This window comes from Schistocerca piceifrons, chromosome 2 (assembly GCF_021461385.2).
Source record: "Schistocerca piceifrons isolate TAMUIC-IGC-003096 chromosome 2, iqSchPice1.1, whole genome shotgun sequence".
NCBI classification, from domain to species: Eukaryota; Metazoa; Arthropoda; class Insecta; order Orthoptera; family Acrididae; genus Schistocerca; species Schistocerca piceifrons.
This window is the reverse complement of record NC_060139.1, coordinates 581,134,612-582,187,963: the sequence shown is the minus strand read 5'-3', so window position 1 is coordinate 582,187,963 and position 1,053,352 is coordinate 581,134,612. Positions and strand designations below refer to the sequence as shown.

Genomic DNA, 1,053,352 nt, shown 5'->3' with positions numbered 1-1,053,352 from the left:
CAGGCACATAGACACAGGCAACAGAGCATGCACAATGTCGGCACTAGTACAGTGTATATCCACCTTTCGCAGCAATGCAGGCTGCTATTCTCCCATGGAGACGATCGTAGAGATGCTGGATGTAGTCCTGTGGAACGGCTTGCCATGCCATTTCCATCTGGCGCCTCAGTTGGACCAGCGTTCGTGCTGGACGTGCAGACCGCGTGAAACGACGCTTCATCCAGTCCCAAACATGCTCAATGGGGGACAGATCCGGAGATCTTGCTGGCCAGGGTAGTTGACTTACAACTTCTAGAGCACGTTGGGTGGCACGGGATACATGCGGACCTGCATTGTCCTGTTGGAACAGCAAGTTCCCTTGCCGGTCTAGGAATGGTAGAAAGATGGGTTCGATGACGGTTTGGATGTACCGTGTACTATTCAGTGTCCCCTCGACGATCACCAGTGGTGTACGGCCAGTATAGGAGATCGCTCCCCGCACCATGATGCCGGGTGTTGGCCCTGTGTGCCTCGGTCGTATGCAGTCCTGATTGTGGCGCTCACCTGCACGGCGCCAAACACGCATACGACCATCATTGGCACCAAGGCAGAAGCGACTCTCATCGCTGAAGACGACACGTCTCCATTCGTCCCTCCATTCACGCCTGTCGCGACACCACTGGAGGCGGGCTGCACGATGTTGGGGCGTGAGCGGAAGACAGCCTAACGGTGTGCGGGACCGTAGCCCAGCTTCATGGAGACGGTTGCGAATGGTCCTCGCCGATACCCCAGGAGCAACAGTGTCCCTAATTTGCTGGGAAGTGGCGGTGCGGTCCCCTACGGCACTGCGTAGGATCCTACGGTCTTGGCGTGCATCCGTGCGTCGCTGCGGTCCGGTCCCAGGTCGACGGGCACGTGCACCTTCCGCCGACCACTGGCGACAACATCGATGTACTGTGGAGACCTCACGCCCCACGTGTTGAGCAATTCGGCGGTACGTCCACCCGGCCTCCCGCATGCTCACTATACGCCCTCGCTCAAAGTCCGTCAACTGCACATACGGTTCACGTCCACGCTGTCGCGGCATGCTACCAGTGTTAAAGACTGCGATGGAGCTCCGTATGCCACGGCAAACTGGCTGACACTGACGGCGGCGGTGCACAAATGCTGCGCAGCTAGCGCCATTCGACGGCCAACATCGCGGTTCCTGGTGTGTCCGCTGTGCCGTGCGTGTGATCATTGCTTGTACAGCCCTCTCGCAATGTCCGGAGCAAGTATGGTGGGTCTGACACACCGGTGTCAATGTGTTCTTTTTTCCATTTCCAGGAGTGTAGTATTTGCTTAAGTACAGGAAGTGGACAACACTATAACCAAGGAAAAAAAACTATCGTACTGTAACATAACCTCCTCCGTAATTCAGTTGCCAACACACACGATAGCAGGTGAAGTTCTGCAGGTATTTGCCAAACTGAAACCCTTCCATTGGATTGTCGCAGGGTATAATATGATTCACCACTCTAAAACATTCGTCTTCAGTCATCAGCCATCCAGTGGCATCGTTCTTTTCACCACCTCAAGCGTCACTTAGCAATAACTATAGAAATGTGTAGAAAGTGGTCCTATTATGAGTCAGACGCAACTGTTCAAGTCAATTTTGTAGAATGAAGAAACCGCAGAACATATGCTTAACCCAAAATCTTTTTACTGTGTGCACGATCGGCTTTGGAACACTTAAAGCTCCATCATAAATAAAATCACTTAATCATCTGAGATCATCCTCACCCCAATGTTGTCGAAGAGGCCGGCCGAAGTGGCCGTGCGGTTCTAGGCGCTGCAGTCTGGAACCGCGAGACCGCTACGGTCGCAGGTTCGAATCCTGCCTCAGGCATGGATGTGTGTGATGTCCTTAGGTTAGTTAGGTTTAACTAGTTCTAAGTTCTAGGGGACTAATGACCTCAGCAGTTGAGTCCCATAGTGCTCAGAGCCATTTTAACCATTTGTTGTCAAAGAACGAAAGGTTCCTTGTCGAAATGGTAAAAGGGACAGAAATTCCATAACAGCCGGAAAAACTATGTAAACAAGAGAATTATGTAACTTTCCTGCTTGCGTTCCCGGTCGCGCAGCGCGGAGGAGTGGTCTTTTTGTCCCTTTTAAACTTTTGTCACGGAGCCTTTGGTTCCATGGCAACATTGGAATGAGGATGATCTCAAATGTTTAAGTGACTTTCTTTTACACCAGATGATAGAACTTTTAGGTGCTCCGAAATCGGTGGCGCACACAACAAAAAGATTGTGGAATAAGCAGCTCTTCTGCCGTTTCTTCATTTTTCAAAATAGAAATGTGTGGCTTATGGAGAACCGCTCGACCATTGTAACCCATTCTTCTGAACTCCCTACGCACAAACATTGGACTATTACTTAAGTGCTGCGAAACAGGTCGCGCCTATAAATAAAAGACTTACAGGTAAAACGGTTTTATCTTTTCAGAATGAACCATAACTTTTATTTAAACATCATCAGCGACCAGTTGTTGCCCTTTTCTTCTACATCACCATGATTTGTGTGCTGTGGACACTACTGTCGTCCAAACCGCAGCAGCCTGTTCACACAGCTGCATGCATACGCTCCTGGTATGACGTACACTCCAAGCATCCTAACACATGTCGAATGGTCTGTGAAACACCCTGCTTTAATCCCACAGAAAATGTCTGTGACTACCTGGGGCAGCGGGTGAAACACGAGACTCAACATTCCCCATATTTGTTACCTCTACGGAATCTAGTGATCTGTGAGCTGCGTCAGCTGCACACAGCTTAGCTGTAAAAAATTTACGGACTGTTACTCTCCGAACTGAGGCCGTTATCAAGACAGAGGCAGAGTTACATGCTAATGGCGCGGTGTCTGTTGGAGGGGTGGGGGTGGGGTGGTGACTAATTTTTTTGCCTTGTGTGCTTAGCTAACGAAACAGCCTGTCAGTGTCTCATCAGCTGTTTTGTAGTTTCGAAAGTAGGAAAAAGGTTACTGAGATATTGGAACAGTGATGGTCGTCGTGGATGGTTCTGTGGCAAGATCATCTCTTCTGAATGACGAAGGTCGGGATTTGATTCCCGACTCATTACAGTTGTAAGCAGCCAGAAAATTCCGTGACTAAACGGGAGATTGATACTAACATCAGTCATTGCTTTTCAGTGTTAAGTACGCCGGTATTATCACCGCTGTATATCTTTCGCTGAATTATATGCATCGGTGTTGAGATAAAATGCTTGAAGATGACTACTAAACCGAAATATCAAACATGATCTGTAAGTTAGTCTACAAGCTCTCAACTTAACTAATGCTGAGATGACAAAATAAGATTTCCTTTGAAATATTTATTGTACATAGAGGTTACTCAAGGAAAAGAACAAGCGGAACGAAGAGGGACAAGAAAATATTCTTTACCATCGGGACTGTCTGTCCTGAAATTCCGTCCTTTCAAATAGCAGTGATTCAAGATGAGAAAGCTGCTAGTGGAGTAAACATGGATGTCAGTGAAAGAACGTACGTTTTAATGAGGTAAAGTCCACAACGCAAGTTATTTATTCTGAAGAATAAATGAATACGATTCATTTTCTGCATTTCATAAAGGAAAATGTAATGATAAATAGCTTGCAAGAGAGCTTTCCGCTCGAATAAGTTATTGGAGTTAGTGTTTTGGATTTGTGACTCTTTAGATGGATTGTAAGTTCGAGGATTTCGGATTCGATTTTCGTCTGTTGACTCAACTTTTAACACTGGCAATCTTTATTTATTTGAAAACGCCGAAATCCATACCTCGGATCCTATCCGAACCAATAGGTCCCTCCGTAAAGTTGACAGGCTGCGGGAAGCCAACCTCCTTCTCTCATTGAAAAGAGAACAGTAAGTAGGAAGGAGATTTTGGAAAGCGTTTCACACAGTGCCACACTGCAGTCTATGAACGAAGGCCCAAGTATACGGATTAGGATTTCTAATATGTGTCTGGCCTGGACTTTTTTGAAAGTGCAAGCCAGTACGCTGGCCTGGACGATGAGTCTTCTTAGAAGACACAGGTATCGTCGAGAGTGCACAAAGGAAGTGTTACAGGACCTTTCTTGTTATCTATTTACTGAAACAGTCTAATGGATATGGTTGGCAGCAAAATGCGACTGCTTGCTGATGACGCTGTAGAGATGAATGGCGGCTTATTCCAAATGTGGAAAAAATGTAAGTTAATACAGATAAGTAGGAAAAAATCCAGTGAAGTTCGAAAACACTGTTAGTGTCGTGCTGCTTGACCCAGTCGCATGGATTAACCATCTAGGCGTAACATTGCAAAACAACATGAACAAGACGAATATGCAAGGACGGTAGTAAGGAAAGAAAACGATTGTCTTCGATTAACTGGAATAATCTTAGGAAAGTGTAGCTCATCTTCGAGGCACATTCGATAATTAAGGACGGTTTACTTATGTTTGGATGTTGGCCATCCAGAACAAGGTTCCACGAATGTAGCAATGTCCATTGATTGTTTACGAAGCCACGGAAGTCATTGTTTTGCTTCCACAATCATTTACACGTAGGTAAAAGCAAATAACTGTGATTGCAAAAAGCGTTGCTCCCGCCAGTTGCGAAGGTCGTGATGTAAGTGCCCAAAAGAATCTACAGCTGCTCTACAACTGTACCTAGTTAATGGGCCTGCTGTCATGTGCAAAGGAAAGATTGCACAATGGTGTCGATACTTTAAAACTGGGCGAAGAAATGTGCGTAATGGAAAGCAGGGTGGAGGTCCATTATCGCGGCCGATAATATCTTAAAACAAATGAATCAAAGATTGCGATGTCATTGACAGTCGCCGCTTTACCATTAACTTCCTCGTACTGGACGTGCCTGGGACAGTCCACCTCAACAACACACGTTCTGACATCGCTGTCCGTACCAAGGTTAAGTTTCAGCAATTCCTTTGGGAACTTTTATACACCCGCCATACAGTTCAGTCTTCAAATACAGCGAATATTGTCTTCTATAACACTTGAAACAGTGTCTTGGTGGAGAATTGTTTAAAGACGACGAGATACTTAAGAACACAGTTGTCAGCTGGTTCAATTCCTGGGCGGAGAACGTCTATGCGGACAGGTTGAAGGAGTTTATGCATCATTGTTGGCAAATAAAAGTGCTAATAAAAGCTTCTTCTAAGAGGAATAATGGGGACTCCGTATGTTCTTCACGGAGGCTATGTCGTCCTTAAACCCAGGAAACCAGTTCTGACGGCCTTACCACCATGCGGAATGAATGTTCATTCCAGTTACACATGTAGAGCAGCACTTTTTGGAACACACCTACCATTTCTGACGATACTTAGGTGTTCTCGAAGCGGGAGAGGTAGACACTGTTGTACTCTGGATATCATCTCAATATCCAGATGTTCAAAAGTGTAGACGGTTTCTCCTTACCTCATGGGACGTCTGGTGCTCTCCAAACGTAAATTAACAGTGACTACTGGCTTTATTAAGTTTTACTTGCGTTAGTGGTTGCGTCAGCGGTGCTCTTCGTTTCACCTTTGAACGACGTTTAGATAACATGGGAAATTAGGCCTTAAATACAGCTGAGGATGTACCTACATGGTACCAAACCGGTTGCGTCACACCCTGAGCGACTACAATAAAACAGCTAACGCGACAAATTGGATTCTATTCAGTTTTACCAGCATTTTAACACCTGACTATATTTTCATATAATCGTGTGTTTCTTCCCGCACGTGTAATTATTTTAGCTGTTGATGCCCTACCTATAAGAGTGTTTCCTTCTTCTAAGGAATGTATACATACTTTTATGACCGGAAAAGAAGCTTGTACAGGATAGAGTAGCATGGAGAGCTGCAGTAAACCAGTCTCAGGACTGAAGACCACAACAAAAACAAAATGACCGAAGGGTCCTTATTTTTTTCGAATATGCCTTGTACAAAGGAGACCGCATACAGAACACTTGTGCGACCCATTCGAGAGTACTCTTCGAGAATTGCCACCAATTAGGACTAGGGGAAGGCATCGAAGCAATTCGGAGGCTTTCTACTATAATTATAGATCCAATCAGCACACGAGTATTAAAGAAATGCTTCATGAACTCAAATGGGAATCCCTGGAGATAAGAAGACGTTCTTTTCGCAAAACACACTTAAAAAAGTTTTGAGCATCGGCATCTGTGAGAGACGGCAGAACGATCCTACTGCCACCAACATACACAGCGAAGACAAGCTAATTCAGAGCCCGTGCGGAGGCATGTAGACAACGTTTTTTCCCTCGCTCCATTTGGGGATGGAAAGGGGAGTGGAGTGACTAGCAGTGGTACAAAGTACTCTCCACCACGAGCCTTGTGGTGGTCTGCAGAGTACTTGTATGGAGGCAGATGTAGAGGGAGAAAATGCGCTTGGTGTAGTGAACATTAGAGAGGAAAAGCTGTCACCATTAGGGCAGGCAGAGGATCAGCATATTTAAGAAGGAGGCTCGTTGTGTGTAGAAAGACGTCCACTGGTCTCTTGCTCGGTGTTCAGAACACGACCGGCCCGCCACTGTCTGGTGAGCGGTGCGAGAGTTGGTGGAGAGCGTCAGAGCGAGGGCGTAAGGCGACTGCTGCGGGTTCCCTGGAAGCGGAGCAGAGTAGAGCTGAGCGCCGCGAGCGGGCCAGGCCGCCGTTATCTAGAGCAAACACCGGCCCGGACAGCTGGGCCGGTACACTCGCAGCGCTCCACTCCCCCTGCGCTCACACACAGCTCGCGCACTACAGGGAAACTGCTTCTTCTGCGGCCAGTCATCAGTTTGGCCATGCAGACGTTTCGCACACGAACCGAAGAATTCATTTACTCTCGAGAGAACGTTGGTCGCATGACACTAGTAAAACAAAATGATGAAGGAAATAGGGCTGTTGATAAAATATCTATATATCGACATGTTTTCCAAAGAGTATCGATATACAGTGAAGCGCGTAAAAAATGGTTTATGCATGCGTATTCAAATACAGACATATGTAAACAAGGGGGATACAGAGCTGCGGTCGGCAACGCCTGTGTAAGACAACAAATGTCTGGCGCAGTGCCGGCCGCTGTGGCCGAGTGGTTCTAGGCGCTTCAGTCCGGAACCGCGCTGCTGCTACGGTCGCAGGTTCGAATCCTGCCTCGGGCATGCATGTGTGTGATGTCCTTAGGTTAGTTAGGTTTAAGTAGTTCTAAGTCTAGGGGACTGATGACCTCATATGTTAAGTCCCATAGTGCTCGGAGCCATTTGATATGAATCTGGTGCAGTTTTTAGATCGGTTACTGCTGCTACAATGGAAGGGTATCAAGGTTTAAGTGAGTTTGAACGTGGTGTTACAGTCGGCGCACGACTGATGGGGCACAGCGCTCCGAGGTAGAGATGAAGTGGGAATTTCCCTGTACGACCATTTCACGAGTGGACCGTTAGTGTCAGGAATCCAGTAAGACATCAAATCTCCAACGTCACTGCTGCCGGAAAAAGATCCTGCAATAACGGTGCCAACGACGACTGAAGAAAATCGTGCAACGTGACAGAAGTGCTATCCTTCCGTTAATTGCTGAGGACTTCAATGCTGGACCATCAATAAGTGTCAGCGTGTAAACCATTCAACGAAAAATCATTGATATGGGCTTTCGGAGCCAAAGACCTACTCGTGTACCCTTGACGACTGCACGACACAAAGCCTTACGCCTTGGCTGGGCCTGTCAGCATCGACATTGGACTGTTGACGACTGGAAATGTGCTGCCTGGTCGGACGAGCCTCTTTCAAATTGTATCAAGCGGATGGACGTGAACGGGTATGGAGAAAACCTCATGAATCCATGGACCGTGCATGTCAACTGGAGACTCTTCGAGCTGGTGGAGGCTCTGTGCCGCGCGGGTTTAGCCGAGCTAAGACGCTGCAGTCAGGGACTGGGCAGATGATCCCGGCGGAGGTTCGAGTCCTCCCTCGGGCATGGGTGTGTGTGTTTGTCCTTAGGATAATTTAGTTTAAGTAGTGTGTAAGCTTAGGGACTGATGACCTTAGCAGTTAAGTCCCATAAGATTTCACACACACACACACATTTTTGGAGGCTCTGTAATGGTGTAGGGTGGATGTAGTTGGAGTGATATTGGACCTCTGATACGTATCTGACAGGTGACGCGTACTTAAGCATCCTGTCTGATCACCTGCATCCATTCATGTCAATTGTGCACTCCGACAGACTTCAGCAATTGCAACAGGAACATTATTGAGCATATCTGGGATGCCTTGCAACGTGCTTTTCAGAAGAGATCTCCACCCCCTCGTACTCTTACGGGTTTATGGACAGCCCTGCAGGATCCATGGTGTCAGTTTCCTCCAGCACTACTTCAGACATTAGTCGAGTCCATGCCACTCGCGTTGCGGCACTTCTGCTTGCTCACGGGAGCCCCACACGGTATAAGGAAGGTATACCAGTTTCTTTGGCTCTTCAGTTTGAAACTGACATTATGAAAGTAAACAACGGAAAGTAGTTCTTATACTCATACTCGTGGTGAGAAGTTGAAAAACAAATGGAAACTAAACACCTCGATAAAATCACTCAAGGAATTGTTAATTCACAAACACTGGTCATCACTTCACTGATAAATATAGGCAAGACGATTAAAGTACAGTTAATATTTTTCAGATGATTAACGTCGTAAAATGAGCATCAGTTTTGAGAAAATTCGTCCAGAATAATTGTTTTTGCACGACTATAAGCGAAAATCACGGAGGAGACGTGGACGTCCGTGGTGTACTTACTATAGAATGCCGCTCCGCGGTCATCAGCAGGTGTTTCATACCCGCTGGCAGTGAAGACCTGCTTGCCTTCTGGTGCTACTCAGCCACGCCTAGAACAGAGGGATACGTTGTTAAGGGAGGGTCAAGCGAGAGCAGTTGCATAAGTGCATCTTCTTCCATGCATGTACAATCTGAAACAGAACTGGAAGTAGAGAGTATCCATAAACTATCTTTAGAATTCTAGACAATTTTAAAACTATATATGTATGAGAACAACTCGTTTTCAACATATGGCAAGATAATTCATACTTTTTTAATTTTATTTTACAGGTGCAGCGCATGAGTAAGCTCAATGTGTAGCCTGGTTCATAGCGACGAAGTCCGATGCCCGCCGACCGTGGTGGCCAAGCGGTTAAAGGCGCTACAGTCTGGAACCGCGCGACCGCTACGGTCGCAGGTTTGAATCCTGCCACGGGCATGGATGTGTGTGATGTCCTTAGGTTAGATTTAAGTAGTTCTAAGTTCTAGGGGACTGATGACCTTAGAAGTTAAGTCCCATAGTGCTCAGAGCCATTTGAACCATTTGAAGTCCGATGCCCAAGTGTAGGGATAGTTTCGGACACAATACGGAAGGGAACCGTAGTTGGACCAAGTATTCGGAACGACAGCCGTTTGCAAGGTGTCCGACAAATTCAGTGCAGACGACGGCCAGAGGCCTGAAAGTGCCGCGATGAACAATGCACAGAGTCTTGTATAGGAGGTTACGCTTTTATGATTAGCAGATGTAGCTCCTTCAAGCACTAAAATCTCAGGGCGAACAGTCTGCAGTGAATATGTTAGCTGATTTTGTCGCGAACAACATTTTGGAAAAGACTTGTTTTTCTGATGAGACAGTTTGTCATGTTACGGGAAAACTGAACCGTTATAACGTCGAATATGGGGATTTTACTGCCCTCATATTAAACGTGAAATGGACAGAGATAGTCAACTGCATCATAAGTCCATACTTTTTCAGCTAGTCTACTGGCAACAATGAGTTTTAGTTGGACATGTTACAAGAATTTGCCGTAGCGTAATAGGCACATCTACAACATGACGTCATTTTTCTGTAGGTTGGGGCACCACGCATTGTCCGGTAAATGTCTGGATGAAAAGAGTGCAGAAATGGAATGGACGAGATGGTCTGATTCGGTGGCTGCCACTATCATTAGCCTCACAACAATGAAGATCCTTCCTACGAGGTTTTGTAAAAGATCAAGTGGACCAAATAAAAATTACAGACCTATAGGACTCGAAGACAGCCATTCACAATACATCTGAACATGTTGCCGTGGAGTTCCTGGAGCGTGCCTGGAGAGAAGTGAATACTGACTGGACGTTGTCCGTGCCAGTGGCGGTTCACACATTGACGTGTACGAATGAGGAATCAAAACTTTGTGTGTTACCTTGTCATGGTTTGAAAAACAATTATTATTATGCAGTGTAGCTTCTATAGTTACTATGATCTAAAGATGTAAAGATAATTTATGGACATCCTGTATTACGAACGTGAAGATATTGTCGATAAGAAAAGACCTGCATTCGATATAGCTCAATTAGGTGAACATTAGTAATCTGACGTCGTATTATTAATCTGTTAATGATTCTTTCGTACATGTTCAATGTTTAGCAATCCAGGCTCGAAACACCGTGCGAGGTTTTTTGCATGTTTTATTTCTCCTTTTAGTGTTTCACTTCTTATGTCAAAATAAATTACCAGCATTTCTATCAGTGCCAGCCTCATCAGCTGATTTACATGAGAGTCAGCTGTTGATATCAGGCGGAAGGACGGGCAAAACATCAAGCAGATCTATGATATCACATAACAATGAAGCAAAGTAAATTCCTATGACATGTTTGGCTGGGAGACAACGAGAGGCACGTTCAGCAGCCTAATTGAAAACGTTTTTTCTATTCTTCAGGCTCACTGGCACATTTCCTTCGTGAAATGTGAGATATGTGTGTTTCATGCATTTGATACGTGTAGATGAATGTAATGTAATATGTGTGTATATGTGTGTGTAGTGTGGTGTCATGTTTGCTTTTTATGAGATGAGAGAAAGGAAAGTGTGAACCACGGTGCTATTGTCTCAAATAGCACTACGGGGGACTCGGAGCTTAGGGTCCCCATCCAACGACTCGATCACCATCAACAATGTGGCATGCCTTCGCTTCATGAGACAATGCGGAGAGGTTGAGAGCTGAATCAAAAACATTTGGCGCGAATACTGGTGATCAGGAACAGTACGCCACCACCCCTTCTGTCCCCTCTATCCTAAAAGTAAAGGGGAAAATGTCAACAGCGCGCGGCGTATCTGGACGAAGATGAAAGATTTTAGAGCCCATGCTTACAGAAGATTTTTGTCTTGTTTTGGTCCATACTACCAGTCTTTCTTCATCACATAACAATATTTATTGATTATCGATTCTGATTAGAAAGGTCACTGCAGATCTTTTGTAGTGTCCTTTTCGATCTGAAGGTAACTCTGTGAGACTCGGAACTAGTAATCATAAAAGAGTTGGGTGCCCAAGGTGCATTATCTAGCAAATATAAAAAAAATCTGCTCTTACATAAAGTTCTTTATTATTGTCAGGATCACTTCTTTTAACAACGCCTTCTCGAAACTGTGCACTAGTTTCTCCGTCGAAGCCTGTTTGATGTCGAGCAGGAATCTGGTATTGAGCAAATGACTATCGCTACGCACTCTATGATGAAATATTTGACAACTAAAACCCGAGAGGTTTTTCTTTTCACGGAATCTGACAACAGGTTACATCCGCGTTCCAGTATGCAATGAAACAACTGAAATCCGGGTAACCCGTTCCACAAGGGCAGGGAATGTTTGCCGGCAATGACGAACAGGAAAGGCGGGCTGTTGTGTATGTCGGTCGCTGATAAAGGGATCCGCCGCCGCTGACGACGACGAAACGCCTCACTGTTCGGCAACTGGCCCGCCTGTCGCGGGGCGAAAACTGTCACGCGCGCTGCATTAGTTTGCCACTGTCGCTGTCGATAGGATTTACTTTTCACAGTCGCCTCCTGGACAGGTCGCACTTAGAGATCCGCGTGGGAACTAAATATACACTCCTGGAAATCGAAATAAGAACACCGTGAATTCATTGTCCCAGGAAGGGGAAACTTTATTGACACATTCCTGGGGTCAGATACATCACATGATCACACTGACAGAACCACAGGCACATAGACACAGGCAACAGAGCATGCACAATGTCGGCACTAGTACAGTGTATATCCACCTTTCGCAGCAATGCAGGCTGCTATTCTCCCATGGAGACGATCGTAGAGATGCTGGATGTAGTCCTGTGGAACGGCTTGCCATGCCATTTCCACCTGGCGCCTCAGTTGGACCAGCGTTCGTGCTGGACGTGCAGACCGCGTGAGACGACGCTTCATCCAGTCCCAAACATGCTCAATGGGGGACAGATCCGGAGATCTTGCTGGCCAGGGTAGTTGACTTACACCTTCTAGAGCACGTTGGGTGGCATGGGATACATGCGGACGTGTATTGTCCTGTTGGAACAGCAAGTTCCCTTGCCGGTCTAGGAATGGTAGAAAGATGGGTTCGATGACGGTTTGGATGTATCGTGCACTATTCAGTGTCCCCTCGACGATCACCAGTGGTGTACGGCCAGTGTAGGAGATCGCTCCCCACACCATGATGCCGGGTGTTGGCCCTGTGTGCCTCGGTCGTATGCAGTCCTGATTGTGGCGCTCACCTGCACGGCGCCAAACACGCATACGACCATCATTGGCACCAAGGCAAAAGCGACTCTCATCGCTGAAGACGACACGTCTCCATTCGTCCCTCCATTCACGCCTGTCGCGACACCACTGGAGGCGGGCTGCACGATGTTGGGGCGTGAGCGGAAGACGGCCTAACGGTGTGCGGGACCGTAGCCCAGCTTCATGGAGACGGTTGCGAATGGTCCTCGCCGATACCCCAGGAGCAACAGTGTCCCTAATTTGCTGGGAAGTGGCGGTGCGGTCCCCTACGGCACTGCGTAGGATCCTACGGTCTTGGCGTGCATCCGTGCGTCGCTGCGGTCCGGTCCCAGGTCGACGGGCACGTGCACCTTCCGCCGACCACTGGCGACAACGTCGATGTACTGTGGAGACCTCACGCCCCACGTGTTGAGCAATTCGGCGGTACGTCCACCCGGCCTCCCGCATGCCCACTATACGCCCTCGCTCAAAGTCCGTCAACTGCACATACGGTTCACGTCCACGCTGTCGCGGCATGCTACCAGTGTTAAAGACTGCGATGGAGCTCCGTATGCCACGGCAAACTGGCTGACACTGACGGCGGCGGTGCACAAATGCTGCGCAGCTAGCGCCATTCGACGGCCAACACCGCGGTTCCTGGTGTGTCCGCTGTGCCGTGCGTGTGATCATTGCTTGTACAGCCCTCTCGCAGTGTCCGGAGCAAGTATGGTGGGTCTGACACACCGGTGTCAATGTGTTCTTTTTTCCATTTCCAGGAGTGTATTACAAACTGGAAACAGAAACTGCTGTAACCAGTCCATTTCTCTGTATTTTACTTTTCACTGAGCATTTCGGAGGATTTTACCTCTACTATTAAGTTTATAGGGCTTGGATGTTCTGTATGGCTGACTTTTGGGTAACCTATGGTCTGTCTGACAGCAGACGACAAAAGAAAACGATTCCAAGTATGCAGTTGTTTCGTCTGACACACAACACCCAATAGATCCACCCGCACACCATTTGGACCCCCTGTCAGCTGCATATCTATCTATTTATGTTATTTATAGAATGATTCACCTGTTACATCAGCCGTTTATTAGGAATATCAGGTAATAGACCTAAGTCCTAATTCAAACATTAACTGCCGGCCGCGGTGGTCTCGCGGTTCTAGGCGCGCAGTCCGGAACCGCGCGACTGCTACGGTCGCAGGTTCGAATCCTGCCTCGGGCATGGATGTGTGTGATGTCCTTAGGTTGGTTAGGTTTAAGTAGTTCTAAGTTCTAGGGGACTGCTGACCACAGCTGTCAAGTCCCATAGTGCTCAGAGCCTTTTTGAAACATTAACTTACAAATAACCGCATACTAAGCACTACTACTAAATGTATCCCTACACGAAAACCTTCACGATTATTAACCCCTCATCATTATTTACGTTTAGCAAATGTAGATTACAGCAATGTCACATGTATGCAGATGACTGTTGACGTTGTGTCACAATAAAAAACCATTTACACACACACACACACACACACACACACACACACACACACACACACACATATATATATATATATATATATATATATATATATATATATACTGGGTGAGTATCCTAACGTTACCGCTGGATATATTTCGTAAACCACATCAAATACTGACGAACCGATTCCACAGACCGAACGTGAGGAGAGGGGCTAGTGTAATTGTTTAAAACAAACCATACACAAATGCACGGAAGTATGTTTTTTAACACAAATCTACGTTTTTTTTAAATGGAACCACGTTAGTTTTGTTAGCACATCTGAACATATAAACAAATACGTAATCAGTGCCGTTTGTTGCATTGTAAAATGTTAATTACATCCGGAGATATTGTAGCCTAAAGTTGACTCTTGAAACCTCCGACGTTCAGTTGCGTGTTGTAACAAACACGGGCCACGGTCGGCGAGCAGCATCTGCAGGGACATGTTTACGATGACGACCGTGTTTACGAGTGTGGCTGTAGTGCACTGTTGTGGTTTGGTATAGCTGTTGCAGTGTCCGCATGTAGTGCTTGCTGCTATTGTTATTCTGCATTCGTCTCCGCACGCAGACCAACTGTAGTACACCGTGTTACCAGACGTCTGTGATAGTGTAGAGTTGTAGGAACTGTGACCATGGTGTATTCGAACTCTGAAAAGGCGGAGATGATACTCATCTATGGCGAGTGTTGACGAAATGCAGCTGAAACCTGCAGGGTGTATGCAGAACGGTACCCGGACAGAGAGCATCCAACGTGCCGCACATTGCAAAACATCTACCGCCAACTGTATGCAACAGGTATGGTCGTAGCACGCAAACGGGTCCGTAACAGGCCCGTCACAGGAGAAGCGGGTGCAGTTGGTGTGTTAGCTGCTGTTGCCATGAACCCACACATGAGTACACGGGACATTGGGAGAGCCGGTGGACTGAGTCAAAGTAGTGTCATGCGCATACTGAATCGTCACCGCTTTCACCCGTTTCATGTGTCGCTACATCAGCAATTACATGGTGATGACTTTAATCATCGAGTGCAATTCTGTCAATGGGCATTAACAGAGAATGCGTTGCAGTTCTACCTGTTAACCGATGAAGCGGGTTTCACAAACCACGGGGTAGTGAATCTACGGAACATGCATTACTGGTCCGTGGACAATCCTCGCTGGCTCATACAGGTAGAGCGACAGCGACCGTGGACTGTAAATGTATGGTGCGGAATCATTGGCGACCACCTCATTGGTCCTCACTTCATTGCAGGGGCCCAAACAGCTGCAACATACATCGCGTTTCTACAGAATGATCTGCCAACGTTGCTCGAAAATGTCCCACTGGAAACGCGTCGACGCATGTGGTATCAGCATGATGGTGCACCTGCACATGCCGCAATTAACACTAGGCTGACCCTTGACAGGATGTTCGACGGGCGTTTCATAGGACGTGGAGGACGTATAAATTGGCCAGCCCGTTCTCCTGATCTTACACCTCTGGACTTCTTTCTGTGGGGTACGTTAAAGGAGAATGTGTACCGTGATGTGCCTACAACCCCAGAGGATATGAAACAACGTATTGTGGCAGCCTGCTGCGACGTTACACCAGATGTACTGCGGCGTGTACGACATTCATTACGCCAGTGATTGAAATTGCGTGCAGCAAATGATGGCCACCACATTGAAGATCTATTGGCCTGACATGTCGGGACACACACTATTCCACTCCGTAATTGAAAACGGAAACCACGTGTGTACGCGTACCTCACCCCTCATGGTAATGTACATGTGCATCAGTGAAAAAGACCAATAAAAAGGTGTTAGCATGTGGACGTAATGTGCTGTTCCAGTCTCTTCTGTACCTAAGGTCCATCACCGTTCCCTTTGGATCCCCACGTAATACCGTGCTCTCCGATACACACGATCGAACAGCGGGGGAGTGGTACTCAAGCGTCAACTTTAGCTTCCAATATCTCCGGATGTAATTAACATTTTACAATGCAACAAACGGCACTGATTACGTATTTGTTTATATGTTCAGATGTGCTAACAAAACTAACGGGGTTCCATTTAAAAAAAAACGTAGGCTTGTGTTAAAAAACATACTTCCGTGCATTTTTTTATGGTTCGTATTAACCAATTACACTAGCCCCTCTCCTCACGTTCGGTCTGTGGAATCGATTCGTCAGTATTTGATGTGGTTTACGAAATATATCCAGCGGTATATATCCAGCGGTAATGTTAGGTGACTCACCCTATATATATATATATATATATATATAGGGTGTTACAAAAAGGTACGGCCAAACTTTCAGGAAACATTCCTCACACACAAATAAAGAAAAGATGTTATGTGGACATGTGTCCGGAAACGCATAATTTCCATGTTAGAGCTGATTTTAGTTTCGTCAGTATGTACTGTACTTCCTCGATTCATCGCCGTGATTTCATACGGGATACTCTACCTGTGCTTCTAGAACATGTGCCTTTACAAGTACGACACAACATGTGGTTCATGCACGATTGAGCTCCTGCACATTTCAGTCGAAGTGTTCGTACGCTTCTCAACAACAGATTCGGTGACCGATGGATTGGTAGAGGCGGACCAATTCCATGGCCTCCACGCTCTCCTGACCTCAACCCTCATGACTTTCATTTATGGGGACATTTGAAAGCTCTTGTCTACGCAACCCCGGTACCAAGTGTGGAGACTGTTCGTGCTCGTATTGTGGACGGCTGTGATACAATACGCCATTCTCCAGGGCTGCATCAGCGCATCAGGGATTCAATGCGACGTAGGGTGGATGCATGTATCCTCGCTAACGGAGGGCATTTTGAACATTTCCTGTAACAAAGTGTTTGAAGTCATGCTGGTACGTTCTGTTGCTGTGTGTTTCCATTCCATTATTAATGTGATTTGAAGAGAAGTAATAAAATGAGCTCTAACATGGAAAGTAAGCGTTTCCGGACACATGTCCACGTAGCGTATTTTCTTTCTTTGTGTGTGAGGAATGTTTCCTGAAAGTTTGGCCGTACCTTTTTGTAACACCCTGTATACACGCGATATTAACTTAATATAATATTAAGAAAAATTTTACGGAGCTAGTATTTTTATATGTTCTGTGCGCTTATTGTACCCTATGTTGCCATCCTTGATTAGTTCAGTGTATATAAATGTGTATGTGATGCAGAAAAGGAGCCTACGACGACTCATAGGTATTTAATTTTATTGCCCACGTATAAAATCAAAAGACCTACATAAATAAGAGTATTGTACCAATTTTTTTTCCTTCTTCTGCGCTAGCAGCGTTATATGCTACCCAAAAGTCATACACACAAGACATCCATGTATTATTAATCGACATTCATGACAGAAAGAAAGTCAGCATCGGTCGTAATGTCATCTGTGTTTTATTGCACATCTTGATTTAGGTTGACGGCACAGCCATCATCAGTTTTATGAATACAAAAATAACACAAGGCTCAGACATTGAAAAAGAACACTAACCAAGAATCATTTCACAGCTGTACAGAATGCCAATTGAACAATTGCCTACCATTAAAGGTACTCATGTGGACTCAACATATAACGGCACACGTTACAATATAGCTTTGGGATGTACAAGCATTAGTCAAACTAATACTGCTGTTTACAAACACTTACAGCCTACCTTGGTTTATGCCATGTTGGGTGGCCAATGCTCTCTATTTCCATTATCCATACACGTAAGAATGAAATGAAGGCAACTAACAATTATTACCATTTGAAAGTCGCCTTCTTGGCAGAGGGCGTAATGGCGAGCTTAACGCGGTTGCCCCATATGTTATGTTCGATTTAAGGTTTTATCCTCTCTCACCATATTGACACGTCAGTACTCTCACTACTCTACATGACTACCACAGTCGGTAACGTCGGACCCATCTGTGACTCAACAGACACTACATAGCGAAAGAACTGTGGCAACGAGCGCGAATAAATAAATACTATTCTATTAGGCGATTGTGCCACTGCCTGGGTCACTCATCAAACGATGATAGTTGACAGGAATCGTTTTGAAGGGTGCTGAGGCTATCTTGATACTACAAAGGCCCAAACATAATTCTCACAGCGACGAATATCTAAAAGAATATAATCTAAGAATTTAACAGATATTTTCGGAAAATCTTTATTTGTCACAATATCTGTACGTCGTTAATTAAAACTACACCTCCGCACAATAGGCCATCCTCAGCCATAAGAAATGACATTAATTACATGTTATGCGTCCAATCATTTTTATCCTTGAGGACGGCCTGTTGTCGACCCGAAACTGGTAAGTCTAACGCAGTGATATACAGTTAACTAGAGAAGTTTTATTTCCCCACATTGCAATAAATACATACATAGAGGACTAGTTTCGGAAATTTAAATGTCATCTTCACTGTGCCACTCAGTGTAGAGCACTGTCATCTAGCCATAAATATATTTGGGAGCCACTCGTTGAAGAAGATGCACCAGTGTTATATCATATGTAATAAAACAATACTTGTGGTAAACACTCTCAAAAGCTGTCAAAAGTTTCAGATAAAATTCTTTTAGTTTACTGTGTCTGTATTGACAACTGCCGGTACATAATAACCAATACCCTGTGAACCAAATGTGTTTTATCAGAAACTTTTGAGAGTGTTTATCACAAGTATGTTTTTATTATATGTCATATAACACTGGTACGTCTTCTTCAACAAGTGTCTCCAAAATATGTTTCTGACTAGACGACAGTCGTCTGCACTGAGTGGCACAATGGCCTATATATGTAGATGTTCTGAAGTTGGCAATTTAAGTTGCCTAAACTAATCCTCTTTATACGTATTTATTGCGATCTGGCCAAAAAAGGTTCCCTATTAAGAAGACTAAACTTTAACAATAAAATCGTTCTGTTTGTTTAGCCTTCTTACTGCGAAATTACTGTACTTCTAAGGGCTAAGTTTAGATCAAATTGTAAACATAATTAGTTTTTGCGGAACGGTCACAAACGTCTCTTTTTCTCTCATTAGTTTCGCGGGAAACTTTAAATTAACAAAGCTAATGAGGTAGCCAACCAAGCCGGTATTGAAAGTATTGAAAATCATTGCGTTCCAGCTTATGTGGCTTTTGTAGCCCAGTTGAAGGCTGTTTCCCAGCTTTCTAGACCACAAGCGCCCTGTGTAAAATTATTCGCCTGTACTGTGGTACTTTGTAAGCAGCTATCGTTTACACCCTGCGTATCGGGAACTTAAAGCCGATGGAATTATTGAGAAAATATTGCTCACCTTTTGGGATTAGGTCAAGTACTCAAGCGTCTATACAGCTGTGAAAATGACCAGTCAACAAACGTGCATTCGCCAACTGAAGTACATTAAACACACCTAGACAGCAAGTGTTTCATAAGAGTGTACTAGAGACACAAACTTTTGTGCTCGCGCTATGATCGTCTCATAAATTCCAGCAGTTATAGCAGATATTAGGAATACGCTTAACGCTCCAGTTACAATAAAAACACACGCACAACCTATGCTTTACAAAATAAGACGCAATGAATGAATTGCCAGTTACCAATTTTTAAATATCATGCAAAGATGTTGCATAGAAGTTTTCGAGTTCTGTCGCCAACAAACAACGAATAAAACAATATGAGCAAAGAAAGATACAATGTTTCATATAAAATATTAGCAGCCGGATTGTAATGACTGAAGGTGACATAATCGTGGTCTGCAATAAAAAGAAAATCAATGTAGAGCTTCGAGGAACCTCTCAGATAGCGTGAAAGTGAAAAAGCAGTTGTCAGCAGAGTTGGCATCAAGAAATGGCATAAGCCTAACGGATATTAAGTCCGGTATTATTTCAGATAATACGATAAATATACTTTGTTTTGAGTGGTAAGAAACTGGAAACAGGAGAATCTTAAATTATTTCCGTGAGACAATTTAAAATATTGAAAATATCTCTTACAAACGCGTGGTCAAAGAAACGTGGAGTTCTAGTATTTTTAGTATAACTTCCTAGGTAGGACACTTAATTCTAGAAAAAGAAGGACAAAAATGTAGGATAAAGAAATACGGAAATTAATTTTACACAAGGATCTATCTGGACTGCTACAGCTTGCAACAAAGCAACATAAGAGAAAAACGGAACTAGCTCTTCTGTAAAGCAATGGTTAACAAAATATTGTTTTTGTAGAGGGGCTGTATAAAATACCATTAACACTCAATACTCGAGGGCTTTATTACATGCCGGTAGTCGTTAATTTACTTTTCTCAAGTTTTGTTACGCTAGAAAAGGAATCAAAAATGTGTATAGTGTAAAATAACTTAATTTCATATACATGTACATATATTTACAGTCAAAGCAGAGTATTTGATTGGGGACACAGTTTTAATGTGCCAAAAAGTTTTAGAACAGCGCAAGTTCCACTACAGAGTGTAAGATTGTGGATACAATATATAAAGTAAAAAGTAAAATATATTTCGAAATCTGAATTCTGGAGCCTAATAACATCGAAATCTAGACATTTGACACTAAAATTTGTCATCTTCGAATACTTTTTTTTCCCTTCACACTCTCACCTTCATTTCAAGAAGCGCACTTTTTTCTCTTTTCTTCTTCGAGATAATAACTCATGTAAAATAAACTTGGTTCGAACCGCAAATTATTGATGGTATGAAGTCCACCCCTTAGTGGACTGTCAACGATTCTCTTACTACATTTGAGGTGTATCTTATACTTTAAATAAACTGCGTGGATGGAAAATGTATCTGTTGTCAGTAAGATAAGACAATAAATACGACGGTCATCTATAGTTTTAGAGATAAATAAAATATGTGTCGAAGAAATGGTACCGAAAATGGACTGGTCCGAAACTAATTGCGCACCTCTGAAGTTGTAGCGGAATTTCAACGAACATGTTTCGAGGAAAGGCATCTCTTTGATGTCTTGTACAGAGTGGTGGTAGGGCACCTCAGTGAATGACGGTGCGTTTTTAAGTCTCGACGTGTGTGGACCCAGTGAGTCACGGCCGGCGACGTCTCTTTTATGACGACAATGACCGTGGTGTAGGCGCGGCTTTCGTTGCAGATGCATCTGCGGTGTCATCCTCGTGACGATGACAACACATGGCCATGTTGTGTCTCTCTACACAATATGCTGGGCCTCCAGTCAAGTTTATTACTTCTTTACGCAGGTATCATCCAAGAAGTGCACAGCCGGACGACATTACCACTATAGGTCTGCCTTGATAGTATTTGTTCTACTACAACATCCGAATTCTACAGTGTTAGATTGCTAAGGGTGTAGCTGTCGTAAACCATAAGGTTGACTTCAACACTGCAGTCCCGTAGGAGATGGCATGCTCTTGCTTGCATCCAACCTTTCTTGTGACTTGCCTCAGCCAGGAACTCGAGACATACATTTTAAAGGTGGACTAGGAACCATGGTGCAATTTGTCATATCTCGAGCTATTAAATCATTTCCAGAGGTGAAAGAAAGTCTGAGTGACAGAAAAAACATCAGAATCGACTGAGGATGAAACCCCAGACCACTGGATTTGTTTCTGGAACTTGCTCACTGAGCCACACAGAATTAACAATCTCCATATCTGACCTGAATTCGTCAGGTTTTTCATTCAAGTGGCACTCGAAGTCTTCGTGATATTCACAGTGAGACACAACTGACGACGACGCCTGTCTCCATTGCTACTATCTGTTCCAACACGTGACACGTTGGTGGCGAGGTTTCACGTATCATCTAAACCATTGCGCTGCACTTAGTGCGAAAGTTAGGATTCTGAGTTGTAACTAAAATGACGAAATCAATAATATCATAAGCTTTGCTAAAATCTAAAAAAGCGCTTGACAGTAGCCTCTTGTCTGTCAGTGGCTAATTTCAGGTCGTCTGTTAATTTTATTTAAGCAGATTTTGTATTACGATTTTGGCGGAAGCCTGATTGGTATTCATCTTGTAGCTTATTATTGCTTGAGTAAATGAGTTCTACGCAGAAAATAAAACAAAATATCAAATAGAAATTGATTTTCACAATTGGTGGCAATGCTCTTCACATTTCATCTGTATTTGTGCCAAAATATTTGATGAACTAATTCTGATGGGTAACGAAACTTTGGAAACACCTCTCAACAAGCGGCAATCAATGGAGCGGGACCACACAGCTTACATTGTAAGCAACACGGAGGATGAAGAGTAATAACTTTTTTTGTGTGAATGACAGTGGAACCTACTCGAACTTTTGCCCCATCAGTACAGAAAAAAAACGATTTCTGATGTGGTATATTTGCAGTCGAATCAGGCCGGTATTAGTGTACAATTCTTACTCTTCACAGTTGTTAGACTGATTATTTACAGTCCCTGAGATAGTTAACAAGGATAGACAATTAGGGCTTAATTTCAGACGACGACGAGGCATCACAAACGCAGTACAAACACAGGTCGGGACAAATTAGGGAAGGAATTCGGCTGCATCCTTCTCAAAGCAGCCATTTTCTCACGTGTCTTAAGAGATTAGGGGAACCTAAATCTGAATGATGGGACGGTGTTTAAACTGCTGTCCATCCTAGTACGATTTCACTGTTTTAAACAGTGCCCCACCTTGTAGCCAAATATAACGACCCCAGCAACGCTGTTCAGCAATTTAAAAAATTATAACTTCGTACAATTTAATAGAAAACTAAAACATTTAGTCAATAACTGTATTTTACATGAAGTGAGATCTCCAATCTCTTTGATACTTAATTCTAACCTAAAACATATTTGCAACGACAAAAGGCTGTGCGTAGAACGCGTTGCATAATGTAAATGATGAGAATATCTTAAAGGAAGTGGGTGACTCAGATTTTATACCACGGATATAAACCACTCATTCTACTGGATTTCTCTTTTAACTTTAAAAAAAGTTTAAGTAATAGTGACAAGTTCTCGATCACGAAATACAAGTCTCGGGTGACGTTTATCTACATCTACATCTACATGGCTACTCTGCAAATCACATTCAAGTGCCTGGCAGATGGTTCATCGAACCACCTTCACAATTCTCTGTTATTCCAAACTCGTATAGCGCACAGAAAGAATGAACACCTATATCTTTCCGTACGAGCTCTGATTTCCCTTATTTTATCTTTGTGATCGTTCCTCCCTATGTAAGTCGGTGTCAACAAAATATTTTCGCATTCGGAGGAGAAAGTTGGTGATTGGAATTTCGTGAGAAGATTCCGTCGCAACGAAAAACGCCTTTCTTTTAATGATTTCCACCCCAAATCCTGTATCATTTTTGTGACACTCTCTCCCATATTTCGCAATAATACTAAACGCGCTGCCTTTCTTTGAAGTTTCCGATGTACTCAATCAGTCCTATCTAATAAGGATCCCACACTGCGCAGTAGTATTCTAAAAGAGGACGGACAAGCGTAGCGTAGGTAGTCTCCTTAGTAGGTTTGTTACATTTTCTAAGTGTCCTGCCAATGAAACGCAGTCTTTGGTTTGCCTTCCCCACAACATTTTCTATGTGTTCCCTCTAATTTAGATTGTTCGTAATTGTAATTCCTAGGTATTTAGTTGAAATTGCGGCTTTTAGATTAGACTGATTTATCGTGTAACCGAAGTTTAACGAGTTGCTTTTAGCACTCATGTGGATGACCTCACACTTTTCGTTATTTAGGGTCGGCTGCCACTTTTCGCACCATTCAGATATCTTTTCTAAATCGTTTTGCAGTTTGTTTGATCTACTGATGACTTTATTAGTCGATAAACGACAGCGTCATCTGCAAACAACCGAAGACGGCTGCTCAGATTGTCTCCTAAATCGTTTATATAGATAAGGAAGAGCAAAGGGCCTGTGACACTACCTTGGGGAACGCCAGAAATCGCTTCTGTTGTACTCGATGACTTCCCGTCAATTACAACTAACTGTGAGCTCTCTGACAGGAAATCACAAATCCTGCCACATAACTGAGACGATATTCCATAAGCACGCAATTTCTCTAAGAGCCGCTTGTGTAGTACAGTGTCAAAAGCCTTCCGGAAATCCAGAAATACGGAATCGATGTGAAATCCCTTGTCAATAGCACTCAACACTTCATGTGAATAAAGAACTAGTTGTGTTTCACAGGAATGATGTTTGCTAAACCCATGTTGACTGTGTGTCAATAGACCGTTTTATTCGAGGTAATTCATAATGTTCGAGCACAATATATGTAATTTGTGTGTTTATAAAGCACTGTGCAGTTGTTCTGATATTATCATGTTGCTCCCGCAGAGAAATTTGTGTTGCTTACACATGTTTGGATTCGCGCAAAACTTTTTGTTAATTTTTGAACCTGTGTGAGAAATATGTGGCTTCTAATCAAGCTATAGTGATTTTGTAAAATAGTTAGTTTTGCAATTTGTATGTTGTACATAAACATTTAAAATAATGTAAAATCCTACCTTTATTTTACACTGCATATATATTTGATAAATAGGTAACTGATCGAATATATGAGCGACAAATAAAGATCACACTTTCAATAACTGCAAGCTCAAAGTTATGCAACACCAATAAAACATTCCATACACTAACTAGCTTGCAATGATAGAATGTAAGCGGAAACTATTTCAGTTTTCTCATTCTTTCCATCGCCATTAATGCAACACTTTACATACAGATGACCATGAAGAGAAGATGAAATAATAAAAAATATATTATTGAAGTGGAAGCAGACTTATCAGTATTTATTAACAGCTGGAAAAGTAGTACTCGTCATAAGTTTTCAGATAAAATCAATCTCGAGTGCCATCGAGACCTGCTTCAAATGCCACGAATCTGATAACAACTACAACATCACAGGAAAATTGTGCATCACAGCACTCCATAGTCATAGAGAAAGATCAGTAAATTGTGCTAGTAGGCGTTACAGATCGGATTCGAGCTAGACTTACATATGTTGGACAAAAATGTGGAAACGCCTTGAGAAATGCGTACTTGAACATAAATGCAGATGCTAGCCAAAACTGACATTGTAATTCTGTCAGAGACAGCAAAGGTCTTGGAAGAGCATTTGAACGGAATGGACAGTGTCTTGAAAGGCGGATATAAGATAAACATCAACAAAAGCAAAACGAGGATAGTAGAATACAGCCGAATTAAGTCGGGTGATGCTGCGGGAATTAGATTAGGAAGTGAGACACTTAAAGTAATAAAAGAGTTTTGCTATTTGAGGAGCAAAATATCTGATGATGGTCGAAGTAGAGAGGACATAAAATGTAGACTGACAATGACAAGGAAGGCGTTTCTGAAGAAGAGAAATTTGTTAACATCGAGTATGGATTTAAGTGTTAGGAAGTCGTTTCTGAAAGTGTTTGTATGGAGTGTAGCCATGTACGGAAGTGAAACATGGACGATAAATAGTTTGGACAAGAAGAGAATAGAAGCTTTCGAAATGTGGTGCTACAGAAGAATGCTGAAGATTAGATGGCTAGATCACATAACTAATGAGGAGGTATTGAATAGAATTGGGGAGAAGAGGAGTTTGTGGTACAACTTGACTAGAAGAAGGGATCGGTTGGTAGGACATGTTCTGAGACATCAAGGGATCAGCAACTTAGTATTGGAGGGCAGCGTGGACGGTAAAAATCGTAGAGGGAGACAAAGAGATGAATACAGTAAACAGATTCAGAAGAATGTAGGTTGCGGTGGGTACTGGGAGATGAAGAAGCTTGCACAGGATAGAGTAGCATGGAGAGCTGCATCAAACCAGTCTCAGGACTGAAGACCGCCGGCCGGAGTGGCCTAGCCGTTCTAGGTGCTTCAGTCCGGAATCGCGCGACAGCTACGGTCGCAGGTTCGAATTCTGCCTCGGGCATGGATGTGTGTGATGTCCTTAGGTTAGTTAGGTTTAAGTAATTCTAAGTTTTAGGGGACTGATGACAGCTGTTAAGTCTCATAGTCCTCAGAGCCATTTGAACCATTTTTGACTGAAGACCACAACAACAACAGACAAACTTCCAGGCTGCGCTGTTGTATTTGACCACGAACGACAGCTGTACGATGTCCTCAATACGCTCCAAGTGTCAGTGGAGAGTACATCGTTCTGTGTAGTAGTGAGTGCATTATTTCGGAGCTAAATGAATTCGAACATGGGTAAACTGTTGGTGCTCGTATGGTGTGGGCTTCCGTAACCAAGGATACCGAAGTGTTCGGTGTTTCAAGAGGCAGCATATGGAAAATTTATACCACGTATAGGGAAAGCAGAAGACCATCATCCGCTAAGTCACATCGCGGACGAAAATATGTGTTGAGTAACTGTGAAAGACTGTTACTGAAAAGGATTGTGACGAAAAATGGGAGGAAGATAGCTGCAAAAATCACTGCACAACTGAATACCGCGCTCATGAATCCTGTCAGCACCAAACCACGAAGGCGATAAGCGGCGAATTATAGGGCAAGGTGAAATTCCAAAACTACTCATCAGTGATGCAAATGCCCAAAAGAAGAAAATGCTGTGCCGAAGCCATAAAACCTGGGCTTTGAAGCATTGGAAGAAAGTCATCAGGTCAGAGGAACCTTTTTCGCACTAACTTATGTCCGAGTTTACGTCCCAAGAGAAACCATGACGGGGGCTGGGTAATGATTTGGGGAGCCATATCGTGGCATTCCATGGTTGCCACGGTTACTCTGCAAGGTTACTTTATTGCCAAGGATTATGTGACCATTTTCGCTAATCAGGTCAATCTCATCGTACAAGATTTGTTCTCCAGTTGTGTTACTGCGTTCCAAGACGACAGGGCCCCTGGTCACACAGTTCACATTGCCGAGGACTGGTTTTGTGAGCACAAGGATGAACTGTTGCATCTCCCCGGGACACCGCAGTCACCAGATCTCAATATAGTTCAGCCTTTGCGGCCTGCTTTGGAGAGATCTGTTCCTGATCGCTATCCATTTCCATCATCGTTACCTGAAATTCCAGCTATTTTGTAGGAACTATTGAAAACCATTCAGAACCTGTATTTATCCATTCCGATACGACATGAATCCGTTTTGAATGCCAACGGGTTTCCTAAACTGTCTTAGGCATGGTAATGTGCTGTGGTTTTGGTGTCCCCATATCTTCGGATAACCCCCGTACAAACGAAATCAAACGTTAGCCCGTCGGGTATCACTGCGCTGCCAGCTGATTGTGCCAGTCAGAAATAGCAAAGCTCTGTCTTCTTTCACTCATTTAAAATTTGCAGCGGCTTAAGATAACTGCAGATACAGCGTAGCTAACACGCTACTCATCACTTTACTAGTTAGTACAGACATGAGTGCTTACCCGGTAGCAGAGATCTGTTGCTTTCTCTAGACGGCTAATGAGCGTGAATAATATATTTTACTTTTGTACCACAAATTTTTTTTCCAGTTCCATACACTGAAATCAACGAAATCTGTACTAGGATCTTACTAGTAATCATTGGGCACAGTTGCACCACTAAATTAGGAAGCATCCGTATAGGAACACTAAGAAAATGTAACAGATTTAATAAGGAGACTGCCTACACCACCCTTGTCCGTGCACTTTTAGAATAATGCTGCAAGCTATGGGATCCTTACCGGATAGGATTGACAGAGTACATAGAAAAAGTTCAACGAAGCGCAGCACGTTTTGTATTATCGCGAAATAGGGGAGAGAGTGTCACTGAAATGATACAAGATTTGGGGTGGACATCATTAAGATAAAGTGGTTTTTCGTTGCGGCGTAATCTTCCATGAAGTTTCAATCATAAAATTTCTCCTCCGAATGCGAAAAATATTTTGTTGACACCGACCTACAAAGGAAGAAACGATCACCATGATAAAATAAGGGGAATCAGAGCTCGTATGGAAAGATGTAGGTGTTCGTTCTTTCCGCGCGCTATGTGAGACTGGAATAATAGAGCATTGTAAAGATGGTTTGATGAACCCTCTACCAGACACTTGAGTGATTTGCAGAGTATCCATATAGATGTAGATGTAGCTGTAGATACAAAGAAGACTAAAGAGGTAATGGTAATAGTGATAAAATTTACTTGCAGAAAACCGGCATTTATGGTGTAAAAAAAGTTATTTTGCCACTTAGATTTCCTTCGAGAAAATGATATACAACTTTCAAGACAAAAACTAAAAGTGTGTCTCCCATCAACCTAAAGCACAATAATAACGGTATTTTGGCTGCTTCTCCTTCACACTTTTGTTGTATTTGAACCAAATATCCATTGCCAATAAATTTATGCTGTTGCGGTGATACACTGCTGTACCAAGAAATGTGCATGTTATCGATTTGTTATTTATGTAGCTACGTTTATAACAATGACCTTTCTTCTTTTAATCTGACAGATGTCTAATATTTGTTATCTCCTCATAACTACCGGAACGAAATTTTGCTATGATTTTTCAATCGTTTATAAATGGTGCAGATTTAAATACGGAGTAGAAAGTCTAGCGTTAGAGAGTCTGCGATATACAGCAAAAGCTACATGAGATGATGGTGTCAAGACAGCAGCATGATCTTCTTTAGTTATACGGAGCGCCTCTTGTTCAAGTGCCCTTTCTGATATATTTCGTATTTTACATTTCGCTTTTGTAGTTTTTATCTGGTGATCCAAACTAAAATAGCGCATGGTGCGTTTCACTCTCAATGGAAAACGTATTTTTGGTTTTCACTACAAATAAAATGTTGTCTAAGTTTATGAAGCCAAATCATCTAATCTGCCTGCTCAAAACACCTGTACAGAACATGTACAAAAACATCCCAGCTGATATCAGCGTGAAAAAAGAACTTAGTGGAACTAAGTAAGTCACGCAGAGATTAAGACAAGGATGTTGTACATGCCCAACATTACATGATGTATGTGCAGCATGCTCTGTGCGACTGTAGGAAGAGATACCATGCTTTTCGAATAACTTCTGGAGAAAGTACTGTCTAATGCTTAAAATTAGCCAACGATAGTGAGATCCTAGCAGCAGATGAGGAAGATGTACATTGCATGCCATGAAAATAAAAAGTAATGTTTATTAGTGGTTTGCTAATGAATGCAAACAAGACAGAATACGTCGCAGTTGGTGGCGATGGTTATTAATAACGGACAAATCAAGAAATAATAAAATGAAGTAAATTAAACAATTAGTCAAGAGTGTCAACAGAAAATAAGGAGATACTGAAAAGAACATATTTGATCACGGTAGGACAGCAATAAAACAACTACTTAGAGTGCAGGGAAGTAACGATGCAATAAGAATACCAGGAGTTATATAATGGTTGAAAGTATAAGTACATATGATGCAAAATATGTGGAATTACCGAAAAAATAAGTGAAAACAAAAGCAACGAAACTGGAAAACTAGCAGCTGTGCCGTGGAGTAACATTAAGATATAAGACAAGGAATCAATAAACACGAAAGAGAATTCGATTTAGGATATTACGGACTTTAGCGGTTTCAGCTCGTTAAGAACACCGATTTGAACAGATGGCAGAAGACAATAATAAAGTACACACAACTCGGAGGGACAAAAAAAGGACGGAATAAATGGATGTTTGACCATTAGCCGCTTTTATTTCAAACCCAAATATCTACTGGTTTCAGTCATGGACCATTTTTAAAACGGTTTAAGGCACAACATTACGTTTGTTATTACTTAAAGTGTAGTGCATGTCTTGGATATCAATATACAACACAGGATTTTTAGAAGCAAACATACTAATAACAAGTGTACACAGAGCAGTACTGAAGAGAAGATGAGGACTGTAAGTATTACATTGGAATAAACGGAACTGGAGCATGGGAGTTCGAGAAGCTGTCACAGTCCGATGACCACACGTGGCAAAATGAGATGATCAACAACGTTGGCTTCTGAGATGCGGAGACGGCTGCATTTGTAACAAATTCGTCTGACGCTAATCGTGAAATAATATCTTCGAAAGAGCAAAGGCACCTGGAAGCTCTTTAGAAAAGGTCTTGTTCCACTGTTCAGTTCGAAACCTGTTTGCTGCGGCTCATGCAGTGAGGCGATGTAACATTCTTTGTGGCTATTCTTACGTACGCTGGGAAAATGAAGTTCGGTGACTCGCTTGATGCTATCCACGAGTAGGTTATCTTCACATTTTCAAACCCAAATATCTACTGGTTTCAGTCATGGACCATCTTTAAAACGGTTTAAGGCACAACATTACGTTTGTTATTACTTAAAGTGTAGTGCATGTCTTGGATATCAATATACAACACAGGATTTTTAGAAGCAAACATACTAATAACAAGTGTACACAGAGCAGTACTGAAGAGAAGATGAGGACTGTAAGTATTACATTGGAATAAACGGAACTGGAGCATGGGAGTTCGAGAAGCTGTCACAGTCCGATGACCACACGTGGCAAAATGAGATGATCAACAACGTTGGCTTCTGAGATGCGGAGACGGCTGCATTTGTAACAAATTCGTCTGACGCTAATCGTGAAATAATATCTTCGAAAGAGCAAAGGCACCTGGAAGCTCTTTAGAAAAGGTCTTGTTCCACTGTTCAGTTCGAAACCTGTTTGCTGCGGCTCATGCAGTGAGGCGATGTAACATTCTTTGTGGCTATTCTTACGTACGCTGGGAAAATGAAGTTCGGTGACTCGCTTGATGCTATCCACGAGTAGGTTATCTTCACATTTTCAAACCCAAATATCTACTGGTTTCAGTCATGGACCATCTTTAAAACGGTTTAAGGCACAACATTACGTTTGTTATTACTTAAAGTGTAGTGCATGTCTTGGATATCAATATACAACACAGGATTTTTAGAAGCAAACATACTAATAACAAGTGTACACAGAGCAGTACTGAAGAGAAGATGAGGACTGTAAGTATTACATTGGAATAAACGGAACTGGAGCATGGGAGTTCGAGAAGCTGTCACAGTCCGATGACCACACGTGGCAAAATGAGATGATCAACAACGTTGGCTTCTGAGATGCGGAGACGGCTGCATTTGTAACAAATTCGTCTGACGCTAATCGTGAAATAATATCTTCGAAAGAGCAAAGGCACCTGGAAGCTCTTTAGAAAAGGTCTTGTTCCACTGTTCAGTTCGAAACCTGTTTGCTGCGGCTCATGCAGTGAGGCGATGTAACATTCTTTGTGGCTATTCTTACGTACGCTGGGAAAATGAAGTTCGGTGACTCGCTTGATGCTATCCACGAGTAGGTTATCTTCACATTTTCAAACCCAAATATCTACTGGTTTCAGTCATGGACCATCTTTAAAACGGTTTAAGGCACAACATTACGTTTGTTATTACTTAAAGTGTAGTGCATGTCTTGGATATCAATATACAACACAGGATTTTTAGAAGCAAACATACTAATAACAAGTGTACACAGAGCAGTACTGAAGAGAAGATGAGGACTGTAAGTATTACATTGGAATAAACGGAACTGGAGCATGGGAGTTCGAGAAGCTGTCACAGTCCGATGACCACACGTGGCAAAATGAGATGATCAACAACGTTGGCTTCTGAGATGCGGAGACGGCTGCATTTGTAACAAATTCGTCTGACGCTAATCGTGAAATAATATCTTCGAAAGAGCAAAGGCACCTGGAAGCTCTTTAGAAAAGGTCTTGTTCCACTGTTCAGTTCGAAACCTGTTTGCTGCGGCTCATGCAGTGAGGCGATGTAACATTCTTTGTGGCTATTCTTACGTACGCTGGGAAAATGAAGTTCGGTGACTCGCTTGATGCTATCCACGAGTAGGTTATCTTCACATTTTCAAACCCAAATATCTACTGGTTTCAGTCATGGACCATCTTTAAAACGGTTTAAGGCACAACATTACGTTTGTTATTACTTAAAGTGTAGTGCATGTCTTGGATATCAATATACAACACAGGATTTTTAGAAGCAAACATACTAATAACAAGTGTACACAGAGCAGTACTGAAGAGAAGATGAGGACTGTAAGTATTACATTGGAATAAACGGAACTGGAGCATGGGAGTTCGAGAAGCTGTCACAGTCCGATGACCACACGTGGCAAAATGAGATGATCAACAAGGTTGGCTTCTGAGATGCGGAGACGGCTGCATTTGTAACAAATTCGTCTGACGCTAATCGTGAAATAATATCTTCGAAAGAGCAAAGGCACCTGGAAGCTCTTTAGAAAAGGTCTTGTTCCACTGTTCAGTTCGAAACCTGTTTGCTGCGGCTCATGCAGTGAGGCGATGTAACATTCTTTGTGGCTATTCTTACGTACGCTGGGAAAATGAAGTTCGGTGACTCGCTTGATGCTATCCACGAGTAGGTTATCTTCACATTTTCCTCGGCGAACACCATGCCCTCGATAAGTCTAAAGAACAGAATCTTTTCCACAGGGCTGTTATTCTAAAATCGCGCTTTATTATGCTCTAATGACTTGTTTCAAGCGGTGTTATTTTTCAAGTGCGTAACAGATATGGATACATGTGGTAGAACTGCAAACTGTCTCTCTCTCTCTCTCTCTCTCTCTCTCTCTCTCTCTCTCTCTCTCTGTGGTTTTGGCTACCTGTTACGAGATCGTGTACAGTGATGTCTATGCTACCGTAACTGTGCACGGCATGTGATTTCTGTTTTACAAGTATGATGTATCCACATTTGCAGCTTATAATGAGCTAAGCTCTAAGCTAGCTTAATAATTAACTATAGTGTGGTGTGAGACTTTCCTGCCATAATAAATCTTTGAACGATTGTCGGGGCTTCCGTCGCACGGTATTGTTCTAACTGCACAAAATTTCCACGATGCAGCTGCACGTCATTTTCAGGTGCGACTGTGCTAGCTGCAGCGGTTTGCCAATATTTATTTTAAAATAACAGCCTATTGGAAACGATCTTGTGTTTTAAATAGTAGGCCATGTGCTGACACACCATGAGTCACCCTTCCCTTCGCTCTCAGTGTCATTAAGAAGACAAACACAGCTACACATATGACGTCAGACATACAGTCCGCCGAAATGGCGACCAGATGGTAGGCTTGTATAAAGATATAAGTTAGTAAGCAAGTTTAGTCTTACTCCTCAATGTCAATAATAATAATAATAATAATAATAATAAAATACTGAAGGTAAGGTTTACGACGTAAATACACTCAGCGGCGTGGCTTGCAGTTTATGTAATCTCAGCGCCTCTCAGCCAGCCTTCCTTTGTTAAACTCATCTGATACTAGAGATATGTAAGGTAAGTGAGTGCTTGCTACATTCTGTAAGACAGGAGGTCGCAAATTGCGCCAAGGGTCATTTCGAACCCTATACACACTAGGCTACAATTTTCGACTGTATATTAGTATGAAAAATTATATATAGTTGTGAAACGGCTGTACAAGTAACATTAAAACAAGAATTCAGTCTCGGCAATGCCTCTGGATAAAATTTTTGCGTTGATAGTACTCTGGCAGGTGCGTAGTATCTAATCTTCAGCGCCTGTCCCTGCCCCACGCACCTGTGTGGCCGCGTGGTGCTGATTATCGAAGTGACGCCCAGCAGCACACAAACAGACGGATACCGTCTACGCCTCTGAACTTTTGTTTCGGCAGTGCATTCTTTAGTGTTTACGGAAGAGTTCTCTAGTGAAATTTGAAATGTCACCGAAGACGCTTCAGATGGCGTCAGTAATCAGTCTTCTCATTTGTGGAATTACCTCCAATGTATCATAGAAGTACACATATAGTATCGGGCAGACAAAATGGATTTTATACAACCAAAGAGAGCCGACTAGTATACAGCAATAAGGGGACTCAACTGTGTACCAGATACAGAGATAAAATATTACGAACGGAATATGTAAGCAACGTTTTTCGTCTAAAAAATCACTGCCACTAAATTTATTAATCTAAGAAAATATTTTTCGGAAGCTGCATTTCAGCGATGAGCAACAACAACATCATCTAACTGTAAAAGTGTTGAAAACTTTGGCCCATTACTATATTATTTTGTACTGCATCATAATTCTGTCTCCTTCTGCATTAAGGAACAAACTCAGGCGAAACAGCACAAACAAAACACGGGGGGTGAACAGCGTTCTCAGCATGAATGGGAGTTCACACTTGAGCTGTTATACAGTTTTTGGAAACTGATCAACCGGTTCGTAAGGCTTTAAGATTATGCAAGGACGGTAGCTATCTAATGGAGAGAAGTTATTTATTTCTCTTGAAAAGAATAGTGCAGCGAAAAAATTTCTGTAAAGTAAATTTTTTTTGCGAAGTGGTATAATAATGTACCAAGGATAAAAGCTGGAAACACAGCAAATGTGCATCTCTGTCAAGGTGCAAACGTCGCATAAATGGGATCAGACTAACGCACTGACACTGGCATTCAGAAAATTTGCCGGCAAGTTTCACGAAAAGCATTACTGGCAACTTGAAAAATCTTCAGATCATTGTACTCCCGGTTATTTTTGCATGAAAGCTTTCGATGTTAACATTTAAAAAATCGCACATCAATGACGTCAGCTGTTCTAAAGTTTTTAACAAACATGTCAATAGAAGCGTTCAGGAATTTTTTACGACCTTTTTAGCCGTTTGTGAAATATTTAAACTGTTCTCGTCAGGAAGGACACGCTGTACTTAGGATGAAATGAATAGAATGTTTAGAACTGAAATGTGTGGATGACGAGGAAAAAATTTATGAAGATTCAATAACATGAAATAATGCCAACATTTCAGAAACGCAGAACCAGCAGTGTAACGGATATGGCGTGAATAATAAAAATCTGTGTCATTCGTGGAGTAGAACCATTGTTTCCTGCTTTTCACCAGCAGTCGTTTTAACAATTTTTTTCATAGGCTATTTATGTAGCTGAATAACTTACTAGTTTTTGAAGTAGGCCTACAGTTTTCAGAACATTTTTAATAGATAACGAAAATATACATGAAATACGAAATGAGCTGGGAACGGTAGCAGCGATTGCAGTTTTCATACAGAATAATGTGCTAGTGCAATCGTAAAAACGACGCATATTTATAATGAGAGAAGCAGGAAAGAAAAAACACTAAGACAGTATCTTTGGCTGTCGGACTTGGCTTGTGGAGAAACGGTATTATATCATAGAGCGAGAGATAAAATTAATAAATTAATTTACTAGGCTATCTGAGAACACCTCCAGGCCTAAGTAGAACTTTCACTGCCACGTGTTTCTAAGTACGGTTCTCAAACGCTGGTACAAGTGTATTTACGTCGTCCTACACTCGTGCATATCCCTTGCGGGAGGGTAAGACACGATCGTTCCGTACCGACAGTGGTGATGTACCACATATCTCGAGGGAGGAAGCCTGATGGTGGTGTTTGGAAACTATAGATGAATCAGCGCAATTTTGAGTCAGGTGAACATACGTGTTCTGACACCGTAATGACTGCTCGCGGAAGCCAGGAAAGCGTGAGTCTGAGACAAGATATGGTACAAATTTTCCTTAGTCAGAGCGTCTTCTGCACGTTGGCGACCGACACAATATGAAAGCATTTGTTTACGTAAGAAAACGGCTACTTGTTCCGCAGAGCATAGCAGGTCAACGCGAGGCGGAGGACAGAAGCGTAACGTGGGCGGAGAGCAGGGCCAGGAGGCAGCAGCGGCGACGGCGGCGGCGGCGGCGGCGTGGTGCTGTACCTGTGTGTTGCCGCCAGCGGAGTCGGTGTCGCAGCTGTGTCTGTGAGCGGATGACGTACTGGACGCCCGCCGAAGACGTGTGGCGTGTGGCGCGGCGCGGCGAGGCGCGGACCGCGGCCGGTGGGTGGGGGGCCGCGGGAGGGGGCGGCACTCGCTTATTGGTTCGATCACCCGCACCTTTGTTTGGACAATGACTCCACTTCCACAAATAGTGTAAAAAGCGAGCGCGGCCCCTGCTCGCACGTACGCCCGACGCCCTTTCGCCATCCGCGGCGAACCTCGTTGGGGGACTCTTTCGTTGTATCACTAACGTCCCCACGAAATATCGTTCGACACTGCTACATATGCTTTCGATACCTTGCACAATCATAGTCAGGGAATGACTGCGGTGTAAGCTGAAAAAATGAGTGCGGCTCATCATCTGTAAGCCGGCCACTGTGGCCCTATAATGAAGTTTTCTCATCCGTAACAAAAGGATAAATCCCTCTCCTTGCCACTCGTGGCTAGAAGATCTCTTTCCACCTGGTCTTCCCCCATTATGCCTGAGCGTTCTTTAGATTCCCGACTGGCAGCAGAACTCGCGAATGCCGACCGACGATCACTCCTACACAGTCAGCCTCCTTCCCTGCACACACAGTGTATTTATCGTTAACCAGTTGACTGCTGGAGTTGAGAAGCAGCAAGTAATTAATTCCACTCCTTACCCCTTCTCGCATCTCTGCAATAAGACTTCATGCACTAAGGCGTATACACTACTGGCCATTAAAATTGTTACACCAAGAAGAAATGCAGATGATTGGACAAATATATTGTACTAGAACAGACATGTGATTACATTTTCACGCAATTTGGGTGCTTAGATCCTGAGAAATCAGTACCCAGAACAACAACCTCTGCCCGTAATAACGGCCTTGATACGCCTGGCCGTTGAGTCAAACAGAACTTGGATGGCGTGTACAGGTACAGCTGCCCATGCAGCTCCAACACGATACCACAGTTCACCAAGAGTAGTGCCTGGCGCATTGTGACGCTCGGCCACAATTGACCAGACGTTTTCAGTTGGTGAGAGATCTGGAGAATGTGCTGGCCAGGGCAGCAGTCGAATATTTTCTGTATCCAGAAAGGCCCGTACAGGACCTGCTACATGCGGTCGTGCATTATCGTGCTGAAATGTAGGGATACGCAGGGATCGAATGAAGGGTAGAGCCACGGGTCGTAACACATCTGAAATGTAACGTCCACTGTTCAAAATCCGACCTTTATCAAAGTCGGAAACGTGATGGTACGCATTTGTCCTCTTTACGCGAGGCATCACAACAACGTTTCACCAGGCAACGCCGATCAACTGCTGTTTGTGTATGAGAAATCGGTTGGAAACTTTTCTCATATCAGCACGTTGCAGGTGTCGCCACCGGCGCCAACCTTGTGTGAATGCGCTGAGAAGCTAATCATTTGCCTGTCACAGCGTCTTCTTCCTGTCGGTTAAATTTTGCGTCTGTAGCACGTCATCTTCGTGTTGTAGCAATTTTAATGGCCAGTAGCGTATTATACTCGCTCTCCCACTGCAATCTTACTTTGGCAAGGCAAGTCATCTCGTATTACAAAATTTTAGGCAGTAATTAAATGCCTACACAGACCTTGATGCAAAAAGTCAGCTCCTCGGATGATGGCTTGTTGCCGCATCCCTTAGCAGCTCTTTTGGAAAGTGTCACTTTGACTGCTTTTCTGAATGCAGTTTTACAACTCGCAGAGTTCGGCAGCTGGTCTCCTCTCTCTGCGACACCGTGGTGTGGAACGCCGGCCCAAGACAAGCCCGGCTGTCAGCGCTAGCATTTTTATGATGCACTTGCCGTTCTTTTCCTGCGATCTTTTCTGTTTCCATAGTTAGCAAGTGAACTCAACTCTACCCTCGCTGCAGAAAGAAATGAGATACCAAATACTTTCTCTTTTTGTCACAACAGTTATTTACTTCAGTTATCTGCATCCTTTCATGCGGTGCTTGAGATTAGCTTAATCATCTTACAGAACTGAATCAGTTATTAATTAGGGTTCGAAGTGGTTTTGGGAAAAACCGTTCCGTAACAATTTTTATATATGGGGTGTTCGGAAATTCCCGTCACAGACTTCTATCACTTGTGGAGGGGAGTGAGTACATAATATTTTGAATAGGAACCCATGTCCGGAAACGCACTGTTTCCGTTCTACGACGGTTTCAGTTCAGATGTGTAACTTGTTCACATCTGCTGAGGGAAAGAGATAAGTTTCAGAGTTGCTTGTCCTGGTATCCAGTAGTGTAGAAAGGGCGTCAGACTGTCACCTGGTGGTGTAATGCATCAGTACTGCTTTGTACGCACGGGTAGCTGGGTTCTCTCTGGTTTTCGAATAATATAAACACGTAATGTTTAAGTACAGGGTGTACATAACGTCCGGGAACACTTTCAATTATTTATTGCACAAGGACCAAACATTGTACGGGTCGGGTATGGTAAGAATTCGATTACCGTATTGACGTCTGCCGGTCACTCATGGTTCGCATATCGAATGTTTGTAATAAAAAAATTAAAAAAATAAAAAATAAAAAAAACTTTCAGAGTTTCGCTTCAAAATTTAATATTTATGACATCTGTACAATGTTTAGTTCTTGTGCAATAAATAATTGAAAATGTTCCCGGACTTTATGTACACCCTGTATTAATACAAACAAATGTGTGTAAGTGATAAAGGGATGCTACGTTATGTTTTCTTTCGAATTGTTACCTAACAATTGTACTGCGTCACGTCGACTACAGTTCCTCAGGCGGAAGTGAATGAGTTAAACATCTGAATTGAAACCGTCGTAGAAAGGAAACGGTATGTTTCCGGACATGGGTTCCTATTTAAAATATTATGTATTCATTCCCCCGTGCAAGTCCTAGACGTTTGTGGCGGTAATTTCCGAACACCCTGTAGAGACTGTGAACTGAAGACGCTCCATTTAGTGTCAGGCCGTGAACTGGAAGCAGGTGATACGAAATACGGTAGGTTTTATGCGTAATTTCGCGAATTAGATACCAATACGTAACGCGTAAGGTAAGACATGTGATATGTTTTCCGAATGCGGAAAAGTAGCTGTTTCCGGTAAAAACAGTGTTTATTTTAGAATGTGGTTTTGTTAATCTGTACAGTCTTGTGCACTCATTAACTTGGATAGTAAGGAGCATGCTGTAGTTGTGTAATTGGTGTCCTCTGGCAAAAGGACAGCTGAACTTCGATTACTGCAGTCAATAACACATTAGCACATTAAAAAATATTTCAAAGTATAGGAAGTTAAGTGATGTTTGTGAAAGAATTGTCTGACAACGATGTAGGGCAGCAAGTAGCAATCTGCCGTGCTATGTTGGGAATATTTACAAATTCCGGGTCGCATTCAAGAACTTTATTTTTACATTATTAATGTGCAATATATTGCATTTCACTCAAGAGGATGCCCTTTTCTAGTTTAAGCAAAATCTCCTCCTCACGCAATAACTGGAAATGGACTCACCTCAGGTTTTTATGTGGATCGGGATGTCTTTACGAAGTTCAGGCCCATTCCTTTTAAGGGAACGTGAGTGGAAATTCTTATTTGAACATGCTGAAAACGTCGTTAATATCTCATCTCGAATCCAGGTAATCGTAAGTCGTGTGTGTAGTTTCGTGACTTCCTTGATGAACAACTTCTTCGAGTCCACTGGGTTAGACTTGGTTCAGCGTCATATCCGGCACCACTGAAATGGCGATCCCGAGGCCTGGATCTTGCCACACCAGACAACTCATTATACGTAATATTCAAATCCTATGTGTTCACTGTCGATATAGGACTAATGAAGAAACGCGCAAAAGCACTGATGAAGCCTTTCGTAGGGAAGCTCCTCAGAAGCTCCGCAAGATGTCAAGGAGGACGTGGAGATTCTTTGATCTTTGTGTAAGGAACGATGGTGCACATACATATCCGCTGGGTCGTATGTAAGTCCTGCAACATACAAAAAACTGTTCTGACCTATAGGTACAGCGTCTTCTCGGAGGGCCAGTGGAGCGCGTGATATCAAAGCACTGTTGTATCCCGTGCAAGCTAAAACATGTCAGACAATTCCATGGGTAGGAAGGCTACATCCCCAGCAGCGCTATGACACGACCATCTACACCTATGCTCCGCATGTAGCCTGCAGTGTACAGCACCACTTCACTCTTCCCTTTTCACATTCCAGTCGCTAAGGGTATGTGGAGAGAAGGACTGTTCGTAATGTTCCGTACGAGCTCGAATCTAATTTTATGTTCATGGTATCTTCGCGATCTGTACTCTAGGGGGAAGCAAATTCCTACTCGTATAGCGTAATGCGCACGGCACAAGCAAGCGAGACAGGTAGTTGAGCCATATTGGGATCAAATTCACATGGCGATTTAAGGGCAGTCGGTCTGGTATACCGACCATACTAAGTGTGGTTTTTAAGCGGTTCTCCAGATCATTGGTCAAATACTGGATTGGTCCCGAGTCTTCACCTCAGTAAATACTAAATTGCTGATCCCTTGATGCCTTAGAATATGCCCTACCAACCGATCCCTTCTTCTAGTCGAGTTGTGCCACAAATTTCTCTTCTCTCCAATTCTATTCAATACCTTCTCATTAGTTATGTGATCTACCCATCTAATCTTCAGCATTCTTCTGTAGCACCACATTTCGAAAGCTTCTATTCTCTTCTTGTCTAAACTATTTATCGTCCACTTTTCACTTCCATACATGGCTACACTCCATACAAATACTTTCAGAAACGACTTTCTGACACTTAAATCTATACTCGATGTTAACAAATTTCTCTTCTTCAGAAACGCTTTCCTTGACATTGCCAGTCCACATTTTATACCCTCTCTTCTTCGACCCTCATCAGTTATTTTGCTCCTCAAATAGCAAAACTCATTTACTACTTTAAGTGTCTCATTTCCTATTCTAATTCCCGCAGCAACACCCGATTTAATTCGAATACAGTCCATTATCCTCGTTTTGCCTTTGTTGATGTTCATCTTATATCCTCCTTTTAAGTCACTGTCCATTTATCTACGATAAAATACAAAACTAAGCTTACACTATTCACAGACAGAAAGTGCACATGACTTTTGTTGTTTTGGGGTAAACGACTATTGTGGCGAGAGGAAAGGCATCTGACGAAAAATGAAATAAATTAAATTTTGTCAAATCACAAAGATAGCTGACCCAGGGATAAACGCAGTGAACGAGAGAGAGAGAGAGAGAGAGAGAGAGGAGGGGAGATAGAGAGAGAGAGAGAAGCAATATTAGTAAACCACACGCCGATGCTCAGTGCCTCTTTTGTAGCGTCTGCTAGAGAAGTTGGATGTGCATCTCCACGACGCTTTCGCGCTTGCTAAAAGAGCCCGTGACGAAACGCGCCACTCTGTTGGAAATGAAATGACTGTATGGCTGTTGATGGCAGGCAGGCACCACCTGGGGAAGTTCGGCGGCTGAGTTGCAAGTCCTTTCAGATGACGCCACACTGGGCGACTTGCGTGTCGATGATTATGAAATGATGATGAAGGCAGCGCAACTCGTAGTCCCCGAGCGGAGAAAATCTCCAACCCGGCTTGGAGTCAAACCCAGGCCTGCTGCTCTGGAGTCAGACGCGCTGACCACATACCTAAAGGGGAGGGACATCAAGCCTTAATAGGCTACATTGTTTCTTTTCGAATGCATGGGTGTAAGAACATGTTCGTAGACTTCTCCGGAAATGCGCTGTCCGCAAGTGTTCAAAGCAGCCTTCGAACTGAGGACAGGTTTACTTTATCGAGGTCGCAGAACAATCGTCTGAAGGAAGGTATGATGCGATGGTAGTGTCTATGTGCTCTCGATTTGTTATAGAATACTGTGGGTACTATCACAATGCCTTAATAGCCTGGATCGAAACGCGACCTAGCGAGTTTGGGCGGTGGCTGCCACTACTGAGCCTCATTCTGGAAAATCTAGGTTCGAAATCCCCAGTCGCCTATCCAGGTTTTTGTGCCCGTAGTTTTCCGGAATCCCTTAAGATGAATATCGAATAGTTTCTATGGAGAGGACCCGGTCGATTTCCATACCCAGCCACGTGCAGTTCTTGCCTGTGCCATGTTTACAACGATTCGGCAGGATGTTATACACTAAACTTTCTTCATAACGCATCGCAAACATTAGCATTAAAGTGTTACTGATTATAGCTCATAATCTGTTTACACAGTGGTGTCTTAAACAAACACAGCATTTCATATACCTTGCATTGTCTTTTAGTGAACAAAAAAAGAACTTAACCAAATTTGTAACGGTAGTTAGGACTCTTTCATTTTTTATTTTTCACGTCTAGTTCCGTAGGAGCGAACTGAGGAGCAAGTGTCCACGGCCATGGAACGGTTCAATACATAAGATTAACACAAATAAAATAAAATTTAGCCAAATCGATCCATATCAACAATACATCACAATAGAGCACAATATTAGTAATTTTTTTCCAGGAACTTCCCGACAGGAAAGAAGGAAATAGCCATAAAGGAAATTCCTCGGTTTAAACTTGAATGTGCGAGGATTACTGCTAAGATTTTTGCATTCTTGTTGTAACTTATTGAAAATGGATTCAGCAGAATACTGAAAGCCTTTCTGCACAAGAATCAAGGAGGTGCGATTCAAACGCAGATTAGATTTCTGCCAAGTATTAAGTTAGTGAAAGGTGCTAATTCTTGGGAATAAACACATACTGTTAACAACAAACGGCATTAAAGAAGACGTCTGTGGAGAAGCCAATGTCTGAATTCCCAGACTCCAGAACAGTGGTCAACAAGAGGTTCGTGATATTACACCACATACTGCTCGAACTGCCCGTTTCTGAGCCAAAAATACCCTTTGTTAATGGGATGAGCTATCCCAGAATATAACACAGTGTGTCAAAGTGAATGAAAATAAGCAAAGTAGACTGATTTTCGTGGTTGATCCTCACATACTGCAGATACTGTCCTTAATGGTAAATACAGCATCGTACATATTCCGTCATTTTTCGTGCGTGCATCCGGGATATTTTTAGTTCTTGTTCCGATATATAGGCTGACAACCTATCAGGCATTCTGAAGGTGAGGCACTCGCAGGCGACTCACCTTGAGAATGGCTGACAGGTTGTGAGTCTATACATCGAAACGAGAATTAAAAATATCCCTTATACACGACGGCAAAATGATGTAGTATTCGATCCGCTGGGAAAACTTCAAGAAACTGCTGAATTAAGTTTTTGAGCAAAATTCTGAACACGAGATTTCCATAACAATTTACTATATTCTGAACAACTAGAAATTGGAATCGTTCAGACTCGCTAATCATAGGCCCATTCTGTGTATCAAAATGTCAGCTGTAGTTGAATTGTGTGTTACAAACTGTAGAAGCTCAGTCTTACTGTGATTCAGCAACATTTTATTTTGGAAAAGCCATTAACTTATGTCTCGAACTGTAGTATTTGATACATTGCCTAGATTGCATTCGATAACAAGCTAGTGTCAGCACCAAACAGAAATATTTTAGAACAGTAATGGTCCCAGGACTGACCCCTGAAGTACAACCCCACTTAACTGTGCCCCAATCAGACGCCACCTCATAGCCGTCCTCAGTACTCTGAAGAATTACCTTTTGCTGTCTGATGTTCAAGTATGAGAGGAACTAATTGTGGGCTACTCCTCTTATTTCATAATGGTCGAACTTGGACAGCAATATTTTGTGACCACCCGGTCAAACGCCTTACTTGAATCAATGAAAATACCTAGTGTTTGCAACCTTTTGTTCAATCCGTCTAGTGCCTCACCGAGAAAAGAGAATACAGCATTTCCAATTGTTAAGTCTCAGCTGAAGCCAAAGTGTACGTTTGACAGCAAATAATGTGAACTTATAAGCTCTATTACTCTTACATATACAGCCTTTTCAATGAAAACACTACTGGCATACAATTATCAAGTGGTTTTACTGTTGAGTACTTTTATCATTCAGGGAACTGACCATACCCAGACAGAACATTACAAATGTGACAATCTACTGGACAACTAGGTTAACATAAGCAGCACAAGCTTTGGTATGTAGAACATCCGCAGCTGAGACGCATGACAATAAATTCATAGATATCTGCTTCAGCTAACTAATTCTTTATTTAAACCAATAAATAATTAATGCAACTAAAGTGGATCTTTCTAAATTTATTATATGCAGTACAATGCTTAAGTATCCTGCTCGATGGCCTATCTTATCTATGAGAGACCCTAGTCTTCGGCGATTTAATTGTTAACTCAATCTCCACCATGTCAGCATCAAATTGATGTAGTTGAACTAGAAGTTTGGGAAACCATTTTCCGAGAGTGTTATTTGATTCCCTGTAGTACAAGCCACTCTTAATGAAATAATGTCGACAGATGTGAAGGAAATTTCAGAAGCATTCATAGGAAGTGTATTAGGACCGTTATTTTTGTCATTCTGGGACACATAAAAACGATTTAGTGGATAACGTCGGAAACTCCATAAGGCTGTTGGCAGATGATGCGGTTGTCTGTAAACAGGTAGCAACTCTAGAAGATTGTGCCGTACTCCAGGATGACCGGCAGAGGATGAATGATGCAATGACTGGCAGTTGAGCCTGGTCGTAAATAAATGAGACATAGTTTGCATAAATAGGAGAAGAACATTTGTTTGTCCGATTCTTCATTGCTGCATTAACAGAAGATGTAGACACGATCAAACGGAGAGCGGCACATTTCATCACGAGATCGTTTAGTCGTCCCGAGAGTGTTAAGCAGACGCTGAACAAACTCAGTGGCAGACCCTACATGAGAGGGGTTGTGCATTAGTGTAGAATTTCCGAAAGAGTGGGCATACGTTCCGGGAGCAGTCGGCCAAGATATTACTTCGACCCACAAACGTTTCGCGAAAGGACCATTACTAGAAAGTCCGAAAAATTAGAAATAATGCCCAGCTTTACCGACAATCATTCCCCCGACGCACCTTCTGCGAATGAAAGATGGAAGGGGGTCTTGAATGATGAAACCAAAAGTATTCTTCGCCACACACCCTAGGCGGCTTGTAGAGTGTACAGGGGAACGGACGGTGGTATCAAAAGTACCCTCCACCACATACGATAAGGTGGCTTGCTATGTATGCAGGTTGTTTGACTGTCTTATGGAGAGACGAAAAGGCCGAGTAGAGCAAAATGAAGCAAATAAGTAATCTTCATAAATATAGTTCCGGAAACGAATGGCTTCTCCAGTATGCCGTACTAAGAATGACTGTATGATCACTCTGTAATAGTGTCCCTAAGGACACCAGCTGCAGATATGCACTTGAGAACAAACATTTTACAACAGGTTTTCCAAGTGGGCACCTTTCATGTGAAGGCAGGCAACTGTCTTCATCGATACACGTGCACGTACAAAAATTCCATGTGCGTTTGAAATGCATTAAGAAGCATCCGCAGCGGGTTCCCAGAGTTCATCGACGCTATCATTAGATCGACAGTACCTACAGGGCTCGACTACACGAAAGCTTGTAAATAGCACCACAGAAAAAGACTCTAAACTGTTCATGTCGGGAGACCACGATACTGGAGAGGCAAGAGCGACACACTTGTTGACGATTCGTGCTACGTATTCCTGAGCAGCTTCGTGAAAGTGTGCCAGTGCACCATCTGCTATCTACTAAATACGCATTCTTTCACCCAAAGCTCCAGCTTAACGGATTGACAATGTGGTAACATTGGCATGATTGCAACTGCGCATGCGCCGTATCGAGGAAACCATACGTTTCTGGTCCTATGTTTACTATATTTTCCTTTTTTCATTGTCCTCTGCTCGCCCCTTTCTTTTTTCCCTATAATAGTCGCACACTTTGTAGATGGAGAGAAGTGAAACGGTCTGTTTCCGTGTGGCTCGTACTGTTTCGTTCAGCGGTAGTTGGTGTACACGCCGGGTAAGATGGCGGCGGCGCGTCGCGCCGCCGGCGTCGCGGCAGCTGGCGGTGCCCGTGCCCGGGCTCCGTGCCGCCCCTCCCAGCGCCGCCGCGGTGCGCAGACAGCGCCGCGCCGCGGGATCGATGGCCGTCCGGCGGGTCGATCTGGTAGCCAATCGCGGCCGCTGCCGCTGACGCTGCGGCCATGCCGGGCCACGCCCCGCGGCGCCCCGCCCGCCCGCACCTGCCGCCGCTTATCTCCGCGCACTGACCGGAAGCTGCGGCTGCCGCGTGCGGCGGCCACTGCCAGCGGCACCGAGGCTGGATTTACAGCTTATACCTAACTGGTACGCAAGGTGAATCTCTCGGCGCGCTGGCTACTAAAATGGGAACACCAAGAAGGACAGCAAACTACGAAATGTCATTTATAGTACGAGTAGGAGATTTGGAGGTATACTGGGTGTGAAGCGTAACACACAGATCTACCGCCTCTGACAGCAAGGATGCCTCAACCCGGATGGGTATCTACATCTACATCTATATGGACACTCTGCACATCACATTCAGGTGTCTGGCAGAGGGTTCATCGAACCAACTACACAATTCTCTATTATTCCAGTCTCGTATAGCGCGCAGAAAGAATGAACACCTATATCTTTCCATACGAGCTCTGATTTCCCTTATTTTATCGTGGTGATCGTTGCTCCCTATGTAGGTCCGTGTCAACAAAATACTTTTGCATTCGGGGGAGAAAGTTGGTGATAGGAATTTAGTGAGAAGATTCCGTCGCAACGAGAAACGCCTTACTTTTAATTATTTCCAGCCCAAATCCTGAAACATTTCTGTAACACTCTCTCCCATATTTCGCTATAATACAAAACGTGCTGCCTTTCATTGAACTTTTTTGATGTACTCCGTCAGTTCTATCTGGTAAGGATCCCACACCGCGCAGCAGTATTCTACAAGAGAACGGACAAGTGTAGTGTAGGCAGTCTCCTTAGTACGTCTGTTACATTTTCTAAGTGTCCTGCCAATAAAACGCAGTCTTTGGTTAGCCTTACCCACAACATCTTCTATGTGTTCTTTCTAATTTAAGTTGTTCGTACTTGTAATACCTAGGTACTTAGTTGAATTTACGGCTTTTAGATTAGACTGATTTATCGTGTAACCGAAGTTTTACGAGTTACTTTTAGCACTCGTGTGGATGACCTCACACTTTTCGTTATTTAGCATCAACTGCCACTTTTCGCACCATTCAGATATTTTTTCTAAATCGTTTTTCAGTTTGTTTTGATCTTCTAATGACTTTATTACTCGATAAACGACAGCGTCATCTGCAAACAACCGAAGACGGCTGCTCAGATTGTCTCCCAAATCGTTTATATAGATAAGGAACAGCAAAGGGCCTCTAACAATACCATGGGGAACGCCAGAAATCAATTCTGTTTTATTCGATGACTTTCCGTCAATTACTACAAACTGTGACAGGAAATCACAAATCCAGTCACATAACTGAGACGATATTCCATAAGCACGCAATTTCACTACGAGCCGCTTGTGTATTTCAGTGTCAAAAGCCTTCCGGTATCGAGGCGAACTAAGCTTGGATGACATACTATTGCATCATTCCACGCTGCTTCACCTCTATGTGACTGTTCATTCCTACTGAATGGCGAATGGCTGCGTGTCATTTTCTCGGTAGGTCAAGAAGCGCGGGTAACAGCTGGTCTTGCGTTATCTTGTTGAAAGATAACTTCATGGATATCTCAAACTTAGCGCATAGCCACCAGCATTAACACGTCAGAAATTCCGCGAGGTTACCATTAAAGTACAGCTACTCGTAAAGGTCCAGTGCGACCTGTAATTTTCATATGGCAGTGAATCTTGGTGTATATTCGAATGCGTTAATGCGGAACCGATTTACACTGGAATAAATTATTTTCAATTTTGGCCAGCAGGTGCAAATCTGGCACTGTGAATGCGATAAACATGTATAGAAATCTTTCCAAATGTAATGGATTAGGAATGGCATGTGAATAGAAAAGACCAAACAGGTGAGAAAGGCATAACGTTGATTTTATTATTAGCTGCTGCTTACATAGTTTTTCGGTAAGAGCACCAAAGACGTCGACAAAATGCTGTAAAGCGCCAGATTTGCACCAAGTGGCCGAAATTGGAACTGACTGTTTCCAGCATAAATTGCTTCTGCATTTACGCATTAGCATACGTTTTGCAAAGAGGAAGGTGACCTTGAGAAGAAGATAATATAACCAATGAAAGGATAATGTTCTACGAGTCGGGGGTGTGGAATGTCAAAAGTCTGAAGGTATTATGAAAGCTAAAACATTTGAAAAGGGAAATGTTAAGGCTCAGTCTAGATATGGTGGGGGTCAGCGTATTGAAATGGAAAGAAGACAAAGATCTCTGATCAGAGGAGTGTAGGGTAATATCAACAGCAGCAGGAAATGATATAAGAGGCGTAGGATTCGTTATGAATAGAAAGGCAGGGCAGACATTGAGTTAATGTGAACAGTTCATTGATTTGGTTGCTCTCATTAGAATCGACAGCAAACCAACATCGACAACAATTATTCAGGTATACATGCTGACGTCGCAAGAGGTAGATAAAGAGAAAGAGAAAGCATAAGAGGATATTGAACAGGTAATTCAGTACGTAAAGGGAGATGAAAATCTGATAGCCATGGGGGACTGGAACGTGTTAGTATGGGAAGTAGTAGAGGAAAGATAACGGGACAATATGGGCTTGGCACTACGAATGAGAGACGAGAAAGACTAATTGAGTTCTGTAATAAATTTCAGCTAGTAATAGCGAATACCCTGCTCAAGAATCACGAGAGGAGAAGATATATTTGGAAAAGACCGCGAGATACTGGAAGATTTCAGTTAGATTACATCATGGACAGGCGGAGATTCCGAAATCAGATACTGGATTGTAAAGCGCACCCAGGAGCAGATATAGCCTCACATCACTATTTAGTAGTGAGAAAGAACAGGCTGAAGCTTAAGAGACTAGACAGCAACACTCAATGCGCAAAGAAGTGGAATGAGAAGGAATGCTTGATGTTCTCTCAGTCATAAAGGAATAGCACAATACCCGCCTGAGTTGAAGTGGAATGGACATCTCTAAAAAGGGTAATCACCGAAGCTGGAAAGAAATACTTAGGTACAAAGAAGGTAACTCTGAAGAAACCGTGGGGAACAGAAGAAATATTTCAAATGATCGATGAAAGAAGGAAGTACAAACATGTTGAGGGAAATTCAGGAATACAGAAATACAGGTCACTTAGGAATGAAATAAATACAAACTGCAGGGAAGCTAAGCAGAAACGACTGCACAAAAAACGAGAAGAAATCGAAAAAGAAGTGATTGTTGGAAAGACTGACTTGGTGAAATTAAAAGCAAGGTCAGTAACTTTAAGAGTGCAATGGGAATTCCCATCTTCAACGCAGAAGGAACCGCTGGTGGAAGAAGTACATTGAAGTCCTCTAATAAGAAAAAGACTTGTCTATTGAAGTAGTAGAAGAAGAAGAAACAAAATTTGATATAGAAGAGATAGGGACTCCAGTATTATAATCAGAATTTAAAAGAGCTTCGGAAGACTTAAGATCAAATAAGCAGAAAAGACAGATAACATTCCATCGGGATTTCTAAAATCATTGGGGCAAGTGGCAACACAACGACTATTTCCGCTGGTGTGTAGAAAATATCAGTCTGCTGATGTACTATCAGATTTTCGGAAAAAACATCATCCACATAATTCCTAAGACTGCAAAAGCTGACAAGTGAGAGAATTGTTGCACAATTAGTTCAACAGCTTATGCATCCAAGAAACTGACAAGAGTAATATACAGAATAATGAAAAATAAAACTGAGGATGTGTTAGATGACGATCAGTTTGGCTATAGGAAAGGTACAGGCAGCAGAGAGTCAGATATGACGTTGCGGTTGATAGTAGAAGTAAGACTAAAGTAAAATTAGGACACCTTCACAGGAATCGTCGACCGTGAAAAAGCGTTTGATAATGTCAAATGGTGCAACAAGATGTTAGAAATTCTGAGACAAATCGGGGTAGCTACAGGAAAAGACGGGCAATATACAATATGTACAAGAATCAAGAGGGAACAATAGAAATGGGAGATGAAGCACGTACAGATCGGATTAAAAAGGTTGTAAGACAGGGATGTAGTCTTTCGCCGCTTCTCTTCAATCTCCACATCGAAAAAGCAATGAAGCATCGACGATAATAGAAGAAACGTTCAAGAGTGGAATTAAAATTCGAGGTGAAAGGATAACATTGCTATCGTCAGTGAAAGTGAAGAAGAATTAAAGATCCTGCTGAATGGAATAAACAGTTTAAGGAGTGGAGAATATGAATTGAGCGTAAATCGAAGAAAGACAAAGGCAATGAGAAGCAGCAGAAACGAGAACAGCGAGAAACTTAAATCAGGATTGGTGATCACGAAGTAGAGAAAGTTAAAAAATTCTGCTATCTAGGCAGCAAAATAGCCCATGACCGACGGAGCAAGGAGGGCATCAAAAGCGGACTAGCACTGACAATTAGGGCTTTTCTGGCCTAGTGAAGTCTACTGGTATCAAACGTAGGCCTTAATTTGAGGATGAAATTTCTGAGAACGTACCTTGGAGTGCAGCATAATGCGGTAGTGAAACTTGGACGGTGAGAAAACGGGAACAGAAGAGAATAGAATCATTTGGGATGTGATGCTACAGGAGAAAGGTGAAAATTAAATGGATTGATAAGATAAGGAATGAGAAGGTTCTCCGCAGAATCGGCGAGGTAAGGAATGTACATGTATGGAAAATACTTACCAGAAGAAGGACAGGATGGTAGGACCTGTTATGACAAAAGGGTATAACTTCCACGGTACTAGAGGGAGCTGTAGAGGGTAAGAACTGTAGAGGAAAACTGGAATACATCTGGCAAATAATTGAGGACGTACATTGCAGTTGCTACTGTGAGATGAAGAGGTAGCCACAGGAGTGAGATTCGTAAGGTGCCGCATCAAACCAGTCAGAAGCCTGATGACTCAAAGGAAAACGGGGAGCCTGAGGGTGTAACATCTCGGCAGTGGGTAGGTCTGACCAGCTGCAAATTGAATTGACCCTTATACAAGTTACAGATTCGATAGCGTTGCCTGCTGTATGGCTAACGTTGCAAGCGATCAGCTAGGTGGTGCCAAGTCCACTTCGGTCTCCGTGGGCGCGGTTCCGGAAGTCTTCGGTCCTGGCCGTGGCGAAGCACGCTCCTCAATTGAAGGTCCAAACCCCGAGGAATGGGATAGTTTTCCTAGGCCCAGTCCCGGTGGCGAAGGGAGCAGCTAGATAGTGGTAGTGTTTCCTACTGATACCTTCAGGGGAGACTCATACAGCCAGTTCACTATATTTTGTCAGAAACCACAATGCTGATTAGTAAACGATGCAGCGCCACCGCACACCGTAATACAATCGACTGTCCACGTGGATACTCGTTTTGATACAAACAAGTTCATTTCTTGACTCAAGGGACGTGGCTGCACGGTCCTGCACGTTCGAGGGAACTATGAGTCTCTCCTCTCGGGTGCCAGTCGTGTGGAGCCGTTAAGATATTGCATGAGGTCGAGTATGGCTCTCCTGAACCCATAGATTCCATATTCACATGGCAGTCGTGGGAATCTAACCGGCCCGATTGTTAATATCGAGGAATGATAGTCAGCAGTTTCTACAGCCCACTATCATGTCGCTGTCGAATACTGACACTTGTAGGTGAATCATTCTCTTTCTTACGCGGAACGGAACACCATCTACACACAAACAACCAACACTCTAAATCCGATTTTAGAAAGAGGAACCCGCCGCGTAATCTTTGTTTTCGTACCGAATATAGATGGCGTTCTCATACTTACTTTTTGAGAAGCCATGACATGCTAATCATTTTTATATCTAATCATGCAGTACACCTCAAGCAAATTTCACCTATGTTGCATGCCGCCTTCATGGTTCCGGTTTCACGTCCAGTAGTCTTTTTCAGAAATATGTGGGGGAAATCACCTCTATTTTGAGTCTCGGTCTCTTCAGCCGGACACGCAGTTTGTCTGATTGCCACGGTGAACAAAAATAAGTCAAGAAACATAAGGTTTCTTCCTAAAATAACTAATTATGGAAAGTAACGCTCATCTGGGAGGGAAGGCTGTGGAAGGGGAGGGGGGTCGGAAGAAATAGTATGTACTGTCCGCCGCTCAGCACACGGCTGTCTGCGTTGTACAGATACGAATGAAGTACAGGAGAGGGCAATGGAATGCGCTGCACTCAACTGAGGACCTACCTGAACGAAAAGTGCCGACTACAGGTAGCTAAGTCGACATTAACGACCTCTATAGAGCTGAGCCCTTAACGTGTTAGCTGTAGTTACGCCCTAATGACGTGTTGACAGATGACACGGTGGCTTGCTGGCAGCACGCGAATCGGACAGCTTATAAGTTATATAACAGTTCAGAACAGTCTCGGAAATAGCATCTCAGACAAGTATAGGCTGTTCTGTGACGTCCACGGTGGGCATACTTCTTTTTTTTTTTTTTGGGGGGGGGGGGGTTAATTTGGCCGCGCACGCAGGATAGTACTACCCCATATGCAGCTTTCAGTGTAGCAGTGTGCTGCCATATTGGGGAGGTCCTAAGCATTGAACATACTAAATCGGCATACTCTGTAGACTTAATGAAAAGAAATTTCTTTTGAAGTCAAGATCGCTAAAAGTTATTTATTTCACCAAGATCGGTTTCAACAGAATTCGAAAATTTAAAATGCATACACATTATTCACGTAGGGGGGTCACGGTCTACTCATAACACAGCAAGCACTTTGGTTTGTATTATGAGTGGAATGTATTTCCACTATGTGACAGACGTGTACACTTTTTAATTTTCCGCAGGTCAGTTGATGACAGCAAGCTTCTGTCGAATCCGATCTTCGTGAAATAAATAATTTTTAGCGGCCTTGGCTTCAGAAGAAATGTAGTTTCGTTAAATCCACAGATCGCTCTCATCACGTAAGCTTGTGAAACCTGTACCTGTACTCTCTTTGGTCACTGTCCAAGTAAATATGTAACAAAACTAATGTTTGTTTTTTAACACTCATCAAGAAGCCTGTAATATTGCCTTGTTTTTCTTTTCTCCTTTGTTGTTAAAACATTATACATTATGAATGTACTTCAACTGCTCTGAGAAAATGTTCACTGCCTGACACAAAAAGTGAGGCGCCCAAAAGACTTCGTACACGTACACACCATCGGCGGGTATGTAAATGATTAGAGTTGCAATTCTCTGTGGCAGATAAAACAGCCACCAAAGTGCATAGCAATTCTTGTATTTAGTGCTGTTGCCAGGCCTTGTAGGGTATGTAACGCTCGTGAAGGTCACGGAGATGAAGTTCACTCGTCTAAGACAGCTTTATCAGGACCTAGCAGAGCTTGAGAGGGTCCTCACTGTGGATCTCCCTTCAGCCGGTTCTCCGAATCGTGCAGTGTCCAGATTTGGAGGGCATCCGGATCTGACAGTGTCCAGATATTGGACTTCATGAAAACGTGGAGTGCAGACACACTCGACATCAAGATTCCGGTCGTCCGTGTCTGACCACAAGAAGGAGGGATCGCCCTATTGTGCGCCAGGCACATTGTAATCCCTTCACATCCGCGCTTGCCGTTCGATAGCAAGTAATGAACTCACAGCAACATTCTGTGTCGTCCCGCAGCATTTGTCGGTGAGTAGCAGCAGCCGAATTAGGGAATTATCGGCCCATGCGCAGGCTGCACAGGTGGCTGCGTTTGGAGTGAGACCGTGACGGAAACCGTTGATGAATCGCGGTTATATACTAAACATTATGACCAGTGGAGAGTATGACGGTGACTTGTGGAGAGGTCCCAATCTTCCAATGTTTTAGAGATGTACAGCTATGTTGTTCCTGGTGTCATTAAGTGGGGAGCCATCGGGTTTGACTTCAGGTCACGGTTCATAGTGACTGACGAAACTCTGACGGCACAGCGATATGTTACGGGCCTCCTACCTCCTCATGTGTTACCTCCCATGCGACAGTATCGTTGTATCATTTTTCAACGGAACAATAGTAGTCCACACATGAATTGCCCCGTGATGTTAAGGTACTCCCGTGACCAACAAGATCTTCAGATTTTTTGACAGCCTTCGCAATCGACTTATTGTATACATCCATGACAGAGGGGGTGCAACGTCATACTGAAAATTGGGCACATACAGTCGAGTTCTAACTTTAATTTCGTTTCTTCCTCCACTTCTCAATGATTCACTTTTTTGTCAACTCAAACTTTGCACTGCATTCTATTATTTTCAAGTATGAACTCAGAATCACCCCGTAAATGTTTATCCCGGCATGGAAGTCAGCTTAAAAGGACATAGTTATTTGTCGCCCTGTTCATCCCTGTTTGTTTCTGTGTTAAGCACCCAGGTTGAAAGTACTCGCCAGGTTAGAATGTTCGTGACATATTCAATAAGCCACGAACCAAGATACTTCACAAACCAATCAATAAGCAATCACAGACGAACTCACAGGTCCAAAGAGCAATTCTCTTCTTCCCTGTCAGCGTAAATTAGATAATCAGGGTTCCAATAGTGCTCTGGCTTATTTTCAAACGAATAATACCGGATGAGTATAATTAAACTTTCCCTATTTAACACGTTATAACACAGAAAGTAATCACCGTAATAGGATCAAACTTGGTAACATTAATGTCAAGGACATGGGAAAGAGAAACAATTAAGAATAAATTCAACTGAAACACTTTTAATGAGCTGCTACGGCAGATCATACAATTACATACCGGTACCATTATTGCTACAAAAGGGGCTCAATATGGCGCCCAGCAGTGTCCAGGAAAGTCTGAAAGCGCAGGATTGCAGTCTGCACAGCAGAACGAACCATGTCCGTAGGTATACTGGCTACCTCTCTTGATATGCTGCGCTTCAGATCAGCACATGCGTGACTGTTCCCCTGGTAAACCCTGTCCTTCAGGTAGCACTACAGCCAGAAATCACACTGAGTGAGATCAGGTGATCGTGCCGGTCAATCATTTTGAAACGATCCGCTGACAATTCTGTTGCTTCCAAATGTGTTTCGGAGAAGCGGGTGAACTTCACGAGCGATGTGCGGTGGGGTCCTATCTTGAGAGAAAACTGTTGAGTTCAATGCGTCTCTCTCCTGTAGGGTTGGTATGACATGCTGATGAGCGTATCGCAGTAACGCTGGCGAATCACACTGCAAGTCTTTGGTCCTTGAGTGACACCTGTTCAAAAATGGAAGCGCCATCGACGAACGTAGCCGTGAAGGCACACCACGGTGACACGTTCACCACACAGAGGAACATCGTGCACAGTGACTGGAGGTGAAGATCCCCGCACTCGGCAATTCTGTGTGTTCACGTCACCCGTCAGAGGAAAATGACCATCGTCTGTCTATAGGATGGGCCAGGGTCAGCCTTCGCCAACTTCGATCCTTGCGAGAAAGTGGAGAGCGTAGTCGACACGTCGTTGTGCGTCCTGTGGTGCAAGCTGCTTTTCGATATGGATCTTATGCGAATACCATTTGAGAACGGTTCAAAGCATCTTCCGTGAAATGGAACAAGGGATGATCAACTGTCGTGGTACAACAGGCGCACTGCGTGACGATCGGGAACTGCGCGCAGCGCTGTCTGCCACAGCAACAGCGATCTCATAAACTAACATGCGGTGCAACCGGTCGTCGGCCTCTTCCCGGAGCGACGCCCAGTTCTCCAGTTGGTTCTAACTTCTTCATCATGCTCCGCACATCAGATGGAGGAAGAGAACCCTTCCATAATCATTTCAGCCGGCGATATTCTCGAAGTGCAACTGCAGCATTACTGTCATTTTGATAATCGAGCTTCACCAATAATGCGCTGCTCCTTTTGTCAAAGCTCATGTTGACACGTCAACAAGTGCACTGCGACCGGTGAGGTGAGTGAGACTATGAATCACGGTGGCTGATCACGGCACCTGGTGGCCTTTGTTGGAATTGGACGGTGTCACTGTGACGCATCGAAGTCATGCACCCCATGCTCTGGACATTAATGCTACCAAGTTTGGTAGTCGTACGGTAATTAGTTTTCGTGTTATAAAGCGTTATGTAAGGAAAGTTTAATTATAACTACCCGATATATCCAACAGTTGATGCATTATGCTTGAGACATGTGAGTGTAAAATGAGAAGTGAGTACTCCTAAAGATGTGAAACATGAAGCCACTTGGGAAGAGATGTGACAGAGAGCAATAAAAGCTTTAATTGAAAAGACCCTGCTGTGAAATAAATAGGGTTTATGCACGGAGCATGCAAACTCAAAGCCGATAACAGCTGTATCTGACTTGCTGAAACAGCAGGTACTCGTTTGGCCTATCCTAATCAGTTATTCAGATTTGTGAAAGACATAGCAGCATCGATGAACGAAGTCGTTATAATACAACGCATTTCGCGGTGCGCACAGCGTGAGTTTGAAGTGGGTTAGTAGGTCCTACCGAATAATGGTGCAATACGTTGGATAGAAGATACTACTGATGTATTGAAGTTGATGCTGGTGATTCAGGGAAGGCAACACACTCCTCGTTCTGGTTACAAACTGCGAAGGCATGTGCAAGTATGTACTCACGCAGGCTGTCGGAGCAGACGAGCAGCCACTGCTGTTCGCACAGTAGACGCAGCACATTTGGGACCAATGTTTCACAGAGACAGTCCGAGAGGACCACCGAAACCAGTTTCATGCCAGCTGCTTGACAGCTTTTTTGACGCAAAGCATCGCCATCCCACCTCTGATGGTGTAACGGAAGAGATAAATGGTGCAAAATTGGATATAATCATGAGAGTACATTATTCCTTGGTGTTCACGATGCTCCTATATGTCGCGGCCCCGAACAGTTGTAATAACAGCAGTATTCTGGACCAACGGCGTACTCCATCATGTGGTACCCATAGCCTATGAGTCTGTACGAGAACGTCGCACAAGGTCATCATTTAACTCCTTCTGTTACTGCTTCTGCGACGTCGCGCAGACGATCTCTCACAATACAACAGTATCCTTGCACACCCATCTTGCGCGCTATGGTATGCTGTCAGAGGTCTTCTTCACCTGCCTTGACTAACACTAAAATGACAAGCGTTCACTTCCTACAAGTATGAAACCAGATCTTGCTCGCTTTTTGTCAGGCGATGGCGTTGGTAAGATCACAAACAATTGCTACGAAGAACGAACATTTAGGATGGTTGGAGCTCATGGTGGAGTTACAAAACGAGTGATGGTTTACTTATTGCCACTTCCAGGCCCAAAAGGTGGCTTCGTTATCGTATTCTATGTTTTCATGGCATGGCTAAGTCTTCTTAATTCAATGGATGGGACTTAACGTTTGAGTTCATCAGTCCCCTAGAACTTAGCACTACTTAAACCTAACTAACCTAAGGACATCACACACATCCATGCCCCAGGCAGGATTCGAACCTGCGACCGTAGCAGTCGCGCGATTCTGGACTGAAGCGCCTAGAACCGCTCGGCCACCGCGGCCGGCTATCCTTTCTTCCAGTGGTGCTAGTCCTGGAAGTTTCGCAGAGCGCTGTTGTGAAGTGTGAAAGGTCGGAGATGAGGTACTGGCGGAAGTGGAGTGGTAGAGCACTTGTCCGCAAAAGGCAAAGGTTCGGAATTCGAATCTCGATCCGGGACAAAGTTTTAATCTGCCAGGAAGTTTCAACAACTGCACTCTTTTCCGCATTCTCCCCCCACTGCTAATGCTGTCACCTGCCGTCTCTGAGTGATTACTGCACGTTGACATCGAACATAGTAGGTGGCCACATTAAAGTGACTGAACCATAGATATGTCTAAAAATTGTTTCGGTTAGTATTCAAAGATAGAATCATACTGTTTCAGTCTTATTAAGAAATCTGGTCACGTCAATGTCCGCTTCGGACCCTGGAATGACGAGCTGCACTTGAGTGGATAGCGAAAATAATTAATTAAGGATCCGGCACCTGACTGAACGCGTGTATCCCATGACGGTATGGGGCACTCCCTATGAAATCTCTGCATCAGGAGCTATGAAAAAACTAGAACGGGGCGAGAACACCAATCACGTCATATATATTTCCGTGAAATTACCGAGTGAATACGACATCGAGCAGTAATTGTACGTTTTGCACGAGAAAAGTTGTTCTGTTACGCAAGATGACGGCATATGGCGCCGTATATTAACGGTGACAGCCGTGAAGCTGTTGCCACAGGCTCCTGTACCACGTCAGCAAATTAGAAGTGAGCTACGGGTTCATTACACACAACGTCGACTACAATACCTGGATGTGTTCAGCGACTGCGATGAGGAAAAACGGCTCCGGTGTGTGTCAATGATGAAAGCTTGTCACTTCAGTATAGCGATGTATAATTGTAACAGACCAAGCCTGCGAGCAACGTCGCAAACTGTTACTGTATTTAGTAAATATAAATTAGGGTTACAATTGTAAAGCAGCCACAAGCCGCATGTCCATTTGCTTCATTTTTACATGTCTCATTCGACGAGCGCGAAAATCTGCAGAACTGTGGAAATGCAATGTGTTACATCAACATACAATAAGATAAATTCACACAATCAACTTACCAGGTAACTTACGTAGCCGAGAACCACACGTTTCAAATATTTTGCTGTATAGCGCCGCCGCGATACATGAAATGGAGTAAGCTGGTTGTGTTCAGCTAATTTAAACTCTCCGGTCAGGTAAATTTTAAGATTAAAGAGCACCACAAATCAGTTATTGTTGGACAAAACCTTGTCGGTATTCGCTTTGGTTGAAACTACCTCGTCGGCCGCTGTGGTCGAGCGGTTCTAGGCGCTTCAGTCCGGAACCGCGCGACTGCTACGGTCGCAGATTCGAATCCTGCCTCGGGCACGGATGTGTGAGCTGTCCTTAGATGAGTTAGGTTTAAGTAGTCTAGGGGACTAATGACCTCAGATGTTAAGTCCCATAGTGCATAGAGCCGTTTGAACCACTTGAAACTACCTCACGAAGCCTAATGAAATACAAAAAGCAGTAATATCACTAACCTATGGCAAAATATACTCCATATGAGTGTGTGGTTGTTCTTCCTGACATGTTCAAAAGAACAGACAGCACCCGGAATCAGCGGCTGTAATACATGTTATGTAAATCAGAGGTGGTGAGACGGGGGGGGGGGGGGGGGGGGAGAAAGGAAAGGAATGAGAAGGAACTGGTCATGTCAGCTGGGGATTTTACGCACGCATTCATATAATCTATTTGCCTCGATGGGCAATAAATTCACAACCCTCAGTGTGGATGCACAAAACCGTTCGACCCCCATCAGGAATCTAAAAATTAGCAAGCATGAAGGACAGGGGAGGGGGGGGGGGGGGGAAACTGCGGATAGGTGATGCTAGGTGGAAATGTGAATCGACCGGGGAGTGTGCCGAGATATCCTGTGCGCTTACGATAAATAACTGTGTCCGGAAGGCGCAGTGGTTAACGCAACAAGCAGGAGATCCCGTGTTCGAGTCCGCGCCCGTCACGTATTTTCATTCGTCACCGCTGGTTCCGCAGAAAGTCCCAATGCAGTTGCTATCATTAGTTCCGTCCCTTACCTTTCCTTTCTCTTGCCTCCACCCTCAGATAATATAAAATATCCTCTGCTTTTCGGGCGTTCGTACATAAAATAGAATCCAGCCTCGGGCATGGATGTGTATGATGTCCTTAGGTTAGTTAGGTTTAAGTAGTTCTAAGTTCTAGGGGACTGATGACCACAGATGTTAAGTCCCATAGTGCTCAGAGCCGTTTGAACCATTTGAACATAAAAACTAAAATATATAGTACCTGGTTATTAAAACAATTTTGCAAACATATAGTAAAATTACAAATTAAAATTGCCACTTTCAGGGACGCTAATACACATATGACATGTGCATAACAGGTTGTTAAATCCATTGAAACTAACATATATAAGCGTAGATGAAAGATACTATCCAGACATGGTGACGTGATCCCTCGTGTCTACAACCATTACTTTAACACTCGTATATGTAGAGGAAGAGATTTCCAACATACATATTTATTTACAAAGTTCATATTTCGTACATATACATATTTGCGTATACTCATGAAGGTAACAAATTTAAAATTGCATGGAACTTCCTATTTAAACCAGACGGCAGTTAGGAGCACCATTCATGTTGGATCTGCTCACCCCACACGTTTTTAATATTCATAACTACCTTTTAAGTTAACATAAAAATAAACTAAAATTGCGGTTTTTTGACATTGACTTACGTATGTTGTATTTGTAAAATCTCATTAAAATCATTAAGAGCCACCTATAACTAAGCGTAAGTGATCGCAGAAGTCGAACATAGCGACATTATTTGTCTAAAGATTTCAGTTCATTAAGATGAATCTAAGCTGATATTTTCAAGTCAAAAGACCCCAAATTGTGGTACAAACTGAAAAAGTGGAAAACAAACTAACAAACGCATACCGAATCATCCTAGATGCGTCTCTGAGTTTGGCAATGAAGTGGCTTAGAGTTATTTACACTTACAATTAAGTTAAAAGTGGACAGGAGTGCTTTAAACGTTTAAAGCCATTGCAAATAATTTTGGTCAGAATTTCGAAACAAAAACTCCACTATGCGGCGTTAAGGTGGCAAACAATAAAACAGTCAAGGTGGTACTGACGAAGTCGCGACAGTTATTTGCTTCAATTATTACTGGATGTGATTCATTATAATTATAATTTGATGGCGGTTATACATACTGGAATAGTTAGTTTCCATTATGGCTCAATGTGGGACAGTGAAAATGATCGTCAAATACTGTCAGCTGTAAACATGAATGAAAAGCCACATAATCACGCTTTATCTTCTATCTGAAAGCCATCTGAAAGCGCCAAGAACGTGCATGAGGTAGACAGAATAATAAAGTAACATTCTCACTGTATACAACGAAAGGATAACGTTCTTCGAGTCGGGGCGTGGACTGGCAGGAAAGCTAGGAAATCTGAAAGGGGTTATGCAAAGGCTCAATTTAGATATAGAGGGGGGCAGTGAAGTGAAACAGAAAGAAGACAAGGATTTCTGGGCAGATGAGTATAGGGTAATATCAACAGCAGCAGAAAATGATATAACGGAAGTAGGAATCGTTATGAATAAGAAGCTAGGGAGGAGAGTGTGTCACTGTGAGCAAATTGACGCTGTAAATAAACCTAAAACGGTGGAGGGGGCAGGAGGCGCATGAACAACACACACTGATGTCAGCATTTGAGAGAGTGAGAGAGAATGTGTAGTTGGGCTCAAAGAAGCCGTTTGGAGTAATCAGCGAATCGCTCGACGTTTGTATAGGATCGATGCCCCTATTCGACGATTTTGACAAGAACAGGTGAACCATATCCGAACATAGCGTCATGAAGGAAGCGGTCGACCGAGGGAGGAACGAGTAATCGTGACAGAGACACTTACAGATACGGATTCATTATTATCATCGATATGAGGTGCAACTTGAGCTTCAGTGACCACAAGGACTACTAATATGTGACTCACAGAAAGGGGCCGAGCTCACGGCGCCCCATCCGCTGACTACCGTTGACCTCTGTACTCTAACAAGACTGTTTGCAGTACTGTCGGTCACATTCACCCTGGAATCACGTTGACTGGAGTAGAATTGTCTTCAGTGATTAGACCCGCTTCAAATTGAGCTCCGACGACTGAGGAAGACAAGCCTCGAGACGCCCTGGACGGCGGTGGGTTATCAACGTGACTGTCGCCCACCATACCGCCCGAGAACCTCGAGTAATGGTCCGGGATGCCACTTCATTTCATAGTAGGACCTCTTTGGTTGTCGCTCTTACAGCATAGCGCTATGTCGACGATACTCAACGCCCCGTTTTGTTTCCCTTCATGGCAAGCCGTTCTGGCCCTCATTTCAGCAAGATAGTGCCCGCCCGCACACGGAGAGAGTTTCTACTGCTTGTCTCCGTGCTTGCCGAACCCTATCTTGGCCAGCAAGGTCGCTGGATCTTTCCCAAATGAGAACGTACGGAGCATTATGGGCAGGGCCGTCCAACCAGCTCCGTATCTTAACGATATAACGTGTCAATTAGATAGAATTTGGCACGATATCACTCAAAGGGACATCTCACAGCTCCAAAAATCAATGACAAGTCGAATAACAGTTTTAATAAGGGCCAGAGGTGGACCAACGTGTTATTGACTTCATCACTTTGTGAAGCTCTTGAATAAATCACCTAATTTTTCTGAAATTGTATTCGTTTGTTTGTTTGCACGTTTACATCTCATTTACCGAGTTCCGTCCCAATCGGATAATTCCTTCGTGGTGCGTCTTTATTTTTGTCTTAGAGTGTATCTGGCAACCAATAAAACACTTGTCTCATTTGCCTCTGGTTAAGACATTGGATTCAAAATGATAGGTGCCAACAAATCATCTAAGGCAAATGTTGGAATCATTCCTTTAAAAAAGACATGTTTGATTTGTTGCCCCGCCGGCCGGAGTGGCCGAGCGATTCTAGGCACTACAGTCTAGAACCGCTCGACCACTACGGTCGCAGGTTCGAATCCTGTCTCGGGCATGGATGTGTGTGATGTCCTTAGGTTAGTTAGGTTTAAGTAGTTCTAAGTTATAGGGGACTAATGACCTCAGAAGTTAATTGCCAAAGTGCTAAGACACCTTTGAACCATTTGTTGCCCATTCCTGTTCATTCCGAACTCTTTAATGACCTCATCGTCGACGGACGGACGGACCACAAAACTTCATTTTATACTTCTTTTTTCTAATCTCTTCCAAACGTCTGTTTCAGGAAAAAGTTTATTTCTCTCTCTCTCTCTCTCTCTGTCTCTCTTTTTCTCTCTTGTCTCTCAAACAAGGTCTTCGGCTCTGAGGAGGAAAGCAATTAAATTAGCACCATATGACTGTTTGAGAAAACGACATGAACCGAGCATCTGTGGTCTACTTTATAGTGAAATAGTAGAGCAAAGATTCTCTGAAGAGAATTTATGTAAATTGAGTCAAACGGTATACAACTTTATTCACGAAGGTGCGTTAATAAAATAGGTGTGCTCTCTAAGTTATTACACTGGAGCAACAACATAATGAGAACTGCTAAGTTTGGTTACTTGCTATGGAAGTCGGATAGGAAACTAGTGCAGAAGAGTCTTTTTTTGTCCTAACAACTATAAATTTCGCGATGAACGCCCGCCTCGGTAGCTGTGGTATCAGTGGAGCAGATTGCTAACCGAAGGGGCCTGAGTTCGATTCCCGGCCAGGTCGGAGATTTTCTCCGCTCTTGGACTCGGTTTTGTGTTGTCCTTACATTCATATAGTCATTACTGACACAAAAGTCGCTTCAGACACACTGTCGTATCATCTTTCCGCTATTGAGATTGCTGCATGGGCATGACCCAAAAGCTAATAACTAGAAATAAAAAATAAAAAAGAACTTTGCGATAAGGTTCAAAGCTAAATCGCACCAAATTCCGCATCGCATACTAGAAATTGTTATACCTAATAGAGCAAAAGTTTACACACTTCCCGTTTCAAGGTTGTCCAAAACAGTCAATGGTTTTTTGACGACAAAATTAAAGACTTCCATGTGACAGTTTGTCACAGTTGCTTGCTCATGTTTTTAATACGCTATTTCAGTTCACCGCTTATTACAATGCACATACGAAGGCTCGGTCTAGCAACGCCACTTTATGTGTAAACTTCGGCCGCGCTACTTCGTGTGATGACTGGGTGTTGTGTGATGTCCTTAGGTTAGTTAGGTTTAAGTAGTTCTAAGTTCTAGGGGACTGATGACCATAGATGTTAAGTCCCATGGTGCTCAGAGCCATTTTTAAGCTACTTCGTGGTAGTGCACACCGGATTAACCAACGTCGACAGTCTGTGTCTCTAAAAAGAATGTAATTCCAAGAAAGTCTGTTGTTATGGGTTTATTTTTATACAGAATCTTCGAATGCACTTATGTGTTGCATTAAAAAAATTAATTTTACCTTTTTCTTACAGCGCTATCGGAACTGGATAATGAAAACAAGTAGCAGACCAACGCTACTTAGTATTTAGCAAAAAATAATTATATGCATTAAAAATAGAGGGTTCTCTCTATTTAAATAAAGTTAACCACGTTTTCACGGATTCAAGATATATAGCCCATCCAAAAATTTGAAACACCCAGAAGATATGGACGAGTGTCAAAGTAAAATCCAGCAGTTACAATATGTACGATGGATTACGACTTCTGGTTTTATGTAAAACGAATATGATGAGCACGATATGTAATAGATGGCATAGCAAATGTGCTTGATAATGGTTCACCGCCGAAATTAGATAATTGCACGATTTTGATAAAGCACGATACAGCCTGCAACGGACAGTGTATTCTTTTATAAAACACTCAGAGGCCATGGATTCCCACGGAAGTAAAATCGTACACAAACGCATAATCGGATTGGAGAGGTGGTTAACAAAGATACGGGTCATTCATATTTAGTTTCTACACTGAAGCGCCAAAGAAACTTGTATAGACATGCGTATTCAAATACAGAGATATGTAAACAGGCAGAATACGGCGCTGCGGTCGGCAACGCCTATATAAGACAAGTGTCTAGCGCAATATATGGGGCCCCCTGATACGTCTAGATACTGCTCCGACAGGTGACACGTACGTATGCATCCTGTCTTATCACCTGCATCCTTTTCATCTCCATTGTGTATTTCGTCGGACCTGGGCAATTCGAGCAGGACAATACGACATCCCACACGTTCAGAATTGCTACAGAGTGACTCCAGAAACACTCTTCTGAGTTGAAACACTTCCGCTGGCCACCAGAATCCACAGACATGAACATTATTGAGCATCTCTGGGATGCCTCGCAACATGCTGTTCAGAGGATAGCTCCAGCCCTTCATACACTTACGGATTTATGGACAGCGCTCCAGTTCCCTCCAACACTACTTCAGATATTATATGGGTCCATCGCAAATCGTGTTGCGGCACTTCTGGTTGCTTGCGGGGGCCCTACACGATTAGGCAAATGTACCAGTTTCCTTGGTTCTTCAGTGTAGTATGCCTTTGGTTTTAAGGATCAGGTATTGTCGTAAGATAAATGAGTGTGAGGCAGTAGCTTTTTGGTTTAAAGGTGATTTAAATTGTAAAAGTGTTTAGATTTTTGGTGATGTAACATTTTATTACTGTAATTGAATAATAAACGTTAATAAAACAACACATTGACCTTGGAAAGGACCAAGAAGTGATATTTATTCTTTTGTAGCACCTCTGGGCCCCTGGGTTCTCTGGGTTCTTTTGGTCCCACGGTTCTCAACACAATACCCTGATGATATATTGCATATGTTGACAAATGTATTTAGGTGGTTTGGTTAGATGGTGGCGTGGGTGGCGAATTCGTGTACACGCTACATTGAGCGTTGGCCTCGAAGGCTAGTATAAACAGCGTGCTCGTGTTTGTTACTACGCTTCGGAGAGTATATGAGGGGCGTGGATGGCATGCAATGTTGCCCCGAATTATACCCTTCATACCAACTCTGAATCCACCTCCCCCCCTCACCACCCCCAAGGAGCTCCGTACCTTCCTTTCCCTCATGCCACACCTCCTCCTTCCCTCCCCCCCCCCCCCTCTACCCCACACAGTCGCTCGCCACTCTCTTTTCCTTTGAAATTCAGAGATGCCAATGCCATCTACTGCTGTCCCCAACAGCCATCCCTACCACACTGTCATTGCTACCTCTTATTAGAGCTCAGTTCTAATCCCCATCATTATCCTCAATCCGTCTGTAACAAATTTTCTTCCATCCCATGGCAGATCCTTTCGAATTTTAGTGAAAGTGTACAGTGCTCCGTTTTTAATGCTCAGTGTCTCTTCTGTGTTGTTCGGTTTTGTTCCAGTGTTTTCTCGAGTGTTTTTGGTCTGAGCATAGCCCCTTATCCAGATTTGTGGGGGATTTGGATGTGACAGCGACCCCTTGGTAGACCGCGCGGGAACGTGAGGGAGACATACTCGTCGCCATGGTACCGGTCGACCACGTCTGACCTCCACAAGGGAGGAGAGTAGCGGCAGCCGGACTAGGGAATTAGCGCCCCATGCTTAGGCTGTCGTTAACACCACAACAAAAACGGTTGCGTCTGGAGTGGTGCGGTGACCGAGAAGCGTGGGCCGCTGGTAAATGGCAGCCCACAGTGTTCAGCGATGCTTTGCGATTTGGCACTACCCTTGAGTATGGTGGTGACTTCTGGGGAGGTCCCATTCTTCCAACGTTTTGGAGAAGCAAAGCGGTGTTGCTCAAGGCTTCATGGTGTGCAGAGCCACCGGGTATCACTTCAGGTCACCGATGGCCGTAGTTCAAGAACTCTGACGGAACAACGGTACGTTAAGGATGTCGTGCGTGACCATGTGCTACGTTCCATGCGACACATCGGTGTTCCAGCTTTCAACGGGACAGTGCTCGTCCACATACAGCACGTGTCTGTAAGAAGTGTCCATGTGATGTTGAGGTACTCCAGTGACCGGCAGGTTACCTAGACCTGTCTCTGATAGAACATACGCGCGTCAGCTTCGTCCCAATGCCAGTAGCCAGGACATCAAGGACCACTTACAACAATACGATACTGCAGTGATTTTGTTATTCAGAATTACAGTGACTACTAAAAACTAAACTCCTCCCGAACAGACCATGAAGGCCCAACGGTACTGACCGGCCGCCGTGTCATCCTCAGCCCACAGGCTGTTATGAAAGACAAGAAATGCATTCGCAGTTCAGATGCGAATGTGGACTACCATCAGCTGTATAATGGAATGACGACAATGAAAATTTGTGCCGGACCGGAACTCGAACCCAGATTTCCCACTTATCGCTGGTGGACACCTTACCATTTGGCTATCCCACCACGGCTCACCACGAGACCCAAAGCTCCATATGTCGTCATCCATGTGTCCACAACCTGTGCTCGTACATCCATTATGTATATTCCCGTACAGGGGAGACATTGTACTTGAAAAGTCTCTTTCCCGGTGTCGGCGGATAAATACGACACTGCACTGCCTGTGTTAATCTGAATTACGATGCAAACTTCCTTGTGGTTGACGGCATATGATAGTGCTCGTTAGCCTAATGGTAATGCGACCGTTCGCGATGAGAGGGAAATCCGGGTCGGGTCCTGGTCCGGTACAAATCTTCGATGTTGTCATTCCATCTCACAGCGGATGGTAGTCCGTATTTGCAACTGCGAATACATTTCATGATTTACAACAGTTGTGGGTCGTCTTCTCTCACAAGGAGATGCAACGGCTTTAGATGGCTGGCCTTCCAACAGAATCAACGGCTGTGAGCAGGCCAGAGGCGGTGAGTCGCCATAAACGTATGTTGGCTCATACTGGCAAATTCTTTATACATTTCACCCGATTTTGTAATCACTGAAATAACACCACATACCCTCTCAGCACGTTTCATTGACGCCTCCCCTTCTGGGTACTTCACCTACTTTGTCAGGCAGTGTATAAAATCATTCATTAATGTCTCGTCTCCTTATGCGTGTGACTTCTTTACTGGTAAACATTGACAACTGCCTAGAAAGCTGAACGTAACCAGAATTCTTGGGGGCTTCGCACTTCGTCAGGCGATGACGCAAGAATATGTTTCTCTCTGACAGACGGCATGATTCCCGATTAAAAGCAATTGATTGTTAAAACTATTCCTCTCTTCGTACCAAGTATACATCCATATTTTATTTCTTTCCCTCCTCCTTTATGTTAAAATTATTATGATGTTAATAATTGTCTTTTTTCCCTCTACACAAGCGCATATGGTAACCCATTCTCTCATTTAAAACCATAATCTCTTGAAGTTTACTTTATTGCTCCTAACACTGTAAAGTACGCCTAGTGTGTTCCGCTACGCCGGAGTTATCCGTTTGTCTGAAACGTTAGTGTATGGTTCAGTGCATCGAGAATAGCCCGCAAGTATTTTAGACAAATAATGAAATTTGCAGTCAATTTGAATGTTTCCTTGGATTGATTTTCCATGACAGAAAAATAAAAATCATGGTTTATTTTTTTAACAATCCACAATTGTCGATTGTCCAACTGAACAGCAGCTTTTCAGATGCATTACCTACAAATGCGGCGTGGACATCATCAGAAAAACAGGTTCTTCTGCAACTGACTTACGTAAGTAAGCAGCTGATATCCTGGCCGTTCTAGAAGCCAACCAGACGTGGCTCCAGCGACACGACGAGCGCCGTTGCTGCGGTTAGTCTAGATCTACGCGGACTGTGTCACAAATTAATCATTTGCACGTCTCAGTTCCATAGCGAATCCACAGCGTACTTTCTCCTCAGTACAATAATGGAACCAAGCGATCCTCACTACAATCAGAGTACGTCATTGTCATACGTTCCACAGCTAACTTCTTTGACAAGAGGATTCAACGAGTCAAATGGCTCTGAGCACTATGGGACTTAACTTCTGAGTCATCAGTCCCCTACAACTTAGAACTACTTAAATCAAACTAACCTAAGGACATCACACACATCCATGCCCGAGGCAGGATTCGAACCTGCGGCCGTAGCAGTCGCGCGGTTCCAGACTGCAGCGCCTAGAACCGCTCGGCCACTCCGGCCGGCTTCAAGGAGTCACCACTATATTTAGCCTGTAATGAAATCTTACCTGCTCATCATCTTTTAACATGATGCATATTATTAGGTGGCGAAAGGACAATAGTTTCATTTCCTGAGGGTCTACTATCAATTTTAGCTGACATTATCGCGAAAGTTGTAACAGTTTTAAAATTATATGTTGCGTCAGACATCATCCTTAAGCAGCTATGGAGGAAATATTGATGTGTAAGGGAGTGGTGTTTTGACCTATTGATGAGTCACACAAATCTGTAGCAGTATTTTACCGCAGTTCATTCTCAAAAATGGTTCAAATGGCTCTGAACACTAAGGGACTTAACGTTTGAGATCATCAGTCCCCTAGAACTTAGAACTACTTAAACCTAACTAACCTAAGGACATCACACAAATCCATGCCCGAGGCAGGATTCGAACCTGCGACCGTAGCGGTTGCGCGGTTCCAGACTGAAGCACCGAGAACCGCTCGTCCGAAACGGCCGGCAATTCATTCTCAACTTTTACATTATTCGACTACAAACTTTCTTTCGTTCGTGGTCACGCATTTGCTCACTCAGAAACACGTGAAACCCCCCCCCCCACACGAGCTGGTATTAGCACACTACCGGCTACGACCTCCCGCCAAACAAACATTCTAGTTTAACTACGTTGATACGTCGAACAGAAGCCACTTCAGGAGCTGAAAACCTGCCGAAAGAACTGAGTCACTTAGGGAAAGTTTTTAGAAAGATCGACTACAACAACCAACAAATTTCGCAAGCTATTTTATCAAAGACACGTAATCAGAAGACCCATAGGAGAATACTAAGAAGCTAGCGTTGTTGCCGGTCTGCGGCTCAGGAACAGGAAAGATTAGCCGGCTCACGAAGAGGCAAAAAATCGGCAACTTACGAGGCCTGCGAATGATGATGTTGGTCTCAGGACTATACAAATACACAAAGTACCACGTCGGTATGAACAGTTTTGTGTTGGAAAGACTGTGAGCAGTATTGAACGGCGGCTTATAGAACATGAGAGGTAATTCCACCTACGGTATCCTGAGAAATCATCGGTAGCCGAGTATACTCTGAGAAACAGACACCGAATTGCATTCAACGGAACATCTATTATGAGACCGACAAAGTTTTCTGAGATAACGTCATAAAAGAAGTAATCAAGATAAAAATTGTGTGACAACACTCTCAATAAAGACGGCTGTCATCAGCTAAGCGCAGCTTGGGACTCGGCCATCAGAAGATTAAAGCGGGCGCGGCAGTCTTGCAACGACAACATTACCTGATACGCGCTGAGCTGGGCACCAGTGACGTCATAGGCGGTGGCGCGCCTGTATAAGAGAGGCAGCAGCAAAATGGCTCTGAGCACTATGGGACTTAACTGCTGACGTCATCAGTCCCCTAGAACTTAGAACTACTTAAACCTAACTAGCCTAAGGACATCACACACATCCATCCCCGAGGCAGGATTCGAACCTGCGACCATAACGGTCGCGCGGTACCAGACTGTAGCGCGTAGAACGCCACAACGGCGGGCGAAGACTATGTACGAGGGGTGATCAATAAGTAATGCAACACATTTTTTTCTGAAAGAAGGTTTTATTCAGGATTCCACAACACTGTATAATTCCCCCCTCTTTTGGCTACAAAACCCAATTTTTCAACATAATCTCTGTTCAATATGATGGCCTTAAGCCACCTTACTGATATCAGTCTACTGGTCGACGACGGAGCCAAAGCCTTGTTGCATCAATAACCTCCCCATCATCCTCGTACTGCTTCCTGCAGAGTCCATCCTTTAATTGGAAAACATACGGTTTTTCGTTGTTCTTTATGGTCTTCTGTTAGGCCCATACATTTTTGTATATCCGAATTGGTGTGAGCACTACCAACAAAGACGTCAGTTTGTGCAGCGAGGTGTTTGTGATCTGTCGATCGGTTCGAATGAGAGTGTCCGCACGTTCCAACATTGCAGGAGTCAAAACAGTGCGCGGCCTGTCGGCAAGTGGGAGATCAGACAGGTTTGCGCGACCACGTTGCGATGATGATAGGTGCCTTGCCCAACGACTCGTCGTGCTTTTCTTCACTCCCAGGTCTCCGTAGGCATTCTGCAAGCGCCTATGAATACCTGCTATGCTCTGATTTTCCACCAAATGAAACTTAGTGCCAACTGTCTGCCTGGAGAGCACCTTCATTACAGCCGTCATTGTGTAGGCTATTTGAAGAGCCGCAACCTACCGGGACTTCAAGAAACTCTAGTGACCGAAGCACGGTTATTCCACGACGCTCCGCAATGAACTTTCCATTTTTTCAACCGATCTTGGGCCCTCGTATATGACGACACAGCGACCTAAGCTGTCGTGTCTCCCCGACAGAAGGCACCACTATCACTTGTTGGAGAACAAAGAAAATTGCTCCATATTTAAACTTGTCCATTATTTCGTTAACTGCGGTCGTACGTGTGTCCACCAGTCGTTCTAAGAGCGAGTTCATACCACTTTCAAGGGTTAACCGCGCCTTAAAGATGCCGTGTGTCAACGACCAACGAACTTTAGATCCGGACGGCCGAATGTGGGTCAGTCACACCAGAGCGCAGCGTGTTTGCTTTGCCTCGATAACGCGCCGCCTGCGGGAGGCGCAGCTCGCCCGGGGCGTTCCCGGCAGGCACCGGGACCGTTACCCTCAGGCGCTGCGTTCTGTTGCTAAGGCGTGTACCACTTGTTCCATAAGCTACCCGCTATCTAACATCTTTATCATCATTATTTGGGCTTAGTATTTTAACCAAATTATCTACGTTAAGGCTCATTGCAGTCCTCATGACATTATTTTTTCCAAGTACCGTCCCGGAACTAATCGAAAGTTTGTACAGCGAACCCGGCGGATGCAGGTTTCAGAAACACAAATGCGATTACACAAGACTGTATCTTGTAAACTTTAACTTACACTCAGAAACTAACTGTTTATCCTAGGAATAGTTCTAAGTTGCCGATTCATGTAGATGGTGATAATGGTCGTTCACTCTTTCTTTATCCTCTGTGTATAGAGTCGACATGACGATAACAAAGCAACAAGTGGCCTTTGGCATTCTCCGTTTCAACAGATGCAATTCACTTAACAATTATGAGAAACGATTTTCTCGAGAGTACGGCGCTGCAACTTTTACATCTCAGATCATTCGACGATGGCACCAGCAGTATCAAGACATTGATCGTTTATTTAAGGGTCGCTCGCACGCGATGGTTCAAGACGTTGAGTTTGGCACGCAGTCCACAGAAATCGCCTCGTCGTACCGAAGCTAGTCATTCCTCACAAGACCAGCGTGTTTTGTAGCGAAGTCTATGTTTCGGAAAATACAGTATTCTAGAAACTTCCTGCAAATTAAAACTACGTGCCGGATCGAGACTCGAACTCGGGACAAGCCTTTCACAGGTAAACGCTCTACCAACTTAGATATCCAAGCACGATGCACAACCCGTCCTTACAGCTTCACTTCCGCCAGTACCTCATCTCCTACCTTCCCAACTTCACAGAAGTTCTCCTGCGAAACTTCACCACTCCTGGAAGAAAAGATGTTGTGGAGCCATAGCTTAGCCACACCCTGCGGGATGTTTCCAGAACGAAATTTTCACTCTGCAGCGGAGTGTGCGCTGATGTGAAAGATCCTGGCAGATTAAACCTTTGTGCCGGACTGAGACTCGAACTCGGGAGCTGGAAACATCCTCCAAGTTTTAAGTTTCGCAACAGAGCTTCCGTAAAGTTTGTAATGTAGGAGTCGAGGTGCTGGTGGGAGTGAAGCTGTGACGTGATCGTGAGTCGTGCTTCTGTAGGCCAGGTGGTAGAGCACTTGCCTGCGAAAGATAATATATCCAAAATTCGACTCTCGGTCCAGAACACAGTTTTAATGTGCCAGGGAGTTTCATTTCATTCTGGAATTCAGTACTGAGTTGCTACAATCCCATTGTTACCGTGATCAACAAGAACGTGTAGAGCTCTGAGAATTCATTTAGGCCATCCAGATGGAAGATAACAATATCCTTTATCGTTTAGCGTTGAGTGATGAAACTGTTTTCCATTTAAATGAGAGATTATACCTCTACAACACAAGAAGTTGGGGGACGCAGCAGCGCCATATTATAGCCTAGCACGGGAGAGACTCTCCAAAACTTCATACGCCTCTCGAGAAAAGATTTATGGGCCATACTTTTATTATAGAAAAGACAGATACAAGGATCAAGTAATTGGATATGGTGGAGAGCTGCCTTTTCCTAAAATTCTTTGAGTAAGCCGAAAATTTAAATTTTCAACAAGACGGAGTACTGCACGGGCATCTCCGTGTACGATCAGTGAGACACTGAGCTGTCCCAACGATGGATCGACCGTAAGGGGTGCTCAGATCTCGCACTGCATCACTGCCGACCAACATCGCCTCATCTCACAGTACGTGATGCTTTTTCCTGTGCGTTTTTCAGACTCCCTCTATTTGTTTGGCCTTTCATCAACTTTGAGTGAACTGAGATATCGCTCTGCAACAGCAGCGAACTCAGTAACATCGCACGTGATCAAAAATAACGTGATCAAAAATACACTATGTAATCAAAAGTATCCGGACACCCCCAAAAACATGTGTTTTTCATATTACGTGCATTTTGCTGCCGCCTACTGCCAGATACTCCATATCAACGACCTCAGTAGCCATTAGACATCGTGAGAGAGCAGAATGGGGCCCTCCGCGGAACGTGGTCAGGTGATTGGGTGTCACTTGTGTAATACGTCTGTACGCGAGATTTACACACTCCTAAACTCCCTAGGACCACTGTTTCCGATGTGATAGTGAAGTGGAAACGTGAAGGGACACGTACAGCACAAGAGCATACAGGCCGACCTCGTCTGTTGACTGACAGAGACCGCCGACAGTTGAAGAGGTTCGTAATGTGTAGGAGGCAGACATCTATCCAGACCATCACACAGGAATTCCAAACTGCATCAGGATCCACTGCAAGTACTATGACAGGAGAGAGTTGAGAAAACTTGGATTTCATAGTCGAGCCCCTGCTCATAAGCCACACATCAAGTCGGTAAACGCCAAACGACACCTCGCTTAGTATAAGGAGCGTAAACATTGGACGATTGAAAATGTTGTGAGGAGTGAATAATCACGGTACGCAACGTGACGACCCGATGGCAGGGTGTGGATATGGCGAATGCCCGGTTAACCTCATCTGCCAGCGTGTGTAGTGCCAACACTAAAATTCGGAGGCGGTGGTGTTACGGTGTGGTAGCCCGCATCTCGTGGTCGTGCGGTAGCGTTCTCGCTTCCCACGCCCGGGTTCCCGGGTTCGATTCCCGGCGGGGTCAGGGATTTTCTCTGCCTCGTGATGGCTGGGTGTTGTGTGCTGGCCTTAGGTTAGTTAGGTTTAAGTAGTTCTAGGTTCTAGGGGACTGATGACCATAGATGTTAAGTCCCATAGTGCTCAGAGCCATTTGAACCATTTTTTATAGTGTGGTAGTGTTTTTCACGGAGGGGGCTTGCACCCCTTGTTGTTTTGTGTGGCACTACCACAGCACAGGCCTAAATTGATGTTTTAAGCACGTTCTTTCTTCCCGCTATTGAAAATCAATTCGGGGATGGCGATTGCAACTTTCAACACGATCGAGCACCTGTTCATAATGCACGGCCTTTGATGGAGTGGTTACACGACACTAACATTCTTGTGATGGACTGGCCTGCACAGAGTCCTGACCTGTATCCTATAGCATACATTTGGGATGTTTTGGAACGCCGATTTCGTGCCAGGCCTCACCGACCGACATCGATAACTCTCCTCAGTGTAACGCTCCGTGAAGAATGGGCTGCCATTCCCCAAGAAACCTTTCAGCAGCTGATTGAACATATGCCTGCGAGAGTGGAAGCTGTCATCAAGACTAAGGGTGGTCCAACACCATATTGCATTCCAGCATTACCGATGGAGGGCGCCACGAACTTGTAAGTCATTTTCAGCCAGGTGTCCGGATACTTTTGATCACATAGTGTATATGAGACGAGTTCGACTGACATTTCGACTTTCATCCTAAATCTAATTCTGAAAAGCACCCCAAAACTATGTACATGCATGCAATAAACCGGAAGTAGTTACAATCCCTTCAGTAAGTTAAAATTTACTCCAAGTTTCAATCTTGATTAAGATATATATAGGCCTTCAGGAATCCCCGTCCATCATTCTTCCTTAATACTTTCGGTTTCTTCCGGATTCACTGATGCGTTGTCATCATCAAGTCGAATGTTGACGCTGGAGGCAAGTATTAAATAAACTTAATTCAGTTGCTATTTGTCTCTAAATACTGTGTTCACTAATGCGCCGTATAAGAAGTAACACACTGTATTCAATATTATCACGAAAATAAAAAGTAAATAACTGTAGGTGAGACACCTTAAAACTTACTTCTTGTTTTTTAGGACATGATGTTGTCACAGCAATCTTTTTTTCATTTTACTTTTTTTACATGCAGTGACTGATTGTTTCCCACCAGCCGGCCGAAGTGGCCGTGCGGTTAAAGGCGCTGCAGTCTGGAACCGCAAGACCGCTACGGTCGCAGGTTCGAATCCTGCCTCGGGCATGGATGTTTGTGATGTCCTTAGGTTAGTTAGGTTTAACTAGTTCTAAGTTCTAGGGGACTAATGACCTCAGCAGTTGAGTCCCATAGTGCTCAGAGCCATTGTTTCCCACCCTTCCCCAATTTGAATTTGTATTGCATCTCTAATTACATCGTCGTCGACGGTAAGTTACACCTGTATCTTCATTTTTTACCATTACTGGCCAACAGTGCACCGAAACCGACGTGTATAACCCGCTACAGGATAATTCGAAGAATACGCCCTATCACACGAGTCTTACTGCGTATTCGTAATTAAACACTGGTAAGCCTAAATCAAAATGCCAAGGTAGGCAAATTAATATATATATTCTCCCAAATACAGGTACTGTTTGTTTCAACCACTGTGTCACATCATTTACACTGATTCATAGGTGATTCCATGAAGAGAATTCAACAAGAACATAAGACTGAAACTTGAATTTAATCTAAAATGAGTTCGTGTATGTGTAAGATAACTTGTGGTAATGATCTCAACCTAAACTGACGCACTCATCGCATTTGTTTTTCGAAGCGCACTGGAAGACTGTTAATGGAAGACTGTGTTATAGGTTGAAGTTTCATCTGATCCACTTCACGATCGATATAAAAATTTTTCCGGTGTTACCAGCAAGAAACTCAGCCAGTAAATAAGGTAATGGATCATGAAAACTATTATTTTGCGTGTGGCCCTTTACGAGTGTGAAACTTGAACGATGGGAAAACAGAAATAGGTGCTCATGGGATCGGGTACTACAGAAAGATGGTGTTCAGCTGAAGAGGTAGAGTTACCTATGAAGACGTGCTGAGAAGAATACAGGAACCCAGATCTCTCTGAGGCATGTGTAAACAAGAAGAGATGGACTTGTGCGACATATTTAAAAAGACAATAACAACATTCACAAAATAGCAGGGGCAGATACTGAGACAAGGAATCGCCGGAGACGACAGAGGCTGTCATAGATGCAGCAAATTATGATGGAAATGGGATGCACTAAGTACGTACGAATGAAGACAAGGACAGTAAGATGAGTGGAATGGCGTACTGCTGCAAACCAACCTCAGGGTTGTCCACTAAAGACGAAGAGGTAAACTCTAACAGAGAACACCTGCTTAAATGTTCTTGTTGGTGGCCAAGGTCACCAGCGGCATTAACAGCTCCTGCAAATGTTACTTCGGGCACAAATTTTTGACGCTGCATCTGCGAGACAATATCATAATGCTGTTAATGGTTAGCGTCCCATGGCATATCGAACATAGATAAGACGAAACAGCAAATCATAAAAGATTACCATTTAACACACATATTGGTCAGATTGTCTGCCCTTTTGCGCAATATTTAGTCTTACGGTGCGTTTCAGAGCAAGTGGGTATCACAAGCGGGCCCAAAAAAATCTTCACGTCTACGTTTGCACTCCGCCTGCTGCAGCCGAGGAGGGGCTAAAGGTGAGCGAATACGCTTACGTTACGCAACCAGCTGCAGGGACGGTAATGAACAACTCTTCAGGCGCATAAACGACCCTCTCGTGACACGCGAGAAAAAAAGATAACCTAATAAGAATAAGTAGCTACTTAAATTGGAAAAAAATGTTACGGTTTCCTCTGATCTAGTGAAGCAGTGCAGTCATTAAGTCACTGAAATTGTATTCAAGAATAACGCTGCTCCAATCTACTCCCAGACATAATTGCAGTCGAATTCTTCAAAAAGAGATACGGCACTCATTTCTACTACTTCTCATTACCTTCGTCTTTCTCCGATTTACTCTCAAACCATACTGTGTACCCATTAGACTGTTCATTCCGTTCAGCAGATCATTTAATTCTTCTCCACTTTCACTCAGGATAGCAATGTCATCAGCGAACCGTATCATTGATATCCTTTCACCTTGTAATTTAATTCCACTCCTGAACCTTTCTTTTATTTCCATCATTGCTTCCTCGATGTACAGATTGAAGAGTAGGGGCGAAAGGCTACAGCCTTGTCTTACAGCCTTCTTAATACGAGCACTTCGTTCTTGATCGTCCACTCTTATTATTCCCTCTTGGTTGTTGTACATATTGTATATGACCAGTCTCTCCCTATAGCTTACCCCTACTTTTTTCAGAATCTCGAACAGCTTGCACCATTTTATATTGTCGAACGCTTTTTCCAGGTCGACAAATCCTATGAAAGTGTCTTGATTTTTCTTTAGCCTCGCTTCCATTATTAGCCGTAACGTCAGAATTGCCTCTCTCGTTCCTTTACTTTTCCTAAAGCCAAACTGATCGTCACCTAGCGCATTATCAATTTTCTTTTCCATTCTTCTGTATATTACTCTTGTAAGCAGCTTCGATGCATGAGCTGTTAAGCTGATTGTGCGATAATTTTCGCACTTGTCAGCTCTTGCCGTCTTCGTAATTGTGTGGATGATGCTTTTCCGAAAGTCAGATGGTATATCACCAGACTCATATATTCTACACACCAACGTGAATAGTCGTTTTGTTGCCACTTCCCCCAATGATTTTAGAAATTCTGATGGGATGTTATCCATCTCTTCTGCCTTATTTGACCGTAAGTCCTCCAAAGCTCTTTTAAATTCCGATTCTAATACTGGATCCCATATCTCTTCTAAATCGACTCCTGTTTCTTCTTCTATCACATCAGACAAATCTTCACCCTCATAGAGGCTTTCAATGTATTCTTTCCACCTATCTGCTCTCTCCTCTGCATTTAACAGTGGAATTCCCGTTGCACTCTTAATATTACCACTGTTGCTTTTAATGTCACCAAAGGTTGTTTTGACTTTCCTGTATGCTGAGTCTGTCCTTCCGACAATCATATCTTTTTCGATGTTTTCACATTTTTCCTGCATCCATTTCGTCTTAGCTTCCCTGCACTTTCTATTTATTTCATTCCTCAGCGATTTGTATTTCTGTATTCCTGATTTTCCCGGAACATGTTTGTACTTCCTCCTTTCATCAATCAACTGAAGTATTTCTTCTGTTACCCACGGTTTCTTCGCAGCTACCTTCTTTGTACCTATGTTTTCCTTCCCAACTTCTGTGATGGCCCTTTTTAGAGATGTCCATTCCTCTTCAACTGTACTACCTACTGCGCTATTCCTTATTGCTGTATCTATAGCGTTAGAGAACTTCAAACGTATCTCGTCATTCCTTAGAACTTCCGTATCCCACTTCTTTGCGTACTGATTCTTCCTGACTAATGTCTTGAACTTCAGCCTACTCTTCATCACTACTATATTGCGATCTGAGTCTATATCTGCTCCTGGGTACGCCTTACAATCCAGTATCTGATTTCGGAATCTCTGTCTGACCATGATGTAATCTAATTGAAATCTTCTCGTATCTCCCGGCCTTTTCCAAGTACACCTCCTCCTCTTGTGGTTCCTGAACAGGGTATTCGCTATTACTAGCTGAAACTTGTTACAGAACTCAATTAGTCTTTCTCCTCTTTCATTCCTTGTCCCAAGCCCATATTCTCCTGTAACCTTTTCTTCTCCTCGTTCCCCTACAACTGCATTCCAGTCGCCCATGACTATTAGATTTGCGTCCCCCTTTACGTACTGCATTACCCTTTCAATATCCTCATACACTTTCTCTATCTGTTCATCTTCAGCTTGCGACGTCGGCATGTATACCTGAACTATCGTTGTCGGTATTGGTCTGCTGTCGATTCTGATTAGAACAACCCGGTCACTGAACTGTTCACAGTAACACATCGTCTGCCCTACCTTCCTACTCATAACGAATCCTACACCTATTATACCATTTTCTGCTGCTGTTGATATTACTCGATACTCATCTGACCAGAAATCCTTGTCTTCCTTCCACTTCACTTCACTGACCCCTACTATATCTAGATTGAGCCTTTGCATTTCTCTTTTCAGATTTTCTAGTTTCCCTACCACGTTCAAGCTTCTGACATTCCACGCCCCGACTCGTAGAACGTTATCTTTTCGTTGATTATTCAATCTTTTTCTCATGGTAACCTCCCCATTGGCAGTCCCCTCCCGGAGATCCGAATGGGGTACTATTTCGGAATCTTTTGCCAATGGAGAGATCATCATGACACTTCTTCAAATACAGGCCACATTTCCTGTGGATGCACGTTACGTGTCTTTAATGCAAAGGTTTCCATTGCCTTCTGCATCCTCATGTTGTTGATCATTGCTGATTCTTCCGCCTTTAGGGGCAATTTCCCACCCCTAGGACAAGAGAGTGCCCTGAACCTCTATCCGCTCCTCCGCCCTTTTTGACAAGGCCGTTGGCAGAATGAGGCTGACTTCTTATGTCGGAAGTCTTCGACCGCCAATGCTGATTATTTATCAAAATGTAGGCAGTGGCGGGGATCGAACCCGGGACCGAAGACGTTTTGATTACGAATCAAAGACGCTACCCCTAGACCACGTGTACGGCAGAAAAGGGCTTAAAATTTAATGGTGTATTATCTAGGCGTTTATCTAGAAGAGCCATCTCCCCGTTTCCAAAATCTGTTATCAAGAAACTCTCTAAAAACTTGTTTTTTGAGTACCAAAACCTAGCCGCAGATTCCGAGACGGCTATGCACAGCAAATGACCGTAATTTTTACAGTGTATTCCTAAGATTTCGATCTCTAACAGTCTCGAATGTTTTCTTCGTATCTCTATCCATTTTTGAGATACATAGGCTCAAATCTACCCTGAGTGTACATGGAAAGAGCGCATGTAAAATCCGGTGTGAGGCGAAAAAGTAGGTTAAAACGTGACGTAGCACGGAGAAATATGCTGTGTAATGACTCCATTATCATCTAGGAACCGTATGTTGTAGTACTGAAGCACATTCAGAAATTTTTGCAAGGTAAATTCCGGTCTGAGGTGCAAATTAGTTGTGCTTTATTTCAGGTTCACACAAGCAAACTATCTAAATTTTACTGACAATACATTTCTTTTGATATGAGTTACATGCGCTGCTGTAGCACGAAAAAGAAGGGAACCAGTGGAAAAATGTTCCTATCGGAGCACGAAGATTGTGAATGTATTCCTGTATATTTAAAAGAGTCTGACTGTAAAGAGAGGTATCAGTTGCCTCATTCTACGTTGCTCAGCTCCTTTAAAAGTTTTGGCATGCGAACGTCTTCCCGCTTTTCTATGCTGGAAAGAAAAAGATAGTGGCAGTGGCAAAGAGACGGAAAAATAATAAATACTAGATGATTGTAAACAGTAGTTGTGCTATAGAAAGAGCGAAAGTGACAATGACGATGTGAGAGAAAATGAGGGATACAGTGGCAGTGGAACCTAGATGACGTGACAGAACAGTGCTAGGAAAAGAGTGAAGGAGACAGTGCCAGGTGGAGGGGGAGGATATCGAGAAAAAGAGAGTGGAAGTGGGTATGAACCAGTGATAATGAGAGACAGACTATATGACAGTGACGATGAGGAAGAGAGAGATAGTGACAGTGAGAAAAGACAGCAGCAGTAGGAAAGAAGGAATGAGACAGTAGGAGTACGAGAGTGAAAGGAGGCTGTAGTAGTAGGACAGAACGAAGGAAACTGCGGCTCTGACACAGCAGATAGAATGAACAAGTGGGAGTGGATGGGTATGAGCGGCTTACAGCGATGGACTAATGGGTGCGAGTGAATTACAGTTAGGGGAGCTTGTAGAAGTTTGAGGTCAGTTGCATTTCAAAAAAGCGCGAATATGTTAACAAGCCAAAATTTTTGGGAAAATATTTAAAAGTTCTGAAGAAAGTGGAATGATGCAACTGGTACCCCACTTTTGAATCAGAGTCTTTTAAATAAACAGGAACATATTCGCATTGTTTGTGCCCCGATGGGAGCATTTTTCCATTGGTTAAAATCTCGTTTTTTTATTTCAGTTATGGCTGCTTAAACATTTTCAAGTGCATACTATAAACCATCATACGGGCATATTTGGGTCACACTCAGTACTTCCATCTGGTCAACCCAAATATATCCGTATGAGCGGTTATTTTAATATCAAACAGTGAGAAATGGATAGGCAGCAGACACTGTGTGGTAGTGAATTCAATAAATGTATATTTTAATGCAATCAGCATATCCAGCGAGGCAGACTGTTGTCATTCAGTAAACTTGTTTTGAATGTGAACCCGATTGCAAGTAACGTATTATTTATCAGTCACAGTCACAACAATATTTATGCACCCATAACCGGTTTCCACATCACTGACATTATCAGATCGTATTTACTCAAACATTGCTATCATGTAACCTGTCCTGAGGTGTCATCCTCAACGTAAAATCACAAAGTGGCTCTGATAATGGCAGCGAACAAAAAACTATCTGATGTCAGACACTCAGAGCAGGCTACAGCTGTCTACATAACAATGTAATTTTGACTAATGGACGAAGGTATTAAACGTCTATTCACAATCCTTGTTGCTCTGTAAATCTGTGGCAAAGACAACCATTCAAAAAATCCCACAGAGAGCAGCCTCTGGGTGGAGAAATAACTGAAGATACACAGTTTATTCGAGTTCACTACAGTAGAATGTAAAGTTGTAAAACATTACATGATAAAAGTGTTAGTGTTTATCTTATTATTATCGAATACACTGTAACAAAAGCTTAAGTATTTTCATATAATTTGATGAATGTCTGTCTACATTTTCCTCACTGCAGAAGGAGCAGTTCGCTTTTAAATTGTACAATATTTCCAACATGGCGTATAATAATCTCTGAAGTATTGTTGAAAACTCTTTTAGGTATAGTTTTACTCACGGTTTTATACTGATGTTCTATAACGTTTTTGCTAACATTCTGTGTATTTTGAAACTTATTATTCCAATAAGTAGTTTTTTCCAATATATATTCTGAAACTTACTAGTGAGCGTAAATACTCAAATGACACTGGTTTCCTCATTTCTAAATCAACTCAGCTGTAACAGTCCGCCTCTATAATTGAGAAGTCATTGAACGTGACAGCCACATGGTGGGCCGAAGTTCGCTTCCATGTAATTTTCAGGATAACTGTTTTATGGGATGACGACAATGAAGAAGACTTCTGATTGGCAAGTAGAGGCCCCAGATTGAAAAGAATCAGATGCGTGTCAGAGCAGTGTGCTAACCACATGCCAGTTCATTTTGATTTCCAGATGATGCCATACGCAGATGACCGACAGAGGCTCGTTACCGTATGGGACCTACACAAGGCCTAGTTTAGTTTTATGGCTATAACCATGTGTACGACAAATGTAACTGAACTTAGTTGCTTCAGTGAATCTGGTGCTGGTTTCCCATCTGGGCTTGTTATTTATCTTTACACTTAAAGACAGAATACTATCTTCCTCTTGTGTTACGTTGCTTTAACCTCTTCATACCCCCAGTTACACTTTTAACGGAATTTATAAATTAGAGCATTTTCATAACAAAAATATTCATAGAATGACACATTAATTGATTAGAAATGTTTATTTTCACATTTCCGCAAAAATATAGGGCTCACACAGTTGTGTGTGCCAGGACAATCTTACATAATTCAGTCCATTCTCACGGTGATATTCACGAAGGTAGTTACAGTGTTTCTTGACAAACAAGGTAAGTATTGCACTTCAGACATCTTGTTCTCTTCTTGCAGTTACATTGCCTGCAGCAATAAATGGAGTGGAAATCATCAACAGTAGGCCAGGGCAGATATCCGCTTGATTTCTTACCATCACATGATACATTTACTGGTTGATATATTTTGTTTGGTGGATCTTCATCAGATCAACTTACCTGTTGTTCACCGAAGTATGAAGAAATTAGCGCTTCTCCATTCACCTCTTGGAAACTCAGTGAAGTCTTCCATTTTGAATTCATCAAATAAAGCTAGAATTTCCTTATCTATAAACGTTAAAAATAAAAAACCCAAAGGCTTGTTACAAAAATGTGTAAAGCTAATGGTAATATGACATATGGCGTAAAAAGTGACCGTCGACTCTAAATCATGAAAAGTTTAAGGTCACCCAAACTACCCTGAGCCGCCACAGCAACGGGTATATGTATGCTTATTCAAAACAGATATACGTAAACAGGAAGAATACGGCGCTGCGGTCGGCAACGCCTATATAAGACAAGTGTCTGGCGCAATTGTTAGATCGGTTACTGCTACTACTCGTACAATGCCACGTTATCAAGATTTAAGTGAGTTTGGTGTTATAATCAGCGCACGAGCAATGGGACATAGCATCTCCGACGTAGCGATGAAGTGGGGATTTTCCCATACGACCATTTAACGAGTGTACGGTGAATATCAGGAAATCCGGTAAAATATCAAATCTCCGACATCGCTGCGACCGGAAAAGATCCTACAAGAACGGGACCAATGACAGCTGAAGAGGATCGTTCAACGAGATAGAAGTGCAACCCTTCCGAAGACTACGGCAGATTTCACTTCTACGCCAAGTGTCAGCGTGCGAATTATTTAACGAAACATCATGAATATGGTCTTTCGAAGCCGAAGGCCTACTCATGTACCCTTGATGACGGCATGACACAAAGCTTTACGCCTCACCTGGGCCTGATAACACCGAAAGTGGACTGTTGATGGCTGGAAACATGTTGCCTCGTCGGACGAGTCTCGTTTCAAATTGTATCGAGCAGATGGACGTGTACGGGTATGGAGGCAACCTCATGAACCCATGGACCCTGCATGTCAGCAGGGGACTGTTCAAGCAGGGGGAGGCTCTGTAATGGTGTGGGGCGTGTGCAGTTGGAGTGGTATGGGACCTCAGATACGTCTCGATACGACTCTGACAGGTGACACATACGTAAACATCCTGTCTCATCACCTGCGTCCATTCACGTTCATTGTGCTTTCAGAAGGACTTTGGCAATTCCAGGAGGACAGTGCCACACCCCATACGTCCAGAATTGCTACATAGTGGCTCTAAGAACTCTATTCTGAATTTAAACACTTCCGCTGGCTAACAAACTCCGCAGACAGAACATTATTGAGCATATTTGGAATGCCTTGCAACGTGCTGTTGAGAAGAAATCTCTACCCCCTCTCGTACCCTTATGGATCTATGGACATCCATATGCAAGATTCATGGTGTCAATTCCCTCCAGCACTACTTTAGACATCTGTCGAGACCATGCCACGTCGTGTTGCGCCACTTTTTCAGGCTCGCGGGGGCCCTAAGCGATACTAGGCAGGTGTACCAGTTTGTTTGGCTCTTCAGTGTAGTACAAAAAGAAATCCATTGAAGTTCGGTCACTCGATAAGTCGCACAGATGTAAAGGCTGTCAGTTCAACTTAATACCTAGGAATTACGACTGCGATCGACTTAAATTGGAACGATCATACAGAGAATGTTGTGGGGAGGAGGAACCAAAGATTGCATTTCATTGGTAGAAGACATGCAACGAATCCACTTAAAAGACTGCCACCACTAAGCTTGTCCGTCCTCTCCTAGAGCATTGCTATGCGGTGTGGCATCGTCACCAGATAGGATTCACGGTGATAATCTAAGAAGTTCAAAGGAGTGTAGCTCGTTTTGTACTATCGCGAAACAAGGGAGAGAGTGTCATGGATATGATAAGCGAGTTGGTGTGGCAATCATTAAAACAGAGGCGTCTTTCGTTGCGGCGAGATCTTTTCACGAAATGTCAATCACCGACTTTCTCCTCCGAATGCTAAACCATTTTGTTGACGCCCACCCGCGTAGGGAGCTATTATCATCACAATAAGATATAACAATCAGAGTTCGCACGGAAAGGTTTAAGTGTTCGTATTCCCGAGTACTTACTGTTCGGGAGTGGAATGGACGGAAAAAAGCCAGGCACATAAGTATGAATTGCAGCGTAGCCGTGTGGACGTGAACGTACTTGAAAACGATTTCAGTCTGGAACAATGTTCTAGAATTCACCATATTATAGTTTCGTATGCGACTTATTTTGCAGATCCATCACAATGACCCGTTTGACTACCCTAATACAGATTTTAAGTGACCGCCCCATTTTATATCGCTTCTTAGTGTTATCCGTAGGTACTTGTGTGACGTGACCCACTTAGGACGTTCACCGCTACTGTTGTAATCAGATACTATTCGGTTCTTTCTCTTTGTTAAATACATTGTATTATACGAGGGTTGTCCAGAAAGTAAGTTCCGATCGGTCGCGAAATGGAAACCACTGGTAAAATCCGGTAAAGCTTTGCACAGATGTGTTGTACAGTGTCTCTAGTATGCCCGTCGATCGTTTCGCGTCACGCCGGCCGAAGTGGCCGTGCGGTTAAAGGCGCTGCAGTCTGGAACCGCAGGACCGCTACGGTCGCAGGTTCGAATCCTGCCTCGGGCATGGATGTTTGTGATGTCCTTAGGTTAGTTAGGTTTAACTAGTTCTAAGTTCTAGGGGACTAATGACCTCAGCAGTTGAGTCCCATAGTGCTCAGAGCCATTTGAACCATTTTTTTTGTTTCGCGTCACTCTTTTCAGTTCTGAGTGAATAGTGAGTGCGTAAAGATGCTTAGAGAATAGCATCTCCCGCCAAGTATGAGGACCTGGTTAGAAATTTCGCCTGTGTCATGCGGCCCACATAACACAACAGTCAAGCAGTTCCTTCTTCATGCAAATTCACGGCCGCACACTGCAGGGGCAATGAAGACGCTCCTGCAGCGTTTCCGATGAGAAGTGTTTGATCACCCACTATACAGTCCGTAATTGGCTCCCCCTGAGTCTCATATCTGCTCACAAGAACCTTGGTTATGAAGACAAAATTTTTCCACAGACAATGAGCTGCAGACCGGTGCAGATAACTGGCCGAAAGCACAGGCGGCTGCTTTCTATGACGAGGGTATTGGAAAGTTAATACAACACTACGACAGAACTCGAAGTTTTAGCGGCGACTATGTAGAGAAGTAGGTAGAAGGTGTACCTAACTGTTGCAAATAAAACGTTTCTGGTTTTTACTATGCTTTCCATTTCGCAACCGATCGGAACTTACTTTCTAGTCAACCCTCGTATTTATCGCCATTTAAGGAGAGATATTATTCAATACATCAAGTGTAAATTTTGTCCAAGTAATTCTGGAATTCCTTACTATCGTCTAACGGCAATACTTTTCCTGTACACAACTGCATCATCAACGAACTGTCTCTGGAACATTCGCTGTTCAGTATAACGTACTGGGTTTTAAGAGGGACGTTTAATAAGTAGTGCAACACATATTTTCCTCGGTCAGTTTCGGTTAAGAAAACTGTTGTGGGCCATCGTGGAATATTCCCGCTTCAACCCCTATAGTTTCATAAAGTTGCGATAGGTGGGGGCGCTGTACGCAGCCTTCAAAATACCTCTGTAGCGGAGCTGCAGAGAACTGTCATTGAGTTTAGTTTGGTGGAAAATCAGAGCATCGTAGCTATTTGTAAGCGCTTGCAGAATGACAACGGAGACGTGGCAGTGTACAAAAGCACGGTTAATCGTTGGGTAAGGCGGCTGCCATCATCGCAATGAGGTCGCACAAACCTGTCTGATCTACCGTGTGCCGGCCTGCCGCACACAGCTGTGACTACTGCAATGTTGGAACGTGCGGACAAACTTATTTGAAATTAGAATTATATATTAATACTTTCATCTGCTGAGGGCCGTTGATACATATCAACGGGGACAGGTGAAAATGTGTGCCCCGATCGGGACTCTAACCCGAGATCTCCTGCTTACATGGCAGACGCTCTATCCATCTTTCCTTTCTTTCTTTTTTTGTTGATCTCATTTTGTTGTGGGCAGACGTCCGATGACACCCGTTTAAGTTCTTCGTCTATCCATTCACTCAGTTGTTCTTTTTCTTTTCCTTTTTTTTTCACATAGGGTAGCTAAGCGTGTGACCGAACACGCTGAGCTACCGTGGAGTCACCGAGGGCACAGAGGATAATGCGAATGCGACTGCAGGGACTACCTCGCGCACGTCTCCCGCGAGATCCACATTCTCAACTTATATGTCCACACACTACATTCGTAGTATCCCCCCTCCCCAACACACTCGTGGAAGACGTTCTTACCAAGTCCCGTAAGAGTTCGGGTAATATGTGAGCATCTGCAAAGAAGATCGCCGGAACCATATACTTATATGGATATGGTGTCTGTTCTTTCAGACACTTCCGAAAGAACCGACACCATATCCATATAAGTATATAAACTTATTTGAGGTGATTGACGGACCACAATGAAATACCTCGCTGCTCAACTGGACGTTTCTGTTGGTACTGCTGGCACACTGGTCCAGTAGTTGGGATACCCGAAGTATGTGCCCGCTGAATTCCTCGCCGCCTAACGGACCATAAAGAGCAACGAAGGGCCATATGTGCTTAATTGCTTGAGCATTACGAGGCTGATCGTGACAACTGTTTGCCGAACATCGCTATAAGCCATGAGACACAGGTTCGTCACTACGAACTGGAAACAAAGCGTCAGTCGTTGGAGTGGTACCACACCAACTCAACTCCGAAAAAAAAGTTAAAAGCTGCACACTCAGCAGGTAAAGTTGTGGCGACGGTTTTCTTGGACTCTTAAGAGACGCATTCAATGTGTTAGTCGTCGCAAAACTGCGAACGAATATCTCCTTCTCCATGAAATCGCAAGGCCTCCACTCATATCTGCGCAACCGAGAGTAGATCACAAAACTTCTGTTCTTCTGGCCTTCCTCATCCACCCTACAGTTCGCATCACACATCTTCCGACTTTCATCTGCCTGGCCCAATGAAGGATGCAACCCCGCGGGAAGCAGCTCGTGGATGATGGGGAAACTACTGATGCAGTAAGAAGTCGACTCCGCGCCGACCAGTAGAGTGGTACCATGCGGGCACATAGGCCCTCACAGTAATGTGGCGTAAGGCCGTCGCATTGAACAGAGATCATGATGAAAATCAGAACTTTGTATTCAAAAGAATGAGAATAATATGGTGTACTGGAATCCTGAATAAAACCAATCGCCGGCCAGCGTGGCCGAGCGGTTCTAGGCGCTACAGTCTGGAACCGCGCGACCGCTACGGTCGCAGGTTCGAAACCTGCCTCGGGCATGGATGTGAGTGATTTCCTTAGGTTAGTTAGGTTTCAGTAGTTCTAAGTTCTAGGGGACTGATGACCTCAGCCGTTAAGTTCCATAGTGCTCAGAGCCATTTGAACCATTTTTTTTTTAAACCAATCAGCTTTCAGAAGAAAAATGTTGCATTAGTTATTGAACGGCCCTTGTATTAGCAAATACTACTCCAGCCGTCTTTCTTGGTGATCTAGTGGTAAGGTGCGTGTCAGTAACGTCACAGGACAGAATCCCAGTCACATAACGGAATTTTTCAGTCTGCCTCAACGCTAGCCTTTACCTCTCAACGATGCGAAGATATGCCAGGAACAACTGCTTCGGATTCCACCCTAAACTGTAGGTCCCCTTTTTCCAGTAGGATTACTGGGATAATTTAAGGGAGCCTAAGCCTAATTGAAAAAAAAGTGTCGGGTGAACAGGTGGCTGAACATCATGATTAAGAACCTCCCAACTCGTCATGCCCTACGAACTTAGTTCCTATTCCTCCAACCATTCACATGTTTGCGAAGACACTCTGTATGATCATTTCTTAGTTAATATCTAGTCGACGATATGGCACGATGGTGCATGCCTTAGGAAACCTAGAAAGATGAAATTTACCTCGTCAACTGCATATACCGTTTGCACTATATCGTTTGTGAACGAAGCAAGCTGTGTTTCACATGAGAGGTTTTTTTCTGAAACCATGCTGTTTCTCTGATAGATGCTTGTTTTCTTCCAGGAACGTCATAATTAGAGTTGTGAAACTACCGTAGGCTCTCGTAGACTACAATACGTAAGTGTGGACTACAGCAGTTTTCCTAGTCGCTTTGGTCAGTTAAGGTCGTTGTATGTGTTGCATACCTTTAGGGCGTCACTTTAAACCGATTGCTTTCTTTACGTATGCGATCCGTGTCTTACTTAATTCCTCTAAAAACCGGAAGCGGTGAACCGTCTAAAAACTGAATGAGGACATATAAAACAGGCAGGTAACCAAAAGAACGCTTTTGTTCTACATCGCTATTCTCCTGTCTGTTATTTAATACGAGTAAACAGCACTTATAGCAAATCTAAAATCGTCAATGTTTAATTCAGGTTTTACTGGAAAATTGTTGATTTGTTACATTAAAAAGAGGGAAATTGTAGGAAAAATAAAGAAAACAATACAGATTTATCACATACCGCTCGAAAACACAATTTTCTCAACAAAATGGTAAAATTAAAAAAAAACGCAATACAGAAATATACCAAATATCGCTTCAATACTTCTTTGATCTTACATAAAATATGTTTCTGTTATTTATAAACAGCTTTGGCAATTATAAACGTATGCTTCTGTGGCCATTGTCACAGTCAAAAAAATTTCTCAGGGTTTTTGACCGCATTGTCAGTACATAAAACTACCAACGTTTCAGTCACTGTTATCAGTAAACAAAAACTCTGAAGACGGTCACTTGCAACAGTGTCCAAAACGTCGGTAGTTTTATATATTGATAATGCGGTCACAAACTCGGAGAAAAATTTATTGACAGCTTTAGCAATAATCGCTATTAACAGGAAACTATTGCCTTTGATCATGTTGAAGAAGGTTCTATTCAGTACAAAGCAGCGATAATTACATATAATATGACCAAATGTGTGTGAAATCTTATGGGACTTAACTGCGAAGCTCATCAGTCCCTAAGCTTACACACTACTTAACCTAAATTATCCTAAGGACAAACACACACACCAATGCCCGAGGGAGGAGTCGAACCTCCACCGGGACCAGCCGCACAGTCCATGACTGCAGCGCCCTAGCCCGCTCGGCTAATCCCGTGAGGCTACATATAATACTTATACATATTTTTTAAAATTTATTTTATTCCATCTTTGCGACTGGTGCTGAAATCAGTGTAAGATTTTAGACAAAAATACAGTCTTGGTTGTGGAGGTTTTTATTTTCAGATATCAATGACGTGTTTCGATTGTGGTAGGCATCTTCAGAGTGTCAAAACTGGTCACGGCGCACGCCATCAATTTTACCGATTTGTTTGCATCGTTCTATGGACAGGGTATGCCGTGAACAATTTCAGTAATCTGAAGATGTTAACCGTAAGCGAAACACGTCATCTAAATTTGAAAATGAAAACCTCCGCAACCAAGACTATCTTTACCGTATTTTTTAATGTTTGGGCTTATAAATTGTACTTGCATCAAAAGTAATTGCTTTGGTTATATAAAAGCTCAGAAGTTACGCGGTCTATTAATTGTTATTACTTATAAAGTGCAATTTATGTTCTGTAGGGATATAAAATACACAGTGGACTGACAGTGAATGCGGTTCCAGTCATGAGCAAAACATACAACCAAACAAACAAAAAAACAAAGGGAAGTCGTCAGCTAGCATTTTCTTCCTTACACGTTCATTAACGTTTCTTTCCATACCAGTTCTACCAGTACTACCGGTAATCCTATCAATTTACTGCGTCCCTTACGTAGAGCACGAAAAATACCGAATCATAATTTTGGTAGGTAAGGAACTCTAATCATAGCATTTTGGCTTAGGATATGGTTTAGTATCCTTCAACACACGGACGTTAGGGATATTGGGCTATATTTTTGTGCATCCGATCTATAAATATTAAAGTTTCATCTGGTAACAGAGCAGACGGAAAGTCATTAACGCATGAGAAACAACGATCACAAAATAGAATCCTGTGATACATCTAAATAGCACTCACATCCGTAACCCCTTCCACTACCTGTGAAGTGTGAGTGACGATGAGAGCGCAATAAAAGGTAAATAACTGATTCGCACAGTTTGCGATCTTGACTTGTCATCATGGCAGGCCACCCCTACAGCAGGGGGTGGGAACATGGGGTGACCCCCGGCGGTAGCAGCGGCTGCTCCTGCGGCGCATCCCGGCTGTGTACACGGCGCGCTGTGTATGTACCGCGGCGTTGTATGCGTGCCGTGATAAGTTTATCTAAGTGAGATTGTGATGCTGGTAACCTTAACAGTTTTAGACTCAGTCGTGTCGCGCTGCCGTGTGGTTAAGGAGCTCAGCCCGTTGGAAGCGGCGATGTGGTGGGTGGTGGCCGGCGGGAACCCCGGCCGAGTGCGGCCCAGCTGGCCCAGCCACGGCCCACGGCGGCTCCTGGGGCGGCGAGGCCGCTTCTGACGACACCCGCCCACTCGGCTCCTCTCAGAACCGCCTCACGTAAGCAAGCAGCTATGCGTTTTTACTCAGCCCGCAACGGCTCCCCTTACGTTACAGCACATGCTTCACTACCTGCCAGTCACCTAGAGTGTCAAACATGTCCTCAGTCGATGCGAAATCTCCGGGGCGTGGGCGACTGCAGAACTTAATCCGAGGGCGAGAGAGATTCTAAAACTGCCGTTTCCTTTCTAACTGATTCGATGATTTTGAGCATATATAAGAACTAAATTTGGCAGAAGTCAAACAAAACATAACCAATCTCAGTCGGTTGATAGGTAAGTTTTCAATGTTTTTAGACGGATTGGTTTGATTCCTAGATGGTAACCATATGTCACTATCATACGCTATGTACATATTTTTATATTATTAATATGAATACGACTGCCTCTATTTTCATTCAACCACCTGAAATGAAGTCCTCCTTACGATTAAGCCCAAATTATTTAATGTTTAATTAACAGCATATCGACGACGTCTCGTGTGCTAATATTTAACAAACTGCGTAAGCGACCGTTAATACTAACGTCAGCATTATCCTTTTCTCACTTTTTTGACCTTTTATGCCCACTCCCGATCCTAATGCGTTACGTAAAGAAAAATTTCTGTACGACTTTCCTGCATCCACAGCTCCAGATTTGCACCTGGTGGTCAAAGTCTGAACTAAATTTTTTTCGAGCGTAAATCAGTTCCGCTTTACCGCGTTATAATATCTACCAAGATTCACTGTCGTATGATAGTTAGAATCCACATTGGACCTGTATGAGTAGTAACACTTTACTTATAACCATTTGATACTAGTAATGTTAGGTAGTCAATGAAAATTAAAAATGTGAAATAGAAAAAATCTGAAATATTGAGAAAATCCCACTGGATAGCAGCAAAATTTAATAAGGGAAAAGTATCAAATTAATACTCCACAAAGTGGAGAAACGGTAATAAATTTTTAAGAACCACAGTATTTCCCACAGCGTTCGACAATGTTAAATCTGCCATATACTAGAATGGCAAGCAACCACTGCAAGAAATGTGCGATAATTTTGTAATAAAAATTAAGTCGATGCTCTCAGTTCCAGAAGGAGGCAATTGTTGTCCCTCTAGCCCCCTTTGCAATAGCCTAAGTTCCGAGGCCTGCTGTTTACCGAAGTAGTTATTAAAGAGTGGGTCCTAGGTTTGATTTCCAGTGATCACCTCGAATTTTTATGTGGAAGAAATGCCCGCAAAGAGCAACTCTTCGTGAAACGGACTGAGGCACTGATTCATTTTAACTTGAGACTGAATTTCATACTACAGTCAACCTAAGTCAGTCTAGGCTTCCAAGTATTAGAAAGAGCCATTATGGTGCTAACACCCATGCTCATCTCATTCGCATTCCGATATAAGGGAAATATTTCTTATAGGTTAGAAATGTCATCTTCAACCAAAAATAGATAAATGCCACATCTTCCAGGTTTTAATAAATTTAATAATTTTAATAAATATAGCATAAACTAACCTCGAAACAACGGATCCACAAAATGTTTCCACATATAGCAGGCAAACAAGACACAGTACCTGCCATCTTCCAAAAGTACTGCAGTTGCTCTATTTACACTGCGTGTGGACTGGGATGAAGCAGCTATACAGCCGTTGAAATTCTTAGTAACACCTGAGGCACGTGCGATATCATTTCGCTGAATGAACGTTTTTCATTTCATGTTATTTTTAAAATCAGTAATACACAATGATCTGACATGTAGCTCAATAGAGTCTCGGCTATGGAGTAATACAGATATTTATCTGTATTTCTATGTGTTATTTACTTTTGGCAGTATCCTGTATACAGGATAACGTCAAAATTACGCCATGATATGGTTCTTTCGATAAACTATAGCTCCTTTCGTAATTGCTACCGTCAACCAGCCACTGCGTCTCATGACTTCCTACATACACGACTTTCATTGAGAATTAATGTGACTCAAGAAGCATCGCGATGTTAAGATCAATCTTAAGAGCCGTCATTACTTTAATTTTAACACTATGTAAAATTTCAGTACTTATTACTTTGTTGTGTACTGATCAACGCACGTTGAAATAAAAGCATATCAAGTTGAAGGCCAGTGCTGTAGAAGATTTGTATTAATAGCTGCAGAAATCTATTAATGAACTCGAAACTCCTGAATCAGGGCCCTTAGAGATGAACAGAAATCGCATATGTTAAAGGGTACGTCCAATATAGTTTAAACAAAAAAGAACTTAATTCGGAGTGAATGTTCTTGCAATTTTGAATGTCTGCGATCCGTTTAGTTCTGTGGATGTCTTCACAGTTGGAATTCTAGCGGAAGATGAATGTCGCACTACTTATTGATAAACGGTAATAATATTTATAAAAGCTACGTTTATTGATTTCTGGATATATTTGCAACTGAAATATTTTACGCTTGCTTGCAACACACTGATGTTTCCATTTGTAGCTGATGTAAGCTACAGTAATGTTGTTACGTGTGTTTTCTTCTCAATCGGAGAGACTTGGAACTTGTTGACATCTTCAGGCTTTTCGATACCATTTGAGTCCCAAAGCCCTGTTAGGTCGGGATTTAGCGCAACTAGCGTTAGGGTACATTTTCGTTACCTTCTCAAGTGTCTTTTTTTACGAATAAAGCTGCTGTGAATATTCATCACGTTAAGTTAATCCTCCATAGTTTCTTGCATCGACTCACAAAAATTGTCATACAAATTTGTCAAATTATATGTCGTGAAGTACAATGAATTCGTAACATCAAATAAACAGTAAGTTAATAGGTCCAATGTTAATTTAAAGAGACAAAAGCAAACTTCGAACACCGAGATCATCCTGCAGACACTTATTTAAAGAGCTAGAAATCTTCACTGTAGCCTCACAGTATATATATTCACTTATGAAATTTGTTATTAACAACCCGAACGAATTCAAAAGTAATAGCAGTGTACGTGGATACAGCACTAGGAGGAAGGATGATCTTCACTACCCAAAGTTAAATCTAACTTTGGCTCAGAAGGGGGTAAATTATGCTGCCACAAAAGTCTTTGGTCACTTACCTAATAGCATCAAAAGTCTGACAGATAGCCATATAGCATTTAAAAGAAAATTAAAAGAATTTCTGAGTGGCAACTCCTTCTACTCATTAGATGAATTTTTGGATGTAGTAAGTGGGTAATTTCCCAACCCCACAAAAGAAATTAATTAAAAATATTGAGTGTCATGTAATATTTCGTCTAATGTAATATCTTATATAGACACCTTTTATTAACCTGACACGTTCAACATCATTACGAAGTGTCGTATTCATGATCTATGGAACAAGTACTAATCTAACCCAACTTAATCATAATTCAGCAAGAATTTTTCAGTTCGAGAAATGCCAATAGGTCAACAACACTCATTAAATGGGCGATTATGAATAATGAAATACCTTGCATGTCAATTGTTAATAGCTACATTAATTCCTCTACGTTTCACGGAAGATATCAATATTCAACACAACCTCCTCCTGCTTAATATACGTTATACGTTCCGGCAGCAACACTACAACTGTAGTGAAAGATTTAAAATCATCATAAAGCGACTCGTCGCAGTTTCTATTACCAGTCATCCACTATTCCTTCTCCTACCGCACTTTTGGAACACACATTTTAAGTATTTAAGAAGAATACTAACCCTCATGGCGAATTATTCCTGTGTTAATACCGTTGTTAGTAATGTTAACAGCGCTTGAAGATACTTATTATCATCATCTCCAATTTTTTGTCGGCATTTAGTTATTTGTTGAGAATCTGTCTACAACAGCGACTAGACAAAAACAAGCTATACCGCTGCTGCTTTGAGTAATGACTCGCCAGAGACACCGTAGACTGTAAGGCACAAGACATGAAACAACGTGACGCAGCGTACCGCACGTCGGCAGAAGGTGGATCGTGAGCACGGCGCAGGCCAGATGCAGCTGGGCGTCGCTTACCGGTGTCGCTCCAGCGCCGCCGGCACGTGCGGACGTCGCGGCGGCGGCAGGTGGTGTGCGTCTGTGTGTGTGCGCCGCGTCTCCCCTCCCCTCCGACGCCTCTACCCTCCCCCCACCCCCACAAGTCCCCAGCCCACCTCCCCACCTCTCTCTTGTCACTCAAAGGCACGGCGGAGCCATCTTGGCTGCCTCACGCCCACCTGGCGGCCTCCTTTAATAAGCTGTGCCGGCCTGCCAGGTGACTCACTCTCGCCGTCAAATTATCGGCGTCATAATCTAAAGGGCTGCCACCGGCGCACCGGACTTTATTTATGGCAGTACTTAATACGCACTTCAAAAAAATGGTTCAAATGGCTATGAGCACTATTCGACTGAACTTCTGAGGCCATCAGTCGCCTAGAACTTAGATCTAATTAAACCTAACTAACCTAAGGACATCACACACTTCCATGCCCGAGGCAGGATTCGAACCTGCGATCGTAGCGGTCGCTCGGTTCCAGACTGTAGCGCCTAGAACCGCACGGCTACTCCGGCCGGCAATACGCACTTCCTCATTTTACGTTCTCCAAGACACACACAAATTCTCCCTCCTCTTCTGTGCATAACAAGTCCAGTTCACTGTGAATGTACATGTATCTCATTATGTGAGGCAGCCTGCAACTACACATGTGAGACGCCATTGGAAGTGTTCCTTTCGTGTGTCCTCGGAATTCTCGTGGCGTCATAGTGGCGAGCAGATTCTACGTATTCTTAGCGATGTGTGGCTCACGAGACAAATTAGCAGAGCACTACTTCGCTGATTCACTTTGCAATGGTTACCAGCGGAAAAATACTGCTTTCAGAGCACAAAAAAAAGAAAATGCGAATACGTTCCTGTTTATTTAAAATACTCTGAGTAAAAATAGGGTACTAGTGCTTCATTCTACCTTCCTCTGTATCTTTAAAAATATTCACAAAAATATTGCCATGCCATGCTTTTTTTAACGTGCAACTCATCTCATGCTCCCACAACTTCCCCTAATTGTAATTCACTCACACCCAGTAGTCCATCGCTACAGTCCACTCCCAATTGCCCTTTCTCATACAGCCCATCTCATTGCCAGTATCTCTTTGTGTCTTCTCTACCTCTCACTGCCTCGTGTCTCGCAGCCACAGCCCCCTTCGTTCTGTCCTACCACTACAGTCTCCTCTCACTGTCACTGTCTCCCTCTTGCTCTCTTTTACTGCTACTATCTCATTTCTTCCTTCCTACTGATGCTGTCTCTTCTCACTGTCGCTATCTCTCTCTTCCTCGTTGTCAATGTCATGCACTCTGTCTCTCTTTATCACTGGCTCTCACCCACTGCCACTTCGCCCTTCTTTTTATGCCTCTCCGACTGGCACTGTATCCGTCTCCCTTCTCCTAGCACTATTCTGTCACTGTCAGCTATGTTCCACTGCAACTGTGTTCCTCACTTTCTCTCAGACTGTCATTGTCTCCTTCGCGCTTTCTATAACACAACATTTGTCTACTACCTTCTAGATTTATTACTTTTCCGTCACTTTGCCAATGCCACTGCTCTCTCAGCGTAAAAAGGCGTGTATACGTTCGCATGCCAAATTTATTGGAAAAGATCTTTAAAGGTGCTGACAACATATTTGCATTTTTTGTGCTCTGATAGAAACATTTTTCCGCTGGTTCCCTTTTTTTCCCTGCTGTAGCAGGACTTGTAACTCATATGAAAAGGAATTTATTTGGTCAGTAAAATTTAGACAGCTTGCTTATGTGAAATTGTAATTGCGCAGAACTAGTTTGACAAAAAAATGGTTCAAATTGCTCTAAGCACTATGGGACTTAACATCTCAGGTCATCAGTCCCATGGACTTAGAACTACTTGAACCCGTAAGGACATCACACACATCCATGCCTGAGGCAGGATTCGAACCTGCGACCGTAACAGCAGCGGTGTTCCGGACTGAAGTGCCTAGAACCGCTCGGCCACATCGGCCGGCTAATTTGACACCTCAGGCCGGATTTTATGAACAAAAAAGTTTCGTGTGCTTCCGCGCTATAACATGGAGTTCCCAGATAATAACAGAAACACTTTACAGCATATTTCTCCGTGCTACGTCACTTTATAAAACACATTTTCGCTTCACGCCAGATTTTAGGTTCGTATTTTACGTGTACAAGTACCGTGAATTTGAACCCGTGTATCTCGAAAATCGATAAAGATACGAAGAAAATTTTCAAGGCTGTTTGAGACTTGGATCTTAGGAATATATTGTAAAAATTACAGCCATTTTCTGTGCATAGTTCAAATCCACGTCTGGATTTTAGTACCCAAAAAATGTTTTTGGTGCGTTTCTCGATAATGGATAAACTTTTGAAAATAGGGAGATGGTTCTTCTAGATAAATGCCTGGAGTATATATCGTTAAAATTTGAGCAATTTTCTGCTGTTATTTATTATTTATATTTCGCCTCGTACCTGATTTTACGTGTAGAAGTTGTGTAACTTTGAACCTCTGTATCTTCGAAACGGATACAGATATTAAGAAAATTTCAAGTCTGTCAACATCGGTATATTAAGACTATGTCGAAAAAATTTCAGCAGTTTGCTGTGAATAGCCGTCTTGAAATCCTCGGCTGGGTTTTGGTCTGCTGGTGACGGTGAAAATATAGTTCCTTTTTTGTGGGTTTTCTGAGGAACTGACCACGAATAATGTGGCTCCGTAAGTCCCATCAAGCTCACCGTAGACCACATCAAATGCAAAAAGAACCAACCAATTTGCTCCATTTTTCTAAGCATGAGAAAGTGTGTAGTATTCATAAAAAAGGTTCAAATGGCTCTGAGCACTATGGGACTTAACATCTGAGGTCATCAGTCAACTAGAACTTACAACTACTGACACCTAAGTATCCTAAGGACATCACACACATCCATGCCCGAGGCAGGATTCGAACCCGCGACCGTAGCAGTCACGCGGTTCCGGACTGTAATATTCATATTTCACCCTGTACTGCATGATAGTGACGTTAAGATGACTCTTCTGTTGGGTATACAAATGGCCGCTAGCCCATGGGCTATCCATAACACCTGGCCCCACCTTTTTAATCACCAACGGAATCTGAGGTATGAGAGCCGGAAAATCAGATTTTTATGAGCGGTGTTTTGGAACACATTAGGTATTCAAGCTGTCGCATGCATACCGGTTGCGGTTGGCAGACCGTAATTAATCTTCTTCGCTATCAAATTGATGTAAATAAGGGCACCACCTCGCTCTGAACCGCGAGCCAGCATTAAACTTCTGATTGCTGCAAAGCCAATAATTATAAGCCCTGTAGTATCTAACTACATTTCGGAAGATTGTGAGATCCAACCACCAAACTGAACATGTTGGGGCTTACGGACTGCCAGCTGTTCGTACACCGCCTACAGCTGGCTCCAGCGACCGTCTCCACGAAGGTAAAATACGACAGCAGTTTAAATTCAAAGGAAGAAATGAGATTTGGTGCAGCACAAGTATGTTGAAAATTAGGTGGGTGGAAAATAAGTATGAGGAGGCTTTCCATACAATAGGTGAAGAAAGTAGAATACGGAAAACAATGACAAGAAGGGCTATACATGTCTTAACACTTCTGGAAATAACTTGCGTGCTTTTATGGAGAGCTGTAAAGGGTAAAACCTGTAGGGTAAGTCAAAGATTGCAATATCTTCAACAACTAATTCATGACGTTCATTGTAAACGGTGCTGTGAGATAAAGAGTTTGACATACCAGGGGGGCCGTGGCAGGTTGCCTGAAACTAGTCACGAGACTGATTACCAACGTAAAAAAAAATACGTGGAAGTGCTAGCAGGACTCACGCACCGAGGGTTGCGTACACGCTTAATTATACATATAGGCAGTTCATTCATCACAGGAATTGAAAATATCGATCATTTTTGCCTGTTTTCAATATCGATACTGGCAACACGCTGTTGCCGAGAATTCCAAGACTTTCAAGAATGACAAAAATATATATTTTTCCTGTGAAAATTAACAATTTACAAGATGTGCCATTACTTGTCCTTTGAAACGTTGCTTCTTATGCTTCTTATCAAATTTCATGATTCTTGGCAAAGTGCAAGTAGTCAATAGGTTTTCATATGTGAGTGTGCGAGTATCAAATTTGTGACTTAAATGACCGTATCTTTTGACTGCGTTGATTCAGAAGCGTCACTTTTTTACACCCTCAGGAAACCGTAGATCTCAGTATGCTACGTAAATTTCACGTTGATACGTTTGCCCGTTCATGAGAAAAGGGTTTTTTAACAGTCGAACAGAAAGACAAACAAAGAGAGGACAACGAAGTGATACTTTAAGGGTTTCGTGTTTCCCGACTGAGGTATGGAAGCCTAAAAAGAGGAGTAGGGAAAAATCACACAAAAACAGCACACTCAAATTGTCACCTAAATGAATGTCATTTAGGGGTTTCATTGAAACTTTCCGAATTCGCTTCTTTAAGAGGACATAAACTGCAGCTGGCTACTGGAACCACCATCTGATATATGACTCCTTCTACCGAGCGATTGCACGGTCACTGAACCACAACACTCACCAAACTGGATGGTTAGACGAAACTCCATGCCCGTGCACGGGAATACACTAGCTAATTATTCCAAGTTTTCCGGGACAACTTCATTGATCACTGAGAATCACTCACTCCTGGGTTGTTACATTCAACACATAAAACACCACTTGCACCCCATTGGGCCTCCTAATTTATTCATAAGAATAACCTCGCGATTCTTCCAGATCGCGTCCTCCAGACCACACTATACTATTATTTTACATTTAGACCTTCCTGCCATTTCCTTCAGGCGCTCAATACAAGCATTTCAATTGGCTTTCCCTGCTGCCACTACTCCTTTAAGTGGTGCTTCCTGCCAGGACTTAAGAAACTGCATTTCACCCTGTACTGGGAATGCTGGGAAACACCTCTCGTTCTGGGTCCCCTTAGGCCGGCTTCACGCCTTGACCTCAACCCACGAGGGCAATTCAGAAAGTAAGGTCCAGTTGGTCACAAATGGAAACGACAGTGAAAACCTGATGAAGCTTTGCACGGATGTGTCGGGGAGTGCCTCTAGTATGCCTGTCGATCGCGTCAAGTTCCTCTTCTCAGTTCTGAGCACACAGTGATCACGTAAAGATGCTTAGAACAATTGTGTCTCTCCCCAAGTACGGGTGCCCGCTGAGAGCTTGGAACTGACTTCCTGCTGTCGCACATCAAGTACGTGTCATAGATTTCCTTCTTCTTGAAGCTTCTTGATCGCATTGAGGACCCTCCTGGAGCGTTTTCGATGGGAAGTGTTTGTTCACTCAAGATGAAGCCCGAACGTGTTGGCTCCCTCTGATATTCAGCTCCCCTAACATGAGTCGCTAGCTATGAAACCAACAATTCGGCACAGACAACGAACTGCAGACCAGCGTAAAGAAGTGGTGGAAAGCCCAGGCGGTCATCTTCTGTGAACGAGGGCATTGTAGAGTTGGCACAACGCTGCAACATATAACTACGTCGGAGCGGCGACTACGTAGAAAAGTAGCTGGAAGGTGTAGCAAACTATTGAAAATAAAATATTTTTGATTTTCGCTATTGCCAAAGATTACAGGGCAACCAGCACATCATCTCCATGTCGAACAAAAGAGTCTATCCACTGGATAGGCTATGGGAAACCTGTTCTGGTGTGCACATTAGTGAACACACGAGGACACAGGCGCAGCCACGAAACAGTATGTTGCAAATTATGTTGACAAGATGGTTTATACGCCAACAGATTAATGTATAATACTGGCGTTGTGTTTTCCATCCCCACCTACTTTACATTATGGCGTTTCAAGAAATATTGCCAGAATAAATATGACACTGTGAAGCCTAGTGTGCGGGCCTGTGATTCATCCTCAGCAGAGTAAAACTGAGTGCCAGAACAGATCTAGACTTTTGCAGGCCACACAGTTATCCACGGAAGTCTCACGACTCCTCTCAGCTTCATTCCATCATCACATCTTTGTTACATTCTGAACGCTTAAAATGGTTTCCTGCATACATTATTTGTTCAACATTATGTGGACATCCTATGTAATGCGTAACTAACTTGTAGAAGTCACACAAGACGGAGATGGCAGTATAAAACGAGGTGACAGGTACTGTGTATCAGTAGAGAAGCAGCAAGATATTTGGGCTACTCATTGGATGAAACCTGAGTAACAAATACGTCATGGACATTTCAACCGTTCTAAAGCTGCCCAAGTCAACTGTTCGTGATGCCGTTGGTTAATGGAAATGCGAAGGAACAGACACAGCTAACCAACATCTTGCAGACCTCAGGTACTTATGGACAGAGACCGTCGAACATTGCTGAGGATGCTTGTAAAAAATTGCATAAAATTAGCGGAAGGAATCACTAGTGAGTTTCAGAGTGCTACCAGCAGTCCAGCTACCACAATGACTATACATAGGTAGTTGAAAAGAATAAGGCACAATGGTTGGCCAGCCCCTTATGAGCCACAATTTCTGAAGTCGATGCTAAGCCACGCTGGAGGTGGTGTCAATACCGAGCACTGAACAGTGTGGAAACAAGTGGTTTGGAGAGATTAATCACGCTATATCCTGTGGCCATCGTGTGGAAGGTTTTGGGATTGGTGAATGCCTTCATGTATACAGTGCGGGCTTTCAAATAAAAAATGAGGTGGCCCTCAACTACGTACCGTCAGACTCAGAGTTCAAATATTAAACGTTTTGGCCTGTTTCGTTAGGATACGTAGTTGCCACATTACAAACCAAATACTGCTGGCCGGCCGCTGGTGGCCGAGAGGTTCTAAGCGCTTCAGTCTGGAACCGCGCGACCGCTACGGCCGCAGGTTCGAATCCTGCCTCGGGCATGGATGTGTGTGATGTCCTTAGGTTAGTTAGGTTTAAGTAGTTCTAAGTTCTAGGGGACTGATGACCTGAGATGTTGAGCCCCATAGTGCTGAGAACCAAATACTGCTGAGTCTACAGTATACAATATGAATATACACATGAATCGAATGGTCGAAGGTTCCTATCACTCGGCAATTGCGAATTTTGAATGTAACATAGAAAGTTATAAATGAAAGATTGCAATTAAATAAAGTCTGCAGGTACTGTTTTCAACGACTTTTTCTTTCAGAATGCCGTTTATTACTGCAAAACACTTATTGGTGTCGATGGTCCAGCACTTAAATAAAATATAAGCTGAATAACAGGGAAACAATGGATTCCTACTTCACGTAATCAGTTATGAACAACAACATAGCTCGCGAGGTATTCACTTCCAAACACATACTACGTCTTCACTGCAGAAGCCACGGAAATCTCACAAGTGGACAAGTTGGCACTACGAAATATTTCTATCTCCCGCGACCATGTGCAAACTGCTCCACTCTCCAAGTATTTCTTGCGACCGTCCGCCGCACCTTCCCGTCCAGCACTCCCCCGTGTCCCGTGCGACCCGATGCTCCTCCCCCACTTCCACACAGTCTCTCCATTCCTCGGCAGTCGCCTACCGTAGTAACGATCACTGTGAGTGGCTAGAGCACTCCCGCCAAGTCTCCAAGCCAACGCACACTCACAAACATATTGAAACACATACGAAATACTGAATTTACATTTAAATAATTTGAAATTAAATAAATATTCCTATGGCTGGACCATAAACATGCTCTAACACACATTATTAAATACATAAATAAATCAAATAAACATATATCAAAGGAATAGAAGCAAAAGTCGACCAGTAGCTTAATTTCTCTGTGCTATCTAAAACACAGCAAATATTTGATCAATTTCTTCATTAGTAGTATATATCGGATATAAACAAAGACATAGACGAATAAATATATTTACAAGCATGCTCCTGCCGTTTTTTGTGTAACTGTGGAGTACTTATAGCCTGTCGCGATCAATAGTAATCGGCCGCTTTGACCTCCAATAATTCATGTACTATTCAAGTTACATGCCTGTAATTCATACCAATTTAGGTTTATACTAGTAGCTTTCTGAAGACACGTCTATCGACAAACTCGGATGAACCGTTTAGATTTTGGAAATTCGTTGCTGGGTGTTACTTGTATAATTTACAGTCAGATACTACGCTTTAAACTAATAAAGATATTGAAATCTGATTACACCATCAGAATCGTTGTGCAAATAATGGTAATGACATGTTTCTTTTTGCGGTACCATGGTTCCTCTGGTTACTATTAATTTCCACATGAACTATGAAATGTCTGCCCTAATGGTTTCACAAAGTCCGCCACCCTTGTCACTCTTGGCATACAAATCTCCTTCATCGACACAAAGCACAGTCTATGACACAGCGTCAACAGGGAATTCCCAGCCACGCGGTCGGCCTGGACCACGCGCTGGGACTACCCTTCTTGTTTGGCTAACGTTCGGAACCACGCAGTTTGCTGACGAGCCCTGGCTCGCCGAGCGGCTCGTGCGGCCACACCAGCTCTGAACTAACAATAGTTTCAGGGCGCCACAACTCACCCGTTACCTCACAATAGCCAGCAGTAAAGTACACTACGGTGGTGTTTTTCATGGCTAGGATGTAACACTAGCGATGATGGTGCGTTACCTACCCTGTAGATCCTATCACTCTCCATTTTATCCCAGTGCCGGCTGACAGGTGGCCACGAGGTCGGCTGTCATGGACACGACGGACACTACACGTCGACTGCTCCAGGAGACGGACAGATGTAAGGCTGACTGACGCTGTTGCGCACTGTACGGCCGTTCCCACGACGTCTGTCACGTCATCCAGTTCTGAGGGAACTCTCCAGGTCTATTAGGTGGTCATTGTATGGTAGGTCCTAACCAGCGACTACCTCCCTTTGCGTCCTTATTCCAACCAAGGAGCTGCCCAAAAGGTCACCACCGTTTTGGTTACCACCAATAATTACCGTTTGAGAGCCGTCACTCTAAAATTAACCTGGCCTAAAATTACTCATGCACAGACGGATTAATGATAAGTAATTTCCGCCTCACTCTCGTCTTAGGGGTACACAGAAAATGGAAATGCAGAGTTTTTAAGGGTTTATGGGTCAGCATAAAACAATACAAGGTAAATAAATAATACAAAGTATATGAGTAATATACAGTTATTTGACGCCATTGATTTTGTGTCGCCTTGTATGACGTTGTTAAATATTTTACTATGCCTGATGATGATCTGTTGTCCGAAACTGGTAGTACTATAATGAAATTTTATCAGCAGCACTTGGTGGTGAATCACGACGTTTTATAAGTACCTTAATAGTGCTACACCCACCGTTGAACGATGCTGTGTGCTGTTTCCTTCGCCGTCAACTCCATCCACAGACGTTCATCCTTACCCGACACAGAAAATAAGCCAGCATACCTCATATTACAGTCAGAAATATTTTTATTTTGCAGTGGTCTCTCTAGCACGGGCAATAGTCAGTTACTCTTCTTATTGCTATTGCAGTTACTACAACTTCTGCAAGTTTTGTGATCGTTAGAGGATATATTTCTGTAGCTACCATACAACACCAAGAAAAATTAGACGCTGAATTCAAACTGGAAAGCATTCTTCAGATACCTTTTTGACTATTATAGTCAGCCTAATTATGACGATGTTTACAAATAATGAAGTCAATTATGGCGGGAAACTATATAATCGCAGTTACCAAGTACATGGTGTGTCTGGCGACCTATGGTTTCTGACACATTTTTGCTTCTTTATCGTGTGGATTCAAATGTGTCAGTTGTCCTTCGTTAGTAGTGACACACATGTGTGTGACCATTAATACAGCAACAGAAAGGGACGCGAAAATTTGCCTCAGTTGGAAATTTTCGTTGTCCTATTCGACGGTCAATGAACTACGATTACAAAGACACTAACATCTGTCACTTCCACACTTGAAACTCACTGGCAGATTAAATCTCCAGTGCCGGAACATACTTTCAGATTTCGGAACCCATGTAGGAGGCCATCCAACGGAGATACACTGTCAGATGCAAAGTATCCGGACTCCTATTAGTGGATATTAACGTAAGGTGTGTCCTCTCTTCGCCTTTAAGACGACCTGAACTCTGCTGTGGACACATTCAGTGAGACTTCTCAACGTCTGTGGAGGGCTGGCAGCTGATTCTTCTTCAAGAACCGAAATCAGACAAGGTTGTGATGTTGGATGCAGGGGTCTGGAGCGAAGTCAGCGTTCCAACTCATCCCTTCATTAGGTTCAGGCCGGTAATCTGAGCAGGCCAATCCTTTTGAAGAAAGTTGTTTTGTGTGTGTGTGTGTGTGTGTGTGTGTGTGTGTGTGTGTGTGAATTCCTAACGGACCAAACTGCTAAGATCATCGGTCCCTAGTCTTACACACTGCTTAAACTAACTTAGACTAAGTTATGCTAAGAACAAAACCCACACCCTTGCCTGAGGGAGGACTCGAACCTCCGACGGGGGGAACCGCACGAACCGTGGCAAGACGCCCAGACCGCGCGGCTACCCCGCGCGCCTGCAAGTTGTTTTCCGTAAACCACTGCCTCACAGGTGCTGCTTTACGACAGGATGCGTTTTCATGTTGATACAATCAGCCATCGCCTCCGAACTGGTCTTCTGCTGTACGCAGTATCAGTGCTGTAAAAAGTGTTCACATCTCTCCGCATTTAGCGTTTCTTTAGGCTCAATGCCACAAGTGAACTCTTTCCTCTTGATTTCAGTACTTAATTTTTGTTTTCTGTTGCTTTGTAAATCGTGAATGCATCACATATTGCAGTTACGGGGTCGAATTTGGAATCCTCCCGTTGTTACGATTGTGACACTATCCTTCCTGTTCTCCTACATCCCAGTGATTAGTGTCGATTAAGCACTGTTCATAGTGAGTGCTTGATTCACATCTGCAAGTGAGACACAGCCAGATTCTTCTAAGGTCACACTTCGTGGGTTCCCGTTGTTAGTGGACGCGGTGAGCAGGCGAGATGCAACCCACAAACAGCAAAGCATCTACGAGTATGTTACCGAACGGCAACCCGGGGGACAGTCTTAGTTGCAGGTTGCGTATCTAACGGCGGCCAGGGCAACAAATAGAAGAGCGTAGCGTAGGTCTCTAGAAGAGCGTAGCGTTCCAAAGGATTGGAAAAGGGCACAGGTCATCCCCGTTTTCAAGAAGGGACGTCGAACAGATGTGCAGAACTATAGACCTATATCTCTAACGTCGATCAGTTGCAGAATTTTGGAACACGTATTGTGTTCGAGTATAATGACTTTTCTGGAGACTAGAAATCTACTCTGTAGGAATCAGCATGGGTTTCGAAAAAGACGGTCGTGTGAAACCCAGCTCGCGCTATTCGTCCACGAGACTCAGAGGGCCATAGACACGGGTTCACAGGTAGATGCCGTGTTTCTTGACTTCCGCAAGGCGTTCGATACAGTTCCCCACAGTCGTTTAATGAACAAAGTAAGAGCATATGGACTATCAGACCAATTGTGTGATTGGATTGAGGAGTTCCTAGATAACAGGACGCAGCATGTTATTCTCAATGGAGAGAAGTCTTCCGAAGTAAGAGTGATTTCAGGTGTGCCGCAGGGGAGTGTCATAGGACCGTTGCTATTCACAATATACATAAATGACCTGGTGGATGACATCGGAAGTTCACTGAGGCTTTTTGCAGATGATGCTGTGGTGTACCGAGAGGTTGTAACAATGGAAAATTGTATTGAAATGCAGGAGGATCTGCAGCGAATTGACGCATGGTGCAGGGAATGGCAATTGAATCTCAATGTAGACAAGTGTAATGTGCTGCGAATATACAGAAAGATAGATCCTTTATCATTTAGCTACAAAATAGCAGGTCAGCAACTGGAAGCAGTTAATACCATAAATTATCTGGGAGTACGCATTAGGAGTGATTTAAAATGGAATGATCATATAATGTTGATCGTCGGTAAAGCAGATGCCAGACTGAGATTCATTGGAAGAATCCTAAGGAAATGCAATCCGAAAACAAAGGAAGTAGGTTACAGTACGCTTGTTCGCCCACTGCTTGAATACTGCTCAGCAGTGTGGGATCCGTACCAGATAGGGTTGATAGAAGAGATAGAGAAGATCCAACGGAGAGCAGCGCGCTTCGTTACAGGATCATTTAGTAATCGCGAAAGCGTTACGGAGATGATAGATAAACTCCAGTGGAAGACTCTGCAGGAGAGACGCTCAGTAGCTCGGTACGGGCTTTTATTGAAGTTTCGAGAACATACCTTTACCGAAGAGTCAAGCAGTATATTGCTCCCTCCTACGTATATCTCGCGAAGAGACCATGAGGATAAAACCAGAGAGATTAGAGCCCACACAGAGGTATACCGACAGTCCTTCTTTCCACGAACAATACGAGACTGGAATAGAAGGGAGAACCGATAGAGGTACTGAAGGTACCCTCCGCCACACACCGTCAGGTGGCTTGCGGAGTATGGACGTAGATGTAGATGTAGAAATATTTAATTTTCAAAATTTCATAAAAATATTGACCCATTTTAAAATGTGTTCTCATAATATACTTATTCAACCTTTAACATAGCAAGTCAATACGATATTGCAGTGGCTGTGTTGTGCTCTACCGGGACTCGAACCAAGGATTTCCCGCTTATCACGAGAGCCAGTCTTACCATTAGGCTACCTGAGCACGACTCACGACCAGAGTCAAACTTCCATATGCGTTAACCATGTGTCTACAACCTGTACTCGTTTTCGTGATTCCATTATACAGCTGATGGTTGCTCATATTCGCAAATGCGAATAGATTTCATGTATTTCATAACTGCTGTAGTCACCGCAGTACCTGTTCCGCATGTCCGAAGAAACATTGCATCGTACTTCCGAACAACACAAGCACTGCAATATCCTATTTATTCGCTGACACCGAGCAAGCGACTTTCAATTGAAATATCTCCCCTGTACGAGAATATACATAATGGAGATACGAATATAGCTACTATACACGTAGTTGACGACATATAGAAGCTTAGGTCTGGTCGTGAGTCGTGCTCGAATAACCTAATGGTAAAGGTGACCGTTCGCGAAATCTGGATTCGAGTCCCCGTCCGCCACGAATTTTCGTTGCTGTCATTCCACTAAATAACTGATGGTTGTCCATATTAGCAAATGCGAATAGTTTTCATGTATACTAAGTCAACCATTACAGGAACTGTGTATACGTCTAGAGACAGCAGAACTCAGGGCGTGCAAATCACGGAAGATTATATTCATCCAGTATTTGACAATGATAGTGAATTGCAACAAAGACAATTTCAGAACTCTATGAAACTTCGTCTTGCTGACATAAAAAGTTTATCGCTTACTCCATTTTCGCTGTTCAAGCAATAATATCAAAGCGTCACTCATGACACTTTAATTTATTACTATTTTACTACCAGTACTGTTCACAACATATTTTGCAGGCAGTATTCACATATATCATTGAAGGCACGTGCACAATTGTAACATTTTACGATTCAGACATCTGGAGGTCTGACGTCATAAATGTTAAGCTGCGTAAAAACGTAGCTTTTGCTTATAACGGACCACACATTACCTGGACTATACCCGTCCAGTGGTTGATAATGAGATGACTTAGCCACTTGCAAAAAACTTTAAACGTAATATGAAAACTTCCCTAAACTTTTTCTCACTCATATGCTTAACGTGAAACATTTAAGACAGCAACACTTTTGTAAAGTAATCACCCGAGTGAAGCTGCTTTGTACATGAGAGTTCTATTCTTTGCATAATCGGGGCATGGGGGTACACCGGTAAAAAACAATTCTGTATTGTCTATTGCACATTGCAACGAAATAAACAACCAAGAACCTTTGAAATAGAATTGTCGTTATTAAGGCTCACTCATGTGTCGTGAGCACAGTTGTCGCTTGTGTTTTAAGCAGTGTGAGTAGGTAGTCGTAGAGATGCAAAAAAATGATTAATGCTATGGACCTCTTTTTGGCAATGGTGAGGTTGAAAGTCTCGCCCAGTAGTTCTAATAATGAATTTCCTTGATTTTCCTAAATCACTTCAGGCAAACACTGAGATAGATTGTTTTGAAAATATCGCCGTCGATTCCTCTTTTCCAGATATCTACGAGGCATTATACTATAAACTTCCTTCCTTCCAGTTTTTAAAGAAAGGTCCTTCAGTTTTGAGGTAAAGGAGGATATTTCTAAAATTCCAGCAAATATAGAAGTAAATACCTATTTGAGAAATGCTAAGCCAGATTATTTCAATTTGCAGAGTTTGTATAAGTTTGTGATTCAAGGATTTTTAAATCAGCTCAAAATATTTCCCAAATCACGAGATGGGAGGAAAAGTAGCTTAACTGCGTCTGTGCTCATTTATGAAAGGAATATTCAGAAAAATTATTGCTGAATTCGTCTGGCAGTCAACAACAGCTGGTGGAGCTCGCATGTTAAAAATCTCAGATCGGTTCCGTCTGTGATTTTGAATGAATAATCATCTTGATATTTACGTAGTATCCCTGTCTAGATCGGAAAATAAAAATGTAAGATCCATTTCGGAGATATAAATGCGACCCTATCAACAAAACCATTATATAGAATGAAGTTTCATTCATTGTAAACTACAAAATAAATATAGAAAGAATAACAGTTTTGTGTTTGTGTTATATCCACGACAAACCTCATAGAAAACTCAAGCGGAATGCAAAGAGCAAACAGTTCCGATGGTTTTTCCTGTAAATGTTGTGTGTGTGTACGGAGACACGCAAGAAGTTATTCCGTGAATTCTCTCCCGGTGTGTAGCAACCAAAGTGTACTGCCGCAGACACACTTTGCGAACGCATTTCATGATAAATGACCAGGAAGAAAATACCAATGCACGCAATCCACTGACGCCACACTAATTGTTCTCCAAAAGCAGTATTGTAAGGCTCTTCATAACGCCCTATTCCTTGTTCTTTGTTTCTGTTCTTATTTCAGCAGCGCTCTCACTAACTTTCTGCATACAGCACTGTGCTGCAGGAGTGCCTAGATGACTCTTTAAAAAAGCAACTCATCTTTTAGGGATGCAACCTCGTAACACATATTTTGTGACTTAGCAAACCACAAACAGTGCATTAAAGTGTTCTGAGTTCCTAATTCTTCGAGTTGCTCGGAAGGTTGGAAAACTTCAGTGATGCAAATTTCACAAAGTTGACTGTGCAGTAATTTGTAGAACAATTATTAGAATAACTGTATGGTTCTGGAGGACACATATTGTACTCGTGTATGTTTTTATTGGGGTCTTCAGTCCGAAGATTGGTTTGATGCAGCTCTCCATACTATTCTGTCTTGTGCAAGCCTCTTCATCTCCGAATAACTAATGCAACCTACATCCTTCTGAATCTGCTTACTGTACTCCTCAGCGTGTTTGCAACGCTTGCGTCTGTGAAATTGGAAGACATAAGTAATGGCTGAGTTGAGATTTATGTGTAAGACTCTCAGTTTTTTGGCTGCTACTTTGTAAATTGAGAGTACTGAAATCTCTGGTGTTTCCAGTTTTCCTTTATAGCGCTGAAACAAGGCCAATAACTGGAGGGGTCCGCAATTGATGCTTCTGAGATGTGACCATACAGGAAATCGCTGAGAAACTCAAGGATAGACAAACGGAAGAAGAAATCAATCCTTCAAGGACTTAGCGTGGAGAAGAGTGTGTCCAGTTTTTGTTTCCAGCGAATGCTGCAGTTCTTTTGTAGCATAGTTCGACGACAAGAGGATAACTTGGAACATATGTTCACCCAATGCAAAGTCTAAGCGAAAAAATTGCAGGAAGGAACACCGAGACGATGGATGGTCCAGTTAAAGTGGAAGACTCACTAAACATGGGGCCAGCAACTCCGAAATGCATAAGACCTGGAAAAATGGAGACAGACTCATAATAGGATTGTGTGATGGATCACCAACTTTCAACTATGAAAGACGGAATATAGTTGATGATGCAATTTGACTTCCGAACAAAGATATTCCCATGTGGAATTGCTACGGAAAAATCCACCGAAGTACGAATGCCGTAGAAGGGTCACACAACAAAATAAACAATATTATTACCAACCCACTCTCTCGAATCAACTATTTGCTGAAATGCTTGAAGAAGGAAGCGGAGCTCACAAACTGCGTCAGCATAAAGTTGGAAAAGAATCTTGAAAGCAATAAGAGGAAGAAGAAGTACTTGAAGGCGGACGACAGAGTGGAGAGAACTGTAAAAATCTGTGAAGAATCTGGCGACTTCAGGTCCTGCTTGAAAGTTATTGCAAACATTCAGAAATTCTGTGAAAGCTGGCGAGTCTTTGGAGATTGCTTGATTAAAATTATTAATCATATTGAGGAAACATTATCGGTATTAATTTTAAATTATATTAATAAAAAGTAATTCACTTCTAGAATGGAAAATGATTAACCCTATGCAAATAAAACTGTGAATTATTCACCGTTGATACCGATAATTTTCCAGTGTAGGTAAAGAGTTATAAAATTAAAGGTGATACAATGTTTACAAACAAAGATGTTTGTTTATTGTTTGCCTTAAATATAGTCTATCCTTGAAGTAGTATATCCTTTGATTATTTTTTAAAGTTTATATTCCGTATTTTTCGATGACCACAATAACTGTTCATATGATTGCGTACGGTTTGTCTGTTCCTGTTTGATTTTTATCATACCTACATTTTTTCCTTACGGGCCGCTTTCTGAAATCATCTCCCATGATAGATAAGTCGAGAGAATTATTTCCGCCTCGAAACTGATGCCAAAGAAGACATAATGGTGCTTAACATGAAAGAGGCAAAGTGTTCAAATAACAAGCCACGTTTTATAGTACATAAATAAGCCGAAAGCATTTTCGGCCTCAGAATATGGCTAAATAACGGTACATGCATCCGTGCATGTCTTCTTCTACACATTTGAAACAAAACAAAAACCTCCTTCTTTTTATAGACTTTCTTGGACACTATCTTTATACAACAGTCTTAGGTAGCATAAGTCTTTGCAGTAACAGTTATATTTAAAACGTCAGGATGTGGTTAATAAATGGTTCTCTGCCGCGCGGGATTAATCGAGTGGTCTAAGGCGCTACAGTCATGGCCTGTGCGGCTAGTCCCGGCGGAGGTTCGAGTTCAAAATTGGTTCAAATGGCTCTGAGCACTATGGGACTTAACATCTATGGTCATCAGTCCCCTAGAACTTAGAACTACTTAAACCTATCTAACCTAAGGACATCACACAACACCCAGTCATCACGAGGCAGAGAAAATCCCTGACCCCGCCGGGAATCGAACCCGGGAACCCGGGCGTGAGAAGCGAGAACGCCTGAGGTTCGAGTCCCCCCTCGGGCATGGGTGTGTGTGTTTGTCCTTAGGGTAATTTAGGTTAAGTAGTGTGTAAGCTTAGGGACTGATGACCTTAGCAGTTAAGTCCCATAAGATTTCACACACATTTGAACATTTTTTTGAAATGATTATCTCGGGCGCTGCTTTCATTTTAAACATTAAAACAGATCTTTAGTTTGTCGAATTAAATCACAGCAGTATACCACACTGCGACTGCGGAAAACTGTTTCCACTTCGAACGACACATCCTATTTATGCAGTAACTGGTATCTGTAAAACGCACGTTTTTTAAATAGCAATCTACTTTTTTTTATTCGGCATTCCGCTTCATTTCCTTAAGACCTGTTTAGAACCGTATCACAGCATACCATTCACATAAACAAGAGTTTATTAAAAACATAATTCAAAATTTGCTTTGATACTCCTGTATTAGTATAGAGTGGAAGTGCACGGGGTTCCGTAACTCGTCCACTTGCTACAATGGACAACTGACCAGAGTAAACACAAGGAGAACGCACAATGGTAATTCAGTCAACCGTCTTCAGCTGAGGGCTTGTATGAGTACACTGTGCACCAATGGAGAGAAGGTACAGCGTGGATCAAATAAAAGTGGTCCGGACGAGTGGGTACGATTGTACTTGAATATATGCAAATAACCTCACTCCATGACGCTCACACCACGTTAAGGCCTCCCCATGACCCATACCAGTTCAGAGCTTAGTGCGGACTGTGTCAGTGTGAGTGGAACAGCGCAAAGGAGACGATGGTACTCACAGTGGAGCACCGGGTGTCCGTTCTGGACAGTTATGTGACAACAGAGTCGTGGAAACGGTGTAGTCAGTTGTTTGCTGAGAAGTTTAATGGTGTCAAAGTGCCAGCAAAGACTGCCATACATCGCTTAATCCGAAAACGGTATCAGACAGGATCTGTTTTGAAAAAGTCAAAAAACCTCCCAAAACGTGTCCGCACACCAGAAAATATGGCTGTAGTCCACCAGAAAATGCTTCAGAGTCCTATCAAATGAACCCGACGCCTGTCGCAAGAGACCGGCATATCACGTCGTTCATACAGATGAAACGTCACTTGGACCTGGAGTCTGGTCACGGTCCTGATTGACCATCCAGCTCATCTGATCTCTCAGTGTGCGATTACTTTTATGGGGAGCCCTCAAGTCTAAGGCGTATCGCAACAACTCTCACAGTCTCCAAGGACTGGAGCGGAACATTTCGGATGAGATTGCAGCAGTTCCAACAGTCCAGCATAGAACCGCCTTCAGCAGTTTGCTGACCAGGGCCCAAAAGCGCCAGGAGAAGAATTGTGGTCACTTTCAACATCTGTTACAGGCACGTTAGTTCGGTATTTCTTTTCCTTTGTTGTATTTCTTTGTACTCTGAAACTCTGTTCTCCGGGCCACTTTTATTTGACCCACCGTGTAAAGAAGCTACTCGTCTATGGCGAATATAATTAGCAGAACAGTAATTGCAAAAATGTTTTTTTATACCCAATACAAATACATGTAGTATAGTATTGCAGTATTTTTAAACTAAATGTCGTGTTAAGTAAAAGAATAACTTTGTTATGGTTGAAGGTAGGCGTAATGCTACTCAGGCAGAGGGACTCTTCAAACAGAGACAGGCAACCAATGAAGGATTTCACGGCCGTGTGTCATAGCCTCTGATGAATCTTCCAGACTGTATGGCCGTGCTCGATGAAACTTTTCGGCTCCTAACGTTTCGTCCAGAACTGAGTTGGACATCTTCGGAGGTACGCTTGATGACGCTGAGTCTGCCAGCCCAGAACATTTGTCAACAACTCTTGTGACAAGAATCCACCTTCCCGACAGATGTTTCCTCGTGTTGTGGCACTTGAGGAAATTAGGTGTTTTAACCAAGGCGGCGCAGTCGTCATAGAACTCGCACAGACGAAGTCGCCAAATTTTCTGTTCTCACTTCCACATGTGAGCATACGACTGCACGACAGATTGAACAGTAGATCGCCATTTCTAAATCCATCGCATTCGACCACATTCCATCTTTATCATGTACACATAGAACATGAATTGCATGGGAATTATTTCCAGAATCGTGTACATTTCGGTCAATGGGCATTAGCAACAAATCTTCGCCAACCAGAATTTCTTCTCCGACATCCTTTTTATCGATGAATGTTTCTTCTCAGACAGAGAGTATGTAAATACAAAAAACATGGATTATTGATCCAGTGAAAACCCACGACGGCTTAGACAAGTGGAACATCAGCATCAATGGATGTCTGGGGATGCCTGGTATTAAAATTATTTGCCGTAGCTCCAGTCACGTAAACTAAGAGACACTTTGATCACTACTTCGAGCACCTTTGACTGTTCTATCCATTTTTGTGTCCACAATGGCTGACAGTACAACAAAATTGTATTGAAGATCCCTGTTTCCATACCCTTATGGCAGGTCCGTCTGATCTACCATCATACTCCATACCTCCACACCTTTCATTAATATTTTCATCTACTTCTAATATTTACCAACTCCTACAGCTTTTCCCTTCTCCTGCTTCTACCAATGAGAAATCAGCTACTTCTGGAAAACTTCAAGAAGCAGTACCTTCTTCTGGAAAGGAAGTGTTTCCATTGCCGATGTCGCTAATGCACGCTACGGCAGCCGGGGTCGACTCGGAGGTAGGAAATTTTAACGCTGGTGCTCGAGGAAATTTCACCACCGGTTTGCAAATCCATCTACAGTGTCTCACGATCTAAAGACATGTGGCACTGTTCATAGTAATCCGCTGACCGATGTAAATGTTAAGACCGGCGGTTCCTTTAGTGATGTTCAAGAGTCCTTGGCGATATGTAGAGATTGGTTTTCAAGCTGATCCTTTTTGTTGAACAAAACTGTCTGTTCCAACTTGCTTCTGGTGCCATCTCGATTCCTGTGCAATACATTGCTTCCACAACTTCGAGGTAATCCGATATTCTCTTTTCTATTACTCTGCATCGTTTTCGTCTCCTTAGCTTTGTTGATCCTTAATCTATATTCTGTGCTGAGTGTAATTTCTAGGATTTTAAACCTTTCTTCTTGTCAACCAGGAAGGCTGTATTGTCAGCAGACCATAGCAGTGGTATCAGCTGACTTGCACTTTCCCTTCATTACCTTCACTACTGCGTCGCCATGCCAGTACAACACCAGCCGTAAGTCGCAAATTTTCCAAAATTCTTCATAAGCCGAAATTTCGTATCCTTATTTTGTGTTTTTGTTAGTCACAATCGATTTTTGTAGATGCTCTTTCTGTATTTTAGCACCCATCACCTCCCTACTCATCTTGTTCCTTATCGCTGAGTGGATTGTGCAATGTTCCGATCAATATTTCATTCACATTGTGCAGGAAACTAAATTAACTTGAAACCGTAAAGAGTGGCACTTCATCACTTTCCTCTTAGACGACGCTAGAAGCATTTACGGCGGCAATCTCGTATTTCATGATCTACTGCCTGCATAGCATTTCGCTCTCCTTTACCCAGTTGTTTGATTTATCTGAACCTGAAACATAGCGTTCACTGTTTCAGTCTCCGAAGGTTCCAGAGCTCTTAGGCTAATAGATCAAACTAACACTGGGGGGAGGGGGGGTCAGAAAGAAGACAGTTGGTACATCGAAAGCCATGTTATTATTTTAGAACAGACAAAGAACTGTTGGAAAAGTTGGGCTACAGAGTCAAGAAACCCAGACATTCATGTCAAAAACTGCAAAAACGAAAAGGAAGAAGAGTTGGGGACATCAGAGGCGGAGCTCAAGCTCGGATTGCGGAAAGACTTTGAAGGAAATAAGTTGTGTCGCTGCAAAGGAACCATCCCAGCATTTGCCTCAAACGACTGGAGGAAACCACAGAAAAGCAAACTCTGAATAGCTGGACGGAAATTTTTAACTCCAGTCTTTCCAAATCCGAGTTCAATGTCTTAACCACTGAGACACATCGAATGGCCCAAACGCTAATACTTAACCGTCTTTACTCAAAATCTACAAGTACCTGCATGAAGTATAAAACATCCTAACATAAGAATAAGAACATTACACTGACGCTAAAAAATCGCAACACCAAAAAAATTAATTAAGAGTAATGAAATTTCGAGGATATATTATTCTAAGTGACATATTTAAGTGATTAACATTAGAAGATCATAAGTTAATGTAAGGACGAGATTAGAAATTGCAAAGTGAAATGCTGGTACATTAATTACTGGTGTACCCGTCAGAATGTTGAACGTATGCATGCAGACGTACATGCATTGTGATGTACTGGTAGCGGATGTCAGTTTGTGGGATGGAGTTCCATGCCTGTTGCACTTGGTCGGTTAATACAGGGGCGGTTAATGCTGTTTGCAGATGACGCTGAGTAGTCGTCCAATAATTCCTGTATGTGCTCGACTGGAGACTGCACTAGAGATCGAGCAGGCCAAGGCAACATGTCGACACGCTGTAGAGCATGTTGGTTTACAACATCGGTATTATGTAGGCGAGCGTTATCCTGTTGCAAAACAGGCCATGGAATGCTGTTCATGAGTGGCAGTACAATAGGTCGAGTCAGCAGATTTGCGTACAAATTTGGAGTCACGGTGCGTGGGATAACCACAGTAGTGCTGCTGTTCTCATACGACATCGCACCTCAGACCACAGCTGCAGGTATCGGTCCAGTGTGTCTATCACGCAAGCAGGTTGGTTGCAGGCCGTCAATTGGCCTCCTTCAAAATGGTTCAAATGGCTCTGAGCACTATGGGACTTAACTCTCAGGTCATCAGTCGCCTAGAACTTAGAACTACTTAAACCTAACTAACCTAAGGACATCACACACATCCATGCCCGAGGCAGGATTCGAACCTGCGACCGTAGCGGTCGCGCGGTTCCAGACTGAAGCGCCTAGAACCGCTCGGTCACAGCGGCCGGCCTGGCCTCCTTCCAACCAACACACGGGACAACTGGTACCGGGGCAGACCCAGCTTTCATTAGACAACACAACAGACCTTCACTTAACCTCCAATGAGCTCTCGCTTGACACCACTGAAGCGTAAATCGCGCTGCTTTGGGGTCAGTGGAACGCACGCTAGCGGGACTCTGGCTCGGAGCTGTCCTTGAAGTATCGATTTGAACATTTCGTTGTGTCACTTTGGTGCCAGCCGCTGTTCACATTGCTGCTGTAGACGCAGTACATATTCCGAACATGATAGTCTTCCCTTCGTTAGTGCCACTTGGCCTTCCAAAGAAAAAAATGTTATAATGTGTGTGAAATCTTATGGGACTTAACTGCTAAGGTCATCAGTCCCTAAGCTTACACACTACTTGACTTAAATTATCCTGAGGACAAACACACACACCCACACATCCATGCCCGAGGGAGGATTCGAACCTCCGCCAGGATCAGCCTCACAGTCCATGACTGTAGCTCCTCTGACGGCTCGGCTAATCCCGCGCAGCGCCTTCCGAAGACCAGTCTCCTTGTGACCACGGACCCCAGTAGCCATGTACAGGGGGTACATTCCTGCCAAGTCTTTCTGTAGTACAGCGGAAGGAACATCCAACTTGTCGTACCCCTTAGGCGTTGATAATTGCGTCTTTGTCGTCTTCAAGGTATTCTTGACTAACACCAATCCATCACGTCCAGTATCAAAGGTAAATAGCGCTCACGACCGTTACAGCGTGTTTGCATCCTCACAGTGGCGCTACTAGCGTCACTCATGCGACTATCGCGGAATTTGAGTAGACAATCATCTTTCACATGTAGAAATACGCTTACAAAATTTCGTTTTTGTCACACAAATCTTTCTTGGTACTGTGATTTCTTTCCGTCAGTGTATGTATTTGTAGCGATTAGTTAACTTTGTTATAAGATTGGTAGGACACATGAGAAATGAAAAGGTTTGAGCTTGTAATAATGAACCAACACACACACAGACATACGAGGCAATTTTTATGGTCGTGAAATAACACATTTGAACAATTACGCTTTCGAAAGGGTCTGTATGATGTTGCCGAATTATTCTCTCCCACATAAGCTTCTGTCTTCATATTATCATAAACTGCGCTTTATTAAAGATAAAAAGTACTACAGATAATTTCGTGCAATTTTCTCTTTTTTTAAATACTTGCAACATTTACAGCAATGTCTTCGTAAATTTTGCTTATCGTAAAAAAAAATTAAATTTAATATCTATGCGAGGGGTTATCACGATAGTATAACGAAGGAAGCGCTGAAAATAGTTCTGAGCCGCTGTACTTTCGTTTGAAGTTGATGTCTGTTTAGAACGTAGTCACTTGACTACATAAACAGTCTCACTTTTATGAGGCCAGACACGATATTTTTTTTCTAAACTAGTCAGTGCAGAACATAATTACTTTCACATACAAACATTCCAGGCGACCTCAGTTTTGTTATCGTATAAGCGAGAGTGGTTATTCTTAAGTCGGCAGTCTCGAAGTCGCGTTATCACCGCTTGTTTATCTCCCTCGTTATCTGCAAAAGTCTTAATTCCCAAATTTGGAAGCACATGAAAATCTCGTGAAGTATGCTGTGATATGGATTGCACGGGGGTTACGTCAAGGCCTTTGAACCGAAAGACCGAAATGGTTCCTGCAGCATGCCAAAGTAAGTTGTCGCACAGTAAACAGATCACTCCGACAGCTTACTCGCTGTTTGGTTGGAGGGGCTGGCCGCATTAGACATCTGCACTGTGTCCTCTAACAAGTGCATCGGAAATTCAGTTCGGGAGGATGGTGGTGAAATGTCCGTCCAGTCATTCAGATTCAGGTTTCTCACGATTTCCCTAAATCATAGGAGGCGAATGCCGTGATAGTCTCTTTGAAAGGGTAGACGATTTTCTCTCCACCTCCCCTATCCTATTTTTCATTAGTCTCTAATAACGTCGTCGGCGGGATGTTAAACACTGATCTCCGTTTCAGTTTTCGGGACAAACATTGTTTTGATTTTCCGCAAATTTTCAAGGTAAAGTAAGTCCAGCAGTTAACTTCGGTGGACCCTGAGGCTGTCCTCCCTGATCTGTTGCAGTAAAGCGACTAAGGAACACAAGGAGAAGATTGACTGGACGATCACCGTGGTCCAGCAATTGCCCTTACTGGGGCAGGGAGGCAATCTTAATGTCAGAGGATGTACGGCTCTGAAGGAGAAACGAAGGGACTTCGCAGGGTTGTAGTATGCCTCAATGGTGTAGAACTTAGACAGGAAATTCTGAGAAAAAAGGCACTAAAATTTTATTAGCAGTTCATATACCAGTCAATTTATACCTTACGGCAGGACAACGAAATGTATGCGTATGTAGCGGCATTGTCTGCCATGCGGACAATGCAGGTTCGATCCTACGTTTGGGTAACTTTTGTCATTGTTTTGAAAATTATAACAACATTTAAATAAAGTTAATGACCTAAAATAGTATGAATTAGATTTTTCAATTATTTTATTTTGTTGATGACATGACTATTACAGCTAATCTGGGAAGCTAACGACAGGACTGTATATTGACTTTCTCAACCTTTGTTTCAAGTCTTATGTGGGAAAAGGACAGTTTCTATTAATTACTGACTCCTGGGGTGGAAAATGAAAGCCTGGATTATATGATGAAATCGTTCAGGATGACGTGAAATCACTGACATGTAAAACTAAAGTGATTCCACAAAAAAAGTACTCCTTTTGCTCAACCTTGTGATGCCTATTTTTATAAAAATCTAAACAGTCTAACTAAGCGAATATAAAATTGCGTCTATCAGTCTGAAAATAATAGGGAAATAAATTACCGTAAAGACTGTATAGAAATACAGTCAACAGTACATCATCAACTGTCACAGTCTTTTAATGTAATCATCCAGTATTCCTTGTACTCTTCCAGGCTTTCTGATGAAAGATAAATTTTTATGAATGTTAACGAAATATCTTTTTCAACAGATCTTTTTAAGAAAAGGTTGTTCTTAAAAAAAATAGTTCTTAATAAAATGTCCAAGATCTAAATTTTTTTGTTTCCTGTGTTTTTATGGTAATTATCATTCTGGTTTCTGTATATAAAATACGATATTGACAAATAAAGACGATACTGTAAAAAATTTTTATTTCAGTAAAACTCTACCTGAAATTTCGTTACAGGATAATTAAGCTTTAATTTACATCCATTAAAATGTATTTGAAATTACTAAACTTTTTAAAAAGATGATATTGATTTTACTTCAAATTTAATGCTGGTTAGCTATACGGTTATTTCATTATAAAATAATATTATTTGTGATTTAACTGATAATATTTTAGGTCGTTAACTTTATTTAAAAGCTTTTATAATTTTTGAAACAATGTAAAAAGTCACCCGACGGTAGGATCGAATATGAATGGCACGTGTGGCAAGCAGGTCAGCCGCTGGCGCAGCCATTTTGCTGTGCGGTCGTGATGTATATATTGACCGGTATATGAGCTGCTTGTAAGACTTTAGAGCGCTTTTTCTCGGAAGCTTCTGGTTAGCACGCCATACAACTTTTATGAGTGGCCTTTGGAATCAAAACAGCTACATTAAACTTACTTCTCCAACACAACAGTGCCATAACTGAGTTACCGTAAATTTTGTATGACACGTCAGACAGACGAGGTCAGGAACAGCTGGGCGTCTACACTGACAAAATAACTTCTCTCGCGTTTTTATTAACTGTACTTTTCTTGTGTGGCAGCCATTCATAACGAAAGCAACTAATTTTCAAAAGTCACTATAAGGAGCATTCAAATGAAGAACGAATACCCGCCATAACGAGACAATGGAATGGTTCCGTTGAAAAGTAATGACTACACGCGTTCAGACATTTATCCCACAGGCAGACGAGACTATTAATTCCTGTTTCGTAGAACGCGATCGGTCGCTGACGGATACGCAATTTGATCCACTCATGCACTTCCTCGTCCGAATGCAACCGATATCCACGCATGTCTTTCTTCATGTCACGGCGAGAGAACCGAGCTGCAGCGTAGCTTTCGTCCGATTGGTAGTGTGGGGAGCGGACGTTATGGAGCAACGAGAGGCTTCGTCAGCTCGTAGAGTTCCTCGAGTGTGGAGCCAGAACCAATGAGCAGCGCTATGAAGACACTTTGCTGATGTTGTGACACGCCACAAAGTCAGAATGCTCAGGAGTGTTGTCGGACGGAATCATTCTGTTGCACAATAACGACAGCCCCTACGCTGCCAATCACACGAAGACTACGTTTCAGTGATTTTGTTGAGAAACGTACTTCGTACAAATGTTCAAATTTGTGTGAATTCCTAAGGGACCAAACTGCTGAGGTCATCGGTCCCTAGACTTACACACTACTCAGACTAACTTAGACTAACTAAATCTAAGAGCAACACACACACCCATGTCCCAGGGGCGACTCGAACCTCCGGCGTGAAGGGCCTCGCAGACCATGACATGGCACCTCAAACCGCGCGGCCACTCCGCGCGGTATACTTCGCCTGGCCGGATCTTTCGCCATGTGGTTTTCACATCTTCGGTGACTTGAAGAACGACAAGCGTGGTTGAGGGAGTACATGAGTGGGTGCGGTTGTGGATCCGTCAGCGGCCTACCCCGTTCTACGAAATAGGAATTGTTCGTCACTACTCCCTGTGGGATAAACGTCTTAACGAGTATGGTGATTACTTTCGAGTGGAACCATTCCAAGGTCCGTTGTGGCTTGTGTTTGGTTTTTGACTACCCCTCATGCAAATTTCCATCGCCCAATGACTTTTCTTGCGATTTTGAGCCGCGCAGGATTAGCCGAGCGGTCTTGGGCGCTGCAGTCATGGACTGTGCAGCTGGTCCCGGCGGAGGTTCGAGTCCTCCCTCGGGCATTGGTGTGTGTGTTTGTCCTTAGGATAATTTAGGTTAAGTAGTGTGTAAGCTTAGGGACTGGTGACCTTAGCAGTTAAGTCCCATAAGATTTAACACACATTTGAACATTTTTTTGCGATTTTGACTCTTCTATCCGTGGTGGTGTTGCTGCAGGTCTCCTGAAACAAGTAAATGCCTAGCTAGCGGCTGCCTATATTGGCTCTCTGCGCGCGAATCGTTACGATTTGGCGCGGAACACACGCCTATGGCGCAGTGCGGGGCGCCAGCCATCGATCTGTTCCAGGAAAAACAGTCTGGGCGGCATAGCGGCGGCGATATCCCGCAGACTCATACACTGACTCACCTCGGCACACTCGCCGCCATGGCGACAGCCGAGCGCGTGACGGAAATATCAGCTCTCCTGGGCAGCAAAGTTATTGCTCCGAGAGGGTTCACTCTTTCAGAGGGGGTTTAAATTCGTATGACATATGACAACGCCGTTTTCACTCCAGCTGAAGGTAAATCACACTTCATTCCCTTCCCACCCCCCAAAAATGATACTTTATCACGGTGACTGTAAATTAAATTCTACTTCTCAAAAAATGTTCAAATGTGTGTGAAATCTTATGGGACTTAACTGCTAAGCTTACACAGCACTTAAACTAAATTATCCTAAGGACAAACACACACACCCGTGCCCAATGGGGGACTCGAACGTCCGCCGGGATCAGCCGCATAGTCCATGACTGCAGTGCCTTAAACCGCTCGGCTAATCCCGCGCGGCAAACTTCTCAATCAGCTGAATAATTCAAGGAAAACGTTATAGTCCAGAAGCGTTTATTGTTCCTGTGAAAATACTTTATATGGAATATGAAAGCCGGCCGGAGTGGCCGTGCGGTTCCAGGCGCTACAGTCTGGAGCCGGGCGACCGCTACGATCGCAGGTTCGACTCCTGCCTCGGGCGTGGATGTGTGTGATGTCCTTAGGTTAGTAAGGTTTAATTAGTTCTATGTTCTAGGCGACTGATGACCTCAGAAGTAAAGTCGCATAGTGCTCAGAGCCATTTTTGGAATATGAAAAATAGAGCTATTTTTATAAAAGTAATCGTAGCAGGAGAATCAAGGCGAACATCACTATTGTTTGGAAATATGAAAAGATCTTCATGAACAAGCAATACTTACAGTTTTGCATATATGAAAGTAATATTGAAATTACAATGAAATGCATACTCCTAGCTGCATACAGGCTTTGATATATGTCAACGGGGACAGTTGAAAATCTGTGCCCTTACCGGGACTTGAACCCGGGATCTCCTGCTTACATGAGTAGACGCTCTATCCATCTTTTTTTTCCTTTTTTTTCATTTTGTTCGATATAGTTCGTTGCGTTTGGTCTAGACGGACGTCACAAGACATCTGTTCAAGGTGATTGTTGATTCCTTGACTCATTACTCGCGGCTTTTTGCCGATTCCCTTAAGAGTTCGGGCGCTGTTTGTGCATCGGTCACGAAACCATATATGTAGGAGAACCGTCCAGTTAAGTAATGCAACACTTTTTTTTCTCAGCCAATTTCGGTTAAAAAACGCGTGACTTGCTGTGGAACATCGTGGAATATTCCCGCTTCAGCCCCCATAGTTTCATGATGTTCCCGTAGGTGGCAGCGCTATTCGTATCATTCAAAATGGCTTCCGTAACGGAGGTGAGTTCCACGCAGAGAGCTGCCATTGAATTTCTTTTGGCGGAAACCAGAGCATCGCAGATATTCATAGTCGCTTGCAGAGCGTCTACGGAGGCCTGGCAGTGAACAAAAGCACGACGAGTCGCTGGGCGAGGCTACTGTCACAATCGCGACAAGCTCGCGCAAACCTGGCCGATCTCCCGCATTCCTGGCCTGCCGCACAAAGCTGTGACTCCCACAATATGTTGGAATGTGCGGGTAATCTCATTCGAGGTATCGACGGATCACAATCAAACACCTCGCTGATCGACTGGACGTCTCTGTTGGTGTACTCAAACGTGTGCGGCCGAGGGGTTCCTCGCTGCCAAATATAAGGCCATAAACAGCGTCTAAGGATCACCTGTGCGGAATTGCTTGCACATTGAGAGGCAGGCAGTGACAATTTTTTTGTCGAATATCGTCATTACAGACGATGGTTCATCACTTCGAACCGGAAACAAAACTGCCATCCATGGAGTGGCGTCACACCACCTCTCCTCCGAAGAAAAAGTTCAAAGCCGCAGCCTCAGTCGGTGAAGTGGTGGCGACGGTCCTCTGGGACTCTGATGGGGTTATTTTGTTTGATGTCCTCCCTCATGGTGCAACGATAAACTGTATTGTGCTATCCTCAGGAAATTGAAGAATCGATTTCAGCATGTTCGTTGCCAACAAAAGTGCAAACAAACTTCTCCTTCCCATGACAACGCAAAACCTCGCACAAGTCTGTGCACCCGAGAGGAACTCACAAAACTCCATTGGACTGTTCTTCCTCATCCAGTCTACAGCCCGGATCTCGCATATTCCGACTTCCCTCACATGCAGCAACACGTTGGCTCCGATTTCGACCAGTAGAGAGGTGCCACTCGGACATACAGGCCCTCACAGTAAAGTGACATAAGACCGTCTCCTTGAATGGATATTATGTAGACAAAAGAGTGAGGACTTATATGGTTTATTGGTACCTGCTTTCAGAAAAAAAGTGCGTCGCGTTACTTACCGAACACCTCTCGATTATTTAGGGAGGTATACCAAAATAAAGTCACACGAAGATTAAACCGACACAGACGTAAGGGATAACTAATTAAGGAAGAAATACAAACAATAAATGATGTTGCAGGAAAAAAGGAAATTTTGGCTATCAAAGAGGAGTAGTTCCGATTCGCCGATAGTTGTAACATAATAGACTTCACTGAACTAAACGAAATTATTGGGAAAGGTCTCCGAGAGATTCCAATATTTTTCTGTATGTTTGTATGTTCCAAGAGAGTGATCAGAAACACAGTTAATAATAAAACCACTGACAATCCGGACGTAGCCGGCCGGAGTGGCCGTGCGGTTCTAGGCGCTGCAGTCTGGAACCGAGCGACCGCTACGGTCGCAGGTTCGAATCCTGCCTCAGGCATGGATTTGTGTGATGTCCTTAGGTTAGTTAGGTTTAAGTAGTTCTAAGTTCTAGCCGACTGATGACCTCAGAAGTTAAGTCGCATAGTGCTCAGAGTCATTTGAACCAATCCGGACGTAACGCCAGATGAGAAGTACACTGCAATTCGAGTAATGGGAAAAAGGCATCTGGAAGGAATACTCTTCCAATAAAAGTGATTAGTTTGGAAGAAATTAATACTAAAGGGGTCTTCAGAGGGAAAATATCCCCTAAAACTGGAAAATTGCCAGGGAGCCAAAGAAGACACACAAAAGCTGTACAGCTATCAGCCTCCCTTCAGTAATGTACGGGATCATCACGTCGCGAGTGCTATCTACGGCTGACACCGCTTCTCAAATTCCTGTTTCCACCTCTCTCTATTCAGCCAGTGCGGTCTGAGGCGTCTTGTCACGGTCCGGGCGGCTCCCCCCGTCGGAGGTTCGAGTCTTCCCTCGGGCGTGGGTGTGTGTGTTGTCCTTAGCGTAAGTTAGTTTAACTTAGATTAAGTAGTCCGTAAGCTTAGGGACCGATGACCTCATCAGTTTGGTCCCATAAGACCTTATCACAAATTTCCAACTATTCAGCCAGTCTTCTTCCTAGTGGCCCATGACCGCCACTGCCTCACGGTCACTTTCCTTCTGTGTTCAAAGTTTAGCATCCTCTCTTCCTTCTTCCTTGTAGCGACCACTTCCAAATTCGTTTTGACAACCTGTCAATAACTGGTTTGTCTCTATCACATCAGTTACGTCTCGCTGTCTCCCAAAATACGTCCTACTGTATTATTCTCCGCATGGTCCAACCACTAAATACTCGTATTTCTTCGAAAAGCCATTTCCACGTCCCTGTACCTGATGGGACAATGTTCTCAACAATGGATTTACAAATGATATGCTTTGTATCGTTTGATACGTTGGTATTCTAAGAAACAGAGTTGTGCTGTCTTATTACTATTTTTTGTTGCTACTGGGTTATCTACATCTGCTGTGCTTCTGCTGTTGGATAACAGAGATACTCTCAATTGTCTGAATGCATTACACTCCGGTCTTTGTCAGTTCAATGTCGAGGTCTTCCACATTTCTAACTTGTTCTGTTTACTAAGCATGTTGACTGTCAGTCCGCCATCTTTTCCTTAAACTTTTGCAGTATGTATCTTGTGTCGCCCTTATCTAAAGGTACAACAATTCGATCATCAGCAAAGAGAAGAGTGTACAAATTGTCAATTCCTATGGGTATTGCCACTGTTCAAAAATGTTTCGTACATTTTTAACAAAATATGTACCAACAGCCGTTGAGTAATAAGTTATTGATTCAACGTATCCCAGTACACTGAAGAACATATTGTACAGATATTGATACAGCGCCGAATCTTGGAATCTTGCCCTTACTCTTCTGTGCCGGATCGGAGGCCACGTGTGACGTGGGGAGGCGGTCTGCCGCCTGTCGTTTCACAGCTGACGGAGGGAGTCTGCAGAATAAGACGCAGGCGAGCGCGGTGTGCTTAGCGGAAAGTAGTAATTGTTGATTCACGTTAGTTTTGTATGGAATGAGGCAACATATAATATCTTACCCCGATCGTTTGTAATCAAATCGTGTGAAATTTAAAAGTGCATTGTGAATGAACCTTAGACTCAATCGAAACAACCTTGGCAAGATATGGGCGTGCGTTATCCTGCAACACAACGATTCCGTTCGTCTACATTCCTGGGCATTTGGTCTCTTCAATTTCTGCAGACAGTCCACGTGCCGTTATGCATTAATTGTGACGTCGTGTTACAAAAAGTCAATGACCTTCGGGCCCTTGCGGTCAACGAAAAAGGTCGACTCTCCCGTAGCTGTCGTGCTTGTTATTTCGACTACGCTGCAAAAGTTTCGCTGAGAAATCCTTACACATCCTTAAACAGTACTTATCCCTGCCCGGGAGATTTCCATATATTTGGAGCTCTGAAGAGGGACATTTGTGGCCACCGATATGCTTCGGGCGAAGAAGTGCACGCCTGAGTACTACCATAGTTCCATAGGAAACCGCAAACATTTTATCATGAAGGCATTAACCGTCTTGTTTGACAATGGAATAAATACACTGAAGCGCCAAAGAAACTGGTACAGGCATGCGTATTCAAATACAGAGACATGTAAACAGGCAGAAAACGGCGCTGCGCCGGCAACGCCTATATAAGACAAAAAGTGTCTGGGGCATTGTTAGATGGCAGATTATCAAAATTTAAGTGAGTTTGGTGTTATAGTCGGAGCACAAGCGATGGGACTAGCATCTCCGAGGTAGCGATGAAGTGGAGATTTCCCGTACGACTATTTCGCGAGTATAACGTGAATATCAGGAATCCGATAAACATCAAATCTCCGACGTCGCTGCTGCCGGAAAAAGGTCATGCAAGAACAAGACCAAAGACGACTGAAGAGAATCGTTCAACGTGACAGAAGTGCAACCCTTCCTCTAATTGCTGCACATTACAATGCTGGGCCGTCAACAAGTGTCAGCGTGGGAAAAATTCAAAGAAACATCATTGAAATGGGCTTTCGGAGCCGAAGGCTCCAGGAGCAATTTTTCTGAATGCGGATGGATGTGAATACGTTTTACAGCATTGTGTACTGCGTACAGTAGGGGAACAGTTCAGAGACGTTGTTTATGTCAGCATGGCAATACACCCGTCGTCAAGAAGCATGAATGTATGGACGCTGCATGTTAGCAGGGGACTGCTCAAGCTGGTGAAGGCTCTGTAATGGTGTGAGACGTGTGCAGTTGGTGTGATATGGGACCCCCGATACATCTAGATACGACTCTGGCAGGTGACTCTTACTTAAGCATTCTGATTACCTGCATCCATTCAAGGCCATTGTGAATTCGGACGATCTTGGGCAATTCCGGCAGGACAATGCGACACCCCACACGTCCAGAATTGCTACACAGTGGCTCCAGGAGCAATTTTCCTGAATGCGGATGGATGTGAATACGTTTTATAGCATTGTGTACTGCGTACAGTAGGGGAACAGTACAGAGACGGTGTTTATGTCAGCATGACAATACACCCGTCGTCAAGAAGCATCAGTGAAGCAATGGTATCTGGTAAATAATATTCCTGAAATAGACTGGTCTGCCCAGAGTCCGAGCCTGAACCCAGTTTAAAGCTTTTGGGATGAGTTAATAAATCGACCTCGCTCCAGACTTCAACGTCTAACATCACTACTTTCTCTGGTTTCGCCTCTTAGTGAAGAATGGGCTGCTATTCCTTCTCATGTATTCAGACACCTCATCAGAGTTCAAACCGTGATAAAGTTAAAGGGTGGACACACCCCATATTAATGTCCACCAATAGGTGTCCGGATATTGTGGATCAAAACTTTTTCAAAACACTATGGAAACAACAGTGGTAGCTCACGACAAACATGACCGTTTTCGGACTGTTAAAGTTACTGGCCATTTTTGGAAAACGGAAAATAAATCGTGGAACTGATCTATTTTAGACTATTCTGAGCACGATAGTACGTCAAAACCCGATAAAGTAGGCAGGGCATATTAACGACAAAGGGTCTTACGTTCTGTTTTTAACTTCCTCACTATTTACAGTCGTTCAATTTAGAACTATTTCTACGTGTGACGTGTGACTGCCTGGACGAAAGATGAAGGCCACAACCAACTAAGCCTCGAGAAGTATCTCTAGTGGTGTGACACGTTCATTTCACGTGCCATGGTGTGGGACAGAGCGTCTTTACCAACGCGTTATCACATCAATTTAGCAAGGACTTCCAAGGCAACATTACACTGACGTCGTAGCAGATTTTCATCGCAGTACTGAAACGTGCCCCGTCGCCTCCGATGTCACATTTAGCAAGAGATCGTGAATCATGCTATGAAATGTATTTTTGTGCTTTTTGTTACACTGACCCAGAAGACTGAATACAGTAATCATGTCGACAGCGGTCCAGATTCTCACGATGCAGCAAAAAATTTCATTGGTCAGAAGTCTTCAGTTGCAATAGTTAAGTTCACTGCACCATTTATATATGTTTGTGGCTTGGGATTTCGTTGTGTTTTGTTTCTTCTTCAACCTAAATGACCAGGTATATTTTTATTTTAATGTCGTCAAAGGCATACCTTCACTAATACAAATGTTTTCATTGTGTACACCTATAAGATACAAGTATATATTAATTTTAATCATTATTAATATTAAAACGCGCAAATTATGGAATTTAAGTGATTTTGTTATTATTTTAGTGTCAGAAACATACAGGGACATTGACATACATTTTACACAGTTATGATGAAATTACATTTGACCGATACTTGGCCACTTCCAGTGCCTTTTCTGTTGCTTGTTGAAGATTATCTTCTGTACAGGAGACTGGGCACAGTCGACACCGAAGCATGTGCCGAACTTTCTGTTCTCCTCCACAGTCACACCGAATATCATTTGGATCAGTGTATCCTCATCTTGCCAAGTTAACTTTCGATCTTCCAACTCCGGATCTCAGTCTATTCAGGGAATTCCAAGTTGTCCATTCCCCGTCATTATCTGGAGGTAAAACAACTCTTTTCCTACCTCCATAGTTGTAACCTAGCTTTTTCAGCAATGGTTATAAGTTCCTGTGATGTCCTAAGGAAACTCTTCCTTGATTTAAGTCGTTGCGGATGCGGTTCATGCCCAGAGGATGAGTAATTTCCTTTTCCACTGCCTTTCTTTCCTTGTTTGCAGCTATCTCTCTTCGAACACGTGGTTCAAATGGTTCAAATGGCTCTGAGCACTATGGGACTTAACTTCTAAGGTCATCAGTCCCCTAGAACTTACAACTACTTAAACCTAACTAACCTAAGGACATCACACATATCCATGCCCGAGGCAGGATTCGAACCTGCGACCGTAGAGGTCTCGCGGTTCCAGACTGTAGTGCCTAGAACCGCTCGGCCACCACGAACGGCCTGAACACGTGGTGGTGCTATTCCTGCGAGGTGGTAAAGCCACAAGTTACACTTGTCGACAACCGGCCTGGATCGTATTTTGTGAATTTCTGAGAAGCAGTCAGTTATATATCTACTCTTATTTACTTAATGTTGATCGTAGTTTGCATCTGGCGCAACGCATTTACTAATTTGTCACTCTTTCTTTCACAGATCATCGGCAATTTATTGCTCTTTGTTGTTACTGTATTTGTTCCATTTTTGCTTTGTCTTTTTTTGATTTTGTGCTTATCTTTGACTTGTGAAAATGCCGCGAAAAACTGCTAACAGTAAATCGCGATGCGTAATGAATGAAAAAGCCGATTTGAATAATTTGACTGATAACACTAGTGACACTCAGTGCGATAATGATAATCCTTCAATTATGAATAATCAGTGTAACCTGCCCACCATTGAAAATATGTTTATTGCATTTACATTTAGCGTAACCTCCCAATAAAAAAAATATAATTATATCATTCATATTTAGCGTAATCTCCCAACAGTTTATTATTCCGTAACTGACCAATAATAAAATGTGACTAATCTCTCAATAAAATTGTGGCTCACTTATAACCTTTCAATAACTGACTGTGAATTTAAACTGGTAAATTTTGGACGCCAGCAGCACTGCGTTATCGCCCTGAAAGATCATTCTGAATAAAAATGAAAATTCTTACCTCAATAAGGTCGCCGGATAACGCGTATATATCTGCTCCTATAAGAAATTTTTCTGGCACAGCTCAGTGCAATGCTGGCCAATAGATTTGTCATGTATAAAAGGAAACAACTGATTTCTCTTTACAATAATCAGGATGACCATGGATTGGAGAAATTAGTAAAATCTTTAAATTGAGTTTGTCAAAACTTAATTTTTATAAGAAAGATTATTATTAAGAGATTTCTTTTTAAAACCATTTACATGGGACTTGATATAACAATACTACATTTGCGCGAGGCTGCTTTTACCTTATACTACAACGCTCAGGCACCGCCATCGCTCCACACGACCGGCCCAGCCAACACGATACACCAGACTGCAAGCTACTACTTACTCCTACTGCTACAGACACTGCTCTTACTGCATACAACGCTGCTCTCTGGTCTGAGATTCTCTTATAGCTTACATATCGCAGGCAGCGCGTGAGCAATCCATCGAAATTACATCTGCTCGAGTGCACTAGCAACAAATTCTTTAATCATGGACATCTTACAACGTCACTGATGGCAGCGGTTCTGTATAAGGACGGCAGCAGAAGCCATACGCCAGTCAACCACCTGACAAAGGCCGAGGAGCACTCGGCCGAAAGCTCGTGAGTTTTAAGCCATATGACGCGACTGGAAGCCTTAGAGAATATTATCAGGCGTGAAACCATGCACTCGTATGTTGATGATGATGCTGAAACGTAATAACCAATATGGATATAAATAAAAGCGGTGAAAAAGGCCTCAAAGTAAAAACTGGCAGTGGTGGCAGAATCATTAGAGCACAGAATTCGACGTGCAACATAAATGCTTAGTCTGATCTAAATTCGTCACTCTGTGTATAATTTCAGCAATCAAAAATTTAACAAAGTTTTTTTCATACGTTTGTACAAATTCTGAAATTATTACGTTTCATTGAACTGACTAATGTGGCACAAAGTACGAAATTCTTCTTGGTCGTTATTACCAAACGGAATACTGGTTACTCTGTCTACTGGAAGTGTGGATAGTACAAATATATTTCGAATGGTGTAATAGCTGTCAGGTACCGATAAGAGCGAGTGGTGTGATCTAAAATTTATTTACCATGTTGCTAATAGCCACTTACTTGTTTCGTGATGGTCTAGAACTCAACATCCATTGTCTCCTGATGACTGTCTCTCTTTGGTAGAGACACATTCAAATAATGGTTTTTCACAGTAAATTAATTTTTCTTTTATTTCATTGTTGCAAGTAATATACAATTATTGGGGCAACAAATTTAATAAAAATTCTTGCAGTTAAAATTAAAATTGATTTATTGTTCAAGAATAAAACTTATTTCTTTAAAGTGGAATATATTACTAGTACTACAAAAGACAGTACCTCCCTAATCAATATATTGCAGTAAAAATAAAAAAAAACCATTCTACATCTGTAAAATGTCAGCATCACGCAGCAGCTTCCAATTCAAAGAAGTGTTGGTGATAATTTTTATACTGAGTGTCGAAGTAACAATTTTGATAATAAAACTGCTCTGACAATAACATGTTGTTCATGGATTCTGTGACAGCTGAAAATGTTCATCCATAAATGGCATCTGCAATTGTGAAATGTGCATTTGTGAGGGGTCAACTGAGCTTTTGACATACCCCTTCGGATTTCAGAATGATCTATATAGTCTGGGCTGACTAATAGATCGTTCATATTATTTACGAGGGCGGTTCAATAAGTAATGCAACACACTTTTTTTCTCGGCCAATTTTGGTTGAAAAAACCGGAAATTTCTTGTGGAATATTTTCAAACATTCCCGCTTCGTCTCGTATAGTTTCATTGACTTCCGACAGGTGGCAGCGCTGTACGGAGCTGTTAAAATGGCGTCTGTAAAGGATGTGCGTTGCAAACAACGGGCAGTGATCGAGTTTCTTTTGGCGGAAAACCAGGGCATCTCAGATATTCATAGGTGCTTGCAAAATGTCTACGGTGATCTGGCAGTGGACAAAGGCACGGTGAGTCGTTGGGCAAAGCGTGTGTCATCATCGCCGCAAGGTCAAGCAAGACTGTCTGATCTCCCGCGTGCGGGCCGACGGGCACAGCTGTGACTCCTGCAATGGCGGAGCGTGCGAACACACTCGTTCGAGATGATCGACGGATCACCATCAAACAACTCAGTGCTCAACTTGACATCTCTGTTGGTAGTGCTGTCACAATTGTTCACCGGTTGGGATATTCAAAGGTTTGTTCCCGCTGGTCCCTCGTTGTCTAACCGAACACCATAAAGAGCAAAGGAGAACCATCTGTGCGGAATTGCTTGCTCGTCATGTGGCTGAGGGTGACAATTTCTTGTCAAAGATTGTTACCGGCGATGAAACATGGGTTCATCACTTCGAACCTGAAACAAAACGGCAATCAATGGAGTGGCGCCACACCCACTCCCCTACCAAGAAAAAGTTTAAAGCCATACCCTCAGCCGGTAAAGTCATGGTTACAGTCTTCTGGGACGCTGAAGGGGTTATTCTGTTCGATGTCCTTCCCCATGGTCAAACGATCAACTCTGAAGTGTATTGTGCTACTCTTCAGAAATTGAAGAAACGACTTCAGCGTGTTCGTAGGCACAAAAATCTGAACGAATTTCTCCTTCTTCATGACAACGCAAGACCTCACACAAGTCTTCGCACCCGAGAGGAGCTCACAAAACTTCAGTGGACTGTTCTTCCTCATGCACCCTACAGCCCCGATCTCGCACCGTCGGATTTCCATATGTTTGGCCCAATGAAGGATGCAATCCGTGGGAGGCACTACGCGGATGATGAAGAAGTTATTGATGCAGTACGACGTTGGCTCCGACATCGACCAGTGGAATGGTACCGTGCAGGCATACAGGCCCTCATTTCAAGGTGGCGTAAGGCCGTAGCATTGAATGGAGATTACGTTGAAAAATAGTGTTGTGTAGCTAAAAGATTGGGGAATAACCTGGTGTATTTCAATGCTGAATAAAACAACCCCTGTTTCAGAAAAAAAATGTGTTGCATTACTTATTGAACTGCCCTCGTAATAAAACTGTAGTGACCGGATTAATAATGGGAAATTAGTGGCTAACAAAAATGATACATGGGTGTTGCACCAACGAAAAGATAAAAACAGGGGTATTAGCTAACTACGAAATGAAATACTGGTCCAATTAACACCTATTTATTATAAAGGTCACTGTTAACACATACACGAACCAGAAACAAATATAGGACACATTTTTCTTGAAAAATACAGGGAACATGAAAACTCACATTTACTGACACGGAACAGTTCAAATCTAATACTTAAATGACCTGGCAGTGACCATATGGGTTAAGCGAATAGGAAAAACCTGGTAGCTTACACATTAGTTATGAAAAATCAAATCTGTGGTGGACGCACAGTGATTGCAAGACTGCGCCAAGAGGATGAAAAACTATGAAATGCAAATAAGATCACTTATCGAGTCATGAGTGAACCCTCAGTCGCTCAAGAAAAGCATCAGATTTGTGGAACCTATTTGACGCTAACGACGCGCCCACAGGTACTCGATAAGTCTCATACATTTCTTGTCTAAGCTGCAATTCTTCACCATATTATGCTTACATTTAAAATGTGGCAGGGAAATTCGCGTGCCTGTTTCATTTTTATTTTGCCGTCGATTCCATAATTTAGAGAAAGACAATGGTGTTGATTGTTAAGAACATTTTATTAATGAATAGGTACCACAGTGCCCCATGTAAATTTTCTGTCCTCTAACGTGGTGAAGGACTCAAACGTTAATGAATAAAACCTTCTCGGTTTTCCAGCCGCGTCAATTAGAATAAAATCCTCGAACTTTCGATGACCATCTCCGCCATCGTCGTTAGGAGTTCACTGACTGCTACGGTTTCTCGCTAATATAGGCATGATGACATCATCAGCAGCGTATCAGCTAGACCCAATGCGGCGCGCGCGCGGAAGTCGACGCGGGCAGCTAGCGGAGCTATTGCTGTGGCAGCACCGGTGACGTCAGGTGGCGCCAGGGGCAGGCGCCACGTTTCAAACTGCTGCTCCCGCGTCGCGCATCTGTCTTTGCTTTCTTCCGATGTCCAAAGCCCGACCCCATGCCCTGCTGAGTGTGAATCCCTGGTCTTTGTTGAAATTGTTGTTTAAACGAATCTCGGCGGCTTCCTTTGTAACGGAGTCTCAATATGTAGACGCAAGAGCCAACACTTTTGTATTTTCGAACTGTATTTTATGTCCGTTTTCTAGGCAATGCTCCGCTATGGCCGACTTGTCAAACACCCTTTGTTTTATATGGACCTTGTGCTCAGTACAGCCCTCCGCAATTGTTTGTCCAATATACATGCTGCCACATTCACAGGTTACATCATACACACCGGACACTCGAAGAGCAATGTCGCCTTTAAAAGGGGCAACATGTCTCGTGTCTTGGGGGCGGGCCGGAACACTGGTCTTAGCTCATGTTTCGGCAGCAGACGTCCTAACTTACTACTAGTTGCTCCACAGTCTGGGAGGAATACAGTCCGTTTGGCCTCTTCTACTGATTCACCAAGTGTCTTTCGTCGGCGGCCCTTGAAAGAGTTTGCGATGTCTCTTTTGCTGTTTCCATTTTCCCCGAAAACACGTTTTAAGTTCTGCGATTCAAACTGTAGGTGGTCGTCCTCCAAGATAATCTTGGCTCTATGAACCAACGTGTTCAGGGCAGCTTTCTTGTGTACAGGGTGGTAGAAACTATTGGCGTTCAAGTACCGATCAGTGCGTGTTGGTTTCCTGTACACTGAATGACTAAGCTGGCCTCCTGCCTTCCGCTCCACTAAAACATCCAAGAATGGTAGCTGGCCGTGCTTTTCCACCTCGACAGTAAATTTAATGTTGGGATGGACACCATTCATTTGATCGGCGAACTGCTGTAGTGTATCTGTACTCCGAGGACTCAAACGTTCTGAATGTTTTTGGCGTTATGCGAAGACCCAATGTAATGGAGCTGAGTCTGGGGAAACAAGAAATCCTGCCGAGAGTGGTACTGTGAGGGGAGACCGGAGGGCCATGTGACGAATTAGTGGAACTCGGGCTTCCAATGCGCGCCGGGAGTTTACAAGCTCTGGCTGTGTGTGACGGACGCCGAGGGCGGAGGCGCCACGGTTAGGAGGACGGACCTGTTTCTGCAGAGCCGCTTTGGGGATAGCCATCGAGGCTTACAAGATAATGGGACAGCCTCGCGTGCAGAACTTTCCTCAATTAGGGAGCTCTCAGATGCAAGTCTAGCGCCATAGTCGGAAATGCACTGGACTGGAGTGACGTCACGAGCTCACAGCGAGGGTGCACGTCTTTTAGTAGTAGGGGAGCGCTGTATGACTTGACTGGTATCTGATGGGAATGCGCTATTTTTGGCAGGACTCTGTTCTCAATGGAAACATCGCTATTTGGCTGCAGTGCGTTTGTAGTTTTTTTTTTTTTTGTTTTTTTTTTTTTTTCTTTTTTTTTTTTTAATTGGGCAAAGGCAGCTGCTTGGCAGGAAACAGATCGCATACCAGAGAAGAAAGAAAAACATTTTTGAAGGTATTCGGCAGCCGACCGTAGACATGAATAGTCAGACGTTCAAACGCGGATTGGGTGGAGGAGAGTTGGAGATTCGGTTGCCGACTTCGGTTGAGGTGGACACCGGCGCAACTAAGCAGACCGGCACGAGACGCAGCTGCGCATCGCCCTCGTCTTCTCTGCCGAGCCGCGTGCACGCCAGTGCCATTCGTCATGGCGCACGGGAATTCACGGCGAGTGTCGCAGGTGGTGCCGGCGAGACAGGGATTCGATACGATCGCTAGTCTCAGGATCAGGGTGCACGTGTTGAGTGCATGATTTTCGTCAGCGGTAAACATCTTCAAAAATGGTTCAAATGGCTCTGAGCACTATGGGCCTTAACTTCTGAGGTCATCAGTCCCCTAGAACTTAGAACTACTTAAACCTAACTAACCTAAGGACATCACACACATCCATGACCGAGGAAGTATTCGAACCTGCGACCGGACCGGTCGCGCGGTTCCAGACTGTAGCGCCTAGAACTGCTCGGCCACCCCGGCCGGCAACCATCTTCCAGTCACTGTTTATGTCAGAAATTCGTGGGTTCAGCGTAAGTTTCAGATCACCTTTGAGTTCAATGGGCCAATGTGGAGACAGGAGAGTAACCCTGTTACCCAAAATAACCGTTAGTCATGATATTGACAGAGATAGCGTTATCCAGTGTTTCTCTGTTTCTTGTAAAAAGGATCATAATCATTGTTTTATTAGAATAAACTTGTGTTTTTAAAAGAAAGTTTGTTTGTGTTAGCAATTTTCCTATGACATTATTTATCACGTAAACCACCCACTTTAAGATCTATGTCTACGGCCTTATGAGAAACCGTTATCCACCTAAAATTGTACACTTGTAAGTTAATAGGGTATATCTTAAAGAAGTGGCCTAGCAGAATTGGTTTTCTAGGTAGGGAACGTAAAACCACGAAGAGGAGATATCGCAGAGTGGAGTAGACGGTTGCATGCTCTATGATCTGCTGAACTCTGAACTCATCATCTCCGGATTACGGTAACATCCCTTCACTGCATATGTGGAGAAGAATATCTTCTCAGCCTCTGAGGACCAAGAGCTTCCTTCAGGATCTCCAGAGGATGTGATTTTCACTGAATGTAAAGACGAAATATTCTCTTCAGAATCCCCAGACCAAGTTGATCCCTATTGGGACAGACTTCTCTAGCAGTAGGCAAATTTCCTGTATACCAATGAAAAAGGCTCTATAAAAAGCTGGCCAACGACGTTGTTGATAACAAAGTAACTAACTCCCAAAATAGCAAAAGTTTTACAGTCTATCTCCTACTAAATAGTTCTGAAAAAAATCTGTGTTACGCTCCCACTCTTCAGTTTGTTTTTTCACTTCAGTCAATACCCTTGCCTCCACATCCGAATTTCTCTGAAACTGGCGTCTTGGCTTCCCCTCCTCTGTTATTTTTTTAAGATCCAATGACGAGCCCTCAGACGACATTTTGACAGGAGGGCGTGCACCCCACATTAACCGGCGCCAGAATGTCGGCCCATCACTTAACGAAGACCGAAAAGGATTTCTGAAGAAAATACATAGCTCCTCAAAGAACAGACAGATTTTATCGGTGACGGACTTCTGCCTCCACAGTGTTCCAGGAACGTGATCCTTTGGCGAAAAGGAAAGTTCTTTTGAAATTATTCTGACCGGTTGGCACAGCTTGTAAGAACCAAGAGTAGAGTAGTGCAGGTGCTCGTCGTGGCACGTTATGCTAACTCTTCCGGTAGCGACCTGGACCCCATAATGTTCAGTGTGCTTTACGAGAAAATCTTCCGGAAGGTGACTCCCAGATGCCCGAGTTAAACAATACTTGAACCACAGTGTTGTACCTGCCGCAAGTGGACATTTTGCGCCTTCTCCTTGCTTTTTCTTCTGAAACATGACCCGTAACTCTCGGGGAACTCTGAGTCATTGTCCTGTGCCTCTCTGTCTACCTTGGCCCAGCTTAACTACAGAAAATATCAAAAGGAATCAATTTAAAAGCAGACACTTTAATCCTGATAATCTCTAGATTACTTATTACTAGCATTGAATGTTTATTAACTGACAGGTATAGAACTCAGATGGTGCTGAATTTAAATTAATCATGAATGGAAGGTGAGACCTGCCCGTCCACTAATGGACTGACGAATATCACGTCTGAATATTCATATGGCTGCTGTTGTGTTCGAGTACTTTACCCCTCTTTTGTAGGAATTGTTCAATTTGTTTCAACGGTTCAGCGCGCTTAAATAACGTAGTAATCTTCTATAATGAATACTTATAGGCCGAAAAATTATGTAGTATTACGTTGTGCTGTTACCTTCACATTAAAAACATAATGCAAAGTGAAACGTAACGTAAACAACTAGCAAAGTAAGCTGGCGCTCTGAGAGTCCCGTAGTACAAACTTTATTACATATATAGATAGTTCATCTATCCTAGAAATGGAGAACCTCGACGGTTTTTGTCTGTTATTAATATCGATACTACCAAGACACCTGTGCCGGGAATTGCAAGACTTTTGCAAATGTTTTAATTTTAAGTTTTACGTTAAAATTTTTTGTGTACTTAATTTCGCCTTGGCTATTGTAATACTTTAAAAAAAGTGGTTTTAACAGACGGATAGACAGACAGTCGGAAAGCAAATGATTAATAAATCTTTTCTTCACGTAACATAATTAGAAATTAACAATTTACTGTTTTTTCCATAACTCGTGCTACGAAACCTTGTTTCTTGTCAAATTTCATGATTTTATGTCAACAGTAAATATCCTACAGTTCTGATAACTGAAATTGCGAGTATCGAAATATGTGACATAAACGGCCGTATCTTTTTAATTGCATTGACTTAAAAGCTTAAATGTTTTACACCGCCAAGGCACCGTAGACCTTGGTATGTGACACGAATTTCAACTTGATACCTCGAGCCATTCATGAAAAAAAGGGGTTTTATCTGTCGGACAGACAGACGGACGCACAACAAAATGATCCTATAAGCATTCCGTTTTTACCGATTAAGGTACGAAACACTAAAAAGAACAGAAAAGTGGTAAAAAGCGGGACATATGGTGGAGCACCGAAGCAGCTACTTGACATACTCTAGAAGTATTAGCAAACAAATTTACAACACTTCTCTTGGCAAGAAATACTCGTGCATTTTTTTTTATTTCCTTACTGCAAGATGTGTGCTTCAGACTTAATGAAGATCTTGACAGCTCAACAAATTAGCGGCTATCTAGCTAATCGTAATAGGAACGTAAATAGTGTCTCCGTTATTTGTATGCCTTGGTGCCTGGTGATGAGCACTTGGGCGGTAGAGACGCGTCTCTGATAGATTAATGTCGTACAATTATTATTCCCAAACACAGTGACTGGTTGTGGCAGATTTGTATATTTATTATTATAATACAGTCGCGAAAAGCTAATCTGCCAGTATAGTTAACGATTTTGGTGGTAACACTTTTAGACCATGACGAGTGATGACAATCAAGTTTTTCGCGGGGAATTTGTTCAAAAAATGTTTCACGGAGTTCTTACCACGACAGATTTGGAGACCTCGTGCTTTCGACGACATTCACGGTCGTTATGGTCAGGAAGTATTTCAGTACGCCGTTAGATACTTTAGTTGACCGTATTATGTCATAGAAAATGTATAGCTTTAACTGAAACAGTGGGTACACTTTTAGTGGTGCATGGTAATGGACACATGACGGTGAAAGGTAATGGAGAAATCAGCCAAATCATCTATCATACAACGTAATCAGCATGGCTACCTTGTTCTTCAGTCACATACAGCAACATTATCTCTAGTTGCATATGAAAGTTTCATGACTCCGTATGTCTCCATGATGTAATTAAGCCAACTAAAGAAAATTGCAGCTACTCGCAGAGGTACAGTGTGGGCTGTAATCATCGTACGTCAGAGACACTTGGTAGATACCTTAACGCTTTAATGTGGAACGGATTCCCGCTGGAAAAAAAGTGTTCCAGTTCTGGTCATCAGGTGTAAATGATTGAAGTTCTCTGATGCAACCTATACTGCGATAATCGACAACTCAGTAGGCAGTTCAGATGAAGAGGAATGGACATCTCCAAAAACGGCAGCCACAAACGTTGGATAGAAAACCGTAAGTACTAGGAAGGTAACTGCAAAGAACCCATGGATAACAGATGAAATACTTCAGCTGATAGACTAAAGAAGTACAAAACTGATAGGGAAACTCAGGAATACAAAAATATAAGTCAGTTAGGGACGAAATAAATAGCAGGTGCAGGCAAAACGTTTACGTGAAAAATGTAAAGCAATTGAAAAGGACTCAGTGCATTAATTAAAAGCAAGGGTGGTAACATAGCAGTGGTAATTCCACTGCTAAATGCAGAGGAGAGAGAGGATAGTTGGAAAGAGAACATTGAAGGCCTCTATTAGGGGAAAGTCCAGTCTGATGTGACAGAAGAAGGAACAGGAGTTGATATAGAAGAGATAGGGGATCCAGTATTAGAACCACAATATAAAAGAGCTTTGGAGGACTTACGATCGAATAAGGCAGGAGGGATGCTTAACATCCTATCGGAATTTCTAAAATCATTGTGGAAAGTGGCAACAAAGTGATTGTTCACGTTTGTGTCTAAAATGTTTGGGACTAGTGATATACCATCCGACGTTTGGAAAAACTTCATCCACACAATTCCGAAGGTGGCAAGAGCCGACAAATGCAAGAATTATCGCACAATCAGATTAGCAAGTCATGCATATAAGTTGCTGACAAGAATAATATAAAGAAGAATGGAAAGGAAAGTTGGCCATCTAATAGAGGGCGATCAGTTTGGATTTAGGCAAGGAAAAGGCACCAGAGAGGAATTTCTGACGGAGTGGTTGGTAATGAAACCACGACTGAAGAAAACTCAAGATACGTTCATTGGATTTCTCAACCTGGAAAAAGCGTTCGACAATGGAAATTGGTGCAAGATGTCCGAAATTCTGAGAAAAATAGGGATAAGATATATAGAAAGACAGGAAACATGTACAAGAACCAAAGGGGAGCATTGAGAATGGAGGACCAAGAACGACGTGCTCGAATTAAAAATGGTATAAGACAGGGGTGTAGTCTTTCTTCCCTAGTGTTCAATCTATACATCTACGAAGCAATGACGGAAATAAAAGAAAGGTTCAAGAGCGAGATTAAAATTCAGGATGAAAGGATATCAATGATAATATTTGCTGATGACATTGCTATCCATAGGAAAAGTGAAGAAGAATCACAGGTTTATTGAATGGAATGAACAGTCTGATGGGTACAGAAAGTGAATCGAAAGTAAATCAAAGAAAGACGAAAGTAATAAGAAGTAGCAAAATTGAGAACAATGAGAGGCTTAACATCAGAACTGGGGATTACGAAGGGAGCGAACTAAGGAATCCTGCTACCTAGGCAGCAAAATAACCTATGAAGGACGGAGCAGGACATAAAAAGCCGACTAGCACTGGCAAAAAGAGCTTGCTAATACCAGACACAGGTTTTAATTTGAGGAAGAAATTTCTGAGAATGTACGTTTGGAGCAGTGTATGGTAGTGAAACAGAGACTGTGTGAAAAGCGCACCAAAAGAGAATCGAAACATTTGAGATGTGGTGCTGCAGAAGTATGTTCAAAATTAGGTGGACTGATAATGTAAAGAATGAGGAGGTTCTGCGCAGAATCTGAGAGGAAAGAAATACGTGGAAAACACTGAAAAAAAGAAGATATCTGATGATAAGGCATCTGTTAAGACATCAGGGGAAACTATAATGTTACTAGAGGGAGCTGTAGAAACTGTATATGAAGACAGAGATTGGGATACATTAAGCAATTGAGGATGTAGGTTGCAAGTGCTACTCTGAGATGAAAAGGGTGGCACGGGAGAGGAAGCCGTGGTGAGTCGCATCAAACCAGTAGTCAGAAGACTGGTGGCCGCTCGAGGAAGCCCGTAGAACGTGGTGGGCTTTATGCAGAATAATGATGCATGTACAAAACTGATGACTGATATTGCAGATCCAACCGTTAAGAGTAAATACGTTCTGAGAAAAAAAAAACTGTGGGCGTTATATTATGAAAGACCTTCGTAAATCATCATGATTAAATATTAAAATAAAAGTCCTAAGCTGTCCGGAGATGGTCGACAGCATTAGTGTATTTGCTAATCTTGTTAAATGAAGTTGAATGCTAGACGGTAATAGCTGAGTAGAAGTGTATCGTGGGGTGCATTCGTATCAGTCGAAGCTGGTCGAAGATGTACTTGACTATCTTGTTAAGTGAACTTAGTTGGTAGTCGGTGATTATATCGCGGGAACGTTAACCCTTGAATCAATACTATGGAACATTCTTTGCCGTGTAGTACAAAACTTCCTGACTCCAGCATGATATACAGGGTGATTCAAGAAGATATGCAAATATTTTAATATGTCATTTTAAAAAAAAGTTCAAATGTGTGTGAATTCCTAAGGGACCAAACTGCTGAGACCATCGGACGTTAGACTAACACACTACTTTAACTAACTTATGCTAAGAACAGCAAACACGCCCATGCACGAGGAAGGACTCGAACCTCCGTCGAGAGCGGCTGCGCAATCCGTGACATGGCGCTTCAAACCGCGCGGCCAATTCGCGTGGCTATGTTATTCTACAAGTAAAACTAAAGAAAAAATTTCGTATAAACATAGGTCCGCAAATTTTTAGTTACAGAGTTAAGTTACGGCTAATGAAAGATTTTGCTTGAAATTTAGCAACTTCGCTAATATGAAGCCATCGCAAAGCTGTACAAAGCTAAAATAAAGCACGATTTCCATTTATTTTGTTGTTATTGGTCTAGTGAATCTAGTCAAGTCCCAGACGTGTATCTGCAGTATTTTTCCAGACATCCAGGGAAGCAAAGACATGATTTCGTAAAATTTTTAATTTATTAATTACTGGCCCAATTTGTTTTTTTTTTTTTTTTTAAATTCCAGACAGTTACACAAAGTTTTCAATAGAAGTTGTAGAGAATTTAATTTTGGAATAAATGATGGTAATAACGTTAACTGAAACTGCATGAATGTGTCAGACAATCTGCTTTTTTTAATACCATAGCACCACCTGATTATAGCGGACAAACACGTGATGGCCATATTTCTGTAGTGACTGTAAGATATGCACTTAAACACTGTAGTCTGAGATGGTTAGTTGAGTGCCATTTATAACGAGAAGATACGATCTGGAAAATTAAGTTTTGTGTTAGTCTTCACGAGGTTTAATAGACCTTTTGCTATACATAAGATATATTCATTGCAGAACAAAAAGCAAAATCGATAGGAGAAATCCACCGAGTCAGTAAAATATGCAAGGGAATTGTTGGGTGATCGTAAGTTTATGAAATTAATGCTTAAGACACTGTCTAGCTAAACATCTTTCTCCCGAATCAGTTTATGACCCTTTCATTATATAGACCGAAATTTTCCGAAACGACAATCCGTTTCAAAAGATTTTATCGTTGAATAATTTACACTTTGTACCTTTTACTTCGCGTACGAAGGGCTCCCAATGTAATTTGAAGTTATTATTTAAAACCAGTAATCGTGTATTCGCAGAAAATTATAGGCCATGCTGTCTGTAATCCATAATTTCCAATGTGAAACCATACTTCGTTTGAAATTTAACAGAAAGCAGCAAAAACAGTCATTGTAGTAATGTCTGTTGCAACTGTTAAAAACTTAAGCAATTACTTTAAAATGCTCAGGCAAAAAAGACGTAGTTTACCGTGCCTTCTATCCAGCAATTATGTTTTCAATCACAACAAGAACGTACTCCTGACGTTTAGGATATGTTACAAAGTAAATTGCCAGCCTTTATCAGGACTCTACAAAGCCACAAAATTTCTAGGAATATCATATGGCTCAAAGTATGTGACAATGAGGAGGCGTATGAAATAAGCCTTGCCTCACAAGCAGACAAATGTGTCAACGTGCGCAAACTACAACTCAGTTACAGAAAATACGTATAAGTATGTACACCAGTCTTCAATCTTTTTTCTACATGTGTCCGCTCAATGGCAGGCACAATTCCGGAAAGAAATTCAGCAATTATGTACTTTACAAAACCCTACATCAACTCTCTCCTTTTTAGAAATATTACAGAATGACAACATAATGTATGGTGGATAATACTAAAGCGTGGCACCGCTGTAAGTGCTAAATAACGTGCTACAGCCTCTATACGTATCCTCCATCTCTTCGAACAGAATCAGATTAAAAGTAGTTCCCATCTCACTGGCAGTTAGTCATTCATTACGCTGTTCGCGAATGGAACATGGAAGGGAGAAATAATACTGGTTCGTGAAGTACTGTACGCCACATGCCGTAAGATGGCTTGCCGAGTATAGATACAGATGTTTAAATACAGATACATAGATACGGATGTAGATGTATAGATACACATACAGATGCAGGAAAGATTTCTACTATACAAGGGGTCAAAACTCGAGCTGCATTCTGTACCTTCTGTTTTATGAAAAGTAGCGGCTAAGATACCTCACGCCACCTCCAGAGTGAAATTCTCGCTCTGTCGAAAGCAAAAGTGCAAGTACATGTCCCAAACTGGCACACTGTTTTTGTCACTGAGTCACTTGTACGTCATGCTTGAACTCGTAGAGGTAAAAAGTAGAACAATATTTCAGTACATATGAGGACCTTGAGGTAGCAACGCCTGCACACATAATAATTGTGTTCACGTTAACAATATGAAAACAGGTATAGGATTAGCATACTGCTTAACGTAATCACGAAACCATTTTTCCTCGAGCGAACATAATACATGGTCGAGTGCAACACTACATACATACGGTTGTCTATTAGAAACTAACATTGCTCTATATAGTACAAACCATATTTTCCTCAGTTTGTTAGAAGCTGCAAAATTGTCTGTAAACTCATTTAGATTTGCACGTTCGTCAGATCTGTAAATAATTAACTGCTATTTGCTATGGACTCATCATAGTCAGTAAAAAGCAGCTCGTTAATTGTCAGTCTTCTAACTGATTAACAAATACTATGCTAGAAATTTCTGGGACAAACGTTGTAAGAAATGACATTCCAAGCCATTTTTAATAGATACTTTTGATATTCTTGCTGACAGGGATGGCTCTCAAATCTTCCGTCGGTGTTAGAAACAGTTTGAGAAAGATCTTGAATGAAAACTGGAAGACGTCAAATACATACGAAAAAAATTACAAGGGCCACCCCAATCAGATATTCCTCAACGACTCTGGTTTGACAGCTCATAAATACATAAATGAGCGGTCAAGCAGTGTGTGCATAAGTGATGTAACGACTATAGTGTCCCACGAACACCTCCATCGCCTAAATTAAGTTGGAAGCGACGAATGGGAACGAGATAGCTAAGAGACAGGAGATATTAAAAATTTACTATTTCGATTTTATCCATAATGGATATGAGGTCGTGGTTGTTAAGAGTCAGTATTAAAACGTCGGCCAAGCCACCTGTTTACAGTGTAAAATAACTAAAATTTACGCATTTCGAAGGTCTAGCCTTCATTATCAGAATTATTATATAAGAATCTCTCAAAGTGAGCAAGATTCTTTTAAAACAGTTCTGATGATGCAAGCTTGAACTTCGAAACGTGCAAATCTTAGTGTTTTATTCATTGTGAATAGATAGTTGAACCGACATTTTAACATTGGCTTAATATTTCACTACAAAAAAGAGAAACAAGGAAGATCCACATACAAACTACAAAATTTCGAAATATCCTTTCTGATGAATATAATGTATCTTATGATACATGACAGGGTAAATTAAAATCTTAACTCAGCATTTTGTTATTTTCTTTCTTGCCTTTACTGTTTTCTTAATAATACTTGTAAGCTAATTACCACTGTCGTCTGCCATGGACTCGATAGTGAAACGTAAACTTTTCATAGGCCTTGTAAAGCGTTGTAGTCATTAAATTACAGAAATTGATGCAAATGGAATGAAAAGGGAAGATTACATTCGGTGCCACTTACGGGAGAGGGGTTGACTGCTATGGGATAATTAGTTTCTGAGGTATGACCCCGTTCGTAGTCACGTGTCACATCCATATATTCGAGAGTCATATTTCACTATGCTCACGAGTAGTTCCCGACGATCGACTGCCACGAATGTAGTAGTAGTAATACCACGAACCTTTCCCTTCCACTATAAAACGACATTCCATTTCCAATACAGATATTAAAATAACAAGAAACACTTGCACGTTCAGACACTATTGCTTTTCCATTCCTGGTGTCGATTTTAAATAGATTTTCTCGTCAAAACGTAATTTGGCAGAAGCCTAACTGTCCTATTTTAGGTAATATTTGGCGAAAAGTGACAGCAAATGACATGATACTGTCCGAGAAATATCTCTGAAATGGGGGTTTATAACGGTTACAAAGTTCGTAGAGGTGTATTCCGTCTTACCAACTAAACGGAAGGCAATTTGTTCCTTGCCATATTGGTTTCGCTTCTTTCATTCTTGAATCATCTTAACTAAACCGTAATACATGTTTACTTTATGTACATAACAAATGCATTTTATGGTAGTTACAAATACGTTACTGCATTACTTTTTCTCAAGTCATTCTCTTGTTTCTCAGGTTAGAAACAAGTTTTGTAGCACAAATTTCGTGAGGTTATATTATCATTTGGTATTACTTACGATTTCTAATGTTAATCCATGTGTGTCGTCCAGCACATGGCAAAAAAACAAACTCCCTTTCATTTAGTTGCAAAGACGGAATACGTCTCCTTGGATGCAATTAAGGAACGACGGAAAACGGAAAAAGCGACGATCTTACAAAGTTGTTTTCCGTTTAGAGCTCGGCATATCGCTAAAGCAAGGAGAACACGCGAATCAATAATAACCTTTTATTGCATTAGTCACAATTGTCATAAAACAATCTCAGAGGAACACGCACAAGTATATCTGCCGTAATGTTATTGTGATTGTGCCGGGAAATAAAATTATAAGATTAATTTATTGCTTGTTATCGTTATCATAACTTTTGTAATATCATAGAAGGCTGGCGTATTCTTTTCATGTTGGTTACGAGGCATATCCGCACTGTTGGGGCAAGCGTTTTAGCTTGTCAGCGCTCACTGTATTCTTTCTTAAACAATTACGGTAAAGTTTTGATCTCAAAATCATATTTATCCATCCATCATTTTACAGTTTTAAGAGCATTTATCTTCGTCTGAATATCGGTATCATAATAATAGTGAATACAATAAGACGCGAAATGTGACGAAAAATAACGACAATGACCAATCAAGACAGTGTCGTAATCGTTTTAGCACTAAGGCGACTGTAGCGATTTGCAGTGAATCGCTCTTTGTCAGGGCATGTAACGGTCCCTGAAAAAATTTTCAGTTCCGCTAACAGTATCTTTAAGCTACAAGCAACGCTATTCTTCAACTACAAGCAGCATTACAAGTGTTATGATCACGATAACAAGCAACAAATTAATCTTGTTATATTTATAGACACAATCATCTGTGAATCAGAGAGCACGTGGTGAAGCTCAGGATATCTGAAAGGCCACAAAGACTATGGCAGAATGATCTTATACTGCTTGTGGCTCGAGGATAACGTTGCTTGTAGTTTAAAAATACAGTTAGCGAAAATGAACATTTTTGGAGGATGTTGTCTACCCTGACAAGGCGCGATTCAAGTGCTAGCCACTGTCAACTGCGACGGTTGTGTATCCTGGATTCTTGCAAGTCCGCGATTCGTATTTATAAGAATACTAATATACCGGGGCTTGAAAGGCGTCGTAATCTGTCATCTTACGATCTGATTCGTTCTGTCTCCTTTGAAGACACCGTCGCTGGCCATCGATATATCTCTAGGCATCAAACCGATTATCCGTATCATTCGAAGACTGAAGATAACCTATAGCAAGATGGTGTACCATCTCACTAACAGCGACATGTCTGGTTGAACTTTGACGCCAGGTACTTATCACGATCTGCAAACAATGCCTTTGAATTTCCTCCTATGTAGCACCTTCAAGGTCAAAGCTTAAGTGTAAATACAAGTTTTAATGAAAGCTCTATGAAGCTGCAACATGTGCCACCGTAATCCAACCTGCGAGGAGCCGAGGCGACAACTGGTGTAGGTCTCTTTGGTCGCTCTGACTGGATTCCATGAAGTTCTCTACATCTCTGTAAAATTTTTGGGGTTTGTATGTGAGCTATGAAATAATAATTTTGACAAAAGGCATTCTGTGTCACTTGTGTGTAGCAGTACATGTACGTCAAACAATTCACACATACTCGTAATAAAGTATGCGCTACATTACAATGTGTGATATAGTGATGTACATATGCATTATAGATTACTAAATTCGTAAAACAGCCTTCCTACCTTCCTGCCAATTATTATATCACTTAGTTCGTTAAAGATTAATTGAGGAGCCAAGGCTCAGTCCACACCATGTACTATGAAAACTTAGGAGCAGCGCCCATTGTCAGGTGAAGAACCCAAACAGTATTACAGGAAGCACTGCATTTAGCTATTGTTGATCACATAAAAAGAATGCGGCGAGGAATTCGATTCATGTCATTAATATGAATGGAAGAATGAATAGCGAGCGAAGGAGATGCGTCCCTGTACACATCTACATCCATACTTCACACGTCACTCTGAAGTGCTTCACAGAGGGTGCTCCTGATCGTACCACATACTCGTAATGTAATTCTTCCTAATCCATTGTAGCATGGGAAGAATGACTGCTTAAACACCTCTGTGAGCTTTGTAATTAGTCTAATTTTCTTCCGCGCGTCCTACGTGGGCGATACGTGGGGGCCTGTAGTATACTCCTAGATTTAAGCTGGTCCTTGAAACTTCGCAAGTAGTCCTTGGCAGGATAGCTGAAGTCCATGTACAATAGGCTGCTAATTCACGTTTTTTTTCAGCATTTCAACTACGTATTTCCATGGATCAAAAAATCTGTGACTATTTGTGGTGTCACCGCCAGACACCACACTTGCTAGGTGGTAGCCTTTAAATCGGCCGCGGTCCGTTAGTATACGTCGGACCCGCGTGTCGCCACTATCAGTGATTGCAGACCGAGCGCCGCCACACGGCAGGTCTAGTCTAGAGAGACTCCCTAGCACTCGCCCCAGTTGTACAACCGACTTTGCTAGCGATGGTTCACTGACAAAATACGCTCTCTTTTGCCGAGACGATAGTTAGCATAGCCTTCAGCTACGTCATTTGCTACGACCTAGCAAGGCGCCATTACCAGTTACTATTGATACCGTGAATAATGTACCGTCAAGAGCGACGTTCACCATTAATGGATTAAAGTTAAGTATTCCACCAGTTACGTCCGTTTTTTCTAAATTCTAATTTTCTTGTCCTGTTCCAGACCTCACGCCAGCCTGCGTGAGCTAAAACGCGTGCCTTTCGGCTTCCTCTAGTAACACGGTGTTGGCTCTCCTGCCAACCACAACACCATTCATGCTGCCCTTCTTTGTATACGTTCAACATTCCGTGTTCCTTTTATTTCGTTGGTTGGTTAATTTAGAGGAGAGAACCAAACAGCGAGATCATCGGTCGCATCGAATTAAGGAATGATGGGGAAGGTAATCAGCAGTGCCCTTTCACAGGAACCATCCCAGAATTTGCCTGAAGCGATTTAGGGAAATAGTGGTAAACATAAATCAGGGTGGCCGGACGCGTGTTTTAGCCGTCGTCCGCTCGAATGCGAGTGCAGGGTGCTAACCACTGCGCCACCTCGTTCGGTGTTTTATTTGGAATGGATCTCACGCTCGTTAACAATATGCTGTGATGGCTCGTGTTTTGCAGATAATCTCCTTTGGAGACTGACTACATCATCTTAGTTTCCTGCCAATGAACCGAAATGTAGCACATGACATACTTACAATCGACTTTTTGCTTTAATGCACTCTAATACAAAAAAAAAGAAGAAAAAGACGCACCTCGAAGGAATTACCCGAATGGAACGAAAATAGGTAGATATGTTTTAAATATGCAGACATGCTCATGATCAGAATTTCACAAAAATTAGATGATTCATTAAGACAAAGAGCTTCACATATTGAACGTGTTGGTACTTAGGCAAGCAATTATTCCTCTTAGCATTGGCTGACAGACTTGTTGGATGTTCATCTGAGGGATATCGTGGAAAATTCAGTCCAACTGGCGCTTTAGATCGTCAAAATCCCGAGCTGGTTGGAGGGCCCTGCCATAATGTTTCAAACGTACTCACACAGGGAGAAAGACAGCAACCTTGCTGGCCAAGTGAGGGTTGGCATGCACGAAGATATGCAGTAGAAACTCTCGTAGCATGCGGGCGGGCATTATCTTGCTGAAATGTAAGCCCAGCATGGTTTCGCTGGACGTTGGTGCTCACTTCGAAGTGGGACTCATCACTGAAGACAATTCTCTTCACATCAATAAGATTGTAGGCCGAAGACGTGCGAGGAGACACCGCGGACAGCAGTGAGATACCAACCTGTTGACCACCATACGCTTTGAAACCCAGGAGTTACGGTTTGGGGTGCTATTTAAGTTCGTAGCAGAACCTCTTTGGTTGTCATCCACGGCACCTTTACAGCACCAACGGTACCTCGGCGATATTCTACGCTCCGTTTTGTTGCCCTTAATGGCAAGCCATTCCGGGCTTATATTTCAGGAAGATAATACCCGCCCTCACACGGCGAGAGTTTCTGTTGCTTGTCTTCGTGCTTGCCAAACCATATCTTGGTCAGCAAGGTCGCCGAATCTCTCCCCATTTGGGAATGTATGGAGCATTATGGGCAAAGTCCCCCAATCATCTTGGAATTTTGCGATATAACTCGCCAGCGGGACAGAATTTGGGACGATACCCCTTGGCAAGACATCCAACAACTCTATCAGTCCATGCCGAGCAGAATAACTGCTTCCATAAGGGTCAGAAGTAAACCTACGCGTTTTTTACTTGTTCAAAAAATATGTGAAGCTCTTTTTGTTGAATAAACCATTCAATTTTTCAGAAATTGTAATCACTTTTTTGTCTATACATGTACATCACGTCTACCGATTTTCGTCCCATCCCGGTAATTCCTTCGTTGCGCGTCGTTTTCTTGTCTTATAGTGTATTTGCATAAGTTGAGTCCTGTTGTAACTCACTGATACTGCAGTCATGTGATGACGCGTTTGTGCGTTTTTCGCATTGTGGAATTTCACATTTATTAACATTTACACGTATTCCGAATCTTTGAACCACATTAAATTTTACTAAGCCGTGAGTGGATGTCTGCGCAGCTATCTTCGGATATTATTTCACTGTAAATAGCTGCAAAAAGTCTGAGTTCTCTATAAATATTGCCTGCCACTTTACTACTACTAGAACGAATGGTCAGTAATCGTGGGTATGACAGGAACGATCGTTCGAAACAAGAAAGTTTAGCAGGAGTGGGCTCTAAAATACATCCTTATAAGCTATGAACGACTCTTCATTTTCAGTGCTGTGAAACATATCTCTTCTATTGCAAGCTCCTTGTTTTCCACAATTTGAGAGATGCTAGTATGGACAAAGATGAGAAAAAAATGTCCCGTACTCATGGGCTCTAGAAATACGAGCACTTCTTTATTTTCACTACTGTGAATCACGTATCTTCTACTAGACAAGTGGACATATCTCTTGAGGTACGCATTTTAGTGGCCATTTTACTACAAATTTTTTGCTTCGGATAATCGAAAATTGACATGACGAGAGGCTGACTGTGTGAAAATACAGGTTAATTCTTAAAGTAAAAATCCAACACACATTTCTAGAGCACGCCTAAAGCTACTGCTGCATCTATCGATGACTCTCCATACGAATTGACATGTTCCGCCCCCTAAACTAAAAATCCTCACTCTATTCAAATATTTCATTTTATACCTCATATGATCATACTTTTGCTAACAATAATCTTCCATAATCCAGAGCCTGAAGCTACTCTTTCTACTTTTTATCTCTGAAATGTCGTTGTTATTGCCATAAACTGAAACTTGTATAATTCTTTGGAAAATATCTAACCAAAGTACCAAACGGGTCTCTTGCAGCTGGTGTAGTTCGCTCGCAATTCCGCTATTGAGCGGCTGGTAGTGATCGCTTCGAGAGCCTACAGCAGCTCAACAATGACGCAACATTGTTTACTCAGTTTTTTCCGATATGGTTAGTGCTGTTATTGTTGCTGCTGACAAGATGTGGGACGTGCTGTGTGATGCAGATAACACTGCAGGTTGTTGGCGACTATCAAGTGGAAGAAAAGAATAACAACCTACGCATTTACATCTACATCCCTACGCGATTACTCTGCTATTCACAACAAAGTGCCTGGCAGAGGGTTCAATGAACCACCTTCATTCTGTCCCTCTACCGTTCCACTGTCGAACGGCACGTGGGAAAAATGAGTGCTTAAATTTTTCCGTGCGAGCCCTGATTTCTCTTATTTTATCGCGATGATCATTTCTCCCTATGTAGGTGGATGCCGACAGATTATTTTTGCAATCGGAGGAGAAAACTGGTGATTGAAATTTCGTGAGAAGATCCCGTCGCAACGAAAAACGCCTTTGTTTTAATAATTTCCACTCCAATGCACGTATCATGTTTGTGACACTATCTCCCCTGTTTCGCCATAATACAAAACGACCTGTCCTTCTTTGTACTTTTTCGATGTCATCCACCTGTCCAAATTGATGCGGATCCCACACCGCACAGCAATACTCCAGAATAGGGCGGACCAGCGTGGTGTAAGCGGTCTCATTAATAGACCTCTTGAACCTTCTTTGTGTTCAGCCAATGAATCGCAGTCTTTGGTTTGCTCTACTCACAATATTATCTATGTGATCGTTCCAATTTAGATTATTTGTAATTGTATTCCGTAAGTATTTAGTTGAATTTACAGCCCTCAGATTTGTGTGACTTATCGCGTAATCAAAATTTAGCTAATTTCTTTTAGTACTCATGCGAATAACTTCACACTTTTCTTTACTCAGGGTCAATTGCCACTTTTCGCACCATACAGATATCTAAATCATTTTGCAAGTCGTTTTGATCATCTGATGACTTTACAAGACGGTAAATAACAGCAACATCTGCAAACAATCTAAGACGGCATAGACAAATCACGGCACTCCGCATTATGAGAAGAAGTAGATCTGGGGATGGAGCATCAGGGACGAAAGAAGTGTTGAGGATGGTGAGATAGAAAGGTCAGAGGAAGAGATAAGACTTGCGTCAGTGATAAAATAGTTAAGGGAAAGGTTGTAGCTATGTGGAAGCTACCGAAACCAGTAATTCTAGAGTTATGAGAATTCGTGTCAACCTGTTATGGGAGTAATTAACCTTTTTAATGCCCATACTTGTTTCGGCACATTTGGGTCATCATCAGTGGCTCACTGACGAGCCTAGTGGCGCCAGCACGACAGCTCAGCTTTTTCGTTTCTGTCTGGTGTTATGAGCAAAGTTTTCAGCGATGGTATTTGAAAAATACCACGCGAAATCTGCACACAAACACTGACGATAAACGAAGAAAAACAGAAACTGAAAAAAAGCTGTAAATCTCGTGCCTATACAATAATCAGCCGGAACATTATGGACAACGACCTGCTATCGATTTAAACCCATACAGGCGACAGCAGCGCCACATGGCGAGGAATGACTGCTAGTCAGACAAACGCACGGTGTAAGAAGTGTCACTGAGCGTGTTGTTCGTGTGTAGAATGGGGAAGCAACGCGATCTATCTTAGTTTGACCGAGGGCAGATTGTGATGGCCTGGAGGCACGAGCATTTCGGAAACTGTTCGATTTGTCGGGTGCTGTGGTGAATGCCTTTAGCATGTGGCGAAATCAAGGTGAAACCACGTCCAGGGGTTGTGAGGTTGGACGCCCACCCCTCATTGCAACTGTCGGACATTGTAGGCTAGGCATACTGGCAAAACAGGACAGGCGGCGAGAAGTGGCGGACCTAACATCAGACTTTAACGCTGGGCAGAGTACAAGTGTGTTTAAACACACGGAGCAGCGAACACTCCTAACGAAGGGCCTCCGCAGTCGACGACCGATGTATGTGCCCAAAGGAGCCGACGACCCTTGCATGTGCCAATATTAACACATCGGCAACTACGACTGAAATCAGCACGTGACCATCGGCACTGGGTGTTAGCGCAGTGGCAGAGCTCTGTGTGGTCTGATGAATCCTGATACCGATACCTTCTTCATAATGGGGATGGGCCGGTGCGAAACCATCATATTCCTGACACCTGCACTGCGGGATGGAGGCAAACGGTGGCGGCTCCATTATGCTCTGGGCAACATTCAAATGGGCATCCATGAGTCCAGTGGAACTCGTGCAAGGAACCATGACGCCCAAGGAATAACGTACATTGTTTGCAGACCACGTACATCGTTGCATGAAGATCGTGTTTCCGAAAGGCAGTGGCATTTTTCACAAGGCCAGGAGTGTGACGGAGTGGTTACAGGAATACAGTGGCGAGATCCAGTCGCCGGCGGCGGTGGTCTAGCGGTTCTAGGCGCTCAGTCCGGAGCCGCGCGACTGCTACGGTCGCAGGTTCGAATCCTGCCTCGGGCATGGATGTGTGTGATGTCCTTAGGTTAGTTAGGTTTAAGTAGTTCTAAGTTCTAGGGGACTGATGACCATAGATGTTAAGTCCCATAGTGCTCAGAGCCATTTGAACCATTTTTAGATCCAGTTGAGATGCTGATCCCAACTCGGCAGATTTGAACTCGATCTGACACATCTGGGATGTGACAACGTGTCATCAGAGCCATCGCCCCCGTGCCCGAAATTTACTAGAATTACGTGGCTTGTGTGTGCAGATGTAGTGACAGCTCCCACCAACGACCTACCAAGGCCTTATTGCTTCCATGCTATGATGCGTGACCGCTGTTATGTGTGACAAAGGTGGACATATCGGCTGACAGGTAAGTGGTCATAATGTTCTGGCTCATCAGTGTAAAGGAAGAGACAGCGGCATCGAATGCCGGTCGGACCTCCAAAATTTTCATTCTGCCTTTAATCTCGCCTTCAGCTCTCAACGATGTGAGAAGTAGTCAAGAACAACACTTGGTTCGGATTCCACGTTAGGCTGTAGGTACACTATCCTTGGCTGGATGTCTAGGGTAGATTAGGGATATGCATGCCGCCGAAGTGGCGTCCAATTGAAAGACATGAACCTTGCCACTGAGTCACACAAAATTAGTTGCGGAGTACATTTTTACTGAGGTCTGTAAAAAGCACACACGAAAATTAGGCCTAGAGATATTTTTTGTTTACTGTGATTATTACATTTTTTTTCTAGACTGTACGGTTCTCCAGATTATTATATTGCTTAGCACCTGCAACCAAATAACCTTTTTATAACCAGACGGTAACGAATGTTTACATTGTCTTTTGAAATTGAACTATACAGGATTTTTGTTTTTAGGTCGAGACAGGTAAATATCTCGAAAATGACGCATTATACGAAAAAAATGTTTTAGGTAAAAAGTTGATATTAGTAAAGTGGACATCAGTCCGTGCTGCAACTGCCCACCTTCTAACCACCCCTCACGTTTGGGTGGGGTCAACTTTGCATTTTCAAACGGGTACCCCCATTTTAATTACGTATTCTGATCCTACGACAAAAAATACGTACGGTTCACCGAAGCCATTGTTTCCCATTGTGGTAGATGGCGCTGTAATTGAGAAATATCAGGTGTGTCTCTTTTTGCAATTAAGAGCCGACGTATTTGATTCTACATTTCATTTGCGATGTAAATGTAAATCTTTGTTTTCTAACTGATGATATTTATGCTCGAAATTTACTTTTCTGTTAAAAATTTAATTGTACAGTACAATATGGTTAGCTGTTTCACTGTGTGGTTAGCAACTACGTTTAGCGTGATCCAGGAACGACGACGTGTGTAACAGTTTTCTGTTCTCATGGGGATGTTTGATATCGGTGAGCCCCCTTGCCTCTCACCATTAGCTTACTTGATTCGGAGAGTATCCATGCGTAAGTGCGCCTGTCACTATCACTTGATGGGCATTTCACCTTACTATAATGGTTGTGGTACGTATTCCATCGGCAGGATGGAAACACCCTGATGACAGGGCTCGAGGGCGTTCACCAAACTCAAGAATTCCTATGGTTTGGGGATTCACCACGCTGAACCACGTAGGGAACAGAAAACTACATTACCATATAAATAGGTTACTTGTCAGAATTGTCAATGCCTAGTCATATTACTTGTACTATACGGGGTGTTACAAAAAGTTACGGCTAAACTTTCAGGAAACATTCCTTACACACAAATAAAGAAAATATGTTATGTGGACATGTGTCCGGAAACGCTTAATTCCATGTTAGAGCTCATTTTAGTTTCGTTCCACGTACGCTCAATAGAGCACGTTATCATGATTTCATACGGGATACTCTACCTGTGCTGCTAGAACATGTGCCTTTACAAGTACGACACAACATGTGGTTCATGCACGATGGAGCTCCTGCACATTTCAGTCGAAGTGTTCGTACGCCTCTGAACAACAGATTCGGTGACCGATGGATTGGTAGAGGCGGAACAATTCCATGGCCTCCACGCTCTCGTGACCTCAACCCTCTTGACTTTCATTTATGGGAGCATTTGAAAGCTCTTGTCTACGCAACCCAAGTACCAAATGTAGAGACTCTTCGTGCTCGTATTGTGGACGGCTGTGATACAATACACAATTCTCCAGGGCTGCATCAGCGCATCAGGGATTCCATGCGACGGAGGGTGGATGCATGTATCCTCGCTAACGGAGGACATTTTGAACATTTCCTGTAACAAAGTGGCTGAAGTCACGCTGGTACGTTCTGTTGCTGTGTGTTTCCATTCCATTATTAATGTGATTTGAAAAGAAGTAATAAAATAAGCTCTAACATGGAAATTAAGCGTTTCCGGACACATGTCCACATAACATATTTTCTTTCTTTGAGTGTGAGGAATGTTTCCTGAAAGTTTGGCCGTACATTTTTGTAACACCCTGTATAATCACATTTGCAACTCTAAAGTAAATTTCGAAAATCAGTGTCAACCGTTAGAACACAAAAGTTTACATTTACATCATAAATCAAATGTAGAACCAAATGCGTCTATTCTTTACTGCAAAAACAGTTACACTGAATATTTGTCGATTACAACACCATCTACCACGAATGGGAAACAATGTTCTGAGTAAACAACATGCATTTTTTATGTAGAATCTGAATATGCAATAAAACTGGGGGAGCGGGGAGGTTCCATTTGAAAATACGAAGTTTACCCCGCCATCCAGGAGGGGTGGTTAGTTGATCGTCAGTTGTAGCACAGACAGATGACCTCTTTACTAATATTAACTTTTAATTTAGAAATTTTTTTTTGTTCGATTCGTCATTTTAAAGACGTTTAATGGTTTCATGTCAAAGCAAACACGCTGTACGTGAGGTATTAATTGGTTCAAATGGCTCTGAGCACTATGGGACTTAACGTCTAAGATCATCAGTCCCCTAGAACTTAGAACTACTTAAACCTAACTAACCTAAGGACATCACACACATCCATGTCCAAGGCAGGATTCGAACCTGCGACCGCAGCGATCGCGCGGTTCCAACTGTAGCGCCTAGAACCAACCGCTCGGCCACCCTGGCCGGCAGGTATTAATTTTAAAGTCTGTATTTATTCCAAGAAACAGTTATACAAATAAATGTCGAGTAATTTGAATAAAATCGCTCTGGGTGCAAGGCCACTTCGTTATAAAACCCTGGGACAACCATCCATGAAGAATGCCGCTGCATACGCGGTCGAAACTTTGGTAATATAGTTGTTCTAGGGTTTAATAATGAATACTCAACATTATTTTTATTCATGGCGAGTAGTTCACGGGTGAATGGTCCGATGTCAATGTCCAACGGGCACAGTTTTTCGGCAAGGGACCACGTTGCCATTTTCAGTGAAGTGATGATGGCAACGTAGTCTCTTGCCGAAAAATTGTGCCCGTTGGACTCAGACGTCCGGCCGTTCACCCGTGAACCACTTCGTCATGAAGTACTCTTGCAGAAGCTGAAAAATAACATTATTTTATTCAGATTTACACTGGCCAGCGCAGCCTACGAACTTATAAAAAGGGTACAAGTTTAGAGATTGAGGGTGTTGTGCGCCCAACTCCAGACTGCAAGCTAACGTGCAAAGAGTTTGCAGGCGTTTCCCGTAACATGGGCAGCGCGGCGGCGCCGGGACGCGGTGGTATATTACTTGGGCCTCCTCTGTGTGGGGATCAAAGGTGTATGTGCGTAAACACACAGAGGTGTGTGTTCAGGAACGGCCTTATCTGGCTGTCATATTTACCCAGCGAGATAGCTGGCGTGGCCGTCACAATAAGGTCCAAAATACGCGCCCGCTGCACGCAGCCACCAGCCTTGCGCGTTCCGCCAGCATCTAGGAATAGGCTGCGCTTCACGAACTATCTACCGCGCATTTTTGATAGCCTCTGTTAAGGTGATGAACGCTTATCTCAAATAACTACACGGGGTGAAAGACTGAATCTTCCCGTTACAGCTGTTCCTATTTTGGAACTGTTTGATTCGTTTGAGTTAGGGCGTTCAACTCTTGGTCGTTAGCTTCGAACTCTCTGTGCTTTCAAAGTTTGATTGTATCTCTTCGTATATTTTCAGGCGCTATTGTACACAAATATTGTCACTGAAGTCCTTCAATAAGAAAAGCTATCAAACCATCATATGTTGTACTAGGGTGTGCTGAAAAGTAATGGTCCGCAGCTCGTGGTCGCGCGATAGCGTTCTCGCTTCCCGCGCCCGGGTTCCCGGGTTCGATTCCCGGCGCGGTCAGGGATTTTCTCTGCCTCGTGATGGTTGGGTGTTGTGTGATGTCCTTAGATTAGTTAGGTTTAAGTAGTTCTAAGTTCCAGGGGACTGATGACCATAGATGTTAAGTCCCATAGTGCTCAGAGCCATTTGAACCATTTTTTTGAAAAGTAATGCCCCCGAATTTTTTATGCAGAAACCCTCGAAGCTTTTTAAATAAAACAAACGTTTTCAGAATGAGATTTTCACTCTGCAGCAGAGTGTGCACTGATACGAAACTTCCTGGCAGATTAAAACTGTGTGTCGGACCGATGTTCGAACTCGGGACCTTTGCCTTTCAGTACCTCGTCTCGTACCTTCCAAACTTTACAGAAGCTCTCCTGCGAACTTTGCAGAACTTGCACTCCTGAAAGAAAGGATATTTCGGAGACATGGCTTAGCCACAGCGTGGGGGATGTTTCCAGAATGAGATTTTCACTCTGCGGCGGACTGTGCGCTGATATGAAACTTCCTGGCAGATTAAAACTGTGTGCCGGGCCGGGACTCGAACTCGGTACCCTGCCAGGAAGTTTCATATCAGCGCACACTCCGCTGCAGAGTGAAAATCTGATACTGGAAACATACCCCAGGCTGTGGCTAAGCCATGTCTCCGCAATATCCTTTCTTTCAGTAGTGCTAGTTCTGAAAGATTCGCAGGAGAGCTTCTGTAAAATTTGGAAGGTAGGAGACGAGCTACTGGCAGAAGTAGAGCTGTGAGGAGGGGGCGTGAGTCGTGCTTGGGTGGCTCAGTTGGTAGAGCACTTACCCGCGAAAGGCAAAGGTCCCGAGTTCGAGTCTCGGTCAGGCACAGTTTTAATCTGCTAGGAAGTTTCAAAACAAACGCTATTGTCATTCTACACATTCACAGTCTTCTACCGCTAGAGGACTCCGGATTGTAGCGTGTAACACAGCGGTGTGTAACCTAACTATGGCGGTGTTTGACAAAAGCGTGTTGCAATCGAGCTTCGAATTCAAAGAATTCGTCCACATATGGAGCACCGTCTCCTACAACATGACAATGTCGGACCACACACGAGCGCTGCGACATCTGCGACAATCCGACGCCTTGGTTTCACTGTTGTCGATCATCCTCCTTACAGTTCCGACTTGGCCCCTACCCATTTTCTTTTGTTTCCAAAACTGATGAAACGGTGTAAGCCGAGGTGACGTTGTGGCTCTGTCAACAAACATTCTACAGTGAGAGTATCAACAAAATGATCCCTCGTTGTGAGAAAAATTTTCGTTGCCAGGGTGATTGTGTTGAGAAATAAACACGTAGAGATGAAGAATAAAAGTGTAGAACGGTAATAACGTTTGTTTTGTGAAAAAGCTTTAAAAATTTATTGGGTGTATTGTCGGTCATCAAAATCAAAGGTTAAGGTTTTAATCCTCAGTCGGTGGTAGCATTTTGTTTGACTTACTGCTTCTTCCACCTCTGTTAATGATTTGAATTTGTGGTTAATGCCAAGCTGTACCTGCCCGAAACCATCGTTAAACTGTAGGTCCTCCACAACTGGATGTGTAACTCTGTTGAAAATTCGGAGGATGGCGACGGCATACTATCTCCGAAAGGACTGCGCCTACTGAACCACTGTGTTTTGCAAACCGTCCTCCGGGTTAACGACATCTCTGATTTTTTGTATAGATGTTTCTGCCACGCGACGTTCTCCAAAGATGATATGTTTGCCGAATAGCATTTTCACGCAGCAAATCATCACCGACAGCTTTTTTAGAGTAATATTTTATTTCGGCGCTAGCTTCTGTCATTCGATCATCTTCTAGCGAGCAGTCATCCAAATGTTGTAACCGTTGATAGTCAAGTGCTTTCGGGAATAAATACGATCAATATAGTACACTCCAAATCATTAACGGCTTTTACATTAGTCACAAAAAAAAGAAAAATATGTGCGAAATCATATGGGACTTAACTGCTAAGGTCATCAGTCCCTAAGCTTACACACTACTTAACCTAAATTATCCTAAGGACAAACACACACACCCATGCCCGAGGGAGGACTCGAACTTCCGCCAGGACCAGCCGCACAGTCCATGACTGCTGCGCCCTTGACCGCTCGGCTAAGCCCGCGCGGCTTACATTAGTCCCATATCTGATTTCTCGACTGGCACTTAACACATACTTTACCATACTTTCAGGCGTGTGTAGAGAATCTCAGAACGCCGTTATTTGGTGACTTGCATGTAAAGTACCAACGTAAAACTAGATACGGAATTTTTAAAATGCTAATGAACACGCTATGTAACAATTTGAAGGCAGTACTTTTATTTACATACCTCAAAATATTAGAGTTTTGCTTGTGTAACTGCCGAAACTACTCCAAAAATTAACTACTAGCTTAAAATAGCAGATTGTGGTGCTTTTTCGACTACATGGCGTCCATCACGTGTCTCGAGGCTGGGAGAAAATTTACAGTACTTTTCTATTACAGATGGTGCATAAAATTCAAGCGAAGTTTCGTTCTGGTTAGCTTCATCCATCTTTCATGTTAAGAGATGAGATGTGGTCTTTAAGGCACTAAAGCTGTCGTCTGACATAACAGGGTTCAAACCCCTTTCTGCGATCCTCACGTAAATTTCGTGAGTTACATCAATCACTAAAGAAAAGTGCTGGAATGGTTGCTTTCACAAGTTCACGTCCAGCTTCCTTCCCTGTCGCTAAGGATACTGTCGTCAACAGCAAATTAAACAGGAATCTTCCTTCCGATTTTTGCATTTTTACCTTTAGAATGCAAAGCACTGTCTCACGTCCTTCGTTCTATTGATTAAATACGCTTTTGTAAAAAAGACTGCTAACGCAGGATAGTACAGTGACACTCGATTCTCCTTTTCGTATCCGAGTAGCAATGAAATTTACATCACATAAAGTTATCAGATAATAGAGCTCTGGAGAACCTTAAGGATTTTTATAACTGTTCACGATCTAAACATTATTATTTTCATCATCCTCTTTCTTTGAAAAACAATAATAGTAGTGATATAGTACGTTTACTGAACTGAAATTTCAAACCAAAAAAACCCTTTCAGTAAAAAGAGTGCATCGTAACATAACGATTTAATTCAAATGGCTCTGAGCACTATGGTTCTTAACATCTGAGGTCATCAGTCCCCTATAACTTAGAACTACTTAAACCTAACTACCCTAACTAACCTAAGGAGATCACACACATCCATGCCCGAGGCAGGATTCGAACGTGCGTCCGTAGCAGTCGTGCGGTTCCGTACTGAAGCGCCTAGAACCGCTCGGCCACCACGGCCGGCTAACGATTTAGTTCAAAAATGGTTCAAATGGCTCTGAGCACTGTGGGACTTAACTGCTGTGGTCATCAGTCCCCTAGAACTTAGAACTACTTAAACCTAACTAACCTAAGGACATCACACACATCCATGCCCGAGGCAGGATTCGAACCTGCGACCGTAGCAGTCGTGCAGTTCCGGACTGAGCGCCTGAACCGCTAGACCACCGCGGCCGGCAACGATTTAGTGATTCGGTTTATTTACAAGGCGTGATCGAAAAGATTCGTTCGAAGTCCGTACAGTCCAGAATCGGAATGCCAATCAGGCAAAATTTCCGTGAGCTTTGAGGAAATCATCCCACGGTGGCACCAGGTAGAAGATACCCGTTTGGTAAAACACCACGTCCTGCTGTGTGAAGACGTCCTTACCTGCCTTCTGCACATCTTTGTCGGATAAGAATAATCGAACCTTCAAGGCCTTTTTTTAAGGCACCGAAGGCGTGATAATCGCGTGTGGAGAGATCAGGACTATAGGGCGGGTGCTCAATTGTCTCTCACTTGAGATGGCGTTACTTCCGTGTTGTGACATTTGTTCTGTGGATACGTGCGTTATCATGAAGCAGCAACACCCTGTGTCCTAGTTTTCCCGGACGTTTCGTCTCAGCTGCGTGTCATGAAGTCTCCAGTCTTCCGCAGTATCTTTTCCCAGTGATTGGGACGCCAGGTTACTTGAAATTAATAATAATTGAATGAGGCTGCCCTTCCAGATCGACGGCATCTTGTGTTGCGTGCGACAAGCACAGAACTTCACGCACGATTCTACAACGGTGGATTTCGACAAATATGCATACATAATATTCATTCTCTGATAGATGTCTACCGGTGTGTATCCTTTTGCAGCAAGAAAAGACTAACGGTACGCTAGCCGTGTTTGGATGCATTTGGTAATAACGTCGCCGCCGGCCGTGGTGGCCGAGCGGCTCTAGGCGCTTCAGTCCGGAACCGCGAGACTGCTACGGTCGCAGCTTCGAATCCTGCCTCGGGCATGGATGTGTGTAATGTCCTTAGGTTAGTTAGGTTTATGTAGTTCTAAGTCTAGGGGACTGATGACCTCAGATGTTAAGTCCCATAGTGCTCAAAGCCTTTCGAACCATTTGAATAACGTCGCCATAGTTCAAGTTTTCGCATTTACCGCACACACGTTGCGAAGACACAAATGGCACAGTAATCTCTTACCTACATGTCGGTATACACCCGTGGTCGTGATATGTTGCATATACGCTGCAGCAATACCCTCAAACCGAAACTTTTTGATAATTCCCTGCCCATTTTTTTCCGGCGAACCTCCGTACCTATGACACACAGTCGCGAAATATGTCATCACATATCCAGAACTTATTAAAGATAAAATGTAGCTATGGTGATAGAAATATTCAAGTCCGTTTATCTCGAAGAGTAAAAGACAGGTCATAAATAAAACACTCACACGTAACAAATACTTTTTTTTGGAATAAATGTGGTTGTCGCTAGGATGTTAATGTTGAGAAATAAATGTGTAGACTTGAAAAATAAAGATGTAGAATGTTAATAACGTTTGTTACGTTTAAAAACCTTTAACGGTTTTCACATAAAAAACTCGAAGGCATTACTTTTCAGCATGCCCTCCTAGATTACTCTTCCAAAGGGCAACAAAATTAAAACTGCTCTTCAGCCATAGAATTTTCTAAAAATACAATTTTAGTTAAACAGGCATGAAAAGATGGCAAACATAGAGATGAAACTATTAAAAGCAGTTGATATAGATGTGACGATGATAATTTACAACGTGTTCCGTTTTGCTTGGATGTTTGTTTAGTTTCTCTACATCACTCAATCAGCTTCGGATAATTGACAGATTTTTGGAATGTTATCAAAAATGGGACATGTGACTGAAGTAGAAGGTTAGAATAACGGAAGGTGTAATAGAACAGGTTCAGGCCAGGCTTATGACGGAGTTTTGTTGTTGTAGGATTAGGATGGTAGGGTGCAAGGTGATCAGACAAGGGTATGCAGGAAGAAGAAAGTGAAATGGAAGTGATGCTGGAATATGTGCCAATTGTGTTGAGATGAAATATGGGAGGAACAGTCAGCAACACCTGATGGAGAATGTGGATCGCTCGAAAGGATGTACGTTTTGGACGACGGTTGTGATGAAACGGACTACATCTGTGGTGGGAGCAGGACACAGGAAGCGGGATGGTGTGAAGGCAGATGGGCACAGTCAATTCATTTCTTCTGTTAGAGAGTTTTCCCTTGTAGAAGAATGGATCAAATTTGGTAAAAGTATTAAATTGGAGTGAGACAGCAATTTCAATTATTGTACGAGAAGATGTTTAGATATACAGTGGGGACTTGACGACTACTTTACAAGAAGCACTTGCTGTCATGCCGTTAATTGAAAAGTCCGAGAGTGTGGTAAGATGACGTTTTATATAACGTAGTTCTTTATTATACGCCCACAAGTCTTAATCATAATTGACTTCACTCCTGTTGCGTGTTAAGTCGACTCTCTGCGAGTACACTATTACTTGTGTGATTTGGGGATTTTTTGGACTCTCAACCAAGTACGGCCATTCTAATGTGTTGCACTTACGTAGGTGTTCTTTTTTAACTTCTTTGGCAGTATAGCATGTTGCCGTTTTATATTTTAACTATATTATACCAATAAATTTTACAAGCCCACAATTTAAAATGACTTCAAAGCCGAAACTATAGACTGAGGGTAACAAAGAAAGAGGGGGCAGCTCCGCTTCATTCCAGTGTCGTCCGATATGGTAAAAAGTTATCACATATACAATGTGTGACGCCTGTGGACTATGATGAACCCAAAATAATTTGTCTGCACAAATTTGTTTATATACTAAGTCGTTCAAGATAAAACTTCTGAAACTCACTGAAAGTTTTCGGTTTAACAAGCGATGTCTGTATTTGTGTCGAGATAAATCCCGAATATAATATTGCTAAGTATGGAATAAACGTACGTGGGCTATGCTAAGTAATGCACTTTCACATATGTACATTGAAGTTTTGTCTTCTCGAACTTTCTATTTTTTACTGTTTTGTTCCATATCCTTTCGTATGCGTTCGTATGTTGTAGCCTTAGTTGAGAAGTTGCGGAAATGGGCCAAACACGTTTACTTTAAACGACAGCCACATGCGGGCACTTACTGTATCAAAACTGGCACAAAATGCCTTAGCACAAATGCTTCTTTAGGTTTCATTCTCGGGGCTCGCCGATGTACAGTGCCTTTTGTTGTTGAACATTGCTCTTGAGCGCGTCCCTTTTATTTGAATTGGATTGCGTTCTTCGAACTTGTGTCACACAGAACAATTGTGTTCTCCCACTGAAACAAAAGGAAGAGAAAAAATCTAAAATTAGTATGCCAATGGCTAGTGTATATGAAATGTGTAAAATTCTCAAAATTTGCTTATGTATAGGAATTCGGCTTACAAACCTCAAAACATCACTGAAGTGCCGTATTAAAGGTATGGCAGCCACGTGTACATCTCAGATACGAATCAGTGGCAGAGTCCCATGTGTCAAGGCACAAGTCCGCCCCTGTGGCAGTGTGTACAGATGTCAGCGGAGGGCAACTGTCGTAGCAAGAGACAGCATACTCCACCCGGCCGCCGACAGTGGCAGCGGTAGATAGCCAAACCTGTCTATCACACGAGCAGAGCCTGCACGGACGGCCAGTCAGCCACGGCTGCTGCCCAAGTACTCCACATCCTATGCGCTGCCATTAAGTCGACTCTGCTGTGTATCCTTTCTTCCACAGGTGCTAGCCCACAGTTTAATGAGAGCCTCGGTGTAGTTTAAAGGAAGTATAGTGGAACTAGTAATAAGTACGAGGGGCGTTCAGTAAGTAATCCAAACTTTTTTTTTCTCAGCCAGTTAGGATTGAAAACATGCGAAATCTGTTGTGGGACATGCTGGAAATTCCCGCTTCAATCCTATAGTTTCATGAAGTTCAGATAGATGGCGGCGATGTATGTAACCTTCAAAATGGAGTCTGTAACGGAGGTCTGTAGCAAGCTGAGAGTTGTCATCAAATTTCTTTTGGCGGAAAACCAGATATCTGGCAGTGAACAAAAGCACAGTAAGTCGCGAGGCGTCTGCACTCATCGCAACAATGTCGCGCAAACCTGTACGATCTCCGCGTGCCGGCTGCACACAGCTCTCTCTCCCGTAATATTCGAACGTGTGGACACTCTCATTCGAGATGATCAACGGATCACAATCAAACACCTCGCTGACCAACTGGACGTCTCTGTTAGTACTGATAACACACTGGTACACTATTTGGGGTACTAAAACCAGTGTGCCCGTTGGGTTCCTCGCTGCCCAACAGAAGACTATAAAGAGCACCGAAGGATCATCTGCGCGGAGTTGCTTGCGAGTTACGAGGTTGACAGTGACAATTTTTTGTCGAACATCTTCACAGGCGATGAAACATGGTTTCATCACTTCGAACCGGTGCATAATTGCAATCTATGGAGTGATGCCACACACCTCTCCTCCGAAAAAAAATTTCAAGATCACATCCTCACCTGCTGAAGTCATGGCGACGATCTTCTGCGACTCTCAAGGAGTTATTCTGTTTGATGTCTTCTCTCACAGTGTAACGCTCAGTTCGAAAATGTATTATGTTACCATCAGGAAACTGATGATGATGGTGATGTTTGGGTTTTGGGGCGCCGAACTGCGCGGTTATTAGCGCCCGTACAATCTCCCAACCTTTGCTCGGTCCAAACTCACCACATTCATGAATGATGATGAAATGATGAGGACAACACAAACACCCAGTCATCTCGAGGCAGGTAAAAATCCCTAACCCCGCCGGGAATCGAACCCGGGAAACTGAAGAAACCACTTCAGTGTGTCCGTCGCCATAAAATTACAAACGATCTTCTCCTTCTCCATGACAAAACGTCAATGGACTGTTCTCCCTCATCCACTCTACACCCAGTATCTCGCACTTTATGACATTTGTTTGGCCCAATGAGGGATGCACTCCGCGAGATGCAGGATGAGCATGATAGGGAGGTTATTGATACAACAAGACTTTGGCTTTGACGTGATCGTCGCGCGGAGTGGCCACGTGGTTTGAGGCGCTGTGTTACGGATTGCGCGGCTCCTCCCGCCGGAGGTTCGAGTCCTCCCTCGGGCATGGGTGTGTGTGTTGTTCTTAGCATAAGTTAAAGTTAGTTAAGTAGTGTGTAAGTCTAGGGACCGAAGACCTCAGAAGTTTGGTTCCTTAAGAATTCACACATTTGAACTTTTTTTTTACGTGACCAGTACAGTGCGGGCATTCAGCCCATCCTACTAAGCTGGAGCAAGGTCGTCTCATTGAATGGAGATTATATAGAAAAGTAGGACCTTTGGACCTTTGTAGGAAGAAGAGTGCTGAATAGTTTGGTGTATTTGGATCCTGAAAGAAACCAACCTGCTTTCAGAAAAAATGTGTTGCGTTAGTTATTGAACGCCCCTCGAAATTTCTTCTTGTCTGTGCTGTTTGACGTCCATATTTCATTTCCGTTCAATGTTACATTGCAGACAGATGCACTCAGAAAATACTTCCTAACATTTGCAGGGTGACGACTGAAGAAGTTCCTGGTTCCAACATTAAATATCTCCAAAACTAAGATCGACACAGGAATGTAACAAACGGTGTATTTATACTGAAAGCAGTAAGAATTTCAGACAGAAGTTTCGAAGTAGTTCGAAAAGCTCCTAACAAATGACGCTGTATTCGTAATATATAGCACCTATAAATAGTGTGCCCTAGCTCAGAGCGATCAGTTCCACCGCTGAAACGAAAAAGGTTAGCATACCGGAGGAACAGGTGGAAATCATCTGTTCCATTGAATAACGCGTTTCCTGGTACTCGAATACTACAGGTTAGAGCACAGTCCTACTTCAACAAGGGAAAATTTTCAAATACGATTTAATGATCGAAAACCATTCGCATACTTCCAGCCAAATTCGAAAGACAGGCAACGGTGGCTGATAACCTAGCGGAGAATGTTGGCCGCAGGCAAACTCTAGCTACTACTGAAAATGTCGCCATCGTTTCTGTAATTATTCAGCAAAATCCACGGAAATCCATGCGAAGAACGGTAGCAGAGACTGGTTTGAAGCGTTTCAACACGCAGAATCTGCTTAGACAGAGCCCACACATGTTTCCATTCAAAATCTGAAGTCACCACGTCATACTTACGACCTGTGTGACAGAGGGTTGACTTTGCGAAGCAGATTCTCACAATGATTGATATTGATGGATTTGATGTTGGCCGTATCTGGTTCGCAGATGAAGCACTGTTCCACCACTTTATCACCACATAGCACATTGCCGTCTCGAACAGAATTACAATGTCATAGCAAATCTCAAAGTTTTCTACTTCCTCACCCTGAACTTTAATTCCCCTTTCCAAATTTCTCCTTGGCTTCCTTCACAGCTTTCTCAATGTTCAGAATGAATAGTGACAGCTCCACTGATGAACTCACCTGATCGGCGAAATATTGTGTCCTACGGATACTATGAGCCGACAGTACACACGTGGACTTTTCGATCAACTAACACACCGTGAGAAATAAGAACAACAACACGGGAATAAGCTACAACCTTGTCTCATTTTCTTCCCACCTAGTGCGCTTCTTTCATGTCCTCTGACTCTTGTAACTGCAGTAGGCCTATGTTTTCTGTAAAAATTGTTTTATCCCTGGTACATTCAGAATTTCAAAGAGCTTATTCGAGTTGAAAGCTTTCTCTAAATCTATAAATGCTATAAACGTAGGTTTTCCGTTCTTAAACATAAGTTAGATGGTCAGTTTTGCCTCGCATGTTGCTACATCTCTCCGGAACCGAAAGTGATCTTCATCGAGGATAAGCTATGTAAATGATAACAACAACGAAGGATATACATTATTTTCTCACATTCTTTGCTTCGCCAAATTTCGAATTCACTAATTTAAGGTATTTTCATGTCAAATATGCAGAAAATGTATTCACTGATCAAGAGCGACTAACATTTACCTTCAATGAGGGATAGGAATAATGGTGAAATCTATCCAAGCGAATCATGTCCGTGCTTCTTATAGAGTGTAGCTGCACTGAAATTGAAGATAATCATTAACCCTTTCAATACAAATGTCGGATCTCGCCTGACACACTGCTTTTCCGCTCGTATGTAGAAAGCAAGCAGAATGCGAGTAACGATGATGGCTTACTGTTGAGAGTGGGAAGACTTCTTAACAGTAATTATATCTTTTTCATTCGGACTACATTGTTCTTGAAATTACGGCCGCAATAAATGACTACGCCTTAGCAAAAATATAGGAAATGATTCCACTAAAAATATTTCCAATGACACTCTTGGAAAGATGTTATCACAAAAAGTAAAGCCATTTCTTGGGGTATTGCTGAACATAGCTCTCAATTCAACAGTGGAAGTAGGTGACTGTTTTACCAAAGACTGGCTAGACCGAAACCATTTTCTCTTAGATTTTTCATGCATCCACTAACACTGTTTAAAAACCAAAGCTTGGGAGTACACGGTTGGCAAAATACTAACAGAAAGCACAACGACGTATTTATTTTGTAATTATGTAATCTCATTTCTTCTATGAAAATATTTTAGAATATTTATTTGTAAGACAGTCTCTGGATTTCTCTGTAGCAGTTAGACTTCCGTTTTTTTTTCAATTTTTTTTCTTGTGTGGCATATTTTAATTTTAATGAGTATTATATTATGTGTTTCAGGCGTAAAATGAAGGGTTTGAAGAAGATGTAAAATTTAACAGTTCAACCAGTGATTGGGGTGTCGCGAAGTTGGAACGCAACTACATGTGGAGGCTGATCAGCCTGTGACACTCATCCCAGGTCAGTACTTGCAAAGCTACTAACTGCCAAAGCAGACTGTTACTTTACTAAACTTTCTTTCAGAAGGAATGTATTGAACAGCAGTTAGTCTGGACGTTGAATTATTTTAATCGCTGAATGCAACATAGAACTGTGTTGTGCGTGGGATGCGTCGTTTTAGTAAATGCGACATGCAGCGGGAAACATAGTATTTTTTACTCTCCTTAACAGTTACGCTACGTTAGAGTTTTTCGTGATATGAACAGTTAAGGACTGGCGATGTTACAGTTACTGATGAAACTGCATTCGACACGAAATACATACTGAAACGACTTAAAATGTATGGCAGTAGGAATGAAGATGTTTAGAAGCCATCAATTACAAGTTACTAGAGCTGTAATAGTACCGTAGGCAGTCATAAACTGTCAAAAGCAAGCGCAGACTACGGTAGTTTCCCTGATACCCTTGGTTGGTTAAGACTGTAACCGCGGTAGCTGTACGTTGGGTGAGTTGCATACCTAGTGGGCATTACTTCATCTGGGTCGCTTTGTTGGCGTATGCGATCTTTGTCTTAGTAGATTCCCCTAGAAACTAGGAGCGGTGGACCGTCTCGGAGCGGTCTGAGGATGTATAAGGGACCATGTAACCTCGGAATCCTTTTGTTCTACATAGTTTTCCACCCGTCTGTTTCTTAAAAGTAAAAGTGTTTATAGAAAATTTGAAACTGTCAATGTTAATTCAGGTTTATTCAAAAATTGTTGATTTTCAACTTGAAACAGAGGGATGTTTTAGTAAAAATTAAAAAAAACACACAGATTTATCATATAGTGCTAGAAAACCCAACTTGCTCAAAGAAAAAGAAAAAAAATCATATCAAACTTAACTTCAATAGTTCGTTGAGATTGTAAACCATGTTTCTCCTATTCATAAACAAGTTTCACACTTGCAATAATAACAGGAAACTCTTGTCGTTGATCATGCTGAACTTTCTATTGAATACAAAATAACAACAATAATAACGTAGATTTTTTATGTTTGTGTTTGTAAACTGCATTTGCATCAAAAGTAATTTGGTTGGTTACATAAAATCACAAACGTTACGCGATCAATTAATTTTTATTACTTATAAAATGCAATTTATATTTTGAATAAACATTATGTACAAAACAAAAGGAAAAAATAATAAGGAGAAGTAGTCGGTTCCCAGTTTCTATCCCACACATTTGTCAATGTTTATTTCCCTATCAATGCTACCAATTGTATTGACTGTATTGTGCATTATAGTGGGGACCTAGAAACGACAGAGAAGCTTCGTCCCGCCGTAGCCCTCAGTGGTTCATAACCCCACAACAGGCCACAGCAGTCCTCCCACCCTACCGCCCCCCATACCGAACCCAGGGTTATTGTGCAGTTCGACCCCCAGTGGATCGCCCCCCCCCCCCCCCCCCCTCCTCCAGCTCCAGGATCTTCTCATACCAAACGAGTGTAACCCCAAATGTTTGCGTGGTAGAGTAATGATGGTGTACGCGTACGTGGAGACTGTGTTTGCGCAGGAATCGTCGACATAGTGTAACTGTGGGGGAATAAGAGGAACCAGCCAGCATTGGCCGGGGCACATGGAAACCAACCTTAAAAACCATCCACCGGCTGGCCAGCACACCACACCTCGACACTAATTCGCCGGGCGAATTCGTGCTGGGGACCGGCACGCCTTCCCGCTCGGAAAGCAGCGCTTTAGACCACGTGGCTAGCCGGGCGGGCTAATGCTACGCTACCAATAATCCTACCATTTACAACGTCATTTATGTACTGTACCAAAACTACCGAACCTTACTTTGGGTAGAACGAAGACATGTTACATTTAATGAAAATCGTTTGCAAAAGCAAAATATACGCAAGTGTGGTTAGCTGAATCTTTATTCAGTATTCTTTTATTTGAGGTTGTAACAATGTCTTACGTTTTTAAATTGTAGTCCAAATGCTAAAAGTTTTTAGTGACACAACGGTAGAAGGACAGAAGGAAGGTTAGGGTTTAACGAACCACCGATTACGAGGACATTAGAGATAGACCACTAATTCAATGTCGTCCGCCGCAAAGTAATCATCCGGTCATTTTAGGGAAAACATGGAAAACTTAAATCTGGATGATTGGACGATGATCTGAAGTGGCATCTTTCTGTATGCGAGTCCAGTGCCTTACCACTGCCCAATTCGCTTGGTCCCATGATACAGATACATGGAACGTAAAGCAACTGCTTTGTGAAGCAAATAGGCCAAAATTTCCCTGATATATGTCAGACCCAATATCCTGACTGCAATGCATATGAGACGCTTAATACTTTTTTTAAATTATCGATTGAACCGCATCAAATGTCATCATTATAGCGTTAATGGATAAATGAATGAAAACTCCACTCACAGAATTATGACTAAGAACAACAAAATCTAAAATTGCCATGTTCATTATCAAAAGCCACTGAAAATAGAGTGACATATAAAGATACAATTAAGAATAGCCCTGCTAGAGGCTCGTGCAGATCATACAAGTAGGTATGTTGGAGTTTTAAATGAATTGTTAAAAGTCTGCAATTCTGATTGGTCATTTGGAAAGCTAGAGTACAATAGCTACGACTATAACGTCTCCTTTGTGTAGATCTTGTGAACCAGCGTATTCATTCGTCACATTCGCGGACGACTGATCGAGGCAGTTTCACTACGGGCGGGTAATATGTCTAGCGACCAATGGACACCACATCTCCGTCGGAGACTCTCCGTAGACGACAGATGTCCTAGTCCAAGACTCTCAACGGTCTCCTACATAAGCAAGAGCCTACTGGAGCGCTTTCACAGAAATATAATTGCTGTCTGTTTTGTCCTTACCTTACACATCACTTAAATATACGTTCTGATACTGCCTAAATGGTTAAACATTATATACCAGCACGAACATGAAAAATTATTACCAGTAACTGGAAACAGAGTAATTACGTGTACTGAAGCAAATACTTTGCAAACCATTCTTAATGCTACTTGCTTCATTTAGTTGTCTCTGCCAAGTAGTAGCTTTTCTTTAAAGCGTCTCACCTGGATTACAGCTTCTCCATGAACCAAGTCCGAGCGAGAGGGTGCAGATGTAAGACGGCGGGGTTCGTGCGCGAGAGGGCACCGGTTCAGGACCCTGATCGACCTTACGGATTTAGGTTTTCCGTGGTTTCCCTGAAGAGCGTAATGAGAATACCGATATGGGCACCGTGAAAGTACGCGGTCGATTTCTTTCTCTATCTTTTTCAGATCGAGCCTTTACATACTGTCAAGGGACCGCTTATGGTAGTTTGCAGAGGGAGAGGTGGTGCGGGGGGGGGGGGGGGGGGGGGAGGGGGAGTAGCTAGACCTGGGATGTAATTTTTAATATTTTGGAAGACGAATAACGACTTGTAAGTATCCATGAAAAAAAGTTCCAGTTCATACTCCGTTAAAAACGTGCGTAATACCGACTTTTAAAAAATTTTCTTGAAAGAAAAACACCTGACTACACTATATTTTTTCCTTTCCCCGAGAGATATGGGGAGGGGTCGCCTCCCCCCCCCCCCCCCTCCCTCCGGTGCCCTGGACATGAGCGGCCTTGCATTCTGTCGTGGAGATACTTCCCTCTGTTATGAATTGCATGTGTAACTTTGACAAGTTTGGCGGCTATTGTATTGGCCTTTCATACATACTAAATTGAGAAAACTCAATTCCGAATACATTTGGCAAAACATCACTTCCGCTTAATAGTGCTTAGCTGAACTAACTTTATCTCGGCGGATTGTGCTCTAAGAAAAATGTCACCCAATACGGCCTTAAAGGAAATGAAACTTAGCCAAGTAAAACCACGTCCTCTGACTGGGCGCGAATTTCGGACCCTACACTCGAATTTAGAATTATACTTGCAAAAATTCAAGAATTAAAAGCTCTTTCAGCTTCATCCGTGTCAACGTATGTGTAACAGTAGTAATCGTGTGGTGCAACAGACAGGAAAATGCTGAACGTTTTATTGTAGTTGTGTAACTCTGAAGCATTTCTTGGCAAACATTTTAATATAATGCCGTTCGCATCATCTGCACCGAAGCATGGAAAGTTAGACTCACTTCCGTTCTTCATTATTCTCTCCTTTTAAGTCTGATGTACACATGATAAAAAGTGGATTGAGTAATCCGTAAACTGTGGTCCATATTAATCATATTGAACTCATATCAATTATGCTTCCGTTTAATGTGTAACAGCCGTACTCTCTTCCTTTCAGGATGCCGAAGACATTCATACTTCTCAAGAAACAAACTCGCAAGGATCGGAGGATACAACAACATTACTGCAGTCGGCCACAACAAGCAAAAGTTGAAATTCTAAGCAGTCTGCGAGGGATAAGGAATTGTTGCATTTGAAAAATGCAATAGACGCCCTGAGGACAATATTAAACCATCCTGGCGAACAAGCCAGCTTCCTATGAGCACAGCTGCACAATATTCGGGGTCTACTCTGAGACTACAATACGGAGGCAATGGCGGCTGTACAGAAAGTCATATCAGCGAAATGAGAAAGTTTCAAGTCTGAAAGTCCGAGAAAAGAAGCTATTGGCTACAAACACTATCACTCCAAATAGGTTTATAGATGGCAGGCATTCAGATGCGTTTGCGTTGGTTATCGGTTTATCATGACACTGTTTTGTAAGAACTGTAAACGCTTTGTGTTATATCTGTATGTCTATTTCTATCGTTGTTCTATTTTATTAAAACGTACAATAAGTATAAACCCGTTAAGGCGATATGTTTCCCTTATTCTGTCTTCTGCGAATCGGACATACATAGCACAGCAAACAATTGGAAGTAATTTTTCCAATTTTGCATTTTGAGTTGCGTCCTATCAGAAAGGAAAAAAATACGATCTATAATTTCGTTTCTGTCAATGATGTTACCACGTAATAGTATCTTCTATTATTGTTAAATCTTGAGTTGTTTTAATAAGGCCGGCCGCGGTGGTCTAGCGTTTCTAGGCGCGCAGTCCGGAACCGCGCGACTGCTACGGTCGCAGGTTCGAATCCTGCCTCGGGCATGGCTGTGTGTGATGTCCTTAGGTTAGCTAGGTTTAAGTAGTTCTAAGTTCTAGGGGACTGATGACCACAGGTGTTAAGTCCCACAGTGCTCAGAGCCATTTGAACCATTTTTGTTTTAATAAGATACATGCATTGTTCTCCATCATTCTTCGATGGCTAAACAGATTCACGTATCTTACACAATAATTTATTTCGACAAAGCTTCCCAGCACCCCAGCTGGTGTCTCTTCTCCTTGCAGTAGCGGATTTGTACATTTTTTATTTCTTTTACCTAATACCGTTTTCGAGCAGAAACGGTCAATCCGACTATATCAAACTTACGTACTAAAACCTTCATTTCAGAGACAAAAATGGCGTTTCGGCATTTACAGACTGCCGAAACTGAAATTATTGCTGATTTAATTGTGAAAACAACAGTTTACGAAGCTATGTAATGTCTGCTGGGTGAGCAAGCCACATCATTTCCGTCTTGTGCTTCATATCAGTGTTCAGCCAGACACCTGTAGAAGATCCTACCAGAAGGACCGAAACATCAAGTTTGTGGAAGAAACGGAAAACGATGCGGGCTAATCACCCGGAAGATTTTACTTTAGTTGACAACGGCTGCAATGGTCTGCCGCCTTACACTCACAAAACTAATTTCGCAACGCTGATTTCTCAAAACGAATTTCGCAACACATTGTCACCGCACAAATAAGACTTAAGCCTCTTGCATCAGGCATGCGGAAATCGTTTAGAACTGCCTATATTTGGCTGGGCTAGAGCATAAGAAGATATTTTGGTTTTCCGCACGTCGCATGCTGCTCAACGATAACGGCGCCTCACCTAGCATGGTGACCGAGGAAGATCGTGTAAGATAATACCCGCTATGGTAGCGTTTTTCCGCGTCACCAATTCTTTTATTTGTCCCAGCTCACCCAGTAGCCTGTCAAATATAGATTACCGTTAGTCAAGGAGTCTTCGACGTATTCGTAACAATTTAAGACATGAGCTTAATCTGTGCATTAAAAGGTAACATGACACAGTGATAAGAATTTATGATAAACAAGAAACCGACCATAGAAGGTGTTTACTGTGTATGATGTGTTTCAGGAGGAATAATAGGCTAAAAAATTAGGAGGCGGTCATCTCATCATTCGTATGTCCCACTCATACAGTATATTTGTTGTTGTGGTCTTCAGTCCTGAGACTAGTTTGATGCAGCTCTCCATGCAACTCTATCCTGTGCAAGCTTCTTCATCTCCCAGTACCTACTGCAGCCTACATCCTTCTGAATCTGCTTAGTGTTTTCATCTCTCGGTCTCCCTCTACGATTTTTACCCTCCACGCTGCCCTCCAGTACTAAATTGGTAATCCCTTGATGCCTCAGAACATGTCCTACCAACCGATCCCTTCTTCTAGTCAAGTTATGCCACAAACTCCTCTTCTCCCCAGTTATATTCAATACCTCCTCATTAGTTATGTGATCTACCCATCTAATCTTCAGCATTCTTCTGTAGCGCCACATTTCGAAAGCTTCTATTCTCTTCTTGTACAAACTATTTATCGTCCATGTTTCACTTCCGTACTTGGCTATACTGCATACAAATACTTTCAGAAACGACTTCTTGACACTTACATCTATACTCGATGTTAACAAATTTCTCTTTTTCAGAAACGCTTTCCTTGCCATTGCCAGTCTACATTGTATATCCTCTCTACTTCGACCATCATCAGTTATTTTGCTCCCCAAATAGCAATACTCCTTTACTACTTTAAGTGTCTCATTTCCTAATCTAATTCCCTCAGCATCAGCCGACTTAATTCGACTACATTCCATTATCCTCGTTTTGCTTTTGTTAATGTTCATCTTATACCCTCTTTTCAAGACACTGTCCATTCCGTTCAACTGCTCTTCCAAGTCCTTTGCTGTCTCTGACAGAATTACAATGTCATCGGCGAACCTCAAAGTTTTTATTTCTTCTCCATGGATTTAATAACTACTCCGAACTTTCCTTTTGTTTCCTTTGCTTCTTGCTCAATATACAGGTTGAATAGCATCGGGGAGAGGCTACAACCCTGTCTCACACCCTTCCCAACCATTGCTTCCCTTTCATGTCCCTCGACTCTTATAATTGCCATCTGCTTTCCGTACAAATTGTAAATAGCCTTTCGCTCCCTGTAATTTACCCCTGCCATCTTCAGAATTTGAAAGAGAGTATTCCAGTCAATGTTGTCAAAAGCTTTCTCTAAGTCTACAAATGCTAGAAACGTAGGTTTGCTTGTCCTTAATCTTTCTTCTAATATAAGTCGTAGGGTCAGTATTGCCTCACGTGTTCCACTATTTCTACGGAATCCAAACTGATCTTGCCCGAGGTCGGCTTCTACCAGTTTTTCCATTCGTCTGTAAAGAATTCGCGTTAGTATTTTGCAGTTGTGACTTATTAAACTGATAGTTCGGACTGGCTCTCCCAAGTCTGTCAGTAGTTCTAATGGAATGTTGTCTACTCCCGAGGCCTTGTTTCGACTTAGGTCTTTCAGTGCTCTGTCACACTCTTCGCGCAGTATCATATCTCCCATTTCATCTTCATCTACCTCCTCTTCCATTTCCATAATATTGTCCTCAAGAACATCGCCCCTGTATAGACCCTGTACAGACCTTTCTGCTTTCCATTCTTTGCTTAGAACTGAGTTTCCATCTGATCTCTTGATATTCATACAAGTGGTTCTCTTTTCTCCAAAGGTCTCTTTAATTTTCCTGTAGGCAGTATCTATCTTACCCCTAGTGAGATAAGCCTCTACATCCTTACATTTGTCCCCTAGCCATCCCTGCTTAGCCATTTTGCACTTCCTGTCGATCTCATTTTTGAGACGTTTGTATTCCTGTTTGCCTGCTTCACTTACTGCATTTTTGTATTTTCTCCTATCATCAATTAAATTCAGTATCTCTTCCATTACCCAAGGATTTCTACTAGCCCTCATCTTTTTACCTACTTGATCCACTGCTGCCTACACTATTTCATTCCTCAAAGCTACCCATTCTTTTTCTACTGTATTTCTTTCCCCCATTCCTGTCAATTGTTCCCTTATGCTCTCCCTGAAACTCTGTACAACCTCTGGTTCTTTCAGTTTATCCAGGTCCCATCTCCTTAAATTCCCACCTTTTTGCAGTTTCTTCAGTTTTAATTTACAGTTCATAACTAATAGATTGTGGTCAGAGTCCACATCTGCCCCTGGAAATGTCTTACAATTTAAAATCTGGTTCCTAAATCTCTGTCTTACCATTACATAATCTATCTGAAACCTTCTAGTATCGCCAGGGTTCTTCCATGTACACAACCTTCATTCATGATTATTGAACCAAGTGTTAGCTATGATTAAGTTGTGATCTGTGCAAAATTCTACCAGGTGGCTTCCTCTTTCACTTCTTATCCCCAATCCATATTCACCTACTACGTTTCCTTCTCTTCCTTTTCCTACTGTCGAATTCCAGTCACCTATGACTATTAAATTTTCGTCTCCCTTCACTACCTGAATAATTTCTTTTATCTCATCATACATTTAATCAATTTCTTCATCATCTGCAGAGCTAGTTGTCATATAAACTTGTACTACTGTAGTAGGCGTGGGCTTCGTGTCTATCTTAGCCACAATAATGCGTTCACTATGCTGTTTGTAGTAGCTTACCCGCACTCCTTATTTTTATTCATTATTAAACCTACTCCTGCATTACCCCTATTTGGTTTTGTATTTATAACCCTGTATTCACCTGACCAAAAGTCCTGTTCCTCCTTCCACCGAACTTCACTAATTCCCACTATATCTAACTTTAACCTATCCATTTCCTTTTTTAAATTTTCTAACCTACCTGCCCGATTAAGGGGGCTGGCATTCCAGGCTCCGATCCATAGAATGTCAGTTTTCGTTCTCCTGATAACGACGTCCTCTTGAGTAGTCCCCGCCCGGAGATCCGAATGGGGGACAGTACATTTATAATATATAATAAACGTAACTGCATGAAACAAAAATAAAACGACTAGATGTTATCATTTAGGTATCTAATTCATTCCATTACTGTGACACTATCATTCATAAAATCATTCCATGCGCTCTTAAAGCATCGTAGGACGCAATCCTCTGTTATGTGTCTGATAGATTGTATCAATGCTCAACCGTCACAACTCGGCGATTCCACAGTTGTCCAGTTACAGAGTGAGTCAGAACACCAGCCACACCCAGTGCGGATTCTATTTAATTTCACTCACATTTTTCTATCATGTTCGACACCCATAGTTATATTTCTCGAACCACTTCTGCTCTTGGTAAACTCCGATGTGTGGACACTTCTTGTTCCAGAGATCTCTTACTTTGGTGTTAGCTAGCTGGTCAGCGTACAGAGGTGGCGGGTGTCCTGACCGAAGCCTGATTCTTCGTAAGACAGGTAGGCGAGAAGAAAGGGTATTTCCTTATTCTCTTTTACATTGTGGTCCTAAGCAACGTCTCAGTTCTACGAGCCTGTGGTGGTTATATATTGCTTAGCAGGGGAAGCTAGTACACAGGAGTTGGTCTGGTTGTACCAGTAATCACGTGCGTCCTGTTCCTGAGCTGCGCAGCGGTGAGGCTGGTATAACAACTATCACACCACACTGAAGCACAATACTCTGCGACCCAAAAAAACATTGCAAGAGCAGATGTACTCAAAGTCCCCACCGGCTGTGCCACAAAGCCACTGAATGATGTTGCTGCGAGTTTTTATCCTGGTTAATGTGTTTTCCTGACGTTTTTTAAAAGGTTTAGCGTGGTCAAGTGTGATGCCAAGATACATGGGGCATTTGTTGTGACGGAGAATATGGCCATCATACTGCACCTTGAGCTCAGTATTAGCTTGTTTGTTTTGGGAAAACAGACATAATGTCTTATGGGATAACAGCAATCAGTGATTTTATAATGTTACTTAAAATCCATCTTGATTGCAAATTTTTTTTATTTTTTTTTTATTCATATGACCGGTTTCGGTTCATTCAGAACCATCTTCAGATCTGATATTTCAGTCATGACGTAGCATGTGAAAGTTGCTGGATTTGGACAGGTTACTCCTGTAACTGAAATATCAGATCTGAAGATGGTTCTGAATGAACCGAAACCGGTCATATGAATAAAAAAAAATTTGCAATCAAGACGGATTTTAAGTAACATTGTAGCTTGTTTGTTGTTGTGGCGAAACGGACAAACCTCGCTCTTACTGGTACTAGGCTACAGTCTCCATTCTTTGATATATGAGTTGAGGGCCACTAAGTTCTGTGTTAGTGTTCTCTCCGACTGACCAAGCTCATTTGATAAAGAAGCCAGAGCGATATAGTCTGCGCAGCAGAATTTCCTTGCAGATGTTTTTCGAAGTTCCGAAATGTAAAGCCTCAATAAGAGTGGTGCAAGAACTGAGCCCTGCGGAAGGCCATTATTTAATTTCCTTATTGGGCTTCTTTTTTCACCCAAGGAAACCAGGAAATATCGATTGCTTATGATGTTATTAATAAGACGTGCTATTTTTCGGCATTTAAGTATTTTCTGTAATTTGCAGATCATCCCTTCCCTCCAGCTGATATCATATGCCGCCATAAAGTCAATAAAGGACACAGATGTTTTTAGTTTCTCCAGGAAAGCGGGCTCTATGAAAGTTGTGAGAGCTAATACATGATCGTTGCAGCTTCTGTGAGGCCTAATTAAACCTAACAGAGAAATCGGCCGAAAGCTTTGGGGGAGATCTGGTGGTTTGTTAGGTTTTAAGATTGCAAAATTTTTGTATTTTTCGGTTCCTTCGGAAGTGTTCCTGTCTACAAAATAACAGGGAAGAAGCAATTAAACCAGTATTTGGCATTTTCCCCAAGATGGAATAATAATTCTGGATTTATATTATCAGACCCTGAATTCTTGCAGCTTTTAAATTCTGCTAAAGCTACCTCTGTTTCATGTGGGTTGAATGACGAAGGGAATTTTGAATCGCTTGGAGAGTGGACTTTTGGTTTTGTTAGCTCCTTTCTGACCCTGGAGGTATGATCCTGTTCATCATTGGGCGATAATTTGGCGATCTGGACGTCTTTACTATATGGTTAGCAATATGATTAGCTGAGTTAGATACCAAGTGTCTGTTCACATTTATTAAAGGAACCACTCAATTTACGGAGCGAGGACCAAGCCTCCCTCTCGGACCTGTGAAAGACTATGAAGAAGTTCATCCGCAGTGTCACTGTCTCCACTTTTGTTATATTGTTCGCACAGGTGTTCACATCTTCCATTCCACCCTGGGATATATTCTCTCGTATATCCACGAGGAATATATTTCTTAGTCGATGCAAGAACAGCCCCAACAAAACGACTGTATCTCTGGATTCTGGTGGAAGGAAACACATCTTTCCAGCTGGTCCGGGAAATCCTGTCAGTTCGCATTTCTAAAATTACATCTAGGTCGTGCAACTGACGTAACCAGTGCGATGGATAAGCCAATATTGAGAATAACAGATCTGTGTTCGCTGTGTGGGAAGCCTGGAAAGACTTTTCTTGATGCAGTAATTTACGATCGTGTGAGACACAACAGTCTGGGTTACGGCCACTATGACATGCAGTTGATCTAAATGTATCCAATTCATTGGCGTCAAAACTATGTAACGTTGTTATTTTCTGCCCAACCAACAAGGGCATTACCACATTAATTGTTCCGTGCATACTTCCACTGCTCGTGGTAGCTGTTTAAACCACCAGCATAGACTGATGGATGGACAGAATTTGGTAGAACATCTGGTGGTCACTCTACATTGGGTGATTTGTAGATGTTATGGATAGTGAGGTCTTCAAGCCTTATTGAAGCAGTACGAATTTCGTCAGCTGTAGCTGCTGAGATTAGGTACGTAAGTAGCAACGCAATTAAAGTTGTAGTAAGTTGCGCCAATAAGCTCATAGCCATATATCCTTCCTCCTTTACGATAATCTTTTTTGTCCGATGAATTGGTTTCCTTGATTAAAAACACATTAATACTAAAAAGATATTTTGACAAACTTCTAACTCGACAATTCCTTCTATATTTAGCTACCAAACAAGGGCTGAAGGTTCCAGTTTTTTAGACATTTGGGCCTGAGAAGGGCCCTTTGCTAGCGTTTGGTTGTCTAAGTTAGTCCGCGTGCTTATAACCAGGAAGTCCAATAAAGGTCTGGCTGTCGAGACGCTCTAGCCCCTTCCAGTGTTACCCGGGGCGCACGTGCTGTATTGTTCAAAAAATGGCTCTGAGCACTATGGGACTTAACTGCTGAGGTCATCAGTCCCCTAGAACTTTGAACTACTTAAACCTAACTAACCTAAGGGCATCACACATATTCATGCCCGAGGCAGGATTCGAACCTGCGACCGTAGCGGTCGCGCGGTTCCAGACTGTAGCGCCTAGAACCGGCCGGCTGCTGTACTGTACTGTAGACGCGAGCTAGAGGTGGTAAAATCCACTGACTCAAGTAAAGCATTCCGTATAACGTGTGTCCAGATTTTATTAGTCAGAGAGATAAAGCTGTTGGAATGTAACCCAACCGAATACTCGCAAATGGTGTTAAGAAAAGATGAATGATTGAGTTCAAAGTCGATTTTCGTAAATTCTACTTCCGACTTCAATGCTCTCTCGAATTTTCTTTACAACACCACGTTTAGCTCCTCTGAGGTCGTCTTCACATTCTTTTATAGACGCAGCAGTATTGATAATCCGAACAATCAGTTCGTATCTCGTGTTTACTAGTCCTTTGTAGCTTAGTTGGTAGATCTGTTTAAGGCAGATGACGATGAGGCAGAGATATCGAAATCAGATATCGGACTGTAAGGCTACACAGGAGCAGAAATAAAGGGTGTAAAGCAACAATATATACATTTTAGAGTGTTTAGAGGAAAAATAAATTAGCACTTTTTAAGCGACAAAAATGTCGCAACTATACAGTTCCTGTTAGAGGTCCATGAAGTCTACGACGCTAGCGATTTTCAAAGATGATATTACCGTGTGATGATTGGTGACCACCTCTGAATTTCTTTCTGCAGGGGTGGATGAAGCGTTTATTGTACGACACACAGTCACCCCAGAAGAGCTGGTTACCCGTTTGCTCAAGCTGCAGCCATGTTAGTGGTTGTTTTGAGCGTGTTAGACAGTCATAAGCATGCAGGTTCCAGTTGTGCATTAATGTAAACGGATGGCATTTTCAGCGACATCTCTAAAACAATATTCATCACACAGCAGTTTGAACATCGTCTCTGAACATCACTACATCTAAATCTACGTGGCTATTCTGCAAATCACATTTAAGTGCCTGGAAGAAGGTTCATCGAACCACATTCACACTAATCCTGTGTTATTTCACTGTCGAACAGAGCGCGGGAAAACGAATGAACACCTACACCTTTCTGTGCGAGGTCTAATTTCCCTTTTTTAAATTATGATGGTCTTTTCTCCTGTAAGGCTCTCATACGTTTTCTGCTGTTGTAAATAATTCACCTTTACTGTACTGGGAAAAAGATGAGCGCACCGCATCAATAGTGAATAAGATCCTTGACTCTGTGTTTAGTTCTATCTGTAGCTGACTTGCTAGTCAGTCAGTCGTGCAGTGCGGGGCATTCTTATTTGAGTTCTTCGGAGAAAGAGATCATTTTCTGTGAGTCTGAGAGTAGCTATCTGGAATTATTATGAAGATAAAAACACATTTACTGTATAATTCTTTCTCGTTCTTTATATTGAGGGAGAAGAATATGGAGGAGATTTAAACGTAACGAAGCCATGCACAAAAATGAAATGTTTGTCAGAACTATTAACTGTAGAAAATCTTTGTCCCTTACATAACTAATAACTTCCATGATTAGTGTTAATTTGATCTCTTTGCTTTTCATTGTGTCACAGATTTGGCAATTGGTTGTGATGTAAGTAATTTTCGTAATGAGAGAATTTTGTAATTGATAGGATCTACTCAAATTGTGCAATCTTTGTGTCAAAAATTAGAGTTTGATTTCTCAAGAACGGTTTTCTTTAGAGTAAAATCCACCTCCATGATTCATAGTAAAGCTGTGAAGATTTTGTCGTGCGTACAATGCGCCTTACGCAACACGAAGTCACAGATTTCTGACAAAAAAACAAAATTTGGAGTAGATTGTTAAATTTTAGCTGCTGCATCTGCTGATTTGTATTGGCTTTACAGAACGTCAGTTCTCCAAACACAAAAACAACATGATGAGCAAGAAGTAAATTACTTTTATTTGAGGGGAAGTCTCACCTTGCATTCTTGTGTAGTCAGGATTGCCAGGTATCGTGCTAGCAAGCAGGTTAATTTTCAGTGAACAATATTGGTAATTTCAAACTATTACTATTCCACGTGGATCAGCAATTTATTTTTGTGAATATTCCTAGTCAAACATTGTTCTTCATATCACGTGACGTTCATAATGTACGTCAGTGCTGAGTTTTAGTTACATAGCTTTCATTGAGCACACAGTTATTTTCCTTTGGCAGCGAATTAGATTCATTTTCATTACTTCTAATTATGGATTTCATTATGTTCAAAGTTTTATTTCACTACAATCTTCACAAGCGCAGTACTGGGCCAACCAAGAGTGAGTTTTGTTGAATCAATGAATACGATATCTAAAGTGCACGTTACATGAGAATGAAGCTTTGAAATCTGTATATTCTGTCTTCTCACATAAAGAAATTTTTTATAGAGAGCTTACACTCCATCTGTAGATCTGCGTTAGTAAATTACTTTCGGATTCGGAGGAAAAAGATGATGATTGAAATTTCGTGAGAAGATCCTTGGCAACGAAAAACTGGTGTCAAAATCTTCATGGAACCACAGCGAGGAAACGGTGGACCTACGAGTTTTTGTCACATACAAAAGTTTCCTTTTATCTCCTCGTAACGATCTAAAATTTTGTTGCGTAGGTTTTTTAACATCCTATATAGCTGTTTCTGGCTACACCGTACAATCCAACATCTGGTTTAGTAATCTATGTCTTACCATGTTGTATTCCAGGTGGGATCTTCTTATCTCCTCTAAATATTCTGTAATTTTAATATGTAGTTTTTTAAGAGTCTGTAAATTCAGATCACAGTTTAGCAATGCTAAAGATTAAGAATTCGTCCGGAAGACCTACTGTGAAAGGAAATGAGATACTCAGATACTGAGAAGTGATGACGTGCGTCATCTGAGGGTGTAGATTCCGTGATGAGTAACACAATCGGTATTTCAGCTGAGGAGAAATGCACATCTCTAAAAAAGCCATGGCACATGTTAGTGACGTATAAGAAAGGTAAGTACCGAGAAACTATAAGTAGCGGAAGGAACGCTTCAGCTGTCTGACGGAAGAAGGAAATACAAAAATGTTGAGGCGAGGCAGTCTTCCTCGAAAATCGGTTCTCTACATTTACCCAACAGGGTGTCCCGACAACCTAGCGTCTTTTTTTCCAAAGGTTACCATTTAAGTTGCTCGAGCATCTCCGTCACACTTTCGCATGTGTTACGACGACCTGTTACGATCACAGCAGCGCACGCCCGAATTCTCGATGTCCGTTATCACGCATTCTTGATAAGGAGCCCAGACGCTGGAATGATACTGTGAACTGATCGTACATGCACTTTGTGTATTATTCCTTTCAGAAATGCACTGCACTTTCACTAATCCGTCTAACAAATCTACGTCTTCTCTAATATTGATTTTGTGTGTTCGTTTCATCTCACAACTTAGTATTTTCCCTAAATATTTAATAGATTGACGTGCTCTTGATGTCCGCTACTAAATTCGTGATTGGACACTATTATGCTCTCTTTGTTTGTTTTAGGCAACGGCTCGTATTTACCCGCATTCGTAGACACCATTGAACACACCAAGTGAAAATATAGTCAAAGTCTGTTTGCATTTCCTTACCATTGTCTAACGGTGACACTTTCTTGGACACATCGGCATCATCAGATAACAATCCCAGACCTGTAGTGCGATGATCGTATTTTATAAACACCATCCAGCCGTGTACAGATGGCACCTCCGCTCACTGCACATGACATCGTAATGAGACCATGGGGCACAGGGACGCCGTCTGTGGACACATGTTATCCATGCCTTGAATGGTCAGTTGAGGAACACGACAGAACACGCTGATGGGATTTGGAGACCGTGGCAAACTATATGAGGTGTATAAATTGACACGAATGCTAGGTAAATGGCACGCTGATGAAAAAGTATTTCAGAGTTAGATTTAAGTGCTGGTCCGGAAGCAGATGGCCACGGAACAGGTGCCGGCAACCCGCCTGTTCTCAAGTGAGTGAATCCGGGCACTGGCAAGAATTTAAGACTTACTGAAGATGGACATTCTTAAATACGTTTGCGATCTGTAATGAGTCAAGAAAAAATACTAGAGCAAATCCAAGAATATCAAAATAAAACTGCAACACGATGCATCTAATAAAATGTCACTTTTATCAATGAAACATAGAAGTTGGAAACTGCAGCAAAAATAATAACATTTCTACCGACATTTCAGGTATTAAATACCAGATAGTGAAGCCAAGTATAAACAGTCAAGCGTTGGATAATAGAATAGTACCATGGCGATTATCGCAACAAGCAAAAATCCAATACATTCTTCAGTTCCTGCATTTTAAGTATTTTACTATGTAACTGTGTCGAACCGGAAGATTCATCCACATTCACACAAAAAACGGAGCAGTATGGCGTTTCTTTTTTTAGTTTCTTTGTGCTTGATTGTTTCGCTTATTCTAACGCAATTTTTTTTATTATAAGCACATGTGCACTAGATTCATGTATATTTATTTAAAATGGTTCAAACGTCTCTAACCACTAAAGGACTCAACATCTGAGGTCATCAGTCTCCTAGACTTAGAACTACTTAAACCTAACTAACATAAGGACATCACACACGTCCATGTCCGAGGCAGGATTCGAACCTACGGCCGTAGCAGCAGCGCGGTTCCGGACTGAAGCGCCTAGAACCACTTGACCACAGCGGTCGGCTGTTTTTATTTAAGTCGAAGCTGTTATTTGAGAAATATTGCGTTTATTACCGTAGGAAAAGATAGCAAGTAAGCTTTCACTTCAAATATATGTCTGGTTTGTAGGATTTTTGGCATTAAAAGGGTGGTCCATTTAATGCATTTTATGACACTGTAAGAAAGTCGTGCTGGGGAGAGCAGTAGATCAGTGGAGAACTCTGGGAGGAAAGGGCTCTTGGGCGCAATGGAGAAGCGAGGACGACCCTTCTGTATGGGCAAATTGGAAGAGACGATGGTAGCAAAGTTTTACTTTGATTTCATGCTATAGGACGGCATAGGATTTGGTAATTTACTCATGCCATAGGAAAGTTTTATAAGACTTCTCTTCTGAGGAATCTGAGATGCAGTCTTGTACTTACTAAAATTCGGCTATAAGTGGGACTTGTAACTTTCGAACTAGCAATGAACGGTTAAATTATTGGGGACTGTACCACCATTCATGCTACGTTTTACGCAATATCAACTGCTGTTCAATATTTATTATGCTGTAACCTTGTTTCAGTATATTTTGTGGGTTCACCATTTTTGAAGAACGTTACTTTATAATCTGAATTACCTGTCAGAGTTAGGAAACATTAAACTCTTGGTGCCTCAAACATTAATTTGCACATATTGCTCAGTTTTATCATTTCTAACCATTGCTCATATATGCAGTTTATTATTTTTAATTAATTGGCATAACTTGCCTGTATATATTAGACTGTAAAATTACAATTTACTACACATTATCTAGCTATCTTATCTACTAAGTGAAAAGCAGACTTGTACTGCTCGACCCTACGACATCAGCGAGCCACACTTTCAGTTATTGTCGTACATAGCTCACTACAGATAGTTATTGCTAATTCACACTGCTGGGTGCGTAGGAAGAGTAACAAACCCAGTAAGTCGTAGGTGATGGGAGCAATTAGCCGGCAGCCACTTTTCATTCAGGTAGTGGCTGTTTTCAGGTGTCTAGAGTGTTCACATGGTGTAGGTGGGGTCCTGACACATGATACAGGAACCTACGGTCCGATAATTTGCATTCGCTTTTCATCTACAGAACACAAAGTGCGATCTATATCTGCAACGAGCCAGTTCACCACCTCCAACACTCTTCATTTGTTTCAGTATGGTTTGAGAGGCCCCCCACGCACACGAAAAATTTTGAAAGCTCTTCGGGATCCGTTTTTGCAGTATAATTTGTGGAATTTTCATTCGATATTATATCGTCTATAACGGTTTGCACACTGTATCTCTTCGTAGGGAAAAATTACTTTCTAACTGTGGAGAAGTGTGAGTGATTTTATATTCCTTTTTATTTTAGACACATTTATGCAATACAATATCAATAGTAGCCAGTTTCGGTCATACGTCGGCTATCTTTAGATTTTCGCATTCTAATCGGTACTTTTTACCAAGGAAAATTACCAAACAGCCGTATGTTTTAAGAAGTTATTTTATTCAGACAACCAGTTTCGCCATTTCATTAATGCCACCTTCATGCCCCTACACACTCCATGTGTAGACGGTCAGATATATCGATAGTGATTATCCACTGCATAGGGGCCAGAAGGTGGCATTAATGTGTTTGCGAAACTAGTTGTCTAAATAAAATAACTTCTCGATACATACGGCTGTTTGATAATTTTCCTTGGTAAGTATCTGACCGGCCGCTGTCTCGTATCCACACTGCATCAACAGAGATTTAATCGGCACTTGGTGAAAAAGGCATGTACACGACAAGGCATTTGTAAATGCCTTGTTCAACACTGCCGCATTTGATGTGTAGAATCTGAAGATCGCCAACGAATGACTGGAACGTGTTACTGTTGCTCTCGAATTATATGAGTATCTCAGAGCAGTTTGGTTAACGTTCTATAGAAAGAAAGCACAGGCTACAGTTTTTTTTAAATCAATTGACAGTTTTTTTCATCACTTAACATTTCCGGGCTGAGATGCCGTGGTCCATACGTAAGACTCTTCCCTGACGTTTCTTATGTATGGACCACGGCATCTCAGCCCGGAAATGTTAAATAATGACAACACCTGCCGTGAAAGCCTTCATTCTGTGACAGTTTTTTGTTAATCAATTGACAGAGAGCAACAGGAGAGGGAAACATGCATACGCACCGCTGTTAGGAAATTTCCACTGCAGCGTGTTGACCCTATGCGCACCCAGCTAAACAACTGAATCGTGCTGAAATCGCGAGGCTCATTGAGTACATCTCAATAGTTTAGTCGACGGGACAGTAGAGTGTATGTATCCGACCTCGAGTTGCAAGCTGTAACCACATGAGGCACTCCTTGCAAACTTGTATGCTTGGTGTCAAAGCGCGATATGGTCGACGCTAAAGCAGGTGTTGCGTGGATCTTTCCGCCTGCTCCCAGACGGAGATCTGACGCTCTCCTGGCCGCGGCACGTGATTGCAGTGTGGGAGGCACAAGCGTAGTCTGCCGCCAGCAGAGTCCCCCTTGTTTGCCGTGCGCCTGGGCTCTGCTCGGCCTGCCCGCAACACAGTGTGATACGCAAGATGACTATCTCACACCGTGCTCCACAATTTCCATTCCCCTCTATATCTAATCTTATCAACTCCTTATCGAGAACGGCTCTCCGTTTACAGCCTTATTGTATAATAGGCGAGAGAAAATATTTGTGCTGCATAGTAAATGATTCAGTAGTGCTGTTATCCTTACGAAGATAACGGTAGAAAATCTAAAGAAAATGTTAGTGTACCGTTCCAGTGTTTGAAGACTGATATTTCAAAGCGTAGAGAGAACCGTTATCAATGCTGAAATCAGGAACTCCTCACGAACAACGTGCAACTACAGTAGGACTGTAGAAATAATGTGCTGGCAATTGAAGAAAAAATTTGAATAGTACTGATAAGAAACGTTTCTGTTTTCATCTGAAGTGGTTTCTTCATGCATATACTTCTGTCCTGAAGTTGTTCTGCTCTCTGCACTACTGCATGGAGGAGTTTACGTAACAAACATATGAAACGCAATTTCTGCTCAAATTTGTTTTCCGGAAGCATTACATAATTAGAGAATTGACGGAAACACTGAGTGGAGTACATGAAATAAAGTGCTGTTTAATAAATCAGTTCACAGACCGATGATTTTTCTTATAAACCTTCGAAATATCCCCGTAGAAAAACTTAAAAATGACAGTGCTAGAAAACCTCTACGTTATTTGATTTTCAAACAGCTGAGCAGAACTGAACGTACTCAGACGTTTCTCTCTTTACTTACTCTGATCAACACTAAACTGACACACAATATATTCTACCGTCTCTCTTCCCACATCCACCATTCCTGGCGGCTCACCTCGAACTGCGCAACGCTACGCGCTGTTCACATCCAACTGCCCAACACTGCAATAGCAAACATTCCAACAATGCAAACCAGCCACTGACTTCACACAGCACAGTCAGTGATTTTCATTTTCATATAGAGCGCTACGTGGCGTTACCAACATAAAAACCTGAACAGCCTACTTACACCTTAACAAAATTAACCTCTTTCGTGTAAATATGAGGTAAAGAAACAGGCAGTTCATGCAGTAACAAAACAATTACTATCAAGTCAAATGGCTCTGAGAACTATGGGACTCAACTGCTGTGGTCATCAGTCCCCTAGAACTTAGAACTACCCAAACCTAACTAACCTAAGGACATCACACACACCCATGCCCGAGGCAGGATTCGAACCTGCGACTGTAGCAACAGCGCGGCTCCGGACTGGAGCGCCTAGAACCGCACGGCCAAAGCGGCCGGCTACTATCATGTCAACAGAGCATCAATCAAAATACGTCCGAAGTGCAACCCATACGCACTTCTCACCGCTCGTGTATCATTACAAGACACAGTGGACAGTAATTCCTCACCGAGCGAGGTGGCGCAGTGGTTAGCACACTGGACTCGCATTCGGAAGGACGACGGTTCAATCCCGCGTCTGGCCAACCTGATTTAGGTTTTCCGTGATTTCCCTAAATCGTTCCAGGCAAATGCCGGGATGGTTCCTTTGAAAGGGCACGGCCGACTTCCTTCCCCGTCCTTCCCTAAACTGATGAGACCGATGACTTAGCAGTTTGGTCTCTTCCCTCAAAACAGCCCAGCCAGTAATTCCTCTCGACTATAGATTAGGTGCGGTTCCTAAACTCTTGTACGTTATCTTAGTACTTATTCGGTCGGTGGTTGATGATTAAAAGAAATTTCATCATTATTGGTTTCGCGCATTAAAAAGCGAGTCCTGTCCAATCATGATTAATCACGCCAAAAGTGTATGTGCTTGCTGTTCAATTTTCTGGGCCTTCCACTTGCAGCTGCTACTGTAGCTGTTCTGATTGGTTATCCTCCTCTATAAGAGCCACGTTCAATGTAGTCTGTTCTTACGGGATTTTATATAATTCATAAAATTTTATGCTTCGCACTAATTTCATTCTATACCTCCCATTTCAAATTATAAAAGTCATGACTAAAGTATTTAATTACTCTCTATGCCCTGTTAACCTTTAAAATTCACAATGAAAACGAACTATTAGGGATTCTAAATTCTCAAGTAGTGTTCTAGTACGTGTCGAAAAAGCTGTCTCACAACGGTGTCCTTCGTGAGCTACCCTAGAAAACGGAACTCAGTTGCCCAAGTCGGCGGCACTTCATCTTAAGTGATTCGTTTTGAATCCCCTCGACAGCGTCAGTTACAGGTGGACTGTTGTTAGTAACAACACACAAATCCTCCACTCCAAGTTTGCTAGCTTACTGTTTTCCCTGAAGAGTAGTGCTTCACAGCTTTCTACCACGTACCAGTTTTCACATCAAGCTGTGCGCTCGTGCAACTTCGGCGTTACATCACAACGTCGGGAACTGCTGCGTTAATGTTCGCATTTGTATGTTATATTTTAAATTGTCCTCTGATCGGCAGAGAAAGGCTTTATAACTTTTAAACAAATACAAATATGATCTTGCAATTCACAAAATGGTTGAGGCGTCACGTTAAAGGAAAACCTATTGTGGTAACTGATTCATACGTCGCTTCTTAGTACAACGTAACTGTAAATGAAAAATTATTGCATTTCACTTACAGAATGTGGTAATAAATGCACTAAACTGAACCATACATGCGTCAGGATTGTTATTGTTCCCATTCAAAGTGAGTATTTCCAGTAACTGCCTCACTCCATCTATAAAGATATCATCGTTGACCTGACGTTAAACCTCAATCTTCCTTTCGTTCTGTTTCAAGGAATGAATTCCGTAACTACAATTCAATAACATTTCGTGTGCTTTGGGGCAGGTAGCATTCAAGTAGGCATATAATTTACACTTAAGAAAATAGAATCTGACCTTTGCGTGCAGCATGCCATTTACAAGTTCCTTCTGAGACAGTCGGACAGTTCACCGTGCTAGCTGTAGAGTTCACAAACGGAACGTCCTATGCGTCTTCCGGAACACAGCCATACCACAGACAGAAGCTTGAAATGTTTTATTAAAAAACATTTACGCTTGAAATTATCATATTTAATGAGATATAACGAAGCTCGTTAACATGTAATTACGGAATATTCGACTTTTAAAACAATAATATGAAATATTAGACAAAATAATATTCATCGAAGATTTACATCTTATGTAAATCGTTAAGTATTTCAAAAAATTGAAAAAGTTGTAAAGGACAAATCCACGTTCGCTTTGCTGTCCGTTCATGACTTTCAAAAAGCAAATACTTGCCCTACTCTCATTTTTCCTGTGGTTTTTATGACTAGTGCCATAGACACCACAGTCTACACTCCTGGAAATGGAAAAAAGAACACATTGACACCGGTGTGTCAGACCCACCATACTTGCTCCGGACACTGCGACAGGGCTGTACAAGCAGTGATCACACGCACGGCACAGCGGACACACCAGGAACCGCGGTGTTGGCCGTCGAATGGCGCTAGCTGCGCAGCATTTGTGCACCACCGCCGTCAGTGTCAGCCAGTTTGCCGTGGCATACGGAGCTCCATCGCAGTCTTTAACACTGGTAGCATGCCGCGACAGCGTGGACGTGAACCGTATGTGCAGTTGACGGACTTCGAGCGAGGGCGTATAGTGGGCATGCGGGAGGCCGGGTGGACGTACCGCCGAATTGCTCAACACGTGGGGCGTGAGGTCTCCACAGTACATCGATGTTGTCGCCAGTGGTCGGCGGAAGGTGCACGTGCCCGTCGACCTGGGACCGGACCGCAGCGACGCACGGATGCACGCCAAGACCGTAGGATCCTACGCAGTGCCGTAGGGGACCGCACCGCCACTTCCCAGCAAATTAGGGACACTGTTGCTCCTGGGGTATCGGCGAGGACCATTCGCAACCGTCTCCATGAAGCTGGGCTACGGTCCCGCACACCGTTAGGCCGTCTTCCGCTCACGCCCCAACATCGTGCAGCCCGCCTCCAGTGGTGTCGCGACAGGCGTGAATGGAGGGACGAATGGAGACGTGTCGTCTTCAGCGATGAGAGTCGCTTCTGCCTTGGTGCCAATGATGGTCGTATGCGTGTTTGGCACCGTGCAGGTGAGCGCCACAATCAGGACTGCATACGACCGAGGCACACAGGGCCAACACCCGGCATCATGGTGTGGGGAGCGATCTCCTACACTGGCCGTACACCACTGGTGATCGTCGAGGGGACACTGAATAGTGCACTGTACATCCAAACCGTCATCGAACCCATCGTTCTACCATTCCTAGACCGGCAAGGGAACTTGCTGTTCCAACTGGATAATGCACGTCCGCTTGTATCCCGTGCCACCCAACGTGCTCTAGAAGGTGTAAGTCAACTACTCTGGCCAGCAAGATCTCCGGATCTGTCCCCCATTGAGCATGTTTGGGACTGGATGAAGCGTCGTCTCACGCGGTCTGCACGTCCAGCACGAACGCTGGTCCAACTGAGGCGCCAGGTGGAAATGGCATGGCAAGCCGTTCCACAGGACTACATCCAGCATCTCTACGATCGTCTCCATGGGAGAATAGCAGCCTGCATTGCTGCGAAAGGTGGATATACACTGTACTAGTGCCGACATTGTGTATGCTCTGTTGCCTGTGTCTATGTGCCTGTGGTTCTGTCAGTGTGATCATGTGATGTATCTGACCCCAGGAATGTGTCAATAAAGTTTCCCCTTCCTGGGACAATGAATTCACGGTGTTCTTATTTCAATTTCCAGGAGTGTACATTGAATACAATGATAAAAGTATGCCAATTTCTCACAAATGAAAATCATCTAAATTCCCAGTTTCGCACATAGCAAACACGAGCGCTATTTCATCACGAGCCGGCCGTTATCATCGAGTGGTTCTAGGAGCTTCAGTCCGGAACCGTGCTGCTGCTACGGTCGCAGGTTCGAATCCTGCCTCGGGCATGGATGTGTGTGATGTCCTTAGGTTAGTTAGGTTTAAATAGTTCTACGTATAGGGGACTGATGACCTCAGATGTTAAGTCCTATAGCGCTTAGAGCCATTTGAACCACTTGATCCATTCATCACGGATTAGACGTCTAACAACCCAACCACTACAAAGGTCAAAAATTAATTATGATTTGTAGTGTTGCTCACGCTGCTAAATATTGCATTTTCGGGCAACAACAAAGTTATATTATGTGGCAGTTGTCATTAGAGCACAGTTAATAAAGTCATTTCATGAAATAATGGATAAACTAGGCACTCATCTTTTCGTGTTTCCAACGCTGGTCTCGTTGTGAACTCATGGCTCAACCGTCGAAAATCTAGGTGGTGATGATTCCAATCTCGGATGCAAAGAGGCCTAGGTGTTATTCTGCGATATTCAAAAGTTTTATAGATGTGTTACAAAAACCATTCTTGAAGATTAACCTTTTGCAAGATAAGACAATGGTGATGTAAAAAAGTAATCAGCACTCCGAATTTAAGTTACACTTATTTTTTATTACTTTTGTTGCAATATCTCGTAACTCACAAAACATCACTTCACAATATACACTCCTGGAAATTGAAATAAGAACACCGTGAATTCATTGTCCCAGGAAGGGGAAACTTTATTGACACATTCCTGGGGTCAGATACATCACATGATCACACTGACAGAACCACAGGCACATAGACACAGGCAACAGAGCATGCACAATGTCGGCACTAGTACAGTGTATATCCACCTTTCGCAGCAATGCAGGCTGCTATTCTCCCATGGAGACGATCGTAGAGATGCTGGATGTAGTCCTGTGGAACGGCTTGCCATGCCATTTCCACCTGGCGCCTCAGTTGGACCAGCGTTCGTGCTGGACGTGCAGACCGCGTGAGACGACGCTTCATCCAGTCCCAAACATGCTCAATGGGGGACAGATCCGGAGATCTTGCTGGCCAGGGTAGTTGACTTACACCTTCTAGAGCACGTTGGGTGGCACGGGATACATGCGGACGTGCATTGTCCTGTTGGAACAGCAAGTTCCCTTGCCGGTCTAGGAATGGTAGAACGATGGGTTCGATGACGGTTTGGATGTACAGTGCACTATTCAGTGTCCCCTCGACGATCACCAGTGGTGTACGGCCAGTGTAGGAGATCGCTCCCCACACCATGATGCCGGGTGTTGGCCCTGTGTGCCTCGGTCGTATGCAGTCCTGATTGTGGCGCTCACCTGCACGGTGCCAAACACGCATACGACCATCATTGGCACCAAGGCAGAAGCGACTCTCATCGCTGAAGACGACACGTCTCCATTCGTCCCTCCATTCACGCCTGTCGCGACACCACTGGAGGCGGGCTGCACGATGTTGGGGCGTGACCGGAAGACGGCCTAACGGTGTGCGGGACCGTAGCCCAGCTTCATGGAGACGGTTGCGAATGGTCCTCGCCGATACCCCAGGAGCAACAGTGTCCCTAATTTGCTGGCAAGTGGCGGTGCGGTCCCCTACGGCACTGCGTAGGATCCTACGGTCTTGGCGTGCATCCGTGCGTCGCTGCGGTCCGGTCCCAGGTCGACGGGCACGTGCACCTTCCGCCGACCACTGGCGACAACATCGATGTACTGTGGAGACCTCACGCCCCACGTGTTGAGCAATTCGGCGGTACGTCCACCCGGCCTTCCCCATGCCCACTATACGCCCTCGCTCAAAGTCCGTCAACTGCACATACGGTTTATGTCCACGCTGTCGCGGCATGCTACCAGTGTTAAAGACTGCGATGGAGCTCCGTATGCCACGGCAAACTGGCTGACACTGACGGCGGCGGTGCACAAATGCTGCGCAGCTAGCGCCATTCGACGGCCAACACCGCGGTTCCTGGTGTGTTCGCTGTGCCGTGCGTGTGATCATTGCTTGTACTGCCCTCTCGCAGTGTCCGGAGCAAGTATGGTGGGTCTGACTCACCAGTGTCAATGTGTTCTTTTTTCCATTTCCAGGAGTGTAAAAGATACTTGAAAATACCTTCCTCACTGTTAAAGTTCACATTTTATAAACTGACTACAATTTGCGTCTTTTCAACGTGACGACCAAGACTTGACTCTCTAATAACCGCTTACGCGCTCAAAAATCAGAATTACAAGTACGACAAAGATCATAGTGACAAAAGAATGAATACACATAAGAATAATATCATTGCAATATAAACATATCGATGTATCAAAGTCCCTCTACATTAATGAAATCAAATCTGAATATTGTCTCAGAAATATGCTAACTACTTTACAGAAACACAGTAGAATATTGCTGGTATCGGCCGGCCGGTGTGGCCGTGCGGTTAAAGGCGCTTCAGTCTGGAACCGCGTGACCGCTACGGTCGCAGGTTCGAATCGTGCCTCGTGCATGGATGTGTGTGATGTCCTTAGGTTAGTTACGTTTAATTAGTTCAAAGTTCTAGGGGACTGATGACCACAGATGTTAAGTCCCATAGTGCTCAGAGCCATTTGAACCATTTTTGCTGGTATCGAAAGGTTGAGCTGAGGTGCCGCAATGGTTACGTAATTCAAGTACCATTACAGACGTCATAAATTTCTTTGACCTGAGATTGTTAATTGGTGTACTCCCACAAAAACCATTTTCTGTAAATCCACTTGATTTTTTTTATAATGGTTTAACGACAAGCTATTTTTGTTGCATTTGAAATAGAGAGCTGAATAAGGCTTTGTGTAGTAGCTGTCTGAGAAAAAAGTTACGAAGTTTCTAGATTTAATCAGATGTCTGTCCCACCTCTAAATTCATCTACATGAAGAATGAGGTCCTACCCACTTCTTCGGTTTCGATTTATCGCCATATTAAACCACGCATGCACAAGTTAAACGGCGGTTCAGCCATGAAGACAACGCTCGTTCATTCAATTGCATTTCAGTGTATTTTTGAGTGTTCTTCATCTGAGCCATTTCCCAGGTACGATTAATAGAAAGAACAGAGAAGAAATCGTTTAGCAATCACAAAACGTCTCAGATATGCTCATCCACTTGCAGCGCAAGACGTTTGGCCTGAAGCGTTCTACGTCACGGAGAGGTTTACTGAAAAAATTCCGAGAACGTACGTTCAAAGTAGAGTCAAATAAAACATTACTTCATTGCACATCTTTTTTGGCTGGTCTATGCTCTCATCCACCTTTTACTATCTTGTGCTAATGTCCTATCGCTAAGTAACTGTCGAACTGAATTTCTGGTTTGCACACTGTAGTACTTGTTTTTTCCTTAGTATTTAACCACTTGTGAATGACTTAGCTGTTGTCACAGTGACCTGTGTGTTCTTCTGGTAAAGGTCATTCATTTCTTTGCTCATCTCTTTTTGTTACTAATTCTTCATGTCGTACTGTATCCATCAACCTAATTTCTAACATTTTTCCATATACATACCCCGAAATGAAGATCAAACAATCAGAAATGGGATCTCATATTGGACTAGCAGATAGTCATTATTCCTACACAACATTCTCGAATGTAAGACGAGAGAGGGATAAATCATTGGAGCAGACGATGACGGTATAATGTGGTTTTCGGAATATAGACGAACATATAGAAATAGATAGAGATATACATTTCTGTGTATTCATTGCAGACGGAGAGCAATACGCACATAAGTGGTCATCTCGCACCCATTTTACCTTCTCTTAGTCTTCTGCGCTTAATAATCGACTAGGTCACTCTTTCAGTGGTTGCAGCATTGGCCAAATATAGTTCTGACGTGATTGCGGTCTTGTTTATTTGTGAATAACAATAATATCCGACCACGATGCCGGATACAGCCCTCGACCGACCCTACCTCATGCAGCAGCAATGGCTAAACGTTCTTATCACAATCCATTATTGACAGGACGAACGTTGACGCCAACTTAAGTCTGAGTTAAACTCGCCTCCAATTCTGCAATCCCGTAATTCTGTGCTCCATCGCCGTTTTTCAGGCAAAAGGGTCACAGCGTCTGTATCACATGTTCGCTGCTCCAAATCCCCACCATCACTAGCTGCCGCCCTAGCCTCAAACACGCAGTTGTTTACTATGTACAGATGACGCAAGCGGACCGTAGCGCCGCACCGCCACTTTGTATGAGCTGCTTTTGTGCAGCATTAGTTTCGTAACCACACAGTCAGCTTCAAAGTCAAATCTGTTCTATCTACATCGACGTCGATTACACAGCCTGCTTTCCATTTCCTTCCTTTCTTGACTGTCCCCTAGTTACTGCTGTGTGCGTGATTATCTGTCCACCAAAGAACGATAAGGACGCAGAAGACATGGACGGATGTCAATGTAACTTCACGCAAGCACACAACGTCGGATGGTATGTAAATTATTAGAGTTGCAATTCTCAGTCACGGGTAGAAGAGCCACTAGAGTGCGTTAGTACTTTTTGTAGCTAGCGTTGTTACCAGGCCTGTTATATGTAAGGGGCGTTTACAGAATCAGATGTATGGTGAACACTGTGAAGGACACTTGTGTGAGTCGTCACTATCAGCACCTGAATGAGATTGAAAGGGGACTCGTTGTGGGCCCCCATTTGACAGGTTAGTCGAATCGTAAAGTATACACGTTTGTGGAGCATTCGGATGTGGCAGTGGCCCGATGCTGGACTGCATGGGAACATGACGGCAGGCATACTTATTTTCAAGGTTCCAGTCGACCACGTCCGGCCACCTCAAGGAAGGATCGTCGTACTGTACACCAAAATCATCCCTACCCCTTCATATCTGCCCCTTCCATTCTGAACCTTTGCTGGGTGTGCAACAGCAGTTAGACTAAGGAAATACCGTCCCACGCGTAGGATGGCTTAACACCGCAACACAACAGGTTGTCTTTAAAGTGCCGTCGAGACGATAAGCAAGGAGTGTTGTCGGATGGCTTCGCATTGCGTTCAGCGATGAACCGCGGTTGTGCACCACAGCCGGCCGGTGTGGCCACGCGGTTAAATGTGCTTCAGTCTGGAACCGCGCGACCGCTACGGTCGCAGGTTCGAATCCTGCCTCGGGCATGGATGTGTGTGAAGTCCTTAGGTTTAAGTAGTTCTAAGTCTAGGGGACTGGTGACATAAGATGTTAAGTCCCATAGTGCTCAGAGCCATTTCGTGCACCACACCGGAGGACCATCGTCGACCATGGACTGTGCGACTGGTCCGGCGGAGGTTCGAGTCCTCCCTCGGGCATGTGTGTGTGTGTGTGTGTGTGTGTGTGTGTGTGTTTGTCCTTAGGGTAATTTAGGTTGAGTAATGTGTAAGCTTAGGGACTGATAACCTTAGCAATTAAGTCCCACGAGATTTCACACACATTTGAACATTTTTTGAACCATCGTCGACGATTATGGCGGCTACCTGCGTAGTGATCCCATTCTTCTGATGTTTTGAAGATGAACAGCGATGTTATTCCAACCATCACGGTATGGGGATCTTGTGACCGATAGTGAATGAGGAAACACTGCTAACGCAATGGAACGTCACCGATATCCTCCGTTCTACATGTTATGTCTGATGCGACATTATCGTAGTGCCATTTTTCAACAGAATAACGCTCGCCCACACATGGCACGTGTATGTACCAACACTCCACGTGAATTTAGTTTCCCTCGCGCTCAGCTAGATCCCCAGATCTGTCCCCTGATGGAACATGTGTGGGGCTAGATGGGGAGTCAACTTCGTCCCAGTGGCAGTTCCGGGATATTAAGACCCAGGTACGACATCAGTGGGCGACCTTGCCTCAAGACAGGATACAAAGGCTTTGTGGCATCCTTGCCAACCGAATCAGTGTAGGCATCCAGGTCGGAATGGGTGCAATGCCAAACTGGCTCGTACTGACAAGTTCTTCGCAAATCTGACTCGATATTGTAATAAGTTATTACATAAGATACTCATTTCCCTCTTCACTTTGAGTGCTTTACGTTTCTTCTGTTTGGCAGGTATTTCTCTGAATTACGGAAGCGAGTGTAACTGCCTCAGTATTTGTGGCAGTTTCCCTCTGTGCGACTGTAACACTCGCGTGCACCATCGCCTGTGTGCACAGTGGAGGCACGCAGGCAGCTACCACGGCCGGCGGCAAACAAGGCGCGCTGCGCTGCTAGGCGTCGGCGTCGCGCTGGCCGCCGCCTTAATTGCCGCTGGCTTTGGCCCGGCAGCAGCGCCCCCGCGTCACGTGACGTCTCGCACGACGGGGATTGCAACTCGGCTTACAGCGAGGCCGCGGCGCCCACTCACGTAATGTGCTCCGCCAACAGCACCTATTTTTCGCCGTCACTTCTGTGTCGAGTCAGGATTTTCTTGCCTCCAAGCAATGATCACACATTTAGACTCGTCTGCACTATGTATTTATCCGGGATTTGGTTTAATCAGGCTCTCTCAAAGCTAGTCCATCATGTGTATGTCTCTTTATCTCTGCTAGGGATCTACAATATTGGCTGATTACCGATTTGGTTTAGATTTCACATCGAGATTGTCAATTCTCGATTATAAGCGACTGCGAAACATTGAAATTTTAACATCGATTTTAAATGATGAATATAAAGGGTGCACGAAAACTAAAAATTCATTTTCAATGTAACAATGTAATCAGTTCTTCTTTCGTAGGTCTCTGAAATACTCCCTGCGGAAGAAAGAATAGTTGTCGTTCCCTGGAAACTTGGTGCTGACATATCCTAGGAGATGTGTGAATAATACCGTCGAAGATATGAAAAGATCCAGCAATAAGGATCAATATCAGACTTCTTATACACTCAAGCGGCAAATAAACTGGTGTAGGCATGCATATTCAAATGGAAAATGTGAACAGGCAGAATACAGTGCTGCTGTCAGCAACGCCTATATAAGACAATAAGCGTTTGGCGCTGTTGTTATATCGGTTACTGCTGCTACAATGGCAGGTTATCAAGATCTGATTGAGTATGAACGTGGTGTTATAGTGGGAGCACGAGCGATGGGACAGAGCGTCTCAGGGGGTAGTGATGAAGTGGTGATTTTCCCGTACGACCATTTCACGAGTGTTCTGTGAATATCAAGAATCCGGCAAAACATCGAATCTCGGACATCGCTGCGGCCAGAAAAAAATCCTGCAAGAACGGGACCAACGGTGACTGAAGAGAATCGTTCAACGTGGCAGAAGTGCAACCCTTCCGTAAATTGCTGCAGATTTCGATGTTGGGCCATCAACACCTGACAGCGTGTGGACCATTCAACGGAACGTCATCGGTATGGGTTTTCGGAGCCGAAGGCCCACTCGTGTACCCTTGATGACAGCACGACATAAAACTTAACGCTTCGCCTGGACCCGACATCACCGACGTTGTATTGGTGATGACTGGAAACATGTTGCCTGATCGGACGAGTCTTGTTTCAAATAGTATCGAGTGGATGGACGTGTACGGGTATGGAGACAACATCATGAACCCGTGGACCCTACATGTCAGCAGGGGACTGTTCAAGCTGTTGGAGGCTCTGTGATGGTGTGGGGCATGTGCAGTTGGAGTGACATGGGACCCCTGATACGCCAAATACGACTCTGAAAGGTGACACATACGTAAGCATCCTGACTGATCACCTGCATCCATTCCTGTCCATTGTGTATTCCAGGGACTTGGGCAATTCCAGCAAGACAATGCGACACCGCACACGTCCAGAATGGCTACAGAGTGGCTCCGGGAACACTTTTTGGCTTTAAACACTGGCCTCCAAACTCCCCATACATGAACATTATTGTGCATAAAAATGTTCAAACGTGTGTGAATCCCTAAGAGACCAAACTGCTGAGGTCACCATTCCCTAGACTTAAACACTACTTAAACTAACTTATGCTAAGAAAAACAAACGCACCCCGGCCCAAGGGAGGACTCGAACCTCCAGCGGGAGGGGCCACGCAATCTGTGACATGACGCCTCTAACCGCGCCGCCACTCTTCGCGGCTATTGAGCATATCTGGGATGCTTTGCAATGTGCTGTTCTGAAGATATCTGCACACCCTATCACGGATTTATGGACAGCCCTGCAGAATTCATGGTGTCAATACCCTCCAGCACTGCTTCAGACAATAGTCGAGTCCATGCTACGTCGTGTTGCATCACTTCTGCGTGCTCTCGGGGGTCCTACAGGATATTATGTCGGTGTACCAGCTTCTTGGCTCTTCAGTGTATATCGAAATAATCAGCAGCCAGTCGCATACAAGAAATTTAATTTCCTTAACCGGCTTCAGGTACTTAGTGTCCTTCTTCAGAAGGTTATAACAGGAACTACGAACTACGTGGCCACAGTAATATACTGCATGCATCTTGAAGTTGACAGTCGCAAATAATGCGATAGTTACGAGTATAACCTTCTGAAGAAGGGCAATAAGTGCCTGAAACCCGTGATGAAAATTAAATTTCTTTTACGCAGCCAGTTGCTGATTATATCATTGTACACAACTACAGTTGCTCAAGATGGATGAAATATTAGTCAAGCGGGCCAGCAACATATGACGACGTAGTTCAGAGTTTTGACAGCGCCATTGAATGCCACACACGGGCTTCCATTCGCTGGATGAACCGCAAGTTGAACATTCCATGAACCAGTTTTTGGCGTACTCTTCTTTTTACGCTTAAGACGGCATATCCAGGTAATTCACCAACCGGAGAAGGAATATTGTGCCGTCTGTGTAGAATTGTGTACTGATCTCTTGGAGGCCGTAGAAAATGTAGGAAAACCTCCTTGACTCAGCAATATTTCACACGTGGTTTTCTGAACCATCCCAGCTGGCAGATACAGAGCGACAACAACCCTTATGAGATTCAAGAACGGAGTAGAATCACCCCGAAACTAATCGAATGGCTAGATATGGTCAATACTAAGATTTATGGACTATTCATTATTACAGAGCTGACAATAATAACCACTAGTTACCTCGACTATTTTCAAGTCAACAGTCTTCTGACTAGTTTGATCCGGCCCGCCAAGATCCTCTCATGTGGCAACCTTTTCAACTAAGAGTAGCACTTGCTATCTTTGTCCTTATTTATTTGCTGGATGTGTTTGTATTTGTTGTTGTTGTAAGATCTTATGGGACCAAACTGCTTAGGTCATCGGGCCCTAAGCTTACACACTTCCTAATCTAACTTAAACTAACTTACGCTAAGGACAACACAGACCCATGCCCGAGGGAGGACTCGAACCTCCGACGGGAGGAGTCGCGCGAACCGTGACAAGACGCCATAGACCGCGTGGCTACCCCGCGCGGCTGGATGTATTCCAATATCTGTCTTCCTCTTTAGTTTTTATCCTGTACAGCTCCCTCTAGTACCATGGAAGTTAATCAATGATGTCTTAACACATGTCCAATCACTTTTCCATCCTTCTCGTTACTGTTTCCCATATGTTCCTTTCCTCGCTGGTTCTGCAGAGAACCTTTTCATTCCCCATTCATTCCACATAATTTTCAATGTTCTACTGGGCCATATCTCACTCGCTTCGACTCTCTTCTATTACCGTTTTCCAACTGTCCATCATTCACAACTAGTGCTCCAGACGTACATCCTGAGAAATTTCTTCCTCAAATTGATGTCAATGTTTGATATTAACACACTTCTTTTGGGCAGGATGCACTTTCTGCCAGTGCTAGTCTGCTTTTTATGTCCTCGTTGCTCCGTCCGTCATGAGTCAGTTTGCTACCAAGGTAACAGAATTCCTTAACTTCATGATCACCAATCTTTATGGTAAATTTCCCATCACTCGAGGTATGAATAAAAAACGACTTCACTTCAGTCACAGCTTTTCGTGTTCTATTCAGTACACGATACATTTCGGATCCTGTGGGTCCATCTTCAGGTGTAAATTGTCTTAATACATGCTTTATTTTTTCTCTTGAATGAGATGAAATGCATATTCCTGTCACGAAAAGGTTTGATATTAGGTTACAAATTTCGTAAGTCGAACGCGGAAAATATGTGAGAAATAGTGAAAAAAAATGAACGATGTAAACTTACAAAATAATCCAAGACAATGTACATGACCACACACTAGTCATTACAGAATTGTACATGATCTCCGACCTTCTCATTTAGTATGGTTGTAATCCCCACGTGCAGCTATCAGAGCGTCGAGATGTTTTGAGGAGAAAATTGAAGAGAGCCTGTACATGTTTCTGCCTCACAACGTTCGGTTATACGTCATTCCACAAAGACACGACACTGATTATTACAGGAGCCAGTTGACGACCAGTCATCTCCTTAACACGTTCAGGCGACCGTTTAAGCCGTGGAGGTGGCAGCAGCCGTCTTGCTTCAATGAAGAATTTCAAATTTCTCGCCACATGCATCCAGGAATAATTCTGCTGAAAAATGACATTGAGTTGCATTGAATGAATCTACCTGCAAGTTCATTGGACTCTAAAATTTGTCTAGTGTAGCCGTCACTACTCAGATTGCCGTCAGTACGCAGTAGTCGAAAATGCATGTTGTGTCCAATGCCACCCAAGCGCTCTCACTCTTCGAACTTGCCTCATTGATGTCGCCACCTTACCAACTTACCTGCACGGGTTCATCATTGTTACGATGGACCGATACAAGGCACGTTCGAAATCGCGACAGTTTGACACTCAGCACACAATCGGCGGGGTTTTAGTCGTCCTTGCCTTTTCAGCCGTTTTTGGCTTCTGAATAATGGAATCCGAGGCAACAACACACTGTCCATCAACAAAGCCGCGTCAAATGGTCGGCGCAGTCCGATACATATTCTTACCGTGGGCGAACATGTAGCGCCTTTTATAGCTGTAGTACGGACACTCAGAAAAAAGGCGGTTACTCTCATTCTGAGCCAAAGCATCATGGTTCGACATGTCCATTTTCCAACGGCCTATCTTTCTTTCTGTTGAATTCACACAGACAATTAGATGACAAAAATCATGGTACAGCGACATGCACCTATACAGCTGGTGGTAGGATCGCATACACAAGGTATAAGAGGGGCATCCATTGGCGGAGGTGTCACTTGTATTTTGATTTTTGATTCACGTGAAAAGCTTTCTGAAGTGATTACGGCTGCACGACAGGAGTTAGAACACTTTGAACCCGTAATGGTAGTTGGAGCTAGACGCTTGCGACATTCTATTTCGGAAATTGTTCGGGAATTCAATAATCCAAGATCAGCAATGTCAAGACTGTACGGAGAATATCAAATTTCAGAGACTAACTCTCACCAACGATAACGCAGTGGGCGATGGACTTCGCTTAACGATCGAGAGCTGCGGTGTTTGCGTAGAGTTGTCAGTGCTAACAGACAAGCAACACTTGGCGAAATAAACGCACAAATCAATGTGAGACGTGCGACGAACTTATCCATTAGGACAGTGCAGCAAAATCTGGCATAGCCGGCCCCTGTGGCCGAGCGGTTCTAGGCGCTTCAGTCCGGAACGGCGCAGCTGCTACGATCGCGGGTTCGAACCCTGCCTCGGGCATGGATGTGTGTGATGTCCTTAGGTTAGTTAGGTTTCAGTAGTTCTAAGTCTAGGGGACTGATGACCTCAGATGTTAAGTCCCATAGTGCTTAGAGCTATTTGAACCATTTGAAAATCTGGCATTAATGTGCTACGACAGCAGACGTCCTACGTAAGTGCCTTTGCTAACAGCACAACATTGCCTGCATTGCCTTTCCCGGGCTCGTGACCAAATCGGTTGGACCCCAGACGGCAGGAAAACCATGGTCTGGTCAGATGAGTCCCAATTTCAGTTGGTAAGAGCTAACGGTAGGGTTCGATTGTGGCGCAGATCCCACGAAGCCATAGACCCAACATGTCAAAAAGACAATGTGTAAGCTGGTGGTGGTTCCATAATGGCATGGGCTCTGTTCACATGGAAGGGACTGAATCCTCTGATCCACCGAAATCGACCATTGACTGAAAATGGTTATGCACAGCTACTTGGAGACCGCTTGCAATCATTCGGGGACTTCACGTACTCAAAGAACGGTGAAATTTTTATGGATGATGGTTCAAATGGCTCTGAGCACTATGGGACTCAACTGCTGAGGTCATTAGTCCCCTAGAACTTAGAACTAGTTAAACCTAACTAACCTAAGGACATCACACACATCCATGCCCGAGGCAGGATTCGAACCTGCGACCGTAGCGGTCTTGCGGGTCCAGACTGCAGCGCCTTTAACCGCACGGCCACTTCGGCCGGCTTATGGATGACAATGCGCCCTGTCACGGGACCACAATTGTCCGCAATTGATTTGAAGAACATTCTGGACAATTCGAGCGAATGATTTGGCCATCCATATTTCCCAACATGAATCCCATCAACCATTTATGGGACATAATCAACAGGTCAGGTCGTGTACAAAATCTTGCACCGGCAACCTTTTGCAATTATTGACAGCTATAGAGGCAGCATGGCTCAATAGTTATGCAGGGGATTTTCAACGACTTCTTGAGTCCACCTCACGTCTACTGCTGCATTACGTCGGGCAAAAGGAGGTTCAAATAAATGGTTCAAATGGCTCTGAGCACCATGCGACTTAACTTCTGAGGTCATCAGTCGCCTAGAACTTAGAACTAATTATACCTAACTAACCTAAGGACATCACACACATCCATGACCGAGGCAGGATTCGAACCTGCGACCGTAGCGATCGCTCGGTTCCAGACTGTAGCGTCTAGAACCGCACGGCCACTCTGGCCGGCAAAAGGAGGTCACCTCTGTGTAGGGGATTATGGCGTCCTTTCGAGACGAAGAATAATACTGGATCTTATTTTGAAGTACCCTGTTAGTCTGGCAACTTTCCAGCAGACAACCTTGCCACAAAACAGACGTTTTGATCAGACAAGAGAAAATCTGCTGTTATAGGCATATCACTTCACTACAGTCGTAATTGATTGTTACTACATTTCCCGTGTTTGTATTCACTCTAGACACACAGTCTAGTTACTGCGGTATTCGCAACCGTTTGCATTGTCAGACTGACTGACAGCATTTCCTCAGGTAAGAGGATGAGATTTATTTCTTATCATGGGTTTTAGAGCGACGGTTAACTTTGAGAAATCCTCGCCATTGATATTCACGTTTAAAATCTACCAAATTGTTTGAATTGAAATCTACGTGTATTAGCGACCTACCTCGCAATCTGAATAAACCGGACAGTAACAACTGAAACCACAAATTCTCTTTAACGAGTCACAGCTTATTTTTATTTTCGCTATTCATTTCAGAGGCTGAAACCTCCATTGGCAGATGGATCTATGTCAGGTCGAAAAACATGTATGGATTCTGTGTAACAGTTTTTGGCAGCTTCTGGTAGCGGTTGGAATCAGAAGATAAAAATCAAAACACTATTTTAGCCATGGCTCAAACGTTTTGGGGAGTTCTTTGATTGCAAATATGGACAGTAAAATAAACCTACATACCTCGAGTGGGCAAAAGCTCCTTTCCCAGTCGTGCTTATGCCACACACTTTATATCACTGAAGAACACAAAGATGTCACATTACAGGTTAATAAAGAATCCTGAATGCTTTGTGCTCCGCAAATTGTTAAAGGACATCTTGTAAACACCATGAACTGCACATCAAGTTGAACGTCATGCAGAATTTATAACTGACACTCATGTCATTGATGATACATAATATGCCACTGGTGATGAGGTATACACACCGCTTTGGCTAGTAAACATTTTATGAGCAGCTTATGGTGTTACTCCCCAGTCAGTCTAGGCGTACTCATCGCTGTGGTGAGGGCGAAAGGCGATGGTACATGCTACTGGATAGATTCCTGTAATTCAGTTCCTCAGGAGCGTAATTCAAACTTGCAGTCTTTCCACACGCTATCTAAAGGCCACAGGGAAATGCCTAGTCAAAGATTTATAGAATGGTTGTCATAATCTAAACCCTTCAGGTCAAATTGTTCTAATAGTCATCTACATTCAGTAATCAACCAACAGTGACTAAAATATCTGAAGACATGCCCAATACATCAAAGAATTTATACACTGATGTGACAGAAGTCATCGGACACCTCCTAATGTCGTGTCAGAATCCCTTTTCCTTGGCCTAGTGAAGCAACTGGACATGACATGGACTCAACAAGTCGCTGTAAGCCCCTGCATAAGTACTGAGCCGAACTGCCTCCACAGCCGTCTGTAATTGCGAAACTGTTGCATGTGCAGGATTTTGTGCACGAACTGATACCTCGATTATGCTCCATAAATATTGGATGGGATTCATGTTGGATGATATGGGTTGCCAAACTCATTCCGTCACATTGCCCGAACGTTCTTCGAACGAGTCGCGAACAATGGCTGTCCCGTTGTCATCCATACAAATTCCATCGGTTAATGGTTTCAAATGGTCTCCCATTAGCCGAAATAACCATTTTCAGTTGATGATTGGGTCAGTTGCACTAGAGGACCGAGTCCATTCCATGTAAACACAGCCCACACCGCTATGGAGTCACCATCAGCTTTCGCAGTGCCTTGTTGACAGACCAACTGGGATTGAGAGTCATCCGTCCGGGCCGCGGTTTTTCAGTCGTATTGGATCCACAAGCCCAGAGAGACCCTGCAGACAATGTCATTGTAATGTTACGACTACGTAGACGATTAATTCTGCCACCTATGTCTGGAAGTTTAGTTTGCTTACTGGGCTGGGTACTAATAGGAGAGACGAGGAAATTGCGCTACCGCGCCAGGCTAGCGCAAATAGGGTGACGAGGAGCGCGTGGCCGGAAACAGGGAAGATCCCTAAGCTGATAATTTGGACTCTGTGCAGGAGATACTCCAAGAAATGGCGGAGTGTCAGACTATCTTAAAGATGCCTAAGTAACAACGCTTTGAGATTTGACAATAACTCACATAAAGTATTAATGCAAATCTGAGTACAATGGTGATGACAGAAAATACGGCGCATCCATTGACGCAACAGTGATTTCAGTATCTTTAAAACCACGAAAGTTAATAATTTACAGTCAATAAACCTTTATGCAATGAACCTCTGTATAAACAACTTTTAACAGCTTCATGTGATTTCAACGAACGTTATCTCAGATGATAGGATTGCACTATAGCTATCATTCCTAAAAGCTACTTAATTGTATCTATTTTATTTATTGATCCACGACGTCTTTCGTATATTTTTTACTACGCAAATTTTTGTCAGAACATCGTTTTCTCCACATACACACACAGAAAATGAACACAGCATCAATACCTCATATTTTGTCATGCTTGTGTTTTTATTGAATGAACAGTTTACTATTTTGCAAATAACTTTCTTTAAATGTTGGTTGCAAGTACTATTAAAAAATTGTGCTAATTTAAAATTGGTCAATCGCATGTGTTAGCAGGCACCACAGTTCAAAAGAGAACCAAAACACACTTCTCCCAGGAATGCATAAATAATTTTATAATATTTAATATTTCTGACATTTCTTTATTTGAATGTTATTGCACTATATTATTTTATTCCAGAAAGTCGTCAAGATGAGTCAGATCGTGTCTAAAACGATGTATTCTTGATGCGGATGACCTTCAGCCACGGAAAAGCAGACAGTAGAAGAATACTAAGGGTGTGAAGTGGAGACTGTGACTTTTCGAGTGAAGAGCTTTAGGGTGATTGTGAACAGTTTTACGTTCGTTCTTGAAGAAGGCAGACCTGCCTGTCATATTGTGCTTCATTCAGTCTTGTGGCTGATAGATTATGAGTGATGACAGCTGCTACGATACTTTAAGGATACCTTTATATCGAGCTCTTGAAGAAGGCAGACCTTCCCGAGGAAATGCGCGTGATTCGGACATGGAGGTGATAGATTCTTGGCGGTAAACGGCCGCTACCAAACTTAAATTTCTCAAGTGACTTTTATATTTCGAGGGGTCTGAATATGCTGCAGTGAAGTATTCTAGCCTTTGCCGCTTGATTTACAGAACTAAGAATAGGCAGAGTATGAGATGCAAAGAATAGTATCATGTCTGATAATTTGTGAATCATCATGTTGTAATCTGAACTGATTTGAGGTGGTGAACATTTCCTGTATTGTGATCACGAAATGGACTTATTTTTCGCTAATTCGGATTTTTGCTAACATTCTCATAACACTCTCAACCTAACTTTACTGCATATGATGAGGGTACTGTTTTCTGTATTTTAACTGAATATCGTAGAACCACTCCCCATTATTTAAGATGTCCTTTTCATGAAAAAACATTCTTCAACATAATTCTCTGTCGCCTACATCAATTGCAGATGTTAAAATAGAGCCCTTGTTATTAAATTATTCATTTAACTTTTATTTTGTATTTCTTTGTATTTTATTAATTGGCAATGGTAGCCTGTGCATAGACTATTTGTCTGCAGGATCACAGCTGAAGGTTATTATTTACAGCGAATTAGTTTTGAGGCATGAAAGCAGACGTGCGCGGCTCGACCCTATGACTGCGTCGCGCTATTCTTTCAAAAACAAAGCCGTACATATACCAATTAGCTAATGTACGAGCAGTATCAGGCAAAGTCGCAGCTGGTTTGCTCGTATGGGCTGCTGTTAGAAAGAGCAACCACAGGCAACCGTTGGCTGTTAGCAAAGGCACTCGCGTCGGTCGTCTGCTGCCATAGACTTTTAATGAGAAGTTTCGCTACAGTGTCCGAACGGATACGTTCGTCATGCGCCCCACATTGATTTCTGCGGTTATTTCAAGCAGTGTTGCTTGTCTGTTAGAATTGACAACTCTGCACAAACGCCGCTGCTTTCAATCGCCAAGTGAAGGCCGTCCGCTACTGTGAGAGGTAATATCTGTAATTTGGTATTCTCGCCACAATTTGACACTGTGGGCCTCAGAATATTGAATTCCCTAACGATTTCTGAAATGAAGTGTCCCATGCGTCTAGCTCCAACTATCATTCCACGATAGAGTATGTTAATTCTCGTCTTACGCTCATAATCACATCTAACATCTTTTCACACGAATCATCTGAGTACAAATGACAGCTCCGCCAATGTACTGCCTTTTTATGCATTGTGTACGCCGTATTACCGAGATGTGTATATGTGGATGTCGCTATCCCACGACTTAGTCACCTCAGTATATAGTCTATTTAAACAGGTGAGACCCATAATGTGAAGACAGTGGATGAACGGATCAGCTAGTTGAAGCCATATGTGTTGTTTCATTTCAGTAATCTTCGTCCCATGAATGAAATTCTTTGTAATGTAGGCAGTGGGGAAAGGGTTGTTTAAGTTCTTCGTTCCACTGCACTAGACTGTGGCGTTCCGTCTGTCAACGACAAAGCCAAAATATTCAGACAGCGTTACAGAACAAATATAAGACTGAAATTACAATGAAATCCAGACCATTAGCTGCTTACAGGCGTTGAGAAATATGAACGGGGACAGTTGAAAATGTGCGCCCTGACCGGGACTCGAACCTCGGATCTCCTGCTTACATGGCGAACCATCTATCTTTTTTTTTTTTGTTAATCTCATTTTTTGCGTAACTGATCTTTGTATTTGTTCGGGGCGGACGTCCTATGACACTTGTTGAAGTTCATCGTTGATACATTAACTCAGTTTTCTTATTACAGAGGGCAGCTAACACTCCGGTCGCACACGCTGAGCTACCGTGCCGGCGATCAACTGAGCCACCGAGGACACAGAGGATAGTGCGACTGCAGGGACTTACCTCTGGCACGCTCACCTTGAGACCAACACTTCCAACTTACTGTCCACACACTACATTCGTAGTGCCCCCGCCCACTGTACTCATTACTCGCAGCAGTCAATCTACCGATTCCCCTAAGAGTTTGAGCAATGTTAGTGTATCCGCGCTGAAGACTATCATTGCCCGGTAAGCCTTATCTATATGAAGATGGTATCTGTTCTTTCGGACATGTCCGAACTGTCCCCGTTGATACTTCTCAACGCCTGTTAGCAGCTAATGGTCTGGATTTCGTTGTAATTTCATTCTTCTAGAGCTGCAAAATCACCATTGATACCTGTTCTTTTGGAAAGAACACATACCATATTCATATAAATTATAAGACTTGTTTCCACCTTCAACTTGCGTAAGTGTCGCCGGTAGTCACATCACAGTCTAAGGTTTTGGGTGACCGTATTGAAAAAAACTTGAATTGGAAGAAGTAATTTAGTTCAAAAACTTCTGCCCTTCGTATAATTGCTAATCTTGGAAACAAGCAAATTAGCTTTTGAAATATTTTTCGTATTTCCTCTCAATGATGTTTTCTGCAAAACTTTTATTGCGTAGGTCATTACTTGCAGTTAGAAAGAAAATATTGATTGCACAATATCGAACTGTAAGAATGTGTGTTCACCCACGGTCGTCAAGCAGATACTTCTTGAATTATTAGGCATTTAACTGTACCATAATAAATATATTCTCTAATGAAACTCGTCGTAAATAATCCATTACAATTTGAAAAGAATAGTGATTTCCATACCTACAACAACAGAGGAAAAACAATAACCTTTATTACAAGTAAAGCTGCCAGTGGCTCAGGAAAGGATTCAATATGCAGTATCAATAATTTTTGATTATATGCTGTAAAAAAATAAAATGTCTGACAGCTAGTAAAGCAAGTACAAATCTATCTAAATATCATTTCTGCTGGATAACTCCTTCTATTCCATGAGCAAATTTTTATTTAAAAACTGGTAGTATGTAAGAAAATAAAAAAGAGAGATATAACCTAGCTTGTAAGTGTAGTTTCAAGAGTAGAACTAAAAGATGTGTTCATTAATGTTAAGGCTAATCATGTATACATATCCTGTCAGCTTACTAGTTCCACACCATTTCGATGAAAGAATGTTTCAAATGATCTATCCAAACTGTAACTAACTTCAAAAGTATCAAGGCTGCAGAGCGTTTTGGCTTCAAAACATCTGTATTTACAGAATATATACACCTCGAGTACGTTACTCGTTAAGTTACTTGAACAGTCGGTATGCCGGGAGAAGCTCAAGTTTTATGAGTGAACTCTGTATCCGTAAACATGTGAGGGAAACTGGAATTTAACAACGAGGTCATCAGAAACGGAGGACAATCTATTATTGGGAATGGCTACGGAAGAAAATCGGCCATGCCCCTATATAGGAACCAGACCAGCATTACCAGCATAGAGAAGTCACGGAAAATCCATACCTGGATGGCTGGACAGGGAATTGAATGGCCGTCCTCCAGAATATCGTCCAGATTCTGTCTTGTCACTACGCCACCTAACTCGGTGCCCGCTAGATCTTTCATATGCAAGTGGTAATGTCAGACAGGCAATCCGTTTCCAGCCTGTAAATTGTACGGTAGAAATCTAGTTTCTATGATGCCCGTGGAGTGAATGGATATCACTTATGATCTCAACTGTAACACTTTGTGGTCATTATTTGCCACATAAAGTTTACCCTTCTTCAAAAAAAAAAAACCAAATTAACAAAATACAATTATTCTCAGTTTCGGTTCTACCGACACCCATACTTGTATAACGCAATGTAACATTTTATTTAATATCTGTAATAGTTTATTATTGCTTTTGGTTAATCTTCCTTTTCCTGAATACAACATGAATCATCCTAATAAGCCAGACAGAAACCCAGATTTATGCTTTCACATAGAAGGTGTTATATTTCGTTAAAACCAACATGCAACACCACAGTGTCGCTAAATCAGTAAATAAAATGTAGAGTAGCCGCCGCCTTGAAGCTCTCGAGGTAACTTTCTCTCTCTTAATTGAAAATAATTTATCAATCCGTCTGTGAACTGAAAATAATTTATTAATCTAAAGAGTGGTTCTTTGTGAACATCTACTAGGAGTTGAAATGGCTTTTCTTTAAAAAGTTAATTTTACTTAGTCACGAGAATAGGCAGTATGCTACACCTCATGCTTACTCTCTTCTATCTGATAAAAGTGTCACCTCAGTTAAATAAATTTACGAAACGTGTGAATCTGAAATACCGAAATGAGATTTGTACTAGCTCTGTAATTATTATTCTGCTTCAAAATTACAAAGTCTTACGTAGTTCAAACTGATTAAGATTGCTCAAAACGCCTGCTGCTCTAAGCGCAGTCATTCAAAGACCAGTTCATTAATTGAAACAGGAAAATGTACTTGGTAAATGAAATATCGACTAGGTGAAACGCATCGCTAATTTATTAAATACAATTTGTAAACAAAAAGAAATCTGATCCACTGAAGCATAATGAAGTAGGCCACACTGCCGTAACTATCACTGTTTTTGGAAGATGAATCACGAGAAGTAAACATGGATCGCCACACACTTAGTGATAGAAAAAGATTACTTTCGATCCAGAATACTCTTTCAGAGGAACTTTATATTTAACCGAGAAATTCACACATATAAACCCTCTGCCGCTTTCGTGTATTGCTCTCTCTCTCTCTCTCTCTCTCTCTCTCTCTCTCTCTCTCTCTTTCCCGTCATGTACATATGCAGTCACTATCAGTAAGACATTATTTCACACTGGGACAAAGTTTACCTTCGAAACTCGTCTTCGTCAAAGTGTGTCTTCTCAGTCTTGCTTAGGCCACACAAGCATCAGAAAAGTTCAGCAGAAACATAGGCACTATCATAGCAGACACTACAGCGAAAGTCGATCAGAGGGTTCATAGATAAAAGCAAAAGCTGGAGCTCATCCAAGATCATCCTGCAGATACTTATTTAACGAGTTAGGGATCTTCACTGTAGCCTCACAATATATGTATTCACTTATGAAATTTGTTATTAATAATCCGAACGAATTCAAAAGTAATAGCAGTGTACATGGCTACAACACTAGCAGAAAAGATCATCTTCACTACTCATTAAATCTAACTTTGGCTCAGAAGGGGGTAAATTATGCTGCCACAAAAGTCTTTGGTCACCTACCTAATAGCATCAAAAGTCTGACAGATAGCCATATAGCACTTAAAAGAAGTTAAAAGAATTTCTGAATGGCTACTCCTTCTACTCGTTAGATGAATTTTTGGATATAGTAAGTGGGTAATTTCCCCACCCTCCACAAAAAATTAAAAATATTAAGTGTCATGTAATATTTTGTGTAATGTAATATCTTGTATAGACACCTTTTATTAACCCGACACGTTCCACATCATTATGTAGTGTTGTATTCATGATCTATGGAACAAGTACTTATCTAATTTAATCTTCTCACAGATAATCGATATGGAATAAACTGAATTTATGAAGGTAGCCAAAATACAGAACTAAGAGAAAATTCAGTTTCTTCTTCCATTGGCTTACTGGAGGATACTGTGATACAGGTGTTATTTTTGACGAGAAACTTACTTTCTTATCCTCATATTATTTCTTGGTATTAGTTTTACACCCTGTTGATTTCGAGTCAAGATAGATTGATCACCAGTGTGTGTGTGTGTGTGTGTGTGTGTGTGTGTGAGAGAGAGAGAGAGAGAGAGAGAGAGAGAGAGAGAGAGAGAGAGAGAGATAGATAGATAGATAGATAGATATTGTAGTTACTGAAGTACTTAAAAGAAAGACCACCTGGGAGACATTTGTTCAGTCAATTACCTGGTCTAAGATTATAAGCAAAATTTTGAAAACATCATCAGGAAACAGGTTTTATTATTTATTGTGAGATACAGTCTGCATAGTAGATAATTCATGATCAAGACTAAAATTTTATCACCACATAAAAAGAAAAAACTAGAATAAATCACTCAGCTGTAAAGTTATAAGAATAATTACAGTAACGTACGAGTTGCCAATGCAGTAAACTGTGACGTGTGCAAAAATGGTTCTAATCTACAAAAAAATTACAAATAGACAGAATGAGCAACTTAACACTATTTTTAAAAAGTTTTTGCTGCAGGTTTGCCACAGACAAACATCAGTAAAATCAGATCACTTATCTATCAACCAACGATCCCCCTAGAACATGTCTTGTTCATCTTTCTTATTACACAATCAGCAATAACAACGCAAAAAAATTTATCACTATTTTACAGTCTGTTTTATGTTTTACTCTAAAATCATCATAACAATAACAACAAAAAATGAATAATGTGAACAACAGATCAATAATAGGGCAAATATTAAATGTCTGTTAAATTTCCCTGCTTGTTGCAATATTCATCAATTCTTAGATCATTTTCTAGGAGACAGTCTACGTTGCTGGCCATTAATGTTCGTGCCAGGTCAGTGTATTAATGTTCCACTCATGATACCATTCCAGACAACTGCAAAACCGTCACAATGTCCATAATTTCTGCAACAAACCATTGCATTTGTTTCTGGAATGGCCATGTAGTGTACATATGTGGTGCATAACTTCATTGAAAGAAGTTTGCAAAATATTTTCTCAAATTTTATTTAATGTTAGATTTTGTTCCTCATCTATTATTAAGGATACTACATGCTCAAACCAAGAGTGCATCTTAGGACCAAAACTTATTAACTGATTTAATGAAATGACTAATTAATTCATTTTGTGGGTAATTGAAGTCATCCATAAATCAGTTTCTATTTCTGTATTTTCACTGTGATGTTGTATGACGCTTGAAAACCTGCCCACAAACAACACCTTAATTTCCATTTAAAAATGAGACATCTTTTTCAATAAACTCAAGCTTTGTATTCCAATATTTCCCAGACTGTTGTGTCATTGCTATCTATTAAGTTGCAGCTAGCATTACAATATAAAGCACTTCACGAAATTGCTAGAAACTGAGAAGAAAAAGAAATATCTAGCTGAAATGAAAAACACAGTATGTCAAGTACAGAAACACAATAACCTTCAATGTGGAGTACAAACCAGAATGAAATAATAATGTCTCTAAAAGTACTGTTGCCTTCATTTTAATTCTGTATAATGGAATCTATCTACAAAAAGAAATTATGGGTGAAACTGCACTACATAAACAATTCTCCGATGACGTCTATTTAATTCTTGTACGTTCTCATTCACAAGAACGTTCACTGACTACCTGCAAACCAAGTGAGTGAAGAAATCATAGATGCCCTTCCCCTTGAGTAAAGAATGGAGTTAACCTTTCTTCATCCATACTTCCATTACATATTTGATGTTGCTGATATCGATAAAAGGAAACAGAAGCTGCTGTGAAGTGAGTTAGAAAGAAGAGCACACATGAGTACAATGAAGGGGAGACAGATAGAGAGATAGAGATAGAGAGAGGGATAAGCACAATAGAGTACAAGGAGAACACACACATCAATAGAAAGAAATACAAAGAGGGAGACACACAAATAGAAGTGGAAACAAAGAGAGGCACACCTAGTCAGTGATGAGCACAAAGAGGCACGCACACGCATACACAGGATGTGGTGTTGTTTGTATTTGTGTGTAGTATGAGTAGGACTTGTACTGAGATGGGTGAAGAAGGAAAAGGAGATGTATCGTTTTGATTTCTCTGACTCATTCACACTAGAAATACATTCAGAGTGAAAAGGGGCCATTGCCCATTGAAAATTTGCAGGCGATGACGTTTAACTGAGAAAATATTGCAGCCCACTGTTGTTACGCAAGTTAACGTTAATCATCAGTCAAAACAAGATTCCTGCTACCGCAGTAACACATTAGTAGTTGACATCTCCTCGTTAGTATCTCGGTTTCCATCTACGTTTACTTAAAATGATTATATTTTGGCGAAATTACATAGTACTGGAGAAGAGTAGCACTTTATAAATTCTGGTAACGACCAAGTGGCATACCGTTAAATGTACTGAACTCAAAAAACGTCAGTCTCTCGGCCGTTAAACCACCTCTCGTAATGGAAATTGACTAGAAAATTATAGCTACACACATTACTGAAACTTTTCGGGAATCATTTTTGTAGGTAATTGGTGTAACTGGTTAGTTATTGTAACAAGATAAAAAGAAATTGGTAAGGACTTGTCTCGTTGGGGCAACCATTTGACGTGCTTCTTTTAAAATTAAGGACCAAGTGAAACATTTTACAGGTGCCACAAGTAAGTGTGAAACTAGCTCCTTTGAGGGCAACAACACGTTGCATCCTGCTGACAAGTTCCACAGAACGCCTGTCGACTATGTGACAAGCTCTACATACAACATCACAGTACAGCGACTACGAGATCATGCAAATCAAGAGCGTTTCGTGAGGGGAATGTTACCAAGTACCTCGATCACGACATGAGACCGTCGCTCGTATTTGTCCACAGCCCACCGGGAAACAGGCAAGAATGGGAATTAACTTCCTTACGACAGCCATTAAAACTACACAAAAGAGAGAGGGCTCACTGCCAAGTGTCAAGGATACAACAGAGCGTAACAAAGTCGCACAAATGCAGGCACAGGGAGCGGTCTAACACGTCACGATAAGTGAGACTTTTTAAGACAGAAGCCTGCAACCGTGCCCGCCGCAAAAGAACACACACTGGCGAAATTACAGTTTCCATCACCACAGCTGTACCAGCAGGCCTATGAAGTCATGGAAACTACCGATGGGCGGTCCATGTTTTCCTGAGATATCTTGGTTGCGCCGCTGGCGCCACCGTTGTTATTATTATTGTTATTGTTGTGTAGGGAGACGATGTGCGGCGCGACGGAGACGGGCGACTGCGCAGGCGCCAGCAGCGGCGAGCGCTCCGGGGATTCGAGGCGTGGTGACTGCGGGGGCGGTTGGTGCTGTTGGTGGTGGTGCTGTTGGTGATGGTGGTGGTGGTGATGCTGCTGCTGCTGCTGCTGCTGTTGGTGTTGGTGATGGTGGTGGTGGTGCTGCTGCTGCTGATGTTGCTGCTGCTGTTGTTGTTGCTGTTGTTGCTGCTGCTGCTGTTGTTGCGCGAACGTGTCGTAGAAAGCAGCGGTGGCAGAAGGGGTCGCGTGGTAGGCGGCCGGCGAGCCGTACAGGGAGTAGCCAGACAGCGCTCCCGCGCCGCCCCCGTTCAGTCCACCCACGCCCACACCGACGCCGACGCCCACCACGGACCTCACGTCGCCGGACACGAACGAGTCTGCAACAGCCACAGAACACACACATCAGCTGCAAGCTGCACCAGCCCAAGTGCGATAACATGTTCGCAGAATGAGAGGAAGAACAGGATGTCCAACGAAGATCTACCTGATGTTACACTAAACGTGTCTATAAATTTATGAACAGCGTTCAGTGAAATTTTACTCCATTCCTCGTTAAGAAAATGATCCAGTGTCTTGGAAGATGCTGGAGTATGGTAACGAATGTGCAATTGTTTTTCCAAATACAAAATACAATGCTTCCTTAATATTCATTTCTGGAGATATAGAGGAGAGGGATAATGCAGTCTTCAATCTTCATACTCATATTTTTGACATTTACAGGCACGTGAGTGGGCATCACCCTGTAAGATGCAGTTCGCTTCTGGGAACGCTGTGCGCGTCATTGATATAAAATAACCACCTACACTGCTTTTCTGGACCTTGATAAAAAACTTTTATTCCTAGTTTGACGAAAGTAATTACTTAAATATACAATATAACTACCCAATCCATTACCCTGTAGGAAGATGACCCTTCTGGATTGCAAGATTCTCCTGTTTTATATTGATAAATCATGACTTGCGACAAGGAACTGTGAAACTACATCAGTTGGATCAGTTTATGTGTTTCCATTAATTGGTAATCCAGTTTTTCCGTCCAAGCATTAGATTTACATTATGATTACGAGCGGAATCCCTAATTTCACTTCCTTGTTTATGCTGTTTCCTACCCAATGATTTTTATTGTTATCGTACGATAAAGGGGTATTTTAAGCCCAACACTGACTCCCATCGTACGCTGGTCTTCTGCTTAGATAAAAGTAATTACTGTGTTTTTCTGTTAGGAATGGGTTGTGACAGGTGGAAATTTTTGCCAGACTCATATTCGAATAAGTTTTGCCTGCTTTTCGCCAGTAATCGTCTTACCCACTAGACTGGGTGAGTTCTCAAGGGGCATGTGTGAATAGCGCCGCAGTGCAAACGGTTTTGTGGAGAATCATGACTTGCTGTAGCACATATACATGTAAAGTGCATTAAATTCATTGCAATAAAATGGGCTATGAGAATGAAATCAGTCAAGATTAAATGAAACTATAAATCACTGAGGACTGTTCAGAAGCGCTGAATCTGCAATGTAATGAATATGTCGTTACAAATGACAATTTTTTTCGTGAGCGCTTCGTGATGATAAATGAGAAGCAAACATTCGTGTATGTTCTAAGTGCTAATTTATTTCGTTAATCAATTTTTGGCTCCCAAGGTCTGATGATGGCCATTTAAGCCGAAAATCGGTTAACGAAATAAATTAATACTGTAGAACATCCTAAATTTAGTGTTCTTCATTTACAATTTATTTACTTATTTATTTATTTTCTTTGTGCGGTAGGATTCGCGTTTTTGAATGGATACTTCTTTCCGATCTATCCATTCATTTCATTACAGTGAATTTAATTCACTTATGGACAGCTATTGAGAAAAATGTGGATCTGCACGTGCAATCGCTGTGTGATTTGACTGCCGACCACGCAGATGCGTGACGATTTACTGACAAAGCACAGTGAAACAGGTACTCCTCCAAATAGACTTGTTGGAAAACAAATTCGCGTCTACGATAGTATTCCACGAATCACGATGTGTGCGTGAATACGAAGCACGCGAATGATGCCTATACAGCAGTCACCAACGGTAATGGAAAATTTTGCTACTCAGTATGAGTGATGGGGTTCCAACAGCCTGCTCCGTGTTCTGTCTAACAGATTGCAAGCACGTCTGTGACATACAATACGTAAAAATACGATCTTGTAGGTTACCACTCCCTCGATAGGTTATTAGTTATAATCTATTACCGCGTGATCACAATAATTTGATCTCATAATATATTATCTGTCCCCAGCAACATTGGACAAACATTAAAAATACAGGCAGCAATAAAAGTACAAAGTTTGTTTCCATATACAGCCAGAAAAGCGACAGTAACTATATCGTTAGGCAAATATTTCCTCTGAAGAATTTAGAACTCCTTTTATAAAAACCACACTTTTCCCAGGTGACATATACATCTTACAACATTAAATTCATTGTAAATTATTGTAAATAATCTTTATTTGAGAAAGAATACGTCTGTCCGAATCTCTAAGAAATCCTACGGCAATTCCCGTACCCGACTTCTGTCGCCTGAAATTATCACGAAATGACTGACTTGATGAGACAAACTCTCTCTAATGCTACATTTCATTCATTTCCGTTGAGTGTGTAATTAGTATGAAACTAACAATTAACAGATGAGTGTGGTGATCGAAACACAATCTCAGTCACATGGCCGCTGTTTAACGTGAAGGTATGGAGACAGCAAGATGCCCCTTGCTGCTTGCGCAACCAGCACGACAAAGAAGAAACTTCTGTTGCCTACACGTCGCGGGGTATACTGATTGAAATAGCAGCAACACAAGCTTTCTACAGAAACTTCATAAACCAACGACTCATTTCCACTGGATGTAATTAAAATAATACCATACATATATGGAAAATATGAAATGGTAGTGAGATTCCTAAATAAATACTACCCTGGGCAGGATGAAGTAATTAATGTCGGGGTTTTTTCTCTTTTTTTCTTCCGAAAAGGAGCAAAAAATTAACCTCATCAACAGATATTAATAACACCACTGTTGAGGGAACAACAATCGTGAGACAATTATTCATAAATTAGTTATATAATACAGCTAAATATTGTTCAGTATTTTTGTTTATCGCACTAAAGTCACAGGATTTAGTAAGAAGCGATCATAACGCTGCCGATTGTTTGTCTCTTCCCAGAACTGTGTGTGCAGTATTTAAAATAAAGTTCACGATTCCACCTCCTTTATTTCGTGACGGAGGCGACTCCTAGCTATTTTAACTACGAAAATTTTATCTCGAGACATAGTGTCCATATTTTCCTATCAAAGAAATTATCTGACACGCACACTTCCTTATTTGCTACTAACGACAGCTAGTAAGAAGTATCATTTTTAGAATGGAGAATGTCTATAGCACAAACAAATTTAATTATATATTTCTGTGGTCCCCCGCAAGTATGTTCCGATTGGCACTCCCAAAATGTCGTCCACTGCCCTTAACTTACGAGCTTCCTAGCGTGCAGCACAATAACAGCAAATATTCTCAGTGAAGCGTCTATATGTCTTATACGTTTAGAGATTAATAAGTGAAAGGTATCCAGAAATCAATCTGCATTTTTTTATGTTAGTGTCTCACCAAAACTCTGAGAGGAGTAAAAATTTTAACTGGGAGGGTGGAGAGGGTGGTCCACATCTATAAAGTCATGAAGGAACATCCAGTTTAATCTCCCTCGTTCTTTAAACTGAGTTCACGAAACAGTAAAACACTTAAAAACACAGTTTACTAAGTAACAATTTTATCAAAACTAATGTAGATGGCACCGAACCGCCTACAAACAAATGTTTCCCCATGAAAGTCACACGAGCACGCCTGAACCAGTGCAATATTCGAACGACATCACCACATTCAAGTCACTTTCAAAAGTCACCAAGTAATCGAGTACATGTTCAACAACGTCAACTACACAGAGAATGCAGTTCTAAGAATCATGTACATGTTCTTACCTGAAAATAACCTTTTATGAGCACAAATCTGATTGCATTTTTCAAATTGCGAATCTTTTAAACAAGCTGCTATTACTGGCACCAGTAGCACCAACTACGGTTGTGATGCCCGGAGCCCTCCTCACCCCCCCCCCTTTTCCCTTCACACATACACACACAATATGTGTGTGTACTAATCATATCCAGAGGTGAACCAGCATATAAGCTGAAAAATTCTAGGCCTAAGCAGAGGGTTGATCCGTAAACGTACAGGTCCACTGTGTAATTGGAAGTGTACAGAGACCGAAGTGTAACGCGGAATTGAACTCTAGACATCACTAGAAACGGATACACCTGCAGAAAATGAGGCATGGAGTATTCTGTAATGAGTAGAGAAGCAATAACAGCAACGTGGATCGGCCAGGAGAACTTAGTGACTTCGAAATGGGAGGTTACCTAACAAATCCATCGGGGAAATTTTAACCCTTCTAAAGGTCTCCAGGTCGACCGCTGGTGATGTGCTTGTGAAGTGTAAGTGGTGGTGGTGGTGGTTAGTGTTTAACGTCCCGCCGACAACGAGGTCATTAGAGACGGAGCGCAAGCTCGGGTTAGGGAAGGATTGGGAAGGAAATCGGCCGTGCCCTTTCAAAGCAACCATCTCGGCATTCGCCTGAAACGATTTAGGGAAATCACGGAAAACCTAAATCAGGATGGCCGGAGACGGGATTGAACCGTCGTCCTCCCGAATGCGAGTCCAGTGTGCTAACCACTGCGCCACCTCGCTGGGTGTGAAGTGTAAACGCGAAGGAACAACCTTAACTATCTGCTAAACGAGACCCAGGCAGACCTCAACTATTGACAGGCAACAACCATCGAGCATTGCTGATTGTGGTTGTAAAAAAACGCATGGAAACAGTGGAAGGCATCATTCGTGAGTTCCAAAGCGCCACCAGCAGCGCAGCAAACACAATGACTATGAGCACGGAGTTAAAAAGAATGAGGTATAATTGTCGAGTAGCTCCTCATAAACCACACATTTCTGTAGTCAACGCTAAGCAATGCTTGAGGTGGTGTAAAGGGCGACGCCGTTGGCCAGTGGGCACTGGAAACGAATGATTCGGAGTGATGAATCACGCTGTGCCCTGTGGCCGTCGGATGAGGGAGTTTGGGTTTGGTAAATGCCTGGAGAGTATTCCATGTCGTTAAGTGTAGTACCAGCAGTGAAGCATGGAGAAGATGGTGTTTTACGTGGTTAGGGTGTGGTCCCCTTATTGTGCTTAAGGGAACGCTAAATGCGAAAAATATTAAATTTTATAAAATTGGGTAGTGTGTACAGAAGAGGAAGGGATCGGAGACGATGCAAGATGTTTAACCCTTATCTTCCTTCCCTTCTTCCTTCGGAGGCGGTGATTGATTGTATCAATATGGCAATGCAACCCGTCAAAAAGGAGCATCTGTGAGGCAATGATCTGTGGACAATAACACTCCTGAAGTGGACTGGTCTGCCCAGTGTCCCGAAAGATATCCAGAGGACCACCTTTACGATTAGTTAGAACGTCGACTTTGCTCCAGATCCTAGTGTCCAACATTATTTCCCTCTCTGGTTTCGGATCCTGAGGAAGAATGGGATGCCATTCCACCACAGACATTGACACACGTCATTTGAATTTGTCCCCAGCACAGATGAAATCGTCATAAAGGCGGAGTGTGGGCACATCCAATATCAATGTGCATAGGTGAATCTAGTTTTAAACTTACTACTTACTAAGACAGCCAGACTTAGAAGATAACTACAAATTGTAAATGATCAATGAAAGAACTGTGTTCTTTGCTTTCAAGCGTCCAGTGGATACATTCGATGAGTTAACCTCTAAGTCGTTCATGTTGGATAGTCATTTGGAAACTTTGGCTGCTTATGGTATCGAAGACCTGTTAGAACACTAATCTGTTGTCAAATGTCGTTTCTTCCAATACGTGTATCGTGAGCTAACATTCTGATTTTCAGATGTTGTGTGGATTACGTCATAATTTATTTTCGCTACAAACCAATAATTATATACCACTTGTTATCAAAACAGGGCACTGGAGCCCTACGTTATGGACAATAACAAAGTTACTGACGAGATATTTCAGCAAAAAGAACGACCTTGAATGTTCTTTCTGCTGGAATATCTCATACGCAGCTTGATTAGTGTTCGCAACTTATGACTTCAGTGCTTCATTATGATTATTAGTGACACATAATGAGAAAGGACTTCCAAGAGTACGTTATACAGTATTATGGCAAGCGAAGTAACTTCAATATTGAATGCTGACTACAATTCAAAGTGACGCATATAGATCATACTACTTTACCACAAAGCCACTAAGTATCGATATAAATAATGGTGAGAACATTCTGCCAATCCTTCAATTCCTCGACGATAGAAATCCATTTCTTAGTCGGAGAACCATTCGATAACCGCTGTGTGGACGTCTACCCACGTCTGTGCAGCCTTGGTAGAATTGTTGGCACCATTTCACTACGAAAGGTCACGACACTGCGTATTGTACATATACTACCATAATTTCATGGTGAGTCTGTTTGCAATTTAGACGATTTGCCCACCAGAATCGTAATGTCCCACGTATTCCAGTACATTTAGAATTGCCGCGACCTATTACTCGCACGCTCGGACGCACCTGTTACGTGTCTGCAGGGAAAGCGGAACATGTACTGTCTTCCGACAGTGCACAAATATTGTTGGGCAATGGTCGCAGCGTGGAACAACATGTGTAGCTTAAGTTTTGAAATCCTCTCGTAACTTATTTGTACTGAAATGAAGGCTAAGACAGACAATTGGTACATCAAGAGAAATAAGTTCTAATGTAATGCACTGATCCACTTGAAAATGAGGGTGTATGCCTTCGAATCACGTCCCGGAAGAAAAGGGATGGACACATAATTGTTTTAATCTGTCGTTTACATTCGGCGAGTTTATGCGTTTTTTGCGTGTGGTAAGTCGTGCTTTAAATTATGAAAGCCGCGTTGCCTCGCAGAGCAGGGACTGGTTAGCGGCTGTCGTGCGTCATGGCGTGTGTGGCCTAGCTGGCTTTCGCTGATAGCCAACCGGTCGCCGATATGAAACCTGCTGCACAGTCTCGGAGCGGGTTTCTGCAGGTAAGCCCCGCGATAACACCGACTTTGCAGTATTTCTTTCGCAGAGGACGTCAAGTTCGTTCTTTTTTAAAAAAATTTACGCCGGCGATATGCTAAACACTAATGGCAACAACCGCTGGAAGACCAAGTCCCTGTTTAGAGGACATACTAGTTTTCTCGCATACAGTCGTAAAATTCAGTTACGCGACCCTTACAACGCATTGCTGCACGTTACTCGAATCGCTTACGTGCCTGATTCGAGAGTCAGGACATCAGCCCTCTTGCTAGGGATGACCCATTTCCAAAATCTGATCCAAAAGCGTTCCAGTGCTTTCCAGCTGCTGCACACACATTCACTCAGTAAACGAAATCTTCTCATTCATTTGTACTGCCGTAATGCATCAGTACGTTTATTGCACGAATGCAGATTCTACTAGCTACAGGATATTTGTTACTCAAATTCTTCATAAAAATAACTTTACTAGGGGATAACATCTCAGAGGTGACCAATTCCATGCCGTGCTACTGACGCGAAGATCTGGGTTTCGATTCCCGAAGACCGTTTCAGATTTCCGTGGGACGAAAAGCTCTCACGAGGAAAGTTGACAAGTTACTGGAGTAAATATGCAGCGAAATTAGTAGACAAGCAGCCCGATCGAAAGACTTGCACTAGGCTGGAAGCGATACGGCGTGCATTTATTTAACTTAAAATTATACCTTTTGGTCATCAACTAATAAAGCTGTTGTATACATAGTTCCGCGTAGTCAGCGCGTACACAACGTTCCCACTAGAGCGCGCCCCGCTAAGCACAACAGCGCAGGCGCAGCGCTCGTCCGTCTCTGCACTACGAGATGGCGCTGTCTTAGAGACGGACCAAATTCTGCTTCCGCCGATCCGCGTATTAATATGTAACGCAGCCAATGAGATTGCTGCTAACGTAGAACTTCGCGGATCACACTCGCGCAGTGATACCTGAACGCGCGAGGTATTGTAACGAGTGTACAGACCTCCAATTAGTCAGTCTGCATCAGTCTGTACCAGTCTGCATTAGTCTGTAGTCAAGTTTCAGTCTGCGCCTAATAAGATTATCATATTCCTGTACATAGCCATTAAGATAAATGAATAGACACTTTGTCAGGTATCAGAGATATGTGAGAATAAGATTAACGTACCAAGACCAAAGGAACTTCAGATTGTCAATTGTAAATAGCATCCAGAACCAAGTTAAGTTATTTTTATGCTTGTTATTATTTTAATAAATGTGTGTGAAAATTAATCAAGTTCTGTTTGAAGTTGGTCATCGTCAATCTGCTACTCTAAGCGTGCAAGTGGCATTTCTATCGTCTGACCTAACGGCAGAAGATAAACACGCCACGATAAGACCACGAGATATATTGCTGACACTCGCCTACTTCGTTAGAGCGACAAGTCAAATAATCTGATGGTGTGTGTACGCACACCACAAAAGCCTTACAACTTGACTTCATATTTAACGTCTTTCGGGGAGGTATTTAGTGTAGCGATTGCCACACAGTGAATACACGTACTCTACCTGCTCAAAAGTATCCGGACATATATTCGTGTACTTAATAATATGCAATGTGTCCACAATTCTCCTTTTGACGGCTTGAATTCTCCTGTAGACAATTTCAGTGAGGCCTCTGAACGTCTGTGAAGAAATGGCAGCCTATTTTTCTTCTTCATCTTCAACAGCCGAAACCAGAGCAGCTAGTACTGCTGGACGTAAGGTCTTGAGTGAAGTCGACATACTAACTCATCCCGAAGGAGTTCCATTGGATACCGGTAGGTACTAATGGCAGGCTAGCCCCTTTCAGGAACGTTATTGTCCACAAACAATGGTCCCACATGTGAAGTTTTATAAGAGAGTATATTGTCATATTGATATCGTCTCCGAATTGTTCCTCTACTGTACGCAGTGAACAATGCTCTAAAATGTCCTTTCGAATTTAACATTTTACTCTCGACAAAAGGACCACACCACAACCACGAAAAACAGCCGCACACCGTACCACCACTTCCTCCGCACTCCACTGTTGGCACTGCACATGATGGCAGGCAATATTCTCTAGGCATTCGCCAAACACAAACCCCTACATCGGACTGCCACAGGATAGAGAGGGATTCATCACTCAACTGGTTTCCAATCATTCACTGTTCGGTGTAATCGCTGGGCGTCAAGCGTCGCTTAATATTGACCACAGAAATGTGTGGCATATGAAGAGTTGTTCGACCATTGTACGCCGTTTTCTAACTCCCTGCGCAGAGTCACTGTGCTATCCTAACTGCTGGTAGCGCTTCGTAAATCTCAACTGATTCCTTCAACTAAGTTCTTGCTGTCCCTGTCCGCCACTACATGACTGTTTAAGGAATATTCGCATCGCCTTTGAGGGACGCTTGAGAGGCTGTGCCGCTGAGACAGACAGACAGACAGACAGGCAGGCAGGCAGGCAGCCAGGCAGGCGGGTACCTGGGTGCTCCATCTTCACGATGCCGGATGCTGCGGACAGGACGCTCGGAGTGCTGCTACCGCCCCCGCCTCCGTTACCGCCCCCGCCAGCGCCGTCGCCCTTGGAACTGGAGCTCTTTGGTTTCCGCTTCCGAGTCTGTAACCACAAGAACACCAATGAGTCACGTGCGGTGCTTTCTCTTCATAGTACAAACATAATTATCCTAAATCATTTCTTGCTTTAAAATGAACACAACAACTCTCAAGATGAATTCATTACAATAATCCTGAAAAATATTAAGATGTTCTTTCTTTCTGTGTTCTGTTACAGGTACAAGCAAATCCACATGTCTGCAACAGTAGGTCAGAATTCATGAAATGTGATCACTTAGCAGACCAAATATTCTCCGTAACTAATATTTACCCTATTTTTCGTCTTACGATTGTTAGTGAGCGCCTCGCTGGTGTAGAGGTAGTAATCAAAAGTCCTAGGTCCCAGATAATACTGCAGTCACTGCTTAAATACAGAATAAAAAAGAAACCATTAGCAAAGATGGCCTAAGACTTGCTGCATAAAGTCACGCTCATCTTGCCAAGCGTCTCTTCCAAGACGGTGTAGTACAGCGTTTCAGGGCAACCTTTTACTCTTACGAGATGAAAACAACCCTCAAAAAGCGGGACAATCTGCAACGATCAACGGGATGATGATATAGATGGCAAGAAAACCACTGCATTAAAGACACATCAGGTGTATCCACATGACATGTGGCTTATAACTAAGGAAGTGTCATGATATCTCCATTCACAAAAGATTCCAGACTAAAACCGGTAGAGCACTTGCCCGCGAAAGGCAAAGGTCCCGAGTTCGAGTCTCGGTCCACCGCACAGTTTTAATCTGCCAGGAAGTTTCATATCAGCTCACACTCCGCTGCAGAGCAAAAATTTCATTCCGATTCCAGACTAGTTACCTATTAGTCCCGGGAGGGGACTGGCGAGGGGAAGGTGACCATGAGAGAAACTTTGAATGACCAATGTAGCGACAGCATTCTACGAGTCAAAGCATGGCATGTTACAAGTTTGAACATAGTAGGAAAGTCAGAAGATCTAAAAACGGAAATGCTAAGGTAGAATATAGTTTGTATCAGTGAAGTGAAATGGAAAGACAGGAATTTCTGGTCGGACGAATATGGAATAATAGCAACAGCAGCAGAAAATCGCATAACGGGAGTAGGATTCATTATGAATAGGATAGTAGGGGAGAGAGACACCTACCGCGAACAGTTCAGTGATAGGGTTGTTGTCGACAGAATCGACAGCAAACCAACATCGACAATGATAGTTCAGATACACATGCCAACGCCGCAAGTAGAAGATGAAGAGATGGAGGAGCTACACAAGGATATTCAGCACGTGAAAGATGATAATTTAATAATCGTGGGGAACCTATATCACGGTGGCAGGGGAAGGAACAGAAGAAAGAGTTACGGGTGAATATGGGTTTAGTAGTAGAACTAATTGAGTTGTGCAGTAAATTTCAGTTGGTAATAGCGATAACTCTGTTCAAGAAGAGGCGGTAAACTTTGAAAAGGCCGGGAGATACGGAAAGATTACAGTTAGAGTACGTCATGGTCAGGCAGTGATTCCGAAATCAAATATTGGATTAAAAGACATACTCAGGAGCAGATACAGATTCTAATCACAATTTAGTAATGATGATGAGTACACTGAAGTTCAAGAGAATCGTCTAGCAGAGCCAATGTGGTAGAGAATGGGATACTGAACCACTGAGTAATGTCACACGTTCGACGTTTGCTAGGGAGGTGGGTACAAGAGCACTTGACATCTCTAAAAGAGCAGTCACAATCGTTACTGTCAGACACAGGTGCAAGGAAGGTAACTGCGAAGAAACCTTGCGTACAGAAGAAATACTTCAAGTAACCGGCGGGAGAAGTACGTACAAAAATGTTTAGGAGAAGACAAGAATACAGCAATAACACCTAGGAATGAAACAAACAGGAAGGACAAGGAAGCCAAGGGAAAATGGTAGTAGGAAAAATGTGAGAAAATCTAAAAATAAATTGTTGCCCGAGTGTCTGATTCAGTACATAGGAAAGTGAAAACAATTTTGCGTGAAATTAATATCAAGCTCGGTGCCTTAAAAAAGCAATGGCAATTCCACTGTCAGACGTAGAAGAGACAGCGGATAGGTGGATAGAGTACATTTATGACATTTACGAGGGAAAGGGCATGTCTGATGAGAAAATGAATGGGAGTCGTTATGGAGGACAGTCTTGAGAACCCGCATCACGACGAGATTGAAGATGGCTAGGAGTCTCGGGCTAAGGGGAAGAAGGTAGAGGAATGGAACAAACTTATTCACCGCAGATGTTGAGAATACCGTTGTTCGACAGGTAAATCTGTATAATCGGTTTAGCTTAGGCGTCTAAAGTTCTTTATCATACTCCATTAAGACGACTGCCTAGATAGAACATGCTGTCCCTCTTCAAATATGCCCCAAATCTACATTCGTGCAGAAACATTGTTTCTGAATTACCGTAGCAGTAGTGACATTGTTGTACGAGGCTGTAAGACATTCAGTCGGACTCAAATTGCATTACAAGTTTCACTAGAGAGCTTATTTTTTTGTTTAATGCGTGAGCTTTATTGCCGCCGTCAGAGTCTACGTAGGTCCATTAACTACAAAGCAACAATCATAATCACGATTATCGCAGCCATTCACAGCGGCATGTCGAGTCTACACCTCACAGCCATTTGCCTGCACTGTATTACTGTTTCCACTGGCATGCGACCTTGCGACTGTGGCTCAGGCTCTGAAGATCATTGTTCCCCTTACAGAGCTGTTGCTAGTACTCACTAAGCAACATTATACAGCACTGTAAAGTTACAACTGAATTTTTCACAGAAAATGTATTGTAACTACTGCTATGCAAATATAGCACAAATCTACAGTTAGCTAAACCTAAGAATGGCTCTGAGCACTATGGGATTTAACAGCTGTGGTCATCAGTCCCCTAGAACTTAGAACTACATAAACCTAACTAACCTAAGGACATCACACACATCCATGCCCGAGGCAGGATTCGAACCTGCGACCGTAGCAGTCGCGCGGTTCCGGACTGCGCACCTAGAACCGCGAGACCACCGCGGACGGCCTAAGATTCTGAACTAAGGCAGATGTGATAACAACACTTCTTTGTTTATTTCCTTCACGCAGTGTACAAATGTGAGTGCCACCAACGATATGGAAGCCTGATCATGAGGGTAGAAGAAACACGCATAACGTCGTCAATGATCAGTTCCCTTGTACCACCTTACACTCCACTTTACTCACAGTCTCTATGGGATCCCGTCTGTTTTGCACTCTTGAATCTCACTTTCCTTGTATTCTATTAAAGCTCTGAGATTTCATTTACTAGATAGATAGTTATTTGTCATTTTCGGGATCCTAACAGAATTTTATACCTGAAGGTGTTAAATGATGCCGAGTGCAGGTCAAAGTATTCTGCAATTCCTTCGTATTCGTCTCCTCACTTGCAGACGCCCCTGTGACTGAGCTTGAATCCTTCAGGATGACTAGAGTAAGGACAAAAACGAGTTGAAAGATGCGCCAAGCCTTGACTGCGACAGCCATGGTGCATTTTCAACCTATTCCTGATTTCCAAGAGGAGAGAGCAAACTCGTCGGTCTTTATCAACATTATCCGATTGACTCTGCTGGGTATCCACCCCCCGAGTTTTTATTACTTTTGAATGCATTATGGGAACAGCAGTGATCAATAAAATTGTAAATAATTACTATTAAAAACAGTCTTGATCACAATTTATTTTATAAGGTGACCGGTTTCGACCACTGCTGTGGTCATCTTCAGACCATTGAGTGGAAACCCCTTTCTGTTGGAGAATCACAACTCCAACAGAAAGGGGTTTCCACTCAATGGTCTGAAGATGACCACAGCAGTGGTCGAAACCGGTCACCTTATAAAATAAATTGTGATCAAGACTGTTTTTAATAGTAATTATCCCCGAGTTTTTAATTGGAGTTTACTTGTGATGCTAACACCATTCACCTTCTATTCAGATTGAACTTGCTATTATGTTTCCGCATCACGTGTAGAACATTTCAGACCAAATGAAAATTTGCGCCTGACCGGACTCGAGCCTGGATTGCCCGCTTGTCGCGGGCGATCACCTTAACCACTTCCGCTATCTGAGCGCGCCTTCAGGAGAGGTCCAAACCTCCATTTGCCAACAGTGTCATTACTCACTTGTGCTGGCACTATATAACCCCTTCCAAGAATCACAGTAATACACTGAGGTGACAAAATCGTGGGATACCTCCTAATATCGTGTGGAACCTCCTTTTTCCAGGCGTAATGCAGCAATTCGACATGAAATAGGCTCAACAAGTCGTTGGAACTCACCTGCAGAAATACCGAGTCATGCTGCCTCTATAGCCGACCATTATTGCAAAAGTGATGCCGGTACAAGACTTTGTGCAACACCTGACCTCTCGATTAAGTCCCATAAATTTTCGATGTCGGGCGACCTGGGTGGCCAAATCATTCGCTCCAATAGTCCAGAATGTTCTTCAAACCAATCGCTAAAAATTGTGGCCCCGTGACACGCCGCACTGCCGTCCATAACATGGTGTCCATGAATGGCTGCAAATGGTCTCCAAGTAGCCGAACTAAACTATTTTCAGTCAGTTCAAAAAAGGCTCTGAGCACTATGCGGCTTAACTTCTCAGGTCATCAGTCGCCTAGAACTTAGAACTAATTAAACCTAACTAACCTAAGGACATCACACACATCCATGCCCGAGGCAGGATTCGAACCTGCGACCGCAGCGGTCGCTCGCCTCCTGACTGTAGCGCCTAGAACCGCACGGCCACTGCGGCCGGCCTTCAGTCAGTTATCCGTGTGCTGCACCACAGGACCCAGTCCATTCCATGTAAACACAGGCCGCACTAATATGGAATCACCACCAGTGCCTTGTTGACAATTTGGGTCCACGGCTTCCCGGGGCCTGCTCCACACACTAACCCTACTATCAGCTCTTACCAACAGTAGTCGGGACTCATTTGACCAGGCCACTGTTTTCCGGTAGTGTAGGGCCGAATCGATAGTCACGAGCCCAGGAGAGGTGCTGCAGGGGATGTCGTGGTGTTAGCAAAGACACTCGCGTCGGTCGTCTGCTGCCATAGCCCATTAACGCCAAATTTCGGCGCACCATCATGACGGATACGGTCGTCATACGTCCATATTGATTTCCGCGGTAATTTCACGTAGTGTTCCTTGTCTCTTAGCACTGACAACTCTATTCAAACGCCGCCGGTCATGAAGTGGAAGCTGCACGCCAGAGGCGAGAGGCAATGCCTGAAATTTCGTATCCTCGGCACACTCTCGACCCTGTGGATTTCCGTATATTCAGTTCCATACGACTTCGGAAATCGCAAGCCCCATGTGTCTAGCTCCAACTACCATTCCGTGTTCAGAGTCTGGTAATTCCCGTCGAGTGGTCAGAATCACCAGTGTGCAAATGGCAGTTCCGCCAATAATACAGTCCTTTCATACCTTGCGTACGCGCCAGCTGTATATGTGCAGATCGCTATGCCATGACTTTTTTCCCTTCAGTGTGTTGAGAGCACAAGGGAGGGAAAATACTATTGACAGACTGAGATTGGGTCCGTACCTGGAGGCGTACTCGCATAGCCGAAGTGGTTAAGGCGACTGGTAGCGGCAAGCGGGAAATTCTTCTTCGAGTCCCGGTCTGGCGCTAATTTTCATTTGTTCCAAAAAATTCTCCAGGAGACGCATAGCCATAATCGCGATTTGCACTTCATTCTTAATAGAATACAGGAGCTGCTTGTTAACGGAGTGTTTCACACTACACGGTAGTACACTACTGGCCATTAAAATTGCTACACCACGAAGATGGCGTGCTACAGACGTGAAATTTAACCGACAGGAAGAAGATGTTGTGATATGCAAATGATTAGCTTTTCGGAGCATTCACACAAGGTCGGCGCAGGTGGCGACACCTACAACGTGCTGACATGAGGAAAGTTTCCGACCGATTTCAATACACAAACAGCAGTTGACCGGCGTCGGCTGGTGAAACGCTGTTGTGATGCCTCGTGTAAGGAGAGAAATGCGTACCATCACGTTTCCAACTTCGATAAAGGTCGGATTGTAGCCTATCGTGAATGCGGTTTATCGTATCACGACATTGCTGCTCGCGTTGGTCGAGATCCAATGACTGTTAGCAGAATATGGAATCGGTGGGTTCAGGAGGGCAATACGGAACGCCCTGCTGGATCCCATGGCCTCGTATCACTAGCAGTCAAGATGACAGGCATCTTATCCGCATGGCTGTAACGGCTCGTGCAGCCACCTCTTGTTCGCATTGACGGCACTTTGAACAGTGTACGTTACATTTCAGATGTGTTGCGACTCGTGGCTCTACCCTTCATTCGATACCTGCGAAACCCTACATTTCGGCAGGATAATGCACGACCGGATGTTACAGGTCCTGTACGGGCCTTTCTGTGTACAGAAAACGTTCGACTACTACCCTGGCCAGCACATTCCCCAGATCTCTCGTCAATTGAAAACGTCTGGTGAATGGTGGCCGAGCAACTGGCTCGTCACAATACGACAGTCACTACTCTTGATGAACTGTGGTATCGTGTTGAAGGTGCATGAGCAGCTGTAACTGTACACGCCATCCAAGCTCTGTTTGACTCAATGCCCAGGCATATCAAGGCCGTTATTACGGCCAGAGGTGGTTGTTCTGGGTACTGATTTCTCAGGATCTATGTAACCAAATTGCGTGAAAATGTAATCACATGTCAGTTCTAGTATAATATATTTGTCCAATGAATACCCGTTTATCATCTGCATTTCTTCTTGGTGTAGCAATTTTAATGGCCAGTACTGTATTTACCTTCCGGTCATTTTCAATATTTCCTTGTTTTAGTATTTTTAGGCAGAACGAAGCGGCGTGCTAGAGAAGCCAGGGGATCCTTGGACAGTTGGCGGCATGGCTGTCACGAGCAGCCGTGCAGTGGTGCGCCGCGTGTTTCCGCGGCAGTCACGAAGCCGGCGGCGGGCACGTCCGCCACACACGTGCCGACAAGCCAGGCGAGTCTGCCCTGTTCGCGCTCTACGGCCTCATTTTAAAACAATGCGCATGTTTCTATCTCTTTCCAGCCCGGAGAAAAAAAATCGGAGGCCTTAGAATTTGAATGCACCTCGTAAATAACAGAAAGGCCTGCCAGCCGTCATCGGCGCTCCTGGCACCGATAGCGTGTGGCGCCCGACAGACCCGCAGCTCAAGCACGACATATTCGATCCTGCCAGTTACACCGAGCACTGCTGGTCTACCACCCACCACTTTCTTACGTCGCGACAATATGGGCAACCATAGAGTGCAGTAGCCAGCACACACCTTGAGTGCTTGATGTAATTGATCGTGCAGTAACATAGCAGCGGAAAAAATGTTCATATCGGATCACAAAAAAGGCTAATATGTTCCTGCTTTAAAAGATTGACTGAAGTGTCCGGTACCAGCTGCCTCCATTCTTCCTTCATCAGCGCCTTCAAATGTTTTCACTAAAATTTTAGCGTGCGAACATATTCGCAGTTTTTTTAACATGCAACTCACATCTGTCTCCCACAAGCTCCCCTAGTTATAACTCGCTCACGCACACTATTCCATCACTGTAACTCGCTCATACCCACCCGCTCACACCCATTCTCACTCACTCATTCAGCCCAACTCATTATCATCACCTCTTTGTGTGTGTCTGTCACTGTCTCGTATCTCATAGCCACAGTCTCCTTCCTTCTGTTCTACTATTACTGTATCATCTCATTGTCACTGTCTACCTTCTGCTCTGTCTTATTGCTACTATCTCATTCATTCCTTGTTTCTGTCTTCTGACTGCCACTACATCTTCCTCGTTGTCATTCTCGCGGACTGTCTCATTATCACTGGCTCTCGCCTGCTACCACTTTCTCCTTCTCTTTATTCTTTCCCACCGGCACAGTCTCCTTCACTCTTTTCCTATCAGTGTTCTCTCACCGCCTACCGTGTTCCACTGCCAATGTCTCTCTCCCTTTCCCCCACACTGCTATTGTCTTCTTCGCCCTTTCTATGACAACCACTGTCTACTGTCTCCTTGTATTCATTGCTCTTCGGTCTCATTTCGACTGCCACTATATCCGTCTCTCAGCATAAAAACCCGCGAATATGTTCGCATAACAAAATTGCTGGGAAATTTTTTTAAGACGATGAAGGCAAAATGAGACGGCTGGTACCCCACCATTTAGTCAGAGTCTTTTAAATCAGGAGCATATTAACCTTTTTTGTGGTCGATAGGAGCAGTTTTTCGCTGGTTCCCTTCTTTTCCCTGCTACAGCAAAGCATGTCACTCATCTGAAAACAACTTTATGGGTCACTAAAATTTTGGTAATATACATACGTGAAAACTGAAACCACGCAAAACTAATTTTCTCCTGAGACCGTATTTTACCTACAAAAAAACTTTTCGTGTGCTTATGTACTACAACATTGGGTTCTCATGATAAAGGAAATACTTTATAGCATATTTCTCAATGTTATGTCACTTCATAAACTACGTTTTCGCCTCGCACCAGATATTACGTGCGTATTTAATGTTTACAAGGAGCGTAAATTTGAATCTCTGTATCTCGTAAACGGATAGAGGTATCAAGAAAATTTTCAATGCTGTCAGGACCTTATAAATATATCTCAAAAATTTCAGCCATTTCCTGTGTACAGCTGTCTTGGAATCCGCGGCTCGGTTTTGGTACCCAATAACCATATTTTTCGGGTTCGCAGCAACCGCCGAGGAACAAAATGGTACCTCCGTAAGCCCCTTAAGGTGCACCATAGAGGGGTCTGTTACATTTTCTAAGTGTCCTGCCCTAAAAGGCAGCCTTTGGTTAGCCTTCCACACAACATTTTCTATGTGTTCTTTCCAATTTAAGTTGTTCGTCATTATAATACCTAGGCATGTAGTTGAATTTACATGTAATGTAAAAAGAACCAGCCGATTTGCTCCATTTGCCTGTGATGGACGAAGTGTGTAATATTCAAACTTTGACCCAGTATCGTAGAATGGTTACAGTAGGTCGAACCGGTGCTGGGTTCGTAGCCCCAGGGCTTTCCGAAACACTTGACCCAACCTTTGTGTCACCAACAGAACGCTAAGTATGAGAACTGAAAAAGTCTCGTTGTTATGCGCGGCCTTTTGCAACACATTAGATAGCGCATTCTGTCGCATGCTTACAGATCATCAGAGTGACACGTGTACACTATATGATACTACGTAACCGGATATCTATTAGACATCTATCAGCGTACATTAATAAGGAGTGTGTCCACCATTTGCCTTTATTACGGTTTGACTCCTGCTGGACACACTTTCAATGAGGTGTATGAATCTCTGTGGGAGAACTGAAACCAATTCTTCCTCAACAGCCGAAACCAGGAAAGATGTTACTGTGGACACTGGGGTCTGGCGCGAAGTGGACGTTGTAACTCACCCCAAATATGGTCCACTTGGTTCAGGTAGACACTCTGAAGGACAATCCATTTCAGGAACGCTACTGTCGACAAACTAATGCCTCACAGATGCTGCTTTATTATAGGGTGTATTGTCAGGTTGAAACGAACAATCATCGTGTCCTAAATGTTCCTATACGCTGAAACGTGTTCAGATTCTTCCGCAATTGGCGTTTTCTTTAGCACAATAATCGCACCACACCCTAACCACGAAAAACACCTTAGAACCATAAAACCACATCCTCAATACTTCACTGTTAGCACTACACATGAAGTCAGGTAACGTTTTCCAGGTATTCGCCAAATCCTAACACTTCTATCGGACTGTCACAGGATATAGCCTGATTCATCACTCAAAAACACTTATTTCCAGTCATCTATTGTCCAGCAGCATTGCTCTTGACACCACCTCAAGCATCGCTTAGCACTGATTACAGAAATGCGTGGCTTAGGAGGAGTTGCTCCGCCATTCCATCCCACTCTTTTATAATTTCCTAAGCGGAGTAATTGCACTAAGTCTGATAATGGCGGCTCTGTCTTTCATTATACCTAGTGGTTAGTTCCGTGCTCCATAGGGGAGTTCGGGGACTTGTGATGAGACGCTGTATAAGCCCTGTACAGTTTCACCTCTTTGGATGCAATGGTTCAAATGGTTCAAATGGCTCTGAGCACTATGGGACTTAACATCTATGGTCATCAGTCCCCTAGAACTTAGAACTACTTAAACCTAACTAACCTAAGGACAGCACACAACACCCAGCCATCACGAGGCAGAGAAAATCCCTGACCCCGCCGGGAATCGAACCCGGGAACCCGGGCGTCGGAAGCGAGAACGCTACCGCACGACCACGAGATGCGGGCCTCTTTGGATGCAGATCTGTGTATGCTTAAAGAACAGCAAGCTGGATAGTTTCACTAAGTACGTTCCCAGGTACTCTACCATTTTTATATTTCTTCGAGTCGCTGTAAACAATGGCAACAAACTGAAAATTTTCAGAGCATACCTGTTTTATCATGAAATCATCATCAGAAAGTTACTTACAAGTATTTTCATTATTTTCCAACTTACTGAGACAATAATGATTTTCTAGTACCAAACGTAGAAACGTGGGAAATTAACTGCTCTTTACGACTGCAATACAACTTAGAAGTTTTAGCATCATTCAGTAGAGAAATTCGTAAAAATTTCTTAACTATATATATTTTAGTGTACAGTGAATTTTAAACATGCGCTGTTGGAGATGCAGAGCTACGGTTCAGCACCGATTTTATTGTCTATTAGGAGCGTTTAATGAACCAGAAGCAACTGGGGATCCAGGATTCAGTTATGGGGGACGGTGCTGTAAATTGAAAGATTTACCCGTAAATAGAATTGGTGTTACTTTTTTGTTTTCAGTCAACTACCAGATATTTATGACTTGGAATATACTCATTAATGCAAAAACGTTAGCGTCTTTAGATCATTTAGACACGTGACACAAGGATAAAGCAGTTGCTTTGTCTATAAACTTCTGTTTACAATAATTTTTTTGAGTCATGCTGACAAAAACACACAGTCAGAATAGATGGAGCGCTGTTCCATAAAATACTGCGAATAATTAAAGAGACAGCAGTGGCTATACTCTTTGTCTCTGTCACTGGACAGCCTCGAGCATGTATTTGTCCTCCATTTTTTGTGTATAGTTGATGTAACTATTGACCTGTCACAAACTAGTCAGCACTTCTTCAAGAATTCGAAGTAAACAGAGTAAGGCTACACGCCAAACGATACCAACCTTAAAAGCTTGATCACCTTGAAAAGTGTACACATAAGGGGAAATGGTCAGTTACGATGCGCATATCATGAGAAATGTCAGTTTATTTGGTTTATTTGTTTATTTGGAATATGTACTGCTATGAGCATCTTTGTAGGGCCGGACACATGAGTGACATGTATTCTTTGGCTACCAGAGGTTGTATTACTGAGCAGAGTTCGGGCGAGAGGAACAGCTGGGAGCAGTTGTCGGCCAGAGACGGAGAGAATGTGTTGTGTCGTGCCAGAGTGAGGAGCTTAGATGGCGGAGGAGCTGCACACAAAGGAACTTTATTTGAGATGCTCCCTGATGTGGCTGATGATATAAAATTATTCTGACAGGATTTCATAGCGAGATGACGCTTTTGGAACAAGGTAGTCGCGAAGTATTGTTGTGTAAATATTTCATTTTATCTAACAGTACCTGCGTGAATTACCAGTCACGTGTTCACTGTTAGTTAAAACATTTCATTAAGAAAGGCAAAGAGTGAATCTCATGCAATTTAAAGATTGTACACAAAATTAAAATTTTACGGTGTCTGGTAATGTTAAGGAATGGTCATAATTTACGTTAGTGCGAGTTATTACTGTTTTTGAAAAAGATTCAGTATAATTTCAAAATATTTTTCCATTCATTTATAAATATCTCATGAAACTTATGCCCATTATTAGATGAAAGAAAGATTTGGTAAAACTTGCACTGTCACGCCTTGAGCTGCTGCGCGGACACTGAACAGTATTTTTAGAGAAAAATGGCTCAAATGGCTCTGAGCACTATGGGACTTAACATCGGCGGTCATCAGTCCCCTCGAACTTAGAACTACTTAAACCTAACTAACCTAAAGACATCACACACATCCATGCCCGAGGCAGGATTCAAACCTGCGACCGTAGCGGTCGTGCGTTTCCAGACTGAAGTGCCTAGAACCGCTTTTAGAGAAAGAACGGAAGTTTAATCCGGTAATGCAGCTGGATAAATTAAAGTAAGTAAGATAAGGCTGTTTGTCGCGCAGTGATTTATTTCAGATACTTGCAGTTAAGCACTTCATATACTTGCAGTATGCAGACAGAGTAGAGATGAGTTAACCTTTGTAAGGTAAGAAACAATTGTGGAGCCTAAACGAACCTTCTGGGAGAAAATCAGAAGCAGTATTCATTTTAAAAAAATTGACATAAATTCAATAGACGTGTCTTTATGACACGGCATATTTTCATTACGCAACATAACATACAGACAGGTGTGTGATTTTCTCATGACAAAGCCATTCTGATTATTATTGATAAAAATTCTTTACACTGAATCTCGTTTACAAATAGTCAGATACAGTTTAGATTACTTGATATAAAACACATTAAAAGTAATCTGCACAGTTATGCTCGTGTTTAAAAGTCGGGTAGCAAAGGCGATTCTAGATCAAACACTGAAATAGGAATTTAAAGGTACTCAACTTTTACGTTTCTAGCAATAGGCTTTGTCACACACAGTTCTATCTTTTTAGCTGGTTTCAACCTTCATACCTCAATGAATAAAGACAAATATGTAAGTGGCGTAGGACTCAGATTCGATCCCGGGCACCCCCAGTAATTTTGAAAAATCTATTTTGGCAGCCGAATGCCCGCGAGATAAGGAGTCATCTTGAAATAGGTGTCGGCCTCTTAGAGAAGCTAGTAGGGCGAGAAGAAATTACGATTTACTTAGTAGAAAGCAAGAAATGATAGTGTGTTTCGTTTTCGAAGCACGTCAGCGCAGTTCTCTGGTCTCACGCTCGACAGCTATCGCTTTCTTATCAGCTGTTCAACTTACCCAGAATGACAACTCGGCTAAGCCAGTAGCAGTTCGTCAAGGTAGGCTGTTCACGACGTACAAATAGCGCGAAGAGCCGTAGACACGCAGTTCATAGTGTGATCTACCTTCACTGTCTCCCCGACGCTGTCGAGTCAGTAGGGTACAGACAGACGGAACACACACAGCGTCGGGCATTTAATGTTTGTAAGCGTAAGGTGGCCATCACGCACCTGTATGCTGTCCTTCTTCATGGCGAGCGGCCGGTTCACTCCGTGCAGCTTGAAGTAGAGGCCGCAAGCGTTGCAGACGGGTTCCCCGGTAGCGTTACGCCGCCACAACGACGTCGTCGACGTCTGGCAGTTGGAACACGACAGCCCCACACGCCGCGATGCAGACTGTGGGCACAGGAGGAGGCTGCACTAACACTAACACACACACACACACACACACACACACACACACACACACACACACACACACACCACCAACACCACCACCACCACCACCACCACCACCACCACCACCACTATACAGTAGCAACAACCATATCAGATATGGTGAATGCGAATTTCACTTGCCTTCTTGAATTTTCTGTATAACTCTGACCTAGAGTTATTCCAGTGTCACCTACTATTACGTCCTGTTGCTTCTTTGACATCCACTAATTTCGTCTAACGACAAGGTGGACCGCGCATTAGAGGGGTGTGCTGAGAAGTAATACCTCCGAATTTTGTGTATGAACTCTTAAAGCTTTTTAAGTAAAGCAAACGTAATTAACATTCTACTTCTTTATTCCTCGTGTCTACATATTTGCAGCCCTCTATCGGTGACCAGCGAAGACGTGGCTGGAGGCATACCAACCTGACTATCGCCCGTCATACGGTCCAACAGCCAGGAGTTATGGTCTGAGCGGACCATTTCATTTCATAGCAGGACCCCTTTGGTTGCCATCCGCGGCACCCCCACAGTACAGCGGTTCGTTGACGATATTCTCAGTCCTTCTTTGTTACCCTTCATGACAAGTATTTCTGGACTTACATTTCAGCAAGATAATACCCTCACGCACACGGCGAGAGTTTCTGCTGCTTGTCTTCGTGTTTGCTAAACGCTACCTTAGTCAGCAAGATCGCAGGTTCTCTCCCCACTTGACAACGTTTGGGGCATTATGAGCCGGGCCGTCTAACCAGTCCGGGATTCCGACGATCTAACGCGCCAATTAGACAGAATTCGGCACAATATCCCTTAGGAGGGCATTCACCAACTCCATTAGTCAATACCAAGCCGCGTAACTGCTCGCATAAGGATCACAGGTCAACCAACGCGTTACTGACTTGCTCAATTTATGAAGCTCTTTCTGTTGAATAAACAATCAACTTTTTTCTGAAATTTTAATAATCTGTTTGTCTGTGTTTATACATTACAACTACCGATTTCCATTCCATTCTGATAATTCCTTGGTAAGGCGTCTTTTTGCCCCTTCTACCAGAATTAGTCTCTCTTTATTGGTTGTTTTATTAAAATTCCCCAAGAGTGGTTGTCTCGAAACATTAATTAGACAGAGTTCACCTGCTTAGCTGAGTGGTAACGTCCTTGTCTACCATGCAGTGACCCCGGGTTCTATTCCCGGCCATGTTGGAGATTTTCTCCGCCTGTGGACTTGGTGTTATGTTGTCATCACCACCACCACCACTGACGCGGAAGCAGCCCAACGTGGCTTCGCCTGAAATAAGACTTGCAACCCGGCGGCCGAACTTTCCCGGGCGGGGCTTCCCGGCCAACAATGGCACACAATCATTTTATTTCCACTGGACAGAATTCACATTTTGGAAAACACAGTACTGAGAACAGCACTGGAGGTAAAGTCATGTAGGTCTGACAGGTGAATGAAGTACGGCGGGTCTGAAAGGACGCAGCACTGGCAAGTTGGTCAACACCGACGTAGTGCCAAGCTCCCAAATAAAATGATGCCTATTTTAACAGTGAGTTATGTCCAACAGTACGTCGTCTAGTAGGGTTTGTCATTCCATATTCTCTGAGTCGGCTGATGTAATTTGATTGTGTTCGGCACCGACACAATTGTTAGATTTGCAGTGTAAATTTATCTGACGGGGAAAGAGTATCACAAATGTTAAAGCTCGTGTGATTTGAGCTTGTCAGGTATTTTTTCATCTAGCTGGTTCAGCTATTAATTTACTCTTTGCAAGGCAATCAGTAAGAATAATCTCTTCTGTATCCAGAAAACAATGATACTGTCACATAAGACTTGACTTTGTTTCCTTTCTCGCTGAAGCGGCACATCTACAGTAGCAAGTCCGATGAAAATAAGACAGTAGGATTATTCTTAGAACATTGCTGATAGTTCGTTTTCGCGTTCGCTTTTGATCAGTATTGAACAAATGCTGCATCCATCTTACAAAAACGTTTCTCGTAGAGAATTCTTCACGTAAAACGTAACATATTCTTTGTTCTGATATGTCTATGATGTGGGCTATTTCATACACCTTTAATCGACAATTGTCGAACAGCACATTGAGCATTTTCTCGAAGTTTTCGGGTGTGCTACTGCCGTGTACGTCCTTTAGATGGACCATCATTAATAAATATACGAATTCAACCACACATTTCTTAAGGGTTGAAAATTAAGGAGCATATTACCAGTAGCATCCACCGACTTTGGGTGGTAATGAACCGTCAGAAAAGAATTTCTATGAAAGCTCAGCATTTCACGAGATTCATTTGAACGAAAAGTACACAAGACGACTATTTTAAAAAGTTGCGTAAGGGAAAATATTTCGCAGATCAATTAGAAACTTTATTTGCATTACTGACATACACCAATGAAACATAAAAATTCTTCCTGTTCTCTTAATCTACCACATAAAATTACCATTTAATTTTTAATTGTTTAATATCTTTCTAATCATTGCATGCATTACATGATTAAAGCTGATACAAAATTACGTTTTGTTATAGCTAATTTATGAAGCTAGGCAGTTTAAAAGATTGTAGAAATATGCAGAAATATCTGCTTAGTTATAAGATAAGCAAATTACAAGCACATTCATGAAAGAAGAAGCTACTCAGCAGTTTCTACGCTACACTACGAAACACTACACTACACTACACTAAGCTACGACTACGACTACGACGAGCAGGCAGACAATGAGAGATGCAGAGACAGAGAGAGAAAGGGAGAGATCTAAGAGAAGCCTGGAGAGAACACCTACCAAGCGCCGGCCGGGCTTTTCTTCCAAAGACGCGTGCCGCGGGACCCCGTTTAGGGAACAGAAGCCTTTGTAGAAATCCCCCGCATCGTTCACTGAAAGACACAACAACGAACCAGTTAGAAGAGGAGCAGGCGCTGCGGGAACAGTGGTTGGGGGGCGGGGGGGGGGGGGGTGTTTGAGCCCTTGGCAGAGCCGGGGGATTCCCACAAGGCACCACTACACTACATCTCTACGTTACCTTCCTGGTGCTCAATGCAGCGAGCTGGTCACCACTTTCGGTAGTAACATGCAGCTCTTTAATCGACTGCGAACCTTCGAAGCGGAAAATACGAAACTACGTGTCATATGCAGCTTCATTAAGCGATCACCGGACCCGAATGGGGAGGTATTTCGAGTGCACATTCAGTCCGGTCTAGCCTGGGAGGTGACAAGGAGGTGTGGTATGAGGTTAGAGTTTACAAGGATCTGCTACAAATTATTTTGTTTATTTATTTGTTTGTCTGTTGTGCGGATACTTGGCATTCGTGACCAGCAACGTTAGACTTCGAAGTATAACTACAACGAAAAGTTATTAATATGCAGCTGTAAACTTGACATTGATCTGTGAAGCCTGTAACGGAATAGCCAATAATCTGAAGTACCCATTTATTCAACTGCAGTAGATTAAGATACAAACTTTAGGACTTACACCATTCGGTCATCGGCTACTGTGGCGTACGAAGTACAGGTCCGACGCAGGTACTCAGTACGCCTAGTGACGCCCCCAAGACAGCGCTAGAAATATCGTCTCTTCGATGTCATCTTGCACGTAGCAGACGAAACGAATGCTAGCTATAGAGCCAGCTATGAAATTTGACTAACTGCAGCAAATAAAACTTATTTCTTAACTGAATATTCATTTTCCACCACATATTTTCCATCGCATGTCAATGTGAAACCGAATAACGAAATTAAAAATGTCGTGTTACTGACCGTTACTTCGTCAGGGGGCTATCTACATCCACAGGATGTATTTTGGACCTATCACTTCCAACATATCGGTTGTCCTATACAGTAAACAGGAAATATTTCTGTTTGGAGAATCAGCTTTGGGTTTTGTATTATATCTTTATGTTGTGGGGGCTATTCTTTGAATTAAACAGAATGTGAGAAAGTAATATTAACTAAAAAATTTACAAAGTCCTTCATAGCTATCATTTACAGATGATCCACAGCTATCTTTTACAGATGATCTTATAATTCACTTTTGTGTTATCGAAATTAGAAGCTTTAGATGAAAACTCATCATCATTTAGAAAAAGCATTTTATTCAACTTTTCAACGACGTAGGAAGAATTTTATGGTTTTCCGAGGTTGTGAAGACTGGGTCACTTCCCACAAGACCTGCGGAATCTAAGAACAACATTACTGAAGAGGTGTTGCCAGTCTGCGAATCCAACGACGAATCCGAAAACTTACCACTGATCATCGAAATTTCTGTCTCTACACACTCTATCAAATGAGACAAACAGCATCGTTCCATGATGAGATGGTGCACATTTCAGTATTTCAGGCAACAGATAATTGCCAATAATGACAAATCATTTCTGATTTGAAGCGAGTCAGTTGATAGTGGATGCTCAAAATAAACATTAATAACTACCCAACGAGCTACGGAGCCACATTTAATAATCTTGAAGATATTCGTGTAAGTTTTGAATTGCATTTAAAGGCATTTTACTCCATTCCTTGTGAAGATACTTTTCCAGTTCCTTGAAATATGCAGGAGCATGGTAGCGGGCCTGTAATTGCTTTTCAAATGCAAACTGTAATGGCTCTACAACATTCATTTCTGAAGACTGTGGAGAACTGTATAGTGCAGTATTTCGTGATCATGCTCAAAAAATCAGTCTTTGGCATTTACAATCCAGTGGATGGGTGATGACTATCGAAAATTCATTCCCCTAACTGGAAACAATATTAACGCTATTTGAATAACACGACCACCTGCACTGGTTTCGTTGATATTAATAATCACCTCTCATCCCGGTTTGACTATACGAACCTCTGGAAACCAAGATTTGATCCATAAAACCATTCTCATAGTTGGTAAAAATTCTACGCTTCCCCTAATGTTTGCCACATGTAGATCATGTCTTGCTATAGGTAAACCTACAAGGACAGTAGTCTAAACCCGTTATGGAGCCGCAATTTATCTGTGGTCCTGCTGTGGTATTCTACACCGTCAGTCCACAAAGTTTCCAGACTGAATTAATAAGAAATAGAAAAACATTGTGGTTTTGGTACTTCAAGGGCTGTACATAGTCTCCATTCACTTGAGTAAAACGCGCAGAATGTTCACATAATCATTCAGATACAATCATTCAGGTAAGTCCTTCTTCGGGACGTTTTCTACTTGCATGTCACACTGACTCGAATGTCGGTTATGCCGCCAAAGCACTGACTCTTCGTGTGACTTTCTGCACTTCGTCGTTTTGTGGTAAGCTGCGTATTGATAACAGCAAGTCTCCTCACTCGTGATGAATTTTCCAAACAAGAACTGTCCGCGTTCCGCATTTCAGTCAAGTCGCTGTAGGCGTCCATGCGTCGTGGTTTTTTTCTGGAGTCAAGGTGTGCGAAACAAACTTTGCACATTTCTTCTCTTCTTCAAGACATTGTAGAGAATTTTTTGAACACCTGATACAGAGATGTTGTTCCATCGCGACTTGTGGCGACAGCAACAAAAACCTACAACAACATAGATACACTACTGTCTCACGTCCACTACTTAACGCTGCTTACTCACGACAAATTCTGTTTCTGTGAGGATCTATAACCTCTAAATACTTTATAAAAAGAAAACATGGTCCACTGTAGGCTATAATGTAAACGTTCTGTATTTAAATCGTGCGATTAACTAATTTCGACAGTAAGTTAATTTCAAGCACATGTGTCATGTCACTTATTACGGAGTGTAATTATCAGGTTCTTTCTCCTTACCGATTCAGAACCAGACTCATATTCCTTAATTACATTAGGACTGTATCGACATCAAAAGCGTTACATCATCACATGTCACATATTCATAACTGTACTCTGAGTGTTATGCAGTGGACATGGAGTATAGTTAGCAACTTGTGACATGCGATGACGTAACGCTTTTGATAGCGATTCAGTCCTAACGTAATTATGGCATATAAGGTCAGGTTTTGTATCGGAAAGAGAAAGAATCTGATAATTACACGTCATAATACGTGACATCAGAATGTGCTTGAAAATGACTTCTTGTCAAAATTACCTAATCGCACGATTTAAGTGAAGAACGTTTACATTATAACCTACAACGGATCATGTTTTCTTTGATTAAGAATGCACATCTGTTGTTTACAGTTGTGGGTTCACACTAATTCCGTAGTTTCTGCGTTGACGTCGCTTATACGCCAGGCGTAGTGTGCGTCTCGGAAATTTTTGAAAGCACGGTGGTCTATTTATGCAAGTTTAGCGAGAACAGATCGCTAAATGTATTCTTCCTTTCCCAATATAGTTGGCCGTAGAAATATGTTGTCCAATGCACACTTTCAGCATAGTGGTCTTCTGATGGAACCATATCCTGTCACTTTCTGTGAGAAATGTGTCGTCTTCACCATTCAGGCTTCCGAGCGCGTTTCCGCGTTTGACTTAAATTTTCATTGCCACTGATGCTTCTTTCCACCTATGATATCCGAACACCACAAGAAATGCTCCCATGGAATATTTATTAATTCACCTCTGCTCTATTGGAATCAGTGGAAGAAAATGGTTTACCCTACACAAAGGACATACATGACAATTACATGCACTGGATCGAAGCGGTGGAACTTGAATATCGATATCTCTAGATATATCTAGTAGATTTGTGACTGTTGTCACTCATGGACCAATCAAGCAGGCAGCGCCAATTTGTCGTCGTTGGAAGTCTGTGACGTCCCGTATGACGCGTGATGATCACCATGCCACAACGATCACAAAGACAGTGATTGATAGCTCAGAACACTTTCCAAAACTTCGTACTACGTGATAACAGAAGATACCTCATGAGGACGCGAAACAGGTTAAATTAAAAAACAGGCTCCGTAACATGCAATCGTTGCATCTATCACTACTGCTTGCAATGTAGAGGGTGACCCAAAAATCTGTTAAAGTTGGAAAATTCCTAATCCACGGAATAATGTGGGTAGAGAGATAAAACTTGAGAGACAGGCGCGAAATAAATGGGATTTCATTCATACTAAAAACGACCGTAAAAACCGGCCAACAGGTGGCGCTGGACAGCAACACATCAGGGACGCTACATGGAAACACCCACAACTGCAGACTTTGGACTACCGAAAATCGTAGATCTACCGTAGAAGCCTCACTAAATGACAAAAAAGTCACGGTGTGATGTGGATTTATCACATCAATTGTGTCAGTCCCTTTTCTTCGATGGAATGCGGAGTGCTACTTTTTAAAGTGTCAGCGTGACGGGTGCGAGGTACGCCAATATGTTACACAATCCTATCACCTCTAGCCTGGTCAATAGAAACCTGCCGGAAGGTACAACTTTTATGCAGGATGGAGCTCCACTCAATGTTGATACACGTGTGAAACATGACTTGCGCACGTAGTTTGGTGATGATCGCATGCTGAGGCGCCACTCCCGTCATGCTTGGCCTCCCAGTCGTCAAACGTCAATCCGTGTGATCTGGTTGTGGAGAGAGACTCAGAGGGCCATGGGCACCGGTTCCCAGGTAGATGCCGTGTTTCTTGACTTCCGCAAGGCGTTCGATACAGTTCCCCACAGTCGTTTAATGGACAAAGTAAGAGCATATGGACTGTCAGACCAATTGTGTGATTGGATTGAAGAGTTTCCTAGATAACAGAGAACGCAGCATGTCATTCTTAATGGCGAGAAGTCTTCCGAAGTAAGAGTGATTTCAGGTGTGCCGCAGAGGAGTGTCGTAGGACTGTTGCTATTCACAATATATATAAATGACCTTGTTGTGAATGACGTCGGAAGTTCACTGAGGCTTTTTGCGGATGATGCTGTAATATATCGAGACGTTGTAACAATGGGAAATTGTACTGAAATGCAAGAGAAACTGCAGCGAATTGACGCATGGTGAGGGAACGGCAATTGAATCTCAATGTAGACAAGTGTAATGTGCTGCGAATACAAAGAAAGAAAGATCCTTTATCTTTTAGCTACAATATAGCAGGTCATCAACTGGAAGCTGTTAATTCCATAAATTATCTGGGAGTACGCATCAGGAATGATCTAAAATGGAATGACTATATATAAAATTAATTGTGGGTAAAGCAGATACCAGACTGAGATTCATTGGAAGAATCGTAAGGAAATGAAGTCCGAAAACAAAGGAAGTAGGTTACATTACAATTGTTCGCCCACTGCTTGAATACTGCTCAGCAGTGTGGGATCCGTACCAGATGGGGCTGATAGAAGAGATAGAGAATATCCAACGTAGAGCAGTGCGCTTCGTTACAGGATCATTTAGTAATCGCGAAAGCGTTACGGAAATGGTAGATTGACTCCAGTGGAAAACTCTGCAAGAGAGACGCTCAGTAGCTCGGTACGGGTTTTTGTTTCGAGAACATAGCTTCACCGAGGAGTCAAGCAGTATATTGCCCCTTCCTACGTATATCTCGCAAAGAGACCATGAGGATAAAATCAGAGAGATTAGAGCCCACACAGAGGCATACCGACAATCTTTCTTTCCACGAAAAATGTGAGATTGGAATAGACTGGAGAACCGGTAGAGGTACTCAAGGTACCCTCCGCCACACACCGTCAGTTGGCTTGCGGAGTATAGATGGAGATGTACAGTTACTTCAAGTCGTAAATCTAAGCGATCGTTCGACCTCATTACAAATGCTAAGAGATAACATCCGACGGTAACTTATCATACTTGCTGATATACTTTACACTGCTATTCACAAAATTGTCCAGTGACCACAGTAAAGATGACGGCCTACATTTCAACATTTGTTCTTAAGAACACCGTCGTTTTTAAAAAATCAATTGTTTTGGTAATTTTTGCTTTTGTATTATATGAAGCGCCATCTTTCTGTCATTTTGTGCACTTTTTTCAGTTTCAGTAAAACTCCATGTGGTTTGAAGCAATTGTGTCAGTTTTTACTAGTCTACCTAGTGAAGTATGAATTTTAACATGTTAACGGTACACCCTGTACGTCAATGGCATTCCTGACGAAGACCACAAGAAAGAGTGAAACGATGGAGCCTTTTATAAAACAACCCCGGCTGGAACCTAAGGTGCTGGCCACGAAGCTATCTCGGACGCATAGAAAGGCTGAAGCTAACGCCAGACCCGGCATACTCGCGTGTGTACCTGCGAGATCACTGCTGGCGCGGTTCCTCCGGCAGGCTCCTCCGGATGAGGAGGGAAAGGAAGCGGACACGGGAGGGGTGTGAGAGGGAGGTAGGAGGAGAGGAAGAGGGCAGAGGAGGGCCGTGCGCTGCTGCCGGTGCTCGAGTGCCTGTGGGACCCCGGCCTTACCAGGCGGCGCGGCTGCTTCACCAGCGGCCGGTTCATGCCGTTCATCTTGTGGTAGAGGCCGCACGCGTTGCACAGGTAGTGGCCCGTGCCGTCGCGCCGCCACAGCGGAGTCGAGATGGCGCCGCAGTTGACGCACTCGCGGCCCTCCGTCATGAAGTCGGCCGCGTCCACTGCAGCGCATGCCGACGCTCAGCCACGGCGCAACACAAGTACACACAAGACAAAGTAGACACACACACAGCTGCCCGGTCGCTGCTCGTGGTGACTCCCTTCCGTGCTCCGAGACCTGCCTGAAACTCTTAAGTCTACGTGCTAAAATACTGGTATTAACAATGAAACGACATTCCTCTCATCAAATTGTTTTTCTGGCTGTTGTACTGCAAAAGACATTTTATTTATCGTATTCTGAAGGGATAGTGAGAAGTAGGAGGATCGTAAATTCCACATTGCTCAAAGTAGGTTGGTTAGATGGTGGCTAAGGGTGCCCACTTATTCCCTACGTTTTGTCTTGTCTTTTTTGCCACTTTGTTTATCCTTTTCTTGTGTCATCTTCCTCTGGTGTTGTCCCAGTTGTGTTGTGATCGTGGGACGGATCCAAATGTGACGGCGACTGCGCTGGCACCCCATTGAGCGCAACGCCTCTGGGGCGCCCCTTGCTGTCACTCATCCTCCTCCTCCCCCCCCCCCCACTCCATCAGTCCTGTTCTTTACTCTTCGTGCCTCCTGACGTTCCTTTTGTCTCTTTGTATGCCACATAGACCTTTCACAGAAATGAGAACAACAAATAAACGGGTATGGACTGTGTTACAACGATGGAACTCAAGAGCCAAAACTTCGAACATGGAACGCAATCATAGCACATGTGGTACTTGGGTAGAACAAATAGGAGGTACGTACGTCTGGAGGTCCCTTCGTTACACGTCTCTGTTGCAGACTGACATTACACCACGGCACATACACAAATTTTAATACAGCGAACAGACACGAAATGACCAGACGAAAAGTTCATAGTTTTTTGAAATAAAAAATTGGCCTGAGCGAGTCTTGAACCCGGATCTCTCCCTTCGCAATCCAACACCGTGATGACACAACCACGACACGAAAGTAATCGATGCTCCTTAATATTGAATGATTCTGTTTTTCTTCTCTTTTCCACAATCCAGTACACCTTCTTTCTCTTTTCCTGCTCGATCCGTGCTCAGTTTCTGATGCGCTATCCAATGGGCCAACTTACCACTAAGTCCGAGGGGGGGGGGGGGGGAGGGGGGTGCGATGAGGAGTTTCCCTTGTGAGCCCTATTGCAAGGTGAAGGAACCAGTCAAACCCCCGATTCTCTAAGGAATCGAGCTCCCCTGGATAAAACAGCTTCAATGTCTGATTACTTTACAGGTGAGTTCATGTGTAAAATATTTGACTTTAGTCTTGTAGGCCTACACAAAATACGTTTAGGAAAAGCTTAAAATTATGCTTAAATTTTGTTAGAAGTCGCTCAGTGCTCTTCTATGGAACAGTGAATATTACAGCCCGGGTAATTTCCGTTCCATTTTAAGCACAACCTAGTTTTTACACGCATGTCAATGTTGATGACGTCATATCTCCTGAATTACGTATTGTACAGTGATGTAATTTTTGCAAGTACATTAAGTGATAGACGCACATAGTGTCTGAAAAGTGTGCTGCAAATAGAAAGTGCAATAAAAAAAATAATAAATTACAGCGTCGAGCCCGACGCAGCAGTTTTACTGCATGTACAGAGAAAACGTAGCAACCGATTCACTACTTTTCTTTCATCATTTTATGGGAGGGATCTGAGACGAAAAGTTTCATAAAGATTTTAAATTATGTGTGAAGTTAATTGCAAGTCATTAATTGCTCTAATTCTCAAGCATTGGATGACTATAGTCTGGGTATTTATACGTGCGGTGAGTTACGCTGTCTCGAGACGTACATGTAGTTTCTAACTTTAATAGCTGTCTTATTGCACAAAGTTTTAAGATAACATTATACTCCTTCATGAGTAGATTATGCTAACATCACAAATTTTTAAATTCTGTCAATGATCACGCGAAATTTTGAAAATCAAAATTTTGTTGAACCTGTACGCCGTCAGATTGGCAAGCAACTGATATCGGGGTAGCGGTTTAATAATGTAGATAGAGAAGTATACCATGACGATATATAGATATACTACACAGGATTTTTCCTATGTCTGTGTCCCCTGTGTTCACACAGTGTCACTGACACGCTACACCCAGAGCGAGCGAGGAAAAGTAGAATGTGACGATCAGCCGAGGCCAACCCACCACGGAATGCGTCGCTCCCACCCATATTGAGACGCGCGAGTGCGGACGAGAGTCAGTTTGAGCTGCTCAGCCATCATATTTGCCAAATTATAGGGCAGTTTACTGACTTTTTGTTAGATTAAGCATTATTGAGGTTGAATTCGCAAAAAAGCTATGACTTATCATTAATAAACGATTTAAAATACCGAACTACTATTTTTATTTGAAAAAGTTATTCCAGCTTTTAGGGTAAAATGTCCGGCTATGTCCGGGTAAATGTAACGCAGAGTACTGCTTGTCTATTTTCGGTCCTGACAGCCCTAGTTGCAGCCGATTAAGCGCTTACCTGAACAAAATGTATTATTTTCACTTAGCGCTAACACAACACGAAATAAACGAAGGTAAAGTACGATATCACCCTGTTCGTGTGACAGTCTTGTAGAGCACTCTTAACTGACACAGGTCGATAGTAAAAATTGAGAGTTTCAAATACTTCTACTACCAACTTAATTTAAAAATTGTCATTCACATTTGTTTCTTTGGATCAATAAAAGCAGCCAGTTCGACACCCAAGCGGGAGGAGGTATGAATGTCCTTACGGGGCGTTGTTGTGAAATGGGAATAACGTAATGGACCTTCAGTGACACATCAGACAATCTGATAGCATTCAGAATGAGATTTTCACTCTTCAGCGGAGTTTGCGCTGATATGAAACTTCCTGGAAAACTGTGTGCGGGACCGAGACTCGAACTCGGGACCTTTGCCTTTCGCGGGCAATTGGTCTACCAACTGAGCTACCCAAGCACGACTCACGCCCCGTCCTCACAGCTTTACTTCTGCCAGTACCTCGTCTCCTACCTTCCAAACTTTACAGAAGCTCTCCTGCGGACCTTGCAGAACTAGCACTTGCCCGCGAAAAGCAAAGGTCCCGAGTTCGAATCTCGGTCCGGCAGACAGTTTTAATCTGTCAGGAAGTTTCAGTCTGATAGCATGTTCATGCGTCGTGTATTACTTTAATTGGTTTGGAGAGGAGGGTTTGTTGCTCCTGCTTTCTGCAACAGAAATCCGGACCAGATCACTTGAATCAGGCGGAGGACCACCTCTAAAGATTAAGAAGGACGAGCGTGCCTAGTGAATATTTCTATGTTCCATTTATTCAAATATAACATTGTCTTTCGTACTATCAGATAAACATTGCTGGTGGTATTTCTTTTTAATTAGAATCGCTTATTACAATAGTTACGCATATACAATACATGGAGAATTCAGCAGTGTATAAAGTCGTCACCCCTGCAGTCTTAAAAAGGTATGGAAAGAACATAGGAAATGTGCAGCATTTTCAAAAGAAATATAACGTTATAGAGTCTGTGCATGTTGCCGACGAGACGATATCAGTCGACGTCTGAATGGATTTCAAAAGACTGATCACGAAGGACGAGACCATGCTGACAGTTCAGAGCATTAGCTTGCTAAGAGAAACTTTTCCTCTTTTCTCATTTTAAGTGAATTGTTTAGTCTTGGTTTTCATTAGGTACCAGCATAGTAAGATTCTCACATTCCTTCTTGGAGTTTAAATAGCTTTCAAATGTCCAGGGATTTCTCCTTTTTGCGAAACCTTCCACCTTCTCTCCTCGACGACGAAAAGCTGTACAGTGTGTTTAACTCAAACACATGTAATTATGTCAATGCTCGCTGACGCAGATCAATATAGTTTACGCTGACTAGAGACAGGTAACAACTTGGTACCTTGAAATGCATCTGACATGTTTTCGTAAATTGTGTTCTGTTTTCATAAATTATGTATTGCGAATGTCTACAGTCCACATTTGTAGAATATACGATGGACTGAAACCCTCTGCGCGAACTATCACGGACATCAAACTTAGACAATTAACGTAGTAATTGTGAGAGAACAAGTATTTATTTTAGAAACGTTTTATTTAATCCGAAGACCTTACAAGATAACTGCTGGCGGGTTCAACAATGGCAACTAGATCATGCGTACAAACATATCTACATATATTTAAAATGCTCATTCTTGTATTTCCTCATTTCATAACGTAACGAAGATGGATGTTGTGGCCAGGCGAAACACTCTTTTGTCCACAAGAAGAATAAATTTTCAATGTCCCGGCAGATTAAAACTGTGTGTGTGCCGGAGTGGGACTCTAGCCCAAACCACGAATTTAGTGTGCCAGGAAGCTTCACATCAGCGCACAATTCGCTGCAGAGCGAAAGCTCATTGTGGACACTAATTTTCAGTTGCAAAATAAGATCTTGTAATAGAATATATCCACAAGAAGAGTAGCAACTATATGGTTCGAGTTTTGAAACCGAAATCGCGATTTAAAGGTTTCGCTTTAAGGCACGATCCAAAAATCCTATACATTTCTTGTAATTTTTGGGTATCAGACCGGTTGCCGCGATTTCAGTTGTCAGAAAGATGTCTGAAAGGAGGTACAGTCAGCCCACCGGGAACCAAACAATTCCGTGTTCTCGAATAAATAGAGCAAGAAAGAAACTGTGAAAGAGAAATACTGTTACTAATACTGTTACCAGAATCAGGTGCTAAAGAAACTAGAATACCATCCAGTAACACAAATGTCAGACTATCGCCTCACTATGGCTACGGCTGATTTGTTTCTTTGTTCCTGCAAGTCTGTCCTGTGGCTTTGTGTAAAATGATATCGCGAGTGATAGAGGCTACACATTAACGATGGCTATGGTGGCTCGTCGACGACGACGACGATGACGACGACGACGACGACGACGACGACGACGACGACGACGACATCGACGAGAGCAGCGGCAGCAGCAACGTCGACGATGTGGCCAGAAAGCGCTGTTTCAACAGTACTCCCTCCACTATTGGTAGCCGTAATGTGGAGGTGCAGAGAAGTAAACACAAGCATTGCTGCCGAAGCAAGTGCGTTAACATGACGTCAGCAAGAGCCGGTTGCGACACCAGCTGGGCGTCCTCTACATGTCTGATCCAGCGCTACTGACACCGCAGCGTCTTGAGTGCTGATCACAGACTTTCAGGCTGCCACCTCTCCGTAGAGAGCCTAGTTGGCCATCAAAGAGATACTACTCGCCACTTTAAGTCTGTATACTAGATCCCAAATTAAGTTCTGAAACTGCATATCTATGCTACTGCTGAAAAGTATGGGACAGTCAGTTTCACTGCATTTGAAGGAGGTTTTCTCGTCGCCAGTCTGCCGCCAGCACGAACCTGTCTTCCTTAAATTTTACCACTGCAACTCTAAAACTAAAGGTTTGTCAGTAGTATCCTTGCATGTTAAGTAGTACTCTACACCATTTTCGATTTTAAAGGTCATTACTTCAAAACACTAAATCGAGGTATGGTGTTTCGTTGGATAAACTTACTATAAAAATCGCACTTATTTTGAATACCAAGAATCAGATTGGTCTATTATTTCCACTTCCTGCTGAAAGACTTCGCCCAGATCAGTACCTTTTAATCAAATTATTCGGTATTTAATTGTTGATTGTAATAATACGCCGAAATTAAAATCACAACAAAAGTTACAAGTGTCTATAGATGAATCCAGATGTATGTCGGATACAATTGACCCCTCTGCAGCGTCATTCCTCAGTATGAAAATACAGCTATTATCAATGGCGAGCAGCTTGGAGACGCAAACGAATCTTAGTTAAGGCCTCTGGCTAAGGAATTCAACGACGCGAGTATATACAGAAGCTCGCTCTTGCTACGAGAATTGTTCTAATGTCGCAGGAAATTGTAGATAGGTAGCTCATGATTATATCTTTAACACATTAAGAAAAGGAAAAAAGTAACGTCCCACCATGAAGAAATTATCCGAACTGGTCGAAATGATAAGTTCAGAAAAAATGGATGATATATTCGAGAAAAATAGATCTTATCATACTAAGCGAGTAAATAACGCGTTGTCCACCTCTGGTTCTTAAGCAAGCACTTATTCGTTTTGGAAGTGATGGACAGAGCTGCTCGATGAGGTTTCGTGCCAAATTCTGTCCAATTGGTCGCGTTAGATCGTGAAAATCCCGATATGGTTGGATTGAAACTTTGTCAAATGGGGAGAGATCCCGGGACCTTACTGGTTCAAATGGCCCTGAGCACTATGGGACTTAAGTTCTGAGGTCATCAGTCCCCTAAAACTTAGAACTACTTAAACCTAACCAACCTAAGAACATCACACACATCCATGCCCGAGGCAGGATTCGAACCTGCGACCGTAGCGGTCGCCCCGTCCCAGACTGTAGCGCCTAGAACCGCTCGGTCACAAAGGCCGACCCTTTTTGGTCAAGGTAGGATTTGGCAACCACAAAGACAAGCAGCAAGAACTCTCGCCGTATGCGGGCGGGCATTGTTTTTGTGGTCTTCAGTCCAGAGACTGGTTTGATGCAGCTCTCCATGTTACTCTATCCTGTGCAAGCTTCATCTCCCAGCACCTAATGCAACCTACATCCTTCTGAATCTGCTTAATGTAAGCATCGCTTGGTCTCCCTCTACGATTTTTACCCTCCACGCTGCCCTCCCTTGATGCCTCAGAACATGGCCTACCAACCGATCCCTTCTCCTAGTCAAGTTGTGCCACAAATTTCTCTTCTCTCAAATTCTGTTCAGTACCTCCTCATTACTTATGTGATCTACCCATCTGATCTTCAGCATTCTTCTGTAGCACCACATTTCGAAAGCTTCTATTCTCTTCTTGTCTAAACTATTTATCGTCCACGTTTCACTTCCATACATGGCTACACTACATACAAATACTTTCAGAAACGACTTCGCCACTTAAATCTATACTCGATGTTAACCTCAAAGTTTTCATTTCTTCTCCATGGATTTTTACTCCGAACTTTTGTTTCCTTTACTGCTTGCTCAATGTATTATCTTGCCGAAATATGAGGATGGCTTGCCATGAAGGGCAACAAAACGGGGCGTAGAATGTCGTCGACGTACTCTGTGCTGTAAGGATGGCGCGAGTGACACCAAAGGAGTCCTGCTATGAAAACAAGTGCAAATGGTTCAAATGGCTCTGAGCACTATGGGACTTGATTTCTAAGGTCATCAGTCCCCTAGAACTTAGAACTACATAAAATTAACTATTCTAAGGACATCACACACATCCATGCCAGAGGCAGGATTCGAACCTCCGACTTAGCGGTCGCGCGGTTCCAGACTGTAGCGCCTAGAACCGTTCGGCCACCCCGGCCGGCTGAAAACAAGTGGCACCTCAGACCATCACTACTGGTTGTCGGACCGTGTGGCGGGGTGCAATAAGGGTGGCATCACAGCGCTGTCTGTGGCGTCTCCAGTTACGTCTTCGGCCTGGAATGGCTTCAGTGATGAGTAAAGCTTCAAACTGAGCCCTGATGACCGGCGAAGGCATATCTGGAGATGCCAGAGACTGCGGTGGGATACCAACCTGAGCGTCGCACGCCATACGGCTCGACAACCGTGAGGGACGGTCTGAGATGCCATTTGTTTTCATAGCGGGACCCATGTGGTTGTCACCCGTGGCACCCTTGCAGCACAGCGGTTCGCCAACTACATTGTACGCACCGTTTTGTTGACCTTCATGGTAAGCTATCATGGCTTTACATTCCAGCAAGATAATGTCCGCCCATACACTGCTTGTCTTCTTGCTTGCCAAATTCTACCTTGGCCAGCAAGGTCACCGGATCTCTCCCCAGCTGAGAACGTTCGGAGCATCGCGGGCAGGACCCTCCAACCGTCTCAGTATTTTGACGACCTAATGCGCGAATTGGACAGTGTTTGGCACCATATGCCTCATGAAGGCATCCAGCGACTCTAAGTTAGCTCCAAGTTGACTAATTGCTTGCATAATAGCAGACGTGGGCACTCAATTTGTGAAGCTGCTTATCTTGATAAATCATCCAATTTATTCTGATAACGTAATCGTTTGTTTGCCTGTACACGTGGATCACATTTACCGGTTGCCGTCCCATTCGGGTAATCCTTTCGTGATGTGTCTCTTTTTTGTCTACAGAGCATTTTTAAAAAAAGTTGTTACAGGCGGTAGGGAGAAAATTCGGAGTTTAGAGTCTCGTCGGCAGAAGAGAGACGGAGCGCAAGCACGTATTAGGTAAGGAAATGAGCCCTTTGCACTCAGTGATGTAGGCAGCGGGCGAGGACTGCTCCGAGCACGGACTGACGCCTGTCGCAGAGGCTACTGCGGCGGGCGCGGCGTCTGTTGTGCTGACAGCAGCGCCGGCGCCCTGCAGGCAGCAAAGGGAAGGGAAGGGACGGGCCGGGCAGGCACGGTCGCCGGCCTGAATGGCGCCTTTGTGCTCCACCTGCTGGGGCGCAGGTGCCACACAGGGGCGACGCCCGTGCCCTCTGCTCTCGCCGCACTCAGGGTCCACCAGCCACCGCATGGGTCGCGTTCGTGACACGCTTAGCTTACTCGCATCTGACGTCAAAACGACGTGTCACTTGATGCGACGGCTGCAGTCGGCGACTTTGGAGACGCCGTATTGATTTCGTATTACTTGATTGCTCTTGTACTTAAACTTACGTGTTATGGCAGTATGCCATTTGAAGGCAATGACAAAGATTTAGGATAAACATGTCACCCTTGGTACGACTTTTTATAATTAAAAGTCAGTTAATGATGCATTGACGGCAATAGCATTCAGGAGAACCTACAAAGAATGATAATTTTGTTGAAAACGGTATACAGGGTGTTACAAAAAGGTACGGCCAAACTTTTAGGAAACTTTCCTCACACACAAAGAAAGAAAATATGTTATGTGGACATGTGTCCGGAAACGCTTACTTTCCATGTTAGAGCTCATTTTATTACTTCTCTTCAAATCACATTAATCATGGAATGGAAACACACAGCAACAGAACGTACCAGCGTGACTTCAGCCACTTTGTTACAGGAAATGTTCAAAATGTCCTCCGTTAGCGAGGATACATGCATCCACCCACCGTTGCATGGAATCCCTGATGCGCTGATGCAGCCCTGGAGAATGGCGTATTGTATCACAGCCGTCCACAATAAGAGCACGAAGAGTCTCTACATTTGGTACCGGGATTGCGTGGAGAAGAGCTTTCAAATGCCCCCATAAATGAAAGTCAAGAGGGTTGAGGTCAGGAGAGCGTGGAGGCCATGGAATTGGTCCGTCTCTACCAATCCATCGGTCACCGAATGTGTTGTTGAGAAGCGTACGAACACTTCGACTGAAATGTGCAGGAGCTCCATCGTGCATGAACCACATGTTGTGTCGTACTTGTAAAGGCACATGTTCTAGCAGCACAGGTAGAGTATCCCGTATGAAATCATGGCGGTGAGTCGAGGAAGTACAGTACATACTGACGAAACTAAAGTGAGCTCTAACATGGAAATTAAGCGTTTCCGGACAAATGTCCACATAACACCTTTTCTTTATTTGTGTGCGAGGAATGTTTCCTGAAAGTTTGGCCGTACCTTTTTGTAACACCCTGCGTATTTGTACTGGTGTTGTGGTTAAGGACGCTGAGTGAAGGAGTTGCAGGAAACAGATTCCCAATCTCCTATATACTTTAAGAAAACCATTTTTTTTTTTTCATTTTCGCTTTTGTAACAGATTCTACGACCTTGTTAATGAAATAAAAGTATCATCTGCTATACTCGATGTTATTTACAGACAAGAGTGCACACACTCCGGAATGAGTTCCTTCCGTTTTTTGACTTCTGTCTGACTAAAAAACGAAGAACGACATTGCTTTTAGTGCAACTACCAACAGTGGCATTTGTATTCTTGCTTGTCAAAAATATCTTGCCGGTTTCTTCCGAAGATGTACCGATTTACGAGGCTGTGGTTTAGCAGGAACCAAAGAATACAGTGTAAATTGCTGCAAGTGGAACGAGCAGCAGTAACATTCATGTTTTCCTTGTCACAAATATTTAGCAGATGAAACCATATGGTTCCAGAAACCTTTTCAAGTCTCAAACATTTATGATGTAAACATGCTGAATGAAGCGAAGAATCAAAATTTCTACAAAGGATAACGAAACACGCGTTCGAATCCCGGAGTTGGTACAAATTTCCATGCGTCACTTCAGTTTGCATATACACATCAAATATTTATCTGTTTTTCTGCCAATGTGTTGCGATTTCTGAGGGTCGACTCACACATGGAAGAAGCTGGTGTCCGTGTCAACTTCGCTATACTCTTAAATTTTCTGCTGGACGCGTACAGGTCATTTTGACGTCAGCTCCGACTGAACTGTGCGTGTCATGAATAATTGTCCCCATTGCAAAGCGTATTCCCATGTGTCATTTGCATTCCACCTAACATCCAGATGGCCGGCCGAGGTGGCCGAGCGTTTCTAGGCGCTACAGTCTGAAACCGCGCGACCGCTACGGTCGCAGGTTCGAATCCTGCCTCGGGCATGGAGGCATGGATGTGTGTGGTGTCCTTAGGTTAGTTAGGTTTAAGTAGTTCTAAGTTCTAGGGGACTGATGACCTCAGATGTTAAGTCCCATGGTGCTCAGAGCCATTTGAACCATTTTTGAACATCCAGACGATTCATCATTATGTATTTCTACCACGATAACATTTTACGCGGCAGATAACGGAACCGAAGTTCATCGCGAGTTTCTCGACTTCTGAAAATCTTACGATAGGATACTCCGATACAGATTCGCACGGTGTAACTCACTCTTACAGAATGGGACAACACGAATGTAACTGGAATGAAAACTATTTAGCAATGGGGCAATGCAATATACACAGTATTCAGCCAAATTATACCAATAAAAGCAAATAACTTGATATCGAGTGAGAGAGAGAATGAGAATGAGTGTGCGTGTGCGTGTGCGTGTGCGTGTGTGAGAGAGAGAGAGAGAGAGAGAGAGAGAGAGAGAGAGTTAAGAAGCATTCACACAAGTCAGAGCCTGCAGCAGACACGTGTAGATGTAGTTTTACATGTAATGTGATATAGTTCAGTATTTAAAACCTTGGGTTCTGAGACATGTAATTCGACAGAGGACACACTGATTCGCAAAAATCGGGAAATACCTTAAAACTGGCCATCGACAAATGGCTCTTGTCAGGATTTTAGAAGCTCAAATCGATCAGATATTTATTTCACACTTATTTTATTTAATGAAGTTCTGATTTTTTGCTTTTCATTCGATAAATAATTTTTTTACTCTTTTAGTCATTTGTGATTTTCGACAATACGTCTGCAGAACCGCACGAAACAAGGCTCTGCTAAAGACGACCTTGGTGCTTTCATTTCTCTCATCCAGTTTTTAATGATGAAATGAATATTGAAACTGAATTACAGGTTCTCCAACTCTGAAACGATGTTAAAATATAGTCCACTTGCTGTCTGTCTGCGAAAAAAAAAAAAAAATTAACAATAGCTACGATTGCCCACGGTCACTGTGAGATTTCCTTTGTTATTAGGCTTCTTCCAGAAAGGGATGTCCCCTCCCAAACATTTGCAGCTAATTTCCTCTTCGTCCGACTTGCATTTCTTAGGGATTGTCATGGGAAGAAACGAGTAATCCATACAACCCAACCTGTCCACTTAGGTTCGTAAGGAAAGTTGCCGCATCAATCGTCTGCAATTAGTTAGTGATAGTTTGACAAACATGAGTGAAGAATTGTAACCGTGTCAGTATTTCTCTCTTTTTCCTACATTTTCAAGCTGCAAATATTGTACATCTCTCTGATCTTCCCTTAAGCGCCTGCTCTCAATATCCGTGGAGCTACGGACCATCTAAATTGAAGACTAGTTACCTACAGACTAGTAACTTACAGAATGTTAGAAGAGCCTTGTGAACAGCACAAGTATCTTTTCTGTTACAAGGCAAAATTGGACATCAGGTTCTGGAGCCAATTAGCTAGCTGGACGGTGGCGGGTTAGTGAACCAGGCCGACGTGGCGAGGTTTCACTGAAAGAATTAAATTCTATTTCCTTCCTTGGAAATTTGAGTGTTGTGTTTCTGTGATACTCTCTCCTTTACTGACAATAAAGTGCATCGCTATTTTCTTGTGCGGAGCCTCAGGAAGTGTTAGGGACAGTTGGAGGCTATGTACCAGCTGTTACAGGATCAATATTTTCCAGTCCAGCGCTTGGATCTCGGAATCGTGAAAGTAACTGGATTGCTACAGGGATTTTAACAAACGACTTGGAGTGGTGAAAAGTAAACTCTGTCTCGCTGGTCAAAACGTGGCTAGCGAACCTTGCTCATACCCAGTTCATAGTGTAACAGAGTAGAGAATTAGCCTGAGTCCGCCAATAAATGTTTGCAATCATATCGGTGGAGCAGAACGACGCAAAAGTGGATTCTGACCGCGGAGGCGAGTGTGACTGAGAACATTCTAGTATGATATGCGAAGCTTTGCGCAAATTTGTTTTCAAAGCTTTCCTTGACTTTAACATGTGGACAGAGTTAATCTTTTCTGACCTGTTAATAGTCGACATTCTCTTTACTTCAAATAATATTACATCACAGATGTGAGATGAAATAATACAACTCTTTCTTCGTGCTAAGCTACACTTGACGGAGCGCAAGCAGCACAGTTGTGCACGTGCTGCCACCTGTGCGGCGGAAGAGGTAACTGTCAGCTGACAGCGAACTGCTATTAGCGAACTTGCGGCCGTCGCACGTACCACGCCAAGCCGGAGTGGCGGAGCTTCCGGCCGCCTGCTTATACACTCCCCAACGCTGCAGTTAAACAGTGCGGAAGTGTTTAGAGATCCGTCATTACCACTCACAGTACACGAGCCAATCCACAGGAAAAACGAGAATTTCTATTTGTTTCAGTGCCATGGTGAAATAGTTTAAGAAATCTAGAAGTCAATTCCGTTAAAACTCTCGTTTAGCCAATTACAGCATAAGTGACTTGAAACAATCCAGCCCACTTATATCGAAAATGGTAGTTTTACAGTGTTATACGACCGTCCAATTGTATAAATTACTGCGGACTTTAACTCTTGTAATTACGCTGCAGTAGAACTGAACGCTCACTTATTTTGTCACTACTTCTGCTAACAGTATGATAAATGTGTAGACATTTTCAATTAAGCCACCGTGCTAGGCACTATGTTACAAATGCGTTTCGCATTCAAGGCGTGTCTTCCATCACACGAGAATACTGAGCGCCGCTGTTAGACTCAACAAACTAATGACAAGCAAACTTCGTTTCTGAGCTACGGCAGGAACTTTTAACAGACGTTTAACATAATGATGTCCACTTCGTTAACAGCACCAACTGTCACTAAGGGAAATTTGTTGAATTTACAATTTTCTTTAATTTCTTTAATAAATGCACCGTGATCTGGAAATCCATTATTCTACCTAGCTCACAAATCCGATTAGTGTTCCATTCCATAATTTTCATCCGCGGTACTGCTACAGTCGCAGGTTCGAATCCTGCCTCGGGCATGGGTGTGTGTGATGTCCTTACGTTAGTTAGGTTTAAATAGTTCTAAGTTCTAGGGGACTTATGACCTAAGATGTTGAGTCCCATAGTGCTCAGAGCCATTTGAACCATAGTTTTCCGCTTTTGTTGTAGTCCGCCGGCCGAAGTGGCCGTGCGGTTAAAGGCGCTGCAGTCTGGAACCGCAAGACCGCTACGGTCGCAGGTTCGAATCCTGCCTCGGGCATGGATGTTTGTGATGTCCTTAGGTTAGTTAGGTTTAACTAGTTCTAAGTTCTAGGGGACTAATGACCTCAGCAGTTGAGTCCCATAGTGCTCAGAGCCATTTGAACCATTTTGTTGCAGTCCTTCCCTGCTGTCTCACAAATCCTGCAAAAACAAAGTAAAAAGAACTGCAGTACCAATAATGTATGATGAAATGCCTTATCCATAAGAGCTGGCGATTGTATCACGTCTCCAATTAACAAGATTTCAGCGCCTGCTCTTTACAGCGTTGAGCATTACAAGGGAGTCCTTCGTAATTTTCGCTATTCGTTAACGCTTCCCATTTTGTCGCCAACACGTATGATTACACAGCACTAAGAAGGGGGGAGGGATTAGCCGAGCGATCTAAGGCGGTGCAGTCATGGACTGTGCGGCTGGTCCCGGCGGAAGTTCGAGTCCTCCCTCGGGCATGGATGTGTGTGTTAGCCCTTAGGATGATTTAGGTTAAGTAGTGTGTAAGCTTAGGGACTGATGACCTTAGCAGTTAAGTCTTATAAGATTTAGCACACATTTGAACATTTTTTCATTTTTTTTTCTTTTTTTTTTTTTTTTACTGAGGGGGAGTCAGAAAAATGCCTGTGAGTGTTCTTCGATATCACAGAAAAAAGGAATTGTACTGTTGCGCACTGCTGTTTTACAATTATACAGGGTGTTCCGAAACTGTTCCTTCAAATTAATGCAGGAGGTAGAGAACACCGAAACAAATATATTTAGTTGTGATAAATATGGTCCCTGACTCAACGAAACCAATGAACATTCGTTTTTAAAGAAAATAATGATGTGTCATTGAGACATATAAATATATAGTGCATATAAATATATCATTCTCCAAGTTTACTACCTTCTTCAATTTTTTTCAGTTGCTACTGTAATGTAAAACCCACTTCCATAGCAATAAGCTGTAGCAAAGTGAATCTGTAGTCAAAGTTTTCTTGGCAATTACCAACCTTCCGCGTAAGTATTGACAAAATCTATCGAAACTTATGTTCAGCCAAGAAGATGTACTTTGGCACATCCTCAGTATACGAAGATATTTCTTTTTTGTCCACAAACTGTCTTAGACCCCAGGCATTTCCTAGATGATTTGCGTATCAGGAAAATATCTGATAACAGAATTCATTACTTACTGTAGATGTAGACTAATTCCATACGCGGATGAACATTCTTTTTTCTTTGCACGCGTGGACTAGTCAGTTCTGTGATGAGCTAAACGTCCTCCAGTGTCTTGGTAAGGCACTGATTCCCAAAGAAATATAATTTTTTCTGTCACAATAATCACTACGTTTCCTTGCAAGCTGCAGTTAAGCGAATTTATTACTCCACAGAAATCCGCAAGGTATTTCAGTTTGGAAATATATTATTCTGGCTTGGTCGGTGAGCAAGCACTTGAGCAGCGACACGGTGAATAAAAACCTTAGTTGAACCATTGAACACTCCATGCAGCAAATGACTGGTTGCCTCAAGCAGTGGTAAATGATGACTGCTTGAGGATTTCAAACACAGCTGTGCATATATTTGTTTCATAAACTGTGGGTTCTGTCGCACCAGTTCATATAATTATTCTTGATAATTTTGGGTAATATTTGTCTGCTTGTGGAAAATGCATTAGAGTATAGAGAAATGGTAATTACAAAGACGATTTTTCTAAAATAATTTACTTTCGTAATTGGACAATTTTTATTTTTATCGCCTCATGAAATATCATTTAAGAATCTCCTCCCCCCCTCCCGTCCCTCTCGGGTGATTAAGTACAAAAAAAAAAAGGTCCAAATGTGTGTGAAATCTTATGGGACTTGACTGCTAAGGTCATCAGTCCCTAAGCTTACACACTACTTAACCTACATTATCCTACGGACAAACACACACACCCATGCACCAGGGAGGACTCGAACCTCTGCCGGGACGATTAAGTACACCCAGGCTGGAAAAGGAAACTATTCCTCTATACGACACAGCGTGTGAGATCTCCCTGGTCAGCCCCTGTGGTGGACGACTTCACCTGTCAGAAGGTCTTCCTCCACGGGAGCTTGACTGCCAATGAGTAAGTAGTCGCGACCAACCTCATCGTGAAACTGGTATCATACGTGATAGCATTATCGCCAATCTGATTTCCAGGCGTTAACAGATTCCACCGAAAAAGTGAAGCTCCGGACTCTGATAGGAAATGTTTCCCACCCTTGAATCCCAAGTAATAAGAATGAAACATAGGCATTTTGTAGATAAACGAGATTCAGCTATGAAGAAGTTCGCAAATGTCGTACTTCAACCGCCAGGGACTCCTGATACATAAATCTTTATTTACAACTGCTTTCGATCTCCAGACAACTTTCAGGTATCTTAAGGTTATTTACACTAAAGCGCCAAAGAAACTGGCATAGGTACGCATGCTGAAATGCAGAGATATGTAAACAGGTAGAATGCGGCGCTAAGGTCGGCAATGCCTATATAAGACAACAAGTGTCTGGCGCACTTGTTAGATGGGACGTAGCATATCCGAGGTAGCGACGAAATGGGGATTTCCCGTACGATCATTTTACTAGTGTAACGCTAATACCACGAATCCGGCAAAACATCAAATCTTCGACACCGCTGCGGTCGGAAAAAGATCCTGCAAGAGCGGGACCGACGACGGCAGAAGGGAATCGTTCAACGTGACGGAAGTGCAACCCTTCCTTAAATTACTGCAGATATCAACAAGTGTCAGCGTGCCAACAATTCGACGTAACATCATCGACATGGGCTTTCGGAGCCGGAAGCCCAATCGTGTACCCTTGATGACTGTACAACAAAAAACTTTACGCTTCGTCTGGTCCCGTCGACACCGAAATTGGACTGTTGATAACTCGGAACGTGTTACCTGCTCGATTAAGTCGTTTCAAACTGTATCGAGCGGATGGACGTATACAGGTCTGGAGGCAACCTCAAGAATCGATGGACCATGCACATTCAAGCTGGTGGAGGCTCTGTGATGGTGTGGGGCGTGTGCAGTTGGAGTGATATGTCTAGATACGACTCTGATTGGTGACACGTAAGTAAGCATCCTGTCTGATCATGTGCCTCACACGTCGAGAATTGCTACAGAGTGGCTCCAGCAACAATCTTCCGAGTTTAAACACTTCCGCTGGCCACTAAGCTCCGCAGCACATCTGGGATGCTCTGCAATGTGCTGTTCAGAAGAGATCTCCACCCCCTCGGACTCTTACGGATTATGGAGAGCCGTGCAGCATTCATGGTGTCAATTCCTTCCAGCACTGCCTCAGACATTAGTCGAGCCCATGTCACGTCGTGTTGCGGTAACTCCTGCGTGCTTACGGTGTCCTACACGATATTAGGCAGGTTTACCAGTTTCTTTGGTTCTTCATTACATATCAGCTGAGAGGGCTGTATTAAAACTGTAGCGTCAAATGGCATAATATCCATCCTACGTCACTGCCGTCAATTACATTACCTAGTCAACAGTTCGGTGCAGCCACACTGTTAATCTTGTCTACATGTTACAGTCAAGTTCCACCTTTTCGTGTAGAGGCACCCCATGTACTAGCCTATGTATTTAAGTTATTCGTCATGCAAGTTGTTGAAAATAATTTTAAGATACCTGTTGATCGCCTGGAGATCGAGCCAGTTGTAAATAAAGAGCTATTTACCACCAGCTCCTGGCGACTGCAATATGACCTTTTCCAGACACATTATCTGACCATGAGTATTTGGACCTGTTAGTGGGGACTGTCCACCCTTCGCCCTTATGACGGTTTGAACTCGTCTGGGGGCAATATCAACTATGTGTCTGAATGTCTAAGGAGGAATCGGAGGCCATTTTCCTTCAAGAGCTAAAAACTGAGGAGACAGTGACATTTGAGGCTGGGTGTGGCTCGAAATCGGCATTTTAAGTCATCCCAACTGTGCTCCACTGGATTCATGTTGAGGCAGCCCATTTGAGGAATGTTATTGTCCACAGAACATTGCCTCACTTGCCACAGCTTCATGACAGTGGGCGTCGTCATGCTGGTGCGTCGTCTCCAACTATCCCTCTTCTGTACACTGTACACGATCCTGTAAAATGTGTTTATAGCCTGCAATAGCCTTTCCTTAAGTGTAATAAGGAATCCCCATCTCCCAACATGCAAAACACCCACTACCGTAACGCGACCTTCTCCGTACTTCACTTCTGGCACCATACGTATTTACAGTTAACATTCTCCAAGAACTCGCAGAGTACAGTGTGATTCATCGGTTTCAGTACTCTAGTGTCCAGCGATGTCTGTCTTTACACCATCTCAAGCATCGCTTAGCGTTTCCTACAGACAGGTGTGGCTTGTAAGGAGCTGATAGACTGCTGGACTCCACTCTTGGTAACTCTCTACGCACAGTCATTGAGGTAACTGGACTGCTGGCAGAATTTTGTAGCATTAGAATAAATCCTTCCGTTGGTTTCATGCGAATTTTTATACCCACCCACCGCAATGCACGACTATCCGTTTCTGTTTAGCCATGGTTGCTCCTTCGCGTTTCCACCTCAGAATCACATCAACAGAAGATCTGCGCAGCTATAGAAGGACTGAAATTTCCGCGATGGATTTATGACTCAGGTGACATCCAACGACTAGTCCACGATCAAAGTCACTGACCTCCCCTGACCGACCAACGGTGCTGTTTGTGGTTCTCTACCAACAATGCTCCCCTCGTCATTTTTATGGTTTCCAGTCCGCCTTTCTTGAACTCTAGCACTGTATTCCGCATTGCATACAGGCATCTGGATACATTTCATCAGATACTTGTAATTACGAGCTGTGATAGCACTGCTTTCGAAAGTCCGAGTATTATGTAGGTCTTCAGACTTTCCTGGCAAGGCGTTGTCATCTTGGAAAATCGGATTCCTGCCGGTAATCCGCGTCGTATTTGCACGATATTTCGATTGCGTAATTCGCAATGTTCATCCGGTGCTCCCTGAGGTCCAGGGGCCACCTGTCGACCAGTGCGAATTACGCAATCGAAATATCGTGCATGTACGACTTGGATTTATCGGTAGAAAACAGTTTTCCCTGGTAACGAGTGTATTGCCAAAATCTATTGTTCCATTCATTTATCTTCCAGTCTTGATGTTGCTGACTTCAGAATAAATTACTTCGACAGGATGAGCTTTAAGCAAGCACTCATTCCGTTATCAGGCCACGAGTGGCCTACCGGGACCATCCGACCGCCGTGTCATCCCCAGTGGAGGGGCGTGGGGTCAGCACACCGCTCTCCCGGTCGTTATGATGGTATTCTTGAGAGAAGCCGCTACTATTCGGTCGAGTAGCTCCTCAATTGGCATCACGAGGCTGAGTGCACCCCGAAAAATGGCAACAGAGCATGGCGGCCTGGATGGTCACCCATCCAAGTGCCGACCACGCCCGACAGCGCTCGACTTCGACGATCTCACGGGAACCGGTGTATCCATTGCGGCAAGGCCGTTGCCGTGAGATTTAAGTACGGCTCATCCTTTTCTTGAACCACATTCCTAATTATAGTTGGTGGTTCAAATTTGTGTACGGAAGAAATCTTGACAGCCATTTGTAGTGATCAATTTCTCCGTCCATTTGTGTCTGATTCTCAGCTTTCGGCCTCTAGAGCTGTCAACTTGAGGCAAGACCGCGACTACGCAGTACCGGCACCCGCAACGCAGCCTGGAGATGCCGACGAAGTGCTGACGGCGCCGCCGGCACGCCTAGAGGTAGAGAGGCGGCAGAGGCAGAGGCCGCGACTGCGCACTTGCTGCCCGGCCGGAATGCCGACCGCGCAGGCGCGCCCACCACAACACGCACTCACTCCCACGCGAGCCACACACTGTCGCTGCGCATCACTTACTGCCACATGCAGGAGCCACCGACGCCGCCACCGGGTCGTCGTCCAACACTCAGTTTTAAAAATCATTTTGTCGCTCTCCGCTAGGTTCTCGAGGGTCCGTTCTCCTCAGCCAGCCACACAAAGAGAGATTTTCATGATAGAATGTATCTCCAGCTGACGCAATGGCTTGCGGTCACGTTAATAAAAATATCTTTCTGAAATTTGCCTGAATTACTTCACGAGCATGTCCGCAAGGAGTAATAAGATAATGTATTTTAATTTATTTATTAGTTATTGTAAGGAATGTGACCAGAAACACACGTCAGGACTACATCTTTGTTTCAAACGTCGGCCACTTTATTCATTGTTTCTTTCAAAATTTCAAAAAACTTATTACTCCATGCGTAATATGCTACAGATTAAGACAATTGTTCGTTTTTGTTGTTGTTTTCTTTTTCGGATAATATTTGCAGACTCCAGGACGACTTCTGGAGTATCACCTTCGACCAGCTTTGCGAAAGAAGCGGCGACACTTTCTGCGAAACCCACCCACCATTTTGCACGACAATGCGCGGGCGCATACAGCGCAAAGTGTGGCTGCTCTGTATGGTCAATGGAACTGGGAAGTACTGTACCATCCACCATATTCCCCGGACGTGATTTGATTCCAAAGATGAAGGAACCACTTCGTGGCATTCGCTTCAGAACTGTTCCAGAGATTCGAAAGGCAGTAGACCGCTCCATTCGTACCATCAAAAATTATTGCATCAAGAAATCAACAGAACAGGATCTGGTAACGGTATACTACTACTTCCACATCACTGGCAACGGAGTTCTAGACAACGCTGGTGACTACTTTGAAGGACAGTAACAGGTGCAAACACGTAACTCTTATGTATCGGTTGTGAATAAACAGTTGCCACTATTTAAGTTCCAAAGGACGTATAAAAAAATAAAACAGCTACCAATGCCTAATCCTTCTGCGACACTTCGGACTCTCGAAATCGCGTAGGCAACGGAAATGCTAATGTAACTATTGACGGCGTAATCGTGGCTTCGTTATATTGAAGCACTGGCAGTAAATGCGAAAGTTTGTATGTTGCTGCACCGTGCTAAAACGGCTTGACACATATTGATGAAATTTGACATGGGGAGATCTTACGTCCTCCATTAACACACAGGCTACTTTTGAAGTTGTGTAGTACAAGATATTTATTGATTTGAAGAATAAAGTGTGAAATGTGGAACAATAATTACTCTTACAGAAACCGAATTATTCTTTGAATTTTGAACCGTATCGTGTTTGTAAAATGCCGTCTAATATTTCATACAAGATACGATGAATTTAATGAATTCAATCCTTGCGCAGCCCTTAAAGTGTTAATCCGTATTTCCATACAAATCCGTTGCATTTTAGTCGCTGAGCGTCAGGCTTATCATAGTTTTTGAGACTCCTGAAGAGTCACAACGACAGTGTCATTCAAATGTTGTACGAGAGAGAGGTAAGCTTTTATTGAGGCTGAATTTAATTATGATATGCCAGCGTTAATAAGACGCACACACGTGAGGGCAGTTGACGTGTTGCACGTACAAATACGAGTATTATAAAATTTACACTGTACCGAACTAGAAATTGCTTATTTTCTATCTCCGTCGAGTTAGTATGTTTGTTATACATTCACGTTGAATCGGCTGGACGGATTTCGATGAATTTTGACATGGAGATACCCTGTACTCTGAATTAACACACAATGTACCTTTCCTGCCGAAAAAATGATTGTTCTCGTGGGATTTTCAACGTTCCTACTGTTCCCGTGCGATGTGTAACATGATTAAAAAGCCATCCGTGAAAATCAGCTATCAAATGACTGCATTAAGTTAGCGGTAGAGTTTAGTTTTTTCCTTAGGTAAACGAGTGAGTTGTGAGTTGTATGTATTATATCAGCTTTTCCCATTTGCTTCAAAATTTTGTGTTTCTGTCGCGCGGTTTACTCGGCCGCTAGTAGCTTGCGCCGCAATACCTCCAGGAGATAACCTTTGTGATGGCGCACACGCGTGGATAGTGAGCTTCGGCATCAGTTTCCTTTATAAATAACTGTTTAACCACGGGTAACACTGCGCGTCGAAGCTAGTTGTTAATGAATATCAAACATGTGGAGGCCCCTCATGCACTGGGGGAGTAGAAAAAGATGCATACACGACGGCTTGAAAGCAGAAATTTGCAGACATCGATACCTCCAGAAAGCCTCCCCTTGTCCCGACGGATCGATGCCCTAACTACCTGGCACAGGAGGTGTCCACACATCTCCGGCAAACTCTACTGCCCACATACCTCTGTCTAAGAATTTCTCCGGCATCCCCACTTTTTCAAGACCAGCCAACGAATTGTTACATCCACTACTGAACTAATTGCTTCTATCTTGCACTACAGAAGGTTTCACGCACCTATGACTCATTGAACAAATGCTCGGTAACTGGGAAAGACCACTCAAATATAATTCTGGAATCCGAAAAAAAGGGAAAACGTATATGTAGATGTTCTAGTACCATTCGGTGTCGACAAGATGAACGCAAATCCGAAAGTGCAACGGCCGGTAAACAATACGTCCGACCCGATGAACTATGACCGGATAAAAAAACAGTGACCAAAGTATTGAGTCCACAGAAGTATTGACGAAAACAGTCTCTTGTGCTGGGCTATGCGAATCAGCTCGAAAAATTTGAGACAGTTTTTTATATGGATATGTAAATCCAGTTCTTCCATACTCTCGCTTGATCTGACTGGCCAAAAAATTCTCTATGAATTTTGGATCAGCCCAGCTGCCGGTCTCTGATCAGACATAATGGACATTGCACTTTTCTCTTAGATGTGGCCGCTACATGTGGACAGGTAGGGTTATCATACGATGTTCGGAGGCAGTTGCTTACAATGATAAAAACTACTGCCAAATGGGTAACAAAGCAAGAACGCTGTCGTCTTCCCGAAAAAAGAAGGATGGAGGTGACAGGCGTTTAATCGACGGAAGAAATACCACAGTAAGCGAACTCTGAATACACCCCGTATCTAACACACCTTCCCCAGTAACAGGTAGAATGAACTGGTTGATAACTGAAAGGCAGAGGAGGTCACTTTCAATGCAGCGGGACGCCTTGTCACAGTCCGCGCGGCTCCCCCCGTCGGAGGTTCGAGTCCTCCCTCGGGCACGTGTGTGTGTGTGTGTGTGTGTGTGTGTGTGTGTGTGTGTGTGTGTGTGTGTGTGTTTTGTCCTTAGCGTGTTAGTTTAAGTAGTGTGTAAGCCTAGGGACCGATGACCTCAGCAGTTAGGTCCCATAAGATCTTACCACAAATTTCCAAAATTTATCAGTGCAGACAATAAGGTGAAAATTCGGTATTTTCTGTTAGAAAATACTTAAAAAGGTTGATTCTATACGAATGACAAATAAAATTTCGTAGAGTACGAGATACTGAATTAGCAAGTAATGAGTAGCTCTAAAAATTTGTAAATGGTGCATAACTTCCCATATAATACAATTTAAAGCGAGGTTCTATTAAGGACAACCAGTGACGGGTACACTGCACAAAACCAACAGCGTCGACCTAGGTGCCTTTCTGTCTGTCAGAAGACTATAATTAATTATGTAACTGCAATGAGTAGGTGGCCATAATGGGTAAAGATTACCTACAGTGCTATGTTGCTGCTGTGAATTTGAGGTTTGGGACGTGAAGTAAGTATAGTTATCGACAAACTTTTGTTTTCGATGAAGACTTCAATGGTCTTGAGGTTTAACTACCCCTACACGCAGACTGATCACCAGCACGTTTCTGCATCCTTACACCATGAGACATTGCAGAATCGTTTGGCCCTCAGTCCAAGACACTAATACAAAACGTGATAATCTAGACTTTCGTGACAGCTATTCTCTTTCCCTCTTCGACTAATTCCAGTAATGAAAGCCTCGTTATCGGTAACATCTGAATCGGTTACTTCTACTCCGGGAGTGAAATTTCTGCAAGACTTAGTACCTCGTAAGGAAGGAAAGGACAACGTGTACTACCCAAAATATTAGAAAATGCATCTCGGACCCATTTTTACGATTCACCAATGATTATGCCAGCTCTAAATGAAATACAGCATTTTCTATATGAAATACTGAGCTGTGAGCGTTCTCCTTGCCAGCGGTTAGCAGTTACATTTATGAGTGCTTATGTAGCAAGTTTCATTAATCTACTCTTTCGCAGAGTGCAAGATGCAGTAGTAACAGATGGAGTCCTTAGGTTACAGTTCCCGCTCATCACACGTCATCAGCAAATACTCTTTACTGATTGATATAAATCAATGACCACTGACAGTCAATGTCTTTAATTCCTTCCTGTCTTGATTCATAGTGGCTGCAATATCAAAATAGTGTCCTAAAGAACGGAAACCACGAATATAATTAAGACGATGACGCCCACTAATCCCTTCAGTGCAGATGCACACCAAGCTGGTTCCCTTACGGGAATCAGCGAGATGCTGCGAGTAGTAAGGCTAATGATCAGGGGCACTAAGTTGAAAATTTGGGTCTAACATGAGGCCTGCTAGTGTAGTCGGCGCGGCTGTGGCAACCACTGTGTCCGGATGGCGTAGTGGTCGGCGCATCTGCCTAGTGAACTGCAAGCAGGGTATCTCAGCGTGTTCGGTCAGAGGGCTGTGTGCTCTCTACAATAAAAAACTGAATCGAGGAATCAACGATAAACTTGAACGGATGTCTTGCGACATCCGCCCAGACCAATCGCAACGAAATATATCGAACAAAATGAAAAAAAAGTGAGCAGGAGACCCGGGCTCGAATCCCGGTCCGGAAAAAATTTTCAACTTGCGAAGTTGATACAAACCAATGGCCGCTAGCAGGCAATAACTTTAATTCCTTCGTGTCTTGACCCTAACTGGAGACAAAGATATCCGTATCAGATGGTTGGCATAGACGCAGTTGACGGAGGCTGGCGGTGGCGCGGAGCGGCTGAAGGACGGGACGCCGTCTTGAGCGGTGTGTTTCGTCAGCCGCGGCACGCCCGGCTGGCCAAGTTGTAGAGTACAGGCACGCCCGTTCTACGTGCGACTAGAGCCCCAAGGCTGCACGGGAGCTTCATTATGACTCACGGTCGCATAATCACGTCTTTATCGTGTAAAAACGTGATCTTACGCCTGCCGCTTCTCCACATTCATCGCAGTACGCACGTTTTGGACATGTCACGAGTAAGGCGACTTCGAATTAGGTGGACAGGAGCAGCAGCAACATACATGTGCTATCTTAGTGGCTTTGAACAAGTACCTGGAATGCAGGCGCTCGCTGCGAGGAGAAAGACATGTTAACAACACTACCTGCCTCGGACTGAAATCGAAAAAGAAGAGACGAGGTTAGCTGGAAGGCGTTGTGAGGTGTGTCTCTGTCCTTCCTGTCAGAAGAACCTCCGTAAAGTTGTATGGCAGAATGCAAAGCGAAAGCACGCGATATGGTCCTACTTTAATCATACGCAGGTGATTGTAACAGATCGTATTTTAAAAGAGCGGGTAAGTGTATGATTACTACTGTTTCACTTAGGTCAAATGGAAGATAACCGGAAAGAGAGAGAAAGAAAGAGAAGAGAGAGAGAGAGAGAGAGAGAGAGAGAGAGAGAGAGAGAGAGAGAGACCGAGAACGAGATGGAAGTCCTCTCTGCGACGCATCAAGTATTTAAAGCCACAACTACAAAGTGCAGTTGCAGTCCTTCACATCCATACCTGCACCGACTCAAATGGTTTCTTAGGTTGTCGTATTTTTCATTTTGCGTCGTTCCTTGTTTGCGTCAAAATTCGTGGAGGTATGTTCCGTATTTGAGACTAAATGAAAGGCAGTCTGTTTCCTGTCATACGCGTTTCGCTTCTTTTAGTTAAGAAGCGTCTTCAGTTGCGATTTCCAATGTTGCTAGTCCGTGTGTGTGGTCTTGAAGGTGTATTTATTCGGTCTCTATACTCCAGATGGCTGATTATCAGAGTTCATAAATAAAAAAAGTGAAACGCGTTGGTAAAAAACAAACTGCCTTTCGTTTAGTTGCAAAGAGACCGCTACGGTCTCAGGTTCGAATCCTGCCTCGGGCATGGATGTGTGTGATGTCCTTAGGTTAGTTAGGTTTAACTAGTTCTAAGTTCTAGGGGACTAATGACCTCAGAAGTTGAGTCCCATAGTGCTCAGAGCCATTTGAACCATTTTGCGTTGCAAAGACTGGAACATACCTGTATGGTTTCTTGAGTATTTTACTGTCTTCCATGCTCGCTTCGAAGTATTTCCAAAGAGGCGGCTTCACAGTATATGATTACAGAGACCAAGCCATGAAAAACTGTTTTACTGTTTCGTAGATACGATCCCGATATGCCTTAAGTGTACTCGTATCTCACTTGACGCGCAGTATGATATTCTTGAGACGAGCAGCGTCATCTCACAATACATGTAAAAGGATTCTAAATATTCATACTTACTTTTACACACACACACACGCACACGCACACGCACACGCACACGCACACACTGCTACGGCACAGTACAAATGTTAATTGAAGTTAATTGAAATAAATACGTGATGTGACGAATAGAAAGGTCACTTTTATTTAAAGCAATGATTATAATAATTAAACGCGATTCATGTTGGTCCTCTACATTGCAAAAGGTGGGACATGGTTCCTTTTAGTGTGTGCGGTCACCACATGCGGCAATGTACGCTCTGCGACGTGGTCTCATGCTATAACCCGAACCTTCAGAGCGATAATGTCCGACAATGGTGGACGTCCCCTCATATGGTGAGAGGTGGGGGCACATAATGCACCCAGGAACACTGCACTGTCGAACGTAACCGTTTTGGTGGTCCAGCTGTTATGTGCAGAGTGGCATAATGTTCTCACCGATCAACGTGACGTGATCCCATACTCCTTCCCCATGTACATCTGTTCGGAGATGCGTTCGGCGCTGACTTCATTTTTGTGGGTGATAATGCGCGACCGTATCGGACAGCGCAAGTGGAGCAGCTTTTTGATCGAGAGGATAGTCGGCGAATGGACTGGCGTTCGCGTGACCCCTGATTTAAATCGCTCAGGGCAGGTGTGGGATGCTTTCGGGAGTCGCATTGCAGCACTCGATATGCACCAATGATGATGTAGCAGCTGTGAATCGCGCTGATGGGGAAATGGAACCCACCACCACTCCCTTAGGACATATTTTCTTACGATTAAGCAATCCGCCTTCAAGTGCAGGTTGTGGAAGAAATTTTCATTACTAGAACTGAGCCAGCAAAGGAGACGTAATCGGTAATGGTAACAGCATGATGTATAGATTGAGAGGAACCGTATGGATATTGTTTTACAACGGAAGGAAATGATGTAGCGTATAGTTATAATTACGCTGTTCGCCATTCTCTTGGCTGGCATGCGAAACTTTTTCCGTGTGTTCGAGAGTACGGGCGTGCGATACGTGACAGTCCGTCATTCGGACGAGGACGTTAAGGCCGGAGGCTTGGTTGCAGTTTTGCGAGGAAAGTAGGCTGTGTGTCGGCGGGATACCTTGTCTTCAGTCGCTAAAGCCAATAGAATCACGACACTTCACGTGACACGCATAAATCAGAGAAATTCACGTGACACGCATTAATCAGAGAAATTCACGTGACACGCATTAATCAGAGAAATTCACGTGACACGCATTAATCAGAGAAATTCACGTGACACGCATTAATCAGAGAAACTGAAACTACAAAAGTTAAAACTGAAGCACGATGATAAAACTTCGGTAAGGAAGTACACGAACTGTGCGCGAAGAGAGAAACTTTTCCAATTAGGCTGCTGAAACAGCTCGCCGCAGACGCAAAGTCAACAGCACAGTACATCCTACCGACTGTGTTATCCGCTGGTAGTGTAGAATGCAAGAGAAAAAAATGATTCAAATGGCTCTGAGCACTATGGGATTGACATCTGAGGTCATCAGTCTCCTAGAACTTAGAACTACTTAAACCAAACTAACCTAAGGACATCACACACATCCATGCCCGAGGCAGGATTCGAACCTGCGACCGCACCGGTCTCGCGGCTCCAGACTGAAGTGCCTAGAACCGCTCGGCCACTTCCGCCGGCAGAATGCAAGAGACACTAGTTACGAGTTAACGCGATGTTTCACTGCGTTTTTAGTGCAGTTCGGACTGATCATCTACTTCATCAAGGGTTTGTATATGGAAATGCCTCAGCTGTGTACTTTTATTACATTGTGCTCAAATAGAGGAGATACACGTAGGGAGTTCAGAGAGTCTCTTGGTCTCCCTCTTCGATGTTTACCCTCCACGCTGCCTTTCAGAACTAAATTGGTGATTCCTTGATGTCTCAAACATGTCCTACCAACCGATCCCTTCTTCTAGTCAAGTTCAGCCACAAATTTCTCTTCTGCCCAATTCTAGTCAATACCTCCTCATTAGTTATGTGATTTACCCATCTAATCTTCAGCATTATTCTGTAGCACCACATTTCGAAAGCTTCTATCCTCTTCTTGTCAGAACTATTTATCGTCCACGTTTCACTTCCATACATGGCTACACTCCCTACGAATACTTTGAGAAATGACTTTCTGACACTTAAATCTATACTCGATGTTAGCAAATTTCTCTTCTTCAGAAACGCTTTCCTTGCCATTGCCGGTCTATATTTTATATCCTCTCTACTTCGACCATGCTCAGTTATTTTGCTCCTCAAATAGCGAAACTCCTTTACTACTTTAAGCGTCTGATTTCCTAATGTAATTCCCTCAGTATAGCCCGATTTAATTAGACTACATTCCATTATACTCGTTTTGCTTTTGTTGATGTTCATCTTATATCCTCCTTTCAAGACACTACCCATTCCGTTCAACTGCTCTTCCAGGTCCTTTGCTGTCTCTGACAGAATTACGATGTCATCGGCGAACCTCAAAGTTTTTATTTCTTCTCCATGGATTTTAATACCTACTCCGAATTTTTCTTTTGTTTCCTTTACTGCTTGCTCAGTATACAGATTGAATAACATCGGAGAGAGGCTACAACCCTGTCTTATACAGATTGAATAACGTCGGGGATACGCCATATCCCTGTCTCACTCCCTTCCCAACCACTGCTTTCCTTTCATGCCGCTCGACTCTTATAACTGCCTTCTGGGTTCTGTACAAATTGTAAATAGCCTTTCGCTCCCTGTATTTTACCTCTGCCACCTTCAGAATTTGAAAGAGAGTATTCCAGTCAACATTGTCAAAAGCTTTTCTAAGTCTACAAATGCTAGAAACGTAGGTTTGTCTTTCCTTAATCTATCTTCTAAGATAAGTCGTAGGGTCAGTATTGCCTTACGTGTTCCAATATTTTTCCGGGATCCAAACAGACCTTCCCCAAGGTCCGCTTCTACCAGTTTTTCCATTCGTCTGCAAAGAATTTGTGTTAGTATTTTTCAGCCGTGACTTATTAAACTGATAGTTCGGTAATTTTCACATCTGTCAACACCTGCTTTCTTTGGGATTGGAATTATTACATTCTTCCTGAAGTCTGAGGGTATTTCACCTGTCTCATACATCTTGCTCACCAGATGGTAGGGTTTTGTCAGGACTGGCTCTCCCAAGGCTGTCAGTAGTTCTAAGGGAATGTTGTCTACTCCCAGGACTTTGTTTCGACTCAGGTCTTTCAGTGCTCTGTCAAACTCTTCACGCAGTATCATATCTCCCATTTCATCTTCATCTACATCCTCTTCCATTTCCATAATGTTGTCCTCAAGTACATCGCCCTTGTATATACCCTCTATATACTCCTTTCACATTTCTGCTTTCCCTTCTTTGTTTAGAACTGGGTTTCCATCTGAGCTCTTGATATTCATACAAGTGGTTCTCTTTTCTCCAAAGGTCTCTTTAATTTTCCTGTAGGCAGTATCTATCTTACCCCTAGTGAGATCAGCCTCTACATCCTTACATTTATCCTCTAGCCATCCCTGCTTAGCCATTTTGCACTTAGTGTCGATCTCATTTTTGAGAAGTTTGTATTCCTTTTTGCCTGCTTCATTTACTGCATTTTTATATTTTCTCCTTTCATCAATTAAATTCAATATTTCTTCGGTTACCCAAGGATTTCTACTAGCCCTAGTCTTTTTACCTACTTGATCCTCTGCTGCCTTCACTACTTCAGCCCTCAAAGCTACCCACTCTTCTTCTACTGTATTTCTTTCCCCCATTCCTGTCAACTGTTCCCTTATGCTCTCCCTGAAACTCTGTACAACCTCTGGTTTAGTCAGTTTATCCAGGTCCCATCTCCTTAAATTCCCATCTTTTGCCCGGGCTACGGGCATAGCCATTTCGTTATGTTGTGATAGCGTGTAAAGTGACTAGTATATGAGCTAAGCGTAAAAGTTTAGAGGCCTTTTTCTCGGAATCTTCTGTCTAATGGTCTTTACAACTTCTGTGGCCGGACACCCTGAGGTATACTACTAACCTGGGAGGTCTCAACCCGAACTAAATTTCCGAGACCGAGACAATACGAGTACACTCGGCATGCAGAGCATGCGGTAAGCAGAGTAGAGGTAGATGTAGAGCTGGAAAGAGAGGGGGCGAATCGAGATCGGCCGCATGTCGTGAGGCAGCTTGCGGAGTATCGACGTAGATGTATGGTGTGAACGCTCGACTAGGCGCGTGTTGTCTGAGCGTGTGGCAGGGGATACCAGCGGCGTGGTGACGGGGGGTCCGGCTGACGGCACAGCAGGCCAGGGCGGCCAGGCCGGCTACGCGGCGTCAGCAGGCGGCGCTCTGCGCTGCCACGTGAGACGGGTGAGTCAAGGCGGCGCGCACTGACCCAGCTCACCGCCCACACTGCTCGCAGCCCACGTACACACCGCACGTCTCGCTCTCCACGCCTTTCTTCAGTGCGTCACTCTCATAAGCCCTTCACTGAGCACTGATTGCCGGTAGGTAACGAACTGGGACGAATAAATGCAAATACGTAAACCATAGGTTCAGGAGTGAAATCAAAATTCAAGGTGAGAGGGTATCAATGATACAATTCGCTGATGTCATTCCTTTGTTGAGTGAAACTGAAGACGAATTACAGAACGGACAGACTATGGATTGAGTATGGCAAGACCCAATCGATACCCTCACTACGCGATAACAAAGGTGAAGTCAGTGATGACAGTGCCACTAAAGCAGAGTTACTAAACACGGTTTCCTGAAACTCCTTCACCAAAGAAGACCAAGTAAATATTCCTGAATTCCAATCAAGAACAACTGCCAAGATGAGAACCGTAGATATCCTACGTGTAAGGAAGCCCCTTAAATCACTTAATAAACGCAAGGTCTCCAGTCCAGATTGTATACCAGTTAGGTTACATTGAGAGGATGCTGATAAAATAGCTCCATATTTAGCAATTATATACAACCACTATCACACAGAAAGATCCGTACCTAAAGACTGGAAAATTGCTCAAGTCACACCAATACCCAAAAAGGGAAGTAGGAGCAATCAGCTGAATTACAGACCTATATCACTAACGTCGATTTGCAGTAGTTTTATAACATATATGTATTCGAACATTATGAAGTACCTCGAAGAAAACGATTCATTGACATATAGTCAGCACGGTTTGAGAAAATAACATTCTTGTGAAACACAAATAGCTCTTTACACTCAGCCGGCCGCGGTAGTCTAGCGGTTCTAGGCCTCAGTCCGGAACCGCGCGACTGCTACGGTCGCAGGTTCGAATCCTGCCTCGGGCATGGATGTGTGTGGTGTCCTTAGGTTAGGTAGGTTTAAGTAGTTCTAACTTCTAGGGGACTGATGGCCACAGATGTTAAGTCCCATAGTGCTCAGAGCCATTTGAACCATCTTTATACTCATGAAGTAGTAAGTGCTATCGACAGGGGATGTCAAATTGATTCCATATTTTTAGATTTTCAGAAGGCTTGCGACACCGTTCCTCACAAGCGTCTTCTAACCAAACTGCGTGCCTACGGAGTATCGCCTCAGTTGTGCGACTGGATTCGTGATTTCCTGTCAGAAAGGTCACAGTTCGTAGTAATAGATGGAAAGTAACCGAGTAAAACAGAAGTAACATCCGGCGTTCCCCAAGGAAGTGTTATAGGCACTTTATTGTTTCAGATCTATATTAACGATATAGGTGACAATCTGAGTAGCCGTCTTAGATTGTTTGCACATGATGCTGTCATTTACCGTCTTGTAAAGTCATCAGAAGATCAAAACGACTTGCAAAGTGATTTAGATAAGGTATCTGTATGGCGCGGAAAGTGCAAATTAACCCTGAATAAAGAAAAGTGGGAAGTTACTCACATGAGTACTAAAAGAAATCAGCTAAATTACGTGATAAGTCACACAAATCTGAGAGCTGTAAATTCAACTAAATACTTAGGGATTTCAATTACAAATAACCTAAATTGGAACGATCACATAGATAATATTGTGGGTAGAGCAAACCAAAGACTGCGATTCATTGGCAGAACACTTGGAAGTTGCAACAGGTCTAATAAAGAGACTGCTTACACCACGCTTGTCCGCCCTATTCTGGAGTACTGCTGTGCGCTGTGAGATCCGCATCAGGTGGGACTGACGGATGACATCGAAAAAGTACAAAGAAGGGCAGCTCGTTTTATATTATCGCAAAATAGGGAAGATAGTGTCGCAGACATGGTACGTGAATTGGAGTGGCAATCATTAAAACAAAGGCGTTTTACGTTGCGACGGGATCTTCTCATGAAATTTAAATCACCAGTTTTCTCCTCCGATTGCATTGTGTTGGCACCCACCTACATAGGGAGAAATGATCATCGCGATAAAATAAGAGAAATGACGGCTAACACATAAAAAATTAAATGCTCGTTTTTCCCGGGTGCCGTTCGAGAGTGGAACGGTAAAGAGACTGCATGAAGGTGATTCATTGAACCCTCTGCCAGGCACTTCATTGTGAATAGCAGAGTAATCACGTACATGTAGATGATTGAGAGTAAATCGAAGAAAGATGAAAGTAATGAGAAGTAGCAGAAATGAGAACAGTGAGAAACTTAACATCAGGATTGATGGTCACGAAGTAGCTAAGGAATCCTGCTACCTGGGCAGCAAAATAACCAATAACGGACGGGTCAAGGAGGACGTCAAAAGCAGACTAGCCCTGGCAGACAGGGCATTCCTGTCCAAGAGAAGTCTACTAGTATCGAACATAGACCTTAATTTGAAGAAGAAATTTCTGAGAAAATACATTTGGAGCACAGCAGTGTATGGTAGTGAAACATGGACTGTGGATTATCGGGAACAAATGAGAATCGAAGCACATGAGATGTGGTGTTACAGACGAATGTTGAAAATTAGGTGGACTGATAAGGTAAGGAATGAGGAGGTTCTCCGCAGAATCAGAGAGGGAAGAAATATGTGGGAAACACTGACAAGCAGGAGGGACAGGGTGATAGGACATCTGTTAAGACATCAGGGACTGACTTCCATGGTACTAGAGGAAGCTGTAGAGGAAGATTGGAATACATCCAGCACGTAATTGAGCACGCAGGTTGCAAGTGCTACGCTGAGATGAAGAGGTTGGCACAGGAGAGGAAGTCGTGGCGGTCCGCATCAAACCTGTCAAACGACTCATGACTGAAAAAAAAAGTTGTAGTAACAGCCACAAAGCAGGATAATCAAAGTCCCAGCACGCAACAGAGCATCACATACTGCAGAAGTCTTTTCAGGTTACCAGCCGGGTAGAACCATCGTCTAGGAGCAAAGTGTAGTCACTTTCTCTTCTCGTCATCTTTATCTGAACTTTGACTGCAGGTGACTGGTAGGAGACTTGTCGAAATGATTCGAAAGTACGCTCTCGCTCTTTAGTAACGGGAGAAGAAATTGTCTTTACAACATAGTCTCGTAAGAAGAGCTATTACGAGAAATGGGATGTCAATTTTTAGCAATGTTAAGGTCTCTAGTGTAGATGGCTACTCCTAACGACAGTATAACAGAAAAAAGTTGCGACAGAATCTTTATAGCTTTTCCATGAATTTTTCCAGTTAACAATGCCAGCTAGGGATTCGTTGAAGTCATTACACTTTCCTCCTCAAATAACCAAATGGTTCAAATGGCTCTAAGCACTATGGGACTTAACATCTGAGGCCATCCGTCCCCCAGACTGAGCGAACCAATAGTTCTGTACTGACAGGTTACTCTGTTACTGCAATATATGATCTGAAGATGGGCAGCTAGCCTGAAACCGGCCATTGAAAATAAAAAATAGCGATCAAAGACTGAAATGCCATATTTTTATTCAAAGAACGATCGCAGCAATTCCAATAAGACAATCATGTCTAGTTTTGATAAACAAGCAATACTGTCACACCCAACTGTCTTCTAAACTCACATAACGAAAAATAAAAAATTAACTATTTCCTTCTAGAAGCAAGTACACACCTGAGAAAACAATTATCATTTTTGCAGCATTAATTTTAATCCCACATACAAAGGGCCCGGGTTCGATTCCCGGCTGGGTCGGAGATTTTCTCCGCTCAGGGACTGGGTGTTGTGTTGTCTTAATCATCATCATTTCATCCCCATCGACGCGCAAGTCGCCGAAGTGGCGTCAAATCGAAAGACTTGCACCAGGCGAACGGTCTACCCGACGGGAGGACCTCGTCACACGACATTTCATTTCATACTGAATTTACAGCCCAACGAACCCGGACTGGTTAGACATCGCATTCTCATTCCTGAGGCGCAGTAATTAAACGCTGTCCGGCTCTCCTCATTTACGTATTATAGGGCACCGCTGAAATTTGCATGTATTTTCGGCACGGACGATTCCAGTTCCACTGTGCTCGCACTCTGACGGCCTCAGTCCTATCAAATACCTCTCTTCACAGACCCCTCCCCCCAAACTTTCCCTGTCCTCAACCGTACACCATCACCATCACCATCACCATCAACTCGCATCAAATGACAGTGTGTGATATTCAGGCTCGACAGGTACTTCGTAACAACAATTAATTTCATGTATTCAATCACTCCTAAAATTAAGATTAATCGTAACTTGTAAAGAAGCGTATTGTCGGTTCTCCTCTTCGCCATGCCACGAATGCAATGACAAACAAACTAATATCAAAGAGAAAAAAAAGGTCACGCAGAAGACATGATCAACTGTCAAGGTAATTTTGTACACGTACTCATTGGCAACTAAGTGACTGTCTAGAGTTTCAATTACCTGTGACACATAGACTGGCCACCAGAGTGCGTTAATGCTGTCATGTTATTGTTGTTTCCAGGTTTCGTACGGTATATGAAGAGTGTCAGATGCACGCGGAGATGCCGAGTACTGTCGTCAGACAGCGTTATCAGAACATGACTGACTTCGAAAGGCATCTCACTGTGGATCTCCATTTAGCCGACTTTGTCGAATTGTGCAATATCCAGATTTGTAGCACATTAGTATGTAAGATTAGCCCTACCTTGGACTACAAGGGAAGCTGAGGTCAGGAAAACTCATCCTCAAGTTTCCGGTCGACCTCGACTGACCATCACAGTGGGGGCTGCACATCGTAACCCACTTCACATCTGCACCTGACAACCGACAATATGTAATGGACTTCGTGCAACATCGCGAGTCATCCCTCACCATTGGTCGCAGACTAGCAGCAGATGGACCAGGGAATTACCGGCCCATGCGTAAGCTGCCGTTAACACCACTGCACACAAGGCTGCTTTTGCAGTGATGCCGTGATCGTGAGGCACTGTTGATGATTGGCGTCACATTCTGTTCAGCAATAAACAGCGGTTCTGCGGTTCTGCGCTTCTGCGGCGAGTGATCTGAGGAAAGACTCTATTCTTCCCTTATATTGGAAAGGCGCAGTTATGGTAAAATGGTTCAAATGGCTCTGAGCACTATGGGACTTAATATCTATAGTCATCAGTCCCCTAGAACTTAGAACTACTTAAACCTAACTAACCTAAGGACATCACACAACACCCAGTCATCACGAGGCAGAGAAAATCCCTGACCCCGCCGGGAATCGAACCCGGGAACCCGGCAGTAATGATACTACTGGTGTTATGGTGTGGGGGGCCAATGGTATGACTTCAGGTCATGGCCGGTAGTGAATGAGGAAAAACTGACGGCAATACGCTACATCACGGACATCCTGAGACGGTATTGTTACCCCAATTTTCAACAGGACAATGTTCGTCCACACACGGCAAGTGTCTCTGTGAACTGTATGCGTGATGTTGAATCACAACCGCCGCTAAGAAAGATCTGTCCCCGACAGAACATGTGACCCAGTGCCAGTATCCGGGATATTAAAGACCAATTACAACAACAAGGGGAGGACAGTGAGTCCTCTAGCACTACACGCTCACACTCCAATGTGCCACCAAGGGAGGAAGAGCCCGTGCGGACAACAGTTGTGGGCCAGCTGGCCTGGGGAGAGGATACAAGGACTTCATGGTATTCCTCCCAACCACATTAGTGGTGGTGGGTAGTGTTTAACATCTCGTCGACAACGAGGTCATTAGAGACGGAGCGTAAGCTCGGGTTAGGGAAGGATTGGGAAGGAAATCGGCCGTGCCCTTTCAAAGGAACCATCCCGGCATTTGCCTGAAACGATTGAGGGAAATCACGGGAAACCTAAATCAGGATGGCCGGAGACGGGATTGAACCGTCGTCCTCCCGAATGCGAGTCCAGTGTGCTAACCACTGCGCCACCTCGCTCGGTACCACATTAGTGTTCGGATCCAGGCCAAAGGGGTGCAACGTCTTACTGCCAAGTTCTTTGTAAATTTGACCCGATTTTCCAGTCACTCTCTCAACCCATGAGGTTTCTTTTTCGCGAACTCTTTGGGTCCTTCGCTTTTTTGTTCAGGTAGTGTACAATTTCTAATGTTTGTGATTGTTATAGCAAGAAAATAAAAGATAAACAGTCACTTGTTCACCAATTACAGTATGTGATACCATCTTGCGTTTGGCCGGCCGTTGTGACCGTGCGGTTCTAGGCGCTTCAGGCTGGAACCGCGTGACCGCTACGGTCGCAGGTTCGAATCCTGCCTCGGGCATGGATGTGTGTGATGTCCTTAGGTTAGTTAGGTTTATGTAGTTCTAAGTTCTAGGGGACTGATGACCACAGATGTTAAGTCCCATAGTGCTCAAAGCCATTTGAAGCCATCTTGCGTTTCTCCTAATGAAGGAGAGCCGCCGTACGCTGCAAGAAGTGAACGGTCATTAACGGTGTTACGTATTTTCTCGCGTGGCACGGTAGCCGTGAACTGGCTCAGAGGCACAGTATGCGTGTTCGAGCAACGGCGTCTCGACCATAACCTCTGCCTCGCGCAGTGCCGCGGTCCATAGTCTGCCCGCCTTCACAGTCGGCCGTCCGTTGCACAGCCATCCCTCCTCCCCCCCCCCCCCCCCGCCCCACCTTCAGCACCCGTCGCACACCGCTCTCCCTCCGCCCCCGCACAGCTCCCCGTTGACGCGGCGCAAAATTTACTGCGGCCTCCGCGGACACGGGCTCGGGCTCGGTCTCGGTCTCGTCCCGCGCCACCCTTTTGCAGGCTGTCGCTTCGCGTCGCCCGGCCGGCCTGTGCAGGACGTGTTTATGGCCGGCCGCGACACGCCTCACTACCTTCTCTCCTCGCGCTGTGTTCAGGCAAAAACAGACGCCAGCTGCCACACTCGTCAAGCTACAGACAACGCCCCAATCTGCTCTCGCTTCTGCCGTGTCGTGTAGGTGGAACTTTACTGCGGAGGGTGCGTAACCTTACGCTTCCTTGAACTTGATACTTTCGCATCCTTATCACTCACGGTCACATCACCTCGGTCGAGGCCACTAACTGGCATGACTCTTGCACTGTTGTCTCGGAACGTCATTGCCTTCCGAGGCCCTTGCATTAAGAGAACTAGCGATTCTGCCGACTTCGCACAGGTAGCATTATCTACGGCCTGACGACTCGAATGGCGTATTGCATTCTGTTTGGAGGTCATGAACAAAATTTACACGTTAAGTGAATGAGTGTCATCTCTTTCATATAAATAACACCATGTAAGCAGCGCACTCCAGGAAAGATGTATGGTGGCGTCAAAGTTTATATGTTTATACTGACTTGGCGTTTGGAATGACATATGATGGCAATAATGGGAGCACAACGTAATGTATGTAATTGTTTACAACCAATGCATAGACTGTAAGCGACTCGTGTGTGTGTGTGTGTGTGTGTGTGTGTGTGTGTGTGTGTGTGTGTGAGAGAGAGAGTGTGAATCGAAGGCAAGCCGGCGTGAGACAAATAAAAGATTAAAAAACGCGCATGATCTACATATGTTACGGCAATCTTCTTGTGAAAGTTGGTACGCACTATTATATACTGTTGAGACTCAATGCCGCAATTTTTTGTCGTGGGCTCTTCATGGCAGACTTTATCGGCGTGCCACGCACAGAATCATGTCCACATGTACGTTTGATTCAAGGAAAATAGGAAGCTGAAAGTCGAGTCATCTGATGCGCTGCTGATATATATAAAGCGAAGCTGCTGAAATTCTTTTCTGGGAACTGTTTTTCCTGAAACACATACAGCACAACACCACATATTTTGGATTTGCATGTTTTTTCCCTAGGCAATTTTTCTAAAACGATTGCAGAGAAACTTTTGGTTCAAAACATTTGATTATTTCAAATGTTATGTCTCATACCACAGCTTGATGATGAGATGGTTGTCTTTCCGGTATAGATCGTATTTATTAAGATACTTAAAAATCGAATAACCCGCTGCCCGTTGTTCAAAGAATATGCGATGAATTAAGAATACGAATTGCGACTGGTAATCTGAGCGAAGCAGAAATTGGCAGTCTGAAATTGTCATATTTCGAAATACATCCCTCAACTATCTGTAGAAGTATTTCAAAATCTTGTGAATTCATCTGCAAGAAATTAATGAATTCCCTTCACGAAGATCGTCCCATGTGTCTATGATCTTTACATGGCCTAAATCTTTTTTTTTTTCGCCAGTTGAGATTTTTTTCTAGTCTTTGTATAATTTGAAAGCGTCCAAACAAATAGTATCCGCCAGGAAGTTTCGTATCAGCGCACACTCCGCTGCAGACTGAAAATCTCATTCTGGAAATAATATTTATCGTCCCACCAGGCAGATAATCATGTTTGTATCTACGTTTGACTAAAGCAAAGGAGGAAGCCTAAAAGTGCAATCATTTTTTGTACTGCTGCAAAACTTACTTTATATAAACGAAGCCCAGCTACATCCCGTGCTGCATTTTACTCTATGCATAAATAATTAAAAACTACAGGTTTTGGACTCACATGTTTCGCTAAGCAGTGATTCTGAAACGACTGCAATCAACTGGAAGCCATTTGATAGACTCGACTGTTCTTCACCAGTTATCAAATCGGGAAAATGGAAGTTACAATGTAACGTGGAATCCGAGCGACATTTCGTTTCTGCTAAATCTCCATATCATAGACAGATGAACGCTTGGTTAAAAAGCAAACAGAAAAAAGATGGATTCGATACTAAAGCTTTTTGATGATTCCTAGCCAAACACTCTACCACTGTACCATCACGCCAGATGCAAATAAAGTTAGGTCTGCGCTTTTTACTAACTTTATCGAGTTATGGCGGCCGTTCGGTACATGGTAGTGCCCTCGTTTCCACAACTCTACTTTAATTCATCGTAATTCAAACCTTTATACCAAATGCTTATAAATTGCATACAAAAACATTTCTCGTGTATCTATTAGTGAAAGACGGACCTAAATCCTTATAGCAGTGCCTCAGATTAGCCTGCGTATACAGACAGGTGCCAAGACGCGACTTCAGTTTATGTACTTATAGAGACAGAGGATATGAGAATGTAGATTACAGTTCAGTAAGCTTTCAAGGTCGATAGATATGGAGGGACTATCAGACTGGACAAACTTCCGGAACGAAATGGCAGGATCCTCTTCAAAGAGAACCTGTTGGCATTCATCTGAATTGATTTGAGAGAGCCTGCCGGTGTGGCCGAGCGATTCTAGGCGCTTCAGTCTGGAACCACGCGACCGCTACGGTCGCAGTTTCGAATCCTGCCTCGGGCATGGATGTGTGTGATCTCCTTAGGTTAGTTATGTTTGAGTAGTTCTAAGTTCTAGGGGACTGGTGATCTCAGATGTTAAGTCCCATAGTGCTCAGAGCCATTTGAACCAATTTGATTTGGGAGATCTACAGGAAACCTAATCTGGTGTGTTCGTGTGGATGAGGCTGGAATTCGAGGTAGGAAGACGGTAGAGCCGAGTATAGCTCGGTGCCCACGAGCGAAATGCAACCGGCCGATGGCAGTGTTATACGACCTTACTCCACGAGATGTTGCCGGGAGATTTAGGGTTTTACCAAGAACATTGATACACTGGCAATCAGCAGCTCCATGCCACTACTTGCCACCCAGTACTGCCTAAACACAGGTGATAAAAATGCTTACTGCCAACAGGATTTGAAGTAGCTATCTGTCGATTGAAGATCAGTGCTTTGACGTACGTTAGCGACTGCTGCTATATAAAAAAGGGATTTATTAATTGGTCTTTAAACCATCATTAGGAAGAGTGTGTTATTCACTTTGATCAGAATCACTGAAAATTTATATTAAGTTTATTTGATAAGCTTATTGTTTACGTCATTTTTTGCATGATAATGAAACAAACAACAACCACCCACAGAAAGTAACGATTGAGGTAAATCACTACTTACAATTGGTTACAGCGATAGGATGTATAGGTAGATAGTTCGACAGAACTTCCTTCTCTACTCGTATAAATAAGGAAAATTAACCAAACATTCCCTATCGTGTGATAGATGCTCCCATCTTCGACCGCACTGATACTTGTTCTGAGCCGCATGCGGCTCACCGGTCCGCAGGTAGGACAACCCTGAACTGGAACAAATTCCCTATAATTGGTCCCTGAGGAAGGAAATAACAGCTCTGAAAAGTTAGGTAGCCTTTTTTTACGTTTGTACATGAATATCGACGATACTTTGAATTTCGTTTTTGAAGGTAAGTGCTATGCAACACGGACACCGACAAGAACAAACAATTGGGCGCTGATGACCCCGCTGTTTAGCGCCCGTAAATCTCAAACACACACAGAAGAACAAACAAATGAGCAACTAAGATATATGTTTGTCAAGAAACAGTAAGCGAAACAAATGACACTGACCTTTCACACAAGACGAGAAGGACTGTACTGTTGATGATACGAGCGGAACAAGTTATGGTAAATGCTGATGAAGTTACAACTGTGTTTCGCTCGAGGCGAAATCCCAAAAAAATATTTACACGTTTATTAATTGGTTCAAATGGCTCTGAGCACTATGGGACTTAACTTCTAAGGTTGTCAGTCCCCTAGAACTTAGAACTACTTAAACCTAACTAACCTAAGGACATCACACACATCCCTGTCCGAGGCAGGATTCGAACCTGCGACCGCAGCGGTCGCGCGGTTCCAGACTGTAGCCCCTAGAACCGCTCGGTCACCCCGTTTATTAATTACTTTCACGTAAGACTGGAAGTTTAAAACTAGTTTTCGCACGTCTGCACGGCTGGGTTTAAGTTTTCGACTGGCAACAGTGCTCCGCTGGTAATTTGTAGCCGGCGATATGTAGGCTTATTCAACCCGGGATGTCGAAGAAAGCAATAACTGCACCAGTGGTGGCGTCGTAAACGTGCAAGTTTTCTGGCGGCAGGCGCGGCGTTTTAGTGCGCCGTTAAGCGGGCTGTGACTAATACAATGGGGGCGATGCGCGACCAGGTCGGGCGGCTGGTGGCTCGCTGCAGCGCGGACCTGCTGGTTCCAGGAAGAGCGCGCCGCCCCACACACTCTCTTGTGACACGGCACGCCGCGCAGCGCCGCCTCAGCTCGCGTAGCGTCGCCGGGCGTTGCCAGCGGCAGCCGTGGGTGGTCCTGCGCCTCCTCCGGCTCGCACAACACACCGGGCGCGAGCACACGCACGCCTCCGAGTCTTTCTTATCCTGCGTCGCAGCTTAGTTCTCTCAATTTCCTATTAGACACGGTCTAAAACTGTCTCCCACCTATGTTTACATAAATTTCCCCTTCCTAATGCCGCCACAAGAAGATTCCACTCCAACGCTGTCTGCGTCTACATGGTGTAGAGGTCCTTAAGACAGAGTACAGAGTATTACCGTTCAGCATTGTGTACTCGTGAGGAGACCGTGCGAACTTGCCCTCTTCACCAATTTGATTCATGTTTGCGGGATGTGCGGGGCACGACTAGGACTTCAAAATATGCGAACAGGAAGACCCGACTCTCAACACTTTTCGAGAACATCGAGGCTGTAAGTTTTAGATGTGCTTGTATATCTTGTATGGTCGCCATTAACCAAGGAGTCCACACCCGAGCGCGATCTAATCTGACTACTGGTGCATCTTTTTCTTTATTCTCCCGTTATTCCAACAACAGGTTTATTATGAGTGTGCAAAGTATCAATATTTAATTATGTATTTATTATTTTCATAATCTTTGTCTTGTAAAAAGGAGGAAAAGTTTTTTCCTAAAGACAATGGATATATAAACGGGATCCACAAAAACTTTCAATCACACAATGAGATTTTCACCCTGCAGCGGAGTGTGCTCTGATATGAAACTTCCTGGCAGATTAAAACTGTGTGCCGGACCGAGACTCTAACTCGGGACTTCTGCCTTTCGCGGGCAAGTGCTCTACCAACTTCCTTTTTTTTGTTTTAATCTCATTTTGTCGTCTTCGTTCTTTGTATCTGCTCGGGGCGGACGTCGTAAGACACCCGTTTCAGTTCGTCGTTGATCCATTAACTCAGTTTTTTTTTTTATTACAGAGGGCTGCTAACCCTCCGACTGAACACGCTGAGCTACCGTCTCGGCTCCAACTGAGCTACCCAAGCACGACTCACGGCCCGTCCTCACAGCATCAATTCCGCCAGGAGTAGACTAGGTGCTGGCGGAATTGAAGCTGTGAGGACGGGCCGTGAGTCGTGCTTGGGTAGCTCAGTTGGTAGATCACTTGCCCGCGAAAGGCAAAGATCCCGAGTTCTAGTCTCGGTCCGGCACATAGTTTTAATGTGATTGGAAGTTTCACTTTGAGTCACATCAATAAAGCCACTTTATTTACCTTATCGTATCTACATTTGCAGGAAATAGAAAATCCAAATAAAAATATTTTTAATCTCAATAATTACTGTTCAGACCTACCTGGTAACCAGTTGCTTCATTGCGTTCAAGTTAGTACTATTGTAGTTCAAAATGGTTCAAATGGCTCTGAGCACTATGGAACTTAACTTCTGAGGTCAAGTCCCCTAGAACTTAGAACTACTTAAACCTAACTAACCTAAGGATATCACACACATCCATGCCCGAGGCAGGATTCGAACCTGCGACCGTAACGGTCGCGCGGTTCCAGACTTTAGCGCCTAGAACCGGGTTCTATTGTAGTAACTTCACTAATACCGTATATAAAGCTATTACGAGGTTTGAAGTAAAAGTAATGCCTCCACCTTCTTAAGCCTTCAACAGTTGGCAGCATCGGTATGCGGCAGTTACTGGCTTGTTCCGTAGCCTCTTCTCTACAGCCCCAGTTGGCGGAAAGCCTTAGAAGTGAACGGTTGTGTGGTTACACTGTAAAGTATGGAACAGTGCCCAGACGGTCGGTCAATTCGATTTAAGCAACGTGCAGTCATTGAATTCTTGACAGCAGAAGGTGTCACCCAAAGGAGATCCATCAGAGAATGAAAGCAGTTTATAGTAACTGTGTTGATGTGAGTACTGTGCGTCGTTGGGAGAGTAAGTTTAAAGATGTTGAGGCAGGAACATCTGACCTGCGTGACAAACAAAGAGTTGGACGTCCTGTGACAGCAACCACCGAGTTTTACAAGCAAAATGTTGACAGATTGATTCAGGACGATCGTCATATCACTCAGAGAGAAATTGCAAGCACAATCGGCACTTCACAAGAACGTGTGGGTCACATTATTGCTTTGCTTGGCTGTCGGGAAGACCTGTGCACGATGGGTACCCCGGATGCTGTGTTCTGAAATGAAAGCGCACAGGCTTGAAATTTTCCAGGAACTCCTCTCGAGTTACGATAATGAAAGTGGCGCCTATCTCTATTCAGTTGTGACAGGAGACGAAACGTGGGTACACCATTACGACCTGGAAACGAAACGTCGGTCTATGGAATATCGACACAAAGACTCGACCCAGAAAAAGAAATTCAAGACGCAGCCCTCAGCTGGAAAAATCACGGCCACAGTGTTCTGGGACGCAGATGATATTATCCACGTTGATTTCCTTGATCATGGAACAACAATAAATTCAGAGCGTTACATCACAACGCTGCGAACTCTGAAACGACGGCTAACAAGGTTCCGAAAGGAAAAGGAAAATGTTTTGCTGCAGCATGACAATGCCAAACCACACACTTCACGTGCCACCACAGCAGAACTTCAGAGACGATCTCACCACAGTACGGCATCCTCCATACAGTCCAGATTTAGCACCGTCTGACTTGCATCTGTTCCCGATAATGAAAGACGATCTGTGGGGACATCATTATGCTTCTGATGAAGACACTGAGAGAACTGCGAGACTGTGATTACGGAAACAAGCGTCGACTTCTTCCGTGACGGCTTCAGAAAACTTGTTCATCGTTGGCAGAAATGTATCCAATTGGCTGGTGATTATGTGGAAAAGTGAATATTGGTAATTAAAGATCACATACTAAGGATTATTTCTGTGTTTGATTTATTAAAATATCCCCATCCGAACCCAAAAAAAAACAGAAAAAACACATTTTCTTTTATCGGTTCTTATCCTTTGATAAAACATCATAGATCATTTTATGCCCAGGAAACTTAAGGCAATACTCGAATACAATGTGCTTCCATTGATCATTTATTGTACAGCTGCATCAGCATGAAACCTCTCTCAGTTGGATCTTTTACTCACTTGTACTGTTGACGAAATATTCATTTCCGAGCAACTGCGGAAGATGTCTCAAGGAACTTGTCACTGAAATCAAATCTGGTAAAATATTAATTCCTATTAGAAACGAAGTGTTTAATCCCACTGCAGATTATTTTTGGGATTTGATCAATTCTTACTACAATCCTTTCAGTGCACTGACCAATTTCCTTTTTTATACTATTAAGGTGAAAGTTTGCCACGCAGACAGTAGGAACAGGTAGCATACATTATTTTTCAGTTTATTTCACGTAAGAGATATTACGTGCTATAACATGACATCTATAAACTCTTGAATGAATAGTGAATCCATACGTGATGCCCTGGCATCAGAATCGGCACAGAAACGTTTTTCGATCTACACAATGGCGCATAAAATACAAATAAATCTAATATTTTCAAGCAATAAATAGCTTTGACACCCACTTTGTTCCATGAAGCACGGAAAGATACTCTATGAGACGATGCTTTGACAAGAGTGACTGCAGTTAGATCTAATAATTCAGTGATATTCTCGTGATTAATTCCAGTTTGGAATCCGTAAACGTCGATTCCAAACGAGGAGTTCTACGTTTCTCAATATTGAAATAGTCATCATTGTGTTTTTACAGCTCATCTTTGCCTCAAAATAGGTTGTGAAAATGTTTTCATGTATCTGATGTTTGCATGGTAAATACACTCCTGGAAATGGAAAAAAGAACACATTGACACCGGTGTGTCAGATCCACCATACTTGCTCCGGACACTGCGAGAGGGCTGTACAAGCAATGATCACACGCACGGCACAGCGGACACACCAGGAACCGCGGTGTTGGCCGTCGAATGGCGCTAGCTGCGCAGCATTTGTGCACCGCCGCCGTCAGTGTCAGCCTGTTTGCTGTGGCATACGGAGCTCCATCGCAGTCTTTAACAATGGTAGCATGCCGCGACAGCGTGGACGTGAACCGTATGTGCAGTTGACGGACTTTGAGCGAGGGCGTATAGTGGGCATGCGGGAGGCCGGGTGGACGTACCGCCGAATTGCTCAACACGTGGGGCGTGAGGTCTCCACAGTACATCGATGTTGTCGCCAGTGGTCGGCGGAAGGTGCACGTGCCCGTCGACCTGGGACCGGATCGCAGCGACGCACGGATGCACGCCAAGACCGTAGGATCCTACGCAGTGCCGTAGGGGACCGCACCGCCACTTCCCAGCAAATTAGGGACACTGTTGCTCCTGGGGTATCGGCGAGGACCATTCGCAACCGTCTCCATGAAGCTGGGCTACGGTCCCGCACACCGTTAGGCCGTCTTCCGCTCACGCCCCAACATCGTGCAGCCCGCCTCCAGTGGTGTCGCGACAGGCGTGAATGGAGGGACGAATGGAGACGTGTCGTCTTCAGCGATGAGAGTCGCTTCTGCCTTGGTGCCAATGATGGTCGTATGCGTGTTTGGCGCCGTGCAGGTGAGCGCCACAATCAGGACTGCATACGACCGAGGCACACAGGGCCAACACCCGGCATCATGGTGTGGGGAGCGATCTCCTACACTGGCCGTACACCACTGGTGATCGTCGAGGGGACACTGAATAGTGCACGGTACATCCAAACCGTCATCGAACCCATCGTTCTACCATTCCTAGACCGGCAAGGGAACTTGCTGTTCCAACAGGACAATGCACGTCCGCATGTATCCCGTGCCACCCAACGCGCTCTAGAAGGTGTAAGTCAACTACCCTGGCCAGCAAGATCTCCGGATCTGTCCCCCATTGAGCATGTTTGGGACTGGATGAAGCGTCGTCTCACGCGGTCTGCACGTCCAGCACGAACGCTGGTCCAACTGAGGTGCCAGGTGGAAATGGCATGGCAAGCCGTTCCACAGGACTACATCCAGCATCTCTACGATCGTCTCCATGGGAGAATAGCAGCCTGCATTGCTGCGAAAGGTGGATATACACTGTACTAGTGCCGACATTGTGCATGCTCTGTTGCCTGTGTCTATGTGCCTGTGGTTCTGTCAGTGTGATCATGTGATGTATCTGACCCCAGGAATGTGTCAATAAAGTTTCCCCTTCCTGGGACAATGAATTCACGGTGTTCTTATTTCAATTTCCAGGAGTGTACAATATGTCTTTTTCCAGAACATTTTCAGTCAGAACCCACGCATCTCTTATAGTGATCATCCTCAGTGGTAATGATCTTCAAAGCATTACTGTGTTTTATATCCTCAAGATTCTTTTCGCTTATCCAGCATAATTTTGTAGTTGACTACATCGTTCTCACAAAGCTCCTAATTTTGGTAAGCAGTTCCTCAGCTCCTGTTACGGAGCTGTACTTTTTCCAGTAAATCACAACATGCTGCACAGCTAGTGTGCCACTTTTATATACAATTAATTTACACACCTGTAAATCATAAACATTTCTTGACGAATGGCAGTTTACTGCCGACTAATTCATGTGAATAATAGTTTAACGTCCCGTCGACGACGAGGTCCTTAGAGATGTGAATAACACCCAAGTATATATATTCAAATGAACTCGAGAGGAAATACTGCTAGATTCCCCCTAAAGTAACAGACTTTTGGATCGGACCAAAAAAGAGCGGCACGGCTCACTCCACACCAGTCGTAAAGCCACTGAGCATGTCATTCGACCAATCTGACCTGGGAAATGAGAACGCTTTCAGTGAAAGAAAATTAATTATAAAACATTAAGTAATGAATGGTTTTATGAGATAAATGTAATATTTTACGAAGTTGATGGCTTTCTTTCTTTCTTTCCGGTTTTCTTATTTTGAAGACTTAGACGCACCTTTTCCCTTACCCTAATGAGGTACTGCCTCACAAGTGTTTGAACGTGACAAAAGAGACATTCTTCCTTTAGACGAACGAGTTTTGCGTTATTTTTGCGTCGTTACAGTGCCTGAATAGTTTTATCTATCTTCAACTTTCCATTTCCACTTTAGGCCTTAAGAGCTGTCAACAATAAAGACATCAGTAACGGATTTCCAGTTTAATTGATCAAGAACAATGTAATCCGGTGTAACATTACTGAACAAATTATCTCGGAAGTAGAATAAATACGGCCGACGCAACGAAAACGTGATAGCAATGATAGTGTGAGGCGGACTGGCATATGTATGGGAGGAAAAAACTGCTAACTTCCGAAAATATATATCATGAGACCAGAAGAGGTGTTATGAAAAGCTCCGTATGGATGTGAAACAAAGGCATTGGGAAAGACAAGAACGAAACGATTAGAAACCTTTCAGATGTGATGTTACAGGGAAAAGATTGGTCGACTCAGAAATGGGATCGTACTACCAGGAGTTAACGAGAAAAAATCCTGATGATGAACGTAATGAATCGAAGAGAGAGAATGGCTGGACACACATTAAGGCATGCGTTTTTCTGAAAACTGTAGTTAAAGGGATAGTGGTAGAAAGTACAGTAGAGACTGGCATAGAAATGAGTATAGGAGGAGGTTTGTCGATTATGTGGGGTCCTGCAATTACGATGAGTGTCGAGGATAGGTGGAGTGTGGCAGGAATGGAGAGCCCCATATAACTACCCATACCGTTGATATTGTCGAAGGCGTCGGCTGGCGTTTAGCCGAGGTGGTATACCGAAACTCTGAAAGCTTCAAAGGGCCCTCTAACACTCCTTTGAAGTACTCTTGGTATTACCTTTACATCCATCTGAATCCACAACACAATTTACTTTCTCCGCCTGTCATCTATTCTCGTGGCTACATGTGCCGCGAACCTCCATTTCAATTTTGTCACTGTCTTCCATCTGTACAGACATGACTTCAGGATGTTGTCTTGATCGGCAGTAGTCCTTCGCCTCATCCACAGTTGAGTAAATGTCTGCAAATGGTGCAGAAGATTTTTTTATTTGGGTCAGAAGCAACAATAAAAAGGAACAAAAAAAAAGAAATTTTTATGATGACGATGCCTCTGGGATGAAAGGCTCAAACAGCACTTAAGGCAGTCTCCCAGAGAACGCCCGATTGAACTCTGAACTCAAGTGTGATTACGTTTGGCTTTGCACCAGTGCTTCCAGACGACGCATACAATATCAGCTGTCGAATGAGTCGTTTCCAACTAATCTCCTGCTCTTATCTTGGAGTATTTGTCTGCTGTTTTCCTGCTGCAGACGAGATGAAACAGGCTGACCGGTCACTCGTGGAGTACTTCAGCTAGCAGCACTCACTGGCGACACAACAAACGAGCCACACCACACATCGTTCCACGACTCATTCAGAGCAGAGATTTGATCAATTAAGCATTTTACTAAATTAATCCTTCTAGAATTCTTGTCTTTATGAAATACTAAAAGTTTATAATATTTATACCACGTCAGAATATTCAGAAGTGCACTATACGTTTTTTTAAATTTATTTAGCTTCCGTTTTCCCGTTTTGGAACAAATTACCAAATAACAGTATCCGATGTATACTGTTCAGAAGCATACATCTAATATACTTCAGTAGTAGTATACTATTTAATAGTATAATATGCTATTCGTAAGGGATATTACACTATTCAAAAAATTGTTTCATTCATGTCGTCAAAACATTTGCTGCTGCCAGTCACTTTTTTTCCCTTGAGAATGAAATACCGCTACTTGGCTCTATATCATGCACGTGAATACTTTTTCAACACACTGTTGTTTTACTTTTGCATTATTAAACATTTATGGAAAGGTGTAAAGATTCTTACTTGGAAAAAGCTACGCGGATTTTCTTCCAAGAAAAATACTAAATTAATACTTAAGTAGCTACGGGAATTTGCGCACATGCATCAGTAGTGTTCTGAAGTAATGCGAAATTAAAACAGTAGCCAGCAGAAAAAGCAATCATATTGTTGTTTGATAAATAATCTTACACGTACAATTAGGAGGAAAGATAATCATGTAGTTCTTATACACTGGACGAAATAATGACTGCACTCTGTTGAAGATATTTATCTTATCTCAGTGTGTGGTTCAAATGGCTCTGAGCACTATGGGACTTAACATCTATGGTCATCAGTCCCCTGGACTTAGAACTACTTAAACCTAACTAACCTAAGGACAGCACACAACACCCAGCCATCACGAGGCAGAGAAAATCCCTGACCCCGCCGGGAATCGAACCCGGGAACCCGGGCGTGGGAAGCGAGAACGCTACCGCACGACCACGAGATGCGGGCTCTCAGTGTGTGATTTTTCTGCCATTTTTGCTCTTGATGCGCAAAAGTAAACTGTAAAAGTGATGATTACCATAATTATGTGAATATCTAAGCCACGGGGAGCCCTAAATTTTGCATGTAAAGCTACGGTTCGCATCTTGTTACATCTTTAGAACACGGCAAGAAAGGAAATGTAATCTGTCGTTATTGTACATTACACCGGTGTTTGTCTAGGGCTACAGAAAATCAAACACAGGAAGCATCACAATGTAAGACTGATAAAATTGAAATGGAGGTTCGCGGCACGTGTAGCCACGTGAATGGATGACAGGCGGAGAAAGGAAATTGTGTTGTGGATTCAGATAGAAATAAAGGTAATACCAAGAGTACTTCAAATGAGTGTTAAAGGGCCCTTTCAGCAACATTTCACGGTCGTGCTACTGCCGGGTTCTGAAATATTTTTGGGGTCGGATTGTAAGGATGAAGGATAATTAAATTTTCTCCCTCGTAAACAGAGTTAGTTATACGCCTGTTTCACCATTTGAGGTTGGTGCAATCGGTAAAAAGCATGAGCCGCAGTTAGGGAATAAGCACGCGTGTTGTTTCGTTTCGATTAATAAATCTGTGAGATCATCTGTGTGAGGTCAACGCGTGGCATACACATTGCAATGTACTCCTACCACAAGGACCTCCACCAACAGCCAAGATCCCGTTGATCGTTGCCTTTTGCTATGGTTACTGGTTCCAAGTTTTTATGCATGTCGGGCTTGGTTATCTAGCGGTAAAACGCCTGCCTCGAAACCGAGAGCTCGTGGAATCTAATACCGGTCGGACCAGGGACTTTTCAGCCTTCGTCTTAACGTTACTTTCACTGCAATACTGCGAGGAGTCGCCAGAAATGAGACGCGGTTAGCATTCTGCATTAAACTGTGGGTCTCCCTTCCGCAGTTGGATAACTGGGGAGGTTAGGGACACGCAAGTCGCTGAAGTGGAGTCTAAATGTTGCAATTCAGCGAGACGAAATTGCTATCATCATTATTAGTGTTACTATGGAAAGCCTCACCTGTAGTCGCGCAGTATTTTAAAATATTGCGGTTCAGTAGCGTCCGTGGTCTTCAGTCAGTACGTTACAGTGAGATAAAAGTCGCTATCAAAGAGAAACTTTCACATTAGTAAGAGTTTCATTTATATAAATACATAATGAGCGAAAGGAGGCGAATCCTATTTAATTTATCATTTTTGCAACCACGGAAACGAAGCTTAAAATTTGCTACGATACATAAACGCAACTGTGAAACGACAGCGCTGAGGAACGTCTTTCGCTCATTAGCAGGCGTTGCGTAACGACGGGCGGTGTCCTGCCAGGGATCACCGACTTGCTTCGCCGCTGCTGTGTGCGGGGGACTACCCTCTGTCTCTGATCTGTGACGCCAGTTGCGTAGCCGCGTGCGTGTCGCTGCGCAGTGACTTTCGTCATCTCTTATTACAATACGCAGGAAACAGTGACTTGTCTTTATCCCCACATTCATTTCTCAGCCTAACTTCACCCACTGTTTTCGTTTCGTCGCATTGCCTTTAATTCCTGCGCCTAGCCTCATTCCTATACCGTAACTTACGTCTAAACGTAAAAATTCATTTCAGTTCAGTTACTTCCTACCAGGTCACTAAACAAAGTAACAGAACGTAACTATGCTCCCAGAAAGAAAAGACAGCCGGAGAATTCCACTACTGTACAATTACACCATTAGAGACAAATCGCTGGAAACACTAGCTACAGAAAACCCCTTCCAGTAATCACCCACAGCGATCTGAAGTGGAATTATCACACAAAGCAAGAACCGGAAAAGCAGAAGCCAAGCTGTGATTCACAGGAAGAATTAACCTTTACGTGAAAGAAGTGCCTTGCGAAACACTTGTTTCACCAATTCTTGAATGTGTTTGTAATCAGTCTAGGATCGTTACCGGGTTGGATTAATAGAGGAGAAAGAAGAGACCCAACGAAGAGCGGGCCGTTTCGTCACGGGACCGTTACGTCGGCGCGAGAGCGTCACAGAGGTGCTTGACAAATTCCAGTAGCAGACGTGACAATGAAAGGTGTTGTGTATAGTGGAGCAGTTTGCTATTGAAATCGCAAGAGGGTACGTTCCAGCAAGAGTTCCTCCCATATACGTGTCGCGAAGGTTTCTGCCTATTATTCTCACCACTCACCATTCGCGAGTGGAACAGGGAGGGAGGGAGGGAGGGAGGGAGGTGCCTGATAGTGGTAGCACATGCACCTCCACTATACAGCATCATATGGCTTGCTGAGTATAGATGTGGTTGGAGATCGGGTGTGCCTCAAGGAAGCATATTGGCACCTCCGATGTTCTCAATATACAGGAACGATTTATCAGCCATGTTCTTGTGTACGCGGAACAAAAGAACAGCAGAAATACTTGTACAAAATTTCCAACTTGGGCAATAAATGTCAGCGTTCTTCAGATGTGGATGAATTTAAGATAATGTCAATAACAAAGCTATAGAACATTATAAAGTCTGCTAGCAAGATGACGTAAGCATCTTGAGCTGTGATATTGAATAGATATTTAGGGGTGATACTAAGAAGCTATGTGAAATGGGAAGATCATCTAAAAGCAGTATCATAGAAGGTGAATGGAGATCTTCCTATCCTTTACACATATTTCCATATGTAAACGACAGGAACGGGAAGTGGGCAGAAAGGGTCAAATAAGTGAGAAAGGCATCAAGTTGATATTATTAGCCGCCGAATTCACAATTTGTTCAATACAATGGTCGGAGACATCTATGAGATGCTGTACAGCGCCTGATTTGGATCTGGTGGTCAAAACTGTAACTAATTTTTCCGGCGAATATCGGCTCCGCATTAACGCATTAGCAGCATATCTACCAAGTTTCGCTGCCGTACGATAATTACAGCCGACATTGGACCTCTACGGGTAGCTGCGCTTTAATTACAACCACCCGGTAGTCGTCGCGAAACCCTATTGGATACAATTAGAGAGTCTATATTCGAATGAGGCTGTTCGAGTGTCATGTTGCCATCATTGTTTAGCCGCGCGGAGTGGCCGCGAGGTTCGAGGCGCCATGCCACGGATTGCGCGTCCCCTCCAGCCGGAGGTCGGAGGTTCGAGTCCGCCCTCCGCCATTGGCTTGGTGTGTGTGTGTGTGTGTGTGTGTGTGTGTGTGTGTGTGTGTGTGTGTGTGTGTGTGTGAGAGAGAGAGAGAGAGAGAGAGAGAGAGAGAGAGAGAGAGAGATAGTTGTTCTTAGCATAAGTTAGTTCAAGTAGTGTGTAAGTCTACGGACCGGTGACCTCAGTAGTTGGGTCCCTTAGGAATTCACACACATTTAAACATCACTGTTTATATCGGGCAGGGATCTTGAGAATAAGGTAACAGATCAGGCTCAGCACAGAAGTATATAGATAGTCACCTTTTATGTATCAATACGCGAATGGAATAGGAATGAAAATCGATAATATCGGAATGGTGCACACTCTTTCATGCACTACAGATTGGCTTACGGAGCAATATATCTCCGTTGACGATGAGCTCACTCGTGACGGAGCATAAGCTCGCGCTGGGGAACGATGGAAAAAGAAATCGGCCCTGTCATGAAAAAAAAAAAAATTACCAATCCTGCATTTGCTGTAATCGATGAAGGAAAGCCACGGAAGATGGCCTTACGGGGATATGAATCAATGCGAGTCGAGTGTGTTAACCACTGTGCCATCTCATTCGGTATGTGCATAACACTATATACACATTTTTCACCTGCCTCGAGATGACTGGGTGTTTGTATTGTCCTCATCATTTCATCATCGTTTATGAAAGTGGTGAGATTCGACTGAGCAAAGGTTGGGAATTTGTACGAGCACTGATAACCGCGCAGTTGAGCGCCCCACAAATCAATCATCATCATCATATACAAATGGAATTATGAGTCATTCAGACAGCGTGTATAGTTGTTGTACCTACTCATACTACTGCAGGCAGTACAAAACTGAGTGCATTGGATAGGAAAGATTACTACGCTCGAAACTCGCATAATTATTAATGTGGCTATACTGGTTTCGCCTGGACAGTCATTTTCAACAGCCCACGGCTTGAATCTTGGGGGCACTGACTTCTCGCCCGAGTCCCACAGTCATTAACTTCTTTCGACCCCCGCACACAGCGAGTGGTGCTGTGCAAGCGAGCCGTCTGTTGGTAGTCCAGTGGCGCCCTTGGAAATAAAGCGCAGCCAGTAACAGTTTCAGCGGCATTATGAGTGCCGGCAGGACTGCGCAGGCGACCACAGCCGCCAGCTCTGGAATGCATTTCGTGGCGTAAGCTATTTACGAGCCCAACGGCGGGTCGTAATTCCGGCAGCGCCTTCGCGCGTCGCAGCTGTCGTTGCGAAAGTGCGGATGCAGTCGACGGATGACTGGCGCGGCGGCGAGGCGGCATACGAGCGGTTAGCGCTGCGTGCGCACTTCTGTCGCCCCGCGGGAAGACAGTCAGCAGTCGGCGCGCGGGCTGTGACGCGCTGCGGGCCGAGCACAGTAGGTAAACAAACGACTCGAGATATAGCGGTACAACCAGGTGCTTAAGTGGCTCTTATCAGGACGTCGGCGGAAGAACGAAGAGTCCCAAAATGGTTTGAAAAATCCGCAGGACAGTCTTGTTTCATACAAGGGTCGTCCAAAGACGCACACAACTATACGCTTGAATCTCTGACAGTCTGTTGTAGAACACGTTTTACATTGGCGTATTGTTCAGGTTAGGTTAGGTTCCTTTCAGGAGGGCGAATGTCTCTGTACTGAACCGACGCTCGCTCCACAAACGACAGTGTGAATTCACAAGATCCAGAAGGCAGGAAATATTGGCGGCCAGGCTGATGCCGTGTTCCTTGTCTTAAGGAAGGAATTCGATACAGCTTCACGAGATGCGGAATATCAGGCCATCTTTCTGATTGAAGTGAAGAGTTCGTATCGAATAGAACACAGTGTCGTCCTTAACGGAGAGAAATCTTCAGATGTGGAAGTAACACTGGGCCTACTCCAGGGAATACTTAAAGGAAGCTGGATGTTCGCGGATTATGCTGTTGCATACACAGAAGTTGCGATGCTACAAAACTGTAAATAAGTACAAGAAGACCTATAAAGAATAGATGGCTGGTGCATCTAGACACCTGACGGTCAACATAAACAGATGTCTGACACTGCACATAAATAGATGAGAATCCCCGTTACTGTATGGTTACAGGATTGCAAAACAGTCACTGCAAGCAGTCATAAACAACTGCTATCTGATAGTATACGTATGGAGCTATTTGAAGTGGAGCTGCCCCACAAAAATAACAGTAGCAAAGGCAGTTTCGAGACTGATATTCATTGGAGAAATCCTCGGGAGTATAGTCCACGCACGAAGAAGGCAGCTTGCAAAACCATCATTCGACCGCTACATGAGTGTTGTTCGTCGGTCTGGGACCTATACCACAAGGAACTGATAGAGGGTATAGGTAAGATCCAAAGATAAGCAGCGCGTTTCGACACAGGTTGCTCTAGTCAGCGCGCAAGCTTCACAGAGATGCTAATCCCACTATTCCAGTGGCAGACCTTACAAGAACGGCATTGTTCGTCACGTTGTAGTTTACCGTTAAAACTCAGAGAGCGAACATTCATAGAAGAGTCAACCAGCACATTGCTTCCTGCTACGTACACCCTGCGAATTACCACACACGCAAAATTACACAGATTGGAGCTCATACGGATGTCTACTAGCTGTTGTTCTTCGCGCGCGCCTTTCGTGGCCGGAACAAGAAAAGAAGAAAGTATAAATAATACAGAGAGTACCCTCCACGACACACCATGAGGTGGCTTGTGGAGTGTACACGTAGAACGAAGTTATAATCCGCGCACCACCACTATAGTTTATGTATTTTGTCTAAGTAGGGCTCATAACGGGAAAGGTATTTAAAGAAGGTGACTACCACTTCCCTTCCATTGGCCTTCAAAATTTGGCTGTGGTTTTCAAATAACTTCGACACCAAACATCCGTCCTTTCTTCCTTCCTAGAGGAACATTCCGCAGATGAAGACTTCAATAGTAAAAGAGCATTTGTTTTGCAGGCTTACCATTCTGCAGTAGTTACCTTGTAACATACGTGAAACAAGATAGAGTAGATAAATCAACCGTCCGGTGTGTCCGAGCGGTTATAGGCGCTACAGTCTGGACCTGCGTGACCGCTACGGTCGCAGGTTCGAATCCTGCCTCGGGCATGGATGTGTGTGATGTCGTTAGGTTAGTTAGGTTTAAGTAGTTCTAAGTTCTACGGGACTGATGACCTCAGATGTTAAGTCCCGTAGTGCTCAGAGCCATTTGAACCATTAGATAAATCAAATCTGGGTTGATAGGTTTTAAAATACATCCGCTGTTCCACTTCCCTTCACTAGCACTCCAACGCCCTATTTCCGTTTAGTAACACATTGGCAACAAATATGCGGAAACAGCAGACAAGTGGCTGCTTCCTAATTGACGCCCACTTACATCTCAAGCTTCATAACTGCCAATTGACGCAACAATTTTTGTGGCCGGACCCTACGCCAGTAGTTTCTAAGAAACAGGACATGCTGAACTAATCGCGCATGTATAACATCCAACAATGACAAGAAATAAAGAAATAACACATGGGAAACGAGAAGAACGAGAAAGATAGAAAAATGGAACTTCCGATGATTTAAAGGAATACAGAAAGGAATGAATACTCTTCCAAACGCTCTGCAGCGGTCCGCGAAGATACAGCGGTACAATAATTACGAAGCTATCTGAAGTTACATACATAAGACAGACTTACTTACAGTGCGACATATTCATCCCTTTTTTTTTTTTTTTAATAAATTGGGTACTCTGAAGGGAAAAGAAAGAGTATCGCCAGTCACTTTTTGATTGGTTACTGACACCAATATTATTAATAAATCGAAATTGAATAATTCGAATCAGTAGACAGAAGGCGGGGGGAGGGGGGGAGAGGAGAATGATTCAAGGAGTTATGAGTAACTGCAAACTAATGTGTTTCGTTATGACTTCGGAAATAACCATATTGTTTCCACGCGAATGATGACAGAAAGTGTAAGTGGTAAGAATGAAGTAACAGAAACTTTGTTAAATGTATTATTTGTTTAGCATAACAGATGAATACAAATACAAAACGTATTGCACAACTTATTATTTAACTACCACATTACTACTCAAACAACCAGGTGCGGTTAAAGAAAAAGACTCGTAAGATATCGTTGTTTGCAGTGTGTCTGTACTGGGCACGAGATTATGAGAAGACGATTCGCTTCCCAATGAGGAACCGAACAAAAGTCTCTTTATCTAAATATTCCTAAACTGACAATAGTTCTCGTGAGCAAAATCATTCCGAAAAGGAATCATTTCGTCGGTGTATATAACAGCTGGTGACCACAACGTGTCTAGTTTGCTTTGGTTCAAGGCAAACTAGTAGAGGCCGATCATTGACGTTCCAGGTATAAAGGAGGTGTCCAGGTACAAATGTGATTGTGTTAGACTAATCTGGCACTGCGGTAGGGTGAATCCGGCCTGTTAAGGAGACACGCCAACGTCAGATAAGCTAGCTGAGTGCTCGCCGCAGTTCCTTCTTTTCCGTGTCGCACGCGAGCCCCGCGTAATCTGGCGCCTGCTCTAATGACGTGTCACCGCCAGGCGCAGCGCTGACAGCGACGGATCTGTTTCTCACCTGCTGTCGCCTCTGGACGGGCGCTCCGATCTCGTAATTCAGGCGGAAGTACCCTGGGTGGCTGAAGAACCGCGGCGCGCAGTTAAATACTTCCGCAGTGATCACGATCAGTGTTACGGGACTGAACAAAACCATATAGAGCCATTCAGATGTTTATCCTTACGAAATAGGCTTTAAGCGAGGTAGATGAATCCAGCCAACGGATAAAGAAGAACAGAATATAATTAACAGGCCACATGCTAGAGTGATACCGTGTAAAACAGAAGAGCGTGAGAGAGCGGTGTTGCAACGCTTTAACAACTATTTTCCAGTTATCTAGACAGCTTCCCTCAACCAACTTCGCAAATTCCGGACTCTTCTCTCTTCCTCAGAAATGCAACACACACGCGCGCTTCAAACAGAGAGAGACACAGGATAAAAGTGCCACTGTTCGTAAGCAAATCATCAGTATTACTCCTGATTACAGAAACAATATAGCATACGAAGTGCTGAATTACTAGCTACGTCTCAATGTTTTATCCTAACTGGCCGTGTAAAAGCCACCACTGTGGCACGTTACTGCAGCGCGTTACTGTTTTAGTGCTGTCAAGCTCCTGCTCATTACAAAAGCTGTTTCAGACCAACAAAGCAAGTGTTCTAAAGAATGTGCGCAACCTTAGCAAACCAATGTATACTCGGCTCTATACTAGTGACGTTTGTAAGACCCTTGTTTCAAATAATTATAGAAAGGCGTCAATGACTCGAGCTGCATTTTTTTCTAATAATAATACTGTAGCGGGAGTTCCTACGCAAAGTCTGGAAAATCTATGAAGCAGATACCCATAATGAAGACTACATTTGAGCGCACCGCTAACGTCGACGTCATATAGTACAAGCTCGGATTAGCAAAAAGGGGGACTGAACCTAGTAGCGGCATAGCCTGCAGAACCACTCCAGTCTGCCTGGAGTGTTTCAGGAATAAAAAAAAAAAATTAAAAAAACCGTGGAGAACGTGCCACTCTTTTTACGTAGTTACTTCAGTTTTCTGACAATATCTGCCACTACGGAATTGTAATTAATAAAAGAAACAACACATATTACACAGATATTACAAACCAAATGATGTGAATTATCCCTCTAGATGAACCTCATTAAAAGAATTTAAGTAACAGTTTCAGAAAATTGGGAATCAAATCAGCCAAATTTTAACAGGATTTCGTCCAGTTTTTTTCTATATCTGATTAAACATTCCTGTTCCCTGTACGTGTCGAAAAGTTGCCGTTATGATTCCAGCATAAAGATACATCTCGTTTCTCAGTGACAGATGAACTTCGAAGTTTATCAGATTTTCGGTAGCTAGGCTGCAGGTAATACTTTGTAACTGATGAGTGATTGCTTCCGCTGACTTGGCGTGACTTTCTACAAGCACCCTCCGCAGTGCTCGCCAGTGCTGTCTGTTAATAGGGTGTGGTTACAATTAAAGTGCCTCTACCCACAGAGGTCCAGTGTGGACTGCAGATACAGTATGGCACCGAAAGTTGGTAGATATTCTAGTGTGTTAATGCGGACCCTATGTACGCTGAGAGAAAATTAGTTCCAATTTTGACCACCAGTTGCGTATTTGGCGCTGTGAATGCAAGAAGTCGTATCGAAATGTTTCCATATGTAGCGGATCGGAAACGGGACGTGAACAGAAACCCTCAAACAAGTGAAGGAAACATAATGTTGATTTTATGTAAGTAAGTTATACAGAACTGCAACCAGTCACTTTTTTGAATAATTATGTTTTATTCCATGAACCGGTTTTCGAACCTTTTCAGGTTCATCTTCAGATGGTTTCAGGAAGTTACATCATTACTAGTAGCATAATTCTGGGTGCTGGCTTGCGACAGTATAGGCGGCGTTTTTCGGTTAGTGTCCATCTGTCTGCCTCCATTTTGATGTCCAGTAGTTATATCAGTACACACACTTCCACGCAAACTATATTAATTTACGCTTTGACAGCGAGACTTTTCCAGCATGCTGGACATCAAAATGGAGGCAGACAGATGGACACTAACAGAAAAAAGCCGCCTATACTGTCGCAAGCCAGCACCCAGCATTATGCTACCAATAATGATGTAACTTCCTGAAACAGATCAGTTGACTGCGTAGCAGCGAGGAGAGCTCCGCCTACCATCATAAAGGAGCCAGGGTCTGATGATGGTTTTGTAGAAAGAACCGAAACCGGTCACCTGTATCATTAAAACATACATGACGTGATCAAGACTGAACTTTAGTCAAAATATAATCTGAAGATGAACCTGAAAAGGTTCGAAAACTGGTTCATGGAACAAAACATAATTATTCAAAAAAGTGACTGGTTGCAGCTTTCTATAACTTATTTACATTCAATATACAGTCAAGATTCCAAAATATCCGTAATGGATAAGTATAATATGTTGATTTTATTATTAACCGTCGAATTGACAGTTTGTTGGATATGAACACTGGAGACGCCGATGAGATGCCGTAAGCGCCAGATTTTCACCTGGTGGACAAAATTTTTACTAATTTTTTCGAGCGTAAATTGGTTCCTGATTAACTCATTAGCATATCCACCATAATTTCGCTGCAATACGGTAATTATAGCTCACACTGGGTCTCTGAGTAGCTGCACTTCAATTACATCTACCTGGTACGCGAGGTCTGTCCAGTCTTGGCTTAGTTCCTTCTAGTTTCTACTTCAAAATCACATCACCAGCAGACGATCTGGACAGCTTTAAAACGGTTGAAGTGTCCCTGATGGATTTGTTCCTCGGGTGACATCCGATGACTAGTACACGTCCGAAGTCACTAAACTCTCCTGCTAGAGCACTTGCCCGCGAAAGGCAATGGTCCCGAGTTCGAGTCTCGGTCCGGCACACAGTTTTAATCTGCCAGGAAGTTTCATATCAGCGCACACTCCGCTGCAGAGTGAAAATCTCATTCCAGCTTAGAGTTTGCTTAGAATCGTCAATCGACGACACTCTCCTGCAGACAACAGCGTCGTCAGCGAGTAATGAGGGAGTAAGCGCGGCTGGTGAGTGTTGTCAGAGCAAGGGGTTTGGCACAGTGCGTGGTGTGGAGCCGGCGGCGGCGCGATAAGCGCGTGCGGGCAGCGCTATCGGCGCCAGCAGGCGGCAGCGGCGGCCTCCGCTCACTTCCTTCCTGGCCGGCGGGCCCGTCGTCTGGGTGGCGCAGCTGCGGGCGACGCGACGCGACGGGTGACGCCGCCACTCACTGCGCACTGCCGCGGCGCCGCGCGCGCTCGCCGGAACAAGCTACTGTAGCGAGGCGGCCGTGTTACTTAAACGCGGAAACGCTGTATGTTGCTCGCTGGGTATGCCAGCGAGCTATGAATCATCCGCAGGCCGAAACTGCTGAGTGGAACCACACACCTGTTTACTGCTCTCATTTACTACACTACTGGCCATTAAAACTGCCACACCAAGAAGAAATGCAGATGATAAATGGGTATTCATTCGACAAATGTATTATACTAGAACTGACACGTGATTACATTTTCACGCAATTTGGGTGCATAGACCCTGAGAAATCAGTACCCAGAACAACCACCTCTGGCCGTAATAATGGCCTTGATACGCCTGGGCACTGAGTCAAACAGAGCTTGGATGGCGTGTACAGGTACAGCTGCCCATGCAGCTTCAACACGATACCACAGTTCATCAAGAGTAGTGGCTGGCGTATTGTGACGAGCAAGTTGCTCGGCCACTATTGACCAGACGTTTTCAGTTGGTTATAGATCTGCACAATGTGCTGCCCAGGGCAGCGGTCGAACGTTTCCTTTATCCAGAAAGTCCCATACAGGACCTGCAATATGCGGTCGTGCATTATCCAGCTGAAATGTACCGTTTCGCAGGGATCGAAAGAAGGGTAGAGCCACTGATCGTAACACATCGTCCACTGTTCAAAGTGCCGTCAATGCGATCAAGAGGTGACCGAAACGTGTAACCAATGGCACCCCATACCATCACGCCGGGTAATACGCCAGCAGCAATACGCGAGCAGCAATGTCGCGATACGATAAACCGCAATCGCGATAGGCTACAACCGACCTTTATCAAAGTCGGAAATGTGATGGTACGTATTTCTCCTCCTTACACGAGGCATCACAACAACGTTTCACCAGGCAACGCCGGTTAACTGCTGTTTGTGTATGAGAAATCGTTTGGAAACTTTCCTCATGTCAGCACGGTGTAGGTGTCGCCACCGGCGCCAACCTTGTGTGAATGCTCTGAAAAGCTAATCATTTGCATATCACAGCATCTACTTTCTGTCGGTTAAATTTCGCGTTGTAGCACGTTATCTTCGTGGTGTAGCAATTTTAATGGCCAGTAGTGTATGAAAGTGGACTGGTGGGAAAAAAGAAACTGATCATGATAAATTTGCCTCAGGGGAAACTAAGATTACGGATGTCCTACAACCAGACTGGACGCTATACCCCAACGCGGAAACCAAGAGCTGCAGCCGGCTGCCTGGAGGTTAGACGCACTACATAATACAGGACAAAACTTTTGCAGTGATCGACTCTCGCCGGCCGTAGAGGCCGAGCGTTTCTAGGCACTATAGTCTGGAACCGCGTGGCTGCTACGGTCGCAGGTTCGAATCCTGCGTCGGGCATTGATGTGTGTGATGTCCTTCGGTTAGTTAGGTGTAAGTAGTTCTAAGTCTAGGGGACTGATGACCTCAGATGTTAAGCCCCATAGTACTTAGAGCCCTTTTGAACAAAACGTTTAGTCCGTACTGACAGGCACAGTTCACTTAGCGATGCAGTTACGATCGTGCAAAAAACATCAAGTCGTAAAGTTTGTCACATTGTATCTAAGTCGCGTTATGAACAGCTTACTATGTGTAAATTTCTGAGTTCCAGATATCAATAAGATTAAACTAAAAGGTAGTTTATTGGTAATTTTTTCTCTTTTTTCTCTCTGTTTGTGGGGCGTGGCCTGCCATACTTTATAGTATATATAGTACGCATAGCATGTATAATATGTACAGTAAGTGTATGCGGAAGTGTTCTTTGCATGGGTACTTGATTAGCAATAATAGTAAAGTTGTATTGTAGTACTAATGAGTTGTTATACCGTGGGAGTGTGTGTGCAGTGGTGGGACAGCGCTATCTAGTGGCCGGTTGTGAACCACTAGAATCGCAGCACGCAAACCGGCGCGGAATAGGGCAGTGTGATGCCGACCGCTGTTAGTCGAGCAGCGGTCATGTACCAAGTAGTTTTATCTTGTGACTTCGGTTCTATATATCTGATGGAATAGAATGACCATGAGAGCAGTTGTTTTTATTTTTTATTTCTGTGACAATGATTTTATATCAGCTGGTCTGCCTCATGTATCGCTATACCCAAACGGCTCATAAAAGTTAAGCTACATTCAGGTATGTGGTACTGTACTAATAGTAATGTATATAGTGTAACTCATGTAAGCCCGCCCTCAAACCTGTCATATTGTGCCTTCACAGATCCGATGATGGCACCTTTAGTGTGTTACAACCGGTCATCCAGTAAACAGTATTTAAGCGATCTTGGCTTTTGAATTATTTTTGCAACAGAGTGATCGCCCCCACAGCACACTGTGTGTTCACTGCGTAAAGTTTGGGACGTGTTTGTAGGAAGACTGTTTGACGCAGGGATAAAAAAGGAACGAACACGCTAATCTCTGAACAATTTGAGGTACTGCACATAAAGATATCTGCACTTATACTCGTTACACCCTGTGTAAGTCGTGGTTTCAAAAAGACAATTAATTCCAAGATAAATATAGGAGAATTAATTTCAAGATAAATTTATTACGTCGATATTCTGAATTTCTGGCACTACAGACTTTATGCCTGCCACGATGGTCAAAGATCCTGGACATCAGGACATCACACAGTAGTAATTGTGATAATTAACAGTACCTTCTGCTAATTTTTATGTTTTAATGCACAATGTTTTAAGGAAATAAAGTAGCGCCAGAAAAGAAAGCGCATATTGTAATCTGACTGTAATCACGAAGTCTATGGTTCGAATCTCGCTGTTAGCATTTTTTTTTACTTTTTTAATTCAATACTTACTAACAAATGGAAATGTTAATTAAGAAATATTGAATCACACCACACATGTTAACAAAAATGGATATACAAATGTATGTATGTACATAAGTACCACATCTCCTCCTAAACCACTGGACCAACATTAACCACTCTCGGTACACACGTCACTTACTGTGTGGTGAGAATCGCTGTACCTATCAAGGGAACGGAGGTAGGAGCAAAAAAGTAGTGTACCCCACGATGCACGAATTCGCAGAATTTATTCAACCAGCATTTGAGAATGAAACGATTTAGTGACTTGCAGCAAACTTTACACATAATTTCAAACCTTTACGAAACTTTCTCTCGCTTACAATCCCGACAAAATACTGAAAGGAAAAAAAGTTATCGCTACTGCATTTTCGCTCTTGATGCAGCAAAAATGCTGCAATGAGCACGACGTTTTAATTTATTACTTCTTGTGACTGCTGCCTATATTCACGACACATTTTGCAGACGGTGCTCACATATGTCACTGAATGTATCTGCAAAATTTGATCATTGTATAGCACATTTTTCAAGAGAGATGAAATTGATTTCACGAATGTACAGGACGAAATTCGCTACGGATAAAGGTGAAATATGAGTACAAATATGTATGAAATATGTTAAATATATGTGAACCAAACGTGGAACAAGTGTTACTATCTGGAAAGAAATACTGCTGGGGTTCGAAACAAGAACCTCCTTTTAGGGTCGGGGGGGGGGGGGGGTGATAACGTGGAGAGAGAAGGGCGAGGAACAGATGGACAGAGGTGTGAGAGGAGGACATGAACACAGTTATGAGAGAGGAAAAGATGAGCAGAGGAAGGGAAGAGGAAGAGATGAACTGAGGGGGAGGGGGAGAGGAGGAAGAGACAGAAGGACAGTAGGGGATGAACTCGGGTGGGGGAGATGGAGACGGGGGAAGTAGTTGATGGACACTGAGTGTTGAGAATCAGGTGGGCAGAAGGTGGGTGGGGTAGCAGAAGGACAGGAGGAGTGAGACGGTCGTCGGTGGAGGTGCTGGACAGAGAGGCACGAGGACAGGGAGATAAACGGAGCGAAGGGTGGAGGACATCGATAACGAGAGGGGTAAGGAGGAGATGAGCTAGCAGAATTGAAATAAATACATATCTGGGCAATGCAGGGTGTTCAGCTAGCTTTTAACAAAAATAACATTTCTTAATTTTTAATTATTTTTCATGTGAAAATAAAATTTGATACAGAAAAATTCGGGAAATTTTCCCTATCTTCTAGGAGGAGGACATGCGAGTAGTGCGAGTAACAGGGGCGCTTCCCAACATAATGACTCAGCAGTGTACTTACAGGCCTGGGTTCGCCTCACGAGTGGCTTGAAGGAGCGACCTCTACGGCGCGAAGTTTGCTAGTAGTTTTCATTTCCTTCCTCCAGCCCTTCCCTACCCTGGACCTAATCCTCACGGATATTCTATGACTTCAAGCGAATTCTACTGTTCGTCTGTGTGAGTAAATATTCAAGAACGGAGAGCTACATATTGGACATTGAGACGGTGTGACATCACAAACCCCGGGGGAAGCGGAAGGCAATCAGACCAGTCTCGCGTCACTAACGTCTCTGTATTTATTTATTTATTTATTTTTAGCTTCATCTGTGTAACTGACTCCTGTCAACGAACGATGTGCACTGACAGGCAGAGTGTTAATGAGGGTGGAGTTGCAATTCGCACAATGTTAAACGACAGTAAACGAAAATTCAGAGGTACGAGTGTACGAACTTTGTACAAACACAATGTATTCCGAATGTATTTTCTCCGGCTGTAGAGAGTTAGCTGCTGCGGTAGTCACCATTGTATACACGGAACATATACATGTGAAGCAGTGATGTCACTTCGTTTTTCAATAACATAAAATAGTTCGGGTGACTTTTTCAAAACAGCGAGCTCTCACACGGAAAGAATAATTCTAATTAGAACCATCACAATTGCAAGAGATGGACGGTGCACATCCTGGATAGTTTCTCGAGTCGAAGCAGGAGAGACCAACGACACACACACACACACACACACACACACACAGTCGCGATTAGTCTGTTTATAGTTGCTTGACAGAGCCGTGAAAAGCATTAAGCTGGGAATCCCGAAATGCTCTCCAAGCGTCTTCCGCCACCTCTGCGGGAAAAAGCGATTCCAGGGATTACTTCAGTTAGTTCTTCGAATTCTGCTGTCTTTTTTTCTGTCAAACATCTGGTCAGTTGTCCGTTGCTGGTATATTCAAAACCGCCAAGTTCTCCACTACAGAAAAAACAGTCAACATTACTCTGTACCTTGCGATCAAATAAAACAAAACATGCTACTAGAGGCGAACTACGGCAACCAGACACATTAGATGTGGATGATCTGTTGCAACTGGAAGAGCGTTTACCTGTAGCGAGTCAAATCAGTGGGCACAGTTACACGATATCTCTTACACGTGAGCAGTCGTAAGTCACATAAGCAGACAGTCTCTTAGTTACAATGCTGAAAGCAAGCTGTGCAGAAGTCAGTTATCATGTTGGCAGCCGGCCGCTGTGGCCGAGCTGTTCTAGGCGCTTCAGTGCGGAACTGCACTGCTGCTACGGTCGCAGGTTCGAATCCTGTCTCGGCATGGATGTGTGTGATGCCCTTAAGTTAGTTAGGCTTAATTAGTTCTAAGTCTAGGGGACTGATGACCTCAGATGTTAAGTGTCATTGTGCTTAGAGCCATTCGAATCATGTTGGCACTTATCAACAATGTTCAGTTTAGATCTCAGTTTATTGACTATATAAGGCGAGTCAATAAACTGCGATGCAGATGCGGGCTGTAACTGTCGTATGGCAGCGAAATGAGGAGCCGATTCACGCTGTAAAAAAATTAGGTCCAGTTGTGGCCACCAGGTGCAGATCTGACCCTCTACGCTGTTCGTATTAACGTATGACATCCAGGCTGTCATTTGACAGGCCATAACGCCAGTGCACAGTAAGGCTATCGAGAGCACAGACCGTGCGCTGGTAGTGAAACTGTTTTATGCGAATGGCAGCAATTACAGCGCTGAATTGAACGAGAATCGCTGACTGAAAGTTCTGAGGAGAGGCCTGATGTCATTAAATAGTTACAGAATACGGTAATGGAATTTGAAAACGCAGGTCCTATCCTAGTGGAAGTGATTGAAAAGGTTGCTGTTGCTGTAGCTGACCGTGCAGCACGTGCCCCGGGTAGTGCTAGAGCTCACGCAGTGTTAACAGTATTATGAATCCCATCGTCAACGGTACGGGAAGTTTTGCGGTCTGTTTTACACTGGTACCTGCGCAAGGTCTAGACAGAGCAGCAACCGAAACCTCACGATCCGTAGCAACGTTCTAAATTTCCTCTTTTGTTTCTGGCATGGATCGACGTTTACGACATGGGCCGGGAAATATTCAGTAGATTCAGGAGGCCCATTTTACACTACAGGTTGCAGTGGATACACAGAGCTAATGAATTTGAGGTACTGTTAAACCGCATGTTGCGCATGAAGAGCCACTACATTCGCCATATGTGACTATATGGCGTGGATTCACAAGCTCGTTTATTCCTGGTCCGTTCTTCTTTGAAGAGAATTCACCCAGAGGGCCTTTCAGGCGTACCTTTACGTCCGCACGTTATCGAGGCCATGTTGTACAGCGTGTGACTCCTGATTCGGAAGAGCGCAACTGTGTGGAAATCAATGTTTTCATGCAAGGTGGAGCAACACCTCATGTCGTTGCCCAGTGAAAAACCTGCTTAATGCAATCTTCCATGAAAGTGATATTTCCAGCGATTTTCCAGAGCCATGACCTGCAAGATCACCTGACCTGAATCCATGTGACATTTGGCTCTGGGGTATCTAAAAGAACGTGTCTATCAGAGATACGTATGGTCTCTACCTGATATGAAGGCCAGTATAAAGCAACACGTTGCACAGATCCCAACGGAACTGTTGCGATAAACAGTTGATCACGTCGTTTTACAGATGCAACATCTCTTTGCTCATGTGTAACAAATTGTGGAAGCACCGCTTAGTACCAAAATGCCTCTCTCGTTTGTTTGAACTTTTCTACTCACATCCCGTTCCTAACCCATTACATATGGAAACATCTATAGAGGTGTTTCTTGCATTCAGTGTCATATTAGCTGCTGATGGGGGGATTAATGTTTTTTTTTTTTTTCAGCGTAAATCGGTTCCGCATTAATCTTTAGAGTATCAACCAAGTTTCGCTGCCAAAGGACTTTTACAACCCGCCCTGGACCTCCATGAGTAGCTGCCCTTTAATTATAACCACCTGATATGAGTTCTCTTAAATAGGGAAAGCGAACACCTCCGAAGAGCCCGGTGTAGCCGACAACACGGACGGTCTGGTTTCCATTCCTAGTTGGTTTTCAGATATTTTCTGCTGTAGTGTAATTAGAAACAGAGGCCCTTAACTTCACACCAGTAACTGCATTATTATTATATTATTATTATTTCTTTCTTTTCTCACACGTTATGTCTGGTTAAAAATGGAAAGTGACGCGGACCTTCATCAAGCGTGACTTCCTTTTAACTGTACGGTATATGTTATATTGCATTTAGGAACTTTCGGGTAATTGAACATGTATCAATAATTACTGATTTCTGCAGTTGTATATATAAGTTTGGATGTAGCTCTATTGCGTTGATGTACTGGTGGATATTGTGTGGTATGACTCCTGTAGTTGATAGTACAATTGGTATAATATCAACCTTATCCTGATGCCACATGTCCTTGACTTCCTCAGCCAGTTGGATGTATTTTTCAATTTTTTCTCCTGTTTTCTTTTGTATATTTGTTGTATTGGGTATGGATATTTCGATTAGTTGTGTTAACTTCTTTTTATTGGTGAGTATGATGTCAGGTTTGTTATGTGCTATTATTTTATCTGTTATAATGGTTCCGTTCCAATATAATTTGTATTCATCATTCTCCAGTACATTTTGTGGTGCATGTGGGAACGTGTTGCTTTATAAGTTTATGTTGTAAGGCAAGCTGTTGATGTATTATTTTTGCTACATTGTCACGTCTTCTGGAGTATTCTGTATTTGCTAGTATTGTACACCCGCTTGTGATGTGATCTACTATTTCTATTTGTTGTTTGCAAAGTTTGCACTTATCTGTTGTGGTATTGGGATCTTTAATAATATGCTTGCTGTAATATCTGGTGGTTGTTGTTTGATCCTGTATTGCAATCATGAATCCTTCCGTCTCACTGTATATGTTGCCTTTTCTTAGCCATGTGTTGGATGCGTCTTGATCGATGTATGGCTGTGTTAGATGATACGGGTGCTTGCCATGTAGTGTTTTCTTTTTCCAATTTACTTTCTTCGTATTTGTTGATGTTATGTGATCTAAAGGGTTGTAGGAGTGGTTATGAAATTGCAGTGGTGTAGCCGATGTACGAGGTGCATTCAAGTCCTAGGGCCTCCGATTTTTTTTCTAATTAACTACTCACCCGAAATCGATTAAACTGGCGTTACTTCTCGACGTAATCGCCCTGCAGACGTACACATTTTTCACAACGCTGACTCCGTGATTCCATGGCAGCGGCGAAAGCTTCTTTAGGAGTCTGTTTTGACCACTGGAAAATCGCTGAGGCAATAGCAGCACGGCTGGTGAATGTGCAGCCATGGAGAGTGTCTTTCATTGTTGGAAAAAGCCAAAAGTCACTAGGAGCCAGGTCAGGTGAGTAGGGAGCATGAGGAATCACTTCAAAGTTGTTATCACGAAGAAACTGTTGCGTAACGTTAGCTCGATGTGCGGGTGCGTTGTCTTGGTGAAACAGCACACGCGCAGCCCTTCCAGGACGTTTTTGTTGCAGTGCAGGAGGGAATTTGTTCTTCAAAACATTTTCGTAGGATGCACCTGTTACCGTAGCGCCCTTTGGAACGCAGTGGGTAAGGATTACGCCCTCGCTGTCCCAGAACATGGACACCATCATTTTTTCAGCACTGGCGGTTACCCGAAATTTTTTTGGTGGCAGTGAATCTGTGTGCTTCCATTCAGCTGACTGGTGCTTTGTTACTGGATTGAAAAATGGTATCCACGTCTCATCCATTGTCACAACCGACGAAAAGAAAGTCCCATTCATGCTGTCGTTGCACGTCAACATTGCTTGGCAACATGCCACACGGGCAGCCATGTGGTCGTCCGTCAGCATTCGTGGCACCCACCTGGATGACACTTTTCGCATTTTCAGGTCGTCATGCAGGATTGCAGGATTGTGTGCACAGAAATGCCAACTCTGGAGGCGATCTGTTCAACAGTCATTCGGCGATCTCCCAAAACAACTCTCCACTTTCTCGATCATGTCGTCAGACCGGCTTGTGCGAGCCCGAGGTTGTTTCGGTTTGTTGTCACACGATGTTCTGCCTTCACTAAACTGTCGCACCCACGAACGCACTTTTGACACATCCATAACTCCATCACCACATGTTTCCTTCAACTGTCGATGAATTTCAATTGGTTTCACACCACGCAAATTCAGAAAACGGATGATTGCAAGCTTTTCAAGTAAGGAAAACGTCGCCATTTTAAGTATTTAAAACAGTTATCATTCTCGCCGCTGGCGGTAAAACTCCATCTTCCGTATGGTGCTGCCATCTCTGGGACGTATTGACAATGAACGCGGCCTCATTTTAAAACAATGCGTTTGGTTCTCTCTCTTTCCACTCCGGAGAAAAAAAATCGGGGGCCTTAGAACTTGAATGCACCTCGTATTTATATGAGTGATTGCTTTGTGTATTTTGCTAGCTTCTGCTCGTTCTAGAAAGAATTTTCTTAAATTGTCTACCTGTCCATAATGTAGGTTTTTTATGTCGATAAATCCCCTTCCTCCTCCTTTTCTGCTTAATGTGAATCTTTCTGTTGCTGAATGTATGTGATGTATTCCATATTTGTGGCATTGTGATTGTGTAAGTGTATTGAGTGCTTCTAGGTCTGTGTTACTCCATTTCACTACTCCAAATGAGTAAGTCAATATTGGTATAGCGTAAGTATTTATAGCTTTTGTCTTGTTTCTTGCTGTCAATTCTGTTTTCAGTATTTTTGTTAGTCTTTGTCTATATTTTTCTTTTAGTTCTTCTTTAATATTTCTATTATCTATTCCTATTTTTGTCTGTATCCTAGATATTTATAGGCATCTGTTTTTTCCATCGCTTCTATGCAGTCGCTGTGGTTATCCAATATGTAATCTTCCTGTTTAGTGTGTTTTCCCTTGACTATGCTATTTTTCTTATATTTGTCTGTTCCAAAAGCCATATTTGTATCATTGCTGAATACTTCTGTTATCTTTAGTAATTGGTTGAGCTGTTGATTTGTTGCTGCCAGTAGTTTTAGATCATCCATGTATAGCAAATGTGTGATTTTGTGTGGGTATGTTCCAGTAATATTATATCCATAATTTGTATTATTTAGCATGTTGGATAGTGGGTTCAGAGCAAGGCAGAACCAGAAAGGACTTAATGAGTCTCCTTGGTATATTCCACGCTTAATCTGTATTGGCTGTGATGTGATATTATTTGAATTTGTTTGGATATTAAGTGTGGTTTTCCAATTTTTCATTACTATGTTTAGGAACCGTATCAATTTAGGATCTACTTTGTATATTTCCAATATTTGTAGTAACCATGACTGGGGTACACTATCAAAAGCTTTTTGGTAATCAATGTATGAGTAGTGTAGCGACCTTAGTTTAATTTTAGCTTGATATGTCACCTCTGCATCTATTATCAGTTGCTCTTTACATCCTCGTGCTCCTTTCCAACAGCCTTTTTGTTCTTCATTTATAATTTTATTCTGTGTTGTATGTGTCAATTTCTGTGTAATGACTGAAGTTAATATTTTGTATATTGTTGGTAGGCATGTTACGGGGCGATGTTTTGCTGGGTTTGCTGTGTCTGCTTGATCTTTAGGTTTCAGATAAGTTATTCCATTATTATTATTATTATTATTATTATTACTGTTGTAATAACCAGCACACAGGCCCAGTGTCTGTCAAAACTGATATGTCTTTTATTCCGGTGCATTCCTCAGGTGATGTCTTTAATATACAATTCTTCTCACCGTATGCTGCGTTGCTAGAGGGTCGTAAACAGAATCGGTTGCACAGCATTAGTCCTGCAGATACTGTTTTGCAGCGAAAATGATCAGGTCATCTATTACCATCATGCAACTTTGAAATTTGTCGAGACTGGACAGATTACTCCTGTATACAACAGGTGGGAACAACATAGATTGACGAGCACAGCTTCCGTAGCGGAGCTGCGGAGGTTTTCCCGCCGAGAGGCCGTTGCACGGTAGTGCGACATTAATGGGGAATAATGACATCACGCAACTCTTATATTTGTAGTTTTCCTTCCTCGTGGGAATATTTTCTTCAACAGCAGTGTATCAGTCAGAACTAGCCACTCCTAACTTCGTGAAATACAACTTATTTGATATTCTACGTCTTTTAAAAGAAAGGAAATGAGCCCTGGGTTTAGTTCACAGGTTCAGACAGGTAATAGATAAATAACTCTTCTTGTCTTAATACAAGGAACATATCGAACACTAATATTTGAATCAACACCTTACCGACGTTATTTATAATTATTTAAAATAATTGGAGTCTGTAGTCGATATCTAAGCAATTAAAAAGGGGACGTCTCATAAATGTAGGCGACTGTAGAAGCAAGGAGTCTTTGTTCATGTTCACCTATCTTGATTTAATGAAACTACAAAAACGCCAATCGTTTGATTGGGCTAAATTTAAACACTAGTATACGGGATTACCGTGGGGAAGTCATCCAAGATACAGGTTAATTCTTACAGTCAACTATAAACTATTGGACAGTGACTAGTAGGAATTGATCTGTGTTTTCACATAGCCACGACCTTCCCATGGCACTTTTCGACAAAATAGCATCAATCCAAAAGTAGTTCACTCACTGCTTCTCTTAGGCCTGCTTAGTTTCCCCTCTTTTACCATTTCCCGTACCTAAAACATGTTAGGAGGACTGATTTGACTGAAGTAGGTTCTGTAGCTTACCTCACTAGAATAAAAATTTTAACAGCTCGTAATGTTAACAATTGGCTAGAAGTGCTTGATTTACAAACTCGATTAACACGGCGAAATCGCGAGAGAAAAATGAAACATGCTACAAAAGGCACAGTGTTATGACATTCGACTATGTTTAGAAGCGGACTTTAAGAAATAACTTTATGTATATATCTGAGTGGCGCCTGTTCTGTCGGACATGTAAATTCCTGAAGAAACAGGGGGATGGTTCCCCGATGTTTGTTTCAGTTCGAATGCACAAATATCGGCAGAAATCCCACGGGAATCAGGACTTGCGGGCAGAGTGTTTAATGGATGAGGAATGCTGCATTGCAGCGTGCGGCAAGTTCAAAATTTGAGTCGTGCATGGGCCGCGTCTCGATGGTGGAAGCGGTTAAGACAAACGCTCATGAGAAATGATAAAATCAGGGTTCGAATCTCGGTCGATTACGACAATGCCCTTGCGGCAAGCCGCCACTATTTCCCACCAACACTTTCCTTTTCTTTAAGTTTCTCCATCCTACATTTCATGTATACACGTAAGTAATGTTATGGCGTAACTTCCAATGGAAACCGAAGTCCTTCCTAACAGGCCGAATCAGAAGCGTGTGGACTGAAGAAGGAAAAAGGTGTCCGTGGTGTTAAAAGAATCGTTCACCTATTCACTTTAAATAATTTATTACGTGTATCGATTTCAGAAAAAGTGGATGATTTGTTGAGAGAGCTTTACAAATTGAGCAAGTCCACCTATGGCCCATACTCAAACAGTTATTCGGCTTGACATTGACGGGTAGAGTTGTTCGATATCCTCCTGATGGATGTCGTGCGAAATTCTGTCCAATTGGCGCATTAGATCGTCAAAATCCCTAGCTGCTTGGATGGCGACCCTGTCCATAACGCTCCAAACGTTCTCAATTGGGGAGAGATCTGATGACCTTGCTGGGTCAAGGTACGGTTTGGCAAGCACGAAGACAAGCAGAAGAAATTCACGCCTTGTGGAGCCGGGCATTATCAAAGCCCAGGATGGCTTGTCATGAAGGGCATAAAAAAGGGGCGTAGAATATCGTCAACATAAGCTTGTGCTGCTAAGTGTGCCACGGATACATGCCAAAGGAGTTCTGCTATGGAAAGAAATGGCGTCCCAAACCATCACTCATTGTTCTTGGACATTATGGCGGGCGAAAGTCAATTCGTATTCCACCACTGTCCAGAGCGTGTCCAGAGACGTCTTCGGCCTGCAATCTAATTGACTGGAGTAGAAATGCGTTCAGTGATGAGTCCCAATTCAATTTAGCCCCAATGAGCAGTAAAGACATTTCTGGAGACTCCCCAGACAGTGGTGAGAGGGATAGGTGGGGAGGGGGGGGGGGGATGAGGTGGAGCAATCTGACTGTCGGCCACTATACGGCCAAACAACCAGGAATGATAATTAGGGGTACCATTTCTCTTCGTATCAGAACGTCTTTGTTCACATCCTCACAGCACAGCGGCACGTCGACGACATTCTACAGCCCGTTTTGTTTCCCTTCGTCGCAAGCCGTGCTTGACTTACATTTCAGCAAGATAATGTCCGCCCGCACACGGCGAGAGTTTCTACTGCTTGTCTTCATGCTTGCCAAACCCTACCTTGATCAGCAAGGTCACCAGATCTCTCCCCAATACGATATGTTTGGAACATTTTGGCCAGGGCCGCCCTCCAACCAGCTGGAGATTTTGACGATCTAACGCACCGTTGGACAGCATCTGGCAAGACATCCCTCTTGAGGACATCCAACAACTCTGTCACTCAATGACAAGGCGAATGACTGCTTGCATAAAGGCCAGAGGTGGACGGATACGTTTCTGTCTTGCTCACTTTGTGAAGCCCTTTCTCTGGAATAAGTTATCCTATCTTTTTTTGAAATTATAATGATTTCTTTATTTGTACATGTACATCACAGTTACCTATCTCCGTCCCATTCGCATAATTCCTTTTTCTGTATTTTCCGTGTATTTAAATATCTTGACGGGTGCCCCTTTATAGGTGTGAGTGTTTAATCAAGCTCTTTTAAGCATTCCTGTGACTGGTCTAGCTTAGCGGTTATAGAGAGACAAATGTCTCAAACTCCGAAGGAAAATGCTATAGTGCCAATTTGTGTTTTTCTCCGCCCGTAGTTGACTGTAGCCAAAAACAGGCCACTATGAGCAGGTGACTTATTTCGAAAAGTGACACCACACGCACCTGACCACTTGAAGAGCTGGTAAAACCTTGGGTCTGCACGGAGTCGGGATCACCCGTGAGTATGCAAGGCGTATCACCGACTGGTTGGAAGGCGGTGTCTGTCGGTGTCGGTGCGGAGCCTTGAGCCCGGAGCCAGCCAGCCAGTCAGTCACCTCTGGCTATCGCAGGCTGCAGGCGGGCCGTGGCTCATTAGGCCGCAGGAAGCTCAGCTCTGCGATAGCGCGCCGGCCCTTCCGCCTGCGCTTGGGAACGTGTGCACGTGGGCGCGAGCCGGCCCGAGCAGAGCTGGGCGCAGCCGCCGCCACAACTGGGACAGCCTTGCATAACAAAGCCGCCCGATAAACGGCGCAATCTCCGCTCACAGCATCAGCCGCGATACGCGCTCGCCGATCCACCAAAGTGACACCACCACCGTTCTCGACCGTACAACTCTCGGGATTGCTGTTACAACTTTTGTCACGAGGAGAGACAAAGTAGTGACCAATCCTAAGAGCGTTGAACAAGAACACCTTTATTCTCGTCAGCCTCTATATTTACAGATGCTCCACCGTTCTGGCCTCAGACGGTCCAATCGCGGCCGACCAACTGCCGTGTCATCCTTAGATAATAGTGTCATTAGGACGCGATATGGAGGGCGTGGATTTCAACGTATTGCTCTCCCAGTGGTTGTCGGCTTAGCGAATCTTGGAGCCGTTATTTCTCACCCAAGTACACCACGTGATCAAAAGTATCCGGACACCTGGCTGAAAATGACTTACAAGTTCGCGGCGCCCTCCATCGGTAATGCTGGAATTCAATATGGGGTTGGCCCATACTTAGCCTTGATGATAGCTTCCACTCCAGCAGGCATACGTTTAATCAGGTGCTTCAATGTTTCTTGGGAAATGGCAGCCCATTCTTCACAGAGTGCTGCACTGAGGAGGGGTATCGATGTCCGTCGGTGAGGCCTGGTGCGAAATCGACGTTCCAAACATCCCGAAGGTGTTCCATAGGATGCAATCGCCATCCCCGAATAGCTCTTCAACAGTGGGAAGCGAGAAGGTGCTTAAAACATCCATGTAGGCCTGTGCTGTGATAGTGCTACGCAAAACAAAAAGAGGTGCAAGCTCCCTCCATGAAAACACGACCACACCTTAACACCACCGTGTCGGAATTTTGCTGTTGGCACTACACACGCTGGCAGATGATGTTCACCGGGAATTCGCCATACCCACACCATGCCATCGGATCGCCAGATTATGTACAGTGATTCGACACTCCACACAACGTTTTTCCACTGTTCAATCGTCCAATGTTTACGTTCCTTACACCAAGCGAGGCGTCGTTTGGCGTTTACCAGCGTTATGTGTGGCTTATGAGCAGCCGCTCGACCATGAAATTCAAGCTTTCTCACCTCCAGCCTAACTGTCATAGTACTTGCAGTGGATTCTGATGCATTTTGGAATTCCTGTGTGACGATCTGGATAGATGTCTGCTTATTACAAATTACGACCAACTGTCGGCGGTCTCTGTCAGTCAACAGACGAAGTCGATCTGCACGCTTTTGTTCTGTACGTGTCCCTTCACGTTTCCACTTCACTATCACATCGGAAACAGTGGACCTATGGATGTTTAGGAGGGTGGACATCTCGCGTACAGACGTATGACACGACACCCAATAACCGGAACACGTCCGAAGTCTGTGAGCTCCATTAACCACCCCATTCTTTTCTCTCCCGACGCCTAATGACTACTGAGGTCGCTGATATGGAGTACCTGGCAGCAGGTGGTAGCAAAATGCACCTAACATGAAAAACGTATGTTTTTGGGAGTGTCCGGGTACTTTTGATCACATGGTGTAGCTCCTTAGCTGCCATCACGGGGCTAAGTGCACCGCGTTAGAGACCGTCCATCAAGCAAAAATCATTGGTAGTACCAGAAAGTGAACCTGCATCTTCCGTACGGCAGTCAGCTGCGCTGAGCTGTCAGCTACGGAGGCTAACTTGTCAAAATCTATACTTAGATTTGATTAACTTTTGACTTTCTAGGAGCTCGAGTGATAGGGGCACGCAGCCAACTGATCTTATTGCTTTCTCGGGGGCCTCACGTTCACTGTGTTGTCTGTTATACAGAGCCTTGTCAAGCGTGGCTGGCTACGCGCCGGCAATACTGCCCCCATCACTATGGTCTGTCAGTCAGTTATTTCATTCGACCTTCATACAGCACTGATCATTTGTGATAAATTTGAAAATTGTTTTCAGGACCAGGACTCTATCGCGCTTATCTGACTATAGATACAAAGGGGATCCCGATTGTGCAGCCGGGAAAACATTGCGAACTTACTGACAGCGTCAACTTGTCATAGACTTCCTTGTCGAATTTCGAAGCAACAGAAATTCTGAAGGATCTAACTCAAATTTAAATCTAGCTTCCACGTGGTTTCACGAAATTTTTTCAGGGGAATGCTGATACGTTTTCTTCGAATACGCAATGGTGACTAGAAATAAGCTATGCAAAAAACACTTGCTTTCATTTTATTGATTACCAAGTTCGGTCACCTAACGGTATTTTCATAATGTACGACCAACCTAAGTGACTGTAACCCATACACTGATCAGTCAGACCATTGCGATAGCAGCATCATCTAGCGAAGGGTGACTGCTAGTCTGACTCACGCACAGAGCGTGTAGTATCAGGGTGCGTGCTGTCGTGTGTAGAATAGGGAAGACGAGCGATCTATTTGAGTTTGATCGAGGGCAGATTGTGATATCACAGAGGCTCGGCACGAGCATTTCGGACTGCACGACTTGTCGGGTGTTCGAAGAGCGCCGAATGTCTTCAGCACTTGACGGAACCAAGGTGAAACCATCCCCAGACATCGTGGTGTTGGGCGGCCACCCCTCAATATGGATATCGGACATCGTAAACTGGGCAGACTGGTAAAACAGGACAGGTGGCGAACTGTGGCAGAACTAACATTGGCAGAGTACAAGAGTGTCTGAACACACACAGTGCACCGCACACTCGTAACGATGGGCCTCCGCAGCCGACGACAAAAATGTGCCAATGATACCACCACGACATCGACAACTACTACTAAAATGGGCACGCGACCATTGGCACTAGACGCTGGCGCAGTGGCAGAGCGTTGCAAAGTCTGATGAATCCCGATACCTTCTTCATCATGCCGACAGAAAGGTGCTAATTCGGCGTCTTCCAGGAGAACAGCTCCTTCGCACCTATACTGCGGGAAGGAAACAAGCTGGCGGTTGCTCCATTAGGCACAGTCAAGTGAGCATTCACGTGTCCAGTAGAGCTCGTGTAAGGCACCATGACAGCCAAGAAGTATCGTACACTGTCTGCAGACCACACACACTCTTCATGACAATCATGTTTCCCGACGGCATTTTGCAACAAGATAATGGACCATGCCACAAGGCCAGGAGCGTGATGGAGTGCTTCGAGGAACGCAGTGGCAATTGATATGCTGGCCCACCAATCAGCCAGATCTGAACCCAATCGAACACGTCTGGGATGCGATTGGTCATGGCGGCAGAGTTCATTGTTACCCTCCCCAGAATATACGGGAATTAGGTGTGTGTGTGTGTGTGTGTGTGTGTGTGTGTGTGTGTGTGCGACCTACCAAGGCCTCACTGCTTCCATGTCACGACGCCCCGCCACTGTTATCCGTGCCAAAGGTGGACACACCGGCTGTTTGGTAGGTGGTCATAATATTCATATTCTAATCCAAGTTAAGACAGCCAGTGAGGTATATTATTGTGGTTTTAAAAAATTATTTCGGCTGTAATCTCCGTTGGAACTAAAATACGATCTCTGAGTTTCGTATACAGCGTATCTTTTAGTGTCAGCAAAACATTTTAAGAAATAAGCACAGATAAATGACCAAGATCAACTAAACACTTTACTTCCCTTCGAAGTTTTGCAGTACAGGTGGATCATATACACTATCCTTGACGTAGCCCCACAAGAAAAAAATCCCTCTGAGTCAAGTCCAGCGACCATTGCCGCCACTTCAGTAGTGCCACGTCCAAAGCCGAAACACAGTTGATGGAGCCTCTGTCGGCTGTTTTCCAAACTTGCTGGCAACCGACATCATGTGTAAAAAAATTTATAGTAGAGTTTGTCCTTCACGTACTGTACCAATCGTTTTAGCCATTTACCTACAGTGGTTATTTAAAACGTTTCATGGACTTTATAATTAGCCTTAATTTCAGATGGTTCCCTCAAAAAGGAAAACCTTTCTCGCGCCAGTAAAAATAAAGAGATGATAAAAATTAATTTATTTAATCCTCGACAGGTTGAAGTGAGCAAAGGGAAAATATCCGGCAGATGTGCAATCTACTCAGACTTGCTCTTAAATCATTTGGTATGGTTGGAACAGAGCCCTGTTGATATGTGATCCGTCTCTGTTTCGTGGACATCCATACTCGTGAAATCAATGTGAAGCATATGCCACCGCGTATTCTTTTTAACCATATGGTTTTCTACCTGTTCTGTTCACTGGAGAACCGGGATACGAGCAAGAGTCTAATTTTATTTTATCTCCGCTGTCTCTAGGAGCTGCTGGATATACGCAGATTTTGCCCTGAAAACGAATTCTTGTACTTTTCTAAACAGGTTCTCTTGAGATATTTAGCATCTTTCTCCGAGTATATGGCAGTTAAGAAGGCCAACATTTCTATGGACTCAACCCAGTCAAATAATCTTGTGACCATTCGCTCCACCCTTATCTCAATATACACCGTTAAAGACGCTCGATACGTGTCCCGTACCCTAGAGAAGTGTTTCAGTATGAGCCCTAGAAGTGTTTTGCAGGCAGTCCCTCTTGTATAAAGGAAAAACAGTTTCCCAGTACCTTAACAAAGAATCGAAGCCTGCAATTTACGTACAGCTGAGCCTGCGTTATCGTTCTACTTTATATCACCACAAACTGTCACTCCTAGATATTTCAATCGCTCCGGTTGCAATTCAACTATGTAGTCAAGGACTACCATATTTTTACTATACACAGACTGTTGCTATTACATTAAGAATAGTGTTCTACGGATCTTCACCAGGTTTCGTGTGACGTAAGTCTTACAACGTTTCATGCCAATACTCGTCATCGGCGCAAAGTGTAAGAATATGTCTTAGGGCGCGGGTGAGACACTAACCTCCAGCTTGAGTCTGGTATCCGTGTAAGCAGGAAAATTTTGCCTTGTTGCAAAATGAATCCATGAAGAGATTTTGTTGGCGGCGTATGAGTTGCGCGAAAACTAGGAGACTTAACGGGGCGCGCAGTGTGGGCTGTATTGCATATGGACGAGGTCGCGCGCGGCGCGGCTTTCCGCAGTACCTGTTGTGAAATTTAAACCGTCCGCCGCGCTTATCTGGCGTTCGTGAATGGTGTCTCTGTGTTTCTTATCTCCGACATGTCACCTGCATCAATAACGAAACCCAAACACTATCTACGGCAAACAATCTACAGAAATGTTGAGCGACCAGCACGCCATCTCTGCTTGCATTTTGAAAAAATATTACTGTCTTTTCTTCTGTACAATATAGTCGTGCTCGTAAGCGTGGTAATAGTATTCAAATTAAGTCTGAGTTTGGTTCTGGTGCACCAGTCAGAAAACATAACTTCGAGTTTACGAAGCGCATTGCTGGCAGATTTGATGTTTACATCTCTTCCATGTGCGATCACGTAACCTTTCCAGTAACTTTAATTACTAATCGTCGGTGAACGACTCTGTAAAAACCAAATAGAATATAGAGCGTTTACCCAACAGACAACCTGGAGTGAGGGACTCCGGGGAGCATCAGATAACACGGTGTATAACGAGTGGACGTCACAGAACATGGGGTGAAGGCAAGGAAAGCTGAAGAAGAGAGAGAGACCTCGAAAAGGTGCAGTATGGAATGACAGCTGGGGATAGTAACACTCAATTGGTTCAAATGTTACCAGCGCACAGTTTCATTACATTAGTACCGTCCCCTTATTTGTGCTGTTTCAACACACACGCCTAGCAGACAGCTTAATAAGCTAGCTCTGCTTCTTCTTTCCTTGTGAATTACGTGATAACTTTTTCTATTTCCCTTCAGATAAGCTGCGGATATCACCACACTCGTAAATATTTTTTATGCTAAAACCTTTCTTTTAGCCATTAGGTAAGTGTACTTAATTGATATAAGACTGCATTTCGAATCATGCATTAACCAACTGTTAATGATCTCTTGTAAGTCCGACAGTTTACGTTTTTCCACGTATTATTATAAGTAACGCAGACTCTGTGTGTTCTAACCATTTTCCCGTGACAAATTGCTCCTCTGGCTTTCATCGTTGAAATGTCACAGATCCACTCACTTTACAAGTTTGATATTTTTCTGGTAATGAATGACAATTGAGCAAATCAGGTATCAGAAGAAAACGGTGGCAGCTAATACAGTGTGACGGGGCCTCCACAACTAACACATTCAAGACAGAGCTGCTATTACCGAATTGTCTTGGAATCCAGGTGACAGCAAGGAAGTGGCTTCAGTGGGGCAAGTATCAAAAACGTTGGACTTCCGATGCGAAAATGTTGACGCACTAGAAGATGGGCTTTATCGTTCGTCCCTTAATGCGGGGCTACTCCCAGTAAAAAGAGAAGGCCAGAACCCTAGTAAACATGGCATTCAACATATTTTCTATCCATCCAAAATATAAGATAGATGCTATACCCGGTAAAAGATAATTTTAGTCTCAGGGGTCCTACAATGTGTAATATTCCTTGAGAGTTCAAAATGGTTCAAATGGCTCTGAGCACTATGGGACTTAGCAACTGAGGTCATCAGTCCCCTAGAACTTAGAACTACTTAAACCTAACTAACCTAAGGACATCACACACACCCACATTCGAACCTGCGACCGTAGCGGTCACGCGGTTCCAGACTGTAGCGCCTAGAACCGCTCGGTCTCCCTGGCCGGCTCCCTGAGAGTATAACAGCTGTTATATCAATCACTTCATACGTATAGCGTTCAGAACAACGATGGCAAATACATATCGATGTCTGGGCAAACCAGTGATTGTCGAACACAGTCTCACAAGGAGGAGCAGGATAATATTTAATACAAGACCCTTGTTTTGTCGATTGTTCTGTTGGCATTCTGTCATCAAGGCACAGCAGCTATACCAAGGGCAGTGCAGAAGACAGAGAAATGTGCCCATTATTTACTTCCGAACGAGATCGGTTGAAAGGTCTCTGCTGGATTCCTTTCATGTTAATTTCTTAAATCTGTTGTCATTTACGGCATAAATTCCTCTTCTAAATTTACTGTGGCGTTTCTCACTTCCTGGGAGGAGACTGAGTAGTGGAACGTGTTACTTTTACACACAAACAAGAACGATCTGTCACACTACTACACTTTAAAACACAGTTTATATGTAATTCATGTCACACAGTCTCATACGGAACCTACATCCGCTTTCTTTTATATACTGTATATGATAAGATACTGTCATCCCTCTTCCCTTCTGTGTGAGAGGATGAATGAGCAAATGTATTTCTAGTTGCATGCTTGAGGGTACCAGACAAGCCTGTCTGCTAGAGAACAGTAGGACCAACGTCGGAACAGGTAGCTACGCTTTCTAAAAGCTGAGAGGTTTCTATTCTTAGTATGGTCCTGTCCGTCCCTTGTCATGTTGGTATAGGAAGCTGCCCCTCTGGCCTCTTCCATTTGTATTTGTGAGCCACCCTCAGGAAGGGACCACGGCAGTCTGTCCGCGGCGAGCGTCTGAAGTGATAAGATCTCTGGCTAAGCGCGTGTCTGCTAAGTCCGTAGGACAACGGATTTCTTAAGTTCAGCCTAACTGAAAATTTAATCACCTTTATTTCAGGTTTAACTCTAAAATATCTAATGTTATCTTAAATTGCAACGCAGTGTAATTCGAGTGTGAAGTTCAGAATATATTCTGGTAGTTGCTTTGTCACTATTTTGTGAGTAAAGTGGAACCACATGTTGATCAGTAACTCTAACTAGCATCATCAATCTTCAATGCGAATGTGCGTGAGATTATAACGTCTCGTCTCGACAATATTTTTCAATATAGCAACTTTTCTGTAAGTTCAACCCACGTGGGGTGTACTTTGTGAGACCAGTACCACGTACCAATTGTTTGACCCATCAGGTTAATAGTAAGACGTTAGCAACCAGTTCGAGGTTTTTCTTTTGTAAATTGCTTTTCGATCTAATTTATTTTAATTATCAAAATTATTGTGGAGTTACACTCTTTGTGTAATCCAAGTTGACCACGTGAAGCAAGTGGTGTAATCAAAAGTATCCCTCAGCTATTTTTTTCGGGAAGATTTCACAGAGAGTTAGTATGAATTTAGTATACCAGTGTGTGGTAATTAGATGACGGACAGGATTGCGCTACGAACGTAACTTCTTTGGGTGAAAATTGAATCGGTTGGTTGAGGTTAATTTCCTCTTGCATATGTTCCAACGTTCTTCGTGTGTTATTTTATGAATGCAGTGTTGTATGCAGTCTCCCAATCTTGGCTCCATATTTGATGTGTTCTGTAAGATTACAAACTCACATTGTCACAATCCTAAATAAGGCACCAGTTTAGTTTTGAATCAAGTTTAATATGCTGAAATTTCAATGATCAATGTTAAAATAAATTTCCAAATATAAACTGATTTATTTCTTTTTATTTAAATTCTCTTATATATATATATATATATATATATATATATATATATACACTCCTGGAAATTGAAATAAGAACACCGTGAATTCATTGTCCCAGGAAGGGGAAACTTTATTGACACATTCCTGGGGTCAGATACATCACATGATCACACTGACAGAATCACAGGCACATAGACACAGGCAACAGAGCATGCACAATGTCGGCACTAGTACAGTGTATATCCACCTTTCGCAGCAATGCAGGCTGCTATTCTCCCATGGAGACGATCGTAGAGATGCTGGATGTAGTCCTGTGGAACGGCTTGCCGTGCCATTTCCACCTGGCGCCTCAGTTGGACCAGCGTTCGTGCTGGACGTGCAGACCGCGTGAGACGACGCTTCATCCAGTCCCAAACATGCTCAATGGGGGACAGATCCGGAGATCTTGCTGGCCAGGGTAGTTGACTTACACCTTCTAGAGCACGTTGGGTGGCACGGGATACATGCGGACGTGCATTGTCCTGTTGGAACAGCAAGTTCCCTTGACGGTCTAGGAATGGTAGAAGGATGGGTTCGATGACGGTTTGGATGTACCGTGCACTATTCAGTGTCCCCTCGACGATCACCAGTGGTGTACGGCCAGTGTAGGAGATCGCTCCCCACACCATGATGCCGGTTGTTGGCTCTGTGTGCCTCGGTCGTATGCAGTCCTGATTGTGGCGCTCACCTGCACGGCGCCAAACACGCATACGACCATCATTGGCACCAAGGCAGAAGCGACTCTCATCGCTGAAGACGACACGTCTCCATTCGTCCCTCCATTCACGCCTGTCGCGACACCACTGGAGGCGGGCTGCACGATGTTGGGGCGTGAGCGGAAGACGGCCTAACGGTGTGCGGGACCGTAGCCCAGCTTCATGGAGACGGTTGCGAATGGTCCTCGCCGATACCCCAGGAGCAACAGTGTCCCTAATTTGCTGGGAAGTGGCGGTGCGGTCCCCTACGGCACTGCGTAGGATCCTACGGTCTTGGCGTGCATCCGTGCGTCGCTGCGGTCCGGTCCCAGGTCGACGGGCACGTGCACCTTCCGCCGACCACTGGCGACAACATCGATGTACTGTGGAGACCTCACGCCCCACGTGTTGAGCAATTCGGCGGTACGTCCACCCGGCCTCCCGCATGCCCACTATACGCCCTCGCTCAAAGTCCGTCAGCTGCACATACGGTTCACGTCCATGCTGTCGCGGCATGCTACCAGTGTTAAAGACTGCGATGGAGCTCCGTATGCCACGGCAAACTGGCTGACACTGACGGCGGCGGTGCACAAATGCTGCGCAGCTAGCGCCATTCGACGGCCAACACCGCGGTTCCTGGTGTGTCCGCTGTGCCGTGCGTGTGATCATTGCTTGTACAGCCCTCTCGCAGTGTCCGGAGCAAGTATGGTGGGTCTGACACACCGGTGTCAATGTGTTCTTTTTTCCATTTCCAGGAGTATATATATATATATATATATATATATATATATATATATATATATATATATATAAATCACCCGTTGTCGTATGACTATTAAAAGATTATAATTAATGTTAGTCTGGTTGGGAATTTGGTAAGCTAGACTGGATACCTGGTGAAACAGTTGCGCAGTAATGCAAGGTTAACTTCCCCAGACAGCTCACAGCTTTTAACCAGCTTTTATTGTCTATCAGTACCGCTTTCATAGCAAATTAAAGCAACAACGTTACACGGTGACGTTACTAATATCTCTCTGTTGCAGACACCGGTCTAATCTCTCTTCATGTGACGTCACCATAAGCGATACGGGACAAATATCAGAACCACAAAGACAGGCAGCCTCTGACGACGATCACTCACGAAGATGTCGAAAGCGAGTGTGTTCGCTCAAGCCTGACGCGGCAAGAATAGTGAAAAAAATTTTGAACAGGAATGTCGTCGTTCGCGCGTTGTGGCTACAGATAATTTTTTCATGTTCATTTGGGCAGAGCATATTTCCTTATGAGTAACAACAGTGGAGTTGATCAGTAAAGTACACGTTCCATCTCTGAAGCACTGTGGATGCTGTGTAATGCTTAGCCATGTATTGACCTGCAGTAATAGGAGAAGTTACTGTTAAACCCCGTAATATCATTTTTGTATCCCCAGCAGAGAATTATTCACCGCGCCTCCATTCACATAGTTCTAAATAAGCAGTTTTGTACTGACAATGCAATGACACAATGAACATGTTCGCAGTTTAAAAGATGTGAGTACCATCGGCACACAGTGGTTTGCATTGGAAAAACAAAAGCCCCATTAACCAGCTTCATAAGTTGCCAAGAAATCAGAATATTTTCTTCGCAAGGAATGGTATGAAACTGCATTCAATGTTTATATCCATAGATCTCTTAAGAGAACCTAGGCCGTTGTCGACGTCAAATGTTCCTGTATATCGTATTACGTGCGTATTGGCAACATTTTGATACTGTATCATGTTGCACAGTCCTTGTGTATAAAGAGATTATAGATTACACTGTAATTTTTTCACAAAAAAAAAATCATTTTCTGCAAAATTTTCTTTGCCGTGGTTAATCGACCAAGAAAAAGGTTTTTTCCTGACCTACAAGAGACGTCAGCGCAGTAGCTACGGTAGCAGCTTTAACTAACAACTGTAAACAACGGATGTGCATTCGCCCAGTCACTAGAGAAAAGGCAGTGTGAAGTAGTGGACGTGGCGCAGTGTGTCAACACACAGTTTGCAGTGGAGCAGCATCTCTAAACCTTGCGTTCAAGACATTTTGCAAATGGCTCTAAGCACTATGGGACGTAACATCTGAGGTCATGCGTCCCCTAGACTTGGAATTACTTAAACCTTACTAACATAAGAACAGCAGGCACATCAATGCCCGAGGCAGCATTCGAACCTGCAACCGGAGCAGCAGTGCGGTTCCGCGCTGAAGCGCCTAGAACCGCTCGGCCACAGCGGCCGCCCCAAGACATTTTGCAGAATGTTTTGAATAAGAGAAAAGTATGTATAAAGCGTGTCCCGCGTACCCTGAGTCCCGAACGAAAACAAGGACGCGTTGACTCCTACCGCGACTTGATTGAAATGTATAAAGCGTGTTCCGCGTACCCTGAGTCCGAACGAAAACAAGGACGCGGATGCCACAATTCATCCCCCGTGCTCTCAAAACAAGTCCTGGACGATTTGAGTTATGTGAACGGGGGCCCTGTCGTCTTCGAATACAGCATCACTATTTCTGAACAAACATTGTATGATAGGTTGGATTTGATCAGCCAAATTGGTTCCATAATCCGTGGCAGTAGGTCTAACGCGATCCTTGCAGAGTAACCATGGAGCCCACGGAATACCATGATAAGATTTTCCAGATCATCACCAAAAGCTCGACATGTTTCATTCGTGGGACGTAAATTCAGCCAGAAGTTGGAAGCAGTGTGCAAGACGACTCTTTCGGCCAAATTAAGTTCTTCCTGGCCACATAATCTAGTTTCTGTGGCCTCGGCACCTCGTTTTTCTGTTACAGGTATTTGCTGATAGGTAGTTCTGGAATTCCAGTTCGCCTTGCAGTTCCCTCCTTATGGAGTTCTCTTCATGTTAGACTGGTACCAACATGAAGAGAGCTAAACCAACATGAAGAGAGCTAAACCAACATGAAGAGAGCTCCATTTCCTGCAGTGACTTTTGCAGCTGTCGTCCTGTTTTTAGTCACAACCTTTTCAGTCATGTCCGTCAAGATCATTCAAAAAACTATTTTGTCCGCGTTGTGATGTATCGGATGCTTTTCCTCTTTCACTGTGTGCGGTATAAATCTTTGACACGGCGCCTCTTGAAACACCACACACTTCGGCTACCTTGATTACAGAAGCACTCACCATACGGGCACCGACAGTTTGCCCGCGTTCGAATGGACTCATGAAACCTGTTCGGACCATGATTGATACTTGACAGTACAGAGACGACGTTGCTGGTCAAATACAACAGTGCAACTTGCGGGTTAGCCTAGCATCTGCATTTCCGTATTTTTGTCCAACGCCTGTATGAACGTTTTGAGCTTTGAATCGAGGTGGGAGACTGTTGAACTTTTCTCTGTTATGAATCCAGTCTCTGAACTTTTTGGGCTGAGGGGGTAGTTGTGGAGACTGAAGAAGATGGCGCAGTTTAGTTAAAGGTAAGGCGGCGAGTCTACTCAGTAGACTACAGAAAGCAGATGGGGTGGCTGGCGAGATGTACGGAGCCACTCGTATCTGTGCGAGGGTGCAGTCCTTGCATGCCGTGGTGCGGCGCGGCGGTACAGAAAGGGTTGCGCAGCCACGAGCGGGGCTTTTAGGCGCCGCCGCCCACTCCAGATGGGCCGATACGGACGGCATTACCGCCGCCACGGCAGAGCCGGAAAAAAACGCTACTGTGCACTCGCTAGGTGCGCCGCGCTCCCACGTCGCCCGCCGGCTGCTGACTGAGCGACCCGCATCCAGAGACCTCGCCACACGGCCTGGATTCACGGAACAATTCCGTCTGTGGCGCAACTCGCAGAAATTTAGGCTCCTCGGACGAAAATAGCTCTTTCCTCGCTCGCTCGAAATCTGATCGGTTCCTCCGTAAAGGAACAGCTACGTAACATTTTTAGCCTTGTCGGACCTACTACTTTACTTAAACCAGCGGCAGTTGTAACATTCTTACACTGAGGTGGCGAAAGTCGTGAGGTAGCGATATGCACATGTACAGATGGCGGCAGTATCGCTATACAAGGCATTAAAGGGGCACTGCATTGGCGGATCTGTCATTTGTACTCAGCTGATTCATGTGAAAAGCTTTCCGACTCGATTATGGCCGTAAGACAGGAGTTAACAGTCTTTAACCGCGGAGTGGTAGCCGGATCTAGACGCATGGCACATTCCATTTCGAAAATCTTCAGGAAATTCAATATTCCAACGTATACAGTGTACTGACAATATCAGATTTCAGCCACTACCTCTCACCACGGAAAACGTAGTGGCCAACGGCCTTTACGTAACGACCTAAAATAGCTATCAGACAAGCAACACTACGTGAAATAACCGCAGAAATCAATGTGGATGTACGACGAACATATCCGTTAGGACAGTGCGGCGGAATTTGGCTTTAATGGGCTATGGCAGCAGACGTCCGATGAGAATGCATTTACTAACAAACAGCACGACAGCGACTGCTGCACCTCTCCTGGGGTCGTGACCATACCGATTGGGCGCTAGATAAGTAATGGAAAACCGTGGCCTGGTCAGACGAGTAGCGAATTCCGCTAGCAGGAACTGATGGTAGGCTTCGAGTCTGGTGCAGACCCCACGAAGCCATGGACACAAGTTGTGCGAGCTGGTGGTGGCACCATAATGGGGTCGGCTCTGTTTGCAAGGAACGGACTGGGTCCTCTGGTCCAACTGAACCAATCATTGACTGGAAACAGCTATGTTCAGCTGCATGGAGACCATTTGCACCTATTCATGAACTTCACGTTCCCAAACAACCATGGAATTTATATGGATGACAATGCGTCATGTCACTGGGACGCATTTGCTCGCAGTTGGTTTGAGGAACATTCTGCACAGTTCGAGCGAATGATTTGGCCACCCTGATCGCCCTAGATGAATCCCGTTGAACATTTATGAGACATAATCGAGGTGTCAGTTCGTGCTCAAAATCCTGCGCAGGCAACACTTTTCGCAGTTATGGACAGCTATAGAGGCAGCAAGGTTTAATATTTCCGTAGGGGACCGAACGACTTGCTGAGTCTACGCCACGCCGTGTAAATGAATTATGTCGGACAGAAGCAGGTCTGACACGATATTAGGAGGTACCCCATGACCTTTGTCATCGCGGTGTGTATCTGTCTTCGCGAACTGCGAGCCATTAATAATCTCCTTACGCTCACACATATGTATTCCTCTAAGCCACTGTACGGATTGCGACGGAGGGTATATAATGTGGCGGTGGGTATAGCTAAACTTTCGCTACTTGAAAGGCTCCCCATGAGAAACGAGTGATAGCAGGACACTGAAATTTCGTGGAAACGTCTGTTAGGACATGCGGTACAGAAGTAACGAATGAAGCATTAAAAGAAATATTTCAGAATAGAAAGACTCTTAGGTGCCAAATCAAGACACTTTTTATTCTGAAATAACGTGAACCTGGTTGTTGTAGCACCCTTCGACAATGGAATAAACAATTTTTACATTGAAAGAAAGACATTTAAATTTTCGCATGTGAAGGAAACATTTGTTACCGGCGTACCATGTTTAAGTTCCAGGCTGCATATGTTGCTCATTATGACGACCATCTGCATCCACGATAGCCTGGAATCGTAAAAAATATTGCTGTAATGTTGCTCGAAACATCTTGGAAGGGATGTTGGATACTTCGATCGCTATGCACATTTTCAACCTCCAACGTGGGTTAGCGCGCCGTTGATTAACACCTCCCCTACTCCCCCCCCCCTCTCTCTCACTCTCTCTCTCTCTCTCTCTCTCTCTCTCTCTCTCTCTCACACACACACACACACACACACACACAAAGGCTAGTTTCAGGAACTACTGCAGCGGTTTTTATTCAATCTTCACTGATAGACTGATTCACGAGGAAGATATGTGTATGCAATCTATACCCGCTTTGCCAAACGTGTCGTCAGGCCGCAGATACATACTGTTACCCGCTAGTGTATGGATAATTTTAAATACTGTCTGAAACAATTGACAATTTGTCGCAGAGATGAAAAATACTTGTCCACAGCTCGTGGTCGTGCGGTAGCGTTCTCGCTTCCCACTCCCGGGTTCCCGGGTTCGATTATCCGCGGGGCCATGGATTTTCTCTGCCTCGTGATGACTGGGTGTTGTGTGATGTCTTTAGGTTAGTTAGGTTTAAGTAGTTCTAATTTCTAGGGGACTGATGACCATAGATGTTAAGTCCCATAGTGCTCAGAGCCATTTGAACCATTTGAAAAATACTTCCAATCACTGCACCTTGATTTGGCTATAAGGCAGATTCCTAAACTGTAAACCTCATCCCATATATTCTCGATTGGGTTTCCCTCCACCCCCATGCCCAGACTATTGGGATTTTTGGCTGAAAATAAATGCGACTCTGCAGTAAGATGGATGTCAAACAGACTCTCTACTGTTTGGAGCAGAGAATAAAAGGTACAAAAAAAACATTACTATGGGATAATCGGTTCGGGATGTTTGCGAAAGTACATGCCAACGAGATAGGAGAATCATATATTAATCTTAATATTTTTTTGTGGAGAATGAAGCACTGTAAAAGACAAACATATATAGGGTTTACTCATCTACATCCAAACTCTGCAGGACACTGCGAAGTGCATGGCACTCAGTGGCAAGACGCAAAACCATTAAAAGCAGAATTATATACTCTTCTCGTGGCAAGATATAATAATGTTCAGTACCAATACTGTGAAAAGCTGCTAACACGGAGTTCTCCATTAAATGCGACGAAGCGCAGAAAACAGGTGCAAACAAAAATAGTGTAGAATGCGAACAATATACTTACAGTGCATTTAAGTCGAGCAGTTCCCACACGGATTCGTAAGAAGTAAAAGACACAAGAAAGTCCACAGAACACCAAGCAAGCCGGCGGGGGTGACCGTGCGGTTCTAGGCGCTACAGTCTGGAAACGCGTGACCGCTACGGTCGCAGGTTCGAATCCTGCCTCAGGCATGGATGTGCGTGATGTCCTTAGGTTAGTTAGGTTTAAGTAGTTCTACGTTCTAGGGGACTGATGACCTCAGAAGTTACGTCCCATAGCGCTCAGAGCCATTTGAACCATTTTTGAACACCAAGCAACGAGAGCATGCTTCTGTTTTATATGAAACAAAAACAGATTTGTAGTCGTTTACCCTACCCAGTATTACAGATGCAGGAAGAACGCAATCATAATACGAGTAATAACATTTAGAACGCAATTCAGAACAGACGAGAAGTCGTAATCAGAAGCACACTGTGATGAAATCAACTTCTCTTAACTATGAAACGAAAACAAACTTGGAAAACTAGAAATCAGCCAATAAGAAAGCCAGATGGTGGACTGATAAACTTGCAGCGCTCCAAGTGTTGGGCCAGTGAACTAAGGGCATCTTACCAGAAGTCCCTATCTGGGTTTCATCACCGTGGTGTTGGCACTTTCTAAAATCGATACGATCGTCAGGAGGCCACTGTGAGCGGTGTACATTTCGAAATGGAGAACGCGCCTTCGGAGCTTTATATTTAAATTGATGCGGCGTAAATATTAAAGGTCGCCAGTCTAATGACGAGAGCAGATGCGAGCAGGCGGAACTAAAAGCTCGGTATCTGAGTGCGGATGAAAGCGCATCCGGAAACGGCCGTCAATAGCGGCAGGCCGGCGTCTGGACAAGGGCGGCGCCGCACACGACACCGAGAATACCCGGGGGGAGGTGGCGGGACAGGAGCAGTTTATTTTGGGGGTACTAATACGGTGCCCGGCCAAGCAGACTCCGCAGGCGCCACGGCCAGCGGAGAAAAATGAGTGCCCGCCTGGGCCGGCCGCGGCGGCAAAAAGGCGGATCAATTTGCCTGCGGAGGCGGCGGCGGGGGCGGGTGAGGGCGAGGGGTGGAATTTATGGGAGCGCGTCAGGCCGCAGACGCTAGCCAGGCGCCCTCGCTGCCTCGGCTCGGCTCGGCTCGCCGCGGGCCACAGCGGCCGACCGGCGACGCCCCACAACCTGGCGCTCTGGCGCTGCGCTCCGCATCAGACGCCGCTGTTCGCAGAAGGTGCGGCGGAAGCCACCGCCTCTTGCCGCTCTTTCCACTGTGTCTTCTGAGAAAGTGCAGCTCGCCATTGTGTCCTCGAAACTACTTCAGGGAAGCTGAGGGTCTCGCGATGAATCTACAGAGTGGCGCACGAAATGTGTTACCATTTTGTTTTTGAATATAAACTTTATTGTCAATGTAATCTGAAAGGATCATATACTACGATGAAGAGCCGTCCATGGAGATTTGTTCTAACTCAGCACATGCTCAATATGTTCACCACTTCGTTTCCTAACTACCTTCAAACGAACACTGAACTTAGTGATTACCCTACGGCACATGTCTTCCGTAATTTCACTGCACGCTTGAAGAATAAGTCTTCTGCGCGCCATTAAATCACGTGGACGTTTCGGGAAAATTTTTTCCTTTAGGTACCCCCAAAGAAAAAAGTCACACTGATTGAGGTCTGGACTATTTGGGGGTCAATTTTGTCCGTCATTGAAGCGAACTGGAAGCCTGAGAGAATGATCCGCATGTCGAAATGCTCGTGTAAAAACTCGAACACAGTGTTTGCAGTATGTGGCCTTGCTCCATCTTGCATGAACCACTGCGTGTTGAAGGGCAAGGCAGTAGTAAGAAGCTGTGGAATGAAGCTATTGCAAAGCATGCTCAAATAACGCCCGCTTTTCACAGTTTCTTCAAAGAAAAAGGGTCCAATAAGTCCGTGACTGGAAATTGCTGCCCACGCTGTAATCCTCGGAGCATAATGTTGTCGTTCATGAAGCACTTGGAGGTTTTCAGTGGCCCTAAGGCATACATTTTGTTTGTTAACCACACTGTCTAAATGAAAATGCGCCTCGTCTGAAAACCAAACGTTGTTGAGAGTTTCTTCCCTATCCTCCGCCCACTGAGCAAACAGTAGTCTCTGCTGCTTGTGTTCTTCAGTGAGCTTCTGTGCACAGGTCATCTTGTATGGGTTCATATAGAGGTCACTTTTAAGAATGCGTTGAACGGAACGTCTGGATATTCCCAGTTGCACTGCTGCCTTTCTACACGATTTCCCGGGACTTCTCTGTACAGCAACTCTTACCGCTTCAGTATTCTCCGGCGAACAAACGAGCTTAGCCCGAGGTCGCTTCGCATCCAATACTGCTCCTTCCTGTACAAATTTATCGTACAACCTGTGGATGGTCTTCTTGCAAGGGACCCCTCGTGTGTTGAAATGTGGTCGAAAACGCCTCTGAGTCACAACAAGGCTTTTCGTTTCATGAGAAAGTAACACAATTGCCGATAGTTGCTGTGTCGTCAGTCTTCCATTGTCAGCCATTGCTGCTTACTGGTCTCCTAGCGGCAGTATAGTGAATTACACGTCATTTCGTCACTCATTTGTTTTTCCAAGCTCTGCTGGTAATGTTGTAGAGATCCCAGCGGGATATCTAACGTGCGTCGTAAATTGTGATAGAAACAATTGGTAAATTATTTCGTGCGTCACCCTGTAGTACACTAAGGTGAAAAATTCATTGGATGAAATACGCACGTACACATATGGCGGCAATATCGCGTACAGAAGGCATAAAAGGGCAATGCGTTGGCGGAGTTGTCATTTGTATTCAGGTGTTTCATGTGTAAAGCTTTCCGGCATGATTATGGCAGCACGATGGCAATGAACAGAGTTTGAACGTGGAATGGTAGTTGGAACTAGATGCATGGGTCATTCCATTTCAGAAATCGTTAGGAATATTCCGACATCCACGGTATCAAGGGTGTGTAGAGAATGCCACATTTCAGGCATTAGCTCTCACCACGGAAAACGCAGTAGCCAACGGCCTTCACTTAACGACCGAGAGCAGCGGCGTTTGTATAGAGTTGTTAGTGCTGACATACCAGAAACATTGCGTGAAATAGCCGCAGAAATCAATTTGGGACGTGTGACGAACGTGTCCCTGCAAAGTGCGGCGAAATTTTCCGTTAACAGGCTACGGCAGCAGACGACCTACGTGAGCGCGTTTGTTAAAAGCACGACATCACCTGAAGCGCCTCTCTCAGTGACCATATCGGTTGGACTCGACAGGAAAACCGTGGCCCGGTCAGATAAGACCCGATTTCAGGTAGAAGAGCTGATGGTGGATTTCGAGTGTGGCGCAGACTCCACGACGCCATGAACCCAAGTTGTCAACAAGGCACTGTACAAGCTGATGATGGCTCCATAATCGTGTGGGCTGTGTTTACATGGAATGTGTTGGGTCCGCCGGCCAGGGTGACCGAGGGGTTCTAGGCGCTTCAGTCTGGAACCGCACGCCCGCTACTGTCGCAGGTTCGAATCCTGCCTCGGGCATGGATGTGTGTGATGTCTTTAGGTTAGTTAGGTTCAAGTAGTTCTAAGTTCTTGCTGACTGATGACCTCACCTGTTAAGTCCCATAGTGCTCAGAGCCAATTTTTGTGTTGGGTCCTCTGGTCCAATTGCACCGATCGTTGACTGATTCGCCTACTTGGTGCCATGTCAGCAGAGCAAAGCTGTTTGCGGTTGGTTTGGAGAGCATTCTAGACAGTTCGACCGAATGATTTGGCCACCCAGATCGCCCGAGATGAATCCCACTGAACATTTATGGGACATAATCGAGAGGCCAGTTCGTGCACAAAATCCTGCACCGGCAACAGTTCCGCAGTTATGGACAGCTATAGAGGCAGCATGGCTTATTTCTGCAGGAGGCTTTCAACGACTTGTTGAGTTTCTGACACTCCGAGTTGCTGCGCTACACCGGGAAAAAGGAGATCTGTCACGAAATAAGGAGGCATCGCGTGACTTTTAGCATCTCAGTGTATATACCCGTGTTCTGTTTTTCTTTATGCGCCCGTAATATACTTCGTAATAGACTTGACACACAAGCTCTGGTAAACTCAAATGATATTTCTGAAATCTGCCGTATCGGTAGCGACCATTTTCTCCCTTTGTTTCTTTCCGAGAAGTGTATCGAATACATTAAGGATAATCTGTTTCTCGTTTCTTCTAACGGATTCCACCCTGTGTTTCACTAAATAACACGAGGCAACTTGTTGCAAGGACGCACTGTGAACTGTATCAAGTCCACGTGAAGCACGATTGATGTGTGTGGAGGGGGGTGGGGGGAGGGTGGTGAGGGGTGGGGGGGGGGGGGGGGGGGAGAGGGCGAGAAAGCGCAATATAGAAAAAGTTGTAATAAGAAATACATTAACCAAACGTTTAACAAGATGACTGGCGTAAACAGTGAAAACTTCGATTACTTTATGGCGCCTACTTGTGACATTCGCGTTAGCATAACAACAAAGTGACACCGAAATAGGGCCTATTTTAGCTACGTCACGGCATGTGGCGTTAGTGCATTCAGACAGAGGACCTATGGCGAGCATGCTAAGTCGGCTATTATAAATCTTTTCAGGTCAATTCTGAGTCATCAGGCGACAAGACGGACTATTTAACGTCCCAGTCTATTGAAAGACAATATAAGAATACTTTGTCTGTTCTTAAGAGATGTTGAGAAATTATTCTCCTGACTCAAATTAGTAATTAAATGTTATCTGAATAAAACCGACTGCATTAACTGAGTAACTCAGCAGAATAATTTTTATTCTTGCAGGTACAGCAACGCAGGGTTTCCAGCGATCGTCCATGCCGTAACAGTCAGAGCGGAACGCGAGTCTTTTCTTGTTTCTCTAATTTTTTAAGATGAAAAACATTTTATGATCGCTGACATGAGGCGACTACAAAGATTATGATTATAGGAGCTACCTAAAGGATTGAAAGAGCAAAAAAATAAATAAATATAAACGCTCAAATAAATTATCGACATGAAAGAAGACTGACTGCTGTACGTATTGACGGGCGGGGACCGTCAAACATTGCGGCGGATCGTTGTAAAAAATCCCATTAAATCTATGAAAGGAATCACTCCCCAGTTCCAAAGTGCTACCAGCGGTAAAGCTGCCACCACGACTGTTAGTGTGGACTTGAAGTGAATTGGGTGTAACAGTCGAACAGCTCCTCATAAGCAACACATTTCTGCAGTCAGTGCTAAGCGACGCCTTAGGGGATGGAAAGAGCGAAGCCACTGGACAGTGGAGGACCGGAAACGAAGGGTTTGGAGAGATGAACCAAATTATATGCTGTGGAAATCCGGAGGGTTTCGGTTTGGCAAATGGCTAGAGAACGTTCGGAGACGACGATTGTGTCAGCACGCCGCGCGGGATTAGCCGCGCGGTGTAAGGCGTTGCAGTCATGGGCTGTGCGGCTGATCCCGGCGGAGGTTCGAGTCCTCCCTCGGGCATGGGTGTGTGTGTTTGTCCTTAAGATAATTTAGCTTAAGTAGTGTGTAAGCTTAGGGACTGATGACCTTAGCAGTTAAGTTCCACAAGATTTCACACACATTTGAACATTTCTTTTTTTTTTCTTTTTTGTGTCAGCACTGCAGTGCACCGTCATGAAGCACCGTTCGTCAGGCAATGGCTTGTTGACAGCAACATTCTTAATATTGAGTGGTCTGCGCAGAGTCGCTACTTGAACCCAATGGAACATCTCTGGGGTAATTCAGAACGTCGATTTCGCTTCAGATCTCAGCGTCCAACATCGATATCGGCTCTACTTTCGGCTCTCGGCTATGACGGGATACCACTTCTTTGCAGGCATTCAGACAAGTCACTGAAACTGTCCCTAGGAAAGTTCAAGCAGTCATAAAAGCGAAGGATGGACACACTCCATATTAATGTCGACTAGGGAAAGTCAGAATACTTTTGATCATATAGTGTACTTGAGCCCTATCAGCAGCCTCCTGGCTACAAAGCATGTTGCACAACATGTGATATGTCAATCTCCCCTCTTCTGCAATCGCCCTTGTGCTCTTCTAGTTGTTTCTTGGCCCTCCTTTTTAGTACCCGCGTATAAATCCCAACTAAACGGAATCCCATAAATTGCTGCTTTTTCCAGCGGTTGGCGAGAATCTCTGGTGGTCTTTTATCTACCGGGTGGATCTGTAGATTACCGGGGTGTTCCTCTTTTTCAAGATTTTTTTTACGTGGTCAGTAATGTCCTTAATGAAAGGTAGAAAAACTTCTGATTTCACCGGCGCTTGAGCATCGCTATGATTTCTACGCGGTGGTCGTAACTCTTTCTCCACCTCAGAGGACGAATAACCGTTATTGAAAAATGCACTGGTGACATTTTTTAATTCTGCATAAAAGAGCACAGTTTCCTTACTCTATCCGCCAACTTCTTTTTATGATGCCTCGCTTTTGTTGTGGATGATGGTTCGAATTCAGGTGTAGGTAACAATCTGCGTGCATGGGTTTTCGGTAAACCGCGCGGCCCATGCTGTCATCTTTCTTGAAAACTAGCAAATCACAAAAATTACATCTGCCGCCTGCCTCCTCCTCCATGGTAAAAAATATCCTCCTCAGATGGGGACGAAACGTTGGATTTTAAGGTGAAATCCATTCGACCACGCATAATGGCCCGGAACATTTTATTAATTGTGACATTTCAGGCCGTAAATGTTTACATTTTACAATACGACATTTTTGAAATATGTAATAGCTGTGGGGGCAATCGCTCCTGAAAATAAAATTCGATTTTCTGTAGAAACTTTAAAACCACCATGTGATAGTAAAAACGAGGCGTTGATAACGTATACAAGTAGACAACATAATTACTTCATCCCGTGTGTTTACGATTAAGATCACCCCAGCACGTGTAAATCATCAACTTTAAAGTAATAAAAGTGTAATTTTATGTACGAAACTCTCCTATACGACTAACAGTCACTTTCTGGAAATTAATTTGCTATACCAAATTTCCTTTTACCTGTTCATATCACTTCTCAATACATTAATGAATACAATTTTGTACTGAGGATTATTTCCATTTAGTTTTACTGTAAGTAACGCAAAAACTAGAAATAAAAAGTGAATTTCCACATAGTGGCTCGAACGCAAGACCCTCGGATTATCATTTCGTACTATTTCCGGTACTCCAACCACTACCTAAAAAGTAATAGAACTTAAATGGCTCACGAGTCTCCCTACCCGTTCTAAATATGCTATTTTTTTCCAAGCGCTTGGCCTTATGGAGTTCCCACTTCTGCCGCTTACATTTCTGGCTAAGCGCCCCCCCCCCCCCCCCCCCCAGAGTACGCGAAAGAACTTGCCGGCCGCCCCCCCCCCCCCCTCTAACAACCGTGTACCGCAAGTCTCTAGAGGAACGGAAGGTTCCAAATGATTGGAAAAGAGCACAGATAGTTCCAGTTTTCAAGAAGGGTCGTCGAGCAGATACGCAAAACTATAGGCCTATATCTCTGACAATGATCTGTTGTAGAATTTTAGAACATGTTTTTTGCTCGCGTGTCATGTCATTTCTGGAAATCCAGAATCTACTTTGTAGGAATCGACATGGATTCCGGAAACAGCGATCGTGTGAGACCCAACTCGCTTTATTTGTTCATGAGACCCAGAAAATATTAGATACAGGCTCCCAGGCAGATGCCATTTTCCTCGACTTCCGGAAGGCGTTCGTTGCAGTTCTGCACTGTTGCCTGATAAACAGAGTAAAAGCCTATGGAATATCAGACCAGATGTGTGGCTGTACTGAAGAGTTTTTAGCAAACAGAATGCAGCATGTTGTTCTCAATGGAGAGACGTCTACAGACGTTAAAGTAACCTCTGGCGTGCCACAGGGGAGTGTTATGGGACCATTGCTTTTCACAATATATATAAATGACCTAGTAGATAGTGTCGGAAGTTCCATGCGGCTTTTCGCGGATGATGCTGTAGTATACAGAGAAGTTGCTGCATTAGAAAATTGCAGCGAAATGCAGGAAGATCTGCAGCGGATAGGCACTTGGTGCAGGGAGTGGCAACTGACCCTTAACATAGACAAAGGTAATGTATTGCGAATACATAGAAAGAAGGATTCTTTGTTGTATGATTATATGATAGCGGAACAAACACTGGTAGCAGTTACTTCTGTAAAATATCTGGGAGTATGCGTACGAACGATTTGAAGTGGAATGATAATATAAAATTAATTGTTGGTAAGGCGGGTACCAGGTTGAGATTCATTGGGAGAGTGCTTAGAAAATGTAGTCCATCAACAAAGGAGGTGGCTTACAAAACACTCGTTCGACCTATACTTGAGTATTGCTCATCAGTGTGGGATCCGTACTAGGTCGGGTTGACAGAGGAGACAGAGAAGATCCAAAGGAGAGCGGCGCGTTTCTTCACAGGGTTATTTGGTAAGCGTGATAGCGTTACGGAGATGTTTAGCAAACTCAAGTGGCAGACTCTGCAAGAGAGGCGCTCTGCATCGCGGTGTAGCTTGCTGTCCAGGTTTCGAGAGGGTGCGTTTCTGGATGAGGTATCGAATATATTGCTTCCCCCTACTTGTACCTCCCGAGGAGATCACGAATGTAAAATTAGAGAGATTCGAGCGCGCACGGAGGCTTTCCGGCAGTCGTTCTTCCCGCGAACCATACGTGACTGGAACAGTGTCACATAAAGTGCTCTCCGCCACACACCGTTGGGTGGCTTGCGGAATATAAATGTAGATGTTGAATGTAGATACACTATAAATTTGGACGAAATCGGTGTTGACGAGTATGCGCGGTCCCTTTCTAAGTACGCTAAGAGTGTCATGTTTAGGGCTCTCGCACCACCGTTGGAAAGTAGGACGTGGCCCACAACCGGGGCCGGCGCGCCCAGTTTGGCGACGCACTGGCGGAGGTCGCGCCGGCGGTTTGTTTTGCAGCGAGCCGTGCCGTGTCGCCGCTCCAGCTCCGCCGGGAGGCAAGGGCAAGGTGAGGCGAGGCGAGGCGAGGCGGCCGAGCGCCGCCCGGTAAGCAACGCGCTTCCCGGGAAGCCGAGCTGACGCGCCTAACCAGGCCAGCCGCGTCAGCGGAACGCCGAGGTGCTCCGCCGCCACCGCCACCGTCCACTCCCATCACGGTCGCAGACGCCCGCGACGGCCCGTATCATCGCGCGGCGGGTCACGTCTCGCCGAGATACGCTCTTTACGTGAGGCAGGCCGAATCCGTTGTCCGGCAGTGTTTACATGGCGTCACGTCCAGCCAGCCCCTGTGCGTCGCCGCGACTTCTCTCCGGGCTCGGTGGCCTTGAAACCTGCCGCTGTCTCTACTCGCGTGTTCGGACCCTACAGCAGATCACCAATGAGCCGGAGTAAGCATCCGGAGCGACCTCAAGCGGAACAGACGGCGCAAAACTCGTAGGAAAAGCAGCTGCCGTGCTGAGATTCAGTCCACGAATCCTAACGACGCACCAGGATGATAGCTTACGAAACCCAACCGATTCCTGAGTATTGCTCGTTCGTGTATCTCGAACGAAATAGTATTAACAGATGTAATACATTTACGTACACATCAGTACTCCGAAATTCACACTTATTTGGTAGAAAGTTCGTAGAAACCCTTTTAGACTAGAATGAGATTTTCACTCTGCAGCGGAGTGTGCGCTGATATGAAACTTCCTAGCAGATTAAAACTGTGTGCTCGACCGAGACTCGAACTCAGGAAAAAATGGTTCAAATGGCTCTGAGCACTATGGGACTTAACATCGGAGGTCATCAGTCCCCTAGAACTTAGAACTACTTAAACCTAACTAATCTAAGGACATCACACACATCCATGCCCGAGGCAGGATTCGAACCTGCGACCGTAGCAGTCGCGCGGTTCCGGACTGAAGCGCCTAGAACCGCTCGGCTACCGCAGCCTGCTCGAAGTCAGGACCTTTGCCTTTCGCGCGCAAGTGCTCTACCATCTGAGCTACCGAAGCACGACTCACGCCCCGTCCTCACAGCTTTACTTCTGCCAGTACCTCGTCTCCTACTTTCCAAACTTTACAGAAGCTCTCCTGCGAACCTGTGAGTCGTGCTTGGGTAGCTCAGATGGTAGAGCACTTGCCCGCGAAAGGCAAAGGTCCCGAGTTCGAGTCTCGGTCAGGCACACGGTTTTAATCTGCCAGGAAGTTTCACTTTCAGACTATTTCGCGGTCGCTCCGCTATCGAATAGCACGTGCAAAAAATTAATACTTGAGCACTACATTTTAAAGTACTATTTAAACCATTCAGTAATTTTTCATATTGCTAATCAAAGCGAATATTTATCAAAGAAGCCAAGCTTCTGTAACTCTTCGAAACTGCTACGCTATACTGTTTATAGCAAACGAATGTACATCATTCTTTTGGAGGAATACACCGCCATTTACCTGTATATTTCCTATATATTTACTTTATTTAACCTATATTTCGGCTTTCATGCCGTTATCGAGTTCAACTATCTTAGACTATTAACGTATTTCGGTGTGTACTGTGCAGGATGACATATTTCACGCCATTATGAGTATAGCGCTTTAGACGTTGATATTTAAATAAATGCTAAAATGGTTGGACAGGTCGGTAAACTAGGCATTTGAGGATATATTTAAATGTCAACGGCTAAAGCACTGGACTCGATAATGGCGTGAAATAATATGTAATATTGAACAGTACACAGCAAAATACGTTAATGGTATAAGAACATTGTACTCAACAATGACGTGAAAGCCAAAATCTAGCTTGTACACAGGGAATGTACAGAAATATACAGTAAAATGGCAGTGCATTCCTTCAAAATATGCTGTATTGCTGTGGCGCATCACCATGGAATATAATCGTTTCATCTGTCTAAGTAATGTTGTTGCGCCGTTTTGCTGTGTGAGTTCCGAGAGTTCGGAAGTAAATTCATTATATGGCAGTTTTCTGGGAATAATTAACGTATTTGCTATACTTACCGTGTTCAATTATGTGTAATCAATTACCTGCCTCATTTTCTATGCCACGGACACAATTTTAATTGCTTTTTTTCTTAATTCCAGTGACCGACGACGAGAAATTGGACGCGGTTCATTCGAGGAGAAAACAACCGAACACTGTTGGTGTTCTATCGTCGATTCTTCTGCAGCTGAAGACAGAATGCACTGAGATTATTTTTTTCTTTATCTTACTTAATTTCCTGATAAAATCTGTGCTACCGCTTCAGACCCGTATGTTCTCAACTGATAGGTCATGCATCATAGGACAATGACGACACCCAACATACTCATTGGCATGATGTGGTTACACCGCTAATTTTTTGACAATTGTGTATTTAAACATTCATGAATCCTATTTTATAGAATTATCTGTTTACTTCCAGTCCACGATATTTCCATAAAAAGAATTTTCCCACCGTCATTGTAATGCAGTTTTTTGCCGCACTAATTAACTTAAACCAAGTCTTCTGTCTTTAGTAATATTTTGTATCGTCGCTTACTGAGAAATTTTTCATTGAAATACCTCAGTCGTATCTTCCTACATAGGTGGGAGTCAATAAAACATCTTCGAATTCGGGGGAGAATGTTTCTGATTAAAATTTTGTGAAGAGATTTCGCCGCAACGAAAAATGTCTTCGTTTTAATGATTTTCATCCCAGCTCCCGTCTCACTCAGTGAGGCGTTTCTCATATTTCACCATAATATAAAACGAGCTATGAACTTTTTCCATGTTCTCCTTCAATCCCAACAGCTAATGTACTCACTCATTAGTACGACCGCGTGCTGCCCACGAATTTATTATGTGAAACTCTTAAAGCTTCTTAAATGAAACAAAAGTTTTTAACAATATTTATCTTTGTCTACATATTTGCAATGCCCTGTCGCTAGCGGGCTCCGAATTGTAGCCTGTAACATGGCAGTGTGTAACGCAACTATGTAACTGCATGAGAAACAGAGTGCTATGAACAAGTTTCTGACCGCCATGCCAGACCACACACGATCTGTAACAGTCCGACCCCTTGGGTTCACTGTCATCCGTCATCCTTCATAAAGTACCGACTTGGCTCCATACGATTTTCGTCTGTTTCCAAAATTTAAAAACACCTTAGAGAACCTCACTTTCATACTGATGAAGCGGTACGAGCAGAGGTGACGTTGTGGCTCCGTTAACAAAGTGGAACATTCTACGGTGACGGTATCAACGAACAGGTTCGCCTTCTTCCACACCTGATGGTTCAGATCTGAGTTGTTTGTAATCCCTGAGTATTTAGCTGAATCGACAACCTTTAGCGTTGTATGATTTATCGATAGTATGATTTATCGATTGTATGATTTATCGATTTTGTTAGTAGTCATGTAGAGGACCTCATTTTTTTTATTGTTCACAGTCGATCGTCACTGGTATTTTGCCTAAACCATTTTGTAATCCTACTGATCTGCTGAAGATTTTACTAGACGCTACAAACTGAGAGGACTGCTCGGGTTGCCCCCTAAACCGTTTATACAGACTGGGAACAGTAGAGGGCTTGAACACTTACTTGGGGAACTCCGGATATCATCTGTTTCACGTGGTGATTTTCCGTCAAAGGCATCAAAACCCTTCTGGAAATAGAGAAGGTCCAGACAAGCGCGCGGCATTTATCACTGGATTGTTTAGAACAAGCGAGGGCGCCACAGAGGTATTGATCAAATCTCCACTGACAGTCGCTACAAGAAAGGCATGGTGAAGCAGGGAGACGTTTACAGTTAGAATTCAGAGAGCGCATATTCCAAGAGGAGTCGAGGCGTAGTTATGAAGTTTTATTCGCTTGCATGCAGGTACCTGTTTACACTTACGGTACTCATTGAAACCCCTGAGTTACAGTACCGTAGCACGGTACTAGTGGAGGCAAAACAAAACTGTAGTACAGGTCACTGATACAGTGGACACGAACTGCGTCATCTTCTTTTGGCTCCACTATTAGCATGCTACGGCACTGTGGCACGGAGATATCAGTAAGTACCGTAAGTTTGACACGAATCTACAAACAAACAAAAGATAACTATTTTTTTAAGATGATAATTAAAGCTTTACGAATACACCTCGTGTATTACTGCTGCCCACTCAGACGCTGTTCTCCACGCCCAGAATTCATCAGAGACAGTAGTATCGTCAATGGTGCCGCAGGCAGCTCCCTCTAAATGTAGAAAAATGGAAGTTAGTGCATATGAGTAAGAAAACCAAACCCGTAATGTTCGAATACAGCATTAGTAGCGTGCTGCTTGTCACAGACACGTCGACTGAGTATCTAGCTGTGACGTTGCAAAGCAGAATGAAATGGAATGAGCATGTAAGGACTGCAGTGGGAAAAGTGAACGGTCAACTTCGGTTTGCTGGGAGAATTTTGGGAAAATGTGGTTGATCTATTAAGGAGACCGCATATAGGATGCTAGTGCGACCAATTGCTGACTACTGTTCGAGTGTTTGGGATCCACATCAGGTCGGATTAAAGGAAGACATCGAAGTAATTCAGAGGCGTGCTGCTAGATTTGCTACTGGTAGGTTCGAACAACACACAGGTATTTAGGAGATGCTTCAAAAACGCAAATGGTAATGACTGGAGGGAAAGCGACGTTCTTTTCCAGAAGCGCTATTGAGAAAATTTAGACAACCGGCACTTGAAGTTGACTGCAGCCAGCGTAAATTTCACGTAAGGGCCATTAAGATAAGATTAGAGGGATTAGGACTCATACAGACGCATACAGTCTGCCGTTTTTCCCTTGCTCTGTTTGCGAGTGTCACGGGAAAGAAAATGACTAATAGTGGTCCAGGGTACCCGCAGCCAAGCACCATACTGTGACTGGCGGGATGTGGTTTTAGATGTAGATATCATAAAATTGCCATCACTGGACACTCAGAGAAATTCGAGGTTGTACGGACGCTTATCGACAGTCTTTCTTAACGAGCATTTTTTTCGAGAGTGCAGCAGAAAAAAAGGTGGAGGGCTTAGCGTGGTACCCGAAGTACTCTTCACCATCCACTCTAAGGAGGTTTGCAGCTATAGCTCGTTCAAAGTCATCAGCTCAATAAACTGGTTGACATGAAGAACAGTCATGCTAATAGTATGTACAGTTTATAGTCACCAGCCTGTGTACCAATGACAGGTGAGCTCCGAAACAAGGCTGGAGTATCACAGTAAATGATGAGATATACACCGATGCTGCTGCTCTCCTCAAATAATGCGTAAACCAGCAACCCCAAGACGTTTTCTTCTTCACAACCATAACGCTAATTTCCACGTAATCTGTACAGTCAAAACTCGCGAAGTAAACGTGGCAATACACATAAATGAACTGGACCCTTTTCCCGTTTTATGACTGTACGGCGTTAGTCACCTTCCCAACGACGTTCTTATACTAACTACCTTTCTTTCTTTCTTTCCCTCGTTTCGCTATAACAAGCTCTGGAAAGAATACCGTAAGAGACTTTTACGTCTCACTTCCATAAACGCTGATATGAAGCGAGCATCTGTAAAGAAACCTGCCGGATGCCACGTAAGTGAGATCGCCAACAGGTAAGTCCCATTGATCAAGTTTCCTCTGTAAGGATAGACACTGAATGCTCTTTCAGGACGAAAGGAGATGTAGCTTATTTCAGTTGTTTAACCGATGCGTTCTCAATTAGTTGGAGGAGCTGCATACGGAAACCTAACATTCAACCATCCTGCATAAAATTGCGAGCAGAACAGAAAAAGGAGGGGGAGGGAGGAGGGGGAGGGAATAGGGCGGGGAATAGTGGTGGAAGAAGAAAAAAAATGGTACCCTGTACCACTACTAGTCATTTTCTTTCATGTTCCATTCGCAAATAGCTCGAGGGGAAAACGACTGACTATATGTCTCCGTACTTATCTTAGTGATCCTTAAGTGAAATGCACGTTGGCAGCAATAGAATGGATCTGAAAACATTTGATAGTACCAAATTTGTATTTCAAACAGAATCACAGAATTCTGCCTTTGTAAGTTATAGGGTTTAAATTCGCAGATTGAAGGAAAATGAGTGAAAAGTTTCCACTAAAGGTACAGACACTGGGGTTTAATTATCAGAACTGCACAGTGTGTTTAATAGAAAAAGGGACATACGCAAGGGGATGACATTATTTATCCACAGTTTCTTTAGCAATATCAGAAAGGAGAACGGGGTGCAGGAAGTACTGATTGCCCCATCTACTCGTAGGTAGCGGTGATAGAAAGGGGAGAGGAACAACTGTTGAAGGTTAAGTGCCACCACCGCTATACAGTGCTGGTAACCATATCTACGGAATGGAAAATTGTTTTGTTATTCGTTAGGAACAATTAACGCTTAGATATTTCATGTGAACTGAAACCTCAGAATACTGAAACCTCAGAATACTGAAACGAAAATAGTATGAAGTGATGTGGCAACATTACAAGAAAGTACGGTCTTTGTCTCAAGGTTTCCGTGCTCTATTTTTACCTATTGGTTCCCCTGGGTCTAAATGGGTAAAGCGGAAAAATGGCAGTCGTGAAATTATTAAGTGAAGCGACGTCTACCACTCAAATAAGGTGTTAGATATGACGTGATACATCCTGAGTATTTGCGTCAGTTTCACTCGTAGGTTATTCAAGAACTGTGCTCCTGAGTAACACCTCAGCCTCGGGGCCGAAGCATATTCATGGAGTACATTCTGAACTTGACTGTGACTATACTTAAAAGCTCTTAAGGTTGTGCAGTGCACGACAACAGCCAGAAAATGCGAGAAGCGCACAGCAAAGCGAATTAGTGTAGACCTGGAAGAGAAAAACTGTACGAGCGTCATTCAGAAACTAATGCCTTAAGTTTTTCTGTTTTGATTGAAAGTCCGTGGCAGGTTACAATGCGTAGTACTAATTTCTGCAACTTACCGCTAATGTCATGTTGGTTTCAATGTCCTGCGACAGACAGAAACTGTAGGAAATAGTTCCAACTGGTGTATGACTCCGAGGTGAGTATGAAACAGAGATGAACCATTGGATTCATCACTGATGAAAGTGCAACAACTGAAATCCATCGGCGTTTGCTAAAGGTGTATTGTGACGATACGGTAGACGTTGTTGAAGTGAGATGAAGTTTACTTCTCTTCAGTGGTGAAGAGAAGTGTACGAATGACGAGATACGTCCCAGTCGACTCTGCTCAGCTACCATCTCTCGTAATTAACGGCGCCACCATCATCTCAAAAGTATTCGTCGGTGGGTTACGACCAAGGAATCGTGTGCCCAGCAGAATGGCGCCTGTATACCATAGACAAGATGAGACGCGACCTTGGCTATCAGGAAGTGTTATGTGAGCTGGGTCCCACGAATTTTTTAAAAGAGACTGTGAAAGGAAATTTGTTGGACTCTGCTGGACCATCACGAGAGTGAAGGTCACCATTTTCTGGAAGCATCATCCCCAGGTATGACATCACCACTAAGAGCCGGGATCGAAGAGGCATTCTGTGGACTGGCGGCTTGGGAATTCTCCAGCAAATGATCAGTTCAAGATACAGTCATCCGAAGACAAAATGAGGTGCGCAGTTTTAAGAGTTGGGAAGGGTGTGATTGGATTGGATGTCTCTGAAACCAAATCAAATGCCTGTTCGGAAGACTACGCTAAGATCGCAAATTTCTAGTCACGTCACAGAAGATGACAAACTTCCGCTTGCAACACGATAACGTTACCAGAAAGACATTTTCACTCTGCAGCGGAATGTGCACTAGTGTGAAACTTCCTGGCAGATTATAACTTTGTACCGGGGTCTTTACCTCTCACGAGCTAGTGCTCTACCATATTCATCTTCATATTTGGGCACACTACACCGCAAAGTGAAAATTTCATTCTGGAAACATCCCTAACGTTGTGGCTAAGTCATGTCACCGCAATATCTTTTCTTCCAGACGCACTAGTCCCTCAAGTTCACAACAGACGTTGTGTGAACTTTCGAAGATAGGAGCCTAGCAACTGGCGGAAGTACATAGGTCCCTAGTTCGAGTCTCAGTCCGGCACATATTTTTAATCTGCCGGGAAGTTTCGCGATAAGGTCAGATCGCACAACAATTTCATGACTATGGAACACATCGACAAATTTTGCTGGACTGTTCTACGAAATCCAGCATACAGTCCCGATTCAGTAACTTTCAGACTTCCATCTCTTTGGGCCTAAGAAGACTCAGGTTCTGTTGTCAAACTGCAACACAGTGGCTAGCTTGAGCAGATTCAGGTTTATACGCGAGCGGTACTGTGGAAAAGTTTATAACGAATGGTGGTACGAACATTTTAATTCATTACCATACCTAATGAGGCAATATTTATACACACAGATTCGAGACAGTCTATGACTTGAGCGAGGGCACACTTGGCGAAACATGGCCCTTGATCGTGTGTCGTGGGGAATGTTGTACAACCGCCGCTGCTGCTTAGTTCAAAGATAATGTAAGTCACAGGCCTCGTGCAGAGTGGACCATCCCAGAAAACGTAACAGAGAAAAGTTCTTCTGTCGTTACTGTGGGAGGAGTGTGCCTACAACATCAGCTGGGTTGACAACATGGAAGGAGCCAGCGCAAGACACACACTGATGCCAGCAGTCGAAGAAAGGTCAACGGGTTACGTGGTAGAAGAAGTCACTTCTGGATGGACAGAGCTGGAGAGGCGGAGTGTCGTGCAGCCGTCTCTGAAGGATGAGCGAGGCCACGATAGCTGCACTAAATCAGGTTCCAGTGTGCAGGTAAATTCCTCGTTTGTTGTAAAACTCTGATTTCTCCCACTTCTTTCGTCAGCATAGCTTGTGCATTGAAAGTCATTTAGAACACACGCGTTTTTTACCAGAATTCCTGTGTCAATAAATTCTGTGTGTATGCTACCTTCATCCATCGAGAAGCTTTAGAATTGATACCCGATCACAATACTGCTGCTTTATCTTGCCAGTAGGACTAAACCATTGTCCTCCGACCCACAGCGTTTCTGCGAACACTATTTCTATTAGAGTGAGCTTTTACAATTTTAGAGGATTCGTTGAGTAATCTAGTGACAGTACTTTATTGGGATATGGTATTTCAGTTAATCACACTAACACAGACTATGGAAATAATCAATGACCCACAGGTAAACAATTAATCGTAGATGGAGGAGGGAAGTGTGAGGGTGGGGTGAGGGGGTGAGGCCTGGGGAGGTTTATACCACAGTAACTAGTGGAAAAATGACAGTATGTAGCCAAATGTCATGTTGGGACTAACCTGATGCAAGCCTTTCTATTTAATGCCACTTCGGTGGTTACAAGTCGATTTCGCCGCTTATTTTGTAAAGAGGTTTCCGAGGAGGCCACTGGGTAGTGAACCAGAGACTTTCGTGGTAGAAGCCAGCAACGTTAAACAATTTTTGCTTTCTTTAAATATGTTTTTTCGTCGTTATGTCGCCAGTTGTTCTTTGCGGATGTCACATGACTTCTTTCAAATTCCCTCGGCTAGGAAGTCACTCGTAAGGAAACATCGCCAAATCGATAGCATATTTTAAATTTCAACGACGAAAAATACAGACACACTTGTAAGATATCAGCCACAAAAATACTTAGCGCACGAAAATTTCGGACATAATTATGATAGTACGCAGCTTCTGAATATACAGCTTTCAAACCTCTTGCACACTTTTTGTTTGTCATTATCTCCGCCCCACTGCAGCCGCTCAGTGCCCGCTCGCGAAGTGCGGCACTGCGAAGTGACAACCAGCAACTGAAGAACTATTATGAAATGGTGTTCATGATTTTCGATTTGCAATTTAATCATGCCAATCACGTTGAAGAACGCCGCAACTCCTACAAACGTGTTTCATTACAAGGGTGTCAGCTCTTCAATCCAAAGAAAACAAACGCCTGACAGCGATGTTAATGGCTGAATAGCGATACACTACTATTTTAACGACAGACCATTTCATTAAAGTACACTGCATTTGTGAATCGCAACGTGACAGTGTTCAGAGCAAAGACATCTCTGACAGCTACTAAAGGGTGCAAACCGCGCACTTTGACTAAATAAACGAAGCACTATCGCTTCTTTATTCGTCGACATTATGTGCAAGTACCTGTCACAAACTGCTGCTCAGTAGTTCGCGTTCGGATAGTAGGAAGTTGCGATGGGAGTTGAACGAATGACAAACAGCTGCTAGTACGGAGTTTAAAAGCTGTACATTCCGAAGGTCACAATCGCGCATTTTTAGAATCATGGCCCAAATTGTCAGGACTGAACTCTTGCAAGTGTCCTTTTTTCTCCTTAAAATATCAAGTCGAGGTGGTGATGTTCCCTCATTATTTCTTTATTATCGTTCTGCAGTTTCCGTCAGTTCATTTATGACGGTGACCGTGTGAAAAAAAAGACAGTATGTAGCTTAAATACTGCTGTGTTTGAGTTAACGGCGCTTTCCGTAGCTGTTGTAGCTCCCATGAAAAGAATTGGGAGGCATTAGTTTCTGAATGACCCTCGCACGAAGTACACAGGGCAGAACAGAGGAATGTCGTGGTGGCGATACAGGCTGGCAGGTAGCGAGCGGTACTCACTGGCAGTGAGCGCCGGCACGGACAGGGGCGAGGGCGAGGGCGCGGCGGGCGCCGAGGGGTTGGCAGCCCTGGCGCGGCTGGAGGCGGCCAGCGGCGACACGCCGTATTGCTGCAGCGGCGACGCCTCGTACCCCCACAGCGACGCCTCGAACGTCGCGGCGCCGCCCCCGGCGCTCGACGTCGCCGAGGCAGGCTGCGTCGGCGCCGCCGCCGGCGACGGCGTGTAGGGCGAGGGCCGCGTGTGCGACAGGTGCGCCGCCGACGACACCGACACCGCCCCCGGGCTGCTGGCGCCGCCTCCGCCGCCCCCACCGTTGCTCCCCATCGACACCAGAGAGTTGAACCGCTGCGTGAACGGCGGCAGCGACGGCGCCATCTGGCTAGCCTTGTTGATGAGGCTGTAGTCGTCCAGCCCGGCTGCGCGAGGAAGAAGCGATACCTCAGTCTGTGACCATATTCCGATACAGCTAGGGGAATTGGTAGAGCTACACCAAAAAAACCTTGACGGAATGCTATCAAATACATTCAGATTTAGGAAGGACTTCATGTAAGACAGTAACTGCCTGGAAAATATTCAAAACGCAGAGGGATTAAAGACGTTAGCTGGCAGTGGGCATTGATTAAAATCAGTGGAGGAAGTTCCAAATTTGTGCCCAATTGGGATTCGAGCCCGGGTCTCTTGCTTACCAGGCAGATGCTCTGACCACTGTCCCCAGTCATCGCAGCTGCACGGACTACCGTAGCTCGCCTCCCATCAGACCCAAATTTTCAACTTATTCACACACTACTGATGAGGTGCCCATTATCATTACTCACAGCATCGTGCTGATTCCTGTAACAGTTCGATCTTGCAGTATTGGCGTGCCTCCTCGTTGAAGGGATCATTGTTTGTCCTCGCCGAATTATATAAGTGGTGCCTGTTCTTTTGGGCATATTCGAAAGGACAAACACCACATATATGCAAAATGTTCATTACTAAACATCCAGTTCCAATCAGAGACAATTTTCTAACACAGTTTTGGTAAGCAGCAAAAGTTACATTCGAATACAGTTGCGTCAAGAAAGGAACAAAATGTCAAAAATTCGACTGGAAACTGTCTGGTTAGTAGCCAGGTACATGTGGTATAGAACACGTAAAAAAAATAACTTTTGATATGAACCAGAACTGTGCTGGAAAATGGACTTTCACAAAACCCTGGCCAATATTAAAGAATATTTTTATCGCAGTTTACTTGGTGTCATTTCTGAAGTTTATCAGACTCGAGGAACGCAACAAACAGAAAATTTATTCTATTGTTTCCATGCCTGCGAGAAATCTTTATTAAAATATCATCATTATGCGGGTTTATTTACAAAACAAGAAACAACCCATTCGTGCTGGTGATGAATGGTTGAAGTATGCTATAGCTGTTGGGTGTGATGTTACTGGAACTCCCTAGGTCGAGATCATAATACGACATACCTATCATATAATGAAATCTTCAGAAAGTTTGATAAATATGCAACTGGTGTTTCATGGTGTAACACTTTCCATTTCCATCAGTGTACTACTTCGAGTCCATATTTATCAACTGCTTGCGGGATTTTTTAGACTTATCAACACAGTAGCCATCCCATGATTTCCTATACCTGTTCCACTTCGGAGTACAGAATTTTATTACAGAAGCAGTCTTGGCTTTCTAATTTGTATCTCGAGAGAATATTTGTTTTTTTTTTATCTTTTATTTCTAACTTTGAGGTAATATACTCCGCCAGTTGGATCTCTGGTTGGATATCTCAGTAGAATATCGTCATTAGGAAAACTAAGTTTGGCATTCTATGTGTGGCAGCGCAGAATGGTGGATCCCTTCATCAGATAGGTAGCTTAGAGAATTTAAGAAGGGGAGGGGATAGATGGCAATTAGTGAAGTACGGTTGCAGAAAGAACAAGACTTCTTGTCGGGTCATTACAGGATCATGAATACAATATCAGATAGGGGCAATGCAGGAGTAGGCCTAATAATAAATAAGAAAATAAGAATGGGGTAATGTGTTATGAACAACATAGTCGACGCATTGTAGTACTCAAGATAGACACGAAGCCAACATACATCACAGTAGTACAAGTCTGTATGTCTACTAATTCCGCAGATGAAGATACTAGAAGAATGTACAAATGATGAGATAAAGAGATTATTCAAATAATTAAATGAAATGAAAAGTTATTTGTGAATTCGGCAACAGGAAAATGAACAGAATTAAAAAAAAATAGAAGAAAGACATGAACTGGGGAACTACCTGAAGCAGGAAGACACTCGGTGAAATTATGCACAGAGCATAATTTACTTATAGCTGACACATGGTTTAAAACGTTGCAGAAAGACATCTGACGACACCATAAGACTTCAGATTTGTATTATAACTGTCACACAGAGATTTATAAATCAGACACTGTCCTGTAGACGTTTCTCGTGGCGTATGTTGACTCTGATAACACTTATTAGTTATGAGCTGCAGAATAAACCTGAAGAAATCGCAAAAGTTAGGAACTTAAGGAGATGGGACCTGGACACAGCTAATAAATCAGGGATTATGCAACGTTGAACTGAATGAGTAGTTTTGTGAAATGAAAGCAGCAGAGGATCAAATAGGTAAAAAGTCCACGTAGAAATCTGTTAATAACTTAGAAGATACTGAATTTAGCTTAAGAGAGGAGAAAATATAAAAAGACAGCATACGAAGAAAGCGAAAGGAATACAGACGTCTAAAAAATGAGATTCATGAAGTGCAAAACTGTTAAGCAGGAATGGCTAGAAGACAAATGTAAAACTGTAGAAACAAACGTGCCTACGGGAAAGACAGATGCCGTCTACTGGAACAGTGAAGAGACTTTGGAAGAAAGAAAAGCAACTGTATGAATACCAAAAGCTCAGATGGCCAGCCAGTATTAAGCAAAGAAGGGAAGCCTGATAGACGCAAAAACTATATATATGGTCCGTATAAGGGAAACAAACTTGAGGACGATGTTGCAGAAAAAGGAAAGGAAGCAGATGAAGTGATGATATGGCTCTGAGCACTATGGGACCTAGCTTCTCGGGTCATCAGTCCCCTAGAACTACTTAAACCTAACTAACCTAAGAACATCACAAACATCCATGCCCGAGGCAGGATTCGAACCTGCGACCGTAGCGGTCGCGCGGTTCCAGACTGTAGCGCCTAGAACCGCTCGTCCACTGCGGCCGGCTGAAGAGATGATACTGCGAGAAGAATTTGACAGAGCACTGGAAGACCTATGTGGACACCAGGGCCTGGATAGACGACATTCCCTTAAAATTATTCAGATCCTTCGGACAACCAGCCGTGACAAAATTATTCTACCCGGAGTGCAAGACACATGAGAGAGCCGAAATATCCTTTAACTTTAGAAAGAATTCCAAAAAAAGGTAGGTGGTGACAGGTGTGAATGCTACCGAACCATCAGTCAACAATGCGAAATATTGACAAGATTTATTTGCAGTCGAACGGAAAAATTGGTAAAACTCAATCTTAGGGAAGATCAATTTGGATTCAAGAGAAATGTAGAAACACACGAGGCAAAACTGACCCTACGACCTATCTTAGAGGATAAGTTGCAGAAAGGCAAAACTATCTCCGTAGCAGTAGTAGATTTAGTGAAAGCATTTGATAGTGTGGACTAGACTAAACTCTTTAAAATGTTGAATGGCGCAAGGAGTGAAAAGTTATGAACAGCTTGCTCATAAACGAGACTGCAGTTATAGTGTATCTAAGGACGTAAAAGGGAAGCTGTACTCGATAAGGGGGAGAGGCATGGTTTTAGCTATCCCAATTCTTATTCCATCAGTACAATGAGAAAGCTGTGAAGGAAACCAATGAGAAATTTGGTAAACGAATTAAAGTTCTTGGAGAAGAAATAAAAACTTTGCACTTTGTCGATGGCATTGTTATTCTGCCAGAGACAGCAAAGGGCTTGGAAGAGCATTTTAGTGGAATGGATGCTATCTAGAAGAGAAATTATACGATGACCGTTAACAGAACACGAATCATGGAATGTAGTCAAATTGAATCAGGCTATGCTGTGGGAATTAGATTAGTGAATGAAACGCTGAAAGAAGCGGATGAGTTTTTGTTATTTTGGGACATTTCCCACCAGACGAGTGACATTTATCCCTGTTCATACGCATCCAACAAGCCAATCAGTGCTCGTGGAACATGTGGGCATGAAATTCCTAGAAACAGTGGCGCCAGATCCATCCAGCACACGTTACGGCTTTCGATGGCCACTTAATGCTCGCCCATTAAGATGCAAAACGAGATCGCTATCTTTTCTTTTCTTTTTCTTTTTCTTCTTTTCTTTTTTTTTTTCTTTCCTGTTCCCCCCTCCAAGTTCTGTTCTCACTTTAGATCACACGTGAGCCAGAACTGCAGAAACCTTGTTGTTTCCAGATAGTAAATCTACTAGACATTTTTATTATTATTGGTCGTTTACCATTTTAACCTTCTTAATAATCCAAAAAGTTCTTTCTCTCTTCGGGTCACTTTGTGGCAGACTTAGCATGGAAACATCCCATTTTTAATTATGTTTTCTAGTGTATGACTGTATCCTCGGTTCTTGTTCTCTTATGCATTTATGTGGTAACTGTATTCACAAGACCGTTCACTCTTTCCTCTCCCTCACACATTTCAAACCGACGTTGGCTAACTTCTCACCTATCCCGCAGAGATGTTAAATGGACATCAGCCGTCTCTTCCGTAATACTTTCTATGTTGTTCTATACCAGGGCGTGCTGAAAAGTAATCCCTCCGAATATCTTATGTGAAAACTTAAACTTTTTAAATAAAACTAACGTTATTAATATTCTACCTCTGTATTATTCATGTCTATGTATTTATTTCTCAATGTAGCCATCCTGGCCATGAAACATTTGTCCCAACGAGAGAGAAGTTTGTTCATACCGCCACTGTAGAATGTCTGACTTTGTTGACAGAGCCACAGTCTCACCTCTGCTCGCACCACTTCATCACTATTGAACTTAAATTCTCGAAAGTGTTCTCTAAGTTTTGTAAAAAGATGAAAATCTGGTGGTTCCAAGACTGTATGCAGGATGATTAATGACAGTGAACCTAATGCTTCAGATTGTTGCACGTACAGTAGCGATACAAACCGTCATATATTACAATTCGGAGCCCTCTGACGCCAGACGGCTGAAAATATGTAGACGTGAAAAATAAATATGTAGAACCTTAATTTTTTTATTTAAAAAGCTTTAAGAGTTTTTACAAAAAAAATTAGAAGGCATTACTTTTCAGCACGTCCTCGTATTTTAATATGTCTTAATTACTAGATTTCTGCTGCTGTTATCATATCTAATATCCTCATAACAAAGCTACTTTCACTTACTTCTAACTTGTTTAAAATATAACTCAGTACATCATATTTGTTCATATACACGCACTCTGGTTTCACTACTGTACTATAGTATACTAATTCAATTTCTTCTGGTAAACATGTTTTGTCGTAATTTTTTCTTTGTTCCGTATGCTCTCTCCAACTATTATTTATCTACCCATTATTTTCATTTATTTACTTTCTCTTTGAGATCTATAGCTGTCGTTAATTTTTTCAGGTATGTTTTATAACTGTCTACAATTTGGTTACTTCTTCAGATATTCTTTACATCGGAATTCAAGAGGATTGATTCATATAGCTCTTGTATTTATATGCCTAAATCCTCTGCAAATCTAAGATATTTTATTCTGTTATTTCTATCCTTCCACCGAAGCATAGCTGGTGATATTCTATATTCTTCTAGTTATTAATTCCAGTTCCTTACTATTTTCTCGAACACATAACTGGTGACAAGTGGGGATAAACCACCACTTTACCAAATAGTTCAGTAATTGTGAACCGTATAAGCATTTCGATCAGAAGTTTCGAGAAGCCTCACGAACAAATGTTATTTTAATTTTCTCCGTTAAGAAATCCAACAGTGTTTTCAAAACCATAAATAATGCTAATTTGTATCTGCATTACAGTGTTCTTTGGAGATAAATATCCAAACATGCTTTGCAATTTATTATATCGTCAGCATATCGTACATTATATATGTATTTGAGTGTTCATCATATTTATAAACAAATGCGCTCGCTAGAACTCCAGGAGCTTTTCTACTCTTTCGTTTCAATCCGCCATCGGTTATCTAGAAGACTTCAAAGACTTAATTGATGTTAGAAAGAAACTGCATCACTTACAGGAAGTATTCTAGGCATGAATATGGGATCAACTATGGTTTGAGTAATGGTGAATGCAGGGCATGTACAGAGAAAGGCAACGCCAATTTTGAAAGGTTTCTCTGACCCGCAGGAGAGAATAACATTAAATGTTCTTCACTCCTCTAGGTTTCCCTTCCTTAGAAACTGCGAAAATAAAATCTAACTAATAACAGCTCGCACAAAGGGCATATAAGTAATTGATTTTTCGGCACCACATCCATGAAGGGCCAAAAATTTGGATATTTGGTTGAAGGAAAATGCAGTTTTGCCGCTACCTTAGATTGATATGGAAATTAGAAGTCTAGTCAATATGTGCGATACACCGTCTGCTCTTAAATTTTCTGACTTTGACTATAGTAAACAATTATAAGTTTGGTGTCTACTAAATGCGCTTTTCAACAGTATTTAAGAATGATTCACGGGAATTATAGTAAATAACAACACGGTACTGAAGAGAGAGGACCCTAATCGCAATTAACTCACAGAAATGACATGCAATATCTCAAGTGCCTTCTAAGAAAACATGCATTCTATTGCAAACCTAGATAAACAAGTGGTCTGATACAAGTTTTCCTCAGTTCAAGACAACAGTGGTTACTGGGCTGCATTTTATACACGATACTTTGACTGGCGGCCCAATCGTCTTCTTCGGCTTCATCAAACAAAGTCTGAAGCTAAATTGAGGTCATGACCTTGTCTACTAAACAGCAGAATAGTGTAGCACACACAACCAAGTCAAACGGCGGATTGTTCCTGGCACAACTAATTCCACTGCTGCATTCAGATTACCTACAATGAGCCGTATTTCACCACCAAACCTGGGAACAAAGAATAGCCTACTGAGGGAACATAAGAAAACCTGTAACAACCAGCAGCTGCCAATTCATCCGAATCAACAGACTCCGCTCCAGGCATTCACCGCTCAGAATAGCTAGCAGCATGGTGGGCCATAACTTCAATTCCAGGAAGCCTGGACCAAGAATGCTACAATAACTCCCCATCGGAGTCCTTAGCTTTCTCGAAGTCAACAACAAACCGTGGGAACTTGATACGCCACGTAGGACTAACCATGGGAGATGGGATAACTTATTATACAGATGAGGAAAAATTACCACTGCAGAGGGCACCTGTGGCTTCCCAAAACGGACTTCAGATACATTGTAAAAAATAAGCAAACGCCGTCTTGGTCTCAGATCGTCTTGAATCATCGCACTGCGAAGTGCAGTTTGTCAGAACTGCACTTTCCGTTGCCAGACATAAAGATAATATGCACCGCAAATTGCAACCAGTAGTCGATAAATAAAAAGTTATGATCCTGATGGTGTTTTTTTAGTTATTATAACAAACGGGTTACGGTTCGTTAGACATGGCGTCTATTATGGAGTTCAGGCATATTGCTGGAAAGAGTCATCAAAATTCGTTTCCTGGAAATCTCTTTGACTTCTTCGACTCTACAGCAGATGTGAACAATTATGTAAAAACGGCGTGTCTGTAAATTTAGAAATAAAAATAAAATATGTACGTAATTTACAAATTGGTTTCTAAATGACATACGATTACTAACAACAATTGAACCCTCCGCAAAAGAAAAGATTTTACGACATCTTTATTTCCACAAATTTCGCACTTAAGTTGCACCACGGTACTGACCTCGTATTTCGTAATAGTGAAAGGAAATAAGACGAGACTAGTATCGTGGTGGAAAGTTAAGTTTCCGGGACACGAAAAATTTGTCGGGAAACCTAAAATGCCGTGACGGAGGTTTCAACTTAAACGAGGCTCAGGGTTCGAACCACAATTTGTTGAGATGTCCAAGCCATCTCATTCATCACAGCTGGAAAACACTGAGAGAATGAGAGATTCAGGGAATTACAATGGGGCTCCGAAAAACAAACAAGCAAGGATCAATGGGAGCAGGGGAACAGGGAGTCGAATTCGCCAATACATCATCTGATCAAAAGTATCCGGACAGTAGTGTGGGGTGTGTCTACCTTAGCCTTGATGACTGCTTCAGCTCTGCTGGGGTCACTTTCAGTAAGGTGTCGGAATATCTGTGGAGGAATGATAACTCATTCTTCCTCAAGAATCGAAACCAGAGGAAGCAGCGTTGTTGAACCCTGGGGTTTGTAGTGAAGTTGATGTTCTAACTCATACCAGAGGAGTTACACTGGGTTTAGGTCGGGGCACTGAGCAGACAAGCCTATTTTTGGAAATGTTATTGTTCACAAACTATTGGTCACAGATGCAGCTTAATGACTGGGTCGTAAACTGCTGACACAGTCAGCGTCTCCGAATTGCCTCTCTACTGTATGCAGTAAACAATATTTTAAACTGCGGTCATATCCTTCGGCATTTAGCGTTTTCTTGAGTACAATAAGGGGACTACACACTAAACACGAAAAATACGCCAATGCTGTAACACTGCTTCCTCGTTTCTTCACTGTTGTTACTGCACATGATGGCAGGTAACGTTCTACAGGCATTAGTCAAACCCAAACTCACTCAGTGCGTTGCCACAGGATATTAGCGCGATTCACCATTCCAAATCACTCGCTTCCAGTCACCTACTGTTCATTGGCGTCACTCTACACGCCACTTCATGCATCACTGACTAAAGAGATGTGTGGCTTGTGAGGAGCTGTTCGGCCAGTGTAGCCCGTCCTTTTTAACTCCATTCGCGCAGTCACTGTGCTAGTTGGACAGCGGGCAGCAGTTTGGAGCTCAGGAGTGATCAATTCCATTCTTTTTTTCAGCCACCGTCCACAATTCTCGATGGTCCCTGTGTGTCAGTACATGAGGTCTGCCTGGTGGTGATTTGGCTATGCATTTTTCCTTCGCATTTCCAGTTCACGTCACCAATAGTCTTTTTATGTATACAGACTGAAGCAGCGAGTAAAAATCTGTGCTCTCCTGCTTACTAGGCTGGTGCGTTATCCACTAATACTCCTTGGCACACCGTTTCTCACTACTGCACGGATTACCCTGGCACGCCCCCTCCTGGATCCAAATTCTCACTGCCGCCACAGTCTACTTCAGATTTCCCCGTGTACACGAAGAGAATTGCTGAGGCTCTCAATGTTCTGAAAAAATTTTGAAAATTTGTGGTAAGTTCCCATGGGGCCAAACTGCTGAGGTCATCGGTCCCTAGGCTTATGCACCACTTAATGTAACTTAAACTAACTGATGCTAAGGACAACACATATCCATGCCCGAGGGATGACTAACTTCCGACGGGAGGAGCTGCGCAAACCGTGACAAGGCGCCCTAGACTGCACCACTCCTTGTTCTGGAATAGCACCTCAGCACTGACGTAAATGGGGAATCCAGTCTGAAACCCAGGTGCGGGAAGCTATACAAATTAAATGACACAATTTCAGAGAATTTACTGGACTCATGCAGTATAGCTTTATGAGTATAAACCGAAGCAGCGAGTAGAAATTTATACCAATGCCGGAAAAACAAGTCTCTACGGTAAGCTTCATGAGGGTTGGAATGTCCCTGCTGGATGTGTTACTCAGATGACATTCAACGACTAGTGCATATTCGAAGTTCCTGACCTCTCCTGACCGACCCATTTGCTTCTCTAACATCAACACAACCAGCCTTTACCGAGTGAGGTGGCGCAGTGGTTAGCACATTGCACTCGCATTAGGGAGGACGATGGTTCAAACCCACGTCCGACCATCCTGATTTATGTTTCCAGTGATTTCCTTAAACCGCTTGAGACAAGTGACGGGATGGTTCCTTTGAAAGGGCACGCCCAACTTCCTTCCCCATCCTTCACTAATACGATGGGATCAATGACGTCGCTGTTTGGTCCCCTCGTCCGAATCAACCAACCAACAGTCCCCGCCTGTTCTCACATTGGCAGATCGGCCTCTTCTGACTTCAGTCCACATTACTTCCGGATACATTTGATGAGACAGTCAAAACAGCGGCGAGACACCAACAATACTTGACAGTATGGTTGGTGTCCAGTCCGCGAGTTCGAGTGACACAGTTCGCATCACTTGGACACGACGATGGTTGGGTCCGTCGTCCAAATATCGTGCATGAAATGTAATCAACGACCTTGCTAAGCCCCAGGAAGTACGCCACTCCGAGGAAACCTGTGAGATCGCAAAGGCAATAGCGAATTTAGCTGTCCTGTGTGTACTTCTGTAGTTGCATTTTCTGGACAATTACAGCGTATGATGGGGAGGGCAAGTTGTAAGTTTACAGAGACTGGATGCGGTGAATTAGAGACGTACCTTGCGTCCACATGGGCGACGTTGCGACGGCCTGGCCGACGTCAGCGGCGCTGGTGGTGAGGTAGGACATGGAGCTGGGGTACAGTGTGCTCCGAGAGTACAGCGGGCTGCAACACCAACAAAAGTACAGCGTCAGCGAAATCTGAGCTCGAGGCGTCCAGGAGCTAGCGCCCTAAATCACTCATTTGGGGGGCAGCAGGATGTGGCGCTAGCAATTACTGCACACGACAGTCACTCCTAACCAAAGCAAAGCATAGAGGCGCTATCCTGGTTTTTAAGGGGCAGCCTACCTCAGCCCTCGTCTCCACCCCTGCTTGTCATGCAACAGTCTAGTCTCCGTTCTCTCTACGGTTCATGCTTCCTCCATGTTACACAAAAAAGCGGACCAGATCCGACAATCGCGTGACTGTTGGTTTTTACATCAATAGTGCATCACCCTACATTTCTACATTAAATTTAACAGTTTTTACTAAAATTATTTCAAGTCATCAGCTTCAATAAAACATAACATATTGTAATTTTTTTTCAGAACCAAGTACCCTGATCCTCTGGTAACACCATATGTGATTCTTTTATCTCCAAACAGTATATTTAATTGGGTACGGAGATGTATTTTATAGTTGTTACCGTCGTTCTTTTTCTTCAGATTGTTATCTACAGCAGCTTTTAAGTCAACAGGCTGTTAAATTTCGTTTGATCACTTATTTTTTGGGAGTTTTTGCTGATGCCTGAACCTGCTAGGCACCACAGAGAACTTAAACGTGTTAATATTTGCAGCTTTTCAACACAATAAACAGCAACATCAAGCATTGATTACAGCCTGAAAAGAACTGCTACGAGAGCGTAATTACCATCCTCAGGTTCAAAGTATGCAATTGGTCATCTCTGTAAACTGCCCATGTTCTTAGTATTGTCAGTCTGAAGACTGGTTTGACGCAGCTTTCTCCGCTAGTCTATACAGTGCAAGCCTCATCTCTGCAAGTGGCTACGAAGTAGTTCACCAAGATCCCATACAACAGTGCGATAACGAAAAGCACAAAGATCCAGCTTGTTAAAGCGCTCGTGTTTTTAGTCCTCTTTTACGGTTGCGAAACACGGACCCTTAAGGTCAGAAACAACCAGCGTATTGAGGCAAGAAAAGCGTTGGAGCCAGGCCCGCACGCAGTAGGTGAAGGGGCGGGGGGGGGGGGGGGGGCAGTAGCCCCTGCCTCGCTCTCTCCCCCTCCCCCCCCTCCCAAAATGTTTGGGTTTAAATGGTTCAAATGGCTCTGAGCACTATGCGACTTAACTTCTGAGGTCATCAGTCGCCTAGAACTTAGAACTAATTAAACCTAACTAACCTAATGACATCACACACATCCATGCCCGAGGCAGGATTCGAACCTGCGACCGTAGCGGTCACGCGGTTCCAGACTGAAGCGCCTTTAACCGCACGGCCACACCGGCCGGCTGTTTGGGTTTAGGCTTATACTGGATACAATGGGGTTTTTCTAGTAGCATTGAGACTGATAATGCAGTAACACTGCTGTAAATTAAATAAATATTAATCTAGCAGTTTTGTGGAAATTTGAGCTATTACCACTTTTATGAATCTTTTAAGGCGAATGAAAACAGCAAATCAATTCTTGACCACTGCCAGTCTGATCTGTTAAAAGGTTCAATCGAATCTGTATATTATAATTTAACAGGTCACAATAGGAAAAATTAGCTTTCCGGTTTGCTGCCTCGTTCCCCACTCCCCAAAAAATCTTTCGTGGGAACCTGGTCGGTGCTGATGCAGGACGCTGCGTATGAAATGGTGTCTCTAGAAAATAATCGTGGAAGGAAAGGTCGAGGGCACGAGGGAGGTACCAGGACCAGGTAGATGTATCAAATCAAGAATATCTCCAGTCCGTCTCTTCAACAGACTCTAAGAAAAGCTGGTAACAGTCCCCAGTCCCAGATGGAGACGCTTGGTTCGTGGGGTCACAACGCTCAGCAATGAGCACAACGACCTATCATGAAGGTGACAATCCTGGCAATTCCTTGATGCTTTTGGATGTGGTCTATAAACCGATCCCTTCTTTTAGTCAAGTCAAGTTCTGGCATAAATTTCATTTTCTTCAGTTCGATTCAGAACGTTCTTCTCAATTATTCGATCTATAAATCTAACTGTTAACATTCTTCTGTAGCACCACGTTTCAAAACATTTTCTTCTTTTCTTGTCTGAATTGCCTATCGTCCACGCTTCCATTCTGCACAAGGCTGTACTCCCGACAAATATCTTCACAGAAGATTTTGCAACACATTCGGTTTTAAAATTTTCGTTTTCTTTCGTAAACGTTTTCTTGACATTTCCAGTGTATATTTCATGTCGTTTCCATTCAGCTATCACTTATTTTACTGCCCATAAAGCAAAACTCATCAGTTTCTTAATCTAATTCCCCGAATATCGCCCGATTTAACAAGACTACCTTTCTTATCCTTGTTTGTTTTTGTAGATATTCGTCTTAAAAAATTTCAAGACACTATCCATTCCGTTCAGCCAACACAAAGGTCAACTACCATCTCTGCATATTGGTTAGTTTTCACCAAGTGAGGTCTCGCAGGATGTGGGTACTGCGGTTTTTGCGTATGTCTGGTTATGATTAGCCATTAAATGTTCAAATGTGTGTGAAATCTTATGGGACTTAACTGCTATGGTCGTCAGTCCCTAAGCTTACACACTACTTAACCTAAATTATCCTAAGGACAAACACACACACACTCATTCCCGAGGGAGGACTCGAACCTCCGCCGGGACCAGCCGCACAGTCCATGACTGCAGCGCCTGAGACCGCTCGGCTAATCCCGCTCGGCGATTAGCCATTAATACGTGTTCATCTGGAGATAGACTGGCCGAAAGTTTAACGGCAGAGGAAAAAAGTGCCAAGATAAAACCTAAGAGAAAAAAAACCTCTGCGAGAGTCCTTTGCTGTTTGTGAGAGATTTTTTACGACGTCATCGGTAGACTTCAAATTTTTTATTTCTTATCCCTGAACGTTAGATCTTTCTCCAAGCTTTTCTTTGGCTTCCAAAACAACATGCTTCATGAACAGATTGAATAACGTCGCGGATGTGCCAAAATACTGTCTTAGGCCCTACTCAACCACTACTTCGCTTTCATGCCTTTCGACTTTTCCGAATGACGTCTGGTTTCTGTACAAGTTGCGTATATACATTTTTGTTTCTGTATTTCATTCCTGCTACCTCCAGAATTTCAAGGACTGTATTCCAATCAACACTATCAAAAGATTTCTCTAAAGCGTTCTCTAAATCTTCGCCTGCTTCGATTATTATTTTGTACTGTCTTAACTAAACGAAATGCTTCTTTAACCTTGTTTCACAAACTTTACTATTACTGCGCTATCTAGGGATAGGGTTGAAAGTCAATTTTATACTTACATATCTGGTCCCAAATATGAGAAACAGGCAAAGATAAACGTGTCAACTTTTTAACCTATCGATTCTAGACTTAAACTATGAAATTTATCTCTGTTGACAATTTTGAGAGTATCTAGTATCTGTGTAGGGGAACGAAACTATCAGGTTCATTTATTTTTGTCAGAATACAATTGGGTATTGCCGGCCATCAGTGCCGTACGATCGTTGCATTTCATTTCATTTCATTGCGCTCATCGGCAGGTACACCCATCACATGGCTGGGCAAAGTACCTACTGACGGTATCAGTCGATAACAAAACGAAAACTTGTACAGCTCAACTAACAAAAGTACTGAAATTATTAAAAACAACATAAAATAATAAGAAAGCACACGAATAATGAACGCTTTCCGCCAGTTTTTTTATTCAGAATAACAGCTGACTTTTCATCGCTTATTCTCTCTTAAAAAAGCTAGGTGTGTGATATAAAAATGCAGACATTCTCAGCTAATTTCGCAGGTGAAATGAAGGTATATGTGGGAGAAAGTACCGACCCTGAACTCAGCAAGGATCAATTTGATCAAAGTACACTCTGTGTTTTCGATCAGTTCTGTCTGCTTCATAAATTTTCTAGGCATATTCAGTGTTCTTGTCTTTGAATTTAACCATTATATTACATGCGGTAATTGAAAATGTCTCTCTCTTTCGTGATCACTTTGTTCTGCCAAGCCCTTCAAATGCCCTCGTGTTTTCAGCTGAGTGCCACAGGCTTCTTCGATCAGTGTTGCAAATAGCTTATTAATTGTCATCGCAGGCGAAGGTGAGTAGCAGGGGACGTCGCTTCAAGATGACACTACAACTGTTCAAATAATCGGAGAAGATTTCAGGGAAGTGTATGATATTTTGTGATTATCACCAGAAAAATGTCTAATATCCTCCTAGGTCAATAAGTTGGTGTAAGTATTTGAAATTCTAAGACATGAATTGATGTGTACAGCCAGAAGCTGTATCTTCAGAAACGAAACTTAACAGCTTTGATCAAATAGGTTTGAAAACCGTTAACCACGCTTCGAGTTTCCGGATTTTCTCTATCGGGGAATGTCTTGTACGTTGTTCATGTTGCTGCCCATCAAGGATCGTGACTAGGCAGATAACAGAGCCATTAAGAGGGGTCACTGAACGAGGGGGTAATCGCTTGTACAGTGAAAATTAATCTGTGTTCCGGGGGGAAAAGTAGCGCCTTGAGAGATAGAGCCGGGGCCAGACGATGCCAGCTCACCAAACGACTAGCAAGACAACGAACCCAAAACGGCGCTCGGCTGGCTGGGGAATCCGCCGTCACGAGAAGGCCGCGCTGAATCTGCTGCCTGACTTTGGCGGTCATTGAGAGTAAGGATCCTTGACGGAGCGAGTAATTTTCACCAAGTTGATCTACGGCCGATTAAGTAGTAAGGTGTTTAGCGAAAACAGTACAAAATACATATATAGACAGAGATAAAAGAGATAACCTCGATGTCACTGTCAGAAACTAATAAGGAAGCTGCAAGTTCTAGACTGCGAGCGTAATTTCGATAAACGTTTTAAATGGAGTTAAATGCAATTTGTGGATCTCCGCCGCTCAGAGCTTACATATCCCCTGCACTCCACCTCGTCTCCCGTGTCGGGTTGCTTTGCACAACTCGCATCCTGTATCATGTCCTCTGTTTCCCCTCTGTGCTCTTCCTGGAGCACCTACTAATCCAGCAGGCAGATGGGATAATCCCGTCCCACTATTCACATTCGCTCCTCCTATATCCAATCCAGATGCCATGCCTCACTATACACCCAAATTAGATGTCACATGAACTTTCTTGCCTTGTCTATGCTCTCCTGACGAATGTGAGCCAACTCCCATTCAACATTGGTACCCGTCTCCATACACAAGCCCATTCTACCAACCATAGATAAAAATACAGTATCTCATATATTCCGTGATGTTTTTCCTTTCTACTTCCACCCCACCTTCCTCCGCAATTAGATTAATAAGCCCCCTTCATGGTTGTAAACATAATCCCATCCTCAATGTGATCACATTTCATGTACAATAAACTTCCACAGTCAGCGTGTGTGTTGAATCATATTTTTTCACTCTTTTCTTTTCTTATATGTAAGCTATATGTAAACTGAATGGGTTATAGACACCGACAAATAAATTAACGAGTTGTTTTGTAGCAATGATAATGTATTGAATCAAAATAAAAAATACGCTCTTCAATTTATTAATTCCTGTATCTTCACCTGTTTGTTTCGGTAAGTGGTAACGTGTGGATGTTTGCACGGATCCGTCGTACCAGTATTGTTAAAAATGTGTATTTCAACCGTAATTCACTCGCCGCCGAGCTCCTGCATCAAGAGGTCCAGAGCAGATAAGAAGAATTTAGACGATATTGGAAGGAGAGACCCTGCATTGACATTCTCACAATCACAATTAAACACAATGGAATTTATGTGATGCCGTAAGTAATAAAAATTATGTTTATTGGCCTTGAATGTTTTGATGGCTCTGAGCACTATGGGACTTAACATCTGAGGTCATCAGTCCCCTGGAACTTAGAACTACTTAAACCTAACTAACCTAAGGACATCACACACATCCATTCCCGAGGCAGGATTCGAACCTGCGACCGTAGCGGCCGCGCGGTTCCAGACTGAAGCGCCTAGAACCGCTCGATCACAACGGCCGGCTGAATGTTTTGACATTGAAGGTCTGTTGATATCGGATTGTGTGCAGATTCATGAATTACCTTCAAATTTCTTTCAACTAGTCTTCCAATCAATTTTACCACTTATTCAAGCAATTATTATTTCCATTTTCCAGCGGCCCACATATACCTAACTAATCACGTGTAATTTGATTTATTACTACTTCTGTGCTTCCGCTCATCAGACACAAGGACTTTAGATATCGGGCTGCCTTAATGGCGACACGTTAAAGGTTTAAACCTACACTCGGCACACCCATCAACACACCACGCCTACGCGACTGCAAAGTGAACATGTTATTTTTTGATTGCAGTACCCCCCGACCAAGATACTGTTGCACTTGGCCTCGCGTGGCCATTATCGGAAACACATGGTGAAGTTACAGTAAACAATCACAGTGGTGACTACGAAGAACACATTGAACTGTGAAATATTTCAAGACAGTTGTGGGTAAACTATGAAGTGTTTCATCGTGTACCCGTGAAATACCAAGATAAAAATTCGCGATAAGCCGACCGAAGCGCCCCCGTTTCCAGGTCCAATAATACTGTAGTCTACTTATACCGCCATCACCACCTGCTATTGTCATTGTCTTTAGTCGGAAGACTCCACGCTAGTTTATCCTGTGCAGGAGTCTTAATCTCCAATAACTACTGCAACCTGCATATATTTATATTTGCTTACTGTAGTCGTGCCTTGGTCTCCCTCTACAATTTTTAACCCAGCCCCCTCGCGACACCCCATCCCCCCCCCCCCTTATCCTACGCACACAGTTCCTACCATCACCAAATTAACGACTACTTCACGCCTAAGGAAGTGTCGAATCAACCAACCACTTCCTCCTCGTTAATTATTGTATCTACCCATTTAATATTCAGCATTCTCCTGGAGTACCGCATTTGAAAAGCTTCTACTCTCTTCTTATCTCAACTCTTTATTATCCGCATTTCACTTCCGTACGGGCTATACTCTAGGGAAAGGAAAGGTCTCCTAGCACTTACATTTAGCCGGTCGCGGTGGCCGAGCGGTTCTAGACCCTTCAGTCCGGAACCGCGCGACTGCTACGGTCGCAGGCTCGAATCCAGCCTCGGGCATGGATGTGTGCGATGTCCTTAGGTTGGTTACATTTAAGTAGTTCTAAGTTCTAGGGGCTGATGACCTCAGCAGTTAAGTCCCATAGTGCTCAAAGCCATTTGAATCATTTGAACTTAAATTTATATTCGATGTTAACAAATTTCTCTTTTGCAGAAGTGCTTTTGTTGTTACATTTAGCCTGCATTTTATACGCTCTCTCCTTCGGCCATCTCTTATTTTACTAACTAAATGCTAAAACCCTCGTCCACTACTTTTAATGTCTCACGTCCTAATATTTTCATCATCGCCCGAGTTAATTCGACTACATTCCCTTACACTTGTTTTGGTTTTGTTAATCATCTTATGTCCTCTTTTGAAGACACTGTGCATTCCCCTCAATAGCCCTTTCACGCTCTTTATCTTCTTGACTGAATTACAACGTCATAGGCAAACGTGGACGTATTTATTTCTTCTGCCTTAACTTTAATTACGCGTAGAAATTTATCCTTGATTTCCTTTACTACTAGATTAATGTATAAATTTAATAATACTAGAGACAGTGTACACATCTCTTTTGTCATAATCACCAGTGTATAGTGAAGTTTTATGAAACTGTCACTAATGTATAGCTTTAAAATCAAAATTATTACCTTGTGCGTTTTGTACTATAAGCCGTTGTGAGAACATTGGCCGAACGTATCCCTACCCGCTTCAGGTACCTGTTCGTGGGGATTTGAAATAACAAGACAGGAACAAAAACATTTTCTAAGATAAAATTCCTTCTAACAGGAGTTAATATTACTGATACAAACGAAACAACAGCAGTACCTGTAAGTTTAAGATTGTAGTCGATGTAACTACATTAAAAGATAAAACGTGACAATGAGAAAGGTGCCCGTGCGTAGATGAAGGGTGAGGGGATGCTGCCTGACAATGTGTGCTCTGTTAAGGCAGCGTGGCGGCCGCACAAAAAACGCGCGGGTATGGCGGAGTGGAGGCCATCGCGTGGCGCCGGTAGCCGCGGACAGGCGGCAGCGACACCGCCAGCTGATAACGGGCCAACGTGAGTTGACGAGGACGCGCCTGTCCTCTGGCTGCGGAGAACGTGCCGCTGCGCGATCCGCAGCGCGAGATAGCAACAGTTCAACGCTCCATACATTCCGCCGGCACTGGCTCCGTACTCATCCTAACAACGAATATACGCTGAGCGGCCGAGGTCATGCACATGATTCTACACTGCACAAAAGAACTGAAGGGCCACTGTTTTGAAACCTTGTTATTGTCCCCCGTTGCGTCGAAGAAGTATGAAATTCGGCTCGAAGGTTCCTACAACTTTGCCCCTGACGTCAGCCTCGGTCTAGGCAACACTCCAAATAGTAAGGTGTCGACACATACAAATAAAGCCCAGAGCTCAGAACTTCGTTTGAGGTATAAGGAGGGGTTAGTGAGATTATATTGTCAAAAAATTTCACCACAATTCTGTGGACGTGTCACACAATGGGAAGGTCGTCACACTTCCTCTTAACCCATCTCCATCCTTCCCTTTCAGCCTTTGCGATGGAGATCAGAACCGCGACGCTCAGCACTGAAATCACGCGGTTTTCTTATCGGTGGCTGAAAATTTATCAGGCACTCCGCCCCTCAGTATCTACAAAGAATGGCCTCAGGAGGTGGCATAAAGGGTGTCAATGAAACTACTCCTTCTGTTGCGTTTATTTACACAAATTTCTTGTACAGTGCGGCGTGTAACAGAACGACGCTCTTGACACCCTTTCACTCTGCGAACAACCCTCAGGCGATTCACCCCTTCTGTAAGGACACTGCAGGGCTGGAACCCCATTGAAAGCGACCTAACCCCTTAGTAGTGTAGTGCGAATGTAATTTTTGCTCTGACATAAAGGGCAGAACCACTAAGGACCCATCAAGTGTGAAGTTAAACACATGGTTGGATTATTGACAGGCCATGGGAATTAAAAAAGACGCATACGTGCAATGGGGATAATAGAAGACCCCAAATGTAGAATGTGTGGTGTGGGCGAGGAAACCGCATCACACTTGATTTTGAATGCGAGGTATTGGAGATTAAAAGATGCGGAATATTCGGATCAACCAGACGTAAAGAAATTGTGTCTAGCAAAGCACTGGTAAAGGATCTCCCTGCACTGTTCAAGGCCACTGGTTGGCTTTACTAAAGGCACAGGGAATGATGCCACAAAATAAAGTCTGATTCGGTGCGAGCAGCAGCGGGCTTGACCAATGTTGTTTCTGTTTTCCTGATAAAATCAAATCAAATCAAATCAAGGACCCCTCAAAACCATTCGGCGAAATTTGAACATTATCCGAAGAAGCAGGCTTTTTCAACCCCTTTTCGTTACGTCCTCCTGTGGCGTCCAATTCGGCAACACCCTAGGTGCCACTTGCACACCTGTTTTGATCGTTTTAAAAATTTACCTGTACAGAAAGAACTCTTGACCAATTCGTAGGGACCTGCAGGCAGGCAACCCCTTTTAGAACCTACAGCTGCCTGGTGCTCCACTGTCACTCTAGCACCTGATTCTGGGCATGAAGCATCTGAGATGTGTATACAGGTTGCTTGCGTGCAGGCGCCTATGAATCGGTCAAGGGTCGTCTCAGTAAAGGTACATTTTTAATATGCTCCACAAAGGTTCAAGGATGATACTGAGAGTTTTGTTGAATGGGGGGTCTTGTAGGCACCCTTTTCTGTTTTATTCATGCACATATCATTGTCACACCCCTCCACAGTGATGCTGCAGGTGGGTCTGAAACAGGAGAGCTGAAAAAGCATTAACACTTTTTGTTGCTAAGGATGAAGTTCAGATTTCTTTGAATAGTTTTAAATTGTCCATAGTGGTCCCACCTAGTGGTCCAGAGCAAAAACTGCGGTCGCACTACACACAGAAGGGTTCATATCACATTCTGTGATGTTGCAGCTCCACAATGTCCTTATAGAAGGGGTGAATCGTCCAGGAGATGTCAGCAGTGTCAAAGGTTGTCAAGAACATCGTTCTGTTGCACGTCACACTGCAAACTGTCGTTTTAGACGCCATGAAACTTGGGTAACTGAATGCTCCTAGGGAAGTTGTGGACGTCATCTATGCCATTTCCTGAGTCCTTTCCTTGGCGATTCTGAGCAGCAGTGTGTCTGAACGGTTTCCTACCTCATCCCATATTTTCTACAAAGGCAGCAGAGCTTGTACTGTATTTAACGTATAATTTTCTGTCAGTGCCTGGATTTTACTGTATATATGCTTTCACAGCAGGATGAGAATCCTGAGCATGTACATCGAACATTACAGATTACTTGGCCTACATTAAAATTACAACATATGTACACTGGCCAGCTCTTGCATAGTAACACCTTGCAGCACTAGACTTCTATATGTCATTCACGAATCAATACCTTTGTAATCAGATTTTATCATATACCTTCACAACCGAAGCTACTAGAATAGTGACGATTCTGAAGGTAGTGGAGCAGTTTACCAGGCACCTGGAGACGCTAACCAAAGTAGCCACCCTTCTGCGGTTTTAAAACAAAAATTATGGTAGTATAATACCATAATGTATGCACACTATATGGATACACTTCACACAACATTCACATTTCTTGAAGTCTATGAAAAAAGTTCCAATTAATTAACTGTACTTATCCCTTGGGAGCAAATAACGATGTGTTCATTAGCGTATCTGACATAATAAGACCGTGTCCCCATGTAAGACAGAAAGTACAGAATGGTACAAGGATTGTTAAGTTGATATATATATATATATATATATATATATATATATATATATATATATATAAGGTTTGTAGAAGATAGCCTCCTTGTTTTCAGATTCGTATTTGTTTATTATTTGGCACAATTTAGACAGAAAGAAAGCATTAATCAGTTCCCTGATGTACGTACTTGAACAGTTTTGTGACCTGTCAGTGCAGGTCGGATTAAGTGAAAGCGATTCTTTGTCTGCCACTCTGCATCCAGTCAGCCATCGTACTTGTTGAAAGTGTGTGTGCCCTGGCACAGAGATGGCTCGGTCTCTACATATTCTGATCCTAGATGATCAGACACGTGTATCTGGAGAAGCATTCGGCTTATCTAAGAGAAGGCAGGAATCGACAGCGTATTATTGAGAAAAGCGTTTTTTTTTAATTCCAGACTGTTTCTTAACTTGAACTGACTAATACAGTATGCACACCGGCCGAAGTGGTCGAGCGGTTCTAGGCGCTAAAGTCTGGAACCGCGCGGCCGCTACGGTCGCAGGTTCAAATCCTGCCTCGGGCATGGATGTGTGTGATGTCCTTAGGTTAGTTAGGTTTTAGTAGTTCTAAGTTCTATGGGACTGATGACCTCAGAAGTTAAGTCCCATAGTGTTCAGAGACATTTGAACCATTTGAACAGTATGCACGACCATAGACTTCATAGAAAATGTTATGAACAATTTGTCGGTATCTCGTATGTAAACTGTGGTGTCACCGCCAGACACCATACTTGCTAGGTGGTAGCCTTTAAATCGGCCGCGGTCCGCTAGTATACGTCGGACCAGCGTGTCGCCACTATCAGTGATTGCAGACCGAGCGCCGCCACACGGCAGGTCTAGAGAGAATTCCTAGCACTCGCCCCAGTTGTACAGCCGACTTTGCTAGCGATGCTACACTGACAAATACGCTCTCATTTACCGAGACGATAGTTAGCATAGCCTTCAGCTACGTCATTTGCTACGACCTAGCAAGGCGCCATTACCAGTTTATATTGAGATGGAAATTATGGTTGGTTGGTTGTTTCGGGGAAGGAGACCAGACAGCGAGGTCATCGGTCTCATCGGATTAGGGAAGGACGCGGAAGGCAGTCGGCCGTGCCCTTTGAAAGGAACCATCCTGGCATTTGCCTGGAGCGATTGAGGTGGAAATTATGTACAGTCAAGAGAGATGTACACCAATTATAGATTAAAGTTAAGTATTCTACCAGTTACCTCCTGTTTTGCTAGTCTTATTTCTCTGACCTGTTCCAGACCTCACGCCAGTCTGCGTGTAATTAAACGGGTGCATTTCGGCCTCCTCTAGCAACACGGTGTTGGCTCTTCTGCCAACACAGCATAAACAAATCCTCTCATACTAATGTATGGAGAATTTTCCAGTGACGTAATGAAATTACCTCGGACTGGGAGTAAACGCTGACACATACGTTTCCTAGCAGTGACTCAAATTTAGGAGCAATGCTGTAACCAATATTTAAGTACAACCACGGATGCTTGGAAAGGTAAACCATGTTTATTGAAATGGATTGCTCCCGTTGCCAGCTGCGTTCATTCAACCAGTTTTAACACAGTTAGGATTCATTCTCAGCCGTGTTAAGTTTTCATGCTGTGAATAGCGTGGTTCTCAGGTGGAATAAAAATGCAGTCAACAGTAGTTGAAATTCGATGATTCTAGAAGCAGCAACTGAAACACACTCGTTAGTAAGGAAGAATGTAAATTATATCAAATAATCAATAATTATCAAATTCCATTAAGTTACACAACACCCTATCTTCCCGGGCTTGTCTCTCCTTCGCCATCTACAGAAACTTAAGGAATGTCGAATGTGTGTTCCATCCAATAGGAATACCATCTAAACATACCCATATTTCGTGTTGCTGGTTGTTTGCTGACAATTACGTTAGTCAGCATATGCAAAGCATTGTAAATAGTTTAATGATACGATAATTTTATTTCCAAAATTTCATTGAACTGCAGCCTCTTTTTAAGGTTACTCTGTGAGAGCCGTAAACATGACTTTCTATCAGACCAACTTTTATTCTATATTCAAGCTAAAGCAGAGTAATAATAAATGGCTGTAGGCGAACCGTAACTGCTGGACTACCATGCAACGTTATCATGTTTATTGTGAATTTTAAAGCATTCCTGGCAAACTGAATATTCAGACATGTTTCGGGCTTGCAGTGAGTCGTCATTCACCTCACTAAACGATATTTCGACTTGCCGCTAACTTGCAAAAATTTCAATCAGATATCAGTAAGTTGCTTCACCACACTCATTCTTCAACTTATTTTACATTCGACCAAAATTTTTTGCGCAAGCTGACAGTGTCTCCATGGTAGTCTTTTTTTCCTGCTGGCCAGCTTTTTTCAGTAGTACTTGCACCTCTTGAACCAAATTATTTCGGAGTTATGTGAACGATACTTCCACACTTCTGTTTTGAAAATGTTTTTACATTATGCCAGCTCCACTCACAACATTATTCAATTTTCTATGGAAATAGAGAAAGATAGTTGTCTGTCTTTACTGGACGGTTTGGTTGTACGAAACAATGATAGTCCTCTGGGGCATCCATTTCATCGTAAGCCCATTTCTACTCATTTGTGTATGCAGTCTTCGAGTTAACACCTGTCGCAAACTACGAGTGTGCATTAAACACTTCCACACAGAGCTCACACAGCCTCGAATGTAAATAGTTTGCCTACAGAGCTCACTTGCCTCATGACAGTTTTCAGGAAAAATAGGTTCCACTTGGCTGACTAACAGAGCAGTATCAGTTAAAGCCAAAAACCAGGAAAAGAATAAAACGGAGAACACGATAGTAAAACAACTACTTTTTGTTCTGTATGTTGACAATATTTCGTTTAAGACAATCAGAATCATCCGGTAATCTCAAAGTGGTTTCCGCCTATCAAATAAGACTGTAGATCTTCTGGGGTCAGTGAAGTGTGATAAAAAAACCGGACACCCGCAAAATCATACATTTTTCATATTAGTTGCCACCTACTGCCAGATATTCCATATCAGCAACCTCAGTAGTCATTAGACATCGTGAGAGAGCGGAATGGGGCGCTCTGCGGAACTCACGGACTTCGATCGTGGTCAGGTGATTGAGTGTCACTTGTGTCAATACGTCTGTACGCGAGATTTCCACACTCCTAAACATCCCTAGGTCCACTGTTTCCGATGTGATAGTGCAGTGGAAACGTGAAGGGACACGTGCAGCACAAAAGCGTACAAGCCGACCTCGTCTATTAACAGGCAGAGACCGCCGACAGTTGAAGAGGGTCGTAATGTGTAATAGGCAGACATCTATCCAGACCATCACACAGGAATTCCAGACTGCATCAGAATCCACTGCAAGTACTATGACATTTAGGCGGGAGGCGATAAAACGTGGATTTCACTGTGGAGAGCTGCTCATAAGCTATACATCACGGCGGAAAATGCCAAAAGACGCCTCGCTTGATGTAAGGAGCGCAAACATTAAACGATTGAACAGTGGAAAAACGTTGTGTGGAGTGGCGAATCACGGTACACAATGTGGCGATCCGATGGCATGGTGTGGGTACGACGAATGCCCGGTGAACGTCATCTGCCAGCGTGTGTAGTGCCAACATTAAAATTCGGAGGCGGTGGTGTTATGGTGTGGTCGTGTTTTTCGTGGAGGGGGGCTTGCACCTCTTGTTGTTTTGCGTGGCACTGTCATAGCACAGGCCTACATTGATGTTTTGAGCACTTTCTTGCTTCCCACTGCTGACGAGCAATTCGGGGATGGCGATTGCATCTTTCAACACGATCGAGCATCTGTTCGTAATTCACGGCCTGTGGCGGAGTGGTTACACGACACAAGGGATATTTTGGAACGCCGACTTCGTGCCAGGCCTCACCGACCGACATCGATACCACTCCTCAGTGCAGCACTCCGTGAAGAATGGGCTGCCATTACCCAAGAAACCTTCCATCACCTGATTGAACGTACGCCTGCGAGAGTGGAAGTTGTCATGAAGGCTAAGGCTGGGCTAACACGATACTGAATTCCAGCATTACCGATGGAGGGCACTACGAACTTTTAAGTCATTTTCAGCCAAGTGTCCGAATACTTTTGATCACATAGTGTACGTTACTGCGGGAGTCTGAAATTTACGAAATACTTTGGCATTGTCGTATGGCTTACCAGATGAGGCGCACTGTCGAGAAACACTGAACCGAACAGTAAAGCCACAATCGCCTCTTACAATGATCCACGTCTGCAATTTCTGAATGCTGTGTATCTGCCGGACATGAAGCGAGTGCAATAGAACACAGCCGTTTTGACCATGGAAAGCACTTTTTGGACTTCATTATGGTACATACTTATAATTTCGTTTCGCCCTCTATGGAGCACGTGGACGTCGGGCTTTCTTATCCTGCTTATCCTTCCAAAACTTCCACATCCTTTCACTTCTGGCCTGTCTTTTTTCTTGGATGCATCAATTTTTAAGTTTCATGATTTCCTTCCTGTGGGATTCTTGGTCACGACATTATGTGTTCTTTATTTTGTGCCTGTATGTAGTCGATGTAGTTACTAGTGGATCGATACCTATTTCTATGAGGTCACTTTGGGTGACTACCAGCAACTGTATTTTGGATTGTCGGGTTCCGCTGATGATGTGTAAGATTTTCTTGGTCAGATTCAGAGTTGTTCGAAAATGGTTCAAATGGCTCTAAGCACTATGGGACTAAAGATATGAGGTCATCAGTTCCCTAGACTTAGAACAACTTAAACCTAACTAACCTAAGGACATCACACACATCCATGCGCGAGGCAGTATTCGAACCTGCGACCGTAGCAGCAGCGTGGTCCCGAACTGAAGCGCCTAGAACCGTTCGGCCACAGCGGCTGGCTTTTAGGACATTAGAATTTCGCATGTTTTTTCTATGCAAGCGAGGTAAAACGCTAAGTCAGCGAATACAATTCTTCTGAGATTTTGCGCCTTCAGATACCATCTTGAGCTTTGGGTCAAAATATTCTTCTGAATTTTTCTACTTCTATTTTTGCGATGTCTTTGGCGTTGGTGGATAATGAAGATGTCTGTGACATTGTTAAGCAAAGATGATGTCTCCACTGTGTGCAGTGCTGTTGTAAGAACAATCTTGTGATAGTGAAAAAGTATAGCTTTATGAACTACGATCTTTTTGCGGTTCATTATTAGAGCATTGGCGGTGGCAAGTCTGATGAACCGTGATAGCAGGAAGGAGGGAGGGAGGGAGATTAGGGTTTGACGTTTCGTCGACAACGAGGTCATTAGAGACGGAGAACAAACTTGGATTGTTTCAAGCATGTGAAAGGAAATCGACCGCTCCCTTTCAAAGGAACTGTCTCCGTATTTACATCGAGAGGTTTAGGGAGAACCTAAATCTGGATGGTCGGATGCGGATTTGAACATACGTATTCTCGAACCCGAATAGAGCGCGCTAACCACTGCTCCACTTCGCTCTGCCGTGATAGTGGGTACTGCATTGTATTGTATTGTATTTTATGTTAACCGGGGACCTACAAACGACGGAGAGGCTCCGTCCCCGCCGCAGCCGCAGTGGTCCACAACCCCACGACGACTACCGCAGTCCACTTCACCCCTCCACCGCCCCACACCGAACCCAGGGCTATTGTGCGGTTCGGCCCCCAGTGGACCCCCCCCCCTCCCCCCCCCCCACAGGGAACGTCTCACACCAGACGAGTGTAACCCCTATGTTTGCTTGGTAGAGTAATGGTGGTGTACGCTTACGTGGAGAACTTGTTTGCGCAGCAATCGCCGACATAGTGTAACTGAGGCGGAATAAGGGGAACCAGCCCGCATTCGCCGAGGCAGATGGAAAACCGCCTAAAACCATCCACAAACTGGCCGGTTCACCGGACCTCGACACAAATCCGCCGGGCGGATTCGTGCCTGTGACGCCGTCACTTTCACTTTCACTGTTTGCTCTAAACGAAGACAGAGTCCTCCGATGGCCGCGGCGAGTTCCGCAGCTCCACCAGCGAGGCCACCGCCCGCCAGGTAGTGTCAACATGAACTGAAAGCATCGCGGGGCAAGAGAAGTCTTCGTCGGCTCACCTCACGACGACTGGAATATGCCCAGTCGAGATATTGTGGCTTGTAGTAATGACAGCTGTAAGCCAGATAATCGGCGCTTGTCGGTGGGAGGGCATTGTCATTACAGTGTACTGAGACTGGCAGGACTGTTGTCAATTGCTGTATTCCAACGGTCGTGCTGCCACCGCCACTCAAGGGATGCGCTGGCCATCGGGCGTGTCTGTCGCACCGAAAACCGGCGGCGCCCGCATATGCGCGCGCGTGCGCTCGTGGCTTATTACCTGGGCGCGAGGCCGCCGGCCGGACCAGGTGCGACGCCGCGACCGCACAAGGCGGTTTTTGCGCCACGGGCGACAAGCGCGCCGCGGCGAAGGCACCTCCGTGACGCCACCGTAAATACGACTGGCCTCAGCCCTCGCGCAGAGGTCGCGCGCAAACCCACTTCTGCTCGCCCTCCAGCCTGCACGCTGGCCGTTTCCAGGATATGCACTGCTCGAAACGGTTAGAACGATTTTTACAGCGCACTCGAGTTTGGAGATATAGAAGCTCTACCTGAATTTCATCGACGAAATTGCGGAAACTGTTCCGGGATAGTTTGAGAAGTTTGCAGAATCACCGCCAGGTGTTAGCACTGGCGTACCTAGGTTTCCGCATAATAATAGAATTTCCTTTACGAGCCAACAAAGGACGCGTTAGTGCTTACTTATAGATCCGTGGTATGGCCACACTAACCACTCGGGGTCTAAGGCACCTTGCCACGGGTCGCGCCGCTCCCCCCGTCGGAGGAGGTTCGAGACCTCCCTCGGGCATGGGTATATGCGTTTTCCTTAGCGTAAGTTTAAGTTAGATCAAGTAGTGTGTAAGCCTAGGGACCGATGACCTCAGCAGTTTCGTCCCATTGGAACTTGCTGCCGCCGCCGCCGCCGCCGCCGCCGCCGCCACCACCACCACCACCACCATCAATCTTATGGTGTATGATAGTGGGTACCTACGGACACCTCTCTGTTGTGCTTTCCGTGTAGTGATTTGTGACGATGGGGAAAAAAGAAAAGCAGTGATTAACAACTTTATAAAGAAAGGTACGAAAGCAAAGGAAATTCATGTCGATTTTCGCAACGCACTAGCGGGACTCTGGTCCTTCATATTCCACTGTTGCCAAGTCGACAAACTATTTTAAATTTGGTTGGGGCAGCTTAGGTCAAGATTCACGTAATGGCCGGTCAAGATGTGCCATTTCCTCAAAAACTACTACAAAGGTGCATGAAATGGTCATGGATGATCGCAGACTGACAGCGCGAGAAACTGCTGAAGCTGCAGGAACGTCATCTGAACTGGCACGTCACATTTTAACGGTGGAATTGGATATGAGACAGTTATCTACCAGCTGGTTGCGGCGACTCTTAACGCACGATCACAAACGCATCAGAATGGGGACGTCCGAACAATGTTTGACCTGTTTTCAGAGCCACCCACAAGATTTTTTTGCTCCAGTTTGTGACCACAGCAGAAACTTGGGTCCACTATTATTCCCAAAGACAAATCAATTCAAAGCAGTGCAAACACGTCGATTCACCACCACCAAACAAAGCAAAATACGGGCTCACGAAAAGTCCGGGCGTCAGTTTTCTGGGATGCGAAGGGGATTCTGCTGATAAATTATTTTCTCACTGACCAAAAAATTACGGTACAATGCTACGCTAACCTCATTACATCAAGAAATACGCGAAAGAATCCCAGGTTTGGCAAGGAAGGAAGTCCTCTTTCTTTAAAACAGTGCCCGCTCACACACTAGTAGCGTTGGCATGGCAAAAACACATTCTCCCGATTTGGCTCCATCAACCTTCCATTACGCCCTAAGCTCAAAATTTTCCTTCGATGGACGGGCATTTCCTTCAAGCGAAGAACTGATAGCCAAAGTTGGTGGGGATTTTCCAGCCCTGGAGGAATTTAATATGCGACAAGGCACTGGAAAATCGCTGGACGAAGAGCATTAGTCTACAGAAAGAATATGTTGAAAAATAAAATTTCACTGAGGTAAATCGCTTCTCTTTATTTCATTCCGAGAACTTTTCAAACTACCCTCATTACTTTCTTATTCTGATACAACAGAGCACTCATTAAAAATTAATAATTTAATCATCATTTATGCGAATTGCTACTCCAGTTACGTCTGTTTCTGCGAAAGTACCTTCCAACAGTGAACACGGCTGTAATACCCAATTGTCCGCAGCTCGTGGTCGTGCGGTAGCGTTCTCGCTTCCCACGCCCGGGTTCCCGGGTTCGATTCCCGGTGGGGTCAGGGATTTTCTCTGCCTCGTGATGACTGGGTGTTGTGTGCTGTCCTTACGTTAGTTAGGTTTAAGTAGTTGTAAGTTCTAGGGGACTGATGACCATAGATGTTAAGTCCCATAGTGCTCAGAGTCATTTTTTGTAATACCAAATTACCAAAATTTGCAGGACAGAGAGTAATACAGCAACTCTCAGAGTACAAGTAGCGTTCCCTGAACCCATACGCGATTTGTGTACCAGCCAACGCTTCATTGGTAAACGCATCCCTACTACTGTGGATCGCTGTTGACGTACAACCAACACTGTCGGAAAAACAAACCAGAGACGGAACCGAGTAGTACTGAAGACTAACTTGGATCGAAGAGTAGAGTGGACATTATTGTTGTTAACAGCACGTACCGTGAAAGAATGAAACAACTTTGTTTCCGAACAAGACAGCGCATTCCGTCAATATTTGCAGTATGCCGCAAATATTTGTGGTGCAATACAGACACAATGATAAATGGGCGCAATTAATGTAACGGAACGCAATTACTCTGCTACGAGGCACCAGAAACAATGGGCGCCTTGTATCAAGAGACCTCAACAAACTTAGAAATTTCTTTTGTTAACTTCAGGTTCACCTTGCATAGTGGGCAGCTCCGGACGGACTTGTCAGCAAATCTTGCCGTCAAATCACCTCCCCACCCCTCCCCAACTAATTCTCTGTATTGCCGCCAAACACAAACATCGTTACCATTATTGTTGTACAGAAAGCTTGAGTACATAACAGCTGAAAGATTTTCTTCAAAGGCCCGAGTGGTTTTCCAGACATGGCACTAATGTTGGAGGTGGTGCGATCTGTAATTATGCAGACTTGTGAAATGGTTCACCGACCTGGTTGAGAACTTTAAAATGCAATCAAAATGTGATGCAAACTACCAGTCTTCACATAGGGCGAGCGCTGAAAGTCCTCAAAGTAATGTCAGTTGAAGCCTTACCAATAACCATAACTCCAAATTATAAGGTTTGAATTTGTAGTCTGACGCTTTCTTACGCATCGGAAGATTTGCATTTACAAACTCTGTAAATATACCAAATACTGTTCTATGACAAGAAAGGTTCTGTAACAACAATTAAAAACAGTCACGCTTTACAGAAAAGACGTTTCTGTTCCTTTTACAATAAGAAAACAGCTTAGATCTTAAATGTTAAGTAAGATACGCATTAAGGTGAAATCAGAAACAAAGCGTTCTACAACTATGAAACACTACACAGTGGAAGCGCAGCAACTAATGTGTTTGAAAAGGCTGCGCGCAGAATAGCGGTTTGGTGGCGTCTTGGTACTCGGTACCTATTTGAGCTAGGAACATGGGGTAAATAGTCTTAGGTTTAACCGGGACCAGCAACAATTTACTGTAGCTATGTTACAGTGTACTCAGCAGGTTGGAACGATGAACCGGAGCTGGCACCTAGGCAGATTGTGCGAATCGATTAATCCCTTTTGTAAAAGATTATAACTGGGCTGAAATCAATGCCCAGCTAATGGCATTATTTTTATGTGCACCGTTCTAGTATTACTTGGGTTTTATGTGCTAAAACACTCACTTCGGATTGGAGCGAGACATAGTTGAACTTTAGTCCTCTAGCGTATCGGACATTGGTCTAAGATAATTTTTAACTATTTAAAAAAAATGTGCTACGTTTGGATTTTACGTGCAAAAAAAATACGTTTTTTGTGAATTTTTTCCGCCCGCCACTTCTGTGTTTCAGACTTGTGCGAATCGGTTCAAATTTTGTGAGAAGGTAGACAAATACTTGTAATTAACGGTTGCATTGGTGTTTTGTGAAAGCTTTATCCATTACCACGATAAAAGCAACAAGGATCGAAAGGCAATTAAAAAAGACCTATACCGGATCAGTCGTCGCTCAAGTCAACAGAAATCTACGTTGGTTGTGAAGCTATGGAGGCCCAATGTCAAAATTTCGGTAGAGTAAAAGCTGTGAACCACAGCGAAAAATGCTCCTATCGTAGCAGCAAAATGTTGGATATGTCCTTGGCAGAGTTAGGGGTATGAAAGAGAGGAATTAGCTTTTCTACTTATCTGGCAGCTTCAAAGACATTTGAATCAGAACATACACTTGCGGTTTTTTGTGAGTTAACCCTACTTCTATAGCGTAGTGAGCTGTCTTAGACCGATACCTTGTTACATGCACGGTGAGGGGTGCAACAACAAATAGTCACAAATTTACGTGCTTCTAGAGGGTGGGACGCTTCTACGGTATGAAGTATCAGGGAGTGGGGGTGCAGCTACAACAGGAAGGATCCAAGAGTGCGGATTCGTTCAGCCTAAACCTTAATAACAGGTCGTGTTACAGTACACGACATGTCAAATGCCATGTGGGATGGCAGGATTGCATGTGTCGTATTATAGGATATGACATCATGTATCATGTTCTTTACTTGACACGATGTATTATATTGCATGACATGGAAACTAATATTAACAGATAATTGAATTTTATCCATAGTGGGTGCTGTCGAACTCCATGACTGTTCCTTTATGGGACGTAGAAAATTATCCGCTACCAGTCACAATAACAATTGTGACTGGTAGCGGATATTTTTCTACACCCCATAACAAATAATTAGCGGGAATAGGTCAAGATGTTTTGATTTAAATGTCTTTGAAGCTGCCAGGTAAATCGAAACACTAGTTCCCTTCTTTTACATCCCTAACTCTGCGCAGGACACATTCGCCTTTTTTGTCCTACGGTAGGAGCATTTTTCATTCTGGCATTAATAATGTCTCAGATCACATATCTCAAGTGAATTTTCGACAAAATTCGTAATTTGTTTTCCGAAAGAGTAATGCACATAGAGCAAGAAATATAAATCTGAGTGCTTCTGCAACCGGCAGCCTCCAGAATGAGAGTCGAGCGTCGAATCACTAAGCCACCTCGCTCATTGGGAGTGAGTAAAGGAAAGGTAGTTGGTCTCTGATCTGATTTTTTTATTTTTGATTTTTCGAAACATTTTTATAACCGTACTTAGGCTTTTATTGCTTGTGATATTATTAGTGCGTGGGGTTAGCTCGAACGGACGAGAAACCAGGGAAAGCAGTATTAATATTAAACCTAAGCTTTTACCGATACTTTAAAAGTGGCCAGTTAGTTCGACAAACAGCAGACACACACAGAGATGTACAGAATGCAGTTTCTAAATGGATATGTGTCGTGTAAAGTACATACCCTTACGTTATTCTGCTATTTTTGTATATTTGACGTAAGCTATATAAAATTACACGTCTCACATTATCTTGCACTATTTCTTTTTAGATTTCTTGCATCTCGCAGTGGCTTCTTTGACTGCACCTATATTCAATATGTCAGCTACCGTAAACTACCGGAAAAGCTGTTAACGCCACGTATCAGACAACGCAGGCAGTACGTGCATCTGCGAGTGTATTAACTTGCTTTGCGTGGAAATAATATTCTGCAGAGTTCTTTTGGCTGAGTGACATTTAACGAGGCTTCGTCAGTGAGGCTACTCACAACTGATCGTTCTGGAACTGTTTGACGCATTAGAAAGCCGAAAACATGTTAATGAAGAAACATCTACAGGCTGACTGCTTTTGCGATTTTGAGGAAACGAATATAATCAGTATCACTATGGGTACCTTTGGAACTGGTAGTGTTTTGACAAAAGGGAAAATTCTCTACAACAACGCCATCAAGAAATCGCCTGGAGAGAATCCATTAGAGATATTTCTAAAGAATATTTTTCCAGGCATATTCGAACTTGCTTGTACTATGGCATTCAAAACTTCTTTACTGGGAATAGCAAAACTTCATAGTTGGTGCATTCGTCGAAGACATTGCTAGGTGCCATGTGGTTTAATGCCTGTTTTTTTCTATTTTTGCCCATTTTAACGCCAGAATACGTTTTCTGGAAGTTGGTGATGAACCGAAGACAGCTCAGGCTACAATAGGTACATCAGCAATCCCGACTTTTATGAACTACCGTTGTTTCCAGTACCAGTTCTTTCGCTTTGAAAGTTGTAGAAAGTTAAGGAATGCCACTGCTTTTAAAGATCCTTGTACAAGTATTATGTTAAGACATTTTTCCTTCAAAATATCAACCCTTTTTTGACGTACAACCGTCATGTGAGGAAGTCGCACCCGATATCCTCTAGAAATAAGAGGGCGTGCTGGAAAGTAATGTCTCCGAATTTTTCATGTGAAACCTCTTAAAGCTTTTTAAATGAAACATTCTATATGTTTATTCTTCATGTCTAAATATTAATTTCTGAACATAGCCACCATGGTGACAAACACATTTCTCCGGGCGAGAGACCAGTTTGTTGATAACATCACTGTAGAAAGTCTGACTTTGTTGACGGTGCCACTACCTCACGTTTGCTGCTACCGTTTTATCACTATCAAAGTGGAGTCTTTGAAGGCGTTCTTTAAGTTTCGGAAACACGTGAAAATCGGATAGGCCAATTCGGGACTGTGGTGATGAGAATGAAACCAAAGTGTCGGATCGTGGCAGATGTCGCAAGTCTCATGTGAGGTCTTGCGTTGTCATGCTAAAGGAGAAGGTGCTCCGTGTGAGAACTCTGAGAATTCCTAACTAGGTTGTAGCACGCTGTTTATGACGCACCGAGATAGTTACGTCAGACACCGCCCTCTAGTGGCAGAGAGCTGCAATTATATAGATATGAAGAATAAAGATGTAGCCTATAATGTTAATAACTTTTTTATTTAAAAGAGATTTATAATTTAACCGGGGATATTGGTCTACATTTGATTAACATTTATTTCATCTTCAGGAATCGATTCCCGTCTCTTGGTAGTTTAGCCGGCAGCGTGCCTAGATGGTACGCTTATTCTCCAGTCGCTACCCAGTACTGTAAGGAATTTTTCAGTAGTGCGAGAATTGCCACGAGCTCCAATCACCCTCGTGACGAGAACCCATGAGCTACATTTTGAAGCAGCAATTTCTGATAGGAAAGACGACGTTACCAACTGCGAGATCTGTGCCTTAACCATACGCCTCCCTAATACCACCGTCCAATGACGGCTTAAGAAGAGATAGAAGCTCTGTTGGTCATCATCGTCTGGTCACCTAAATCTGATTTTGAAATTTGTTTGTGTTAACAGTCCGTCTCCGTAGCTGAGTGGTCAGCGCGCTGGCTGGCAGGCAAAGAACCAGAGTTTTCCTTGGTGAGAGAACCAGTACGGTGAGCACTCAGCCTTGTGAGGTCAATTGAGGAACTACTCGACCGATTAGCAGTGGTTCAAAGGTCAAAAAACCCACAACGACTGGGAGAGCGGTGTGTTGACCACATACCCCACCACACGCCATTGGCGGAGGATGACGTGACCAGAATGCAGAAATTTACTGACCTTTACCAACGACTTCCTCAGAATCGAAAGCCACAATAAGGACACGAATTAAATTTGTTGAGTAAGAGGGGCGTTTATATTCATGATTTATTTATATGGCTCTTGGGGTGCAGTATTATGCACCCACTTGGAAAACCACACTGCCGCTTTCGAGCGATCCAGATGGCGTAGAAGTGGTACCATGCAGCAATGTGACCCTGCACAAAGAACAGAAGTGATGGCAGCGAAATATTTTGTGAAAGCACCAGTCGACTGCATGTGTGCGACGCAATGAGATGGATCGACGTGAAGACGAGAGAGAATGAAAAAGAAGCTATCGCGTTGGGACGTGCAAATGGCCACAACGCAAATGAAGTCTGACGTACTGGTGCATCAACGCCAACTGTCCACCCTTTCTTCAGAGAATGGTGCTCGACTCAAAGCGAAGTAACACAGGGGAGAACAGTGGTCGCAAAAAATATCCTAGCCGACAGGGACAGGAGACCAGTGGCACACACTGTCAATGATAACCGGTTTGAAACCCGACAGGAATTGATTATGTCAGTGAATGCAAGTACATCTCTTCCAGTTTCCGGACAAACACTGCAAAGGGAATTGCGTACAGTGGACATCTGGAGTCGGATACCCCGACAGAAGGCCATGCCATAGCGACACACAAAGCCTCATGTCTACAATGGACCAAAAAAACAGAAACTGAACAGTTAGCTGACTGAAGGCTTGTAGCGTGGTCAAATGAGTCCCGATTTCGCCTCTTGGCAGAGCATAGAGGGTCTAGTTAAAACCGGAAGTGGTTCTGTGTATTGGGTTGTTTCGCCGGCCGCGGTGACCGAGCGGTTCTAGGCGCTTCAGTCCGGCACCGCGCGACTGCCTACGGTCGCAGGTTCGAACCCTGCCTCGGGCATGGGTGTGTGTGATGTCTTTAGGTTAGTTAGGTTTAAGTAGTTCTAAGTTCTAGGGGACTGATGACCTCAGATGTTAAGTCCCATAGTGCTCAGAGCCATTTGAACCATTATTTTGGGTTGTTTCCGTGATAACTGGACTTATTCATTCGTGTTACCACGAATATGGGCCAGAATATTTCTGCATTCTCGGTGACCAAGTGCTGATTTTTAGTCTACATCTCTAAGATCAGTATACTGTGGACACGCCCATACTCCTAGATGATATCAGCTCTCTTCATTGAACATACTTGCAATCTGGTAGCTCTACGTGATCAAACAGTGATTTAGCTGTATGTAGTACATTAGGAAATTTTGGACTTTCTTGTTCGCAGTTTGAGATACTTACCTAGGCTACAGGTGAAGTTGTAAGGTATTGGCGTAATGTCCACTAGGGAGGGTAATTTTTTTAACTGATCCGCTTACTCACTATCCAATCAAGAATATCCAGACATCCTTATGTAACGCAGAATTGAGTACTACATGTCACGAGAGGTGGAGCCGGCAGTATAAAGGCAAGCGAGGAGTATTGTGTTGTCATTAGAGAACATCAGAGTGAATCAGAGAGATTAGTAAGTTTGTACGTGGAGTTCTTGTTGGCTGTCTTCTGAGTGACAGAGGCATTAGACATTTCGACCCTTCGAAAGCTGCCAAACCGATTGTTGTTGATGCGAGTGTGAAGTGGAAACGAGAAGGAACAGTCAGAACCACAGCTAAACGAAACCAGGCAGGCCCGCCGGCCGGGGTGGCCGAGAGGTTCTAGGCGCTTCAGTCTGGAACCGCATGACTGCTACGGTCGCAGGTTCGAATCCTGCCTCGGGCATGGATGTGTGTGACGTCCCTAGGTTAGTTAGGTTTAAGTAGTTCTAAGTTCTAGGGGACTGATGACCTCAGATGTTAAGTCCCATAGTGCTCAGAACCATTTGAACAAGGCAGGCCCCATGTACTGACGAACAGGAACACACAGAAAATGTTATGGGATAGTCTAACCAAAGACTGAATTTTATGGCAGGACACTTACAAAATGTAACAGATCTACTAAAGAGACTGCCTACACTACGGTTGTCCGTCCTCTTTCAGAATACTGCTGCGCGGTATGGGATTCTTACTAGATATGATTGGCGGAGTACATCGAGAAAGTTCAAAGAAGAGCAGTGCATTTCGTATCATCGCGAAATAGGGAGAGAGTATCACTAAATGATACAAGATTTGAAGTGGACATCAGTGAAAAAAAGGCGTTTTTCGTTGCAGCAAATCTTCTCACGAAATTTCATTCACCAACTTTCTCCTCCGAATGCGAAAATATTTTGTTGGCGCCGACCTACATATGGAGAAACGATCATCATAATAAAATAAGGGGAATCAGAGCTCGCACGGAAAGATATAGATGTCCATTTCTTCCGCGCGCTTTACGAGATTGGAATAATAAATAATTATTGTGAATGTGGTTCCTTGAAACCCTCTGCCAGGCACTTAAATCTGATTTGCAGATTATATGTAGATGTAAACCGTGGAGCATTGCATTGTGTGGTTCCAAAAAATCGGACGAAATCAGCGGTAGGAATCTCTCGTGAGTTTCAGAACGCTATCTGTTGTCTAGCTTACAAAATGACTGTGCATAGGGAGTTAAAAAGAGTTGGGTACAATGGTCTAGCAGCTTGTCGTGGGACACACATTTCCGAGCGACGCTTAAGGTGTTGTGAACCCAGACGCCAGTGGACAGTGGACGATAGGAGTGATATGATGAGTCACTGTAGACTGCAGCGATCCGGTGGAATGGTCTGGGCTTGGCAAGTGCGCCGGCCGCTGTGGCCGAGTGGTTCTAGGCGCTTCAGTCCGGAACCGCGCGGCTACTGTGGTCGCAGGTTCGAATCCTGCCTCTGGCATGGATGTGTGTGATGTGCTTTAAGATAGTTAGGTTTAAGTAGTTTTAAGTCTAGGGGACTGATGACCTCAGATGTTAATCCCATAGAGCTTAGAGCCATTTGAACCATTTGGCAAGTGCCTGGAAAATATTATTTGACATCTCGCGTAGTGCCAACAGAGTTGTAAGGATGAAGTGGTATTACTGTATGAAGTTAGCGTGTGGTCCTCTCACTGTACCTAAGAGAGCTCAAAATGAGAAAGGATAGGAACGTATACTGTGATTGATTGTACTGCGCACTCTGTCGTAAATCAACATCTGTCAGGCAATGTTTTGTGAATCATAACATCTCTGATAGCGACGGGCATGGCCAGAGTTCCGACGTGAGCCCAATGGGACATCTCTCTGATGAGCTAGAACGTCAACTTCACGCCGCAGAGTCCAAGATCACTAACTCCTCTGGTTATGGCTTTGCAGGAAGACCTTACTGAACGTGTCCCCAACAGATTCCAAGCCTTCATAAAGGCTAAGAGTGTAAAAGAATCGTGAGAACAGTACGACTGGTTCACCGCTTCCGGCTGGGTGTGCCGTAGGAGCTGCGAAGCCCGTCGCCGGTGGCGGTAACAAGAGAGGGCCGGCGACGGGCTGTACATGTGGACGTGGATGTGCCGGCCGCATCCGGCAGCTGGGCGGCACGCGCTGCGTTTAAGTGCAAAGCGTAATCGCGCAACGGGAAACCTGGACACGCGCCTTGCCACGCCGTGACGGCCACGGCCCAGCCGAGCCGGGCGCTCGCCGGAGCACATCCCGCCGCCGCGTCCCCGCCACAGCCGCCCTAACGGCCACCTCTTGTCTACATCTACATACATACTCCGCAAGCTACCGTACGGTGCGTGGCGGGGGGTACCCTGTACCACGACTAGCCATTTTCCTCCTGCTCCATTCGCAAATAGAGTGAGGGAAGAAACTACTGTCTTCGTATCTCCGTGCCAGCCCTAATCACTGTAATCTTTCAAGACTGTAATCTTATCTTCATGGTCTTTACGTCTAATGTACATTGGTGGCAATAGAATCGTTCTGCAGTCAGCTTCAACTGCCGGTTCCCTAAATTTTCTCAGTAGTGCTCATCGAAAAGAACGCCGCCTTTCCTCCAGTGATCACCATATGGGTTTGTGAATCATCTCCGTAATACCTGCCGGTATCAAATAAGGCAACACGTCTCTTGAATTACTTTGATGTCTTCCATTAATTTGACCTGGTGAGGATCCCAAACATTCGGACAATAGTCAACAATTGGTCGCCCTAATGTCCCATATGCGGTCTCCTTTATAGGCAAACCACACTTTCCCAAAATTCTCTCAATACACCGACGTTGACCTTTAACCATACATGTTCATTCCATTTCTAGTTGCTTCATCGTCACTACTAGACATTCAGTAGATGCGAGTGTGTCACGCAGCACAATACTGATGCTGTACTCGAACATTACTGCTTTGTTTTTCCTACTCATCTGCACTAACTTACATTTTTCTACATTCAGTATTAACTGCCGTTCATCACATCAACTAGAAATTTTTTTCTGAGTCAGCTCCACCAGCGCTGTTCGATACTGAAGTGATTTTGGTCCATAAAACTGAAGTCCGGGCGAATTCAATCCTAAAAAAAACGTAACACTTGGACGAACAAAACGATCATTTCCAACAATGGTGGAAGTACCCTAATACGGCGAGAGGTGGGAATACGTAACGCACCCTGCAATATTGTTGAACGTCATCATTTTAGTGGTCCATCTGTTATGGTGTGGGGGTAGCGTAACATTGCATGGGTTACTGTACTGACTTCCATCTCTTTGAACATAATACACTCACTGGTCAACGTCAATGCGACACTTTACTCTTCCCATATGTGCCTCTTTCCAGGGGCGCATTTGGCAATGATTTCATTTTTATGGATGACAATCACAACTCCATCGAACAGCAATGGTGGAGGAGATCTTGGAATCAGAGGATAGCCGGCGATGGACTGATCTACCCGTTCCTTCGCCTTAAATCCCATCAAGCGCGTGTAGGATGCATTGGGCAGAGGTACTGCATTGCTTCCACATGCATCAATGACCATCGGTCGCGCTGGTGGGGAGTGGAACGCCGTATCACAAGAACCCCTTACTAGTCTTGAGGCCAGCGAGCACGTTGCGGAGCATGCATTTCTGCCCGTCCTGACCACACTATGTTCTTGTTGTTGCGGTCTTCAGTCCTGAGACTGGTTTGGTGCAGCTCTCCACGCTACCCTATCCTGTACAAGCTTCTTCATCTCCCAGTACTCACTGCAGCCTACATCCTTCTGAATCTGCTTACTGTATTCATCTCTTGGTCTCCTCCTACGATTTTTACCCTCCACGCTGCCCTCCACTGCTAAATTTGTGATCCCTTGATGTCTCAGAACATGTCCTACCAACCGGTTCCTTCTTCTAGTCAAGTTGTGCCACAAACTCCTCCCCAATTCTATTCAATACCTCCTCATTAGTTATGTGTTCTATCCATCTAATCTTCGGCATTCTTCTGTAGCACCACAATTCGAAAGCTTCTATTCTCTTCTTGACCAAACTATTAATCGTCCATGTTTCACTTCTATACATGGCTACACTCCATACAAATACTTTCGGAAATGAATTCCTGACACTTAAATCTATACTCGATATTAACAAATTTCTCTTCTTCAGAAACGCTTTCCTTGCCATTGCCAGTCTACATTTTATATCCTCTCTACTTCGACCATCATCAGTCATTTTGCTCCCCAAATAGCAAAACTCCTTTACTACTTTAGGTGGCTCATTTCCTAATCTAATTCCCTCAGCATCACACAATTTAATTCGAGTGCATTCCATTATCCTCGTTTTGCTTTTGTTGATGTTCATCTTATATCCTCCTTTCAAGACACTGTCCATTCCATTCAACTGCTCTACCAAGTCCTTTGCTGTCTCTGACAGAATTACAATGTCATCGGCGAACCTCAAAGTTTTTTATTTCCTCTCCATGGATTTTAATACCTACTCCGAATATTTGTTTCCTTTACTGCTTGCTCAATATACAGATTAAATAACATCAGGGATAGGCTACAACCCTGTCTCACTCCTTTCCCAACCACTGCTTCCCTTTCATGCCCCTCGACTCTTATAACTGCCATCTGGTTTCTGTACAAATTGTAAATAGCCTTTCGGTCCCAGAACGTTATCCTGCCTTTTGTCATGGCCAGAGGAGCATCAAAAATCGCGGTGACTTCAGTATAATCGTTGTCTTTGAATAAAAATGGCACTTCTCTTCGTCTCATTGTGTATTTCTGTTACGAACCATACTGTAGCACTTCATTCTATGTATGGCCCGAATTTCATCGAGCTACGTTAATTGGCAGTGACAACTCACGCAAAAGTTCGTTTCGGCATTAAGTTTTGCACACCAGTGTAGTGTGCTAGCAGCACTTATCAAGTGGAGCCATCCGGTAAGTGAAGCAAGAAAGGCTTCCTGTTAGCTACTGCCATTGTCGTTTTAGACTGCGCCCACATTGGCCCACCGTAGCAGCTGACGAGTGGCTACTTTGGCGCCAAACTGTGGAGGCAGGCTTTCTCCGGCTTCCGCCCGCTTTCAGGTCAGTGTGTGGAGCCGCGGCAGGAAGATGCTTGTAGCGGCCCGAGGAAGCGCCATTAGCGGGCGCGTGCCGCTAGCACGGCCTCTTCCTGCCCACCTGGACGAGTCTGCGGGCGCGGTCCCTCTCCACTCGACGTGGTCTCGGCAGCGTATCGCATAGATCACTCTAGGGCAAGGTACAGCGCCAATTCTTTTTTAAACAACATTGTGGTTCTGAAGTAAAAATACCTCACTATTTTTTGGATCGCACAACAGTCGTTTACGAGTTGTTTCTTGTCCGGAGGAAGAAACTCCCATTAGTTCGCTACATTTCAAAATATCGGCCAGTGACAGAAAGAAAATGTATTCTTAATTAAATTAGCAACTGAAATACTGCTGAAATACAGCGTGAAGAGTTTGACAGAGCACTGAAAGACCAAAGTCGAAAGAAGGCCCCGGGAATAGACAACATTCCATTAGAACTACTGACGCCTTGGGAGAGCCAGTCCTACAATCTGGTCAGCAAGATGTATGAGACAGTCGAAATACCCTCAGACTTCGAGAAGAATATAATAATTCCAATCCCACAGAAAGCAGGTGTTGACAGATGAGAAAGTTACCGAACTATCAGTTTAATAAGTCACAGCTGCAAAATACTAACGCGAATTCTTTACAGACTAATGGAAAAACTGGTAGAAGCAGACCTCGGGGAAGATCAGTTTGGATTCCGTAGAAATACTGGAACACGTGAGGCAATGATGACCCTACGGCTTATCTTGGAAGAAACGTTAAGGAAAGGCAAACCTACGTTTCTAGCATTTGTAGACTTAGAGAAAGCTTTTGACAAGGTTGACTGGAATACTCTCTTTCGAATTCTGAATGTGGAAGGGATAAAATACAGGGAGCGAAAGGCTATTTACAATTTGTACAGAAACCAGAAGGCAGTTATAAAAGTCGAGGGACATGAAAGGGAAGCAGTGATTGGGAAGGGAGTGAGACAGGGTTGTAGCCTATCCCCAATATTATTCAATCTGTATATCGAGCAAGCAGTAAAGGAAACAAAAATTCGGAGTAGGTACTAAAATCCATCGAGAAGAAATAAAAACTTTAAGGTTCGCCAATGACATTCTAATTCTGCGAGAGAGAGAGCAAAGGACCTGGAAGAGCAGTTGAATGGAATTGACAGTGTCTTGAAAGGAGGATATGAGATGAACATTAACAAAAGCAAAACGAGGATAATGGAATGTAGTCGAATTAAATCGAGTGATGCTGAGGGAATTAGATTAGGAAATGAGCCACCTAAAGTAGTAAAGGAGTTTTGCTATTTGGGGAGCAAAATGACTGATGATGGTCGAAGTAGAGAGGATATAAAATGTAGACTGGCAATGGCAAGGAAAGCGTTTCTGAAGAAGAGAAATTTGTTAACATCGAGTACAGATTTAAATGTCAGGAAGTTGTTTCTGAAAATATTTGTGTGGAGTTTGGCCATGTATGGAAGTGAAACATGGACGATAAATAGTTTAGACAAGAAGAGAATAGAAGCTTTCGAAATGTGGTGCTACAGAAGAGTGCCGAAGATTAGATGGGTAGATCACATAACTAATGAGGAGGTATTGACTAGAATTGGAGAGAAATTTGTGGCACAACTTGACAAGAATAAGGGACCGGTTGTTAGGACATGTTCTGAGGCATCAAGGGATCACCAAATTAGTATTGGAGGGCAGAATGGAGGGTAAAAACCATAGAGGGAGACCAAGAGATGACTACACTAAGCAGATTCAGAAGGATGTAGGTTGCAGTAGGTACTGGGAGATGAAGAAGCTTGCACAGGATAGAGTAGCATGGAGAGCTGCATCAAACCAGTCTCTGGACTGAAGACCACCACCACCACAAGAACAACAACAACAACAACAAAAACATTGAAATATTAATAACAGTTATGTTCTCTTTCGTTGAATAGCTGATTAGTGCAGTGATGTAACGCTTTTCAAATATGCCTGTTAAATATTCCTATAGGAAGATGGGGGCAAGAAATGTGACGGTCAACATTGTTCCACGCAGACGTAACGACAGCAAAACGTGGGTTGAACCTTTGTCATAAAAACCGTTATTTTTGCGAAAAATTTGACTGCAAATATTAATGAGCGGTTATACCCGCCAGGATAGCTGAGAGCGCTAACGCGCTGCTTCCTGGACTCGGGTAGGCGCCCCGGCCCCGGATCGAATCCGCCCCGCGGATTAACGACGAGGGCCGGTGTTCCGGAGAGCCTGGATGTGATTTTTAGGCGGTTTTCCACATCTCGTTAAGTGAATACCGGGCTGGTCCCCACGTTCCGCCTCAGTTACACGACTCGCCGACATCTGAACACGTTCGCATTATTCCATGAATTACACTAGATGCAGACAGCTGGGGTACACAAATTCCGTCCCAGGGGGTATGGGGTGGCGGCAGGAACGGCATCCGGCCACCCCCTTTCATCCCAACCTTGCCAAATCCGTTCCTAACAATGCCGACCCTGAGTCAGTGCTGGACATGGCACCAGTTAAAGAAAGAAAAATTAATGAGCGGTTGTAAAATTTTAATTCTCTTTTCACTAGGTCTCTAACGCAATTTCAAAATGCGCAAGGAAAAAAGGAACAGTAAATATTGCCAACAATTCGGTATGTATTATCTGTATCCCAAAGTACTCTTCCTTTGTTCGGATTACGAAACATTAAAAATATTTATTTCATATTTGAACCGTTTACGTTACATTAAGTGTGTACATTTTACTGGGTTGAACATGCCCTCAGATAAGAAAATTAAGTCACCAAACGTGCGGTCGACTGAAAACCCGAATGTCAAAGAAAGACGAGAAGGACATGGTTATGTCACATAGGCAGTACAGATTACGAGTGTATGCTTCTTAACAAAAATATTTCGATTCCTGTGTTTTCCGACGCAATCCCAAATTATTAATTCCAATACTCGATTTAAAAAAAAAATTAAAAAGAAGATCTGGTACGACTGATGCCAGTTTTCCAAAGTCCAGACTGACCCTGTCGACAAATATTTGACAACCTTTACAGTCGCAGAGACCGATCCGAATTTTTTTCATTACGCTTCGTATCGTAGGTTGCACGATAAAAAAAAAAATACGCGTCAGAAAATTACAATTACGTACACATTTTTGTCGTGCAGAACGCCAAAATGCAGGGTTCGAACGCCAAGCAATTCTTGCTATGTGTCTTCTTGTAACTTTCCCAGTACGTGCGTCGATCTAATTGCGAGCCAGACAGGTCATAGGATACAGAAATTTTTAAAGTTACTGTTTTCAGGATTCCGTATCTCAGTCGGTGTAAACGGAATCTTTATAGGGTCACTTTCTTCTCCGTCTGTCTGTCTGTCTGTCTGTCTGTCCGTCCGTCCGTCTGTTAAGACCACTTTTTCTCCGGAACGGGTAAAGGTATCCAACTGAATATTTATTACACAAACTGCATTCGTCGTTCTCTTGGCGTAGTAAAAAAAATTGTAAGATTCTACGTCAACGCAGTCAAAACACAGGGCTCGTTTTTGACATCTTGCCAGTATCGACATCGGCAACAGGGACATACCGTCAAAATTCTCGATTCCCCGAATAGATCAACGGTCCATATACACAATTAAGTTTTTACGAAACCCTCGGTAAGTGAGTTCTCTTCATACTTATCGGGATTTATTTAAGACATTACACTCAGCTTTGAGTGTTAAAATTAATTATTTATAAAATCCATTATTGATGTTTCGGCCGTTTAGTCGTTTTAAAGCGAAGTACAGCGAAAATCTTGTGGTTAACCACGTGTCAAAAATTATTAGGTATGAAGCAGAAGATTTTCACTGTGTTGCACTTCTAAGTGGCTAAATGGCTAACATTGCAATTGTGAACGTCATAAGTCGGTAATCTTAACAGTCAAATACGACGAATTTATCTTTGAAGAAGTTGTAGTGGAAAAAGAGGGACTAATTGCTCATTGCTCAACATAAATAATAAACTGTGCAGTTTCTTAATGATAATTATGTACCAGAAAAGCCACAGTTGGGAAATCGTTCTCCTTGAATAACTACGGAAAAACCAGTCCGGAGACGTTTCTGAGATCAGCAAGTGGGCTGGAGGATTACTACTTCAGTCCTCTTGTACACTACTGGCCATTGAAATTGCTACACCACGAAGATGACGTGCTACAGACGCGAAATTTAACCGACAGGAAGAAGATGCTGTGATGTGCAAATGATTAGCTTTTCAGAGCATTCACACAAGGTTGGCGCCGGTGGCGACACCTACAACGTGCTGACATGAGGAAAGTTTCCAAACGATTTCTCATACACAAACAGCAGTTGACCGGCGTTGCCTGGTGAAACGTTGTTGTGATGCCTCGTGTAAGGAGGAGAAATGCGTACCATCACGTTTCCGACTTTGATAAAGGTCGGATTGTAGCCTATCGCGATTGCGGTTTATCGTATCGCGACATTGCTGCTCGCGTTGGTCGAGATCCAATGACTGTTAGCAGAATATGGAATCTGTGGGTTCAGGAGGGTCATACGGAACGCCGTGCTGGATCCCAACGGCCTCGTATCAGTAGCAGTCGAGATGACAGGCATCTTATCCGCGTGGCTGTAACTGATCGTGCAGCCACGTCTCGATCCCTGAGTCTACAGATGAGGACGTTTTCAAGACAACAACCATCTGCACGAACAGTTGGACGACGTTTGCAGCAGCATGGACTATCAGCTCGGAGACCATGGCTGCGGTTACCCTTGACGCTGCATCACAGACAGGAACGCCTGCGATGATGTACTCAACGACGAACCTGGGTGCACGAATGGCATTTTTTCAGATGAATCAAGGTTCTGTTTGCAGCATCATGATGATCGAATCCGCGTTTGGCGACATCGCGGTGAACGCACATTGGATGCGTGTATTCGTCATCGCCATAGTGGCGTATCACCCGACCAGATGGTATGTGGTGCCATTGGTTACACGTCTCGGTCACCTCTTGCTCGCACTGATGGCTTTTTGAACAGTGGACATTACATTTCAGATGTGTTACGACCCGTAGCTCCTACCCTTCATTCGATCCCTGCGAAACAGCAGGATAATGCACGACCGCACGTTGCAGGTCCTGTACGGGCCTTTCTGGATGTAGAAAATGTTCGACTGCTACCCCGGCCAGCACATTCTCCAGATCTCTCAGCAATTGAAAACGTCTGGTCAATGGTGGTCGAGTAACTGGCTCGTCACAATACGCCAGTCACTACTCTTGATGAACTGTGATATCGTGTTGAAGCTGCATGGGCAGCTGTATCTGTACACGCCATCCAAGCTCTGTTTGACTCAGTGCCCAGGCGTATCAAGGCCGTTATTACGGCCAAAGTTGGTTGTTCTGGGTACTGATTTCTCAGGATCTATACGCCCAAATTGCGTGAAAATGTAAACACATGTCAGTTCTAGTATAATATATTTGTCCAATGAATACCCGTTTATCATCTGCATTTCTTCTTGGTGTAGCAATTTTAATGGCCAGTAGTGTAGATACCTTGGGCGTCCCTGTAGTGACGAGTATAGGGTATGATAGGATACGGTAGGATGGCTAGATTAGGATAGGAGAGGAGAGACGGCCACCCTAGGTGGGCCCTTGGGGTGAGCCACCGCGCATTACCAACGGCGGCAGTCAACAGGCTCGTTAAAAGCCGATTGCCGCGTCTGGGCGCAGCCAGAGCCGTGATATCCCGCAGCTAATGCGGCGCGAGCCGAGAGCGGCGTCCAGCTGTTGCGCAACGCGGCAGCTGCAGCAGCAACCCCGCCAGAAGACGCCACGCCAAGTCAAGTTCAGCTGAGGGAGCCTCTGTTTTGTCGCCGTCGCTGCTCGGGCGTTTCCCGCAGACTCACCCCGCCGTCCCCGAGGACGAGTATTTCACGGTCACCGCGCGCTGTCCTCTAGGTAAGCTCCCCGGACAGAAACATTAGTCACTCCTAGAGCTGTTTATGAGCATCGAGCGAGGTGGCGCAGTGGTTAGCACACTGGACTCGCATTCGGGAGGACAATGGTTAAACGCACGTCCAGCCATCTTGATTAAGGGTTTTCCGTGATTTCCCTAAGCCGCTTCACGCAAATGCCAGGCTGGCTGCTTTAAAAGGGCACGGCCGATTTCCTTCCCTATCCTTCCAACATCCGATGGCGCCGATGACTTCGATGTTTGGCTCCTCCCGCAAATCAACCAACCAATTCATCCCCCGTACTTGTTACCAACCTGGACTCGGTTAGGAAGTGAGTCCAAAAGGTTGTGAAGGTACGTCGCAGCCAGGTTAAGCCAATCGCTGAGGAATTGATCCTGCACTTCCACGAAATTGTGGGAATACTGACGTCTCCGTTTTACCCGCTGTTCCACACATTTTCTATAGAGTTCAAGTCAGGTGATTCTGCAGGGCAGCCTGAATCTAGTGGGGTGGGGGGGGGGGTTAGTTCAGGAAACCAGTCACATATTCTTCCAGCCCGATAAACTTTGCTGTTGTCTTTATGAGCCTTTGTGAGCGATGGCCTCGTGTGAGGTGACAGAATCCAAATGTTCGTTGCATGTAGTTCCCGTCGTAATGTTTTCTCGCTAACAATTTGCTATGGACCTTCACTCACGACTGCAGCAATTCTTGTCGGGTTTTTGACGTGATTTCGGTTCACAAGCAGGGCAACGCGTCGCCTGTCCCTCTCAGTCAGGACCAGAATTGTGACGGCGTGTTTCGTGGTCACATGGGTTACACCACTGTTTGTAGGCACGTTCAACAATCCGCCGCGAAACACTAACACATCCAGGAACTTCATACACTGTATGGCCATCTGTATGACCAAATACGATTGCCCCTCTCTGCCACTTTGTCACGTCCTTACATTTAGCCATATTTACGTGCAGTGTCCAATTTAAACATGAAAAACATGGATGCCTCAGTGGCAGTGCGCGCGCGGTTGAGCACGTGATACGAATGCTGTACCATCTGTGAAGGCTTAACGATTTATCTATGCGTGAACAATGGTGTGACTATTTTTTTTTCCTGTGAGCTTGTTTCCTATTCTTCGGTACCTGGCTTACTACAGCTCAATTAGAGACAGTTGCTATGTTGAATGAACACCAAGCCTATCGCCAGGGCGCGTGTTCCCCATGTCACGCTGGTTCCACAACGCTTTCAGTGGCACAACGTGACGCAGCCATCAGGACGGAAGGCTATGCTACACGCTATTAAACATACACAACAATTAAATTGTTCACGAGTGTGTATTTGTGCTTCGTACGACATTATACGTGTGCGACGGAGGTTAAAAGTTGTAAAACTGCATTAAAATTTCATTTTCCCAAACTTTCTTATACCGTTACTGCGTGGTGTACGAGAATAAAGGCTATCGGTCCATTTATATTAAACGCGAATCCCTGCGAACTTACATGAAAGAAAATAATTGCTTTCTTGGCACATCTTGTAACACACGTTTCGGAAATTCTAGCAGTAACCTCATCGTCTTTAAATCAGAAATAAAAACACAAGTGAACCACTTAACACATTTTAAGCATTTTATTTAAGACGCATTTCGAAGCGTACGCTTCGTGATTGGGTGACAATTCCAGTGCTCAGCTCAAGTGCGTTGCTCGAAACGCCTATTGATGGAGCAAAAACTCCGAAAAATATTAAAATTTAATGAGTGTTTACTACGTGTTTTATTTATATTTTAAAGACGATGAGTTGGCTGTTACAATTCCCAAAGCGAATATTTCAAGATATATCAAGAAACGAAAATCTTTCTCCCACATACGTTCGCAGAAATTTCTGAAACAGCCTGCCTCTGCCTCCTCCTCCTCCTCCTCCTCCTCCTCCCACACCCCTTTTCTCTCCGATGGCAAATTCTGGTAAAATAAGTCCGTTCGTATCTAATGGCGAAGCTAATGTTCGAATCTTCTTTACCTCTTCAGTTCATCGAACTTCGTAATGCTTACAATCAACATTCAACTGTGAATTTGGCCAATTTGAGCCTTTTGCATACCTGTAATACTATGGGAAATTGATGAAAGAAATATAAATTGTTTGCATACAAATACTGCAGTTGGAACCACCTATTTAAGATATGACAAAGATAGAAATTACCTGCTCTAAAGCCAGTAGAAGGTACGCTATAATGTTCACATTACTGGTACACTCCAGCGAAGGTGATGTCTGTCTGCTTAACGGAACTAGACGTATGAACTTCGACAGTCTACTCTGAAAGACTATGCCTGAGTTATATTTAAGAGAACAGGATGTATATCTAGGTGCATATCCATAGCCGAACGGTCGCTATCACGTGGAGGCATCCGGCTACAGTCTCCATACTGAGAAGAACTTTTGCCGTGCTTGACTGGGACAAGGCCGGCCGGGGTGGCCGAGCGGTTCTAGGCGCTACAGTCTGGAACCGCGCGACCGCTACGGTCGCAGGTTCGAATCCTGCCTCGGGCATGGATGTGTGTGATGTCCTTTGGTTAGTTAGGTTTAAGTAGTTGTAAGTTCTAGGGGACTGATGACCTCAGAAGTTAAGTCCCACAGTGCTCAGAGCCATTTGAACCATTTTTTGACTGGGGCAAACTAATTCTTGTGGACACATCAGAATCAACTTCAACGAAAAATAGCGGCACCGATTTTGATTAAAAGAGAGGAGAACGGTGTGTAAACCACGTTCTCATCTATTCTGACGTCCAAGTGATAACGCAGGCAGATGATAGACACGAAGTCAGTCTTTATCGTTTGGTCTCCTACTCCAGGTCTTTTAGTGGGTGCTTAGAATCTGGAATGTCCAGTAGCCTTTAGCAGTTATTCGCTTTACGTAATATCGGAGTGCTATGAAGCTGCAGCCTACACTATCGTAGCAAGACTTCCATTTTTAACGGTAATAACTGGGCAGTCCGAAGTAAACGTATAGTATTGGCATTCGATACGTGTCCACTTCGCTCTTAGAAGCAAAATGATGTCTCAACGATCTACATTACTACTTTTTTAAAAACTAAAACTTACATCTACTTGTTCTCCTTACCGTCATACTAAAGTGTTTTTGACGGTAATAGTAGATCGGGAGACTCCTGCGCGACCAACAGACTGAGTTTATACTACTCGTGCAGACAGCAGTTGCCGAAATGGTTTGTTCAAAAGACCCCCAGTGTCGCAACATCCTATTAGCCGACCGCAGCTCCACGTGCCTTAATGAGATGACTAAAATTCTGGCATCGCATGTGCATCCTCTGAATGTGTGGTGGGTTTTACCAGACACGTCAGCAAATGGTGAAATGCCCGACGCAACAGAAATTAAACTGCCGACGTTGTTGAGACGTGAGCTGAGGAATAGCATCGTTAGAGGTTTTCTAAGTGCTACCCTATACTTAAAAAGAACAAGACAATTTCGTAAAAATTCCCAACGTAAAATCATGGGCGAGGAAACCAACATTCCACATTTCCTCACTGCTCTGATAATTTAAGTTAAATTTCACTGGGTAGACATCCGGGTTACTTCGTTACCCTTCCAACTACTTTAATCAAAAATTCATCTCCCTCTGATTTCAGGCGTACGGTACATCCATCGTGACTATTCTATTTTTCTCCAAAAAATTGCAAAATAATATCAGACTGCTTTTTACATTCAGCTTTTGAACTTTGTTATTCGTAAATTACATTAAAAAATATTAGCCCGTTTATTTACTTCCACTAGACAAGTTTCCTTGGTCTCAAGTTACCGTCACTGGTTCAAGCGTCCTCTCAGATTTAGCTATGGGATTCCAATTTACGCCAAATACACAAGACTGTTAGATTCTAAGTTAATGTGCTGTGCCGTGCGGGATTAGCCGAGCGATCTGAGGCGCTGCAGTCATAGACTGTGCGGCTGGTCCCAGCGGGGGTTCGAGTGCTCCCTCGGGCATGGGTGTGTGTGTTCGCCCTTAGGACGATCTAGATTAAGTAGTGTGTAAGCTTAGGGACTGATGACCGTAGCAGTTAAGTCCCATAAGATTTCACACACATTTTTTGAATGTGCTGTGTACTCTCTGATTACATAGTGTATTTGCAAGATATGGTAACTTCGCAAAATAATAAGTTTCATGTCTGGCTAACTTTCTGTACATAAATTAATGAAAATTACTTTAAGTTCACCACCCACAAAAATCGACTCTCACAGTCTCCCATACCGTATCATTGTTGCTGCGAATGGATCTGAACAAAAGATTGTCACCCTAGTCGACTAATAGCGTCTAGCGTCTCATACAAGTTCCGCATTCCCCGCTGTTAGAAAACCAGCTGTCATCTTTGAGTGTTGTCAGTCCTTCCATCTAATTTCTCTGACCTTTCAATCTGCGGAGAGAGATGCATTCCACCTCTGGCAAAATAATGTACAGTATATTTAGCGTTTAGTTCCGTCGTCACATGTCAGTACTAGGATTGCTAACCCAATTATGTACATAATGTCACGGACATCCTCGATACTGCTATCACAGGAGAGACGTTTTTTTGGTAGTTGCTGCGTCAAGTCCCTGTTTATCGAATAAGAAGGAAAAGTCGGAAAAGGTTCAAATGGTTCAAATGGCTCGGAGCACTATGGGACTTAACATTTTAGGTCATCAGTCCCCTAGAACTTAGAACTACTTAAACCTAACTAACCTAAGGACATCACACATAACCATGCCCGAGGCAGGATTCGAACCTGCGACCAAACTCGGAGAAGTTAACGAGAACGAAAGCGAGGCAGTTACGGTCTTCTCCTACATTGTTAGAAATCTTACCGGCGTTGTTGCAGTGGCAGTCATTAATTGCGATAAACAAGGTTCCACCTTTATTAATAATGCTATTAGTCTCGGAGCACAACTCTAAGGCTTTAAACAAACAAGTTCCAACGGGGCTTTACTGGCCTGCAGGAATTCGCATCGTCTGCTAGGAATTGCTCAGATTCCGAAAAAAAAGAGGGTGAAACGCCCCAAACTGTCAGCATTATTAGAAACAGAAGTTCTTGCGGGGATGGAATTTCACTTACTGCAATAGACTAATAGTCTGCGGTGTTAATAAGACAGCACGATGTCCGTGTGATATAGGTGCGCCGGTCTCAACGTTTGGACTACACAGAGCTTTTTCGGCACATGTAGGCGGTACCTAGGACAGGATGTCACAGAATTGCGGGTTTTGCCTAATGGGCAGAAAGAATTTCCCCAATATAGGTGTCTGGCAGCTCGAGGGAAGTACTGAACGAATGCCCACAAGGCCACAACAGAAGGCCACCTGACGTCTCGAAGGGGTCATTGACTGCCATTAGTCGTGCGCAGGTATCTTATTTATCGGTTTGTGGGTCAGTGAGGCGACGTCGCGGGCGCCTGCGCGGTCGGCTCTAAGCGCGACCTCGCACTACACTGCAGTGTTTCTGGCATACGCCGCCAGTTCTTGCAAGCCAGCAAAACAGAGTTCCAGCGTGGATACCATCCGGCGCTCGACGCGAGCTTCCAGCAACAAGCTAACTGTACGCCGGTAGTCGTAGCGACTCCTCTAATGTGGCTATTAAGTGGAGAGAAAACACTTCAGCTACCACATTGCCTTAAATCCTCACAGATGCGCGACATGATACTTTATAAAAAGAGCGAGCTTCGGCACGTCTAAAAAGGGAAAAAATTTAATTAATTTACAGTATTGTTTTCGGTGTCAATTTCAAAAGAAATATATAAACCTTTTCGCGACAGATATTCTCGGAATGTACTACTGCTGACTGACATCAGTGAAAGTGTGTATACTAATCGGGAACCAACGGGTTACACGGAAAACAGTCATCCATGCATTGGCCACTTTCTCCTTTAACTCTTTCATCGGGTTTCATCAAATATCGAATATTTACTCGACCTTTATTTTACCTCTTGTGCCCTCTAAACTATCAATTCTCATTAACTCGTAGTCGCAAATGTGACACCTACTTACTGGCACGAGTTGGACAAGAAACTGGTGGTCGATTCCTCATATTATAGTCTTGTCCGCAGCTCGTGGTCGTGTAGTAGCGTTCTCGCTTCCCTCGCCCGGGTTCCCGGGTTCGATTCCCGGCGGGGTCAGGGATTTTCTCTGCCTCGTGATGACTGGGTGTTGTGTGATGTCCTTAGGTTAGTTAGGTTTACGTAGTTCTAAGTTCTAGGGGACTGATGACCTCAGATGTTAAGTCCCATAGTGCTCAGAGCCATTTGAACCATTATAGTCTTCAGTATAAAGACGTTTACCAAGTTACAGAAATAAAAACTGAGGAGAAGCTGAGTCAGAGAGAATCTGCGTGATTCATTCTGCGATTGTATAGTCATTACATGAGCATCACGATCGTTCAGTTCGAAACGGAAATGTTTGATCTTAACTCACAGTGCAAATTTCATTATCAGTTACTTTACTGTTTCTTGGGCTGGTGTACCAATAATCTTCCTTCCCATTTGGGATATGTTTTCTTCATTATTAATGTTATCCCCTACAAGCGTCGCTCTACAAGCTGCTGATTTGGAAACACTTAATTACAAAGTGACGTCAAGATCACTCCTTAAAACACATTACTTCACACATATTTTCTAACGTAACACGTTTATGTTCCGCACAGAGTTATAGAATGTTGCGCCTCAAATTCATGAAGAAAATTTAAGAGAAACACCTCATAATCGTGAATATTTGAGCGAAATTGTAACAATTGTAATAAAGAATAAAAGTCTGGGAACCTGGACCAGTTTTCAGTATCACTTAACATTGATACTGAGCACACTAAGTAATTAATATACTATAAAAATCAAATTGGACTCGCAGTTGCAATTACATTTTCATCAGGCGTGTTGCTGGGACGACATTAATGTACTGAAAGATAATTTCATTTCCTGCCCTGGCTGTTACACAATCACCGTCCTTTATACAACGATTAGCTGATTTCGGCTCTTTACCATTTTCAAGCAGAGTAGAGAATTAAGCCCAGCAAAATAAGGTCGCATGCAAGATATGAGTTTTTATGTTTATGCAAAAATGTTACATTAAAGCGTTCACTAATATGAAACGTTGTTCTCGTTCGTGGTTACTACGACAGTGGTTTGCGTATTAAAAAGATCGAAGGATGTCGTAAATTTATATGTATAGGTGTAAGCACTGAATATGGCCAACACCCAAAACTATCTGTTCGTAGAATAAGTGACAGTGATTGTATAACAGTCAAGGTTGATAATGGAAGTCTTGCTGTGGCTCCTGGAAAGAAAAATCTGATATCCGTATTAGAATACATGTAGATCATGCTACCTCTTTGCTGAAGAAAACCGCACACTATCTATTGTTCGTTGGACAAAAAATTTCTGATTTGCTGCGTGTAGGTAGAGATCAAATCAATCTTCAGGACGCAGGGCAGTACTGCAAAAAACGCATATTTTGAAACCACAGTAACTCAGTTAGAAAATGACTAAGGAATCTACGTATACCCCATTTGCCAGTACACTGGGCGTTCGGAAATTCCCGTTACTTCTAGGACTTGTAGACGGGAATGAGTACATGTATTTTGAACAGGAATCTATGTCCGGAAACAGCGATTCCGTTGTACGACGGTTTCAATTCCGTTATTTAACTCATCCACTTCTGCTTGAGGAACTGATGACGCGTGACGCAGTACAATCATCAGGGAATAATTCGAAAGGAAACATAGTGATACACACGTTTATCACTAAAGCACGTTTGTTTAAATTATACCAAAACAAAAAGGAACTCAGCATACCGTACGTACATAGAAGTACTGATGCATTACGACAGCGGCTCGATGTGGTGACCACCAACGTTGTTGCAGGCGCACTGCCTACGAAGCACGTTGTGGTGCTCACTCTCCATCCCACTTCGTGCCTCTCCAGTTTGTAGTGCAGCGGCCAGACTTCGTGCCAGCAGATCTTCCTCTGTCTCTACAGGAGTCTTGTAAATTAAACTTTGCAAGGCAGACGTTAAGTGACACCAGGTGACCGTCTGACGTAGTACACACCAGCCTGTCTACCCTACTGCGTACCAGGACGAGCTGTGCTGAGACTATTCTCCGTCCCTCAGCAGACGTGGGCGCTTTACACGTCTGAATTGAAACTGTCGTAGCACGGAAATGGTGCGTTTCCGCACATGGGTTCCTATTCAAAATATTATGCACTCACTCTTCTCTACAAGTCGTAGAAGTTTGTAATGGGAATTTCTGAACGCCCTGTATATTAGCAGGATAAAACAGCTCAGGTTTTTTTTAAGACACCTAATCTGTTCTCTTAAAGGAAAAGGTTGGTTCTTACTTATTTAACAAGACCAGGCAGTCAGGTTGTTGATGTTTTCTTGTGAGAGTCCGGTCACTCGATAAAAACACGAAAATACACGAAAAATAACCCGTCTGGGCAGACAAATGCAGAGACTAGAAAAAACCCTTGAAGTGGTACTTATAAGAGAGGGTTAGGTTAATGTGTAAGGAAACTAGGATCGACAGCAATGGAAACAATGACCTGATAGCAAGTGCATCGAATTTAATTAAGTAGTGTTAGTGAAAGTATTTTTCTCTTTAACTGTAAAAGACAAAACGCTGTCTACTCTTGTGTCAAATGACAATAGCATATGTAATAGTGTTAGTTAATAAGATGCTGTCTTTTTTATTTTCTTTTTAACTGTAATCAAGGGAAGACAACTTGTGTAAGCTCATATGCGAACCGACATGAAACGGTCACGTCAATAAATACGGGAATATGTTTTTGGGTGAATAGTTAGACTGAAAAAAAAGAATACTGCAGAAACTGGATATTCATAATGTTCCAAACGAGGTGGTTTCTGGGTGTGTGTGAGTGTGTATGAGTGGAGGGGGGGCGAGGGAGGGTTGGGGGGGGGGGGCAGGCGAGATGTGTGTGTGTGTGTGTGTGTGTGTGTGTGTGTGTGTGTGTGTGTGTGTGTGTGTGTGCGCGCGCGCGCTCACGAACGAGGCAGCTAGCTAGAAGCCGACATTGTTTATTGCGTCTGTGGTGAGTCAATGTTTGTGAACCCTAATGACCACCCATTCTCTCGCTGTCTCCACTACATCTCGACTTCTGGGGCCGCGGAATTGACAGAGAACGGTACATTTCATAGCTAACGTACACAATACTTTTTTCTTTATCTAGACATTTACTTTAAAGTGTATTTTTAAAGTCTTCCACATTAAAACAGTGTGCCGGACCGAGACTCGAACTCGGGACCTTTGCCTTTCGCTGGCAAGTGCTCTAACACGAGACGAGGTACTGGCAGAAGTAAAGCTGTGAGTACGGGGCGTGGGTCGTGCTTGTGTAGATCAGTTGGTAGAGCACTTGCCCGCGAAGGGCAAAGGTCCCGAGTTCGAGTCTCGGTCCGGCACACAGTTTTAATATCCCAGGAAGTTTCATATCAGCGCACACCCCGCTGCAGCGTGAAAATCTCATTCTTCCACATTAGTTTCCATGCCTCTCTGTTACCGAGTTGCCGGCCTATGTGGCCGAGCGGTTCTAGGCGCTACAGTCCGGAACCGCGCGACCGCTACGGTCGCAGGTTCGAATCATGCCTCGGGCTTAGATGTGTGTGATGTCCTAGGTTTCAGTAGTTCTAAGTTCTAGGAGACTGATGACCTCAGAAGTTAAGTCTGATAGTGCTCAGAGCCATTTGAAGCATTTGAAGTTACTGAGTTCCGAAGTCCGGCAAGTTTTCTAGATCCCTCTAAGACATTATCTTCGACCATCTGTCGAACAACATGAGCGATGACTGCAGATAAATTTTTAGAGAAGGAAAGGTGCAACCAACAAAAAGTATTCTTCAGCTACGGGAGTAGCCCGAACTGTGTTGGACTTGAATCCAGACTATGACTTAACTTTAGTTTTACATTTTCGCTATGTGGAACAGCGTTGTCGTCAAGAGTGAGCGATCTAACATGGGTGATTTATGAGGTTTTATGCATTTTTCTTTCAGTTCCGTGTGAATCACTGTTACAAAGTGCTACGGGATTTATTCGAAATGGAGCACTGGTGCGGTGATTGAGTGATGAATATAATCAAGAATCATTCTGTGGACCTGATAGGGCAGGTCGTAAGGAAATTTGATCTGTTCGGTTGTCAGACAGACTTCGATTTCAGATTTCTGTGCCAAGTCTCAGACCCACGTCTGATTAACGACGGCAATTCGATACTTAAAACGGTTGACCTCCGGTGTCTAATCTGCTTTCGACAACAGTGTAACGCCCTGTAATTTCTGTTTGTATTCTGCAATGAAACATACAGGGGGCAGATGAACGTAAGTTCACTACTTCTCTAAATCACCTGTATAAAAATCAGATTGGCGGAATTCTTACGATCTCAGAAAATCTCTCAAGTCGTGTAACGGTCCTCGACAGAATCAATACCAACTTTCACACATTATATGTTGATGTTTTTGGTCTACCTAGTCTTGGAAGGTCGTTTATAATCACACGACCACGATGACAACTATTAGACGAACAACAAAAGTTGACCGTTAATTCACTGCAAACTTCACTTAAATCACTGTGGATGAGCGAGGTAATACATTAGGTGATCGTTCGTTAGGACAGCGGTTTTCATCCCTGTCCATTCGCCCAAATTTATGCTAAAAGTTGTTTCCCATAAATCGATTAAGGCAAGGTCAGGAATGATTTGTTTGAAAAGAATACACAATTCATTTCATTCCGCATCCTTCTTCAATACAAGTTTTGCTCTGTCTCTACCTCGTCGTCGACGGTACATTACACCCTAATTTATCTTCCTACCTTTTTAACCAATATACACTCAAGAGCCGAAGAAACCGGTACACCTGCCTAATATCGTGTAGGGCCCCCACGAGCACGCACAAGCGCCGCAACACGACGTGACATGGTCTCGACTAATGTCTGAAGTATTATTATGATGATGATGATGATGATGATGATGATTGGATTGTGGGGCGCTCAACTGCGCGGTTATCAGCGCCCGTACAAATTCCCAACCTCTGCTCAGCCAAATCTCGCCACTTTCATCAATGATGATGAAATGATGAGGACAACAATGTCATCTCAAGGCAGGTAAAAATCCCTGACCCCACCGGGAATCGAACCCGGGACCCCGCGCTCGGGAAGCGGGAACGCAACCGCGAGACCACGAGCTGCGGACTAATGTTTGAAGTAGTGCTGGAAGAATTGAACACCATGACTCCTGCAGGGCTGTCCATAAATCCGTACGAGTACGAGGGAGTGAAGATCAATTCTGATCAGCGCTTTGCAACACATCCCAGATATGCTCAATAATGTTCATGTCTGGGGAGTTCGGTGGCCAGCGGAAGTGTTTCAACTCAAGAGAGTGTTTCTGGAGCGACTATGTAGCAATTCTAGACGCGTGAGGTGTGGCACTGTATGTCTGAATCCACAGTGGATGTAGGTGATCAGACAGGATGCTTAGGTACATGTCACCTGTCAGGGTCGTATCTAGACATATTAGGGGCCCCATATCACTCCATCTTCACACGCCCCACACCATTACTGTACCTCCACCAGCTTGAACAGTCTCCTGCTGAAATGCAGGGCCCTTGGGTTCATGAACTTGTCTCCATACCCACACACGTCCATCTACTCCATACACATTGAAACGAGACTCGTCCGACCAGGCAACATGTTTCCAATCATCAACAGTCCAATGTCGGTTTTGACGGGCACGGGCGAGGCGTAAAGCTTTGTGTTGTGCAGTCATAAAGGGTACACTAGTGAGCCTTCGGCTCCGAAAGCGCATATCGATTATGTTTCGTTGAATGGTTCGCACGCTGACACTTGTTGATGGCCCAGCATTGAAATCTGCAGCAGTTTGCAGAAGGGTTACACTTGTGTTACTTTGAACGATTCTCTTCAGTCGTCGTTGGCCCCCTTCTCGCAGGATCTTTTTCCGGCCGCAGCGATGTCTGAGATTTGATGTTTTACCGGACTCCTGATATTCACGGTACACTCGTGAAGTGTTCGTTCGGGAAAGTCCCCACTTCATTGTTACCTTGGAGATGCTGTGTTCCATCGCTCGTGCTTTCACTCACTTAAATCTTGATAACCTGCCATTGTAGCAGCAGCAACCGATCTAACCACTGCGCCAGACATCTGTTGTCTTATACAGGGTGTTACAAAAAGGTACGGCCAAACTTTCAGGAAACATTCCTCACACACAAAGAAAGAAAATATGTTATGTGGACATGTGTCCGGAAACGCTTACTTTCCATGTTAGAGCTCATTTTATTACTTCTCTTCAAATCACATTAATCATGGAATGGAAACACACAGAAACAGAACGTACCAGCGTGACTTCAAACACTTTGTTACAGGAAATGTCCTCCGTTAGCGAGGATACATGCATCCACCCTCCGTCGCATAGAATCCCTGATTCGCTGATGCAGCCCTGGAGAATGGCGTATTGTATCACAGCCGTCCACAATACGAGCACGAAGAGTCTCTACATTTGGTACCGGGGTTGCGTAGACAAGAGCTTTCAAATGCCCCCATAAATGAAAGTCAAGAGGGTTGAGGTCAGAAGAGCGTGGAGGCCATGGAATTGGTCCATCTCTACCAATCCACCGGTCACCGAATCTGTTGTTGAGAAGCGCACGAACACTTCGACTGAAATGTGCAGGAGCTCCATCGTGCATGAACCACATGTTGTGTCGTACTTGTAAAGGCACATGTTCTAGCAGCACAGGTAGAGTACCCGTATGAAATCATGATAACGTGCTTCATTGAGCGTAGGTGGAAGAACATGGGGCCCAATCAAGACATCACCAACAATGCCTGCCCAAACGTTCACAGAAAATCTGTGTTGATGACGTGATTGCACAATTGCGTGCGGATTCTCGTCAGCCCACACATGTTGATTGTGAAAAGTTACAATTTGATCACGTTGGAATGACGAAACTAAAATGAGCTCTACCATGGAAATTAAGCGTTTCCGGACACATGTCCACATAACATCTTTTCTTTATTTGTGTGTGAGGAATGTTTCCTGAAAGTTTGGCCGTACCTTTTTGTAACACCCTGTATAGGCGTTGCCGACCGCAGTGCCGTATTCTGCCTATTTACATATCTCTGTACTTGAATATGCATTCCTGTACCAGTTTCTTTGGCGCTTCAGTGTAAGTTTATATCAGGCTTGTCAAGGTTCGTTCTGTAGGTAAGGCTTCGGATCTTCACTAAGCATCATATCCCAGTACTGTTTTAAACTTGTATTGCCCAAAGTCGCATTACGCAATGCTCGAATCAAAGCGTTTGCGTTCCCCCTCCCCCCCCCCCCCCATACCCACCCCCTATCTTTCAACAGCGATCTTACGTTATAATTTTATAATTATCGATCTTGTGATACCCATTCTACATTGTTAAGATGTAAATTATTTATGAAATGGCCCTCGCATAATTCATATTCGAAATCGGTGAGCATTTAATATGCGTTATTTTCCGATGGGTTCCCAGGGGGTTTAGACGGTGTGGTCCGAAGCGTCCCGCGGGAACGTAATTGCTCGCCGGCAGGCAGTTGGCCGCCTGCGGAACGCTAGGTGTGTAGCCGACGGGATTTCGCAGCGTGGCGTCGTCGACGCAGACAGCGACGCCCGGGGGTGTGGTATGCGCGCCGTCAGCGGCGCTCCCACGGTCCAGAGGAGCAACGCCCGCTCCAGGGACGTCGCGCTACACCATCCCACCACTGCTCTGCACCAACACCTTTCTGAATCACCATACACAACAATATTTGTTTCAAGAGCACTAGCTCACGGTGCGTAGTTGCTTAGCGACAAGTAGCTTCCTTAACATCGGTTTGTTGCAGAAACCATGAGCGTACTCTCAATTCTAATATAATAGATTTCCTTGAGACCGAAGAGCTTCTGTCCACAAATCAGCACGGGTTTAGAAAGCTTTGCTCGTGCTAAACTCAGTTTTCCTTTTTCTCAATGGATATCTGGCGAAATATGGATTTCCTCTCAGAGGGGTCACAGTTCGTAGTGATAGACGGTAAATCATCGAGGAGAACAGAAGTGGTATCCGGCTTTCCGTAAGGTAGTGTCATAGGCCCTCTGCTGTTCCTGATTTATGTAAATGATCTGGGTGATAAACTGAGCAACCCCCTTAAATTGTTTGCAGATGACGCTGTAATTTATCGTCTAGTAAAATCGTCATACGATCAATTCCAATTACAAAATGATCTAGAGAGAATTTCTGTATGGTGCGAAAAGTGGCAATTGGCACTAAACAAAGAAAAGTGCGAGGTCATCCACATGGGTACTAAAAGAAATCCGATAAATTTTGGGTATACGATTAATCGCACAAATATAAGGGCTGTCAATTCGACTAAATTCGTAGGAATTACAATTAAGAGCAACTTAAATTAGAAAGACCACATGGATAATGTTGTGTGGAAGACGAAACAAAGACTGCGCTTTGTTGGGAGAACACTTAGAAGATGCGACAAATCCACTAAAGAGACAGCCTACATAACACTTGTCCGTCCTCTGCTGGAATATTGCTGCGCGGTATGGGATCCTTGCCAGGTAGGACTGACGGAGGCCATCGAAAAAGTGCAAAGAAGGGCAGCTCGTTTCGTGTTATCACGCAATAGGGGTGGGAGTGTCACTGATATGATACGCGAGTTAGGGTGGCAGTCACTGAAACTAAGGCGGTTTTCTTTGCGGCGAGCTCTATTTACGAAATTTCAATCACTAACTTTCTCTTCCGAATGCGTAAATATTTTGTTGACACTCACCTACGTATGGAGAAATGATCATCATAATAAAATAAGAGAAATCAGAGCTCGAACGGAAAGATTTAGGTGTTCCTTTTTCCCACGCACCAATGGTAGAGAAGTAGTATGAAAAAGTTTCGATGAACCCTCTGCCAGGCACTTAAGCGTGAATTGCAGAGTAAATATGTAGATATAGAGGTAGAAGGACAGCAGTCAGATTCGGTATTCCTAGATTTCTGGAAAGTGTTTGACATGGTGCCCCACTGCAGGCTGTTAATGGGAGTACGAGCATATGGAATACCTTCTCAGACATTTAAGTATCTGACGGACAGTGTGAGCAGCAAACTGCGGCTGTGTGCTGATGATGCAGTGGTGTACGGGAAGGTAAACTGTGCAAGTAAGTATGGAAAACAATCCCGTTAAGCTCGAATACAGCATTAGTTGTCTGTTGCTTGACAAGTCTAGGTGTGAATTGCAAAGTTATGTGAAATGGGACGACCACTTAACGACGGTAGCAGGAAAGGTAAATGCTCGACTTCGGTTTATCGGCAGAATTTCGGAAAAAGTTGTTCGTCTGTATAGAAGACTGCGTATGGAAAACCAGTGGGACCCATTTTTGAGTATTGTTCCAGTGTATGGAATTCCCAACAGGTCGGATTAAAGCAAGACGTCGAAGCAATTCAGAGATGCACTGCTACATTTGTTTACGATAGGTTCTGTTAATGAGCGAATATCACGGAGATGCTTCGAAAAAAAATGGTTCAAATGGCTCTGAGCACTATGGGACTCAACTGCTGAGGTCATTAGTCCCCTAGAACTTAGAACTAGTTAAACCTAACTAACCTAAGGACATCACAAACATCCATGCCCGAGGCAGGATTCGAACCTGCGACAGTAGCGGTCTTGCTGTTCCAGACTGCAGCGCCTTTAACCGCACGGCCACTTCGGCCGGCGAGATGCTTCGAGAACTCAAATGGGAATCCCTGGAGGGTAGACGTATTTCCTCTCGCTGAACTCTATTGATAAAATGTAAAGAACCGGCTTCTGAATCTGACTGGAGAACGATTCTACTGCCGGTGGCGTACGTTTCGCATAACGATCGAAAGATAAGAGAAACTGAGACTCGTACGGAGGGATATAGATAGCTCTCTCTCTCTCTCTCTCTCTCTCTCTCTCTCTCTCTCTCTCTCTCTGCTTGTGAGTGAAATAGGAAACGAAATGAATAATACTGTTACAAGGTACCTTATGCACCGCACCATGTTGTGGCGTGAGGAATGCGTACAGGTTAAAATTTGAAATATGCGCGAATACAGGGAATAATACTGGTAAAGAGGTGAAACGTGACACACATGCATGAAATGACACGTGGTTTTGCTGAAAGCAAAAACAAGTGCAAAAACCGGCCAACAAATTGAGCTGGACAGCAACGCGTCAGTGATGCCGCATCAGAGTCGTGTATAAAATGAGCTGCAGTGAGAAAGGGAGTCAGATGCGCCGGCAATCTCAGGATAAAGAATGCAGTACTGCATCTTTACGGTCCGATCACCATGAGAAGGATATTCGAGCGGGTAAAGGTCCTGTGACAAGTATCGCTGCGAAGAAAATGTTCACTAAGTTCAAAGCCACAGGTTCTTTAGACGGTCAACCCCGTAGTGGGCGAGCAGACAAGTTGTACTGCTGCTCGGATAGTTCAGGAAGAAATGTAGACTTTAGCGGGTTCATCACCGAGTAGTGAAGTGGATTCGCACGTCGCACCGGCATTACACACACCACTGTTTGGAGAGCACTAAGGAGTACTCTCCAATGCTGTTCGTACAAGCCGGCCGGAGTGGCCGAACGGTTTTTTTCTTTTTTTCGTACATAATTCAGCGTCACCATGAACTGTTATCCACCTATTTTGTGACGCGGGGAACATTTGCGGTGTTGGCACTTCAAAACCGGAGGGAAGATGACGATCGTTTGTCTAATGCGTTGTGGACCGACCAAGCCCATTTCATACTCCGAGGGTCCGTCAGTACCCACAAGGACACGATCTGCGCTATCAAACATCCTACAATTGTCGTGGAAACCATTGCATAACGAGAAAGTCACGGTCTGGTTTGGATTTACCACATCAATCGTGATCAGACCCTTTTTCTTCCAAGAAAAGCGGGGTACTGCTTTTCCAACAGACAAATTAACGTTTGCGCGGTACGAATATTCCGATATGTTACACAATCGCATCATCCCTAGCGTGGCTGATATGCTCTTGCGAAAGGTACGATTTTACTATTTTTAAGCAAGATGTCACTCCACCCCATATTGCTAGACTTGTGAAAGGTCTCGTGCGCATATCGTTTGGTGGGGATCACGTGCCGAGACGCATCTTTCTTCATGCATGGCCTCGCAGGCACCCACACTTCAGTCTGTGTGATTATTGGTTGTGGTGTTACCTGAGTACCGAGTCTACCGCGATCGTCCGATCTCATTAGGGATGCTAACGGACAACACAACTTTGTTCCTCAGCTACAGATGTTGTCGATGAATGACGGATGACCTGTTGAGCATTTGTTATGAAGACCATCATTCTTGCTAAAAATCGATTGTTATTTTAATTATTGCTTTTGTGTGATATGGTACAATTTGAGATTTTCCGATGACATCGTAATTCTGTCCGACAGCAAAGGACTTGGAAACGCAGTTGTACTGAATGGACAGAGTCTTGAAAGGAGCTTATAAGATGAACAACAACAGAAGCAAAACAAGGATAATGGAATGTAGTTGAATTAAATCAGGTGATGCTGAGGAAATTAGAGTAAGAAACGAGACGCTTAAAGTAATATGTGAGGCTTGCTGTTTGGGTAGCAAAACAGCTGATGATGGTCGAAGTAGAGAGAATATAAAACGTAGACTGGCAATCGCAAGAAAAGCGTTTCTGAAAAAAGAAACTTAACATCGAAAATCGATTTTAGTAGTTACAGGTCTTTTCTGTCTGGAGTGTAGCCCATTATGGAAGTGAAACATGGACGATAGACCGTTTAGACAAGAAGAGAATAAAAGCTTTTGAAATGTGGTGCTACAGAATAACGCTGGAGATGAGATGGAGGGAGGGAGGGAGGGAGGGAGGGAGGGAGGGAGGGAACGAGAGAGAGAGAGAGAGAGAGAGAGAGAGAGAGAGGGTTGATGATAGGCGTGTAGTGTGAATGGTGTGGTGGTTTCCTTTTATTGTTAATTTTTGTTATAGACTGTTACAAGTAGTAAACAAACACACATCACTGTGCAATAAAACCCTTCTAACCACAATAGAAGAACTGTCCAGTCTCAAAAATAAAATTCCCTCTTCCCCGTTGCGCCGTGTGTGGTTCATGTTCTCGCCATCATGTGTTTCACACCCTCTTTTTAACGTACTTCCACCTCACTACGTTAATTTCAATTACTACTGTCACTGAGTTGCTACTTTGCCTGACCTGCTGTTACTTCCCGGTCGTTGTCTGTCGTAAGGGAGTTCGGGTCGCGAGTTCTGGTCTGCCAGTCAGTTGGAACGCGTCTGGAGCGCAGTCCGGACCTGCCAGTCGGGGAGTTGCCATGTGACACTAGTGTAGTCGGGTTGGGGCAGCAGTGAGATCTGCAGCGACATGGCTCGCATGACCATTGCCGCCACGCATCACTTGAGCCGGGCCACGGTCTTGGTGGATCGTCGGTCGGTCGTCCTACCAGACGACTCGTTTTGGTTCGCCGATCGATCATGAGTCGTGTGTGTGTGTGTGTGATTTCCACTGACGACTTGTTTTTAATGTTGTCGGCGTACTGGCAGTGAGTCGGTCGGTTGCTGTGGACCAGGGAAGTTATAGGTTATCTCCGCGTGGTGCAGTCGGCTGAGTCCGCTGGCAGTCCCTGTGCAGTGTCCGATCGCTACGAGCTTCGTGGTTCACCGACCCAGGACGTCAAAGCTGAGTAGTGGTTTCAACTACCCAAGCAACGTCCATTGTGTGGTTCGTTTCGGTGGTTCGTTGTTGGGGAGGTTTTCCTGTGAGGAACAACGAGTGAAGTGTTCGGGATAGCTGCCGTCAGGTGGAATTGATCAAATTAATTTACCCATAGTCAAGGGCACCAGAGGAATTTTCTGCCTTGTGGCCGTTAGTGTTCTGGTTACCTGTCCTGGCCGCTAACTTAGTTTTAGGCAGTGTCTTTCCCTCACGTGCTGTTGCTACCCAACATGGTGTGTAGTTTTGGCAGCTCAGTTCACATACGCGTTTGTTTGGGGATAGCGGCACCTGCAAATTTTTTGGGGCCTTGAATTCTCGTGTACTCCGTCGTGCCAAGCAAGAAGTTGGTCGGTCGTTCGTGACTGTCCCTTGGTTTGGTTCGCACGAATTAAGTGTAGTTGACTCACCACCTGTCTCGCCTAAGTGAACGAGGGCAGACCGATCCACTGGAGTCTCCTGAGTGCCGTTCTCGTAATTATCCTTTAGGCAGTGTTAATGTTGTTGTAATTTAACTGTATTTTATATTTTTTGATTTGGCAAGGTTAGTTGTGGGCCTTCAGCCCTGGAAACATGTTCTCAGAGTTTCCTTCAAGTCCAAACATTATCGCCTTCTGCTCTTGAAAGGTTATTGTAATTTCCTCTGAAAGATTTTACAAGTTACTGTGGGCCTTCCGCCACTGGTGTTGCAAAAACGAAATTTTTAAATTTAATGTATTGTTTTACCGATGGTTGCGATACATATTTCCTTAATTTGCAGAATTTAACCTTGCAGCCTTCAGCCATCTTATTGCGTTTGTTTATCTTTCTGTGCACCTTGTGGGCCATCACCCCTGTTAGCATCTTAAAACATTGTGGCCTTCTACCTTCAGTAACCATCATAGTATATTTGAAATTTTGAAGATTTAATCCGGCGGCCTTCAGCCGCTCCGCATGCTCATTTCATATGTGTATACGATTTATCTTATTCGTAAATTTAACTGTGTGACATGTCTTTTCAAAATTGAGCTTATTCTAAAGCATCTGTTTGGTGGCCTTAGCCGCGAAGCAAATTTAATTCTTTCAAAAGTGTATTTGCGAACTAAATGATAATAAATTACAACTGTGAAATGAATCCGCCGCAACTCTGTTGGCCCTTTCCACAATCCTAATTACCTGTTAGCCCTGCGTGATTTAGCGGGCCTTTCACCCGTACTACACATCATTCACTCTACATGCCTATCCAGTACTCTGGTAACAAATCGCAAATCTCAACGTGTGACGACAAGAGCGCAAGAAACAAGCGTGACACCTCGACAGAACCCAAACGACATTAAAATTGAGGGTAACGTGCCAAACAACGTGATACATAATGATTCTCGGTCGGAAATACTCAAGAAACATAAAAATGTAATAACGTTTGGCTGTTTGCAGATGTCAAGCTGTAGACTGCGTAGAAAACCCAAAGCTACAAGTATAAATATCCTGTAGCTTCATATGAGGTATGTGAACAAAGGCATACATCCATTTTATTTCCAAACGTACTCTAAAATTAGGAACTTTAGACATATCATAAATATACAGCACAGAAAGCCTCAACTCCGTGATACATGGCCTAATCCTGTATTGTATGCAAATCAAACCAAAATATTTGATAATAATTGCTCATTTTACAAACGTAATTGTTTTGTACCAAAAGTTTCTTTAAAGGTTAACATGTAATAATTTTGTTGAAGGAAAATAAACAAATAAACCCACTGAAGATAGCACAAAAAGTGCTGAAACGTATCTGGGTGAGAACGAGCAAGCACAGAAAGAAGAACTGAAACGTCCTCAAGATGATTATAAACTGTTTAATACCTGCGTTATGAGACAGCGAATTCAATTTCGGTCTTTATTTCAGAGGTTTATTGACAGTTCGCGAACAGTCACTGTTTGCAGCCTGCTTGACTTCAGTGGACGAGCATCTCTTCTTGTGCAAGTAGGGGAACCACAAGGAAACTACAGTACGCACTCTGCTAAGTGTATCTGAGTTTATTCTGTACCACTGTAGCGAACTGCTTGCTATATTCAGGCCGAGGACGAGCCCTTTTTAAATCTGTGTGGGAACATCAGTCTTAAAATAAAGGAAATGACAAATAATAATCAGTTTTTGAAGTGACATACAACAGTTTCTTCTTCTTTTTCTTGTGCCTTTGCCCGCATAGGTGCAGGTCAGCATGTTAAGAACGGATTTGTCATGGTTAGTTTAAAGGGGGCTCGATGGCTTTCCTGTGCCACCCCGTTATCTCTCTCCCACCCTGTCCCCATCCCCCATAACCCCGGAAGGTGTATATGTGCCCCAATTGTCTGTATGTAGTGTTAACCATGTGAAAGTGAGCGAAAGTTTTCGAAATGTTTGCCGGCTGCTGTGGCCGAGCGGTTCTAGGCGCTTCAGTCCAGAACCGCGCTGCTGCTACGGTCGCAGGTTCGAATCCTGCCTTGGGCATGAATGTGTGTTATGTCATTAGGTTAGTCAGGTTTAAGTAGTTGTAAGTCTACGGGACTGATGACCTCAGATGTCGAGTCCCATAGTGCTTAGAGCCATTTTTCTAAATGTTTGTGAATCGTGTAACTGAGGCGGTACCTGGATACCAGCCCGATATTCACTTAGTGGGATGTGGGAAACCGCCTAAAAACCATATCCAGGCTGGCCTGCACACCGGTCCTCGTTGTTAGTACGCCGCCAGATGCGATCTGGTGCCGGTGCTTTTCCCCCTCCCGGAAGCGGCACTTTGACATCCACGGCTACCCGGGCGGGTTGACAGACAATGCTGCATAATCGAACTACTCCCATAGACGCACAACCAAGGTAGGTCACCATAGAAAGTTTTTAGGGCGTGTAACAAACATATGGCTCAACTTAGATAATATACAATTTAAATCTTTCAGTTATCTATCGAGGACACAAAGTGAAGAGTAGAAAACCTTCTGAAAAATAAAGAGACAGGAACAAATCATCTCAAAATGGCAGCGACTAAACATTTATTTTATCGGTAGTTGTTTCGGGTTACCACTGTTTTCACAATTCCAACCTTTTTTTCAAAATGAGTAAGTTTGTCAATTACACTACACTAATAGCCATTAAAATTGCTACACCACGAAGATGACGTGCTAGAGGCGTGAAATTTAACCGACAGGAAGAAGATGCTGTGATGTGCAAATGATTAGCTCTTCAGAGCATTCACACAAGGCTGGCGCCGGTGGCGACACCTACAATGTGCTGACATAAGGAAAGTTTCTAACCGATTTCTCATACACAAACAGAAGTTGACCAGCGTTGCCTGCTGAAACGTTGTTGTGATGCCTCGTATAAGCAGCAGAAATGCGTACCATCACGTTTCCGACATTGATAGAGGTCGGACTGTAGCCTATCGCGATTGCAGTTTATCGTATCGCGACATTGCTGCTCGCGTTGGCCGAGATCCAATGACTGTTAGCAGAATACGGAATCGGTGGGTTCAGGAAGGTAATGCGGAACGCCGTGCTGGATCTCAACGGCCTCGTATCACTAGCAGTCGAGATGATAGGCATCTTATCCGCATGACTGTAACGGATCGTGCAGTCACATCTCGATCCCTGAGTCAACAGATGGGGTCGTTTGCAAGACAACAACCATCTGCACGAACAGTTCGACGACGTCTGCAGCATCGTGGACTATCAGCTCGGAGACCACAGCTGCGGTTACCCTTGACGCTGCGTCACAGACAGGAGCGCCTGCGATAGTGTACTCAACGAGGAACCTGGGTGCACGAATGGCAAAACATTTTTTCGGATGAATCCAGGTTCTGTTTACAGCATCATGATGGTCGTATCCGTGTTTGGCGACATCGCGGTGAACACACATTGGAAGCGTGTATTCGTCATCGCCATACTGGCGTATCACCTGGCGTGATTGTACGGGGTGCCATTGGTTACACGTCTCGGTCACCTCTTGTTCGCACTGACGGCACTTTGAACAGTGGACGTTACATTTCAGATGTATTACAACCCGTGGCTCTACTCTCCTTTCGATCCCCGCGAAACCCTACATTTCAGCAGGTGATGCACGACCGCATGTTGTAGGTCCTGTACGGGCCTTTCTGGATACAGAAAATGTTCGACTGCTGCCCTGGCCAGCACATTCTTCAGATCTCTTACCAACTGGAAACGTCTGGTCAATGGCGGCCGAGGAACTGGCTCGTCACAATACGCCAGTCACAACTGTGGTGTCGTGTCGAAGCTGCATGGGCGGCTGTACCCGTACAAGCCAGCCAAGCTCTGTTTGACTCAATGCCCAGGCGTATCAAGGCCGTTATTACGGCCAGAGGTGGTTGTTCTCGGTACTTATTTCTCAGGATCTATGCACCCAAATTTCGTGAAAATGTGATCACATGTGAGTTCTAGTATAATATATTTGTCCAATGAATACCCGTTTATCATCTACATTTCTTCTTGGTGCAGCAATTTTAATGGCCAGTAGTGTATTATTGGTGATTGTGTCTCCAGACGGTCCGGGTATCTGAAGCATTCCGTGTATGCCTAGTTCTTCGGCGTAATTGCCAGACTACCTGTTAGCGTCGTTTTAGGGTAACGCGAAGTGCAGGTCTGGGCAGGTTCCGTAGGTGGCAGCGCGCGGCGGAGCACCGGCACCTTTGACAGGACGGAGGTGGGGGTGAGGCTGGGGACGCGGCCGATCGGCGACGTCAGCTCTGGAAGGCCGGGAGGGCGGATGTTTACCGGCGGCGGATGGGCCAAGCAGATAGCGTGGGCGCTCTCCGGAAACCTAGGCGCTGCCTTCCTCTGGCCTCACGCTGGCTCTCCTCTCTCCCTCTCTTTCATATTGCGAGAAATAATGTGTGATAAAATAAACAAATGTTGAGGGAAAGACGATGGGAAAGGGATTTAAGACCGCTACGATCGCAGGTTCGAATCCTGCCTCGGGCATGGATGTGTATGATGTCCTTAGGTTAGTTAGGTTTAATTAGTTCTAAGTTCTAGGAGACTGATGACCTCAGAAATTAAGTCGCATAGTACTCAGAGCCATTTTGAACTTAGCCAAACTGTCAGGCTTGGAAATCATGGAGAAGACTGACATACAAACTTGAGTTACGATGAAACTTCCTGGCAGATTAAAACTGTGTGCCGGACCGTGATTCGAACTCGGGACCTTTGCCTTTCGCGGGCAAGTGCTCTACCATCTGATCTACCCAAGCACGACTCACCTCCTATGCTCACAGCTTTACTTCTGCCAGTATCTCGTCTCCTACCTTTCCTTTCTTTCAGGAGAGCTAGTTCTGCAAGGTTCGCAGCAGAGCTTCTGTAAAGATTGGTTGGTAGGAACGAGGTACTGGGGGAAGTAAGGCTGTGAGGACGGTTCGTGAGTCGTGCTTGGGTAGTTCAGATGGTAGAGCACTTGCCCGCGAAAGGCAAAGGTCCCGAGTTCGGGTCTCGGTCCGGCACACACTTTTAATCTGCAAGGAAGTTTCATATAAGCGCACACTGCGGTGCAGAGTGAAAATCTCATTGAATTACGATATTCGAGAGCGAACTGTGGTTAATAAAAAGAGCAGAGGGTCTCTCTTCTCATAAATCTGTACCATGATTTCCATGGCTGACAGTTCAATTACGGCGGTACTAGCCTATCTCGTATATACCTTGCCATCGACTTTCCTTCATCATTTGTTTCTTTTTTCACACGTTATTCCTCGCAAAGTGAAAAGGAACTAGAGGAAATCAACTGACAAGTTCGGTTTCAAACGGCCTTCACATTTATTGTCCACAGAATTCTTAGGATTATGTCCAACAAATTACTTCTAATACGATAGTTCGCATGATTCAGGTGTGCCATTCACACTGAATGGCAGTTAATGGTTATGCTAGGATAGGAAAAATGCACTCTCCCTCTTTCATTCCTTTTACAGATACTATTATTAACAAAAACCCCTCCGTAGATGAGGTCGCTGACACATGCTTGTCCAGTGGCTCTCAGGTCTGAGGTACGCTCGTTCGAATCCTGGTGGTAGAAAATTTCCACTGCCAGTATTTGGTCGTCAAGTGGGAGAGTCGTAGTACTGTAAAATTCCTGATTACCAGTCTTTGCGCCAATGCCCTGGGTTAAATTCCAAGCCTCTTCACAATGTCTCACGAAAAGCCTTTCTTGTATGTGCATAAACCAGTAACCGTGTACCTACCTGGTTCACGTGGAATGTAAACCTAAAGTCTCTAAAGCTAATCCGTACTATGTTTATTATTACAGCAAGCATTCAACGATAGCTCCGTGGGATGTTGAGTAATAATATTAAACGTCCTGACACTATTGAAGGTAAACTGTCCCTGTGATGTGGACTTTACTCTCGACGGCCCTCTTCGAAAGGAATAGGCTGTGTCCCGGCACTAGGCTTCACCCTCTCCCTTCCTTTCATCTATAACACAAATCCGACACTCGTATCAATCATACACACGACGCATGTACACATAACACTTCGTAACAGGTTGCGAGATGACGAAGGCAAATCACCTCCACTAGGACCCTGCCTAGAACGACGATGTAGGATTCCTGCATCTGCTCTCGTACGCTCATACGCAGAGTATCCGACTTCTTTGACTTTTGATTATTCGTATACGTACGTTACGCGGTGTCGCCCTCGTAAGCGTGCCAGTACACGAGTAAGAAGGGCTATTCCATCTTAGCCCACATCCGTCGCTTACGCACGATTGTGCTGTGGTGTTCAATCCGAAGGTAGCGATTTCGAATCGTAGCGAATATTTGGTCAACAAGGGGAAGAGAGATGGTGTCGTAAGGCTCCTTATCGCCAGGCATTGCGCCAATGCCGTGGGTTAAACTGTAAATCTCCATGTAATGCATCACTGAGTGAGCGCGTGTGTCGATGTTGCTGATGATGCGTAGGTCGAATGAGACGTTTAGTATTGAGATGAAAAGAGCATCTGCCAGCACCTAGTTTTGTCCTCACTTCCTTCCAGCCGTAACAACACTACACAGGCACTCAACGCGGCCAACTACACAACAGAGCTGCAGTCCAAGCACTCTATGACAAGCCGGAGGAAGTCGTTTAGAAGCCACCTGAAAATAGGTTGGGACAGAAATGCAAGGATTCTGCACCTGCCACCAACACGCTGAATCCCCAGAGTATGTGAAGACTTGCCAGTGTTTAGAATTCAGCATAGCGAGTAGGTAATCCCTAGTCGTCGTGTACGAATCGAGATGATACGCACTTTTGCACGGTTTTAATGTATCCTGTTGCTAGTTCATATTGCCATGAAATTACTCCCAATGTTTGTTTTTGTTTATGAAGTCTTCTCGTACCATTTTGTAATTATTTAAAGTTGTTCAAAAAAATGTTCAAATGTTTGTGAAATCTTATGGGACCTAACTACTAAGGTCATCAGTCCCTAAGCTTACACACTACCTTAACCTAAACTATCCTAAGGACAAACACACACACACACACACACACACACACACACACACACACACACACACACACACACACACACACACACCCATGCGCGAGGGAGGACTCGAACCTCCGCCGGGACCAGCCGCAGAGTCCATGACTGCAGCGCCCAAGACCGCTCGGCTAATCCCGCGAGACATTTATAGTTGTAACCAGCTGTATTCAATAAACAAAATTGTTCCACCTGTGGCTGATTTTTTTTTCTTCGAGCATAGTTACCAACAGTTCCACCTGCCATTAGTGCGAAGCGCAAACTGCTGTAGGCGTAAACTACAGCTGTATATAGTGCTGCAAAGAGGCGTCATCATAGAGACGTTTACAAAATCACGTTATAGTCATGCGATGAAGCTGCCTCCAGCGTACAGTAACTGTTCGGGATCATGTTTCTTAATTTTGGTACTGCACTTATACGTTAGGCATAGTTCTTTGTGCGATTGTTTCATAATTTCAAAGGTGTTTTCACGAATACAAAGAAATGAATTTTCCTCGATCCTTCACTACAGACGAAGTTCATTGCTTTGTTTCTAATAGAAAATCGGCAAAATGAGTATTGGGCAATCTCGGGTCTGTCAACTAGTTACATATATATTGTCAGACTTCCACGTTCAGTTGTATAAAATGAAGACATATTCGCCGTGGTAACGCTGGTACTTTTACTACAATCTGGCGTAACGATCTTAGCCTTTTCTTTTACCATTAAGTGTCACCAGAGGTGGATGAGAGAGAGAGAGAGAGAGAGAGAGAGAGAGAGAGAGAGAGAGACAGAGGCGCCCCCTCCCCCTGCCGTGTTTACCAACAGCCCACCGGAGCTGACACGGCGCGCTCGCTTCTAAGGTAAGGTGGCGTGGTCGCCTTTGTGTGCCTATCTGAAGAGGCGGCGGACCCTGGATAGTCAGTAATCGCGGGCGACCTTCACCTGGCAATCGGTAACACCTCAGAGTCTCAATTGCTCTATACGAGCCAGAGATGGTAAAACAAAAACGATTAAACTTAACTGTTGAAGGTCCAGAGTTCTACCTCTACATGAATACTCTGCAATTCACGCTTAGGTTGCAGTCACAGGGTTCATCTAACTACTTTCACACTATTGCTCTACCGTCACACTCCCTAACAGCGCACGCGAAAAAAAGAACACTTAAATCTTTCCGTGCGAGTTCTGATTTCTCTTATTTTACTACAATGATCATTTCTCCCTGCGTAGATGAGTGTCAAAAAATAAGTTTCGCATTCGGAGGAGAAAGCTGATGGTTGAAATGTCATGAAAAGATCTCGCCGCAATGAAAAACACCTTTGTTTTAATGACTGCCACATCAACTCGCTTACCATACCCGCGACACACTCTCTCCGGCTTCGTGATAATAGAAACGAGCTGCCCTTCTTTGAACTTCTTCGATGTCCTTCGTCAATCCATTCTGGTAAGGATCCTCTGCCGCACAGCAGTGCTCTAGCAGAGGAAGGGTACGCGGAGTGGCCGCGCAGTTAAAGGCGCAATGTCACTGACCGCGCGGCCCCACTCGCCGGAGGTTCCAGTCCTCCCTCGGGCATGGCTGTGTGTGCTGTTCTTAGCATAAGTTAGTTTAAGTAGTGTGTAAGTCTAGGGACTGATGACATCAGCAATTTGGTCCCTTAGTAATTCACCCACAGTTCAACGTACAGGCAAGTGTAGCGTACGCAGTCTCTTTAATAGACTTTTTGCGTTTTCTAAGTGCCTATTAAACGCAGTCTTTGGTTTACCTTCCCCACAACATCTTCTACGTGACCGTTCCAGTTTAAGTTGTTCGTAACTGTAATTCCTAGATATTTAGTTGAAATGACAGTCTTCAGATTTTTGTGATTTATTATGTAACATATTTAATGAATTCCTTTCGGTGCTAATGTGGATGACCTCCAACTTTTCGTTATTTATAGTCAGTTGCCACTTTTAGCATTATAAAGATAGCTTGTCTCAATCATATTAAAATTGATTTTTATCTTTTAATGACTTAGGCCACAGTAAATTGCAGCATCATCTGGAAACAATCTGAGTGAACTACTCAGATTATCTCCTAAATCGTTTGTATATATTAGGGAGAGCGGAAGGTCTATTTAACATCCTTCCCGAGCGCCCGAGATCACTCCTGTTTTTCTTTATGACTTTCCGTCAGTTACTACGTACAGTGACCTTTCTGAAAGGAAATCAAGAATACTGTCACACACCTGAGAAGGTACTCAATAGGCATGGAACGTCATCATAATGCTCTTGTGAGGAACGTTATCAAACGGCTTCTGGAAACCTAGAAATATGGTATCAGTTTGAGATCTCCTATCGATAGTACTCATTACTTCGTGAGAACGAGAAACTAGTTGTGTTTCACAAGAACAATATTTTCTGAATCCGCGCTGTCTATTTTTCTCGAGGTAATTCATAATATTTGAACACGGCATAATTCTAAAATCCTACCGCAAATCGACGTCAGTCATACGAATCTATTAACTCATCGGATTACTACTACTCCTTTCTTGAGTATCGGTGTGGCCTGTGCAACTTTCCAGTCTTTATGTATGGATCTCTCGCCGAGGTAGCTGTTGTGAGAGACAGGTAAGTACGGTGCTTTCGTATCATCTTACTCTAAAAGCAATCTAACGGGTATATAATCCGGACAGGGGAGGATTCCGTTTATTAAAGCTGATTTGCTACACCGAGGAGATCCTTTCCAGAAGCCGTTTGATAACTTTCCTCACAAGAGGATTATGATGACGTTCCATGCCTATCGAGTACATTCTCAGGTGTGTGACAGTATTCTTGATTTTCTTTCAGAAAGGTCACTGTACGTAGTAACTGACGGAAAGTCATAAAGAAAAACAGGAGTGATCTCGGGCGTTCGGGAAGGAAAGTTACTCACTTTGGCAGTTCTTTATTCGAATTCTGATGTAGTTACTTCGTCTTCTTTTGTGAAGGAATTTCGTAAAACTGTATTTCGTAAAACTGTATTTCGTAACTCCACTTTAGTGGCACTGTCGCCGGTAACTTTACCTTTTCTGTCGAGCAGTCAAGGTATTGATTGTTCTTGCTGCTGGCGTACTTTACATAAGATCAGAATCTCTTGCGATTTTCTGGCAGATTTCAATACAGAATTTCCTTCTGACTGCACACCAGTAACATTGCATGGTGGCAGGTACCGCGGCGAGTTTGTTGTATTGTAACTCAGATGCGCTGAATATGGTTGTTTATAACCGAAATCTATATATGGAAGAGTAATTAAAACTATAGGGATTGTGACTGATTGCTGTGTGCCTCTCCTTGCTAATAGTCTACGGTCGCTGTATACAACAGTTCCTTATGGAATAAAAATTGCTTAAGTTATAACTTATTTTCTACACTAGCTACAAATTATTATGGCTCCAAGAGTATTTTACACATAAAATGAGTAGCGTGCCTTCTGCTTTACTATGTAAGTACGACCCGTCTCGATCTTCCTCGATTACCCAGGTACTCTTCTTCAGATTTCTCGTTTTTCTCATTTGTTGCTTCAAAGTCTGGGTCTACATCACTGTTATATGTAAACACAGTGTTATCTTCTTCAATAAAATCGTTCTCTTCACTAAATTCAGCATCATCTGTATCTTTATCAGCTTCTTCAAGCAAATCACCCAGTATGTGTCAAAATCAAACTAAGCACCACCATATTGCGCTGATTTCAGTACAAAAAGACGAGATTAGCACTAAAAGACGTCGATTGTGATATAAAATAACACACTTCTGTCTGTGACTGAGTCATATTTCGCCTATGATGACACGCTATGGTAAACCTAAATGATAAAAGAAATATGCCAACTATTACAAAACAGGCACACCTAAACATCCGTAATATTTACGACAAGGGCACCAATGACAGCAAACCGCTGGAAAAAGGAAATAAATTATTCAGGCGTTGGTAACAACAATGTTTGCCATGAAGATACTCACGAACACATGCCGCTCATGTGCCAGATTGACTGAAACCGCGAGGAAATACCAGTTGCAATCGCAAATTTACTAGCGTTTAGTAATCCTGTGTTAAATTTCTTCCGTTGTGAAAATCGTTCTAGAACTTGCAATCTAATGGTTACATGCTGTGGTAGTTGACTATGTAACGGAACTGAACCATCGCTTACATTATGGTGAGGAATATATTTACCACTGGTGGCCAGCTAACACAGTATGCTGCTCAGTTTTACATCCTTTCCTAACCCAGAATGAATTCTGGTGATGAACTGATCCAGATCGCTAATGTGTTTGGCACGTGCCAGTTTCGTTTCTGAAGCGTTTAAGTTTATTGTTTACAAGGCCTCAGTAACCCTACGTGGAGGAGTCACGGCAAAGGGTGTTTACAAAACTGATTCAGCCCCCGTTCAGTGCTGACTCACCTCCCCAAAGCTTAACCATTGTGAACATCCCTTAGGCCACGGTAAACAAAATTATCGGTCTCTAAGTGAGCGTTTCAGGAACCATTTTGAAAGGTAGTCATTCTTCCAGTTAAGCATGTAATAATATTCTTTATTTTGCTCTATTTTCTTTGGCCAGCTACAAATAATGGCCGGCCGGAGTGGCCGAGCGGTTCTAGGCGCTACAGTCTGGAACCGCGCGACCGCTACGGTCGCAGGTTCGAATCCTGCCTCGGGCATGGACGTGTGTGATGCCTTTAGGTTAGTTAGGTTTAAGTAGTTCTTAGTTCTAGGGGATTGATGACCTCAGCAGATAAGTCCCATAGTGCTCATAGCCATTTTTTTTCTTTTTTTTTTACAAATAATGGAAGATATGAAACCACGTTTCTTCAACCTAGACACTAGCGTAATAATAGTAAAACTAATAATAATAATAATAATAATAACGTCTGAGAAAGTAAAGAAATAATAATAATAATAAATTTTTGTATTGTACAGGATACACAGGACTAAGTGTATAGATGAAATTACTATAGTGCTACTCAGAAGTAAGAAACATTCTAACAGGGAACTATGGAAAAGATCAGTGAGCATTCTGCTTTACACCAGGTACCTATTGCATCAGCTGTTTGATTCAACCGTGAAAAAATCACATCATCCGGTGATAAGCGATCAGCTAGCACGCGTCGTTCGTACTCCAGCGATTTAAGCAGTACCTTCGCTACACTGAAGACATGGTTATAGACTAAGACGCGATGAACGCTACGCTTGTTTTGTTCGGATAAACGCTGTGAATCTTTTGAATGACCTCCAATGTTGCAGTAATTTCATTTTCAGCACTTAGTTACATATGCACATTGTTCTGGTTAAAGGCTGCAAAAGTACACGATTTAATTTTTTTGTCTCGTATGAAATTATTACAAATACTAGTTATTAGCACACGCTTTAGTCTAAGAGCATCCAGACTAAATTCGTTAACCAATGGTTCAAATGGTTCAAGTGGCTCTGAGCACTATGGGACTTAACATCGGAGGTCATCAGTCCCCTAGAACTTAGAACTACTTAAACATAACTAACCTACGGACATCACAAACATCCATGCCCGAGGCAGGATTCGAACCTGCGACCGTAGCGGCAGCGCGGTTCCAGACTGAAGCGCCTAGATCCGCTCGGCCACTCCGGCCGGCCATTAACCAATGGCCTTCGCACGTAATTCTTCCAGTAAACTCACAATTCCTAAGCAAATTTTCTTCTGCTTAAGTGAATATAATATGTATAAGATGTTGCAGTATAATTCCTGTAATAACACTTCTCTTTACCAATTATGAACAAATTAATTTGTTGTGTTCGAAAGCTAGCCCTTTTTGTATGTGAATAAACCAGTAACGGTGTACCTACCTGGTTCATGTGGTATGTAAACCTAAGATCTCTATACCTAATCCGTACTGTGTTTATTATTACAGCAAGTATTCAACAACAGCTCCGTGGAAAGTTGAGTAATACTATTAAACGTCCTGTCATTCTACATGTGCGTTTTGTGTGACATTGGTTTTATGAGGATTCCTTTATTGATTTTAAGTCTATGCAGCCAATAATAACTAAGTAAGAGGGTTAAATTGGTAGGAGACATGGTTTAACGTTCTGTCGACGACTAGGTCCTTAGGGAATTTCGTCGGATCTTCTAACGATGCTGCAAAACTTGTTACAGTGACATGGAAGTAAGCTCTCCTTTCACAGACGCTGAAGAATACGCGAATTCATTCTTAGCATAAGCAGAAGTCTTTCTGCTGCTGTAACCTCACGGTATCACGGGTGGCGTAATCACCTTTATGTTTGGAAGAGGGATGCTGTCTTTATGAAAATATAATATGCGGAGACAAACCTTTAGTACACAGACCACAATTTCTTGTCCCTCACTTATTAGCTGATTAATTTCATTAATGAAATACGATAAGTCGGACGTTTTATCATTTCCAGTATGAAAAACTTAGATTCATCTTAGTTTGTCGTCGTAGGTGAAATATCACGCTGTCATAGTTAGAAGAGTGTTTGTTATGTATCACATTGGACGCCTTTAGTGCTAATCTCGTCTTTTGACACTGAAATTAGCACAATATGGATGTGTAGGCAGAAGGAAACTCGTATCTCGAAATCTGCCAGAAAATCCAAAGAGATTCTGGTCGAATGTGACGTACGCCAGCGGCAAGACAATCAATATCTTCACTGCTCGATAGTAATGGTAAAGGTACCGATGACAGTGCCACCAACGCGGAGTTACTAAATACAGTTTTACGAAATTCTTTCGCCAAAGAAGACTAAGTAAGTATTTCAGAATTCGAATGAAGAACAGCCAACATGAGTAACTTGGAAGTAGATCTCCTCGGTATAGCAAAGCAGCTTAAATCACTTAATAACGCTCTTAATGGTGACACTATAACGTCGATTAATTTGTCAGTTCCGTTGTCCTTTTGGATTCTGTCTTATCTGAAGTACTACATTTTGTTTTGCAAGCATATAATAGTTTCAGCACACAATTCGCCAGAACCGTATTTTGAATCTTACTAAGTGGAAAACTTATAGGTTGTTTTATTTAGATTGGTTTCGAGGCACAAAAAAGGACCAGCACTAACCGAGCCTTGAACAGAACCAACAGATGTGCATGTTATGCATCGCAGTTTTTCCCTCTGCAGTTTGTATATTGATGAGTCAAGAGCTGAGAGTTAGGCTACGTGATAAAACATTACTGGAAACTATTATATCCACATTAATCCCTAAAAGCGATTTTCCGTGGTTTCACCTTACATCGAGTGTTCTGTGTATAAGTGCCTCATGCTACCGTTTAAGATCGGAAAGGGATTCGCAAGTAGAATCACTATATAAGTGAATAATCTAATAAAAAAATTGCTCTGTTGTGTCTACCTAATAACGGACGATGCTCTCACAAACATTTTTTGAGGACGTTGCAAAGTTCTGCCATAACTCAAAGCGGTAACTTTCAGCTACCATTTTGATAGTCGATGGTAATTTTAAGTTAACTTATTATTTCAGAAGATCTACATCGGCCACAAAAAGTATACCTTGAAAGGAAACATCTGTCATCCACTTTAAACTTTTTGTGAAAAGAAAATTCCAAAGGGAACAATTCGAAGACGTTACAAGTAAATTAGCTGCATAGATGCGAGCAACTGTTCAATACATAACACGTTCTTGTGAAAACTGTTAATGAATGCAATAACTGGTTGAATGACATTACCTCGTGAAAAATTAAGCAATCAACAATATTTAGTTCTAAGTGGATTGCTCTTCATTTACTGAAATGTCGGAAAATAAATTCTTCACATTATACACAGCCAAGCTGGTAATGCTCCTATATGGACACAGAAACAGTGTGATTCCGTGATGTTACAAACTTTCAGGGATGATGAAGGATAAACGCATCAATCTGAGGTAAGGGATACTGTTCCGGAAACATCCGACACGAAAGTTATAAGCGAAAATCGTTCTGACACTTCTGACAGTGCAAATATTCTACTGCAAACTCTTTGCTTCCATGTTTTTGAAGGAGGTAGTATGGACCAAAATAAGAAAAAACGTCCCGTAAACATTGGCTCTAAGGCGCATACCATAATAGCTATGAGTATGTCCTGATTTTTGCTACTGTGAAACATCGCTGTCCTACCGAAGAAGTGCTGATAGCTTTTAAAGTACACATTTTACAGCCCATGTTTACTAGATAATTATTTTCTTGTTTTGGTGTATACTACACGGACCCAAAATATGGAAAGCAAAGAACTTTCCTTGGAAGAGGTCGCCTGTCAGAGGTAAAAGAACGATTTTTGCTTATAATTTTAGACTCGATCGTTTCCGGACCGGACCGGACCGGACCGGGGTTCCTGACCTCAAATTGATGCGTTTACCCTTCTCTATCAGCACTGAAAGTCTGTAACATAATCACAGAATCGCTCTGTATACGACGCTACAGGTTGAAAATACTATTCTATTCGTGTTCTGCTTTCCCAACTATTCAGAGTTAACAATACCGCTAGCAATCTAAAATTGCCTTCGGGCACAAGACGAACGTAAAGCTACTGACCTGTATATGAACTGCCTCTACTCAACATCTTACACCGAACAGTCTTAAAAGATGATATACAGTATATGCCGTTTTCTATCCGAAATCTTACGTTGCCTTTATTTACTTTTAAAGTAAGCTACATAATTCATGAGCAGCAGTTAGCTGAAGCGAATAAAAAAATGGTTCAAATGGCTCTGAGCACTATGGGACCTAACATCTGTGGTCATCAGTCCCCTAGAACTTAGAACTACTTAAACCTAACTAACCTAAGGACATCACACACATCCATTCCCGAGGCAGGATTCGAACCTGCGACCGTAGCGGTCACGCGGTTCCAGACTGAAGCGCCTAGAACCGCACGGTCACACCAGCCGGCTGAAGGGAATATGCTGAAAGCAGTAACGGTATGTAGTAACCCAAGTACGCAAAGTAAAAACGCACCATAAAGACATTTGTCTGAATTATCGGATCCGAGAAACTGTAATACGATCAAGTTTTGGATGGAAGAACTATTGGCGTTCTGGCTAGCCTGAACAGTGCATAACGAAGTCGAGTACCGCCAGAAGAGATCATCTGGTGTTTCAAGTCTCTCAAATCAGACAGAAACAGTAGCATTTATGTATATCGTCCTACCTTCTGCATAAACTTTCGCTGCTGAACTGTGCCTTCGTATAACTTTCAAGATAACGCAGAGGATACAATCGGAATGCCACCGTCTACCAGTAATGGGAAAATTACTTGAATAGCACATCACCAATTATGTCGTATTCTTTGCAGCAAAAAGATCGTGGTCTCCACTCGATGCAGGCACGAACAAACACACACCCGCTGCCGGTGTTGCTCCCTGCGGGTCGTAGCCGGACTTTAACCCTTGTGACTCCTCAGTCGCTAGCGCGGATTCAGCTGGCAACGGCACTGAGTCACACAGATGACTCACACGGTGTGAAATTTGCTCCAGGTTGTGCGTTGTGTGGTCAACAGCTCTGACCATATCTTCAAGAAGAATCACATTTTTTCGATTTCTGAGTTTGCTCTCACAATCAACGGAAACCTGTATTTTTTTAGAACACTTTAAACTACGGAAATCTGTTCGCACTACCGTTTCCTTCCTTGAACGCTGTTGTCAACAGAAAACTCTTAAACAGTATAGCTCCAGTGTGGCAACTGTATTTGAGTTTTTTTTCCTCTCCTGCTTGCTGTAACACGCGTCAACCTTACGATTGCGCATGCTGTCCGTCTTATCAAGTCTTCCACTGAAACAAGAAAATACCCGAATTGTTGCTTCAACAAACCAGTGGTAACTTTCCATTCGATATCTATCACAGCGCCGACTAGACAGACACAAAAGCTCGCTTAGCCATTACGAAGGTTGCGAAACACTCGCCCCAGACTGCTCAGTGGACACGAGGAACGTGCTTTTTATGTGGTTAACAATAGATTTTAGCAGAAGGCTTAAGTCGGATTAATATTTGTCCTTAACAATTACTTCTAATTAACAAATTAACACGAAAGTGAAAAGGACTTCACTGCAAGAGTCAGAAACGACAAAACAGTCTTATTTTCCTATCAGGTATTTCGAAAGAAATCTCTATCTAGAATACTGATGACATGTAGAGAACAGGTTCCAATGCGTATTTACACCAGAAAATTTCTATGCTTTATCAGTAATGGAATACGTACTGGTATCAAGAAACAGGACCAGTAGATACTTGACGGATTTCACGGTCACAAGCTTTCTATTGTTCTCTCTGTCTGCAGAGAGAAATGATTGTAAATTTGATACGAAAAAAAGACCGGTAGTCCGTTTTCTAGGAAAACCAAAGTACTGGGCACTGGCAACGCAGCAATCAAGAGAATGACTACAGAAGGGCAAGTACACAACGGGGAACTATTTCTGTTACTTTGAAGATTTGAGCGAGAAATTAAATCCTTGCAGATCTGTAAAAGGCCATAATCTGCCGCTCTGATGTGTACATATTACGATCGTTGACTGTGTATAGTTTTTCTTTATTTAATAGTCTTTTAATGGCGTACAGATTAACGTCTATCGTAAACTCTTTCTGATACAATTATCTTCGGTAAATAGCTTAGTTCACAAATTAATGCACAAACAGGCGTACGCAAGCACTAGCGCTTCATGATAAGGGAAACTTGTACTACATTCTAAAACTAGTTGCTTACAATAACTGATTCTCTCAGTACCATTATATCCCCTTTTTGGGAACACTCTCGTATCAGATTTCCATGCCATATGATCATTTCATTCTACGCTTCTAGTCCCAACCAGAATGATACCCGACAGGCTTTGAAATATTCATAGACTCGACATGCAAAACGATTTGTAAAGATTTTTATGCGGGACATCGCATGATGATGGACTCCTCTATTCGGAGCCCCTGCAGCCTCTTAATGGTCAAACAAGGCAGTGAGTATTAGCACTGTCCCTCATTATTTACGATTGATGGCTCTCGTTAGCCAAATATTATAGAAATTCCACACTTTTGAACAGAATTGAAGTATACGCCGTAGATGTTTTTTTAAATGATAGTCTGTACTGTAGAACTACATTTCCTAGGCATCTTGACAATGAATCGACGCGTACTTTTATGTTAACCAACGGTTAATCTATACGATCACAGTCTTCAAGGCTTGTGAAGAAGAGCAGTCTAAACTCTTTGTGAAGGTAACCGGCCGGTGTTTCGTTGATTTTTAAGGAAATCTGACAGGTGGCGTGTCTCACCATGTAAATGGGCTATGCAAATTGTGAGATCTATCTCAACCTGTAGGGTGATTTGAATACCACACTGCATTACTTGGAACGCTTGTGTTACGGACAATACTCTTTTGCTTTGGTCAAGGTCCTAGGCGAGTGCCCCCTAAGAAGTACTTGTAACTGTCGGAACCCGTTACTTTTGTAAACCTTGACAAAGGCGAGTGCAGCCCAGGCAGTTGCACACGCGTAATCAATCTTAGCACTTCGTACCCATGGAGAAGGGGGAGGGCAAGGTAGGGGCGGGTCCCTGGGTGGGGGAGCTGGTATTAGCGATCTCTACTATCCAAATCGTTGTATATGAACGAAAGCAGATAACACATGAAGGTAACGTTCGTTTAACTGTTTTCCAATAGTCGAAATTGAAATATTTTCGCTCCAAATTACAAGTGCTACTGTGAACAATATAGTTTGTTTATTAATGTTGCCGCCGAGAGGTAACACCTCGTTTTCAGCATTCCCTGCTACACGTGCTAAATTGTATTGCGAGTATACTCGTAGTAAGCTTAACGCCGTGACGACGTACAGCGGTGTTGCGGTGTTCTTTGTTAACTCTTACTACAAGAAGATTTCAAAAAGGAAGTTACACATTACTATGGTAGGGCAAGTAACTTTGAATGCTGTACTACAGCTCTAAGTGACACAGGTACATGACACTATTTTTCAACATAGTTGCCATGTCTGTATACAAAGATCGGTAGGTCCTGCCAACCGTTTAGTTTCTCGACCTTGAAAATTTCTTCCTTGATCATGGAGCCTTTCGGAAACCGCTGTCTGAGCGACCTCACCGTTGGCAATTCTCTTCCCCTCCCCCTCAGCTTCTGCGCCCCCCCTCCCACCCCTTCTTCATACGTTCTTTCACATTTCCGAGAAAAATGGAAGCCGGCTGCTGTTTCCGAGCGGTTCTAGGCGCTTCAGTCCAGAACGGCGCTGCTGCTACGGTCGTAGGTTCGAATCCTGCATGGATGTGTCTGATGTCTTTAGCTTAGTTAGGTTTAAGTGGTTCTAAGTCTAGGGGACTGATGACCTCAGATGTTAATTCACATAGTGCTTAGAGCCATTTGAACCATTTGAGAAAATGGATATCGCATGGTGCTGAATTTGGACCTTGCGATGGCTTCACCCACGTCTTTGCTGTCTTAGTCGAACTGTTGACACCATTTCACTACGACTCGAACGGTATTGTATTTGTCTATATATCGCCAGATTTTCATAGTGAATCTGTATGTAGTCTAGACGTTTTTGCCCACGAAAATCGTATTGTCCCACGTACTTCAACTTTGCAGTACGTTTCCAGTTCCCTCGTCATTTCACCCGTACGCTGAGAGGCAGTTGTTCCTCTACCGTATGAAATACGTAACTTCTCTGTTCTGACAAAGTAGCACTCTTGTTGTGCTATAGTATTAATTTGGGACGACGTGTGGAACTTACTTTCTGGAGTCTCTACTTATAAGCACAGTGAGAGTCAAATTTTTAATGCAAGATATGCAGCCATATGAAAAAAAACTCCATAGATCCTAACTACGTCGTTGTTTGGAGAATGTGTATTCGTCTATAGCAACGGTTGTCAATCTGATTGGTTATTAGCCCCAGAGGGGTAAAGAGCGTCATTTTCTGAAGGGTTAAAATAGAAAGTGTTCAGTTGCATTTTGGTCACGAAACTAAGTTATTTTGAAAGAATATTACGATTATAACTATTTTGTAAGACTGTAACTGATTACTGAAGTTAAACAATAACCACATTTTCTTGAGATACGTTTAGTAACTCGTGATATCTTGTGAAAGGAATAAATGTATGTATATACGTGTACATGTTTGATCATCTTCCTCACACACACACACACACACACACACACACACACACACACACACACACACACACACACACACTTTGAACCAGACATCAAAGACACTAAAATTAAGACACACAGATCATATATGTTTAAATACCTCATGAAAATTCTTTCCACAGATCTTATTTATCTACTTTGTTTGAATAAACGAACTGATGCGGCTCACCACGGTAACTGTGCAATGGCTGCAATACTGCTCTAAGGGCTACACTTGATAATAACAACAATGATAATAATAATAATAATAATAATAATAATAAACAATTATTATCATCATCATCATCATCATCATCATCATCATAGGTGTTTGAAACTTGAAAATGTCTCTGGAACCGTATAGTTTCATTTGATTAAAGTACCTATGCCTGGGTTTTAGGCAGGATTCCCCATTTCGTTCGATGCTGAGGTGCTATTCTAATGCAGTTGGAGAGCCTCTGTAACACTGTTCGAGTTTTTGGGGGGGGGGGGGGGGGCTACCAAGTGGGCTGAGGCATGGAAGAGAATTTGGATTAATGATGGAGGCGTCGTAGGGTAATCCATGCAACTGTGCAAAGGCACTGTGTCAGGGTGGTGTAGCGGTTAGCGCAACTGCCTTGTGATCAGGAGACCCGTGTCCGAACCCCAGCCTTGGTGGCAATTTTAATTCGCCGCTACAGTCTGCCTATATGCTGCACTGAGAATTGCTTCATTGTTCTGTAAGAAACCGAAGGGATAGGAGCAGGACTCTTACTCAGTGTTCGTACATACTTATGACCTAATTATGTATATATAAATTTCATCTAAGGTTTTTGATGAGTGATTGTGCGATTATCGAATTATGTGACAAAAACAGCCGTATTTTTTACTGTGCTGGCTTAGAAGCTTAAATTTTTTACACCGTTAAGGGAGAGTAGACCTTATTACTTGACCAACTTCATATCTCCTCCTATTCTTGAGGGAAAAAGAAATCCAAACAACCACTAATTTATGTAGAATTGTGTTCCAAGGAACGTAGTGAACCAGAGACAGTCATCGAACAGTCCAGACCGAAATCCAAAAAGGCTCACTTCGAATCTTGCAAATAATCTTTCAGACATACAGTATGGCTACCGTTTCCCCGTCATGAGCTAAAAATGACCTTGTTTTCTTTTTCATTCATTATGTCAAATGAAAAACGGTAGAGATTACCATGAAAATGTCTAATCATCGGTTGTCAACGTGTGCTTCCATGGGCGATAAAACGTAAAAATGTAAATGAATTGCAGCAGGCCCTAATATTACTTGATTTTCATTCATCACTTTTCGGACTATTTCAGACTGATCTTCAGATGAGTCTTCGGGAATTTTGGCTGATCGTTCTTAAAACATGATGCTGGACACTGCATGTTGCTTCATTGTGACCAAAGATACGAACACCCTTAACATTAGGCCAGGAATTACAGGATTCTCTATGTTTCGCAACATTCAGCGCCCAGCATCGTGCTCTGAGAACCATCATGTCAACTTCTACACGTCTTACCTGATGGTTAACCTGAAACTTCACGGAAACTAGCTAATGAGAATACAGTAAGAAGCAATAAGTCACTGCACCTATCCGAAGCTGTAATTTATTTAATACGCAGATAACAATTTTTCTACTATGTCCATAGTTGAGGAGGTAAAAGTAAATAAGAAGGATGTAAGTGATAAAATAACGATTCTGAGAAAATGAGCTTTGAAGTTTGTATCACATTCAAAATTCTATGTTCACGTCATATTATCTACAGTAACCATCACGTGGAGTAGTTATTAATGAAGCAATAAATACAGTATCAGTCAAACTCAGAATGTTGTGCTCAGTAACCTAGCTAGCACTGAGACCCCTCTGCCTCCAGGTTGTCACCAACATCCCTTTGATTCTCATTAATATCAGGCTTGAGTGATCCAAAACAACGTAATACAATATCTCGTCCGATTTTCACGTATTACATTAATTAATACACTCGAATTTTATAGATTATAAATATAATGGATTAAAGGAACAATCTATGTTACATACAAATACAAGTACTCTCTTACGCACGCACGCACGCACGCACGCACGCACGCACAGATCTCTTTGTTTATCTTGTAGGAAATGTCTACTATGGGTTCCAAATACCATAATCAGAAGGCATCACATCGTTAGCAGATTTTGTGCTTGGCCCTCCACTATGACAAAAGCATGTATGTGCACTTGGACCTCTTTGTACCCAGGGGCAAAACACTTCTTGTTAAGTAGTTCTTTAAATAACCGATAGGAAGCAGTTTAGATCATCTGGTAGACCCTTCTCCATCAAACAGATTAGTTCTTCCACTGCAATATGGTGCATAGCTCTCCAAATACTTTGTTTTGTCACTTACACGCCTCTACTTCGAGCCGCTTCAACTGAAATACTGACGTCACTGGGATGTATCTATTGCAAAACTGTTAATAATCAAAAATTTTCTGCCTCGATGCTATAGTGTTTTTATTAATATATGACTCGTACCAATACCCTATGCAGATATAAAATGCTTGGCTACTAGTATAGTAGCAGCGTGAACTGCAGTATCAGAAGCAACCAGGCATTGAAACCGCCCTTATTTTAATAAAAAGTCTTTCCGATTGAAACAGTAATTTTTTTTTACTAATATATCGATAAGTGACAAGCTCAATCAAAAACGTAACAATAACAAATGGCACGTACCCACGGCTATCACTCGCGACTGAATCGATGCAAGACAGTAGAGCGGTGACGCGTGACGCCATCAGAGAGGAGTGCGGGTGAGCTGTTGCGTTGCCAGGGCGACGGCGTGGTGTGGCGGCCGCGCGCCGCTGAAGCGACATTTATCAGCGCGCTGCCGTGATTCATCGCCCAGCGCGACACGGATCCAGCTGCGCCAGCTCAAGGCGACACCTTGCAATTTTACAGCGAACGCGCCGTCTGTTTCGCAGAGGCCACGAAGCGTTTCTATGACGCTGCACTCGCGTTCTGCCACAGGCGCACTCCCAATAGGAGTCACCTGACGGGCGCTGTCTCCGTCAGCACAGTCTCAGCCAGTTCGCATTTGGCCCTGTTGCTCTTATGCAACTTGGATGTTCCAAACAGAGTACGACTTCTATGATCCGACACTATCGCCTCCGTAATCTATCCCCCCCCCCCCCCCTCCCAAACAGTCGTCGTCGTATCCAAATTTTTCGTGAATGGAGAGTGCTACAAAGCGGTCTACTGATTTGCAAGACGCCGACTTTGAATCTGTTGTCGTAAATAAGCATAGACTCGCGAACCGCTGAAGTGATGTCTGATCGGAAGTTAACATCAGTGAGCCATGGGACATACAATAAGGCGACGAAAGTCATGGAACAACGATATGCCCATATCCAGATGGTGGTAGCATCACATACACGCAGTATAAAAGGACAGTGCGCTGTCGGAGGTGTCATTCTAAACAGGTCATTCATCTGAATTCGTGTCAAAACGCTCCCGACGTGACTACTGGCTGCACGACGGGAATTAACAAACTTTGAACGGGCAACGGTAGTCGGAGCTAGGCGCATGAGACATTTCATTCCGGAAATCGTTAGGGAATTCAATATTCCGAGATCCATAGTGTCAAGAGTTTGCCGACTGTACCAAATCTCACACATACGACGAACGTATGCATTAGGACAGTGGGCGAAATTTGGCGTTAGTGAGCTATGGCAGCAGATGACCAGCATGGTATCGCCTGCAGTGCCTCTCCTGGGCTCGTGACCAGATCGACTGGTTCCTAGACAACTGGAAAACAGTGATGTGAGATGAATCCCGAATTCAGTTGGTATGAGCTGATGGTAGGGTTCGAGTGTGGCGCAGAACCCGAAGCCATAAACCATAATTGTCAAGAAGGCACCGTGCAAGCTGGTGGTGACTTCGTGATGATGTTGGCTGTGTTTGTATGGAAGAGACTGGGTCCTCTGGTCCAACTGAATCAACATTGACTGAAAATGCTTATTTTTGGCTAGTTGGAGCCCATCTGCAGCCGTTCATGGGCTTCGTGTTCCAAAACAACGATGTCATGTCACTGTGCTGTAATCGTTCGTAATTGGTTTGAAGGACATTTTGCCCAATTCGGGTGAGTGATTTGGCCATCCAAACCACCCGACATGAATCCCATCGAAGATATTGGCACATAATCGAGAGGTTAGTTCGTGCACAAAACCCTACACTGGCAGCACTTTCACAATTACAGAGACAGCATGGCTCAGCATTTTTGCTGGGGACTTACAGTTACCCGTTGAGTCCATGACTCGTCGAGTTACTGCATTACGCCTGGTAAAAGACTATCCCATGATATTGGCAGGTATCCGAGGACTTTTGTCACCTCACTGTATATGCGAAGGAAGGCAGACTGAGGTTTAATGCTTCGTCGACGAGGTTGTTATGTACTTGTTCCGACTGGGCGAGGAAGACGCAGGAAGTAGGCCGTGGTCTCTTCAAAGAAAGCATTTCAGCATTAGGCTTACGTCGTTCAGGTAAACCAGAGCGAAATCTACATCTGGATGGATGTGGAACCCCGCCTCTCCATAATACGACTTCAGGGCCTTAAAACCAGTTTGCCACATTTGTAGATTTTCTTTTATGACCTTAAAACTGAATGGTTCAACTATAACAGGGGTATCTCATATGATCAGTGATATTCGCTTCTGAGTTGTCAAGAGTAAACTGCAACTAAGTCTCATTAGAAGATTCATTAAAGTTTCATTAAATTCAAGTTTAGGCAGGAAGACCCGTTTGTTTCGACTCCCAAAAGGGGCATACCCAGCCAAGGGCAGGGAGGTCAGCTCCATTACTCTTCTTCCCTGTCTAAAAAAATCTTCGCAGATTGAACCCGGGTCCTGCCCCGGGAAATAAACAGACGCATCGGTTCAACATCAGTTTGAAGAAAGGCAAAACACGGAATGGACGTCAACTAGTAGCAAACATACCCACTGCCGTTCTCATAAAAGCTCAACAATTCCGTCACTCACCGCGAAGCTAAATTAAGCAACTCCTCCCCTGGTCGGGACTGGGTCCGCTCTAGAAGCCCAGCACTGCTTTAGACTTTTCCGGAACAGAGAAAAGATGGAAGGAGGAAAGATTTAACATCCTTTTGACGACAAAGTCTTTAAACACAAAAAAGGCAAGGACATCAGCCACGCCATTTTCGCCTTCATCCGCTAAGGAAGGCAACGGAAGTAGTACGTCAAGATAACCGCGCTGTCGTTTGAACCAAACACCTCTAGTTGCAGGTGCGGAATATGAACCGTGAGGCCCTCTCATTCAATCTAGGACAAGGAGGTAAGGGACAAAATCCAGTAACACCAGCAAAACCAATCAGAAAATCCCGAATACAGAAATGGGACAGTTTGTTGGAACAAAAGTAATCGTCCATTCCATATGAGTGTACTCTGGGGTGTAACTTGAGGTGCAAACTGCGTGCTAGACACTTCCTTACACATTCCGAGCTTGTTTCGTCGAAGTTGTCCAGACTCCTGGTCAGAGTGCCTAGCCTATGATCTAGTTTATCTCCGCCAGATCCACTTTCACCGACTCGCTGTTACTCGTGAGCATGCAGCTGAGTTTCTGCGGAGTTTGTAAATTATGAAAGAATAAGCTACCCAAAATATTGAAACTTGTGCTGAGCCTCACGATGTGCCAGAATAGCTGTGTCGTTTCTCGGTAAAGGTTGTGAAAAGCAAAGGTCCGAGTCCTAATCCTTATTCGGCATGCAGATTTAATGTCTCAAAAAGTCTCAGGGCTCAAAGTATTGACACTGCGACTAACAACTGACGGTAGCCGCTTTCATTTTAAGATGAAAAATAGCTGTGATCAGGAGTTAAATGGTGCAGATCTTGACTGAGAAAACGTATATGTCGTCAGTTACTGACTGGCTGACCAGTTACAAAAAAAATGAGTGAGCCAATCACCATGTCATCACATTAGAAACGTCTCCCTAAAATTCTGTGGAAACAAGTTGTCCATGTCGCAAAACCTTAAAACTCTAACCATATTTGTTTGGATGTCACTTAAAATAGAGGGTAGATCTGTTGACACATCTGCCACAGACCTCTAACATGAAAATAAAACACAATCTAATAAAATGTGGCGCTCTGTTCGGACCCATCACTGTACATAGCTACATAGTTGTGGTGACTATTTAAAATGTCGGAAAATATTGTATTAAAAGCATAAGCAGAAGTGCAGCCTCTCTTGTTCTGCACCATATGCAAAATCACTCGACCTTTCCAGTAACCAGGGTGGCACTCGGTTAAAACCACGGATTTGGGGCTGTACATACATCACACCAAGGATTTCCAGCACACATTCCGCGCGGATCCCAAACGGCCTCGTCGTCCGTGGTCGATTGGTAAAGAGGCGTTCCATATGTGGACGAACAACGGAATGGTACCCTAGTGAAGTGGTAGTGTCGAAGAACTTGCTCTTCCCATGCACCATAAGGAATTGCTGCCGGATGATAAGTGGTGGTTCTTCAGCCTGAGCGCAAAGACAGGGTATTGGTCTGGCCCTGTGAGCAGCTGTGGCCAGCCTGATCCCCTCAAGGTGTACAGCATCAATGATCTTCAACTAAGTAGGCCTCGCTGACCTGTACACCGCGTCTCTATAGTCTAGCAGCGATCACACGAAGGTCTTCAAGATGTTCAGTGCCTTCTGGGCCCGAAAAGCGGAAGTATTGTAGTCAAAAGTACCTGAGTACCTGAAACTTCCTGGCAGATTAAAACCGTGTGCCAGGTCGAAACTCGAACTCGGGACCTTTGCCTTTCGCGGGCAGGTGTTCTACAATGTTGGTAGAGCACCTGCCCGCGAAAGGCAAAGGTCCCGAGTTCGAGTGTCGGTCCGGCACACGGTTTCAATCTGCCAGGAAGTTTCATATCAGCGCACCCTCTGCTGCAGAGTGAAAATTCTCACCTCAGTACCTGATTGGGAGCCAATGTCCTTACTTGTATCTCAAACATCTCTCCAATTTTTCACGGTGTGCGGGCAAGTGAGGATATTGGTGGTGAACCTTATCTCCGATTAGGACATTAAGAACGCTGTCCTATGTTTCATTCTGCAGTAACCGAGTCCCAACATTAACCCCCTTGCTCGTCGTGAGCATTATCGACCTCATTAAAATCCTTCTAGACGCACGGCTGCGTCGACTTACAAAAAGACCGATGCAACACGGACGAAACCTCTCTTATTTTATCTTGCTGTTATAAAGACAGTATTAAACAAAGGCTTTTATTTCTTAAACAGTTTCGAGAACAGTGATTCCTCCATCACGCATCGCGTCCTCCCTCCCCCCCTGCCCGCAGCCCCCCTCCTCCTCCTCCTCCTCCTCCTCCTCCTCCTCCTACACCACCACCACCACCACCACCACCACCAACAACAACAACAACAACAACAACATTTTAAATCTCTTTCTGTCTTTCAATATGTGGATGTACTTAAGATGGCATCTGAAGAAGCCATATCCTCGAAACGGGCAGTAACCAAATAGTAAAAATAAAGTGACTGATGCAGTAAAAACGGTTTTATCCCGTTGGATATTATTGTATCCAGTACCACAGCTGAGTACAATCGTCACTTAACGCATCTGTGGTGGATAATCACAGTCAGTGATCTTATGCAAAGGTAGACACTATTGTGGCTGCCAGTAGGTGCGGCTGAGCCTCTCTTATCAGCGAGCCACTTCTCAAGGGGAAGCGCAGCGTCAGAGGATTTTGATACTCGGACCTACGTCATTCTCCAAGACTGCTTCAGTGAGTATGTACTGGATCAGAGAATTTATTTTAAATATCTACACACATTTCTACGATTAACATATTGTACTGTACTGTAGCCAAGTGGGATATCGAACTTTTCACACTTAACACTAATACACAATCACAAATAGGTTCGTATTTCATCAATATCTTTCCGGGTTCCATTGTTGTTAGGGTCTCCTTCGGTAGAGGCCAAAGACAAACGACATCCGTTAACATCCCTAGAGTTCCAGTGCTGCGTCTCCGCAATTCAAACTTGTTATAGGGACCCCGGAGACGTTTGCTTAAGTTCTTATTGCTTATTTATATTTGGAGTACAAGTTACAGTATTAAATGTCAATTATATTTTATGAGTGCCCTGACCACCAGCTTTCAAACCTCAGTCTAGTCATTTATGTTTACCGTGGTTTCCCTGAAGCCCTTGATGAGAATGCTGATATATTTATAAGACCAAAACCGTTGTCCATTTCTTTTCTTTTGTCCTCCTCCATATGAGCTTGAAGCCCGTCATTAACACCGCGACATGGATGATAACCTCTTCTCAGGTGGTCAGGCGAGTGATGGCGCCGTCTTGTCCCAATATTTCAATGAGTTTCGTACCCATCAACTTCGCCTGAAGATGATGGTAACGAAACTCGTTGAAACGTTGCCACAAGACGACGCCATCACTCGGCTGATCATCCGGCGAGGTTTGGTCATTTGAATTCGCCGAGGAAGCCTGCAATAACATAAATCTAGACACCGATGAGGCATTGAACTCTATCGTTCGTCTTCCTTACCATTGTGCAACCAATTACAAATAGAATTAGCCAGAGAGTTAAGAAACACTGGAGAAGGTTAAACGTTTATTCAAGCATACTGTGCGAGACGCTGATGATGCAGTCCAGTTACATGAAGGAAGAAAGAAAGAAGAGCTGGGTTTAACGCTCCGTCGAGCACCGGGTCATTAGAAATGGAGCACAAGCTTAGGGTGAAATCAGCGGGGTCCCCAACAAAAGAGCCATCCTGGCATTTGCCTTATGCGACTCATGAAACCACAGAAAACCTAAATCCCTCTGTGGGGAGTTCAGCCACCTTTCTGCCAATTATGAGCCCCAGTGACTGAGCGCTGCATGCGCAGCCAAGCTCGATCCACCTATACGTAAACTTAATATCGCATCATTGAATGGCAAACATGATTAGCAGGTACATTAGCGGGTGGCTGGAGACAACGTATCGTCAAAAAGTAAATTTACCAAACAGTATAAAATCTTATGACCGAGTGTCCAAACAGTTTCATCTCATGGAGCACTCCCCTGTATTAGTACAGTTTCATCTCATGGTACACACTTCGTATCAGTACAGCCCTACTGCTTTGTTTCACTGAACGTCACGCACACGGAACTGCAGCAGCTGTAACAGGAGTCAAGACCCTGTCAAAAATATACACTTTACTGCCCTATACTGAAAAGTCGAATGATTATTCTGCTTATTGCCCAATGTGAAACAGTAATTAGTGATATGCCATTTTATGGTATCTGCTAGTAACGAAACATTAGTATAAATCTGAATTTAGAAGTAAGCGTGCAGATGTCAATGAAACACTAAGGGACAGGCAGGGATGAATGCTTTTGTGAAAATAAGCTAAGAAATGCGTAGGAAATGCATATTACTTTGAGATTTGTGGAAGTGAATGAGAAATCCTCTTTGGAACCTTTTTTGGGAATAAAGCTGTCTAGTTAGGTTAGTATTTTCCTCTTTGGAACATCACACCATCTTAACAAAACATATCAAAATATACGGAGCTACACCGAAGCGCCAAAGAAACTTGTATAGCCATATGTATTCAAATAAAGATATGTAAACAGGCAGAATACGGCGCTGCAGTCGGCGACGCCCATATAAGACAGTTGTTATATCGCTTACTGTTATTACAATGGCAGATATCAGGGAGTTTGTTATAGTCGGCGCACGAGCGATGGGGCACAGCATCTCCGAGTAGCGATGAAGTGGGGATTTTCCCGTACGACCAAGTCACGAGTGAATACCAGGAATCCGGTAAAATATCAAACCTCCGACATCGCTGCGGTCGGAAAGATTCTGCAAGAACGGGACCAACGAAGACTGACGAGAATCGTTCAACGTGACAGAACCGCAACCCTTCCGCAAATTGCTGCAGATTTCAATGCTGTGCCATCAACAAGTGTCAGCGTGCGAACCATTCAACGAAACGTAATCGATATGGGCTTTCGGGGCCTAAAGTCCACTCGTGTACCCTTGATGACTGAACGACAAAAAGCTTTATGTATCGCCTGGGCCCGTCAACACTGACATTGGACTGTCGATGACTGATCGGACGAGTCTCGTTTCAAAATTTTATCGAGCAGATGGACGTGTTCGTGTGCGGAAATATCTCATGAATCCATGGACCCTGTGTGTCAGCAGGGGAATGTTCAAGCTGGTGGAGGCTATGTAATGGTGTGGGGCGCGTGCAGTTGGGAGTAATATGGGACTCCTGATATGTCTGACAGGTGGCACGTACGTAAGCGTCCTATCTGATCCACCTGCATCCATTCATGTCCATTGTGCATTCCGACGGACTTGGGCAATTCCAGCATGACAATGCGACACCCCCACACGTCCAGAATTGCTACAGAGTGGCTCGAGGAACATTCTTCCGAGTTTAAGCACTTCCGCTGGCCACCAAACTCCCCAGACATGAACATTATTGAGCATGTCAGGAATACCTTACAACGTCCTGTTCAAGAGAGATCTCCACTCGCTCGTACTCTTATGGATTTATGAACAGCCCTGCAGGATTCATGGTGTCAGTTCCCTCCAGCGCTACTCCAGACATTAGTCGAGTGCATGCCACGTCGTGTTGCGGCACTTCTGCGTGCTCGCGCGGGCCCTGCACGATGCACGGCATTAGGCAGACTTACCCGTTTCTTTCGCTCTTTAGTGTATTTGCTCAACTTAAATCTTCCGGGATAGGTTACAGTAATCTGTTATTACAAACGTGTATACAGTACTCTGTAAAACCTATGCTATGACTGATGACCTCCGATGTTAAGCCCCATAGTGTTTAGAGCCAAAACCTATCCCATGACGAAACCTGACTATATTTGGTACGTATATGCAGCAACACGCCTACCCTTTGCACCTCGTTTCTTCTCATTTTCCAGTGCATTGTCGAGAATACCTTGTACCGATAATAGGAACTCCCCGACTCGTTTACGTAAGGAGGAGAGATAAAAATTAAGGTTGGATTTGCATCGTACGCTTTTTAATCATGTTATCCTCGCGGTCCCTGTACTAGTTAGGTATACAATGGCGGCAGCAGGGCTGCTGGAATGTCTACCTTCAATACAAGAACACTTACGGGATACAGCAGCTTTTTGTGGTACCATAAGTGCGTCTCTACATTCTTTGACGCTTGCTGTCAGCACTGCTTGATAAGCATCCCAAACAGTGGAGGCAGACCCTAGGACGGCTCACGTTATCTTTTATCCGGTCGCCTCAGCAGATAGTCGAATTCATACCGTTAAATCAGAAATTAAATTCGCCTTTCTAATTCTGATTTAACTTTTCCGTTCTGTTTCATATCAGCATTACCATTTGGCATTCAAAGCATATGACAAACTCCATGAGAGCCTTACTTTCAAATTAGTTGTGCAGAGGTCCTTTTCACTATTAAAATGCATTTGCTTGCATTTATACGTATTTAAAGAAGGGTGCTATTCAGTACACCAAATGATAAAATCAGGCATCTTTGATTTTCTTACAATCATCCAGGGAACAATATTTCCCTGCAGACAATGGCATCATCAGCGAACACTGAAGAATGCTGCCACGGTGCCGTTACGATTCTTTAAGGCATACCGGACGTAACTATCCATTCTATTGAAGATTCGGTATCATGTGTAGTATACGAGCCAGTAGCAACGAAAATCTGTTAGTGGCTGTGACATTCTGCCAGTTTACTCGCGTGTGTAATAGTACGAAGTGATATGAAAGAGCCCGAAAACACTAAATCATTACTAGGAAGCCGAATGGAAGACAGCTATTTGCTTAGAAGATTGAGAAAATTTGTTGAAGTCGTCCTGAGGAAAACGCACATAAGATAGTGCGAGTTATCCTTGAGCAGTGCTCTAGTGTTTCGGGTGCTTATCAAGTAGAGCTGACAACAGGCGTCGAGTGCATGAAGAGGCGCGCAGCTATTATCTTAACTATCCCGTAAGTGTACTAGTATCCAAGGTAGACTGTATAATAGAGCTACAGCACTCTTCGTATTTCTGGCACAGGCATCATTAACATATGAAGATTAAGGTAAATTGTGTGTGTGTGTGTGTGTGTGTGTGTGTGTGTGTGTGTGTGTGTGTGTGTGTCGACAGCGAGTTTATTAGCGTCCTTACACAAGCAGTCGAAGACGAAAGTGCTTGAAAAGTATGAAAAAAGTACAAGATAAATTGAGACATAACAGGACACATTACTATTTCACTCACATTCACCCATCCACTTACACTATCACTCAAATTGCCTGCACTGTCGTTATTGTAAAACCTACTTAATAACAGAGTGAAGGCGAAAGAAGCATGATTACAGGTCAATGCTTACAACAAAGTAAGCAACCAGCCAGTTTCAGTAACGCTATTTCTTAAGAAGAAACAACGCTGTTAACGTCATCGTGCGACTACTGTTTCTGTTTAAAATTTATATATAACTTATGCTGTACGTGTGATGAATTTCTTCGTGGCCTAAGCTCCTCGAGATGGCAGTGCCATCGGAAACCGTGGGGGCTATGACACCACCACCTTAATCATCAACTTTCGTTGAAACGAAAATCAGCCAACATCACATGTGCAGCATAAACTGTATGTAATTTCAAACGTGAACAGCTGTCTCACGATGAAACAGTCGGTTCTTAAGATACAGCAATACTAACAGTGGCTGAGTGCTGACTTTATTGTAAGAATTAACCCGTACTTTCAAACGACCACGGTCTCAGGAAGTCAGTTTTCGACAAAATAGCAATAAGTGTGACTGTCTCTTTAGGCTTGCTGTCCGCGTTGTGTATCAATAGGAAAAATGTAAAGACATCGAAAAAGATATGATTGTCGGAAGAACAGACTCAGCATACAGGAAAGTCAAAACAACCTTTGGTGACATTAAAAGCAACGGTGGTAACATTATGAGTGCAACGGGAATTCCACTGTTAAATGCAGAGGAGAGAGCAGATAGGTGGAAAGAATACATTGAAAGCCTCTATGAGGGTGAAGATTTGTCTGATGTGATAGAAGAAGAAACAGGAGTCGATTTAGAAGAGATAGGGGATCCAGTATTAGAATCGGAATTTAAAAGAGCTTTGGAGGACTTACGGTCAAATAAGGCAGAAGGGATAGATAACATTCCATCATTTCTAAAATCATTGGGGGAAGTGGCAACAAAACGACTATTCACATTGGTGTGTAGAATATATGAGTCTGGCGATATAACATCTGACTTTCGGAAAAGCATCATCCACACAATTCCGAAGACGGCAAGAGCTGACAAGTGCGAGAATTATCGCACAATCAGCTTAACAGCTCATGCATCGAAGCTGCTTACAAGAGTAATATACAGAAGAATGGAAAAGAAAACTGAGAATGCACTAAATGACGATCAGTTTGGCTTTAGGAAAAAAGGGACGAGAGAGGCAATTCTGACGTTACGGCTAATAATGGAAGCAAGGCTAAAGAAAAATCAAGACACTTTCATAGGATTTTTCGACCTGGAAAAAGCATTCGACAATATAAAATGGTGCAAGCTGTTCGAGATTCTGAAAAAAGTAGGGGTAAGCTATAGGGAGACACGGGTCATATACAATATGTACAACAACCAAGAGGGAATAATAAGAGTGGACGATCAAGAACGAAGTGCTCGTATTAAGAAGGGTGTAAGACAAGGCCGTAGCCTTTCGCCCCTACTCTTCAATCTGTACATCGCGGAAGAATGATGGAAATAAAAGAAAGGTTCAGGAGTGGAATTAAAATACAAGGTGAAAGGATATCAATGATACGATTCGCTGATGACATTGCTATCCTGAGTGAAAGTGGAGAAGAATTAAATGATCTGCTGAACGGAATGAACAGTCTAATGAGTACACAGTATGATTTGAGAGTAAATCGGAGAAAGACGAAGGTAATGAGAAGTAGTAGAAATGAGAACAGCGAGAAACTTAACATCAGTATTGATGGTCACGAAGTCAATGAAGTTAAGGAATTCTGCTACTTAGGCAGTAAAACAACCAATGTCGGACGGACCAAGGAGAACATCAAAAGCAGACTCGCTATGGCAAAAAAGGCATTTCTGGCCAAAATAAGTCTACTAATATCAAATACCGACCTTAATTTGAGGAAGAAATTTCTGAGGATGTACGTCTGGAGTACAGCATTGTATGGTAGTGAAACATGGACTGTGGGAAAACCGGAACAGAAGAGAATCGAAGCATTTGAGATGTGGTGCTATAGACGAATGTTGAAAATTAGGTGGACTGATAAGGTAAGGAATGAGGAGGTTCTACGCAGAATCGGAGAGGAAAGGAATATATGGAAAACACTGATAAGTAGAAGGGACAGGATGATAGGACATCTGCTAAGACATGAGGGAATGACTTCCATGGTACTAGAGGGAGCTGTAGAGGGCAAAAACTGTAGAGGAAGACAGAGATTGGAATACGTCAAGCAAATAATTGAAGACGTAGGTTGCAAGTGCTACTCTGAGATGAAGAGGTTAGCACAGGAAAGGAATTCGTGGCGGGCCGCATCAAACCAGTCAGTAGACTGATGACCAAAAAAAAAAAAGTCAATGATTTTGCAAACAATTTTAATAGCATTCTCATACTTTACGCAGATCACGCAGTTATCTATAATTAAGAACTGCCCTAAAAAAAGCTGCCCTAGTATTATGTCTTGATAAAATTTAACAGTAGCACCAAGACTGGCATCTTTCTATTAATGTTCAGAAATTTAAAAATGGTGACCTTCACGAAACGAAAAACCTAGTATTCTGTGACTAAAATATCAATGATTGAGAAGTGGAATCTGACAACATATACAAATACCTCAGTGTTATAGTTAGTAGGGATATGAAATGATAACATAGGCTATACCAGTGAAATGCTGTCAGTCAACAAAGTAGATTGGTTACGGAACAGTAGTGCTACCCGTCCTACTTGACTGCTCAAGTATTTGGGATCCACTTCAGAAAACTATCTGACGATATTTACCGTCGACGAAGGAGGGCGGCACAAGTGGTCACATGTTTGCGTGACTCGTGGAAGATCGTCACGGAGGTCATGGAAATACTGATCTGACAGATACTTTATGACAGACGCAAACTACCCCGTGAGCGGCAACTTGCGAAGTTCAAGAACCAGTTTTAAGGGAGGCGTATAGGAAAATACCACAAGCTCCTACGTATCGATTCCTTAAGGGTCGCGAAGGCAAGATTAGATTATTTACACGCGGACAGGGGCGTTTAAGCGATTATCCTTCTGCGTTCCATATGTGAATGGAACAGGAAAAGCTGCGATCTTAGACTACCAAAGGCATCGATAGCTGCCTATTATCATAGCACCGTCATCCTAAACTGTTGTGGTCTAAAATGACAGACGGATTAAAGCAGCAGCTAATTATGCAGTGTAGAAGCTTTTACTACTTTTTCTTTCTTTGAAAGTGAGACCCTGTCAACTTAATACTCATCAGTTACAGATATATTACGAAAAATAACAGTAATGTTCCCAGTGGTAAATGTGTCTGTTAAAGCAACGCTAGCTGTCGAGCCACCGTGGTTTGGTGTGGAAGTGCTGCTCCTATAGTAACCCAGTCTTCTAACCCTCTGTGATGTTAGATTTTTTCCACTGTGTTAAAAATACGAAATGACACCGTGGAAGGGAGTCCACGTTGCGCTCAATAAATTAGTTCCAAGGTCCTTATTCCTGCTAAAGCTAGACGCCAGGTGTTTTCAGAGTATACAGCGTTTCCCAGGAGTAATGGTCAGCATTCCGAGATAAGACGGGAACGCTCGTTTTAAGCAGTGAACTGCACATGACGATATGCCTTGTTCCGCATGGTTTCCAAGATAGAACACATTTAATGCACATTGTTATTTATTGAACTGGAGCCTTACATACGATGGTTTGAGTTACACTTAATAAACAGAGTGCCAAAACTTGTGCCGAATAATTCAAAGAACATGTGAGAGAGAGAACATTTTAGTGACTCGAGAGAAATCGCAAAGGGAGTCCCACAGGGTTCAGTTTTTGGTTCACTCCTACTCCTATGGTAGAAAGACACCCTGACCAAAGAGTTTGAAAGCAACGAGGTAGGTTGGGCTGGAATAGAATGCCAAAGAGGTTGGGTGGGTAAGACACACACGTGCGCATCACTATCCCAAAAAAAGACGTACGTTGAATGTGTTCCATCTCGGAAACCATTTGGAGTAGGGCATAAGTACATACGAAGGTTTTTTGCTTCAAATGAGTGTTCCTGTCATATTCCCGAATATTTACCGTTCCTCCAGGGACACACTCTATATATGTATTGTTCTTGAAATTTACATATTGATCCAAAAGTCAGTTTCATTTGAAAATTCAATATTTTACGCTATAATGTAGGTAGGTTGGTTCTGAGCACTATGGCACTCAACTGCTGAGGTCATTAGTCCCCTAGAACTTAGAACTAGTTAAACCTAACTAACCTAAGGACATCAGAAACATCCATGCCCGAGGCAGGATTCGAACCTGCGACCGTAGCGGGCTTGCGGTTCCAGACTGCAGCGCCTTTAACCGCACGTCCACTTCGGCCGGCTATAATGTAGGTAGATAGTTAAAAATTTACATATATGCTTGAAGTAGCATGGGGTTTTATTGAAACCGGAAAGTTCGCAAATGACCAACAGATGGTACTTCAGCCAACAGACAAGCAATAATTAGAAAAAAAAAGAATTCCTTGTAACAAATTCTCAATACGCCGGCCATCATTCATCAACAATAACATTAGTCAAAGAACAACGTTGTGAATAGCGCTGAACAGCAAAACACTAGGTACGGTGAAAAACTGCCGTCGAATTTTGTCTGTTAGCATCCCTAATGAGATCGGATGATTTCGGTAGACCTGCGACTCCAGGTAACCCCGTAGGTCTCGAGACTTGGGAGGCCCAGCCGATGACAATGGCGGCTCAGTACGCGACCCTCACCAAGCGACGTGCGCAAGAGATTTTTCACACGTTTAGGAATATGGTGTGGAGCACCATCCTTCATGTTGGCCGGTTTTTGTACTCGTCTTTGGTTTCAACAAAACATCATATCATTTCATGTCTGTCACGTTTTACTTCTGTGCCTACATTATTCCGTGAATTATTGGACTTTCAAGTGTTAATGACCTTTAGAGTCGACCTGTAGATGAGTGTCATGTAATGCTGTACACAGAAAGTGGAACCGATAGTATCAGATTTCAGCATTAGAGGTAAGCGCTTGGAGCACGTCACGTCGTTTAAATACCTAGCAGTTGCATTACAAAATGGTTCAAATGGCTCTGAGCACTATGGGACTGAACTTGTGAGGTCATCAGTCCCATAGAACTTAGAACTACTTAAACCTAACTAACCTAAGGACATCACAAACATCCATGCTCGAGGCAGGATTCGAACCTACGACCGTAGCGGTCGCGCGGTTCCAGACTGTAGCGCCTAGAACCGCTTGGCCACTCCGGCCGGCAGTTGCATTACAAAGTGATATGAAATGGACTAAGTGTACGACATTAATGGTAAGACGACTGGGAGTGACGTGGGGAAACGCATTTCCAGTGTTAAGGAAACGTGTACAGAATTCTACTGTGACGAATCGTAGTGCCTTGCTCCGTGATCTGAGGTCGTTATCAAAGGAATAGATGCAGATTCAGATGTCTAGACCCTTGGAAAAATCATACTGAGTGTCCCAGTAGGCAGACAAATGTTAGATCAGGGCTGTCCTACCTGCAGACCACGTGCTGGCCGAAGCAAGTACCAGTGCGACCCAAGAAGTAAGCATCTGTCACACGATTGGTAAAAAGTTCCATAAAATTGGATTCATGCGAAGTTACGATAAACTGAGTATTCTAAATTGAAAGCTACCACCAGTTGATGCTATCCTCTCGCTGGTACATCCCGTTTTCTTTCTTTTTACACCGTTTATTTTTAGTGCTACGTATATTGTGTATGGTCTAAAAATATTATTCTTCCGTTGTGGCCAAGGTAAGCTAAAAGGCTGGTTAAGTCAGCAGTGCAGCGAATGTGAATGAGGTTGCGGGTGCGGGTTACCTGGTGTTGAGGCTGGTCTGCGCGTGTATGAGGACGGAGGTGGCGTTGCTGACGGCGACGTCGTGCGGGTGGTGGTAACCGTGGTGCAGGTGGTGCGCGGCCGCACCGTGGTGCTCGAGCGCGCCCGCGGCCGCGCCGGCGCCGTACATGTCCCTCTGCGGGTCGTGGCGCTCCTCCGGAGAGCCGGCGGCGCTCGGCTGCAGCGTCGTCAGGTGCGTAAAGCGCGACTTGTCCAGCTCGCCCACGGGCGACGCCGCCTCGCCGTTGCGCGACGACACGTCCGGGGACTCCGCCGACGACACGGAGCCCTCGTGCTGCGCGTGCGCGTGCCGCAGGTACTCCTCGGGCAGGTACTCCTGCTGAGGCGGCTGCTGCTGGTCCTCCTGCTTGAACACCGAGCGGAAGACGTCGTCCTGGTGGCGCGAATCGCCGTAGTCCTTCACGGGCGAGAAGAGCGCGCCCAGCTGGTAGTGGTGCTGCGGCTGGTGCTGCTGCTGCTGCTGCTGAGGCGCGGGCGGCGGGGACAGGTGGTGGTGGTGCCGGGGCGTGTGCGGGTGGTGGTACGGCATGGCATCGTCGTCGTCGGCGCGCGCCTGCGAGACCACCCTGAGGTCGCGCACGCAGTCCAAGTACTGGTACTCGGCGGCGGCGGCTTCGGCTGCGGCTGCGGCGTGCGCCTGCTGCTGCTCGGCCGGACTGGGCTCCCCCCCAGCCGCCGCGGCCGGCCCGTCGTCCGCCGGCGCGGGGGGCGGGGCCAGGTAGTCCTGCTCCACGGCGCATGCGCTGCCCGCCTCCTCCTCGTCCTGCGCCGCCGCTTGCGGCTGCTGCTGCTGCTGCTGGGGACTGCCCTCGGCCATCGCCTCCTGCTGCTGCTGACTGTTCACTTCCTCCGCGTACTCCAGTTTGTCCTCCCCGTCTTCCACGCGGACGGCGATGTAATCGCCGACGCTCGGAGCTAAACAGAGAAACCATCGAGTACGTCAACACGAGAAAAGGCCAGCTACTGTGCGGTTACAAGATGTCCGGACAATCCCTGGAAACACTCGAAGCCATTAACTATCTACCGAGGGACGTGGCGCATTGGTCAGCACGCTGGATTCGCATTCGGAAATACGACGGTTCAAACCCGCGTCCGGCCATCCTGATTTAGGTTTTCCGTGATTTCCCTAAATCGCTCCAGGCAAATGCCAGGATGGTTCCTCTGAAAGGGAACGGCCGAATTCCTTCCCCGTCCTTCCCTGATCCGACGACGCCGATGACCTCGCAGTTTTTCTCTTCCCACAAACAACCCAACCAATTAATATCTGTCAGAATGGATACGCAGTAGTCTGAAGTGGGACAACAATATAAAACTAATCATAGGTGGAAAGATGATGAATGAAAATTGTCTGAGATGAAACATTGCTTGAGGGCTTTCATCTTTCACAAAACCAAAAAAATTCTGGTCGTATATAAATTTGGTTCAAATGGTTCAAATCGCTCTAAGCACTATCGCATCTGAGGTCACCAGTCGCCTAAACTTACAACTACACTACTGGCCATTAGCATTGCTACACCAAGAAGAAAAGCAGAAGATAAACGGGTACTCATTGGACAAACATATTATACTAGAACTGACAAGCGATTACATTTTCACGCAATTTAGGTGCATAGATCCTGGGAAATCAGTACCTAGAACAACCACCTCTGGCCGTAATAACGGCCTTGATACGCCTGGGCATTGCGTCAAACAGAGCTTGGATGGCGTGTACAGGTACAGCAGCCCACGCAGCTTCAACACGATACCACAGTTCATCAAGAGTAGTGACTGCCGTATTGTGACGAGCCAGTTGCTCGGCCACCATTGATCAGACATTTTCAATTGGTGAGAGATCTGGAGAATGTGCTGACCAGGGCAGCAGTCGAACATTTTCTGTATCCAGAAAGGCCCGTACAGGACCTGCAACATGCGGTCGTGCATTATCCTGCTGAAATGTATTCTTTCGAACGGATCGAATGAAGGGTAGAGCCACGGGTCGTAACGCATCTGAAATGTAACGTCCACTGTTCAAAGTGCCGTCAATGCGAACAAGAGGTGGCCGAGACGTGTAACCAATGGCACCCCATACCATCACGCCGGGTGATACGCCAGTATAGCGATGACGAATAGACGCATCCAATGTGCGTTCACCGCGATGTCGCCAAACACGGATACGACCATCATGATGCTGTAAACAGAACCTGGATTCATTCGAAAAAATGATGTTTTGCCATTCGTGCACCCAAGTTCCTCGTTGAGTACACAATCGCAGGCGCTCCTGTCTGTGATGCAGCGTCAAGAGTAACCACAGCCATGGTCTCCGAGCTGATAGTCCGTGATGCTGCAAACGTCGTCAAATTGTTCGTGCAGATGGTTGTCGTCTTGCAAACGTCCCCATCTGTTGACTCAGGGATCGAGACGTGGCTGCACGATCCGTTGCAGCCATGTGGATAAGATGCCTGTCACATCGACTGCTAGCGATACGAGACCGTTGGGATCCAGCACGGCGTTCCGTATTACCCACCTGAACCCACCGATTTCATGTTCTGCTAACAGTCATTGCATCTCGAGCAACGCGAACAGCAGTGACTCGATACGATAAATCGCAATCGCGATAGGCTACAATCCGACCTTTATCAAAGTCGGAAACGTGTTGGTACGCATTTCTCCTCCTTACACGATGCATCACAACAACGTTTCACCAGGCAACGCCGGTTAACTGCTGTTTGTGTATGAGAAATCGTTTGGAAACTTTCCTCATGTCAGCACGTTGTAGGTGTCGCCACCGGCGCCAACCTTGTGTGAATGCTCTGAAAAGGTAATCATTTGCATATCACAGCATCTTCTTCCTGCCGGTTAAATTTCACGTCTGTAGTACGTCATCTTCGTGGTGTAGCAATTTTAATGGCCAGTAGTGTACTTAAACCTAACTAACCTAAGGACATCACACACGTCCATGCCCCAGGCAGGATTCGAACCTGCGACCGTAGTAGCAGCGCGGTTCCGGACTGAAGCTCCTAGAACCGCTCGGCCATAGCAGTCGGCCATAATTTTGGAGACACCATCTTTGTTTAGAAAGTCTGAAGCATACATCTGATGTATGGCGACAGAAAAAGAGACTGTGACCACTGGAGACAGTGCCACAGGCTACCCCAAAGTCTGAAGACAACACACGTCACGTTAACACACACAAATCGACATGAGCTGTCGATATAAATATAAATTGACTGGTCACAGTAAACTTGTTGCGTCATTCGCTATGCAGAGGCACCAAAATTAGTCTCCAGTCATTCGCAGACGAGGCAGGTATTGAAACTGCCTCAGTGCAAAAGCACTGCTTAACCCCATTTTCAAATATTCCTTTACAAAGGAAACCCCAGCAGAATTGTCCCAGTTTATTCCTCGTAGCACTGAAAAGGTGAGTGAATTAAGTGAAAGTCTCAGTGATGTTGAGAAACAGTTGAAATCGTTAAAACTGAACAATCCTCAAGGGCCCGATGCAATCCCTATTAGATTTTATACTCAATCCGCGGCCAAGTTAGCTTTTCTTTTAACTCAAATCTACCTTGATCTCTCGAACAAGAAAATGTGCCCTCTATTTCGAAAACTACAGGCCGCATCCACTTACAAGAAGGGCAATAGAAGTGATCCAGGGGAGGCTGGCTAAGCTGATAGGTGACAGTGTAGTGGGTGGTGCTGGGATCACTCATAGAAAAATTCCAGTACTAGTTGGTGCTAGAGCTGCACCTGTTTTAGATTGAAGTCAACTGATAGGTATACCTGCTTAAAGGAAGTCCCTCTAACTAAGGAATTACCTTCAGAGGACGTCATGTTTCCAAATACAGAAGAAATTAGCATATTTCATCAAAATATAAGACGTATTAGAGATAAAGTTAGTGATCTGCTTATAGATGTTGACTCTGAAATTGTTGGTATATCGGAGCATCACTTACGTAATTTGACAATTCAGAGGCTTCCTTTAGCAGGATACAGCTTAGTTGGCTGTTTTTCAAGGAGTTCCTTGCAGGGTGGGGGAGTGGCTATGTACGTAAAAAACATTATTCCATTTGAGTCCATAGACGCATCACGCCACTGCACTGAACCGATATTTGATTGTTGTGCAGAGGTAGCTGAACTTACTGAAACTAAACGTCTAATTGTTGTTGTTTATAGGTCCCCTAACTCTGTCTTCAGAGCATTTCTGCGCAAGGTAGAGAGCGTGCTTGATTCACTTTGTAGGAAGTACCAGAAATTAGTTATATGTGGGGACTTCAGTATAAATTTTGTAATTGATGGTGCAGGAAAAACGATGTTGGTAGATCTGCTAAATTCATATGATCTGATGCAGCCTGTGTTTTTTCCAACTAGGATGCAAGGGAACAGTAGCACAGCGATAGATAATATTTTTATTCATTCTTTATTACTACATGGGCATTCTGTTAGTATAAAGGTGAATGGCCTTTCAAACTATGATGCACAAATTTTAACACTAAAAGGCTTTTGAACTCAAACAAATGTCACATATAATTACAAACTATGTACGAAAGTTAATCCAACATTATTAGAGAGTTTTTTAAACCTTGTCAAGGAACAACTTTGGCAGGATGTTTATAGTGTCGATAACATAAATGATAAATATAATGCTTTCCTCAACACATTTCTCATGCTCTTTGAGCGTAGCTTTCCATTAGAACGTTCTAAACTGGGCATTAACAGTAATAGGCAGCCCTGGTGGATGACTAGTGGGATAAGGATATAATGCCGAACAGAGTGGGAATTACATCAAAATGTTAGAAGTGGTCACTATCAAGCTACAGTAGCCCATTACAAACAGTATTGTAAGGTGTTTAAAAATGTTATAAGGAAGGCAAAGAGTATGTGGTAAGCAAATAGAATAGCTAATTCACAGGATAAAATTAAAACCATATGGTCATTTGTGAAGGAAGTGTCTGGTCAGCAGCACAAGGTCGACGATATAAAGTCAGTTCGTAGTAAAAATATTTCTGTTACTGATAAATCAGATATATGTACAGTATTTAACAATCATTTTATAAGCATTGCTGGTAAATTTAATAAAAATACAGGGAATCATAACTTTCTTGGCAAATTCCTTTCTGAGATTGGTGTCTGAAATACTCCTCTGTGATACAGACATGGGGGAGACTGAGTCAACAATTAAATCACTGTAGACTAAGGACTCTCATGGATATGATGGAGTACCTAGCAGAATATTAAATTACTGTGCTGCACAGGTTAGCACTGTATTTAGCCATATTTGTAATTTTTCTTTTAGGAATGGTCAGTTTCCTGAACGGTTAAAGCACTCAGTAATCAAGCCACTTTATAAAAAGGGAGAAGGAGATAATGTAGACAACGTTAGACCTATTTCTAGGCAATCAGTGTTTGCTAAGGTTATTAAAAAGGCTGTGTATGTAAGGATAATTGTTCATTTTATATTACACGATTTGCTATCAAATGTACAGTTCGGCTTTAGAAGTCGCTTAAAAACTGAAAATGCTACATTTTCTTTTCTCTGTGAGGTACTGGATGGGCTAAACAGGTACTGTCAAGTGGAGGGTGGCCCACGGATCAGTGTTGGGGCCACTCTTGTTCCTTATTTGTATAAATGATATGCCCTCCAGTATCACGGGTAACTCTAAATATTCCTGTTTGCTGATAACACTAGTTTGGTTGTAAAGGATGTTGTGTGTAACATTGGCCCTGTTTCAAATAGTGCAGTTAATGACCTAAGTTCATGGCTTGTAGAAAATAAACTAACGCTAAATCACAGTAAGACTCAGTTTTTGCATTTTCTAACACACAACTCAACAAAACCTGATGCTTTAATTTCACAGAATGGGCATATGATTAGTGAAACTGAACAGTTCAAATTTCTAGGTGTTCAGATAGATAGTAAACTGTCATGGAAAGCCCACGTTAGGATCTTGTTCAAAGACTTAATGCTGTCAGCTATACTATTCGAACGGTATCTGAAGTAAGTGATTATTCAACAGGAAAATTAGTCGATTTTGCATATCTTCATTCGCTTATGTCGTATGGTATTATATTTTGGGGTAACTCTCCCCTTTCTAAAAGGATATTTTTGGCTTTTGGCTCAGAAACGGGCGGTTCAGGCAATAAGTGATAAGTTCACGGACCAGTCGACCCCTGGAGTTAGGTATTTTGACATAGGCCTCTCAATAAATAAATATATATATATATATATATATATATATATATATATATATATATATATATTCCCTAATGTCATTTCTTGTTAACAATATTAGCTTATTCCCAAGAATAAGCAGCTTTCACTCAGTTAATACTCGGCAGAAATCAAACCTACATTTGTATTGGATTTCCTTAACTTTTGTGCAGACAGGTGTGCAGTATACTGCTGCACTGCTGCATCCGTTTTCAATAAGCTACCGCTCAGATTCAGAAATCTTAGCAGTAATCCACTCGCTTTCAAATCGAAACTGAAGAGTTTCTTCAAGGATCACTCCTTCTATTCTGTCGAGGAGTTCCTTGAAAAATTAAGTTGATTTTTGTTGTATTGTTGACTGCATTTACTTAAACTTATGGATTGACTTTTTTCTGGTTCATAAACATTTTATTTTTATTTGTTATTCCTTTTATTTTGTAATTTCATGTACTGGCATACTTCACGACCTTGCAGATTTGCTCCTCAATTTGGTCCTAATGGACGTGACGTGGATTCGTTGTTGACTCTTAGATCATATTCTGAGCTCAAACACAGAGAGGTATCTCGAACAAACTGACCTCCTCTTAAAAAATTGGTCATGTGAAACCCAACTCGAAGTGTATTCACTTAACGTATTGAACGCTTTGAATCGAAACAATCAGATCTATGCAGTCTCTTTATTTCCGAAAAGAAGTTGAATCAGAACCACATCTACTCTTATTGTCTAAGCTACGATCATATGCGGGTATCATGCGAAATTTGAGACTTGATCTAGGATTTCTGGTATGTAGGACGCAGAAAATTATTTTGGATGGAGAGTCATCGACGGATATAGAAGTAACTTCCTATACGTCCTAGAGAAGTGTGTTGGGTACCTTGCTGTTCACTCTGTGTAATACTAATGACCTTGTGGACAATATTAATAGCAACCTCAGACTTTCTGCAGGTGATATAGTTATCTGGTACAAAGACTTTCTTTAAATGTTCAGAAACGCAAAACTTTACTCTTCACAAAACTAAAAAACGTAGTATCTTGTGATTATAATATCAACGACTCACAGCTGGAAACGGTCAACTCATACAAATACCTGGGTGTAACACTTTGTAAGGATATGAAATGGCATGATCACATAGGTTCAGCCATAGTTTAACGCAGGTGATACACTTTCATTTATTGGTAGAATATTAGGGAAATGCAATCAGTCAACAAAAAAGAGAGCTTGTAAATCACTCGTGCAGTCAATTGTAGAATATTGGTCAAGTGTGTGCGACCCATACCAAATAGAACAGGGCACAGAACGTATACAGAGAAGGGCAGCGTGAATCGTCACAGGTTTATTTAATCCTTGGGAGAGTGTCACAAAGATGATGACGATGAAACTGAAGTGACGGATTCTTGAAGAAAGATAGATGTGAACTATCCCGAGAACGCCTACTTACAAAGTTTCAAGAAACGGCTTTCTATGATGACCCTATGAGTGCAGTACAAGTCCCTACGTATCGCTCCCACAGCTATTGTGAGGATAATATTAGATTAATGGCAGCACGCACAGAGATATTTTAACAGGGATTCTTCTCGGGCTTCATACGTGAGTGGAACGGTAAATCAAACTAATAACTAATACAGTGGGACGTAACCTCTGCCATACACTTCACATTGGTTTGCTGAGGCTATATATGGAGAAAGAGAAACATATGTATGTGAGAGAATGTTACTTCAGTCATTGGGCAGTTTGTCTAGCGCGAGAATTTAAGGCCTCACTGTCTTCCTCCCGTCATTGTAGTCCAGTGGTAGTCAACCCGGTCCCTACTGCACACTAATGGCCGTTCCAACTTTCATGATAGGTGGCTGGCGGTACGGCTTTTCAAAACATCTTCATTAGGTTTTCATAAAATATATGGCAAGTGATTATTGTTATATGCTTTAACTTTCTATTAATTTGCTTTACACATTTTATACACTAAAAGCTATTTCTCTGTTAAACAAATCACGACTACTCTGGAACTGATGGCCAGTTAGGAAGTTTCGTTATTAGCAGAGATGCAAAAATGGGCGTTAGTAAAAAGGGTTGACTATCCCTGCTGAGGTTAATTTGTTCAGAGATCGCTGACTGGAGTCTCTCGTATTTCATTTGTTGAATTCTTTATCATACTTCAGTATCAGCGCAACTATAGCTGTCATGGTCTTTACACATTCGGTTGATGTTACTATGAAGGTGGCAGCTGAAACAGCAGACCGCTTTCAGCGATGCTCATTAGTTAGTGCTTGGTAACATCAGTGATGGGTAATGTGAGACTTGTGTCGCTTTACAGACTTACAACAGAGCGCTAATGAGGTAATTCTATGAATGATATGCAAAACTAACATTTTTATGCCGGAAAATGTTTGGAGTGTTCTTCAGCACACGCCGCGGCTTCAGTATCACTGATGCGAGAAAAACAACTTACTTATACGTTAAATTGCCGTGAAGAATGTCTGAACGATGAAGTTCACGGCTCAAAATGCAATGCATTGTACACGGTTTCCACAAAAATATGGAAACACCATGAGAAGTGCATTCTGGAATATAAATGCAGATACTAGCTAAGCCTGCTGGTTGTACCACTTTATTTGAGCAGAGACGGCACCTGTACAATGTCCACAATACGATGCAAGTGTCAGTCGTGGTCGAAACAGTGTTCTTTGTAGCTGTGAGAGTATTTTGTCGGAGCTATGTGAATTCGAACGTGGGCAAATTGTTGGTACTCGTATGCTGGATGCTTCGGTAACCAAGATAGTGTTTGGGTGTTTGGTGTTTTGAGAATCACCATATAGAAAATTTATACTGCATACTGGGAAAGCGGAAAATCATCATTCGCTTAGTCACAACGCGAACCAAAGTGTGTATTGAATGATCGTGTCAGACGGTCGTTGAAGATGATTGTGACGAAAAACGAGGGGACGAAAGCTGCTAAAGTCACTGGAGAACTGAATATCCCGTACTCGCGAACCATCTCAGCATCAAAACAACAAGACGGGAGCTTCAAAAGCAAGGAATTAAAGGGCGAGCTCGAATTCAAAACCACTCGTCAGTGACACAAACGTCCCTAATAGAAAAACGTGGTGCCGAAGCCATAAAACCTGGTCTGTGGAGCAATGGAACGAAGTCGTTTGGCCGGATAAGTCTTGTTCCACACTGTTTCGAGCTTCAGACCCAGTTTAGTCCCAACAGTGAAGCGCGGCGGAGTACGGTGATGATTTGGCCAGTCATCCATGTATTCCGTGGACCCATGGTTACTCTGCAATGTCGCATTACTGCAAGGATCATGCGACTATTTTGGCTGATCAGGTCCATTCCATGGTACACTATTTGTTCACCAACAGTGGTGCTGTATTTCAAGACGACACGGACCCTGTTCACACAGCACAGATCGTCGACGCCTGGTACAGTCTGGAACCGTGAGACCGCTACGGTCGCAGGTTCGAATCCTGCCTCGGGCATGGATGTATGTGATGTCCTTCGCAGGTTCGAATCCTGCTTCGGGCATGGATGTATGTGATGTCCTTAGGTTAGTTAGGTTTACGTAGTTCTAAGTTCTAGGGGATTGATGACCTCAGAAGTTAAGTCCCATAGTGCTCAAAGCCATTTGAACCATTTGAACCAAACATTTAAATCTAATAGGGAATATATGGCTACAGGCTAAGACTACCAACTCGTAAAATGTTCCGACTCTACATGACTGTGCCTGAGTTTCCGTACGGACTTCTACAGATGGTTTCTTGATATCAGATTATACTCAGCCTTCACAGAAAAATAAGCTGTATTAAAATTTACCTTGAGTGTTTTAAAAGAATAATGCGTTGATTGTAATGCCTATTACTATTGCAATAAGTTTTTATCTCCACCAAACGCAGTCGTATAGCTCAATGGGTGTCCGCCATACTGGAAATCTTCACGTGGGGAGCTCTATTCCTCGTCTATTCAAGAAATTTTTCCGCCATTTATCAGTTTTTCGCGTATGCTTGTGATCTGTATTTCAGAGAATCCCTAAATTGCACCGTAGTGGTTCGGAGTCAATGTCTCTTGTAGGTGTCCCTGTAAGTGGCTGGGTAAGGCAGCTAAAATGCTGAAGGAAGGAAAGGGCATACGACCTACAATGTAAATGTTTCTACCAATGCAAAATTGCGACATTACCCAGACAGTGATCCGCCATGAAGCCTCATACTGAGCAGCAAATCTGAGCCTAGTGAGAACAGGAGACTAGAGCTTTTGGAACTAAGGTTCCTTACAAGGGAACCTCCCCATCGCACCCACCTCAGATTTAGTTATAAGTTGGCACAGTGGATAGGCCTTGAAAAACTGAACACAGATCAATCGAGAAAACAGGAAGAAGTTGTATGGAACTATGAAAAAAATTAGTAAAATATACAAACTGAGTAGTCCATGCGCAAGATAAGCAACATCAAGGAGTATGTAAGCTCAGGAGCGCCGTGGACCCGTGGTTAGCGTCAGTAACTGCGGTACGAGAGATCCTTGGTTCAAGTCTTCCCTCGACTGAAAATTTTACTTTCTTTATTTTCGAAAAGTTATGATCTGTCCGTTCGTTCATTGACGTCTCTGTTCACTGTAATAAGTTTAGTGCCTGTGTTTTGCGACCGCACCGCAAAACCGTGCGATTAGTAGACGAAAGGACGTGCCTCTCCAGTGGGAACCGAAAACATTTGATCGCAAGGTCATAGGTCAACCGATTCCCCCACAGGAAAACACGTCTGATATATTCTATACGACACTGGTGACGGCATGTGCGTCACATGACAGGAATATGTTGTCGACCAACCTAACTTGTACACTTAGCGAATGGGTAACAAGATTCTTCTACCTTGCCCGATTTAGGTTTTCTTGTGGATGTGATAATCACTCCCAAAAAAGTGATGAAAACATAAGAGTTTGACACACAAACTGAAAATAAAAAACTAAATTTTTCACTCGAGGGAAGACTTGAACCTAGGATCTCTTGTTCTGTAGCTGCTCTCGCTAACCACGGGACCACGGCGCTCCTAGGCGTTCGTTCGCCTTGATCTTGCATATCTTCAGATGGACTACTCAGTTTGCATATTTCACTAATTTTTTTCATAGTTCCACACAACTTCTTCCTGTTTTCTCGATTGATCTGTGTTCAGTTTTTCAAGGCCTATCCACTGTGCCAACTTATAACTAAATCTGAGGGGAGTGCGATGGGGAGGTTCCCTTGTTAGAAGAATACTGCGACCTCCAAGTGCGGTAGACAGACAATATAGAAGACGAGCGAAGCAAGAAATGTTTACCCAGATGGACAGAATTTTGATCATCATCCGTAATAGGAGCATATTCATCAGGCACATACTTTTAATGGACCACGGGAGGTTGAAGAAGAAGAAGAAGAAGAAGGCCTATCAAAGCATTCCAGTAACCGAACCAACTTTCGTGTTAAGGACAGCTTTACGAACTTCAGAGCCGTGATCAAACTGTCATTTGCTTACATTTCTTGGGTTTATTCTCTCACAACACCAACAGCAAATTGTCACAACAACACCACTTGCAGCATAAAAAGTGCATGGGCTCGTTACACAGCCGCAAAATTTTAATAATAAGTTACAGAAGCCTGAAAATCGTTTCTGCTACGATTCTACAGGTTGAAGAGTGTATTATTTCCTAAATGACACACCAATACGATTAAATTCTATGTACTGTAGTGCTGAGTAATCAAATACTATCGCCAGTGTTTTGGAGAAAACACTACATCATGATCTTTGATGACTGTTTGAAATTAATAGGAGACATACTGCAGTCGCGAAAGACCCGACGGCCACGTAATGTTTATCTCACGATGAAACAAATACCATTTACTCGGTAAAGAATTTTGGACCGATAGAAATCAGTATGTCGTCAGGACGAAGAGCGCTCATTCGGTATTTAAGTAAGGTCAGAAGCGCTCCAAGGAAGAGTAACAGACTCTTGTTCTCAGTACAAAGGTTGTTGCAAAGCTGTTCGTTTCAATTAAAACAGTGGGTATTGAGCATACGATTTTATTATTCCACAACCGCAAACATTAATAAAAAAATGGAATCTCTGAGAAAAAATTACACATGGAGAAAGACATTCCAACACTTGCGAACTAACAGATAATTGCTATCCAAATACACAGAACAAATCCTCGGATGACGTAGTGGTAAGCTGTAAAACGATCGGTAGTAGTTTTACAATCAAATAAGACACAATGAATCAATCACGGAAGTAAAAGAATGATTCAAGAGTTGGAATTAAACTTCGGGGTGAAATGATGACATGGTAAGGATTTGCTGGTGACATTGTAATCCTCTGAGAAAGCTAGGAAGTATTACAGAACTTGCTCACTCAAATCTCAGTCTACTGAGTACGGAATTTGGATTAAGAGTAAGCAAAATAAAGACAAAACTGTGGAGAAGTGGCGATCAGCGACAAATTTGATTTTAAAGTTGGGACCTTGTTGTAGATGAAGTGAGGGAATTCTGTTGCCTAGGAAGCAAAATAACGTTTGACACACTGAACGTGGAGACATAAGAAGCAAAACAGTAGAAGTTAAGGGAGCGTTCCTCTCTAAAACGGATTCATTGGTATCGAAGAGAAAGGAAAATATCGAATATGAGAAAGAAATTTCTGAGATTGTACATTTTGACCGCACAGTACTGTATGGAACTGACAATATAAGAAATGAGAAGACCCTGAGCAGAATCGGTGAGGAAAGAAGCATACGGGAAACAGTAACTACAAGACAGGACAAAGCATTAGGAAATGTCTTCCATGGTACTAGACAGGGCCATGGAAGACAAAGTTGTAGGGACGGCAATATATCCAACAACAACTTGGGGTGTTAAGTGCTATTCTGAGTTGAAGAGATTGTCACGAGAAAGGATCGACAGAAGACTGATGACAAACAAAATTACAAGGGTGTTGAATTCTATCAGCAAGAGATAACCCTTTTATGAGATGACAAGATACCAGTAAAAGCAAAATTAACTATGTTCCACAGCAGCTTTGTACCAGTATTGACCACGATATCGAATTATGTGCCCTCACGAAGAGAGAGTGAGAGGCTTCAGGCATCAGAAATGAAGTTTCGTAGATCTACCGCCTAGAAGACTAAGAGCGCAAGTAAAAGAATGAGGAGGTGAGGAAGAATGCCGGAATCAAGGTGTCCGTTTTAGACAGAATCAGCACGTCCATACTACGATGGTACTGGCCTGCAATGAGGTTGGACTTTAGAAGAACGGCTCGAATAAATTGGGGAAGAGAGTTGGAAGCAAAATGTCCCGTAACGAGACCCAGAACACGTTGGTTGACCAATGAAGACCACGCTGCCAGAGGAAGGACAACGGTTTATGTTCTCCGTAATTTATACATGGTCAGAAGAAAGTGGAAGCGGCTCAAACAGTACCTGGGAAACTGGAACTGTACAATTATGATGATGATGCTGGTGATTCCATTCGCTAAAACCAAAAAGTATAATAAAGTGTAATTAAATGAGGAGAACTTTTGGATGGTCCAGAGTTTCAACTACGTTCTGCACCAGCTTTTTGAAACTATTGGGTCGGGGGGGGGGGGGAGGGGGGGGGGGAGGAGAGAGAGGAGAGAGACAGCTTTATTTTAGTTACCGTACGTCTCATCAGTTCGGTGACCTTAGCTGACTGCCATGTTCTTTAAATCGTTTTCTGTATCTGAAACCCGACTCTGGAACAATCTTGCTTAAAGGATTAGAGAAATTAAAATCGTTTCAAACTTCAAAAGACAGCTAATGGCGCACCCTCTATTACAAAAGCTATCTCTTCTTACAGCTCACTCTCTTTAACCCTCTCTCCTCCTCCACTTTTTCCTCCCCTTGTCTACAGAGTTCTCTACTGAAATTCTTTTCTTTCCTGGCAACAATTGTCACTTTCATATCAATCTTCTCCTCTTTCATTATCCCTTCCACTTCTTCTAATACCAAACAAGGCTTCGAAAGTGCTAAACTAAACAATATTCATCATTAATGCCTCCATTATCATCATCATCATCATCATCATCATCATCGCAAATTATTATTATTTTGATTGTTATGTAGTATTCTGGTAAGTGTTGTTCCTCGTCAGATGTAACAGAGGGCCTCAAGGCTAAAGAAGTGATAAACAAACATTAGCTAGACTGGGAGCGATGAGTGTGGAACAAGACGCCACAGGGCATTCGCCAGATTCTCTCTTAGTGAAACCGTCTAAGACCTAGGTCGTCAAGTTTCAAGGTTAATTTCTTTAGGCATAAACGTAGAGAGATTTAATCATGCCACACAACCTCGGTTATAAGGAAAATCTGATTATGAAATTAAACAGACATTCGTCAAAAGCCGTTGTCGGACAACAGTTTTCAATTGGTCTTGTGTACGCGTTTCGATATTCGTGAGGCACTCGAAAAATATAGAATTCAACGAAAGAGCCTGCGACAGTAGAAGACACATTTACATGTTAATGGTATTACGATCGTTTCGTAAGAAAATGACGCTGCGGCAACGAACTACAAGTGCAAAATATATCTGCAAAGGTCACTGAAACTTTAGAATATAGTGTGATGAAATTACAGAATGTTTAATTTTTCAAAGAACAGCACCACGTAACCACTAAAAGCTGTTGTAAATAATATTAATTCACAGTCAACAAGTTTCAGTCAAGCGATCATCATCAGGTCACGGATGAACACTTTCTTTACACAAATGACAAAGTCCCCCGTCGCATTTTTCTTTTTCTATGTGAAGGACAATCTCATGAACTATTGAAGGGTTGATGAAACGGATTTCACGAACGGATAGACTGATTCACGAAAATGGTTGGCTTGTATAATTTTTTACCGCTAGGCTACGCCAGGCAAGTCGTGCGGCCATGTGAAGTCGAGGCGGGCAGATTGTCAAGTTTAAAAAAGGGAGGAGACGGCGGTCGTAATGTAATTTATCGAATATTTCTTTACTGTAAATAACTTTTTAGGCCTAGATCGCAATTTTCAGTATACAGTTACAGCACAATGACTTGTTTCGGTTGTTTCCAACAGTAGTCTTCAGATCGTTTACAAGGGTAAAAATGTGGTGAACATGCGATGAAAATAATCATCATTAATTGTAGTCATGTAGTGGATGCATTCGTGTTGTGGGTCAACGAGAGTATGTAGTTGGATTGTAAACAATAATCATAAATGTAAACGTCATCTTGCGAGATTATGGTTTAGCACCTGGCACGTTCATGATGTTTTTAACTTCGTACTGTCACAATCTTTTTGGCCAAAAATACGTTAAAATAGTTCCAAAATAAGTATTTCAGTAGTGTAATATAACACAACAGCTCCGACAGTGTACCAGTGATGAAAACGAAGCGTTGAGGCGTCAAACTCTTAAGTGAACGACTGCCATACAATAAAGTGTATCACACGATTTTCGCACAACAGCTGGCGCAAAACTATCAGCATCTCACACAGGCTGTGCTGCCAATCACAGTAAACACCGAGACAGACCCTCACACCAACAGGCATCACTAGACATTAATTTCAGGCCAACCACTGCTTCCTCTCCCCCCGCCCTTCCAAATTCCGCAACAGCCACTCCAACAGCGAAAAGTAAACAAAAAGTTTTATGTTAATTTAGATTAAGACAATCTGTTTTTAAGGAACGATTCTGTGTATTATAAACGCCTGAAGAGGAGCAAAACGTGTGTGAACTGCACTGTAATTCATTTAATTTAACGTAAAATAAATAAAAGTGACATGTAACAGGTAAGACAAATAATTGTTCTAAATAGTTACGGTTCCCAAACTTAGCCAGTATGGCCACAATTAATTAAGAATGAATTCCACATTATTTTGAGGGTGTATGTACAGAAATGGCAAATTCAAAACCGACATCAATGACCGAGCGAGACTCGATCCCGCGGCCTCTTCAGAAGCATGTGAAGCTAGCTCCGTATCACTGAGTCCGGCTGTTACGATAGTCAAAGGAACACAGATCTTTGCAACGTATATGAGATAGTATTTCTTGTTTTATCAGGTGGTATAGGCCCATTGTTATGAACCACACGCGGAAAGAAAATATACATTCGTGAATGTATTTAGAAAGTGAAACACGAAAGTTTTAACCGTTTAAATATTCTAACCGTTCTTCCGAACATTCTGTGGCATACCTGAAAATGTCTGCAGAAAATCACCGACGTGGTGAAGTATATCCAGATCAACGTTGAAGAGTTGCTGCGTAGAGTAATAACCACACTGGAGCATGGATTAGTTAACACACTGGAACAGTCCCAGCGGCACAATTACTGGCTCTGGGCTCGCCCGCGAATGAGTAATCTTCCCAACTGTTTGACGGCTGCAGGATCCCTTCCACCCTCTCCGTGTCTCCCTTAGCGCTCACTAGACGGCCACAACCCGGAGGAACCGCTGGGTGACTCACCTCAAATACCGGTATTGTGCCTACTCAGCGTGTTGTCCAAGCGGCAGTCGAAATGTAAATGACGAGTGGTAGCAAGACTCCCGATATTTTTAAGATTCACTTTTTTTCCTTGTATGTCCAGACATGTGACAAGCAAAACTAGCTCGAGAAAGAGGCTGGGTCTGTCCCGCCTTTCATGTTTTCTGTGACTCACCGCGCGACCGCAGCTTCTTATCAGGAACCGGCGCAATCCTGTGCGTCTCGACATGTGCCAATTGCAGGATAACTACTACTCTGACGGCTAGTGAGTAGTGTATGCGAATAGGCAGGTGAAGCTGAAACATCTTTGGAGTGCTCAGTAATCTCGAGCATACAACGGGGAGAGGGAGGATATAATGTGTGGAGAGGAGGGTGGGATGGAGGGTGTAGCGAAATATTTTGGAATTACTTTGGATAGATCTCTGGCGCTCAGACAGCAAGGTCTGCAAACAGGGAACGTGACGAATACCGTAAGCAAACTCTATAAATTGAGAAAATCTTGGGAAGGTGGGAGGGATGAGAGAGGAGGGTGGGGGCGTCCTGTGCAGTGGGGCTCGACTCCGAGGTAAACTGATTCGAATACTGCAAATGGATGAAATTTTCTCAACATTTGGCCAACTCTTGAGGTAAGGGATCCTGATGCGGGAACGACTGAGTCGAAAGTTATAACTCAAAATAAGTCTTATCCTCTAATAGTAAAATACGTTTACCGGTACTCTTGTCGCTAAGATTGTAAGGTAGGCAACGTTCAAAAGTGATAGTATGGACCAAAATAAGAGAAATTTAATCGGTAAATATGGGCTCTAAAACCCATACTTGAAGAGCTATAACCACTTGCTCAGTAGAATAAATGTTTTTCACACTAGCGAAGATGCACAAGTGCTCCTAGCTCTTAAGGTATGCAGTTCAGAGGCCATGTTTATTAGACAGTTTTTATTGTTTTGGTCCATACTGCCACCTCTAAAAGTAGCCTAACCATTAATCTTAGCAACAGGTATGCGGCCACAAGTATTCCACTGTCAGGGGTGTCAGAAGAATTTTCGCTTACAACTTTCGACTCTGTCATTTCCGAACCAGGTTTCCTTGACTCAGATTGATACATTTGCCCTTCTCCTTCACCCCTGAAAGTTTGTATCATCGCCAAGAAATCAACCCGTAAAACTATGGGCAAATTTCCCCGAAGAAGGAAGCGCCAAGTTTGGAGAACTACAAAATGCCGAACACTTATTGACTTGTACAAAACTCAAACAACCCACACAGACGACGAACTGTCTATAGTAAATACCAAATATTAGTTGACCATTATATAATTCTGGAAAGAGAGAGATACACGAAATATCGAACAGAACTGCATTAAAATCATAACATTTACATAATATTTTTGTCAATTAACTATGAAACACATTTCATTGCGTCATTTACTGCGTCGTAAGCAATATTTATCATTAAAATATGAGGGCATTGTACTTTACGCGAAGACAATAAGTCCTTTGCAAAGTTACTTTCTCACCCTGTGATGCTTTAATCATATTTCCGATGCCAAAACTTACTGATTAATTTTATCTATGCTCCTCCTCACTATCGATGAACATTACTGTCAGTGTTGGTTTTTCCGATGAGAATTCTGTCACGTATAAATATATATTCGCACCAAAATAATGATGTAATCTATGGTCACCGGTAAAAACAAATATTTCCGCTTGTACCTTTCTGCTTTTCTCCTTCCCCTACTAGGTCCAGTATACAAACTGTACGCCTACCTGAATGTAATTTTATCTTTCGACAGTGTGTCAGGCCATTTCACATTTTGGCACAGGAGCTGTAGTGAAATTTTGTATTTGTACTCTACGTCACCCCAATATGTACTCGCATTTATCCACGATCGTTTGCTTCCGTCTCTTTGTCTATGTTGGAACAAACCTTCGAAAAACCTATTACTGGCCTCGTCAGAAGTGATACAGAACACTGATCCTGAAGGCCCTGGTGTTCACCAGTATTTAATCCAAACAAATCTTTCCTAGGACAAAAGAAAACACTAGATTGAACTCATCACATATAAAATTTGTGGCTGACTACTTTTTCAGTAAACATACTGTCAAATAACGATATTGATGTTACGAAATCATCCGCGAATATCGGTCAAAAATTGTATATCACTCTACAACAAATATTTCCAGTGCGTTTCCAGAATGAATTTTTCACTCTGCAGCGGAATGTGGGCCGATATGAAACTTCCTGGCAGACTAGAACTGTGTACCGGACTTTGAGTCGAACTCGAGACCTTTGTCTTTTTGTGGAAAACGCTTTAGCAGCTTTAGGCCGGTAGCTCAGTCGGTAGAGCACGTGCCAGCGAAAGTTCCAGTCTCGATCCGGCACACAGCATTAACCTGCCAGGAAGTTTCATTTCCAATACGCTTCCACTAGAGTTGAAGTTTGTTACTGACAAACAAGAGATCTTCAAAGGGAAATTGAATGATGATCTGTTGAGAAACAAATTTCCCTGCAGATTTCGTTTGTGCGCGTTTTCTGTGTAGGTTCATTTAGTAAGCAAGAAAGCATCATAGAAATGGCCAAACAATTCCAACGACAGACACTGCAAGAGAGGCGTTCTGCATCATGATGTAGTTTATTGTTAAAGTTCCTGCAGCGTACGTTCCTAGAAGAGTCTATGATACTTATCAATTTTAAAAGTTTGCTACATGTAGTTTACATAATGTGTTTTTATCAGATTGTGTTTTTTGCGTAAATGATGACTACATCTAGGCCGACAGTAGTGACATCTAGGGATGATGTAGACAAACAGATTTCTGGTAGCTACTGTACTTCAGTAGCCAGTTGCAATAATGACTATGTGGACGATGCGATCTATTCTACATCTTATTTTAGATCTATATGACGATGCTATGCTGATTATATTTATATGCTTTGACGATGCCATTATGGCCATATCACTTTAGAACATGGTGTAAAAAAGGTACGTTTTACTGTATTTTCTATACATCCCCCTGGTTGTGTGATAGTATATTGTGATACGTATTGCTGTATTATGGTGAAAGACACACTGCTCACTAGGTGTATATATTTGTATATTATAGATCTGAGGATGGTCATTGCGGATTGAAACCGGTCATCGCGTAAAGAGTTCATATTGTGATCAAAGACTGGAATAAAAAATATTGAACATTAATCAACAAATATATTGCTTCCTCCTATGTATGTCACACGAAAAGATCACGAAGATAAAATTAGTTAAAATCGATCTCATATGGATGCTAACCGGTCATCTTTTTTTCCCGAGAACCATTCGCCACTGGAACTGGAAAGGGAAGGAGATGGCAGTGGCTTGCGAAGTGTTGATTTAGGTTACATTAATTTTAACTCAATAAAATTCACAGTAACGTAGAATTTTTGATTTAAGCAAGATTCAGATCTGCTGACCTAAACCGCCATTCTAATTTGAGTTTTCCAAGACCTTTGCACATCGTTCCAGTCGAGTGCCGAAATAGCTTCTACAGGAAAGTCATGGTCAGAGCCGTTCCCTTTCCCTGTCCATTATTAATCTTTGCAAAGTAAGTAAATTCTTACGCTTAATGTTTAACAACAATAATCATCACTTGAGGGTACTTTTGTTCTGTCGTTGCAGCTACAAAAATGCGTGATTTTTTTACCAGACGCGTTTAGCTTTATTGAGGTAAAGCATCTTCAGTGGTCTGAAATTAAGTTATTTACATATTGATTTGCTTTGTAAATTACTTAATTATAGACCACTGATGATGCTTTACCTCAATAAAGCCAAACGCGTCTGGTGAAAAAAATCACGCATTTTTGTAGTTGCAACGACAGAACAAAAATACCCTCAAGAATTATAAAGCAACTAAGGATACTACGGGCACACAAATGAAGAAAATAGTCATCACAATTAAAACAACAGTTTCATCGTTATTATTTTCATTCCGATTTTCACATTACAGCATTTTGATATTCTTGATTGTTTGTTCAATAATACTTCGAATATATATTGAAATACTGTATGATCATGCGTTAGTCACAGACGACCGTTGCAATAAATAATTGTTCTTTTATCAAAATAACAATTTTTTGCTTGACAGAAGCTTCAGAAAAGAGGAGACATGACCTTAATTACGGAACCGCAGAGGCGTTTCGCTGCAGAGATGGCTGGTACATTATTCGGCAAAAATCATTGCTTTTTCGCTACAGGCTCAGCGGTTTATTGCTGCCCCACATCGGTCAATGTGATTAGAATTTCGAAGAAGGCTTTATTTTAACGTTCCATCACAGTCGACGTCGTTAAAGCCACAACACAAAATTGGGTTGGGCAAGAAAAAGACAGCAAATCTGACCCTTAATTTTTCAAAAACTTCCTTCTAACTGTCTTTACAGAGATACAAAACGGCGAATCAGGACGACTGTGCAAGAGTGGTAGCACCACTTTTATCAAATATCAGAAACCTTCTTAACACTGTGTCTCGTCGCTGCTGTTTAGGTCTAAGCGTCCTCCAGAAACGTCTGTACGTGCATTTTCGAGACGTGCCACGGGTCACGTTAACAGCACCTTACCGTCAGGAATGTGAGGTCAGATTCTGCTGCCTCCAGAGAGCGCACGAAGGCAGGCAGGCGGCGGACACACACACACACACACACACACACACACACACACACACACACACACACGCACACACACACACACAGAGAGAGAGAGAGAGAGAGAGAGAGAGAGAGAGAGAGAGAGAGAGAGAGTAGCACTTTAGTTGATGGATTTGAAGGAAATGAAGCTGACGGCACAGGAGAAACCGTAACTCGCGTTTCAAACGTGATCGCCGGTACACTATAAAGAACTACTGGCATGATTCAGATCACACGTTTTCGTAAATTCAACAGATCCGCAGGAAATTTGTCACCCGTCTCTAGGTTCCTGCATTTGCATATCAGCGAGATGGACCGAGTTTGACGCCTCGCATTGCGATGTCCAGTACTTTCAACGTCTCCACACACCCGCCCCAAATACACACTGTTAATTCAAAGTGTGGGGCCGCTAGTCCCCCATCGGGCGCCTCCCAGGTGGCGGATAGGTGAAAGCCTCTCAGATATGGGTGGCACCGTGGAAATGAAATACCCGGGGTGGACCAAAACTAGCAACGTGGTGGCGTCTGTACTCTAGTGTAGCGGCCTACCAAAGGCGTCTGCACCTCATGTCAGGGGCGGTCTGGAAATTATAGCACCAATCCGTTATGAAGCAAGCGCTGCGATTATGCTTCTCACCTTTGAGTCATGATGTGTGACATTAATGTTAAATTTTCCGGAGTAATAGCCCCACAGTCGGATATCCGGGTGGGAGCAACTTTGATGTCCTAAACACCAAGATGTGCTGAGAAGAAGATGCAGATTTTTCAAGTCTGTACATATAACTGTCGCTCTCTAATCAGCAACGAAAGACTAGAAGAGATCGAGAAAGAGCTTACAGAAATCAACTGCAGTATTGTTGGTTTAAGCGAAGTACGCCGAAAAGGGGAAGACTGTCTCCGTTTGCACTCTGGCAACTTGCTCTACTTTTGTGGCGACCCGGAAGGTAATCTCAATGGCGTTGTGTTCTTAATTAACAAGAATATCACTGATAGCGGATTTGTCTTAGAACAACTTCAAGCAGGATAGCTCGAATGGTCCTTAAGGTGTCGAATAGTTATAAAATACAGATTGTTCAGGTTATGCTCCCACTTCAAGCCACCCTGACGAAGGAATGGAATCTTTTTATGAAAGCCCGGATAGTACCTTGCAAAAAAGTACCATACTTACAGTTGGTTATTGGCGATTTTAATGAAACAGTTGGCACCAAGAAACAAGGTAATACAGTGATGGGCAACTATGAGATTGATGACCGAAAGGACAGAGATGAGAGATTAGTTCAGTTCGCTGAGTACACCAACATTTCCATCATGAATACATTCTTTAACAAGCACCCTGACCGAAAATGGACTTTGAGCAGCCCAAATTTCAGTGTCAAAAATGAGATGGACTTTATTCTGTCAAACATTCCGCAGATTATAAAAGACGTATCGGTGCTAAATCAGGTCAACGCCGACAGTGATCACCGTCTGGAGAGAGAAAGGGTCGAACTCAATGTAAGAGATGAAAGGAATAAAACTTATGAAAGAGAAGAGAAGTGCAATCAACCGCAAAAACCTGGAAGAACATTCGTCGAAATTCCAAGAAGTGCTCCAAAGCAAGTTCTACGCAACTAAAGATGAAGATTTGGCGGAAATGATTGTTTAAAGTGCACAAGAAGTTGGGCAGATGACATCCGGTTTGTGAAGTAGGTTAAGGACATCTTAGAGTAAGCTCCTTAAAATGGCAGTGGGCTGGTCACGTCACGAAAAAACAGCAGTTGGAATAAGCAAGTACTGGAGTGGAGTCCGAGAGAGCATCGGAGGCCTACAGGAAGACCACCGGACAGATGGGACAAAGATATCAAGAAGATCACTGGTAGCTCGTGGCAGAGAACTGCCCAAGACCGTTCCACTTGGAGAGGACTGCTGAAAGCCTACCTGAATCCACGACTCGAAGAGGCCACATCATTTAATGATTGAATTGACTGATAATGATAATGATGATGATGATACACCTGCAGAGCCAGCCTGTTTGTCAGAAACTGGAGAGTACCGAGATGTTGAAAATTTCAGTACAAATTGGCCTAACTCCTGTACTGTAGGACATTGTGCTGACGGATTTAGAAAGCTTTTCACACAGCGCAGTAGGATTGTCTGGCTGCAAATCTTGACTATTTAGAGAATTCACGATAACGTATATAACATTTGGAAACACTGAAGCTGTTTTTTAACTAATCGTTCTCTTTTTCTTTTGTAAAACGCCTCAATTATTTCTTCGTAAGTGCTTACGAATTTTTTACTATCTAGCCGTATTATTTCTGCTGGAAGCTTGCTTAAATTTTTGTACTTCGCCTTATTTCAGTTGCTACGTTTGATTAATTTTCTGAAATATGTACACCTAATATTATAATTGTGGCCAAAATGTGATGATGGATCAGTCGCAGCGTTACTGAAGAAACCTACCTAACATTCGCATTTATCAAATACGAGTCCAGTGCATTATTAACAGTGCTGCAGCGATAGGTAAAATTGTACATTACTATCCTCAGAGTAATTTAAGATAACGAATATGGTAAACGAGAATCAAAACTGGATGCTAATCTCATGTAAATTTTTATGCACAATCATGGTTTCAATAGGACTTTCGGTCCTAAATCTAAGCTCCACTGCTCCTACTGCGTTACTTTGCGGCTCCGAATTACGGCAGGTTACTTACTCTCGTCTGTCTTATTCCTAACGAAAGTGAAATGGCGCATTGCCAAAATCGTTTCTACCAAAAAAGATAGACTTGTGAAAGGTAATCTAGAGGTTTAAAACACGTGGTCTCCTGTAATGTTTGTCTCAATTAACGGTGACTATGGACACAGCTGATGTATATTGTGCATAATACATCATCTCCAATAGCTTGTCGATGTAAAAAATGGTACCATCTTCTTCGATCCCTAGCGAATTCTCGCCATTACTGTTTGACGATGCGCCCACAGTGATGTTTTAAACGAATGCACAAGGGTCGGCGAAAGATCTGGCAACGGCTTTGCTAGATGGGGCAAACGTCATCAGCTTAAGCTATCCACAGAAACAAACAACTTAAGCTGCGTCGCACGTCTGTTCCTCGGCCTGCAGCATCGTTCAGAAACAGGATACAGCTTTGGCCCGTTCATGTCAGGCCCTTTCAAGGTAAGACATCAAATACGGCTGCAGAATGACAAAACTGGCAGAATACAGTCTTTGTAGCATTCCTCTGCCACCTTTTCTGACAGTGAAAATCACGTTTATGTTTATAATCGTTCCGCCGGGCCATAAATCTTAATGGTCTGGTGGCTAAGTTAATTAAAGAAACAAAAGGACTAAGGACAAACTAAGAATCCAGAGATTTGGAGTTCCTCTCTTGCTCGGTCCTATAATTTTGTCTCTTATCGCGTCTTTGAGTTCTGTCAACCAATGTGAAAAAAAATAATCTCTCTGCACCGTTGTTCTGCGTCCAAGTTAAATTAGAGGTCCTCCTAAAACTGACTGGGTAAGTCAAGCATACCACTTCCAGTATAATAACGAAGGTGGTGACGTGTTCGCTTTAGTTTTTAGTTTTAAGTGCTGGAAGCAATCGGTGGGGTAAAGATCAGTCTGTTCACTCTGGCCTAAGCAAATTGCCGAGTCATTCCTTTATTCTCTTATGTGAGGTTTACGTTTTGCATTACCTTTGTTATCACTTCTATTCAGACAAGTGGCCGTTTTAGAAAGTGGACCACTGTGTTTGCTAGCCTTTCTGATTTATTTTATTCCATGTTTCACTCGATAAGTCTTCATCACGCCACTGATATAGAAATAACCGCCTCTTTAATTCTGTTTCAAATGACAAAAATTGCTGCATGTGACTGTTTTAGACTCCCCAGATCTCAGCTCATGCACTTATTTGTGCTGTATCTGCAAGAATGTAATAAGTTTTGCTTTTCCTAGGTTCCGACTTCTCGTAATAATAATGCTTAGACTTCCAATATTAACTTCATCTTCTCGTTCCTCTTGTCCTCCTATTCCTCAACCTAAACTTCGGTGTACTCGTTCATATTTTCTACTTTATTGCAGTTAGTCTTTCTGTGTTCTTAACTTTTTTTGCATATACGCATCATAGAAGACTGGCAACAGGAATGGTAATTAACAATAGGAAACAAAGACAAGATGTACGCCATAGTTCACCTGTCGGTCCCCCATTCCACGAAATCTCACACAGTCCCAGTGCATAGGCACCCCTCCTCCGAAATTGCCAGACTCAAATTTTACAACGGATGGTTGCGTGAACATGTTCACAAGCTGCATGGTCTAAGCAACTTTCTGCACTTGGGTAGAATAAGAGGATGCAAATCATCTTTTCTTTGTGTGGTCCAGAGTACTCAGAAACACCATACTGAGGTGACCAATGTCGTGGGATAGCGATATGCACATGTACATAAGGCGGTAGTATCGTGTACACGAGCTATAAAAGGGCAGTGCATTGGTGGAGCAGTCATTTGTACTCAGGTTATTCAAGTGAAAAGGTTTCGGACGTGATTATGGCCGCACGCCGGGAATTAAAAGACTTTCAACGCAGTATGATAGTTGCAGCTAGACGCATGGAACATTCCATTTCGGAAATCGTTTGGGAATTCAATATTCCAAGATCCACAGCGTCAATAGTGAGCCGAGAATATCAAATTTCAGGCATCGCTTCTCACCACGGCAAACACAGTGGCCGTGGCATTCACTTAACGACCGAGAGCAGCGGCGTTCGCATAGCGTTGTCAGTGCCAACAGACAAGCAACGCTGCGTGAAATAACTGCAGAAATAAATGCGGATTGTACGACGAACGTATCCGTTAGGACAGTGCGGCGAAATTTGGCGTTATTGGCTAAGGCACCAGACGACTGACACGAGTGCCTTTCCTAACAGCACGTCATCGCTTGCAGCGCCATTTCTGGGCTCGTGGCCTTATCGCTTGGATCCTATAAGTCTTGAAAACCAACTGGTCAAATCAGTCCCGAATTCAGTTGTTAAGAGCTGATTCTAAGATTCGAATTTGACGCAGATCCCACGAAACCATGGACCCAAGGCACTATGTTAGCTGGTGGTGGCTTCATAATTCTGTGTGCTGTGTTTACATGTTTTCCCCGATCATTTACTGGAAATAGTTATGTTCAGCTACTCGGAGACCATTTGCAGCCATTCACGGACTTCCCTTGTGGATGATAATACGCCATGTCAACGGACCACAAATGTTCGCGATTGGTTTGAAGAACATTCCGGAGAATTCAAGCGAATGGTTTGGACACTCAGAACGCCCGACATTAATCCCATCGAACATTTATGGGATATACTCGCGAAACCAGTTCGTGTACAAAATCCTGCCACGGCTACACTTTCGCAGTTATGGACGACTATAGAGGTAGAATGGCTCAATATTTCCGCAGGGGACTTCCTATGACTTGGTGGGTCCATGCCACACTGAGCTGCTGCATTACGTCGGGCAAAAGGAGGTCCGACACGATTAAGAGGTATCCCACGGCTTCTGTCACCTCAGTGTACTACAAGAGCTTGTGAAGCTTGGGCATCCATTGGCAGTCTGGGTGATAGCTTTGGCAGCAACATAGGATCATAAAATTTTGTACCCATCATAGAATATTCCACGCGATATACAGATTCACTGCAGCCGCAGGTACCCGTATTTAAGACTAACATGTGCTGATAATGGTCTGCACAAATATGTTCTATAACATTTTATTTTACACCCATTGTATGGTGTTGGTATAACGATAATTTCTTATCAATACCTGTATATTTTATGTATGTATGAGCTGGATTTAATGTCTAAGATAAAGGCCAATAAATTCAATTTTAAAAAAATTATAATGTCTCTTCTATTATGATTATTGTATTTCCCCGTAGTACTTCTGCTCTTCGAAGTATCTCGTCAGCCGGAGCTGTCTGTCCACGGTATTTTCAACAGTCTCTCCCGGTTCCACGTTTCAAGAGCCTACTAACTTTTCATTCGCAGGTTCTTTAGAATAAAAGCTCTTGACAATATACACACACACACGCTACGCATGCAGTTCGTTCCGAACCGTTTCCTGATACGCAGGAAGGCTTTGACTGACTTCAACAGTGTACCTTCCTGCAGAAATGTTTTCTTTTACCTTGGCTTTGTAGTCTTCATACACGCTGTACTTTCCCACAGCCTACGAGGTAATTCATCACGACAGTTTCTCGCTTTCAAAAATAGACGATTGCATTTGGTTTTTCGTTTCTTGAGAATTTCACTTTTTCTCCTACTCATTTTAATCACGATAAACTGGGCCACTACCCGTGAAAGAAACATTTGAGTTCCCTAGTTCACCACGAAACGCACATCTCTTCATCTTTTACTTGAAGCTCTGCTCAGGTGATAGACATTCATCAGCTGAAATTACTTAACTCCTCTAGAAAGTGTGTGTCAACTGTTCTCCGCTTTACAATGTCAATACACAACTCCAGAGATCTTTCATTTTGTCGTATTCGCATTTCCCCCAACACAGTAATATTAAACTCCCTCTTTCACACTGCGTCGATATTAGATCAATACTTTTATCGTTCTTTTTCTTTTATTCAAGATACACTCCCATTCACCTAAGATCTGTTTGGCATGCACACGAATAAAACCAAGACAGACCACTACAGTTTTAAGATAGCCGTGTATTTTCATTGTATTCACTATTAGGTGGTCGTCTGGGCGTATATCAACACCTCACTTGTTTAAGTGGAGGAAGGTGGGTAAGAAAACAGATGAAAACGACTCAGTGTCAAATTCAGTAGACAATGAGAAATTAGATAATTTATAATATCCTAATTCAGACTAGAGAAGCGCTACGCTGCCAAAGAAAATGAACGGAGCAGTAAGTGACGTAAGAATAAGACACCATCAGAAAGGCGCTGCCAATTTATCTTGTCATCCTAAACAGAGTGTTCGAAATCCTGAAGGCTGTGTCGATATAATGCAACGTGATTTTTCTTTCGTTAGCTTAACCTTCCCTTCCTTTACATGAAATGTAATACCGTATTTCCTACTGTTTCTACTGGTCTCACTTTGAGTTTAAATCTGGTTAGGATCTCATTGGCAGTTAATTTCCCCGTGTAAATGGTTCAAATGGCTCTGAGCACTATGGGACTTAACATCTGAGGTTATCAGTACCCTAGATTTAGAACTTCTTAAACCTAACTAACCTCACACACATCCATGCCCGAGGCAGGATTCGAACCTGCGACCGTAGCAGGCGCGCAGTTCCGGACTGAAGCGCCTAGAACCGCTCTGCCACAGCGGCCGGCTCCCCGTTTAACTCTACAGGTAATTTCCCAAGCTCGATACCTCATTCCACTCGAACTAATACAGCTCTTTTGTGTACGAGAAGAGTATAAGCTTCGCCAGGCATGAGTAACTTGATTCTGTTTCTTGGATTATGTATTTCCAGGCATTTATGCTGAAGAATTGGGAATCTGACGGTATGAATTTGGAGCTACCGAATATACATTTGATCGTTGTTCCCAGTAGGGGCAGTGTTTTCATTAGCTCTCCCCGTCTGTTGCCTACTACCTCAGGGCGTTCTGCTATTTATAAAGATAACAATCAATGTTTCTGCAGTTGACTCTTATCTATAAGTCAGTCAGATCGCTCCATATTGTCTGACCTAGTTTATGACAGCATTTAGCTTACTTTTCGTTGGTATAAGGTCTGCGTTTCAGAAATGAAACAGTTCGTTGTTTCTATAAGTCGTTACAAAAGGTTATTTTTGTATATCGCAATCTTACTTTAAAAACTTGTTTATCTCTTATTTTCATATCCGAAATAATTTTTTTAAAACATTTTTCTGCCATTTGTTTCTTTATTTCAGTCTGACTGACGGTATTTTAACTGAAATTACCATTATGTCCTGGTAAGTACGTAAATTATTCCTTTTCGTAACAGGATTATCTCTATTATACTTGTACTATTTCCACTTACTGGAAGACAAATACAAATTCCTAGAACTGTGCTGGCTTAGAATGTGTACTATTTGATCTCCATGAGAGGTCTCGAGACGCTGATTTTCCTTGGAAAAAGAGTATGAAATGTATTATTTGTTCACTTTCTCGTTCAGCATATAGTTCTCTACGAAAAAAATTAAAATTCACTCCATTAAATGTTTTACATTCCTGTTGATGTGTAGGATGAGGTAGATGAACGTGAGCCAAACTGATGCTTTGTATGGAAAATCAAGTACCTCTACAGGATGGTGAGAAACTGTCTGATAGGCTTGCAAGACTGCTGCTTCCAAGGAAAATCAGCGTCTCGAGACCTCTCATGGAGATCAAATAGTACACATTCTAAGCCAGCACAGTTCTAGGAATTTGTATTTGTCTCCCAGTAAGTGGAAATAGTACAAGGATAATAGAGATAATCCTGTTACGAAAAGGAATAATTTACGTACTTACCAGGACATAATGGTAATTTCAGTTAAAATACCGTCAGTCAGACTGAAATAAAGAAACAAATGGCAGAAAAATGTTTTAAAAAATTATTTCGGATATGAAAATAAGAGATAAACAAGTTTTTAAAGTAAGATTGTTAAGAACAAAATTCGAAACGTTGCCCCGTTTACGAGTTACTTAGCACTAAAGTTAGCCAGTCAGGACATTGTGCGCGCAAATTTAGGCAGCAAGCCGGCGACGGTGTTGCCAAACGTGTTTGTCCTTTGTTCCCTAAAACCATACAGGAGAGCGATACAAAAACTGGACGTGAGATGGTAGTAAAGATAAAATCCGAGTCAAATGCTGACCAGTCCCGTGTGCTATCATGTACGCTATGAGAACAACTGACACTAATTGTACCTGGCGAGCCGCTTCAACTCGTGCACGCAATGGCGTGATTGACTTACTTCAATGCTAATTAACTCGGAAACAGCGCAACGTATCGAACTTTTTTCTTAACAATCATTTCTGAGCATAACCTATCCTACAACACCCTTGCTAGCTTATCAGACTGTTTCTAACCACCCCGTATATTATTTCAGCGTGCCGAAACAAAACCAGACACAAAAGCATAAATGCGGGCACGTGTTGGGCTTGTGATTGTCCATTATTAATTAGACGATGTATTGCTGAATGAGCCAACAAATGTCAGATCACAAAGCTGTTTGTACACGTTTTACCTGATCACCTTCAATATTAATCTCAAGTTCATTACCTACATACGGTATGAAATGTCGAAATTGCTGTCGTATCACGAACGATAAAAGTATGAAAACCTCAGCAGTGACAACGTCTCCGAGAGATCCCTGGAAGTCGTAGCTTTAAGTGTTTTGTCGACCTTTCGGCATACTAAACACGGGTGTGTGCGCTCGTGCGCTGGAAGAAATCAGGAGGAGGTTAGAATTTAGCATCCCAAGATTTTAGCGATCCGAGATCGAAGTCATGTCTTTATCATTGCACCAGCCGGTCCGGTGACTTGCAGAGTAAATATGTAGAGTACCGGTACCTCTGAGTGAAAGTTTCTCTTTTATGTTACTATGAGTTATCATTAACGTAACTGTAATCTTGACTCTACCATGTTTCATTCATGGTGCAGTTCCTGATGTAATGATACACCTGAACTGAAATCTGGAGTTTTCAATGTTGCACTGCATTGGCAACTGAACATAAATAGCCAGAAGCAGCGGAAGATTTCAAAGACACCCGCGTGATAATCTGGCCGCAGACTTTAGCTTCACAGGCACTGTCGGACACGAGATATTTTGTGTAGAGGGAGAATACGCAAAGCCGAGCGATCTCCGAAGGCGATGACGGGATGTGTGCCGTATTTGCAGAGTGTAAATAAGAGTATCGTCTCCAAACAGACGATAAGGCGGTGTATAGCTGCTATCTGGGACCCGGGTCGGAATGTCACACACTGCCGCCCAGCATCATCTCCGCGCGGCGCCGTTCGCATCGGCGCGACGAACAAAGGACCCCGAGGCGGTATGTCAGTCCGCCCCCAGAGCTACCTGTCTGAGCTCCACCACTCATGTGAGAGATAAGGTTCATGGTGAGGCTGACCCTGGGCTCAGAGTCTTATTCCTTTTTAAATACTTTTTGTTGAGTGCCCGAGGGATGCCGTTTGGAAGAAGCAAGAATAAGTAGGAGGGAGGGAAGGAGGGGGGATAGAGAGAGATGGAGAGAGAGAGAGAGGACGATGGAAGTCTGCTTGGGAATTATTCAGAAATCTAAATTCATTCTGAAGAGCCAAAGCATTCCAATCAGTCTCAATAGAGAGGTAATTAACGTGTGTTGACACCCAAAGGAGTAGTCTCTGTAACTGAGACTCGGCGCAACACTAAAGTTATCTTATTGTTTGACATTGTTAAAATGCAGATACGCCGTTTGCTGTATTGAAGCTTTCGATTCAGAAAAACCCTTGCTAGTAATAAAACAAAATTGTGATCTGGAATCCACTGCTTCATTAAGGGATAGTTGAAAGACGCCTGATTGGGACCTCAGTTCCCAGTAATATACCAGACCCGGAAATTCGTGAAAGAATCAAGACAACATGTGCGACAAGCATACAGTGGCACTCAAAGTGTAATCGAAGTGAGATTACAAGACGGAACGCGAGTACCTACGTTCACAAAAATATTGGAATGCGAACTCCTGATATGACATAGTGCTGGAAGGCCCAATCTACGACTGCCGGGCTACAGAACTTGATCCAGACGCTACAAACCGCACACCTTGGTGTGAAACGAGAGGACTACATTCAGCAGTCTGTGAAAAGAGTCAGAAGTTGAACAAACAACAACAGCAGCAACTACTACAAAGTATTACTACATACTGATGACGCCATGTAAAACAAACTGCACTCTGCTTTATTCAGTTGTTATTCTTCATGAAATGTCGAAGCTTTTAGACGACAGTAACTCTAAGAGGACGTACTTTTACTATTTAAAACAACCCAAAAATGGCGCTAAAGTTTCTAGTGCAATTATTTATCAGTGAAACAAACCAAGACGGTTAAAAAATAGGAATTTGATTTCGTCCGAATATGGAGGATGAGCGAGTGTCTCGCAAAGTAAGATTTGCAAATTTTCAAATACAACGGTGTAATATTTGTGGCCCAATATGTGCTGTTTATCAGTTCATTTATTCGACCTGGATGCAGCAGTTCTCAGCGTAAATTAAATCATTGGCTATTGAATCGAGAATATTACGTGACATAATTTAACTTGCACACCGTGCCAAACTGCTTTGGAAGAAGAGAAAGAAGACGAAGTAGAAGAAGATAACGTAAATATGTTAACACTATCTTCTGTAAAATGCGTAAATTCAATTCCAGCAGCTGAAATGTACGACGTACAACGCAGTTCGAGATCCCTTTTATTCCCTGCGTATCTTAACTTGATCGAGCTGCTTCCAAAAGCAAGATGAGAAAACTGCAGAAAGATTTCAATCGAACGGCAAAAAATGCAGTCTAGGAAAAGAAACAAGATTCTAGAGGAAGACTGATAGCGAAACAAAGGGCCGCCAAACGAGAACTTAAGTATATGTTCCCGCAACGTATCAGCTGTAAACCTGTTAAGGTTGGTGACGTCAGCAGTAAATCGTTTCCACTGCTGTCTCGCGATGCCAGACGGGCCACATACTAACAGCTGGACGCGGTCAAACCCCCCGTCGTGTGGCTAGCGCCAGTATAAGCAATTGCCCCTCTGACACCTTGTCCCATGTTTCATAACCAGAAAGGCCCAAGAATAATATTTAATTCTGTATACACACAGCTTGCCAAAGAATTGTACTTCAATTGTCTTTCTTTTCAATTACACTCTAGAGCAGAATACCGCTTTGAGACTATGGCTGACAGTTGATTGCCTGGTATGAAAATAATCCGACTTACAGGTTAATTACGTGGCTTTGGTTATAGCGAAAGGAGTTTTCCGTTGGCAAATGTTTGTTTCCAGTGGTAAGACAAGGTGCACAAACTTCATTATCCTTTATAGTTAATAGAGCTCTACCGAAAATATCGGTGGGTCGTATACGAATTTACGGTTGCAATGACACCTTCCATTGTGCCACTATCAGCACTGTCACCTTCAAGAAATGCAAATTACTTGGCAGCGAAAGGGAATGCTGTATTCTCGCATGTTGCTACTGATTTTCTGAGCTAATTTCAGTTACTTTCATCTTCAGACCGAAGATTGGTTCGATGCAGCTCCTCATACTAGTTTATCCTCTGCAAGCTTCTTTCCCTCTGCATAACTGCTGCAGTCTATAATCATATGAGTCTTAACTGTATTCAGCTCGTGGTCTCTCTGTACAATCTTCATCTCCCACCCTCCAACCTCTACCTTAAATTCCCTTCCTTACCAAAATAATGATCCCTGGATGTATCTTATCAACTGAACCTTCCCTTTAGTTAAGTTGTGCCATAAATTCTTTTACCCCAGTTCGATTCAGTATCTCCTCAATAGTTATTCGAGTTATCTATCTAATCTTCAGCACTTTTCTGCAACATTAGATTTGAAAATCTTCTATTGTCTGCACATACAGTATGTGAAACAGAATGATCTAGATGAAGCAAGTTTTTCCATGGAAGATTGATCTGTGAGAGACAGTGCTGCTCATGATGCTTCATAAATTCTGAATCAAAACAGTCTGTAACTGATAGTTTCGTTGTAGAGAAACAGCTTAGGGCAGTGTATATTGATCGTTAGATTCTAGAATACTAACACTTAGATTCTGATGCGAAGTCACACAGTCCACCTTGACTAGCCAGATAATCCACGCACCCCAATTTCTACACGGTCTAATAGACTGTGATTTGTTCATGAATTGCAGTCGGATCTGTCACTAACTTTATGTCTGAATGAGGAAGTCTTCGTCAACATCGCCTGCACGTAAGTCGTCTTAAACTGCGTTCCCTGCCTCTGTACGTTAAATTACCTGTGTATTCATCGACTGAGACTAACAGATGCTATCAATGGGCAGCTGTTCGTGCCGTAAGACTTCGACCCAGAATATGACTTTCGTTTTGACAGTACTCACTTTCGAGTTATCAGTGTTGTATACATTATGCCATATGAAGAATGGGGAATGCTGAAATATAATTTCGTATGGCGTGTTTTGATCAGTAAAATTTTTACGCATATGTCTAGGAACATAACGGAACGCACTGTCATCATGCTCAAATATGACTAGAAATATATTTTTGTCGCCACCTCTGCCATCAGGTGTTGTCCTGGGTTCTTTCAACGATCATTTCTCGTCAGTTTTCTAACGTGCATCATGCATGAACATTCATATTGAAGTCTCTTATTTTTTGCTACTTTTCGCATTCTGGAGTCAACTCCTAATTTCATCAGCTCAAATATGAAGATCATACTTTAGTGGTTCATTTCTCTTCATTAGTTCTTTCTAACATCTTCCCAAAACTGTCAAATTAATGTCACATGTAGCTTTTAATGTTGTCCTTGGCACGAGAGTTAAGGTATTTCCATAAAGTATCATACTCAGAACTAAATATCTGGAAAAAGCTGTAACAGTTTGTGTTTCCTTAATTTTCCACTGTATCATATTTATCTGCATCTCCCACACTATGCCAGTTACAAATTTACGTTGTAGTGAGAGTATATCCGAACCTGAATCTTAATTACATGCTACATATTTTTTATTTGTAATTCAAATTACAAAACTGTAGGCTCCAGCATGAATAAAGGTCATACAAATTGTTCGAGGTGGTTTCCCAAACATGATATGGGGTGAACAGTGAGCAGTGAGTAGTGTCAGTCCACAGAACCCGTACACCTAAGCAAACAATGTAAAGAGAAATGCAAAAACGCTCAGTTTATCCGCGATAGTTAGGATTTCAGAAACCACCTTTTCTTCTTTAAATGCATATGTACCAATAAATGTTTGTGACCACATTATTCATAGCTTTTTTGCCTCCTGCTCTGTGTGTGTTTGAATGCTATGAAGTTCCATTCACTGCCTAACATTTCAGTGAAAAGATCTCCTCTTTACTCTTCCTTCAATTATCAGCTGCAAGAAGAGATTTGTTTCATGTAATATGTCCTAAATAGCCACCTCTGCTGTACCGAGTCTTAATGCCTGCTTTATCAGCAACCCACAACACATCAGGGCTTTGAAAATGCCTAACACACAGGGGACAATTTTCTGGGCGACAGATGGCGATGCTCCGACCGTCCACGAGAAGGCGGCCGAAGCGTCATTAGAGGCCGAGGGCCACATGGGCCTATTCTCTTCCGTAAGGCATGAGATCTAAAATAGACGAAACTGTATCCTAGCACTGAGTAGTACCTACAGCAGTGCTCGGGCCAGACCAGACAAGTTCACTCCAATTAAGTCTGCTGGGCAAGATGTCAATTCCGCAAGGTTTCTATCAGTCAGGATTCTCACTCAAGAGCCACATCCACGATATGGCTGCCATTCGAATCTGACTTCAGGAGCTGCCAGCTGCGGACAGAGTGTTCAAGGCCTCCTCACTGAAGAAGATGGGGAGTCTGTCGTTGTGGTAGACTTGTGGACTTTTAAATTTATTCCAGTTTAACTTACAAATGGCTACACTCTGGACAGACAGTTATGCTCTCTACAGGACTCTAAACTTTTACAATGTGTATGTTTAATGAACTTATACTTAGTGACAATCTAACTGGTCTTCACCACCAAAAGTATTACTGTTCTGTTTCAAGAAGTGATTTGTGATTCGTTTCAGTCCACATCGGAGTAGATTTGCTATTAATTTTTGGTAAATAAATTTTTCCAAACGTTGCTAACTGGGTACTTTTTGTGCCATTTTCGGCAGACATGTCAATCTCTTTCTTATTACTTTTACTAGACAGTTACTGACACCAGGTGCGTGGCCGTGTCCAGACACGCTGTTATCCATACACACAGCTGCTCGATGCATGCACCGCCCGATGGACGCAGGCTTGTCGGGGCATTACTATGATAAGGGTAATATTCACCTGGGCTACCAGGAGACCTGTGGCAGTAATCGAAAACACCATGACAGACCTGAACTACGAGAACATTATTGCGGTGTACCAGTATCCTTTCACGCTCGATGTCTTCTTCGTTAGCGATAACATCTCATAGCTCGGTAATTGTTCTTGTTACAAAGCAAAATTGAGCCACAGTGGTCTGAGAAGCATGGTAATGAACTCGCGCTGATATCTTGGTGACTAAATTCGCCTGATCTGAACCCGGTGGAACACATCTGTGACACTATCGGACAGAAACTTTGTATCCACTAATCACCAGTGCTCCAATTTATGAAAATTGCGTAAACTGTGCGTAGCGTCTGGTACCACATCCCCCCCCCCCTCCCAGAAACATGTTAATCACTTGTAGCACCTATTCTATTCCGTTAAGCAGATGGACAATATGTTTTAACTTATACGCATATACACTGAAGACCCACTGAAACTGTTACACCTGTCTAATATCGTGTAATGCCCCCACGGGCACGCAGAAGTGCCGCAACACGACGCGGCATGGATTCGACTAATGTCTGAAGTAATGCTGGACGGAACTGACACCATGAATACTGCAGGGCTGTCCAGAAATCCGTAAGGGTACGAGAGACTGGAGACCTCTTCTGAACCGCACGTTGCAAGGCATGCCAGATATTTACTATCAAAAATGGTCTTGATCACAATTTATTTATTACGGTGACCGGTTTCGACCACTACTGTGGTCATCTTCAGACCAGTGAGTAAGGACCACCTTCTGCTGGATAATCACTCCTCCAGCAGAAGGTGGTCCTTACTCATTGGTCTGAAGATGACCATAGTAGTGGTCGAAACGGGTCACCGTAATTATTTGTAACACTTTGATCACTGTTCACTCCCACAATGTATTCAAAAGTAACATCCCAGATATGCTCAATAATGTTCATGTCTGCGGAGTTTGGTGGCCACCGGACGTGTTTAAACTCAGAAGAAGGTTCCTGGGGCCATTCTGTAGCAATTGTCGACGTGTGGGGTGTAGCATTGTCCTGCTGTAATTGCTATAGTCCGTCGGAATGCACAATGGACATGAATGGATGCAGGCGATGAGACAGGTTTCTTACGTACCTTTCAGAGTCATATCTAGACGCATCAGGGGTCCATACCACTCCAACGGCACACGCCACACACCATTACAGAGCCTCCATCAGCTCGAACAGTCCTCTGCTGACATGCAGGGTCCGTGGATTCATGATGTTGCCTCCATACCCGTACACGTCCATCCGCTCGATACAATTTGAAACGAGACTTCTCCAACCAGGCAACATGTTTCCAGTCATCAACAGTCCAATGTCTGTGTTGACGGGTCCAGAAGAGGCTTAAAGCTTAGTGTCGTGTAGTCATCAAGAGTATACGAGTGAGCCTTCGGCTCCGAAAGCCCATATCGATGACGTTTCGTTGAACTTGTTGACGGTCCAGCACTGAAATCTACAGACGGGTTGCATTTCTGTCACGTTGAACGATTCTCTTCAGTCGTCGTTGGTCCCTTTCTTGCAGGATCTTTTTCCGGACGCAGCGATGTCGGAGACTTGATGTTTTATCGGATTCCTGATATTCGCTGTACACCTGTGAAACTGTCGTAAGTTAAAATCCCCACTTCATCGCTATCTCGGAGATGCTGTGTTCCATCGCTTGTGCGCAGATTATAACAGCACGTTCAAACTCACCTAAATCTCGATAGCCATTGTAACATCAGTAACGGATCTAACAACTGCGCCAAACACTTTTTTTCGTATATAGTAGTTGACGACCCCAGCGCCGTATTCTGCCTGTTTACATATCTCTTTATTTGAATGTGCTTGCCTACACCAGTTTCTCTGGCGCTTCAGTGTAGATGTAGATTACCTGGGAGGAGAATAATAACAAACCAAAAACTAGAAATATTACTATTATACGTATGGTGTCTGTTCTTTCGGGCATGTGCGAAACAAGAGACACCATACATATAATAGTAAGACGCAAGTTTTGACAATATGTCATGATATCTTCAGTGTGAACGACCCATCTGACCTCTTGCGGGGAGCATGCTGAATGCTGCAAGTAATAAGTGTGTTGGACGGGTGGGGGGGGGGGGGGGGACGCTACGGAAATAGTGCGCGACAAGCTGGGAATGTGGGCTAAACGAGAAGCGTGATTGGATAGCCGAAACAGTTAGGACGACCAGCACAAATTTTCACCTCTCGCCACTGAATTATTTGAACGCCTCCATGCAGATGATATCGGTAGTTCGTTTTGATCACACTATAAATAAGCTACTTATTCATTCCAATGCACCAGAAATACTGTTTTACCGAATACGAACACTTTTCTATCACGTTCATACTAAATAAATCCGCCACAGTTGTAAAATGCTTTTATTAATCGAAGTCCTACACGGCAGAAGTTACTAAATACTACTGACTTCTGTTGTCTAATATTTTGGTCAACAAAGGCATTTTAGAACTATGACGGTTTTGTTTAGCAAGAACATGTTGTACAAGAAACTGTTGTGGATGTCCCACAAATAAAAATTTATACACTGGTATCAGGTAGTGTTGATCACTTTCACCATACGAGGAGGCATAGTGATGATGCTAGACTCGCATTCGGGACAACGGCGACTATAATCCGTGTTCGGCCATTCAGATTTAACTTTTTTGTTGTTTCTCTTAATCTTTTAAGGTAAATGCCGGATTGGTACCTTTGCAGAAGTCCTGGCTCGTTTCCCTTCTCAGCCTTCCCCATTCCGATCTTGTGAAGTCTCTCTAATGATTTTGTCGTCGACGGTACGTCAAATCTCGTTCTCTCGCTATTCAATTGCTTTGACGAGTGACAGCGTCTTGCTAGGAGACAAGTGAGGGTATCCGCTAGTGTAGTGTCACGGAGTGTGGGCTGCTACGTCACGCCTGGGCACATTATCTCCAGGCTGACGTCACAAGATACTGGATATCGAGCTCACAGCATAGCGTCTTAATCATGCGTGTCGAGAGGAGTTAGGGAGTTATCGTTGGCCCACAAGCGGCTCGCGAGACTAGGCGACGTAGACCTATGAACAACTGGCGTCGAATGACACCTGCAGTTGTATCCATCATCAAAAGGTCGTAGTGAGGCAGGCGGAGGTACAGAAGGGAATTCAGGAGTGTTTTCTGCAGCTAGCACTGGAAGTGTCGCAGAAAGGTCGTCGATAGTATAAAGGTGAAACGCCCCCGGCGTAGCCGTGAAGATCTAAATTTATAGCCGCTTTTATTGGTGGCTGCGTTTCGTTTATCTCTTTTTTTCCCTTGGAAGGACCTCGCATAGGCGGCAGCCAGCTTGGCCGCTGGGTTCAGGGCTGGTCTGGGTGCAGACGATAACCCCTTGCGCTGTTTCCATTTCAGTCGGAGCCAGGTCGCGTGACCGTGCGTGAACACCAGTGTTGGAGTGCTGGCCGCACAGCTCCTTGCCCTATATCTGTGCAGAAGACACAGCATATCGTTCAACAGCCATCAAATGTCGATCGTCGGTTCTTTTGTCCCCAGCGGACGTTGTTGCAGTGGAAACATCGAACACCATACTGAGGACCACAACCTGTAACGGTGCGGCAATGTGTGAAAGAAAAACGTACTGTAACTTTTCAGCACATATTTTGTAACATAAATCATTGTACAGAAACTTATATTCACTGTTCATCTTCATTATCACCTTCCTTTTCTGTTTTCTTAAAATTAAAAATCCACTGATAGTATTAAAATGTAGCTGAAACCATCTTTGAAATAGAAAGTGTCTTTGATCAAAACCAAACCCAAAAAATATTAGATTATTTTGTGCAGACATCAGACAATCAAAAAAAGAGCAGAAACTATTACATGAAGTAACCTTCAGTGAATACAGAAAACACAGAATGAAGGTTTTCAAAATGTCTTCCGTATTTCTTAAAGCTGTAGGATTCGTGTCATTAGAGGAAACGTGTATTTCCTAAATGAAGATTTCAAGAGAAGCACGACTTCGGTAGCTCAGATGGTAGAGCACTTGCCCGCGAAATGCAAAGGTCCCGAGTTCGAGTCTCGGTCGGGCACACAGTTTTAATCTGCCAGGAAGTTTCATCAACTGAAGTGCTAGGAAGTCTCTTTTGAAAGTATCTCGAATGTAGCCTTGTACGGAAGTGAAACATGGATGATAAACAATACAGAACAGAAAAGAAGAATTGAAATGTGGTGTTACGGAAGTATGCTAAAGATTAGATATGTTGACAGGATAATTAATGTACTGAACTGAATTGGAGACACAAGAGCTTTAAGGAACAACTTGACCGAAAAAAGGGATACACTTATATAATACAGCCTTAGACACGAAGGAATTCTTAACATTGCACTGAAGTGTGTAGGGGTAGTAACCAATGGTTGACTGCAGGAAGCACATTCAAAAGCATGTGGATTGCAACATTTACGTAGATACGAAAACGATTTGCAAAAGATAAGCTAGCATATGGGGCTGAATCAAAGAAAGTCTTCGGACTTCAACTACCATGTGAACGGATATCCCAAACGAGATTTTCGGAATTTCCTTCGGGAGTAAAGGAAGAGAATGTATGTTCCACCACTGCCGAAACACCAAGTCCCTTTTCCCACTTTCCACGGAAGAGCCTATATCGAAATGATCTGATGTTAAGACGCTCATGCTGCCGCTATAGAAGAGATATAATCGTAAAAAAAAGCTTTTTTGCAGGCCATCAGCCACATTCGATCAAACCAAAACGTCAGCATTTTTACACAACAAAAATTCAAATAAAATAGGACCGTTCTGAGAGTGGCAGGCGATTTATCGCACAGAAGGCCCTGCCGCGGCCGCAGACGCAGCCGCAACCGAGGCTGTTTGCATGCGGCCGTTGCTGACGTCACGAAGTGGCCTCTGACCCCGCAGCTGCCTGGCCTCCACGCGGCGTGGCCGTCGGATTTTTCCTCGTGTCAAACACTTCACAAATCTAATAAATTAGCATCTCGAAATACTAAGGCACTTTACGTAATAGCGAGATCGATTCGTGAAATTATTTTGCCGTTTATTTATTGGACCGCTTTCTGCAAGGGTCTGATTTCTTCAAGAATCAGAAGGAGCTTAAGTCTTTGGAAAAATCGTTTAAAGTACATTTCGAATACTATGTACGAGAATATCAATCACTGCGCAACATGATATATTGTTTTGCACAGGACTTTGCCGAATTACATATACGAACAATCATTGTAAAACACTTGCTGATGGTGGGGCAGTGTGATACTCTAGCCTTAAGAGCACGTAGGGGCAACGCCGTAGCCATTCTGATACAATTAGTCAGCCCTAATTCCATTAAGAATGGTTGAAACCAAACCAAAAACGTCCGCAGATCGTGGTCTCACAGTCGCCTTCTCGCTTCCCCAGCACGGAGTCCTGGGTTCGATTCCCGGCGGGTTCAGTGATTTTCACCTGTCTCGAGATGACTGGGTGTTTGTGTTGTCCTCATAATGTCATCATCATTCATAAAAGTGGTGAGATTGAACTGAGAAAAGGCTGGTAATTTGTACGGGCGCTGATAACCGCGCAGTTGAGCGCCCTCAACCCAGTTATCATCATCATCATCATCATCATCATCATCATCAAACCAAAAATTCTGCGAACTGGCTAGGCGAAGACAGATCACATTCAAAACTGTATAATTTTTGCAAACTTTTAAGAGAGAAGCGACTTATTTTATCCGAAAATATCCATTGTGTAATAGAAGAACCGCAGTGAAAGAATGACATGTAGTATTTCGTTGTATTTGGTCAGTTCCAGTTCTTTATTACATTAGTGAAGCGACCAAGTTATGTCTTCCGCCAACGTTTTTGGGCATACAGCAAGATTTTCATTTTGCACAATGTTTCGACAACTGCCATAGCTGTCTTCATCAGCCGCTGGGAGCAACCAATTGGATACCCGAGAAAGTATTCTGTCTATCGTACAGGGAAGTTTACTAAGCGAATACGGGAAAGCTGAAAGGTGGTAGGAATACGTAGAAGGCTATACAAGGGATATGAATACTACGTTATAGAAGGGAAAGAGGAAACAGAAAGAGATGGAATGGGTGATATGGTACTGAGAGAAGAATTTGACAAAGCACTGAAGGACATAAGCCGAAACAAGGCCTCTGTAGTAGACGACATTCACTCAGAACTGTTGATACCCTTCGGAGACCAAGCCGTAATAAAACTATTCCACCTACTGTTCAGGATGTATGAGACAAGGAATGAACGTAATAATTCCAATTAAAGCAGAATGTAAAAATTCGAATTCCAAAGAAAGCATGTACTACAGGGGTAAACATTACCGAATCACTTTAATAAGTCATGGTTGTAAAGTACTGACATAATTATTTGCAGAAGGATCGAAATACTGATATACGCCAACTCGGGAAACATCAATTTGGATTCCGGAGAAATGATGGAACACGTGAGGTAATACTGACCATACTCCTTATATGTGAGGGGCGTTTGAAAAGTCCATACAAAGTCCGAGCGATGGCACCACCGGCGCGTATCGAGGTCATGTTTAGTTAGTAACATCTTTGGAAAGGACACACACCAAGTTTCAGCCATATTGGTCTATTTCTTTGTGTTTGACATTCGTGTGAATCAAGGAAGTCGAGTGATTGTCAAAAAGTGGACGAAAAAGAATTTCTTGTGGTGATTAAACATTACTTTAAGAAAGGCAAAACGTCCCAGGAGACTAAAGAGAAACTTGATAGACATTACGGTGACTCTGCACCTTCGATTAGAACAGTTTATAAGTGGATTCAAAATTTTCGGAGTGGCCATATTGAAAGGATACAGTACCGCCCGACATTGAAAATAGGTACAACATACTTCATTATTTTTGTCAGAACAACACATTTTTTTCTAATAATAACTCAATTTCAATTAATACAGTGAAGCTGGATACCAGTGTGGGAAAGAATGACAATTTATTTATTTAATTGATCACATGTGCACTCCCACAAAATAAATCCCTACATCCAGATTGGTGAGATCTGTGAAATGAATGAATGTATGGTCGTCTGCTAACCGCAGATAGTGAATGTGAATATATGATCATCTTTGAGACGATCCTTTGGCCACCTTTGGTGGGACCAAAGAGATGAAATTTACCTGAGCTATGAGCGCCTGAAATGTGGCTGACCAATACGGTAGCAAGGTGCTCCCCCACTTCAGCAGAGGTGCGAGAGGACCTCAAGAACGGCCATGTTTCAGCACTCTGCCGCTGGATCTTGTGCTGTTAAGACCTGTTTTAGTTGTGCTCCGTAAACACAAAAGAGCGGAGACATGGTATGCATGTGGAATATTTAAGAGTAGTTTGATAAAATAATTTCTCTATTTCAGGAACTTTTGTGGGGAGAATTAAATGTCAGGCAGGTAATATTAAAGGGATTGTAGTAATCTTCGGAAGTGACCAACGGTCACAATGAAACCTCGTGTAGCAATAAGTTGAAATACTTCCGTGTGCTTAAGTTAAGCTGAATTACTAGTGTGTGTACAATAAGTTGAAACAATTAAGAAATAGCGTGTGTACCATAAGTTGAAATATTTAAGGAATGGCGTGTGCAGGACTTGAAATTAGAGACGAGTACTTCCACGTGGTGAGTATTGTGTGAGTCTCAATCTGTGTATGAGACAAAGGATAAAGAGAAGTACTCGTCCATGGTATCAGTTGAGGACTCGCGTGTGTGACGAATATGTTCTTAATATTACTTTGCGTGATATGATTCCGTGTGACGCTAGATTCAAACTCTGAGAGAGAAGCAAGGTGAGTCGGCCGTCTATCCAGCAACGCCACTTGGCTTGCTTTGCACAGGAAGACGTGCAAATATCTCCAGAGTTCATAGTAGGAAAGTAGAATTACAAAGTGGGGCAGTGTCGTGTGAAACTGGGATAAAAGTTAATTGAAGTGGGAAAGCTGAAAGTGATAATGTTGTGACTATTCCCTGTGTAGTATTTCATATTGTAGTGTGGTGTATGTCATGTAATTTGGGTATGTGTGGTTTGCATGGGAGAGTAGCGAGGTAGTTTCAAAAGATTAGTGGGTTATACGTGTTCCTTTTGTACTTCTCGGTCTGGAGGAAAGTTTCGTGATGATGATTGTGAGAGTCGAAGTGTGAGAAATAATAAAAGATCCACCATCCTATACAGAAAGTGCACTGTAGCGTTAAATAATTACGAGACCATAATATAGAGATTCACCAATGTAAAGCCATGTCCACTGGGCGGAATTTCTCATGTGTTATTGTTGTAGGTTATAGAATTTGTGTGTTTAGGTTATAGAATTTATCGGAATAAATAAGATAGTGAAAAGAAAAAGATTGGTGGACTTTTCCTTCGAATTGTATGTTGTCATGATGTCCCGAATTTATAATGTGTGCGCCATTCATATTCAGTGCGGTGGCCACGTGTTGATAAAAGCCGTTAAATAAAAGACAAAAAGAAAATGTGGTATTGCCAGTGCGTAGTGAACAGTCAGAGTTCTGTAAATCACTGATAGTCAGATGTGCGTTTCCGTTGCGTATTATTCAGACAGGAGGATAATTTGTAACTTAATTGTGAGTACGAGAGTTCATGTTACTCGATAAATAAGAATGAATCCACTCGCTTGTCAGACCACTCATCTTGCAGGCCTGACTGCTTGATGCCACAGTATGAGCAAGGCATGTGGGTGCCTCTCAATATGGGCATAAGTGATTCTGAACGTTCTGGATGCCCTGCGGAGGCTACGACCCCAGAAATTATTGATAAAATCCATGATATGGTGATGGATGACAGAAGGGTTAAGGTACGTGAGATTGCTAGTGCTGTGGGCATCTCGAATGAACGGGTATATAATATTTTGCATAAACATTTGGACATGAGAAAGCTAACGGCAAGATGGGTTCCGCGATTGCTCACGCTTGACCAAAAACGGAATCGTGTGAAGTGTTGCAAGGATGGTTTACAGCTATTCAGAAAGAATCCGCAGGACTTTAAGCATCGTTTCGTCACGGTTGATGAAACATGGATACATTACTATACTTATGAGACCAAACAACAATCGAAAAATGGATTACCAAGGGAGAATCTGTTCCAATAAAGGCGAAGACCATTTCTTCAGCCGGAAAGGTGTTGGCGACTGTTTTTTGGGATTTGCAAGGGACAATCCTCATCGACTACCTGGGAAAGGGTAAAACTATTACAGGTGCATATTATTCATCGTTATTGGACCGTTTGAAAACTGAGCTGCAAGAAAAATGCAGGCGATTGGACCGCAAAAAGTCCTTTTCCATCACGACAGTGCACAAGCACACACCTCAGTAGTTGTGGTCGCAAAATTAATGGAAATAGGATTCCAACTCGTTTCACATCCACCTCGTATTCTCCAGACTTGGCTCCCTCGGACTACAATTTGTTCCCCAATTTGAAGAAATGGCTGGAGGGACAAAGATTTTATTCAGACGAGGAGGTGATTGCAGCAACTAATAACTGTTTTGCAGACTTGGACAATTCCTATTATTCGGAAGGGATCAACAAATTACAACAGCGTTGGACGAAGTTTATAAGTCTAAAAGGAGAGTATGTCGAAAAATAAAAAAGGGTTACCCCAAACACGTAAGTAGTTTTTATTTTTGCACGGACTTTTCAAAGGCCCCTCGTATATGTATTACTGGACTACACACTTTAAATTTTTGAATGTGGCAGGCGTAGAAAACAGGAAGCGAAAGACTGACAGCTCGTACAGGAACCTTACGACAGGTACAGGAGCAGAAGGGCACGAGAAGGAAAGCTGTAGCCTATTCCCAGTGCTAGCCAATCTGTACATTGAGCAAGCCGTGAAGGAAAGCAAGGAGAAATTTGAGAACGGAATCAACATTCAGGGAGAAGAAACAAAAACTTTACAATTTGTCGATGCCACTGTAATTCTGTCAGCGTCAACTAAAGACTTGGAATAGCAGGTAAACTGGATGTACAGTGTCTTGAAACAAGGTCATAAGATGGGCATTACCAAAGCAAAACAAGGGCAACAGAACGCAGTCAACAGTGTTGCATTTCCACATTTCCCGTGGCGAAAGAGATGGATACAAGGGGTGGTGACTAGGTACTGTACCTCGCCATCTCTGCGTGCCGGAAAAATTGCAGTGGCAAGAAATTTCTTCTACCACCAGGTGTAAAGGCTCCATGTTCCCTCCCGTGTACAAGCACTACTTTTCGCTTAATTTTGTTACTGTGAGACGAGCTAAAGAGCGTATCAGATTTAAATATACACGCATTTTTTTGCTACGGGCTAAATACGAGTTCCTCGCGCGAGATCGCCCCCCTTTATGTGGGACCGTAAAAACGCGCCTTTCAGTGGACACATTTTTTTCCCTTCTCTTGTCCGCCGCCTTCATTTTTCTTGCCGGTAGCCAAGGAGGCGGACGATGGTTTTCCACAATTTAGAGGGGGGCGTGCTGAGAGCAATATATCGGGCGATAAGGGCGGCGCACGTGTCTGGTGGGCGGCGCGGGCGGCGGCAGTGGGCCGCGTTTTTGTGGCAGGTCGCCGCCTTGACCCGGCGGTGCGGCTCGGCGCGCTATCTCATCTCCGCTGCCATCGCATCGCATCGATGCGCGCGTGCAGGCAGACCTCCTGGCGCCCGTACTGCGCTAAACGCCTCCACTCCTCGTGGGATGTTGGGGCGTTTCGCGAGGACAGTGAAGTCTTCACAGCCAATGACTTCGTACAAAATTCATCACGCTGTACGCTGACACACCAACATTTCCATTCATTCCATAGGACTACATTTATTGCTTCCCTTGCTCAGGCATTAACACGCGTCTCATAAAAAAAGTAATTATACAAAGTGCCGTCGATAAAAAATGCAACACATTTTTTCTGAAAGCTGGTTGGTTTTATTCAGGAATCCAATACACCACGTTATTCACCACTCTTGGCTACAAAACCCTATTTTTCAACATAATCTCCCCATAATCTACTTACTGCTTCCCGCGGAGTGTAACCTTCATTGGGTCAAACAAATGGAAGTCGGAAGGTGAGAGATCCGGGCAGTAGGTGGATGAGGAAGAACACTCCAATGACGTTTTGAGAGCTCCTCTCGGGTGCGCAGACTTGTGTGAGGCCTTGTGTTGTCATGGATGATGATGATGATGATGAGGAGGAGGAGGAGGAGTAGTTCGCCCATATTTTTTGTAGCGACGAACACACTGAAGTCACTTCTTCAATTTCCTGAGGGTAACGCAATGTATTTCAGAGCTGATTGTTGCACCATGAGCGAGGACATCAGACAAAATACCCTCTTCAGAATCCCAGAGGACTTTACCGGCTGAGGGTGCGGTTCTACTCTTTTTCTCGTGAGGAGAAATGTTGTGGCGCCATTCAATGCACTGCCGTTGTGTTTCCGATTCGAAGTGATGAAACCAATGTTTCATAGTCTGTGATGACATTCGACAAAAACTGTCACAATCAGCGTCGTGACACGCAAGTAATTCCGCATAGATGGTCCTTCGTTTCCGTTTATGGTCTTCTGTTAAGCGGCGAATAACCCGGGAGGCACACAGCTTTGAGTATTCCAAGTGGTGGACGAGCGTGTCACTAACAGAGACGTCCAGTCGTGCAACGAGGTGTTGTTGGACTGTGCTCCGTCCATCACCTCAAATGAGTTTGTCCACACGTTCCAACAACGCAGGACTCACAGCTGTGTTTGTTTGCTTTCGGTTATGACATATGTTTTCTTTTTTACTAACAACCAAGAAAAAACTGAAACAATAATTAGCCATAGCAGCAGTGCTAAAATTTTTCGTGTCTAAATAAACCTTTTTTAAAACAGGAGTAATTTTTATTCGTAAAATTTCAGTTGGTTTGAAATACCGAAATGAGAAAAGCGATCAGCGCTATTTTTAATAGCAATTCCGACAGAAACTATCAACAAACACATGGCATGAGAATAGGTACAGCATTACTGAGACAATAAGGTTCATGTCGCCATGTGTCGTGGTTTAAGTTACGCATGGGCATGCATTGTGCAAGACTGGCCGCCGCTATTCTATGCTGTAGTTTCTCGCTGTCTTCGCCAGACATCCGTTGTATTGCAAAATGGCACCAAACCTAGTCTGGAAATACTTTTATGAAGTGACGTGGCAATGAAGTACAGTGCATCATTTCCTTTAAAGGACTTTTCTGTCATTTCTATGAAATAATAAAAGAAGGAAATTATGGTAGTAGTAATAAATTGATAACTTAACAATAGTTATTCACAGTATATAATAAAAATAGAAAGTAAATGATCTACTACCTGTATCTACATAATATGCCTTTAAGTGCTTCTAGCCCTTGAAGACGGACAAATTAACACGAAATAACTGAGTTCTCCAACCTCATTTTTTGACATTCAGCTCTGACTGTTCATAATGCCTAAATAGCGATGTGATTCCCGATTACATGATCAATGAAGAGTAGAAACTGGTGATTTTTTTGTAGTATTCTACCATTTACCACTTTTCAAGAAAAGCAGCGAACGGTGTGCGGACTAAGTTTTCTTTTCTTTCCTTATTTAATTTAATATTTTGATTCTATGCATCTTGCAACCTAGGAAATCAAAATTTTTCAATCTTTGTACGATTTATAACTTTATTACAGGAAATAATAAGAAGAAAAACCGAAACTCTGTTATTTCAGAATCCGGTTATTTGGAGAGGTTTTAACATTCGTGGAAAAAAACGATACAACCGAAAATCTGTTGTTTCAGAGACACCCGCAGTTCGTACTATACGATATTGTGCTCTAAACGTACATTCTCAGAAATTTCTTCTCAGATTAAGGCCTATGTTTGCTATCAGCAGACTTCAGTTGGCCAGAAATGCCTCTCTGCCGGTGCTAGTCAGCTTTTTACGTCCTCCTTGCTTCGTGTGTCAAGTGTTATTTTGCTTCTTCTATTCCTTTACTTTGTCTATTCTGTAGTCATCATTTTAGTTCGTAAGTTCATCGCTAATTTCATTTTTGCTACTCCTCATTGCTTTTGTCTTTTTAGGTTTGGTCTCAATCTATATTTTTTACTCACTGGAGTACCATTCCATTCAACATGTCCTGTAATTTTCCTTCACTATCACTGAAGATGTCATTCAACGACTTATCACTGATATCCATTCACACTGAATTTCCATCCCACTCCCTAACTTTTCTTTTATTTCTATCATTGATTATTCGATTTATAGATCGAATAGTATGAGCGAAAGACTGCACCTCTGTCTTACACCCTTTTTAATCCTGGCACTTAGTTCTTGGTCTGAGTCATTGTTCCCAGCTACCCCTCTCTCCTTATACCTTACTCCTACTTTCTCACAATTTCCTGCACCTTGTAACATTTTATATTATCGAACGCTTTTTCCAGGTCGACAAATCATATGAGCGTGTCTTGATTTTTCATAATTCGTACTTCCATTAGCAATCTTTAAGGCTTCTCTGATGTCCTTACCTTCCCGAAAGCCATGTTGACCATGTAATAGATCGCCAATTTTCTTTTCCATTACTTTCCAGTTTCGGCAGTACGAAGAAAATCCGTTTCCTTTAATGTAGCCACAAAGCCGCCAGCATGGCTATAGAAATCTCTGCTTCGTAACATGACTGGCAGCAGCGTTCACTAAACTGCTGTGTTATGCCTGCATTTGTTTGTCCTCTCGGATTAATCCGACGGTGAGCTGCACCACTGTCGATCATCAATTATATGGCAGCACCGCATAAGCTGCAATGGCTGGCTGCAGTTCTCCGAGAAGCATTAACTGTTTTCATTTCAGTCCCTGTATTAGTACTTTTGATACGTTCTTAAAGACATTCCAAAGCTATGAAGCATCGGTTCGTTTACATTTATACCTGATGTCTTGTAGATAATGGCACGAAGAAACATCATTAGGTAGCTAATAGTTCACTTCATTGACATATCTTTTTCCGAAACATCAGTAGATAGAAATTATTTGAAATTAATATAATCGCTACTTGATAAAAGGCTATTCTAGTCAGCTGAATTTACTTATGATGACTCTAATGACATGAAGATATTAGTTGAATGATAATTACAGCAGCAAATGAGGATTTTTGCCCTGTTCTAACAGACTTGTGGCCTTTCTGATCACCTAAAAACATATTCAGAATTTCGTGACTGCAGTACTCTGATGCAAGACAAAGCTACCGAAATTTCGATTCAGATTCTGATCAGGGTTCAACGTCGTACAAAGACTGGAATATTGATTAAGTGTTATGAAATGTAAAATTGTGAAGTTCACGAAACGAAAGAATGACTTCAATATCAGCGGGTCACAACTGGAATCAGTCAACTCATACAAATGCCTGGGTTAACGGTTTGTAGGGACAGGCAAAGTCTTAAGTGAAACAGGTGCTAAGAAACACTCATATGGTGTGTGGGACGCATATCAAATATGGCTAACATGGGGTATTAAAAATGAAATGAAATGAAATGATCGTGTGGCATTGTTGGCCGGGATGTCCCATTCGGGTTCTGGCGCCAAGTCGGCGCCACATTGGGCGACTTGCGGCCGATGATGAGGATGAAATGGTGATGAGGACAACACAACACCCAGTCCCCGAGCGGAGAAAACCACCGACCCGGCCGGGAATCGAACCCGGGCCCAGTGCATGGCAGGCGACCATATTACCACTCAGCTAAGCAGGCGGAAACACGAGATATTGAGCGTACACAAAGAAAAGTACGAATTTTAGTCACAGGTTTGGTTCACCACAAAGGAGAGCATCATCGATATGCTGGGGAATCTGAATTGGCAGACGCTAAAAGATTCACCCAACAATCCCGTGAAGACCTGCTTAAAGGGATTCAAGAAGTAGATTATGAGATGAATCTAGAAATATTCTACAATCGCCACGTATCGATCCCATGGGCCTGGTAAGACGAGACTAGAGTAAGTACAGCAAAGACGGACCACTCTTGGTTCGCTCCATATGCGCCTGGAAGGGGAGACAGCTCGAACATGTACAGTGCTAAGTACGCTGTGCCATGCACTTCAGTGATTTGCAGATAAGACAGCGACAGCTTTTGTAGGATAACTTAACTGTTTGGATATTTAGGCATTGCTGTAAAGTAGCGAAAAATGATATCGGAAAAATACAGCGTGATTCAACTATCCCTACAGATGATTTATGCAACCCAATATGTCATATCTGGTTTTCAAACACCACGCAAGAGATTTTCGTATTGTCTCGCTCGCACCGCGCGTGCTATAAGCACAACAGAAAAAAAATGAAAAGGACGTACTTGTAAGAAATTTAACGTAGTTACATCTTGTACTGGCATACGCTTCCGCTAGAGGCAACAGCTTTCGAGTAATTCAAGGAAAAAATGCACACAAGTGAGCTTCAAACGCGACTCCACCCCCACACATTCATCCCTACAAGTCAGATTTTCTACTATGTTGCTCGTGGTATTTCCTCCTACCACACCACAAAAATTTCTAACTATACGAACTATTCCTAATATTCAACCTTTCTTGGTCGCTAGTGATTGGGCTATTACGGTACCTGCATAGTAGGCTGCTTTGTTAATACTATTAATTTAAATGGACCCTTTGGGGGAACGACTTCTGTAAACATCGATCCGAACTTAACCCTTATGACCACAGTAGTTTCGTAGTTAGAACGCCTGACAAGTACAACGATGTAGGTGTTTAATTTATACAGTTAATTGTTAGATAAAATTTGTCATAGACGTCAGTTTTACAATTTTTAAATGCTCGAATAAGGCGGTGGTGTAGTAAGGCCAGTCAGTGAAGACCAAAAACGGTCGAATTTCGGAAATAATTTGCAGTCGCAAATTTTTGTACAGTGGTAGGAGGGAAATCCTTGCAGGTAGGGACTCAGTTTGGGAATGGGGGTGAGTTTGAAATTCACTTTTGTACGATTTTCTTGGATAAATTGAGAACTACGGCCTCTTGCGAAAACTTGACCCATTACAAAATTTAACTACATTCGATTTGCTACAAAAACGTTACATCGATGTAATTGTTTACTTTATGTTGTCAAAATTCACAAACTTGTTAGGTAACTGGGTGTTGTGTGTTGTCCTTAGGTTAGTTAGGTTTAAGTAGTTCTAAGTTCTAGGGTTGGTTCAAATGGCTCTGAGCACTATGCGACTTAACTTCTGAGGTCATCAGTCGCCTAGAACTTAGAACTAATTAAACCTAACTAACCTAAGGACATCACACACATCCATGCCCGAGGCAGGATTCGAACCTGCGACCGTAGCGGTCACTCGGTTCCAGACTGTAGGGCCCAGAACCGCATGGCCACTCCGGCCGGCTAAGTTCTAGGGGACTGATGACCATAGATGTTAAGTCCCATAGTGCTCAGAGCCATTTGAACCATTTTTTTGTTAGGTAAAATTTACGCAAACATCGAGTTTACAGTTTGTAAGTGCTCGATTAAGCCGGGGCCGTAATGATGCCAGTCAATGAAGACCAAAAAAGGTCGAACGTGGGAAGAAATTTGTACCGTTGCAAATTTCTGTAAAGTGATAAGAGGAAGTTCCGTGAACAACATACATCTGCGGTACTAAGGGGTGCGTTTGAACGTCACTTTTGCAGGTTTGTCTTGAATAACTCGAGAACTGCGGGCTCTAACGAAAACGTAACCCAGTACAAAATTTAGCGACACTAAATTTCCTACAAGAAGGTCCTGTTTGTTTTTTTTTTTGCATAATGCTAATAGTTTGCGAATACCGAAGGAAGAGAATACGAAAATTTCGCGTGCTATTTTCGAAGGCCAGATATATCATTGCGGGTTGCATAAAACTACAGAGGAAGGGGCAGATGAATCACCCTGTGCAGATGTGATACTTTGGTGAAATGGTTTAAGTTATTCGTAAGAATCCTACTTTGGCAAGTGCGTCCTCCACAGACCACCCTTCGCCTCAGCAGCATTCAGGCATAAGAGTGTTTCGAGGAGCTTTGTCTTCCGATGATGAATCAGCTCCTCGGGGCAGCGGCACGAGACGTGCTTCTGTTTTTTCTGTTGCCCGGATACTGTCCAAGTAGAAGATATAATAAGCTCAAGGAATTATTAGAAAGGCTAGCAGCTGCGACGAAGGCGGCTCCCGTTTAGTATGCGTTTACGGGTTTTATGGGGCCGAACGACGTCCCGGATGGCTCTATAAAGCAGGCAGGCTGCGGAGGGTGGGACGCGGTGACCCCTGGTGAGCTCGCGAGAGAAGGCGCAGCCGGCGCCGGCGGGCCGCGCCGTGGGAATGCCGCGGCCGCGGCGGCAGCAGCGGCGGCGGCGGCGCTAAATCAGGGATCCGGCGCATAGCCGCCTGGCCGCACTGCACTCGCCCGGCCGCCTTTTTTGAAGGCTCGACTCGCGGCCGCCTAATTAATGGTTATTGGTCGTATACGCTCGTTTAGCGGCCGCAGCGCCATCGTTAGCAGCCCGGCTGAGCTGTCGCCTTCTTTTTAAATTAGGAACGCGCAGTCGCCCGGTCCGGTAATGAGTGAGGCGAGACGGAGTGGGACGCACGCACACACTCGCGGGATGTACAAATCGGAGAGGCGTGGGCTCGCTGCACGCTGGGAAACGCATCGGCCCATTAGCATCCGGAGCTTTTTGTCCGCGCTCCAGCCGGCCGAGACACGCGCAGCCGCGCCACGACACCCGCGGAACTAGCGAGCGGAAATCCTTGTGACCTGAGACCACCAGATGCGCAACTTTATCAAATTTGTGCGTCAATAAACAGCGCAACCTGGAAAAAACATTTTCTTTGTTGGCAATATTGAAGTTCTGATATTAGCCGCAGTCGTGCATCGAAACAGGTTGGATGGTCGCTGTTGGATTCCTTTCATGTTAATTTCTTAAATCTGTTGTCATTTACGGCATACATTCCACTTCTAAATTTACTGTGATGTTTCTGACTATCTGGGAGGAGACTGAGCAGTGGAACATGTTACTTTTACACACAAACAAGAACGATCTGTCACACTACTACACTTTAAAACACAGTTTATATGTAATTCATGTCACACAGTCTCATATGGAACCTACATCCACTTTCTTTTATAAAGTGTATATAGTGTATATGGTAAGATACTGTCATCCCCCTTCCCTTCTGTGTGAAAGGATGAATGAGCAAATGTATTTCTAGTTGCACGCTTGATGGTAGCAGACAAGCCTGTCTGCTAGAGAACAGTAGGGCCAACGTCAGAACAGGTAGCTATGCTTTCTAAAAGCAAAGGGTTTCTATTCTTGGTATAGTCCTGTCCGTTCCTTGTCATGTTGGTATAGGAAGCTGCCTCTCTGGTCACTTCCGATTGTATCTGTGAGGCACCCTCGGTAGGGGCCCATGCCAGTCTGTCTGCGGCGAGCATCTGAAGTGGTAAGATCTCTGGCTAAGCGCATCTCAGCTAAGTCTGTAAGACAATAGATTTCTTGAGTTCAGCCTAACTGAAAATTTAATCACCTGTGTTTCAGGTTTAGATCCAAAATCTCTTATGTTATCTTAAATTATAACGCAGTGTAATTCGAGTGTGAAGTTCAGAATATCTTCCAGTAGTTGCTTTGTCACTACTTTGCGAGCAAAGTGGAACCAGCTGTTGATGATCCGTAACTCTAAGATCATCAATCATAAATGCGAATGTGCGTGAGATTATAACGTCTCGTGTAGACAATATTTTTCAATATAGCAACTTTTCTGTAAGTTCAACCCGCGTGGGGTGTACTTTGTGAGACCAGTACCACGTGCTTATACAATTGTTTGACCCTTCAGGTTAATAGTATGACGATAGTAACCAGTTCGAGGTTTTTCTTTCGTAAATTGCGTTTCGATGTAATTTATTTCAATTATAAAAAATTTGTTGTGGGGTGTAAACCAAGTTGACCACGTGAACCATGTGGTGTAATCATGAAAGTAGCCCTCAGCTATTCTTTTCGAGAAGATTTCACAGACAATTAGTACGAATTTAGTATACCTGTGTGTGGTAATTTCATGACGGACAGGATTGCGCTACGACCGTAACTTCTTTGGGTGAAAATTGAATCGGTTGGCTGAGGTTAATTTCCTCTTGCATGTGTTTCAACGTTCTTCGTGTGTTATTTTATGAATGCAGTGTTGTATGGAGTCTCCCAATCTTGGCTCCATATTTGCTGTGTTCTGTAAGATTATAAACTCACATTTTCACAGTCCTCAATAAGGCACCAGTTTAGTTATGAACCAAGTTTAATATGCTGGAATTTAACGGAACAATGATCAATGTTAAAATAAATGCCCAAATATAAACTGATTTATTTCCTTTTACTTAAATTCTCTTTAAAAGGTTATAATTAATGTTAGTCTGGTTGGCGATTTGGTAAACTAGACTGGATACCTGGTGAAACAGTCGCTCAGAAGTGCAAGGATAACTTTCCCAGATAGCTCTCAGCTTTTAACCCGTTTTTATTATCTTGAATATCAGCATCGCTTTCAGAACAACTTAATGCATCAACTTTACAAGGTTCAGTGGCGACAAGTGAAAATTTTCCTTCGGAAAATCACCAAACAGCCTGATGATTTCAGAAGTTATTTTATTTACACAACTAGTTTCAGCATCTCATCAGTGCCATCTGTACGCCCCTACGCTCTCCATATATAAACAATTAGAGACATCGATGCATCCATAACAGGAGATATCAATATCTCGATTCCCTGAATTCATTTGTTGTGTATGTACTTCGAAGACTTGAGTTTTCGTCAGGTCTTCGAAGTAGACACTCCACAAAAAATCCATGGAATCCAGGTACTGATTGCTACTGTCACGCACGCATCTATGTATCTCATTCCCTATTGATGGAGTGCACAGGGGACTGAAGATGGTATTAATGAGATGCCGAAATTGGTCGTGTAAACAAAATAGCTTCTGAAAACCTACAGCTGTTTGGTGTTTTTTTTTTTTTTTTTTAAATATCTGACCGGCCACTGTTCCGAATCCACGACGGATCAACAGAGAGTGAAAATTCGTGCCGGACCAGGACTCTAAGGCGGATTCCCCGTTTCACGCGAGCGGTCGCCTTAAGCACTTCGGCTATCAGAGCACGCTTCACTCCCAACCCAATCCAAATTATCAACTTGTCGCACACTACATACGTAGCGTCCGCTGTCCGTTATCCTCATTGCTCGCAGCCTCACGCTGTTTACCGCGAGAGGTCGGACGAACAGTGTATCTACACCGAATGATCATTGATTGCTGTCAAGGGGCGTATATTTATATGTGTGTCATCTGTTCTTTCTTGTGCACTGTGTACCCAAATGGGGATTCATAGCATACGTCACGAAATTCCTTCATGTGCCTCATCTTTCGGGGAGGTTTCAGTGGCAAGATTTCCACGCGTAATACCCTTTTAATGCAACTGGGTGGAACGACTTCTTCAAATGAGCGTCTGTAGCCACGGGATTGATCCCACTCCAGTCGTATGACTCGAGCTTCGGGACTCTACTGCCCTTTCTATCACTCAGATCACAACAGAGCCCGCCTTCGGAAGACCAGTCCCTACTGTTCTCTTCCTCAAGGTAGTAACCACAAATATTCTCCTACGTAATCTGCGACTCTATAGTTTAATTAATGTTAAATATTAAAATTGACTACCCAAGCTGCATCTCCTTAACTCCGCGGCCTAATGACTATTCGTGGCTCTAGCTTTATTCACCAACACTTTGAAAATGGTTTTTTTTTTTCAATGTCTAGCCTGTTTCAGGGTACCATGCCCATCTTCAGATGGCTATCACTTCCGGTTGCATGATTATTTTCGACAGCAGCATACCGTCCGCTCCTTCACTGTACAAAAATACTTCAATATTTAATGCTACTTTCTACGTCATTTTGATACTAAAAACATGTTAATGCGCCCGCCTTTACTTAGATATAAAGTGAAACTTGTATACGCTTACGTACGTTCCACTGGATATGGTCCTTACGCTTTTCAAGAACCATGTATACGACCATGTATACGCTGTTGCGGTATAAACGAAACACATTCTAAATAAATAACTGTATATAATATTCTTCGTGTAGTTTGAGCTTAGAAATTGTGCTTCCCATTCGACTATTTTGATATAGTGCAATGAGTATCCAGTAAGCAAAGATATCATTAATTTCCTATTCATTAAAGATTTAAACTGAGCAAAGAAAATGTCTAATTTATATCATGAAATGTAATGGCTTCATAATATTTCGTTAGAAGAATTTCCACCTCCTGAAATGAACTCGTGCTATAGTTCTCAAATAATAAGTTCATCCTTAGAGTAAAAGCATTTTTCTGTTATTAATGTGTTGCAGCTCCCACACATTTTCTTCACTTGCTTCAGACCTTCGCTCAGTAGTTAGCTTTGCTTACTGGATGCTCTTTGCATTGTATTCAAAAATATCGAATGTAAACAGCATGTATGAAGCTCTAACTGGCATGAAGCATATTTTTATGAAATAAAACATAGTATGTTGTACTCTATGTATTCTCTGTGCCATTAGCTAATTTATACAGTCAGTCATTTTCATGCTCTTATCACAAATTATATAAAATTTCAACCTCCAGTTGCATAAGCAAAGAAACCATACCTAGGTTTCGGCTATAATAATGTAGCCTTCTTCAGAAATGTCACAATATAAAATTAAAACATGCCAGATATTGGACTTATCACTACACATCTGTCTGCGAAACATTGGTAGAAGTGACGCAGTCTTATGACTATGTACTATAGTACTAACATTTTAAATTTGATAAGGCCAATATCTGGCATGTTTTAATTTTAATTTTATATTGTGACATTTCTCAAGAAGGCTACATTATTATAGCCGAAACCTAGGTAAAATTTCTTTGCTTATGCAGCTGGAGGCTGTAGTTTAATATAATTACATTTTACAGTTGCTGACTCTGCTGCACCATGCTAAAAATATTGGAACTTATCACAAACCTCACGTTTCACATCATCTTTGACTTCATACCCGGTACATATGTAACGGCATACAACTTTTTCATGCACGTGTGTAGCACAAAAACTATCCATTAGTTCATTAGATTACGTCCATTAGTGATAGACATACAGTAATCTGCCCGTGTTATGATACGGGAGTCTTCTGTGTCTGTATTACTGATGGACGTAATCTAATGCACTTCTGTATTGTATTTGTGCTACACAAGCACATGAAAACGTTGTGTGCCGTTACATATGTACTAGCTGTATAGCCATCTGAAGATGGGGCGTTCAAATAAAGCTTTTTAAAAGTTTTTGTCGCTCGTAGCATTATTCACCCTTCAGTTGGCGCTCTTTAGCTGTTTTGGTAGAACTAAGACTGCGACTTCAGTGCTGCCCCGCCTCACACTGGTACAATTTTTCTACAAATAAAACAATACATTGAAGGTAAAGTTTTCTAGGTTGTTAGGCCATATCATGCTCCGCTTCAATTTTCTCTACGCAATCGAAGTTTCGACCCTACTGCTGGGATCTTCTGGTGTTCGCGGATTGGCTGAACACTGCCAAAGATCATTGTCGTGTTGACTTATGTAGGGAGCTTTCCCACGCTTATTCTGAAGTGAGCTTATTGGGTAAAATTCTTCCGGCTAGTGTTGGTGGGCAATTGTCATTGGACAGAAAGCGAAATACGCGAAGACTATTGTCGCGTCGCAGAGATGGGTTCCTGGACTTTGTGTTTCTAGGTGCTCATTTACTTATGGTGGGAAGACACGAAGATGGAAGACCATAAATGTCTCCTCTATTGAAGTTAAATTCGTTCTCGGAAATCTCAAGCACCTCCTTGACTTCTCTTCTATAAATGGTTTCCTTGACTACCACACGTACGTTGTTGTAATCAATGTCTCGGCTGCATTTCTACTTTTGTTCTGCTACAAGAGATTTCAAATTTTGTTTTAACAGTGTATGGTGTTCATTCTCTTTAACACGTTCCTTTGCTCTTCTGTCTGTTTCGACTACATGCGCTCTGCCATAAGCACACATTATTTCAGAGACTCCCGCAATGTGGTAATCAGTTACGTTCGACCGACAAATGTGGTCTACATATAATTTATGTACAATTGTGCTTGTTGCGATCAGCAGCTAGAACAAGACGGTAACCTAACAGAGTCAGAAGGTGGCTCCTCGTCCTGCTTATTAGCATAAATAGTATTTCGTTGGAAATCGCTAAGTATGAACAAATTATCATAGCCGATGGCCTTCTTTAAGAAATCCAGCTACTATTCAAAACTGCTATTGTCACTGATACGGAAGACAAGCCAAGACTGCTGAGCACTGCTTGCTTCTGGTCTGGGCGGTGGTCGCAAGCGCTATCTAAACACCTACTTGTGTCTGCAGGCTTTCTATACACTCTGTGCCCTAGACTCTTCTCAGATCTTCTGTAGACTGTCGCATCTGGAAAGGGAGGCCGACTTCATTTTACGCTTCCGAAGAGAAGATTTTGGGACGAATCTGATTTAATAAATTGTGGAATCTATGAAACTCCCCTTTGCTGTGTGGCTATACAACAAATATGTCATCCATATATGGAGCCAACGAGAAGGCTTTAGTGGCTAGTTATGTAATGCTTATTGTTCAAAAAGTTCCACAAAAATATAAGCTGCTACTAGTGACAAAGGTAAGCCTATAGCAACAGCGTCAAACTGCGTGCGAGAGCGACGCGAAAATGCGGCAGAAGTCACGTTTTTTTTCTTTCTTTTTCCAAATGTCAACAGATCGCCGGGAAAGCCTGAAGTATTACATCAGTGTCAAACTGTTCATAAAATTCGCTTCCTCGAGAATGTTAGATACTAACAGCGATGTATCTGCCGCGACTTTCAAGGATCAACAGACAGTCGTGGCACTGGAATTTGAGTTTGGGACTGTGAATGCGCGGTTACGGTTCTCTCAGTCGTCCAATTGGAATGCGACCTTCAGCAGGTACCAAAGGGAAACAAGATTCGTCATGTATTCACGCTCACCTGGGTTCTGCCAATGTAGCTCCGGAGGAAGCTACCTAATCTACAGGGCGCTGGGGAAGGTTGACAGAGAGCTTTAACGGCAGCACCACCTCACCAGCTCAGGCAGGTAGAAGAAACTGTCCCGATTTTCATACAAGCTATGTTTTTATTAACAATTTTGCAAGCTCTGTTCACAAAAAAATAAAAAATGAAAGAAAGTGACAATCTAACTAACATTGTCTTCATAAAAGTACAAAAATTACTCGTCTCTCTTCGGTTCGATGAGTCCGCACTATTCGATTTCTCTGGAGCAATGCTTGTTTCGTCAGAAGTGGTCCTTCAAATCCCCCATCGAAATACCACAGTTTAATATCTTTCTAATGTAGTGACAAAAATCTGTAGCATTTTTCTGAGAGGGTCGTCTGCTGAAAAGACATTAAAATTCTGACAACATTCTAATCCCCATTAATATAACCATGTTAATGGTATTTGAACTCCGTGGAGGACTATGTTACTTTTAAAAAATAAAGGAACCACGTACTTCATATGCAGCTTTATTTACGCCAAATGCGTTTGGGCTTTCGGTCATCTTCAGCTGGGGTAATACATTTAGATTTTCACCAGTTCAAAGTTTTCATCGACTGATTTCGAACGCTCCAGTTGCCGTTTTTTCTGTGATTCAGCGCTACACAAAAAGCACCATCGAAACTGTAATTTTTTGTGGTTTGCTTACAAAGGCGCAAAAATGAGCTACATATTACAGAACAAAAGGCAGTTGTAGCGTTCAAAATACAGAAGATAAAAACGTTACACTGGCGAAGATATAAATGTACTACGCCAATTGAGGATTGGTAAAAGCTCTAAACGCACCTTGGCATAAATCTGAACAAAAAGTGGCTAGTTGCTATATTTCTTCAAGAAACTCGATCCTCTTCGACAACCTTGTACTGTATCTTCTACCCCAAATTCATTAAAAAAATGTGTTACGGTACACAGGGGAATAGATTGATGTTTCGTTTCTTTCTGTTATTTTAGGAATGTAGTAGATAATTCGATAGCCTGAGCACCTCCTGTGTTGTACTTTGCAGTAATTCGTGGTAATTGTAATTATAAATCTGAGGACCCCATAGGATCTCGAATTTGATGTCATTTCGTGTACCAGGATGCTCTACTGCCTAGTACATCCTGATAATCACATTTTCCTCGAATCTTCTCTTCGATGTAAATAGATTAATTACGGGTTTTTCTGATTTAAGTGTTATGGTGCATTAGCAAAAGTGTAACTTAAACATAAAGCAAGTGCCACTAGTATAAGAAACTTTTCAGGAAGCATGTATTACAACAGGTACAGCAGTCGCAGAACTACTTCTCAACGTACCAATCGCGTGGGTCAGGAACTTATTTCGTGGAGTAACGCTTGAATTGCCCCGCTATAGAAGTATGCCGCCTGAGACTGGAACAAGTGAGTCGCAGCTGTCTGTACCTCTTGGTCGCTGTGAGAATGTTCGCCGGACAGGAGTGTCTTTAGACGCGAGATGTAATGAATCCACTACTGAGGGCTAAACGGCCGCGTAACGGCGAGCTGAATCACCGTCACATGGCACGGCACTGCCGAGCCACAGACCCACTCTCTGGCAGGATTGCGCAAGCCACACACGCGTTACCCAATGACTTACTCATCGATGCTTGTTAATGCCACACTTCGGGGACTGTATTACCTCTTGATCCCAGTCCACTCATTCTCTTAGATTTTCTTGCGGGTGTCTGCTATGTTGATGTGTCAGAATTTATACCGAGATTGACACTGAAAGCCGCCGATACAGCTCTCTTAGTTTGCAAATAAAATACTTCTTGCGTGAAACTTTTGTCACGAGTTAAAGTTCACTTCAGTACTGTGGTTCGAAACCGTTACGTTGCACACTGCAAGAGTGGTCACTCAGCTGAACCGTTGAGGTGGGGGGGGGGGGGGAATAGGTTTCAATCTACCGCCTATTTTTTCCATTTCTTCCAACCTACATAGAATTCTCCAACCAGCTATTCAAAGCAGCTAATGTAAGGGAGGGATGAAGAAATTTCATCTCCCCAAGAATCCTACAGACAGAAAGAAAATGCGTAAGAGGCTTAAACCTGGACTTTGGGATTGTTAGAGACTGAGTAGTGGCTCAGTTGAACAAATAGTACACCACGGGAAAACTCAAACTACATGGCCAGACGCGGATTGAAATCTATATCGTCATAAGAGTCCTCAGTGTTAATGACTGCGCCACTTGTCTTTTAGCTGCACTTGCTCATTGTTTCGTATCATTTCCCGCAGGAGTGCTAGAATTCAACATCGCTGCGGGTGAGCAGCTCAGGAATGAGAGAGTTATACTAACGCGAAGAACCAGCTACAAAGTTGATTTTACTCGAACTGATAAGAGAGCGGGGATTGTGTAATTTGACGAGCACCTTCTACTAAATTTTGGTGTGTGTAGATTGGAATCTTGAGCCAGTATACAGCTGCAGCTTGCTGCAAATGTGCAATGAAGCAAATATTTCGGTGAAAAAGAAGTTTCATCGAGGAACTAGAGTAACTTTACCCCGAACGTCTTTCTCCTGTGCAAGCCACCTCCCTTCTCTAGGATGTTCGTCACCCCATGCTTATGAATTCACATAATGTTAACAAATCGTCGATGGAGGACTGCAGTTAAAGGTTAGAGTAACGTGCTAATGATTGGGGAAAATGCACTCCTTTAAGAGAGACGCAAATTTTATAAATCTTACGGGACGTACATGTTTCGTTGATCCATGACAACGATTTGACTACCAAGAGATCTTGCTTGAACTATTTTATCTCTAAACTGTAGATTATAAGGGGCCTAATGGTATTTCTAGGATTTGGTGTGAGAGTTGAGAACGTGAGAAATAACTTCACATTAAAAATAAAATTACCACAAAGCTCACTTTCTAATTGGTAATTCCAGAATTTTTTCATTCAGTGTCGAAGAGAGGCGCACGGGTTAAGGAAATGCACTTAGCAGTTATGGGACGAAGACACGTTCCATTCACAACAATGTAATATAGAGAATAACTGTATACGTAAATACTGGCTTAGTGCCCGCTGCTTCACTTGCGTAGACTGTATGGTCTACACGCATTCTAAACTTCTGAACATTTCACACTAATTAAAGCCAAAGAAGCATGGCCTTTCACTAACATACAATTGTCCAAAAAACGATTCTGGTAGCTGGAGTCTGAGGCATTTGTTAAACCCGCTTTTGAGTTCTTGTCGTGATATTTTCGCAGAAACTTTCATCCCATACCAGATATCTCTTTGGAAGTCAAACACCAATTTTTATAAATTTAAATTTAAAAATGATTTAACATAAAGAAATATTTTCATTAAAATGTTCACCTCCTACTCCATCCCCTTAGAGTTGAATTTCCAAAAACAGCCTTTCTTTTAATTCTAGCCGAGAAGTCAAATACCAGTTTTCTTAGATGTAACTTTTAAAATGTTCTAGTAGTTCCTTAGCACTGATTTATTTTAAAAAATCTCCTCCACTGTTTCATCCCCATAGGAGTTATTATGAATCCAAAAATGATGAAACAGACAGTTCTTTATTTCTCACCGAGTAACCAAATACCAATTTTCATAGTCCTAGGTTCAAAATTGCATTAATAGCGACATAGAATGAGATTTTCACTCTGCAGCGGAGTGTGCGCTGATATGAAACTTCCTGGCAGATTAAAACTGTGTGCCCGACCGAGACTCGAACTCGGGACTTTTGCCTTTCGCGGCAAGTGCTCTACCAACTGAGCTACCGAAGCACGACTCACGCCCGGTACTCACAGCTTTACTTCTGCCAGTACCTCGTCTCCTACCTTCCAAACTTTACAGAAGCTCTCCTGCGAACCTTGCAGAACTAGCACTCCTGAAAGAAAGGATATTGCGGAGACATGGCTTAGCCACAGCCTGGGGGATGTTTCCAGAATGAGATTTTCACTCTGCAGCGGAGTGTGCGCTGATATGAAACTTCCTGGCAGATTAAAACTGTGTGCCCGACCGAGACTCGAACTCGAGACCTTTGCCTTTCGCGGGCAAGTGCTCTACCAACTGAGCTACCGAAGCACGACTCACGCCCGGTACTCACAGCTTTACTTCTGCCAATACCTCGTCTCCTACCTTCCAAACTTTACAGAAGCTCTCCTGCGAACTTTGCAGAACTAGCACTCCTGAAAGAAAGGATATTGCGGAGACATGGCTTAGCCACAGCCTGGGGGATGTTTCCAGAATGGAAATGGAAACATCCCCCAGGCTGTGGCTAAGCCATGTCTCCGCAATATCCTTTCTTTCAGGAGTGCTAGTTCTGCAAAGTTCGCAGGAGAGCTTCTGTAAAGTTTGGAAGGTAGGAGACGAGGTACTGGCAGAAGTAAAGCTGTGAGTACCGGGCGTGAGTCGTGCTTCGGTAGCTCAGATGGTAGAGCACTTGCCCGCGAAAGGCAAAGGTCCCGAGTTCGAGTCTCGGTCGGGCACACAGTTTTAATCTGCCAGGAAGTTTTTTAATAGCGATATATTTTCAAAAAAACTTTTCATCCTCTATTTCACCCCCTTAGTGGTGGAATTTTGAAAAATCTCTTCTTAAACGATGCCTACAGTATAAGATCAACACCCTCGTCAAATTTCAATTTTGCATCCCTAGCGGTTGGTGCTGGGCGATGTTGAGTCAGTCAGTCAGAGAGGACACTTACTCCTGTATGTAGAGACAGGAATTCTGTATGTAATAATCAGGCTCTACTCAAACCACATTGATCACAAATTAGGATTTGTGTAGAAGACGTGAACGGTCACAGGACATAAGGGTCCTTCAGTAACTTCCGAATCCGCGATTTGGGTGTGTTTGCTGTGCACATTATTCCCTTAATTTCTTTTAATATTAACAATAATTTGAATTACTTACATTGCCACAGGCAGGTTATCAAATCGCACAACAGACGTAGCAGAGTAATTGGTGTTACAGCAGCTACTTTTGTTTCGGCAGGTTATTTACTAAAGGAAAGAGATGATGTTACGAAAGCAGTCCTTAATCCGAAGGTTTCTGTCTTAACGCTAGAGTGCTTTACAAGGCATAGTCCGTACCGGAGCAGCAGTGTTAGTTGCACGTTAATAGTGAAACACAGGCGCACTACCGACAGGTTTACCGATGAAGAGTTGGCCGATACGAACATGGTTTATGACTTCACTGAACGCAATGCTGAGCTATTTCTTCATCGACGCCAACCACATCACAATACTTCAGTACGTAAGACAGTCGATGGTGCGTCGCTATACATACTGCCTCCATCACGGTTGTAGACAATACCTCTTAGGGAGCAGTTCTGCATTTGTTACGTACTGTACTGTACACTGACAGAACAGACTGAACCCACCATATAACAACATAAATCAATTATAGATCAAAATACAACGTCTCTCTCCAAAGAAGTTCTTTAGACCGTCATATTCTCGCAGATATTGCCCGCCTTAGGAAAAAAACATAGTTCAGATTTTTCATGGAGTTCGAAATCAACAGGTTTCGCATCCTCGAAACATCCTGTAAGTCTTGTTAGCACTGATAATCATGCCATTTTAGTATTTTATTGCCCTCGTAATATTTCTTTCGCACTGGCGAAGTGTCATCGGTTCTTTGTGGTAATCAAACAGCATTAGTACTCTACCGCTAGAGGGTGGAGATATGTTACCGCTCCCAATATACTTATCATTTATTGCTTTGCGGTTCTCATCTTTTTATGATCCGTTTCTCTGCTCGTCTCAGTGAGTTTCTACTTCTCGTTTCAATTTCCTTGGCGTATTAAATGTGGAACCTTCTCGTCGTCCTCCTTCCACAAAATCTTTCACAATCAATAAAAAAGACAGATTAATATTGGATTATGGTAGGTAAATTACTAGAAAATTAGGATGGGAACTAATGTACCTAAATACCTACGGACGGGGTACGATCGAGAGACATGAAGTGTGTTTTCCTTTCGATGATTGCAGACTTACGACAAGCAGCGTGGCTAGAGGGCAGCAGCTGTTATGACAAATGACAAATTTATTTTCGCTACGGGGAATTATATCAACAAGGGCAGGATCAACTGAGCCTAATGTATCAGTTATAGAACTTTTTAGTAGCTATAGCACAGCAGGCCAGTATTCAGTCATGGAAACATGACATCGGATGTTCCACGTGAGAAAAGTTAAAAATAAACGAAAGCCCAAGCGTGTGGAAATGGAATTGCAGAATAAATCGCTCTCCAGTGTCTTTCGATGTGCTAGGGCAGTGATAGGCATAGACTGATGAAGGGCAACTTTTGAAGCATCTCGCCATGTCATGCTAACGTTAAGTCAGTATAAATCCACTACAATTTGCTGATGCAGGGAATTTCACCGCTGGTACATCCGTCACTAATCTTTTCAACATTGTCGTTCATTGTCTCATTGGCCTCCTCCATTATGTTCTCGAGTAGTCCCCATGCTTCAATTCCTTGTGGCATGTATTCAATAACAACTAAATCAGAAACTTTAGAATCTTCCTCTCAAGCTGTAGGATTGAATTTTTACGAAGTGTGCCATTTAATGAAATGGGTAGCTACATTTCCCGCATTTGAAACTGATTAAAGACATACAATGTTTCCCCTAAACAGAGTTTCTGTCGTTTTCTAATCCATTTTTTGTTAATATTTATAGTTATGTGACAGTAATGGGAACATAACTCAATGCTAAATCCTGAACAGCATCAACTGGAATGAAATAAGAGGTGTAGTCTTGCAAATAAAACTATATCTTCAGGTAAACACAGGACCACTCTAAACAACAAAATTCTGTGACGGGAGCACGGGGAGCACTGTTCTGTCCACTTTATAATTTATTCAGAATCAAATTATAGCTTGCAGCTATTGAGAAGCTACACAAAAATCATTCACCGAGTTCGCGATTCTTGACACAGAAAATACCTTTATTCACCTCCAAGGCGACGTTTACTGGTCACAATACGTTTTAGGTAATGGTTACAAAACTGTCTTCTACATAAATAACCACAGAAATTAATTTACGCCTCGAAAATAATGATTTACATCGGCGCCAGATGCAAACTGCGAGTTTTTATCTCACGTGGCTGCCAGTAGCGATCTCATTGCTGCATCCAGCTCGCTCGCGTTATGCGATCACCTGTGAACAAATGGAATTTACTTGTAGCTGTGCGGCGTGATTTTCGTCGACAATACGGCACTGCTGCTCTTATTATGTAAGTGACGTACGGAACTCCTGTTGCATGTTTATCCTCCAATATCGCCTGAAGACAACCTTTTTTCCTGGTCGTTTATCTCCCCATCTAACAATTTTGGCTGAAATGCGGCGCCGAATAGCAGCAGCAGAGAATGTAGCGATTCCAGACATTCTCGAGGAAGTATAGGATGGATTTCACTTTCGTCCGGATGTCTACCTTGTCTCTGTTGAAGATCATATTGAATATTCGTGAAACATAAATGAAGAATTTGACCCTAAAGGCACTGTAAAAAAGAAAAGCTGCCATCGTCGTGGGTGCATGCATTTGAACGATAGACTCTTGGAAAATTAGGTGGTCCCTTTGTAAATAAAAGCTTTGTTGTAAGTTAAAATTTACCCACGTCTCTATCTGCATTCGTGTAGAAGATACGCAGTTATTACGAATAGGTTTAAGACTGGATTTATAAAACCTAGAGAAACGTCAGCATGATGGTTTTAATGCATCAGGTCTGCTCCCGCTTGAGTGCAACTCACACAACGTTCAGGCAACCATGTGAGAATGCCGGAAGAGTCCTTTGGGATATTGTTCAACTAGCACGTCACATTGGGTTCAGAATCGCTTATGTGGTCAAATCGTTAACCAGTCATTTGAATTTCTGCACTTTCTCGGTTTTTTTATTGTGGTTTCTAACAGGAAAGAAATGTCCGCCTTATGCATCTCAATCAACTTGCGGTAGGTGTCCACGCGTCATTGGTTTTATTTGGTAATCAAGGAGTGCGGGAAAAGGTTTGCGCGGACACACTTTTCTCGTCTTGACATCAGTCTGCAGAATGTCTCTAACACTTTTATTGAGAGATGTCGCTCCATTGCGATTTCTGACAAACAACGTTGACACTACGGCCGTACCTGCACTGCTGAACACTGCCAGCTCACAACTGGCTGGTCGAATGGTTGATTGATTGGTTGGTTGGTTGGTGTGGGGAGAGGGACCAAACATCAAGGTCATCGGTTTAATCGGTTTGGGTAAGGATGGGGAAGGGAGTCGGCCGCGTCTTTTCAAAGGAACCATCCCGGCACTTGCCTGAAGAGATTTAGGGAAGTCACGGAAAACCTAAATCAGTATGGTCGAACGCGGATTTGAACCGTCGTCCTCCCGAATGCGAGTCCAGTGTGCTAACCACTGCGCCACCTAGCTCGGTGCTGGTCGAATGCGCATCTCTTGTTGCAGTTGTTACTTGAAACTGCCATCCTAATTACTGCGTTCATGTCACTTACAGAAGAGGTATAAAAGCAGGCCTCTGAACTTTTTGGACGGGCAGTGTAGTTTTCTGAAATCGGACTAACCATTATGAAGCACCCCGCATTATGCAGACAACAGGGCGCCACGACCACGACGGTTGCCTAACGCGCTAGGGATGGAACTGGTAAGACCATGGTCGTCCCCTGTGACCGCTGTTTATAGAAGAAGGATCAAACATCGAGCTGTTTCCATCTGTTCCTTCCGATTGCCACTCAGTTTGTGCGGTAAAAATTGGGGAAAGATCGTCTGCATATTTAAATCTTCGTGTATGATGTCAACTATTTCCTAGACGTTGTTTTTAGACATCTTGTTCGTCGTTGACTGTAGACATCCAACGGTGAACATCTAATCCAAAACTTGACCGTAAACCTCCACTGTTGTTGTCGTGGTCTTCAGTCCTGAGACTGGTTTGATGCAGCTCTCCATGCTACTCCATCCTGTGCAAGCTTCTTCATCTCCCAGTACCTACTGCAACCTACATCCTTCTGTATCTGTCTAGTGTATTCCTCTTTTGGTCTCCCTCTACGATTATTACCCTCCACGCTGCCCTCCAATAATAAATTGGTGATCTCTTGATGCCTCAGAATATGCCCTACCAACCGATCCCGTCTTCTAGTCAAGTTGTGCAACAAATTTCTCTTCTCTCCAGTTCTATTCAATACCTCCTCATTAGTTATGTGATCTACCCATCTAATCTTCAGCATTCTTCTGTAGCACCACATTTCGAAAGCTTCTATTCTATTCTTGTCTAAACTATTTATTGTCCATGTTTCACTTCCATACATGGCTACACTCCATACAAATACTTTCATAAACGACTTCCTGACACTTAAATCTGTACTCGATGTTAACAAATTTCTCTTCTTCAGAAACGCTTTCCTTGCGATTGCCAGTCTACATTTTATACCCTCTCTACTTCGACCATCATCAGTTATTTTGCTCCCCAAATAGCAAAACTCATTTACTACTTTAAGCGTCTCATTTCCTAATCTAATTCCCTCAGTATCACCCGATTTAATTCGAATACATTCCATTATCCTCGTTTTGCTTTTGTTGATGTTAACCTCCACTATGATGGTTTATTTCCTAGTTATTTATAATTCCTCTGAGATCGGCACCGAAGATAGTCACCGACTTTTTGGCAGAAACTGTCGCTCTCGTTCACTGTTGTCAGAGCATGCGTGGCGCCCTAGGCGGTTTCTGCACGTGTGCTGCTTGACCGCTGACGGCAGGCAGGTGTCGCCGGGTTGGCAGGCCGGGCCGGGCCAGGCCAGCAACCTCTTATCTGGGTACGGGCGGCGATGCCGCATGCGAATGCGGCGCCACCGATAGCCGTACCGGCACGCTTGTTCCGCCGCGATAGCTGTCACCTGCATGCCTCGCACCACTCCACGCAGTTTGGCTGCAACTGAGCGGCTCCACACACACACACACACACACACACACACACAAAAAAAGAGAGAGAGAGAGAACCAAAAACGTATGCCAAAAATTGCACGGCAGATTCCTCACACGTAGACAAAGAAATTATGTTATATGAACATGGGTCTGGAACCGCTTTGTTTCCGTGTTACGGTTCATTGATCATTGGAAACAGACAAGAACAGAACGTCAGTATCATGCGGAACATACACTCTTGGTGACGTATGGTTACGTTGTGCACAGCCAGTGTTTTGTTTTACAAGTCCCTATTGCCATCCGACGTACGTCACTGCTTGTTCACGTGTAACATCAACTGTTCCAGCGATCAGTAAGCACACAGGGTACTACGTATGGTTATTCGCAGACTTGGCTCGTGTAATGGCAGTGTACGCAGATGCCGGGATGGCAGATGCCCATTTGATGTATGAATTAGCTCACGGCAATGACGCTCGCGCTCAGCGTTTGTACCGGGAGAGACTTCCAGGACCGACAGAACAGCGTCTGGAGCCAGTGATCGTCTATTTGGATAACATGGGGCACTTAAACCTGATACTCGCGACCGGGGTAGGCCTAGAAGGACGAGGACACCGCAGTGGGAGGCGGCAATTTTTTATGCAGTTGACGGCGACCTAAGTGCCAGGACAACACATTTAGCTAGAAAACAGTGTTGACCACATGACTGTCTGGCGAGTGTTACACAAGGACCAGCTGTATCGGTACCATTTAGAGTGTGTGCAGGCACTATCAGCAGCTGATTTTCCTGCAATGGTACTCTTCTGAGAATGGTTTATTCAACAAAGTGTCAATCCTAACTTTAGTGCAACGGTGCTGTTCACAGGCGAGGAATCGTTTCAACGAAATAAGATTGTAAATTTTGACAATCGGTATGTATTTGCAGAAGTCAAACCTCACGCAACTGTTGAACTAAGTTATCAACAAAGTTTTTCTGTCAATGTTTGGGCCGTCATTGTCGTCGACAGGTTGAGCCTCACTTTCTTCCACCTAGGCTCACTGGACGAAACTGTTACAATTTCGTAAACAACGTTCTATCTTATCTGTTAGCAGATGTTCCTTTACCTGTGTGACAAAATATGTGCTTTATGCGTGGCGGAGCATCTCCTCATTTTAATGTTAATGTCCGTCGTCTTCTAAATAACAAACTCGGTGTCGGACGGATAGGCAAAGGAGGACCAGTTCCCTGGTCTCCACGCTCTCCAGACCTCAACTCACTGGACTTTTATTTGTCGGGGCATTCGAAACCTCTTGTGTATGGCACTCCAGTCCAGGATGTTCAGATTCTCTGTGCCCGCATTATGCAAGGCTGCGAAACCGTGCCCAATAATGCAACGATACATCAGCGCGTTCGAGATTCGCTACGACGGCACGTTGATGCATGTATCAATGCCCACGAACTACATATTGAACATCTCTGAGAAACAGTTGAAGCGTGTGCTATCGCAGGTGTTTACCATGATTAATGAGTTGGAGAAAATGAGCGGTACCGAGGAAACAAAGTGTTTCCAGAACCATGTCGTGTAATATACATTCTACGTCTACGTGTGAGGAGGTAATGACAGTGGCACGTAAAGTGCCCTCCGCCACACACCGTTGGGTGGCTTGCGGAGTGTAGATGTAGATGTAGATGAATGTGTCCTACAATTTGTGCACTACAGTTTTGTTACACCCTGTATATACAAGGTGTTCATTTTAACTGAGGACATTCAAATATCTCGAAGGCCTACACATCGGACCACAAAAACTTATATTCCAGTTTTTTTGTCTTTGGGGTGGGGAGAGGGGACATATCCAATGATATTACACTCGACCCCCCCCCCGTCCCCCCAACCCACCTCATGTGTGTGTGGCGGGGGGGCAACTTTGAAATCTTCAATGGGATAGCCCGTTTTTTATTTCCGATTACGATTGTACGGCAAAATCTACATAAGTTTTGTCTGAAGCATTTTCTTCGTTTCGCCACAGATGGCGCTGTAATCTGAAGAATAGAAATGGCTACACAATCATAATTTATGACCAGCTACTCAATGGCCCTTTAATATCCAATGGCACGTCGTGGGACCCCACCTCCATGCTGCGAGGGTAGGACAGGCCAGTATTTCATAGTTTCTAATCAGAAACGCCAATCGCAACGTTACATTCCTCCGACGTATCGAACAAGGGACTACTCGACGCGCCATTGGTGCTGTGGCTCGAGGCGAACGACACTCTACTTTTCCAATTAGAGTAAGTGTTCAAACGTACTACCGCCAACTTCGATACATGTTTTTCAAATGGCTGTACACAGGATAGAAGCATATCTGCGGGAATATCAACACAAGCGTTTCTGATGCGGCCGACTATGTCTTCATGGCCTGTTGGCACTTTGTGGTACACCTTATCTTTCAAATACCCCCGCAGAAAGAAATCCGGCCACCTCAAAACCGGCGACCCAGCGGGCCAATTAATAGGGACACCTGCCGCTCCATCGATCAGTGTAAACACGGTCTAATACCTGCCGTGCTTCAGCTATGTAATGCGCTAGAGAGCCGTCATATTGAAACCACATACGGTGTCGAGCGTCTAGGGCAACATCCTGCAGTAATACCGGTAGCTCCTGTTCCAAAAACGTTTGATATTTGTGACACTTCAGCGTACCGTCGATAAAATACGGACCATACGTTAACCTACCAAGGACGTTAAAGGTCAACTTGCCGTAAGAAAGGGGGATTTTCTACACTCCAATAATGCATATAATACTGGTTAACAGTGGGGATCGTTTGCAGTTATTGGCGTGACCATTCACGAAACACTACCCGGTTTTGGAAATCGGCGACATGAAGTACTTGACGCAGTGGCACGTGATATGGATTATAATTCCGACGATGTAGTACTGTGACAATAATACCTACGGACATACCGAAATCGCGGTGTAATTGTCGGGCGCTTATCCGTGGGTTACGGTGCACTGCCGCTGGTGCAGCTATTTCATTAGCTTCTGTAACACATTTGCTTCGTTTCCTTTCGTGGGGCGGTGAAGAGCTGCTACCATACTTTAACTTCTGAAGGGACTTCATATTTCGAGAGGTCTGAATGTGTTCCCCAGTAGAGCTCTTACTTTTTCCCCTTCTATTATGGAACTGAGGGTGGACAGAGTGTGAGTTATTATTCTTTTCATTACGTGTGTTAATTTGTGAATCATCATGTTGAACTCTTTCATGTATTGTAATCAGGAAATGCACTTAGTTTTCGTGTATCTTTGATTACAATTTGCCGGCCGGAGTGGTCGTGCGGTTCTAGACGCTACAGTCTGGAACCGAGCGACCGCTACGGTAGCAGGTTCGAATCCTGCCTCGGGCATGGGTGTGTGTGATGTCCTTAGGTTAGTTAGGTTTAATTGGTTCTAAGTTCTAGGCGACTGATGACCTCAGAAGTTAAGTCGCATAGTGCTCAGAGCCATTTGAACCATTTGATTACAATTTATTTTGTCGATTTTACTGCCATTCTCGAGACGCTCTGAACGTAACTGCATTTGATGAAGGTATTTTCTACGAATCTTTTCGCTGAGTAACCTGGGACCACTTCCAGTTCGAGATATTCTTTCTTGAATAATTATTATTTAACATAGTACTCGGTCGTTTACATCAATTATACATACAACCCTTGTTATTAAGTTATTCATTCAACTTTTATTTTGTATTTCTGTGTATTTTATTAACTCGCAGTTCTGACCAATGCATGGCCTATTTTACTGCGGGATCGCAGCAATGAGCTCTTATTTGCAGCGGATTAGGTATGGGGTATTAAAGCAGATTTGCGCAGTTCTATCCTGCGACTACACCAAGCTATTTCTTTTGAACAGATCCGTGCTTAGGCCAAGTACTTGACGTATGATAACCACAGGTAAAGATGCCGGTGGTTTGCTCGTATGGGTTGCCGCTTAGAAGAGCGGCTCAGCAGCAGAAACCCGTTTGGTGCCATCGCACTATAACGGTCCCCATTGGTGCAGTGCAATATTTGGTTTCTCGATGTGTATTAACAGCGACTGTAAAACAGGAAGGCTAACCAGTACTCCAGCAACGACTGAGCAGCGCTGCTGCATGGCGGTAGCAGCTGGCGTGGGCCAGGGCGCGCTGTCACTGCGCGAGTCCCGGTTATTCTTCGTGTTTTACAGTCGTTGTTAATACATATCGAGAAACCAAATATTGCACTATATTAATTTGGGGCCGCTGTGTCGAATGGGCACGTAAAATTCTGATTTAACAATCGTCTCGTTTGTAATGGATAACAAAAAATGGTTCAAATGGCTCTGAGCACTATGAACTTCTGAGGTCATCAGTCCCCTAGAACTTAGAACTACTTAAACCTAACTAACCTAAGGACATCACACACATTCATGCCCGAGGCAGGATTCGAACCTGCGACCGTAGCGGTCCGGCGGTTCCAGACTGTAGCGCCTAGAACCGCACGGCCACACCGGCCTGCAATGGATAACAAATCGACGATTTGCGTTGACACTGGGTATCACATGAAAGATATGAATAACAATATTTGTTTAAGCTGACTTCTGCTACACATTTCAATAATGAAAATGCAAAAATCTGCCGAAACACCAGAAAAAATTCACATGACGATTCATACAAAGGACACTATATATACAATTACACAAATGAAGGAGGAGGGAAAGGAAAGGAAAGGAAAGGAAAGGAAAGGAAAGGAAAGGAAAGGAAAGGAAAGGAAAGGAAAGGAAAGGAAAGGAAAGGAAAGGAAAGGAAAGGAAAGGGAAGGGAAGGGAAGGGAAGAGAAGGGATTATTGATATCAGCTGCATCAAGGCTCTGTGCAGCATCAGCGGCGACGAGTGAGAACTTGTGCTGGACCGGTATTCGAACCCGGGATGTCCTGCTTACAAGACAGCTGCGTTAACCACTGCACCACCCGGACGCTTTTAATGGCAGCTGCGCGAACTATCACGGCACACCTGTCGGACGACCCACAGTCCCACCTAGCGCCACCTACCCGTAACGCCCCTGTCCATGTCCTCCATGCTCCCTACTTACAGGTTACCACAGGAGGTCGGGCGTAATAGTGCATTCTCATTTAATGTGGTGGATTCATTGCCCATCGAAGTATAGCGTCGTATTTATTCTTTCGGTAGCAAGCAGGAGATGCCGGGTTCGAATCCTGGTCCGGCACACATTTCCTCTCGTCGTCGCTGATGTCGCATAAAGTCCTGATGCAGCTTATATCACTAACCCTTCCCTTTCCTTTCCTTTTTCCTCTGCGCCTTCAATTTGCTTAATATGTTTCATAGTTGCGGATTGCGCTTGGTGTTTGTCCTTTCGGACACGATCAAGACAGGAAAAATAAGGAAACCCTACTTCAGCAGCTCGGACGGAGCCATAAATGCTACCTTAAATCAACAATATTTCTCTTGGAGTTGAGACGCACTACTTCATACACGCACCAGTGAAGTTTTCTTGTGACATGTATAGAGCAGTCTTATGAAGATAACTGATATGTGGTACTTACTGGAATTAAGGAAAACGTGGAAGGTAGGACTCACCAATATAACTTTCTTTTCAGACAACCTGTTTATTTAACAATATATAAACTGTGTTTTACAGATAATCGAAGCATTTAACCATAAAATTTTCGTTAATAGAATGAACAGTTTGCACAATTCTTTTGACCTTAAACCTTAAGTTGAATAAGCTTTTAATCTTTCCGAAAGAAATCTGATGTGCTATGTTGCAAAACAGCAAACAATATGACAATGATTACAAGACGGATATGGAACTGCCGCACGCCCGTTATCGGGTGAAACAGCGGTGTTTACCACCGCGCTGGACACAGTCTGTCTCATTAAATGTCTTTCTGCAACACAAGAAAACTATGTAAGCGCCGTTGATGTCAAGAGTAATTCAATCATTCAAAATAGATGACTTAACTTTTAATCTGAAAGCTGTATGTCGAAAGATTCAGGGTTAAGATGCGCACCTGTGCTCAAAGGTTAAACAGATTAGTAAACAATATGACAATAATAAGGCTTACTTCAGAGCAGCCAACCTCTTAATTTCAATCAGCAATCAAGGTGCGACTGGATCCCAACCCGTCCCTTCTGACAATTTTATTTTCACTAAAGCTCTGGTGACGGTTGTTAATATTTTCAAACTTAAAAATGATTGTCAGTTATTAAGACCGCTCTGAAGGAACGTCTTAAAACATTACTTGTGAACATTTATTACAAGAGAACTCATTCGGCGGAACCACAAGATCCAGCTAAAATACACCAATAATTACCCGGTCTTTCAAATACAGTAACAAACAGCTTAGTACAATAAGTTGTTCAGATTATAGCAAATGACTGAGAAATGCAATTACAGTCAAACAACTGAACCGGTTAACAGCTAAATCTAACCACAAAGTCTTTCTTTTGTTTAACGGCAATCTGTGCCTTAGTACAATTTTTCCGGCTCTATTTACGACCAAGAGCGGATTAATTAGAACATTAATGATCGGGTACAAACCAGAAAGGAAAGGCAATATAATAGCGGGACAAATTTTCAAACGGCAACTAGTGTCTTAGTACAATTCTACTGCCTATATTTACGACCAGAGCCGACCGAGTAAAACACTGAGGGTCGGGTACAAACCAGAAAATAATAACGAGGGCAGGTAGAAACAAATCATCACGAGGTTTACAGAATGTTGCTCCCCTTTATCAGCAAGCAGTTCCATGGATCCACGGAGCGTCGGTGCGGTTACTGACAAGAGAACCTCCCCATCGCACCCCCCTCAGATTTAGTTATAAATTGGCACAGTGGATAGGCCTTGAAAACCTGAACACAGATCAAGCGAGAAAACAGGAAGAAGTTGTGTGGAACTGAAAAAAAATGAGCAAAATATACAAACTGAGTAGTCCATGCGCAAGATAGGCAACATCATGGAGAATGTGAGCTCAGGGGCGCCGTGGTCCCGTGGTTAGCGTGAGCAGCTTGAGTGGAAAGTTTACTGCCTTTATTTTTGCAAAGTTATGATCTGTCCGTTCGTTCATTGACGTCTCTGTTCACTGTAGTAAGTTTAGTGTCTGTGTTTTGCGACCACACCGCAAAACCGTGCGATTAGTAGACGAAAGGACGTGCCTCTCCAATGGGAACTGAAAACATTTGGTCGCAAGATCATAGGTCAACCGATTCCTCCACAGGAAAACACGCCTGATATATCGTATACGACACTGGTGACGGCATGTGCGTCACATGACAGGAATATGTTGTCGACCCATCTAACTTGGCCGGCCGGTGTGACCGTGAGTTCTAGGCGCTTCAGTCTGAAACCGCGTGACCGCTACGGTCGCGGGTTCGAATCCTGCCTCGGGCATGGATGTGTGCGATGTCCTTAGGTTAGTTAGGTTTAATTAGTTCTAAGTTCTAGGTGACTGATGACCTCAGAAGTTAAGTCGCATAGTGCTCAGAGCCATTTGAACCATTTTGAACAATCTAACTTGTACACTTGGCGACTGGGTAAAAAGATTCCTCTACCTTGCCCGATTTAGGTTTTCTTGTGGATGTGATAATCACTCCCAAAAAAGTGATGAAAACATAAGAGGTTGTCACATAAACTGCAACAAATGAATGCAACAGTATCACAGTCGCACAGTTTTCCCTGTGCTCTGTCAAAACATATGTTTCTAACGTTTTCAAATTTTTCCATGTGTAGACCGTCAAATCCTGCATATGTCCAAGCAAATCTGAACATGTCCTGGAATTTTGGAGAGCGAAGTTGATTATGTGTGAGTGCCTGAACCTTGATAATTATCTGAAAATAAAAAATTAAACTTGGGACCACGGCGCTCCTGAGGTCACGCTCTCATTGATGTTGCCTATCTTGCGCATAGACTACTCAGTTTGTATATTTTGCTTATTTTTTTCTTAGTCCCACACAACTTCTTCCTGCTTTCTCGATTGATCTATGTTCAGTTTTTCAAGGCCTATCCACTGTGCCAACTTATAACTAAATCTGAGGGGGGGTGCGATGGGGAGGTTCCTTTGTGACTGGTGCCGATGACAACCAGGTAGAAGAGGGCAGCCAGGCCACGAGCGGTCGTCCGACACGAATGTTGCCAACCAACCGACGCGATGTCGGCCTGCTGCTTATAGTCGACGCTGATCCCGGTGAAGTTCTGTGCAGGCCCTCCTTGGGTAGTTCGTGGCTTTTGCCGCTCGGAACTCGTAACTACCTCTTGTCGCAATGCTACCGCCAAACTTCGTGCCTCCCTCTCGTTCCAGCGAACCCCGTATACATATCGGCAAGCAAACACCTTCTAAGGGCACAACCCAGGGATACCAACTCTTCCTCATAGATTTTGGCAATGGGGCCGCAAGAGGGATAGTCGATACTACACCTGAGCCAGTGGCTCCAGACAGAACAGTCTACTAACTCAATGGCGCCACGGCTCAATAACGGCGATGGAAATTTATTCCTTTTGGTAAAAAATTTCATGTGTGCCTATTTCTTCCTTCACTGGATGTAAGGAAAATCGAAGCACTCGAATAAATTTCCGAACATCAGCAAATGAACGACGCGACGCACACATCTGTAGTATCATCCTCATTTATCAGAGAGGCATTTTGTGTACGCAGTACGGCGTGTGCAATTTTGAACTCTATACCAAAGCCTGTAATGTAAATAAATTCCTTGCTGTTATAGTAGAAGATGAAAACGAAACACAGTCCCTTGATCTCATAGCTAATGTTTTGACTGTCACTGCATGCTAAGAAGCAAGGAATGCCGTTACAAGCAACAGTTCCTAAAATGTCCATCATCTACGCCAAATAGCAGCTGACAGTGGCGGTATAAGAAAAACTTAGTATCCATTCGAAACCACAGATTTAGTCAATGACTGTCTGGTACATTGGGATGGGGAAGTACGTAATACCACATCACGTCGGAGTAATTAAGTTCGTAGAGAATGACACAGCTCGTTATGCGGTATACTCACCGCAGGCGTGGCACAGTATCTTTCTGGCATAGATACAAATTTCTACGAAGGTATGCTGAGCTGTCTTCAACAGCACAGATAAAATCCGCAGTCAATATCCGAAAGAAATGTGCTAAGAGAGACCCTTCGACAAACTGAAAATTTCGTAAATTTAAAACGAAGTACAGTTATTTTTCGTAATTCATCACACTGCTTGCAGACACTTCAGGTTAAATAGCCTCATTAGTGGCTTTCAGGTCTGCTAAGAAGCCACTTTCTTGCCGGAACTAGTTTTACGGCAATATTTGAATTTTCTTATCTTTTGAGCGCATTTTAAGTGTAACGTAGCATTTTGCAACGCATCTTCCTGTGTAGGACAAAAAAGGAGAGAGACCACGTTAGTTACGTATGTGCTTATTAAACCAATTACAGAAACCGGAATTTTGAAGGTTGTAATGACGTCTACAACAAGAGACGATTTCGTAGTATATACAGGATGTTACATAACGATACCGACAAACTTCGAGGGGTTGTAAAGGGTGTCCTGAACAAATTGAGGACAGGAATCCGTGTCCAGGAACGTCATCCAACGATGATACAGGACACTGAAGTTACAGGCGCCGTGTCTCCTGCCGCCAGGCCACCCCTTCGGCAGTAAACGTGACTATGTACGCTGACGGACCGTAGGTGGTACATCTCGCAATGTTGTCAGTCATCCTGTGATCGCGACTGAGTACCACTATCGCCAGTGGAGATGATTCATAGACAGGCCTTGTTTCCTATGGATGGGATGCTTTATTGCCTCGATGGATGACAGTTTCGGACGCGGGTCTCCATCCGTAGTTTATTTTTCTCATGTATACGGAAAAACATAGGTTTTAGATGGTTTCAAGAAAAAAATAAACCTCTGTTCGAAACTGTCTTCTACTGAGGCAACAGAGAATCGCATTCATAGGAGACAAGGTCTTTCTAGGCAGCAACTACCTCCATCTTTTCCCTGGCGATCATAGCAAAGTAGCGTTTGCTGCCTACCGGCAGGTGCCGGCGTCTGTAACTTCGAAGCTCTATATCGTCGTTGAATGTTGTTTTTGGACACAGATTCCTATCCTCAATTTGCTCAATACACCCATAACAACCTCTCTCTAAGTTTGTCGGTATTTTTTCGTGTACACTGGTGCCCCTCCTAAAAATCGACAGAGTCATTTACTTTGGTGCTTCGGCAGATTCTTGCGGTTTTGTTCTTGCAGTTGGTTGTTGTTTTGGGGGAAGAGACCAAACTGCGAGGTCATCGGTCTCACCAGATTAGGGAAGGACGGGGAAGGAAGTCGGCCGCGCCCTTTCCGAGGAATCATCCCGGCATTTGCCTGGAGTGATTTAGGGAAATCACGGAAAACCTAAATCAGGATGGCCGGACGCGGGATTGAACCGTCGTCCTCCCGAATGCGAGTCCAGTGTGCTAACCACTGCGCCACCTCGCTCGGTGTGTTCTTGCAGTGTGTAGCTGGTTTCAGCAGAGACGAATGCAACTCATCACGCCCAATGTCGACAGAAAGCGTCGGTTTATTTCCAGTTGCAAACAAAACGGTTTCTAAAGCGGGATTTTATAAACCCCTTCGACAGTGTGGTCCTAAATTAGTCTATTGCGAAATTCATTAGATTAATGAATTATACATCTTGAGAAAGCAATATTATCACAACATCATTAGATAAGCAATATTTTAAATCTACCAGACTTCTACTTGTGTACTGGAATATTACTTCGCCACTTTTCAGTCCCACTTGATAATGGATTAACAAAAAACTGTAACCGGTAGTGGACTCAACAAAGTTGTACAGAGGAACTGGAGCAGCCTTTTCATTAAGTTGGCGATTTCTGTCTAAAGAATACATGCACCTTTTTCAATATACGAAGAGTGGTGGTTCCCAGCCATTAAATGCTGTACGAAGATGGAGAGAAGCTGTCACTCTTCAAAAGTCTCATGTTTTCTGCACACCTGGTTCCAGGATTATCCCGTTTTTGTCCTACATAGTGGCATTGACACCACACCAGTTTCAGGTGAGACGGTACACTCTTGCATTTGAGATTTAGTCTGAGACTCAATATTTTCTTCTACATTACGTTTTCTTTACTTTTTGGTATTGGGTTCAAATGGCTCTGAGCACTATGCGACTTAACTTCTGAGGTCATCAGTCGCCTAGAACTTAGAACTAATTAAACCTAACTGACCTAAGGACATCACACACATCCATGCCCGAGGCAGGATTCGAACCTGCGACCGTAGAGGTCACTCGGCTCCAGACTGTAGCGCCTAGAACCGCACGGCCACTCCGGCCGGCTTGATATTGGGATTACCAGCTATTTCATAGCGGTACAAGTTATATGTACTACTTTGTTGTCATATATCCATAAAGGAATGGTTCACGTGCCACACTGTAGTATCTAATTCTTCTGCTTTGAACTTTTAGTACACAAATATTTTGTTCGGGCACTTGCGGCCGTTGTTTTTCACGCGCTTCACTTATTGTGTCTACTTAGTTAATTTCGCAATCTTATTTTTTCAGCGGTTTCTCTACGTTTCCTTGCTGAAGGTTTCGCTCGATCCTCTTCTTTAACAGTAAGTACATCTCTTAAGTTTTCTCTTTATCTCTTCATCCTCCTCCACTGTAAACTATACGTGCTTCTCGCTTCTCATCTGCTCCAATTCTTGGCTTTTCTTTCTATTTCCTTGTTTCCAGTTCACCATTGACCAGTGTATCAGCAGCCTGTAAAATGTTAATATCATTCAATACTCTAAAATACTTTGTATTGATCCACTCAATGGACCTTAAAAATATTGCTGGCGCATGCATCTCGGCATGGTCTACCCTTTGAAGATGGAACGTATCCCCCGCACAAGAAAATAATAGAATATTCTCGAGCACTCTCGAAAATTTTAGAACATTCTGAAATCTTTTTGAACATTCTACAAGTTTCTCCTACATTCTCTAATATTCTACAAGGAACATTCTGGCCAGTCTCTGCCACTTTGACACTATTCCCAGCTGCTTCATCGACTTTCCGTAAGAATCCATTGGTGCGATGCCCTCTGTCGACACCCATGTCTCTGAACCCAGCCTCTGCAGTTCCAAACCGACACCTTCATAGATGGAGGATGGAGGGCTACTACACCAAATAGCCCGAATTAAGGACGAGGAGAACAATTTGTTGACCTCAAATATTCTCTTATAATGACGCCACAGCAGAGCATGAAGTAAATATTGGTCGGTGTGGCTCTCTAGCACGGAATGGTGTTTAAGAAAAGTGAACAGTAATGAAACAGGAGATTTCTAAAATTCTACAAATTAGAATTACCGGAGGATTTTTATCTAAGAGATATGTAAGATGTCGAACTAAGGACTCCCAAAAAATCAATGTTCCCTTGCGAAAAAAGGTTTCTTTAACAAAAACTTGCTCTCGGTTACTGGGTCATAATAACGATTCTGAGTATCTTAAATTGTACTGGACCGTAGAGAAGCGAAACAAGAATACTAGGATACATTAAGAAGAATAGAAAAAAGCAATATTTTAGTGCAGGACGATATTACTTACTTAGTGGGTATGTGAAGTATGAAATGGAGATAGAATTTTCTGGACGAAGCTTATTAGTGGAAGGGAGAGTTTGATAGGACACAATCACGACTACAAACTTTGCCAATGAAATGAGTGGTAGTAGGTCAAACTGCAGGGAAAGTGAAATATGGATTAACTGCGAAGACGCAGAGTACACTATGTCCTCATTTGTGCAGATGAAGAGATTGGCAGCCAGCAGAAGGAACAAAATGCTTCCAATTTCGGAAATTTTCGTACTGTGTCACCAATGTCGATGTACTGTGATAACTACCCTTTATTTTATTTTGGCAGTGGGGGTCAGTAAGGTGAATGAAATGGCAAGTGACAAACCCCACCAACTGTCTCAAGAACGAAACTTTTACTAACCGAAAATGCGTGCCTCGAAAGCACAACTTCATCGTCAATGCTTCAGCTTATTACTCTGAGAACTTCGAATAGACAGAAATGCCTGTGCGACTAAATACAAAACTGTTGATTGTAAGCGACAAACTTGAGAAAGCTACCGTATAGTGATATGTATTAGGCAGCAAGACATTTATACACACACATTTCAATCGCTATTTCTGGATAATGAAGGTCCCAAGATGTATCAAGGTGAAACTACAAACATGATTTACCCTGGATATAACATCGGCAGACAATGAAAACATATTTATGACAAACGATGGAATTTGATAATACGTTTGTTTGCATGGCAACTTTCCGCAGCAGCTGTTACAATCTGTTACTACTGGTTAACTGTCTTGAGCTGACTGCAGTTTAATTAAAAATAATTACACCAGACACGTTTCGCTTTTAATTATAAAGCAGCTTCCGTAGTTAATCTACAAATTGGATACATGCGTTTGTACATTTTTGGTTGTTTTTGAAAGGCATGTATCAAAGTGCAGAATAACCACGGAAAAAGATTTATAAATAAAAGCGAAACACCTCTGGTATAATTCTTTTTAATTAAACTGCAGTCAGCTCAAGACGGATAATCAACAGTAGCAGATGGAATTTGAATTTATTATTTAACATGCAAAATTTACCATATATATATATATATATATATATATATATATATATATATATATATATATATATATGTATATATGTATGTGCCTATTTTAAAGATACTGCAGCTTAGAATATAACTGTGTGAACATGCGTAAGTTAGTCTGTCAGGGAACCTCTGCTATGACGCATATGGATGTGGATGAATGTGTACGTGTCCTCGTTTCAGTACAGGAAAAACAAGAAACACTTCAGACCATGCACTAGCAAGACATGAAAAACAGTACGAGTAAATTCTGAATTTTTCGGCCGACAGATACGAACAGGCGGGAGTGCTGAGTGCGCACGTTTCGAACCGGTCTGTTATCATCAGGTGTCCCATTTAGAAACCAGTAATTATGCGCGGCCCCCGGGCGCCTGCAGCGCAATTTGAGCAGACAAACGCGTTGCCGCAACCTGCGATAGCTAAACTTGTGCCAAGTGTCTTCCTACGCTAGACGTCGAAGATTTAGTAAGAAACAGGACTATATATTTTTAAGCGGGCAACAAATTCCACTGTTACGTGAGAGGAGAGAGCAGATAGGCGAAAAGAGCGCACTGGATGCCTCTACGAAAGATATGACTTGTCTGATGACGTGATAAGAGGTCCAGATCAGAATAAGAATTTAAAAGGGCTTTGGAAGACTTAAGGTTGATTAAGGCAGAAGGGATGGATAACTTTTAATCAGAATTTGTAAAAACATTGGGGGAGTGGCAACAAAGCGACTATTCACATTGGTGTGTAGAATGTATGAGTGGTGAGACTTTTGAAGAAACATCACCACACAATTCCGAAGCTTGCGAGAGCTGACCAAGTGTGAAAATTACCGCACAATTAGCTTAACAGCACACGCATACAAGCTGCTGACAGGAACAATACACAGAATAACGGTGAAAAAAACTGAGGATGTGTCAGATGATCAGTTTAGCTTTAGGGAAAGTAAAGGCACCAGAGGGTAGTTCTCACCTTCTGGCTAATAATGGATGTGACACTACACAAAAATCGAGACACGTTCACAAGGTTTGTCGATCTGGAAAGAGCATTCGACTGTGTCAAATGGTGCAAAATGTTAGAAATTCTGAGAAAAATAGGCATAAGCTATAAGGAAAGACAGATGTATACAGTGTGTAACAGAGCAGAGAGCGAACAATAAGAGTTGATGAAGAACGAAGTACTCGTATTAAAAAGTGTGTAAGACAGGCGTGTAATCTTTCGCCTCCTACTGTTCAACCTATACATCCAAGAAACAGTGACAAATGAAAGAAGGGTTCAACAGTGGAAATGAAATTCAACGTGAAAGGCTATCAATGAAAAGTTTCGCTGATGACATTGCTGTCGTCAGTGAAAGCGAAGAAGTTAATTACTTTTGAATACATCGTGGGAGCAGACAGTGATCAATGTTATTGCTAATAGTTACTATTAATATCAGTCTTGATCGCAAATTTATTTATTCTAACTGGTTTCGACCACACCTGTGGTCATCTTCCGACCAAAATGCTGTATGAGCAGGAGCCTCCTTCTGGTGGTAAGTCACCAGGAGGCGACTCCTGCTCATATAGGATTTTGGTCCAAAGATGACCACAGGCGTGGTCGAAACCGGTTACCAGAATAAATAAATTTGTGATTTTAATAGTAACTATTAAAGCGAAGAAGAATTACAAGATCTGCTGAATGGAATGGACAGTCAAATGAGCGTAGAATATAGACAGAGTATATCCAAGAAAGACGAAAGTAATGAGAAAAAGCAGAAATGAGAATAGCGAGAAACTTAAATTCAGGGTTGGTGATCACGAAGTGGATGAAGTTAAGGAATTCTGCTACCTGTGCAGCAAAATAACCCATGACGGACGGAGCAAGGAGGACATAAAAAGCTGGCTAACACGCAAAAAGGGCGCCCCTGGCCAGGAGAAGTTTACTAATTTCAACCGCAGGCCTAATTTGAGGAAGATATTACTCAGAATGTATGTTTGGAGCACAGTACTTTAAGGCAGTGAAACATGGACTATGGGAAAACGGGAAGAGAAGAGAATCGAAGCATTTGAGATACTGTACTACGGAAGAATGTTGAAAATTAGGTGGACTGATAAGGTACGGAATGAGGAGGTTCTGCGCAGAATCGGAGAGGAAAGGAATATATGGGAAACACTGACAAGAATAAGGACAGGATGACAGGATATCTATTAAGACATCGGGGAATAACGTCCATGGTAATAGAGGGAGCTGTACAGGGTAAAAACTGTAGAGGCAGACAAAGATTCAATACACCCAACAAATAACTGAAGACGTAGGTCACAAGTGCTACTCTAAGATGAAGAGATTGGCACAGGATAGGAATTCGTGGCGGACCGCATCAGACCACTACGAAGACTGAGGACTCAAAAAAACAGACAGTACCACGGAAACACATGCGCCAGTACGGTCCTACATCATTTGTTCACAAAACATTTAAGACGCTCGGTGAAACTCCATACTCCATTGTCGCTGAACACCGTGCATCAAGTAAGTACATTTTAACACACGTACACAATTAGTAAACTATTTCCAAGACATGATCGACTTAAGAAGAGTTATTACAAGATGACTATTTTTCGAATATGCGTGGTCCCAAGAAATCTGATCCATAAAAAATTAGTAAAAAAGTTAATCCTTGTGCTTATTGCCTTAAAATTGATTTCACGTCCCAAGAAACCTCCAACTAGTAATACTTATGGAATTATCATTTTGATTTTACGAATTTACAAGTATCAGGTGCTACTGATGAGTCAGCATGCAAGAGTGAATATTTAAGAAATCTTTTCCTCTCCATCTGCCAGTTAGATGATAAAAAAGAGGCATAATTCTAACTTCAAAACAATCACTGACAAATATTTTTTCCACGTTGTTATAATTTCTATACATTTTGTGAGCTACTGTGACTACTACCGTTATATAGAAACCGAGCATCAGTTGCACGTTTTTTCGGGAGACATTAGCAGTGGTTGTCGTGTGAGATTCACAACATATACCTTGTGCTGTCATGCCGTTGCCGGCTGTATATTCATCACATGGCTCATATTAACTCTACGATGAGGATCCACAATATGATTACCCTATTCTTTGAGTCTTACACCGATTACAGTTCATATAACAGTCACTCTTATTACGTTATGCGAATTAGCATTGACAGATATCATCGAATTTTAACATCACAGTCTACTAAAATTGCTACATACTCCACCAATACCTATATCAAAGTCTAGAAAGTGCTTCTTACAGTCAACATCTGCACTAAATACGTTATCCAAGCAAGCCAGAGAAAGCTGGTGGTAGCCAAAATATGTCATCTCCAAGGAGGGTTAAAGCCAGCACAAAGATTACCAGCCGGACACAATTATGACTCGGCTACAAGGAGATCACTGAAGAGGCTACGAACGGGTGCTGGATAATCTAACGACAAACTAATGAAATAGGGATAATGACGAGTGCCAACAGTGAATGAATGTGAAAAATACAGACAATAAAATATTATCTGTATGAGTGTTTCTGTTGCCTTGATTCATGCAACGAATGCAGCGAAGAGGAGTTTTTCAAGGCACAAGAAAATCCTGTGACAGTCTGTCGTTTCTGCTTAGAGACTGATGTTTATATCATGTACCTCCTTACTTTAAACTGTAAGTTTATAGAATCCTATTATGACTGGAGTAAATAAATATATCAAAGTCTCCTATAGACGGCATCCTCAGAACATGGCTTAATACTAAGCGAAAGAACGGCTGGCATGCAATTCGGTATGTGCCCTCGGAACCCTCAGTCTGTGTGGAAATTTGGCCACGTTTTTGGTACATTATCGTGAACTGTTCGTTTACTGATGTGGTAATGCATGCGACAAACAAGCCAATGTTATCGTAAATCACAAATTTGATTTTCATTCTTAACCATTAACATGTCAGCATCTCACTGTTTTGAATTATTCGAAGAGTTCCCTTTCCTGCTCGGTTCTCAAGATAGTCGCACAGTCATTCGGGCGAAAAGTGGTGAATTCTTAAACTCTTCCAATCGCTGCTTCGAGAATACAGGTTTACTTCTCCTGCTCTACTATCCCCTCTATCGATTAGACGCTGAGCCTTAATTTAACTTACTTTCACGCTGCTACCCCCTTCACCAGTGTGGCGAAGAAGGATTTATAAGTACTCTTAACTCCATCATCCACGATAATTGTCTGCTAAATCTCTGCTGGATAGGGTGATTAGTGACACAGGGGATTCTCACACACATCCAAGTAACTGAAGTGGGTCTGGGTCAAAATGGTGACTTATACGTGCGTAAAACAATATCTGTCACCGCATACTATTATCGTCAGGAATTAAAAACCCATAAACATTGATGAAAAGTGTAACAGGTCCATTAAACGTTCAAGGTTCATGAAATCTTTACGTTTTCCTTACCCGAAATAAGCAGGGCGTGCTGATAAGTGCTTGAAAATAATCCTCCATTTTCTAGAATCATTGGTCTTCCGACTGGTTTCATGGCACGAAGTTCTCCTGCGTCAACCTCTTCATCTCCGAATAAGACATACACAAGGCCCTCAATAATTTGTTGAGCACGTTCAAATCACTGTCCTCTTTGCCCCAGCAACCTCCCCTTCCCCAAGTTTTTGGCGTGTAAGGTTTCCAGTTGTACCGTGAAAAGTTATTGCCTTATGTCTCAACACATTTTCTGTCATGACCGTTCTTCTTCCAGGCAGTGTTTCCTACGCACCTTGGCGATTCTGATCGTTGACTTCATTTCTTATCCATACGCTTTATTTTCAGCATTCTTCTGAAAATATCACATTCCAGGTGCTTCGATTGTCATCTTCTCGGATTTTCCCACCCTAAATTATTCCTCTACATATAATTCCGTGGTCTACGAGTACATTCGCGGCAGTTTCTTCCTCAAATTAAGACCTATGTTTGACACTTTTAGATTTATTTTGCCCTCAATGGCCTCTTTGCTCCTACAAAACTGTTTATTACATCATACTTGCTTTGTGCGTCACACATTATTTTGCTTTCGATGTAACAGAATTCCTTCATTTCGTCTGTTACACGACACTCAATTTCGATGTCAAATTTTTCGCTGGTCTCAATACTGCTACCCCTCATTAGATCCATCTTTCTCTGGTGTACTCTCGAACCATGTTCGGTACTCGTAAGACTGGTGATTTCATTCAAAAAGTCCTGCTTCTTCCCTACTTTCACTGAGAATAACGATGTGTCTGTCAGTCCTATCATTGATATCTTTTCGTCCTGAATTTTAATCCCACTTCTAAACCCGTCTTTTATTTCAGTCATTGCCTCTTCGGCGTACAGGTTGAGTGGTAGGGGAGAAAGGCTACATTCCTGCCTTCCACGCTTGTTATTCCAGCGCTTCTGTCTTTGCCCGTTCTCGTTGTTCCCTTTTTGTTCTTTATATGTATAATATATTTACTGTCTTTCGTTACAGCACATCACAGAGCACTATTAGTGGTGTACATATCAAATGCGTATGCGGTACGGAAATGAAACTGTCTTGGGACCAACAGAAACCTGTAATGAATGGAAAACACTACAAAATCATTATTTTTTTATTAGTGATGAACGCTTTCGATCTTACTAGCATTTTATCTTCAGATGTAACTGAGGCACGACAATAGAAACATTATATAAATGTAACGTTATAAATAATGTACTTCACACGGTACGGATATACTGGTCTCTGTTGCGAGGATGTTGACTTGTGCACATGACACGTGATAGACTATGTAATCGTCCATCCTCTGTACATTGATACGTAGTTTCATGTTATATTCTTACTACTAATGACAACCTGCACCTTGGAACACTAGGTATGAATACGTTCATGAGGTTTTAATGTTATTTGCAGTACCATTCGATCATTTTTACGATCATTTTTAAAGTGACGTAAACAACATGTGCAAGTCGTATACAAACTGGTGGTCTTTAATTAAAGAATAGTGATCCGTACAATGATTTTTATTCATGATTCCAAAGGATATCACAGTTTCCTGAGATATGCAATCAGTTGTGACAGAGAAATGTCGCAGTTACGGTGGTCAGAAATGGGGGATGTGGAGTTGTGTTCATTCCAAAACAGAAACACTTGTGCGTACGTCAACGAACCACCGCCCCTGGTCTCTGTTTGACAAGGAGGAACCTCCGGCTGCCAGAGATGTCACAGCGGCGGGATGCGCCCTCCATCACTGACAGGCCGGTGCAAACGTGACCTCCCCCAGGGGGCCTTTTGGGGGATTAGCGCAGCCGTCACTGCCCTGATAAGCCGGCACCAGCGCGGCTTCCGGGAAACGCCACAGATACTGCCCTTCGCTCCCACACTACTGTCTCTCGGCTGTGAGCTAACCAGTACGACATCCGGACACAGATGCTGGGACCACAAACAGTAACTGTACGACGAACTGAACCAAGCCACTCAGTCCCGATGGACTCATCACTGCCGCATCCCGTTTAACTTTTAACACGCGGACATATCAACCACGCTGCTGAAAGGCTTCAGGTCGTTCATACGGCACGTGTGCTGCGGTGTGATTATTTGCGACCCAGAGAGCGCTCCAGGCACTGTGGGCGGTAAAAATGACGAGCGAGTTTTCTAAACGGACAAGAGTAAACCAGATTTTCACTTGGACAAAGATACGATATAGAACACCCGTGTGACAATGTTTATTGTAATAATGTTCATTTTATTTGTACAGCCACTGCCCTTTTATAAATGTATCTACTATTAACTTCTGCACTGGCCGTGACTGTAACTTTTGAATTAGGGACATATTTATCACTGATATTCCGTCCTCGGTCACAATATTTTTACACAAAATTCTTGGCGTCTACAGGCAGCCATGGTGCTCTCGCCATATCCAAACAGAAGCGACCTACGTGTGACTTAGGAGACGATCAACTTCAACGAATGCGGGTTCAGAGTACCTGACATGATTAACACAGCTTTCAAAATCCGAAAACACTAAGAAAATTGCGTTTTCATGCTCTGACGTCAGAAACTCGTTACCTTGCATATTAATGGTTCAAATGGTTCAAGTGGCTCTGAGCACTATGCGACTTAACTTCTGAGGTCGTCAGTCGCCTAGAACTTAGAACTAATTAAATCTAACCAACCTAAGGACATCACACACATCCATGCCCGAGGCAGGATTCGAACCTTCTGATTCGATTCCAGACTGAAGCGCCTAGAACCGCTCGGCCACCAATTAATGGCCCATGTAATGAGGACTCAAGGAAATACAACAACGAGTAACAACGGATAAGCAATTTTTCTTCAACGCAACTGGGAACCCTCATTCGTGTGTAGGCAGGAGCGAGTGCATTGTCGCTTTATTCGTTACACGTCTCTGCTTGAGGTCGGTTCACACGGTTATTTTTTTACCCGCGGGGTAAACTTAGTAATTCATGAAGCTTCAAGCAAGTCAGTGCTTGAAGAATGGAAAACTTTGACGTCATGTGTACGGCGCTGAGACCCAAATACGGCAATCGCAGAACTGGAACCGGGCCGATCTGATTGTGTTGGCGTATTGTGATTAGATTTTTCATTTTTTTTCTCAATTTTAGTAACTTGAATGTCATGAAAAATCTTCGCCATCGAATTTATTGATTAACGTACATGGATAAAATGAAACATCTGAGTTGATCGCGATAAAACGACTGAAGCAAATGAAAAACTTGTTACTGACGCCACGTAAGATTGAGATTGACTCAAAAATATTTTTTTTAGATCAATATATTGTAAGGGAAATAGCAATCAAAATAAACAATTCGCTTTGGTACTGTAAATGAACCAATTTTGCATTGTTTCTAGTAGGTCTTTAGTTGATAAACGGCCAATACATTTAAAGAGACTCTACAGATATATAAAATGGATACAAATTAACTGCCTGACAAAAAAGTACTAAGCATACAGAAGAAGTGGGTGACTGTCTTTGTGACTTCGTACACGTACACATCATTGATGAGTATGAGAATGATTAGAGTGGCAATTCCCTGTGAGATGTAGAACCGCAACCAGAGTGCACTAGAGATGTTCTTGTGCAGTGTTGTTAAGGCGCGTTGTAGGGTATATATGACACGTGAACAACGTGTTGAGTGATCACTGAGGACACATACTGCGTACTCGTGTGAGACACCGAAATCAGCTCCCGACAAAAGGCTCTCATTGTGGGCCGGCCGGAGTGGCCGAGCGGTTCTAGGCGCTACAGTCTGGAACCACGCGACCGCTACGGTCGCAGGTTCGAATCCTGCCTCGGGCATGGATGTTTGTGATGTCCTTATGTTAGTTAGGTTTAGGTAGTTCTAAGTTCTAGGGGACTGATGACCTCAACAGTTAAGTCCCATAGTGCTCAGAGCCATTTGAACCATTTCTCATTGTGGGTCTTGGTTTGGCCGGCTAGTCGGATCGAGCAGTATGCAGATATGTGGGGCTTTCGGGTGTGACTGGCCTGATGTCGGTGTGCATGGAAACGTGGCGGCAGGCATACTCGGAGTCAAGGTTCCGGTCGACCTCGTCAAAGGGAAGATCACCATATTGTGCACTAAGCACACAGTAACGCCTTCACATCTGGGCCTGCCGTCCGAGAACAGGTGTTGAACCCCGCGCAACGTTCTGTGTCACCCCGTACCATTAGTAGGAGACTGCCCGCGGCCACATTACGGAATTACCGTCCCATCCGTAGGCTGCTGTTGTCAGAACACAACACCAACGACTGCGTTCGGAGTAGGGAAGCATGCTCTGCTGCTGACTGGTGTCTCATTATGTTCAGTAATGAATCGCAGTTCTGCACCTCGAAGAAAACGGCCTATTGACACACAATCAACATGGGTTTAGAAAACATAGTTTCTGCGAAACACAACTAGCTCTTTATTCCCATGAAGTGTTGAGTGCTATCGACAAGGGATTTCAGATCTATTCCGTATTTCTGGATTTCCGGAAAGCTTTTGACACTGTACCACACAAGCGGCTCGTAGCGAAATTACGTGCTTATTGAATATCGTCTCAGTTATGTGACTGGATTTGTAATCTCCTGTCAGAGAGGTCACATTTCGTAGTAATTGATGGAAAGTCATTGAGTAAAACAGAAGTGATTTCTGGCGTTCCCCAAGGTTGTGTTCTAGGCCCTTTGCTGTTCCTCATCTAAATAAGCGATTTGGGAGATAATCTGAGCAGCTGTCTTCGGTTGTCTGCAGATGACGCTGTCGTTTAACGACTAATAAACTCATCAAGGATCAAAACAAACTGCAAAACGATTTAGAAAAGATATTTGAATGGTGCGAAATGTGGCAGTTGACCCTAAATAACTAGTAGTGTGAGGTCATCCACATGAGTGCTAAAAGGAACTCAAACTTCGGTTACACGATAAATCAGAGTAATCTAAAAGCCGTAACTTCAACTAAATACCTAGGAATTACAATTACGAGCAATTTAAATTGGAAGGAATACATAGAAAATGTTGTGGGGAAGGCTAACCAAAGACTGCGTTTCATTGGCAGGACAGTCCTCAGCTCGTGGTCTTGCGGTAGTGTTCTCGCTTCCCGCGCACGGGGTCCCGGGTTCGATTCCCGGCCGGGTCAGGGATTTTCTCTGCCTCGTGATGACTGGGTGTTGTGTGTTCTTCATCATCATTTCATAATCATTGACTCGCAAGTCGCCAAAGTGGCATCAACTAAAAAGGACTTGCAATACGGCGGCCGGCTGGAGTGGCCGAGTGGTTCTAGGCGCTACAGTCTGAAACCATGCGCCCCCTACGGTCGCAGGTTCGAATCCTGCCTCCGGCATGGATGTGTGTGATGTCCTTAGGTCAGTTAGGTTTAAGTAGTTCTAAGTTCTAGGGGACTGATGACCTCAGAAGTTAAGTCCCATAGTGCTCAGAACCATTTGAACCATTTTGCAATACGGCGGCCGAACTTCCCCGCATGGGGCCTCCTGGCCAACAATGCCATACAATCATTTCATTTCATTGGCAGGACACGTAGAAAATGTAACAGACCTACTTCCTGCAGAGACTGAGTACACTACGCTTGTCCGTCCTCTCTTAGAATACTCCTGCGCGGTGTGGGATCTTTACCAGATAGGACCGACGGAGTACATCGAAAAAGTTCAAAGAAAGGCAGCACGTTTCGTATTATCGCGAAATATGGGAGAGAGTGTCACAGAAATGATATAGGATTTGGGCTGGACATCATTAAAAGAGAGGCGTTATTCGTTGCGACGGAATCTTCTCACGAAATTCCCATCACCAACTTTCTCCTCCGAATGCGAAAATATTTTGTTGACATCGACCTACGTAGGGAGGAACGATCACCACGATAAAATAAGGGAAATCAGAGCTCGTACGGAAAGATATTGGTGTTCATTCTTTCCGCGCGCTATACGAGATTGGAATAATAGAGAATTGTGAAGGTGGTTCGACGAACTCTCTGCCAGGCACTTAAATGTGATTTGCAGAGTATCCATGTAGATGTAGATGCACTAACTCATATGACAATCTTCGCCGAGCATGGTGTCTACTGGGGGAGAGACCTCATTTTTCCAAACGTTTCGGTGAGTAACAGCGGTGTTACTCGTGGCTCCCTAGTGTGGGGAGACACTGGGTGTGACTTAAGGGCACTGTTGGCAGTGGCTGAGGGAATCCTGACAGTACAACGGTACGTTACGGACTCCTGTGTTGCTTCTCTTGGGACAGTATCGTGTTTCCATTTTTCATCAGGACAATGCTCTCCCACACATGGTTAGCGTCTCTATAAACAGTCTGCGTAATGCTGTGGCCAGCAAGACCCCCAGATCTGTCCCTGACAGAACATGTGTGGGACCAGCTCGCACGTCTGTTCTCTCCCACTGCCGGTATTCGGTATACCAGGGACCACTTAACAGCAGTCGTCGTGTACTTTGCCCCAGGAGAGGCACAACATGCATCCAGACCAGAGGTGGTTCAACATATACCTTCTCAACCCGTGAAGTTTCCATTTCATTTCCTTGTCCTATTCAGGGTGTTTCATTGTTTTTATCAGGCAATGCTTCGCTTAGAAGCAGAAATACTGCGGCAGTTTTTGACCTGTTTAGCCTGCGCAGTTAAAGGGACATATGACAAACTTAGTGTGTGGACCGTCCTTTACATGGAAGCAGATAGCAGACTTACGCAAAATTACTTACTGAGAATGTATTCACCACTGATTTCGCTTCCGGCGAAAGAAGGTCATTGGACGAGTACTGACGTAGCAACTAACGCTCGCGTAATGTAATGACGGCTGTGAGCGTGGCAGCAGAAGAGCCGTTAAGAAACTTGCTGAGAGAGATTATTGCTTGCTGTAGCCCAGAGCCTTGTCTTCCGCAGACAATCCTTATAATGACTCAGTTATCTAGGCATGACCACAGCTTTAGTTCTACTAGTACCGCCCGCCTACTTCCCGAACTTAATTTGTTTCAGGCATGGTAGTCAAAGCAATGTATGCAGGAGAGATTCTTTAAGTTTGGAAAGTGGTAGAGAGGTAACAACTAATTTGAGATTGTCAATATCGATGTGTCTACGTTGCACTGCGGTGAGAATATTACCTACGAACGATTAAAGGTACGCTTTGAAGTCCAAGCTGGGCACATAGCTGTTGTTATTATTAGAGACCAAGTAGAACATGAGATAGGCAAATGGTGCGCCTAACATCTACATCAACATGAAATCCTTTTCTTCAAGTTCATTTAACCATTAGAAGCGTGTGTACTTGCAAGAGAGGAAGACGCGAACGAATAAGAATGAAAGAATTCGTTTTGGTATTGCTGCGTGTATGTCGGTCTTTTTGTCAGCACAATACTTCTTTCAGTATATACAATATGCCTTTATTGCTTACTCATTTTCGTTCCTCCTCTACGCATGAGAATAAAAGCGATTCTGAAAGTTTATGTTACCGCTCCAGTCTTCATCTGAGCCGAATTCTAGGCAGCATCTCAGTTTTTTCAAAACTAAAAACAGTCAGACACACGGCTCACGTGGCCGATATGTGGTCTGAAGTAGTGTCAACGTCGCTGCTATTAAGGACTTCTATCACTAGCACGAGGACGAAGGTAGCAATAAACGATGGGAATATTCGCAAAAGAGACTTAGAATAAGTCACTGGAGGTATTAATCGCGATAGCTGGCCCATGTTTCACCTGATAATGAAGCGGATCTCCAGCTCGTTACGAGCCTAAGAGCTTTCTTACACGTTTATTCAAGATTAAAGTGTTCGTTGCCTTCTGCTTATCTCTTTGTTACTTTGCTGCCATTCTTCACATAATACCTGCCGTGAAACCCTACGTCGCTGTCGTCGTCCCCCCCCCCTCCCCCTCTCCTTTCTCTCTCGATGCTAAACTCTAATCTGCATTATTTTTCTCAATTATGATCGCCTTGGCATAGTTTCGTAGTTTAGATTCTGTCACAGCTCAGGACCACCTACTGTGCAGAATGCTTTCTTTAACACGACATCGCTACATTTGTCAGTAATAAGTCTAAATACTATCGAATAGCATTATCTGAGTGTTGGTGAAAATTTCTTACCGATGAACTTTGTTGTAGGAGTCCTTCCAGTTCCGCGGAAGTGGAAAACAAATAAGTCACCAGGAAAGACTCGATTACAGCGGAATTGTTGAAAAATGGAGGACAAATCCCCGTAAATTCCCTAAGCTGAGAGTTTTGGAAAACTGGAATAATATCTAGATACCAGTGCCCGCGTTGACGCAGTCTTCATTAACTTAGGGAAGGCTTTCAGTACATTTCACCATTGCCACCTAATAAACAAAATACAAACGTACGGAATATCAGACCAGGTGTGGGACTGGATTGAAGAGTTTATAGCAAACAGAACACAGAAATCTTCAGGCGTAAAAGTAACTTCGGGCGAAAAAAGTGTTACTGGAGCATTAGTTTTCACAATATATATAAATGACTTAGTGGATAACATCAGGGAAGGCTTGTGGAGCAAATAGATCACCAAATTGGTCAACATTAAGCTGGGTATCAGAAAAGGAAGATCCTGCGTCGAGCTGATGTGGAATCTGCCACGAGTAATGGAAAATTACTCTTCTACAAATGTCGTCGTTGCTTTCGTCGACTTCAAGAAACCCTGTAACTCTGTCGACGGGGAAGTAATGTTTAACATTAATAGAATGGGGAGTGGACCCAGAAACAGTAGAAATTATCAAGAAAACTCTCAACACAAACATTCAAAAGTAAGATTCGCAGGACAAAGATTTTTTATTTAAAATTAGGGTCCTGCTGAATCATGGACGTTCCCAATTGTCTTAGACTGCCTCTTAGAGATTGCCATCCGAGGAAGAGAAAAGAATTAGCCCAGAAAGACATACTACACAAAATTGGTCGTATTGTCAAGAAACACAAACACAGCTGTGGAACAGATAAACACGCTGAATGAACAAACAGAAAAGCTGGCCTCCAAATTTCTTTCGAGAGAACATGCCAACATCCGAACAGCGCTCTATCACTTAATAACAGCAGTACGGCAAGATAGAAAGTTTCAGGTATCTCGGTGAAACAGTATAGGCGAGAAGTTGTGAAAGAGAATACAACGACAGCAGAAGAGAAGTTGGCCGTTGCTTTCCATCCACGCATGTGCTATAAAAGACAAAGTCAGTGTCATTAAGAGAGCTAACCTTGGGCACTTTAACGCCGGTATCAAAAGCAAATGTCCGTATGAAAGCAATTGCCTCAATGATGGGAAAGGCTGGACTGAGAGACGTCGAATTTTTTGAGCACAACATCCTTCGGAATATAATGGGTCCTAAGTTACGACATCGAGGATGACAAGAGCTATCCAGGGACTGCTAGTGGATTGAATAAGAAAATGACTGAAATCCTACGCACATCTCTTCAGGATGGACGCAACCTGATTAACAAGCCCATTTTAGTTACACTAGACACTAGACCTAAAGCCTCCAGTAAATTGTTGAAAGAGGAAAGGAAAGACCTAAAGAGCAATGGACTGAACCAGGAAGACATCTCCCACCAATTATGGACTATCAACTTTAAGGACTTTCACCGTGAGGAGAAGCAGGACAGCGGCGGGCAAAGAAAGAATGCAACGCTTTTGGGCTGCAAAAAATGTTCCCAGAAACTCCTTTTATTATTAATTTTATTTCGATTGGCTGGTGAAATTAGTGAGACAAAGCGATGGCGCTTGCCTCGCTTGTAAGGACAGCGCCGCGGGACCCGGACATCCTGGCCGGGAAATGACGTTTCAGTACTTCCTGCACAACATTCCCCTCAGCGGCACGACACTGCCAGTGCGAAATCGATTCTCTTGCGTCAAGTGACTTTTTCGCTTTGCTCAGTGGCATGTTGGCAGGCGTTAAATTCTCTCCGTGACATTTTATCGTTCATATGTCCTCACAGTACAGCTGAATTGCCTACAACTAAGAGCTCTATCGGCATCTCGGACGCACTGGATCCCGAATGCTTCAACTAAAATGCTCTCTAGCACAGCCTTTCGAGGACCCTAAAACTGCCAGCAGCAGTCTTACTAAGATACCGCAAAACCGGGCGTTGCAGAATGCCTACAATCGCGAACATAACCGAGAGATTAAACGCTACCGTTATTTATTCTCAATAAGGACTACAATACAGGGTGTTTATAATCAAACTTTCGCTGCTTGAGACAGTGTAAAGAGGAAAATTTTTACCGCATGGGTACCCAACTTCGTAGCAGTATTGTTCAGACTGACTGCTTGTAGGATTTGCGTTGTTGGCAGTGCTGGTATCATGACTTGCCATTAGGTGACGACACTGGTACGGCAACGTGCGGTTCAAACATAATCACCAGTGCGCATCACAGTTGCAGACGAAGTGAGCAGGTAAGCTGCATTATCAAAACAACGGCAGTAGTGCTACTGCTCTTCGCGAGTATCGGTGCATTAAAGGAATACAGAGAGACCCTGCATTCGCAATGGGGTTGAAGAACATGATCTGGAAGTTCAAATTAACTGGCGATTTGGGAACTGCACCTGGGACAGGCCCGCCGGCCAACTGCGCCACAAATGGTTGACGTTACTGTTGCCGAGGCTGAGAATGCTGTCAATGCTCGATCTTCGAGCAGTGCAGCAGTTGTGGCGCAAGTGTTGAACATTTCAGTTGCCAACTGTCAAATGTTTTTGCCAAATGTTTTTGACAGTCGGCAACAGAAACCAAAACATTGCATTGAAACAAGCGTTCAGTTCATAGTGCTGTGGAATGTGGGGAAAAAACCGCAAATTGGCATTCATAAGAAGAACAACACCAAAAATGCAACAGGAGCGTAATATGTAAGAAATTGTCCACGCAACCTGTAAGTACAGTTCAAAACATTACTACTTAATAGGAAATACCAACCACCAGAACTGTTTATAACCTATAGGTACAGTGACAAAAATGTAAATTAAATAGCAAAAATATGTACATATTCCAGGCCACTGATGATGCCTTGCAGAAAATAAAGGCGAAATGCGTATGGCACTAAAATTGTGCTTTATTCAGTTGCTGTCAGACGGTCCATAAGTAAAAATTATCAATATACAAGAATTTGGATGCATTCTTTCTAAATCGACCTTTACTTTCGTTTATGCTTCTGCCTTTGCTCAACGTTCAGTCAATCGCAACACTTCTGCACAAAGGCACACTATAGGCTCAAAGTTCATTGCCTCTGACACACCTACGGTGTGAGATTAAAAAGTAGGTGGTTTAAAACTTAATGTCTCCTGAGAATTAGTAAAGATAACAGCCTGAACTGCCCTCTGCACAATACTATCGTTCAACGAAGTCCTCATGTATTTTTGTACACTTGCGCCCTGGCATCAAAACCAGACTGGAAAAATTCAGTGTTTTTCTTCTTGACCTAAGATTTCAAAGCTGTTGTAACCTCATCCGCGAAGAAAGCGGATGGACACACTGTAATGTGCGGCGTTGGCTGAAGATGTTTGCCACGTAGCTTCCGGTCGACATCGTTTGTCACAAATGGTAGTCGAGAACGTGCTGATGAAGTGATTCGAGGTGACAGTTCATAATCAACAGCTTTATAATCATTATGAGAAAAATGTGGCAAGATGCAAACTCTCGAATTTTTTGAAACTGGTTTTGATACCAGAGTTCAATGAATGTACGCGAATGTGTACAAATGCGTAGCGACTACGTTGAATGGTAGTGTTCTGTTGAGGACAGTTCAGGCTATGATCTTTAATAATTCCGCTGTTATATGGTTATTATTATTAAATATTTTATGACAGAAGGCATTACTTTTTGATCCACCCTCGCATCTTTAATCGCCAGTTGCTCAATTTTATAGTCCATTAGCCTGAGCTAGACACACACAGCACTACTATTCTAAAAAGCCATATAAATCGAGATAAAGTTGACACGTAAGTTACTTTACTGAGCTACAGATGCCAGTATAACCAAAATATCCCTGTGCCTGGGAATAAGTTTTCTTCTTTCCATAATAATACAAATAATTACACTGAAGATCCAAAGAAACTGGTACACGTGCCTAATGTCTTCTAGGGCCCCCACGAGGACGCAGAAATGCCGCAACACTACGTGGCATTGACTCGACTAATGTCTGAAGTAGTGCTGGAGGGAACTGACATGATGAATCCTGCAGAGCTGTCCATAAATCCGTAAAAGTACGAGGGGGTGGAGATCTCTTCTGAGTAACACGTTGCAAGGCGCCCCAGACGTGCTCAATAATGTTTATGTCTGAGGCGAAAGTGTTTAAACTCAGGAGAGTGTTCCTGGAGCCACTCTGTAGCAATTCTGAACGTATGGGTTGCCGCACTGCCCTACTGGAATTGCCGAAGTCCGTCGGAATGCACAATGGACATGAATGGATGCAGGTGACCAAAGAGGATGCTAACGTACGTGTCACCTGTCAGAGGCGTATCTAGACGTATCAGGGGTCCCATATCACTCCAACTACACACGCCCCGCACCATCACAAAGCCTCCACCAGCTTGGACAATCCCCTGCCGATATGCAAGGACCATGAGGTTGTCTCCATACACTTACACGTCCATCCACTCGACACAACTTGAAACGAGACTCGTCCGACCAGGCAACATGTTTACGGCCATCAACAGTCCAATTTCAGTGTTGAGGGGACCAGGCGAGGCGTAAAGCCTTGTGTGGTGCAGTCATCAAGGGTACACGAGTGGGACTTCGGCTCCGAAAGGCCATGTCGATGATGTTTCGTTGAATGGTTCGCACGCTGACGCTTGCTGAAGACCCAGAATTGAAATCTGCAGAAATTTGCGTAAGGGTTGCACTTCTGTCACGTTGAATGATTCTCTTCAGTCGTCGTTGGTCCCGTCTTGCAGGATCTTTTTCCGGCTGCAGCGATGTCGGAGATTTGATATTTTACCGGATTCCTGATGTTCACGGTACACTCGTGAAATGCTCGTACGGGAAAATCCTCACTTCATCGCTATCTCGGAGATACTGTGTCCCATCACTCGTGCACCGACTATAACACCACGTTCAAACCCGCCATTGTAGCAACAGCAACCGATGTAACAACTGCGCCAGACACTTGTTGTCGGAGATACTGTGTCCCATCACTCGTGCACCGACTATAACACCACGTTCAAACCCGCCATTGTAGCAACAGCAACCGATGTAACAACTGCGCCAGACACTTGTTGTCGACCGCTGGGCCGTATTCTGCCTGTTTACATATGTATCTATTTGAATGCACATGCCTATACCAGTTCCTTTGGCGCTTCAGTGTAGTATTTCAGTAATATTAAAGGTGCTATTTCTCATCTTTAATTTGTTACTGACTCATATTTTGTACACGCCAATAAGTGAAGTACCTTTGACACCTGCAAAGAAGCTATATGCTTCACACATCCTAAGTTTATTAGCAGTTTCCATTTTCCCTTTTTTCAGATGTACAAGTTTATGTGGTTTGTGGGCACAGCGTCGAGAACAGAAAATACGCAGGTAGTTCTCGAGGACAGTGTCGACCGAAGGAGATGCGCGGCTCAGACAGTGGTTGTTGGCAGGAGTAGGGGGGAGCAAGTCAGTATGGGCAGGAGGCGTCGTCCTGAAGGACCACCGCCGCTGCTTCGCCGCTCGTTGCAGTTATGCAACCGCCGGGCTGTGCAGTGTGCGGCCGCCTTGTGCTGCGCTCCGAGCAGAATGGACGCCGACAAAGAAGCTCTTTACGGCACAGTTCTTGCCCGCCTCTCGCCTCTGCTGAACAGGGTCGACGCTCTCCTCACGGTACCGTGCCGGCAAGAACTCAGCGCACACGCCAATAAGCACCACGTGTACACACAGTCGCCGCAAATCCTTAGACCGGGATGTGGCGAAAAGGAGTAGTCCAGTTCACTATTTTGCCAATCGCATTTTTCATTTACATCTCGACACAGATTTCGAAGCTTATGTACTTAGATGAAGTTATCAGCATAATCTAGCGATTTTTTCTTTGCACTCATTTTCCTCCTAATCCTTTATAACTTTATAGAATTGTTTTGTTATCGTTTATCCTTTTACGATGTTTCCTCCATCCCCTTTCCGCTACCATATTTGGTTATCTCCTTCAGTTATAGCGTGAAACAATGATTCAATGATACAGTTTACGACGTTCGTGTGGTACGCCACAGCTTAGGGTGACTACACACCATATTACAATACTTTTTAGCTTAGAAGAAGCATCTGTCAAGTTGATAATTGCATCAGTGCTGCTTTACCTAAGTGAGAACTTCTTTCCAAATCGAATCCGCTTTTCTGCGTATTGGCGATTGCTGAACAACGTGCAAGCACCCGCAGTGTAAATAGAATGTTAAGAGAAAATAATCAAATATCCCTCCGACAGCGAGGACCTTAGAAATCGAAATTGATCTCCATCGAGGCGCCCACTCGAGTCCAACATAATGGAATACATTACTGATACCTGTCTTTAGTCCTTGAAATTTACGTCAATTTTACAACATTGTTGATTAAAACATGACAAACTACATTTAGAAACCAAGTGAAAATCTTTCATCTATGAGGAATCATCAAATTTTCCACTGTATACACACATTTTTTGACCTACATGTGCAGGCTGGCCGGGGTGGCCGAGCGGTTCTAGGCGCTTCAGTCCCGAATCACGCGACCGCTACGGTCGCAGGTTCGAATCCTGCCTCGGGCATGGATGTGTGTGATGTCCGTAGGTTAGTTAGGTTTAAGTAGTTCTAAGTTCTAGGGGACTGATGACCTCAGGTGTTAAGTTCCAGAGTGCTCAGAGCCATTTTGCAGCAAGTACACCTCAAAGAGCAAGTCTCTCTCAGCGGAGATGTATCGGCTGGTTATAATTAAACTTTTTCTATTTAACACGATATAACACAGTAACTAATTACCGTATGAGTACCACATTTGGTAGCATTAATGTCATGAGTATGGTGTGCATGATCTCCATGCATTACACCGCCACCGTCCAGTTCAAACTATGGCCACCAGGTGCCGTGATCAGTCATCGTGATTCATAGTCTCACACACCTGACCAGTCGCAGTGCTCTTGTTGACGAGTCAACATGAGTTTGGACAAAAGGAGCAGGGTATTATTGGTGAAGCTCTGTTATCAAAACAACAGTAATACTGCAGTTGCACTTAGATAATATCGCCGGTTGAAAGGATTACGGAAGTGTCCACTTTCTCCACCTGCTATGCACAGCATGATAAAGTTCGTATCAACTGGAGAACTGGGTGTCGCTCCGGTTGCACCACAGGTGGTTGATGAAATCGCAGTTGCTACGGCAGACAACGCTGCGCGCAGTTTCCGATCGTCAGGCAGTGTGTGTTCTGTATCACGATATTTGAACATCCTGTGGTCTCATGTACGAAAGGTGCTTCGAACCATTCTAAAATGATATCTGTACAAGATCCATATCGTGCAACAGCTTGATCCACAGGACGTACAACGACGAGTTGACTTTTGCTCTCTCGTAAGAATTGAAGCTCATTTTTCTTTGACGGGTGAGGTGAACACACAAAATTGCCGAGTGTTGTGGATCTTCACTTCCGAACACTCTGCATGAAGTTCCTCTGTATGGTGAACGTCTCACCATATGATCACGGTTACATTCAACAGTGGCCCATTCGTTTTCCAACAGGTTGGCACTGAAGGACCAAAGATGGGCAGTGTGACTGGCCACTGTCACTGCGATATGCTTCGCCAGCATGTCATACCCTCCCTACAGGAGAGGGACGCATTGAACTCGACAGTCTTCATGCAAGATGGGACCGCACCGCACATCGCCGATCGTTTCCAAATGTTTGACCGGCACGATCACCTGAGCTCACTCCCTGTGATTTCTGGTTGTGGGACTACCTGAAGGACAGGGTTTCCCAGGGGAACATTCACACATGTGCTGATATGAAGAGCAGCATATCAAGACAGACAGACAGCATACCTACGGGCATGCTTCTTTCTGCTGTGTAGAATGCAATTCTGCACTTTCAGACGCTTCTGGACACTGATGGGCGCCCTACTGACCCCTTTTGTAGCAGTACCGGTACCGGTATGTAATGGTATGATGTACCGTAGCAGCGCATTAAAAGTGTTTGAATTGGATTGATTCTGCCGTATTTCTCTTCCCCATGTCCTTGACATTAACGCTACCAAGTTTGATCCTCGTACGGTAGTTAGCTTCCGTGTTATAACGTGTTGAATAGGGAAAGTTTAATTATAACCAATCCGTATATTATAGAGCTACATCCTGGTACGTTCGAAGCTATTTTGTCACGTGAATACAGTGTATTCCATGTCTATATGGCTTCTAGCACAACGTTGAAACGGTGGAGACTACTTGCCTTACATTGAATGAACTAAAGCGTTGTTTTTAAGGGAATACGAAGTTAATATCCTTACATCTCGAGTTATGGGCAACATGATTTTGTGCTTGCAATGCCTCTAACTCTCCTGAACGTAATATTTATTTCCATATGACCTTTGCTTGTGCACCTGGATTTGCCCCATACGATAATCCGATAGGAAAGATGACAATGACAGAAGTCTTAGTAGAAGAAAGGAACTGCTCCCTACAGACGAAGGATTTTGATTTATGAACAGGTAACTTACGTTAGATACATTGTGTGTGCGCATTAGACGTTAGTCTTGTTTCCAATTATTTCCCCAACGGTCCAATTAACTCATGTCCAATAACGTTTTGACTCAGATAGTGAAGCTAAAGGATGTAATGTAGGTTTTACTGTATTACAACGTAAGTTTTTTTATGAGATCTGATAACCAGATAGTGTGTCCAACATTTTTTTTTTTCTTTTGCGCCACACTATTGGTCCGAAATCCATTGTAACAAGAACTACATGTAGTGTATTATATGAACTTAGAGAACAAGACTAAGTATACTATTAAAACAGCGGAGGATCAAGTAACGGAATATTTCGGGCCCTTTGCGGAAAGTATCCATACCAGAATCCACAAATAAAGTTTTTTTGATACTACCAGTCAAGCCTGAACACATACGGTCGCCGACAATGATGTATTACAGGATAATATGACATCTAAATGCGTTCTTAGTGGCAAACTTCACAAATTAAAGAAATGTTTGACAAAAGCTTGTGCATTTTTGAGGTACAGCTGTATAAAAATTGTCTCTTAATTTATATGCGTGAATAAAACATATGGATGTCTGCTCCAGAGCATCTCAATACTTGAAACTGGTTTATTTACAGTGTGCAGTCATTTCATAGGTTCATGTATTTGCAATATAGCGAGGAAATGTTACCCTACACATGGGAAGGCCTATCGGGGATTATAAAGACGTATGTGTCTTCCCACACACATGTGGGTCGTACCCTGTAAGAAAAGGAAGTAAGGTTAGAGATTAACTTCCCGTCAACCACAGGGGCATTAGAGACTGATCGCAAGCCAGACTTGGTATAAGGAGTGGGAAGAAATTCGTCACATACGTTTCAAAGAATCGTCCCTTCGTTTGCCCAAAATGCTTTAGGTAAACCACCCGTAATTTAAACCTGGATGACTGGACGGGGTTTTGAACCAATGTTCTCCCGAATGTGAGTCTAGTGTCTTAACACTGCGCAACTTTGCATGGAGTATCCCCTGAACAAGCATGGGAAACGAATTTTAGTTTTTTCTACCACATGGAATTCAGCTGTCAGGAATACCTGCTTTATTATCAGCATCTCCAGCGGGATAGTCTAAAACTTACAAAAGCAAGGACTCTGAACGTAACTGAACTATTAGTACAGCAACCAATTTGTTTTGCAACTATTTCAGTAAATGCATTTTTCCTCCTCGGCTTCTCATGCCTTTAGTAACAGCGTCGCTAAGGTTGCTGCAATACTAGCATCGTTTATCTGGGCGCACTACTGCTGGCAGTCGTCAATGTGAAGTTACTTCTACGGAGGTCTGAGGTTCCTTTGGACTGTAATCAAACCATGCTACACGCAGGTGGCAAAAATCAGGGATTATCTCCTAATATCGTGTCGAACCTCCTTTTGCCCAATATGGCATTGACTCAACAAGTCGTTGGGAGTCCCCTGTAGAAATATTGAGCCATGCTGCCTGTACAGCTGACCGTAATTCCAAAACTGTTGACGGTGCAGGGTTTTTGAACGAACTGATCACTAGCTTATGTTCCATAAATGTTCTACGGGATTCATGTAGGACGCTCGAAAACTGTGGCCCGGTGACATCGCACATTGTCATCCATAAAATTTTCATCGTTGTTACTGAAAAAAGTCTATGAATGGCTGCAAATGGTCTTCGAGTAGCCAAAGATAACCATCTCCAGTCTGATCGGTTCAGTTGGACCAGAGGACCCAGTCCATTCCATGCCAACACAGCCCACACCATTGTGGAGCCACCGCCAGCTTGCCAGTGCCTTGTTTACAATTTTGGTCCATGGCCTCATGTGGTCTGTGCCACATTCGAACCCTACCATCAGCTCTTACAAACTGAAATCGGGACTCATCTAACCAGGTCACGGTTTTCCAGTAGTGTAGGGTCCAACCGATATGGTCACCAGCCCAGGAGAGGAGCAGCAGGCTATGTTGTGCTGCACTCGCGTCGGTCGTCTGCTGATATAGCCGATTAACGCCAAATTTCGTCGCACTGTCCTAACGGATACGTTTGCCGTACGTCCCAAATAGATTTCTGCGGTTATTTCACGCAGTGTGCTGTCCCTGACAACCTGAAAACTCTACACAAACGCCGCTTCTATCGGTCGTTAAGTGAAGGCCGTCGGCCACTGCGTCATCCGTGGTGAGAGATAATGCCTGAAATTCGGTATTCTGGGCAAACGCTCTACACTGTTGATCCTGGAACATTTAATTCCGTAACGGTTTTGGAAATGGAATGTCCCATGCTTCTAGCTCCAACTACCATTCCGGTTTCAAAGCGTATTAATTCCTGTCGTGCATCCATAATCACGTCGGTAACCTTTTCACATGAATCACCTACGTAGAAATGACAGCTGTGCACTCCCATTTTATACCTTGTGTACGCGATACTACCGCAATCTGTATATGTGCACATCGCTGTCCTATGACTTTTGTCACCTCAGTGTTACGCTGGAGACGGAAGCTTTCGTTACGACGTTAATTCAGAGGCGTCCTAATCGTCGCTGTCTATTTTCAAGGTGATATAACAATGTCTCCATGGGAGCATCTAATAATCGGTAATCCCTTTACGCCCAATGTTCCGCGTTACTCATTACACCAGCTCTCTACAAGACGTCGCCGTGCATGCTGATTCTCTCCTGCCGCTCTCGTCGTTTTGTAGACGCCGTCCTCAGCCGGCTGTGCTGTGAGCGCGTCGTTCCTCCCACGTTCGCTAGAGGGAACCGCCGCCTGCGCAGCACAGCTTGCGCTCGCCAGTGCGTCCATTCATTCACCAGCGTGGCGAATGCTCGCGTACATCAAAAATTACAGCACCATTTTATAGATATCCTATGAGCTGACGTTTAAAAATTCTGGTGCGTCTTCCGTAACACGTTGTGATTTGCGACAGACACCTTAACTCACAAACTTCTTATCATTAGAAGTGTGTAGGAAGTGAGGATGTCACCGCAGCAGTTACTTCACTTATGCCTTAAAAGAATAAAAAAATAAATTCGATTACGGATCAACTGAGTGATCTTTGCACTTTGACAGTTTCCATTCTTTATGTCATACTTCCCATCGTGACTGATGTTCTCGTTACACGATGTTTTGGAGTCCCTACCTCGTCTTAACTGCTGAAGATGCCACGCTCCCTCACCACCTCTTTGACCGTTTGGTTAACGACGTGCTCTCGCTCTCTCTCTCTCTCTCTCTCTCTCTCTCTCTTCCCTTTTCTTCTTCCCCCCCGCCCCCCCGTCTGTAGTCTGTAGTCGAGTGTGTGTGTGTGTGTGTGTGTGTGTGTGTGTGTGTGTGTGTGTGTGTGTGTGTGTGTGCGCGCGCGCGCAAAAGAGACTCCCCTACAATCAATCAGATCAGAACCAAACAGAAGGGTCGTGCGAAGACTGACAAGTAGTGCTTAACGTAGTGAACTGTTAGAAAGCACTTTAATGGACAGAAAAGAGTGCGTATACAAATGTATCAGATGGTTACAATTGAAAGAAAACAGCCCTCGGTCACCATTTTTAACGAATTAACCGGGCTTCAACACTGCTAGGAGTGTGTTTCTCAGAATTTAAATCAAAGATTTATACTCTGTATCAAATGTTTTTAGTCATAATTCTGTGACCATGTTATAGACCATTCTTTGATATAAATTCTAAGGAAGACACTCCTAGCAGTGTTGAAACCCGGTTAATTCGTTAAAAATAGTGACCGAGAGCTCTTTTCTTTCAATTGTAACTATTCACGGTCTCTGAACGTGCAGCCATGTACAAAATTTTGCGGTTCAGATCGTTCTTAGCACTATGGGATTTAATATCTGAGGTCATCAGTCCTCTAGAACTTAGAACTACTTAAACCTAACTAATCTAAGGACATCACACACATCCATGCCCGAGGCAAAAATGGGTTCAAATGGATCTGAGCACTATGGGACTTAACATCTATGGTCATCAGTCCCCTAGAACTTAGAACTACTTAAACCTAACTAACCTAAGGACAACACACAACACCCAGTCATCACGAGGCAGAGAAAATCCCTGACCCCGCCGGGAATCGAACCCGGGAACCCGGGCGCGGGAAGCGAGAACGCTACCACACGACCACGAGCTGCGGACATGCCCGAGGCAGGATTCGAACCTGCGACCGGAGCAGTCGCGTGGTTCCGGGCTGAAGCGCCTAGAGCCGCTCGGCCACGGTGTCCGGCATAGTGCGTGTTGGTTGTGCAATTAATTGACATAACGGGATTCAGTATTATTACATAAATACCTGGAAGTAATTATGCAGGGGGAAGATCGACAGGCTCAGGTCCAAGTAAGGGAGATGACAGGTTTCGGTCACTGGAAGGATACTGGGAAACTTCCGGGGAATCTGTCTATTGCCTTCGTGTAAAAGTGTTCGAAAATTCCGAAAAATTCCGTACGGCAACACGCTTGCCTTGGAAATGTCTATTCGTATTTAGCTTCATCGTAATGAATCCTGAATGTAATGAATAATACTCCTTTCACGAATAAATAATTAAAAGATAATTAATATGACAAAGAGAAATAACCCGACATCTGGTCTTGCCACACCTTTTCAGTAGCTAGAGACAATGCTACGAAGTGACCCAAAATAGAACAAGCACGTGAAATCTTTAGTAGAGACGACGGACGGAATAACAGGTGTATCAGAAGTATTCTGAGAAAGTGTAGAGCGTAATGTTAATAAAATCGCATCCAAGACGCTGGCGCGTTATTGTAGAGTATGCTCCAGACCATGTGGTCTGTCGCAATTATTAACCTTGGCGAAGGATATCGAAGGAATTCAGAGGTTTGCTCCTAGGATAACAATACATCGGCATAACTCATGTGAAAGTTTAAGAGGATTAAAGTCGAATTAAAGATTACTTTGTTCTGGCGAAATGTAGGGTAGCTGTACAACAATATCCTACATCCATCATACATGTCTCGTAGACACTTTAAGAATAAGAGATCAGGCCTCGTACCGATGAATGCACTCATTTTTTTGAGTAGTTTCATATGCCAAAGGAATAGGTCGAACTGCAACTAACACGAAACGTTATCTTTTGTACATAAATCCGACTGCAGTTATAAGCCTCGAAAATAATGAAAAAGAGAGGGTAGTGACATAAGGTTGTAGCATCTCCTCATGTGATCCCATCTGCGCATAGAACAAGCAGTAAAGGAAACTTATGCTCAAATTTGAAAAATTGTGTCGGAGGACAGGGAGAAGATACAAAAACTTTAAGGTGAGAGGATGACACTGTAATTCTGTCGTAAGCGACAAGCATTTCACGATGTTAGCTGAACGGAATGGATACAGTCTTGGGAAGACGATATAGTCAACAAGACGACCACATAGCAATCGGATTTTTGTAGTTTTTATGACGTATAAAGTTCAATACTCATATATCGATATCCCAAAACAAGCCGATGCAGCTCTCCAAAATTTTTACAGAAAACAGACTTTTGAGTTTTCCGAGCTCCTTTGATTGCCTAAATCAAAGGCAATGTTTGCAAGTGTTTTGTGACTTTGTGGTATAATGATCGCCTGCCGCTTGTGCGACCTCGGTTCGATTCCCCGCCGATGTTTATTTTTAAACGAAGGTGTGTGTTCTACGATCATTTCCAAGAAGTGTAAAATACATAAAAATGAAAAGAAGAAAATATCGGTGGCGCTCAAGGCTGGTCATAGCTTGTTAGGGTCTCGTTTCGGTCATAATCTTTTTCTTTTTTCTATTCAATTCGAATACTTAAATACAAAATTCATCAGATACATAATTGTAATATACATGAAAATGCACGTCTTCTTGTTTCTAATTACATATCGCACAAAAATATCCAGTTATCATTGCAAATATAAATTCTTAACTGATTTTTTATAAAATATCAATAATGAAGTCTTTTAAATTAAAAATCATTACGAACTAAACTTTTTTATCTTTATGTATCTTCTACTCCACGAAAATACTCCTAGGAGATGCACACCTTTGTTAGAAAAATTATGACGGTTAGGTATCAAACCTAGGCCCACGTGGAACGCAAGCGTTCTACCAAAGAGTCCCACTACCCGGCGAAAAATCTGTCTTCATTTAGGGAATTAAATATTGTTAGGAAAACTTCAAAGTCTGTTTTCTAGAGAATTGCCTCGAACGGCTCCGGGAGATTATTATTTGAGTTCGGAACTCATAAAATATGGTGTAAAACACAGGTAATGGATTGTAGTTAAATTAATTCAAGTGAGTTGACTGAGTAAGATACTAAAAGTAGTAGGTCGTATTTGGGTAGCAAAGTAACAGCTGAAGGTAGAAGTAAAAACGATGGAAAATATAGACCGGCAACTGAGAGGGAAAACTTTTCTGAGAAAAAGGAAAATGATGACATCAAACATAAATTTAAATGTTAGAAACTATTTTCTGAAAGTATTTGCTTGCACTATAGGCTCGAAGTGAAACGTGGACAAAAACACCACAGAAGAGAACAGAATCTGTTGAGATGTGTTGCTACAGAAGAATACCGAAGATTAGATGAGCACATCGAGTAACTAATGACGAGGTACTGGGTCGAAATGGGAAGAAAAAAGCTTTACGGTACAACTTACCCGAAGAAAGGGATCGGTTGATAGGATAGGTGCTGAGCGATCAACGAATTGTCAATTTGGTAACGGTCAAAAGTGTAGAGGATAAAAACAGCGTAGGGAGACTAAGGCTTCAATACAGTAAGCATGTTTGAGTGGATGTAGGTTGCAATGGTTACATAGAGACAATAAGGTTTTCCACGGGGTGGTGAGCATGGAGAGCTCTTCAGACTGATAACAACAACAACCACTACACATATTGTTTCCAGTGGATCATATTGCAGTCTGTCTTCAGACGGATCTCCTCAATTCTGGTAAATCAAATAACCACGCATTACAAACTATAAGAGGAGGACAAATCCATGCGCATCGACGTGTTACCAGCCTAAGGACTAATCCTTCAATGTCGGATGATCAATTTTCATCCTGTGTAGGCGTCTCACGACATTATGGGAGAGAGAATACACACATCAAAAAAAGTTTTGCATCACCCCGGTTCCCAGAACTTCTGAAGATAGACGTTGACTGTGGATATTGTATCACAGATACACTCCCTTTGTATGTTCAGAGATGTCACTAAACCCGCCCAAAGATGTAAACAATGATGCATGAACAGCGCCTATTAGAAGAGGGTCCGACAGCCGATCAGTTCAGTCACTCCACCAGGAATGTCTGTAGTTCAACCATGCCTAGACGGTCAATACCGCGGTTCGATCGCGTCTGCATTGTTATTTTGTGTCAGGAAGGGCTGTCAAGCAAGGAAAGTGTCCAGGCGTCTCAGAGGGAACCAAAACGATGTTGTTCGGACATGGAGGAGACACAGAGACAGGAACTGTCATGACATGCCTCGCTCAATCGCCAAAGGTTTACTGCAGTGGATGACCGCTAGCTACAGATTAAGGCTCGAGGAGTCCTGACAGCAACGCCACCATGTTGAATAGTGCTTTCTGTGCTGCCACAGGACGTCGTGTTACGACTCAAACTATGCGCAATAGGCTGCGTGATGAGCAACTTCACTCCCGACGTCCATGGCGAGGTCCATCCTTGCAACCACGACAACATGCAGCGCGGTAGAGATTGGCCCAACAACATGCCGAATGGGCCGCTAAGATTGGGCATCACGTTCTCTTCATCGATGAGTGTCGCTTATGCCTTCAACCAGACAATCATCGGAGACGTGTTTGGAGGCACTCGGTCAGGCTGAACGTCTTACACGCACCGTCCAGCGAGTGCAACAAGGTGGAGGTTCCCTGCTGTTTTGGGGTGGCGTTATGTGGGGCCGACGTACGCCGCTGATTGTCATGTAAGGCGTCGTAACGGCTGTAAGATACGCGAATGCAATCCTCCGACCAATAGTGCAACCATATCAGCAGCATATTGGCGAGGCATTCGTCTTCATGGACGAAAATTCGCGCCCCCGTCGTGCACATCTTGTGAATGACTCTGAGGGATCTACGCAGTATCGCCTTTGAGGAGTGGACCAACAGTGCCTTGATGAACTTGTGGATTGTATGCCACGACAAATATAGGCATGCATCAATGCAAGAGGACGTGCTACTGGGTATTAGAGATACCGGTGTTTACAGTGATCTGGAACACCACCTCTGAAGGTCTCGCTGTATGGTGGTACAACAAGCAGTGTATGGTTTTCGTGAGCAATTAAAATGGCGGAAATGATGTTTATGTTGATCTCTATTCCAATTTTCTGTACAGGTTCCGGAACTCTCGGAACCGAGGTGATGCAAAACTTTTTTTTGATGTGTGTATTTTTCAAGACACAAAGGAATTAAAGCCAGTAGCTGCCTGTGGGCATTGCTTTGTATCAATGAGGTAAGTTGAAAATTTGTGTCGCACTGGCTGTCTAATCTCTTTGTGTCTTGATTCATAGTGGCTGTAGGATCAAACTGGTCACACGACATATGGATTATATTTTTGTTGATACTTAGCCGATAGAGCACGTGACCTGGACTCTAGGGGTTCAGGCTGAGCTAAGGCAGCTGTTGATCTGCACGATTTGTAATTTGTACTAGCGCAATTTCAGTAGTCTGAACACACTCTCTGTAGTACGTGAATGTGACGTCATGCAGTGGGTGCGAAATGGGCTCAATAGAGCAAGGAGCAGGCCTTTTTCTGTTTCTGGCAGGCAAGAAGGCAACGTTTATGTGTTTTGTGGTAATCAGTGCGTTTGAGATTTATTGTGTTCCCTTAAGAGTTGAACTTTATTTCATCTTTCACGACAGTTACGTACATTAAATGTATGTAATATTAGTTAGTCATTTATCGTACGTATTGTTAAGTCGAAGGATAGGAAAACAATAGTAAGTCGTCACAAATCAGCCCAGCAAGTAGTGTAGAAGCTGGTTTGTTTTATACTATTCCAGTTAAAGCTGAGATCCAAGTACTCAAGGAAAAAAGCATGTAGCGCAATCTGCATTGGACTTACAAGGTTCTACCACTGTTTTACTGATAAATGGTAAACGTGTTCGAAACATATAAATAACTAAGCGAATATCTGTTTGGTTGCCACTTCACAGTAAAACAGTCGATGAACATAGTAACTCCAATTAAGATTGCACTACGTGCATTTTTTCTTTATTACGTGGGTCTCATCTTCAATTGTGAGATAGTAAAGTAAATGAGCTTACAGACCAATCGGTAGGTTGATTTCCAACGACTTACTGCTATTTTCGTATGCTTCGACTTTACACTTTCTATGCACGCACAGACCTTCATCTAACATCCTACCAAGTTCATGCGGGTTGAGACTTGGACAACAAAGACACGGAGCACTAAATCCAACGAGCCCACCATAGTCCCACATGAAATGCTTAAAGTAATTGCAACTTCAGCCATCGTCCTACTTACACAATGGCTACAGTCTGTTTTACACAAGTAACTTTCTGATCAAAATCAACTACTCATTGGGACGCGCGTCATGTACTTATGCGTAAATGAGCAACCTACCACGCCGCTGCTTCGTCAGTGACGTCAACGGTCAGCTGACTGTGCCAAGTGCGGCGTTCTCAAATCCTGAATACGCAGCAGGCTGTGGCGTCGTCTGTTAACTTCGTACGTTAAGCTGTGCTAGCCGAGCTCACTTCCTTTCCGCGACACCAGGGCGCGGTATTTTTCCTACTAGTCTCCTCCTCCAAGAAAGACAAAATATCTGAAAGCTGAAAGGTACCGGTATTTACATTTTACAAGAACGGTACGTGGATGAGGAAAAGGCGTACCTCACGCGTGAGTAAGAACGTTATAATAGATTGGAGGTTTTAAACGAAAATGGTTGCAACAGTTAAAAAATCATATCCATTTAAGAGGAAAACAATTTTCTATGTTACTCAGCACTTAGAACAAAAACAGAGACAAAGGATAAAGTAAAAGGGCGCTAATTATTGCTGTTTAACTATTGTTTGATGTGTTTGTAAATAGATGTCTTCTCGATTATATAAACGTAGATTTTTTTGCATGTTTGGACTACACGTTTGCTATTCTTTCAGTTTTTAGGGGTGTGGAGAATCTATCAGGCCACCTTTGTCAAGAAAAGACACTATGAATTTTATGACGCTCAAGAGCAAACTGCATTATCATTCAAGTGAACTATATGGTAGCAAGGACCTTTTTAAGTCTCAAACGTCTATGATGTATATATGCAGACTAAAGTGATGAATGAAAATTTGTACCAAGGGCAGAATTCGAACCAGAGTGCCCAGCTCAGTAGGCAGAAGCTTTAACCACTACCCCACACTCGCACAGTGGCTATGCACAACTGCACTGAGTACCTTAGTACGCCTCCCTCGTCAATCGAAATTCCCATTCACTTTGTATTTCCCATAAATGTCAGCCCACTTGGTTTTCCCAGTAAACTGTAACAACATTTCGATTTTAGGGGAAATACCAAGGAGGCTGAGGTGTGAACAGGAATTGGAATGAGGAGGGAGGCAAAGAAGGCTAGTCCGTTCAGTTGTGCCAAGCTAATGTGCCAAGATGGCGTAGTAGTTGACGCTTCTGCCTACTGAGCAGGACACTCGGATTCGAATCGCGGTCTTGGTAAAAATTTTCATTCATCGCTGTAGTCTGCACATCTGTTATCATTGCTTGCTCCTACACCGTGCTACTACATTTCAATTTTTTCGTAAAGAAGATACTGCTTCAAACCCTCGCTTTCCCCATTCTGGTGCAAAACTGCAGAGCAGGCAACGCCTACAACACAAGCAATTTGACGCTTACATGTAAACGGAAATGATTGCTTGTGACAAACGGGATACAGGAATAAAACGAGTGGCACCGCAGTAGAGTGACAAGAAAATCGGTGGTCTAAAAGGCGCTTTACGTTGATGCGAATGCTAATCGCCATGCACTGCACGGTAAATTGCGTACTATTAAGTGTGAACCGGTAGGTAGTACTCCACCGACACACTTTCAAAAGTAATGGAATGGACCAAAACAAGAAAATAATGCCCAGTAGACATGGGCTCTAAGGTACATACATTAAAAGCTGTGAGCACTTTTCCCGGCTTTGCTCCTCTGAAACACCTCCTCTACCAAACAAGTGCTCATAGCACTTAAGGTATGCGTTTCAGAGCCCGTATTTGCCGGACGTATTTATTCCCCATCAAAACATGGAAATCAGCGTGCAGCAGAAGGGATATGTGTTTCACAGTGACAAAGATGAACAAGAGCTCATAGCTCTTAAAGTGTGAGTTTTAGATTCCACGTTTACTGGACATTATTTTGCTGTTTTGGTCCATATTATCACCTCTGAAAATTTCTGAGTGGAGTTCAGGTTCAATCTGTATATGTAGACGCAGAAAGTGATTTTCGTGGGATTAACATTTCGCACGCGTGCACGCCGTGTGAGATGCGTCCCAGAAGCGGTGACGGGGCAGACAGCGAAGGTGTCGGCCGGGCGAGCGAGCGCGCGCGGTGCGAGATTTACGAGCGCGCAGCGCAGCGCAGCGCAGCCTCTGCCGGCTGGGGCTGACAATGCGTGCCGCAGGTGGTTGCTCCGCTCCGGGGTTCAGCGGCCGCCGCGCTGCCGTGCTGTGCTGCTGCTGCTTCTTTTACGCGTGAAACGTGCGTACGGCCGGCAGGGGCACGGCGCGCCCTGACCCGCGCAACGCGCTGCCTCTGCTCCCAGGACACAGCGGCTGCTCTGCTGGCGGGGCTCCACTCGGTCACTACCTGCATCCACTCCAACTCCTGCACGACGATTCAGTGACCGAAGGTACAATGCCTACTCTCGCTATGGTGTACTTCATTTACTGATTCCATCTAAACGTTTCTTTACGAGTGCATTGGGGGAATTTCTTAACACGAATAAATAAAAAAAAAAAAAATAAAGGAGGAAAGACCCCATCGACGACGACGTCGTTACAGGAGAAACACAAGGTCAGATTGAGGAAGAGTGGGGCAGGCGCTGCTACCCATTCTGTTCAAGGAAGGGGGTTGGGGTCATCGTATGTTAATCAACCCCCCTTCCCGAGCCCCCCAAATGTAAATTTAAGTCACTCTCACTTTTAGCGAACAACAGGTACCTACGAATTTGATAGTTAATATTTTTTCTTGAAGAAATAATAAACAGCCAATCAGTTGCAAAATGGAAGGTTTAGTTAAATTCCTTGACCTTGGTTTCAACGGTTATAAAAATGTCTTCTTTAAAAGGACATGTTAACAACAGCGTTACGTGTTGTGGAGGTGTACGTGGAAATACAGCCGAAAGGCTTCGAAAAATATAAAATTTCACCTCTATGGCAAATAAAATATGCACACCATTGTTGTACAGTGGCAAGGTAATAGTAAATGACAACCACCATGAAGGGCATGATTTAATTCTTGTTCTTGTTGTTGTGGTCTTCAGCCCTGAGACTGGTTTGATGCAGCTCTCCATACTACTCTATCCTGTGCAAGCTTCTTCATCTCCCAGTACCTACTGCAGCTTACATCCTTCTGAATCTGCTTAGTGTATTCATCTCTTGGTCTCCCTCTACGATTTTTACCCTCCACGCTGCCCTCCAGTACTAAATTGGTGATCCCTTGATGCCTCAGAACATGTCCTGCCAACCGATCCCTTCTTCTGGTCAAGTTGTGCCACTAACTTCTCTTCTCCCCAATCCTATTCAGTACTTCCTCATTAATTATGTGATCTACCCATCTAATCTTCAGCATTCTTCTGTAGCACCACATTTCGAAAGCTTCTATTCTCTTCTTGTCCAAACTATTTATCGTCCATGTTTCACTTCCATACATGGCTACACTCCATACAAATACTTTCAGAAACGACTTCCTGACACTTAAATCTATACTCGATGTCAACAAACTCCTCTTCTTGAGAAACACTTTCCTTGCCATTGCCAGTCTACATTTTATATCCTCTCTACTTCGACCATCATCAGTTATTTTGCTCCCCAAATAGCAAAACTCCTTTACTACTTTAAGTGTCTCATTTCCTAATCTAATTCCCTCAGCATCACCCGACTTAATTAGACTACATTCGATTATCCTCGTTTTGCTGTTGTTGATGTTCATCTCAAATCCTCCTTTCAAGACACTGTCCATTCCGTTCAACTGCTCTTCCAATTCCTTTGCTGTCTCTGACAGAATTACAATGTCATCGGCGAACCTCAACGTTTTTATTTCTTTTCCATGGATTTTAATACACACATCGAATTTTTCTTTTGTTTCCTTTACTGCTTGCTCAATATGCAGATTGAACAACATCGGGGAGAGGCTACAACCCTGTCTCACTCCCTTCCCAACCACTGCTTCCCTTTCATGCCCCTCGACTCTTATAACTGCCCTCTGGTTTCTGTACAAATTGTAAATAGCCTTTCGCTCTCTGTATTTTACCCCTGCCACCTTCAGAATTTGAAAGAGTATTCCAGTCAACATTGTCAAAAGCTTTCTCTAAGTTAAGTCTACAAATGCTAGAAACGTAGGTTTGCTTTTTCTTAATCTAGCTTCTAATATAAGTCGTAGGGTCAGTACTTCCTCACGTGTTCTCATATTTCTACGGAATCCAAACTGATCTTCCCCGAGGTCGGCTTCTACCAGTTTCTCCATTCGTCTGTAAAGAATTCGCGTTGGTATTTTGCATCCGTGACTTATTAAACTGTTTTAATTTTACATTTTATGAAGCCTTCCGGCTATATTTCAATGTACTTTCTCCAGAACATGTAATCCAGTAGTCACTATGTCCTTCTGAAGATGATGTTTTTATAAAAGTATGATTGAGAGGTTTAAATAAACCTTCCCTTTTGCAACTGATTGGCTGTTCATTATTTCTTCAAGAAGATTTCATTCTGCGGTTGCTACTCCAGCCAACTATAATATTTTAATATATTTTTAACATAATAATGATAGTAATACGGGAGACGTTCATTACGTAATGCAACACATCGTTTACTCGGCCAATTTCGGTTTAAAAAAATACGGAATTTGCTGTAGGAGATTGTGCAATATTCCCACTTCAGTGTCTATAGTTACGTGAAGTTCGAATAGGTGGCGGCGCCATACGTAACCTTCAAAATGGCGTCTGTAACGGAGGTGCGTTACAAGCAGAGAGCTGTCACTGAGTTTCTTTTGGCGGAAACCCAGAGCATCGCAGATATGTACATGCACTCGCAGAACTTTTACGGGCACCTGACAGTGAATAAAAGCACGGTGAGTTGTTGGGCGAGGCCTCTGTCATCATCGGAACAAGGTCGTTCAAACCTGTCCGATCTCCCGTGTACCATCCGGCCGCACGCATCTGTGTCTCCTGCAATGTTGAAACGTACGGATATTCTTATTCAAGATGACTGACGGATGCAAACGAACTTCTCCTTCTCCATGGAAAGGCAAGACCGCGCACGAGTATGCGGACTCGAGAGCAGCTCCACAAAACTCCATTGCACTGTTTCTTCCTCGCCTACCCTGTAGTCAGCATCTGAATGTGCGCCTTTACCTGGCTGGAATGTTGCATATCAGGCCGAACGCGCAAACACATGGGCAGGTTCTCGCTCAGTTAACTGAATAGTATCCCGTGTTAAATCTAGCGTGCAGTTACTAGAATTTCTTTCCAGCTTCGAGTCACTTTAGGTGTAAGAAATACCGAAGATATACAGGGCAAGTGAACTTATTAGAAAAACACAGTGACAATGTTGTAAATTTTTTATTTTATTTTTCGGCCTCAGGTCATCGAAGAGGTGCCATTAGTAGCTACGACTTAGTGCAAAGTCATCATTAGTGATACTAGAAGCGGGATAAATGATGGTGCGTGCAGATGCGATCTGCGAGTTGCCAACTAGCAGCTGCTTCTACTCTTAGTATAATCTGATTACAACTTGGGTGCAAGCCGAAACCGCTAATCATACCACTTGGGTGATCTGAGGTTGGAATACATTTTAAAAAATATCAGATACTTATTTGTATTATCTGTATCTCCAGCATGTTTGGAATGAACAGGCCTGCATCTTTTATCTGGTTAATGTAACTGTTAGAGGAACCGTCTGTAGTCGCTCAAGAAGTTTTGTTTATTTATTCATGACTAATTTCGGACGCCTTGCCCATTATCAAACCATCCGTGTTGACAAGTCTTGAATTACGAGACGTGCACTTAACATTACATTTTGACATACGGTGATGGTCACGTGTGGATACCCGATTCTATGTTGCCACGTTTATGTTTTTTGTGGGCAGTAACTTATATGCACGTCTGGTTGTAATGCAAGACTTATGTATATGGACGATTTGATAATGGAGAAGCCATCAGAAACTAGTCATCAATAAATAAATAAAGCTTCTTACGCAACTTCAGACCGTTCCCCTAGTAGTTATTGTAATTTTGTATTATCTAAAATCTTCTACTGAGTTTCAAAACGGCGCATCTTCCAATGCAGATTAAAGATTCATTCTAGATTAAGCTGAATATTCAAGTTCTACGAACTGGCTAGCAAATTTCTGGATAAAAGACGACATGTCTTATATCAGAATTTTGCAAATTAATAGTACTTCGGACTTAGCTGTTTCAGAATGCCGAGATACGCTACTGGACGTCAACGATACAGAGCGCCGTCGTGACGCCTGACATTTAAAAGTGTAACATGTCAACTCTGACAAGGTCGATCTCTGGTTTTTTAATTAGTAGGAAGATGAACGTCAAATAATTGGTTTGCGTAGTAAATAAGGCAGTGCGGGCAGCATCTTGGAGCTGTGAGAATAGTTTTGAGGCAGGAACGCGCAAAGCGGCAGCAGCTAGTACACGAATCGGCCGGAGCGGCGCTGTCGCCGGGACCCTGTGTTTACACTGTGGACGTGCCCCCGAGGCTCCCGCCGTTCGCTGACCTGCCGCACGGCACAGCTCGGCGCTTCCGTGTCTCACAAAACGCCCGTTTTCTCTCTGGGCATACAATGTTTCAAAACTGCTAAAAAAACACACTATCGTACGTAAAAATCATAAAGCCCAGAGAGAAAAATAGCAGGAATGAATAAAAACTTTGGGGGTGTGTCAACAGAAGCTGGAGGATTAGAATTTTGTCGTTCACACTATATGCAGCAAATATGCAAATAATCGGAAAAGTCTCTGTTACATAAAACTCAGTCACAGAAAAGTTGTCCAATCGAAAAGGAGAAAGCAAGTACCAAGATGCTTCAATGATTTTAAACAGTGTAATATCGATGTTTGACAGAGTTTGAAGGAGACAGTATGGGGCATGTATGATTTCACGACAACCGATGAAGTGATAATACGCATCTGACGTCCCTCGCCACGTTCTGAATTGATCATCGCGACATTAATTAGTGTCCGCAATGGCGACGCTATTACAAGCAAAACAATCGTAGCATTCCAATGACTGCACGTCATAATATTCTTTGGAGTTCAAAGTATGGTCGGAACTACGTGAAACCAAACATCCAAAAAAATTCAAAGAAAGTACAGCAGAAAACGAATATTAGGTTCAGTTTTTAACAAAGCTATGGACCGAGAATCCTCTTCAAAGGGCTCTGCGCCTGGCGGCTGCGATTCCCCGAGCATGTGCAGTAGGCGTGACGTGTCAACAGCCAGCGTATCCAGTAGTTGCAGGTGCCAAGCCGGAAAGTACTGATTTTATTTATTTTTCTTTAGCTAGCGTTCAGTGTGTGTTGGCAGCTGAAATTTGGCTTGTAAAGAACGTTAACTAATAGTGGCAAAAAAAAAAGCGACGGATTTCGACATGGCAAGTATGAACATTCCCTTGTGAGGTCAGGTGTCAGGCTGCAGTAGTACTCTAGAAGATGTCGCACTAACGCCAGTCTCCTCATCCCGGGTACAAAGCTTTCCCAGAAATCTGTCAACCAATCTGCGTCTTATTCGCACACACTACTGATCACACGAATTCGTTCCTCTAAAAAGGAATCTTTAGCCAACACCCAGTGGTTTGACAACGGAAGCTGCACTTGACGGGACACAGACAAAGTGAATATCACCGTTATTGAACTGTCAGCAACCGCCTCAGAGGAACTGTTCTGGGATACACTGTGTCTGCGTGAAGCAAGTTAGGACCTCGTCTGTTGGCAGTACTGTCCTCCTCTAGTGCGTCCAGTTCACACGAGTCATAGCGAAGAGGCGGAGACGTCAGAAATTAAATTATCGTGATTCGTATAATCAGCTGGCCTCTAATGCTGTTGGTACACTGTGATCAAAAGTATCCGGAAATCCCAAAAACATAGGTTTTTCATATTAGTTGCACTGTGCTGCCACCTACTGCCAGGTACTCCATATCAGCGACCTCAGTAGTCATTAGACATCGTGAGAGAGCAGAATGAGGTGCTCCGCGGAACTCTCACACTTCCAAAGTGTTCAGGGGGTTCGGTGTCACTTGTGTCATACGTCTGTACGCGAGATTTCCACACTCCTAAACATCCCTAGGTCCACTGTTTCCGATGTGATAGTGAAGTGGAAACGTGAAGGGACACGTACAGTACAAAAGCGTACAGGCCGACCTCGTGTTTTGACTGACAGAGACCGCCGACAGTTGAAGAGAGTCGTAATGTGTAATAGTCAGATATCTATCCAGACCATCACACAGGACTTCCAAACTGCATCGAGATCCACTGCAAGTTCTATGACAGTTGGGCGGGAAACGAGAAAACTTGGATTTCATGGTCGAGCGGCTGCTCATAAGCCACACATCACGCCGGTAAATGCCAAACGACGTCTCGCTTGGTGGGTGTAAGGAGCGCAAACATTGGACGATTGAACAGTGAAAAAACGATGTGCGGAGTTACGAATCACGGTACAGAATGTGGCGATCCGATGGCAGGGTGTGGGTTTGGCGAATGCCCGGTGAACGCCATCTGCCAGCGTGTGTAGCGCCAACAGTAAAATTCGGAGGCGGTGGTGTTATGGTGTGGTAGCGTTTTTCATGGAGCCTTGCCCCGCCCCCCACCCCCCTTATTGTTTTGCGTGGCACTATCACAGTACAGGCCTGCATTGATGTTGTAAGCACCTTCTTCCTTCCCACTGTTGAACAGCAATTCGGGGGTGGCGATTGCATCTTTCAACACGATCGAGCATCTGTTCATAATGCAAGGTCTGTGGCGGAGAGGTTACACGACAATAACATTCCTGTAATGGACTGGCCTGCACAGAGTCCTCATCTTAATCCTATAAATACCTTTGGGATGTTTGGAACGCAGACTTCGTGCGAGGCCTCACCGACCGACATCGATACCTCTCCTCAGTGCAAACTCCGTGAAGAATGGGCTGCCACTTCCCAAGAACCCTTCCAGCACGTGACTGAACATATGCCTGCGAAAGTGGAAGCTGTCATCGAGGCTACGGGTGGACAACACCATATTGAATTCCAGCATTACCAGTGAGGGCTGCGGACATGTAAGGCATTTTCAGACAGGTGTCCGGATACTTTTGATCCTATAGTGTATGTCGACAAATACGAGCTAGGAAAGGGCTCATTCCGTGGAATTTTAAATGTTAAATCTGAGAAGAATTCGGTCAGGGCTTGTTCGCTGTAAATAGTCCTGATCGTTTACCTTCAATACCGAGTATGCTTAACTCAACATCTCTAAATAGTCAGTCTGTGCAGCGATCGAACACTGCAATAGCAGTATCCTCATGCGTGAATACATTTTCTAATATGGAATTTAATATTTTGGCTTTCTGTCTGGAGTTTCAATATCAGCTTGATCCACGAGTGACACTGACAAACAAATTCTCTCATTACAAGTAAATGTATTATGGAAAATCCATCAGGGACCATGTATATAGTGTGACAACAATTCAGCAAGCAGTGTGGGCAGTAGCCTTCCACAGATGAGAATTCTCAGCACAGACTGACATATCGTGCTGCAAGTACCTTCAGACAGAAGCAAAACAAAGCCGGACACTCTTAAGCATGGCTTGGCACTTGCTGTTTGAAACGTTATAAAGCCAATTTTCAGGTACCTAAGCGATCCTGAACTGCTGAAAACAAAATGTGTCCCTGGAAAAACACAAAATACCAATGAGAACTAGAATCATCTTACATGGATGCATTGTCCAAAAAGAGTATGTGTTCCCTCAAATGTTGTAAAGCAGACTGTATGTGATGCCTGTCTAGGTCTAATAGTGGACATGTAGATAGGATTAACTGCCTGCAAAGATTAGGCTTCCATTCTGGAAGATACTCGGAACCATCGATGAAGCACGACTTGACACAGCTCAGGCAGCAGAAGAAAATGTACAAAAATTTGTTAGGAAAAGGAAGCAGAGGAAGAGAATACTGCAGGAAGACAAGAAACAGAATGAAGATTACGGCTATGGACAGCATTAGTGACTAGAGGAAGGTCAATATTTTTGAAAAAAAAACTTTATATGTGATTTGCCGTAAGTGATTTTTTTGACATGTATGACACCTATTCTCCGGAACTATAAAAGTTGACGTTGACATTTGGCAAAATACTTAAATATCACCTACTGAATAATCTTGTGCAGCATTTGTCCTTTATCGTGTGTCTGGGAAACGTTCTCCTTTACAGTATGAGGAAAATAGAGCAGTCTCGTTGAACATATAACTGAAAAATTAATTTGATAGTAGCTATGATTTTTAACAAAAATCTGTTGCACACTTTACCACCATTTATGCTAAGGTAAGCTGTAAAGTTTCAGCTCTAATACTTGATTGGTTTATGGGAAAAGGTACATTATATGTACGCTGCTACGATGACTTCTAATCCTCGTAAAATTAACGCCCATGAAAATTATCAAACAAAAACTGCACAGAGTATAGTATTATCATGTTAACATTTTGATTGTGGTGTTGTAGGAGATAGCGATGTTTAAATGTCAGTATGCATTTTGGCCTACGTCTGCCCTTAAAAAGTAGTGTATAACAAAAGTGCCGCTCAACGTTTAGTGGACTTGTAAGAATTCCGAAACTTATTGTGCGGATGCTGCCTCGGTCCTCCCTCTCTCCTCCCTCCCCTCAATGCTATGCTGCAACCGTGGCTGGGACATCGGTGTGCTTTGTCAGGTGGCACCAGCGGCGGCGGCAACAGTCGCTCAGAAACACAAACATGGCCGACAGGTCGCAGGAGAAGACGCGCAGCGCCAGGTAAGAGCAGAGGCAATTCCAGCGCGCGGTCGTTACGCGGAGCGGCGCCGCCGCTATTTATAATGGACGCCGTCATAATGCAGGCGGGCTCACAAAGCGGACGTCTGCGGCCCGCTGTCCTGCCTTATTGTGTTAACGGCGCTCTGCCCGGCTCCCTGACTCTCCAATATGAAGCCGAGCTCAAAGAAGATTCTATCCTGCCTGCAAGGCCCTCAGTCGTTCAAGGGCTGTGGGCATTCGAGTGTCCCGCCAACGACGACCCCATTTAGGTTCCTCTTATTTTGCATACTTGGCCAAATGCGGTTAATAACGTATCTTTTCTTGAAGAGCGATGTGTGGTATGGCTTGTGCCGAGCTCACACACAGCGTTTATGAGGACCAGGTAACGTTGTTCTCTAGCTGGCACAGAGATGGCGTTCACATCAGTAAGACTGCTTTTGTTAGGTTGGTGCATGTTGCACAATAAAATAGTGAATGAATTTTCATTTACAGAATAGTTTTGTGCATGCGAGTATTTAAAGCAACCATGTTTCTTTCAAGTGGATAAATTGGAATGCCGCACTAAGATGAAATCCCTTGTGCCTAAGCCGTAAGGCCGACTTAAATTCATCCGTGGTTTAGTGAAAAAATGCTCCTGTCAGCATGCAAATAGGCGAATAAACCCCTGTTTAAGAAAGACAGATTGGAATATGGGGTATCAGCTGCCTCATTCAAGCTTCCACAGCACTTTAAAAAAATCTTCCCAAAAATTTTGACATGCGGAAATATTCGCGTTCTTTTTAACATGCAACTCACTTCCACAAGCTCCCCTAACCGAAAGTCGCTCACATCCACATGTCCATCGCTGATACCAATCCACTCCTACTTTCCCATCCTCACTCATTCATTCAGCCAAACACATTATCCCTGTGTTTCTCTGTCCCCTGCTTGACAGCCACAGTCTCCTTCGTTCTGTCCTCGGCCTACTACTACTATGACTACTACCACCACTACCACTGTCTCGACTCACTGTCATTGTCTCCCTCTTGGTCTCTCTTACTGCTACTATCTGTTTCATTCCTTCGCACTGCTGTTCTCTCTTCTCACTTTCACTGTCTCTCCCTCGTTGTCACTGTCGTCTCTCATTTCAAGGACTCTTACTTGTTCCTCTCTTTTGGTTCTACCACGTTTAGTCTTTTCCTACCACTGTTCTGTCATTGTCTGCTATGTTCCACTGCCACTGCCCCCCCGCCCCCCCCCCCTCTTTGTCTCACACTGCCATTGTCTCCTTCGATCTTTCTATACCACAGTCACTGTCTACTATCTTCCTGGGTTTATTACTTTTCAGTCTCTCTCTCTCTCTCTCTCTCTCTCTCTCTCTCTCTCTCTCTCTCTCTCAGCATAAAAAAAACTATGTTGGCATGCTAAAATTTTCGGGAAAACATTTAAAGGTGCTGAGGAAGGCAGAATGAGAGAGCTAGTACCCCACTTGTCAGTCTTTTAAAACAGGATTTGCGCATTTTACCACTGGTTCCCTCCTCCTCCCTGCTACAGCAGGGCATGTCACTCATAGGAAAACAATTTTACGGGTCAGTAAAATTTTGACAGTTTACTTACGTGAAATTAAATTAACTCAAAACTAATTTTACACCTCTAACGGGATTTTACGCGCACAAAAAATTTGCTTGTGCTTTAGTACTAGAACATGCGGTTTCCAGAACCTTCTGATGCTACAAAAGGACACACTTTACAGCGTATTTCTCCGTGCTATGTAACTTTACACAGTACATTTCCGCCTTACACCAAATTTTATGTGCGTATTTCACGTGTACAAATAGGGTTTCTTTGAACCTTTGTACCTCAGAAACGAATGAAGATATCACGAAATTTTTAAGGGTGTAGAAGTATATCGTTAAAATTTCAGCCTTTTCCTGTGCCGTCTTTGAATCCGCGGTTCGGTTTTGGTACCCAAAAAACATGTTTTTTCGTGTTTTCTCAGGAACGGCCTATAAGCCCCTTAAGACCCACCATATACCAATGCGAAAAGAACCAATCGATTTCCTCCATTTTCCTAAGCTGGGGGATGTGCATAATACTCAAAGTTTGGCCCTGCACTGCAGGATAGTTACAGTAAGACGTTCCTTTCGTTGGTCAAACGAACGGTCCCTAGTCCAAGGGAAATTCGAAAAAATTAACCCTACCCTTCTACCACCAAAAGAATTCGAGGTATGTGAAACGTAAAAATCTTGTTTCTATGCACGGCTTATGGATCATATTAAGTAGCGCATACTGACTCATGCATACCGACACACACGAAATCTGCGCCTTCGGTTTCAAAAGTTAAGAAAAGTAACGTGGCTGCACTTGTCTTTGAGAACATTAACGTGAACCAATAAGACTAACGCAGCGGAATAAACATAGCCTCATAAAGTAGGACTACTGCGAGAATTAGGAGAAAATAACTCTACCAGGCATTGAAAGCCTGCATTTTCGGTAAAAAATGCAGTTTCTTTCCGGCGCACTCCTCCTCTTAGAGGAAAATTCAATGCCAGGCGCAGACAAGGAGAGGTTACGATGTGCCCGGTGCACAATTGACGATACCCCCTCGCGGTGGGCAGACGTGGTCGACAGGAATCTTAACGAGCATGCCTGGCCTAATGTCCCCTTTCAGTCAAACATCGGGCCACTGCCACAACCGAATGTTCCACAAATCTGGATGCTGGACGATTCGACCAACCGGCTAAATGGAGACGCAGATCTCTTTGGAGCTGTAGGGTGCCGACAACGTCGTCGCAGAAGAGTATGGGGCATTTACGTGTTCTTCTTAGGGACCACGCAACATCTGACGGTGTTCACGCTTCTTATATACCCTACTCTGCTCCGCAGCAAAACTAAAAACGAACAACACTAACGCACTATGCCGGTCATTCTGTCAGATAATTAGCACCTGAAACTTACCTTTTCATTCAGTACTTTCATCTCTCTTCATTTTATTTTGTTGTTAATATATCACGACATCTTTCTTTGCATTACTTTACGCGTATCCGCTATGATTAGTTCGATTAATCGACATAATCACTATGAGCAGCCTTTCGCATGTTCGCTATAGTGATTTCATAACTTTAATTGTCAGTTTCTTTTTCGAGCAGTGGGAAGCTTTTGGCGCGTTTTCAAACCACGACTCTGTCCTGGTCTGGAGGACTATTCACCACTCTGTTCGATCCTATGGTCTGTTCCAGGTTCGGCTGGTTGCTAGTTCGTGCATTCGTGTTTAGAGAGAAGACTGCTTTCGTCTGTTTGCAATATGTGCTGTTGTGGAGACTCTACAATGAATAAGGAATTGGATAAGGCTGTTTCAGTTACTGCTCATGGCTGACTTCATTTAAAGTGGTTAGGTTAGTTGTCACTGCTTGGGCACGATTACTCCTCGAGTAATAAGCGGGTAGTGTGCTTGTCCGTAGTAAAATAGAAACTTGTAGGCTGCTCTTATCTGATGGGACGGATGCTGAATATAGAGCATTATGTTATCTTTTTACATCGTCGTGCGGTAAATTTAAACTCGTCAGCCACTCCTGAATTACGAAATAGTTTCTGCTTTGTTCAAAATTGTGAACTGGAGGCACGAGCTTGATTCGAGTACCTGTTGCTCAAGCGCCAACGTGGGCTTGTAAATCATTCGTCTGTGTTTAGTAACAGCATACACGGTTATCGATCTAGTCGTTCTGGAATTATTTCGATCCAACACCTGTCTTCTTTTCTATGAATGCTTGATATCGCACCACGTTGCATCTTCTCTAACATGGTACTCGCTTACGGTTTAGCCGTTTAGTGTATCGGAGATCAAATGTTGAGTTCCAGTCACATGACAATAATAAGTAACTTTCCTTTGCGTGCTGTAAGATTACGGATTCACACAAGATTGGTGACGGATGCTATTTCGACGATTGCTGTTTGTTACACATAGTACAGACTGAACTCGCATATTACTACGATTGTACGTAAAGTTGTTATTGAGGATTTGTGTTAATTCAGAAGTTTTACTGATTGTTTATAGTCAAAGTGAATTATTACAGAAGTGAGAAGACAGCCTTATTGCACAACTGGACGCTCTATGAAGAAAGCAAACAGTTCACTACATTTACATATCAATACCCACTATGTAATATTCCAATGGAAGGGAAGATCAAAAAGTCTCCCTAAGCAGGCCACACTGACACCTTGCCTACACGTCGGTGCTTATACACTCGCATCGGAACCGTGCTGGGTTGCATATACGCCACATCAACACCCTCAGACGGAAGTTTTTTGATCACCCCTTGTATTGTCTATGCAAGCCCGATTGTTCTTATTCAGTTGCAAAATGGAAGGTTTATTTGAACCCCTTGACTAAGGTTTCAACGTCTGTAAGAACGTCGTCTTCAGAAGGTTATTAGTGACAACTGTGTTACAAGTTGAAGCGGACGCACGTTAAAAGTAGCCGAAAGGCGTGAGTAGTTTTCACAAACGTTGAATCCATGGTGAAGGGGTATAAATAAACGTTCCATTTTGCAACTGATTGGCTGCCTATTATTTTTTCGTGAAGATTTCATCGTACTGTTGCTGCTCGAGCCATGTACATAAATTTAAAACCCTTTTTCTTAGTTGCGCAGGTTTATGAAAGTGTTTATGAGCTGGAAGAATTATACTTTAACATAGTTTGGAGCTTCCAGGGTTTAATTATCGCTACTTACTGGGCATCGCTTTTTATCAGAACACAGATCTATCAAACTCTGATCATATATATATATATATATATATATATACCGGACGACGAATTTACATTTAAATCCGACCATGTCTACTGGGTGCTTCCCTGTTTTTGCCAGGAAGTGTGCCGGGCGGGGTATGAGGCGCCTTGCCACGGTTCGCGCGGCTCCTCCCGTCGGAGGTTCGAGACCTCCCTCGGGCATGGGTGTGTGTGTTGTCCTTAGCGTAATTTAGTTTAAGTTAGATTAAGTAGGGTGCAAGCCTAGGGATCGATGACCTCAGCAGTTTGGTCCCATAGGAACTTAACACAAATTTCCATTTCAGGAAGTGTATTAGTCGGACTGGGCTCGAACCTGGAATCTTGACTTTCGCAGAGCTGTCCAGCTACGCCTCACAACCTGCCGTCACAGCTTCACATCTACCTACGGCTCTCTCCTACTTAACAAACTTCGCATACGCTCTCCTCCACACTTTCCTGGATTAGCACCCCTGGAACAAAAATCTGTGTTGGTTCAAATGGTCCTGAGCACTATACGACTTAACTGCTGAGGTCATCAGTCGCCTAGAACTTAGAACTAATTAAACCTACCTAACCTAAGGACATCACACACATCCATGCCCGAGGCAGGATTCGAACCTGCGACCGTAGCGGTCGCTCGGCTCCAGATTGCAGCGCCTAGAACCGCACGGCCACCACGGCCGGCTAATCTGTGTCCGCGCAGCACGGTATGCAAGGAATCATCTTTGTGGTGAGATTTTTCGAGCTTTGCATGTGCCACTATGTCAAGGGCGTATTGTGAACATGTCAATCGGGAGGAAAACTCTGTGAGAGTCAACTGCCGTGAGTAGCTAATGACAGGGATCGCCTCCACGATCTCGAACTGTAACAGTGGACAGAGTTCAGCCAACTTGAAAACAGCCACAGCACTCAGCACTACATCGTTATGAGCTACAGACGCCACCGCTCCGCTGGTGTCACAGGCCACACACAACACCTGCGCCCGGACGTTGGCACTAGACTGCCCAAGTATGAGATAAGGTCCCCGCTGGTACACGCCGCTGGCAAGGTACGATTACGTCGAAAACAGCGTGAGCCAACCAGCTCGCCAGAAAGTCACCGTTCTGGTAGGTGGGCGTATTTTCGTGTGGTGATGCACGATACGGGAATCTACCGATCCATTATGTGCGTCCATTTGTTTAGATACAGCAAGCCCTTAGAAGACCTGTACCTTCAGTACGACAACGCACCTTTTTGCCGTTCCTTATTCGTGGCAGAACGATTTTAGAAACACCTCACGAACATGAGAATGCTTGTGTGACCCTCAGAATATCTCGCCGCAGTCGTACTGAGCACATCGGGAACACCTCACGTGAGCTGTGCACTCCTCAGAATCAGCTCTGAGTAATATTCGTGCCTTTTGGACAGTGGTTGAGCAGTAAACTATCAGAACAGTTACCCAGCGTTTTTATTTTTGATGCATTTATTTAATCTCACAAGTCTGGTGATTCAGGTTCTCTCTTACACCTAATCGAACATCCATAGGGACTCAGCATTACAATTTTTGTATCTGTAATACAAGAGAAATCAGCAGAAGATTGAAACTACGGACTCTGCAAAGAAGCTGACCAAATAATTCCCCGTGTCTTGAGAGTCGCAGAATCTGTTACAAGCAGAGATTTCCCCGCAACAGGAGGGTCTACTAACCAGGTGTGCTGCATACTAGCTACGCCACTAAATTGATACAGTGATTTTCAACAAGAAAATTTAAGACTGAGTGTCTCTAAGCGGAGAAAGATATTTTGGAAACGAATTAAGATCGACGACTATAGGAGTATTTTCTCAGCTCTCCATGGTACGTATATATTTCTGGACAAGGAATGACTTGCGTACGATTTCAAGAACACTGTTAACAGATTAGTAAAAGCGAAGCTACCAGTCAAATATCTGAAGCCAAAGTATTTGTGTATAAAAAAATAAGAGACGAAGGTAGTGCCATCTGTAAAATCCAAAAAACACACTTGAAGAGAATAAAACTTACGTTTCGAGGACACTGATCGATCAGCTGTAATAAAAGATAGAAATAATGTAAGCATCAAAAAGCTCATAATGTGAAGACAGTAGACAGAGTTTTTGATACCTCAGAAGTAGTTAGAGAGTTCCATAGAAAGTCCCTAGATTGTTGCGATGAACATGACAAAAACAATGAAGTACAGTATTTTAGTGAACTAATTTATTCAAAAATGGTTCAAATGGCTCTGAGCACTATGGGACTTAACATCTGTGGTCATCAGTCCCCTAGAACTTAGAACTACTTAAACCTAACTAACCTAAAGACATCACACACATCCATGCCCGAGGCAGGATTCGAACCTGCGACCGTAGCAGTCGCGCGGTTCCGGACTGTGCGCCTAGAACCGCTAGACCACCGCGACCGGCAACTAATTTATTAAACTATTATTTGTTCCGTAGGTTAAATAAACTAGAACATTACTGCTATAAAATAATCTGTAGTTGTACAGTTCATAATTAACCTGTAGATGTTCAGTTTTGGAAAAAAATCATGATTGTTATCTATTTTGTAATTCCAGCTGAAGGCTGTTAGAGATGTTTTTGCACTGTTGTAATAAGTATCTAGAGCTTATTTGTGAAATATAATTTTATAAGACATCAGCAATATATACCGTTCAAGTAATTCAATAAAATGTGTTTTCCGAAAATTCTGTTGATGCTTACTTTTGTGAGAACTGTCCTCATATTTGCTTGGTCAGAGGAAGAGTGTCATGTAATAACTTAAGATTAAGAAATTAGATGGAAAGAAGATAAAAATAGAACGGGATGAGAGAAGCATAGAGAGAAGCTAGGGCGACGATAAAAGATAAAGCTTTAATCTACTCTTCAATGCAGAACCATTTTGACTAAGAAACATGTTATAGAGTAATGTGTTCCATGGGGAGAAACCTTTTGTGTTGTGCAAAGGTGCAGCTAACATGCTACATGGTATTTCAACAGTGACAGGTATTTGACATGTGTTGAGAAGTACTGAACACACCATTGAGAAACGATCCTATGAAACACAGCGAGTGAAAATCACTCCGCCAATCTGATCGCGTGCAGCCTAGTAGTAAAGATCTGAAAGCACTGAAGACTGGTCTAATTCTGTTTAATATGAGGTCGACATATTTTTCTAAATTTTTTGACTGCATGGAGTCAAGAGGGAGGTTTTGTGCAAGCTGCAACAAGACAATTTCACGAAAATGCCCACCGATCGACTTTTGGCGAGATCTAAGGATGATTAATTACTTTTTAGGGTTTAGTTTCAGATCGAGATATTTTGTCTGTCGTGATACTGAACAAAGATCGCCATTCATGCCGGATACGGCAAAAGCAATTTCTTAGGGCTAGGTTATGTACAACTAGATGTCGTCAGTATATAAGTAGTAGTTACAAGAGCGAAACACAGTTGAAACATCGTTCGTATACAACGAGATAAGCATTGGGCCAAGTACGGAATCATGGGGGACGTCAGAGAGCACATTTTTCCGTGATGACTTCACCGAACCACAGATGATTCGTTGACGATATGAATTTTATATGTTAAGATTATTTGCAGATATCCACAGAAGGCACATGGGTGTTGGAACGAAGAACTCATTGACTTACTAGTGTATGCTATCAGCTCACATTCTTCTACAGAGTCACGAGGGTTCCGCAGGAACACGTTTGTGTTAGAAGTTTTCCCCAATAACAGCCTACAGTTTTTCTGCACAAATATCACGTTTCTTACGATTTCTGTTTAAACTTTCCCAAATACGACGAGGCAGTTCAAATCCATTTGTCATTTCTGATTGGTTCTCTGATTTGGGGGAGGGGACCAAACAACGGGGTCATCGGTCCCATCGGATTACGGAAGGATGGGGAAGGACGTCGGCCGTGCCCTTTCAAAGGAACTATACCGGCATTTGCCCGAAGCGATTTACGGAAATCATGGGAAACCTAAATCAGGATGCCCACACGCGGGTTTGAACCGTCGCCCTCCCGAATGCGAGCGTCATTTCTGATAAGTTTCTTAGATTACGTAGATTATAGTGATCGCGTTCCTTCCCCAATTCCAGCCATTTGGGATTTAGACTGAAGCTTCTGCCGGCGACGAGGTGTTGAACAAGGCGAACGGGTGAGTTTCGGGATCGTAGCTTTTTTTTTTTCTCTCCTAGTTGGGGTGTGTCCAGATGGACGGGGAGCTCAGCTTCAAGTGAAAGCACTCGTCTCAGTGACACGAAAATTCCACTGGAGCTCTGATCGTCACTTGTCTCCCCCTTAGCATGTCAAATCACTTTACTGGCCACGTTGCCTCTAACAGAGCTCGCCCATAGAGGTCGGAAACAATACAAGACACGAAGGGGGAAACCATGGCCCGCGGACCACAAGAGGCCCGAAGCAAGTATCATTGCGCTCCAAGAAGTGGACATCCATCACACGACCGGAAAAAAATTACATTCAGTTTATGCAAAACTATTATAAATAGTATATTTTCAATGTGAAACTCCCGCCACACGATGATATCCCCTCACTGGTCCATTCTGTTGTTAACACTGCCACCCGTGCTATACTCTAACTCCTAGTCTCTCGTTCTTATAACCAGCCGACCTGTCAGATGCGCTCTCTGTTATCTTACGGCTACCCCAAATATAAAATGCAAAATTCATTCCTTGTTCCTTTTTCAGAACAAAGAATCATAAATTAATACATTTTAAATCACGGAATTAACTATATACCTCCGACCACCCCCGCCCCCCAACTTTTCTTTTCTCCCCTCGGTGGTTATTGTTAGTGTTAAGTATATTATGTGAGGCCCAACAATAGTAGTCTTCTTTCAATGCGGCCGAGGTAAGCTGAAAGGCTGGGCAACTCTCCGTTACACGCGGTCCTTAGCAAACGGCAACATTTGTTTGTTGCACGGGTATATTGCAGAGTAATTCATTTGCGCCCCCGCCCCCGCACCCACACCCACCCCCTCCTGTATTTAGTACCTGGCTTGTTGCTGCCTCGGCTCGCGGCTGCAGCGACTGGCGCATTTATTAATTAAACGCGCCAGCGGCAGACAAAGAAGGACGGCAGACAACGGCAGTGTGTAGTCTAGGCGGGTTCCTTGAACCGGTCTCTGCGCACGCCGGCCCGCCGTGGGATAGGGCAGGTACATCACCAAGGCTGCTGGCTGCTGGCTCCACCGGGTTCCGTGAACCTTACGGGACGGCAGCCGGGACAACGCTTCCAGCTCGCATTATCACGACATCTCGCTTGCGCTGCCGAGTCGTAAAAGGCTCGCACTTGTGCTTGTGTGTGTGTCTCTCTCTCCCATCACACGTTTCGCAGTCATAAATCTCGGCCTTAGCGTGCTTGAATCAAATGCTTTTGTAAAAATGTTAACTGAGCAGCTCCCTCACCACTTTCACATAAAACGGCGAGCAAGTTCACTCACTCTCTTGTCTACTGAAGAAGCACTAGATAAAATGCCTGCCACCCTACCACTATGCATTAAATGCGCTCTCGCTCTCTGCATAGATTAGATATGAAAAACATCTCTGGTGCTAATGAATGAAACAACTTTTGAGGAATGAAACGACTGTTAAATGACTGAATGAAAGTGATATCTACAGTCTGGAAGCACGTGACCGCTACGGTCGCAGGTTCGAATCGTGCCTCGGGCATGGATGTGTGTGATGTCCTTCGGTTAGTTAGGCTTAAGTACTTCTAAGTTCTAGGGGACTGATGACCTCAGCAGTTACGTCCCATAGTACTCAGAGCCATTTGAACCATTTGAAAGTGATATTATTCCGCTTAGGCCCTATATCCCGGCAGCCTCAAAAGTTTCGAGATTCCATTAATAAAAACTAGAAGTTAAGATAGCGGTTTTACTGCTTCAGATGTTCTACATCGTTCATACAACTATGTGACACTATGAGAAAAATCCTTCTTTGGGATATTGTTCATCTCGTCGGTCACAGTACTCTGGATGTCGCCGAGTCGTCAAAGCGTTGACCCTCCACGTGTATCTCTGCACTTTATCGTTTTGTACATGTTGGTGTGGCCGCAGCAGTAACACCGGTTGCCGTCAGATCACCGAAAGTAAGCGCTGTCTAGCTTGGCTAGTACTTCGATAGTGACCGTCCGCTCACTATCCGCTTTGGAACTTATGTTTTTATTAAGACTTCTTATTTACACTATTACACTGAAGCGCCAAAGAAACTGGTGCAATCATGCGTATTCAAATACAGAGATATGTAAACAGGCAGAATATGGAGCTGCGCTCGGCAACGCCTACGTAAAACAAGTGGCTGGAGCAGTTTTTAGATCGGTTACTGCTCCTACAATGGCAAGTCATCAAGATTTAAGTGAGTTTGAACGTGGTGCTATAGTCGGCGCACGAGCGATGGGACGCAGCATCTCTGACGAAGCGATGAAGTGGGCATTTTCCCGTACGACCATTTCACGAGTGTACCGTGAATATCAGGAATCCGGTAAAACATCAGATCTCCGATATCGCTGCTGCTGGAAGAAGATCTTGCAAGAATAGGACCAACGACGACTGAAGAGAATCGTTGAACGTGACAGAACTACACCCTTTCCGCAAATTGTTGCAGATTTCAGTGCTGGGCCATCAACAAGAGTCAGCTTGCGAACTATTCACCGAAACATCATCGACATGGACTTTCGGAGTCGAAGGCCCACTCGTGTACCCTTGATGACTCCACGACACAAAGCTTTACACGTCGCCTGGATCCGTCAACACCGACACTGGACTGCTGATGACTGGAAACATGTTGTCTGGTCGGACGAGTCTCGTTTAAAATTGTATCGAGCGGTCGGACGTGTAAGGGTACGGAAACAACCTCATAAATCCATGGACCCAGCATATAAGAGGGGAGTGTCCAGGGTGGTGGAAGCTCTGTAATGGAGTGGGGAGTGTGCCGTTCGAGTCATATGGGACCTCTAGTACGTCTGTATACGACTCTGTCAGGTGACGCGTACTTAGCATCCTATCTGATAACCTGCGCCCATTTATGTCCATTGTGCATTGCGACGAACTTGGGGAATTCCAGCAGGACAAGGCGACAACCCAAGCGCCCAAAATTGCTACAGAGTGGCTCCAGGAACATTCTTCTTAATTTGAACACTTCCGCTGGCCACCAAACACCCCAAACATGAACATTATTGAATGCGCTGTTCAGAAGAGATCTCCATTCCCTCGTACTCTTACGGATTTATGGGCAGCCCTGCAGGATTCAGGATTCATGGCATCATTTCCCTCCAGCACTACTTCATACATTAGTCTAGTCCATGCCACGTCGTGTTACGGCGCTTCTGCGTGCTTGCGGGGTCCCGATACGATATCAGGCACGTGTACCAGTTTCTTTGGCTCTTCAGTGTAGTATCGGTCCGCAAATGGGGAGATACACTGACATAAGCGACGTTCACAAAGGGCTAGAGTCGTAAAACTACTGTAGGCTACCGTACACTACAATAAATAAGTGTAGGTTTTTTTTTCTGATTACAGTCTTTCCTTCCATTCCTAGTCACCGTACACTGTTTGCACACAATACTGTGTGCTTTACGGACACACATTTGTCAACGTATTACCTACTGATTATTTCTCCGGATCTTCACCCGAGATTTGTTTAATGATTCTTCTGGTGTTTCTTAAGTTGCCAACTGAATATAAAGTGGTTCTTTCCAAAAAAGATGATTCTTTTCTATCGATAGACATATATATTGTTTTTAACGTGCTGCTTTGAAATTCTTTCTATACAACGAGGAAACAGATTTGTTTATATTACGAAAAGAGGAAACAATTTTAAAAAGAACTACTTAGTTAGTAAAGAGAAATTTTGTGCAATAATAATGTAAAAAGTCCAAATCCCTAGGAAGGAAACTTCCAGAAGAAACTTGGATGAAATAATTGCGACTAAAATTTACGTAAGCAGAAGCCACGAATGAACTAAGAAATAGATTTTTGAACATCAGATCTCCTGTGCGCTCATATACTGTATAAGGGGCAGTCAAACGAAAACGAACTAAATGGAAGCAAGTAAACTGCTTATTGTTTCAAAAGAAATCGTCATAACTGCTAATCTTTCCAGTGTGAGACAAGGCGGTCCGTGCCGTTATGGGGCAATGTTTGTGGTTGCCTACGGAACCATTATTCTATCCAGGTGTGCACCTCTTCGTCCGAAGCAAATTGACGGCCAAAAATACGTTTCTCCAGCGCTTCAAACACATAGAAATTGAATGGAGAGAGATCGGGACTGTGTGGAGGGTGAGTAAGGGCTTCCAAGCGAAACTTCTGCAGCTAAGTCGAAGCAGCCTTGGCAAAATGAGGGCGGCCATTATCCTGCAACAGACTGCCGCCGTCCCTCAACGTTCCTGCGCGTCTTGACTTGATGGGGAGCTGCAGTTTTTTTTTTGCAGTGTACCCACGTACCGTTGTGCGTTAGTCGTGGCGCCGTGTTCAAGAAAGTCAATGAGCAGAGAGCCGCGGAGTCGCAGTGAAATGTCATCATGACTTTCCCGGAAGTGCTGTGTACAACTTTGGATTTTTTTTTCAGTGAGGATGAGTCCATGTGCTTCCACTGTCGTCTCTGGCGCCTGCTCCCCGGTTCAAAATGATGACACCATGTTTCATCTCCCGTGACGATACAGGACAGGTAACGATATCCTTCGCTGTGATATCATTATAGGTGCTGCAGTGATGTCGACGTTCTGTTCAACTCCGTCAGGCTGTGGAGAACCCACTGCGCAAGGATTTTCCAGAACTTTAGATTCTCTGTCATGATTACGTGAACAGTACCGCTACTGATGCCCTACATGAGCCGAATGTCTTCCACCGTCCACTGTCGGTCATTTCTGATGGCAGCATCCACTGCACCAGTGACAGAAATGGTAATGACATGGTGCGCCTGCCCCTGCCAACTGCTGCCTTTGAATGACATTCAACATTCTCGAAATCGTTTATTCCACACAAACACATGCGCTCAACACAAAGCAGATATTCTTGCATAATATTCACTTCCTGACACTTTCCGCAGTCAAAAACAGCACTACACCTCGTTGTCCCTCTCTCCCGTCCTCCAAAGTCTGAGGAACACACGACTCACTGACCCCATGTCGAGTACGTCTGTCAGACAAATGACGCTGTGGCAACAGAGATCACTTCTCTATACATTCCCCTATCTGCGTTATCAACATCCGCGCCATGCTCTTTATATAGCACGTCTCCTTTTCATTTGATTGCCCTTATATTATTCGTAAGTATGGAATTGGAGACAGATCTAAACATCTTTGTTATAATATACCTGTGCCTACCGTTACTTATGATGACTGAGTTCTAACATTTTTTGTAAATTATCTCCATGTGCACTCGAAATTCTGAAGAATTTTCAGATCTCAGTGGAACTACAAACAACAAAATAACCACTGGACTCGCTTTCGGGAGGACGACGGTTCAATCCCGCCTCCGGCCATCCTGATTTAGGTTTTCCGTGATTTCCCTAAATCGCTCCAGGCAAATGCCGGCATGGCTCCTTTCAAAGGACACGGCCGACTTCCTTCCCCGTCCTTCCCTAATCCGATGAGACCGATGACCTCGCTGTCTGGTCTCCTTCCAAAAACAACCCAACAAAATAACCATTAAATATTCCTTCTTTCCATTGTATTTTCTGTATTCCGTACCTCACACAGATGTTGTGATCTTCAGTCTCAAGGCTGATTTGATGCAGCTCTCCATGCTAGCCTACTCTATCCTATGCGAGTCTCTTCATCTCCGAATAACTGCTGCAACCTACATCCTTCTGAATCTGCTTACCGCATTCATCTCTTGGTCTGCCTCTACGATTTTTACCCCCTCCTCCCCCCCCCCCCCCCCCACACACACACACATCACTCCAATACTAAACTGGTGATCCTTTTATGTCTCAGAATGTGTCCTGTCAATCGATCCCTTCTTTGATCACGTTGTGCCACAAATTTTTTGTCTCCCCAGTTCGCTTCAGTGCCTCCTTATTAGTTACGTGATATACCAATCTCATCTTTATTATTCTTCTGTAGCATGACGTTTCAGAAGGTTCTATTCTCTTCTAAACTGTTTATCGTCCATGTTACACTTCCATACATTGCTACTCCCTAGACAAATACTTTCAGACAAGACTTCCTAACACTTAAACCTATACGCGATATTTATAAATTTCTCTTCTTCTGAAATGCTTTTCTTTCCATTACTAGTCTACATTTTATATCCTCTCTACTACGGCCTTTACAAGTTATTTTTCTGCCCAAATAGCAAAACTCATATCCTACTTTAAGCGTCTCGTTTCCTAATCTAATTCCCTCAGAATCAGTTGATTTAATTTTACTACATTCCATTCTTTTTGTTTTTCTTCTGTTGATGTTCATCTTAAATTCTCCTTTCCAGACATCGTCCGTTTCTTCCACGTCCTTTGCTGTCTCTGACATAATTACAATGTCATCAGCAAACCTCAAAGTTTTTTATTTTTTTTCCCTGAACCTTAATTTCTACTCCAAATTTTTCTTTGGTTCCCTTTACTCCTTGTTCAACGTACAGATTGAATAACATCGGGGATAGGCTACAACCATGTCTCACTTCTTTCGCAACCAGCGCTTCCCTTTTATGCTCCTCAATTCTCATAATTGCCGTTTGGTTTCTGCACAAGTTGTAAATAGTCTTTCACTCCCTGTAATTTGTCCCTGCTGTGTGTTCCTACATTTGTCCGGAATCCAAACTGGTCTTCCCCGAGGTCGGCTTTACCAGTTTTTGCATTCTTCTCTAAATAATTCATGTCAGTATTCTGCAATCATGAGTTATCAAACTGATAGTTCGGTAATTTTCACACCTGTCAGCAACTGCTTTCTTTCGAATTGGAATTATTACATTTGTCTGCTTTCTTTGGAGTTACTACATCCTTCTCGACGTCTGAGGGTATTTCGCCTGTCTCATCCATCTTGCACACCAGATGGAAGAGTTTTGTTGTGTGTGGCTCTCCCAAAACTATCAGTAGTTCTGACGGAATACCGTCTACTCCCGAGGCCTTGTTTCGACTTAGCTCTTTCAGAGCTCTGTTCAGTTCATCTAGTAGTATCATATCTCCCATCTCATCTTCATCTACGTCCATTTCCCTTTCTATAATATTGCCTTCAAGAACGTCTCCTTTGTATATACCCTCTAATACTACTTCACCTATCAGCTTTCCCTTCTTTGCTTAGGATTGGTTTTCCATCTGAACTCGTGATATTCATATAGCTGCTTCTCGTTTCTCGAAAGGTCTCTTTAATTTTCCTGTAGGCAGTATCTAACTTTCCCGTAGTGAAATATGCTACTAAATCATTACATTTGTCCTCTTGCCATTCCTGCTTAGCCATTTTGCAGCTCCTGCCAATCTCATTTTTTAAAAGTTTGTATTCCCTTTCGCCTACTTCACTTGCTGTATTTTTATATTTTCTCCTTTCATCAATTAAATTTCAATATCCCTGGTGTTATCCAAGGATTTCTACTAGGCCTTGTGTTTTTACCTATTTGATCCTCTGCTGCCTTCACTATTTCATCTCCTAAAGCTACCCATTCGTCTTCTACTGAATTCTTTTCCCCTGATCTAGTCAACCGTTACGTAATGCTCTCTCTGAACCTCTCAGCGACCTCCGGTTCTTTAAACTGCTCCACGTCCAGTCTCAATTTCCTACCTTTTTGCGGTTTCTTCAGTTTTAATCTACAGTCCATAATCAATAACTTGCGGTCAGAGTGCACATCTGCCCTGGAAATGTCTTACAATTTAAAATCTGTTTCCTAAATCTCTGTCTTACCATTATATAATTATCTGAAATCTTCCAGTGACTCCAGGTCTCTTCCACGTATACAATCTTCTTTTACGATTCTTAAACCACGTGTTAACTATGATTAAATTACGCTCTTTGCAAAATTCAATCAGGCGGCTTCGTCTTTCATTCCTTTTCCCCAGTCCATATTCACCTACGTATAATTTGTCTTATCTCGTCATACATTTCTTCAATCTCTTCATCATATGCGAAGCTAGTTGACACACAAACTTGTACTACTTTGGCAGGTGTAGGCTGCGTGTCTGTCATTGCTACAACAGGGCGCTCACTATGCTGTGTGTAGTAACTTACTCGCATTCCCATTTTCTCACTTATTATTCATCCTACTCTTTCGTTACCCCTATTTGATTTTACCCAAAAGGACGCCATCATCATTTAACCATACAGTACAGAGCCGTTCGGAGTACGAGCACAGCAAGGCCGTTTCTGTCGATGCTACAAAGCCAGATCAGTCAATCATCCAGACTGTTGCCCCTGCAATTACTGGAAAGGCTACTGCCCCTCTTCAGAGACGACGCGTTTGTCTGGCCTCTCAACAGATACCCCTCCATTGTGGTTGCACCTACGGTACGGCTGTCTACATCGCTGAGGCACGCAAGCCTCCCAATCGACGGCAAGATCCACGGTTCGTGGAGGGACCTCATAAGATTTTTTAACGTGAAGGAGAAACAATGATCGCCCGTTTCAAATCTGAAAAAGGGCGCCTCCTTTAAATGTTCATAATTTTTTTAACCTCATAGATATTTTTCTTTAAAAAATCACGATTACTTAAAGGAAGTACCCTTATTCGAATTTAAGACTGGCTCTTATCGCCTCTCCGTGGGTCCCCTGCGTTTCATTCTTGCTACCACGCACGCCCTCTGCTCCATATAGTCGATGCAATGTTAAATTCAATGGGAGACAACTCCAACGATGGAACGTAGCACTTTGTCGCTAATGGTTTCATTGTTTAGTGAAAGAGTGAGTTTGTTCTCAAAATAAGCTACAAGTTAGTGATAAGGAGGAAACAAATTTTGAGAGGAGAAAATAGCAATGAAATGGGGACATTCCAGAAATACAGCCCCTAGAATTTTGCGGCAGTTTTCGTCAGATGACAACATTTCTCTCCTGTTTAGTGTAAACATCCTGTTGCTGTGGCAAAAGTAGGTCGCCCTCTTATCTTAATGGCAAGGCCCCTTTTCAGCAATTTCATTATGTTGTATGATTTTCAAAGCCATTTCCGTTGATATCGTAGTGTAAGCTGGTTGCCTTATCTCTTACGGTCCTGCTCCGTCCTTAATGGCTACTAAAATATGTCACCTTTAACTTGGTTGTAACAACCTGGCCCATCTGCGTTACAGGTTTACGAGAAGCGGCAACCGTTTTCGCGTCTGCGGATTCGCAATCTACCTTTTTTTTTCCTTCAAACGTAGAGGTGAAGGTTTGCGAAGTGAATGCCAGAGCAGATCATTTCTTCAGCCAAGTCATGGCAATTTCTCTTCTGCGACATTCTCAAATATGAGTTTTTCGCCTTCTCTGATTTGTTCTACTATGGGCGCCACATCTAAATGTAAAATGAAAAAGGAACAGCATGTAGCACATAGCACGGCGTTGAATACATATAATGAATTTTCTGCAGAGCAGGATACACTGGGGCAGTGATTCAACGCATTCGGTACAATATTCTTTCAAATTCGTGTAAAATTTTTTTTCCTTTTGCAGGGTACTTAGTTGATAAGATAACGAGCCAAATTTGTAGCCAATGCCCGTTGTTGTTCAATCTGTTCGTTGAGTAATTAGTAAGAGAGACCAAAGAGAAGTCTGGAAAGCAGATTAAAGATAAGCTAAGAGAGAAAATCTTACAGGTTCGCCGATGATTTCGTAATTCTGCCAGAGACGACAACGAATTTGGAAGAACAGTGGTCGGAGTGAATGATGATGATATCTTCAGTCCGTCGACTGGTTTGTTATCCTGTGTAACCCTCTTTATTTCCGCGTAGCTACTGGAAGTTAAGTCATTTGAATCTACGTACTCTAGTCAAGTCTGCCCTCCCCCGCCTCCCTTACAATGCTTAAACTTCCCTCCATTACCAGACTGACGTTTCTTTTATGTCTCAGAATGGTCCTGTCTACAGATCCCTTCTTTATAAATGGATATTGTCCTGAAAAAGAGGTTATGAAACGAATATCAATAAATGTGAAACAAGGGTTGCGTAATATATTCGAATCAGACCAGACTATGCTAGGGGAAAATATATTATGAAATGGGAAACAAACTAAGAGACTGATTGTTCTGTTTGGGCAGCAACATAACTGATAACGACAGAACAGAGAAAATGTGAAAAGCTGACTGACAATAGCAAGAAAAACGTTTCTCAAAAATAGGAATTATATATAAATTTAAGAGGTGAGAAGTATTATGAAGATATTTGTTTCGACTTCAACCTTGTACAGAAGTGAGACTCGGGTGATAAATCAGACAAGAAGACAATATAAGCTTTTGAAATATGGTGCTGCAGAATAATACTCAGTATTGGAAGGGTAGGTCCAGTAGCTAACGGACTGATGTTGAATCTAAATGGGCGAAAAGAAAATGATGGCACATTTCTATTAAAAGAAAGTATGGATTAGTAGGACACATGCCATGGCATCAAGGAGTTATCAATTTGGTAATGAAGAGAAGCCCCGAGGGTAAAAATTGTAGAGGGTCACCAATGCTTCAGTGCAGTATTTATTTATTTATTTATTTATTTATTTAGTTATACGTGTCCAGAACATAGTAAATATAATTTATCATACGTAGCATATCATACATATATTTTACAAGTATTACAGAGAATGTGCATATTTATATTCCATGTGCTGACCAGAATTCCGCTGCACAGACTGCCTTATCATTGGCGATAATCAGATCGTCCATGGACACAGGTTCCGACAGTTTCCTGCAGTTGAGTAGGTGCTGATGGTCTTGAGGTTCACTTCAGTGCAGTAAACCGCTTAACGTGGATGTAGGGTGCAACAATTATGTTTCGTGGAGAGCTGCATCATATCAGTTTTCAGACTGAAGACCACTTCAACACCAACACAAAACCAAATGTTTATTGCATGAATACGAACTCTTTTCCAGAAATGTACAATTTTCGTAGTTCGGCAACAAACACATTGTAACCGGTTCTCCTGCTTTTACTTGGTGGAAAGGGCAATTTTAATTTACTGTGCCTCTGATAAACATGGCTGTAGTCGTTTGAACAACCTGATAATATTCTGTGTCAGGGCTTAAACGAAACATGTACAATTATGGTATCACACTGTACGCCTGGTGCCAGTTGTACAGGTAGTTCAAAACTTGTTCCACTGCTACAACAGCCGTTAACTTTCAAGAGTGTCACTTCTTTAATTGGTTACAGAAGAAGTTTGGCAAAGGGAAGTATGTTTGGAGCGTTTAATCGAATAGATCATTTTAGAAATAATAGTCACCTCGCAGTAGGCAGTCATTTGTGCTCGACGATTAGATATTTGTGTACGCAACAAAACAAACCACAAAGCTACGAGAATGAAACATTTATACTTAGGACCATTGTTGTCGTAATTCCTTATACTTTCTTTCGTCAGCTGCCTATAATAGGTCATTAAAATGTTGAGGGAGGAAGGATTACAATGTTCATCGAGATTACCAAGGACGCAGACTGGAGGCTAAGTTAGTCCGTTTTCTTCTTGCAGCGATCAACCCGATGTTGGCTTTAGGTAATTAGAAGGAACTAAAATCGAGACTACTTACTGGCGTTTACTAGCACTGCACAGTTTTCCGCAGAGTGAGTTAGTCTGAGACAAGGAAGTAAATTATGCTGTTCTGATACAGAGGAAGTTTTCAAATTTTTGCTTCCTGCAGAGCATATCCATCTTTCCCTCCATCCCTACCGCCTGCCACCCCCAAATCCCCCCGCGCCCCCCCCCCCCCCGCCCCCCCCTCCCCCCGTGAAGTTTGATTGACACAGCAGTTCGTTGATATTTATTGGCTTCCTAATACTAACAACATTACTTGCGTCGCCTGTTCGTAGGTTTTTTTCGTGCTTTTAACATATCATCTTGAATCAGACAAGAACCCCTTCCTTTTCCATTATACTCGATAGAAGTCTTTATGCTTCTGAAACAAATCTAATTTGGCAACTGAATAAATTTCTAGCCGTTGTTGAAAACTATGCGAAAAGATAAGTCGTACTACACTTTTAACTTTCAGGCAGTGACAGCTTTAAGTTTCATTAAAATTATAGCCACCGCGCATTCTCAAAGTTCATGTCAGGATTCAAAGACGTCCACAAATTGCTCATGATCTCAAGGGCAGCAATGGGAGTCTACCACTCCACAAAGGAACACGCTCTCATGCTATTTTAGATTAGATTTTTCTTAGAATCAAACATTGCTAGCTTAACTATTTCTTGCGGTTTACGTCATAAGAACTAAACAGTGGTAGTAGCTAGTATTGCTCTCGTTACCACCACAGTCATTATAACTGGGCGCGGTCTTGTGGATTGCTATTAGAACAACGAGAGAGGTGAAATGCACTGGCTAGAGCCGGGATGGCAGAAGGGGGAGGATAATTAACTGTTGAACGAGATTGGGTGAGGATGTCGGTTCATTGTCTACTCTGAAAGCCAATAAAGAATGTAAAATTGGACAAATAGGCTACAAATAATTCGTGAAACTTTCAGATCCTGGACTATTGAATTTGGATCTTTAAAGAGTGTTGCAATTGTGCTAGCATCAATTTACACTAATTTCTAGTTGAATGAAATAAAATACTTTTTCATTTTCGGTTGTCTTCGTTTTGTGTATAGGACGATGGGTTTCACGTAGTGTACATAGTTGCGTGGAATGCAAGTATCTGCAAAGTTCAACGTAATAGTAATGATATAGTTCCTTCACCTGGAAGTAAATAGTGACTAATCTTTCTGTGCTAATTACAGTCTCTGTGATTTTCTTTTAAGTTAGAATCTCAAACTGAAAACTAACGAAGCAAGGGAAAGTTTATGAAGACAATGGACAATCACTGCCTACCACGAGGCAGTTATCGGATGCATCAATAGCTTACTATTGACCCACATATTAGATGCCTATTCCAAGATGTAGGAAGACCAGTCTCTCTTCCGCTGACTAACAGATTGCTTCACGACCAACTATTTACTGTTGGCAGTGGTTCCTCTCCTACTCGATATTGACTTAATAGTCAGTGTGTCCTCCTCACTTTGATCTTTGCCATCTCGCAGTACAAGAGCAATTATAAAGGGTGTTTTGAAAGCCTTTGCATCAAAAGTCTAGTGACGATAGACCACGTCATGGGGACCAACTTTTGTTGGACGCTTTCCCGCAACGCTAGGCGTCCTTTAGTATTAGCTGGCCGTGGGACGACCAGATTTGTCCGAACTAGCAAGGTCTACTACCAGTATACAACATATTACCTACCTTTTACAATTGATAGATTGGCTTTAAAAAAAAACCTATAAGAATGAGTGTGTATAAGTGGAAAAAGAAATTTTACAAGCGGATCAGGAACTTCGATTTTGCTTGACCTACAGACTTGCACGTGGAGCAGATGAGTGTACAATAGGCAACACACATTGCATACCAATCCTCCAGGCTGCATACTCCTCGCAATCTCTCAGGGTCGTAACCACTCAAATGATCCCTAGTGTCGCTAGAAATGTCAACGAACATTTTCAATCTAACAAAAGTTCTTTACCGTGACGTGATCTGTCACCTCCTAGATCATTGTAGCGAAGACTTTGAAACACTGAAACACCCGTTTGTTTATCTCATGACACCTCACACGGTGCCTCCTGGCAAAATGAAACAGTATCTTCTACAAGTAGACTGGAAATAACGTAGTGTTAACAAGACGAATATAATATACACTCCGCTGTACTACTTTGCGTCCTGTAACAAAACAGTCTCCATTCGTTGCTCGTAGTAAGAAACTATTCTTTAAATTGCTGTTTCAGTGTTGTAGTAAGTCTGTGGAAGTTAACACACTAGTCCTAGTTTTCAAAGAACAGGGGCAGAACTTTAGAAATCTAAAGATGTAGGTTATTACTGCGTTCATAAATCTGAAAGTTGGGCAGGATTTTATTCGTCAGTTAGCTTGGAAAGAATATTAACGATTCACTAAGCGAAAAAAGGTAATTTGAAGGATCCGGTCACTAAGAAACAGAGTAGCAAAAACTACCTTCAAAAATATGATACAGGATACAGAAATAATGAAAAAATTATAGAAGCAACCTTGGATACGTTCAAGACGCATGACAAGTTTTTAAAGATCAGATTTTAGAAGGCATTAGTAACAGACATATCATGTTTGGCATGATAAATACTTAAACGCAACTGACGTTTATAAAATAATATACGTTAAGAACACGTTCAAACGATGATTTAAAGAAAATGTAGAAGCCTGTATCAGATTAGAAACAAAGATAGAATTTGAGGTTAAGGTCACGTCAACATCTAAGTCATTGGAAAAATCGCAGGAACAAGCATTGTGCAAGGAAGTAGAGTTTTAATGCCGTCGGAAACGATTTTCGTCCGAGAAGGATTTGTTTTATTTCTATCTAAAGATACAGACGGCTGTTAATAGTAGACTCCGTTTTGATGACATGGTTCTTACTCTCTTCCCCCCCCCCCCCCCTCCCCCTGCCCCCTCCACATCCTCCATTCCATCAATTCTTGGGTGATGTTTGGGGTTACAGAGCCTCGCTAAAATTTCGTAACGGAAGAGAGTAAGATGTTCGGAAACGACGATGTTGTCTATATTCGGAACGCTAGAAAAGTGTAGCGAAATGCAGAAAGATCTGCAAAGGATCGACACTTGGTCCAAGGACTAACTATAACTGCCACTCAACATAAGCACTTGTAGAATGTTGCATGTAAATAGTTGGCAACAGCCATTATTTTGTGATCAAACATTTGCCGAATAATCACTGGAAGCTGTGATGTCTATTAGATACCTGGGAGAATACGTACAGCGCGGCTTAGTGGAACGACCACATAGAGCTAAACGTAGGAAAGGCAGATGCCCGACTGAATTCGTAGGAAGAATCGTCAGAAAGTGCAGTCCACTCACGCAGGACGTAGAACAAAAAATCCTCGTCGGACTAATTCTTTAGCATTGCTACTCATGTTTGAGGTGTACAGGTGTCCCAGGAAGAATGGTCAGTATTCATGGATACAACTGGAACGATCATTTGAAGTGTAAAACTTCCTATCGACATATATGCTGTTCCGAATAGTTTCAGAGACAGAGTACATTTAATGATATTTTCTGTATTACACACACCAAAAAAAGTTCTGCATTTCCCTGGTTGTCAGAACACCTAAAGACAGACGTTGACTGTGGATATTGTACCACAGACACAATCCCTTTGATTGTTCAGACATGTCACTAAACCTGCTCAAAGATGTAAACAACCATACATTAGCAGCACCTATTAGACGGAGGGGGTCTGATAGCCAATCAGTTCCAGTCATTCCACCAGGAAGGAGGTACACGGCTCATATTGTCTGTAGTTCAACCATGTCTAGACGGTCAATACCGCGGTTCGATCGCGTCGGCATTGTTACTTTGTGTCGGGAAGGGCTCTCAACAAGGGAAGTGTCCAGGCGTCTCCGAGTTAAACAAAGCGATGTTGTTCGGACGTGGAGGAGATACAGAGAGGCAGGAACTGTCATGACATGCCTCGCTCACGTCACCAAGGGGCTACTACTACTGCAGTGGATGACCGCTAGCTACAGAATTAATGCTCGGAGGAAGACTGACAGCAATGCCACCATGCTGAACAATGCTTTTCGTGCATCCACAGGACGTCGTGTTACGACTCAAACTGTGTGCAATAGGCTGCATGATGCGCAACATCACTCACGACGTCCATGGCGAGGTCCATCTTTGTAACCATGACACCATGCAGCGCGGGGCAGATGGGCCCAACAACATGCAGAATGGACCGCTTAGAATTGGCATCACCTTCTCTTCACCGATGAGTTTCGAATACGCCTTCAACCAGACAATCGTCGGAGACTTGTTTGGAGGCATCCCGATCATGCTGAACGCCTTAGACACACTGTCCAGGGAGTGCAGCAAGGTCGAAGTTCTCTGCTGTTTTGGGGTGGCGTTATGTGGGGCCGACGTACGCCGCTGGTTGTTGTGGAAGGCGCCGTAACGGCTATACGATGCGTGAATGCCGTCCTCCGACCGACAGTGCAACCATATCGCCAACATACTGGAAAGACATTCATCTTCATGGACGACAATTCGCGCCCCTATCGAGCACATCTTGTGAATGAATTCCTTCAGGTTAACGACATCGCTCGACTAGAGTGGCCAACGTGTTCTCCAGACATGAACCCTGTCGAACATGTCTGGGATAGATTGAAAAGGGCTGATCCACCAACCACTCTGAGGGATCTACGCTGAATCGCCGTTGAGGAGTGGGGCAATCTGAACTAACAGTGCCTTGATGAACTTGTTGATAGTATGCCACGACGGATACAGGCAAGCATCAATGCAAGAGGACGTGTTTCTTTGTATTAGAGGTACCGGTGTGTACAGAAATCTGGACCACCATGTCTGAAGGTCTCGCTGTATGGTGGTACAAAATGCGGTGTGTGGTTCTCATGAGCAATAAAAAGGGCGAAAATGATGTTTGTGGTGATCTCTATTCCAATTTTCTGTACAGGTTCGCCGGCCGGGGTGACCGAGCGGTTTCTTGGCGCTACAGTCTGGAACCGCACGATCGCTACGGTCGCAGGTTCGAAACCTGCCTTGGGCATGGATGTGTGTCATGTCCTTAGGTTAGTCAGGGTTAAGTAGTTCCAAGTTCTAGGGGACTGATGACCTCAGATGTTAAGTCCCATAGTGCTCAGAGATATTTGTACAGGTTCCGGAACTCTCGGAACTGAGGTGATCCAAAACTTTTTTTTTTATGTGTGTAGTTAGGACTGATACAGGAAATAGAAAAGATCCAAAGACGAGCAGCTCCTTTCATCACTCATTTAGTAAGAGCGAAAGAGTCTCTGAGATGGCCATTCAACACCAGTTGGAGACGGTAAAAGAGACGCTTTCTGCGTTACGGTGTAGCTTCCCGTTAAAATTTTGAGAGAGTACTTTCCTTGAAGAGCGAAGCAATATATTGCTTCCTACTAAGTATATCTCGCAGAAAGACAATGAAGGTAAACTTAAGAGACGAGCTCACTTGGAGGCTTACCAACGATCCTTTTTCCCGCGCACCATTCGTGACAAGCGGGAAATGGGACGAAGTGAGCGTGGTATACAAAATACCCTGCCCGTCGCATTGGGGGTGATCAGTGAGTCTGCGCCTGTTTGCTGATGACATTGTGTTGTGCTGAAAGCTGTTGTTGAGTGAGTTTAGAAGGGCACAGGATTAGTTAGTGTTACTAGGTGATGTGATGCAGCATTCTTTAAATGCAAAAAAAGTAAGTTAATGCAAATAGGAGAAACAATATAGCAACTTTAGAATACAGCATTAGTGCTGTGCTACTTGACGCAGTCACATCGATTAAATACCTAGGTATAACGTTGCAAAGCGATATGAAATGGAACGAGCACGTAAGGTTGGATTGTGGGAAAGGCGAACGGTCGACTTCGGGAAAATTTTGGGAAAATTTTAGGAAACTGTGGTTGTTCCGTAAAGGAGACCCCATATATAACACTAGTGCGACTCATTTCTGAGTATTCCTCGAGTGTTTGGGATCCCCACCACCATGTCTGATGACAGGGAGACGACGAAGCAAAGCAGAGGCCGGCTGTTAGATTTGTGATTGGCAGGTTTGATCAACACGAGAATATTCGGGAGATATTTCTTGAACTCAAATGGCAATCCCTGGGGTGTAGAAGACGTTCTTTTTGCGAAACACTATTCAAAAAAAGTTAGACAACCAACATTTGAAGCCGACTGCAGAACAATTCTACTCCCACTAACACACATTTCGCTTAAGGGCCACGAAGACAAGAGAAATCACGGGTCATACGGAAGCATATACACTACTGGCTATTAAAATTGCTACATCACGAAGATGACGTGCTACAGACGTGAAATTTAACCGGCAGGAAGAAGATGCTGTAATATGCAAATGATTAGCTTTTCAGAGCATTCACACAAGGTTGGATCCCAACGGCCTCGTATCACTAGCAGTCGAGACGACAGGCATCTTATCCGCATGGCTGTAACGGATCGTGCAGCCACGTCTCGATCCCTGAGTCAACAGATGGGGACGTTTGCAAGACAACAACCATCTGCACGAATAGTTCGACGTCGTTTGCACCAGCATGGACTATCAGCTCGGAGACCATGGCTGCGGTTACCCTTGACGCTACATCACAGACAGTAGCGCCTGTGATGGTGTACTCAACGACGAACCTGGGTGCACGAATGGCAAAACGTCATTTTTTCGGATGAATCCAGGTTCTGTTTGCAGCATCATGATGTTCGCATCCGTGTTTGGCGACATCGCGGTAAACGCACATTGGAAGCGTATCACCCGGCGTGATGGTATGGGGTGCCATTGGTTATACGCCTCGGTCATCTCTTGTTCGCATTGACGGCATTTTGAACAGTGGAAGTTACATTTCAGATGTGTTACGACCCGTGGCTCTACCCTTCGTTGGATCCCTGCGAAACCCTACATTTCAGCAGGATATTGAACGACCGTATGTTGCAGGTCCTGTACGGACCTTTCTGGATACAGATCATGTTCGACTGTTGCCCTGGCCAGCACATTGTCCAGATCTCTCACCAATTGAAAACGTCTGGCCAATGGTGACCGAGCAACTGGCTCGTCACAATACGCCAGTCACTACTCTTGATGAACTGTGGTATCGTGTTGAAGCTGCATGAGCAGCTGTACCTGTACACGCCATCCAAGCTCTGTTTGACTCAATGCCCAGGCGTATCAAGGCCGTTATTACGGCTAGAGGTGGTTGTTCTGGGTACTGATTTCTCAGGATCTATGCACCCAAATTACGTGAAAATGTAATCGCATGTCACTTCTAGTATAAAATATTTGCCCAATGAATACCCGTTTATCATTTGCATTTCTTCTTGGTGTAGCAATTTTAATGGCCAGTAGTGTAGTTACTCTTTTTTCCCTGCCTATTTGCGAGTGGAACAGGAAAGTAAATCATTAGTTGTTGTGCAATGTATCCTCCACCACGCATCCGGTGCTTGTTTATGGATTCAGATACCATAACGTTACTTACAGAGTTGAGATGTAGATTCGAAACTCAAGTGTGTGATTCGGTTTGTTTAGCACGCGCAAACGCGTTATTGAAATGCTCAACGGACCAGTGGAAGACTCTGCAGAAATACCGTGCTGGAGAGATTGAGCGGTACTTTCAAAATTTTGTGAGCTCGGAGTAAAAAGTCTGTCAGCAGCCAGCCTGAATGATTGCCGGCGGGATGTCAGGACGAGACGTCTCCGGCGGTGCTCCCCAGGGGCTGCGCGCGCTGCGGAGCGAACGCTCGGTGACGGCTGCCAGAGGGAAACGCGGCGCCTCTCCCGGGAGCGAGGCTGGGCAGAGCAGGACAGGACAGAGTGGATCGCTGCCCGCTGCCCGCCATGTGGCGATCGCGTGTCCCGCTGCGCCCGGCGCCACGCGACGCGACGCCCGCCCCCGCCCCCGCCCCCGCCCCCTGACACGCGATGCCGGCCACACGCCCACCGCGGGGCTCCCCAGGGAGCGCGGGACCGGCGCGCTGCCTCCCGATAGCTACTGCTGTGCAGCGCGCTGGAAGAAGCATCTGCCAGCCAAGCTGCCGGAACAGACATTCTGCAGTCCCTAAGCGGAGGCCATCCCGCGTCTCGTCTATTTCAGCAGGAATCAAGGCACCTTTAGATGACGGGAGGGGGAGGGGGACAGAGAAGGGAGAGACGTTGGTTGGTTGATTGCTGGGAGGAAACCAGTGACCGGAGTCATCAGTCCCGTCTGATTAGGATACGACGAGGAAGGAAGTCGGTTGTGCCCTTTCAAAGGAACCATCCAGGCATTTCTCTGAAGCAATTTAGTGAAATCACGGAAATCCTAAATCAGGATGTCCGGACGCGGATTTGAACCATCGTCCTCACTAATGCGAATCCATTCTTCTAAACATTGCGCCACCTCCCTCAGAGGAGAGGGACGGACGGAGAGAGGCAGGGAAATCCCTAGAACGACTTAAACACAACTAACCTAAGGACATCACACACACCCACGCCCGAGGCAGGATTCGAACCTGCGACCGTAGTGGTCACACGGTTCCAGATTGAAGCGCCTAGAACCGCACGGCCACACCGGCCGGCCGGAGGGAGGGAGGGAGGGAGGGAGGGAGAGAGGGAGGGAGGGAGGGAGGGGCGAGGTGGTTCTGACGTATGGTGGGACCTGAAAGTATTTCACGTACCATTTTCTTCACGTGTGTATGGTATCACAGCCCAGTGCCTGTTAAAGGACAAGCTAGTCGTTCCACGTCGTACCATATGCGACTACAAGCAGGAGAAATGGTAGTTCCAAATACAAGAACATGGACGTGCAGGGGTCAAGTTTAAAATATAACATTTCCCGAATGCAGTAACAGTCATTACTGCGGTTACTGGCACATTCCTGGATGCTGTATTAGTAAACATTCAGTGTCCGGCAATGTGCCACTAGACTCAACAGTGATCGTTACTGCATTCGATAAATATTATATTTTAAACTGCACGTCCATGTTCTTGTTTTTGGAACTACCATGTCTCCTGTTTGTGGTCGAATATATTACAAAACGCTGTTGGTGGCTGTAGCACTTGAAATTGACTTGTATGGTTGAAATTGGCCAACCTTACGAAAGGTAATGAAGTAAATTGGTTTGGTTTTGTTTTGCTTTTGGGCGCAAGAAACAATTGGTGTCATACGCGCCCAAGTCAAAACTATAGAACACGAAGACAGAGAGAAGTTAAAAAACGACTATATGTCCGCCTCAATTGACATAAGAGAAGACACCTAAAAACAGGCACGTGAAGAAACGGCTAAAAAAGACACCATACAGAAAAGGAGGTCCAAAACTAGAAATTAAATGACCTTCGCCGTATTGCTTTGGCGGATAAAAAGTAACACGCGGTTGACAGCCCGCGCGTCACTTGCTAAAACGGCTGATAACTCAGGCGGCAAACCCAAGCGGGAACGTAAATGGTTAAAAAATGGGCATTCCGTCAGGAAATGGTGGATAGTTAAAACTTGGGCGCAATGTGTACAAAGTGGAGGGGTAGCGCCACTTAGTAAATGACGATGGCTAAAAACGCATTGCCCAATACACAGCCTAGTTAAAATGACCTCCTCCCGGCTGGATGGGCGCGAGGAGGTCGTCCAAGCTGCTGGGGAGGCTTAATAAGCCGGAGCTTATTCCCGTGAACGGAGGACCATTGGCGATGCCAAAGGGACACCTCCTCCTGACAGACGGCAACACAGAGATCATCCGAGGGAATATAGGAAATAGCGGGCTGCTGTACGAGGACTGCAGCTTGGATGCAGCGTCTGCAGCCTGGCAGACCGACATGACCAGGAACCCAGAAACGTCACACCGCCACCACCAAGAGTGGGTAAGTGAGAGTTTTTCCTGGACCCGCTGCACTAAGGTGATGGGCGGTGTACAACGCACATAGACTTTGAAGGGCGCGGAGGGAGTCTGAGCAGAGAACACAACTGAAAAGGATGTGGCGACAGATGTACTCCGTAGCCTAATACAGGGCGAAGAGTGCAGCTGTAAATATTGCTCAATGTGCCGGGTGACGATATCTGAAGACACGAGTGCCAATGACGAAGGCACACCACATCCCACGGTCAGTCCGAGAGCCATCAGTGATAAAGTAAACTGTTAATTAAAAAACAGCCGAGGTGTAACCATGAGCTTGTCGTTTAATAGAATCTCAAGTAGTTCTCGTAACTCGACTTCGTTTATAAACCAAGAAACACAGTGTTGCGAGGCAAGATTCATTTCAGAACAGATGAAATCCGTAGAGCACGTACAAATAATACATGTAAATTCCCTCGATAAAACAAAAAGTGCAACCAGCCGTCCTTAATAATCTATTGTGAACAAGTAGCGCCGTTACCGGTTTTGACCCGACTAGTTCATCATCCTCTCCATCGCGTTTAAAATTACGTTTAACTTGTGACACTCATGTCACAAGTTGGCTGATTTTCGTTCCGCCCAAAATTCCTTGGAGTTGTGCAGTTTTCTAAAACATAACTGTGTAAGCGATTATTTGAAAATGGTACAATGAAACATCTTTAAGTGACTGAACAGTTTACTTACTGTATTCGTATTTTTCCCTGTTCATTTTTTTTTTAATTCTCCACTCAATTTGTTGACTACATCGATCCATACTACTTTTCTATGAATTCTGTCTGTAATTTTCTAGTGTGTTGTCCCTCAGAATATGCCATTCTGCTACTAATCACACAATGTCTATTTCTCAAGCCACGCGAAGGCCAAGGGTAGTTACGAAAACATAAAGAAAAACAACAGTAGAACGAATAAAGTGATATACACGCTGTTGTTGTCTCTAAGACTGCCGTGTCTTGTACATTCAAATGCTTGTTAAGCCCCCATTACCCCACACTCCAACGTGCTAACGGCACAGCTGTGGAAATACCCCGCAGCTTCTCGTCTGCCACCTGGGCCCGTGTCTGTAGTTCTGAAAACCGCCTTATGGCTTTCAAACCACGGCCGAGCCTAACAGACAGGTGACGAACAAGTGTGGAGACTGGCCTTTTTGATTAGGATCATCCACCGCTTACATAGTATACTTCGGGAATTAAGCCGTCGTTGTCTGGGCGGTGGCCAAATGTCCAACATTCGTGTCTAACGTCTTCGCTACCGTGGGTTAGATTTTCTGTGTAATTTTCTCTGTTTCTTCTGTTTCATTTTATAAATATTTATTGCTATTTTACTGAGCTTAGAAAATCGAATTCTTTCTATGCAGACACAGAGATGAGCTACCTATAGTAAAAATAGACTGGTTTCTCACCCGAGTATATCTGTAAAATTTCTCGCTAACGCCTTAAATTGTCAGTGATTACAGTGTACGGCCTGTTCTCACCACAGTACAAGGTATAACCTTTAGCCTTCACGTCGAAGAGACTCTGACATCACGATGAAGATGGTCCGTTTATTGGGACTGTGCCACCTGTAGTAAGACTTATCACGCCAGAAAGGAAGCCAATAATGCAGGCTAAAAACTGAGAAATTAAAATCATGCTGTTAATTAACTATTAGTTGCCTCAGTTCCGGAAATGCGAGAATCGACGATCTGTTACTTGTACCGAACAGGCAGTGGCCATCAGCATCAAATGGACTGGGGCCACTTCTCGTCCTTGTCGAAGGCTGCTCTCGCTCGTGACATTAAGTCCTCCCCACACGACTGCTTCTGCAAAATTCTAGAAGAATCTCTCTTGCCTATAGACTTCGTATGAAACTGTTTTCCATCCGGCATCTCTTCGTTGTTTACCTTCGCTCCTGGTCCACAAAAACTAATGCCTTATCGTCTCCTTGAGAATTTCCGTATTCTATAACTCAAAGGCAAGCAATGTTAGCAAATGATAGTGTGATCGAAAGGGAATGGTGGTGACTGCGGTGTACTAGTTATTCTTAATCGACGATGGAGGAAAACTGTGAAGTTTCTTCCTTGACAGCTAGAAAACTATGTTCAGTATGTCACTGTTCAAGGTCACCAGAGAATAAGCAACAGCTAACTGGTAGAAAAAAAGGTGCTGACCTATACGTGGCTACTTTCGCTAGGCGGTGACTCACTAAAACCAGCGATTACTGAACTCGAGCCGAACAGGAGCTCATCTTGTTACGAACCCTATAAAGAACGCCACGTGCCGTAGCGAGCGCGTGGGAGCCCGCGAAGGCCAAGAACAAAGGTTGAGTCGAGAAGTAGCTAACGAATATGCAGTCAGGTGACAGATCTAGGACGTTTTGATGAGGAACAAACCTCTGTTCTATCCATAATTTGCCTATTAGTTGTATTTCGCTGTATCTAAAAATTCAACAGCGAATTAAAGCTTACAAATAATCACAAAAGGTACCTGTACAGGAAACAAAATCTGTAAACAGATTTCGGCTATCGTCGTTTTGAGAGTAGTAAATGAATTTCTTAATGTGACGGAGGCCGTTAAAAAGATTTAAGTTCAAACGGAGCGTCTCCTTGGTCTTGACACGCGCACAAATACAGAAAAGCCGCCGTTCCAACGGCCAAGGCTGGTCCAGGTTAGGAAACTTCTGGGGCAAGAAGGAAGCATCCAGTTCTGTAGCTCAGCTGGCGACAGCTAGCTTCTTGACCACCCATAAGTTGCCACCGGATTTACTTTTCTCGGCCTTAGTCACACTAGTGTCAGGTGCCGAGCAACTTACAAAACCTCTGAGCATCGCGCTCCAGGACTTTCTGCAACGTCATCTTGGCAGACCCACCAGCTGCCGGCTCGTCGTCCACCGTCTCTCGTCCGTGTATTGTCTATACGTACGCTCCGCCACGTGGCGGTAAAGTTTAACGTTCGACACTTCGGTACAGTGTAATAATGTTGCTCATACTCAATCGACGTTACGGTCGTTGGCAATCTCAAGTATTTCGCGATACTGCGGGAGATCAGCAGCGCCAGACATGGGTAAGATAGACCTAAGTCTGAACCTCTTTTTGTAACGGAATCCTAGTTCTCATGGTTAAATATTTTCTCTCCTAACCGTTATCGAGTTAAACTTGTGTAGTTACATGTCAGTTCTCTTTCTATATGTCGTTCTCTGAGTACGTATGTCAGTGGAGGTTGGCCAAGGTTAAAATTACGTGGGACGGTGCTAATTTCAGAATCTCTCTGTGTTACTAAATCTTATTTGTGTTGCGATTTCTATCACCTTTACCCTAGTATCCATCCACGTCAGTGGCTCTCTGCAAGTAGGGTCGTAGTCCATGCCTTCCCACGGCTTGTTACTGGGTAGTATACGAGATCCCGATGGCCTACCAATATTTATCTTGCCCACTAACCGAGACAATTCTTTTCATTCAGGTCAAAAGTGAGAGAGGAGCCCTTACGATAAACTGCCACTGTTTTTATTAACAGTATACACGTCCTTGGGGATTTCTGAACTGTCATACCAAGAACAGCAGGAAACCGCGTGCAAACCACGCAGCATTTCCAGTGGGACTTTGAGGAGGTCCGTCTCCAAGAAGGGTTCCAAACAAACAGCGTGCAGGCCGGGGTGTGACAGGCGGGCAGACAGGAAGACGGACTATCGCTACAGCAGCCAAGCCGTGGCACGAGCCGGGCTGCAGGTCCCCAGAGCTGCGTCCTCCAGAGACCAGGGGCAGCGCCGGCGCGGCGTGGTGCCCGCTGTCAAGGCGCGCAGCTGGACTCCAGACGCCGCCGCAGCCACTGGGCGAGCTGTTTTCCTCGCAGGGGAGCGCCCGCTCTAATCTCGAGCATACCGCTGAGCAAAAATAAGATGAACTTAACTCAGAGCTCGAGTTACTGCAATCCAGAATTGCTGGAAGACTGTTATGATCCGAATAACTGCAGTAGCCTGCCGGTACTCTCTTTCTCTCTAACGACCTGAAGGAGAATGCTGAAGTGGTTAAAGTTGACTCCACTCGCTCAGAAGAAAGAAAGATGAGAACGTAGCCATCACTCAACACTGGGTCAAAGCATTGAGAACACTCTTGAATTTGATGGAAACTGCTAAGGAAACTGGTTGCATCTTGGTAGAGGAACCATCACAGCGTTGATAAGTGACTTACGGAAATTCCATAAACCTAAACCGGAGGTTTCTTCGTAGGTTTGATCTCTGGTCTACTGACGACGTGTCCGATAGCTTAAGGCAATGTACTAGGGCTGTTCGGAAAGTATGGTCTGATCGGTCGCGAAATGAAAACCACAGTGAAAAATCAATTTTTTTTTATTCGTTGCAGCTAGCCACACCTTCCAGCTACCGTCGTCGCAGAAAGCTGCCGCCTGTGCTTTCCGCCAATTCTATACGCTGACCTACCTTTCTTTGTTTGTGCCAAAATGTTGTCTTTGGGGTCAGCAGTTCATGTGAGCAGAGATGAACGACGGAGCGAGCCAATTAAGAGCTGTATTGTGGGTGATCAAACACTTCTCATCGAAAACGCTGCAGGAGCGTCTTCATTGGCCGTGCAGAATGCAGCTCAAAATTGTCTTGAAGAAAGGAACGCATGACATTTATCTTATGTGGGCAGCGTAGCTTCAGGCTAAATCTCTCACTGTATCCACATACTTGGCGGGAGACACTGTTATTTTAGGCATTTCAACATGATCACTTTGCGCTCTGAACTGGAATGAGCCACGTGAAGCGATCGACAGGCACACTAAAGACACTGATCAACACATCTGTGCAAAGGTGCATCGGATTTTCATAGTGGTTTCAATTTTGCGCTTAATCGGACCTTACTTTCCGAATACCCTCTTACTGTCTCTCCCAGTAATTCTATTCCATACTGCTGATCTGCTGTCATGCTCTCTGATAAAAGTCAGGCCGGTTTGCCGTGCGGTCTAACGCACGGCTTTCCTTATTGGGAAGGAGCGCCTGGACCCCGGCACGAATCCGCCCGGCAGATTTATGTCGAGATCCGGTGAGCCGGCCAGTCTGTGGATGGTTTTTAGGTGGTTTTCCATCTGCCTCGGCGAATGCGGGCTGGTTGCCCTTATTCTGCCTCAGCTACACCATGTCGGCGATAGCTGCGCAAACAAGTTCTCCACGTACGCGTACACCACCATTACTCTACCACGCAAGCATAGGGGTTACACTCGTCTGGTGTGAGACGTTCCAGGGAGGGGGGGGGGGGGTGTTCACCTGGGGCCGAACCGCACAATAACCCTGAAAGAGTGGTTCTATGTGGGGCGGCGGAGGAGTGATGTGGACTGCGGTAGTCATCGTGGGGTTGTGGACCACTGCGGCTGCGGAGGCGACGGAGGCTCTCCGTCTTTTCTAGGCTCCCGGTTAACGTACAATACAATACAATACAATCTGATTTAACGAGCCATTTACCACTAGATGTAGTGAGAGGCGGACCCGCCAGTAAAAAAAGGAGGCGGGGAGCATCATACTGTCAGTAGCGAAGCAGTAACTGCTGAATGGGACGATCAGGAGAGCTCAGTGACTTCGACAGCGTGAACTCCTTATCGGAAGTCACCTGAGTAATAGATCCGCCAGGGACATTCCAGACCTTCTAGAGAGACCTGCATCGACTGTTGGTGGTGTGATTGCGAGGTGGAACCACAGCTAACCAAGACTAGACAGACATCATTTACCAACGGACAGGGACCACCGAGCACTGGTGAAGGTGGTCGAGCAAAATCGCATGAAACTTGTGGTAGGAATGACTCCTTAGTTCCAAAGTACATAACTGCCCATTAAAATTGCTACACCACGAAGATGACGTGCTACAGACGCGAAATTTAACCGACATCATTAGCTTTTCAGAGCGTTCACCTAAAGAACGGTACCTACTATCATGTGTTGTGCCAGCGGTGAAGAACGGAAGAGAGAGCGTAGCGGTGGACAGTTGTTTTTCGTAGTCGGGTGTGGTTCCATTACTGCGCTTAAGAAAGCGCTAAATGCCGAAGGCATTTATTACTGGGTACAGCAGAGGAACAGTTCGGAGATGATCACTGTATCAACATGACAACTGGCCTGCCCAGAGTCCCGATATAAACCTAACGCAACACCCCTGGGGATGAATTACAACGTCGACTTTGCTCCAGACCACAGCGTCCAACATCAATGCCTTAACTGGTTTTGGCTTTTGAGGAAAAATGGGCCACAGTGCAGTTCAAGCCGTTATAAACGCAAAGGGTGGACTCATCACATATCAATGTCCACTAATATGGAGTCTGGACACTTTTGATCAGGTTGTGTAGGAGTCTTGCCACCCAAAACATGCACACACACATCGCCGCCTAAGCCCTTCAAACATTTTTTAATTACTCCACTTTGTATTACCGACAGCAATATTTGCCCCTCTGCCAATCAATTCTGGGCCGGCCGGAGTGGCCGTGCAGTTCTAGGCGCTACAGTCTGGAGCCGAGCGACCGCTACGGTCGCAGGTTCGAATCCTGCCTCGGGCATGGATGTGTGTGATGTCTTTAGGTTTGTTAGGTTTAATTAGTTCTAAGTTCTATGAGACTGATGACCTCAAAAGTTAAGTCGCATAGTGCTCAGAGCCATTTGGACCAACTAATTCTGGAAACGTTACTGGGCGTTCTTATTTTCGCCTTTATTCTAAAAATCTCCCCTTTCATAATTGTTTCACTTTCATCTGTAACATGCCTTTTGCAACACTAAATTTCCAAGTCTTCTCTTTCCCGACTTATATATTGTCTCTGCATCGCTACTCCGTATTTACTTTAGAAATATTACGTCACTGTTGGTATGAGGAATTTTCTTTCGTAGTGAGCGAGACGACAGTGATTCATACTCGGGAGCAGCATCAGCCACCACCAACCTCACGGCAGTTTCGATGTTATTCATGACATTTATAAATGTTGTGTGAACTGGAGATGAAAGAAGTAATTCTACAGTGTCCCCTTAGATTCATTTATCACTGCTAGGTACCAGGAACTTAAATCTTCTAATTACTTTAGTCGAATGGAATGAGTCAGTTGTTAGATGAGGTTGGCATTCTTGAGCACTCTGACTCAACAGGTTTCGGTCTCCTAAGTACTTTCAAATTACCTTGTGAAAATGTTTCTTGCAAAATGGTTCTCAATAAAGCTGAAAGTCTTTTTGAAACAACGGTGCATTATGCCGCTGCCTGTCTCCTCGTGGTGACCTTACGCTTATCCATCGAAAGCCAGTTTCCACGGAACTTCTTTTCTGGAAATAACTTCCCAGTACGGTAGTCAGGAAAAGTAGGGAGAGTTTCAGTAGTTGGTGTGGAGAAGAAATTTGGTTGTGGACTTGGGTAACAAACAATGTCGTCATTCGCCTGAACAGATTTTGCAGAAGCGACGAGAAAACTAATAGGAAGGTCGACTGTGGGCTAAACTCCAGTTCCCTCAACATGAATCTGGTGCCTCAACCATCGCGTAAACTTACTCAGTGAAATAAAGAGCGCTTCAAAAAGATTCATGTGATCTCACAAGAGTATCTCTTCTACATGAATTTGAGGTGAATTTTAACTCACGCATTGGATTACATAGTTTTAACTTTCAATAGAAATTATCCGATTTTACGATGGCATACCTTTTACATGCATCCACTCAAAACCTTGAGGAACTTTTCACAAGTATATTTAGGACTAGAGTTTTCATTTACCCTTCACAAACTTTCAATACGCGGTCCATCGGATTCACGTCCAACACCCAATCGACAGTCAAACTCTAGTCATACTTTTACCAACATTTTCGGTGTTACTGCAGTTAGTACTGTTGCTGTGCATTGCCGTAGTTCACCCAGAGTTGTTGGGGCAAATATATGGCGTCTTCGGCAACCCCACACAAAATCACACACCCTGGCATCAGGCTACCTTCGGGGCCAACTGTTCAACGCAACATCCGTACGTCTCTTACGGCTAATCCACCGGTATGACAACTCATTGTTAAAAATGCTCTGACATACTCATAACGGTTCGGAGGTGCTCCACCGGCTTGTGAAATATAATGACTCCTTCTGAAACACACAGACGCACGGAATTCATTGCGTGACAAAAACGGTGCAGTACCTAGAAGACATGGTCGGATGTCAGTGTAACTTCGTACGCATACAAACCGTCGGCGGCTATGTAAATAAGAGGCGCAATACTCTGACAGCTAGAATGGCCACCAAGGCGCAATACAGTGAAAGGTCTCTGTTGGATTCCTTTCATGTTGATTTTTTTAAAACTTGTCATTTACGGCATACATTCCACTTCTAAATTTACTGTGGTGTTTCTGACTATCTGGGAGGAAACTGAGCAGTGGAACGTGTTACTTTTACACATAAACAAGAACGATCTGTCACACTACTACACTTTAAAACACAGTTTATATTTAATTCATGTCACACAGTCTCATACAGAACCTACATCCGCTTTCTTTTATATACTGTATATGACAAGATACTGTCATCCCCCTTCCCGTCTGTGTGAGAGGATGAATGAGCAAATGTATTTCTAGTTGCATGCTTGATGGTAGCAGACAAGCCTGTCTGTTAGAGAACAGTAGGACCAACGTCGGAACAGTTAGCTACGCTTTCTAAAAGCAGAGAGGTTTCTATTCTTAGTATGGTCCTGTCTGTCCCTTGTCATGTTGGTATAGGAAGCTGCCTCTCTGGTCACTTCTGTCTGTATCTGTTAAGCACACTCGATAGGGGCCCAGGCAGTCTGTCCGCGGCGAGCGTCTGAAGTGGTAAGATCTCCGGCTAAGTGCGTCTCTGCTAAGTCCGTAGGACAATGGATTTCTTAAGTTCAGCCTAACTGAAAATTTAATCACCTTTATTTCAGGTTTAGATCTAAAATATCTAATGTTATCTTAAATTGCAACGCAGTGCAATTCGAGTGTGAAGTTCAAAATATCTTCCAGAAATTGTTTTGTCACTACTTTGTGAGTAAAGTGGAACCACGTGTGGATAATCCGTAACTCTAACTAAGATCATCAATCGTAAATGCGAATGTGCGTGAGATTATAACGTCTCGTCTTGACAATATTTTTCAATATAGCAACTTTTCTTTATGTTCAACCCACGTGGGGTGTACTTTGTGAGACCAGTACCACGTGCTAATACAATTGTTTGACCCATCAGGTTAATAGTAAGACGATAGTAACCTGTTCGAGGTTTTTCTTTTGCAAATTGCGTTTCGATTTAATTTATTTTAATTATCAAAATTACTGTGGAGTTACACTCTTTGCGTAAACCAAGTTGACCACGTGAAGCATGTGCTGTAATCATGAAAGTAGCCCTCAGCTATTCTTTTCGGGAAGATTTCACAGATAGTATGAATTTAGTATACCAGAGTGTGGTAATTTCATGACGGACAGGCTCGCGCTACGAAGGTAACTTCTTTGGATGAAAATTGATCGGTTGGTTGTGGTTCATTTCCTCTTGCATATGTTTCAACGTTCTTCGTGTGTTATTTTACGAATGCAGTGTTGTATGCAGTCTCCCAATCTTGGCTCCATATTTGATGTGTTCCGTAAGATTACAAACTCACATTTTCACAGTCCTAAATAAGGCACCAGTTTAGTTATGAATCAAGTGTAATATGCTGAAATTTTAACGGAACAATGATCAATGTTAAAATAAATGTCCAAATGTAAACTGATTTATTTCTTTTTATGTATATATCGCCGGTTGTCGTAAGATGACTATTAAAAGATTATAATTAATGTTAGTCTGGTTGGAAATTTGGTAAGCTAGACTGGATACCTGGTGAAACAGTTACTCAGTAATGCAAGGTTAACTTCCCCATATAGCTCACGGCTTTTAACCCGCTTTTATTGTCTTGAATATCAGCACCGCTTTCAGAACAAATTAAAGCATCAACATTACAACAGTAATTGGTCTTAGTGTTGGTACCAGGCCTGGGAAGGTAAATGAGGGGTACGAACAGCGTCAAATGTTGAACGGTAACTGAAGCACACAGGCATGTCGCATACTCGGGTGAAATAGCGTTATCTGCACCCAAGAGTTTGAAACTGACCTTGTGGGAGGTCTGTTCGAATCGTGCATTATCCGGATTTATGGGGAAATCGGGTGTGACAATGGCCTGATGTTGGACTAAATGGGACCAAAAGGGTGTGCGTACTCGTCATAAAGGTTCCGGTCGACCACGTGCGACAACCACAAGGAAGGAGAGTTACCTCGCACCATTGATCAGACAGCAGCAGCAGCCGCAGTAACGCAGTGCTGTCCTATGCGTATATCGTCGTTAACCCCCACAGCACATAAGGCTGCGTTTGGAGTTTGGAGTGAAGTTGCAACCGGTAAGCATGGACTGCTGGCTTCGAAGTGTGTTCAGCGATGAACTGCGCCTCTGGACTAGCCCGGATGAACTACCTCGGCAAGTATGGTGTCGACCTAGGGAAAGGTCCCATTCTTTCAAAGTTTTGGCGTCATAGTGAGCGAGCTGACGAAACAGTACGTCACGGACACCCTGTGTCCTTGTGTGTTCCTTCTCATGCGACACTATCTTAGTGCTAGTTTTCAACAGGACAACGATCGTCCCCACATGCCACATGTCCCTAGGAACTGTATACACGATGCTGAGGTACTCCTATGGCCAGCAGTATCCCCACATCAGTCCCCGATAGAACACACACGTGTGGGACCAGCTCGGAAATTGTGTCCAGGATATAGAGAACCAGTTGCAACGATTGTGGATCAGCTTTCCTTAGGAGAGATTACATTGGCTTTATGACACCCCCAACAGAATCAGTGCACGCCTCCAGGCCAGACGAAGTGCAGCGTCATACTGATAAGTGGTCTGATACTGCCAAGTTCTTTGTACATTTGACTCGATTTTGTAATCACTAACGTCACACACCCTCTGAATCCCGAAATTTCACTTCATTCCCTCCTCCCCTATCGGGCGCATTACTTTATTTTTTGTGAGGCAGTGTAGGTCCACCTCCTCAGATTCGCAGAAGTTGTGATTAAGACGTGGAACCGAAACGGCGAAATGAATGGGCACCGCGTCGCGTGCCATGCATGAATGGTCCCGCGCAGCGACAATATTATCTCGGGGCCCACGATAGCGGCGGAGCGCGTGTGCGGCACGGCGACGATAGCGTATCACGGCGCCGGCCGCAGGCAGACTCCGCTATCTGCGGGCCCTAATGACCACAATACCGCCGCGCCGCATTAATTGTGCCGCGATACACTTATCTCAGCCGTCTTATCGAGCCTCTTCTGTTTATAGGCTGCGACCTAGCCTAAGGACGCTTCCTTTTTACAACCTGTAGTACGCTCGATGACTCAGACGGCGGCTACCACGCCGTATCTTTCGGCCGAACAATATAGAGGAGCGACTAACCATTTAATTTACCAGTAGGCAGTACACTGTCCAGACACAACAAAGCCATGTTTTTACCCACAGCTTCGGCCGCGGAAGCTAACAGCACATATATTGCACACGTCTCCTCCTCTTCCCTCACCCCGTCCCCCTTTCTTTCAATCTCCTTCTTCATCCATCTTTCTATCTCCTTCGCCCCCCCCCCCCCCCCCCCACTATTTCACTCCATCTCCTCCTGCAGCCTCTCTGTATGTTTCCTCCCATCCACCCCTCTTTCCAACTCCCCCAGCTCTCTCTATCAATCTCTTACTTCCCTCCCTCTCTGTGTCTACATCCTCCTCACCGCATCCTTTTTCAGCTGCCTATTACGCCTGTCCGCCTCCCAACTGCTTCCTACACCTCCGCCCACTTCCACCCTCCTCCTCCTCCTCCTCCAGCTCCTGTCCGTGCTCTTTCTCTTTCTCCTGCCTCTCTCTTCCTTTTCCACCAGCCCACTATGCCTCTTCATCCTCTATCCGCCTCTTAAAAGACCCCTCTCCCTACTTATCATTCTCTCTGACAATGTCTTCCTCCCCCCCCCCTTACAGAACATCCCCTCCTCCATTCTTTTAATTCCTACAATTGAGTTTTTCACACACCTCCCATTTAAGTTGACTCCGCTACCAAGACAACTTAGTCAACAAACATACGTACTGTGATGCTGTCCCTTTCAGCTAATCGCATTTTAAGATGGAATGCAGACAAATGAAAAACCGACTTGTCGGAAGTAATAAACATCTAAACGAGAAATAAATTAAAGCCACATGACGATACCCGAAGAAATCTTTGACTAATGAACTCTTTCAGGTCTAAATATTAAATGGAACTAAAAATAACTAATTGTGTAAATTTATGTCTATTGAACATCGCTATACGGAAGTGAATTAGGTACAACTCGAAAATTTGAGATGAATCAGATGTTACAAGAGCTCAAAAATAGTTATACAGATAACGTATCAAACGTTGAGCTCTAAAAATTTTTTGGAAGACTTAACAAGAAGAGAGAGGTTTGGTGTGCGAGCTAAGGTAACAAAAGATTCTACAGACTTTTGCAAAGACGAAGTGAATGCCTAACACTAATAGTGTGCACACAAATGGTGATGATGATGATGATGATGATGGTCCAGTTCGTAATGTACTCGTATTTTAGAGCACCAGTTCATATCTCACGAGTATTTCTGTACAGATATTACCGGAATTACAAGTAACAGTTGTATTCTATCTTTCGGTTATTTCATCCAGTTGTGTTCCACTAGAAGTATGGTAATAATCCCCAGATAAGTGCGTGTTATGAACTGGTTTCAGGCTGAAAGAAGAATTCAGAGGAGAAATACTGCGATAATCAACAGCTGTTACTGACAAGGAAGTTAAAGAGATTTTATCAATAGCAGTGGCGGTCGAAGACTTACGGCATAAGAAGTCAGCCTCGTTCTGCCAAGGGCCTACTCAAAAGAGCACAGGTTCAGCCCGCACACTTGTCCTTGGGATAGGAAACTCTCCCTAAAGGCGAAAGAATCACCAGTGATAAACGGCATGAGGCTGCAGAAGACAATTAAAACCACTACGTTGAAGACACACAATGTGGATCGACAGGACATGTGGCCTGTAATTAAAAAAATGTCATGATGATCTCTGCATTCGCAAAAGGTTTCGGATTAATTTCCCATTTGAATCTCTGGAAGGGGGCTGCCAACGGGGAAGTGACTGTGAGAAGAAAATTGGATAACCAACGAAAGGGCGACATTCTACGAGTCGGAGCGTGGAATGACAAAAGTCGGAAAGTGGTACAGAAGCTACAAAATGTGAAAATAAAAATACAAAGGCTCAGTCTAGATGTAGAGTGGATTAGTGTAAAGAAACGAAAAGAAGATAGGACTTCTGGTCAGGCGAATATAAGGTAATATCAACAACAACAGAAGATGTTATAACGGAATTAAGATTCGTTATGAATAAGAAAATAAACTAGGTGAGTTTCCGTTACAGTTCAGGAACAGACAGCAAACCGACACCAAACAATAATACTTCAGGTATACATGCCGATGCACAAACAGAAGTGGAAGAAGAGAGAGTGACAGGAATATGGTACACGAATTATGATGGCAATCAGTAAAACAGAGGCTTTATCGTTGTGGCAGTATCTAATCACGAAATTTCAACTAGCAACTTTCTCTTGGAAGTGTGAAAATATTTTGTTGGCGCCCACCTACATAGGGAGAAATGACTTTCATAATAAAATAAGAGAAATCAAAGCTCGCACGTAAATATTTAAGTGTTCGTTTTTCCCGCGCATTGTTCGAGAGTGGATCGCTAGAGAAATAGCTTGAAGGTGGTTCGATGAAGCCTCTGCCAGGCACTTAATTGTAAACTGCAGAGTAATCAGAGAAGGCATGTGAGAATATTGAACGATTAATTCAGTACGTAAAACGATATAATTTGATAATGATGGGGTACTGAACAGTGGTGGTAGAGGAAGGAATAGAAGAAAGAGTTACGTTAGTAATAGGGATGTGAGAGGGGCTAAGACAATTTGAGCTGGAGATGCTGAAAGATTTCAGCTTCATGATCAGACAGTGATTCGGAAATCAGATATTGGATTAAAGTCGTACCCAGGTGCAGCTGTAGACCTGGATCACAATTTAGAGTTCTCTAAGGCTCTAGATACCGCCATAATGAATACCGCGGTAGATAGTTCGGTTGAAAAGGAATGGACATCACTGAAAAAAAAAGAAGCAGTCACGAAAGTTGTGCGGACAAGCATAGACACTAGGAAGTTAACTAGAAAGAAACCTTTGGTAACTGAAGTAGTACTTTGCTCGATGAAAGAATTACATACAAAAATGTTCACGAAAAGAAAGCAATATGTCAATATAAGTCACTAAGGAATGAAATTATTAGGACGTACAGAAAGTTAAAATGAAATGGCTGCAGAAAAAATATGAAGAAACAGGAAAAGAAAGAAAAATCAAAACAAAACCGGTGAAGTTACAAGCAGTGACGGCAACATAATGACTGCACTGGAAAATCCAGTTTTACGAATATAAGCAGGCTAAAGAGTGGATATGTGGAAAGAGTACCTTCAAAGCCTCCATCATAGGGATGATTTGTCCGATGACGTGTTAGAAGAAAAAAGTGAGTCGAGATGGAAGAGAGGGGGAATCCAGAATTAGAGTCAGAATTTAGTTGAGCTTTGGAAGACCTGAGAAACAAGGCTATTTCTAAAATCATTCATGGAAATGGCATCCAAACAATTACTCAAGTTAGTATGTAGACTCTGTAAGACTGGAGACATACTGTCTGACTTTAGGAAAAATACTACCCACACAATCTCGAAGACAGCAAGGGCACTCAGTTGAGAGAATTGTCACACAACCAGCTTTCCAGCTCGTGCATTCAAGCTGCTGACAGAAACAACACACAAAAAAAATGGAAAAGAAAATTGAGGAGCCGTTAGGTAAAGATCCCTTTGGCTTTCGGAAAGGCACGGCAGTTACGACGTTGCGCTTGATAATGGAACCACGACTGAAGAAAAATCAAGACATGCTCATATGATTTGTCGATCTTTGAGGGTGCACTAAATAAGACAGATATGATTAACATTCTACATCCTTATTCCTCATGCCTACATATTTGCAGCTCTCTGCTGCTGGACTGCTCCCAAGAGTTGCATGTAACAGGGCGATGTGTAACTTGACTTTGTCTGTGTACTGCGAAACCCTCAGAAAACTGAAAGCACGAATTCGGAGACTTCGTGCACACATGGAGCACCCTCCACTTCAGCATGACGATGTCACACCACACAAGAGCTGCGACATCTGCAAATATCCAACGCCTTGCGTTCACTGTAACATCGATCATCCTCCATACAGTCCCGACTTGACTCCATCCGATTTTCATCTGTTTCCAAAACTTGAAGGACACCTAGAGGGATAAATGTGTTCGTCGCCAAGGTGATAATGTTAGAAAACAAATGTGTAGACCTGAAGAATAAATTTGTGTAATTTTCATGCATTTTCTTTGATTTAAAAAGCACAAAGAGCTAATTACCAGCACCTCCTCATAGAAAAGGCGCTCGACAATGCAAAATGTTGCAAGCTGTTCGAAATACTGACAATAAAAGGGATAAGCTACAGGGAATCACGGGTAATGCACAATATACATTACTAGCCATTAAAATTGCTACACCACGAAGATGACGTGCTACAGACGCGAAATTTAACCGGCAGGAAGAAGATGCTGTGATATGCAAATGATTACCTTTTCAGAGCATTCACACAAGGTTGGCGCCGGTGGCGACACCTACAACGTGCTGACATTAGGAAAGTTTCCAACCGATTTCACATATACAAACAGCAGTTGACTGGTGAAACTTTCTTGTGATGCCTCGTGTAAGGAGGAGAAATGCGTACCATCACGTTTCCGACTTTGATAAAGGTTGGATTGTACCCTATCGCGATTGCGATTTATCGTATCGCGACAGTGCTGCTCACTTTGGTCGAGATCCAATGACTGTTAGTAGAATACGGAATCGGTGGGTTCAGGAGGGTAATACGGAACGCCGTGCTGGATCCCAACGGCCTCGTACCACTAGCAGTCGAGATGACAGGCATCTTATCCGCATGGCTGTAACGGATCGTGCAGCCACGTCTCGATCCCTGAGTCAACAGATGGGGACGTTTGCAAGACAACAACCATCTACACAAACAGTTCGACGGCGTTTGCAGCAGCATGGACTATGAGCTCGGAGACCATGGCTACTGTTACCCTTGACGCTGCATCACAGACAGGAGCGCCTGCGATGGTGTACTCAACGACGAACCTGGGTGCACGAATGGCAAAATTTCATTGTTTCGGATGAATCCAGGTTCTGTTTACAGCATCATGATGGTCGCATCCGTGTTTGGCGACATAGCGGTAAACGCACATTGGAAGCGTGTATTCGTCGTCGCCATACTGGCGTATCACCCGGCGTGATTGTTTGGGGTGCCATTGGTTACACGTCTCTGTCACCTCTTGTTCGCATTGACGGCACTTTGAACAGTGAACGTTACATTTCAGATGTGTTACGACCCGAGGCTCTACCCTTCATTCGATCCGTGCGAAACCCTACATTTCAGCAGGATAATTCACGACCGCATGTTGGAGGTGCGGTACTGGCCTTTCTGGATACAGAAAATCTTCGACTGCTGCCCTGGCCACCACATTCTCCAGATCCCTCACCAATTGAAAACGTCTGGTCAATGGTAGCCGAGCAACTGGTTCGTCACAATACGCCAGTCACTACTCTTGAGGAACTGTGATATCGTGTTGAAGCTGCATGGGCAGCTGTACCTGTACGCGCCATCCAAGCTCTGTTTGACTCAATGCCCAGGCGTATCAAGGCCGTTATTGCGGCCAGAGGTGGTTGTTCTGGGTACTGATTTCTCAGGATCTATGCACCCAAATTGCGTGAAAATGTAATCACCACGTCAGTTCTAGTATAATATATTTGTCCAATGAATACCCGTTTATCATTTGCATTTCTTCTTGGTGTAGCAATTTTAATGGCCAGTAGTGTATATAATAACCAAGAAAACAATAAGGATGGAAAATCAACAATGAATTGCTCGGAATAAAAAGGGTATAAGACAGGAAAGCTGTCTTTCACCTCTATTGTTCAGTCTTATACATTGATAAGCAATGATGGAAATAAAAGATTGGAGACAGAGACTGAAATACAGGATGGCAATAACAACTCGCTGATGACATCGGTAGCCTCAATGAAAGTGAAGAATTACAGAAGCCGTTGACTGGACTGAACAGTCTAATGAGTACAGAAGATGGACTGAGAGTCAATCGTAGGAAGAAGAAACCAATGAGTAATAACATAAATGAGAATTGCGACAAACGTATCAAAATTGGGGACCACGGATTAGATTCTGCTACCATGGAAGCAAAGTAGCATGTGACAGACGAGCGAGGAGGATATAAAAAGTAGACTAGCGAAGGGAAAGAGGGGTTGCCAGCCACAAGACATATACCAGTTTCAAACATCGGCCTTTATTTCAGGAAGTAATTTTTGAGAATATATATCTGATGCACAGTACTGTATGGGAGTGAATCATGTACTGTGAGAAAACCGTAAATGATGAGTATCGAAGCGACTGAAGTGACGTTGTGGAAGGATGTTTAAAAATAGATGGGTTGATAAGGTGAGGAAAGAGAAGATCGACCGCAGAATCGGCGAAGAAAGGAATATATGGAAAGTACTGACAAGAAGGGACGACATCATAGGACATGTGTTACGACATCGGGGAATAACTTCCATGGCAATAGAGGGAGCTGTAGAGGGTAAAAACAATAGAAGAAGACAGAAATTGGAATATATCCAACAGAAAACTGAGGACATTGGTTGAAGCGCTACTGCGGGGTGGCGCAGAGTAATTCTTGGCGGGAGACATCACATCAATCAGAGGATTGATAATTTTAAAAAACAGTACAAAAATTAGGCTATTTTCGAGTGATGTTGAAAATTAATAGCTCCGCTTCAACAATGTAATGGGACAGTTGGATTTCATGTCGTATCTGCTACGTTTTGATTACAGGAGAAGTTCGAAATGAAGGACGTAATTGGTCGTGTCCTTTCCGACCAAATCTTCCTACCGTTTGCTTTGACAGATTTCGGGGAAGCAGGGAAAATCTAAAATTGAATGGCCAGACTGAGGGATGAACCCCGCTGCACTCGGAATGGTAGGCTAGTATTCTCGCCACTGTGCCGCATCGATCGGTTCAAATTCTCATTATCACTATTGGATGACGTCTGCTGAATACTTTCCGCTACGAGCAACACGACCACTGTGAATTACGAGATTTTTGTCATTGTGTATGGTATGTTTTCTGACTTCCATCCCTGGAGACGATTCTGTCTATGTTGTGCACAATATTTAGACTACTGACCAAGCCGTCTAAATACTGTGCGCAGAAATGGTACTGTCAACGCTGCTGGAAATCTGAAGAGACTCCTGATACGACTCTTTTGTTAATACATCACAAGACAGAAAAAATATCTGTTCACTTAACCTTATCAAGGAATTTAATCATTTCTTCTGAAATACACCAATTTCTGGAAACCTTTACTCTACTGTCTTCCTGTGCGTTTTTCATTACTTTATTTGCGAATACTAATACTTTCTGAACTTATCAACGCCTTAGTTTGTCCATACTGCCGGCCAGAGTGGCTGAGCGGTTCTAAGCGTTACAGTCTGGAACCCCGCGACCGCTACGATCGCAGGTTCAAATCCAGCCTCGGGCATGGATGTGTGTAATGTCCTAGGGTTAGTTAGGTTCAAGTAGTTCTAAGTTCTAGGGCACTGATGACCTCAGAAGTTAAGTCCCATAGTGCTCAGAGCCATTTGAACCGTTTTTTTTTTTTTTTTGTCCATACTGTTCCCACATGCGATCACATGCAATATTTGCGATTTATTTATTTGAAAGCATTCTGCAAAAATATAGCTTTAACCATTTTTTGCAACTCTGCATCATATAGCTGTTACTTATTTCATTTGTTACGCATTTACTTTGATCGTGTAATAGCAAAAATTTACAAAATCTCGCAGATTTGTCACAGTGTTTCAGTTTGTATCTCGAGTAATCAGATTTCCATTTATAAATTTAGTTCATTGGTATTTGACAAACTTCTTAAATAAATGCGAGTGTGACTGGTGAAGTACAAGAATTAAATGTGCTGCGTGACGAGATTCTATGCTGCTGCTGCTACCCTCACCGTCGCCAAGTCACAAATTATATACAGCAACCTTAGAGGAAGAGTGTGAAAAAGTAGAGAAGATCGTCATGTATTATGCTGGTGATTGGGAAAATAGTAACATCTAAATGCTTACGGGAAAAAAAGTAACAATAGACCCTGTAACTTGAAAATTAGTGGGTAAATATCAGCTGAACGAAAGAAAAGGAAAGCATAGGTGGAATGAGTAACGGTAAAGAAGTGATGTAGCATTTCTGAAGCGAATGCCATGAAGCGTTTCCTTCAGTTTAGAAATCGAATTGAAGTTACGAGCGCTTAAGTCAGGGAAGTGCAGTAGGTGATATAACACTTAGCAGCCCCATCAGTCAAACAAATCAGTAACAGCTTGCACTGTACGTTCTTGAGCATTGTCCATCAAAATGATGGTCAGGTCCTGCAGAAAGTGTCATCACTTATGTCTCTTAGCTGGTCGTAGGTTGCGTTCCAAAAATTAACGGCACAGAGACGTAAGTGATGACACTTTCTGCAGGACCTGACCATCATTTTACAGGACAATGCTCAAGCACGAACAGTGCAAGCTGTTGCTGATTTGTTTGACTGATGTGGCTGCTAAGTGCTATACCACCTACTGCACTCCCCTGACTTAAGCCCTTGTAAGTTTGATTTCCAACCGAAGGAAACACTTCACGGCATTCGCTTCAGAACTGCTACAAATTCGTCGAGCAACAGACCGCGCCGCTCGAACTGTCAACACAACTGGCACTGCTAAGAGTACCCTACGACTTCCACATCGCTGGCAAAGGGCTATACACAATGCTGGTGACTACTTTGAAGGTCAGTAAAACTTTGAAACACGTATCTATTTTGTACGAGCTGTAAATAAATATTTGCCACTATTAAAGTTCCAACCCTCGTGTATATATGAGAAAGGAGAGGGAAGTAGATGAGATGGGGTCCTCTGTTAATCCTTTATCAACAGCAGAGATCAGAGTCGGTTATTCACAACTTGTGAGACGATATATCTGACAAGTTAATTTAGCCCTCAGTCTCCGCTACACATGTCGTCAACGCAACCTCCATTAATTATATGCCCACGGTGACGCCACTGTTCAACCCCCCCTCCCTCCCTCCCTCCCTCCCTCCCTCCTCTCTCTCTCTCTCTCTCTCTCTCTCTCTCTCTCTCTCTCTCTCCGTTATTCTGGTTTTGTTGACCTCTACCAGTACAAAAGAAAAGAAGCTCTACGGCAGTGACTATCACGTTTACGTATTTTGTTGTAGTGTGCTGAACAGATAAGTTTCGGGTGTTCGATATCGTGAGCTTTGGACATATACCAAAATACGTTGAGTTGAGCAGAGTCAAAAACAACGAAAAGCTTTGGCTAAAGTAATTCTAAAATATTCCCCCCTAAAACGTTGACAGTTCTGCACGAACGCACACGCCCACAAAATAAAAAACTTTGACTAGCCAGTTTTTGGACGTTACAAGAAAATGTGGCAAAAGGTCGGTGAAATAAAGACTACAGTACAACAGCAAATTACTGAACTAGAAATTAATGAGGCAGCCATTCTACAACACACTAAAGATCGGGTCATTAACTGTTATGTATATTTCGACTTCTTGCACCACCGTAAGAAAAAACACTAGGATTATCAGTGGATTATTGGAGATGTTATCGATACTAATTACTGTCGAAGCAGAATGCTTTCACGCTCGAGACACGGACAGATAATTTTCGGGGCGGCATTATCCCCAATGCGAAAGTTAATAGTGCTGACCATCTCACAACCACAGAAAACCCTTTCTTAAATAAACATATATGGTAGTTAGGTCTTTATGTTTTCTAGAACCAACACTACTGGTCCATGTGTTGGAAGGTTACCAATTGTGTCATCGCAAATGCCAGTGTATCGTTTTTGTTGCTTCTGGAACTGACTTCTGTGTTAAAGGTTCTGAAGCTGTTGTTACGTACGTAAACAATGTTATGTCACATACACATAATTGAATACTCGTTGTATTTCACACACATAAGTACATAATAGTGATGGCGTTCTACTGTGTAGTTTTTGTTTTTAAGATAGAACGATACAACAACATATTCAGGTGGGTTGAACGTACCGATGCAGGACATTCTTTCTGACCGGTGAGGAAATGTATTGTATCGTGTAACGTTATACAAGGGCAAACAGAGCTAGGACGAAACACTGGCAATACTTATTTTGCTTCTATGTTTCTTTCTTTTCTAATGTAGGTTGTGATATATGGCAGTTTGGTTGTGAGTTGGCGAAACCAACAAATGTGATGTCATAAGAACGGCTATAATTTTTGTTTTAGCGCTATTTTACGTTTATTGAATTTTGACGAGTGGTTTATGCAGCCATTTTGATGACGCCGAGCGTCAAAGCAGACAGCTGGTATCGGTAAGTTCAAGATTTCCTAAACAAATATCGAAACAAATTCATTCTCCCCAGCTGGTCGAATCAGTTAGAAGAGACATAACAGAGGATGTAACAGTATTGTTGCCCCTGTAAGCTAGACCAGAGTCGAGAGTTGTCATCTGTAAATGCGGTACTTGCCGGATTTGCATGGCCACGTGTAGAAGTCGATGGGGGTGTCAGGCAACAAAGGTAAGCGTTCCGGCGACAGCGCGGCTGCCGCTCGCGCAAAGCAGCACCAGTTGCAGATGTGAGCCAGTTGCGGCATGCTGGTGCGTTCGCCCTCACTCACAAGCCCAACAACACTGAACCGTTTGCAGGCCTGTTTCCGAGCGGACTCGCTGCTCCTGCCCTCTGCCGGCGAGTGGACAAACCGCCACTTTTCACTGATCAACTACTCACTTACTTTTGATACAATTTGGATGTTGTACCCCAAAGGTAATGAATGATGTGCGGTGTTACGTAACTGACACTCCTTTATCTACCTAGCTATTTATGTATATATTTGTTGCTATCTATATCTCTCTGGGAAGAGCGGGCTGTTTGAGATCAGGCCGATCGTAGAACTCGATTCTTTCTTGTTAGTCAAATTCCAGTAAGCTCCGACTAGCAAGATGGGGGTCCCTATTGAAGATACCTGGATCGGGTTTTCCAGTTGCACCATTTCCTTTACAACCATGAGAATACGCCTTTAAACCTCCATTGTTATTGGAGTGCAGCACTGCACCTAATTTTAGCTTAGAACTGGTCATTACCGTCTCATTTTATGAAAGGGAGTTAATATGTGTGCACTGCCTCTCCGTGAAAATCTTTGTGGTTTTCTGTATGTTCGCGCATGGTGTTCTGTGTTGGAATCGGGAGTAAGGAACAAGTCTGGCATTCGACAGATTATATCCAGAAGACTATGTGAAGAATACGTGACCGCTGTCTGTTAAGAGGGGTAGCACGTCAGACGGGCCGACTTGGAGCAGGAGAGGCACCACAGGACATTTTAATTTCCACTGTCTATACTTTTACAAATAAATTTATAAAACTTTGCCAGCATGAACAGAAAGGATTCAGGATTCATACTCATAGCAGTGGAAGGTCAAAAAGTAACAAAATAAATTTTTTAACATGTGGAATTTCATCATTTTTCCACTTACTATTGGCTGCATTTGTTGCTATAGGTACACTTTTCTTCATAAGTAAGAGAGATTCTTCGATGAATTTTGCACAGCATACAAAGCATGCTTACAGGTGTATGAAACTCTAGAATTTTCCAAATCTGTTAAAAACTGAGATAAAAATTGAGATAATTAACTATAAAATTTGAGTTTTTTTTCTAAACATGAAGTATAAAATGTAACAGCTCATTCAGTTTTTCATAAATAAATAAATTCTAGATCTTCATACACCCTTAAGTAAATCCGCCTTGATTGTTGCAAAATCACAAAATAGTCAATCAATGTACAGATCAGGAGACTGGGATAAGGAAATTGCAAGACACTGAAGAGAGGGAGTTAGGATAAGTTACGTCTCAGTAGCTCCTCCTGGAGGTAGCCGGTTAGAAGCCTGGCATTTTCATCATTAGTTCTTAGTCAGGAGGAAGAGGAGATATGGTTGTTCCAGGATATAACTCCTTACACCAGCTCTTCAGGACTCGTGTAATGCTGACTTGGGACACAAGTAATGGTTATCCGTCTGTCAAATGGGAACCTAAGATCGCGTCTCGTTAGTTGCTGGTCCAGAAGATTTTAAGTTGTAGTCGCCGTTTAGTGAGAGTTAGCGGACTCGCTTTCTCACGTACTGCTCACACATCGTGTGAGCATAAAACCTACGACTGAGCTGTTTGTTCTAGAAAACTGTACTTCCATAGTCTTATGCTGACACTGCCTGGGTGAATGTTGAAACAACAGAAAAGAAACAACGTAAAACACTTAAAGATCTTATCCCTATATTATTTATGTAACGCCGTCGTAGGGTGCACGATCATCAGAAGAGAGATGCGAGGTACAATCTTGTCCGCGTCGAACCAGAACAACATTCGGCGTGAATTGTAGGCTTTCACATTTCCATATCTCAGTGCTTACCACGTTCCACTCACAATCTTGGTTCCACTAATTAGTTACACATTACAAACACTTTTACTAAAGCTAGGTCTCTAACTTGTATTCTTCCTTTAACATTCCAGAATAAGTCGGGAATCTGATAATGCCATTGTTAAACACTTAGAGATCAATGGAACATTACACGAAAGAAAAAACAGTCAGTAATCAGTGTTGACACGAATAAGACTAACATAAAAGATTCAAATTAACAAGGCACCATTATACTCAATGATAAGTATGCTAATTACACGAGCTTCGAATCGCAGACATGATAAGAAGAGGAAAGTCCTTAGAAAGAGTAACAACAGAGCGATGAGAATGATATATATACAAGTGTGGCTTTATAAAATGATTAATTCATTTCGTACATGACACACTTCTTTCTTGCGTGGAAACAGTTTGTATTTCTTTTAGCAGCAGACGATTTTCTTATCTGGAGCGTTACGCAAGTTCCAGTCATCAGACGTTAGCTCGACAGTTTTTCGTATCGGCTAGACTACGCAGATCGAGAGTGACTGACGTCTACTATTTTGTGTCTTTCGATCAACAAACAAGTTTCACGTGACGCTTCTAATTTGATGCAGGGCGAATAAAAACAAGAGCCTAGTGAGTGTATTTAGAAAAGAGAAACTAGGAAACGAAGATGGTCAGCTGGATCAGTGAAAACTTAACAATTACTCTTCGGAAAACAGAATTTGCTTGCCTTTGCTTTTGTGTGACACGAACATGGAGTATATGTTAAAGGACATAGAATTATAATTACTCGTATTTAATTGAGAAATGTGTACAACACTATCTTCCAGACGTTTGATTTACAACTAACTTTGGACCTAATCTGTTGGTTATAAAATACGGAGCGAATGATTCTCAAATGGAGAGACTCCCACAATTCGAGAAATGTAACACGGAAAGATTAAAATATTCCTGACCAAGCTGGAAATTATATTACTTTCGTATACAGTAGTAGTGTCTCTTCTACACTTTGAGGACTCATTGAGTCAGTTTTCTAAGATTTATTCGCGCCTCTGTATAATATTTTGATATATTTAGACAATCTACAAAGAAAATCAGGTAAGACAAAGAAAAGGAATACCAACAATGCTCCACACGACCTGTGCTGCTTACCCTTACGGCTTTCTTCTCTGTTAACGCTTGTTTCGACTATTTATATGTACTAGCCATACACACAAAACAAATGTAAAACAATATTCGTGAGAAAAAACGATAGAACTGCAGATAACTAATCTCAGAATAGATGCACCTTTACGAGCACTTGGATAACAATTATAACTATTCACCAACATAATTTGATTTCTACGAAGCGTTCGAAATTTTGACTGTATTTTTGTCTCATTAAAATTGATTTTGGAATCTAATTTCAAATTTGCTCTCTGAAGTTTCTCTGTTCGTTATTGAAGTTTTCTGCAGTACAGGGAAACAGTGGATTGTCATCAGCGAAGGAAAGTGGTTCAGCTATATCCAATGATAATTTCCCCAATGGTTGTTAATAGTAGTTTTGGTGATATGGAATCTTCTTGCTTGCCTTTTGTATCTATTCTGAATTTCTAGCCGTCGAGATAAAGTCTAATGGAAGCTGTAATATTGTCGTATATTTTCTGCAACATACTGGGACAGGTTGCTTCAGTACCAAATTCCTCTATGGATTTTAGTAAAATTTTATTAAAAAATGGGCCAAAAGTTTATTAAATCTATTAATTCAGTGAAAAGCGGCAATTCTCACTGAAACTACCTGGCATGTGTAAATTGTGTGTCGGAGCGGGACATGAACCCGGAACCTTACCTTTAGTGGATAATGCTCTTACCAGCTGAGGTGGCCAGGCGCCACATCACGACCATACGACGCCCCACTCCCACTTCACGGCTTTAAAACTAGGAGGGCGATCGTCCGTTGTGTCTGGACAGCGCAGCTGATAAAAGCATTGGTTGCGAACGGCAAGCTTCCGGGTTCATTCCCCGGTCCGGCACGTTTTCAGCTGCCAGGAAATTTCACAACAGCGCACTCTACGGAGTAGAGTGACGACTTGCAAATGGCCCATTGAGTGCCTATACGATACCATCACTTGACTTCACACGAAGACCTCAATTTTACACCGGGACGATAGACCGAGACTAACTCCACACAACGATCTGAGGAAGACCACATGTTCGGCCGCCAAGATCCGCGAGTACGATTGGCCTAGGCTTTTTCTTAAGGTACTACGCCAGGAAACTTCTTTAGTAGACCAATGTAGAGGCGGAAGAAGACCTACACTTTGTGCAATGTGTACAGCAGAAAGAGTCAAGCGTACGTCAGATTTTTTTTTACCAAATGTATCAGAACTCATTGCGCAGATGCAGTTATTTGTGCAACAAAAATGGTGGTCACAATATCAAGCCGTTTTTGTGGTTACTGGGCAACGGCCGTGCCGCAGTGGATACGCCAATTCCCGTCAGATCACTGAAGTTAAGCGCTGTCGGGCCTGGCCGGAACTTAGATGGGTGACCATCCGGGCCGCCATGAGCTGCTGCCATTTTTCGGGTTGCACTCAGCCTCTTGATGCCAATTGAGAAGCTACTCGACCGAATAGTGGTGGCTCCGGTCAAAGAAAACCATCATAACAGCCGGGAGAGCGGTGTGCTGACCAAACGCCCCTCCTATCCGCATCCTCACCTGAGGATGGGTTACAAAGAAGGAGCCTCCTAGAAGATTGTGAGCCTAAAGACTGAAGACAGACACGATCGGGTGTACCCTGGAAACGGTGAAAGATTTCACCGGCTAATCCTTCTAACACCAGATCAAGTACCTGACGATGACATGGCGGTCGGATGGTCCCGATGGTCCACTTGTGGCCTGAAGACGGAGTGATTTTGTGTAGTTAATTACGCCAGAAAGGTCACACTAGCACGAGAGTTAAAAATGTGGATCAGCCATATTGCCTTGAAACATGGAAACGGATTGTTTGCGGACATGTATTCATATATAAAGATTTTTCTGCTGATTCCTCTTTGTACCCTCTAGAATAGTGTCATAGGAATTTTAGAACACCATACCAAATGTGAACCACAGTTGTGACAAGGTATTTCTTGTTGTTTGTTGAATGTGCGCTGCGCTGGTGATTTGTGACATGTTAAATACCGAGGCGAGCTGTGACGAGTGCAGCGTGGCGTAGTGGTTAACGTCGCTGGTTGATGTGTTGCAAGTCGCCAGATCCGGCCTGCCACCAGCAAATATTTGTTCAGTATTTATCAGTTCTGGAATGTTCTGGAAATACGTTTGTAATGTTTTTATATTGCGGAGTATTCGGTGTTTGCATAAATAGCAGCTCTCTCTGTGCAGAAGCTCTGCTCAATTCTGTTCTGGCTGTACGCTGGCGCTCGTGAAGATTTATGTTCCAGGCTGATTTAGGTATCTGAGAACTGTCTTCCGTTGGCAAAGCTTCTACAACGAGACCATCAGTGTATGCCTCGCCGAAAGATAGAAGCTGTAAGACGTCACTACTCCATTACATCCCCCATGGAGACGCCGTCACCAACTTCGGGGCCGGCCGGAGTGGTCGTGCGGTTCTAGGCGCTACAGTCTGGAACCGAGCCACCGCCACGGTCGCAGGTTCGAATCCTGCCTCGGGCATGGATGTGTGTGATGTCCTTAGGTTAGTTAGGTTTAAGTAGTTCTAAGTCCTAGGCGACTGATGACCTCAGAAGTTAAGTCGCATAGTGCTCAGAGCCAACCAACTGCGGGACTACCTTTGGGAGAAAGGATACGCCCGACAGTTTGACCTGACCACAGCTTCGGTCTCTAATCACCTCGATGTCTACGGGGCATTAAACCCTAATCTTCCTTCTTCTTTTTTATGATCATAGTTTCGCAGTTATCACCGGCAACAAAACTTCTCCCTGTTTCCCAATATATTCGCTGTTGCCGGGGATCCATCTGTGCAAAGGGCACGAATGGCGAGGTAAAAGTGACGTGGAGAAACGTTGAGTTAGCCTGTGAGGCGTATGTGGATTGTTGAATTTCGTGAGTCATGCTTGTGAAGTGCAAAGGCCTGAGTTCGAACCTTGGTCCGTCATGTTGGTTTAGCTTGTTTTAAACTCATCTAAGATCTTTCATAATATATAGTGAGTTAGTATCAAAATGTCCGCCCCGATAGCTGAGTGGTCAGCGCGGCGATCTGTCACGCCAAGGGGCCCGGGTTCGATTCCCAGCTGGGTCGGAGCTTTTCTCCGTTCAGGGACTGGGTGTTTGTTGTCCTCATTATCATTTCATCATCATCAGTGGAAGGCAACGGGAAACCACCACTGGAACCACTTCCCTAGACGCTAATACGGTGGACCTCTCTGACGAGACTTCCCCCATGACAAGACCTGCCGTAAGGCAGAACACAAAGTAAAGAAAGTATCAAAATAATATTCATTGAAGTGCGTGTTACTTGTAAAAAAATTCGTGCTATCTGATAAGGCATAGGATTTGAGTTCGGTTACGGTAGTGTGGTTGACAGTCTTGTGACACCAAGCAGAACATCCATGCCACAATAGAACAAAGGTTTATAACGGACGTGAGACAATAATCGGGGAGAATTACTTACAGTTACGTGTTATTTGTTGTGGTCTTCAGTCCGAATACTGGTTTGGTGCAGCTCCACATGCTACTGTTGACGTAATTTTTACAACTGGAATTAGGTACCAAATTACACAGAAACATGTGCGATCTACATTGTCTGTGTAAAACTGGCTTTCGTAACCTCGGTTTAATGCACCATTTCCAGAGAACTTTAGTTAAATAAATCTCTTGTCGTATGCGGACTGGAAGTACTTAAAAATGTGGAATACTTACGGGTTAACGTCTCAAGGACGCATAAAGGTCATTATAACCCATAGCAGCTGTTTTGCATTTTCACAGTCAAGTTAGTACACCCCTTCTGACAGCACCTTTATGCACTACGTGAACATTTCCTCGTTATTCACCTAATATCCAACGTACTTACGACTGAGGCAGTACTACAGTGATACATTTAACAGCAGTTTGACGAATCGCGGTATTCATATTATCACTATAGCGTACACAATTTTATTATCTCTATTATAATACACTTTTTCTTAACTAAGTAGTTTAGGAAAACGCTTGGAAAAATATTAGTTTCTTTCCTTCAATCTGTTCATTCATTTATCGTCCGTTCTCTCTCTTTAAAACCTACTTAGTTTATTTCCTGCATGCATATGTCATTGTCTCTAAATGTGAAACCGGGAACAACTCTGCAAACCTGTTATAAATGTGGTTGTTAACGAATTAACAAGGTGTTCCATGGAATGTTAGGCCAGTTTAGTCTGGATCGTGGACTTTATAAACGCCGATGGAAGTTGTTTCTAGGATGCCTGAAGCTTCAGCTGCCTTTCTAGTGAGTTAATTACTCTGCTGGAAAAATCACTGTGTACGTTTTGTAACCCGAATTGATCTCCAGTTTCACTATGCGCAGCCTGTTTAGGGAACGCTTGTGATGCTGAATCACGATCATCAAAAGCGGCAGAGAGAATCACGATAGCGCTGCGTGATCAGAAGCGTCCGGAAAGATGTAGACAAAATGACGTAAGTGACTCGTGGAAGGGACTGATAACGGCCGGAGTCGCCACGAAACAGCGCGACAGGACGCACTGAAGCCCTCCGTGGAGCTCACTGGCTTCCACCACGGTCCGCTCAATAAACGCCGCACATGTAGCACGTCGGTGCAGCGGCTGTCGTAAGCGCACAAGCAGAACGACTGTTTAATGTCAGGAAACGTAGAGGACATCCTCGTTTGGAAAGCAACCAAGCTCTGTCCTGCAAATACTATCAAAGAATAAAGAGCATTGGACTGGACACCTGACAACCATCCGTACCGGTCGAGACAGGGAGACACGTGTTTAGAAATCTTAACGGTTCCTCATAAGCCACATATCACGTTACAAAACGCAGACTTCGCATTACGTAGTACGTGTAGAGAGGCCACAAACTGCATGGCAAAAAAATTTAGACTATGGTAATAATTCTTTAGTGATCATTATGTTTGGATATTGCCTTATGATGAAAGGCAGCTACCGGCCTCTTTCCAGCCTATGCCTAGTCACTATCTCGAAACCTAAGGTTTCGATCCACATTCTTGGGTTGTAGATTTCTCTGCCGCAGTATGTTTGTCGAATTACTACGTCACGTAGGTGCCTACGAACTGTTTGTACATAGTAGAGCTGTATTTGTTTTGTAACAGATGATTACGGAAGTGAACGGAATGGCAGAGGGTGATATTAGTGCCTGCGCAAAGGTACTTATCTCAAATACTGTAGGACAAAGTAGACTGCCAGGTCTACTGCCTGCATCACCAACAATAAAGTCGCGTGTCGTATGTTCGTGATCAGGGTAAGTACGCTCTCATCTTTTCTTCCCATCTGGTTTAAAACTGCAGATGAATATATCTTCCACAACTAAAAGTTGAAGGGGATATTCCTGTGCTGCACGTTCTCCAAATCGCTAATAGAAACCCCGGGTACAGAGCTACCTTGTTACCTGCTTGATATTGGGAGATGTTACAGTGTAATCTTGTTTCTCGTTGGGCGAATTTTAGCTTTTTAACACACAGCATGACAAAGTAACGGCAGATTTAAACGACACTCTAACCGTTCGTAGCACCCTACTATGAGAGATGGTTCCATTTTGTGTAACAGCGTGACGGTCCTCTACTTCTTACGGTGGCACTAACGAGATAGACGTATGCTAAAGGCCCGGATTTGCAACCCCACTCATTTATTAAGAAGATCCTGTCAAGCCAGGAAAGAGCTTACTGAAGAATTTAAATGTGCTGAAACTGGTTTCAAATAATAAAAAACAATGTCGATGTCCAAGTAGGGATGTTTCTTTACCATACTACTCACGTGGGTACTCCAAATATATCGATACCTGCTCACATCGACAGTTTTTTAATTTTTTATGCAACTGAGGTATTGCTGAGTAAATGTGATATTTTGCTTTATTACTTATTTTTTGTAATCTAAAAACACAAAAAATTTATTTCTTTGTTAATGATAATCCTTAAACAAAAAGTCACATTTTGGGGAGTTTCCCAAAAAGAGCAATTGCTGCAAATATTTAGGAGGCAATTTATTTCTATTCTGAGTCGTAGGTGCACAAGCTTTAGAAATAAACACTTAGTATTGTTGAGCAATTTTGTACAGATACGGAAAATAATTTTCATGTCTTCTCATTCTGCAAATGGGTTGCTTTTTAAAGATTTTACAGGGTTTGACAAACAAAAGAGTCACTTCGACACTTTGGTTTGTTTCTTTTTACTTTCCGCGGCCTTGCGCTAGCCGTTTATGATGATTCCAAAAGCGGTATTCCTGTGTTACAGTAGACGAAGCAGTATCTTCCTCCGATTCACTTCGGCAATTTTCTTGCTCATAAACCATACTTTCGAGCTTTCGTATGGCTCGTCCGCATGCTGCTGGATCTTGAAACTGGAGGTTTTGAAATCTTGGATCCAATACAGCAGCAATGGCTGCATGGTCATTTAATTCAATTAACCCATACCTTTTCTTCAGCTCTCTAAATTAAACGTTTTTTGCGTTCTTTGACAATTGGTGGGACTGACGAGAATACTCTTAAGTTGTGTTGAAAACTAATAACCATTGGTATAATTCTGGGTACTGTAACATACTTTTGTGCAGACGCTTCTCTTCTGGCGTATTCAAAAGGCTTTAATTAAGCTGTAGGTTGGTTTATTTTTTCCATCACTACAGTATCTGACATTTCAGGTGCTGAAATACTATCGTTTACGAATTCATATACCACTTTTCTCAAATTTAAGAAACTCTCCAACATGAAAAAGGCCGGGTTCCACCCTGTTTTAACGTCAGCAACAAGAGTCCAAAGTGAGCCTTCAAAAGTCATCTTTCGGATTTGTTTTATTTTTATTTTGTCTTACTACACAACACTATTTTTAATCCAGTGCACTACTTCTCGAACTATAGATACAACTGTTTTAACGCCAGGTATTCGATACAAGCACTTTTCTTTCAATGCCGAGTAAGGGCTGAAAGAATGGTTCGATTCTAAAAGTACTCGTTACCGAAACAAAAGTTTGTAATACTTACTTGTATCGGAACGTCCCTATGACCGCGCTCTCATTACAGCGCTAAACGAAACACGACATTCGGGTCTTAGTTAAACTTCTTCATTTTCCATGCATGCATTTTTATGGGCTGTTTCCGTGCCTGTTTGTCTCAAATATAAACAGAATCACAACTTAATCAGTCAACAAATTAAAAGTCTTTTTTTAATTTCTGACGCGTTTCGATTCTTTTTCACACTGATTTTATACCATGTCGGGTCCTGTGCATGACGAGCTGTTCTGCGAGGTACATATCCATAAAGTGCAAGGCCAATTATTCTTCTAAATCTGAGTAACAGTTCTTCTACATGCTCGTCTCCAGAGCCAAAAGTTTCGAGTCCATATTGACTTATGACCCTATCTAGTTTGCTGAATATGTAAATAAACTAAACTCCGTCTGAACAGGCCTTTAAAGGCCCACTGGTACCGACCGTCCGCCATATCGTCCTCAGCCGATAGGCGACACTGGATGAGGATATGGAGGGGCATGTGGTCAGCACACCGCTCTCCCCGCCGTTGTCGGTTTTCGTGATCTGAGCCGCTATTACTCATTCGAGTACCTGAGGGCACCCCGATTGCTAACAGCGCTCGGCAGACACCCATCCAAGTGCTAGCCAAGCCCGACAGCGCTTAACTTCGGTGATCTGACGGGAACCGGTGTCACCACTATGGCAAGGCAGTTGGCTAAACTGTAAATAGTTCTACTAAAATACATGAAGGTGATCTCGAGTGATATTCTCTCAGCTCTGATATTGTATCTTTATTTACTGATTCCTGAAAACCAAGTTATTTCAATATAGCAGATATTTTTCCGACTGATATAGTAACTTTATTTAGACATTGTGTCCCTGAAAGCTATTTTCAGTATAACAATAAAATTTATGAGCAAATTGATGATGTGTTCATGAACAATCAATTTAGTCCAGGTGTTGCCAATTTGTTTATGGAGATTTTCGAACAACGGGTGCTGTAGACAACCAGTAAATGATTAGCTAAGTGTTACCGCTACGAGGATGACACCTTTGTGGTATAGAGTCATGGTGAAGAGGAGTTTGATGTCTTCTTCGAACATATAAAGAGTTTGAACCTAGAAAAGTCGATTTACGATGGAGAATGAGGCAATGCGTACTTTAATTTCCTGGATGCGTACGTGATCAAACGAGTGGACGGGAATTTTGGACCATAACGTGTACAGGAAAGTTACGCAGACTGATCGATACCTCCCTAAGAACTCCAACCACCACCCAAGACGGAAAAAGAGGTGTCATCAAAACTTGGCAGGCAGGGCTTTTAAAATCTGCGAGCCAGTTCATTTACAAGATGAGCTTAATCACCTACCGTCGCTTTCAAGCATAACGGTTACTTCAGTAACCGGATCGAGCGCTCCGTCCAAAACGAGAGAAAAACAAACTGATATGGAACAACGACCGCAAATTGGGAACGTTTTTCTGCCGTTCATTAAAAAGTCAGCATTGGGAAGCGTTGGCCGAATTTGGGGTCTTAGGACCTATGAAGAAGATAAATGATTAAGAACTGCAAAAGTAGTATGGCATCCCTAGCGACTCTCCGTACGTAGTTGTGGGCAAGTATACATTGGAACCACAAAAATTAGTCTTAATACCCACTTAGTTGAACACAAAAGAAATTGTTGCTGGGAAATTATTAGAAACTAGCGATATCAGAAAATATTTTCCGAGATAGAAACCATGAAATGAAATTCAGTGAGACGAATGATTTATACACTACTGGCCATTAAAATTGCTACATCACGAAGATGACGTGCTACAGACGCGAAATTTAACCGATAGGAAGAAGATGCTGTGATATGCAAATCATTAGCTTTTCAGAGCATTCACACAAGGTTGCGCAGGTGGCGACAACTACGACGTGCTGACATTAGGAAAGTTTCCAACCGATTTCTCATACACAAACAGCAGTTGACCGGCGTTGCCTGGTGAAACGTTGTTGTCATGCCTCGTGCAAGGAGAAGAAATGCGTACCATCACGTTTCCGACTTCCATAAGGGTCGGATTGTAGCCTATCGCGATTGCGGTTTATCGTATCGCGACATTGCTGCTCGCGTTGGTCGAGATCCAATGACTGTTAGTAGAATATGGAATCGGTGGGTTCGGGAAGATAATACGGAACGCCGTGCTGGATCCCAACGGCCTCGTATCAGTAGCAGTCGAGATGACAGGCATCTTATCCGCGTGGCTGTAACTGATCGTGCAGCCACGTCTCGATCCCTGAGTCTACAGATGAGGACGTTTTTAAGACAACAACCATCTGCACGAACAGTTGGACGACGTTTGCAGCAGCATGGACTATCAGCTCGGAGACCATGGCTGCGGTTACCCTTCACGCTGCATCACAGACAGGAGCGCCTGCGATGGTGTACTCAACTACGAACCTGGGTGCACGAATGGCAAAACGTCATTTTTTCGGATGAATACAGGTTCTGTTTACAGCATCATGATGGTCGCATCCGTGTTTGGCGACATCGCGGTGAACGCACATTGTAAGCGTGTATTCGGCATCGCCATACTGGCGTATCACCCGGCGTGAATGTATGGGGTGCCAATGGTTACACGTCTCGGTCACCTCTTGTTTGCATTGATGGCACTTTGAAGAGTGGACGTTACTTTCAGATGTGTTACGACCCGTGGCTCTACCCTTCATTCGATCCGTGCGAAACACTACATTTCAGCAGGATAATGCACGACCGCATGTTGCAGGTCCTGTACGGGCCTTTCTGGATACAGAACATGTTCGACTGCTGTCCTGGCCAGCACATTCTCCAGATCCCTCACCAATTGAAAACGTCTGGTCAATGGTGGCCGAGCAACTGGCTCGTCACAATACGCCAGTCACTACTCTTGATTTACTGTGGTATCGTGTTGAAGCTGCATGGGCAGCTGTACCTGTACACGCCATCCAAGCTCTGTTTGACTCAATGCCCAGGCGTATCTTGGCCGTTATTGCGGCCAGAGGTGGTTGTTCTGGGTACTGATTTCTCAGGATCTATGCACCCAAATTGCGTGAAAATGTAATCACATGTCAGTTCTAGTATAATATATTTGTCCAATGAATACCCGTTTATCATCTGCATTTCTTCTTGGTGGAGCAATTTTAATGGCCAGTAGTGTAAAAGACAATGCTTTACATGCGCGCAGATACAGAAGCTACGGAAATTTACAAACAGCATAATAATTTAAACATAGGAGAAGAAGTTACAAAGTTAGATAAAATATTGATGTTGACTTTGGGCCTACAGAACAACGATCAGTTTCGTGTACAGAGAACGATGGCGCCAGCCAGAGATAATTACGCTGGCGACATCACGTGATGGTGTGTTGGTGTCCTATGTGCGGCTCTGTGAAGTAGGGGAACACTTGATCACTGCTACAGTTGCCGTTATACCTCCGAATATGTCCCCCACGGTCGGAGGCAAAATGTTAAGGGACAGTTTTATATGCCGACCACGAACTTCTCAGCCCGGAAGTTTTAAATGTGGTAAAAACATCTGCCGTAAAGGCTACATTATACGTCCAGTACTAAGCTTCATGGCCGGACGCTGATGTTTTCTTTTTTTCTGAGGAGACAGTTAAAACTTTGTGATCATTGTTCGTGGGAGGTAAAGACGAACTACCCTTACTAATGCGTGGCGAAGAGAACGAGGAAGACCTCCCATATTGCCACCATGCCCATCATTCCCTGTATATAAGAAGGGTAGAAGGACGGATCCTCAAAATAACAGACCAATATCCTTAACATCGGTTTGTTGAAGGATTCTCGAACATATTCTCAGGTCGAATATAATGAATTTCCTTGAGACAGGGAAGTTGCTGTCCATACATCATCAGGGCTTTCGAAAGCATCGCTCCTGCAAAACGCAACTCGCCCTTTTTGCACATGATATCTTGCGAACCATGGATGAAGGGTATCTGACGGATGCCATATTCCTTGACTTCCGGAAAGCGTTTGACTCGGTGCCCCACTGCAGACTCCTAACTAAGGTATGAGTATATGGGATTGGTTCCCAAATATGTGAGTGGCTCGAAGACTTCTTAAGTAATAGAACCCAGTACGTTGTCCTCGATGGTGAGTGTTCATCGGAGTTGAGGGTATGATTTGGAGTGCCCCAGGGAAGTGTGGTAGGTCCGCTGTTGTTTTCTATCTACATAAATGATCTTTTGGATAGGGTGGATAGCAATGTGCGGCTGTTTGCTGATGATGCTGTGGTGTACGGGAAGGTGTTGTCGTTGAGTGAGTATAGGAGGATACAAGATGACTTGGACAGGATTTGTGATTGGTGTAAAGAATGGCACCTAACTCTAAGTATAGATAAATGTAAATTAATGCAGATGAATAGGGGAAAAAATCCCGTAATGTTTGAATACTCCATTAGTAGTGTAGCGCTTGACACAATCACGTCGATTAAATATTTGGGCGTAACACTGCAGAGCGATATGAAGTGGGACAAGCATGTAATGGCAGTTGTGGGGAAGGCGGATAGTCGTCTTCGGTTCATTGGTAGAATTTTGGGAAGATGTGGTTCATCTGTAAAGGAGACCGCTTATAAAACACTAATACGACCTATTCTTGAGTACTGCTCAAGCGTTTGGGATCCCTATCAGGTCAGATTGAGGGAGGACGTAGAAGCAATTCAGAGGCGGGCTGCTAGATTTGTTACTGGTAGGTTTGATCATTACGCGAGTGTTACGGAAATGCTTCAGGATCTTGGGTGGGAGTCTCTAGAGGAAAGGAGGCGTTCTTTTCGTGAATCGCTACTGAGGAAATTTAAAGAACCAGCATTTGAGGCTGACTGCAGTACAATTTTACTGCAGCCAACTTATATTTCGTGGATAGACCACAAAGATAAGACAAGAGAGATTAGGGCTCGTACAGAGGCATATAGGCAGTCATTTTTCCCTCGTTCTGTTTGGGAGTGGAACAGGGAGAGGAGATGCTAGTTGTGGTACGAGGTACCCTCCTCCATGCACCGTATGGTGGATTGCGGAGTATGTATGTAGATACAGATGTAGATTAGCGCAAGGAGTCGGTCTATCAGTCACACTGAAAGCAAGACTATCGACAGATCAAAGGAAGATAAGCGAAAGAAAGAAAAACTTACGGGAGGAGGTTTGGTCAGAAAGAATCAGATTCAATGGAATCCATGGTTGATTTAAAATGTGAAACATCCCCTTAGAAAAATTTATGAATGACTGTGCTGATAAACCTCTTACGTTATTTGATTTTCAAGCAGCTGAGCAGAACTGAACGTACTCAGACATTTCTCACTTTACTTATTCTGATCATCAGTAAATTGACACACAATATTTTTAGCGCAACGCAATCTGACTTTCAATAATCCCTACAAAAGAATGGCCCTGACTAACAATAACCTATACCTTTCATGAATCACTTACCTCACAATAATCTACGTTATTAGAACTACTGCAATACAGCGAGCGCCAGCTAAATAAAAGATTCTAACTACTGAAGACACTAACTACTGATAGGCATAGTTAGCAAATGAAAGATTTTGATAGAGAACAAACAATGTATTTACCTTAATAGTGTTCAAAAGTCATTATATATATATATATATATATCAGTTCATGACATCCAGTCTTACACATTTACTGTCTCTGATGGACACAAGTCCAGATCGTCCGGTCTCAGAACTCTCTCCCACCTCCACCACTGCTGGCGGCTCACCTTCAACTGCGCAACGCTAAGCGCTGTTAACAGCCAACTGCCCAACACTACAATAGCGACTATTTCAACAATGGCCACCAGCCACAGACTGCACACAGCACGTCCAGTGATTTTCATACAGAGCGCCAGGTGACGTTACCAACATAAAAACCTAAATAGCCTACTTACAAATGGATTATAAGTATTTGAGGTTGATATACAGGTATTGTACCCGACTCAATACCAGCAGTTCAGAGAGGCCACTGGAAAAGGGTTCTTTAAACGAGTGGCCAGGCTGTAACGTCCTGAGAAGGACAGCCCGCTCTTTGGGTCCTCCCACAGCGGAGCCAATTGCTTGTGTCAGAAACGGCCGGGCCCGCCGCGTACTTTCTCCGTTATTATTTCCTGCGCGTCGAGGCGAGCTCTTCCGCCCGGGCCGTTTTTGCCGTTTGAGGCGGGGCGCGGGCTATCTGCGCCGGCGTTATCACGCGCCATGGGAAGTCACCCTCGTCACGGGGGCGGAAGCGATAAGAGGCCGCGAGCTGAGCCGCCGCATACGGGCGGAAGCCGCGCGCCTCTGCCTGCGTCCGCTGCCCGCTGCCCGCTGCCAGCCCGTTGTCTGCGTGTGGACACACCCACTCTCGTAGGCAGCTCCGTGTCCTGACGGATCGCGTGCTGCGTCGGACACAGACGCCGTTCCGCATAAACGCTGCAATCTCACGTCATCGACAAGGAGCTCACTGCCAACAGGCTCTATGATTCAGAATCCCGTCTTGAGCTGATCTTACAATGGAAATGAACGTTTGGCGTCACTGGCCGGTAGGCGCCTTACGGGGCAGGTCCGGCCGTCTTAGTGCAGGTCTTATTACATTCGACGCCACACTGGGCGACCTGCGTGCCGGATGGGGCTGAAATGACGATGAAGACAACACAACACCCAGTCCCTCAGGGGAGAAAATCTCCAACCTAGCCGGGAAGCGAACCCGGTCCCCTTACGACGGCAGTCCGTCACGCAATAATCTTTATTGAACAAACTAACAGTATAAAGGTACGGCCAAACTTTCAAGAAACATTCCTCACACACAAAGAAAGAAAATACGTTATGTGGACATGTGTCCGGAAACGCTTACTTTCCATGTTAGAGCTCCTTTTATTACTTCTCTTCAAATCACATTAATAATGGAATGGAAACACACAGCAACAGAACGTACCAGCGTGACTTCAAACACTTTGTTACAGGAAATGTTCAAAATGACCTCCGTTAGCGAGGATACATGCATCCACTCTACGTCGCATGGAATCCCTGATGCGCTGATGCAGCCCTGGAGAACGGCGTATTGTATCACAGCCGTCCACAATACGAGCACGAAGAGTCTCTACATTTGGTACCGGGATTGCGTAGACAAGAGCTTTCAAATGCCCCCATAAATGAAAGTCAAGAGGGTTGACGTCAGGAGAGCGTGGAGGCCATGGAATTGGTCCGCCTCTACCAATCCATCGGTCACCGAATCTGTTGTTGAGAAGCGTACGAACACTTCGACTGAAATGTGCAGGAGATCCATCGTGCATGAACCACACGTTGTGTCGTACTTGTAAAAGCACATGTTCTAGCAACACAGGTAGAGTATCCCGTATGATCTCATGATAACGTGCTCCATTGAGCGTAGATGGAAGAACATGAGGCCCAATCAAGACATCACCAACAATACCTGCCTAAACGTTCACAGAAAATCTGTGTTGATGACGTGATTGCACAACTGCGTGCGGATTCTCGTCAGCCCACACATGTTGATTGTGAAAATTCACAATTTGATCACGTTGGAATGAAGCCTCATCCGTAAAGACAACATTTGCACTGAAATGAGGATTGACACATTGTTGGATGAACCATTCGCAGAAGTGTACCCGTGGAGGCCATTCAGCTGCTGATAGTGCCTGCACACGCTGTACATGGTACGGAAACAACTGGTTCTCCCGTAGCACTCTCCATACAGTGACGTGGTCAACGTTACCTTGTACAGCAGCAACTTCTCTGAGGCTGACATTAGGGTTATCGTCAACTGCAAGAAGAACTGCCTCGTCCATTGCAGGTGTCCTCGTCGTTCCAGGTCTTCTCCAGTCGCGAGTCATAGGCTGGAATGTTCCTTCTCCCTAAGACGCCGATCAACTGCTTCGAACGTCTTCCTTCGTTCTGGAAATCTGTCTCGATACAAACGTACCGCACCACGGCTATTGCCCCGTGCTAATCCATACATCAAATGGGCATCTGCCAACTCCGCATTTGTAAACATTGCACTAGCTACAAAACCACGTTCGTGATGAACACTAGCCTGTTGATGCTACGTACTGATGTGCTTGATGTTAGTACTGTAGAGCAATGAGTCGCATGTCAACACAAGCACCGAAGTCAACATTACCTTCCTTCAATTGGGCCAACTGGCGGTGAATCGAGGAAGTACAGTACATACTGACGAAACTAAAATGAGCTCTAACATGGAAATTAAGCGTTTCCGGACACATGTCCACATAACATCTTTTCTTTATTTGTGTGTGAGGAATGTTTCCTGAATGTTTGGCCGTACTTTTTGTAACACCCTGTATATGTACAATGCAACAGTTCCTCAAGGTACCATTTAAACATAGGCAGCCTGTGTGGCCGAGCGGTTCTACGCACTTCAGTCTGCAACCGCGCGACCGCTACGGTCGCAGGTTCGAATACTGCCTCGGGCATGGATTTTTTTTTTTTTTTTTTTGGTCAACGCGTGAGAACGTGGATAAGGATGTTGCATCATGTGACGGGTAGGCATGGCACACCCCGACTTTGAGGGGGGTCAAGGAAGACGCTGCGGAGATAACCGGCAAAAGTTTGTCGTTAAAAAGGGTTTCTGGTGAAGGTGCTATGCGCGGTCACAACTTTGTACCAAAAGTCAAGGACTGTATGCGGACCACTCTGAAAGAGGTATTCTAAAGCCTGTCCTCGAAACCAGATCAGTGTATGGTGCTTCGCAAGAGGGTAGTGAAATGTCTGGGGCAACAACAAGGAATCTGGCGTTACCGTCGTTGGCGGGGCACGGAGGTAAAAGCCCACGATTCGTTGGATGAGGAGCCATACGTTTCGTTTGAGGGGGCACGTAAGACGGTGCTCGTCGGTGTCTTCGAACTGACAGTCAGGGCAGAGTGGGGAGGTGACCAGTCCTATGCGATAAAGTCGACTATTAGTCGGGAATTTGCCACAGAATAAAGTATACCAGAGTGCAGACACTGACGACGGTAAAAAGGGTGCATGCACACACCCTCAAACCGTTCGCCAGTTAATGAGGGCTCTGAGCACTATGGGACTTAACATCTATGGTCATCATTGCCCTAGAACTTAGAACTACTTAAACCTAGCTAACCTAAGGACATCACACAACACCCAGTCATCACGAGGCAGAGAAAATCCCTGACCCCGCCGGGAATCGAACCCGGGAACCCGAGCTATGGAAGCGAGAACACTACCGCACGACCACGAGCTGCGGACGCCAGTTAATGTCAGGGTGCTGTAGCACCATGGGACCGCAAGGGTTGGACAGCATAAACAAACGATAATAATCTTTTGTACGGGGAGGACGGGTGACTGGAAGATCGGCCCGAACGTAGCTGAGTTCTATGAAACAATTGGCGACGTGGTACAATAATGAAGAAATAGGTGCCACATTGATCGGTGGAATCTTATAGCTATCGGGACGTGACAAAAGTCAGTGATATCCACATATACAGATGACGTTGGTATCGAATATACAAGGTATAAAAGGGCAGTGCATCGGTGGAGCTGTCATTTGTACTAAGGTGATTGGTATGAAACTGTTACCGAAGTGATTATGTTCGCACGACGGAAATTAAAAGACTCTGAACGCGGAATGGTAGTTGGAGCTGAACACATGACACATTCCATTTCGTAAACCGTTAGGCAATTCAACACTCACAGATCTTCAATGTCAAGAGTGTGCTGAGAATTTCAGATACTATCTCTCACCATGGACTTCGCTCAACGACGAGAAAAGCGGCGTTTGTGTAGAGTTGTCAGAGCTAATGGACAGGCAACACTGCGTGGAGTAATCGCAGAAATAAATGCGGGACGTGCGACGAACTTGTCGGTTACGACAGTGCGGCGAAATACAGCTTTAATGCGCTATGGCAGCAGACGACGGACGCTAGTGCCTTCGCTGACAGAAAGATGTCGCCTGCAGCGCCCCTCATGGGCTCGTGACCATATCGGCTGGACTCTAGTATCTAGTATCAAACTACTAGCATCAATCATAGGCCTTCATTTGAGAAAGAAATTTCTGGGAATGTACGTTTGGAGCACAGCATTGTATGGTAGTGAAACGTGGACTGTGGGAAAACCAGAACAGAAGAGAATCGAAGCATTTGTGATCTGGTGCTATAGAATAACGTTGAAAATTAGGTGTGTTAATAGGAAATGAATGCGGAGGTTCTCCGGAGAATCGGCGTGGAAAGGAATATATGAAAAGCACTGACAAGAAGAATGGACACGACAGTAGGACATCTGTTAAGACATCATGGAATAACTTCCATGAAACTAGAGGGAGATGTAGAGGGTAAAAACTGCAGAGGAAGACAGGGGTTTCAATGTATCCAGCAAATAATTGAGGACGTAAATTGCAAGTGATACTCTGAGATGAAGAGATCGGCACAGGATAGCAATTCGTGGCGGTCCGCATCAAACCAGTCAGAAGACTGATGGCTAAAATAAAAGAAAAAAAGGCAGCATGGCTCAGTAACCCCGCAGAGCACTTCCAACGATTTGACACGATATTAGGAGGTATTTCACGACTTTTCTCACCTCGGTTTATGTTCACCTCCTTGTCTTTGACTATTGGCTAAGAATTTACCTTAGTCTTGCACTTACAGAACGCAGCAAAACATACGAAGATTACACCACAGTATGCCAAAGGGTTTCCAGAGAATCAGGACGTACCTCCATCTGTTATATTCAATTTTGAATGTACATATACACTAACTGATCAAAAGTTTCCGGGTACCTGTTAATGAACGTTAATACGGGATGTGGCCACCTTTCCTCTTTATTACGACTTGAACTCTGCCGGCGACACTTTCAATGAGATGTTCTGAATATATGAAGAGGAATGGTTGTCCATTTAGCCTCAAAAGCGGTAGAGATGATGTTTGATGTTGGACACTAGAGTCTGGAGCGAAGTCGACATTCTAACTCATTCCAGAAGTGTTCCATTCGGTTCACGAATGTTACTGTTCGCAAACCAATGTCTCACAGAAGCTGCTTCACGACCCAGGGAATAGTGTGATTCCTCACACCAAATCAGTCGTTTCCATTAGTCCACTGTCAAGTGGCGTACTCCTTACATCACTTCAAGCATCGCCTAGTACTGACTTCAGAAATGTGTTGCTTACGGCCGGCCGCGGTGGTCTCGCGGTTCTAGGCGCGCAGTCCGGAACCGCGCGACTGCTACGGTCGCAGGTTCGAATCCTGCCTCGGGCATGGATGTGTGTGACGTCGTTAGGTTAGTTAGGTTTAAGTAGTTCTAAGTTCTAGGGGACTTATGACCACAGCTGTTAAGTCCCATAGTGCTCAGAGCCATGTTTTTGTTGCTTACGACGAGCTGCTCGACCATTGCTCCCCATTATTCTTAACTCCCTACGCAAAGACATTCTGCTAAATGAACTGCTGGTAGCACTTCGGAACTGTCTAATGATTCTCCCCTGATGCCATGGGAATTTTTGCAACAACCGTCCACAGCAGGAGACAGTCTCTGTCAGTCAGTATATCTTGGTTTATCTTTGGTTGTTCCTGCGCGTTTCCAATTCACAATCATATCACTTGAGCAGCTTCAGAAGGGTTGAAATTATACTAACGGATTTTCTTTACTGAGGTGACATCTAATGACGAGCACGCTATCGAAGTCAACGAGCTCTGCTGACGGGCCCATTTTGCTATTACTTCTCCACTGACGTCACAAAACTCCTCGCCATGTTTTATTCTGCCGGGTCCACATTTTGGGACATCTAGTGGTCAACTCGACATTACATACGGTTGTCCGGATACTTTTGATCAGATAGCGGACGTATGTAACATTTTTGCGACTTGGTGGCTAAGCTGTTGTAAGACTACAAATTGAAAGGTTCAGTTCTCAGATAGTCCAGGAAATTTCTACTAGCTATCTCTGGTTTGATCTCTGGAAATCATTCGTATAAGTCGAAAATGCCATCTTGCACAGTGATTTGGAGCATACATAAACTTTACGTCCTCCTTTAACAGTTTGACTAAACCAGCGTACAAGTCTGAAGATAGCAAGGGCATACCACCTGCGTGGAATCATGCTTAGTGAGCTCTGACCAAGTTTCGTGTTGAGAAGACCTATTTATGTAATACCATTAGAGTTGGTACAGCTGAACTCAGCAGCATTGTTCATAAAACTGACGAAAATCGTTACCAGGATGTAATTTTCACCGAAATTATAATAAACGTCTTATGCGGATGAAGGTTCTCGTTGCGTTCAGTGCAGTAGGAGGGGACGGAAGAAGAGGAAGGTGTCTTACGAAACGACGCGGACTCACTGCGGACTGGTGCGCCAACATACCCGAGAAGATTCATTCTAATAAAATTATTGTCAGTCCTTTTTTAAGACTATCATTTGCAGCCTCTGATGCTAACAGCAGCAACCCATGCCCCCTTGCCTCTTGAGAGTAGTTTAAGAGGGTGAGGATCCTTTCTTTGTTTAGGAGGGCGAGGATCCTTTCTTTGCCCTGGTACCCAACGAGAAGTGGTTGATGCGGCAGTATTATGAATGTCTGTGGCATCGGGATCCAGTGTACGATACATAGCTCGCAGACGTTTTCGAACTTCGGAATATTAGGCAAAAAGAAAGAGGGGAAAGGAACTCTGTTGTGTAAGATGTCCTCGTCTGCTATGCTACATCAGTGCACAGTTTATAGTAAGAGGTGAATCTGCTCTCAAGGTCTTTTTGACATTACATCTCTGAGTTAAGCCCAGCCAAAACTTAAGGAAATCAATGCCAAAAGCAGTTATCTAATCACCGACGGGCTCTGAGGGCAAATGAGAATTCAGTGCTACTTTCTTGTCGAGGTCCTAGTAGAAGTCGCCTGACATTAACTTCTTACAACACATGAATGAAGTGGGCATATTACAGTGTGGACGACTGTAATGAGTTGCTCGTGAGGTAGTTTTTGTATTCTTTCTGGGTAAAAGGTGTAACGCAAAATCAAGGGACGGTTCCCAGGCGAAAACCACTCAAATAGCACCAGTGGGGACGACAAGACCAGAGTCTCTGCCCTACTGAAGGATCGCCGTCAAGAGAGTCACGCGCTCCCACTCCATTAGCGACTGCTGATAGATTTCTATTTGTGATTTAGGCCCACTCAAGTGAACGGCAGTAGTGCAAACCATTCATTCTCTTCTTGGTGATCAAATTATGGTCATTAAAATCTGTTCCTCTACCGTATCCGAACGTGCCACTTCTGGATAGAGCTACTGGATCAGAGTGTTTCAGAGATCTTGCATCCGAGAGCGAATTACTCTGGGAATTCCTGCCTATGCAATACTAGGACGATGAATTTAATGTTTCTTCACGCACACCCGATAGTTTCTTCCTTTTGTTTTAAAAAGAATTTTGAGAACTATTTTGTTGAAATTGAAAAAAATGGTTCAAATGGCTCTGAGCACTATGGGACTTAACATCTGTGGTCATCAGTCCCCTAGAACTTAGAACTACTTAAACCTAACTAACCTAAGGACATCACACACATCCATGCCCGAGGCAGGATTCGAAACTGCGACCGTAGCAGTCTCGCGGTTCCGGACTGTGCGCCTAGAACCGCTAGACCACCGCGGCCGGCTTGAAATTGAAGACCAGGAAGTCACGCCGCAGTGACCGAGAAGTTGCATAATGTCACTCTCCTGCCGAAAAGGCCTTGAAAGCCCAACGTTACGGATCGGCCGCCGTGTCACCCTCAGCCCACAGGCGTCACCGGATGTGGATACGGAGGGGCATGTGGTCAGCACACCGCTCTCCCGACCGTATGTCAGTTTACGAGACCGGAGCCGCTACTTGTCAATGAAGTAGCTCCTCAGTTTGCCTCACAAGGGCTGAGTGCACCCCGCTTGCCAACAGCGCTCGGCAGACTGGATGGTCACCCATCCAAGTGCTAGCTCAGCCCGACAGCGCTTAACTTCCGTGATCTGACGGGAACCGGTGGAACCACTGCGGCAAGGCCGTTGGCGTCATGTCACTACTTATTGTTTACTACTGCTTATGCGCGTGCTTGACTGCTATCGGCTGCCAATAGCCCACTGAAAACTTAGCTTAACTTCACTTTCCGCCGTATCTTTTATCACGTTGAGATTTTTCGTAGCCTCTTTGGCTCTAAAATAGGGAGTGTAATAATCCCAGGAAAAGGAGTCTTATTTAATAACTAAATCTACGCTTAACTTCTTCAACATGACCAGCCTCTTGACTGGACTGAACTCAGCACTCCACAGCAGAGCAAACATTTCATTCTGCAAACATCCCCCAGACTGTGGCTAGGCCATGTCTCCGCAATATCGTTTCATTCAGGATTGTTAGCACCGCATGTTGAGCAGGAGACCGTCTGTGAACTTTGGAAATTTCGAGATGAAGTTCTGCAAACTGTGAGGACGGGGCGTGAGTGTAGCTCAGTCGGTTGGGCACTTTTCTGCGAAAGACAGTGGTCTCGAATGCGAGGCTCGATCCGACGCACGGTTTCAATCCGGCAGGAAGCTTCACATCAGCACAAACTCCACTGCAAAGTGAAAATTTCGTTCTGTAGTGTGGTAACAGTACGCATAAGCAGTAATAAACAACACCTAATGGCATTACATAACTTTTCGGCCACTGCCGCATGGGTTCCTCGTCTTCAATTTCAACAAAATTCTTCTTAAAAAAAAAGGAAAAAACTAGGGGGTGAGCTTGAAGAAACAGGAAGGTCTAAAAAATAAAGACCGCCCCAATGCAATACATTTTATCGTTTTTATAGGAAACCCAGCACAAAACACTTACTCTGTGGATGTTCAGCTTACTTTTTTCCCCACGATCGACTTGAAAAACGAATCTGATTAGATGTGTTGTGCCGTTATCAGTGATTCCTTCATCACAAACTCTTCCCTGTTATCGGCGCTCTGCGCGAACCGAACAGTCGCTTGGTTGGTTGTGTGTCGGCACTACTGCAAGATATGCCTCCCGCTATACATCGGTGCGTGAACCGTCTCCCTAATCGGCTGGCCGCAACCTCGTTGGGATCAGGTTGTTCAGGGGAGAAAGTCACACTCATTTGTCTGCAGCTTCTCCTTTTCCGAAACTGTTGGTTATTTTATGTAAGGACAAATGGTGTCCACCAAGCACTGTGACAGCAGACAGCTTACGCAATAGCAATGTCGCAGTTCTACTTCAACATGTGTAGAAGCTTTACTACGGTGCTACGCTATGTAACACGTGTTACTGCTGTTATTTTGCAATCTGAAACTTAATGTAACTACTACTTCTTTCTAAAGTATTTAGCACAGTATTTTTTGCGCGCTGCGGTGACGTGGATCTCCAGTATTCCATCAGTTGTAAAATATTTTTTACAGTTTATACTCACATTACCCTCATCGCTTAGCCAGTGGTTTTAAATTTATCCGAGCTACGGAATGGAAGATACTATATATTCACATTTTACTGACTGGAGGAGAAAAGGCACGGCAGACTAAGGCATGAGTGAATTAAAATTGTCAGTGCATTATACTGATTTAAAACAGTACGAGGGAAGAATACGAATATCGAGACGCAAGGGGAGAATTAAGGACAGTAGCCACTAAAAATTGATTGTTCAGTCGTTCTAGAATTCAATAACCTGTCTGGTTTTGCGATTGCGACAAGATGCGACACTATCGTTCACTACTCATTGGGTAACATGGATGCTTTAATAACGTAGCTCAAAAGAAGATCCTTTTCTTTAATTTGATGAAATGAGTCATAGATACGCGTGTCATATACGTCCAACTAATCAACCAATATCGCAATTTCAGCATACCTTGTATTACATACGTGCCGAGGAGCATATTAACTGCCTAACACCGAAAAGAGGCCAGTTTTTTACGACATCCATGCACACACTAATAGCATTATGTCAGAAATAATTAATACGATCTACATGGGAGTGGTAAAAACTAGACAAAAATGCCACCAGAAGTACTTTAGTTATGTTACAAGCAGCTGTTACAATACATCACAGCTTTTTTCAGCTAAAAATATGATAAAAATTCTTTACAGAAGAGTGGAAAAGCTGGTACAAGCTGACCTCGGAGAAGATCAGTTTGGATTCCGGAGAAATGCAGGAACACGCGAGGCAATACTGCCCCCACGACTCCTCTTAAAAGAAAATAGAAGCCCACGTTCATAGCCACATTATTTTATCCGACTAGAGAACATCGCAGCTGTTTTATTAAATTACACTGTGGAAAATACTACTACCATCACAAGTTTTCTGACACGCTTTTATTGTAGCATTACTAGTTACAACCTGAGTCCATCATCAGATGGTAGCGTTGATTTCTTTGCAAGTTTTACGTAACGACGCTTTCGTGACGCATAGTTTATAGACGGTTTTACATTTGCGTCCTAAAATACAACAAAGTTTTTGTGATTTCGTAGTTTTACACTTATATATGCTCTATAAAACGTACTTACTTCATCAAAAGCCCTTATTTACATATTACAAGACAGAGGTATGATTTTCTTTTACAGTCCATACTGATCGATGAACTGACTAAATACAAGAGGGGGGCCAGCCGCTGTGGCCGAGCGGTTCTAGGCGCTTCAGTCCGGAACTGCGTTGCTGCTACGGTCGCAGGTTCGAATCCTGCCTCGGGCATGGATGTGCGTGATGTCCTTAGGTTAGTTAGGGTTAAGTAGTTCTAAATCTAGGGGACTGATGATCTCAGATGTTAAGTCGCATAGTGCTTAGAGCCACTTGAACTATTTGAACAAGAGGGGGGATACAATTGTTTACAGCATCTGCTGATCTGATGTGTACAGATATGGCACACTTGAGAAGGTAATTCAAAGATATTTCTTCAAAGTACAGATAATTTTATACAGTTAAACATTTAGTTACTTTAGTTTGAAAGATACTGGTATTGGACAAACAAGAATTTTTCTCTCAGTTAATTAATTATGATTTCTATAATTTCAAATTATACTCCTTGTATGAAATTTTGGAGTTACATTTTTTCTTATGCAGTCAGGCTTTTTGTAAATGGGGCTGCCTATTTATAAACTCTCCAACAAATCTACCAGTACTACTTTTTCGGCAAAATATAGTATCTCTAAGTTTTCTTCGATGCTTAGTTCTGTGTTGGGCCAAGTGAGTAGCGAAAATTGATTTATTTAGGTTGTTGAGCTATTGCTTACACAAAAATTATCTTCAAATGTAAAGGGCTTGGTGAGGATCTCATTAACAATTTTACTGACTTTGTAGAAAGGGCTCTTTTGTGAGTTCACATTCCGATGTATAGAATAATTTTCTATTTGAATCTTTGCTTGTGATCGAAGTTTTGGGGCTGAAGGGTTCATTATTGTGCTTTCAGATTTTTCAAATGAGGTTAGGAGGAAGTTGTACTCCTTGATAGCTTTTTAAACTTAGCCTATAATTTTAGGGTTCTTAAAAGAGATTAGCAAACTCCCCGAAAACATAAAGTTTCCTGTTGAGGATGAAACCGATAATTGAATAAATTTCTCGGCTCTAAAAATTAGCAAATACAATTATAAACATAAATTTAAAATATGCAGAAAACCCACTACAACAGATGACACAGTCAACAGCTCTTCATGTCACCGCAGCAACACAAAATCGCATATTATAGGACAACGCTCAACAGAATGGAAAAAATCCCTTTGAACAATGAAGATAAACTACAAGAACTAAAAACAATCAAACTAATAGCCCACAATAATGGTTATAGCTCTGACACCATCATTAAACTTCACAATAGTAACAAAGCTAATTGTAAGTCCAAATATAACAGTACTTTATCGCAAATAACTCCCCAAAACTCTGCATACCGATCATTGGTAAAGTGTCATAACAGATTGCAAACTCATTCCGTGTCAAAAACATCGATATTAATATTTCCACAAACAATAAACTGAAAGGTAAAATTATTCACAACTTAAATTTAAAAACTCAAGTGCACCACAGGTCTGGCACTTGTAAACTAAATTGTTGTGTGTGCCCCAAATTTTACATTCACTAAACTGATAGGAGTTTCAACGTATGATACCTTGAATACATGGGTGCTCTAAGGCTCAGCAACCTAACTAAGTCAACTTTCGCTGCTCACTTGACCCAACACGGAAACACAGAGATAAGCATCGAAGAAAACTTAGAGTTATTACATTTAGCCGAAAAAGAAGTACAGATGGTTTAATACAGGAATTAGAAATATGTAACCACATTCACAAAAAAATGACTGCATACTGAATGATCAACTAGAATTATAAAACCAAATGTAGCTCCAAAATTTCATACAACTCCTATAATTTGGAATGATATAAATAATAATTAATTTAGTGAGGGAAAACTCTTCGTTGTCCATTACAGCATCTTTTAAACCGTAATAATTAAACGTCTAACTGTATAAAATTACTTGTACTATGAAGAAGAATCTTTGAAGTAACTCCATCAGTTGTTTGGCACATAAAATCAGCAGCCGATGTAAGCTAATTTATCCGTCTCTAGTATTTAATTCAGTTCATTGATCAGTATGGATTGTAAAATAAGTCTATATATAAAGGAGGGCTTTGATGAAGTAAGTACGCTGTATAGAGCATTTATAAGTGCAAAATAATGTAATCACTGAAACTTCGTTATACTTTAGGGTACAAATGTAAAATTCGCACAGAAGGCAACGCTACCATATGACGATGGGCCCAGGCCTGAAACTAGTAATGGTACAATAAAACCATCTCAAAAAGACTTGTGGCTGGTTGTAGTATTTCCCACAGTGTAATTTACGTTTATAACGTATGTACGGTTAGATAAGCGTTTTGACAATGTTGACTGGAATATATGGAATATACTCGGAAATTCTGAAGGTAGCAGGGGTAAAACACAGGGAGTGAAAGGCTATTGCGAGTCGTTCAGAAACCAGACGGTAGTTATATGAGTCGAGGAGCATGAAAGGCAATCAGTGGCTGAGAAGGGAGAGAGACAAGGTTGCATCCTACACCCTATATCATTCAATCTGCACACTGAGCAAGCAGTAAAGGAAACCAAAGAAAAATTTGGAGTAGGAATTAAAGTTTAACGAGAAGAAATAAAAATATTGAGGTATGCCGATGACATTGTAATTCTGTCAGAGACAGCAAAGGACGTGGAAGAGCATTGACGGAAATGGACAGCGCCTTGAAAGAAGGAAATAAGACACTCAACAAAAGCAAAACAAGGATAATAGAATGTAATCGAATTAAATCAGATGATACTGAGGGAATTAGACTAGGAAACGTCACACTGAAAATGAGATATGAATTTTCCTACTTTGGCAGCGAAATAACTGAGGATGGCCCAAATGGGGAGGATACAAAATGTAGACTGACAATGGCAAGAAAAGCGTTTCTGATGTAGAGACATTTGTTAACATCAAATATAGATTTAAGTATTAGGAAGTATTTTCTGAAGGTATTTGTCTGCAGTGTAGCCATCTATGGAAGTGAAACGTCTACGATAAACAGTTTAGACAAGAAGAGAACTGAGGCTTTTGAAATGTGATGCTACAGAAGAATGCTGAAGATTAGATGGGTAGATCGCATAACTAATGAGAAGATGCTGAATGGAATCGGGAATGTAAGGCATTTGTGGTACTACTTGACTAAAAGAAGGAATCGGTTGATGGGATACATTCTGAGACACCAAGGGGTCACCAGTTGAGTATTGGGGGAAGTGTAGGGGGTAAAAATAATAGAGGAGACCTTGAGATGAATACAGAAAGCAGATTCAGAAGGATGTAGGTGACAGTAGTTACTCGGAGATGAAGTGGCTTGCACAGGGGAGAGTACATGAAGAGCTGCACCAAACCAGCCTTCAGACTGAAGACCACAACAACAACATAGCAGTTAAGTGATGTGAATTTGTTCAAAATGATTATGAACATGAATAATATAATTATCATGTACGACCTGTCATTCGTAACCGGAATAACAGGTCAGGAACAAAACTGTTAATGTTGAAAAAGAAAAGAGGGGAAGAAAGAAGATGAGATTTGCAAATAAACTTGCATTTGCGGAGGTGACGAAGTCAAAAGTAACAGAAAGCTCAGTTGGGTAAAAGTTTCATTAATGCTCAGAATTTAAGTGATCATTTTACTTGCTGCTATTCAGCTGTTAACATTTTAAGGTTATAATCGATACACGTATAATTAATCAGGTAAAAATTTAAGTCCCATTCGTTGTTCTGATTGCGTCTTACATTAGAGCTATCTGATCGCCTTAGTACCTTAGCCCATTTGCATTTACGAATATTTGCTCAGCTTAGGATTAATATGAAACAGACGCTAATATACACATACACACGCACACACACACACACACACACACACACACACACACACACACACACACATACTTTTTAATGTTTATCTCGAACAATGCAGTTACTGTGTCAAATATAAATTAAAGTTAGTTCTAATCCCCTAGTTCTCTACCAAGGCAGGAAGTTTTTCTTGGTTGTAAGGCGAAGGCCGTACACGAACGATGTTCTCCAGCAACCTGCTCTACTCTCATGAGTAGAGAAGGCAAGATGTAAAAAATAATAAAGAAATAAACAAAAATAAAAAAGTTTCAAAATAATGTACAATTTTATTTGATGATAAAATTCAGCTGTGTAAGAACGCGATTTATGTGACTAATATGTCACGAAACTCTGAGTATCTTCTATTCTACAATTCATCCTGAATTTGTGTTGATCATAGGCTCTCTTTACAAGCAGACATGTCATGACAGCGAGGCTATATTGAGGCAGCAGAATTGGTGACACTATCATATCGAATTTCCTATGGTCAATGGTTCCACTTCGTGAAATCCTGCGGTTTCGAATGAACAGCAACATGTTTGGACTGCACATGGACCTAGTCCATTGGGCTTCCTTTGCCTATGACGTGGAAGTTTTTGTTCTCATCAGGACAGGATGCCTTCTGGTATCTCACAACTCGACAAACAGGCCTACGTAATGACATGAAACCATACGGGTTAATCAGAACAGCAGTCATGACCATTTTGACAAGATGGGCACGGACCCTCTGTGCGTTAACTGCGTACTGTGCTGGAGGCCGAGCGACTGCGCCTGGCTTTGTGTCCCAGTTGTAGAAAGGCCGAGCCGGAGTGTGCAGACAAACTAAAGCGACAGGGACGGGCAGCCCGAGTTGGCCGCCTTCCCTGCTGCGTTATCGCGGCAAGGTCAAGGTTTATCACGGCTCATAGCCAATCACAGAAGGGCCCCGCGGTCAGGCTACTTAGAAGAGAGTGTCTAGCGGCTAAGGCCTCGTTAAATATTGGCCCTGGCACGATGCGGCTATCTGGCCTGTAAACAATGCCCAAGGGACACTTCGGCCGGCTCATCACAACTCAGCTCATAAGACGCATTCAGAGTTGCAGTCTGAAGTATTTGTCACACTCAGAGCATCACGACAGGACGTGCAGTCCTATATTTCTTACTAACAAACCCTACAATCATCTTGCTGATATCAGAACTCCTGTTGTCGTTTTTCTGTGCTTGCTAATTAAATTTGGCTTTTAAAAATTTCACTTTCTGCAAGACCTTACGTTTTTTACTTTTTCTTATTCTTTGCCAAATCACGTTTCGACACCTAGCGGTCATTGACAGTAGGCCCTAGGTGTCGTTTTATGCGGGATGAAGATGAACAAAACCGACAAACTGAAGGGACGGACTCCTGACTGGAAATGGAGCAAATAAGGGCCTATGAACATAGATCCGGAAATGCAGCGTTGCCACAGTAGATGGTGCTGACGAATGACAGTTCCTCTGGCCACGTACCGCGTGTTCTTCGTGTGTTGAAGGCTCGGTGATTGACGCACCGTACTGTAAGCAGCAGAATGATTCGGTATAGATATCGGGCACAAGTCGAGATGAGATGGTGTTTGGTACGGCCAAGCAGATGAAAACGGTCGACAGGCAGCACGGCTACACCAAAAACAAGTACCCTCACAGACACCAACCACATCCCACAACATTTCGAGTCCTTTTTGGGCGTTTCTGTGATCAAGGGTCCTTTCAGACAGACGAATGTGCTGGGAGGTGGCGGACTGTGCATACATGGGATATGGAGGGCCGGGTTCTACAGGATATTGATACAAATCGTAGTACAAGTTCCAGGCAAGTGTCCCGCCAAAATGGAGTGTGCCAAAGAAGATATGTATATCTTACATGGCAACTGCCACTATCACTGTCACCGGCAACGAGTGCAAGGATTATCAGCAGCTGTTTTCTCTCTGCGGGAAAGATGATGTCGATGGTTTTTGCACTGGACCATCACAATTATCGGATTTCTGTCATCAGTCCTCTTTACCAACGAAGCAACCTTTGCCAGAAATGGCGTCATCGATCTCCATAATCGTAATCTGTGGGTCACAGGCAATTCTCGAGGAGCGGTTGAGGCGTCTCATCACCACCGGCATCAGTGTGTTGGCAGGCGTTCTTGGTGAGCACATACTTGCGGCAGTTCATGATGCGACGTGTGAACGCGTGCATTGTATTCCATGGAGGCCACTTTGAACACCAATTGTGACGTGGATGCGATGCAGCTCTGTACTGTGTTCTGGGACGACTTGTTGTCGTTGCACGTACACCATGTCCGGACACACGTTCACAAGACATTTTTCCCTATATTTCCAGCGAGGAATCCCTTCCTACAGTTTGTCGGTTTCATTAATTTTCACCCTGTATTCTGCAAAAATTTTTTGAGTAAATAATTTATGGAGCTCTAAAACTATATCACGTGCCTTAATTTTTTTATTCACGGGAAACTGATTAATTTTAAAGACTGGATTGTACAGGCTCGTCTTCTTTTGCGCGTTTTATGACTTGATAACGTGTCATCTAACTACTTTTATGGCTTGAGAGCATGTCATACGATTACTTTGCAGTTGATATTCCGCCAAGTCATGAAACGCATAAAATTAGGACAACCTTTACAACCTAGTGTTTAAATTAATGTTTATTTAGGGGAAAAATACAAAAAAATTAAGTACCCATGTTACAGTTTTTAGGCCTTAAAACAGAGAACAACCTTGTAGTTTTGCATATATTTTACAGACCCTCTGAAGATGTGTCGAAACATGTTTTGGCAAGGAACAAGAAAATGAAAAACATTATGTTTTGTACAATACGAAGATTTTACGAACTGTGTTCAACAGACACTGTTCAGGACTAATATAGGTGGGGTGCCCGCGTGCTCGCTGTATTTCTGACTGTAGCATTACGTAACATGTGTTCCTCGCCAAAGCTACTATTCAGCGAGAAAGAAAGTATGGAAGTAAATGATATCAGCTTGTTACGGTACTGACAGTTGCGCCCTGCGGCGGATCAAGACAGTAATATGAACGGAAATTAACGTTAGCTTATTTCATCAGCCAACATACATTTCGAAACGTAGCTTCATTTTCAGGTTTTTGCAATTGTCTGCTGAAATCCTGAAGACGAAGTTGTTCATCGAAACGTACACAGGATAACAAAATAAGCTATTGTAAATACAACAGACGGATTTTGTCATTAATTTTCACAAATGGCAGCATGTTGCTCCAGTCTTGAACGTGAGGCTTTTGTGCCCTTTGTATAAATATCGCTATAGTTGAGACTGTGAGGTAATGTTCGCGGAACGCAATGAAAACAGCAATGAATATGAAATGTAGTGTAGTTGCCTTACATTTTACAGCAACCTTTTAAAATCCAATCGCTGATATACAGTAACACAACTGCAGAGATATAATTTAAAAGGAAGGGTCACGTGTTTCTGGAGATGTTTTCTGAAAACTTTTATGGAAACCATTCCAGTCATAAAAGATGCCTAACTGACAGTCTCCAAGGACGGAGTATGAGTTAAACCTTGCCACAAGGAACCACTAGTATTTGTCTGTTGTAGCTCAATAATTTGCAAGACTTTATGTCATCTATGCACCGATACAGTTCCATTTAGTGGTAGTATTTGATAACTATAAACACAACTTCTTCAAATTATTACGCACAAGCTAAGTGCTACACTAATCCATTTCTTTTCAACGATTTTAGAAAATTTTTAAAATTGAGGTAATTTAATCAGACGTTAAACGATTTACGACTTAGTTATAAGTTTATGATAATGAATTAACTCATATAATAACCGAACTGTTCCTATAAGTTCAAGCGAGAACATGTCGCCATTAAGCTCCTTACAATACGTATCAGTTGTTATTCGTTTTTCTTATTGGTGGTCTCTTTTAATAATAAATTATACCAAAATTACATTACGGGATAAATTTCCTGAGAAGCTGTTCTTGGCTAAACATCAGTTGCGCCTCTCTCGTACTCAACGAACGCCGCAATGACATCCCGCCACAGGCAAATTACAGTAAAACAGTGCAGTACTAAAGTCTCTCGCCAATAATGTCTTCCTTGAACCAACGAGTGTGGCTGCACACACACTAACAAGAAAATTAGACTTCAACGTCCAGACGGCGTTGAGATAATTAGAGATGGCCTCAGTCCACTAGAAACGCGATTCAGTCTCTCAACCTCAAGGAAAGACAGAAGTGTATGGAGCGCGAGACAAGAACAGCATTCAAATGTACAGCGAACAAATTACCTCAGTCTCTAAGCAACATAAATAGCATTTTTAAAACAAAATGGTTCAAATGGCTCTGAGCACTATGGGACTTAACATCTATGGTCATCAGTCCCCTAGAACTTAGAACTACTTAAACCTAACTAACCTAAGGACATCACACAACACCCAGTCATCACGTGCATTTTAAGATTTGGGGTACGTAAACAAGTGAATGATCAATTTGCAAAACGACTTTAGCCTACATTTTCATGATTTTGAATTACCAGTACAGCCAGTTCCGATTCCTAACTTTGAACGTTTCATAGCAAAATGACATTAGCTGGTATTTTCTGTACAGTATTTTCGGTAATAAAAAGGTCGTGTTTACCGACAAAACAACCTAAATCCACGACTTAAGTCGTTTTTGTTTTTTGAATAATTATGATTATTAACAGATTCATTCATAGCTTTAAGTTGGTTAAGTGGTTATATTACTTACGTTTGTGTGGTAAACCTGTCATAGGTAAGTAGAAAACGACAATTGCATTTAATAGCAATGTTGTTGAAAAAATTACGAAAAAAGGAAGAGAGGAATTAAAATGAGTTCAGAATGCACTAAAACGCGCAAAGGTGAACGGTTTGGAGCAAGTAAATCACGTATGGAAATTAGTTTCAGTAACGAAAATAGCACCTGCTTTCCGGCAAGAAATCTGAATTTAATTTGGTTTCACAATATTTATTGTAGTTCACAATGCTGTAGCTTACAGACAGTGGAAATGTAATCAATAAAAGTCTTGTTTACAATATATTTTCTCATATTTCTGATGCAGGACAACATTTTTAAACTTGATTATTGAAAAACAGTTACCAGAAGCAGTTAATTTCACGAGTCAGTTTGCAACTAAGAACGAACAAAAGTTGTTGTTACAGGGACAAATTATAAGTACTGCCTTTTTGACAAAGAGGACGGAAAGAAGAGCCTAGTACTAGTTGAGCTTTGTTCATTTATTACGTTGAGGATTCAGATAAACGGGTAGGGGTGTGAAAGAAAGCATTCCTCAGTATTCATTGTTTTACCGAATCAAGTAAAGGGACTACGTTAAGTTGCTGTTCATTATTGGCAAGTCTCCTAGAGGCCATCGTGGAAAACATAAAATGCAAAAGACGCCGGTACACTTGCTTCTGTTCATTCTCTCGTTGCCTCTTTACTAAATAAACAAGCCCAGTCCGAACACTGACGTTTACCATTTGAACAGTGAAATAAGTGTAGAAGGTTCCATGAAATGTTTCTTGACGAAGATCCTAATAGTGTTCCTAACCACTATTATCACAGCTATTTCAATAACCATTTACGTTTAAGGTTTGGTGGGGTCAGTGTAGACACGTGCATTTCGTGTGAAGAATTGAACTTCAGAGTGGAAAGCAGTCCTAAAAACGTGTAGCTGTAGCGAACTCCTAGTTCACAGCGTTGCAGTAAAAGATACCAGTTCAAGACATGTATCATGACTGTTCCAGTTTGCTCTAGGCATAACATGAAAACTAATTCAGTATCCTCCCATCTAGCATGAGGGGCAAGCTAAAAAAAAAGTCCAAAAGAGATATAACATTTTCTCCTCCATTATTTCAATACCTGAGTTTCATCTATTATTTGTGCCGACTGTTTAGACCAGAATAACGACAACATCGTCAGGTTTTAGAACCTGTAAGTGCCCGTAGGCGTTTTTTTAACATAAGGCTTTAACATAAGGTTTTTCCTATCACAGGACATTACTATCTTCCATCAGAGATGGACATTGCAGTAGTGAAAAGAATACTGAGACGTGTGGACAGTCACTACACAGTGAAGGACCTATGTGTTAATGGAAATTTTACCATTACTATCGTTGAAATTGAAAACATTTATGGTTAGAACAGCTGGTGCCCACATTCCTAAAAAAATGCCAGTTGCCTAAAGACTCTGTTAGGGATATCCTCCTTGGTACAACCTTTCATTGCAGGAAAAATTCTACATTCTTTCATCGTTGGGCCAAAATATCCACATATCCCAGACCCACCTACCAGACATGCTCATCCAAATGACATGCGACCTCTCAGTGAAGGAAGATTAAGGATATACGCAAAATGCTGAAGTGCAGCCATACAATGATGAATCCAAAGTATTTTATGAAAATAATTGCACTCTGAGAAATAAAGGTAAATGAGTAAGGTTGTAATTTGATTTGGAAACGTTTTTTCTGTATCGTAGTGTTCCTAATGATTTAATTTTCTGTGTATTCTAAATGTGTTTTTCAATAAACAAAGTACACTGGGTGTCCCAGGAGGTATGGTCAACATTCGGAGATATGACAGGAATGATCAGGTGAAGCAAGAAAGTCTGGTAAACATAGGCTCTAAAATGCAAGCCTTAAGAGCTACGAGCACTTCTTCATCTTCGATACTCTGAAACATATCTCTCCTATTGCAAACTCTTTGCTTGGTAGTATGGACCAAAGCAATAACAAAATTTCCAGTAAACATGAGCTCTAAATTGTATTTCTTAAAAGCTATGAGCATTAGCGAGGGCTTTGCGTCTGCTTAACACGTCTCTTTTACAGAACAAGTGTTCGAACCTCTTACCGTGTGCATTTTAGAGACGATGTTTACTAGACTTCTTGCTTTGAATGACAGTACCTGACAGATCCCTGAATATTAACCGTACCTCGTCGGACGCTCTGTATATTATCTGCTTATAAATCAGAATTCTGCCATATAAAAATCACAGCTGAAGTTTTTAAACTAACTGAAAGTGAAGAGGTATATACAGTAATGTACTTGAATAACAGTTTTATGTAATTTAAGTACACGTGTCACAACTTATAAAAATTTTGTGCACTATCCACATCAGAAAGAAAACAAACGGTTCATTGTTATTTCTGAAAATTTACTTCTTCAACTTACATTTTTTTTACAAATTCATGTTTCATAATTTAGCATTCATCACCAAGTTTACAAATAACGGCAGTTTCAGCAGAGAATTGCACAGTAAGACCTTTATCCCGTAAAATGTGCAATAAAAACGTAATCTTTAGAAATTATCTACAGCGTGGTAGTGTTCAAAAATGCCGGATACACAATAGGTTGATGTAACAGGTGACGTGCTTATGCGAGTCGGAGAACAGTGAGTGAACACTTGAAGAAATAAGTCTGTTTTTCGTAAACAGCCATGCGCGTTATAGAAACGGATGCATTTATGTGTGAGTGTGTTTGTACATGTTCCACATCTCCTCCTAAACTACTGGACGGATTTCAGCCAAACTTGGTACACATATCCCTTACTTTCAGGCAACACACGCTGTTGGGGTAATAACCATCTACTCTGGTTCAGGAAATATGACTTAATGAACAATGTGCTGTGTGAAAAGCTGCTGCATCAGGCATAACGTTTAAATTTATTACTTCTGTGCCACTAACTCTATTCGCAACATATTTCGTAGACAGTATCGACATATGCCGTTGAATGTACCTACAGAAATATACCATTGTAAGACACATAGTACAAGAGATGTGATATCATAAACATTGAAGTGTGTGAAAAACGCTGCATCATGCATGAAGTTTTAATATGTATATCCGTTACTGCTAAGACACTCTTAAATTGAGACAACTTAATGAAATCCCAGGGATTTCAATTGCGAAGCGCAAATGCCTGTAGGCGAAAACAATAGCCGTCTATAAAGCTCTGAATTTCAAAGCTGTTTCCACGAATAGATTGAAATGAAATTATTTCGATATTACCCTACAAACTCTTCATCTGTTGTTTTTGTTTGTAATAGAAAATTAGCAAAATTAATATCCAGGCAATGCCACGTTTGTTAGCTAGTCCACTTACAAAATTCCAGAATAGTTGTTCATTAATACTCTTGGGAGCTTACTTACAGTTGCCGGAGAAACTGTAGATTACACTTACAGTCTGAAGCATTAACACAGTAGCTACGATTAAAGGGTGTCTTAATAACCGAACACTAGCGAACATACAAATACCAGCTGCATTTCGTTGATGATAGTCATCATGATAAGAATAGTAGATTTGCGATATAAAGATGAGCGTAGATGTCCGAAATCTACATCCCGATAAATTGTTTTTCAAAAGCATCAGTGACTGGGTGTGGTCTTCTGCAGCAAACTTAAATTGACAAAAATCCAAGAGTTCACCTATATTCATAAGGCATAAATTAGCCTTCGGCTTATATTAATGACAGAGGCTTATATACAGCCATTCTACCCACACCTCTTTTGTGAATGGTTCAATGGTTCAAATGGCTGTGAGTACTATGGGACTCAACTGCTGTGGTCATCAGTCCCCTAGAACTCAGAACTACTTAAACCTAACCAACCTAAAGACATCACACACATCCATGCCCGAGGCAGGATTCGAACCTGCGACCGTAGCGGTCGTGTGGCTCCAGACTGTAGCGCCTTTAACCGCTCGGCCACTCCGGCCGGCTTTTGTGAATGATACATGTAGAAAACTTACATTGATTTGCAGAGCATCAATCCGTATTAAACGTTCACAATAACTGCAGTATTATTTCACTGTGAATATGTCATAACGAAGGTTATACATATGTTTAGCAGACAGAAATACCGGGTGGTTATAATGAAGGTGCAGTTACTCACGGAGATCCAGTGTGGGATGCAACTATCGTATGGTAGTGAAACTTGGTAGATATGCTATTACATTAATGCAGAACCTATTTACGCTGGTAAAAAATTAGTTCCCATTTCGGGCACCAGGTGCAAATCTGGCGCCGTACAGCGTCTAATCGACGTCTCCAGTGTTCATATTGACCATATGAAACGTCCCCTTTGGAAAATTATGTATTACTGTGCTGGTAAACCTCTTACGTTATTTGTTTTTCAAAAGATGAGCAAAACTGAACGTACTCGGATATTTGTCTCTTTACTTATTCTGATCATCACTAAACTGACACACAATATTTTTAGCGTAACGCAATCTGACTTTCAATAATCCCCACAAAAGAATGGCCCTGACTAACAATAACCTACACCTTACATGAATCACTTACCTCACAAAAATCTTCGTTACTCGAACTACTGCAATACAGCGAGCGCCAATACTGCCAGCTAAATAAAAAATTCTAACTAGTGAAGGCACTAACTACTGATAGGCATAGTTAGCAAATGAAAGATTTTGATAGAGAAGAAACAATGTATTTACCTTAATACTGTTCAAAAGTCACCATATATATATCTATCAATTCATGAAATCCATTTTTACAAATTTCCTTTTTCTGGCGGACACACGTCCAGATCGTCCGTTCTCAAAACTCTAGCATCTCTCTCTCCACATCTACCACTGCTGGCCGCTCACCTCCAACTGCACAACGCTATGCGCTGTTCACATCCAACTGCCCAACACTACACAAGCGAATATTCCAACAATGAGTCCAACCAGCCACAGACTGCCTAGAGTGCAGTCAGCGATTTTAATACAGAGCACTACGTGGCGTTACCAACATAAAAACCTAAACATCCTACTTACAACCAAATTGTGCAATCCGGATCAACGGTTGGAACAATCTACAAATCCTCCAATTTTTCGACGATAGGAATCCTCTCCTTGATCACGGAGCCGTTCGAGAATCTCTGTGCGAACGTCTTCGTCTCTGTAACATCTCGTACCCTCCAGATATTCTTTCAGCTTGCCGGAAAGATGGAAATCACATGGTGCAAGATCTGGACTCCAAGATCAGTACCGCCCACATCTGTGCGGCCTTGGTCAAATTGTTGGCATCATTTCATTACAACTGGTCGTACAATGCGTTGGTCTGTACATCGCCAGAATTCGCGGTGCGTCTGTGTGCAATTTAGACATTTTGCCCACACAAATCGTACCGTCCGGTGTACTTCAACTTTCTAGTACGTTTCCAGCTGCCGCGGCATTTCGATTGCACACTGTGATACAACTGTTTTTTCATACCCGGAACGTGTACTCATTTCGGACAATGGGCCACTCTTGTTGCGCAATGGTCTCAGCGCGGACGACGAATTTAACTTACTTTCTGGAGTCCTTGCGTACCGCAGTCAAAAGTGTTTGGTACAGCTTTTGGGCGCCTGGAGATGAGTACCCGTTGCCCAGAATACACAGCTAATTGATAAATGCGACTGACTTCGGAAATTGTCTGTAACCTTTGTACACAAATGACATTTTTAACGGTCGTGTTTAGCTGGATTGAGTATATTATTATAACAGAGTGACATGTCGAAGTTTGCATATGTCTACCGATGAAAAGAAAGCTTGGAAAAGCGCTGCCTTTCGAAACGAGAAATAGCGGCTGGCTCCGGCCATTTTGGACAGGTGAAGGGGACGAGGCGGTCGCTGCGGGGAGTGTGTAGTGGGGGTCGGCGCCTGCGCCTGCGTTTTACAGCCGGTTCGGGGCCGGCAGGTAGCGTCCACTGCCGATTGGTGCTGCCGGCGCCCGCCGGTCCGAGAGGCCGCCCTCCAGGCGAACCGAACAACCACATCCCACGGACTCTCTACACGGCTCGTAGAACAGAGGCAGCTGTCGTTAGGCGACATCTCAACATCCCTTCAAGTACTTCCTTAGATGCAATGTACATCTGTCAGAAAAATTTATTTTCTGACGTGACGGAACATATTTTTAGACATGTTTCCATTTCTCTTTGAGAAAGGTACCCTAGAAACGGCTTGAACAGTTATATCCTGTCGCTCTGAAGTCCTCTATTTTCTTTTCCAGAGCTACCATACAATAAAAACTATCACTTTCCTGCTACCGTTTCTGCAAATAAAGCACTTTGCTCACTAGTACTGAATATCTTCATCCATATTTTAATAATGTCCCTTTTAGAGTGATGGTTCAAATGGTTCAAATGGCTCTGAGCACTATGGGACTCAACTGCTGAGGTCATTAGTCCCCTAGAACTTAGAACTAGTTAAACCTAACTAACCTAAGGACATCACAAACATCCATGCCCGAGGCAGGATTCGAACCTGCGACCGTAGCGGTCTTGCGGTTCCAGACTGCAGCGCTTTTAACCGCACGGCCACTTCGGCCGGCTTTTAGAGTGACACGGCACCAAAAGATAGAGGTACCTTGGCTTCACCAGTATTCTATGCCTCATTACAAAATCAGTCCCGATTACTTATCGCCATCATGTTCATATGCACCACACAAGTTTAGCTTTGTTTTTATATTTTACCTTTAGCCAGACGGCCGTGAGGATTTCCATCAGTTTTTTCATCAGACGGCTGTAACTCGCCAAGTTTTCAGTTCAGCCAGCTTCTGGTGACTTCAATGCACGCACAGGACACGAACTTTTGTCCTCATCGAAACTCTCTCACGAAGTTACAAGTGGGATTAATTTTCCGAGGTGCCGTACTTCCAGTTTTATAAAGTGAATAGAAGTGTGTGGAAATTGAGTTTTCTTCTTTCAGTTCACTCAGTGGTTCGTTTACAAAATACTGGCATTATAATCAGGAAGAGCAGCAACCAAGACGCAGTCACGACAACCTTAAGGATCTCTAAACTGATTATTACACGTATAAGTTTCGCGAATATACTTAAACTCCAACGCAGTTGGAAAGTATAATTATATATAACGCTATTGTCAACATAGCCAAAAAACTATTCCTTTGTTGGTACATATTCAAGATGGCCACTCCACTACTGTGTTGCTAGGATTCAACGAAGGAACTTCCTCGCTGGCTCGCAGGTTTGTTTATCGTATATAGTATCAACAATTAAGTTTGATTTTCCTGAAAATCGTAAAGATTACGTCTTTTTATTAAAGGGGCAAACGAAAGGACAGACATTTACATGAAACGGTTTACTGAAAGAGATTTCTAGTTTTTCATCTTGCAGTTTTGGAAGCTCGCTATTTACGTTCGCGTTTGCTTGGCAATAAAGTTCTTCGTGGTTACTGCCTTGAACAAACTAACTTTTTGGTTTTTACTGCGAAAAAATGTCATTGCTGTTGCACCATCATCACTGGTTATTTACAATTTCTTTATAAAGTGAGTTATATTGTAAGCAAGAGCATGAAGATGTGGGAAGGATCATCATTTGCACCGAAAATTTACAAAGGGATTACCTTCATTCCGCTCTTAGCTTTTTGTATCACTGTGTTTCTTGGTTGGTGAAGTAATGACTATATTACAGTCCTACATTTGCAACTGCTCTATTTGAGAAATTTAGAGCTAAAAACGAAGTTACCAGAATGTGACTATGTACTGTTCTTCAACATGTTGTATGCAATATTTTATTATTTACTTTTTTCAACCCGATACTGTTAAAATTTGTCTAGTTCCTGTTCTTTTTCAGACAGCAGTTTCTCTGGAAAAAGAAATAAACCATACACAAACCGTGTAAAATCAACTCAAGTAATCACTCGTAGACCTGACTTTGGTCAAGCACGTTCTATATTTTTTTATTGGAAATGAGGATTGTTTCCATACAACCATGTACTAGTTTTCACCATCTCTTACTTCTCATAGTTGTTAAAAAAAACCAATGACATTTTGCAGCTGCAGTGAAAAATATCTGGGTCGAAGTAAAAATAACAGAAAAAAAAATGGTTCAAATGGCTCTGAGTACTATGGGACTTAACAGCTGTGGTCATCAGTCCCCTAGAACTTAGAACTACTTAAACCTAACTAACCTAAGGACATCACACACATCCATGCCCGAGGCAGGATTCGAACCTGCGACCGTAGCAGTCGCACGGTTCCGGACTGCGCGCCTAGAACCGCGAGACCACCGCGGCCGGCCAAAAATAACAGAAACTCTGTCTTACTCCTGGAGGTTGTTCACAAAATGTATGGCGTTTTTAAATTTTTGCAAGCGATCAAAGGGTGACTATAGACAACAGATCATGACACCACTCAATACAGATACCTCTTTTTCAGAAATCTGTCACTGCTGTCCGTTGTGTCGAACAAAATTCGTCGTTTCCTTGTACGATCATTATTGATTGACTTTCATATCAAACAAGCGACCTGTTTCGTCTTCGCATGGGTAGCATCTACGGCCGTGTCTGTAATAAATTATATACACAAACCTTCCTCGTCAATCAGTCTACCTGTTGGTGAAAACTGCAGACAGGAAAACGCTGCGGGGGACTTTAATTCATCATAGTTCAGTTAATTTGCACAAAATATTTATAAATGATATGCATAAACCTTAGTCGTGAATTATTCTATTAGTGGAAACTGTATCAAAATCCATACAGTAGCCTGAGATTACCATAGAGAAAGCAAAACGCGGCGAGCGATTTTACTTTATGCCAATTCATATCAAACACTGTATCAGTAGTGAACCACATACGTTGAGAACCTGGAACAGCAGTCATTGGTCCCGAACCAGTGAGCTGATTTGAATGAACAACGTATTTCACCACAGCTGAGTCTCGCTTCTTTATCGCTACTTCCTTAGAAAGTTAGCCATTGCAAAACGATGTGTTACGAAGGAATGAAGATCAGTGGTCAACGTCCCATCGAAAACGTGGTGATTGTCCATTCCTAACTCGGTGTTCACCACTAGAGAATTTAGACTTTTAATTTTATAGTTATTGTACCATTAACGTTTCTTTAGGGAACATCAAGAAAAAACTTCATCATATATTATTTTTGTGTTAAGTGCTCACTTCTAATTTTCTGTTTCTGCCCATGGACAACACCGAAAAAGGAAAACACCCAAAATAATAATTATGCATTGACTGCGTTGAATAGACCTCACTATGCTTATGATAATATTATAGCGCAAGTGTCTTACCATTGCCTTCGTGCGAACTGCGTGGTATGGCTCGTCACGTTTGTAAATGCTGGTGAATGTAACCGGTTAAAACGAGGGAAGCAAACTGATGTGAGTTAGAGCAGAAGAGGTGAAATCTGTCGTGCTCGTCTATAAAAGCAACAAAGGAGCCACCGTGTTATGGTCCCTCTCCATCAGACGGATCACAACCAGCAGTGCTAAGTGGCCCCATTCAGCAGGACTATGTTTGGAATAAGTTTTAAAAATCCAGACAGCGAGAACACGAAAAGATGCCAACTTTATCATCATTATAATTATCATCATCGTCATCATCATTAGCCGGCAAGTTCGGTTTTCTAATCGGACGGACGGAAAGGCTTCCATGCCTAATAAGGTATTTCGTCGTTTTGAAATTCATCATATTAAACTTCTCCCTTTGCCCCGCAGATCTTGTCGAACCAGCTGGGATCTTGGAGCGCCGTACTGTGCCAGAGTGGTCTGCATCTGGCTTAAAAGTAATATGGGTGATACGATACAGCAGTAATTCCTTCGTCTAATGAATGGTAAGCCCCATTCAACGTGTGTCAATGCAAAATCATATTCTTAAACAGAAAGGCAGAAGCGATTAATCGCATTTATGAGATTACTATGTTACTTTGTTTAAATATTTAGTGAACGTACTATGAAGCGTTATAAAATGAAATGAACACGTAAACCCACTAGGAGGGAAGGTATATGGATGACGTAGAGTTGTTGGATGGATACTGAGAAAGTGCAGCGTTTCTGTTCAATAAATTGTATACAGGACGCCGACACCAGCTACAATGGAGTTTGAGATCATTAGTTATACATGTGACAGTAGACATCGAAGAAATGAGGAGACGCGTTTCTATGATATACGTAAGCCGTTGAAGGAAAATAGGAATCACTGGAAGCAAGATAACGTTGGCTCCTGATAGACTGTTGGATAGATTTAAAAAATTGGTATTTATGGTAGAATGTGTGACAATTCTATAGCACATACCCTTTAGAGGCCATGGAAGTACGACAAGAGAGATTAGTTCACACTCAGAGGTATATAAAGAGTCGGTATCTCCTCACCTCATACGTACATAAAATTGGAAGGGAATTAGCTAACACTGCTACAGTGTACTCTCCTCCACGATCTGTACCGAGGTTTGAGGAGCATATAAGGTGGACCATTTTAGTCCATACTGAGAAAAAAATCGGGATAGACAAGAGATACAGCAAAATGCTTTAGATAAAAGTGGTAGGTGACGAATAGGGTCACGCGTTGATACTATCGGAGGTGACCTTGAACGTGATTTTCAAGGTGATTTGAAGGTTAAAGTGATTTTTTTACAATGGAAATCCTAATATTTTATCCAAGGTTTGAAAAGAGCTGCAACTTTTACGATAAAATCATACATTATTCTAGGTCATGTCAATGTTCAATCAAGGTCAAATAAACAAATTTTTTTTTAGTTCTATTAGGGATTAACTCAGAATAGACGAGGAAGACAGCAAAATACTATGTTAGATGCAGACTGGAAGGAACTTACGGGGACACGTATCGTTACCAACAACCATGATTTTAAAGGTAATTATCGAAGGTTATGGGAATGTTGAATTTTGTTTCATGGAAATCCCTGTTTGTAACGTCAGATTTGGAAAGGGAAAACAGAGATTTGAACTTGAAGTTTAAATTAACGTGTTTATTGGCAAAAATAAATACAACACAGCTTATAAATGTCATTGCGGCATTTGCAAGAAAGAACAGAGATAAATAAAAGACAGGTAATTGATTTACATGTCATCGAATGGGTCTTCTCGCCTCTCGTTCCTCGGGATGCTCCTTATAGTTTGTATCTAACATTGTATTTTGCTGTGTCCCTCCTCTATTCTAAGTTAATCCCTACAAGAACTAAAAACGTATTTGGATGTTTGATCTTCATTGAACTATCCATGCCCTTGAATAAATGTTTCATTTTAAACGTAAAATTTCCCGCTCTTTCCAAATCTTGAATTAAATATTAGGGCACTTTGAAAAAATGACTTAAACCTCCAAACCGCCTTGAAAACTACGTTCAAGGTCAAGGCCATTAGTAGCATTGCGTGATCCTCTTCGCCATCTATAACTTTTATCTGAAACATTTTACTGTATCTCATCTCCATTCCGAGTTAATACACATTATGGCTTAAAATGGTCCATTCTGTATACGATCATTTGGGTATTGGTGCAGATACCGACCACTAACTAATGCTGTGTTACAGGCAGACTTGTTTGCCTTTTCCTCAGTTTAAATGAAAAGACGTTGTGAAGTTATTAAACAGTCGCTGCGTTCACTCTTCTCAATTTCGATGGATAGGTTTTCTACTTGATATTCGTTTTCCGTGCATGTGTATCAACATTATTGTATATAAAATCTGCTACAAACAAATCAAGTACAAAGACATGTACAGTATAAGTAATGAATAGCTATGACTCACAGCGTCCATTGCAATACTGAATTTAGAATGGACTTTTTGTTTGCTGTAAAACGATATGTAGGCTCGCACAGGCAGGTCAAGTCCCACTTTACTGGCTGCTAAGTGTGCGCATCACAGCTTCAGTCCAGCACATATCGCTGAGCCTTATGGGGAATCCCGTTTCGCGTCAAGTTTAAAAATTATTCCCATATAACATCTTTCAAATTTTAAGTACGAGATTTTTAGGAAATTAGGTATATGCTTGGAACTACTACGGCCTTCCGCGACGTAATGCAAAAACTTCATTGTCTCTTTATGTTAGTAACAGACAGAAGTGTTTTCTATACCAGATCTTGGGTATTGCAAAAACCTAACACTCAACTTCGGTCAAGAAGCACTTCTCTGATACCAGCTGCACATGTATATTTCATGCTTGAAGACAGTGCAAACAAATGGTGGACTCATCGTTCCCCAGTCCTCCTCTCGAACTCATCTCGTGCATTATTGTAAGATTCCCGAGCTTAAAGTTGTCACGGCGGGTTTGGAACCAACTGAGCAGTCCAAGGATATGCAACGTAAGGAGATTAAGGGGTTATATTATAGATATAAACGTGTAGGTTATTCTGCTTTTGTACTCTGTACCTTGTTAAATCTTCTTGTGGGTAGTACCAAAGTTCTGTTTTTTTTTCTTCAAACTTCTCTATGACCAAAAGACTAATAACTAATGAATTTTGTGAGTTCTGTCTACTCCATGTCAACAACTACGGACGACCTGAATTGTTGTATTATTCTGAAATATCAGGTACGCCAAGATCACTTGAAAATCTTTTATTGATTACCGGTTTTGACAGATCTGTGCTGTCCTCATCGGATCTGAAAGTTAAAAAAACAAACGTTCCAAGTCAACGTGGCTAATACATATACACTATGTGATCAAAAGTATCCGGACACCTGGCTGAAAATGACTTACAACTTCGTGGCGCCTTCCATCGGTAATGCAGGAATTCAAACTGGTGTTGGCCCAAGCTTAGCCTTGACGACAGCTCCCACTCTCGCAGGCATACGTTCAGTCATGCGCTGGAAGGTTTCTTGGGGAATGGCAGCCCAGTCTTGCACTGAGGAGACGTATCGATGTCGGTCGGTGAGGTCTGCACGAAGTCGGCGTTCCAAAACATACCAAAGGTGTTCTCTAGGATAGGTCAGGACTCTGTGCAGGCCAATCCATTACAGGGAAGTTATTGTCGTGAAACCACTCCGCCACAAGCCGTACATTATGAACAGGTGCTCGATCGTGTTGAAAATGCAATCACGATCCCCGAATTGCTTTTCAATAGTGGGAAGCAAGGACGTGCTTAAAACATCAATGTTGGCCTGTGCTGTGGTAGCGCGACGCAAAATATGAAAAACACGACCACACCATAACATCACCGCCTCCGAATTTTACTGTTGGCGCTACGCAACCTGGCAGATGGCGTTCACCGGGCATTCGCCATACCCACACCCTGCCATCGGATCGCCACATTGTGTACCGTGGTTCGTCACTCCGTACAACGCTTTTGCACTCTTCAATCGTCCAATGTTTACGCTCCTTACACAAAGCGAGGCGTCGTTTGGCATTTACCGGCGTGTTGTGTGGTTTAAGAGCAGCCGCTCGACCATAAAATTCAATTTTTCTCACCTCCCGCCTAAATGTCATAGTACTTGCAGTGGATCGTGGTGCAGTCTGGAATTCCGGTGTAATGGTCTGGATAGATGTGTGCCTATTACACATTACGACCCTCTTCAACTGCCGGCGGTCTCTGTCAGTCAACAGACGAGATCGGCCTGTATGCTTTTGTGCTGTACGTGTCCCTTCACGTTTCCACTTCACTGTCACATCGGGAACAGTGGACCTAGGGATGTTTTTAGGAGTGTGGAAAGCTCGAGTACAGACGTATGACACAAGTGACACCGAAACACCTGACCACGTTCGCAGTCCGCGAGTTCCGCGGAGCGCCTCAATCTGCTCTCTCACGATGTCTAATGACTACTGAGGTCGCTGATATGGAGTACCGGGCATTATGTGGCAGCACAATGCACCTAATAAGAAAAACGTATGTTTTTGGGGATGTCCGGATACTTTTGATCAAATAGTGTATATGTTCTCATTTAAACACTATATATCGTTACCGAAATATTACAGCGTACCTTGTGACGTATTCACAGAAGACAAGTTGCATGTCGTCGTTTTACAATGAAAGCCAGCAAGGAACATCAGCATGTCAAGTATAAAATACCACAAATATAATACATATACCATGTTGTGCTGATGTCCTTGCGTACTCGTTCACTTAACAACACAACGGCGACTGAGCTAGTACGATATTTGCACAGATGAGTGTGTATGATGTTTACATTGCAGTACTCGACAATCGAGTACAACAGCCTCCACGTTGTGTGATGAGGTGTTAATGTCCAACACCTTGTCCCCACGCTTGTTTTTCTGTCGTACAACCACTTTCAGCAGATACTCACGACCGCAACAGGCAGACGACAGACGATCTCCGCCGTTTCTGAGATGCTCAAAACAGGCACCGGGGCATAACAATCTGCCCTTTAACAAAGTCGCTTATGTCAGTGTATTTCCCCATCTGTGTCCCGTATCACTCATAGGATGCAGAAGGTATGAGGATGCAGAAGGCAATGGAAACCACTGCATTAAAGATACATAACGCGAATCCACAGTACATGTGGCTTGTAATTAAAAAGGCGTCATGATGATCTCTCCATTGGCAAAGCATTCCGGAATAGTTACCCATTCTGATCTCCGGGAGGGGGCTGCCAAAGGGGAAGTGAGAAACAGATTGAATACGAACGAAAAGATAACGTTCTGCGAGTCGGGACGTGGAATGTCAGAAGCTTGTATGTGGTATGGAAGCTAGAGAATCTGAAAAGGGAAATGCAAATACTCAATCTGGATATAGTACGGCTCAGTGAAGTGAAATGGAAAGAAGACAAGGATTTCTGGTCAGATGAGTATAGGATAATATCAAGAGCAACAGAAAATGGTGTAACGGGAGTAGGATTCGGTATGAATAGGAAGGTAGGGCAGGGAGTGTGTTACTGTGAACAGTTAGATGATGGGGATGTTCTTATCCGAATCAACAGCAAACCATCACCGACAACGATAATTCAGGTATACATGCCGACGTCGCAAGCTGAAAATGAAAAGACAGAGAAAGTATATGATGATATTTAAAGGACAACCCAGTACGTAAAGAGATATGAAAGTCTAATAGTCATGGGGGACTAGAATGCAGTTGTAGAGTAAGAAATAGAAGGAAAAGTTACAGGAGAACGTGAGCTTGGGACAGGAAATGAAAGAGAAGAAAGACTAATTGATTTCTGTAATAAATTTCCCTTAGTAATAACGAATACTCTGTTCAAGAATCACAAGAGGAGAAGGTATTCTTGGAAAAGACCGGGTGATACGGGAATATTTCAGTTAGGTTACATCATGGTCAAACAGAGGTTCCGAAATCAGATACTGGATTGTACGGCATACCCAAGATCAGATACAGACTCAGATCACAATCTAGTAGTGATGAAGAGTAGGCTTAAGTTTAAGACATTAGTCAGGAAGAATCAATACACAAAGAAGTGGGATACGGAAGTACTAAGGAATGACGAGATACTCTTGAAGTTCTCTAAGGCTATAGATACAGCAATAACGAATATCTCAGTAAGCAGGTTGAAGAGGAATGGACATCTCTAAAAAGAGCAATCACAGAATTTGGACAGAAAAACAGAGGTACAAAGAAGGTAGCTGCGAAGATACCACGGATAACAGAAGATCGAAGAACGGATAACAGTTGATCGATGAAAGAAGGAAGTACAAAAACGTTCAGGGAAATTCAGGACTACAATAATACAAGTTGCTGAGGAATGAAATAAATAGGAATCCCAGGGAAGCTAAGATGAAATGGCGGCGTGAAAAATGTGAGGTAATCGAAAAAGAAATGATTGTCGGAAGGACTGACTCAGCATATAGGAAAGTCAAAATAATCTTGGCTGAAATTGAAAGCAAGGGTGGTAACATTAAGAGTGCAACAGGAATTCCACTGTTAAATGCAGAGGAGATACACTGAAAGTCTCTACGAGGGGGAAGATTTGTCTGATGTTACAGAAGCAAAAACAAGAGCCAATTTAGAAGAGATAGGGGATCCACTATTAGAGCCATAACTTAGCTTTGGAGGACTTAAAATCAAATAAGGCGGAAGGGATAGATAACATTTCATCAGAATTTCTAAAATTATTGCGGGAAGTGGCAACACGACGACTATTCACATTGGTGTGTAGAACGTATGAGTCTGGAGGTATACCATCTGACTTTCGCAAAAGTATCATCCACACAATTCGAAAGATTGCGAGAGCCGACAAGTGAGTGAATTATCGCACAATCAGCTTAAGAGCTCATGCATCCAAGTTGCTGACAAGAATAATATACAGGAGAATGGAAAAGAAAATTGAGGATGCGCTAGATGACGATCAGTTTACCTTTACAAAATGTAGAGGCTCGAGAGAGGCAATTCCGATGTTGCAGATGAAAATAAAAGCAAGACAAAAGTAAAATCAAGACACGTTCATAGGATTCCTCTACTTGGAAAAATCGATCGACAATGTAAAATGGCGCAAGATGTTCGAAATAGGGGCGAGCTACAGGCAGAGTCGGGGAATATACAATATGTACAAGAGCCAAGAGGGAGTACGAAGAGTGGACGAACAGGAACGAAGTGCTCGGATTAAAAAAGGTGTAAGACAGGGATGTAGTCTTCCGCCCCTATTATTCAATCTGTAAATCGAAGAAGCAATGATGGATACAAAAGAAAGGCTCAGGAGTAGAATTAATATTCAAGGTGGAAGGATATCAATTATAAGATTCGCTGGTGACATTGCTATCCTGAATGAAAGTGAAGAAGAATTACAAGATCTGCTGAATGGAATGAACAGATAATGGGTACAGAATATGGACTGAGACAAAAACGAAGAAGGACAAAGTAATGAGAAGTAGCAGAAGTGAGAAAAGCGAGAAACTTAACATCAGGATTGATGGTCACAAAGTAGATGAAGTTAAGGAATTCTGCTACCTAGGCAATAAAATAACCAATGACGGACGGAGCAAGGAGGACATCAAAAGCAGAGTAGCACTGGCACAAAGGACATTCCTAGCCAAGAGAAGACTACAATATGAAACATAAGCCTTAATTTGAGGAAGAAATTTCTGGGAACGTATGTGTGGAGCACAGCATTGTAGTGAAACATGGTCTGTGGGAAAGCCGGAGCAGAATAGAATAGAAGCATTTGAGATGTAGTGCTAGAGACGAATGTTAAAAATTAGGTGGACTAATAATGTAAGGAATGAAGAGGCTCCTTACAGAATTGGAGAGGAAAGGAATCTGTGGGAAACACTGACAAGGAGAAGGGACAGGATAATAGGACATCTGTTAAGACATCAGCGAGTCACTTCCATGGTATTAAAGGGAGCTGCAGAGCGCAAAAACTGTAGAGGAAGACTGAAATTGGCATACATTCTGCAAAAAACTGTGGACGTAGGTTGCAGGTGCTATTCTGAGATGAAGAGTTGGGTAATTCGTGGTCGGCTGTGTCAAACTAGTCAGAAGACTGATGACTCAAAAAAAAAAAAAAATCACCGCTAGAATGATGTCGTATTCGTCGCTGCTCCTCTTATGTACTTTCCTTACCACATCACGTGCCCGCAAGCCCACCAGGAGACGTCCAATATCGGTGTGGGAAGTGATCATAATGTTTTAGCTCATCAGTGTAGCTTATGGGCATTAGGCGACGAACATGGAAGAACACACTTTAAGTGGGCTATGGTGTTGGATATTACGGATAGCGGCCGGCCGGGGTAGCCAAGCGGCTCTAGACGCTACAGTCTGGAACCGCGCGACCGCTTTGGTCGCAGGTTCGAATCGTGCCTCGGGCATGGATGTGTGTGATGTCCTTAGGTTAGTTAGGTTTAAGTAGTTCTAAGTTATAGGGGACTGATGACCTCAGAAGTTAAGTCCCATAGTGCTCAGAGCCATTTGAACCATTTTTTGATTACGGATAGCGAAGGCAATCTTTCATGACCTTTACTGATACAAAAGTTCCAGCAGTTTTCAGGTTCGAAACCACGGAAACATATACCAGGCTGTCCTAACGAGTATTTACATGGTTCCGTCAAATTAATGTGACCGCCGCCTATGTTCTATGTCAACATGTAATAAGCAGTGAAGAGTGCTATCCAAACCCGGCGCCAAAAAGACAATTATTGTGCACCAAATGTTAAAAAAAAATGTTCAAATGTGTGTGAAACCTTATGAGACTTAACTGCTAAGGTCATCAGTCCCTAAGCTTACACACTACTTAACCTAAATTATCCTAAGGACAAACAGACACACCCATGCCCGAGGGAGCACTCGAACCTCCACCGGGACCAGCCGCACACTCAATGACTGCAGCGTCTTAGACCGCTCGGCTAATCGCGCGCGCCTATTGTGCACCACGAGCCATAGACGACAGGGGGTGAACAACAGCTACGGGCAAATAGAAGTGCAACTTTTGAGGAATTGACTGCCCAGATGAACCAAAGGACTTCTAACACTGTCACCAAACGACCATTCAGCGAACGTTGCTGCGTATGGATGTCCGCAGCAGACCCCTAGTTCATGCATCCATACTAGCGGCTCTTCTTCAGAGGCAAACACTGACATTTGCACGACAAAATCGCAACTGGCCGTCCACTGAGCTGCAACAGGTGCCCTTTCCAGATGAATCACATTTCACGCAACATCGGACAGATGGCCGTTCGTGTTTACGGAGTGAAACGTCTGAAAGCAAACACCATGCATGAGTTATAGTCCGGGGAATGTTTTCGTGGCCCTCCCGGGGTGATCTCCTCACCCCCTCATTATGGAAGCCACAATGGATCAACACAAGTGAGCATCTATCCTTGGGGACGATGTCCATCTCTACATGCAGTTTGTTTTTCCTCGGCACGATGTCATCTACCAGCAGGACAATGCAATGTGTCGCACAATTCGCAGTGTACGTGCGTGGTTCGAAGAGCACCAGAATAAGTTTACCATACTCCCCTGCCCACCAGACTCCCCGAATTAAAACCCAATCGAGAATCCGTGAAACACTTCGATCGGGCTGCTAGCGCCATATCAACCGAGAAACGTAGCGCAGATGGCCGAGGCATTACAGTCGGCATAGCTCCACATTCCTGTCAGTACCTCCCAGGACCACATTGACTCTCTTCCTGCATGCCTCGCAGCGATCCGCGCTCCAAAAGGTGAATGTTCAGGATTTTGACAGGTGGTCACATTAAAGTGACTGGACGGCGTAAAACTCGTTCCTGTAACATAAGAGTCCAGTGTCTTAACCACTTTGCGTCCACCTCTTAACTCATATGTCGCTTCAGTTTTAATTCATTGTGTTATCAAAAGGATGAAAGAAACCGCTGGATCTGTATACAGCCCCAGTTATTCTAGGATATTTTTTTTTCACATATATTACACGAAAGATATTGTAGATAACCAAAGTTGTATGTTGCTGCCTGCGTGTTTCCGTATGAACCAACTGTCAGTTACGTTTATAAGATCACTGGATAAAAAATTCGTCACGGCAGCGTGCTCGCACGGACAAATCCTTAAGCCTTTACAGATGGCGCAGCGATCGATCCACGTGCTCAGACACACGCGCACTGCCTCTGCATTAGCATAATGCAGTAGCGATCAGTGAGACCTTAATGTTTCCAGAAGACATTTTACATAAACGCGGGTAAATGCAAGGACGTAACAGAGTGGTGAAAAGGGGCAATCGTGTTTGGCCTTGCCCGTGGCCTTGCGGTGTGTAAAGTTAGCGGGTTTGTTGGTGTTTCGTGGAGAACTGTTCAAATTATCTACAAGCAATTTTGTAACACTACGTCAGAATTGTGGCCGGAATAAGATCCTGACTGAGAGGGACCAGTGACGTCGGTTTGTGAATCAAAATCGCTTCCAAAACTGACAAAAATCGTTGCAGGCAGTGATTAAAGGTCCATACCCACCTGTAAACAACAGACCATTGCGACGGAAACTGCATGCAGTGAACACTTGGAGTCTGTCACCCCACAGGAGGCCATTGCTCACACAGGCATATAAAGACGACAACAGCAACGTTCTCCGAGCTGGAAGAATATGTGACTGGGTTTCTGGATACTCTCTGTTCGTATTAGCCGGCCGATGTGGCCGAGCGTTTCTATTCGCTTCAGTCTGGAACCGCGCGACCGCTACGGTCGCAGGTTCGAATCCTGCCTGGGCATGGATGGGTGTGATGTCCTTAGGTTAGTTAGGTTTAAGTAGTTCTAAGTTCTGGGGCGAAATAACTGATGGTGTTCAAAGTAGAGAGGATATAAAATGTAGACTGGCAATGGTAAGGAAAGCGTTTCTGAAGAAGAGAAACTTGTTAACATCGAGTATTGATTTAAGTGTCAGGAAGAGATTTCTGAAAGTATATGTATGGAGTGTAGCCATGTATGAAAGTGAAACATGGATGATAAATATTTTGGACAAGAAGAGAATAGAAGCTTTCGAAATGTGGTGCTACAGAAGAATACTGAAGATTAGATGGGTAGATCACATAACTAATGAGGAGGTATTGAATAGAATTGGGAAAAAGAGGAGATTGTGGCACAACTTGACAAGAAGAAGGGATCGGTTGGTAGGACATGTTCTGAGACACCAAGGGATCACCAGTTTACTATTGGAGGGCAGCGTGGAGGGTAAAAATCGTAGAGGGAGACCAAGAGATGAATACACTAAGCAGATTCAGAAGGATGTAGGTTGGAGTAGGTACTGGGAGATGAAGAACCTTGCACAGGATAGAGTAGCATGGAGAGCTGCATCAAACCAGTCTCAGGACTGAAGACGACGACAACAACAACAACAACAAGTTCTAGGGGACTGATGACCTCAGCTGTTAAGTCCCATAGTGCTCAGAGCCATTTGAACCATTTGACCGTATTACATTGCGACTGGCCCGCAAAATCATCTGACTTGAACCCCATAGAAAATGTGTGGGACACGTTGGAACAATGGGTAAATCGCCGACATTAGCATTACCAAAATTTGGTTAGATTGCGCAATATAAATCCTCAGCGATTGGGTTAACATGAATGCGGCGTACCTGCAGTCTCGTAAACTCACTTCTTAACTGAATCCAGGTGATTATCGATTCCAGAGGCGGAATTACACGGTATTAAATGATACTTGTTATTGTTTCTCTAGGTATGGCTAATTTTTTGTCAATTGAGCTTACTTATTGTGCGATGAACATTCATTTTAATAATTTCAGATATGTACTGGAGGCTTCATAATTGCGCTGTTCGCGCAAGGCGACTGCCAAGCCAGTCACCTACTCGGCAGCCACAGTTTTGCGTCAGCCTCTCGGCTGGTGCTTGCAAGCGCCGCCACATGTTTACGAAGCGGCGGAAATCTAGCAGCATTTTCCGCTTCCTGCTGCACGGCGGGTGCCTCGTGCGTTGCTCAACGCATCTTGTTGCGTTGTTCAGCGTGCTACAGTTCACGTTGCTTGCCTCTCTGTCGCTTTCGCCAAAGCAGCCTAACGAGGTTTGCACGCAACCGTCTCGGTTGAGTAAGCGTCGAATGTCTAAGGTTATGTTGTTTGTGAAAGCACGGAAAAAAGGAAATACTGAATGCTCTAAAACTGTCGTGCAATTTTATTGGAAAAGTAAAATTCTTACGTAACCGCTTACCTGCAGTCGTACTTTTGTAACTCCCCAAACCAACCAATGACAAAAATGGTCTCAAACAAAGAAACCTTGTATTAGACAATAACACAGTAGATGAGAAGCACATATCACGCACATACTTTTGCTTAAGAAGTAAATGATCAAACACCTGATTATCACAAAGGTTTGCAGCAAAATGGCAGGGGAAATGTTCATATATAAAACTGACAGCTTACTGATGACAATAACATTAATAACCAATAAATGTACGTCGAAGAACAGTATAGAGTATGCCGCATTTAGTAACAAATTAATGAAACCCCAGTGCATTCTGTTTTGCTGCATCTGCAGTCATGAAAACCATAGTTTCATCTACTGCTCCTACGTTTCCAATGAATTTTCCATATTAAAAGTTACGTAAAAATTGCGAAAAAGAAATATTATCTGCTTAACGGCGTCATTCACAGAAATTTATATTCCTGCAATGATGGCATATCTTGCTATGGATATTTTTCTTATCAATGCTCTTCTAATCATATAAGTAGCTTCTGTACTGGATAAAACTTTTCCCATTTTTACCTTCACCCCTTCTTTCCTTAGCAGTTTCCTCAAAAATAATAGATGTACCTGTTTCGTAAACGAAAAAATTATCTGTATGGTTATGGCATATATAGACTCTTTTTAAACGCTTATCGGCTGCAGAGCTGCCGTAAGTCCAACATGACTAACTTAATTGTAATGCAGCTATATATTTAGTAATGTTTCCAGATAACTTTCCTCGTTCTTTTCTGTGATCTTCGATTTCCACAACTGTTTCGTCCTGAAACACCGAATCACATAATCACAGCGAATGAGTTTTTTGAAACTTGCATCAGGGAAAAAAAATATAATTCCTGAGGTTACATATAGTACTGCAAACTATTCCGAAAACGCTCTTTTCAAAACAGATGCCTGCAAAGTATGCAGCGGCATGTCTTAATGCGAGCTGTAGGCAATACATAGAAAATATCAAAATGCTGCTGCAACTATACGGAAACTACAGAACGAACGGTACACCAGCGAATTGTCAGAGGGGCTAATCCATACCACATACGGTGCTTCGCTCGAAAGTTACAATGAAGCATCAAAAGATATTTTATTTTATTTCAAGAATACATAACACCTGATGGAAAAAAGTCCTAGAACTATCGATTAGTACAGACAATGCTAGATTTTAGAACGGAAACATATCTCCGAAACAAGAATCTTTCAATGACAAAGATAAGATAAAAAATAGGTGTAGATAATTTTATACTAGCACAAGTGCCACATTTATGTGGGGTCTATTATTGCTGTAACTAATTAGGAAACAGTTAATTGTTCAAGAATGAGGTGAAAACAACTCTAGGACAGGATACTAGAAGAAACATTCAAATTAAATGTTATAAAATGAAGGTTACAAAAAATTTCAGATCTTCTCAAAAGCGCGAATTGTAACAAGGAGAAACCCGCCTTTCCTCTCTTCGCAGGAGAGGGAATTTCCTACCAACCCCGCGTACCACCGCGTCAAGCGCCGCCGCCCTGACGTGCGTTAGCAACCTCGTCTGCGGAGGACAGTTGTGGAAAAGTTTATATCAACCTAAAACCGTATATGTTCGTTTTATAGTGTCAAGATACATTTTTCTTGCTTCAATATAATATTTATTTACGTTCCAGATGGGTTTCCCCTATTACTTCAAACGCGTTTTCCGTGGATTCATTCTGGAAAATACAATTTTGTGTATACTTATACTTCTAGGTTCCAACAGTGCACATTATAGTTTTCACAGGACCAAAATGTTACAGCTGCTAATCTGTTTTGCAAAATCTGTGTTTTCTGTCTCTTGGTCGTAGGTTAGATGGTGCAGTTGCGAGATATTTTGATTTTAAAATTCCCAAACGTCGTTTTTCGTAATCTATATTATGTGAACTGTTTAACTACTAATCTGGAGGGAAGTTCAAATGTCTTTTACGAAACCCGTCAACGGTGTCTAGGTAGCACTGTTTGATTACAAGACATCTCTTGTCTTATTTCTTTGTATACGTTTCTATTCATTACTTCTCCTTTGTGTGTGTGTGTGTGTGTGTGTGTGTGTGTGTGTGTGTGTGAATACGTTTTCAGATGTGAGGACTCTCATATTTTATCGATATGGATGAGTAACATTTTATTGGTGCAAAATTATGGTGTGAACTGTTTCGAATCTATAAGTGAAAACAAAAGAGTATTTTCCAGAATAAATTCATTGCAGAGTCCTTAAAATAAAAGGCGACACGCGTCAAGAATGTAAATAAATATTATGTTGCAACAAAGAAAGAGCTGAAGTCATAACAATAATATTTATATACTTTCTGTGGAAAACGACCACACAAACAAACTCATAAAGAGTATGTATTAAAAAAGAAAATTATAGTTAACCGGTAGGCATAACGTATCTACCAAATTCTTTGGTAGCCCTACAGGCATTGAGAGTTGTACGGTTTTCATGCAGTCAGCGGGACGCCAGAGTCTCGTGGAAGGAGTCGGAGTTTCGTGGAAGGGTTAACGTGAAATATTAATGAATATAAAACTTAAAATTAATGTAGATGATAAGTAAAGCAAGGAAATGTGATGAGCGGAAGAATATTAACTTCTAAAGCAGCTTAAAACACGGTGGTTAAGTTAGTTAAAGATTGTAATTGCATGATTATAAGAAACGGTAATTGTCACATATGATATATTATGTAATTTTCGTGATTTTCACGGGGAACCGTCAAGTATGGCACTGGCTTTAGTAAATATTGTATTGCAAAAATACTGATGAGTAAGACTACCAATCAATGCTAAAGGAATAAGTACTGTATTTAAGAATTTTGTTCGTTCTGAATTATTGAATATAAACCATACGCGTGCTATTATCTAAATTAACTGAAATGAATTATTATCAGAGTGTATTTAAATGGAACACGTGTACGAGGCACGAGGTCGGAGCCCTTAGACTATCGATCTTTACCTGTATACAAGATCTATCTTCCAAACAAACAGAGTCCTCTTACCTTAATGAAATACACGATAGATATCGTCCATCGATACATGGGAAGGCGAGGGGGATGGAAGCGGACAAATGTTAAACCTAAGGAATAATGAAACAGCTAACGTGACACACTCCAGCAAAAGTTTATCTGGTGAGGAACAACTTACGATAGCGAGCCCGTTCGACGAGGCCAGGTTGGGGGCAGCACCTGTAGATGGGCGCCACTGTATTCGGTTTGAGCCGCACAAATCTTTACCCGATAGCAAACTTGACGGTAACATCGATTCGGGAGGCAGAGGCAGCCCCGTTTGCACGTGTCGTGCGTGAACTTGTCGGAAGACTGACAGCACGGGGAAGTCACGTGTTAGCCTGCCGCCCGCACTTCGGCGTTCCCACGGAGATAACGGAAGGTGAAGCACATTTCCGGTCACAACCGCGCACAGATATCCACGCCCTGACAAGCGCCAGCGAGCTCGCCCAAATTTGCCACCGCCACTTCCCTTTCCCTGGCCGTATCGCCGAAGTAGGCGATACGCAAAACGAGGAGCGCAGATAATTTGAATCAAATGTCTACTGCTCGAACCGGCGTCCCGCTTACACGTCAAGTAGATTTCACGCTGCATCACTTCATTGAATCATTGTAGGAACATTGTGATACTCGTATCAGGCTGAGCTGGTTTTATAGATCGTTATGCAACTCTGACGACGGACTGGCCAGCAAAAACAAGCTTATCGGCGACTGGTAGTGGAGAAAAATAAAGGCGGGAGAGTGGAAATAAATCCCAGCGCGAAGCACTTCATTAGGCGGGATGAGGAGCGCCTTATCGCGCAGGGGTTGCGGTCAGGCGAGCCTCCTGCTGCCGCAGGTCACCGGCAGACACACTTCTTGGCAACCGCCCGCCGACGTCTCCCCTGGCTCGCGCACGCTACACTACTTGCCAGCAAGCTGCTCTACTCTTCATGGGAGTTGGACAGAAAGATGGAAACACCAGAAACACGACACATTACCGTGGCTGATAGGGTGCAGGAATCCCGTTCGCACTCGGAACAGCTTCCAGTCGTCTCGGGATGGAGAAATGCAGGTCCTGTACGGTTCCCAAGTAAATCTCATACCATTTTTCCTGAAAAATAGTGCTACGTTCGATTAATGATGACAGTGAATAGGAATCACACCCCTTTCTCTCCCAAACAGACCTCAAAGGATCAAAATCACTGACAAGGAACCCCTTGAGTGCGAAGTGGCAAAAGGCCACTGATGTTCACAGCATTCGACGCCCCATATATTGTCTACCAAGCAAGCACAATATTTGTTGCTAAATGCAGAAGAGGGTGGGACTGGAGATATCCAGTGGTGACCACAGCATGAGGCGGTGAAGCATAGTTGAAATGCGTAATCGACGAGTAACTCACAACAGTGCTACAGTGCTGTGGTGGTGGTACAAAGCAGAGCAATGCCAACGATAAACAGAGCAAACATTGCATTATATTTACAACAACAGTTGCCGAACTTGACACTTCGTCAGAAAGGAACCCAAGGAATTTCACAGAGTGAGAAAGATGTGGCAGATGAAATATTAACGTTTCTATGAGGTGAGTCAGTAAAATATGTGGTGTCGTATATGTTTGACCGTGCGGACAATTGTACATGAGAAGTACAATGATTACAGTATTTGCTTAACAAGTGAAAGTGATACTGAAACAGGTGTCGAGCCATGTAGTTCGTCATCCTTGTCGGACAGAGAGCCACAAATCACGTCTCCTGTGAAACATAATAAAGGGCAAACGTTGTCCAAGGAGCGCGTACTAAACATATTTACGTACGTGAAACATAATCCGCAGCACAATAAAAACAATTATGAACAGATCTAGAATAAGTCTGCAGCAATATGACCGTGTAGTGCATAAGGAAAAGTAGAGATATTCAATGGAGGACAAGACGCACTTGTACCAAACCTAGTATTTGCGCGCTTCAACGATGCCCGACACAATTTACGGGATATGCATGATAGTGACATACTACGTTATGCAAATCAAATTGCGCGCAATATAGATTACAGTGATTTCCAGGAAAGCTGCGGATGGTTGCGTAACTTCAGTCAGTGCTGCAAAATTGGAATACGTGAGAAATCTCGAACGAAATGTCAACCTGACGATGCACCGCAAACTGCGGAGTCGGCTCGAATATTTGTAGATGAGATAAACAAACTTAACCCACCGTTAAGTAAGGAATGTATTTTCAGTTCCTACCAATCGGGATTTGAAGAGAAAATTCATATCAAATGACCCTGGAAATTAGAGGGACCAAGAGAGTTGTATCAACTAACATCAATGCCTTAATTCATTCGCATACACTTACGCCAACTGTTAATCTGGATGGTAAATAGGCTGGAAAGTTATTCATTGTACTGCGAGAAGTTCAAGGTGCTCTGCCCCCTACAATTCTTTCTCGAATGCGTGATCTTGCAACGACAGTAGGGAATATTTACGTCACAGCAAGCACGAGTTGGGAAATGGGCGGAACTGAATGACAGTTATGGTATGAGCACTGCTTTTAGCCAATAGCTGGTCGAAATAACTTGCTTTTATTCCTGCTTTGCGTATAAAAATCGCACTCCTTTAGAGCAAACTTTCCCTTCTGAAAAGAGTGTGACATGGCAGTTCATACCACTTGGTACCACTGCACAAATTCAGCATCTGGATGTTTGTCTTTTCCTTGCCTATAAGGATAGCTGGTTTCGCGATAAGCTTCACGACAGACTGCTTCGCATTTGGTTGCACGACATCACATTCCTCAGTTACCATCACCCGGCTATACCAATATGACTGTATATGCAGTCTTTGAGAGTCGATGCCCAGCAGAACGTCCTGCTCGGTTTATAAATTTCAAGGCGTTCGCCTTCGATCTCGATGGCGCGAACTTTTGTGATCAATGTGGGGCGCCATTTTTCACTCGTTGTTCATGGAGGAAGTTAATGGCTTGTTTTGAATATTTCTTGAATGTCGCAGATGTCCATTTTGTGAGTGTAATACATACGTCCCATAGAAGGTTGATCTCTGCACCTTCCGGACATTCTTTTTCTGTTGCTCTCCTGACGTACATGGTGAATCATTCATTACCAGCTAATGTTTTTCCTGTCGTAGTTGTTAACACAACATTTTCAAATGCTGCGTCACCTCACTCGGTAATCCTTGTTGTAATGCGACCTTGCAGAGTAACGATGAGGTCCATGGAATATCACCATACGGCTTCCCAAATCACCACCGAATCCCTCCACGTCTCACTCTTGTGACGTAAACTCGGTCAGAAGTTAAAAACAGTGCCAAACAATACTCATCCGTCCAATGACGTCTTCCATAGACCCATAGTCCAGATTTTATGGTTGGGCAACACGTTTTCCTGTTACGGACATTTGCACCGCTGGGTGTGAGTGTTTTGGAATTCCAGCTCGCTCAGAAGTTTCCTGGTTCTGGAGCTTCCTTCCGTGTTGTTTTGGAGCTGATAGGGCCCGCGAGTGCGACACTCCGTTCTGCAGTCACTCCTGCTGGTATCGTCTTCTTAAAAAAAATGGTTCAAATGGCTCTGAGCACTATCGGACTTAAACAGCTATGGTCATCAGTCCCCTAGAACTTAGAACTACTTAAACCTAACTAACCTAAGGACATCACACAACACCCAGTCATCACGAGGCAGAGAAAATCCCTGACCCCGCCGGGAATCGAACCCGGGAACCCGGGCGCGGGAAGCGAGAACGCTACCGCACGACCACGAGCTGCGGACTATTGTCTTCTTATTTTCCGTTACAATCCTCTTCAATGACTGTCTGTTATGATCACTGAACTGACACTCTCGGCTTTCCCTGTATGCAGTATAAGTCTTCGATATGGTACCTCTTGAAACACTGGAAGCATCGGCTCCCTTGGTTACTGAAGCATCCACCATACAAGCACCATAAATTTTCACACCTTTAAATTCACTTAGCTCCGATATAATGCACTCATAACTCTACAGAATACTGAATGTCGAATCAAAACACCGTTTAGACGTCTAAATTTCCAAATTGTTATTTTATTGAGCAACCTGTTTCGACGATAAATTACGCCGTCTTCAGGCCCCCTGGCCAACGTGTAGGGAGATTCCCATCTCTGGTCCAGTCAAAATAGGGCCAGCATTCAGTGACTGGTATCCCTAGATTTGTACTTGACACAGCGATCCCTTGGATCATCACTTGCCGTCTATAGCATACCGGCGAAACTGGTTGCTCACAAAATAATTTGGAAATTTAAACAGCTGAACGGCGTTTTGATTCGACATTCTGTACTGAACAGCGGGGTTCCGGCAACCATCTGTAAAAAGATGGACATGTAGATACAGAACACCGTTCTGACCACGACTGACAGTCATGAGGGTATTGCACAGGTAACTTTCGTGGTGAAATACAACAGCGCAACTTGCAGGTCAGGCTAGCATCTGCACTTGGGTTCAAGCATGCGTTTCTTACGCAGTTTCCGTATTTTGTCCAACCCTTGTACCTGCGCGTAACAAAGACCATCGGACTATCCGCTGCGAAGTTTCTTATCAAAAAATAATACCTGGTACAACAATTCTGCCTCTAATTTTATATTATCAGCAAGTGGAAAGCAGCAGTCACTCATTAGATGACGAAGACAAAGAAAGTAAGCACTCCGGATAAACAATTATTCACCTCTAAAGACGTCATGCTAATCCTGTGGAACACCGCCTGTAGCCTCGTCAATGACGTCAGTCAGGCGAGGATGTCCCTAGAGAATGCTATGCATACTATTTAACAGCTAAGCCGGTGCAAGATCCCAGGCACAGATGCCCGTCAAACGACTTCCAGAGGCAGCAATATTTCATACAGTTAGTGAGCGAATTTGAAAATTTACAATGCTGTCGTGATCTGCTCATTAAAGGATATAATCTTACGTTAAAAGTTTGACGCCGTAATACTAGCATTGCGGTTCGAAACTGCAAGTCTTGAGGCAGTGTAACTCATGTCGGGCAAGTGATAGAGATTATAGTGTTTGAGAATGAGAGCGACTTCCAACGAACTTTACACTTAGTTTCAAATCTTTTCCAAGCTTTTTCTGATTGACACCCCCTCCTCCCCTCTCCGATATGATTAAAGGAAAAAAGTTCATCGCTTACTACATTTCCGCTGTTCATTCAGTAAAACTTCCACCATCAACTGTGACATTTTAACTTATTACATCTTTGCAACTCATTCTATTCACAACTTATTTAGCAGACACTATCAACGTATACCACTAAATGTACTTGCAAAATTATATGACTGTACGACGCATAACTCAGGAGATATGACGTCATAAACATTGAGACGCGTGAAAAAACCAGCGTTTGCTGCAAACGAAGCACAAGTTTGCAGAGGCTACACTCATCCTGTGTTTGATAATGAGATTCCTCAGCGACTTGCAGAAAACTTTAAACATAATTTCAAATCTTTTTTAAACTTTTTCCCACTTACTTGCCTATCGTCACATATTTAAGACTCGTTTGTAAATTAACCAGACTTTGAAGCTGTTTCCTACATGGGCGTTCGATTCGGAAGTGGAGAATTCACTGGTATCCAACTGAAACTGCTCACTGATGATTAGGTCCCATAAACCTTTTAAGTCGCGGAGATGTTGAATGCTACAGTTCACATATTCATTTTCCATGTGGTTAACATCGAGTGCTCTAGCGATCCAATCGTGCCTAACTGTTCGTCAGACCAGAAACGTACGCATGCAGCCCTGTAGACGCAGATGTTGTCATCGTCGAAGACGGTAGTCTCCACAGTATATCCATCATGAGAATGTAAATGAAGTGGCAAGCCTTGGTCAATGACACTGATAAAATAACCAACAAGGTTCACGTTCACGGTAACCTGAATGAGTGACTCCCAACTACACCATCCACGCACTGTGAGCTAAACGTCTCATCGGATGGTCGGTGCACTCGGCGTCTTGCACCATTTGAAAAACGGCAAGATCGTAAAATACGCAGCTACCCAGTATGCAGATAGAAGCAACAAACAGAATGTGCTAACACAACTTTTGTACGTATTGGTGTTTGTTCCCATAAACAAGTACAGACGGAAGTTTTTTCGCGTGCAACACGTGCCTCGTCGGATAACAGAACACACGTCCCATCTGTTCAAAAAATGTTCAAATGTGTGTGAAATCTTATGGGACTTAACTGCTAAGGTCATCAGTCCCTAAGCTTACACACTATTTAACCTAAATTATCCTAAGGACAAACACACACACCCATGCCCGAGGGAGGACTCGAACCTCCACCGGGACCAGCCGCACAGTCCATGACTACAGCGCCTGAGACCGCTCGGCTAATCCCGCGCGGCCGTCCCGTCTGGTAGAGCCAAGTTTTAGTGTCGTTTGGCCACTGAAGATGTGCAGCTAGGAGCAATGGTCTGATGCGAGTTTCCGACTCCAGTGTCCATTAGGTCTATATTCGCAATGTTCGTTGGGAAACATGGAGCTGAGATGGACATGCTTTTACTGACAGAAGCAAATTCAGTACGGTTTGAAACCGATTATCATTGACAGCGTGTGACAGTCATCTCCGCTGCCTCTCCGCTAGGATCCGTCTTGGACCGCTTTTCTTACCCCGTGGTGCATGGCTGCAATTGTTACGCCGTTCCTTGTAGACACACTGGACAGACCTCGTCGATGCACCAACAAATCGGGCAGCTTTATTCATGGTGTAGTAACGTGCGCTCCCAAACACAAGAGCTCCTTTCCGTCATTCTGTCACCGAGCGGGGTAGCACAATTGTTAGCACACTGGACTCGCATTCGGGAGGACGACGGTTCAAACTCGCGTCCGGCCATCCTGATTTAGGCTTTTCGTATTTCCCTAAATCGCTTCAGGTGCCGGAATGGTTCCTTTGAAAGGGCCCAGCCGACATCCTTCCCTAATCCGATGGGACCGACAACCTCGCTGTTTGGTTCCTTCCCCCAAATCAATCAATCAATCCATAACTCTGTCGCGTTTCCACATCGACCCGTCTTACAGAAACCACTGGCACACTTCATAGGGAAGACTTAAAGTCAGCAATGGATGGACTAGCGTGTTCTTTTAGGATGTTAACTAATATTTTGTCCGAAATACTAACATATACGTTTTTCATTCTGCCAGTATCCAACTGAATAGAATAGATGCAAGGGTTGATCAAAAATATGGAAACACTGCAAGAAATGCATGCTTGAACATGCAGATGCTAGGCAAGTCTGAAGGTTGTGGTGTTGTATTTCACCATGAACGGCATAGCAGACCGCGAGGCCGGAACACAGGCGAGAGAATGCCCAGCTAAGGACTACCTTAACTGGGCACCCTTTTCGCCTGCATCTCCTTGCATCGTGGTCTGTTGTATATATGGCTGTTTTGATGGATTCATGTTAGCCCTACTGTCGTCCTTTCCGTATTCATGGCACGCTTCAGGAATCGTGGACGCATGCTTTCTGCTTACACGACGAACCGCTAGTTGTATCAATGAATGTTCGATTCCATCCATGTCGCAAGTTAATGTCATGATTTAACGTATCAAACCTGGACAGAATATTACTCGCCCCTTAAAAGGGCACCCTGGTCGTTTTAGCTGATGTAGAAGTGGTACCAGGCACTCGTATCACCCCATACTGCCAAAACAAGTCATGGGAGTGAAGTGGGCTGTATGTGCCGGTCCGTTGTACGGAATCAGGGCTGTCACAGGTCGACATGGAGACATGACATAGGGTCAGAAAAGAGCTGTCGTATCAGGACGTGCCAATCCAACGTAATGGGTGTGTGTAATGTAGTATCGCGTTTGTGTTGTATCACAACGACAGAAGGGAGGCAGTATGAAACTCGGTGCCCGCACAGTGCCTACTCCTCTCAAATAGCACCAAGACGACCGCTGGATAGTGATGAGAACAATGGAATGAAAACAATGGAATCAGTCGGTTCATGGAAAACGTCGGCTCATTCGGTAATAGTTTTACGTATCGGTTGAAATAGTCATTTATTTTTTTTGGTGAAATCGGCTTTTAGTAGGAACCGAATGATAACAACGTTTCCGTACGAATATTATTCACTCCATTTTTTGGGGTGGAACCAGCCTGTGGAACCAACCGGATAAAAATAGTCGACGCAGGCTAGAGCATTCACTTCTGAGCAGAAACATTTGATCGGGGCCGGCCGCGGTGGTCTAGCGGTTCTAGGCGCTCAGTCCGGAACCGCGCGACTGCTACGGTCGCAGGTTCGAATCCTGCCTCGGGCATGGATGTGTGTGATGTCCTTAGGTTAGTTAGGTTTAAGTAGTTCTAAGTTCTAGGGGACTGATGACCACAGATGTTAAGTCCCATAGTGCTCAGAGCCATTTGAACCATTTGATCGGGTTGCCATTGTTAAGCCGTCATTTTTAACTGCATTCTGTTATTACCTGTCGTCACTGTTATTGTAATTCCGATGTTTGCTTTTACTGAATGCCAGTTTTTTAATTCAGTTTTTCGTCTATGTTTATGAATTAGGCGTTAGGCGTTTTCTTTATATCTAGGTCAAAATCCTGAAACATTCAGTGGCGTGGGAATGGAAGAAATAATACGACTAAACAACAAGTGACCATAAATAAATTCAATGCGATATACGGTATCCGCAAGGATTATCCATATCATGAAACTATATTAATTCAAAAAGTTTCAAAAAAATAAAAATGACAAATATTTCTCATGAAAAGTAATACTTCTGACAAGTGACAGTGTATGCTGAAAAAGCAACTGATTAAGTCAACAAAAGTTGAAAAAAGTTGCTTTCTGTTCACGCTGCCTCAGCGTTTATTGAAAGAGAATTATGGTGAAGGATGGAAACCCAAACCAGCGTGAAGAGAGAGAGAAAGACAGAGCTTCAATAAATTTCAATAAAAATAATTGTTAGTTTATTTAAGCATAAATTTATAACATGGAACTAATTATTAACCGTTAAAAACTATCCATATTTGACGCAGGAAAAACAGAAAATTCGTATTTAAGTTCAGCTCTCCTTAAAATAAGTTGGCAACCCTACTCTTAGTATAACCTAAAGGGTTCATTCAAACCTGGAGACTGAGTGAAAATGTTCATATAGCTGACATTCGGTTGTTTCACATTTAGTGAAACCACTAACACTTGGAGGGTCAGTGAAAACCCTTATACAGCTGACGTAGCTGCAGAGACTAGTTTAATCTCCTTGTTTCATTCGACTGAGAAACCGGACTGAAGTAAAATACATTTTTGAAAAAATAAATCTGCTTTAGGTTTACTTACAGACACGACTGGTTTCGCAGTATTTTAACTGTATCATCAGATGCAATAAAATCATGTTCAGATCGAGAAAAGTGAATGAGAAAATGACTTGATTTTATTGCACATGATGATGCAGCTAAAAGCTACGAAACCTGTCGTGCCGATAAATAAAGCGGCATTATCTTTTCAAAATGATGTATCCAGGTTCTAGCTGCCCTGAGTACAGGCGCTGCGAAAAAAAAAAAAATCGACTGATCAATCACTACCGCTGAGCTTAACTTCCCCGTCTGATGGTTGGATCACCGTCAAAAGTTCATGAGGTTAGGAATTTAAATGAAGATGTTGACACAGAGTCTGGTGATCAAGAACTTGACACACCCACCTCACCAGTCTCCGTCCCTGCCCGTTACGGTCAGATACCGATTATGAACATTTGTTCCATCGACCGAATTCGGGCCGGTATCTCGGAGTCGAGCGTCAGCGCACAGGCGTGCACCTTAGCAACATCGGTTACAGTAACGGGTCTGCTTTCATTAAATCGTTCATTAGTTCCTAATCTTTTTATTACGTTCCCATACTATGCACATTTCCTCAGAATTATTACTTTTATTATAAAGTCTTCGGATGGTACACCAAAGAAGAGAGTGCAACACTGGACTTCTTCTCTAGGCGTGCCCGAAATTTTAAATTCCTGCGGCTTAACCTTTGACGCTGACGGCGTATATCAGAGGTGCACTCCGGCCGAGGAAGACATGAAATACTGCGGCGAGCGGCGAGCGCAGGCCGCAGCGCAGGCAGCGAGCAAACAGCCGTGCAAAAAGAAGACCTGGAGCAGCCCGCGCTGGGCACACAGCGCTCTCCAGAATCTGGGACAGCGCCGGCGGGCTGGGAGCTGGAGCCGCCGCGTAACGGCCGCGGCCGCCTGTCCACACGCGACTCGACTCTTGCCCCCTCTGGACAAACACAACCTTCGGACGGAGCATGATGCGTCCCTCAGGATAGCAACCGCCGCCCGGCAGCTATCGACAGTGGGACGATTCCATCATCACCGCAATCGACCGACAATACCAAACCACTGTGCTGCTACTAAGCTTCCTGCCGTTGCTTGGCACGCATATCGGTCAGTTGGATGCGTTATGCTATTTTTCTGGTACGTTGCTGTGACATGCTTTTACACTGATGTGGCAGAAGTCATGGGATGCTACCCGACATCGTGTCGGGCCTCCTTTTTTCCAGCTTAGTCCAGCAATTACACGTGGCATAGACTCAACAAATCGTTGGAAGTCCCCTGTAGAAATACTCCAAACACTATTTTTTTAAATGCATTTTTTATTCTACATGTTGAAAGTTTTACAGTGTGTAGATACGTCCTTTAGGAACAATATTTTCATTTCTCCACATAATTTCCATCCCTCTCAACTGCCTTATGCCGCTTGGAACCAGCGCCTGTATACCCGCACGGTAAAATTCTGACCCAACATGTTGGAGCCACTGTTTGGTAGCGTGCACAAGGGAGTCATCATCTTCAAACCTTGTTCCACGAAGAAAGTCTTTCAGTTTCCCACAGAGATGATAGTCACATGGAGCCAAGTCAGGACTGTGAGGCGGGTGTTTCAGTGTTGTCCATCCGAGTTTTGTGATCGCTTCCGTTGTTTTTTGACTGACATGTTGCCGTGCATTGTCGTGCAACAGCAAAACATCATGCTTTTGCTGATGTGGTCGAACACGACTCAGTCGAGCTTGAAGTTTCTTCAGTGTCGTCACATATGCATCAGAATTTATGGTGGCTCCACTTGGCATGATATCCACAAGCAAGAGTCCTTCGGAATCGAAAAACACTGTAGCCATAACTTTTCCAGCAGAAGGTGTGGTTTTGAATTTTTTCCTTGGGTGAGTTTGCATGATGCAACCCCATTGATTGCCTCTTCGTCTCTGGTGAAAAATGATGGCGCCATGTTTCATCACCTGTCACAATTCTTCCAAGAAATTCATCTGCACCATTCTCGTACTGTTCCAAAAATTCGCTGCATACCGTTTTTCTTGTTTCTTTGTGAGCCACTGTCAACATCTTGGGAACCCACCTAGGACAAACCTTTTTTGACGCCAACACTTTCAGTATTTTGCAAACACTTCCATCCCCTATCCCAACGTAGCGTGACAATTCGTTCACTGCGATGCGTCTGTCAGCAGTCACCAATTCGTTAACTCTCTGCACATTGTCTAGAGTGTGTGCAGTACGAGGCATGCCGCTGCGAGGACAATCCTCAATATTGCCGTGCCCGCTTTCATCACGTAGCCTGCTTTCCCACCGACTAACTGTACTGCGTTCGACAGCAACATCTCCATACACCTTTTTCAACCTCTTGTGGATGTTTCCCACTGTCTCGTTTTCACAGCGCAGTAAGTCTATGACAGCACGTTGCTTCTGACGAACGTCGAGTGTAGCAGCCATCATGAAGATATGCTGTGTCGGCGCCACTCACGGGAACAGGTTGAACTAAGTTTGAAAACAAGCGGGAAGGATGTATCTACACGCAGTAAAACTTCCACACATGCAGAATGAAAACTGTATTTTTACAAAAATAGTGTGCATTTCTTTTGGAGTGACCCTCGTATTAAGCCATGTTGCCTCTGTAACCACCCATAATTGCGAAGGTGTTACCAGTGCAGGTTTTCGCGCACTAACTGACCTCGATGGGCGACGAGCTATCTGGGTGGCTAAATCATTCGCTCGAATTGTCCAGAATGTTCTTCAAACCAACAGCGAACAATTGTGGGCCTATGATATGGCGTATTCTCATCCCTAACTTTTACATCGTTGTTTGGGAACAAGAAGTCAATGAATGGATGCTAATGGTCTCCAAATAGCCGAACATAACTATTTTCAGTAAGTGACCGGTTCAGTTGGACCAGTGTACCCAGCTGATTCCATGTAAACACAGTCCACATCATTATGGAGCCACCACCAGCTTTGGTCACAACTTAGCCCATGGCTTCGTGAGGCCTGCGCGACACTCCAAACCTACCATCAGCTCTTACCAACTGAAATGGGTACTCATCTGACGAGGTCACGGTTTTCCAGTCATCTGGGATCCAACCGTTATGGTGACGAGTCCAGGAGGGGCGCTGCAGGTGACATCGTGCTGTTAGCAAAGACACTGACGTCGCTCGCCTGCTGCCACAGCCAATTCACGCCAAATATCATCGCATGGTTCGTCGTACGTCCACATTGATTACTGGGGTGATTTCATGTAGTGTTGGTTGTCTATTAGCACTGACAACTCTACGCAAATGCCACTGCTATCGGTTGTTAAATGGAGGCCGTCGATCACTACGTTACCCGTGGTGAGAGGTAAAACCTGAAAATTAGCTTTCTCAGCACACTCTTGTCACTGTGGATCTCGGGGTATTGAATTTCGTAATGATTTTCGAAATGGAATGTCCCATGCGTCTAGCTTCAACTACCATTCCGCGTTCAGAGTCTGTTAATTCCCGCTTGCGCCCATAATCGCGTCAGAAAGCTTTTCACATGAATCACCTGAGTACAAATGACACCTCTGTCAATGTATAGCAGTTCAGAAAAACTCATAGACTATGCAGTGGTAAAAGTAAGTAAGGTAGACTTCTGCGTTCTGACCCTATACAGGCCAACTGTGCCCGACCGACCGCCGCGTCATCCTCTTGCCAACGGCGTCACTCGATGCGGTACTGAGGGGCACGTCGTCAGCGTACCGCTCTCCCAGTCGTTGCTGGGATTCTTGGCTTTGGAGCCGCTAGTAATCTAGCTCCTCAGTTGGCTTCGCGTGGTTGAGTGCACCCTGATTGACGGAGTACATCGAAAAAGTTCAAAGAAGGGCAGCGTGTTTTGTATTGTCGCGAAATATGGGAGAGAGTGTCGCTAAAATGATACACGATTTGGGATGAACATCATTAAAACAAAGACTTTTTCGTTGCGGAGGAATCTTCTCACGAAATTCCAATCACCAACTTTCTCTTCCGAATGCGAAAATATTTTGTTGACGTCGACCTACATAGGGAGAAACGATCACCATTGTAAAATAAGGGAAGTCAGAGCTCTCACGGAAAGATACAGATGTTCGTTCTTTCCGTGCGCTGTACGAGATTGGTTATAGATAATTGTGAAGGTGTATCGATGGACCCTCTGTCAGGCACTTAAATGTGATTTGCAGAGTATCCATGTAGATGTAGACGTACGGCTCTTCCCATCAAGGAAAAATTCCTGGCCATACTGGAAATCGAACCTGGGTCCCCTGCATGGCAGTCATCCGTTCTGACCATTCAGCTACGGAGGCGGACGATTATGCAGTGGAGGAAGGCAATAATCATCGTCATCTGTTAATGTCAATTACATACTGATCTGTGACCGGCGAGGTACCCCAGCGGATCAGCAGTCTACACCTAAGAGTTTTTCTGCTTTATAGGCAGCCATTAGGCACAGGAGCGCCCGCAGTTTTTCATGTCAGAAGGGAAAACATTTTCCTGATACATATGATTTAGAAATTTTGAAAATTTAAGGTAATTCTTGTTTATTGTTCGGTTTTGGTTACATATTTTTAATTAGATTACATTTTTCGATCACTCTGGATCATCTTCAGATCTAAGTATTGTGTCAGCAACACGTCGTGTCTACTCAGAACCTCGTGTCAGTAAATTCTGATGAGTGGTTCGAAGTAGACAAGAGTGGTTACTGATGCAACCACTTACATCTGAAGATGATCCATAGTGATCGAAACATGTAATCTAATTAATAATATGCGACTGAGACGGGACAATAGATAAGAATTGTCTTAAATATCAATACAGTTGCGGAATCTCTCAAGATGATTACGCCGGCTGTAGTGAAAACCTTAAGAACAGTGTTACTTGCTCATCGTTTTCTCAGGTAAGTTTTTACACTGCACTTTTAGTACCAAGTCAATGTTACAAGCGTAAACAAATTAACGATATAATTATAGTAAAATCTCTTTTCATACTCGTAGATTTTACGTTTGCCCTGCATTTGTGTTACTTTCTGTTGGTACTGTCGTTAGCCCTATTCTCTCAATTACCCGATTCCGAGTCGTTAAAGATTTCTTATTTATAGCATTTCCCACATTTTGCCACCATCCGACGCTCCAACAATTTAGTTGCAACTTCCTATTTCATTACTCTACCTCATTTTATACTTGACTTTACATATGTTTTGTATACTTTTACGTCATTTTATCAATATGTTCAAGTAATTTAGTGATAATTTTCCAGATATTTTAAGTCATGAAATCGGGAGGCTGTGGTTACACGTCCTTTTTTCATATTCATAAACTAAATTAATTGTCACTATAAGCAACTGCTCCACGCCCGCTCCTAGCCCCCCCCCCCCCCCCCCCGCCCCCCTCACCTACATTATGGGCGGCTCTCATTGGGTCATTGGGCACTCTTCCTTTGCTCATTATGTGTTACATAACTACAGCATGTTTCAAAAATAGCGCAAGAGATATGGTCGACATGGCGCAAGAAACAATACCGGTAGGTAGTGTTCCCATAAGTCTCGATTTTCGCGGTATGTCCTAACTTTTAGGGCTGCCATGAACCGTCCCACGTAAGCCATATCCGGGATCCCAAATCTTACGACTTTCGCACACTGCCAAAAATTCGAAATGTAATGCGCATTACCTTCAAAAATTGTCGAGTACACGAAAGTTCCGAAATGGGCTTTTGAACGCGTCGCCAGGCGGTCGCGGTCAAGCGATGAACTTAAGGGACGCCTCAGCACACGCTCGAGTTGTACGTTTCGAGAACACTCAGCCGCGTGGCTTCCATTCTTTAATTATTATAGTCTGTTTACCGGCATCATCTCTTGGGCGCTGATTCCATGTCAGTGACCGTCCCTATGGCTCACCAACTTGGTCATTCCGCGATCTCGATTATAGTGAAAACAAGACGCCGAGGTAGGTGACTTTTAGGCGTGCACACAACTCCCGTCGACGTTCTCAGTTCATTCATTCAGACCAAATATGATAAGTATCGTGTGGTTATAATTAAGGCGCAGCAACTCACAGAGGTCCAGAGCGGTCTATAGTATGATATGGCAGCATAACGTGGTAGGTATTCTCATGATATAATCTGGAACCCAATTACGCTGGAAAAAAGTTAGTTCCGATTTTGGCCACCAGGTGCAAATCTGGAGCTGTCAATGCAAGCAAGACGTATAGAAATGTCTCCATATGCAATGGATTAGAAACAGAACGTGGGCATAAAAGTCTAACAAGTGAGAAAGACATAATGTTGATTTTATTATTACTCGCCAGTTATACAACTTGTTCAATATGTCCGCCGGAGAAGCCGACGAAATGCTGCATCCGTAAAATGACGTGATCAACAGTTGCTTGCAAGAGTTACGATGGAATCCGGGCAACGTGTCCCTGTATACTGGCCTTCAGATCAGGTAGAGATCGAAAGCGTCCGTAACGCTTTCTTTTAGATATCCACAGAGCCAAAAACCACATGGATTTGGATCAGGTGATCTTGAATATTATGTATCAGGAAAGCCTCTGAAGATAACATGGTAGCGGAAGGTTGCATTAAACAGATCTTCCACTAGGCGAGCAAGATGATGTGTTGCCCCATCTTGCAGTGGTTTTCACATAGTTGTGCTCTTCCAAAGCGGAAATCACATGCTGCACAAGGAGGTCTCGATAACGTGCAGACGTCTGAGTGTATCCTCTTCAAAGAAGAATGGACAGAGGATAGAGGTGCTTGTGAATCCACAGAACACAGTCACATACAGCGCGTGCAATGGTTCTCCGAACATAATATACGGTTTAATAATACCACAAAGTCGACATTTCTGTGTCTTCATTATACCCTGTAATGTAAGATGTGCCTCGTCACTCCACAGAATATTGTCCGACCACATGTCATCAACTTATATTTGTGCCAGATACCGAAAAGCAAATTCAGAACGTTGCTGCAGATCATGACGTTTCAGTTGCTGAACCGTCTGGATCTTGTACGGGTACCAGTGTAAAATAGTCTGCAAATTTTTCCGTGCTGTTGAACATGGGATGGACAACTGTTGTGACACTGTACGAGCACTAGTACTAAGAGGCACACGTGCTGCATCGTCAGTTACAGCAACAACAACCTCGTCAATAACATGCACCGGGGTAAGACTCCTTCCTCTTCCAGGTGCCACAGCCAGCTCACTCGTGTTTACGAATTTCATCAACATCTTCTTTGAACCATTTAATGACATCGGGGCTCTCCTCAGAACTTTGAGTCGGTGATACTCTCTCAATGCAACATTGTAGTTGCAGTACGTCGCATAAAACAGTTCCATTAACGTCCCACTTTCTCTCTTCTCGACAACGATATTGTTCACTCGCGATATGGCTTGTCAAATGACAGCATAGATGTCGAACCGTCATACGTAGAATGTACAGCGCCAGATTTGCACCTGGTGGCCAAAACTGGAACTATTTTTTTCCATCGTAAGTCGGTTAGGCATTAACGCATTAGAATGTCCACCAAGCTTCCCTGCAATAAGATAATTACAGCCCACAATGGACCTCCGTGAGTAACTGCACTTTAATTATAACCACCTGATACTTTATTGAATGTGTTTTATTTCGAATGGCAGTAAATGTAAACAATTTGACTGAACTACGAGCTAGTTGGGTACAAGGGTGTGATGAAAAGTTATAGCTCAAAATTATGTGAAAATTCTTAAAGCTTTTTAAATAAAACAAAATTTATTGATATGTTACATTGGTTGATTTGGGGGAGGGGACCAAACAGCAAGGTCATCAGTCCCCTTGAATTAGGCAAGGATGGGGAAGGAAGTTGGCCGTTCCCTTCCAACAGAACCACGCCGAATTGCCTGAAGCGATTTAGGAAAACCACGGAAAACCTAAATCGGGATGGCCGGTTGCGGGTTTGATCACACGTCCTCCCGAATGCGCATCCAGTGTGCTAACCGCTGAGCCAAATCAAAATGTTCAAATGTGTGTGAAATCTTATGGGACTTAACTGCTAAGGTCATTAGTCCCTAAGCTTACACACTAATTAACCTAAATTATGCTAAGGACAAACACACGCACCCATGCCCGAGGGAGGACTCGAACTTGTGCCGGGACCAACCGCACAGTCCATGACTGCAGGGCCTCAGACCGCTCGGCTAATCCCGCGTGGCCCACTGACCCACCTCGCTCGGTAACACATTACATCTTTAATCTTCATGTCTACGCTTTTATTTTTCAACATAGTCACTTTGGGGACATACTCATTTCTCCCAACCAGAAACCACTTTGTTGGTACCATCACCGTAGAACGTCTGACTTTGTTGACCGAGCCACAACATCATCTCTGCTTGTACCGCTTCATCAGTGTCGAGCTGAAGTCCTCGAAGTTTTGGATACAGATGAAAATCGGATGGGGCCAAATCCTGACTGTATGGAGGATGATTGATGACAGTGAATGTACGGCGTCGGATTGTTGGTGATGCCGCAGAGCTCTTGTGTGTTCTGGCATCGTCAAGCTGCAGGAGAGGGCGCTCTATGTGTGGACGAACTCTTCAAATTCGTGCTTTCAGTTTACTGAGGATTTTCTAAAGTAACTAGACTTACAAGAGTAAACATCAGCTCACTTACATTTTAAAGTTTCGTTAGGTTTCGTGAGAAACGCATTGCATACATTTCTTTATTGCGTATGTTTCTTCTGGTATAGGCATGCGTATTCAAATACAGAGATTTACAAACAGGCAGAATACGCGCTGCGGTCGGAAACGCCTATATAGAACAACAAGTGTCTGGCGTAGTTGTTAGATCGATTACTGCTGCTACAATGGCAGGTTCTCAAGATTTAAGTGAGTTTGAACGTGGTTTTATAGTCGGCGCACGAGCGATGGGACAAAGCATCTCGGAGTTAGCGATGAAGTGGGGATTTTCCCGTACGACCACTTCACGAGTATGCCGTCGACATCAGGAATACGGTAAAGCATAAGATCTCCCACGTCGCTGCGGCTGAAAAAAAGCCCTGCAAGAACGGAACCAACGACGACTAGAGAGAATAGTTCAACGTGACAGAAGTTGAATACTTCCACAAATTGCTGCAGATTTTAATTTCAAGTGTCACCGTGTGAACTTCAACGAAACATCAGCGATATGGGCTTTCTGAGCTAAGGCCCACTCGTGCACCCTTGATGACCGTACGACACAAAGCTTTACGGCTCGCCTGAGCTCGTCAACATCGACATTGGACTGTTGATGACTGGAAACATATTGCCCGGTCGGACGAGTCTCGTTTCAAATTATATCGAGCGTATGGACGTGTACGTGTTTGGAGACAACCTCATGAATCTATGGACCCTGCATGTCAGCAGGGGACTGTTCAAGCTCGTGGAGGCTCCGTAATGGTGTGGAGCGTGTACAGTTGGAGTGATATGGCACCCCTGAAACGTCTAGATACTACTCTGACAGGTGACACGTACGTAAGCATCCTGTCTGATCACCTGCACCCATTCATGTCCATTGCGCATTTCGACAGACTTGGGCAATTCCAGCAGGGCAATGCGACACCCCACACGTCCAGAATTGCTATAGAGTGGCTCCAGGAACATTCATCTGAGCTTAAAAACTTCCGCTGGCCATTAAACTTCCCAGACATGAACATGATTGAACATATCTGTGATGCCTTGCGACGTGCTGTTCAGAAGAGATCTCCACTCCCTCGTGCTCTTACGGATTTATGGACAGCCCTGCAGGATTCATGGTTTCGTCACGGACTACAGATGTCTTCATCAGAAAATCCAAACAATTGTCTGTAGTAACACATGAACAGATTTACGAGCAAGAAACTCTCGTATATAAAATACTTCATAAGATGGTAATATTTAAACCATATAAAAATTACAGATATTGGAACTACCACAAAATTGGTAATTGTTAATAAAGTTATAGATAACGTAGCACACTACACGCATATAAAAGCCGTAGGAGGAAACAGGCACTGGAGGTGGCATCAGGGTCTGAACTCGAATAGAAACGAGTCGACTACCCAGCTTATCTTTCCCACCCGACGGACGGATCAGCACCTACAAACCTTCACTCCAGGAGTATTTTGCGGAGAGATTTGGAATGTAACCAGGGAGTTGGCGCAAAGTCTGGTGATCGGGAACTATACGGCACCACTTCTCCTCCACTTGCCGACCAAATTCTAGTGACGGAAAATTCTTGCACCGCTAGGGTTCGAGCAGGATACCAGCGAGTCGAATGCCACTGCAGACGCATGCCTTAGTGATCCCAGCTATGGGTGTGAATAGTACTGTTTGTATCTAACACATATCAGTACTTTACCTATACAAAACAGAATAATCAATGAAGCGAACAGTGGTAATAGACGAACAGTGTTATTCTTACAAGAATTCGGGCTTGGCGATCGAGTGGTAAAGAGCGTGCCTAGGAATCGAGAGATCGCGGGATCGAGTCCCCGCCGGACCACAGAACTTCTTCATTCTGCCTTTAATTTAGCCTACACAGTTCAACGAAGCAAGGAGTTGCAGTTCGTATTCTCTGTTGTGATCTATAGATCCCTTTTCCCCTCTTGGATAACTGGGATAGATTAGGGACACACAAGTCGCCAAAGCGGCGCCCAATTGAAAGATCCGGCGATTGAATTACACGAAATTATTATTACTTGCTACAGCACTGATCCAGCAACTGCACAAAAACGACTGAAAATATGAAAAACACGCAGAGAAAGTTACATATGGGATGGGAGAAAATTAATACTGCTCTACAGATGTAGAAGAAATATGAGTGTTTACAAGAATCTACGGACGGCATACGCATTATGCTTGTGACTTAGGACTCAATGCACAGAAGCTATTTTATAGAGTCAACTGCAAGGGCTCAGTGAGAACTTGTCAGAAGAACGGAGATAAGCTACCAAGTAACGAATTCTGTGTTGCTGTAGAAAGAAGAAGAAGAAGAAACGTCTTCATAGTGATACTTTCTGATTCCAAGGTGAACGTAAATGAACCAAAAACTTAGACACAGAACAATTTTAGTCTTCGTAAAATGTAAAGGTAGGCTTCCGCTACCATTGTCACAGTCAATAAAATTCTTCTGGGTCAGGGACCGCATTGTAGTCTTCGTTTAGAAATATATTGGTATTTTCATGATCGTGGATTTTCAGCATACAACACAGCGCAAAACAGTGTCTGAAAGGAAGTACATTGGAAATTCTAAAAATGTTTGAAAGAGGTACAAACAGACTCGTCAGCGCCAGCTTTAAACACTTACGTCATCTGAAAGGGGCGTCAGCAGCTCTAAACGAAAACAAAAGTGCCATACTTCTCGACAGGCAGTAATTTTCTTTTGCTTTAAAAGCATCATGAACACGGCCTTCTACAGACGTGTTCGCTTCGCTGAATGTTCCTAACAGCGATCTCTCCTACAAAGAAGACTAGGAGTTGGCGAGTAACTTGTAGACCATCGAATTCGTGACGGTAAGTGAACTATGTCCCACTTCTTGTTACATTTTAGTGAGACAGATGATGAATAAAATTTTAAGCGGAAGATGACTTCAGGTGGACTCCGTGAGCTGAAATTGGCACGACTTTTCACCTTGTTTCACTGAATCTGTAGCAGCAGTTAGAACACGAATTTATCTTTTTCCTATTTGTAAAAATATATCAGTAAATTTTTCTGCTCTCATGTATTAGATGATTAGCCCTTTAACTGTCAACAACTGCTATTTGCATATTACACCGTGTGTGGTTGTGCTGCAGAAAGCTAAAGAATTAATACACAACGTACTTCCTAACATAGATATTATGCCATGATCTGTATATGTTCTAAAAAGGTAAATTTTACGAGTAGTACAGGTTGAGAATTTCGTTATTAAGTTATTCTGCGTCGTATGTAAGACAGGAGAGCAAAATGTGAACGCAGCAGCCATTCTATGACCAGAACTCATACTGTATCTTCAGTCATTTTGTTATTACAACTCCAGAACTTCTTTCCAAATTTTTGTGAATGAATTTTTGTAAAAAAATTTCAGATTTTATTACAAGTCCACCTATCACAAAATATTATTACTTTTTTATCTTTGATCCTGTATCCTTAAGGGCAGGATGGTCTGTTATAACTTCGTTTTTGTGTTTCTTAAGTTCTTATAAACGTAGTCATTCTGTATAACTTTTCGTTCCATAACCGTGTGGTCACGGCGGGCTGTTTGAAATCCGACACATCTTTGCAGCCAAATGCCTGTATGCTAGTGGAGGGGCGAAGAGACTCACAGACGGGAATGTTTGGGAGGGGAGTATTAGTTCTGGCATTTGCCTTGCAATCAGTGAAAATTTCCCGAAACTCTTTATCGGAATAAGAAGATGTGAGTTATTTTTAATTTGATTCTGGGCTTATGTGCAGTATTCTAAAATGTGATTGCCAAAGGTCATGTTTATATGCGTTATCACTTGACGGATCTAAGTAAATGATTCGCTCGATGTACAAAACAATGTATTTTTCTAAATTTTTCTAAGCTTATTTTCATTCTCTTTGCCAAAATGTAGAACGGGCTGTTTGAGATGTATCCCACTATGGAGTCTCGGTACTTTCCAGCAAAATACCAGGCGACCTAGTAGTACAAGTGTCGAAGATAATGAAGAGATGGATTCATCGACTGGTCAAACAACAGCTTACAAAAGTTCTTTAGTGGCTTCTTTTCAGGGAAAATATTCAGAAAAATCTAGTGAAAAATATTAATTTCATACACCGTTATGCATACCGGTGGCGCTCTATTTTCTGTGTTCAGAACTGCTCATGGAATTTATGTCCTCTGTTCCGCACATTTGCACATCAGTATACTGTTTATCTAAAGATACCGTGTACATATTGTAGAACATAATGCATGTTTTCAATACATTTAAGTGAAAAGTCGCGTTTGTGTAAATTCGTTGCGTAATTCGCCTATTACTGTATCATCAGCAGTGTCATTAGTATCGAGTTAACATAAAGATCGGAAACATTAAAATTCATGTGTACAACTAGTCAGACTAACCTGTCTCGCATCAGTCCACAAGAACGACAAGTAGATATCTCGTACCGAAGCACGGATATATATTCACATCTCTGCAACTATGGCGTCCCTTCTAAAATACACAGACTTAACGTTCTTCGTAATACCTGCCAACTGCAACGTCCCCTGTAATACACAGCACGTTCAATGTATCCACAGTACTGCAAACAGATTAAATAGCTAGAACTAACTGCATTCAGTGTCTACCAGATCTTTTGGTTTAAATGCTCCTACAACGTAGGTTATAATTATATTTACGTACGCCCAAGGAAATTACAAATTTTGTGACTCTGTATTTTTTCTGTTGTTTAATTTTGTATAGTTGCTGACACGTGATTATTCAGTATAGAACAGTCACATCGGCTCAGTCGTAGGTACAGCAGGTGGCATATCAGACTTCGGTTCATTGGTAGAATACTAGAGAAATACACTCAGTCTATATAAAAGACTGCTTAAAAAACACTCATGCGACACATCCTTGAATATTGCTCGTGACCGTAGGTTCCATGTTCAAAAGGACTAACAGATCATATTGACCGTATAAAAAAAGTGTCAGCTCCAAGAGTCCAGCAAATGCCTTACTTCCACAGTTTCAAGATTCATTATTAAGCGAATCAGTGATGTAATTAATCCACGTTCGTTGGCTGAGAGTATACGAATTCCATGTGGTCAAGGGAGAAAACTGGTGGATAAGTATGTCAAGGATAAGTCTCAGATTGTCAGTAGTGCCAATATTTTTTTTGGTTTTTAATGAGTGTAATGTTACGGAATTAAATCGAGCGACAGTTAGGGAATTAGAATAGATAATTTAGTAGATGTTATTGGGGTAGCAAAATAACAGAAGACGGCCGAAGTAGAGAGGATACAAAATGCCGACTGTAAATAGCAATAAAAGTGTACAAAAGAGAAATTTCCAAATTTCGAATATAAATTTAAGTCTTTTTGGAAGATATTTGATTGCAGTGAAGGATCGTGCAGAAATGAAACTTGGAGTACATACAGTTTAGACAAGAATATAATAGAAGCTTTTGTAATGTGCTGCTTCCGGATAATCCTGAAGAATGCACAGGTGTGGACAAATCATCATCATCATCATCATCACCATCATCATCATTTAAGACTGATTATGTCTTTCAGCGTTTAGTCTGGACTCTGGAGCATAGTACCCCTTATAAAATTCCTCCATTATCCCCTATTCAGTGCTAACATTGGTGCCTCTTCTGATGTTAAGCCTATTACTTCAAAATCATTCTTTACCGAATCCAGGTACCTTCTCCTTGGTCTACCCCGACTCCTACCCTCTACTGCTGAACCCATGAGTCCCTTGGGTAACCTCGCTTCTCCCATGCGTGTAACATGACCCCACCATCTAAGCCTGTTCGCCCTGACTGCTACATCTATAGAGTTCATTCCAAGTTTTTCTTTTATTTCCTCATTGTGGGCACCCTCCTTCCATTGTTCCCATCCACTAGTACCTGCAATCATCCAAGCTACTTTCATATCCTTAACCTCAACCTTATTGATAAGGTAACCTGAATCCAACCAGCTTTCGCTCCCATACAACAAAGTTGGTCGAAAGATTGAACGGTGCACAGATAACTTAGTCTTGGTACTGACTTCCTTCTTGCAGAAGAGAGTAGATCGTAGCTGAGCGCTCACTGCATTAGCTTTGCTACACCTCGCTTCCAGTTCTTTCACTATGTTGCCATGCTGTGAGAATATGCATCCTAAGTACTTGAAAGCGTCCACCTGTTCTAACTTTGTTCCTCCTACTTGGCACTCAATCCGTTTATATCTCTTTCCCACTGATATTACTTTCGATTTGGAGATGCTAATCTTCATACCATAGTCCTTACATTTCTGACCTAGCTCTGAGATATATATGAGTGGCCAAGTAAGTGGTCCTGACAGTCGGGATACAAGTTACTTTGGAATAAGGCTGGGAATCTCGGACATGTTCTGAGTCGTGGTCACCTTTGTGCTCAGACGGCAAAGACTACCAAATCCTCCGGTTAGTCCCTCAACCGTTAGGGGTAAACCTCAATGGGACCCGGGGCAACTAAGGCTAGCAACCTGCTTCCCTGGTACTTTAAACATGATGCTAGCAACAATCAGAGCAAAATGCCTCGAACCTTTGGTGTGGACAAATACGTGAAAAAAACATTACCGTACCTAATATGGATAAAAAACACAGTTCCCGTTCAAAACAGCTTCCACTTGTCTCGGAATTGATAAATACACCTCCTGTAAGGTTTTCAAGAAAATCTTACACCATTCTTCCTGCAAAATAGTGCTAAGTTCAAATAAAGGTGATGGAGGTGGATAGCTCCCTTCTCTCCAAAGTAGATCACAGTGGCTCAATAATATTGAGATTGGTGACTGTGGTGTTCAAGGAAGATGTGGCAAGTCATTCTTGTGCTCACAAAACCAATGCTGGGAGATGCAAGCAGTGTGAACAGGTGCCCTATCATCTTGCAACACAGCACCACTATTTGGGAACAAACACCGTACCACGGAATGGATCTGACCACCCAAAATGGTCATATAATCTTTGGCAGTAACGCGACCTCACAGAGTAACCACGGGGCTCATGGAATACCACGATAAGGCTGCCCACATCAAAATCGAACCTCCGCCATTGTTCACTCTTGGGACGTAAACTCGGCCAGAAGTTATGAACAGTCTGAAGCGATACTCATCGGACCAAATGACTTCCTTCCACAGCTCCATAGTCCATGATTTATGGCTTCACCACTACGATTTTCTGTTACCGGCATTTGCGTCCCAGATCAGTGCTAGCTCGCCCTGCATTTATGGAGTTCTATTCGTGTTGTTTTGGTGCTGAAGTTCTGCAGGGACTTTTGCATCTGTCATCCTCTTATTTTTCGTCAAAATCCTCATCAATAACCATCTGTCACAATCACTCAACACACAGTTTCGCCCGCGTTGTGACTACTGAGCGGGTGATGTTTTTGTGCTTTCCCTGTATGCGGTATAAATCTTAGATAACTTGCCTCTTGAATCACCAAACTCTTCCACTTGATTGTTTATGGAATCACCTACCATACAAGGACCAAAAATTTTCCCACTATCAAATTCACTTACCCTCGACATAGTGCAGCCACAGCTATGCAAGACATTGCTATGAGCACTACTGACACTTGAAAAGTATTGATGGCATTGAACAGGTGCTGTTCGTGGTCAAATACAACAGCACAACCTGCAAGCTTGGTTAGAATCTGGATGTACGTTCAAGCATGAATTTCTCTCCGTAGTTCCATATTTTTATCAAACCCCTGTGCTGCTAGATCGGATAACTAATGAGCAGGTACTGATTCTAAATGAGGAGAAAATAAATTTTTTTATGTTGGAATCCATAAGGTCCCGTGGTGCAGCAGCCGTTGGATTTCGAGGAAGAAAGAACAGTGCTCAGTCCCGAACAGTCTGAATTTCATTGCAGATCGATTTCAACTACAGAATAGTCATCACCAGTGCATAAAACACCCGATGTGATCATACTGACGTGAAATTCAAGTTCATGTAGAGCACAATCTGAATACAGAAATATACACAGCAATCATTATAAAAGACACAGTTAGTGGAACCGAAGTGGTCAAGTTTAACACGAAACTCAGGCCTCGACCACTTTAGGTACACTACCTGTGTCTTTTGTAGTGACTGCCATGTGCATTTCGGTATTTAGTGTGGGCCACATGCGCCTGAACATGACGTCAGTGTGACCACATCAGGTGTTTTATGCACTGGTTATGACTATTCTGTAGCTGAAATCGATCTGCAGTACATTCAGATTGTTAGCAATTGATCGCTTTTCTTACTTCCTAAAAATAAATTTATAGCATAACATACTAGAAGAAGGGGTCTGTTGATTCGACAAATGTTGTGGTATCAATCAGTCTTCAGTTTCTTAATGGAGGGTAGTGTGGGAGGTAAAATTGTTGAGGGAGACTACAGATTCACTGCAGTAAGCAGGTTCAACTGGATGGGGGTTACAGTAATGATACAGAGACGGAGATACTTTGCTCGATATAGAGGAGCGAAGAGGGCTGCATCAAACCAATATTCTGACTGAAGAACACAACAGCACTGAGGCATAGTTGAGTGACATTGTTGTTAAAGAACGGAAATTTTCGTTTAATTCGAGGGTTAGGGGAAGGTAATGATGCAATGGATAAGGCGGGTGATCAGGGATGATGGAGGGCATCCCTAAGCACGCTTCTTCAAGTACGACTGTCAAAGAGAAAGATCTGGGGAAGCCACCACTCCGTCTACAGGCCACAAGTGGCCCATCGGGACCATCCGACCGCCGTGTCATCCTCAGTGGAGGATGCAGATAGGCGGGGCGTGTGGTCAGCACACCGCTCTCCCAGGCGTTATGATGGTATTCTTGACCGAAGCCGCTACTATTCGGTCGAGTAGCTCCTCAATTGACATCACGAGGCTGAATACACCCCGAAAAATGGCAACGGCGGATGGCGGCCTGGATGGTCACCCATCCAAGTACCGACCACGCCCGAGAGCGCTTAACTTAGGTCATCTCACGGGAACCGGTGTAACCACGGGGAAGCCACCGAAATGCAATCTATTCTAAATTGACATTACATGTACTGTTGTTCATGTGTCAGGGACATACGAGGGGCGCTCAATAAGCAATGCAAAAAAAATTTCTCGGCTAATTTCGCTTGAAAAAATGCGGAATTTGTTGTGGGACATTGTAGAATATTCTCGCTTCTGCCCTTATAGTTTCATGAAGTTGCGATAGGTGGCGGCGCTTTACGCAGCCTTGAAAATGGCGTCTGTAACGAAGGCTTCGACTATAAATATAATAGACTGGCCCGGACGTCATTTTCGTGGCTCCAACATCTCTGGGCCAAAGTCACGTGAATGTTGGCAAAACATGATTGTTTCGTGTTGCGCTTATGGCTGTACTCAGCGTTTTGTCGGGGGAAATGGCATTACATTTCACGTGTATAATAGTGCAGACGCGTTTATTGAAATCTGCTGAAGTGACATTTATGTGTTTTTTACACTTGAAATAGAGTATAACGTAAATTAAAGTGTTGAAAGTGATGCCTGTAATGTCACACTCATATTACATTTTGGAAAGTATCTGTGATAGTTCGGTTACAGAACTAAGTATAACTGTTTCTCGTTCCTACTCATAGGTTCCCTAAGGACGAAAACCGAAGACGTATTTGGATACAGGCCCTGAAACGGAAAAACTGTAAGCCATCTGTACATACACGCCTTTTTGTATATACAAGTGAGATTATAATAAGAGCACAGCACCTATAGTCGACACATGAAGAGAATTTTTTTCTACCTTCTAATAATATTAAATAAATGTAGGCTCCAAAATTATTTTCTGAAACTTCAAAGTCTCACCTTTCATCTAAAATATCTTTTTTTTTTAAAACTGATAGTTTAAACTTTTGTAAAAATAGTAGGAACTGAACCTTTGAAGTGCACTTAAAATTGATACTCTATAATGGACCTGCTCCTAAAGTCTACAATTTTGGCACCTATAGTTGACATAATTCCTGTAACCCATTTTCTTTTATATGTGACTAGAGCTCAAAACGCGGCGAATCCAATATTTAAAGTTTTGACACGAGCCCACTCTTACTGTTTAAAAGAATTTTAACGACATTTTACTTTAATTGACAGTTTATAGTAATTTCGTCCCGCTGCCCACCAGAGGGGCGTTCGATGTATTTGTTAGATTTTATAAATGGTACTGTGAACAAATCCAGGTCAAATTTAGTTCTGACATAATTTTTCGCAAATAAAAAAGTAATTTTTGTTGGAAGCGTTTGGCAGTCAATCGAGAAATGTGGGTAAAATACGATACAGACATAGGATGGCAGACCGCTGATTTGAAATCCCGCCGCGTTTTGCCAACAGTCACGTGGCTTATGTTGGAGCCACACCAGCCCTATAGCTTCTGCACAGCAAGGCCAGTCTACTAGTATCTCTGGTCGAAGAACGAAGGTGCGTTCCCAGCAGAGATCTGTCATTGAGTTCCTTTTCACGGGAAGCCTGAGTGTCGCAGATATTCAGAAGCCGGTTTTAGAATGTCTACGGAGGCCTAGTAGTGAACAAAAGCACGGTGAATCGTCTGTCATCATCAGAACGAGGTCGCGTAAACCTGTCCGATCCGTATTTTTGCTGGCCGTAAAAGTGAACAACCGTATTTCGCGGGACCTGTGGGGAAGATGAACTCCTGGATTCTGGGTTCCAGCGCTCTGAAACCCTACAACTGGCAGCACAAAAGTCATTGGGAGGAACACGTCCGAACTCAGTAGCAGAAGAGCGAAACGAAGTACACCAGTTCAAGTTGGTAGGCTTCCACGGTCGGGATTAATTCGAATAAAACCGTTTAGAAAGAGTTATTATAAAACGGCGTCGAGGAAAATTATATTTGCTGGGCGTAAGAACTGGCAGTGAGTCGGTGCGCTGTAACAATAGCAGTCAAGATACATGTAACGGAACTTGAATAGCGTATTTGCCTCTATTGGTTACGGTAGAGAGATCGATCTTTTGGTCCTGTCTGTATATTTATATATAATATTGCTTGAATAAAGGCTGGGCGAGTGTAAAGCTATCGTTAAAAACGCACGCCGCTCGATTCGTTACGATTTGGTCGGTCATAATAATAATAACATGCTTTTGAATACAATTAAAATATAACGGCGATACCTGTTTAGTGTTATTGGAAATAATATGTAGTAAATTAATGAGTAAGGTAGCCGATCCTATAAGAGGAGGTAAAATTGGGCATATTGAGGTGTTTTTCCTTATATCGACGAAGCCGATGGTACGGCGTCATTTTTCGTTTACTCTTAGAAATAAACAAGTAAAGAAGTGCTAATTGTGCTAGTGAAAAAATATTGGGGCGAGTTTTAAATAACGACGGTATACAATCAGAGTAACAAAAGGATATTTAGTTACACGAAATCGCGGATAGCGAAGTGTTGTCATGAAACTGAGTACACCTACAGGGCGGTCAATTCCGGGATAATTCTATACGCATCTCACGAGGGACGCGGTATTGAGACAGTTTTTTTTTTAATTGTTTCGCGGAGAGCGGACTCCAATTTATGAAAAGGAGAAAAACTGTATCATTATCATTGACTGTTGGTATCGAGCAACCAAAACTGTTCATCAAAGGGTTTCGATGTGGCTTGCGGAGTATAAATGTAGATGTAGATGAACTTGGGAGTTAGGGTTCAGGCACTCACATACACTCCACATCAGAGTGTGAATGAGTGGTGAATGCGAAATAAAACTGTGAACAATGTTACGTTAAATAAAACAGAAGAAACGAGACAGTTGGTCATATTTGTTATTATTCCATAAACTGTAACATTTCTTATCGTTGTACGAAGCCTTTATAGACGATCGTTATGACAATTTGCTTCGAAGGGATCTCGTTACGAGTTAAATTTTGGGGACCTGGTCAAGAGGGGATAGTTCGTAGATCCTAACTACTGCAGCTATTCTGGAATCAGGTGCTACCGTGACTGTTGTGTGTTGTCAATGACTTAAGGTTACCATATCTCACGCTCTAAGACCGACGCGCCTTTCCACTTGGTATTACGGTGCCTCACGGCAACAACGACAACGCCGACGACGAGGGAAGATACGGTAGAGCGCCACCCCGCAGGCTCCGGCGCCAGCGACCCTCGCCTGTCGACCGCCGCCTGAACTGGGAGCACGCGAGCAACCGGCGCGGCGCGCTCCGCCGTTGTTCGCGGGCGGCAGCAAATTTCCGTTTTACGGCGAAGTAAAGCCGCTTATCGCGGCAGATAAATGCTGCCTGCGGCGGGAGCGGCGGCCGCGGCCGGTGGCGGGACGCTGTCGTACGTGAGGCTCGCCGGGCTGCACCCGCCGCGGTGCGCTGCGGTGCGGGCCCGCTATCGGCAGGCAGCCCGCGCCGAGGCGAACGAGCGCGCGCGCCCGCGATAATCACCGCCGCAAGACCGGAGTGGGGGATGATAGTGGCCAACAATCTCTCTTCTCGTGCCCAGCTGGGCCTAGTTTTTCCCCGGGTTCGGAGGCGGGAGGTCGCAGGACCGATCGCCGCCGCCGCCAGGCCGCTCCGCGACTCGCCGCGAGGGGATGTCTTCCCCCGAGAGGAGACGTCGTCACGTCGGAGGGTGACAACCGCGCGGCCGCAGTCAGTGATAGCTCCAGAGTGATTGTGAAGTGAATTCGTGGCAGTGCGTCACCTTCCAGGATCAGTGATGTGCGTAGCGAGGCGTGGAACTAAGTGAGAGGTAAGCACCTGTCGTGTGTACCGAGTCGGCGACGTCGCGCCTCGGTGGGAGCACGTGGCGGCAGCGCGGAGACTTACCGAAGAGGCGCAGATAGTCCTGCCGGGCAGCCATGGTCGTCTGCGGCTAGTGCGGTAGTGCAGGGCTTACTGCGCGTCGCCGCCGGCGCGTCCCGTGCTGCGGCCTCTGGCGGGAGCAGGGAGGGGGGGAGGGGCAGCACGCGGGGCGGGGGGAGCTCGCGGGGCCCGCGGTTCGCCGACCGCCAGCCACCACTCCGGCTCTCGCGTACACACCCGCCCTTGCCAAACAAATGTAGCGTACACCGCATTTTCATCCTTCGCAAAAAATATCTGATCGAATTATCATCCGCAACCTAGGAACATGTTTATAGAACAAAAATCTGCTTCAGTTGCTAGTAATTTCTTAATTTATTCCACGAACGGTTTCGAACAGTAAAGCTTCATCTTCAGGTGCCACCAAATAATTTGGGAACATAAACGTGCAGTGATCGGGTCAGTCAGTCATGGGGGTCACAACCATCTTAAACAAACGCGGACCTGCAACCACATTTCCGTGTCGTGCTATCCAGTCGCGAGCTGTGGTTGCTGCCTGACGCTCTCACGCGTTTGTTTGACGTGGGTACGACCCCCATGACTGATTGACCCGGCCGCCACACCTTTGCTTTCCCATAATTATTTGCACGATTTTACGAAGAATTGCTCTGGCACGACATATTTTTCGGCCTAAAGCCGCATATTCGGGCTACCTGCCGTTCGCCATAGTACTGATGATATTCAAAAGTCGTTCAAATGGCTCTGAGCACTATGCGACTTAACTTCTAAGGTCATCAGTCGCCTAGAACTTAGAACTAATTAAACCTAACTAACCTAAGGACATCACACACATCCATGCCGAGGCAGGATTCGAACCTGCGACCGTTGCGGTCGCTCGGCTCCAGACTGTAGCGCCCAGAACTGACGATATTCACTGAATAGTAAATTTTTACTAGGAGCGATGCGTGTATGCCTATGGCGTCTGGAGGTCGTTGCACCCAATGATGCAGCTTTATGCCGCGAAACCGGTTGCGTTTCAATAAACAACAATTTTGCCAGCTGTTAGCGGAATTCTTCCTGATATCATGCCTCTCAACGGTAGCGGATGCCCAGAAAATAAAATATAGTTTCTCATAATTATTTGAAGATGAAGCTTTATGCTTCGAATCCGGTGCCGGCCTGGGTGGCCGTGCGGTTCTAGGCGCTACAGTCTGGAACCGCGTGACCGCTACGGTCGCAGGTTCTAATCCTGCCTCGGGCGTGGACGTGTGTGCTGGCCTTAGGTTAGTTAGGTTTAAGTAGTTCTAAGTTCTAGGGGACTGATGACCTCAGAAGTTAAGTCCCATAGTGCTCAGAGCCATTTGAACCATTTTTTTTGAATCCGGTCGTGGAATACATTAAGAAATTATTGGCAACGAAAACGGATTTTTATTCTATAAATCCTTCACAAAAATTGACATATTTGCTCTTCACTCACTTTTGCTGTCCTTTTCAATTGCATGGTATGTTACGTTATTACGTTCTAAAATTGTTCAAATGGCTTTGAGCACTATGGGACTTAACATCTGAGGTCATCAGTCTCCTAGAACTTAGAAGTACTTAAACCTAACTAACCTAAGGACATCACACACATCCATGCCCGAGGCAGGATTCGAACCTGCTACCGTAACGGTCTTGCGGTTCCAGACTGAAGTGCCTAGAACCACTCAGCCACACCGGCCGGCTTATAACGTTCACATTTTCACGTCAGGTCCGTCTACATGCAGCTCAATAAAACCAATTTTGTCAACCCATATGCTTTTCGCCTACAATTTTTGTAAGCAGCACCAGTGGCCTGTAACGTATCCATATTTATGTTTTTATTATTTTATCAAACGGAGCATATTTGTCACAGGGAGTTATCCGCGATCCTTATTTACGCAAAGTTGTCGATTTTTCTGTCTGTGTATCCCAAATTTCATTTTGTAACGACCGGTTTTGGGTGCATTTATACAGTCGTTTTCCCTTCGCTCTATCTGCGAGTGGAACAAAATAGGAAATGACTAACAGTGGTACAAGATACGCTCCACCACGCAAAATAAGGTGGCTTGTTGAGTATGTATGTAAATGTACATGAAGACATAGATGTCGAATCCGTCCAATATTCATATCTGTTAAAGAATAAAACTAAATTACAATAGTATTCTAATCACGTGTTCACAGAAACTAAAAAACTTTATTCTTATTACAATATAAAAGTTGTAAAACTTTCGCGCCTTGTGTCTACAGAGGAGCCTGTCATAACGGAACAATTAGGTCTCACTCATATGCTAAAATCATAGCTGCATGCAGTCGCGTTATAGTAGAATTTTTAAGGAAATTCGATTGCTGCAGAACACTTGTAGCGTTACAAAATGCCCTGTACCCTTACTGACGGATCTAATATACAGTACTGAATTGTGTCATTTATAAAATATTCTAAAGCGTTAAACACAAAATCTTGAAGAGGAAAGCTTGGAAATCTTCTTTAATGTTTTGTGCATACTGGCTTGGAATATTTTATGTATCAATTATTTCAGTATTGGATTTTATATTTGTTAGTGCGTATAGAGGGCACTCTTTAATGCTACAGGAGTTTTGCATTAAACAAGTTTCTATTAAAAATTTTTAATATTTTTTTATTGAATAGGTTTTTAAAGCTAGGCAATTCTCAATAACGTTTTATGTATAATGTTTTGCAAAGTTTTATGTATGAATTGCTTCAGCATTGCGTGCAGAGGGAATTCTTTAACGATACAGGCGTTTTGCACATATCAAATTTCTTTTCGAGTTTTAATATAAACTGACTGATGCAACTATGGTTTTAGAATATGACACTGATTTGATTATCCCGTTAGGATGCCTTACTCTGTAACTACGAGGTATGATACAACTTTTGTATTGTAACTACATTAAAAGTTTTTTAGTTTTCGTAAACACAGAATTAGAACACAATTGTGATTTAGTTTTCTTTTTTAATAGATCTAAAGCTGGGCGGCGTTGGCCAAAGCGTCATCTTGAAATAAAAATAGCGATCAGCAGACACAAAAGAAACCAGTTCTATATATTTTTTTTGTTTTATGTACTTGTACGTTAAAAACAGTTCTGAGACTTTATGACTGTTTATAACCTGTATTCCCAGTAAATAAGTAAGAATTTGGAATATTATTATGTTACAGAAACACAGAAAGCGCTAGAACTGCTTTTTACCTGAAAATACAGTCTACAGCAGTTTATAGTATGTAAAGCAATATAACGTCCACGTTAATACATAAGAATATAACAGACCACTGATGAGACTTTTCAAAAAATAAAGGCGTAACACGTGTGGCATAGTTAAATTTGTTTTATTCGGTTGCATATAGACAGACCTAATGTGAAAACTATCAGCATTGCCAAGAAATTTCGCAATCATGGTTTGTACAACAGATTCTGTCGTACATCTGAACTTCCTGTGGTTTTAAGATTGTAACCAGTTTCGGTTTCACACGAACCATCTTCGTATCTGAATATGTTTCTTACCAGAACTTTTACGTTAAAAACAGTTCCGGGACTTTCTGACTGTTTATGACCTGTACTCCAAGTAAATAAGTAAAAATTTGGAATATTATTACGTTACAGAAACACAGACAGCGCTAGAACTGTTTTTCACCTGAAAATACAGTCTACAGCAGTTTAAAGTACACGTAGTAGGACACGTGCATCTCATCAGTAAATTTATATGCTATGTCACAGAATAATATGAGATGAACGAGTTACTCATGTAACAAACGAACAATTTTAAAAATGCAAGCAATCTTGGATAATAACATCAGTTGTTCGTATACGCCCGATACATCATTGCCCTGGACAACAATCGATCTTCAGGAACTGACTTTCGCCGTCGTGTGCATGTTAGTCCTAAAATGCTATTGATTTCTAGGTCATATGACTCCAGGCAGCTACTAAAGATCCATTGTGCTAGAAGATGGAGTTATATGACCCTGAAATAGATAGTATTGTGAACGGAGTAGAATGAGATCACAGGAAGTCATATGGATGGCTCGATGGATTTGAGTGTAGGGTGCGCGACATGTGTGTCATTGGCGGTAGAAAGGATAACGTCAGAACGGCTTCGAATGACATTTTAAGACCATGTGGAATAGGACTTAAAATCTTTGAAAAGTAACAATTGCCGAGACAAGATTTGCAGTACATCGTAACTAGTAGCTGCTTTATAAAAATAATCATCATTATGTGGAATTACAAACCATGTGTATCTGACAGTGAGAGCATGACTGTCTACTGTTAGTCGTTGCACACCAGATAATGACATAAACTTACTTATTTCTTAATTTCATTGATCGTACTCGATGTTTTTTCGAAACCACCAACAATGTATTTCATATCTAATTAATGAAACACTGTGCCAGTTGCAATTTTTATTATCTAGTACGACGAGAATGAGAATTTATTCTCATTATCAAATGCAAATGCTTGCATAAGTATTTTATAAGTATGTGAGATCTGCTTGTGCGTCGTTCTGCCTCTCCTGCCCTACAACCGTCATTTTGTGGTTTTTGACGTCATATAAGCAGAAAGGCGAGTGATAGTGTGTGTCGATTTCCGCTCAATAAAGAAGGCACAGTACGCTTAAAAAAAACTGCAGGGCAGGAGTGGCAGTACAACAAAGACGTTCATCATTAGAGACACCTCGTTAACTGAAGATTAAAAATCAGGCAAGGCGGAAAAGTCATTTGAAAAAATATTTTGGTATGTCCGGACGAACAGAAAATCCTTTGAAATGCACCATCATTCTGAAAAAATAACAGACGCTTTTATAAAGAGGCGACTGAAATTTAATAACAATTTGCGAGAATGGAAAATTCTAGCCTAAGCAAATTCTCACCCATTCCCTTTCAATGAAATATAAGAAGTACCGACTACTTAAAACTGAAAGAGAAATTCGTTTTACAGAAGGCATTATACTCGATATAACTAATTCAAAATAATAAGTGGTAGTTTGTGTTTTATACGAAACTTATTACGTTTATTGCGTCTCAGTGTGGAATAACGATTTAAACAATAATGCAGTGTGAAGTGTGGTGTAAGCGAGTGTAAAGCTTTTCATCTAAAGGTCTTCGGTTCAAGGTCTTGGGTTCTGTGTCCATTTGCTTCAAGAGATTTTTTAGTATTTTATGTGACTTACATCTTTGACAAGTCTTGTGTATGTGTGAAGAAATAAACATGCATCGTGGTTCCGACTGCAAATTAAACTCTAGATCCCTTCAGTAACAGACTATGTGGAGGAAGGCAAGAATGTATCACCTCAAATAACTCTAATTCACAGTAAATTATTTCACGTGAATAACAGCTGAATTTGCTGTTATGAATCAGGTACTTTAAGCCAAACGCTTCCATTCGTAAAACCATCGTCACTGCTTTGAAATGACATTACAGTCATAAATGTCTTATTTTACTTACCATGTACAGCGCGATATATACAAAAGAAACATTCCAGAATGAGATTTTCACTCTGCAGCGGAGTGTGCGCTGATATGAAACTTCCTGGCAGATTAAAACTGTGTGCCGGACCGAGGCAAAGGTCCCGAGTTCGAATCTCGGTCCGGCACACAGTTTTAATCTGCCAGGAAGTTTTAAAAGAAATATTGTTTAAGTTATCAAGATAAGGATTCAAGACCGTAAGAGAGCACAAAGAGGCGAATATTTTTGGAGTTCATGGTGGTGAAAAGGCATAGGAAGGAAACAAGTCAAATCAATAGACGACTGGCAGATTCTTTACTACCAGTTTAACATAGATCATCTGCACTCAAAATATTGCGCCTTACTTACTTCTCTAGATTATTTTTTTTAAGTTTCTAATACGCGTTGAAGTGAACTACACTAACACTGTTCAGACAGCATTAAATTAAATCTTGACCGTCACTAGGCTATGGTCGCTGAATAACAGTATCACTACGGTAGGGTGCAGACATTGCTATTTAAAACAAATAAGGTAAATACCAATACTCAAAGTGTTACAATACTATAACTGTACTACTGACGCTACAAGCTTTACTATCGTTCCATGCTAGTGCAAATCATCAGATATCATTACTTGCTTGGAGTCCACTTTCAAAATACAAATACCAAAAAATACATCCCAGTTTCGAAATGAATAGAGATAACTGTTCAGCCAACCTGGCTTTATGTGAACTACGTGTCACCACAAATACGAAGAAATATACAGTACACACCATTTCTACTATTTTCTCCGTGTGACTTCATTTTCATGTTTATTGTACCTACAAACATCCTAAAATAGATAAAGTTGCCCGTGTTACGTATTGCTTTCCGTTCGGCACTGATTTTCATTTTCGAACAGTAGACCTACTCTCTGAGACCTCTTTAGTGACTTTTGTGTTTCAACATAGCTCTTCTTCGCAGTATGAGATTCGAACGAAATTTTCTGGTAAATTAAAACATTAAAAGCCTTAGAGCGAAGTTTACTTTAAACGCGCAATTGTTTTATTATGAAACATCGTATGAGATGTAGCGCGCTTTAGTCTTTCTCCGAGCTGAGAATCTGTCCACCCACACATTAGGATTCATGACCCACCCTGATATTTTTCCACGTAAAAAACCACTACTGATGTGTACGTCACTTAACTGACAGGAAAAGCTTAGCGTGTAGTAAGTCGCTGGGAAATGCAAAAAGACGTTTACATGAACACCCATGGTAACACAATCAAGATAATTGTAGTTTTATAAATATTACGAATATGTACTGTTTCTTTAACTCATGAAATGCTCTTCTTCTGATACTGCCGTGATAGTCCAAGCACCTAACACAAGTTAAACACTGATACTTTGAAAAGGAATACGAAAGGTCATTTTTTCAGCGGATATCGGTTGTTATTTCACAAACAATGATGAAAATTAAATAACGAGAAGATAAAATCCTTCGCTGATCGGTTACTAGCAATATAGAGTAGTATTTTATTTTAAATGTTGAGTGTACGCCGTCCACGATTTGTAGTGAAGTCGAAATACCGGTATGTCAGGTAAATGCTGCGTCAATCTAGGTACCATCTAAGATTGATAACGAATAAAGAACATTCTCGCTATCATAAAATGATAGAAGCGAATAATATTTTGCAATCGCATAACCGAAAATGGACTATTAGAATTTGACGTTCAGTCTAGACAGACTCAATAGAAATAGAATACAAATGTAGAACTGACGAGGATGTAGAACGTAATAAGTCGGGTTCTAGATAAATGAATAATCATTGCATCTTCTGTAATCGATTTATGCAAACAAAGGAGAGCCTTAATGTGGATGGCCGGACGGGGACTTGAACCGTGGTCCTACCAAGTACGAATCTAATGTGATAGCCAATGTGTCACTTCGCTCGCATTAGTTACTGGATTCAGCATCATAAGACTTCGACCGGTATTCGAACTGCCATTATTTTGTTGCAAACTAGAGACAGTAAAAAATTAAACCTTCAAATAAAAACGCAGCTTATACAATACACCTATAAAACAGCAAATTATAAAGCGGAGAACGACATAAAAGATACACCAAAACATGGCACACATTGACATTTGACGGCAAAGTAACCCACAGAGTAGTAAACATTATGAGAAAACAAGGAATACGTGAGGCATACAACACGAATAATACACAACAGATAAGATGACAGACACACAACACAATCTCAGATAAGTGCGGCAAAGCAGGTAGATGTCATTTAACCTCCAAACATTACGAATCACAGGATGTGGGACATACATATAGACGTTTTAGGATAAGAAACTCTGAACATTTAAGAGCACTGAAATGTGATAGCACACTCCTCACATTTGCAGACCACCTCGTTGAAAATAACAACCGCCCTACCGGCATTAAAACAGACCCTAAGGTACATTAACCATCATTACCATTTATTAACAAAAGAAGAAAATTTTCATATCCATAACGATGTTACACAGAGCAAAAAACTCATCAATGATCAAACATTACGTTGCAACAGAACAATATTGAACATTGTAAGTGCACTATCACACAACACACAAAAAGCGTAAACACCCACACGCGCGCACAAATGAAAATACAACTGAACCAATGCAAATTTCGCAGCTAACAATGGTAAACAAAATAGCGAGACAAATGACTGCCAAAAACATACCTCTAATGTAAATGTGCGGTAGATGTAACACACCAGCGAAATGAGAATGTGTCAGTGGGTTAGAAAAGAACGAAAATAAACGTTGTTACAAAAATACCACACGGTCTATAAATGCCATATCGTAGGAGATACATCTCCAAAAGAAAAACTAAGGAAATTTTATTGACGGCCACCGGTCGCTTTAAATATAAAAGAAACAACAACTCACTTAGTGGCCATGTACTAAGTACAGCTCAGAACAAGCTAACTGTACCTATGGTACACGCAAATGACGCATGCGCCAAATTTTTACCTAAATAACTAGTTTTGAGATTACGCTCTAGGCAAAAAAGTCAATACAGATGTTGCCCTAACAGCCCTACTTGCAGATGACACGCTGTATTAATATAGAAACGCGGCGGACTTCATTTGACAGCCATAGAGTGCTCAAAATGTAACAAAATGTAAACTCTAGCTGAAGTTTCTAATCTAAACAACAGAATGTAACTCTGATGCCAATATATCCATATTCCTAACCCACATAAATTTTTTATGTATATCTTTCAGAAGCAATAAAAGAAAAGCCCATTAAAAATACTGCAAATGTTGTCAAATATGTTTGGGGAATAGAACAAAATTGTGTTCTTGCAAAAAGGAGGAGCCTTTAATACATTATTGTTAATGGTCAAATTTGTTAAGATTCTCCTTGCTGAAAGAATATCCGTTGGTAGTCAATAACATTACGTTATACCTTTCACCTAGAAGTTTTACAGGGACAGTCTATGAGATGCTTTCTCAGTCCACTTTTTGCATAGTCACCTCAAAAGTGACTTAATGCCTCTCTTTGCACTTTTTTTCTCTTGCTTCAGTCGATAAGTAGCGTGTATTCTATTGCACTGAACGTGATCGTCCCAGAACGACATATGAGTTGACCAACCGTAAAACAACTACTGATACTGCAGGGACGGATAGCGTTTCCAGTTGTTGTGCCACTGAAGAACGTAACTGCTCAGATTACATAGCATAAGAAATGTTCTGACACTGTCAACCGCCTAGGTCTACCTAAACACTTTTGTAATGTACGTGAAGGAACCGGAAGTTCTAACATTTTTAACAGAATTAAGGTATGGCTTACAATGAAGAATACATTAGAAACTTGTCGTCTCATCTGGTTAATTCGTCTTGGGCTGCTTACATCCACGCGGAACGGTTCATTTTTTTTTTTTTTTTTAAAGTACAAGTAACTCTCTCGGGTCAACAAACGGCATCAAATCACCTACTGTTTTCCTGTCAGTTTGAAGTTCTTTATTTCTCTGCAATAATTATTCTATAGTTCTAACGTAAATAAGAAGCTGAAACACGGAAAACGAGCTATGCGAATTTTGTGCTTTTAATTTGTAATTCAGCCTTTTGAATAATCGTCCATCCGAGTAGTTTTGTACGCAACACTATTAGCCCACTGTTTAGAAGAACACAATGGAGCCACCAATGAATCTAGACTGAAATCGTGGTAACGATTTCATGTGTAACATACCACATATTCGCCAACAACATTTTGTTTTCAAATAATGATCGGCAATTGCCCCGTAAGCCGGTTGCGAACGTAAAACCCAGCTCGAGCGCCTTCTCTGCACCCACACGTGTGATGGCCGACAGACAATACAAGACGGGAATTTTTATTTGTTGCCCGTTGTTAGGTTACGAGCAATATACGGGACTGCCTACAGGTCACGGGAGTAGTTGTCCCCCGCGAATATGCGTTGGAAAGCGGCTAACTACCGGTGTGTTATCTCCGATAACGTAAGCAGCATAGTTTCTGCACCGGTGCTGTTGTGTGCCTGCCGACAGAAAAAAATTTTTCCGTGACAAACCGCACAAAGTCAGGCTGACTGAATCACTAGTCTTGTCTTTTCCGCTTGACGATTCTTTTTGATGCGCCACCCACTGAAGCTCCGGTATATTTGCAAGAAGTACTGTATTTTCTATATTCAATTAACATTTCTCAAAACAGAACAAGGTAAAATATAATCTTCAATGACATCGTATCCACTCTTGAATCAAAATTCAAAACCAAAGAAAAATAAATGGCTCCAATGTGTATTGCATAGTAAGGACACTGGTTCATGAAGTTATTTTGATTGTCAATGGGAACATCTTCACTCATTACTCAATATCGTATATTTAACTTATAATCATTGAAGCGGTTCTGTCAATGACTAGCTGCGGTTTTTACTTTTGGAACTTAGCCATAACACTGCGGCAGTTTTTGTCTTCCCCGCTCATTAGTAGTCCAGGGGCTCCTTCGTACCCTTACTGATAAGATCGTTTCCATCTCTCGTCACTGTCTCGTCAAAATTGTATTTCATTGTGTTCTATTAGTTGTAAGTTCAGAATGTTAACGAATAACACTAAGAATTATTAAAATCTTTCATCAATTGTCCAAATGCCATAGAGCAGCAGCGTGACTCAAGATTCCAAGCGCCACGAAACAAATTACCAAGCATTTTCGCGCGATGTTACTGTTTAACAAATTAAATTTTGAGACAGTACTATTACTGTTTCTCGACGATCAAAGTTGCTGGAGATTGGCTCCACAAAGACGGTGAAGGAAATTTGCCGCGGCCTTAATGGAGCAACCAGCCAACTTTCACCTGGAGTGGTTCAAGGTAATCACAGGAACCTACCCCTGGATGGCCATAGAGAGATTTGCATCACATTTCTTCTGAATACGAATAGGAACTGAAGTATATTTTTTGCCAGTGTGTTCCAGGTAATATTGATATTTAGCTCCTTGATGACTGTAACAGAAAGCACAGTTTGTTCTTATAGGTTTATTCAAATCATACATGACACTCAAAAGCCATGGAACTAACCGTTATCGCAATTGTCAATAAGCGAATTATACAACAGTTTCGCGCAGGCGGACAGGGTCATAGTGGTCGCCCATGACAAGTGAAGCTGAATGCGTCTCTCATAGGCGACTTCCCAGTGTTCCATATGAGCTTCGAACCGAGACCTTAAAAATGTTTACACTTGCATTACAGCTGCTGCAAGCATTGAAACCTGTTACAAGGCTACGAAGTGTACAATTTTCTACGGACAATCTTGAGAGTTTAAATGAGAACTGTCATTTCCAAACCACCGGTACATTTTGCGACGCATTGACCCTTCATGTACTATTGTCAATGAATGCAGTAAAGGCATTAAAACAATCCGTGATTATAATATTGTATTAGACAATGCAGTATTCGGTCTTCATAGAATTTTATTATACAAACTTTACAATTTTACTCGTTTCGCTTTAAGCCACGTTCAGAATTCGTCAGATAAAAAGACACATGTGAGAAGTAGTTATCTTACGGATATATTACATATACGTACATGAAAGCAAATTTTACATATTAAGAGGACATCGTTACACAGTATCTCGTCAAATATTCCAGTGTACAAGAACATCGTGGATTCAAGCTACTTTTTGTGACATAGACCGCTGTAAGTAAACCAAACTGTGGCCGATAGATTGCGTCAGCGCAAAAACGCTTTCGTATAGAGCATCTTATAGTTTTAGTGTTAGGCATACAGTCATTTTATAATATTGCGTCATATTTTAAGGTGGTTCCTCAGTCACATTAGTCCATAGTACATTTTGTTACGTCTATAGCTTTATTTATTCTACAGTAAATGTAACATTTTGAGCTCTGTGTGGTAACTACTTCTCATTTGCGTCTTTTTATCTGACCTGAAGATATCTTAAGCCGCAATGAGTAAAATTTTAAAGTTTATATAATAAAAAGCCATCAAGGCAGGGTGTTACATTGCCTATTGAGTAAACAAACATCACACTCCCATCTAGGGACATCCATTCCACATATGTGTATGCTAATGGAAATAGTTCATGCCAGCCCTGGAATGAATGAGTGTTTTTTATGGTTTATTCACTTATTAGACCATTCGTTCTTGAGACAGAAAAGTGCATTCCTTCAATTATTTTAACACGGTAACTCTGTACGCTTTACCACAATAGCTCCACAACGGTTGCCGTAAGCACCGGTCGTTTCATATCCAGCATGGTGTGTTCATTCATGAGATCCAGAAAGTAGAAGGCAGCGGAGCTTAGGCGGACGCTGTGTTTCTTTACTTGCAGGAAGTGTTAGATGAAGTTTCGTACGGCCTTGTGGCTGTGTCGGTTCCCTTGCTTAAAATGAGGCTTGAATGTATTTAAGACTATATATAATATAATGTATAATAGAAGGAACATCAAGTAGATTAGCAAGGCTTGATATTAAAATATCAAAAAGATGCAAACTACATATAGTCCAAGTATACGTTCCTACAGCAAGCTATTCGGATAATGAAGTAGAAGCATTTTACCAAAAAGTAAAGAATCCACATAACAAAGGAGGAGACTGCCACTTTAAACTGGTAATTGGGGACTTAAATGCCAAGGTTGGTATCAAAAAACAGGGTGATGTCTCAGTAGACTGCCAAGGAATCGATGAGAGGAACGAAAGGGGTGAAAGGCTAGTTCAAATTGCGGAAGAAAATAAATTATTCATCACGAACACCTTTTTTAAGAAACACCATAACAGAAAATGCGTATGGAGAAGCCCAAATCATGAGACCCACAATGAAATAGATTTTATCATCTCAGATCACACCAAAATAATCAAAGATGTTTCACTTTTAAATCATTTAATACTGATAGCGACCATAGACTGGTAAGAGCGAAAATAAACATTAATACTCAACAAGAAGGAAGAAAACTAGTAAGACAGAAAAAAGAAATTGTAGGTATGGATAAATTAAACGAAAGGAAAAAGGATTTTCAGTATGCCGTTCGAGTGAGATTAGAAGAGTCAGCAGAAGAAAATATAGCTGAAACGATAATGGAAACTGCAGAACAAATAGGTGGACTGACAACCATTACTAAGCAACCAGGAAAGTTAAGGGCGGAAACCAAAACTTTACCTGTAAAAAGACGAGAGATGAAAATTAAAACTTCTTGTGACAAGATAGAATATTCAGAAATGTGTAAGTGTATAAGGAAGGACATGAAAGCCGACATAAAAATACAATGAAAACACCAGAAATTAGAATTAGAGAATAAAAGGAACTGCGAGAAAGCTAAACGAAAGCTTATGATTGGTAAAAACTAAATCATAGTAATTGACGGTGATAATGGTCGCATAACGGAAAAGGAAGAAATTCTAAAGCATATAAAGAATTTCTATAGTAAATTATATGAACCAACACATGAACCACTAGGAAAATCTTACGCATATGATGATGAAGCCCCAAAATCCTCCCCGAAGAAATAAGAAAAGCTATAAACGAGATGCAGCATGGCAAAGCAGGGGGTCATGATGGTCTGACAATTGACATACTCAAGCTTACAGGGGAGGAAACAGAGAAACATCTGGCTAAAGTCTTTACTTCGTGTATACAGAATGGCAGCATCCCAACCTGCTGGAACAAAGCAAACATAATCTTACTACATAATAAGGGAAGTTTTCACGATCTGAAGAACTACCGCCCCATTAGCTTACTTTCTGTTATATATAAAGTGTTCACTTAAGTCCTGATAAATCGCATTAAAATGGTAGTGCAGACTGCACAGCCCATAGAACAAGCTGGATTCCGCAGTGTTTTCAGTGAAATTGACTATATAAACACACTGCGTGAGGTAATTAGTCGAGCTAATGAGTATGAAATGCCACAATGCATAGCCTTCATTGACTTCGAAAAAGTCTTTGATTCTGTCAGCCACATTGCAGTCATACAAACACTGGCCGAGTAAGAAGTGGAAACAAAATATATAAACATACTGTGCAACATTTATGATACATCTGTAGCATCTATCAACATAGGCAAAAACAAGTGCGAATTTCCTATTGGAAAAGGAGTAAAGCAGGGCGGTCCTATATCCCCGAAATTATTTATAGCAGTTCTCGAGATGGCTATGTCCAAAATTATTTGGAACAACAGAACAAGGCTCACCAACCTGAGATTTGCTGACGATGTAGTGGTCCTAGCTAAACAGTAAGATGGAAATGCAGTCCTCTATAAAAGACTTAATAGATCGTTGTCAGGAAGTTGGGCTTAAAATAAATCACTCTAAAGTTACGCATAATAGGTGGGTAACTGCAGGAAAAGTAACACTGAACGGTAACATCCTAAACAATGTTACAGAATACGTTTATCTCGGGCAGTTAATTGACACAAAAGGGGATTTGAAACCTGAAATTTTTCGTCGAATTAAACTGGGTTGGAGGGCTTATGGAAGGAATGCAACAGTTTTGAAATCTAACATGCCAGTCTACTTAAAGAAGACAGTTTTTCATCAGTGTGTCCTAGCGGTTTTAACGTACGGGAGTGAAACTTGGACTTAAATGAATTTTTCAAAAGGAAACTTAGAACTGAGCTATGGAAAGGTCGATGTTAGTCTCACTAAGAAAGATCGACAGAAAAGTGAAGAAATACGAGGAATAACAGGGGTAAAAGATGTTATAGAACGGGTTAAGACTCTAAACAGGCAGTGGGCAGGACATATTGCACGAACGAAGGATGGAAGATAGACAAAATCAGTTTTAGAGTGGAGTCCCAGAGAAAAAACGTAGACCACCAGGGAGACCATCTGATCGCTGGGATAAGGTTACTCAGGAAAGCTACGGGCAGAAGACAGCAGCGGATAGAGATGCATGGAAACACCTCTTAACGATGTATTTCATAACTTAAAAAGGCTACATTTTGTATAGATTGAATTAGCTGAACAATAAATAAATAAATATTCCCCTGCAAACAGCGTCATTACTGTTCCGTCTAACCGTATGCCCATTTTGTAACCACCGCAGTAAGAAGTCTAAAATAAAATTCCCCTGGAAAATTCAAGTAACCAGTGTATGTATTATATCCGAAGCCCCAGATTTAGCATCTGACTCCAATAAAAAGGTTCAGCTGCTATGGGATCTTCAGCCAAATGAAAGAACACAAAACGTAAAAACAAAGAATAAATGCTTGTCTCTGCTCCAGGTGGTTATTTAAGGAAGCACACTACACAAAGCTACCGAAAATAAATTACCACACTATCATATGAATTCATTCTAGGTAAAAACATTATACAATTTTCCAATAACGTTACAGGCACTGCGCCTCGTAAAACTAACTTCCTGGAAGACATTTAAAAATGTCAATTATAGCTGCAACAGGCCTGGTGCAATCATATATCGGTCAGTCCAGAATGAAACCCATTCAACAACTGACAGGTACAGGTTATTTTTCTTGTTTCTTCCGTGACGAAGATGGGTCGTGCATGCTGTGATTCTCATACCACCGTTTCACCCATCCACTACATTCACATGAGTCTCTCGTGTACTGCATTCTCCGATACGCGGAGCTGGGTGGCGATTTGGAAATACTTTGAATTTTACGTTAAAGAATTTTCTTTCAGAATTCTTAACAAAAGTGTTTTTCCTACTTACCGTACTTCTCCCACGCTTCAGTAGCAGTTTCATACTCATTATCCTAGCTTTAAATTTGAAGATAATATTGTAGGAGAAGGAAGAAAAACGTATCTGACAGGATTATTACACGCGTGCTGAATATCCAAATAAATATGTGATGGGACTAAAGATGGCCTCGCGAAGGTAATGCAGTATCTCATTCAATACGGACATCACCTGAAGCTAAGGTAGCGTCTGGCGTGCATCAAAATAGGGTGATAGGCCCGCAGCTGTTGACGACACACGTAAGTGACGTACCGCATAGTGTCTCTAGCTCTGCGAGGCAGCTTGATGCGCAAAGAAAAGATACGCTACCGTTTGACTACTCGACCGATCATCAGTTGCAGGACTCAGCCAGGTTTGGTACGTAATAGTATCCGCCCAAGAAAATTTAAAGTGAGTCATGTAGAAAGTAGACGCAAAGGCTCAAAATTATCAGATTAATCCTAAGGAAATGTCATTAACGCACGAAATAGATAGTTTACGAAACATTTTTTCAAGCAATTCTCGAGTGTTGTTCATCGATGTGGGACCTTTACCTAGTTGGACTAGTTGGATCAACGGAAGAGCTAGGAAAAATTCACAGAATTTCACGACTCGTCACGGTTTTTTTTTATCAAATTTGGAAATTTGTGGTAAGGTCTTATGGGACCAAACTGCTGAGGTCATCAGTCCCTAAGCTTAAATACTACTTAATCTAACTTAAACTAATTTACGCTAAGGACGACACACACACCCGTGCCCGAGGAAGGACTCGAACCTCCGACCGGGGAAGCCGCCCGGACCGTAATAAGACGCCCCAGACCGCTCGGTTACCCCGCGGGGCTTTTTTGTTTTATCATTGTCAGAGTATCACAGAAGTACTCAACGGACTGCAGTGTCAGACGTGCCAAACGCGAAACGTACAGGAAGAGGGGGAAAAAAAACATTTATAAGCTATGCACCCTTCGCCATGCACCGAACTGTAGATGCGGCCAGCAGATGTAAATGCGGGGATAGGCTGACCCCAACCAACACTCAGTTTCTAACAAGATGGTGCACAGCCACAATGGGTCAAGACCGTACGAGATGTGCTGAATATTGTACTGTGAAGGGTCAGAGGTAGTCCGACTCCCGTTTCTCATAGGCATTACGTCCTTGTGACATTTACTTCTGGAGCTGTCGCAGACAAATGTCACCAAATCCTGTGAATGGTATCACTGATGTGATGACGCGATTCACACAAAACTAACGCGGATATAGTTTTGATGGAACTTTTGTTATGGTTACATGTTTTATATGCCACTAAGGGAAAACATACTGAAAAAACTAGAAAATCTTCTTGACTTTATGAATTACATTAGTCAAAAACAGTTCCTACGTTACTTTGTTCCGATCCTATAATACATTGTATTTTTAAAGTCGCTACTGAGACACTCTGTAATAACTTTTCACCTTTGTTTGAAATTATTTTTATGATTTTATAGTGCGTAGTCTCTAATTGACAGTTTTCTGGGAACATACCCAAAGCTAGTGGTGTTGTTGTTATTTTTATTTAGCGTGGGTCATGCGATGTATATCTAATGGAGAGAGATGGTGAAGTAAGTGATTGTGGATTGTTTAATGAAGCATTCGAACTTTTGTATGCACTGATTTAGGGAAATTATGGAACTATTAGCACCATTAAGGCGATGTGTATCCATACGAGTTCTTATTGCCGAATGATACTCGCGAAACGAAGCTATAAGACAAGATATCGTAGTTAAAAGCGCAAATATTTAGTAGGGTTATTATTTTTGTTTGCGTACGGCGAGTTATTTCGAGGGATGAAGCGCGTCTTCGACATGGGCAACGATCGGAGCAACCGTGAGAGGATATAACTGTTCAGAAGCGAAAATAGAAGCTCCAAAGGTTGCCAGATTGCTTGGATGGGGCGCAGAATTTTTAAAATGATATACGTTCTAACATTCTGCGTGGTATCTGTTTGTTCTAAGTCGTGTCTCCCTACCACTTTCGCGCAACGACGCTCTGAGCGTGTTTTTTAGGGAATTGACTAGTTTGAACCTGGGACCTGTTGCTGGTAAGGAGACGCCAGACCACACATGACATGTAGAGTTCAGAAGAGTTCAGTGAGACTAGCGATGATATAACCAAATACTTAATGATTTCAGCGTCAGCTCCACTGCACTCCCTGTAAAAGAATCTTAATACTAACTAAATGTAGTGGAAGAGGTTCAAGGCTTTCCTATTTTTAGTTAGCTGGTAAAATAACGTCGAAAAAGCAGTTAAGTTTTCCATTGGAAATTTTATTCTACTCACAAAACATTGTTTATAAATTGCACTATTGATAAAAGGAAATATTTTAATACAGGATGATAAAAACCAACTGCATTCAACAAAAATGTGATCGAATAATTATCTTTAATTACTTATCTAACTTGTCGTAAATTACAATGGCTGATGTGGCTTCTCAATAATTATATAACAGAAAAATCATTACGTTTCAGATTTTAACTTACATAGCAAATGTGAGTACCATGAGCTTCAATTGACGATCGACACTAGTATTACGCAAAAAGGGGGTGTAACAGATGAGACTTGTTCTGAGTGAAGCTTTATGCGCTGTTATGCGGCATCACGTGCATTCATTACCTTGTCGTTGGTTAGGCAGTGTCAGGGGGAGGCGGGCGGCGCAGCTCCATACAGCTCGCCGTATCGGAAGCAACTCTCTCCTAACTTCTCTTTACTACAATTTACCGAAGTTGGTTTAAAAAAAACTATCTGACTGTGTTTTCATCTGACCAATCAGGGTCTCAATGTTAACCTTAAGCTCCGCCTACAAAAATTCTGTCTATCGAATGAGAAACGTTATACTTTTCGTGGTGGGGCAATGTTTTTAACGTTTGCAACGTAACAGAGACGCGAAAAAGTCTCACGCTAAAACTTGCAGCTGGTGTGGCCCTTTTAGTGCTATCGTAAGATCTATACTGTTCTTTTGGAGGGCTCTAGCTTTTAACATGGGCTGGGGGGTGGTCCTGGCGGGTGGCTGGCGACGTGGGTGTCTATCCCTTATCGTACGGCCTTATAGCTTAATACGGTTCTGCTCTCGGCTTCTGTTCTCGTTTCTCCCCTCGGAACTGGGTCTGTCTCATGGTGGGAAGATATGACCTGCATTTAGGCATTCTTGTGTTAGTCTGTGGTATTCCATCTGCTCACTCGCATTACTTTGGTTAATTTAATGTCGCGATTTATTCGGAGCTATGTAACATACTGCCAGATTTGCTTATCATGTCAGGGTGTTCATGGAAGGTGTTGGATTTGCCTGACACCTGATATATCACCACCCTTCGAACTTAATTTTTGCACTGAAGTTAGGCAATGATTGAATCTTTGTCTAAGTCAGCCAAAAATTATTCCTTTACCTAAATTTTGTTGCCTACTGCTCAGCCACGTTATTTTGGTTCTATGCTGGTTTGTATTACTAATCTATATTTTTATATTCTTCCATGTTATTCTCTAAAATATGTTTATATTGACAAGAGAAGAATATTTTTATGCTATGATTATTGTTATTATTAATTTTTAATTATTTTCTTTCTTTATATAAGTGTGAAGTTTATTTTTTAAGAAGTTTGTTATCGAAAGTGAGGAGTCTTTTACATCGATCTTCTTAGAAATATTTTTTTTTATAAATGTAGTAATTAAGTAAAATCTATTCCTAACACATTTTCTAAATATCATGTACAAGTAAATATGTTTTTGTTTCTAGACACTCATTTCAACATTGTTACACTAACAAATAAGAATTATTTCCAAGAATTGCTTTGACAAAGAAATATACATACACAAGTATTGAGATATTATCCTAACAAATGGTACAAATGTTAAAAAAAAGGGAGAACATCCAACAAGATAATTTTTTATCCTTTGTTTTTATAAGGAGAGAATAAGTAAAATACAGTTATTCTTTTATTTTTCTGAGGAGAAAATAAGTGGCATATAGTTTTAGTGTTTATTGTGCCTTACTTTTGTTTCTGATATACTGTCCATTTCAGAACTAATGACTTATTTTTATCGATAGCCTATTTTTTACTTAAGTCCATAGTCGATGACTGTTTTTTTGTAGTTTATTAGCTGTCTGGTGTGCTTAACTTATTTAGTTTTTCACATGGTTCTTTTGCACAATTCCTACATCACATAATTTGATTTCACACATTCACACAATCCTATGAATGTTTAAGCATGAGGTTGGCGAATGTTTTTGCACAAAGGTGATGGACTTGAGCGAGATGGATGTGGGCAAGTATTTGATGTACAGCTTCATTCGTCGTTCCTTGTTGGCTTTGCAACGGTGTGTTGCTGTTTTGTAGGTCCCATAATGGAATGGCGCTGTGAGTGCAGAATCTCGTGGTTTACTGGCTTTGTATGCGTGAAAGTCATCGTTATGTGTCGCTAAAAGCGGTCGTTTTTCGTTGTGATACTTTGCAGACGACTAGATTACAATAGGATAGGGATTTGGGAAGGTATATCGTCTATTCTTCACCTATCTTCTTTCTTGGTCTCAATCTTACGGATCTTCAACTTCTGTTCTTCCTGCTTTTTCTCTGCTTCTTACTTGATTCTTGGTTCTTCTCTGGGCAGGATATGGAAATATTTATTGATAACTAGTCGCTTTGAAGTTCTCCTCTTAGTAACAGTTTGATAAATTGTTTGGACGTGTCATTTTTACTTTGTGGAAGTTTTCTTCAGTTTCGTGCATCAGCGTGCTGTTTAATAGCAGTAGTGTGACTTTTACACTTTTTTTTTTTTTTGCCAGTGGTGGCTTGCCGAAGTGGTCTTCTCGTCGGGCCGTTTTTTGGTCACTCCGCTGAGTCGGGGCGTCCCGGGTTTTACGAGCGGTGAAAGTCCAGTGTTTGCTTGTCTGTCCCTTCAGCAGTTGATTTACAAGTCCTCTTTGTTGGTCTCACTGTCCTTTCCCTTCTCTCGATGCTTCTGCCTTGTAGGAATTGTGTCTTGCTAATTTCATCCTTTCCTTTCTTGATACTTCTCTGGTTGCAACTTGTGGGTCGTTGCATCTGGTTTTTTGCTGGAGATTTTACAATGGTTCTTACAAAAAGTTTTACTTATAATCATCTAACATATGTATAGTTCCTACATTGTTTTACGCCTTTTTAAAAAGCTTTACAAATTTTGGCGCCCTTTCCATGCTACAATTCTAAGGTTTTTGAGTCTTAACTTCAACAAGAATCCTCAAATTCGTTTTTTATTTTTGTGTAGTGTCGTGGTGTATAGCATTTTAGTATTTCATGCTGTTAGACTATCTATGCTTTATCCCTTCACCTTAATCTATGCTACTATTGATGTTATTTTTGTTTTTGTTTTTATTGAAACTACTTTCTTTTTTCCACCTTCCTCTCTCTTCATTCTTCTTTCTCCTGACGATCTTATCTGCAACATAATCTTGAAACATCGTGTTGATTATTTACCAGTAATAAAATTAATCTTCAAACTTTTTGATATGGCTCATATGGTGAAGTCCTAAGGTTTTGCCTGTTTTTGGGTTCATTAGTTCCACAGCATTATCATGAGCAATTTGGCTAATAATGACAGGTCCTTTGTATGCAGCGTAAAACTTATGTATTTTGTGTTTCTGTTGGCTGGAGAGATGGTGTGTTTTTACAAATACTTTCTGGCCTACTGAGAATGTTCTTTTAATTGCTGTTCTATCTCCTCTTTCTTTTCTTTTAATGACTGCCTTTCTGATGTTGGAGAGTGCTGTTGCTATGACTTGTTTGTGCTGTCTACATGGTGCAATAGGAAATCTAACATTTCTCTGGTTATGTTTGGGGGTTCAATATTTTTAAGTACAGTAACTGGAGGTAGTAGTGTAGTGCTATGTGACATTTCATTTATTACTTCTTGAAAATCTTTAAGGTATATATCCCAAGTGTTGTGTCTTTTGCCTACATATAATCGGCATAAAGTGCCTATGTCCTTCATAGATCGTTCTGCTGGATTTACGCTAGGTTTATACTTAGATATGTAGATGGGTTTTATTTTGTGTTGTTTTAACGTGTTCTGCCATTGCACTGATTTGTATTATGGGCCATTATCCGAAATTATTCGTTCCACTCGACCTACTTGTCTGGGAAAATCTTGTCTAAATGCTTTACTTATAGTAAGACCTGTTGCCCGTTTTAATGGTGTCAAGGTAACATATTTAGAAGTAAGTTCCAACACGACAAATATGAAAATATATCCATTTTTTGTGCGTGGGAGGGGCCCCATCAAATCTGTTGCAGCTATTTGTTTCAATTTTTTAGGGATTATTGGAAACATAGGTGGTTTGGTTTGGAAAGTGACGTGTTTAGCCCTCATACATTTCTGCATTTGACTAATACTGTTCTAATTCGTCTTTCCATATTAGGTCTAAAAAATAAAACATTGTTTTTTACGAGATTGTGCTGTTGAGTGTCTGGAAAATCCTTACTTCTCCACTTGTTTTTGATTCTTAGTATTTTGGGATCCTTGTCCTGTTCATTGCCTATGTTTTTCAATGCTGTCGTAATGTAGTTTTCGAAAGCTACTTGTTTCATATAGTACATTGTAAACTGGTCTTCTGCTGCTTCCAAACCTATGTTATTGGATGCACCCTGCGGACATCGTGATAAAGCATCTGCTAACACATTCGCTGGTCCTGGTGTGTGTGTAATAGTGAAGTCAAATTCTTGTAGTATTAACATCCATCTGGCTAACCTCCCATGAGTTAGTTTGGCGGATAACAGAAATTCTAATGCTTTGTGGTCAGTGTATACTTTTGTTTTTCTTCCGAACAGGAAGTATCGAAAACGTCGGAAGCCCCATACAATGGCCAATGCTTCCAGCTCCGTGACTGAATAGTTTTTCTCGCTTTTTGTGAGTACACGACTGGCAAATGCAATTGTTCTATTTGATCTTAGCCCTGCCTGTTTGTATTCTGGAAATAAAACAACTCCTAAACCTGTTTTCGCGCTATCAGTGGCCATACAAAAATTTTGTGTTAGATCAGGATGTGCTAAAATCGGTGCTGTTGTTAGCACGTTTTTCACTTTTAAAAATTCCTCATTGGCTTGTTGATCCCATACCCATGGCGTGTTTTTTCCAGTCAATGCACACAGGTGTGGTGTTGCGAGAGAGTCGATCCAAATAAATTTTTTATAGAATCCGGTGAGACCTAGAAATCCTCTGAGAGTTTTCTTATTATATGGAGTACAGAATTCTTTGATTGCCGTTAGCTTTTCTGGGTCAGGCATTACCCCTTTCTCTGAAATTATGTGTCCTAGAAATTTGACCTCTCGCTTTCCAAATTTGGATTTTGTTATATTTACTGTGACCCCATGCTCTTTCATGATCTGTAAAAACTGATTTAATGTGTCGTTGTGATGTTCCCAAGAGGGTTCTGCTATAATCACATCATCAACATAACAAGTAATTTTTTGTAAAATTTCAGGACTGAGTATAGTATTAAATCCCCTAATAAACGCTGCTGATGATATGTTTAAATCAAAGGGCAATCGTTTAAATTGGTAACATCTACCAAATACGACAAATGCTGTAAATTTTCTACATTCTGGGGCCAATTCTATTTACCAGAAACTACCCCGTAAATCAATTGATGAAAATATCTTAGCACCGTGGAAGTTTTGTATCAATTCCTCTAATTTTTCTCGGCGATCTGTCTCAGTGATTATGATTGTGTTGATCTGTGTGGAATCAAGCACTAACCTGATGCTCCCATCTTGTTTTTGTACAATATGGAGTGGGCTGTTATATGTGGAGGTAGCTGGTTCAATAATATCATCATCTAATATTTTAGATATCTCCTGGAATACTTTATTCCTGTAGCTTAATGGGATTGTATAGGGTGGCACTCTAAATGGTTTGTGCTGTTTTACTTCAAACTTGTACTGAAAGTGTTTAATACTGCCAGTCTTAGGTAAAAATACTTCTGCTTTATCTCGTAAAATACCCTCTAATTCTCTTTTACTGTGTTCCGAAATACCTTGAACTTCTTGCAATTTTTTGTCGATTTCTTTATGGGCTTCTAACATGAGTTGAGGCGATGCCCCCATTTGTGCATACCATTCTAATTCTTCATCCTCTTTATCTCGCATCATTCTTAATTGTTTGTTTATAACTGGTATCTCTTCTAATTTTAGCTTTTGCTCAAAGAGAAGTGTGACATTCCCGAATGTTACGCTACCTTTCCTCATATCTATTACCGCTCGTCTCTCATTTAAAAAATCTGTACCTATAATCAAATCTACGGTTAGTTTAGGTATTATCATGAAGTTGGCTTCGATCTTTTGACCTTGACACGAAAGAGTTAACCTTGTTTGTTTCGTAACTTCCGCAGCATTGTTTCTAATAGGACCTCTTACTTTAATCTTACGTGTTTTCAGAACTGGCAATTCCTCATTGGAATTACACTGCATGAATAAATTTTCTGAGATCGCGATCAGTTCACTTCCGCTATAAATTACAATATTGACTGGGATATGCTTTACCATTACCTTCAAAATTGGTTGAATTTGAGAGGGTTGGTTCTGTTCTTCTTTTTCTTGCATCAACGAATCCTCCACTGAATCATACATGAGTCTTTTCAGGACTTTCCCCTGTGAATTCGAACTTTCTGTAGGATAAGCTTCGACTGCTACTTCTCTCTCTTTTATTTCCTCTTCTCTATTTCTTCCTTCATTTACGCTTTCTTCAACATCCTCTACTTTTCCCTCATCCTCGTCTATCTTCTCCTTCTTCGTCGCTACTTCCACATAATCGCATCTAAATGCTCTAATTATCGCTTCATAACTTCCTTCGTTATATACGTTGGGTTGTGTGCCCACTAATAACTTATTTTCAACTTCTGTCGACTGTGCATTATCCTCATTGAATTCGCTTTCCCTGGTTTCCATCTCAAATAGTTCTGCAGTACTCATTACTTCGTACTTTCCTCCTACATTCGTTGTGCATGCCTCTGGTAATTCATCTTCCTCGTCAGTATTCTCCCAATTAATTTCGTCCCAACACGATATTGTTATATTCCTGTCTTCGTTTTTATCTGGTCCCTGCGGATTTGTTTCTTCCTTCTTCTCTTCTCGTGATAAGGTATTTACTTCTCTGTTCAAGATGCTGCAATTGTCCTGGATCGGTGCGTCATTCTCTTTGGCATGGGCGCTTAGCTGTCAATTCGAACGTTTATCGGGGTTTGGTGGTCTTACCTCCACCTCTTCTATCTGTATTCTCTTTTCTTGTTCAGCTTGTTGATATTGGTTTCTTTGTTGATAATTTGTCGGCCTATTGGTTCTCCAATACCCGTTCCGGTTGTCGTTATTCCCTCCGTAATAGTTGTTGCCGTTCCTGGGTGAATTATAGTTATTGCCATATTCTGTTCTAAATCCATAACCGGTTCTTTGTTGAAATCTATTGTCGTTTCTCGGTGCGAAGTTATCACGTGGTTCGTGATTATTGTTTCTTCGTACTGTGTCTTGTGGATTCCACTGCTTTTTGCTTTCGTTTTAACGTGCGCTTCGTCTTTTTCTTGCGTCATCTTCCGAAAATATGAACTCTGGTTCCCTTACAATACCTTTAAATGCTTCGACGTCATTTCCTCCGCGACCTACTAATGATTGCTGGTATTTCAATGGTAACTTCATCGCGCATAATTTAATCAACTCTCCGTCACTGTATGGTACATCTAAGCATTGATTTTTCTTTGCCATTACTTCGAAAAATTTCACGGGACTCTTCTCTCCTGAATTTTCAAAATATGGGTTCTGTAATAATTCGTACTTCACTCTGTTCTGTGCTTCACTGGACCAATATCGTGAGAGAAATTTCTCTCTCTGAAATCTTCGTACGATCGGCATGTCGCTGCTACATTCTGCATGGTTTCTGCGACTGTTCCTGACATGTGTGCACATATAAAGTCTAATTTGTGTGCTAGCGTCCAGTGTTCTGGTAATCCTACTCGGAATTGATCAATAAAAGTTCGTGGTTGTAATGAGTTTCCTTCTCGAAAGTGTTGAAATTTTCTGACTATGAGTAAATGATCGTTGTCGTACTTCGTCATAGTTCCATATGAAATTCGCGATTCTTCGCCACTTTTGTTTCTGATCATTTCTCCCGTCGATCCATTGGCTATTGTCCACTGTAACTTTCGCGTACCCTTGCGTAGTATCGTTGGAGTGGTACGCAATAATTTTCTTCCATCGGTTGTGAACGTGTAGCTGAATGCATTGCACTGTACTCTTCGCGACCTGGCTTTCCATTGTCACGTATTGGTTCGGTATCTTGTCTGGCTAACCTTGCCGCTTCATTGTACGATCCAAACTCTCTTGAAACATACATTTGTGGTTCTGCATGTGTTTGTGGTGCCGTTTGTTCATCAAGAATTTCGAAACGTGTTTGTTGCTGTGCAGGCTGTCTGATTTCACGTCTGTTACTTTCCGCCTGTGATTCGAATCGCAAATGCATGATGTCTTCGTTAATTGCTTGTTTTTCCGGTGCTGTTACAGATACGGATGTGGTTGCAGACTCAGTGCTTGTTCGATCCTGTTCACTACGCTCTTCAATGGTTTGCAACAACTCAGTTCGCAATTTCTGAAATTGTTGCTTCGTTTGCGCTTCTATTTTGACTATGCGGTTATCATATCTTTTCAGCGCTGCTTTTGTGATACGTTTGTGTAACACATTGTTTTCAACAATTTCACACGCTGTACCTGCTACTTGTCTAGTAATTACGTTTATCTGTTTCTCTAGTTTCTTGACTTCTCCCTGGGTGTTGTTACGTAATGTTTTGATCTCGTCCTGAGTGTCATTACGCAATGTTTGTACGTCCGCTTGTACCTTGTCAATGTCTGTTCCCAATTGATTGTAACCAGTTATTAAGTTTCCTATCACTTCTCGAGATTATTTTGCCTCGTCTTCAATATGACTTAGATGTCACTTTTTTTTGTTTTGTTCTTTAATCTCACACATTTGTCTCGTGGTTTCTGCAATTTGTTTCGTCGTTTCTGCATTCTGAATTTTAATTTGGTTCACTATTTCTTTATTTTGCCTTGTCATGGTTTCCGTAATTTGTTGTAATAATTCTGCCAGATTAGTGGGTCCTATTGCGTTTTCTTCCGACGTCCTACGCTCTGTGTTTTCGCCCAAGTGTTGGTTTGCAACTGATTGCATTGAACTGTGCGGTGACACGTTTCTGCTCGAATTCCTTGTACTCTGTGGTGAGGGAGCTCTGATTACTTGTACTATGGGTTCTACGTATTCAAGGCGCAAGTTAGAATCCTCATCGGCTGTCTCTCTACCTTCCTGCTCCTCTGTCGTATGCTGACCTAGGTTTTCTGTGCCTTGGCGTGCATTATCCTCGTTATGGTGCGTTATCTGTCCTATTTCTCGCGATACTGCATCGTCTGTTGTACTGTCCTCTATTTTCTGTCTATCTTCATGCTGGGTCTCTACCTCAATTCGGTCAATGTCTCGATCTGCGATTGCTAATCTTTCCTAATCCCTTATTTTCTGTTTTAAAAGCAATTTACGTGCCCTACTTCGCGTCAACATGCGCTCATACGATCTCACGCGTTTCATAAACTTTTTGTTCACACAACTTGACACTTATTATACCCAAGACTGGTATTCCATTCACTTACTTGTTGGGTCAGAACCAACTTGTCAACGATGTATCCGCCACCTGTGCGCTTGCATTGGAGAGAAAACTTAATTCTAACAATATTAAAATTCATATCTTAATTATGCTATTGTCTCTGCTAGAATGTCTCACGTTCTATTGAATACTTTCTTACTATCTATCGCTGTAGCTACTGTTTTCGACTGTATAACTATCAAAAAAAAAATTTATTACCAAAATTTTTCAACAGCATATTTTTCTGACCTAGTTAGGCATGTGGTCGACCTTCAATCATGGTATTTTACCATCCTGGCACGGTCGCCATGCTCTAACATTCTGCGTGGTGTCTGTTTGTTCTAAGTCGTATCTCCCTACCACATTCGTGCAACGACGCTCTAAGCGTGTTTTTTAGGGAATTGACTAGTTTGAACCTGGGACCTGTTGCTGGTAAGGAGACGCCAGACCAAACATGACATGTAGAGTTGAGAAGAGTTCAGTAAGACTAGCGATGATAGAACCAAATACTTAATGATTTCAGTGTCAGCTCCACTGCACTCCCTGTAAAAGAATCTTAATACTAACTAAATGTAGTGGAAGAGGTTCAAGGCTTTCCTATTTTTAGTTAGCTAGAATCTTAATACTAACTAAATTTAGTGGAAGGGGTTCAAGGCTTTCCCATTTTTAGTTAGCTGGTAAAATAACGTCGAAAAAGCTGTTAAGTTTACCATTGGAAATTTTATTCTACTCACAAAACATTGTTTATAAATTGCACTATTGATAAAAGGAAATATTTTAATACGGGATGATAAAAACCAACTGTGTTCAACAAAAATGTGAACGAATATTCCCTGAGTGGGTTTCCAAGTTCTACAATGGATCGAAGGATGACCTATGCCATATCACATCTATAATCTAGGTTTAAATTAAGTTTCACAAAAGAGAAAACTATCAAAATGTTATACAGTGACCCTCAATTATCTTTAATTACTTATCTAACTTGTCGTAAATTACAGTGGCTGATGTGGCTTCTCAATAATTATATAACAGAAAAATCATCGAATTTGAGATTTTAACTTAAGTAGCAAATGTGAATACCATGAGCTTTAATTGACGATCGACACTAGTATTATGTAAAAAGGGGGTGTAACAGATGAGACTTCTACAGTTCTGAGTGAAGCTTTATGCGATGTTATGCGGCATCGTGTGCGTTCATTACCTTGTCGCTGGTTAGGCAGTGTCAGGGAGAGGCGGGTGGCGCAGCTCCATACAGCTCGCCGTATCGGAAGCAACTCTCTCCTAACTTCTCCTTACTACAATTTACCGAAGTTGGTTTTAAAAAAAACTATCTGACTGTGTTTTCATCTGACCAATCAGGGTCTCAATGTTAACCTTAAGCTCTGCCTACAAAATTCTGTCTATCGGATGAGAAACGTTATACTTTTCGTTGTGGGGCAATGTTTTTAACGTTTGTAACGTAACAGAGACGCGAAAAAATCTCACGCTAAAACTTGCCGCTGGTGTGGCCCTTTTAGTGTTTCGTAAGATCTATATTGTTCTTCTGGAAGGCTCTATCTTTTAACATGGGCTGGGGGGGGGGGGGGGGGTGGTCCTGGCGGGTGGCTGGCGACGTGGGTGTCCGTCCCTTATCGTACGGCCTTATAGCTTAATACGGTTCTGCTCTCGGCTTCTGTTCTCGTTTCTCCCCTCGAAACTGCGTCTATCTCACGGTGGGAAGGTATGACATGCATTTAGGCATTCTTGTGTTAGTCTGTGGTATTCCATTTGCTCACTCGTTACTCGTATTACTTTGGTTAATTTAATGTCGCAATTTATTCGGAGCTATGTGACATACTGCCGGATTTGCTTATCACGTCAGGGTTTTCATGGAAGGTGTTGGATTTGCCTGACATCTTATAACGTATATTAACAATGAAGATAACGAAATGTGAAAAAAATGTGATGTTCGCTTAAGATTTGGTGTATATCAGACCTCTGGCTCTAGATTGTTTAATGAGGCATCCTAGCGTTTGTCATACAGATTTAGGAAAGCTATCGAACTACTAGTACCTATATTCTCCACTCATAACGTAAATTTGGAAGAGACTTTAACCATCCCGTAATAGACTAGGAAAAACTGCGGTTTTATAAGTGACGCATGTGACAGCACTTCCTAAGAAGAAGTCATAAAAAGTTCTCCCTGAAAATTACGTAGAGCAGATAGTTCACGAACTCATTCCTGAAGGAAGTATATCACATTTGTTGGCGACAAACTTACCTGATCACTCAGAAGATGTTCACATAGAGACTGTGATCAGCGATCACGAGGCAGTTGTACCAACACCGTTCACCAAGGTACAAAGAGCTACGAAAACAAACAGGAAACTCTACTTGTTCAGTAAACTAGATAAGGAAGAGCTCGCCTCGTTTCTCAAACTGGCGTTAGAATCGTTTAATTCAGAAGCGAACATGGAGCATGTAGGGGAACTGTACTGTAATTTAAGGCGAAGTGTTGGTTCCTAAAAAAATTATCTTTCTTCCAAAATCCTAAGAAATTCTGGTCAGATGCAAAGCCATGTAGTGGCGTTAAAATAAGTATCCTGATACTTTTTGACAACACACGTACCTAATCAGAAAAATCGAACCAAATACCTAAATACTGATTCCGTATTCTGGTGGGCACAAAGGAAAATTAAGGGATATTGCAACCATTCACTCACTGTAACTTTGCAATGATGAAAACTATCTTAATGCGTCCTAATGGTACTGAGAAGAAGCTGAAATTGCTAAAACCTGACAGTCCTCCAGCGTCTGATGATCTCTGTCGGATTCTATACGGTATTTGCAGGTCAGTTAGCTCCTGTTACGACTCTTCTTCCCCGGTGGAGAGAGAATGACGTGTAAATGAAATATCTTACCGGGGATTCTTTGCCCCAGTACTGTCCCCAGTGACTGGAAATGAGCACCCCATTCTACAGAAAGCCAGCATACGTGAATCATAGAGCTGTCATATGACATTTACCGTTATTGTAGCGTAGTTCTAGAAAGTTTGTGTGTCCAAATTCAGTGAACAAAATGATCACCTCTCGCGAGAAACTCAGGTCGCTCTGTTGACGTACACTATCCCAATAGGAAGAGGCAACCAGGTGTATTTGTGGATGTAGGCTTTTGTCTAGCTGTCGATTCAGTACCCTACCGTTGATGCAAAAGAAAATACGTTGGTACAGAATATGAAACTACGTTTGCGCTTGTTTCGAAAATTCGCTAACTTATTATCCTCAATGATGAGTCCTTCACAGACAAAGAAGTAATTTTAAGTACGCCGAAAGAACTATGAAAAGATCATTATTGTTCATGTAAACTGACGTAGTGCCCTGTATTAGTGGTAACCTCACAGTTTTCGCAGACAGTGGGTGACAAATGGATTAATGAATCACAACTGCAGCCAGTCTTACCACAGAAATGCCTCGGAGTAACAATGAGGCAAGATCCGAACTGGAACGATCATACAGTGCTAGATGAACCAAATGAGAGAATTAATTATGTCGGTGGCTACTTAGAAACGGTAGTAAGTTTACGAAGTATATAGTATATGTGGCCTCTGTTAGACTCTTGCTCGAGTGCTTGAGATCCCTGTCACGGAACGGAGGAAGCAGATTAGTCTGAAACGTCCCATCGATGACGAGGATACCACAGATGAGCACGAACTAGGTGTGGGGAAGGTTGTCGAAACAAAGCAAAACTTAAGGCGGAGTACCTCATTCACACAAGAACAACTATCCGTCAATGCCGAGAAACTCCAAGAGGTTTGCGTGTTTTACAAGGAACATCAACGAGGACGCGGGGAAACAAGTGAGCATCGAAGAGGATACTGGAGGTCGAGGTAGGTTGCTTATAAACTTGAACATTGGTTTGAGAACTACAGTGCTTTACTAGGCATTGACTTTCTGGAGGTTCTATGATGCAGTCTTCCTCCGCTGTAACTGACTTAGCCAGCCAGTTATTGGAGAAAAATTACAGTATGAAGTGGACCTCGAACCACAGCGCAACTCAGAAATTTGTCATACATGAACCGCCGTCAGAGGAGAAAGAAGCTTTACTAGGACTGAATAAGGACTCAACTCTAAATCGGATTTGTACCCAGCCTTTGCACGGAAGTAGCCAGCCTTTGCACGGTAGCACACACGCTATACAGAGGAGCGCAATATCAACAAACCTCGCAGTCCGGTTAAGGTAAAAGTAGTGAAGTTGAACTGAAACTTACGGATATAATTTGCTTGAACAGCCAAAATCATAGTGCCTGTCGATCAAGCCGAGAAAAATATCGTTTGTAAACAAACTGATGTGGTTTCACATTCTTTCTTCATGAAGAAAATATGAGTGTATGGAATATCACACTAGCTTTGAGATGGGATTAAGGTGTTTCTAGCAAATATAACACAGCATATTATTCTTATCTTCAAATGTAAAAGTTAATTCGGACATATCCCAACTCATTGTTATTACTATATATAATGAGTTAGGGGCATAAGTGTAGATACCGTGACCATTGGTACCTTAACATGTGCGCACTTCAATGCGTTAGTTGCTTTTCTCTGCATCTGGCTTCCCATAAACATGTCACATAATTTACTACCTGATCTTTTGTATGGTCGTAACTGCACCACTAAGTGAACTATGTCTGTCAGTATAGACTAAACGTTTTGCACCCACATGTCCACATTTCAGCACCTCACCTGCTGTTCAGGGGAAAATAAGCATTAATGGCTTCTTCTTACCACATATACCGAGAGGTAATAACCAGCCTAAGAACGTAACACTACTAATAGCTACAATTTTAAGTCCGAAAGTGAAGCAAATACTGACGTAAAATTGATCAGTACACTGTTCTCAGTCACCAATAAAATATCGGCAATTATATCCCTAACATCTTGTAAAACACTACCTTGGGATAGCCAATTTAACTTTTATATCTGAAAATTTCTCTCCATTAAGGATGAAGTGTTATGTAGTATTTGCTAAGAAAGCCTTAAACGAGTCACAAAGCTTGACCGATATTCCATTCGTTCGTATTTTGTTCATTGTTTCACATACGTATGTAGGGTGTGTCAAAGTTGTTACATCAAACATCTAGGGGTGATAGATCACGTCATGGGGAACGGCTTCTGTTAGGAACAAAACGTTGGCTGACCCATCCCAACAAGAGTCCATATTAGTATTCGCCAGCTCTGCAAGGACGATATTTCATTGAACTAGCAGGGTCTACTAACCAGGTGTGCTGCGTGCTAACTAGTCCAGTAAATTGTTAAACTGATTTTCAGCAAGAAAAGCTTAAAATGAGTGTCTCTAAACAGAAAAAAGACACACTGAAGACCCAAAGAAACTGGTACATCTGCCTAATATTGTGTAGGGCCCCCGCAAGCACGCAGAAGCGCCGCATCACGACGTGGCATGGACGCGACTTATATCTGAAGTAGTGCTAGAGGGAACTGACACCATGAATCCTGCAGAGCTGTCCATAAATTCGTAAGAGTACGAGTGGGTGGAGATCCTCACGTTGCAAGACAACACAGATATGCTCAATAATGTTCATGTATGGGGAGTTTGGTGGCCAGCGGAAGTGTTTAAACTCAGAAGAGTGTTCCTGGAGCCACTCTGTAGCAATTCTGGACGTTTGGGGTGTCGCATTGTCCTACTGGAATTGCCCAAGTCCGTCGGAGTAGATAATGGACATGAATGAATGCATATGATCAGACAGGACGCTTACGTACAAGTAACGTGTCAGAGTCGTATCTAAACGTATCAGGGGTCCCATATCACTCCAACTGCACACGTCCCACACTATTACACAGCCCCCACCAGCTTGAAGAGTCCCCTGCTGACATGCAGAGTCCATGGATTCATGAGGATGTCTCCATACCCGTACGTCCATCCGTTCGATACAATTTGAAACGAGACTCGTCCGACCAGGCAACATGTTTCCATTCATCAACAGTCCAATGTCGGTGTTGACGGGCCCAGGCGAGGCGTAAAGCTTTGTGTCTTGCAGTCATAAATGGTACACGAGTGGGTCTTCGGCTCAGAAAGCCCTTATCGCTCATGTTTCGTTGAATGGTTTTCACGCTGACAGTTGTTGATGGCTCAGCATTGAAATCTGAAGCAATTTGCGGAAGAGTTGCTCTTCTGTCACGTTGAACGATCCTCTTCAGTCGTCGTTTGTCCCGTTCTGGCAGTATCTTTTTCCGGCGGCAGCGATGACGGAGACTTGATGTTTTACCGGATTCCTGATATTCACGGTGCAGTGGCGAAATGGCCGTATGGGAAGTTCCCCACTTCATCGCTACCTCCGAGATGCTGTGTCCCGTCGCTCGTGCGCCGACTATAACACCACGTTTAAACTCACTTAAATCTTAATAACCTGCCATTGTAGCAGCAGTAAACGATCTAACAACTGCGCCAGACCCTTGTATATAGGCGTTGCCGACCGCACCGCCGTATTCTGCCTGTTTACATACCTCTGTATTTGAATACGCATGCCTACATCAGTTTCTTTGGCACTTCAGTGCACTTTAGAAGCTTTACTCTTTGTTGAGCCTCCCCTTTCAGACGGAGCAGATAACTGGATTACAGGCAACACACAAGGCATATGAATGCCGCAGTGAGTCTACGTCCTGCCTTCTGTCAGGGCACTTAACGCCGCTGGGAATCGTCAGTGAACATTTTTATCTACAAAAGTTGATTGTCATGACTTGATCTATCGCCCGTGGACATTTGATGCAAAAACTTTGAAACGTCCTACAGAAATGCCGAAAAACCTGCAGGCGATAGACGCTTGGTGCAGGGATAGGCAGCTGACGCTCAACATAAAGGTAACATACTACGCATAAATAGGCGGATGTCTCCGTTATTGTATGACTACACAATTTCCGAACAATCACTGGAAGTAGTCACATCTATTAAGTATCTGTAAGTATGTATACGGAACGATTCAAAGTGGAAAAACAACATAAAACTAAACGTAGGAAAGGCACATGTATAGCTGCAAGAACACTCACAAAGTGTAGCTAAACTGCGAAAGAGTTAGCTCACAAAGCCCTTGTGCAGCCTATACTTGAATACTGCTCGTCATTCTGGGACCCTGACCATACAGGACTGACAGAGAAAATAGAAATGATCCAAAGGAGAGCCGCGCGCTTCGTCACAAAAACTACAAACAACTTTCTGTGGAGGGCAAACACAGGTCAGAGATATTGTGAATAACAATTGAAATACACAATAACCATTCAAGTTATCATAAAAATTGTAACAATTAAAAAGTCAAGAATGATGAGATGTTTTCAAATGCCGCATAGTTGTATAGGGGCGCTTTATTCGCAGCAACCGGTTTCACGAACTCATATACACATCTGCAGGTTTACTTGTCCAGAATAGAAATTAGTGTGTGGATTTTTTGAAATGGCAGAAATGCAGAATCATAGTGTTAGCATTCACCAAAAAACAGTGACAATGCAGATGGACAACTACGGAGTCCCAGCTTTCGGGAAGTTATGACTGTTAATGTGGATTAAGAGTCATATCACACTGGTGGGTTGTCATAATAAAATTGAGTTCACCCATAAACGCTTGTCAAAATGTATGAAGCATGACTGCCGAAGGAGACAGGCCCAGACAGGGGCTCTACTGTGAAGGGGGATAAAATGCCTAAAAATTAACTAACATCTAGGGAAAGTACTGTCCGTACATGCGAAATACCATCAAAAAAAATCTACTGTAGTATGAAACCGAAACGTCGAGAACGGAAGAAATCTGAAAAATATCTTACCGGATAACGCCGCGAAGGATACGTTATAAGATCTGGTAGCTGGTGAGCTGCATAAAATCAGTGTAAGTAAAACTTAAAATCCCGTGTGATGTTCGTACTTCCGCTGTATTGCTAACAGGTCGATGTGATGTAAGCAGCACATGAAGGGTCCGTAATTGTCCATCTACATTATGGAAATGTAACCACTGTGAGTACTTGTTACTATTTTTGGGTGAATGACAATATTATGGTTCTGTATTTCCACCATTTCAAAAATTTCACACAGTGATTTGTATACTTGACAGATGAACTTGAAGATGCGTCTATACTGATGTGAAACCGGTAGATCAGAATGCAAAACCTTCATACAGCTATGCTGCTTTTGGAAACATCTCATCATTCATGACTTTGTAACTGTCGCAGTTTTTATGGTAATTGGAAGGGTTATTGACTGTTAAGTGTTGTTATTGCTATTCACAAGCTTCACATCTACATATACATCTACATATACATACACAGGCCGCAAGCCACCGTATGGTGTGTTTTTCGGCTAGTAAGCACGAAAGCGTGTCGGAGATGATCATCCAACTCAATTAACAAACCCTACTGGAGAAGTGTAATGCACCACAGTGCGGTTTACTGTTAGGATTCTGAGAGTATACATTCCTAGAAAAGTCAACTGTATGTTGTTTCATCATACGTACATCTTGCAAAAAGACAGATAAAATTAGAGAGATTCGAGCTCATGCAGAGGCCTGCTAACGACCGTTCTCCCCTCACCATTCGCAACTGGAACAGGAAGAGGGGGAATGATAGTGGTAAATAGAGTACTCTCCGCCATTCATCATAAGACGGCTTACTGCGTATGCTTTACAACCTTTCAGGGACGTTGGAAAAAGGTAAATGTATAAATTTGAGATAAGGGACTTTGATCCGGGAAAGACCGAGTATAAAGGTATAAGCGGAAATCCTTCTGATACCTCTGACAGGGGAATACATGTATCGGTACTCTTGTTGCCGAGACTGCAGAGTGGGAAACTTTCAGGGGTGATATTATAAACCAAAACAAGAACAAATCGTCTAGTAAACGTGCTCTCTAAATTGCATGCCTTAAGAGCCATTACTTACTGGATATTTTTATATTGCTTTGGTGCACACAACCTTCTCTAAAAATATGGAAACCAAATAGCTGTCAGTAGATGTGTTTCACAGTATAGAAAACCAACAAATGATCATAGAACTTGCGAGCTCATGCTTACTAGAAATTTTTTTCTTGTATTGATCCATACTACCACCTCTGAAAGCGCCCGCCCGGTTGGCCGTGCGGTCTAGCGCACGGCTTTCCGGAGTGGGAAGGAGCGCCTGGTCCCCGGCACGAATCCGCCCGGCGGACTTGTGTCGAGGTCCGGTGAGCCGGCCAATCTGTGGATGGTATTTAGGCGGTTTTCCGTCTGCCACGGAGAATGCGGGCTGGTTCCCCTTATTCCGCCTCAGCTACACTATGTCGACGATGCTGCGCAAACAAGTTCTCCACGTACGCGTACACCACCATTACTCTACCACGCAAACATAGGGGTTACGCTCGTCTGGTGTGAGACGTTCCCTGGGGGTTCCACCAGGCGCCGAACCGCACAATAACCCTGGGTTCGGTGTGGGGCGGCGGAGGGGTGAAGTGGACTGCGGTAGCCGTCGTGGGGTTGTGGATCATTGCGGCTGCGGCGGGGACGGAGCCTCTCCGTCGTTTCTAGGCCCCCGGTTAACATATAATACAATACCTCTGAAAGCAGCCCGCCCTACAATCTTAGCAACAACAGTACCGGTACTCGTATTCCACTGTCAGAGGTATGATAACAATTTTCACTTAAAACTTTTGATTCGGTCGTTACCGGACCAGGGTCTCATGTCTGAAATTAATACATCTGCTCTTCTCCATCATCCCTGAAAGTTTGTAGTATCATCACGGGTTCACGCTGTAGATACACACTGTTTGGTCATATTAATGAGACCACCTGTCAAAATCCAGAATAATCATCTTTTGCAGAGCGGACCGCGGACGAGACGTGCAGGAAGAGAGTCGGTGTGGTTTTGGAAGGTACCGACAGCAAGACGGAGCTAAGCTGATTCGAGTACCGTTTTCAGCAGCGCTAGATTTCTCGGTTGAGGATCCATGTCGCGAACAGCCCTGTCGAGGCGGTCCCACAGATTCTCGATTGGGTCCAAATCCGGGTAGTTTGGTGGCCACAGGAGTAAAGTAAACTCACCTTGGTGTTCTACGAACCACGTATATAACTGTGAGCTGAGTGACACGTTGCATTGTCGTGCTGGTAGATACCATCGTGCCGAGGACGTTTCACGCCTTACAAGCGATTGGCCATCTGGCCTAGAACCGCTCGGCGAAACCGGCCGGCCGTTTGGTTCATCTGCGCGGTCAGATGCTCATCACGTCTATTCGTTTGTAGCCACTGTTCATCCCTATCGTCTATGGCCCGTGATGCACCATAGCTGCCTCGGCGCCGTGTTTCGACAGCACCATTTTGCCATGCACGCTATTCTTGCGAACAGCTTACAAAGTTAGCCGTTTTGGAAATGTTTACACCGTTGGCCCGAAAGCCAGTTCTCATGCCCGTTCGGATGTGAGAAACCTCTCCGTTTTCTCATTACGACGACGACTGCACTGTGTTTCTGCGTTCCTCCAAATGTTCAAATGTTCAAATCTGTGTGAATTCCTAAGGGACCAAACTGCTACGGCCATTGGTTCCTAGACTTACACACTAATTAATCTAACTTACACTAACTAATGCTAAGAACAACATACACACCCATGTCCGAGGGAGGACTTGAACCTTCGGAGGGAGGGGCTGCGCAGTCCGTGACATGGCGCCCCAAACCGGGAGGCCACTTCGCGCGGCTTGCGTTCGTCGACACGCTTTATAGTATACTCTCTACTGTTAGTGCTGCCACCTGTCGTCTGTGAGTGGTTATTGCGCTTTGACGGCGAAAGAAGGTAGTGGTCACATTAATGGGGGGGGTAGGATGTCAAACGGGCCGACTTTGCGAAGGAGAGGCACCACAGGATATTTTAATTTGCACTGTCTATACTTTTACAAATAAATTCATAAAACTTTGTCAACATGACCAGGAAGGATTCAGGATTCACACTCACAGCAGTGGAAGTTCAAAAACACGAAAAAATAATATTTTTTAAATGTGAAATTTCATGATTTTTTTTTTACTTACTGTTGGCTGCATTTGTTGCTATAAGTACACTTTTCTTCATAAGTAAGAGAGATTCTTCGACAAAATTTGCACAGTTTACATACCATACTTACAGGTGTATGAAACTCTAGAATTTATTCAATCTATGGAAAAACGAATGGGCTGTTTCGTTTTAAACTTCGTGTTTAGAGAAAACTCGAATTTTATAGTTAATTATCTCAATTTTTACCAGTTTTCAACAGATTTGGGAAATTCTAGAGTTTCATACACCTGTAAGTATGGTTTGTATGCTGTGAAAATTCATCGAAGACTCTCTCTTACTTATGAAGAAAAGTGTACCTACAGCAACAAATGCAGCTAATACCAAGTGAAAAATTAAAGAAATTTCACATGTAAAAAAAATTTGTTTTGTTATGTTTTTGAACTTCCTCGGCTATGAGTGTCAATCCTGAATCCTTCCTGGTCATGCTAACAAAGTTTTATGAATTTATTTGTAAAAGTATAGACAGTGTAAATTAAAATGTCCCGTGGTGCCTCTCCTGCTCCAAGTCGGCCCGTTTCACGTCCTACCCCCCCTTAATGTGACTGGACCGTGTAGATGGAGGCCACATTCTCGTTGGCGAGTGGGTTGAGAGCAGTACGCAACGCACAGTGAAGTGGTGGTTGCGTGCAGCAGTGTGTGAGAAGCGACGTAGTGGACAGGCGGCGTGCTGCCCGCTTGTTTGCGCGTGGCGTTGCGCCGCGCCGCGCCGCCGTGTGTCAACCCGCAGGCCCCAGCGGCGGTTATCAGCTCGTGTGCTGCGCCTAGCGCCAGCCGAGCGCGGCCTGCTGCCTCCCTCACCGACGTGCCGTGCCCTACTGTGTGCACCAAATCGCAGGACCTATCTCTACGTACGATATTATACTTGCAGGTCGTACTGAGATCTATGGCTTTTCTGCGTCAAGGAGGCCAAAAACGGCCCACCTCAAGAAATCAGGCGGTGGGTTTTATATCGACGGGCAAGTGGGAAAAAAAGCATCGAATAGTGCCGGAGATCTAATACTGTTGCCGTTTACGCGGGAAGTAGACCTAACAAATATTTTTTGAGGGTCGAAAGTTCTCACGTCTCTGTACGTCCTGCAGAAGGTAGAGGTGTAGACTGAAATACTTTCCAGACGGTTACACAATAATAATAATAGTTCCGTGTGACTCAACGCCTAGTGCAATTCTTTCAATTGGACCCCACTTCGGCGAATCAGGTGTCCCAAATCTAAAGCAGTAATCCTATCGCTGAAAGAGGACCCGCAGCTTACTGCGAAATCCGACCCACTTCTCGTTCCGGGCGAACCTTCACATCATTAGAAGCTAAAGGATAGGTTAAAGACAGACAGAAATGTTCTGTGGTTCGATCGGGATGCGATTCCGCGACCTACCGGATTCCAGGCATGCATTTGACCACTAGACCACCGGATCCGAAACGTGTGACCAAAGTACATACCACAGCACACGCACTTAATGCAGGATCATTACTAAACCTCCCGAACAAGGCATCCTCCAAATGCGCTGTTCTCGCCTCACACCTTTCACAACCAACATGGTCACCAAGAAGACACTGTTTTTCTAGAGGGAATCGATAAAGTACATCAAAAATAGTGCGCTGCAGGCACACTGAAGCACCAATGAAACTGGTATAGACGTTCGTGTTCAAATACAGAGATAAGTAAAAAAAATGGCAGAATACGGCGCTGCGGTCGGCAACGCCTATATACGACAAGTGCCTGGCGCAGTTGTTAGATCGGTTACTGCTGCTACAATGGCAGGTTATTAAGATTTAAGTGAGTTTGAACGTGGTGTCATAGTCGGCGCACGAGCGATGGGTTACAACATCTCCGAAGTAGTGATGAAGCGAGGATTTTCCCGTACGACCATTTCACGAGTGTACCTTTAACATCAGGAATCCGGTAAAACATCAGATCTCCAACGTCACTGCGGCCGGAAAAAAATCGTGCAAGAACAGGAGCAACGATGAATGAGGACAATCGTTCAACGTGACGGGAGTGAAAACCTTCCGCAAATTGCTGCAAATTTCATTGCTGGGCCATCAACAAGTGTCAGAGTGCGAACCACTCAACGGAACATCGACGATATGGGCTTTCGGAGCCGAAGGCCCACTCGTGTTCCCTTTACGACTGCACGACACTATGTTTTATGCCTCGCCTGGGCCCGTCAACATCGGCATTGGACTGTTGATGACTGGAAACATGTTGCCTAGTCGGACGAGTCTCGTTTCAAATTGCATCGAGCTGATGGACGTGTACGTGTATGCAGACAACCTCATGAATCCACTGACCCTGCATGCCAGCAGGGGACTGTTAAAGCTGGTGGAGGCTCCGTAATGGTGTGGGGCGTGTGTTGTTGGAATGATATGGGACTCCTGATACGTCTAGATTCGACTCTGATAGGTGACAAGCACGTTAGCATCCTGTCTGATCACCTGCATCCGTTCATGTCCATTGTGCATTCCGACGGACTTGGGTAATTCCAGCAGAACAATGCGACACCCCACACGTCCAGAATTGCTACATAGTGGCTCCAGGAACACTCTTCTGAGTTTTAAGTCTTCCGCTGGCCACAAAACTCCCCAGACATGAACATTATTGAGCATATCTGGGATGCCTTGCAACGTGCTGTTCAGAAGAGATCCCCTCGTGCTCTTACGGATTTCTAGACAGCCGTGCAGTATTCATGGTATCAATTCTCTCCAGCACTATTTCAGATATTAGTCGAGTCCATGCCACGTCGTGTTGCGGCATTTCTGCGTACTCGCGGGGGCTGTACACGATATTAGGCAGGTGTACCAGTTTCTCTGGCTGTTCAGTGTGTATCCTGTTAAGATGCTCATGCGCACAGATACTACGAGAGTCTTTCGAGTTGTCTTTCGCCTCATCATAACACATAACCTTACAATGAGCTCAACAATTCATGCTCCGTACTGGATCCAGAACCTGGCACATAACAAACAATGGGTAATGCACTCTGAAGGTTTAGACGCACTGCTACGCTGGTGCTACAGAACGTTACCATTTACATACATCGGGAAGAGTAGCGGTAATTTCCAGAATAAAAGGACATGTAACCTTACGGGCTCGAGTCCTGGTCCGATACACAGTTTTAATCTGTCAGGTAGTTTAGAAATAGCGCACTGCACAGCGATATATTCATCCTAGGAATATTTCCCTATGGTCTAAGCTGTGGCTGAGCCATTTTTCTACAGTATCCTTTTTCTGGCATTGCTAGTTCCACATGGTATGTAGAACTGCTGTGAAGTTTGGAAAACAGGAGAGAGGTATAAGCAGAAGTAAAGTTGTTAGAGCGAGTATTGAATCGCGACAGGATAGCTCAGTCGGTAAGAGCACTGCCTGCGAAGGCGAGTTTCCGAGTTCTTACCCCGGTTCGTCACACTGTTTTAATCTTCTAGGGAATTTCATAACAGTAACTGTCCTGTCACATTTCCTTGAGGTACGACGTCCGCTGCTTTCGCTTCTGGTGATGTCCTACAACTAAGAATGACGTCTTGAATTCTGTTCGGTAGAAAATCATCAGTTAATAGTTTCGTAGTGTGCAAGAGAACCGCTGTAAGTCCATCGAAACACCAAATTTTTTGTATTGTTATTTCTGTCTAGTTTCACACTACGATGCAGCTGAATGTCCAAAGAAATTGTATTCATGTCTAAAGCTCATCAGAATACCATTTCCTGTATTTCGTATACCACTATTTTACGCACTATGCAATGGATCGAAAGTGTATTGGAAATCAAAACACATGGAGTCAACTTGAGTTTGGATCTTCAAGTACACATTCTATTTATTTACGGAGCGTCCTTCCATTCTTGAGCGTTTTGAGCTCACGAACATGTGCATACTAATTGCAAAATTATGATGAAAAAAGCAAATAAAAGTATACGAAAGAAAACATGAATAAATACTATCGGAAAACCACATATAGACATTACTTGTTTTAGTGGCTGCCTCTTCTAAATTCTTCCTCATTCACTTCCCCATTCAGTTATTACCACATTTCGAGATCTTACATCCAGACAAGAGAATACAATCTTACGTGTTCGACTCTTTCTAGAGTAAAAAAATCAATCAGAATAAATAAATTATACTTGAAGTTAGATCCAAAAGGTTCTTATATGTATCGAGCAAACTCAATATAACGCATGTGATCAACCCGACAAATAACTTAACACGCGCGTCTTTCTATTCAGATCACTATTTTTCCCTAATTGATGGTAACTCCAATCAGTATATGTTTTTGCATGTGTACGCGTTTTGTTGTTCTGCTGTAAAGGCATACATTTTGTATCCAAATCAGTATTTTCGCTGCACTTCTCTGATTATCTACTCGTGCCACATTGAAACTGTCTCAGTTCTACAGCAATCATTAGTTTTCTTTTGTACCTTTCATAGGCTCAGCTTCAGTTTTTATTCGTACAGGTAACATTGGGGCTAAGACTGCACTACAGAAAGAGTCCTTTTTTACGTCTTTCTAACTCAACGTCTTCAGACGGCAACTGTAAAATGAACTATGTGATTAATCTGTGAAATTATTTTGTAGTCACCAGTTGTAGTATAGAGTAGTATGCCACCAGGAAGCTGAGATCCGCGTATTCTGAGAGTTGGGAAATTTCACAATGTAACTTTCACATTAGGCGTCACCATATCGTTCAAATGTCACTTCTTATCGCTGAACGGGCTAAGAATTTGTCTTCCACTGTATCAGTAATTGTTAATGGTACACATCATGTATAAAGAAAGAAAACTGAAAACTAAAGAACTGCTGCACGCCACAAATTGTTTCCATTGTGAAGTACTATTGGTTGTTTACTTTTTCCATCAGAAACGGCGGATGCCGTTTGAATGAAACTACGGCGCTACGTCGTAACATTTGTTACTCGATTCTACACAAAGTATTTAATTTAATTACGTTGTTCAAGTCTGTCTCGTGCTGTCAGTCTGCTGCTCTCACGCTTCATATCAATCAAATAGTACTTTCAATTGCCTGCTGCTTTTATTACTATGGTAGCTCTTTCCAGCTCTATTAGCTGTTGTGCTTTAACACAAGAATAGTCTTACATGTATTTTTAGAAACAAATCTCGATTGCTGCAAAACTGCAGATTTCTGCAAATAAATAAGTGCACATCAATTGTTTCGATTCTAGTCGAAATGAGATACTATGCTACAAATAGTTATTTGTTTTTCCTCGTTATTTGTTTTTACTCGTTGCTTTTGCTCTCTCCTGAGGGCAGAAAAGCTTCTCTAACTGCTCTTTGTTTGCAAATTGTAACAAGTTCCTTCACCCTATTTACTTTACATACCGGTTCCGCTTGTAATTACTGTTACCATATTATAGCACCAAAAACAAGACTTTTATGTCCCAGATTGTCCAACAAATTCCTTTAATGCTGTTCTGTGTGAGGTTGTATAACGAAAGTCGCTGATCACTTCACCCATCAATTCCTTAGATTCTCTAGCACGACTTGAAATCACGTTCCTATTTGCTTCAAAAACGTTCTTTGCTTCAATCGTTGTAGACCAGTTATAGAAATGAATTTCGCCATTGGCTACCTTTAATATATTTTTCCTTACAAGCTTGCAATAGGCATCAAGAAGTCTGTAAGTTAAATCACATAAAATTACGTAACATTATTTCTTTAACTTGGAAACTAAAAACATTCGTCATAAACGGTAGATAATCTTCGTTTCTTACAAATTAATGATAAAAAGACATAGGTCATGTGTCAAGCAAGTAATAATAGAGTAAAAGTGTGGTGTATCGGATAGTAATTTTGTAAATCGAACAGACATACAGGAAATGTAGCAGTGTGCTTCGTGGTTTCTTTAAGCGCTAGACTAGCAAACAGTCGTTATTTCGCAATCCCGTCTTGACGTTCAGAGGGCTGATAAGCCAAGAGCGGGCAGCTCTCGTCGACCCCATGGCCTTGCACAAGAATATTCTCAAGCAAAATATTCTCAGAATCCACGCTACTCAGGAAGAAAACTGCTCCTCGCACTGTCAATTGATACAAAACAGAGAATTTCCAACGATGTAAGATGCATTCAGTTACTGAAGAAACTTGTTTCCATAGCCTTAGTAGATTTATTAACTACTAAAATAAACATTTTTTTCGCAAATGTGTGCAAAATATTCTGCTGCGGCTTTTCTTACTACACAAATTCTTTTCTGAGAATCTGAGAAGAAACAGCCGCGCGGGATTAGCAGAGCGGTCTAGGGTGCTGCCGTCATGGACTGTGTGACTGGTCCCTGCGGAGGTTCGAGTCCTCCCTCGGGCATGGGTGTGCGTGTTTGTCCTTAGGATAATTTACGTTAAGTAGTGTGTAAGCTTAGGGACTGATGACCTTAGCAGTTAGGTCCCATAAGATTTCACACACATTTGAACTTTTTTTTTAGAAGAAACAAAATTTTTATATTTATTTATTTATAAGACAAATTATATTTACTAAAGGTTCTTCTAGGCAGTGACGATAGGTTATGTAATCCAACAGTTCATATGAAATAAGCTGCGTAATTACTCAAGGCTATATAAAAGTGTAAAAGATAAATTGATTGTCAAAGATGATAACATGCAATTGAGGCTAATGTTGCGTGTTACCACACAAGTTAAAACTGTTTTTGTAAAGTGAAAGACAGTACCATGTCACCATTAGAAATGTCAACCACTTATGGTCAATGACGTTCGAAATAAGCGTAAGCTTCAGTGATCTCTATCAAAGGTCTCTATACTACCTGGATGTAGATCTCTTATCTTAGAGCATGGAACTTCGACGTGCCTGCAGATTCTGTCGTCTGCATGGTCCTTCACGTTGTAATCGGGCAAAAAAAATTCCATCATTCTGTAAGTGATAAGGAATTCTGTACTTATTTCTGACTTTAAACTTTATTTCAATATCCAATGAACAGGTTTGTGGCTAGTCCATGGCAGGACTCTTACGGAATGAAGCACTAACTGATATAAACTGTGAATAATGCTTTTGTTGTTCTTAAAAAGAACCAACATACAAGAGTGCGTTGCTCGCAGAGGCGTGCAAAACCAGACGAACTAAACACTAAAAATATCGCAAACGTCACTATTTTTTGCTCTCGTATCCGCAGTCGTCTATATCGATACTATTTCATCGTTCCATTGCATCTTGCTGGGGGAAGGCGCCACAGGCTGGTGTGGAAACAGAATTGAAAACGATTTCCATTTTGCGTTCTCATGACATTTCGTCGCAGCCATATTGTAATTAGGCAAGAAGCGAAATACGAGTATCTTTGACCGGTACATTCGGACAGCTCGAGTTAGGCATTCTGATAGAACAGATTTCACTGGTAAGTTTGCATGCTTACTGGAATCAACTGAACAGAACAAAATGAGACAAAAAAAAAGATGTCTATGTTCTATTATAAGGCTGCCCCTTGGAAAGCAAGTACTTTAGAATAATTATCAAAACAATTCTTGGGAAATTGATCTTATTGCCATCTTTATGAACAAACTGTTTCCCAAATTTCGACATTTTACCCAAGCGCCTATTTTCTTATTCTGTCGCTTTCAATGTTTACCACCATAATTTTCACGATGTTTGAAGATGTGAACGTAGCAGACTGTGTGAACAAATGAACTAGACGCAGTGCGCCGTACGCTGCTTGGACATTGGACGGCGAGCAGGCATTTTCTGGTGTGAACTGGCAACACTGCACGACTGGTGCGCCGCTGCCGCTAACGTTGACAGTCTGCCTCGTGATGGGGGCACCAAGTACATTCTGACGTCCGTGCAGGGACGTTGGTGTCCTTGTGCAATACAGTAATGGGGGCTGAATTCAGTAAAATTTCACTCCTGCAACATTCTTAAAGCCAATAAGGAGCAAATCAAAATCATTTCATTCGAAGAGAGCGTCTTCTTGTTTATTGACCTATCTGAAGCTGGTGTCTATTTTTTTCACAGTGTACACGACACGGAATCTACCGCTCCCTATCGCAATTACTTCACGCCTTCGTACCGCACTCACGATCATTTGGGGCTGCTGTTGCGATTGCTCTTAAGCCTGCTAGTAGCTTCCAGCACCGCATCCGTCTCCCCCAGCCCCCTCCCTTTTTCTACCCTTCGTCAGCTTTGAAGCCTGTTCCAAATGTGTTGCTGTATCATCCGTTTGTTTTCACCTTTAAAGCGACCAGACCCAAATTAAGAAATAATTTATTACAATTGTAGCTGCCACGTGGGATTAGCCGAGCGGCCTGAGGCGCTGCAGTCATGGACTGTGCGGCTGGTCCCGGCGGAGGTTCGAGTTCTCCCTCGGGCATGGGTGTGTGTGTTTGTCCTTAGGATAATTTAGGTTAAGTAGTGTGTAAGCTTAGGGACCGATGACCTTAGCAGTTAAGTCCCATAAGATTTCACACACATTTTTGAACAATTGTAGCTCTTGGGATTCATGAATTCAATTACATTTTTTTATACATAATAAGGAAATAATTGTAATTTCGAACATCTAAGAAAGGTATGCGTTGTTCAGATCAACCTTTGGTTGAGGACATTTTTAGTTTAACTGTAAGATAACTCTTATTTAATTATTGTAGTTGAGCTGTATTTTTGTCAGCTCTGTACATTGCAAATAAATCACTTTTATTTCTAAACTAGTTGCTTTCATCATCTAAGAGTGAGGTGTAGCAAACTGGAAAGGAATTTTGAGTATATCGAGTATAACGATCGTGATGTTCACGAAGTTTCAAACTAAAAACGAGAGGGAAGCGACGTTACACACAGAAACTGTTGTGTCTATGTCAGTAGGCTATTCCCGACAATATTTGGCTTTTATGTGAATCTGTATTCTAGTATTAAAAAGGAGATGCAATAATCAAATGGTTCAAATGGCTCTGAGCACTATGGGACTTAATATCTGAGGTCATCAGCCCCCTAGACCTTAGAACTACTTAAACCTAACTAACCTAAGGACATCACACACATCCATGCCCGAGGCAGTACTCGAACCTGCGACCGTAGTGGTCGCGCAGTTCCAGGCTGAAGCGCCTGGAACCTCTCGGCCACACCGGCCGGCAAGATGCGATAATCAAGCGACTACAATGGCTTTCTAACGTATTACAGGACTGTTGGTACTGTTTGAAATGCAAGCAGTAAAAACCATGACCAAGCATGGGCGACTGCAGAAATTTATCCAAAAAGGGTAAAATTCTAAAACTGTCATTTTCCATACAACTGATTCGGTGAGTCTGAGGATATTTCGTGACCCAGTAACTGCGTCTGACGTGATGTGCTCGAAACTTACTGTATCTTAATCGACTGCCACTTACCCTTCAACATATTTTTGAAGGTAGATTACTTAATATCCCAAAAGATAAACATATTTCATTAGAGTATCTAAAATGCATCATTCTGTGCTATTAATATGATTATGAATGCCACCTTCTTCTATGTAACGATTACATTCCCAAACGATTAAATCCAGCGTATCCAACGAATGAGGAATGACAAGGTTTTCGTTGGTTGGTTGATTTTGGGGGGAAGGGGGTCAAACAGTGAGGTCATCACTCCCATCGGATTAGGGAAGGATGAGGTAAGATGTCGGCTGTGACCTTTCAAAGAAGCCATCCCGGCATCTGCCTGAAGCGATTTAGGGAAATCACGGAAAACCTAAATCAGAATGACCGGACGCTGGTTTGGCGTCCTCCCGAATGCGAGTCCAGTGTGCTAACTACTGCGCCACCTCGCTCTGTAATGACAAGGTATATTGTATCTCATATGTCAATGATGTTAGGATCTTCTTCTTCTTTTTCATTCTTTTTCTGCATGTATTAGGTATTTACCTGTTGCTTCCTGTTTATTGAAATTATTGATTTTTCCACCTTTTTCTCAGACTTCCTGAAGACCATTTGGCCACTGGCTAATAATTCAACATTAATTTTGGCATTCTATTATCTCTCAATCTTGTGATACAGTCTCTCCAGTTGTTCCTGTATCCCTTAATCTGTTTATTTATGCTTCTCACTCCTGTTCTTCCCTGATGTCAACATCATTCCTCCTGTCAGATAGTGTGCACCCAGCTCCACTTCTAAGGAACTGCATCTCCGACGCTTGTGTTCTTTGTTCGTTTCTTCTGTTACAGTCTGTAACTCAATTATATGCGTTAGTCTTGAAAACCTTTTGTAGAACTTAAGGAGACCTTACTTTCTCAGTTTGGTTCTGAGAATTCTATAGATTAGATTGTTCTATTAATGGGATTAAATCTTTCTACTTTCTTTTATATTTCCATCTCTGTCTTGAAAGAGATAGCATTTACTAAAGGCTGAACGAATTTGCTCGTTTTCTTTTTTTAATCATTTTTTCATTTTTTGTAGGGAACTGGTTCCTAGGCCCTCAAAGGCATAAGTTTGTTTTCCTTGAAGATGGTAATAGATCATATATATTATCTGTTGCGGATAAAATATGAGCCGCTGTTTGCAATGTGTTTTGGCTTCAGCAATCATAATTTGATCTTCAGCAAAGAGTAAGGCCATAGATTAGTTCCGTCAATTAAATTAATAAGTATAAAAGTTTAATTTACTCATCCATCGTCATTATGAATATTAAAAAGAATCAGAAATAGAATTCATCATTGTCTTACTCCCAAATTTGTCCTAGTCTTGTATCTTCCAGTTCCTGTAATGATTTCTTATAATGTTAAGTTGTCACTGAAATGAAAATGATAAAGAAATGAAATGATGCTTGAAAGACTGAGAATATCCTGTTAGATACCAACAAAAAATTTCACGTAGTGTATTCGTCACAATGGAGATATAGGAATTAAACTATAGATATCGATTATTCAGGTTTGGTGATATTTGTAACACTTCAGTTACAAAGTATTTTGACTAAAGTTCAGTCTTGATCACACCATTTATGTTTCAATGATATAGGTAACCGGTTTCGGTTATTTTTACATAACCATCATCAGACCCATGGTTGCCTTAGGATGGTAGGCGGAGCTCTCCTCAGCTGCTACGAAGTTAACTTCTTACAGTGTATCAGGCAGTGGTCTTCAGAATCTACTACAATCGCTCTGGCGTATTAAGCTGGGTGTTGCCTCAGCAAACCGCCACAGGTATAGTTTGCCCCCTACGAAAGTAATGTGTAGGTCGTACAGTGGGGTACGTGGGTATCCATGTGGGAAATGTCGTCGACGATAGTGTGCTGGTGAGAAAGGAGAGGAATGTATTGCGAATTACAGTCAGCCTCCGTGCACCAGGATAGTGGACGTGTTCTTTTTCTGCATATCGATAACGGGCTGTACGAGGAAGCGACAGGGAAAAGATTTGGCGCCTATTGCGGCAATGTTCTCTAACTTGACTGTAAGATTTTGACCAGTACTGCTGTCTCAGGTCAAGGGGAAATGATTTAATTTTGCGTCAAGAATGTGATAACGAAACAAGCCCAAGTGACGTAGTGATTGCTGAAGCCCTCGTGTTGCCCACCGTAGCACTGTTGAATCTACGAATCAATAGAATAGCAACTGTAAACTTTCCTCCTATTTCGAAAATCTACGAGTGTTCAGTGAAAGTGACGAACGCAATTTACGTCCTGAAATCTGCTCAGAGATAGTGAACGTGACGCAAACATAACACGATCTGAGCTTTTGGGTAATTAATGATAGGAGATGCCAGGCTCACACGAAGAACAATGAAAAAGGCGGAACTTACTCGGAAGAATACATTTGAATACTGAATTACCACATGAAATTATTAACCACAAACTTCACCACCTCGAAGTATAATAAACAGCATCTTATAGGTCCGATTTGTGCAAGGATAATAATGCCTTGGTCGTCTGTCACCTACTTTGCCTAATAACCTGCTAACGTTTAGCAAGTCTGATGAGAGCAAGAGTTGCAGTTACGCAGTTCGGCAGATGGAAATCTGCGAGTAGCAGCTATAACGCCTACTTACTTTCTTAGCCTAAAATCTTTCACATGGCAAGAAATTCAGTAGGGAACGCATGTACAGTGTAACCGCGAATCAGGTGCAATACAAATGCAAGACACACCTTACCCCATGAAAGCACACTGCATAACACAGTTAAAGGATCACTTTTGCGAAACCCTATAATTATTTCTCATTGCGACGTATAGGTTTGAAATTTGGCTCATAGATGCCAACAACCTTCTTCTGTCATGGTGAAAAAACATGTCGCCCTGCGACTTCACCCTCGGTGTCCAACAGCAATGTGTCGACACATGCGAAAAGATCAGAAGTTCATGTCAGCGGGAAGGTGGATTAATGATGACACATTGGCACAAAATTTGTCGTAATTCTCTCCAACGCCACTGTGGATGTGTCACACGATGGGTAAGTTACCCACATTTTACCCCTTCTTTTGATGCCTTCACGATGGAGGTCTGAACTGCGACGCCCAGCATTAAAATCACGTTGTCTGCTTATTTGTGGCCGGGGAAAACGTTTCAGACACACCAGCGTTCATAATTCACACGAAAATCCTTCAGGGGTTGACATAAAGGGTGTCAATGAAACCACCTCTTCCCCTGAGGTCTTGATCCCCATACATTTTGAGGTCTAAAACGACAGGTCACAGTGCTCTAAGGACATCGTGGGCTAACAACCCCAGTGAACTTGATTATACCCCTTTCGAGTGCACTGCGACCACAATTTTTGTTCTGGTGCACGTTGTGGCACGGAAAGAGACAATTCAAAACCATTGAACAAAATCTGAAAACGATCCAAAGCAGTAAAGGTTGCTTATACTCTTCCCGCCCTCTGTTTTGTTTCCTCCCTTGGTGTGATCATGGAGGGATGTGTCATTGACATATGCACGAATAAAATGGCGAAGGGTTCCTCTGAGACTCGCCCGTTCAGCAACGCCATCAGTGCCACCCTCCCACGTTTGTAGAGGACTTTAAAACTGTACTTGTGCCAGAAAACCCACGACCTGAGTCCTGGACACCTGCTACGAGGCAAGCCAGAAAGGAGAGGTGTCAAGTGGCTGCCTACCTGCAGGCGCCTAAGACTCTCACCATGGATTCTCTCTATACAGGTAAATTTTTAAAGTGGTATTGAGGGTGTTGTCAAGGTAAGGCATCTTAGACGGACCGTTTCCGTTTCATTCACACATGGGTCGATGTCGCATCTCTTTGTGATTACCCCACAGGAGGGCCGAAAGTACATAAGCACCTTTTATTGCATTACATAGCGTTCAAATTTCGTCGAATGGTTTTCAACAGTCTGTCTGCACACCAGAATAAAAACTGCACTTGTACTGCTAGCCCATGATATGTGTTTGAAGTGTCCGTGGGATGTCAGCAATGTCAGATTGTCAAGAACGTCGCTCTGTAAACTGTCGTTTTCGACCGAAATTTGTGAGAATCAACGCCGCAAGGGAAGGGGTGGTTTCATTGACGCTGTTTATGCCATCCTCCTGAGACCTTTTCGTATCGATTCTGAGCGGTGGTGTGTCTGAAACGTTTTCCTCGGCCACACATAAGATAATGGCTTGATGTTAACGCTGGACATCGCAGTTTTAACCCCATTCGGAGGCGTCGGAAGAAGGGATGAAATGTGGATAACAGAAGATGCGACGACCTAGCCATCGTGTGACACTTCCACAGTGGCGTTGTGCATAGTTGTGTTGAAACTGGGTCCCAATGAGACATCATTACCCCACTTTTCCGCTCACGTCTGTTCTCTGGCCTTTCTTTCGCATATGTTTGCACCTTGCTGTTGGAAGCGTCACCGACACCTAGGGTGACGTCGCAGAGCGCCACGTTTTTGCATCATTACGGAGGAAGGCTACAGACACCTTTAACCAAATTTCAAACTTATACATCGCAAGGGGATATAATTACGAGGTTTCGAGGAAGTTATCCTTTAATTTTGTTGTGCGGCGTGGAGGCAAATGTACTTGGTGAAAATTGGTGATACCAGGAAAGGCGTGAATTAATGAATTCACAAAATCTAAATGCAGTAAATAAACACTATAATTTAGAAATAGATTAGTTACTCGACTTCACCATGGTGGCGATGAATAAATATCAAAACGGAGTGTATCACATTGCTTCCGAACAACAGCTTACAATCACAAAAGAAATAATATCGTAGATCCCCTGAAACTTTGTCTAGAGTGAAATAAACTGCTTGTAAGTCATTCTAGTTTCCATATGCTTAGCACAGGTCACCAAGTGTTCTGAATCAATGAAATGTCAACAAAGAACCGACATCCTGTATGTGAAAACTGCATGTAAGAAAGACACACGGAAGCGATACAATATTACCTAACCTGATTTCCACATAGTTGCCTTAGTTACCAATCATGTGAAAGTTATTGCAGCACTTTCGGTTTGCTGCTTTCTCATCATTATACCTAAGTTTGCTAGTGGAATGCGTTGTATTCACACCAGAGTCAACAAAACTGGCTGCTACAGTGTGTTGCTCCCGGTGACGAACAAGGAAGAAGAAGTGTCGTCATTTGTCCAGCCGAGTGTGGTGGAACAGAAAACAAATTCTGTCGCCTAGCGATCTCACTGGCCGAAAGTGGCCAAAATTCTCCCCTAGCGGTAAGACAGGCACACACTTTTTCATTTTCGCGACGGTACCTCGCTCTAGAAGAAAAAGGCGACATGTCAGTGAACGTCTATGATCAAACGCATGAGTTAAACCGAGGGTCGTGAAATTTTGCGATGAATAAATGGCGCCCATTCCAAAATGGCCGTCTTTCACATTGTGGTTCAAAATGGTTCAAATGCCTCTGAGCACTATGGGCCTTAACTTCTGAGGTCATCAGTCCCCTAGAACTTAGAACTACTTATACGTAACTAACCTAAGGACATCACACACATCCATGCCCGAGGCAGGATTCGAACCTGGGACCGTAGCGATCGCGCTGTTCCAGACTATAGCGCCTAAAACCGCTCGGCCACCCCGCCCGGCTTCACATTATAAAACTGATTAAAGGTCTGTGTAACAGATCCCTCCTTTGCGGCTCTCTATGCGTCCAATACTTTCATAAACATTTTCCAACCTCTATCTGTACTAAAACCTGGGAAACCATCGCATCTGTCTGTTTGTATGTTTGAACAAGCTAATCCGCAGAACTCCTAGATGAGTCCTCAGAGGGTTTTCACAGGTAAACAGAGCGTAGCTTGTAGCAACGTATTGGATTTGTTTCATTAAAATCGGATCACGATAAAAAGACATCTGAACTAGGTTTTTATCTAAAATTGTTGTGTTTTTCTGTTTGTCTTTTCGAACACCCTAATCTCCAAAACTATTATATAAATTTTCATGGTGTTTTCACAGGTTACTCGAGCATAGCTAGGGACAACGTATAGACTTTATCTCATCAAAATTGGATCAAGTAACACAAAGATATTGTAATTTAAAGTTTTATCCATACTAATATTATCAATTCGAAAGTAACTCTGTTTTGTTACATTTTCACGACTAAACTGCTGAACCGATTTCGGTGAAGTTTTGGTATGGAGTTAGCATTAACCCTGAGCAAGAACGTAGGTTAGTTAATAAAACACAAAAAAAAATTGACAAATAAGAGAGTGAAGCAAGGAATAGAATACATTTTTACATTAATAAACATAAACTACATAAAAACTTATTAAATTTATTGCACAATGTAGACATTGTATAATGTATATTTACTTCAACAGCACGATGCACAGATTCTAGGGTTGTTGATAAAATATTGATACATCGATTCCCCCAGAAAATATCCTTATATATTGGCGATATATTCTTCCCCGATATATGGATATCAAAATGACAATAGCGAGTGCAAAGATTTTTATTTTATATCCTGTTTTTTCACAGGTTTTGGTAAATATTTGAAATTGTTCTTTCGAAATTGCAGTGGAATATAATTTTATTATCACTGTGTTAAGGAGTTTTACTTCTTTTTGAGCTTTTATCACGTCCATTCTTTCTCTCTGACTGTGTGAAGAAAGTATAGGTGGCACAAAAGAAGAAGTCGGATTGCGCTGGGGGCGGGGGGAGGGCGGAAGGAGGGGTGGCAGTTTGAATAGAATAACGAGATATCTCGTGTGAAGAAACAGCAAACCAGTTGCGTGAAAAAACAATTTTTAACGCAACTAGCGTGCTATTCCTTCACACCAGCATTCTTCAAAATCAGTTGCTGCAAATGATGAACTAAAATCTAAATGACAGGACTGGTCTTTGCGGCGGGTGAACACGTACGAAGGGAAATGCTGACGTAATCGGCGCTCAGCACTACCAACAGAAACTGCAACGTTTAGCTTCAGTGCGCAGTTTTCCCATATCAGCGTGAAAGAGGGTTTATTTCGACATGTAGACAATGACAAACTAAGGAAATATGGTATGAGACGTTAACTGGGATGATATATTGCATGACAATACACCAGATACACAGTTGTTAATTAACAACACAAGAGTTGACTAAAACAGTACTGTAACACAGGCTTTTCATCTGCGCAAAGTCCAGTTACTAACCAAAAATTTTCTAATTAAGTGTTTTTCTCTTCCTCTAAGGGGGATAGATACGCTGCTAGCTCGCTGATGTACGGAATATCTAATAATAAATCGATACCTAAAATACTCTAAAATCGGCAGTATATTTACAATGTGCAAACGATGTTTTATAGGTCGATATGTCGATATCTCGTTCCTCCAATATATCAGTACTTTTTGTTGACGTATCGAGAGCCGATTATGGTATGTTTTTAAATATCGATATATCTGATTCCCGATATTTTTAAAAATATCAGCAGTCCTAACAGATGCCATTATTGCCCTTGTCCTCTACACGCACAGCCTGGCAGCGAGGCTGCGCACGCCGCAGCATCGGGCGAAGTGTAGCAGACGTTACTGGATGTACAACAGCTTAGTTATTAGCAATCACTCATCATAACAAAATTACTGATATGCGAGCGTAGCCGCGGTGTAAAGGTAGTCTTATAAATATTTCCTTCTTACGGGGCAGCTAGTGAGTCTAAAATGGTTACTTATTAGAAACGATCATGGATACCAGACGGTGTTGTCGCCAATGTCGTGACGTCCGCTGTTGTTACGTAGCATCGCACGTGACAGTCAAGGCCGCCATGCACTTGTGACATCCCAACTGCGTGCCGGAGGGGACGCTATACCGCATTCGCAAAACGCCGTCCAAACCGTAAGTCATCCTTGAATGTGCTTTACGTCTGCTTACTCTCGACTCTGTTCTTCTTACGTTGTACGTCTGCCTGCTCGACGAATTGAAGACAGTGAACAATAACATTAAGAATTATTAGCAGGTTCTGCACGTAGACCTACCCCAGTACACGCTGTTGGAAATGTAACTCTGTTGCAACAGAAAGCTCCGTTTGTCATACGACACTGTGCGGGAATAGTCCCGAATTAAGACATGACCCTGGTGTGTATTATAGGAAGCTTCTCTTGGTTGGTTGGTTGGTTGGCTGATTCGGGGGAGGGGACCAAACAGCGAGGCCATCGGTCCCATCGCATTAGGGAAGAATGGAGGAGGAAGTCGGCCATGCCCTTTCGCGGGAACCATCCCGGCATTTACCTGAAGCGATTTAGGGAAATCACGGAAAACCTAAATCAAGATGGTCGCACACGGGTTTGAACCGTCGTCTTTCCGAATATGAGTCCAGTGTGCTAACCATTGCGCCATCTCGCTCCCTGAACCTACTCGTCACAATGTCCAGACTCCTTTTTAATCATGAAACACAACACCTTTATTGGCTACAGTGGACTAAATTAGCCCTGTAAAGAGTATGACGAGTAGGACTACACTAATCACTTCTTTGAGGTGTACAGGTGTCCCTGGAAGAATGGTCAGTATTCATGGATACAACTGGAACGATCATTTGTAGCGTACAATTCCGTATCCACATAAGTGCTGTTCCGAATAGTTTCCGAGACAGAGTACATTTAATGGTATTTTCTGTATTACACACATCAGAAAAAGTTTTGCATCATACCGGTTCCCAGAACTCCTGAAGATAGACGTTGACTGTGGATATTGTATCACAGACACAGTGTCTTTGACTTCAGAGATGTCACTAAACCCGCCCAAAGATGTAAACAACCATGCATGAGCAGCGCCTATTAGACGGAGGGGTCCAACAGCCGATCAGTTCATCTTATTCCACCAGTAAGGAGGTACACAGCTCGTGTTATCTGTAGTTCAACCATACCTAGACGGCCAATACTGCGGTTCGGTCGCGTCCGCACTGTTACTTTGTGCCAGGACGGGCTGTCAACAAAGGAAGTGTCCAGGCGTCTCGGAATGAACCAAAGCGGTGTTGTTCGGACATGGGGACAGGAAATGTCGATGACATGCCTCGCTCAGGCCGCCCAAGGGTTACTACTGCAGTGGATGACCGCTACCTACGGATTATGGCTCGGAGGAAACCTGACAGCAACGCCATCATGTTGAATAATGTTTTTCGTGCATCCACAGGACGTCGTGTTACGACTCAAACTGTGCGCAAGAGGCTGCATGATGCGCAACGTCCATGGCGAGGTCCATCATTGCAACCATGACACCACAGCATACAGATGGGCCCAACAACATGCCGAATGAACAGCTCAGGATTGGCATCAGGTTCTCTTCACTGATGAGTGTCGCACGTGCCTTCAACCAGACAATCGTCGGAGACGTGTTTGGAGGAAGCCCGGTCAGGCTGAACGCCTTAGACACTCTGTCCAGCGAGTGCTGCAAGGTAGAGGTCACCCGATGTTTTGGGGTGGCATTGTTTGGGGCCGACGTACGCCGCTGGTGGTCGTGGAAGGCGCCGTAACGGCTGTATAATACGTGCCATCCTCCGACCGATAGTGCAACCATATCGGCAGCATATTTGCGAGGCATTCGTCTTCATGGACGACAATTCTCGCTCCCATCGCGCACGTCTTGTGAATGACTTCCTTCATGATAACGAAACCGCTCGACTAGAGTGGCCAAAATGTTCTCCAGACATTAACCATATCGAACATGCCTGGGATAGATTTAAAAGGGCTGTTTATGAACGACGAGACCCACCAACCACTATGAGGGATCTACGCCAAATAGCCGTTATAGAAGCGGGACTATCTGGACCAACAGTGCTTTGATAAACTTGTGGGTAGTATGCCACAACGAATACAGGCATGCATCAATGCAAGAGGACGTGCTACTGGGTATTACAGGTACCGGTGTGTACGGCAGTCTGGACCACCACCTCTGAAAGTCGCGCTGTATGATGGTACAACATGGAATGTGTGGTTTTCATGAGCAATAAAAAGGGCGGAAATGATGCTGATGTTGATCTCTATTCCAATTTTCTGTACAGGTTGCAGAACTCTCGGAATCGAGGTGATGCAAAACTTTCTTTGATGTGTTTAATTAGTACATTATCAGGTTACACATGTACACATTTACAAAAGTTAATAAACATTTCAAAATGCATTTTACAAAATATCAATTGAAACGTACATATTTTTAACACATTCAACTCAAAGCATTATCGTAAACGTCCTATTACAGCTGTTGTACACTTCACAATAAATTTTCGAACATCACACCATCACTTTCAGCATATTTGTGCTCTCTTGGGAGAATATGTGTATCTTTCTGAGTGCCTCCAAACTTTCCCCAATGACGGTAGCAGCTTCCACCAGGCGACGAAGCATTTCATCTCGCGTGTTCATCTATCGTTTGTATACTTCAGACTTCAGAAAACTCCGTAACCAATATCTATTGGTGTTAGGTCAGGAGATCTTGGTGGCCAGTTAATTGCACTACCAATCCAGCGATTAGGATAAGTGCTGTTCAGATGTTCCCTCACACGACTGGTAAATTGTGCAAGGGCTCCGACATGCTGGAAGTACATGTCAGTGCGCGTGGCAAAGGACCATTCTCTAGGTGTTCAAGAAATAAATTTTTCCAAAAATGTAGGTAATTCTGTCCTGTCATTCGTTCTTTTAAAGTTACTAGACCTATCATACCGCAACAAACATTGATCGAAAAACAAACTTGGAAATTGATTTCCCCTGTAGCATGTGGATTTTCCTGTGGTGATTATTACGTATGTTGTTGATTCCATTCCGTGTAAAAGTGGCTTCATCAGTTATTAGTATTCATGGAAGCAAACGTCGTTTGTCATTTAACCAGTGACAAAACTCAAGTCGTGTGGCACTGCCACCATGTGAATATTGTGGACACGCTGTGTGTGAAGTGGATACAAGTTTTCCGCATGTAATGTTCGCTATACACGTGTTCATGGGACATAGATACGTGCAGAAAGTCTTCGTTTGCTGGTAGTAGGACACGGCTGCACCATTTGATAACGTGCTGCTCTTCCTGCACAGGCTGCTGAACTGCACGTTCAGAAAGAAAAATTAGAACTTGGAAGAATACCTGTTTCACGCAGTGTGCTTAAAACTCTGGTAAACACTCTAAGGTAAGAAATTCGACGTATCCGAAAGGATGCTAGTTGACAGTGAACCCAAGGCGTGGGATCGTTGCGGGTGTCGCAGCTCTCGTGTGTGCTCTGGCATTGTCATGCTGCAGGAGAGGGTGCCCCACGACTGGACGAACTTTTCGAATTCGAAACTCGATTGCAGCACGCTGTTTCCCACGCACCGACATAGTTACGTGACACACCGCCATATTACACGCTGGGATTCGGTGCCCTCCAGCGGCAGAGGGCTGCAAATAGGCAGACATGAAGAATAAGGATGTAGAATTTTAATAAAAACTAAACTAAACTCCTCCCGAACAGGCGGCACTGGATGCGGATATGGAGGGCATGTGGTCAGCACTCCGCTCTCCCAGCCGTATGTCAGTTTCCGAGACCGGAGCCGCTACTTCTCTATCAAGTAGCTCCTCAGTTTGCCTCACAAGGGCTGAGGGCAACCTGCTTGCCAACTGCGCTCGTCAGACCGGATGGTCACCCACCCAAGTGCTAGACCAGCCCGACAGTGCTTCACTTCGGTAATCCGACGGGAACCGGTGTTACCACTGTGGCAAGGACGTTGGCAGAATTTTAATAATGTGTTTTATTTAAAAAACTTAAATATTTTCACATAAAAATTCGGTGGCATTACTTCACGCCCTCGTAATAATTCATAGCCACTTTCGAAACAATTTAACAAAAGTCTGTCGCATAGGGAACTGCTTATCACGTTGAAAGGAACACCGCACTCCACGCATCTGTCTGACCGGCCAGGTTGCTCATATGTAACACCCGTTATATCGTGCCAGCGTGAAGAACATCAGCGCTTCTAGCAACGAGTATGTTAACTACACATGCAGACCTGAAATTTATGGACAAAAATTTTTGATTTGTAACAAAATAAAACGCCTACAGCCGTCCTTATGATCTTATTTATCGTGTAGCTACCAATTTCGGCGCTTCAGTGCGCCATCTTCAGACTTCAGTTGATGCTGAAGGAGTTATCATGCTAGAAATATACGATGCATCAATGGCCAACATAACTGGTTTACGCCGACTGTCTGAAACTGTGATGTCGTCGTTCCAACCATCAACTGTCAAGTGCTCAAACAACTCAGAACATCAACTATTGGTCTTCTTATAAATGCCAGTTTTGGAAACAATCAAATCAGTAACTTAACATACTTCGCATATTTCCTCTTGTTAACCTTTAATGACAAACTTTTCCAGGATAAGTCATCACTCAGAAAGAAAGTACTGATTACACAACAGAGGGCAGTGAAAATAGTACATTGTGTTGACCAACCATAATTTTGTAAATACCTCTTCAGTGAGTTAGTAATCTAAACCACTCCTTCGCTGTATTCATCAATGAAATTTGTTATATATATTCCATCAAAATTTGAGAAGGATAGTTCTATCCATAGACGCAACACTACAAGGAAAAAACATCTAACAAAAAAACCTTACATCAATGCAATGCTAGCTGTCAAAACCACCCCTTATACACAATCAAAACGCATGGATTGTGGAGGAGGTGAAGTGTGCTACAATGTCAGTTACTACTTTGTAGGCAGCCGTGTTTGACTTTAGCTCTCTTAAATACAGCTTTATGCTTACTTCTTAGTAAAAAACCTAGCTGCATGAGCTCCTAAAATGGTGACGTGGTATAACCGCCTCACTGGGGATAACAGTTGTCGAAAAATAAATAAATCAACGTGAAAGTCTTTACAAACATTAATCTTGGAGGAGGTAGATTAAATAAAAGTTCTTAAGCCTGGATGGATGCAACTCAAATTGTTCAAAAAATTTTGCCGTGAACTTAACTTGTTTCTGCTGTCTGCTGCAGTTGATTCTACCTGTAAATTTCTTAAGTGTGATAGCCAGAGAACACCTTGGTTCTCCAGTAATGTGAAAGGAAAAAATGTGATTGACATGTACTCAGATTCAGAACTCTGAATGTTGACTGAATGCTACATCACACAATGCAGCTCAAAATCTCACAATGTACTGGCCCCCTCACGCGATTTCTAACGAGTCTTACATACATTTGCTGACAATTGCAGCATTGTTACATATGGTAATCTCATTAATTATGGTCACAGAAGTTGTTCAAAATCAAAAGACATATTATTCGAAGGCTACAACTCAAATACATTAAATAGGATACAAGGTGAAATTCATACCTGTCGTATTCATCGAAAAATGAGTGACATGATTCAAATAAACAATGATTACTACATTTTTTATTGTACTAAAACTAGATTATTCTAAGTATGCCTATCATGTTTCCTGCTTCAAATATCATTACATTGTTTTTTAGTGTAGACAGGATTTCGGTATATAATCCAGTAGCTTAATAAGCACTTTGCATATGTTATCAGTTTAGTTTTGTATTGTGAACTGCAGTAATTACCAAGTAATTATATCCTGTTATGTTAAACAATAATATAGCAAGTTGACAGTATGACAAATAGAGTTGTTACAGGCTTCTAACATTATAAAATACAGCATATTTGGTGCCTTTTTTGTCATTCAGTTGTTTGCAAATGAACAAAGTTAATCACAATTAAACAAATTGGCAATATATTTTCCTACCAATGGATGGACGTACTATTAGCGAATAGTTTGACATGAAATTGTTAAAAATCTCACTTCAGAGTTCAAAAGACGAAATTATATGTATTGGTCTAATGACATAACGGTTACTCAAACAATGCAAAAGAGCTTCGACATTGTATGAAGAATGGACTGTCGCATTTCAATAAGCACCACCCCCAAAGTATTGTGCAAAACCTTTGCAGGTAATCCAAGTCATAGCTAACCAGACATAATAACTTATACCTGCATACACGTGATAGTAATTAAAATACAAACAATACATCCTCTAGAACTGATTGGTCATATGAAACAGTAATGCTATGTTATAACAAATCTTTATCTACTTTTTCTTATATAATACCGAATCAGAAAAGAAGCTGCTAGCCAAAAATGCTCAGTAGTTGAATACTGAAGCATGCCGTGTGGATACTACAGTATGAAGGCCAATATTTCACACACGAATATCACTCCAACAGATTTAGTCAAAACCTCTTAAATTTCGCCAAGCAGTCCTCAACAACAACTGCTATCGACTTAGCTCACCAATAACTCAAACATTAAGTAATTCTTCATCTTACACATTATTTTTACTGGTACTAGTAACATGACCGTCCGTGTTCAAAGCTAGCGAGTGACCCCTTTCTTCCAGCTTCACTCCCAGTATAACTATCAGGTAACGAGCAGGAACCATATCAGTTCTGATTGGCTGACCATACTGATGGCCAATCAGAATACGCGCTCATGATCATACTCACGCCAAACCTGGTCTGCACCAATCCTTATTCATAGTCACATTTGCTTCATTCTGACATGCAAATATTAAAGTAACGCTTACCAAACGAAAACGAAAAGACAATAATTCTGGAAATATTCTTTAGATACAGATTTTACTCCGGCTAACTTTCTGGCTGCTCTGTTACAATAGCATTCACAACTAGACATACATCAGCAAAGTGGGTAAATCCCCTAGAATTATTTTCCCACAACAGGCTTGTGTAACTCTTGCAGGTTACTTAAGACGATATATAATGCAATATTGAAATTTGACGAATGTCCCACATACGCACTCTCATTTACTTACAGGCTCACGTAACACATAATAAAATAAATACTGATTTTATGAGTTCTTTCTGAACTTATTCTCGATTTCATACTACGAAAATTGTAAGGTATTTGACATTTTTAAACTAAATTTCAGTTAAATACTCTGATACTTCAGGTGAGTATTTCAACTGACAATCAAAAATAGGTCTTAAATGTTTCCAGGTGAATTTCCTTTCTTAAGTGTAGTTTTTCTAACTTTAAAGTAAATTGTTATATCTCCGATAATATGTCCGCTAAAAATCTCAGATTTTCACACCACCTTTCTATTAATAACAAAGTGCAGAATACAAATTTTGAAAGTGATTAAACAAAAACTACTATCCTTTATTTAGGTTCTTACAGGTGGTGGATGTACGTATTCAGTAAGAGACACTGAATAGCTCTCCCACGGCAGGCAGTGACAGCAGTGACAGATGCACGTGTTTCTCCGGGGTGGGCTGCTAGATGTCAGCCCCTGAAGTTACAAAAAGCAAGATATCCTAAAACAAACGTTCCCTCGGAACAACTTGCGACGCTACAAAGGCTTAATGAAAAACAGGTCATGAGGTTTCAGCTGAAGCTTACATTGATAATTCTTCACTCTCCTGGTCTCTCATCAAAAATATCATTACAGTGCCATAAAAATTTGTCTAGTTCCTCTTTATCCTCTGTACTCAAAGCCTCAGCTTCCCCAATCCTTTTTACTAAAAGTTCAGTGTAAGAGTCATTAGTCATTTTTATTTATTTATTTATTGTTCATCTAATTCAATCTATACAAGATGTAGCCTCTTTAAGTTATTAAATACATTTTCAGAGGTTTTTCCATGCATCTCTGTCCGCTGCTGTCTTCTGCCAGTTGAAGCCCACAACTTTCCTGAGTTCCTTATCCTAGCGATCAGGTGGTCTCCCTGGTTGGGTTGGGTTGTTTGTGGGAAGAGACCAAACTGCGAGGTCATCGGTCTCGTCGGATCAGGGAAGGACGGGGAAGGAAGTTGGCCGTGCCCTTTCAGAGGAACCATCCCGGCATTTGCCTGGAGCGATTTAGGGAAATCACGGAAAACCTAAATCAGGATGGCCGGACGCGGGATTGAACCGTCGTCCTCCCGAATGGGTCTCCCTGGTGGTCTTCGTTTTTCTCTGGGACTCCACTCTAAAACTGATTTTGTCCATCTTCCATCCTTCGTTTTTACAATATGTCCTGCCCACAGCCATTTTAGAGTCTTAACCCGTTCTATAATACCTTTTACTCCTGTTATTGCTGGAATGTCTTCACTTTTCCGTCGATCTTTCTTAGTGAGACAATTTGTCAGGATATACACCCAGAATGGATGTATACATCATAGTATCCTCTATCATTAAATTTCTCCCTTCCCCCCCCCCCCTCCGATCTGATTCATATTACTGTTATTTATCATCACAATGTCTGTGTCCCCAGAAATTCGGCGCTTAGGGTCAGTAAATGTCAATTTCATCTCACTCCAATTAAAACTAACTCTAGCCTTGATAATCCATTTCATACCCAGTATTAAACTTTCATTTAAATCCCTAATCAACAGAGTTCCCTGCACAAAAATATCATTTATCTTTGAAAACAAAAAACTTGTCTGTTAATCACTTTGCTCCATTCCCTGTGGCACCTTTAATTTTTAGTCCGCTTACAGGGAACTCAGCAAAATTCTCTCCCTAATTTACTCTATCTCTAAAGTTTTTGTTTTACTTCCACCAATAGGACTTCAAACGTCAACCAGGCAAATACACTTGCAATTCTCAGTTTCAACACTCTAGAGATTCTCCACTTTCCATAGGCTGTAGTTTTGGAACTACAGTGTAATCTGCTGGCTCTTCATTAAGATCAAAATTCAACATCCCCCCCCCCCCCATTCTGGGTATATATCCTGACAAATTGCCTTCAAAACATCATGCATTTCACTACTATTACCAACATTATCAAAATAATCGTAAGTAAACTTAAAAATTTCATCACTAATCAGCTCACTTTACTGACACAACAAGTGGACACTGATGCACTGGTCTCAGATGTATAAGCAGATCATCATGTACTTCTCTATTCTTCACTAAATCGTTATAAAGACCTACAGTTGTACTCTTATCATCATCTTTCACCAATCTCTGCTCTGTAATCTCAATATGAATCATCCCACATAATTATTCACTAAGCATAATATCACCACCTTCAACATCAGAAATATCATCAACAACATCATTACTTAATCATCATCAATAACATCACTATTCGCAGCAAAAGCATCATCAACATCATCATTATCATCATACCTACTACTTATCCTATCTCCTCCTCCTTGAACTACATGATTCTCACACTTAACACATTCGACCTCAGCACAAATATATTCACGACCCTCCTCTATATCTTCATCATTCATTAGCCCCACAAGATCAAACTCATCACAATCACCATCACTAGTATCTTTAATCAGAATTCTGTTGTTGCTACAATATTCATCAAATAAGTTTGTCAAGGCAGCATCATCATGATCATCTTCAGCTCTTTAATTCCTATTCTCTTCCTCTTCCATTTTCATTAATATATCTTCCCAAAATTCCTTACTAAACTCTGTCTTATTTACCTGGTGTGAACTGCTGTAATCTCCACAGTAGGAACCCCCTCTAAAGAATATCTCTTCCTCTCCTAAAATTATTAGTCTGATTTTGGTATTTATTCTCTCTCACACCAACCCAACAGGCTCTCCATGAGGCACTTTAGTTTTCCATTTCATTCTTTCTATTTTCAAAGTTCCTGTTATCAAACCTTCTATCATTACTTTCCCATTGCCTACTTCTTTGCTCATGACCACTTTCAGAGTCCCTGTATGTGTCATTCCATTTATTATTTCTCCTGTCTTCATCCCTGCATCTGTCATTCCAATGGTCATGTCTCCATTCCTATCATGATAATTCTTCCAGTCATCTCTTCTTCTGTCTCTGTCTTCATGATGATCATTCAGCCATCCTTCATTCTGATAAAATCCATGTTCCCTTTACCTATCTCTCTGTCTCTTATTTGTCCCCCATACTCTATCTAGTTCATCAACGTATGTTAAATATTTTTCAGTAGGGTATTCTTGTCCATGTACCAACCTCCACTGTTCTTTGTGTGTCAGTCGCCTTTTCAATGCATCTATCTGCATTATCTCAGCAAATGTTTGATCTAAGTGTACAAGTGATTTAAGTTGTTGTTCGCAGAAATCTTTCGTATGAATGCTGCCTTCGCTGCCTTCTGTGTAACATGGTCCAGTCAAGAATTTTGATTTGATCCTAGCTTGTTTGGTTTCAGACCAACATTTTTCAACAAACACTTTTCAGATGCTCTGAAAGTCATATCTGTATCTGTATTCTGGTTAGGCTATGGAAGTGCCTCCCCATCTAAAAATTTCTTTGAAAATTTAATTTGCAAGTTGTCTGACATATAAAATAATCCCTACAGTGGTAAATGAAGTCCATGGGGTGGAGTTTCCTTTCTCTGGTAAAATTCTTTATTTTTGCTCTATTCCATGTACTACCGTTGTTGCTACAAAAATTTCTTATTGCACCGATTTCATCTACCTTTGTCCTAACATTTTAGATATTGCTTACACATGCACCAACGTCACCTGACTTCATTAAATGTTCCATTTAATGCACCCAGTTTCAAATTAATACAGTCGTTTTCATTTTTAAGCATAGAACATAAAGTTTTTAAGTTCCTTTCATTTCTCTCTGTCTCACTGATCAGATCGTTCTCCACCTTCTCAGTTTTGCTTTTTGTGGAACTAATGCGAGTTTCAAACTTACTGCGCTCTGTGTTTTAGAACCATTTAAATACATTTCCAACCTCTCAGTTACCTCTATAGTTTTCTCTGCCTGAACTCTGACATTATCTAAATCTTTTCTGATACATTTTAGTGCTTGACCTTGCCTCTCCAACTTTTTATCCAAATTATCTAATTTTTTCCTTTGTCTAATTTCTAACTCTATTTTTTTAAGTTTTTCTACAATCCGACTTTATAACTTATGACTTTGTTCATCTAATTTCTCCCCAATGAGTCTCGCAAGCATATTAAAAAAGGTTGGTACTATAACCAACTATTTATGCATTACTGATGCCTTAAATCAGTGAACAGCTACTGTCTGAATCTCAACCTACTGCTTCCCCTTCTGACTGCATATCACTAATATTATCTTGAACTGTATCCTCATTATCTTGTATCAGTCCGCGGCTCGTGGTCCTGTGGTAGCGTTCTCACTTCCCGCGCACAGGGCTCCGGGTTCGATTCCCGGCGGGGTCAGAGATTTTCTCTGCCTCGAGATGACCGGGTGTTGTGTGTCTTTCATCTTCATTTCATCCTCATTCACCCACAAGTCGCCGTAGTGGCGTTAAAGAACTTGTGGATCGGCGGCCGAACCGCCCCGCGAGAGGTCTCCCGGCCACCAATACCATACGCTCATTATTATTATTATCTTGTATCAAATTTACCACATCCTGCACTTCCTGATTATTGGCCTTAGTGTCATAGCACACCATATTAATAAAAAACCCACAAACAAGAAAGAAAACACTCTCTAAACAAAATGTTCATCATATAGCCTACTGAACTGATGAAGTTGAAGAAAAGATGTAATAATAGTAGATGATATACCTCAGCTGTTGTGATTTACAACCTGATTGCAACCAATGGTACTCACAGTTCCATAGTCCAGTTTCCTCATCCTCATAATTTTTTGGTCTCAGATTGTTTCAGCGTCCAAACCATATTTTACTTGTCTTATACAATCGTCTTTCAGGCTTGATGTTAGAAAGGTACACCTGAAACTCAAAAGACGACTTCAGCACTTTGACCTGAATTAAATCACGAATATAATTGATGTACCATACTGCGGTATAGCCGCCTTGTAGGGGACAATAATTGTTGAAAAAATAAATAAAACAAAGTAATAGTCTTTAAGAATGTCAATCTTGAAGAAGGTAGCCGACATAAAAGTTCTTGAAGTTGGACGGGTGTAATTCAGAAAATGCTGGTGTGCACTCTTTGTTGCTCCAATGCAGCTGATTCTTCTTGTAAATGTCTTAAGTGCTAACAGGCCAGAGAACACCATGGTTCTCCACTAATGTGTAAGGTCAAAAAAAGTTTCACATGTCCTCAGGTTTAGAGCTCTGAACGCTGACTTGATGTTACATCACACAGTGCAGCTCAAAATTTCACATTGCACTGGCCCCCTCGTGCAATTATTTTGGGTCTAAAATATATTCGCTGACAATTGGAACATTGTTACACATAGTGATTTCGTTAATTACCATCAGAGAAGTTGTTCAGAATAACAGAAAATGTTATCATTCGGCGGTTACAATTGAAATACATGAAGTAGGATACAAGGTCAAATTCGTAACTATCATCTTTATCGAAAAATGAGTGAAATGATTCAAATAAACACTGCCGATCACATTTTTGTTAATTTCACTAAACCTACATTATCCCAGGTATTCTTACCATGTTTTCTTCTTCAAATATGAGTACATTATTTTTTGGTGCAGACGAAATTTCAATACATAGTAAAGTAGCCTAAATAAATACTTTGCTTACATTCTTAATTTAGTTTCATATTGTAAATTACAGTAATTGTTAAGCAATTAGATGTCGTTATGTCCAACAATAGTATAACAAGTTGACAGTATGAAAAACAGAGTTGTTACTGGTTTCTACCACTATAAAATACGGCGTATTTGGTGCTTTTTTCTTATCCAGTTGTATGTAAACAAACTGTTCTAAATTCAACTAAATGAATCGATGGTACATTTTCCTACCAATGGATGCACATACTATTAGTGAATACTTTGACATTAAGTTGCTGAAAGTAACATTACAGAATTCAGAAGACGAAATTACATATATGGGTCCTACCGAGTAAAATTACATATATGGGTCCTACCGAGTAACATAACAGTTAATCAAGCTATACAAATTAGCTTCGAAATCGTATGGAAAATAGGATGTTACATTTCAACATACATTTTTACTTTCTCATGGGTTGATAACAGAGAATGCTGATCAACTGCACTTTTCAAAGCTTCGTACATACTCTAAACATCCGAGATGTACGTAACAGATGGAAATAATGTTCGAGGAACAATAGAATATGTCTTTTGAAGGGAGGTAGACTGCTCCTTTCACTTGCCACCCTATCCCGCGCAACGTAAACCCAGTATCTTGTTGAGATACAGTGCTTTACTATACAGTCCAACTAAATGGTTGCACTATCCCGTCTGGGTACCGCATTGAAGTACAGCAGCAAGCTATACCATCCGACTAAAGCGCTTTACTATCCTGTCCGGGTATCACATTTGGATACAGTACTACGCTATTCCATCCGGCTAATGCGCTTACTATAATGTCCACGAGTTGCTTACGGGTACAGCGCCATGCTACGGCTTCAGGCTAATGCCCTGTACTATTCCATATGTAAGGACTAAAGAAAATAATTTACGTTTTCTTCTAGGACGGTTCCATCACAATTTTTGCTATGTTTTGATACGAAATGGAAGCATATGGTTAAACTTCGTCAGCAGTATTCAGTTGTTGACGTTACTGTTCTAGATCCCAGAAGATCTGAGCGGTGGCTTTTAAACTGTTATCATTGACAATGTGTGGAAGTCTATACCATTTCTTTGTGGCTAGTGAAGATACGGGCACTTTACATGTCCTAGGAAGATGACACAACGCAAATATGTTATTCTAAGAACTAAAAAATTAGACGTAGTAAATAGTAAATGAGAATGGTAGTCAAGAAAAAAGTGAATAAAGAACGACAACATAAAAGCTGTATGATTGTTTCCCAAAAGTGAACTGAAAGGAAGTGATACGAAATAGTGAGATTCAAACGTAATTTTTTTAAGTAAGTTGTCAAGTTTCCGGCTAACAATGGGCGCGTAATGCAGTGGGTTTCTAAATGTGATTTTTTTTAAATTGTTAAACAGACGTTTTTCTGCTGCCCGCACAATTTCGACTATGTGTTATTCTTGATAATGGAGAGCTCGCTATGTAGATGTAGATGCTTCCCGAGAGGGTACTGAAAACTTTATATCATTTTTACACCACATTGCTTCAAATTATTCACGGGCGCCCATTATTCCGGTGAAAACGACTTCCATTATTTATTCATATTAGTTTCTGAAGTCCCTTCTTTGTTTTCAAAAGGCATCAACCATTTCGGTACATATATACTAATGTATAATTACCTAGCATTACGGTAGATGTTGTGCAGTGATGCCAGCCTGTAGCGTCTGTAAAAAAGCAGCCATTGCACGATTTCTTGTGTGGTAAATAATTCAAGCGTATACGGAATTTTAGAGTAATCTTAACTAAATCTGCTTTCTCTCAGTCAAATTATTATTAAGATAGCTATTTGCCTAGCATGTTCATTACTGACCCAAATTTCAGTTTATCACAGGACAAAATCTTTATACTCCAAGTTCATCCTCAACTCTCCGAAAGGCTATAATGTTTATCGCGCTACTGTTTCCAAGCTGTGTCTTGTTTCCAAAACAAAGAACGGCACCAAGCCGGAGCGCCTCCCCAGAGCGTTATTAAATAAAGCTGTAACTAAGCTCCGAAGCATCCTGCTTTATCTCTTGTGAGCCGTTGGAAAGAATGAAACATAAAGGACCCCTCAGCGGATGTTAGCCATTTAGTCTGTTGGCTGACACCGAGGAAAAGGAATCTTAGTGTTTAACGTCTCATAGGCGATGAGGTCAATGGGATCGGTTGGAGGAGGACGGGAAAGGAAATTTTCATTAGCCGTATCGAAGGAATCATCCTAGATTTCACAAGAAATGATTTATGGAAACCAGCTTGTTTGCAACAAATTATGTCGGGTTTCGCCAAATGTAACTGGGGCCACTTTTCTCAGCATTCTCGACACCGAAATGTACACAAAGACATTACAGATTTATGAAGTTATTCGCAACTGCGATGTTAAATACATTAGGTGTGAAAATATTACCTACTGGTGACACGAATATTTCTGCCGGACCGCTACTCAAACCCGGATTTCCGCTTTGTCGAGAGCTATCAGAGCACGCATCCGGGAGCGACCTAAACTTTCAAATTTCATACTGTCTACGACCCCATGGCTCTAAATTTCGCTTGGATTCCCACCACAGGGTTTCAAGGAAACAAAGGTATTCAACGTTTATCTTAACGATCGTCACTTTGCCCGTCGAGGCTTGTAATACTTATTATAATAATTCTAATCCCAAAGAAAGCAGGTGTTGACAGATGTGAAAATTACCGAACTATCAGTTTAATAAGCCACGGTTGCAAAATATTAACGAGAATTATTTACAGACGAATGGAAAAACTAGTAGAAGCCGACCTCGGGGAAGATCAGTTTGGATTCCGTAGAAATATTGGAACACGTGAGGCAAAACTGACCCTACGACATCTTAGAAGCTAGATTAAGGAAAGGCAAACCTACGCTTCTAGCATTTGTAGACTTAGAGAAAGCTTTTGACAATGTTGACTGGAATACTCTCTTCCAAATTCTGAAGGTGGCAGGGGTAAAATATAGCGAAAGGCTGTTTACAATTTGTATAGAAACCAAATGGCAGTTATAAGAGTTGAGGGGCATGAAAGGGAAGCAGTGGTTGGGAAGGGAGTGAGACAGGGTTGTAGCCTCTCCCCGATGTTATTCAATCTGTATATTGAGCAAGCAGTGAAGGAAACAAAAGAAAAATTCGGAGTAGGTATTAAAATCCATGGAGAAGAAATAAAAACTTTGAGGTTCTCCGATAACATTGTAATTCTGTCAGAGACAGCAAAGGACTTGGAAGAGCAGTTGAACGGAATGGATAGTGTCTTGAAAGGAGGATATAAGATGAACATCAACAAAAGCAAAACGAGGATAATGGAATGTAGTCGAATTAAGTCGGGTGATGCTGAGGGTATTAGATTAGGAAATGAGACACTTAAAGTAGTAAAGGAGTTTTGCTATTTGTGGAGCAAAATAACTGATGATGGTCGAAGTAGAGAGGATATAAAATGTAGACTGGCAATGGCAAGGAAAGAGTTTCTGAAGAAGAGAAATTTGTTAACATTGAGTATAGATTTAAGTGTCAGGAAGTCGTTTCTGAAAGTATTTGTATGGAGTGTAGCCATGTATGGAAGTGAAACATGGAGGATAAATAGTTTAGACAAGAAGAAAATAGAAGCTTTCGAAATGTGGTGCTACAGAAGAATGCTGAAGATTAGATGGGTAGATCACATAACTAATGAGGAGGTGTTGAATAGGATTGGGGAGAAGAGAAGTTTGTGGCACAACTTGACTAGAAGATTTGTATTGGAGGGCAGCGTGGTGGGTAGAAATCGTAGAGGGAGAGATGAATACACCAAGCAGATTCAGAAGGATGTAGGTTGCAGTAGGTACTGGGAGATGAAGAAGCTTGCACAGGATAGAGTAGCATAGAGAGCTGCATCAAACCAGTCTCAGGACTGAAGACCACAACAACAACAATATTAATAAGTGAACACGAAAATTGAAGTACCGATTTTAATACTAAATGTACAAGAAGACCAATGATCCTTATATAATTGGAAAGGTACTTTGCCTGAGATGTGCACAAAGAAAAAATAATACATGTGTCTGTAGCCGTTAAGAGTAGTAAAAGGAAGTATTGCAATCTCTATCAGCATTAAAATCTCCAATACGTGAACATAGAAATCTGAAGGCCTACCAACCTCAGTCCTGCGCACTGATCAAGTGCTATGGTAGAAATGACACACGAAAGTAACAACATATCGTGAAATGGCATTCTAGGGGCTTTCATGTTTACATGGTTCATTTGCAATAAAACATGCATATCGGGCAACTAAAATGCGACAACTGCTAGATCGATGATGTTGTCAGCAGTATTAACGAAGTCTGTAAATAGCGTTGTATATTGGCGTCGCTATTTTGCTTACTCTTCTGTAAGAGTGACTGTGTGGTCATTTACTAGCTTTTTCAGAAAATTTGAAGTTCCTATATTTTAATTTCTTCATTTTGAAGCGCCTAGAACCGCTCGGCCACCCCGGCCGGCGCAGTCTGTTTTATTTAACGAACATAATATTAATAGTGAGCACCGGAAACTGAAGTACCGATTTTTAAAATTAATTATACAAGGAGGCCAATGAAACTTATTCCAAATGAACTTTGCCGTGCATGTACACAAAACAAAAAAATCATGTGTATACATAGCTAGCAGAAGACGTAAAAGAAAGAAGACACACACGTGTGAGAAGTTTTCCTTTGTCTCTGACTTTGCTACCTACTTCTACCAAGCGCAACGATCAGGTGCTATGGCAGAAACGACACACGAAAGTCACCACCTTTCGTGAAGTTTCTTCTAGGGACGCTCATTTTTAGATTTTGCAGTTCATTCGCAGTAACACACGCATACCGGACAGTTATAAGGGCGCAACTGCTACATCGTTGATGTTGTCAACAGTGGAAAACGAAACGTAGTAATGAAGCCGTCGAAGACAACAAACCTATTTTATTAGCACCGTTTGTTTACTTACTATAGTCTAAGAGTAAAAGGGACTAACTCTGTTTGTGTTTTCCACTGTCACCACAAAAATTCGAGCGTTCCTAATTTCCAGTATCTTCATTTTGAGTAGCTATTAGTCTCGTATTGTAAGGAAACTATATTTGCTTTAGGCTGTGCCTCAAAGAGGAACATTAACGTGTTGGCCTGAAAGACGAAGAGCTCGATAGGAACAATTTTTCCGTAAAGGAAGTAATAGGAATAATGCAGATGTTGATAACGATACTTCTATTGTCTTTCTGAAAGATACATTTAAATGCACACTGAACACAATTGCAAATAAATTTGAGAAATGTAATTGCAGTTTGACGAATTTACAGTGCAGATTTTGTGAGGTGACTTTACGCGATACAACGGCATTCACATTGTGTTGTCATTAGGTTAAAGTTAATTTGCCGCCATTAACACAAAATTAATTTTTCAACGCAGTGTTTCAAAGACTCTCTTCAAATGACCGAACAATTAAATAGAAATCAAAGAATTATTTCAAGAATAAATGCAGCATTTACCAAGGGTCAGTTCTGCGCCTAAAGTTTCAGACACTTTAAGATACATGACATTTGCTATCACACATCAGGTCCACTGATCCAATTTGTCGAATTTCGAACAAAGGTGATACTAGTTTTTAACAGTCTGAAGGAACAGACCATGGTGACGATCTTGCAGCTGCTGTAAATTTATGAAATGTATTCGCAGGCTTCACAGTTAATGCAGTTGTAGGAAAAATTCCTCAATTTCAAATAATTTATGAAATTTATTGAGTCTTCATACTTAACGCAGTTGTCGGAAAAATTCCTCAGTTACAAATAAATTTCACAACCTCTTATGGGCATTCCTAACTTCAAAAGGATTGCGTAGTATATATTATTACCATTAGGAAACATTTCGTCAAATTTATAAGATTTTTCAAGAAAGTAAGTAATATTACAGCAGTCAGGTACTGCAGAATAAAATTTTTATGAAGAACTACAATGAATAATAAAGGCGTATTCACGCATTTATATACCTTTACCTGATTTGGTCTTGTAAAAAAGGTTTTCATAATTCCTTTATATGGAGCCACTAAGGTAACTTTCTTATAACATTAAAATTAGAATAAAAGTCAGTTACTAGCACACAAAAAACAAAGATAAAACAAAAAATTAACAGAAAAACGAGATCGGAACAGCAGCCAATACAAAATACCAACAGCACAGACAGATAAACATACATACTGCACGCATATTGTTACTGTCAGTAACGACATATTAAGTAAGTTCTTGAGAACTGTGCATCATGCTGAAATAATCTGTATTGTACTCTTCTTGTGAAAACTAATTTATTTGCCAAAATCGCTATACTAACACAACTTCTGGATTACTAGTATCGGCAATATATATTTCCACCTTCAGATCCATAAAAGTGGGCAGTGGAAGTTACATCACACAGTGCTTAAACCACTCGGTTACCTTAGGACAGTACAGTATGCATAATAAAGTCGAGACATTATAATGATATGCCAGATGTGCTATTAGAATGTATGTACAATTTGGACTACGAATGGTACGAACAATCAGATACTTACAGTTGTACGTACATTATGATATGTACCTGGCATGTCATTGTAATGCCTCGACTTTCTTATGGATATTATATAGTCCTAACGTGACAGAGTGATTTAAGCATTGCATGATGTAACTACCTCTGCCAGGTTTTGTGGATCCAGAGATAGTAATGCATACTGCCAACAGTTGTAATCCAGTTATTGTGTTAACACAGCAATTCTGGTAAGTAAATTGGTTCAAAATGGTTCAAATGGCTCTGAGCACTATGGTACTTAACATCTGTGGTCATCAGTCCCCTAGAACTTAGAACTACTTAAAGCTAACTAACCTAAGAACATCACACACATCCATGCCCGAGGCAGGATTCGAACCTGCGACCGTAGCAGTCGCGCCGATCCGGACTGAGCACCTAGAAGCCCTAGACCACCGCGGCCGGCCATAAATTGGTTTTCACAAGAAGATTACAGTACAAATTTAAAGATCGCCTCCCGCACTGAAAGATCGTGTCAGGTAATCACAAAAATTATCTGGTACTAACATACTACTAAGGAACAACTTCGAGGGCGAGGGCAAATTGATGATTATGATAAGTAAATAACAAAGAACGTTTCTTCAAAATAATACACGATTTCTCAATATACCCTCCTTCAACAATTATGCTGCATGAACCTCCGGGTTCCGCTTTATTTTCCAGTCGAAGTACTAGGATTTTTCTAATTCTGTAAAATACTCCACTATGTGGTTGTTACTTTATGTTAATTGATGTTAATTGATTCCTATCAAAGCAATTTTGTGTCAGCCAGTACAGAAAGCAAGATTAGGGTTTAACATACCGTCAATGGTGAGGAATTAGAGAAACCTAGAGGTGGATCGCAATATGAACTCCGCTCTTCTTGAGTGGTGGACAAGTGTGATAATCACGGAACGTTCTAGGCCAGAGGTTAAGCAATAGAAATTAATCAGTTGGGGGTAAACCAGAATATCAGGAGGATTGGGGAAACAAGTCCAATCGCAGCTGAATCATTTTCGAAACTGCGACTGCTTCTGCATTAGCTAAACCGTTGTCGTGGTGAAAGACTGTTTTTTTAAGCGTAACTCTTAGTTATTTGTCAGTTAAGTTTAGTTTCAGACCATCCGATCTTAAAACACATTAGGGACTAGTTCGTTCGTACAAACTCTACAGCCTAAGAAGTGGTTCCCTTCACCATCTTTGGTGAATTCTCACTAGGTGCTTTGCAGATTACTGAATGTTATTTGGACCTAGATATGTAATGATGGATCAGCGTTTAATCCATGCTGACGAAGGTCCTCGAATAGTTCTGTGGGCTCAGGATAACAATTGGTATATTCATCACTGAAATATATTTCTGCCTCCAACTCGGCACCCCGCCCACGCAAGTCTTTTTCATGACCCATTTTCCATGAATAATACAGTGTACTCGCTCGGTTGAGTTATCTGTTTGCCACCGATTTACTTTGTGATTTTCCATACTTGTAAAATTGCAAATAACACAAAGTTTATTGCATTATAAAATTAATTGTTCGATTGCATTCATACTTCATGAAACAACTCCCTTCCATATGAAGCATCATCTTCTTTACATTCAAAAATAAGTATTCAAAGTAATTCACAACTGAAATTAAGTTGGTTGAAATTTCAGCAGTTCACAACGACGTTCTAGCAGTCGGAGTGTATCGTATATTATTTGCATGGGAAAGGTGAGTGCTCAAAGCATGACTGCACAGTTAAATTTATACTCATCTTTCTTCAGTGTTCTCTGAGGTGTTGGTCTCGTTACATAGAAATTCCCAGCTTTACAAGTGCGAATGAAAACGTTTTGTTGTTCCAAAATTGACATTTATTTTTCTTCATGTCTTAGTCAGCTTTAGTTGCAAATCCCTCAAAATTAAATTCCATTAAAACGAAGTTAGATTTTTCAAAATAACAGGAGATCACATCAATAGAACTTCACAGTTTCGTACAAATAAAGCTGAGTAATCAGCTTGGAACCACATAGCCAGAGCATAGAAACTGAATAAACGAAGAACTGAGTTCTCTGAAAAGAGCTAAGGAACTGTCTCTGTCAAATGCGAACTAAAGCGGCCCCTCAACAAAAAAAATGTTCAAATGTGTGTGAAATCTTAAGGGACTTAACTGCTACGGTCATCAGTCCCTAAGCTTGCACACTACTTAACCTAAATTATGCTAAGGACAAACACACACACCAATGCCCGAGGGAGGACTCGAACCTCCGCCGGGACCAGCCGCACAGTCCATTGACTGCAGCGCCTGAGACCGCTCGGCTAATCCCGTGCGGCGCCCCTCAACGGTCGATAATATTGCGCAGTATTTCCTGAAGCATAATAGTATTCAACGTGTTGGTGTGAGACTGAGAGATTGCGCAGTAGTATTGAAAACTTCAAAAACTTTTGAAGAATATTTTGCGCTATCCGGAAATATTGTGCCGATTGTGGGCAGTATTGCGCAGTATCCTTCAGAGTCTCGCGTGCTACAGACACTCGATATCTTTGTGTTCACTCTTCGTTGTTGAAAATGGGTTCAGAACTAGACGAAAGATCGTTATGATTAGAGTGCTTTGAAATGAATAAATGATTGCCAGGATTGTGAGATATAAGGCCAGAGGAGTACAAAAACAGAAATGTTAAGAATGAATCATATGATTTGTTGTTCAGAAAATGCGGAGAAAGTCCACGAAGGGCAAAGTTTTTTTTTAAAAAAATAATTGATGCGAAATTGTAGATAAAGTATATTTGGATAATAACCGTTTAGTGCACGTTTCTATAACTATATATCAAAACAACTGCACTTATAAATTTAAAATCTTCGAAAGAAAGAGTTGAAGTATAATATGCAAACGATGACTTGGTGGAATTGCATCTCTCATTAAAGTATTTTGTTTTTTGATCATAGGGATTTGAGCGTCCGCCGAGATTTAACCAGGGATGGGGAGTCAGTGTTAGATTCAAAAATTTATATTTTTGATGTAAAAGAGTTGGTCAGTTTTGACACAAAAACATTATATCCCAGAGAACTGATGGTTATCCACTCAGTATTTGCTTCACGAACATTACTTAGAACAACAAAAAAACTCTTCCCGAACAGGCTATGAAGGCCCAACAGTACTGACCAGCCACAGCGTCATCCTCAGCCCACAGGCGTCACGGGATGCGGATATGGAGGGGCATCTGGTTAGCACACCGCTCTCCCGGCCGTATGTCAGTATTCGACAGCTACATCTCAATCAAGTAGCTCCTCAGTTTGCCTCACAAGGGCTGAGTGCACCCCGCTTGCCCACAGCGCTCGGCAGACCGGATGGTCACCCATCCAAGTGCTAGCCCAGTCCGACAGCGCTTAACTTCGATGATCTGACGGGAACCGGTGTTACCACTGCGGCGAGGCCGACTTAGAACAACAAACGAACGACTATACACCAATTGCTAAAGCCGTAGTATTGTCTCACTGAGATGAGCCACGTACTGCCACATTTGGCTTTCTGAGACGTTTAGCGGAGTCACAAGAAATCACTTCTAGAAATATATAAGAATTTTGTAATGAATAAAAACACCGTATACCAGATTCAGTGAGGGAGAAGGGGGAAGGGAGGGCAGGGGCAAATGCCTATGTATGGGGACCCCTAAGTATGCTGGTAACTATTACCAGTAATGTATCAAATGTTGGACCATGAACACTCAAAAAGTTATGAAAATCCTTTTTTTTAAGCTCAATTCTGTCAACAAGTTTTCGTTAGTGATCTTTGACACTCTTTGATCCTATTTTTCATGCACCTTTTTTCTGCTTGCAACAAAGTAGAGCAATCCTCACAGCAGCAGCGTCTTTTCGTCAACAGTCCGAACCTCTATATTATTGCACAACATTATTGAGTAATGTAGGGAGAACGTTATTAATATTTCACAATACTATCGCGCAGTATTCCTGACCGACTAGGGACCGCTTAAAAAATGTGTTGAGGAGCGCTTGAATGGCAGCTGACGTGCATGTTGCGCGGTTGGAATCCAAGAACAAACTGAAATGTAGCTGGCGCGTTCTTGAGTTATTTACAACTTATGGTTCCTGGGAAAACATTCCGGAAACACCTAGTCACTGATAGGACAACCGACTGGTTTCAGCAGCCGATTGGCCAGTCGACTGTTTTTTTCGTTCGAATGAAACAACAGAAACCAGTCTCTACAACCATGTCAGCTATATGCTTGTTTTCACTTACTTTGCGGGTTTGAATGGTTTCACTTAATGTGAGACAACCGACTGACATAAGTCTTTGAAAGTTACCGTAGATGAAGGTTTTCACTCAGTCTCCAGGTTTGAGTGATTTAATTTACCTACTTTTTCGGCCTTTCAGGCTGTACATGAACCATGACCATTACAGATAAATAACATGTGTTCTTCCAAAGAGACGTGAATAAAAAGTATATTTCCAAAAATGTAGTATTTTCAATATTTATGTATTTATTTACGTAAATATTTATTTAGTCCAATACTAGTTTTTCGTAGTTCTGCCATTAAATACGGAATTTTGGTTGGTTTTAAAAGGTTAATAACTGGTTCTACGTTGTAAATACAGGTTTTAATTAATGAGCTATTGCTTTTTTGTTTAAATTTATTAAAGCTCACTCTCTCTCTCTCTCTATCTATCTATCTATCTCCCTCTCTCTCTCTGTTCCACTGGTTTACAAGCATCATCGATAATTACATTTCGGTAAATGCTGAGGTGACTAAACAGACAGGATATAAGATATTTTTTAAAAATTGTTTAGTGACTTAATCACTTGCTTTTTAAGCATATACTGTGATTTGTCCGAAGTTTCTTTTTACGAAAAATATCTGTCATCACTCTTTAATTTCTTTGAATCCGTTCAGTTAATGTAGTTTCATAATATGAATCGTCCTCACAGATACTGTATATCGCACTAAATATGTCTTGAAGATCACTTTGTATTCGGTCCTGTGATTTCTTCCGTTCCCAACCAATTGCACGTTTTGGCATTCCAACTCACTCACTGTTAAGAAAACTCCTGTTCGTAAATATGGACGAAAAACTGAAGTTCAAAAAAAAAATGGCTCTGAGCACTATGGGACTCAACTGCTGAGGTCATTAGTCCCCTAGAACTTAGAACTAGTTAAACCTAACTAACCTAAGGACATCACAAACATCCATGCCCGAGGCAGGATTCGAACCTGCGACCGTAGCGGTCTTGCGGTTCGAGACTGCAGCACCTTTAACCGCACGGCCACTTCGGCCGGCGCTAAAAAAAACTGAAGTAACAACAACTTTTTGACATTCAGTAAAAATAAATTATCGGAAAAGCAGTGAGAATGACAACGACGACAAGGGAGTGCACTCAATAATAGTTACCTAAAAATGAAAATGGCGAAACAATCAAATGTTTAAGCTCAGAACTGAGCGCGCCAAACTGTCGATAGCTTCCATTCGGTACACACTGGTTTCACTCGAAGGAAAAGAATGAATAACAGTCCGACCCATACGTAAAGCTACAACAGACTGAATCGGTTGTTTCCATAAACTTATTTCACTTAAAAGAATCATCCGGTAGGTACTTGAAATTACAAGCGAATGAGTCAACTATTTTCTAACAGTCGACTGAACCGAATGTTTCCATTCGCTTGTTGCCATGGACTAGTTTCACTCAAAAGACTACATGAATAGTACAAATGATAGGTAAGGATACAATCAACTGAATGGAATGTTTTCGTTCGTTCTTATCATCACTACCCTTAGCGTCACTTAAATTGCTTTTACAAGATTATCTTCAGTTGCAGATTTCGTGTCGTGACTGAAAAGATTTAGAAGAATAATGGAATGGCTTCTGTTCATTATGAATGACGATTTCCTGTCCCTCCTCGTTCAGTGGAAGCTTGTGCTCCGTCTCCAACAACCTAACCGCCAAAGGGACGTACGGGAAAGGCAGTGTCATTTTGCTGGCTGGTGAATAAAGTGGAGTAGTGCAGAAGTGGGCAAGCTGTCATGGCAGCAATGGATGGTTGCAGCTGAAGTTGTGTGCCGCTACGATCTGTCTTTGTGGGTGCTACCATGTCGCTGTTGAGAAGAAACGTCCAATGTTTAAGATACTGAGCGACTAAAGGTAAAAAAACATGAACTATGGCATCTTACGGAAATATACATGGTTGTCATTGCAAACATTCTTTTGAGTCGTCATTGCCACTGTAGAGTCTTATAACAGGGGAAGCAAGGAGAGGATGTTGTTTGGTAGTCATATCCTCTTTCTGCAATAGAACTGCACACATGTATTAACAGCATTCTTTGTTCATAAGGGCAATAAGCTAATTATCTTTAAGCATGTTGTTGTGGTACAAGCCCTTCTGTAATAGTCCACGTTAGCCTCACTACTGGTGAAGTACCATTCCCGGTATAAACACTATCTTGTGGTGACTAGGTACTGACTGACTCTGAGCTAGAGACTGTGACTCTGACTGACTGCGACTGCATCTCCAACTGCAACTGACTGGGCCCCCCAGTCTGTGGCGGCGATCTAAATACTGGCAGTCGAGAGGACGTTGGCAGCACGTTTCTCGCAAGTCTGTCTTTGGCCTCTCTCCTGATTGGCGCGCTTAATGCAGCGACTATTATCGATCTTTTTGAACCTCTTTGCCGACAGGTGTGCTGGCGACAGCTTACGGTAGCACATTCTCCCCCCCCCCCCCCCTCCCCCTGAAATGCTGCACCATTGTCGTGTATGGGGACTGTGAACGACAACGGAGAGGAAGGCAGAACTCTGGAATATAGATGAGCTGGGAGCCATGACTGAGGAGGACGGCGTACTCCCGACTGTACCCCGCCAGAAACATCCTCCGGAAAACTGCTACCAGGGCAAGCGTCCAGCCCTGAGAGCCAATGCGTTCCAGGATCAGGCTTCTTTCCCAGCGCCCACGGTTGCCATAAACCCTGAAAAGAACGAGACCGCGCGGTGCAAAGAGATACTTGCGGACCATTGGCGGCGCCACATGCTGCGATGGGTGTAGCGCTGTCGCAGCGTCCGAAAGCGGCGACCGTGCAGAAGTTCCGCCGGTGATGGTCCTTCTCGTGGGTGGGAGCGACAGAAGGCGACAAAGAGTTCCAGCGACTGTTCCTATGTGTGGGTGGTGCAAAGCTTGGCCATCAGTTGTTTGAGCACTTGTTAGATGACAAACGCCATTGCATTCACAAAATTGTTCAAAATCATGTGAACTGTTGTCCGTTGTCCGACACAAGTACTTACGGCAAACCTTCGATGCGAAGTATGGAGGACAACGCTCGGCTGGTGCTACGTGACGTGGTAGAGTTCATAGGCACCGCAAATGGAAACTTGCTAAAAGAGTCTACCACTATGAGCCAACGAGTGTTCCAAAATTGTCCGGAAAGGTCTATGTGCACTCGTCGCCATTGAGATTGAGTCTTAGGCCAAGTTGCGAATGTCTGTGCCGGAGCGGATTGGTTTTCTGCGCATGCGCGACACTGTGATGTCATCTGTTCAATGTGGACGTCCATGCCCTGCCAAGTACAGTGCCGTCGTGCTGTTCAGTGCGAACAATTCCCCAATGTCCTTGGTGGAGCAATCGCAACACATCCTTTCGCAACATTTTGGGAATAAACACACGCGATTGTCCACTGTCATTTGGAATTAGAATCACACCTTGTTGTACCGAAAGGTTATGCCGACGAGCAAAGTATCGGCTCACAATTGATTTCTGGATACAGTTCAATGAAGGAGGCCAAGACGTGCGAATGTAGTGCAACGAAATATTGAGACCTGGTTCTGCTTCCGTGGCCTGTGCAACTTTTCTGTAGTGCAAGGGAGAAGATTCCAGCAATACATAGCTCATCGATCTGGCAACAAGATGCGGCAGATGCATCAAAATCAGAGTCTGGGACAATGGGAAGGGGAGCTATGGCGTCTGCATTGCCATGCTTTGCAGTAGGTCTGTACACAATCTCATACTGATACTGCGAAAGCAACGAAGCCCATCGTTGCAATTTTTTAGCAGTGCGTGTAGGAACCGCCTTTGACAGATGAAACAAGGACTGCAAAGGCTTGTGATCTGTCACCGAACACCGCATTGCGGTCCCGGCGGAGTTTCGAGTCCTCCCTCGGGCATGGGTGTGTGTGTTTGTCCTTAGGGTAATTTAGGTTAAGTAGTGTGTAAGCTTAGGGGCTGATGACCTTAGCAGTTAAGTCCCACAAAATTCCACACACATTTGAACATTTTTGTCACTAAGCAGAACTTGCGAACATACAAATAGTGGTGGAATGTGGTCATACCATACACAACAACGAGAACCTTTTTTTGTATATTGCACTGAGTTTGAGTCAACAAATTTGAGGCAAAAGCAATAGATCTGTCCTGTGCACCAATTCTGTGCGAAAGCGCAGCACCGATTCCGTGGGAAGAAACTTCGACTTGCAAAACTACTGGCTTGGCAGGGTCAAAATGCACTAAACATCTGTCACTGAGCAAAACATTTTTGAGTTTCTGGAACGTGTCTTGACAATTTTTAGTGGATACAAAAGGCACATTGTTGCAACGCAAGCGAATCTATGGAGCCGCGATCTGAATGGCATTCGGTATGAACCGAATGTAGTACGTTATCTTGCTTAGTACTGACTGCAGTTCAGACATATTGCGAGGAACAGGCAGGTCACGGATTGCAGGCAAATGAGATTGGATGGGGTGCACACCCTGACTGTTTATCACATGACCTAAGTACTGTTGTTCAGTTCGAAAATAGTACTGCTTCTAACAACACTCGAAGAAGAGTACGCAAATTGGCAATTTGGTCCTCTGATGTACGACCTGAGACAGTAATATCGTCAAGGCAGTTTGAACAGAATGGTACTTTTGCAGTCAGCTGTTCCAAGTAACGTTGAAAAATGGTAGGTGTGGAAGCACTGACGAATGACAAACACAAATACTTGAACAGTCCTAAGTGTGTATTTATAACGAAAACTTTCTGTGACTCTTCATCGAATGGAATCTGCAAGTAGGCATCACACAGTTGTATCTTAGAAAAGTAACGTCCTGCACAAAGACAGACCATGAGTTCCTGAGGGCGAAGTAACGGGTCAACTACTGTCTGTGGGTTGACTACATACTTGAAGTCAACACAAATGCGGATTCGGCCAAATGGCTTAGGCAACAAAACGTGAGGACTTTCCCACTGACTAGCTTGAATGGGAGCAATTACACCATTATCTTGCAATTCTTTCAATTCAATGGCTACTTTGTCTCTTAAAGCAATTGGAATGGGGCGGGCCAGGAAAAACTTAGGCTGTGCATTGTTTTTCAATGCAACATGCGCTATAAAGTTATTAGCTTTTCCCATGGTTTCTGGTCTTAGCTGAGGCCGTCGGTAGACGCAGTTAGGAATAGTTTTTGTATTAACCTGAACACTGGGGACCCCGCAATCGAAAGAAAGTATTGAAGTTTTACAGTACCTTCAACACGATGAACTTGACAATGTACTTGGAACTGGTCAGGTATGCGAGCCATTCCTGTTCTATTGCCGGAACGTTGGTATGCTGATTAGCAGCACTTCTTGGGCTGGTTGGTAGGTCGTTTGTGGTTGTGCAGTCGACGCAGCTTGTGCAGCCAAAAGTTGTACTGCCGTTAGTAGGGCAGCAATTTGTTGGTTCTGAAACTGCAGACTTGAATAGATCCATCACTTTGGCCATATTCGGCTGAGGCGCGATGGCAGGGGGAGGGGGTAGCTATTTGCGCATATACGTTATAGCAAAACAGCAAGCATAGCCTCTGAAAAGAGAAATTTGATTAGTTCTGCGGCTCCCCTCGTGAAGTACATGCAAGAACAAACAACAGATGAGCAAAATGATCATCCCTGCAAGCTAAAACGCATGATAAGCAAACAAAATCGTCGGCCAGGTTGATTAACATTGATTTGCACTGAATTATTCTCGTCGCCACTTTTATGTCGTCGTTGTCATTGCAGAGTCTTGTAACAGGGGAAGCACAGAGAGGATGTTGTTTGCGGGTGAGTATCCTCTTTCTGCAATACAACTGCACACATGTATTCATAAGAACGGGAAGCTAGCAAGTTGTTGTGGTACAATCTACAATCTCTTCAATAATAGTCCATGTTAGCCCCACTGGTGGAGAAGTACCAGTCCCATTATAAACACTACACTGTGGTTGCTAGGTACTGATTGATGCTGAGCTAGAGACTGACTCTGACTGACTGTGACTGCGACTCCAATTGCAAGTGACTGGGCCCTTCGGTCTGTGGTGGCGATCTAAATACTGGCGATCGAGAGGGCGTTGGCGGCGCATTGCTTACGAGTCTGTCTTTGACCTCTCTCCTGATAGGCACGTTTGAATCAACGCCTACTGTCGTTCTTCTTGCAACCTCTCTGCCAACTGGTGTACTAGCGACAGCTTACTCGTAGCGAAGGCTATCCCAGTGTTTATGTGCCGAGCCGTCATGCAAGATGTTATTCATCGTTTAAATGAGTGTCCTAGACGTGCTAGGATTTAAATGGCATTATTTGTAACCAGTAAATTCCTAAACTGTATATCTCTATACAAAAAAAATTATTTGTCGATAGACCGTAACATCTATTTTCTTTTGATACACCAAGAACAAACTTTCTTTGGAGATTCCCTGTAAAACAGCGTAACAAGAACAGGTCAGGGTGTAGGTATAGTTGCAGTTAGTCGGCAGACCTCCAGGTCCTCCGAGGCTGCCACTAACAGGTGTAGTAATATAAACTGAAAGTTATTCACTTGGAACTTTAATCAAATCCCTTTCATTTTATGCTGTGTTTTATTAGATTTTTTCTGCGCTGTTCTTACCATACTTTGTAGTTAAACATAAATATGATGCATTGTATGTTAACATGATTACTTAATACGTACAACCTGTTCGAAGTTTCAAGACGACAAGTCTGAAACTTATGGCAATAAGTTGAATTGAATTGATCACAGCATGTTTAAATTCCGTTAATGTTAATGTGTGTGAAATCTTATGGGACTTAACTGCTAAAGTCATCAGTCCCTAAGCTTACACACTACTTAACCTAAATTATCCTAAGGACAAACACACACACATACATGCCCGAGGGAGGACTCGAACCTCCGTCGGGACCAGCCGCACAGTTAAATTCCGTATGTACTAGTTCTGTGGGCAACAGAACAGTTATTGCGCCACTCACATTTGCACTTTAAATAGACATTTTTATACTCTGTTATTCCCAGGAAACGTATTAGACACGCATGTAAACGTTTTTGTGTCTGGAAAGCAGTGGTTGGGAAACCTTTTACGGTGTCCTCCTCAAACAATAAGAGAATTTCCAATACAAAACTCATTCGCCAATTTCATGTCAGAATGCTCTTTGTACATGGAGGTGCGTAGCTTTGCGTATTATCACATCATGTCATTGTATTTGGATTCAGCATCAAAGTTGCAAGCGCTTGGCTTGCTTTTCAAACTTAACATGAGTACAGTAACGTCAGCGTCAAGCAGGTGTTTCTCAAGACAACTGAAAACTGGAAACGCGATGTCTTTAATTATTTAAATTAAAACAACCATTTTACTGCCTCCTAAAATATTGACAGTGGAACCTTAAAGAAACTACACACACAACTGTTTGTAATACTCTGTAATTGCTTGTTAGTGCGATATAAGAAATCACAAACATACGCATAAGGTAGTAATCGCTTTCATTTTCAAACAGATAAATCTTAAGTTATAAATATTGCAATTACTCAGAAAATAGTAATCGGATTCTGAAGAGAAAACGCCATCGAGTTCGCCTCTTTTAGAAATATGATATTAGCAGTAGGAATTGCAATAATTCAATTCGAAAAAGTGAAGTTGATACCGATATCTCTGTAATTGATGTACTGTCTGTCAGCCTGCCTCTTGCGGTTTTTTACCATCGGAAAGGCTCTTCTCTCTCAAACTTTGTTTCCACTTCCTAAATCTAGTGCCCATGCTCTTCTTGAGATAGCCGACACATTCCAGTTTTGAGATAATCTTATCACCATAATGCTGAGCGGCTACTACACTGTTAGATGCTTTTGAGTCCCCAGCACCTAAGAATTTTGTTTAACAGACACCCCTTGCTTTCACAGATCGCCTAAAAATTTCAATAGTTGCAGATGCGTCCATACTACCACTTGTTTCTTCATAATTTCTATCACAGGTATGTTCTTCTTCCTTCCCTGATTTACATCTATAACAATATTTCGTTACAATCTGGAAGACTATTACCTTTCCAGTAACCACACTAGTCACCGTTACAATAGAATTCTTAAAGCTGCAGCTGCACTTCTGCCAAACGTCGTCAGAAGCTGTGGTCAGTCATATCATCATTTATTTCAACAACTTCGTTTGCAACACCCTCCTTTGACTCACATGCAACAGATTCCACAGCAGTTCCAATAAATTTTTTATGCTTCAAACGGTTCAAATGGCTCTGAGCACTATGGGACTTAACTTCTGAGGTCATCAGTCCCCTAGAACTTAGAACTACTTAAACCTAACTAACCTAAGGACGACACACACATCCATGCCCGAGGCAGGATTCGAACCTGCGACCGTAGCAGTCACGCGGTTCCAGACTGAAGCGCCTAGAACCGCTCGGCCACTCCGGCCGGCCGGAACACAATTTTTCCCTTTCTTCGATAATCTGTTACCAAGAAATCCACGTTTCTTGAAAACACTTCGTTTTGACGTCATACGTTTTGAGAAATGCACCTGTTTATTCGTCACTTTTCTTCAGAAACACGTTAGCATTTCCACATAAAACGCGTGTTCGTACCATGAAACGATACGATACTGATTTCGACAGTGATATCAATACAAACAACGTAATTTCACCTTAATAACTCTGTAATTCTAAGATTCCTATATAAAAATTTACCGGTTTTTTTAAATATTGAAATAATGCATGTAAAAGTTTTAAAATTTTCAACAGATGTAGACGTTATAAAAAAAATAGTTCCAGTGCGAGTTTATAAGTTATATACCTATTTCTTCAAAAATTTCAAATTTTATAATGAGATAAAATCAAAAAAATGCGAAATTTTTTTCCATTCTAACTCCCTGCAAGTGATCTTTGACTCCGCGTATTATCTCATCTTGATCATTCCAAACAGCTATTCTCATCATCCACCGTGGCGTACCTCTTCTTAGAGTGAACAATTAATAAGTGACAGCGTCTTAGGTGACGAACAGAATGTTGTAACGAACGAAGAACGAAAGCGCTTGAGTAAAGGAGGGAAACATAAAGTTAACATCTGTGAGTGGAAAGACAGTAAACGGAAGACAGCGAGACGTGGTGTATCCTAATGTATCGAGAGAAAATGGTTCTGTCCCTGAAAAATTGCCTCCTGATGGTGTGAATAGGACAACGTAGTAGCAAATATTATCCGACAATCACTAAGGAAAGGAAAAATGCACAACATCTTGCAAAGCATTGCAAGAAAGCTGACAGGTAACAGGACAATAAATCTTCCACCCATTTAACAAACTGCCAATCAAAAGTGCCAAGAAGAAACACTTAAATCACATGTGTCAGCATATCCCAGCTGAAAAGAGGGATGTCTATCTATTTCTATCTATGACTACCAAGTGAATAGTGAATCAGCACGTTAAACAGGAGAAATACGCGAGGCCATGTATCTAAGGAGGCTGGCAGCGTGTAAAGCCGCAGTGATGAGACAGCGGTTAGTGTACGAGAACATTTGGACGTGAAAAAAGCACGATCTTTTATGTTCGGAGGACTGTTGCACCTCCAGTCCGAGTGATACGTGAGTTGTCGTGCTGCACCATTCAAGAATTCCTGCTGAGGTCGTTGGCCTATGTTACGGTGATTAGACGCTCGCAAAACGTTTCCGAGACCGCGTCAACGTCACGGTCGCAATCTTGTCGGTGATAAGTCCCTGCGGCTGCGATAAGCTGACTCGCCCGTGAGCTAGGTCAGGCTCCGCACAGCCGCGCGTCGGCGATCACCAGCCCGCGGGCAGCTCACACTTCTGGCGATGAAATGCAGATCGTGGCAGACATCACTCCCGGGTCACATGAACGCAGGACTCTTTATTACTAAAGACGGGCTCACAACAATTTCTCGAATATGGACGCCAATAGTCAGGCATGCTTTCAATGATAAAATGATGCACTAGTGTAATGCTGGCTGTTGATGTCCAAAGGGCACAATATTTCGGCGATCGATCCTGCCACCACCACTATGTCCACTAATGAAATGACCACCTGACAGCTCGAGATCAGTTATATCAGCGCTTTCCCCCTCCATCCCTTGCTCTGCATGGGAGAAAGGGGAAGGGGGAGTTGAGAAGGGGAAAGGAGGAGGTAGTGAGCATAAACATTCCAATTTGAGATAGCAGATGGTCATTTTATCAATGCATCTGATGTTGGAGACAGAATCAGTCGCCCTCATATTGTCCAATTTGGACACCAACAGCAGGCAGTAAACTCGTGGATTACTTTGTCATCAAATACGACGGTAGAAAGTGAAGAACCATGCTTTCGCTGTTCTGTTTATTTGATCTCGTGGTATGACGAGCGACTAATTTTGAGTATATACCAGAGTCAAAGTACTGAAATCGATATGAATGGCAGCAAGAAGGAAGCAAATATCAGAAGGGACAATAACAACAATGACAGAAAATACTACTGGAACGAAATGAATGGTACGCATATTCTCTCCATCAGATTGCCGTTGACACTGATATGTTGGCAGACTCAGAGAAGGAACTAAATAAAATACTTAAGGCCTTATGTTAAGAGATAGCAAAACAAAAAACAAATTCCAAGAAGACAAAAGCCATGGTCGTAAACAAGAAACGAAGTAGAGGTAAGACCTACATAAGAACAAGCAGCAAGCCGCTCGAGCAAGTAAGCGAATTTCACTACCTCAGCAGCACTGTAGAGACTTCTCAAGGAAATCGAGAGAAGGATGGCACTGGCCAGGAGCGCCTTCCGAAATACGAGAACAATACGGAAAATAAGGTCCGACAGATCGTGATGTGGGAACGACAGTGAAAATCCGATGAACCTTTGCTCAGATGCGTTGGGTAGTGTCTGTAGTACGTCTGTCGATCACGTCACGTCAATTTTTTCAGTTCTGAGCGCTCAGTGAGCACGTAAAGATGCCTAGAAAACAGTGTCTCCCGCCAAGTATGAGAGGCTGCGAGAGATTTAACCTCATTTCATGCAACTCACACAACGGAACTGTCATGCATTTCCTTCTTCATGACAATTCTTGGCCGCACATGGCAGGGGAAATGAGGACGCTGCTGCAGTGTCTCGGATGAGTAGTGTTTGATCACCCACCATACAGCTCGGACTTGGCTCCCTTTCATTTTCATCTCTGCCCACATGAATCGCTGTGCTACGAAGACAACATTTTGGCGCAGGCAGTACGCTGAAGCTCAACATAGAGACTTGGCAGAAACTACAGGCTGTGCCTTCTATGACGAGGATATTGGGAAGTTAGTACAATGCTATGACAGACGTCTTAGTCGGAGCAGCGATTATGTAGAGAAGTAGTTGGAAGAGGTAGCTAACTGTTGCAAATAAAACATGTTTGATTTCCACAGTGGTTTCCATTTTGCTACCTGTCGGACCTTGCTTCCCTAGTAGCCCTCGTAAAAAGAACCTTCTGCTGAACAAGAACATAACCATACTCAGTAAGAATATATTTGTAAATACCTTTGTATGGAGTGTCCTGACATGCGGATGTGAAACCTGGACCTTAGCAAAGCAGATGAAACCTCCCCTTGAAGCTGGGGAAATACTTACAGGTACTAGTTGGTCTGACAAAAAACGAGTGAGGTGACTGTTCAAGAAATAGGAAAGAAGAAAGAACTACCGAAAGTTAAAGGCCAGCGCAAAGCATAATTCACTGGACACTTGATTAGAAACGATATTCTGTTATAAAACATCTTCGAAGGCAAAATCGTACGGAAGAAAATGAAGGGACGACCGAGAACATCCTATTTGAAAAGTATGTTCAATGAGATGGAATGTTCTTCATACATGGAGATGAAGAGGTCTGCTGAAGAGCGTAGTATATATTATTACCATTAGGAAACATTTCGTCAAATTTATAAGATTTTTCAAGAAAGTAAGTAATATTACAGCAGTCAGGTACTGCAGAATAAAATTTTTATGAAGAACTACAATGAATAATAAAGGCGTATTCACGCATTTATATACCTTTACCTGATTTGGTCTTGTAAAAAAGGTTTTCATAATTCCTTTATATGGAGCCACTAAGGTAACTTTCTTATAACATTAAAATTAGAATAAAAGTCAGTTACTAGCACACAAAAAACAAAGATAAAACAAAAAATTAACAGAAAAACGAGATCGGAACAGCAGCCAATACAAAATACCAACAGCACAGACAGATAAACATACATACTGCACGCATATTGTTACTGTCAGTAACGACATATTACGTAAGTTATTGAGAACTGTGCATCATGCTGAAATAATCTGTATTGTACTCTTCTTGTGAAAACTAATTTATTTGACAAAATCGCTATACTAACACAACTTCTGGATTACTAGTATCGGCAATATATATTTCCACCTTCAGATCCATAAAAGTGGGCAGTGGAAGTTACATCACACAGTGCTTAAACCACTCGGTTACCTTAGGACAGTACAGTATGCATAATAAAGTCGAGACATTATAATGATATGCCAGATGTGCTATTAGAATGTATGTACAATTTGGACTACGAATGGTACGAACAATCAGATACTTACAGTTGTACGTACATTATGATATGTACCTGGCATGTCATTGTAATGCCTCGACTTTCTTATGGATATTATATAGTCCTAACGTGACAGAGTGATTTAAGCATTGCATGATGTAACTACCTCTGCCAGGTTTTGTGGATCCAGAGATAGTAATGCATACTGCCAACAGTTGTAATCCAGTTATTGTGTTAACACAGCAATTCTGGTAAGTAAATTGGTTCAAAATGGTTCAAATGACTCTGAGCACTATGGGACTTAACATCTGTGGTCATCAGTCCCCTAGAACTTAGAAGTACTTAAACCTAACTAACCTAAGGACATCACACACATCCATGCCCGAGGCAGGATTCGAACCTGCGCGGTTCCGGACTGAGCGCCTAGAACCGCTAGACCACCGCGGCCGGCAACGAGAAACGTCACTTGGCGTTTGGTACGACGCTGACAGTTTGAGCAAAGAATGAAACTTTAATGTTAATCATATTTGGCCTGTTTCACATTTGTTTATTAGTAACAGCGAAGGAGAATAATAGTTGCATGCAAATCTAAATACGTGAAAGGACGAACAGTTGGTTTCAGTGGGTACAGGGGTTGGAGATAATATGGAAACACAAAAAAGCACAACTTATTACCATGCCTATAAGGGTTTAAGAAACCTATTGGCATTCTAAATATCCTCCAGACCTCTTCGAGTGGGTAAATACAGATCCTGTATGGTTCTCATGGCAATCTTGTACCATCCCTTCTGTACAATGGCAGCAAGTTTACGTAACGATGATGGAGGGGGCAGCGATCACGCCCCGTCTCTCCAAAATAGAAACAAAGGCTCAATAATATTGAGATCTGGATACTGTAGTGGTCAGGTGTGATGCGACAATTCATCCCCGTGATCACAAAACCAGTCCTGTACGATCCGAGTTATGTGAACAGGGGTCCTGCCGTCTAGGAACAAACATTGTACCATGGGACGGACCTGATCGGCCGAAGTGGTCACATAATTCTTGGCAGTAAAGTTATCTTCAAGAGCAACCAAGGGGCCCGTGGAATACCGCGATATGGCTGCGCAAATTATCACTGAAACTCTGTTATTTTTCACCCCTGGTACGTAAATTAGGCCTTTTTTGCCAGTGTTCGTGAGAGCGACATTCATTTCCGCAGTGCCTTTTTCAGCTGTTGTCCTCTTATGTTTCGTCACAAACCTCTTCAATGACTGTCTGTCACTATCAGTCAGCGTTATAGACGGTTTAAACCTTCTGTACAGTGCTTCTTGAAACACCAAACACCGGCTTCCTTGGCTACGGAAGCATCTACGAGCACCAACAACTTGTCCACGTTCGACGTTACGTATCTCCGACACAGTGCTCTCACATCTACACAGAACACTGTTATGTCACGACTGCAACGAATTAAGAACAATGCGCGACTGATGTTCGTGGTCAAATACAACAATGGAACCTGCAGGCTTTGCTAACATCTGCATTTATTCAGGCATGCGTATTTCGCTTTGCTTCCATATTTTTTGTCCAACCCCTGTACCACAATGTCACGTGACCTGGAAAGCAATATGTCTAGGCGACAAAAGTCCTGTTATGTGCTTCTGAACAATCAAGTCAAAAAAATTCGTACTCTACTGTTAATACTCGTATCTTCGGCATCAGTCTCATGGATGACTGCCAATTTGTGCCAGCTTTAGTCGTACGTTTTCGGTGCTATTTGTTATTTTGCATGTTGACAGTCGGCAGAAAAGTGATCAACAGTTCCTTTCCATCTTGAAACCATTTTTTTTTTTTTTTTTACAGTCGTATTGACCAGCTAGGATCACGTTAACAACTTCAGTTCCTCTTCTTCCTTTGTTGTTGTTTCCTGTTTTTCCAATATTCCCTCATTTTTCCCCCATGAAGTCTCTTCCTTTCTTCTGTGCATGTTGTTCCTGATTTTTTATTTCTTATGCTTTGAAAGCCTTCCAAATTTAGTATTTCATTTTTAAAACGGTTCCTTTCTGCTATTTCTGATTCTTTGATGTTGTTTCTGTCTAGATCTTTCCTTACTTCTGTAATCCATGCTACTGTCGATTTCTTCTTCCAGAAATATAGGAGTATTTGTTTTGTTAGTCTATTTCCATCCATTCGGTAGAGGTGTCCGAAAAAGGTTAATCTTCGTTTGACCAATACTTCAGATATTTTCTCTATATTTTTGTAGATCTCCTCATTACTTCTTATTTTCCAACCATCTGCAGTTTTTATTGCGCCCATTATTTTTATAGTAATCCTTCTTTCCATTACCTCTAGTTTGTCGATCTTTTAGATCATCGTTAGGCATTCAGATCCATATAAACATTCTGGTTGTACCACTGTGGTGTAGAGTTTTAGTTTTGTTTTTCTAGATATACATTTACTTTTGTAAATATTTTTGGTCAGACCATTTGCTCTTTCCATCTTGTTAATTCTTACGTCAGTTGCAGATTTTTCTAGTCCATTTTGTTGTATAGTTTCTCCAAGATATTTAAATTTATTTACTGCTCTATTTTAACTATTTGTGTTTCTATGAATTTTGGCGCATTTTTTATATTTGTCATGCATTTTGTTTTTTCAGTTGAAATTTTGATACCAATTCTGTTTGCAATTTTTTCCAGAAGGTTTATTTGAATAACTGCTTCTGTCAGCTTTTCTGAAAGTATTGCAAAATCATCCGCAAAAGCCAAGCAGTTTATCTTAATTCCATTTGTTTTCCTTCCAAGAGTTATTGGTTCAGTTTTGTGATTTTTTTAGCTCCGAATTCCAGATCCTTACAATTTTTTCTAGAACACAATTAAACAGTAAAGGTGATAAACCAACACCCTGTCTAAAACCAGTTTTTATTTCAAATGGCTGAGATACTTTTCCCATAAATTTGACTTTAGATATTGTACCCATTAGTGTTTCACGAATTATATTTGCTAATTTTGATTTAACACCAAATTCTCTAAAGACCTTATCTATTGGTTCTCTGTCTATACAATCAAATGCTTTCTTGAAATCAATAAATGACACTATTATAGGTTTGCTGGTTAACATTTTATGGCGAATTATTGACTTTAAGTTAAAAATTTGTTCTCCACAGGATCTTCCCTTTCGAAAACCACCCTGATATTCTCCCAGTTGTTTGTCTAAAGTATCTACCACTCTGCTCAGGATAATTTTTGATAATATTTTGTATACCACCGGCAGAAGTGACACTCCTCTGTAATTATTGACATTATGTTTGTCTCCCTTTTTACGTAGCGGGTGGATTAATGCTGTTTTCCATTCAACTGGAATATTTTTCAGTTTTCCAAATGTTCTCAAAAAACATTTATTTTATAAGTAACCATTTATTTTATAAGTAACCATTTATTTTATAAGTAAGTACATTGTATGCTAGCGGTTTCTGTTTCATATACGTGTGCCAACTTTGTATGTGCCGCCATTACCGTTTTTGGCAGTTTGTAAGAGAGATTACGTCTTATTCCGTTGCCCTACGACACGACTCTTTCAAAATCAGTATGTTCAGCTGCAGTGGCGGCTGCTGTGTAAGAGCACAAGAACACAGGAACACTCTAACTTTCGACACCCTGCGGACTTGATTATTTTTCTTTGAATGCTGTTAAATGGTACAATCAGAAAGATATGGCACTTACATTTACGGCGCTACTGGTCCTCTAGACTCCGTGAAAATTGGTAACAGGATCGCGAGCACACCTTAAGTTGTGCACGTTTTCAGGAGCTTTTGCGCACGCGTAACTCGAGTGATGTAATCGCCTTACGGGCCAAACACATACGGATTTGATGGTTCACAATGTGCACAGCTAGCCCTCGCCACTCAACTAGAAGTTTACATTAGCGCCACCAGGTTGTAGAATACTTTCATCCCCGTTCGCTAGGCATAAATCCTACTACATATAGCACACTTCTCAGATATGCTAATTCACTCACTATGTATTGTAGTAAAAATAGATCGGACGTCAGTATATGTCAAAGTTGTACAGACAATAAACTTTTTTGTAGGTTTCTGAATGACTTAGAGTATATTAAGTTACGAATTTTGTCATACAGTAATCAATTTGAGGAGCTGACAATCATAAGAGCCTAAGGCACATCACCGTCAGTTGTGAGATTGTAGCATTTATTCATGCTTCTGTAATCTATTGATATTTTGGTGAGTCAGGTTTATCTGTGCTGTAGGCCCACATTGCATATACGAAAATTGAAGAATATCTGTATCATTGGTTTCCCTGCTGTTCATTTACATGTGGGATCGATGGCTGTGTGCTTCAGGTCATTATGGCTCTCAGCGCCTCATTTGTATTCTAGTCTTGTGACCATGTTGGTAGACATTACTATTTGAGTTTAATCATTTCCACAAATGGCACTTTGTGTTTGGAGTTGGTTGTTTACTGTGTGGGAATCGGCTTTCGTGTGCAGTGTAAACATGACCTATGTTGAATTTATTTTAAATGGTAACAGAAAAGCAAAGCAGTGAGGACGGGGCCGACCACACAGTTTTAATCTGCCAGGAAGTTTCATATCCACGCACACTCTGCTGCAGAGTAAAAATCTAACTCTGGGAATAGAAAAGAAAATTACCAGGAAAAGTTAGCCGCAAAGGTACAAGGGCCTCCGAGAATAGATCCTTTGACTGAGAGGATGACGAAATCAAAACAGCGTGATTACAAGAGAGCATTTAACGAGGACGTGTACAGTTAGCACAAGTTTTTGTGTGGGTGCAGCGCAAGAATATCGCATTTTTCAGCCCCGAAGTAAATTCGTGAATTCATATATCTCTTAGGCTCATTGGCTCTGAGCACTATGCGACTTAACTTCTGAGGTCATCAGTCGCCTAGAACTTAGAACTATTTAAACCTAACTAACCTAAGGACATCATACACATCCATGCCCGAGGCAGGATTCGAACCTGTGACCGTAGCGGTCACGCGGTTCCAGACTGAAGCGCCTAGAACCGCACGGCCACACCGGCCGGCCATCTCTTAGGGATCTTCTACATTTGTCCAAAAAGAAAAAATGGAAAACCAGGAAAACCTCCACTTACAAACAAATGCGAAATGGAGAGTTGCGAAAGCTTACACATTATTTCGTTGTTGCCCTAAACTGTATTTTATTACGTACAAAGCAAAATTGCACGGAAACAATGCTTTCTTTTATCAGATAAGTTATGCATCTTATTATTATTGTTGTTATTATTATTTCTATTTTTCTCAGACCTTAGGTCTGGTTAAAAATGGAAAGTGACACGGACCTTGATCAAGCGTGACTTCCTTTTAACTGTACGGTATATGTTACATTGTATTTAGGAACTTTCGGGTTATTGAACACGTATCAATAATTACGGATTTCTGTAGTTGTATATATACGTTTGGATGTAGCTGTATTGCGTTGATGTACTGGTGGATATTGTGTGGTATGACTCCTGTAGTTGATAGTATAATCGGTATAATGTCAACTTTATCCTGATGCCACGTGTCCTAGACTTCCTCAGCCAGTTGGATGTATTTTTCAATTTTTTCTCCTGTTTTCTTCTGTATATTTGTTGTATTGGGTATGGATATTTCGATTAGTTGAGTTAATTTCTTCTTTTTATTGGTGAGTATGATGTCAGGTTTGTTATGTGGTGTTGTTTTATCTGTTATAATGGTTCTGTTCCAGTATAATTTGTATTCATCATTCTCCAGTACATTTTGTGGTGCATACTTGTATGTGGGAACGTGTTGTTTTATTAGTTTATGTTTTGTGGCAAGTTGTTGATGTATTATTTTTGCTACATTCTCATGTCTTCTGGGGTATTCTGTATTTGCTAGTATTGTACATCCACTTGTGATGTGATCTACTGTTTCTATTTGTTGTTTGCAAAGTCTGCATTTATCTGTTGTGGTATTGGGATCTTTAATAATATACTTGCTGTAATATCTGGTGTTTATTGTTTGAACCTGTATTGCAATCATGAATCCTTCCGTCTCACTGTATATATTGCCTTTTCTTAGCCATGTGTTGGATGCGTCTTGATCGATGTGTGGCAGTGTTAGATAATACAGGTGCTTGCCATGTAGTGTTTTCTTTTTCCAATTTACTTTCTTCGTATCTGTTGACGTTATGTGATCTAAAGGGTTGTAGAAGTGGTTATGAAATTGCAGTGGTGTAGCCGGTGTATTTATATGAGTGATTGCTTTGTGTATTTTGCTAGTTTCTGCTCGTTCTAGAAAGAATTTTTTTAAATTGTCTACCTGTCCATAATGTAGGTTTTTTATGTCGATGAATCCCCTTCCTCCTTCCTTTCTGCTTAATGTGAATCTTTCTGTTGCTGAATGTATGTGATGTATTCTATATTTGAGGCATTGTGATCGTGTAAGTGTATTGAGTGCTTCTAGGTCTGTGTTACTCCATTTCACTACTCCAAATGAGTAGGTCAATATTGGTATAGCATAAGTATTTATAGCTTTTGTCTTGTTTCTTGCTGTCAATTCTGTTTTCAGTATTTTTGTTAGTCTTTGTCTATATTTTTCTTTTAGTTCTTCTTTAATATTTCTATTATCTATTCCTATTTTTTGTCTGTATCCTAGATATTTATAGGCATCTGTTTTTTCCATCGCTTCTATGGAGTCGCTGTGGTTATCCAATATGTAATCTTCCTGTTTAGTGTGTTTTCCCTTCACTATGCTATTTTTCTTACATTTGTCTGTTCCAAAAGCCATATTTATATCATTGCTGAATACTTCTGTTATCTTTAGTAATTGGTTGAGTTGTTGATTGGTTGCTGCCAGTAGTTTTAGATCATCCATGTATAGCAAATGTGTGATTTTGTGTGGGTATGTTCCAGTAATATTATATCCATAATTTGTATTATTTAGCATGTTGGATAGTGGGTTCAGAGCAAGACAGAACCAGAAAGGACTTAATGAGTCTCCTTGGTATATTCCACGCTTAATCTGTATTGGCTGTGATGTAATATTATCTGAATTTGTTTGGATATTAAGTGTGGTTTTCCAGTTTTTCATTACTATGTTTAGGAACTGTATCAATTTAGGATCTACTTTGTATATTTCCAATATCTATAGTAACCATGAGTGGGGTACACTATCAAAAGCTTTTTGGTAATCAATGTATGCGTAGTGTAGCGACCTTTGTTTAGTTTTAGCTTGATATGTCACCTCTGTATCTATTATCAGTTGCTCTTTACATCCTCGTGCTCCTTTGCAGCATTCTTTTTGTTCTTCATTTATAATTTTGTTCTGTGTTGTATGTGTCATTAATTTCTGTGTAATGACTGAAGTTAATATTTTGTAGATTGTTAGTAGGCATGTTATGGGGCGATATTTAGCTGGGTTTGCTGTGTCTGCTTGATCTTTAGGTTTCAGATAGGTTATTCCATGTATAAGTGTATCAGGGAATGTGTATGGGTCTGCAATGTAACTGTTAAATAATTTAGTTAGATGTGAATGTGTTGAGGTGAACTTCTTTAGCCAGAAATTTGCTATTTTATCATTTCCAGGGGCTTTCCAATTGTGTGTAGAATTAATTGCTCGGATGACTTCATGTTGCAAAATTATCACTTCAGGCATTTGTGGTATCATCTTGTATGAGTCTGTTTCTGCTTGTATCCACCATGCATGTCTGTTATGTTGTACCGGGTTTGACCATATGTTGCTCCAGAAGTGTTCCATGTCTGTTATGTTTGGTGGATTGTCTATTTTAATGTGTGTTTTATCTATTGTCTGGTAAAATTTCTTTTGGTTTGTGTTGAATGTTTGGTTTTGTTTCCTTCTATTTTCACTTTTTTTGTATCTTATGAGTCGTTTGGCCAATGCTTGTAATTTCTGCTTCTTTTCATCTAATTGCTCTATTGCTTCTTGTTGTGTGATTTTACCTAAATTTTTTTGTTTTTTGTCTGATATTTCATTTCTTATAAATTGTGTTAGCCGTCCGATGTCTTTTCTCAGTTTTTCTATTCTGATCTGTAGCCTGTGTTGCCATGCTGGTTTTGTGGGTTTCTTCTGTGTGTTGGTTGGTTCTGATCTCTGCCTAGTGTCTATATTTAGTGTAGTGAGTGGTCCTACATAAACCAGTAGTTGTAACTCTTCCATAGTTGTATTTTCATTTATTTTGTTGTGTATGATTGTGTTGATAGTTGTTATTGTTGTTTCGACTTGTGGGTTATTTGGTGGTCTATGCAAGAATGGTCTAATGTCTGTATTTGTGTCTTTGTATTCTATATATGTCAACTGAAATTTTTCTTCTATATCTAACATGTGTGTCACTTCATGTTCTATTTGTGCTTGTTCTGGTGGCTGTCTTAAGATTTCGTTTTCCTCTGATTGTTTAATTGACGCGTTTTGTTCTTTGTTTGTTTTCTCTGGGACGTTTGAGTCCATTACTGTAATTTCTTCTTCTTCTAATTGCACATTATTTTGTTCCAGTATTTGTTGTACTTGTTGTTTGATGTTTTCTAATTCTGACTGGGGTATCCTGTTATTTTTTATTATTACATGGATCTGATCAGCTAGTCGTTGTTCTGTTAAAAATTTTAATTCTGGGTATCTGGTAATAAATGTTGTATATACTTGTGATCTGTATCTAGTTGTGTTGGTTCCTAGGTTTGTTGCTTGGTAATAACAGAACATGAGGTGTCGATTAACTTCATCTGACCATCTCATCCTCTGTCTTTGTTTTCCTTCTAGGGTGGTTGCAGGAAGCATATCCTGCAAAACACCTCTATTTGGATTTAAATCATTTTCCAGTTGGCTAGCAGTGTCGTTACCATTGTGGGCGGGCATAGGGTTCAAGCGTCGTCCCCGACCATGACGGCGCTTGTCCGAGGCTTCTTTAGTTCTGTCCTGAACCAAGTAATCACACTATAAGGGGGGTTAGCCCTATTAGTGGTTTGTTCTTTTCGTCGCCTTTTACGACTGGCAGAACATACCGTAGGCCTATTCTTTTCCCGGGCCTCCACTATTATTATTATTATTATTATTATTAATGTTGTTGTTGTTATTATTGACAGTGGCTGTATTTGTATAAACTTGTTGATAAGCGTAACTGTTATTCAGCAGATGCTATTAATTTCACACTCTCAAATTTATCTGCATCTAAAAATTTGGGAACACCCCGAATGTATTCGCAGGAGCCGCCATTGTTCAGCTGACCAAAGCCGATAAACATGCTTCACTTAAAAAATGTTCGTTACGACATGGCGCTTCTCGACAAGGCTGTGAATGCGCATACACTGCCGTACAGATGTGGTGCTATCATCAATTGTTTTGGAGGTATCTTACATTTCATTGCATATGTAGTGGTTTCCATAGACTATATGTGAACTAAACTTCATTGACTTGTGAAACTGCATTCTTAGCGTTATAAAAATCATTGTGCCGCAACATTATAAAGTCATGTGTTGTTCTAGTTTCCGAAGAGAAATTTACGCCTCAAACACTAGAAATTGTTTTTATTTAGTTAAATATTTTCTCGACTCTCGGTTCTCCGATACAACTGAAAGCGTTATAACTTCTTTACGGAACTTTAATGGTTCAAATTGTCTTACAGAACCAACGACCGATATCTTCATGTTTGTAAGTACAAATACTGTTCTCAAAACATTCCGCTTTCGAGACAAAGAGCCTCGTCACAGTTCACAGTAACCAAAGAGGAAACGGATGTGTGGCCGCGGTAACTTGTGGCCGCTTTGCGGTTTCACATTCACACAGTCAGTTGTCGTTTTTTCCAAAGATATTCGTTGCTTGGTCTACAAAATCAACTTACTATAGTAATTGCAACTTTGTGTTTCCATTATAAATAAATACGTGTGGAAACGACAAGCAGGATAATACCAGACTGAAAGATATTAAATATCCCGATACGTATTCCTCTGCAGTGTTGACAGAGTATACGATGATGAGATTTACTCTCGATGAAATGATAACATTTGAAAACGAATATGATAAAATAAGGTTGTCGTCCATAAACGTCTTTTTTGTTCTATAATACTGCCCTTGCTGTCAAACAACCAGTTCCAGCCGAAGATCATGTTAACAGCGGCTAGCTTTGCTTCCAGTCTCTCGACAGCACGACACACTAACATACGAGTGAACTGTCCCGCGCTCACTGCTGTTTGTTTTCAGTTATTTTTCTACTTGATTAACGAAATGGTTATTGTATTTTTGCGTTCCAAACATCAGTAAATTATCAAGAGCCATGAACAACCGTGAAATAAATGTAGAAGGAGCCGAATCTCACTGAATCAGTGACATAAGCTACAACTTATTCATAACTGCAGCTTCCGCCGTTGAAATCAATAGAACATAAACACCGTATTTCATACCCGAGAAACATATATTTCTCCTACTAACTGTTATTATGATAGCGACTTATATTGACACTTAACGATTTTGTACGGAGTCTAATGATTCACATTTTCTTGCACTTGACTCAGATTTCTACTACATTAATATTTTTGTAAATGTAATTAGTTTTGCTTCAAAAGACGACTGGGTTGAAAATACTTGCCTCGGAGGTACTAACAATTGTAGAATTGGTTTCTTCTATGTTGGGAAATACTTTTATTGCTTCTGACGTTCTAAAATCACGTCTGTGAGGTTATCTATTCAACTGCAGTTGTGGTGACTTCTTTCGTACGTTAAATGATGAAGGTCTTGTAAATTTCCTACGTTTCACTTTCAACGATTTGGCTGGAAGTGCAGCGAACAAAACTTCACGTTTTGTATAATATATACGTCTTTCTGCAAAAGGCAAGGTCTTCTGCTGTTTACTATCCATTTTTGTTTTTAAAGGAAAACGACATCCTTCAGTAAATAGCTGTACGTTACAAGAGACCGTAAATGAATTGTCCTATAATGTACCGTTTCATACATGCCAGAATTTTAAGGAAACTAAAGAAAGACAATTGACGTTATTAGTTTATCGGCAATTTTTATTGCACTACATACGCTCCCTTTTGTAAAAACTGTGTTACAAATCAGTATAAACGATATCATTCGCACTCATCCGATATCGAATTAAAAAGTACAGCTTGTGTCTGCTAGGAGCGTTGCTGCCGCAGTATATAACGAAAATGAGCGGCAGTGTCGTGTCTGTAGGTGTCAGACTGTGACAGCACAAAGTCTGCAATATAACCGATGGTTACCAAATAAATCACTGCCTTATTTGCTAAGAACACAGCACATGACGTCGGAAGCAACGTTTGGTATGAAACAGTGTAAGTGGAGGTCATCAGTATCTACTCGAGGCGTTTTGGGCGCAAAAAGTTCAGTTAAAGAAATTCGTCTCGAAAACCAAACAAGTATGAGATAGGAATAACTCTGAGCATTTGCGACCACCGTATGTGCTTGTCTGGGAAGCACCGTGTGAGAAAAATTACAACCAGTGTTCACTTCAGAGGAAGCTCGACGTCGTTATTGAAATGGAATTTCATATTCATTTCGTAATGGTTGATCGATAATAGCGGTGAATGTCTACGATGACAGCGAGGTATTTTGTTAACTCGCTTGGCGGTTGGTAAGCGTACTCCTTTTGCGATTTTGTTTAAACTTTCAAAAATGTGAAACGAGCTGTTCTTAATTGGTAACTACATAGAGTGACCGGTGTCACGAGTTTGGTAAAAATAAATAAAGAACAGTTTCACGTATAGGTAAAATATTTTCGTCTAAAGAACTACGAACTGACTGGAGCGACGTTCAGGAGTCTCTGTACCGTTACCCAAACGGTTTCCTGTTGGATTAAATAATTTATTCATTGTTGCTCATCTGGGTAGCTGATATTGACTGCCTGTGACGTAACCTTTTGATGCAATACGAGTAGAATTTTTATGCATTTTTAATCTGTAATGGCGGTACAAAATTCCGCAGTAGAGTGAAAGAGTCATTCGAGTATTTGTACAGTCCTACATTTATGCATAATTTCCTAAAGTCCTGTGACTTTTAAGCCGACTGTTAATCTCGCGGAAACGTGCGTTGATCTGCATTTATTACTTTTTATGAAATCTGTGGCACCTAATTCTTACCAATTTATCCTTTAAAACTAACTATCACCTAATATTTTAAAAAGAATCTAATCATATTAGCAAATTAACCTACTACCATTAGAAAGTGACTCTTTTAAAGTCAGTACCGCCATTAGACTGTTTTTTATTTGCAGTGTTACGTTACACGATCATGATTTAAGCTTTAAAGCGCCATTATCAAGTGTTTTAATGTTATACAGTGCCTAAGATGGCATAATGTCGTGTTTAAAATACACTATTAAATACACTGTTAAATACGACAGTATGCCATCTTAGGCACTGTATAATATTAAAGCACTTGATAATGGCACTTTAAAGCCGAAATCATGATCGTGTAATGTAACACTGAAAATAAAAAACAGTCTAATGGCGGTACTGACTTTAAAGAAATACAGGGTGATTCAAAAAGAATACCACAACTTTAAAAATGTGTATTTAATGAAAGAAACATAATATAACCTTCTGTTATACATCATTACAAAGAGTATTTAAAAAGGTGTTTTTTCACTCAAAAACAAGTTCAGAGATGTTCAATATGGCCCCCTCCACACACACGAGCAATATCAACCCGATACTCCAACTCGTTCCACACTCTCTGTAGCATATCAGGCGTAACAGTTTGGATAGCTGCTGTTATTTCTCGTTTCAAATCATCAATGGTGGCTGGGAGAGGTGGCCGAAACACCATATCCTTAACATACCCCCATAAGAAAAAATCGCAGGGGGTAAGATCAGGGCTTCTTGGAGGCCAGTGATGACGTGCTCTGTCACGGGCTGCCTGGCGGCCGATCCATCGCCTCGGGTAGTTGACGTTCAGGTAGTTACGGACAGATAAGTGCCAATGTGGTGGCGCTCCATCCTGCTGAAATATGAATTGTTGTGCTTCTTGTTCGAGCTGAGGGAACAGCCAATTCTCTAACATCTCCAGATGCTGTAGGCCAGTTACAGTAGCACCTTCCAATAAAAAGGGACCAAAAACTTTATTGGCTGAAATGGCGAACAAATGTACAACTAAATGAAACTTTATAGCTCCCTTAATTCGCCGACAGATAGTGCTTAGCTCTGCCTTTTGTCGTTGCAGAGTTTTAAATTCCTAAAGTTGTGGTATTCTTTTTGAATCGCCCTGTATATTATGACTGTGGCCCCACATTACGAAAAAAAATTATTAAAAAGTGATGAGGAGAGAATAAATTTAAAAAAATATATGGACTGAAATAATGGGAAGATAATAAAATACATACAGGGGACCACAAATTTATGTAGAAATTGACGTACGAGTGCTGCATTTGAAGTTCGTTGCAGAGGTTTTTTTCTTTTTTCTTTTCTTTTTTAGCTGAATTCCGTTGACAGGAGGTGGTGTCAGGTTCAGACTTATAGTATGGAGCAGTGACTAACAGTTGTTATGTTTGTTTAAATATACTGAGTTCTTTTGTCAAAAACAGTTCGTCTCAGCTACAGTGATTTGCAGCAGCTTGCTCGATCACTACCCTAGTTCTTCTTCGCTGTGCGCTTTCAGAAAATTGGGTGTGATTATTTTAGTTATTAAAATTAAAGTGATGGATGCGGGCACCAGCTTAGGAAACGATGAGCCAGAAACAATTAATCTGGCAATTTAATTCAATCCACGACAGTCGACTCGTTTGTAGGTATATTTTATTCTTCCAGCCCGTAAGTCATGTCCTAGGCCTCTAGGTCTTCTTCTGATGCTTGGTCCTCCTTTATAGAAATCCACAATATGGATTATCTTCGCCCATTTATTTACATGAGGACGACTGCACAGATCTTTCTGGAAACTACAGTACGAAGATTCTGGAGGGTTTCAGGTGCATTCTCGAAGATCCTGTCCTTTAGATAATCCCAAAAGAAGTCAGCCCGAAAAAAAGAAAAAAACGAAAACATTAGACAAAATACACTCCTGGAAATTGAAATAAGAACACCGTGAATTCATTGTCCCAGGAAGGGGAAACTTTATTGACACATTCCTGGGGTCAGATACATCACATGATCACACTGACAGAACCACAGGCACATAGACACAGGCAACAGAGCATGCACAATGTCGGCACTAGTACAGTGTATATCCACCTTTCGCAGCAATGCAGGCTGCTATTCTCCCATGGAGACGATCGTAGAGATGCTGGATGTAGTCCTGTGGAACGGCTTGCCATGCCATTTCCACCTGGCGCCTCAGTTGGACCAGCGTTCGTGCTGGACGTGCAGACCGCGTGAGACGACGCTTCATCCAGTCCCAAACATGCTCAATGGGGGACAGATCCGGAGATCTTGCTGGCCAGGGTAGTTGACTTACACCTTCTAGAGCACGTTGGGTGGCACGGGATACATGCGGACGTGCATTGTCCTGTTGGAACAGCAAGTTCCCTTGCCGGTCTAGGAATGGTAGAACGATGGGTTCGATGGCGGTTTGGATGTACCGTGCACTATTCAGTGTCCCCTCGACGATCACCAGTGGTGTACGGCCAGTGTAGGAGATCGCTCCCCACACCATGATGCCGGGTGTTGGCCCTGTGTGCCTCGGTCGTATGCAGTCCTGATTGTGGCGCTCACCTGCACGGCGCCAAACACGCATACGACCATCATTGGCACCAAGGCAGAAGCGACTCTCATCGCTGAAGACGACACGTCTCCATTCGTCCCTCCATTCACGCCTGTCGCGACACCACTGGAGGCGGGCTGCACGATGTTGGGGCGTGAGCGGAAGACGGCCTAACGGTGTGCGGGACCGTAGCCCAGCTTCATGGAGACGGTTGCGAATGGTCCTCGCCGATACCCCAGGAGCAACAGTGTCCCTAATTTGCTGGGAAGTGGCGGTGCGGTCCCCTACGGCACTGCGTAGGATCCTACGGTCTTGGCGTGCATGCGTGCGTCGCTGCGGTCCGGTCCCAGGTCGACGGGCACGTGCACCTTTCGCCGACCACTGGCGACAACATCGATGTACTGTGGAGACCTCACGCCCCACGTGTTGAGCAATTCGGCGGTACGTCCACCCGGCCTCCCGCATGCCCACTATACGCCCTCGCTCAAAGTCCGTCAACTCCACATACGGTTCACGTCCACGCTGTCGCGGCATGCTACCAGTGTTAAAGACTGCGATGGAGCTCCGTATGCCACGGCAAACTGGCTGACACTGACGGCGGCGGTGCACAAATGCTGCGCAGCTAGCGCCATTCGACGGCCAACACCGCGGTTCCTGGTGTGTCCGCTGTGCCGTGCGTGTGATCATTGCTTGTACAGCCCTCTCGCAGTGTCCGGAGCAAGTATGGTGGGTCTGACACACCGGTGTCAATGTGTTCTTTTTTCTATTTCCAGGAGTGTACATAGAGAAGCGGTCATTCCGGATGGTGCTGTTTTTGGAAGAAATAAGGTGTTGAATGCGCATCTCACCATAACAGTACGTCCAGGATTTGTGTAAAATGTCTTTATGATACACAAATGTTGTTCCAATGTTCGTGCTTCTATTGTGAAAAGTGAACTAAGGTACTGTTGAGGAGCTCCGCAATTTTCAGAGCTACAATACAACAATATCACAAGGAGACTCATTTATGGCATTCGATTAAACCACAATTATAGACACTTCCTGTCACCGGCATTGCACCACTCTGTATTTGCCACAGCATGTTCCCCTGAAAATAAGAGGATGCATGTCGTTTGCGGTACGATGAGTCTCCAACACGTTTTGGATAAGTAGGTCAGGACTAGTTACATGCCTCGCACGTTTCCTCGATCTTAAGCGTTTGAAATTTGTATGTGGTATTAACTAAAGAAGTGGTTTATGAAGCGGACAGTGTTAACGCAGACACACCCTTCATCAGCGTGTTGTGGAAGCCAGAAGCCGGGGAGGGGGACAGGCAGTCCATGACCCGGCTGAAGCATGAATGTGTAGGTTCAAGCAGAGGACATTTTTTTACAAAAAATGAGTTTCTAGCTTTAGGGATTTGTAAACTATTGGTTCACTGCGCAGGTAATATATATAAGTGTATGGACACATTTCCCCGGTTTTGGTATGAAGGAAACGTCCCCAAATTTTTTATAAGTATTTACGATACACCCTGTGTATAACTGAGCCTTTACACCCTATATACTAGGTGAATCACCTAAAACTTGCACCGGTTTTCACACAATGGATTGGTACTCAGGGGCTCATCTTGTTAGCCAGCCGACAGACTGAAATAATACTTAGAGAGTGTGCATATTTTGTGCAAACATACACTTTTTAAGTGGAACAACGCCTATTAAAATTAACAAACTCGATGTAGGGTAAATTATAATGTCAGTGGTGTTTGTTGCAGGATTCTGGTGCAAGTCGTTTACGAGATATGTCATTTTGAAAAGTTCCTACGTTAACATCTGTAGAACAGCACAAGTTCATACACTAGTTATATGGATTCTGGCAAGTAACAACAAAACTGACCATCACATGCTGTGTTCAAAATAACCACCGCAGCGGCAATACACACTTACAGTCTGGGATCGAAAGAATGCTGCACATGTGCTAGCATTTCAGCGGAGATGTGTGAACAGTACGCACACACTATGTGATCAAAAGTATCTGGACACGCCCCCCTCCCCAAAAAAAACATACGTTTTTCATATCAGGTGCATTGTGCTGCCACCTACTGCCAGGTACTCCATATCAGCGACCTCAGTAGTCATTAGACACCGTGAGAGAGCAGAATCGGGCACTCTACGAAACTCACGGACTTCGAACGTGGTCAGGTGATTGAGTGTCACTTGTGTCATACATCTGTACGCGATATTTCCACACTCCTAAACATACCAAGGTCCACTGTTTCCGATGTGATAGTGAAGGGCAGACGTGAAGGGACACGTACAGCACAAAAGCGTACAGGCCGACCTCTTCTGTTGACTGACAGAGACCGCCGACAGATGAAGTGGATCGAAATGTGTAATAGGCAGACATCTATCCAGAGCATCACACAGGAATTCCAAACTGAATCAAGATCCACTGCAAGTACTATGACAGTTAGGCGGGAGGTGAGAAAACTTGGATTTCATGGTAGAGCGGCTGCTCATAAGCCACGTATCACGTCGTTAAATGACAAACGACGCCTCGGTTGGATGTAAGGAGAGTAAACATTGGACGATTGAACAGTGGAAAAACTTTGTGTGGAGTGACAAATCACGGTTAACAATGTGGCAATCCGATGGCAGGGTGTGGGTATGGCGAATGCCCGGTGAACGTCATATGCCAGCGTGTGTAGTGCCAACAGTAAAATTCGGAGGTGGTGATGTTATGGTGTGGTCGTGTTTTCCGTGGAGGGGGCTTGCACCACTTGTTGTTTTGCGTGGCATTATCAAAGCACAGGCCTACATTCGTGTCTTGAGCACCTTCTTGCTTCCCACTGTTGAAGAGCCATTCGGGGATGGCGATTGCACCTTTCATCACGATCGAGCACCTATTCATAAAGCACGGCCTGTGGCGGAGTGGTTACACGACACTAACATCCCTGTAATGGACTGACCTGCACAGAGTCCTGACCTGAATCCTACAGAACACCTTTGGGGTATTTTAGAACGCCGACTTCGTGCGAGGCTTCACCGACCGACATCGATACCTCTCCTCAGTGCAGCACTCCGTGAAGAATGGGCTGCCACTCCCCAAGAAATCTCCCAGCACCTGATTGAACGTATGCCTGCGAGAATGGAAGCTGTCATCAAGGCTAAGGGTGGGCCAACACCATACTGAATTCCAACATTAGCGATGTAGGGTGCCACGAACTTGTAAGTCACTTTCAGCTAGTGTCCGAATACTTCTGATCACATAGTGTATCATCGGGTGTACTTGTTATGTCTTTGTAGACAGCATCTTTCAGCTTTCCCCACAGAAAAAAGTAGATAGGTGCCAAACCTGGGGGACAGGCCGGCCGAGGTACAGGTCCTCTGTGTCCAATACAATGATTTTAAAACTATTCGTGAAGACATACTGTAATACTTCTTGCACTATGGGCTGGACAGCCATGATGTTGGTACCTCAGGTACACCTAGTCTGCAGAGAAACGTCTTCTAGCATCCGTAGAAGATGGTCTGTTAGGAGACCGCGACTGTTTAGCGCATCCAGAGTTCTATCCCACACTATACGTTCGCACTCGATGGACGCTGAAGTTCCAACTCACGGAGGCAACTGGGACTGTCAACAGACCAATGATACATGTTTCGGCAGTTTACCTGATCATGATTGGTAAATGTGGCTTCATCACTAAACAAGATACATGATACTCCTCGAGTATCCTGTCTAAAATTAACAAATTCTCACTATCGTTTCCATGCAGCCCTTCATGGAAAGAGATGTGATAGGGGTGGAAACCATGTCGATGGAGAATACGCAGAACACTTGACTGACTCATGCCACTTCCTCGTGCAATTGCTCGGGAGCTAATGCGCGTGTGGACTAGAACAGCAGCATGGGCATTAATTTCCCCTCGTCTGTCTCACTTCTTTCCTTCTGTTGCGTTGTCTAGATGTTACGCTGTCACTTTCAGGTACTTGGTTGAAGAGGTTGATAAATAATTGCCGCGATGTTTGACGTCTATTGGGATTTCTTGCCGCACGCACTGTTTATGAAATCGAAGTGCATTCTTCCTACACTCTCCATAAACCATGAGCATGTCGGCTTTTTCTGCGCTGGTAAATCCCACCGTCCACTCACGGTCCGCAGCTTAGACTGTAACGCACTGACTGACTAGCAGGGTGTAATGCACTCAAGGAACACACAAGCACACTGTAAGCAAACATAACAATATCCTACCTAGCAACTGCGCGTGTTGAGTGGCACAAACAAGTGTCGGTGTGGAAACGTTAGAAAATACGGTACCTTGTAAACGATTCGCACAATAATCTAGCAAAAAACACCACTGACATTCTAATTTACCCTCCTTTTAATTTGTTAATGTCCACAGGCATTGTTCCATTTAAAAAAGTGTATGTTTGCACAAAAAATACACTTTTTAAGTATAGTTGCAGTCTGTTGTTATGCTAACAATACGAGCCCCTGACTACCAATCGATTCTGCGAAAATCACACGTCAATAGCACTTTCCATTTCCGCAAGATTTGCGCTGCTAGTTTTAGGTGATTCACTCTGTATCGCCGAGCCTTTGTCGTCACTATACAAAAAGCACAACCAAGGGCTCACTACATCTCTAGAATCAAACAAATAGCCTTTTTTTCTACAATGTATAGAATACGCTAGTTTAGCGCCGCTACTCCGCGAGCGTAGACTGTGTGGCCCGTAGAGATTTTTTTGTTTTTATTTAATACAATTTTTATGTTGTTCACAAATTGTAACACCTTCTTAGCTTTTGGTGCTAATTAAGGCACTATAAGCATGTAACTCTTCAGGTTTTCCCGGCGATCTAATGACATCTTGGGTTGTCAGGTGTTCTGCCGAATATCAGCGTCGTACTTGCACGATAATTCGGTCACGTAGCTCGTGACCTTCATCAGGTGCGACCTGAGACTGCTCCTCGAGTGGACCTGGTCCAGTATTTATGCCTATGGCCTTCCCCCTCCACCAGCGGCTGCAGGCGCTTCCTCTGTGGTCCGCGCCCATTCCCTGCGACCTGCTGGAGCGTTGCTGCTCCGTTTTCCGTCCGCTGCGGTTCTAGGTGTTCCCTCTGCGGTCCGCGCCCACCAAACCCGCTCCTGGGGGTTTCATCTACGGTCTGAGGTACCAAGCGTTCCCCCTGCGGTCCGCGCCCGCTCACCACGACCTGTTGGAGCGTTGCCGCTCCGTTTTTCGTCCGCTGCAGCTCTGGATGTTCCCTCTGCGGTCCGCGCCCACCAGTCCCACTTCTGGGTGTTCCATCTTCGGTCTGGTGCGCCTGGCAGTCCGTCAGGGGCTCGTTTTCCATCTCCATGTGTCTGGTTCTTCTGTTTGTGTAGTGTTGCAGCTGGCCCCGTTGCTCCTTTAACAATTCCAGAGCCGGATCCCAGGCTCTGCTTAGCTGGTACCCTGTGTCACGGTTCATAAGATCGTCAGCCATTTTAATTTCTATCGATGCTCTTATAACACTGTCCCAAAATCTGGGTGTTTGTGCTAGAATCTTGGTATCCCCATACTTCATGCCATGATCTAGTTCTAGACAGTGTTCAGCAATGGCTGACTTAGTCACCTGTCTTAATCTAGTGTGCCTCTGATGTTCTTTGCACCTGATCTCCACAGTTCTTGTCGTCTGGCCAATGTAGGACATGCCACATTGACAAGGTATATTGTAAATCCCTGGTTTTCGTAACCCCAGGTCGTCTTTGACACTCCCCAGCAGTCCCCTGATCTTGTTGGATGGACAGAAAACACACTTGATATTGTGTTTACGGAGGATCCTACTGATTCTGGCAGAAATAGAGCCAGCATAGGGCAGATACGCCACCTTCTTTGCTTCATCTAGGTCTTCTTCAGGAACCTGTGGTGTAGTGGCTGGTTGGAGTGCCCTCTCAATTTGTCTGTCCGTGTATCCATTCTTGGAGAAAACTGTTTTGAGGCGTTCTAACCAAAAAGCGATTCCATTACATGGAGTCCAATGTTTTCTTTTAATCGTGTCTTTTGTGTTCTTGTAGAGGTATTTTCATAGCAACTTTCATCCCTTAACAAATATTTCATTATATCTAACCGATAAGTGAAATAACAATTTTCATAAATTTACCTTTAAAATTTTTTTATGTAACGAAATATTTTCTTAAAACTTGGCATCCCCTATTGCACTCCATTAGGGGTTGAATTGCCAGAAACACTGAAACACATGTTTTTTTCTTTCAGATAGAGAAGTCAAATACCAATTGTCACTGATGTAGCCATAAAAACCCTTTAGTAGTTCTTTAGTAATTATTTATTTTCAAAACACTTTAACCCTCTATTTTACCTCCATAGTGGATGAATTTCCAAAAATGTGGAAACAAGTATTTTTCACTTTGCGACTGAGAAACCAAATACCAGTTTTTGTAGTTATAGCTTCAAAATTCCGTTTCAGAAAGCCTTTCGTCCCCTATTTCACACACGTACGTGTGGAATTTCGGGCAATCCCTTCTTAAAAGATGCCTCCAATATGAGATCCACATCCTCTCCAAGTTCTATCGTTTGCGGTTTGTGCCGGGTAATGATGTGTCAGTGATACATTGTGACCCTAGTTGAATGTCCGAAAACAGTGAAACATGTATTTTTTATTTCTAAATGAGAAACCAAATTTAAATTTCATAGTTTTATCTTTATAAATGCTTTCATAATAAAATATTTTCATAATAAAATCTCATCCCTATTTCACTTCCTTAGGTTTAGTTTCCAAAACCGCTGAGACACTTGTTTTTTCATTTGTGACCGAGATGTCAAATACCAATGTTGACAGATGTAGCTTTAAAAATACTTTAGTAGTGCTTTAATAATGATATATTGGCACAAAAAGATTTCATCCACTATTTCATCCACGTAGGAATAAATTCCCAAAACGCAGAAACAAGTATTTCTGCTGACCGAGAAACCAAATACCGAATTTAGTAGATCTAGCTTCAAAATTCCATTAATAGCAACATTTTTCAAACAGCCCTTCGTCTCCTATTTCACCCCCTTACAGTTGGAATTTAGAAAAATCCCTTCTTAAGTGATGCCTACACTATAAGGTCCACAACTTCTCGAGATTAGAAGTTTATAACCTTAGCGGTCCCCCGATGAACCATGGACCTTTCCGTTGGTGGGGAGGCTTGCGTGCCTCAGCGATACAGATAGCCGTACCGTAGGTGCAACCACAACGGAGGGGTATCTGTTGAGAGGCCAGACAAACGTGTGGTTCCTGAAGAGGGGCAGCAGCCTTTTCAGTAGTTGTAGGGGCAACAGTCTGGATGATTGACTGATCTGGCCTTGTAACACTAACCGAAACGGCCTTGCTGTGCTGGTGCTGTGAACGGCTGAAAGCAAGGGGAAACTACAGCCGTAATTTTTCCCGAGGGCATGCAGCTTTTGTTGTGTTGGCAAAAGAGCCAACACCGTGTTACTAGAGGAGGCCGAAATGCTGGCTGGCGTGAGGAGGGAAGAACTATACTGACGTGAGGTCTGGAACATGACAAGGAATAAGAATTCATAAAGCGGACGTAATTAGTTTCATACTTAACTTTAATCCATTAGTGATGAACGTCGCTCTTGAAGGTACATGATTCACAATATCAATATCAATAATAACTGAATATGGCGCCTTGCTAGTTCGTAGCAAATGACGTAGCTGAAGGATATGCTAAACTGTCGTCTCTGTAAATGAGAGCGCCTGTAGTCAGTGAACCATCGCTAGCAGAGTCGACTGTACAACTGGGGCGAGTGCTAGAAAATCTCTCTAGACTAGACCTGCCGTGTGGCGGCGCTCGGTCTGCAATCACTAATAGTGGCGACACGCGGGTCCGACGTATACTAACAGACCGCGGCCGATTTAAAGGCTACCACCTAGCAAGTGTGGTGTCTGGCGGTGACACCACAGCTTTACTGTATAGTTACATGATTATGGCGTCCTCTTGGATAAAATATTCCGGAGATAAAATAGTCCCCCATTCGGATCTCCGGGAGGGTACTACTCAGGAGGACGTCGTTATCAGGAAAAAGAAAACTGGCGTTCTATGGATGGGAGCGTGGAATGTCAGATCCCTTAATCGGACAGGTAGGTTAGAAAATTCAAAAAAGGGAAATGGATAGGTTAAAGTTAGATATAGTGGGAAGTTCGGTGGCAGGAGGAACAAGACCTCTGGTCAGGTGACTACAGGGTTATAAATTCGAATTAAAATAGGGGTAATGCAGGAGTACGTTTAATAATAAATAGAAAAATAGGATGGGAGCGTGGAATGTCAGATCCCTTAATCGGACAGGTAGGTTAGAAAATTCAAAAAAGGGAAATGGATAGGTTAAAGTTAGATATAGTGGGAAGTTCGGTGGCAGGAGGAACAAGACCTCTGGTCAGGTGACTACAGGGTTATAAATACGAATTAAAACAGGGGTAGTGCAGGAGTACGTTTAATAATAAATAGAAAAATAGGAGTGCGGGTAAGCTACTATAAACAGCATAGTGAATGCTTTATTGTGGCCAAGACAGACACGAAGCAGACGCCAACAACAGTAGTAAAAGTTTATATGCCAACTAGCTCCGCAGATGACGAAGAGATTGATGAATTGTACGATGTGATAAAGAAAATTATTGGGATAAGGGAGACGAAAATTTAATAGTCATGGGTAACTGGAATTCGATAGAAGGAAAAGGAAGAGAAGGAAACGTAGTAGGTGAATATAGAATGGGGGTAAAGAACCAAAGAGGAAGCCGCGTGGTAGAATATTGCACAGAGCATAACTTAATCATAGCTAATACTTGGTTCAAGAATCATGAAAGAAGGTTGTATAGCCGGCCGGAGTGGCCGAGCGGTTAAAGGCGCTACAGTCTGGAACCGCACGACCGCTGCGGTCGCAGGTTAGAATCCTGCCTCGGGCATGGGTGTGTGTGATGTCCTTAGGTTAGTTAGGTTTAAGTAGTTCTAAGTTCTAGGGGACTTATGACCACAGCAGTTGAGTCCCATAGTGCTCAGAGCCATTTTTTTTGAAGGTTGTATACATGGAAGAGGCCTGGAGATACTGACAGGTTTCAGATAGATTATAAAATGGTAAGACAGAGATTTAGAAACCAGGTTTTAAATTGTAAGACATTTCCAGGGGCAGATGTGGACTCTGACCACAATCTATTGGTTATGAACTGTTGATTAAAACTGAAGAAACTGCAAAAAGGTGGGAATTTAAGGAGATGGGACCTGGATAAACTGACTGAACCAGAGGTTGCAGAGAGTTTCAGGGAGAGAATTAGGGAACAATTGACAAGAATGGGGGAAAGAGATACAGTAGAAGAAGGTGGGTAGCTTTGAGAGATGAAATAGTGAAGGCAGCAGAGGATCAAGTAGGTGAAAAGACGAGGGCTAGTAGAAATCCTTGGGTAACTGAAGAAATATTGAATTTAATTAATGAAAGAAGAAAATATAAAAATTCAGTAAATGAAGCAGGCAAAAAGGAATACACACGTCTCAAAATTGAGATCGACAGGACGTGCAAGATGGCTAAGCAGGGATGGCTAGAGGACAAATGTAAGGATGTAGAGGCATATATCACTAGGGGTAAGATAGATACTGCCTGCAGGAAAATTAAAGAGACCTATGGAGAAAAGAGAACCAATTGTACGAATATCAAGAGCTCAGATTCAAACACAGTTCCACACAAAGAAGGGAAAGCAGAAAGGTGGAAGGAGTATATAGAGGGTCTATACAAGGGCGATGTACTTGAGGACAATATTATGGAAATTGAAGAGGATGTAGATGAAGATGAAATGGGAGATATGATACTGCGTGAAGAGTTTGACAGATCACTGAAAGATCTACGTCGAAACAAGGCCCCGGGAGTAGAGAACTTTCCATTAGAACTACTGAGAGCATTGGGAGAGCCAGCCGTAACAAAACTCCACCAACTGGTGAGCAAGATGCATCAGACAGACGAAATACCTCAGACTTTAAGAAGAATATAATAATTCCAATCCCAAGGAAAGCAGGTGTTGGCAGATGTGAAAATTACTGAACTGTCGGCTTAGTAAGTCACGGCTTCAAAATACTAACACGAATTCTTTACAGACGAATGGAAAACTGGTAGAATCCGACCTCAGGGAAGTACAGTTTGGGTTCCTTAGAAATGTTGGAACACGTGACACAATACTGACCCCACGACTTATCTTAGAAGATAGATTAAGGAAAGGCAAACCTACGTTTCTATCACAACTCAGAGAAACCTTTTGACAATGTAAACTATAATACTCTCTTTCAAATTCTGAAGGTGGCAGGGGTCAAATACAGGGAGCGAAAGGTTATTTACAATTTGTTGAGAAACCAGATGGCAGATATAATAGTCGAGGGGCATGAAAGGGAAGCAGTGGTTGGGAAGGGAGTGAGACAGGATCGTTGCCTCTCTTCGATATTATTCAGTCTGTATATTGAGCAAGCAGTAAAGAAAACAAAAGAAAAATTCGGAGTAGGAATTAAAATTCATGGATTAGAAATAAAAACTTTTGGGTTCGCCGATGACATTGTAATTCTGTCAGAGACAGCAAAGGACTTGGAAGAGCAGTTGAATGGAATGGATAGTGTCTTGAAAGGGGGGTATAAGATTAACATCAACAAAAGCAAAACGAGGATAATGGAATGTAGTCGAATTAAATCAGGTGATGCTGAGCGAATTAGATTAGGAAATGAGACATTTAATGTAGTAGATGAGTTTTGTTTTTTGGGGAGCACTATAACTGATGATGGTCGAAGTAGAGAGGATAAAAAATGTAGACTGGCAATGGCTAGGAAAGTATTTCTGCAGAAGAGAAATTTGTTAACATCCAGTATAGACTTAAATGTCAGGAAGTCGTTTCTGAAAGTATTTGTGTGGAGTGTAGCCAAGCATGAAAGTGAAACATGGGCGATAAATAATTTAGACAAAAAGAGAATAGAAGCTTTCGAAATGTGGTGCTACAGAAGAATGCTGAAGATTAGATGGTTAGACAACATAACTAATGAGGAGGCACTGAATAGAATGGCGGAGAAGAGAAATTTATGACACAACTTTGACTAGAAGAAGGGATCAGTTGGTAGGACATGTTCTGAGGTATCAAGGGATCACCAATTTTGTATCGGAGGACAGCCTGGAGGGTAAAAATCTTATAGGGAGACCAAGAGATGAATACACTAATTAGATTCAGAAGGATGTAGGTTGCAGTAGGTACTGGGAGATGAAGAAGCTTGCACAGGATAGAGTAGCATGGAGAACTGTATCAAACCAGTCTCTGGACTGAAGACCACAACAACAACAACACCCTTAGCGGTTTGGGCTAGGCGATGATTAGTCAGTCAGTCAGTCAAACAGTTATTCAGGACATTGCCTTTTGTGTATGTATATTACCATTAAGCACCATGCAGAATTTACACGTTTCGACTACAAGGAGGACTCCGTTATTTTTGGATGCTAAATGTTGTCCTACTACATAACAGATGAAGGTCGTTTATTTTTATGGGCCATGTAAACTACGTCCTTCGAGCGACTGCTTTTCTTCTGATCGAAGTATGTGCAGCTTTCGAATGAAAATCCCTTAAGCTTCTCCGCAAATGATTTATCTGATGAAATATCAACAAATTTAATTAAAGAATGTGATTCTGAGTTAAGTAACATGTTAAGCTATCTGTGTAACCAGTCGTTTATCAATGGAATATTTTCTGAATGGTTGAAATATGCTGAAGTTAAGCCACTGTTTAAGAAGGGAGATAAAGAAATAGCGTAAAATTTCCGTCGAATTTCAGTTTTGCCAGCATTCTCAAAAATTTTAGAAAAGGTAATGTGCAATCGGCCTTATAACCATCTTATCACAAATAACGTATTGTCAACGTTGCAGTTCAGATTTCTAAAGAGTTCTGATATCGACAAGGCTATCTACACCTACAATAAAAATATACTTAATTCATTAGACAAAAAATTGCAGGCAACTGGTACGTTTTGTAATCTGTCAAAGGCATCTGACTGTGTAAATCACATTATCCTTTTAAGTAAACTAGAATATTATGGTGTAACAGGAGGTGCTGCAGAATGGTTCAAATCTTATATCTCTGAGAGGAAACAAATTTTGATATTAAGAAAGAGACATGTATTAAGCTATCAGGTAACATCCAGCTGAGAACTAACTGCATGTGGGGTCCCTTTTTCTTGTATATATCAATGACCTTTCATCAGCAACATTAGCAGATGCCATGTTTGTTTTGTTTGGTGATAATGCGAACATTGCAATAAATAGCAAATCAAGTGTAGTCTTAGAAAGATCGCCTCATAAAATATTTGTGGACATTAATCACTGGTTCCTAGCCAATTATTTGTCACTAAATTCTGAAAAAACATACTACATGCAGTTCAGAACTTGTAAGGGGTGTCCCACGAGTATATGCCTAACATATGATGACAAGCTGATAGAAGAAGTGGACAGTGTTAAATTCTTGGGATTACGGCTTGATAATAAATTCAACTGGGAGGAGCACACCACAGAACTGCTGAAGCGTCTAAACAAATCTCTATTTGCAGTGCAAATTCTGTTAGACATAGGGGATATAAAAATGAAAAAACTGGCATACTATGCTTACTTTCACTCAGTAATGTCATTTAGGATTATTTTTTGGGTAACTCATCAAGCCAAGTTAAAATTTTCTGGGTAGAGAAACATGCAATAAGAGTTATATGTGGTGTGAACTCAAGAACATTCTGTAGAGGCCTGTTTAGGGAACTAAGGATACTAACTGCTGTTTCCCAATATACTTATTCCTTAATGAAATTTGACATTAAAAATATATCACTTTTTCAAATCGTAAGCTCAGTTCACGGAATCAGTACTACGAATAAGAATAATCTTCACAAGGATTTAAAGTCACTTACTCTTGTACAAAAAGGTGTACATTATTCAGGAACAAACATTTTAAATAACTTTTTAAAAAGCTTAACAACCAATAAAATTCAGTTTAAGAGAAGCCTAAAGGATTTATTGGTGGCCAACTCCTTCTACTCCATTGATGAATTTCTCAGTAGAACCAACTGATTTTGTGTGTGTGTGTGTCTGTACAATCTAACTTCTGCACCATTTCAGTGCATTAATGTGTTCATAGTAAATAAGTATTGTAGTAGTTCTATTATGTCTTTATTACCTTATAAATAATTTTTTTAATTTTAAATTCAGTGCATTAATGCGATCTTAGTAAATGAATGTTTTAAAATGATCCTTTCATAAAGTGTTCATTAAAAAAAAAAAAAAAAAAAAAAAAAAAAAAAACATCATTCCACTTGGAACCTGTGGAAGGTAGATTAGCTTATTTGTTTTAGTTGTAAGTACCTGTCATGTATTATTGCTTTTCTGACATGTTCTACATCGTGAAGTAACTCCTCACAACGGATAAATTGGAATGAAAGTAAATCTAATCTAATCTAAATCCGCACTTAAGAACGCGGGTATTGTAACTTGTAGTGATTAAAGGTGACAGCACCGCCGAACGAATGAAGAGAATGAAATTTTCACTCTGCAGCGGAATTTGCGCTTATATGAAACAGTCTGATAGATTAAAACTGTGCGCCGTACCGAGGATGTCCGGCAGCTTGCTTTAAAAATTCATTAATGTAATGTAAAACTGTGAAATACATGAAAAGCAGCAACGTTGTACCCATGACTACAACATTAATAAGTCATAATTTGGATCAGTTAACTTATACAAATTCCCGAGTATAGTAATTTGTATGAAAATGAAATGAAATGATCACGTAGGTTCATTCCTAGGCAAATCAGGTGGCTGACTACGGTTCATTGCTAATGACCTAGGAAAATGCAATGAATTTACAAAGGACATTGCTTACATAATATTCGTGTGATATACCCTAATATATCGGCCTAGTATGTGGAACCCATATCAAATACGATTAACGGATGATTTTGAACGTATACAACGAAGGACGCAAGAACTGTCACAGGTTTATTTGATCTGCAGGTGAGCTTTAAGAAACCTGAAACAATAGACGCTTGAAAATAGACGTCGGCTATACCACGAAAGCCTACCTGCAAAAATTTAAAAAAACAGTTCTAAGTAAGGAGTACTCTACAACTCCGTACCTCTGGCTCTCGTAGGGAACACGAAGACAAGATTAGACCAATTACGGGATGTACAGCAACCATTCTTCTCGCACTCCCTACACAAATGAAACTGGCAGAAGCCCTGATATGTGATACTATGGATAGTACCCTCTACGTTGCACCTCACAGTGGTTTGTGGAGTATAGACGTAAGCATAGATATAGAAACATTTATTTCGGTTATCTCAGCCTATTACTGAATGACAGAAGCATCCACATTCCGTGTTATTCTTGTACCGCACGCAAGATGGGAAGAAATGATAATACAATGTACAATAAAAAGCATTCTCTGCTACGTATTGGCAATGATTTTCAGGGCATAAATATTGAAACGTTGTGTATCTCCTCAATTCCGAGGTTACGTTTAGAACTTAGTTGCCGACACGAGAGCGTAAACGATTCATCTCCCGCAAAGAATTGTACGAATAACTTCGGGGATTAGTAGTCAATGTGCCGGAGGCGTTACGGATATTCTCTCCAAAATTCTCTGAAAAGTGTTGAAATAAATTTACCATTGTTTTGATTAGGTAATCACGAGAAGAGAATTGTTTCTCCGATTGCTTGTAACTGCTATTCCAAGATTTCTAATTAAATACGTCGGAGAACACGGGCAGAAACTTTTTAAGATTCCATGTCGCCCAAAATAGTCGGTTTTCTGTTTACTTTCTGTACTATTGTACAAAATTTTTAAAAAAAAACGCGTTTAGCAACTGTAGACCAAGGTTCAAAGAAAATCATCAAAACATTATTGTTGATTCGGTATCCACGGTAACGATTTAAGCTAAGAACTCCATAAATTCTGACTGTTTTGTGGTCCGGCATCGGTAACTAAAGAGCGGGAGGACGTCTTCGCAATAAGCAGACATCTTTAGCCGTCACGTGGCCATCCTTCGCGGGGCTTCATTGACATCATGGGATCTGGTGAGAGTCAAGCAATTACAATCCTTTCCTTCTCTTCTATATTTGAGATCAGATAAAATATGCGACACACGCACGTTGCTCCGTTCACTTTGCTACGAACAAGGTTGCCAACGGAAGATACCTCTAGTTGTAATAATTCGTAATGAAGTATTTCTGAATTAATTACGACAGCCTCAGATTTTTTGTCGGGATGCATACTGGAGGTTATAAAAGGTCTTGGGTATTGGAACACCGTCGGTGGTGGAGAATGTTCCGATCCGACTCATCCGAATAGGAAGATTCTACAACACTGACACCGAACCAGTGTCTGATAACTTTTAACATTAGTAACAATGATCGGGATTCTCGTGACACACAGTAAAGTTTGTATAATTTATTTAACGTCTGTTAGGCTAAACTCTTACCATAGTATCGTTAATCATGCAGTTGTGAGTGTTTTTAAGTATCTCTTGAAGTGTATAACGTGTTTGTGGGATTGAAGGGACCAGACTGCTACGGCCATCAGTCTATAACGTGTTTGCTGTTCGGTAAATATCGGTGCGTTAATCATGCAGTTATGCGCTTATAATGTAATGTAATAACACATAAAAGGCTCCATAATAGAAATAAAAGAAAGTCAGAAAACCAAATTAAAAATTACGCGCAGAAATTAGTCATACAGGCCAAGATGGACATCTCACAGAAGAATGCAATGAAGTAAAGAAAAATTTTTAAAAAGTTAGTTGTATCTTGTGTTGTACGGAACTTCCTGCAAATTTTCCTTGGAACAGCTATCACTTCTTCATTATCTCTCTTGCACTAGATTCTGAGGAAGCCCGCATCTCGTGGTCGTGCGGTAGCGTTCTCGCTTCCCACGCCCGGGTTCCCGGGTTCGATTCCCGGCGGGGTCAGGGATTTTCTCTGCCTCGTGATGGCTGGGTGTTGTGTGCTGTCCTTAGGTTAGTTAGGTTTAAGTAGTTCTAAGTTCTAGGGGACTGATGACCATAGATGTTAAGTCCCATAGTGCTCAGAGCCATTCTGAGGAATGTTCTTTCGTTAATCACAAGCGTAGGATTTATGTACGGTATGTCAATCATTATGCCCCACGTTTCTTCATTTGGTGCGAGGAACCTGTCGCCAAAATTTTTAAAATTATTTCTGTCGCACTTTATATATTACGTTGTTTGCTTACAAAAACACACATCTGATCATAACGATGCATGGTTTACATTGTTTATATGTGTTCTTGTTTTTAAGTTTGAGCGACATATGTGAAGTACAACAAAGATATGTTGTAAACTACATGTTGTAGGGTGGCTAGTATTAAGTTTAACCCAGATCCAGATTTCGTCTAGATGTTTGTGATAAACTTCCAAGACATGCTCTAAAACTAGACATTACGACAAAAACATAACGGCCTAGGGTTGAAACAAACAGTCCTCGCTCGTATCTCCAATTTGACACATCATTGAACAGCCCTGACACTGTTTTAGAGAATTATGTAATTCTTTCTCTCTTGGGCGGTATGACGAAAATTTCATTCTTTAGTATTGGCGCAGTAAATGGGATGTCCTATCTACAACACTTGCAGCGCTATATGAAGCACAGAAAGTCAGCCCTAGTGCAAAAAATGGCCTTTTGTTTCAGCGTCTACTACAGTCCCTCTGCAAAGCCGCAAAGTCATAGGTTGTGCATGAGGGTAGACAAACGGTGCGTTCCTGTGATTATTAAGTAGTGCTGGGTGGGAGGTGGGGGGGAGGGGGGGTGAACGGGAGAAGATCCTAGCTACTGGAGACGGCTCGGCCTGCTACACTACAGTAAGTTCCAAAAATTCCAAAGGAATTACAGGCTTTGGCTGCTTGTGGGCATTGATTGAAATCAGTGGAGAAACTTGAAAATATGTGCCCAACCGGGATTCGAACCTGGGTCTCTTGCTTACTAGGTAGATGCTCTGACCACTTTTCACCATTCTTTTTCTTTTTTATCTCCCCTGGACAGGACAGGGAACTACAAAAAGAAGAAGTACTTGCCACCGCCACTTGTGTCCCAAAAAAAAAAAAGTGACTGCACCTCTTCAGGCGTTGGTGCCTGTCTATGCCTGTCCCAAAACAACTAACACATTTCTAAAAGGGGGTAGGAAAGGAAGGAGTTAGAGGAAGAGAACACACAGGGAAGCGATGAAAATGAGAGCAAGAGTGTGGGGACTTCCATTTGTCTACCAGAATTCCATGAGTCGCTCGCGCAATCAGATAGTGGAACATCAAAACGCGTCTTCTCGAATTTTTATGGAGATTCCGTTTGCAGTTCGTTCAGAGCATCATGTTGGTAAAATAACCATTAGCATCATGCTCTAGTTGGAAGGCGGGTCATGAAAGACACCCCATAGAAAATTTGGAAAGAACTACTTGTATCTAGCGTTGTGAACAAGTGTACAGTGTCGATCATTAAGGTATGTCCAGTAACACTGTTTCGATTTCTTGTCGGGATCAAAAAGGTAGCGGACCGTATGGCCTTGTATCCAATACACAGCGTCAGTTTCCGTTGCCGCGTAATGAACCTCATTTGGGAATAAAAGCGCCTGGAAAGCTATCTGAGAAGGCGTCTGTTGGCTAAGGAAAGCCAAGATACGCTGCGCGAGCCTCCAGACTTCAGACGACCGACCACATGAGAATCGGTGGGCGTCTGTGTCGTCCACACCACAGTGAACACACACGGGGTGCGTCAGCGAGGTGGATGCGTTGAAGCGAAATTGGTTAACCCGTTTGCCATTGACTTTGATATACCAAATCGATTTGACGCTGATGTCAAGAAGGCCTGCATGCACTGTCGTTCTTAGACGACGCCATATGATCTGGGGAAACTTGTATTCAATGGGATTGGGGGGCCGACGCATTTGTATTGCATTGTGTGTCCGATCCATGGAAGCGATAAGAAGTGCAGGACGTAACTTAATTCCAGAAATGATATCTGAAAATATTAAAAAGGGGCGTGGAATGTCTGGCAACATTGATAACAAGACTGGGGCTGATATGGAGACAAGCGCATATTCATGTAAAAGTAGTTCAGTGAGACTCGCTGGGCAACAGCGCCGGACTTTCAGTTGGTAGCTAACGAAAAGTGCAATAACTCAGTCTGGCATGTGGAATAAGCCAACCTCAAAACGCTCCTGTGGAAGGGCAAGGGAGGCAGGTTGAACTTTGAATAACATCCCGCTGCAGGGAAAGGATCCCATCGCCATCAACATACAACGGATGAGGGTAAATTGATATTGTCGAATGCCTGACTGAAACCAAGCAATGCCAATGCACCAGGCAGATGTCGAGACCTGGCGAGTGCAGTATGTCGCTGTAACGGCAAAGGGCCGTATGAATATTGTTGTCACCACCCAGGGAAATCTGATCAAGGGTCGTGATGTACTGTGCTGCCTTCTTCAGTCATGATGCCAACAAAAGGCTGAAAATTTTCATGTCGTTGTTGAGTAGAGTGATAGCCCAGTAATGACAGATCTGCGATTGCCCTTTAATCTTGTATTTCTGTAGCCAATGTAAACAAACATATCTATAGCATGTACAACTTCTTTGAAACGACAATGAAATTATAATGTGCAGTGAAGAGGACGAACATCTGGCAACAGCATGCACCTTTTAAAACTCTTCCGTTCTTGTGAGTAAAATTCACTGTTAGAAACTCATGTTTTTTACCTCTAAAATGCTTTCTCTAATTCAACAATTTTTATCATTAGCAAAAGACGCAAAATAACCTACACTGCCCTTGGTCTGAAACTGTGAAAAGACGTCTATACTCTTCACTAACAACAACCATGTAAATAAACAATACTCCACCTGAAGATGATGGTGTGGACCATCGAAACACATTGTGGCAAAATAAACAAGTGTCTGACGCAGAAACTTTTTCGTTTGTAGTAATCATCTTGGTCCAGTTTTTTTCACCTTGAAGAAAAGCATGTATACCTATGCTGTGAAAATCATGATCCTGCTTTCTCAGCCACTGGCGCACGGAATTTTCCAAGGTCTCTGCAATGAGCTTCTTTGAGCGGGCCAAACAGATGAAAGTCTGATAGTGCAAAATCCCTTTTTTTCTGGTCGGTGAATATTTTCGGTAACCAGCGTGCACAAACCTTGGAGTAGTCCAGTTTTCTTCATAATGGCCATCACACCGTCTCTATCGTTGGTTACATTTGTAGTTACCCGAGAGTCGTCACTGATGATTTGATCGACACGCTGAATGTCGTGTGAAGTCAGTGCAGTCGCTGACCCGCGCACTGCGTTTCATCAGACAACTGTGTTTGCCCTTCAGCTTCACTGCAGCGACGAAGCCATTGTCTAACGGTGCTGACGTCAGTCGTAGCTTCTCTCCATACACCATATTCAGCCTTCCATGAATACAATTGAGCTTTCCACCTTCTGGAGCGAGGAATTCAATCACAGAACGCTGTCTTACGAATACATCAATGTCGGCCATTTTCTAAATGTACGCAGTGCAGCCCGTCGGTTGATGTAGGCCGCCGTCACTGGGGTGGTCTGTATCAGAAGGTTTGCCGAAGTGCCCCAAATTCATGATTACTACATTACCTGTTTAATGAAAGAGTAAAAAAAAATACGAGGCATTACTTTCTGACTCGCCCTCGTACAAATGGGGAGAATATTGTATCTTTTGCCGTTTCCACCTAAGGTCGGAAAAGTTAGTCTTTCACTTATTTTTTCTTAGCGGGACTTGCCTTTTCTTTCGTCTTCCCTTCCCTCAACTTCCCGTGGTTTCCTGATTCCACGAACAGTGTTACATTTGTTGTTGGAAGCAACTATCGTCATCCTGTGAATAGGTGCCTTCCCGGACTGGAATGTTTTCCGCAGCCACTTAAGCAGCAAAGAAGTTTCGATTTTTTTACAGTTTCTTGCTGTTTTCAAGATTTTTATTTCGCGCGATATTGTATTCACCGAAAGTTACATAAAAATTTGTAAATTAATACACGTATAAATATAAACACTTTTAGTAAAATGTGGTTAGGGGGCTTAATAACAACGATCGTCATGACACTACCCCCATCCCCAAACCTCCCCCTCCCCCCCCGTCCCCGCCCCCCAGCCGCGCTCTTCTGCGCTTGCACCCTGTGTAGTTCATGTAATTACTCATTCGTCAGCTGTGACCTGTCTGACGACATAAGGGACTGTCCTCTGTATTTCTCATTATTGAGTAGAGCTGATTTTCTGCACGTTTTCACGAAGTGAACCGGTCCTTTCTCGGGACATGTATTCATCACTTGTATTTTCTTCTTGCTTCCAGAAACACCGACGAACCGGACCCCGACAGGCTCTGTCGCTGAGCCGAGCACTCCCACCACCTCCATCGAGATGGGGCTGGACTTCCTGGTGTCTCCGCGGTGCTACCAGCTGTATGCCGCCGCCCTGGTACGTATCCTGCCGACAATCGGTCACGCGGCTCTCATCCTCTGATGACTCTTCATGTCGCCTCTGTATTCTTAAAATCGCTATAAGTCTGCATCAGAGATTAATTTTCATGCTTTGCAATTCTGCATCTTCTCGTACCATTCGTAAAAGATACGAGAGTACAATAGCATGCTATACGAAACTTCCTGGCAGATTAAAACTGTGTTCCGGACCGGAACTCGAAACCGGTGTCTTTGCATCTTGCGGGCAAGTACTTTGCCAATTGAACTACCCAAGCACGTCTCACGACCCGTCCTCACAGCATTAAGCTTGCCCGCGAAGCATTTTTCATGGATCCAGCCCGGGTCAGGCACAACTGAACAGCCGGCAAATGTCAGCAAATAAAACTTTACTTTGCAAAGTTCTAAACTACTGAGAGTAATTCCTGTACAGAGTAAAAAAGAGTGCACCACAAGTGTACCTTTCAACTTCGATTCTAAAATCGGGGATATATCATGCTTCTTTCAATTTTACTGGAAGCCTATTGAAAATAGAACCTACTGAAAAGTGTACTCCTTTCAGTACTATAATTTAAAAAGGGATTATACAAGAGGAAATCTTTTTCGCTCTAAAATTCGTTGAGTGTCTGCCGCCTTCCCTTTTGAATGCATCCACGTTATTAACCACAAACCCCATGAGGAAGTGCATATAGGATGAACCAAAATTGGCGCAGTCAGACGTACCAGTGCAATTCACTACATACTAGCAGCACAAGAATATCTGAAACCAAATTTTCGTCTTGTGCATATTTTTCATAGATAATGCTCGTCAAAGAAAGGTAGTTTGTCAGCACTGTAATCACATGTCCAACAAGCATCTTCATACAATATTGTGTAGCTGTTCGACACAGTTGGTGTAGTGAGTACGGATTTGCGTTAGAATACTCGAGTTGAGTACTATTACAGGTTGGTTCAAATGGCTTTGAGCTCTATGGGACTTAACACCTGAGGTCATCAGTCCCCTAGAACGTAGAACTACTTAAACCTAACTAACCTAAGGACATCACACACATCCATGCCCGAGGCAGGATTCGAACCTGCGACCGTAGTGGTCGCGATGTTCCAGACTGAAGCGCCTAGAACCACTCGGCCACACCGGCCGGCATTATTACGAGTCTAGGTGCATTTATTGTTCTAATTTTAGACTATGTAATGTGATTTCTCTCTTCTTAATCGTTATACAGCAACTACAGTAAGTATTATACCAACCACGTCCAGTTATTTCATGCGGATGAAAGAGGTAAACATGATAATTGCTGGAGCTCATCCAAGAACATCCTGCAGGCACTTATTCAAAGAGCTAGAGATCTTTACTGTAGCCTCACAATATATATACATTCTCTTATGAAATTTGTTATTAACAATCCTAACGAATTCAAAAGTAATAGCAGTGTACATGGCTACAACACTAGGAGAAAGGCTGATCTTCACTACTCAAGGTTAAATCTAACTTTGGCTCAGAAAGGGGTAGATTATGCTGCCACAAAAGTCTTTGGTCACTTACGTAATAGCATCAAAAGTCTGACAGATAACCATATAGCATTTAAAAGGAAATTAAAAGAATTTCTTAATGGCAACTCCTTCTACTCATTAGATGAATTTTTGGATATAGTAAGTGGGTAATTTCCTCAACCCCCCTCCCCCCCCCCCCCCCAAAAAAAAATTAAGTGTCATGTAATATTTTGTGTAATGTAATATCTTGTATAGGCACCTTTTATTAACCTGACACGTTCCACATCATTACGAAATGTCGTATTCATGATCTATGGAACAAGTACTAATCTAATCTAATCTAATCTAATAGTTGCTACTAAGCACATCTAACTATAGCCAGTTACACCGTACAAATACACTGAAGGGAAAAAAATCGCAACACTAAAAAATAATTAATGTAGAGTAATGGAATTTCGAGAATACATTTGTCTAGGTAACATATTCAAGTAATTAACGTTGCAAGATCACAGTGCTACGTAAACCACGGGAAATGTAAATGCTGTTACCTGTAGAATGTTGAATGTAACCACGCAAACGTGCTTTCATTGTGTTGTACAAGTGCCGGATATCAGTTTGTGGTGTGGAGTTCCATGGCTGTTGCACTCGGTCTCTCAATACGTGGACGGATAATGCCAGTTGTGGATGACGCCGGAGTTGTCGTCCGATTATATCCAATATGTGCTCTATTGGAGACAGAGCTAGTGATCGATCAGGCCAAGGCAACATGTCGACACTCTGTAGAACATGTTGGGTTACAACAGCGGTATGTGGGCGAGCGTTACCATGTTGGAAAACATTCCTTGGAATGCTGTTCGTGAATGGTAGAGCAACAGGTCGAATCAGCAGACTGACTTACGATGTTGCAGTCAGGGTGCATGGATAACCACGAGAGTGCACCCCAGACCATAGCTCGAGTTGTACGTCCAGTGTGTCTAGCACGGAGAGAGGTTGGGTGCAGGAAATGGCCTCCTTCTAACCAACAAACGGCCATCAGTGGAACCGAGGCAGGACCAGTTTTCATCATAAAACACAACAGATCTACACCCTGTACACCAATGAGCTCTCGCTTGACACCACTGAAGTCATAAATGTTTGTTGTTTGGGCTCACACGCTACAGGGTGTCTGATCCGGAACTGTCCTTGAAGTAACCGATTTTTAATAGTTCGTTGTGTCGCTGTGGTGCCAAGTACTGAACAAATTGCTGCTGCAGATGCAGTATGATGCGCTAGAACGATATGATGAACACGATAGTCATCGTTCTGAGTAGTGCCACGTGGCTGTCCGGAGCCCGGTCCTCTTGCTACCGTAGATTCTCGTGACCACTGCCACCAGCAATCATGTACAGTGGCTACATTCTTGCCAAGACCTCTGCAGTACCGCAGAAGGAACATCCAGCTTCTCGTAGCTCTATTACACGACCACATTCAATTCAGAGACGCTTTGATAATGGCGTCTTTGCCAGGCTAACGTCAATTCGACAAGTCCAGCTCACAGGTAACTAACGCTCATGACCGTTACAATGCGACTGGCGCGAAATTTCAGTAGACATAATCATTCAGATGTTCACTACTGGTCATTTAAATTGCTACACTACGAAGATGACGTGCTACAGACGCGAAATTTAACCGACAGGAAGAAGATGCTGTCATATGAAAATGATTAGCTTCTCAGAGCATTCACACAAGGTTGGCGCCGGTGGCGATACCTACAACGTGCTGACATGAGGAAGGTTTCCAACCGATTTCTCATACACAAACAGCAGTTGATCGGCGTTGCCTGGTGAAACGTTGTTGTGATGCCTCGTGTAAGGAGGACAAATGCGTACCATCACGTTTCCGACTTTGATAAAGGTCGAATTGTAACCTATCGCGATTGCGGTTTATCGTATTGGGACATTGTTGCTCGCGTTGGTCGAGATCCAACGACTGTTAGCAGAATATGGAATCGGTGGGTTCAGGAGGGTAACACGGAACGCCGTGCTGGATCCCAACGGCCTCGTATCACTAGCAGTCGAGACGACAGGCATCTTATCTGCATGGCTATAACAGATCGTGCAGTCACGTCTCGATCCTTGAGTCAACACATGGGGACGTTTGCAAGACAACAACCATCTGCACGAACAGTTCGACGACGTTTACCCTTGACGCTGCGTCACAGACAGGAGCGCCTGCGATGGTGTACTCAACGATGAACCTGGGTGCACGAATGGCAAAACGTCATTTTTTCGGATCAATCCAGGTTCTGTTTACAGCATCATGATGGTCGCATCCGTGTTTGGCGACATCGCGGTGAACGCACATTGGAAGCGTGTATTCGTCATCGCCATACTGGCGTATCACACGGCGTGATGGTATGGGGTGCCATTGGTTACACGTCTCGATCACGTCTTGTTCGCATTGACGGCACTTTGAACAGCGGACGTTACATTTCAGATGTGTTACGACCCATGGCTCTACCCTTCATTCGATCCCTCCGAATCCCTACATTTCAGCAGGATAATGCACGACCGCATGTTGCAGGTCCTGTACGGGCCTTTCTGGATACAGAAAATGTTCGACTGCTGCCCTGGCCAGCACATTCTCCAGATCTCTCACCAATTGAAAACGTCTGGTCGATGGTGGCCGAGCAACTGGTCCGTCACAGCAGGCCAGTCACTACTCTTGATGAACTGTGGCATCGTGTTCAAGATGTATGAGCAGATGTACCTGTACACGCCATCCAAGCTCTGTTTGACTCATGCCCAGGCGTATCAAGGCCGTCATTATGGCCAGAGGTGGTTGTTCTGGGTACTGATTTCTCAGGATCTATGCAGCTAAATTGCCTGAAAATGTAATGACATGTCAGTTCTAGTATAATATATTTCTCCAATGAATACCCGTTTATCATCTGCATTTCTTCTTGGTGTAGCAATTTTAACGGCCAGTAGTGTAGTAACACGCCTATTAACTTTCTTTTATGTCACACAAACTCCTTCCTGGTGTTGCAATTTTCTCTTGTCTGTATGTTTTCATAGAGATATTAAATGGAGTAATCGGTTAAGCTCAGCTGTATATAACGGAAATGGCACACTTTGAATCGCTGACAGGATACTTGGAAACTGCAATTTCTGAATAAATACAGCGTAAGTGTATGGGACCCATGTGAAATTGGTCAACTAGAGGTCATCGAGCGCGCACTAAAAAGTCCGGTGGGAATGGCCACAAGTTAGTTTGACTCGTAAGGAACTGTAACAGAAATGTTAAAGAACCTGCTTAGAAAACTCAGGAAAGCGTCTGTCGAGGCAGCAAGGGTGAATATCCTTCAGCCGTCTACAGATCGATCTCTTATAGATAGTAAGGATAACATTACAAGTAGCCATTGGTTTTACGCTCCAACCTTATTATATGTCGCAAAACAGATGACATTCTGCCAGAGTCTTCACAGAGTACAAATGTAAATGGTGAAGATATAAGCTTTTACAGAGATGTTCTGAGAATTAACGTGGAATGTTGCAAGAAAGGCAACCTTCTCCTGAAACGGTGCTGGATGAGTTTGGAGAACCAACATTCGAGACAGATTCTAAAATTATACAACTCCCGTCATCGAACATCAAGCCAGTAAAGCTGTTGTAAAACAATACACGCATATTCGAGAGGACGGTGATTCAAGATACCCGTCTGACTAGATTAAGGTTTTCCATGGTTTTCCTAAAGCGCTCAAAGCGAATGCCGGGATGGTTACTTTGAAAAGAAACAGCCGAGTTCCTCTCCGAGCGTGGGCTCCGTCTCTACTGACCTCGTCATCAGCGGTGCCTTCATCGAACGTCTCGCTTAAGTAGCACAAAAACAAGATAATGTCTATTACTAAGCGTACGGAGGAATGCAGTTTATTTTTAATGCACACTGTTTGCGAGAGAAATTGAATGGTACTGAAATGTAGTATCCTCCGTTATATACTTTATACTGGATTGTGGGGTGTATATTGAATATTTCGACTTTCGTTTTTCGTTAGTTGATCTCTATTTGCTCCTTAGGGCAAGTCGAGTAATTGAGATTTGTGTAAATTATTACTAGGAACCGATAGTCCCGAAGGCTATAACTGACGGTGTCTATAGCAAAAAAAAATTTGTTTTCGGTTCAAAAAATGATGTTTCGTATGTCGGATTGTCATTTAGATATAGAGTGTCAAGGACGCTGTCTCCGAAAACCGCAGCTAATCCACTCGTACGAGTGAAAGTTCGCGAACAATCGTATTAGCCCGAAGACTCTTTTATGATTTTGATTTCAACATAGAGGATCAGTTAGTAACGCCCTTTTGCCGTCGATGTAACTGTAGACTTGCTCAGTTTTACAAGGGCAGAGGAGGACGTTGGGCGTGGCCTCTCCTAGTATTTACATCGACATTGCCTGAATCGATACTCACCTGAAGCGGTTTTGGGACACCACGGAATACCAAATCCTCTCCCTCCAAATACGAGTGCCGAGTCCACTGTCTTAATCACTGCGACACCACTCTCGCTTTTTTCTCAACGAAATTACGTTGCAACGCTTCCGCCAGCTGCGAGTGCAGACGTTACACAGCTTACCCGCATACCTGAACGGCTGCAGACGATGGCACATGGCCGGTCGGCGCGTTTATGCCTGCACCTGGGCTGCGAATCTTCAGAGCAGAACGAGAACGCCGTAACGGAGACGTGGCTTACCCGCATCCTCTCCCCGCGATTAGACCCTTTCACCTTTCATCTGTTTACTACATACCAGCTAGCGTTGTTGAAATGAAAGGTGGGCGATTCGTGTAGGGTCTTCAAATAAATCATGGATGCCATTAAATAATCTTTTATTGCGCTCACAATGTCGCCGAGATTTCCTATGAAAATAACCTCTTAAACTGAACTCCTTAAATTTCGTACCATACTAGGAATAGTTATAAAATAATGAGGCTACTGCTGTAAAAAATTGTACTATAAAAGTATACATATTTAGCTACTGACACCCTCAGTATACACGCCTGCTCCATCGCTGCAACGCTCCATGAGCATTTTCCATTGTGGAATCAGTGCTGGAAGTCTTCCTCGCTCCTTGTGACGTGTGCTCTTTTTTCTTTCACTTCTTCAACTTGAAATCTTGTGCCTTTTAATGCAGATTTGACTTAGGAAAATAGATAAAAGTCACATGTTGCTAGGTCAGGCGAATAAGGTAGGATGCTGTTCTTCGCTAGACACCACTTAACAGACAATGCGGTATTCGTGATGCAGAAGGCGTGACTTGTTCTTCCACACTTCGTGTTATTTTTTTCTTACTTTGTCAACAAGTTAAGCAAGAACCTCAAGGTAGTAATGTTGATTAATAATTTGAACTTCAGGAACCCAGAGAAGAGACAGAAATTTTATGAATATCCAAGAAAACAATCATCATCGCTTTGAATCCTCGTTTGTTCATTCGAGCTTTCTTCGCTTTCGTTGATGCTGGGGCCCTTCCTATGCATAAACTGGCACTTAGTTTTCGGATCATGAGTGAAAAACCAATATTCGTCACGTGTCATCATTCTTTCCAAGAAATTCAGATCATTTTCAGTGGTATTCAAAGTGTCATTGTAATTATTTTCACGATCTTCCTTTTGTTCGATTGTGAAAATTTTCGGCACCTGTTCCACAGACGCTTTTCTCATGTTAACTTCGTTGTGTAGATATGCCTTACGTATTCTTTGTAAATTCCTACAGTTTCACTAATCGATTCAATACTCAAGCGACTGTCGCATCGAATCAGATTACTTACTTTTTCGATATTTTCATCCGTTTTTGATGTCAAAGGCGTCTCGGAGGTGAATCGTCTTCAACATCTTCTCGGTTATCTTGGAAATGCTTGAACCACTCAAAAATCGGCGAACGTGATAAACTGTCTTTGCCATACGCGTTTTTAGTAACACAAAGGTTTCAGCAGCAGTTTTTCCAAGTCCCATGCGCAACTTCACGTCAGTTCGTTGCTGTATTGTTTCATTTATCAATTTTCCGGCAAAATAGAATAACAGCGCTCACACAAACGAAGACAACTGCCACACTGATGCCGAATTCGACCTAGAAGGCTTCGCGCTTCATACCTATTGGTCGTTTACCTTCGACGCGTGCGTATTTCATCTGTGACAGCATCGGTCTTGTTATTTACAGCCACACCTCTTATCACAGACGTACTGCCTCAAATTGCCTGAAGCCTAATTACAAGAGCGCTGGCACGTAGTTTCGTAGTTATCCGCTTCATCAGCGTCCGTCCTGGTTTGGTACGCGTGTAAGCTCAGTAGACAAAATATTACTCATCCCCTCGAAAGAGCACACTGGTTGTTTTGGAGCTCTGTAGCTGGTGTAGGAATGGTCACGTGACCGTCCACCACTGACCTAAGTCATGGCTGTGAAGTGCTGAGTACGTGCTGAGTATATTGTATAGAATCGACGCAGTAATAAGGACCGCTGCGGAGATATGACAGAATGACAGAAACAATATATGTCGCTTGGGCGTGCCCATACCATAGGGTAAAAGAAGTTGCCCGATTTGTCGTAGTATCGACAACATTGCGAAGGAATTTGAAAGCAGTGGACATTTGGAGTCGGGTACAGTCCAAATGCACACAAAGGCACATAATGTAGCACGTCTTCAGTGGGCCAAATAACAGAGAAACTGGATACTAGCTCACTGGAGGTGGGCGGTATGGTATGACGAGTCGCCGTTTTTCCCCTCTTAAAATGATGCGAGGTGTCCAGCTAGCCGACGATCCAATGACGTGGGGCTGGTCGCGGCGGAGGTTCGAGTCCTCCCTCGGGCATGGGTGTGTGTGTTTGACCTTTGGATAATTTAGGTTAAGTAGTGTGTAAACTTAGGGACTGATGACCTTAGCAGTTAAGTCCCATAAGATTTCACACACATTTGAACATTTTTGACCCAATGACCCCTTTAAAATACAGTATTTGGAATGTGTAGTTCAGGCCGGAGTTGGGACTGTGATTTTAGGACCATAAGTTGATTATCGTGAATACGAGTCAGGATATTTTCAACTTTCGTAATCCTGTCGTCCATTATTTTCTTATAGTATTACGGACGTTGATAATTTTTGTTTTGGGGCCGTCCAATTGCGACTGAACGAAATACTGTTTTTGTACCATACAGCTTTGCATTATTAATGCACCATAATAAGCAAAAAGTGCCAGAACTGTTTGTAACCTTTATACACAATGCCCTAAATCCAAACTAAACACTATAAACATTCCAGCTCACTGAAGGAGCCTTGCAAAGAACGAAAGCGATATGTGTTTGCCATAAAAATTGGGTTTCATTCAGTTCTTATTAGACAGTCACAAACTAAAAATTATCGACATACCGTAACGAATCGAATGCTGATTTCAAAATTATCGATGACTAAGTGTTCCACTTCCTTCCACGTCTTCATGAAGAGTGTACTGTGGATGGCCCCATCTTCCAAAATGACAACAACAGTGTTCACATGGCTGTTGGCACACGTTTTTTATATGACCAGCGCTCAGGCGTCTTCTCGCATCTCGACTGGCTGCCTGTATGGTTATTAATATTTGTAATAGTACAGCAACGTTATAAACTGAAATAAAAAACGTTTAAATTTTAAAACAAGTTTTCGCAGTTCCCTATCCCACCGTAAGTGCTTATCAAAAAGAAAAAAATATTTATACACACTCCTGGAAATGGAAAAAAGAACACATTGACACCGGTGTGTCAGACCCACCATACTTGCTCCGGACACTGCGAGAGGGCTGTACAAGCAATGATCACACGCACGGCACAGCGGACACACCAGGAACCGCGGTGTTGGCCGTCGAATGGCGCTAGCTGCGCAGCATTTGTGCACCGCCGCCGTCAGTGTCAGCCAGTTTGCCGTGGCATACGGAGCTCCATCGCAGTCTTTAACACTGGTAGCATGCCGCGACAGCGTGGACGTGAACCGTATGTGCAGTTGACGGACTTTGAGCGAGGGCGTATAGTGGGCATGCGGGAGGCCGGGTGGACGTACCGCCGAATTGCTCAACACGTGGGGCGTGAGGTCTCCACAGTACATCGATGTTGTCGCCAGTGGTCGGCGGAAGGTGCACCTGCCCGTCGACCTGGGACCGGACCGCAGCGACGCACGGATGCACGCCAAGACCGTAGGATCCTACGCAGTGCCGTAGGGGACCGCACCGCCACTTCCCAGCAAATTAGGGACACTGTTGCTCCTGGGGTATCGGCGAGGACCATTCGCAACCGTCTCCATGAAGCTGGGCTACGGTCCCGCACACCGTTAGGCCGTCTTCCGCTCACGCCCCAACATCGTGCAGCCCGCCTCCAGTGGTGTCGCGACAGGCGTGAATGGAGGGACGAATGGAGACGTGTCGTCTTCAGCGATGAGAGTCGCTTCTGCCTTGGTGCCAATGATGGTCGTATGCGTGTTTGGCGCCGTGCAGGTGAGCGCCACAATCAGGACTGCATACGACCGAGGCACACAGGGCCAACACCCGGCATCATGGTGTGGGGAGCGATCTCCTACACTGGCCGTACACCACTGGTGATCGTCGAGGGGACACTGAATAGTGCACGGTACATCCAAACCGTCATCGAACCCATCGTTCTATCATTCCTAGACCGGCAAGGGAACTTGCTGTTCCAACAGGACAATGCACGTCCGCATGTATCCCGTGCCACCCAACGTGCTCTAGAAGGTATAAGTCAACTACCCTGGCCAGCAAGATCTCCGGATCTGTCCCCCATTGAGCATGTTTGGAACTGGATGAAGCGTCGTCTCACGCGGTCTGCACGTCCAGCACGAACGCTGGTCCAACTGAGGCGCCAGGTGGAAATGGCATGGCAAGCCGTTCCACAGGACTACATCCAGCATCTCTACGATCGTCTCCATGGGAGAATAGCAGCCTGCATTGCTGCGAAAGGTGGATATACACTGTACTAGTGCCGACATTGTGCATGCTCTGTTGCCTGTGTCTATGTGCCTGTGGTTCTGTCAGTGTGATCATGTGATGTATCTGACCCCAGGAATGTGTCAATAAAGTTTCCCCTTCCTGGGACAATGAATTCACGGTGTTCTTATTTCAATTTCCAGGAGTGTAGATATGTGGTGTCTGTTGTGTCGGAGATGTCCGACAGAACGGAAACCACGTATATATGAACGACTATGGTTTCAATGTGGACGCATCATATCTTCCGAACCCCTGTGGAACTTAGCGAATGCTACGGGTAGTCGGGGTAATGGATGGGTGTACTACTTGCACGTGACAGGTTACGCATTTGGGTTGGACGGGAATCGTGTCCGGACGGCCGAGGCGGTCCCTACCCACTGCTAGGGACGGCCTCGGACTCGTACACGTACAGGATAGTACTTTGGAGATTTAGCTCAATGTGATGTTGAAAACTAGCGGTAGACAACAGCTGCGTCTGTCGGGACTCTTGATCGACGAACTGGCACCAGCTTCTCGAAATGAGCCGCTGATGATGAAGAACATTTCCCAACCACTTCATCATATTTTATAGATTTTTTTCCCTGGAATACAGCTGCGTTATGACAGATCTAACGGCCAATAGGCCGGCGACAGCGCGCCATATCTACCGAACAATCACGAGCAAGCGCACCGCCAAACATGTGGCAGTATGGCATCCCACAATTCACCATAACACCCTTGACATAGAAACACCAACAACGTGCTATTTAACGACAAATAAGCCACCATATCCCCCCCTCCCCCCGCCATGAATATGCTGAACTCACCACTATGCTAGGTGTGTTAGATTAGAGAGGATGACGCCAACCGTTTTATGTGTGGCCCTTCTGCAGAAGTGTGGCATCTAATGACGATGGTGATTTCTTCCTTCTCCGCATAGGACAATAAACCATTCACCCTACGATTATTCTTTTCCCGGTCGGAACGTATTACGCACGAGCCAAGACAAATGCGGCGACATGGCTACGAGCCCAAGCTTCGCGATGGTCCGAAGAATGTGCTGGATTTCAGGAACCACCTGCGACTGTGTGCAACCCGAAGTACCAACAATATTTTTCTAATTTCCTGGGGAGTGCGTACGAGATCCTCCGCGCAGTTGGATCCTTCTGGGAATGAGAAGCTGATGTTAAACACGATTAAAAGGCATACTGTGACCATGATGAAACGCTTATTTCCTTCAGTTCTATGAGACGACGTACCCGGAGCCAGAAGCGCAGGAGAGGAACGGACTTATACTGATCCACCTACTGAGATTTTTTTGCCCTTAGTCACTTGAGAACGCGTATCACTTCCTTACTGAAAGAGTCCGGTGGATGGTATCGATGTAAACTAAAAAAAAAGGTTCTTTTGTTTCCATTCCCAAAAAAAAAGGCGGTTAAGGCAACCGTCCTAGAGAAGCGGAGCGTCATGGTTCGAGTCCCAGTCGGGCACACATTTTCAATGTTCACCATTGATTTATTTCAGTGCCTATAGGCGACTGAAGCCCTGATTTCTCGTAATATCAAAAATTATTTATACAGTAACTGTAATAACCGCTCGTAAAAATCTATTTTCCGCTTAAAGGTCGTATATATTCTCATGTGGCTCAAATTTTCTCACATGACAACGCCGCTAATACCATTCCTTCATTCAGCCTGGCTCATACTATCACCTGGAACACGGTAAGGACTTGAGCTATATCGGCCACTTAACCTAATCAAAATGATGGTATAACTATCCAAATTAGCAAACCGGTGTCAGGAGAAGTCTCTTACAGCATTGCGCTCGGGTGAAATCCACTACAAGTGATAATCTTCATACTCCATTGATCATTTTGCAATATGCTTCGTAATTGGTAGATAGCAGGTATAGTGCTGAAGTACACCCCACCAGCACAGCCCAAGCAAAGTGTACTGATTGCTTGAAGGTTTCGTCTCACTTCGCCTTGCGACAGTTACGAGGTGTTACGAAACTCCCTACCTAGGTGTATGTAAATTTGCGTTAGGTCTGGTGGTGCCCATTCTGTCTGATAACAAGTTCGGGGAAATTACTTTAAAGTAGAGAAACGAAACATGCAATTCTCTTGTATTTCATTTTCATGAATAAAATCTTGTGTACATTCAGCTGTATTTCATTAATATACTGTTATTGGATAATGCATTCAGCCGTTTTATTGGTGGATTTAATTCACATGATCGATTTCAATACCACGCATTTTCATCTTTAGATGTGGCTATGGCAGTGCAACCAGTCGAGACACTGAAATACTTATAAAAGGTCCCCTCACCAGGGGATTGATTGGATTTAACCTTAATCCCGAACTTTAGCAGTATCTGGGATACACCTTCCGCCATATCAAATGGACTTGGTGGAGCTATTGTGCTCCCTATCAAGAGCAAGCAGTGCCTTTCTACTGTGCAATATAGTCTGAAGTCGGCAAGAGAACATGATACTGTACCCTGCGATTAATGCGAAAATGCCCATAGAATCTGACTAAATGACTTCAGTACGACTAAACAGGGAACGAATTTGGATGATTTAAAACAACATTTCCCAAGCAAGGACATCTCTTCTTATTAATCACAGAGGTGGAAACGGGCCGGTGGATGCATGTAAGCGAAAATACTAGCAAACCATACTCCATGAAAAGGATGTTCATGAAAACGAGGTATTATCTCTTCGAAGGCCTCTCTTTAAAGACAGCTGATACTTATTACACCAAGAGCAACTTTTGTTCCTAGTTTCCTAACAATCGTCCAACGGCAATATTTTCCTACAGACGGCAGCACTGTTAGCAAATCGTCGATATTCTGCCAGTAACACAGTTTCAGCCTCTCACTAACGTTGACCGCAACCTCTACCCGGCGAAGGGCAAAATTCTGCGAACGGGAGACAGCTGCCGCTACTGTCGTGAGCACGGTGAACAGAAACATTGGTGTGCCATTGCGAATGTTTTCACCTTCACTGCAACTGCTGAAATGTGACAGGCGAGCTAAAGTTTAAGTTCAAATGTCTTCGAGCGTTCGAGAAAAAGTGTAAAGTCGTTTATTCTTTGTTAATATGCCAAACTGTACTGTTTACGGGCCCACAATACGCCACGGGAAGTCAGAAGGTACGTCAGTGAAGCATTTTATCTTTACCAATCCCGCAATTTTCTTTCCTGATGTATCTCGCATATTTAAATTTACCACTTGCACCAACCATTTCCTGGACAAAGGTTTGGAAATACAGAAGACTGCCTGTTGGGATTGTTGCATCACACACAAAGAAGAGATTTTTCGTAAAAAGTATAGGACAATCGTTTATTCGTGAAAGACAAACAAAAGGTCAAATCTGTTGCACAAATGTTCTCTCATTCAACTATGAAAGCTTTGCATTATTGCGATGAGGATTTCCTTACAAATCGCTGGAAATCTATAGCAAATTTTTTATTAAATTCAATAACTGGTTTGACGATTTCACTTCGAGTACACTTCACTTCTCAAAGAGAGTGTAGGGAAGCAGCCTACTCACGCTGTAGTAAATTCACATCAGTTTCCATTGTGTGCCAGCCAGTCTGCTGTAACTAGCTCTGACGTCATAAATGTTGCGCAATACCTTAAAAGTCAAACAAATGACCTAAAACTTTTCTAGCATGTCAGGAATAATACTAAATTAATGTGTGTTAAATATCAGTTCGATAACTTCAGCCATTTTCGAAATTTGGACGTTTTTCTAAATAAATCATTGGCGCAACAGAAAAGAGCTAGAGACTTCAAAATTTATATTTAGATTCATCTTTCATAATGATTTAATAAAAACAGTACTTTGGATTTCACAAATTAAGATTTTAGTGGAAATTCATGATTTTGTGGTTTTTGTCTCAAAACTGAAGGAAGCAAGCTAGATTAAGTAGGCTAGTAAATAAGGCTAGGATCTTTAGATTTAAATAGGTTGGAGGTCCGCTATGATTATGAAGATGTGTAAAGTTTCTTTTGAATACCTATAAAATTATAGCGATAGTGGATCTCAAAAGGGCCAGTTCAGAGCTCATCTACTGCGTGCAGTGTAATTTAATTAATTCTCTCGCCCAGAATATTTAACTTAGCCACGTCAAAATTTTATTATCAATACTTACCTGCGTGCTGAATGCACGTTTAAATTAAGAGCTTCTTCGGCCATCAGCAAAAGAAGCTATAAATTATTATGTAACTTGAAGTGGTGCGTTACTAGCCCAGCGGCTAGGCGAGAGAGCCGAAAAGATCAGGCGTTCCCTTAGCCGTCCGCACCGCGGCTTTATATATAAGAACGCTGCGCGAGGAAGGAAGGCCCCAGTTCTCTCCAGACGCTGAATGACACGCCATCTGTGTCGGGAGTCGCGTCGCATCAGTGTCACTGCTACAAACAGCCTCGGGTGCCATATTAAGTTACTAGAGATACGCGGAACCACGAAAACATTTCATGTGAAGTGTTAATTCTGGAATGATTTTCATTATCTAGCTTCAGTTTGCATATTGTCGTATTTTCACGTGCCGTCGCGGGACAGACATTCTACCAAATATTTAGCGTGGCGTTTGATGAAGTATTTTCATCAAATTATGGCGAGCATTCTTTTTAACATTTAATTCGGACATTTATAGTTGCATCAGCGCATTAGACTCTGAACTGCTCTGTTAGTTAGGTTGTAGGGATACTTGTGTTTTTTATCAGTGAATTTCAGAATATACTCAACTATTTTGGAAAACCGTTTTTGATTAGAAATCCCAGACAATCTCCTAATTCCTCAGAGCTATAAGCTGCAGCTATAATAACATTCTCAGATAAAGTGGGCACTAGGATCTCTAATTACTGGTTCCATGTTTTATTAAATCACTTTCTGGGTGCCAAAAAGTAAATAGAGAGCCAGTGTTGAGAACGGCGAAAGACAGCATTAACAACATTCTAAAAGCCAGAAACTGATTCAACATGCAAGCATTTATACAGCAAATTAGATTTGATTTCTTTTTACAAAACTTATCCGCCGCCTCACAAGAGGAGAACAGTTTCAGACTGTACTTAATTGAGATAGAGAAGATATTAAACCAAAAGAATGTATTTAAAGAGAAAATACAGTATTCGCTTCCAAATGTAAACTTGTAAGCTTCCCTTGCAATTTGATATTTTAATTTCCACGCAGTCATTGAAAAACATTTCTTAATATCTGCAGAAGTGCTGTGGGGCAAAATATCTGCTTACTGTAAAACTTAGCCAGAATGTTCTCGAAAACTTTCCAAGTGTCATAAGTATGCGCCGAATGTATCATCATCCCAATCAATTACAATCTATGTACATACGGCACTGACAAACATTCGTCGATGGAAAGAAATGTTGAAGATGATAATGATAATTGACAGCTAGACTGTGCTTGTTCTACGAGGGTTGTCCAGAAAGTAATGCACCGCATTTTTTTTTTCCTCAGCCGAAAACAATGCTACGAAGGCGAAACGTTACGTATGTATTACTTCAAGTCTCCTGAGTGAGCGCGCCAAGTTTCCGCCCTTTCGACAGATAGCATAGCTGCAGGGCACTTTCAAAATGGCGTCTGTAGGTGATGTACGGTACGAGCAACGTGCCGTCACCGAATTTCTCACTGCAGAGAAAGAAACTATCGGGAATATTCACAAACGCTTGTGCAAAGTCTATGTGGCATCTGCTGTCGACAGAAGTACAGTTAGTCGCTGGGCACGGAGGGTGAGGTCATCTGAAGGCGGTTCGGCGGAGTTCCACGATTTGCAGCGGTCGGGGGTGACCATTCGCGGCTGTCACAACTGACACACCTGACCTAGTCCCCTCGGACTCCCACTCATTTCGGCCATTAAAGGATGCCATTCGTGGAAGACATTTTGAGGACGATGAGGAGGTGATTCACACAGTGAAGCACTGGCTCCACCACCAGGACAAAGATTGATACCGAGAGGGCACACACACCCTTGTTTCGCACTGGAGGAAGGCCATGGAACGGGCTGGAGATTATTTGGAAAAACAGGTTGTGTAGATAAAACACTATTCTTTCGTGTGGGTAATTCTCACTATATTCAATAAATAATTGACGAAGGAAAAGAATTCGGTGCATTACTTCGTAGGCAACTCTCGTAATGCAAATATCTTCAGGAAGTTGACAAAGGATTGAGAAATTAAGAATAGAAGAAGGAAATGAATTTGATGAAGTAAACCGGCGCAAGCTGAAAGTTAAAATGAATAGTGAAGGATGCAGTTATTTAGCTGGCTATTCTTGTTTTAAAACTCCGAAGTAAACACACCAGCACATGTACAGGAACAGTTGAAACTTCTGCCGACGATGGTTTATGCAACACATCGTGCTGGATACCATGTCTAAAGGATCATTGACAACATAAAGGGCCAGTTACAGGACTATTGACATAATAGAGGACTCTTATGTAAATTTACATGGGCTATGTCAGTTATGAAATGAAAGTGAGATACTGAGAAAAGCAGAAAATTATATGTGAAAAGGTAAATGATGTGTTAGTTTCAGAAGAGATTATTGATGATTTATTAGTGTTAGGACTTACGTCTGACTGCAGCACATCAAGGAAATAAATGCACAGCAAGATCACAGAAGAAGGAACTGACTCAAAGAGATAAGGAATATTATATCCAAACAAACCTCTCTATACAAACTTCTAGTTTTATTGGAGCGTCAGCAACGAAATTTTTCTTAAAGGAAGAATTTCTTAAGAATATTAACCTTCAGAAGATGAGAATAAGTTAGGAAATTATCCTGATAGTGATGAGGTGTAAAACTAAATAGAAAAGTCAAGTGTTGTTCTTTGTTCATAACTATGGCTATTCTGTGTCATAGCCTGTGTCATAGCCTAAATTTGTATATTTGAGAGCCTTGTTATTATAACTCTTTGATTTTTAAATGGAGAGGAGGGGTTTTAATAAAGCAGAAAAGAATGTTTCATAAGGATAAAAGCCTGACATTTATGTACCGTAAAGGAAAATGCACTGAAACTAATTTGCGCTAAAAGACTGAAAATGTCTAAATTGTAGAATCAAAATTTCAGTATACTTTTATAACTTGTCTGTAATTGTGTTTTCATTGTTTTAATATTATGTCTGTATGCATATCCACATAAACTGAAATGAATTTCCAGCTATGTATTTTTATGGACGACGACAAGCAGTCGGCTCTCGCGTAACGTCACGCGCAGACAGAACGTAACTTCGGTTGAGTGAGTGGCACCCCGTTGTTGTTGCGAGCCAGAGTGTGGACTGGCGAGACAGGCCCCGTGGCCCCTTCTAAGAGCGCAAGTTCCTGTCTTCCTCCTTCGAGAAGAAGCCTTTCACTCGGTCCGCCACAGTAAATGCACACTGTTATATCAGAGTCGTATCGTCAAGTTGTATCATAAGGCGGCGACGACTACCAGACAGACATCTTCCACTAACATGGTTTGTATGGCAACAGTGCACTTGATTCATACAGCTGCCGCCTACACAACTTTCATGTTCCGCAATGAAGTTCTTACTGCTACTTCACTACTGTGTCGTAGGATCTCAAAGGTCGGAGAGCGCGTACTGAAGAAAATATCATTTTTGACCTAAGGCATCCGATTTTTATAGATTTCTGGAGACTGTAGACATGAGCGAAACGTGAAAATTGAGGAAACAAGAAAAAAAGGTGGAGGAGACACGTAATTTATATCCTCCTCCAGGTAGTGCTTTCATTGCTACCGAGTTTCGGTTGGTTTAATGTGCTGTGTAAATAAGAAAAAACCAAACAATAAACCTTTTGTGGCTGAAGAGTATTATTACAGGACTTGTTAGTCTCTGTTCCTATAGAAAGCTATACTCCGTTCTTCTTCATTGCCCCCCCCCCCTTCCCCACGGTTAAAATAAAATGCGTACGCTCTCACATTGGTCATGGTCAATAACATAAAACATGAGTTTGCTTCACTGAAAGAAAGGAAATGCTAAGTAAAATGATAACAAAAACACAGATATTGGACAGGGACATTTTCTCAGCTAATAGTTATATCCCTGTTCCTCTTATTACTGATTAATTGCTTTGTAAGTTGTGATCTCTCAGGTTTTCTCTGCGAGATAGATTAATGGTATTCTCCAGGGTGTTCTGTCGAGTTATTTTTTCCGCGCTATGCACTAAATTTCGACGACCGACTCAGCTCGTACTGACATCCAGAGAAACGCAAACGCTCTCTGCGTCCTCCCACTATTGTGGATGTGATGGCCAGTGAGATTTTAACAAAATGAGTGACGGACCACAAGCATTATTTGAACTGAAACCTCCGTCTCTGTTTATTAGGTTTTTTAACATATTTATTTCGATAGACCTTTTAAATGTACTGTCACATAAATTTGGCATTTGCACCACGATACTGGTATCATCGTATTTCATTTCATGATTACTTTCGAGGCAGTGCTCGGTAACAGCTGACTTGCTCGGTCGTCTTAATCGCGTGTGTCGCCGATGTTCCTTGCCTCTCTCCTTGACTAGTCTCATAGGCTGCCCCACGTAAGACACGCAACATTCCATGAACTGCGATACACATCCGGCTTTCGGAGACAAAGATCGTCCTTAACATTAGGTACAAAAATAACGGACAACAGCGAGCAGAACTCACACTATAATGCTTCCGCACAAACTGAATTACGTACACCGATGATAACGACAATAATTTCGTGTGTGTTCATCGGCCTGGTACAAGGCTTCCAATTGGACGCCATTTAGGCTACTTACGTATCCCTAAACTACCCCAGTTATCCAATCACGAAAAGGTGAACTACAGTTTAACGTGCAAACTGAATCACATCTAGTGTTTTGCAGCTCCTCACATCGTTGTGAGGCTAGACTAGGTTAGAACGAACACTGAAAGATCCTGGTCCGGTTGAGATTCTATAACGCGACTTCTCGGTTCCCGGGCACGCACATCGGCGATGGATCACCAGGCCTGACATTTACACCTGTAGTTCATCTACTGTTTTTGATGAGTGATTTTGTATCAAAGTATCTACATCCACATCTACATCTACACTCCGCAAGCCACCTGACGGTGTGTGGCGGAAGGTACCCTGACTACCTCTATCGGTTCTCCCTTCTATTCCAGTCTCGTATTGTTCGTGGAAAGAAGGATTGTCGGTATGCTTCTGTGTGGGCTCTAATCTCTCTGATTTTATCCTCATGGTCTCTTCGCGAGATGTACGTAGGAGGGAGCAATATACTGCTTGACTCTTCGGTGAAGGTATGTTCTCGAAACTTTAACAAAAGCCCGTACCGGGCTACTGAGCGTCTCTCCTGCAGAGTCTTCCACTGGAGTTTATCTATCATCTCCGTAACGCTTTCGCGATTACTAAATGATCCTGTAACGAAGCGTGCTGCTCTCCGTTGGATCTTCTCTATCTCTTCTATCGACCCTATCTGGTACGGATCCCACAATGCTGAGCAGTATTCAAGCAGTGGGCGAACAAGTGTACTGTAACCTACTTCCTTTGTTTTCGGATTGCATTTCCTTAGGATTCTTCCAATTAATCTCAGTCTGGCATCTGCTTTACCGACGATCAACTTTATATGATCATTCCATTTTAAATCACTCCCAATGCGTACTCCCAGATAATTTATGGAATTAACTGCTTCCAGTTGCTGACCTGCTATTTTGTAGCTAAATGATATGGGATCTATCTTTCTATATATTCGCAGCACATTACACTTGTCTACATTGAGATTCAATTGCCATTCCCTGCACCATGCCTCAATTCGCTGCAGATCCTCCTGTATTTCAGTACAATTTTCCGTTGTTACAACCTCTCGATACACCACAGCATCATCTGCAAAAAGCCTCAGTGAACTTCCGATGTCATCCTCAAGGTCATTTATGTATATTGTGAATAGCAACGGTCCTATGACACTCCCCTGCGGCACACCTGAAATCACTCTTACTTCGGAAGACTTCTCTCCATTGAGAATGACATGCTGCGTTCTGTTATCTAGGAACTCTTCAATCCAATCACACAATTGGTCTGATAGTCCATATGCTCTTACTTTGTTCATTAAACGACTGTGGGGAACTGTATCGAACGCCTTGCGGAAGTCAAGAAACACGGCATCTACCTGTGAACCCGTGTCTATGGCCCTCTGAGTCTCGTGGACGAATAGCGCGAGCTGTGTTTCACACGACCGTCTTTTTCGAAACCCATGCTGATTCCTACAGAGTAAATTTCTAGTCTCCAGAAAAGTCATTATACTCGAACATAATACGTGTTCCAAAATTCTACAACTGATCGACGTTAGAGATATAGGTCTATAGTTCTGCACATCTGTTCGACGTCCCCTCTTGAAAACGGGGATGACCTGTGCCCTTTTCCAATCCTTTGGAACGCTACGCTCTTCTAGAGACCTACGGTACACCGCTGCAAGAAGGGGGGCAAGTTCCTTCGCGTACTCTGTGTAAAATCGAACTGGTATCCCATCAGGTCCAGAGGCCTTTCCTCTTTTGAGCGATTTTAATTGTTTCTCTATCCCTCTGTCGTCTATTTCTATATCTACCATTTTGTCATCTGTGCGACAATCTAGAGAAGGAACTACAGTGCAGTCTTCCTCTGTGAAATAGCTTTGGAAAAAGACATTTAGTATTTCGGCCTTTAGTCTGTCATCCTCTGTTTCAGTACCATTTTGGTCACAGAGTGTCTGGATATTTTGTTTTGATCCACCTACTGCTTTGACATAACACCAAAATTTCTTAGGATTTTCTGCCAAGTCAGTACATAGAACTTTACTTTCGAATTCATTGTATGTGACATAATTGGTCACATCTTTTGATTTCATTGACTTGCAGGTTTAAATTTTTTACACCGTCAACGGACCATAGACCTTCGTTTGTTACATAAATTTCAACTTTATACCTGAGGAAATGCAGGCTTGGTAGACGGATAGCAAAGTGATACTATAACAGCTCCGTTTTTACCGGTTGCGACAAGCAATCTTAAAGAGATCTTAAAGAAATCTTTATTGAACGGAGCCAAATACACTGGATGATATGTTTACGGAGGAGCCTACCGAAATTTCAGTATATGGTAGATAATTTATCCTTGGCTCCTCTTCTTATGTCTCAGTCTCAAATTCACGTTCTTGATGTAAACTGCGACACCTGTTCAGTGTAACGATCCTAGTACCTGTGTATTTGGAACATTATTCATAGCTGTAAGAATTCTTCGGCGAGGCTCTTATTGTCTGAAAGTATTCCTCTGTGGACCAACATATTTTGCATCCCACATCTCCTTTTACATTCGATGGTGAAGTCGCCAGGCGTGTGCGGTGTCTGTAGGTTTTCTATATATTCTGCGACCCAGGAATCGTCCGTTCTTCCCTTAACTAACAAACTGAGGAGCTGGCCCTTTTTTTCTGGTTCCATGTGTATTACGCCGTATACTACGCTTTTCAGACTTTAAATGTTCCAGAAACTATTCAAGTTTTTCCTCTTCATGTGGCCGCACCACAAATGTGTCACCCACATACCGATGGAAAAATATTGCTTTCAGCTTGGCAGGACTACCCATTACCAGGCCCTCGGTGTGTTCACGTTTTCCGTCGATCAGGAAATAAGTTGATGTCAGAACGTACCTGATAAGTTCTGTGAAACAGTCATGAAACTTTTCCGTCATTAGTTCCAAGGAATCAGAAAGTGGAACTCTCGTAAACATGAGACTGCATCGAAACTGACCATAATATCCGAATCATGGGGTAGCAATTGACTGAGGCAATGCGCAAAGACAGCGGATTTGCGAATGTGGTGTTCATGCTTCTCCACGTATTCGCTGAGAATGCGTTTCAGGTATTTTGCCAGCCGGTATTTAGGTGCACCAATGTTACTAATTATGCCCTTAAAAGCATTACTTCCTTGTGTACTTTAGTCGTGATAGTATGGCTGCACGTGTTTTAAGACCCTTAATGATGCTGCACTGTAATCTTGACTCATTGAGAATGGTTATCATCATCTTCTAAATTTTATTTGTAGTATCGTCATCTATCCGGCTCTATCCAACGTCATTCACAAGATCGAAAATATTATCGTAATCCACATGTGGCATGACAGCCGTAGCATTGCCCTTGTCAGATGGCAGAACTACTGTTTCTTCGTCCCTTCGCAGATTTCTCAATGCCACTCGTTCTCTGTTGGAGAGCTCACAGCACCAGAGCAAGAGAGCTGCGCCGGTCATCCAAATATTGTGCATAAAATTGGAACAATACCTCTGCAGAACACCTGGAAGCGCGCCGTTAACCAGTCACACCGAGAAAACGTGAGACACTACCTCACTTACATTCGACAGGGAGGAGATGCTCCACCATGTACACGGGTTGAATAAGTTCCGCCAAAATAAATGGCGATTTCTCAGTAAGTGGACCTTGCTAATAAGCTGTCGTTATGAACAAGTTGTAGCTACGTTCGCAAAAACCAAACATCACATTAGCAGACCAGCGACGAATACTCTGGCCATCACAATTAAAGTGTCACTCTTTCGAAACCCCGTAATTGTCTCCCACTGCTATACAGAAGTCGGAAATTTGGATCAACGATGCCTACAACAATTGTTCTGAACGGTTCTTAGTGGTTCCGTCCTGTAAACGAAAGCAAAAATTGCTGTCGCGCTACACTCCAAAGTGTTCATATCGTGTTCAACGGGGTTGTAGCCCCACGATCCAAGATGTCCTTAGAGAAAGGAGTGGGAGGGGGGGGGGTGTCAGCAGTGTATGAGGCTGTCAGGATCGTCGTCCTGTTGCTCATCACAGTGCGGACTGTCGTTTTCGACCGCGAAATATATGGGAATCAGTGCCCCAAGGGAAGGGGTGGTTTCACTGAAGCAATGTATGCCTTATCCGAAGGCCTTTTAGTATCGATTCTGAGCGGCAGTAAATGCTTTCCTCGGCCACCCATAAGAAAAGTGGGTTATTTCAATGGTGGGCATTTGTGGTCCCGACCGCTATTGCAGAGGCGTCAAAAGAAGGGGTGAAACGCGGATAAGAAGGATTATGACGATCTTCCCATCGTCCAACATGTCTACGGAACAGTTGTCAGAATTTTGGTGAAACTTGGTGTCAATATGACATCATTAACCACCCTCACACCTCACATGGACTTTTGAGCTCTTGCCTTTCTTTCACATGTGTCAACATCTGGTTCTTTGAAGCGTAGCCGGGTTCGAGGATGGCGTCTCAGGGCGAACGCTTTTGCACCTTTAGAGGGGAAGGTTGTAGGCTTCTGTGATCCAGATTACAAACTTTGGGAGACAATTAATGGGTTTCAAAAAAGTGACCCTTTAATTGTGTTGCTCAGTGTAGGATTAGGCGCCGTGCAAGCCTACCTCCAGTACGAGTGAGAATATTCTTGACACTCGATGAATGCTGGATGTCACTTCGAAAAAGCATCTGCAGCTCCATGCCATGCCAACTAAACTCTCCGCCAATTATTGGGAATTTGTTGACAATACAACATGGACACAAGTATAATCAATGCAGATGAAAACGTCTGCATGACAAAAAGCAAAATTCAGTTGCTTGCACAAAACGCCAAGACAAGATGCAAAAAGCCTTAATGTGATTTATATCACTACAAGCATCTGGACGAGGATACAACGAAGATCCTTACAAAAGGGCTAAATTTCGCCTCACTCCTATGTTGCTACCAGTAAAAAATTACCTAAGCACCGTGGAACATGTAGCTTCACTCCCGTCAGAAGGGGCAGAAGAGGTTCGCCACGAAACCTGTGCAGCACTTACCAAGCCACCAATGCTAAGAGCCAACGTCTCCAAGAGAGAACTAGCAGCTTTGACAAATCTGCGGAAAGACAAGGAAAATGTAGTTCGGTCATCCGACAAATGTAACGCTACAGTCCTCATGCCACGTGTAGACTACAGCAAGATTTTCGATCTTGAATGAAGTTGCATACAGACGGATACATTCGGAATTCATTCGACAGCGAATTCTTTGTCATCCGCTGTACTAGCTGTAAAGTACTACCTATTAGTGACATATGAAAATTTGTGCTGGAGCGGGATTCAGAGCCGGCCCTGGTGGCCGAGCGGTTCTAGGCGCTACAGTCCGGAACCGCGTGACTGCTACGGTCGCAGGTTCAAATCCTGCCTCGGGCATGGATGTGTGTGATGTCCTTAGATTAGTTAGATTTAAGTAGTTCTAACTTCTAGGGGACTGATGACCTCAGATGTTAAGTCCCGTAGTGCTCAGAGCCAGTTGAACCAGTTTATAAGCCATAAACAAAGAGTATTAGTCGTGATGTAATTCCATATACTTTGCTTTTCTATTATGTCTTTGGCTGTATTATGTTGATTACTGTCGTATGTTTTTTATATTATAAAATTCATGTGTTACAACTATATGAAGAGGGACGCTATAAATTGAAATACTTCACTTGCATGTCTGAAAGAACAGACATTACTGACAATCCACAGCTATATGAAATAATTCGAAATTTATTCCCCTACTGCCAATTCCTTGACATCAGCTGTATTACGTATCGATGTACTACCTGTTAGTTCCGTATGAAAAATTGTACCAGATCGGGACTCAAACGAGCACTTGCCCTTATCACGGGCGGTCGCCTTAACGACTTTAGCTATCCGTGCACATTCCCCGCTCCGAACCAAACAGGGGACTATGGCGTAAGGATGTAGGCAATGTGACATATTGAGGTTTGGGTCGGTCCGGGGAGCGTGTACAGATAGCCGAAGTGGTTAAGGTGACAGCTCGCGATACGCAGGAAATTTGGGTTCGAGTCCCGGTCAGGCACAAGTTTTCATATGTCACTGATAGGCAGTACATCTATGCCTAACACAACTGATAGCAAATAATTCACAGTCAGCGAATAAATTTCGAATTATTTCATGCTGTGAATAGTAAATGACGTCTTTTCTTGCTTACATGCAAGTAAAAACAGGTAGAAGTCGACCCTACGAATATAATCGAGAGGAAGTTGTTGTTGTTTTCAATGATTCAGGCGTGTGACGTAATGTCATTTATTGTCTTAAAAGACGAGCAGCATTGCCACCATGCACACGGAAAGAATTCCTCTAAGAGCCATATTTAATAACCTACATTCCAGCTGGAAAAATACCTAAAACCACTCTCAAGAGTTATGTGGAGACTTGTGAACAATGTACACGCATAAGTAAATTGCGGCTTCAAGATAAGGATGTTATGCTCAGTTTTGATGTACTCTCCCTCTTTACAGGAGTGTACTTCCAGATTCCGTGAAACTAATCGCTGAAAATTTCGATGATTGTTGGTGTACTACGGGAAATATTATGAACAGTCCAATGGCGTAGCTACAGGTAGTTTGTTATCTTTCGTCATGGCGAACCTGTACAAGGAACACTTTGAAGTAAAGGCAATAAAATCCGCCTAGTTAAAGTTTACGTGTTTCTGTAGATATACGAATGACACTTTTATGGTGCAGCCACATGGAGCGAAAAAATTTCAAGAGTTCATGAAACATGTAAAATTTATTCGTCTTGTTATTCCCCAGGATAGTATCCCCAAGCGGACACCACAAATTCGTCCAAGTTCTAGATTGGCAGCTCCCGGAAGCCGAACCGCCTGTACCAATGTCCAGTAGACTGCCGGCTAGGAGGAAATGCTAAGCGAGTTGCGGCAAACAAGGAAGCTATCGCAGCACAGGGAAATGACCGAGTGCCCAAGTCTGCAAGCGAAGCATAATCCCTTCATGGTTGGTCGGTTGATTTGGGGTAGGGGACCAAACAGCGCGGTCATCGGCCCCATCGGATTAGGGAAGGAAGTCGGCCATGACCTTTCACAGGAACCGTCCCAGCATTTGCCTGAAGTGATTTAGGAAATCACGGAAAACCTAAATCAGGATGGCCGGACGTGGGTTTGAACCGTCGTCCTACCGAATGCGAGTCCAGTGGGCTAACCACTGCGCCACCTCGCTAGGTTTAATGATATCCTGGGAGCCGAGAGATACCGTCATACTAGTGACAAAGAAGAGTTTCGTATGGAAGGCCATGCACAATCCAACATTAAGTATTCAGGTGTCGAGTCAGCAGAAAAGAGCCTCTTAGAGGTGAAGCTGTGAAAGTCTGAGGTCGCTAGGAGACCTGACAGCGAGGGAAAACCGGGATACATGATGTCACAGCCATCCCCACCACCGCGAAGTGCATGGGAAAAGCCAACATAAATAACCCACCCCTTCTTAACAAGTACCTAATTGCTGAGTGTTTATTGCCAACTGCCCAGTGCTTAGTCTCAGCCCCTGTGTTAGTTGCAGCTATCCAGTGTGAAGGAAGGCTGTGTAGGTCATCCTCAGCACACCTAGGTGTCTTCGATCATCTATAGAACCACAAGTCCTGCTGGAAGGACACCGCTGCTGCCAGCTGCACTGCTAACTTGTAAGGTCACACTGATGGGGTACAGAGGCTGTCCATCATCTGCCTTCGAAAGTAGGGACGCTGCTGCTGCTCATCCCGTTCCTGTGGCAGACCAAAGTTGCTGTCTACTGTATCCTAAACAGGGATTAAGAGCCGACTCCTGTGAGCCAGCTGGTACTTCAGCTGGACCTGGGCCGAGACTCTTGAGTGCAAATCTTCGACGTCAATGAGAGCACTTTGAAGATCAATATGCAGAGCTGGAGACCAACGGATTCTGTAGATCGACAGCCCTCTCGTGACGAAGCAGCCACCACCCAACGTTTTGGTATGCTGTTGGTACTACAAGTTGAGCACGAGTTGGCTTTCCACTGCTGACAAGTCACTGCACCGCCATCCCGGCTGCGGTGCGCCGCTTTGGAAGACATTCCTACATTACTGCCTAATAAATGTGGTATTGTCGGTGATGTCTTCTTGGCGCTCTCAAGCACAACCAGAACATTACTACTACATCCCAGCCATTTCTCTCCTAACGATTGCAGGAGTCTGAGACTGGACACCTATATTCTTATTACGAAATTCACGATTGAAGTTGAAAAAGACGGCCAACCGCCGTTCCACGATGTGTTAGTGAAGAGAAGAGTGGATGTAGTCCTGGTGCGCAGTGTAAACAGAAAACCTTTGCGCACTGACCTCTATCTCCATGCCTCGAGCCATCACCATCCATAACAAACATATTCGTTGCTAAAGACTTTGGTTCATAAATCTTGAACAGCATGAGACGAGGATAGTCTTACTGAAGAATTACAACACGTACGAATAGTGTTCCAAAGCACAGATACTCAAAACATCAAATTGAATGGGCGATGCTATCAAAGTCAAGAACGCCTGAGAAAGAAGTTGAAACTGAGACCGAGCAAGAGAATCCAAAAATCGTGTATCTTCCTTATGCTGGACCAGTAGACCGGTAGACTCCTACAGAAACATGGCATCCAACGTGTTTTTGCTCCCTTCAACTGTGATAAAAAGTATCTTTGTAATGTTAAAGACGATCTAGGTCTTTAGGTCATTCCATGCGAACGTGGCACGTCTTGCGATGGGCGGACTATCATAGCTGTCAAGGAGAGATGTGACGAACATCACGGACACATGAAATGAAATACAATGAGATGAGTATCGTGGTGGAAACTTAAAGTTTCTGGGACAGTATAACTAAGAAGTATATCGATATAAATATGTCAGAAAACCTAATAAACAGGGACGGAGATTTCAATTTAAACATCGCTTGTGGTCTGGCACTCAGTTTCTTAAAAACTCGCCGGCCATCACACAGTAGGAAAACGGCGAGAGATCTTGCATTTCACGGAATACCAGTGCGAGCTCTGAAAAACAAAAGAACATCAGAGGGCGTCGAGAATATCGAGATTCGAACTCGTCTAGAGATAGCGGAGCGAGATTAATGTAGTAGCTCACAGACTGATTGGAGTCAGGCAGCGAGTACATACAACAGCACAACTCACAGCTCCTGAAGAAGGCGGCTGGGTCGGTCGTCAAAATACTGTGCAGTAAACGGAAACAACAACTCGGTAGAAGATAGGGAAACGCGCCTTTACTTCATGTTACTTTAAAAGTTATGTACTGTGTTGTGACCGGTCTATTAAGATGAGCGAATTCATTAAGCACTGATTGAAGTTGTGCTGATCCACTAATCAACTTTCAAACACTATCTGACTGAGAATAAATCTAAAAAAATGAACACAGTATCACACACGGAAGTTGTACGCAACGCAAAATTTTTATATCCGTAACTAGTACAATCGAATATGAAAAGTTCTGTAATCATTCTTAAAACCCTCTCAGAACTACAGAACGTAATGCGGTTCTCTTCTAGATAGCTCGGTGTCAAGATATGATTTCCTTTGACTGTAATCGCGATAGTTTAACCTCTGTATGATCTACCATAGAAAATATTTCACTGAAGTGACTGAATAATAACTCGCTCAAGTGCAAAACCTACACTCACCACTGCAAAAGTTGTATGTCTTTCTACAATGTTCTACACAAATTATTTCATGAGAAGAACATACATAACACAAAAATGTGCCACAGCAAAGCTTCGTCCCGGCATCACTGTCAAAAGTCACCTTTCGGAACTTGGAAATCATAGGTGGAGAGTACAACATACACTGTACATCACAAAAAAAATACGATGCGCTATGAAGGAATTATCCGAAACGTACGGGAATCGGAAGACGTGATGTACATGTACAAGATAAACAAATGATTACAATTTCAGAGAAATTGGTTGATTTCTTCAAGAGAAATAGCTTCACAAATAGAGAAAGTCACTAACGCGCTGGTCCACCTATGACCCTTATGCAAGCAGTTATTCGGCTTTGCACTGATTGATAGAGTTGTTCGATGTCTTCATCAGGGATATGGTACCAAATTCTGTGCAATTGGTGCGTTACATCGTCACAACTTCGAGCTGGTTGGAGGGCTCTGAACATATTGCTCCACACGTTCTAAATTTGGGAGAGATCCGTCGACCTTGCTGGGCAACGTAGGGTTTGGCAAACACGAACACAAGCGGTATAAACTCTCGCCGTGCGTGGGTGGGCATTATCTTGGTAAATGTAAAACCAGGATGGCTTGCCCTGACGGACAACAAAACGGGGCGTAGAATATAGTATAGTCAAGGTACCGCAGATGACAACCAAAGGGGTTCAGCTATGAAAAGAAGCTATATCCCAGACCATCCATTTTGTTTGTCGGCCGTAAGGTGGGCGACAACCTGGTTGTTCAGGGCGTCTCCAGACACGTCTTCGCTGGTCATTGGGACTCAGATCGAAGCGGGACTCATCACTGAAGACAATTCTACTCCAGTCAATGAGTTCCAGGCCGAATGTGCCCGACGCCACTGCAAACGGGCTTGTTGGTTTACGGAGGTCAATGGTAGCAGGCGCAAGGGGCGCCTTGAGCTCAGCCCCCTTTCTGTGAGCCGCATATTAATCGTCATTATGGTCACTGAAGCACCAATTGCACGTCACGTGGGTGATAATGATGAATCCGGGGCTCTGAATGCCTCTCTGAATGCTCGATTCTCACGCTCTATCGTCTCTCTAGGTCGAGCGCTTCCTCCTTGGTGCTATGTTTGGCCATGGTTCACCCATCCCTGCCAAAATCGTCGAATAATAATATCGCTCCTATTCAAGTGATTCGCCGATCACTCCAACTGGCTTCTTTGAGTCCAATTACTCGTCCTCTCTCAAATGCTGACAACTGGGTATCTTGCTCTGCCTGTGTGTGACGCACAGTTATTATCCAATTGAGTACACGGAATGAAATTTGCCAATACTTTATGCCCTAGTATCGATATCCCCCTTATATACTATCCTTACCAGCTGCGCTATGGCCGGCCTCTGTGGCCAAGCGGTTCTAGACGCTTCAGTCCGTAACCGCGCTGATACTACGGTCATAGGTTCGCATCCTGCCTCGGGCATGGATGTGTGTGATGTCCTTAGGTTAGTTAGGTTTAAGTAGTTCTAAGTTCTAGGGGACTGATGACCTCAGATGTTAAGTCCCATAGTGCTTAGAGCCATTTGAACCATTTGAACATTTGAGCAGCGCCATGAAATTGCGCTGCAGGGTCACCTTCATCCACCGACTGCTAAAGTTTACATTTCTGCATTTTCCATCAATACCTCTATGAATATCAATTTGTGACCAGTAAGCATAACCCCTTCGTGGTGTGTCGTGATTTTTTTATCGTCAAGGCGGTGCTGGTAATATGTGATTCATTATTTATGCATTAAAATTAATTTAATGATTGAGAAGTTGCGCTGTTCCCGTCATTATAGATAACTAATTTGTTCGTGAGCTATATCTTCTAGATATTAGTTTGCTCACATTTTTATCGCTTCACAACCACCAGTCTTGAAGAGCTCGGATTTCGTTTCGAAATTCTGCAGTAAGTGCTGCAAGTACTGTACCTAGTTTACCATATATGTAACCCAGTAAATGGACACGGCTCTTCTCCAATAAATGTGACGTATATTGTTGGTTTCAAATTCATTAACTCTCAAAGTTCACATCTCTTTATGAGGAACTCTACAATAATCTCTCATCCTCAATGTAAATATCAACTTGACAGCATGAGATATAACAAAAGAATGCTTATATCTCTTTCAGTCATAAGTCTTGTTCTCTTTCTTCCGGTAACATCAACCGCATTGTCACGGTGCGTTCTTTATTTGATGGCGCGCCCAGATTCTCCAACCCGGGATGCCGAACCACAGGATAATCAAATGGTTCAAATGGCTCTGAGCACTATGAGACTTAACATCTGAGGTCATCAGTCCCCTATAACTTAGAACTACTTAAACCTATCTAACCTAAGGACATCACACACATCCATGCCCAAGGCAGGATTCGAACCTGCGACCGTAGCGGTCGCGCGGTTCCAGACTGAAGCGCCTAGAACCGCTCGGCCACACCGGCCGGCACAGGATAATCGCCGAGACAAAATGTTTAAATGTGTGTGTATTCCTAAGGGACCAAACTGCTAAGGTCATCGGTCCCTAGACCTACACACTACTTAAACTAACTTATGCTAAGAACAGCACACACACCCATGCCCGAAGGAGGACTCGAACCTGCGACGGGAGGTGCCGCGCATTCAGTGACACTTCGCCTCTAACCACGCGGCCACTCCGCACTCGCCGAGAGAGCAGGTATCGCAACACATGGTGGAAATCTGCTATCATCAGCCCACCTTGAAGATGTGCTGAGTCCATCTGTACCGTTCTACATTTAACAGTAATAAAATTTGCAGTTTGCTGTTTTAAGCTACTAAACTAACAAAAATACACTGCCGGAAAAAAATGGCAACACCAAAAAGTAAATAATATAGAGTAATGAAACTTCGGCAATGCATTTGTCCTGGTAACACATTTAATTTGTTAACATCGCAAGACCACAGGTTAATGTAAGCTCAAGATAAACCATTGCAAATGTGAAATGCTGATAGACTAATAATCGGTGTATCCGCCAGAATGTTGAATGCAAGCGTGCAAATGTGCATTCATTACGTCGTAGAGATGTAGGCCTAAGTTTGTGGGATGAAGTTCTTTGCCTACTGCACTTGGTTCGTCAACGCAGAGACGGTTAATGCTGGTTGTGGATGACGCTGTGGATGTCCAAAATGTTCTCGATTGGAGACAGATCTGGTGATCAGGTAGGTCAAGGAAACATGCCGACACTCTGTAGAGCATATTGGGCTACAAAATCTGTATGTGAGCGAGCGCTATCCTGTTAGAAAACACCCTTGTAATGTTACCCATGTATGGCAGCACAACAGGGCGAATCACCAGACTGACGTACAGTTTTGCAGTCAGGATACATGTAGGATAACCACGAGAGTGCTGCTGCTGTCATACGAAATCTCTCCGCAGACCACAGCTCCAAGTGTAGGTCCAGTGTGTCTAACACGCAGACAGGTTGTTAGCAGGCGCTCACCTGCCTCCGTCAAACCAACACACAGTCATCACTGGCACCGAGTCAGAACCGCTTTCATCAGAAGGCAGAACAGACCTACACCCTGTCCTCCAATGAGCTCTCACTTGACACCACTGAAGTCACAAATGGTTGTGGTTTCGCCTTACACTACAGGGCGTCTGGCTAGAAGTTGTGCTTGAAGTAACCGATTTGTAACAGTTCGTTGTGTCACGGCCAAGTGCTGCTCAAATTACTGCAGATGCAGTAAGATGCGCCAGAGCCATACCCTCAAACACGATGGTCTTTCCTCTCGGTATTACCACGTGGCCGTCCGGACCCCGGTCTTCTTGCGATCGTGCATTCCTGCGAACACTGCTGCCAGCAATCATGTACAGTGGCTGCATTCTTTCCAAGTGTTCTGCAGAACCGCATAAAGAACATCCAGCTTCTTGTAGGCCTATTACACGACCTCGTTCACAGTCAGTGAGGTGTTGTCAATGGCGTTTTTGTCGCCTAAAGGCACTCCTGACTAGCATCAACTCATCATCCCCAATCACAACGGCAACTAGCTGTCACGACAGATACAGGGTTTATTTAAAGCAAACCTGATCTGCATCCTCATAGTAGCGCCACTCTTATGCGACTGGCGTGAAACTTGAATAAACATTATGTTTAAGACGTAAAAACGCGACTACCAACTTTCTTTTATGTTGCACAACTCCTTCTTGGTGTTGCGATTTTTTTTCCAGCAGTGTATTTTCAAGTGTGGCAACCATCATTCGTCAGCTAGGTAGACATTGGGTAGCACATCGCTTCACCTCAGAGTGCATCATGTGTAACGCAATACTGAATTAACACTGTGTATTAAACTTATAGTATCTAACAACGGATACAACACGTGGGCTTTTAACATAAATGACATGAATCGAATTTGTCCGCAGTTCGTGGTGTAGTGGTGCCGGCACGGTAGCTCAGCGCGTCCGGTCAGAGGGTTTAGCTGCCCTCTGTAATAAAAAAAACTGAGTGAACGGATCAGTGAAGAACCTGAACGGGAGAACGGGCGTCATCGGACGTCCGCCCCGAACAAATTCAACGAACAAAAAAGTGGCTAGCGTTAGTGCCTCAGGATCAGAGGGTGCCGGGTTCGATTCCTGGCTGGGTCGGAATTTTTTCCACCTGGGAACTGGGTGTTTGTGTTGTCCTTATAATTTCATCACCATTCGTGGAAGTGGCGAGACTGTACTGTGTATAGATTGGGAATTTATACAGGCGCTGATAACCACGCAGTTGAGCTCCCCACAAACCAAATATCATCATCATCATCATCATCATGAATCGAATATATAGCAACGACAGAAATTTAAGTTTTCTGTACGTTTTCCAACAGTGCATTAAGTAACCCGATGGATAGGAGAGGATGACTGAACTGAGTGCATAAAGCATTAGACTGAATAACTACAACACGGTCCTGTGATCAGCTTATGATCTCAGACTGTTTGTAGTACCGTGCGACTCTATACGAATAAGTCCACGCTTGCAGTTCATCGCCAGACCAACACGCGAAATGTGCAAATATTAATATCTCTCGATCGAAATGTCTTATACACTGCATATTAATAGTCACTACAAATAACTGTAACGATCTCATCAAAACGCCAACTGCAATCATCAGCTCTGAACAGCTTACAATGGCCGCCTCCAGGACGTCCGTGTAGTCTATTCAAAATTCGTCGGCGTCGTGGACCACTCAAGCGCTCTTGCGCCTCATTGGCCGAACAAAACAGAACTAGCCGAAGGGGAAAACCTCTACTTCAGCAGTTTTTCACGAAGAGATCATTCCAAAAGCTTGCATATCCTATCAACACCTATTACAGGATATTTTCGCAAAATGTACGCAGAGACGATTTCCTGATTTAAGCAAAACAAAACTTTAATCAAATGAAAGTGCTGTTTATCACAATACTTTCTACTTGCGGTATTGCCCATGGCTGCAGTCATTCTTGTTCACTCGTTATTTCAGTTATTTTCATTATATAAATGTTATAAACTTTGTCTTTTACGACTGATAGTTTATCTTGTTTTCAAGTGAATATGTTTTACCTATTGCTGCTCCGTATTATAAATTGTCTGCAACGTAAAGAGAATTATTTTCTTATGCATATTCTCTAAGCCAAAAAAACGACACACCACGAAGGAATTTCCCGAATGGGAGGGAACTAGGCAAAAGTGATGTATATAAAAGTTCAAATAAAACAATTATCTGCGTCAGCCGCTTTTTTCATTTTATCCTACGACGTGATGTAAAGATTTCTCTCTTGCCTCTCTGAGGCAAGGCTCTACATACTTACATTGTTATGATCTTTAGTTTGATAGTGTTATTGATTCGCGTTCTGTGAGAAAAATTAAATTAAAAATATACATTTATGAGGAACCGCAGGGTTCTGTGCACTAGAACAGATTTTAAGTAACTCTATTGCCGTTTAAAATTTATAATCTTAGAGCCACATTACTTTAACAACTGCTTGTTATACTTTTTGTAGCAAAATGAAACCATAACAAACAGCTGGCTGCATCCAGATGGCAAATATGTACCACAATATCATCGTTCCACCTGTGGATGAGAGTGTAAGCTCTCGAAACGCATCTGGGATGAAATAATAATAGTGACTGGCGCAGATAATTGTTTTATTTGAACTTTTACTGTCGTAAATAGACGCAGATCCTTACAAGAGTCAAACATGGACGACTTAAAGTAGATGTGATGCATATGTACAGACAACCAAACTATTACAGTTTCAGAAAAATTGAATGATTTATTGAAGAGAAAGAGCTTCAGAAATTTAGAAATTAAATAATGCATTGGTCCGTCTCTGGCCCTTAAACAAGCAGTTATTCGGATTGGCATTTATTGACAGAGTTGTTGGGTAACATCCTGTGGGACATCATGCCAAAGTCTGTCCAACTGGCACGTTCTATCGACAAAATCTCAATGTGGTTGGAGAGCCCTGCCCATAATGTTCCAAATGTTCTCAGTTTGGGAGAAATCCGGCGAACTTGATAATGGACATGGTAGAGTTTTGTAAGACTGAATGCACGCCGTAGAGACTTAGCTCGCGGAATTGTAAATTCTGGATGGATTTCTATGAAGGGCTAAAAACGGATTATGGAATATCGTCGACGTGCCATTGTGCTGTAAGGGTACCGCTGATCACATACAAATGGGTCCTGCTGTGAAAAGAAACGGCTCCCCAGACAATCATCCCCGGGTGTCGGGTCGCGCAGAGTGCGATAATCAGTTTGGTATCCCATCGCTGTACGAGTTGTCTCCAGACACGTCTTCGGCCTGGACTCTCATTGACTGGAGTAGATGTGTCTTCAATTATGAGTCCCGCTTTGAACTAAACCCCAATGTTCAGCGAAGACGTGTCTGGGACGTCCCAGACAGCGGTAGGATACCAATCCGATTGCCGCCCGCCACATGGCTCGACAAACAGGAGTTATAGTTGGGGGTGCCATTTCTTTTCATAGTCGAACCCTTTTGGTTCTCATCCACAGAACTTTACGTCGACAATGTTCTACGCCCCTTTTGTTGCCCTTCATGTCAAGTCATCTTGGGCTTACATTTCAGCGAGAGTTTCTACTGTTTGTCTTCGTGCTTGCCAAACCATGCCTAAGCCAGGAAGGTCGCCGGATCTCTCGCCAACTGGGAACGTTTGGAGCATTATGGGCATGGCCCTCCGACCAGCTCGGGATTTTGACCACCTAACTCACAAATTGGACAGAATTTGGCACGATATACCTCCAGAGCACATCCAACGACTCTATCAATCAATGCTAATTCGAATAACTGCTTGGATAAAGGCCAGTGGGCCAACGCATTATTGACTTGTTCAATTTGTGAAGCACTTCCCCTTGAATAAATATTTTTTTTTCTTAGAGTGTATTTCGTTAGATGATTTGTAGTGTTTACTGGCAGCATATTTAAACTATCTATCTATTGACAACCATGCGGCTGTCATCATCAGTATCAGCTTCCTTTCAAGGCATAGGCTGCTGCTTGTTCCGAACTCACAAACAAAATCATTCCTTTCTTTTTCGAGGCCTTCCAGTTTTCATTTCCCTCTCGGCTTTTAGTTTAGTATCTTCTAGGAAATTCTGTGACCTGGCATTCTCATGAGACGTTGTCTCCAATTTTCACGACACTTTTTTTTTTTTTTTTCATTCGTGTTGAAAACTTTTAATTGTGTTCTAATACCTTAATTTCTGATCATGTATCTTCTTGTGTAGCCCCCCGTCACTTTTAAGAACCTCATCCTGCTGTTCAAATTTTACTTCTTTGTTTTTTATGGTAATCAAGCTTTTGTTTCCATAGGATACCACAGCAACTGCCGTCACTTTATAAAATTTCATGATGGTCTCTTTTTCTACTTTACAGCCCGATGTTCTGCTAATACTTACACTTACAGCTTGGAATTTGTGTATTTTATTTTCAGTATCGGAACCAAAATCAAAACTTATAGTACAACATAAATAAGAGATTTGAGAGACTTGTTCTAAAACCGAATTATCTAAAACCATTTTTGATTTGTCTTTGTATTTTCCTCGGAAAGACATTCATTTCGTTTTATTACTAGAAATTTTTTAAGTTCTGTTTCTTACATATGTCGTTCAGTTAATACACTGATGTTTGGAGGTCATCTTCATTCTTTTGCATAATAATGACTCCACTTGCAAACAGAAGCACATTCAGGTATTCCTCATTCGCTATCTTAATTTGTTTGTTTATTTGACGCTTGTATTTGCGAAGTATGAAGGCAATGTAAATATTAAAAAAGGTAAGTGATAGTCCATAGCCTTATCTTACAACTTGGTTTATAATCAGTTCTTCAAATTGATTCCTACCTGTGATTATTACTATGCGTCCATTTTCGTAAAGCCTTTTCATTACCTCTGTTAGGATATCCACATTCGGTCATAATCTTCCAAAACCGGTTCAAACAGTGAAAAGTCTTCTCAAGGTCAATAAAGGGCGTATAGGTTTATTTACTAAATTGTCATTGTTTTTCTGTAATGATTTTAATCACAAACACGTTGTCTGTGTATGAAAGATCTCATCTAAATCTATAACAGCTTCTGTGATATTCATCATACAGTTATTTTCTATCTCTGAATGTAGTTTGTAGACAGTGTTTAGAAGACTGAGTCCATGATAGTTTCTGCAATCATTGCGTTTCCCTTTCTTGAAGAGAGATATTACTTCTGCTGTGTACCAAGGGTCTGGGATATTGCAGTTCTTCCCAAGTTCATTTATTAATTGTAAAAGTCTTTTATCTAGTGACAAGTCTCCATATTTAATCAGTTTGGCATTCACTCTATTTATTCCAGTACCTTCCCTGTTCTTCATGCCTTTAAAAGCCTCTTGTAGCTCCTCCATAGTAACTGGATAGAAAGTTTCATTGCACAAACTTTTTCCAGTGTAATCTTCGGTCTTCTGTGTCCATTACAAGTCTGTATAAATATTTGTTCATTGTTAAATGAATACAATGTTCAGTGAAGCAGTGTCTGTTTCTTCCTTGTTCAGCCGGCCGAAGTGGCCGTGCGGTTAAAGGCGCTGCAGTCTGGAACCGCAAGACCGCTACGGTCGCAGGTTCGAATCCTGCCTCGGGCATGGATGTTTGTGATGTCCTTAGGTTAGTTAGGTTTAACTAGTTCTAAGTTCTAGGGGACTACTGACCTCAGCAGTTGAGTCCCATAGTGCTCAGAGCCATTTGAACCTTCCTTGTTCAGGACTTTCATGACTTCCTATGAACATTGCCGTCTACCATGTACGCCGTGTCCTAAGACTCTTATGAACATATACGATACCTCGTGGTGTGTCTTGTACACTGTTTATTTCGCAGCGTTCCTTTTTATTTTGTATGCTTCCTAGTTCTCTGATGTTTGTATCCGTCAAATTTCAAATAAGCTACCTGTTTTTCTTCAATGGCATCTTTAATTCCTGAGTTGCAAATTCAGAATCGACATTTCCCATGTGTTTTCTTCCTTTTACTGAGTGCTTCTGAGGATGCGTCTATGATGCAGGTCTTATTATTATTCCATTCTATATCGATGTCTTTATTGACTTGTAGTGAAGTAAGCTTTTCTTGGAGTCTGTGCTGATAAAGTTCTCTAATACTGTCTTCCGGAATATACGGTTATGAGAATAGAAAAATGAACGTAAGTGATAAACTGCGACCATATATTTTTAAATAGTTAGATAATTAAATTGTGCTGCTAAGAAACACTACATATTTCCTGATAAGATATGTATAATTTAATAATTTTCCTTATATTATAGACCGCTGGTGCTGCTTAGTATGAATATTCGAAACGTGTTTGGTCCAAAATAAAATAAACATTCAGTTGCAAAAGACGGAATGTATAAGTACACGACAAACATAAGGTCACCGCAAGAAAAATTAGTCACTCCAGCGTGCATGCGCAGATGAACTGTTAACCCTTTACAGATGGCACAGTGATAGAGTCACGTGCTCAACCGATAGAGCACAGCCCCTCCGTGATCATAAGGCACTAGCGCTCAGTGAGACTTTTGTGTTTCAAGCAGACAGTGTTCGTAAATATGGGTAAATATAAGAAAATGGCGCAGTGGCAAAAAGGTAAAATTGTGCTTGACCGTGCCCATGGCCGTACGACGTATGAAGTTGCTGGATTTGTTGGAGTTTTGCTGCGGATTATTCAACAAGTCTGTAAGAAGTGGTGTGACACACGTGGCAATGAAATCAAGTCGTCATAGTTGTTGTCGGAGAAAGACCCTGACTGAGAGGGACCGGAGACACGTTTCACGGCTTGTGACACAGAAACGCTTCCAAGCCCGACAGGTATTTATGCAGGTAGTAAATGAAAGTCCATCCACACTTGTTGGCGAGAGAACACTGCGACGTGAACTGCATGTAATAAACGTTTCGAGTCAGTCATCTCAAAAGAGGGCATTGGTCATGCTGGCACGAAAGATGACAACAGCCTAGTTCATCGGGCTGGAAGAATATGTGTCTGGTTTTCTGAACACTCCCACCGTATTACATCTCGAGTGACTTGCAAAATTACCTGACTTGAACCCTACAGAAAATCTGCAGAATATGTTGGAACAGTGGGTAAAACGCCCCCAGTTTGGTGGAATTGCACGATCCAATCGTCAGCGAGTGTCTTATATGGATACGCTGAACCTGCACAACTTTGTGAATTCAGTTCCAAACGGAATCCAGGCTGTTAATGAAGTCCACGAATTATATGCTATTAAATGTTTCTCTAGGCGTGACTAATTTTTTGTCCAGTCAGCTTACTTATTTGTGAGCTATTAATAATTTACGAGGAGCAAATAACATCTTTTTTTACTATACAACACACTAAACCATTTTGCAGTGGCTGCCACAAACAATAAGGCTTTTTCTTTTTACTTTCAATTCCTTTACGAGGCGCGTTCAGTAAGTAATGCATCATTTTTTTCTCGGATAATTTGGGTTGAAAAAATTTGTAATTTGTTTTGAGATATGGTGAAATATTTCCGTTTTAACCCCCATAGTTTCACGAAGTTTCAGTAGGTGGCTGCACTATACGTTGCCTTCAAAATGGCGTCTGTAATGTATATGCGTTCCAAGGAGACAGCTGTCATTGAGATTTTTTTCTTTTGAGCGTTGCAGATGTTCGTCGACGCTTGCAGGATATCTACGGACACTTAGCAGTGAACAAAAGCACGATGAGTCGTTGAGCGAGGCTTTTGTAATCATCGCAACAAACCTGGGACGATCTCCATGAGCCGGCTGGCCACAAACAGCTGTGACTCCTGTAGTGTCGGACTTCAGCGTATTCGTCGCCACAAAAATGCAGACGAATGTCTCCTTCTCCATGACAACGCAGGGCGTGAAACAAGTCTGCGCAACCGAGAGGAGCTAACGAAAGTCCGCAGCTCGTGGTCGTGCGGTAGTGTTCTCGCTTCCCACGCCCGGGTTCCCGGGTTCGATTCCCGGCGGGGTCAGGGATTTTCGCTGCCTCGTGATGACTGAGTGTTGTGTGACGTCCTTAGGTTAGTTAGGTTTAAGTAGTTCTAAGTTCTAGGGGACTGATGACCGTAGCTGTTAAGTCCCATAGTGCTCAGAGCCATTTGAACCATTTGAACCAACTAACGAAACTTCAGTGGACTGTTCTTCCTCATCCACCCAACAGCCCGTATCTCGCACCTTCCGCGTTCCATCTTTTTGACGCAATGAAGGATACAATGCGCGGGAAGAAGTACGTAGATACTGGGGAGGTTAATGATGCAGCAAGACATCGGCTCCGACGTCGACCATATGGTCTCACAGGCCCTCCTGATAAGGTGGCGCACGGCCGTCGCATTGAACATAGATTATGCTGAAAAATAAGGATTTGTAGTCAAAAGTGTGGAGAATTATATGGTGTAGTTTAATCTTGGCTAAAACCAACCTGCTTTCAGAAAAAAGAAAGTGTTGCATTAATTATTGAACGCCCCTCACAGGTGGTGTATACAATTTGATATGATACATTTTATTCGTTACGTGCAATATTTGCCATCAATATAGTGCGTTCGGGTAATATTTTTCGATGATGGTTCATTTTTATTAAACCTACGTACAGTTTGATAAGATGTTCGCAGAAGGTAGGTGTCCCATTGGCGCAGAACCTGCCCTGTACGGCTCTATTGTAAGCAAATGGTGGCGCTGTGGTTGCAGAAGTCGAGCCAGTCGTCGGTGCCGGAGGACTGGAAGGAGCAGCTGGCGAGGGCTGTGGAGGACCTGCCGGAGGACGCCACGGTGCACGAGCTCATCAAGACCGTCGCCGCTCTCTCGCCGGACCGCGCGCGCACCCTCATACAGGTAGCGGCCGCTCTGCGTAACCTGCACACGAACCAGACTGCGGTTACAACAGCCGAAGCGCGTGAGAGGGGGGCGGGGGCACCAGCTGTCGAGGGAGTGAGACAGTCTAGCAGGATACGATCAATCTGCACACAGACCAGGAAGCAAGAGAAACTGAGGACAAATTTGGAAAGGAAATTAAAGTTGAGAGAGAAAAAATGAAAACAATGCGCGTAATGAGGAGTAGGACTTGCGCATCGAGGGTTCCGTGCAAATGAAATTATGTATACAGATAATTCATCCATCCTGAGGATAAAGAATATCGACGATCTTTGTTTGTAATCGATATCGATACAGGCAAGATATGCTCTACCCATTACTGAGAAGAAAGGGTCTTGACAGACGGTCAGACAGAGAGTGTGATATAATTACATCCCGGGTTCGATTCCCGGCGGGGTCAGGGATTTTCTCTGCCTCGTGATGACTGGGTGTTGTGTGCTGTCCTTAGGTTAGATAGGTTTAAGTAGTTCTAAGTTCTAGGGGACTGATGACCATAGATGTTAAGTCCCATAGTGCTCAGAGCCATTTGAACCATTTGAACCATATAATTACAAATTAAGGATTATCAAAATTTTTCCTTTACTTCTACTGTGAAACTTTGGTTGTCGTCCAATTTCATTGTTCTCGGTCAGCGGGAAGTACCCTACAGGATTCGATGAATGAGTCTGCGATTATCAAAATATGTGATACAAATGGCCGCATTTCTTCACTGCACTGACTTAGAAGCTTTCATTTATTACACTGCCAAGGAACTATAGACCCTACTAAGTGACGTAAAGTTCAACTACATACGTCAAACCATTCCTGAGAAAATAAGGTTTTAAATGATGGATGGACATTCAGATAGACGAGCAACAAAGTGGTCCTATAAGGGTTTCGTTTTTACCGACTGATGTATGGAACCCCAAAAAGTAACTTGTTTCATTATGTAGCAGTTCAGAGGACCTGTCCACCTAGAGAAAGTATACGACGACGTAAAATGGTGCCAAATGTTCGTAATTTTCAGAAAAATAGGAGTTAACTGTAGGGAAAAACTGAAAATATAAAATATGTACAAAAATCAATAATAATGCAAGAATAAAAATGAAGTGCTCGGATTAAAAAAGGTGTAAGACAGAGATGCAGTCTTTCGCCATTACCGTTCAATTTGTTCGTCGAACAAACAATGACGGAAGTAAAAGACATCTACAATTACATGGATACTCTGCAAATCACATTCAAGTGCCTGGCAGAGAGTTCATCGAACCACCTTCACAATTCTCTATTATTCCAATCTCGTATAGCGCGAGGAAAGAATGAACACCTATATCTTTCCGTAAGAGCTCTGATTTCCCTTATTTTATCGTGGTGATCGTTCCTCCCTATGTAGATCGGTGTCAAAAAAATATTTTCGCATTCAGAGGAGAAAGTTGGTGATTGGATTTTCGTGAGAAGATTCCGTCGCAACGAAAATCGCCTTTCTTTTAATGATGTCCACCCCAAATCCTGTATCATTTCTGTAACACTCTCCCATATTTAGCGATAGTACAAAACGTGCTGCCTTTCTTTGAACTTTTTCGATGTACTCCGTCAGTCCTATCTGGTAAGGATCCCACACCGCGCACCAGTATTCTAAAAAAGGACGGACAAGCGTAGCGTAGGTAGTCTCCTTAGCAGGTTTGTTACATTTTTTTAAGTCTCCTGCCAATAAAACGCAGTCTTCGGTTAGCCTTCCCCACAACATTTTCTATGTGTTCCTTGCAATTGAAGTTGTTCGTAATTGTAATACCTAGGTATTTAGTTGAATTTACGGCTTTTAGATTAGACTGATTTATCGTGTAACCGAAGTTTAACGAGTTCCATTTAGCACTCATGTGGATGACCTCACACTTTTCGTTATTTAAGGTCAACTGCCAAATTTCGCACCATTCCGATATTTCTTCTAAATCGTTTTGCGGTTTGTTTTGATCTTCTGATGACTTTATTAGTCGATAAACGACAGCGTCATTTGCAAACAACCGAAGACGGCTGCTCAGATTGTCTCCCAAATCGTTTATATAGATAAGGAACAGCAAAGGGCCTATAACACTACCTTGGGGTACGCCAGAAATCACTTCTGTTTTACTCGATGACTTTCCGTCAATTACTACGAACTGTGACCTCTCTGACAGGAAATCACAGATCCAGTCACATAACTGAGACGATATTCCATAAGCACGCAATTTCACTACGAGCCGCTTAGGTGGTACAGTGTCAAAAGCCTTCCGGAAAATCAGAAATACGGAATCGATCTGAAATCCCTCGTCAATAGCACTCTGCACTTCATGTGAATAAAGAGCGAGTTGTGTTTCACAAGAACGATGTTTTCTAAACCCATGTTGACTGTGTGTCAATAGACCGTTTTCTTCGAGGTAATTTATAATGTTCTAACACAATAAATGTTCTAAAATCCTGCTGCATATCGACGTTAACGACATGGGCATGTAATTTAGTGGCCGGCCGGAGTGGCCGAGCGGTTCTAGGCCCTACAGTCTGGAACCGCGCGACCGCTACGGTCGCAGGTTCGAATCCTGCCTCGGGCATGGTTGTGTGTGACGTCCTTAGGTTAGTTAGGTTTACGTAGTTCTAAGTTCTAGGGGACTGATGACCTTAGAAGTTAAGTCCCATAGTGCTCAGAGCCATTTGAACCATTTGTAATTTAGTGGATTACTCCTACTAACTTTCTTGAATATTGGTGTGACCTGTGCAACATTCCAGTCTTCGGGTACGAAGATTCAGGAGTGGGATTACGATTCAAGGTGAAGGGATATCAGTCGTTAAGTTCCGCTGATGACATTGACATGATCACAAGGGGAAGGCCTCAGACGCGACCAACTAATTCGGTTCATTTGTTCAAAAATGGTTCAAATGGCTCTGAGCACTATGGGACTCAACTGCTGAGGTCATTAGTCCCCTAGAACTTAGAACTAGTTAAACCTAAGGACAACACAAACATCCATGCCCGAGGCAGGATTCGAACCTGCGACCGTAGCGGTCTTGCGGTTCCAGACTGCAGCGCCTTTAACCGCACGGCCACTTCGGCCGGCGGTTCATTTGTGGCAGGTCGCTTGAGTACAATTAAAAATTCTTAAAATATTTTGGTTCAGTTCTCCCCCTCCCCAATTTATCAGGAAACCACCCCTAAAGTTCATGACGCACAATCACCTCAGAACCGACACGATCGATAGACAATTGAAAACTGAGCACTTTTCATAATGGTATACGGAGTCCGCAAAAGAAAATTTTTCTAGGAATCGAGGGAAAATTTTTTTTGAATGCCGCTTATGTAGCCCTACCTGTAATGCTAATGCCGTGCAATGAAAGTGCCACTGGCGTAGCGACCAAGGCATTTGGCTAGAGAGCAACTAGGCCCTACATTCATTTTTTTTCATTTTTAGTTCTACCGTTTCAAAAGTGGTAGGAATAGCAGGTAAATAAGGTGCTTAAATCAATAAGGAATAATAAAACGTAGGCAAAAAAATTCCCAAACTACTTAGATTAGTAAATAATTAATATTTGAAGCCTCGTTACGTCAAAACAATTCTGAGTGAGAGTGCTTCGAAGACGAGTTTCGACACACTTTATTGCATAAAGAAGAAAAACGGTCTCTTGTCATAGCTGGTAATATACATAAACTCATTAAAAAGGTTTACGACACTTCCTCCAAATCCGGGAAATTACCAAATTCAATTTACAAAACTTACCTTGAGAAGATTTTAAAACCGCATGTTGTTTGTAACAAGGTAATACCGCCATATTGCAAACCTATGTGCCAGCGATATGATCTTTATTTTTATCATAAGTTAAAAACTTCATTTCGAGGCTTCAAAATTTTAATGCCCTTCTGGAAACGCAGCCGGAAATACACATCCGCGTCGATGACGACTTCCAGCATAACTCGTAATCTTGTTTCAGCTTCGATTTTTCAGGTAATGTTATCGTATGCGTGGAACGTATCAAACTGATTCCCTAAATTAAATCTTTTTAAATGTATACAAAGTCTGTTTTCCACCGAATCTTCCAAAGGAACAGTGTAATTTCATGAGTAGTGCATTCATCAGATGTTCTTGGTGCCGTGAGCATATTTGCTTCGAATGTTCATATGGCAGGTATCATCCATCTAGTTATTCGAAAGAAATGGAGGATATATAACAGCGACCAGGGCTGAATTTTTAATTCTTTACTAATCCAATTTGTTCGAGATATTTATTTCGTGACCTTGTTATTATTTGCTATTGATTTACTTACCTTATTAACTCTCCTAGGCCCACCAATTTTGAAACGGAAAAAACACTAATGAAAAAATTGAACGCACTTGGGATTCGAACACAGGTTCCTTGCTCCACTGCCCAATGCCTTTTTTTATACATGGGATGGATAGCGCGTGTGGTGGAGGAGTGCAGAGTGGACAGGGGTAGCAACTCGACGCCTGGCCGTGGTATTCCTCTCGCCGTTAAGGGATCAGGACTGGTGACAGGGAATCAGTAATGGGACCTTTTTTTATGTCCCCCCTGGAATATATACTACTAGCACCGCATCGTGCACTAAGTAAAGAAAACAAATAATCCCGAAATTATTCTACGCAGTAGCAATACAACGCGGAAAAAAATGTGCTACGTAGCACGATGCAGAGGGATGCGCCGCTACTCTCCTTTCGCTTGATCATCACACATGTCGTAGGTTATTCCACCGATACAGGTCGTGTTCTAGTAAGCTCAGTTAATGGGTATCTTCTCCTACCTGCTGACGTTCCACCTGCGTGAAAGGTTGCGTAGGGCACTCCCTAAGTAACAACAACAAACACCTGGGATAGATGAAATAAGTGTGGAGATGATGAAGTCAGCTGGACCTATTGGATTACAACGGTTGCATAGATTGCTAAGATGCTTGTTGTTGTTGTGGTCTTCAGTTCTAAGACTGGTTTGATGCAGCTCTCCATGCTACTCTATCCTGTGCAAGCTTCTTCATCTCCCAGTACCTACTGCAACCTACATCCTTCTGAATCTGTTCGGTGTATTCATCTCTTGGTCTCCCTCTACGATTTTTACCCTCCACGCTGCCCTCCAATACTAAACTGGTGATTCCTTGATGCCACAGAATATTCCCTACCAACCGATCCCTTCTTCTAGTCAAGTTGTGCCACAAATTTCTCTTAATTCAATACCTCCTCATTACTTATGTGATCTACCCATCTAATCTTCAGCATTCTTCTGTAGCACCACATTTCGAAAGCTGCTATTCTCTTCTTGTCTAAACTATTCAGCTAAGATGCTTATGGACTCAGAAAATTGAGCCTGGAGAATGGGAAAAGTGAATAATAATTCCAGTGTTCAAGAAGGGGGACAGAAAAGTGTGTCATAACTATAGAGGGATCACATTCAGAACACAAGTAGCAAAAATAAATGAGACGATACTGGAAAGAAGATGGGGGGAAAAAGCGAAAGGTCAGTTAGAAGGGAAGCAGTTTGGCTTTCGACATGGTAGATTAACAGTGGGCCCAATCTTTAGTATGAAACAGCTGATGGAAAGGCCTTGGAAATATGGGAAAGATCTGTTGCTGATGTTTCTTGACTTAGTAAAGACTTACGATAGTGCCCCAGAGAAAAGGTTTGGAGAAAATCCTAGACAGAAATGGAGTTGGAAAACAAACAACTGAAATGCTTCAAGTAATGTACTACAAAAGTTTCAGATGTGTCGAGACCCAAGCTGGAAGAACTGATTGGTTTAGGAATATTATGGGGTTGAGACAAGGATGAGTGGTGTCACCATTATTATTTATAACAGTGATGGATGAAATTGTGAAATATATGAGAGCTTCTCATAGAGGACGGGAGATGAAGTTATGGCCATTTGCCGGTGATACTGTGGTGTGGGGAACCAACAACAGGGAGGTACTGTTACTAGAATAAATAGACATCTACAATGAAAAAAATCGGAAGATATGAAATTAAATTCAGTGTAAGAAGGAGCGAGGCTATTGTGATAACCAGAGGAGAAAGGGAAAGCAAAGGACAAATTATCATTAAAGGGCAGGATATTGAATTGTGAATAACATTAAATATCTAGGAAGTGTGATACTGGAAAATGCAAGAATGGAGGCAGAAGTTAGCACAAGGATACAACAGAGCAATACATTTTACCTGTGTGTGAGGAGCTTAAGTCTGGGGAAAGGGGGGGGGGGATTACCAATGAAATGCTGTACAAGCCGAGCCGTAGGTTGGACCTATGCTGACCTATGCTGACCTGGAGAATGACAAGAAGAGAGGAGAGTTGTATTGAAACTAGTAAAATGAAATTCGTAAGAAGTATTTTATGGAAAACGAGGAGAGAGAGAGAGTGAGAAATCAAGATGTTAGAAACGAAACTGGTGTAGAAAAGCTGAATGAGAGAATTGAGAAGAACAGGTTCAAATTATTTGGACATGGAAAGAGAATGGAAGATGAAGAAAACCAAAACAAATGATGGAGACCAAGTTTAAGGATAAGAGAGAGACCTGCAGAAAATATACTGGCCAGCCAAAATATTATGACCATTGCCGACCGCGGTGTTGGATGTCGCGTGGTGGCGTTGCGGGCCGTGACGCGGTATCAAAAGTATGTAAGTGGAGCAGACACTGGCTGGGGATCACTCTAGCGAAGATGTTGGCTGCAAGTAGGAAAATCCATTGAGATAAGCGACTTTGGCATTATTACGCAGAGCCTGTGAACGAGTTTCTCTAAAATGGCGTAGCTGGTCGAATATTCACGTGCTTCTGTCGTGAGCATCCACGGGAAGAGGCAGAAGGACAGTGAAACAACCACTATTCGCTGAAAGGTTCGACGTCCCCGACTCTTCACAGTACAAGGAGCTCGGAGGCTTGTCTGCTCTGTAAAATAGGCTAGATGATTATCTACGGCATCCTTGTCGAAAGAGCACAATCTTTCAGCATTGCAATTGTCCGAGTCTCAGAGCCAGAACCGTACTACAGTGTTTTGACGAGCATTATAGTGATCTCATGTTGATGTCCCGACGACGAAATTTGCCTAATGTAAATCCTGTGGAACCCATCTGGGTCGCTATCGGGCGCCATTGCCGCGTACGCTTGACCGCGGCACGTTATTCGCACGAATTACATGACCTGTGCGTAGACATCTAATGCCAAAAACCTACCAACAAACTGTCAGATCCCTGATAAGCGAAAACAGTGATGTATTTCGTTCCACAGACGGATAAACAAGTTATTAAGCAGATGGACATAAAGTTTTGGCTCATTAGTGTAGATTCATTCAATAAAAACGAGTTTAAGAAGAAAGAATATGGACTGCAACAAAACAGTTACAGAAGGAGAATGTTGCAAAGACAGAGGAAAGTGGAGTATTATCATTAACGTACTACCCTGGTCAGATGCTGGATAAAGTGGAAACGAAAGCGATGACGACGACTACGACGAGCGGAAATGAAAAGTGTCACGTCAAGTGCACACTGACCAAACGCTACCAATGCTCCAGTATTTCCAGGTCCTTGACATATGTTGATTAAAATTTCATGCGAGCTTACTTTCAGTACAAGAAAGAACCATTCCTACAAATGGAAGTGTGGGTACATCATGGACGTTGAGTGTGTTTGACGTTACCGGTAGGGATCGAACACAGCATCCCCGGAGGCCGTGTACATGCAGCTTACCGCAAAGTTTCGGAACTGCATCATTGACATGATGAACATGGGAGCACTGTACCCACAGGTCGCGCAGAAAGTTGACTGCAGTGTACTGACTGCACAACGAATGGTGACAAAATGGACTGGGCGCAAATGAATGTCACGAAGGGTAGGCACGGGTTCTTCCAGAAGGCCTAATCCACGGGAAGATTGTAGGACTGTTCGACTGGCCCTGACGAGTAGATGGATGAGAACGGTTGAAATATGGAAGAGGTGACAGGTTGAGTGTCGCCCCGAATCATCGACAATAGAGCACTGGAAGCTGGATGGAGATCTCTAGTTGCAATTTTCGTTTATCACTGTCATTACACCACAGACAACAGAGACTTGCTTCATGTAGAGCCATCGTCAGCTAAGACCCTGAGTGGAATTGCAATGAAATGAATACACCTAGCTGCATATAGGCGTTGATATAAATCAACGGGGACAGTTGAAAATGTGTGCCGCGACCGGGACTCGAACCCGGGATCTCCTGTTTATATGGCAGACGGTCTATACGCTCTATCCATCTGAGCCACCGAGGACACAGAGGATAGTGCGACTGCAGGGACTTATCTCTGGTACGCCTTCAATGAGACCCACAATCCCAACTTATTGTCCCGCACGACATTCATAGTGCCTCTGCCCATTATACTCATTACTCGCGGCTTTTCGCCGATTCCCGTAAGAGTTCGGGCACTGTTTGTGCAACCGCACAGAAGAAGATGGTCAAATGGCAGGTGAGCCTTAACTATATATATGAAGATGGTAACTGTTCTTTCGGACATACCCTGAGTGGCATCCTGTGATACTCTACGATGCCTCTCGCTTCGGTTTATGGCGGTCGTATCGATGCCAATGTGTCCGTAGACAACTTCGTGGCAGTTCACAGGAAGCAGCTATTCTTGAGACCTTCACCTCTCCAACTCCGCCGGCCGATGTGGCCGAGCGGTTCTAGGCACTTCAGTCCGGAACCGCGCGAATGCTACGGTCACAGGTTCGAATCCTGCCTCGGGCATGGATGTGTTCAAATGGTTCAAATGGCTCTGAGCACTATGGGACTTAACTGCTGAGGTCATCAGTCCCCTATAACTTAGAACTACTTAAACCTAACTAACCTAAGGACATCATACACATCCATGCCCAAGGCAGGATTCGAACCTGCGACCGCAGCGGTCGCGCGGTTCCAAACTGTAGCGCCTAGAACCGCTCTGCCACGTATGGATGTGTGTGATGTCCTTAGGTTAGTTAGGTTTAAGTAGTTCTAAGTTTTAGGGGACTGATGACCTCAGCTGTTAAGTCCCATAGTGCTCAGAGCCATTTGAACCATTAGGATAATGACCAAGCTCACACCGCAGTTCACAAAACAAATGTCTTGAGGAATGTACAGATCCTTGTGATTGTCCGGCCGGTTCCCTGATTTCTCATGTATGGGATGTGACTTACACACATTGCAACAAATAAATTAAGAATTCAATAACTGTTGAAAACTAAAGGAACAGATATCCATTTTGCCTGTTGCACTTTTTTCCACAAAGGCAGGTCAGCCATTCCAATGCTTCTGTGGTGAAGTCGTGCATGTCTTTTAACGCGCCCCTTAACGATGTATCGAGACAAACCAGGACCAGGTAACCATTGTTTGCTCTTTGACTCCCTGTCGGTCGCATCAGGGGCATCCTGAAACTTCTCATTGAGACAGGCTCTTGTTGGAGATATCATGGTCTGTGCAAGTTCTGTTAATGTTGCATCACCGTCTTCTGGGAAGAGAAAATCATGGTAACCTCAAAGTTGGATCTGTTATTATGCGGGAGTTCATGACATTCTGATGTCGTCAAAGCGATGTCGAGTGATTATTACTGTTGAAGTCGTTGTATCGCTTGGCGACTGTTACAGGTGGATGTCTTGGCTTCAGTCTCGGCTGCTGTCGTTTAAGAAAATCTGCATTGGCATGAATGGGAAGGGACGGGTTGGCATTACATTTTTCCAAGTTTGATTTGAGCGCTACCAGTCGTCTGGTTTGTGGGAGTGCGATATTATTCAGTAATGATGCCCACTGAACCGCAGTCATCCTAATAGTTCCAAATATGGTTCGCATTCCCTGGTTTAGAGATATGTCGAGAATTCTGGTATGTCTGCTATTGATCCAGACAGGAACATAGTATTCCGCAGCTGAGTGTCAGAGGGCTAATGTGCAAATTCTTCCAGTTTTGGCGGTAGCACCCCACGACGTATTGTCCAGCTTCTGAATCAGTTTAGTTCTAGTTTTGATTTTTGCTAATCATTTTTTCAGGTAGCTATTGGAAGGCGAGTGTTCTGTCGAGCAAGACACCATGGTACGTAGGATGTGGGCTATGTTGCAGTGTGACACCATCGGGGTAAACGACAAGATTTCTTTGAGCTCCTCTGTTGTTAAGATGAAACGATGTGACTTCAGTTTTGTTTGTATTCGGTTGGAGCCCGCAGTTTTTTTTAAATATGCAAAAATTATGCCAAGGTCTTCACTCAGTACTTTCTCAGCTTGGACGAACTCGAACGACAGGTACCGATAGCAAAATCATCCGCATTCAAGAATTTCCGAGATGTTGTTGAAGATATATCTGAGATGTATACAGGGTGTCCCAAACCTTTTGGTTGAAATTGAAACAGGTGGTAGGGAGTCGACAACCGATTATACTGAAATAGGGAACGATTGGTTGGAAATGCATATTTATTGTGTTACGGACATACACAAGGTACAACGCACAACAACAACATAGCTCATAGTAATTGTTCAAAGCGACTGCCACCAGCCTCAGCGCAAGTATTGCAACAGCTCACGATGTTCTGCCGCATTCTCGCAAAGATTCCGGGTGTCTGTTGAACGCTGGAACCGGCAGCAGATGATAAACTGCATATACCCTGACCACCAAACAGAAATATTGTACATAACTTAACTTCCAGCACGTCTGTCATGTGACGACCGCATGCATAGCACTGTCACATTGACCTGTGTTGCACGCACACCACTAGGTAATCCGCCAATCCAGATTCGGGCGACGGCAGTTAAATGTGATCGTCATAGGCGTAATTAAAATCTGTGTAGGAAGGAGGGCTTTGCTGGCTCCAGCCGACCACTGGGACAACGACAGCGCATTATTGACCTTTGGGGGCGGGGGCAGATAAGGACGCCCTCTGCTCGCTTCCTCAGTCAGGGAGCGGAACTCACAGGCTAAAAGCCAGCTTCGACACCGACTGTGCTAAGAGCGTTTGTCAGCTAGAAAAGCACGCGTTTTGCATATCATTTCCGTGATTTGTGTCGCAATGATATAGAACGAGCAGTTTGAGGGCTATCGTATTCTGAGCTCAAACATAACGAGGTATCTCGAACAGAATGACCTCCTCCATACCTACAAGCACGGATTCCGAAAACATCGATAATGTGAACCTCAACTGTCGCTTTTCTCACGTGACATCCTGGAAGCCATGTATCAAGGCAGTCTGATGGATGTAGTATTTCTTGACCTACGGAAAACATTTTACTCTGTACCAGGCAACAAGTAGTAGCAAAAGTACCATTAAACGAGGCATTAAACAAATTTTGTGACTGGATTGAGGATTTCTTGGTAGGGAACACGCAGCAAGTTATATTGGATGGCGAATCACCGTTAGAGGCATAGGTAACGCCATGTGTCCCCATGGAAGTGTGTTGGGACCCTTCTTGTTCACACTGTATATTAAGGATCTTCCAGATAATACTTATAATAACCTCAGACTTTTCGTAGATGAAGCAGTTGTTTGTAATGAAGAACTATCTAACAACATTTGAAGAAATATCCAGTCAGAACTTGATAACATTTCAAAGTGGTGTCAAGACTTGTAACTTATTTTATTTGTTCAAAAACGTAAAACTGCGCATTTCACACAACGCAGAAACATAATAAACCATGACTGCAACATAACTGAGTTACAGCTGGAATCATTCGTCTTCTACAAAACAAATACTTGGTGTAACACTCCATGGGCATATGAAATGGAATGATCAAGTAGGCTTAGAGTTGCGCTCTACCAAAACTACGGTTCAGTATTTTTCGTACAGTGCATAAATGATGCGGTAAACGGTAGGATTACCTGTAGTATTGGTAATACAGGTAGGGATAGAAACATAAATGAATGTGAGCGAGTGAAACTATAAGCTGACGACTTCTCCTTGTTTTTCGTTCGTTCGTTTATTTGTTTTGCACATATTTGTAGGCGCTCATAGTTCATTGTTAGTGTTTTGCGTATTTTATATCCTTACAAAATATAAATTGTATTTTATAAGTGCTGAAAATTAGCTGATCGCGTAACGCCTGCGCTTTTGTGCAACCAAAGCAATTACTTTTGATGTAAGTACATTTTGCTTCCACAAAGATATAAAAGTCTATAGTATTATTGTTGTTATTTTGTCTTCAATAGAACGATCTTCATCATGATCGAAGGCAAGAGTTTCCTGTTACTATTTATAAGTGCAAAAGTTGATTATGAATAGCAGAAACTTGTTTTATATAAGTTCGACCAAGTATTGAACCGATCCAGAATGAGATTTTCGCTCTACAGGAGAGTGTGCGCTGATAAGAAACTTCCTGGCAGATTAAAACTGTGTGCCGCACCGAGACTCGAACTGGGGACCCAAGTTCGAGTCTCAGTCCGGTACACAGTTTTAATCTGCCAGGAAGTTTTATTGAAGCGATGTTTTATATACTTTTGCTTTGCGTTTTTTTTTAATTTTTTGAGGAAATTGGGTTTTCTAGCGTTATATGATAAATCTCCGTTTTTTTTTAATTTTTACAGCAACATCCATTTGTTTCACGTTACGAAATAATAATTTTCGAATAAAACCTGAATTAAACATTGACAATTTCAGTTTTGCTATATATACTGTTTAATTTTAAGTAACAAATACGAGGAGAAATGTTCTGTAGGTTATGTGGCCCTTTAAGTATCCTCATTCAGTTTGTAGACGGTCCACCGCTTCGGAACATAAGGATTCTAGTAAGACACTGATCGCATATGCAGAGAAGGGGATCGAAATGAGGTAATATCGATAGGTGGGCAACTCATCTAACGTACAGGTAACCCAATTACAATCTTAACTGGCCAAAGCAACTAGAGAAACTACCATAGTCTACGCTTACCTCTGATAGTCTACTGTAGCCTAAAGTAGTTTCGCGACTCCACGCAGGCTCTGTCGTAGCTAAGGCCGGTAGCAGACCTCGGATCATTGATATGATGCTGGGGAAATGCAGTCACTTTGCAGAAGAGACCTTTTACAAATCATGTGTGCATCCCACCTTAGAATGTAACTCAAGTGTATGGGACCCATACCAAATAGGAGTGACAGCGGATATTGAAAGTATAAAACGCCGCGCGGCACGAATAGTTACGTGTTTGTATGATTCACGGAGGAGAGTCAGAGAAATATCGGTAAACTTGAACTGACAGACGCTTGACGACAGACGCAAATTATCTCGTGAAAGCTTAGTTACGAAGTTTCGAGAAACAGTACTAAGAGAAAAATCAAGAGATATACTTCATCCCCCTGTGTATCACTCAAGTAGGGATCTTGAGGAAAGGATCAGACTAACTGCAGCACGCACGGAGATTTCATCTTCCCAAGCGCCTTACGCAACTGGGACGAGAAGAAATTCTAACATGTGATGTCATGCTAAGTGCCGTTTGCTACATACTTCACAGTGGTTTGTGGAGTATAAATACTGATGTAGATATAGACCAGGGAAGGTAAACCGAATTTCTGGTGACTATGACAGTATTGTCTTGTTTTCACGTGGGAGAGAGAGAGAGCGAGAGAGAGACGGAGATACAAACAAGGTACACTCCAGTATTCTTAAAACAGGACTGCTGCATCAGGATTAAACCGTAATCGATACTTTCTTTTCGAGAGTTCGCTTCGCTCACTCTAGATCTGACAATATTCATTTACCTTTTGTCTGTCCATCCTTTTAGCAGGACGTCTTTTGTCACGATATTTATTTACACTGCGATGTGACCGAACCAATTTCTCTTATAAACCACCATTCAAATTCTGCAACTACATTAAAAAAAGAAACTAAACTCTAATTTAGTAAGTTTTTTCCTCTTCATATCTGTGTTCTGTCATTCACACACATAATTACACATTTAATCTGGTATCCTTCAAAGTTTCATTCTTACATACTCTGCATTCTGAAACAATTATCTCTATAACTGAAAGTTCAAGAATGATAATGAACTCATTAGTAAACTCCGATAAGAAGAAAAATTATTTTGTTGCTTTTTAAATTACCTGTATCTGTAACAATGCATAGTGCAAAGGCGCCTGAACCAAGACCTTTTAGTAACTATAGGATGCGAGTTTTCGAGTTCAGACTGTAATCGATGCATAGACTCAAAAACGAAAAGCAGTACACACTTTGGACTTCTTTGTCAAAACAGATTATATCTACAAAATAAGGCACTCAAACAGGAACACCTTGTCATATTTTAATGATAATTGTTTGTCCAGAATTATTACGTAAAGTTTTCAAATAATTCATTAACTATTCTTTCACTAGCAGAAATAGAACTATTTTTATTTTTACAGCAGTATTTACATTGCTTGCAGATTAATAATTATAGCGATCACAAGTCATATGTTTTTAAGTTGGTTAGTACCTCCAGGTGCATGTGGTAAGAGCAGGCCATAGATGTTTATTTTCTCCCGAGTAGCAGCTCAGGTTTTGAAGTGTGGACACGTAGACGCAAAACGGGCACTCTATACTGATAAGCGAGTATACTTAGTGGACCAGTTACGACCGTGCAGAAAATATCAGTTTTTAAAGTTTGCGAAATATCTGTGCGAAGACTGTTCGGCGCAGAGAAAAAGCAACTAACTGTTGTGTACATAGTTCCGTGTAGTCAGCGCGTACACAACTTTCCCTCTAGAGCACGCCCCGCTAAGCACAACAGCGCACATGCAGCGCTCGTCTGTCTCCGCACTACGAGATGGCGCTGCCTTAGAGACGGACCAAATTCTGCTTCCGCCGATTCCCTTATTAATATGTAACGCAGCCAATGAGATTGCTGCTAATGTAGAACTTTTTCTCCTCACAGATCACACTCGCGCAGTGATACATGAACGCACGAGGTATTATAATGAGTGTACAGACCTCCGATTAGTCAGTCTGCATTTATCTGCACCAGTCTGTACCAGTCTGCATTAGTCTGTACCAGTCTATAGTCAAGTTTCAGTCTGCACCTAATAAGATTATCATATTCCTGTACATAGCTATGAAGAGAAATGTATAGACACTTTGTCAAGTATCAGAGATATGTGGGAATGAGATTAACGTACCAAGACCAAAGGAACTTCAGATTGTCAATTGTAAACAGCTTCCAGAATAAAGTTATGTAATGTCTATGCTTTTTATTATTTTAATAAATGTGTGTGAAAATTAATCAAGTTCTGTTTGAAGTTGGTCATCGTCAATCTGCTACTCTAAGCGCGCAAGTGGCATTTCTATCGTCTGACCTAACGGCAGAAGATAAACACGCCACGATAAGACCACGAGACATTGCTGACACTCGCCTACTTCGTTAGAGCGACGAGTCAAATAATCTGATGGTGTATGTACCGAAGGTCTTACAGTACGCACACCACACTAACACTTTGATGTCTGTACATATTAAGGTATCACACGAAAATAATTGCACTTTACTCGTTACACCCTTTATAAACCAATTCTGTGTGTTTCTGATCTTTCACTCACTACATCCTTCTCTTACACGTACAGCAAATTTGTATTCTTTTTATTATATATGTGCTGCTGCCATGTGCCATACGACAAAAAAAAACCAGGGACCAAGGATGGAGCTTAATTGTTGGATGTTTTTGCCGGCCACCTGATTCCGCTTTGACAGTTCTAGAGTAATGCAAAGAAAGTCTACGATCAGTAACGCATCTACCCAGATGATGCAATACTAGTTCGAGGCGACTTTAACCTATCGAGTACAGACTGGATGTACATTGCTTCATTACAGGGGATACGGACAAACAGTCCTTCGAAGTGCTTTTGAAAACGTTTTCTGAAACCTGGCTTTAGCAGCTAGCTCGGCATCCGCACGCAATGGAAATACCTTAGACCTTTTAGTTACAAACAGGCCGGACCTTATCGACGATGTCAGAGTAGAAACGGGGATTAACGATCATGATGTCATTATAGCAATTATGGTTATGAAAGTTAATAAATCAGCAAAGAGGGCTGGGAAAGTGTTTCTGCTAGAAAGAGCAGATAAGCAGTTGTTCGCATCTCACTTAGATAATGAACAGATATTACTGGGAAGTAACATTGAGTTAGAGGAATTACGGGAAAAGTTTAAGCAAACTGTAAATCGTGATCTAGAGAGTTATGTGCGTAGTATGTGGATTAAGGATGGAAAAGACTCAGCATGTTTCAAATACGAATTTCGGAAAATGCTGAGAAAGCAGAGGCTGTTGCACTCTCAGTTCAAAAGAGAACGTACAAATGACGACAGGCAAAGTTTAGTAGAGATTCGTGCGTCTGCGAGAAGATCTATGGACGAAGCTTACGACAACTACCACCGCTATAGCTTAGAAAAAGATCTAGCAGAGAACCCAAGAAAGTTCAGTTCTATCCAGTCACTTGTTGACCAGTCTGGCGTTGCAGTTGAAGACAGCACATCGAAAGCCGAAGTTTTAAATTTCGCCTTCAAGAAATCGGTCATGCAGGAGAATTGCACAAACATACCGTCGCTTGACCATCGATCAGACTCCCGTATGGACGAAATAGTAATACGCACCCATGGCGTAGAGAAACAACTGAAATATTTGAAAACAAGTAACTCACCAGGTCCGAGTGGAATCCCAGTTCGGTTTTTCAAAGAGAACTCTTCGGCATTGGTCCCTTAATTAGCTTGCATTTGTCGCGAATCTCTCGCCCAGAAATGGAAACGAGCGTTTGGCATCATTGGTCGGGAGGCCCCTTACGGGGCAGGTCCGGCCGCCTTGGTGCAGGTCTTATTACATTCGACGCCACAATGGGCGACCCGCGCGCCGGATGGAGATCAAATGATGATGAAGACAACACAACACCCAGTCCCTGAGCGGAGAAAATTCCCGACCCAGACGGGAATCGAACCCGGGCCCGTAGGACGGCAGTCCGCCACGCTGACCACTCAGCAGAGCAAAGTCCCAAGCAACTGGTAAAAAGCGCGGGTGACTCCTGTACATAAGAACGGTAAAAGAAAGGACCCGCTGCAGACTCCTTGAACATATTCTGAGTTCGAATATAATAAATTTTCTTGAGACCCGAGTAGCTTATGTCCACGAATCAGCATAGTTTTAGAAAGAATCGCTCGTGCTAAACCTCAGCTTGCCCTTTTCTGCGAACTATGGATGAAGGGCTACAGGTAGATTCCATATTTCTAGATTTCCGGAAAGCATTTGACACGGTGCCCCATTACAGACTGTTAACGAAGGTACGAGCATATGCAATAGATTCACAGATATGTGGGTGGCTCGAAGCTTTTTAAATTTTAGAACACAGCATGTTGTCCTCGACTGGTAGTGTTCACCAGAGACGAGAGTATCATCATGAGTGGCCCAGACAAGTGCGATAGGACCGCTGTTGTTCTCTATATACGTAAATGATTTGGCGGACAGGCTGGACAGCAATCTGCGGTTGCTTGCTGATGATATTGTGGTGTACAGTAAGGTGAAAAGTTGAGTGACTGTTGGAGGATACAAGATGACTTATACAAAATTTATGGGTGGTGTGATGAATGGTAACTAGCTCTAAATGTAGAAAAGTTAAGTTAATGTGGATGCTTACGAAAAACAAACGCTTACTGTTCGGATACAGAAGTAGTAGTGTCCTTCTTGACACAGTCACCTCGTTTGAATATCTGGGTGTAACGTTATAAAGCGATATGAAATGGAACGAGCATGTAGAGACTGCGGTAGGGAAGGTGAATGGTCGACTTCGGTTTATTGGGAGAATTTTCGGAAAGTGTGTTTCATCTGTAAAGGAGACCGCATGTAGGACGCTAGTGTAACCTATTCTTGAGTACTGCTCGAGTGTTTGGGATCCGTACCATGTTGGATTAAAGAAAGACATCGAAGCAATTCAGAGGGGGGCTGCTAGATTTGTTACTGGTGGAATCGAACAACAGGTGAGTGTTGCGGGGATGCTTCGGGAACTCAAATGGGGATCCTTGGAGGGAAGGCGACGTTCTTTTCGAGGGACACCATTGAGAAAATTTAGAGAAGCGACATTTAAAGCAAACTTCCGAACGGTTCTACTGCAGCCAACATACATCGCGCGTAAGTATCACGAAGATAAAATACGAGAAATTAGGGCACATACGGAGGCATATACAAAGTCGTTTTTCCCTCGTTCTATTTGCAAGTGGAACAGGAAACGAAATAACTAGTAGTTTTACAGGGTATCCTCCGCCACGCACACTATAGTGGTTTGCGGAGTATCTATGTAGATGTAAGGCAGTACAATGTGCCTGATTGCTTCAAATTTAAGTTGCCAATTGCTGTTCGATGGATGTGGAACTGATACACACTATCTTCTGTCATAATGAGAATGAGATATTCATGAGCCAGTTATGTATGCTTATTTTCTTTCTTCCGTATTCGGTCACCTACATATCACATGGAACATAAGGCTTCTTGGCCTTTCCTTTTTTCTCTTCCACAACCTCTCCATTCTGTCACTTCACTTCTTGCTCTACTTCTCGCAAATGTAATGTATGGACCTCCTCGTTAGTAGTTTCTCTTCAAATGCTGAAATGCTGTTCACCTTGCTTCTGAATACTTCCTCGTTTTTGATCACCACTAGTGTAATACCAGTTTCTAGTGCATCTCTTCTGATCTCTTATACCCACTTAGAGGAACTTTAATGGTGTGAAGTATTTGAAAATATTTTGCTTCGTCTGTGTTCGTCCTTTCTTGCTAGGTACCCATACAATTTCAACTATCGTTTCCGCATTGTGTTCATTAATCGTGTTCACATTCTTCTAAGTAGTCTTCTGAGGTTCCATAATTTTCCTAAGAATCTTCCTTCTTTCCAAGTTATTCCAACTATGCCATTTTATTCAGAATAAGACTCTCCGAAGCATAGGGTCCCCCTAGTTTTATAACTGAATTATGGCGGCTGATTTTAAACCTTGTAGGATATCGCTAGTTCATTGTGCACACTATTCAGTAGCTTTTTAACTCTCATACTATGATATCTCTGGAGACCAAAAATCTCCTCTGTCTGAATCAAAGTGGATTCCAGGACCAGAGGTCTTACAAAACTCAGCTTGCTCTGTTCGTCCACAAAATCCACTAAGCTGTAGGCAGTAACACCCAAGTTGGTGTGGTGTGTTTCAGTAAAAGTGTTTGCTTCTGTAACTTACAAAGTAATACGTGACAGGAAAATTTAGTGCGGTATGCCAATAGAAACGTTAAACTTCCTGCGGAGCTATGAACACAGTTTGTGTTATTTTCCAAAGAGTTACAGCAAAGAGATATAATTTTTTAAATGGAACAATAGTTGTTTTTATCATGTACTGGACTCATTGAAACCAGCTGTATACAAATCAGTTTAAGTCACATTCCTATCACGTTTAGCTTGGGAGCTACAATCCTTCAAAGTTTCAGGTGCGGATACCACACGCTGTTCATAATACTTGAGTGTGTGGTGGTGGATGTTCTGATGGCGAAGTGTTGATTTAAATGATGTGTTCAAATGTGTGTTCATATTCCTAAATGCGCAATGCAATCAGCCTTCTAAAGGAGCGGCGGACGAGATGTAGCGTCGCCTGTGTCACGGAGCGACGTGTTTCCCCGATCACCTAGGATGACATTAACTCGTTTCTTTAGATATCCCCACAAAAAGAAGTCTACTGGTGTTAAATCAGGCGATTGCGCAGGCCATTCATGAGGACCACGGCGCCCCAGCTATCTTCCAGGGAATCTGTCGTTCAGTTCTTACATAACAGTATGCACAGAATAGGCTAGGAGACCATCGTGCTGTATCCACATACGGAGTCTGATGTCTAGACACGTATGTTCAAGGGGAGCAGCCAAACTGTCGACCATAAAAGCCCGATACATCTCACCTGATAGTACCTGTGAAGCAGTGTGGACCGATGATTTCATCCCCACGGATTAAACACCGTACATTAATGGACCACCGACACTGATGTTCGTTCGACAGGTCGTACCCACCGAGGATTTTCTGCGTCTCAGTAGTGCATGTTACGATGGTTCAGCGCACCATAATCTGCGAACGCGGACTTATCAGAGAATATAACACTTTGTAATGAGTCCAGAGTGAAATTACGCATGACCCATTCGCAAAAATTAACTCTCCGATTGAAATCGTTCCCATGCACCTCCCGGGTGAGTGACAGGCGGTACGGATGAAACCTGTGATCCTGTACTACACGCCACACAGATGTAAGGCTGATACCAGCGACTGCAGCTACGTCTCGTAAGTTGGAAGGGGGATCTTGGGGTATTGCAGCTAAAACAAGACCCTCCGTCTCCTCGCTTCTTGACAGTCTTAGTATGTTTCTGCTGCACCTTCCCAGGCTTTCCTTTCCCTGAAGTCGTTGTTCAGCACGTAAGAACGTAATGGTTGCCGGAGCTCTTCTCCTAGGATATCTCTCGGCATACGACATGACTGCTTCTGTGGCATCGTGTCGGCATTCGCAGATCATCAGCAACATGCCAAAGTACTCGTGTACGTTTACGCCATCTTCATCCAGTAATCGCGGCACGCTGAACCCCGTTTGTGTGTGTGGTTCGACCTGACGCGTATACGACCGTTTCCGGCGACAGTCAGCAGTCTAACAGCGCATCAAGGATGCTTGTTCCATGATGCCGACGTCGTTACATCTCGTCCGCAGCGCCTTCAGAAAGCGCGTCGCATTATGTACAGTGGGTGGTATTGGAACTTTGAAGGGCTGTAGCCCCCATACTAAAAGTGATAGGAATGTGGTTTCAGTAATTTGTACACAGCTAGTTTCAATTATTCCAGTGCGTCACAGAAAAAACTGTTCTTCCATTTAAAAAATTGTATCTCTTTGCTGTAACTCTTTGGAAAATAACATAATAAACTGTAAATAACTCCACATAAAGTGTAACGTTTCCTATGTTGACCTATGGCAATAAAGTTTACGGTTACCTACTAATTTGTAAGTTACAAAGGCAAACACTTTTACTGAAGCACCATATATATATATATATATACAGGGTGATGCGAAATTCGCGCACTCGGGCTTTGCAGCGCGACTCCTCATATGCCAGCGATAAAAAGATGTCTGTCACAAAATTTCGTCCTGCGAGTACATCCGGCAGAGAAAGGACATTAAACAGTAGCAATCTGGCAACACTGTAATCACATGTATGGTAAATACCTCTGCGCGCACACAGTTGCTGTACAGTTGGTGCAGTGGGTAGAGTTTTGGGTTAGCATGCAGGAGGTAGATGGTTCGTTCCTGGATTTGAGGCATATGCTTTTCATTTGGTAAATGTAGTCCAGGCGGTACGGTATCTCTCATCTTAATCGTCATCAGCGATTTGAAGCGGGTCTCTAAAAATCATTTGCACTTACATACAACAATTGTAAAAATGAAAGATTGGTCAGCTTTGAAAGAAGCCGTTTCCTCGTCGTGGGCGTGAATTTACTCACACCACTACATCTACTAGATGCGAAACCTGTTTTCTTTGTACCCTTCTCCAATGATCCTATAGATCAGTTCCAACTATTATTCTTGCCTCGTTCAGGTCCATTACATTTTGTTAGGGTCTTATGTTACCAGCAGGACTAGCAACATGCCCTGCGAAATATGCCCAATCTCGGTTACTATTTGTATATGTTATCACCATGGTCCCACAAATTATGCCTTTCAACACTCAGTCTGGTAACCGCATGCTGTTTAGTATGTATATCGATGCATTATTATCATTATTCTATCGATGGGATTGTGGAAATATTATGTCTATTAACATTAGGGAAACAGTGTAATTCGAAACCAAACATTTCACAATTAGCGGTGTCGGGATGAATCATGCGGAGCAATATCTGTCAGAGGGGTAATGCACGTCAGGTGGAACAGTGTGTAGGACTGACGGCGTGTTTATACTGTATGTCCTGTCCACCAGAAAGGGACTAGTTGCGAATAAAGTAATGCCCCTGTGACAGTCTCCAATGATAAATCAGTCTAATCTAAAAGCCGTAAATTCAACTAAATACCTGGGTATTACAACTGAGAACAATTTAAATTAGAAGGAACACATAGAAAATGTTGTGGGGAAGGCTAACCAAAGACTGCGTTTTATTGGCAGGACACTTAGAAAACGTAACAGACCTACTAAGGAGACTGCCTATACTACGCTTGTCCGTCCTCTTTTAGAATCCGAGCGGTCTAAGGCGCTGCAGTCATGGGCTGTGCGGCTGGTCCCGGCGGAGGTTCGAGTCCTCCCTCGGGCATGGGTGTGTGTGTTTGTCCTTAGGATAATTGAAGTTAAGTAGTGTGTTAGCTTAGGGACTGATGACCTTAGCAGTTAACTCCCATAAGATTTCACACACATTTGAACATTTTTTGATCTTTTAGAATACTGCTGCGGTGTGGGATCCTTACCACATAGAACTGACGGAGTACATCGAAAAAGTTCAAAGAAAGGCAGCACGTTTTGCATTATCGCGAAATATGGGAGAGAGTGTCACAGAAATGATACAGGATTTGGGCTGGAAATCAATAAAGAAAGACGTTTCTCGTTGCGACGGAATCTTCTCGCAAAGTTCCAATCACCAACTTTCTCCTCCGAATGCGAAAATATTTTGTTGACACTGACCTACATAGGGAGTTACGATCACCACGACAAAATAAGGGAAATCAGAGCTCGTACGGAAAGATATTGGTGTTCATTCTTTCCGCGCGCTATACGAGATCAGAATAATAGAGAACTGTGAAGGTGGTTCGATGAACCCTCTGCCAGGCACTTGAATGTGGTTTCGAGAGTATCCATGTAGATGTAGATGTAGATGTAGACGTGCATACACATATCGAATTTTCTCATTGTAAACCTCTAAACCAGAGTGGCAGACGTATGGCATACACAAACGATGAATATGTGGATAACCTTCTGGTCTTTGGTGCATATGATAACCGGGCTGGTATTGCCGCTCGTGAATATGCTGCTAGATATCCTCGTGACGCCGTCCAGATAAAAATGTGTTTCGTCATCTGGAGCTGCGCCTTCGGAGTCAGGTTCTCTCCTTCCACCATCGCGTGGCAGATGTCTTTCACGGACTTGCCCTACTCCAGCTACTGAGGAAGCTGTTGTGAGGTCATACACAAAGAATGTCAGCGAAGTACACGTAGCGTAGCAAGGCAGCTGTGTGTCTCGCAACGCACTGTCGTTAACTTGCTGCATGAGCATGGGCTGCAACCCCGTCATTATGCTTTCATGCAACACCTGCATCCTGCAGAACGCCATCAGCGGATGCAATTCTGTGACTGGTTCCAATAACAACAGGAAGCCAACGATGACTTCGTGAACACAGTTATATGGTCAGATGAAGCAGCATTCACTCGTGAGGGTGTCCTCAATATGCACAATGCCCACCATTGGTGTGAGGCTAACCCGCACATCATCCGTGACCATGTACATCAAGTTCGCTTTTGTATCAATGTCTGGGCCAGAATATTGGGCGACAGGTATTTGCCTGATGGGTTGACTGCAAAAAGGTATCATTCATTCCTCTTAAACTATCTGTCTGAAGCGCTGGAAGATATTCCACTACATGTTCGGCAGAGAATATGGTTCCAACATGATAGTGCACCTACACACTCTGGAACTAATGTGCGACGGTATTCGGCATGAACATTTCCAGGGAAATGGTTCGGACGTGGAGGTCCAGTTGTACGGCCACTGCGTTCACCTGACCTAAATCCTCTGTATTTCTTCCTGTGGGGACACCTGAGGGACCACGTGCACTCTACTCTGCCGACGAATGTGGAAGAATTGGTAGCGCTTCTTCATGTTGCTCTTGTTACTGTGGACGCAGCTTTGCTGCGTAGGGTCCAGAGCTGCATGACCCGGCGGGTTACGCAATGTTTGGACTGTACGTCGCTTTGAGCATATGTTGTTCTGAGGAGAAAATATTCTGTTGCGGAGATCATGCGGTCATTAATATAGACTTTATTATTGTCACTGGTTGCTAATATGCGACATCTGATAGCTCACGTTACATGTAGTGTAAATGACAAGTAGCTGTTGTGTTATTGTATTGTACTGTCATCTTTAGCATCTCAAAATTGATATGGTTTTATAGTTATTCTGTCCTATGACAGGTCATTTGTTTCAATTTTCTATTTCTTATTTGTCTAACCACGGTGTATATTACAGTATTAAATGTCAGAATGAAATTAGCAAATAAAAAAGGCTCGAACCCTCGACCTCCTGCATGCTAGCTCAAAACTCTATCCACTGCACCAGTTCTACGGCACGATTAAAACGTTCTGACAGAGATAGTTATCACACATGTGATAACAGTGTTGCCAGACTGCCATTCTTTAACGTCCTTTTTCTGCCCGATGTACTCGCCGGACGATATTTTGTGACAGGCATTTTTTTATCGCTGGCATGTGAGAAGTAGCGCTGCGAAGCCCGAGTGCGCGTATTTCGCTTCACTATATATATATATATAAAGTTTTGGATCTCCTCGGTTCCGAGAATTCCGGAAACTTGCAATAGAGATCAATATAAACATCATTACCACCATACAGCGAGACCTTCAGAGGTGTGGTCCAGACTGCTGCGCACACCAGTATCTCTAATACCTAGTAGCACATCCTCTTGCATTGATGCATACCTGTATCAGTCGTGGCATATTATCCCCAAGTTCATCAAGGCACTGTCGGACCAGATTGTCCCACTCCTCAACGGCGATTCGGCGTAGATCCCTCAGAGTGGTTGGCCGGTTACATCGTACATAAACAGCCCTTTTCAATCTATCCCAGGCATGTTCGATAGGGCTCATGTCTGGAGAACATGCTGGCCACTCCAGTCGAGCGATGTCGGTATCCTGAAGGAAGTAATTCACATGATGTGCATGATGGGGGCGCGAATTGTCGTCCATGAAGACGATTGCCTCGCCAATATGGTGCCGATATGGTTGCACTATCGGTCGGAGGATGGCATTCACGTATCGTACAGCTGTTACGGCGCCTTCCATGACCATCAGCGGCGTACGTTGGCCCCACATAATGCCACCCCAAGACAGCAGGGAACCTCCGCCTAGCTGAATTCGCTGGACAGTGTGTCTAAGGCGTTCAGCCTGACCGGGTTGCTTCCACATACGTCTCCGACTATTGTCTGGTTGAAAGCATATACGACACTTATCGGTGAAGAGAACATGATTCCAATCCTGAGCCGTCCATTCGGCATGTTGTTGGGTCCATCTGTACCTCGCTGCATATGTTGTGGTTGCAAAGATGGACCACGCCATGGACGTCGGGAGTGAAGCTGCGTATCATGCAGCCTGTTACGCACAGTCGTAACAAGACGTCCTGTGGCTGCACTTAAAGCATCATTCAACATGGGGGCGTTGCTGTCAGGGTTCCTCCGAACCATAATCCGTAGGTAGCGGTCATCCACTGCAATAGCAGCTCTTGGGCGACTTGAGCGAGGCATGTCATCGACACTTCCTGTCTTTCTGCATTTCCTCCATGTCCGACCAACATTTCTTTGGATCACTCCGAGACGCCTGGACACTTCCCTGTTGAGAGCCCTTTCTGGCACAATATAACAATGCGGACGCGATCGAACCGTGGTATTGACCGTCTAGGCATGATTGAACTACAGACAACACGAGCCGTGTACCTCCTTCCTGATGCAATGAGTGGAACTGATCGGCCGTCGAATCCCCTCCGTCTAATAGGCGTTGCACTTGCATGGTTGTTTACATATTTGGCCGGGTTTATTGATCAGTTTCGACTCGTACGACGTTACACGGACTTTAGACTTGTCATGTGACGCCAAGTAGGTGATTTTCGTGTCAGTAATGAGAATACACAAATAAGGAACAGACAACACTCAGTCCCCGAATAGGGAAAATCTCTGACCCGGGCCGGAATCGAACCCGGGCTCGTTCGGTTTCGAGGAATGATTCCAACAAAAGAACATGAAAGTAACAGCGGAGATACGAGTATGACGAGAAGGTGTAACACATGGCTCTCTTCACCTGGGTTTCTACATTTATTGTCAGGTCAGGGACCACATCCTACCTATCTCCATAGAATAAATAGGAGAACGGGCGGAAAATGTGTGTGTGCGTATATATATATATATACTCCTGGAAATGGAAAAAAGAACACATTGACACCGGTGTGTCAGACCCACCATACTTGCTCCGGACACTGCGAGAGGGCTGTACAAGCAATGATCACAAGCACGGCACAGCGGACACACCAGGAACCGCGGTGTTGGCCGTCGAATGGCGCTAGCTGCGCAGCATTTGTGCACCGCCGCCGTCAGTGTCAGCCAGTATGCCGTGGCATACGGAGCTCCATCGCAGTCTTTAACACTGGTAGCATGCCGCGACAGCGTGGACGTGAACCGTATGTGCAGTTGACGGACTTTGAGCGAGGGCGTATAGTAGGCATGCGGGAGGCCGGGTGGACGTACCGCCGAATTGCTCAACACGTGGGGCGTGAGGTCTCCACAGTACATCGATGTTGTCGCCAGTGGTCGGCGGAAGGTGCACGTGCCCGTCGACCTGGGACCGGACCGCAGCGACGCACGGATGCACGCCAAGACCGTAGGATCCTACGCAGTGCCGTAGGGGACCGCACCGCCACTTCCCAGCAAATTAGGGACACTGTTGCTCCTGGGGTATCGGCGAGGACCATTCGCAACCGTCTCCATGAAGCTGGGCTACGGTCCCGCACACCGTTAGGCCGTCTTCCGCTCACGCCCCAACATCGTGCAGCCCGCCTCCAGTGGTGTCGCGACAGGCGTGAATGGATATATATATATATATATATATATATATATATATATATATATATATATATATATATACTCCTGGAAATTGAAATAAGAACACCGTGAATTCATTGTCCCAGGAAGGGGAAACTTTATTGACACATTCGTGGGGTCAGATACATCACATGATCACACTGACAGTACCACAGGCACATAGACACAGGCAACAGAGCATGCACAATGTCGGCACTAGTACAGTGTATATCCACCTTTCGCAGCAATGCAGGCTGCTATTCTCCCATGGAGACGATCGTAGAGATGCTGGATGTAGTCCTGTGGAACGGCTTGCCATGCCATTTCCACCTGGCGCCTCAGTTGGACCAGCGTTCGTGCTGGACGTGCAGACCGCGTGAGACGACGCTTCATCCAGTCCCAAACATGCTCAATGGGGGACAGATCCGGAGATCTTGCTGGCCAGGGTAGTTGACTTACACCTTCTAGAGCACGTTGGGTGGCACGGGATACATGCGGACTTGCATTGTCCTGTTGGAACAGCAAGTTCCCTTGCCGGTCTAGGAATGCTAGAACGATGGGTTCGATGACGGTTTGGATCTACCGTGCACTATTCAGTGTCCCCTCGACGATCACCAGTGGTGTACGGCCAGTGTAGGAGATCGCTCCCCACACCATGATGCCGGGTGTTGGCCCTGTGTGCCTCGGTCGTATGCAGTCCTGATTGTGGCGCTCACCTGCACGGCGCCAAACACGCATACGACCATCATTGGCACCAAGGTAGAAGCGACTCTCATCGCTGAAGACGACACGTCTCCATTCGTCCCTCCATTCACGCCTGTCGCGACACCACTGGAGGCGGGCTGCACGATGTTGGGGCGTGAGCGGAAGACGGCCTAACGGTGTGCGGGACCGTAGCCCAGCTTCATGGAGACGGTTGCGAATGGTCCTCGCCGATACCCCAGGAGCAACAGTGTCCCTAATTTGCTGGGAAGTGGCGGTGCGGTCCCCTACGGCACTGCGTAGGATCCTACGGTCTTGGCGTGCATCCGTGCGTCGCTGCGGTCCGGTCCCAGGTCGACGGGCACGTGCACCTTCCGCCGACCACTGGCGACAACATCGATGTACTGTGGAGACCTCACGCCCCACGTGTTGAGCAATTCGGCGGTACGTCCACCCGGCCTTCCGCATGCCCACTATACGCCCTCGCTCAAAGTCCGTGAACTGCACATATGGTTCACGTCCACGCTGTCGCGGCATGCTACCAGTGTTAAAGACTGCGATGGAGCTCCGTATGCCACGGCAAACTGGCTGACACTGACGGCGGCGGTGCACAAATGCTGCGCAGCTAGCGCCATTCGACGGCCAACACCGCGGTTCCTGGTGTGTCCGCTGTGCCGTGCTTGTGATCATTGCTTGTACAGCCCTCTCGCAGTGTCCGGAGCAAGTATGGTGGGTCTGACACACCGGTGTCAATGTGTTCTTTTTTCCATTTCCAGGAGTATATATATATATATATATATATATATATATATATATATATATATATATATATATATATATGTGTGTGTGTGTGTGTGTGTGTGTAGTGTAGTGTAGTGTTCTATTGTGTAAAAGGAACACCAGAGCTCTAGTTTTGAACTGTATCTGAATTGTAATGATCTGGAGTCAATTAGAGACGATGAAAATGACTACCTGAGAGGTAGATATGTTTATAATATTCTATACAGTGTGAAATTGTGTACGGTTCTGCGTAGACTGGCAGATAAGTTCTCCCTAAGGGAAGCTGTTTTATAAGACTTCAAGTGCGGTATTTGTAACTTCATGAGGTTGATCTTTGCTGACAGTATTGGTTAAGTATGATTCCGGTTACATGCAACTGACGGAACCGGACCGCAGCCATTGGTGCCACATGTGACTAGAACGTCGTGGCACGTTCGAATTAATGAGTCACTGCACTTTCACCTGCTGTTTTTTTTACGTCAGAATTTTTATTAGAGACTGATATAAAAATCTGAAATAAATCGGTCAAGAACTTTTCGAGATTTTTGGTAACAACGTTACCCAACATCTGGCCTTTATATAGTAATATAGATTACAAGCTACACCGTTGCCTGGTATAGTCTGTCGTTACCAATGATAGTCGACTGACCCATTCTTGCCGTAGGTTGAATTTAGCATATCTTAGATTGGTGGTGGGATTATACGCTCTAAGACAAGAAAACACCGCACCACGATGGAGCTATGATAACTGATCACAGATTAATATTCATACAGGTATCGACGGAAAATGCAAACTGTAAACCTTGGCAGTTGGCGGATGACTGTGTGATAGTGCAGCCCAATTTCACCCCGCACCTGGCAAGGATAGTTGGAACATTTCAGTACCAGAGCATAAAGTCTCTGCGAATTTCATTCCGTGCACTGAGCTGCACAGTAACTACGTCTCAGGCACGTAAACAATATACACCAGATGTCAGCACTTGAGAGGAGACGTGTAGTTGTTCTCAAGGAAGCTGACTGGGGTAAACGACAAATCACTCGACATTTGAATAGAAGGTATGCCACTATTCAATGGTGACGGTGGGAATGGGTGAACAACAGCCGAACACAATGTTAAGAAGAAAGCGATCGACCTAGAGAGACGACAGAACGTGAGGACTGAGCAGTCAGAGAGGCACTCAGAGCCCCGCATTCATCATATCATCGATCCGACATGCAACTGGTGGTTCAGGGAGCACAACGACCATTAAGAGACGGCTCACATAAGGGGGCTGAGCATCAGCTACCATTGACCTCCGTAAACCAAGCCCGTCTGCTGTGGCGTCGGGCACACTCGGCCTGAAATCTCATTGACTAGAGGAGCACTGCATTCATTAATGGTTCCCGCTTCGAAACGAGCCCTGATGACCAGCGAAGACGTGTATGGAGACGCCGCCGACAGCGGTGGTATACCAACATGACGTCCCCCACCATATGGCCCGACAGCTGGAAGCAATGGTCTGGGGTGTCATGTCTTTTCAGAGTAGGATCCCTTCGGTTGTCATTTGCGACACCTTTACTGCACAGTGGTACGTCAGCGATAATCTAGGCCCCGTTTTAATGCACTTCATGGCAATCCATCCTAGGCATACATTTAAGCGAGATAATGCCAGCCCGCACATAACGAGAGTTTCTACAGCTTGTCTTCGTGCTTGCCAAACCCTACCCTGGCCGGCAGACTCACCAAATATCTCCCCCCACCATCTACATCTACATCTACATCTACATCTACATCCATACTCCGCAAGCCAACTGACGGTGTGTGGCGGAGATTACCTTGAGTACCTCTATCGGTTCTCCATTCTATTCCAGTCTCGTATTGTTCGTGGAAAGAAAGATTGTCGGTATGCCTCTGTGTGGGCTCTAATCTCTCTGATTTTATCCTCATGGTCTCTTCGCGAGATATACGTAGGAAGGAGCAATATACTGCTTGACTCCTCGGTGAAGGTATCTTCTCGGAACTTCAACAAAAGCCCGTACTGAGCTACTGAGCGTCTCTCTTGCAGAGACTTCCACTGGAGTCTATCTATCACCTCCGTAACGCTTTCGCGATTACTAAATGATCCTGTAACGAAGCGCGCTGCTCTCCGTTGGATCTTCTCTATCTCTTCTATCAACCCTATCTGGTACGGATCCCACACTGCTGGGCAGTATTCAAGCAGTGTGCGAACAAGCGTACTGTAACCTACTTCCTTTGTTTTCGGATTGCATTTCCTTAGGATTCTTCCAATGAATCTCAGTCTGGCATCTGCTTTACCGACGATCAACTTTATATGATCATTCCATTTTAAATCACTCCTAATGCGTACTCCCAGATAATTTATGGAATTAACTGCTTCCAGTTGCTGACCTGCTATATTATAGCTAAATGACAGCCGGATAATTCCCTAGTGGTGCGCCGTATTTTTTTCCTTAGAGTGTATTATCTAGCCTATTCCTTTAGACTTGTGTATTTTGACGCGCCAATTAGACAGAATTAGGCACGATATCCCTAAGGAGGATACCAATCAATGCCAAGACACATAACTACTTGCGTAAGGGCCAGAGGTGGAGCAGCGTTACTGACTTGCTCAGTTTGTGAAGCTGTTTCTCTTGAATAAATCATCTAATTGTTCTGACACTGTAATCGTTTGTGTGTCTGTACTTGTACGTATCATCTACAGATCTCCGTCCTACTTGGATAATTCCCTTGTGGTGTGCCGTATTTTTTCCTTAGAGTGTATTATCTAGCCTATTCCTTTAGACTTCTGTATCTTTTTTTATTAAAATTATTATTTGTACATTTGTGTGTCATTTGTACGACCTGTATAGTCCCTAACAGTGGGTCTATACATTGAAGTAAGTACATAAAGCCAGGCGCACACTGTGGTGGTGCGCAGGTGCTGGAGGAGGAGGTGTCGGTGATGGAGGACGTGGTGGACCACGAGGCGCTGGAGCGGATCAAGCGCATACGGCGCGAGCAGCAGACGGAGATGAAGGCGCTTGCGGCAACGGCGAAGCAGACGCGCGTCGCGGCTCTGGAGGCGTACCGCCAGCTCATGACCCACTACCCGACCTTCCAATGGGACCCCTACTACAGCGACCCCAACTACCTGCAGAACCTCGTCTACGAACGGGTCAGTCGCCACTCACGTCTAGCAGCTGCTGCGAAACACATCAAACAATTGTACCACCCCTGCAAACTAGGTGCTTCTGAAAACCACTGTCAACGGGGAAACAAATAGAAAACTTGCTATCGACATAACCCACGATGTAAAGGAATGCTCTCAAAGAAATTAATAAGTTGTTGTTGTGGTCTTCAGTCCTGAGACTGGTTTGATGCAGCTCTCCATGCTACTCTATCCTGTGCAAACTTCTTAATCTGCCAGTAGCTACCGCAACCTAGATCCTTCTGAATCTACTTAGTGTATTTATCTCTAGGTCTCCCTTTACGATTTTTACCCTCCACGCTGCCCTCCAATACTAATTTGGTGGTCCCTTGATGCCTCGGAACATGTCCTACCAACCGATCCCTTCTTCTAGTCAAGTTGTGCCACAAATTTCTCTTCTCTCCACTTCTGTTCAATACCTCCTCATTAGTTATGTGATCTACCCATCTAATCTTCAGCATTCTTCTGTAGCACCACATTTCGAAAACTTCTATTCTCTTCTTGTTCAAACTATTTATCGTCCATGTTTCACTTCCATACATGGCTACACTCCATACAAACACTTTCAGAAACGACTTCCAAACACTTAAATCTATACTCGATGTTAACAAATTGCCCTTCTTCAGAAACGCTTTCCTTGCCATATCCTCTCTACTTCGACCATCATCAGTTATTTTGCTCCACAAATAGCAAAACTCCTTTACTACTTTAAGTGACTCATTTCCTAATCTAATTCCCTCAGCATCATCCGACTTAATTCGACTACATTCCATTATCCTTGTTTGGTTTTGTTGATGTTCATTTTATATCCTCCTTTCAAGACACTGACCATTCCGTTCAACTGCTCTTCCAAGTCCTTTGCTGTCTCTGACAGAATTACAATGTCATTGGCAAACCTCAAAGTTTTTATTTCTTCTCCATGGATTTTAATACCCACTCCGAATTTTTCTTTTGTTTCCTTTACTGCTTGCTCAATATACAGATTGAATAACATCGGGGAGAGGCTACAGCCCTGTCTCACTCACTTCCCGACCACTGCTTCCCTTTCATGTCTTTCGACTCTTAGAACTGCCATCTGGTTTCTGTACAAATTGTAAATTGCCTTACGCTCCCTGTATTTTACCCCTGCCACCTTTAGAATTTGAAAGAGAGTATTCTAGTCAACATTGTCAAAAGCTTTCTCTAAGTCTACAAATGCTAGAAACGTAGGTTTGCCTTTCCTTAATCTATTTTCTAAGATAAGTCGTAGGGTCAGTATTGCCTCACGTGTTCCAATATTTCTACGGAATCCAAACTGATCTCCCCCGAGGTCGGCTTCTATCAGTTTTTCCATTCGTCTGTAAAGAAGTCGCGTCAGTATTTTGCAGCTGTGACTTATTAAACTGATAGTTCAGTAATTTTCACATTTGTCAAACCTGCTTTTTTTGGGATTGGGATTATTATATTCTTCTTGAAGTTTGAGGGTATTTCGCCTGTCTCATACATCTTGCTCATCAGATGGTAGAGTTTTGTCAGGACTGGCTCTCCCTAGGCTGTCAGTAGTTCTAATGGAATGTTGTCTACTCCCGGGGCCTTGTTTCGACTTAGGTCTTTCAGTGCTCTCACGCATTGCCGGAAAAAATGCAGCACCGTCAAAAACAAGGTCGTTTCATTTACAAGTGAACTGACAGTGTAGTGCATCATCGTAGGCATATATGATGACAAATTCAGACCAAAACTCAGACACACGTCGGAGCAAAGGGTCCTCAAAAAGTCGGATCAATACAGTTTACCCACACTCCATCGTCCCCCCCCCCCTCCGCCCCCCCCCCCCCCCCGGCACACACACTCTGGTGACAGGTGTGTACTCTTGCATGCGAACTATTATAAAGGTGCCGAATGGCATCCTTCGACAGATTGTCAGAAGCATTTTGTTCCTTTTCTTGCAATTAGTCAATTGTTGTGAATGTATGCTTTCCCGTCGTATACAGCTGGCGAAGAGTTCTCGGGCTTCCAGCCGGGTGGCGGTGTCTTCAAAGTATGTCACTCGTCGAAACGTCGCAGTTTGAAGACACCGCCACCCGGCTGGAAATCTCTTCGCCAGCTAGTCAATTGTTTTTCCAGGCCCTGGAGAATCATTAAGTTCCCACTTAATCACGTCCCATAGGTGTTCGCCGGCCGTGGTGGCCGTGCGGTTCTAGGTGCTGCAGTCTGGAACCGAGCGACCGCTACGGTCGCAGGTTCGAATCCTGCCTCGGGCATGGGTGTGTGTGATGTCCTTAGGTTAGTTAGGTTTAAGTAGTTCTGAGTTCTATGGGACTGATGACCTTAGATGTTAAGTCCCATAGTGTTCAGAGCCATTTGAACCATTTGAACCCATAGGTGTTCAGCTGACGTTCTTGTTGGCCAGGAAAGTTGTCGTACACCACGAAGGGCACGTTACGTCGCATCATCCGTACGTGGATAGGCATTGTGCTGCTGAAAAGATACATCACCTTCCTGTCGAAGAAATGGTAGTGGCAAGAGGATAACAGCCATACAATGTAGCGGGCACAGGTTACTTTACCCTGCATAAACACCAAATGTGACCGCGAGCAATAACTAATGGCCTTCGACACTGTGTAGGCCATGGTGGTAGCTGTGTATCTTGAGCGAATGCTCTATGGAACAGGCAGCTCACTAGATCTACGCCATACGCTTGCGCATCAATCACTCGCAAACAGACGGAACCTACTCTCATTGCTGAAGACAACAGAGCACCATTCCACTCTTTAGTCAACTCTTTCACGACACCAGAACAGCCATGCTTGAGAGTGTCATGGCGTCAGTGGTAGCCTGGTCAGAGGCACACGCGATCTTAATCCCGCTGCAAGTAGGCGGTTCCCTATGATTCCTGATGACGCATTAGGTTCAACAAGAGCCCGGATTTCGTCCCTGGATGATGCGTCGATCTTGCCATGTCTCTGTACTACACGCACATCCAGAACCTGGTCTGCAGGTGTGGGAAAGTTCTACAAACCACTATTGAAAGCAGCGACACACCACCGATACATTGTGCCCAACAAATGCAGTAATCCGTCGATACATCCATCCAGCTTCCGGCAGGCCCACAATGAGACCACATTCAAATGGCTGGAGTTGTTAAACTCAACTAAGAACTACAACTAAGAAATTTTGATTGCATTAACTCCGACGATGGCGATAATAGTCATTTAACCTTCGCTTGTTCCACGTTGACGGAACATAGAACACAATTCCTTGCAGAAATGAGTATCATTCCGTCCAAGCATTACTAGTGTTTCACCGCATCATATTAAAGCAGTTTTTAGACGTCTGTTAAGGAATATTTCCGCAATTTTAAAATCTGGTCACAGACGTTCAGAGAAGGTGTAATCACCATTCTAATGGTTAATTTTAAAAGTTGTTCGCATTTCAAACAGTATTGGCTGTACAGACAGGTATGAAAACATTTTTTGTAAGTAAAAATTTGGTTATTACTTCTGTGTTTATAAATTAGAAAGTTGCTCCTTTTTTCCTAGTAGTGAAGAAATGTTCCTCAGTTATTTGAAAGTAATATGTTCATTTATACGTTTAAAAAATAAGTTCTTTCCTATTTGTTGATTCCCAAATAGTGTACTCACGCTGAATACAAAAAAAAAATATTCTGTGAATGGACCGACACCGAATCCACATAACGAAAAAATTGGCTCTGAGCACTATGAGACTTAACTGCTGAGGTCATTAGTCCCCTAGAACTTAGAAGTACTTAAACCTAACTAACCTAAGGACATCACACACATCCATGCCCGAGGCAGGATTCGAACCTGCGACCGTTCCGGTCGCGCGGTTCCAGACTGTAGCACCTGGAACCGCTCGGCCACCCCGGCCGGTGAATCGACATAACGACTCACCCCAACTACCCCATCCCATTTCCGAGCTCTCAGAATACAGCATTATTCAAAAAAGGAGCAGATTTCAAACATTTATTTCTCGGAAAGCATAAAGGATGGACTCACAATCCTAACGCTCCTGGACATAGAAAAATCAGATTGCAAGGTTCAAACAGTTATGCGCTCATTCTGAGCACAATGTTTTATGCGAAAACCATAAAAACATTATCTCAATCCTTACTATGCACGATTCAGTTGGTATCTATCGAATTCACACCTTCAATAATTAAATGTCACAGATCGTGAAGAGCTTAAGGCATACATTGGATAAAAAATTATCTTATATGTGCCCCATATATAAAAATCGAAGGAGGTGAGATCTGCTGCCCACCGACGATGAAATTGATCATTTCCTCCTCCTCTAATCTAACGTCCTGCAATGGCCTTGTCCAGGTAACGTTAGGCGCAGTTAGAGAAGTGAGGAAGTGAGGCGGAGCATCATCTTTCACGAACATGAAATTACGGCGGATCACTTTGAAGTTGGGGAAATAGCGTGTTTATAGCATCTCTTAGCATCTCTAGATACGAGATTCCTGTGAAACTGTTCTCAATAAAAAGGAATGGTTCACTTTGTTCACGATATAAGAGCAATGACGACATTAGACGAAATGTGGCTTTGAAACCCACTAGCCCCTCTCCCCCCCCCCCTTCCCCTACCATCCTCTTTCAGTAAGACAAGTCCCTTCCCAGACCCCCCCGCCCCCCCTTTCAGCTTAGCCAATCCCCTTTCTTCCAAATAACACAACAGAAGAACGTCGAAGACTACATTTATCTCTCCAATTAACAGCTCAATATTTTGCTGTCCAATCACTTTTCTCGACTCCTTCTTAAGTCACACACCTTTCTCTGAGGTAGACCAATCAGAGAGCATCCAAACCAACACAGACGTTTAGCTCTCCCAGTCAAATCTGAATCTTTTACTGTTTAGTCATATTTCTCAACTCCTTAAGCCTTGCCCCCTTGTTTGGAAATAAGCCAGTCAGAGAGCTTTTAATCCAGTTGTGTCACACATATTTAGGTCTCCCGATAAAATCTCAGAATTTTACTGCTTTGTCTGCTCATCCAGTGACATTTCTCATCTCCTCCTTAAGCCGCGCTCCTTTCTAAGAAATAGGCAAATTGGAAAGTTTCTAAGCCAATTGTGTTATACATGTTTAGTTGTCCCAATAACAGCTCAATATTTTGCTGCCATGGCAATAAACAGTTCATCAAATAGCTTCCTACTATTTACAGTCCTACGTATAATGGTGGTAATGGTATTTGTCGACTGTGAGAAGTTACATTTTTCACATTCTTCTTGTTATTCTAAATGTCGTTCTCCATCTTTTGAGACAAATCTTGTGTAGGATCCCAAAACGTTTTCTGAAGTGTGGCCGAACAGATATTTCATCACTGTCGAAATTTACAAGATCTTCGTCTTGATTTCTGATTATATACTTCATTCTGAAACGTATCTTGCACAACTATCAAGTAAATGGGTAAATTTGGTGATGACACAATCTCGTATCCAGTTGGTGCTGTAGGCCGGAACTTACGTAACGCGTGTGTAGGAGCAGCATTGTGTAATGAATCTCCAGAAATATTACAGTCAAAACACAGTACGTTAACATTCAAAATATTTACTGGACGTTCTGTTTTCTCTAAGGCTTCTTCTCCAATTATATTTCTCTCAAAACCTAAAATTATATAATTATCCAGCTTGAAATCAACATATTTGTCATTCCACATCTTACCTTGAGAGTAGTCCTTGATTTTGTATGACACTACGCCCTCAACAAGTCGGAAAGACTGTCATGGCGTTCAAAAGTTTCATGTTTTAAAGTAGCTCTGTGCAGAATTTCCTAATTGCCTACCTGATTGTAGAAGTAATAATTATTGATTCTTTAGAGAACTTACGGTATGGAATTGGTGGTTCAAATGGCTCTGAGCAGTATGAGACTTAACTTCTGAGGTCATCAGTCCCCTAGAACTTAGAACTAATTAAACCTAACTAACCTAAGGACATCACACACATCCATGGCCGAGGCAGGATTCGAACCTGCGACCGCAGCGGTCACGCGGTTCGAGACTGAAGCGCCTTTAACCGCACGGCCACACCGGCCGGCTATGGAATTGGTGGTAAATAAGTTGAGTAAGGTAAATTCGTACACGTAATGAGACAAATTTGGTGTGGGATTGAAAACAGCAGTTATAATCGAGCTTTCACCTGATAGGCTAAACGTTAAACCAAGATCAGCGGTATACGTTGTAATACTGCCAGTACGTGCTACGAGACTTGCTAATTTATGTATCTAGAATTCAGAAATTTGAGACAAATATGGCCATAACTCTGACTTTTATATGCTTTAAACGTATTGTAGCTATACTCTATTATACAGTTTTTGAAATACCGGCACCTCACTATTTTCGAAGAAGGTGGTAAAGTTCCGAAGTTATCGAAGTAAAGCTCAACATTACCGTTCTTCTTACAAGGTAACCGTTGTGAACCAGCTTCAGTTACTCCTTGGAGGTTAACATTCGCACTCCCATACCTTTTAGACTTTTTGGTTAAGTATATCTTATAAACGAACCTCAGAAATGAGGTATTTCCGGCATTTTTGCATAATGTTCCAAGTCAATCTCATTAAGGCTCTTCCTTGGAAAACTGCTGAAGGAGATTTTTTTAAATACAGATCAAATCTGTTTTTGCTATATTATCCTAAATACAACCCTTTCCCTTGGCAAAACTCTATTGCTTCCATTGCATGATAATGTTTGTGAGCAGTTTTTGCATAATTAATAGCTTTATCAACCTTCAATAAATCTCCAGCGGCTTCGCGCAGTGGCCACGCGGTTTGAGACGCCATGTCACGAACTGCGCGGCCCTTCCCACCGGAGGTTCGAGTCCTCCCTCGGGCATGGGTGTGTGTGTTGGTTTTAGCATAGGTTAGTTTAAGTAGTGTGTAAGACTAGGGACCGATGACCTCAGCAGTTTATTCCCTTAGAAATTCACACACATTTGAACATTTTTTTTAAATCTCCACCAAATCCTCTAAACACTGATAAAGCAGCAAATATTACAGTAAGAGTTAGTATTTCGCCAGTTTTGGGACTGATATTGGACGCTCTCTGCTGAGCAATCTTGCTTTTGGAGTAACTTGCGTAGCAATTTTACGAGCAACTTTCACAGCTTCTTTCAGATAACTGCCTGGCTTCATACACATAAGACTACTTAGAATTTCTTTAAATTATTTTGTTCATTACATTCTCTGTGATCTTCTTCTTTTTCTTACCTGTGAATTTCAACTTTAGGTGTCATTGTACCAGTCACTGCTAAAGCAGCTAATTTATTATTGCGCTTAGTGTCTTTTGCTTTCACTATTTTCCACCCTTTTTCAACCACGATCGAGTATGCTTTCTGTTTGTCGACGAACTGTCTGGGTGTATTTCATAAGCAATGCCATGTTTCTTACGTGCCTCATATAATGAATTGATCCAACATTACTTTTTTCAGTCCTTTCACCAACTTTTTTTCTGGACTGCATTATGAGTAGCCAGGCATACGAAGTTCTAGGTATAAATCATTAATAACATGATTTATTCGTACGAAGTAATGGCCGATATCGACATAGAATCTCAAGTTGATTCCGTATTTCTAGATTTCCGGAAAGCTTTTGACACCGTTCTTCACAAGCGACTTCTAATCAAGCTGCGGGCCTATGGGGTATCGTCTCAGTTGTGCGACTGGATTCGTGATTTCCTGTCAGGAAGGTCGCAGTTCGTAGTAATAGACGCCAAATCATCGAGTAAAACTGAAGTGATATCAGGTGTTCCCCAGGGAAGCGTCCTGGGACCTCTGCTGTTCCTGGTCTATATAAATGACCTGGGTGACAATCTGAGCAGTTCTCTTAGGTTGTTCGCAGATGATGCTGTAATTTACCGTCTAGTAAGGTCATCCGAAGACCAGTATCAGTTGCAAAGCGATTTAGAAAAGATTGCTGTATGGTGTGGCAGGTGGCAGTTGGCGCTAAGTAACGAAAAGTGTGAGGTGATCCACATGAGTTCCAAAAGAAATCCGTTGGAATTCGATTACTCGATAAATAGTACAATTCTCAAGGCTGTCAATTCAACTAAGTACCTGGGTGTTAAAATTACGTACAACTTCAGTTGGAAAGACCACATAGATAATATTGTGGGGAAGGCGAGCCAAAGGTTGCGTTTCATTGGCAGGACACTTAGAAGATGCAACACTCGTTCGTCCTCTGTTAGAATATTGCTGCGCGGTGTGGGATCCTTATCAGGTGCGATTGACGGAGGACATCGAAAGGGTGCAAAAATGGGCAGCTCGTTTTGTATTATCACGTAATAGGGGAGAGAGTGTGGCAGATATGATACGCGAGTTGAGATGGAAGTCATTAAAGCAAAGACGTTTTTCGTCGCGGCGAGATCTATTTACGAAATTTCAGTCACCAACTTTCCTTCCGAATGCGAAAATATTTTGTTGAGCCCAACCTACATAGGTAGGAATGATCAACAAAATAAAATAAGAGAAATCAGAGCTCGAACAGAAAGGTTTAGCTGTTCGTTTTTCCCGCGCGCTGTTCGAGAGTGGAATGGTAGAGAGATAGTATGATCGTGGTTCGATGAACCCTCTACCAAGCACTTAAATGTGAATTGCAGAGTAATCATGTACATGTAGGTGTAGAAGGAAAGAGACACCTCGCGTCTCCTTCTTCTGCTGCTCCTCCTTGCACATTTCTCAAATTCTACATTACGAGTAATGTATTGGAACCTAGTCCTTGCTCTTACATACAGGGTGTTTCTCTTGAGAGATGTCTGGCGCATTTTCTCTGGCATTTCGACGGGTATTTGCAGTTTCATTTTTGTAATGTGTAACGAGTCAGCCCAAACAAATACCGCTCATCAAGTCCTTCACGCGATGCCCAGTGTAGATGTAAAGCGTCGGTTTGCGTCCCTTTACAAACAAAATGATTTTTAAAGCTCAGTATTAAATGCCTATTCAATAGAGCGGTCCCGAATCAGTCTATTCCTATATTCGTTTTACCGATATATGTTAACGGAACGCCGGGCTGGATCCCAACGGCCTCGTATCACTAGCAGTCGAAATGACAGGTAGCTTATCCGCATGGCTGTAACGGATCGTGCAGCCACGTCTCGATCCCTGAGTCAACAGATGGGGACGTTTGCAGGACAACAACCATCTGCACGAACAGTTCGACGACGTTTGCAGCAGCTTGGACTATCAGTTCGGAGACCATGGCTGCGGTTACCCATGACGCTGCATCACAGACAGGAGCTCCTGCGATGGTGTACTCAACGACGAACCTGGATGCACGTATGGGAAAACGTCATTTTTTTCGGATGAATCCAGGTTCTGTTTACAGCATCATGATGGTCGCATCCGTGTTTGGCGACATCGCGGTGAACGCACATTGGAAGCGTGTAGTCGACATGGCCATACTGGCGTATCGCCTGGCGTGATGGTATGGGGTGCCATTAGTTACACGACTCGGTCACCTCCTGTTCGCATTGACGGCACTTTAAACAGTGGACGTTACATTTAAGATGTGTTACGACCCGTGGCTCTACCCTTCATTCGATCCCTGCGAAACCCTACATTTCAGCAGGATAATGCACGACCGAATATTGCAGGTCCTGTACGGGGCTTTCTGGATACAGAAAATGTTCGTCTGCTACTCTGGCCAGCACGTTCTCCAGATCTCTCACCAATTGAAAACGTCTGGTCAATGGTGGCCGAGTAACTGGCTTGTCACAATACGCCAGTCACTACTTTTGATGAACAGTGGTATCGTGTTGAAGCTGCATGGGCAGCTGTACCTGTACACGCCATCCAAGCTCTGTTTGACTCAATGCCCAGCCGTATCAAGGCCGTTATTACGGCCAGACCTCTGTTGTTGTGGGTACTGATTTCTCAGGATCTATGCACCCAAATTGCGTGAAAATGTAATCACATGTCAGTTCTAGTATAATATATTTGTCCAATGAATACTCGTTTATCATCTGCATTTCTTCTTGGTGTAGCAATTTTAACGGCCAGTAGTGTAACACTCGAGGAGTGATTGGTACTCCAGCAGTGACTCCGTGTGTCTCCCTGGTCCACGCTGAGTGCTACCGCCATGCAGTAGCGCTGCTCAGTCGCTGCTGGATTCCTCGTTATTCATCATTTTTTAGTGTTCCCTTAACACATATCGATAAAACGAATATCACACTAGACTCACTTGGATCCGCTCTATCGAATTAGCAAGTAGAATTTTGCTTTAAAATTCGTTTTGACGATGATGATGTTTGGTTTGTGGGACGCTCAACTGCGCGGTTATCAGCGCCCTTACAAATTCCCAACCTTTGCACGGGTAAATCTCGCCCCTTGAATGAATGATCATGAAATGATGAAGACAATACAAACACCCTGTCATCTCAAGGCAGATGAAAATCCCTGATCCCGTCGGGAATCGAACCCGGGACACCTGACCGGGAAGCGAGAACGTGACCGCGAGACAAAAATTTGTTTTGTTTGTAAAGGGAAACAGACCGAAACTTCCGTCGACACTGCCCACAACATGAAACACGTGTATTGTATTTGTCTGGGCTGACTTCAGTTACAAAATGGTTCAAATGGCTCTAAGCACTATGGGACTTAACTTCTGAGGTAATCAGTCCCCTAGAACTTAGAACTACTTAAACCTAACTAACCTAAGGACATCACACACATCCATGCCCGAGGCAGGATTCAAACCTGCGACCGTAGCGGTCGCGCGGGTCCAGACTGTAGCGCCTAGAACGCTTGGCCACCCCGGCCGGCTACTTCAGTTACACTTTGGAAAAATCGAACTGCGGTTATCTTCAGAAACACCAGATAAATTGCAGCTGTCGACTCTTAGAAGGGGGATCCTGTATATTAGATGCTGCAAGACAGAAGAGTCCTTAGCGTAGTTAAAGATGTATTCGAGAAGCGTGCTCTTCAACTTCCATCAGTCCTATTGCTGACCGAAGTGGATCACAATCACAAAATCGCGAACTTGGCGATCTACTTCTTGACACAGAATCATTATACCTGGTCCTTGCAGTTGCTTAGAAACTAATGAGACAATTAAACTTCTTCATGAGTTTGGTCTCCAAATCCCTTCACAAGTTTACGTAAATTTAAAGAAGACGTCATGTAGAACTTGAATAATAGTGGATATTTTACATTTTCAGGTAAGGACAACCCATTATCGCCCGATAAATGCTACCGTTTTCGATTTTTATTTTTGGTTTCATTGCTATTAATAAGGAAGATCATACTTTAAAGGCATACTTTTCTATGCGTCTCCGTTATAACGTAGATAACTTTTATGTATGTCAAGCAGACAGCAATATTCCGAAATACTTAATTAGAGACAATGCTAGTGTAGTTATTTTTTTTTTCAAATAAGAAAACGTAATTTAAGGCTTGTTTCCAACGGCTGAGTTAACATTTATGTGACTTTTAATGCATTCCTCAAAACATGTAAACTAGAATGCGGTGAGAATGCATACAGTTTTCTAGTTACAATTAAAGATAATGAACTGAATAATGGGCATTATCATATAAATTTTAATAGTTGAATTTGCATTTAATCTGCCACATTGAAGCTCGGGAGTAGTAGGAGAGGAAAGGTACTTGACAGTCGTCATTCGCTACATGTGAGCAGTTGGGTACTGTAGCACAAACTGAGATGCTTCCTTATAACTAGTTCAGGTGATCGCTGAGTTGCGTTTGTCAACAACAGCAACATGCTTCTCAATTCTGTTTGATGAAAAATCAGTCTTAAAAGACAGGCTTTCAAATCGTTGCTGCGAAAAAGGGAGGCTGAAACTGAGTCAGTACTGGAAAAAGCTTTTAAACCCACTTCTCAAACTGCTGTAGCTGATGATGCATATAATGAGGAAGATGATGAAGAAGAAAATGATGAAGAAGAAGTACAAAAGAACATTATAGCAAAGGAAGGAGATACTCTGGCAGCATCATTTTTAATAAACCGTTAGACAAACAGCATGGTACAGTACACAGCATAGATTCATTCCAATAACAATATTGCTAATAAGTGGCGATTCACCGGTAGATAGCAATGGAAATGATTTAAAAATTCACCATCTAAGATACCCAGCAATGAGACGTTTATGTAATCTATTGCTTAGAATTAACCCGGTGAAAAGTGTTACACAGCTCGAGATCTTCAAAATAATGCTAAAATTTTCTGGGTTACAAGTAAATTCCAATAGGGGCTACAAGTACATCAATATCTTTAAGCCTACACTAGGTAAAAGTGTTGGATCATCATCATCACCATCACTGAGAGATGATGAAACACATATTGATATTGGAATATAGATGCATAGAGAGAAATAAAACGAACTTGACGTTAAAGACTGCAAGACAGCCTTGGACAAATCGTCAGTTCGTATGGACTGTGTCCACTGGAATAACCTGAACGAATTGGTCGAGCAGCTATTTTTCTTTCAAGCATCGAAAGTGACAGGCAGTGATTCATATCATAATGAAATAATATCTACTATTAAAAACAGTCTTGATCACGATTTATTTATCAAGGTGACCGGTTTCGAGCACTGCTGTGGTCATCTTCAGACCATTGAGTAGAAACCTCTTTCTGTTGGAGAATTAGTAGCGATTCTCCAACAGAAAGAGGTTCCTACTCAATGGTCTGAAGATGACCACAGTAGTGGTCGAAACCGGTCACCTTGATAAATAAATCGTGATCAAGACTGTTTTTAATAGTAAATATTTGTAAGCACGTCCGGTTTGCCCTATATTATAGGAGGAGCAGGTATCGCAGATGAAGTGGGCACCTCAGTCTTGTTGCAACCCTTGTCCACAGTACGAGCAGCCCTTAGCGGCTCGCCATCTGACAAGTGTTCATGACGTCGCCTTTCCGGCCGAGATCTTTTTTAATATGTGATTTGTAAGTACTGCATCTTTTCGAGTCAGTACAAACTTTAATTTTATTAATGTACTATATACCTAATGTTTTAGTACAGTTAGTCTAATTCTGAAGACGGCGCTCATAGTAGCGTCGAAACCAGGTCAGTTTTTGACTTAATATTTGTGACCGAGGGCTTATTTGTTACAACATAATTCTGACACGGTCACTGAACCTTAGCAGCTATGTTCAGATATTTGTAAGACATTGATCACTGCCTCTCCCATAATGTATTCAAAAGTAAATAATATCTACTGAGGAGCAATTGCCGATTTTTGATTGTAGTTTAAGTGCTTGAGGATAGGGATGATCATGGAATATTTAGTTGCAGTAGGGAAAATTGCGATTGGAAAGATTCCGTCAGTTGAAAGACAGCCACAAACGGCGTGATACACAAATATGATAGATTTAGAATAGTTCACAAAATTATTGCGTGGGATTTTGCAGATCGAACAGCACACGTTGGAGCTTTAGAAGATGTACTCAGAAATGGTGTTCGATTTCAAAGGAGGATTGAATACATAGAAACAGTCTTCCAGAGCCATTTCTAAAAACCCATCACAGAAGGTAAACGCCTTGCTCTGTCTGCTGTGTCTGAAGAGGTTTGCAGGCGCACGTGTGCGTTATCAAAACGAGAGTTTTGGCTGCTCATTGCTGCATGTTGGCCTGCCTGCTCCATCCTGCATTGCGTCGGACAATTCATTCAGACATTATCCAACAGCTGTCACTACTGTATGAGAATGATATCATGCCCCCACCCTTGGTTGTAATGGTATAACGAAAATGCAGTTGTTGACTACATGTTAAAGCTCTATTATGATAATGAAAATATAACGCGTTGGTTGTAGAATTGATTATAGTACCGATCACGCCTGTTTGAAACTGCTTGACAGACAAACAAGCGACGTGCATGCCAGTTCCGACTTGCAAGGTGGACAAATAAGGAATTACCATCAATTCTGGATGAGAGTAACGTAATGTCCCCTCGACCATTTTTGTCGTAGGAAGCTGTCTGATTGGCTGTTTCATTTTCTGGAGGTAAAATACTGAGCTGTGATTGAGAGAACGAAATATGTGCAACACAGTTGGCTAGAAGCGGTGTAATTGGCTACTTCCAAGAAAGACATGTGGTTAACGAACGATTTTAGAAATGTGTGTGGATGAGTTCATATAGCAGTGAAATACTGAGCTATGATTGGGAGTCTGCTGGCTTAGATCCTCTCTTATTGGCCCATTTCGAAGAGATGGACATGGTATTGAATGGGAAGGTGTGGGGAAGGGGCGTGGCTTGGGAATGGAAGGGGAGAGAAAGAAGGAAAATTGGAATGGGACTGGAGGAGGAAGGGAGGTTGAGTTCAAGGTCAAATTTTATACAAAATTGCTGTTGCGTTCCTAGCACTGCATACATAAATTGCACAGAAGGAATTAGCCTTCTGTGAGTTTTTTGTGGTCAATGACAACCACAAGAGTTTCACTCACCCAAAATCTTGCAGAATGTCGGTTAACTGTAGCAGAAAGATAAAAATGGATTCATCCAAAAAATGTAATCGTTCAGAAAAAATAGTCCCCTTACATGTCATCTAGAATTACAGTGAAAAATTCGTCAGGATGTAATGCTTGGCAATAGCTACAGTCTGTTCGACTACCGATGCAGATGGTGTTTCAGAACTTGCCGTACCAGTCGCTGAAGGATTGTAGTTTCATTGCTTGCTCGTGTTTTGGATTTCTTATGTCTTTTTTTCGTGTTAATTTATTTAGCTTATGGCATCAAAGTACAATTCGTTGTTGAATTACATAGCATTACATTATTTCTAATCACAAACAAACATCTAGTCTTTGTATAAATTTGATAAAATTGTGGGTTGCCATCAGGAATGTCTCATAGCCCCCTCTGTATACTTAGGCGCTGCATCCTTCCGTGATGTGTTGAATAGTCGTTCTCGGTGCGCCGCAGTCACATGCTGGTGAAGACAGCAGCCTCCGTTTAAAAAATGAATCTGCACATCTTCCACGACACGTTCTCAATCGGTTGAGAGTTGATCATATCTTACCGGATTGATCAAACACAGGGACTACGTCAGTAATACAGGGTAATAGCTGATATGTTGCTGTGGCATTTTGGAGCCATTCTGTCCTCAGGGAATTGGTTATGTTAATCCCAGTGAGACTGTTTGCAAGCACAGGAGAAGGATGTCTCGAACGAACACTGTTGATTCTGAGATTAGGAATGTCAGAATGCACCGGAAGTCCAGGATTTGCTAGGATCTTGTTGTATTCCCCCTCCAAGGCTTCTTTACTTCGCAGATTTGGGAGTATTTTATGACTCAGGACTGGCAGCCAAATGGTGCGAGTAAACCTAATATTTCTCGAAATCAGACGCATAGTATTATTGAAGTGGACAGCAATTTTGTTTTCATGGGAGCTGGTGAACCACGCTGGTGCACAGCACTCCGCTGGGAGTATACCAAGTTCACTGCAGAAGTCCCCCAGAGTCTACACGGTTACAGTCGACATTTTCATCCCCTGTATGTGGACGGCCCACACTTTTCTGTTCGCAGATCTACATCTACATCTACGTGTTTACTCTCTAATTCATACGTAAGTGCCTGGCAGAGGGTTCACAGAATCACTTTGAGACTGTTACTCTACCGCTCCACACTCTAACATAGTGCGGGAGAAACGAACAATTAAATATTTCCGTTCGAGCTCCAGTTTTTCTTATTTTCTTACAATGGTCATTTCTCCCTATGTGGGCTGGCGTCAACAAAATATTTTCACATTCAGCGGAGAAAGTTGGTGATTGAAATTTCGTGAAAAGCGCCTGTGTTTAACGATTGCTACCCCAACTCGTGTACCATACCTGTGACACTCTCTCCCCTATTTCACGATAATACAAAACGAGCTGCATTTTTTCATTGTCCTATCTGGCATGGTTCCAATACTTGAGTGCAGTATTCCTGCAGAGCATAGTGTAGGCAACCTCTTTAGTAGACCTGGCGCATCTTCTAAACTTTCTACCAATGAAACGTAGTTTATGGTTCACCATCCCCAGAACATTTTCTATGTGATCGCTCAGATTTAAGCTGTTCGTAACTATAATATCCAGGTATTTAGTTGAACTGACAACCTTTGGCTTTGTGTGATTTATCCTGTAACCAAAATTTAACGGATCTCTTTTAGTACTCATGTGGATGACTTCACACTTTTCATTGTCTAAAGTCAGTTGTCTTTTTCGCACCATAATATACAGGGTGTTTCAAAAATGACCGGTATATTTGAAACGGCAATAAAAACTAAACGAGCAGCGACAGAAATACACCGTTTGTTGCAATATGCTTGGGACAACAGTACATTTTCAGGCAGACAAACTTTCGAAATTACAGTAGTTACAATTTTCAACAACAGATGGCGCTGCGGTCTGGGAAACTCTATAGTACGATATTTTCCACATATCCACCATGCGTAGCAATAATATGGCGTAGTCTCTGAATGAAATTACCCGAAACCTTTGACAACGTGCTGGCGGAATGGCTTCACATGCAGATGAGATGTACTGCTTCAGCTGTTCAATTGTTTCTGGATTCTGGCGGTACACCTGGTCTTTCAAGTGTTCCCACAGAAAGAAGTCACAGGGGTTCATGTCTGGCGAATAGGGAGGCCAATTCACGCCGCCTCCTGTATGTTTCGGATAGCCCAAAGCAATCACACGATCATCGAAATATTCATTCAGGAAATTAAAGACGTCGGCCGTGCGATGTGGCCGGGCACTATCTTGCATAAACCACGAGGTGTTCGCAGTGTCGTCTAAGGCAGTTTGTACCGCCACAAATTCACGAAGAATGTCCAGATAGCGTGATGCAGTAATCGTTTCGGATCTGAAAAATGGGCCAATGATTCCTTTGGAAGAAATGGCGGCCCAGACCAGTACTTTTTGAGGATGCAGGGACGATGGGACTGCAACATGGGGCTTTTCGGTTCCCTATATGCGCCAGTTCTGTTTATTGACGAAGCCGTCCAGGTAAAAATAAGCTTCGTCAGTAAACCAAATGCTGCCCACATGCATATCGCCGTGATCAATCCTGTGCACTATATCGTTAGCGAATGTCTCTCGTGCAGCAATGGTAGCGGCGCTGAGGGGTTGCCGCGTTTGAATTTTGTATGGATAGAGGTGTAAACTCTGGCGCATGAGACGATACGTGGACGTTGGCGTCATTTGGACCGCAGCTGCAACACGGCGAACGGAAACCCGAGGCCGCTGTTGGATCACCTGCTGCACTAGCTGCGCGTTGCCCTCTGTGGTTGCCGTACGCGGTCGCCCTACCTTTCCAGCACGTTCATCCGTCACGTTCCCAGTCCGTTGAAATTTTTCAAACAGATCCTTTATTGTATCGCTTTTCGGTCCTTTGGTTACATTAAACCTCCGTTGAAAACTTCGTCTTGTTGCAACAACACTGTGTTCTAGGCGGTGGAATTCCAACACCAGAAAAATCCTCTGTTCTAAGGAATAAACCATGTTGTCTACAGCACACTTGCACGTTGTGAACAGTACACGCTTACAGCAGAAAGACGACGTACAGAATGGTGCACCCACAGACTGCATTGTCTTCTATATCTTTCACATCACTTGCAGCGCAATCTGTTGTTGAAAATTGTAACTTCTGTAATTTCGAAAGTTTGTCCGCCTGAAAATGTACTGTTGTCCCAAGCATATTGCAACAAACAGTGTATTTCTATCGCTGCTCGTTTAGTTTTTATTGCCGTTTCAAATATACTGGTCATTTTTGAAACACCCTGTATCTTATTTAAATCATTTTGCAATTGGTTTTGATCTTCTGATGACTTTACTAGACGGTAAATGACACTGTCATCTACTAGGATAGCTAAGATCGCCTCCTAAATCCTTAATGTAGATTAGGAACAGCAGAGGGCCTTCAACACTTCCTTGAGTAACAGCAGATATCACTTCTGGTCGACTAGATGACTTTCCGTCGATTACTACAAACTGTCGCCTTTCTGAGAGAAAATCACGAACCCAGTCGCACAACTGAGACGATACTCTGCAAGCCTTCTGGAAATCTAGAAACATGGAATCAATTTGAGTTCCCCTGTCGATAGCAGTCATTACTTCACGCGAATAAAGAGCTAGTTATATTTTGCAGGAACTATATTTTCTGAATACATATTGACTATTTGTCAATAAATCGTTCTCTTCGAGATAATTCATAATGTTTGAACACGGTGTATGTTGCAGAATCCTACTGCAAACCGACATCAGTGATATGGGTCTGTAATTCAGCGGATTACTCATATTTCGTTTCTTAAGTATTGGTGTTACCTGGGTAACTTTCCAGTCTTTAGGTATGGATCTTCCTACGAACTGTCGATTGCACGAACTCTTTTTGGGACTCTTCGTGAAACTGTTGGCGAAACGCATGTTGCACGTTACCTGGGTAACTTTCCAGTCTTTAGGTATGGATCTTTCTACGAACTGTCGATTGCACGAACTCTTTTTGGGGCTCTTCGTGAAATTGTTGGCGAAACGCATGTTGCACGTTAACAATAGACTCTAATTACGCTGATTGCAGCACACGAGACAATGGTTCCTTTGATGTTCCCATTCTTCTACAGACAATCAACAGCGCCACTATGCCTTTGAACTGAATTACGTGGACTGTTCAAGACTTTACACTCTTCAAGACTTTACACTTTTGTCAGTCTAGGAGCGTTCGATTTGTACTTTCATCCTTTGTATTTTGTGAGAGTTGAATTCTGAAAACCTCCTTCCTCTTTTTGAATAATACTGTTCTTAGAGGATCGCGCTGGCTCTAGCGCCGTTTCTTCTCCACCCGTGTCCGGAAAGCACTAATACACCAAAAGCAATTATTACAAACAAACATCCGATATTTATTAAATGCAAAAAAGGCCGAGATTGAGGACAGACATGCATCAAACCGGAGGTATTGAGATACTGGCCATAACCTAGCTCAGCAGTACGCACTCCTTAACAACAACCAAGCCATCGCTGACAACCTATGTAATGCAAATCTTTTCGCGTTCTGTGTCCAAGACACATTTGCCATTCTGGATAACCCTAACTTTGAACCCCTTACTCGTCTATGACTACAGATAGATCTGTTGCTCCTCTTGCTCCCAGCTTCCAACACTTAACTTCACACCACAAACAATTTCGAAAACAGCAATCATAGCACTCGATATAGGTAACGCTATTGCAAAGAAACACAACACAGCCTCTACCTCCATCGTTCTCTGGCCCCTCTTACTGACTTACTGCCTTCCTGGAAACCCTAGAAAATCTGTACAACTCCATAGTTTATACTAATTTATATCTCGTGTCGTGGAAGACCTCAAAAACTCTCCTCTTTCTAAAATCCAACAAACTCGTAGTAAAACCTCTTTCAACCGAAGCATTAGGCTTACGTCAGTCTTCGACAAGGTCCACGGGTCCATTTTTTCCAAACACATCTATGAGCATTTAGAGCAACAACTCCCACTTCATTTCACCCACTGAGGCTCTTCTCCGCCGATGATCAACTGCATCACATAGTTCGTCTTCTATAGTAACTACATAACAAACGCCATTCCTCCCTCTTCCTCTCCATAGACATCGAAAAAGTATATGACCACCTCTGGCATTCTACTTGCATCTTTTCTGATTAGCCGTCTGTCCTATGTGAGCGTTAACAACACATTCCAAAATTTTCCAGCCATCTACAGGAGTGGCCGAAGGACCCATCCCATAACCACACTTCTATCTCGTACACACAGCCGACACCCAAATACGCAAAAACTACTTCCTCTTTTGTACTTATCGCACTACACTGACGACACCCCTCCCCCCCCCCCTTGCAACCCATCCTCTCCACCATTCATCCGAGTGATCCCTCCAACCCTATCTAGACAACTATACCTCCTGGCATAATCAGTGGTAGCTTTCAATCAGTCCTACAACTCAGGCAATAATAGTAGGAATCAAAACAGAGCACAGACCTTTACCCAACAGCCCAAAACAATCTAATCCACTCGGTCATAAACTAACCACCCACCCTCACCTACTAACCATCCTTAGAAGCTACACAGCATTAAAAGTACTAAAACCACTAGGTAGCCAAATATGAGCATTAAGATCCCCAAACATCATCGACACATAAAAGAACCCTCATTCGGCCAGCACCACCGTCTGTATAGAATGGACTTCCGCTCCTCTAAAGTTTTGTCTATCCTTCGAAATCCTGGACGAACATTTACTCCCCCCTTGATTTACATATCTGACTTTCTTTTCCCATTTGTGTTTTGAACCAGCTCATGAAGTTCGCCCAACGTTGAGATAATCCTACATCCCCTTCATCTCCAAACTCTCAATGTCCTTTCCAATTTAATTGTGATCACCTTCCTCTCTCAGACCGTGAACAAATCCCTGAAATCTACCCTGCCTTCCCATCATAACCCACCTTACCCAACCCAGTCACTTTCCTTACTCAGCTGGCGTCCCGCTCATCCCCTAACACCCGCATTCCACCCGTTAGATCCTTCCCACATCGACATCGCAAGGCCTTTTCCATATAACATCCTTCCCAATACTGCCTACAGTTACTAGGAGCTCCAATCATCTCTTACTCATTGTGAAGTGACTGTAGATCGTTTTGTCATAAACATCATGAAGTATTTTATCTATTAATAAAAAATTATATCGGATTTGTAAAATTGTACGAGGGGGTGCAGAAAATGCCTCTGAATTTTTTTATCTGAAAACTCTTATAGCTTTTTAAACAAAAGAACCCTATTAAAATCCTACATCTTTATTCTTCATTTCTACATGCTTATTTCTCACGCTCACGCTGGCGACGAAGATATTTCTTTCATTTATTTGTGGATACCGTCTCTGTAGAATGTTTGACTTCGTTGACGGAGGCACAACTTCACCTCTGTCCTCACCCCTTCGCTACTATCAAAGTGAAGTCCTCGAAGGTGTTCCTTTAAGTTTTGTAAACAGATGAAAATAGGATGGGGCCAAGTCGGTCCTGTATGGAGTATGATAAGTGACAGTGAACTCAAGGTCTCGAATTGTCTCAGAAGAGCTCGTGTGTAGTCTGGCATTGTCTTGTTGAAGGAGGGGGTGCTCTATGTGTGAATGAACTCTTCTAACTCGAAACTCGATTACACCATGCTATTTCTCACGCATCAATATTGCTACGTTACACACCGCCATGTTAAACGCTGCAATTCGGAGTCTTTCAGCGGCAGAAGACTGTGAATATGTAGAATGACAATAACGTTTCTTTTATTTAAAAAGCTTCAAGAGTTTTCACATAAAAAATTCCGAGGCATTATTTTTCAGCTCGCCCTCGCATAATGGTGTGGCTGAATGAATAGTGGCAATTCGTCCGCTGCCACCTCTAATGAAAATGACTGCCATACAAATAAAAAAGTGGAATCTAAATGGTGAAAAGCAGAGGCTGCCATTAATATTTCATCAGGGATTTTTTTTTAATTTTTGGATTTGATGACTAACTACAGTCTCAAATATTGATATTTATTCCTGAAATTCAACTTAACTGTAAAAGGTATAGATGTACTACCTAAAGCGATACATGAAAATCTGTCAGGGACTCGAACTGGGACTTCTCGCTTATCGTGAGTGATCGCCTTACTACTCAGGATATCTCCAGACTGATTCAGACTTTCATATGTCTCACACACACATGCGCGCGCGCACATACACGACGAAGACGGCCTGTGACGAAAAAGTGAACGATAGTCTATGACTTCTCGTTATCTTAAGTCAAAAGCCTACGCGGGAATCACGAGATATGCGAGTGTGTGCAAATGAATTAACGGTATGTGAGAAGAAAGAACTATGTGTATAACATGTGGAAGTCTGGATCGGTCCGGAGAGAGTACTAGGATATCCTAAGCGGCAAAGCGACCGGTCGCGATAAGCGTGAAATCCAGGTCCAAGTCCCGGTACGGCACAAATTTTCGTATGTCGCCTTAGGTAGTACATCTATACCTACTACAGTTAAGTTGAATTTCAGGGGAAAAAATCTCACTTTTTAACCATTTTCTGTTTCAGTTTGAAAACCGTGCTTTAAACAACGTCTTTCAAATCATTTACTTTTGTGTGAGTTGTTAGTCGCCGGCGAGGTGCAAAGACACTCTATGCTAAAGCATTGCACAGTCTTTAGTAGCCGCACGCTATACTTTGGAGGTGTAGTTGACTAGCCAACCAGGTGCCTGCGCGCTGGCGGACGAATGATACCCTGATATTACAATTTCTTACTGAATTATTGAATAATTACATAATTTTAATTTTAATTTCTCCTGATTTATTTTTCATTCCACAATCAGTTACGCGATTTATAAGTATTTGTGGCTTTTTTCCATGTGCTCTTCTATTCTTGTGCTGATATAGGTATAAGCTGTTAAACGTATTTTTCCTTCATCAGAATCGTTTTTCAAACAAACTGGCACCAGCAGAAATATTTTCCAATTTTTGAAAAGCATTTCATAGTCAGTATAAAGTAAGTTAGTGGTTTCATGAAGTTCGAGACTTCATGCTGATCGAGACTGCGTGCTGAACTTGAACATGTGTTTTGTGTATGTGATTGCTGTATTTCAGATACATTTGTGAACAGGTTCTAGAGTCTACAAAATGAGATCTTAAATCCTCATAGCACGTGTCCTTTCTATAAAGGAGGGCATAGGGACACTAATAAATTTTTCCAAGAAATTAGAAGATTTCAATATACGGTTGCGATCAGTTAACTATACAATCAACAACAGTTTTGCATCATCCCAATACACTGATCATCCAAAACATTATGATCACCTACTCAATAGCCGGTATGTCGATCTTCGGCACGGACAACATGGGCGACGCGTCATGGCATGGAAGCAATGGGGTCCTGATAGGTCGCTGGAGGGAGCTGGCGCCTCATCTGCACACAATCAAGTCACCTAATTCCCTTAAATTCTGGGGAGGGGCGATGAGCTATGACGCCACGTTCCGTCACAGCCCAGCCTTATGAAATTACGCATTGTCTTGTTGAAAAATGCCACTGCTGTCGGGAAACACGATCGTTATGAAGGGGTGTACGTGGTCTGCAACCAGTGTACGATACCCCTTGGCCATCATGGTGCCTTGCGCGAGCTCCACTGGACCTACGGGCGCCGACGTGAAAGTTCCCCAGAACGTAACGGAGCCGCCGCCAGCTTGTCTCCGTCCCGTAATACAGATGTCAACGAGCTGTCCCCCTGGAAGACGACGGATTCGCACCCCCCCATAGGCATGATGAAGAAGGTATCGGGACTCATCATACCGTGCAACGCTCTGCCACTGCGCCAACGTCCAGTACCAGTGATCACGATCTCATTCCGGTCGTAGTTGCCGATGTCGTCGTGTTAACATTGGCACATGCATTTGTCGTCGGCTGCGGAGGCCCGTCGTCAGGACTGTTCGCTATACTGTGTGTTCAGACACACTTGTACTTTACCCACCATTAAAGTGTAATATAAGGTAGGCTTCCGCGGCCGTTGTCACTGTCAATAAAATTCTTCTGGCTTGTTGACTGCCCATTGTCAATATATGTTGTCAATGAGCTCAACAGCCCAGAAGAATTTTATTGACATTAAAGTCTGATGTTAGTTCCGCCACAGTTTGCCTGTTGTCCTGTTTTCCCAGTCTGCTCAGCCTATAACGCCCAATATGTCTAATGAGGGGTGGCCGCCCAACCCCACGACGTTTGGAAGTGGTTTCGCCTTGGCTTCCCCACATGTTCAGGTCACACACCACAGCACTCCTTGAACACCCGTCAAGTCGTGCAGTTTCCTCAAATGCTTGTACCGAGCCTCCGAGCCATCACAATCTGCCCTCAGTCAACCTCAGACAGATCGCGTTACTTCCCCATTCTACACACGGACAGCACGCTCACTGATACTACTTGTACCGTGTGTGTGTGTGTGTGACTAGCAGTCATTCCCCGCCAGATGACGCTGCTATCGCCTGGACGAGTTCATTTCGGTAGTAGGTCGGTTCTCATAATATTCTGGCTGATCGGTGAACTTCGCACAGGTTCGTTGTTATCGACTGTTCCTGTCAGAAGCTAAGTGCTGTCGTTGCTTGTAAACGTTACGCATGGGAAGATTCTGTCATTTGAAAGACGCCCAAACAAGGTGCGATTCATAAACATGATAAATTTAGAACAGTTCACAAAATAATTGCGGGGGATTTCGCAGACCGAACAGCACAGAAGACGTAGTCAGAGATCGTGTTCGATTTCAGAGGAAGACTGAACACAGTCTTCTAGAGCCATTTCTACAAACCCATAACACAAGGCAAACGCCTTGCTCTGTCTGCTGTGTCTGAAGAGGTTTTCAGGTGCACGTGTGTGTTATCAAAACGAGGGCCGACCATCGCCAGTGCATGGCAGCTTGGCTGGATATCACTGCTTGTTGGCCTACCTGCTCCAACCTGCATGGCGTCGGACAATTCATTCAGAATGGATTGCACCATTTCAGTTGTAAATAAACCACCGGTACGGACGTATGAGAGAGGTCTGTGGAATAGTAGAGTGAACGTCCATTATGTCTCGAAGAACATTCGCGGCCGTGATCGGGACCGCGCCAAAACATTACTTTCAGAAGGTTTGTGAGCCAGGTAAGTAGTTCGAAGTAACACCGGAGTCAAAGTGATATGGTGCGGTCATGGAACGGATTGCCATTGACGGGTAGTGTTGAGGACTTACAACGCATAGGTCGTCCATGTTCGACAGGTGCCACGATGATCAGTGTTCTCGACTTCTCAGTTTTAAAAAATGGCTCTGAGCACTATGGGACTCAACTTCTGAGGTCATTAGTCCCCTAGAAATTAGAACTAGTTAAACCTAACTAACCTAAGGACATCACACACATCCATGCCCGAGGCAGGATTCGAACCTGCGACCGTAGCGGTTCCGCAGTTCCAGACTGCAGCGCCTAGAACCGCACGGCCACTTCGGCCGGCTTCTCAGTTAAAGCAATCGTGGACTGAGTGCTCTGAGTGCTGCAGAACCAATTCGGCGTTCGAAAAGGCTACAGCACGTCATGTAGGCCTACCGTATCAAACTCTCAGCGGACGATTGCACGAAGACAATCTCCATTTCAGACGACCATGGCGAGCGTCACATCGTACACTACAACTGCATCGACTCCGTTACAGATGGTCAATAAATCATGCAGAATGGATGGCGTTGGATGTTGCTTATGGACGAAATCTGATAACCTTAGTCAACGTGTTTGGATACAACCCGGTAATATAGAACGCCTCGAACACTGTGTCCCACATATGCAACAAAGTGGCGATGGGTGATGATGTGGTACGGCATTACATGGGACCAATACACATCTCGTAGCTGTTGAGGGGAGTCTCACTGCTGTACGGTACGGGGACGAGATTCTGCAACTAATACAGGACTGTGTCGCCAACATTCTGGTGACAATTTCTTCTTTATGGATGGTGACTCGAGTGCTCATCGCACTGTTCTCGTGAACACATTGCTTCAGCACGCTAGTATCGCCAGAATGGAGTGGCCTGCCTGTTCCCCGGACATGAACCCAATCGAATATGTGTGGGATCGATTGAAACGAGCTGTTTTTAGACTTCAACAATGCCCACGTATTCTGCGTGACTTACGCAGAATCGCCATTGAATTGTGGTACAATTTGGACCAGAGCTTGCATGATGATTTCATCGATAGTATACCACGACGTATTCAAGCCAGCTTTCGAGGAAGAGGACGTTCCACCAACTAATGAAATCTCTCGGGAGTGCTGCGAAAAACCCGCCTTGGGAACGAGGCAACTTTTCCGTTACACTTTTTTTTTCATTTCCCGCTCTGGACACACTGCAAACGAATGTATACGCATGTTTCAAAGACAATTTTTATTTTCTGCGCTATGAATTTAGAAATAAACGGGCGATGCAAAACTTTCGTTTATTTGCGTATTTCAAAATGGCTCGAAGCACTCTGGGACTTAACATCTGAGATCATCAGTCCCCTAGACTTAGAACTACTTAACCCTAACTAACCTAAGGACATCATACACATCCATGCCCTAGGCAGGATTCGAACCTGCGACCGTAGCTTCAGCGCGGTTCCAGATTGAAGCGCCTAGAACCGCTCTGCCACAGCGGCCGGCGGCAGGAATGTGACTGCAAGTTGTGTGACGGTTTTAGAAGGACGGTATGTGTTGAAAAAAAATCCATGAATACAGCTACATGAAAATTCTAACTGTGAGTAATATGAAGAGATTTAACTTGCATAAACAAGTTAAATCATCACGTATCTTCAGTTCTCTGATACTTCCGAAATAATGTCGGTTAAATTGTCCATTTGTGTACATGGTATCAGTAACTGCTGCAACAATAGTTTACGGTACTGTGTAAGTGACTTCACAAACGTGTTGTTTTCATATGAGACACATTTCGTTTTATTCAATTAAAATACAGCCAGTGGTAGGATTGTATCGTCCATTTCTTACTTTTATTGTGGCTTTAATGCTTGCATTCACGTTTCACCACAATTTTCGTCTTTGGCACTGAAGTTGTACATAAAAATGAAAGTTAGTGAGAGAACATAATCGACGAACAGTGGCACACAATACAGTTAACTTCTCTTTGACGCATCCAGGAATATAAAAAATTTAACATACCATCCTGAATAATTGCATTCATTTTTTAGCAAAACAAAGACTCTCAAATATGTAGAACTTCTAATGAACCCCGTAAATCTTAACCGGCACTAGCAGCTCTATGCGCAAGTGAATTATTTATTTGCAACAATAAGTTTAGTAAATACATGCAAGAGACAATACTTGACCTATATCTTGACCATGAATTGCTTTCTTGGAGATTAGTGTAGTGAATGAAATCTCCCAATAGACTATAGAGAACATTTTATTGCAGTTTAAATATATACATATATCTTCAACTATCCACAGGATGCCGAGGAGAGAAGAGCAGAGCAGGAGAAAGTGGAGGATACAATTGAGCAGAACCTGGCAGAGAAGAAATTCTTGATGGCTGAAATTAAAGAACTGCGAGTGAGTTATTTCTTGTAAAATTTTCCAGGTTTAAATCACTTTTTACTGTAAATAAAACTGGTATAGTGTGTTGGAGAAAGTCATAGGACTAAAAAAGAATATAGCTGTTTTTGCTCTCAAGGTTCAACTTACTGATCAAGTTAACAATGACACCCTATAAATCAGTCACAGCCGTATTGGATATGAGTATATGGTGCCATCATTTACACCTTTTCATGAGTTGGCTCCAAACAATGTCTAGCAAACATACATCTGCATCTTCATAGTAATAGCGGCGGTTTTCCGTACTGTTCCACTCTCATACCGGCTAACTAAAACAATGATCTTCTATATGCCTCTCCATGCATCCTAACCTCTCTTATAGTAGTCTCATGATCCCTGCACAGTGTATACAGTGGAGGTAGATGCATGATCTCTCTCCTACTCTTCCTCACATTTGGGGCTCTTAATTTACTGAACATATTTTCACGGTAACAGTGTTACCCTTCTTCTAAACATCCTCATGTAAGTTCACTGAGCATCTCTTTTAAACTTGCGTATCTACTATACTTGCCTATTTTTCCGCCAACTTTGAAGTCTGATTTGGGTCCTATTTTGGAGTCGAATTTTCTGCCAACTATGTTGTTGGATTTTTCTACAGCGTTTATAGTCGGGATTTTTTCGCCATCTTTAAAGTCGGATTTTTTTCGCCGTGTTTGGAGTCACGTGTTTCCTGACAACTCTAGAGTTGGCTCTTCTGCCACCTTCGAAGTCAGATGTTTCCACTAAGTTTGGACTCTGTTTTTCCCATCAGCTCTGGAATCGGAATCCACAGTCAGCTTGGGAGTCGGATTTTGCAAACAACTTGGGAGATCCCTGTGTGATGTATACAATGGTGATAGCAGAACAGTCGCACAGTCTTCCTTAAATATAGGTTCTCCAAATTTACCAAAGAAGCTTTCCTGAGAACTATATCGGGATTCTTCCAAACATTCCCATCAACTTCACCGAGTTTATCTGTTATATGGATTTCATCCTGTCATGATCCTAGTAGTTTATGTCTGAATATAATGAAAAATTTTTCCGATTCTTTCTGCATTTCCTTATGTTCATGTAACGACGATACTGTCGCCTAGACAACAGTATCATGAGTGAACGATCCTGTGTTGCTGTTGAGAGAAAGTTTAAAATTTCGATCGTTGTGCAAGTGCAGTGAATTCAAAGTCTGCGCCTGCGCGTTTATACGTAAGTGAACACTTCTATGTTGTAAGTGAAACTGGCGGATCCTGTACAGAAAACAGTTACCTGGACATGCTTGAGCAACGGGTAATGCCTCAGTTTCATACAAATTCCACAAATTATACGTTCAGCAAGACAGAGCAACATCACACTGGGGTGCGGAGTTGCGCACTTTTTTGAATCAACTTCTTCCAAACCACTGGATCGGTCGTACATGACATGATGATACTGCCTTTTGCTCTTGGCCACAAAGATCTCTGGAACTGACCCCCAAGGGGTTCGTTTTATCGGATAGTATGGAAGTCCCGTTATGGGTCTCCTTTACAAAAAAAAATAATTCAAAAACTCAAAATGAACATTTCTGATGCATTCCCGTCAGTGGTTCCACTGTTTGGCACGAAATTGATTATGCGTACATGTTGTCCATGTTACCAAGTAGAATCATATAGGACGCCTATAAAGTAAGCAATAAGAATTCGAACTTTTTTGTATTTACTGTAATTGTTATCAAACATCCCCTTGAAAGATTATGAATGACTGTGCTGGTAAACTTCTACGTTATTTGAGTTTCAAACAGCTAAGCAAAACTCAACGTACTCAAACAGTTTTCTCTTTACTTATTCTGATCATCACTAAACTGACACACAATATTTTTTAGCGCAACGAAATCTGACTTTCAATAATCCCTACAAAAGAATGGCCCTGACTAACAATAACCTATACCTTCCATGAATCACTTACCTCACAAAAATCTTCGTTACTCGAACTACTGCAATACAGTGAGCGCCAATACTGCCAGCTAAATAAAAGATTCTAAGTACTGAAGGCACTTACTACTGACAGGCACAGACAAGCGAATATTCCAACAATGAGCCCAACCAGCCACAGACTGCACACAGCGCAGTCAGCGATTTTAATACAGAGCACTACGTGGCGTTACCAACATAAAACCCTAAACATCCTACTTAACAGTTATCGCTGTATAGCTATATGTTAAATAGTCAGTAATTGCTTTATTCTTTTTGAATAGCCCTGTACTACAATGATGCAAAATATTTTGCTGGCTTCTGCGTACTCTATTGCCTACGTGGAACCTGTCGTGGTTGCGGCCTTCAGTCTCAAGACTTGCTTGATGCAGCTCTCCACGCTTACCTGTGTAAGTGTCTTCATCTCTGGATAAGTGCTGAGAACCTTCGTCCATTTGAACCTTCTTATTGTAATCAAACCTTGGTCTTCTTCTGAATGTTTTTCTCCCAATCCTTCCTTCCAGTGCTAAAATGATGACTCCTAAATGTCTCAGAATATATCCTGTCAACTGACTGCTTCTTTTAGTAAAGTCATGTACGTCCCCGGTAGCTAAATGGTCAGCGTGACGGATTGTCAATCCTCTGGGCCCGGGTTTGATTCCCGGCTGAGTCAGGGAATTTTCTCCGCCCAGGGACTGGGTGTTGTGCTGTCCTCATCATCATCCTCATCGACTGCAGGTCGCCGAAGTGGCGTCAAATTGAAAGAGCGGCACCCGGCGAATGGCCTGCCCGACGGGAGGCCCTAGCCATACGATTAAATTTTTAAAAAAAGTAAAGTTATACTACAAATTTCTTTTCTCCTCAATTCTGTTCAGTACCTACTCATTAGTTACGTGATCTAAGCACATAAACTTCAACATTCTTCTGTAGCAGCACACATCAACTGCTTATTATCCATGTTTCACTTCCACATTAGGTTACACTCCAGACATGAAAAGACTGCGTAATGCTTAAATGTTGACAAAATTCCTCTTCTTCAGAAACATGTTCTTGCTATTGGCAGTCTGCATTTTATATTCTCTCTACTTCGGCCAGAATCATCTACTTTGCTGCCAAAATAACTAAACTCGTCTACTACTTACAGTGTCAGTTTATTCCCAAAGTCTACCATGATCTGTTTTGTAATTTAACATGCGGATCCCAATAAACAGTCAAGTAAAATCAAACCAACGTTTCCTGGGAATTTGTTCATTTCAGTATTCTATTATACCATCTCCTCATCCCCCCTCCCTCTCTCTCTCTCTCTCTCTCTCTCTCTCTCTCTCTCTTGCTATTCATCTCCTCCTTCTACTTCTTCTCTCTATCCTGCGGCCTGCCCACCTCCTCAGCTCCCTTGACCTGTTCACTCCCACTTGCCCCTTCTCTGTCCATCAGTCTGTCATAACTGCCACCGAATTGGGTAACTAGTGGTTGGTTTTTACGCCCGCAGTATTTCGTACCAGATACTAAGTAATACATGTACCAAATTTGATTGCAATAGGTCCATGGGCTCAGGTGGAGATAAAGACGTTTGCACACGTGACATATATTACACATATGTCTCATTCTCTGCTTTTTCACTCCTTACAAATACAGAGAGGATGCGAATGCTGCAAGTAAGATTCATTACTACCAATGACTGCACTTCTAATTACTTCTATATCTCCTTTCCTCTTGATAAAGTGAGGGAGTCTTGTTATTTTGGTAGCCTTGGGGGCAGCTGGTTCACGATAGGGAAGTTCACTTAAGGGAACGGAATAGTCGTAAAGTTGTCTGCTGCTGAAAGCCTTTCTCCGTGCAGATAGAGAGCAGAGGTGGTCAGCCGTGTCATCCCAGCAGATGCGTCGAGGAAGAGCAGCTTGCCCTAAAACTGAATTGTGTGAGAACGAAAAGCAATCCTTTTTATCTAAGATAATAATCTGATGTGCAGGAGAAAACGCAAGCCTTCAATGAATGGGAGCAACCGTTTAGCCCAACACAGCCTGCTATTTCAAATTCTAGTACCAGGCTCTCTGTTTGCCTCACAGTCATTATTTCAGTAGTAATAGAAAGTTCTCGCGTATGCATGTAGAGATATTCTGCCTTCTTCCCCATGCGATAGGAGAAATACAGCTTATTGGTTACTGAGAAAAACCACGAAAGTAGGAAACTGTTAATCTTGTTTCTTAAATTATCTTTGGTCGGAACTTGCAAAATCTGTTGCTATGGCCGGCGAGATCCTGACACTGGCAAGTCCTCTAAGACTCGTAGAGTAGATCTAGAAAACACTTGCTTCAGGGCGATGGAAGAGAACTCTAGTTGGAAGGCAGCTGTAGCAGATACTTGCCACAGGTCATTGCAGAGAGTTTCAGAGAGAAATGTCTCTGACTTAGCGCAGCATACAGAGGCCGAGCTCAACTTGGAATTTTTGAGCCACCGCTTTAACCATCTTCTACCCTTGAACAACTTGCGCCAACGTTGCAGCACGAAGACGAGGTGAGTGTGAAGTCAGTTGATTTGTATCAGCATTACATTCCATTAAGTCAGTTAATTCATATAAGCATTACATTTCGCAGATCTGATTTCCACAGCCAGGTTGTTGCACCCATCTTGGGTTTAGGTAAGGGTATATACGTTCAGCAAGACAGAGCAACATCACACTGGGGTACGGAGTTGCGCACTTTTTTGAATCAACTTCTTCCAAACCACTGGATCGGTCGTACATGACATGATAATACTGCCTTTTGCTCTTGGCCACATAGATCTCTGGAATTGACCCCCAAGGAGTTCGTTTTATCTGATAGTATGGAAGTATGAACGTATAATTCCTTGTCTTTAATTCCCTTTCCCAATTTCTCCTTTTCTTCCTTTACTGCTTCTTCAAAGTACAGACCGAATAACATCACGGATAGGTTACAACCCTGGCTCATTCCCTTCTCAACTACTGCTTCCCTATCATGTCCTTTGACTCTATAGCTGTACTCTGGTTTCTGTCGAAGTGCCAGATAACTTTTCGCTCGTCATAGTTTATTCTTGCTAACTTCAGAATTTCAATGAGTGCATTCCAACCCATATTGCCGAAAGCTTTCTCTAAATATGGAAATGCTATAAAAGTTGGTTTGCCGCATTTGGAGCGTAATAAATAACTGAAAATCGATTTGCGCTTGACGGAACCGGATGGAATGAAACGTGGAAACATTCCACACTGCATTTACTCCGCCGGCTTTCATACAGGCCGTCAATGGAATGGAACGGGATGGGACGAGAGGTTAATGCTGGTGATGAGAACTGTGTTCTGGTCTTTCCAATCGTGTTATGATAGTGGATTTCGTGTTTTTGCCTCTTCTTAATCTTTTTATTATTTTGTGTTTTTTTCTTGACACATTCCCAATGTTCCATGCCGATTTGAATATATTTCCCATTGAGTGTTCTCACACAAGAGAGGCCAGATATATGAAATTGAAAAATGATTTAAGTTTTACAGTAATAGCTGGTAGGAGAAAAAGCTTACACAGTGTACGCAGTTTTCAGGAAATATACTTTTATAAATAGCGAAAATGTCAGCTGTACTCGTATTGAAGGAGAAAAGCACAGTTCTGCTTTACTTTATTTGATGCTTACAAATAAAAGACAATGGACATGGTAAACAGGCTCTATGTATTGGCTTATAAATATTATTTGATGCGATTGTATCTACATATTTTCGCTAACAAATAAACTTCGACGCTTCCGAATATTTCGACGATACTTTTTCTGTTGTTCTCCTGCTCAGTATCTTATTATGCAAAGTTTATCAAGACCATACGTTATGAAGTTTTTTCTGATCATTAATAAATTCCAATGTAGCTAGGTTCTTAAATCTGATACTACACGCATTAAAGAAAGTTTCGCATCACCCTGGTTCCCAGAACTCCTAAAGATAGACATTGATTGTGGATATTACATCACAGACACAGTCCCTTTGACTGTTCATAGATGTCGCTAAACCCACCCAAAGATGTAAACAAGCATGCATGAGCAGCACCTATTAGATGGAGGGGATCTGATAGCCGATCACTTCAAGTCATTCCACCAAGAAGGAGGTACACGGCTCGTTGTCTGTAGTTCAACCATGCCTAGACGGTCAATACCGCAGTTCGATCGCGTCCGCATTTTTCCTTTGTGCCAGGAAGGGCTCTCAACAAGGGAAGTGTCCAGGCATGTAGGAGTGAACCAAAGTGATGTTGTTCGAACATGGAGGAGATACAGCTATGCCTCCTTCAGGCCGCCCAAGGGCTACTACTGCAGAGGATGACCGCTACCTACGGATTATGGCTCGGAGGAACCGTGACAGCAACGACACCATGTTGAATAATGTTTTTCGTGCAGCCACAGGACGTCGTGTTACGACTCAAACTGTTCGCAATAGGCTGCATGACGCGCACCTTCACTCCTGACGTCCATGGCGAGGTCCATCTTTGCAACCACAACACCATGCAGCGCGGTACAGATGGGCCCACCAACATGCCAAATGCACCACTCAGGATTGGCATCACGTTCTCTTCACCGATGAGTGTCGCATATGCCTTCAATCAGAAAATCGTTGAAGGCGTGTTTGGAGGCAACCATCAGGCTGAGCGCCTTAGACACACTGTCCACTTAGTGCAGCAAGGTGGATGTACCTGCTGCTTTGGGGTAGATTTATGTGGGGCCGACGTAAGTCGCTGGTGGTCATGGAAGGCGCCGTAACGGCTGTACGACACGTGAAAGCCATCCTCTGACCGATAGTGCAACCATATCGGCAGCATATTGGTGAGGCATTCGTCTTCATGGACGACAATTCGCGCCCCCATTGTGTACATCTTGTGAATGGCTTCCTTCAGGATAACGACATCGCTCGACTAGAGTGGCCAAAATGTTCTCCAGACACACTGTCCACTTAGTGCAGCAAGGTGGATGTACCTGCTGCTTTGGGGTAGATTTATGTGGGGCCGACGTAAGTCGCTGGTGGTCATGGAAGGCGCCGTAACGGCTGTACGACACGTGAAAGCCATCCTCTGAAGAGTTTTTAGCAAACAGAACACAGCATGTTGTTATCAATGGAGAGACGTCTACAGACGTTAAAGTAACCTCTGGCGTGCCACAGGGGAGTGTTATGGGACCATTGCTTTTCACAATATATATAAATGACTTAGTAGATAGTGTCGGAAGTTCCATGCGGCTTTTCGCGGATGATGCTGTAGTATACAGAGAAGTTGCTGCATTAGAAAATTGTAGCGAAGTACAGGAAGATCTGCAGCGGATAGGCACTTGGTGCAGGGAGTGGCAACTGACCCTTAACATAGACAAATGTAATATATTGCGAATACATAGAAAGAAGGATCCTTTATTGTATGATTATATGATAGCGGAACAAACACTGGTAGCAGTTACTTCTGTAAAATATCTGGGAGTATGCGTACGGAACGATTTGAAGTGGAATGATCATATAAAACTAATTGTTGGTAAGGCGGGTACCAGGTTGAGATTCATTGGGAGAGTGCTTAGAAAATGTAGTCCATCAACAAAGGAGGTGGCTTACAAAACACTCGTTCGACCTATACTTGAGTGTTGCTCATCAGTGTGGGATCCGTACCAGGTCGGGTTGACGGAGGAGATAGAGAAGATCCAAAGAAGAGCGGCGCGTTTCGTCACTGGGTTGTTTGGTAACCGTGATGGCGTTACGGAGATGTTTAATAAGCTCAAGTGGCGGACTCTGCAAGAGAGGCGCTCTGCATCGCGGTGTAGCTTGCTCGCCAGGTTTCGAGAGGGTGCGTTTCTGGATGAGGTATCGAATATATTGCTTCCCCCTACTTATACTTCCCGAGGAGATCACGAATGTAAAATTAGAGAGATTAGAGCGCGCACGGAGGCTTTCAGACAGTCGTTCTTCCCGCGAACCATACGCGACTGGAACAGGAAAGGGAGGTAATGACAGTGGCACGTAAAGTGCCCTCCGCCACACACCGTTGGGTGGCTTGCGGAGTATCAATGTAGATGTAGATGTAGAACCCTATCGAACACGCCTGGGACAGATTGAAAAGGCATTTTTAGGGACGACGTGACCCACCAACCACTCTGAGGGATCTACGCCGAATCCCGTTGAGGTGTGGGACAATCTGGACCAACAGTGCCTTGATGAACTTGTGGAAAGTAGGCCACGACGAAAACAGACATGCATCAGTACAAGAGGACATGGTATTGAGTATCAGATGTACTGGTGTGTACAACAATTGGGACCACCATATCTGAAGGTCTCGCTGTATGGTCATACGATATGCACTGTGTGGTTTCCATGAGCAAGAAAAAGGGTGTATATGATGGTTATGGTGATCTCTATTCCAATTTTCTGTGCCAGTTCCAGGAATTCTCGGAACCGAGGTGATGCAAAACCTTTTTTGATGTTTGTATATTGCGCCTTTTGTATCAGGGATAGTATTCCATTACCTCTTTTCCACTTTTCTGTATTGGGCTTAGCGAAGTTATGATGTGTTGTCGTTGCATCTAATATGTCAGCAGCCATTCATTTCCGTTCCATTGGAAACTGATGTGAATTGGCCTTATTGGGCTACTGGACACTAAATGAAACAGCAAGTTTACTGTTTATTTATCTCCACGACGCGTTTCAAAGGTTTAAGCCTCCATCATCAGGTGGATTTACATTTATTATTATGACATTCGTGTGTGTGTTGTCTTACGATTTTTTGGAGGAACTTGTGGCACTGTCTAGTGGAGGAACAAAACACTATTTCAGCCAATATGATTATTGTACTTAAAGTTTGGAAACTTTCACCTGATTGTATAAACGAGTATGAAGTTTAAGCTATTTTAACTAGTCAAAATTGGATTTATTTGCCACCTGAAGTATGTATTCCAACGCATGTATTCGACACCTCAAAACAAACATCTCCAAACCCTTTAAAATTTATTTTATAATAATGTTGTTACGCTGCATATTCTTAGTACTTTATGTTGATGTTTTCTCTTCTGCTATGCGATCCTTGCACCCAATAGTTTCCAGACGCCATATTTGTTTACGAAATATGACAGTATACATGTGATGTCTTACGACACTGAAAGGAGCCTGTGACCACTGGAGGTACTCTGTTTTACTTATTTTACGTTTACCGTTAGATTTACGTTTAATATTTTGTCAAAATAAACCCAAAACGATGTTCTGAAATGTTTCACGTACAACTCTCTCGCGGATTGTAAAATTGTTGCTCTTTGGTTTATTTATTCTCTTTGTAACAACACATTTACGAAAAGAGTTACGTGAAATACTTTTAGCAATGCTGTGCTTTGCTTTTCTTTATCATCATTACCTTTTAGCGGAATAAAATGTATATATGGAAGTCTTATTGTTCTGTATCTGGCCTACAATTTAAGGAACGATTTTTCGTAACTGCAACTCATGCTAAGAATCAATATATCTTCCCTACTTCATAGTGATTAAAAGTTGAAATTACTTTGTTATGAACACTGATGTTACAGTTCGTGTGATCGTTCAAAAACACAAGTTCGCAGTGGATTTTATTTCTCGTTAAAATGCTATTTCATACCACGACTAGCCCAAGAACATGAGACTCTCATTAAAAAATACGTTGTCACTATAAAGTTTGCCAGATCAGAACGGAGCACAGCAAGATTCCTATCAGATTCTGAAGGTACATTAAATTATTTGCACTGTAAATTATATCCTATCAGCAGCCCGCGTCAATCTGCAACACATCATAAAATCTGCTGATCTTCGCTGCCAGTCTGGGAGCTAAAAGAAATAATATTATTTTACTATTATTTTACAGCTTCCTTGCGGTATGCTCGACTATATTGTAAGTCGTTTAAATACGCCGCGGCAGCGGCTCTTCGTTCTCCACGCAGCTCAGCACCACAGATAATATTTATATAACTGAAAAATGTCTCAACAGGATGGGATAATATGCAAGCAAGCTTAACAATAAATAATACAAGTTTTCATTTAAACAACTCTATTAAAACCTTTAAATATCTCAGTGATTACAGACCTTTGTGAATTCACACGTAATGGCGTACATTGCTTAGTCTCGACAAAAGAATGCTACATTGGCGTTCTCTACGACAACAACAGGAGATCTTACTCGCACAACTTCCAAATTAAGACGACAAAGACATTCATATTCAACACGTATTATATACTAGTTCCTTTTTTAATCTCTGTTTAACATTTATCTTCTGTGTCGGTTTTATTACTCGCCGACGCAGACGTTTTCAGAAATAAATAATAAAAAAAATACATAATTTTATACAATGACACAATATGATACATCTAATTCTCTAATTACTACATAATATATTGTTTTTGTTTCTCTAGACGTTACAAATGGTGTTTTGTTTTTCCACTAGACAGTGCCACAATTTCCTTCGAATAATCGTAACACAACACACACACAAATGTCATAATAACAAATGTAAATCCACCTGATGATAGAGGTTTAAACCCTTGAAGCGCGTCGTGGAGATAAATACACAGTGACTGGTAACAGTAAACTTGTTGTTTCATTTACTGTCAATAACAGTCACTGTAAAGCCTAACCTAAAATGTTCACATTTAAAGTTACTGGACACTGTCACCTGGTTGGAGGTAGAACCTATTGCGCGTACTTGTACTAGTTTAGTCCATCCATGGCAGGCGCCGCAGAGAGGTGACAGCACAGTACTCGCCGTCTGTTGCAGGAGCAGCGGGCAGTTCTGCAGAGCCGCATGGATGACGGCTGCGAACTCGACCTGGAGGAGGAACTCCGCAAGGCGCGGCGCGAGAACCAGCTGCTGCGCGACCACTACACCCACCTCTGCAGTCTGTAAGGCCACTGCCCTTCGCAGCCTCCTCTACCTAGTTCCTGCTCTTTGCCGGTATCACGTGAGATCAGAGGGGGCTTATCCATGTCCATGCGTGTTTCCATAGGGGAAGGAGCCTCGTGCAAGTTCAAAATGGTTCAAATGGCTCTGAGCACTATGGGACTTAACATCTCAGGTCATCAGTCCCCTTGAACGTAGAAATACTTAAACCTAACTAACCTAAGGACATCACACACATCCATGACCGAGGCAGGATTCGAACCTGCGACCGTAGCTGTCGCGCGGTTCCAGACTGAAGCGCCTAGAACCGCTTGACCACCAGCGGCCGGCCTCGTGCAAGTGTTTATATTCTTACATGCATATTGTCCCAGGAAGGATAATCCGTATTCTGGGGATACGACAGCAATGATCATTTGGAGGAGAAAACTTCATATGGACACAGATCCTATTCCGAATGGTTTCCAAGTTGGAACGCATGTAATGTACGTTGTTATTTCTTTTCTGTGTTATTCAATAAATTGTCCTGTTTACACATGTATACATGTACAACATTTAGTAAACATTACAACATTCATTATAGGATATGGGTTCCATCTTTTCGCAAATACATTATGTGGTTTTTCAGGATCAACTCTGTAGAGTCCTGCACTGATAACTTGTCATCTGCAAACCAAGCGATGTAAATTTTAATTTCATCGGCGATGCAACACATCCCTTAATCTTTTAAAACGTGTCTTTTGGCGTGTCAAAGTGTTTTGCGAATGTATTTGTTACTACTCACATTTTGTTGTGACCGATCCTTCTTGTTTTGGATTTCGAGGACATTGCACGCACATCTTAACGTAATTTATTTCTTCATAAATGAGGAGGTATTGAATAGAATTGGGGAAAAGAGGAGTTTGTGGCACAACTTGACTAGAAGAAGGGATCGGTTGGTAGGACACATGAGGCATCAAGGGATCGCCAATTTAGTACTGGAGGGCAGCGTGAAGGGTCAAAATCGTAGAGGGAGACCAAGAAATGAATACACTAAGCAGATTCAGAAGGATGTAGGCTGCAGCAGGTATTGGGAGATGAAGAAGCTTGCACAGGATAGAGTAGCATGGAGAGCAGCATCAAACCAGTCTCAGGACTGAAGACCACAACAACAACAACATGCCTTTTTACTTCGCAAGATGCGGTGAGCACTATGTTGTGTTTCCTAACCCCCGTCGGCATTCCTATGTTCCCGAGAAAGCTTGGCGCCGAATTTGAATTTTATTTACTTTTTCTCTTTCTTTCTGTTTGTGTGTGTGTGTGTGTGTGTGTGAGAGAGAGAGAGAGAGAGAGAGAGAGAGAGAGAGAGAGGTGTGCGTATGTGTATAAGGTCCTTTAGCTGTTTGTGTTGCTTTTGCTGTAAAGTTCCTTTAATGTGTTAAGTAATGTGCCTTTACAGAGTTAGTGTTTTCATTTAAAACCTGTTTGCCTTCTGCTATTGCCTTATGTATATGGAAGTTCTGTTCTACTGTTAGTTTGCGGTACAGGCTGTGGCTAGATTTCAGTATTTTTATATCTGTTTCTATTGCAATTGGTTGGTGATTATGGGCCAATAGGTTGTCAGCAAATGTGCTCTGAAGTGTTCTGATAGCTTGCTTTAAACTTCGTGCTTGTTTGTCCGATGTATACTGATTGACAAGTGTTGTATGTGAGTTCATATATTCCTGATGTGTTGAACTTATCTGTGGGTGTCTTCCGTCTTCTGAGTTTTTTCTATGTTGTGTTGTCTGCCCAGTATCCTACTTGACGTCCTTGTTTCTTCAGTATGATGCCTATTTTGTGAACAATTTTGTTATCGTAGGTGAGAATGTGCCATTTTGTTTTGTGTCTGTGCTGTTGTGCGCTTCTTTCTCGCATGTGGTCATTGTGTGTATGTTGTGTTGCTCTGTGTTGTGTAAGGTTTTTTGTGTGTGTTGTGCTTTCCTTCCTTTTCTGTTAAAAATTTGTTGGTTTAATTTCTCTATCATGTGGGGCTTGTAACCATTTTCCTCTGCTGCCTGTTTTACTGTGTGTAATTCAGTTTGTTTACGGGTGTTCTATTTAATCTATTGAGCATGAATCTGAAGCTTGCTTGCTTGTGTGCCACCGGGTGGTTTGCAAAACGGCGGAACCTATGTCCTGTAATTTAACTGCAAATGCGGAAAGAAAGGACGAGAGCCGCAGATCCAACAGATGAATATTACAACACGCATTTTGCAAGGTATCAATTGGAAGTTACGTATTTGTAACACATCCATCTCTAAGAATTTCGTACACGTCACTTTACAACTGTATGTTGAACGGGCTAGTTTGATGGCAGAAAGACGTCCGAGCAAAGAGGTTCAAAGGTACGAGGTGGGTTGGGCTACAATAAAACGTCAATGACATTGTTTGGATATCACACATACGTGCGTGCCACTAGCCTAAAAACAAATGTATATTAAATGTGTTCTGTCTCGGAAACCAGTCGGAACAGCGCGTATTTCCATACGACATTTTTTTGCTTTAAATGAGCGTTGCTGTCATATCCCTGAATATTGACCACTCCTCATGGGACACCATGTATATCATATTTCGAAATTTTGCAGCCAACTTTCGGAGAATAAAGCACAATGGCTCTGAGCACTATGGGACTTAACATCTATGGTCATCAGTCCCCTAAAACTTAGAACTACTTAAACCTAACTAACCTAAGGACGTCACACAATACCCAGTCAACACGAGGCAGAGAAAATCCCTAACCCCGCCGGGAATCGAACCCGGGAACTCGGGCGTGGGAAGCGAGAACGCTACCGCACGACCACGAGTTGCGGACAATAAAGCACAATGAAAACTAGGTTCTCGAGAACGGCTAGGAGATCTAGAAATTAAAAGTTAGAGTGAGTCCAGAACAGCTTCACCGATACCGGTACATATGCATTTGGCGCACGTATGGGAGAGGAGAACGGCAGTGGTGAGGGCTCCATTATGAGTGGCCGTCGCAGGTACGGCAGGTGCAGTTCGGTAACACAAATGCTTGTCTCTCATTACTTGAAAAACTATAGCTAGGGAGTCTGCAAATGACAGTATTAATAAACAACACCAGAAGGAAATCTCATAAAACAAAAAAATGGGCAGGAATGTAGCGTAGCAGACATCATCTCTTAATGCAATACCGACAATATACACTGAAGCGCCAAAGAAACTGGTATAGGCATGCGTATTCAAATACAGAGGTATGTAAACAGGCAGAATACGGCACTGCGGTCGTCAACGTTTATATAAGACAACTAATGTCTGGCACAGTTGTTACATCGGTTACTGCTGCTACAATGGCAGGTTATCAAGATTTAAGTGAGTTTGAACGTTGTGTTATAGTCGGCGCACAAGCGATGGGACACAGCATCTCCGAGGTAGCGATGAAGTGGGAATTTCACGTACGGCCATTTCACGAGTGTACAGTGAGTGAATGTCAGGAATCCGGTGAAACATCAAATCTCTCACATCGCTGCGGCCGGAAAAAGATCCCGCAAAAACGGGACCAACGACGAGAGACAGTCGTTCAACGTGACAGAAGTGCAACCCTTCAGCAAATTGCTACAGATTTCAATGCTGGGCCATCAACAAGTGTCAGCGTGCGAACCTTTCAATGAGACATCATCGATATGGGTTTTCGGGGCCGAAGCCCACTCGTGTACCTTTGATGACTGCATGACACAAAGCTTTACGCCTCGCCTTGGCCCGTCAACACCGACATCGGACTGTTAATGACTGGACACATGTTGCCTGGTCGGACGAGTCTCGTTTCAAATTGTATCGAGAGGATGGTCGTATACGGATATGGAGACAACCTCATGAATCCATGGACCCTGCATGTCAACAGGGAACTGTTCAAGCTGGTGGAAGCTCTCTAATGGTGTAGGGCGCGCAATTGGAGTGATATGGTACCCTTATATGTCTAGATACGACTCTGACAGGTGCCGCGTATGTAAGCATCCTGTCTGATCACCTGCATCCATTCGTGTCCATTGTGCATTCCGGCAGACTTGGACAATTTCAGCAGGACAATGTGACATCCCACACGTTCGGAATTGCTACAGAGTGGCTGCAGGAACACTGTTCTGAGTTTAAACACTTCCGCTGGCCACCGAACTCCGCAGACGTGAACATTATTGAGCATATCTGGCATGTCTTGCAACGTGCTGTTCAGAAGAGTTCCCCACCCCCTCGTACTCTAACGAATTTATGGTCAAACCTGCAAGATTCATGGTGTCAGTTCCCTCCAGCTCTACTTCAGACATTAGTCGAGTCCATGCTACGTCGTGTTACGGCACTTCTGCGTCCTCGCGGGACCCTACACGATACTAGAAAGGTGTACCAGTTTCTTTAACGTTTCAATGTAAAAGAAAGGACATGCGTCTTGTGGAGATTATGTGTCAGACGCCTGGCAACTTGTTCAGCAGTGTTACGTAAATACAAAATTTTCTTCTCAATCTTTCACATCTGCCTTGAAAATATGATGTATTGGAAAATACTTCTAGCTATGTCTTCCTCTCCGTCTTGATTCTCTGTATATTGTCATTGGATAGCTAGCAATTCCTGCAACCCTTTCAGAGTTTTTAAAGAAGGGTTTTTGTTTTCTACTTTACCTATTTTGACATAAATTTACAGGTATGCTTATAATAACGCATACTTAATTACGAAGAACTTTCCCTCCATCTACGGAGCACAGAGACTAAGGTGCCATGATACCTAGTCGATGGTTATAATTAAAGTGCAACAGCACACACAGAGGTCCAGTGTGAGCTGTAATTATCGTATGGCAGCGAAACCTGGTAGATATGCTAATGTGTTAATCTGGAACCGATTTACCTTAAAAAGATTACCTCAGGTTTTGGCAACGGGGTGCCAATTAGCACTGTGAATGCACATGGCGGTTCACATTGTCCTGCTGGAATTGACCTAGTCTGCCGGAATGCACAAAATATTACCTCAAGTTTTGGCAACGAGGTGCAAATTGGCACTGTGAATGCAACAAAGACATATAGAAATGTTTCCGTACGTAGTGGTTGAGGAACGGGACGTGGGGAGAAACGGCCAAACAAGTGAGAAAGGCGTAATACTGACTTTATTATTAATCTCCACTAACACACTTTGTTCAATATAACACCGGAAACGTCGACGAGATGCTGCGTCCGTAAAACTACGTGATTAACAGTTGCTCGCAGCAGTTCCGGTGGAATGTGAACAACGTTGTCCTGTATATTAATCTTCATATCGGGTGGAGGACGAACGAATCCATGGTAAACGCTTTCTTGTAGATATCTCCAGAGCGAAGAGTCACGTGGATTCAGATCTTGCAGGCCACGTGTCTGGAAAACCTCTGGAGACAATACGTTCATGGAAAGTTGCATTAAGAGGGACATGAAAACAGTGGTTTCCACACTGTTGCGCTCTTCCAAAGCAGGAATTGCATGCCGTAAAAGGAGGTCTCGATAACGTGCAAAGTCACGGTACATTTGACAAGCCCTCTGGCTGTATTCACTTCGAAACAGAACTGACCGAGAGTATAGGTGCTTCTGAATCCACACCACACAGTCACCTACGGCGAGTGCATTGGCTCTTCGTACACAACATGCGCTTTAACACTACCCCAAATTCGGCATTCTGTGTATTCACTGCACACTGTAGTGTAAAATGTGCCCCATCACTCCATAGAATCTTGCCGTTGCTGCAGATCATGAGGTCTCAGTTGCAGCATCGTCTGTATCTTTGACGAGCACCAGTGCAAAATAAACCTCAAAACTTTCTATACTGTTGATCAGGGGACGTACATTTGTTTTGACACTGCACGAGCTCTTACACTATCTGGGACACGTGCTGCAAGGTCAGTTACAGCAACAGATACCTCTTACAGGTGCTACACCAAGCTCACCTTTGTTTTATAATTTCATTATCATCTTCTTTAAACCATTTAATGAGATCGGGCTTCTCCTCAGACCTTCAGTTGACGATACTCCTTCAGTGCACCACTGTAATTGATGCCGTTCACATAACAGTTTCAATAACAGGCGCACGGCCTCTCTTCTCGATAGGCATACTATTCACTCCATTTGTGGCTTTTCAAATGACAGCATGAATGTCATATCGTCATACAGTGTACTGCCCCAGACTTACACCTGATGACCACAACCCGAACTAATGTTTTTTTCCAGCTTAAATCGGTTACACGTTAACACATTAGCATATCTATCGAGTTTCGTTTCCATACGATAATTACAGTTCGCATTGAACGTCCATGAGTAGCTGCACTTTCAAATGGCTCTGAGCACTATGGGACTCAACTGCTGTGGTCATAAGTCACCTAGAACTTAGAACTACTTAAACCTAACTAACCTAAAGACATCACACACATCCATGCCCGAGGCAGAATTCGAACCTGCGACCGTAGCGGTCGCGCGGTTCCAGATTGTAGCAAAAAATGGTTCAAATGGCTCTGAGCACTATGGGACTTAACATCTGAGGTCATTAGTCCCCTAGAACTTAGAACTGCTTAAACCTAACTAACCTAAAGACATCACACACATCCATGCCCGAGGCAGGATTCGAACCTGCGACAGTAGCAGTCCCGTGGTTCCGGACTGCAGCGCCTTGAACCGCACGGCACCGCGGCCGACCAGACTGTAGCGCCCAGCGGCCACTGCGACCGGCAGCTGCACTTTGACACCTAGTAGTAAAGAGAGATCAACAAGAACGTCCCCGCGGGGTAGCCGAGCGGTCTAAGGGCGCCTTGCCATGCTTCGCGCGGCTCCCCCCGTTGGAGGTTCAAGTCCTCCCTCTGGCATGGATGTGTGTGTTGTTGTCCTTAGCGTAACTTAGTTTAAATACTGTGTAAGCCTAGGGACCGATGACCTCAGCAGTTTGGTTCAGTAGAAACTTACCACAAATTTCCAAATTTTCCAACAAGAACGCCGTAAGTGCGCAGGTAGGCAGCGACAGGGAGGTGAGGTGGTCGCCCCTCGGAACAGAGAATGGAGTCGCCCGCCACTCAGGACGATAATGTGTTTCAGCACAAGAGCCACGTTATTTTACTCGATATCTACAGTGGAACAGGATATTTATCAATTGTTTGCGTGAGAGTCTATGCACATGGATGAGCTTGCAACCTGGGTGGAGAAGCACTCAAGCCAGGTAAAGCGCACACTCACAGGCTTGCCTGCTGTCGACAGCAGATCCGATACAGTCACACTGTATCTACAGGTAAAACCACAGGAGTTGTGCGACGGGAGACAGAAAAAACCATCCACTAAGACTCACTTCACGAATGTAATCGGAAATGGGAAAAAAACAACATTCCCCTAATTACACGCACCCACAACCATAGTCTCGTCATCTGTGTTCATACTTGTAGCGTTTAGTGAAACACTGATAAAGGAGAGTGCACACCTAGATTTCATATTGTACACTCATCAAAAAAAGTTTTGCATCACCTCGGTTCCGGAAACTGTACACAAAATTGGAATATAGACCAACATAAATATCATTTCCGCCCTTTTTTGCTCATGAAAACCACACAGTGCATGTTGTACCACCATACAGCGAGACCTTCAGAGGTGTGGTCCAGATTTCTGTACACACCGGTACCTCTAATACCCAGTAGCACGTCCTCTCGCATTGATGCATGCCTGTATTGGTCGTGGCATACTATCCACAAATTCAACGGCACTGTTGGTCCAGATTGTCCCACTCCTCAACGGCGTTTCGGCGTAGATCCTCAGAATGGTTGCTGAATCACGTCGTCCATACAGCTATCCCGGGCGTGTTCGATATCGTTCATGTCTGGCGAATGTGTTGGCCACTCTGGCCGAACGATGTCGTTACCCTGAAGGAAGTCATTCACAAGATGTGCACGATGGGGGCGCGAATTGTCGTCCATGAAGACGAGTGCCGCTCCAACATGCTGCCGATATGGTTGCACTATCAGTCGGAGGGTGGCATTAGCGGCGTACGTCGGCCCCACATAATGCCACCCCAAAACAGCAGGGAACCTCCACCTTGCTGCACTCGCTGAACAGTGTGTCTAAGGCGTTCAGCCTGACTGGGGTGCCTCCAAACACGTCACCGACTATTTTATGGCTCTGAGCACTATGGGACTTAACGTCTGAGGTCATCAGTCCCCTAGAACTTAGAACTACTTAAACCTAACTAACCTAAGGACATCACACACATCCACGCCCGAGACAGGATTCGAACCTGCGACCGTAGTGCTATTTTCTGGTTGAAGGCATATGCGACATTCACCTGTGAAGAGAACGTGATGCCATTCCTGAGTGGTACATTCGGCATGTTATTGGGCCCATCTGAACCGCGCTGCATGGTGTTGTGGTTGCAAAGATGGACCTCGACATGGAAGTCAGGAGTGAAGTTGCGCGTCATGCAGCCTATCGCGCACAGTTTGAGTCATAACACGACGTCCTATGGCTGCACGAAAAGCATTACTCAACATGGTGGCGTTGCTGTCAGGGTTCCTCCGATCCATAATTCGTAGGTAGCGGTCATCCACTGCAATAGTAGCTCTTGGGCGACTTGAGCGAGGCATGTAATCGACGCTTCCTGTCTCTCTGCATCTCCTCCATGTCCGACCAACATTTCTTTGGATCACTCCGAGACGCCTGGACACTTCCCTTGTTGAGACCCCTTTCTGGGACAATATAACAATACGGACGCGATCGAACCGCGGTATTGACCGTCTAGGCATGGTTGAACTACAGACAACACGAGCCGTGTAGAGAAATCGTGTGAATGAAAATGTTTCTATGAATCTTCTGCAAGGCACTTAACCGTTAATTGCAGGTAGTCATGTAAATGTCCAGTGTGACCCGGAAGTCCATTAACATTTGAAAATGCGTTAATTCAAGGAATAATGTAGGTAGAGAGGTAAGACTTGATACACTTGCCTGAAGTGACGTGAGGTTTTACTTAAACCAAAGATGAGTGCAAAAACCGGCCAACAGATGGTGCTGCACTAACGAAGCTCATTTCACCCTCGAAGGATCTGTTAACACCCACAACCGCAGAATATCGTAGAGTTGTCATGGAAGCCCCACTGCATGACGAGAAGGTCACGGTGTGAGGTTGACTTACCCCATCGGTCGTGATCGAAACCTTTTTCTTCGAGGAAATGCGAGGTGCTGCTTTTCAAACTGTCAGCGTGACGGGTGCAAGGTACCCTGATATGTTAACAGAATCACATCATCGCTAGCCTGGCTGATAAACACCTGCTGCAAGGTAAGACTTACAGAAACAAATGGTTCAAATGGCTCTGAGCACTATGGGACCCAACTTCTGAGGTCATCAGTCCCCTAGAACTTAGAACTACTTAAACCTAACTAACCTAAGGACAGCACACACATCCATGCCCGAGGCAGGATTCGAACCTGCGACCGTAGCGGTCGCGCGGTTTCAGACTGTAGCGCCTAGAACCGCTAAGCCACCCCGGCCGGTAAGACTTACAGAGGATGGCGCTCAACTCCATATTGTTACACGTTTGAAAGATCTCTTGCGCACATCGTTTGGTGAGTATTGTGTGTTGGGCCGTCACTTCCGTCATGTTGGGCCTCCCAGGTCCCCAGACTTCAATCCGCATAATTATTGGTATTGGGGTTACCTGAAGTCGCAAGTCTACTGCAATCATCAGACGTCATTAGAGATGCAGTTTTACACCATACCTACTAACATGCCATGCAGTGCTGTTCACCTCGTTGCCCCTAGACTTACACGTTTTTTTAATGAGTAACAGCCGGTAGTTGAGTATTTGTTATAAAGAACATCATCTTTGCTAAAAATCAGTTGTTATGCTAATTACTGGTTTTGTGTCATACAAAGCTCTGTCTGTTGGTAATTTTGTGCAATTTTTTTGTTTCAATAAAATCCGATGCCATTTCAAGCATGAGCGTCAATTTTTAAGTGTCTACTTACATTATCCCGTGAGGTATTGAGTTTTGAAATATTAATGGATTTTGCGTCACCCTGCAGACGTTAAGTGTAGATTATTAGCTTTCAGGGCAACCGCACAAAGTGGACAGGGGTAGCGCCTTTACCCTATAACTAAGGGAAGATTATGCAGAGGGTTTCTCGTTTAGTAATCGCAGGTGAATATTGTTGGTTTGCGAGATGACGTGCCTCGCGAAGAACGGGAAACGTCTACCTGCACGTGTCGCCATTTATCAGCAGCAAGTTCGTAGCGTACTGTGACTGCAATTTATCGTTCCGCAATATTGCTACTCGCGTTGATCGCGATCCTACGATTGTCAAGCGAATGTGGAAAACAATGGTGTCAAGAGGACCGTATTCAACACCATGCATGATCTCAAGCGCCCCAGGCTACTGCTGTACGAGACGACAGACATACAGTTTGCTCGGCTGTGCATAACTGTGCAGCCACTCCACGGACGTTGAGTCAGAGTGTACGTTTCCTTGCAACAAGACAAGTATCCGTACGGATAATACGATGTCGTCTGGAGCAAGGTATATGTATGGAGCACCATGAACTGTCAACACGGTGACAGCTGTTGCAGCTTCAAGTGATGCGACACAGACACAGGTGCGCCAACAGTGGTGCCACAAACAGCAACACTGGACAGCACAGTAGCACTACCCTTTCTTTTCAGACGACTCCCGAATCTGAATGCACTATTACGATGGACGTGTCCAAGTGTGGAAAATGCGAGGAGGACTGATTTACCAGATTGTATTTGCCATCGTCGTATGTGCCTAGCAACTGGCGTGTTGGTACTTCTTGTTAACATAGTTGTTACATTTCTACGGTGTTATGGCCAGAATATCACCTTGCCATTAGGTCCAATCTTCCAACAAGGTAGCAGCAGACCTCACATTGCCCATGTTGTCCTGACCTACCCCTTTACAGAGGGTGTCTGACTGTTTTCCTGGCCAGCACGTTCTCCCTTTCTCAAGGTTTCTCTCCCTTTGAAAACACCGAGCCATTGGTTCCCTATAGTCTGGCACTCCACCACTTGCCAGGCACTAAGACTGATGAACTCTGCAATAGAAATGAACCAGTATGGAATGACATAGGCATAGCTGTCATCCGAGCTTAGCCGGGTAAGAGCAGTTGTTGCTACTGGAGCTGACGGCTCTGCGTACTAAGTATTTGCACACTGTACAGCTCCTATTCACCTGCAAATTTACTCGTGCATCGTTCCTACTGAAGCCTGCGGAGGATGAGTGGTGGGGTCGAAGTGGCCCAGTCAAACACCTTTGGCAACAAAACAGCGTCTTAATTAGCTTCTGTACATGTTATTTAGCGATCCACGGAAGAAGTCATGCCTCTTCTCGTTGACCCTGGCCATTAGTGAGGTATGGGTGACAGTATCCACCCAGAATGCTGTGTCACCCCCAGAAATTCTGACAGAAGGCCCATGGACAGGTGGCAGCTTAGTAGGCCAGTTGTGTCATCAGCAGCGCACTTCTTCTCTTGACGATGACAGTGGCCCTCTGTTCAGCCTCCTGTGCCCCAATGCCATTCACCGGGCTGGGACACAGAGACAGCTCTGTTCGGGATTCGACCCGTTGCTCCTGCACAGGAGTCAGATAGTAGTTGGTGGTTTGGCAACAAGTTCCTCTTAGAATTCGGTACTGGCAGCAGCAAGCGACAGTGGCAGACTGGCGCTGCTGAGGCACCAAGTCCCACCAGGAACTGCACTCAAGACAGGGGCTGCAGCCCGGACTCGAATCTGTGGCTGCTGCTAACAACAATGCTCTATTGTCCTGTAGCCTGAGGTGGCTCTGGCATCATAGTGGTACTACAGAACTCAGCGGCGATATGGAGAAGATGGCTCGATGAAGAGTCAATGACGAATCTGCTCTGCTTCAAAATACAGCACTATTTGCACGTCTCCTCTCTCAGACATATTTTTTCCCTAAAACTCGTGGCTAGTCATGACGTTCATAACAGAGACTAGCCCTGGTGCAGTGACATCGCCTCGTCCATCGCGGTGGCTATTGCTGTGCTGTGCTATTTTCTGCTGTGGTCAGCTGCCTTCGTTAAGCAACCTGCTTGCCTTTCTATTTATTCTGTCCTATGCGTTGCCAGGCAGGTGGCTTCCAGCCTGTGGTAACTAATGGATTCCTTCTTGTGGCTCACTTACCAATTCTTATTACTTTTTCGCGAAGACTTAGACCTGTCGCTACACTGCTGTAATGTACCGGGTGATCAAAAAGTCAGTATAAATTTGAAAACTTAATAAACCACGGAGTAACGTAGATAGAGAGGTAAAAATTGACACACATGCTTGGAATGACATGGGGTTTTACTAGACCCAAAAAAAGTATTTCTAGACGCGTGAAAGATCTCTTGTGCGCGTCGTTTGGTGATGATCGTGTGCTCAGCCGCCACTTTCGTCATGCTTGGCCTCCCAGGTCTCCAGACCTCAGTCCGTGCGAGTATTGGCTTTGGGGTTACCTGAAGTCGCAAGTGTATCGTGATCGACCGACATCTCTAGGGATGCTGGAAGACAACATCCGACGCCAATGCCTCACCATAACTCCTGACATGCTTTACAGTGCTGTTCACGACATAATTCCTCGACTACAGCTATTGTTGAGGAATGATGGTGAACATATTGAGCATTTCCTGTAAAGAACATCATCTTTGCTTTGTCTTACTCTGTTATGCTAATTATTGCCATTCTGATCAGATGAAGCGCCATCTGTCGGATATTTTTTGAACGTTTGTATTTTTTTGGTTCTAATAAAACCCCATGTCATTCCAAGCATGTGTGTCAATTTGTAGCTCTCTGTCTACATTGTTCCGTGATTTATTCAGTTTTCAAATTTATACTGACTTTTCGATCACCCAATATATGCACAGTAAGTAGGATTACATTATTTGCTATCCTTCTTCATGCTGAAACTACAGAAACAATTGTGTGTTTACAAAACTCTTATGAACACATCCAAAAAAAATTGATTAAGATGTTATTCTGTCACTAAAGAGAATGTTATTTCTCTATCAGTAAAAGTTTTGACATCTTTACCATATCAGAAGAACATGATACAACTGTAATTTGAAAGCTTTGGGAAAAATGCAAGTCTCTGATCTCACACAGAACATTAATCTGTTTATAAACTGATGGAGCTCCTTTGTATGTCTGTCTCCTTGCTGTTACACAAATTTTAAGGAAATAATAATTGTTAATCATACTTCCAAAATGTTAACATTTAATAGCGATTTTGCCATTTAAATATTTTATCCTATGGTTGATACTTTCAGTAAACAAGCCCTTCTTAAATCCAAACAGGAGGTAACCTAAAATTAATGTATTTTCGGAAATGAACTTAACTTTTTCAGAACTGTGTACGATTTTAATAACTAAACTAATTAATGGATATTCAAATAAATCTCAAGAATAAGCATTACAACTAGGAAAAAGAAAGATCTGTAAGTGATTCTATTATCTGTATGAATAAGGAAGAAAGATCTGCAGGATAACTGGCTTTTAAAATTTTATTTAAAATATTATCCACTTTGTGACAGCTTTGACTGAAACAGAGCTAATTGTTTTGATATTTCTAGAATAGAATAGGTTAGACCAACAGAAAATTCATTTAATTCTTTCTTGTATATATTTCAGTAGACCATCTTTTGAGCTGTTTGTATAAGTTTTCTGGATTGAATTAGAGTGATTATTGAGAAAACTTGCTGTGTATATATTATTATGCTAATTTCTTTATTTTTCTATGTTAGCTCATCATACTGCAGTTTGGTTAATTCATCAGTTTTCCCTTTCAGCTACACTTGAGAATTTTTAAAACTGGGTCTCTGAAGTAATAATTTTGAATCAATTTTTCAAATAGAGAACTTAATCTGCTATAAGATCTGTTGCACAATTATATTTGTGCTAAGCAGTTTTAACATAATAATTTTGTAGATAAACGTTTTATATTGATTTATCTGAAAGTGTTTTAAATTTAAAACTGACAATCACATATAAACATCAATTCAGCTAATGTTTTTAAAAGACATCTTTTAAAAACCATAACTCGTTTTTCCAATTAAATATTTGATTGTGAATTTTCTACTATAGATAACTGAGTATTGTGATTCAGGTGACCTCTGCAAAAGATCTAATGTTAATTTTTGTATCCCCATATATAAAACAAACTATCTGTTGTCAGCTGTGTACATTTAAGACAGAAGTGTTTGCAACTTATGTAAAATCGTATAACTCATTTGTGTCCTCATATATAAAAAAATTATCTATTGTTAGCTGTGCACTGTCATGATAGAAGTCTTTGCAACTTATGTCAAGTTGTATAATTCATTTTTTCTGTGACCTCTAAAAACTATAATACTGCAATCATCATAATTTACAGCATCTTTTCTACTGACTGCAGCCGACACTATAAAATTCAAAACTTTCCACAAACATGTAGTGAATTGCTATGAACGTGCTCCAAGTGGTGGCTGTTAAAATTATATAGCTAAACACTACTAATTTATACATACATACTACTACATTTTTGTTATGAAAAAGTCACACATTCTTATTGTTTTGATGTGTTGTTTTTTTATTTTAACTATGGCTTCTTTCTTCTTCTTACTCCTTCTTCATTAACTGTTTTTAATTTGTACTCCTCTACTTCTCACATCTGCATCTACATTTTGTGTGGTTTCTTAGAAGCATAGATCTCAAGTAAGCTTCTGTTTTTAGTCCTCTCCAGCTGACAACATTACTATGCTTTTCATTTATCACATAACTAAGAAATGAAAAATTATTTCTAAAATACTTCATAATCTGTGTCTAGAAATTTGATTTCTTTGTTTTCTTTGCAGTGTTGAACAGCAGGAACCAAGAAGCCCATGTTCACCTTCAAGTGATTACTAAGTGATCTCACAACAGACTTGAGTCAGTGATGCAGTCTTCCTCTTGATGTTCTCTTGAGAATTGCTGTAAAAATATGTCTTCATATGCTTAGTGCTTGTCAAATCATATGTTAAAAGTAGCAGTAATACAAATACTTACAGAAATTTAAAAAACATTTTCTATTTTAATTAATTTATAGTGTATACTAGAAATTCTGTTGCTATTACAACTACATATTTCCGCACCAGTACTATAATGACTGTCTACTGATAGTACTCATAATCTTGATATATACTAGGACCTATTCCTTTTCAGTTCTAAAATTAGAATCATTATTATGTGTCACAATATTACAAATGCACTCATTTATCATTTGTATGCAGTTGTTTTATTCTGGATCATATAAATGCAATCGAAACAGGCCTTGGAAGATCCAATAGCACCGATTTACTGTTGTGTTGGCCTTGGCCAATAGGCATCACAGGACACAAATTTGGAGGGTCATGTGGTCAGCACACTATGCTCCCAGCTGTTGTCAGTTTTTATGACTGGAGTTGTTACTTCTCACTTAGGAAGCTGTAGCTTCTTAATTGTCATCACAAGGGCTCAGTGCACCCCATTTGCCAAAAGTGCTTGGAAGTCCCAGATGGTCACTCACCAAGTGTTAACCAACCCCAGCACTGTTGGATCATGTTAATAAAAAATATCTATGAAATGAATTTGAATAATCTTCCTTTAGCAATATATATTCTGGATGAAATGTAGCAATGCATTTGTATGTCCATTGCAAAATATGACCCATATTCAAGAAAAGGAAAGCTCATTGCAACAAAAATTACGAGGAAATAGTATTGTCTGAGTGTCATTCATAAAACAATCATAGTCTCGATTTTGTGTTTAAATGTGCTTCATAAAATAACCTAGACTTTTTAAAATGCCTCCTTGAATGTTTTAAGTTGAAATATATTTTTCGTATCTGTATAGTCCTAACAAGTAATATCGCTTGTAAATACGTCTGGATTGCTTCCTAATATTTCATGTTAATTAATTTTTTTCTACTATAAATTGCTAGTTCTTCAAAAATTAGGACAGGAACATGTATGAGAAATTTCAGACTCCTACTGATAGTTACTAACTTTTTTACAATATTATTAAAAATATTGTTAAGTATTTTTGTTGGATAAACATTTCATCCTCCCCCCCCCCCATGACCATGGACCTTGCCGTTGGTGGGGAGGCTTGCATGCCTCAGCGATACAGATAGCCATACTGTAGGTGCAACCACAATGTAGGGGTATCTGTTGGGAGGCCAGACAAATGTGTGGTTCCTGAAGAGGGGCAGCAGCCTTTTCAGTAGTTGCAGGGGCAACAGTCTGGATGATCGACTGATCTGGCCTTGTAACACTAATCAAAACGTCCTTGCTGTGCTGGTACTGCAAACAGCTGAAAGCAATGGGAAACTACAGCCATAATTTTTCCCGAGGGTGTCCAGCTCTACTGTATGGTTAGCATGGAGAGCTGCATCAAACCAGTCTCTGGACTGAAAACCACAACAACAACAAACATTTCAGAAGAGGATTCTCTGGACCTAACTCCATGTATTAACCTTATTGCTCTCTTCTGTAATACTAATATTCTATTCAGGTGCAACTCTGCTGTACAGCCCCACAATTCAATATGATAATTAAGGAATGGATGGATTGTTTCATAGTATGCAGTTTTAGAGTTTGGCTTGGAACTATTTTTGCCAGTTGGCTTTCAGATACAAGCTACTGCTTACAATTTAAGAGGGCATTTAAGAGACTAATTACAAGAGATTAATGTGGTTTATACCAGGAAGATCTTATTTTGTAGGTGACACCATGAAAATTAATGTTATTGCTTCCACTGATGTTATACCACATATATTGTTTATTTCAACATCATGTGCCATGGAAATTTATTGTATCTTGCATTAACCAGGAAGAAAGTTCATAGTGACATTCAATAATTCATTGAAACCACAGACTGCAATCATAACAGGCAAATATTATCAGAAGCTGAATGTTAGGATAAGCTGTCCCTCCATAGTAACCAGCAGCCCATAAAAGGGCAAGAGACTGTTAGACAAGCATTTCTGAGAACAGCTGATCCAGTGTATTAAAACCAAAAACATATAAAGTTATCGAAATTCTGAAAGCAGCTGGATCCCGACTTAAATTAATAAACTACCAGAGGTGACTTGGCCATAAAATAAGCAACAATAACCCTATTTTATATTTCTAAAATATTCATTAACGAATGCTTACACATATATACATAAGATACTGCAATAGACTGTTATTTACTCAACATATCTTTAATTTATGAGATTGTGCATCTGGCAGAATTCCATAAGCATGTCTCTGAGTTTGACTATTTCAAACAAGTCATGCATCCAACTGATCAAGAACAAGTAGTGCTTCACTCACAATACTAAGACCTTCGTCCTCCCAGCTCTATCTTCCAACAGGACAGATCAAAGATTCCTACACAAGAACTCAAATAACATGCGCTCAGTGCAACACTCAACTACAGCACCTCACTTGCTTGTCACTTGTAGATATTCATAAACTGAGAAACTGCCTGTCGCTATCCCACCACACAGTGTTCTAAAAGCCAAATGACAACTGGATACTCATCAATACAACTTGTATCAACTGCCGCCCACTACCAAAAGCATCCATGGTAGTATCAACTGATCTTCGTGCTACTTTTCTAAAAACCACATATCATATGATTTCATACAGGTTCGGTTCTGTAAGGTCAGAATATACGACAGCACTCAATGGCATATGGCAGTACATCATTACGATTACACTTTACAAACTGAACACCTTCCTCCAGTCAGCTGTTACTTACCACAGTGTGGTAAACATGCTTTCTGCTGTGGTCACTCATAGGCTCCCTTCCCAACTACCCAACAGCATTCAACTCTGTCCCTGTGAAGAAAAAACCACTAGGCAGCAATCGATAGCAAAACCCCAGTCGATTTGAAGAATCTTGCTAGCTGGCACACTCATGATAGCTAGTTGTTTTAAATGTTAGTAGCTGGCATTTACTGATGTTGGCGTCTAGGCCTTGGCTTGGAAAAATATATGCTACTTCTGTTACACCATTAGTTACAGCTGACTGTAATGCCTCCAAGTCTTCCTCATAAAACAAGAGCGAGATGTCATCAGAATAGCTCGCTATATGTGGGTTGAAGGGTTGTGTCAGTAACAACTGACACAAACAAAGAAGAGCAAGGTACCAAGGATTGACACCTGTGGCACCCCTTGGATTACTACATCTGTAGAAGACCGGAGTTTTAGGACCTTATTAACTATTTTACGTAGAAGCTTAGTACACTACTTGCTGTTTGTCAAGTATGTGGACAGTAACTGCATAGATAAATCTTTGATGTCGTATGCCATCAGTTTCTTAATGAGCAGCCCATGGCTGATTGAGTGGAAAGCTTTGGAAAGATATTAGAATACGGTGATTGTCTTCATTCCGCTGTCAAGGAGTCTGTACAGTTTATGGAAACATTCATTAACTTATTTGTTGTGCAGTGATCTTCCATGAAACCATGTCATGTTTCTGTTAACAGTTTGTTTTTTTGTAAAATAAGTAGACATCTGAGAAATCCTAACAATTTCAAAAACCTTAACAAAGATAGAAATGAATGATATTTGGTGTTAATTTGAAGTCTCTTTTGTATTTCCATTCTAATACACTGGTTTAGACTACGAGGATAAGCATTTTCCCTAATACTACTTATATGAGGTATGTTAGTGGTTTAACTATTTCCTTTATGCATTTTTAACTGTAGCTCTCAACATTCCATCTCCCCCCCCCCACCCACCCACAGCTGAATATTTTTTTTGATATGGGGATTATTTCATTTTCCTTAACTTCATGAAATTCAAATCCACTGTTTGATTGATATGATTCAGTGTATCCCTGATTATCACTGTTCTGGCGGCTTTTGTAAGATGCCTACTCTGTTATTTGTACCTATCATGACAAGGTTCCTCTCTAAAATCAGTTGTGTTAATATAACGAAGGTGACTGGACCAGCTTTTATGCTGTGCAGCTGAGAGTGTTCATCTTAATTCCAAGGAACATACACCTGAAGCCTAGAAATATGACCATATGCCTACTGGTATATGCCCTATCAAAATCACACTCAGTCAATTCTAATAGATATGAAAAGACTTCAAAAGAGTTTCTGACTTCATAGAACTGAAAGTTTATTGTCTCTAGTACATGTGACAATACTTAATGGTTACTGCTGATTGAGTTGCTGTTCTAATAAGCTGCACATACAAGGAAACCAGTCGTGACTTTGCCTGGTATTGCCCATACCATAGGTACCTGGGCCATGCACAGCTCTGTTGAAAATGAATAGCTCATTGTAGTCATAGGATGAGCGATGCACATTGGCTTTCATGCCCTGCAGCTAATTTGCTGCAAATAATAACCTGTAGCTGTGATCCTGCAGTCAAACAGTCTATGTATTGACAAGATTTCGAGTTAATAAAACACTTAAATAGAAAGTAAAAATTAAATGAATAACTTAATAACAAGCATTCTTTTCTAATGTCTGTAACTGATGTAGCCGGCAGAGAATTATGTTGAATAATGTTTATTCAAGATATGATATCTCAAATAAACAGAAAATGTTTCTACAATGATCAAATATAATATAGACAGAAATACCCTTCTAAAATGCAGTAAAGTTACACCAAGAATATTATGAGAATAGGGGCAAAATCCGCAAACTAAATTGTAATCAAATATAGGCGAAAACTAAATCCATTTTGTAACCACAATATACGAAATGTACATCAGTTCAAAAACAGTTCACAGTTCAACATGATGCTTTACACAATGACACATGCAATACAAAGAATAGTAACTCATACTATGTCTGTCATCAGTTCCGTAATACCAGCAGAATATGTTAGAGTTCTACTCTGGGGCACACTCAGATTTTCTAAATATACAGTCCCTTGAGAAATTAAAATATGCTAAGAGCCATTCACCGCCCATATTTATCATCCACTCTGTCAAAAACCACGCTATTCCACAGGCAGGTCTGCCATCTTCCAGAACGAACATACAAGTGTCCCCTTCCAGATCTAACCGAAAAATGCCCTCAAAAGTTAACGTCTCATAGAAGCTGTTCATCGCCCTGTATCTATCAACTATACGTCCAAATCACCAACAGTACCACAGGCAGGTCTGTCTTCTTCTAGCTCAAATATAAAAGTGTCCAGAATCGGTCCCTTGAGCTCTTCACTCGAAAGTTTTAGTCTCCACTTGACTTCCATTATGTTCCGCTAGTGTCTGATTTTCCACTGGCTGAAGGCTGTTCCCACCAAAAATACATTGTTCTTACATGGTGTAGACAACATCTGACTCATCTAGACCACTTCCCAGACTAAACCAATATAATGCAAGAATATTTGAGGAAAGAAATGTTACATATATTGGATCACTCTGTAACGTTCCCTGGCAGCACACACACTGTTAATAAAATGAAATGACATTTAATTGTACTATGTACGCCACTATGAAGCAATTCGTATGTACTGTAATTGTTTAACAAAAAAAATATTATTTAATTTTGTATAAAGGACATTCGTTATTATTATAATATTTTCTGTAATAATATTCTCGATGTATTTATGATTGTAATATTTCTATACTCATAATGTAATTACGAAATATGTTAATATCTGCGATAAAAAAATGTAAAATACAGCCACAGAGGAAAATAATGTTGTAAGGTTACAAAGAGATGTTAATGGTCAGCAATAATATAAATATCACTGCATGGTGTGCGTTCTTTGTCGTCTTCCTCGAGAGCTGAGAGAGAGAGGAACCTGTGACATAGCATTTTATGAATGAGTAGACTTCCTTTGCCTGTATCTATCTTAAGCCGCCATTAGAGGAGAAATTACAAAGTAATGTAAGTTTGATTATTGTTGTGGTCTAAATACATTATAATTTATCAAAATTGTGTATTACTAATGTAAATTAGCTTGCCCATGTCATCTATAATATTTCTTTAAAGAGTTCTCAGCATTTTTAGCGATTATCGTTGGTGTTGCTGGGCTGTGCCGCGACCGAACGATTTGCAGCGGCGGCACATTTAAAAAATTGTTCCGCTAAAAAATTAACCAAACCCGTAAACCGGGAGCAGATAAAATTAGCAGTGAATTACGAAATATTTTTCTTTTACAGCGATCCTGAGGCTGACGGAATTTATTACTGGTTTTACGTTTGTGCATTCATAGGCGGATAATTAACGTTGAAGTTGTTAATCTGTTGGTTCTTTCAATTTCTAAAACAAATAACTTAAACGTATAGTGGTGTGTGTTTTGTCAATGATAATTAAACGTTCAGGTCGGCTTGGCAATATTTAACCATTTTATGCTAACAGAGACAGCCTTGTGTTCCATAGCTAACGCTGGGAAAGAATTAAGTAAATATTTAAAAAAAAACCACTACATTTAGAAAATGTGTGCCAAGGCCGAAATACGTAAAAAATTTCATTTACACAATTTTCAACTAAATGTTCTTAATCAGTTAGTATGAATTTATCAGCATGAGAGGGTTGCTAAGGTTCACATAATTTTAAATGTGCTTAATTCTGTCTGAATGAATTTTTATTACCTCACGTAAATAAGGGGTTCTACAACAAAGTTCGTACTGAAAGAGCAAATAACAAAAATATTTAAAGCAACATAACATCCCCATTTCCACTTTGATCCATTCATTTTCAATTTATATATATATATATATATATATATATATATATATATATATATATATATAATTTCATTAAATTGGCGCCCAATGTGGGGCCCGAATAAGCAGTGGCTGCAAAGTACCCATGAGATAATTAGGGAATTATTGTAGTCGAACTTTGTTGGAGAACAATTAACAATTTTTTCATGTATTGCCTAACCAATATTGTGGGATAATACCTGTATATGATTTTTTGCATGAGAACACTATATACCCAGAGGCAAGCTGAATAAGAGAGCTCATTATATCATGAAATTAATTACCTACCACAATACCAGTGGGCAGCTGCACCCAAGATAGATCACCAAAAGGTAAAGCTACAGTGTAGTTGTCCTGTGGGTGGTAAAGTAGCCTCAATGCGGTGTTCTCGGATCATTAGTGGTGTGCTTGTTGTTAGTGTTTTTTTTTAAATAACAGGACATTTGAGTAGTTAGTCATCGTAGTATATAATAAGTGTGTTTCAACAAATGACCGGACATTTGAGTAGTTAGTCATCGTAGTATATAATAAGTGTGTTTCAACAAATGACCATTTCTTGTGTGATTATGTCAGTGAAACCTCAGTGTTAGGATATTTAGTTCAGATTTTGTTTCTTTTGTTGACTATGGTTAGATTGCGTAGTCAGAAAAATATAAACATGGATAATGAACAACAGTTAGCAAGCAGTGATACCGAGTTAGAAAGTGGGGAACAAAGTAATGTTAGTGGCGTAGTTCAGGATGTACAATGTGAGAATCTGGGGGCAGAAGGGCAAGAAATGTTGCCACTGCCAGCCAGTGATTCAGTTGAAAGTAGAAATACTGTGCCACCCACAAGCACTAGACACGGACCAGAGAGTGGTGAGGTGTCAGAAGTGCAATCATTAAGAGTTATGTTCGAGCGCATGCTCAATTTCCAAGCTACGTTTATGCATGAACAAGCAGAGCGTGATCGACGCCATCATGAGAGAGATTTGCAGTTAATGCAATCTTTGGAAGCTATGCAAAGTGAGATTATTAGTTTGAGACAAAACTATGAAACCATACCCAAAGCGGTGCAAGAACTGAGCGAAAGAGTAGATGAAATCAGTGTACTGGCTAACAGGATGGAAAAATTAGGAATTGACACAAGTCAAGCAATAGAGTAAAAATGCCCGAACAGGCGAACAAAATTGAAAAGGAATTTACAAAAAAACAGACGAGGGGTTGCACGCCGCGATTGAGGCCAAGGACTTGGCCTCGAATGCGGGACCTAAAAAGGGCGGTGCACACTGACATTCCACTGTGGCAGCTCAATGTCAGCCGCCGTCTTGCGGAGCTGGAAAACAACTTATTGCACAGCGACGCACAGGCGTGTGTCACGCCAGCCAGGTACAACAATGATACGCATATAAATACAGCAGTGAAAGATTGCGACTGCGAGACAGAACAGGCAACCAATGTTAAAGAAACAAACAAATGTCACTCCAAAATAGTGATTGAAGAAAGCCTGATTAAAAACCGACAGTTTCAGATCTTTACAATGGAGATGAAATCTGTTCACCCTGTAGTATTTATCAAGGGATTTAGAAACATTTTGCCTGGCGTTTGGTGTCATACACAGAAAATACAGTTCGTTATGTCTTACATACAAGGAGATGCTGCATTATGGGCAACCGAAGCAGCTGACAGTTGCGACACATATGAGCAATTTGAAAAGGCATTCTTGGCCAAATATTGGTCAACATGTATTCAGGAGAGATTACGGAAAGAGGTATATAATCCAGAGCCGTATTCTCCACTATTAGGCAATTTGCGAAAATATTTTGAGAAATACATTAATAGGACCCGTTACTGGGACGAGCAGATTTCATCCCGGGATTTGATCAGACTTTTGAAATCACACTTGCCGATACACGTAAAGGAAAAGCTTATACACGTACCGGAGAACGACATAGAACATTTCTTGTCTGTTCTGGACTCAATTGACCTGGTTCAGGACGATGTTAAGGCAGCCTCTGAGCAGGCTAGAAGTAACGGAAACGGTTACAGAAATGGTCGAAATAACACGCCTCGACCAAATAATGGAAACGGCGGAGGTAACAATAGGAGACAAGATTATGTACAAAACGGGAATAGAGGTAGAGACCGGAACGGCAATAGTCCGCCGGTGAACAATGACCGGAAAAGGAGGTTCGATGACCGATATTCCCACCAAGCAATAGTAGATGAAAAAATGCCAGGGGGCCGTGGAACACCAATACCTATGACGATGCAAACCGAACTTGGCCACAGAACCAGAGGCCCAGTCCGGACCGGCAAAACAGTGAAAGATATGACAATAACCGACCGCCACCACAAAATGCGCCAATTGCGCAACCGTGGTGGCCGACGCAACACAACTTACACATAGTGGAGGCCAGCGACACAGAGCAGCCACTCCCATCCACCAGTAATAATCCAACAAACTAGATTCAGCCGAGATACGCTCTCCATCGTCGGCTGAGGTTTGGAGTGAGAGCAGCCCGACACAGAATAAAACATCGGAAATCTGTATCCTCAGGTACAATGACGGGGTACAGATGGGACATGAATTAATAACTGAACCACCCACGTGGGTAGGAGCACAAAGAAAAAGTACAACCGATAATAGAGATCAAAATTAATAATATTGATGTGCAAGCAATCGTAGATACAGGTGCTACTGTCAGTGTCATGAGTATGGACTTATTCAGATTACTGGGGAAAGAAAAGCGTATGCTGACTTTTCCTGTGAACAATTGCAAAGTCACTGGAGCCATCAGTGCACAGCGACAAATAATTAAACTCCAAGTGCGGGTAGAGATGTATATAGGGGGAGAAGCCATAGCGTGCTCATTCCTGGTAGTAAAGGGTTTAAAGGTAGCCTGCATTTTGGGGGTAGATTTTTTGAGAGAAAGGGAAGCAGTAATCGACCTTTCTCGGGGAAAATTAAGTTTGATGAACACGGGTAGGAGGATAGAATTGTCCACGCTCAGATGTGAAGAGGTACCTGTGCCTAATTGTAATGCTATTAACATAAAATGTAGGAATCAGTGGACAATCATTCTCTAGGACAAAATCTCTATTATCCAGACGTGCAAAGTGATCCATTAAAAGCAAATGTGGACGCACTTGTGAAGAAAGTATCACAGTCCGAAAATTTGAACTCAGTGCAACAGCAGGATTTGGTACAGATATTATCTAACTATGCAGATGTATTTTCAGAACGACCAGGAATTGTTAGGGGATATCAATACAATACCGAGGTGAAGCCTCACAAAACGTACTGTCGAGCTTCATACTCCATTCCTTGGTCCAAGAAGGAAATAGTAGCTATCTCTTAGCAGACCCCCACTCAGGGAGAGTGCAGGGACTGTATCCGCATAAGGATGTGAAAATATTCCTACAGTAAATGACTAATAGTCCTATGTGTTATGTGTAAAAAAAGGTACACCACTCTTTTGAAAAATGAAGGAACATTAATGATGTGTGATCTGTAGAGATAATGTACTAGTGTAGAAGTATTTAGTTAAAAGAATATGATTGACTTTCTCTTTTGTTTATGAACATTTGTGTTATGTCTTCTTTTAATTAGTGTTAGCTTAAACATGCTCTACATGTCTGCACAGATAACCTGATTAGTGCAATTATTTATAGTATAAATTGTGACAGAGATCAGTCAGGAGGAACATTTTAGTAGTGATTAGTTTGTGTACTGCATAATATTCTATATATGTGTCAAACCTGAAACATTTCTTGGTACAATCTTTTCTATTATATATATTGTAAGTAGGCTGTTTAGGTTTTTTATTGGTAACGCCACCTCTGTATGAAAATCACAGGCTGTGCTGTGTGCAGTCTGTGGCTGCTTTGCATTGTTGTAATACTCGCCATTGTAGTGTTGGGCAGCTGGATGTGAACAGCGCGTAGCGTTGCGCAGTTGGAGGTGAGCCGCCAGCAGTGGTGGATGTGGGGAGAGAGATGGCGGAGTTTTGTTATTTTGTCATGAACTGCTATATATATATATATATATTATGACTATCAAGGTAAATACATTGTTTGTTCTCTATTAATATCTTTCATTTGCTAACTATCCCTATCAGTAGTTAGTGCCTTCCGTAGTTTGAATCTTTTATTTAGCTGGCAGTAGTGGCGCTCGCTGTATTGCAGTATTTCGAGTAATGAAGATTTTTGTGAGGTAAGTGATTTCTGAAAGGTATAGTTTAATGTTAGTCAGGGCCATTCTTTTGTAGGGATTACTGAAAGTCAGATTGCGTTGCGCTAAAAAAATATTGTGTGTCAGTTTAAGCACAGTCTTGTACAATTTTTCAAAGGGGACGTTTCATATGACGACCCTGCCAGGATACCTCACTGGAATCTTCTGATTTTTTCTTGTAGTTTGTGTAATTAGTGTAGCTTTTGTTTATTGCTAGCGCGTAATTGTAGAGAGGATCTCCTTTGTAGTTGCAGTCTTTCATTGTTGTTGTGGCATGCATGTTAATGTGCACCAAGTATTTCGCTGCTGCGCTTGCAGTTAACGAGATATTATTTTCAGTGCTATATTAATGTGTTCTCTTATTGTTGCTCTTCAAATTGTGTTTTTCTGTGTTATCGTGTGAAATATTGTGACAATAATGGCGTGTGAAAAACGTAATACTAGGCTCCAAAGTAAACTGAGGAATGACAGTGAAGACGAAAGCAGTGTGTTAGCGCCACCGAGTAATGAATTAACTAATGTTCAAAGTAGTAATTTGGTAACTGTGCATAGGGAAATGGAGCGGGCTGCAAACAATGGCGTAGACAGTGAAACAGGTAGTCAACAGGGAAGCATTATCGATCGATCGCTCGGCAACAGCTCGCCTCAGGAATCCGAAATGACAGGACACAATTTTGCAAATACTGTAGATTCAGGTTTTGCGTCCTCACCGTTTTCTCAAATGAGTTAAGACACATTTTCCGCTTGTCAAAATGTGAATGTTGCCAGTGCAAATTCACTGCCGAAAAGCACTGAGGAACATGTTTCAGACACCAGTGCATTGTTATTACAATTAATGCAACAAATGGGCCAAAAGCTTGAAAAGTTAGACGCAATGGAACAACACCAGAGACAAACACAGCAACAGTTAGACACAATGGAACAAAATCAGAGACAAACACAGCAAAAGCTTCAAAAGTTAGACACAATGGAACAAAATCAGAGACAAACACAGCAAAAGCTTCAAAAGTTAGACACAATGGAACAAAATCTTCAAAAGTTAGACACCACACTTGAACAAACACGTGAACATTTAACTACTGAGTTACATAAAATCGAATCGAAATGTCAAAAAGTCTGTAATGACGTAAAAACACAAATTTGTGAGCATTTTCAACCTATTTTTTCGCGGCATGAAAATGCATTACAGAATCACGAAGCAGCCATAAAATAACTGCAAACTATTGTTCATGAAAATCATGAGACCTTGCAAGCTAAATTTGACTCAGTTGCATCTACCGATTCGGTTACGCAACTTGCAAAAACTCAGGAAACTTGAAGGACACAGTAGATTCGATTTCAACACAAATGGACACTCTGAAACTTGGTTCAGAAAAACACACTGAGGAAATAAGTACACTATCGGAGAAGGTAGCCGAACTTTCGGATCAGTTCACTAATTTATCTACGAAGGTAGATGATAATCTGAATGACACAAAACCGGTAGTCTTTAATGACACAGAAGAGTGCGAACAAATTAGGAAACTGAAACAAAATCTGAATCAAATTAATACGCAACACCAAAGAGAAATCCGGGAAGTACAAGATCAGCTGACACAGGTAATACAAGAATTACATATTTCAGAGGATACTCGCGCTCCAGTACAGGAAGAGGGACATAGAAATACGGAACAGCCACAAAATAATAACACAGCGCATTTCGGAAGTTATGAAAGAAATTGGCATGGTGCACCGAATTTTGAGATGGAACCGCCGACACGACGTAACAATGACCGATATGCTACTCGCCGACACGATGATTTGGACTATAAGCTGTTCATTACTACACGTAAATTCAAAACATTTAAAAATTCTGGCAACGACATTCATCCACAAGCATGGCTCCATCAATTCTCTCATTGTTTTCCTCCCAACTGGTCGTTAGAGCACAGATTAGAATTTATGTGTGGCTACTTAGAGAATGAACCAGCTGAAAGAATGCGATCGGTCATTCACGATTGTCACAGTGAAGGAGATTTTTATCATGCCTTCCTCTCAGCATATTGGTCTCAAGCTACACAAGACCGAGTAAAACATAGCATCATAATGATGAAACATTTCGAACAATCTGAATTTTCCAGTCTTGTGAAATATTTTGAAGACATGTTGCACAAGAATCAGTACCTGTCAAACCCATACAGCCCCTCAGAACTCATCCGCATTTGCTTAATGAAATCGCCTGAACATTTAAGAAATATTATTTTGGCAGGACGTTGCAAAGACGACATTGAAGCTTTTCAGGGACTGTTACAAGAATTAGAAATTGACACAGACAGTCGTGGGATGCGAAAACAGGAAAACAATCACTACAGGTCACATCCGTCACAATTCCGTGACGACAGAAACAATAACTGGACACGACAAGTCTATTCTCACAACACAAATCGTGACCAAAACAGACACCACCCTTATGACAACCGCTGGCAGAGTAATAGTTACAGAGAAAGATCGCATTTCCGTAGTAATGACTATCACAGAGACAATCAGAGAAACAGACAATATGGGAACCAAAACAATTATTATCAAGGGAGGCAGAATAACTTCAGACGCAACAGTTCGACGCACAGTTACGATTCAGGGAGAAATTCTCCACCACGTGACGGACAAGGAAGAAACTACGGAACCTACCGACATGACGACAGACGATATACTCGTAACGACAGACCTGAATTGCATCAGAACTGGCGGGATTCAAACAGAGCAGGGCACTTTCGACAACGTGAATTTGTAGAATTTAGGTCTCCTAATCCCAATAACGACGCGCGCCAACAAAGAAACAGACAATGACTCGCACCGCAGGCAGCCACCTGCGCCGGCTGGCTCAGGGAAAAATAGCATACACACTAACCTTAAGAAAAATTCCAGTATTGTTTAATGACGTATACCGCACGATAATTGCGTTGAAGCTGAAACTCTGCGTACTAGGAAGAGTAAAGGTTTACACCACATTTCACATGTAAGACCGTTTATTAAATGATAATCTGCTGTTTAACTTAGTCTTTGCCATAAAACTTTTCACTTTACATTGCTAGTATGCTTTGTCGGACTTAGAATCTATTAATATGCAACAATGTTTGAAGTTAAATATCCAGTCAAGAACCAAGAGAACTTATTTAAACAGAAATTACGAATGCATTGTTATAGTGAACTGACGACACAGCGTTATGGTGTGTGTACATTCTTGCTTGTTAGTTGCACGTTTACGTAATGACTATAAGGCTCACATACTTAGAACATTTACCAGTACTGCTTATGAGTTTTTAATGCAACATTTTGGTTTACTTGAAAATACATTCTGGATTTAAAGTACTTTCTGTGGAATTAATGATGACTTAGCATTTGGTTTCTTTGACAGCTACACGATTATATCACGACACTACTAATGAGTGACAATTTACAATGTTGTTTTTGCGGTGTATCTGTTTTATATCCGCACAGTTTTTCTGAATTCTTCTTGAAAGCAAAACATGTTTTAGTAGTAAGCTACAATGTGAGAGCCTTTTTCGTAGCACAACAATACTTTACAGTATAGTACTTTCTTGATCACTAATGTATGTAATAACTACGATATCTATACACAAAGCATTTCACTTTCGTTTATGATGGGGTAAGTACATTGACTTCTGCAGAACTTAGCTTTCGGAGGACGATAATTACGTCACTTCCACAGAATTATCTTACAGCAAGACGCACATTTAGCGCTACAGGACACGCATTTGAGTGATTAATTTTGTACTTAAAACATTTATTTTTAAAGATATTTGAAGTACAATGATACGAAGTTTTTCCGTGATACATTTCATTCCTTTGCTGTAATCTTTAGCACCTGAGTGTATAATTACATTGATCCTCAGGGGGGTACACGCCTACTTTGTGTACCATGTGTTTGGTAAGCACAAGGAGCCCTAGCTAATATGGTATTTGCTTATACAACTTTACACATCGGTACCATATTTCTCCCACACAGAATTACACAGCTACCTGATTATTTAACAGAGAAACAAACATTTTTTTACTACATCAGTGACACATGTTTACGGAATTACACAGTTGGGTAACTTCACACTTATGAAATTGTATTTTGTCTGTACTTTGTGAACTGTTCATATTTTTTTGGAACCATTGTGATACTATTAGAGCTTTGAATGATATATTTGGTAAGGGAGCATGATTTTTAAAGTACGTTTGAGGTAGATGACACTATTGAAATGAGCAGAGAATTTTTTTTAGGTTTTGAAATTATTGGAGGAAGCTACGACGATTTTGAGATTTGGCTGACGTTTTATGATGTTATTATTACGATGATGATGTGTATTATGCTGTTGAGGTATGTTTATGATCAATAAGATGATGATACCGTATATGAGGAGTTTGATTATGCTAAGTATTTCTTATGATGAAATACTGAAGAAGTGTCGACGAATAAGGTAAGGAATAATGAGTAGTGATTAGGGACTCTGATTTGTGGAAAAGGTTGTTGGAAACCAAGAATCGTACTTTAAGAGTTATGAAATGTGTGTATATGCGTGAATGTATCACAATGCTGGCGAAAATTTTTTGGACACTGTTATATTTACAGGATTTTGTATCTACACATTTGCAACGCAAATTCTCGACCTCTGAAATTTTTTATATGAGACTGCCACTGTAGCGGAAACTGCTGTCGTAAATATTTCCGTAAGAAAGTTAAGTGACCACCTGCGCGTAATGCGTCGTGGGCACCCAGCTGTGTCAGACGCCTGGAGAAAAAGCCATTAGCGCGTGCCTTTTCAGAGCACAGGAAGAAAAAAAAAAAAAAAAAAGGGAGGCCATTATCCTTGCTATTGACGTTCCTTTGTAGAAAGCATCGGAAAAACGACACGGTCGAACTTGATAACATATGATTACACTGTGGAGCTCTTAATTTATGATTTACTGAAATGTCTAATGAAATGAAGAGAAATATTTTTATGTCTATACACCTGATTATGACTACTGTCTCTCTAGTTGAGAGATTTTTCTACTAACTTATGAAATGCCTAATGACTACTGAATGATGTTCTTATGCTTTACTTTGTACATAGTTGCTTATTTCATTTGAAATCTAGTTTCTAGCTGCACTGCAGCATTGGTTAAAATAAAATTTTATAGATGTACTAATATAAATATTTTCTGTCTACAGATCGAGTAAATAATAATTTTTTTCAAAAAAAAAATGAGGGAGCACAGAAAGACATTTACCTTCACAGGAACTGCATACATAATTTACTTTTCAAGTACTTGGTAACTTTTTTGGTAGAATAACTTCTTGTGGTGCACAACTTTAATTACTTAGACATTAAGATGTGATTATACATTTCCCTTATCTGCATTGTTATCTTTAGTGTACTATTTTTTCTGCTTGAGCTATGTCATGTTTAGGTATTTCATTTTCTGCTGCTGCTTGCCAGGCATAGTGCTACTGAATTTTAATTTGTGTTACTCTGCTAAGCCAGTTTACTACTGATTTACTTTTCTTGTTCGCTGCTCATTGCCTTATATTAGTTGTAATTTATGCTGCTTGCTTTGCCTATTTAAATTTTTTGTCATTGCTGTTTGTGTTAATTGTTTTGTGCTGCTGCATTGCCTCGTCCCTTAGTTTAGCATCTGAGCTCAGTAGATTTAAGTTAGCTTAAGAGGGGGTAGAGTATATAAGAAACTGACTATGGAGAATAGGGGAAGAATGCATTGAGAAGTGATATGAAAAAGATTTGGGCCAAAATGAGTATTGTACAATGAGTAATAATTATTTTGAAAGAAATATGAATAGAATACAGGAAGGAGGTATAGATAGGACTTTTTGGGAATAATGATGAATGAAGGGAGATCTCCAAGAAGTAAAGAAAGTTTTGTTTGCAAAATACTGCAGTAAAACAAACCCTGTCCTTTCCTTGTGTTATCCCACTATGTTTTTGTGTACCCTTGCGTATTTGTCTTTTTCCTGTCTTTATGTGTTTAGCTAATAAGATTTATGTTGTAGAATTTTCTGATAATATGTTATTTACTTTGTAAAGATGTTTAGATATTATTTATTCTGTTTTGTTTTAATGCTCGTGTGTGAAATTAATGTTTCGAAACTATTCTCATTATTTTATGTATTTACTTATTTCATAATTCCTGTAACACTGATGTATATGTTTATTTCGATTCTTTTGTAAAGCCCATATTACCACAAATGTTATCTGTACTATTATGTTCTTTAATGATGTATTTTGTACCTTTGTAATTGTATTTTCATGTTGTAAATTTATAATTGTATAGACACCAGTTCTTCAAATTAAATTACATTTCACTGCACACATTTCTGTTGCTCATAGTATATGGACAATATGTGAGAAGTAGGGACTGATAGTGTTTGCACATGTGTTAATGATTCAGCAAGGGGCTGGATAACAGCATTGCTGGTTCTAAGGACAATTAAAAAAAAAACTTTCTGAGTGCACGAGTGGTGGTTTATGGACTTGCTATCTTCTCTGCAAGACTCTTCGATGGTGATTGTGCACCTGCACAGTCGCAATAGATGGCTGCTGGCCGTCTATACAAGGACTATAATGGGTCTGCATCTTTGATGGCCCACCAATACCACAATCTCTACCAGGACTACAGTGGGTCTGCTCTGTGATGACCTACCTACCAATATTCTTCAAAACTTCGAATGACTCTGTTGTGGGTTTGCTCTTTTGTGACCCATTACCTGTCTGCATGTCGAGAGTCAGCGGTGTCTTTCCGTTGGAAGGACAACACTACTTCTTCAAGACTGCATGGAAATCCACTACTTCTGTGTGCAATTTCTTTTACTAATGAGACTTTGTGAAAAAAAACTGTAATTACTATTATGATGAATGATCAGGACTATCTTTATGGACTGTGAGAAAATTTAGCTTTTGACCAACATTGTATCAATAAGTGTGTGCATTTGATTTCTTTGTTATTGTAATTATGAAAATTTTTTTCAAATCTGTATTGGCCACTGCCCAAACCAATTTGTAAAATTTTTTGTGGGGAGCATGGGGGCTATGTAAGTAGGCTGTTTAGGTTTTTTATTGGTAATGCCACCTCTGTATGAAAATCACTGGCAGTCTGTGGCTGCTTTGCATTGTTGTAATACTCGCCATTGTAGTGTTGGGCAACTGGATGTGAACAGCGCGTAGCATTGCGCAGTTGGAGGTGAGCCACCAGCAGTGGTGGATGTGGGGAGAGAGATGGCGGAGTTTTGTTATTTTGTCATGAACTGCTATATATATATATTATGACTATCAAGGTAAATACATTGTTTGTTCTCTATTAATATCTTTCATTTGCTAACTATCCCTATCAGTAGTTAGTGCCTTCCGTAGTTTGAATCTTTTATTCAGCTGGCAGTAGTGGCACTCGCTGTATTGCAGTATTTCGAGTAATGAAGATTTTTGTGAGGTAAGTGATTTCTGAAAGGTATAGTTTAATGTTAGTCAGGGCCATTCTTTTGTAGGGGTTACTGAAAGTCAGATTGCGTTGCGCTAAAAAAATATTGTGTGTCAGTTTAAGCACAGTCTTGTACAATTTTTCAAAGGGGACGTTTCAATATATATATATATATATATATATATATATATATATATATATATATATATATATATATTTGTGTGTGTGTGTGTGTGTGTGTGTGTGTGTGTGTGTGTGTGTGTGTGTGTAGCTGTCAGATTGACAGATTCGAACCCAGAATAATATCAATAATATGAGACCCTGAGAACTTTATTTTCAAACCAGTATTATCAAAGAGAGTAATGCACCCAGTAGTGACCCGAGGGCACCATGGGAGGCAAACTTATTGCAAATTTAAGTAACGCAATGTTACACACAAAGAAGCTTCAATTGAAGCACGTGCAGATCGAATCAGTAAAAAGAGCTAGCCTGATACAGTCCAAGTCAATTTTAGCCTACAGAGACTACACTGTAGTTATGTAGGACCTTGCAAGTAAAGTGAGACATAATTTCAAAGGAGTTATTGAACAATATGCCTGAATCCGGCTGGAATGCACAGATAAAATCTACTCGAACATAAATATAGATGATTTTTGGGCAAACTAATACGAAATTTTAATATTTGTTACCATGTACGCAATTATTACACAACTTGGTAAAGAGCGAACAAAGAAGTTACGAATGTGCTGTTACAAAACATTGCACAACGGACATTGTAACTGAAAAGAAAAAAAAACTTAAACAAAACTGCAGTATTGTGTGGCAGAGACAGACAGTGACTGTTAAAACTGCAGCAATACGTCACGAGATTGTTTTGAACAAGCAATAAGAAACTGTATCATCGCCGTGTGTGCAAGTGGACAAGGAACTAACACGACACGAACAGTGAGCCGATTACAGACGGTGGACCAAGCTAGTGTCAAACTATAATTCTTTGTGTGTCAAGGGACGCCAGGAAAGCGCATTGACTACAGAGATACATTTTGTTCTAAGGTGAAAACTTGCGTGTGACTAATAACAAGTCATGACATGGTGAGAAAATATTGTGTGCCCATAAAACGCGTTACTGTGACAACGAAACATTGTGCAAACCAGACTAGTGAAGGCCTACTGAATAATAACTGCCAATAACTGTGTGCGTTGTGACTACGAAGGCTTTCCCGGCGTAATAATTGATAATATTCTTCTCGGGTATGCAGCCGGATCATAACGTCTTCATGACACAATATTTCCGCGGTCCAACTGGCCGCCAACTTCAGGTGAGTGCGCTGGTGCACAATCTCGCCGGAACTGACTGCCCAGCGCAGACGCAGACGCACTTGACCGAGGGCTGAACCCTCTGCTGGGGGCGAAGTACTAGCGCTTTGTGCGCTTCACCTTCTAAAATGATGGGGTGAAAATGTGAAATGACATGGTGGGTGTTTTTGCTACTTGACTTTTGTGCTGGGGGATTTTTTTTTTTTAAATAATAACAGAAAGATTAAAGGACAGTCAGAGGAACAGTAAGAGACGCTGAAAACGAACGGCCTAAATGGCTGGCCGGTAGGGTCGGATGACTCACGCTGAGTTGTGATGTTACTTTCTCCATGCTTTGCTACCTAGGTTCCAGATGTAGGAAGGTACCTGGCCCGTCACGTGTGTTTCTGCTAGCCCTGCAAATAATTGCCAGTCGTCTGGCGTAAAGATGGGGTATTTGTCAATTAGGGTTAATTCCTCCTTGGTCATGAAATTTAGCCACTTGAGCTCATACTTGCTAAAGCGGTGGGGGTGATGGGGGAGGGGGGGCGGGCTAGCACCTGCTGGGGAAAGAGGGGTACGGTTGTTCGAATGGGTATGACCCGTCCTGTATCGACGCCGCAATGTTTTTAAGGAACGGCTGCAGCTCGTGCGCATCTGGTATTTTCATTTTCAGTAGCTGTGACTTCTTGGCGGTAGACTTCTCGGCATGGGAGGAGTCGGTCGCTGCCACAGCACCCTTGCTTGCAGCTGCCTTGGCGGAGTGTGACGACTGTGGCGTCACATCGTCGGTTTCCATAGGGGCCACGTCCTGCATTGCTGCAGGGGGCGGAGCGGCGGTTGTTTGCGTGGCCGCGTCGACCCCCACCGGACGACTCACAGCGGGGGCGGCGGCGGGAACTGGCGGCTTCTTCTTGATAGCCCGCAGCTCATCGCGCAGCTGTTGGAGCTGGCGATGGACTGCTGCGAGCTCCTCTTTCAGGGCGGCCCTTTCGGCTGCAAAGGCGGCTTGGAAGCCGGCCAGAGCTTCGTCGGTAGCGGCCTCGCGTCGGCGTGGCTCACACCCCTCGCTGGAGCGGGGGGGCGGGGCGGCCGTCGAGGCGCGTGACGTCACCGCAGGACGTGGTGCGGCGAGCAGACGGCGTGACTCGCGGAGGTAGCCGCAGCTACGTGAGTTGGCGGCGTGCGGCCCGCCGCAGTTCACGCAGCTGCAGGCCACCCCACGAGGTTTCGTGCAGCTGCGGGTGTCGTGAGCCGCCGCGCACTTCAAGCACGCGACGACGTTCTAACACCCGTGCGCGGTGGGCCCCAGCTGCTGGCAGTTGTAGCACTGGAGCATCGTTCCGTTCCGCTGCGTTCTCTTGTGCCTTGACTGCCGTTGGCGGCTGCCGGTGAAACCCATCGCGTTGATGAGGACTTCCAATGCGGCGGCTATCTGCTTCCCAGCCATGGCGTTGCGTGCGCGGATACGATGTGCGTCGCAGCGAGTCCAGCAGCGGAATGGTGCGGGGATGCGGGACTTCCCAGCGCAAGCGGCAGCCCCTATATAGGCCGCAGAAGACCCACAACGCGTGCGCGAGGTGGTGCCGTAGATGCCCTCTAGCGCAGTAAACATGCCGCGCCGCCAGTGGTCGAAAGAGGCGAAATCGAGATATCGCTGTCAAAAATAAGAGAAAAAAATTTTTATTCCGACGATTGAAACGCAGACCGTTGTTTTTTAATGTCAGATAACACTGGGTCCCAAGTCTTACTTAAAAGATAACCCTTGTCTCTATTAATAAGATTGTCAGATAAACGGATCTCTATGGATTCTTTTAAAACACAGTCCCAATAGCGAGATGCAGGGGCAACCATTTGTGTCGCATCATATAGCATTCTGTGTCCCTCAGTGAGACAGCGCTCCGCCACTGCGGATTTCTCAGGTTGAAGCAGCCGTGTGTGCCGCTGATGCTCAACACATCGGTCCTGAATGGTCCGGATTGTCTGACCAATATAAGCCTTCCCACAGTGGCAAGGGATCTTGTACACACTGGGCTTCCTCAAACCCAAGTCATCCTTAACAGAGCCAAGAAGCGCTCTAATCTTGGCTGGCGGACGAAAAATACTTTTGATATGATATCTTTTTAGAATTCTTCCTATCTTCGAGGAAATGCTCCCAGCAAAAGACAGAAAAGCCACCGATTTGCAGGTATCTTCTGGTGGTTCAGGCGATGGTCCAAACTGGAAAGCACGACGGATCTGTTTATCTGTATAGCCATTCTGCTTGAACACAACCTTAAGGTGGTCCAATTCTTGTGTCAAGCTTTCTCCATCTGAAATGGCATAAGCTCTTCTCGCCAAGGTCCGCGGGACCCCCGTACGCTGGAACGATGGATGACAGCTAGAAGTATGCAGGTAACGGTCCGTGTGCGTAGGCTTTCGATAAACACTGTGTCCCAGTGTCCCATCATCCTTTCTGTACACCAGAACATCCAGAAACGGAAGCTTTAATCACTTTCCACCTCCATGGTAAACTTGATGCTAGGATGCAGGGAATTAAAATTATCTAGGAGGCGGTCAAGAGCTTCTCTCCCATGAGGCCACACCATAAACGTGTCGTCAGCGTACCTCCAGAAACAGGTTGGTTTTAAGGACGCCGTCTTCAGGTTGGCGACTATTGGGGACAATGGGCTCCCCATAGCCACTCCGTCAGTCTGTTCAAAATATTTGTCATTGAATAAAAAGTACGTCGACGTCAGCACGTGGCGACAAAGCCTGGTTGTTTCCTCATCTAGTTTCTCACCAATTAATTGCAAGGATTCTTCCAAAGGAACCCGGGTAAAAAGCGACACGACATCAAAGCTCACAAGCAAATCGCAGGGACTAAGAGACAAGGACTTTAATCTCTGAATAAACACCATAGAATTGGGAATGTGATGTTCGCATTTACCGACGTGAGGGCCAAGAACAGATGCTAAATACTTGGCTAGATTGTAGGTAGGAGCACCCAAGTTACTCACGATCGGACGAAGCGGGACCCCTTTCTTATGAATCTTGGGTAGGCCGTATAGTCTCGGTGGCACGGCAGCACCAGGACGAAGTTTTTTGAGAACGTCGTCAGGTAAAGAACTCTTCTTCAGCAGTGAAAGCGTCTTCCTTTTTATCCGTTCAGTTGGGTCGTCCTGCAATGTTCTGTATGCTGAGTCCTCAAGTAAGAGATCCATCTTTCCCAGATAGTCATCACGTGACAGAAGAACCGTTGCGTTGCCTTTATCCGCTGGTAGAACTATCAGATCCTCGTCTTCTCTAATGGACCGGACGGCTGCCCTTTCGAGAGAGGAGATGTTACTCCGTGGAGGCGGCGCCCGCCGCAATGTATGTGAGACCTTTTGCCTAATCTCTTCAGCTTGGTCCTCCGAAAATTTGGACACTGCTTGTTCGACTTCGTACTACGCCATTGTTTTGTAATGTTTTCAATGTGTGAAGTTCTGCTTTATTTTGCTGTCTTTACTGCAATATATAAAAAACGCGTGATTTTTAGTTAGCTGTCGATTTCTAGATGCAGTTAGTGGCGAAATTTGGGAGAACTTGTGATTACAGATTTCTCATGGTCACTTTGTGCAGAGTCTCACACACGTTAAACATCACTCACAACTTTCAGTGCACAGTACACATCGAGAATAACTTACACAAACAAACAGTTACAAAGACGTTTCTAGAATTAGTTGACAGAAATAATGTTTTGGACAGAAGATCTTAAGGATATGGATTTGCTTACATCTGTTTTACAGTGGCGTTTGTCTGTATGAGTTATTAATTTTATTTAAGTATGTTGTCAAAGCATCTGAAGAAATTCACTGATTAGTGAATCAGTGAATTTTTAGTAATATGTACATATCTCCAATTCTTCTAACAAATCCATTTCATGCCCTTTATTTAGTTGGTGGAGCACTTTGACATTTTGCTCTGCTTTTCGAAATGGGTGTCCTTTGTTGTGTGTGTGTAGCTATTGCTGATGTTGTGTGTCTGTCGTGCATGTAAGTTTTAATGTGCTCTGTGTATCTGGTGTTGAAATGTCGGTGTTTGTCCTAGGTAGAACATGGAGCATTCCTGGCATGTTAATTTCTATATTGCACAGTCTGAGAATGGGTCATGAATACACTTTATATTATGTATTAGTTTCCATTTTAGTTTATTTTATATACAAACGTTGTGGGGATGGCGAACCAAAGACTGTGTTTTATTGGCAGAATACCATAAAATTTAACAGATATACTAAAGAGGCTGCCTGCACTACCCTTTTCTTTCCTCTATTGGCGTACTGCTGCGTAATCTGGGATCCATACCAGATAGGATAAACAGAGTACATTAAGAAAGTTCAAAGAAGACCAGCACGTTTTGTATTATAGCGGAATATGGTAGAGAGTGTCACTGATATGATACAGGATTTAGGATGGACGCCAGTAAAGCAAAGGATTTGTTTTCTGTGGTGGAACCTTCTCTCCAAATACAAAATATTTTATTGACACAGACCTACATAGGGAGAAACGCTCATCATAATAAAATAAGGGAAATGAGAGTTTGCATGGAAAGATAGAGGTGTTCGTGTTTTCTGTGCACTCTTCGAGGTTGGAATAATAGAGAATTACTGTGAAGGTAGTTCAATGAACCCTCTGCCACGCACTTAAGTGTGATATGCAGAGTATCCATGTAAATGTAGACAGTATCGATAGCACTTATGCGAAATTTGGTGGGCATTATACAACACTGATTTATGCAGTTATCTTGTAATAAGTTAAGTGAAATTGTTCAAATCATTTGGTATTGCTTACAAGGTTAACAATGAACGAAATATCATTTAGGTTCGGTCGTGGCAGTATTCAGTCTTCATTTGTGCATTATTGGCTATGAAAATTTTTAAAAATGATCCCTACGTAATTCGGTGCTCTCCGATACACACGATCGAACAGCGGAGGAGTGGTACTCAAGCGTCAACTTTAGGTTACAATATCTCCGGATGTAATTAACATTTTACGATGCAACAAACGGCACTGATTACGTATTCGTTTATATATTTAGATGTGCTAACAAAACTAACGGGGTTCCATTTAAAAAAACGTAGGTTTGTGTTAAAAAACATACTTCCGTGCATTTTTTTATGGTTTGTATTAACCAATGACCAGTGTGTCCCGACATGTCAGGCCTATAGATGTTCAATGTGGTGGCCATCATTTGCTGCACACAATTGCAATCTCTGGCGTAATGAATGTCGTACACGACACAGTACATCTGGTGTAATGTCGCCGCAGGCTGCCACAATACGTTGTTTCATATCCTCTGCGGTTGTAGGCACATCACGGTACACATTCTCCTTTAACGTACCCCACAGAAAGAAGTCCAGAGGTGTAAGATCAGGAGAATGGGATGGCCAATTTATGCGTCCTCCACGTCCTATGAAACGCCCGTCGAACATCCTGTCAAGGGTCAGCCTAGTGTTAATTGCGGAATGTGCAGGTGCACCATCATGCTGATACCACATACGTCGACACGTTTCCAGTGGGACACACTCTATTCCACTCCGTAATTGAAAACGGAAACCACGTGTGTACGTTTACCTCACCCCTCATGGTAATGTACACGTGCGTCAGTGAAAAAGACCAATAAAAAGGTGTTAGCATGTGGACGTAATGTGCTGTTCCAGTCTCTTCTGTACCTAAGATCCATCACCATTCCCTTTGGATCCCTACGTAATTCGGTGCTCTCCGATACACACGATCGAACAGCGGAGGAGTGGTACTCAAGCGTCAACTTTAGGTTACAATATCTCCGGATGTAATTAACATTTTACGATGCAACAAACGGCACTGATTACGTATTCGTTTATATATTTAGATGTGCTAACAAAACTAACGGGGTTCCATTTAAAAAACGTAGGTTTGTGTTAAAAAACATACTTCCGTGCATTTTTTTATGGTTTGTATTAACCAATGACTCTAGCCCCTGTCCTCACGTTCGGTCTGTGGAATCGATTCGTCGGTATTTGATGTGGTTTACGAAATATATCCAGCGGTAATGTTAGGTGACTCACCCTGTATATATATATATATATATATATATATATATATATATATATATATAGAGAGAGAGAGAGAGAGAGAGAGAGAGAGAGAGAGAGAGAGTAACAAGACGCAGACGCACAAAATCCGCTACTATATTACCCCTACTGTAACACAGTACACGCGGCAAAATTAATCTATCTTATGTTAAAGACTAGGCCACCATCAGAACTTCCTTCACAAGAAGCCTTGACGTGACGTGATGCGAGTGTTTGTTGATGCCGTGTGTGAGTGCCGCCATTTGAAATGCATTGTGGAAAGTTTTGACATGACATGATGTGACATGATGTCCTGTCTGAATTGGCCTTGAAGCTGACAACGTCATTTCGTATTAAAAATCGTAGTAGTAGCGTACAAAAACTTCTTCGTATTTGTTGAGGCAAGATGGTGGCCTCAGGCTTCAGTAACAGGTATGTCTTTTCAATCAAGTAATGTGGATAGGCTAATTCAGGGACAGTTTGCACTGGCCATAACGTCGCTTCACGTCACGGCACACCAAAACTTTCCATAATGCATTTCAAATGGCAGCATTCACATTGGATTTCATGTCAGAATACTGTCAAGGTTTCTCAAGAAGAATGTTTCGATGGATGACGTGATAGTCCATTGTTATCAGGTAACCCCCCCCCCCCCCCCCAGCTCGTTTCCTTCCATTGCGTACACTACAGATCCATGTGCTCACTCCAAATTTCGTTTTATTATGCTTTCGTGGTTGATATCGGTTTTTATTCTAAGTCTTTGTTATTCGATGGTTTTGTTATTTGGCATAAATTGTTTTGTTTTGTTATTTATTTTGCTAAAATTTTTGATTTTGTAGTGAATGACGAAATATTAATCGAAGCAATGAGACAGCTGTCTGAATTATGTGACATGAGCAACAGAAAGTATTCAACTCTGTTAGGAAAGAAGCATTGTGGATCAAAACAGAATTAAAGAATGTGCGAAGTCTGATTCATGGACATCTTAAACCTTCTCACATTTGTGTTGTAATTATTGTGTGCCTGCAGTGAAATTTCAGTAGCATTTCTTGTTGTAAATCATTAAGTCTGAACAATACAGCTTCATTTATGAATTGTATTTTTTCTTAGGGTACAGCTTTACTTCATAACTAAAACGAATTCCAAAGAAGATGTATAAAAAGAAATATTTTTCCAAAAACTACTGAGGAATAACGCTTTACAGTGAACGCCAAAATATTTTTCCCTTATCACACCACTTCTTCCAAAAGGGAAAAACAACAAGAAACAGGTCAAATAAACAGATAAAGGGTTATTATTTGACTTCCTGCATTACAGTCTCTGCTTGCAGCAAATTAAATCGAGCTCAGTTAAGTTGCTTTGTCAGAATATCAGCTGATTCTTTCCATCTATATGCTCCAACAAAGGTTCACCATTCAGACATCTTTCACAAACATAAAAGTGTTGAACCTCTATATATTTTGACTGACAATGATATTCTGGGCTTTTAGCCAATTTTAATGCACTGTCATTGTCAATATAAAGTACTTGCACCTGTTCTGGCATGTCAACTAATTCACATAATAAATGTCATAACGAAATTAATCTTTGTCTCCTTCACTTGTTGAAATAATTTCTGGCTGTGTTGTAAATGTAGCCACTACTTTCTGCAATTTATTTGTCCATGTTATTGCCCAACCAGAGTACTTTGCCTCAATACCAGTCTTGTACTATTGTCCCCAGCGAAATCAGCATCATTGTAATTACTCAAATTATCTTCTGGGTCATAAATAATACTACCATTTAACATACCTTTCAGATACCAGAATATGCATTTCACTCAATTCCAGTCCCCAGTAGTTCGTTTCCATACCTCCAGCTGCTTTATCCGCAAAAGTTATGCCTGGACAAGTTGCTATTGAGAAACATATAAGACATCTAATTGCCTCACAATAGGTGATGGAGGACGAATCTGCTTCATCTTGATCATTTTCTTCATATTCTGTAGGAGTTGAAATCATGTTGGATTGTGCCATTCCAACTCTTTCCAATATTTGTTTCATGTATTTTTCTTGACTTATCGTAATCATTCCATCTAGAGTTTGCTTTATTTTTTTTGTACCAAGGAAATTATCAAGAGTCCCCATTGTTATATGAAATTCATGGTCTAAATGGTTCAGAAAGGCTGTAATTTCTTCTTTGTCTCTGTTGACAATTATACCACCACCAATGTAAATTACTACATAATTCCTGTTTTCATTATATTTGCGATAAAACAAACAAGGATCTGTAGCATCGTTTCGAAAACCCACTTTCTTAATGACTCTCATAAAACGTTTGTTCCAGCAGCGAGATACTCGTCTTTGTCCATAGAGACACAGTTTCAAGAGACACAATGTGTATTATCTCTGAGGCCTTATGGGTGTTACATATACACTTCATCTTGAATTATTCACGGTAGTGTGTCACAGGCATATTTTTCGATCTTTCTAAGGCGTTTGATAAGTCGACCACACGATTCTATTAAATAAATTAGAAGCATTAGGAATAAGAGGGGTTGCTAATGATTGGTTTCGATCATACTTTAGATAGGGTAAAAGGAGTAGAGGTAACACATACTTCAAATAGATCAAAACATTCAGTAAAACACTTATCAGAACCAAAATACATTTATATAGGGGTTCCACAAGGCAGCATATTAGGACCAATATTATTCCTGATATACATCAACAACTTTCCCACTAGTGTTACTCATGGTGAAAAAATTCTCTTCGCTGATGGCAGCAATATTAAAGTCATTGAGAAAACAAAAGAACTCCTTGCTGAGAAAGCAAATGAAACTCTCAAGGAGGTTTATAATTGGTCGATAGCAATAAAGTGACATTGAACATAAAGAACACTAATGTCATGAATTTCAGTTTGAAGAGGAAAAATGACAATGTTAAATTAAATGTAGATTACACCTCTATAGACTGTGTAACAAATGAAAACTTTCTAGGAATGATTACCGATTCTCAGTGGAAGTGGTGTGAACACACAAAGGTACTTACAAACAGAATGTCATCAGCATGTTATGCCCTTAGAATTCTATCATCACCGTATAACATGCAGTGTCCTTTAGTTATCTACTATTCATACATACAGAACAAATGCACAATTTATGAACATAATTTTCAAACTCCAGAAAAGAGCCATAAGAATAATAACCAAAAATACTAGTCGAGCTCATTGTATAGATATGTTCAAAACACTGGGGATTTTAACTGCTCTGCGTGAATACATTCACCAGTCAATTATATACATCAAATATAACATTGTAAATTACTGCACAAACAGCTCTGTCCATGACCATGCAATAATAGATAGACTCAACTTACATTTACCAAGAAAAAATAAACATAAAACTCAAAACAGCATTTTCTACCAAGGAATAAAACTGTACAATAAATTACCAAAACAAATTAAAGAAACTGCAAAAATGAATTTACTTAAAAAGGCAGCTAAAAAGCACCTGTTATGCAATACATTTTATACATTGAAGGATTCTTAGATAAAACAGAGTAGGGGTTTGATAAAAAATGTTATACAAATAGTAATGATTATAAAACATCCAACATTCAACATAACACCTTTACTTTATGTTTTTTTCCTTCTTTTTTCCTTTCTAGAAATCCTTACCCTCAACCTATGGATAGCACAATACTAACAACTCCTCCTCTTTCTGAGCTCAACATCTCACTCATTATGGATGGATGCTGACTCAGTTTTTCAGGATAGCAAATGGGAAGTACAGAAAATGGCCCAGAGATCACCAAAGTGTGTGTGTGTGTGTGTGTGTGTGTGTGTGTGTGTGTGTGTGTGTGTGTGTGTGTGTGTGTGTGTGTAGTGAGTGGAGTGTTATGAAACAATGTGTGTATAGTGTGTGCAGTGACTGATAGTGAGATAGGAGTGTAGCATTACATTGTTTAATAAGTTATTTGTAAAAAAAAGGTATTGAATACCAGGAGTAAATCTAATGATTATGTCTAACTAGAAGTCTGTAAATATATATGTGTATGAATAACCTTATTTTAAATTGGTCTAAACTTGTAAATACTTTGACATGTCCTATATCCTCGTAAAAAGATATCTACAGATGAATAAAGCTACTATTACTACTACTACTACTACTACTATTCCATTCACAAAGATCGTCTTTACATCAAATTGTTTTAACATCGTCTTCCTTGAAGCAGATACTGCTAGGTAAATAAGAACGGTGTCATAACGTGCAACAGGACTATATGCATCTTCATAGTCAATTCCTGCTTTCTGAATATAACTTTAGCAGCTAATCGAGCTTTGAAGTGAGTGCTTCCATCAGCTGCAAATTTTCGATGTAGAATCTCTGCAACTTTGCAATACTTTGGCATTCGTGGTACATCCAGCTAACGTCCATGTATTGTTTCGCTTCAGTGCTTCTATTTCTTCATTTATAGCTTCCATCCATATTTCGTATTCATTTGACTACACTACGTCAAAAAAGCAGTGCAGATATGTAGTCGTATGTTCGCCAGCACTAACTTTTGTTATCATCAAGAAATCATCACTTTCTATCCAGCCTAGCGTTCCTTATTGTGGTCTGCTCTCCAATTTATCTTCATCAGAAAATGCAGAGGAGACAGCTTTTAGGAATTCTGTTGATTCTGTGTTATTGATGAAAGTTCGACATCTATGATTCTGCTGTGTGCACACACAAACTCTGAGTCTGACATATTATTATCGCGAGTAGTAGCGAGTGAGCAGTTGTTGAGAGGAGTCGGAAGTGGTCTGACCTACCCTCTGCTGGAGAGAAGCTGTGCATCATAAGAGTTCCTAACCTGGTGTGATCGTGCTAGTACCGATGGAGGAGACTTTGCTATTAATTGTGGAGTTTTTGGTAATTTACCTCTTTGCTGCACATAGTTGTTGGCTGCTTGCACACTCGAAAAATTTTGTCAGATTTGTATAAGGATATATTGAGAGTAATATTCGTATCTTTGTTGTGGCCAGAAGCGTGTTTGTTGAGCATAGACATTGTGGAATAATTAAAAGTTTGTGTAAAGTTTGTCAGTTTTTGAATAATATATTGCAAATATGATAGACTATAAACTTTATTGGTTTCTTTTATTTTGTTTTACACCGTTTAACGCTAGTTGACGAAACCCCTCCTGATCATTCAATTTCTATGTGTAAAAATATGGCAGTATTTGTTGCAATTATACTGACCATGCATTGTACTCTGTAGGGTTGAAATATTGCTTTTGAAGTATTTTGGCATGTTGCTGATCACGCAGTTGCAGCAGCAAGTCAAGGTAAGTTGTCTGTTGAGTACAGGAGCATCGAAGAACAATTGTTAGGAGACGACAGAGAATATTTTAAAACTCGCAGTGGGATGGTTGAGAACTGATTTCCTTATAATTCGTAGGAGGAGTAACAATATTCTGTTTCTTTTGTTGTCAATCAAAATTCTATTATTGTCACTGACGCAACGTCACACATTCCAGTACGTCTTTTTAAATAGTTATGAACACCATTTCACCTGTTGACCTGCCTGCCAAGATTTCGTATCGTTGGATGATTTTGCTACTGCATTTGCAAAATTTTATGCAATATTGGTTGGTCAATAGTTGTTGCTTAGCATTTTTTGTTGCTTGAGCACTGCTTTGCAACAGTTGAAAACTTCTTATTTCAGCAATTTTCTAGTTCAGTATTATTTTGTAACAGTGAAGTTAACAGTTTTGTGTTAAGATAGTTGTATGGCATCATCATGCTATTTTCTTTATTGCTACAATGACAATGAAAACTAGAGCACAGGCAGGAATGTACAAGACTGTCGAAGCAACTCCAAATGAAATTTCGGAAAATTTGAGGCATAGTGTAGAAAATTCTTTTCAGGTTAATGACGTCAGGGAACTTTCGAACAATACTGTGAACAATTAGAGAATAGGTTGTTATTTTCCAACCATGCATGGTGAACTGCAGGGAACTACGCACATTTAAGATCAGAATACCATAACATATTCCGATTTTGTTGTGAGAGATTCAGGTATTGATTCTACTTCTACTGAGCAAAATAATTTTGGCTCCCCCTCTTTCAGTAATGATGCTATGCAATTAATACTAGTTCAATTTCGTGAGAAATCTAGTAGAAGACATGCACAAAATTTCAAGCTGCAGGAGGAGAACTTTACATTGTTTTGGGATGGGGCTAATGACAATTTAAATCGCAAATTCGAGGAAATGTCAGAACGGTTGAAAATTCAGGTATGTGAGGAACTCAAGTCAGATATTAATAGTCTTGAGTCCAGTTTTGATCATTTACAAGCTGTTGATATTGGTGAGATGAGACAACAGACGTCAGAACAGGTACTGCAAGTAGAGGAATTAGTACAAAAGTTTGAATTATTACAGTTACAGACTAACACTGAAGTTTCAAAGAGGCAGTCAGTGATGTTGCAAACGTGTTGAAGAATTATCAGAGAGAGTGACACAAATGAACACTGATTCAAACAAAAGGTAAATCGATACTCAACCAGCTCCATTCACTGATACTGATACTCTGTAACATTTTAAAGAAGGGCAGATGACAATTAATCAGCAAAATAAACGTAGTGTAAGAAATATACAGGAACATCTTGCCAATATCGAAGAAAAGATCGGCTGCAATAATGATGACAGTAGTTTCAATCATTATCATGTTGTAAATCATAATGAATGAACTAATTCTGGAAATGCTGATCACTTTCTCTGCAGGACATAATGACGGGATTGCAAGACATGGTATACAGAGAAAACTCATCTGTTCATAAATATGATGGTTTTGATCAAAAACATTTTCTCGCAGTTAAATTACAGGATACATGTTACTTCAACAATATGGAAAAGCGAATTTGTACTGTCTTAGCATAATACAAACTGTGCCAAAAGGCAAAAACCACCTGCTGTTATGCACAGAACACCACTATTGCTGATCATTCCTGTTAAAATAAGAGAATTAGCTGCTGTTGACATTTTCAGTCCTGTTCCGAAATCTAAACATGGTCATTCATTTGTTTTCATACCTGTTGAGCTTACCAATAAATTTGTGTCATTTGTACCTTTATGGAAAGCTACTGTAAATCTGTTTCTATAGCAATCATAAAGGCTTTTCTGAAAGAAGTAGGGAATGTTGACAAAGTAATTTCTGATAATAACCCACAATTTTCTTTTAATATGTGGTTAAAAGCTTTTGAGACATAGAAGAATTAGACCAATATTTGTATCACATTTTATGCCACCTTGTAACCCCTCAGAACGCATCATGAAAGAATTAGGTGAAGTTTGCAAATTGTATTGCCATCATTGGCACAGAAATTGGGATTCACACCTACCTGATTTTGAAAATATCATTAAGGCAATACCGAATGATTCCACAACTTTAGCTCCACTCCTTATATTAAAGAATAAACCACCACCAGATCGTATAAGACCGTTAGTTGCCTTCCTGGCATAACAACGTTTAACACAATGAAATAATTAATTTGGCATTGGAAAACATCAAGAAAGCTGCAGAGTAAGGGAAGAAACTACAGAATCCACAAGTGAACACCAAGAATTTACAGGTAGGTCAGAAAGTGTTGCTCAAATCGCACCATTTATCTCGTAAAGGAAAGCCTTTACACAGCAAGTTTTTCTTGGTGTATGAAGGTCCTTCTCGCATACAGCAAATTGCACATGCAAATACCACAGAAGTTGAAACCATATGACACATAAAAAACGAGTTCTTCATCATATATCAAACATCAAAGTGTACAAAGAATAATACCCTATAGGGGATTTACTGTACTTTGGTAAACATGTGCAGTGATGGGCATATGTGCTCCAGCTGTTGCAGTGCATTTTCTTACTTTAGTTTTCAGTCCTGTTTCATACTCTTCAACTAATACATATATCTATTTATCTCTTACAGTCAATCTACTTATTATGGAATTTTAAAGAATAGTGAGGATCTATGATTTGTGTTGTGTGAAGAAAAGTACTTTGAATTTGCTAAGCATTGTGTGACAAGCTGATAATATAGTGGAAACAGACAGTAGTTTTGCATTTATATTTGCACTGTGACAATATGGAATGGTATGCCATCTGTGAACGATTTGAATTCAGCTGGTATTATTCTGAGTTTACTGATGAAGTATCTGACTGAAATATAATACTGTTACCTTTTGAGTTTGGAATTTTTCTTTTGAGATCTTGGTATAGCGGGGTATGCTTGGTTTTGAGGTTCTAAGATATTCATTTTTTTTCTTCAAGAAGATAGTTTGCACATATAATGAAGTTTCTTGTGAGTTGTGGTATCTTGTGATGTACATTTTGCTTTACCTTTTCCAGACAGAGTACTGTTCTATTTTTGAGGAAAGTGCATGAGATGACTTTTTCTGTAAGTGCATATTTTGTAAAAGTACATCATAACAGTAGAAGTATAGCTGCTTACCTTATTTTGAATGAGAGACTGTGTATGAGTGTTTCTGAATTGAGAACTGTATTTCTGATGGCCAATAGTTTAATTAGGTACATTTCTGACTGATACTTGTGCTGCCATTTATGAAGTATATTGATGAGTGAATCTACGGAATATTGTGCGATATAGATGTGGAATATGATGAGGAATTTTGCTTTAGGATTGCCATATGAGGCTTATGATGTTATTGTGGGTTATTATGATGCAACTATTATATATTATGGTACAATTATGGTACATTATGTTAAGTGGATTATGATTCATAGGATATAATGCTGAATGTTAATGAAGTATGTAGTTCTGAGAACGACAGAGGAGGTATTATATACGATTTAGTGAGGAAACACTTTTTTGCAGCTATTTGTGGATAAGACAAGGTAAGGAATGTACAGTCTTTAAACGATGCAACCCACAGCTGTGCCACATACATGGAGGTTCTGCCTGTGCATGCTTTATCGAAGGTAGAGTCACAGTGATATCTTCATATGTGATTTATTTTGTCATATAAGCATTTCTGAGATGATGCTAAGAGTTATCGATTACGGAGAGGAAACGAATTACAATTTGAGATACCAGTCAAAAAACCTGCTATAAATATTGTAAACTCTAGAAAATATGGAACTTCTACCTGTATGAAACACCAGCATTTGCAGATGACGTATATTCATTTGCGTATTTGGAGGTAAGAGTGCATATGTGTAGGTATCTGTTGAATACAAGCAAGGACAGTTTTACAAAGACTTTTTCTCTACTGCTGAATTACGTGAGATATGCATGAAATGCATTTTCTAGCTTTGCAGAGTTGTGGAATGAAATTGCCTCAGAAAAAATTTTGGTTTCTTCTTAATGCTGTGTACATTCACTATACTACTTTTTTGTATGTGTCAGGATCATAATTGAATTTTTCTCCATTGCAGACATAATAAAAAGAACACAGAACTCTATGTATTTGTAGGGACTAAAGAATCTTTTTTCAGGTCAGAGTATGACATATATATAGTGAGCGAGCTACATTCTAACAATACGAATGTTGCAGTGGTCTGTTATAGAGAACTAGATATTCCAGAACTACCCAGCCATGCTAAAACCATTGATCTGTAATGTGTATATAAATATGTTATGCACTTTGACAACCTTTTCTTTGCAGCATGTAGCATTTTTACGTCTGCATGCAAGTTGACCAGCTACATTTTTATGCATGTTCTAAATAACTGCATAAAATAAGTTACTTCAATAACAATTTTATTTCTGTCTTTCTCTTATGGTTTTGCTACAGCAGTGATCAGTGTTCGTACATATTAAGTTACTAATTATATGATGATTTTTTCTCTTGTCTTTAAACAATACTGAAGCTCAAGAGAAGTTACTTGTGTGTTGCAGCTTAGAGTAAGTTATGTTATTATTAGTTCCTTTATAAGATATGTCTTTTGACTGTCATATTTATTTTGCTGTTGAGTAACTACATATGGCCATACAATTCTGACACCACACACAGGCAAATTGGCATCTGACAATATTGACCTTATGTTGTTACCTGCTATTGTCTATTCGATGATCATCATATAAAAACTACTACAATTTTAAAACATGAAATAATTATGTTGTAGTAATAAGGAAGTACTTTTGATAAACACAGCCCCATTATTCAATGACTTAATATGTAATAAGTTACAAGGACTAAACTGAATATACAGTCATAAGAAATGACATTCTGTACTAACTTATGTTGATTGGAGCTCGAAACACGTATACTTATTAGAAGGAATTGCAGGCATACTCACATATAGTATTTCTGAAATATCTCCCACAGAAACTGGATTGTATGAACTTCATATTTTGATTGTTTACCTGTAGTTTTTATTGTGTATGTAATTGTATATTCAAACAATGCTAATTTTATGTTGTATGATAATTTAAAAGACATAAGTATATCACTATTAATATCTTTGAGAAAATCTGTATGTCATTCAATGATGTGTCACACATTTTCTATCTTCTGGATCAAGATGTGCACTTTACGGTACGCTATGTACTGTATCACCAGAAAATGAATTGCCACTATGTGATTGGCCACACGTAATTATCTGCAGTCATAGACATTTCAGTCATTTATTGAGCGCTGAGCTTATGTGCCTATTCACATAATGTTTACTTTTATATACAAGTGCACATAACTCTTACTACTATTCATTTATTCACTATGATTTGTTGATGTAGCTGTGCAATATTTTGATATTTTTTACACTCTTGGAGAACTATAAATAACATTTTGTTATCCTGTCAAATTAAGTACTATTAATGTCAGCTGGGGATGAGCGCTTATGGGCACAAGATGATAGTTGTATTTTTTTCCTTGACTACATTTTGCTGCTTATCAGTTTCCTATTATGTACATAACTTATGTAATCTTATGCCTATGTTCATGTATTCTACCACTTATGTAAAACATCTGATGCTATACTTCTCAATTTTGTTATGTAATAATTTTGCATTTACTCCTTGCCAACATGTTAGGCAAGAGTCAACCCACAAAATTCTTAAAAGTGAGGCTGGGGTTATGAAAATTGGACATCTATGATTCTGCCATGTTCATACAGAAACTCTGAGTCTGACATATTATGAGTAGAAGAGAAAGGGTAGTTGTTGAGAGGGTTTGGAAGTGGTCAAATGCAGCCTGCACTAGAGAGTAACCACGTATCATGAGAGGTCGTAGACTGCTGTGATCATGCTAGTAGCACCAGAGAAGACTTTACTACTAATAGAGGATTTTTTTGGTAATTTGCCTTTTTGCTGTATGTAGTTGTTGGTTGCTTGTGCACTGGAGGGATTTTGTCAGATTTACCTAAGCATGCATTGAGAGTAATATTCGTCTCTTTGTTGTGGCCAGAAACGTATTTATTGAGTATAGGCATTGTGAAATAATTAAAAGTTTGTGCAAAGTTTGTCAGTGTTTGAATAATATATTGCAAATATAATAGACTATAGACTTCATTGGTTTCTATCATTTTGTTTTACACTGCTTAAGGCTAGTTGACCAAAGCTCTCCCGATAATTCAATTTATATATATAAAAATATGGCAGTATTTACTTCAATTGGATCAACCATGCATTGCACTCTGCAGGGATCGAAATATTGCTTTTGAAATATTAAGGCGTGTTGCAGATCATGCAGTGGCAGTGGCAAGACAAGGTAAGTTGTCTGTTGTGTACAGGAGCATTGCAGAGCAGTCTTAGGAGACGTTAGAGAATATTTTAAAACTCACAGTGGGATGGTTGAGAACTGATTTCTTTACAGTTTGTAGGAGTAATAATTTTTCTGCTTCTTTCAGTTTCTTTTGTTGTCAGTCAGAATTCTATTATTGACAGTGAGGTAATATCACACATTTCTGAATCTCTTTGAAAATAATTACGAACATGTTTCATTGTCATCTCATACTTGCCTTCCGCCAGAACCAAGTGCTTTAACATTTTCTTCACTTCGACTTCCTCAAGAAGCAAAGTGCCAACGAATGTCAAATTTAATATGATCACTACGGAAACTACAGATTATTTCTGGCTTAAATTTCACACCGTGCCTAAGATCACTTTGTATCTGGAAAGAATGCACACTTAAAATTCATCTTGGTTATTCCTGTACCCAGCAAGTTGGCCAAAAACAACAATATGATCAGACTATGAACGAAAACCTTTTTTTATGTGATGATAACAACCTGTGCCAAAAAGTCTGAAGTGATCGAGTTTTACTGCTAGTCGATTTTACCACAGGTCATATGAAAATTTGTTTAAAAAAGAAGAGCTTCCAGTACGATTTTAAAATATAGACTGTTGTATTGCATGCTCCTGCCCGCAATCTTTTCGGTAGTTTTCTTGCTTTCAGCATCGAACATGCAGCTTCAGAAATTGTTCTGTTTTCATCTTCAGCCAAACCATTTTATTCAGGAGTATAGGGTGAAACAATCAGTAATTCTGTTCAGTTATCTATGAGCAGCTCTTCAACTCCATCACATCTAAACTGTTTAACAGTTTGTCCTTTGGTTTAAGCTTCATTTAAAAATTGTTTAGACTCATTGTACACTTCATTTTTGTGCTTCAAAAAGAAAATTAGATGGGGTCTACTGAAATTGTCTTTAAAATATAAATAATATTGAACACTTCCAAACGACTCTGTACTCAATGGTTCATTCACATATGTAGATTAATTCGTCAGTAACTGTTGAGCGATTTGTTCATTGTCTGAATGGTAGTCTATGCAGCTTTCCTAATGGATAACCATCACAAAATTCATCCTCACAAGCTTCTACAGTAATGTTAAGTTTCTCCAAAATGTTCTTGACATGTTTCTTTTGATGACTAAATCTTTCATGATGCATTTGTAATTTGATTACTCTTTTCTGGTCTAAGAACACACGTATTCAACACGCACAGCTCATTTTCCACATAGCCAGTCATCACAATGTCACTGTTGGCTTCTTCCTGCACCCTAACACTTCGACAGTCAAACATTATATTGAAGGAGTTACATGCAGCTGCTCTGGCTGAGAACAAATGAGCGCTTGCATTGGGAACATAAAAATCATTTTCCATTCTAGTAATGTACCATTTATCATTTCATCTTATGTCAATATAGACTGTTCCTTGACCAAATGCGTACATATTGTTTTCTTAATGATAAGGAATATCGTTCAGTGCACAAAATGGGGTACTTATCACTGTGGACCACAATGCAGATAGTGATACACTGATAATGTTACTATTGTGAAAGGATTTATGTTTCACAGTGACTGTGTACTAATAATTAAGGTACCAGACAATTTTCGATTCAGTCATTTGGGATAATTTTGTACTACTTCTTATCATTTTTTTTAGAATACTGAACACAAATACAGTACAGGGTGTATCAAGAAGATTCACCCAAGTTTTAAAAAGTTACGTTACTGGAAACGTATGTGAGCAATGTACAGTTAGAAAGAGCAAACTCTCGAGTTTTACATGGTTCCCACTAGGTAGCAGCATCTAGAAGTCTGGGAATTTTTTGAGTGATGGGTTGGTTGCACTGCACCAAATGATATAGCCTTACATTACTGGCCCCCAAGGTCACCAGACCTGACTGTATGTGATTATTTCTTGTGGGGGCTTATAAAAGATTCTGTATATGTGCCTCCATTACCAACAACAATGAATGAACTGAGACACTGCATAACACCAGCTGTGGAAGCTGTAACTCAAGACTGCCATGCATCTCAAGGGGGGCATACTGAACACCTATGAGGAGGTAAGAAAAAAACTTTTTGAGTTTCCTGTTCATCAAAAAACAAAATTCATTGTATATTTTTATTAGTTTCAGTAATATAGACATGCCAAATCAGATGATTCTTTACAATACAACCTACATTACAAATCACAATTGACATTGTAATATTTAACATTTATAGTTACTGGGTGAGTATTTGGAAAAGTGATAATTTATGCTCTGTCCTATGAGAAAAAAATCAGGTTTAATGCTGGTACAAAGTTAAACTGTCATTCAGGATAACTTGAGACCAATCTTAAAAAACCATATCTTTTTTCTTATATCAAATATCTGGAGTAAATTTAGTAGATGCTAGAAGGATATCAGATGTTAATAAGAAGTAAAAATAAATGGTGTTAATTCAATACTGCAGGTTTCCTTTGTAATATCAAGACATATGTATTGACCTGGAATTGTTCAAATTAAATTACTGTCGCCAGAACCTCTCCTCACAGCAACGCAATAAAAAGATACTCACAAGCCTAAGAGCTTCTAGGACATTGGAAAGACAAATGAAATACTTGCCAGAAAATCACAGATGTAATAAAACTGTTACCATTAGTACAAAATAATGCAAGTAGGTAGAGCAGCAGCCATTTGAAACAAAAGCGATAAGTGGCACAAAGAGACAGGTGAAAAGTTACCCTGATTGACTGTTCTCAAAAGACTTCTTTTGAAAGGAAGCAGTAGCAAAATTAATTAGAAACTAACAAAGGTTCTATGAGTAATAAAGTAAACTGTAACTACATAAAAGGAAATGGTTACTGGCCTAATTAGTAAAAACTACTGACACTACTCATAAAGGAAATTAACTATAGGAATTTATTTTACTCATATTTTGTTTTCGCTTATAGGACACAAGACAGTAGCATACTTTAATAAGCTGTATACCAGTGGTTAGACACGAACAGCACAGTAATAATTTAAAACGTTTTGGCAACAAGTGGCTCTTGATAACACTATCTGTACATTACAGTAGGTAAGCTAACTAACATTATAGGCAACTGACTGTAGATGGTGGAACAGTATCGACTCAGACACGTGATCCTTGAATCTCTAGTAGTTTAAATAGTAGTAATCAGCTGCTTATCAAATCACAGAAATGCCATAAAACTGATAGCTACACTTCATGAGTGCTGTTATTGTAAAATGGAAAGCAACATTTACAATAAGGATCCAGAAACTAATCTGTCAGTAGATTTAGATCAAGGGTGAACCTTTCAGTCAAAACATAACATGAAAACACCTTTACTAATAAACACATGAATGTACAGACACCATTACTTACAGACCCATTCAAAAAATATTTCCTTGCGCTGGATCTTCATGTATAATAACCAGTAAACTACACTGAATGATCACAGTTTAATGCTAATAATTCAAATGCTTAACTGAAATTTCAATAAAAGTAACGTTTAACCACAACACATTAGATCATTTCTTCACAATGATAGTTTAGTTAAACTTTAATCATTCTTCTATGAATAAGACATCATGTACTTGAGAAACAACACACACTGAATGGTAAAGAAATCTAATACGCCATGAAAGTTATTAAATTTCGTTGTAGAAAACAATTACTTTTGGTTCTACAAAGTAGGATACTCAGAAATATCGTAGCACTTAGAATACGACCCTGTCTAGATATATGTGTAAGGATAAAATATGGGTGCTCAACACAACGTTTCAAGAACACAAATTTTGTATTGAATAAGAAACTGCATAATTGGTCTATGCAGCTGTATAGTACTCAAGTGATTATTTGAGGTGGTGGTAAAGGAATTAATAGCCTTGCTATATTATAAGCTCTGAAAATTCTCTTCTTAGAGTCGGATTTTCTTAGTAAAGAGCTAACCAATGTATGCCATGGATAAAGGCCCAAATTATTCCACATTCAAGGCTATATTAAATAATCTTGTTGCTCTTCTTCCATCACCAACACACACAAGACGTGAACTCTTTACTTGTGCCACAAAGGAGTCTTGCAGTTCAACTACCAAATCAACATTGTCTATTCCCACCAAGTCACTTCTTTTACATATTATAAATCTAGGTTCCCTATGCATGAGCCAGTACTACAAGTATAGTTTTAACATTTCAATAACTCTGCAGAACATTACTTTTTAAATTACATACATTAATTGTAATGACATAAAGGGACATAAATAATAAATAAAATATGTATGTAGACATTACAACAAAGAGATTGGTGATCTAGAGGTCACATCAAACATACACAGACAAATAAGTTAAATGAAACCAGTACAGTCGATAATGATATTAGTGTTACACACTGTTTATTTAGAGTGATATGCTTCATAGCACCAACACCACAATATCATTTATTTATGTCAGTATGATTCCTAGTACACAAACCAATAGTGCATGAGGTAAGTACACCATTTTCACTCACCTTCTCTTATTGCTACGCACTGTTGCAGTCGACAGTGGACACTCTTTTATCCAGGAGCTAGTTGTTTGTATTTAATGCACAGATATTTTTGTTTTGCCTGCTCTTTTGATATCTTATTTGCCTGTGTGTTCAAAATGACAAATGCAGTTATGTCTGTTGCATTTAGTTCATGCAATTCAGTGGCACAAAGTTCTTCAATAATAAGTTAAAACATTGATTTTCCACTGGTAGTGTCCCAGAGATCTTTAAAATTAACATATTCCTTTCCCAGCATAGATAAAATTCTACCCTTTAATATTCTTTCAGACAATGTGCTATCTTCATGTTTAGGTAATTCATTATTTAGATCTGCAAATAACATTTGCAGCTTCACTACATATGTGCTAATCTCTTCTATTTTCTCACATTTGACCTATAAAAAGTTTTAATTGATATGTTCATGTTTTGGATGCCGCTACATTCCAATCATGTGCATATTTTGTCCCATATCTCTGTAGCATTTTTGCATGTCAACACAAGTTCAGCAACTAGTTTGCTCAGCCCACTTGCCATCAGACTTTGCTGCTTTCACATCATCATTTTGCCATTTTGCGTTTGATGCTTTCTGTTCACTAGTAGGTTCCTGAGGTAATACTACAGGTTCATGTGTACCGATAATAATGTCTTTGAGTTCATTTGAAAGAAGCACCATAGAGATGCTCCATTTTCCAATCGTCTAGCCCTCCAAGGTTATCAATATGCACTTTATAATCTCCATTTGTAGCCCTTTTCTTACTGTAAAACTCGCGTCAACAAAAAATTCTTCTACCAGTGCACACTGGATTGGTCACTTTTTTAAAGAAAAAACTGTATTTTGTTCAAATAAATGTGGCCTGTACCCATAACCTGCTATAAATTGTGAAGTCTGAACGACACTGTTTCATTAGCGAATGGTATATTTTCATAGGATACAGCTTTATTTCGTTACAAAAATAAATTTGAAAGATATTGTGTAAAAGCAAGGTTATTTCAAAAAATCAAGGAATAACACCTCACAGTGAACAGTTTAATATTTTTCCTTTTATCACAACACATAAATTACTTGCCCTCTACTGCATTTATAATGTAGACTTTTATTCATATTTATTATTTCACAATGAAATGAACTGTAATATGCTTGCAATTTGAAGTGAAAAAAGTGCTGCAGGTAGAATCCAGTGGCAGACAGTTAACATGTTCTAATGTGCTACAGCACACTGTAATCGTGACACTAAAATTATTCCATTTCTCTTCAAGTGCATGCTAGTATGCAAATAAAACAGACAAAAACATGTAATGTAGGACTCTCTCCACAATAACTAGAAACTAGTGTCGAGTGCTTTTACGATGGTCAGCCATGCTACAATAAACTCAGAGATGGGATGCAACTCTCTGTGTTGGACTGTGCATGCTTTGATGTGACATCATCCATTCCAGCACTATGAGTGCTACATTACTCAACAGGTCAATATTTTTGTTTGAAATTGTGTGTACTTCGTTGTGCCAGTGTAGAGTATGAAGAACATTTGAGGAGCCATTCTAACAGTGCTGTGGCCAAGTAATGTAGCACACAGAATGGCAGTTTGTTGGCTCGAATTCGATTCCTGTCAGTACTAACATTTTTTTTCATTCTGTCCCATGTTAAACTATAACTGTGAAATTTACATATATCTAAGAGTTCGATTTATATATGTAAAATTAATATATTCATTTTAATTACGATTATTTTTCTGGCATATCAACAAGCCCCAGCACGAAGACTAAGATCACCAGAGCAGAGAAGACTGTGAGACGACGTAAGTCAATAACCTGCTGACAACCACGGCACCACAACAGGAGCGCCCACTGTCTGAAAAGAATATAAGTACCACTCCTGCCAGCCTCGGCCATACCGTATTCGGACAGTATTAGTACAGTACTAGGAGAACACTACGGCAGCAGTAATGTGTGATCCATATCAATCGTTCACATGGACATTGTATATAGCAAAGGTCTCTGATTTATATTGCGTGTCGCCCATCGCTTGCGACTCTGTTGTAAATTTAAAGTATTGACAAACTTCTGTACTTGTAATAAAAACTATTAATGTGATTTGCCTGCATTTTTGTTTAGCATTCCGAGAAAGCAGCATCCTTTAGCCACCCTATAAGCGACAAGTGGGCAGACCCCACATTTGTTGACGAGTATCCGCTGAACTCCGCACCTGATGGCCATGGAATTTTGTTTGCTGGCCCTTTAATTCTCGTTTGTCTTTACTTTGCACTGTTGCTTAATACTTTAACAGATTCTTTTCGTTTTTGCTAATCAGTGTTTTCAGGTGGGCATTGTAGAAAATTTCTTTACTTGCTTATCTTGTCTGTTTGTTGCATTTGTGTCTTCCAACATGCCTACCCCAACTGTCCCACCCCCTGCGCGGTCGCCACAGCCGCAAGTATAAGATGCCACATAGCTAATGCAGGTATTTCAGTTCCAAACGCAACAGATCTCCACGTTACTCAACACGGTGCAGCAGCTACTGGCCAATGCTGCGCGACCGACGGAACAAGCACCACCTACAGCAACACCTACTGCTATACCACCTTTTCGACAGTTTAGTGAAGAAGACGAGGAATTTCTCGAGTGGTTGTCCCAGTTTGAGGCGCATCTCCTCGCTCACGACGTACCAGGTACTGTGAAACTTCCCTATCTATCATCAACAGTAGAAAGTGCAGTGTTTAGGCTGCTACAAATCGTTTTCCCTAACACAAATCCGAGTAAACTTCGTTATGAACAGGCGGTACAGTCGTTAACTGACTATTATGACGAACAAGTGAATGTGGTAGCTGCTAGGTATCAACTCTTTAATTGCAAAAAACGGTCAGAACAAACTTATCGCGAGCTGGTAACAGACTTGACACGGAAATTCAAATTCAAATGTGCTTGCGATGATTGATACTCAGATGTCATGTTGCGTGATTCGATCGTGTACAATGTACCTGATGTCAAACTCAGAGAACAGATTTTGCAACAGTCCGATCCATCATTCTACATCTACATCTACATCCATACTCCGCAAGCCACCTGACGGTGTGTGGCGGAGGGTACCCTGAGTACCTCTATCGGTTCTCCCTTCTATTCTAGTCTCGTATTGTTTGTGGAAAGAAGGATTGTCTGTATGCTTCTGTGTGGACTCTAATCTCTCTGATTTTATCCTCATGGTCTCTTCGTGAGATATACGTAGGAGGGAGCAATATACTGCTGGACTCTTCGGTAAAGGTATGTTCTCGAAACTTCAACAAAAGCCCGTACCGAGCTACTGAGCGTCTCTCCTGTTGAGTCTTCTACTGGAGTTTATCTATCATCTCCGTAACGCTTTCGCGATTACTAAATGATCCTGTAACGAAGCGCGCTGCTCTCCATTGGATCTTCTCTATCTCTTCTATCAACCCTATCTGGTACGGATCCCACACCGCTGAGCAGTATTCAAGCAGTGGGCGAACGAGTGTACTGTAACCTACTTCCTTTGTTTTCGGATTGCATTTCCTTAGGATTCTTCCAATGAATGTCAGTCTGGCATCTGCTTTACCGACGATCAACTTTATATGATCATTCCATTTTAAATCACTCCTAATGCGTACTGCCAGATAATTTATGGAATTAACTGCTTCCAGTTGCTGACCTGCTATTTTGTAGCTAAATGATAAGGGATCTATCTTTCTATGTATTAGCAGCACATTACACTTGTCTACATTGAGATTCAATTGCCATTCCCTGCACCATGCGTCAATTTGCTACAGATCCTCCTGCATCTCAGTACAATTTTCCATTGTTACAACCTCTAGATACACCACAGCATCATCTGCAAAAAGCCTCAGTGAACTTCCGACGTCATCTACCAGGTCATTTATGTATATTGTGTATATTATGTATCATTTCAGCAGGTAGTGCAAATACTAGCTCAGTACGATTCCACTGCCTTGTTTGCTCATACATTTGAGCAGTCAGCTATTTGTCGGCGTGTTGGTTCCCTTACTTGCGATCATCCCATTCTGCGCTGACGTCTTGCGCTAGCCATGCCGAGTAAACAACGTTCCATGCCGTGTAAGCAGTTCGCTAAACAGGCGACTACACAGGCAAAAAGAATTAAGTCTTGCCCTAGGTGTTATTCACGCACAAACGCCATGGCTGCCCCTCCCGACAGGCTCAGTGGTAGGAAAGGACATGTACAATCCATATGTTTGCAACAGAACAAACGTAAGAATTCGGCCCACTCAGAAAAATCACATCACAAAGACCATGTCATTAATACTGTATATTCAAAGTCTGCAACAGGCATTCACAAAACTGGCATGCGAGCAGTTTCTTCAGTGAAACGCAGTGGTGGATTTACATATAAGCCAACTAGGCACTGGCCTAGGGGCGGCCCAAATTAGGGGGGGCGGTATTTTTTTCTGTACTCATTTCAACCTTGTACATTTTAAAACAACTGCGCTTACAAACTACAATTGTTTTAATATTGTTAAACAACTCGCTAGTTTAAATAAGCCTTAAGAACGAAATTCGACAATACAAGCTTGGATATATACATAGTTTACTTGGTGACTGATTCGAAATTTAACTTCAGGTTCCTGTCTGGTATCATCTTCATGATTGTTCAAAATATTTTGAAGTAAGCTGTCAGGATGGCAATCTACAATACAATGTTTGAAATGTTATTATTCCGAGTGAGTTGTCGGCTTCTACTTAACCTTACCACCTCTGAGAAGCTGCAATAAACTAATCAGCAGTTTCTTAAATACTGTAACATGTATGGGCCTGAGTATGTTAAACCCAACTCTACTTAAATTTCTTGTAGAAATTGCAGGGAAGTATTAAGTCAACCCTCCATTACTGTAATTAAAGTGATATTTCTGTGGTCTTTAATACCTGAGCTTTAATTTAATGACACCCATTAAACAAAACATGTTGATATTGGGAATGTTTTACATTTTTAAACACTTATTTATACGAGAAGAACATAAGCAGAATGCCTAATAACGTGTGAAATACACTTCACAACAGTTTAAAAGTCTTATTTATTTATTTACTTAGTTACTTTTTTTGGCGAAAAAAGAATGAGAAACTAATTTTCATTTGTCTCATTTATTGTGCTGCAGCCAACATGATATCAAAATTCCTCCTATATGCAATCAAATAGTACGTGGCATTGCAAATTTTATATTAAACTTCTTAACTAAGCTTTTTTTTCTTTGAGGAAATGTTATTTTTATGTTATGTTGGAACAAAAGGTTCATTTTCATGTAGACATAACAGCAGTGATCACGTAAATGACAACATACCATATCATCTGTCTACAAGACCACTTAAACTTTGTAGTCTATCATCTCTGCCCACAAAAACCACTAAGTTATAAGAATAAGTGGAACAAGAATCGATCTAGCACGCCTCAGTGCAAGAAATTGCAAAATTTATTTGCTTTTTAAATTAGAAAGACAGTGTCAAGAAAATTCAGAACATGTTTGCGTCCCAGCTAAAATTCTGGTGACGTAGGAATCAGAAGCCAAAAAAGGGACTGTCCCATTCTCTTTACAAGACAAATTCCAGCTGGCAGGTGTGCTTTTACTGCTCACTGACAACAGAGAAACCGGCGACAATTTAATTTCATTGTCGCCTGTTTCTCTGTTGGCAGTGAACAGTAGAAGCACACTGGCTGGCTGGAATTCGTCTTTTAAAGAAAACGGGACAGTCTGCATTGTTGTTCTTTCATAGTACAGTTGCGTCGAGTAATCCGAGTTGGTCAGTTCAGCGCTCCGTGTTTAAAGAAAAAATCTTTGTGCCCGTGTGCCGTGTTAAAGTAAAAAGCTTTGTGCTCAGATGTGGTGTAGTGCATTTGGAACTGGATACAGTCTTTCTTTCTTTCCGTTTGTTTTGACAATTTTGTGAGTGCCTTAACATGAATAACAGCGAAAAAAGCAAACGTGCAAAATTAAGTGGGGCAGTATTTCGAAAACTATCGAAAGAAAGGCGAGAATGAGAAGCAGATGTTCTAAAAAGGCTTGGCAGAGCAGATAAATTTTTCGCAAAAAATGTTGCTAGATCGACTTCAAATTCAAATAGTACAGATGATATTTCTGGCACTGCAGTTGTAAAAGAAGTAAATACACACAAAACAAAAGTTACAAGCGAATAAAAGCAAATTGTTCATGATTTCGAGTTTCATGAAAAACTAACTGTCGAGTGAGACTCTACAAAAAGAAATAACATCGTTAGTGGTGATTCTGCACAATGGTGTTTCAATGAATCAACAATCGACATTCTCTTACAATGTGGTAGTAATCAAAATTTTAACGATGATTTTTCTAATTCAAGAAGATCAATAGGCGATCAAACCAGATATTGCGAAAAAATGTATTTTACCGTAAACTTTTAAATGGTGAATCAACTTTGCATGATTTTCTAGTATACTCCTATAGCACCAGTGCTGTTTTTTGTGCACCTTGTAAATTGTTCGGAGGTGCTACTAATGGTATTGCAGATTGGAAAAATATTTTATTTCTAACATGTTATCTCATCCTGAGAATACACTTGAACACAAAAATTCTGAGTTAACACTCTTAACAAGATAAAAGTCACTTGGAACAATAGATAACCATTTTGAATCATATGTTGAGACAGAAAAAAATGTACTGGCGCAATGTATTGAAAAATTTCATTCATTACATAATGGTCAATTTATGATGTCTCTTGAATTTATAGACGAGTTTGATCCTTTCATAGCGGAGTATATTTAATGATATGGAAATCCAGGACAGTGACATACAAGTTATTTTTCTCCAACAATCTGTGATTAAATAATAGAGCTTCTTTCTGAACAAATAAAAATAATTATCATAAGTGAAATAAAACAGGCCAAATATTCCTCTATAATAGTAGATGCTACTGCAGACATTTCACAAACTGATCAATTATCTTTCATATTAAGATATGTGAATGAGAATGGTGAACCTGCAGAACATGTCCTTCTGTTTTTACCAAACCTTGGGCACAAGTCCGAAAACTTAACTGAGGCCATACTAAAAGTCCTGCCTACAAATTCTATTGATATTAATGACTGTAGAGGTCAGTCATATGACAACACAAGCAGTATGTCTCCAAACCTACACTAGTTTGTAGGCTCACATTAAAGAACGAAATCCGAGAGCACGTTATGTGCCTTGTGCAGCACATTCTCTGAATTTAGTCAGCACCAGTGCTGCAAGCTGTTGTTGGGAAGCATGTTCACTTTTCAATGTAGTGCAGAACCTTTATAATTTTTTCTCTGCTTCTACACAGCTCTGAGATAAACTTCTTTCTTTCATGAAACTAGGAAGCAAAGCAGTAAAAAGCTTACCAAAAACACGTTGGTCAGCAAGAGAGGAAGCATGTGTAAGTCTGTATGAAAACTGGGAGGGCGTTATAAATGCCCTCACACAAATTGCCAATAATACGTTTGAAAAACCACTTGTGCGAAATGAGGCATCAGCTTTAGTGAATCAACTCAGCAGACTAGAAACAATATTCATAATGACAGTTTGGAAGGACATGCTCCAGCGATTTGATAGTGCAAATTTGAAATTACAAAGAATAAATATTGATTCCAAAATAATGCATGAATTATATTAATCACTTGTTGGATTTATTGCATCTATTTGTGGCACGTTCGATTATTATGAACATAAATCCATGGAGATTGTGACTGATATAGACCATGAATGCACTTATAAAATATCACGAAAAATCAAACTTCATGGTGATGAAGAAGAAGATTGAAGAACCTTTTCTGACTGGAAGGGAAAAATTTAGAGTCGAAACATTTCTCCCAGTACCTGTCAACTTGTACAGCGATGTAGTGAGGAGGAAGGAAAGCTCGGAAGCTCAAATACTTATAAAAACCTAGAAGAAGATCTACCCCCAACTGTCAAAGAAATTCAAGAAGTTATTAAAACATTATAAAGCTAGACGAGAAGACGCTATTACATTAGAAATTACCTCTACCAAGAATATAGAAAATGAGCTAAAATTAATCTTTGAGAAAACCTGGAAAACAGGAAAACTCTAAGGAGAGTAGAAGGTACCTTTGATATATCTACTATATAAGAAAGGTAATAAACAAGATGTTAACAACTACAGAGGAATTTCTTTACAACCAGTTACATCTAAAATATATTCCAAGATACACTAAACAGAGTAGAAACAAGGCTTGAGTGTAATTTACGTGAAGGTGCTTTCAGGATGAGACGTTCATGTTCAGAACAAATGTTTAATCTGAAGTCAATCATTTGCCATACACTTCCGAATTCAAAAGATGTTTGTTGATTTCCATAAGATCATTGACACCTCTGACAGAAACTATATACGAAGTGGAAGTATGTTGCTGTCCCTTTCAAGTTCCTAGAATACAGTATTTCGCCTGAGTTGGCTGTAGGGAAAGGTAAAATGCTATCTAAAGATCTATGCATAGATTATGAGGGATTTATGAGCAGCAGACCACATAATGGCGCAATAGCCCTGTGGTTAAGGTACTGACTGGAAATTTGTCAGTTTTGATCCAATTCTGTACTGACTGGAAATTTGTCAGTTTTGATCCAATTCCTGCTCCTCCCATGATTTTTTCCATTTTATTTTATTCCTTGCAATGTAAAGCGATTAACTGTCAAATTTAAATATTGGAAAAAATTTTTAATATTATTTACGGTAGTTTTGCATGGAATATTAAATTCATGTGACAAAAAGTGTGAGATATTTGGGATGCATTGAAGAATATGATCAAAGAACATGAACCTAAAATATTATTTAAGTAACCAGACACTGAAAAATAAAACTTCCTGATGTCACCCAGTTGATGAAGTAATTTTGGATGCTCATTGAATTTCCATCCAATGTTCCATATTTCCCACTAATGGGGTACTTCAGCACACAAACTATCTTTTTAAAAAATACACATACTTAGAAATTATTTTTACATGATTAGAAAATATTTTACACTTGCTTACAAAATAGTTTTCATGTGTTCTGAAAATACTTGACACTTATTTGGAAAAACTTTGACACACACCTTTCAAAAATATTTGCTCCATAATCACAATCTACTTGTAGCATAAAACAAATCTACAACACGTTCTCAGTGAATAAAAACTTTTCCTTTTGTTTTCTAGGAATTGGCAACACTCTGAAAATTTGGTGATTGTTGCAGTACCATCACCTGGAATCTCAGGAACAATAAACACAGATTTTCTGCATTGATAATGACTCAGAAATCTGACTTCCTCTTCTTTTGCACCCACTTTTGTTATGATTCCGACGAACGACTTATTTAGCTGTTCTGCTCCAGTGGCGTTTGTTCTCATGGTATGTCAAATATGCTTGATGCCTTTCTGTATGACAGTTTTCTGATCTTATAGCAGCAACTACATTTACAAGATTTTTAATGGTTATAATTCCACCTTAGAGGAGCAAGAAGATTCCATTTGTGAATCCACGGCATTGTCCAATATCCGCCAACGTATGTAGGTATGTGTAAATAGTTTACTAGACATTAGAATAGGTGTGATATGCAGACAAACTTCAATCAAACTTCCTTCTTAATATTTAAATAAGGAAATTGTGCTTACTACTTTTTTCTCTTCTAGTACAATGATGAAAATATTTGCATAAAGATAACTAAAAATACAGGGTGTTTCAAAAAGAATATACATATTACAAAACATAGAAATTAAAATTTTACAGTTCATGGTAGATTTGAACTCACGACCTTCCATCTAAGAGTGTAGTATCATTACCACTACACTGTGGTGACTGTGCTACTGGGCTTCTTATGTGACAATATCGACAGTTTCTAGATACAGGATGTGTAAGTAAAGGAAAGATTCCTGGTCTCCCACATGTTCCTGAAGAAGATGTTTCCCCATCTTATGATTTTTTAACGGTTTCATTTATATACATAAAATTAATATATTCAGCTTAGTTACAATTACTATCTTTCTACATCAAAAGGCTATAGGTCACCACATTGTAGTATACTGTCAAAATTTTGCACGAGCCACAGCTAATAGAATCAGACTCATTAGTAAATGGAATTTTTTTTGTGTGCTGTCAAGCATTTGTAACATTTAATATAGGAATGGATGGACACCTTCAGATACCATAAAAGTGGTGAAATGCTTTTTGTAAGGTATAAATCAAGTAATGCATTTGTTGCTTTTTTATATATATTTGTGTGAGATTTATTTATTGTTAAGTAGCTGTCTGTATTATATGTGAAACAATTTTGCAAGCTTCAGTGGCCAGTATTCATGTGGTTTCTCTAGATAATGCCAGTACAGGTAATCATTGGAAATATTAACAGTCAAGTTCAAGGTGCAAAGAAAAGCTGTAAATTTGGAATGGAAAGTTATTGAGGGAGATGTGACTATTCCACAAAAATTTACACTGGGTTGGCAATTGTAAACAAACTAACTTATCACAGGGTGTGATGGCAGCTCATAACACTGTATTCCTTTTAATAATTCTGTTGTAATTTGACATATGACATGAAACAAATTGGTGCTTTGACATTCTAAAATACATGTAAAATGAAGATTCTTCTTCCTTGAGCTCCTTGTAGAGTCATTTTCTACTTTTGTAATCCTGTCGTCCTCATTTCAAAGTAATGTTACGGTATGTTGATAATTTTTATTTTAGGAGTGTCTAATTACAAATGAATGAAATACTTTTTGTGCCATACACATCTCATCTTAATTCTTTGCAAAGCAGCTTCATTGCCCTGGAATATGTACTTATTTTTGTCTACTAGTTAGTTTACATTTAGGATGTTGTATATATATATGTTATTAATAGCTCAGGCACTTTTTTGCTTTTCTATGATGCACTAATAATTTAAAGCTATTCTTACAGATTTCGTGGATGTTAGTTTACATGTTGTATTTTTATTTCTTTTTTATCGATGCTCTGCTTGTTGTAAGTGCCAACTGAAGTTTGTTTTCAGACTTCACAGCACTAGGCGAGAAAAGACTCTTCACCCAATCATATAAAAACCTACAGAAGTTTACACATATACACAAGCACAGACAAATGGTTCAAATGGCTCTGAGCAGTATGGGACTTAACATCTGAGGTCATCAGTCACCTAGAACTTAGAACTACTTAAACCTAACTAACATAAGGACATCACACACATCTATTCCCGAGGCAGGATTCGAACCTGCGACTGTAGCGGTCACACAGTTCCAGACTGAAACACCTAGAACCGGTCAGCCACATCGGCCGGCCAAGCACAGACAAACAGATCGCAAATATCACAAAAACTTCAATGGTTGGCAATAACTTTCGACAGTTAGTAACACCAACGAAAACAAAACATCAGAGCGAGTGTTCAATTTCGATACTGCATTTATTGTAAGAATAAACCTGTTATAAACATTGCACCATATATTCTCTCTCATTTGCTGGAATCTCATTGGATTTTATTTCATGAGGAGCAGATGCCAAACTGGCTTGTGTATAGTCAAGTACAACAACAGGGTTACATTTTATGCTGTGCATTACCTGCACATCAACTGTGCAATATTACAGGTCAGCAGCTTTATTGGTGCATTTAACTTGGAAATCACAGGCCAGTCAGCTGGTCCAAGTAAGCTCCAGTGATGTAAGCACTTGCAGTCATGATGCAAACAAACAATATAGCCTCGATTGTCATTTAATTTTTAAAGAGAATTAAATAATATTCGCCAGAAGTCTAGCAATACTGCAAACTTCTCAGGCGACCAGACGGAAAGAATAACATTCTTTCATTCTTAGCTAACATAGTCATGTAATTAAAAACAAATGTGATGAAAATTCCTAACATAAACATAGGGGAATTCTTATGCATAAGCTATGTGTGACTCAAAATCATATTGCAGGTATTTCATTGTTTGGTTAAATATTGAGGTCACTGAAGATATTACAGCCATCTTGTTATTCTGAACTCCTATTTTTATATTGGAAGTGTCATCTGCCACATTGATAAAGAGGCTCTCAACAGTAGAATCCACAGAGCTATCCAAATTCCTTATTTTCTTCTCTTCTGTTATGATGTGCTGTTCTGCATCCCCCAGCATTCAGCAGTGACACTGACAAAGCATCATGCGTTAGTTACAATACGTCTTGCAGCTTAAGCGTCTTGTTATTTTTGTGGAAAATCGCTTAACTTGGCTCCAGATCAGTTGTTGTTAGGTTCATATTGAAGCAGTAGGGTGGCAACTGCAAAAATTCAGCATTTGTATGGTGTACTCAGTGCCATTAAAATGATTGTTTTCGATATTTCTATGATGCTCATCAATGGCCCTCTTGAGATCACATCTGTGGTATAAAACAATGGACATAGTCCAACTAAAGAGTATTTGATTTTTCATTTTAGTCAAAAAAAATTCTTTTTTTTATGTTTTCTTAATTTAAACAATCTTGGACAATCAAGAATTTATATTTGCAAAGAAAACTGGAACTCTGCTTGCAATATGTAATTGGAAACAAAAATACATGTATTTCTAATAAAAATTATGATTAGGTATATGTTAATTAGCATATATTTGATTATCTTTATATTTAAAATATGTAGGTAGTTCAGACTGATTGGCAAAAAGAAGACCAGGGTGAGGTGCACTCAGCCCTTGTGAGGCAAACTGAGGAACTATTTGATTAAAAAGTAGTGGCTAGTTCAGGTGGAGTTTAGTTTTTAAGATTTGAACAAGCGACTTATGGACTATTCCAGATTACCATTCTAGAACACTACCGATCTTTGTACATTTTTTTTACCTCTTTTAACGAAGCAGAGCAATCAGATTCAGCTGGTAGAGACAGGGTTGGCAGGGATCGAAACTCAAGGCCTGGCCATGATGCAACCCCTTTCCTGTCTCTCAACTGCCCCATCCAATTTGTTTTATGGAGCAGGAAGGCAGGTTAAACAAAACATCTTTGCTCATACAACTGTGGCCTTCTATGGGTAAAAGAAGTATCTAAATAACAAAAACAAAATCGAAGCACAAAATACAACTAAATACCACCTTTCCAATGGAACCAACATTAGACACACGGCTACTAGCGGCAAGATGTCTGCAGATCCTTCTAATCCACAATTGGGGCCGGGCACATCTTCACAACAAAGAGGTCCGTTTAGTTCTGTCACTTGCTCTGGTCCATAAAAATTGCATCCACATAAAGTTAACTTCTCACATGTTGCACAACCAGGCGGCAGGGAGGGTCCAAGAAGACACTACCCAGACAATTAGCAAAGTGGTGGTGGTAGCTCAGATGGCATTGGAGAAGAGTGAACCATTCCAATCGGAATTTACCATCCTGGTAAACATGTAATATGGCCAAACCCTTGATTCATATTGCTGCATGCATCTTAGTACATGGAAGAAACGTCATATCCAGGATAAGAATGGATGTCAAAGTCACTGAAGTTGGGGTACTGAATGAGGGCCAACATCAGTCTCACCAGCCTCCATGGCAGACACATATTCCAGACAATGTTCATCCACATCAGATACTTGTCATAATGGACTCGCATTCAGGAGGACAATGGTTGAAACCCACATCCAGCCAGCCTGATTTAGGTTTTTGTGATTTCCTTAAATCACTTCAGGCAAATGGCATGATGGTTCCTTAGAAAGGGCACAGCAGCTTTCCTTCCCCGTCCTTCCCTAATCTAATCTTGCGTTAAATCTCTAATGACATCACGGTCGACAGGACATTAAAAATTAATCTCCTCCTCCTCCTCATCACATAACAGAGAATGTACTATTACATATGGAATGGAGTCTATGGCGACTCCTATATTTGTGACTGACCACCAAATATCAAGCCACTCTGTCATCCAAGTAGAGGACAATGCCATGCACTGAAAGCAGACCAGCTGGCAAGTAACCAAGGGTAGACAGCTTTCAGTCGGATTTTTGGGATGACCTCGCATCTTTCGGCAATAAACTTCAGGGGCCTTTACCGGTATCTCGCTCAGCAGATCAGCATTGACGTAACTAAAATATCGTCTGACTAGGGCCTCCCGTCATGTAGACCGTTTGCCAGATGCAAGTCTTTCTATATGACGACACTTCAGTGACTTGCTCGTCGATGGGGATGAAATGATGAAGATTAGGACAACACAATCCCCAGTCCCTGAGCGGAGAAAATATCCGACCCAGCTGGGAATCGAACTTGAGCCCTTAGGATTGACATTCTGTCATGCTGATCACTCAGCTACCAGGGGCTGACGACGTAACTGAAGTCCACCAAAGTCCTTAAGATGAGACAGTGTCAAGGAAATATGCGCCACTTCAATTGGTGATTCACTAGAAGTGGGGGCCAGTTCCACAACCAGAGTTCCTGTGAAGTTGTGCTGGCGTTAAGTGCACATCTTCATCATCATAGTGACATATCAAATGGTTCAAATGGCTCTGAACACTATGGACTTAACTTTTGAGGTCATCAGTCGCTTAGAACTAATTAAACCTAACTAACCTAAGGACATCACACACATCCATGCCCTAGGCAGAATTCGAACCTGCGACTGTTGCAGTCGCTCGGTTCCCGACTGTAGCGCCTAGAACCGCACGGCCACTCCGGCCGGTAGTGACATATCAAGCTGCTTTAACTAGCACATTGACCATTCCAAGACTGCCTCTGTGGTAATGAGGGTGAGCGAATCGTATCGCACTTTGATGATTATTTGCTCACTGACAAAGTAACCAAACACAGGCCATAAATAGCGTACTATCAGTTTTTGGCAACGGAATGACTGTAGCCAGATGGGTTATCCTGGATACCGGTAGATGTTGGTGTAAGCTACCTGCTGAACCATGTTCAACGATTGCAGCAAGTTGCTATGGACGTCCATATGTATGCCTTGTAGGAGGCGAGTACAGGTAAGGTGGGCTGTCCATCAACTGCCCCATGTAAAAATGACACACAGACATTTGATCATATCCAAGATTATGTATGAGGCCAAGCCCCTTTCCAGGAGGCTGCTGCCAATGACCATCGCTCCGGACTTCTCCGAGTTCATGCATCTCCTGGCTGCAGACGGCGCGCACAGACAGCGCGCACAGACAGAAGGCCCCCCTTCCCCCCCCCCACCCCACCCCATATATATATCAACAGCAGCATTGTCAGATCGGCTGACATCTCCTCCTCTGCCAGCAGCGGTTGTGTGATGTGACGTTGAATACAGCTTGATCTGAGCTGTCCCTCTTACCATATTCTGAACAGCTTTTTGGCTGACCTTCTTATATTGCTGTAGCACAGCATAGCAGATAGTATGGGATATGCTTAATCAGTTCTGTGTGCATCTGGTGCACCCAATTCAGAATTGGATATGTGGTAAAGCGTACCCATTTTTTCACTGTAGAGCTTATCACAGTGCTATAGGATCTCAACACTGCGATCACCATCTCTGCTTTCACCTTGAATGGTAGCTTGAACACATGGGCCGTCCTCTGGCCAAGACCTGCATGTTCCACTTTCACAGGGCCAATATGTCCATCCAAATGTCTGAACTGAAGGTCACTCATCTTATTGAGGATCCTTTCATAAGCTGGATGTCTGTCAGTTTCATGTACACCATGCTACTCACGATGGAGAGGTAAACCCCTACTACTTTCGAATAATCGAAGAAAATGTCATCTCATGAAAACTGTTCAATTTCCAATGCTTTTGGTCACATATGCTCAGTCTTAAAACGGACGTACACAAGACATGTGTGCCACTCCACTGCCAAAGGCAAACTGGCAGTTATGCATCCCATTTACTAAAACGCCAAAAACTTTAGCAAATAAAGTCCTTGGAAAGTTTCAAAGCTAATTTTTTTGTTAACTTGTGAAAAACTTTGATAAAAACTTTTTCTAGACACTTTTCGATGGTGTACCATGTGTAGTTAGTTAGTTAGTTATGTATTTCATCGATCAGTCTCGTGGTAACCATTATGATGTGCAATGTGTCAAGTTCATATGAAATGCACACATGAATCAAAGTTGTTTCTTTAAGTTTGAAGTTTTTATTACCTATCCCATTCCCCTAAATGGCACAAAATCCATATATTATACCTATAGATTTATTTATTCCTATTCAGGAATTCATCTATGATATAGAAGGAGTGAAGGAGATATAATTTCAATTTATTTTTGAAACTATTACTGCTGTCTGTCAAACATTTTATTTCATCTGCTAATTTATCAGAAAGTCTTGCAGCAGCATATTTCACTCCTTTCTGTGCCAAACACATGTTAAGTAGAAGATAGTGTAGTCTTTCTTTCTTCTGGTATTATAATCATGACTGTCACTGTTTTTAAACTGGTCCACATTGTTGAGAACAAATTTCATTACTGAGGAAATGTGCTGTGAGGCTGTTGTAAGAATTCCTAACCTTTTAAACAGATGCCTGCAAGATGTGCGACTATGAGCCCCACACTTTATTCTAACCATTTTCTTCTGAGCAGTGAATACTTTTTGCCTAAGTGTTCAGTTACCCCAATATATCATTCCATGTGACATCAGAAAGTGAAAGTATGTAAAGTATGATAGCTCAGTAATTTCTGTATCCTCTAAATTGGCAATTATTCTGACTGCAAAAGTTGCTGAGCCTAGTGGCTTTAGGAGATGCAAAATATGAAGTTTCCAATTGATATTCTCATCTACATGTGCACTAAAAATCTTACCATGCTCTACCCTGGCTACTGACTTCTGTTGATATGTTATATTTATTGAAGGGACTATACACCTTGCAGAAGAAAACTGGATGTACTATGCTTTTTCAAACTTCAGAACAAGCCCATTAGCAGAAAACCAATTAATGACTTTTCCAAAGACATGATTTGTATCATTTTCTATAAGAGTTTCTTTCACTGGATTAATAATGATGATTGTATCATCATCACACAGTGTCAGTTTAGCTTCTTGTTTCAGATAAGAAGGGAGGTCATTCACATATATCAAGAACAGAAGGGGACCAATAATCGGATCCTGTGGAAAAACCTAATGTGACTTCATCCCAGTTAGATGAAGTGGCAAACTTCCTGAAATCACATAAACTGTATAAAGAAACATCTTGCTTCCTGTTCTGCGGATATGACTTAACCCACTCATATTCTGTTCCGTTTATACCATAGAATTTTAATTTATGTAACATAATATCATGGTTCACCCAATCAAATGCTTTGGACAAGTCACATAAAATTCCTATGGGTGACATTTTACTATTTAGAGACTTTAATATGCAGGCAGTGAAATTGTATATTGCTATCTCAATGAAACAGCATTTTTGATATCCAAGCTGTGATTTACTAAGTATCCCATTAGTGTTGAGATGACTGACCAGTCTTGAGTACATTCCTTTCTCAACGATTTTTGAAAATGCTGTAAGCAAGGATACTGGCCGGTAATTATTGACAGCTGTGGTGTCCCCTTTTTTGTAGAGAGGCTTGGCAATTTTATATTTTAACCTCTCTGGGAAAATATCTTGAGTTAGCGATGCATTACGTATGTGACTCAGAACAACAGCTGTAACTGCCCTCCATTGTTTTAATATCTTGTTAGATATGTAATCTACTTCAACAGAACATTTGTTTTTCAAAGATTTAATGATTTTTTCATTTCACAAGAGGTTCTTAGGTGAAAATTAATCAGACTGATTTCTCAAAAGTGATGCTTCCATGTACTGCTTGGCTTTTATTTTTAACTATTCTCACCAATTTTTCCACCTACATTAGGTACTTGTATACTGTTGATTAAGATCGTCTCATTCTCTTTAATAGTAATACTACCAACCCAAGTGGTTACTTTTCCTGTCTCCCTTCTAACAACATTCCATTCTGAATTGATTTTATTGTCCGAGTTGTTAATTTCATCTCTAGCATACATATTTCTTGATTTTCACACAACTTTTCTCGGTATGTTACAATAATTTTTATAATGAAGAATTAGTTATGGGTCTGTACTAATTCTTTCTGTCTCATAGTTTTCTTTTTCTTTCTGAAGACCTTTACTATCTGTAGTAATTCAAGGTTTCTTTGAAAATTGTTTGATGTTACATTTAGCAATTTGTTGGGGTAACAATGTTCAAAAAGGGATATAAATTTATCGAGGATTATGGTGCATTTATCATTAGCATTTGGCTTATTGTAACATCTCCCAAATTAATATTTCTTAAACTTTCTCTGAAGTGCTCTGTAGGAACCAGGTAGAGCAACCTTACACTTTTACTTAATGGTTTCTGAACTATACACCCTGATAGTTTTTGTAAGTTAATCAATTGCGCAACATGGTCTGATAATCCATTTATCACAGGGAAAGCATGTGTTAGTTTTACACCCTCCTACTGTACAAATACATTATCTGTTAGAGTGCTACTGTCTTGAACCATTTGTGTAGGGAAATTGATCACTGATTCTAAGTTATATGACATTAATAACATTTCTAGTTCATTTTTCCTATCTGAATTGCTTAGAAAGTTTACATTGAAATCATCACAGATTAATAACTTCTTTTTGTCTGATGGTCACCATAACAGGAAGTCAAACTTCTTATGAATAACTCCCAATCTCCTAATAGGAACCTGTACACTGTTGACAATATCAACAGTACGTTATCTAGTTGTAGTTCACATGCACAAACTTCAAAGTGCTGATTGACACAAATTTTGCTTTCTTCTGCAATTTTGCATTTATGTTCTTGTTTTGTGTAAATGGCAGCTTCCCCTTTAACAGTGCCAGATCTGCATGTACAAGCTCCTAAATTATACCCATTTCCATCCCCATGGTTACATGGTATTCAGATAGACAAAGTATATCAATCTCATTCTTATTTTCTTTTACTTCATTTTTAATCCCCCCCATATTTGGATAAAGTAAGTTGATAATACCCTTAGCTTTATCCTTATTTGCTCTACATGAAGCTTCTTTTATTCTGTTTTTCTTGGTTGGTGTCTGTCCGCACATGTTTCACTATGAAGCAAGAAACTGCATCAGATCTTTTCACACTATGTAACAGCAGCACAACAACCAGAGCACAGCAGTACAGAGACTGCAACTGCACACAATTTTTTCAAAAAAGAACACTAGGTAACTAGTGTATGATTAAGAAAACATTGATGGCTGTTAATACATTAGAATATCTTAAAGTTTCATTTGCCATAATATACTAACAACATACCTGATACATAAGTAGGACAACACCAGTGTATGTATGCTATGGCTGCCGACCAATCATTGCTTTTGTTTGCATCAGGTTTATTCTTATGACGAAGAAAGTATAGTGCTGTGAAGTCTGAAAACAAAATTTCAAAAGCCAGTTAGAAGAAGCAGAAGATCGATAACAAAGTAACAAAAACACAACTTGTAGCACAGTTAACAGTCGCGACACTCCGTCTGGTTTTTGTTTCCCCTCTGCAATAGCAGCGCATCAAGAGGCCAGCAAGTGAAACTTCTGGATACGATACCAGATGAGTGAGAACAACATCGTTTATATTTATTTATAACAGCTTTTGCAATATGTAGCGTGCCTCATGCCATAAAAAAAGACAATAACTAAAAAAATGATACCACACATGTCCCTCTTTAGTTTCCTAAGGACTCTGGGAGGCATGAAACAGTAGATTACAGGACAGAGTGTTTACAATTCTCTCTTAACACAAGGACACTTGCTGAAGAGTGTCATCATCCTTTACTAACAAGAAATTACCGGTAAACACCAGAAGATCTGACCTTTTCCAGAGAGACATCAGATATCCACCCAACAACACGAAGTTTTGTTGGCTTCACTTCCAGTTAGATCTGTGTATGTGGTTCCCAATAAGCCAACTCACTTGTAGCTGAAGGGAAAACCACACAAACATTATAATGAAACGTCAGAAAGCAATAAAACTGTTGTGCAACAGGGAAGAAACCAATTCCACAATTGCAGCTACATCTGAGAAACAAACAGAAAGAATTTTCAACATATTCGTTTTTGAAGCAAAAGTAACTGCACTTACAAAACATTCATATATCAGAAAAAGTCGAGTGAAGTGTAAGAATGGACAAATCATTAGATTCTATGAAACATTTATGTGTCGAACAAAGTGCCCATCATAACAATAACAGACAACAACAGAAATATATGATTCTCATGCTTGAAATATGCATTTGTGTGCTGTCGCTTTTAGTGGAGTAAGCTGCAATTATGAACATATTTGAAAATATGTCTTCATCAGTAAATTTTAGCTTATTTCTCTGAATCAGTGAAATTCATCTGTTTATGCGTTTATTTCATGTCCCTTGCTAGTTTAGTAATGCTTGGAACGCAAAAATATAACAATTATTTCGTTAATTAAGTAGAAAACTAATAAAACATACATGATCCTTACAACACACATCACTGTCAGCTTTCTCACTGCCTGGAGCATTAGTGCCACCCAACTGTCACATGCTAACAACTTTCACACTAGAGTGTGTCACAACTGTCTGTATCAGACTGTGGCACAGTTCAACAGCCATGAAAACTGTAATTACAACCTTAAATTTTACAGACCAGTTAACACTGAATGTGCTGTCACATCGCATCGCGCCTCATCGAAACATTCAACACTGCATTTCAAATGGAGGCATCTATACTGGTAGCCACATCACATGACAGTACCATCAGGGTTTTATTTGATTTTATGAGGGAAGCAAAAACAACATTGGTCAAGCCCACTGCAGCCTGCACTGAGACAGAGTTTCATTCCCTGTGTCTCTCGTAAAGCCAATCAATGACCTTGAACAGTGCAAGGAGATCCTTTACCAGTGCTTTGCTAGACACAATTTCTTCAGGTCTGGTTGATCCGTATATTCTGCGTCTTTTGATCTCCAATGCCTCGCATTCGAAGATCAAATGTGATGCAGTTTCCTCGCCCACATCACGCATCCTATATTTGGGGTCGTCTTATATTATCCCCACTGTGTGTAGGTGTGTTTTGAAATTCCCATGGCCTATCAATAGTCCAATCATGAGTTTCATTTCTCTCCTGTTCAAGCCCAGGATTGAGAGACTTCTCTTAGAACATCGCTTCAGCATCAATATCTTGCCATGTTTTTCCTTTTGGTCACTAGCCCAATATTCTACATGCTGTCTCCTTGTCCAGTCTCGTAGTTTTATTTTGATCATCGCCTTGACGATTGTCAGGACAGGTTCCAGTCCAATAAATGGTGTCATTGCCCCTGTCTTGGCCAACCTATCGACTTGCTCATTACCACTAATCCCTGAGTTACGAGGGACCCACAACAGGTTTACCCTATTGTTTTCCCCTAGCTCCACGAGGGCTTTGTGGCATTCGACCACGATTTTTGGCCTTGTTTCAGAAGCTGCCAGTGCTTTCAGGGCTGCTTGGCTGTCTGAATAAATGAAAATGCTACACCCTCTGTAGTACCTACGCAAATTCTCTTCCACTCACATCCTGATAGCAGATGTTTCTGCTTGAAACACAGTGGCCACCTACCCTAGAGAGATTGCACTCTCCAGCCTTGGCTGCACCCTGTATACTCTGGCTCCAACACCTTGGTCTGTTTTCGAACCGTCAGTGAACCACACTATGTCCCCAGTATGTTGTCGAAATTTATCCTCCCAGATTTCTCTGCTTCCAATTACTACATGGACAGGCTTGTTGAAGCAGCTGGCAGTTATTATATATTTGGCCACCATTTCCCCAACCATGTCTCACTCAGTATTTTAGTGAGAGGTCCTGGATACCCCAGTGAGTCCCAGTTTTTGCCAGTCTTTAAGCTGTGTGTTCCAGCTGCTGCCTCCATCTTTACCCACAGGTGTAATGGGGGCATGTCCAGCATGGATTCCACCCCAGAAGTGGGTCTGCTGCTAATTCCACCTGTAATGGCTAAGCAGGCCAGTCTCTGCACCTTAGCAAGCTCCTTAGCAGCTACCTGCTGCTCAACTTTTTCCACCACACAGTAGCCCCATAAGTGATCATAGGTCTTACTTCTGTAGTGTATATCCAATACATACTAGTGGGGCATAAGCCCCAGTTTCTACCACAAGCTCTCCTGGTACTCCTTGCGTGAGGGATCCACAAAAGTTTCTCAAACAGGGATGCCCCTTGACATTTCGCTATCCCCTGCACTGATAGAGTCTCATCGAGAAGCTTGAGATTCCAATATGTGTGTTGGATCTGCTTCCTCATAAATGGTACTTCAACAGTCTTCTTAGGACTGACCCTTAGATCCTGTTTCCTGCACCAATTTTGCACAATGTTCAGCGTTCCTTGTGCCATAGCCCTGACTGTACTTGAAAAGTTGCCAAGTATTACTATGACAAGATCGTTTGCGTATCCCTGGCAAAACTACTATCTAGAGTTTAATTCTACAATGAGTTCATTCAGCACAAAGTTCTGCAGTAGAGGGGACAGGACCCCTCCTTATGGACAGCCTCTGGTGGTGTTGATTACCATTTTTCCTTGCGTCATAGTGGCTTCTAACTTTCTACCAATAAGCATGGCTCTAATCCACCTGCAAATTGTGGTTTCCAAGCCATGCACCTCCGCTGCCTTAACCACGGATTCGAAGGTCATGTTGCTAAAAGCCCCTACGATGTCCAAGAAGATGCGGAGGGCTATTTCTTAAAAGTGTAGTGTTTTCTCCACCTTCCCAACAAGTTGGTGGAGTGCAGTTTCACACGATTTTCCTGGTTGGTATTCGTGTTGGTTTATGTGTAGAGGGACCCTAGTTAGCTTCCTCTCCCTAACATGCACGTTGACCAGTTTTTCTAATGTTTTAAAAAGAAAGGAGGACAGACTGATTGATCTCATATCCCTGGCCTTTGTATGATCAGTTCTCCCTGGGTTTGGAATGAAGACAACCGTCACTGCCCTCTAAACGTTAGGAAAGATTCCTGCTGCTGGGCTAACCCTAAATAACCTGCATAGGAATCTTATTACGTTCACTCCTGCTTGTTGCAGGAGCGCTGCAAAAATTCCATCTGGACCAGGTGACTTGAACGGTTGGAATGTTCCCACCACCCATTGGATATTACTATTGTCAACACATTCTCTGCAGATTCCCAGTTCTCCCTTCGAATACCTGAAAACTGATCTCACAGGGATCTCGTCCTTGTCTATGTTGTCTCTCATAGTACATTGAGGAGTAGTTCCAGCGTTTCATGTGTTGTCCTTGTATACTTCCCATCCTCTTTCCTTAAAATTCCTCCTGAATTAGTTGGTATCATTGTGAGGATTTTGTGAAGTCTGGCCTGAATAGTTGTACCCTCTACCTCCTCACAGAATACCTCCCAGGAGGTCTGCTTTGCTTGCTTAATTACAAGACTGACATGGGCCTCCCGATATTCTGCCCACCGTCCTTTCCTTCTCGCAAGGTTAAACAGTCTTCGTATCTGTTTCCTCTGTGATTCCAGATTGTTGTTCCACCAAGATG

General features: G+C 42.7%; 2 protein-coding genes across 3 annotated transcripts; one reads left to right on the top strand and one right to left on the bottom strand.

Moving 5' to 3' along the window:
- Positions 1-216,914: 216,914 nt before the first annotated feature.
- LOC124775609 (transcription factor GATA-6-like) lies at positions 216,915-736,019 on the bottom strand. The gene is made up of 8 exons (XM_047250439.1): positions 735,943-736,019; positions 468,402-469,356; positions 373,870-373,976; positions 363,350-363,766; positions 245,920-246,011; positions 242,923-243,087; positions 229,525-229,660; positions 216,915-220,297 (listed from the first exon to the last, which is right to left on the bottom strand). The coding sequence occupies exons 1-8, from the start codon at positions 735,974-735,976 to the stop codon at positions 219,765-219,767; spliced, it is 2,439 nt and encodes an 812-aa protein (XP_047106395.1). The 5' UTR covers positions 735,977-736,019; the 3' UTR covers positions 216,915-219,764.
- Positions 735,572-988,028, top strand: LOC124776965. 2 transcript variants are annotated; one of them, XM_047252204.1, is made up of 7 exons: positions 735,577-735,865; positions 862,299-862,423; positions 903,549-903,692; positions 934,866-935,102; positions 962,038-962,139; positions 972,852-972,976; positions 987,823-988,028. In XM_047252204.1, exons 2-7 carry the CDS (start codon positions 862,367-862,369, stop codon positions 987,872-987,874), a joined length of 717 nt encoding a protein of 238 aa, XP_047108160.1. In that variant the 5' UTR covers positions 735,577-735,865; positions 862,299-862,366; the 3' UTR covers positions 987,875-988,028. The 2 variants fall into 2 exon arrangements, with proteins under 2 accessions (XP_047108161.1, XP_047108160.1); XM_047252205.1 differs by lacking the exon at positions 972,852-972,976 and having other exon boundaries at positions 735,572-735,865.
- The last annotated feature ends 65,324 nt before the right edge of the window (positions 988,029-1,053,352 follow it).

Coding starts and splice junctions, on each gene's coding strand:
- LOC124775609 (XM_047250439.1), bottom strand. CDS start 735,976: ATGGCTGCCCGGCAGGACTATCTGCGCCTCTTCG. Junction 363,767..373,869: donor GTCGCCCATGTGGACGCAAG/GTACGTCTCTAA, acceptor TTCCTCGCGCAG/CCGGGCTGGACGACTACAGC. Junction 229,661..242,922: donor TGAAGAAGGACAGCATACAG/GTGCGTGATGGC, acceptor TTGTGGTTACAG/ACTCGGAAGCGGAAACCAAA.
- LOC124776965 (XM_047252204.1), top strand. CDS start 862,367: ATGGGGCTGGACTTCCTGGTGTCTCCGCGGTGCTACCAGCTGTATGCC. Junction 935,103..962,037: donor AGAACCTCGTCTACGAACGG/GTCAGTCGCCAC, acceptor AACTATCCACAG/GATGCCGAGGAGAGAAGAGC. Junction 972,977..987,822: donor TACACCCACCTCTGCAGTCT/GTAAGGCCACTG, acceptor TTTTCTTTGCAG/TGTTGAACAGCAGGAACCAA.